At 44.4% G+C, this 980,292-nt stretch overlaps 1 protein-coding gene across 1 annotated transcript; it reads left to right on the forward strand.

Annotated features, from left to right (window-relative positions):
• Positions 1–448,895: 448,895 nt before the first annotated feature.
• On the forward strand, positions 448,896–973,614 carry LOC144783063 (cytochrome P450 2C5-like). The gene is made up of 11 exons (XM_078662233.1): positions 448,896–449,012; positions 516,231–516,315; positions 563,186–563,391; positions 613,967–614,129; positions 634,590–634,739; positions 636,867–637,027; positions 687,794–687,970; positions 733,360–733,489; positions 962,359–962,546; positions 970,134–970,275; positions 972,998–973,614. Exons 3-11 carry the CDS (start codon positions 563,215–563,217, stop codon positions 973,192–973,194), a joined length of 1,485 nt encoding a protein of 494 aa, XP_078518359.1. The 5' UTR covers positions 448,896–449,012; positions 516,231–516,315; positions 563,186–563,214; the 3' UTR covers positions 973,195–973,614.
• The last annotated feature ends 6,678 nt before the right edge of the window (positions 973,615–980,292 follow it).

Genomic DNA, 980,292 nt, shown 5'->3' on the forward strand with positions numbered 1-980,292 from the left:
ACTGTTCTAGAGTGGTTTCAGTATAATCGACAATTGGGGACTCGATCTCCCTTCTATGTCTAATGTGTACTAGATGTGTGTTTCTATGATAATCAGATGGGGCTAGGAAAACTGGTGGCAGTAGGAAGGCAATGTAACAGGTTCCTTCCCAATCGAGGGGCAGACGAACATATGCGGTCTGACCACAAATAAAATAAGAATGACGTGAAGCTTTGAAAATAGATTTCCCACTGTCACTATACTTGACAATAGTAGTACAATCGCTATGTCCTACATGTACGGAACCATTATTTCGGACACATAATTCGCCTTTGACTGGTAATACTGAAATAGCAGGTAAGTCTGGAGTAGTATCAGACTGAACATTCAGGACCATGAAATTCGAAGAATAATTTCCTAAATTGTAAACTTCATTCTCTAGATCTAACCCTGTTCTGTGGGGAAGACCTTGCTTGTCTGGAAAACATGTACTGTTAAGAAAAGACATATCTGTTGAGGATGACGTTAACGTGGACCATGCTCCACACGAACCATTATGTGAAAATGGATAAGGAAAGAGTGGCAGAACTCCCTTCGGTGTCTGGAAAGGGGGGAGTCGACCACACACCCAACAATTAGTGGCATTGCTGGTCTGGTGTGAGTAATGTAACATGCGGATAAAAGAATTGTTACGCATAGCGAGGCGGTAAGAGAGTTCATGAGGAGGCAGATCACTAAACGTGTGCTCTACTGTAACATTAGAAGACTTATTCACATGAGAAACTGGAAAATACAGATAAAATGCATAACTGGTGCAGGAAATCATAATGCTGAGAAATGATATGAAACTTAGAAAACGATACATTGGATTGAGTTTTGACTAACTCTCTCACTATGGGGGTCTATTTTATACATGTCAGAAACCGGTCTAACCGTTTCACCTAGGAGAGGACTTAGACAATCAAACTGGCTGACTTATTTTACTAGACCTTAGTTTGAGCTTATACTCCTGTTGCGGAGTTTTCTCTAACAGGGAGGGTTCAGTAACAGTGTCTTTTGCGGGACAGTCCTTAAGAATAATACTTTGGCAGTCCTTCAAATGATCTGAAATGTTCTTTGAAACGGGCTTCAATCCATAAAACTTTTTGATATGCGAAAGATGCACCCAGCCTTTGCGTCCCTCCAACTTCACGGCTGTACGGGTGGCCAGGAGGACCTGTCGGGGCTCCTTCCAGCGAGGCTCCAGCGGACTTGAACGATCAAAATTTCTCACTAAGACCATGGATCCGGGAACGATTTCATGCGGTGCCACCTCGGTATTGTCTGGAAATGCGGCGGCAACCTGTGAACGACAAGAGTTGAGGGCAGACATCAAGGAAGCTAGGTAATCTGTCAGCATATTACTTGAAACATCGGTAATACTTCGAGGTCTAGGAGTACCCCACATGTTAGGGGGGCGGCCGAAGACGACCTCATACGGGGACAGACCTGATCTGGAATGTGCGACCATGCGCATATAGAATAAAGCAACTGGCAGAGCTACTAGCCAGTCTACACCTTTTTCTTGACATACTTTTGCAATTCGGATTTTCAGGGTCTGATTATGTCTCTCTACGAGACCGGCTGCTTCAGGATGGCGTACACAATGGAACTTCCACTGGTACCCTAACAAAAGGGACACGTGTTTCATTAGCTCGGATGAGAATGGCTGGCCGTTATCAGAATATACGACTCTAGGGAGTCCATAACGGGGGAAGAACTCACGAACCAACTGCTTGGCAGTAGTCGTGGCTGTGTAATCTGGAACTGGATATGCCTCCGTCCACCTGGACAAAGCGCATACAACTACGAGGACATACTTGAAACCTCGACATCGCTCCATCTGAATATAATCCATCTGGAGGACTTCAAAAGGGTGGTCAGGGGGCTGGAATCCACCTTGTTCCACCGGGACACTTTTACCTGGATTAAACTGACAACATATCATACAGGTACGGACTCTCTGCTTGGCTGCAGCTCGTAAATGCTTGTTGAACCAAATGTTCTGGATACTGTCTAACATAGCTTTTTCTCCTAAATGTGCTGGACTATGTGCGGTATTAACAATGACTTGAACCATAGAGTCGGGGAGAAACCATGTGGTTTTACCCTTCGTTACCCATCCCTGATCTGTCTGGACCCCTCCTTGTTCGGACCATTTCTTGATTTCATCGGGAGTAGCATGTAACTGGATATCTATGACATCCTGAGTAGGGTCCTTAACTGTCATACAGGTAGTTGGATCTGGAGTAAGTGTCTGTGTCGGATTAACTGAAATGTCTGGAGCCTGTGCTGTAAGCTTGGCTGTGCGATCCGCTAGATCATTACCTTGGGAAATAGTGTCAGTAACTTTCGTATGTGCTTTGCACTTCATGATAGCGATGGATGTCGGTAAATGTATGGCATCTAACAGAGCCTGGATAAGGAGACCATGCTGAATCTTGGTTCCATGGGAAGTCACGAAACCTCTCTCCTGCCAGAGCACTCCAAAGTCGTGTACGACTCCAAATGCGTAGCGTGAATCTGTATAAACATTAACTTTGAGGTTCTTAGCGTGTATGCAGGCTTGAGTCAGAGCAACTAGCTCTGCTGCTTGGGCAGACAGGGTGTCAATACGGTGTGTTTCAATAACTTCAGTGTCTGTAGTCACTGCATACGCGGCTACTAGTTCTCCTGTACTTGTTCTCATACATGAACCATCCACATAAAGTGTCAGGTCGGGGTCTGGTAATGGAATATCTGTCAGATCTTGTCTTGGCTTAGTCATAATGTTAACTACTTCCACACAGTCATGTGTGGCAGAATTTGAAATAACTGATGGTAACAGTGTGGCAGGATTTAAAACGTTGCAGCGTCGGATTTCTATGTGTGGCTGGAACAGTGTCAATTCATAACCTGTTAAACGTGCAATTGTCAAGTGCTGAGTTTGTGTTCGGTTTAAAAGAACTTCCACGGAGTGTGGAACTTGTACTGTCAGGGAGTGTCCTAAGACTATGGAATCACTTTGTCTGATAGCTAGTGCTGTGGCTGCAACTGACTTGAGGCACGCAGGCAGAGCCTGGGCTACAGGATCTAATGTGCTCGAAAAATAAGCACAAGGCTTGTATTGTCCTGCTTGATCTTGTGTGAGAACAGATAATGCTGTACCTTCACGTTCAGTGACGAAAAGTGTAAAAGGCTTACTGTAGTTCGGTGTAGCTAGAACTGGAGCTTGGCATAAGGCTTTCTTTAATTCATTAAAACTAAGTGTATGTTCAGATGTCCAAGGGAGGACAGTCGATACGGCTGCCTCCTGTGTCGTTAACTGTATCAGTGGTTTAGCTAGAAATGCATACTGAGGAATCCATTGTCTGCAATAAGAAGTGAGGCCAATAAAGGCACGTACCTCCTTCTGTGTCTTGGGCTGAGGAAGACTCGCTATTAACTGGATACGGTCTGGTGTCAACTGCCTACCCCACTTGGACAGTAAGTGGCCTAAATAGATCACTTGCTGGACACAGAATTGAAGCTTCGAAGGGGACACCTTGTGCCCCATCTCGGCTAGGAAATACAAGACTGTAAGGGATGCTTGCTCGCAAGCACGTTCAGAACGGGCTGTGATCAGTAGATCATCGACATACTGGAGCAGGGCAGTGTCAGTTGGCATGTGAATGTTGTCTAGTTGTCTCTTGAGTGCTTGACTGTAAATACTAGGACTTTCTGTGAAACCTTGAGGAGCGCGTGTGAACATATAGCTCCTTCCATTTAAACAAAATCCAAAAAGAAACTGGCTGTCTGGATGAATGGGGACACTGAAAAACGCGTTCTTGAGGTCTATGACCGTAAAAAATGAGGCTTCGGAGTCAATGGCTGTCAATAGGGAAGAGATATCTGGGACAACTGGGTACTGGGGAATAATACATTTATTAAGTTCTCGAAGGTCAATTACTAATCGATATACTGGAGGTGCATTTGGGTCAGTACGTTTCATGACTGGAATGATCGGGGAATTACATACATTGGAGTCAGTTTCTATAATTACTCCTTGAGCCATGAGCTCGTCAATAATTTTGGATAAGGCTGCTACAGCCTCAGGTGGCAATCTGTACTGTCTGATTCGTGGTAACACTACACCTGGCTTGAGAGTCACACGATGGGGTGTGATTTGCATAAAGCCAACATCAGTTGGACCTTGCGCCCATAGATGCTGCGGAACATTAGACAATCTTGGATCAAAATCTCGTAATACATAGTGACCCTTGAAGTCACGAAGAAACAATCGTATTCCCTCTGGGGAACAGCATATAACTGCACCTAACTCTTTCAGTGTTTTAATGCCTAATAGATTTTCTGGACATGACTTGGTAAGTAACAGATCAGTAGTACGGGACAATGGACCTACTTCTAGAGTAACTGGCTTTGAAATTTCATTTACGATAGGTTTTCCTGAAAATCCAAGGGAAACATTTCTAGAGCCTGAGAGCGGAGCCCCTGGAACTACGGCGTGACTGATGGTGGTCCTACTTGCCCCTGTATCAATCAGAAACTTTCTGTCTTTCCCTAATACTTGACTATGAACATAGGGACCTTCTTGATCTACAGGTATCTCGATGAGAGGCAAGCCTACCTCCCTCTCTAGGCTGTTTCATGAATACGGTTGATACTCTGGATACTCTGACTGAGCATACTGGTACATCTGCTGTGTAACATGCTGTGTTGCAGCGATGGGCTGCGGTACAGTAACTGTCTGTTGTGCATTCTGTGGCTGAGGAGTCTGTGAAACTTGTTCTTGTCTAGGCGGACGTGGTCTTTCTTTAGTCTTACCAGTAGCTATGTTGTGTTTCAGAACTGCACACTCGTTTATAAAATGACCTGGCTGTTTACAATAATTGCAGTTCCCTTTAACGGGAGCTGCGGGATGACTGGCTTGATTCGGACCCCTCTTCTGACTGTCTTGTGGAACAGATTGTGCAACTAGTACTTTCATTTTCGTGTCTTTCATACGTTTTCTCTCATGTTCTTGCTCTTCTCTGATTCTATTCTGGTGATATTGAAGCATCTGGAGCATTTGGGACGGGGTATTAGCTTGCCAGGTACTTTCGACTTTCAAAACTCGGTTTTTAATTGGTGGACTTGAATTCTCGACTAATTTAGTAACAAAAAGGTGTGGGTATGACTCGCTACTTGTCTTGAGGCCACTGTTGATGCTAAAACATTTCTCAAATCTAGAATAAAAATCACTAGTGTCTTCGTCTTGTTTCTGTTTACAGGCTGAGATTGCATCCCAGTCTTCCTTTTTAGTTGCTAATAATCTGGGCAAAACTTGTATTAACAATTCTGGTAATTCTTTACATTTATCTCCAAGACCGGTACCTGGTACTCGTGCCTTATCTTCAGCTTCTAGAACTGACCAATCAATCTTTTTCTCTCCCACCTCCCATTCTTTTTCTTTGAGTTTCTCATATACCCCTGCGGGCAACAGGACTTTTAACATTTTAATAATATCTGGATACGTGTATTCTCCCATACGGAGCATGTCTTTTAATTCTCGGTGGAACCCTGCTGGATCTTTATCATGACAGGGAATTAATTTTTTCATCTCTAAGAGTTCCATCTTTGTGATCGGGGTGTAAACAAACACTCGTTGCATTTCACCACCCTCTGTCTTAACTGGATGCACTTCTCGTAACGGATTCTGTCTGTCTATGTAAAAGGGTTTACTTTCTGGGGGTGAGACATGAACAAAATGCGGGTTCAAAAACGTTCTATATTTGTGGCGCTGTTCTAGAATGACACTAATTAAATCGGTACCTAAACCTTTCCATTTATACTGGAGTAACTCGTTCAGGACATCGTGTAACGGACCTGGATCAGAATGTTGACCCTCATACAAAGTAATGAGGTGCTGGATCATATACATACCCACCAGTCGTTGCTCGGCTGGGGGCAGTTTCAGAAACATTTGTGCCACTATTTCGTCTGGAAAAGTGGTAGAATCAGTAATCCATCGGACTGCTGATCGGACTAGTTCTTGTTCATGCATAGTACTTAACTCGTTATAACCGATTCGTGATTTCAGAATGTGATCGGTAGCTTGAAATACTTGTTCTAGAGAACCTTGTTCTAGTGCTGGAGGATGAAAAACTGTCTTGGGTTCTAGGCGTAAATGGCGATCTGGAAATCTAGATTTTCCTACATACGCTATTCTGGCGGGATTCTCGTCCTCTACTTCTTCAGTAGAGTCATTTTCTTTCTCGCTTACTTGTGCTGCCTTACGTTGATCATGTAACCTTATTATTTCCTTACGAATTTTCTTGTACATACTCTCTATACTACTAATAGTCTTGTGCTTACCCTCGGCTATATTCTCACTCCACCTTGTCAGGGTTCTCATTTCGACTTGATCTTTGGTCGGATAATCTTGTTCCCTTATTAAACAATTGATCAGAAACTTTAATATCATGAGCTGGATCTCAACTTTCCTTTGAGACATGACTTCACTAATACTTTCTGGATCATCCCCTATACGGATGAAACGATATATTCTGTCTAGATCCTCCTTCATATTCGGTAAAGTGACCAAGTATTCGGACACCTGCCTAACACGCACGGAAAATATAACCATACCATCCTCGCCTGGAACTGGATCATAACAGCATTCAGTAAGAGCTCGCCTGATTTCTGCAATGGACTGATATTTAGGCGTACGCTGTAACGCACGTTCATGTAACTCGACTGCTCCTGGACGTCTATTTGGTGGCGGGGTCTGAGGAGGACCTCCTCCTGCGGCCCCTAAACTGGAACCATCGACTGACATTCTTCGTATTGGCAGAGTGGCGGGAAGTTGTAATGTAGGCTGGACCAGGGGTACCGTAACAGGTACTGCAAGAGGTGCCCCGGTGTCTGGAGGAGCTGGATTTACATTATTTACAGGGACTGGCGGGACAGGATTTGCATATTCTGGGACCGTGTCGTCCAAATAGGACGAAATGAAAATATCAGCTGCGGTCGGTTTGTGACGTAGCTTGGTCGGAACTAAGGGTGGCGGAAAATTACTGGATGCCTCCGGGGTCGCTTTTGGCAAGCCCTCGGCAAGAAGAGGGTACATACCCTTAATAAGGGCATGCCTCTGTCTATCTGACTGTTCGGTTTTAACTCGTTCACCTATCTCGATTAATTCTTTTTCCTGGGCTCGTTCTAAGGATTCTCTACTTAATTCTGACTTTCTGATTTCTTTTTCGGTTCTTTTATGAGATTCTTTGCGCCATAACTCGATGGCATCTTTCTGTGACTGTCTGGCTTTCTTTTTCCATAATGCTTCTTCTACTCTCATGATGCACTCGGCATCCCACGTACCTGATACGGGCCATCTATACTTTTCCTCTAACTGTTTGGTATACTCTACCCATAAATCTAGATACAATATGGCGCTTATGCCATGCTTCTGATACATAAAATGACCTGGACTGTCCCTAGGCGGGACAGGAACTGCTGCTTCTAGCAAACCTTTTCTGGTTTTTAACTGACGTAATTTAGATAATAACGGCATGACTGAACTGTAACTTAGACACAATACGTAATTACAATACACAATGAACACGATAATTACTCCACATTCATACCACGACATTAAAATACATGAAGAACATTCAAAATAACAGTTCGAACAGAATACTACCTGGAATACGGAAAACAGAATACATGAATTTTCTCGAGAACAGAACTGACTAGAACAGAAACTAGATGCACTGCTGAAACAGTACGAAACTCACCGGTCTCATAAAGAGACACGTCAGGACCCGCATCCACCGAAGTGGACACTTCGTTTTGTGGGTCTGTGTACCACCAACCCACGGACCAGAGACAATTAGATTGACCCTGTCTAGATACTACCCCAGCAACGGTACTCACCGGGCAGCAAGAACGGAAGGCCTCGAACTGGACTGGACTGCTTCGACGCCTGACGGACGAACTTCGGACTTCTGTTACGGGTGGGCCTCCGGATACCTCGGACCTTGGACTCTCGGCTTGGGCTCTGGTCGGGACTCGCCGCGTTCCTCCACCGCCTCGTCTGGATGCTGGACCGCCACCTCCGTCTCCTCCGTGGGCCTGAGGGATACTTGAAGCAGAAATATCTGCACGTGCACGGTATGGTTCCGTCACGGCTGCAGAGGGTCAGGGGGCCGGCGTGGCTTCACCGGCGCGTGGGGAAAGGGCAAGTCCCTATTCGGGCGCCATTATGTGGTATATAAATAAATAATACCGGATCTAGGTTTGACTAGGCATAGCAATAACAGATAGCTCAATAAATAAGAGTCAAGATTCGAGGTAGTAGGAGTTTTGCAGGTTTAATACAGCATAAGGACAGGAACAGGACAACCTGCACAGGAATAGGATGGCAGCGCTGCCGGGGGCAGGATCGGAATCGGCGTAACATTTAATAACAATACACAAGCATATATAGTAAAACAGTTGCATTACAGTACATATGATAGGCGGAGCAGTGGGTGGAGCAAAGGGTGTGACGCGTAGCAGTCGCGAAAGATAAGGGTGAAAGTAGGTGTAACAGGGCGTGTACATAGACATGTGATGCAAACGTAACAGAATATGTCATGAATGGGGCGGAAACATGGAGGGGGCTACCTAAGGAGCCGGGACCTCTAACCTGGTGGTGCGCCCAAGCTGGCAATGACGTGTTACTAGAAGAAGCTGGGGGCTATGAACTCTATGCTAGGAGTAGAGACTGAAGTCTGGAGAGTCAGGGCGACATGTGCCTAAACCCTATCTAGTATCTGATGTTTAGAGAACATGTTGATAGAATCCAAAAGCTATCGGGGTAAAGGCTAACAGACTCTAAGACTGGAGCATGCATTATTCTACATGTAGTGCGTGATGAAGAATATTAAATGACCATAAATACAGTATTTCTCTTACATGGAGACGTAAAGGCTAGACAATGACGGAAACTATTGATGCGATTCAGTAACTTAGGAATGCAGAGAAGGAGGGCTGGACTGATAACTAGAATCATAACATACTCTTGGCAGACTCAGAGGCAGAGCCAGGCTGAACCGGGCACTGTGAGGCAGGAAGTAAGTGAAGGGTCAGGAACACAGGTGGGGGCTGTATCGCTCCTCAGCGAGGGCTCAGGAGACAGGAGCTGAATCTGGTGTCCGGGCGTTTTTGGGGCCTAGAAACGGGGACTTTACAATGAAATAACGTGCACACTGGGAAACGTGGTAACGTAGCTTTACATAGGCCTGATATTCGTAGTATTCACGAGAACTGGAAACTGGCATACTAGAGATGGACACAACTGTAATTGCGTCTTTAATCAAACATGGGGAATACATATGCATATTAATCATGCACACATAACATAAGATGGAGGACGCGTAGGGACACAGAACATGGCAAAATTTACTTTTCCACAGTCCTGTAAGGGTACATGTTTTATATCTATAAACAGATTAGAGTCCTGTACGGATAACGTCGTTATTTTGCTGACGGTGCATGATTTCTATAAACAGGTGAGAGTCCTGTACGGATTTCATGTGTGTTTGAATTTAGGGAATTTTCCGTGCGAAAGTGCGAGTTTGATTTGTAATTTATGTTCAAGTGGAACTTTCGAACTGTCACTTCGCGGTGCGTTCAAAGGAAAACGAGTTCATAATTTTACGTGTTAGAAGGGTGGGGTAAGAGTTACTCTACTGACAATTGAGAATTATCCTTAGTGTGAATAGCGCCGACTATTCCGAAGTGTGGATACTTGAATGTATGTAAACTATCCTAAATAGTGAAACAAACAGATGAGTCCTTATTGTCATTGTTTAAGAATTAATTTACACTGAAAAGTGTTCTTAAAATGGCGCTGTGAAAGGATTTTGTGAAGGAGGGGTAAGCGCTAGGAGTGAGAAACGAGAAACCGCAGCTGCTGTGTACGTCACAGAGCCGCGCTGGGATTGGGTAACCTACGTCACAGACTGTACTCTGATTGGTTCTTGAGTTTCTGACGACCTGTAAGCTGATTGGTCCTTCAGAAAAACTCCATTTTTATTAGTTGAGCAGAAAAGTGACGTAGCTCAACTGTCATTGGCTTGTTGGTGTGTTTCGCGCACGGATTGGTTGCTTCGCAGAACATCCCGGAAATATTTTACGAAAGATTTTGTGAATTAAATTTAACTCTTAAAAATGAGTTATCATTTTAAACATGTTGAGAAAAAGCCAACATTATTTCAGAAACTTAAAAATTTATTTTCGCCTGACAAGAAAATCGAAACGCGGGGTGGTAAATTACTTCATAAGTATAAAATACCTGCAGCGTACATGGAAGGTGAATATGGATATCATACTGTTTTATGGTTTGATAGCTGGAAACGCTATACAAAGAACGATGGTGTTTTAACGTGGCCTGATGATGGTTCATTTAATGTAAAGGTCCTGAGAAATTTACGAGAGAAAATGAATGCTCTTATTCCAAAACCGAGACCAACTCAATTTGAAGCTTTAGTTGAGTGGGAAGATGAGATGTATCAGTTACAAAGAGAAGCTAGTGGAATTAAAAGACCTTCTAAATCTCCAGCATGGAGAAGAGATACTCATGAAGACAGGTTGCGAATGTGGAGGCAGGGAAACATGAGTGAAGGATTGTATTTAATTCAGGAAATGGTTATGGGTACTCCTGCTGGGAAATCTTTAGAAAGTGAATCTGAAGATGCAGTTATGGAAGAAATATATACTACAGCTAGAAAGAATCAGCCTTTAAGACCTCCTAGATCATGGTCTACTCCGGTGGTTTCTACAGAAACTTCACCGAGTGCACCTCCAATTAATGAAGCTCCAAAACTTTATCCAAATAATTGTGAAATTATTGAAACTCCAAAAAGACCAGAATTTGATAATGTTCGGAATGAAGGTAGACATTTTTCAATGACTCCAAGAGCAAGAGAAGCTCCAAAAGATTATACAAGAGAGACAAGAAATGTTGAGGCTGTTGATTCTGCTGAATATTTAAGATCTAAGGAAGAATTAATTAGACGAATGACTAAAAGCATGGAAGCTGTGACAGTTCCAGTAACGATTGGTCCTATTCAGCCTGTATTTGACCAAAGAGAATCTAACAAAACAGGGTTAACTATTCCTTTAAATGCAGAAATTCAAAAAGTTGCTGAAAAATTTTATTCAGACATATCTGAAATAAACTCTTCGAGATCAAGAATGCCAGATTTAACCTTTAATGAGGATTTATCTCCAAAAACACCAATGGGTGCAATATCAGATATAGGGAGTCCTGAAGCTAGAATGACCACACCGAAACTTGATGTGGCTAAATTGAAAGCAAATATTGAAGAATTAATAATTGGAACTATTGGTCCTGATAGTTTAAATTACTATCGAGATGATGAACTTCTGTTCATTTGTAAAAGTATTCAGTGGAAAACAAAGAATAAATATGATCAGTTAGAGGAACTAGCAATGGAACTTGAAATCGATGTGAGTAAACAAAAGAATTGCAAAACATTACAGATTAGACTTTTCAGAAAATGACATTGAGAGTTTAAACTCAATGGGAAGAATATTGCATATAAAAGATTTGATTGTTTACATCAAAAAGCTGGGAGAACTCAATAAGTGGAGAGTGAAACGGACGAAAAAGAAGGAAGAGGAGAAATTGGAAAAATTGTCAAAACAATTTCCAATGAGAGAGATTGCAGGCGGAGGATATGTTCATGTCCCTTGGTCAAGACAGGACATACTGCTATTCACAAATGACTTTCCAAAATTGAGGGAGAAACCAATAGAATGGTATAGACAAGTGGATAGGTTTATCAAAGTCTCAAAAGTTCTGTGGATTGATTTAGATGGATTTTTCGACATTGTCGTCCCATCAGATCTTTGGACAGAATGCAAAATATCAATAAGTTGGCCAAAGGCAGAACCTGAACGAATCAAAGAAACTGGTGCTCCAAATCCTCTTGTAATGGATTTTTATGAAAAGGTGATTGTTTGGATGAAAAACAAAATTCCACCCAAAGAAGTTGATTGGGTTAAAATAGAAAGGACAAATCAGGAAACAAAAGAATCAGTTCAGTCATTTTATGAGAGGTTACTGTTAATTTTTAAACAATACAGTGGCTATGAAAAACTGGATGAAAAAGATATGAGTCATTTTGTCTATAGATTTGTTTATGGCCTGAAACCTGAAATTGCAGACATGATCAGGAATAGCATTGTAGGATGGCAATCACTTTCTGTGGATGACATTCTGAGAAAAGCTAAGTATTGCAGTGATGAGTTGGAGGTGAGACAAAAGAAGCTCAAAGAGAAAGCCATGTGGGCTCAGGTAAAAGTGGCTGAGCAACAAATTGCCAGCATGGGTAATAAAAACACAAATTTTGTTCAAACTGGAAATACGAACCAGACACAAGGAAAGATTAAAGGTAATATTTTTCCGAGAAAATTTAGTCCAAAAATTGAGGAGATGAAACAAAGATTACCTTGTTTTAATTGTGGCGAATTTGGACATTGGAGAGACGAGTGTCCTAAACCTCCTAAAAATTTAAAGAATCCCTTATTGAATCCACAGATGCAGAATGGTGTTGACCTGCAGCAACAGCTACAGATGCAACAGGGGTTAAACGAGTTAAACATTCAACGACAGTTGCAGCAACAGGTGAATAACCGTCAGGATCAATTGCCACAACCACCATTTCCGAATTGTGGGGGAGTTCAAAAATATAATTCAAGTGTGGGATTTCAGGGAAATGAACAGGTGATAAAACCACAAAAACAGCAAAAACAGCAAAGGGTACAAATGCAAAATGCTTCACAACAATTTTTGTTAACAGAAAGCCAAGACAGTGATTCTGATGATTATTGCTGACGGTGCCCGGGAGAGGAGGAAGAGTGTGTTGTTGGAGCCACTCTTGAGGTTGACCAGTCTGGTCCATTTGTAAACGGGAAAGTTAACGATGTAGACATCACTTTTCTAGTGGACACTGGTGCTACCCGTTCTACTGTTAGATCAGTGGAAATTGAAAACCTACCTCTCTCTGGGGATACCATCCAAGTTGTTGGAGTAAGTAATCAACAAATTAAAACTGATTTGACTGATCCAGTTCCAGTTGAAATTGGAAATTTTAGAGACAAACACAGATTTGTGGTTTGTAATAGTAGTCCAGTAAATTTATTAGGCAGAGACATTCTGTGTAAAATGAATTGCAGAATATATTGTTCTCCTGATGGGGTTGAGTTACAAACAATGGAGGAAGATGGTTTGTACAGGATGACAATGATGCTGATGGAAACAGATGAAACAAAATTGTTTCCTGCATTTGAAAAGAAAGATTTGCCCGAAGAGCTCAAGGAAACAGTGAAATCTGAAATATGGGATTTTACTGGGAATGAGATGGGTCTGATGAAAAACGTAGATCCAGTAAAAATTACATTGAAACAGGGAATAGAATTTCCTAATATTCCACAGTATAAAATGAAAGCAGAAACAATTGAAGGTGTTATACCTGTGATTGAAAAATTCATCAAACAAGGTGTATTAAAAGAAATGGAGAGTAGTCCTTGTAATTCACCGATTATGGGAATTAAAAAGTCAAATGGAACATTTAGGATTGTACAAGATTTGAGAAAGGTTAATCAAATTGTTGTTCCATGTTGCCCTGTGGTTCCAAATCCAGCAGTGATTCTGTACCAGATTCCACATGATGCTGAATGGTATACTGTCATTGATCTTTGCAATGCATTCTTTACTGTTCCTTTGCATCCAGACAGTTATGAAATCTTTGCTTTCAGATTCCAAGGTAGGACCCTCGGATGGTGTAGAATCCCTCAGGGCTATACAGAAAGTCCTTCAATATTTAATGAATTGTTAAAAAGGTCTTTGGAAAACTTAGACTTACCTGGTAGGTCTACGTTGGTACAGTATATTGACGATCTGTTGATAGCTGCTAAGACAAGAGAAAATTGTGTGACAGATACAATAATACTGTTAAATCGCCTTGCAGAAGAGGGACATAAAGTGTCCCCAGCAAAATTACAGTTTTTCAAGCAAGAAGTAAAATATCTAGGTCACAGAATTGCAAAGGGAAAAAGACAAGTGACAGTTGAGAGAATTAAAATGATTCAAGCAATGCAACCTCCAAGGACACAGAGACAGGTCAGAATGTTCTTGGGAATGGTTAGTTACTGTCGACAATGGATAAGTGGATTCTCAGTAATTGCGAAACCACTACAAAGACTGACAAAGTCTGATGTAAAAGATCCAATTATTCTCAACGAAGCTGAGATGGAATCTTTTGAGAACCTGAAAAAGAGTTTATGCCAAGCTCCTGCTTTAGGTATGCCAAATTATGAGAAAGATTTTGAACTGTATTGCAGTGAGAGAGAAGGATGTGCATTGTCTGTGTTGATTCAGAGACATGGAAATTTAAAGAAACCTATTGCATACTTCTCTGCAGTTCTTGATCCTGTTGCAAAAGCATTACCAGGTTGTTTGAAAGCAGTTGCAGCTACAAGTATCAGTCTTGAGCAGAGTGAAGGAATTATTATGGGATTTCCTGTGAAAGTTTTTGTGCCTCATTCAGTTGAAATATTGCTGACAAGAGGTAAAACTCAGCATTTGACAAGCAGCAGATTGACAAAGTATGAGAAAATCATACTAGGGGCAGATAATGTTTCGATTTCAAGATGTTTAAATCTGAATCCTTCTACATTACTGCCTGATTCTGAGATTATTGATGACACTGAAATTGAACATGAATGTTTAGATGTTATGGAATTTTGCACTAAACCAAGACAAGACATCAAAGATAGACCTTTATCTGAATCAGATGTTGTCTACTTTGTGGATGGCTCCTGTCTGAGGACAGAGGGAGGTGTTTTAAAAGCATCATATTCTGTCTGTACAGTTGCAGATGTTGAAGAAGCATCATGTCTTGAAGGAATTCGTTCAGCACAAGTGGCTGAATTGATTGCTTTGATTCGTGCATGTGAAATATCAAAAGATATAAGAGTTACCATCATTACTGATAGTCAGTATGGGTACGGAGTTGTGCATGATTATGGACAGCTCTGGTCTCAGAGAGGCTATATGACATCAGCAGGGTCACCAATTAAAAATGCAGTTTTCATTAGAAGATTAATTGAAGCAATACAATTGCCGAAAGAAATCGCAATTGTCAAGTGTGCAGCGCACACTAAAGGAGTGGATTATATCTCAAAAGGCAATGCCTTTGCAGATGAAACGGCAAAATACTGTGCAAGAAAAGGTTGTGCATACAATCGGGAAAAGAGTAAAGAATCTGATTCAAATTCATTAATGCTAACAACAGTTGTAGAAACATGGCATGAGATTAGGGATTTACAAAATGAAGCAGATGATGAGGAAAAAGATCTATGGTTAAGATCAGATTGTAGACCACGTGATGAAGATGGAGTGTGGGTTTACAAAGATGGCAGAGTAGTCTTACCAAATTGCTTGATTGCTGACATGGCCAGATTATATCATGGTCCAGCTCATCTTGGAAGAGATTCTATGATCAGACTTTTCCGAGAGACTTGGTCCAATACTAAATTTAGAACAATTGCAGAATCTTTTTGTCAAAGGTGTTTATCATGCCAACAAATGAATCCAAACCGAAAATCAGTGGTGGGGACAGGAGTAATTGGTCGAGAGGGTGGTCCTTTTACCAGGTTACAGATGGATTTCATTGAAATGCCCTTACACAATTGCTTAAAATATGTTCTTGTGATTGTTTGTTTATTTTCAAGATGGGTAGAAGCATTTCCTACACGACATTGTGATTCAATTACAGTAGCAAAACTGCTGCTCAGAGAAATTATCCCAAGATACGGTTTTCCAGTCACTATTGAGAGTGATGGAGGAAGCCATTTTGATAACAAATTGATGAAGTTAATTTGTGAAGCTTTGAGTATTGAGCAGAAGATACACTGTGCATACAGACCAGAGGCATCTGGGGTAGTTGAGCAGATTAATGGAACAATTAAAAACAGAATTGGAAAAATGTGTCTTGAAACAGGTGTAAAGTGGACAGATGCTCTTCCACTTGTTTTGATGTCATTAAGAAGTACACCAGATAAAAAGACAGGTTTGAGTCCTCATGAAATTTTAATGGGAAGAGTTATGAGGCAAGCTTTTGTACCTGTAGGAAAACTGTTGAGCATAAATGACAGTGCTATTTTGGATTACTGTAAAAGGTTATCTGATATAGTGACTTCTGTGTCTAATCAGGTGGGAACTGAAGCACAATCAAATGAAAAGGTTTTGACACATGATCTGAGGCCTGGTGATTGGGTCAGAACAAAAGTACATCAAAGAAGAAATTGTCTGGCTCCTAGGTGGCAGAAGCCTAGGCAAATAATTCTGATCACTACTAATGCAGTGAAATGTAAGGGATTGAAACGTTGGATTCATCCTAGTCATACTATTCCAGTACCAACTCCTGAAAGTTCTGATGTTGAGAGTGATACTACAGATGATTCTGATTCTGAAGTAGAAGGTGAAACAAATCCAGATTCTGAAGATCGACAGGAAGGTCGACATCTGGAACTTGTGCCTGAGAATGGAAAACTGACAAGAAAAGACTTGGAAATTATTGAAATAGATTCTGAAGGTGAAGAGAATCTGTTAAAAGGAAAGAAAACTGAGGATTCAGTTAGTTCTGTTGGAAACAGAGAAGCGGAACAGAAAGAAGTTTCAGACCAGGAGAGTATCGAAAAGCAGAAGTCAAGCTCTGAAGTAAGGAACAGAAATCCAAAATCTGGGAAGTTGGAGGTAATTGAAGAAGAGGAAGAAGACGAATTACCAAGTACCAGTATTGGAAATCAGAGAGGTGTTCCTGAAGGAGTAAAACTGCCGAATAGAGAAGTTCCTGAGTCGATTGAAATTTCAGACTACGAAACTGAAGAAAGCGACGTGGATGGTGAAAGTGAAAACAGAAAGAAAAGGGCTTGGAAGTCAGAATCAAATGCTTCTGAACCAAAGAAGAAATATGTGAGAAAAGCAGACTACTGGCCTGGTGGAAGATTGAGAGTCAGGTTGATCAAGAAACCTAAAGAGCAAGTTGAAGAAATCAGTAGTCAAAAGAGTCCTGGAAAAGAAGTTGGAGTTGGAAGAAAAATTGAAGTAGTGTCGAGAAAAGGAAAAAGGATAATAAGACCAAACCAGAAATACAAGTCTCCTGAGTGGACTTATTTAGTAATTCCACCTGTAATTGATATTTATGGTAGTAGTGAAGAAGACGAAATCGAAGAAATTAGTGACAATGATTGAAGTACAGAAATTTTAATTTGGCAAAAGGCTGAAGAAATTTTGTTAGCTGACATAAGGTCGAAGAAAAACTGTTTAGTTGAAGAAAACTTATGTATGACATAAGGTCGAAGAAATCTTGTTTAGGGTTTTAAAAAAAAAAAAAATTATTTTAAAAGGGGGGTATTTAGTTTGTTTCTTAGAAAATTTAAAATAAATTTTGTTTTTATTTTGAGAAAAAGCTAACCAAAAATGCCTTATGTTAAGGAGAGCACTTCAAGGTGTTCTGTTTTCAAGAGATGCTGTAAGATGACTCTGGTGTGTCTGCTCATTTTAATTCTGCTCTGGTTAGTTTTAGCTGTGATTATCCCCTTGGAGATGAACAGAGAATTACACAAAGTTAACATGACAAGTAAAGCTTCAGTTAGTCAAATTAAACATAGTGCATCTGCAAAAGTTATTAATCATCAACCTAGCATTCATCAAGATAAATCTATTAGTGATTTTTCCAGTAATACATTCACAAAGCTTTTGAGTGAATATGTCAAGGTAATGGACGCAAAGGATTGTTATGTGTGCGTAAAGTTACCTGCTTCTGTTTCTGAGGGAGTGACATACAATATGCTTCCTCTTACATATGGTGTACCATGTAGTGTGTTAACTAGCTTATTTTATCAAACTGGACGCTTAGAGTATTATTATTCAGATTTTGACGAGATTTTTGCGAATATAAAGATTGAGGGTGCTTTAAATAAGCATAAGAAAGCTAAACAGATGAGGGAATTTTTCCTTGTTACTAATGAACTCACTTATGAGTATGCTTACAAGAATAATCTAACCTGTAAATTAAGTGCTGAGGGAAAGAAATTTTTGAACCTGGTTGAGGAAAGAAGAGCAATTTATAAAAGAAATGAATTAGTCAAGCAGACTAAGTCCAGGTTCTGGCAGAAAGAAGATGAGAAGTTAAATGGCAAAATGCTTGAAAATGTTGCAATTCACATAGATAAACCAGTTAGTGGAAAGCTTTGCATTAGAAGAGATAATACACTTTTTGATAATTATTTCGTAGGTGCAAGTAACTGTGAAGATACTTATCAGATTTTGGGAGGTTGGGGATTCAAAGGTGGAAAAGATCCAATCTTTCCTGGGATTTATTTTGTTTGTGGTGACAAAGCCTACTACAACCTTCCAGACCACTGGTATGGAACTTGTTATGTGGGAATTGTTTTTCCTAAAGTGTTTCATGTTGACAGAGATTCAGAAGGATTGTTCAAAATTCATAATTATGTAAATAGAGTCAAAAGAGAAACTTTCACAGAAGTTCTGGGAGACATTTTTCAAGCAGTGATACCTTTTGTTGGTATAACTCTAAATGCAGGGAGAATTAGAAAATTGTCCACAATTGTTGATAGATTATCAACAGACACAGCTGATGGATTCCAATTAGTGAATGTCGAAGTAATTGCAATCAGATCAATGGTGATTCAAGATCGCCTTGCTTTAGATATACTCCTAGCAAAAGAGGGAGGAGTCTGTGGCATATTGCATGTACAACATTGTTGCACATATATACCTGATGAAAGTAAGAACATTGAGATGTACATTAAGAACATTACACAGATGCATTCAGAGATAATTCCTTTAGAAGAAGATGATTTTACAGGGAAACTTTCAAAAAGATTCCAAGCAATTAAAAATTGGTTTCATGATATTGGAAGTTCAATTCTTGGCAAGATTTTGGCACCTTTGATTATAATAATATTCATTTTTATTTTGACGAAAATAGGTTGTTTGTTGCATAAGAGAAAGAAACAGTTGAAAGAAAAGAAAAGGATCTATAAACTTAGAAAGGAAGAAGAAAGGGAGATTGAATCACAGGAGTTGCATAGAGAGCGTTATGCTAATTCCGAAGATTATGCAGACACAGGTTTTTAGGATTACTGACTCAAATGAATTTGAATCATTTTCTCGGAAGTTTAAATTACCAAATTTTGGGTGGTAGTGTGGTGATTTGTTAATCACCAGATGAGGGAGTTGATGGAGCGAGATAGAAAACAGAGTTCTGTTTAAACTCGCAAAGTCACATTTCCATAACATGAATAATAAAATTAATGATTTGTGATGTGTTGTGCTAATACAATCTAGATTAAACTTTACACATGGGGGGACTAACATGTGTGCTCAATAAACGTGCATAAGTGTTGCATCTTTTTGTTCGTGCAAAATAATAAAATAATTTGTTGTTTTCGTTTTTGTCATTACTAACTGCAGCAAACCTAAAAGAGGCATGTGCTTATTTTGCTTTCCTTGTCTATGTGGTGTCATTTCTACTATTATAGGTGCACATAAGGTTTCATGGATTTCATGAAGACTGGTAGATATAAAATGCTGCTTTAATTGTTGCAATTGCTAGGTAACATTAGACTAATTGGGAGGGTTAATCATTTAGAAAACAAAGGGTGGTTACAGAATCAACATTATTTCTTACATTAATACTTTTCTTGTGTTTGTTTTATACTAGAAAGCATAAGTTGCCTGCTTTTGGGCCTAGTTTGCTCGAGTTTGCTAAAAAGCTGAATTTTACTTCTGCAAAAGTCACGAGAAGCCCATTCTGAAAAAGTGTTCGTCAAAGCTGCATTCACTGAGCAAATCTGATATGCTGTCATCATTTTGTCGGACGTGGCCAAGGTCATAAACCGGTGGAAAAGAACAATTTTGTCAGTTCTAACTTGGCACCCGCGGAAGTGTAATGAACGCTGCGAGAACATTGATTTACAATTGTTGCAAACCAAGGAAGTTCCTAGTCACGTTTGGAAAAGACAATGGTCCTTAAGAAATGTGACCTAATGGAAGTTTTGAAATGTGGGTGACATGTCACTTGTCACTCTCAACCAATGGGACATCGTGATTTTCTGAAAAACTTTCCTTTACTTAGATTAGTTAGCTTAGAAAGGTATAAAAAGTCATGCCCTTAGGGATGGGCTGGCTGCTGCTTTCTGACTTTCCGATGAGGGTGAAGTGCTGCTGGACTTTGCGTGGAGCACGTAAGAAACCTCAAAGAACTTTACTTTATTTTCCATTTATCTAGCTTAGCTAGGGACTTAGGCTTTAGAAATGCTAAACTTTAAAATTCTTACTTAAACTTTGATTCACTTACTTAAACTGTATTTTTCTCATGATTCTTTTCAATTATGCTTATTTTAATGCTAATAAAATTGCATTTATAAAATTACTTTTGAAATACCATAAATTAGTAAATAAATTCTTACTTTTGACAAACAAGCTGGTCTTGATTATTCAAAAGTGCAGGTTACTATTAGCTAGATCCCATCGCCAATGGTGGTCGTTTAAATAGTTATGATTTGTTATAATGACAACATTCTTTCCGCAGATGTATAAAATTGTATATAGTTTGTAAATAGGGTGTATATAGATTTAATCTGACCACCTGATTCAGTAGGCCCAAATATGTCATGTTTATGATTGGGTCCATAAGTTAGTGTAGAATTTTGTTCATAGGTTATGAAGTTGGGTAGCGTTGTTTATGATATATTTTCTATAGGCCGCTGGATCACCCTGCAGGCTGGCTTCAGGGAAAAACTATCCACCCTGGACCAAGTACTCAGATTACAGCTGTTGTACTGGAAAACCGTCTGTTTGGAGGGTGGCAGCCTTTTTCTAGTATTTGTGGACCTGAGGGCAGCCTTTGACTTGGTCCCTAGGGAAAACTGTGGTTAGTCTTACATGAGCTGGGGGTTCCAGATTACTTAACCCATCTCATTAAAAGGCGAAATGAGGACAATTTTGCGCAGATTAGGTTTGGCAAGGATGGTAAGCTAACTGCTCCCATTCCGATTAAGCGTGGTGTCCGCCAGGTCTGTGTCCTTGCTCCCACACTTTTTAGTTTATATATCAATGGTCTAATTGACTCCCTTCTAGCTGAAAAAGACTTAGATGCACCCAAGTTAGCCTCTCGACTGATTCCGGCAATGATGTTTGCCGACGATACGTTATTAATATCCAAATCGCCTATGGGGCTTCAGAGGATCCTAAATAAATTTGAAGTTTTCTGTAGAGAAAGAGGCTTAGAAATTAACCTGCAGAAAACCAAATTTATGGCATTCAATAGCTCCAAGAGTACACGTTCTAATCCCCTTTTATATGGTAAACCGCTTGAGAGAGTTTCCTCTTTCGTTTATTTAGGGATCACTATTACAGATAATATGGAATGGGAGGATCATATTAAAAAAAATCCCTAAAACTGTCTCAATCTTCAGGAGGGATTATGAAGGTCTTTTCCAAGTCTACTTTGAAATCAATTAGCCCAGCCATCGAAATCTATAAGGTGCAAGCTCGGGGAGGAGTTATATATGGGGCTGAACTATGGGGGAGAATTTATCACAGGTTGAGAATAACTTTGTAAGACACCTGTTGAGTCTCCCGCAGAGTACCCCGCTAACCCCACTCCGATTAGACTTAGGGCTTCTGGCAATTTCAGATCTATTAAATCTCAAGCCCTTAATGTACTGGTGCAGTTTGTGGGTAACTCAGGAACTCTCTGTTTACAGAGAGGAACTTCTGGAGGTTATGAACCTGAGGGGGGCTGCAAATTTGCCTTGGTTAGCACATATCAGACATATGTCCATCAGTATGGGGCGACGGGACCTCTGGGCGGATCCTGAGCTTGCCTGCTCCTCAATTTCTAGAAAACAATTGAAGACCCTTTTTGAGGAGCATAAGCTGGCATAGCTTTATAGCTGTCCCTGGATAGGCAAGTTAACCTCTGCATTCCTAGAGATCAAAGATAGGTCTTCATTTGAGCCGGCCCTTGATATTATCAAACCAGCAGCCGCCAGAAAACTTTACCTCCAACTTAGGTACGGGGTGTTGCCACTCCGGTCCTTTACCCACAAATGGAAGGGTCTGCTAATTTTGAATTGCCCGGCTTGTGATTGCCCTGATGAGACAGTACTTCATGTCTTTTTCAGCTGCCCTGGCCATTATAAAGCTAGAAAATGTTTGCTGGTGCAGATCTGTAGGAACCCTGGAACTAGACAATGTTCGGAGGCGTTTAGGATCCTTAAGTACGATACAAGTATCCCCATTGTTTATTCAGTCGCAAGTTTTTTATTTTCCATGTGGTGCTCCCGCAGGTACTATCTTAAATGCTCACAGTGGGCGATGGATCCCCCTAGAACTGATCTGTAACCATTATACTCCTCATTAAGTGGGGCAGTCCATCTTCCCCATGTCATTTAATAATGGTTTCAAATTCATAGTCCTGCTGTCTTGTCTGACTAAAACCTATTTTCTTAGTGTTTGGGGAACCATGATTTTCCAGGGTTACCTCCTCATTATTGTTAAAATTCCATGTGTGGAGAATACCTGTCAAGGATCCCCCTCGGTAGAAGAGGCTGTTCATCCACAGGAGCAAAGATGAATATCCCACACACTTCCAGACAACAGCGACCCAAGCGAGAAAGATAACTTCACTCAAAGTCAGCTGCTACCAAAAAGTGTGGGGGGAATTATCCCAAGGAGTATACCACTCTCCCCCAGCAAGGTGACATCGCTGCAGTCTTGATGGCAGGAGAAGACTGGAAAATAAATGTACAACAATACTAACCTCACCAGTACTTTACAGGGCTGATACATAAGTGTTCAACATAGTATTCCACTTACCTCACCAAGTGAGCGTCAGGGCTTTATGCTAGTAGTCAAGGCGTGAATCAGGAGATACAGGAGGGAACCTGGGTGACTACTAGCAAGGATATCGCCAAGGCAGAATGCATACAAATCCAGTCCTGCTCATAAACTGAAGACAGAGCAGGACTGGGGCCACAAGCGCAGCTGATGACAAACTGGTATCACTTATAAAGCTAAAGACAAAGTGATACAGAAAGTCCCACTTCCAGCGCATAAACTTAAGACAGCGCAGAGTGAGAACAGACATACAACACAGACAATCCTCACTACCGGCTCATAAGCTTAAGACAGAGCGGAGAGAGGACAAATAACATAGAACACGGACAATAAGCAAACCACGTCCGACTCTTAAACTTAGAACAGAGCGGAGCGGGCGTACATGTAACAATACGAGATAGACCACAGTGCTCCACTCGTAATCTAAAGAAGGAGTGGAGCGCAGAAACACACATAAACAGAACCCCTTCAATCACAGAAATGACCGCTGAGAATAACAGAGCGGAATCGCCAGCAAGTAACTGACAAACACGAGGAGAGAAGGGCAGACGGGGAATCAATGCGGAAGGGAGAGCTAGGCACAGGGGAAGGGCGTGCCGCAATGGAGAAGGATAGCGGAGCAGAGCGGGAGGTACAAACAATGAATAGGACCCAAATCAGGAATAGAAATACCGTGACTCAAGGACAAAAACAACAGGAACATGAAAAGAGCACAAACGGGATCGTTAGGGCAAAGCAGGATCTCAGAACGCTAAGGGAACCTCACAGAGCAGAACGCTGAGTAGAGGGGGCGTGGTCACTAACCAAACAGTAAGCCAAGCAAGGATTGCGGGTGAGCTTCCCTTTTCTGTTACCTAGGGAGCGTCTCAAAATACCGTAGCTTCAGTCTGTAAGAGGTTTAGGGATGGTCACAAAAGGGTCACAGGGGCACATTAAGGTTTGCATTCTGCGCAGCTCTGAGGAATCTACATTGAACACTCATGAAAAAGGTCAAATCCGACCACCCCTAACAGTTCTCCCCCTCAAAACCCCCTTCCCGGGGCCGGGTTTCATTGGATGTAAACGATGGAACCTCCTTATCAATGTAGGAGCATGTACATCCTCAGCAAGTTCCCAAGTTCTGTCTTCTGGGGGATATCCCACCCAATCGATAAGGTATTGGAGTTTCCCTCTCTGCCTTCTAGAATCTAGGATCTGTTGTACCTCAAACTCTTCTTCGTCTTCAATCACTACAGGAGGAGGAGGTGGTTCAGGGGTCAATGGGGGAATGTATTTTTTAAGTAGTGAACAATGAAACACAGGGTGAATCCTGATGTGTGGTGGTAACTGCAATTTGAGAGTCACTGGGGTTATGACTTTAATAATGGGATAGGGACCTATGAAGCGGGGCTGTAATTTCTTGGACCCAGGAAGTCTGAGATTTTTGGTGGATAACCATACTTTTTCACCCACATTATACTGCGGTTCCTCTCTGCGATGTTTATCTGCCTGATATTTCATGTTTTCTTTGGCTTTGTTCAATTCTTGAATGGCCTTTTCCCATACGACCTTTATGTGTTGATGATGCTCCTTCAATGCAGGAATTTTGTCAAGATCATTTGGGAAGGGAATAGGAAGGAACCCCGGATGTTGACCATGATTGAAGTAAAAAGGGGACACTCCTATGGCTGAATGTGTTGAAATATTATACGCAAACTCTGCCAAAGGTAATGCTTCCACCCAGGTGGACGATAAATTGGACAGTAGACAACGTAAATATTGTTCTAGTGTTTGATTAGTCCTTTCTGTTTGACCATCCGTCTGAGGATGGTATGCAGTGGACAATCTATGATCCATTTGTAACACTGAACATACTCCTCTCCAGAATTTGGAAACAAATTGAGGGCCCTTTCTGAAAATATAACTGCTGGAGTACCATGTAGGCGAATTATCTGCTCTAGGAAAATGTGTACCAATTCTTGTGATGATGGTATCTTTTTAAGTGGAACAAAATGAGCCATTTTGGACAGCATGTCCACTACTACCAGTATGGTATTATACCCCTTACTACAAGGCAGTTCGGTGATAAAATCCATACTCATGGTATGCCAGGGTTTGGGAGGAGCTCGTATGATCTTTAACAACCCTGTGGGGGCGCAATGCGAAGACTTTTGCCTAGCACACACTGAACAAGCTTTAACATAAGTCGTTGTGTCTTTGATGATATTATCCCACCAGAACCATCTCTGACAGAGACTAACAGTCTTGGCTACTCCTGGGATGTCCGGCAAGCACACTATTGTGACACCATTCCAATACTTGAGTATGTAAGGGGGGACAAGGTATGAACAAACGGTTATCATGAAAGTACAATCCGTCTTTGACTGTATGCAACGGATTCTTTAGCCAATCTTGTTGCTCGATCAAGGCATATTGTTCTCTTAAGATATCCAAAAAGGATTGAGAATGATGTTCTTCGGCTCCAATGATTTTATGGTCTGGGATGATAGGAGGTGTGCTATTTGTATGTTCCATGCTAGAGTTGTTAATTCTCGAGAGAGCATCAGCTTTGCCATGTTGGGCGGCAGGTCTATAAGTGATTATAAAATCATATTCACTAAAGAAGGATACCCAGCGCATTTGTCTTGGTGTCAGAGCTTTTGCAGATTTGAAGAACTGCAAATTCTGATGATCCGAAAATATTGTGATAACATGCGGAGATCCTAATAAATAATGTCTCCATTCCTGAAAGGATAACTTAATGGCAAGGAGTTCTCTTTCACCTACGGTGTAATTTTGTTCGGCAGGGAGCAACGTCTTAGAAAAGTAGGCCACCGGATGCAGTTGTCCTGTTCCTGAATCTCTCTGCGACAAGACCGCACCAACAGCTGCTTGTGAGGCGTCAGCTTCCAAATAGAATGGCAAAGTGTTGTCAGCATGCCGAATGATGGGGGCAGACATAAATTTCTTCTTGAGATTGCAAAATGCCTGTTCGGCTTCTTCATTCCAAACAAACTTGATTCCTTTCTTAAGTAACTTCGTTATAGGAAGAATGGTTTCTGAAAAGTGGTCTATGAATCTCCTATAGAAGTTAGAAAATCCTAGAAAGGACTGTGCTTCCTTGACGGTGGTGGGGCTAGGCCAATCCATCAATGCCTTTGTCTTCTTGGGATCCATATGAATCCCTTGAGGAGAGATTACATATCCCAAAAAGTCGACGGTATCAGTGTGGAAGGTGGTTTTATCCAATTTGGCAAACAAAGTATTCTCTTGTAATTTTCGCAAAACTCTTTTAACATGTACCACATGTTCTTCTTCTGTTTGAGAATATATTAAAATATCGTCTATGTACACGATGACAAAAACATCAAGGTATTCTCGAAGCACTTCATTGATAAAGTATTGGAAGGCTGCTGGCGCGTTGCATAACCCAAAGGGCATTACACAGTATTCATATAACCCGAATTTGGTGTGAAACGCCGTCTTCCATTCGTCTCCTGCTTTAATCTGAATTAGATGATAGGCTCCTCTTAAATCTATCTTTGTGAAAATCTTTGCACCTCGCACTTGATCTAACAAAACAGGGATAAGCGGCAATGGATATTTATTTTTTATAGTGATCTTGTTTAACGCCCTATAGTCCAGGCATGCTCTCAAGCCACCTTCTCTTTTTGGGATAAAAAAAAGGGGCGAGGATACTGGGGACGTTGAATGTCTGATGAACCCTTTTTGTAGCATGTCATCGAGATAGTTCTTTAAATATTCGGTTTCAGCAGAAGTCAGCGCGTATATCCTACTGTTAGGAAGTTCCGCCCCAGGTACTAAATCAATGCGGCAGTCGTAGGAACGATGTGGGGGCAATGTAGTGGCTTCTTCTTCATCAAATACCGTCTGGAATTCAGCGTAGCTGTCTGGTATCTTTGGAGCCACGGCTAATGACTGGACTGAGCAACATAATGGGTGCAAACTGTCACTGGCTTCTTGATAACAATGAGTCATGCAATAAGGTGACTTTAGCGTCACAGTTCTGTCTATCCAATCAATCTTTGGATTATGGGTTTGGAGCCAGGGGACTCCTAAGATTGCTCCAAAAGTAGGAGTGTCTATCAAGTCAAAGATGATATGTTCCGAATGCCCATTACCACAGACCAGGAGCAGGGGAGGTGTTTGATGACTAATCAATCCTGATGAAAGGTCAGAGCCATCTACCGACTTGACAGGTTCAGGTTTCTCTTTTTCCACGAAAGATATGTTCATCTTACGGGCTAACTGTATGTCAAGGAAATTACCCGTTGCTCCAGAATCTAAGAGAAGAGTCATATGATGTCTATCTTGATTGCTGACCACCAATGTTATGTTTAACAGAAAATGTTTCACGGGTCTCAGCAGAGTCTTTTGATTTTGAGAGATCTGACAATGGCTTGTACTTGAAGAATCGATCTCTGCATTCTTCAAGCTCTTTAGTTTTCCTGAACACCAGCAATTTTCTTGGGATTGTTAGAAGGACGGTTGGGACAGTCTTTGGCATAATGGCCACTCTTGCCACAGTATAGACACAAATTATTCTTCCTTCTTCTAGCTTTTTCCTCGTCTGAGATAGGACCTCTCACTCCACCAATTTGCACAGGTTCAGGTATATCCTTTGTATCCTTTTTGTCGGTTTTCTGTAAGACCAACCTGGGGAATCCGATACGATTCTTTTCGCCTCTTCTCTCTTGAAGTCTATGGTTTAGTTTGACCGTGAGTTCAATGAATGAGGGACAGTCTTCCGGCGGGTTAATTATTTGTGCCAGTATGTCCTTTAACTCATTAGACAACCCTCGATAGAACAACGATGTTCTCTTGTCTTCAGGCCAATATGTTTCGCCCAGGAGCCGGTTAAACTGTGTTACATATGTGAGAAGATCTTTGGACCCCTGCTTGAGATTAAGCAGGGCATTGTCACTGGCTTGCATATAAGCGTGCTTTGCAAAAAGACTTTTAAACTTGAGCTGAAAATCGTTGTAGTTATACAACAGGGGATCATCCGTTTCTACCAAAGGGACAGCCCATTCTGAAGCATTTCCTCCCAAATAAGAAAGAATAAATGCTACTTTTGAGGCATCATCTGGAAAGGCTGCCGGCTTGCACTTAAACTGAAGATGACACTGAGTCAGAAAACTGTTAAACTTGGCACTATCTCCTGTGAATCTCTCTGGCATGGCTAAGGGAACATGACTAGGTGTGTGAACCGTAACTTGTACAGGAGGGCCGATATCTGAAGCTTCAACAGGGGAACTAACCGTGGGCGTTGGTACAGTAAACCTGGCTGGTTGAATATAACTTCTCTGGGGCACTGCTCCTGCACTACTCCCACCCACAGCCCCTGTCTCTTGTGCTTGTAAGCGGGCTACTTCTGCATGTAGCTTCAGGTTTTCTGTTCGTAACATTGTCACTTCCTGTTGTAAACTTGTAACTACTGCACTAATCTCTTCCATTGAAGGGGTATGTTCTGTAGAACCCGCACTCGGGTCTACATTCATCTTTGCTCGGGTTGAATATATATACTTGGGCTTGGCTTTCTGTCAAGGATCCCCCTCGGTAGAGGAGGCTGTTCATCCACAGGAGCAAAGATGAATATCCCACACGCTTCCAGACAACAGCGACCCAAGCGAGAAAGATAACTTCACTCAAAGTCAGCTGCTACCAAAAAGTGTGGGGGGAATTATCCCAAGGAGTATACCACTCTCCCCCAGCAAGGTGACGTCGCTGCAGTCTTGATGGCAGGAGAAGACTGGAAAATAAATGTACAACAATACTAACCTCACCAGTACTTTACAGGGCTGATACATAAGTGTTCAACATAGTATTCCACTTACCTCACCAAGTGAGCGTCAGGGCTTTATGCTAGTAGTCAAGGCGTGAATCAGGAGATACAGGAGGGAACCTGGGTGACTACTAGCAAGGATATCGCCAAGGCAGAATGCATACAAATCCAGTCCTGCTCATAAACTGAAGACAGAGCAGGACTGGGGCCACAAGCGCAGCTGATGACAAACTGGTATCACTTATAAAGCTAAAGACAAAGTGATACAGAAAGTCCCACTTCCAGCGCATAAACTTAAGACAGCGCAGAGTGAGAACAGACATACAACACAGACAATCCTCACTACCGGCTCATAAGCTTAAGACAGAGCGGAGAGAGGACAAACAACATAGAACACGGACAATAAGCAAACCACGTCCGACTCTTAAACTTAGAACAGAGCGGAGCGGGCATACATGTAACAATACGAGATAGACCACAGTGCTCCACTCGTAATCTAAAGAAGGAGTGGAGCGCAGAAACACACATAAACAGAACCCCTTCAATCACAGAAATGACCGCTGAGAATAACAGAGCGGAATCGCCAGCAAGTAACTGACAAACACGAGGAGAGAAGGGCAGACGGGGAATCAATGTGGAAGGGAGAGCTAGGCACAGGGGAAGGGCGTGCCGCAATGGAGAAGGATAGCGGAGCAGAGCGGGAGGTACAAACAATGAATAGGACCCAAATCAGGAATAGAAATACCGTGACTCAAGGACAAAAACCACAGGAACATGAAAAGAGCACAAGCTGGATCGTTAGGGCAAAGCAGGATCTCAGAACGCTAAGGGAACCTCACGAAGCAGAACGCTGAGTAGAGGGGGCGTGGTCACTAACCAAACAGTAAGCCAAGCAAGGATTCGCGGGTGAGCTTCCCTTTTCTGTTACCTAGGGAGCGTCTCAAAATACCGTAGCTTCAGTCTGTAAGAGGTTTAGAGATGGTCACAAAAGGGTCACAGGGGCACATTAAGGTTTGCATTCTGCGCAGCTCTGAGGAATCTACATTGAACACTCATGAAAAGGGTCAAATCCGACCACCCCTAACAATACCCTTAGTAGGAGCAATCCCAATGGACTATGTTAATTTTTTCTATTTTATATGCCAAGATGTGGTCATCTTTTTATCAATTTTTACAATAAATGTATTTATTTATTTATTATCTGCATTATGCAATTTCCATGTATGAATTCATGTTTACAGTCCAGTCCATTCCCCGCAAGTTATGATTAATCGTCCGGCATTATCAGTCTCGCAAATTTCTATTTCTTTGGTCTTTTTTCAAACCTTGTATACATTGATACTCATTTTTTCATTCATAAATGTGTAATTTCATATGTGGCTATTCCCATGTTCCCATCTACTTTTTCCTTTTTATCTCTTTGTTCAATTTTATTTGTATGTATTTTTGATTGTACTTTTGAGGTCATATTGACTGAAATAAAGTTATTTTGAATGAATGAATGAATGAATGAATGAATTATTTGATTTACTAGTCAGTCCTTAGTACAGTGCACTATGTGTGCCAAGGGCCTGGAAATCAAATGCTGCTAGTGAGCTTGCAGCACTGGTTGTGCCACCCACACATGCAGCCTGTAAATGGAAGTCTGGCCTGCCATTGCAGAGCCTCTGCCATGTCGACTTGGCAAGTGTACCCACTTGCCAGGCCCTAACCTTCCCTTTTCTTAAATGTCAGTCACCCCTAAGGTAGGCCCAAGGTACCCCTGTGGGCAGGGTGCAGTTAAAGTGGAAGGTAGGACATTCCCTGGTGTGTGTGGCATGTCCTGATAGTGAATTACTGCTAATTTCTTTTTCACTATTGCAAGGCTACTTGTTGCCACAGGACAGAATGGGGAGTTTTCTTATAACATTTTATAAACATAACTACCTCTGGGAATAAGGTAGGAAAATAAGTTTAGTATGCATGAACTCAGAATCTAAAGATGCATCTTTTAGTGAAGGTGATTTCTACGTTCTGTGTTTGAAAATACCACTTTTAGAAAGTAGGTATTTTCTTGTTCAACCATCTAGTGTGCCTCTGCTGGGTTTGTGGATTGACTGTCTGTCTTTGGAATGACAGGGGCTGGGGGGGGGAGCCATGGCTCCAGAGAGTCTAGATGGGTCAGGGATGGGCTGAATAGACCTGGGCTTCATTTAGAGTAGGGGGAGGAGATTTCTTTTCACCTGAATAGGCCTGGTCTGCCTCTGACAATGCTGTCTCCAACCTCTACCAGGAAGCTGCACCAGAGAGGACAAAACTGGTTCTGGCTGGGCACAGACACTCTCTGCCCCCCAGAGAACAAAGGAATTTGGGCTATAAAAAGTGGGGCCCAAACCCATAAACTTTAGAACTCTTTTGAACCAAGAAGACTGCCAAGAAGAAGAGCTGGAGAAGCTGTGAGGAGGAACTACCACATTGCTGTGTGATGTTCTGTGTTGGCCTGCAGTGGCTACTTCTGTATTGGGCAGCGAAAGGACTGGACTGAACTTTCTACACATTTCTTTATTGAGTTTCTCCAAGTGCTTGAGGTAGAGCTTGCCACCTGTTTAAGAAGTCTCAGGAACAGCAAAGACTTGAAGTTCTTCTGCCATCAGCACTGGGGACTATGTGTTTTGTGCTGCAAAAGAAGAAAAGCAACCTGACGCAGTTAACCATGCTGCAGCCGACTCTATATCTTGAAGGCACCGCGGAGAGCACCGCCGCACTGCAACCCTGACCCTCACCAACTACACCACCTGATGCCGCGACCGAGCCTCTGCTTGCACCGCGACCTGTGGGCACCGCACTCCGCACGGCCTCGCTTCATGTCATTGCCCTGGTATCCCCGACGACGACGCTCCATGCATACATCAACGCCACTGCTTGCACTGTGTTTCAATGGCCCCACTCTTAAACTACACAATGCACTGTCCTCATCCAGCACCGCAGCCTTGTCCTGCTGGCGCCATCGACTCCAGTTCGTCAGCCGATGACAACGCTTCAGCAACAATGACACCACTGCTAGCAACGTGACCTTCCAGCAGAGCATCACTTTGCACAGCATCACTTTGCACCGCAGCCCTGGTCTCACTGATGCCGCTGGATGACCGTCACCGAGCCGCTGCCTGCACCGCGACCTGAGGGTACAGCACGCCACACTGCTGCACTTTGCACCGCAGCACCCCATGCCTGCCGGCGCTTCTGACTTCAACCGCAAGGAGTTCGATCTGCAACACTTGTGACTTCAAGGGCCCAACGACCCCTGCACTGACCTCTGGAAACAACACCTGCAGACGCCGTGCTTTTGGGGCTCAACGACAGGTCGCCAACACCCTGAATTTCTAAAGGTACTGTTTTGCCGGCCTTCCCGACAACTAGCTGGCCCGCAACGCCATGGTCAGCCAGAACTGTTTTGATTTGTTGTTCACAATGCCGTGATAGCCCCAGATGAAGCTGTCGACTTCCAAGAACTTTATTTCAAGCTCACCAGCTACCCATAAGTTGCTCTTCAATGGGCAGTCCAATGAACTAAATTATAAGCTTTTGCTTGGTTGAATTAATATATGTATATCAAAACTAAAAAGTGTATTTTCAAGAAAAAATTATATGTATTAGCAGAATGCAAAAGCTGATGCTTAGAGAAAAATAGTTGAATTTACAAAATGTATTAAACTCTGTTATTTGAGTGATAAAAATCAAACAGAGCTGTGAAAACTATTATTAATATTATGAACTTGTTGTTACGGACATTGCAGCTACGGTTGTTTTGTATTACCCATTTAGAGGCATTCCAAATTGAAAAAGCATTTTTTACATTGCTACTGGCAGCTGTGCCTGATGCACTGAGGTGATAACTGCTGGTGATTTTGCATATGGGGGGCCACTAATTTAATCTTGCCTTACATGATTATTATTACATCTCTAATAAAACTGGTAGCTTGGAATGACTTTCACAGAACAGAGGTAGCTCTTACTATAGGAAAATTTAGAGACTCCTTATCTAGTGTCCATGTCAATTTCCGTTCCGTGAGCACTAATCTTTCAACTATCAATTGTGATAATCTTTGTATCCTCCTGCCATCATTAGCTTACCATCTGCTTTTTACAACACATTTTGGGCTAGATGTAGGTAAACGTGAAATACCGATTCCTTAATACCGAATTTTACCAATTCGGTATTAAGGAATCGGTATCTCCGATGTACGTAAAGATTCGGTAAAATTTACCGAATCGGTATCATTCGGTAAAAAATAGCGATTCAGAAGGTTCGGTAAAAAAAATAAAAATACCGAAACCCCAATACTGATTCGTAAATACCGAATCCAATACCTAATCGGTAAATACCGATTCGGTAATTTAAAAATTCGGAATTTGTTGAATCAGTCAATCCCTGCAACCCAATTACCTCCCAAACAGGAAGTGGCCACACCCAGGCAGCTGCACTGAACCTGGAGCTGACTATGAGGCAGGTAGCTGAGCAGAGAAGACAGGAGCAACACAGCCTTTCTTTGCCAAGAAATAGAAACTTGCAAAATGGCAAACCAGGAAAGAGAGAAGGATGAAGGTGAAAGAAAACGAAAACAGAAGTTTAGTGAAAAGGAGCTGGAGGTCCTCATTGAAGAAGTCACCAAGGACCATGAGAAGCTGTTTGGCAAGCAGTCCCTCCATGTGCCAGAATCGCAGAAGAGACAGATCTGGCTTGCGATTCAGAGCAAGATTACTGCCATTGGGGTCCCCCAGTGCTCCTTTGAGGACATAAAGAAAACGTGGTATGACCTGATGAAGACTGCGAAGGCGAGGATGGCAGAGAGGCAGAGGTAGGCTAGCAAAACTGGTGGAGGGAGGAGCAGAGCACCTGCACCAACAGCCCTGGAGCTCATGGTGGAGTCCACCCTCCAGCCGGAGAGTGTAAGTGGGATCGGTGACGCAGACAGCTCTGTCAGAGCTGCCAGCAAACAAGGTAACCTTCATGCACAGCCTGCTGTGCACCCCCCTCCCCAACCCCAATCCCTAGAGAGGCTTAGATACTCCCACCACAGTCCATGTTTCACTCATAATCTGCAATGCATTATGGGAGATGTAGTCATAAGTAACACATGTTCAGAACAGTCAGTCTAGCAAACCCAAAGGGATGTGACAGCAATTAGCAAGCAGAGGACAGTCAGTTTGATTGGCAGGCATAATGTTTAATGCAATGCAAATGCTTCCAGATAAGTGAGTATATCTACATTCTGTCTTTACAGGCAAGACATCTCGCAGTGCAGCAGAGGGAAGCACCCAGGCCAGAGGGGAGACAACAGGAGGAGGAGCAGTCACCTGTAGGGCACACAACCCCACCACCACCACCAACGTCTCCATCCCCACCATCACCACAGCTCCAGACAACGCCGCCATCACCAATAACACAATCACCACTGCCACAATCAACACCACCACCACAGTCAGGCAGGAGGCATGCCGTGGCCACCCTCCAGCAGATGGAGGTGTCGGAGGAGGAGAGCACAAGGGGCCAACAGTCAACAGTGGCTGAGGACGGAAACAGGGAAAGATCAGAGTCCCCATCAGAGCGCGCCCACACACCCTCAAGTCACCCCATGGCAAGGGCAGCCAGTCCTCCAATCCCGGGCCAAGTTGACAGTGTGTTCACTGGGCTGGAAGGCAACATGCTGAAGGTCCAGCGCCTGCAATGGAGAGCGATGCGGTCAGTGCAGCGGGAGATGTCACACATGAGTGCACACATGCATCGCATCAAAAAAGGCATCAGTGCAATTAACAACACCATGTCTGAGGGCATGAGTGATGTGACGTCGGCTGTGAGGCAGCTCTGCAGCAAGATTGAGGAGGACCGCCTGTCTAAGCGCAGGGAGAGGCAGATACTTAATGCATACACCAAGGCGGTGAACCACCTGTCAACTGCTACCTCCCTCATGTGCAGACGCTCTATTGCCATGCATGAGGAGATGGCACACTGTAGTAGGGATGTGGCTAGGTGGATGGTCACAATGACCTCAGCACTTGAACTGCTGCAAACTGAGAAGGTGGCCACTACAGCAGAGGGGGGGGGGGCACTGAGGAGGCTACTAGCCGTAGTAGCATTACACCCTCTCCCACCGAGACCAGGAGGCGTTCTTGGTGGTGTGCACTGGTCATTAAACACCATCATGCAAATACAGTAACTGGCTATGTCTCCTTACTCACTCAGAAATAGTTGTGCGTTATCTCAGCCAGTCTGTGTCTGCTATCCGGTGCTGCTGCCACACCAGCTGCGCAGGGCTCTGGTAGTGGATTGTCCTCACCCTCAGTGTCAGTTAGTTCCACTGCTGTTCCTTTCTTTGTGGCAAGGTTATGCAGCATTGCACATGTTGCTAAGATTTTGCAGCAGATGATGGGGCGGTACTGACGTGCACCTCCACTTTTGTGGAGACAACGGAACCTGCTTTTTAGCAGTCCAAAGGTGCGCTCCATAACGCTGCGCGTACTTTTATGTGCCACATTGTATCTCCTCTCCCTTGGGGTGGATGGGTTGAGGTATGGAGTTAGTATGAATGACCGGAGGGCATATGCGCTGTCACCTAAATGGGAAAGAAAGTGCTATTAATTTGGGTCACCAATACGTTAATCCAAGGTATACATCAGGGTGTGTCACATGGATTTACCTAGTAGGTATCCTTCTCCGAATTCACCAGCAGCCAGACGTGTATAGATCCCACTGTTCCTGAATATGTAGGAGTTGTGGGTACTCCCTGGGAATTTGGCCACAATGTCAGTAATGATGAAGTTTACGTCACATATCACCTGCACGTTGATGGAGTGAGTTGATTTGCGGTTGCGGTATATGTATTCTGTAGCTGCTGGTGGGCAGATTGGTATGTGGGTCCCATCGATGCAGCCTATTACATGTGTGAACTGTGCCTTTTGGTAGAAATCCCGCTTGGTCTGCTGCAGCTCCGCCTGTGTGCTGGGGAAGCGTATGTAGTGATGCATTCTCTGCATCATGGCGTCATGGCATCATGCAGAAAGGAGTTGAAGAAACAGGACAGGCAGCTCTGTGACACACCACCTGCTGCGGCTATCACACTCTGGTAACTTCCTGATGCCAGGAGGTGCAGGCAAGAGAGTACCTGTACATGGGTGGGCATTGCGTGCGCCCTTGGTGTCTGATGCTCCAGGTATGGTTGCAGGTCCCGTATCAGATCAAGGATGGTGTGTGGGTGTAGCCTGTACCTGTCATGGATTTCTGGCTCAGTCATTTGGAACAGTGTGACACGCAGTCTGTACACACGCTCTTCCTGTCTCCAAACTCTCTGTCCTGCTGCTCGCAAACGTAGCCGCCTTGCTATGACGTAGAGGGCCGCCATTGTGTTCACACTGTTGCATTTTAGGCTGTATTTATGCACTGCACCTGATTACCACCTGCTCTGGGTCAGTGGTAATTACCGATTCTTTAATACCGAATTTGGACAAATTCGGTATTACCGAATTTTGCTACATCGCATTATAGAATTTTCACCAATTTGTTAGTTCCCGATTCGGTATTTTGAGGTTTCGGTGTTGACCGATCGGTAAATAAGGAATCCAAACTCTTTCCCTTTAATTTACCGATTCGGTATTACAGATGGCATTCAGTAATACCTACATCGCACATGGCTAAATACCGGTCGGTAACACTGAATTTTGGCTTTACCGACCGGTATTTAGCCACCTATATCTAGCCCTAAATTGTTTTTTGCATTGCAGACATCAATTACCAAGAAAATGATGTATCGGTAACACAATGGTATCTCCTGACCAGACCACAATTGGCTGAAAGAAGCAAGAGAAAGTGGGTGTACATGTACATTATAGATCCCTCTCTTAATCTCTCCTATCTCTCTCTCCCTCTCTCAGGGTGGCCGCAGTCCTTCACAAATTCAGATTTCTGCATCCAGGGTATTCATCATGGCTGCTATTGGATCAAGGAGGATCCCTCTGTATTGGCATTCGTCTTATCAAATGTTATGGTGTTTCTGAGGGCAGCCTCTAGTGACATATATCAGAATCTCCAGGCTCACGCAGCAATCTACCCCTTTCTTCCAGCATTCTAACCATGGAGTTTCTATTCTCTTCCACATCTTGCCAATGTCTTTATTTGCTGCTACTAGGCCCAGTGCAGTTCAAGGTGGTTGCCACGTGCAAAGGGGCCAATTTGGTATCTCCAGGGAGCCCCGTGTCAGCTAATTACCATCTGTTGATTATGGCAATGTCTAAAATCATGAATTGCAGAAAGAGACATTGTATTTTTCAAGATTGTGATGTGGAGGTGGAAATGTGGGTCATGCAGGCCAATAGCATATTGCCATTGTAGATTCTTAATGTAGGGTGAAGGTACCAATGATTCTGATATAAAGGAACAACCATTACAGCCCGATAGAAAATATTAAAACCTAACCCTCTTGAGATAAGTAAATGTTACCACACTTTTTTCACGGAAAGTAACTACAATAATTAGTCCTATAATGAAAAAACAGCAACACCCCTTTCTGAGAACAGGTGACAGTGCCAACCTACCTGAAGTGAATGTCAAAAACAATTCCATTAGGAAATATATTAACTGCACTAACCCCTCTTCAGCGAGAGTAAAACACTGACCGCTCTTGGAAGAAATAACAGCATACCCCATCATGGTTGAAAGTTGTTATACCTAAGAGAACATGACATCAACCATTTCTGGGAGCAATTAACAGAAACACTCTTGTGAGAAAGTAACAATACTGACTTCTTCACAGAAAAAGTGATGACACCGACCAGTTCACAGAGAAATTGATAATATTGCAAACCCAGCCAAAAGAAAATACCAACAACAATATATTACTCCTGAAAAAGGAACAGTGACCCATCAACACCTGTGCTCAATATACAAAGATGATGGAAGCAATTGATAGGGCCCTCACTCTCACTCTTGATTATCTACCCCAAAACTTCCCACACGTCCACTCCATAACACCTTCCACAATTCAGTAGACTTAGTAGACCAGCATAGTCCTTCATGTTGAAAGGCAGCCATTACATCGAATAATATGCACATCAGGGGTGGCTAGTATCAAGGCCGAATAGCAGGTTGGGGGGCTTCGGACGGACAACCATTAAAAAAAAAATACTTACCTACTGCTCGCCGCATCACGACTCAGTGCTCTTCTGCTGCACTGCACAGACTCCCAGGCTCACCGGCGGCCAATCATGACTCTGCACTCATGCATGAGAACAGTGTCAGGATTGGCCTGAGTACCCTCAATTTGCGCTCCCAGGGAGATTGGGAGCCTGTGCCTGCTGTCTCCAACCCAGCAACTCAGCTCGGGTTGGAGACAGCTTCAGTGCGCATGACGGTTTGGCCGACGTGAGATGGCCTGGCAAAAAAATTATGCACACTGATCACAGTCCCAGCATTTCCCCTCCAGCTTGTCATCTTCTGGCCTCACCCCAAGACTCGTTTGTGTTAAAAATAAAATGATCGTTTTTTTTTTTTAAAGAGTTTTATTAGGCAACAGCAGAAAAGAAAAGAACAAAAAGAGCAAAAAGAACAAAAAGATAAACACCTATATACATCGAGTCAAAGGCAGAAATAATAATATGATTCACTTCCATAATTTCTCACTTTTCAATCCAATTAGTAACAGGTAGCCATAATTTACAGCCAAGTGTCTTCCTTCTTATAGCTTTCAGTTTATACAGTGCCGTTTCAAGATAATACAGAGAGAGAAGCTTATTTCGCCACAGAATAATATTTGGTGGTTCTTCATCAAGCCAGCCGGACGTGACACAAAAACGGAAAACAGACATACTTATAAACACAAACCCAGATACTGAGTCTGAGATTGGGTTGGAAGCATTTTCTTCGCATCCGAACAAAACCAAAGATGGGGTAAATTTAATTGAAATACCCAATTCGGCAGTGAGAAAGTGCTCCACGTCGACAATAAATTTTGCCAGTCTTGGGCAATTAAAAAACATGTGAATAGCGTCAGCTCCATAAGGTTACAGCGATTACAACTCGTCCCACGTCCGACACTCCATTTGGCTATCTTCCCCTGTGTATAATACAATCCGAATACAGACATATAATGCTGACTGATTAATGACCCATTCATTAAGACCTTTCTAGCGATTGCTAAACTTCTCTCTAAATTTATAAAGGGGATATTTAATTTCTGCTGCCATTTGCTCGCCACCACCTCTAAATCGTCCTCTCTTTTTTCCAAAATTAATTGATACAAAAATCCGATTCTTTGTCGGTGTTCTATTGCTTCTAGAATTTCAATTTTCTCCAAAAATATTGATGACTGAGAAAGTTTTTGTAAACAGAAACTTCGAATCTGGAGGTATTTAAAAAAATCAGAACGATGTATATGATAAGTGTTTATCAAATGTTCAAATGAAACAAAGTCTTGTTCTATAAATAGATCACCTAGCTTATTAACACCTAAATCGTTCCACCTATGCATTACCCCGTCCTGAAAAATCGCCGGCAAAAAGGAGCTTTTCTGCAAGGGTGTATATTTCGTTAAATTTATATTGAGACAACATTTCTTCTTAACAGCTCGCCAGATAGAGTAGGCTGTATCGAATATCTTAAAATTAGTTTTTTTGTAGTAACTGGGCTCTATGATCCTGTTTAGACATTGTTTCGCCTCTGTCCCCAAGAGCATTTCATAAATGGAAGGGATCAGGCATTCCTACAAATGATCCTCTGGTAATAGAAGTTCACCCATATATTGCATTATGGCCATCCAGTGATAGATTTGAAAATTTGGCACAGCCCATCCCCCTCTTTCTCGGGGTAATTCACAGCTTTTAAGTGCTCTCCTAGCTCGACGATACCCCCATAAAAAACGAGAGCTCATTCTCTCTAGCCGTGCAAAGTAGCCGGATGGAATTAACAGAGGTATGGCTCGGAAAATGTATAAAAATTTTGGAAAAATAAGCATTTTTATCAAATTGCTACGACCTAGTAGAGATAGTCTCAAATTATTAACCCTTTCTAAAATCTTGTTTGAAGATGCTACTACAGGTTCTAAATTAATTGGAATAATTTCCTCAATATTAGCCGAAATTTTAATACCAAGATATGTAGCCTCCTTATCTATCTTCATGTTCTCTGGATATCCCGCCACAGAATGGATGAGCTGAGTTTTGTCGATATTTAATTTGTATCCAGAGACCAGACCGAATTCCTCCGCTAGTTTTATAATGTTAGGAAAGGCTGTATTGAGGTCTGCCGTGGCCACAGCTATGTCGTCAGCATAGGCGCAGACTTTTATTTCCCAGCCATTTAATAATACTGGTTTAACAACAGGGTTATTTTCCAACTTTCTTATAAAGGGGTCAATATATAGGGCGAATAGCAGGGGGGAACAGGGACACCCCTGTCTCGTCCCCCTTGCTATCCGCACCGGGCCTGACAAAGAGCCCGAAATCCGAATTACCGCAGTCGGATGAGTATAAAGTGATCTTATAGCTTTAATAAAGTTTTTAGGAATTCCCATCTTCTCCATCACTGACCACAGAAAGGTCCACGTGACCCTGTCGAACGCTTTTTCAGCGTCCAGCAGGGCCACCCCAACCGGAGATCCAGTCCCCTGAGCCCAATCAAACAAAGATATTATTCGCCTAATATGGTCAGTGGTCCCTATACCCTGTATGAAGCCATGTTGTCTTATAGAGACGAGCCCTTTCATAAGATCGTTTAAGCGATTTGCAATAAGCTTCGAATAGATTTTTCTATCTGAATTCAGTAGAGAGATTGGCCTATAAGACCCCATCTCCTCAGGGTTCTTTCCCTTTTTCCGAAAAATGACAATAATTGCTTCCGCCCAAGATGGTGGTGCTTTACCCTCAAAAGCTCGCTGGCAGATTTCGACCAGTTCGGTTTTAAGTTGAACTCTAAATGTTCTGAAAAATTCCAGCGGTATATTATCAGGCCCCATGGCTTTGCCAGAGGCCAGCCCTAAAATTGCTGCTTCTATCTCTTCCCAGACAGGGGGTGCTAGGAGATTAAGATGTTGAGCCTCTGATAAAGGCATAGAGTTTATTTCCTTCAAATATTCATCTGGATCGATAGAGTCCCTTTCCTCGCTATATAAACATTGATAAAACTCTCGGAAAGCAGTCAATATCCCTCCTTTTGTTTCCTGTATGTTCCCTTTTAAATCCTTAATTTTTTGGATATCGCTGAATACCTGCTTCTCCCTTGCTCTTTTCGCTAGCAATCTGCCACTTTTTTCACCAAACTCATATGCTATTTCCTTATGTTGAATATAATTGATGGCTATTGAGTCAGCTATTTTAGAATACACTTTGACTTTTTTGATCGATAGGTCTTTTTGGGCCAATCTACTCACATCTGATTCCCCTCCCTGTTTTAAAGTCTCAGCCAGCTTCTCCTCCGCTTTTATAATTTCTTCAAAATCGTTCCGCTGTTCGTTTAAAAGTTGCTTACGCTTGAACCCGGAATAGCTCAGAGTCTCCCCTCTAACTACAGTTTTGAATGAATCCCAAACCATTTCGTAAGGGCCAGTACCTTTATTACAAGCGAAAAATTTGGTTATTACTTTAGTCATGTATTGACAATATTCAGTCTCTAACAATAATTTGCGCTCAAAAGACCATCGTGGTAATTCAATATTGTCCTCTGTTTCCACATTTAGTTCCAGCACTACCGGATTGTGATCCGATATTAATTTAGGATAAATCTGGATTTTTGATTGTAATAAAAAAGAGCGTGAAGTGAAAAAGTAGTCTAGCCTGACAAATGTTTGATGGGGAGACGAAAAAAAAGTAAACCCAGGTAGATTCGGGTTCTTCTCGTGCCAAACGTCAAAGAGACCATGTTCCAGGAGTAGCCCGCGTAGGGCAGTATATACAAGTTTTTTCCTGCCACTATGTACGGCGTTAGATCTTATATCAGCCTTTGCCTCCAAATTAATGTTATAATCACCAGATAATATCACTGGGGTAGCCCACTGTGCCAATTCTAGATTTAGAAAATTAAATACCTCTGGGTCGTCCAAGTTTGAGCCATAAATATTGCAGAGTGTGAACCCCTGCCGACCTCCCTTAAATTCAGTTAGCACCCATCTTCCCCATCTATCTGCTGCCGTTTTTATACAGTCCAGCCAACCCCTCTTTTTTAATATTGCTACCCCCCTCTTAACTCCAGATTGTTTGGAGCAGACAACTAATTCCATCCCAAGATTTCTTAAGTATTCTCTTTTAGCCCAAGCAATGTGTGTCTCTTGTAGACAGAGTATATCCATACCCAACATCTGGACAATTTTGGCCAAAACTTGTCTTTTCCGTGGATCATTTAAGCCACATACATTTAATGTACATATCTTGATTTTTTCTGATCATTGCATTTAATTTCCATTATCATTCTTAGCATTCTTATTTTTTTGGTTTTCTGAAAATACCCCTTTTCACAGTCGTCAACAAATAATAATACTCCACTTAAATCTTCTGCTGGTGCCCTTTTCACCCCCCCTTCACCTATACCCCGTACCCCTCCTTTCCCGCCTATTTCCCCCCCACCCATTTCACCCCACCCTACCCTCCCCCCACCCCACACTCCCAGCTCATGAGGCCCAAGGACCATAGGTCCCTGCAGTGATGGAGTATCGTGTCCTCTCCTCCCAGAGTCTTATAGTCATGTAATTAGCAATTAGCCTGTAAATACAGTTACAGTCTTGCATTATTGACCTAGGCGGAGATTCGTATATTAGACCAACCGATCGTTTTATTTTTTGAGTTTTGCAGCTAATGGCAGGGGTGATGATGCTCCTCCACCATAGCAGAGAAGCTTCCGCTGATGAACATAGTTAATAATCTTTCATATGCAGTAGACACGTTTGACTTAAACACCTGCTGACTCAGCCCCATATTTGTGGGGTAGAACGCTGCCTCTACACATGCCTATGATTGCCATTCTCTACATTGATTTAGACACCCATGATAAACCTGTAGATTGGCAGTAGATAGAGTTATAAAGGATTTTCAGTACAAATACACACACCTGGGCCACCAAGTGCTATGGTTTCTATGGGTAGTAAGAGTCCTTGTCTGCTTTCCTGTCCTCAGGGTTACAAGGTATCCTCACTAAGGGCCATATGTATGAAGGTACCGATTTGCGATTCTGAAATAGCGATTTTTAAGAAATCGCTATTTCAGAATCGCAAATTGGTATGTATGTACAAATTCGCTTTTTTTAGCGAATTCTTAGTATTCCTTAATTGCGATTAGCAAATTGCGAATCGCAATTAAGGAATACTTTCCCATTCATTTCTATGGGCCAGGAGGCCCATAGGAATGAATGGGAAGGTAGTCTCAATTTAGCGATTCGCAATTTGAAAATCGCAAATTGAGAATAATTTCAAGGGCGCAGGGGTGTCTAAAGTACACCCTGTTGCACCCCTAAAATATGTATGGGTGCACATGTGGCGCACATACATGCCCTAAGGGCATGTATGTGCGTCACATGGCACTTTGAAAAATACTGAAATGAGCATTTGTCAAGGAAATCGCAACTTACCACCAAGTAGAAGTTGGTGGTAATTTGCGATTCCTTAAGGGCATGTTGCAAATTTTTTTGGCTTCATACATTGCATTTAAGGAATCGCAAAATTTGCGATTCCTTAAATGCAAATGCAAAATAAGGAATCGTAAATTTTGGGATTCCTTATTTTGCACCAGATTTTACTTCATACATATCATTTTGCTAATTCGCATTCGCAAAAGCCGAAAATCTGCGAATTTCGGCCTTTGCAAATGCAAATTTGCTTCATACATATGGCCATTTGTCACAAGAGTGGCTTGTAAGTACTAAGCTGCTAAATGAAATGCTATCCCAATAAAAAATACCTCAGGCACATACAAAGTAACTGAAATTAACTGAATTAGTGTATTGGATCCAGTCTGGATAAAATTATTGCGGATAAACCTGCCATCTATTTGACACCCCAAAATCGCAAAGGGTCGCACTGCATTCATTTAGGACATAGGGCCATATGTATCAAGCCTTTTGTGATTCGCAAAGGCCGAAATTCGCAGAATTTCGGCCTTTGCGAGTCGCAAACGGCCTTTTTGCATGTTTTGGGATGTATGAAACATTCCAAAAATAAGGAATTGCAAACTTGTGCGATTCCTTATTTTTCCATAGCATTTAGGGAATCGCAATTTTGCGATTCCTTAAATGCTATGTATGTAGCATTTTTGGCTTGTGAATTGTGGTTAAGAATTCGCAAATTACCACCACCTTGTAGTTGATGGTAACTTGCGAATTCTTCTAAAAATGCACAATTTGGCATTTTTAAAGGTGGCATGTGATGCACACACATGCCCATAGGGCATGTATGTGCGACATATGCACACACATGTACATTTCAGGGGTGCAGCAGGGTGTCTTTGAGACACCCCTGCACCCTTGCAAAAATTCTCAAATTGCGATTAGCAAATTGCGAATTCGCAATTTGAGAATTATTTTGCATTCATTCCTATGGGCCTCCTGGCCCATAGGAATGCGTTGGAAATTATTCCTTAATTGCGAATTCGCAAATAAGGAAGCTTAAGGAATCGCTAAAAAAAGCGATTTTTTTCATACATACCATTTTGCAATTCCTAAATAGCGATTCCTTAAAAATCGCTATTTAGGAATCGCAAAATACTTTCTTGATACATATGGCCCATATTCACGAATAGCACAGGCGTGTTTTCACTATAAACCATAATCACGAGTCAAGCCGCCAACACTCCACCAGGTACCACTGGAAGCAAGAGCTGGCTCTAATTTTCAGTTTATTCGTTCTGATTCAATAATCCCAAGGGAATAAAAAACAGTTACGAGTGTGGTGCATGTGTGACATGCACTGCAACGCTGCAGTGCTTGGTGTGTAGGTACGTTAAGTGCAAAAATGGTTTAATAGGATTAGAAATCAAAAGCACTTGTTAGTAATGGTTTCAACAAGGAAAGTGATAAGATCTGTGAATTGGTTTAACTAAGGGTGCAAGATATTACACAGTTTTGCAACATTTGGCGAAATTCCATTCAAAGTCTGAGACATTATTCCAAATTATGCTTGCAGGGTGAAAATGTGGTTTGCCAGTGCCCCAAGGCCGTTTTCTATGCAGGTGCCCACTTTGCATAAAAAAAGTTGTACTTTTTACTTTCATCTCATTTAACCCTTTGGGTCAGCCCTACAGACACCCTCTCAATGTTCTCCCTTCCCCTGATCCTTCTCTGGGGGCCTCTGTGTTTGCCCAGTCAGGATATGAAGGTTTGGCCCACGGGTCTAAAAGTTCACCTTCGGTCTCTGTCGAAAACATCCAGAAATGTTTAACTTATTAGACTTTTGTAACTGTATGAGCACTTACGTGTTTATGTCCTGCGTGGGTGTTCCCTTCAGCTGTCCAAGAGGTCGACACTCCCCGAGTCTGAGCCCCTGCCAAAGGGCGGTATGAGCCAAATCCGTGCAGTGCAACTGTCTAATCCCAGTGGTTTACTCTTTAAACACAATCCTGTGGCATGCATGAAATAAACACCTAGGTGCTCGTACACTTATAAAAGTCTAAATAGTGAAACATTTCTAGATGTTTTTGACAGAGGCTCGAGGTGAACTTTTAAACTCATGGGCCAAAACTTCACCTATTGACTAAGCACAAACATCCTCCCCCAGAGAAGGATAAGGGGAAGGAAGAAATAGTGCTACATTGTTATAAATATACATATCTCTCTCTCTCTCTCTTTCTCATACAAAACCATTGAAATTCCCACGTTATAGTTAGTTGGACTCACTATAACTCGCGCGCCCGCAATCCACTGCTGGTGATGTCACATATTACATAATTCATGACATGGTCAGTGACATCACTGATGACATCACTGATGACATCTCAAATGACATCACTGATGACATCACTGATGACATCATCCAGTGACTGTGTGTTTCTGTAAAGTTTAAATATGTTTTACATGTTCAAGAATGAGTGGGTGTATAAGTGTCTGGATGAAGGATTTAGTTGGTGCGTGACTGACTGTATGAGTGAGTGATTAAATGTGTCCTACTGAATGCATGGGTTAGTGACTAAATTGTCTGAATGTGTGCATCTGTATGTCTGTTGTTGTGTAAGCTGCTGCATGTGTTGATCAATAGCTATATGAGTGGCTATATGGGTTATTGATTGGTTGCCAAAGTATTTGTATGTGAGGCTGAGTGTGTGTGTGTGTGGCTGGGAGGTGTGTGACTCTGTGCATAGATGTGTGAGCAGTTGATTCACTAGGTGTATGGGTTCAAGAGTGCATGTGGAAACAGCTGTATGGGTGGTTGACTGTGTGCATGGCTGTGTTGGTGAGTGAATGGATATCTCAGTGCTACATGTCCAAGTAAGTACATATGTAAAACACATTGCATGTGAGAGTTGGCATATATAAATGAGTATACATGAGAGCCAGTGATTATGTGAGTGGCTGTATGGATCAATGTGTACTTGTATCAGTGATTGTATAAGAGAGTAAGTATGTGTTAGTATATGTTTGTATATTTGAGGTGTTGTCTGTATAACTGTATAGATGAGGAAATGGGAGTGTGATTGATTCTTTGCATGACTGACTAGGTGTGTGAGTAACTCCATGGATGAGTGGCAGTGTGTGAGTGTCTGTATAGGTGTATGAGTGCATATGATAGTGTTGTATTGATGAGTGTCTGTATGTATGAGTGATTGTATGGGTGAATGAGTGGATGTGTGTGTAGACCTAGGAATCAGTGAGTGCGTATGTAGTAACTGGTATTGGTGTGTCAATGGTTTCATGAAGGGTAGTTTGTATTTAACACTGGGTGTATCAAAGGTTAGATTAGAGTGTGAGGAGGGGCATCATATTATCACATGGATGATGTCATCAGTGATGTCATTTGAGATGTCATCAGTGATGTCATTTGAGATGTCATCAGTGATGTCATCAGTGATGTCACTGACCATGTCATGAATGATGTAATATGTGACATCATCAGCAGTGGATTGCGGGCGCGCGAGTTATAGTGAGTCCAACTAACTATAACGTGGGAATTTCAATGGTTTTGTATGAGTAAAATGTTCAGCTAACTATAACTGGTGTGAAACCTATGTTTTTTTCAGTGAATTTCAAAGGTTTTTTAAATGCTAATTCCCAACTATAACGAGTGTTAAACCTATGTTTTTTTCAGTGAATTTCAAAGGTTTTTTAAAAGCTAATTCCTAACTATAACGAGTTTGTAACCTATGGTTTTTAAACTGAATTAATAAGCTTTTTTAATAGCTATTTTTTATAGCTATTAATTATTATAATTTTTGTAACATTATTTAAATAATGTATATTTTTCAAACATTAATTCTTCAATGTACTTTTCCTGTGTTTTAAAAAAAAAATCTTTTTACCCTGGAGCGCTCAGGGTACGCGCACCCGTAAACGCACCAGTACACGAAGCGAGAGCGCTATTCCCGCGTTCGAAAAAAATATAAGTATGTATTTAAAGTAAATATTAATGCAAGACATTCAGTAGCATACTCATAAAAGTAGTATTTTTTATTTTTAAAAACCGTATTTTGACTCTAAACACATTTCCGAAAATCAAGTAAAACGCCATTGTGACGCGCCGCGTAAGCGCCCCCGGAAGCGCCTTCGTAAGCGCCAACGTACGTGCCGCGTAAGCGCACCCGGAAGCGCTCTGGAGCGCATAGCGTAAGCGCGTCATGTGGCCTTAAAAGAACACTTTTTATTGGTTCATAACAGTTTTTTTTTCCAAATATTGTAAGCCCCCACCCGTTTCCCTCACTATCACTTTGAACTTGGAGAGAGCAAGAGGTGTTCTTTGGATCATCTGCAGCATCTTTTCAATTTCACAACAATGGCTGGAAGACAACCAACCTCCAGTGACTCTGAAGAAGATTTTTTGCCTGAGGACCCTCCTCGGCACAAAGTCAAGGAGCACTTCATCTGGAAATTTTTTACCTTCCCCGAAGGAGAAAAGAAGGTAAATGGGGCAAAGGTGTGCTGCAAGATCTGTGACACCACCTTATCAAGAGGGAATCCAAATAAAAAATACAGCTTTGGGAATGCCACTTTAATAAGGCATGTTGAAAGGAGACACCCCAACAACTATGCAAGGGAGTGTGTCAGGGACCTGGCACGCAATCCCCCAGCAGATGGCGGCAGCACCTCGACTGGTGGAGCAACACCTTCGGGAAGTTAATCTGCAAGATTGATCCCGAATATACAGCCGGTCTTTGCAGGCATCAAAATTGTCTGTATGGACTGTGACGAACTGCTTTGTTATGGGGAGCAGAGCATTGAACTTATTGCTCGTAAAAAACAAGACCACTGCTGCTCCACCCACCACTAATTTTTCCCCTTTTTTTTGCTCCTGTTGAGCAGTTTTGGATTCCCTGGTTTTGTTTTTCTCCCCCCAAAAAACCCAAAAAGTTTAAAATCGTTCTAAAAAACTTTTAAAAAAAATATAACATCAAAAAAAGAAGAAAAAAAAGTTCTTTTTAGAATTACCTCCAATTCTCCAAAAAGAGCTATATTCTGTTTAAAAAAAAAAAGAATGTATGTGAATGGGAGAAAGTGACTGAAGGAACAAATGACAGAAGGAGATTGAGTGAGGGTGAATTGATGAAGGAGAATGAGGATGTGACAGGACAGAGGGAGTGAGAGAAGGAGTGAGTGAAGTGGAGTAAGGTGAGTGAGGGAAGGGGAATGAGTGAAGTAGCGAAGGAAGGGACGAGAGGGGAAGGGAAGTGAAGCAAGGGGACTGAAAGAAGGTGAGTGTGGGAGGTGAGTGAGGGGAAGGGGAGTGAACATGGGGAATGAGGATAAGTGAGGAAAGAGGAGTAAAGGAACGGGGTGGGTAAGGGTAAGAGAAGAGCAGTGTGGTTGAGGAAAGAGGGGTGATAGAGAGTAGATAAAGGCAAGTGAGCGTGAGACAAGGGGAGTGAGGGAGTGAGGAGACAGAAGGAGTGAAGGAAAGAGTGAGAGAACGGGACTGAGTGAGGGAGCATAGAAAGGTAAGTGAGGGAGTGTGGGTGCGTTACAACATGCAAGATATCTACAGAGGAGACGTTGTACATTTCTCAGATTAGGGGGATAGAGTATTCCTCTTGAATTTTAGACTCTGCATCGCTACCTACATGTAGATACAAAAAACACCCACATAACATAACAGCTCTTTTCAGAGCTACCCTACATCTAAGCACTCTTAACTATTTTTTGACTCTAATTTTTTTTCACTGTTTTTCCTTGTGATGCGCTCAGGGTACGCGTACCGGGAAGCGTACAAGGGAACGCACCCAGCGCTTACCCAGCGAAAATTTCAAATTTTTGTTTTTGTTTTTTTGCCCTTCAGGGTCCTTCTAGGTCCCCCTCAGAAAACCTAGGGGGCCAGGGGGTGTCTACCCTGCCCCCTTTTAATCATTTCCCCCTTTTTTTTTCACCTCTTGTGTCTCGGTTCTACCGAGACACAAGATGGCGGACTTTCCGGACTGTTTGGAATGTTGACAGACACCCGAGAGCCAATCAGCTTTCCGCTCGCGCACTCCCGTGGCGCGCCGGGTGCGCTCCCGGGTACGCGTACTGGTAAGCGCCCGAAGCGCGCATATAGATATATATGTGTTTTTAAAGTTAATTTTCGTAAAAACCACTGAAGCAATTTTCACCAAATATAGAAAAGGCACTTCTGCGTACCAGTCCCTACAATTTTGCCAAGTTTGGTGTAATTCCATTCAGCGGTTCGGGCTGTAGCCTTGTCTATTCGTCCTATGGAAATTAACATGGGGAAATCACGTTTTGAGACCCCCCTTTTTTCTCAGCCCCCGCATGATGAATCCCCCCGAAACTTCCAGGGAAGAAGCGGAGCGGAGCTGGCCTAAATTTTGGAAAATTACACTCAAATTCCTCAACCGGCACCAAAGTTATTCCCAATAGAATGTTGCGGATTTCCTATGCAAACTAGGTTCTAACTATAACTACCTACTGGCGACCGCCAGTAGGTAATATATCTATCTATCTATCTATCTATCTATCTATCTATCTATCTATCTATCTATCTATCTATCTATCTATCTATCTATCTATCTATCTATCTATCTATCTATCTATCTATCTATCTATCTATCTATATATATATATATATATATATATATATATATATATATTTGTTGTCCAAATGCTCTGCAGCAGAAAAACACTCAGCAGCAGTAAGGTTTGATTCCTTCATTTATTTGCATTACGAAGGTGATATAACATCCGTCATTTTTTCTTGTTTGCCTGCCGACGCGTTTCTGAGCTGTCTGCTCCTTCTTCTTGGGCATAAGCCTCACAAAACCGCATTGCCAATTTGCCCAAGAAGAAGGAGCAGACAGCTCAGAAACGCGTCGGCAGGCAAACAAGAAAAATTACGGATGTTATATCACCTTCGTAATGCAAATAAATGAAGGAATCAAACCTTACTGCTGCTGAGTGCTTTTCTGCTGCAGAGCATTTGGACAAAAAAAAAACAAACAAAAAAAAATAAAATATATATATATATATATATATATTTCATTTCCTTACGGCTCGTTTTTCGAGGGGAACCGCCCGTGGTCTGGTGGTGCGTCGAAACTGGCAGGGCCCTGCCAGAAATTTTCATTCCATGAAAAATCAATAATAACGCGCTCTCAGAAGACAGGATAGCCACACAGTGTCGGTTTATTGCTGTTACGCGTTTCGGAAGTCCTTGCTCCCTTGCTCACACAACAATACCACAGCATTCCACCAGTTACATACACAAAGTGTAATGGCCATCGAAACAGGACTGCACAATTCAATTTTGGCAGACATCTTAGAAGGGGTTATTTTCACACACTTTCCTTATTCTTGATGCCATATTTTTTTAAGCAACTCTTAATTCAATATAAAGTACATTATAGTCATTTTTATGTGTTTTTACTTTCGCCACAGTGGCATAATATGCTGTTCTGTTTGATGGTGATGGTTTATATTAACGAATAACAATAAACTCTTATTTGAATTGTATATATAGAAGATAGTGGACTAAATCACATACCAGCACTAACACCGAATAGTTTCTCACCATCGGAGGAACTCGTTTTTTTAGTGGAGGACCGCCAAACATTGCGGTAGAGCACGCAGGCGAAGAGAGGCGCAGACAGAGGAACAAATGCAGAGAGCAAAGGCGCCAATGCAAAATCAGGAAACTACAGGGGAAGAGGGCGCAACACAAAGAAGAACAAGGTAGTACTCGTAAGTGTACTGAAATGGAAATGTCACACATAAGCAATCTGAAAACCCTGGCAGCCATGGAGATTTAAACAAAAATCATTGAAGCGTACTACATACAGGTCCTTCATTGAAAACTCACAAAGAATCTCAATCTAGAAAGTATGCCAGAACAAGGCACCAAGGCCAAAAAAAGCATCGTTGCAAGAGAATAGTGAGACTAAGATTGCGAGAGAGCTGGTTCAAACCGGGGCTGCCTACGGCTGCTTCCCAAAAGCAAACCTTGAGGGTAAGCGGCCGCTTCCGAGGAACAAAGGATGAGCAGCTGCGTGGAAGTGAGCCAAATGAGCTTCTGCGCCTCAGGGGCAGAACGGTGGAAATGAGCTACCCGCGAGGGCAAAGCTTGGAGATGAGCAGCACAGGAGCAAGGTCTGGGGACTAGCGCGAGGGCAAACCACCACTCCCGTACAGCAGGGCCGCGACGGAATAAACTTGTGACACAGGCGGCGCGGCACTCTGACCCTGCTTCCGCTTCCCCTCCCCTCACGCCGCTCCTCTGATGATGCTGCCGCCGGTGGGCGCAGGGGGGTGATGCTGCCAGCTCCTGGTTCGCTGGCAGCTTCGGCACTGCGACCAATCAAAGCCCGTATTATAGTGCGAATTGGAGGACAAGGGGGAGAGTCCAGCACAGCAGTCTGCGCCGACGACTCTCCTCCTCCCGCCCTGCCCCGGCCAGGCTCAGCCATCGGGACTCCATGGGAGGGGGAGAAGCCGCGCCTCCTCCCGTGCTCCTCCAGCAACATATGCGGCGGCTCGGGATGCGTGCTTGAGTTGCTGCCAGCCGAGAGCGGAGGAGGGAAGCCCGACTCACCCAGCATGAGCCACGAGCCCTGTGGGAGGCACTAGGACCCAGGGCCGCATGAAGGACAACAGGGAACCATTATTTTTCAGGACATTCCCAATCGCTATCACCCATCCAGGTAATGCATACCCCTCCCTGCAGAAGTTTTACAACCTTCCCTCCCAGCATGGAGTTACATGGGCTGCCGATGCACGTGCAGGGCTCCTATGAGCGAAGGAAGCCCCGCGTGATGCAGAGATGACGCAAGAGCCTGGTGAGGTAAGGGTGTGTGTGTGTGTGTGTGTGTGTGTGTGTGCGCGCGCGCGTGTGTGTCTGTGTGTATGTGCTTATCCACTTCCTGGCAATGTAGGACAGGAGATGTGCCCGGGCGTGTGGGTGAACGTGCGCGCTCACATGGGGAAATCGCATGCGCGTGCCCATCCCCTGTCTCACATTCCCAGGAAGTGGATGACAAAAGATGCTTCATTGGATGCAGCGCTTCGCGCTGCTTACACCAGCTCGACCTAAAAATTAAACACTGAGCAACAAACATATGTGGATAATACTGCCATCAACTTAACTAATTTCAATCTTACTGCAGCAGAAATTCGATTACTGTCTTTAGGCTTGTCATTCTGTCTGCCTAACCGATTTAAATATGTGCAGACCAGAATCGATATTTTCAAAATTTATTCGTAAGCTTAAACTTTTAAAACACTTTAAACTAAGTAAATCTACGACCACAGCTACCACCATTCTGTAAACCGACAAACCCAGCAGTAAGTTACAAGTAGGTGACATCACCAATCTTAAAATGTAATGTAATGTAATGTGTATAATTGTAAAGCGCACTGTTGCCAGTCGACGTCCTGGCGCTGTATACCGCAGGGGAACCCGTCCTGGCTTTCCCTGTGGGATGGTCCCTACTGGGAATCCCCAAGGTGGAGCCAGGCATCCCCGGTGCTGATGGGGCCGTTGTGAAGATTAGGCAAGCTAATGCCCAGAGTTGCCGAGTGGGACCCCTGGTTAGGGTAGGCACCAAGGCGAGAATTATCGAGTCCGCTGACCCTGGTCCACAACCCTGCCGCGTCGGGAATCGAACCCTGATCCCGGGCCGACTTCTGCTTACGGGTCTGCCGCCTCTAACCAGTGATCCACACCACTCCACTTCATGCTCTTGTGGATAACACCGATGACGCTGTTTGCAGTAAACAGGACCAACTAGTAAATCTCGGTATCTCTGGCAATCTACCTGCCCCAGGCCCATTTCGTCCACCATCCACCTTTATCCCGCTCATGCCAAAAGATGCCATCAACACGTTCAGTGAGTGTGTTATTAATGATCTAAAAGCAAAAATGAAACACTGTTCTTACAGGGATATACAGTATGCCGCATTAGTGAAGAAACTAAAAGATAATACAGACATAATTGTAACCAAGGCTCACAAGGGGGGCAACACGGTGCTGTGGCCTAAAATCGAATACTTACAAGAGGCATACCGTCTTCTTAATGATGTCTCATGCTACAGAAGAGCCACGGATAATGATACGAAACAACTAAAAGATTTGGTCCACAAGGTACTTGGAAAATGTAAAAGGGATGGTTTGTTGAACAAAAATGAGTACTGTTTTTTAAAAGTTGATTTTCCTATTACAGCGGTGTTATACTTCATCCCGAAGGTACACAAACAATTGTTGCCTACTCCAGGCAGACCCATCATATCAGCGCAGAGGAGTCTGTTTGAAGCCATGTCCAAATACGTGGACTATTTCCTGCATGAATTTGTTGAGGAGTTGCCTTCTTTCATGAAGGATACCGGACACTTTGTATCCACTGTGCAATCGGTGACCTGGCAGGATGCGGGCGGGAAGCACAAGAGCCTGCCCCGCGGGCCTTTCCACCTCTGCAATTTCTCCCTGGGGCCTCTGGGACTGCAGTTGGGGGCGGTGACATCTCCCTCACACGGCCGGTGACTGCGCATAGGCCTGGGGGGGGGGGGGGCTCGGCTGGGCCCTGTGACTTGTCTGCTTTGGGTGGGGGTGGGGGTGAGGATGCAGGAAGGAGGGGGCTGTTGCCTGGGAGTGGGGGGTTTTTGCGGCCCCGGCGGCGGGTTACTCTGACGCGGCAGGCACGGAGGAAGCAGGAGAGGAGCAAGGGGCTGCCGGCCCCATTGACCTCTCGATTGGCTCGAGGGCGAACACCCCGGCGGGGCGGGAGGTGGTGGTGCAGGAAGGGGGTCCTGGCGAGCCGGTCCCGACTACAGCCTTGGGCCTGGAGGGGGGGGGGGGGCCCTGGGTCCTGGGCAGGGTGTAGGTGTCCTGCAGGGTGGGGGTTTTTGGGGCTACTACCCGCCCGCCCCCCCCCGATTTGGGGGCCTATGTCATGGGAGGGCAGGGCCCGGGAGCAGAGGATTATGGAGCAGATCCAGGAGGTGAGGTGGGCCAAGCAGACCATGGCCCGGGTAGGGGCAGTGTGAGGGAACGAGTTAGAGGGGCCACCTACCCCGACCTCAGAAGAGGAAAGGGCGGCGGAACTGGAGGAAGCGCAGAGGCGCGGGAAGGGCAAGAAGGCGCCTGTTGAGGACCCTAAGAGCAGGATGGCAGGGGTAGGGACGGCTAGGACGGCTTTGAGGCCCGATGGTGCTGGGGCCCTCTCAGGCTGGAGCGACCTGAAGGGTGGGCGGGGAACTAAGCCGGCGGCTGTCGGCAGAGCCCGGGGGTGCCTAGCGGGGCGCAAGACGGCCCTGAGACGCAGGCCTGAAGCAGTAGGGCAGTCCGCGGCGGCTGTCCCTCCACCGAGGGCTCGGGCTCCGGCGGCGCGGGGGTCGAATGTGTCTCGTAAGGCAGTTGGTGTGCAGAAGGGTGTGAAGAGAGTGGTGAGGGATGTGTCATGTGCGCCTGTGGACGTGGAGCCGGTGCTGGAGTTGGACTATGACGATGAGAGTGAGGAGCTTGAGGAGGGGGAGGTGCGGGATGACGCAGCCGGCCCGCGGGGCAGGGTGGACAACAGCGACTTTGGTGTTTTGCAGGCCCCGGTGACGACGGCGGGCAAGGACAAGGCGTGGCGGCGAGGACCGCGACCCCCAGAGGACGGCCCCGGGAGCGGTTCCCCATGGTCACAGGTGAGGGATCATGGTGGGTGGCTTGGGAGGACGAATCACAAGTGGGGAGGAAGAGGACTTGTAGGTCAGTGGGTGTGGGGGACGGGTCCATACGGGACCCGGAGATGCCAACGGGCGGTCCACCTGTGGAGGGTAAGAAGGTGGACGGTAAGTCGGTGGCTACGGCCGAGGTGCAGACGGACAGAGGTGATGGTAAGGAGGAGAAAGGGGTGAAGCTGCCGAAGAAACTCCCCTATATGGGTTTGGCGATGCCTTTGGGGTCCCATCTTTCTGAAAAGGTCAAAGCACGAATTTGGAAACACGAATTTGTGGATGTGTTCAAGTTACTGCATAGGGAGGTTCAGGCCAAGGAGGGATCAAAGGAAGAGGAATGGGAGCTGACGAGGCGGGCCCGGGTGCCTGTGACTATGGAGAACTGGACGTCGGCGTTCTTGATTTATGCCAGTATTTATTGCGAAAGGTATTTGGACCGGGCTATCGCGCTTTTTAAATACATGGACATCATTCGCAAGGCCCAGATGCAGTTTGGGGGTTTTGCCTGGTTGAGTTATGATGAGGAATTCAGGGCAAGAGTTAGTGCGGATCCAGAGAAGTGTTGGGGGGAGGTAGACCAGGAACTCTGGGTGCAGTGGATGGCGTCCACGCACTCTACTGCAGCCACACACATGGCCAGCGGTTTGCCAGTGCTGTATCGGTCCTTTCCGCCACGTCCCGCCCACAGCGGGGCGGGTGGTAGTGCGGTGCCTAATACCCTCCTCTCTGGTCAGCCCACCAAACCAGGAGGATATTCGACGGGGGCCTGTTGGAGCTACAACCGGGGGTACTGCTCGAGATACCACTGTAAGTTTAAACACGAGTGCTCCAAGTGCGGCGGGAAACACGCCCTCACTCAATGCCTTACACTTGTCACCCCCTCAGAGCAATGGCGGAACGCCAAGGGGCGGGGCCACCCTGGACAGAAGAGCGCCTACACCGGTTAGGGTGGAGGCGATGGCCCCGTGGCTCTCGTGTTACCCGGATCAGGAGGCGGCGGCGCGGCATTTCTGGGGTTTCACTGAGGGCTTTAGGGTAGGTTATCAGGGCCCCAGAGTGCGTCGGTGGGCGGACAATTTGCGGTCAGCGAAGGAACTGCCAGGAGTGGTGGCCCACAAGTTGTGGAAGGAGGTTGAGGAAGGAAGGGTTGCCGGCCCGTTTACTGATTGGCCTTTAGAAGATTTGATCATTTCTCCACTGGGGGTGGTGCCGAAGAAGGAAGAAGGGGAGTTTCGGATGATCCACCATCTCTCGTGGCCGAAGGGCCAGTCAGTGAATGACTTTATAGCGGAGGAGGATTCGAGGGTGCTCTATGCTTCCGTGGATGACGCGATCTGTTTGGTGAGGGTCTCCGGGACGGGGGCTGAATTGGCGAAATGTGACATCAAGTCGGCCTTCCGTCTGCTGCCTATACACCCGGTGGATTTCTCGCTTCTGGGAAGGCAGTTTGGAGGGGCCATCTACGTGGACAAGGTTTTGCCCACGGGGTTCGCCATCTCTTGTGCCTTGTTCAAACTCTTTAGTACTTTTCTGCAATGGGCAATGGTGAGACTTAGTGGGTGCCGTGAAGTCACTCACTATTTGGATGATTTCCTCTTCCTGGGGAGGGCGGATTCTGGTGATTGCAGCAGGGCCCTGTCGCGATTCCAGGAGATGTCTTTCCATTTCGGTGTTCCTTTGGCGCCAGAGAAAACGGCTGGTCCCATCTGTTGCCTGACGTTTCTGGGAATTGAGTTGGACTCTGTACTGTGGCTGGCACGCCTTCCGGGGGCCAAGGTGGCTGAAATTCTGTCATGTCTACGGTGGGCGATCGAAGAAAAGAGAATCCCTTTGAGAGCGGTGCAGAAACTGTTGGGTTTCCTGAACTTTGCGTGTAGAGTGGTAAGAGCAGGGCGGACGTTCTGTAGGCGGCTCGGCATGGCCATGTCGGGGGCAGTGCTTCCACACCACAGAGTCAGGATTTCGATGGGGGTGCGGGCTGATTTGAGGACCTGGATTACCTTTCTGTCTGATTTCAACGGAGTGTCCTTGGATTTTGATGAGGATAGGGCAGTTTGGCAATGTAAAATTTTCTCTGATGCAGTTGGGTCAGCGGGGTTTGGCATTTTCTGGGATGGGAGATGGTGCGCAGAGAGTTGACCTGCTCAATGGTTGAAACAGGGGAGGAGCATTGCTTTCCTGGAATTCTTTCCGCTGCTGGTGGCGCTGGAGATTTGGGGGAGTGAATTTCAGAACAGATCAGTGCTCTTCCACGTCGACAACATGACGGTGGTGGTGCTGGTGAACCGCCAGAGAGCCAGGGACCTGAGAGTGCTACGTTTGTTGCGGAGATTCATGCTGGCTTGCTTTCGGCTGAATGTGGTGTTTAGGGCTAAGCATGTCCCTGGGGCGAATAATGACATTGCAGATGCTTTGTCTCGTTCGCAGTGGCAGCGGTTCCGGCACCTGGCACAGAGAGCGGATATGTGCAAGACCAAGCTGCCGGACGGCATCTGGGCCTTGGGGGAGTGAGGATGATTGGCGTGGGGAACGTTCAGTTGCTGATACCACAAGGAAGACGTATCGGCTGGCATGGTCAGAGTTTGGTGCTTTCATGGGGTGGAATCCAGAGTCAAGGCTGTGTGACCAGTCAGAGGTGGAGCAGAGCGTTAAGCGTTTTGTGCTGTGCTGTATCGATAAGGGGTTGACTGCGGCTACAATATCTGGGAAGCTGACAGGGATCTCCTGTTATTGTACTTTGTTTCTGGGTTTTGATCCGACAAAAGATGTGATTGTGAGCAGGATGCTCCGAGGCTGGGGTAGGGAATGTAAGGGGGTTGGGCAGATTGCGTAAAGCAGTTACGTTTGAGCTGTTGGTTCGGCTGGTTGGGGTGTTGCCGGAATGTTGCTATGATCTTTTTGAAACGAGGATTTTCCGTTTGTGTATGGTATGGATGTTTTTTGGTGCGTTTCGAGTGTCTGAATTGTTGGGTACGCGGACGACGGCTGGCAGGGTGTTTGAGGAGATTCGTGTGGATGGTGGGCGCCTGGGGATTTGGTTGGGGTGCTCAAAGACTGATCAGATGGGTAGGGGTAAGTGGGTGTGGCTGAATGAGGCAGATGGTGGGATGGTGTGCCCGGTGGCCAAGTGGCGGGCTTTCCTGGGGACGGCGAGGGTGATGCGGGGTGAAATCTTCTGTCATGCATCGGGGGCACGAGTGACTGCTGGTCAGTTGTTGGCGGTGTTGCGCATGACTTTGCGGAGGCTGGGTTTTGATGCTTCTGGTTTCGGGACCCACTTCTTTCATATTGGGGCTGCGACAGCGGTGGCCCGTTTGGGGTGGTCCTGGGACAGGATTAGGAGGATTGGAAGATGGAAGTCGCGAAGTTGCGAGCGATATGTGAGGAAGTAAGGTGGTCGCAGGTACTCGGTTGGCTGGGATGTGGGTTTGTGTTTTGGTGCTAACATATTTTTCTTTCGTAGATGGCGTGGGTGGACCAGGCTCTAAGACGGTGACCTGGATTGTGGGGCACTCCTTCGTGCATTGGGCATCAAAATACGTGGAACAGCAGGTATACGGCCGTAACCTGGGACTGAAAGCAGAATTCCACGAGGTACACTGGTGGGGGAAAGGTGGCATGCGATGGGGGGCACTACTGCCCTGGCTCGCTAAGATGGTCCTGCAAAAAGGATGCCCGGACCTGTTTATTATTCATCTGGGAGAGAACGATCTGGTGCAGCTGTCAGGTTTGGCGCTTGTGCAGCTGATGCAGAGGGACCTGGAGGTATTGAAGTCAAGGCTTGCAGGGACTTGCATTGCCTGGACTGCGTTGGTGCCCAGGAAAGTATGGAGGGGGGCACGGAATCATGGGGCAATCGAGAGAGCCCGGAGAAAACTCAACAGGGCAATGGGACTTTTTTGCAATGACAAAGACATTACGGTGATCTCGCACGGAGGCATTCGACTGGAGGAGCCGTTAGTTTTCAGGGATGACGGAGTGCACCTGTCTCGTTTGGGGAATGCTTATTACATGATGGAGATGAGAGATGTGGTGAGCAAGTTGTGGAACGAGGCGATATGGTGTCGTAGGGTGTGAGTGCGGTTGGGGGTGCTGGTTGTGTGGAATGGCGGACCCGTGGGGGGGATGGGGCAGGGAACCGCCCTACAGGGGGTTCCCTGGTTGGCGGTACTTTGAAGGGAGAGGGGGGTCAAGAGTGGGCACTCCCATCCCTTGGGGGGGGGGAGTTTGAATGGCAGATAGAGGCATGACTGGAAGGTCAAAGGATCTGGTAGGATGACAGGTGATTGATGGATATGAATGAGGACGGTATGGGGCATGGAGTGGTTCAGAGGATGTAGAATGGGTGAAGTGTGTTAAGAGAAGTGTTCTGAGGGTTTGAAGTTATTTATTGTTGATGTTTTACTGTTTATAGGATTACGCAGCCTGGTCTAATAAATGGCCTTTTACGCTTAACACTGCGTGGTCTGTTTATTGCGCGGTGCCGGGCCCCGGGGGAAGCAAAGTCACAGACTAGTCTTGCCCCGGGGTCATTCGCGCAGGGGATAGGACAGGCAGGGGAAGGGGAGGAGTTAGGTGGGGGGGTATAAGGCACAGGGGAGGAAGGGGACTTCCTCTTCCTGTTGCCTGGCACCATCGGGAGGGTTTAGCGAAGGCCACCCACCCGCCCTACTGTTGGGGTGTGTTGTGGGTTGGTTTCTGCGGCGTGCCAGTTTAGGCCAGAGCTGCGTTAGGCGATACTTTGAAGGGAGAGGGAGGGTCAAGAGCGGGAACTCCCATCCTTTTGGGGGGGAAGTTTGAATGGCAGATAGAGGCATGACTGGAAGGTCACAGGATCTGGTAGGATGACAGGTGATTGATGGATATGAATGAGGACGGTATGGGGCATGGAGTGGTTCAGAGGATGTAGAATGGGTGAAGTGTGTTAAGAGAAGTGTTCTGAGGGTTTGAAATTATTTATTGTTGATGTTTTACTGTTTATAAGATTACGCAGCCTGGTCTAATAAATGTCCTTTTACGCTTAACACTGCGTGGTCTGTTTATTGCGCCTAGTTCAATTTTTGGATGTAGAATTGTACATTGAAAACAGCATGCTACAAACTAAGCTCCACAGAAAAGCTACAGCGGGCAACGCATTATTGCATGCCCAGAGTTCTTACCCTCGTCATCTTCTGAAAAGTATCCCCTATGGGGAATTTTTTACGTATAAGACATATCTGTAGTTCTAACAACGATCTGGTGAGCTGTCAGAATAAATCATTTGACAGATTTTTAGACCGTGGTTACAAAAGTAATGATTCGAAGCATGCTCTGTCCAAAGTTAACAGTATGAACCATAATGAATATCTGGGAACAGTCTCCAATAAAGCTATGCGTAAAACCATTACGGATACCAACACTACATCCTCTGAACCAGCCCCTGTCCGGCTAATTACCACCTTTGTTAGTCAGGACAAAGAAATAAAAAAGGTCATTTGTAAGAACTGGCCTATTGTCCAAACTGGCCTTACTATGTTGCAATTGGTCCCTAATCTACCTCAGATTACATTCAGGAGGGCACTCTTTGAGGGATGCCCTGGTAAGAACGAGCCCAGCGATAACTAAGACATTCCCACGTCCAACCACATGTAAAATGTGGTTGGAGGTGGGATTTCCTTATTCACAAGGCAGGCCTTGGGAGAAGGAGACCTGCGATAAACGTGTCTATCGCAGGTCTCCCAACGCCTGCTTTTAGTACGTGTTAGGCATTACTAACATGAGGGGGTGGATCATAAAGCTGAATCCACCCCCCATATTATCAAGGCACACATTAGTGCGTGAAAACAGCGCTTGTTTTCATGCGCTAATGCGACCTATCGATGATTTCACATCGCCTGTTGGCTTTAGCGTTGAGAATACGCTGCTAACAGGCGATGTGAAATCGGCGATAGATTTTTCCACGTTATCAGCGCTGTGCGATATTTTTTGTACAGCGTTGATAATATGCCCCACGGTTTTTTAAGTGCAGTACGTGTAGGGCCTGCAAATTTGGAACCACCATGTCTGAGTTCACTAATGCTTTTGAATCTAATCCCACCAAAATATCAGTTTTTTTCACTTGCAAAACGGACCACGCAGTATATATACTAGAGTGTTCATGCCAGTTTAAATACATTGGTAGCACGAAATTACAGGTATTCACTCGTATTTTACAACATCTTCGTACTATCGTGAACTCCGATGCCAGTTACCATTTCAAATTAGTTCACCACAATAACCTTAATGAGTTAAGGTATTTTGTTATAGATGCGGTACCTAAACTATTGAGAGGTGGTAACAGAGAGAAAATATTAAGGCAACTGGAATCCCATTACATATTACTACTTGATACCAAGATGCTCAGTGGTGTCGACACAGGAGAAGATTTGCACAATTTTTTTATAGGTACACGTTGTTCATTTTTTAACATATCCGGCTCCTGTGTATAAGGTGACTCTAGGTGTGAGCATTATTTTAACCGTTCTTTTAGCCAGTGCATGCTCTGTTTTTAACCTGACTGTAACCTTTTGGGTTTTTCGGGGGGTTTTGAACTGATTCTGTAAATACAGATCCTTTACTTTGTCTATGTTGCTAGTTCCATGCCATTCTTTGCACATGCTATAAAGATTAACTTTGGGATTTGAATGTTGATTGCTGCTAATACACCTGCACTTTATATGAAATTTGGAGTATACCTGATGCCACTCCATGCTAATTTTTCTCTTGATGCTGCTTAATCCATGCCTTTTTTTACAATGCTTATTTTGCACATACAGTATCGAATGATACACATTTGGAATTTATCTGCTGCTAATAGTGATATTCGCTAATGCACTTGCACTTTAGACAACTAGTGCCCCATAGGTGTGACTAATTTGGACTGGTTTATACCGTCTTGCACATGTTACTTGTTTTATACATTGTTCTTAATGATTTGTATCTATTTATATCATGTATGTTATGATATTTTATTGGACTTGCACTTTAATATCAAATACTAGCAGCCCGCCCCAGCGTTGCCCGAGGCAGAAGGGGCCTGGGGGCAGCATTTTAGGCTTGCATGCACTCCCGCCCCGGCCCCCGCCCGCCACAACATTGTCTGTGTCCCGGAGCCTGACCCTTACCTCAGCCGCCGTTGTTCAGGGCCAACCTCCCGACCCCTTACCCTCCCGCCCCGGCCCCCTCCCGCCCGTGTCCCGGAGAGCAGCCTGATCCTTACCTCAGCCGCCGGTCCCGCTCCAGGCTCCCCGCCCGCACAGGCCGCCACTTCGCCCAGCAGCAAGCAGGGCCGCGGCAGTCCTCCCAGCAGGTCGCGATCTTCGCCGCCATTTCAGGAAGTGTTGCCAGGGAGCGCAAATGATATCATCAGGCAGACGTCGTGGCCGGCGCGCTACTTGCAAGGGACTACTTTATTTTTATTTCTACATTTTTTAAACAACGTATATTTTTTATTTTTAATAGCCTATGTCCTTCTGCTTGCCCATAGGTTTTCAAAGATGTCTTGGGTGTTTTGATTGGTGGTGTACTTTTCGAGTTTACCTGGATCAAAAGACACAGTTCTCTCTTTATGATAGTAGTATAGATTGACAGTGACATTTTCAGTTTAATGATGACAGATACTATCTAGAATGTGTTAAAAGCAGTAGCTGCAGCAGAGGTTATTGCGGGACTTTCCGATCATTCAGTCAGTCGCAGCAGGCTAAAGACCATATTATCATGTACAGGGGATAATACAATATTTCTGGCAGTGAAAGGCCTTTGCCCTCACCAGCTGTTGGTGTTTAATCTCAGGCATCATCCACAAACATATTATTGTCTATCTAATTGAAGCCTCTACAGTTTCTCTTTTTATGTTTGCGCATTTATACTTATACCTTTGGGCCCAACTATGAATTCAATAGAGGCCGGGACATTAGGGGATATTCCCTGTCTCTCTGATTTACACACTTTTTAAAATTCTTTAAGCACTTGCACTGTGGTATATATATATATCTTTTTAGTGTTTCGTCACACTCAGCCCCCCGTGCAGTCAGCAATAGGTTTACACAATGTTTTTATCATCAGGACCATTCCGTATTGTTGAAGCAAATGGAGGACTATTTTTACACCATATGTTTATTATTGCAATGTATGTGTTCAATAGGAGAAGTATTTCTTTTACCTGTTGATGATTATGTTTGTTCCTGATCACAGCCGTATGTTGTTCAGTTTCATTGTGCAAAGCCATTGGCTGATTAGGGAGGAGGGTACTTTGTGAGACAACTTAAAGGAACATTGGATCTTAGCGTGTCATGTGATCAAGGTCGTGGAAACACAACCGACATGCGTCATGTCAAGTTGCACTAAACTGGAAATCAGCAGCTCGTTGTGGTCTGTACCTGTGTGTCTCCTTTGAAATTCGGAGAGTGGGACAGTGATTATTCATATATATATATTCACTGAAAAAAACCATAGGTTTCACACATGTTATAGTTGTTTGTTTTTTTTTTTATTGGCACGATCTTCGGTGACACAGCGCTGAGCCTACAACCTCAAGGGCCGGCCGCGTTATTCACATGTAACTACCATCTGTCCTATGTTGACACAGCCCTTCAGCCGACAACCCGGGGGTCCGGCGGCATATCCCCCGAGGGGGTAGATGGATCGACCAGCAAACATTTCCGAAAGAATATTTTACAGATAGCTTGCTTAGTGTCATTCTATACCCCAACAGCATGGCTCCCCCCTCCCGCCTCCCAACTCTAAGGCTTAATTTAAGGTCAAAACGATTCAAAAGGGGGTGGTGATGGACAGAGTATCTGAATTAGGCAGAACACTCCTTCCCAGTCAAAAGATCAGGGCTTGATGCATCACCGTTTTTTAGCTCACTGCACCATCCCAGTTCAGAACCTGGCTACATGCAAATTAGTCTGACCCTGGCCCAGTGCATCATGGGAACAGGGCAGACCAAACTACCAAGCCAATTCTTTACTGGAAAGGAAACAAGCTTCCGGGGACCGGTTTCTGGCATTACAGCCGTCTTCGGCCCGGCTTGCTTGAATCCTGATGGTGCAGTGAGCAAGGGACTCACATCTGAGCATACCCTTCCACACTTGTGGTTGCCAAAACGATTCAAAAGGGGTGGTGATGGACAGAGTATCTGAATTAAGCAGAACACTCCTTCCCAGTCAAAAGATCAGGGCTTGATCCATCACCGTTTTTTAGCTCACTGCACCATCCCAGTTCAGAACCTGGCTACATGCAAATTAGTCTGACCCTGGCCCAGTGCATCATGGGAACAGGGCAGACCAAATTACCAAGCCAATTCTTTACTGGAAAGGAAACAAGCTTCCGGTGACCGGTTTCTGGCATTACAGCCGTCTTCGGCCCGGCTTGCTTGAATCCTGATGGTGCAGTGAGCAAGGGACTCACATCTGAGCATACCCTTCCACACTTGTGGTGGCCAAAACGATTCAAAAGGGGGTGGTGATGGACAGAGTATCTGAATTAAGCAGAACACTCCTTCCCAGTCAAAAGATCAGGGCTTGATCCATCACCGTTTTTTAGCTCACTGCACCATCCCAGTTCAGAACCTGACTACATGCAAATTAGTCTGACCCTGGCCCAGTGCATCATGGGAACAGGGCAGACCAAACTACCAAGCCAATTCTTTACTGGAAAGGAAACAAGCTTCCGGGGACCGGTTTCTGGCATTACAGCCGTCTTCGGCCCGGCTTGCTTGAATCCTGATGGTGCAGTGAGCAAGGGACTCACATCTGAGCATACCCTTCCACACTTGTGGTGGCCAAAACGATTCAAAAGGGGGTGGTGATGGACAGAGTATCTGAATTAAGCAGAACACTCCTTCCCAGTCAAAAGATCAGGGCTTGATCCATCACCGTTTTTTAGCTCACTGCACCATCCCAGTTCAGAACCTGGCTACATGCAAATTAGTCTGACCCTGGCCCAGTGCATCATGGGAACAGGGCAGACCAAACTACCAAGCCATTTCTTTACTGGAAAGGAAACAAGCTTCCGGGGACCGGTTTCTGGCATTACAGCCGTCTTCGGCCCGGCTTGCTTGAATCCTGATGGTGCAGTGAGCAAGGGACTCACATCTGAGCATACCCTTCCACACTTGTGGTGGCCAAAACGATTCAAAAGGGGGTGGTGATGGACAGAGTATCTGAATTAAGCAGAACACTCCTTCCCAGTCAAAAGATCAGGGCTTGATCCATCACCGTTTTTTAGCTCACTGCACCATCCCAGTTCAGAACCTGGCTACATGCAAATTAGTCTGACCCTGGCCCAGTGCATCATGGGAACAGGGCAGACCAAACTACCAAGCCAATTCTTTACTGGAAAGGAAACAAGCTTCCGGTGACCGGTTTCTGGCATTACAGCCGTCTTCGGCCCGGCTTGCTTGAATCCTGATGGTGCAGTGAGCAAGGGACTCACATCTGAGCATACCCTTCCACACTTGTGGTGGCCAAAACGATTCAAAAGGGGGTGGTGATGGACAGAGTATCTGAATTAAGCAGAACACTCCTTCCCAGTCAAAAGATCAGGGCTTGATCCATCACCGTTTTTTAGCTCACTGCACCATCCCAGTTCAGAACCTGGCTACATGCAAATTAGTCTGACCCTGGCCCAGTGCATCATGGGAACAGGGCAGACCAAACTACCAAGCCAATTCTTTACTGGAAAGGAAACAAGCTTCCGGGGACCGGTTTCTGGCATTACAGCCGTCTTCGGCCCGGCTTGCTTGAATCCTGATGGTGCAGTGAGCAAGGGACTCACATCTGAGCATACCCTTCCACACTTGTGGTGGCCAAAACGATTCAAAAGGGGGTGGTGATGGACAGAGTATCTGAATTAAGCAGAACACTCCTTCCCAGTCAAAAGATCAGGGCTTGATCCATCACCGTTTTTTAGCTCACTGCACCATCCCAGTTCAGAACCTGGCTACATGCAAATTAGTCTGACCCTGGCCCAGTGCATCATGGGAACAGGGCAGACCAAACTACCAAGTCAATTCTTTACTGGAAAGGAAACAAGCTTCCGGGGACCGGTTTCTGCCATTACAGCCGTCTTCGGCCCGGCTTGCTTGAATCCTGATGGTGCAGTGAGCAAGGGACTCACATCTGAGCATACCCTTCCACACTTGTGGTGGCCAAAACGATTCAAAAGGGGGTGGTGATGGACAGAGTATCTGAATTAAGCAGAACACTCCTTCCCAGTCAAAAGATCAGGGCTTGATCCATCACCGTTTTTTAGCTCACTGCACCATCCCAGTTCAGAACCTGGCTACATGCAAATTAGTCTGACCCTGGCCCAGTGCATCATGGGAACAGGGCAGACCAAACTACCAAGCCAATTCTTTTCTGGAAAGGAAACAAGCTTCCGGGGACCGGTTTCTGGCATAACAGCCGTCTTCGGCCCGGCTTGCTTGAATCCTGATGGTGCAGTGAGCAAGGGACTCACATCTGAGCATACCCTTCCACACTTGTGGTGGCCAAAACGATTCGAAAGGGGGTGGTGATGGACAGAGTATCTGAATTAAGCAGAACACTCCTTCCCAGTCAAAAGAACAGGGCTTGATCCATCACCGTTTTTTAGCTCACTGCACCATCCCAGTTCAGAACTTGGCTACATGCAAATTAGCCTGACCCTGGCCCAGTGCATCATGGGAACAGGGCAGACCAAACTACCAAGCCAATTCTTTACTGGAAATGGAACAAGCTTCCGGGGACCGGTTTCTGGCATTACAGCCGTCTTCGGCCCGGCTTGCTTGAATCCTGATGGTGCAGTGAGCAAGGGACTCACATCTGAGCATACCCTTCCACACTTGTGGTGGCCAAAACGATGCAATATAGCCAGGTTCTGAGCTGGGAGGGGGCAGTGAGCTAAATAACGGTGATGGATCAAGCCCTGATCTTTGGACTGGGTAAGAGTGGTCTGCTTAATTCAGACACTCTGTTCATCACCACCCCCTTTTCTGAATCGTTTTTGGCCACTATAGGTGTGGCAGGGTATACTCAGACATGAGTCCCTTGCTCACTGCTCCATCAGGATTCAAGCAAGCCGGGCCGACGACGCCTGAAATGGCAGAAACCGGTCCCAGGAAGCTTGTCTCCTTTCTGGTGAAGAATTGGCTTGGTAGTTTGGTCTGCCCTGTTCCCATGATGCACTGGGCCAGGGACAGACTAATTTGCATATAGCCAGGTTCTGAGCTGGGATGGGGCGGTGAGCTAAATAACGGTGATGGATCAAGCCCTGATCTTTGGACTGGGTAAGAGTGGTCTGCTTAATTCAGACACTCTGTTCATCACCACCCCCTTTTCTGAATCGTTTTTGGCCACTATAGGTGTGGCAGGGTATACTCAGACATGAGTCCCTTGCTCACTGCTCCATCAGGATTCAAGCAAGCCGGGCCGACGACGCCTGAAATGGCAGAAACCGGTCCCCGGAAGCTTGTCTCCTTTCTGGGGTAGAATTGGCTTGGTAGTTTGGTCTGCCCTGTTCCCATGATGCACTGGGCCAGGGACAGACTAATTTGCATATAGCCAGGTTCTGAGCTGGGATGGGGCAGTGAGCTAAATAACGGTGATGGATCAAGCCCTGATCTTTGGACTGGGTAAGAGTGGTCTGCTTAATTCAGACACTCTGTTCATCACCACCCGCTTTTCTGAATCTTTTTTGGCCACTATAGGTGTGGCAGGGTATACTCAGACATGAGTCCCTTGCTCACTGCTCCATCAGGATTCAAGCAAGCCGGGCCGACGCCGCCTGAAATGGCAGAAACCGGTCCCCTGAAGCTTGTCTCCTTTCTGGTGAAGAATTGGCTTGGTAGTTTGGTCTGCCCTGTTCCCATGATGCACTGGGCCAGGGACAGACTAATTTGCATATAGCCAGGTTCTGAGCTGGGATGGGGCAGTGAGCTAAATAACGGTGATGGATCAAGCCCTGATCTTTGGACTGGGTAAGAGTGGTCTGCTTAATTCAGACACTCTGTGCATCACCACCCCCTTTTCTGAATCGTTAATTTAAGGTCAGGCATGTTCGTGTCCTCACTTAACAAACAGCAACTCCAACCCAGGAAAAGACCCTCCCCCCAACCCCGCCATCATTGCGTTCACAGTGTGTAGTAAAGGTTTACATGCAGCAAAGAGTCCACATCAAGTTGCACATCCACGCATACATTCAGAATCACGCAGGAGCAATGCCAGCGCCACCACTGGGCTTCCCGAGCCAGGGTGTCAGCCGCAATATCAGTGTCTCAACAAGCTGTGACGGGAGCAGTATTCCTGCACTGCCGCCCCGTCTCCTGTCCATAACTCGTCCCCCACTCTCCCGCTGCCTAGCTCGGTGAGTCTGTCTCTGGGTCTTGTGTGCGTCCCTCAAGTCCCACTGTCTGAGGTTCCGACTCCATGTCGTTGTTGATCTGCAGACCAGAGGCCCTTGCCTCTGGATCTAAGTTCCCTGCCTTCCTGCTCCATTCCACTTAGGTACGTTTGGTACAAAGCCCAAAAGTTTTTAGGGCGGCTCTTGGGGGGCAGTAATTCACTATAATGCTCCGCCTGGGTACTACAGTATAACATGTCGCGCGCCCATCTAGTTTTGGTAGGAAGCGGACCTCTCATCCAACAGTGTGCCACTGCTCTCTTGGCCATTAGCATCCCATATCCGTGAGTCTACGAATCGCAACCGGGAGCCGTTTGGAATTGCCTATGAGTGCCAAGCCAGGTTCCGGAGGCATGTCCACCTCCAGGATTCTGCTCATTCCCAAAAATATGTCGCGCCAGAATGCCTGGATGCCCGGGCAGTTCCAAGCCAAATGCATAAAATCTGCATCAGCTGTGTTGCACCTTTCACATTCTGCCGTTTGCCGCAGGCCGTACCTATGGAGTCTCTCCGGGGTGTAGTAAACCCTCTGCAAGAATTTGAAGTGGATCAACCTATGCCGTCCATTGAGTGAGATCCGCTTCGTGCTTTCACAGCAGTATTGCCAAACAGCGTCGTCTATCGTGGTCTGCAGGTCCCTTTGACATGCCACTCTCGCTTTCATTAGCTGGTGCTCTCCGTGGGACCTAGCTATTCTATAGAGATTAGTAAGGAGTTTGCGGGACTCTTTGGCCTTAATGACATAGGTCAGTTCAAGGACTTCTGGCGGTTCTGCCATGTCCGCGCCAAGCAGCTCCGAAAGGGCACTACGTACCCTGTGGTAATGAAAACGTTGCAGCATAGGTATGTCTCTGCGGTCGCCGCCCACTTGGTCCCAGGTTTTGACTACTCCATCCTGGTAGAGGTCTCCCGCTTGTAGTAATCCGAGTTTCGTCAACTCCCTGGTGACTCCCTTCTCTCCCATGGGTGGCAGCCATAGCATCCACTCCAGGGGCATATCTGGTGAGTAGAGCAGCACACCTCCCTGCCTCTGTAGTAGCGAGTGCCAGGCATGATTGGTAGCAGCTATGAAATCCAGTAGTCCCGTCCTGCGGTCCAAAGGTAGGCAGATCGTGGCCGGGAGTAGCTGCGGATGTGCAAACAGTCGCTCCATGCGAAAGTGCGGGATCATCCTATCGCCATGCACCCAAGTGTGCAGGTGCGATGCTTGTGCTGCTCTGTAGTAGAGTTCAAGGTCCGGGGTACCCAAGCCTCCCATGCTATAGGGCAGGGTGAGGAGAGACCATTTAACCCTGGGTTGCTTACCCTCCCACGCTAGACTAATCATGAGGCTTGTAAGCCATTGGAAAAAAGCCTTTGATAGTACCATTGGAATGGCATTTGTTTCGCTTGCACGGAGGTTCCCTTTCCAAGGACAGAGGCACACCAGCACTTTCTTTATACATCCCGCCCACACCTCGCCGCACCCGCTCCGCGGGTGCCGCTTCGTCTTGTGGGTCTCAGGGCAGAACTGCTGACGGCCTGACAACCAAGGCGGTACCGGGTGAGAGGCACCAGCGGGGCTGCGAGCGTGCGGGGACTCCAACATCCAGGAGTCCCTGCAAGACCGACGGCCAGCTTCCGGTCCGCTATCCCTGCTGGCCCGCCCCCCGCCCAATGGAGGACTTCAAAAGCGTCCCTCACCTTTTGCTTGTGTGCTACTGTTTCGCTTGCACGGATGTTCCCTTTCCAAGGACAGAGGCACACCAGCACTTTCTTTATACATCCCGCCCACACCTCGCCGCACCCGCTCCGCGGGTGCCGCTTCGTCTTGTGGGTCTCAGGGCAGAACTGCTGACGGCCTGACAACCAAGGCAGTACCGGGAGAGAGGCACCAGCGGGGCTGCGAGCGTGCGGGGACTCCAACATCCAGGAGTCCCTGCAAGACCGACGGCCAGCTTCCGGTCCGCTCTCCCTGCTGGCCCGCCCCCCGCCCAACGGAGGACTTCAAAAGCGTCCCTCACCTTTTGCTTGTGGGCTACTGTTTCGCTTGCACGGAGGTTCCCTTTCCAAGGACAGAGGCACACCAGCACTTTCTTTATACATCCCGCCCACACCTCGCCGCACCCGCTCTGCGGGTGCCGCTTCGTCTTGTTGGTCTCAGGGCAGAACTGCTGACGGCCTGACAACCAAGGCGGTACCGGGTGAGAGGCACCAGCGGGGCTGCGAGCGTGCGGGGACTCCAACATCCAGTAGTCCCTGCAAGACCGACGGCCAGCTTCCGGTCCGCTCTCCCTGCTGGCCCGCCCCCGCCCAACGGAGGACTTCAAAAGCGTCCCTCACCTTTTGCTTGTGGGCTACTGTTTCGCTTGCACGGAGGTTCCCTTTCCAAGGACAGAGGCACACCAGCACTTTCTTTATACATCCCGCCCACACCTCGCCGCACCCGCTCCGCGGGTGCCGCTTCGTCTTGTGGGTCTCAGGGCAGAACTACTGACGGCCTGACAACCAAGGCGGTACCGGGTGAGAGGCACCAGCGGGGCTGCGAGCGTGCGGGGACTCCAACATCCAGGAGTCCCTGCAAGACCGACGGCCAGCTTCCGGTCCGCTCTCCCTGCTGGCCCGCCCCCCGCCCACTACGCCCCCTATATCATTTCCACAGTCTCCCGCAGCGCGGGACGCAGCCCGGGGCGAAGACTGGGCAAAGAGTGGGCCGTTTGAGGCCGTTAGAGGCAGGTAGAGACTGGACTGGGCCACATCACTTGTCCTACCGCTCCCCCCCCACTGATACCACCTCGCTGATTACCTTGTTCACACATCATGTCAACTCGAGAGTACAGAGACAGAGCGGCCAAGACTAAACTGAAAAACGGTACTCTAGATGATTTTATTACCAGGACCCATACAGCTATCGACACTGAGATCGCCAAAATGCAGCACAGGGTGTCTATTGAACTAGACGCTGCAAGAAGACTGTCACAGGAGCTAACAGCAGCTAAAAAATCTTCCTTAGGGCCTATTGCTTGGGCTAAAACACCTGACCGCCCACGTGGTCCCGCCCGTACCTTGATTGTCACACATGTAGATATTCACCAGCCGCAAACAGCTTTTATACCAGGGGGTGTCTCCATTAAAATCTACTTACTCCCCACAATCCCAATCAGGTGAAATTGCCGGGCAGGAGAAGGAGGCCGAGGTGGGCTCATCGGCAACAGCGCCAATCCGCAAACCTACGCCGCCAAAGGGAGTCAGTCCTCTCACTCCACAAAATGGACCACACAACAAAAGGAAGCGCAAAAATACTTCGGCATATTCAAGGAAAAAGGCCAAGATAGCGAAGGCCCACCTATTAACTAAGGCACTATCTCAGGCTCCCCTAGATCCCATCCCAGTGACCACTACTATTCACTCTTCTGAAATGAGTCCAGAAGACATCTCCCTACAATCGGTAGTTACTCACGAAAACGATGACCTCACAATAGAAAGTAACACCACCGGGGTCTTGCACTGCACCATAAAAGGGAAGGATGTCGAGTTTTTAACAATTGTGTGGGAAACACTTAAAAAATTGCTCTCCCCTCTGGAAGCGAGACTGTCACACATTGAAACTCAACTTCTAGAAACCGAAAAAAGCATCTTAAACTTGGCAACCATTTCTATGCAGAATAAAAAATCAACCTGTCCGCACGGAACTTTTACTCCCACAGTTCCATCTGATGCTATAATTCCAGTTGCTGCTATCCCGCAGGCTCCCGTTAAGGTTAAGCCTACGGGAACTACTAATGCCACCTCACTCCCTTCTGCTATTACATCTATAGCTGTCACTTCTATTGCTAGCCCAAAGATCAAACCGATCCCAAAACCAAGGCACAAGGTAAATACTCATGTCCCAACTAACAGGGCATCGATGATCACCAACCAATCGGTGGCTGATAATTTTCCATCAACCTCATCAGCCACGGCAGGACAATTGGCACTATCCATGATAGATCAATTAAACTCGAGGCATAATGGCCATAACTTTAATCACTCTAAAACTCAGAGAGCCAACACTAATAATACACGCCCCAGGGGCTATGTTGACCTTCCCCCTGAAGTCAGATCCTATGTTGTGGTATTGACAGGGGTTACATAATTGACTTACAGCCAGCAGGAGGACTTTGCTTCACTCAAGAACAAAGTGATCCACTGGCTTAATGTCAACAGGCCAATACCTAACCACCTAAAGAGTAAAATCCTTATGGTGCGCAGGGTCCCATGGGTAGGCACCACACACAAGTCCATTAGTGGCGACTGTGTGATTGTCTCCTTTGAGGACCCTAACACTGCACATGCCATTCACTCTGGAATAACCACAGCACAAACTCACCAATAGCATCCAGACCCCTTACTTTCTTTTATCCTCCCCATTCCTATTCGAACCTGGGAGGGAACTGGAGAAGGATTCCGGAGAGGAATGGCACCTGGGGAGGGCCACCCAATCACTGGGTGGATACACATGGTGGTTGGAACGGGGTACCGACTTTTAACAGATGCGGGTGCCTCGAGGAAGTGGATTGACGTCCACAACTGTCTATCATTCTAGCCTCAGCACCCGTCTCAATAAGTTGCCCGACCCACCCCATGGGTCAATTAGCTCTCACCATATCAAATCCACATCAGGGTCGTTTAATTTCTCCTCCACCGCAAAATCAATTGGGGGACTATAATTCTACAGAAGGGCTAGGCAGGCTCGAAGTCACAATACCAAAGCCAACTAAAACCAAAACTCATAAATCAGACATGAACGATAAGGATAGCCCTCTTATTCTGCCCTGCCCAAAATTAAAGATGGTCCTATTGGGCACATCTCTCTCTAGTGAACAAGGCATACCTACCCTACGTGAATGTTCTCTGCCACTAGCTCCCACCAATACATCGGAGACTCCAGGAGTAATATCCATTCTCTCATGGAATGTAGCCGGGCTAGCTAACAAAGCAGACTCACCCGAGTGGGGGGAACTCATCGAGGGGTATGATATATGCCTTTTTCAAGAGACTTGGGCCAGAGAAAAACATCTCCGATCGGGCTTTGCTATCTTTGAGACTCAAGCAAAATGGGGAGGAAAGGGCCGTCCCTCAGGGGGCCTTGCAATCTGGGTTGGGTCCCACTTGGGCTGCAGGGCCACACACTTGGAATCCAACTCACTGGATTTCCAGTGTGTATCTCTAGAATGGCCAAGCGGAGGAAAACTAACACTGATCAATATATACTCAAGACCGGTGGGGGTAGCAGCCACCTCGGGAACTGTTGAGGACCTAGCCCTGTTTCTTGACTTGCTCACCCCCTGTTCCCCACTAATTGTAGGTGGTGATTTTAACCACCAGTACGAACCTCTCCCTGATCACCTGGCGGGTATATCCAGTGAAGAGGACGAATTATGGAACATCCCTACCCTGACCGATCCACCGGTCAGGGCCTGGACCCCACTTGCCACCCAAATAACGTCCCTCACGCTCAGTCATTCGCTGAGGGCCTGTAATGGCCGAATAAAAGGGGACATCCCGCCAAAACATACCTTTAATAGATCGTGCCACGAGTCACGTATTGACTACATCATGGTTTCAGTCAGGGATTGGGGGAAAGTGAAAGATTTCGGTGTAATTCCAAGATTTGACAGCGACCATAACCTGCTCTCATTAAAATTCGAGCTACAAGGGCCACAAACAGTTAAGGTAGACGAAAATTCCGCATACCAGGTGGATCTTGCACTATCCAGCAACAGACGTAGAATTAAATGGGCAAAATTGCTGGAAAACCCAAGTAACATCGGAAGACTGTACGCGCTAGCTGTTCCCGCCCTAGAAAAGGTTGAGCGCTGTATGCACCAAACAGTCAACGATCTAGAATCTCCTTCCCCAGGTAATTCCAAGACACCTAATCCCTCTCTACATAAGTCTGTACAACTGAATGAGCTTGGCACTATTCATTCTGAGTTATGCACTAATCTCGCAGAGGTGTTGAACCCGCTGGCCAGGCTAAAGAAGCCCAAGCAGAAAAGAGTCACCTGGTTCAGCGCTTCTTGTAGGATAGCAAAAGCGGCATTACTGGAATCACCTAAAGTACGAGACACCTCAAGCAGAATTAGGGAAAAACGACTAGCTTATAAATCAGCCCTCTGTGCTGCTAAAGTACACTGGGATGAGGGGAATTGGACCAAAATGACAGCTGCCCGTGCATTCCGAGATGCCCGGACTTTCTGGCAAATCGTTAAGCATGGCTCAGCTGAACCACTTGCAGCAGTAGAGGCCAACATAGCACCCTCTGTCTGGGAGGAACACTTCAAAAATCTTTACAAAACACATAGTAGCGACCAGCCAATGACTTTACCTGAAGATCCATTGTATTCACCCACTGAAAGTGCAGCCCCCATGGATGGATTCAGTGTGGAGGAGATCACCATGGCAATCACGGCCTTGGCTGCCGGTAAGGCACCGGGCCTCGACAGGCTGCCAGGTGACCTCTACAAACACGAACCCAAGATATGGGCTCCTTATTTCAGGGTGTTATTCAACTCGATCCTGAATGGCATGCCAATCCCATCGACATGGCCGGGGGCAGAGATAGTCCCAATTTTTAAGAAGGGATCACCTCTGCTACCGGCCAACTACAGGCCAATAAGCCTGATTGACGTGTCACAAAAACTCTTTGCAAAGCTGCTCCTAAACCGCCTGCATGAGTGGATTAAAGATTGCAATATCCTGAGCCTCTTCCAGGCAGGATTCAGGGAGAAGGTCTCTACCATAGACCAGGTCTTTCGGCTTGTCCTCATTTACTGGAAAACGGTGCAGTTGGAGGGTGGCAGCCTCTATACTGTATTTGTGGACCTGAGGGCGGCGTTCGACCTGGTCCCCCGGACCAAGCTGTGGGAGGTCCTGGCCAAATTGGGGATTCCTGAGGGCTTGTTGAAAATGATAGTTCGCCTTCACAGCGCCAATTTTGCACAGGTGAGATGTGGCAGGTTGGGTGTACTGTCCGAGAGGTTCCCCGTTGGCAGGGGGGTAAGACAGGGTTGTGTGCTTGCACCGACCCTGTTTTGCCTCTACGTCAACGGGGTTATCTCTCACCTGGAGGGGGTACCCAACTCTGACGCCCCAAAGCTGGCTGCTGAAAGGGTGCCGGCCATCATGTTTGCCGACGACACCTTGCTGCTATCAAAGTCGGCAATGGGTATCCAGCGCATCCTTGATGGCTTTGCGGACTTCTGTGAGGACCATGGCTTAGAAATCAACACTATCAAAACTAAATTCATGGTCTTCAATCCCCCACAGAAATTCCACTCCAGCCCCAGTATTGCACACAACAGGCTAGAAAGGGTGAAAACTTTTGAATATTTAGGTATCACGTTGAATGATAAATTATCTTGGAACATGCACCTGGAGAAAGCCCTACTGAAATTGACCCAATACTCGGGGGGCATTATGAACCTTTTGGCGAACAATAAATCTTCAATCAGGCCCATTGGTCCCCCAATGCAGATTTACAAAACACAGGCTAAGGGGGCTGCCATGTATGGGTCTGAACTTTGGGGACATGTAGGAACACCAGATCTCTTGAAAGTGGAGAATAAATTCATCCGAATGCTTGTAGGACTACCTCCCAGTACGCCCCTTGTCCCCCTCAGGATGGATCTGGGCCTGCGTCCGTTAGATGACGATTTGGCCTTTCGCCCGCTGGCTTATTGGCGCAGACTGTGGGCAACTCCAGAATTGGCCAGCTACAGACAGGGACTACAGGAGGTCCTTGCTATGCCGGATGCTGGAAAAATCAAATGGCTCAAATTTATCAAACTGGAACTGGAGGGACTGCGACTTTCTAAAATGTGGTCTGATCCCTTGTCTACTTGCCAACTTATTCCTAAACAGGAACTAGCCAAGGTATACCGCGACAGCAAATTATCGCTGCTCTTTAACCAATTAAAACCCGGGTCACTGACAGACTCTTTCATGTCCTTCAAGGCCACTTACAACTTTGAATCAACTCTAGACAAAGTCCACCCCCCTTTACTCAGGAAACTTTACCTGCAGTGGAGACATGGGTCCCTCCCTATCCGATCATTTACAAGTAAATGGAACAATGATGTAATCAGTACTTGCCCAGCATGCAGAACCTCTGATGAGTCTGAACTCCACATTCTCTTCTTTTGTCCCGCCTATCGAGAAACTCGCAAACAATGGATTGCCCCCTTATGTAGAAACTTGGGATTTGTGAATTTCCAGGCCGCTTTTAGAGTCTTGAAAACCAACCTGACTGACTACATTGTGTTTGCGGTGGCCAAATACTTGGGCGCTATCTGGATTACTAGAAGGAAATGCCTCAGGGTTGGTAATTGACCCCCCTGTATCCAGGACATGGTAGTGCAATACAGGACCTTGTAAAAGCAAGATTTTATATTTTACATTACATTGTATAACCTTTTATAAAATAACAGTTTTAAATGTATGTTTTAAATGTCTTTTATGGTAAAAATTCTTACCGAAATAAAGATACTTGAAATGAAATTAAATGAATGGCATTGAATAGGAAAAGGAACCGCGGCAGGACCACCATCTTCATTATGGATATGCGGCCCAACAGAGTAAGTGGCAGTTTGCTCCAGAGCTCTACATCATCCTCCAGCCTGCTGACTGCCCTCCCGTAGTTTTGGCTGAGGAGCAGCTCAGGGTCCGTTTGAAGTCGTATTCCAAGGTACCTGATCGGGTCTTCCGACCACTGGAGCGGGTACTCCATCTCTAACTGCCTAGTCACAGGTGTGAGAGGGAAGACAATAGATTTCACCCAATTTACTCTGAGGCCCGAAAGCGCTCCAAAGTGAACCACCTCTCTTAGCAGCGGGGATAGGTTAGAAGCAGGGTCATGAAGGTAGCGCAGCGTATCATCAGCATACATTGACACTACTATTTTGTAAGTTGGAAATCGAATGCCCTCATGACTGTGGTACTCTCTCAGCGCGCAGGCTAGCGGTTCTGCCGCTAGGGCATACAGCAACGGGGGGAGGGGGCACCCTTGGCGAGTCCCTCTGCTGATGAAAAAGGGTTGCGAGACCGCATTACCGACATGCACTCTAGCAGAGGGCCCCTTGTAGAGAGCGCCAATAATTTGCAGGAAGGGCTCCCCAAGCCCCATTCTCTGTAATACCTGGAGTAGAAACGGCCATTCCACCGAATCGAATGAAACGGCCATTCCACCGAATCGAATGCCTTTTCAATGTCCAGGAATACTGCCATGGCTTCTATATCCTGCTTGACATGTTGGATGGTCCCTAGTACCATTCTAATATTATATGTCGAATTCCTGCTAGGTATAAATCCTGCCTCCTCAGGGGCCACTAGTTTGGGGGCAAGAAGTGCGAGTCTTGTCGCTAGGACTTTGGCGTATAGCTTAGTGTCTACATTAAGTAGCGACAACGGCCTGTATGATCCGCACTCGTCCTGCTCCTTATCAGGTTTAAGGATAGTGACAATCATCGCCTCCCTCATAGAGCTCGCCATGCTGCCCTGAATGCAAATATCACTCATCAAAGTTGTGAGATGCAGTAGCAGTTGTTCTTGAAACGTTTTATAAAAGTCTACTGTCAGGCCGTCTATACCTGGGGCGCTGCCCGTGCGCATGGAGGCCAGTGCCTCCCTAATCTCATCTTGTTGTATAGGAAGCATGAGGAACTCCCTGTCAGTGTTAGTGAGGAACGGGAGCTTTATATGCTCCAGATAATCTAGAATTTCAGCTGACAAATCCCCACTCTTCGAGGAGTACAAGTCCGAGTAGTAAGCACGGAATATGTTAGCTATATCAGCCTCGTCCGTCGCACGTTGACCATCTGCAGCCTTCAGTTCTGTGACCAGCAGCTTCCCCTTTCTGCCCTTCAGGATGTGCGCCAGAACAGAGCTAGGCCTTTCTCCCTCACTGTAAGTACGGGCGATGGCGTATTTGCCCAAGTATTTTACCTCCCTGTCGGCTTCTTCATGATACTCTGCTATGAGGGTTTTTATTTCCGCCTCCGTAGCATCCTCTGATCGGCTTAGCTGCAGTTTCTCAAGGGTCTGCAGCTGGCTTTCTAAATCCGATAGCTGGTGTCTGATGACCTTCAGAACACTCAAGTGTATTGACATAGCTATGCCCCTTATGTAGACCTTAAATGCTTCCCATACCATTTGGAAGTCCTCCACTGAACCCACGTTCTTCTAAAAAAATATGTCGATCGCCTCTGCCAGTTCTCCTCGAAAAACAGGGTCTAGGAGCGAGTACGGAGGAAAGCGCCACGTGAAGGGGGGAATTCTCCTAGCAGGGGCTACTATGGTCAACAGTAGGGGGGAGTGGTCCGACTGTGCGCGGTAGGACCTTGCATTCCCTGATCCTGCGAAGCACCCCAGAGGTAGCAAACAAGTAGTCTATTCTAGTGTGCACCCCGTAGTAAGCTGAGTAGTGGGTGTACCCCCCCCGGAGAAGCATTTCTGCTTCTCCATACATCCTCCAAGTCTAGTGTGATAAGTCTAGCAGTTAACATTTGTGCCGCTGCAGAGGGCCTCCGAGGTGGGCCCGCTGATCTGTCTATGTCCAGGTTAAGCGTCAGGTTAAAGTCCCCGCCCCAAATTATTTGGGATGTGTCATAGGTGCCAATCACCTCAGCCAGTAATTCATAAAATTCCGGAGCATCGTAGTTTGGGCCATAGACGTTCACCACTAATAACTCAAGTCCCATACCCTTACAGTGCGCTAAGACGTATCTGCCCTCTGGGTCGGTTCTCAGTGTCTGCAGTGTAATTTTCGACCCCGGGTTGACCCATGTGATGACCCCTCTGGCAAGTGTCGTGAACCCTGCTACAGCTATATTGCTCTCCAGACCCCTACTGCGTAACATCCTGCTCGAGGGTGGCAAATGAGTCTCCTGTAGCAGCGCTATATCTACTCTTTGTCTTTTTAAGTAGCTCAACACTTTCCTCAGCTTCCGGAAATCATTTAACCCCCTAACATTCCATGTGAGGGTGCGTATGGTGGCGGTCTGCGCGTGCTCCTTCTCTCTGGGTGGGCTAGTCATCTAGAGAAGGTGAGCCTATTGTGGAAATCTCGTGGTCCCCTGCAGTGTGCCTGGCCTGTGTGCGCAACCTGTGATGTATCAATGGCCTCCTCCCTCCAACACCATCCCCTGCTGTGAATTGCAATGAAACAGTACCCTCCCATCCCAACAAAATCAGTAACTATTCTAGTCCCTCTAACAACCCCACGAGGACCGTCATACATCCCCGCCCCCCTCCCACAGAAGACCTCCCCCAACCTGGCCTTACAGTTCCCGTCTTCTCCCCGCCACCCTCCTTGACTCCCCCCAAACAGTAAAGACTCGGTCGAGTCAGACAGGTGTATTGCACGCCGGGGCCGAGGTTGCCATATCGCCAGTTATCGGAGCCTGTATTGCGCTCATCAGTAGGCACAGCACTCTTCACCCTCGGTGATCAATTGCGCGCATCTGAGACACTAAGCATACTATGTCAACGATTACCCAGAAATAAAGTTTCAGTGGCCTGGACATTATCGAAGCACACCGGATACCTGACAACCAGCTCCCTTGTCTCACGTCAGCCGAGCCTCGGTGCCTCTGTCACTCTAGCCGGCCTCCTCTATTCATATCTGTGCGCCCTCAGTGGGGCTGCAGAGCCTCCCCCTCTATAGTGGTCCAGACTGCCATAATCCGTACTTTGCAGAGCCAAAAGGGCTCCCTGAGAGTCATCTTTACACACAGAACCCAGTTCAACCAGGCCAATCCATCAAGTTCATTGGCAGCAGCAAGTTCCCAAGACCAACAGCTCCGCAACTTCAGCACCGCCGGAGGTGTCATTCCTGCTCATCTAGGGGGCTCCTCTCGACATTAGCGTTTTCCCTCGCCGAGTTGTTCCGGCGCCGCTCCTTCCCCCACGTCTTGAGGGTTTGCTGCAGGACTCAAGGGTCTGTGAATATGTGGGACTGCCCCTGCCTATTCACCCTGAGTTTGGCCGGGTACAGCATTGCGTAGTCCAAACCCATGTCTATGAGCTGTTTTTTGTGTGGAGAAAATCGTTTGTGGGCTTCCTGCACTCTGGCAGTGAAGTCCGGGTACAAAGAAATCTCAGCCCTTTCGTATTGGAGCAATTTTTTGGCTCTAGCCTGTCTCAGGGCAGCATCACAGTCCCTGTAGTTGAGCAATTTGGCAATGATCGGGCGGGTAGGGGCTCCCGGGCATGGACGCGGTCCCAGCGATCTGTGCGCCCTCTCTACTACAAACATTTGAGAGAAGGTCTCCGCTCCCAACAGCGTGGTAAGGAAGGACTCAATGAAGCGTTCCATGTTTCCAGTCTGGGTCGTCTCCGGTAAGCCCGTGATCCGGAGGTTACAGCGCCGGGATCGCACTTCTAAGTCCTCAGCTTTATCTTGGAGGGCCTGCATCTGCTGTTCGATCTTCTTATGGCCCGCCTCCAGCTCCATCTGTGCTTCTTCCAATTCCGAGATCCGTCTCTCATCCATTTCTAGCCTCTCCGCGTGCTTTTCTATCCTTTCCACCATCCTATCCATCCGATATGTGAGCGAGTCAATCTTGGAGCCTAGCGTAGATATGCTGCCTTGAATGCTTTTTGCGAGCGTTGCTGCTGGAATGATAGCTTGGTCTGGGTCTTGTCGCCCCGGCCCATGTTGGCGCTGTGACCGAGGTGCCCCGCACCACCCCCATCGATTTTCTCCACTCGCTCGCTGCCCGTGTGAGGGGGATCTGATCACCAGTGCCTGGCACGTTATCAATCAGCCCCCCGGTTTCTGGAGCTCTCCCCTGCAGCCGTGAGGGAGAGGGGGGACCCGGGTTTCCCTATTGGTCACTCGCGGGCTCCCTTGCCAGTTAGTGCTCTCGCCGTTAAGCGCCTACCCTCCAAAGTGCACCGCCCAAGGACCTGGGCCGGCAGGGGGCATGCCGCTGTTGCGTTAACTGTCTCTGTTATATCCCCCTCCTAGAGTCCGAGTAGGCTTCAGAAATCAGCCGGGGCAGGCGAGCGGCACTTACCCCAGTCTCGCCTGTTCTGCTCTGAACCTACGCGCTATGCCAATCCGCCAGGGGCCTCGTAGCGATTTAGCAGGCCGAGGGGCGCCCCTCCTTGGTCTCCATGCGCTTCCGATCCTCCGTCTGCTACTGGGTGCCGCAGCTCATGCCTACGTTCAGGCAGCAAAGACGCCTCTCCACGCCAGTAGCTGTGTGCTCCCGATCTCAGCGGGACGCCGCAGTTCCGGCCTCTACGTTGTTCGCGCCGCTTCTCTCCGCCGACCGTCGCTATGTACAGTGATACTCGGCAGGGGTGGAGGGGTCCTGGGTCACACGTCTGAATAGTGGTGCCGCTCCCTCACCTCGCAGTGTCGTGGTCTCGCGGCGGACTATGCTCCGCTCCGGACTCCTTCACCACTCCACAGCCGCACGTATGGCGACGCAGCCGGGATCAGGCAGCACGCAAGTCCGCTGCTTCTTGGCCTGCCAGGCCTCCCCAGCAACTCCTCTGAATGTCGTGTGGGCAGCGGCATGTAGCACGTCTGAGCTACTTTTCCTGCCACGCTATGCTCAAGGCTGCTTGGGACACCTGACTACCGTTTCATCGGCAACTCTGGTGCAGGATAATTAAGGATTATTGAAGATCACCGGCCGGAGCTCCGTGTTTAAGCCGCCATCATGGTAGCCGGCAAGCTCCGCCCCATCACACATGTTATAGTTAGCTGGACATTTCACTCATACAAAACCATTGAAATTCCTCCGTTATAGTTAGTTCAGCTAACTATAACTCGCGCGCCCACAATGGACTGCTGATGACGTCACATATTACATGGTCAGTGACATCACTGATGACATCACTGATGACACCTCAAATGACATCACTGATGACATCACTGATGACATCATCCAGTGAATGTGTGTCTTTCTGAAAAATAAATATTTTTATATATGTATATCTAAAAGTCGATGGAAGAATAAATGGGTAAATAAGTGTCTAAATGGATGTTTTTTTTGTAGAAAGGATTGTATAACTGACTTATTAAGTGTATCTTAGTGAATACATGTATTAGCCAATAATGTTTAAATATGTAAATATCTGTATCAGTGTCTCACTTTGTGTATAAGTTGCTACATGGGTTGGTGAGTAGCTACACGAGTGTCTATATGCGTTATTAGTTGGTTTTTACAGTATCAGTATGAATGTCTGTATGGTTTGGTGGGGGGTATTACTTAGCGCATACATGCATGAATGACTGACTCACTGTTTGTATGTGTTTTGAAGACAGCATGTGTGCAGGACTGTATGGGTGGATGAGTGTGTGTACGGGTGTGTTAGTGAGTGAATGACTGTCTCAATACTGTCTTTATGAATAAGTACATATGTTTTAAACTAGTATATGTGAGTATTGATGTATATAAGTGAGTATATGTGAGAGTGAGAGATTGGAAGAGTTCCTGTATAAATAAGTATGTGTTTCTAAAAGTGATTGTTTAAGAGAGTAATTATGTGTACATTTCCGTACAAATAAGTGTAGTGGTGTGTGTATAGCTATATATGCAAGCAAATGGATGTTTGAAAGTTTATGTGTGTGAGTAACTCTATGGATGAGTGTCGGTGTGTAACAGGATGTATAGGTGTATGACTACATATGATGAGTGAGTGCGTGTATGAGTGACTATATAGAACTGTTGGTGAATGAGTGGATGTGGATGTAGATTTTGGAATAACTTAATAGGTTGTTCTAACTAGTATTGCTATCTCCATTGTTTTGTACATTTTAGTTTCTATTTTTTAATGTGTGTATCAAAGGTTATATTAGGGTGAGAGGAGGTCTGCCACTCTTTCACAAGGATGATGTCATCACTGATGTCATTTGAGATGTCATCAGTGATGTCATGAGTGATGTCACTGACCATGTCATGAGTGATGTAATGTGTGGCGTCATCAGCAGTGCATTGCGGGCGCGCGAGTTATAGTTAGCTGAACTAACTATAACGGGGGTATTTCAATGGTTTTGTATGAGTGAAATGTCCAGCTAACTATAACATTTGTGAAACCTATGGTTTTTTTAATGAATTTCTAAGGTTTTTTAAATGCTAATTCTTAACTATAACGTGGCTGAAACCTATGGTTCTTTCAGTGAATTTCAAAGGTTTTTTTAAATGCTAATTCCTAACTATAACGGGTGTGAAACCTATGTTTTTTTCAGTGAATTTGCAATGTTTTTTAAATGATAATTATTAAATGTATTAATAATTATATTTATTTCTTTTGATAACAATTTCTTACATTGTTAATATATAAATATTTATATTTATTTCATTTCTACATTATATTTCATATTCTTAATGTAAAATAATAACAAAACTAAATTGAAAAATATTTATTTTTAATTAATTATTTATTTTCCAAAATATATAAAATTGAATTCTATATAATTCCTTTAACATTGTTTTTTTTATCATCGTACCATACTCATACACTAATGTAATTACACCAAATTTGGCAGAGTGATAGAGTTCGGTTTGCAGATTGTGCTTTTTGTTAAATGGAGTAAATCCGTTCAGTAGTTCATGAGAAAACCCCAATAGACTATGCATGTAGTCTTCTATGCACCGGCAAACTTGTCTTTTATACCTTCAATTCCCTAATCTGTATCCTTACACTTCCAGTAAACACTATCACACTTCTGTCTCAGTATTGTACTGACCATACAGCACTATGTGCTTATCTGTACACTACTCTAAAAGAATCCATTCACTACATTAAAACACTAATCAGCAGATGTACAATAAGTGGTACATTCCCAGAGATATGACACTTATTGGGTACTGTGATATCACCTCCTTCTGGCGCAGGGCTTTATAATGTGATGCACCTTCCACACACCATGGCACATCTTTTACACTACCAGTGCATCACAAAAGTGATGTAACGGCTGTGTTAAAAGAAGCACAAGGGGTTGTATATCTACCCCTAACAGATACAAATTCACCCAGGCAGTTTCACCACCAGTGCAACTTGAAGCATAGACTTGTAACATATTTATATGGATATGTTACATTCAAGTGCTTCAGAGGTACTACAGTATACTATAGGTAAACACCTTATAGATGTATGCTGTAGCACTTCCTTATGGTTCTGCACTTTCACATTCACCATACACTAGTAATGTTTTCATTCATTCATTTATGAAAAACACACTCATTCTGACAAACTTTTATACACTAACATAGAAATATAGTTCTTTCTTTGACCAGTGAAGCTAGTTCTAAAAAGAACTGTTTTTTTTTCTGTTTTTAGTTTTCTTTTCTTTTTTTTGTGTTTTGTCAACAAGTTTTTTTTAAAACCAAAAAAATGGAACTGGAATCAAAAAAGTGTCCAACTGGAACAAAAGAATGAAAAAAAAAACCTAAAAAAACTAATGTCAAGGACAGCGATGCTCCTGCATCCTGCGTTTTATCAGATCAAGAGACTGCTCCCTATAACACAAAAGTTTATCGCAATGAATGCATACAATTTTAACCTCAGCAAAATCAGGATCAATTTGTGGGTGTGGACTGCTTGCTGAAAATTCTGCTGCAGTAGTTGATGTGCTTGGTGCAGAAACAGGTGGGTTCTCCTGCAACCTCCGTGTTGCAGATCGAGCAAAGTTATTGGGGTGCAAGTTCTTCACGTGTCGCACTATATTTGCTGTGCCAAAGGAGTATTTTTTAGATGGATCACCCCTTGAAAGACTTGTTTGGCAAATTATACAGGTTACTTTTGTGGCATTAACCTTTTTTTGCCCTTCTGGAAAAGTAAAAAGTTGCCAAATTAGAGCTTCTTTCCTCTTCTTTGGAGGTTCTTCAGGAATTAAATATTCCTCTGAAGAATGGCTGGAAGATGAGTCCATTGCTATTATTATGGTGATCTTCCTTCTATTTGACAGGATTCTCAGAACAGATGTTTCTTCTTAGAAAGGCAAAGTAGAATGATTAAAATGGGACGGAACTTTCAACAACTGGAATAGAAACTATTATGACCCAATCAAATCCCATCTTTTAAAGTCACATGTCTTTGCGTCCGCTTACGCTGAGCTTACGGTGCGATTTGTGTAATTACTTTTAAAAGTAATATACTATTGTTTAAAGTTTAAAAAAACATTTTTCATAACTATTCTACATAATGTATTCTGTTAGTATGTTCATTAAATACATAAATATATGTTTTTAAACAATTAAAAACATTTGCGCCTTTCGCGTACGGGACGCCGTACATGACGTTACACGGAAACTTTGATGCGATGCGTAACGTTGAAGCGTATTCATAGCACATGCGCGAGTACGCGTTGAGAATGATTAGCAATACAAACTATGGTGCAATCACTCTCGCATGTCAAATCAGAGGACAGGGCGCGCTACGAGAATAGTTGCAAGTGGTCACTCATTGGAGATCCGATTCTGGGCCTGCCTCTGCGCACATGAAAACCCCGCCTATGTCTCTCTCTGTTGTTAATTATTGGTGCACACACTCACACTTGCGCAGTGCACACCCGCCCACACTTTCCCACATATCACCACATACCTTTCTTGCTATTACTAAGCCTGGAACCCAATACATTAGCCAAAGGGAGGTTCTCCAGGTCCGTCATTCTTCTAGATCGCGAAAACGCTACCAATAACGACCCTGGACTTACTTTGGTCAGCCCCCGCGGTTCCCATATAAAACGGATAGTGACCTAACCACGCTCTCTTTTGCTTCCGCTGTGGTGACAGACAGACTCTCATCATTGTCGATTGTACTATGAACTGTATGCTCGAACAGAGGAGGACTTGCAACACTCGACGTGGTGTCACTGGGGCTGCCTTCCAGCCAGGCCATCATAGCCACAGTGCCAGTGTCGCCCGCGCCCACCCAACCAGGCCCAGCCAAAGCCCCAGCCTTTGAAGACAAGACAAGAGACGACAAAGGCAAAGGTAGGAGAAGCCGCTGTAAATTGTACCTGCATGATAGTATTTTTATTTTTTTACTGTCACGTGGCCCTCGAAGCTCTGGTTTGCTTTATTTTTGTGCGACACATACTTTGTACTTCATTGTATTTACTCCCTCCTAATCCTCCCGTGACTTTTAATGTTTATTGCTACCTCACGTGGCCTTCCCAGGCCTCTATTATTATTCATCATATATAATTGATCTTATTATTTCCTTCTGCTTCAAGGAGCCCTCCTTAGCCTTTTCTAAATATATTGTATGTGTATGAATTTCTGTCGTATTTTTGAAGTGTCACGTTCTTTAGCCTGTATTCTTATAAATTGTGCGTTCATAATAGTATTATTTTTTTACTGCGTCATGTGGCCCTCCCAGCTCTGTTTTGCTTTTTTTTTTGCTCCATGTGCTTTGTACTTCATCGTATTTCTTCCCTCCTAATCGTCCTGTAACTTTTAATAATTATTGCCACCTCACGTGGCCTTCCCGGGCCTCTATTATTATTGATCGTATATGGTGGATCGTAATATTTCCTCCTGCGTCACGGGGCCCTATTAGGCCTTATCTAAATAAATTGTGCGTCCATGAATTTCTGCGTACTATTTTTGAACTGTGCCCCGTGCTTTAGCCTGTATTGGTACAATTTGTGCATTCATATTAGTATTATTATTCTTTTTACTGCGTCACGTCTCCCTCCCAGCCGTTTTGCTTTACTTTTCTGCGGCACTTGCTCTGTGCTTCATCGTATTTGCTCCCTCCTAATCCTCCTGTGACTTTTAATGTTAATTGGTACCTCACGTGGCCTTCCCAGGCCTTCCCAGGCCTCTATTCTTACTGATCGTATATAGTTAATCGTAATATTACCTTCTACGTCACGGGGCACTACTAGGCCTTTTCTAAATAAATTGTACGTGCATGAATTTCTGTGTTGTATTTTTGAACTGTCACATGCTTTAGCCTGTATTCTTAAAAATTGTGCGTTCATAATAGTATTATTTTTTGACTGCCTCATGTGGCCCTCCCAGCTCTGTTTTGCTTCATTTTTTTGCTCCATGTGCTTTGTAGTTCATCGTATTTCTTCCCTCCTAATCGTCCTGTAACTTTTATTAATTATTGCTACCTCACGTGGCCTTCCCAGACCTCTATTCTTATTGATCGTATATGGTTGATTGTAATATTTCCTTCTGCGTCACGGGGCACTACTAGGCCTTTTCTAAATAAATTGTACGTGCATGAATTTCTGTGTACTATTTTTGAACTGTGCCCCGTGCTTTAGCCTGTAGTGGTCCAATTTGTGCATTCATATTAGTATTATTTTTTTTACTGCATCACGTGCCCCTCCCAGCCGTTTTGCTTTACTTTTCTGCGGCACATGCTCTGTGCTTCATCGTATTTGCTCCCTCCTAATCCTCCCGTGACTTTTAATGTTTATTGGTACCTCACTTGGCCTTCCCAGGCATCTATTCTTACTGATCGTATATGGTTGATTGTAATATTTCCTTCTGCGTCACGGGGCACTACTAGGCCTTTTCTAAATAAATTGTACATGCATGAATTTTGGTGTACTATTTTTGAACTGTGCCCCGTGCTTTAGCCTGTATTGGTCCAATTTGTGCATTCATATTAGTATTATTTTTTTGGCTGCGTCACGTGCCCCTCCCAGCCGTTTTGCTTTACTTTTCTGTGGCTCTTGCTCTGTGCTTCATCGTATTTGCTCCCTCCTAATCCTCCCGTGACTTTTAATGTTAATTGGTACCTCACGTGGCCTTCCCAGGTCTTCCCAGGCCTCTATTCTTACTGATCGTATATAGTTAATCGTAATATTACCTTCTACGTCACGGGGCACTACTAGGCCTTTTCTAAATAAATTGTACGTGCATGAATTTCTGTGTCGTATTTTTGAACTGTCACATGCTTTAGCCTGTATTCTTAAAAATTGTGCTTTCATAATAGTATTATTTTTTTACTGCCTCATGTAGCCCTCCCAGCTCTGTTTTGCTTCATTTATTTGCTCCATGTGTTTTGTACTTCATCGTATTTCTTCCCTCCTAATCGTCCTGTAACTTTTATTAATTATTACTACCTCACGTGGCCTTCCCAGACCTCTATTCTTATTGATCGTATATGGTTGATCGTAATATTTCCTTCTGCGTCACAGGGCCCTATTAGGCCTTTTGTAAATAAATTGTGCGTCCATGAATTTCAGTGTCGTGTTTTTGAACTGTGCCCCGTGCTTTAGCCTGTATCGGTCCAATTTGTGCATTCATATTAGTATTATTTGTTTACTACGTCACGTGTCCCTCCCAGCTCAATTTTCCTTTTTTTTTCTCCCATGAATTTTAATATTTATTACTGCCTCACATGGCGTTCCCAGGCCTGTTTTCTTACATATTGTGCTTTCATAAATATATATCTTGCATTTTTGTGCTACGCCACGTGCTTTGTGTTTCAACATACGTACTCTCTCTTAATCATCATATGTGCTCCCTTTTAATCCTCCACTAACATTTCTTGCTTTCTCACGTGACCTATACTTGGTTTTTTTCTGTTCTCTAGTTGGCCTACGAAAGTTTTGCCTCCTCAGATTACCATAGATTTAATTCATAATAATTGTTGGATTTATAACTTTGACACTACAGTATTGTACTGACCCTTTATTTGGCTTCGGTCACCTAACCATTTTTCCCTCTCTCGTACAACTTTTTATAACATGCTTTCGCCAAAATACATGTTTTCGACACTTCACCACTTCATGATCAGTCTTTCAATGCAATTGCTGCCTTTTTTGAAAGTGTAATGGTAATTGTTTGTCCATGTTTACAATGTTACTCTTGATAGTTACGTATACCAAGACTGCTCATCTACATGCTACTACTGGGCCTACAACAGTAACTGTGCCACCCACACAAGAAACTCTAAATATAAAAATCAAGCCCATCACTGCAGGGCCTGAGCGCCCTTTGTTAAACTGTCATGTTTTCAAAGTGCATTCATTTGACAGGCCTTACCTCTGTATTTGTATAGACTGTACTGTATATCCCTCGCTTAAACTTACTACACACGACATATTTAACTACATTAATATAACAAAAGTTATTTTGGATCAACTGTGTTTAAGAAACTTTTCTGTTAGGTTGTTAAACTAATTTCTTCTTTAACAAATGTTACTTTTTCAAAATTAATTTGCAGGAAGCGTAACCAGTGATAATTCACCAGCACATGATCATTCTCCACAACGTGATGAATCTTCACAACATGATCAATCTTCATAACCTGCACCAGGTACACCACGTTCTGCTACATGTAAATTGTGTATACTATACCTAATAGCGTATTATGTACATCTTGGTTCCTCTTTAGAAGCTCGTGTGCTTTCATATATTTTTACAACTAATCGATACCTTCCTCTCAAACATATGTCTCAACACCAAATATATGTATATTTTCATTCCTATTACAGTTACTTATCTTTAAGTAACAATTTCCCAGCAATGTGTGTACTGAAATTCTTTACTCTGAAACCTATGATTGGTATGACATTCAGGTTCGACTTTTGCTCAACATATACATTTGTTATTATTTTTTCAGTTTGCAGAATACTACCCAACTCAGCATGCAGTAGCCTAGATTTTTACTAATTTAATATTTCTTAGGAATTATGGACTGACAATTGCAATGATCCTAATGCAGTCATCACGTTTGACTTTAAACAATAATATGACACAAGCTGTGGCTTTGCTGTATGATCTCCACATCTTGGAACATTCTAAGTCTATATATCCAGTGTATAATCCTATTGGTTGGAGGTGCTCAAAAGATGGTGTTTACGTACCCACCCATCAGTGTAACGATGATATTCAAGACCAAAGAACGCCCAGAACAAAAAATCTATGTTTACCATGTAAATACATGTAAAGTTTTCATTTAAAAAAGCTATTGACCTTTAAAAAATGCAATCTTAATAACAAGTTACTTTTCGCTATCTTCCCAACAGGCCCAATGTTTGGAATACAGCAGATGACTCCACCTTCACTTTCTAAAACCAAATGTAAATCTTACTTACCTTTTACTGGTTAAATATGTAAAAAATATATCTTTTGATGTAACATGATCGCATGCAACATGTCTAAGTAGACATTTGCACACTCCTGAACTCTAGTGTTGTGTCTGAATTATTTTAAAAACTAATGTTGAGACAAACTTCTTTCAGCTGTCACGATTTGCACAATGTATATGTAAATGTAAATGTACAGGAATTTATATAGCGCAAATCACCAAGCGGTTTCTAAGCGCTTGCTTAGGGAACCCGTCCTGGTATTCCCCTGTGAGATAACCCCGGCAGGGTATCCACAAGGTAAAAGCCAGGCATCCCGCCGCGAGGGGCCGTTGTGGAGATTAAGCAAGCTATTGCCCAGAGTCACAGAGTGTGAACCCGTTAATCGAGTAGGCACCGGAGCGAGAATTGTCGAGTCCATGGACATTTTAGGACTCAAGACCCCGCCGAGCCGGGAATTGAACCCTGGTCCCGGGCTGACCTCTGCTTCCAGGTCTGCCTCCTCTAACCAGTGAGCCCCACTTCTCACTCCTTTTAGAGATGGACCAGACTTCCTCTAACATTCCTACTTAATTTTCTTTTTAACATTCAACAATTATTTTGTTTAGGTGTTGAAATATAAATGTAAATATTTCACCCCTTTGAAAGTCAAGAAGCAATACCGCCTCTCTACATATGATTGTTCAATTGTACTCGAAAAAGTATCCAGAAATACAGCCACAGATGGGGTGCCCTCGCCTTACCATAATGATTCCACTATCATTATGGTAGATATCTGACAATAGAATCTATGATATAGTTACACCACTATTCCATGGTCCTAATCAAAAAGGTGTGTTTACACTCAACAAAAAAAACAATTGAGCACTTTTTAAGCTGGACAGCATTGTTTCTAAACACCCTTTCACTGCTTTCTTCCATACCTTCAAAAAATATGTCATGCATTGACATGCATATTCTTTCAAGTCTGTATATCTCTAATGTAAAACAAGCGTACTTGTTTTTCTTTTCTCACTGACATATATAAACTCATCAGTCACTCCTATTGCAAGCTTTTACAATCCTGAATACTGAGTACTACGTTTTGTGTGAGAGGGTGCCCATGCATAACCATGCTAAGTTTTCTTTACCTTCATGGACACATGTAGTGTAACCTGTCAAACACTTTAAAATGCTACCCTCCCACTACTCCTAAAGGCGGATGTAGAATTCAACCGTTCATCATAAAATAGAATTGGATATCACTAAGTACAAAGTATTTCTGTATTATGTAAGCCCTAATGTGTCCCTTAAATATTCCAGCGAAGTCCATACACATACTAACTGAAACACACCAACCACTAGTAACCTGTAAAATTTGCCAAACAACTCTTTCAAGGTGTGATCAATCCAAAAAATAATCCTTTGGCACTGCAAATATAGTGCAACACATAAACAACTTGCACCCCAACAACTTTCCTTGAGCTGCAACACAGAGATTGCAGGACAACCCACTTGCTGCTGCACCAAGCACATCAACTGCTGCAACAGCATCTTCAGCAAACAGTCCATACTCACATATTGATCTTGAATTTGGTAAACTTAAATTTCTATGCATTTATTGCGATCAACTTTTGGGTTACGTGAAACAGTTTATCAACCTCATAAAAAAAAGAAACGGGACTTTCGCTGTCCTCAACATTAGTCATTAGACATTTATCAAGCTTTTTTGTTGTAAGAACTACCCCGTCCAAAGGCAGTAAGACATTTGCACACTTGCTACCTTTCTTGCATCCTTTCTATCACGCAGTGTGTGTACTTTGTCCACTTGCATTGGTTGCTTAGATGTGCTACCCATTTCTCAAGTTCCCACTGCAGAATCCGATGCACAGTCTGTGTAATGGACTGGAAATCCAAACATCCACTTCCCTCACAAGGCAGTGGGTACTTTGTGCATCTGTAGCCTTTCTTATTTTTCACCTTTTTTATCTTCCACTCAATCAACACATAATCTACACGGACACACCCCTACTTCCTGCCTTCCTTGGCTGGGGTTATCAATTCTTGAATTTCATATTCTAATTCAAAGTCATGGCCCTTTATCGAGCCTTTTTGTTGTAACTACTTCCCCGCTAAAGGCAGTGGTTAATTTACACACTTGCAGCCTTACTTATTTTTTACATTATTCATCTTCCACTCAATCAACACATCATCTACACATTCCTACTTGCTGCCTTTCTTGACTACGGTTATCAACTATTCTTCTATTTCATATTCGTATTCAAAGTGCAGGCCCTTTATAGAGCCTTTTTGTTGTAACAACTACCCCGACTGAAGACAGTAAGAAATTTGCACACTTGCTGCCTTTCTTGGCTGGGGTTATCAATTATTCGTAAATGACATATTTTGATTAAAAGTCAAGGTCCTTTATCAAGCCTTACTGTTGTAGCTACTACCCCGGCCAAAGGCAGTGGGAAATTGGCACACTTCCTGGCTTTCTTGGCTGAGGTTATCAATTCTTGCATTTCATATTTTGATTAAAAGTCAAAGCCCTTTATCGAGCCTTTTTGTTGTAGCTAATACCCTGGCCGAAGGCAGTAGGACATTTTCACACTTGCTGCTTTTCTTGGCTGAGGTTATCCATTATTCTTCAAGTAATTCAAAGTTCAGACCCTTTATTAAACCATCTTGGTAACTACTACCCATGAATGGCAGTGGGTATTTTAAACACTTGCGTCCTTTCCACTGCACAGTCTATGCACTTTTTGCACTTGCTTAACTCCTTAGATGAGATACCCGTTTCTCAGGCTCCCACTGCGGAATCCGACTCACAGTCTGTAATGCACTAGAAAACCAAACACCCATTTCCCTTACAAGACAGTGGGTTCTTTCCGCATCTGCTACCTTTCTTCCGTATCACCTTATTCTGCATCCACTACCTCAAACACACCTACCTGCTAACTTTCTTGCAGCCTTTGCCAAGTATTATTCTAATTCAAACTACAGTGCCTAAACTGGGCCCGGTGTTGTAATTTTTCAGCCCTTCCACCCACAGTGGTAACCTAATGCACTCACATTCCTTCCTTCTATGTGGTAGCCATTTCTTAGCATCCCACTGCAAAATTTGACGCCCTATCCGTATTATAAGGTGGAAATCCAAAGATCCACTTCCCTGACAGGTCAGTGGATAGGTTGCACGTCTGCAGCCTTTCTAATTTTTCACCTTTTTTATCTTCCACTCAATCAACACATCATCTACACATAACACACACCAACTTGCTACTGTTTTTGGCTGGGGTTATCAATCATTTTTTAATTTCATATTCTGATTCAAACTCGTGGCCCTTTATTGAGCCTTTTTGAAGTAGCTACTACCCCGGCCGAAGGCAGTGGTAAATTAGGACACTTACTGCCTTTCTTGGCTGGGGTTATCAATTATTGTTCAATTTCATATTCTGATTAAAAGTCAAGGCCCTTTATTGAGCCTTAGTGTTGTAGCTACTACCCCGGCCGAAGGCAGTGGGAAATTTGTACACTTGCTGCCTTTCTTGACTGGGTTTATCAATTATCCTTCTTGTAATACAAATTCAAAGTGCAGGCCTTTAATCGAGCCTTCTTGGTAACTATTACTCGTGAATAGCAGTGGGTAATTGGCGCACTTCCTGCCGTTCATGTGTAAAAAAAAAGCGTAAACAAAACTCTACCAATATTTAAAAAAGAGCCAGTATACTCTATAGTTATCAAATCTTCTATTTGTTATTCTAATTCAAAGTACAGGCCTTTTATTGAGCCTTCTTGGTAACTACTACCCGTGAATGGCAGTGGGTAATTTGCACACTTGCAGCTTTTCTTTTTTTTTATATTATTCATCTTCCACTCAATCAACACACCATCTACACGTACACACACACCTACTTCCTGCTTTTCTTGGCTATGGTTATCAACTATTCTATTTCATATTCGTATTCAAACTACAGGCCCTTTATCGAGCCTTTTTGTTGTAACAACTACCCCAGACGAAGGCAGTAAAAGATTTGCACACTTACTGCCTTTCTATAAGTGTATTAGTGTTTCCTGGAAGTGTAAGGAAACCGACTGGGCAATTAAAGGTATAAAAGACAAATTTGCCGGTGCATGAAAAACTGCATACATAGTCTATAGGGGTTTCAAGCAGTCCATGCCCTAAGGCCTACTTTGCAAAATGAGTACTTCAGTACTAGCTGAATGATTACAATTCTGCAGCAAGAATGTCTCAAACCACTTTAATAAATGTATTCTTATACCATCTCATAACTTAATAGAGCTTCTGAAATATTTTCATCATGTATTTCATATTCCTGATTATCAATTTCAAAACTCATATGATCATACTCAATGTCATCTAATGCTTCCAGAAAATCAACATCTAAGGTTTAGTCTAGGAAATCACAGCTAATATCTGCAGCATTTATATCTTCCTCTTCATTCTCGCTACTTGTAAAAAGTATGTTCAGCTCTTCTATGACACTGTTACTAATTTCGAAACTGTCTTCCAAATTGTTTTGTTGATTTTCCATACTGAATTTCTTATGTTGTAGGTCTTTGTACAAAAACATAAACACTTCATTTTATTTTTACTGTAATATCAACATATGTGGTGATTGATATGAATTATATTAAATATTTATCTTGCAAATAAAGCAACAGTATTTTGTACATGAGTGTAACTGTCTTCCAAATTGTTTTGTTGATTTTCCATACTGAATTTCTCATGTTGTAGCTCCTTGTACAAAAACATAAACACTTCATTTTATCTTTACTGTAATATCAGCATATGTGGTGATTCATACAAATTATATTAGATATTTCTCTTGCTAATAAAGCAACAATATTTTGTAGATGAGTGTATTTTATTTTGAAAACATTTGAAAAATAAATTCAATACATAGTGTCACTCTGCATTGTGTCAAGTGCTTTATTTATTTATTTATCCTACCTACTGTGTTGCAAACTTAAAACAGTGACAACACCAGTGCCATGTTTGACTCACCCCATTACGTTGTCCATTAAGGTGGAGGGAAGCAAAGAAAAGGAGTAAAGTACATGTCTACAGATGTACTGCTATATTCAAAACACTGGATGAAGCACTGAATTAAAAAACTCAGATTCAAAAAAACATACACAAAAGAAGGTTGCACAAAAGATACACAAAGGAAAGCTACACAAATAGGACACCGAATCTTGAACACAAACTGGTAAGTAAGCAAAAGAACGAAAAAGCTAAAAACACTGCAACCGACGCGACGCTGTGGAACTCATTCTTAACAGAGGTAGAAACATACTGTAAATAAAACGGAATTCCAATAAAGAAAAAGTAAAAAACATACATGGATGACAAAGTCCCTAGAGGAATACTATGTTCCCCAACATAAAAAAAAGGATTTTACAGAAATTAAATGTATGAATGTTTAAGGAGCTGCAAAGGAACCCATTCCCCGGGACTCAAAAAATATTATTAGGGACCGTGTGGGGAACACCAATACCCCCACGGTCCCAGCCAGCTCCCCACGTCCTTCGAGAGCAGGCATTGCTTTGTCAGAGAGAGCAGTTTATATGCTGCTCACTCTAACAAAAAGCAATCTGCTTTCCTACTTGAAAGACACAGCAGCTTAACTTGCTCTCTCTTTCAAATAGGAAACCGGTTTGCTGTGCTAAAGTGGGAGTCGCGACGCTCCCGCCCTACCATACCAAACAGTAGTGTCCCGGGGGGTAGACACCCCGGGAAACTGCAGGAGTCGGCCCTGAGAGATGGTGGTCCCCAGAGCCATCAAGAGCTCCAGGACGGAGACCGCGCAACCCCCTCCCAACATTAAAAAGCCCCGAAAAGTGGTAATCCCTGGGGCTGGGAGGTCCGTGCCGTCATGGACCCCCCTTTTTAAAATATTACTGCCCCAGGAAGGTGGCGGTCCCGGCGGCATGTATAAGGGCCATGAGCCCCACCCCCGCATACTTCAAAATAAAAGATGGCTGCTAACACTTCCTAGTTTGGAGCGTTGACAGCCAATCAGCATGCAGCTCGTGCTCGTAATTGTACGGATTTCCGTACGCTTATGCCGCGATTTGTATTTTAATTTTTTTTTCTCGAATAAATGGACTAAAAATCCATGAACAACCCCCTGAGCAACCCTAGAGGGTCAGGATGTTTCTACCCTGCCCCCTTTCCTTATTTCTAAACTTTGTTTTACTGTTTTCTTGTGACTCGGTTCTAGCGACGAACAAGATGGCTGCCAACACTTCCTGGTTTGGAGTGTTGACAAACAGTTGAGAACCAATCAGCATGCAGCTCGTGCTCGTATTTGTACGGATTTCTGTACGCGTGCCGTACTCGTCTCTAGATATCGCTATGATTTTACTTGTAATTTTCTCAGAAACTACTGAACAGATTTACACCATTTAACAATAAGCACAATCTGCAAACCGAACTCTACCTCTCTGCCAAATTTGGTGTAATTCCATTTAGCCGTTCGGGCTGTAGCCCTGGCTAAAGGTCCCTAAGGAAAATTGCATGGGAAAACACGTTTTGGGACCCCCCTTTTTTCTCGGCCCCCACTTGACGAATCACCCCCAAACTTTAAGGGAAGGAGCGGAACCAAGCAGGCCATTTTCTTGGGGAAATTCGCGAAGATTCGTCCACCAGCGCCAAAGTTATTCCAAATAGAATGTTGTGGATTTCCTATGGAAAGTAGGTCCTAACTGGCGACCGCCAGTAGGTAATATATATATATATATATATATAAGCGGAAGATTAAATAAACGGCTGGATGGTAAAGCTTATGCCTGTGTCGGAGTCCGATTTGTTTCGTAAATCGGGAGGGGTTGCTATATATATATATATATTCACTGAAAAAACCATAGGTTATAGACCATATATAGTTAGGAATTAGCATTTAAAAAACCTTATTTTACTCACACAAAACCATTGAAATTCCATATATAGTTAGTTGCACTAACTATATATCGCGCACCCGCAATCCACTGCTGATCATGTCACATATTACATCATTCATGACATGGTCAGTGACATCACTGATGACATCACTGATGACATCTCAAATGACATCACTGATGACATCACTGATGACAACATCCAGTGACTGTATGTTTCTGTAAAGTTAAAATATGTCTTACATATTGAAGAATGAGTGGATGTATAAGTGTCTGGATGAAGGATTTAGTAGGTGCGTGACTGACTGTATGAGTGAGTGATTAAATGTGTCTCACTGAATGCATGGGTTAGTGACTAAACTGTCTTAATTTGTGCATCATTATGTCTGTTGTGATGTAAACTGCTGCATGTGTTGATCATTAGCTATACGAGAGGCTATATGTGTTATTGATTGGTTGCCCAAATATTTGTATGGGAGATTGAGTTTGTGTAGGGGTGGCTGGGAGGTGTGTGACTCTGTGCATAGATGTGTGAGCAGTTGATTCACTAGGTGTATGAGTTCAAGAGTGCATGTGGAAACAGCTACATGGGCAGTTGACTGTGTGCATGAGTGTATTGATGAGTGAATGGATATCTCAATGCTACATGTCATAGTAAGTACATATGTAAAACACAGTACATGTGAGAGTTGGCATATATAAATAACTGTGCATGAGAGCCACTGAATGTGTGAGTGGTTGTATGGATCATTGTGAACTTGTATCAGGGATTGTATAAGAGAGTAAATATGTGTTAGTATATGTTTGAATAAGTAAGGTGTGTATAACTGTATAGTTGAAGAAATGGAGGTGAGATTGTTTCTTTGCATGACTGACTAGGTGTGTGAGTAACTCCATGGATGAGTGACAGTGTGTGAGTGTCTGTATACACTGAGTGTATCTAAGGTTATATTAGAGTCTGAAGAGGTTTATCGTATTAGCACAAGAATGATGTCAAATGAGATGTCATCATTGATGTCATCAGTGATGTCATTTGAGATGTCATCAGTGATGTCATCAGTGATGTCACTGACCATGTCATGAATGATGTAATATGTGACATGATCAGCAGTGGATTGCGGGTGCGCGATATATAGTTAGTGCAACTAACTATATATGGAATTTCAATGGTTTTGTGTGAGTAAAATAAGGTTTTTTAAATGCTAATTCCTAACTATATATGGTCTATAACCTATGGTTTTTTCAGTGAATTTTCAAGGTTTTGTAAATGCTAATTCCTAACTATATATGGTCTATACCCTATGGTTTTTTCAGTGAATTTCAATGGTTTTTTAATAGCAAATATCATACACTGTCGAATGTCAAGTACGTGGTAAGTAAAAACATTTTCGTGTTTATGCACACTGATCTGCTTTGAATGCTGCCCCCCACCCCTCATTTCTATTAGGAGTACTCTCTCTTTGCAGATAGTGAAGGGTAGTTAACGCAGGCCTTTGCCCCCGTTGTAATCCGTCGTGCCTGCTTCTCTCTCCATTTGATTGATTGTTCTCTTTGGTTCATTCTCTATTTACAAACAAGCACAGAGTCGCAATACTCTGTTTAGTCTTTGCAGATAGCGAAAAATCGTGTAAAAAAACAAAAGGAATCGAGCAAAATCAGTAGGCCACTAATGGGATCTCTTTTTTACCTCGCTAAAATAGAAACATTAGGAACAACCTGTTGAAAATAGCAATGTGTATGTACATAAGCGGTGTTCATTTGTGTTCACAGTACCCCTTGTTGATTGTTTGAATCGAGCATTGAATTGTTCGAAGTTGGTTCTCTTAAGGATCTTCTCTGCCTGCAAACGAGGAAGAATAGGAATATTCTCTCTCCCTTTGCAGATAGTGAAGGGTAGGTAACGCAAGCCTTTAACACGTCGTACCTATTTCATTCCTCATTGATTGATTGATTGTCCGAACATTGACTGTTTGGGAATTAGTTCTTTTTGGAGGTATTCCCTGTTTGCAAATAAACGTAGGAAAATCTTTGCAAGTAGTGAAAGGGTACGTAATGCGGACCTTTCTCCCCCGTTGTAATCTGTCATGCATATCTACTCCCCACTGATTGATGCACCTGTTTCACCCGGACCATTTACTAGAGATAGGTCATCTGGCACGACCAGAGAGCACCCCTAGTGAAAAGGACATATGCAATAATAACGAAGCGATCACTGTATCCTGTTAACAGAAACTTTAGCATGAAACAACCTGGAAAGAAAAGAATAGGAAAACGAAAATCAGTAGGCCACTGATGAACTTTTTATTAAATAACAAACAAAGAAACGATAACAATACGTAATGATAAAACCTATTATTGTCCTAGAAACAAGAAACGTTAGAAGTAAGCCCGTAATAAGCAACCTGAAAACATCGCCCCTCACTGCCCCAAAACGTGTCTGTCCCACCGCCTGCCACGGCCAAATAACGGCAAACTGGGAAAGATAGAAGTCAGCAGACATCCGCCCCATTCTAGAAACTTCCAAAGGGCAACAGGTTTTCGGCTACGCCCAGCCGGAAGCAACACATATAAGGCGGGTCCTGCTGCCACGCCTCGGCCAGGAGATCATCACGTAGGGTGTAGCCGGAGGAGAGGCCGAGGCCAGCGGGACCCGGCCAGGGGGATTGACAACACTGGAGAGTTTCAGGGGGGGGAATGTCCCTGTCCTCGACCCTCCCCTCTCTCTCCCAGTCCGTCCGCGGTGGCCCTTGAGAGTTGCAGGTTGTCCCTCCACACTCTCTCCCGGTCCGGCCACCAACGGCCGGGGGCTGGGGCCGACGGGATCCGGCTGTAGCCGATGAGCCAAGGAACCCGTTCATGGGGCCAGAGCAAAGGGCGTCCGGCCGCCATCCACCGGAGGTGCGGCCCAAAGACGGACGGGACATTTCTTCTTTCTTTTATAATGGCTGCGACAACACTGGGGGGGGATGTCTTGCACATGCCTCCGACCCCCCCCCCCTCATCCTCATCGCCTGGTCCGGCCATAACAAATGTCAAGCGAGACGCTGTGGGGTGCACTGGGAGGGAGAGACGGTGCGAACAGGCCTCTCCCGCCTCCCCAGGTGGAGGTTTCCCAGCTGCACCCTCAGCGCTCCAGGCGCCCGGAAAAGGGTTCTTCCACTGTGGCGATGCTGCAACGTCTCGCCCGGCAGGGTGGAGCCCGTCCGCTCATTTGACCCCGCGATCGCCAGTAGCTACCGAACTCTCAAAATGGCGGTCGACCTGGCAAGAGCGGGCCCAGCATAAAGAAATGGCCCGGTCACTGGTTGACTCCACCACCGTAGTCCTCCACGACCTTGAAGATTCTAGAGGAGCCGCGGGAGTCTCCGACCCCCGCAGACACCCCCGATGGGGAATGACTGCCATGATCGCCCGTGGAGTGACGAAACTGTATCCGCGGGACGTCGGCGCTCCCATGCTGCCACCAGCCTCAGTTTGAATGACTAGAATCCTGCAGACCTCAGTTCCGGTGAAAGCACAGTGTGACCCGGTAGGAAAAATTGTTGCACCCCCTCCCCTTTTTGACTGATAGTTCAAACCACCGATCCTTTCCTTTGCCCTTTTACCGGAACTATGGACTGCCTCCCCCTCTTTTACATTTTCTAGAGAAAACAAAACATTAACCACTACATTAGCATAGCAGTTGACACCAGAACTGTTTTCAAATTGAAAACCAACAACATCTTCAACAGAATCCTTTTTGTTTCTGCTGTGACCCTGCTACAGCACAGGCATTGTCCCCAGCAGTAATTCTGCAATGCCGGTAAGTATAGCTGTGGTGCCTACTGGACTCACTCACCCCCGCGGCGCCCCACGCCGTTATTTGCTGGGCGGCAACTTACTAGACATCACCTTCGTGACATCCAGATTTCAGCGCTTTCTGCTGCCTTGGAACTATTCGCACAACAGACCGCTACTGACAATCTACCCCCCGGGACGCCCCACGCCGGATACCCAAATCAGTGCGGCACCCAGGCAACATCTTCTGAATTTTCATAATTTGAAAGAACTAGTAACATGTCCTCATCAGGAATTTCCTCATGAAAAGTCTGCAATGATGATTCTTGTAACTCTATGGTCTCCAAACATTCGATAAATTCGCCATCAAGAGATTGATCAAAAAAATCATTCAAGTCATCTCCTCCTTGTGAGAATATTTCATTATTGGTGCTGTCAATTTCAATAAATGTATTGGATAATTCAAAAGAAATTGCCATGGTCTCTTCGTTGTTTAAATGTTTTTGTTTTGTTGTATATATTTATAAGTTATTAAAGTTTTATAATCCTACTACTTTGTTGGAGTACTATATATTTTTAATATGACACATAATTGTAAAAACTTTGATGTACAAAGAGTCATCCCTGTAATCTTCTGCTTCAGGCTCGGTCCCCTCCCCAATCACAATACAGGATGGTTTTCAGATAGTAGGAACACGTGTGGTGTGACGGATCTCATCGGGTGTGGGCCTTGATCTACTATAACTCCTTTGAAGAGGGGTGATTCGTTACAGCTGGGGCCATAAACTACATCTGCAGGGCTAGCTGATAGCCTGGACAATCGGACACAGAGGAAGAGGAGTGTCAGAGGGTGCGGTAGTGAATAGGGCGAAAGGGAGGTGTCGGGCGGGCACAGAGTGTGATTCTCAGGGAAGAGCAGCGCAGATGGGGGGAGGTTTATTGCCCATGCATAAGACAGAGAGCTGGGGTGACCAGTGCCTGGGGAAGATGCTTGCGAAGGTGGGGAGCCATGCTAAGGATCGACAGCGTGCAGAGAGTGGGTCTGGTCAAGGCATCTAAAATGGCTGCCGTGCACGACAAAAGTGTGGCATTTCAAAAAAGGCAAGATGGCGCAGACAATGTTTTTCAACACTTCCTCATTTCCTTCGAATCGAAAGTTAACAGACGTTGGTGCATATTACCAAAGTTAAGCGATATTTATCGCTAACGATGCTTAGCAACAAATTTTTTACCGCTAAGCATCGTCAGAAATTATCGAAGATAAACCTTGCTATTATCAAGGTTTATCGCAAATGCGATAAAAAACGGCCGCAATGCATGAATATCGCTAAAAAGTCAGCGATATTCATGCATTACCGAGCTAATGCTCTTAGCCATGTTATCCACCTCCCATTGGATAACATGGCTAAGAACTGCTCAGGGCAGGTGTTAGTTTTTGGAGATATTCGCGCTTAGCGCGAATATCTCCAAAAGTTGGTAATAGGAGATAGATATCTTGCATGTTGTAATGCAAGTTATTGTGGTATATGGAACTCATACCATAATCTCTCAGGAAAGCAGAAACTGATCCTTTTGGGACCGCCTGAGAAGGCCTAGGAGGTGAGGAGTACTCTACTTTGCCCCCTTTTCACGTTCTGAACTATTTTTTTTTACTCTCTTCTGTAATTACACAAAATGGCAGCGATAAGATGCATCAGAGACAGACAGTGAGAGAAAGGAGGCCGGAGATGAAGAAGAGATGTCAAATACACATTGGAGATAATATAGTGGGAGAAGGGAAGTAAATATGAGTAAACTTACCATGTAACATAAAAATGTTGCACCCTATACTATAAGTCTCATTTTATACTACAATCACTTCGCTACAACCTCATAAATTAAAAATAAAAATGAATAATGTCTCAAACAATTTTTGATTTCTAAATATAAATTTATTCTTCTGAATTTTCAAAATTTGAAAGAACTACTAACATGTCCTCATCAGGAATTTCCTCTTCAATCATCTCATCTGGAACCTCCTCATGAAAAGTCTGCAATGATGATTCTTCTAACTCTATGGTCTCCAAACATTCGATAAATTCGCCATCAACAGATTGATCAAAAAAATCATTCAAGTCATCTCGTCCTTGTGACAATATTTCATTATTGGTGCTCTCAATTTCAATACATGTAGTGGATAATTCAAAAGAAATTGCCACGGTCTCTTCATTGTGAGCCATTTTATTTTGAAATTGCTTGCTGTAAATTGCAGAAAAAAATAATCACTTTCATTTATCGTTTTTAGTAATACATAATATAAAACTAACTTTATCAAGTATTTAGTATAACAGAAGGACTGTAAATAAATAACAGAAAACATTTTTCAAATTATCTTCAAGTGTACAACATAGTTCCCCTTACAAATTAACAACTCACCTTTTTAAAAGTAGGAGAAGTGTTAGTACTGTGTAAATCAAACACCAGCAATTGACCACTAAAAATTCCTCACAAATGTACCTCAGACAGTAGTATCACAAAATGGCTGTGGTTTCCTCTCATTTTAGATATATACATAACCAATTAACTTTCATCACACACAAATACAAAACCAAAGTAACATTTTAATTGGTTCTAAATGTCAACACTTTCAAATGTGTTTTCCCCATGCAATTTTCCATAGGACATTTAGATACGTCTACAGCCTGAATGGCTGAACGGAATTACACCAAACTTGGCAAAATGGTACATCAAACCTAAGAGGTCAGGGAGGATCTACTATGCCCCCTTATGGTCATTTGCCCCTTCGCTTTGGCCTCCTCTTGTCTCTCGATCCTACCGAGAGACAAGATGGCAGCCGCTACGGACTGTTTGGAATGTTTACAGACGCCGGAGAACCAATCAGCTTCGCAAAGCTCCGTAACGCGAAAAGTACGCGAAGCGGAGCGCTGTTACAGATATATATCTTTTTTTGAACGTTAATTTCTCAAAATCCACTGGAGCACATATATTGAGACCTAGCAAAGGCACATCGGGCTACCAGTCCCTACAATTTTGCCAAGTTTCGTGCAAATCCATTCAGCCGTTCGATTATTATTATTATTATTTTTTTTGCCCCGCGGGGCCCTTTTAAAACCTCCACATCAAACCTAGAGGGTCAGGGAGGATCTACTATGCCCCCTTATGGTCATTTGCCCCTTCGCTTTGGCCTCCTCTTGTCTCTCGATCCTACCGAGAGACAAGATGGCGGCCGCTACGGACTGTTTGGAATGTTTACAGACGCCGGAGAACCAATCAGCTTCGCTACACAAAGCTCCGTAACGCGTAAAGTCCGCGAACCGGAGCGCTGCCTGGTCCGCTGTTACAGATATATATCTTTTTTTGAACGTTAATTTCTCAAAATCCACTGGAGCACATATATTGAGACCTAGCAAAGGCACATCGGGCTACCAGTCCCTACAATTTTGCCAAGTTTCGTGCAAATCCATTCAGCCGTTCGGGCTAAAAGTGAGGCCAACCGCCCTATGGAAAACTCAATGTTAAAAACACGTTTTGGGACCCCCCTTTTTTCTCGGCCCCCCCTTGACGAACCCCCCCCAAATTTTCAGGGGCTGCTCAGAAACAAAATGTTCAATTTTCCTGAAAATTTCAGCCAATTCCGTCCACAAACGCCAAAGTTATTAGACATAGAATTTTCAAAAATCCCATAGGGAAAAAATCCTAACTATATATACCTACTGGTGACCGCCAATAGGTAATATATATATATATATATATATATATATATATATATATATATATATATATATATATATATATATATGGCAAGGGACTCAGCAACCACAAATCTTGATATGGATGACTTAAATTTACTAGAAGTAATGGCAAGCCAAAGGAGAGATTCTGATCAACAATCAATGGTCGGAATAGAAACTGCTGCACAGTTTGGAATAACACAAACTAAAGCTATGACGAAGTTCAAACCTCCATCAAAGTTCATACCGACGATGCCGCATGATGCCATAGATGTGTTCGAAGAAACAGTTAAAGCAGATTTGGACAAAATGAGAATCAAAGGATCCACGAATTCCAATAACAAACAATAGAATCTGTTGTTGACTCAAAGAATAGCATTGAACAGACTGAAATCTAATCCCAATATTGTATGTAAGCCATCCGATAAGGGAGGAAATATCGTTCTAATGACGAGAGAATATTACTGCACAGAAGCATTAAGACAATTGAAAGACACTGATTGTTATACCCAAATAAGTAAAGATGAATATCAGCATAGCATCATTAAGTATCATGAACTCCTTGACAAGTGGGCAGCTAAATGAATGCTCGACATGAATGAACTCAAATTTTTGACATGCCAGCAACCAACTACCCCAACATTTTATCATTTACCACAAATACATAAACATGCTACCCTGCCTCCAGGGAGACCCATCATTTAATCTAAAGGCAGTTTAACAGAACACATGTCACAATATTTGGACTTCTTTTTAGTAGAACATGTCAAAACCCTGGTGTCATACATAAGAGACACATCAGACTTCATTCGTATTATTTCAGATACAGTCTGGTAACCTGATATGTTAATGGTTGTATTGGATGTCACAGGATTATACACCTGTATAGCACACAATCATGGAATTGATGCAGTACAATATTTCTTGAAAACACGCTCTCTAAGATTGTTGCAACATATCATGTTGATTGAATTTTTGCAATTTTGCTTATATAACAACATCTTTCTGTTCCAAAAGCAATACTACAGGCAAAAGAGGGGGACGGCGATGGGCACCTGCTTCGCCCCCAGCTACGCGAACTTGTTCGTAGGCTGGTGGGAGAAGCAGGTGGCCTGGGCTAATGATAATCAGCAATGGTTGTCGTCCATCATTGGGTGGTATAGGTACATTGACAACCTCTTTATTTTTTGGAAGGGCCCAAAAACTGAGGCAGAATTGTATATCTAAAACCTGAACAAAAATGAGGTTAATTTACATTTGAGTGGTACCAGTAGTGACAAAGAGGTTGACTTCTTGGATCTTAAAGTTTCCTTTCAGGATGGTAATATCTGTACATCTCTTTTCCATAAGGCGACTGCTGGTAATTTCACCTTAGAAGCAAGCAGCTGTCATCCGAAACCCCTGAAAAGCAGTATCCCATATGGGGAGCTATTGCGCTTAAAGAGGAATTGCACGTTAGAAACAGATTTTCAACATACAGCACAATAATCTATGACGAGATTTAGAGCAAGAGGATATTCGGATGCAATTTTGCAACCTGCATAGAACAAGGTCCAACAAATTCCGAGACACAGTTTTTTTTAAAGAAAAGAGTAGAATCAGTAAGGAGGAAGATAATACTCCCGCTTTATTACAACCTTCTCGGAAGATTCTCAATTGATGCATAAACTTTTGTTCAAAATTGGCATATCTTAAAAACAGATGGTGTGATCGGAAAAGAACTATCTACCCAACCCAAAATCACGTACAGAAGAAACAGGTCACTAAAAGATATGCTTGTGCATAGTCATTTTGACGCGGTACCTAGAACACCACGACTGGGGAACCTTACAGGTTTTTTCCCATGTCTACACTGTAAAGCCTGTAAAGGGAGCTCTAAAGTTACCAATTACGAGATACCAGGTACATCAAAAGTTAGACGAATTAATAAATTCCTAACATGCACAAGTCCATTCTGTGTTTACTGTCTAGTGTGCCTGTGTAAACTATATTGCATTGGGAGTTCTATCCATCCAGTAAAAAAAAGAGTGTTAGAACACGTTAGAGCTATTCAACACAATGACCCCAACTACCCAGTTGCGAGACACTTTGCCCAAAAGCACAAAGTGACCGCAATCTCCTAAAGTTCTTTTGCCTTGACCAAATCCCCTTGAAAGATCGAGGGGGCAACAGAGAGTTACAATTGCAGAGATTGGAGTCGAGATTTATCGTTGATCTTCACACCAAGACTCCGCAAGGGCTCAATACTGAAGAAGAATTGGCCATACATCTATATCAATAGGTTAATAACACAATTGTTTCTTCTACTAGGCCTCATTCCTATCAAATCCTACTGCATCTCTGCATACTATTATTATGACACCTTGAAATCAAGTTAATTCTGACTTCCTAAAAATTATACAGTTCAATATGAATTTAATTTTTTGACTGTAGACCACCCGATTATGGATTATTTAATTAATCTGTTAATGATAAAATTAGTACTTTTTGCTAAAAGAATTGGGGTGTGAAAAAACATTGTAAGATAACATTTGTAAATAGAGCAATGTGATTGTTATTCGTTATTTTAATTTAGTTTAATCATATATCACTTAATGAATTGGAATAATATGGATTGACAATTTGGTGTTTAATGAAATCATGCTTGGATTGAAATTGATACATCGCCCATCCAGGGCTTAATAATTTGTTTTTCGTTTGCTGTTCACTATAATGAGTATGAATTACACACTCTAAGATGGCCACTGTAAAATCAAGTGTAAATCGTAGTCCTTCTCATATTTTGATTTACTAGAGGATGTGACATCACTTTGAATTATGTGTAACTTTATTTAACCGAAGGGTGAACATTTGGTGCTAATGACAGTGGGAAAAGGCGCGATGCCGAAACTCGTCCTGTTATCTGTTTGAATTCACAATAAAAGTGTGAAGAATTCTGAAAGTTACGGAGTGCGGCCATTCTTTTGCTGCTGTAAGAGGAAACTGAGCCAAATATATATATATGGAATGTGATCAAGGGCTGTATAGCCCGAAACGCGTCGTCGTGAGAAGTGAACAATAAAGTTTTTCTTGCCTGAAAATCTGCTGCAGAGGCCTGAGTCTCCTTCCTCGCCAGGTGCTTGCTGGAAGTGGTCGGGGTAATCTTTGGATATATATATATATGTAGAGTCTTGTAACAGAAAGGAACCAACAGAAGCATGATGATATATGTTACAATGTTTATTGATGAGTTATTTAAGTTTCCTAGTACATATTATCCTCTTTGCACGAGCCACTTTAGCAATGTGTAAATCAGGCTGGAGAATTCAATTCCAGTCTAGAGTAATTAGCACAACCATAAACTACTTTAATGGCAACATCATAATAACTTTAGAACATGTCATATAACTAACCTTGAGCCATGCTCGGGCCACTTTACAATCAGCATTTGCACTTTATTTAAACATGGCTGTCGTATACCAGGAGGTGATTTCATGCATTAGCGCAGAATTATTGACTCATCCAGTCAGCCAAGTGTGGTTGTACAAGTTGTGACCTGATTACAGTTGTTATGCATTCATGCATGCCTAATTTGGCAAGTTGCTCAGGCCACTTAATGAATAAGCACTTGCACTTTTTTAAAGAAGAATAGGGATTTGGGGGGCGGAGACCATCGGAAGGCTTGCCCCCCTGGGGATTTTTGGGCCTTTGGTGCAGCCCAGAGCCCAATTAGGCTCGTTGGGCTACACTTGGGCTAGTTTCATTAAAACCGGCCCTTTAGGATACTGTGTCACCATTTTAGTAAGGTGACATCGCGGCTGGTCAGGGCAGCAGGGTTGCGTGGGAAAGTTATTTCTTTATTTAAAAGCCTTGGGGGTTGGTTCCCCCATTTCTCTTTGTGTGGCAGTGATAGATCAATCAGGTGATGTCGGAGGTTCCCGGGGTGCGTGAAGCCATGCGGCTGCTCGCGGAGGCAGGCCGCATGGACCTGGTGCGAGCGGAAACTGCTGCGAGGCCAGTGTGGCGGCCTTCTGAGGAGGCTGTTGCAGGGATGTTCACTTGTTTGCCGCTACGGACCTGAAAAGCGGGCAAGAAATGCTGGTGAGTGCATGCGGCAGCATCCCCAGCACGGCCGCACAAGGGAAAAAGTGGAGGGGGGGCGGGCGCCCTTCGGCATCCCCCCTGGAATTCATGGTGGGAGCAGGTGGGCCGTTCTCATAGCTGGACAGGCTGCGGGGGCCTCGGGAGCTCACACACGCATGGGAGGGGGGTGAAAGAGGACCACAGGCCAGGCCTGGAGCAGGTCGGGCAAGACGGCAGTACCTGGGAGGGAGCACCCAGGGGCTCGGGGAATGGTGGCGACAGAAGGGCTGAGGCACTTCAAGATTCCATGACTGGAGGCGGGAGGGGGGAGGGGCCAGGCACATCAGGGAGCAGCAAAACACACAAGGTGATGGACGGAATGTTGCACATTGGCAAAACATTCACCCCCAGTCACAGATCTGGGTTTAATCCATCATTATTTTGCTCACCATGCCACCCCAGTTCAGACATGGCCATATGCAAATTAGTCTTTACCCAGTGCTTCATGGGAACAGTCCAGCCCGAACTGCCAAGCCATGTCTTCCCTAGACCTGAATGAAGCATGGGGTTGGTCCAGAGTCACTCGAGGGAGTCGGGGTCGAGAAGAGGGCGACTGACAGTGGGCAGGGGGAAGAACAGGCAGACAGACCCAAAAAGGTGACAGCTTCAGACGACTAGGGTGACTAAGGGGCACAGGCAGACGGGACTAAGGAGAGCCACGAGATCAAGCGGCTACCATACATGGGGGTGACCAAGCCGCTGGGAGCACACCGTATGTTGTCAATGAAGGAGTAGATCTAGAAAGGGGAATATGTAGATGTGTTGAAGCTGCTACATAGAGAGCTGAGGGCCAAGGAAGGGCCAAGGAAGCGTCGAAAGAGGAAGAGCTAGAACTGGACAAGAGGCCTCGGGTGCCCATGACCATTGAAAACTGGTTGGCAGCCTTTTTGATATTCGCCAGTGTATACTGCAAAAAATACCCATACAGATCCATTGCCCTGTTTAAATACATGGCCGTGATCAGACGAGCAGAATTGACATATGGGGGATAGGCATGGTCACATTATGACGAGGAGTTCAGGGCTAGGCTCGCATGGGATACAGAGGCTAAGTGGGGGGAGATAGATACAGATCTTTATCAACAGACATGGGGGCTGAGAAGTTTGGGAAAAATATATACGTCCAGCGTCTGCCACTGGTTTACCCTTTTCAGAGCCGCCCCACTCGGGGCGGGGGAATACGTAGCAAAGGGCAAGGCAAATGTGCACGGGGCATGTTGGGATTTTAAAAAGGGTACATGTGCCAGAGAGTATTGCAAGTTCAGACACGACTGCTCAAAGTGCTCAGGCAAGCCCCTATTGGTGCAATGCCATGGGCCAGGCTTCAACAGACAGGGACAGCATTTTAACCAAGGGGCTTACCAGAACACCGGAAATAGGGGTGGCCGAGGAGTATAAGGGAATATGGGAAAAGGCTCAAACACCCATTAGACAGACATGCTTAGACCGTTTTTTGGCGGCTTACCCACTGACGGAGGACGCAGATTTATTGAGAGTGGGTTTCAGGGAAGGTTTTTGAATTGGCTATGAGGGCCCTCGGACCGGCAGGTGGGCGGAAAATTTGAAATCAGCTAAAACACACACAGGGGTAGTGAGTTATGTTATGTTATGTTAAGATACATTTGTAAAGCGCACATACACAGGGGAGGTTTCATTGCGCTACTTTGATTGATACCCAAGTCCTGGAGAACATTCAGAAAGCCTGCCGGAATGGCCAAGTTTTAAGGAGGCTTCTGAAGCCAAGGAGATTAGTGCGGAAGCGAATTTGAGGGGGAGGGAGTTCCAGAACATGGGGGTCACAATGGAAAACCTGACACCGCCGGTGCGCTTTAATTTAAAAGAGGAAGGGGACAAGAATTGCTTGTTGGCTGAACGAAGATTGCGTGTGGGAGCGCACTTGTTAATCAAGTTGTTCACAAATTTAGGGCTTCTTCCATTGAGGGACTTAAAAAAGAAGGCACCCAGGCTTGAAGGCGCAGCGCTGGACCACCGCGAGCCAATGTAGTTTCTTTAGAAGAGGAGTGACTAAGTATGGGCGCAAAATCTGCACCGCTCGCGAAATTTGCAAATTTTCGGCAATTTCGATCTGCGAATCTCGTGAAATTGCCAAAAAATGTGCGAATTTGCGAGCGGGGGGATTTTTGGCCCACAGGAAGCACAGTTAAGGCAGGTGCTTGAGTTGAAGCTAACTTTGTAACCATTTTAAAATGGCGTCGGCAAGCTGCCAGAGTGCTTGGTGGCGCCATTCTAAAATGGTTGCAAAGTTAGATTCAACTCAGGCACCTGCCTTAACTCTGTAAGTGCTTCCTGTGGGCCGAAAAATAAACCTCAACAGGAAGCACTTACAGATATAAATGAAGCAGCTGCCCCAGTTGAAGCTCAAATTCAGTAACGTTTTAATCAGCCCAAATCATTAGTGAGCACGGTCGAGGCTGGGCAAGTGTGCTTTAACCCCATATCTTCCGTCGAAAATTAGCTGTAATACCCTAGGGAGGTCTTTGCATCCCTGATTTTCTCGAGCGCAATCTCCGTGTAGTTCCTGTGACCAGGAGGCTGCTTTCTCCTCACCTGCTGCCCTGCTCACTCTCTGACCCTTTATACACAAGAGGCATGTGAACACGCATAGAAGCCCCGCACCACACACTAGCGGTATCAAACGTCTTCCCGCCCTTTCCCAACTATGATGGACAGCTCACTCAAGGGACCTCGGCGCCTTTTGGCGCTGTGGCAAAGTTACAGGCACACATGGTCAGTGGAGACAAATCTTCTGGCCCTACGCAGCTGCAGTGTTGGAAAAGCACTATCATTTACCCAACGAGGTAGCACTTACTGATTAGCCAGTAGAAAGTACTCCAGTTGAGTAGAGGTATTGCACAAAACGGTGGCATCTTTATGGATAACTATGCCGGGCAGGATTCATTCTGGCACGAGGCTCCTGTCACAAAAATTAAACCTCAACAGGAAGCACTTACAGATATAAATAAAGCAGGTACCCGAGTTGAAGCTCAAATTCAGTAACGTTTTAATCAGCCCAAAAGCATTAGTGAGAACGGTTGAGGCTGGGCAAGTGTGCTTTAACCCCATATCTGCCGTCGAAAATTAGCTGTAATACCTAAGGGAGGTTTTTGCATCCCTGAGTTTCTCGAGCGCAATCCCTGTTCCTGTGACCAGGAGGCTGCTTTCTCCTCACCTGCTGCCCTGCTTGCTCTCTGACCCTTTATACACAAGAGGCATGTGAACACGCATAGAAGCCCCGCACCACACACTAGCGGTATCAAAGGTCTTCCCGCCCTTTCCCAATCCCAACTATGATGGACAGCTCACTCAAGGGACCTCGGCGCATTTTGGCGCGGTGGCAAGTTACAGGCACACATGGTCATTGGAGACAAATCTTCTGGCCCTTTACGCAGCTGCAGTGTAGGAATAGCGCTATCATTTACCCAACGAGGTAGCACTTACTTATTAGCCAGTAGAAAGTACTCCAGTTGAGTATAGGTACTGCACAAAACGGTGGCATCTTCGTGGATAACTATGCAGGGCAGGATTCATTCTGGCACGAGGCTCCTGTCACAAAAATTAAACCTCAAAAGGAAGCACTTACAGATGTAAATAAAGCAGGTGCCCGAGTTGAAGCTCAAATTCAGTAACGTTTTAATCAGCCCAAAACATTAGTGAGCACGGTCGAGGCTGGGCAAGTGTGCTTTAACCCCATATCTGCCGTCGAAAATTAGCTGTAATACTCGAGGGAGGTCCTTGAATCCATACGTTTCTCGAGCGCAATCCCCGTTTAGTTCCTGTGACCAGGAGGCTGCTTTCTCCTCACCTGCTGCCCTGCTCGCTCTCTGACCCTTTATACACAAGAAGTATGTTGACAAGAATAGAAGCCCCGCACCACACACTAGCGGTATCAAACGTCTTCCCGCCCTTTCCCAACTATGATGGACAGCTCACTCAAGGGACCTCGGCACCTTTTGGCGCGGTGGCAAAGTTACAGGCACACATGGTCAGTGGAGACAAATCTTCTGGCCCTTTACGCAGCTGCAGTGTAGGAAAAGCACTATACATTTACCCAACGAGGTAGCACTTACTGATTAGCCAGTAGAAAATACTCCAGTTGAGTAGATGGAAATCGCAAAAAATCTGCGATTTCGCTGGAAAATCCGCAAATTCGTGGACTTTTTTGCGATTTCGTGCAAATTTGCGCACCGCAGATCCGCAAAATTTGCCCATACTTAGGAGTGACATGATGGTGCCTAGATTGATGAACAATCAGACGTGCAGCCTGATTTTGTACCATCTGCAGATGTTTAGATAAGTAGAGGGGGATGCCAAAGTAAAGGAATGACCATGGCGATAATCACCTGAATCCGAGCTTCAAGGGTAAGAAATCTATCTTTTTTATTTTCCTAAGTTGGAAAAAGCAGGTGGAGATCACCGACCCAATCTGGGGCTTCATAGTGAGGTCCTGACTGATTATTACCCCAAGGCTCTTAGCCGAGCTAGATGGAGAGGGGGACTGGCCCAGCGCCATGGGCCATAAATGAGGGCCCCAGGGATTTTTAGAAATACCACCTGTTAAAACCAGCTCCGTCTTGTCCAGATTGAGTTTTAGTAGGCTACTGTTAATCCACTGACGAATGAACAGCATGGTAGACTGAAAGGCGTGGACCGACTCCAAGGAGTTGCTGGTGGAAAAATAAGTTGAAAATTGTCAGCATAGTTAAATGCACAAACTTTGCGCATTTGCAGGGCTCAGACACGAGGGAGAAGGTAAAGATTAAACAACAGGGAAGAAAGTGAAGAGCCCTGGGGACCTCCGCAAGAAATTCTAATTCTAATTCTGGGAGCAGTAAACTGGCAGTACAGACCGCCGGGATCGATTTTCCAAAAAGGAGCTGATCCAGCCCAGAGCAAGTCCCAAGATTCCTGCGTCCCTCACACGGTCAACCAAAAGATTATGGTCAACTGGCCGCAGAAAGATCAAGCAGGACAAGAGCCTGTGAGGAGCCACCATCGACCTCACTAAGGAGAGTGCCAACAATGTAAGGATCACCGCCTTGGTAGAATGAGCTGGGTGGAACCCTGCTTGGTGGGAATCAAGAAATTTGGATTCCTCCAGGAAATAAGTGAGACATCTCGGGGCATAGGCTTCCAAGAACTTGGCTTGGTAAGGAAGAAGAGAGATTGGTCGAAAGTTAGTTAAAATTAACAGATCCGCGCCCACCTTCTTTAAAAGGGGGACGATTGCCTCCTTAAAAGTGGCAGGGACGATACCCTGGGACAGTGACTCATTTAAAAGATTGAGGGCAGGACTAGGGAGGGCAGTAAACATTTCCTTCAAGATGCTAGGAGGGCAGCAGTCAGTGGGAGAGCCAGATTTGACTTAAGAAAGGAGATCCACAAAGGTATGCTCATAAATTGCAGGGAATTGCGTAAAGGTGCTATGATTTCGGGTAGTATGAGACCTGGAGTCCAGATTTTGGCAAACCTGAATACTGGGCCTTATTTTCTTTATTTTGTCAATGAAGAAGAGATCCAATGAGTTGCAAAAGTTTTGGGAAGGGGAGGACTTGATTGAAATTCTGTCAGGGTTAGACAACTCATTCACAATAGAGAAAATCTCCTTTGAGCGATTAATTGCAGACAGGATTTTAGAAGAAAAGTATGGCGTTTTGGCAGTCAGGATAGATTTTTTATGTTTTCAAAGTGTTCAAGTAAGGCCATTTATCTTCAAGTAGATAGTTACATCTCCACTTTCTTTCCAATTGCCGTAGAGCTAGTTTTTAATTTTCAGCTCGGTGGAGAACCATTTCTGAGCGTCAGTGGCATGGCTCTTCCTGGAGGGCGCAAACTTATCGCTCGCAGCCAGTAACCAGCTAGTTAACTTTGCGTCAGCCAAGTTAATAGAAGAGTTAACAGGAGGAGTAGAGTTAGCAAATAAATCAAGAAATGAGAGTTTCTCGATCCTATTCCAGTTTCTACGTGTGCCACCTCCCGAGCTGGGGGTTTTGGTCGAAAAATTATCCTGAATAATGAATTTGATTGCATGGTGGTCTGACCATGTACAAGGTGAGACTGATACAGGGGACATAGTAATATTGACTGTCCAAACCTGGTCAAGGGTATGCCCCTTAATACGAGTGGCCGTGGACACCTGTTGTGTTAGGTTCAGTGCTATAAGTAGCTCGGCAAGTTCAGCCGAATGGGGACCGCCAGATGTTTCATTGGCCCAGTAGTTAAAATCATCAATCAGCATGGCTTTCCGATAGTTGGTAACTAAATGCGCAACCTGTTCACCCAAAGAGTGAGGGAAAAGGGGCATCCTCTGAGGAGGCCTATCAAGCAGGACGCATACTAAAGGGGCAGTATCAGATTCTAGTTCAAGTTTTATTACCAGATTATCTACTGAGGGTAGATCTAGAGGGGTTAGAACAGTATATTTACAGTCATGGGACAAACTGTTCAAAGAAGTGGCCGAAGGTCACATGGCGGGACCATTTTTATTCTCCCCCATCAAGGAATTGATTATTTCTCCCATAGGGATCGTGTCAAAGAAGGAGCCAGGGCAGTTCAGGCTGATACAACCCCTCTCCTGGCTGAAGGGGTCGTCAGTGAACAACTTCATAGCGGATGAACTGACATCAGTGTCTTATTCATCAGTGGACATAGTCAGGGAGTTAGTGGTCTCAGTCGGGAAGGGAGCCTTGATGGCGAAATGTGACATTAAGTCAGCTTTTCAATTAATGCCTATACACCCTGACGATTACCAGCTGCTCGGTATACAGTTTGTCTTTGTGGACAAGGCTCTGCCAATGGGCTGCTTGATATCCTGTGCATTATTTGAGAGTTTCAGTTTCTTTTTGCAATGGATTTTCACTTGACACATGGGCAAAGAGACGGTGACCCTCTACCTTGATGACTTCTTCCTGGTGAGCCAGCCTGGTTCAACGGACTGTCAGCTGCAGCTGACAAGTTTTCAAGAACTCAGGGGCCACATGGGTATGCCCCTGGCACCAGAGAAGACACAAGGTCTAAGTACGGTGTTGCCATTTCTTGGCATTGAACTGGATTTGGAGGCGATGGAGGCACACCTTCCGGGTGACAAAAAACTGCACATGTTGATTTTGATTGATGACATAGTGGCAAAGAAAAAGGTGACGGTCAAGGAGGTGCAAGCACTGCTAGGACATCCGAACTTTGCATGTAGGGTAGTCAGGGCAGGACAGACTTTTTTCAGGAGGTTGGGGAGGTCTCTGACGGGCTTGACAATGCCACACCATCACATGTGTCTGTCTGCAGAGACAAAGGCAGATCTAGGCATGTTGAGAACATTCTTGGAGGATTTTAATGGCATTCACATGGCGACACCAAAGGATTGGGAGGTCACCATATACTCAGATGCAACGGGGGCTCTTGGTTTTAGGCTCTACTGGGACGGGAGGTGATGCACAGAAAAGTGGCCTCGATACTGGAAGAATGGGGGGAGGAGCATCTCCTTACTAGAACTTTTCAAGCTAGTGGTGGCTGTGACAGTTTGGGCGCAGGATTTGGCGCACAAGAAAGTGATTTTCAAAGTCAATAACATGTCTGTGGTTTAGGTGGTGAATAGACAATCAGCAAGGGATACGCAGGTGCTTAAGTTGATGAGGGTGTTTGTCCTTAGCTTTTGTTTCAAGCCAGACATGTGGCAGGCGTGGACAATAACATAGCGGACGCTTTGTCTCATTCACAGTGAGAGAGGTTCCATGGGCTAGTCACGGAGGCGGAAGAAGGCAAGACACCAGTTCCAGCCGGGATGGGGTCTGAAGGCGACAAAGGATGCTTGACCTGGTGGTAGGGTCCCTGGCTCCCTCAACGCGGAAGGCAGATACTCAGGCATGAAGAGAATTTCTGGAGGGGGGCTCGGGGGCAAACAGAGCAATGGGCGAGGGAGGAGGAGGTGGTCCAGTTTATTTTGTCACTCATTGGCGGAGGTTTATCGAGGGTTACTATAGCAGGCAAATTGTCAGGCATCGCTTTTATGGGGAAATTGTGGTAGGGCTACGCTCCTTCGGCGGGGGAGCTAGGCAGCTGCATACTAGAAGGTTGGGTGAGGGAAAGGGGCATTAGGCCGCGGGTGAGGAGGCCGGTGTCCAAGGTTTTGTTGTTCGGCTTGCTGCAGGCAGTACCTCGGATATGCAGAAACATGGAGGAGGCTGTTTTGTTTTCCACTTTAATGTCTTGGGTGTACTTTGGGGCCTTTCAGGTGTTGGAACTTTTGGGTCGGAAGGGCATACAGGGGGTGCAGTGGGGCGACTTGGAAATGAGGGAGGAGCGAGTGGCATTGAAGAGCACACAATCCAAGACAGACCAGAGAGGAGCTGGGAGGTGGGTTTTTATGTGTGCCACAAATGACAGGAATTTGTGTGTAGTTCTTTGGGGAAGGACTTTAAGTCAGTGGCGACTGCAGGGTTCTTGGGCGGTTTTCTGCAGGGGATCAGGCCTCTGAGTTACAGAGGTGCAGCTGCTGTGGGTCATGCGGCGAGTGCAATTGTGCGTAGGCGAAGCGCCGAGCGATTTGGTACACATTATTTCCGCATAGGGGCAACAACAGAGGCGGCCATGCAGGGTTGGGTAGGGACAGGATCATGAGCTTGGGAGGATGGAAGTTGGATTGCTTTAAGAGATACATTCAGTTACAGCATGTGGGGAGGGGAGGCATCAATTGTTCCAGTTTTTTGTTTCTCTTCTCACATATGTGTCTTTCCAGGTGCAGTGGCTGGGCAGGCGTCCGCTGAGTTATCCATTTGGATTATTGGCCATTCTTTCGTGAAGTGGGCTGAGTGTCACGAGTGGGATAAAGGGAAAGGTTTGAGTCTCGGTCTTGACACAGCATTGTTTAAGTTTTCTTGGCAGGGGAAAGGGGGCATGAGGTGGCATGAGTTGTTTCCGTTGTTTAATAAGCTAGTTAGAGGTAACATCTGTCCAGATGTTTTGATCATCCACTTGGATGAGAACGATTTGGTTCTGTGTAAGGGCTTAGCCTTATTGAAGCAGAAGAAGCGGGAGTTTTTGGAAATAAAGCAGCAATGGTCTGGATACTATGTCATATGGTCAGAGTTCATCCTGAGAAGGCACTGGAGGGGGGCAGGGAGACCTGCAGCGATAGATAAGGCCAGGAGGAAAATCAACAAGAACACAAGACTGTTTTGGCTTTGCAAGAAGGAAGGCATCGGGAGAGTGGAACATCCTGAATTTAGATACGTGGCAATTTATTTTTTCAGGCAGGATAGGGTGCACTTGTCACGTTTTGGTTTGGGTTTGTACACCATTCAGATTAAGGAGGTACTGGACAAGGCATTGGGTATTAGAATGTTTCCGAAGACGTTCTAGGCCCTAATTGGGGGGTCAAAAAAGTTTGAGAGGCAAGCACTTTTTTGAGTGGCATTTTTCTTGGTAACTAGTGGTTTATATTGTTTACAGGTTAAGTTTAGGTTTTGAAAAGTTATTCCGGGAGTAGGTAGGAAGGGGAAGGTAGCATAGGAAATATTTAGTTAGATATTTATCTTAGGAAGAAAGAAGAGGTTACAAGGTTAAAGTGACAGCAAGGAATGTCCGAGTTGGGGGGTTATAAACTGTTGCAAGTAAGGGGAAAGGGGAAACTTTAGGGGTGGGTGGAAAGGTAGGAAGAAAATATTTAGTGAGGTTTAGTTTTGTGCGGCAAAGGCCAAGGGAAATGTTTTATTGTAAGGAGCAGCTGTCTTCAATAAAGTTGCCTTTTCCACACATATAGAGCGTTTTTGGGGTCTGTGCTGCGCCCCCCCTTGGCCCAATAGGGCTTTGGGGGGCGGCCGACCATCGGGAGGCTTGCCCCCGGGAAGTTTTGGGCCTTTGGTACAGCTCAGAGCCCAATTGGTCTCGTTGGGCTATACTTGGGCTAGTTTCATTAAAACCTGCCATTTTAGGATGCTGTGTCACCATTTTAGTACGGTGACACGGCGGCCGGTCAGGGCAGCTGGGTTGGTTGGGAAACTTTTTTCTCCCGCCCTCCCTCCCCTTTATATGGGGGGGGTTCACTCCAAATTTTGTTTTCAGGAGGCGGTTTTCATTGGACACAGGTGTGCTAGGGATGTTTTTTTGTACATTGGGTGTTGCTTGAAGCAGGTGCTGGCGTTTTTCTTGGTAACTAGTGGTTTATATTGTTGACAGGTTAGGTTTAGGTTTGAAAAAGTTATTCCGGTAGTAGGTAGGAAGGGGAAGGTAGCATAGGAAATATTTAGTTAGATTGTTATCTTAGGATGTAAGAAGAGGTTACAAGGTTAATGTGACAGCATGGAATGTCCGAGTTGGGGGTTATAATAAACTGTTGCAAGTAAGGGCAAAGGGGAAACTTTAGGGGTGGGGGTGGGTGGAAAGGTAGGAAGAACATATTTAGTGAGGTTTAGTTTTGTACGGCAAAGGCCAAGGGAAATGTTTTATTGTAAGGTGCACCTGTCTTCAATAAAGCGGCCTTTTCCACATATATAAAGGTTTTTTTTATGGTCTGTGCTGCGCCCCCCGCCCCCCCCCCCAACCCCCCCCTTTGGCCCAAGTATTGGCTAAAAGGAACAAGAATTCATGGCAACTGCATTGGTGCAGTAAGGATAGGTAGTTTGATGATAGGATAATCGAAGCATAATTTTTAGAATTGGTCTTTGAAACATATGATTGGAATGGAAAGGGTTTATAAATACCTAGATATGGTTTGCAATACATTGCTGCTAAAATGTCTCGAACAATACACTTTTTTATGCATATTTGCACACTACAAGCACCGAGCACTTTATTAGGGTGAAATCTTATTGAAACTTGCAACAGAGTTATAAATTTTAAGATTATATTTCATATATGTGCTGAGAATATGTTCTTAGAAATATTGAATGAACGTTCAGCATTCGTATTACAATTGTTAATTATGAGATATATATTATGAATTTAGTGTAACACAATGACAAGCGTAGTCTGTTGCTTATGTTCATGTACCACAGGGGTAAAGGGCTAAATAGGCCACAATTAATCGCAGCGGGTCATGTGATCAAGGGCGTGCAAAAACGGTTGAAACTCGTCATGGGCTTTGCATTATGCACAATATGAAGAAAGGACAATACCAATCAATAAAATATAACTGTAACGCACCTTGAAGGAGTCCGTTCCTGCTTTGATTTTGGATGTGTCAAAATAGTGTGATTGTTAATTGATATATATATATATATATATATATATATATATATATATATATATATATATATATATATATATATATATATATATATATATATATGCATCATTCCTATTCAGACTATTAGCGACATTTACTAGCATGATGCCAACAGCCCACGTGGGTTTGATTGTATGGATTACCAGTCCCAGTTTGCTTTGGGAGATTACTCACCTGACTGTTAATAAAAAGGGAAGAAAGCTGGAGAGACGGTTACGTTGGTGTTCAGCTGTGCAGTAAAACCTATGATGAAGGGCGCAAGCTCAAAATGCGTCAGGTAAGATTGTTAAGCTCAACTTTTAAATAAAACTTCGTGCCTTCATTTACATTGGATTCGTGTGGTTTTCCTTGGTCGTTTCAACACGGAGCTTCGGGAAGCTGCAGCTGCTGTATATATAAAGCAACTGCCGGCACCAAAAACTCTGCTATTTTGGATAACACTGACACGGGACAATCATTGTCAGTTTCAGACGCGTCAGTACTTCTGGCTATCCATGATCTAGCGGATGAAGACAATACTGGGACAATCAATGAAAGTGGAGTGGTTAGCACACAAAACCGACTCGAAAGAATCAATGTATCTAAATCAGGAGCGGGTATTACCCCTTTCAAGAGGAAATCTGAGTTTGTGCCTATCATGACTCGCGATGCAGTTGATGTGTTTCAGGATTGTGTCATCACGGAAATGAAAAAACTGCATAAAACAAGCAACATCAACAATGAAAAAAGCAGAAAAAAATATGATGTGAAACAGGCGCAATATTTTACATTGATGAAGAAATTAAAGAACAATCCAGACATCGTAATTAAAACGGCAGATAAAGGTGGTAACATCGTTATTTGGCCAAAAGCAGCGTACATTCTGGAAGCCCAAAGACAACTATCGGAAGTAGCTTGCTATAAAAAATCCACAAACAAGGAATACACCAAGGCCAATGAAAACTTAAGCAAACTCCTGCGAAAGTATCGTAGAGAAGGCCTAATTTCGGAGGAAGAGTACAAATGTATGCTTAATGAACATCCCACTATGCCAGTTCTTTATCTAATTCCGAAAGTACATAAAGGACAGTCACCGGTGCCGGGTAGGCCAATCATCTCCGCGATAAACAGCTGTGGAGAAAAGGTAGGCCAGTATGTGGACTTTTTCCTAAAACAATGGGTAACCGGCTTACCAAGTTATGTACGTGATACTGGAGATTTTTTGGCGGATCTAGAATGGCAAAATGATATGCTGCTTATTACCTTGGATGTCGAACAGCTTTATACCAGTATTTCACACACTGACGGAATGAATGCAGTTTGCCATTTTCTGGGCCATCGACCGATTGACTTTTATGAACATAACAAAATGATACTGGGCCTGATTGAATGGTGTTTATACAATAACTATTTTTTGTTTGGCAAAGAAATTTGGAGGCAACTGAGGGGCGTGGCAATGGGGGCCTGCTTCTCCCCCAGCTATGCGTGCTTGCACATTGGCTGGTGGGAGGAGCGGGTCCTCAATGTCACGCATCAAGTGTGGATGCGAGAAAAAGTTGTCCGATACCTTCGCTATATTGATGATGTTTTCATGGTTTGGCAAGGTGATGAAACAGAAGCCTGTGCTTTTATTGATGCAATTAATGACAATCCATACAATCTTAAATTCACGTCTAAAATTAGTACCAAACAAGCTGAATTTTTGGATGTCACTGTGTATATTGATGACCATGACAGGGTTCAGACAACACTCCATCGTAAAAGTACTGCGGGTAACACTACCCTTCATGCCTCCAGTTTACACCCTAGGCATACGATTCAAAGTATTCCATATGGAGAAATTCTCAGGTTGAAAAGAATACGCAGTGTTGCTACTGACTTTGAGACTTGTGTCAATGACTTACGTAGCCGCATGAAAGCCCGAGGGTATTCAGAAAAAATGTTCAACTTAGCGCTAGCGAAATCCCAGGGCAGAACACGTGCTAGTCTTTTAAGTCTAGCTCCTGAGAATATTGAATTGCCTGATGAGACATTAGACATCACGAAACAGGAATGCCCCAGATTTATCACTGATTACAGTAGCCAACAAAATAAGATAAGGCAAATAATCAATCACCATTGGCCCACTGTACTAACTGACAATGTGCTAGGAAGTATGCTTCCTGATAAACCTCTGGTCACCTTTCGTCGAGCACTGAGTATGGGTGCTGTGGTCGACCAGAGTAGTCCTGAGCTTAAACTCAAATGTAATTGGTTAATCAAGGAGGGATTCCGGAAATGCTCTACTTGTAGAGCATGTAATTTCGGAATTAATAAGACACACTATAAAACCCCCTTCAATGATATTGAGATCCCAATTAAAGGCCAACATACTTGCAAAACGGAATATGCAGTATATGTTCTGACTTGTACCTGTGGCCTCAATTATGTAGGCAGCACTAAACAGCCGGTACATGTCAGAATCTTGCAGCACATTCGGGCTATTTTGCATTCTGATCCGGCATATCCGGTGGCACGCCATTTTTTGAGCTCACACAATAAAGATATCAATTGCCTAACATATTATGTGGTGGCCGCAGTCCCCAAACCAAGGCGAGGGGGCAATCGTGAGCTCAAACTTCGACAACTAGAGTCACGGATGATTCTGGAATATGACTGCAAATGGCCGAAAGGTCTTAACATCACAGAGGACCTTCGCCATTTTTTGTGATATATTTTTTGCCGGTTAGAACATTGAGTTTACAGCGCTCTCATTAATCTAGGAATTAATCCCTCTAGGTAGTCAGGTTTCCTGTTATCTAGTAGGTTAAAATATATGATTCTAGGTGAACAGAGGTAGCTTTTGACCTAAGAGATAGGTGCATGGTCAGTCAAGTTCCTTGTTGGCCATTCGGCCATTAGTAGACTTAGCTCCTCACCTTCTCCTATCTTGTAAATATGAACTGATTGTTATTGAAAATCTAGGAAACACTTTTTATCTAATTTTTTACGTAACATTTTAGCACTTTTTTACACTGGGTGTTTTTAGCTATAAGGAATTTTACATATTGTAGTTTTAGAAGAGTATCAAATGTTTGTACAGTTTTTTTAAAGAGATATGTAGAAGGACAGCGTCCTATCTCTAACTGGTAAAATTGCATTTATGCATTGAATACACAGGATACTTTGCAATATGTTGGTTTAGCACTTTTATTCCCGTTTACCCCCTATTCCCTCATGCACTTTAATATTCTCCACTTGACGCAGGCTTGGAACCAGTCTAATCTGTATATATTTGCACTTATGGATCAGCCTAGGATCCCAGTCACTATTCTGTGTGTAATTGTACGGTTTATGTAAAAAGGATTTATCCCAGAATTAGGTTTTACAGTATTTTAACTAAATAATGATTGTTGATTTATACAAACAATAATTGTGGATTATGAATTTTACAAATGCCGTATTTTGCACTGGACTCCGATAGATAGGAGTAGTATGTTTTTTATGTTTATAACACTGTGACATCACGTGACTGGGCGGGTTGATTGGGTGTGCACTGCATTATAAAAGTAAAAAATACAAACTGGCTCACTTGCATGTGAACAAGGGCTTTTCAAGCCCGAAACGCGTAGTGCCCTCTGCTACCGACAGCCTTGCAATAAACAACCTGTGAAGCGCATCTGGTGGTCCGTCTCCTCTGTTACCTCGCCGACCGGACTTTGGTCTGACCCGGAAGTGGTGTTGTTTGGAGTTCTTTGCATATATATATATGTGTGTGTGTCCACAGCAATCCTTTCAGATCATGAAAATGCACCCCCAGAAAGTTGCTTTCCCAAATAGTTTATTTTCACAAGGTCTCCAGTTTAAAGGAACAACTGACGCATTTCATTAACACAGTTAACTTGATCACGGTTACAATGGTAGATTCAAAACAACCAATTAAATCACTTCCAAAATGACATGTGATTCATGACTCACTACTCGAGACCAGGACCCAAAGTGATGTATTTTGGAATATGTAGTTGACCAAAATGCTAAATAATATTTGTTATTTACACATGTTCTTTTTTTTGTGTGTGAAATCCCTTGTTGATGTTTATCTAAAATATAATGTGTTACTATCTACAAAAAATATGCTACTCCACCATTTAAGTTGGAATAGAATGTTTCCCTTGGCACAGTTTAATCGTTAAGCCCACATGTTAACTTTGGATATTTAAACATCTAAACACTATAAAACAAACCAATACATATATAAAAAGGCTGGTATAAATTTATTATTCATAAAAACAATGACAATCACAATTTTAAAAAATATGGTGTTACCATATTACAACTAATAAAAACAGAGGGAAGAAAGCAAAAAACCTTTTCTTCTAACAATTTCTAATACAATTGAACCTAATATCATAAGAAAAATCAATGACGAATTCAATGGACAGAATGGGATAAATAAATCAAATTGTACTACACCACAAAAAAGAGAGACACATAAAGACAATACAGTTTTGTCATTCCGGCTATAGCACACCGAGTGTATCAATCTCAGACTGACAATCTTGGGTACATCTAATTATTGTACTTTACAAAATTGGCAGGGTTACTCAGTTGTGCAATTCGTTTTGCGTCGACGCGTTTCGATGGCTATTTCATATTCTTGCCATCTTTTTCAAGACTGTTGTTTTTTCGTCTCCCTTTATCAGCGGCACTGGATGGTTGCCTTAAATTAGAGGTTCCTATGAGCAAACATATGGCCATCAGTATCTATTTTATAATGCCACTTCAATCATTGCATTACCACACCTATCCTTTGTGCAATTGAACTTTATACATCCAAGGTAATATACATCTTGTTTAAAAAAAACTCTCAATTTCATTTCTCATTTGCTATGTTAGAACCATTTTTCTAACCACCCTTAGCGACTGCATCAGATAGCACCTATATCTCATCATTAATAGCCAACTAGGTACCTGCAGTTATCCAATCTTACCATGTGTGCTGATACAAATTCATATCACCCTCCCGCAAATTGTCAGTAAAGATTTGTACTTGGACCTGATTGAAAATACACAGGTTGAGGTCAGTTTTTACCTTTTATGTCATATTTAGGAAGAATTTCTTTCTTTATCCTGCAAAGGCATGTTATGGGGCAGGGCTAATCTGAAAGATAAGGAGATATTTACAGCTCCACATTTTTAGATCCATTACTTGGATCTCCTAGAGATGGTTTGCTCTGTACATTTTGTACCTGCTAGGAATTTCCTTGCTGCTTATTCTTTCCACGTGGTAAAATTATGTCAACAGTCCTAGGCAGGGGTTATCTGAAAAAGAGTATGTATTGGTCCTTCACTGGCATTTATCATTAAGCATTTTAATTACTCTTCATCGTTAGGACTTCTAACCCGGATTTACCTTTGTTAATTATTATCCAGTTAGCGGTAACCCACTGGTCGCGTCTACTGGAAGGGCACGTCCCGCCTTGTTTAAAAATTGCTTGTATCTGGTGGTGGATAATAGATATTGTTAAATTGTACCCCTCAGTATACCTAGGATGTAACAGTATTTTATGGCTTTTTAGGCCTTTTCAGACCAACCCACCTCGCTCTTTAAGTCGCTGTGTTAAATGCGGAGTGGATACTTGGCTGAGCCGTCTTTTTATCTGGGAGGCAAAAAAAGAATAGCAGGAGCGAAAGTTAATGCCTATTCTTGATTTGGATTTAACCAATCAGTGGGCTTTAAAAAGAGAAACGTAGCGCGGGGAATTCAGAACGCTACGGGAAACCAGACGGAGGATTACAACGGACAGGGAGTGGAAAGACAAGTGCTGCCGCTTCGCAAGGTAAGAAGGCTAGAATGTAACGCTTGGAAGTGGTAGAAGGGAGGAAGAATAGGCATTAACTTTCGCTCCTGCTATTCTTTTTTTGCCTCCCAGATAAAAAGACGGCTCAGCCAAGTATCCACTCCGCATTTAACACAGCGACTTAAAGAGCGAGGTGGGTTGGTCTGAAAAGGCCTAAAAAGCCATAAAATACTGTTACATCCTAGGTATACTGAGGGGTACAATTTAACAATATCTATTATCCACCACCAGATACAAGCAATTTTTAAACAAGGCGGGACGTGCCCTTCCAGTAGACGCGACCAGTGGGTTACCGCTAACTGGATAATAATTAACAAAGGTAAATCCGGGTTAGAAGTCCTAACGATGAAGAGTAATTAAAATGCTTAATGATAAATGCCAGTGAAGGACCAATACATACTCTTTTTCAGATAACCCCTGCCTAGGACTGTTGACATAATTTTACCACGTGGAAAGAATAAGCAGCAAGGAAATTCCTAGCAGGTACAAAATGTACAGAGCAAACCATCTCTAGGAGATCCAAGTAATGGATCTAAAAATGTGGAGCTGTAAATATCTCCTTATCTTTCAGATTAGCCCTGCCCCATAACATGCCTTTGCAGGATAAAGAAAGAAATTCTTCCTAAATATGACATAAAAGGTAAAAACTGACCTCAACCTGTGTATTTTCAATCAGGTCCAAGTACAAATCTTTACTGACAATTTGCGGGAGGGTGATATGAATTTGTATCAGCACACATGGTAAGATTGGATAACTGCAGGTACCTAGTTGGCTATTAATGATGAGATATAGGTGCTATCTGATGCAGTCGCTAAGGGTGGTTAGAAAAATGGTTCTAACATAGCAAATGAGAAATGAAATTGAGAGTTTTTTTTAAACAAGATGTATATTACCTTGGATGTATAAAGTTCAATTGCACAAAGGATAGGTGTGGTAATGCAATGATTGAAGTGGCATTATAAAATAGATACTGATGGCCATATGTTTGCTCATAGGAACCTCTAATTTAAGGCAACCATCCAGTGCCGCTGATAAAGGGAGACGAAAAAACAACAGTCTTGAAAAAGATGGCAAGAATATGAAATAGCCATCGAAACGCGTCGACGCAAAACGAATTGCACAACTGAGTAACCCTGCCAATTTTGTAAAGTACAATAATTAGATGTACCCAAGATTGTCAGTCTGAGATTGATACACTCGGTGTGCTATAGCCGGAATGACAAAACTGTATTGTCTTTATGTGTCTCTCTTTTTTGTGGTGTAGTACAATTTGATTTATTTATCCCATTCTGTCCATTGAATTCGTCATTGATTTTTCTTATGATATTAGGTTCAATTGTATTAGAAATTGTTAGAAGAAAAGGTTTTTTGCTTTCTTCCCTCTGTTTTTATTAGTTGTAATATGGTAACACCATATTTTTTAAAATTGTGATTGTCATTGTTTTTATGAATAATAAATTTATACCAGCCTTTTTATATATGTATTGGTTTGTTTTATAGTGTTTAGATGTTTAAATATCCAAAGTTAACATGTGGGCTTAACGATTAAACTGTGCCAAGGGAAACATTCTATTCCACTTTGAACAAGTACCTTATTCCCCTGGTCTAAGGGGTCTCTCTCTTTGAAATCAAATACTCCACCATTTAAAACAGTTGAAACCTGATCCCGTCCCTTGCTACACTTGTTGTTTGTATGTTATCTTTCTAAGGGAATATACATCCCTATTTACTATACTCTATTTCTAAAAGGGTTACCACCATGCATCTATGCATGAAGAAACGATTTACTTAGATTGCCCTACTCAAGGCAAGTGTTTTGTCATGAGGCTAAGGGGACGCTCTGAGCGTTGTTTAGATGTTATTTATTCTAGCTCTTTTTTCGATTAAGGATATAACTATGGATTATTATTTGCAAACAATATGTGATCTCTTACTTTTTTATATATATATTTTTTTACTATTTTATATATAAATGTATACCCCAAATGTTTTGTCCCGGGGAACCAAACATCCACAATTGTGCCCTCCAGTGGGCCTCCTTATGGTATTACTTATTATTTAAAATTTTGGAAATTAATTTATTCCTCGTTTCATCCTCCTTAAGTCCTCATTCTCTTCCTAGGCTCTTCAATGATTTTTTGTAAAGCATGTAAGGTATCGGGATTGTGATTGTGTATGGTAATCTAATGTCTATATGTGATTGTGTAAGTGACAATTTCATCATTAAAAACATTTGATTCATAATGTTTAATCTAATACCATTTCATAAGTGGACATATAACTCCTCACTTTGGTTTAACCCATACGGTGTGTAAGTTCTAAAATTCAGTATCTGCCTTTAGTCAGCCTGTCGCAGTTTCTTTTCGCAATTTACACCTCTCTCGTTTTGGGGGATTAGTTGGTTATTGGTATTAACGGTGCTTTTGATTATATCTAACTATTTTATTTCATGTTAGATACTGTGAAATATGTTTTAAAATTATATTATGAAAATGTAAACTTATGTACTGTTAAATGCCAAATTACAACGTTGAATATGTCCCGCCCAGTATTTTCTCTATGTTTATTAACTCTGGCTATGATTACAACCAATCATGTAACAGGTTTTAGCACACTTGTACTTTAAAAATGAACAGCTGCTTCATTAGCGTCATGTGATCAAGGCCTCTGGGTAGGCCGAAACGTTATGCTGGTGGCGGAAATTAAGAATAAATAATTTATTCACCTTAAGCTTGGGTCTGCTCTCGTCTATTGTATCCGGTGGGATCCTTCTCGGGGCAGAACTACTGGAGGTGCTGGTTCGAGTTGTTTGCAGCATATATATATATATATATATATATATATATATATATATATATATATATATATACTAGCAGCCCGTCCCGACCTTGCCCGGGTGCAACAGGCTTCCCCGACCCCCGCCCGCCCCGACATTGTGCAGCAGCCCGGGCCCTCGCCCGGCCCGTCCCCCGCCTGCCCCAACCCCGCCTGCCCCGACATGGGTCCCCTTACCTGAGCCGCCGCTCCTCCCGCCTGTCCGCTGCTCGCACCGCCGCTGGCCTGTCCGCTGCTCCTCACGTCACCGCTCCTCCCCCGTGCCATGTCCGCCGCTCCCTTACCTCAGCCGCCGCTCCTCCAGCCTGTCCGCTGCTCGCACCGCCACTGGCTTGTCCGCTGCTCCTCACTTCACCGCTCCTCCCCCGCGCCATGTCCGCCGCTCCTCGTCGCGCTCTTGGACGCCGCTCCTCCCCGCGCTCCTGACGTGAGCACGCACGTCGCGGCCGGCGCTACTTCGGAGGTACTACTTTTTTTTACTGTAAATTTTTTAAATCACGTTTTAAAAAAAAATTATATAGCCTATAACCATCTACACACCCTGACGATTCCAACGGTGTATCGGGTGTGTGGATTGGCGCTGTGGTTCCCGAGTTTACCTGCCTCAAAGGCTGAAAGTTCTTCCTTTATTATAGTAATATAGATATCCTTTTACCACGAGCTCCTTCTGAAGTACTGGGACCCGTGAAGGTTGGCGCATATTCCGGCGGAGCAAGCCGGCAAATTTCAAAACAACAACAAAGTTCCACAATGTTCATGCGCTCTCAGGAAGAATAGGCAAAAACCACAGAGTATGATTCCAGGTTTAATCCACACAACGCATTTCGGCAGAAAGCCTTGTTCATGTGTAGATGTGCACGACACATGCAAACATAGATAAAGTTTTCGATCTGTAGATACATAGGCATAGAAAAAGGACCAATCGTACAATGATAATGGCGGCCATCTTGGAAGGGTAAAAAGGGCAATGAAAATAAAGTTAATACAAAGGTTATGGCTAATGAAGGCACCCTCGTCTTTATAAGCATGGTGCTTAGCTGTCAATATTGCAATTATATTGAAAACGGGACAAACATAAATAGTAACGGCATAGAAATTAGAAAATGTAATAGTAATGGCAGCAGATAGGCGAAAAACAAATTACAGGTACAGGCACTTGGTCATTATAAGCATGGTGCTATGCGTCAAAATTACACACATGTAAAAAATATATATATATCAAATTATATATAGAAAATAGACATCCTGATCTGGCATTCAGAATTGCCAGCAGAATGCGGCAGTCTCATATTTTTTAAAAGCAGTAGCTGGATCACCACTACCCGCGCCGTGCTATTCTGTACAAGTCTCTATTTAACGGTGCTTCTAATAGAATACGTGGATTGATTGCAAGTGCAAAATCCCCATAACATACAAAATACAGTTCTGTAATTGACTATTCCGTGTGCCACTAGAGTCCACAGTACAGTGTCCAATACGGCGAGAGCCAATTCATCCCCGATGGCTAATTGACAGAACAAAAACCTACCAGTAGATGTGTAACCACAAGTGACAAAAGTGATAAAAAACACGGAGTGCAAAGGTTAGGTACGCCCCTTCCTTTCCTCCTGTAAAAAAATAGAAAACACAAAAACAATAGTTAAATGATAAAAATGTAAGATTAAAAAGTTGGTATAACTAAGTGAATAGAATCTACTGCACGTCCTACTGGATAATTACTAATTATGTGCAGCTAAGCAGTAAAAAACAGAAAACAAATCAGCAAGCAACTGGCTTAGGATCCCTCCCTCAGGTGGATTGCAAGATCTTCGTCCATGTTCAATCCCACCGGGTGTTTGGTTTGAAACTCAATTACATACAGGGATTCACCCTGTCTGAGAGTCAATACTCTGTCTCCCCCCCCCCGGGTTTCTGGGAACATGTTCTAGGGTGGCATAGCTGAGATCAGCAGTATTCGAGAAATGGTTTTCCTCAAAGTGACGTGCAACAGGATACTTGTGGTCATGGTTGGTAATTGCCCTTAGATGTTCCAATATTCTTTTTTTGGCAGTACATGTAGTGCTGCCTATGTACCACAACTTGCACGTGCATTCTATGACATAGATGACAAAACTAGTACCACAGGTGAGGAATTGAGTGAGTCTTTTGGTAGTTCCCATGTATTCAAGGACCTCTCTGTGTTTGCTATATCTGCAAGCCTTGCAGTGGCCACAAGGATAAAATCCAATGAGGCATGCTTGGTATTCGTGGGGTACTCGGTAATGTCATTTCTGACCACCAAGTCTCGTATGTTTCTATTCCGTCTATATGTGATATTGGGTCTATCAGGTATCGTGGTACCTACTACACCATCAGTTTTCAAGATGTCCCAGTGTTTAGTGAGTATGTGCTTCACCTTGTGTGACTCAGAGTTGTAAGTAAAGATCATGCGTGTGGTTTCATCACTATCTGTATGGTCCTCTTCAGACTTGTCCTGTAGGGTTTGTGTTCTTTCTACCCCCTCCGCCCGTTCTCTAGCTTTTCTCAGCACCCAATTAGGATATCCTCTGCTGCGGAACCTCTCTATGATGTTCAAACTGTCTTCCGCAAATGCCGTACTGTTGTTACAGTTCCTTTTTGCCCTCAGCAGCTCGCCATAGGGGATACTCCATTTGAGTGCCTCTGGGTGACTGCTGAGGGCATGCAGGACGCTGTTTCCTGCTGTGGCTTTGCGATAGACAGAGGTGCATATGGTGTTTTCTTTGATCTCAAGAGCAACATCCAGGTATTCTGTCTTACTCTTGCTAATGTTGCCTGACAAAAGAATGTTGTACTGATTGGTGTTGAGTTTGGTGATATATATATATATCAAAGTTCACAAGGTTTCCCACAGCGAGGTGCACTCTCAGGTCGGTTTCAATAGGGTCAGGGAAGGCACCACACAGATCCACTGTCAGCAGTTACCTGACGCGTTTCGGGCTCGCGCCCTTCATCAAAGGTTTTACTGCACAGCTGAACACCAACATAACGGCCTCTCCAGCTTTCTTCCCTTTTTATTAACACTCAGGTGAGTAATCTCGCAAAGTAAACTGGGACTGGTAGTCTATACAATCAAACCCACGTGGGCTGTTGGCCTCATGCTGGTAAATGTCGCTAATAGTCTGGAAAGGAAAGATGCCTTCCGCCATGCTGCCACTTCACCACTTTGATCCGCATCGATATCTCCACAGAGACAGCAGGGGAACCGCTGCATCCGCGGCGGGCATCCTCCCGACCGGGATGGCCGGATTTATCAAAGTTCACAAGGTTTCCCACAGCGAGGTGTACTCTCAGGTCGGTTTCAATAGGGTCAGGGAAGGCACCACACAGGTCCATCATCAGCAGTTACCTGACGCATTTTGAGCTTGCGCCCTTCATCATAGGTTTTACTGCACAGCTGAACACCAACATAACGGCCTCTCCAGCTTTCTTCCCTTTTTATTAACACTCAGGTGAGTAATCTCGCAAAGCAAACTGGGACTGGTAGTCCATACAATCAAACCCACGTGGGCTGTTGGCCTCATGCTGGTAAATGTCGCTAATAGTCTGGAAAGGAAAGATGCCTTCCGCCATGCTGCCACTTCACCACTTTGATCCGCATCGATATCTCCACAGAGACAGCAGGGGAACCGCTGCATCCGCGGCGGGCATCCTCCCGACCGGGATGGCTGGATTTATCAAAGTTCACAAGGTTTCCCACAGCGAGGTGTACTCTCAGGTCGGTTTCAATAGGGTCAGGGAAGGCACCACACAGGTCCATCGTCAGCAGTTACCTGACGCATTTTGAGCTTGCGCCCTTCATCATAGGTTTTACTGCACAGCTGAACACCAACGTAACCGTCTCTCCAGCTTTCTTCCCTTTTTATTAACAGTCAGGTGAGTAATTTCCCAAAGCAAACTGGGACTGGTAATCCATAGAATCAAACCCACGTGGGCTGTTGGCATCATGCTAGTAAATGTCGCTAATAGTCTGGATAGGAATGATGCCTTTATATATATATATATATATATATATATATATATATATATATATATATATATTCACTGAAAAAACCATAGGTTATACACCATATATAGTTAGGAATTAGCATTTAAAAAACCTTATTTTACTCACACAAAACCATTGAAATTCCATATATAGTTAGTTGTACTAACTATATATCGCGCACCCGCAATCCACTGCTGATCATGTCACATATTACATCATTCATGACATGGTCAGTGACATCACTGATGACATCACTGATGACATCTCAAATGGCATCACTCATGGCATCACTGATGACATCTCAAATGACATCACTGATTACATCACTGATGACATCACTGATGACATCTCAAATAACATCACTGATGACATCTCAAATGACATCACTGATGACATCACTGATGACATCTCATTTGACATTACTGATCACATCACTGATGACATCATTCATGTGATAATACGATGAACCTCTTCAGACTCTAATATAACCTTATATACACTCAGTGAAAACAGACACTCACAGACTGTCACTCATCCATGGAGTTACTCACACACCTAGTCAGTCATGCAAAGAATCAATCACACCTCCATTTCCTCAACTATACAGTTATACACACCTTACTTATTGAAACATATACTAACACATATTTACTCACTTATACAATCCTGGATACAAGTTCACAATGATCCATACAGCCACTCACACATTCACTGGCTCTTATGCACAGTTATTTATATATGTCAACTCTCACATGTACTGTGTTTTACATATGTACTTACTTTGACATGTAGCACTGAGATATCCATTCACTCACCAATACACTCATGCACACAGTCAACCGCCCATACAGATGTTTCCACATGCACTTTTGAACCCATACACCTAGTGAATCAACTGCTCACACATCTATGCAGAGAGTCATACACCTCCCAGCCACCCATAAACACTCTCAGTCTCCCATACAATTACTTGGGCAACCAATTAATGACCCATATAGTTAATCATATAGCTACTGATCAACACATGCAGCAGTTTACAGAACAACAGACATAATGATGCACAAATTAAGACAGTTTAGTCACTAACCCATGCACTCAGTGAGACACATTTAATCACTCACTCATACAGTCAGTCATGCACCTACTAAATCCTTTGTTCAGACACTTATACATCCACTCATTCTTCAATATGTAAGACATATTTTAACTTTACAGAAACATACAGTCACTGGAAGTTGTCATCAGTGATGTCATCAGTGATGTCATTTGAGATGTCATCAGTGATGCCATGAGTGATGTCATTTGAGATGTCATCAGTGATGTCATCAGTGATGTCACTGACCATGTCATGAATGATGTAATATGTGACATGATCAGCAGTGGATTGCGGGTGCGCGATATATAGTTAGTACAACTAACTATATATGGAATTTCAATGGTTTTGTGTGAGTAAAATAAGGTTTTTTAAATGCTAATTCCTAACTATATATGGTGTATAACCTATGGTTTTTTCAGTGAATTTTCAAGGTTTTGTAAATGCTAATTCCTAACTATATATGGTTTATAACCTATGGTTTTTTCAGTGAATTTCAATGGTTTTTTAATAGCAAATATCTATAGCTGTAAAATGTATTCTTATTTAAATCCAAAAATATATTTTATATGTTTATTAATAATTTTTTTAAAATATTTTTTTTGTTTCGCTCCCGGTCCGCGAACCGGGAAGCTTCCCGTTAGCTCAATTTGATGCCGCGACCCGGTCCGCGAACCGGTAAAAAATCAACATAGTGACGGTATCGCGTTGCCGCGTAATGCGTCTTATGACGTACTGCGTTAGCGCACCCGGAAGTGCCCCGGGGCGCGGACCGAGGCGCGAAACGCAGCTCCCCGGAAGCGATCCGCGGCGCGTCGCGAAAACGCAACGTATCGCGTTGCCGCGTAATGCGTCTTGTGACGTACCGCGTTAGCGCACCCGGAAGTGTCCCGGGGCGCGGACCGAGGCGCGAAGCTTAGCGACCCGGAAGCTAACCGGGGCGCGTTCCGCAGCGCGTAACATGAGCGTGAGAGGTCATGTGACTTGTTAATAAAACTTTTCATTGGTTCATTTAACTTTTGGTTTCATAATGATGTAAGGCTAGGTCAGGTGACCTAAAAATAACACTTTTCATTGGTTGAGAAGTATTGTTTTTCCCAAATGATGAAAACCCCTCCTTCTTTCCTCACTCTGACTTTCATCATTGTGAGAGGAAGACCTATTTTGCTTGTTGGAAAATGGCTTCATTGGTAGCTTCAGCTGGTGGACCCCCACCACCACCTCCACCTCCTCATGGGAAGAGAGGACCACCTCCCCAGGTCATTACCAACACTGAGGAGGAAGATGAAGAAATGGATGAGGAGGGAGAAGAACCACAGTTCTTAGAAGAGGTGCCCCGGGTTTCCAGAAAGAAAGCCAGTTTCATCTGGCAGTTTTATTCGATCCCTCGTGGCCAAAAAAAAGTCAATGCGAGGTATGTCACCTGCCGCATATGCAAAGAACAATTATCAAGAGGGACGGACAAGAAATATAGCTACGGAAATCACACAATGCACAGGCACATGACAAGGAAGCATCCACTAAATTACAGCCGGGCGGAAATAAGGGATATGCAGGACAATCCAAGACCAACTCCTGTGGCCAGACCAACATTACCAATTGCATTAACACCAGAAGAGGCACGGGAAACTGTGCCAAATATTCAAGAACATTTTGGGCACATGATTCACTCTTGTATGCACTGTCGTGCATTGTTAGCTTGTGGCAACATGAGCATAAATGCTATAAACCTAGCATATGAACACCATGATTGCCCTAACCGCCCCCAGTAATTTTTTTTTTGCTCCTGTTGAGCCCTTTTCAACGCCTGTTTTTTGTTGTTTCCCCCCCCAAAAAAAACCAAAAAATATATAAAATCGTTCAAAAAATACAAAAAAAACAAAAAATGTTCAAAAAATAAAAAAAATATATAAAACAACAAAAATATTTTAAAAAAAGTTCTTTTCAGAACTACCTTCCCTTTCAAAAAAAATTGCTAGAATGTTTAGCACTCTGGCAAGCTCTATTTCTTTTGGTTCGCTCCCGGGTTAGCTTCCCGGTACGCGGACCGGGAGCTAACCCAAAACATTTAAAAAAAAAAAAAAGAGTAAGTATAAGGAAAGTAAACAGAGAGTGATGTTAAAAGAAAGACAGCTATAGGGAGTAAAGAAGAGATACTGTTTAATAGATCTATTTACCGAAGAAAAGACGGAAGAGGGTATAATTGTGAAAAACAAAATAGATAACGAAGTGAAAGAAAAAAAAAGAGAGTATAACATTAACAAAGAAGAGTTTCTTGGAGAATGTGAGTGAATGTTCAAAATAAGATTAAAACATGAGGAATAACAGAGAGAAAAAATAGAAAACAGAAAACAAAAAATAACAGAAAAAGATTAATTGAAACAGCAAAGAAATGTAAGTAACATAGAGCCATATCATCAACATAGGCAATAAAAGTTTTGCAGCTTTTATTGGCAGAAATGTGTCGCTAAAGCTGCTTTTGCGGCAGAAAACTGCCGCTAAAACCACTTTTTAACCAGTTTTCTGCCAATAAAAAGAGCAATAATTTTATTGGCTGTGTTCATAATATTCCCCTTAGTGTGCTTCAACTACACAGAGAAAGCATTATGAACAAGTAGTGATAGAGTGATCAGTCAAAGACACTAAGAGTAATAGAGACGGAGTGAGTGAACAAGAGTGAGGAACTATGAGAAGAGAGGGACTGAGAAAAAGAGTGGAAGGAGTTGAGTAAGTAGGTAATAGAGAAAGGAATGAGGGAAGTAGCAAAGGCAGGAAACTGAGGGTTAAAGAAATGAAGCAGTGGAACTAATAGTAGGTGAATGTGATAGAAATGTAACGAAAAGAGTACAAAGCATTTACCTTATAATTGTCGTTAAATTACTCACTTTTTGTTTTTATACTTTCAATCTGTGAAAGAGAGAACAAACATTTCAAAAATATTAAAACATGTATTTAAAAATTACAAAAGACAAGGGAAAAGATTGAAGGACAAACAGTTTTTCAACAACTTTGACACTTACAGAAGCTTCTGCTTCTCCAGGCCCCCTACACAGTCCTAAAGATATACATTTTAAACTAACAGTATCTTGATGCAGATGAAGTGAGGCCTATCTTAAAACATGGTGCATCTTTTGCATTGCTGTTGTCTCAGAAAAGTGTCGCAAGACACTACAATTTTAAATAATTGCTTCAGGATGCCAATAAGATGTGTCCTATCCAGAGGTTTGTTTGAGGTGAGGCCTACTCAGGGTTGCAGATGAAATTTCGAGTTGTTGAAGAGAATAGAGGAGATAATACATGTAAAGGTCTACCAATGAAGTGAGTCATGTCCACTGCACTCTTGAACAAAGTCCAAACCTCCTATGTTTCCCTGGACAGACCTAAACTTGATCTGCACAATGTGATTCGTAATGATAGGAAACACAGGTGATGTAATTGAAATACGTGCAATTTATTTTGCTCATTTCACAATCACATCACTTGTGTTTCCTTTGCTTAGGTATCTCATTGTGCAGATGTAGTCTAGCATATGAAAGAATACGCAGAAGTGCAGCACTGCATGCAACAACTTTGACACTTACAGAAGCCTCACCTTCTCCATGCCTCCTACACAGTTCTACATATACATCATAAATGCAAACAGTACAGAATTAATTATACATGTTAAATGGTTTATTTTTGCTGTTCTCAGAATGTATCAAAATTCACTAAAAACAGTGACTTGAAGGTATTCATCATATAACAGCGGGGAAAAAAAAACACAATCAAAATGATTGTGTTTAAAAAACCCATACAACATAAGAAATCAGAATTCAGAACTCCTTAAAGTTAACTTACTTTCCATGACGTCAAAGGATGTCCTATGAACAGCTTACACTCTTTTGTGCTGTTATTACTTTCAGCCCGCCACTTTCTGAAAGAAAATCTCCATCGTTTTTAAAAACATGTTACATGCAATAAAGGACTTCTTGCTCTCTACCACAAGTTTCCACAAGGCCAAATCTTGTCAGACCCATTTATAACTCTTGGATTTCTTGTAAACCAATCCCGTCATTTGGCATTTCCGCAACTTTCAGAATTAAAATGTTGAAGATCATTTTCACAATCCTGGAATAGTAATATCTTCCCCTTCTTGCTCAGTCATGTTCTACATTTCCTATGACACTGATACTGCTGACTATGAAGCAGACTTACACTAACTCTATGACTACTACAATTATTTAATTCTCTACATCACTTTCAATCACAAAGCAATGTAAAACAGTAGACAGCGTTGCAGACTTACATTCCCTCTACTCTATGTTTTGATTGGCTGCTTCAATTAGCTTATAAAAAGAAATAGTTTTTCTGAACTCATTCAAAGTGCACTTATTTCTCCATGACGTCCAGTCTTATGGTTAGAAGTTATGTCTCTGAACTACACGTATCCTCAAGGCCAAATTGTGTAGGAGCCATTAGAACTTCTTGAAATTCCACAGAGCACATCCCAAGATTATTTCCCTAAAATTTTGGTTTTAAAAACACCAGGTAAGAGTTTTTAAGGTCATACGGCAATTTTTTTTTGAAAATTAAAACAGAATCGTTGCAGAATGACCAGCCATTTCTAGACTTTAAATAAGCTGTGTAATGTCCTGATGTTATTGAAGGGCCGTCATGATATATAATTGCTGCAGTTACAAAAGTCCTTCCTGATATTGACAACTGCGAAGCTACAAAATTTTTAATTAAAGTTGTCAATTTTGTTCCATCAGGCCTACATCGTTGGAACATTAAAATGACATACTGGCCATATGTTCGTATAAATAATGTGGACATCATTTCAGATTTACATTGGCTACACTCCATGTTGTGATCAGCTGCTTTTACTAGCTTATTAAAGGAGACTGATTTACTGTCTGGCAAAGTTAAATATGTAAATCTTTCTGAGTCTACACTAGTAGTACTTGATACCATACAGTTCTCGCAGTCATGCTGCCATTGATAAGAAAGCCCAAACAGCTGATCTACATCTACACCTTCAGCATGCAATACATCAAGCATATACATTAAAAACTCCTGACAATCTTGCTGAATATTTTGAGAGAATTGTGTTTGGCCTGAACATCTGTCTAACAGATTTCGAATTTCAGACACAGTTTCTATGTTTCTTCTATCAGTGCTACATTTCTCTAACACAGAATTTAACAAACTGCAAAATCTTTGATCAGAATTGACCACAATCTCTTCTTTTACATTTTCTAGAGAAAACAAAACATTAACCACTACATTAGCATAGCAGTTGACACCAGAACTGTTTTCAAATTGAAAACCAACAACATCTTCAACAGAATCCTTTTTGTTTCTGCTTGTAATTTTAGGTTCATCGACTTTTCGTCTTTTTGCTACAACCTCCCCAGTATTGGTCACATTTCTTCGTTTCCGGCCTACCACACGTTTCTCAAACAAAGGATACTGAGGCAAATGTGACGCATACTCTCTTCTTAACCTATTGTATTCCTTAACACAATCTAGATCCGCACAAATGTTTGTGACATCACACTCAATCAAGTACAATCCCGATAAAGTTCTAACTCGTGACAATGCCACGTATGCCATACCCTCCTTGAACACAGAACTGCCAATATTCACCAATGCACAGTCTACACTTAAACCTTGCGATTTATGGATTGTCACAGCATATGCCAAGCAAACAGGAAACTGCTTACGGCGAACATATAAGTCTTTTACAAGCAAAAATCTAGCAGAGCAACGACCAATTAGCTGTACTTCCTCAATGCCATCAAATTTAATTTTTAAAAATTCAATTCCATCTCTATTTCTGTATTTTACAAAATCAACAACATTACCCATTGATCCATTTACCAGACCTCTTTCAACATGTAAATTCCTTCTTAAAATTATACGGCAGTTCAAGCACACATTCAGAGTCTTTTCAAAACCTGCAGTTTTAGATATACTCTTCTCTAATGAATCCAATTTTGTTTTCAGATTCTCAGACAAAATAATTGTTGATCCCATATGCTCTACTCTGTCAATAGCTTCCAGTTTCACAATCTCTTGCTTTTCTAAATGCAACATTTTGTTGTTGAATTTGGCACATTCTGCAAGAGTTGGCATCAAACATATTCCAGATTTCTTATCAGTAATTTTCTGAAAAATATTCTCAGGCACAACATCTTGTTCTGGATATAAATTTGACAGTAATCGTGCATGTAAAGCTTCTTTCCCATGCTCGGTCACTTTTCCAATTCTAACATCTTGTAGAATAGTCTTGTAAACTTCATCCTTCGCCTGACGCATATTTTCATGCAGTTCAGCATAATTGAAGTTTAACCATATATTGACGTTGCCAATGCTGCCTAGGCACTTCCTGGTATCTTCATGCGTGAGCATTTTGAACACAGGTTGCCCTTTCACTGGTGTCAGCTGCAGAAGATCTCCGAAAACAATGATGTGTTTGCCACCAAATAACACATCATACTCTGTTTTGAGAACTTCTTGCATTCTCAAATGCACAAAGGCAAGCATGACATTGGAAACCATGCTTACTTCGTCAATGATAAGAAGTTTCATTTTCCTCAAGATTCTTGAAACTTCAAAACAAGCATCTCCAGATAGCTTGTGATATTGTAATTTGTTGTCATGCTCCACTGGCAGCATCAGTAAACGATGTAAAGTAATCCCTTTAATGTTATGTGCTGCCAGTCCAGTTGGAGCGGTGACAACACAAGACAGCGATGACTCTGTCCTTTCCTGCAAATAGCATGAAATTGCTTTAATGAGGAAACTTTTTCCAGTTCCCGCTTCTCCACTCACGTACAGTCGGACAGGCTTCAACGACGTACATGAGCACTCTTTCTTGACATGACTTAATCCATGATCAATTTGCATGGTAACTTCGTCATATATTTTCCTCTGCTCAACGTTGAGTTGTCTTTCCAACTCTTCTAAGTTAACCGCATCCTCCTGAGCATGTGCCATGGCTCTTTCCACTTCATTCATGGCAGTGGCAGCTTCATTTTCGATAACAGGTCCTCCTAGTGGATCCTGACTCAATGAAGCAGAACTCTGACTGTCCTGAGAACTGTCTCTGGCAATCTCGGCTGCAATCGTTGCTTCCTGCTCAATTTCCGCATTCAACATTTCTACATATTTGGGAAAAGCAGGACATTCTATGGTCTCCTTGGCGGCATTGAAAGAGTCTTCGTAACAGAGGAAATCTCCAAGCAGTTCCTCTTCTGCACGCCAAGGCTTGAAAAGTTGCAAAAGTGCTAAATAGAAAAACTCCTTTTTTTCAGGAGATTCGCCACTCAATTTTCGATGGTTTACCAAGTGGCATTTTCTTTGCTTGACCAGACATCCCTCACTTCCTATTACAGCATACACTCCTTTCTCAGTATCTTCTTTGATGTTCCTCTTGAATATGTAATTTTGAAGAACCTCATACAGACAAACATTGTCGAGGTGACTGCTTCTATTTGGATAATATGTATCCAACATGTTGGTCTTCAAAATGTCGGTACTGTTTGGCTCCTTTTCCGCCAAATACTCAATTTCCCGCACAGGTTTCAGAACTCGATTACGCGTTGCAGCAAGACCAAGACTCGCCCAAACGATACTCCTGGACTTGGCATAGAGACTTGCTGAAGACAACCGGTCAGAGCATTCGTAAGCTCCAATTTCTCGATGCGACAACATCTTCAGACTGAAACTGTACAACTTCTTGCTGAGGCTCTTTTCATGGGAAATGTCCTCCCACATATCCTTCAATTCTGTCTTCTCTTTTTTGGTGATGTTAGACGTCACATACCGAGCCACAGCCATACAGTTATCAGCCACAAACTGTATATCCATGTTAGCATTCCACATGGACAAAATCACCGGGTTGTAGTCGTTGATGTACTTGGACTCTTCGTTCCTCTTCAAATTGTATGTGTTTTTAGGTGATTTCTTCATGACATTATGTCGCAGCGAAGACATCAAACTGTTTACTCTTCCTTTAGAAATCACCGGTCGTGGAAAACCGAAACGACATTTGGTGTAGAACTTGTCCTTGTTTCGGAATTTACGACGGCAGTACTTTCCACATCGATGGCTTTGGAAACGCAGAACTTTTTCTCTTAGGCTTTTCTTCTCCTTTGCGTTTGGAACAGCACACGTAGAATACTGTTGGATGAAACTCATCACTGAGTTTTCTGGATCCGTTCCAAATTTAGGTGCATCCTTGATCCACAGCAACATATGTATATGAGGAGCACCTCTTGCTTGGTACTCCTTTCTCCAGAAGAAATCCAACACCTCTCCAAGAGGTGGATTCTTCTTATTCATGATGAAAGACATCATAGCTTCAAATCTATGATTGAAGTACCTACATACATTGACTGGATCCAAAGAGCACAGTTCTCCGGGTGTCTTGAATTCGATGTTATCTACGTTAGCATTTGCCTCTCGTAGAAATTCAAGTAAGTCTTCCCAGCCATACTCGGCACAGCTCAGAGTGAGGAACCATGTGGGAGTACCTAAGTTCCTCAGCATACATTTTAAATCACCATGACGACGGTACCAGTACTCATTAGTACCACGCTGACACGCCATGAGATTAATCAGGTGAGAATCCAAAATACTGTCTTGGACATTGACTTTATCCATAAAGTCACTTGCCGAGATGTTTTGCATGTGTATACCACTTTTCAAGATGTGGTTCACTGCATATGACAGTCCAGACAGATCGCTTTCAAACAGGAGATGAAACAAATAGGGAATGCATTGTCGAAACCTAGCATCTCCTGCATACAATCGCAAAGTCCGGTATTCAGAAGCAGGAATTTGATGAGGTCGCTCATCATATCTTCCTCCCTGACCTGTTGGAAAAAGCTGTGGGAAACACCGAGCTTCCAAACTTTCCTCCCAAACACTAATGGGACTCCCTTTGGCTTGTTTCATTTGAAACAACTCAATAGCATTCCCCATGACTTCCTTGGAATGCAAAGGATGAACACTATAATGTTCATATATTTCTTCACTAGTAGAGGGTTCTACTTTCACAATTTGACCAGCACACAAATCGCTATCCTCTTCCTCACTTACTTCCTCTTCTGCAACATATACATTCTTATAGTATTTATTATTTTTTTTCAAATACAATGTTGCCTTTTTAACTTTCCTAACATCTACTAAATCTTGCCATATTTTCTTATTCTTTGTCGGAACCCCATTAACTAAGATAACCAGAGGTTCCTCTTCCACTTTTTCTACTCCAATTGTGTTAATGTTTTTCTTCAAATCTAGAGGCAAATAAACAACTCTTCCCTTTAATCCTCTCTGTAAATCTGATGGAGGCAATTTCCCTGTCTTTGGCTCCATTCTTACAATAGCCTGAAAGGGATGGATACTTTGAATCAAAATAGATTCATAAGTATTTAAATCCTTCAATTCAGAAGGAATCTCAACCAATTCCAGATTATTATGAACTGCTCTAGCAGGCATCTGGTTTTGATTTAATTTGCAACAACAATAAGTACACACACGTTGATCAAATCCCAAATCAAAACAATTTTCTACCATCAAGTATGTTGCAAAATCCTTCCATTCACTATTATTTTCCCTTTCACTTTTTGCATATAAATCCACTAACTTAGTCTGATTCTTATAATAAGTGCGTCGACAACACACACAAGTGAAATTAGGCCTCTCACTTGATTTCACCTGAAACGTCGCAATTTCCCTCTGGAAATTATCTGTACTGGAAACCTGTACACTATCTTCCACATTACCCTCTTATTCTGGGTCAATTTCAACATTCTCCTCTTTACTTCCAAAGTAACAAAACTCAATTTATTTATTTTATTTATTTATTTATTTAATTTATATAGCGCGTTATAACCACCGGGGTCTCTAAGCGCTGTTTGTCCAGGATTACGTAGTGGGAGTAAGGCCTTTACTTGATGTTACCAAAGCGCTTACAGGCTACCCCATGCTTGCCTAAATAAAGTAGTTTTTAATTTTTTCCTGAAGGATAGCAAATTACATTCCTTCCTTAGCTCTGGAGCCAATTTATTCCACAGGGCAGGAAGCGTGTTAGAAAAGGCACGTCCTCCCATCGTGGCAAGTTTGAAGCGGGATTGGGACAGGAGGGACGCATCCGACGAGCGCAAAGTCCTGCTCGGAGTATAAGAGGACAAGCGAGATTTCAGGTAACTTGGTGCATTACCATACAACACCTTGTGTACGATGCACAGACCTTTAAAAGCAACCCTCTGGCGAATCGGTAGCCAATGTAGTTCCTGCATCAGTGGGGAAGAGTGGGCAGTTCTAGGTTTTTTATAGATCAGCCGAGCTGCATCATTCATAACCCCCTGTAGCATATCCAACAGCCGTTGGGGTAGGCCAATATACAGGGAGTTACCGTAGTCTAGCCTAGCTAGAATTGTGGCTGAGACCACGTGTCTCATGGTGGAAAACGAGAGCAGAGGAGAAAGCTTCCTCAATTGCCGCAGCAGGCCTATACAAGTGCCCACTACCGTGGTGACTTGTTTCTTCATAGAAAGTTTATCATTCACGTAGAGACCCAGACTTTTTACTGCAGATGCCGGCTCCGGCGACGCGCCCAGCTCCACAGGCCAGAATCTCTCCCTCCAAGGGTTGCCCGTGATGGAAATGGGCAACACCTCCGTCTTGTCCGGATTAATTTTTAAAGAGTTCTCGGACATCCAGTTGGTGGTGACTTTAAGTATGTTCTGCAGCCTGGTGGACGCTCCCGGACCATCATCCAACCGGATGATTATATTCTTCACATATGTTCTTCACATCTATTTCAGAACCATGCAAAAGAGCAGCGCATAATTGTTTAAGCATAATTGCTGGACTCTTAGCATAATACAACATTCTAACTAATTTCCTCACTTTATTATGATGCACTGCTAGCATCCTGAAATGATGAAAAACACTCTGGCATACTCTCCTGGAAAGACAAGCCAGTGAATGACCATGCAAACCTGTCACTTCTCTCACTCTGCAAGGATCTAATTCTTGCAACAACTTCATTTTCTGCTTCAAACTTTTCTTATTAAATGACCGTACAAAATCACAAAGCAAATTGATGGAATCCTGTCGCACACTGCAAATACTACTACACTTCCAGGTGTACACAGGACCCTTAGCACGTCTTCCTAAAACCTCATTACCTAACACCTCTTCTGCCTCTGTTGTCACAAGTTTTTCTATTTCAACTGGACAACCATCTTTCACTTCATAAGCACGACCACTGGTGTCAACTGCATGCACCAAATCATTATCCTGGAAATAACTCTCCTCATTAAAAAATGCCTCACAGCTTGAACTATGCATCCATTCTCCAGAAAAAACTTCACAAAAATTACTACGATTAACTATTCTCTTCCATCTACTATTTCTTTTGAAATCATAAATTGCCTTGTTTAGCTTCCTAATTCTATTGATTATCAAAATAAATAACTTACGTTTAATTTCAAATGCCTGATCAATAACTTTCTCAACTTTTTTTTCTCTTATAAAAAACCAGTTTCTGTTGACCTTTCTTAATATTTTTTAACAAATTGCCAATTATCCTGTTGCGGAACATTCGTTTACGAATGTCCCTAAACTGTTGTTTCCTTCTACTATCATGCACAGAGTTATCTCTTGCTCTAGCAGTAACATTTTTGATTGGCCTTTCCTTTCCATTTGATTTGCTTATCTTTTTATGGACTGAAACATTTTCTGTAGTAATATTTTTTTTACTACACATATTTCTTATGAAATATTTTGTGCTCTTACCCGGTGCTTTCTTCGTGACTTGACAAATCTTTTTGTTAGAGGACTGCTGCTTATTTTGTTTCACCTGCTGTCTTTGACGTTTTGCAGCCTTTCTCTGTCTTTCTATTGTTGGCATGGTGAAATCTTGAAATGATCTGCAGTTGAATCTGTGGTAAAATATAATAAAAAATGTTATTAACCATTATTACCAAACAGTAAATCAATAACAATGATCAAAAACTTAACACACTACTTGACATTTTAAATAGAAGATTTTTTAGTCCTTGGCAAATTTACAATACAGAAATAGCAGAAAAGAAATGACATTTATATTTATGTTACCTGTGCTATTTTATATGTGAATCTGATCTAATTTTATGAGCATATTTTAATATTTTATTGAAGACACTACACATAACCTGTTTTTGAAGGTGTCTTTATTTTTAAATTAAACGGTTTACATTTTTACTTTTTATTAATTATACATTTTAAAAATAAATGTTTATATTTCCATAGGCTCAAGCAGGTCAGCTTCCCACCCTATGTCATATAATTCGGACAAATCTGCATCCTCATCACGCTCTTCTTCATCCTCAGGATTTAAATCATCCAATGGATCAACATCCACTGATGTTTCAATTACAAGTTCAATGATGAGGTCAAAATCAACTGATTGCAGATTGTCACTCATGTTGATGTTGTCTTTATCTTTAAAGAAAGATAACAACAATGAGATGTTGCAGAGTAAGAGACAAATCTCAGAGATTATAATAGTAAAATTGTTTAACAAGAGTAATATTTTGCAGCTATTATTTAGCCATGTCCAGCAATGCTGATCAGGTGAAGACTATGTCTAATTTTTCAGTGAACAGGACTCATCTCTTCTTAACCTTGGATAAGCCTCACCGACTCTGTGTGTCCTGCACATACTTAAATGTAAAGGGGCAGATTTATGTTAAATGGCACATCCCCAGGCATGCACCAGTTAACGTGCACCGCTGCTCTGCCACCCATGGTGTGCCGTATTTACAATCAGATAGGAGAAAACTGCGTCAAAACCCTGCGCCTGCTTTAAGCAGGCATAGGTCTTGACGCAACATTGTGGAGATGGGGCACCCCTGAGCCTTGCTTGAGCTGCATCGCACTTGCGATACAACTCCAGCAATCACTACCTTTACATCACAGATACATCACGCATCTGTGCCATTTTTGCCCCATGATGCCCCGCATTGTAAATGCAGCACACCATGGGTGGCGGAACAGCGGCACAGGATGACTGACACATCCCTGGTGATGCACCAGTCATCATAAATCTATCCCTAATCTTCTTATCTTGTTACAGATGAACCGCCATATGTACCATCAAACTATTTTGCATTTCCTAAATAGCGAATTTTAAGGAATAAATAGCAATTCTTTACCATTCCTAATTTGCAATGAGCAAATTGCTAATTGCAAGTTACCCATTCATTTCCATGGGCTAGGAGCCTCATAGGAATGAAGGTTTAATTTGCGATTAGCAATTTGCTCATCACAAATTAGGAATTTTTCCAAGGGTGCAGGGGTGTCTCAAGAACACCCTGCTGCACCCCTGAAAAAGAAATTTGGGGGCATATGGCACACATACATGCCCTAAGGGCATGTGTTGGCGTCATATGGGACCTTTTGTTTTTTTGAAAAAAAGCTTTTTGAAAAGAATTCACAAATTACCACCAATTTACCACAATAGTTTCCAAATCCTTAATGTCATTTTTTACATATTTTTTGTTTGATACATTGCATTTAAGTAATCGCAAAATTTGCAAATCCTTCAGTGCAATCGCAAAATAAGGAATAGCAAATTTTGCTATTCCTTATTTTGCATCAAACTTGTTTGATACATACCATTTGTCTAATTAGCATTCGCAAAGGCCGAAATTCGCAGAATTTTGATCTTTGCGAATGCTAATTAGCTTGATACATATGGCCCCAAGTGAGGCCTGTCTTGCAACATGGTGCATCTTTTGTATCACTGCTGCATCGGTTTCATGTGGTACGTTTTTTTTACACCATGACATATCTGCCTAAAAGCATCAATTTGTAATTTTGTCGCCTCATAGCAAATCTTTTGCACCGCCGCTGCATCATAAAAGTGACGCACAGTGGCGCAAAAGAGGCATACACCTATCATAAATCTGTCCTTAGCATTTTAAATGATTAATCCAGGATGACGATAAGGTGTGGCCTATCCAGAGGTTTGTTTAAGGTGAGGCCTACTCAGGATTGCAGATTAAAGTTACGCTTGATGAAGAATACAGAAGAGATAATACATGTAAAGGCCTACCAATGAAGTAAGTGATTTGCACTTTATTTCGCCAGTCATCATAAATGTATCCCTAAGCTTCTTATCTTGTTACAGATGAACCACCATATGTACCATCAAACTATTTTGCATTTCCTAAATAGCGAATTTTAAGGAATAAATAGCAATTATTTACCATTCCTAATTTACAATGAGCAATTTGCTAATTGCAAATTACCCATTCATTTCCATGGGCTAGGAGGCTCATAGGAATGAAGGTGCAATTTGCGATTAGCAATGAGCTCATCACAAAATAGGAATTTTTCCAAGGGTGCAGGGGTGTCTCAAGAACACCCTGCTGCACCCCCTGAAAAAGAAATTTGGGGGCATATGGCGCACATACATGCCCTAAGGGCATGTATGGGCGTCATATGGCACCTTTTGTTTTTTGGAAAAAAAGCTTTTTGAAAAGAATTCACAAATTACCACCAACTAGAAGTTGGTGGTAGTTTCCAAATCCTTAATGTCATTTTTTTACATATTTTTTGTTTGATACATTGCATTTAAGTAATCGCAAAATTTGCAAATCCTTCAGTGCAATCGCAAAATAAGGAATAGCAAATTTTGCTATTCCTTATTTTGCATCAAACTTGTTTGATATATACCGTTTGTCTAATTAGCATTCGCAAAGGCCGAAATTCGCAGAATTTTGATCTTTGTGAATGCTAATTAGCTTGATACATATGGCCCCAAGTGAGGCCTGTCTTGCAACATGGTGCATCTTTTGCATCACTGCTGCATCGGTTTCATGTGGTACGTTTTTTTTACACCATGACATATCTGCCTAAAAGCATCAATTTGTAATTTTGTCGCCTCATAGCAAATCTTTTGCACCGCCGCTGCATCATAAAAGTGACGCACAGTGGCGCAAAAGAGGCATACACCTATCATAAATCTGTCCCTAGCATTTTAAATGATTAATCCAGGATGACGATAAGGTGTGGCCTATCCAGAGGTTTGTTTAAGGTGAGGCCTACTCAGGATTGCAGATTAAAGTTACGCTTGATGAAGAATACAGAAGAGATAATACATGTAAAGGCCTACCAATGAAGTAAGTGATTTGCACTTTATTTCGCCAGTCATCATAAATGTATCCCTAAGCTTCTTATCTTGTTACAGATGAACCACCATATGTACCATCAAACTATTTTGCATTTCCTAAATAGCGAATTTTAAGGAATAAATAGCAATTCTTTACCATTCCTAATTTGCAATGAGCAATTTGCTAATTGCAAATTACCCATTCATTTCCATGGGCTAGGAGGCTCATAGGAATGAAGGTGCAATTTGCGATTAGCAATTAGCTCATCACAAAATAGGAATTTTTCCAAGGGTGCAGGGGTGTCTCAAGAACACCCTGCTGCACCCCCTGAAAAAGAAATTTGGGGGCATATGGCGCACATACATGCCCTAAGGGCATGTATGGGCGTCATATGGCACCTTTTGTTTTTTGGAAAAAAAGCTTTTTGAAAAGAATTCACAAATTACCACCAACTAGAAGTTGGTGGTAGTTTCCAAATCCTTAATGTCATTTTTTTACATATTTTTTGTTTGATACATTGCATTTAAGTAATTGCAAAATTTGCAAATCCTTCAGTGCAATCGCAAAATAAGGAATAGCAAATTTTGCTATTCCTTATTTTGCATCAAACTTGTTTGATACATACCATTTGTCTAATTAGCATTCGCAAAGGCCGAAATTCGCAGAATTTTGATCTTTGCGAATGCTAATTAGCTTGATACATATGGCCCCAAGTGAGGCCTGTCTTGCAACATGGTGCATCTTTTGCATCACTGCTGCATCGGTTTCATGTGGTACGTTTTTTTTACACCATGACATATCTGCCTAAAAGCATCAATTTGTAATTTTGTCGCCTCATAGCAAATCTTTTGCACCGCCGCTGCATCATAAAAGTGACGCACAGTGGCGCAAAAGAGGCATACACCTATCATAAATCTGTCCCTAGCATTTTAAATGATTAATCCAGGATGACGATAAGGTGTGGCCTATCCAGAGGTTTGTTTAAGGTGAGGCCTACTCAGGATTGCAGATTAAAGTTACGCTTGATGAAGAATACAGAAGAGATAATACATGTAAAGGCCTACCAATGAAGTAAGTGATTTGCACTTTATTTCGCCAGTCATCATAAATGTATCCCTAAGCTTCTTATCTTGTTACAGATGAACCACCATATGTACCATCAAACTATTTTGCATTTCCTAAATAGCGAATTTTAAGGAATAAATAGCAATTCTTTACCATTCCTAATTTGCAATGAGCAATTTGCTAATTGCAAATTACCCATTCATTTCCATGGGCTAGGAGGCTCATAGGAATGAAGGTGCAATTTGCGATTAGCAATTAGCTCATCACAAAATAGGAATTTTTTCAAGGGTGCAGGGGTATCTCAAGAACACCCTGCTGCACCCCTGAAAAAGAAATTTGGGGGCATATGGCGCACATACATGCCCTAAGGGCATGTATGGGCGTCATATGGCACCTTTTGTTTTTTGGAAAAAAATGCTTTTTGAAAAGAATTCGCAAATTACCACCAACTAGAAGTTGGTGGTAGTTTCCAAATCCTTAATGTCATTTTTTACATATTTTTTGTTTGATACATTGCATTTAAGGAATCGCAAAATTTGCAAATCCTTCAGTGCAATCGCTAAATAAGGAATAGCAAATTTTGAATTAAGGACATTTTAAGTCATTTCCACATGTGCAGTGTTTTCAAATTATGATTTGAAAATCGTTTTTGGGGAAAAGTAATGGTTTGCAAATTTATGACAAGGACATAATGGTGTATGCTTCTCTATAAGGCATTTCAGTGTCTCTGATGTCATTTTTCCCATATTACATTATAAGACCTTTCCCCATGGAGCACATTCCTTGTAAATATGCTCCCACCTGTGCATGGTGAATTTAGATTTTGACTGTTTGAGTCACATAGCCATGTTAAAAGTGACCCAAAAAAATTGCAAACGCTTTAAAAAAACACATTCATGTGTCTTAAGGACATTTTAAGTCATTTCCCCATGGACAGTGTTTTGTAAGTGGCGCAAAAGAGGCATACACCTATCATAAATCTGTCCCTAGCATTTTAAATGATTAATTCAGGATGACGATAAGATGTGGCCTATCCAGAGGTTTGTTTAAGGTGAGGCCTACTCAGGATTGCAGATTAAAGTTACGCTTGATGAAGAATACAGAGGACATAATACATGTAAAGCTCTACCAATGAAGTAAGTGATGTCCACTTCATTGCGCCAGTCATCATAAATCTATCCCTAAGCTTCTTATCTTGTTAGACATCAACCGCCATATGTATCATATAACTATTTTGCATTTCCAAAATAGCGAATTTTAAGGAATAAATAGCGATTCTTTACCATTCCAAATTTGCGATGAGCAAATTGCTAATTGCAAATTACCCATTCATTTCCATGCGCCAGGATGCCCATATGAAAGAAGGTGCAATTTGCAATTAGCAATTAGCTCATCGCAAATTAGGAATTTTTCCAAAGGTGTAGGGGTGTCTCAATAACACCCTGCTGCACCCCTGAAAAAGAAATTTGGGGGCATATGGCGCACATAAATTTTAACAACATTCCTTTACCTCAAAAACGATTTTCAATTCATAATTTGAAAACACTGCCCACGGGGAAATTACTTAAAATGTCCTTAAGACACATGAAAGTGTTTTTTTATTGCCTTTCCAGCATGGTTGGGTCACTTTTAACATGGCTATGTAACACAAACATTTAAAATCTAAATTTGCCATGCACAGGTGGGAGCATATTTACAAGCAATTTGCGCCACAGAGAAAGGTTTTACATTAAAATAGGAAAAATAACATCAGGGACAGTCAATTGCCTTATAAAGAAGCATACACCATTATGTCCTTGTCATAAATTTAAAAACAATTCCTTTTCCCCAAAAACGATTTTCAAATCATAATTTCAAAACACTGCACATGGGAAAATTACTTAAAATGTCCTTAAGACACATAAAAGCGTTTTTTAATTGCCTTTGCAGCATGTTTGTATCACTTTTAACATGGCTATGTAACACAAACATTAAAAATCTAAATTTTCCTTGCACAGGTGGGAGCATATTTACAAGCAATTTGCGCCACATAATTCATAATTTTCTCCTTAAAGCACACTATTCTCTATCTAAATTAAAGAAATATTTTCTCACCTTAGCAAATACTTTGAGTTTGAAAACAGTCTCAGAAACACACCAATTTGTCTTCAGCAGAGCAAAAGGTATGCACTCCAGAGTCTGCAGCTATCAAAAGCACAGAAATGCTGTAATTCTTCACACATATCTCTCATGTCACCCAATCAAAACTCTTCCCTCACTTTTTTTCAAATGAAAACCCTTCCCCCCTCTGCCCTTTCTGCCTTTTCTGCATGGCAACCACCTCTTGGAAGACTTCTGGTGTTTGCAAGTTCACACAACAATGTTGCAATTGAACTCTGAACTCTCAGTGCACCTGCATATCCAGTGCATTCTTTCATTTAATGATTTTTTATTGACCATTCAAAATACATCTTTCAAATAACTCATCCGTGCACCCTAACTTTCTGTTTTCAGCAATCAAAATCCACCAATCACTGTTACTGCTTCATGAACACAGAAACTCCACAGTTTTTTTCATTTTAAACTCTCATTTTTTCAACTGCCATTTCATTGCCACACTTCATCTGACTGCAGGAGAACCTTCTCTCACCATGTTTTCTGTCTGGATTGTTGGACATAGTTATATTCACTGGTCTCAAAGGTACACTGAAAACAGGAATTTACCTAACCTCAATTTACAAGATGTGGAAATTAAGTGGTTTGGCCACAGAGGATTAAAATGTCACCAATTGATACCATTGGTGAAAACCTTTATGCATTTGCCCAAACCTGACCTGTTAATTGTGCACTGTGGAGGTAATGACTTGGGCACTTTGACTGGTGTAGGTCTGGAAATGCTTTTAAAGGACACCTTTGAGCAATTAATGGCACTTTTTCCTCAGACTGCCTTGGTATATTCAAATATATGCCAAAGACAGAAATGGAGGTGGTCAAACCAATTTTGTCCACAAATTGAGAAGTCGAGGAAGCATGTAAACAAATCTGTTTCAGCTTACATGAGAGACCATGGAATGGGCTCCCTGTACAACAATAACTTGCGTTACTACATGCAAGATATCTACAGAGGAGATGGAGTTCACTTCTCAGATGAGGGCAACAGAATTTTCACTCTGAATTTAAGAATGTGCATTGGTACCTACTTATAAGTACCTAAATGTACCATAAACCCAAAAGCTCTTCTCAGAGCTACCCTACATCTGATCACTCACAATTATTATTTTACTCTAACATTTTTCACTAATTTTCAACAAAGTACGCTCCCTGGGGCGCTACCCGGTACGCGAACCGGGAGCTAACCTCGCGAAATTTTTTTAAAAAATGTTTTTTTTTCGCACATATGGGCCTCCTCAGCCACCCTCACAAAACCTAGGGGGTCAAGATAAGTCTACCGTGCCCCCTTCTACCCATTCTGAACATTATTTGCCCTCCATCTTGTATCTTAATTCGACCGAAACACAAAATGGTGGACTCCCGTTACGCTTAAGGTTCGCGAACCGGGGCGCTCAACGGTTCGCGTACCGGGTCGCTCCCTGGGAAGCGCACCATCAAAAAAGGTGGGAAAGTAGTTCACAGAAAAGCCACTGGAGACAATTTCACCAAATATAGACTAGCTCATACTACATACCAATCCCTACCATTTTCACAAATTTGATTGGAATTCCATTTAGCCATTTAGCCTGTAGACCTCTCTAAATACCGTGAGGTAAATTACTTCACAAAACACATCTGAAGTGTTGGAATTGACAACCAATTAAAATGTTACTTTCATTTTCTACTTTTTTTACCTGACATTTGATTGGTTATATACCTGAATATATATAAAGGAAGAGAAGAAAACACAGCCATTTTGACTACTACTTCCTGGTGTACATTTCAATAGGATTTTCACTAATTCCTTCAACTTCTATCTAAAGGTAAGTTTTTATTTTTAAAACTGAAGTATATTGTGCACTATAAGTTAATATGGTAAACTTTTTCTGATAGTTATATACTATCCCTCTGTAGTAGTTATAGATTTAGATAGACTTCTCTGTTATAGTTATGGATGGAGTTAGGCTTCTCTTGTATAATTATGAATTTACTTACGTTAAATCACATACACTTTTTTATATTCCTACTTCCACTCTGTTACTATACACTGCCCAAAATTAATCCCAACAGTGCCCTATCTCTACTAATATATATTTTTTTAATCTAAATTTCAGGCAAAATGGAAGGCGAACAGAAAGTTGAATTTCAAATTGTCCTGCAAGAGAGCAGCCAAGAAATCAATGATGAAAATGATATTGAATTTTTCGATGAAACTTTAGACAAAGAACTACTGCAATGTGTACAAGCAGTAGATAACCTCCTTGAAAATGAGGACATTTTACACCCTCAGAGACTACAATGTATATTCAATGATAATTATGAAATTTCTGACAATGAAATGTTAGAAAGTTTAATAAATTATGAAACACAATCACAATTAAAAAAAATGCTTAAAAAATAAAGAAAATAAAAAATAATCAACAAAACCAACAATCAATTAACATACAGCATTTGAAAAGTCTATCATTCATTTTTCATTGCAGTACGCTGCCCAGAACGCTTCCCGGTTCGCGGACCGGGCGCTCCCCACGCAAAAAAAAACAAAAAAAATGTTTGTTTTTTTTGCCCCGCGGGGCCCTTTTAAAACCTCCACATTAAACCTAGGGGGTCAGGGAGGATCTAGTATGCCCCCTTATGGTTATTTCCCCCTTTGTTTTGGCCTCCTCTTGTCTCTCAATCCTACCGAGAGACAAGATGGCGGCCGCTCCGGACTGTTTAGAATGTTGACAGACACCGGAGAGCCAATCAGCTTAGCTATGCGAAGTTCCGGTACGCTTAAGGTCCGCGGACCGGAGCGCTGCCCAGAGCGCGCTTACAGATATATATCTTTTTTTAAACTTTAATTTCTCAAAATCCACTGGAGCACATATATTGAGACCTAGAAAAGGCACATCGGGCTACCAGTCCCTACAATTTTGCCAAGTTTCATGCAAATCCATTCAGCCGTTCGGGCTAAAAGTGAGGCCAACCGCCCTATGGAAAACTCAATGTTAAAAACACGTTTTGGGACCCCCCTTTTTTCTCGGCCCCCCCCTTGACGAACCCCCCCCAAATTTCCAAGGGCTGCTCAGAAACAAAATGTTCCATTTTCCTGAAAATTTCAGCCAATTCCGTCCACAAACGCCAAAGTTATTAGACATAGAATTTTCAAAAATCCCATAGGGAAAAAATCCTAACTATATATACCTACTGGCGACCGCCAGTAGGTAATATATATATATATATATATATATATATATATATATATATATCGTGGAGGAAGTACACCGCAAGCAAACAGCCAATCAGGAGGGGTGGCTGGAACAAGTGGAAACACAACAACCCCAGTGGGAGTGGAAACACGGGGTTCAAAGAAAACAAAAGGAAAATGAATCGACGCAATGTGGTAAACTTATCCTCTCATATACTATCTGAAATAGAGAATGATGTTTTGCAATATGGTCTCTCCTTCTGTCCCTCAGCTAACTTTAATTACTCCCAGGAACGGATAGATCTTTTTAAATTTACTAGAAAGCTTAGGTTAAAGAAATGGAAAAAACTCAAGGTTAAAAATACTGCCATAAATGTGTCAAATATTGAACCTGCATGTGAGACTATTGATGAGGTGGCTACTCTAATTGCTATGCGAGATTTGGAGATGGGGACACCAGCGAATACACCAAATGATGCCATAGCCATGGGCTACAAAATAGATCTGAATTGCCCAAATCCTTTCAAGCCCAAGTCCACATTCAATCCCACACTGCCTGCATGTGGTATTGTTACCTTTGAAACCCTTGTCATTAATGATTTCAAAAACTTGGCCAAGAAGAAACAGTGGTCCAATGACAATTTAGGCAAACAAGAGAGGCTTGCTGTTAAATCATTGGAATGTGATTCTTCAATTGTCATTCGCCAATCGGACAAGGGGGGGAATGTTGTTTTAATGAATGTGGAAGACTATATCGAAGAGGGTATGAAACAACTAAACATGAAAGATTGCTATGAAGTATCCTCGCTCCAGTTAATTGAAAAGAGCAATAGCAGTTACCATGAGATGTTAAACAATTGGCGGTCAGATGGCATTATTGAGTGGGATGAATACTCTTTTTTGTTAAATCGTCATCCTAAAATAGCAATTTTATATTTACTACCCAAATTGCACAAGAACCCCATCAAGCCCCCTGGCAGGCCAATAGTATCTTCGATTGGTTCTCTCTTAGAGAACACGTCAAGATACATCGATTTCTTTTTGAGACCCTTTGTTGAGAGTGTTCCTTCTTATCTTAAAGATAGTAGGGATTTCATTAGCAAACTGACAAACTTTGCATGGCATGATGATTACATCCTCATTTCACTTGACGTATGTAGTCTCTACACGTCGATTAGACATGAGGACGGCATGGAGGCGTGTCGGAAATTCCTGAGCTCGAGATCAATTTCATATTTCTGTCATACGGAAATGATCATGCAGATGATAAAATTTTGTTTGGAAAACAACTTTTTTGTTTTCAACGAGAAGCATTACCGACAAAGGCAAGGTACGGCGATGGGAACTTGTTTTGCTCCCAGCTTTGCCAATCTTTTCATGGCAGGTTGGGAGCAGCAAGTAGAAAGGACACATCCGATGTATCGTGGCCATGTCAAATTATGGCTGCGATATATCGATGATTTGTTCATTATCTGGGAAGGGTCGCATAGGCAGGCTGAGAGTTTCATTGAGGATTTGAACAAAAATGATTTGAATATCGTTTTGGATGGTCAGATCCATGCAGAAACTATGGTGTATCTGGATTTACTGGTGAAGGTACGGGAGGGTAAACTATCAACCAGTCTATACCGCAAAGAAACTGCCGGCAATACTCTTCTGCACGCAGAGAGTGCACACCCTAAAGCCCTAATAAAGAGTATTCCGTTTGGTGAGTTCCTCCGGGCTCGGAGGAACTGTAGTACAGATGACGATTTCAAGATGGAAAGTGACTGTATGAAGGAACGTTTCTTTGAAAGGGGATACCAATCCTCAGTCATAGAGACAGCACTGAATAAAGCGAGTAGTATCAGTCACTCCTCTTTGTTGATTGCCAAAGAAATTCCAAAATCCATTGTGAAAAATGAGGTGATTAGATTCATATCTACTTACCATACAAGATCTTGGCAGATACAAAGGAGTCTTAAACGTCACTGGAATGTCCTGAAAACTGAGCCTACTCTAACTGATGTTTTGGGTGATAATCCGAACATGACGTATAGGAAGGCTCATTCGCTGAAAGATAAACTGAGCAGGAATGACGTGAATACTATTCCAGTGAAAAGCACGGATATTCAGGGTTTTTATACCTGTATGAAGTGCAAGGCGTGCAGGTACAGCAAGAATATAAAGAAAGTCTTTTTCCCAGTAGAAGCTGTAGAGAAAACTATCAATAAACATCTTACTTGTCTGTCAGAGTATTGTGTGTACGTACTAATGTGTCCTTGCTCCAGGAAATATGTGGGTAGCACAATGTTCCCAGCGAAGAAACGTGTCCTGGAGCATATGAGATCAATTGACAATAAAGATCAAACCTCCCCAGTTGCTCGTCATTTCGAGGAGCTCCATAAGAGCAACAGAAACCTATTGAGGTTTTTTGTGATTGACAAACTTCCAGCTATGAAAAGAGGGGGGGATAAAATTCGCAAACTCAGACAGATGGAGAATAGATACATACTCGAATTAGACACCCTGATGCCGAGAGGATTGAATTCGGAAGAAGAGATGAAATGGCATCTGGGGGAGTAATAATGTCGAGGGTGTGAATATGATGTAAGACCTGCCTATGTAACGTAATGCAAATTAACATTGGATTATCTTATGCATTTGATGGTACCTGAAATCGACTAAGTGCTTTTCTGCTGATTTTAATTTTAATTACTATTAACTGTTTCACTATTATATACACTAATTTTGAAGAACCATAACCCTGATAGGACCTATATGATGATATATGAGCGATAAGAGCTCTGATTGGCCCACTTCTTTACATTTCAGGTATGGAAGCATAATGAAAAGAAATGAAACCTCACTGGGGTGTTGAGCACTGAAGATCATGTGGACTTGTGACTATAATTTCTCACTTGAGATTTTTTCAAACAATGAACTGCACAAATAATCACACATGTGTGGATTGAAGACCTTAATTTCCTATATGGGAGGACACTATTTACAGGCTAAGAAAATGACCATACATTTGTATAGATTAGCTCACTTGAGTCTGCTAATTCTGTGAACATAAATTTATGTTTATTGTGTTGACAGTTTATTTATGTCGTTACAAGCCACATTTTTCACTTGATAAAATCACAAATAATATTCCTTCATGAAATGTTTATCTTAATACCTGATTTATATGACTGGATTGTCTTTAGTTATTAAGTTTTTGGATTGTATAAGCGGATGCGTGGGGTACAATGATGTTAATACTACACTCTAAGATGGCCGCGATATTAGGGTCTTGAGTCCTTTGTTTATTTTGGGCACATTTTCACGTGAAACTTTATTTATTGTTTGGAAGATTGACATTGCAATTACCCGTGACCAAGGCGAAGTTGTCGCTGAAACGCGTTGGGTTTTTTCCGTGTTTATTTTCACGATGCTGCAACTAAAAGAATAAATACCTTTGAAATGCACACACAAGATTGGGACTGATTACCTTTTCGTTGTTGTCAAGGAGAGTGCATCTGCGTAGCTGTTGTGGCTACACGCTGTGAACCTGCATTCTAGACAGGGTAACCTTCGCCCCTGGCTTTGCACCGTTGTCTTGGTGTCCCGGCATTTTTCGTGAAGGAAGTGGAACTGCATATATATATATATATATATATGTGCGCAGACTCCAAAGAACGCCACTTCCAATCCGAGCGCAACCCAGGACTAGCGAAGCAAACAGGAGACGGACCACAGCTTACAATTCACAGGTTGGTCTTTATTGCAGGAAAGGTTGGTATATACATCTCAATTCCAATTTCCGTCGTGTTGTACTTCAGAAACACACGAAAACTTCTTTGTGAAGAAATAGCCTTTATTTCATATCAAAGGCAACAAACGCTCGACGCGTTTCAGGAACTCTCCTCCCTTGTTCACGAGTCTATATATATATATATATATGTATATATATGTATAAGTTTGTCCAATTGCTCTGCAGCAGGAGAGCACTTTGACGGCAGTAAGGTAAAAATCCTCTTTTATTTTCATTTCGAGGGTGGTCAAACATCTGTCATTTTGCTTGTCTGCCAACACGTTTCTGAGCTGTTTGCTCCTTCTTCATTGACAATATGGCAAAGCGGTTTTGTGAGTCCCATGCCTCAGCTGCCTTTTGTAGTAACAGCTTCAGGTATATTTGCTTAGAAGCCAATAATAGCTCGCTTTGATTACTGGGAGATGTAGTTGTGATTGGCCATTGTTTCACCCACAGTGAGTCCCGCAATGTCATGCTGATTAACCAAGATCACAGTGGAAAAGTCCAGGACCACTGTTGTGTGAAAATGTGTTTGTCCAATTGGTCTGCAGCAGGAAAGCACTAGACAGAAGTAAGGTAATAATTATCTTTTATTTTCATTGCAAGGGTGGTCAAACATCCGTCATTTTGCTTGTCTGCCAATGCGTTTCTGAGCTGTTTGCTCCTTCTTCATGGGCAATATGGCAAAGCGGTTTTGTGAGTTTGTGAGGGTCAAACAGTCCCATGCTTCAGCTGCCTTTTGTAGTAACAGCTTCAGGTGTATTTTCTTAGTAGCCAATCATAGCTCGCATTGATTACTGGGAGATGTAGTTGTGATTGGCCATTGTTTCACCCACAGTGAGTCCCGCAATGTCATGCTGATTAACCAAGATCACAGTGGAAAAATCCAGGACCACTACAATATTTAGAGCACTTCAAGGTGCCCTGGTATGTGATTACACCTTCGCTATTATCGGAACCTGCTGTGCCGTCTTCCGACTGGGGAAATCCCAAGTCTTACAGCCCCTTGCTCCAGTGGCTCCCTCCTCCATTACAAGGTGGTGCTCTCCTCACAACGAAGCTGTCGTATGAAAATGTGTTTGTCCAATTGCTCTGCAGCAGGAAAGCCCTCAACAGCAGTAAGGTAAAAATCCTCTTTTATTTTCATTGCAAGGGTGGTCAAACACCTGTCATTTTGCTTGTCTGCCAACGCTTTTCTGAGCTGTTTGCTCCTTCTTCATGGGCAATATGGCAAAGCAGTTTTGTGAGGCTCAAACAGTCCCCAGCTTCGTCGTGGGAGGAGCACCACCTTGAGATAGTGGAGGGAGCCAGTGGTGAAAGGGGCCGTTGGGCAGGGGAATTCTCCAGGCTGGAAACGGCACAGCCGTGTCTGAAACCCGCGAAGGTGCAATGACCTCCGGGGCACACTGAAGCGCCTAATATCACAGCAGATTGCTAAAGAACCACTGAGAACTTGCGCAATTTTTATGTCAATTGCGGAACCCACCGTGGGTAGTTAAAGGCAGGAACTACAGCTCCCACAACTCACTGCTAGTCATCACATGCTAGAAAGCGCACACACCTAAGGCTGTACTATGATAGATAGCATCAGAAGGGAAATTCAGCAGCCTTACAACACCGCATTGCCATGAGCCCAGGAAGAAGGTGCAGATAGCACTGAAATGCGTAGGCAAGCAGGAAAAATTACAGATGTTAAACCACCTTTGCAATATGATTAAAAGAGGATTATTACCTTACTGCTGTTGAGTGCTCCTCTGCTGCAGAGCGAATGGACAAAAATATTTACACACAACAGCTTCATCGTGGGAGGAGCACCACCTTGAGATAGAGGAGGGAGCGGCTGGTGAAAGGGGCCATTGGGAAGGGGAATTCTCCAGGCTGGAAACAGCACAGCAGTGTCTGAAACTAGCGAAGGTGCAATGACATCCGGGGTACACTGAAGTGCCTAATATCACAGCAGATTGTTAAAGAACCACTGAGTATTTGCACAATTTTCATGTCAATAGCGGAACCCACTGTGGGTAGTTAAGGGCAGGAACTATAGCTCCCACAACTCACTGCGAGTCATCACACGCTACCAAGCGCACACACCTGAGGCTGTACTACCATAGACAGCATCAGAATGGGAACTGCAGCAGCCTTACAACACCGCATTGCAATGAGCCCAGGAAAAAGGTGCGGACAGCACTGAAAGGCGTATATATATCACCTACTGGCGGTCGCCAGTAGGCAGTTATAGTTAGGACCAAGTTTCCATAGGAAGAGCATTTTTTGTTTTGCTTATAACTTTGGCGTTGTTTAAAAACTAATTCTTTGCTCATATCAACTCCTATGTTGAAAGGTTGGGGGTGATTCGTCAAGGGGGGCCAAGAAAAAAGGGAGGTCCCAAAACGTGTTTTCTCCATGTTAATTTTCATAGGAAACTTTAGACAAGGCTACAGGTAGAATGGCTGAACGGAATTACCCCAAATTTGGCGGGGAGAAGGGTCTTGGTCTAGAAATCACGCTTTAGTATATTTGGTGTAAATCTGTTCAGTAGTGTTTGAGAAATATTGAAATTTACAGATATCGATATTTGGGAATTCTGTCATCTGATTTGCTGAGGCGTTATGAGCACGAGCTTGCTGCTTATTGGCTGCGAGCTGCCATTTTGTGATTCAGTTGAAGCGAGTAAGGGGAAAAAAGGGGAAAAAAGTAGGAAAGAGGAGGGTAGGAGCAATGTAACCTCTGTGGGGTGATCAGGGTGTGCTATACACTGGGTGCAAAGCGAAGTATTCACCCCTACGGTGTGAAAGTGCTGGGCTAAGGATATTAAGTGAGGTATTGTCTAGAGTCTGATGCTGCTAAGGTGAGCTGGTGCGGGACTCGGGGATTAAAGCGGTAGCCCAAATTGTGTGTTTTATGCTGTGAAGTCATGTGCCGTGGCCGCTGCACTACACCTGTGGAAGTAGTGTCAGCATGTGTTTATACCTACTATGACGAACTACTGACCAGTACTAGTCTGAAAGTCCGGGGGTACGGAAAATATGTGAGGTATTGTCTAGAGTCTCATGGTGCTAAACTGAGCTGCTGCCGGACTTGGGAATGAAAGTGCGAGCCCAAACTGTGTGTCATATACTGTGAAGTCACGTGCTCTGGCCACTGTGCCACATCTGTCCAAGTAGTGTCAGCATGTAGTTATACCTACTCGGAGGAACTTTTGTTTTGAACATTGTAACTTGTGTATGGTGCTTAGGGGGTGTTAAATAGGGAGTGCGAAGGTAAATGTGCACGTATCAAATCAATTCGGTATTTGTAAAGTGCAAACTACTCACTCCTACGGGTCTGATGGAGCTGGGGGCGTAAGCTGAGCTGCTGCTGGACTCGGGGTAAAGCCGCTGAACTACTGACCCCTACCGGTCTGAAAGTGCTGGGTACGGAAATAAGTGAGGTATTGCCTAGAGTGTCATGCTGCTAAATTGAGCTGCTGTCGGACTCGGGGATGAAACCGTGAGCCCAAACTGTGTGTCCTATGCTGTGAAGTCATGTGCTCTGGGCGCTGTGCCACACCTGTCCAACTTGTATATGGTGCTTAGGTGGTGTTGTACGGGGAGTGCGAAGGTAAATCAATACGGTATTTGTAAAGCGCAAACTACTTACCCCTATGGGAGAGTAGAGCCAGTGATCAAAGCGAGAGCTCTGTGCTGCAAAGTCAGATGGTCTGGCCGCTGCGGCACAGCTGTGTGGAGAATACATTTTGGTGAGGGTCCGGGAGTTGCCGATACCTGGCCCTAAATTAGTGGGCCCAGGTTGTCAGTTGTAGGGTGGCTCTAAAAAGAGCCCTTGTGTTCATTAGTTGGAGCTACATATAAGTACGGATGCACAGATTCAAGTTATTCAGAAAAACTCGATTTCCCTGATCTGTGAAGTGTACTCCATCACTTCTGCAGATGTCAGCCGTATCAAAACGTATGTTGTTGTTGTAGATAGACCCCATTCTGTGGTCTCTGAGGTATCCAGACACAGCTTTGTTGACATTCTTCCAAGATTTTTCAATCTGAGGACGAAATTGTTTTAATTTCAAATGTGTTTTTATTAAGTTTAAGAGCAAAGAAGACAGGCAATGCAATGCAATAGATATACAGTAGGCATATATGGTGAGCGAGACAGACATACATGTCTTCTCTACGAATCGATAAAAATGTAAATAAATCATGCCTATATCGAGAAGCGTTGCCCACAGATCGGTAAAGGTGCCATGTAAGAGCGGTGATCGAACAAAACAATATGTACCCCCCCCCAACACCCAACGCCAACCCCCTCCCTCCTCCCGGACCAGTATGCCAGTTATCCAGAGTCTCCATCATAGCATTTACAGGTTGATTTGCATCAAGGTGTGCAGGGTCGTGTCTGGTCTCGTGGGCGTTCCGTAAGCCGCAGAATGCGGAGATATTTCGGGCACGTGATTTCGTGAAATTCTCTGGACAGGAGTGACAAGAGCGGTTGCCAGGTTTTCTGGAATGAGTCAGCAGTGTGTGTGAGCGTGGCCTGGATACGTTCCATGCCTAATGTGAACCACAGTTTGTGTAGCCAGCCAGTGTGAGTGGGTAAGGTGGTCGATCCCCATAGTGACAGGACGTGTTGTGACGCTGCTTGCATGGCAATGCCCATCTGTTTGCCACGAGGTGATCTAAAGGGAAATGTGAGCGCATTGGGCAGCCCTAGGATTGTGTATGCTGGGAAGCGCGGTATTTCGGTGACAAATGTTGAGTCTATATCATCTAAGACTGCTTTCCAATACCCCTTCAGAGCGCGGCAGTCCCACAGGAGATGGGTCAGGGTGCCTCTTTCGCCACAGCCCCTCCAATACAGCGCGCTTCGAAGAGGGTTACCCTGGTTGAGTCTTGCTGGGGTGAGATGCCAGTAGATGGCCAGTTTCACCGCCGATTCCCTGGCACTAGCATTGCGAGTGGTGTGTGCAGGTCTGTAGTATATGAAACCCCATTCTTTGGGCGAAAGTGTCCTTCCGAGTTCCGATTCCCAGCGTTTCTGTCCCGCCGTCTTAACCGGGTCAGCCTCATTGGATAACATCTTGTAGAGGTCTGAGATAAGGTGCTTATCCGAGTCCTTTGACACCAGCCAGCGTTCGAATGGTGTCATCTGCCGACCGACCAGGGGGGCACGTTCCGGGTGCAAGAGCCAGTGGCGGAGTTGGAAGTATTGGAACATGTGGGGTTTAGTCATTCCGTAGTCTCGCGTGATATCGGCGAGTGGGAGAAACCCTTCCACATCGAAGAGATGGCCGGCCGAGCGGCAGGCCGTATCACGCCATTGTGGAAAGGCGCAAGGATCGGTGCCCGGTGGGAATGCAGGGTTATCAAAGAGAGGGGTGAGTGGGGAAGGGAAGGTCGTCAGGCCCCTCCTGACCGCCACCATGTCCCAGGTTTTCATGATGGTGCGTGTAATAGGGGAGCGGAGGAGGTATCGTGGTCTATGCTGGCGGGCAAGGAATGGGATCTTCCACAGAGATGTCTGAGCCATTGCCCTGTCTTGAAATAGCCACCTCTTCTCGGACTCGGTCTGTACCATTCCACCAAATAGCGGAGTTGTGAGGCCTGAAAGTATTGCAGGAGGTTGGGGATCCCGAGGCCTCCCTCATCGACACTCCTATGTGCCACCCGTTTGTGTAGCCGTGCGCGTTTCTTTTCCCAGATGAACTGGTGGATAGCATTTTGTAGGTCTGCAAGTGCGCCTGGCGGTGGCAGTACCGGGAGGGTCTGGAAGACATACAAGATCTTAGGTAAGACGGACATTTTTACTGCCGCTATGCGGCCTAGCAAGGAGAGGGGTTGTTTTGACCAACGTGTGAGGTCGGCTCGGATTTGGGAGGACAATGTTTTATAGTTAAGGGTCACTGTTGAGTCCGTGAAGGAGGTAAGAGTGATCCCCAGATACGGGAGCTGCGTGGAGGTCTGTAGATCGCAGCCAAAGTCAGGCGATGGGGCATTGGGACGGGCATAGCTGCCCAGGGGCAATTTCAAGGATTTCCCCCGGTTGATTTTGAAGCCGGACACCGCTCCAAAGCTCTCCAGTTCCTCCAGGAAAGCAGGTATTGAGCTGGACGGTCGGTCTAAAGCAGCGAAAATTAATATCATCGGCATAAAGCCCCACCACGTGGGGTTCATGGCTGAAGGAGACGCCTGTGATGCGAGGATTGTCCCGAATTTTCTGCGCCAGGGGTTCCACGTATAGGGCGAATAGAAGGGGCGAGAGAGGGCACCCTTGACGTGTGCCCCGCTGTATCTCGAAGGGGTCCGATTTCAGGCCGCCTAGTCCGAGCCATGGGGTGGTGGTAGCAACTCGCGATCCAAGCCTGAAATCGGTCGCCCAGGTGGTATCGCTGCAGGACAGCTTGCAAGTAGGTCCAGTCGACGCAGTCGAATGTTTTCTCTGCGTCGATGGCCAGTAGTGCCGAATCCAAGTCCTGAAAGTGAGTTTTGTCCACGAGGTGCAGCAGCCGCTTAGTATTATCGCTGCATTGGCGGTTCGGGACGAAACCCGATTGGTCCGGCTCGAGGAAGCCCGGGAGGCAAGGACCTAGACGGGCCGCTAATACCCCCGTAAATAGTTTCAGGTCTAAGTTAAGTAAGGACATGGGGCGGAACGCAGAGCAATGTGTCGGGGGTTTGCCCGGTTTGGGCAGCACCACTATGTCAGCCGCCAGCATGTCCCGCGGTATGGAGCTTGGGCCCTCAAAGGAGTTAAACAGCCTCGCGAGTACTGGAGCCAGTATGTGGCCGAAGGTTTTATAAAAACCCGACGAAAAGCCATCAGGGCCTGGTGATTTAAGCGGGCGGAGGCGTGCGATGGCAGTAAGGACTTCGCCAGTACGAATAGGAGTGTCTAGGGCCTCTGTTTTCGCTGGGCATAGTAGCGTGATTTCGGCCGATTGCAAGTACGCGTCAATAGCCGTCAGCGACACTCCGTCCGCGCTGTACAGGGAAGCATAAAAGGAACGGAAGGCGGAAGCTACCTGTGCATCTTCGGCAATAGTGTTACCGGAGTCGTCCAGGAACGTAGTGATTTCTGAGCGTTGAATCTTGGCCTTTAAGGCGCTGGCCAGGAGTCGTCCGGTGCGGTTGCCTCCCACATAGTACGTGTGGCGGAGACGAAGAGCGGCAAACTCCGCTCTGTCAGTGTCGAGGCTGGCCAGTTGAGCTCTGGCAGCTTTCAGCTGGCGCCAGATTCTCGGGGCGCATGTGCGGCTATGAACCCTTTCTAGTTCAGCCACTTTAGTCATGAGGTCAGCCCTCTTTTCTTTACGAGCCTTGGCATCAGCGGCAGCAATGGCTATCAGTTCCCCTCTCACCACGGCTTTTAAGGCCCCCCAAAGGGACGACATCGAGACTGCAGGGGTTTCGTTAGTGGCCAGGTAATCCGAAATGCATTCATGAAGTTGTTGGACAACGGCTGGTCTCTGTAAAAGGGGTTCGTTGAGCCTCCACGAGCCTGGGATGCGCGGTGACCTAGGCACCCTGAGTGTCAATTCCACCGCGTCATGGTCAGAGAGGGCCGCTGGGACAATGGAAACTTCGGTGATGTGAGGAACTAGTTCCGAGGAACCCAAGAAGTGATCTAGACGTGCATAAGTGTGGTGTACATGGGAATAGAATGTGTAGCGCGCTGCGTTGGGGTGTGCCGTCCTCCAGAGATCTAAGAGGTCCCTTTCCTGTAACCAGGCTCTGCCTGCCTCTGAAAGCGCGCCAGTGTCACCATAGCGGTGCCCGGATCTATCCTTGTTTGTATCCATGACGAGATTGAGGTCCCCCCCAATGAGCAGCTGAGAGTGAGGTGACTGTAGTGCTTCGGAGAGTGCAGTTTTCAGGAATGGTTCCTGACCCGTGTTGGGAGCGTAGATGGAACCTATCGTAAGTGCGCTAGCTCCTATCAAGAAGGTGTGGGCCAAAAGGCGTCCCTTGATCTCCCCTGTCTTGGCTCCCACGCGGCCCCGGAAACGTCGGGACACAAGAATGGCCACCCCTGCTTTCTTGGACGGCAGAGAAGAGAAGTACTGCTGGGGAAAGGCTCGGGGCGCATCCTGTGCCAGTCTTTAGCCAGGAGGTGGGTTTCTTGCAACAAGCATATGTCAGCTTCTGAATTTTCCAAGTAGGAGATGACTGCCCTCCGTTTAATCGGGTTGTTGAGGCCTTTTACATTGAGAGACAGTACTTTGAGTGCATCAGCCATCATGTGGAAGTGTGGAGACAACCGAGCATGGCAGTGTTGAACGTCGTTGCGTATGAAAGATTATAGGTAACACTTGAACCCTGTAGAAATCCCTTGGCATACTGGTCCCCACCCTCGTTCCCCGCCCCCTCTGCCCACAACACAGTTCCCCCCCACATCTCCCATCCCCAACCATCCCCAAGGGGCCACCCTAACCCCAACAGATTGGTCCTCCCCAGCTCCAACAGAGTCCCTATCCTCCCTCTTGTGGACCCCCCCACCCCCTCCCAGAACAACCCCCCCAACTAGAACAATTCAAAGTCTCGGGCCTACTTGTGTAAGACACAGGTCCGTAGTAAGTCAATAGAAAGGGTACAATGGTAGCGGCCGATTCGGCGGCCCCCCGGCCTGTCACCCCGGGAAGACACAGTTTGAAAGAGAGAAAACCCCCCAAGATGAGCAGGCTTAAGGGGGATTTCAGCTAATAATACCGTGCAATGGGCCACACGAAGCACGTCCTTTCAGGCCGCCATCTTAGCCACGCCCCCGACAAAATTGTTTTGACCATTTCCACTTCTGTCTTTGGCATATATTGGAATATAAAAGACAGTTTGAGGCAAAAGTAACATCAATTGTCCAAAGGTGTCCTTCATAAGCATTTCCAAACCTACCCCAGTCAATGTGCCTAGGTCTTTTCCACCACAGTGCACAATCATGAGGTCAGGGTGTTGGAGATGCAAACAGGTTTTAATCAAAGGCAACGATTGGTGTCACTTCAATCCTCTCTGTGCAAACCATTTAATGTCCACATTTTGTAAACCTAGGTCTAAGTCAATACGTCTCTGTTCTGCATACCTCTTGCACCAGAAAATATAGCTATGTCCTACCATCCACACTAGCATTTTGAAGGTATGGCTGGAAGGTATGGAAAGATGTCTATAGCTCATGCAGTTTCTTCGTAGAATAAGAGATATGTTTAAAGATGGGGAACTACTTTTTTTTGCCATACAAAACGATACCTGATTGGGAGATGAAACGCATTGTTTTTTAAAAGTAGGGTGCACATTCGTTTTGTGGAAAAGCATCTTTGTGAGTGGTTAAGAAAAGCAGTTTCAATGTGGAGTACATATCATAAGATAAAATTTGCTCAACTCAACCACACCTGCTACTCTCATTTGGAAGGCACTGTTCAAACTTAAAACAATCATGAACTTTAAACCTGCACGTGCCGGTAAATGTTTGAGAAAATGTTGCAAAGAAATATCTTTAGGTTTAAAAAAATTGATGAACTTTTATCCTGCACATGTTGTAGAATGTTCTAGAAAGTGTGTTGATAGAATATGTTGTACTGCTGACGTTTATGTGTCGTTGAACATGAAAAAACTGTTTATATGGAAAATTAGAAAGACAGTAATAGAGAGAAGTTTTGAAACCTAAAAGAATCAAGGAACTATTCTAATTTGTTCTTTAGATGTATTTATGTGTGCAGGAACAAAATTATAGACACAACAGCACCAGGAACAGGAAGAAGCAGGTAGTGGGGGGATGGGGGGGGAAGGGCACAATGGCACACATGCACAATTAAGTACAGCACAAGTATAGACAAACAATGGCCAAAATGAAACACACCAACAAGGAGCACGAGTCACACAACCCGCCAACATCACACCACTGAACGAGCATAGAAGTGAAAACCACGCTGGATGTGTACAAAGGCCGGTCGTGGGTGTTGAGGGATGTCTGTGACCGTGGTCATCATGAATGAGATGCCCAGCACGTGGCACATGGGCGGGTTCACTGTGTGTTATTTTGCCAAACAGCTGCTCCTCCCTCCCATAAGCCCCCACCTTTTTGTACAGTGAACTGTTGTAGTGCTTGCACTCGTACAGCACACTGTTGTAATGCCTATTCGGGCATGTCCTGCTGCATTCCAACCACACCTTGACAGTGCCATTTGGTGGTGATGCATGCCACTTTACAACATCGACTGCTGCGGCCTTGTGGTAGGCCACACCAGAACACAGAGATACACTTACCGCACTTCCTGTACACGGACATGTCCGAGACACCCGGTTCCCCTTGCCGGATAGACACGCCACTGCACTGACCTGTGTACGCCGGACCAGCACACGCCGATTGTGCATGCAGGAGGATGCGTACGTAGCTACAAGTCCAGGGTCACTGCCAACGCTGAGGTGACAGCACACTGTGATGTTGCAGGGCCCGTGCCTATCATGCTAACACAATGACCACAGGGACACACTTGGTCAGATGCAGGTTTGTTGCGATGAGTCTTGTGGCCCACAGGGGTATCCCTATATCACGCTCATTGACTATGGTGCCTGTGGGTGTTCTGGTGTGACTCTTGGCTGTGTTCCCTTTCATGCTGAAGGTAGTTGTCCTGCTTAACACCAGTTGAAAGCAGGTGTAAAATCCCCGGTGCTAACGTGGCTTATTGCCGGAATTTGTTTTGCATTGCAGTTGTTGTGAAAGTTGTGACATGATTTTTTCGTGTGCAGAACAATATACGAACTGGGCAGTGTATCTCATCAAGAACCAGCACCTGACCCACTATTCCCAATCAATATAAATACAATAAGATTTCTTCTTTGATTTTGTGTGTACACTGTAAGTGCAGCCACTACCTCAGTGCAATTCAATACAGGATTTTAGTATTTAGAATAAATCGCAAAGGTGCACCTCGTGTCTTTTTACACGGGAACGGCTAGTCTGCATTTCATTATCAGCACTTTCATGCAAGTAAAGTTGAAATAAATCTAACACACTATTCAGAAGTTGGTGCAAACTGCAGACATCACCAGTATTCCCGCGATAAGTACCCCAAAATTTAACACCCTGGTGGACACCATCAAATAACAGTAAGAAGAACAAGAAAGAGTCACACAGCAGTTAAGAAAACAACCAAAAACGTTATTATTTTTTTTAAACTTTATTTTTTTATAAACATATATATATATTAATGATAAACTATTTTCAAACGTTATTTTTTTATTAACATATACATATATATATATATGATCGATAAACTAATAAACAAAATTTAACAAAAATAATACAAAACAACAAGGCGGAACACTCCTGTGGGGACCATGGATGTCAACGACAGGGCCTGGAAAATAAAGCACAAAATAAGGATGTGTGTAATGCGCATATCAAAGGAGTGAAACAGAGAGAAACAGAGAAGGAAAAAAAGCCAGAGAGGAAAGGAAAGAAAGAGAGTGAGAAAGGGAGAAGGAAGAGAGAGATAGAAGGAAAAGAATGAAGAGAGTGAGAGGGAGAGTCAAGAGAGGGAAGTGAGAAAGAGAGAGACACTGTCGCCTCTGCGCATCCATGAGCAAATAATTACCTGGTGCCAGTGGAGTGTGCAGCAGTGGGCACTCCACGTGCCCGTCAAAACTCCGCCGATCTCAGAGGTGTTGCTGAGTCCTGAATCGTCAATGGCAGAGACCACATCAGCTTCTCCGCGGATCTCACAGATGTCGCTGAGTCCTGAGTCTTGAATGGCGGAGACCACATCATGTTCTCCGCGGCCCGGCAGATCTCACACATGTTGCTGAGTCCTGAGTCATCAATGGCGGAGAGCACATCAGCTTTTGGTGCCGCTATGCCTGTGGAACTCAAGTCTGTGTCGCGTGGTGGTAGGCCCCGATAGCTACATGAGTTTCGGGTAGCACTAACCCTGTGCATCTGAAGTCAGGGATGGTAGGCCCCTGACGGCCATACAGATCAGGGTGTGAGTAACCTTCTGCTCAACCTTTCATGGTCTCTTTATGATTGAGACTCGTGGAGCATCCGCCATCCAGTCAGCACCGGCAATAAAGGATGTGACGTTGTCGATCTATTATATTTGCGTGGTCACATGGCCTGTGATGCATGTGGCGGATGGATGTGGTGTGTGTGCAAACCTGCCGTCAGGGAGTTGCCATGAGATGTTGAGAACTAGACCACTGACCTGCACAGCAGCAGCGAGTAGCCTGCGACAGGTAGCTATGTGGAGCCAATGTCGCAATGTAATCGGAGGGGCATGGTGTATGACGGAACAGGGCAGGGATAGGTACAATGATGCGGACGGCTCGTAGTACTGCGTCTGTGAGTCGAGCGAATGGGCCGCAGCTGTTCCTCTACGAGCCTGGGTGCGAAATGTTCATAACTCACACTACATAAGTATTGAAGAATCATTTTGTGATTCAGTCCGTCAGCTGGCATCTGTCTGGGGCATTTGTGAAAACAGATCGGAGTTCTTTCTGTGATAGATACCCCTTTGACGCTGCCTCTCCCCACATCAGCAAGTAACGGACCCTCTTCCCACATTACCAACATACCCCCCAACAAGCTTCTTGGGCCCGGAAGTGTCCCTGTGCGGTCGGACAAAGAAGAATCCTAGTCATGTATAGGTTTACATATAAAAAAAATATTTAAAGAAAATAACAACAAATAAGACATAACTGATCGAAGGGAGTGTGGTGCTGTGATCATGCCACGGACTTGGGGTCACTGCCATTCAGGACTCAGGACATAGTTACACATGTGGGATCAGCTTGTGTTAAAGAGGGTTAGTAGGACTACGTGTTGCCGGCCTTCCATATGCAAATAACCCTCACTAATCGAAGGGAGTATGGTGCTGTGGTCGTTGTCACGAAGGTTGGGTGACTGTCATTTAGGGCTCAGGACACAGCTACACATGTGGGATCGGCTTGTGTTGAACAGGATTAGTTGGCACCACGTGTCTAAAATTCGAATTGCGAGCTCTGCTGCCCGCAGTGTAGAGTGTTAATGAGTGTTCGTTTGCACTTGAAAATGAATTTGGTGATTGTAGTAAAGCTATAAATGATATAACAAATGTTCAAGAAGAAAGGATACAAAAGGATATTATGTAGACTTGAGGCCTGTAATACTTACTTGCCTAGTGGTGGACTCTGTAGTTAATGAATGAAGAAATAATTTTAATTGTGAGCCCTACTGAGTGCAGGGTAGGCGTATCATGAAAATATGAAATAAGTATAGAATACACTGAAGAAGTGTTGTATTTTCCGAGTACAATCTTGTTGTTAGAAATTAGCATTTAAAATTGGAACAGCGAGCTGTACTGCCCGCAGTGGTGACTGCTATTCCATATTGGTTTACACTTGAAGATTAATTTGGTCATTGTGGTAAAGCTATAACTGATATAAAAAAAAGTTCTTGAAGCAAGGATACTAAAAGGATAATATGTAGTGTGTAGGACTGTTATAGTTACTTGCCTACTGGACTCTGTAGTTGCATATGGAAATACCCATCACTGATCGAAAGGAGTGGTGCTGTGGTCGGTGCCACGGACTTTGGTGACTGTCATTCAGGACTCAGGACACAGTTACCCATGTGGGATTGGCTTGTGTTGAAGAGGGTTAGTGGGACTACGTGTTGCCGCCCTTGCATATCGAATTATGCCTCACTGATCTAGGGGAGTGTGGTGCTGTGGTTGGTGTCACGGACTAGGGGTGGCTGGCATTCAGGACTCAGGACACAGTTACACATGTGGGATTGGCTTGTGTAGAAGAGGGTTAGTAGGACTACGTGTTGCCGGCCTTGCATATCGAAATATGCCTCACTGATCGAAGGAAGTGTGGTGCTGTGGTCGCTGCCATGGACTTGGGATGACTGCCATTCAGGACTAAGGACACAGTTACACATGTGGGATCGGCATGATAATAATAATAATAATAATAATAATAATATTAATAATAGGGAGTCTTATAAACGCCTGGTTACGCACACCAGCGTGTCCCAGCGCTATGATGAGTAGAATAAAATGCCCCCAACTGTGCTCACTGAGCCAAGTTATTGCAAAAATAGATGGGTTTTGAGCTTTCCTCTAAACCTGTCCTCCGATGGTTCCAGGCGGAGCTCCAGCGGGAGCTTATTCCAGCTCCTCGCTGCAAGGAGGCGGAAAGATCTCCCCCCATGCCGGCCTTTTTGATTTTAGGGATCACTAACAGGCCAGTGCCGGTAGACCTAAGAGGCCGAGCCGGTCTGTATGAAGTAATAAGACTCTGTAAAGGCCTAGGTGCTTTGCCCCCGATAATACGGTGACAAGTACACAAGGCATGTGTTAAAGAGGGTTAGTGGGACTTTGTGTTGCCGGCCTTCCATATCGAAATATGCCTCACTGATCGAGTGTGGTGCTGTGGTCGGTGTCACGGACTTGGGGTGACTGCCATTCAGGACTCAGGACACAGTTACACATGTGGGATCGGCTTGTGTTAAAGAGGGTTAGTGGCACCACGTGTCGCCGCCGTTGCATATGGAAATATGCTTCACTGATCGAAGGGAGTCTGCTGCTGTGGTCGGTGCCACAGACTTTGGGTCACTGCTATTCAGGACTCAGGACACAGTTACACATGTGGGATCAGCTTGTGTTGAACAGAGTTAGTGGCAGCACGTTTCGCAGGCTTTCATATGGAAATATGTCTCAGTGATCGAAGGGAGTTTGGTGCTGTGGTCGCTGCCACGGACTTGGTGTCACTGTCATTCAGGACTCAGGACACAGTTACACATGTTGGATTGGCTTGTGTTGAACAGAGTTAGTGGCAGCACATGTCGCCAGCATTCCATGTGGAAATATGCCTCACTGATCGAAGGGAGTCTGCTGCTGTGGTTGTCTCACAGAGTTGGGGTCACTGCCATTCAGGCTCGGGATACAGTTACACGGGTGGGATCGGCTTATGTTGAAGATGGTTAGTGGCACCATGTTCGCCGGTCTTCCACAGTGTAGGCCAGAGGTAGCGGTGAGCAAGGGCCCACAGCCACTTGCATACGGTGGTGGCCCCACTGGCCTGCGTAGTGCAGGTTCAGTGGCACCCCATGTCGCCGGCCTTGCATATCGAAATATGCCTCACTGATCTAATGGAGTCTGGAGCTGTGGTCGCTGCCACTAAGTTGGGGTTGCTGCCATTCAGGACTCAGGACACAGTTACACATGTGGGATCGGGTTGTGTTGAACAGGGTTAGTTGGCACCACGTGTCGACGGTCTTCCACAGTGTAGGCAGCGGTCAGCAAAGGTGCACAGGCATTTGATGTTGACTTGAGCTGTACAGATTGGGAGCATTTGGTGTTCTTAACCCATTATAGTCTCTTACACAATTTGCGTCGCTACTAATCTATTATTGTGAACCATGTAACCCCAGTGTAGGGCGGAGGCAGTGGTCAGAATGGGTGCACAGCCACGTGGCGTTGAGTTGAGCTGCACAGTTAGTGGCACCTGGAGCACTCAGTGTGTGCGAATCCTGCGGTGATGCGTGGTCCGGGGGGGCCGTCCTGGGAGCAATGTCTTTTGTCTAATGAATTATGCCTTAATAAGGGTATGTGGCGATGACTTATGTTGCAGTGAGTTAGTAGCAGCTGAAGCACACAGCGTGTGTGCAGCCTGCGATGATGCGTGGTCCAAACAGGTCGCACTGGGAGCAATGTCTTTTGCCTAATGAATTCTGCCTTGATAAGGCCATGTGACGATGACTTATGGTGCAGTGAGTTAGTAGCACCTGAAGCACACATCGTGTGCGCAACCTGCGATGATGCGTGGTCCAGGTGGGCCGCACTGGGAGCAACATGTCTTGCGAACTGGACTGCGTCATCTGCAAACGCCACTGCATCTGAATTGTGAGCCTTGCTGTCCGCAGTGTAGATCGAAGGCAGTAGTCGGTACAGACATAAGTCTGCGGTGCTGTGCCGCTGGGTTCACAGGGGGCCTGTGTCGAAGAGGCCCGCGGTCATGGCGGCACGCACGTGCCAGGGTGAGGGCCGCCGCTCTGGCATACTCGTTGATCTTCCCACAAGAGAACCATGCCCAGATACCCAGCTTATTTATTCATACTCCTACGCTGGAGTGGCGGACGTTGGACCAGCCCACTCTGCTTTCGCTTCCAGGGGTAGACAACACAGCTACATGACCGAGATCTTCCCCACTCCCTGAGGTAACATGGTTGCGTCCACTGTGCACTACACTACAAGTATCAATAGTATATCTCCACATGGAGAGGCTTGTGCTTTCCATAGTGAGGTCTGTGCAGCACATCAGCGTTACACTTGGCATTGTGTGCATTGTTATTGATGGGTGACTTGCCTCCTTCACACATAGTTGGTTGCCACATCTCCCAACATTCAGGTATTTTGCGGCTGAGGGGACTATGGGCCCGATGTAGGTAGGCCGTTACCGATCGGTAACGGCCGAAAATACCGATTTAGGGCCCTTACCGATCGGTATACTGGCATCGAGATGTAGGGCTCAAAAAAAAGTACAAATCGGAGCGAAAACCGAATCGGAATGATTACCGAATGTAAAAGAATCCGATACGTACATACCGAAAATCGGATACAGTACGATTCGGTAACACACCGAATCGGATGCAAACACCGAATCGGAGCATGTACCGAATCGGTAGTGACACCGAATCGGACATAAGCCGATTCGGTCCATGTACCGAATCGGTAGTGACACCGAATCGGACATAAGCCGATTCGGTGCATGTACCGAATCGGTAGTGACACCGAATCGGACATAAGCCGATTCGGTCCATGTACCGATTCGGTAGTGACACCGAATCGGACAGAAGGCAAATCGGAGAACCTACCAATTCGGTAGAATCACCGATCGGGAAAATCCCCGCTTCGGACAGATGGGGAGATGTAGGGAGGCACATAAACACCGATTTTGGCTCAAAATCGGTAGAATCCACTCGGCAATTACCATGGATTACGATCAGGTGGTAACCAACTCCAACCCATAAAAACAGCCCCAAAATGCATTGCAACTTGCAGGATGGCAGCTTTTTATGTCATAGCGAGGCGGCTACGGCTACAGCAGCAAGGAGAGAGGGAATGGCAAAGAGAGGAGCAGGTATACAGACAGCGTATCACCCTGGTCATGCTGACAGATGCAGAGATCCTACAGCGGTACAGGCTGGACTCAGAGACCATCACAGACCTCATTAGGGACCTCCAACCCCTGTTGCAGCACCCCACCCCAAGGGCACACGCAATCCCTGTGCAGGTGCAGGTGCTATGCTGCCTACACCTGCTGGCGTCTGGCAGCTATCAAAATGTAGTCGCTGTGGCAGGAGGGGTGACCCAGAGCAGCCTGTCAAGGTTCTTCCACAAGTTCCTTGATGCCATGATCCAGAGGATGGCCCACTACATTTCCTTCCCTGCAACCCAGGCAGAACTGGTACAGACCAAAGCAGACTTCTACCAGATGGCAAGATTCCCCCACATCATTGGCTGCATAGACAGCACACACATTCCGATTTGCCCACCATCTGACACAGAATACATCTACCGCAATCGGAAGTCCACTCACACCATCAACGTACAGGTGATCTGCAATGCGAAATGCACCATCACAGACCTGGTAGCAAAATTTCCGGGTAGTACCCACGACTCCTACATTTTCCAACAGAGCGGCATCTATGCACGGCTGATGGCTGGGGAATTTGGAGAAGGATACCTCCTAGGTGAGACACATCATCAGCCCCCCATAACCAAAAACAGCAAAGTGAAATACATGTATGCATGTAAGTAATTTTACCCCTTTTCCTTCTAGGCGACAGTGCATATGCCCTCCGCTCTTTCATTCTCACCCCCTACCTCAACCCCTCTACACCCAGCCAAAGGAGGTATAACCGTGCCCACAAAAGCACCAGGAATGTTGTGGAAAGGACATTCGGCATCTGGAAAAGCAGGTTTAGATGCCTGCACAAGAGTGGAGGTGCAAGACAGTATACCCCCATCACCTGTTGCAAAATCATAGCTGTCTGTGCAATGTTACACAACCTTGCGGTGAAGAAGGGCACTGAGGTGGAGTTGAGTGATTACGAGGACCATGATGACGACGAAGCTGTGCCACTAACACAGCCAGCTGGGGTGTGTACGCCAAGTGATGGCAGATATAGACGTGAGGAGATAACAGCAAACTATTTCTGAGTGAGTACAAATGCACAGACAGGTGAATGGTTGTGTTGAATAAGCAATTTTTAATACTGTTGCTACACAGTTACTGCACTGATGTGCAACAAAAAAAAGGTGTAATAGCAATGAAAACAAAAGTCTAGGGTCCAGGTTGCCTCACCCGCCCTTGCTAGGCTATTTCTTTGAGCGCTTTGCAGCCCCACTGTGGTGTCCCTCACCCCCTTCAGAATGACCAGCGGCATCTGCGGAGCGCCTGGTGCTCCTGCGTGGCTCTGACGCAGCGCTGGCCGGGCTGCTGCGGCTGCTGCTGTCCCCAGCATCCCCCAGGTCCAGGGCAGGATTTGCGGCAGTGTTAGAGATGATCAAGGCCTCCATTGCTGTCGTGATGCGGGCCATTCCCCTTGTCAACTCAGCGGTATTTTGTGCTAGACTAGACTCCATGTTGGCACCGCGCTGACAGAGTTGTGCCGTTGCTGCAGCAAGGCGGCTTAAGGAGCGGTTCTGCACCCGGGCATCCCGCCTGCGCACCACCTCTTGCTCCTCCAGTCTGCCACATAACTGTGTGATGGCAGTGGTTAGCCTGGCTAAACCTGCTACTGCCTCCTTGTTGGAATCCACAAAGGCCTGAAATCCTTTCACCATTTCCCCCATCTGCAGGTTGTGCTGCAGGAGCTGGCGTTGGCATGCCATGATGGATTTCGCCTGCTGCCTTTGGATCTTCACCATATTGCCTTCGAGGCCCCGGAACACACTGGCCTCCCGTGCTGGGTCTGCAGTGGTGGGAATGGCACGGCGCCGGGTACTGCTGCTGCCCGCCTGCTGCGTGGGCTGGGGTGCCACTGGTGGGGGTGTGGTGCTGGCCGGGGCCTGAGCCCCTGCTCCCAGGACAGGGTGTACTGGAGCCACAGTGGCAGGAGCTGGTGTAGGTGGAAAGAGCTCCCTTGTCGGGGAGTTCTCTGGGGAGAACTGCAAGGAGGGTGTGCTTTGCATTTGTGGGGAGTGAAGTGCATCAAAGTCAATTTCCAGGTCTCCCTCAATACCCAGCCCTATGGTGTTTTCCTCCTCCTCCTCGGCAGCCTGACTCGTGCTCGGCCCTGCGAGTGCAGTGGTAGATGGTGCTGCTGCCTCCTTTGGCAGTGTTTGTCCGCCTGATGGTGCCCCTAGGTACAAAGAAGCATTTGTAAATAGAGTGCCGATGTATTACAGTCAGTACAATTAAAGCATTCCACATGTCCTAGCATCTCCGTAGAATGTGTTCCACTGTTTCATGTCTTGTGATTCTGCACTGCCATATTTTGATACCTACTGCTGACTGGATGTACCATGATGCTTGTCTCTTGTATGTTGGTTACAGTACTGTGCTGGGGTTTGGCTATGCATTGTGTCTAATGGGGAGGTGTCTGGTAGGGTGTGTCCTGATGCGCATGCCTCTTACCTGTAGCTGTAGCTCTGGCTGAGCTGTCCAGGGTCCCAATTCCGGTCACGCTCTCCCTCTCAATGGTGCTGGAGACCAGTTCCTCCAGCTCGGTGAGGGGTGGCGCGGGGTTCCTGCCACCACCAGTGACTCCAGCCTGCTTCTGGATCTCTGCCATCTTCCGTTTGGTCAGGCTGCGGATGTCGTAGAAGCGCTTCTTCAGCTCATCCAGGGACCTGGGGGTGACACCCACAGCGTTGACCTTCTGGCCGATTTCGCTCCAGAGCCTCCTCTTGGTGCTTTCTGGCACATTGAGGGACAGCTTTCCGAATAGCTGCCGGTGCACCCTCACCACCTCCTCAACCAACACCTGCAGCTCGGTGCTGCTGAACTTAGGCTTCCTCTTCTGGCTGGACTTCTGGCTCTCACTCTGGTTTGCCATCTTGCTCTGAACAGTTCACTACCTCCTACTCCCACTGCTGCTAACTGTGACTGCTCAGCTCAGGCTGGCTCTCCAGAAAGTTCTTAATTGGCTGCACCTGCCAGGGTTGCCACTCCCTGTTTGGGTGGGGGAGGGGGAGCCACCTCATTGGCTGAAGCGGCTTTTACCGAATCGGCTATCTCCGAATCGGATATTACCGATTCGGTGAAATCCGAATCGGTATCATCCGATTCGGAGATAGCCGATTCGGTTTCTTCAATGCATTCCTATGGGCTTTTTGGCCATGGGTGTGTTTTCATACCTCCGATTCGGTAATTGCCGAATCTGATTTTTCCGACTCAGCTATTTCCGATTCGGTGGTAGCCGATTCGGCTAGTTCCGATTCGGTGGTAGGCGATTCGGTACTTTCCGATTCGGTCCATGCAGATTCGGTACGTACCGATTCACATTACCGATGCCGACCGATTCCCTATTATTTCGCTGTTTGTTTCCTACATCTCGTTTTCCGATTTCAGAATACCGATTCGGCCCGCCTCGGTATTTTGGAATCGGAAATTCCCTTTTACCTACATCGGGCCCATAGTGTTTTGGGAAGGTCCGTTGTCCTGTTTTGCGCTGCCTCAGTGGTAGTGGGGGGAATCCGGGGGGAGGTTCTGGTGGTGGTGATGCTGGGTGTTGTGGCCTTGTTGGGTGTCGGAGCTGCATGATCAGTAGCTCTATCACGTGTTGGTCTTTAGATGTGGCTGTGAGTTAGGTCCAATTCACGCAGTAGATAGTCGACCTCCTTACACCAGTTAAAGGTTGATGTTAATTTGTTTCTGGTAACTCAGCTTATCGCCTGCTTTTTGGATCGCATTGCAGATTTGGCTGGTCATTGAAAATATGGGGAAGAGGAGTTTTTTTGTGTTTTTTTGCACGGGAATGCCTAATTTGCATATCATTAGCGTTAGTTGTGGTTCTCGTTTGTGGCGATTTTGTTGGTGGAAGGTATCGATGGAAGAGTGATGAGGTTTGCAGTTTTCACCAGGTTGAGAATGGGATGATAATTAAAAAACAGAAAAAAAGATAGGTTTAAGGAACATTATAATTAGAAATTAGCATTTAAAAACCTTTGAAATTCACTAAAAAAAAAACATAGGTTTCAGGTACGTTATGTTTAGAAATTAGCATTTAAAGAACCCTAGAAATTCACTGAAAAAACCATAGGTTTCAGCCACGTTATAGTTAGAAGTTAGCATTTAAAAAACCTTAGAAATTCACTGAAAAAAACATAGGTTTCAGTGACGTTATAGTTAGTTGGACATTTCACTCATACAAAATGATAGAAATTCTCCTGTTGTAGTTAGTAGAGCTAACTATAACTCGCACCCCCACAATGCACTGCTGATGACGTCACATATTACATCATTCATGACATTTTCAGTGAAATCACTGATGACTTCACTGATGACATCTCAAATGACATCACTGATGACATCACTGATGATATCATCCACATGAAAATCTGATGCACCTCATCACACTCTAATATAACACTTGATACACCCACTCTGAAATACAGACTATCATTTTCAAAACCATGAACACACCAATACCAGTTAGTACATATCCACTCACTAATCCCTAGGTTCTACACACACATCCACTCATTCATCTGTACAGTCACTCATACATACAGTCAGTCATCAATACAGCATTATCATATGCACTCACATATCTATACAGACACACACACACTGCCTTTCATTCATAGAGTTACTTACACACCTAGTCAGTAATGGAAATAATCAATCACACTTTCATTTACTCACCTGTACAGTTATACACATACCACCTCACTTATTTAAATATATACTAACCCATACTTACCCTCTAATACAATAACTAATACAAGCACACACTTACTTTCACATATAGTCCTTTATACAGTCCAACATTCACATATACTGCATTTCACATATGCAGTTACTTACACATGTACCAGTGAGGCATCCATTCACTCACCATCACAGTTATACACACACTCACCCAGCCGTACAGTACTTCACAGATACAGACTTGAGCACATATACCCAGTGAAATATCCACTCACACATCTATGCACAGAGTCACACTTCCCACCCACACAGACACTCAGGCACCCATACAGATACTCAGACAACAAATCAATAACCCACATAGATCCTCATTTAGCTGCTAACCAACCCATGCAACCGCTTACACACCAACTGACAACCTAAACTGTGTGAATGTCAGTATCAGTTGCTAACACATGCATTAAGACACAATTAATCACTAACTTATACAGCCAGTCACACACCTACTAAATCATCCATCCTGACTCTTATACACCCATTCAGTCTTCAATACACCTTAGCATATATATAAAACATTTTTAAACTTTACAGAAACACACAGTCACTGGATGATGTCATCAGTGATGTAATTTGAGATGTCATCAGTGATGACATCAGTGATGTCACTGACCATGTCATGAATGATGTAATATGTGACGTCATCAGCAGTGCATTGCGGAGGCGCGAGTTATAGTTAGCTCTACTAACTATAACAGGGGAATTTCTACCGTCTTGTATCTTGTATGAGTAAAATGTCCAACTAACTATAACGTCCCTGAAACCTATGGTTTTTTCAGTGAATATATATATATGTATATATATATATATATATATATATTCACTGAAAAAAACATAGGTTATAGACCATATATAGTTAGGAATTATCATTTACAAAACCTTGAAAATTCACTGAAAAAACCATAGGTTATAGACCATATATAGTTAGGAATTAGCATTTATAAAACCTTATTTTACTCACACAAAACCATTGAAATTCGCATATATAGTTAGTTGCACTAACTATATATTTCACGCACCCGCAATCCACTGCTGATGATGTCACATATTACATCATTCATGACATGGTCAGTGACATCACTGATGACATCACTGATGACATCTCAAATTACATCACTGATGACATCACTGATGACATCATCCAGTGACTGTGTGTTTCTGTAAAGTTTAAATATGTTTTACATATTGAAGAATGAGTAGATGTATAAGTGTCTGGATGAAGGATTTAGTAAGTGCGTGACTGACTGTATGAGTGAGTGAGTGATTAAATGTGTCTTACTGAATGCATGGGTTAGTGACTATGTGGAAAAGTAAATTTTGCCATGTTCTGTGTCCCTACGCGTCATCCATCATATGTTATCTGTGCATGATTAATATGCATATGTATTCCCTATGTTCGATTAATGACGCAATTACAGTTGTGTCCACCTCTAGTATGTCAGTTTCCAGTTCTCGTGAATACTACGAATATCAGGCCTATGTAAAGCTACGTTGCCACGTTTTTCAGTGTACACGTTATTTCATTGTAAAGCCCCCGTTCCTAGGCCTCAAAAGGGCCCGGACACCAGATTTCAGCTCCTGTCTCCTGAAGCCCTCGCTGAGGAGCGATACAGCCCCCACCTGTATCCTCGACCCTTCACTTACTTCCTGCCTCACAGTGCCCGGTTCAGCCTGGCTCTGCCTCTGAGTCTGCCAAGAGTATGTTATGATTCCAGTTATCAGTTAGTCCTCCTTCTCTGCATTCCTAAAGCTACTGAATCGCATCAATAGTTTCCGTCATTGTCTAGCCTTTACGTCTCCACGTTAGAGAAATACTGCATTTAATGGTCATTTAATATTCTTCATCACGCACTACATGTAGAATAATGCACGCTCCAGTCTTAGAGTCTGTTCGCCTTTACCCCGATAACTTTTGGATTCCATCAACATGTTCTCTAAACATCAGATACTAGATACTGCTTAGGTACATGTCGCCCTGACTCTCCAGACTTCAGTCTCTGCTCCTAGCACAGAGTTCGAAGCCCCCAGCTTCTCCTAGTAACACGTCATTGCCAGTTTGCGCGCACCATTAGGTCAGAGGTCCCGGCTCCTTAGGTAGCCCCCTCCATGTTCCCGCCCCATTCATGACATATTCTGTTACGTTTGCATCACATGTCTATGTATACGCCTCTGTTACACCTACTTTCACCCTTATCTTTCGCGACTGCTACTGATCACACCCACTGCTCCGCCTATCGTATGTATTGTAATGCAACTGTTTTAGTATATATGATCGTGTATTGTTATTAAATGTTAGCGCGCTCATCCCAGATCCAGCCCCAGCAGCTGCTGGGCCCTGCCATCCTATTCCTATGCAGGTTGTCCTGTTCCTGTCCTTATGCTGTATTAAACCTGCAAAACTCCTACTACCTCGAATCTTGACTCTTATTTATTGAGCTATCTGTTATTCATTTATTCATCCAAAAATAGAGGTATTATTTATTTATTTACCACATAATGGCGCCCGAACAGGGACTTGCCCTTTCCCCACGCGTCGGTGAAGCCACGCCGACCCCCTGACCCTCTGCAGTCGTGACGGAACTCTTCTGCGCACCGGCAGATATTTCTGCTTCAAGTATCCCTCAGGCCCACGGAGGAGACGGAGGAGGCGGTCCAGCATCCAGACGAGACGGTGGAGGAACGCGGCGAGTCCCGACCAGAGCCCAAGCCGAGAGTCCAAGGTCCGAGGTATCCGGAGGCCCACCCGTAACAGAAGTCCGAAGTTCGTCCGTCCGGCGTCGAAGCAGTCCAGTCCAGTCTGAGGCCTTCCGTTCTTGCTGCCCGGTGAGTACCGTTGCTGGGGTAGTATCTAGACAGGGTCAATCTAATTGACTCTGGTCCGTGGGTTGGTGGTACACAGACCCACAAACGAAGTGTCCACTTCGGTGGATGCGGGTCCTGCATGTCTCTGTATGAGACCGGTAAGTTTCGTACTGTTTCAGCAGTGCATCTAGTTCCTGTTCTAGTCAGTTCTGTTCTCGAGAAAATTCATGTATTCTGTTTCCCGTATTCCAGGTAGTATTCTGTTCGAACTGTTATTCTGAATGATCTTCATGTATTTTAATGTCGTGGTATGAGTGCGAAGTGATTATCGTGTTTATTGTGTATTGTATTGTGTCCAGATTATAGTTCAGTCATGCCGCTCTTTTCAAAACTGCGTCAGTTAAAAACTAGAAAAGGTCTGCTAGAGGCAGCAGTTCCTGTCCCGCCTAGGGACAGTCCAGGTCATTTTATGTATCAGAAGCATGGCATAAGCGCCATATTGTATCTAGATTTATGGGTCGAGTATACCAAACAGTTAGAGGAAAAGTATAGATGGCCCGTATCAGGCACATGGGATGCCGAGTGCATCATGCGAGTAGAAGAAGCATTATGGAAAAAGAAAGCCAGACAGTCACAGAAAGATGCCATCGAGTTATGGCGCAAAGAATCTCATAAAAGAACCGAAAAAGAAATCAGAAAGTCAGAATTAAGTAGAGAATCCTTAGAACGAGCCCAAGAAAAAGAATTAATCGAGATTGGTGAACGAGTTAAAGCCGAACAGTCAGACAGACAGAGGCATGCTCTTATTAAGGGTATGTATCCTCTTCTTGCCGAGGGCTTGCCAAAAGCGACCCCGGAGGCATCCAGTAACTTTCCGCCACCATTAGTTCCGACCAAGCTACGTCACAAACCGACCGCAGCTGACATTTTCATCTCGTCCTATTTGGACGACACAGTCCCAGAATATGCGAATCCCGCTCCGCCAGTCCCTGTAAATCAGGCACTTCCCGCTCCTCCAGACACCGGAGTACCTGTTACGGTACCCCCGGTCCAGCCCGCCATACAAGTCCAGCCTGCATTTCCATTTCCCACTCTGCCAGGACGAAGAGCATCAGTAGACGACTCTAGTTTAGGGGCCGCAGGGGGAGGTCCTCCAGGAACCCCGCCGCCACACAAGCGTTTAACGTTAGCCGAATTACATGCACAAGCGTCACAGCGTACGCCCAGGTATCAGTCTGTTGCAGAAATAAGAAAAGCCCTTAACGAATGTGGCTATGATCCAGTCCCAGGCGAGGATAATATGGTATTATATTCATTACGCGTGAGAAAGGTGACCGAGTATCTAGTCACCCTACCAGACATGAAAGAAGATCTAGACAGAATATATCGTTTCATCCGTACAGGGAATGATCCAGAAAGTATTAGTGACGTCATGTGCCAAAGAAAAGCTGAAGTCCAGCTCATGATATTGAAGTTTCTGATTAATTGTCTAATAAGGGAACAAGATTATCCGACCAAAGATCGAGCCGAAATGAAAGTCCTGACAAGGTGGAGTGATAATATAGCCGAGGGTAAGCACAAGACTATCGGTAGTATAGAGAGTATGTACAAGAAGATTCGTAAAGAAATAATAAGGGTACACGAACAACGTAAAGAAGCACAAGTAAGCGAAAAAGAAAATGACTCTGCGGAAGAGGTAGAGGACGAGAATCCCGACAGAATAGCGTATGTAGGAAAATCTAGATTTCCAGATCGCCATTTGCGCCTAGAACACAAGTCAATTTTTCATCATCCAGCACCAGAACAAGGTTCTCTGGAACAAGTATTTCAAGCTACCGATCACATTCTGAAATCACGAATCGGTTATAGTGAGTTAAGTTCTATGCATGAACAAGAACTAGTCCGATCAGCAGTCCGATGGATTACTGATTCTACCACTTTTCCAGACGAAATAGTGGCACAAATGTTTTTAAAAATGCCCCCAGCCGAGCAACGACTGGCGGGTATGTATATGATCCAGCACCTCATTACATTGTATGAGGGTCAACATTCTGATCCAGGTCCGTTACACGATGTCCTGAACGAGTTACTCCAGTATAAATGGAAAGGTTTAAGTACCGATTTGATTAGTGTCATTCTAGAACAGCGCCACAAATACAGAACGTTTCTGAACCCGCATTTTGTTCATGTCTCACCCCCAGAAAGTAAACCCTTTTACATAGACAGACAGAATCCGTTACGAGAAGTGCATCCAGTTAAGACAGACGGTGGTGAAATGCAACGAGTGTTTGTTTACACCCCTATCACAAAGATGGAACTCTTAGAGATGAAAAAGTTAATTCCCTGTCATGATAAAGATCCAGCAGGGTTCCACCGAGAATTAAAAGACATGCTCCGTATGGGAGAATACACGTATCCAGATATTATTAAAATGTTAAAAGTCCTGTTGCCCGCAGGGGTATATGAGAAACTCAAAGAAAAAGAATGGGAGGTGGGAGAGAAAAAGATCGATTGGACAGTCCTAGAAGCTGAAGACAAGGCACGAGTACCAGGTACCGGTCTTGGAGATAAATGTAAAGAATTACCAGAATTATTAATACAAGTTTTGCCTAGGTTATTGACAACTAGAAAAGAAGACTGGGATGCAATCTCAGCCTGTAAACAGAAACAAGACGAAGATATTAGTGATTACTATTCCAGATTTGAGAAATGTTTTACCATAAACAGTGGCCTCAAGACGAGTAGCGAGTCATACCCTCATCTTTTTGTTACTAAATTAGTCGAGAATTCAAGTCCACAAATTAAAAACCGAGTTTTGAAAGTCGAAAGTACCTGGCAAGCTAATACCCCGTCCCAGATGTTACAGATGCTTCAATATCACCAGAATAGAATCAGAGAAGAACAAGATCACGAGAGAAAACGTATGAAAGACACGAAAATGAAAGTACTAGTTGCACAATCTGTTCCACAAGACAGTCAGAAGAGGGGTCCGAATCAAGCCAGTCATCCTGCAGCTCCCGTTAAAGGAAACTGCAATTATTGTAAACAGCCAGGTCATTTTATAAACGAGTGTGCAGTTCTGAAACACAACATAGCTACTGGTAAGACTAAAGAAAGACCACGTCCGCCTAGACAAGAACAAGTTTCACAGACTCCTCAGTCACAGAATGCACCACAGACAGTTACCGCTCCGCAGCCTATCGCTGCAACACAGCATGTTACACAGCAGATGTACCAGTATGCACAGTCTGAGTATCCAGAGTATCAGCCATATTCATGAAACAGCCTAGAGAGGGAGGTAGGCTTGCCTCTCATCGAGATACCTGTAGATCAAGAAGGTCCCTATGTTCACAGTCAAGTATTAGGGAAAGACAGAAAGTTTCTGATTGATACAGGGGCAAGTAGGACCACTATAAGTCACGCCGAAGTTCCAGGGGCTCCGCTCTCAGGCTCTAGAAATGTTTCCCTTGGATTTTCAGGAAAACCTATCGTAAATGAAATATCAAAGCCAGTTACTCTAGAAGTAGGTCCACTGTCCCGCACTACTGATCTGTTACTTACTAAGTCATGTCCAGAGAATCTATTAGGCATTAAAACACTGAAAGAATTAGGTGCAGTCATATGCTGTTCCCCAGAGGGAATACGATTGTTTCTTCGTGACTTCAAGGGTCACTATGTATTACGAGATTTTGATCCGAGATTGTCCAATGTTCCGCAGCATCTATGGGCGCAAGGTCCAACTGATGTTGGCTTTATGCAAATCACACCCCATCGTGTGACTCTCAAGCCAGGTGTAGTGTTACCACGAATCAGACAGTACAGATTGCCACCTGAGGCTGTAGCAGCCTTATCCAAAATTATTGACGAGCTCATGGCTCAAGGAGTAGTTGTAGAAACTGACTCCAATGTATGTAATTCTCCGATCATTCCTGTCATGAAACGTACTGATCCAAATGCACCTCCAGTATATCGATTAGTGATCGATCTCCGAGAACTTAATAAATGTATTATTCCCCAGTATCCAGTTGTCCCAGATATCTCTTCCCTATTGACAGCCATTGATTCCGAAGCTTCATTTTTCACTGTCATAGACCTCAAGAACGCATTCTTCAGTGTCCCCATTCATCCAGACAGCCAGTTTCTTTTCGGATTTTGTTTAAATGGAAGGAGCTATATGTTCACACGAGCTCCTCAAGGTTTCACAGAAAGTCCTAGTATTTACAGTCAAGCACTCAAGAGACAACTAGACAACATTCACATGCCAACTGACACTGCCCTGCTCCAGTATGTCGATGATCTACTGATCACAGCCCGTTCTGAACATGCTTGCGAGCGAGCATCACTTACAGTCTTGTATTTCCTAGCCGAGATGGGGCACAAGGTGTCCCCTTCGAAGCTTCAATTCTGTGTCCAGCAAGTGGTCTACTTAGGACACTTACTGTCCAAGAGGGGTAGGCAGTTGACACCAGACCGTATCCAATTAATAGCGAGTCTTCCTCAGCCCAAGACCCAGAAGGAGGTACGTGCTTTTATCGGCCTCACTTCTTACTGCAGACAATGGATTCCTCAGTATGCATTTCTAGCCAAGCCACTGATACAGTTAACGACACAGGAGGCAGCCGTGTCGACTGTTCTCCCTTGGACATCTGAACATACGCTTAGTTTCAATGAGTTAAAGGAAGCCCTATGCCAAGCTCCAGTTCTAGCTACACCGAACTACAGTAAGCCTTTTACACTTTTCGTCACTGAACGTGAAGGTACAGCATTATCTGTCCTCACACAAGATCAAGCAGGACAATACAAGCCCTGTGCTTATTTTTCGAGCACATTAGATCCTGTAGCCCAGGCTCTGCCTGCGTGCCTCAAGTCAGTTGCAGCCACAGCACTAGCTATCAGACAAAGTGATTCCATAGTATTAGGACACTCCCTGACAGTACAGGTTCCACACTCCGTGGAAGTTCTTTTAAACCGAACACAAACTCAGCACTTGACAATTGCACGTTTAACAGGTTATGAATTGACACTGTTTCAGCCACACATAGAAATCAGACGCTGCAACGTCCTAAATCCTGCTACACTGTTACCGTCAGTTAATTCAAATCCTGTCACACACGACTGTGTGGAAGTAGTTAACATCATGACAAAGCCAAGACAAGATCTGACAGATATTCCATTACCAGATCCCGACCTGACACTTTATGTGGATGGTTCATGCATGAGAACAAGTACAGGAGAACTAGTAGCCGCGTATGCAGTGACTACTGACACTGAAGTTATTGAAACACACCGTATTGACACCCTGTCTGCTCAAGCAGCAGAGCTAGTTGCTCTGACACAAGCCTGCATACACGCCAAGAACTTGAAAGTTAATGTTTACACCGATTCACGTTACGCATTTGGAGTCGTACACGACTTTGGAGTGCTCTGGCAGGAGAGAGGTTTCATGACTTCTCATGGAACCAAGATTCAGCATGGTCTCCTTATTCAAGCTCTGTTAGATGCAATAAATTTACCGACATCCATTGCTATCATGAAGTGCAAAGCACATACGAAAGTTACTGACACCATTTCCCAAGGTAATGATCTAGCAGATCGCACAGCCAAGCTTACAGCTCAGACTCCAGACACTTCAGTTAATCCGACACAGACACACACTCCAGATCCGACTACCTGTATGACAGTTAAGGACCCTACTCAAGATGTCATAGATATCCAGTTACATGCTACTCCCGATGAAATCAAGAAATGGTCCGAACAAGGAGGGGTCCAGACAGATCAGGGATGGGTAACAAAGGGAAAAGCCACATGGTTTCTCCCCGATTCTATGGTTCAAGTCATTATTAATACCGCGCATAGTCCAGCACATTTAGGAGAAAAAGCCATGTTAGACAGTATCCAGAACATTTGGTTCAACAAGCATTTACGAGCTGCAGCCAAGCAGAAAGTCCGTACCTGTATGATATGTTGCCAGTTCAATCCAGGTAAAAGTGTCCCGGTGGAACAAGGTGGATTCCAGCCCCCTGACCACCCTTTTGAAGTCCTCCAGATGGATTACATTCAGATGGAGCGATGTCGAGGTTTCAAGTATGTCCTTGTAGTTGTATGCGCTTTGTCCAGGTGGACAGAAGCATATCCAGTTCCAGATTACACAGCCGCGACCACTGCCAAACAGTTGGTTCGTGAGTTCTTCCCCCGTTATGGACTCCCTAGAGTCGTATATTCTGACAACGGCCAGCCATTTTCATCTGAACTCATGAAGCATGTGTCCCTTTTGTTAGGGTACCAGTGGAAGTTCCATTGTGTACGCCATCCTGAAGCAGCCGGTCTCGTAGAGAGACATAATCAGACCCTGAAAATCCGAATTGCAAAGGTTTGTCAAGAGAAAGGTGTGGACTGGCTCGTAGCTCTGCCAGTCGCTTTGTTTTCTATGCGCATGGTCGCACATTCCAGATCAGTCTGTCCCCGTATGAGGTCGTTTTCGGCCGCCCCCCTAACATGTGGGGTACTCCTAGACCCCGAAGTATTACCGATGTTTCAAGTAATATGCTGACAGATTACCTAGCTTCCTTGATGTCTGCCCTCAACTCTTGTCGTTCACAGGTTGCCGCCGCATTTCCAGACAATACCGAGGTGGCACCGCATGAAATCGTTCCCGGATCCATGGTCCTAGTGCGTAATTTCGACCGCTCAAGTCCGCTGGAGCCTCGCTGGAAGGAGCCCCGACAGGTCCTCCTCGCCACCCGTACAGCCGTGAAGTTGGAGGGACGCAAAGGCTGGGTGCATCTTTCGCATATAAAGAAATTTTATGGATTGAAGCCAGTCTCAAAGAACATTGCCCAGGATTCAAAGGACTGCCAAAGTACTATTCTTAAGGACTGTCCCGCAAAGAACAATGATACTGAACCCTCCCTGTTAGAGAAAACTCCGCAACAGGAGTATAAACTCAAGTTAAGGTCTAGTAAAATAAGTCAGCCAGTTTGATTGTCTAAGTCCTCCCCTAGGTGAAACGGTTAGACCGGTTTCTGACATGTATAAAATAGACCCCCATAGTGAGAGAGTTAGTCAAAACTCAATCCGATGTATCGTTTTTCTATGTTTCATATTATTTCTCAGCATTATGATTTCCTGCACCAGTTATGCATTTTACCTGTATTTTCCAGTTTCTCATGTAAATAAGTCTTCTAATGCTACAGTAGAGCACACGTTTAGTGATCTGCCCCCTCATGAACTCTCTTACCGCCTCGCTATGCGTAACAATTCTTTCATCCACATGTTACATTATTCACACCAGACCAGCAATGCCACTAATTGTTGGGTGTGTGGTCGACTCCCCCCTTTCCAGACACCGAAGGGAGTTCTGCCACTCTTTCCTTATCCATTTTCACATAATGGTTCGTGTGGAGCATGGTCCACGTTAACGTCATCCTCAACAGATATGTCTTTTCTTAACAGTACATGCTTTCCAGACAAGCAAGGTCTTCCCCACAGAACAGGGTTAGATCTAGAAAACGAAGTTTACAATTTAGGTAATTATTCTTCGAATTTCATGGTCCTGAATGTTCAGTCTGATTCCACTCCAGATTTACCTGCTATTTCAGTACTACCAGTCAAAGGCGAATTATGTGTTAGAAATAATGGTTCCGTACATGTAGGACATAGTGATTGTACTACTATTGTCAAATATAGTGACAGTGGGAAATCTATTTTCAAAGCTTCACGTCATTCTTATTTTATTTGTGGTCAGACCGCATATGTTCGTCTGCCCCTCGATTGGGAGGGAACCTGTTACATTGCCTTCCTACTGCCACCAGTTTTCCTAGCCCCACCCGACTACCATAGGAATTCCCACCTAGTACATACTAGACACAAGAGAAACCTTCCGATTGTCGATTATACTGAAACTACTCTAGAACAATATATAGATATCAATAAAGGTGTCTTTCCTTATTTAGGTACAGTTGTGAATAGTAAACTGATACGTAGATTAACCAGAACACTCGAAGCAGTAGTAATTGAGACTACTTCTGCTCTAAGTAATTTAACCGAAGAACAATCCTTTATGAGAATTGTCGTGCTCCAGAATCGTCTCGTCCTTGACGTCATATTGGCCGATAGGGGCGGGGCCTGTAGAGTCATCGGATCTAGTTGCTGCATTTTCATTCCAAATAACGCGCCGTCTGTTTATTCAGCTATAACCAGACTCCATAAAATTGCCCATCTGTTACACCAAGATCCAGGCACCTGGACATGGTCCGGTTGGTTCTGGAATATAATTTCCGCTTGGGGATGGAAAGTCTTGTCCTTTCTAGGTATTGCAGTAGCGATCATATTCAGCTGCTGCCTCTGTATACAATGTGGCCCTGCGATTTGCGGCATTTGTGCTACCTCTTGTATTCCTAGTCCCAAGCCCCGTTCTAAAACACGTTCCCAGAAAATTCGAGACGAGCAAATGATACTGTATGAAATGATAGATGGTATCATGAATATTGATGTCTCCTGATGGAAACGTAGTGACAAGGAGGGAATGTGGAAAAGTAAATTTTGCCATGTTCTGTGTCCCTACGCGTCATCCATCATATGTTATCTGTGCATGATTAATATGCATATGTATTCCCTATGTTCGATTAATGACGCAATTACAGTTGTGTCCACCTCTAGTATGTCAGTTTCCAGTTCTCGTGAATACTACGAATATCAGGCCTATGTAAAGCTACGTTGCCACGTTTTTCAGTGTACACGTTATTTCATTGTAAAGCCCCCGTTCCTAGGCCTCAAAAGGGCCCGGACACCAGATTTCAGCTCCTGTCTCCTGAAGCCCTCGCTGAGGAGCGATACAGCCCCCACCTGTATCCTCGACCCTTCACTTACTTCCTGCCTCACAGTGCCCGGTTCAGCCTGGCTCTGCCTCTGAGTCTGCCAAGAGTATGTTATGATTCCAGTTATCAGTTAGTCCTCCTTCTCTGCATTCCTAAAGCTACTGAATCGCATCAATAGTTTCCGTCATTGTCTAGCCTTTACGTCTCCACGTTAGAGAAATACTGCATTTAATGGTCATTTAATATTCTTCATCACGCACTACATGTAGAGTAATGCACGCTCCAGTCTTAGAGTCTGTTCGCCTTTACCCCGATAACTTTTGGATTCCATCAACATGTTCTCTAAACATCAGATACTAGATACTGCTTAGGTACATGTCGCCCTGACTCTCCAGACTTCAGTCTCTGCTCCTAGCACAGAGTTCGAAGCCCCCAGCTTCTCCTAGTAACACGTCATTGCCAGTTTGCGCGCACCATTAGGTCAGAGGTCCCGGCTCCTTAGGTAGCCCCCTCCATGTTCCCGCCCCATTCATGACATATTCTGTTACGTTTGCATCACATGTCTATGTATACGCCTCTGTTACACCTACTTTCACCCTTATCTTTCGCGACTGCTATTGATCACACCCACTGCTCCGCCTATCGTATGTATTGTAATGCAACTGTTTTAGTATATATGATCGTGTATTGTTATTAAATGTTAGCGCGCTCATCCCAGATCCAGCCCCAGCAGCTGCTGGGCCCTGCCATCCTATTCCTATGCAGGTTGTCCTGTTCCTGTCCTTATGCTGTATTAAACCTGCAAAACTCCTACTACCTCGAATCTTGACTCTTATTTATTGAGCTATCTGTTATTCATTTATTCATCCAAAAATAGAGGTATTATTTATTTATTTACCACAACTAAACTGTCTGAATGTGTGCATCAGTATGTCTGCTGTTGTGTAAGATGCTGTATGTGTTGATCAGTAGCTATATGAGTGGCTATATGGGTCATTAATTGGTTGCCCAAGTATTTGTATATGAGACTGTGTCTGTGTGTGGGTGACTGGGAGGTGTGGAAACAGCTGTATGGGCGGTTTACTGTGTGCATTGGTGTGTTGGTGACTGAATGTATATCTCAGTGCTACATGTCCAAGTAAGTACATATGTAAAACACAGTGCATGTGAGAGTTGGTATATATAAATGCCTATACATGAGAGCCAGTGATTATGCAAGTGGCTGTATGGATCAATGTGTACTTGTATCAGTGATTGTTTAAGAGAGTAAGTATGTGTTAGTATATGTTTGAATAAGTAAGGTGTTGTGTGTATAACTGTATAGATGAGGAAATGGGAGTGTGATTGATTCTTTGCATGACTGACTAGGTGTGTGAGAAACTCCATGGATGAGTGAAAGTGTGTGAGTGTCTCTATAGGTGTATAAGTGCATATGATAGTATTGTATTGATGAGTGACTGTATGTATGAGTGATTGTATGGGTGAATGAGTGGATGTGTGTGTAGACCTAGGTTATATTAAGGTTATATTAGTGTGAGGAGGTGCATCGTATTATCACATCAATGATATCATCAGTGATATGATCAGTGATGTCAAATGAGATGTCATCAGTGATGTCATCAGTGATGTCATTTGAGATGTCATCAGTAATGTCATCAGTGATGTCACTGACCATGTCATGAATGATGTAATATGTGACATCATCAGCAGTGGATTGCGGGTGCGCGAAATATATAGTTAGTGCAACTAACTATATATGCGAATTTCAATGGTTTTGTGTGAGTAAAATAAGGTTTTACAAATGCTAATTCCTAACTATATATGGTCTATAACCTATGTTTTTTTCAGTGAATTTTCAAGGTTTTGTAAATGCTAATTCCTAACTATATATGGTCTATAACCTATGGTTTTTTCAGTGAATTTCAATGGTTTTTTAAATGCAAATATCAAAAGCTTTAAAATGTATTCTTCTTTTAATCGAAAAATATATTTTATATGTTTTTAATATAATTTTTTTTGTATATATTTTTTAAAATTTTTTTTTTGTTTCGCTACCGGTCCGCGCACCGGGTAGCTTCCCGTTAGCTCAATTTGGTGCCGCGACCCGGTCCGCGAACCAGTAAACGCTCCGTTAGCGCAACTGCCGCGTTAGAAAACAACATCGTGACGCGTCGCGTAAGCGCGACGTATCGCGTTGTCGCGTAATGCGTTTTATGACGCGCCGCGTTAGCGCACCCGGAAGTGCTCCGGAGCGCGAACCGAGGCGCGAAGCGCAGCACCCCGGAAGCGATCCGGGGCGCGGCGCAGAGCGCATAACGTAAGCGTAACAAGTCATGTGACTTGTTAATAAAACTTTTTATTGCTTCATTTCACTTTTGGTTTCCTAATGATGTACGGCTAGGTCATGTGACCTAAAAATAACACTTTTCATTGGTTTAGAACATTTTTTTTCCAAAATGATGAAAGCCCCCACCTTTTTTCTCACTCTGACTTTCAACTTTGTGAGAGGAAGACCTATTTTCAATATTAGGAGATGGCTTCAATAGTAGCTGCAGCTGGTGCACCCCCACCACCACCACCACCTCCAAGGAAGGAAGGACCACCTACCCAGTTCCTTCCCAACCCTGAGGAAGAGGAGGAAGAAGAGGAAGAGGACGTTCATGAAAGAGTATTCTTGCCTGAACAGCCCCGGAAATCCCACCACAAGGCCAATTTCATTTGGCAATTTTCTACATTCCCTGAAGGGCAAAAAAAAGTCAATGCCCGTCATGTGACATGCCTGATCTGCAAAAAAGTTCTGTCCCGAGGCACAGATAAAAAATATAGCTATGGGAACTACACTATGCATCGCCACATGGAAAGGTGGCATCCAACAAATTACAGCGTGGCTGAGGTGCGTGACCTCCGTGAAAACCCACAAACTACTGTGGCCACCACCTCAACACAGGAAAGTTTTTCGGGACCAGAGGCGAGGGAGACGGTCCCCAATATCCAGAGCAATTTTCATCACATCAAGCTAGTGTGTATTTATTGTGGGGGACTACTTTGCCACGGGTAGATGAGTGTGATTTTAATGAACAGAGCATTTGAAAATCACAAGTTCTCAAAACGCCCCAAAAAGTGATTTTTTTTTTGCTCCTGTTGAGCCGTTTCTAATGCCTGTTTTTCGTTGTTCCCCCTCAAAAAAAAACAATTTTTTTTTTAAATTGTTCCAAAAATACAACAAAAAAAAAAATTTCAGAAAAATAATAAAAAAATATAAAACAACAAAAACAATAAAAAAAAGTTCTTTTCAGAACTACCTCCCATTTATAAAAAATTGCTAAAATGTTTAGCACTCTTGCAATTTCTTTTTTTGGATTCGCTTCCTGGTTCGCGCCCCGGTACGCGAACCGGAAGCGAACCAAAAAAAATGGAAATAAAGAGTGAATATAAGGGAAGGAGACAGAGAGAATAATGTTAAAAGAAAGACAGCTAGAGGGAGTAACACAGAGATACTGTATAATAGATAATTATACAAAGAAAAGTTATAAGAGGGAAAAATTGGGAAAAAAAATAGAAAAGGAAGTGAAAGAAAAAAGAGTGTAGAAGAATAATAAAAAGAGTTACTTGGAGAATGTGAATGAATCTTCAAATTAAAAAGAAAGAGAGTAAAGGATGTGGAGTAAGAGGTAGGGATAAAACCGGACTAAAACAACAACCCTGAGAGAAGGTGTTAAAAAAACAGTGAGTGAAAGTAAATAAGATTAAAACATGTGGAATGACGGAGAGAAAAAACAGAAAGAAGAAAAGAAGAAGTGATAGAAAAAGAATAATTGAAGCAGCAAAAAAATGAAAATAAGATAGTGTGCTTGAACTACAGAGAGAAAGCATAAAGAACAACTAGTAAAAGAGTGAAGAGACAGTGACAGTTTGTGTTAGAAAGACGGACTGAGTGAAAAAGAGTGAGGAACTGTGAGACCAGAGGGACTGACAAAAGGAGTGGAAGGAGTGGAGTAAGTAAGTAATTTAAAAGGAATGAGGGAAAAAGCAAAGGAAGGAAACTGAGGGTTAAGGAAAAAAGCAGTGGAAGAAAACGAGAATGAGTAAAGAAGCAAAGGAACAGAGGGTAAGTGAATTAAAGAATAGGGATCAAAAGAAGTTGAATATGAGAGGGTAAATGGGAAAGGGGAGTAAACATGGAGAATAAGTATAAGTGAGAGAAGCAGAGTAAAAACACAGGAGTGAGGTAGATTGAGAAAATGTTAGTGACTAAAGCAAAGGGTGATAACAAACTACATTTTTATTTTTTTAGTCATACTTACCATATAATAAATGTAACTATAATTTTTTTTACTACAGTTGGTATCTGTGAAAGAGAGAAGAAAAAATAAGTTATAATTAGTAAAATATGTATTTTAAATTAAAAGATACAAATGAAGAGGTAAAACATAATAACACTCTATTTAGAAATAAAGTTAGAGTGAAAGACACAGAAAGCGAAATAAAGTAAAGTAGAAGGACAAAAAGAGAGAAAAAGAAATAGAAAGAGAGCAAATTACAAAGAGTAAGGCATATAGATTCACTGACAAAAAGAGAGAGAAGAACAGAGAAATGAACTGAAGGTAAGAAAGATATTAAAACAATGTGAGTTAGCAAAACTAAATCAGGAAACAGAAGTAAGTAAAAAGATAATGACTGAGACAGAAAACAGTCTAATTAAGGATGCATTTAGAAGAATGAGGAATAGAAGATAAATGAGAGTAAGTGAAGAACAGTCATAGAGTAAAAGGATGAAGGGAGACAGAATAATATACAACAATTGAAGGAAATAGACTGAGGAAGTTATAAGGTAGACACACTAAGAGAAAAACGGAGTGAGGTGGAGTACAATGAGTGAGAAAAGAAAAAAAGTAAGTGAGCAAAAAAAAGGAAAGAGAGGAAAACACGACTAAAACAGTGCTACTGAGAGAAAATAATTTGGTGATGAAAGTAAAGAGAAGGACATTGAAAGAAAGGAAATGATGGATAGTAACGGAACCAGAGTAAAAGAAATGGGATGAAGAACGACGAAAGAGGAGCAGTGAAGTTGTTGTAAAACAAGTGATAGAAGGTAGATAAACACAAGTGAAAATAACACAAGTAGAGTGAGGCACTGAGCACAGAGAAGTAGTGAACGATAAATAGAGAGAAGAGGTCAAAAGTAAGGAGCAAACAAAGATAAGCGAGGGAGAATGGATGTCAGAGAATGGGAATACAATTTAATTTACACAATCCAAAGTACAGAACAACTTCTACAACATGTTACATAGTTTATTTTTGCTGTTCTCAGAATATATTGAATTTCACTTAAAGCAGTGAGTTCAAATTACTCATCATATGACAGCGGGAAAAAAAAACACAATCTAAAAGATTGTGTTTTAAAAAAACCTTATATACTGACAAATGACAAATGTACGCTAATCTTTGATTGACTTACTTTTCCTTGAGGCCAAATAGTAAATCATGGAGGTCCTTTTCTCGTTGCATAGTATTTTGCTGTTCACTTAGAAATCCATTTCATCGACTTTCTACAAGAAAAACTCCAAGAACATCTGAAATATTTTCAAAATTTTAATATACTCCTTTTTTCAGTCATGACTCTTTACTCATTCCTGCACCTCTCCATTTGGCCAAATAGTGTCAGATGTATGAGTATATATCAGCACTCCTCCCGTCATCATAGGCCAACTACCTTTACCTAAATTTTGGCTGTAAAAACACTAGGTATGAATTTATAAAGCCAAAAGGCAAACGTTGTTTGAAAGTCAAATGAGTGTCGTTACATTGGGTCCAACCTTTCGAAGTTTTTAAATAGCATGTGTAATGCCCTGATGTTGTAGAAGGACCGTCATGAAAAATAATAGCTACAGTTGCAAAGGTTCTTCCTGATATCGATAACTGAGAAGCCACGAAATTTTTAATAGAAGTTGTCAATTTAGTTCCATCAGGTCTACATCGTTGGAACATTAAAATGACATAGTGACCATAATTTTGTAGAAATAATGTGGACAGCATTGCAGACTTACATTGGGTACACACCATATTGTGATCCGCAGCTTTAACTATATTATTGAAAGACACTGATTTGCAGTCTGGTAAAGTTAAATATATAAATCTTCCAGACTCTATTCTAGTAGTACTTGATGAAGCACAGTTATCACAGTCATGTTGCCATTGATAAGAAAGGCCAAATAGATTTTTTATATCTACTCCTTCATCTTGCAATACATCAAACATATACATTAAAAATTCCTGACAATCCTGCTGAATATTTTGTGAAAATTGATTTTGACCTGAACATATATCTAGAAGATTTCTAATTTCTGAAACACTTTCTATTTTAGCTCTATCACTACTACATTTGTCTAACACAGAATTCAATAAACAGCACAATGTTTGTTCCTGATTTTCAACAATCTGTCTTTGTAAATTTTGAAGAAAAAAAACAACATTAACTACTACATTAGCATAGCAGTTGACACCAGAACTGTTTTCAAACTGAAATCCAACAACATCTTCAACAGAATCCTTTTTGTTTCTCTTTACAATTACACTTTTATCTACTTTATGCCTTTTTGCTTATACCTCACTGCAATTACTCTCATTTCTTCTTTTTCGGCCTACCACACGTTTTTCAATCAGAGGATATTGAGGCAAATGTGGAGCATACTCTCTTCTTAACCTATTGTATTCTTTTACACAATCTAGATCTGCACAAATCTTTGTTTCATCACACTCAATCAAGTACAATCCTGATAAAGTTCTGACTCGTGATAATGCCACATATGCCATACCCTCTTTAAACACAGAACTTCCAAGGTTCACCAAAGCGCTATCTACACTTAAACCTTGGGACTTATGAATTGTCACCGCATATGCCAAACAAATAGGAAACTGTTTTCGGCGAACATATAAGTCTTTCACGAGCAAAAATCTAGCTGAACAACGACAAATTTGTTCTATTTCATCAATGTCATCAAATTTAATTTTTAAAATTTCAATTCCATCTCTATTTTTGTAATTCACAAAACCAACAACATGACCCATTGCTCCATTTACCAGACCTCTTTCAACATTTAAATTCCTTCTCAAAATGACACGACAATTCAAACACACATTTAGAGTCTTTTCAAAACCAGCAGTTTTAGATATAGTCTTCTCTAATGAATCAATTTTGATTTCAAATTTTCAGACAAAATAATTGTTGCTCCCATATGCTCTATTTTATCTGTAGCTTCCAGTTTCACTATCTCTTCATTTTCTAACTGTAACATTTTGTTGTTGAACATGGAACATTCTTTCAGAGTTGGCATCAAACATATGCCAGACTTCTTCTTGTTAATTTTCTTAAAAATGTTCGCTGGAAGAATGTTTTCATTTGGGTACAAATTTGAAATTAATCGCCCATGTAAAGCTTCTTTCCCATGCTGACTTACTTTTCCAATCCTTACATCTTGTAGAATATTTTTATAATCTTCATCCTTTGCCTGCCGCATATTTTGAAGCAGTTCTGCATATTTAAAGTTTAACCATATATTAACGTTTCCCATGCTCCCTAAGCACTTCCTGGTATCTTCATGAGTGAGTATTTTGAACACAGGTTGTCCTTTTACTGGAGTCAACTGCAGAAGATCTCCAAAAACAATAATATGTTTTCCTCCAAATAAGACATCATAGTCTGTTCTAAGAATTTCTTGCATCCTCAAATGCACAAAAGCAAGCATTATATTTGACACCATGCTTACTTCATCAATGATAAGAAGTTTCATTTTCTTCAGGACTCTTGAAACTTCGGAACACGCATCTCCAGATAGCTTGTGATACTCCAATTTGTTATCATGCTCCACTGGCAGCATCAGTAAATGATGTAAAGTAATCCCTTTAATGTTATGTGCTGCCAGCCCAGTTGGAGCGGTAACAACACAAGACAGCGGTGATTCAGTCCTTTTCTGCAGATAAGTTGCAATGGCTTTAATCAGAAAACTTTTTCCAGTTCCCGCTTCTCCACTCACGTACAGTTGGACAGGCTTAAATGATGTACATGAGAACTCTTTTTTCTCATGACTGAATCCATGTTCAATCTGTTCTGTTACTTCGTCATATATCTGTTTCTGCTCAAGGTTTAGTTGTTTCACCAAATCTTCTAAGTTAACTTCATCATCTTGAGCTTGTTCCATAGCTCTTTCCACCTCATCCATGGCAGTAGCAGCTTCATTTTGGATAATTGGTCCTCCTAGTGGATCCTGACTCAATGAAGCAGAACTCTGACTGCCTTGAGAACTGTCTCTCGCAATCTCTGCAGCAATTGTGGCTTCTTGCTCTATTTCTTCATTCAACATTTGCAGTTAATTTGGAAAAACAGGACATTCTATGGTATCCTTCGTTGCATTAAAGGAGTCTTCATAACAGAGAAAATCTCCAAGAAGTTCCTCTTCTTCACGCCATGGTTTAAACAGTTGCAAAAGAGCCAAATAATAAAATTCTCTTTTGTCTGGATTATCACAACTCAGTTTGCGATGATTAATCAAATGACCTTTTTTCTGTTTCACTAGACATCCTTCACATCCAATGACTCCATATATTCCATTATTGATATCTTCTCTGATGTTCCTCTTATAAATATATCTCTGCAGAACTTCATAGAGACAAGCGTTCTCAAGGTGATGACTTCTATTTGGATAGTATGTATCCAACATGTTTGTCTTCAAAATATCTGTACTTTCTGGTTCTTTCTCCGCCAAATACTCTATCTCTTGTACAGATTTCAAAACTCGATTTCGTGTTGCAGCAAGACCTAGACTTATCCAAATGATGCTTCTAGATTTGGCATAGAGACTTGCTGACGACAATCGATCAGAACATTCATACGCTCCAATTTCTCGATGCGACAACATCTTCAGACTGTAACTGTATAATTTCTTGCTTAGACTCTTTTCATGTGAAATGTCCTCCCACATTTCCTTTAGTTCTGTCTTTTCTTTTTTTGTGATGTAAGACGTCACATATCGAGCCACAGCAATAGAGTTGTCAGCAACGAACTGAATGTCCATGTTAGCATTCCACATGGACAAAATCACTGGGTTGTAGTCGTTGATGTACTTGGACTCTTCGTCTCTTTTTAAATTGTATGTATTTTTTGGTGATTTCCTCGTCACACTATGTCACAGAGAAGACATCAAATTATTTACTCTTCCTTTAGAAATCACTGGTCGTGGAAAGCCGAAACGACATTTTGTGTAGAACTTGTCCTTGTTTCTGAATTTTCGACGACAGTACTTTCCACAACGATGGGATTGAAAACGTAAAACTTGTTGCCTTAAACTGTTTTCTTCCGTAGTTTTTGGAACAGCACATGTTGAATACTCTTCAATGAATCTCATCACTGTCTCATCCGAATCTGTTCCAAATTTGGGTGCATCTTTAATCCACAACAACATATGTATATGAGGAGCACCTCTCGCTTGATACTCCTTTCTCCAAAAGAAATCCAAAACCTCTCCAAGGGGAGGATTTTTTTGTTGGTAATAAAAGACATCATAGCTTCAAATCTATGATTGAAATATCTGCATACATTCACTGGATCCAAAGAACACAGTTCTCCAGGTGTTTTGAATTCTATATTTTGTATATTAGCATTGGCCTCTCGTAGAAATTGAAGTAAGTCCTCCCATGCATACTCGGCACAGCTAAGAGTGAGGAACCATGTAGGGGTTCCTAAGTTTCTCAGCATACATTTCAATTCCCCATGGCGACGGTACCAATACTCATTTGTACCACGCTGACATGCCATGAGATTGATTAGATGAGATTCCAAAATATTATCTTGCAGATTCACTTTCTCCATAAAGTCCTTCGCCGAAACATTTTGCAGATGTGCTCCACTTTTCAGTATATGATTTACTGCATAAGAAAGAGCAGACAAGTCACTTTCATACAGTAGATGAAACAAATAGGGAATGTGTTGGACTTGGCCTTTTCCCCCCAAAATTTTTCGCTTTTGACTCCCTTATCTAGATTGTCTCCCCCATGGGATTAAACCTGTATAGGCCATGAGTGGTGTGAGACCCCTTTTGAAAAATGTAATTACCTGACATAATGTGAGCACTTGTAAAATCCCCCATTTTAAAACTGCACCCCCATTTTAAAACTGCACCTGACTGAAATGTATTGCTTTTAAAATGGATGCCATGGCCATGGGTTTTGCCACTGGACTGACATAGGTCAGCGGTCTAGATAATATTACCCAGCTACCCCTAGCTTTTGGAGGGAAAGCCTGGCACCCAGGGTGCTCACTCCCTCCCCTAGAACCAGTTTAGGCTAGATGTGCCAACAGTCTAGAAGGTCCTGGCACTGCCTGGGAGGGAGGTATAAAGAGGGTGAAGTGTCACCAGAGAGTCAGTCAGCGCTGGGACAAGGAAGAGAGGGGACTTGCTGTGAGGAGCTACCGCCACATGGGCCTGTGAGCTGGGCCCTGCACCCCTATGAACCCCCCTCTGCTGTCCCCATGGGCCCCTGACAAGGGAGGGCCCCTACCCAGGTCCCTGACACTGTGGGAATGGGGAGTTACGCCAGCGCTGCGATGAAGAAGCGCCCAGGAGGTGAGAAATAGGATTGTCCACTCCCCCTGCTGAAGCTGTGACCCTGTGGAAGTACTGGGTCGTGAGGAGCTGCCTGAAGGAACTGGTGCCCTTGTGAGGTACTGCCCGGCAAGCGCTATTCTGGGGAGGTTGATGCCCAGGGAGGAGTGTGCCCTCGAGGAACTGTGTCTATTAGACTGCCCCTGGACTGCCTATCAAGCGCCATCTGGGGAAGAGTATGCTCCTAGGAACTGTCACCCCCTTGTAGGCACTGCCTGTCAAGCGCTATAATTGAGAAGCGCTAGAAACTCAAACTGTGCCCTGCATAGCGCTGTGTGGTGAAGTGCTGGAGAAGTGCTAAATTCCTGCCCCTCTGTGTGGCCTGAGAAAGAAGCTGAGAGCTGCGTGCAGAGGGAAGAGCAGTGCGCTGTAAATAGCGCCATCTGCTGAGGAGAATCGCGCTGTGGGGGCTGAGGAAACTGTGAGGAGAAACAGCGCTGAGGAGCCTACCCTCGTGTCAGCGCGCTGTCTGCCGTATTGTTAATTAATTACAAGGGAGCCTACCCCTTATCGCCGCTGGAAATCACCGCCGCAGCCCGGCGCGACTGTGGAGGGGCCCCCACCGCTGTGGAAATCGTCGCGGCGGCCCCCGGTACCAGGAGAGGGCCGCCGAAGTGCAGGAAGGGCCGCGCTAGGCCCTGAGGCCGTCAGGTTCTCCCGTCACATGACGGGGGCCCGGCCGCGTCATCGGCCCGCCCCCTGCCGCGCACTGATTGGCCTGCGCGGCCGTGACCTGTAAAGGCCGCGCAGGGATTGGCTGACGGCCAGGAAGGCCGGGAGAAGGGAAATCGAAGCCCCGGGTCCCCGTGAGGTAGGAGGGGGACCCGGGTGAAGCTCCGTTGCGGGGCCCCCGGGCCAAGGAGGGAGCCCCGGGAGAAGGCCGCGGGGAGTCTCCTGACTGCCCCCCCCCCCCCTTGACAAAGGGGCCAGCAGTGTGGTTGGAGCCCGGATCCAGAACCCAGGAGTAGCCGGTGAGTGGGGCCTATAAAGAGGGTGAAGAGGGCAGCGGGGCACAGGGTCGGTGCTCGCCCCCACCCGTGACTTGTACACTTAAGACACCTGAAGAGTGAATTGACAGTGATGCCTAATGGTTGCCTGTTACCTGTGGTGCATAGGGTCCCAGACAGGTTGAGAAGCTCATGTACAGGTGCTCCGGCCCCTAGAGGATAGGCTGAACATTCAATCTATATGTTTATTCCCCCAAGGAGGGTTTACCCTATGTTGAGGTTTGTAGACCTATGGTTCTATGCCCCAGGGAATATTGTCTCCTCTAAGGTGACCCAGGAAGAGTTGTTGCCAACGCACTGCCTAAAGTTTATGTTGCTGGTTGAGGGCTGAAAAGCCATGTTCCCAGATTACCTTTGATGCCTAGGGTGTATACCTCAGATATTATTGAATGCCAGGTGCCTTCCTACCTGTTGTTTTATACCCGTAGGTGGAGGGTGGAGTAAATCTGGGTGTTCCCTTCTACTGCAGGGGTGCCCCTAAGCTGGCCTGACGAGTTATTCCAGGCCCCTGTTCATGCCCCTGGTTAATGAGCCAGCCATGTTGATTCATGATAGGTGCTCCTGTCTAATATTAAATGTGCTGTGATACTCTGTTTTCTCTTACAGGGGTGGGGATTGGCGTTATAATGCATGAGGTGTATTTATGCATAATGTTGTAACTTACATTTTCAGCCAACCCCCTAAGGATGAGAGCCTGAGTTGGCCCCGCCAGATTGGCCCCAGGTCTAATGTTTAATTAACCATCCTTTTTCCTTACAGCTATGGACTATGGACTTAACCCTTTTTGTCCCATGTAAATAATCCCCCACTGAAGTACTTGGCTTGGGTGCCAGTTGGCGCCTTGTTGTGATTACCAGTGTATTTTTCCCTTTTTACCTTACAGGTTGGAGATATCACTAAACTTCTTCTTTTCCAACCAAAGGTGGAGTTGCGTCTCTTTTGTAGTGTGCCTGGTGTGTCGTCTGTGGGTACTGCGTGAATGCTTCACATGTCCTCGAAGTTTGGCCTGCCCGCTTGATGCCATGCTACCCCCTTTGAGACTTGGGCAACCCCCATTTCCAACAGAATGCATTGTCGAAATCTTGGATCTTCAGCATATAATCTTACAGTTCGATATTCAGATGCTGGAATTTGAAGTGGTCGATCGTCATATCGTCCACCTCGACCTGTTGGAAATAGCTGTGGAAAACAACGAGCTTCCAAACTTTCTTCCCATACACTAATGGGACTTCCTTTTGCTGCTTTCATTTGAAACAATTCAATTGCATTCCCCATTACTTCCTTGGAATGCAAAGGATGAACAGTATAATGTTCATATATCTCTTCACTTCTAGACACATTAACTTTTTCAATTTGGCCGCCTGAACAATCACTGTCTTCATCTGCAGCTTTTTCCTCTGCTGCAATACATACATCTTTATAATACTCATTGTTTTTGACTAAATACAACGTTGCCTTTTTGACTTTCCTAACATCCACTAAATCTTGCCAGATTTTTTTACTCTTTGTTGGAACCCCATTAACTAGAATAACTAAAGGTTCCTCTTCTACTTTTTCTATACCAATTGTATCAATATTTCTTTTCAAATCTAGGGGCAAATAAAGAACTCTTCCCTTTAATCCTCTCTGCAAATCTGTAGGAGGCAATTTCCCTATCTTAGGCTCCATGCGAACAATTGCCTGAAAAGGATGGACACATTGAATCAAAATAGACTCATATGTGCTTAAATCCATCAATTCACGGGGAATGTCTACCAACTCCAGATTATTATGAACAGCTCTAGCAGGCATTCTGTTTTAATTTAATTTATCATAACAATATTTACAAATACGCTGATCAGAACTCAAATCAAAACAATTCTCCACCCACAGATATGTTGCAAAATCCTTCCACTCATAATTATTCATCTTTTCACTTTTCGCATATAAATCAACTAACCTAGTCTGAATCTTATAATGAGTCCGTCGACAACACACACAAGTAAAATTCGGCCTTTCACTTGATTTCACTTTAAACCTGGTAATTTCCTACTCAAACTTTTCTGTATTTGAAATCTGTACATTGTCTTCCACATTACCTTGAATTGCTGTCTCAATTTCTACACTGTCCTCTTGCTCACGAAAATAACAAATCTCAATTTCTTCACAAATCTTCTTCACATCTAATTCCGTTCCATGCAAAAGAGCATTGTTTAATTGTTTAAGCTTAAGTGCTGGACTTTTTGCATAATACAACATTCTCACTAATTTCCTCATTTTGGTATGATGCACTGCTAACATCCTAAAATGATGAAAAACACTCTGACAGACTTTTCTAGAAAGACAAGCCAGTGAATGGCCTTGCAAAGCTGTGATTCCTCTCACTCTGCAAGGATCTAAGTCTTGCAACAACTTCACTTTTTGCTATATACTTTTTTTACTATATGTACGTAAGAAATTACAAAACAAATCAATTGATTCCTGTCGCACACTACAAATACTACTACACTTCCAAGTGTACACTGGACCCTTAGTACGTCTCCCTAAAACTCCATCAGATAACACCTCTTCTGGTTCTCTAGGCACAAGTTTCTCTTTTTCAATCGGACAACCGTCTTTCACTTCATACGCACGACCACTGGTGTCAACTGCATGCACTAAATCATTCTCCTGGAAGTAACTTTCCTCATTAAAAAATGGCTCGCAACTTGAACTGTGCATCCATTCTCCAGAAAAAACTTTACAAAAATTAGTCCGATTAATTACTCTTTTCCATCTACTGTTTGATTTGAAAACATCAATTGTCTTGTTAAGTGTCCTAATTCTATTGATTATTAAAATAAATAATTTTTTCTTAACTTCAAAAGCCTGATCAACAATCTTCTCTACACTTTTCTTTTTCTTATAAAAAGCAGCTCTCTGTTTACCTTTCCTAATGTTTTTTAACAAATTTAAAACCACTCTATTGCGAAACATTCGTCTACGAATGTCTCTAAACTGATTCTGCCTTCTATTCCTATACATATTATTCTCTCCTGCTCCAGTTTTAGGATTCTTTGAAGTTCTCTCCTTCCTTTTCAATTTTACTCTCTCATTTTCTTTTTCTACAGGCTGTCCATTATTTTTTCGGGATGTACATATGTTACGTAAAAAAGACTTAGTTGTCTTACCAGGAGCTTTGTTCCTGTTTTTTTAAGTATCTGTTGTGGAAGAATGCTGTAATTCCGTTGCTGTTTTTGATTTTTCCCGGTTACATAGTTTCTTTGTCCTTTCCTTTGTGGGCATCTTTGCTTTTTCTTCAAATAACGATTTTAATCTGTGTTAAAGAAAAACAGTAGCACATTATAGACCACTATTACCAAACAACAAAGCAATGACAAAAAGCAAACGATCAATACAGGGTTTCAGATCAGGTGAGGATTCTCCAGTGGTGCACAAAAGGTGAGGCCTGTATTGAAAAATATAGTGGAAGACAGCTCTGTCCACAACTACAAAGAAGATCAGACCTATGTCTAACTCCACGGCACTCTTATACACAGGCTTCACCACCTATGCTTCACAAGAAAATATTGAGTTATATAGTTATATAGAATTGTATTTTATAAAATTGTGAAGCTCCATGAGAAAGCTTTTGCCTCAGTCTTATTCCTGTTGTGAGGCAGGTGCAAGATTTTGCCTCAGTCTTATCCCTGTTGTGAGTCAGATGATTGTAAATAGGATCTGTGCTGTGTTTCCTAAATGTGATTTCAAAAACGATTTTGGAGAAAATGATTGGTTTTTACATTTTTGATTATAATGTGGCGCAGAGGTTTAAAAAGTGACGCATCTACCTACATGCATCAATTTTTAAATATGGAGCAAAAAGGTACTTGTTTGGGTTTTCCTGGGGAGCGTAGTTGGTGAAGCATGTGTCTAAGAGTGCAGTGGACTAGGCTTCATGAAGCACATACCTATCTGCATTCTTAGACGCAGGTGTCAATTTGATTCTTTACAGTGATGTTAGCTGTGTTTTAAATCAGTGTAGGAAGCATATTGAGTTTGTTTGCATAGAGGAATTGTATTTTGTAAAATTGTGAAGCTCCATGAGAAAGCGTTTGCCTCAGTCTTATTCCTGTTGTGAGGCAGGTGCAAGATTTTGCCTCAGTCTTATCCCTGCTGTGAGGCAGATGATTGTAAATAGGATCTGTGCTGTGTTTCCTAAATGTGATGTCAAAAACGATTTTGGAGAAAATAAATGGTTTTTACATTTTTGATTATAATGTGGCGCAGAGGTTTAAAAAGTGACGCATCTACCTACATGCATCAATTTTTAAATATGGAGCAAAAAGGTACTTGTTTGGGTTTTCCTGGGGAGCGTAGTTGGTGAAGCTTGTGTCTAAGAGTGCAGTGGACTAGGCTTCATGAAGCATATACCTATCTGCATTCTTAGACGCAGGTGTCAATTTGATTCTTTACAGTGATGTTTGCTGTGTTTTAAATCAGTGTAGGAAGCATATTGAGTTTGTTTGCATAGAGGAATTGTATTTTGTAAAATTGTGAAGCTCCATGTGAAAACGTTTGCCTCAGTCTTATTCCTGTTGTGAGGCAGGTGCAAGATTTTGCCTCAGTCTTATCCCTGTTGTGAGGCAGATGATTGTAAATATGATCTGTACTGTGTTTCCTAAATGTGATGTCAAAAACGATTTAGGGGAAAATAAATGGATTTTACATTTTTGAGTATAAGGTGGCACAGAGGTATACTCAAAAATGTAAAATCCATTTATTTTCCCCAAAATCGTTTTTGACATTACATTTAGGAAACACAGCACAGATCCTATTTACAACCATCTGCCTCACAGCAGGGATAAGACTGAGGCAAAATCTTGCACCTGCCTCACAACAGGAATAAGACTGAGGCAAACGTTTTCTCATGGAGCTTCACAAATTTACAAAATACAATTCCTCTATGCAAACAAACTCAATATGCTTCCTACACTGTTTTAAAACACAGCTAACATCATTCTAAAGAGTCAAATTGACACCTGTGTCTAAGAATGCAGACAGGGATATGCTTCTTGAAGCCTAGTCCACTGCACACTTAGATACAATCCTCACCACCTAGGCTCCCCAGGAAAGCCCAAACATGTACCTTTTTTCCCCATATTTAAAAAGTGACGCATGTATGCGTTATTTTTTAAACCTTTGCGCCACATTATACTCAAAAATGTAAAATCCATTTATTTTCCCCAAAATCGTTTTTGACATCACATTTAGGAAACACAGCACAGATCATATTTACAACCATCTGCCTCACAGCAGGGATAAGACTGAGGCAAAATCTTGCACATTAAGCTTCACAATTTTACAAAATACAATTCCTCTATGCAAACAAACTCAATATGCTTCCTAGACTGAGTTAACACAGCTAACATCATTATAAAGAGTCAAATGTATTTCTATTAAACATGCACACATTCTTTATTCCTTTTAAAAAATGTAAAAACTATTTTTATGCTTCATGAAGCCTAGTCCACTGCACACTTAGATACAATCCTCACCACCTAGACTCCCCAGGAAAGGCCAAACATGTACCTTTTTTCCCCATATTAAAAAAGTGACCAAGTATGCGTCATTTTTTAAACCTTCGCGCCACATTATACTCAAAAATGTAAAATCCATTTATTTTCCCCAAAATCGTTTTTGAAATTATATTTAGGAAACACAGCACAGATCATATTTACAACCATCTGCCTCACAGCAGGGATAAGACTGAGGCAAAATCTTGCACATTAAGCTTCACAATTTTACAAAATACAATTTCTCTATGCAAACAAAGTCAATATGCTTCCTACACTGAGTTAACACAGCTAACATCATTATAAAGAGTCAAATGTATTTCTATTAAACATGCACACATTCTTTATTCCTTTTAAAAAATGTAAAAACTATTTTTATGCTTCATGAAGCCTAGTCCACTGCACACTTAGATACAATCCTCACCACCTAGGCTCCCCAGGAAAGGCCAAACATGTACCTTTTTTCCCCATATTAAAAAAGTGACCAAGTATGCGTCATTTTTTAAACCTTTGCACCACATTATACTCAAATATGTAGAGTCCATTTATTTTCCCCAAAATCGTTTTTGACATCACATTTAGGAAAGACAGCACAGATCATATTTACAACCATCTGCCTCACAGCAGGGATAATACTGAGGCAAAATCTTGCACATTAAGCTTCACAATTTTACAAAATACAATTCCTCTATGCAAACAAACTCAATATGCTTCCTACACTGAGTTAACACAGCTAACATCATTGTAAACAGTCAAATGTATTTCTATTAAACATGCACACATTCTTTATTCCTTTTAAAAAAATTTAAAACTATTTTTATGCTTCATGAAGCCTAGTCCACTGCACACTTAGATACATTCCTCACCACCTAGGCTCCCCAGGAAAGGCCAAACATGTACCTTTTTTCCCCATATTAAAAAAGTGACCAAGTATGCGTCATTTTTTAAACCTTTGCACCACATTATACTCAAATATGTAGAGTCCATTTATTTTCCCCAAAATCGTTTTTGACATCACATTTAGGAAACACAGCACAGATCATATTTACAACCATCTGCCTCACAGCAGGGATAATACTGAGACAAAATCTTGCACATTAAGCTTCACAATTTTACAAAATACAATTCCTTTATGCAAACAAACTTAATATGCTTCATACACTGAGTTAACACAGCTAACATCATTGTAAACCGTCAAATGTATTTCTATTAAACATGCACACATTCTTTATTCCTTTTAAAAAATGGAAAAACATTTTTTTCCCTCCAAAATCGTTTTTTTACATCACATTTACAAAACACAGCACAGGTCCTACGTAGTAGCATTCCATGTCACGACTAAAAATTCACAATTTTACAAAATACAATTACTCTATGCAGTAAAAACTTTTTACCAAGCATTATCAAAAAGCATGACACAAAGCAACATGTAAAGACCACAATTTCCTTCCAAATCTTCTCCATAGAGTATACAAGTCTCTATGTATATTAAATGAATCATAACTCACCTTTACAAATGCTTTAGGAGATTAACAACAGTGTCAGATACACACACCAATATTTCTTTAGCAGAGCAAAAGGTATGTTCTCCAGGCACTGCAAACCATAAAGGCACAGAAAACCTCTAATTCTACACAGGTATCCCTTTTTGTTAACCAATTAAAACTCTTCCCTCTCTATTTTCAAACCAACACCCTTCCCTCCCTCAGCCCTTTCTACCTGTTACCATAGCAACTCCCTCCTCACTGAGCTCCCAGGGTTAAAAGTTTATTCTACAATGTTGCAAATCACCTCTGCAAGGATGTTTGACCTGCAAATACACCAGCCTATCTGGTGTAAGGTTTCTTTAAATAACTTTTTTTTAACCATTCAAATTACTTCTTACACAGAACACAACCATGCACCCTAACTTTCAGTTTTCACCTATCTCATTCTACCAATCATTGCTTGTAATTCAAAAGCACTGAAACTCCACAGTTTTTTTTGTGCAAACTTCTATTGTTCCAACTGCCATTTCTTTTCAACACTTCATCTAACTGCACCAGAATCTCCTCTGACCATGTATTCTGTCTGGATTATTGGACATAGCTATATCCACTGGGCTCAAAGGTATGCAGCTACCAGAAATTTACAAAACCTTGATTTATCAAATGTGAACATAAAATGGATTGGTCACAGAGGATTAAAATGTCACCAATTGATTCCATTGGTGAAAACCTTTTTGCATTTGCCACACCCTGACCTGTTAATTGTGCACTGTGGAGGAAATGACTTGGGCACTTTGATTGGGGTAGGTCTGGAAATGCTTTTAAAGGACACCTTTGATCATTTGATGGCACTTTTTCCACAAACTGCCTTGGTATATTCCAATATATGCCAAAGACAAAAATGGAAGTGGTCCAATCAATTTTGTCCACAATTTGAGAAAGCACGGAAACATGTGAATAAATCTGTTTCTGCTTACATGAGAGATTATGGAATGGGTTCAATATACAACAACAACTTGCGCTACAACATGCAAGATATTTACAGAGAAGATGGTGTGCACTTTTCTGATGAGGGGAATAGAATATTACTCCTGAATTTAAGACTGTGCATTGGTACCTACTTGTAGGTACCTAAATCAGCCACAGAACCCAAAAGCCCTTTTCAGGGCTACCCTATCTCTGATCACTCCAAATGATTATCTTTTTGTAACTTTTTTCACTATTTTTCACCATAGTACGCTCCCCGGTACGCTCCCCGGTGCGCGTACCGGGCGCCCCCCCCCCGTGAAAATCGAAAAAAAAATAATATTTTTTTTGGCCCACGGGACCCTTTTATGGCCCCCACATCAAACCTAGGGGGTCAGGGGGTGTCTACCGTGCCCCCTTATACCCATTCCCAACGTTGTTTATCCTCCATCTTGTGTCTCAATTCTACCGAAACACAAAATGGAGGACTCCCGTTGCGCTTCCGGTACGCGTACCAGGACGCGCACCGGGAAGCGCTCTAAAAAAATGTTAAAAGTTAATTTACATAAAAACCACTGGAGACACTTTCACCAAATATAGAATAGCTCATACTACATACCAATCCCTACCATTTTCCCAAATGCGATGGAATTCCATTGAGTCATTTAGCCTGTAGACCTCTCTAAATACCCTGAGGTAAATTACTTCACAAAAACACATCTGAAGTGTTAGAATTTACAACCAATTAAAATGTTACTTTCATTTTCTACTTTTTTTTCCTGACATTTCATTGGTTATGTACATGAATATAAATGAAAAATGAGAGGGAAACACGGCCATTTTGACTACAACTACCTGAAGTACATCTTGAAAGGATTTTCGCATTTTAGCTTCTTCACCTCTCTGTAAAGTAAGTTGATAATTTGTAAGGGGCACTTTAAGTTAATTTGTAAAAACGTTTTCTGATAACTATTTACTGTCCCTCTACTATAGTTATAGATAAAGATAGGCTCCTCTGTTATATTTATTGATTGACTTAGTCTTCTCTGCTATAATTATAAATTTACTTACGCTTCTTCACAGGCACTTTTTTATATTTCTACTTCCTGCCTGTTACCATACACTACCCAAAGTTAACTTAACTGTTGAAAAAACAGAACTACCTGTCTCAACTTAGACACAACAGTGCCCTAAATCTACTGATATAGTTATTTTTTATGATTGATTGATTGATTGATAGCTTTATTTCGATATGTGTATATCATAAAAGCATTACACAAGAATATATACTATTTTTTATACAATTTACAGCAAAAAAATGGAAGGGGAGCAAGAAAATATCAATATTTTCTTCGAGATTACATCTGAGGACATTCTATATGAAGATTTTTTGGATGAAGATTTTATGGATCAGTCTTTGGATGAACAATTTATTGAATGTTTACAAAACATAGATACATGCATGTTTGAGGAGATTCCAGATGATGTAATGCTGGAAGTTTTATTGAACTATGAAAATTCTGACCAATAAATTTGTATTTAATAATTAAAAATTGTTTGAGACATTATTCATTTTTATATCTAATTCCTGAAGTACTACCAAAATAATTATGTTTATATTATAGTATAAAGTGAAACTTACAATATACTGTGCAATTTTAAAATATCATAAGAGAGCAGGGTAGACTACCCATGATCCCGTAGGTCTTCTCAGAGAGTACTTAAAGGATCTGTTTCTGCTTTCCTGACAGACTATGGTATGGATTCCATAAAACAAAATAACTTCTGTAACAACATGCAAATTATCTACAGAGGAGACGGTGTACATTGACTTTAAGACTCAGCATTGGTACCTACATGTTGGTACTTAAAACACCCAAACAACACAACAACTCTATTCAGAGATACCCTACCTCTAAGCACTTTAAATTATTATTTTAGTGTTTCACTTAGTTTTCCCCATGTGTAGACGTGGGGGAGGTGTGTGTGGGGGATGTGCGGGGGGTGTCTGTGAGGTGTGTATTTGTGTGTGTGTGTGTCTAGGGGGGATGAGGTGTATAGGTGTGTGGGGTATATGGATGTGGGTGGGGATATGGGTATGTAAGGTGTGTGTGTGGGTGTGAGTGTATGGAGTGTTTGAATGTAGGTGGGAGTGTGGGTGTGTGAGGTGTGTGTGGGGTGTGTGTGGGTGTGGGAGGTATGTGTGTAGGATGTGTATGTATGTGTGAGATGTGTAAATGTGTCTGTGAGTTGTCTCTGTGTGTGTGTGGGGGGGAGATGTGTGTGTGGGATGTGTGGGGTGTGTCTGTGAGATATTTGTGTGTATGTGCATGTGTGTGTGGTGGAAGGGGGGTGATGTGTGTGTTTGAGTGTGGGTGTGTGGGATGTGGGTGTGGGTGTGGATGTGTAAGGTGTCGATGTGTGGGTGTGGGGTGCTTGACTGTGGGTGGAAGTGTGCATGTGTAAAGTGTGTGTGGGGAGTGTGTGGGTGTGTGGGTGTGGGGTTGTGTGCATGTGGGTGTGTGTGGGACACACTTGTAGGTACCTAAAACAGCCACAGAACCCAAAAGCTCTTTTCAGAGCTACCCTACCTGTAATCACTCAAAATGATTATTTTACACTATTATTTTCACTATTTTTCACCTAAGTACGCTTCCTGGTACGCTCCCCGGTGCGCGTACCGGGCGCTCCCCCCGCGAAAATCGAAAAAAAAAATATTTTTTTTGTCCCACGGGACCCTTTTATGGCCCCCACATCAAACCTAGGGGGTCAGGAGGGGTGTACCCTGCCCCCTTTTGCTCATTTCCCCCTTTGATTTTTGCCACCTCTTGTATCTCAATCCTACCGAGACACAAGATGGCGGCCGCTGCTGACTGTTTCGAATGTTTACAGACACCCGAGAACCAATCAGCTTGCCGTGCGCAAGTCGCGTGGCGCGCCCGGAGCGCTCCCCGGTACGCGTACCGGGGCGCGCTTACAGATATATAATTTTTTTAAACCTAAATTACTCAAAATCTACTGGAGCACATATCTTGAGACATAGCAAAGACACATCAGGCTACCAGTCCCTACAATTTTGCCAAGTTTGGGGCAAATCCTTTCAGCCGTTCGAGCTAAAACTGCGACAGACCGCCCTATGGAAATTAACATGGAGAAAACATGTTTTGGGACCCCCCTTTTATCTCAGCCCCTGCTTGACGAATCCCCCCCAAACTTTCAGGGAAGGAGCGGAGAGCCGCGAGGCAAAGTTGCTTAAATATTCAGCCTGATTGCTCAACCTGCGCCAAAGTTATTCCAAATAGAATGTTGCGATTTCCCTATGGAAATCGATCCTAACTATATATACCTACTGGCGACCGCCAGTAGGTAATATATATATATATATATATATATATATATATTCACTGAAAAAAACAGGTTTCAGCCACGTTATAGTTAAAAATTAGCATTTAAAAAACCTTAGAGAGGATGAAGGGAGGAGGGGTTCGAATACTGGGGCTTGAACAACATTAAATGACCTTGTGCTGTACACGGTGTCCTAAGAATGTATTCTGTCAAATTGTATTATATTCAATTTTAAAACTGAGATGTAATTAATGGATGTATGTAAAATCCTGAGAGTGGAATGGAAATAAAAAGTTTTCAACAAAAAAAAAAACGTAGAAATTCACTGAAAAAACCCATAGGTTTCAGCCATGTTATAGTTAAAAATTAGCATTTAAAAAACCTTAGAAATTCACTGAAAAAATCATAGGTTTCACACACGTTATAGTTAGGAATGTGCATTTAAAAAAAATTAGAAATTCACTGAAAAAACCATAGGTTTCACACATGTTATAGTTAGCTGGACATTTCACTCATACAAAACCATTGAAATTCCCCCGTTATAGTTAATTCAGCTAACTATAACTCGTGCGCCCGCAAGGCACTGCTGATGACGTCACATATTACATCACTAATGACATGGTCAGTGACATCACTCATGACATCACTGATGACATCTCAAATGACATCACTGACTAAATCACTGATGACATCATCCAGTGAATGTGTGTCTTTCTGAAAAATAAATATGTTTTATATATGTATATCTAAAGGTCGATGGAAGAAAAATGTGTAAATAAGTGTCTAAATGGATGTTTTTTGTTGTAAAAATGATTGTATAACTGACTTATTAAGTGTATCTTAGTGAATACATGTATTAGCGAGTAATGTTTAAATATGAGAATATCTGTATCAGTGTCTCACTTTGTGTATAAGTGGCTGCATGGGTTGGTGACTAGCTACATGAGTGTCGATATTGGTTATTAGTTGGGTTTTAGAGTATCAGTATGAGTGTCTGTATGGTTTGGTGGGGGGTATTACGTACTGCATAGATGCATGAATGGGTGACTCACTGTTTGTATGTGTTTTGAAGAAAGCATGTGTGCAGGACTGTATGGGTGGATGAGTGTGTGTATGGGTGTGTTAGTGAGTGAATCACTGTCTCAATAGTATCTTTATGAGTAACTACATATGTGTTAAACTAGTATATGTGAGTATTGATGTATATAAGTGAGTATATGTGAGAGCGAGAGATTGTAAGAGTTCCTGTATAAATAAGTATGTGTTTCTATAAGTGATTGTTTCAGAGAGTAAGTATGTGTACGATTCTGTAGAAGTAAGTGTAGTGGTGGGTGTATTGCTGTATATGCAAGTAAATGGATGTTTGATAGTTTATTTGCATGTGTGAGTTTGTGTGTGAGTAACTCTATAGTAAGTGTCCGTGTGTAATAAGATGTATAGGTCTATGAGTACATATGATGAGTGAGTACATGTATGAGTGCCTATATAGAACTGTTAGTGAATGACTGGATGTGTATGTAGATTTTGGAATTACTGAATAGGTTGTTCTAACTGGAATTGGTATCTCCATTTTTTTGAAAATTGTAGTTTCTATTTTTGAATGTGTGTATCAAGGGTTATATTAAGCTGAGAGGAGGTCTGCCACTCTTGCACAAGGATGATGTCATCACTGATGTCATTAGTGATGTCATTTGAGATGTCATCAGTGATGTCATGAGTGATGTCACTGACCATGTCATGAGTGATGTAATATGTGATGTCATCAGCAGTGCATTGCGGGCGCGCGAGTTATAGTTAGCTGAATTAACTATAACTGGGGTATTTCAATTGTTTTGTATGAGTGAAATGTCCAGCTCACTATAACATGTGTGAAACCTATGTTTTTTTCAGTGAATTTCTAAGGTTTTTTAAATGCTAATTCCTAACTATAACGTGTGTGAAACCTATGGTTTTTTCATTGAATTTCTAAGGTTTTTTAAATGCTAATTTTTAACTATAACATTGCTGAAACCTATGGTTTTTTCAGTGAATTTCTAAGGTTTTTTAAATGCTAATTTTTAACTATAACGTGGCTGAAACCTATAGTTTTTTCAGTGAATTTGAAAGGTTTTGTAAATTATAATTTTTAAATGTATTAATTGTTATATTTTTTTATACTGATTTACTACATTATTTTAAACTATTTATTTTTAGATATTTTATTTTTTAAATTACATTACACATTTTTAAAATAAATTGAAAAAAATGTTTTTAAAAATATTGAAATTGTAATATATATATTTTTTTATTTAATATTGTTTTAATTTATATATATTTTATATAGCAGGCAATGATATCCTATGGAAGGAAATTCAAGTTACTGGTAAGTACAGTTAAATTTACTTTTCAGGAATAGTAGTGAGCTAGATTGGGGAATTAATTCCTCTTCAATCCTGAGGTCCCCTGTGAGCCAACTAGCCCACCAGGTACCTCCAGTATGTACCAGGCAGCTGTGTTGCAGAGAGTCGTTCAAAGGGCACGCCCCCTTTTTACAACACTCTGCAACACAGTTCCGTGGCGCCAACTGGAGATACCTGTTGGACTAGTTGCCCCCTAGGGGACCTCTGGATTGAACAGGAATTAATTACCCAACTTAAAATGCACATCAGGGCATTTTTGCACTCACATCACCTCAAGCCCCGCCCCCTACCTTCACCACTGTGCTAACGCACCCTGTAGAGTGTTCTAAGTTGGGGGATTAAGTCCCCTTGCATACTGGAGGTCCCTGGGGGCCAACTAGCCCACCGGGAACCTCCAGTATGCGCCAGGAGGCTGCGTTGCAGAGACGTGTAATGAGGCCACGCCCCTTTTTACACCTCTTTGCAACGCAGCCTCCGGGCGCGTTTGCAGAGGGGGAACTAATTCCCCTTGCATACTGAGGGGTCCCTGGGGGCCAACTAGCCCTCCAGGAATCTCCAGTATGCGCCAGGGGGCTGCATTGCAGAGAGGTGTAATGAGGCCACGCCCCTTTTTACACCTCTCTGCAATGCAGCCCCGGGCGCGCTTGCAGAGGGGTAACTAATTCCCCTTGCATACTGGGTGTCCATGGGGGCCAACTAGCCCACCAGGAACCTCAAGAATGCGTCAGGGGGCTGCATTGCAGAGAGGTGTAATGAGGCCACCCTCCTTTTTACACCTCTCTGCAACGCAGCCCCCTGGCGCGTTTGCAGAGGGGGAACCAATTCCCCTTGCATACTGTGGTTCCATGGGGGCCAACTAGCCCACCTGGAACCTACAGTATGTGCCAGGGGGCTGCGTTGCTTTGCCCTGGGGGGTGATGGTCCCCGGGGCAGTGTGGGGGGGTATTGGGGCCCGCCCACACTTCTTTTTCACTATGCCCCCGGGATTTGGTCCCCTTGGGGGGTAATTTGAAAAAAGCAGACCGGGTTTAAAAAAATAAAAATTGAGGCCTTGGGGGTCCTTGTGGGACCCCCTGAGCAGGCCTAGGGGGTCAAGCTGTTTCTACCCTGCCCCCTTTTTGCGTTCTACATGTTTGTTTTTCTGCTCTCTTGTGCCTCGGTCTACCGAGCACAAGATGGCTGCCAACACTTCCTGGTTTGGAGTGTTTACAGCCAATGAGCATGCAGCTCGTACTCGGAAAGGTACGCGTACGGTACTCGTACGGTACCCGTACCCCGCAATTTTTGTAAAAAAAAAATTGGAGGGAGGGGCCTTGGGGGTCCTTGTGGGACCCCCTGAGCAGGCCTAGGGGTCAGAGTGTTTCTACCCTGCCCCCTTTTTGCATTCTACACGTTTGTTTTTCTACTTTCTTGTGCCTCAGTCTACTGAGGCACAAGATGGCTGCTAACACTTTCTGGTTTAGAGTGTTGACAGACAGTTGACAGCCAATTAGCATTCAGCTCGTGCTCGGGAAGGTACAGAGTACAGTAAGCTTACAGTAAGCTTACCGTAACACCTCCAATATATATCTATGATTTTACTTCTGATTTTCTCACGAACTACTGAACGGATTTACACCATTCAACAAAAAGCATGATCTGCGAACAGAACCCTGGCTAAAGGTCCTATGGGAAATTGCATGGGGAAAACATGTTTTGGAACCCCCCTTTTTTCTCGGACCCCGCGGCACGAATCACCCCCAAACTTTCAGAGAAGGAGCGGAGCAGAGCAGGCCATTTTCTTGGAGAAATTCGCGAAGATTTGTCCCCCGGCGCCAAAGTTATTCCAAATAGAATGTTGCGGATTTCCTATGGAAACTAGGTTTTAACTATAACTACCTACTGGCGATATATATATATGTCTATATCCAAACAGAAGTAATGGAGTCTCTGGACGCTCGTCCAAGCGGGTTGGGCAAGAAAGAATGGGCCTCTCCAGATAGTGGTTTGTAGATTTTAATTATTTTAGACAAAGTTAACGCGCTTCGACCTCTGATGGTCTTGATCAAATAATTCGTGTTTTTATCAAAATACAACTTTACTGAGCACTAGTTCTTCAATGACTTTTGCAAAACTTTATCAATATACATCCTCTTTATACAAATGGAGTAATTCACTCATTTTGATGTCAACACTCATGAACTAGTGCCCTAAACGGTTGTGTTTTAGAAGGCTTCGGTGTCAAACAATTATATCGATCTGAGCCCTTATTTAGCAAACGCCTATTTCCTAACATTGTAATTGTATTTGACTAAATTTGCTGCTAAAATTGACAGTAAGGTACCCTTGGTACTTCTACAGGCTGTTCTTTTAAATGTAGGGTATAGTACCCAATAAATATCAAACAGTTCCAACTTATAGTTTATTAACTCTTTCGGTGCTAGTTCATTATACTAAATATGGTTTCTATAGTTCATAGTGACCGTTTCCCAATACCTCAAATAGCTTACATATACACTTCTAATGGCATCACAAGGGGAAAGGAGGGCTGATTAGCCAAACAATTCCCAGTGCTCATAACTTATAAGAGAGTGGCTACTCTTCCATCAATGTCTGCTTTCTATCTGGATATTCTGTCAAAAGAAGGATAATATATAGTCAAGCAATTGTATACTACTTAATAGGGTTACCTAGGTGAACACAGTCATACAATTGTAAACACGCAAAAGATATATGCAAAACATAATACTTATACATATATATATATATATACATATATAGCATTAATGTGTAAAGATTACAAATAAAACATAAATGTTAAAAAGTTCCTAAGGAACCGCTACATAAATTCCTAGTTCGGAGTAGGGCCTAGAAGGGTTTCAGCGATTTACAAATGTACATATAACTCTTCATTATTATTTATGCCTGTGGGGACAACACTACCAGCCTTCTAAGGGAGCTGAAAACAGCCGTAAAAGCAGAGTTCGCGCCAAAACAGGTACGGAACGGCCCCCCCGGTACGGTGCATACCCCCGATGATCGCAGGGGTATGCACCGTACCCCTGTGATCATGGGGTGTACGAGCCGTCGTTGCCAACTGAGATACATTGCTTACTCCCCACACCTCCGAACCATATAGAGTTGCACTGAAAGCTTTCGCACAATATTGCTGCAGTGCTGGAGATAGCGGGCACAAGGTAGAAGTATCCGAGGGTAATGAATAAAGCACTGGAGATTAAAGTAATGTTAAATCCTATTTATTTAATTTCCAAAACGCCCACAAGCAGCCGGCAAGGAGCGCAGCTTTCAGGTGAACAGCTGACAGAGAAAGAATGGGAGGCATTCAATGACGTCACCTTTATACCTTCCGGGGTTTCCATTGCACATCACAATGGAACCAGCAAGTGTTAACATTGCGTGGTGCAACCAAGTGTGATTGAATATCTTTATAGAACACATAGTGGTACATCATCTCCCTTTCCCAAACAGTAGCAATTGACAGGTAATTTTTAAACATAATATATTCCTTGTACTTGGAGGGTATGCGTGAAACTCTGCCTGAACTGGTACATGTGCCCTCGAATACATTTGGAACAGACCCCACAGTTTCTATGGGTGCATAAGATCCAGAGATATGGGTATTTGTTACTCGTGAACTCTCAGTATCTAACTGTTCCTCAGAGTCCTGAACATCTGTGTCTGGTAATTGAACCTGTGATGGAGCATGCATACTTAGAGACCTTTTCCCTTGCACAGGAATTGAGGTACAAAGAGTAATAGGTGTTCCTCTGCTAACTTGCTCACATGATTAAAAAGGCATCCACAAATGATCATTTTCAGATTCTAAAGTGGAACTCATGGAATCTGCAATACTTCACTTTTACTTCTCCATCTAAACTTGTCCAAAAGAACAGAACTATGTGTGGATTCAATTACTTCTGAGGGGTTAGTGTACTTTGATTCACCTCTTTGTATTTTATCTGGTTTTTTTTTACAATGACCCAGTCACCTTTTGATATGTCTTTGCTCAATGTTCTATGGATTTTCTCATGGTAGGCTTTGGATTTGAGCTGATGTTCTAGAATTCTTGCTTGTACCTTCAAGGATTCGTCGTCAACCTCTGCCAAACTGGATTGATTTCTCTCTCAGCAAGCAAGATTAAGAGTAAGCTTTGTCTTACACGACCTGCCTCTCATAAGGAAAAAAGGAGAATGGCCGGTAACGCTATTTGTAGTAAAAATTTACATAGTTACTTTCTCCTGTAAGAATTCTTTAACAGGAAGTTTGGATGCAATGGCAACTTGAATGCCTTCTTTCAACAATCTGTTGATCCTCTCAACTTGTCCATTTGATTTAGGAGAATAGAAGGGAGTTTTTTCTTGAACAATGCCATTGCTCTTTAGAGACCATTTATTCCGATGTCAATTGCTTTTCCTTGTCGGATACCAAAGTACAAGGAAGTCCTTCATTGGCAAATCGTCCTTCTAAAAAATGATATAACTCTACTGGTGTCGATGGTCATGACAAAGTGAAAATAAATCCACTTGCTGTAATAGTCAGTAATCACAATTAAAAATCTACAATCAATTTCCAGCAAGTTAAATGGAACTGCAAAAGCGACAGCAATTTTGTTCCAAGACTTGTTAGGAATGGATACAATCTGCATCTCGTTTACCCTGGGTTTCCAATGTTTATCTGATTTCAAACATACTACACAAGCATCTACAAAACAAGTCTACATCAGTATCCATTTCCGTATATTCACATTGTGTGGCTAACACCCTCAAGCAGGCTATGTAATATTCAATATTCTCGTTTTCATGTTGTTTTCTCATAGCAAACCTGTGCCTGCCTATCATAATATTGGGTTCCTCATCAAACTGTTTTTCTAGACATTTAACTGCTTCTTGAAATTCATCTAAAGGAATGAACTGACCAGCTGGAACCTCATACTCGGGTAAACTATCGAAAATCTCTTGGCCAGCAACTCCCAGTAACCCGAACATGATGGCTTTTTTTCTTTCTGGTTCTATTTCTTCCCATCAATTGCCACTAAATAGTTTTCAAATGCGCGTAACCAGTTCCTCCATTTCATTGAAGGTTTGCCAGGTTCTTGTAAAAATGGTACTGGAGTACTTATGTTTGAGTTCTGAGACATGTTAACTGCATCAAAGTTTTTTTCTACTTTAATAGTGGACGTAATTTTGAATCTAATATTATCAAACTTTATATTGTTCAATCTAGTGGCAACACAAAACTCAAATGCATTGAAATGTATTAGCTAAGAAAGTGTGCTCTCTGGTGCTTATGAAAAGCAGAAATGCTGCTGAATGCTTTGCCAAAGATACTAGAAGTTGATAATATGGTTTAAAATAGTATTGCTATATTAATCTGTTCTTTAAATACGTGAATTCCTTTTTACGATTATGGAGTTTCCAGTATTTCACTTGTCAAACAGTTTCCACACAGGCAGTCTCAGTATGTGATACTTACAAGTGCTTGAACAAAACGGAGTTCATGCACATCACGTTGCCTGCATTGCGTCCATAGACTCCTATGTAAATGCGTCACCTGACCGTTACAGCTGAGAGGCGAAGAGGCAGTTAATGGAAACAAACTGCCGGCATCAACTGTCAACGTATTTGCAGGTAACTAGTGACAGAAAGAAATTGAATGCAGAACGCATTCAACAATTAGCATTGGAATACCTGACTCGAAGAGCAAATAATGTAGTAACTCGCCTGAAAGATTTCTCTTGTGAATGTAGACTATGTATTGTAGATTCCTTCCGAAGACTGTTGTGGGCCTGTAGAATCCTCCGTAGTAATTCCGAAAAAACCCTTGTCGCCATATTGAAGTATCGGAGGGTAATGAATAAAGCACTGGAGAATAAAGTAATGTTAAATCCTATTTATTTAATTTCCAAAAGGCCCACAAGCAGCCGGCAAGGAGTGCGGCTGTCAGGTGAACAGCTGACAGGGAAAGAATGGTAGGCATTCAATGACGTCACCTTTATACCTATCGGGGGTTCCATTGCACGTCACAATGGAGCCAGCAAGTGTTAACAGTGTGTGGTGCAACCAAGTGTGATTGAATATCTTTATAGAACACATAGTGGTACAACAGCCAGTAAGAGAACGAATAAAACTGTTCTCTATCGTTGCCAACTGAGATACATTGCTTACTCTCCACACCTCCAAACCATATAAAGCTGCACTGACAGCTTTCGCACAATATTGCTGCAGTGCTGGCGATAGCGGGCACAAGGTAGAAGGTCTTAAGGCCCTCAACACAGCCCCAGCCTTATGCTGCAGAAGCCCCTTACTTTTCAAGGTTTGCGCTGACCACGAACGAGTGTGCATAAATCGGACCCCAAAATAACCAAACTCCTTAACTCACTCTGGGGGACACCTTGGATGTATATCTAATCATTAAAGAACCTCGGTGGGCTGAAAGGTATAAACTTTCTTTTATTGATATTATTTCTAGCCCAAATGAGTCACAGAAGCTAGATAATTCTCCAAGTAAAATTTGCAGACCCCTTGGAACTTTTGATAGTAAGAGTGTCGATATCAAAGAGGAGGGCTGGAATCTTCTTGCCTCCCAATTTGAGGGATTCATTATTGCAATTATAGAAGTGCTCAATCATCCCATTTATGTAGAGGGTGAATAGGGTTGGAGCTAGCATGCAGCCTTGACGAATACCTCTTTCTATTGAAATTCTATCTGTCAGCTCCCCCTAGTCCCACATCTAACCTGTGCAACGTTATTACTATGAAGTCATACAAACAAGGATAACAATGGATCTGGTAGGCCCATTTTATGCACAGCCAGCCAAAGCAGGCCTCTAGGAATAAGGTCAAAGGCTGCCCTTAAGTCGATAAACGCTACATAAAGATGCTCGCACCTCAGCAGTACAGTCTTCCAGACCAGTGGGGAAAAGATGAAAACTTGATCAATTGTGCTAGTATTTTCCCTAAACTCAGCCCGCAAGTGCTACATTGTTTATTTTATGTCCAAATTTTACAATTAATTTGTTGTAAAGCCTTAGAATGTACAGAGTTTCTGAAGGGGCTATTATTAAATAGTTCAGTACTTTGTGGTGTGCTAAACAAGACTGATTCGCTCCATGGATATTGGCAGCAGAGGAATACATTAGGTAAAAAGATGAACAACCTGATGTAGAGTTTGGAACTGAGTCCCTTCTCTACCAAACTGAATGCAAATTCAGCTCATTTAGAGTCAAGAGGGCCTTCAGTATGTCAGTGACGGTGACTACTCTGTCTCTGACACATTTCTCAGATGGAGTAAGGGCTGTGTTGTAAACGCTTGTATAAGAAATGATGAGGAAAATCCTGATTTAGTAGATGCTTGAAAGCAGGCTTTATTCCAGAGTAAGTAACCCACGACCAGCATAGATGAATAACTGGATCACAATAACTGTGACATTGAAATCATCACATTCTAAGAATATCTATGACACACATAAGAACTACATGAAAGATTCCTCATGAAAGATTCTTTAAAGAAACAGTATAAATTAACAATCATACATACTACACATCCTTCCCCTAATAAATAAACTTAAACTAAAGATAAATACAATCAGGTATATGAAAAGAAAGTAATACATTAAAACAAGCAATGCAATAATGAGTGTGTAGAAAGTAATTTTTTGTCATTCCAAGAACACTGAAAAGTACTTTCATCCAAAATGGTAATGGGAGACCCAGAATCCGCCATAACTTGTAAAGATTGTATACCAATAGATATCTTACGAGTAGGACCTTTGATACTGAAGTCACATAGAGCATTAATTTGAACAAAAGAAATAGAAGCAACATTTAACGCATCACAAATTTCTTCCTCAGAATAAACCATATTAACTTTAGTCTTATCTCTAGATAAACGACATGACGCTGCAAAATGACCTATACGTTTACAGTTCGAACACCTTTTACCTTGTGCTGGACATTTAGGGTTGTTTCCCACATGAAATTTTGAACCGCATCTGTAACAAAATACATTAGATTTTTGTTCATAAACTTTTTTGCCAGTACTGCGGTTAGAAACAACATTAACAACACAATCATCACCAGACGCTTGTGAAACATTACAAACATTTGTAGAGGAGGCGTGTTCAGCTAAAATCTTTGAGGAAACTACAGAACATTCGATACTTTTCGCAATTACAATTACTTCATCCAATGTTGGATTTTTACATGTCAAAATCCGCTCCTGGATCTTTTTGTTGAAACAATTAAAGACTAACTGATCACGTAGAGCAGTTTCTAAATAAGTACCAAACTCGCATTTTGATGCAAGAACCCTTAAAGTTGCTAAATAGTCTTCTATGGACTCTTCTTGCAATTGTTTCCTTTTGAAGAAAACATGTCTTTCTACCATGACTGATGGCTCATCTTTAAACTGTTTGCCAAGGCGCGTTAAAGCCTCAGTATAAACATTCCACGTGTCATCATCAAGTGGAGCTTGTACCACAGCCAAATTATCAAATAATTGTTGTCCTGCGTCTCCTAAGTGATTAAACAGGATAGCCCTTTTTCTTGAAGCAGAGTATTCCAAAGCATCTATTGCTTCCAAATAATTGGTGAAAACTCGTAACCATTTGTGCCATGGTGTTGGAGGCTTGCCAGGAGCAATTAAAAATGAAGGTGGTGCTACAATTCCACTGTTATTATTGTTTGATGTTGCCATTTAGAACAAAAGTATTCAAATAAATCTTACTTGTTAGTCTGGTAAGTTTTAAAATTGATTTCTGTTTTCTTTAATCCACTTTCCTTCTTTTTTTTAAAAATATAATCGTGAGTAAATGCTGCCAGTCGCGTTTATCCGACAAAATTGACCCCAAAATGGCCGCTTACGCTGTGACGCTTAACGTTGGAAGCGTCAATTACTCGACAACGCGCGTTGCTATGGTGCGCAGAGGTTGCCAAGACGTAGTGCGCGAGTTCAAGGTGCAGCGATGAGTGCGCGAGCAACAGCGCGGGAGTGACAGCGCAGTTGGGTCGCGAGCACTGAATCCGGTGTGCTTTTGAACAACGCGACAGTTGTATGCCACAATAAGGTATTTTATATTTACTCACAGTTTTTCTTTTTGAAGCGGAATGCCTATTCCGGTTCAATAATCCACGGAAAATAGTAAAATAGCTGTTTTCAATTCAGCTCCGCATCTGCTTTTGAAATAAAAAACGATTTGCTCACGTCGGTGGGTTTGAAGACAAGCTTTCCAACAAAACGTCGCCAATATATGTTGTAAACGCTTGTATAAGAAATGATGAGGAAAATCCTGATTTAGTAGATGCTTGAAAGCAGGCTTTATTCCAGAGTAAGTAACCCACGACCAGCATAGATGAATAACTGGATCACAATAACTGTGACATTGAAATCATCACATTCTAAGAATATCTATGACACACATAAGAACTACATGAAAGATTCCTCATGAAAGATTCTTTAAAGAAACAGTATAAATTAACAATCATACATACTACAGGCTGCTGGATGTTTGACAATTTGACCTCTCGCCTGCTTTAGAGTGGTGTAACATTCTCTTGTATTTCTCTTCTATCTCTTCTTTCTTCTATTTCTATTCTACTCCTTCACTTCTTCTATTCTAGAACTCTGATTGATTCATTCTTCTCCACTCTTTCACTGAGGTGCGCTGCTCTGCTGTGGGTCCCTATATTGAAATACTTAAGACTTTAAATAAAGTCTCAACCTTGTTCAAGACTTCCAGTTTCCGTCCTCTCATTCCTCGGTACATATTTTGGTACCAGGAGTAAAGGGGTGAAGCAGATAACTCATCCTGCTAACTCTCTTTCATCTGTCAACCGAGGATTCCTGCCAGCCGATGTTGGAAGCTCTTTCTTTTGGCATTTAAAAAAAAAAAAAACGCAGGTCAGATTTCATTTTTCTACTCGTTAGTGAGCTTCTATCTAGCTGCTTGATACTTTGTTTGGGACCCACGGCATTCACAGATACCAGCTGACGGATTTTCTACAAGCAGGGCAGGTCTGTTACATTATTTTTTTATTACTCCTGCAGCACTCGTGACTTTGACATTTAACGTGCTTATATTAATTACTTGCTGTCAGTTTGATTAATGAGGTTTTCTACTGGCACAGAAAGTCCTCCAACGTTTATTTTACACAGCTCGAGCCTGTTTTGCCTGCAAGCATTATTTAAAATTCTTTCCTTAACGTTCCTTCAGCTCGTGAAATAGCTTTGTTGCCTCTGTCACTTAGCAACTGGAAATTGCATCATTTCTTCGTGTCAATGATTTTAACAAGCTTCCAGATTTAGAACTAAACTGCATTCCATTGGAACATCAGTACAGCATTTCTGGGTAATTCTATTGTGGAATTTACAAAGCAGCAAGTTTGGAATATTCATTCATAACTCTATTGTGAAACTTTACTCTATCATAATTAAAGCAGCTACTTTCAAGGAAAGGTTAAGATTTTGGTGACATCATAATTCTTCATAATCTAAGCATCGTTTGTTTCATTCCAAACTTCTATTTTATACTCAGCATTCTTTACATTGTTTAACCATTGCATTTCTTTCCAGCTATTTCCCACTTGTGTTTTATGACATCATAATATTGCCATTCTAATTCACTCACCATGTCCTCTTCAGAAAGTGCTCTACATCCTCCGCCCTTCCTACAGAAACCAGGCAAACCTGAAATTGTTTGGAAGCAATGGATCAATATTTTTGAGAACTATCTGGTTGCCAGCGATGGTGTTGACTTTTCTGCTCAAAGGAAAAATGCTCTACTTTACGATCATTTGGGTGTTGCCGCGCAGAATATTTTTAACAATTTACCACCTTTTCCAAGACCTTCTGGCTACACCACATGGAACGCATACGTTGAATCTATGTCTAAACTTAAGAAACAATTTTCGGATGAACCAAATGTCATGCTGGAAAGACACAGCTTCTTCAAGAGGAAACAAGGAAGTGAGGCGGAAAGCCGGGGGCCATCTAGCTAACCTCTCAGAGCGCCACAATTGCAATCTTGAACACGAAGTACTGCATATTTTAAACGGTGTATATATTTTACTGGTGTATTTTTAGCCTGTACTTACACGCACTTTGGGCGAGATTAGCGCCGCGCCAACGACTTGAATTACACTTTGTGCATCCACGGTGCAGCCGATCTAGGGGCTGTTACCGGAAATACACACCCCTCAGACGCCATCTTGAGGGGAAGAAACGGGCGCGCTCCAGTTGTTGGACGCTCCACGCCCTCCCAGCATATTTAAGGGACGGCAAGCAGCAACCCTGTGATTTTCCCTTAAATCTACCCCTGAGGCAGAAAGCCGGGGGCCATCTAGCTAACCTCTCAGAGCGCCACAATTGCAATCTTGAACACGAAGTACTGCATATTTTAAACGGTGTATAAATTTTACTGGTGTATTTTTAGCCTGTACTTACACGCACTTTGGGCGAGATTAGCGTCGCGCCAACGACTTGAATTACACTTTGTGCATCCACGGTGCAGCCGATCTAGGGGCTGTTACCGGAAATACACACCCCTCAGACGCCATCTTGAGGGGAGGAAACGGGTGCGCTCCAGTTGTTGGACGCTCCACGCCCTCCTCCAAACCTCTCCACTGACATGCATAAACACAATCAGTCATCTCGGCCGCGCAGCGGACGGGAGCAGCGGGCGCGCCGGCGGTGCGCCGAAGGCAAGCCCGTCTGCGCCCGTCCGCGCTGAGTCCGGGCCTAGGGCCATGACCCCTGGTCGGCCTCGATCGGATCAAAAGTTGGTGTACTCTCGCTCGGCTTTGATAGAGCTGCAGCCTTCCCCCAACTCTCGCTGCACACGCCAAGACGCATACAGTCCATTACACAATGTTAACACCACATGTGTGGACTGTAATACTATGATTCATATTTATAATCATAAGATTCGAACCAAGCCTTTAACCCCATATAGCGGAACAGATATCCTCATGGGCTTAATTAATGCGCGCTCTGTTTGCAAACATGGTCAGGAAATAGCGGATCTAATTACTGATAACAATTTAGATATCCTGTTTGTTAGAACCTGAGATGCCAGGTCACCTAGGGTAGCCTGGCCTAGGGGTAAGACATGCAATTTCTAGAGGCACAGTGTGAAGGTTGCAGACCACCCAAGAGTAAATCCACGCAATAGCACTTAAAAAGGACACTACACCAATTTGTTGTAAAAATACGTACTGGTTTATAAAAATAATATCTTTGTATTTTTACTTTTAGAATTCACAATTAAATTACACTTCAGTTTGTGTGGAATAAAGCAGGAATACGTTTCAATTCTAGATCATATTAACAACCAGCATTTGTAGTAAAGACAATTCACTTAGATAACTGGCAGATAAGTCTTACTCTTTTATAGCTCAGTTAGGTAATTACTGTACTCAGCTTACTTTATATCAACTCTAAACACAGCATTACTTTAAAGTTTAGCAAGAACAGCACTTAAATCAGATCAGAGCAACACTTTCCTTTACAGGGATAACAGTACAGTTTTTCTACTAAACCTATTCAAGGCAATTGGTTAAGAAACACTTAAATCAGTAGTTAATTAAGCCCCTTCCTGGGCTTCCTTATGGTCCCTGTGCTCCTGGGGACTGAGTCTCAATGTACTCACTAGAAAAGTATTTAACCAGAACACCAGTTTTTCATGTAGAAGGCTCTTCCCCCGTGTAAATACCTCCTTACTTGTAACCACACTGTGGTGAGTCGTTTCCTGTGTCAGGAACAGGGGGAATAACGACAGCGGGGGGGGGGGGGCTCGAGGAACCGAGGCTGAAGAGGCTCACTCGCCTCAGTAGTTGCCTCAGTGCTCCCCCAGCTCAGGACGACTCCGTCTTGTTATTGCCCTCACACAAGGGCAGACACCACAAGGCCCAGACTTCTACCGGGCCTCAATTCTCTCCCTCCCTGCCCGGGCCAGCTCTTCAGTGTGGCGCTTGGGCAGGAGGGATGAGCCGATCACTCCGCAATTGGAGAAAGCCGCCGGCGCCTCCTCTCAGCGCTGGGCGGCAAAGACACCGGTTCAGCCGCTCCGCCTCCAACAGCCCGGGGCTCTACTGGGCATGCGCGGGCAGCGAGTGTCTCACGGACAGAGACCGCGCTACCGCTGTTCTCCTCAGCTCCAGCCGGCGCCGCCTCCCAGAACCCGGCGGTCTCACAGGGCATGCGCAACGGAGCAGTGACTCCAGCCCAGAGATCGCGCACTTGTAACAGCGCCTCCCCTCGCTCTCCTCACACACTATGGCCAGGGAAAATCACTACAGGACAGCTCCAGCGACGGCCTCGCTATGGCTCCTCGAAATTCCAGTGATATTGGCAATGATCCGGTGCCACTCCACCAGTGCTGGCTTGGGGGTCACCGCGCTCAGCCTCACCCTGCTTCCGCCCCTTCAAAAGAAGGCTCCTCCTCACAGCAAGTCTCTTCCCCAGCCAGTAAGTGAAAAACTTAGGAGAAGGGGGAGGAAAAAGGCTCTGCCAACAAGAAAAGTCACGGCAGCCAGTGGCAGGATACCGTTGGCCACTGCTATTGGGGGGGGGTCGCAGGATCTACCCCTACCTCTACTAAACACTGCTCAAGAAGAGCCTCTCTCTGCTGGGCAGAGGACTGCGCACCGCAGCACTGCAGTCTCCTTCTCCTGAAGGCTTCCCCTGTATAATTTTACACAAGGGCAAGCTAGGCGCCCAGGGTCTCCAGTAACCCTCAACAGCGGGGCCAGGACAAGTAACCAAAAGGGGAGTAGTGGGATGGATCAATAAGGCAGCTTCCCAGTCCAGGAGGTCAACCCTAAGTCTAACCTCTTCCCACCCTTAGCTACAGCCTGTCCTCCAGCTGACTTCCACAGGTAGACAAAATGGCTGCCCCGCATTCCGCCTTTTATAGGCTGCCCTTCAGTGGTCCAGAATGGACCAGAAGGTTCTGGAATGCCCTATGCTGGTCTATGGATGAGTTCTGGACTTGGCAGTTAGGGCAGTTGGTAGCCACCATTTTGTGGCTCCAACTTTCCCTGTCTGAACAGGCCTCTGGGCCTGAGGTAAAAGATTATGAGGGGAAAAAGAAAACCTATCCCCTTGACCAACACCTAAAAAGAGTAGTAGACACAAAAATATTAAGGGGATGAGGGGCAAAAAGGGGACAAAATAAATAATAATAAGGAGGGACTACGCAAAAAAATCCAGACAGGTCTAACACGCGTCCCCCCCAGCTGAAAGTGGGGAGAACGACCCAACCCCTTGGGAGTCCTCTTCACTAAGGCGGAAATACCTGGAGAGACCGTCTGCATTGGCGTGGTCCACTCCAGGCCGGTGTTCCACCCGGAAGTCCATTCCCTGTAGGGAGATGGACCACCTCAACAGCTTGGGATTTTCCCCCTTCATTTGCATCAGCCAACGAAGGGGGCGGTGGTCAGTCTGAACCAGGAAGTGCGAGCCAAAGCGGTATGGCCGCAGCTTCTTCAGAGCCCACACCACCGCAAAAGCTTCCCTCTCAATTGCACTCCACTTCTGTTCCCGGGGAAGCAGTCTCCTGGATAAGAAGACTACAGGCTGATCCAGGCCCTCTTCATTTAGTTGCGATAACACTGCCCCAATGCCATGTTCGGATGCATCTGTTTGGACAATGAACTCCTTGGAGAAATCGGGAGCCTTCAGGACCGGTGCTTCACACATTGCCTGCTTCAACTTTTCAAAGGCTTGCTGACAAGCCTTTGTCCAAACTACCCGTCGAGGTTGTTTCCTGGAGGTGAGCTCTGTGAGGGGCGCTACAATAGTGCCATACCCCTTCACAAAGCGACGGTAGTAACCTGTGAGGCCCAGGAAAGCTCGGACCTCAGTCTGTGTCTTGGGGGGTTCCCAGGCCATGATTGCCTCAATCTTTGCCTGCAGGGGCTGCACTGACCCCCTACCCACCAAGTGTCCAAGGTACACAACCGACCCCTGCCCAATCTGGCATTTGCTGGCTTTGATGGTCAATCCAGCTTGTTTCAGGGCCTGGAGAACTGCTTGCAAATGTTGCAAATGGTCCTCCCAACTGCTACTGAAGACAGCAATGTCATCCAGGTAAGCAGCAGAGAAACTCTCCATTCCAGAGAGGACCTGGTTCACCAGTCGCTGAAATGTGGCAGGGGCGTTCTTGAGCCCAAAGGGCATCACACAGAACTGGAAGTGTCCCTCAGGCGTGGAGAAGGCTGACCTTTCCTTTGCTCCATCTGTCAAGGAGATCTGCCAGTACCCTGAAGTGAGGTCAAAGGTACTTAGGTATTGGGCAGCTCCTAGCCGGTCAATTAACTCATCCGCCCTAGGGATTGGATGAGCATCAGTCTTTGTAACTGAGTTCAGTCCTCGGTAATCCACACAGAACCTCAGTTCTGGTGTGGTGCCCGGTGGGGCGGCTTTTGGGACTAGCACCACTGGACTGGACCAAGGGCTGCTGGAAGGTTCTATCACTCCTAGCTCCAACATCTTGGCAACTTCGCCATGGATGCTAGCCTTCACCTTGTCCGACAGCCTGTAGGTCTTGGACTTCACTGGGGGGCTGTCTCCTGTGTCCACATCATGGGTACACAGGTGGGTTCTTCCCGGGACAAGGGAGAACAGCGAAGAGTACTGCCCCAATACCTGGCGGCAATCCTCTCGTTGCTCAGGAGTTAGGGATGGGGAGAGAATCACTCCCTCCACCGACCCATCCTTCTCTTGGCATGAAAAGAGATCTGGGAGAGGCTCGCTTTCTGCTTCCTCAGCACCATCAGTCACCAACATCAGGATGACCTCTGGCCTCTCATGGTGGGGTTTGAGGCGATTGGCATGCAGCACCCGTAAGGGCTGCCGCGGGGTCTTAAGATCCACCAAGTAAGTGGCCTTACCCTTCTTCTCCAACACCTCAAATGGGCCTGTCCAACGATCCTGAAGGGCACTTAGCTCTCCAGGTTCCACCACCCATACTTTCTGGCCAGGCTCCAACTCCACCGGGTGAGCATTTTGGTCGTACCATTCCTTCATGACTGTCTGACTGGCCTCCAAGTTGTCAGCAGCCTGCTTCCACAACTTGGCCATCTGGCTTCTGAAGGCCAGCATGTAGCTCACCACATCCTGGGGAGGTTTTCTGGGAGACTTCTCCCATCCATCCTTCACCAGGCTGAGAGGCCCACGCACAGGGTGCCCATACAACAATTCAAACGGGCTGAAGCCCACTCCCTTTTGCGGCACCTCTCTGTAAGAGAACAGCAAGCAAGGCAGGAGGACGTCCCACTTCCTCCGTAAGCTCTCCGGCAGACTTCTTATCATGCCCTTCAGGGTCTTATTAAACCTCTCAACCAGTCCATTGGACTGGGGGTGATAAGGAGTGGTGAACCGGTAAGTCACTCCACACTCCTTCCACATTGTCCGCATGTAAGCTGACAGGAAGTTGGTCTCCCTGTCAGACACAACCTCCTTGGGAAATCCTACACGGGTAAAGATTCCCATCAGGGCCCTAGCCACCACAGGTGCAGTAACAGTCCTCAGAGGGATGGCCTCTGGGTACCGTGTGGCATGATCCACCAGAACCAGGATGAACCTGTGACCAGCTGTTGTTGGTGGATCCAATGGCCCTACAATGTCGATGCCCACCCTTTCAAAGGGGGTGCTAACGACAGGAAGTGGTTCCAGGGGAGCCTTTAGCTTCACCCCTGTTTTCCCACTGGCCTGGCAGGATACACATGTCCTACAGTATGTGTTGGACGCCACTTTCATCTGAGGCCAGTAAAAGTGGAGAACAAGCCGTGCAAAGGTCTTATCCAGGCCTAAGTGTCCTGCCAGTGGTATCGCATGAGCCAATTCCAGCAGAAAGGCTCGGTATTGCTGCGGGACCACCAAGGCCCTTGATGAGCCAGGTAGAGGTACTTTGGGTTCACTGTAGAGGAGGCCATCCTCACAGTAAATATGGTGGTGTCCCGTAGCATCACCTGCTGCCTGGGCTTCAGCCTGACGCCTCAGTCCCTCAAGGGTAGGGCACTCCCTCTGCCCCTTACAGAATTCCTCTCTGGTAGGACCTCCCTCCACATGCCATTCAGCAGGGATGGGTAAATCCTCCAAAGAGTCTACTCCCCCCTCCATGGACTCCTGGCCTACCGCCGCAGGTGGCCGATCTGTCACATGGGGCGTGGAAGCCGAAGCAGGCTGTCCCTGTCTCCAATTCTGTCCCTTTTTGGCAGCGGGTTGGGCCATTGTTCCAGGCTCCAACCCAGGCGAACTCCCTCTCCGGGCAGTCGCAGACCGTGTGCTTACACAGGCCCAGTCAGGTGTACCCAGCATCGCAGAATGCGTCCGGTATTCCACCTCTCTCCAAGTGTTGTGCTCCATGTCATTCCCCAACAGACAATCAACTGGCACGGCAGGGCTTACGGCAACTCGAAGTGAACCTGCAACCCCTTCCCACTCAAAGGGAACCTCAGCCACTGGATAGTGGCCCATTCTGCCGTCAGCCATGGCGGCGGGGTGGAGTACATTAGGAACAACCTGCTCTGGAGACACCAGTTGACTTCTCACCATAGTCATACTGGCTCCTGTATCTCTCAGAGCCTCCCCTCTTTGGCCATTGATGGTAACCCATTGCCCATACTTTGTAGTATTTGGGGGCACCTGGATCTTTGGTACCATCTCCCGCTCTCCCAGGGACACTAAGGTGACACCCGCCCACTCACCCCCCTTATCTAAGGGCAACTCCTCCCCGAGCGCTACACTAGCTACTCCCGGTGACTTTCCTCCGGTGGGAGGGGGTGGTCTCTTTGGGCATCTGACATCTCCCTTATAATGTCCAACACCACCACATTCAAAACAGTGGAGAACCCTTGGCTGCTGGCTTTGGCCAGGATTAGGGTTTCTGGGCGGGTTTGCCCTAGGGGTGAAACCTGCTCCCTTACCTTGGAAAATATTTTGGGGACCTTTGGAGAACTCCTTCTTTTTATCTCCTCCCTCTTTCTTCTGGGGGGCGCCCTGTCCGGCTTTTTGAGAATCCCCTCCAGTCCCCTTTGAGGACACCCGGGTACTTGCCCAAGTATCCGCCTCCTCTGCAAGCTTCCGGGGATCGGTCAGCTTGCTGTCCACCAGGTGTTGGCGCAACTCGGGAAAACATTTCTCGAGGAGGTGTTCTTTCAAAAATAGATTGTACAGCCCCTCATAATCTTTCACCTCGCTGCCCTTGACCCAACCCTCAAAAGCTTTCTTGGCGTAGTCTAAAAAGTCTACCCAATTCTGGGTACTCAGTTTGTGACTTCCTCTGAATTTCTGTCTGTACCTTTCAGGGGTAAGTCCAAACTTCTTCACCAGTGCCACCTTCATTGCAGGGTAGTGGGTTTGCTCATCCTGCTCCAGAGCCAACAAGGTGTCTCTGCCAGCAGGTGGCATGTATTTATACAGCCCACCTCCCCAGTGAGTTTCTAAGATCCCGTGAGCCCTTAAAGAAACTTCATAGGCGGCCAACCATTTGGAAATGTCATCACCTGGGGTGTAACTAGCGATGACATCTTTGGGTAAATAGGGTCTGGATTCCCTGGTGTTCACTTTATTTTCGCTGCCACCATTATCAGGATTGGGAGACCTTCTTAGTACGGCTTGTAGGTCCATCTCCTTGATGGTTCGCTCATGAGCTAACCTCCTTTCCTCCCTTTCCATATCCATCCTAGCTAATTCCAACTTCATTCTCCTCTCCTCCCTCCTATCTTCTAGCTCGGCTTCAGTTAAACCCCTGTCTGAGACGCTGCTGCTTGCCCTTGAAGGTATCCTGGGACCTGTCAGCAGATTCCCACTTCCCACTTGGTTCAACAATGCAGCCTCAGTGACAGTGTCCCCGTCACCCTCTTCAGTTTCTGGTTCCTCCCTTAAATGAGCTTCCACCCATGCCCTTATGCTTGTCAGCAACTCTCCTTTCTTGGCACCTTTATTAAAAAATACCCCTTGATGCTGACACCAATCTCTGAGTTGGGCCACAGTATTGGCTTCCAGCTCTTTAAAATTCAATTCCATCTTTCGCTATGGGATCGAATCAACTCACAGGAGAAAACCAAGAAGTGACCTGAGGTTAACCTCCACCCACCACCAGAAATAAATTTAGAAAAAACAAAATTCAAATTAGGAGGGCCGCAAGGAGAAAACTCCTGGTGTAGGTCAGTGTATTGCGTTGAATTACTAATGAGTAGCTGCAACCAAGTCAGTGTCCCACCGCTAGGCACCAAATGTTAGAACCTGAGATGCCAGGTCACCTAGGGTAGCCTGGCCTAGGGGTAAGACATGCAATTTCTAGAGGCACAGTGTGAAGGTTGCAGACCACCCAAGAGTAAATCCACGCAATAGCACTTAAAAAGGACACTACACCAATTTGTTGTAAAAATACGTACTGGTTTATAAAAATAATATCTTTGTATTTTTACTTTTAGAATTCACAATTAAATTACACTTCAGTTTGTGTGGAATAAAGCAGGAATACGTTTCAATTCTAGATCATATTAACAACCAGCATTTGTAGTAAAGACAATTCACTTAGATAACTGGCAGATAAGTCTTACTCTTTTATAGCTCAGTTAGGTAATTACTGTACTCAGCTTACTTTATATCAACTCTAAACACAGCATTACTTTAAAGTTTAGCAAGAACAGCACTTAAATCAGATCAGAGCAACACTTTCCTTTACAGGGATAACAGTACAGTTTTTCTACTAAACCTATTCAAGGCAATTGGTTAAGAAACACTTAAATCAGTAGTTAATTAAGCCCCTTCCTGGGCTTCCTTATGGTCCCTGTGCTCCTGGGGACAGAGTCTCAATGTACTCACTAGAAAAGTATTTAACCAGAACACCAGTTTTTCATGTAGAAGGCTCTTCCCCCTTGTAAATACCTCCTTACTTGTAACCACACTGTGGTGAGTCGTTTCCTGTGTCAGGAACAGGGGGAATAACGACAGCGGGGGGGGGGCTCGAGGAACCGAGGCTCAAGAGGCTCACTCGCCTCAGTAGTTGCCTCAGTGCTCCCCCAGCTCAGGACGACTCCGTCTTGTTATTGCCCTCACACAAGGGCAGACACCACAAGGCCCAGACTTCTACCGGGCCTCAATTCTCTCCCTCCCTGCCCGGGCCAGCTCTTCAGTGTGGCGCTTGGGCAGGAGGGATGAGCCGATCACTCCGCAATTGGAGAAAGCCGCCGGCGCCTCCTCTCAGCGCTGGGCGGCAAAGACACCGGTTCAGCCGCTCCGCCTCCAACAGCCCGGGGCTCTACTGGGCATGCGCGGGCAGCGAGTGTCTCACGGACAGAGACCGCGCTACCGCTGTTCTCCTCAGCTCCAGCCGGCGCCGCCTCCCAGAATCCGGCGGTCTCACAGGGCATGCGCAACGGAGCAGTGACTCCAGCCCAGAGATCGCGCACTTGTAACAGCGCCTCCCCTCGCTCTCCTCACACACTATGGCCAGGGAAAATCACTACAGGACAGCTTCAGCGACGGCCTCGCTATGGCTCCTCGAAATTCCAGTGATATTGGCAATGATCCGGTGCCACTCCACCAGCGCTGGCTTGGGGGTCACCTCGCTCAGCCTCACCCTGCTTCCGCCTCTTCAAAAGAAGGCTCCTCCTCACAGCAAGTCTCTTCCCCAGCCAGTAAGTGAAAAACTTAGGAGAAGGGGGAGGAAAAAGGCTCTGCCAACAAGAAAAGTCACGGCAGCCAGTGGCAGGATACCGTTGGCCACTGCTATTGGGGGGGGGTCGCAGGATCTACCCCTACCTCTACTAAACACTGCTCAAGAAGAGCCTCTCTCTGCTGGGCAGAGGACTGCGCACCGCAGCACTGCAGTCTCCTTCTCCTGAAGGCTTCCCCTGTATAATTTTACACAAGGGCAAGCTAGGCGCCCAGGGTCTCCAGTAACCCTCAACAGCGGGGCCAGGACAAGTAACCAAAAGGGGAGTAGTGGGATGGATCAATAAGGCAGCTTCCCAGTCCAGGAGGTCAACCCTAAGTCTAACCTCTTCCCACCCTTAGCTACAGCCTGTCCTCCAGCTGACTTCCACAGGTAGACAAAATGGCTGCCCCGCATTCCGCCTTTCATAGGCTGCCCTTCAGTGGTCCAGAATGGACCAGAAGGTTCTGGAATGCCCTATGCTGGTCTATGGATGAGTTCTGGACTTGGCAGTTAGGGCAGTTGGTAGCCACCATTTTGTGGCTCCAACTTTCCCTGTCTGAACAGGCCTCTGGGCCTGAGGTAAAAGATTATGAGGGGAAAAAGAACACCTATCCCCTTGACCAACACCTAAAAAGAGTAGTAGACACAAAAATATTAAGGGGATGAGGGGCAAAAAGGGGACAAAATAAATAATATTAAGGAGGGACTACGCTAAAAAATCCAGACAGGTCTAACACTGTTCATAACAGAGACTTTGACCGATGATGCCTCCGGTCCGGATCTAGTAATCGCTGTACCACAGTGCTATAAAGCTTATCGATTGGATAGACAAAGGAAAAAAGGAGGAGGACTGGCAATCATAGCGCGAGAAAGGTTCTCAGTTAAAACATCCCCAATCCCGATCACCACTTGCGAAGCCCTTCAGTTTAGCATTAAGCTTATCCCCCTCATTAATTTCAACGGTATACTGCTATATCGACCACCGGGTGCGAGGTCGGCGTTTTTAGCAGATATAAGCACGTTAATGGAATCACTAATATTAGAAGAGTCTCTTACTATTATGGGGGACATGAACTTCCATCTGGAATTAGAAGACGATAAGGACACTCAGGCACTCATCTCTGATATGGCCACTTTGGGGCTTAGACAAATGGTCACAGCTGCCACCCATCAAGCAGGACACACTTTAGATGGCATTTTTTCTAATATGGAGAACTTACACATATCCAATATCCAACCGATGCCCTGGACCGACCATTATGTAGTATTTAGTACACTCAATATTAAAGAAAAACGGAAGAACAAGAGTAATAATCTAATCCCTCGATCAGTCAAAGTCTGGAAAAATATAAACGAGACTGAACTCAAAAGTCTTCTGGAAAGTACAAGCCCCTTGTTGTCTAAGGATTCAAAAATTGCAACTCAGCAATATCACGATTGGATTGCTCACGCCACGAATATGTTAGTACCAACCAAAACATTATCTAGTAATAGAAACACCCCAACCGCGCCATGGTACACGGAGGAACTAAAGAGACAAAAACAGCAGAACAGACATAGGGAAAGGCAATGGCGGAAAAACTATAACACTGAGGATAGGGCAAAATATAAAGAGTCACTGAGTGTTTATAAAACCATGATCATAGAAGCAGAAAAAAACTTTTTTCTCAGCGCAAATAGAAAACGCCAAAAATTCAAGTAGGCAACTCTATGACATTACCAGATCACTGTCAGGCAATGCCCCCGATCTTATTCCACCTCCCTCACAACTTCTCTGTGATGAATTGGCACAATTTTTCTTTTAGAAAGTGAATGATATCTATCAGGCTTTCTCGTCGCGACCCATAATATCCGCCCCATCGGTTCTTCCTATCGATAATGCCTTGACAAATTTTCACCCACTCACCACAGATCAGAATAAGGCTCTGGTCTCAACTATTAAATCTGGATCGTCGTTAGACCCATGCCCTCTTTCAGTGCTCTCTCCGGTGATGGATACACTCATCCCTGTCATCACTGCAGTCTGCAACTCGATACTGACCTCCGGAATCTACCCAGATTCCTTAAAGAACACGCTGGTGAAGCCTCTGTTGAAGAAAGAAACCCTCGATAAATCAGATTTAAAGAACTACAGGCCCATCGCAAGCCTTCCATTCATTGCTAAGGTGATAGAAAAGGCCATGAATCACCAACTAGTCGAGCATCTAGAGAAACACTCTTTCCTGGATGAATCGCAATTCGGTTTTCGGAAACATCACGGCACGGAAACCGCTTTAATCAAGGCCGCTGATGAGATTAGGACAATCAGAGACCAGGGAGCAACGGCAATGTTAGTAATGTTGGACTTATTAGCGGCTTTCGACACGGTCGACCACAAGATCTTGCTCGACCGTGTCGGAAAGAAAGCCATTCTTCTCACTGCAAGGGATCTTATTGCATCTTTTTTGGCTGATAGATCCCAGGCAGTCACCTTGGGCCCATACCATTCAGCTGAGATGTCGCTCCCGTGTGGGGTTCCACAAGGCTCATCCCTAAGTCCGACACTATTTAACATATATGTGTCGGACCTTGCTAATGTCATCAAAGCATTTGGGATGAGCATAACCTCATACGCTGACGACACACAACTCGTTCTAGCCATCAAAGACAACGGTCCTGAGGTGGCAGAGCGCTTCCAACGTGGAATGTTAGCAATTGGAGAATGGATGGCAGCGAACTGCCTTAAGCTGAACTCCGGAAAAGCGGAGGTGCTCATCTTTGGACCCCTTTTTCCTGACTGGTCAGTAACCTGGTGGCCTGCAGCTCTGGGTGACCCCCCCAGGCCTGCCTCCAAGGTCAGGAATTTGGGCATAATTTTCGATGGTGACCTCAATTTTTTAGCACATGCAAATAAGGTAGCGGCTACTGCCCACCACAAGCTAAGACTGATCAGAAAAATTCTCCCATTTTTGCCGGAATCTGCCACCAAAACCCTGATCACTACCCTAGTACTATCGTCCCTAGATTATTGCAATGGATTGTTTCTAAATGCTCAGGTAAGGGTTACCACCAAGCTCCAAACTATTCAGAATGCAGCTGCTCGGCTGCTCTCGGGGACTCCCAAGTTCTCTTCCATAGCAAACACCATCAGGAAATACCATTGGTTGACCATCTGCAACCGAATTAAATTCAAATCTTTGTGCATTGTATATAAAACATTGAACGACCCTGGACCTCAGTATTTTAAGAACCAGCTTACACCTTATAAACCAGCCAGACAGCTTCGATCGGCTAATTTAAATCTATTAGTCACTCCACGATCAAAAACAGTTTCTTGGGGGGATCGTCGCTTTTCAGTGGCCGCATCCAAGCTATGGAATTCTTTACCTCAGCACATTAGGTTGTGCCCCTCCCTGCTACAATTCCGCAGGGGCCTGAAGACGTGGCTTTTCGACCAATAACCAGTTAGCACCTGATGAGTAAGCGGGAGGACCTAGGGAATAATCCAGCGCCGAGACGCCTACGGGTATTCGCCGCGCTTAATAAATGCCAAAAATAAATAAATAAATAAATGAATCTGTCGAGTTCTTGCTTCAACTTGCGAATTCGACAATTATGCAGACACTGCATAACTCAATTAAAGACTCAATTCGTCTTTAATTGCTTTTCAAAAAAGATGCAAGAACGGTTATTGACTTGTCGTAATCCATCTCTTTCAGAGGTTGTTGATATTGGTAAAAGTATCGAGCGCTCGATAATTTCTTCACAAGCTTTAGCTGGACATGAAGGTCATTCGCCTATTTCATATATTTCAGAAAATGCTGAGTTTTCTATTTCTGCTATTAAGATGTTAAACGTACCTTTTGTTTTAGGTGTGGTTCAAAAAATCACATTGCCAATTTTCCTTCATGTCCTGCTTTAGGTAAAAGATGTGGGAAGTGCAAAAGTTCAGGTCATTTTCAGGAATTTTGCAAATCCCGTTGTTTTTTTCAATATCCGAATCAAAATGTTAGAGTACATAATGTTGAATTAGCGTCTCCTTCGCAATCTTCTATCAACTCAATTTCTGCTTCTGTTCCTGAGTGCTCCAACATGTTTTCAAATATGCTGTTAACTATTGATGAACCATCTGATTGTGAAAAACCTGTATGTCAAGCTCTTATCAATGACAAGCCTTTACAGGTTTTAGCTGATTCGGCTGCTCCCATTACAGTATTGGCCGACACCACCTTTTTCAGTGTTTGGGGTCACTCTATATCATTGCAAGCTCCTGATATTTCGCCTAAAGCGTTTGGAGACAAAGATATTGACCTTCTTGGTTTCTTCATTGGTTCGCTTAAAATCCTTGGAAGATCTACTGAAACCAAGATTTACATTGCACTCAAAGGCAGAGATTTGGTTGGTTGGAGAGACTTAGCCAAATTAGGGATTTATTTAAAACCGGGTCACAAGAACCCGATTGTTCTAGGGGATCTCCCTATTTTGTCTATTGATAGTGATTCTTCTCCAATTGATTTATTCAAAAAAGAGTTTTCTTCTGTTTTCAATGACAAAATTAGTACTATAAAAGGTTTTGAACATGTCATTAAGCTAAAACCAAATGCTACACCAGTCACTCATAAAGTCAGACCTGTTCCGATTAGCGTCAGGAATGATTTAAAAAAACAATTGTAGAGACTCACTGTAGATGGAGTCATCACTCCAACTGATTCCTATCAGTGGGTATCTCCCATTGTTCTTGCTAAAAAAGAAAATGGAGATCTTCGTCTTTGTGTGGACCTCAGGTCTCTCAATCGCAATATCGTTGTTGATTGTCACCCTCTCCCGCATATTCAACAAATTCTTGCCAACATTGGTCATGCTAAATATTTTTCTAGTATTGATCTCCGTTCGGCATATCACCAGATATTACTTACTAGCGAGTCTCAAGAACTTACAACGTTTGTTACTCCTTTCGGAGCTTACAAATTTTTGAGGCTGCCGTTTGGTTTGGCCTCGGCAGCCTCGGTTTTTCAAAAGTTCATGGACGTCTTTTTTAAGGACATGGAAAATGTCCAGGCATATCAAGATGATATTCTTGTGTTCACAGAGACCACGGAGGAACATTTGTGTATTTTGCATAAAGTTTTTTCCTTTTTGAAATCAAGAAGGGTTACAGTGAAACCGGACAAATGTAAATATTTGGTACAACAAATTGACTATCTAGGTCATACGATCACCCCTGAAGGTATTAAACCAAAATTTTGCAATGTTGAGGCCATTCTTAAAGCTCCTCCTCCTTCTGATAAAGATACTCTTAGATCTTTCTTAGGTCTTTGCGAGTACTATGCTCGTTTTGTGAATGAGTATTCTATCTATGTTCAACCTTTAAGAAATTTGCTCAAGAAGGGTACTAGTTTTATTTGGTCAAATGATGCTAATACTGCCTTCCAAAATATCAAACAATTGGTGGTCAATGCTCCTGCGCTCAGCCCATTTGTTCATGGTCATCATTGCACAGTTACTGTTGATGCCAGTTTAAATGGACTTGGTGCAGTTTTTGGACAACATAATTTGGGTAAGGATCGCACTATTTCTTTTGCATCGAGATCTTTGACTCATGCTGAGTCAAAATACTCGACAATTGGAAGAGAGGCCTTAGCCTGTGTTTGGGCCGTCTCCAAATTTAAAACTTATCTTTGGGGTAATTCGTTTACTCTGTACACTGATCATAAACCTCTGGTTTATCTTTTGCAAGGAGATGGTTTAGGTAAAGCTTCAGCTCGTCTTGTACGTATTCTATCCAAGTTGCAGGAATACAACTTTACCATTAAATATATACAAGGTGGGAAAAATTTCAGGGCTGATTGCCTCTCTCGTCTTCCTTTACCTAATATAACTGATGATGTCATAGATGAATTTGATTGTGTAGTAGATTCCATTGATATATCTTCCTCATCTAATGGTGCCATTTCTGAAACAGATTGGCTTGAAGCTACTTCCACTGATCATGATTTGAATAGAATATCAAATTTTATTGTTAAAGGTTGGCCTCCCATTCGTAATATTCCACATATTCTTAAACCATTTGCTCAAGTCTCCTCAGAATTGTCTTTGGAAAATGGCATCTGTACGAGGAATGGTTGCATTATTCCTCCTGTTTCTCTTAGGAGTAAACTTATTTCAATTGCTCATTCAGGACTTTTAGGAGTCACTGCTACCTGTAAGAAACTCAGAGAGAATTATTGGTGGCCTTCTTTAAATTCTCAGGTTTCGACTTTTGTTGATGTGTGTCCTCAATGTGTCGTATCGGACAAACATTGGAGGACAACACAAAACCCATTCTGTCCAGTCTCTTTACCTGAAGGTCCATGGGTAAAAGTTGCCCTAGATTTTGGTGGACCTTTTAATTTATTACCCACCTCGTCAAGATTTTTGTTAGTTTTTTTTAGTTTCTCAAAATGGATTTATTTTTCTTTTGTTGAATCAGCCTCGACCAATTTTGTTTTACAATTTCTTAAAAATGTTTTTTCTGCTGAAGGCCCTCCAAAAGAGCTTGTTACAGATAATGGTACTCATTTTGTATCTAATGCAATGCAAGATTTCTTGAAGTCTGTGGACATTAAACACATTCAGGTTGCTTTATACAGTCCTGCTGCTAATGGACTTGTTGAGAGAGCGAACCGTTTTCTCAAAGAAGGGGTTCAGACTGCTTTATCCTCTGGATTAGATGTAAATCTTTTTCTTAAAAATAAAGTTAATGCATATCACAATTCTCCGCATTAAACAACTGATTTCACCCCTTTTGAGTTGTTAAGAGGTAGAAAATGTCGCACTTTGCTTCTTCCATCTTGGTTGGAGCGACATTCTTCTAACTCTTCCTCAAGTGGTGTTATCAGTAATAACAAGTCTGTTTTACAACAATCTGTTGCTTTAGCACAAAGCAAGCAAAAATATCAATTTGATATTCGCAACCATGCTAAATCAACGGATTTTATTTCTGGTTCGTATGTCCTCATCAAGAAACCTTTTCTTGTCAAGAAGGGAGAATCTTCTTTTTCCTTTCCTTATAAAATTGCAAAAGTTGGTCTCAGTTCTTGTTTACTTCATGATGGGAGATGGTGGAACAAGAATAGACTTGTTCCAATCTCTGATGAGCAAGCTGCGATTTATAAAAAAACTGCTGTTACTCATAACTTGGATGATTATATTTTGTTTGAATGTTCTACTTCTTCCTCAAATGTAACATCATCCAATTTGCATAGTAATGTTGTTGCTTCCACATCTTCTACTTCAAGAGGAAATATGGTCTCTATTCCAACTACTGAAAATATTGTTGATGCTTCTGATATGATTTCTGTTTCAACTTTCTCTTTACCCTCAAAAAGGATTTGTAAATTACCTGTTCGATTTAAAGATTTTGTTTTATCTTAATATTTTATTTCTTTAAATGTTGCATTCTTTTACATTGTTATTTTGATGTTTCATGTAATGTATCACTTATTATTTCTCCGAAAAGGGGAAGATGTGTAACATTCTCTTGTATTTCTCTTCTATCTCTTCTGTCTTCTATTTCTATTCTACTCCTTCACTTCTTCTATTCTAGAACTATGATTGATTCATTCTTCTCCACTCTTTCACTGAGGCGCGCTGCTCTGCTGTGGGTCCCTATATTGAAATACTTAAGACTTTAAATAAAGTCTCAACCTTGTTCAAGACTTCCAGTTTCCGTCCTCTCATTCCTCGGGGAGTCAAATGGTCAGTTTTCACTGCCCATCACCGCCAGGTTTTATGGGGCAGTGACAACCCCAAATTGACCCCCCACATCATAAGATAAAACCCCCAAGGTGTTGGCTCATTATTTATTTGATTTTCAAAAACAAATCCTGCTTTGGGATTTTGTTTTCGAAAATAAAAATTGTTAAATGTTTAACAGATGGTACCATGATATTGACAGGAACCGTGGTTCCTCCTACAGTACGATAGAGTATTTTATTCCGTCAACATGACAGAGTGGAAACCATACTCTGAAGTGTAAATCACCTTTAAGTTTCACATGTTATTGAAATAATATGGGTATACAATTCAAAGCGGCCTGTCCAGTGTTTAATTTGTAAAACAAAAACAAAAAAAAGTACCAGGGCCTTTGTCAGGAGCCACTGCAGCTTGCACCACCCATTGCCCTAGCCAGTGCTGCTCAGGACAGGAGCAACAAAACTAACCTTCACACACCTACATGTGTGACAATTCAGACTTTAAATGTACATTAAAAATGACTAATATCCGTCGCCCAAGCTATTGTTATAGCTTTTGGGTGGCAGGTATTAGCCATTTTAATGTATATTAAATTATTAAGCAACTATTGTTGTAATCGTTACAAAATTTGACAAACAGTGCACCATGTGGGAGGCTGTCCAATCACTAGCACAAATTAAGCACTGGGCCGGCCATACTTGAAACTGTATATAGATAGGATTGTACTTCATTCCACATTCCACTCCCATTCGTTTTTACATGCTGCCCCTTCCAAGAAGATTTTCAGTCAGATGATATGAACAGAAATGTGCTTGGGTGGGCAGGATGGGAGAATAAAAAGTTCCACAGATTTCATAATGCACATCATTAAACAGCAGGGCTTCCCTCAGGTACACTTCACTGACTGTCTGTGGGTATGAGAGTCAGCTTTACACTCATTTTTATCACCCAGAAATCCCATCCTAGGAAAGCTCTAATTTACTTGCAGGACAAGACCAATACTAATTTCCAAGTAAGGGCCACCAGACTGAATCATCAAAATGTATTCTTTTAAGGATCAAGTTATCCACAAAAGTGGAAGAATCTTCTCTGTACAGGCACCAGCCACTCAGCTGACAACACTCTCATTATGCATGTGCACAAATACACACACACACACACACACACACTGTTTTCACGCAGTGATGCAACAGTTTTCATAAATATGTCCCTTCATTTTTATTGTGGCCCATTTGCTGAGAGTTCAAAAGACAGAGGTCAAATGTCAGTCTAGTCTTTTGACAAATTGCTGCTTATTCTTTTGACACGGAGAGTGTTGTTTACTTTTCTTTCCCTTTCTGCAAAGTGTGATGCTTTTGTATAGTGAACTATGTGACAATTTTGTTGGTGTGCAAGGAAAGGCTTTTCTTCTAAAACAACCACATTTAAATACTATAAATGAACTGTTCACATATTTCAAAATAAATTAACATTTAAGGAAGCACAAATGAATCCCTTTTTTAAATCTAAAGTGTGATGGAAACAAGGATTTTAATAGGATCAAATCAAATCAAGACAATTTACTTGGTAATGCAAAGACAAATATTCCCTGAACCCCAATTACCACTCATTACCATTTGCGTTATATGGTTTTCTTAGTAAAACTATATGTCCATGCAAATTTAGTGGTCATTTATGGCAGTGTGCTCCAAAAAGCAACATCAGCTACATACTACACCCATACCACTCTTCTGCTCAATGGGTGTGGCTTATTTGTGACACTTGTCACCTGGATTTTTCAGAATCCATATGACTTCAATGATGTAGCAATGATAGCAGTATCCATAGTCTGAAAATTGTTCCAGCACCATTGCCTACTAGAAGCCATAGATGCTCTTACAGCACTGGGAGCATGCTGCTAGCTCCATCTGATGACCATAGCAGCAGGATTCATACTCTGAGTTGGCGAATCCACTAAAAACACCTGTGGGGCACTGCAAAGATCTTCTCTGCGCGTACACTGATAAGCCAAGCAATGTGCATGCTCACTAAGTAAGCCATTCGCTCCTGGCTGCCTGTGGTCAGCAGAGGCCATAAAGAAGTTCTGCCCATGCTGCCGCGTGGTTTCTGAAGCCAAGAGAGTCACAGTAATCAGTATGTTCAGCCTGATGGGTTGAGGGCAGACAATGATGGTTAATCAAAGAACATAGACCTACTGATGACAGAGTGCTGCAACAGAAATAAATGATGATTTGAGTGTTGTTTGTTTCATAGTATGCTAAAATAAATGCACAGGTAACTTTAAAACAACTTCTTCAGGTCACTAATGCACAATTCTTCCTTATTAAAACCAGAAGTAAGAATAGTTATCCTTTGGAGACCTGTGGAAACCAGCCGGAATCTTGGAAAACAGTTGCTCCCCAGAGTGAGATCCTGGGAGAGGTGGAATTCAAGTAACTGTTATACACAGTACTGTAGTAGTCGTGGGTGAGCCAACATATTAACAGGGAGAGTCGACAAAAGAGTCTGTCTTGACTCCAGGACCCTGTCTTGGCTCAAAGAGACCAAGGAATACCTGGGCAATGGAAACATTTGGTATGAAAGTTGCTCAACAAATATTATGCAAAAATATGAAAAAGTGGCTTCAATATTTAAAAAAGTATATTTTTTACCAAGTGTTTCACCTTAGTACATCCAATTGTATCACTGCATTGAGAGATATTTATTAAAAACAATAGTTTTTAAGCGTGAATTAAGAAACATTCATGCTCTTTCCCAATTACAATATCATTAGTGAACTAAGAGGCAAGTCAGCTGCCATGTGCACCTTGTTTGTGGGCTATATTCTTATTTTATTGAGTAACATAAAATCCATTAAGTCAAACATGAGAGATTTTTGTACAGCACACATACTGATGTATTTCAAGGTTTTCTCATATTCAATAATTAAAAAAATAGGCAGCACGATAAAATAAAATAATTGCCTTGGATCACACAATTTGGCCAATCGGTGAAGGCGGGATAGATCCCAGGTTTTCTGCTTTCACATTGTGTAATTCAGCCACTAGGTGGGTATTTCTTTCTTGCTCCTGTTTGGCATCAAAGTGTAATGATTTGTCTTTCATTCTTGGTGAATGACCTTAGAGCATGGTTAGCAGAGAGAAGCTACTGGAAAGTTCAGCTCATTTTCGGCTCAAGGGCTAAAGAAGACCTCACACAGAACCAAAGCTGTTCATCTGGCTTCAGCTTTCAGTGACTCTCCCACCTCTATGCTTTACTTTGGAAATTCCGTGCCTGAAATATGCTTAGATGTTGCTGCCAGTGTCATACCTGTTTTTTATGTGAGTATATTTTAATTTGCACTACTGCTGTCCATCTTGTGCCTGGGGAACTTGCACTGCTGCCAAATACTGGATATTTTGTGTGTGCTTACATACATGCTTGGACTGCTGCTGCTAAAGATGCTGTCCATGTTTTGTGTGTGGAAATCTAGCTATGCATGTGAGTCAAGCTTGCACTCATACACCCAGTGCTGTTCCTTACACTTACATTATGGGGTCGATTCCAATCTCGTTTGAACAGCATTCCGAATGAATCGGTTCCAGAATGCTTTCCGACTGACTCGACTGCTGCCTTCTGAATGACGGAGTGCGATGTATTGCATGTTAAACTTCAACCAAGTTGTACAGAATACAATCCGTGCGACTGAACCGTCGGAAACAGGGCCGATGCGACCAACTCATACGGAAACACTCAAGTATAGCATTCTGGTTTCGAATCAGACTCGGTTTAAGCCACGAGCAGATGACGATGCATCCAACACTGTTTCGGGGTTCCCTGACACAACATCAATGTCATAAATATTGATGTAAAATCAATCTTTTAAAAAAATATAGACTACAAAAATATCGACTCCTATACTTAAACGGGTAAGTACAGAAATATTGACAAAAAATATTGATGTAATAAATATAGATGCATAAAATATTGACTTTTATACAAATATAAAATAAAATATATATTAATATTAAATTTAATTTGAACACAACATACATTTAATATATATTTTAATAACATTTAGGGGTCGATTCCGATTCGGGAAACTAATCCGTACGACGATTTGTATTCATAGCCCTTTCCGTACGAATCATATAAATCCGTCCGAATCGCGTAGTACGATCCGTAGGAAAAAACTACGTCCGAATCTTTGCGAACCGTACGAAAAGCAAGGGAAAATACGTACGATATGGACCCTCATGGTGAACCGTACGAATCGTAAACTTGCTCTACGACCCGACAAGTACGATCCGGACCGGGGAACGAGAACGCGATTCGTACGGAAAACGTCGTATGAGCAATTCGTACGGAGAACCACACAATCACATACACACCGTACCCCTGCAATCATGGGGGTACGCACCGTACCCCTATGCACCGTACCCCTACGCACCGTACACCTATGCACCGTACCCCTAAGCACAGTACCCCTATGCACCTTACACCTATGCACCGTACCCCTAAGCACAGTACCCCTATGCACCGTACCCCTAAGCACCGTTCCCCTACGCACCGTACCCCTGCAATCATGGGGTGTACTCACGTACACGGGGGTCCGTTTCGTATGCAGTTTGACTCGAAATCTGCTTTTACGGATATTTTGGGCTCCCATATAAAAAGAGTCGTACGGAGTGTTGACGTGACGAATCGTACTTGCTGGGTCGTAAAAAGCTGCTTCAATCCGTACGGACGTCGCGTACTGCGTGCTCCGAATGCGATTTGTATGGATTTTTGAGTCGTATGATCTTTCGTACGATTCGTACGGAGATCTGCTTTGGGTTCGGATCGTACTTCATCATACAACTGACCTGAAGATTGTGAACCTATCAAATAAAGTATTGGATGAAGATGAACGTGCCGTTCTGGGTAAGGGTCTCAGTTTTTGTCCTTCCCAAAATGTTGATATGACCAATGTGTACATTGATCTTTTTAAATTTACAAGACTTTAAAAATTAAAAGACTTTTTCTCACGCCAAACACCGAGAGAACATTCACAAAGGGGTGCCCACTCACATACTCCACATTCGGTGGCCGACATTCGTACTACCTTATTGTTGTACAATCTGGATGAGGAAGAGGAACAGGATATGACAACCATGCTTAGAGAGTTGGATATAGAACAGGATCCCAACATGGATAGTCATTTAAAACCTAAATCCACTTTTGTACCAACTTATAACTATCATCCAAATATTGATACTTTTTACGAACATGTGTCAACTGATTTATACAAATTGGAGGACACTGGATCCCTGTCTACTATTTCTAATCACAACATTACCGCCAAACAACGAAAAGCCCTTGAAAAACTTAAATCTGACAAAACTATTGTCATCAAGGAAGCAGATAAAGGCGGTAATGTTGTGATTATGAACCTCTGTGACTATATGGCTGAAATGAATCGACAGCTCAGTGACACTAGTTGTTACAGACTAATCCCCACTAATCCGATCAATGATGTCACATGTATGATTACTGCCAAATTGACCGAGTGGAAAGAGACAGGCCTTATATCCGAAAATGAATTCAGATACCTCAGGGTGATGAAACCTAAGTACCCCTGTATCTATGTTTTGCCCACAGTCCACAAAGGTGGGGCATTTCCGCCAGGACGTCCAATCATCTCTGGAGTGGGTTCCCCCACTGAAACAATTTCTGAATTCGTAGACCTACATCTACAGAAACATGTAGTAGCCCTTCCCTCATACATAAGGGATAGTAAGGGCATCCTAGTCAAACTGAATGACTATCAATGGTCTGAAGAGCTCTCCTTCGTCACGTTTGACGTCGAGAGCTTATACACCTGTATACACAAGGATGTTGGTCTAGCGGCACTACAATCTTTCCTAAACAGGGATCCAGCAGACAAATATGATTTTAACAACATGCTACTAGAGATGATGGAGATAATATTATGTAATAACTATTTCTTACACGATTCCGCCTGGTACCACCAGACCCGTGGCACCGCAATGGGTTCTAAGGCAGCGCCTTCGTATGCCTGTCTGTTCATGGGCCAATACGAGAAGACTCACGCATGGAACAAATGTGCCTCCCCCTGGACTGAATACATCGTTTTCTGGGGGAGGTACATTGATGACATCATTGTACTTTGGTCAGGCTCCACGGAATCTTTGAATCAATTCCACACATATTTGAACCATAACAAATATAACATGAAACTAACCATGACACATGACAAAGAATCCATCAATTTTCTTGATATCCACTTCTTCATTAAGAAAGGCGTGGTACAGAGTACGCTGTACAGGAAGGAAACATCTTGTAATGCTGTACTGCACGCGGAGAGCACACACCCACATTCAGAAATCAATAACATACCATATGGCGAGATGGTGAGACTGCGGAGAAACTGTAGCGAGGAGGATTCCTACGCTCAGAATCAAAATGTGGCAAGAACTAGGTTCCTCAAAAGAGGTCACAATCATAAAGTTGTAGATACTGCTATTCAAAAAGCTAGAAACTTACGTAGAGAAGACACATTAGTGACCAAACGTGACGACACCTCTAGTAGGAAGGAACGAGGTGTCACCTTTACGACCCAATACAATTCAAACAGCAATAAGATTTACAAGATACTTAACAGACATTGGGATATTCTCAAGAACGTTCCTGGCCTACGAGAGTCCATATCAACAAGGCCACTTGTCTCTTATCGTAAGGGTAGATCCCTGCGGGACAACCTATGTCAAAGCTATGTAACCACCCCACGGGACTCGTGGTTTCCCTCCAAACCGTTGGGCTTTTTCACATGCGGGTCGTGCATTTGTTGTGAATCAGGTCTAAATAGGACCACTAATTTCACATACAAGCCATCCAAAAATTATAAGATCAACAGTTTTATAAATTGCAATACCACTCATGTGGTATACGTACTGGGATGTAGTTGTAATATCATTTACGTAGGAAGCACGGTACGCCCTCTAAAAATACGCATTCAAGAACACCGGAGGGCGATTATTGGTAGAGACAATCGCTACCCAGTAAGCGCACATTACAATGACAAACACTCAGGAGAAAGTTCGTTCTGGTATCACGGAATAGATCATGTGCCCCAGGACAAAAGAGGGGGCGACCGGGAACTAGCGGTGAGACAGAGGGAGGCCAAATGGATTTGCCGTTTGAGGGCCACACAGATGGGGCATAATACTGATAATGAGCTGCACTATTTTCTTGATTAGTGCTTAGATGCCATCCATCCAGTTACACTCATAATGTTATTATGATCTGCACATTGTGAATAGCCTTGAAATAACGTACTGAACGTCTATGAATTCTATGAACTGAACGTCTATGAACTGTATGTTTTCTGTTTAATTGATTGATGTGATTTCTGTTGAAGCAACAACTTTGTAAAAATGTATTATTTCTTGCAGACTTATTCATTTTCTTGCATTCCGGTAATTTACACTTGGTTATAATCTTTCTTCTCTCTTAATTTTCTCCCTCTATCTACTCAGTATAATGGTTTTTTTTTCTCCTGACGCCATCTTTTCTTTTCACTAAATACTTATTTCTAATTAGTATAAACATGAATTTTTTCTATCATCATCTGAATTGATCGTTTGGACCGCGCAGGCAATATTTATATATGTAATCTGTGACATCAGGTCAACATAAAGATGTCTATTTCACGAGGTAAGAACCAGGGCACCTATATATTGAATCCGTTAAATTTATCAAGTATTTGAAGTTTATTTTTTAAGCTTTCGAAAGTTGTCAGCAAGTGGTCGTATTTATTCAGCTGAGGTATTCACCTCACGGGAGATGTTGCTATCTATCTGATTATCTGCTATTATTATTCTACCTATATTTCCGGTGGAATTTGTCTCAATATATCACCATTTCAATGTGTCCGCCCTATACGCGCGGACTCGCGCAGCACTGACTGGACTGAGCACTGTTACATCGAGGGCTCACGTGATCGGGATCCCGATCAAAGGAACAATTCCGGGAATGGCGGGTGTTTGATGATTGTTTTCCCCGAACACGGACGGAGGAGCAGACGGTGCCGTAAACCCTATCAGAGGTATGCACCATGAGACCTGATACTTTATGTTCAGACATGCGACTAAAGCACTTTTATTCGGGACCGGACATTCATTTTTTACTATCTCTCGCTCTAGGTATTACGGCAGTGCCTCACACTGCCCTTGGTAATCTAAACAGACGCTACCCGGCATCGAGTTCATACCCATCTGAAGGAACTGTTGGCGCATAGGACATATTACCGCCCCTCGGTAAATCACCTATTTCTTATCTTTAGCACATGAAGCTTTGGGATTCTAGAATTAATAAGAGAGAGAACGAACAGGGGGGGGACCTTTGGGTGTAATATAGCTGCACGGATGTTTGATGTATTTCGTCTATATAGCCAGGCCTTATACCAGTCTCGCTAACTCTACCCTTTCTATGCCGTCTGAATTATTCTCATTTTGGGAATAGATGTAGTTAAGTCTTTATTTTTTTTTAACTACATGAACACAAAATTGTTGACAACTATATTAGATGGCGGTTATTTATATGTCGTATACATGACATACGTCCAAAACGGGATCTATCCTCAATGGTGATGTTAGAACTTTCATATAAAGACTGTTATTATTTGGTACTACTTTACTCGAACTAGTTTGTACCAACTTTATATATATATATACATCTCCTATGCAGGGGGCAAGAACTATCGTACGCTCTGTCTGCGAGCATTATTATTCCCCATACACGGAGGAACGTATTTGGATTTCCTTCTGGAATACTACCCTACATGAAGGCATTTGGTTCCTCTATTATGAAATAATTGAGTTCTAATGTACCTGGGAATTGTTTGATCTTATATGTTTCGGATGCCCTACTAACTCTCAACATAAAAACTAATATACCAAGAAAATGTATTCTTTTTTTAATGGATCCTATTTTATGAACGGTATATGGACCTATTGCCGAGTACATACCAATCATATGTTTGTATATAATATTGCTTAGTGTATATATTTATCTAGGTTCCTAGAAATGGTGCCCAAGCAGCACGCAGTTTGAGCCAGTGGTTCTCTCTTACTCTCGATTTCAGGTACTGGACAGTCGGGTATTTGACAACACATTTCATCTGCGCCTACGGTGAACACGCAGCTTTTCCCTCGAATTATGGGACTGAGACGGTGAAACTTTTGGTGAGAATTTTTTTCTACAAAACTCTGGGTCACTACTAGGGAGAAATGTTTCCTTCTACTTTCCCCCTTTTTTACAATCTTGGTGCGCCGTAACATCTACACACGATTCTTTTATTCTTCTTTCTCTTTTTCTTATCACTTTTTCCACTTGTTCATCTTGGTTTATTGACACCACATTTTCTGGTTTTATTTGGCTCCTGGTTTTGGGTGTCCCTTTTCCCCAATGGGCACCGTAACATATAGGGATTTGCTTTGATTCAATACCCTGGTGTGTATATTTGTGACACACACCTTTTAAGTTCAAGCCTGAGACCATGCATGGGTGAGGGCATGCGGGTTCTCAGACAGATGATGTATTCGCCATTTGGCAGATGTAACTTTTAAAAAAATCTTTTTGACTATCGGTGTATCCTTAAGTCAATTTTTATTTACGTGTAATGTATGTCAATGTTTGTTTAAACATATGAGACAAATAGGTTTATTTATGTAAAAAATTCTCTTGCAGCCCTGACGAAATTCCCAAGGCACGAAAGGGAATGAAAGGCGTTGGCTGTGCCTCTGTATTTTATAAAGAAAGAAATAAAGAAACCAATAAAGAAGGAACAGAAGATCCATAAACTTCATGAACTTTTTCTTGCTAATCATATTACTGTGTGCACCTCTCAAATTTTTGTAATCTTTGCGTTTAACAGACATCCTTGGCAGTGGATGTGGAGAGTGGTTGCACCACAACAACTTACGAAACAGAGGAAGTTAATGTGCTAAACCTTGGTCTTCTGCTGTGGGCTTTTGTCTTCGTACGTACGGGGACGTTTAAGGTGGACGGAAATATGCTCCGTACGGCTATTCGTAGGGGATTTTATGGAATCGGAATCGGCCCCTTAATGAATAAACTTAATACAAATATCAACACACAATTATTTATACATATGTATTTACTTTAAAAAAGTAATAAACTTATTTAAAATTTATCTTAAAAGTTAAAAATTCTATAAAAAAGAACAAATATATAAAAAAAATTAAATGTAGAAAAACATGATTCTAGAATAAATTAAAACATTCAACTACTAAAAAATAATGTAATCTTAAAGTTCACAATACAGTCAGTGCACCAGTAGGGAAAGTGTTGGATAGCGGAGTGATAAATATAACTATTCCCACTCTAATGTTGGCAACCGTGGGGAAAGTGTTGGATAGAGGAGGAGTACAATTTACTATTCCCACTCCAGAGAGTGCAGCAGTAGGGATAGTATTGGATAGTGGAGGGGTAAAAAATACTATTCCCCTCCACTGAGTGCAACAGTAGGGTAAGTGTTGGATAGCCGAGGGATTACATTTACTATTCCAACTCCAGTGAGTGCAATAGTAGGGAAATTGTTGGATAGGGTAGGGGTAGAAATTACTGTTACCACTCCAGTGAGTGCAACAGTAGGGAAAGTGTTGGATAGCGTAGGGATAAAAATTTCTATTCCCACTCAAGTGAGTGCAACAGTAGAGTAAGTGTTGGATAGCAAAGGGTTACATTTACTATTCCAACTCCAGTGAGTGCAACAGTAGGGAAAGTGAAGGATAGCGGATGGGTGCAAATTTACTATTCCCACTCCAGTGATTGCAACAGTAGAGTAAGTGTTGGCTAGTGAAGTAATTAAAATTACTATTCCAACTCCAGCGAATGCAACAGTAGGGAAAATGTTGCGTAGCAGAGGGGTAACATTTACTATTCCCACTCCAGTGAGTTCAACAGTAGGGAAATTGTTGGATAGCGTAGGTGTTAAATTTACTATTCCAACTCCAGTGAGTGCAACAGTAGGGAAAGTGTCAGATAGCGGGGGGTAAAAATACTATTCCCACTCCAGTGAGGGCAACAGTAGGAAAAGTGTTGGTTAGCAGAGGGGTAACATTTATTATTCCAACTCCAGTGAGTGCAACAGTAGGGAAAGTGTTGGATAGCGGAGGGGTACAAATTTACTATTCCCAGTCCATTGAGTGCAATAGTAGGTGAATTGTTGGATACTGTAGGGGTAAAAATTACTGTTCCCACTCCAGTGAGTGCAATAATTGGGAAGGATTTGGATAGTGGAGGGGTAAAATTTACTATTCCCACTCCAGTGAGTGCAATAATAGGGAAAGTGTTGGATAGCCGAGAGGTAAAAATTACTATTCTAACTCCAGTGAGTGCAATAGTAGAAAAACTGTTTGGATAGCGGAAGGGTAAAAAATACTAATCCCACTCCAGTGAGTGCAATAGTAGGTGAATTGTTGGATAGTGTAGGGGTGAAAATTACTGTTCCCACTCCAGTGAGTGCAATAATTGGGAAGGATTTGGATAGCGGAGGGGTAAAATTGACTATTCCCACTCCTGTGAGTGCAATAATAGGGAAAGTGTTGGATAGCCGAAAAGAAAAAATTACTATTCTAACTCCAGTGAGTGCAATAGTAGAAAAACTGTTTGGATAGCGGAAGGGTAAAAAATACTAATCCCACTCCAGTGAGGACAATAGTAGGGAAAGTGTTGGATAGCGGCGGGGTAAATTTAATATTCCCACTCCAGTGAGTGCAACAGTAGGGAACGTTTTGAATAGCATAGAGGTAAAATTTACTGTTCCCACTCCAGTGAGTGCAACAGTAGGGAAATTGTTGCATAACGGAGGGGTAAAATTGACTATTCCCACTCCAGTGAGTGCAACAATAGGGAAAGTGTTGATTTAAAATATAAAAAAACAAAATTCTAGAAGAAAATTAAAACATGAAACTATTTAAAAATATTTAATCTTAGATTTCACAATACAGTCAGTGCAAGTGTTGGATAGTAGAGGATTTAAAAGTACTATTCCAAATACAGTCACTGTAACAATAGGGAAAATGTTGGATAGCGATGGGGTAAAAATGACTATTCCCACTCCAGTGAGAGCAACAGTAGGGAAAGTGTTGGCTAGCGGAGGGGAAAAGATTTACTATTCCCACTCCAGAGAGTGCAGCAGTAGGGAAAGTGTTGGATAGCGGAGGGGTAAAAAATACTATTCTCACTCCGCTGAGTGCAACAGTAGGATAAGTGTTGGATAGCGGAGGGATTACATTTACTATTCCAACTCCAGTGAGTGCAACAGTAGGGAAAGTGTTGAATAGAGGAGGGTTACAAATTACAATTCCCACTCCAGTGATGGCAACAGTAGGTAAAGTGTTGGACAGCGGAGGGGTAACATTTACTATTCCCATTCAAGTGAGTACAACAGTAGGGAAATTGTTGGATAGCGTAGGGGTAAAAATTACTATTCCCACTCCAGTGAGTGCAACCGTAGGGAAAGTGTTTGACAGTGGAGAGGCAAAAATTACTATTCACAAGCTAACAATTAAAACTAAATATTAAAAATAAAACAAATAATAAAAATAAATAAATAACTATGTTACATTTTTTAAATTACATATAAAAGGAAAAAATATTATAATAATAATTACATATAACAAATACCTACAAATATTATATAAAATTAAATAATAAAAAAATATTTTAAACTAGAAAATATTTACAAACACATCAATTAATGCATAAAAGTTTTTATTTTATTCCCTACCCGATAACACCACACCAATAACAAAAACTTCCATAATTCACATAATTAATAATAAAATAAAAAATAATTATTTAGAAAAACCTAATAAACATTAATTAATTACACACTATAATGTCCACAACACACACTGAAAATAAACTATTTGATAGTAAAACACAACTGAACGTATTTTTAAATGAAAAACTTTTACTATTAACAACTAATTATAAAGTAATTAAAATGCATTTAAGACCCATCCTTTACCCTTTTAAAAGTAAAAACAACACAAAAAATAAACAATTACCCCAAATAAATATCAAATAATTAACATTAATTAACAAGTATATATTAATTAATTAAACACAAATTACTTCCCACCCTTTACCACTATATACACCATATCACACACCTAAAATTAATGAAACAACTGCCATAATATTTAAAAAATAATGTAATTAATATCAGTTAACAAATAATTATTAATAATAAATAAATAAACTACTTAACGCCATTTACCTCAATAAACTCCAAAACACAAACCTAAGATTAATTGCACAGTTACCATAATTAATTACAATTAATTAACAACCAATTATTAATTGATCAATTAAAAATAAACTACTTCCCACCCTTTACACCTATAAACACCAAAACACACCTAAAATTAATTACATAATTACCATAATCAATTACCAATTATTACAATCAATTAAAACCAATTAGTAATTCACCAATCAGAAATAAATTACTTCCCACCCTTTACACCTATAAAGACCAAAACACACACCTAGAATTATTACAAAATTACCTTGATTTATTGTCAATTAATTAATTATAATTAATTAACAAACAATATTAATTCATCAATTAAAAGTAAATTACTTCCCACCCTTTACAGCTATAAACAAGATAGCGGGAGAACATGGCGGCCGGTTGAAACGCTTGGTCGCGTGTTCCGCTAGTTGAATGGGCGGGAGTGCTGCTTACGGATCTTAGAGGCTCAATCCAACGCACTCTCTTATGAGTAATGAGCAAACGAGTAGGTGTGAAGCAATTCAGGGCCCCCCGTGGACAAACCTGGGAGTTCAGCGGTACGGAATCCGGCGAGGGATAGTGCCGGTAGACGTGACTCCTGTGAGCCATTCCGAGTCTTCGCGCAGCCGCGAAGACGTGCGGTGACCCCGCCTGACCCCTCGACTACGCGGCGCAGATGAAATCAGAGGAGGCTGCTGGGCTCGGGTTCGGGCTCGGCTGAAGGAGAGACTCCGGTTAGGTGTGCGGCGGATTCAGCATTTCTCAAAGGTGCTTGATGGGACCGGGGGCAGGGGAGTCACTCAGTGGTATACCAGGCCCTACGCAGGGGGATCTCGGCAGCAGCTGCAGCATGAGCCCTGTTAGAACAAGGGATAATTTGGGAAACTTTTGGGCAGAGGTGGCTGTAAATTTTCAATTTCTACGGGTGGTTATAGTTAGGCAAAATTTCAGAGGGGCTCCTTATAAGCTATCACATCAACTTAACCCGCTGAGGTCACCAAGTGCCTCTTCACTTTATGTTGAGTCCCCTTATGGTCAGACTGAAACTAAGCTGTATAGATTAACCAAACTCATTAGGCTTAACACACTAAATAACAAGGCTCAATCTGACTTACTTAGCCATTTCTCTTATATAGATGATGAGGTTGAGCTTGCTGCATGCATGAATTCGAACAGGAAAAAGGGTTGAAGCAAGAAGAGGGGCCTCTCTACATCACAATTACCCTTGTCTCCCATAGTGGGTGTAAATGATAAGTACAACCCCACAGTAGTTAACATCACTCTAGAAACCGCAGGTGATGAACGGCAAAACCCAATTTTGGTGTGCCGAGTTGGAGAAGCTACGACGCCACTAGGAAAGACTGTTGAATCGCTACAGGAACAAATAGGGCATACAGAAAATCTGAGCACACAGCGGGACTCTGGTTCAGCTAAATATATAACCAGGAAACAGAGGGCTCTGAAAACTAAAGGTGTCACGGCAGCAGTGGTATCTACTAGAGCTGTAAAAACAGCGAAAAAAGAGCAGCTAAAGAAGGGCTCAAACTTAAAAGTCACCCCCTCACTACGCTCCTTTTTCAAGATCCAAGAGAGGCCAGTACAGAGGGACCTTTCAACCAACGCAATGTCTGTGTCATCACTGAAAACATTAGAGTCCCCAAACAAATACCAAGCTCTCATGATAAATGAGTTGGGGGAGGGCGATGAACATCCTACCGAACACACCATTGAAGCTACTTCAGAAGGTGCCCCACAAACAGAGGATGACCTACAGCTTGCTAAGGAGCAAGGTAGTGAGCAAGATATGAATACTACAAAAAGAGGCGATATAGGAGTTTTAGTGGCCTCGTTGTTAAAAGAGATGAAAATTGGGTTTGCCAAATCCGAGAAAAATAAGGGAAAAATCCAGACTACGTGTGAGGCTTTGGAGACCAAATTTAACGCTCTGGTAGAGAGAGTAGTGGTGGTTGAAACAGCCTTGGATCAAGTCCGGGAGGAAGTGAGGCTTTGTCAGAGCGACATCGAGAAATTAGCTTCATCAGAGAGAGAACTCAAGGACAAAATCGAGGCCTTAGAAAATAACTCAAGGAGAAATAATTTACGTTTATTAAACATTCCTGAAGGCCAAGAAGACCAAGATATAAAGTCTTTCGTATTAAGTCTCTTAAAAGATTTTATTCCTGATATGAAAGTTAAAAAGTTGGTTGAAGATATACAGAGAGTCGACAGAGACCCATTTCGGCTCAATAGAGATAGGAAAAATCCACGTAGAGTTCTAGTTAATTTCAGTACTTACTCAATAAAAGAACAAATACTGAGCAAGGCCCTAAATGCGGGCTCCCTGACTAGAGATGGATATAACTATAAAATCCGCTCAGACATATCCAAGGCAACAGCCGATAGGCAGTGGGCCCTAGGAAAATATATGCAGGACCTTAGGGTGGAAGGAGCCACTGTCCAAATGAGATTTCCAGCCCTCTTACGCATAATATGGCGTAATAAAACCTACAACTTTAGAGATCCGAAAGAAGTGGAGTTATTATTAGAACACATGAAGATAAATAAAGATAAGTAACATAATGGGCCTCTTTGCTTAAAAATATTACCCATTCAACTGGGGTACTCATACTGGGCAACTAGGATTGCTCAACGGTAATGGGGAGGGTTCTCCAGGGTGAGGGTAAGCACAAATTATTTTGTTTATTTCTTATGCACATTAGTTATATTGTTGGGTGGGGAGCATTTAGGAGAAAAAGCAAAAAAATATTTGTCCGATATGTAAATTGTATAGCAAACAGGGTAGGAATTATAAGCAGCAGGAAGGATTTTAAACTTAATGGGCAAATTGAAGATAATGGCTTGGAATGTGAATGGGCTATGAACTAATGGGAGGCGTCAACATTTTTTTGAATATCTTAAATTGCAGAACTATGATGTCATTATATTACAAGAAACACATCTCCTAAGAGATTATTGGCTTGAAGCTATAAAATATAAGAATTGGATCGGTGAAACTGTTTGCACAAATCAAGCATGTAATATCGAGGGTGTAGCCATTATTATTTGAAAATCACAGCTCTTTATGTTGGTAGGGCAATTAGTAGATCCAAGAGCAAGGTGGGCCATAGCAAACCTAAAAATCAGAGATACTGCTATCACCGTGGCGGAATATTATGGCCCTAACATAGATGACCCCGCGCCTCTTCAATCGCTATACACACAGTTAATATTACAGTCTACACCAATTATAGTAGGAGGTGATTATAATATTTTACTAGATCCTAAAAAAGATAGGCATCCCCCAGGCAGAGTCCTAAACCTACCCAGGATGCGAGAGTGCTTGGTTGGGCTCAAAAATGATCTAGGCCTAATCGATATTTGGAATTTAAAAGGGGACCAATAAAATAAATTTACTTTTAGAAATTATAAATATGGCCACGCCTCAAGAACAGACTTTTTTTTTATTTTTTTAAAAACATTTTATTAAGTTTTCCATCAAGTTACACAACATCATTATTATTTAAATGCAGTTCATGAAATCACATAATCATTTTGATTTACACATATCAGTACCATTCAATCCTCAAAACCTTATTGAGTACATTATGCTTAGATTTGCTTGGTTCTTTTAGCATACAATAGTGGGAGTTCTGGAAATGTCTATCCCTTTGGGGTTGTTCCCGTTGTTATATAGGTCTGTATGCATGTCTCCCCACAATCATCGTTATCAACAACAATAAAGTAAAGTGTCATTGTCCCTCCACCCAAAAACCTAACTCCACGACGGACATCGAGAGTCAATGGTGTCTCCCGTTATGGACTCGGTTCAGAATCAGATAGTTCTCGTGGGGGGTCACTAGGTTTCCTCGGTGTTCGTTCCAGTTCCCCCAGATCTTAGACCATTTTTTGGGGCAACCCCTATGTATATATACCGCCTTTTCTGCTACCATGGTTGTGTCCATGTGGTTCTCCCACTGTGCGCATGAGGGCACTACTCCGGATCCCCATCTTCTGGCGATGTTTCGCTTCGCCAGGGCTAGGCCCAACATTGTCCAAGTCTGCAGTCCTCGATTCATATCAGTAGGGGACCAAATATTTAATAGACAACATCTAGGTTCTTTCAATAGTTCCACCCCAGCTGCATCCGATATTTCAGACAAAACATGGTCCCAGTATAACTGTATCCTTGGGCAGTCCCATAGGACGTGAAAGAATGTACCCGGGGAGCCACATCCTCGCATGCAATTGGGGTCTGGGATGCGGCCTATTCTATGTAGGAGCGTGCGAGAGCAGTATATCCTGTGCAAATTTTTTAATTGTACTAATTTGAGCCGTGATGGGGTGGATGTCTCTCTGGCCGATGCTAGGGCATGTAACCAATCTTCATTGTCAAGGTCGCCAGGTCCACCTCCCACCTGCTACGGAGAACCACTGTGGGGTCTGGGAGATTGTTGATTAATTTTCGGAATGTGAGCGAGATCGCTTTCTTTTCCAGGCAGTCAGTGAGGAGTCTATCCTCCAGGGGGGAGGAGTCTGCGGGTGTTGTACCTGTCGGAATGGCTCCCTGTAAGGCGTGTTTGATTTGAAGATATCTATATCGTTCAGTGTTTGCCATCCCGTATTGTTCTTGTAGGGCAGGGAATGTAATGACTTCACCCCCTTTCCACAGGTCACCTATCTTTGAGATGCCTATAAGGTCCCATTGCCTGAAACCCTTAGTGTTAGCCAGGGTACCCAAGCGGCGCGTGTCCCAAAGCGGCGTGGCCAGTGTGAGTACTCCTTCCCAACCCAGTGCCCTCTGTGCTGCGTGCCAGATCTTAACCGTGTGTGCTGTTGGGCCGGTAAACGTGTGGCGGCGTTTGTTGGTATAGAGTGCCTTCATAAGCTGGTCTGGGGGCAGGACAGTCCTATCAAGGCGGAAGGCCGGGTCCTGTTGTGGGGCATGGATCCATTGATTTACTACCATCAGTTGAGCCGCCCAGTTATACAATTTAACACTGGGTAGGGCGATACCTCCATCATACCAGGAGCGGCACAGTTTGGAGTGTGCTATGCGGGCCGGATTTCCGTCCCAGAGGAGGGTAGAAATTTCTGCATCTATTGATTTGAAATACGTAAGAGGGACTGGGAAGGGTGTGTTCTGCAAAACATAAAGGAATCTCGGGAGTGATAGCATCTTAAATAATGCCGCCCTCCCCAGCAGTGTTAGTGGTAAGGAACGCCAACGGGTGACATCGGCTTTTAGTCTCTGTAAAGGTTTCATCAAGTTTTCCTCCACAAAAATGGATTCCTGAGGTGTGATGTATATTCCCAGGTATTTGAAGCCTCTAGTGACCGTTTGAAGGGTGCAATCTGGGGGCAGTGTGGGTGGCTGACCCAGCAGGATATACAGGAGTGATTTTGTCCAATTAATGGTATATCCTGACACTTTTCTGTAGGTGTTCAGTATGTCCATCAGAGCCGTCAGGGATGTGGTAGGGGACATTAGGTAAATCAACACGTCATCTGCATAGAGAAAGATGCGGTCTTCCCACCCCGTTCCCCAAGTAATTCCCCTGATTAGAGGGGTTAGGCGGATTTTCACCGCTAGTGGCTCTAAGATAAGTGCAAATAAAAGTGGGGAAAATGGGCATCCCTGTCTTGTTCCGCGCCCTAGTGTGATTGTACGTGAGGTATGGCCATTTGCGACTTCTTGTGCCAGAGGTGCCGTGTAGAGGAGTTTAATCCAGCCACAAAACTTCGGGCCAAACCCCATTTTTGTAAGCACTGCAAATAGGAATGGCCATTCTACAAGGTCAAAGGCCATTGTTGCATCAAGGGAAAGGATGGCTGCATCTTCCCGTAGCATGGTGATGCGATGTATGACTCCATGAATGCGTCGTAGGTTAAGAGATGTATTTCTCCCGGGCATAAAGTCCGATTGGTCCGGGTGGATCAATGTTGCAAGGTGGGGTTGTAGTCGGAGGGCCAGGAGCTTTGCTAGGATTTTGGCGTCTACGTTCATTAGGGAGATCGGCCTATAAGAGGACGGGAGGTCAGGTGGTTTGCCAGGCTTGTGTACTGAGACAATGGTTCCCAGTCTTTGGTCAGCTGTGAGCGTACCATTCTTCAGACAGTCATTATACATGGGAAGCATGTGTGGAAGGAGCTGTCGTGTCAGTATTTTATAAAGTTCCACCGGTATACCATTTGGTCCCATGGCCCTTCCAGTGTGTAGCGCTGCCAGGGCCTTCCCCAATTCTTCTCCTGTTAAGTTACTCTCTAGTGCTTGTGCGTCTTCCTGGGACAGCGTAGTCAGGGGTACGTCTTGGAGGAATGCCATGCTGTCCTCCTCTGTTACCTCACAGCGTGCAGTGTATACTGTTTCATAATAGGTGGCCAGTTCTTCTACTATACGTGTGGGAGAAGTCGTGTGTGTGCCGTCTGGGAGTTCCAAATTAGCAATCCATCTATTTGCCCTGTCCTTCCGCTCAAGCCAGGCAAGCATTTTCCCCGTTTTGTCCCCCAGTTCGTAGACTCTATGTAATGTGTCAGTGAGTCTCGATCTGGTCATGCCCTCAGCGTATGCCCTGTATTCCTGAGATGCTAGTGCTAGGGCGTGTGTTGTTTCGTCCGAGTTGGCTGAGGCATGTGTCAACTCCGCAGTCTGCATAGCTATTTCAAGTGCCTCGATGTCAGCCTTTTGTTCTTTTTTGTGCTTAGTGATCGCGGAGATGGCTTGTCCTCTAATCACAGTCTTGTATGCCTCCCAGAGGATTGAGGGTGAATCTACAGAGTGTAGGTTTTCGTCAAAGTATTGGGTTGTGGAGGTTGTCAATGTCTTCAGAATCGGTCTGTGTTTGAGATATCCTGGATATATTGGGAATATTCTTTGCCGCCTGGTGATTTGCGCTGTGTAGGTGAGTTGTATTGGGGAGTGATCTGATATCCCTCGGGGAAGGTGCTCTATGACCGTTATCTTTTCTGGGGGGATCGCTAGCGTTAACATGTAGTCTATCCTGGAGAGACTATTATGGGCTCCCGAATGAAATGTGTATTGGCGGTCCAAGGGATGTTTGAGCCTCCAGATATCCACCAGTCCCAGTGTCTCCAGGAAATCTTTAAATACGTGGTTAGATCTATTAGCCTCCCGAGGAGGCTGTCGATCCATAGTTGTACTCAGTACTGCGTTGAAGTCGCCTCCAACTATCAGTTCCCCCTCTGGGAGTTCGAGCATCAGTTTACTCAGGTCTTGGAGAGTTTCCTGGTGTAATGCTGGGGGAATGTAGACCGATAGTATATTGTAAGGTCTGCCCTCCCATTGACAGCTGATCGCTACGAAGCGTCCCCTGTCATCAGTCCAAGTGTGTTTAATCAGTAATGGAGCGCTTTTTTGGATGAGAACACCCACCCTGCGGGAGCCAGAAGAGAACTCTGCGTGGGCGATCATCTTGAAACCCCATCGATTAAGCGCCTTGCAAGCTGTTCCCATTAGATGTGTTTCCTGCAACAACGCCAAGGTGGGCGCCTTCCTCTTTAAATATTGGAGTCCTCGTTTAATTTTATGGCCCAGTCCATTTACGTTCCACGAAATGATCGTTAGTGGGGGGGATATCAGTGGTTGTGATTGGGGGTCGAGTGTCAAGGGATCATGTTCAGCCATAGTCTCCGGGAAGTAAGTGTATTAGTGTCTTCCGGGTCAACCCTCGGATCGAGGTCTGGTACTTGTCAGGGCCTAGAGCGCAAGGCGAGGCTGGTATTAGGTTGTTGATCTGACGCGTATCACGTCGTTTTGATCATGTATGGGCGTTCACGCGTGGGCGCCCCAGTCTGGTATGTGTGTCTAGGTGTGTAGTGGAGAACTTGCGTGTATATGATGTGTGCTGTGGAAAAACCAAACGCGTTAGGAACAGAAAACTAAAACTAAGTAAACTCATAACATAGAAATCCCCAACCCCCCACCCTGCCTACCTGCCCGGTGGACAATAAACCTTCCACCTCCCCAACTGAGCAGAGTGCCTGTAGTCCCAACTCAGGAAAATTGTTCTTGGGGGTGAGACTTCTGTGTCCATTGTCGAACCCCCCCCTTCGAGAGCGAATATGCAGTGTCTGTTGTAGTTAAAATCATACCTGCATGGTTCTTTTCGGGCACGACCAGAGTCTCACCATATTTGGTCAGCCGCGGTCTGCGGCTAACCGTCTCATTTTGTCCCCGTGTGCCTCATAGATTCCCTCCTACCTGAAGAGGAGTGATCAAATGACTTGTTCCAAGAGTGCGGCTCTAAAGGGAATGGTAGTGGTGCCAGTGTCCATATTGCAGCTTTCAGCACTTATTCTGTGTCTTCTGTTAGTGGAGGGCTTCTATCTCTGCGGTTCCGGTTCACGTCGCGATTCCTGGGCCCTCTTGCCAGCCTCCATCCTTCCAGCCAGTCCTGGGTCGCTTGCGGGGAGTCAAAGAACCATGTTTATCCTTCATATTCCACACGTAATTTTGCTGGAAAAATCATCGAGTACTTGAGCTCCAGAGTACGTAGTTCTTTCTTAACCTCTGTGAAGCTCCGTCGTTGCTGAGCTACTGCCGCCGTGTAGTCGGGATAGAAGTGAATTTCGGAGTTACCAATTTTGAGCGGTGGGCGAGTGCGCGCCGCTTGTAAAATGGCGTCCCGGTCCCTGAAATTGAAAATACGGGCTAGTATGGGACGGGGTGGGGCCCCGGGTTTTGGCTGTCCACCAGGTACGCGGTGAGCCCGTTCCACCGAGAAATAGTTCGATAGACCCTTGGGTTGTAACTGCTTGTAAATGAGGTCCTCGACGTAGAGGTCTAGGGCCGGTCCGCGTTCGGATTCCGGTACGCCAATCAGGCGTATGTTATTACGTCTAGAGCGACCTTCTTGATCGTCCCACTTCGCCTTCAATATTCGGTTGTCGTCCTCTAGTTGTTGGACTCTACGCTGTAGGTTCGACGTGTCCCCCACAAGGTCGGTGGTTGTTTTTTTGACCTCCGCCATCCGGTCCGACATTTTTGCAAAATCGGCTCTGATCAAGGAGACATCTGTGGAGATCGTGCCCATTGAGGATTGCATTGTCTTTAGGGCTGCCATGACATCATGAAGGGTGATTTTGTCTGTGGCATTTGCGTCTCCCGTGGGTTGGGGAGGCGTCCGAGTGGGATCTCCCCTCGCATTGTCTGGCGGGTCCTTATGGTAGGCGTATTTGTCTAGTTTCGGTGCCTGTGGGCCCCTCGTTCCCCTGCCACTCATCACGGGGGCCGCGTTGCTTGGAGCGTATATCTCAATGCTCCCCAACACACACCTGGCAAGTCTTTATTCCTTCCGTGGCATGGAGCGCTGCGTAGGATGGTTGCAGTTTGCGTTACGCTGCTGTGTGTGTCCTTCGAGTAGAACTTAGCGGCGGGTAAGTCTCGGTGCTGTTTGGGGTCTCAGAACAAAGTTTTAGCCGTATCTAGGTCGGCCGGAGGCTGAGAGAAGGCGCTGTTGGTAGGAGCTTGTGGCACAGTCTCAGGTCTGTCCCTCTTGCGCGTTATTCCTCCCGTCTGTCGCGCTCTCGTACACCCGCTGGGGTGCGCCGGTACTCACAGGCGCCCTCCTGGTGTGTTCCGGAGCTTTCGTGGGTGAAGGCTCCGCCTGGGTTAAGTCCTCTGCTGGGAGAAAGGCGATGGCTACCTCCGTTAGCGTCTTCCGGGGTGTGGCTTACTTGGGCGGAGGCCGGTCGCTGTGGTGCTGGAGCGCTGCCGGATGTGTTCCGCACTCGAGTCCCCTGCTTGAGGCGCCAAACCAGGCCGCAGTGTTCCGCACGACGTAGCGTCGCAGGAGAGGCACTCCGGGCGATGCGGATGACTGCCGAGTGTACAGGCCGGCTAGATGCTTCTGGTCCTGCTGCTTAGGAACTGCAAAAATTACTGATGCGTGGTCGGATTTGGAGAGGAAGGCTCTCTATTCACAGAGCTCTCTCAGAGTGCGGCCATCTTGGCTGTTGGCTAGCCACGCCCCCAACTTTTTCTTAGTAGACAAACTCCTAAGTAACAATGTTAAAAAAGTCTAACATCTGCCTGCACACCTCTCGGATCATTCGCTGGTCCAACTAAATATTAAGCTTGAGTCAGGACAGGGCGAGAGAAGATGGACTCTAGACCGGACACTCCTTACAGATCAAGAAATCATTAGTGAACTAAGATCTACAACGGAAAATTACTTTAAGGAAATGGTGAAGGGGAAGTTTCTAAAATGATAGTCTGGGACGCGTATAAAGCTGTGCTTAGAGGCTTACTAGTAGTAGGCATAGTGATACGCAAAAATAAATTGAAGAAGCTAAAAATATCATGAATAGAAGCTGGCATACTAGAGAGGCAAGCCACATTAGAAACTTCAACCTCTTAAGAAGACCAGAATAGCCTTAAAGACGAAATAATGAACCTGAAAGAGGAACTGGCCTGAGACTTAGAGGAAAAAATAAGGAAGACTTGGCGAGCTAGTACCCTGTCAAACTATGAATTTGGGGAGAACAGCGGCAAATTGTTAGCCTGGAAGCTTAAAATTGACTTAAATAGAAAAAAGATAACGGCCATCCATAAGGAAAACAGTGGGCAAATAATAGAAGACAAGGCAGGCATTGAAGAAGCTTTTGAACACTTTTTTCAGGCCTTATACAAGGATGATCTATTACCCTCTTCCATGGCAATAGACACATATTTAGATAACTCACGTGTCATGAGGCTAGATGCAGATTCCTGTAAAAGTTTAAATGCAGACATAACCTTAAAGGAGGTCCGTGAGGTAATCATCAATCTTAAAATAAGTAAAGCAGCAGGGTCTGATGCCATACCTAGTGAGCTCTATGTAGTTTTGAAAGACTGTCTCGCACCAAGACAAACTGATCTTTTTAATGACGTCTTTAAGGATGGTCTTCCGATCCCTAAATCTTGGAATGAGGCGACAATCCGCTTGATATTAAAACCTGGCAAAGATCCTCTTCACTGCGAGTCTTATAGACCAGTCTCACTTCTCAACGCAGATTATAAAATTTTTACTCAGGGTTTAGCAAAGAGATTAGGCTCTTTATCTGACAAGCTTATTTATAAGGATCAGAAGGGATTTATTAAAGGGAGGCAGCTGCATGATCTTCCACACCAACTGACTGGAGCCATTGACATAGCAACACATGAGAAGGTACCCCTAGCAATAATAACCTTTGACGCGGCCAAGGCATTTGACCGCGTTAATTGGGCATATTTACAAAAACTTATTTTACACAATAACTTAGGCCACAATTTTCACGGGTAATAGCTAACATCTACTCAGCACCAACAGGGAAAATACTTATTAACTGAAGCACTTCTAATAGTTTTCAAATTAAAAGAGGAACTAGGCAGGGGTGCCCCCTTCCCCTCAGCCTTTTAATTTATATATAGAGCCCCTAGCCAATGTGATCAGGACTTCGGATGAGATTATTCCTTTCAGCTTTACTAGTTGGGATTTAAAGGTGGCAATAAGGGCCGATTATGATGGCGGACGGACTTGAGTCCGTCCGCCACCATAGAGTAGGAGGGGCCGTCCGCAGGGGCAGCGGTGGTCCCTCCATACAGATTAGGATGTGAGCGCCAGGGTGGCGGTCACATCCTCTATTTTTAACATTGCGGCGGGTGGAGCTTCAAGCTGCACCCGCCGCAATGTTAAAAATGCATGCACATCATTTGCGTGCACAAAGCGGCAGGCACCGCGCAGTGCCTGCCGCTTTGTGCACGCAAATGCAGGGGGGTACCATAGGTACCCCCCATGTGCACCCCCCACTCCCCTTCACCCAGGGGGCCCGCAACGGGCCCCCGAAGTGAAGGTCCGTATGCTTTTCCACAGCGGAAAAGCCGCAGTGGAAAAGCATACTTTTTACTCCATCCTAATATGGCTGGCGGTGTCTGGTAGACACCGCCAGCCATCTTAAAGCTTATCCGCCGCAGTTGTAAGTCAACCGCGGCGGAAAAGCAGCGGACTGAAACCAGGACCCACCAGCCATCCTAATGTGGTGGTGGGTCTTTGGTGGGTCCGAAGAGGATTTTCCGCATCCTCCGGGCCGGCGGTGGCTTCCGCCGGCCCGGAGGATGCGGAAAATCCTCCATCATAATGAGCCCCTAAATGCGGATGATTTGATGAACTATTCTAGCAAACTAAACGAGCCATTTCATAGTATAACTAACATACTGATAGGTTTTGGGGAAATATCTGGTTATCAAATAAACCATCATAAAACCGAGGTAATGCATTGGAATATGCTAACTCCAGAAATTGATTCCAAAAGAAAAATCAAATATCTTGGCATTCAAGTCTTGAAATGTATTGACGACATAGCCCAGACAAACTTGGAAATAAAAGCTAAAGAGATGAGGAAATTACTGAAGTCCTGGAGTTGCTTATCTCTTCTTTCATGGGGAGGGCCAATGTTATAAAAATGGCCATCCTTCCAAAATTCACTTTTCTTTTTAATACGATCCCTTTGGAGTTTGATTCACGATGTTTGAAAAAAGTACAGGGCGAAATAAATTCTTTCATTTGGGCATCCAAAAGTGTCAGGATAGCAAGGAAGAAACTGAGCCAGAAGAAGAATCTGGGTGGGATAGCTAGCCTAGACCTTATGTCCTATTATAAAGCCTTACAGTTTAAGAACATAAGACATCTTTTCCGAGACTATGAGTCATACCCTCCTTACTGGAAAGCAGTATATCTGAGAGACTCATTAGCACTTCCATTGAAAAGGGCTGGAATCACCAAGTGGGGAGAGTTACTGGAACTTGGCGAATTAAAATCATGGGACGAGCTAGTGGAGATGACAAAGGACGAAATATCTAGGTTCAAATTTTATCAGTTGGTGAGCTGGGCTAATCCTGTGTGCCGGAGGGACTCGGTAGCGGTGACAGGACCCTTTGGCGGTCACCAAGCGGATAAACATTCAGCTGATGCGTGTTTCTTGCTTTTTTATGGTTGCAGGTATGCAGTATAGATGCAACCTAATGGTTTTATGTGAACCTCCCATGAAGTTCTAAATTGGAACCCCACTAGCCCTGAAGAAGTTGCTCGAAATTTGTTATGACAACGAAACATGTTGGCTAATAATGATTGACTATGGCTCTAAAGGAGCCATTTTTAATTAGGAAGAGCTTACAGCACTGAATAAAGTTATCGTAAGCTAGTAAGCTTCACCTATTTTTAATGGTGAGGATTATCAGTTTGTATTCTCACGGGGTCCAAAGGGCATGCATTTTGACAGCATGCATAGGTAGTACATGGGGGGCGTGGCCACGACTCTGCCGAGCATGGACGCCTGAGCCCTGAGATTATCCTGTTGAGAGACCCCCCCGGCGGCGCCGCCACCCGGGCTTGATCTCCGAACGTCGTGGGACGCCCTAGCGCCGATCGGGAGAGCGCTGGGTCCCGTGGTTGCAGAGGACTGCGCCCCTCGGTGGGAACTGCAGAGGCGGCTGCCGGCCATTTTGCCTGGGCCTACGACTCGCGGACGATCCCCGGCCTAGATTTCTGAGGGGCCGCCGGAGAGTGACCTGCTGCGGGAGGCCGGAGGACGGCGCTGGCGGGCGCCCTGATCCTGAGTGCGGGTGGTCGCCTCCTGGGGGCCCGACGGCCGGGATCCGACGGGCCGGGCACCGGGGCGAGGAGTGCCGGGACGCTGGTGCTGTGGAGAGGTTTGGAGCAAGCGCCAGGAGCGGAGGCGCCCGGCGGTGGTGGGCGGCGCTGTGGCCGACTGGCGCTTTGAACCTTCGGCGTCATCGGCGGGGCGCCGCCGGCCTGGTGCCCGGGGTGCCGATTCGGCTGTGGAGCTGTTGGGCAATGGCAGCATTGTGACTGGACTGGTGGCCGCGAGGATTGTGGGGGCCTGGGTCAGCCTGGAGGGGCCCCTCGTGACCCGCGACGGACCTTAGCGGCAGCGACCCTGACACTGCGGATACCTTGGGGCGGCCATCTGGCCCTGGGGGGAGCCTGGGTCCACACTGCTCCCATCCTGGACCTTTGCATTGGGAACTGCCGGCAGGGTAAGCCCGGGAGCGGCGTGGGATTACTGGTGGCTTTGGCTGTTGGCTGCGGGGACCCGGAGCGGAGGGAGTCCCATTGGGGGTAGCAGGAGCTGAGATCTGGCTGTGCCTGCTGGCTGCCCTCCCCCCTTTCTCTTCCCTTCACCGTGCTGGACCCTGCCCTCCCGTCAGGTTTACCGGCGGGCTACCGACTTTGGCCCTCTTGGAAGAACACGTTGGGGTGGCCCTGCAGTGTTTGGCATCGGCGCGGTCACCGGCTGGCCTCCATGGGGAAGCCGCGGAAGGGGGCGGGCGCAGCGCCACCGGACCAAGTTGAGGACTCCCTTGACGCCCTTGACCAGCAGCAGACGGGCGATCAGGCGGCAGGGCTGCAGCAGCAACAGATGGACCAAATTCTTAAGGCCATAGGGGACACGAGGGAGGCGCTGCGCCAGGACATCACCCAGGTCTCCACGAGCCTTGGCCTTTTGAAGGCGGACCATGGCAAGCTTGCGGACCGTGTCAAGGCCGCTGAACTGGCGATAGAGACTCTGGAACCGGCCCAGAAGGCGTCGGACGTCGCACTGGAGAACTTAACTCGTAGGGTGCAGCAGTTGGAACGGAGAGCAGCTGATGCAGAAGGGCGCAACAGACGCAACAATATCCGCGTGGTGGGCCTACCCGAAAATATTGAGGGGGACGACATGGTTGCGTACCTGGAGAACTGGCTGCGGGACGTTGTGGTCCCTGAAGGCTTGACGCACTTCTACACCTTGGAAAGGGCTCACAGGGTCCCGGCTCGTCCCCTAGCCCCGGGTCGACCTCCCCGGCCGGTGATAGCTCGGCTGCTCCACTTCAGGGACCGGGACCTTATACTGCGGCAGGCCAGACTGGCTGGTCCTTACAAGGTGGACAACGCATCTGTGTCGATCTTTCCAGACTACTCCCAGGAGGTCGAGCGCAGCCGTTTTTCCTTCGTCGCCGTCAAGAGAGCTCTCCGAGATGAGGGGGTGCAATACTCTCTGCTGTTTCCGGCCCGTCTGAAGGTGCTGGTGGACGGAGTGGCGACGTTCTGTGATTCCCCGGATGACGCTTGGCAATGGTTGGAGCGGTATCGAGCGGGCAAGGATGGCTCGGGTGCCTGGACGGGGAACGCTGAGGTCCGGCCGAGACCGCGCAGGAGCAGGCGTAATCGGAGGAGAGAACAGGGCAGGAGGTCCCCCTCGGCCTCACAGACTGCGCAGGAGAGGAGAGATGCCCTTCGGGCGGTGTCGGACATCTCCGGAGTAGTGCCTGAGACTCAGGTGGTGGATTCGGGCTCCAGATTGGGCTCGGATGAGGCGGAACCGGGAGGCTCGGATGAGGCTTCGGACAAGGAAACTGGGGGGATGCCTCAGATCACACCGCAGACAGCTGATGGCCTACTAGATGAGTGACTACGGGACGCTGAGTAATGGACAGTAAGGGGGTCTGCTGGCCCAGTGGGGTGGACACATTATAGGCGGATGGGGTCCTGGTCTCTGGGCGGATGGAACTGTGGCTGTGCTCTGCTCCCTGTGGGGGGTGCTGGGTCCTGGGCCTTGCTGATGGGGGGTGGTGCTGCCGGGGGGGGGGGGGAGGTATTCTCTTAGTCGGGATCGACCTCTCCTGGTGGGATGGGTTTTGGCTGTCCGGCCGGCTGGTGGGTGGTCACCTCCTCGATCTCACGTAATTTGTGAGTCTCTGGTATTTACCAGAGTTTCCCTCGTACTCGGGGGTTGGGTTTGGATGGGTGACAACTGTTTGATGCCTGTTCTGGGGGTGGGTGGGATGGGAGTTGGTTGGGGATGTTTTGGGATTGTTGAGTTTTTGGGTATTGTCAGTGTGCCGATGAGACTGTGGGGGATTGGACTCTGCTATGTGCCCATTGATGGCGGCTAGATTGGAACTGAAGTGCATTACCTGGAATGTGCGGGGGCTCAACTCCATGAGGAAGAGGTATAAAGTACATGCCTATTTAGTCCGGAGGGGGGTCCAGGTGGCTTTCTTACAGGAGACGCATTTAACTTTAGCAGAAGGACAGGCACTGCAGCGGCGTTGGAGAGGGCAACTCTTCTATACTACTTACTCTGCGCATGCTAGGGGGCTGCTAATTTGGGTGCGGGCGGGTGTCCCCTTTCAGCCATTGACCACTAGAGTGGATCCGGAAGGGAGATTTGTGGCAGTGTTGGGGAGGCTAGATGGCCGGGATGTTGCGTTTTGCTGTGTGTACGCCCCTAACTTTGATCAGGCTGCGTTTTTATCTGTGTTGTCAAGCCGGCTGCCGGATGTGCTCGCGAGTACGGTGTACATGGGAGGGGATTTTAACTCGGTGGCAGATGTTGAGATGGACCGTTCCCATCCGCCGCTTGCTCAGTCGGTGGTGTGTAGAGTGGCCAAGGCTCGGAGGGACTGGCAGGACCGCTGGAGACTCCAGGACGCGTGGCGGACGTGTCACCCCACAGATAGGGATTATTCGTTCTACTCGGTACCGCATGATTTGCATGTGCGTCTCGACACTTTCCTCTGCTCAAGTGGGGCTCAGGAGCTTACGCATGATTGCGAGTACCTGGCGCGGACCATATCGGACCATAACCCTTGCCTGCTCACGGTCCTCCGGACCAGGCAGCGGCAGCCGGTTCCCACGTGGCGGCTGAACCCGCTGACGCTGGAGGACCCAGTTTTCCGCGCTGAACTGCAGGACTGCAGGACTGCATTGAGCGTTACTTCCTTGAGAACTCGGGAACTGCGTCCACTCGAGCAATTGAGTGGGACGCCTTCAAGGTGGTGGTGCGGGGCGCGTGCCTCTCGTCCTCGTCGGGGGTTCGCCGGACGTTGCTGGCTGATGTCACGCGGGAGGAGACCGTTCTGCGGCAGGCGGAGCGGACCAGCCGTGAGGCGGGCGGCAATAGAGAAGAAGTGCTAGAGGCTCGAGAGCGGGTGGCCGCCCAGGTGGAGAGGCTCCGCTGCCATAACTACCGGGAATACATGGTCCAAGCGCATGCAGAACGGGATCGGGTCGGCTCGCTGCTGGCATGGTTGGCTAATCCTGACACTAGGGGCACGCCGATTTTGTCACTGGCTACGTCGGCCGGGGGCATGGTCCATTCACAGCTGGAGATTAACACTCAGTTCCGGGATTATTATGCGGAACTTTATCGGAGCCGGATGGCGGCGTGCCCTGCGGCACTGGATGCCTTCCTTGAAGAGGCTCAGCTGCCGCGGCTGGATCCAGAGCAGGGAGCCTCGCTTGGGGCGGCTATTACACAGGGGGAGATTAGGGCGGCGATTAAGCATATGGCCAGGAAGAAAACGCCAGGGGGGGACGGCCTCCCGGTGGAATTTTATGCGGCATATGTGGATCTCCTGGCACCTCGCCTACACCAGGTCTATGGGGAGGCCTGGGAGCAGGGTAAACTGCCGGCGTCGGCACGTGAGGCGATTGTAATCCCGCTGTTGAAAAAGGGCGGCCTCCCCACGGCTAGGACGGCGTATCGTCCGCTATCGATGCTCACGGTGGACTACAAGGTGTTGAGCAGGATCTTAGCGACGAGGCTGACTGCCCATATGTGCTCGCTGGTACACCCGGACCAGTCGGGCTTTATCCCCACTAGGTACACCTCGACGTGCATACGGCGTCTGATAAGGGTCATGGATGTTGAAGGGGAGGGCCCCGCGGGGGCGGCCGTGCTGTCGGTGGACATTGCAAAGGCATTCAACAGCGTGGAATGGCCTTATTTGTTCTGCGTCCTCCTTCGGTTCGGGCTGGGGGATGGCTTTGTCCGTTGGACGAGGTTGCTGTATGAGTCGGCTACTGCTAGGGTCCGAACGGGCCGCTCCATATCCGCGGCATGCTTGGTCGGTCGGGGCACCAGACAGGGTTGCTCCTTATCCCCGCTCCTTTTCGCTTTGGCGATTGAGCCGCTGGCGGCGCGGGCCCGGCAGGGTCGGTCCTTTGACGGGGTACTGTCCCGCGGCGACTTGCATTATATCTCCTTGTATGCCGACGACCTCTTGTTATTCCTGGCAGATGTAGATGCGTCCGTGACGGGGGCACGGGCCTTGCTTCAGGAATTCGGGACCCTGTCGGGCCTTCGGGTTAATTGGTCTAAGACCTGCCTCTTCCCCTTGACTTTCCGCTGCGCTCAGCCCGAGGCGCTGGATGGCCTGCGCTGGGAGCCGGATTGTCTGCAGTACCTCGGAGTCCATATATATCACACCCATTCGCTCCTTTATGAGGGGAATGTGGGAAGGGCCATGAGGGGTATTAGAGGTAGCATGAGGTTTTGGCGCGTCCTTCCGTTATCCGTGGCAGGGAGGATAGCTTTGTTGAAAATGGTGGTCCTACCGCGATTACTTTATTTTTTCCGCACGCTACCGGTGTGGATCCCACCCTCTTTCTTCCGAACTTTGCGGTCTGTGGTGATAGGCTTTATCTGGGGTACTGGCAGGCGACGCATAGCCCTGAATACTTTACTAAGGTCCCGAGAGGAGGGCGGCCTAGCCGTGCCGGACTTCGAATGGTATTACTTGGCTGCTCAACTTCAGTGGCTCACGCAAGCGGTGGCGCGGGAATTTAGAGGACCGGACGGGCCGCAGGGCCGGATTGTGCAGCGCCATGTTCTGTCCTTTATTGTGCTCCAACAGGAGCTTCGGTTAGAGCGGCTGACTCTTGAAGAGCGTACCCTTCGCAGGTGTTGGTTGCGTAGCCACAGGCGGGTGGGGTGTCGTGCACCATATGCACCGGAGATACCCTTGGGTATGTGTACTGCCATCCCGCATGGCGGGGATTGGTCGGCGCTTGCCTGCTGGGAGGACTTTGGGGTTCACATGCTAGGGTATTTATACCGGGATGGTGCCTTGATGCCGTTCGGTGTCCTGCAGGAGGCCTTCGGTCTGCCGAGGGGTGACTTCCTGTTACATGCTGCTTTGGTTACTGGGATTCAGAGGCGCTGGAAGATGGGGCTGGTGGAACCTCCCACGTCCCTGGGCTGCCAGTATGTTGTGATGGCGGCTGGCACCTATAAGGCCATCACATGCCTGTACAGGAGGCTGGCGCTGGCTGATCCTCCCCCCCTTGACTGACTGCGGGAGCGCTGGGAAGCTGACCTTGGTCGACAGATACCGGAGACGACCTGGCCTCAACTGGTGCGCAGGGCCTGGAAGGGCACCCGTAATGTTCGGTTTCAGTTGGTTCAGTATTACACACTCCATAGGGCGTACTGGACTCCTGCCCGAATCCGACGGATCTTCGGAGGTGCACAATCGGTATGTCCGCGCTGCGCCGCGGAGGATGCTGACTTTCACCATATGTTCTGGTCGTGCGCAGGGCTTGGCACATATTGGATTGATGTTTGCGCTTGCCTGAACGCGGTTACAGGCCGTCGGGTTGATGCAGACGCGGGAGCATGCCTACTACTCTGGTTTCCCCACACCCCTGCCACCAAAATTACTAGCAAATTCTATGATTTGGGGTTCATACTGGCTAAGAGGGAACTTACTCTACATTGGAAGTCTAGAGGGGGGCCTAACTTTCTGAGGTGGCGGAGGTGCTTCCTGCAATGGGCTGCGTGCGAAGGCTCTCTCAGACTGCAATTAGCTAGGCGTACGGCCGCCGACAAGGCACTAGATACTGCCAGGGCATGGAGCGCGCTTGTGACGGATTTGCAGTCACTGTTGGAGGCTGATGAGGGCGGAGAGGCTGGCGAACCGGCGACTCCGGAAAGGGGCGCGGGGCGAGGGGAGGTGGAGGTGGGTGAGGTGGAGGCGGGGAGTTAGGGATCAGATTACGTGGGTCCCATGAGCCGGAGATGGAATGGAGGTCTTAAGCAACATTGGCTCCTGCCTGGCCTTATCTGTGGATAAATGACCTGAGGGGAGTACCTGCTGCCGATTATTGGATGGGTTTGACGAACCGTAATGAGGGAAGGGAGGCACACTGACATGGGGGGGTGGGGGTAGAGGGGGAGGCGAGTTGCTTTGGATAGGGACTGTTGCTGGGGATGGTAAGGAAGTGATATGATTATGTGTGCTCCGTACGGACTGTTATGTGAACCAAGATTGTCTGCTGTGTGCACAAACTCAATAAAAAGTTTATATAAAAAAAAAAATGCGTAGGTAGTACATTCACATTTAGGTTTTTTCTACCCTTGTTTGATTTCATTGCGTTCAGGTTTTCCTTATAAGAGCACACACATTTCTTTTCTCTGGAGAGAAAGTAACCTATGATGATAAGTCGGCTTGCTGGCGAGTACCAGTCAGCAGCCCTCTTGGTGTTGCAACCGTGAGGTGCTTTCTCTCCTTCTCACACTTTATTCAGTTTATGGGTGGGTCTCTGATGGAAGTTTATTTGACTGTATTTTAATTAGGACACACCACAGCATTGTGACCAGAAGGTATTTGAGGGAGTTTTGGATAAAGTTACGATACCCCTCTTATGTTGGAATTATAGTTGTTAGTGTATCTATTCAGGGACAGTCCTTTGATTGATTTAGAGTGCATTGAGTGGGGGGCGGGCTGTCCCTTGTTCACCCTATAGCTCCTAGTGTGTTGATGAGCTGGGCTAAAGACCAAGCGTCATGGCCAGACTACATTGGGTTTCTAGATCACTAACTTCATAAGGTCCCTGGGAAGAAAGAAGTCTTAAAGTGTTATTGGCACTTGGTGGAGAAGAAGGAAGCTGAAAATGACACCCCAGATCTTAAGTGGAAGAAGTTCTTTCCAGCCAAGACCTGCAACAAGCATGGCAAGTATCCTGCACTTTATTATGGCATATTATAATTTCTACACCTCTTAGGAAAAATCATTTGTTTACTTTCACAGATCTTATTGGACCCCCGAAAAGATATCAAAAATGAATACCCAGGCGATTAAGAATTGTCCAAAATGTGGCGAGAGGGAAGCCAATGACATCCATGTGTTTTATTCATGTAATCAATTAGACATATTTTGGAGTGAAATTGCTATAATTATTGATGGAAGTTTAAATACGTCTATCAAGGTAATAACCTTTAATGTTATTTTTGGCAAATTAGATATTAATGAATCCAACACTATTCTAACAAAGAACCAGAAACACCTTTTGTCCACACTTATACTAATTGCTAGAGGCGAGATCTGTATAAATTGGATTCTTCCCTCGCCCCGAAGGTAGAAGATTGGGTTCGATCAGTAGATAAATTCAGGAATTTGGACAGACTTAGAGGGGTAGGTAACCGTACAAAGTATTGGGTTTGTGGGACACATATAGATGGTAGGACAGGAAGGGATGTCCAATGATTTAAACCAACGCAATCAGGAACCTCATGAGTTTTATAGGAGCTGGGACAGCGACGTATAAACTCATGTAAAGATGGTAATCTGTTGGTATCAACGTATGGCTCCTACCTCATTCCTATGGGCGCTTAGTAAGAGGTGACCCTGTTGCTTTCATATAAAGATCGCATAAATGAGGACAAAAAACAACAAAAAAACACAAAAAAACCACTATTAATTCATCAATTAAAAGTAAATTACTTCCCACCCTTTACAGCCATAAACACCAAGCAACACACCTAAAATTAATTATACAATTACCATAAAATAATTACCAATTAATTGATAAAAATGAATTAACAACCAATTATTATTTCATCAATTAAAAATTACTTCCCACCCTTTACACCTATAAACACCAAAACACACACCTAAAATTAATTACACAATTACGATAATTAATTACCCATTAATTAGTTATTATTAAACAACCAATTATTAATTAATTAATAATAAATTACTTAAACATTTAACACTATAGCATCTCAATTAAAAAAATATTATTAAAAAAATAATCAATTAATTTAATATAATTACCCACCCTATTTCCTATAAACCCACAACCGGCTAAAGAACAAAGAATGTGAAATTCAAATAAAAAGAAATTAAAAACTACATAAAATGTAACACACATATTAAATATACAAGCAATTATTTTTAAAAAACATACATTTAAATATATACTAAAAGACAGGATGAATTAAAAATCGATATTTTTAGAAACTATATTTTTGCAAACGATATTAAACTGTTTGCTGTTATTCAAATTTATATTACTTACCTTAAGTCGATATTCTTGACCATAATATTCTTGCTGTCGATATTTCTGACCCACAATATTTATGACTCGATAATTGTGCAACTTGATATTTAAAACTATGGGGCCTATTATGATGGCAGTCCAGCCCGAACTGCATATTCCCCTATTAACCCACAACCGGCTAAAGAACTAAGAATGTGTAATTCAAATGTAAAGAAATTAATAACTACTAAAAATGTAACACACATATTAAATATACAAACAATTCTTTAAAAAAACATAATATTTATGACTCGATAATTATGCAACTCGATATTTAAAACTATGGGGCCTATTACGATGGCAGTCCAGCCCAAACTGCCAAACCAGGTCCTCCCTGGACCGGAAACAAGCATCCTAAACCAGTGTTGGGGTTTCACCCCTCATCAGCCAGGATAGCTTGAATCCAGTGGCGCAGTGAGCCTGTGACCCACATCTGGACATACCCGGCGCACTTAGGGTGAGAAAGCAAAAGACACACAGTTGATGGACAGAATGCAGAACAAATCAAAACATTCACCCCCAGTCAAGAGATCTGGATTAAATCCATCATTCCTATGCCCACCATGCCACCCCAGTTTAGACCTGGCCATAGGCAAAACAGTCTTGACCATGTGCCTCATGGGAACAGTCCAGCCCCAACTGCCAAGCCAGGTCCACCCTGGACTGGAAACAAGCATCCTAGGACTGGTTTCTGGGTTTTACCCCTCATCAGCCAGGATAGCTTGAATCCAGTGGCACAGTGAGCCCGGGACCCACGTCTGGGCATACCCGACACAGAGCGAGAAAGCAAAAGACACACATTTGATTTGGAGCAAAAGGACTTGATGGGTGTTGCAGTCAAGTCAAACAACAGGCACCAGGGTCAGATATCTGGCTGGTACATTTTGCACCACAGTGAGGTAAGCATAGTACATGCTGGGCGGTTTGAGTTGGGTGGGAAGGTGTACGTAGGACAGGGCCTGATGCAAGTTGTAGCCATTGCAAATACTCCACCTCCTACCATCCAGACTAGGAAACTCATCTGGGCCTATTCAAAACCCAAAGCAAGTGAAATTGGACTAGCAAGATGGCTGCCGCTGCTGTGTGGTGGCTGGGGCACAAGGCCTTGTTGGGTGTTGCAGCCAAATTCAAACAAGCACCAGTGTCAGCCAGTTTGGAAGTAAATGTACACTCACTGTCAGGTAAGCATGGTTCCTTGTGGGCTGTTTGGGAGGGGTGGGAGGTGGAGAGTGAACCCTGACTACATCTCCCAACAGGCCCTGTTCTACACACACTCTATCCACCCAGCACAAACAGGCCCCTGTAACTAAGCTTACCTGATAGTGAGTGGCTATATACTGGTATCATAGACGAAAATGGGGACTGCTGTGTGGACCAGAAGGCACTGTTGGGATGTGTGGGCAAATCAGACACCAGGCACAAGTGTCACACATGTTGATAATGCATTGCCAATCACTCTTAGGAATCCATTCTGACATGTGGTCAGTTGTCTCTGGGTGGAAAGAGTGTGTAAAGGACAGAGCCTGATGGGAGTCAGAGTAATGGTAAACACTAATACATCCACCCCAAACAACCACTGCATCTGGGCCTATGCCTACCTGACAGTGAATTGAAGTGCAAAAGCAAGATGCCTGACACTGGTGCATGGTGTTTTGGGCACAAGACCTTATTTGGATTCAAATTTAGCACCATAAACCAGTGTCAGCATCCTTGCCAGTACACTTACCCTCACTGCCAATTAGCCATAGTCTCAGAGAAGTTAGCTGTGCTGGTGGAAGGATGAGTATTTCAAAAGGCTACAAATCACATCAGGGACTGTCTAACATACACCTTCCCAATCATCACAACCTGACCAACAGGTACTAAGCGTACTCACAGTGTTTTGGAATTTACTAACAGGATGCATGACATTGGGCAATGGTGTCTGACCTTTTCAGAAATACCAACAGTGACTTGTGCTCAAAACACCAGGCACCAGTGTAAGCCATATTTGTCATTACATATCCACTCACTCACAAAAAAGCATAGTTTTCCAGGGGTGCTGTTTTTGCATGCTGGAAAGAATGTGTGTAGTACTGGGCCTGATTGGATATCTGGCCATTGCACACATCCCTCCTCACACACAGCCATACAAGACCACTACGAACAACGATTACCTGACAGTGAGAGGACATCCAAGTATAAAATGGCAGAGACTGGGGCTTGGTGTATGGAGCACAAGGCCATGAGGGGAGTTGTCTTCAAGTCAGATACCAGTTCCCAGTGCCAGACAGCCTGCAGGGACATTTTGACACACTGTGAGGTAAGCTTATGTCCTGTTGGCCTGTTTGCGCTGGGCAGGAAGGTGTATGTAGGATTGGGCCTGATGGGACTTTGAAGAACAGCAAACACTCCTACACACACAGCACAACTACTTTATCTGGGGTTATGTCTACCTCGCAGGGACTTCAAGTGTACTCACAAGATGGCAGACACTAGGGACTGCTGGCTGAACCTATCAAAACTACCACATTTGCCTATGTGCTATAAACACCAGTCACTAGTGACACATATCTTGCAAGTACACTTACAAACATTGTCTGGACAACACTCTTCCTGGTGGCCTGGTGTGGTTGGGTGGGAGAAGGTGTGTAAGTTTAACAAATAGAGAAAAAGCACTCAAACATCAGTTTTTCATAGTTCATTGCCACAAAATTGCAGAAAGCTGAGTTTGTGAACTCATCTGACCATGGGGTCAATGTACAAGGTACATGATCTGTGTAGCCACAAAGTTAACCATTTACACATTTTGCTAATCACAAACATTGCATGTGTAGAATGAGATGATAATAAGAAGCACTTCATTCCCACAACTTTCTTGCTATGATAACAGAATGTGACTGCTATACACATGCACTTTTAGGGGGGTGGGAGCGCACCAGGCACGCCCCAACGTAATTACCTCTTGGAAGATGGTTCATGTAGTTCATTATTTCTCGCTCAATTCAATTCAAAGTGTTCATAGCCAGTGCTGTATTATTAGTTTCAATTCGTATCCCTAGACACATGTTTCATGATTCCTCAATCGTCAGTAGGGAAAAAAGCAAAGTTCATAGGTTGCAGGGCGTGCTGCCTCATCTCTCAGGACCAGCTCCAATCACAGCATGAAGGCGCAGGCTCCCGAGCTCCTCAGCTCACAAAAATGTTATACACATGCACTATGACCAGTACACAGGCACAATAAGTACCTACATATGAAGAGAAAGTGTATGTATCTTCCTGTGAAAGTAAAGATGTGGACAACACAAACACACCTGTATCATTCATAGGGTGTCAGGAACCAGTCAATGTCTTTAGACATGTATTGATGTATTGTAAACTAAACATAACATGCCAATTTATGATCATACCTGGACATGTCCATCAATCCCCCTCTTGCCCAAAATACATAGTTATCCCAAAAAATAGGCCAGCATCATGGATGAAGGTGGCTAATCTATCTACATTCGCTCATCATTAGATTCAGTAGCCTATGGAATGTGTATGATGTGAGGGATAGTGGACATTCATAGCAATCATTGTGTTGTTTCTGTACCCATAGGGCTAGCTAAGAACACCACTGGAACTATCCAGGACAGCCAGCCCCAGTCTCTGCTCGAACAGGAGCTCTTTAGCTTTGATGTCTCTCATCCATCTTCGGACGACGAGGAACAACCTGGCCCAACTGGTTTGGGTCATCCCACAGCACCAGCGGCGGCAACATCAGTATTCTCTGTGAGCACTCCCTCTTCAGCTGACAATACCCAGCTGACCCCTACCTGCACGGACAGAGCAACCCATAAGACCACCAACAGCTCAGCAACACGGGGCACTCTGGAGTTGCCCAACAACAACGCCACTGTCAACAATGAAGGAGGCTCTGTGTCGACTGTGCCAGCACAAACTGGTCGTGCTTGGTGGATATGGGTGGAGGGAGGGGCCGTGGGGAGCTGCACCATCATGCAGCTGGTGCTGATAATGAGGAGATCCAAAACCTCTCCAGAATCCTCCATGCATATGAGGATTCACAAGGAGATTTGGGCCAGGTCGTTGGGCTCCTCAGGACAATTCAACAACAGAAGGCAGCCCAAAATGACAAACTGGAAATGTTCATGGCCAAAATTGATGACATGACTGCGGTGCACATGGACATTGTCACCTGCCTCCCCCAGATTGCCACCAGCATGTCCACACCTCCCTATGTGCCTACAACATCCAGTGCATTAGCATGTGCAACAGCCACAGGGAGGGATGTGGACTCTGGTGGAGAGCCCCTGCACCGCTGCTGCCTGCCCCTGAAAGTCCCACAGAAAAATGTAAAAAGGGTCCTCCTAAAAATCAACCATGAGAGACTGATGGCTACACATCACCCCCAGGAAGTTACAACCTTCTCCTGATATTCTCCATTGTGTGCCAAGCGTTCACTTTCTGGACTGTCACAGAACTGTCCCACATTGGCTGGAGGGTCTAAGTTGGACTATAGACTCAGATAACTGTGAAACTACTTTGGAATACCACATCTACAAACACTACCAACTCCTATCTGCACTTTGATTTTTAGTTTTTTTGTTGAGTACACCTCCATGATGTGGACTGATTTCATCACGTAATCCACTAAAATAAATTATTTTTTAAATCTCAAAGAAGAAAGTGTTAACAACATTGGTAACACATCACTTTCCAAACGTAAATTCCTGGCTTGTGGGCAATGTACCTTGTCACAGCATGATAGATAGACACAACCAGATCATTGACATAAACCATAGGACATGGTACATATGTAGGCTTTCCTGTTTTCAGTTTCTATTTTTGGTAAATTCTGGTGGTGTTTTTTCTGTGTTTTCCAGTGATTTCCATACTTCAAAAAATCTGTGCTTTTTAGTGTTTACTCATTTCCGCGCCATAAAAAACAACTGAAACGGTGTTTTGCCAGTGTTTATGGAACGCTTTGCTTTTATGATTGCTTTTTCAATTTTTCTTCAGAAATTGTATACTGCTCTACATTTCAGAAGCTTAATAAAGTCATGAAATACTTTCCATTGTTCTTTGATGTTGCAGCTCAGATTTAACAAGCATTTGCAATGCAATAGGTCTCGCATTTATGTGAGTTTAAGCTATTGGCATTGTAAATGACAAAGCCTTTTATTTATATTTTAAAAACAAAAACAAAAATAAAAGGCATTATTTGCAATATGAATAGCTCAAACTTGCGTAAATGCAAGATCTATTGCATTGTAAATGCTTGTTTTAAATGAAAGCGTACATTGGTCACTCAGCAAGTGTTTGTCATATATACATAGAGAACTTTTTTAAATGCTAGTATGAAATTGCAATGTGGCCGAAGGGGCATATGCAAGTCTAAAAAAATGGGGTTAAGAAAAAGACTTCTTCTAGCAAAAAAAATAATAAGTATTTGGAGCTTTGTTGTTGCACTTGATTTTATTTTTGTCCAACAGTGATGGTACCTTTTGTTCTTTTGACTGCTCTCTAACAGGATTGTGTAGCAACTGCTGAAATGGAACAAGGTACTGTTAGGTGCACCATGTGCTGGGCTGTGTGCGTTGTGGACTTCAGCAACATGTGGACGGCTTGGGAAGGGATCAGTATGCTGGGGAAGAAGAGGCAGTGTATTACCATATTTGTTTACAGTTAATGCAGAGATGCATGGAGAACATGTAGATGTTTGTAGGATTATAAAGGGACTTTTGAACTGTGTATAATTCCTCATAGATTGTTAATTCTACAGCAATATAATGAAAGCGGCTGGATTTGCACAATTCTCGTGGAATTACCTTTGGCACCTGCTGCGCATTTGTACACCCTCACTACTCTATCACTTTTGTCTACCTCCGCACACCTCTTCGCCCTTAGACTCAAAAAACTCATTTTAGAGGGTGAGCACACTGAAATCATGGAGGATGGACTAATTTATGTAACGTGCGGAAGGTTACCAGGTCAGGTGAGGCCAATGAAATTGATGGGAGGCATTTTGCTCGTTATGGATGGCGAAGATGAATCCAGGAAGGGGGAATCCCTCCAAAAGAGGGTGGGAGTTGCTTATTATTTTCTACGGTTCAGCATAGAAGTGTAATTCCCACAGAAATGATGCATCGCAGACTCTGACAAGCTGCACAACCACTACACAAAGAAGAAAACACTTATCCAAGACCATAAACCCTAAAAATGGTCAAAGGTAGAACCAATTTTCTCCAAAGAAGCTCCTTTTCACATGCATTCTCCTGAAACATTATTAGCCAAAAAGGACTATGTGTGTGCGCACAAAACACACTGAATTGTCTTCTTGCCCTTGATAAATAACATTACTCAACGCAATAGTTAGCTTGGCCCTGCAGCAATTCAGACCTCTTTGTCACCTCGTTTCTCTGGAAGCGGCGCTCAACCTACTGAGGTGCTCAAGAATGCACCTGTTGATCCTGTGATCTGGTATCAATAGTAAAGCTCTGAACTCTGACCCCGCGAGGTATCTTCCCATTAGTTTTGAAGGAAAGGCACTACAGCCTAGTCCTCTATAACTGGCCTAAGGTTGTGATCCCCACGCCTTGACTTCTGTCCACGGTACAAGCCACACTCCCCCTGACAACAGGTCACTGTTTACACAGGGTTAGAGTGTGGCTCTTGAGACATCTGTATTTTTTCAGGGGGTTTGTGTAAATGTGTATGCCGGGAATGTACAGTGCAGGGCGATGTCAGATAGCTGTTTATACTCACCAAGCTGGACAGCCCAGGTATTGTTTCAACCACTGAGCTAGAAACTTGAATATTTATAGTGTTCACATAATTTACACAAACACGGCCAAGAGCGCGCAAGCAAACTGTTTTATGACTCTAGGCCAGCCTGTCAATGGGAGAAGAGAAATTCATTGCACTGAGGGAAAAAACGCTGTAATTACATAACTGCAGGGAATGTGTTATGTTATGTTATTCTGAATTTGTAGAGCGCGCGTTCACCGAATGGTTTCTTGGCGCTGTGTGTGCCGCTGGGGAACCCGTCCTGGCTTTCCCTGTGAGATGGTCCCTGTTGGGCATCCCCAAGGTGAAGCCAGGCATCCCCAGCAGCGAGGGGGCCGTTGTGGAGATTAAGCAAGCTATTGCCCAGAGTTGCAGCGTGGGACCCATGGTTAGAGAGGCACCGAGGCGAGATTTTATCGAGCCCGCTGACATTGGTTCCGTACCCTGCCGCGTCGGGAATTGAACCCTGGTCCCGGGCCGACCTCTGCTTCTGGGTCTGCCGCCTCTAACCGGTGAGCCACACTTCTCCACTGTTGCTTGAAAAACTGATGGATTAAAAGTCAGTTTGCCCTTGTCAACATTTCAGATAGACTCTTGCCAAGGTATTTTGTTTTTTAGATATTTAACTTGGTAGTTGTCAGCGAGGCCAAAAATGAAGCAGTGGATCTTGTTGTGTATGTTGGGGGGAGGGGGATGGGGGTGTAAGTCCGAATCCGAGCATTATATATTCGGTGTCTCTTTAAATAGTATTTTAACTCCATGGTAATGAGGCTACTGTGATGTTTTACAACTACTACACTCATTCTCTAGTCTCCATTATTTATAGGCAGAATATGTCATGGAAGCTCGAAATTTGGAGATAATAGCAAACACACAGCACGTTTAAAAAACAAGCAAGAAACATGGGTGCCATCTCTTTCTCCAGTGCCCGTCCCCCGGCGCCCACTTCTTTATTAACGTCTTGTTAAGTAAATGGCCTTTTAAAGACCTGTGAAGTACTCGGGTGCAGCCCTCATAAGACAGACGGCAGACCACAACAGCTCCTCTCCCCCCCCTCCACGTGAGCCAAGCAGGGGGCCTGGTGTTGCTCTTGCCCTTGGGCCATTCACACCTCGAATCCCTGTGTGCAGAAGCAGTGAAGCAGGCAGGCCAATGTTTGTAACGCTTTGGCTCCATCAAGTGGCCAAGTGGCGCAACAACTATGAAAATCAGTGACACTCGATTTAAACAGGGTCAGCTGATTTTCAGCCGGTAGGGTACTGTCATTTACAGTTGATTTAAACCGAATTCCGGACAGCCTATACATATACAATGCAAGTCTATTGCTTAATATACTAGCGCCATTTGCAAGCACAATCAACAATCATTGTTAGCAAACCAGTTCATCATGGAGCATGTTTTGTTTACAAATAATCTTTGAATGTGTGAAAACAGACAAGGCATACCTAATTGTGGAGCACATGTTTATTCTCCTAATACAACCTGGCACCTTAAACCAATATCAAATGACATCACACAGTAACAAAAAGCTCTAAAGTAAAGACAAATGTCCATCAGTCCAAAAATAAGTGCATGCCAGGGATTTCCACAACAGTCCAATGTTGGAGTATGTTATGTAGTTGAGCGTCAGGGGTCTGGTGAGGTCACAACTCTGAAGTTGACATGGCAAATTACCCTGGTAAGGAAAAACATAGTACAGAGTTAGGTACACAGGACTAAGCCAGTTCAATTTAGCAAACAATGCCATCTGAAGCACAACATTTACAGTGTGGACACTAGCTAGGATTCACAGTAACACTGTACATGTCACCTTTTCCATCTCAAAAACTTATCATACAACAAACATCATGTCAATTTTCATACACTCACAAGCATGCATACCCATTACCACCAGCAACACAACAACAAATAAATGGGAGTAGTCTCCTACTTTCATTGCATACCTACACTCATGTGAAAAAGTTCTGGATAAGCTGTTGTCTCAAATCCACGCCATCATCATCATCAACACAGTCATCATGTCCCAGTCGAGGATCCTCCCTCACTGGTGGCTGCTGGTCTCCGTCGCCCTGTATGAGTAGTATTTCCCTCTGTATAGACAGGTTGTGGAGCATGCAGCAAGCTGCGATGATCTTGCACACCTTCAATGAGGCATATTGGAGGGCTTCTCCCAACCGATTCAGACAGCGGAATCTTGTTGGTAGGAGGCCAAAAATCCGCTCAATGACTCACCGGCTTCCTACTATGGGCCTCATTAAACTGCACCTCTGCAGGGATGACAGGGTTAGGGTGTGGTGTCAGTAACCAAATCTGGTTGGGGTACCCAGAGTCTCCTACATTGAACACAGAAAGAAGAATCTGTTGTTGGTTAACAGAGCATTATCTGGCATACAATCAACACACAACACAAAACATACATGCCACATCACCTACCAACAAGCCAGGCACGGTCAGGTTGTAGCTGAGACATCTAACGGGGGATGGCACTGTTCCTCATGATATATGCATCATGTGCCGATCCAGGAAAACTTGCACAGACGTGGGAGTGGACATGTTAGCCATACATACCACCTGGACATTAATGGAGTGTTAATGTTGCGGTTGCAATACACCACCTCTTTTGCCCATGGTGGTACCAATGCAACATGGGTGCCAACAGTAGAGCCAATGATATGGGGTATCTGTCCCAATGCATAGAATTCCTGCTTGATGTCTGACAACTCTCCAGATGTTGGAAACTTAATGTAGTGGTCTAGGTAAAGGAGCAACGCCTCCAAAACATCACAAAGAACATGGCTGAACATTGTTTGTGAAAAGGAGTCCTTTGAACCCAAAGACTGTATGTCGCACAGCTATGAGGCTAATAACAGCCTGGTTAAACTTATCTCTGTTTTTTCAATGCTTATTATAAAAGAAACAGTGTATTCCAAAATTTCTCAACCAAAATTATTTTATAGGGATAAATAAGCTGAAAGTAGCGAAAAACATGTGAATATAATTCTATTCATTATACATTCAAGTTAAATACACAAATGAGTTCATATTTTGAAATAATAGAAACCGTTATGAACATGTAAACAAATCAAATCCCAATGCATTTCGGGTTCAATCCAGAACCCTTCATCAGGGGCTATTTACAAAATTCATATGTATAGAATACAGTTGAATTTAATTCGGATTCTTCTTGTTTGACACAGTCCAGATCTACAGCACAAAATATAATACTATATTGATTGAATATGCCATTGCATGTATTACAGCAACCACTGCTCGAGAGACTCAAGACTTGCATTTTATTAAAAAAAGCCCAAGATCCAAAGAAAAAGAAAAGAAACTGAGGTAAACCAAAAGAAAAAGAAAAGAAACGACACACGCCACCTGAACACCTTGTGCATCTGAAGATTCCCATTACATGTGTGAAAAACACTCCCTACTTATGTGTCCCCGTAAATGCTCAAAGCAGCCTTGAGGTATATGACCATCTGATACAAAAGTTTATGCTTACCCAGACCAATTATCTGGAAAGAGGAATTCGGAAAATACAGTATCCTGCGTTGTAGGGAATGAAGGCATACAAAATCTGTTTAAACTGCAATCTCCTAATGTCTATTCTGTCTCCCGCCTGCTAAATGTAATAACCTCATACCTGATGAAGTTCGATGCCGCCCAATGAGTGTTAGTGCTCCACGCTGTAAAAAGTTCTACAAAACAAGAAAGAACAAAGCAAAACGCTTGACGTATAAAGACCCGGAAACCCGGTAATACTTCAACTCACTTATAGAAGAAGAACCGTAATGACAGTCTTACCTCCAAGAGTATACTTAGTTCAAAAGCCGAATTTTCAAAAGCGATGCTGTTCTTTCCAATCGCTATGAAAAAAAACAAAAAACAAGTCCCTTACTGAATAAAAGGTAACCTCCTAGATTAGCTCCATATGTAACGTATTCACTAGAGCACAACCATCACGTCCGTGTACTCACCGACCAGAGCAGCTTCAACCGTCAACATACGAAGACTGTAGTCACATGCGGTGCTGCAGCCAATCCCCGCTTATGTGTAAGGCATATTCATGAAAATAAACAAAGGACTTCCCGACTCTCGGCAGTGGAAAAAGAAAGCGAGAAAGGTATACGCGTGTCACCGGTTAAAACTTTATCAATAGTAACAAATCTACAATAGATGCGGCAACGTTGGAGGTGCAATAGGCCACTATGATTCTGAATAATAAGTTCTAATACGATTAGGCCACCGGTAGCAAACTGTGTCAAAGGCACAAAATCAGTACATGAGCTCCGGAGGATATGTGACAACTAAAACATCCAAATGAAATCCAAAAATGTAAACAACGTGATACTAACATATACCATTTGGAAACTAGGTGAAAAAGACACAAAGAATAGTAGGGAAAGATAAATGCAAGTCCCTTACATTCTTAAACGCTCATCAGAGATATGACATTATAAAAAGCATAAGAGCTCGTAATGATCATTAAGACCCCCCGGAATTAAGGTGCCTAGAAATTTAATCCAGTGCGTTTCTCTGCGCGCAAGTGCTGTGTTTAGGTCAATGCCAGTGTGGGTGTTGATATGTTCTAAGATAGTAAACCGTAATTGAGGGATCGTGTGTGCTGTTGTTACCCAATGTGCCACCAAGGAAGAGTTCATGTTTTTATTCCGGATACGACTCTTGTGCTCCACAATTCTTGTTTTTATTTTTCTGCTAGTTCTCCCAACATATATAAGCCCACACGGGCACTTGATCGCATAGACTACCCCTTCCGTAGTGCAATCCGATGTATGTTTCAGGGTGATCGCTTTCCCCATGTGTGGATGTCTGAATTCCTTGCCAACCATGACGTTGCCGCATTGGCCACAATTGTGGCATTTCCTCATTCCTTTATGATGAGACTTCTGAACTGTTGTGGGAGATTTGAGCAGTTCCCGTATATTATGAGAGCGAGTATGTGCAAACAGCGGGGAGCCGTGGAAGATTCCTCTAAAGTCAGGTTCATTTTCAACTAGTTCCCACCAATGTCGTATAATTGCTTTGATCTTAGGGGCTTGTGCAGAATGTTTAAACACGAATACTTCCCTTTTTAGAGGTGTTTTTGTTTGTTGTTTCAACAGATCCTCTCTTTTTTTCTTTGATACCACCGTTCTGCCTCTTCCAATGTGACATCTGGGTAACCTCTCTGCCTGTATTTGGAGATTTGGGGCCAGATGTAGGTAATTTTATTTTACCACTTCTTAAATACCGAATCATACCGATTAGGTATTTAAGAAGTGGTAAAATAGAGGGGGGGAGATGTAGGTATTTCAGATTCTGTAAATACCGAATCGTTAAGATTCGGTATTTACCGATCCTGTAAATACCGATTCGGTATTGCCCATTGATTCCTATGGGCCCTGAAGCCCATAGGAATCAATGGGCAATACCGAATCTGTAAATACAGATTCGGTAAATACCGATTTTAGCAAGGGTGCAGGGGGTGTCACTTTGACACCCTCTAGCACCCCAAAGACGGGCATGTGTGCCATGTGGCACACAGACATGCCCTAAGGGCATGGCTGTGTGTCACATGGCACAGGTGTGCATGCACACATGTGCATGCACACCTGGATTCGGTATTTTACCACCCAATTGGATTGGGTGGTAAAATACAGATTCTTAAAGCCCTGTGGCACTCTGACATGTGGCAGCTACATCTGCATTTACAGAATCGGTATTTTACCGAGTCTGTATTTACCGATTCGGCAATTTTACTGAATCGGTAAATACAGAATCGGTAAAATACCGATTCTGTAAATGCATGCCCTACATCTCAAAATCCAATTACCGGTCGGTAACGGCCGAATTCGGCCGTTACCGACCGGTAATTGGCCACCCACATCTGGCCCTTGATCTTTAATTAATTCATTGCATGTGGTTTTGTCCGATGTGATCCTCTTGATCCTCATTATTTGTGAGATCGGTAGATGTTTCTTTAAAGATTGTGGATGTGCGCTGGTGTAATGCAACGCATTATTAGCATCAGTGGGCTTTTTGTACACCTTGGTTAATAAACCCGAATTGGTTCTTTGGATTTCAATGTCCAAAAAGTGGATAGTGTGAGTGCCAATCTCATGGGTAAATTGTATCCTGGGGTTGCACTTGTTCAAATCGTGTATGCATGTCTCAAGTAACTGTCTCGGCCCTTTCCAAATGACTAGGATGTTGTCAATGTATCGTAAAAACATCACTGCATGTTTTTGCCAATGTGGATGATTTAAAATGAATTGGTTTTCGAAATACGCCATGAACGTGTTAGCGTATGCAGGTGCCCCCGGAAATCCCATGGACGTTCCAGTTCTTTGTACATAGAATCCTTTCTGCCAGCTGAAGTAGCTGTGATACAGTGCGAAGTGCAATAGTTCTAGCAAGAATATGCTCTTGTCCTGCGTTATGTCCAAATGCAAAAGTCTCCACCCCACTGCTTCCTGCCCTTCATTGTGTGCTATAGACGTGTATAGGGCCACCCCGTCAATAGTGCATAACACGATGTCATCCAGGAAATAATCTTTAATGGTATCTAGTTTCAATAAACAGTCAGTGGTGTCTTTAACATAAGTTACCCACGATTGTACAAGTGGTTGAAGATGATGGTCTAGAAAGTAACCCAGTGCTTCGTTAATCGACCCACATCCTGCCACGATGGGACGAAACGGGGGGTGCAGTTTGTTCTTGTGCGCTTTGGGTAACATGTAAATAGTGGGGATTTTTGGGTTTGAGTTCATCAGAAATTTCCGTGCATTCTCATCTATGACCGACATTTCAACTCCTTTTTGTAAAATGTTGTTCAGTGTGGTTTGAAATGCTTCCGTAGGATCCTGTTCCATACGGATATATGTGTTCTCATCATTAACATGTTCATTGACACTATCGATATAGAATTCTGTGTCTAGAACCACTAGGGCATCTCCCTTGTCTGCCGGTTGAAAAGTAATGGAAATATCCTGTCTGAGTTTATAAAGGATGCGACGTTCATGTTTTGTTAAAGTTTGAGTGTGCTGGTATAGCATACTTGATTTGTTCCAAATCTTTTTTTACAAGAATCTCAAAAGTGTCAAGAGTCTTATGTGACACTGGTGAAACAAATTTGCTTTTGGGTTTGAATCTGTGTGTGGAATTAGTCTGTGATTCCGGTGCTATATTAGTTGAGAAGAACCATCTGAGTCTTAATTTGCGCATACATTTGAATAGTGATACCTCTGTTTCCAAGACATGTGATGAGTGCGTGGGAACAAAGGACAAGCCCTTGTTCAGAATTCGATGTTCCTCTTTATTTAAATCCCTCTTGGAAATGTTGATAACAAGTGATTCTATTTCCTCAAGTTCCTCTGTGGTCTGCCTGTCTCGATTGTTGTCTTTTTTGGTTTTTCCCCTGCGGGTCCTTCCTTTCTAGCAGCAGTTTTGTCGGGTGGTGTCTTGTCCCCTGGGCCTGCCCCCAAAAAAGAAGGTTTAACCACTGAGGTCGTGGGTGTGTCTTCTATAGATCCACTCATGCTTTGGGATACCGATGCTGCACTAGGTCTCTGTAAAGTAAGGTCTTGATCTGTAACTATGCTTTCCTCGGATGAAGTGACACCAGGTTTTCTAAAGACTCTCTTCTGGGCATACGCCTCGGCCCATGTGTAAACTTCGTCCAACTTATTGTCGATGGTGTCCCTTCTAAAGTTGCGTATTTTGCGCTCATGTACTTCTCTGGCGTGATTATCCAGATTCTTGTTGATATTTTCCAACACTTTAGTCCAGTCTTCCTGTTCCATATTGCTGGAGATCTCGTCTTTCAATTTGTTGATGTCATAGGTAAGTTCATTCAAAACCGTAAAAATCTCTTCTATAATAAGAGCACTTGTTTAAGATTGTGTTCCGCCGCGCCATGAAGGTCTTATCAAATTTAAATAGCATAGGTTTTAAGGCTATCCTTAAGCCGCGGGGGATCCTCTTGACCTTATTGTACTCGATGAGTGTAGTCGCGTGTAAGCGTTGGTTTACTTCTTTTCGCATCATATATTCTAGTTGTTGAAGCTGTTGTGTTGTGGTTCCGGACGATGAGCTGAATTCTCTAACTTCTTTTACTAGGGCATATATGGATGCCGCCTCCTCTGTGGAATATGCTTTAGTATCAGCTTGATTGGTAGTAAGATTAGAGATGTCCTGCCACAACATTTTATGGGTGGGTGCTGATCCACAGGAGGGCACAATAGGTAATAGTGATAATGAGCAGGTGGGTCTGCACACCTATGTAATGTATCTGGTAAAGCGGACATTTTTACAAAGGTAACTTCAAATTACTGTGTTTTTGCGTGCGTGCCCGTGTATCGGGGAGAGTGCCCACCTCCCTAGAAGGTAATAGTGAAGCGTGAAAAGGAGTCCTTGGAACCCAAAGACTGCGTGTCGCACAGCTCTGAGGCTGATAACAGCCTGGTTAAACTTATCTCTGTTTTTTCAATGCATATTATAAAAGAAACAGTGAATTCCAAAACTTCTCAACCAAAATTAATTTATAGGGATAAATAAGCTGAAAGTAGCGAAAAACATGTGAATATAATTCTATTCATTATACATTCAAGTCAAATACACAAATGAGTTCATCTTTTGAAATAATAGAAAACGTTGTGAACATGTAAACACATCAAATCCCAATGCATTTCGGGTTCAATCCAGAACCCTTCATCATTCGGATTCTTCTTGTTTGACACAGCACAGTCATTGGCTGATGGTTGTTATGGTGAGCGACACGTGTTTGGGCTCATTTCTTTATCACGTGGAAACCGACTCGGTTACCTCCCATCACCAATGTATCAAGGTCAATCGTGGTGCAAAGATGAGTTTTTGAATGTTGCAGTCGGCGTGTCGATGGCAAGCAATGTAATGCATTAGAGTGATTTGGAAAACGCAACCGACAAGGACCTATCACTTTTGATGCATGGATTTGACACCACTTCTGCTGTTTAGATATGTCTGTCTGTTCCCTAGAGACTTTATTTGCTTGCACTACCTGCGTCATTCCTGCACCTCCCCATCTCTCTGCTGCTCTTACCACATACTCTTGTAGCTACTATGGCATGGACACAGCCCAGGGCCCCACCTTTCTCAGAGGAGGAGAACCAGGAGCAGGTGAGTGATTATTACAGTGCATTACCATTGGACATGTGCAATTTCCATGCACTACTAGCATTAGGAATCTATTTTGCAAACATTTAAGTTGGGTTTCTGAAAGTTTAACAGTGTGTAGGGAACTGTTCTGGGTAGGGACACTGCTGTAGAAGTGTCTGTACTGGGGAAAACATATCATCACTGTTTTCATGGGACAGAGACATCATTGAAAACAGGACTATGTGTGGAAGTGTCTGACTTAAAAACATGTTGCACGTGAACTAAGGGACTGTCATCGTGTCATCCTTACAGGTCATCCACTATGAGAAGGCGAAGATGTGGAGGACCATCACCCGGAAGGTGCGCGACATGGGGTTGGACACTCGGCGTGTGCGTCATTTGCCGCAAGAGGTGGCAGGACCTTCTTGGCTGAGCCAAGAAGATAGCTGAGGTCCAGCTGGGCCTGTCAAAACCTGGCAAGATAGGCGGGTGCCAAACCTTGACTCCCCACATGCTCTGCATCCTAGCGGTGGTCTTCCCTGACCTGAATGGGCGGTTGAAGGCCAAACAGCAGCAAGGAGGGGGTGAGTATGTGCTTTGCCGCACTTCTATCTTTAAGCATGCATGTTGTAATATCTTATCCTGATGGCACTTTTACAGGTCGTAAATCAGCCAAAGCCACTGTTATTATCAAAAGATGCATATGCAGATGGATTATTAGATGGCTTGTTTTGCCCCTTTCCTTAGGGACATGTGAGTAAGTTATGTTCAGGGTAGTGACAGTAGTGCCATGCACTCACACACCACCTGGTGTCATGCTTCATCATTGACCAGTCCTTGCCCTTTTATTGTCCCCCCACCGTGGTCACTGACCACGGTGGGGGGGCAATAAAATCCCCAATACACCGATCACTTATTTTAAGCACCATATAGATGCCAGTTATATTAAAGTTGATATGACATCTATAATGGTCTTTTAATTCCACTATTTTTCTTTAAGGGCCCCCACTTAGTTCAGAAGTGCATCCCTGTTGTCAGGTGTATGCCCGCTCTCTATCAAACCAAGGTTTTAGAGGGCAAGGACTGGTCAATGATGAAGCATGACACCAGGTGGTGTGTGAGACCAGTCCTTCACTTTTTGTGAGAGGCCTACACTCACAAACTAACACTGTATCACCTCGGTCTAACAACTGGGAGTAGCCCCATTTGTGCTGAACATTATATATTGGAGGCTGCCTGCTCCTAGTACCCTGTGCCTCTGGTTCCCTCCCCCAGGTCTGCCCTGGGTTCTTGTGGTTATACATAGTGTTTGAGCATCTGTATCTGTCAGCATGACTAACAGCACAGCCTGCAACTGAACCACAGTCTATTGATGACATAGTGATGCCTCTGTCTACAGCAAAGCCCCGAGGAAATTGGCACAGACAACATACAAGTCACCAGACACAGCCACACAGTAATGATTTAAGTGTTTGCCACTCAAATAACATAGAAGTTGTTGTGTCCCAGTCATCAGTGAAATATTTGGTGACAAAATCCAGCACGAATGAGAAAAATGCATGGGCCGACAACAATGTAGGCTACAGTCACCATGTGTGGACTGGGTGCACAGCACACAACACAAAATCTCTATGTCTAGGGACATCTCCTGAGAATGTCATTCACACAAATTCAGCATCTACCTACTCAGGCTGTAGAGTGTGCTGCTAACAAATAATTCCATTCTGAATGTGCAGATTGTGCACTGCAGAGTAGTAGGAGTACACATGAGTCTCAGGACGTAGGTTCCACTGACAGTGTTGGAGGGACAACAGCTCAGCAAATTGTGTAAGCTGAGCTGCCATCATTGTTGAGGATTCCGGGTGGGGAGGGGGTTTAACCTGTGGCCCTGGGAAACAATTCACATAAACATCTTCAAGCCAAGGGATATGGGTGCACCTTATGAGGATGAGGGATATGTGCAGAATGTAGCTTGATCTGTCAACATTGGTCATGAGACACTACATCTTTGATATTTAAAAACATCAAGTAGACCCTCCACAAAGACATATTGCCTTCTGGCTCTGTTTCACTTTTCAATGTGGTAAATGGAATCTCATATGGACTCACACAAGGGCTACACTAGCCAAACCAGATTACAGGTAGTACAATACATTTACAATGAAAACACTTACAGAACTGGGTGTAATGTTCCAGTGTCACATGTGTGTTTTGTGACAGTACACTGTATTTACATCAGCACAACCAGAGATATCATTACAATGAGTTCATCTTTCTTGGTGTCCCCCATACCTCTGTCATTCTAAGTCTAAGTGACATCAGTACACATGTGTGTGTGTAGTCTCCTAGGAAGTATGGGGATGTGTTTCAGGAGTAGTCTGACACCAGGTGGCCCAACAAACCCATTATTGACTTTTCACTTGGGGGATATAGCCCTCCGAACAATGGACTGCCATCCAAAGTTTCTGCGTTATGCCAGTACAATATAAGCAATCTCCACCTCCATCCCAGGGCAGTATCCAAGATGAAGAATGATCAATCAGTGACAGCATCTACCTACAAAGGGTAACTCACCACACATGCCCACACACAACCTAGACAAGGCAATGCTAGGTGGAGATAATTTGTCCAGTAAGGACAATAGGTTTTGCATTTGCCACTGCACTCAAAGCAGACATTCCAACAATCAGTCATGAACATTCAGTGGCAGACAGCAAGCTGCAGAAAACACATACTACATCCTCACATTTCATTGCCCAACAGTTTTTGCCTACTTACACACACATAATCAACACATATGTACATTTCAACATTACCTCTTGGCCTGCATAATCTACACTTGTGTGGGTATGACCCCTCTCACGTCCACCTCAGAGTACATGCTCATCTCTCAAAACTATCATACATACACAAGCACATCCTAAGCCCCCTCTGGTGCTTTTTTCTGATAAAGCATGTCTGCCCCACAAGCTCCAGCCTTAGGATAGTGGTGTAGGGTTGGGGAGGGAAGAATTCAATGGGAACAAGGTGGGGTTCCTGGGCTGACGGGGAAACAGGAGAGAAAATTATAGGGGTGTGGAAGCAGAGGGTTATGAAGTATGCAGAGTGTCTGTGATGGTGAGTGCTGTCTGTATCCTGAGTGTACGTGTGTGTGGGTGTCAACTTGTGTCTGTGTGCTGCGTGTGGCTGTTGAGGTATGTGCATGTGTGTGTTTGTGTGTGCTTGAGTCAGTAGATGGGGAAGAGATAGGACGAGTAAGGGACTGCTGCCATCAGTGTGGAGGCCAGAGCCTGATTGGATATCTGTAGGGCAGACATGTTAGTGTGAAGGCCCTCCAGGTATGACTACATTTGTGTCAAAAGAGTGGTATGTGCATGGAGGACATTCAGCATGGATGTCTGCCCCACAGAGATCTGCCTCAGGATGTTGTTGGCCTCCACACTGAGGCCAGCAGGGGAGACAGGGGCAGGGGGTGAGGTGTCTGGCCCAAAGGAGATGACTCCCCTGCCATGGGAGTGGCCAAGGACACTGGTACTGGGAACAGCTGGGAGGGTAGAGATGGTAGTGGTGGTAGTGGACTGTGAGGTTAATGATGAAGTCACTGTCTCCACCACTACCACATGGGAGTCTCCATTGGAGCTGTGATCTGCGTCTGAGCCTGCAGATTGAGTTGCAGAACTGCCCCCAGTGAGGCTCCCCTCACCCTGTCCATCACTTGGTCCCTCCTCCAATGACTAACCACTGGACCCAGACTGACGTACTGCTCCCACCACATCCGTGGCACTGTCTCCTCCAGTGGCCGCCGATGATGCTGTGACCAAGTATGAAAATGAATTCTATAAGTCATCCATATGTACTGGACACATAGGTAACATCACAAATCTTCACAGATCCCCAAAAATATAGCAGTGAGTTGTGCTATTAGCTCTTAATACATTAACATACATGGCACGTGTTAGTCTACCAGTTAACCATTGCTCAAATACACATGATGTGGTCTGCAACATTGGGTGTATTAAAATAAACTTACACAACCACAAGGTCGACCAATGCACTATGTGGCGGGATGATTCGTCTTGTGCTCATGATGGTCTTGTGTCTTACAATACTGGTCTCCTCTCCTGCAAGTGATTTTAGCCATCACAATGGGAATATGATTCACAGATTTGAACTGAGACATGGTATCCATTCTGCTATCCTTAGTCATTAAATGGGGAAGCATTTGCTCATATGTCACAGCTCAAACGTCTTCCTTGTCAAACATTCACATTGAGTAGTCATTGCATGAGTCATGTCACACAGATAACAGTCATTGATTCCATTTGTCAGGTAACTTAGGTTCTCTACTGTCAGTTCACAAATCTAACTCTTATTGCGGAGACACCAAGGTAGTATGCATAGCTAGGGTGACAGGCATGTGGCACACTGTCCTGTGTCATCTATGCACAGTGTCATGTAGAAGAATAAGAATGTTTTGCAGATTGAAAACAGCTTAAGTTTCACAGATGTGAAAAATGTTCTACAAACTTCAAAGTCTGATGACTGCAGCTTCACAATGCTTCAGGTGGAATACCATTCCACTGGCACATCTGGGTAAACTGACTGTAGAGATACTGGGGGATACTGTGAACGCATCAGCGCGACCTGGACTGACCCAGCCTTCGAATCCAGCCTGCCTGTTTGGACCGACGACTTGCCGGACCCGCTGCGCGGGTCCCGCTGCGAGGAGAGATTTCCCGTGAGGCTGCGAGGGGGAGCCCTTTATCAAACTACGTCTTCTGGGCACCGGCGGGGCTGCGAGCTGCCTAGCAGGGACTCCAGTGACCAGGAGTCCCTGCGTGCAACACCTGTGGCCGCTCTCCCCGCCGGCAACGCCCCCAACCCAACGGTGTAAAAGCCCAGCGCCTCCCTTACACAGTGGGATACTGTGAACGCATCAGCGCGACCTGGACTGACCCAGCCTTCGAATCCAGCCTGCCTGTTTGGACCGACGACTTGCCGGACCCGCTGCGCGGGTCCCGCTGCGAGGAGAGACTTCCCGTGAGGCTGCGAGGGGGAGCCCTTTATCAAACTACGTCTTCTGGGCACCGGCGGGGCTGCGAGCTGCCTAGCAGGGACTCCAGTGACCAGGAGTCCCTGCGTGCAACACCTGTGGCCGCTCTCCCCGCCGGCAACGCCCCCTGTTATTCTCTATTTTACTGGGTGGAGCTACCGCTGCGCGGGAGCGCGCGGGAGCGACCGGGGCGAAGACCGGGCAAAGAGCGGGCCGTTTGAGGCCGTTCGAGTACGGCAGAGTCCGGCCTAGGCCCACTCCCCCTGGTCTAATAGAATCCTGCTCAAAATGCCTTTAAGATCAGGGAAGGAACGCACCGTCCAAATCAACACACCTAATGGCGTTGTCTCTGGCCCCTTGGATGCTTTTATTACACGGGCCACTGGCATCTTAGAGAAGGAAATTGCCATGGTCGAGAAAAGGCTCTCAATAGACCTGATTAGTGGTAGACGATCCTCACTGGGGGCTTTAGCCACATCTGTCTCCCCTGCACCATCTGTACCCCATGCTGCCTTCAATTGTGTCCATACCATCGTTACGGACGCAATAGTTCATATAGAAAGCATTGGAGGTAGCCCTACCACAAGGGACAAAATAAGGGAAGAAAGAATTAGTATTAACGATTCTAAAGATACGCAGGAGACTGGGATGGAGGATAATGATTCTGAGATTAGTGAGGAGCAGGATCTTAGTCAGTTATCCGGAACCCCTCTCTTTAATCAATCCAATATCTCTAATCCTGTTGAAAATACTAATCCACCTATATCCAATTCTCCCCCTAATACCAAAAAGAGAAAATGGGATTTTACAATGTCAGGGGAAAGTAATATGAATCTCAAAAAAGCCAATACAGCCCAGGGAGAATGGCGTCAAGGGTCCGAGCTCCACCCAAACCGGCTAAAACCCCCGGTGCCTAATAATTTGGTATGCCCCTCACTCTTGACTTCGGGTTCCTCCACTACTTGTCCCATGTGCCTCAACAGTGATGAGCAACAAAGAAAATGCCAGTGCTGAAAACATTTATTCTATGCAAATATTATTCAACCACAAACAGAAGATTAATTCCAGAGCGGGTAATGCTGTTTTAGTTGCAATTTTATTTTATACAAAAAATTACCAATTTTAATGCAAATTTTACTATACATCAGAGAAGAAAAAAGGAAAGAAATCCAAAATGGACGGACACAATATATTACATTCAAGTGAGGAAATCACACATTCAAACATCCAATCATATCACATTCACCGCACATTCAGACGTGACTTTAGTACTCTAAATACAAAACAAAAGAAGGAAAGCGGTCTGCTGAAATTAAATAACAAATGAAAAACAATTTTTGGAAGGAAGTACAAGACCTCTACATTTACGTTTTCAAAACATTCATTTTAGCTTGAAACACATGGTTATTGTACTAAAAAATGATAAGGGGTTAACAAATCAACTCCTATACTGGAGAGCAGACCACGGAGATGTTAGGCCTACGCGTTTCGAATCTCCTTGAATTCAGCGGAGATTCTCATCAGGGCCTCAGGCGGCACAGATGGTACTGTACAGGGGCCTAAATTGGGACCCAAGGGCCAGGGGAGGGCTTCTCTAATGAAAAACCGTGCTAGAGAAATCAAAAAGCACCGGTGGTCATGGCTGGAGGGGTTTCCAGGAGAAACAATCTTTTAGTGAGGAGAAAAGCTGGACCATATGTCGTCAGCCTTAGGGACCCGTGAAATTTTGAAGAAATCAGGGGACGTGGAAGCTTAGTCCTCCAACTCACGGACCTGTAATTAAGGTGCCGTCACATCAGTTAGCTGGTAGTAGAGTCAGGACCACAAATGGTGTTTGGCGTGCCCACTTGAGGTTGAATCAGGATCCAAATGAAGTCGACGAGTCCCCGCGGCGTCCAAGCAAGTACTAATTACTTGCTTGGACGCCGCGGGGACTCGTCGACTTCATTTGGATCCTGATTCAACCTCAAGTGGACACGCCAAACACCATTTGTGGTCCTGACTCTACTACCAGCTAACTGATGTGACGGTGATCCAGCGGGCTATAGAAAATATATCATAAACTACGCTACCCAACTTCATAACCTATAAACAAAATTCTATACTAAATATGGACCCATTTATGAACCTGATATATTTTTGGGCCTACTGAATCAGGTGGTCAGAATAAATCTATATACACATTATCTATACACTATATACAATTTTATATATTTGCAGAAAGAATATTGTCATTAGAATAAAACCCAACCATTTAAACGACCACCATAGGCGACGTGATCTAGCTAATGGTAACCTATACTTCTAAATAATCAAGACCAGCTTGTTTGTCAAAAGTAAGATTTTATTTTCTAAATTATGGTATATATGTTGTAAGTTTTATAAATGAAATTTATTAGCAATAAAGCAAGCATGATGGTAAGAAATATGAGAAAAATACAATTTAAGCAATTGAATCAATTTAAAGAAATTATATAAAGTTTAGCATTTCTAAAACCTATTTCCCTAACTGAGCTAAATAAACAGAAATTAAAGTAAAGGTCTTTGAGGATTCTTACGTGCTCCACGCAAAGTCCAGCAGCACATCACCCTCATCGGAAAGTCAGAAAGCAGCAGCCAGCCCAACCCTAAGGGCATGACTTTTTATACCTTTCTACGCTAACTAAACTGGCAAAGGAAAGTTTTCAGAAATCTACGACGTCCCATTGGCTGAGAGTGACAAGTGACATGTCACCCGATTCTTAAAAAGTTCCACAAAATCATGTCTTACAAAGACCATTGTCTCTTCCACGTGAAGCCAGAGGCTTCCTGCGATTGCAACTTTGTATTAAGTCTTCCTCGCAGCTTCCATAGTCTTTCAGCACAATTTCCGCGGATGCCAAGTTAAGGACTGACAAAAAGTTCACTTTCGACCTTGGCCATGTCCGACAGAATGATGTCAGCTCATCAGTTTTTGCTTTGTGAATGCAGCTTCAATAAACGTTTTAATTCAGAATGGGTGTCTCGTGACTTTCTGCAGAATTATGGATCAGCTCTTTTTGTGCGGCTCAATTAGCTAGGCCCAAAAGCAGGCAACTTATGTTTTCTAGTATAAAACAAACACAAGAAAAGTATTAATGTAAGAAATAAAGTATATTCTGTATCCACCCCATGGTTTACTAATTAATTAACCCACCCGATTAATCAAAATGTTACCTAGCCATTGCAAACAAATAAAGCAGCGTTTATATTTACCAGTCTCCGTTTTTCTATGAGACCCATAAGCACCTAGAATAGTAGAAATGACATCACACAGACAAGGAAAAGCAAAACAAGCACATGCTTATTTTAAGTTTGCAGCAGTTAGTAATGACAAAAACGAAAACAATAATTATTTTATTATTTTGCACGAACAAAAAGATGCAACAAATATGCACGTTTATGAGCACACATGTTAGTCCCCCCACGTGTAAAGTTTAATCTAAGTTGTATTAGCATGACATATCACAAATCATTAATAATTTTATTCATGTTATGGAAATGTGACTTTGCGAGTTTAAACAAAATTTTGTTTTCTATCTCGCTCCATCAACTCCCTCATCTGGTGATTAACAAATCACCACACCAGCACTCAAAATTTTGGTAAACTAAATTTATAAGAAATCGATTCAAATTCAATTGTATTAGTAAACCTAAAAGTCTGTTTCAGCATAATCTTTGCAATTAACATGACGCTCTCTATGTAACTCCTGTAACTCGATCTCCCTTTCCTCTTCTTTTCTGAGTTTATAGATTCTTTTCTTTTCCCTCAAATGTTTCTTTCTTTTATGCAACAAACAACCTACTTTAGTCAAAATAAAAATGAATACTATTATAATCAAAGGTGCCAGAATCTTGCCAAGAATTGAACTTCCGATATTATGAAACCAGTTTTTAATTGCTTGAAACCTTTTTGAAAGTTTCCCAGTAAAATCTTCTTCTTCTAAAGGAATTATTTCTGAATGCATTTGTGTAATATTCTTAATATACATTTCAATATTCTTACTTTCATCAGGTATATATGTACAGCAATGTTGGACATGTAAAATGCCACAGACTCCTCCCTCTTTTGCTAGGAGTATGTCTAAAGCAAGACGATCTTGAATTACCATGGATCTAATTGCAATAACTTCAACATTCACTAATTGAAATCCATCAGCAGTGTCAGTTGATAATCTATCAACTATAGTGGACAATTTTCTGATTCTCCCTGCATTTAAGGTTATACCAACAAAAGGAATTACAGCTTGAAAAATATCTCCCAGAACTTCAGTAAAAGTTTCTCTTTTAGCTCTATTTACATAATTATGAATTTTAAACAATCCTTCTGAATCTCTGTCAACATGAAACACTTTAGGAAAAACAATTCCCACATAACAAGTTCCATACCAATGGTCTGGAAGGTTGTAATAGGCTTTGTCACCACAAATAAAATAAATTCCAGGAAAGATAGGATCTTTTCCACCTTTAAATCCCCAACCTCCCATAATCTGATAAGTATCTTCGCAGTTGCTTGCACCTACAAAATAATTATCAAAAAGTGTGTTATCTCTTCTAATGCAAAGCTTTCCACTAACAGGTTTGTCTATGTGAATTGCAATATTTTCAAGCATTTTGCCATTTAGTTTCTCATCCTCTTTTTGCCAGAAGGATGACTTAGTCTGCTTGACTAATTCATTTCTCTTATAAATTGCTCTTCTCTCCTCAACCATATTCAAAAATTTCTTTCCTTCAGCACTTAATTTACATGTTAGATTATTCTTGTAAGCATACTCATAAGTGAGTTCGTTAGTAACAAGGAAATATTCTCTCAATTGTTTAGCTTTCTTATGCTTATTTAAAACATTATCAATCTTGACATTAGCAAAAATCTCATCATAATTTGAATAGTAATATTCCAAACGACCAGTTTGATAAAATAAACTAGTTAATACACTACATGTAACAGCATAAGTGAGAGGAAGCATATTATATGTTACTCCCTCAGAAACAGAAGCAGGTAACTTAACACAGACGTAACAGTCCTTTGCATCCATTACCTTTACATATTCACTCAAAAGTTTTGTGAATGTATTGCTTGAAAAATCACCTATTGATTTATCTTGATGAATGTTAGGCTGATGATCGATTACTTTTGCAGATGCACTATGTTTAGTTTGGCTAACCAGAGCTTTGCTTGTTATGTTAACTTTGTGTAATTCTCTATTCATTTCTAAAGGTATAATCACAGCTAGCACCAACCAGAGCAGAACTAAAATGAGCAGACACACCAGAGTCATCTTACAGCATCTCTTAAAAACAGAACATTTTGAAGTGCTCTCCTTAACGTAAGGCATTTTTAGGTTAGTTTTAGCCTCAAAATAAAAATAAATTTTAAAATTTATATACACCCCCCTTTTAAAATATATTTTTCTTTTATAACCCTAAACAAGATTTCTTCGACCTTATGTCATACATAAGTTTTCTTCTACTAAACAGTTTTTCTTCGACCTTGTGTCAACTAACAAGATTTCTTCAGCCTTTTGCCAAATTAATAATTCTGTACTTCAATCATTGTCACTAATTTCTTGGATTTCGTTTTCTTCTTCACTACTATCATATATGTCAATAACAGGTGGAATTACTAAGTAAGTCCACTCAGGAGACTTGTATTTCTGGTTTGGTCTAATTATTCTCTTCCCTTTTCTCGATATTACTTCAATCTTTCTTCCAACTCCAATTTCTTTTCCTGGACTCTTTTGACTACTGATTTCTTCAACTTGTTCTATTGGCTTTTTAATCAATCTTACTCTCAATCTTCCACCAGGCCAGTAGTCTGCTTTTCTCACGTACTTCTTCTTTGGTTCAGAATTATTCGATTCTGACTTCCAAGTCCTTTTCTTTCCGTTTTCACTTCCACCTTCCATGTCACTTTCTTCAGTTTCGTAGTCTGAAATTTCAATTGACTCAGGAACTTCTCTATTCGGCAATTTCACTCCTTCAGGAACTTCACTTTGTCTTCCATCACTGGTACTCGGTAATTCATTCTCCTCCTCTTCCTCAATTACCTCTAGCTTCCCAGATTTCGGATTTTTGTTCCTTACTTCAGAGCTTGTTCTCTGCCTTTCGATACTCTCCTGGTCTGAAACTTCCTTCGGTTCAGCTTCTTTGTCTTCAATATAGACAACTGAATCCTCAGTTATCTTTCCTTTTAACAGATTCTCTTCACCTTCAGAATCTATTTCAATTATTTCTAAGTCTTTTCTTGTCAAATTTCCATTCACTGGCACAGTTTCCAGATGTCGACTTTCTTGTCGATCTTCAGAATCTGGAATTATTTCACCTTCTGTTCTGTCTTCTGCTTCAGAATCAGAGTCATCTGTGGTATCACTTTCAACATCAGAATTTTCAGGAGTTGGTATTGGAATAGTATGACTTGGATGAATCCAACGCTTCAATCCTCTGCACTTTACAGCATTAGTAGTGATCAAGATTACCTGCCTAGGTTTCTGCCATCTAGGAGATAGACAATTCCTCCTCCGATGTACTTTCGTTCTGACCCAGTCTCCAGGTCTCAGATCATGTGTCAAAACTTTGTCATTTGATTGAGCTTCAGTTCCCACCTGATTAGACACAGAAGTTACCATATCAGATAACCTTTTACAGTAATCCAAAATTGCACTGTCATTTATGCTCAACAGTTTACCTACAGGTACAAAAGCTTGCCTCATAACTCTTCCCATTAAAATTTCATGAGGACTCAAACCTGTCTTTTTATCTGGTGTACTTCTTAATGACATCAAAACAAGTGGAAGAGCATCAGTCCACTTAACACCTGTCTCAAGACACATTTTTCCAATTCTGTTTTTGATAGTTCCATTTATTTGTTCAACTACACCTGATGTCTCTGGTCTGTATGCACAGTGTATTTTCTGCTCAATGCTCATAGCTTCACAAATTAATTTCAACAATTTGTTATCAAAATGACTTCCTCCATCACTCTCAATAGTGACTGGAAAACCGTACCTTGGGATGATTTCTCTGAGCATTAGTTTTGCTACTGTAATTGAATCACAATGTCGTGTAGGGAAAGCCTCTACCCATCTTGAGAATAAGCATACAATTACAAGTACATATTTCAAACAGTTGTGTAAAGGCATTTCAATGAAATCTATTTGTAACCTGGTAAAGGGACCACCCTCTCGACCAATTATTCCTGTCCCCACCACTGATTTTCTGTTTGGATTCATTTGTTGGCATGACAAACACCTTTGACAAAAAGATTCTGCAATGGTTCTGAATTTGGTATTGAACCATGTTTCTCTAAAAAGTCTGACCATAGAATCTCTTCCTAAATGTGCAGGACCATGATATAATCTGGCCATGTCAGAAATCAAACAATTTGGTAAAACTACTCTGCCATCTTTGTAAACCCACACTCCATCTTCAACACGTGGTCTACAATCTGATCTTAACCATAGGTCTTTTTCTTCATCATCTGTTTCGTTTTGTAAATCTCTAATCTCATTCCATGTTTCTACAACAGTTGTTAGCATTAATGAATTTGAATCAGTTTCTGTACTTCTATTCCGATTGTAAGAATAATTTTTCCTTGCGCAGTACTTTGCTGTTTCGTCTGCGAAGGCATTTCCCTTGGAAATATAATCAGTTCCTCTAGTGTGTGCTGCACACTTGACTATAGCAATTTCTTTTGGCAATTGTATTGCTTCAATTAATCTCCTAATGAAAACTGCATTTTTAATTGGTGATCCTGTTGATGTCATGTATCCTCTCTGTGACCAGAGTTGTCCATAATCATGCACAACTCCGTACCCATACTGACTATCAGTAATGATGGTAACTCTAATATCTTTTGATATTTCACATGCACGAATTAAAGCAATCAATTCAGCCACTTGTGCTGAACGAACTCCTTCAAGACATGATGCTTCTTCAACATCTTCGACTGTACAAACTGAGTATGAAGCTTTCAAGACACCACCTTCGGATCTTAAGCATGAGCCATCTACAAAGTAGACAAAATCCGATTCAGGCAAAAGTCTGTCTTTGATGTCTTTTCTGGGTTTAGTGCAGAATTCCATGACATCTAAACATTCATGTTCTGTCTCAATGTCATCAACAATTTCGGAATCAGGCAGTAATGTAGAAGGATTCAGATTCAAACATCTTGAAATCGAAACATTATCTGCTCCTAGTATGATTTTCTCATACTTTGTCAATCTGCTACTTGTTAAATGTTGAGTCTTACCTCTTGTCAGTAATATTTCAACTGAATGAGGCACAAAAACTTTCACAGGAAATCCCATAATGATTCCTTCACTTTGTTCAAGGCTGATACTTGTAGCTGCAACTGCTTTCAAACAACCTGGTAACGCTTTTGCAATTGGATCAAGAACTGCAGAGAAGTATGCAATAGGTTTCTTTAAATTTCCATGTCTCTGAATTAACACAGATAATGCACATCCTTCTCTCTCACTGCAATACAGTTCAAAATCTTTCTCATAATTTGGCATACCCAAAGCAGGAGCTTGGCATAAGCTCTTTTTCAGGTTCTCAAAAGATTCCATCTCAACATCATTGAGAATAATTGGATCCTTTACATCTGATTTGGTCAGTCTTTGTAGTGGTTTCGCAATTACTGAAAATCCACTTATCCATTGTCGACAGTAACCTACCATTCCTAGGAACATTCTGACCTGTCTTTGTGTTCTTGGCGGTAACATTGCTTGAATCATTTTTATTCTCTCTATTGTTACTTGTCTTTTTCCCTTTGCAATTCTGTGACCAAGATATTTTACTTCTTGTTTGCAAAACTGTAGTTTTGCTGGGGACACTTTATGTCCTTCTTCTGCAAGGCGATTTAACAGAATTATTGTGTCTGTTACACAATTTTCTCTTGTCTTTGCAGCTATTAACAAATCATCAATATACTGCACCAGCGTAGACCTACCTGGTAAGTCTAAATCTTCTAATGATCTTTTTAACAGTTCGTTAAAGATTGAAGGACTTTCTGTATAGCCCTGAGGGATTCTTGTCCATCCAAGGGTCTTACCTTGGAATCTGAAAGCAAAGATTTCATAACTGTCTGGGTGTAAGGGAACAGTAAAGAATGCATTACAAAGGTCAATGACTGTGTACCATTCAGCATCATATGGAATCTGAAATAGAATTACTGCTGGATTTGGAACCACAGGACAACATGGAATAACAATTTGATTAACCTTTCTCAAATCTTGTACGATCCTAAATGTTCCGTTAGCCTTTTTAACTCCCATAATTGGTGAATTACAAGAGCTATTCTTCATTTCCTTTAATACACCTTGCTTGATTAATTTTTCAATTACAGGTGTAATACCTTCAATTGTCTCTGTCTTCATTTTATACTGTGGAGTGTTTGGAAATTCTATTCCCTGTTTTAATGCAATTTTAACAGGATCTACGTTTTTCATCAGACCCATCTCATTCCCAGTAAAATCCCATATTTCAGATTTCACTGTTTCCTTTAGCTCTTCAGGTAAATCCTTTTCTTCAAATGCAGGAAACAATTTTGTTTCTTCTGCTTCCATCATCATCATTGTCATTCTGTACAAACCATCTTCCTCCATTGTTTGTAACTCAACTCCTTCAGGAGAACAATATATTCTGCAATTCATTTTACATAGGATGTCTCTACCTAATAGATTTACTGGACTACTATTACAAACCACAAATCTGTGTTTGTCTCTGTAATTTCCAATTTCAACTGGTACTGGATCAGTTAAGTCTGTTTTAATTTGCTGATTACTTACTCCCACAACTTGGATGGTATCCCCAGAGAGAGGTAGGTTTTCAATTTCTACTGATCTAACAGTAGAACGGGTAGCACCAGTGTCCACTAGAAAAGTGATGTCTACATCATTAACTTTCCCGTTTACATAAGGACCGGACTGGTCAACCTCAAGAGTGGCTCCAACAACACACTCTTCCTCCTCTCTCGGGCACCGTCAGCAATAATCATCAGAATCACTGTCTTGGCTTTCTGTTAATAAAAATTGTTGTGAAGCATTTTGCATTTGAACCCTTTGCTGCTTTTGCTGTTTTTGTGGTTTTATTACCTGTTCACATCCCTGAAATCCCACGTTTGGATTATATTTTTGAACTCCCCCACAATTCGGAAAAGGTGGTTGTGGCAACTGGTCTTGACGATTATTCACCTGTTGTTGTTGCTGTTGTTGTAACTGTCGCTGAATATTAAATTCATTTAACCCTTGTTGCATCTGTAGCTGTTGCTGCACGTTAACACCATTCTGCATCTGTGGATTCAATAAGGGATTCTTTGAGTTTCTAGGAGGATGAGGACACTCGTCCCTCCAATGTCCAATTTCGCCACAATTAAAACAAGGTAATCTTTGTTTCAGTTCTTCTATCTTTGGGCTAAATTTCTTTTGGAAATTATTACCTTTAAACTTTCCTTGTATCTGGTTCGTATTTCCAGTTTGAACAAAATTAGTGTTCTTATTTCCCATGCTGGCAATCTGTTGCTCAGCCACCTTTACCTGAGCCCACATGGCTTTCTCCTTCAGCTTCTTCTGTTTTACTTCTAATTCATCGCTACAATATTTTGCTTTTCTCAGAATATCATCTATAGATAGTGCTTGCCATCCGACAATACTAGTTCGGATCATTTCTCCAATTTCAGGTTTTAATCCATAAACAAATCTATAGATAAAATGACTCATGTCTTTTTCATCTAATTTTTCATAACCACTGTATTGTTTAAAGATTAACAATAGTCTTTCATAAAAGGAATGAACTGATTCTTTTGTTTCCTGTTCTGTTCTTTCTATTTTAACCCAATCAACTTCTTTGGGTGGAATTTTGTTTTTCATCCAAACAATTACTTTCTCATAAAAATCCATTACAAGTGGATTCGGGGCACCTGTTTCTTTAATTCGCTCAGGTTCTGCTTTTGGCCAACTAATAGATATTTTGCATTCTGTCCAAAGATCAGATGGAACTACAATGTCAAAAAATCCATCCAAATCAATCCACAGAACTTTTGACACTTTGATAAATCTATCGACTTGCCTGTACCACTCAACAGGTTTCTCTCTTAATTTAGGAAAGTCATTTGTGAATAACAGAATGTCTTGTCTCGACCATGGGACATGAACATATCCTCCACCTGCAACTTCTCTCATTGGAAATTGTTTTGACAATTTTTCTAATCTTTCATCTTCCTTCCTTTTGGTCCATTTCACTCTCCATTTGTTCAGTTCTCCTAGCTTTTTGATATAGACAATCAAATCTTTAATGTGAACTATTCTTCCCATTGAGTTCAAACTCTCAATGTCACTTTCTGAAAAATCTAATCTGTAATGCTTTGCAAAATTCTTTTGTTTACTTACATCGATTTCAAGTTCTGCAGCTAGATCCTCTAATTGATCATATTTATTTTTCGTTTTCCACTGAATACTTTTGCAAATGAATAGTAATTCATCATCCCGATAGTAATTTAAACTATCTGGGCCAATTGTTCCAATTATTAATTCTTCAATATTCGCCTTTAATTTGGCCACATCAAGTTTTGGTGTGGTTACCCTGACTTCAGGACTCCCTACATCTGACATAGCACCCATTGGTGTTTTTGGAGATAAATCCTCATTAAAGGTTAAATCAGGCATTCTCGATCTAGAAGTGTTTAATTCAGTCAAGTCTGAATAAAATTTTTCAGCAGGCTTTTGAATTTCTGTATTTAAAGGAATAGTTAATCCATTTTTGTTTGTATCTCTTTGATCAAATACAGGCTGAACAGGACCTATTGTTACTGGAACTGTGACAGCTTCCATGCCTTTTGTCATTCTTTTAATTAATTCTTCTTTAGACCTTAAATATTCATTATAATCATCATCCTCAACATTTCTTGTCTCTCTTGCATAATCTTTTGGAGGTTCCCTTGCTCTTGGAGTCATTGAAAAATGTCTGCCTTCATTTCGAGCATTCTCAAATTCTGATCTTCTAGGAGTTTCAGTGATTTCAATATTATTTGGATAAAGTTTAGGAGCTTCACTAATTGGAGGTGCACTCGGTGAAGTTTCAGTAGAAACCACCGGAGTAGACCATGATCTTGGAGGTCTCAAAGGCTGGTTAGGCTGTTTCTTTCTAGCAGTTGTATATATTTCTTCCATAACTGCATCCTCAGATTCACTTTCCATAGATTTCCCTGTAGGAGAACCCATTACCATTTCATGAATTAAATACAATCCTTCACTCATGTTTCCCTGTCTCCACATTCGCAATCTATCTTCATGAGTTTCTCTTTTCCATGATGGATTTTTAGAAGGTCTTTTAATTCCACTAGCTTCTCTTTGTAACTGATACATCTCGTCTTCCCATTCAACTAAAGCTTCAAATTGAGTTGGTCTCGGTTTTGGAACAAGAGCATTCATTTTCTCTCGTAAATTTCTTAAAACTCTTACATTAAATGAACCATCATCAGGCCAAGCCAAAACACCATCGTTTTTAGTATAACGTTTCCAACTGTCGAACCATAAGACAGTATGATATCCGTATTCACCTTCCATGTACGCTGCAGGTGTTTTATACTTATGAAGTAGTTTACCACCTCGCGTTTCGATTTTCTTGTCAGGTGAAAATAAATTCTTAAATTTCTGAAATAATGTTGTCTTTTTCTCAACATGTTTAAAATGATAACTCATTTTTAAAAGTTAAATTTAATTCACAAAATCGTTCGTAAAATATTTCCGGGATGTTCCGCAAAACAACCAATCCGTGCGCGAAACACACCAACAAGCCAATGGCAGTTGAGCTGCGTCACTTTTCAGCTCGACCAATAAATTTGGAGAATTTCCGAAGGACCAATCAGCTCACAGGCCGTCAGAGACTCAGGAGCCAATCAGAATATAGCTTGTGACGTAGGTCACCCAATCCCAGCGCGGCTCTGTGACGTACACAGCAGCTGCGGTTTCTCGCTTCTCACTCCTGGCGCTTACCCCTCCTTCACAAAATCTTTTCACAGCGCCATTTTAAGAACACTTTTCAGTGTAAATTAATTCTTAACAATGACTATAAAGACAACATCTGTTCGTTTCACTATTTAGGATAGTTTACATACATTCAAGTATCCACACTTCGGAATAGACGGCGCTATTCACACTAAGGATAATATTCAATTGTCAGTAGAGTAACCTTACCCCACCCTTCTAACACGTATAATTATGAACTCGTTTTGCTCTGAACCCACCGCGAAGTGAAAGTTCTAAGAGTTCCACTTGAACATAAAATACAATTCAAACTCGCACTTTTACACGGAAAATTCCCTAAATTCAAACACACATGAAATCCGTACAGGACTCTCACCTGTTTATAGAAATCATGCACCGTTAGCAAAATAACGACGTTATCCGTACAGGGCTCTCACCTGTTTATAGATATGAAACATGTACCCGTACAGGACTCTAACCTGTTTATAGATAATCATGCACCGACGTTAAATTTTACCCTTCATTCAAGCTCGGATATAACCAATACTCTCATCACAGTGAGTTTTATGGAAGGCGCTTTGTCCCTATTCTCATGCTGTTTTGATTTCTTAGAAAATCCTCACTATACAAGATTCAGACCTAGCCCTAAAACTGTGCTGCTCGGCGACAACACTATGGTACACGGCGATACCTCTTGTGATACTCGGCGATATCACTACAAACTGAACAGATGGCTTGCGTGACTAATTTCTCGCCACACAATCTATACCGGTATAGCTTACAGATAGGCACGAAAAACGAACTTAACAAGTGTTAAAACATCAATCCTATTTGCATACCATGACGCAACCCTTAGCAACCAACATGTTACCTTGGTTACCCCTTAGCAACCATCAATTTCTGCTACCAGAGAATTGATCCAGCGGGCTATAGAAAATATATCATAAACTACGCTACCCAACTTCATAACCTATAAACAAAATTCTATACTAAATATGGACCCATTTATGAACCTGATATATTTTTGGGCCTACTGAATCAGGTGGTCAGAATAAATCTATATACACATTATCTATACACTATATACAATTTTATATATTTGCAGAAAGAATATTGTCATTAGAATAAAACCCAACCATTTAAACGACCACCATAGGCGACGTGATCTAGCTAATGGTAACCTATACTTCTAAATAATCAAGACCAGCTTGTTTGTCAAAAGTAAGATTTTATTTTCTAAATTATGGTATATATGTTGTAAGTTTTATAAATGAAATTTATTAGCAATAAAGCAAGCATGATGGTAAGAAATATGAGAAAAATACAATTTAAGCAATTGAATCAATTTAAAGAAATTATATAAAGTTTAGCATTTCTAAAACCTATTTCCCTAACTGAGCTAAATAAACAGAAATTAAAGTAAAGGTCTTTGAGGATTCTTACGTGCTCCACGCAAAGTCCAGCAGCACATCACCCTCATCGGAAAGTCAGAAAGCAGCAGCCAGCCCAACCCTAAGGGCATGACTTTTTATACCTTTCTACGCTAACTAAACTGGCAAAGGAAAGTTTTCAGAAATCTACGACGTCCCATTGGCTGAGAGTGACAAGTGACATGTCACCCGATTCTTAAAAAGTTCCACAAAATCATGTCTTACAAAGACCATTGTCTCTTCCACGTGAAGCCAGAGGCTTCCTGCGATTGCAACTTTGTATTAAGTCTTCCTCGCAGCTTCCATAGTCTTTCAGCACAATTTCCGCGGATGCCAAGTTAAGGACTGACAAAAAGTTCACTTTCGACCTTGGCCATGTCCGACAGAATGATGTCAGCTCATCAGTTTTTGCTTTGTGAATGCAGCTTCAATAAACGTTTTAATTCAGAATGGGCGTCTCGTGACTTTCTGCAGAATTATGGATCAGCTCTTTTTGTGCGGCTCAATTAGCTAGGCCCAAAAGCAGGCAACTTATGTTTTCTAGTATAAAACAAACACAAGAAAAGTATTAATGTAAGAAATAAAGTATATTCTGTATCCACCCCATGGTTTACTAATTAATTAACCCACCCGATTAATCAAAATGTTACCTAGCCATTGCAAACAAATAAAGCAGCGTTTATATTTACCAGTCTCCGTTTTTCTATGAGACCCATAAGCACCTAGAATAGTAGAAATGACATCACACAGACAAGGAAAAGCAAAACAAGCACATGCTTATTTTAAGTTTGCAGCAGTTAGTAATGACAAAAACGAAAACAATAATTATTTTATTATTTTGCACGAACAAAAAGATGCAACAAATATGCACGTTTATGAGCACACATGTTAGTCCCCCCACGTGTAAAGTTTAATCTAAGTTGTATTAGCATGACATATCACAAATCATTAATAATTTTATTCATGTTATGGAAATGTGACTTTGCGAGTTTAAACAAAATTTTGTTTTCTATCTCGCTCCATCAACGGCACCTTAATTACAGGTCCGTGAGTTGGAGGACTAAGCTTCCACGTCCCCTGATTTCTGCAAAATTTCACGGGTCCCTAAGGCTGACGACATATGGTCCAGCTTTTCTCCTCACTAAAAGATTGTTTCTCCTGGAAACCCCTCCAGCCATGACCACCGGTGCTTTTTGATTTCTCTAGCACGGTTTTTCATTAGAGAAGCCCTCCCCTGGCCCTTGGGTCCCAATTTAGGCCCCTGTACAGTACCATCTGTGCCGCCTGAGGCCCTGATGAGAATCTCCGCTGAATTCAAGGAGATTCGAAACGCGTAGGCCTAACATCTCCGTGGTCTGCTCTCCAGTATAGGAGTTGATTTGTTAACCCCTTATCATTTTTTAGTACAATAACCATGTGTTTCAAGCTAAAATGAATGTTTTGAAAACGTAAATGTAGAGGTCTTGTACTTCCTTCCAAAAATTGTTTTTCATTTGTTATTTAATTTCAGCAGACCGCTTTCCTTCTTTTGTTTTGTATTTAGAGTACTAAAGTCACGTCTGAATGTGCGGTGAATGTGATATGATTGGATGTTTGAATGTGTGATTTCCTCACTTGAATGTAATATATTGTGTCCGTCCATTTTGGATTTCTTTCCTTTTTTCTTCTCTGATGTATAGTAAAATTTGCATTAAAATTGGTAATTTTTTGTATAAAATAAAATTGCAACTAAAACAGCATTACCCGCTCTGGAATTAATCTTCTGTTTGTGGTTGATTAATATTTGCATAGAATAAATGTTTTCAGCACTGGCATTTTCTTTGTTGCTTAATATATTGGCTCAGCCTTGCTGAATAGAGCCAGCCCTATTTTTGTTTTCACGTCAACAGTGATGAGGCTCTGCTGGCAAAAATGGAGGCCATGATTAAAACACTACTCTTGCCAGTCCTGGAGCGGACAAGGCTCATGACCTCAAAGATCGATAGCATGGAGGGTCTGATTCAAACAAACCACGCAAGGTTACAAGCATTGTGTGGCTTGAATGATAAGGGCACTGTTAATGCACCAGCTTCAAGTAAGGCACCCAGTAAGGTCACTAGTAAGAATATGGAAAACGGCAAAAATTCCCTTAACACAACGATAGGAATAAATAACACCATAGCCAAAGGGGGTCAAAAAACTAATACTTCTTCTACCACCTCTTCTAAACCAGGACCTAGCTCCCAGACTCAGGTACCAAAGCTCCAAATGAAAACAGAGGCTAAACAAAATATGGTTGGGCGTCAACACATGGGTTCTTTAACACAATCTAACTCAAATCGTCCTTCACCGAGTATTTCAAGAACTCAAAATACTGCTTCTACTAGTCACAGGGAGGGGGGGCGTAAAAGGCCAAACATTCCCAGTGTTGATCTTCCCCCCGAAGCGGCCTTACACACTATCGTTTTGACAGGCGTAGCACCATTGAAACCAGGATCTAGGGAATCGTATGGTGACCTTCGTAATAAAGTCACCTTTTGGCTGAATAAAAATCGTCCGCTGCCCCCCTCCACTCCTACGGAGATATTGTATGTGAGGAGAGTAGATTGGGTGGGGCCTGAGGTAAAAGATTTAGAAGGAGATTGCATCCTTATATCATTCAAAGACTCATGGGTAGTTGACGCTATTAAACGAGTGCCCAGATTTGCAAGGCAGGGGGATGTCCAAACCTTGGATTTATCCTATTTCTACCCGCGCAGGCATATACCTTTTCAATCCTATCCTTTGTTTCGTAAAGGTCCTGCTGCGAGACATCCCATGGTATTGACCCCGATTGACAGCCAGCGCCCCTTTCTCTTTAATCATTTTGGCCCCCTTTCTGGCTTGGAAGCTATAGATTGACTTAGTGGTTCCTTTAGTGAGACCCCAACTGGTAGTGTGATAACCCAAGCCCTGAGTGATTATAACGTGGCATGCCCAATTCAATTGAATAATCTAGTTGTCGGGGAAGGAAGCCAAATATATCTGCTAAACAGCCCTAGACCACAGGTAGTTGCCCAGGGGACTCGGATTGAGGAGAAAATCATTGCCCCGGTAGAGTGTGCTAAGTACCTAGTGGATAATGATGATATAGTGGCTGCTCATGGACCTGTACAGCCCTTAAACCCTTTGTTACCAGGCAATTTGAACAACCATCTGAAAATTTTGTCCTGGAACATAGCGGGGATTAAGGCACGCCTTGTGTCTGCAGACTGGTCAAGTTTTTTGGACACTTACGATATTATCTTGTTGCAGGAAACATGGGCAACGGAGCCTGTCCATAAGCTGGGCTATATTAACTTTTTTAAACCCGCAACTAAAGGAGGTAAAGGGCGGGCCGCAGGTGGCTTGCTAATTTGGGTGAAACAATCCTTGGGCTTCTATCCAACAGAGTTCCCGGTGGAGAATCAGGATCTGTTGTCCATTATACTAAATAAAGGGAACAAACAAGTTATGAATATTATTAACATCTATGCTAGAGGCCTTCCTGGCGGTCGATGCTCACCCCTGTTGAACTTTGTTGACCACATGGTAGCGAAAATGGACGGAGGTATTATTACTATTATTGCTGGGGACCTAAATTGCACTATAGAACCCGTGCTGGATATGGGAGATACATGGACCATGGCAGATGATTCTGCATGGGGTATTCCAGAATTGCAAGTGGAGAAGATGGCTAAAGCTACTGAGGCTGCGGTGTCCTGGACGGCCTTTTGCTTACAAAATGGGCTCCGAGCATGTAATGGCCGTTCCGCCTCTGATGTGAAGGGAAAATGCACTTTTGATAATGGCCAGAGGCAAAGCCGCATTGATTATATTTTACTGGACATGGAGCATTGGGCTCTCCTAATTGACATGGCAGTTTTAGAGCGCCCGGAAAGCGACCATAACCCACTGTCCTTATCGTTGAAGATACCGGATTTAAATAGAAGGGAAGTACCATCCACAACCTATACAGGGGATGTCATACTTACCAATGATAGGAGGAGATTGAAGTGGTCACGGGTTATGGAAGATGAGTGCTTACTAAACAATATCAATGTTGTAGTGGGAAAAGCACTTAACGAAATGTTGCAAATAGATATGTCGGGGGCGGCGACTGGAACTGTAAATAGTGTGATGGTGTTGTATAGCTCCTATATATCCTTATATCGTGTTAAGTTAGCATAGGTACATTTGAGATTTAAACGCCATTTTTCCTTTCTTGCAACTTCTGCACACGACCCTTAATTGTTGAATTAGCTTTCAACCTAGTGGTTTGCCGTGGTGTATGTGAGAATAATATGTTATTGCTCTGATATCAGTTTTGTTTAATAAACCATGTCTGCACGGAGAGTGCTGAAGTTTCAGGAGCAACACGATATGGTATTGTTATGAGGTCTGATCTCCACGCCTTCATAGTCATAACACAAGTGCAGCCTTTGCCAACTTGGGTTTGAGGCGGGATTGATATTGCTTTGCACGAGAATTGTTAACACACTTGATGCGGTGCACATGCAGAGAGAGCTGGTGTATGCTGATGTGATTCCTTCATGCTAGGACACTAAGGTATGGGCCCGCCCTAAAACAACCCAAAGAGACCTTCTTAGCTAATAATATAATATATGTGTTAGGGAGGGTGAGATATAAGTGTTGTTAACTCTTATTCATTACAGCATGTTAACATGCTGTCACCATTCGCTTTTTATGTCTTAGTAACTATGCTGATAATTTTGCTACTGATAATAAGTATACTTGTATTATCTAAGATACTGCGCCTGAGAAGACGGCATTAGTAAATAAACATTTCAAATGCACATGTGTCTTCTTTACTCCATGTTCTGGTTTGTAATGATAATATAACGAAAGAGTGTTCATGAGTCCCACGTACCCTGAGGTACTGTAAGTTCATGTTCTGGTTTGTATAAACATTGGAAGTTTGATATGTCCAATGAGACACTGTAGCTAGCTCGGTAAGGGGTGAGTTGGTTGCTAAGGTAAGTTTTGGGACACCCTAATTTGCCGAGGTTCCACTCCTCTGTGCACAGTTCTGTGTGAGTACAGAAACCCTGCAACATGGCGCCCAACGGTTTCGGTGGTCTTATATCATGACACTCGAGTAGTTTATCGTTCATGCCTTAACCCCTTCACATCCGTTTCCGGAAAACGGGGTGTCGGTGAAACCTACCTATTTTTTGAAATAGGTCTTTTTCAAGCTTGATTCTTTCTTAAACGGTTTCTTTGAATAACTACCCAGTTGTGCTACAAAGTATTCTTTGTGTTTTCTAGTTTCCAGTGTTGTCATGGCGGCAGTGGCCATTGCGCAGCATAGTCGCGTGGCGGTGCAAAACCATCTACAGGCGTACCAAGTACCGGTGGATGGGATGGCTGTGGTTTTCGTGGTGTGTGCAGATCCGGCGTTCCCTTATGAGTTGTTTTACTCTTGGGTTACGTTTCCGGCTGTGGACGCCAATTCTGGTTTGTTCCACTCCTACACCGCCTCGGCTGTCCCAGCTGAGTATACACCGTACAGGGCATTGGAAATACCTATTGATCATTGGCAGCATCGAGTTTGGTTTGATGGCGCCCTCCCCCACTCTTTGTCCGCAGCGAGGTTAGGTCCGCTCTCAATTCCAGGTACGAATTGGCCTGCGTTGGGTGGCTTTACCCCGCACCCGAATCACGGGGCTTGTACCCTAGCAGAAATTCGCAGGTTACATGTTGTTTCCATTTCCGTGATTCGTGCTTTAGTGCAATACATCGGTCGACATCTTCCTGGTGGTCCCCAGGGGGGTGCGGCCGCTCCCATGGAACGAGGCGGAATGCGTCTCAATCCAGTAATGGTTAATTCGGTTTTTGGTGCGCGTCCAGTTGACAACGATGACTTCCCATTCTGGCTAGCAGAGAAGTTTGATCAACTGGAGGCGGTTTTTCCGAATTCTACTCCTGCTGATAAACATAGAATGTTAACGATTACTCTACCGAAGGATATAACTCCTGAACTTGTTGACTGTGAAAGCTGGGGAAAAACATTTGCGGCAGTTTATACGAGGTGCTTCGGCACCCCGTCTATGACTGACCTGCCTGAAATCATTAGACGTGTTCAGAATGATCACGGTCCAGAGGCAGCGGTTGAATTGGGTATGCGCCTGTGTGGTTCTTTTGAGATTGTAAGTGATCTCATTCTCTCCAATGTTAAAGGAGATGCAGTTAACTTTCAGGTGTCGAATGCTTTGGCTGCTCTGCCCGATGCCGACAAACCCCGCCAGTTAGCGAAGATTGTGGTGGCCGCTTATAAGACAATTGGCCGCACAAGTAGAGGTCTGAAATATTTTCCAGTAAAGGAGAAAAAACAACCTCAGGGACAATCTGCAGTGACAGATGTCCAGCCCAAGTCCAAGAAACAAAATTAGCCTAAGAAACAGACACAGGGGAAGAAGAATACACAGACTCAGGATTCTTTTCCTGCAGTACAAGCACCTGCGCCGACAGAAAAAGTTTATGATTTGCGCGATCGCGCGATGATTAAATCACCTGATCGATTTCAGGGTTCTGATCAACGCTCTCCTCGTTCCTTTCAGGAAACATCGGCCCCGAAGACCGGTGGAGGAGGAGGGGGTGGACGTGGACGTGGTGGCCAACAAGGACGTGGTCAGTCCCGCCAGACGGACGGCGCAGTGAAGCAGGAGGATTCTACGCCTAAGCGTCCGCAGTTTGCGAAGAAGAAAGTCGCAGCCTTAACAGCGCATAGATATGCCACAGATAGTGAGAACGCGGCTTCGGAATCTGACGTGGGCTCTGACCTTGCTGGACAGCGCGGCGGAGATTACCATAGTCAGAGAGGCGCTCCGTCCACTACTGAGGGTGACAGCGACTGAAGTGTTTGTTGTAATAGAAACAGCCGATACGAGATTAGCTCCCCCTGAAAGACTTTTTGAAATTGTCCTGTTAATTGAAGGTGACATACAGCGTACTGTCAGAGGGGTATTTTGGGAGAACCTTTCGTCTACGTACGACATTTTGCTTTCCGAGGCTGACTGGCCCCCACCTTTTGTGCTCGCAGCGCCGCGAGGGGAGGAGGTAATCCTTCCCAGTTTCGCGCACACTGTCTCGACTGAGCATGCGCAGCATTTTGCAGAAGAGTGGGCTCGGGCTCTTGCTCCGGCTCTCTACCGCAACCAATGTGGTTGGGACAAATTGTCCCCATGCCACGAAATTCCTTTGCGGTCTGAGCCGCAGCCTCAGCCTCAATATCCCATACGGCGTGAAGCTAAAGCAGCCGTCGCAGAAATCCTTGAACAATTGGAATATCAGGGAGTTATTGAAACGTGTGTGTCACCAATGAATAATCCCCTTTTTACTGTGACCAAACCTGACGGGTCATATCGTTTGGTATTGGATTACCGGCATTTGAACTCGCATTGCCGTAACTGTGCAGTACAGGATACTCACGGCTCTGCCCTAGTGGATAGTCTAGTGCGTAAGCGTTTCAAGACAACGCTTGACATTTCCAATGGTTTTTATGCCCACAGACTGGATGGTTTTAGCTCCCAGTGGACAAGTTTTACGTCCGCTGGGGTGCAAAAACGCTTCCGGCGACTCCCAATGGGCTACAAAAATAGTCCTGGAGTCTTTACCTCCAGAATAGTCACTCTGTTGGAGGGAATCGATCCAGATGCATGTTCTTATGTGGATGACATTTATCTCACAGACGACGAGATTTGGATGCATCTGAGTCGAGTGAATTCCATAATTTGTACCTTTGCTGATATGGGTTACAAATTTAATTTTGCAAAATCGCACATTGCAGAACACACAGTGTTGTTCCTCGGCTATGAGCTGAACAATGAAGGTAGAGGTTTGGCTCCTCACTTCTTGGAGAAATGCGCACAATTGCGCGCTCCTACAACACTGAAAAAATTACAGTCTTTGCTGGGCTTTTTGAATTTCGGCAGAACTTACATTCCGGAATATGCCCAGCGTATCAAGCCTTTGTATGCTTTGATACAACCAACTTTCTCAAAATCATGCTGGCTGCCTGAGCATTCAGCCATTTTGCAATCCTTGCAGGCTGATCTGCTCGCTTCTAAATATTTACTGACTCGTGATAACCACACCAACCTGGTAATAAGAATAATTCCTGGGACGGTGGGTTTCACATACCTCACTTTTAATGAAGGTGACACAGTACCTATTGCTTACAAGTCACACTTGTACACTTCGGCTGAGATGCGGTTTCCCACAGTGGAAAAGGTTTTAACTGCTGTACAGATGGCGATTCTTAAGGAACGAGCACTGTCGCAGGGGAAACGCATGCTAGTGGTAACACCCTGTCCTCATTTGGAGGCAGTCACGAAAGCCAGTGTACCAAATTCAAAAGCTTTGCACCCTCGGTGGATTCAGTGGGCTGCGTCATTGTCATCCACGGATGTCATGTTTATTTTTGACGCCTCCTTACGGTCGCAAGAGTACTTGCAGTATGAATTCGTTCATCCTGCTCCTCTGGCTATGCGACCTTTGGAGGACTTCCATTGCATCATTTACACTGATGGGTCGGCGCAGGTTGCGCATGGCTCTAAACATGCCTACGTTTCCGCATGCGCCATTGTGGTCGGTGCTATGTTGAATGATGAGTTCATTTCCAGGGAGGTACACACGTTGCCCCTGGGCGACTGCACCGCACAATTGGCAGAGCTTCGTGCTCTATTACTAGCGTTAGAGTACGCAGATCCAAGTGTTACTACTCTAATTGTAAGTGATTCTTACTACTGTGTCCAGTCTTACAATGAAAACTTGTTCTTTTGGATTCAAAATGATTTTCATGATTCCAAGGGTAGCACAATAAAACATAAAATGATCTGGGTTCGAGTGGCAGAGCTTAAGGCTAAGTTGCCACTCGTTTTTGTTATTCATACTCTCGGTCATCAGCGCGTAGGAGTTCACGCTGTTGGCAACTCGCTTGCTGATGAAGCAGCGAAATCAGCAGTATCTACATACTTAGTTGCAGCAGTTACTAGGTCTAAAACCAAGATTGATAGCGACATCTTGGCAGCGATTGCTGCCTCTGAGAAGGGAAGTAAGCATCCGGCGGGATTCCCTTCGAAGTATAAATACCACTTAAGTCCCGAAAAGGTTCCTTTTGTGACAATTCCTGAAGTTGGGGAACGGCTGATTCCCAACTCGGATCGCAGAGCAGACTTGATTACAGCGGCTCATGAAGGTGTGGCGTCTGCGCATGCGGGCGTCTCGGCCACTGTAACTCAATTACAACTACGTTTCTGGTGGCGGGGACTGTACAAACAGACGCGTGATTATGTCCTTCTTTGTGACATATGCCAGCAGATTAAACCTTCAACTGCTACGCGTCCGCCACAGACTCAGTTGTACATTTCTAATAAACCGCTAGGCTGTGTTTATTTAGATCACTGCGGTCCTTTTTCATCTGATACTGCATATAAGTACATCTTAGTAGCAGTTGACTCATGCACACGCTTTGTGTGGGTATGGCCACATCGCAGCGCTGATTCGCGGACTGTCATTAGAGATTTGCGTATCTTTATAGGGATTTTTGCCTGTGGTACCTTCCATTCGGATCAGGGTCCGGCTTTCGCCTCTAAGGCGTATAAGGATGCCATGACTTCGATGGGGGTCCAAGTCAAGTTTTCGTCACCCTACAGACCTGAGGGTAATAGTGTAGTTGAACGAATGAACCGTGATTTAAAGCAATCTTTGACAGCCCGAGTTATAGGCACTGGCAGAAACTGGCTGGCTCACCTCTATGGCGTGCAGCGTGCTCTTAATAATCTCCCTAGAAGGTCTCTGGGTGGGCGGACCCCATACGAAATGCTCTTTGGCATCAAGATGTACGTCCCTGACCTTGACGGTCTGGACTCTGTGGTTCGCGCCACTTCCTTTGACGCAGATGAACATTGCAATGTTTTACAGAATCTACAAAAGACCAGAGACAGTCTTGCAAAGGAACATTTGCCCTCCACATCGGATGATGCGTTGCAGATCCCGGTAGTTGGCTGGCTACCCCAAGTTGGAGAACTGGTTCGAGAGAAGATCGACAACAAGAAAGAGTTTGGTCCCTCCTATCGAGCTCCAGTCCCAGTGCTTGGAGTGAAGGGCACAAGAACAGTCATTTTACCACCACTTCCAGGTCGTAAAGAAAACAGGTTTATTTCTATTGACAATGTCAAGATACACAGAGTGGCCGATTCTTCTTAGCATGACACCAGCTGTTTCCTGTCCTTCCATTGTGAGAAATTCAATTATGCCCACTGCTTCTAATATTGAACCTGAAGTGGCCATCGAATTACCTGCTGTTTCCAGTCCATTATTAAATGATTTACCCGGAACTAACATTGATGAGACAGACTATACATACCCCACTGATTTGTCCATGCCTGACCTGCAAGCTCGTTTAGCCACGGAATCCAGATTTTCTTTTGACTCTGCTTCCCTTGCCTCGAAAAAACCCTCTCAAATTGCGGTATATGCTAGCCTGTTTAAAAAACATTTTTTGTTACCTCCTTGGATATCCATTTGGCTGGTCCTTTTTTCGGTTTAGCTTTTTATGTCAATTGGTTTTGTGTTTTATTTTTTTCGAATTATGAATGGACATTATGTCGAGGAGAGAACTTGCATTACTCATTTAAATGGAACTTTGGCCCCACTTTCCTCTTCACATTCTACACACAGATTAAAAAGAGACTTGACTTTGGTTAACATCACAGCATGGCCTGTTCTGGATGGAATCGCGTGGGATGCAGTTCGTTTTCAGATTCATGGCCCAACGGAAGTCGTTAATGTTCCTAATGTACTAAGAGTTAATATGGGGGATGTGGTGAAACAAAACATTCGTTCTGATGATTGGGATGTTAATGCTGTGGAAAGTTTGTTTTCTGATTTGAAGTACTATGCTGCTTTTGATGCTGAGGATTTATATTTAGAATCTGCTAATTATGGTGAATTGTTCTGTTACCAACATTATGGCAATCACTTCTTACACAAGACATCTTCCCGAAGGGATGCTGTTAATTTTACTCAGTGGGAACATTGCCCGGCACCTACACAAGGGACTTCAGAAACGTTTCTTAAAAAGTATACTTATTTCACTGACTTTAACCAGTCCAATCCCGAGTCCTTTTATTTTAAATTTCACAAACAGCCACTGTCCAAGGTTAGACTTACCGATACAAAATTGTTGTATTCGAAGGCCTTCCTAGATCAATTAGTTACTGGGGGCTATGAGTTATGGAAGGAAACAATAGACCTTAAATCGGTTTGGGGTTCAAGGGCCTGGCAGGTACGAGGCACTGAGGCTTTGCACCGTGCATGTCTCATCCCGAATCATATGTTGTTTTTAAATGAAACCATTTCCCAGACCACATGCTTTGGATTGGCTACATCTAAAAGGTTAAACACCCCGTCTTTCCCGGAGTTGGAGGAATATGAGAATTGGAGTAATTTTACTCAATTGTCCATTAAAGATATACAGGCTCTGCTTCTTAATTCCTCCTTTAACATTTCCAGTATGAATCCCAAGGGTTGGCTGCTTTGGCACCGTAGTGCTGATTCTTGCCAAAAAAGATTTTTAAATATAACTGACGGTTTTAAGACTGTTAGATCTGATCCCCGGTTTGATTTGAGTCATACTGTCACCTCTTACTCTGTGGGCAAGTTGTGTCAAGCTTGGCTGAAACATTCAACTTTACCTGCGGTTAAGTATCACCTTTCCAAACTGAATGCAGACGTGGATTTGAATGATTTCATTAAAGGCCCAGCTAGTGGCAGGTCGAAAAGGTGGTTATATGGGGTTTACAATGAAATTTGGAAACTCTCACAGATTGAGGCTGCTTCACGCCTTAGGGCTATTGATCAGGCGAATCTTGAGAAAGTGCTTGCAGTTGTTGACAATAGCATTAATGTGCTTTCCTCTAGAATTTACACATTAGATAATATTGTGTCGTCTGTTGTAGATATTGTGCATGATGAAGTGTCAGTATTATACCATGGTCAAAATCAATTACGGTCAATCATGCAGTTTGCATGGACACTTCAGACTCTGAAAATGGGTAAAGTTCCCTGGGGATACATGAACGTTTCCTCTTTATTTGCACCGTTTAATTTGACAGACAAACAACGCTTGCTTTCAATGCGTGATGCTTCCTTTTCTATGCTACATATTGAAAGGTTGGAATCTTTACCTTTTTCTGTGGCAGAAGCCACTGCTGCTACGTGGCTTATCCACGGTTTAATAACACTGCCTTTTGCTTTATATAAGTTTTCAAATTGTATGAAATATGTGCCAATAGGTCGTTTTGAACCCTTAGGTAGCGGTTTTCTTCATGAGGTCTGGTCACTCCCATACACATACAGATGTTTCAAGGATGAACAGGAGGTTTATCTAACAGGGGATGAGTGTACTGAGACGCCAGATCATTCTTTAATGTGCAGACACATACAGTTACACGGTTCATGTAACAAGGACCGACCGAATATGGCTTGCGTTTTACAGGGCACGCCAGTTCCTGCTATCATCCCCACGTTTAAATTGTTAGAGAATGGTAGTTATTTAATGCTCAATAATGAAAACTGTTGTGGGTTAATTAAAGGTATAGCTTTCATAGTAACAGTAAGTGAGCGAGTTATTTGCTGCAGAAATGTTCTTTATCCTCCCACACGTGAACATAGGGAGTCTTCCATTTGGCCACAGATACCGTCCTTGGGAGCAGAATTCAGCGGCATGGCTAGAATAAGAGCTCTATTGTCCCAGAAAGAGGTGGCCTTGAGCTCGGCCCGTGAAACTTTCGTGCTTCACATTGCTAACACCCGTACGGAGGTTCAGGCTCTTTTAAATACTGATTTGCCTTTGCATTTCGGAGCCATGGTTCGTTCTATCTTTAACGCATCCTCCACAACGGGCCTAGCACATTTTTTTAAAGTTGTTAGCGGTGGTCTCGTGACTTCCTTTGAGAAGATTTTTGGAGTCATCCCTGCCTTCTTCCATTCTATTTTTTCATCCTTATTTGGAGGGTTCCCGTTTTTACTTGCATTAGCGGCTGGCGCTTTGGTGGTTTTCTGCCTTTTTAAATATGGATGCCCTTCCTGTGCAAGACCACGCTCAACTGCTACTGACGCGGTTTCGCAACCGCATGCTTGATTATTATGGCACACTGCCGTTGGCGACTCTAAGCACGGCGTTTGGATTATCTTTTCGGTTCTCCTATTTCACCTGTGTCCAGCCTGTATTTCGCTGCCTGACCTGTGATTTCCTTTGGGCCATTGATTTGTGTCTCTGCGGACCGATTTCTTCTGACGTCGATTTTGATCAACTGATGAGTCCTATCATTGCTCACGAGTTGATTTGTTCTGACGAAAGGATTATGGCCTTGGCGGTGGCACATGGACTAATGGGTCCCTGGGATGTGTTGTCGGCAGCGCAAAATTTCTTGGAACGAAGTTTTCTTGAAAACCCACCGAGCTGTCCTCTGATGGTTATAGAGGATCCGGTGCTGGGAGATCACGTATGTTCCTTTCATCTTTTAAATTGGATGGCTGAACTGTTTTCGGATGAGGACAGTGACTTCCTCCTGGAGGCTGTTGCAGCTTACTTTTCATATACATTTTTATCATAGACACTGCCTCAAATTGACATGCTGATTGATAGCATTTCCTTGATTTTATTGACTTTTGGTCAAGACATTTTATTTTTGCTTGCCTATTGGCTTGAGCCACATTATACTTGTGGGCTATTTTTTAGCATTAGTTTTTATAATTGAATTTTTATTCATGCTCGTTTTTTGTTGGATTCTGCTCTCATGTGATGGCACTTCTGTTATCTTATTTAGTCCGTTCTCGGATCATGGGGGGGTGTTGTATAGCTCCTATATATCCTTATATCGTGTTAAGTTAGCATAGGTACATTTGAGATTTAAACGCCATTTTTCCTTTCTTGCAACTTCTGCACACGACCCTTAATTGTTGACTTAGCTTTCAACCTAGTGGTTTGCCGTGGTGTATGTGAGAATAATATGTTATTGCTCTGATATCAGTTTTGTTTAATAAACCATGTCTGCACGGAGAGTGCTGAAGTTTCAGGAGCAACACGATATGGTATTGTTATGAGGTCTGATCTCCACGCCTTCATAGTCATAACACAAGTGCAGCCTTTGCCAACTTGGGCTTGAGGCGGGATTGATATTGCTTTGCACTAGAATTGTTAACACACTTGATGCGGTGCACATGCAGAGAGAGCTGGTGTATGCTGATGTGATTCCTTCATGCTAGGACACTAAGGTATGGGCCCGCCCTAAAACAACCCAAAGAGACCTTCTTAGCTAATAATATAATATATGTGTTAGGGAGGGTGAGATATAAGTGTTGTTAACTCTTATTCATTACAGCATGTTAACATGCTGTCACCATTCGCTTTTTATGTCTTAGTAACTATGCTGATAATTTTGCTACTGATAATAAGTATACTTGTATTATCTAAGATACTGCGCCTGAGAAGACGGCATTAGTAAATAAACATTTCAAATGCACATGTGTCTTCTTTACTCCATGTTCTGGTTTGTAATGATAATATAACGAAAGAGTGTTCATGAGTCCCACGTACCCTGAGGTACTGTAAGTTCATGTTCTGGTTTGTCTAAACATTGGAAGTTTGATATGTCCAATGAGACACTGTAGCTAGCTCGGTAAGGGGTGAGTTGGTTGCTAAGGTAAGTTTTGGGACACCCTAATTTGCCGAGGTTCCACTCCTCTGTGCACAGTTCTGTGTGAGTACAGAAACCCTGCAACAATGGGTGTTCATATTAAGTGCTTTGACAGCTTAAAAACAATGTTATCCAATCCATGTGGGAAGGCTGTTACTAAAACTAACCTTCTGCCCCAAAAATGGTATAACAAGGACTGTAGAGAGGCACATGCAGCTCTTATCTCTGCCATTAAATCTCGGGTCATGGTTACAGTAAGAGCTGCTAGACTCCATTACAAAAAAATCATCAGCAAAGCCAAACGGGAGTGGGAGGACGAGTTCTGGTTAGATCTTTTAGAAGCATCATCTTCTAACAACCAGAAAAGATTTTGGGATTTGGTCAAATGGGGTAAAAATATCGATTCTTCTACACCTGGAAATAATGTGCCACTTGAGGACTGGGTATCTTTTTACTCGGCTCAATTTAGAGCTGGGGACGATGAGACCCTAAATCCCTTAAGCAATCCACTCGTGCAGACCCCAGAAAGCGGAAAACTCACCTTTACGGTTTCTGAGGTTGAGTTGGCATTGGCACTTACCCTCCGAGGCAAAGCCCCTGGTATGGACCTAATCCCGGCGGATCTTTTTAAATCTAATCCCACTCTGTGGCTCCCGTACATCACTAGAATAGCTAATACTTTGGCACTTGGAGCTACAGTCCCGAACTCCTGGAAAGGAGCAGAAATAGTTCCAGTTTATAAAAAGGGTGATAAATCCATTCCAGCAAACTACCGCCCTATCAGTTTAATCGATTCGATTCAAAAGATAGTGGCGCGTATGGTCTTGGGAAGGGTCCAGGGTTGGATAGAAATGGAGAACATTCTGTCCCCCATGCAGGTGGGCTTCAGATCGGGAATGAGCACCATAGATCAGGTTTTTAGATTCTGCCTGATCTATTGGAAGGAAATTTGGTTAGGTGGTGGTAACATCTATGCTGCATTCATCGATCTGAAGTCCGCTTTCGATCTGGTGCCCAGGGATAGGCTGTGGGGTGTCTTGGTAACTTTGGGATGCCCACCCGAATTATTGGACCTTATTATAAGACTCCACGAGGACAACTTTGCAAGGGTGAGGTGGGGGGGTCAGGGACAAGTTACAGAAACATTCCCCGTAACCCGAGGTGTCCGCCAGGGGTGCGTCCTGGCCCCTACCCTGTTCCTCCTTTTTATTAACCAAGTTGTTAAATTTTTTCTGGATACTCCCACTGACGCCCCAATGTTGGCAGGGATGAGGTTTCCGTTACTCATCTTCGCAGATGATACTCTAATCCTCTCCAAAACACGAAGCGGACTACAGCGGGCATTGGACCGCTTTGAGGAGTTTTGTACCATCAACAACCTGGCAGTCAACGTGGGGAAAACAAAATTTATGGTTTTTACAAAAAACCATCTAGTCCGAAGCTCAGTGAAGATGAATGGAGTAAATCTAGAACAGGTTGATACCATGACCTATCTAGGGGTCACCCTTGACAGCCGCCTGAGATGGAAGGACCAAATTATTATGCAACAACTCAAACTTGCCAGGCTGACTGGTTGTCTCGTTAAAGAGCAGAAGGAATCAATCACTAGACGGGTCCTGCCGGCCCTTAAGATCTACGATGTTAAAATTTCTACAGCCATTTTATATGGCGCTGATCTATGGGGTCATACGGACTTGTCTAATTTGTATAAAATTCAATGTAGATTCCTCCGAAACCTTGTGGGCCTTCCACAGTCTACACCCTCGCTCCCTCTCTGCCTGGACCTTGGTTCCCCTCCCATTAATGAAATGGCAAGATTTAGGTTAGTGGCATTGTGGAGACGAATATGGACATCCCCAGACTTATTCCTTTTTGCAAAGGAATTGTCGGAAGTTAGGTCTATCAGGGGGTCAGGGAAGATACCATGGCTCATTGCTGTAAAAACAATTCTGATAGACATGGGCTTGGAACATCTCTGGTCTTCCCCACAATCAAATTCGTTCCCACCTAAAGATGAATTTAAATCTTTATATTTGACCACCACCCGCCTAAAAAGAGTGATGCTGTCCAATAAAAATGACCTCACAGGCAGGTTTCTAACATTCAAAATTGATCCACTGAGAGAGCCATACTGGGATGTTATTTCTCGACCGCTAGATAAGAAACTGTACCATCAGTTTAGAGTGGGCGCTTTACCATTAAACACCTTTCTGAACAAATGGTCCACAGGGATATCACCCTATTGTATGTGCTGCTCAGGTCATACTGAGTCTGAAGGTCACTTCCTCTTTGCCTGTCCTAGGTATGGAGCACCTCGGAAAAAATGGCTAAAACCTTTGTTTAAAAATTTGCCATACAAAACAGCGACAGAAGCCATACAGGCGCTCAGGACCAACACCTCAGAGGTTTATGTGGTAGCCCTGGCAAAATACTTGGGCTGGGCTTGGCTCCTTAGGTTAAAAAAGTGTATACCTTAGAGCCAATTATAAAAGTTGTTCTGTTATTTGCTGAAATCTGTTTCGTCCAAGTATGCAATTGTTAAACCACCCGATGACTATGCAACATTAACTGCACTCATTTTTCGTCTTTTAGACTGGTAACTTTAACCTTTCAAAATGTTATATTTCTTTTTTTAAATTTTACATAAAATATTCAGGTCTCTTTATTCATTCATTCGAAATTTAATCCTGTTTTATCCACTTGATAAGAAATGTTCTTTGGTTTGAGCACCTATGTATTTTTAGAAGTGTCTAAATAATATCTGTGCATATTGATTTTCTTTGGCTATTTTAATTGAACCAGTTATACTTTTTTGTATTTTAATATGTCTTTTATGATTGTTAATAATCGAAATAAAGACTTTAAAACCTGACTGTAGAGACTATTGTTGCTGACCCAAGATCCACCATGAGTACAGTCAACACTGTATACCAATCCAGTCTAGACTGCACAAGTCCCCATTTGTATGGGTCAAATCTGAATGTCCCTCACTTCTGTTAGACATATTGCACACTTTGTACAGCTCATATTGCTCCTGTTTAACATCTTATCTTGGCAACTAACGCCTACTTTATGCATATTTGACATCTCTGAATCTGACAGTCATGCATCAAACACATGGTTCACAAAGCCATCAAGTAGGAATAGCGAAGAACATTTACACACATGTCAACTGTTGTGAATGTGTACTTAATGTCATACCTCACAATTGCAGCCATGTTTTGACCGGTGGCCACCTGTGTTTCACACTGAATGGCTTGTGTTCTCACCCTTACAGAGTCAGACACATGGACTCACTCTTTTGAATGGATGGAATGGAATATTCAACAATCTCATGTGTAAGTTCAGTGTGACATGTGACCAGAGTTAGCATAGCTGTGATTGTCCCATGGGATACATTTGATTGCACTTAACAGCAGGGCTGGGACCAAACATTGGCACACTGACCAAGCAAAACTCGCCTAGACCTGAACATAGACAACACATGCTGCCAGAATGTATAGCATGGGCTTTCCATAATTGAGTGCTCCAATTACAACATATTTCACTGTTGTGTTAAACCCACACTGACAAAAAAAATATTCACACATCAATCAATGTGCAGACACATGTCAAGCAATGACATTACCACTGAAGCTTATCCACATGCACATGTGTTATGAATTTTTGCTGAACACATGTACATGGCACTACGGTCACTACCCTGAACATAACTTGCTCACATGTCCCTGAGGAAAGGGGCATAACAAGCCATCTAATGATCCATCTCCATATACATCGTTTGAAAATAACTGTGCATTTGGCTGATTTACGACCTGTAAAAATGCCATCAGGCTAAGATATACAACATACATGCTTAAAGATAGAAGTGCGACAAGGCACTCATCCCCTCCTTGCTGCTGTTTGGCCTTCAACCACCCATCCAGGTCAGGGAAGACCACCGCCAGGATGCGGAAGATGTGGGGGGTGAAGGTTTGGCGCCTGCCTCTCTTGCCAGGTTGTGACAGACCCAGCTGGACCTCAGCTATCTTTTTGGCCAGCCACGAAGGTACTGCCACCTCTTGCGGAAATGACGAGCACGCCGAGTGTCCAACGCCATGTCTCGCACCTTCCTAATGATGGTCCTCCACATTTCGCCTTCTCATGGGGAATGACCTGTAAGTATGGGGAAACATTGGTTACATCACGGTGTTTACACCGCAATACCTTTACAATGCGGGTACTACAACCCAAGTCATTACAATGACTTGCGCTGGATGGCGTTCTAACCTAAGGAATAGTGTGATTTACTATTCCAACACCTTCCCTACTGTACGTAGACGGGAGTTGGAATAGTAAATCATACTATTCCTAAGTCCAGCGCCCTACGGCGCAAGTTGTTGTAACAACTTGCTTTGTAGTGCCTGCGTTGTAAAGGTATCGCAGTGTAAACACCGCGATGTAACGTCATATATTCGTAAGGATGACATGGTGACAGTCCCTTAGTTCACATGCTACATGTTTCTGAGTCAGCCACTTCTACACATAGATCATGGTCAGATTGGCAAAAATATCTAAGGGGTAGGCAAATGGCATCATGTGCATTAGTCCTGTGTTCAATGACTACTCCGTCCCAGGAGAACAGTGATGATATGTTTTCCCCGGTACACACACTTATACAGCAGTGTACCTGCCCAGAAAAGTTCCCTACAGACTGTTAAACTTTCAGGAATCCGACTTAAAGTGTTGAAAAGGAGATTCCTAATGCCAGTAGTGCATGGTAATTGCACATGTCCAATGGAAATGGCAATGCACTTTAAACATCACTCACCTGCTCCTCTGGTTTGCCATACAGCTGGCTGTGCAGTGGCAGGAGTGTGTCCAGCAAGGCCTGGTTCACCACCTCTGAGAAAGCTGGAGCCCTGAGCTGTGTCCATGCCATAGTAGCTACCAGAGGATGTGGTAACAGCAGCAGAGAGATGGGGAAGTACAGGAATCATGCAGGTAACGCAGGCAAGTGAAATCTCCAGGGAACAGACAGACTTATATCCAAACAGCAGAGGCAGTCTCAAATCCATGCATCAAAAGTGATAAGGTTGCGTCTGCCCCATTATCCTAATCGGTCAAATGCACAACATTGCTTGCGAGCGACACGCCTACTGTGACATTAAAAAAATCATCACCGCACCACAATTTACTTTGATAGATTGGTGATGGGAGGTAACCGAGTTGGTTTACACGCGACGAAGACATGAGCCCAAACAAGCATCGATCCACATAACAACCAACAGCCAATCGGTTCGGCTGCGGATACCACATCTTTAAGTACTCACTGCATCACTTACCATAACAACCAACTGCCAATAGCTGTGACCGAATCGATTTGGATGCAGACACAGCGTCCTTTGAATAATCGGTCATCAGAGCATACACTTCTGTGGTTGTTGTTTTTTGTCCATTACATGTGTAGATGCACTTTTTAAATTAAAAAAATTACATTTAAATGGATAAGATGCACTCCCATGAGGGGCAAATATTGAGGGGCACATGACACATAATTTTATGTGAAAACACAAACATGTTAGAACGAAAATACAGTTATCCTCATAGTACTGGTCACAGTGCCTATACATTTTGTGTGGATGTACATGTGCATTCTTGCCTTGTCAATACATTTGTGGCCTGTATGACCCATTCTGCAATTGATGTTATTTCAGACTCCTGATGTCTGTTGTGTGAGTAATCGCTAAAGCTTTACTTTTGAATGAGTAGACAGTGACATTATTTATCATCTTCAGCTTGTTTGTGTCATGTGAATTACTAGTCTATCTGTGTGCCCAAGATTTCAGTGTATGGTGTTGTTGCATATATTTGCATCATCAACATTGAACATAGTCTATGTATGTGATTGTATGTGTAAAGTGGACATAACGTAAAAAAAGGTAAGAAGTGGCTCAACTGTCCTAGGGGACTGAGCACTAAGTTACACTGAAAAAACAAAACTCCCCTAGGGCTATTATACACAAGAACTATTGCCCTTACAACTGTCAGATAAACACCTCACATCCAATCCCACACCAAATCATTAGAGTAATAATTCTCCTTGAGGACGGCCCACTTAAAATTCAAAGGTAGTCAAACAAAAAATCCCTTGGAATCAGATATAGCGCATACAAAACTATAGTTTTATTAAACATGACCAATATCAGTGTTTAAAAACAAGAGGAACACTCCTCCAACTCATAGAGTCAAAGTCAGTTCACATCCTTATCATACATTGATTAAAAACTCCAGCATGCACATTCAATACAAAAGCATATAAATAATGACATAAAAATACAACAACAAAAACATCAGATTCAATGTACATGAGGAAACCCTATTAACACAGATAAGAATTCTGTTGTCTCAAAAGGTCCAACAGTATTACTAAGGGGTGGAATTCTGGTGAGAGCCCTGCTCTTATCCTTATGGTTACTCGCTGTTGGATTCGTTATAGAATTTAGCGTGGACGCGTTTCGGTGGTACAAAGAGAAAATATATGACCACCTTTTTCGAGACTCTACAATAACAGGGTTTTACTCCTCCATCTAAAAGAAATATATATATATAAATGACATATGATAAATCACCAAAAACATACATATAACATTAACAACCAAAAAGAACAGGACAACCTGACCAGGGTTCAGCACAACCAAAACATTAATACAAGTCAATGTGATTTTGGTGCAGCACACTTCCCGTGTCCGTTGTCCCCAGGCACAAATCCGGTCAGCAAGTTGTGAACAAAAGGCGGAAGGCGCACTCATTAAGGAATTACACAGATGCTTTAAGTCCAAGAGTTTTTTCTTCTTTATTTAGGTAATTTTACCCAATACACATACACAGCCAACGCGTTTCGTTACTCGTCGTAACTTCGTCAGGGCTGAAAACAATCATGACAAGATACAAATTACATTCCAGACTTTACAAACAAAAAATAGCATAAGACAAATATAGAAAAATATATACAAAAAACATGTGAAAGACAATGCACGACGGAAGGCATCACAGGCGTATGTTTAAAAGCATGTTACAATCACAAAACATATAAATATCACAATTCAAGCTCACAAACACCAAAATTGACCAAAATTAAATGAATACAAGTATAACACATTGCACCTACTCATCCACTTAGACATAAATATTGTTAAAAGAAAACTTTTTAATACATTTCTATTTACAAGCCATGCGCAACTAAAGCATCTAGAGGTTTGAAGATAAAGATATTGATAAAAAAAAGAGGAAGAAAAAAGAAAAAAAGAAGAAAAATGCCTATAAAATATAGGCCATGAGATAACAACTAATAATGCCTTGGAACAAAATCCTAATAACAGTGACTAGAACGGTATGAGCATCCAATAAATCCAAACATATGATGTACACGCAATCCTAGGAGAATGGAAAGAGGGGGGTGTCATGACAGCATTCTAGCGAAAAGGGCCCTGTATAAATGACCACTCACCATGTGCCCTACTGTTTATGTTCAAACTGAGTGCCGGTTGTAGTTGAAAAAGAACGTAGTTGAGAATTTGCAATTCCACAAAATTGGGAAGTGCTGTAAACAAAAAACAATAAAATAATAAACATGTTACAACAACCATATTTAAAAAAATAATAAGTCCCACCATCAGGCATGTTTCATCAAGAGAGAGATAGTAGTATGTGTTTCAGTCATGGTGACATATTGGTACAGCGCGATACCAGCGAGTTGACCAATTACTGTCACAACTGATCAGAACACAGTAGACCATAAAACAGGCCACTCACCCTGTGCTCTCTTGCAGAAGTTAAGCCAGAGAGCGGATCGTCTAAGCGACACAATCAGGGAAGAAAAATTCACAGGTCCACAAGTTGTAGGAGACACTACAATTGAAATGCCACAATAAAAAGCACATTTTAGAATCCAAGACCTAGACAAAAGGGCTAGCCTAATCTAAAAGATACAAAGTATAATAACGATATAAAGCAGGATCATCAGCGCATTATCATAGTTGATCCTGACGCAATAAAGACGTTTGTAAAGACAACTTACCAAATGCTCTACTTGATAAGGATAAATCAGAGAGCTGACAATGATAGGCGTGATCATGGAAGGAAAATACCCAATCCACAACCAAGAGAGAGGGAAGCACTGCAATCAAAATTCCAAAGTAAGAGGAAAAAACATTAGAGCTCATAAATTGAGTGGCAGGCTGACCTAGTTTCTGTGACCACAGTCTAAAAACAAAAGTATAAAGTAAATAATTAATTAATTAGCAAACGGGCCATATTATAATATTATAGTTATAGCTGTTATCTGAAGAGCAGAAAAGGCCAGCCGGATAGGAGTACCATCTCAACAAATTATTATAACGTGCAGGTTGTAAATACACAAGTTGCTAGATGTCTAAAACACGAAGGCCCGATGGGTGGTTCATAAAAATAGGAATAGCGCGATGCTTTACCTGGAACAAAAGCGGTCTGCTGAGTAAGTAGTGGAAAGCGACCTCTAAAGAGTGTGTATCACCTCCTAATTTAAAAGAAAAGCTTTGTGCCAAACGACAAAAAGGCCAACCAGAGTGTCACAATAAGACAAAAAGCCCCCAGTGTCTTACCTAGTACTTTTGAAATTCCCCAAGATAAATAGATGCGAAGTGGAGTCTTTAAGTCATATGTATTGCCTCCTATATAGGAAAGGACGCTGTAGGGGAAAGAGATGCCCCATGATTATGGCATCTACAGCATATTTGCCATGACGATAACATGACTACCAAAAGTGTTCTGTATTATAATATAAACAGGCACATGCACATATAAAACCGAATATTACACGGTCATAGCAAAAAGCAGCTGCAAGTTAGTGGTGCAACACAAGTTTAAATTATCACCGCCACCCGAGATAACCACAGTGCTGGTAAGCTCCGGATAATACCGCAACATATATCATGTCTCCCACTTCCAACTGACACAAACCTTGGCCTGCGTCTAAATCCAAACAGCAGCCACGAGGACCTTTATGGTTCTGTTAGAGACATAAAAATGCAACGAAATATCAAATTAAGTACCCGATGCATCGGCAGTTGTTATAAGGGGTAACGGGCAGCTGCACGTTATGAGCAAAACGCTGAAATGAAGTGTGCATTCTGTCCATGCACATCATACGATACCAAAGTGCCGCGAATGCTACTTCAAACGAATGAAATGACCCTAATACAAGGTAATGGCATGTTGCGCGCAACTTACTGGATGAAGCATTTAAGCCTTATGTGTATAGCATATGATCACAGGATGCCGTAAGGACTAATATTACGGCGATATATATTACAATCATCTCATCTCGGATACAAAGTCAAATAACCGTGGTCCCCAAGGCTTCCATTGTGATGGTACTTAGATTAGAAAAACTCAAAGTAACAAAATGATGAAAGCAGGGTGACCCCACGATCTGAATCAAACATTAATAGACGCATGAAGCGATGTGCAGATAGCACTTACCCTGGTCAAGAGTAGCGACCTCCCGGCATGGTAACACGGGTCAGTAGATCCAAAAGAAAAGCCCGTATGCATTACACCCCTTTTAAAGTCCATTGCTTCCCGGGTCAACGTCAATGTACGTAGGCGGGTGTGACAAGCCGGAATGTAACAGTAGACACCAATAACGGACAACACTTCTAAAACTGAGATGCTCTCTATATCGGAGATCCGGCAGCCATATTGGCGTGATCGCGGAAAAAAACACGAAGAGACCAAAAATAAAAAAGAACCGAAACCATGGCGAAAAATGCAAATAAATTATGCACTAGTAATCCCATCTGGCAAACAAAGGTCATGTGTCAGAGACCCACCTGTGAACAGTCATCCCCTAATAATCTCGTACATCGGTCGGCAGTTGACCAAAAGGCATATGTCCGCAGCCAATCCATAAATATGTGGGGAAAATACCTAAAACGTCCAGTATACATAAAAAAATATATGAAAAAAGCACATTTTAAAGGATAGCAACAATTACACCATATGTAGAAAGAAAAAACACCACTCTTTGAAGTATTGTGTTTGGACGAAAAACAGGCACAATTATATTAACACAAATAACAATTTTTTGTTGTTTGACAGTTGTCTATACACAAAAAAACAATTCAAACATGTACCTGGACACAGAAGTACCCCAATCCATGCATTCTCATAAGAAGTAATGAAACTCCTTATCGGTGTTGTGTCCTTTTAAAGTGGCCTGTAAACGGCAAATCCATTTTGCCTCTTTCTGGCGCACAAGTAGTACCCGATTTCCACCCCGTTCACCACACGGGACATGCTCAATGCCATGGAACCATAGTTCCCTATTATTTGGATAAACTTCATTATAGTGGGAACAGAGGGGATGACGGCTGTCATTGTTCATGATTGCCCTGCGGTGTTCCTGAAGGCGCACCTTCAGAGGGCGTATCGTGCTGCCTACATAAATGGTACCACATTGGCATCCAATGATATAAATTGTATGTGTAGTGTTGCAATTTATAAACTGCTGGATGTCATATCTCCTTTGGGTGTTATAGGAGAAATACGTGGTTTTATTACGGCCAAATGGGCACATATTGCACGAGCTACAAATGAAAAAACCTTTGGGTTTAGCTGGTAGCCACATCGATATGTTCGATTTATCATGTATATAGCTAGGACACAGTGTTTCACGTAGGGTCCTACCTCTTCGAAATGTCATAGAGGGGATAGTATTAATGCTGTTTTTTAAGCCAGGTACCTCTAATAAGAGACCCCAGTTATTTTTCATGACGCCTCTTAATTTGTCACTATTAATATTATACTGAGTGATCAGGCTCTCGGGTCTACGGACAGGGCCACTGACATATTTATGTGGTTTCTCTCTAATTGTCTCATTCCTAGTAAGGCATCTAGCTTTTGTAACAGCCTTAGATACAGTTTTTGGCGAATAACCTCTCTTCAGAAACCTTTGTTCACAGTCCATAAGGTTTTGATGGTATGACTCATCTTGGCTGCAGTTTCTACGGATCCTGGTAATTTCCCCATAGGGGATATTGTTGATCACTGATCGAGAATGGGCACTAGTAGCATGGAGCACACTGTTACACGCTGTTTCTTTTCTGAACAGTGTGCTCTCAATGACATCATTGTGAACATAAAACTGGATATCTAGGAAATTAATCCTGTCTCTATTATGTTCCATCGTGAACCTCACATTGTACTCATTAGAGTTTAAATATAGAAAGTATTGTTCAAGTTGTTCACTGGTTCCTGACCATAAACATATTATGTCATCGATATATCTCCCCCAGTACACAATATAATCGGTCTAGGGGGAGGCGCGACGACTCCAGGCATGCTCCCTCTCAAACCAGCCCATGAAAAGGCAGGCGTAAGAGGGAGCAAACCTGGAACCCTTCGCTGTGCCAATGATCTGTTGATACCAGCACTTGTTGTGCAGAGAGAAGTTCTTATCCAAGATTAATGAGATCATTTCAATGATCATTTCATTTGCGTCAAACAAACTGACACTCTCCTTATCCAAGAAGGAGCGTACTGCTCATATTCCAAAATCCCTTATGATACAGGTGTATAACCCGACAACATCAAAGGTTACAATCATGAGTTCTTCACACCACTGGAAGTCTTTTAACTTAACCAAAATGTCTTTGCTGTCTTTAATGAATGAGGGGAGGTTCACCACAAATTTTTGAAGTTTCGTGTCCACATATTGAGAGATCTTTTCAGTAGGGGAGCCAACACCAGAAACAATCGGGCGGCCTGGGGGAAATTACCCCCCTTGTGTATCTTAGGTAGTACATAGATACAGGGATAGGTGGGACAATGAACCCTAAGGTAATGGATTTCTTCTTCTGATAATAGACCGATCTCTCTCCATTCACTCAATTTGAGGTTAATCAAAGACTGTTCATTCGGCATCGGGTTAGACTTCAATTTTTGATAACAACTGTTGTCACTCAGTTGCCAATCTATTTCTTGCATATAATCAGTATGATTCATGACACAACATTAACGCCTTTGTCCGCCTCTCTGATAACAATGGTCTTCTTTTAACCCGGCTAATGCCTTTCTTTCTTTGGCGGTAATGTTGTGGCCACGAAATTGATCGTGATCTTTTGCTGCATCCATTTTGTACAGATCTTTAGTCACCTGTTCATAAAAGATGTCAATATTTTTATGATAGTTGGTCATCGGTAAGAACTTAGATCTTGGTTTTAAACCACTTTCAATGCCTGGCATCTGCTCAAAATCCAATTAATTAAGTAATGCCGATATATTGGGAGTGATATCATCTTCAATACTGAGTAGTAATTGAACATGTTTCATTTCCTCAACACTCAATGGGTTTCTACCTTCCGTGCTGTTAACATTGTTAAACTTTTCAGGGTGTTGAGAGAAAAAATCCCGTAATTTCAGGGTCCGTACAAATTTAAACATGTCAATATGAACAGATGTATCATCCCCACTTTGGGTAGGACAAAAATTCAACCCCTTAGACAATACTGAAATTTTGTCAACATCTAGTATTTTATTAGAAAGATTAATGATTTTCAAATCATGTTTGGCATTCACATTGTCACTTGGGATTAGATCAACTGTTTGAGCAACCATCACTTGTTCACTTTGCTGACTGTACCTCGGCCCTTGCCTGTAGCGCCCCTTACTTCTCCTGCCCCCCTCTGCTGGTTTTGTTTGATCCTTCTTTAGTTGGAGTTAAATGTTAAATGTTAAATGTTAAAAGATTTCTAAAGAGCATGGCTGCCCGCAAGCGTCCCAGCGCTGACAGAAGATCAGGCTATAACACAAGAGGGAAGTTACGGGAACAGCCAAGTCTTTAGAAGTTTCCGGAAAGGCAAGAGATTGGGTTGGGCACGGAGGTCCGGAGGGAGCGTGTTCCAAAGTTTAGAAGCGTTGTAAGAAAAACGCCGGCCTCCGGAGTGAGACTTCTTGATCCTGGGTGGCAAGGTTAGGTGGGTATTGGAGGATTGGAGGGTTCTGGAGGTAGTATAAGGAACGATGAGGTCCTTAAGGATAGGGGGGGCTTTTCCGTGAAGGATTTTGTGGGTAAGGCAGAGGGCCTTTAATTGCACTCTTTGCCAGACGGGCAACCAGTGCAGTGTTCTGATGGCTGGTTTGGCCGTGCAACGATTCTTAGTGTCAGTAAGAATCCGGGCGGCAGCGTTTTGCACTACCTGGAGCTTTGTTGTCACTTTCTTCGGTGCTCCAAGATACAGGGCGTTTCCATAGTCCAGTCTGGACAGGATAAGGCCCTGTATAAGGAGCTTTCTTGACTGAAAGGGGAGCAGCAGGAGAATCTTACGGGCGATGCGTAAGAGACCATAACAGACTCCTGATGTTTTCCTTGCTTTGGTGCTCAAGGTGAGATTTTGATCAAGCCAGATGCCCAGGCTTTTGATGTCTGATTTAGGGGTTGGAGGCAAGCCCATGCACGGGGGCCACAAGGATTCCGGTCGGAAGTGAGACTGATTGCCCATCACCAGTATCTCCGTTTTATCACTGTTGAGTTTCAAATGGGACCTATCCATCCAGCTGACTATATCCCTCAGACAGGAGTACAAATCGATGGTGGGATTATCCTGCTGACTGAGAGAGACAACCAGCTGGGTGTCATCCGCATATGTCAGAAGTTTAATTCCGTGGGGGGTGACGATTTTTCAAGAGGAGACATGTATACGTTGAAGAGCGTCGGCTCAACGAAGAGCCCTGAGGCACCCCGCAACGTATAGGGGTCTCCTTGGAGATGTAGGAGCGACAGTGAAGAAAAGATTTTAACCAAGACAGGACAGACCCTGAGATACCAAGGTCTCTGAGCCGCTGAGCCAAGATATGGTGGTTGACGGTGTCGAAGGCCGCACTAAGATCCAGGAGGATCACTGCCACTGACCCTGCTGCATCAATGATCTTCCTAGCCTCTTCGACAACCGCCACCATCGCTGTTTCAGTACCCTGGCCCGGGCGAAAACCTGTTTGAGAAGGTTTGAGCAGGTCATTGAGTTCCAGGTAATTGGACAGCTGGCCGTTAATACATTTTTCAGCCATCTTGCTAATGCAAGGAAGGAGGGAAATCGGCCTGAAATTAGTCAGGTTTCGAGGGTCCAGGTTAGGTTTTTTGAGTAAGGCCCTGACCACCACCTTCTTCCAGCTCGGGGGTACCGTTCCGTCTGCTAGTGAGGCATTGATCAAGTTCACCATCGAAGCAAGGATGGTGGGTGTTACCTGTTTTAAGTACTTGACTGCGGCTGGGTCGCGCGGAGAGCCACTCTTAAGTGATTGGAGGATGGGAGATAGAGTATCCTCACTAATGAGGGTGAACGTGTCTAGTCCTATGTTCAGAATCTGGGCCTGCATCGGGCAGGGGTGTGGAGGATCCCCAGGAATGAGAGGGGGAAGTTGGTGTAGGATGTTTTGGATTTTTTGATCAAAATAGGTGGCTAACTTGTTGCAATAATTGTCCGAGAGATCACTCGTGCATATGGGCTCCGGAGTTTTCAGGAGTTTTTTTACAATTTGAAAAGTTTCTCTGGACAAGCAAGATGCAGTACTAATTTTTTCGTTGAAGAAGGCAGTTTGCGCAGTTTTTATAGCTTTTTTATAATTGAGGATAGCCAGCTTATAATCCTTTTTACTGTTAGGGTCAAAGTCTTTCTTCCACACTCTTTCAGATCTCTTACAGAGTTTTTTTAGGAGGCGGACCTTGTGTGTGAACCATGGGGAGGTGAGTTATTTCCGTGGTTTCAGATACGGTTTTTTGGGGAGGACAGTATCAAGGGAGTTTTTAATCCAGGAAGTAAACTCGGCATCCGCTGTTGCGGGGTCGGTTTCATAGTTAGGCCTAGAACGCTCCAGAACCTGCTTCCATTTGTCGATATCTAGTTTGGCCCAGGGACGAGAGAGTCTTCCCGGAGTTTGGTTAGGAGGTGGAGTGGTCGAGATCCACCAGCTAAAGGAAATAAGCAGGAGGTCGGACCAAGGCAGTGGAATGGGTGCTCTCACTTTGAGGTCAAGAATGTTGCAGAAAATGGGGTCAAGCAGGTGCCCAAGAGTATGCGTGGGTTGGTCGTTCTGTAGGTGGAGTTGATGGGCTGCCAGGTCTAATAGCAGTTCTGCAACATTATTGTCCTTACTATTATCGAAATGGACATTAAGATCCCCTAAGATTATAAAATTGGGCAGGGTGCTGGCCATGGCCAAGGAGGATTCGGAGGGAACTGCAGAACTGTCCCAAAGCCCCTGGGGGGCGATAGATAAGAACTCCCGAAAGGGAGTTATGTGGGGATATTTGGATGGTAAAGTGCACATTTTCGCAGTCCAAAAGGGGGCTGTCGTGAAAGCTGCACGAGAGATGGTCTCTATAAATAACAGCTATCCCTCCTCCCCTTCCCTCGGGTCGATCCAGATGTTGTATGAGGAAGCCATGAGGCAATGCTTGTACAATGTCTGAGTCAGAGTCAGGGGCGAGCCAAGTCTCAGTGAGAAACAAAATCTCCAGTTGATGCTCTTCTAGGAGCATATGAATTTCTTGGGCATGTTTGGGCAGGGATCTGCAGTTAATCAGGGCCATGTTAATGATCATCTGGGTGGAGTGATCGGTCTTGGCGGGGGTAAGTTTGAATGGGCAGTTAAGACAGTGGGTGCGAGGACCCTCACCTCCAATGGATTGAGTGCATAGGGACCGAAGGGGCTGATTAAATTGGCACAAGAGTTCCCTAGAGTAAGATAGCCTCATCTGATGGGGAGCCTCCGTGGTGCCCGGCCCCAGGCCCGTCCTGGTGCGGACGGACACAGACGGGCTTACCTCTGGCGCACCTCCGGTGCGCCAGCGGCACGCCCGCTGCCCGCTGCACGTCCGGCGGGGAGGGGTCATTTTGTAGTGTGAGGGCCTCAATCGCCCACAACACTAGAGCGCCGACCGACCTTCCCAAGATGGCGGCTGTGAAGAGCGTTGTTGTTCCTGCCTAGTACGCGGTCCAGGAGACCCTAAATCGGCCACCAGCGGAGCGCGAGGTATCGGGGAGTCACAAGGAGGTTGGCGGTAGGAATAAGCTTTTGTTTTAAAAACCTGTGTCTAACTCACACAGCGTTCAAGGTGAATGTCTAAACAAATTAAAATAGGTCACAAGAAATCACAATTCAAACAATTTTTAAAATAAACCCTTGGCTCGCGAATTCTGTCAATGAGTCAGCCTGCCAGTCCGCCCTATATGTAGTGTGAGGGTCTAAATCGCCCACAACACTAGAGCGCCGACCGACCTTCCCAAGATGGCGGCTGTGAAGAGCGCTGTTGTTCCTGCCTAGTACGCGGTCCAGGAGACCCTAAATCGGCCACCAGCGGAGCGCGAGGTATCGGAGAGTCACAAGGAGGTTGGCGGTAGGAATAAGCTTTTGTTTTAAAAACCTGTGTCTAACTCACACAGCGTTCAAGGTGAATGTCTAAACAAATTAAAATAGGTCACAAGCAATCACAATTCAATTTTTTTTAAATAAACCCTTGGCTCCCGGTTTCCGCCTCAGGAGTCGCGAATTCTGTCAATGAGTCAGCCTGACAGTCCGCCCTATATGTAGTGTGAGGGCCTAAATCGCCCACAACACTAGAGCGCCGACCGACCTTCCCAAGATGGCGGCTGTGAAGAGCGCTGTTGTTCCTGCCTAGTACGCGGTCCAGGAGACCCTAAATCGGCCACCAGCGGAGCGCGAGGTATCGGGGAGTCACAAGGAGGTTGGCGGTAGGAATAAGCTTTTGTTTTAAAAACCTGTGTCTAACTCACACAGCGTTCAAGGTGAATGTCTAAACAAATTAAAATAGGTCACAAGAAATCACAATTCAAACAATTTTTAAAATAAACCCTTGGCTCCCGGCTTCCGCCTCAGGAGTCGCGAATTCTGTCAATCTGCTGCTTATCCTTAACTTTGCTAGCTCCTTCTGAAAAGAAGAAGCTCCTTCCGCTAAAGGGTTTTCTGCTGTTATATTAGAAGCTGCACTGCTAAGTGAAGATGTGGAAACACTTTCCTTGGAAGATGTTTCATCATTGCTTTCCTTCTCCTCTCTTGGTCTCTTTTTATCATCATTATTCTGTAGGTTATCGAATTTTTTGGCGAAAGTGTAGACTCGCCCATCTCGATAGTCTCTATCATCTCTTCTAACCTTTTTCAGTTTTTTGTCCTTAAGGTAGATTTGATAGTCATCCATCACCTGTTTCAAGATGGCAAAGTTTTTAGTGATTATCTCTTTCTTATCCATAGCATTAATCTCATTTTCAAGGTTTTCTATCTCCTCTTGTAACTTCTCACCCTTATCCCTAGCATGGTAAATTAAAATTTGCATCATCACTTGTGATGCGTTTTCAAGGTTCGATTCCCAATCATTTAGGAGGTTATCTTGTAAATCCTCGAAAGTTGGAAAAATTAATATTCTCAAGCCACGGGGTACTTTCTTGTTCGTTAGATATTGTTGTAAAGTAACCCCATCCCACCAACGGGATAATTCTTGTTTCTTTAGCCTCTCCAATCTTAAAAACAATGTTTTCAGACTGGATGTGGCTACTGGTTGTTGAGTGCCTCCTGGCTTACTGGCGCTAACATTAAAGAGGTTGAGGGCTATTTCCTCTCTTCCATCCTGAAAACTTGCCATTTTTTATTCTAAAAGGTAATTTAGTGATTTGTGATGGATGCTAAACAGTCAATTTACAAACATAAACAACCAAAAAGAACAGGACAACCTGACCAGGATTCAGCACAACCAAAACATTAATACAAGTCAAAGTGATTTTTGTGCAGCACACTTCCCGTGCCCGTTGTCCCCAGGCACAAATCCGGTCAGCAAGTTATGAACAAAAGGCGGAAGGCGCACTCATTAAGGAATTACACAGATGCTTTAAGTCCGAGAGTTATTTCTTCTTTATTTAGGTAATTTTACCCAATACACATACACAGCCAAAATTGAAGTCTAACCCGATGCCGAATGTACAGTCTTTGATTAACCTCAAATTGAGTGAATTGAGAGAGATCGGTCTATTATCAGAAGAAGAATTCAATTACCTTAGGGTTTATTGTCCCACCTATCCCTGTATCTATGTACTACCTAAGATACATAAGGTGGTAATTTTCCACCAGGCCGCCCGATTGTTTCTGGTGTTGGCTCCCCTACTGAAAAGATCTCTCAATATGTGGACACGAAACTTCAAAAATTCGTGGTGAACCTCCCCTCATTCATTAAAGACAGCAAAGACATTTTGGTTAAGTTAAAAGACTTCCAGTGGTGTGAAGACCTCATGTTTGTAACCTTTGATGTTGTCGGGTTATACACCTGTATCATAAGGGATTTTGGAATAAGAGCAGTATGCTCCTTCTTGGATAAGGAGAGTGTCAGTTTGTTTGATGCAAATGAAATGATCATTGAAATGATCTCATTAATCTTGGATAACAACTTCTTTCTGCACAACAAGTGCTGGTATCAACAGATCCTTGGCACAGCGATGGGTTCCAGGTTTGCTCCCTCTTACGCCTTTCATGGGCTGGTTTGAGAGGGAGCATGCCTGGAGTCGTCGCGCTTCCCCCTGGACCGATTATATTGTGTACTGGGGGAGATATATCGATGACATAATATGTTTATGGTCAGGAACCAGTGAACAACTTGAACAATACTTTCAATATTTAAACTCTAATGAGTACAATGTGAGGTTCACGATGGAACATAATAGAGACAGGATTAATTTCCTAGATATCCAGTTTTATGTCACAATGATGTCATTGAGAGCACACTGTTCAGAAAAGAAACAGCGTGTAACAGTGTGCTCCATGCTACTAGTGCCCATTCTCGATCAGTGATCAACAATATCCCCTATGGGGAAATGACCAGGATCCGTAGAAACTGCAGCCAAGATGAGTCATACCATCAAAACCTTATGGACTGTGAACAAAGGTTTCTGAAGAGAGGGTTTTCGCCAAAAACTGTGTCCAAGGCCGTTACAAAAGCTAGATGCCTTACTAGGAATGAGACACTTAGAGAGAAACCACATAAAGATGTCAGTGGCCCTGTCCGTAGACCCGTGAGCCTGGTCACTCAGTATAATACTAATAGTGACAAATTAAGAGGCAACATGAAAAAGAACTGGGGTCTCTTATTAGAGGTACCTGGCTTAAAAAACAGCATTAATACTATCCCCACTATGACATTTCGAAGAGGTAGGACCCTACGTGAAACACTGTGTCCTAGCTATATACATGATAAATCGAATGTATCGATGTGGCTACCAGCTAAACCCAAAGGTTTTTTCATTTGTGGCTCGTGCAATATGTGCCCATATGGCCATAATAAAAACACTGATTTCTCCTATAACACCCAAAGGAGATATGGCATCTAGCAGTTTATAAATTGCAACATTACACATGCAATTTATGTCATTGGATGCCAATTTGGTACCATTTATGTAGGCAGCACGATACGCCCTCTGAAGGTGCGCCTTCAGGAACACCGCAGGGCAATCATGAACAATGACAGCCGTCATCCCCTCTGTTCCCACTATAATGAAGTTCATCCAAATAATAGGGAACTCTGGTTCCATGGCATTGAGCATGTCCCATGTGGTGAACGGGGTGGAAATCGGGAACTACTTGTGTGCCCGAAAGAGGCAAAATGGATTTGCTGTTTACAGGCCACTTTAAAAGGACACAACACCGATAAGGAGTTTCATTACTTCTTATGAGAATGCATGGATTGGGGTAATTCTGTGTCCAGGTACATGTTTGAATTGTTTTTTTGTGTATAGACAACTGTCAAACAACAAAAAATTGTTATTTGTGTTAATATAATTGTGTCTGTTTTTCGTCCAAACCCAACACTTCAAAGAGGGTTTTTTTTCTTTCTACATATGGTGTAATTGTTGCTATCCTTTAAAATGTGCTTTTTTCATATATTTTTTTTATGTATACTGGACGTTTTGGGTATTTTCCCCACATATTTATGGATTGGCTGCGGACATATGCATTTTGGTCAACTGCCGACCGATGTACGGGATTATTAGGGAATGACTGTTCACAGGTGGGTCTCTGACACATGAACTTTGTTTGCCAGATGGGATTACTAGTGCATAATTTATGTGCATTTTTCGCCATGGTTTCGGTTCTTTTTTATTTTTGGTCTCTTCGTGTTTTTTTCCGCGATTGATCGATCTTTGACATTTCGCCTTAGCCACGCCAATATGGCCGCCGGATCTCCGATATAGGGAGCATCTCGGTTTTAGAAGTGTTGTCCGTTATTGGTGTCTACTGTTACATTCCGGGTCGTCACACCCGCCTACGTACATTGACGTTGACGCAGGAAGCAATGGACTTTAAAAGGGGTGTAATGCATACGGTCTTTTCTTTTGGATCTACTGACCCGTGTTACCATGCCGGGAGGTCGCTACTCTTAACCAGGGTAAGTGCTATCTGTACATCGCTTTATGCGTCTATTAATGTTTGATTCAGATCGTGGGGTCACCCTGCTTTCATCATTTTGTTACTTTGAGTTTTTGTAATCTAAGTACCGTCACAATGGAAGCCTTGGGAACCACGGTTATTTGACTTTGTATCCGAGATAAGATGATTGTAATATATATCGCCGTAATATTAGTCCTTACGGCATCCCGTGATCATATGCTATACACATAAGGCTTAAATGCTTCATCCAGTAAGTTGCGCGCAATATGCCATTACCTTGTATTAGGGTAATTTCATTAGTTTGAAGTAGCATTCACAGCACTTTGGTATTGTATGTTGTGCACGGACAGAATGCACACTTCATTTCAGCGGTTTGCTCATAACGTGCAGCTGCCCGTTACCCCTTATAACAACTGCCGATGCATCGGGTACTTAATTTGATATTTCTTTGCATTTTTATGTCTCTAACAGAACCATAAAGGTCCTCGTGGCTGCTGTTTGGATTTGGACGCAGGCCAAGGTTTGTGTCAGTTGGAAGTGGGAGACATGATATATGTTGTGGTATTAGCCGGAGCTTACCAGCACTGTGGTTATCTCGGGTGGCGGTGATAATTTAATCTTGTGTTGCACCACTAACTTGCAGCTGCTTTTTGCTATGACCGTGTAATATTCGGTTTTATATGTGCATGTGCCTGTTTATATTATAATACAGAACACTTTTGGTAGTCATGTTATCGTCATGGCAAATGTGCTGTAGATGCCATATTCATGGGGCTTCTCTTTCCCCTAAGGCATCCTTTCCTATATAGGAGGCAATACATATGACTTAAAGACTCCACTTCGCATCTATTTATCTTGGGGAATTTCGGAAGTGCTATGTAAGACACTGGGGGCTGTTTGTCTAATTGTGACACTCTGGTTGGCCTTTATGTCGTTTGGCACTAAGCTTTTCTTTTAAAATAGGAGGTGATACACACTCTTCAGAGGTCGCTTTCCAATACTTACTCAGCAGACCGCTTTTGTTCCAGGTAAAGCATCGCGCTATTCCTTTTTTTTTTTAACCACCCATCGGGCCTTTGTGCTTAGACATCTAGCAACTTGTGTATTTACAACCTGCACGTTATAATAATTTGTTGAGATGGTACTCCTATCCGGCTGGCCCTTCCTGCTCTTCAGATAACAGCTATAACTATAATATTATAATATGGTCCGTTTGCTAATTAATTAATTATTTACTTTATACTTTTGTTTTTAGACTGTGGTCACAGAAACTAGGTCAGCCTGCAATTCAATTTATGGGCTCTAATGTTTTTTCCTCTTACTTTGGAATTTTGATTGCAGTGCTTCCCTCTCTCTTGGTTGTGGATTGAGTATTTTCCTTCCATGATCACGCCCATCATTGTCAGCTCTCTGATTTATCCTTATCAAGTAGAGCATTTGGTAAGTGGTCTTCACAAACGTCTTTATTGCGTCAGGATCAACCATGATAATGCGCTGATGATTCTGCTTTATATCGTTATTATACTTTGTATCTTTTAGATTAGTCTCGCCCATTTGTCTAGGTCTTGGATTCTAAAATGTGCTATTTGTTCTGGCATTTCAATTGTAGTTTCTCCTACAACTTGGGGACCTGTGAATTTTTCTTCTGTGAATGTGTCGCTTAGACGATCAGCTCTCTGGCTTAACTTCTGCAAGAGAGCACAGGGTGAGTGGCCTGTTTTATGGTCTACTGTGTTCTGATCAGTTGTGACAGTAATTGGTCAACTCGCTGGTATCGCGCTGTACCAATATGTCACCATGACTGAAACACATACTACTATCTCTCTCTTGATGGAACATGCCTGATGGTGGGACTTATTATTTTTTAAAATATGGTTGTTGTAACATGTTTATTATTTTACTGTTTTTGTTTACAGCACTTCCCAATTTTGTGGAATTGCAAATTCTCAACTACGTCCTTTATCAACTACAACCGACTCTCAGTTTGAACATAAACAGTAGAGCACACGGTGAGTGGTCATTTATACTGGGCCTTTTTCACTAGAATGCTGTCATGACACCCCCCTCTTTCCATTCTCCTAGGATTGCGTGTGCATCATATGTTTGGATTTATTGGATGCTCATACCGTTCTAGTCACTGTAATTAGGATTTTGTTCCAAGGCATTATTAGTTGTTATCTCAGGGCCTATATTTTATAGGCATTTTTCTTCTTTTTTCTTTTTTCTTCCTCTTTTGTTATCAATATCTTTATCTTCAAACCTCTAGATGCTTTCGTTGCGCATGGCTTGTAAATAGAAATTTATTAAAAGTTTTCTTTTAACAATATTTATGTCTAAGTGGATGAGTAGGTGCAATGTGTTATACTTGTATTCATTTAATTTTGGTCAATTTTGGTGTTTGTGAGCTTGTATTGTGATATTTATATGTTTTGTGATTGTAACATGCTTTTAAACATAGGCCTGTGATGCCTTCCGTCTTGCATTGTCTTTCACATGTTTTTTGTATATATTTTTCTATATTTGTTTTATGCTATTTTTTGTTTGTAAACTCTGGAAGGTAATTTGTATCTTGTCATGATTGTTTTCAGCCCTGACGAAGTTACGACGAGTAACAAAACGCATTGGCTGTGTATGTGTATTGGGTAAAATTACCTAAATACATATAACATTAAATAACAATATTTCATACTATACACACTATAATTTCAGTAACCCTTCATCTCTTGATTTTCTAATTAATGCATCTAGGGACACAACCCAGGTGTTATGACCCAGGTGTTATGTTGTTATTCATCCCTGCATAGTCCCACACTTCGCATCATCTTTGTCCTATAGTTAATATAATTTATGCCACAAATCCTTTGCGCTGTATCTCAATCCATAGGCACCAAAGAGACCTCCCCCTGTCGTCCACGAGGAAGTCATAACCCCTACCCCTCTCCTTAGGCCACTAAGTCTACTTTATATTAAAATCTCTAATATACACTCACCGTATGGTCTTAATGACCAACAACCAGCTTTCCGTTTTCACTTTCACACAACTTCATTAAAAACCGTCCGAGTTATAACTAGTCCAGTACTGGGAAGACAAAACAGAGTAAAGTCCACTAAGTCAAGCATTCGTCATCCTATAGTTTTGCTATATATTCTTATTTATCTGACAAAATGTCATATCCCATTACCTGTGCTGTTTTCAAAAGGACGCACCCTTGAATAATGGCGCCTCGGAGCTTAAATCTTCACCCTTCTATTTCTTATAGCTGTGAGGTAGGTGCACTTCCACTCCCTTCCTAAAAGACCAGAGTATAGTTCTGATTCTGAAAATATATGAAAGCGGGAGGAAATAGCAAGGGTGTCCAATGTTAACCATAGATTGTTTGGTATTACTTTTCTGATCACATCTTACTTTACGTCCCAGCAAGTCTGAACTATCAACCTACCTCTCTTAAGATGTTATATCAACCTCCGGTAACTGATTATATGAGGTTGATACAGAAGGGTGGAAACAGTGTACAGTTGCTAGGAGACCCTCTTGTATTTGGTCTTCTTGCTAGAACTTGTCGGATGTATGACATTACAACGCATGCTTTTACCACGCATGCCTTTACAACGCGGTATTTACAACGAATACCTTTACAACGCATAGTGCTTTGGGGCACTGGATAGTGAATAGTTTAATTTACTATTCCAACTCCAGTCCCCGTGGATAGTAGGGAAGGTGTTGGATAGTAAATTAAATCTATTCCCTATCCTAGAGCGCCCCCCAGCGCAATGCGAAAATCAGATTCAATGTACACGAGGAAACCCTATTGACACAGATAAGAATTCTGTTGTCTCAAAAGGTCCAACATTATTACTAAGGGGTGGAAACCAGATGAGAGCCCTGCTCTTATCCTTATGGATACTCCCTGTTGGATTCCTTATAGAATTTAGCGTTGACGCATTTCGGTGGTACAAAGAGAAAATATATGACCACCTTCTTCAGGACTGTACAATAACGGGGTTTTACTCCTCCATCTAAAAGAAATATGTATATAAACCGACATATGATAAATCACCAAAAACATACATATAACGTTAAATACAAATATTTCATACTATACACCCCATAATTTCAGTAACCCTTCATCTCTTGATTTTTGGGGCAAGATGGCGATCTGACACGGATCGCAGTGCCTACGCTGCAGGCTCCTGATCAGAAGTGCAGAGAGAGCTCCGGAAGAGCAGAGTGTTATTATGACGAGCAAACTCTGATTGTAATGGATTAAAAATACTGGGTGAACAGCGATCATGCTGCCATACCGTCACGCTACTGATACTGGAAATGCCGCCGAAATTTAAAGATATATGAGACTTTATCACCCGCCTAAAACTCCATGGGGACCAACTCTAACCTGAATGGATCTCAGCCCATCCTCACGCCACACAATCTGGATCTGTTACTCGTATATCGGCTGGGTAGCCATAAGACATCTGCTCCGAAGCCCGCCAGAGACGCCGTGCAGCACCTGCAGAACTCACCGTGTAATTACCTTTGGGAGCAGCGACAAGCAGACTCGGACTCCGGCTTCTGATCCAGTCGTGATGGCCCCCAAGGTTGCAGCTCCACCAGCTTTAACGGCGGCCGCTCGGGCGAGGGCTGCGAGACAGGCACAACGGGAGGCGGCGGAGCGCGGAGGTGAAGGACAGAAGGACATCAACAGGAAGGAGAAGGCAGCGACACCCACACGGAGCGAGGCAGTGACAGAGCCGAACAAGCCGGTGGCGATCCGGAAGAAAAAATAAATTTGCAAAGACGCCGCGGAACCTACAGTGGTGGAGCTGCTGCGAAAGGGAGCGAGTATGCTTCCGGGCCAGGGGAAGCAGCATCAGTCTACGCGCAGTGGCAGCGCAAGTGACTCAAAAAGCCTCTCATTGCCGAGCAACTTGAATAACCATGCCGTACAACCAGCGCTTACCGGCAACAATACTGGAAACGCTGGGATTGATGGCTCTAGTGAAGCAGGCATAGAAACAAGCTGCCTGAATCCACAACAAACACCTACAGCTGTAAAGGTAAGCTCTGCTGCGACTCTTGGCTTGCATAGTGACTATCTATGATAACGCAGGTACTTTGGAGCCAAACCCTGGCTTAGAGGTAATCATTGACGATGGTGCAGATACTGGTACTGACACAGGCATAGGCATATGTACAATGGTTGGATCGACCAAGGATCGACTGTTGGTGCAAAGTGATAATGTGGCACAGGCACAGGACAGTCTTACAACCAGTCTTACAAACACTAATCAAAGTCCCTGCCCTATTAATGATTGCAGTGGCCAAAAAGAGACTAATTTAGAGCAAGGCACGCCACTACAGGTTCCCTGTGACCCCGGCATATCAGGCCCTTTGCAAAATATCACAGAAAAAGACCCTGAATTCTTCTCCTTCTCTGATGAAGTGGAAGAAGAATGGGGGGGATACATCTTTTGTAACAGATGAATCTGACAGCCTGACCGATATAGGCGAAGAGGCTACTACTCTTACTGTTAAACCAAAGCGGAAAGTCACCAGTAGGCGAGGGAATAAGTCTCAGGGGGCAGTCCTTGACTGGGACCATACCCATACTGAACAGCTGACCCCCTCAGCATCCAACTGTACAACTCCCCCAACACCCGCATACATAGATGCTGTCTTGCAGGCGATAGCAGCACACCGTGAAGAGACTTCCCAGGACGGACGCAGGGCTCAAGCAGCGCTACGAAAGGTTCAAGGAGTTGTACGAAAGCTTGTTAAAACATGTAGCACCTTTGGGGACCGGCTAACTGATGTAGAGTCTAGAACCCTAGCAAATGAGGTGGAAGCTGGTGCCATTAGGGAGCGAGTTGAGTCCAATGAAGCCCAGATAGGAGACATCAGGTGGAAGCTGCAGAAATAATTTGCGCATTTTGGGGGTCCCGGAAAAATCCGAGGGAGAGGATGTTCGCACTTTTGTGATTAAGCTTCTTCGTGACTCCCTCCCTGAGCTTTCCGACTGGAACTGGGACATTGAAGTACAGCTAGCTCATCGAACGCCACTAACCCAAAGAGCCCCTCCCAAACCTGGCGCGTATCCTAGGGCTATCCTAGTCTATTTTGGAAATTTTCTACTTAGACAAGCGGTTTTCAAGAAGGCCAGACCTGAAGCCAAGCGATCTTTCAAAGACATTTCATACTTTACACGTCCAGACTTCTGCCATACCACCGTTGAAAGAAGGTGGAGGCTGCGCCAGCTTATAAAACCCTTTCAGGACAAAAACGCAATTGTATACCTGAACAATCCTGCAAGACTCAAGGTTATATTTGGTGGTCAGACAAAGTTTTTTGTATCCAAGATCATTGCGCAGGAATACCTTGATAGTTTAAAATAGTTTAAAGCAAATTGAAAAAATAAAATAAAAATGGGGGCCTGCTTTTAGGGAAAAGTGTACTAAACTTCTCCCTACCTCCCCGAGACTGTTGAGTCTTATTGAGCAATGTAACAAAAATAACACTGTCGGTATTGCTCAAGGGGGTGTGATACGTATAAAGTGGCACCGGTGTGGGTCTTTAATGGTTCCGCATAAGGCGTGGAGCATTATCTTCTATTGTTTTTTTTATATATAGCAAACCAGGCTGGCAGTTTGATAGTCAGTACTCGCGTTACCAAATGACTGATATTTGACAGATGTTTTTCCCGCAATTGAGCTCTTTATGGGTTTTTTCTCTCTCTTGTTGTTTTTCTCCTGGTTTCGCACTTGGTCGGGGGCCTGATAGCACGGGCACCTCCATCACTTTGTAGACTCCAATGGAGTCTTTTTGCCTTAATTTGGGAGCAAGGGGGGTGGGAGTGGGAGGGTGGAGAAGGGGGGAGGTGGGGGGAAGGGGGGGAGGAAACACAAAAAATACAGACAACCTCATTCCGAAAAGAACGAATCGAATCTTTTAGTCACCAAATTACTGATTATAAAATGAATACACACAATAACACACACAATAATATGAGTAACAATATGAATAAGGGGTCAAACAATCTAGTTCTATGGGGAAGATAACTATTTGTAGCTGGAATGTGGCTGGGCTACATGATAGAGATAAACGGGGGCGGCTGTTCGAGATAATGAGGCGTAACTCGCCAGACATTATCTGTCTGCAAGAGACGCAAATACCTTGGGCTAAGCGGAGCTTACTAAAAACACAGGGCTATAATGTTTTAGCCACAACAAATCATACAACAAACACTCGGGGGATAGCCGTATTAGGTAAGAATCACATTGGGATCCCTAAACGTCAGGCCCTAGACCAATATGGAAGATGGGTAATTGTAGAGCTAGCTCTAGGACTAAGCCAGTGCTCAGCATACGGCTCAAACTTGGATGACCCAGCGGTCTTTGAGAGTTTAGAACTAGAGCTGGCCGGTTGACCCGGCCCTTTAATCTTTGCTGGAGATTTTAATATTGCACTTGGAACGCATGGTAGCAGCTCAGCCAAACATAACTATTCCGGCCGGAAACCCAGAGTGTATAAAGCAATTTCCTCACTTATAACCAGCCATAACCTTGTTGATATTTGGCCCCTTAAACATCAAGACGATCCAGGCTACACATTTTTTTCCCATCCCCATAGTAAATACACCAGAATCGACTATATATTCACTACCAGAGACATTTCAAGTCTCGCAACTATTGTTAAATACCCTAAACTAATATCCGATCACAATGCTCTGGCTCTAACAATAAATGTAACTAGTTCCACCCAGAAACCCTCAACCTGGACATTTGACAGAAAACTATTGGTTTATAGTGAATATATTAACTTCATTAGAAACTGGGCTCAGGGCTACTTTGATATCAATCGTTATAGTGCTCCAAGGAACATAGTATGGGATAGCTTTAAAGCTCCACTCAGGGGAGAAACCCTAAGCTATGTAGCCAGACTCAAGAAGCTGCAGTCCTTTGAGTACTCCAAGAAACTAGCTGAACTAGCCAGATTGGAAACCGCTCACACAAGGTCAATTGTAGAGAAAACAGATGGATAAAACTTACTTCATCAGATCTTAATCCTCAAAACTGATCTAAATAAGGGGTTAACCCAGAAGTCAGCCGAAACCTTTAGAACTCACCAAAGAACTCTATATGAGAATGGGGAAAAGAAGGCAAACAATTAGCCTTACGTACAAGACAAAAGGTCTCCCTTAATGTAATCTCTTCTATTAAAATAGATGACCAAGAGTACACGCAAACAGAGGATATACTGGAGATATTCCAGAAGTACTATCAAAATTTATATCAAAGTGATACTACTCATAGTGGGGAAGATATAAAGAATTTCCTTAGCAGTTTTCTAACCTGCTCAGACAATAGTTTAGATGGAACGACAAAGAATGATTTGGAGAGAGATCTCAATGGCCGAAGTCGAGCTTGCACTTGCAGAACTTGCCCCTGGGAAGGCTGCGGGCCCGGACAAAATTCCGTTGGAGCTATACCAAATTCTAGGTAAAATCATGTTGCCAATGTTGCTAGATCTTTTTCTAGGGGTACAGTGGAACGGAAATACACCCACCTCTTGGAAAGGCACCAATATTATCATCTTCGCTAAAAAGGGAAAACCAACCAATTCCCCAGCAACTTACCGCCCGATATCATGAATAAATTCTGATTCTAAGCTGTACTCGAAAATATTGGCCAATCAGTTGGGGGGAGTCATTGAGCATCTGGTCAGCCCGTGGCAGCATGGTTTCATTCCCGGGAAGGGTACTACGACCATACCCGCAGAGCAATAGCATTATTTGATATTATGTCAGCAACGGGCGGCCAGATGTCAATGATTCTCCTTGATGCCGAGAAGGCATTTGACCGAGTGTCGTGGGAATTTATGTGGGCTATCTTAGAACACTACAAATTTGGGCAAGGCTTTATTAAATCTGTAAAAGCAATGTATGCTGACCCTAAGGCTAGGCTTCAAATCATGGGGCGCGAATCGGGCAGTATTTGCATCTCGAAGGGAACGCGTCAGGGATGCCCGTGCTCCCCGATTTTATTTGCCCTATATATCAATCCTCTGATTTTGGAAATTTTAGCTAATACCAGAATTAAGCCAATGGTGACAGGAGTGTTTGAAACCAAAGTCTTAGCCTACGCCGACGATGTCGCCATTTTAACACCTGATCCTGATGTAGCTATAATTGAGATTGAGGCAATCACGCAACAATTTGGGTCCTATTCAGGCTACTCTCTTAACAAAAACAAAACGGTCATATTATGTACAGAAAACATATATTGCATTGACTCTAGACGGTCAGAGAAGGCGACATATCTTGGGGTCTGCATATCGGCTGAAATTCAAATTATCACCAAAAATAACTATGAACCCCTCATTGATTTAATTAAACAAGATTTAACAAGAGTAAATAGTCTACATTTATCTACTATAGGGCGAGGGAACTATATAAAAATGACTATCTTTCCTAAAATATTGTATTTATTCCGAGCAATTCCCTTATTAGTGGAGGACAACTTGATCAAAACTCTTGACTCCCAGATCTCTAAATTTGTGTGGCAATATGGTAATATCAGGAGATCATTGAAACTCTTATCTCTGCCATTTGATGTAGGGGGACTCGCAATACCGCATTTACTGTTTTATTTTTGGGCAGCCTACCTGCAACAGTTCGCCCCGATGATTAACAGAACATGTAGCAGTGAAGTAGTGGGCATTCCATCAATATATGAATTGGCCCCCGGTCATAAAACCAGAGGACTACTTCTAAGACAACTTGAGCCCAGCTACTTCAAAAAAGTTAGTTTAAAATAATAATTGGAGCATGGAAAGTGTGGACAAAAGTTACTAAACACATGCAAATCCCCAAATTAACCCGATATACTCCACTCTGGCATTCATCTGTACTACCACTAAGTGTAAATGATAGAACTTCAGCTAACTGGGAAAGTGGGATAGTGTCCCTTTTCGACTTTTTAGGTGTAGACAAGAACTGTAGCTTTGTCACCCTGCAAAATCAGTTCAACATATCTGCAACAGACTATTTTAAATTTTACCAAATAAGAACAAGTTTATACTGTCAGCTGCCCCGCATAAATTGGGATAGAATACCTCTAATCGAAGATATTCTTAGACCATCTACCAGAATTGGCACTTTTTATTCTACCCTTCTTGAAAAGTCGCCTGACGATATGGAACATACCGAAGTAGCTTGGGCAACAAGACTGGATAATCCAGACATAGATATTGATAAGGTTCTGGCTCTTGCATCACAATTACTACTATCCACTAACTTAAAAGCGCAGCTTTATAAAACATTATATAACCTTTACTATACTCCCGCAAAACTTTATGTATGGGGGAAAAGAATCAATGACCTCTGTTCCAGATGTAATCAGGGTCCAGCAACGCTTTTACATATGTTTTACGATTGCACCAAATTAACAATACTAAAGAAAATGATATGGGATTTTTGGAAAGAGGTTTTTGGGTGTGAACTGCCCATATCTTCCGCTATTTGTATGCTCGGATATGATGGCACGTTAAACTTGAACCATAGAGAGGAACCTATTCTTTTTATTGGAGCCGCGGTATACCGAATTATACTCGCTGCACGATGGAAGGAGAATGATTCTCCTAGTTTTCAAATGTGGCTAGCCCGATTCTTGGGCATTTATAATCAAGAGATAGCAATTTATGCCACCAGGGGGGTGAAGTCTAAAAAGAGAGGGGAAAAAATGTGGGCCCCTATCATGGCTTGGAGCGCCTCGGCAACTTCAAATTGAATGGCTTAAATTGGGTATGCTCAGTTATATGTATATGTATATGTATAGTAGCTATGATCCCCTTAAAATTTTTTTATTTTTTTTTCTCTTTTAATTTTCCCTTTCTTCTATTTTTCTTTATGGAAAAAGTAGCCTACTCTCTTTTGCAATTCATTTTTTTTTTTCTCCTCTCGTTCTTTGTTGCTGTAAGGATACCCTTCGTCTATGTGTTTTTTTGCTTTTTATATGATTGTATTAATTTTGTGGTGAAAAGTTTATATTCAATTCTAATGAAGTTGTCTAAATAAAAAACAAAAACAAAAAAAGTAATACTGTTGGACCTTTTGAGACAACAGAATTCTTATCTGTGTCAATAGGGTTTCCTCGTGTACATTGAATCTGATTTTTGTTTGTATTTTCATGTCATTATTTATATGCTTTTGTATTGAATGTTTATGCTGGAGTTTTTAATCAATGTATGATAAGGAGCTGAACTGACTTTACCTCTATGAGTTGGAGGAGTGTTCCTCTTGTTTTTAAACACTGATATTGGTCATTTTCAATAAAGCTATAGTTGTGTATGCGCTATTTCTAAATCCAAGGGATTTTTTGTTTGACTACCTTTGAATTTTAAGTGGGCCGTACTCAAAGAGAATTATTACTCTAATGGTTTGGTGTGGGAGTGGATGTGAGGTGCTTATCTGACAGATGTAAGGGTAATAGTTTTTGTGTATAAAAGCCCTAGTAGAGTTTTGTTTTTTCACTAATGTGGACATAACTACATGACAGTGTTCACTCTGCGACAGTGGTGGGTATGAATGAGTATGTGTGACGCTGTGTATCACACATCCGTTGCATTACATGTACCTATTCTGTCTACCTACTAAACATGTAATTGTTTAAAAAACATAAATGTTTCATCTTTTTCTGTGGAACAGTTGAGTATGTGAAGCTTGCTCACATTGATGATGTCAGACACTAGTGATTTGTACACTACACCACTCTAATTGCTGTGTCACCTTACCTTTTAAGCATGTCTGAGAAGGGTGCTGATGCTGTGATCTGTATCTACGGTCATCCTTTTTATTTTAAATCTGTATTTCAAATGTTCTGTAGCTTCAGTTGTGTTCACATTTAATGTTCTGTTTGTCTGAATACATGTTGCTTGGTACATTGTGACCTGACACCAACTGTGTTTACACTCTACACATAGGTATCACAGATAACCTCCAGTGTTCAGGCCCTTTCCAGACCTACAGACCATCGAAGAACGTGACACCATCAGGAAGTACCGATTTCACCAGGCCAATTATTGAACAGTTGTCTGCGCAGTTGTCACCTGATCTGCAGACTGCTCGTACCTATCGAACTGCACTGACGCCCAAAGTTAAGTTTATGGCAGCTTTACAATTCGTTGCTATCGGTTCATTTCAATGCACAGTGGCCATATCTGGTGGAATGTCACAAACCATGTTCAGTTGTGTTCTTTGTGATGTTTTGGGGGCATTGATCTATTACCTGGACCACTAAACATTATGTTTCCGACACCGGGGGAGTTGTAAGACATCAAGGGGGAATTCTATGCATTGGGCCGGATACCCTATATCATTGGCTCAATTGATGGTACTCACGTAGCATTGGTCCCATCACAGGCAAATGAGGTGGTGTATTACAAAAGCAAACATTACCACTCCATCAATGTCCAGGTGGTATGTTTGGCTAACATGTCCATCCCCCACATCTGTGCCAGTTTATCAGGATCGGCACATGAGGCATATACCGTGAGGAACATCACCATCCCTCATTTGATGTCTCAGCTACAACTTGACTGTACCTGGTGTGTTGGTAGGTTAGTGGCATGTGTGTGTTGTGTTGTGTGTTGATTGTATGTCAGATAATGCTCCGTTAACCAACAACAGATTGTTTTTACTGTGTTCAAAGTAGGAGACTCTGGGTACTCCAACCAGCCTTGGTTACTGACACCACTCCGTAACGCAGTCAACCCTGCAGAAGTACAGTTTAATGAGACCCATAGTAGGAGCCGGGCAGTCGTTGAGTGGACTTTTGGCATCATGAGGCAAAATGCCGATGTCTGGATTGCACGGGAGGAGCACTCCAATATGCCCCATTGAAGGTGTGCAAGATCATAGTAGATTGCTGCATGCTCCACAACCTGGCTATACGGAGGGAAGTACCACTCCTGCAGGGTGATGGAGACTAGCAGCCGTCACCGAGGGAGAATCCTGGACTGGGACATGATGACAATGGGGATGATGATGATGGCATGTATTTGAGACAACAGATTATCCAGAACGTTTTCACATGAGTGTAGGTATGTAATGAAAGTAGAAGACTACCCTCAAATGTTTGTTGTGTTGCTGGTGAACAATGTGTATGTATGCTTTTGAGTGTGTGAAAATTGCCATGATGTTTGTTGTATGATAAGTTTTTGAGATGGAAAGGTTGACATGTACAGTATTACTTTGAATACTAGCTAGTGTCCACACTGTAAATCTTGTGCTTTAGATGACATTGTTTGCAACATTGAACTGGCTTATTCCTGTGTGCCTAACTCTGTTCTGTGTTTCTCCTTACCAGGGTACTTTGCTGTGTCAACCTGCGAGTTGTGGCCTCAACAGACCCCTAATGCTGGGACATACTCCATCATTGGGCTGTTTTGAAAATCCCTGGCAAGCACTTCCTTTTTGACTGATGGACATTTATCTTTACTTTAGAGATTTTGTTACTGTGTGATGTCATTTGACATTGGTTTAAGGCGGCAGGTTCTATCAGGAGAATAAACCTGTGTTCCATAAGGAGGTGTGCCTTGTCTGTTTTCCCACATCCAAAGATTTTTGGGAAACAAAAAATGCTCCATGATGAACTTGTTTGCTAACAATGATTGTTGATTGTGCTTGCATATGGTGCTAGTACTTTTGGCTATGGACTTGCTTTGTATTTGTTCCATGTCCTACGGGTTGTGTGATAACCTGGTTGTGTCTATCTATCATGCATTGACAGGTACATTTACTCACAAGTCAGTATTTCACATTTTTTAAGTGATGTGTAACCAATGTTGTTGACACTTTCTTCTGGGTGATTTTGTGTCACATTTCAGTTATTACATCTGGAATTCAAAGTCACATCATGAACATTTTTTTGGTGCAAAGTGATTTGTTTTAGTGCATGATGTGATGAAATCAGTACACACCATGGTGGAGTGCTCAACAAAAAAAACCAGAAAACAAAGTGCAGATAGGAGTAGGCAGTGTTTGTAGATTAAATAGACCAAAGTAGATCCACAGTTATTTGAGTCCATAGTCCAACTTAGAACCTCCAGCCTATGAGGGACAGTTCAATGATAGTCAACAAAGTGAACACTTGGCACACAATGGAGATTATCAGGAGCAGGTAGTCACTTTCTGGGGGTCATGGATAGCCATTTGTCTCTCACCATTTTTTCTTTGGACGACTGACTACACGTCTTCCCAGTCCCCATCAGGTGCAGGCAGTGGCATTGCTGGGTGCTCTCCACCTGGGTCAACATCCCTCTTTGTGGCTACTGCAGATGTTGTTGCACTGGATGTTAAGGGCACACAGGAAGGTGTGGACATGTTGGTGGCAATCTGGCGGAGGCAGGTGACAATGTCCCTGTGCACCGCAGACATGTCATCAGTTTTTTCCATGAATCTGTCCAGTTTGTCATTTTGGGCTGCCTACTGCTGTTGGACAGTCCTGAGGATGCCAACGATCTGGCCCATTTCTCCTTGTGAATCCTCATAAACATGGAGGATTCTGGAGATGTTTTGGGTCTCCTCATCAGTAGCACCAGCTGCATGATGTTGCCCGTCCCCACTGCCCTCCCACCACCCCTACCCACTTGAGCAGGACCAGTTGCTGCTGGCACAGCAAACACAGAGCCTCCTTCATTGTTGACAGTGTTGTTATTGTCCGGCAACTCCAAAGTGCCCTCTATTGCTGTGCTGTTGGTGTTATCCTGGGCTGCTGTGTCCGTGCGGGTAGAGATCAGCTGTGTGTTTTCTGCTGAGGCATGAGTGTTTGCAGAGGATCAAGATCTTGCCACCGTTGGTGCTGTGGTGTGACCCAAACCAGATGGGCCAGGTCATTCCTCGTCATCCGAAGATGGATGAGAGTCATCAACGCCGGAGCGATCCTGTTCAACCAGAGTCTGGGTCTTACTGTCCTGGACGGATCCAGTTGTGCCCCCAGCTAGCTGTGTGGGTACAAACATAACACAATGACTGCTGTGAATGTCCACTGCCCCTCAAATCATACACATTTCATAGTCTACTGAACCTAACTATGATTTTATGTAGATAGATTTGCCACCTTCTTCGATGATGCTGGCCTTTTTTGGGGGAAACTATGTATTTCTGACAAAAAGGGGATTATTGGCCATGTCCAGCTATGTGCATAAATAGGCATGTTGTGTTTAGGTCACATTACATGTCCAAAGACATTGACTGGTTCCTGACACCCTGTGAATGACACAGGTGGGTTTGTGTTGACCACATCTTAACTTTCACAGTGAGATACATACTCTTTTTCTTCCTATGTAGGTATATGTTTTGGCCTGTGTACTGGGATTCTTGGGTGTCTTTAGCAGTCACATTTGAGTGGCTGCCTACACACTGACATTCTGTTGACTGACCTAGAAGATTGTGGAAATGTAATGAGTGAGATGCTTCTTGTTCTCATCTCATTGTACACATGTGAATGGATGTGAGTAGCAAAATGTGTGTTGTGTAATCATGTATTTTGTGCGTTCACTACATGGTCAGATGAGTTCACAGACTCTGCTTTCTGCCATTTTGTGTCAAAGAACTATGTTATACTGAGGTTTGAGTGCTTGTGCTGTAATTGGGAAACTTTTTTGTAAGGTCCTTTGAAGACACAGCACTAGATCAGGTGCAACCAACGGGATATTACCATTTAATTTTCACTGTAGCAGTAAATAAGACTTGCCTAACACTGTAATATTGAAAACCCAGAGTCACAAAGGGTAATCCAGAGTCATTTTTCCATCAGATGCACACAGGTTTATTAAGCATGGATATACCAGAACAGAGAAAAGGAATAAAAACAGACGCCACATAGTGATACCCAGGAGGTATTCCGGTAGGTCCACTATACAATGATATGTGACCAGTCCAGACCTATGTACAGGGAGGAATCAGACAACTTATTTGCCCGTTTTTTAAATCTTTTTTGATACAGACAACGAACCTCCATCAAGAGTATCCTGCTAGAACAGTTGGTATGTAAGAGATGAATTAATCTACTTGCACACCACAGTACAGTTTAAAAAAAAAAAATTATACACTAAAACTAGGTATTGTTTTTTAATACAGATTGAACACTGTCCTACCTAATATCCACCCCGCCCTGACGAAGACCTTTCACAAAGAGATGGTCCAGAAACCACTAGGTCAAAACGCGTTGGCATCATCTTTAGTTGATCAGAACTGTAAAAACAAACAAAGGGACACTGTTTGACTCAGTGGGTAGTGCCAAATCGTTTGGGCTCACCCTAACAAATCCCCTAATTATTTTCTAACCCCTAATAGGACCTCAAAGACATAAGGTGCCTAGAAAGGAATAAGTTTGGATCAGGCATTAAAAGTAGGACTCTAAAGAATTTCGGAGAACACATTTTGATTCTTTGATTCGTTTTTGTGCATATATTTTGATTGTATATATATTTGTCAATAACTGTTTTTTGATTTAGCAAAATGTATGTTCTGTATATATGTTGTGCGCAATCGTGATATGAAACACTGTTGAGATCACTATGTATTTGATGATGGGTTGCCTAAGCCTTTAGAAAGCTTTACAAAAGTAAAAGAAGCAAGAAACTTAATCACAGAGTCAATAAAAGGGGCATCTGTGTCTAAAAAAGTTTGCGTGACTTATGGTATCAGAGGCAAACATGTTGTTAAAATCTCTGGTAATTGGGAAACTTATACCCCTCCTCCCACCCAGCCCCACCAGGCCACCAGGAAGAGTGTTGTCCCAATAATGTTGGTAGGTGTACTTGCAAGATATTTCTCACTGGTGGCTGGTGTTTGTCTGCCATCTTGATAGTAGAAATTAACAGACTGTGAGGTATACATGGACCCAGATGAAGTGGTTGTGTTGTCTGTGTGTGTAGGAGTGTTTGCTGTTCTTCTGACTCTAATCAGGTCCAGTCCTACATACACCTTCCTGCCCAGTGCAAGCAGGCACACATGACATAAGCTTACCTCACAGTGTGTCAGAACGTCCCTGCAGGCTGTCTGACACTAGGACCTGTCGTCTCACTTTAAGACAAGTCCCTTCATGGCCTTCTGTTCCAAACATCAGTCCCCAGTCTCTGCCATTTTATTGTTACATGTTCACTCACTGTCAGGTAATCATGGTTCATAGTGGTCTTGTATGGCTGGGTGGGAGGAGAAGTATTTGCAATGGCCAGTACTGTCCCAGGCCCTGTACTACACACATTCTTTCCACAGTGCAAAAACAACACCCCTGAAAATATGCTTTATTGAGGGTGAGTTGATATGTACTGACAAAGATGGCTGACACTAGTGCCTGGTGTTTGAGCACAAGTCACTGTCGGTATTTGTGAAAAGTGAGACACAAGGGCCCATGTCATGCATCCTGCAAGTAAATTATAAAACACTGAGGTCAATCTTAGTTGCCGGTCCTCTGTTTTTGATGTTTGGGAAGGTGTATGTTGGACAGTGCCTGATGTGAGTTGTAGCCTTTCCAAATATTCCACCTCCCGCACATCCCAGCTAAGACCACTGTGGCTATGGCTAACTGACAGTGAGGTCAAGTGTACTAGCAAGGATACTGACACTGGTGCATGGTGTTAAACTTGAATCCAAATCTCAAAAAGGCCTTGTGCCCCAAACAGCATGCACCAGTGTCAGACATCTTGAAGGTGTACTTCCATTCACTGTCATCTGGGCACAGTCCCAGATTCTCCTACATCACAGCCAAAACCTGGAAAGAGCTCCCTGTGAACATCAGATGCTACCCGACCCTGAAAACGTTCAGGAAGGACCTCAAGACCTGGCTCTTCGTCTGATCCGGAGCCGCCCCCTCCCAGCATTGTGAGACCCTCACGGGTGAGTAGCGCACTTTATAAACCCCTGAGTGATTGATTGATTGGGTGGGTGTAGGAGTAATTGCCATTATTCCAACTCCCACAAGGCTGTGTCCTTCGCACACTCTTCCAACACAGAGACAACTGACCACATGTCAGAATGGCTTCATGACAGTGATTGGAAATGTATTTTCAAGCTGTGTGGCACTTGTGCCTAGTGTGTGATGAGGCCATACATCTCAACAGTGCCTTGTGGTCCACACAGCAGTCCAGTGTCATCTATTGTACCAGTACATATCTACTAACTGTCAGGTATGCTTAGTTCCAGGTGTGCTGTTTGTGCTGGGTGGATAGAATGTGTAATATAGGGCCTGCTGGGAGATGTAGTCAGGGCTCACTCTCCTTAACAGCCCATCAGGAACCATGCTTACCTGACAGTGAGAGGAAGTGTACTTACAAAATGGCTGACACTGGTGCCTGTTGTCTGACTTGACTGCAACACCATGCAGCAGTGTCAGCCACCTTTCAAGTACAGGTAAGGTGAGGTAAGCCTAAGCCCGGAGTAGTTAGCATGGCTGGGTGTGTGGATGAATATTTGCAATGGCTACAAGTCACATCAGGCCTTGTCTCACACACATCTTTCTACCTATTAGCAGAAGCCTACCTGAAACACAGCTTCCCTGACAGTGAGTATGAATGTACTTGCATGAAGTCTGTCAATGTTGGCTGGTGCCTATTTGGCCACAACTCCCGGCAGGGCATAGTTGTTCAGACACCAGTCCCCAGTGTCAGCCACTTTCTCTGTATCTTTCCACTTACTATCAGGTAAGCATGGTTCCTGGTGGTCTGTTTGTGCTGGTTGGAAGGAGGAATGTTTGCCCTGACTCCCTCTCCCACCAGGTTCTGTCCTCCACACACCTTCCTACCCATCCCAACTAGCTTACCAGGGACTCTGCTTTCCTGACAGGACAGAGAGTGGTAATGTGCTGCCAAGAAGTCTGACACTGGGACTAGTGTCTGATTTGTACACAGCTCACCAACCGTGCCTTGAGCTCCAAACAGCAGTCTACAGTGGCAGTCATCTTGCCAGTACATTCTCATTGACTGTCAGTGAAGCTCTGTTCTATGTAGGCTTGTTGGTCTGGGTGGGAGGAGGAGTGTTTGAACTGACTTCAACTCCCATCATGCCATGTCCTCCACACAGCTCCCTGCCAGACCAAACGGCAGACCTGGAACTATACAGTCCCTGACAGTGAAAGTAAATGTACTGGCAAGATGGCTGACACTGGTGACTGGTGTTTGGAGCACAAGGCCAAGATGTGGTTAGTTGTCAACTCTGACACCAGGCACCAGTGTCAGACACGTTGTAAGTACACTACCCTTCATTGTCTGATCACCACTCTATCTGGTGTGCTGTTGGAGCTGTTTGGGAAGCTGGGTCTGTTCACAGGCCTGATGAGGCTTGTAGTCACAGCAAACACTCATCCTCACACACAGCCCAAACTGACCCACAGGAACTATGCATCTCTCACCGGAAGTGGAAATGTACTAGCGAGATTGCTGACACTGCTGCATGGTGTCTGGAGCCCAAGGCCTTGATGGGAGTTGTAGTCCAGGCTACATGCACCAGTGTCAGACATCTTGACAGTAGACTTACATTCACTGTCAGGTAGCAATAGGCCCAGATGAGCAGGTTGGGCAGTGTGGGAGGGGGATTGTTTGCATTGACTACATCTCCCATCAGGCTCACCATACACAGACTTTCCCACCCAGCACAACCATGCCTCCAGAAAAGTTGTGTCTGGACAATGAGGGCAAGTGTACTTGCAAGATGTTTGACACATGTGCATGGTGTCAGAGTTGACCACAACTGCCATCAGATCCTTGGGCTCCTCGCACAAGTTCCCAGTGTTGGCCATCTTGCCAGTTGATTTCCACTCACCATCAGGGACACCATAGTCCCAGGTGGACTGGTTCGGCTGTGTGTGAGGGTGTGTGTGGGAGAGGGCCTGATAGGAGATGTAGTCAGTGCAAACACTCCTCTTACCACACTGCCCTAACAGCTCCTCTGGGCCTGTGGCTGACTGACCGTGGATGTGAGTCTACTCTCAAGATGTCTGACACTGGTGCCTGTTGTTTAATTAACCACAACTCCCATCAGTTCCTTGTGCTCCTCATACTAGTCTCCAGGGTCAGCCATATTGCTAGTATATTTCCACTCACTGTGAGGGATGCATAGTTCCAGTGGGTCTGTTTGGGCTGTATGTGAGGAGAAGTGTTTGCAGTGACTGCAAGTCCCATGGGGACTGTGCCCAGACCCACATTCCCAGCCATCCCAAACAGCCTATCTGTGACTCGGCTTTCCTGTGTGAGAGTGGAAAAGTACTGGCAAGTTTCCTGACACTAGTGTATGTTGTTTGAGTTGACTACAACTCCCATGTATGCCTTGTGCTCCACACACTAGCCCCCAGGGTCAGCCATCTTGCTAGTACATTTCCACTGACAGTGAGGGATGCAAAATTCCAGTGGGTCTGTTTAGGCTGTATGTGAGGAGGAGTGTTTGTTGCGACTACAAGTCCCATGGGGCCTGTGCCCAGACCCACCTTCCCTGGCATCCTAAACAGCCTACCTGTGACTCAGCTTTCCTGTGAGTGAGTGGGAAAGCAATGGCAAGATGTCTGATGCTGGTTCATGTGTTTGGAGCACAAGGCCTTGGTGTGAGTCTGTGAGAAGTATGTACATGGTAACAGTTTGGTGCATTTTCAATTCGATTGCAGGTATATTTGTTATCAATCTGACATACACATCTCATGCTCTTTGACTCTAGTTTTTTTTAATGTTAAAACAGTCATTTATTTAATTTTATCCTTTACAGTGATGTCTATAGGGGAGTAATTGGCAACTTAATTTTAATGTGGAATGGGTACTTACCAGTCTCCAGTGCTTATGTGAGTCCATGGATGCTCTCCAGTGGAAGAATTGCACCTACCTTCTCCTCCCAGGAAGTGAAGTGGAAAGGTTGTGCAGGAGGACTACCGCCAGTTTGCTGGCTTTGTGAGAGTCCCCTGCCCAGCAGTTTCTTGACCCTCCTTCACACATCGTAGTACCTGTTCCTGATATCATCCATTATGCACATATAAGGTGCTTCAACATTCACCTTGTTGACTATCCTATTTCAGATCCTATTTCTCTGGGACAGGGGAGTCTGTTGGACTTGGTTCCCAAATAACGCCGGCTCTACTCTGACTATTTAATCTACAAGTACTTCCAAATACTTATCTGTAAAAGGTGGCTGCTTCCTTTTCGCCATGGTGAGGGTGAGTGTGAAGGTGGGTGAATATGAAAAAGTGTGTGTTTGTGAGAATTTGTATGAAATAAAAGCTGTGCGAATTGTGTGGTGTGTGAAGTGAGTGAGGCAGAGAGCAGGGAATGTGTGTTGTTGGCTCCTTGGACCTATTAGCAGTTGTAGCAAAAGTTATTGGTCATGTAGTTGGCCCTTTATATAGGTTGATTTGTGGGTGTGGCTTAAACTAGTTTTTTTATTTTGTGTTGCCAATGGTTGTTTTGACTGTTTTTGACTATTCCTTGTTTACATTTGATACACAGACTGACATGGTTTCAGAACCGCATCGGATGCATCGTCATCTGCTCGCAGGTTAAACGGAGTCTGATTCTTAACCGAATGGTATTCTTGTGTGTTTCCTAAGGCGTTGGTCACATCAGGCCTGTTTCCGGATGGTTTGGTCGGACGGATTGCGTTCCGTACGGCTCGGTTGGAGTTTAACATGCAATGCATCGTACTCCATCACTCAGAAGGCTCACAGTCGAATCGGTTGGAAAGCACTCCGGAACCAAATCTGTCTGAATGCTTTCCGAACAAGATCGGATAGATTCTAGTGATTTATGTAGGGTGGGTTGGGTTCTTCCCATTGTGGCTTAGAAGCCATTGTGCCGCCATTGCACTGCGTTCTTAGTTTTGCCTCCTGGTTTAGTGTACTGTTGTACACATTCCATCATGGAATGTGGAATTTTGGTTGTCTTCAATGTCCAGATCTATGTAGTCTTCCCACTCAGGTATGCTCAAAGTAGTCTAGTAGGGGACTAAGTTTTTGTTCATTGGTTTGGTAATAGGGGCTTTCAATTAATAACTTGTAGTGCTCAGCAACTTCTGTTACTGGGACATAGGCTAATGTAATTAGTTTTTTTATTTCATATGCAAAGTTGGCGTTAGTTGCATATTCTACACTAAGGGTAGATTTTTGTAGGAGTCTCCGTATGCTTTGATTAAAATGGTAATAGCAACCTTGTATTGATGTGTGAGGGTAATTTTTCAGGATGGATGGTGTCAATGACTGTTCGAAGTCTATGATATTTTCTGTGGGTAGTAGTGAGTAGTTTCTTGCTTTATTTTTGTTAGTAGTTCTACATAAGTAGTTGTTTGTTTGTTAGGTAATAGTGCCTAAATGAAGGGGGTGTTGCTACCGTGGTACTGTCCATGGATTGTCTAGAATTGAAAAAATGGTTTGGGACATATTTTAAATGTACCATCCATGGTCCATGTTTCACATGTTTGAGGTTTTTGTAGGTTTGTGGGAGTTGCAAATCTTAAAATTCTTTTGTCATGTGATATGTTATCATAAAGAAGGATTTGTTCTTTGTTATGAGTTGAAGTAAGCTCAGGTGGTTTTTCGACTTCACTGATTGTTTTGGGGGCAGGTGTGGTGTGAGTAGTAGATTTTTTAGTTCTAACAATTAATCTTTTAAAGTTGAGATCGAGGGTAATGTTCCAGTTACAAGTTGGGGAACTCGGGGTAGGATGTCCTTTAGTATTTCTGTTGTTGGTTTCTGAGCGCTAGTCCTAGCTTCTTTAAAAATTTCTAAAACATCTCTTACTTCTATCTCTGCTATGTTAGGGGGTGGTTATGCTCTTTGACATTTATTACAGTAGTTTCCTTTGTTATTGCCCTCCCATAACATGCATTGGAATAGTATTTGGTACGTTTTCCAATGTATATTGCCATCTGTTTGTTTCTCTTGCGTGTAGACATATCCCATATAGCATAGTTAAAGTTTTCCTTTTTGCGATGTTATGAATTTTGCACCTTCAGTCATTTTGTTATTTGAATTGTCATGAGAAATTTATTTAGAAAATATTAAATATGTTACACATGTTTTTATTGAATTAAAAATTGTTTAAGTTTAAAATATACTTACATGTTTGGTTTTGTAGAAATTGTTGTTTTTTGTGATATTTTCTGTTGCTCTTTAGATGCAGTGCTTGCTTTTTATCTGTTGAAGAAAAATGCATTTTTAATTTATTTATTTAACAGTATTGTTTGTATTTTGGGAACTGGGGGCCTTATTTATGAGGCCATGCATCAGTTTTATGCTGCTGTTGCATCACTTTTTGTGACGCAATGGCAGCGTAAAACATGCCCCTGTTGCGTTCTATTTACAAAGTGATGCATCTAAGCAGATGCGTCACTTTGTAAACCCCTACGCTACATTATACCTGCGTCAGGTAAAATGTATGCAGGGGGGGGCGTTCCCACGCAAGTAAGCCTCGTAGAAGTGACGCAGTGAAATCTATGAGATTTCACTGCGTCACTTCCAGGACGTCAACCACTGAGCTTAGTTTTCCTTTGTTACATTATTAAATAATTTTCATATTTTACTTACTTTATGAAATTGAATTAGAAGCCTTGGATTTGGCAGTGTGATGTGGTAGAAGAAAGCCGGCAGAGATTTTGCTTCTTCTGGTATTTTGCTGCTGTAATACAGATTTATGTAGATTTTTCATTGGTTTATATAGTGTTCATTTACTTGTACTTTATTTTTGTTGGTTTATTTGTTTTGTAGTTGTTTTTCATTGGTCATAGTGTGTGTGTTTGTACTATTGTTTATATTATTAATGTTATGTTTTGTGTTATTTTAATATTTTTGATGTTTAGATATTTCTGTTATTTTGTGTGTTTAAGATAATAATGCGGTCTATATTTTTGGTTTAGATATTTCTGTTATTTTGTTTGTTTATTTAATGTTTGCGATATTAATGTTTACGATATTTTTGTTTTAGATATAAGATTTATCTGGCCATATTTTTTCGATATTTGTGTATTTTATTAAATAAATATAGGATGTCAATATTTTTGTGTTCGATATTAGGGTGTCGCTAATTTTGTTGGTTGGTATTAGTAGTGTCAATTATGTCAGCAGCAACGGTTTGTCCGTTAGGGCGGAGTGGCGTTGCCCAACTAATAACTATTATACCATTTCAACTTTCAATTTTTGAATAAGGTACATATTTAAAAGTTTGAAAGTTAAAATGTTATAAAAAATTTAAACTGGCATGCTGCTCAGCCTCGAGGAGACTTCGTGGCGTCACGGAGGAGTTTCGTCAATTGATTAAGCACTGAGAAAAATAATACCAGATGATTAGGATACCAGTGAAACCCAATCCACACTACAGACGCTACCACTTTGGAAACCCTATGCGGTTTGCAATTATCACCGCATAATAAAATCAATTTACATACAGGATATAGCCTTGAGAAAGTCGCGGGGCGACTTCCCTTTATGTGCCGAAACACATGTTGGCTGTTGAAAACTTCTGGGAAGACTTGCACTAAATAAAGTGACCAACATAGAAGAAATAATACTAATCGTCTGTTCATCACTGCATTTATTTTGTGGAAACACTTTACATACTTGTGTTAATTTAAACTGTCACGTGTGCTAAGGAGTGTTATTTGTTCTAGTAGGCTGAGACCTATCCTGAGGAGTGGGGTGGTTCTCCTCACCTTATAGCACCATCAAATACAGGGTTCTTTATAATAATTTGAGTAAATTTTCTATGTGGCGCCGTGTTACCTAAATCAAATACCACTGTCTGGTTTACTTGATCTAACGTCACAGTTACATGATGAGCCGAGTGGCGTGCATCCTGCTGTCAGAAAATAACGAGTGGCAGTGAGGCACAACGGCAGTGCGCATGTTGGATTTGGCCGGCTGCCTTCCCAACCAGGAACCCAACATGCGCAGAGCGGCTTTTTTTGCAGCATTCACATCGGTGACTGGGGGTTTCCAAAAATAGCAGACATCAATAGTCACTAAATAAGCAGCATGTTTGCCTGCTCAGCTCCATCCTGGTGCTGCTCTCTGTAACAGCAAAAACCTATTGGGGTTAAGCCCAAAAGACCGGGGCCAGGTAGGGCTATTCAAAATTCAGAACACAAAACTACCGTACACTACTGCTACTCATGGAGTAACGAACAGTCAACTCTTTTATATGTCCGAATGGAATTTTTATTAAGACCATTCCTGTTTCTTTAAAGGTTAATCAAAACAATTTTTTGGGGGTCTGAAAAAGAAACATAGACTTATCAAATTCACACATGAAACTAACACGTATATACAATTCATAATAACATACACTTAAAGTCAAAAATGGACTTAGAAACTGTGAAAAAATTATTAGCAACAGCTTGCAACATGACAAAATCAGCAAATCAATCCATACCTTAATCTGAAGTAAAAAACATTTTTAGAAAAATTTACATGATATACAAAACTTAGTAATAAACATGAACATATCCAATGTTATGAACCACATGTTTTTCCAGCTCCAGCGTCAAAAGAGTATCTGAATAGTGTATCAATCCTTTATCCAACAGTTTCCTTCAACACTCGCCGCATTCAGAATTAACTAAATGCCTCCCAAAATGCCAATGCGTTTGGAGATCCAGGCGAATAGTACTGGGACTATCATCAGGGCTTCATATAAATGGACCAGATATTCTACAAAAAACAAAACAAATAAATGATGCAAAAACAGCATCAACTCGAACTGACTCTCTCTCTTGTACATGTAACTAACTTAGTGTGTACCTGTTTTCTAGAGTTGGAGTAGCCGCACCAGCTCGTTTACTTTTTCTGGTGCAAACGGACAGCCCATAGCTGATCCTTTGATCTGAATAAAAAAGGAATCATCAGATCTGAAATAATTTTTCTTTAAGCGACCTCTGCTAGTTGAAAAATAAACTGTGAGGGTGCCCTATGGGGACGAGGTCTTTCTTCCAAGTTGGCCTCAATCACTTGAAGTGCCTCATCCTGGGGATAAAGGATTGATACACTATTCAGATACTCTTTTGATGCTGGAGCTGAAATAACAGATGTGGTTCATAACATTGGATATGTTCATGTTTATTACTAAATTTTGTATATGATGTACATTTTTGCATCGGATTATTGTATGAGTTAATTTGCTGATTTTGTCAATTTGCAAGCTGTTGCTAATAATTTTTTCACAGTTTCTAAGTCCATTTTTCTTTTTAAGTGTATGTTATTGTGAATTGTATATACGTGTAAATTCATGTGTGAATTTGATAAGTCTATTCTTTTTCAGTCCCATAAAAATTGTTTTGATTAACCTTTAAAAAAACAGGAATGGTCTAATAAAAATTAAATTCGGACAGATAAAAGAGCTGACTGTTCATTACTCCATGAGTAGTAGGAGTGTACCATGGTACGGAGCCGGGTTCGTTGTTTTATGCTCTCTGTAAGAGAGCAGCGTCTGGATTGGCTGCTGCATGGAGAGCATGGTTCGGCGGTTACCAGTCTAGTCTCGCATAGCAGGAGGCAGCGGCTGCCGCTGGCCTGACTTGGCACCGCAGGGGTGAGAGGGTCTGGCCCAACGTAGCAATGGCCAATCAATATAATGGCTTATTGTTAAACCAATCAGTGATTGGTCATTCTGCCATTGCTGGGAAAATCGGACAACCACCCTACCTAGTCTGCATGAGTAGAGAGAGAGTGAGTGACTTTGCACAGAGTAGACACGTGTTTGGTCGCTGCAGCAGCAGCATCGAAGTCCTGGGTAGGACTCTCCTTCATAAACTTCAAGTCCTGCAAAACAATGCTGCTGCAAATAGGATTCAAAAACTACCCAGGCACACTCATGGCACTCCTGCACTTTAAAACTTTCACTGACTTCCTGTCACAACAGTAATCCAGTTTGAGATTGCTTGTGAGGCAATTAGAGCGATTTACATTTTGTGTTGTCCTGCGCCTTGAGATCTCAGAGTGTGGCTCTTCCTACGAGGACGTGTTTCCGCTGACAAAGAGTGAAAGGCAGAAGCTTTTCTGACCTTGCCCTCTCTCTGTGGAATTCCCTTCTGATGGAAGTTTGCCTTGAATGGAACTACCTAAGATTCAGAAATGATGCGGCTGAGGGGACCAGAGTCCAGAGAAGGGTGCGCATTCTGAAGAGCTCTTTTCTTAATCCTGCTTATCCCCTCTCGCCTCATTTCCTGAACAGTATCTGCACCTCTCTACCCTACTTACTGCTTGTCTTACTGACCTCTATACTTACACTGAGAACAGAATCGTCATTTCTTGATCTCTGAGTCCACTCTTTCGTTATATGGTGGAACAGAAGCATTAACAATAGCTGTTCAAGTTTTACATGATGTTTGTCTACCAAAGCGGGACTATTTTAAATGTCCATTTCTGTGGTTTCTAAGAAAGGTTGAACAATCTTACTGTGCATTAACTATGCAATATAGTTCACTGATAAACTTTGCTTGGCCATAATAGCAGAAGCGCCTTTTATGCAGAAGGTGGGGTCAGTCCAGGAAGATACAAGGCCCCCACCACATGTGGAAAGGGGTAGGTCCTCCACACAGACTGCAAGGAGAGATGAGCAAATGCATTCAGCAACACTTCAGGCAGGAGTGTGAACATTTTATTAGCCACGCGACTTACTAGCAATGCTTAATTTGGAACATGAAATATAATAACAGGGCTTACAGACCCATGCAACTGTAAAGGCAATGAAACCTCTGCTTTCACATCATGTCTTAATTTTAGCAGCCATTGCTTCCATTATTTAATACACCTCTGAAAGCGTTGTTTTAACAAATTACCTTCGCTGAATTCTTCATGTAGGGGCACTATCATCATACCATCATCATCATATTAAACTTTATTCGGTTTTACATCAAGTAAGCCATAAAAGTCACAATAAAAAGTACACAATCCATTAAATACACACATTAAAAGGTATAAAATTCATATTTTCTAAACGTAAGGAAAGTGCTACAAGTGCAATAGTTAAATATCAGGATCTCGCATAATAGACACATAATAACATACTTAAAACCTTTGGTGCCACTACCCTCACAATTGGCTAATATTCTAGGCAGGCCCTAGTTCTCATCAATGATTTTAGGTACCCTACAATGAAAATAATACACTCCGGTTTCAGCATCTGTAGGTACAAAAGCGCTGGGCGCACCTGACTAAAATTGAGCCTCCTTAAAAGGGAGATTAAAAAGTGTCTCCAGGGCACATCATAGTGTTTACAGAGGAACATAAAGTGAAGCAGATCCTGTGGAGACAGGTTGTCGCAGCCACAAGGTGCTAACACCTGACCTCTTCTGGACCCCTTAGGCACCGCAATTAAAAGATGAAAAAAATCCAGTCGGAACCTAGTCAACAAAAAGCTCTCGTAAGTAGTCAGGGTACCTAGAAGATAAGGTTCTGTTAGAGGCTCAGTTATTAAGGTCACACATTTGAGGACACTGGGTTTACACAGTTCCTGATCATCCCTTTCCATCTTTCTTCTGGAGATGAATACATCTTTAACAGATTCAACATCTTTTTTTGTAATAGTTAAAGGTTTTAAAAAGAGGTCAGGGCGACACAGCTCTGAAAAGCGACCTTTATTGTACCGTAGCCAAGGAATTTGTGACATATGATCCAAGGACATACAGGCCATAATAATTTGAAAGACCAGTAGGCATTCCCAGCAGGCATTTTAAAAAGTAATTTTCTACCACCTGAAATGGGTCTGCCGCGGTGTACCTCCACACTTCACTGCCATAACTTACAGATGAAACGCCCTTTGCCTGATACATTTTCCACATCGCTGCGATTGGGCGCTTGCCCATCTTAGCAGCAAAGCTGAAAATTGCGGCTACCGTTCTGGGGAACTCCCCCTTCTTCCTTTGGATAAGAGGCCCCCACTTCAAAAGCTCATCCAGAACTACCCCTAAATATGAGAAGACAGGTGTTGTGGGAATCTTTCGGGCCCACTGAGAAACACATTTTTTTCTTTTGTCGTGGCCCCACCTGCATAATATAAGATTTTGCATTATTAATCTTTAAATCGCGGGACCCCATACATTTCAGGAAGGCATCCAATAAACATTGCAAACCTCTGGCAGTTCTGGCTATCAGGACAGTGTCATCCGCATATAGGAGGACTGGGAGACCCCGGCCACCCACATGCGGAAAGTCAGCCCCTTTCGAAACCAGGGCTTCCTCTAGGTCATTGATATACAGATTAAACAAGAAGGGTGCCAGGATGCTACCCTGCCTCACCCCTCTCTCAATATCAAATTCCCTGGAGACCTGGAGATCCTGTGAGTATCTGATATTTGCTTTGGTTTCTCTATGCAGATCCATCGGAAAGTCCACGATAGGGGCCTCCACCCCATAGCCCTCATGAACTGCCACAGAGTGACCCGATTAACGCAGTCAAACGCGGACGATAAGTCCATGAAGGCCATGTAGATCATCCTGGGCGGGCCATCGTGTACTTGCCAAGGATCAGATACAGATTTAGACATTGGGCCACCGTTGACTTTCCTACCCTGAACCCATATTGGATGTCGGAGATAATGTTGCCTTCCTCTGCCCTTGAAGATAATCTTTGCAGTAAGGCCCCTCCCATCACCTTAACCACAGAATCAATTAGGGAAATGGGTGGATAACAATGTGTGCTATTACGATCCCCCTTTTTAAATACTGGGACGATGGTAGAGATTGCCCAAGCAGCAGGGCAACTGACGCTGGCTGCTGCATTCAATACAGCGGTGAGGATCGGGGCCCAAAATAAGGGGTCTGATTTAAAAAGGTCTGGTGGAAGTCCATCCGGGCCTGGGGCCTTATTGATCGATAGACCTACAATACCTGCCTCTATCTCTGCCCTCTCAAAAACCATGGGGACAGTGGTTAGTGAATGGGGTGATTGATCAAAAACCATGGGGACAGTGGTTGGTGAATGGGGTGATTGATCAGGGTTGCCCTATTGGTCCTTGAACATAAGTTGGAAATTAGACACCCATTCCTCTTCCGTTATATGAGAGCCAAGAATATTACTTGGATCTTCAGAGAACAGTGGTCTATTAACAATGCCCCAGAACAGTGAGCCATTCCTCAGAGAGCTTGCCTCCACGAACTCTCTCCAGGTCTCCTCCTTGATCACACTTTTACGTTTAGCCAGGGCCAGTTTATATCATTTCCAGCAATCCTGGACATAAGTAGGGTTCCTCTGAAAGATTTTCAGAGCCTCTCTTAACTTATGAGCAGCCTGAGAGCAGGAGGAATCAAACTATCTCGGATTACAGTTGAGGATCCTGCGAGCTGGAGCCTCAGCAGTTCCCCGGCTTTGCCTTTGATAGAGCGAAAGGCGCTGATAACATTCCCTGGCAAGCTTTCCGGGTGAACACAGTCGGCAAGTTCAACTGCGCATGTGTCTCTTACCTCCTTGTAGAAGGCCTCCGGATCAATCTGGGACCATTTTAACCGGCGCCCGCCATCTGTAGGTCTCATTTTCCCCTTATCTGCCACCCTGGACTTACTAGAAAGAAGCAAGCCACTAAAATATACACAAAGAGGATTCTGGTCGCTGTAACCTATGTCTTTAATAGTAAACCTCCGAAAGAGGGACTGAGAAATTGATTAGACTAAAATGTGGTCTATAAAAGACCCAGTGCCTCTCCCTTTAAAAGTGGGAATCATGATTTTGCTGTTTGGGGCAGAAAAGGACATCAATGAGCGCAAATCAAATTCATTTGCTAAGTTGTTTAATTCGTCCCCCTGTAAAGAATTTTCATAATGAAACCCCTTTATTTTTTGGCATCCCATATCACCCATGTTGGTTAACTTAGGATCGCCACATGGGTGAATATTAAAATCTCCCAGTACCATCAAAGGGTGTGAGCTTAGGTCACGCAACTTCCTTATATAATGACCCAGTTGAAAGATGCTGCCCTCCTTTTTTCCATTGGGTGGGTTATAAAAATGAATCAGGGTCATTTTATGATTCCCCTTCTTAAAAGTAATGGCTAGAATGTCAGGTGCGGCGGAGGACAAGTTTGTACCCGGCAGTCGATGGCCAGGGAAATATAGGTGACTAAACCTCCTTTAGCTCTACCACTGGTTGATGGAGTTGCAGGGACGAAATAACCTTTGAAACCCTCCAAAAGCAAATTTCAATCGACTAGCCAGGTCTCTTGCAGGCTAATTACAGAGAATTGCCAAATAAACTGGTGCCACAGGGGATAGCTAAACTTATCTGCCAGGCCTGCTATGTTCCAAGATATGACATTGCTGGCCACCTCTGGCGTTGTCAACTCGGTTTGTGATAGAAGCAGGGGAATCGAAGGAGTGGGTTCTAACGCGGTTCCCACACTCTGATTAGCCTTCTGTTGATGCCTCAGTTCCACTGCAGACTCCTCCAGGGTATCCAGTCAATCGCATTCCTCCATCCCCGATAGCGTAGAAAACCTATTGGCTAATGCTATGGGGGGAGGTGCATCAAAGTTTGAATTGGGGCCACATGAGTTATATGTCCTGTGAGGTGGTTGTAAATACCCATAATTTACGCCTACATTGGTTTTATATGACCATCTTTCTTGAGGTTGTTCTCTTTCTGTATTCCCCCTATTGGTCCTGTGGCATTCCGCTCTATAAAAGAAACCCAGGGGTAGTGCATTTATTAATGAACCATGAGTTAGTTGGCCTACTTGAGCAGCACCTGATAAAATGCTTTCTGACACAGCTGCCCTGTTAAGATTTATTATAACACAATCCCCACCCCCCACCTTAGGGGAGCTGCCAATCCATGCCACTCGTCGTACCATGATGATGCTGCGGTCTAATCTAGGACCTGCAGCGATGTTGTTTGTTAGCCAATGAAGTACCTTGTTCTTCAAGTTATTATAGTCTTCAAACATACCAGGACGAAGCGGAGGGACGTTACCCAAAACAACCACACATGGTGTAGATTCTGGAGGAAGATGGATAGTTGGAAGGTTCTGACATACTTCCTCAGGTGGCACGACATTACCCTCCGGCTGTCCTACTGTGCTTTGGAGGACCTGCTTATACAAGGGGACTACCTGAGGTCCATTGGGTGTTGGAACACCCCGCGGGCCATTTGTCTCCCTGTTTGCTGACTGCACTAATTGACACTGTGCAGGTTGTATGTCTGCATGGGTTTTAGTTGAATTTCTAGAAGTACTTGTACTCGAGTTGGCTTCTTGATCTTGTGCACAAGCAACCCTACGAGTTTTGCAACAGTCCAAATGACCCCCCCACCCCGTGAGGCTTTTCTCATGTGATATCAACCTCTCCAGAATAGGGCTCAGTTTGATGTCCAGTAAAGTGGCCATTAGATCATTTAAAACGTTGGTAGCCTTTGTATCTAGGTTTAAGGCTGCCGGTTTGGACACCAGAGGTTTAATTGGAGGTTTAGTAGCTGGGGTCAGCTCGGTTCTTTTAGCTTTACTCCCAATAGGCTGGAGTTTACGTTTAATGCTCCCCTGGACGGTGAGTTCAATGGGCTGAGAAAGCGGGGTAGCTGATGTAAGGCTTGATGTTTAAGGGCTATTATTCCCTTGAGATAAGACAATACTTCCTTTTCTATCAATGATGATAGCTGGGGAGAGGGGTATATGGGATGACCCTGGGAACACTGAGTGGGGTGTGTCGTTACTAAGCAATGAGCCTTCAGTGACCTCAAGAACAGTAGGCGACAGCTGGCAGTTGTCAGAACAAGCTGATGGCAATTCAACCTGAGGCACACTGAGTCTATGTGAAGACAGACCCCAACAGTTAATAGGTGATCTAGAGAGACGCCTGTTCACAAGTTCTATCTCTTTATCGATGACAGCCCTGCTCTCAGCAGGAAAGAGCCCATTGTAGTAACTGTAGAGGCAGTAGAAGAGGAGCTTGCCACAGATTTGGTCCCGGTGGCCCCCGTCTGAGCCTTTCTCCTCCCCATACCTTGTAGTGCTTTTGAATTGCCCCAACACTAGCGCCCGCGAGCACAAAATGTGAGCACTAGCAGGCACTAAGAGGTAAAAAGATGGTATCTGTGCAATGTACGTATACACACGGAGCCTCACTGTACCCAAGGGGCAATTCTTGCTTCAGACGCTTCGGATAATAGGCTCAGAAATTGTCACCAGCGCTTTAGGTCACAAGAAGCTTTTACCCCCAGCAATAAATATACAGTCAAAACCCAATGCCAGCACCACGTATCGAACTTCCTACCTGAATACAGCAGAGTCTTTTAAAGTCTTTTCGAAAGGAGTTAGTTCAAATGCAGCTTACCTCCATACACGGGGCACAACTCGATATCCAGTATGCAGAAACCAAGAGCGGTGGCTCAGCCCTTCCTCCTCCTGACTCAGACGGGTACAGACGGGCCCGCCAGGGCTTCGCCCGCATGCGTCCTGCGCTGCTGGAGCCCTGGCCCCCTTTTCAGCGCCTCCTGGCGCTTGAAAACACGGTGCGCGGCATGCACACCGCGAAGGACTGTGGGGGATGAAGTCCCCTGGCCGCTCCGGGTGTCCGCGTTGTCAGCGTTGCCCTGCGGTTATCTCCCGGTTCCGTGGCAGTGATTGCGGGCTTAGGCAAAGTATTTCCAATAACAAGCAGGAGCTCTAGTTCTGTCACACAAAGAGCCTAAAAACTTGAATCAGTTCATCAGAACGACAGAGCCAAATACAAAGAGTTGAAGTAGCCATAAAGAGAGGCCGTAAATAGAGGAGGCAGGAAAGTGAGAAAATGGAAGGATACATAAGAAACAGACTAGTGAACTATGAAGGGGAAGAAAGGGGGCACAAGTGATTTCAGGAGGAGGAGGAGACCGAAGAAAGGAAAAGGGAAAAGGGAAGGAAACGTTCACAGAAAAAAGAAGCAGAGAAAGGAGAGATAGAATATAGGAAGCTAGCGAGAGAAGGGACATAGGTCGCGACGAATAGTAGACAGGGAGAATACTGATAACAAGCATTGGCATAGCCAATAGGTCTCGCCTTTGAGACCTTATAAGTGTTAGCCATGCAACACTTGATGGGAGACCTATTGGCTATGCCAATGCATGTTTTCTATTCCAATAATAGTGCTCCTTGTTCTGGGAAGTAAAATACTTGTTGTATTTTTACCATAACTCACAACCTTGATGTTACACATATATGACTCGAGGATCTGAGGGTTAGGCCTCTTGTACTCTAAATTTTGCTTCTTGACTGTTTATTTGCCGGAGAAATCATTGTCTTTGTATGGCTCCCATTTAACCAATAAAGCGTCTGTAGCTTAGGTCACCTGTGCTTACATGATCTAATAAGACCTTTTCTCGTTTAAAATATTCAATATATAGACAGATTTCTAGATTTTCTTCAAAACATTCTTATAGCTTCCTTGGCTGTAAAGTCTTTTTACATGCTCAACTTGAATAGATAGGCATTAGGTATTGGATAAATGCATGCTGGTATTAACCCAAACTTTTCAATTGTTTCTCTTACTGTCATAAGACCTTGGCATGCAGTAAAGGGGAATACTCCACTGCATGGACAACATTTTCTTCTTCGGACAAAGTTAACGATCTGCAGCTATCTACAATACCTCCCCCAAAAAAGCTTTAGAGCCCGATGTAGGTAATCTTGATTTACCTACTCTTAAATACCGAATCATACCGATTCGGTATTTAAGAGTAGGTAAATGGGATGTAGGTAATTTCTCTTTTTAAATTACTGAATCGGTATGGAGGCCCATAGGAATGAATGTCAATTACCAAATTGGTAAATACCGATTCGGTAATTGGGGGAAACATTGAAGGGTGGCAGGGTGTCACTTTGACACCCTGTTGCACCCCTCAATCGTGTACGAGTGCACATGTTGCAGACATACATGCCCTAAGGGCATGTATGTCTGCAACATGGCAGCGTTTGAAAAGCAAAAAAAATACTTTTTCAAGGCTTTTCATTATTTTCCACCAACTTCTAGTTGGTGGTAAATAACGAATTCATAAAGCCCTGTAGCACTGATTACAGTGCTACCTACATCTCATAATACAGATTCGGTAATGTTACAGAATTGGTAATTTTACTGAATCTGTAAAATTACAGAATCTGTATTTTAGGTGGCCCTACATCTCATTTTCCAAATACTGGTTGGTAACGGCCAAAATTACCGAATTTCGGCTGTTACCGATCGGTATTTGCCTACCTACATCGGGCCCTAGTCTTTTGTTTATGAACTTGTTTTTTTTTTAATGGTTTATTTGTAAAACCAAATTGGTGGAGAAGGCCATGGCTTTCTGAGTGTTTGAGGTAATCATAGATCGTCCCCTTTACCAGCCAGTCACAAAGGTAGAGATATATATATATATATGCAGTTTCTACCTCCCCAGATCTTCTGCAAGCACACAAATGTTTTATAAATACTTAGAGCAAACCTGTGCATAATAATTTGCTTCCACAGCAGTCTAAAAACAAATATTGGTGCACATATGACGTTTCCATTTGGATGTTGGAAATCGCTTTAATACACTCTGGTTTCTTTCGCAGATGTATGACATATATTGCATCTTTTTCTAATATTTCTTGCAGGTCTTTGACCAAGTTTAAATACTCTCTAGTATCTCTTACTTTTCGTGGAAACTGTATGTGTGGTCTTTGAAATAAATCTAAAATCTTTCGGGCATATTAACAAGGAACAGGGAAAATTAACGCTAAGGGCGCCTAGCGTTAATTTTTTTAACATCCACTATCGCTGGATAATATCGTCTGGTTATCGCGTTATTAACAACGCTAACCGCCTAGGCAATAAAAAAATCCAGAGATAGCAGCATTTTGGGAGGTTATCGCTGGTAAGGCAGCGATAAAACAACAAAGATAGGTATATCCTTGTTGATAGTCCATGGTGGACTTAGCCATGTAATCCACCTCCCATTGGATTACATGGCTAAGACTGAAAATTAGCAGATATAAAAAAGCAGCGTTAACCGTGGTTAGCGCTGCTTTTGTTTTGTCTCTAACAGGGTTAGCGTGAAGCTTGATAATAGGAGAAATGTCGCTTAGCGACATTTCTCCTATTATTTTGCTCTGGAACGCCCACTTTACATCTCATTAGAGATGCAAAGGGAAGCGTAGTGAAAAAGGGTGCTAACATGCGATTTTGCATGTTAGCACCCTGTTGTTGACACAGCGATATTTTTATCCACGCTTCTTTGGCTTTTAAAGCCAAAAAAGCAGAGATAAAGCCCTTGTTAATATGCCCCTTTGTTTTGTTACCATATGACATACTCGGTTTGTTGAAAAAACACAACGTCCGCCTCTTTACCAAAAAGTCCTCTCCCAGATCCCATCAAGTAAAATGGTCCACTCCAACCATTGTGACCATACCCAATGGTAGATTAACTAATCAGAAGATGGCATCAAGCATCTGATTTTCACCAAGGAGCTTCAGTACAATCAAGGAGGCACAAAGTTTTTTGGTTGGGATCTGTTTCTTCTCTGCCCATCATGGCTTGATTCTGCCCAGCTTTGACTGTTAAGGATGCCATACTGTGCATGCGTGACTGCGAAGACAAATTGGGGAGGAGGGTGAGCGGGAAGCTCCTGAGCGGGCTATCTAGGACTGTACATATCTGTACCTAACTACTAATATCAAAGCTACCTATATTAAGAGCATAGTACAGCTTCTTTGCATAAATTAACAGATTTACATTCAAATTGTTTTCAAGGAAAAGGTACCGGAACAATAGATGGCAGGAATGTGTACAACATGTAAATGTACACAATACATTTAGTAAACTCTCTCACCCCCATGTCTCCCACCCGTGACAATTATGGAGAGAAATGTCGATTTGGCTACATGTGGCTTCTCTCATGGGGAATGTTTCTTAGTAACAACAAATTACACTAGTTGTTTTGTTTATTTTTTGTTTTTACTTACCATACAAAAGGCTGTTTGCAATGTCTGATCCTAGAATGGAAGTGCACTAGAAAGCTTTGGAATTTTTGTGAGTGCCCATAATCCGTATCAACAGTTGCTAAATTAAGGTTATCCATGTGCACACCTGCTGGCACACAAAGACATCAACACGAAACATTATTGCATCATACTACTAAAGGTTTTTTTCTATTATGAACATAAACTACATACATAGCTTAAGTTGATTATGAAACTGTTGTTTTACTTTTAAGTAAAAAGTATATATATATATATAGTCACTGAAAAAACCATAGGTTAGAGACCATATATAGTTAGCTGGACATTTTATTGACATAAAACCAATGAAATTCCATATATAGTTAGTTGCACTAACTATATATCGCGCACCCGCAATCCACTGCTGATGATGTCACATATTACATCATTCATGACATGGTCAGTGACATCACTGATGACATCTCAAATGACATCACTGATGACATCACTGATGACATCTCAAATGACATCACTGATGACATCATCTAGTGTCTGTGTGTTTTTGTAAAGTTTAAATATGTTTTACATATTGAAGAATGAGTGGATGTATGGAAGACTGAGTGTGTGTGTGGCTGGCTGGGAGGTGTGTGACTCTGCATATCAATGTGTACTTGTATCAGTGATTGTATAAGAGAGTAAGTATGTGTTAGTATATGTGTGAAAAGTATGGTGTTCTGTGTTTAACTGTATAGATGAGGAAATCGAAGTGTGATTGATTCTTCACAGGACTGACTAGGTGTATGAGTGCATATGATACTATTGTAATAATGAGTGACTGTATGAATGAGTGATTGTATGGGTGAATGAGTGTGTAGACGTAGGAATCAGTGAGTGCGTATGTAGTAACTGGTATTGGTGTGTCATGATGTCATCAGTGATGTCATTTGAGATGTCATCAGTGATGTCATTTGAGATGTCATCAGTGATGTCATCAGTGATGTCACTGAAGTATGGTGTTCTGTGTTTAACTGTATAGATGAGGAAATGGAAGTGTGATTGATTCTTTACAGGACTGACTAGGTGTGTGAGTAACTCCATGGATGAGTGGCAGTGTGTGAGTGTCTGCATAGGTGTATGAGTGCATATGATAGTGTTGTAATAATGAGTGACTGTATGTATGAGTGATTGTATGGGTGAATGAGTGAATGTGTGTGTAGACGTAGGAATCAGTGAGTGCGTATGTAGTAACTGGTATTGGTGTGTCATGATGTCATCAGTGATGTCATTTGAGATGTCATCAGTGATGTCATCAGTGATGTCATTTGAGATGTCATCAGTGATGTCATCAGTGATGTCACTGACCATGTCATGAATGATGTAATATGTGACATCATCAGCAGTGGATTGCGGGTGCGCGATATATAGTTAGTGCAACTAACTATATATGGAATTTCATTGGTTTTATGTCAATAAAATGTCCAGCTAACTATATATGGTCTCTAACCTATGGTTTTTTCAGTGAATTTTCAAGGTTTTGTAAATGCAAATTCCTAACTATATATGGTCTATAACCTATGGTTTTTTCAGTGAATTTCATTGTTTTTTTAAAAGCTAATATCTATAGCTGTAAAATATATTCTTTATTACGTGACGTATCACGTAGCCACGTGAGACGCCTCATGACGCGTCGCATAACCGTGACGTATCGGCTCTGCAGCGCAAACAAAACCCGTAACGTAAGCGTGCCGGAGCACGCTTACAGATATATATATTTTTTTTAACCTTAATTAGACAAAATCCACATGTGCACATATCTTGAGGCCTTGCAAAGGCACATCAAACAAACAGTCCCTACAATTTTGCCAAGTTTGCTGGAAATCTATTCCCTTAATTTTTTTTTTACTGTTTCTCTTGGTTTTCCCCTTGTTACGCTTACCGGGACGCTACCCGGTACGCGAACCGGACGCTCCAAAAACACAAGATGGCGGACTCCCGTTACGCTGCCGGTTAGCTGCCCGGTTCGCGTACCGGGAAGCGCCTCTACCGCGAAAAATCGCGGGGGACTTTAATATCTCCCTCATCAATCCTAGGGGGTCAGGAGGGGTTTACGTTGCCCCCTTTCCTTCATTTCCCCCTTCTTTTTTCACCACATCTTGTCTCTCGAACCTACCGAGAGACAAGATGGCAGCCGCTCCGGACTGTTTACAATGTTGACAGCTACGCTGCCGGTTAGCTGCCTGGTTAGCTGCCCGGTGAGCTGCCCGGTGAGCTGCCCGGTGAGCTGCCCGGTTCGCGTACCGGGACGCGCCTCTACAGCGTAAAATCGCAAAAAAAAATTTTTTTTATTTTTTGCCCCGCGGGGCACTTTAATATCCCCCTCATCAATCCTAGGGGGTCAGGAGTGGTCTACCTTGCCCCCTTTCCTTCATTTCCCCGTTCGTTTTTCACCACATCTTGTCTCTCGATCGTACCGAGAGACAAGATGGCGGCCGCTCCGGACTGTTTAGAATGTTGACAGACACCGGAGAGCCAATCAGCTTCGCTTCGCGAAGTTCCGTTACGCGTCAGGTACGCGAACCGGGGCGCTAACCGGAGCGCTGTCACAGATATATATATTTTTTTAAACGTTAATTTCTCAAAATCCACTGGAGCACATATATTGAGACATAGCAAAGGCACGTCGGGCAAACCATATCTACAATTTTGCCAAGTTTCATGTAAATCTATTCAGCCGTTCGAGCTAAAAGTGAGTCCAACCGCCCTATGGAAAAATGAATGGGAAAAACACGTTTTGGGACCCCCCTTTTTTCTCGGCCCCCCCTTGACGAAACCCCCCCAAATTTTCAGGGGCTGCTCAGAAACAAAATGTGCCATTCTCCTGAAAATTTCAGCCAATTCCGTCCACAAACAACAAAGTTATTAGACATAGCATTTTCAGAAATCCCATAGAGAAAAAATCCTAACTATATATACCCACTGGCTATCGCCAGTAGGTAATATACATATATAAACATATATAATCTGCATATCTATATAAATATAAATGCATGCATACATATACATATATGCATACATATGCATGTTATTTACATGAAAGTTTTAAAAACACTAATAAAAGCAAAGCTAAAAAGCCACCTCATTACAAACAGAATGGCTTTAACTTAAACGAGGGCGAGATCTATTGCATTTTCAATGCTTGTTTACTTTGGTTCTATCAAGAAGGCATTCAGATGTGTCACACATTTGCCATAAATTCTGAATGTTAGCACTCTAGTTGCTCATTAGATCACTGTAGTAAAGCTAGTGCTCACCAGGGAAGTCTGCTGCTAATCATGGTTTGCAGCCATTTTCCCGCATTTTTTATCCCGCAGACTTTCAGTCCGCATACCATTATCCCGCAAGGTCATTGACCTCGCATACCATTATCCCGCATTTTTTCAAAACGCATGTGCATTTATCGCGCATGCCTTTACAAAGAATTACGTTTTAAAGGCATGTATGGTAAATGCATTTGCGTTGTGAAAACCACGATGACGAGAGAGGTAAGTGGGTTTGTGTTAATTTTTTCGTGGGTTAGTGATTGTGTAGTGTAGTGTAGTGTTGTGTAGTGTAGTGTTGTGTTAGTGTAGTGTAGAGTTGTGGTGGTTGTTTAGTGTAGGGTCATGCAGGGGGTAGTGTTTTAGGGTTTAGGGTTGTGTTGTAGTGTTTGCGTAGTGTAGGGTCATGCTGGGGGTAGTGTTTTAGGGTTTAGGGTAGTGTTGTAGTGTTTGCGTAGTGTAGGGTCATGCTGGGGGTAGTGTTTTAGGGTTTAGGGTTGTGTTGTAGTGTTTGCGTAGTGTAGGGTCATGCTGGGGGTAGTGTTTTAGGGTTTTGGGTAGTGTTGTAGTGTTTGCGTAGTGTAGGGTCATGCTGGGGGTAGTGTTTTAGGGTTTAGGGTAGTGTTGTAGTGTTTGCGTAGTGTAGGGTCATGCTGGGCGTAGTGTTTTAGGGTTTAGGGTAGTGTTGTAGTGTTTGCGTAGTGTAGGGTCATGCTGGGGGTAGTGTTTTAGGGTTTTGGGTAGTGTTGTAGTGTTTGCGTAGTGTAGGGTCATGCTGGGGTGTAGTATTTTAGGGTTTAGGGTAGTGTTGTAGTGTTTGCGTAGTGTAGGGTCATGCTGGGGGTAGTGTTTTAGGGTTTTGGGTAGTGTTGTAGTGTTTGCGTAGTGTAGGGTCATGCTGGGGGTAGTGTTTTAGGGTTTTGGGTAGTGTTGTAGTGTTTGCGTAGTGTAGGGTCATGCTGGGGTGTAGTGTTTTAGGGTTTAGGGTAGTGTTGTACTGTTTGTGTAGTGTAGGGTCATGCTGGGGGTAGTGTTTTAGGGTTTAGGGTAGTTTAGTTGTTTAGTGTATGCTAAAGGCATATTCGTTCTAAAAGTTTTCGTTATTTTAATTTGCGGCCTAATAGTACATGCGGGATTTTTTTTGCGGACTGATGGTATGCGGGATAGCCCCTGAAAATTTGGGGGGGGTTTCGTCAAGGGGGGGCCGAGAAAAAAGGGGGGTCCCAAAACGCGTTTTTCCCATTCATTTTTCCATAGGGCGGTTGGACTCACTTTTAGCTCGAACGGCTGAATAGATTTACATGAAACTTGGCAAAATTGTAGATATGGTTTGCCCGACGTGCCTTTGCTATGTCTCAATATAAGTGCTCCAGTGGATTTTGAGAAATTAACGTTTAAAAAAATATATATATCTGTGACAGCGCTCCGGTTAGCGCCCCGGTTCGCGTACCTGACGCGTAACGGAACTTCGCGAAGCGAAGCTGATTGGCTCTCCGGTGTCTGTCAACATTCTAAGCAGTCCGGAGCGGCCGCCATCTTGTCTCTCGGTACGATCGAGAGACAAGATGTGGTGAAAAACGAAGGGGGAAATGAAGGAAAGGGGGCAAGGTAGACCACTCCTGACCCCCTAGGATTGATGAGGGGGATATTAAAGTGCCCCGCGGGGCAAAAAATAAAATTTTTTTTTTTTTGCGATTTTACGCCGTAGAGGCGCGTCCCGGTACGCGAACCGGGCAGCTCACCGGGCAGCTAACCGGGCAGCTAACCGGCAGCGTAGCTGTCAACATTGTAAACAGTCCGGAGCGGCCACCATCTTGTCTCTCGGTAGGTTCGAGAGACAAGATGTGGTGAAAAAAGAAGGGGGAAATGAAGGAAAGGGGGCAAGGTAAACCCCTCCTGACCCCCTAGGATTGATGAGGGAGATATTAAAGTCCCCCGCGATTTTTCGCGGTAGAGGCGCTTCCCGGTACGCGAACCGGGCAGCTAACCGGCAGCGTAACGGGAGTCCGCCATCTTGTGTTTTTGGAGCGTCCGGTTCGCGTACCGGGTAGCGTCCCGGTAAGCGTAACAAGGGGAAAACCAAGAGAAACAGTAAAAAAAAAATTAAGGGAATAGATTTCCAGCAAACTTGGCAAAATTGTAGGGACTGTTTGTTTGATGTGCCTTTGCAAGGCCTCAAGATATGTGCACGTGTGGATTTTGTCTAATTAAGGTTAAAAAAAATATATATATCTGTAAGCGTGCTCCGGCACGCTTACGTTACGGGTTTTCTTTGCGCTGCAGAGCCGATACGTCACGGTTATGCGACGCGTCATGAGGCGTCTCACGTGGCTACGTGATACGTCACGTAATAAAGAATATATTTTACAGCTATAGATATTAGCTTTTAAAAAACCAATGAAATTCACTGAAAAAAACATAGGTTATAGACCATATATAGTTAGGAATTTGCATTTACAAAACCTTGAAAATTCACTGAAAAAACCATAGGTTAGAGACCATATATAGTTAGCTGGACATTTTATTGACATAAAACCAATGAAATTCCATATATAGTTAGTTGCACTAACTATATATCGCGCACCCGCAATCCACTGCTGATGATGTCACATATTACATCATTCATGACATGGTCAGTGACATCACTGATGACATCACTGATGACATCTCAAATGACATCACTGATGACATCACTGATGACATCTCAAATGACATCACTGATGACATCATGACACACCAATACCAGTTACTACATACGCACTCACTGATTCCTACGTCTACACACACATTCACTCATTCACCCATACAATCACTCATACATACAGTCACTCATTATTACAACACTATCATATGCACTCATACACCTATGCAGACACTCACACACTGCCACTCATCCATGGAGTTACTCACACACCTAGTCAGTCCTGTAAAGAATCAATCACACTTCCATTTCCTCATCTATACAGTTAAACACAGAACACCATACTTCAGTGACATCACTGATGACATCACTGATGACATCTCAAATGACATCACTGATGACATCTCAAATGACATCACTGATGACATCATGACACACCAATACCAGTTACTACATACGCACTCACTGATTCCTACGTCTACACACACATTCACTCATTCACCCATACAATCACTCATACATACAGTCACTCATTATTACAATAGTATCATATGCACTCATACACCTAGTCAGTCCTGTGAAGAATCAATCACACTTCGATTTCCTCATCTATACAGTTAAACACAGAACATCATACTTTTCACACATATACTAACACATACTTACTCTCTTATACAATCACTGATACAAGTACACATTGATATGCAGAGAGTCACACACCTCCCAGCCAGCCACACACACACTCAGTCTTCCATACATCCACTCATTCTTCAATATGTAAAACATATTTAAACTTTACAAAAACACACAGACACTAGATGATGTCATCAGTGATGTCATTTGAGATGTCATCAGTGATGTCATCAGTGATGTCATTTGAGATGTCATCAGTGATGTCATCAGTGATGTCACTGACCATGTCATGAATGATGTAATATGTGACATCATCAGCAGTGGATTGCGGGTGCGCGATATATAGTTAGTGCAACTAACTATATATGGAATTTCATTGGTTTTATGTCAATAAAATGTCCAGCTAACTATATATGGTCTCTAACCTATGGTTTTTTCAGTGAATTTTCAAGGTTTTGTAAATGCAAATTCCTATGGTCTATAACCTATGGTTTTTTCAGTGATATATATATATATATATATATATATATATATATATATATATATATATATATATATATATATATATATGTGTGTGTTTACGTTTACTAGCACCAATTCTTCTCAACCACTTGTAAGGAAACATGGTCTGTGTTCAACAAATGGAATGAGGCTTCGGATTTTAACAGTGCTACATATATATATATATATATATTTTAACATTCACCCATACTAGGCTAAAATATTTTTACAATATTCTAAACAATATTAAATAAGATCTTCAAAGTCAGTGTTTACTACGCACTGAATTTTGAGCAATCGGCTTCACATTTTAATTTCTAATAGCAACACGTCCTTGGGTTAGTGGTGAAAATATTATTTTGGAAATTCAGGCCTGCCTTTCTTTTAAAGTTAAAGTGGCTTTGCAATCTTCAGAATTCATATCCATTTATTATTGTATGCATCAGTTCAGAACACTAATTATGAGCCATAACTGCCGTGTGAGTCACCAGACACTGCTCAAGAGATCCGGGTTTAAACTGATGACCGCGTACCTTTAATGTACCGCACGTGCCATCAGTCAATACAACAGCATGTTTACTTGCGTGGCATGTAACCCCTTCGCTGCTTGCATCCGGCAACGGCCGTCACGCGCACTACCTCCGTAGTGCAGCGCACGTCCTTTGGCCGACGCGGCCCTGCCCACTGCGCTTAACCACCACACCGCGGCGGAATTGCCGCCGCGGTTAAGCGGCTATAGAGACCTTTACAAACATCACATGATTCAAAACACCAGCGATAACACGTTGACGCCAAGTTTGTCCCATGTACCCTGGGAAAGCCACAGATCTTCGTTTCTGACATCTGTGGTTGCTATTTCTTGTCACTGCTGAGGGCACTGTGTTGCAGCGGTTGGTTTTGAGGGCACGTGCAGTACTGGGCACGTGTATTACTGGGTAAGCTTTCTGTCGCGTTTTCTTCTCTTGCCTTTTGGCCGTTATTCCGACCTCTTCACATTTGATAGCTTTTGATTCACCAGGAGTGACTGACCTACAGGTAAAGCAGTAATTCTAATTTGAAACATAACACTGAAATTCATGTCTTAATAGCATGGTGAAGTCAAACACTGTGAAACGCTTATGCATATACATAAATAGTGGGCAACTGAAAAGCACTGCAAAAAACCTTGCTGGGCGTCAATCATGTACCCTAGATGCTTTCTACAGAAAATAAAACTGTGTCAACACAAACAGTGGTTAGCATTGACCGAAAAGTTAGTATTAAAGGAAACCAACACGTTTGTGGCCCTGTGAGCAATGTAAAAATAAATGTACAATAAAAGAGCTTCAAATTAGATAATGATAACAATATCATCTTTTAAATATGTTATCTTATAATAGATTTGAAGCTTTGCATAAATTTAAGTAACTTTACGCAAACTGAATAGTTGTCATTTTACTCTTTAGGAAGAATTAAGGAGTAACTGGGTCTTGCTGGGAGTGATAGCTGCTGCAAAAGGTTACAAGAAGTTTTCAGGAAAGAATATAAAAATAACAAGGTATTGTCCCATGGCCAACTTAAGCAATGGGGACCATTTTGCTTCTTTCGCACACTGGATACTGAACTTAGGCCTCAAACCTTAATAATGTGCACATATGTAAATCAGTCTTTACCAAAGTGCAATTTCTGGCATTAAGATTAAGCATCTAATGACTTGCAGGAGATCTAACAACCAATACTGAAAGGTGAGTGCTTCATATTTTCACAATTAACACATGGGGTCGATTCCTATTCGGGGAAAAAACCGTCCGTACGATTTGTATCCGGAGCCCTCTCTGTACGAATCGTACCCGCCCGTCCGAGTCGCGAAGTACGATCCGTATTCCGTGAATCCGTACGAATCGTTGCGATCCATATGTATTGTAAGACTGAAACCGTGAACCGTACGACTCGTACACATACCGTACGACTCGTACACATGCCGTACGACCCGACGAGTACGATCCGGACCGGGGTATGAGGACGCGATTCGTACGGTCCACGTCAGGTAAGGGCGAGTCGTACGGAAAAGCACTCAAACACATACATACCGTACGGTCCGTACCCCCCATATTCGCAGGGGTACGCACCGTACCCCTGCGATCATGGGGTGTACGAGCCGTACCCCCATTGTACGATCGGTGTACGAGCCGTACCCCCATTGTACGATCGGTGTACGAGCCGTACCCCCATTGTACGATGGGTGTACGAGCCGTACCCCATGTACGATGGGTGTACGAGCCGTACCCCCATTGTACGATGGGTGTACGAGCCATACCCCCATTGTACGATGGGTGTACGAGCCGTACCCCATGTACGATCGGTGTACGAGCCGTACCCCCATTGTACGATCGGTGTACGAGCCGTACCCCCATCGTACAATGGGGGTACGGCTCGTACACCGATCGTAAATGGGGTACGGCTCGTACACCCATCGTACAATCGAGGTACGGCTCGTACACCGATTGTACAATGGGGGTACGGCTCGTATACCCCATGATCGCAGGGGACGGTGCGTACCCCTGTGATCAAGGGGGGTACGCATCGTACCCAGGGGGGCCGTTCCGTACCTGTTTCGGCACAAACTCTGCTTTTACAGCTGTTTTCAGCTCCCGTAGAAAAAGGGTCGTACGGTGCGTACCCGACACGTATCGTACTTGCTGGGTTTTAAAAACCAGCCGCGAACCATACAGATGTCGCGTACAGCGGGTTCCGAGGGAGAATTGTACGGAGATTAGAGTCGTACGGTGTCTTGTACGACTCGTACGGAGTACTGCTCCTGGTACGAATCGTACTTCGTCGTACGTACGGGGGACGTTGCAGGGTACGATTCGTACGGGAAAAACGCTCCGAACGGCTATTCGGAACGGTTTTTCCCGAATCGGAATCGACCCCATAATTGAAATTTATATTCAAAGATATACATCCTAAGAAGTGATTTACAATAGAAAAGTATGTAGAACAAGAAAACAGTAGTGAAGGATACAATTCAATTCAATCATACTTTATTTCGGTCTATTTAGATCATAAATGTGCATACAAAAAAATGACAACACATCACTATCAGGATCATAGCAATTTTACAACTTTGATAATAATAAAACCGAAGGGGGGGCAGAGTTTACACCAGTTCATCATATAATTACAATTAAACACAATTTGATTACTAATACAATAAATATACATTTAAAAGTGTTAAAAATTATTATATATATAATCATATATATATATATATATTTTTTTTTGTTTTAAATTGCTCTTAAAAAGTGGGACATTCACACACAGATCGCAATATTACTGTAAAACAAATCAAAAGATGGCTAATTGATCCACAGCTTTCAGAGGGTTAAGGGAAAACATCTTTTAGATTAAAAAGACTAATTATACTCGTTAATTACTAGAATTGTGTGCTGCTTCTTTTACAATTTCAACCCATGTTTAGCTCTGATGTACATTACATTACAAAGGAATCTCGATACACAGAAAACCACCAATTGTGTGGTGTCAGACCGTAAGATCCGCTCTGCCTGCCCACAATGTCTTAGTTTTAGGGTGTACATAAGGGTTTAATCCACCTTTTTCTTGGATATTCATACGCGGGGCAGAAAAATAAAATGTGCATATCATTTTCCTTTACTTGAAGCAAGTTTTCTTTACAAAAAGTACACTTATCAGAGAGTCTTATCAGAGTCTTTGTCATTTGCATTGCTACCCCATTTGGATTTCTTGTCACTGGTTTGCAGAACCCCATATCTGAATTTTAGGTATAGTGATTCGGCAATCGGTGAATTTACCTTGTCCAATAATGGTTCGAACTGGGGGTTATCTTTAAACAGGAGAAATGATATGGTAAAGATCCTAAACTGGTATCATGTATCAGGGTAGTATCTAAGTAGTTCCAGAATGATGATTTTACTACCTTGCTACAAGCCCTAGTTAGCTCTGAAGGATTGTCCCAATAATGCGACAATCCTATTTTTTTAAACCAGCTCGAAATATGTTTAAACCATGAAATGCCTTTTAAAAGACCAAAAGGCATTATCTCCTGTAACCCCTTTTTATAGTGTTCAAGCTTAACCGTAGACCAAAGTCTTACCCAGTATAGAAGGGGGCGTAGAGCAGCAAGGCTATCAGTGCTCTTCAAGTTAATGTCAAAAAGTACCGGGAGCATTGGGGTTCTATTAGGTAAAGACAAAAGTGTACGAATACATTTATTTTCTCCGATTTCAAAACTACATTTACATTGTGGACCCCAAAGTTGTGCCCCATACAAGGCAGCTGACTGGGCCTTGAATGTAAAAACCTCAATGGCAGGGGAAACAGCCTTAGAAGTGCTCCCTCTATGTTACTTAATGATGGGGTGCAGTTTTGAAGCAGTGCTAGTCTGTTTTTCCCTAATTGTGGTTTCCAGGACAGCTTGGAGTCCAATGTAATTCCTAAATAATTAAAGCTACTCACATATTCTAGTCTTTGGCCATTTAGCTCTAAATTCTTTTTAAAAGCTTTATTCATTCATGTATTTAGTCTTGCTAGGGTTAATTTCGAGTCCCTTCTTGGTACAGTACAGATGAAAGGAGTTTAGCAAATTTAGGAGGCCGCTGGGGGTTTGAGAAATTAAGATAGTGTTGTCTGCGAAGAGTAATGCAGGTATCACTTCCCCGCCCAACTTGGGTGAATCGTTTTTATATCCTTTCAGGGAAGAAGGTATGTTGTTTACATATAAAGTAAACAAGGTAGGTGCCAGCACGCAACCTTTTCGCACGCCTCGATTCATAGGTATTTCTATCGTTAATTCTCCCCTCGTCCCCATCTCACTTTTGCATAATTCCCTTCATGCAGTCTAATTTTCTGGACTGTGAAGGATACAGCAAACAATATCAGTCATTGCTTAAAAACATCTTCAGCTTATATTATATGCTTGGGAAACGTTTTCAAGTACATACTTGCCAAACCAACATAATATCCTATTACAAAGTAACTAGGAGCATATAGAAAAGATAATCTGCAGAGGTGACCTTTCGAGAACTGATTAGGCTCACATTATTTTAGCCTTTGTTCTGAGGTGCAGGAAACAAAAAAATAATATGCATGATAATAAACATAAATGGAACGAGGGTTGCTTAATGTGGCAGTGTCGCTTACTATATACATTACACTGCAAGCACCTAACCATTATAAAAATATAGCATCAGAAAACAAGCATTGGTATAGCCAACAGTTCTTGCCTTTGGGACTGTTGCAGGGATTCCGTTCTCATACAGAACTGTGCATAGAGACTTGGAACCTCAGTGAATTAGGGTGTGCCAAAACTCACCTTAGTACCCAAAATCCCCTACCAGACTAGCTACAGTGTCTCATTGGTTATTACAAACTCCCAATGTTTAGACAAACCAGAACATGGACTTAGAATACCTCAAGTAAAGTGGAACACATGCACACTCTTTCGTTATACAATCATTTCAATCCAGAACAAGGAGTAAATGAGGACGCGTGCACATTAGAAATGTTTATTTTCTATTGCAGTGTTCTCAAGCGCAGTATCTTAGCTAATACAAGTAAACATATTATAAGAAACAAAGTAATCAGCATAGTTACTAGTCCATAGAATACAAAGGGTGAAAGCATATTAAAATGCTAGAGGGAAGAAGGCTACAAGACACCTAATTCTCACCCTCCCTTGCTAGTATATTATATTATATCTAAGAAGGTCTCTTTGGGTTTTAGCCGGGCGGCCCCATTCCTCAGATCCTAGTGGTAAGGGATCACATCCTCTTCCACCAGCTCTCTGCATGTGAAGCACCATCAAGTGCGTGTGTATGCTCTGTGTAATGCAATATTAAACGCGCCTAAAGCCAGAATTTGGCCGCAGCTGCATGTATGTTATGTCTAGGAACGTGCGAAGATCAGACCTCACAACAACCACTGTGTCGAGATATCCTTGAAGGCTTCAGCACTCACTGTACAGACACAGCTCACCAAGCAAAGCTGATATCATAGCAATAACATATTATTCTCGTGTGAAGCAAAACATTCTACTAGGCTCAAAGCTAAAGTAACAATTATGTGTCGTGTGCAGAAGCAGCAGAAAGGTAAAATGGCGTTTAAACTCCTAATAAGGTCATGCTAACTTAACACAGTGTGTAGGCAAAGCATATCTATATGACACCCTCCCTTGACCAGAGCACTGATAAGATAAGATAAGATAAGATAAGGGGCACATATTTGAAATGCAGAGTTCAAGAACGATAGTCAGTTCAAATTTGAGTAAGTAAAAAAAAAAATGTTAAACTCAAAAACCCAAAATCTCATAATTATGACAGTTTAGTGTTCGCCGGAATCAAAGTCAATAGGTCTGGGGCTCAAAAAGTTTTGCATAGCTCCTAAAAAAAAATAATAAAAAATGTTCAATGTCAATAAAGGCATCAACAGACCTCAGCCTAGCACTGAATATGCAAAATAAGCAGCAACAGCTTCCAAAAGGAAGTCACTGTTCTCATCCGAAAATAATTTAGCCATCCAATTCAATAGTGGGAAAGAACATACATGCTCTTCAATTAGCAGAGCCTCTAGCACCATCAGAGGACAACTCGGTGGGTTCTCAATGAAGCTGTGTGCCAGGAAATCTTGCGCCGCTGCGAATATATTCCAATGACCCAGCATTCCATGCATCGCTGCAAAGGCCATAATACCTCCGTCAGAACAAAGCAATTCATGAGCAACTAAGGGGCTCATGAGCTGGTTATAATCCACCTCAAGAGACACCGTATTGCAGACACAAATCCAGGGCCCAGTCGAAATCGCAACTCAGGCAATGAAAGACAGGCTGGACACATGTAAAATAGGAAAATCGAAACGATAATCCATAAGCTGCACTTAAGGTGGCGAGCGGCAGCGCACCATAGTATTCAAGCATCCTGTTGTGAAACAGTGCCAGCCGCGACAGCTCGTCTTGGAACACAGGATGTGCATCCATTTTGAATAAAACAAAACAGTAAAACAATGCCTGCAGCCAGCGCCAGTAAAATGTGAAATCCACCAAATAAGCTGGAAAAGATCGAATGGAAGAAAGCAGGAATGACCTCAAATATATGTTGAAATGAAGTCACAAGACCGCTGCTAACAACTTTAAAAAAGTACACCAGCCCCGTTGTGGAGGATGCATTAAAGATTGTGTGAATCAGTTCACCGAAATGCAATGGTAGGTCAGTATTTAATAAAGCATGCACCTCTGTGTGGGTGGTAGCTACGTGAAGGACAAATGTTTCACGAGCAGATGTGAGGGCAACTTCTTTTTGGGGCAATAGAGCTCTTATGCGACTCATCTTATTGAACTCTGCTTTCAAGGTCGGAATCCTCGGCCAGATGGAAACATCCAGTTTCCCATGCGTGGGTGGATACATCACATTTTTACAGCAATCCACACGCTCACTGACGGTAACAACATAAGCAATGCCTTTTATTAACCCACAGCAATCCTCATTGTTTAATAGTAAATAACTCCCATTTGCAAGTAATGTGAATGTGGGAACCATAGCGGGCACGGGGGTACCTTTCAGAACACAGGCTAAATTAGGCTCGTTTTGATTACAAGATCTGTGTAATTGGATATGTCTACACATTAATGAGTGATCCGGTGTTTTAGTGCATTCGTCACCTTTCAGATAAACTTCCTTGCCCTCCCTAAGGCATCTGTATGTAAAAGGAAGCAACCAGGCTTCATGGAGATAGGAGCTAACAAGAGGCTCGTATCTACCAATGGCAAAATACTTCATACAATTTTTAAATTCGAAAAGAGCAATCGGTAGAGTTATTAATCCATGGATAAGCCACGTTGCAGTAGTGGCCTCTGCCACAGAAAATGGTAAAGATTCCAAACGTTAAATATGTAACATGGAAAAAGAAGCATCCTTCATTGAAAGTAAACGTTGCTTATCAGTCAAATTAAACGGGGCAAATAGAGAAGAGGTATTCATGTAATGCCATGGAACTTTCCCGGCCTTGAGTGTCTGCAGGGTCCAAGCAAACTGCATAACAGAACGCAATTGATTTTGACCATGGTATAACACAGACACTTCATCTTGCACAATATCAACAACAGATGACACAATATTGTCCAAAGTGTAAATGCGGGAAGAAAGCGTGTTAATGCTATTATCTACCACTGCAAGCACTTTTTCTAAATTAGCCTGATCTATAGCCCTATGGTGGGTAGCCGCCTCAATCTGGGATGTTTTCCAGAGTTCGTTATAAACAGCATATATCCATCTTTTAGATCTACCTTTAGCCGGGCCTTTTATGAAATCATTCAGATCAACATCGTCAGTCAGTTTAGATAAATGCAGTTTAACTGACGCCAAGGTAGAATGTTTGAGCCAATTCTGACATAATTTGCCTACTGAATAGGTAGTTACAGAATGGTCAGTCTCAAACCGGGGATCCACCCTGACCTGTGTAAAGCCTTCAGCCAAACCCAGATAACAATGTTGGCACGAGTCAGCACTTCTGTGCCGGAGCAACCAACCATTGGGATCCAAACTGGATATGTTAAAGGACGAATTTAGCAACAGAGTTTGCAACTCTCTAATCGAATTTTTTTTAGTATTACCCCAACCTGAATATTCTTCCAAATCAGGGAAGGAAGGAGTATTTAATTTTTTAGAAATAGCCAATCCAAAGCATGTTGTCTGTGAAATGGTAGAATTCAAAAACAACATATGATTCAGGATGAGACATGCACGGTGCAAAGCCTCAGTGCCTTGTACCTGCTAACTTTTAGAACCCCAAACAGGTTTAAGGTCAACTGTTTCCTTCCACAACTTGTAGCCTCCAAAAGCTAGCTGGTCTAGAAAGGACTTCGAGTGCAATAATTTAGTATCGGTAAGTCTAACCTTGGACTTGGACTTTTCTGTCATTTTAAAATAAAATGATGTGGGATTAGACTGATTAAAATCAGTAAAATAAGTGTACTTTTTCAAAAAGGTACTCGAACTGCGTTGTATAGGAGCCGGACAATGTTCCCATTGTGTATAATTCACTGTGCTCCTCCTGGAATTACTTTTATGTAGGTAGTGGTTACCAAAATGTTGGTAACAAAATAAATCACCATAATAATAATTAGCAGATTCTAAACACAAATCTTCAACATCAAAGGCAGCATAATATTTCAAATCAGAAAACAACGCTTCTACTGCCTGAACTTCCCAATCATCAGAACGTATGTTTTGTTTAACTACATCCCCCATGTTAACTCCAAGCACATTAGGGACATTGATAACCTCAGTGGGGCCATGTATATGAAATTTAACAGCATCCCATACAATCCTATCCAGGACAGACCAAGCAGTGATGTTCACAAAAGCCAAGTCTCTCTTCAATCTGTGTGCAGTATGCGAGGAGGAATGGGGTGCCAATGTTCCATTGAGATGTCGAATGCATGTTCTCTCTTCGACATAGTGTCCATGACGATTCGGAAAAAATAAAACACAATACCAATTGACATGAAAAGGTATATCGAAAAAGCACCAGCCAAATATATGTCCAAGGGGGAATCAAAAAATGATTTTTAAACAATCTTGCATAGACTGCAATCCATGAAGGCTTTCCTGATGTGTGCGAAACAGTGTCAAATGAAAATCTGGATTCTGTGGCCAAACGTGTTTGTAAATCAGGCATCGATAAGTCATTTGGGTAAGTGTAGTCAGTTTCATCAAGTTGAGTACCAGACAATGTACTCAATAAAGGACTAGAAATTGCAGGCATCTCGAGGGCAACCTCAGGTTCAGGATTCGAAGTCGAGGCCAATACAGAATTTCTCACTATCGAAGGACATGAGACTGCCGGTGTCATACTAAGAAGAATCGGCCACTCTGTGTATCTTGACATTGTCAATGGAGATATACGTGTTATCCTTACGACCAGGAAGTGGTGGTAAAATGACTGTTCTTGTGCCCTTCACACCAAGCACTGGAACTGGAGCTCGATAAGAGGGACCAAACTCTTTCTTGTTTTTGATCTTCTCTCGAACCAATTCTCCAACTTGGGGTAGCCAGCCAACTACCGGGATCTGCAACGCATCATCCGTGGTGGAGGGCAAATGTTCCTTTGCAAGACTGTCTCTCGTCTCTTGTAGATTCTGTAAAACATTGCAATGTGCATCTACGTCAAAGGAGGCAGAAACAGCCACAGAGTCTAGATCGTCAAGGTCCGGTACATACATCTTGATACCAAAGAGCATTTCGTATGGGGTCCGCCCACCCAGAGACCTTCTAGGGAGATTATTAAGAGCACGCTGCACGCCATTGAGGTGGGCCAGCCAGTTCCTGCCAGTGCCTATAACTCGAGCTGTCAATGATTGCTTTAAGTCACGGTTCATTCGTTCCACAACACTATTACCCTCAGGTCTGTATGGAGACGAAAACTTGACTTGGACCCCCAACAAAGCCATGGCATCCTTATACGCCTTAAAGGCGAAAGCAGGAACCCGATCCGAATGGAAGGTACTACAGGCAAATATCCCTACAAAGACACGCAAATCTCTTATGACAGTCCGTGAATCAGCTCTGCGGTGAGGCCATACCCACGTAAAGCGTGTGCATGAATCAACTGCTACTAAGATGTACTTATACGCAGTATCAGAAGAAAAAGGACCGCAGTGATCTAAATAAACACACCCAAGTGGTTTATTAGAAATGAACAACTGTGTTTGGGGCGGACGCGCAGCAGTTGAAGGCTTAATCTGCTGGCAAATGTCACATTGAAGGACATAATCACGCGTCTGTTTGTACAGTCCCCGCCACCAAAAACGCTGTTGTAACTGAGCCACAGTGGCTGAAACGCCTGCATGCGCAGACGCAACACCTTCATGGGCCACTGTGATCAATGTATTTCTGCGATCCGAGTTGGGAATCAATCTCTCCCCAATGTCAGGTATTTTCACATAAGGAACCTTATCGGGACTTAAGTGGTATGAATACTTCAAAGGGAACCCCTTAGGATATTTACTTCCCTTCTCAGTCGCAGCCACAGCTGCCAAGATATCATCATCAATCTTACTTTTGGACCGTGTACCTGCTGCAACTAAATATGTCGATACTGCTGATTTTGCTGCCTCATCAGCAAGCGAATTGCCAACAGCATGGACTCCCACGCGCTGATGACCAAGAGTATGAATTACAAACACGAGTGGCAACTGCTCTTTAAGCTCAGCCACTCGGACCCAGATCATTTTATGTTTTATTGTGCTACCCTTGGAATCACGAAAATCATTCTGAATCCAAAAGAACAAGTTTTCATTGTATGACTGGACACAGTAGTAAGAATCACTTACAATAAGAGTCGTCACACTAGGATCAGCGTATTCCAATGCAAGCATCAAAGCACGAAGCTCTGCCAATTGTGCGGTGCAGTCCCCTAGAGTCTGCGTGTGCACGACTCTGGACTTGAACTCATCGTTCACCATGGCACCTACCACAATGGCGCAAGCGGAAACGTATGCGTGTTTAGGCCCATGCGCAACCTGCGCCGAACCATCAGTGTATATGATGCAATGGAAATCCTCCAAAGGCCGCATAGCCAAAGGTGCAGGATGAACAAATTCATATTGCAAAAACTCCTGCAACTGTAAGGAGGCATCAAAAATAAAGGTGACATCCGGAGATGTCAATGATGCTGCCCATTGTATCCCCCGAGGGTGCAAAGCTTTAGAATTAGGTACACTGGCTTTCGTAACTGCTTCTAATGCAGGAAACGGGGTTACCACCAACATGCGTTTTCCCTGTGACAGAGCACGTTCCTTAAGAATCGCCATCTGCACTGCCGTTAAAACTTTCTCCACAGAGGAAAATCGCATTTCAGCCGAAGTGTACAAGTGTGACTTGTAGGCAATAGGTACTGTGTCTCCTTCGTTAAAAGTAAGGTAAGTGAAACCCACCGCCCCAGGGATGATTCTTATCACCAGGTTGGTGTGGTTATCACGAGTCAGTAGGTATTTAGATTCGAGCAGATCAGCCTGCAAAGATTGCAGAATGGCTGAGTGTTCTGGCAGCCAGCATGATTTGGTAAAAGTAGGTTGTATCAAAGCATACAAAGGCTTGATACGCTGGGCATATTCAGGAATGTATGTCCTCCCGAAATTCAAAAATCCCAGCAAAGACTGTAATTTTTTCAGAGTTGTCGGAGCGTGCAGTTGTGCGCATTTCTCCAAGAAGTGAGGAGCCAATCCTCGACCTTCATTGTTGAGCTCGTAGCCCAGGAACAACACTGTGTACTCTGCAATGTGCAATTTTACAAAGTTGAATTTGTAACCGAAGTCTGCAAAGCTACAAATTAAGCGGTCAACTCGACACAGATGCTCCCAAAGTTCGTCGTCCGTGAGATAAATATCATCCACATACGAACAAGCATCTGGGTCTACTCTCTCCAAGAGAGCGACTATGCAGGCAGCAAATACCCCAGGACTATTCTTATGGCCCATCGGTAAACGTTTGAACTGTTTTTGTTTGCCGCCGCATGTAAAACTGGTCCATTGGGAACTTAGACCATCCAAATGGTGGGCATAAAAACCGTTGGATATGTCAAGCGTGGTTTTAAACCGCTTACGGACAAGACTATCCACTAAGGCAGAGCCGTGAGTATTCTGTACTGCACAGGTACGGCAATGCGAGTTTAAATGCCGGTAATCCAATACCAAACGATATGATCAGTCAGGCTTGGTCACAGTAAAAAGAGGGTTATTCATCGGTGACACACATGTTTCAATTACTCCTTGATATTCCAATTGTTCAAGGATTTCCGTAACGGAAGCTTTAGCTTCGCGCCTAATGGGATATTGACGATACAGAAAAGGGGGTGGTGATGAACAGAGTGTCTGAATTAAGCAGACCACTCTTACCCAGTCCAAAGATCAGGGCTTGATCCATCACCGTTATTTATCTCACTGCCCCATCCCAGCTCAGAACCTGGCTATATGCAAATTAGTCTGTCCCTGGCCCAGTGCATCATGGGAACAGGGCAGACCAAACTACCAAGCCAATTCTTCACCAGAAAGGAGACAAGCTACCGGGGACCGGTTTCTGGCATTTCAGCCTCTTCGGCCCGGCTTGCTTGAATCCTGATGGAGCAGTGAGAAAGGGACTCATGTCTGAGTATACCCTGCCACACCTATAGTGGCCAAAAACGATACAGAAAAGGGGGTGGTGATGAACAGAGTGTCTGAATTAAGCAAACCACTCTTACCCAGTCCAAAGATCAGGGCTTGATCCATCACCGTTATTTATCTCACTGCCCCATCCCAGCTCAGAACCTGGCTATATGCAAATTAGGGCTTGCTTGAATCCTGATGGAGCAGTGAGAAAGGGACTCATGTCTGAGTATACCCTGCCACACCTATAGTGGCCAAAAACGATACCGTTGGATATGTCAAGCGTGGTTTTAAACCGCTTACGGACAAGACTATCCACTAAGGCAGAGCCGTGAGTATTCTGTACTGCACAGGTACGGCAATGCGAGTTTAAATGCCGGTAATCCAATACCAAACGATATGATCAGTCAGGCTTGGTCACAGTAAAAAGAGGGTTATTCATCGGTGACACACATGTTTCAATTACTCCTTGATATTCCAATTGTTCAAGGATTTCCGTAACGGAAGCTTTAGCTTCGCGCCTAATGGGATATTGAGGTTGAGGCTGTGGCATAGACCGTAAAGGAATCTCGTGGTGCGGGGAACATTTATCCCAACCACAATGAGTACGGTACAGAGCCGGCGCAAGAGCTTTAGCCCACTCTTCTGCAAAATTCAGAGCATACTCCTTCGAGACAGTGTGCAGGAAACTAGGGAGGATTACCGCCTCCCCTCTTGGAGCCGCGAGCACAAAAGGTGGGGGCCAGTCAGCCTCCACTAACAAAATGTCATAGGTAGTCGTAAGATTTTCCCAAAATACCCCTTTTATGGTACGTTGTATGTCACCTTAAATGAACAGGACTATTTCATAAAGTCTATCAGGGGGAGCTACTCTAGTGTCAGCTGTCTCCACAACAACATAACGGTCAGTCACTGTCACCTTCAGTAGTGGACGCAGGGCCTCTCGCACTATGGTAATCTCCGCCACGCTGTCCAGCAAGGTCAGAGACCATGTCTGATTCCGAAGCTGCGTTCTCACTATCTGTGGCATATCTCGCTGTTAAAGCGGCGACTTTCTTTTTCTGAAACTGGGGTCTTTTCGGTGTAGAATCGTCCTGCTTGCCTTTACCGTCTTTCGGGCGGGGCTGGTCCCATCCCTGCTGGCCACCCCGACCCCTGCCGCCACCTCCACCACCGGTCGATGTGGCCGATGAGTCCTGAAAAGAACGAGGAGAGCGTTGATCAGAAACCTGAAAACGATCAGGTGATTTTATCGTCGCGCGATCGCGCAAGTCATAAATACGTTCTGTGGGTGCAGGCAATGGAGACGCAGGACGAGACTCCTGTCTCTATTGTTGTTGTTTACCATGTTTTTGTTTTTTCGGCCAATTCTGTTTTTTGGTCTTGGGCTGTTCGTCAGTTTCTGACTTCTGCCCTTGGGGTTGTTTTTTCTCTTTAGTAGAAAATGGCTTGAGGCCCACGCTATTGCGGCCCACGATTTTATAAGTCGCCCCAATAATTCTTGCTAACTGTCGGGGTTTCTCGCATTCGGGAATTGCCTGCAAAGCATTGGACACCTGAAAGTTTACCGCATTTCCCTTGACATTCGCAAGAATGAGATCGGAAACCACATCAAAGGAGCCACACAGGCGCATACCCAATTCAACCGCAGCCTCAGGCCCATGCTCATCTTGAGCACGTTTAAGGACCGTCGGCAGGACAGTCATAGACGGAGTGCCGTAGCACCTCACATATACTGCCGCAAAGGTGTGGCGCACTGGTTAGAGGTGGCAGACCCGTAAGCAGAGAACGGCCCGGGACCAGGGTTCAGCTCCCGACGCGGCAGGGTCGATGACCAGGGTCAAAACTGACTCGATAATTCTTGCCTCGGTGCCTACTCTAACCAGGGAACACACTCGTCAACTCTGGGCATTAAGCTTGCCTCATCTCTACAACGGCCCCCCACAGACGCCGGGGATGCCTGGTTTCACCTTGGAGATACCCAGAAAGGGACCATCTCACAGGGAAAACCAGGACGGGTTCCCCAGCGGTCTTCAGCGCCAGGATACTCCATGGAGTCGCAGTTCGCTTTACAAGTACACCCACATTTACATTTACATTTACCCCATGTCTCACAGTCACCAATCTCTGGGGTCAAGTCTTTTGGCATGCTAATTGTTAGAATCCTGTGTTTTTCACCAGGAGTCGTGTTAGGAAATACCGCTTCCAGCTGGTCAAACTTTTTGGCAAGCCAGAAAGGAAAATCATCCTTATCCTGGGGTCGCTTGCCCATCACAGCGTTGACCATTACAGGACTAAGCTTCATTCCGCCCTGTCCGGCAGGAAGCGCTGCACCACCTGGGGCCCCGCCCGGGAGATTACGGGTAATGTATTGTTGTAGTTCTATCTAGGACCCTAAATTCGATAGTCCTGATTTATGCCCTTATGTGGTTATAATCAATAATATCCTTATAAAGGCATAAGAATCATATCCATATTTAGTCATAGCCCATGCTGTCCAAATTAAGCAAGGCTACTTCCCCAGGCTCCTAGCAAGTACAACGAGTTCTGTAAACAAACCAAACCTCCAGCAACCTGGGAATTCCCCATTGCTTTTGTTTTGATTTCGTCCGAGAACTCCTGTGAGCACTCTAAGAACGGCCAGTTCTTAGTGACATCTTTATTGACATCTTATGTCCAACCTTACGTCAAAACCAGGCACCTTTCAGGTATAAATATACCAACGCTGCCTTAAGCAAACACACAGTGGTGGTTTTGGAGCAGAGCAGCTATCTACTTGCCCGAGAGCCCAGCTGATGCGAGAGCCCACGGACGCTGCCCCTCCCCTTTGACGTACTGAGAGAGACGCTGTCTTTTCTCCTGCCGAGAAATCCAGCTCCGGTGTTTCCAGATACCTTTGCGGGTTACTGGGATATCGAGTCCTGAGAGAGAGATACCAGACCTCCTGCTTTCTAATACCCAGGTACGGAGCTGACTAAAACCTTAGAGAGAATTCTTGATTCAGATTCCTTGGCAAAAAACCAACTTAACTTAAACTGCTACTTACTTACTCCTTCCCACGTATTAGGCTTGGGTCAGGTACACCGGGGTAGGCGTATTTAGAAGCACCAGTTGAGTAAGTTAGTCAATGTATATAAGTATGTATATATTTTATCTATTTTAAAGTATCTTATGGCTAAGAAACCATATCAATGCTTTTACAGTATTATTTCATAATACTCCTTTTACTGTACGCACTTTACTTTATGCTAAGTATTGCAATTGTGGCAATTCATTTCTCTTGCATGAGAAAGAAGACTACTCAATAAATAATAACAACCTTTTATTGAAAACGCCTGTCTCTCTTTTCTCTGCACTCTGGTGAAACTAAGTATGCACACTTGAGTGAGTGAAATAGCTGTCTATTGTTTTCACACGACTCTAGAGATACACTCTTATTCTGAGGGAGCAAAGTTGTCATGTTATATGGTTGTCAGAAGCTAATCCCTTCTTGTCTATCCAGGGAGGTTAAACTCCTCCTTGTTTATTCGAGAAAGTTTCTAGTGACCTCTGAGCTAGCTGGCAAAAACTTAAGTCTAATATAGTCAGTAGAGACCTAGTCGACCTCAGTCCTACAGCTACACTGCTGAATATATTATTCCAATGCGCAGAGCCTATTGGGAAGTAGGAACTACACTACATGGCGCCCAACTATTGGTAAGGCGATAAATCTAACGCAAGACGTTAGAGTAACTCAGTCGTGCTTTTTCACACAGACCCTTTTTCCCGTAAATACTCCAAAAGACGTCTGGAGTGGGTAAAAGATTAAAATCCGCCGGAGCTTAGTAGGAAGAGATTCCTATGTATAGTTTTTGGTTTAGTCAACGTTGAAGGATACAGTGTTCCAAAATATTGTGCACCTAATCTTTGTTTCCTTGAAACTTGATCGGCATAGAAAAAAGACTTTCTGTCAGTAAAATGCCTGACGGAAATGAAGAGAGAGATGCTACAGCGTCTCAACTCTTGTTGGAAGACACAACTCTCCAACAGAATCACCCGAATGCTATACTCATTCCGGTCAACATAAGAAGAACTATAACTATTAAACTTATAGAAAACGGACTGACATCACGAGGTGGTATAGTCATATTCGTGATAGAGGCCCATGAATATCGGCAGACAGGTATTCTATTCATGGATAAACTTTCCAGCAGCAAACGCTGTCACACACGACTTCCACTATTACAAAATAGAGGAACCTCCGGAAGAGTACACCCCTTTCGAGGAGGTGGAAATCCCACTAAATTACCAAGAGCACCTGCTCTGGTTTAATGGCGCCCTAAAACATAACAATCACATCACCAGGCTCGGTCCACTAGGTAGACCAGGAGTAACGTGGCCGGTTCTAGCCAGCTACACACCACATCCAGACATCGAAAAAATGTCAGTACCAGAACTTTTAGCACAGCTAAAACAACTGATTAAAATACATAGACAATTGGTCCAATATGTAATGCGGACTTCAACAGTCCAACCAGCAATTAACATTCCACAGTTGACCCCTCATCAGGGGAACACAAACAAAATAACACCACAGAACATACAATCATGTCTTGGTAAAACACCCGCAAAACGGGAACAAATTCCATTCTGGTTAGCACAAAAAATCACTCAAATAGAGGCAGTTTTCCAGATACTACCCCTACTGAGAAACACAGAATTCTAACTATCTGTCTTCTAATGGGGATCGCACCACATGTGGAGGACTGTGAAACTTGTTGCGCAGTCTTTGCTTCCATATACACTAAAACACATGGTGTTCCGTCCATGGCGGTTATACCAGATGTGCTAAGACAGATTCAAAATGAATACGGTCCAGAACCTGCTTTAACTCTGGGTATGAAATTATTGAAAGACTTCAAGCAGGTCTCGGCTATATTATTAGCCACCATAAAAGGAGAAGCAGCATCTGTAGCGATCCACCAGAAATTAAGAGAGACAGATATAGCAGACCAACCAATTTGTAGTGTAGTTCCTATTATCCCAATAGGCTCTGCGCATTGGAATAATATCTTCAATAGTATAGACGTAGGACAGAGGTTAACTAGGTCTTCTACTGACGATATTAGACTTAAAGTTTAGTGTTTGCCAGCTAGCTCAGAGTTCACTAGAAACTTTCTCGAATAGACAAGGAGGAGTTTAACCTCCCTGGATAGACAAGAAGGGATTTAGTTTCTGACAACCATAGAACATGACAACTTTGCTCTCCCCTAATCAAGAGTGTATCTCTAGAGTCGTGTGAAAACAAAAGACAACTTATTTTACTCAGTCAGTTCAGTGCATTCTTAGTTTCACCAGATTGTAGAGAAAAGGAAGAGACGGGCGTGTTCAATAAAAAGATGTTATTTATTGATCAGTCTCTTTTCTCATACAAGAGAAATGAATCGCTATTATTGCAATACTTATTGTTAAGTAAAGTGCATACAGTAATAACAGAATTATAAAATAATACTGTAAAAGCATTGATATGGTTTCTTAGCCATATGATACTTAAAATGGATAAAATAGATACATACATATATACATTGACTAATCGTACTCAACTGGTGCTTCTAACTACGCCTACCCCAATGTACCTGACCTAAGCCTAATACGTGGGCGGGAGTAGATAAGTAGCAGTTTAAGTTAAGTTTGCTTTGCCAAGGGTCTGCTTCAAGAATTCTCTGCAAGGGGTTATTCAGTTCAGTACCTGGGAGTTAGAAGGCTGGAGGGCTGGTATCTCTATCTCAGGGCTTGATATCCCAGCTGCCTGCAAGGGCGGCTGGAAGCGCCGGAGCTGGATTTCTCGGCAGGAGAAAAGGCAGCGTCTCTCTCTCAGCACATCAGAAAGGAGGGGCAGCGTCTGTGGGCTTCGCTGTCAGCTGGGCTCCTCGGCAAGTCTCGCTGCTCCAATCTTGTCATCACCTTGTGTCTTTGCTTAAGGAAATGTCGGTATTATTTATACCTGAAAGGTGCCGAGATTGACGTAAGGATGGACATAAATACGTCAATAAGGATGTCATACGAACTGGTCGTTCGCACATTCTTTACTGAAGTTCTCGGCTAAATCAAAACAATGGCTGCGGGGATTTCCCAGGTCGTGGTAGGTTTGATTTGTTTTGAGAACACCGTATGCCTATTAGGGGGCTGGAGAAATAGTGCTTGCCTAATGAGATGCCATGCGCTATGACCTAATCAGATAACGGGCTTCTGTGCCGTTGTATGGCTAATCAGATAATGGGTTTCTGTGCAGTTGAATGGCTGCTAGTTAATTATTAACCAGACAAGGGTCAGAAATAGGGGGATCGATACAGTACCCATAGTAAATACATCACACCCACTCCACGTAATCTATGTCCATATTTACAAATGTAGGCATAGTAAACAAAACTAGTAGTGCATGTGTATACCGAACCACCCCAAAATACAATCAAATGCATTCTGAAAATTGGAAATGCGAAATACACAAAAAGATGAGTATAGTTACTATATGCACTTCAAGCAGTATAATAATGCTAAATCTAATACGCATATTTAGAAATCAGCATGAAATTACACATGAAATGGCTCTTAATACAGAAGAAAAAATTCGAGACCATCTCATCACAAAATCATAAATACTTGTGAAAATGCTAGAGGGTAGCTAATGTCTCTAGAGTAGTTAAAAATAGAAATTTTGTTCTCTAGGAATAGTTTTACTTTAAGCAGAAGATAAGTGTCCCAAAAAATCGTAAATATTTTTGGAAATGGATGGGGAAAAAAAAATGTCTCGCTCTCTGTAAAAACTGGTGAGAAAATTTCTTATTGCTTTATTTTCAAAGTTGAAGGCCAAATTCAGGGTGTAGGGAACGCCGTGTGCTAGATTGCTCAAAGTCCTTCTTTCTGCTCTGGTGAAAACATCATATTGTTGAGACTTTCGAAAAAACTGTCAACTGCTTCTTGCGAAAGTTCCACTAACTCTGAAAAATTTTGTAACATGCATTCATGAGCATGATTGCCTTCATTGATGTTTCGATCAGCATAGCTGACAGAAGGTCGTACCTGATCGATGCTGCTTTCATCTTGTACTTCACTACTCTTCAATCGTAGTGGTGAAGTCTCCACGAATGCCGTCATCAGGATTGGTAGCCGATGGGGACAGTACAATGCATGAGCCGTTACCGGACCCAACAAAGTCTCTGCGTCCATTGGCACATCCGATTGTAGTGTCAGACAGGTGTCCAACACGCATTCTTCGCCTCATAGCAAGCACCTTAATACAGGCATAACACAACTTTGCCACATCGGTCTAAATGAAAGAAACCAAGTCATGTTCAGGTCTCTAAGCCGGGCTATTCCAAGGACTTTAGTTATGCGGTCCCTGTAGCGTATGGCTAGGATCGTTTCTTCCATTGTCGCTGGTGTCTTGTCTGTGACGTAGTTTGCCATAGCGAAGTAACAGGATCAAAAATAGGATGCCTGCCACTAGTCCCAAAAGGAGAGGAAGTCCGCCAAAGATGGAATGGACAAGCTCCCGAAAACACTGTCTTAAATACACTCGAGATTCCACTTGTATCAGAAATATTTAAGATTTCGCTCAGTATTTCTGCGAAATGTATGGGGGAATTGGTTGATAACAGTGAATGAATTTCTGCAGTTGTCCTTGCAACTTGGAGATCATACGTTTCTTTTGATGACGTTAACCGGGTTGGCGTCTGTAGGAGCACAGTCTTCATTCTGCTTAAAGTATCAATTCGAATAGAAGAAATTTTCAAACTGGGCCATAACCTTGCCTCCCTGTCTTGAGCATCGTTTGGGAACAATACTCGTTCACAGCACATGACCTTCGTAGTCACGGTTATGAGATAAGGTTTTCCGGGCAGCAGACTGCAACATCTGCGATCTACAATTAGAATGTAACTCCCGTTCGAGAGTCTCCTAAAGAATGGTTCTATTTGTGTTGCAGGTGTGCCTAGCTGGTGACATGAAAGGTTATTTGTAGTCCCTTCACAGGCTCCATGCAAATTAATACCCTGACACAGAAGTGTACCGCTTAGCGACCTTGCACAATTATTGCCACTAAGAAACACATTCTGGCCTTTATTACTAACACATGTGTGTGTATAGGGCAGGTTCCATAATGACTTAATGTACCCTTTACCCAACCTTTCATACTGGCCTGCCTGTATATATTTTTGGCAGTATTGAAACTGGAAAGTTGTTATCGGAATATTTATTATCCCATGTATTATCCATTCAATGACAGGTCATTCTGACATTGTCAATGGTAATCTCTCAAGTTTTTCAATGCTCAGAATTGTTTAGTCAGCACCCTTCTGTGCCAAACTGATTTGTTTATCAGTAAGGTTAAAGATATTAAATAGTGACGTTGTGTTGATTAAACGCCAAGGCACATAGCCTGAACGCAGATTTTGTAACGTCCAGCCAAGTTGTACAATAGAACGCAATTGGGACTGACCGTGTTGTAACATCAGTAAGTCTTGCTCTATTATATCGATTGCTGAAGACACAATACTGTCCAGTGAATATATTCTGGAGGACAGAGTCATTAACCCATTGTCCACAACAGAAAGTGATTTTTCTAAATTAATACGGTCAATTTCCCGTATTTTTTCTGCTGTCTCAATTTGAGTTACTTTCCAAGCTTCATTGTAAGCTGCATATATAGAGGCCGCTATGAAACGTTTTTGACGCTGTTTGCGTGGTCCCATAATGAAATAACGCAAGTCAGCACCCTCTTGAAGTAAAGTTAGGTGTTGCTTAATTTCTGCCAGTGTGGATGTTTGTAGCCATTGAAGGCAGAGCTTGCCCACACTGTAAGTAGTTACTATCCCTGGATGTTGTCTTTGGGAATATCTAGGGTCTGGCCTGGTCAATTTGAACCCCTGTATTTTGTTCAGGAATCTGTCTTGACAGTTATTTGTGTCTGTGGGCCAGATCAACCATTGTTTCCAATCAGGATGTGTTCTGTTTTGGTTTAAAATATGGTTCACGTCTATCTCAACATCTATAGAGCTATTACTGTTCGTTGGCTTTGGAATAGACGGTTTGTTTAAGTCTTTGATTTTGGCTAAGCCAAGACAGGTAGTTTGTTGAATAGTGTCATTCAAAAATATAATTTGTTCTGGGATCATACAGGCTCTGAACAATGATTCTATACCTTGTTCTTGCCAATCTTTTGTACCCCAAACAGTTTTTGCTTCAATGTTATTGTTCCAGAAATCAAAACCAAATGTATTCATTTGCTCAAAAAATGAATCGGAATATATCAATTTCGTGTTTGTAAGCATGGTCTTCATACCTGTCTTATTCGACAATTTGAAATAAAATGTTTCTGCATTACTTGTGTTAAACCGTGAAAAATATGAATATTTATCATAAAATGTTTTAGAACTACCCTTTGGAGGAGTAGCACAATGTTCCCATTGGTTATAATTTAAAACATTTCTAGGTTGTGCAGATTTATGGAGATAATGGTTACCATAGTGGTTGTAGCAGAACATTTGATCATAATTAGACGAACCCTGCAAATAATCATGTTCTGTAAATTTAGCAGACATTACTAGGTCAGACGTCATATCATTTATACTTTCAAAGTCCCAATCATCAGCAAATGTGCTTGGTTTTACAAAGTCACTTAACGAGATCTTAAATTGATGTGGATACTTCAGGATTTCAACCGGGCCATAGATTTCATAATCAGTATTGTCCCATGCTACACCGCCTGGTATAGGATTGGCTGTGAAGTTCACTGAAGAAAGTTCTCTTTTCTTGACGTGTGAAGATGTGTGTGGTTTAAGGACCAAGTTGATTTTCTGGCTTGCTGTGTCCATTTTAGCATATTTTCCTTCAATGAAATGTCCCAAGCATAGTACCATGATGAGCCAAAGTATGAGGATAAATGCACCTAATGTCACCCAAATTTCAATCCATGGAGAAGTCAGATAGGTTCCCTTTAGTTGATGAAAAAGTTCCTTTGCTTTGTCTTTAAAAGTTTTTGTTGATGGCTGTACTTCTGGTTCACTTTGATCTTCTGAAAAATCATCGAAGTTGATGAAGTAGCCGGATGCCGTTCTGTCAATTGTTCCAATTGCTTCTGGATTACTTTTTGCTTTTGGATTTTGCTTTGTTTCATTAGCAAAGTCTGTAGTTACATCATCGTAGGTTGTTGTTTCTTGATGAAAAGCTTTTATTTGGGTTTTAAGAGGTTCAAGTTCCATTGCTTTGTTGCATAGTCCTTGTTGTTTCACTGTAGATTTTCCAAATGTGATCAGTCTTTCAGTTTGAACCTCTGTGGATGTAGCAAACTTTGGTGTTCTGCTACTTCTTGGGAGTCCACTTGGCCTACTATTTGTTATCGGCCACATGATTGTGGTTTAACCAGGTCGATGGATATGACTCGGTTCTCCTTTTTACCAGCAAGGGGCGGTAGTACCACTGATCTTGTCCCGTTGATAGACAAGACAGGAACTGCTTTTCTATAAGAAGGCCCAAATTCCTTCTTTACCGCGATCTTCTCTCTGACCAGATCCCCGACTTTTGGAATCCAGACAGGCCTTGCTGGGACAGGTGGTTTTTCTTCAGTGGTTGTTGGCTGCTGTTTCAACTTTATGTTGCTCAGGTCTTTTCTTGTTTCATTAAAGTCCTGTAAAATAGCCAAGCGATCTTTGATATCAAAGCATTTTTCTTTAACCACTGAAGTCTGACTATCTAAGTCCTGGATTAACATTCTAGTCCCAAACAATAGTTCGTACGGACTGAGTCCTTTCAGAGAATTTCTTGGCAGGTTATTTAGACTACGTTGGACACTTATTAAATGTTTGACCCTCCCAGCTCTTAAACCTAATACCTTTGCTGTTATAGATTGCTTTATGTCACGTTTTTTTCTTTCTACGATTCCGTTTCCCTCAGGATGAAATGGACAAGAGTACCGCAATGCAATGCCCATGCTGGTCATGGCCTCCCTATAAGCTCGAGAGCTAAAAGCAGGACCCTGGTCAGAATGTAGAATGCCAATTGCGTATGTGCCGATAAAGACTCGCAAATCTTTTATAACAGTTCTGGCGTCAGCCGATCGCTGGGGCCACATCCATATGAATCTCGTGCATGAATCCACTGCGACCAAGATATATTTATATTTACCATCCCTTTGTAAGGGACCACAGTGGTCCAGGTAAACACAGGCTAATGGTTTATCTGAGATTAGAAGGGGCGTCTGTGCTGGTCGTTTCACTGTTGATACTTTCATTCTTTGACATATTTCACATTCTAGAACATAGTTCCTTGTCTGTCGTCTCATTTGTGGCCACCAGTATCTCTGTTTTAATAATGATACTGTGGCTGAAACGCCAGCATGTACAGAAGCAAGCCCTTCGTGTGCCGCTATGATGAGTCCTAACCTATGTTCCATGTTTGGAATTGCCCTATCCCCCACTAGAGGGATTCGAGCAAACGGAACATTATTTGTATCAGTTATGTATGAGTACTTTACTGGAAAGCCTTTCGGGAGTGTTTCTATCGCATCTTTTACTGTAGCGCTGACAGCCTGTAATATTTCGCTGTCTATTTTTGTTTTTGACCGAGTGATGGCAGCTACGGAAGCCGTTTGCACAGCTGCCTTCGCGGCCTCATCAGCCAATGAATTCCCTGCAACGTGAACGCCATCACGCTGATGACTCAGTGTATGTATCACGTGAGTCTTTTGTAGTTCTTTTTGCAAAAGAACTACTTGTTCCCAAAGCATTTTATGCTTGATTGTGTTACCTTTTGCGTCTTTAAAACCATTCTGAACCCAGATCTGCAAGTATTCATTGTAAGATTGGACGCAGTAATATGAATCGCACACTATGAGTGTGGGGAATTCTCGATCGGTATTTTCAAGCGCCATCTTGAATGCCAGTAGTTCTGCTCTTTGAGCTGTACAATCTCCTAGAGATTGCGTTTTAGTGACCACTGGTTTAAATTTTCCTTCGTGCCAGCGACCTTTAACAATCGCGCACACAGCACTGTAAGCTTGCTTACCCCCCACTGCGGGTTGTGCTGATCCGTCTGTATATATTATACAGCCGTAATGTTCTAGAGGCAGAATTTCGGTCGGTGGAGGGCATTCGAATTCATATTGGAGAAACTCTTGTGTTTTTAAGTTGGGATCAAATTCGTATGCCACGTCTGTTGCAGCAAGAGAATTAGCCCATTGTATACATCTCGGATGGAGTGCGTTAGCATTCGGAATGCTTGCCTTTGTTACCGCCTCCAGGGCGGGTATCGGTGTCACGATGATTATTCGTTTACCTTGTGCTAGGGCTCGTTCTTTTGCTACAGCAGTCTGTACCGCGGTTAGCATTTTTTTCCGTTGGGCTAAATTTCATTTCAGCTTTTGTGTACAAATGTGATTTGTATGCAATTGGTACCTTCTCTCCTTCATTAGAGGTTAGGTATGTGAATCCGCATCTTCCTGGGATGACTCGAATCACAAGGTTGCGTGTGTTGTCACGTGTTTGTAATTTTGTTTTAACTAACATATCTGTTTGTAAAGATCTAAAAATTTCTGTGTGTTTTTGAGTCCAATTGATTCTTTTAAAATCTGGTTTTATAAGATCATAGTGAGTGGTGTGGCTCACTGGTTAGAGGCGGCAGACCCGGGAGCAGAAGTCGGCCCGGGACCAGGGTTCAATTCCCGACGCGGCAGGGTTGTGGACCAGGGTCAGCGGACTCGACAATTCTCGCCTCGGTGCCTACTCTAACCTGGTGTCCCACTCGGCAACTCTGGGCATTAGCTTGCCTAATCTCCACAACGGCCCCATCAACGCCGGGGATGCCTGGCTCCACCTTGGGGATTCCCAGTAGGGACCATCCCACAGGGAAAGCCAGGACGGGTTCCCCAGCGGTATACAGCGCCGGGACGCCCCTTTGCTGGGGCAGCTGTGCGCTTTACAAGTATACAACATTTAACATTTAACATTTAACATAGAGAGGTTTAACTCTCTCTGCATAATTTATAATGTAAGTTCTTCCGAAATTTAGGAAACCTAGAATTGATTGTAAGTTTTTTAGTGTTCTAGGTGCTTGGATTACAGCACATTTCTCTAGGAAATTGTCAGCCAGGCTTTTGCCTTCACTTGATAGTTCATATCCTAAAAACAGGACAGTTAGATGGGCAATTCTTGACTTTTTAAAGTTGAATTTGTAACCCTCTACTGCGAACCCAAGTATTATGGTGTTCACTCTCTTCAAGTGAGTATCCAAGTCATCATCTGTTAGATAGATGTCATCGACATAAGATAATGCCTCATCATCATATATTTGTAGTAACTCTGTTACTCTTGCTGAGAATAATCCTGGGCTGTTCTTGAACCCCTGGGGCAAACGTCAGAAATTTTTTTGCGCGCCATTTATCGAGAACGCGGTCAAATATCTGCTCTCTGGTGCTATATTTTGACAGAAGAATCCATTAGAGATGTCTAATGTTGTTTTGTATTTTTTGCGCACTATGTTATTCATTAGTGCAGCACTATGCGAGTTTTGTACTGCAAAGGTTTTGCAACATGAGTTAAGGTGTCTGTAGTCCAAAACAAGACGACATGAATTGTCTGGTTTGGAGACAGGAAACAAAGGATTATTCATTTGTGAGGTGCAAGTTTCAATCACCCCCTGGTATTCAAGTTGATCTAGGATCTCTTTTACCCGTTTTCTAGCTTCTTGCTTAATTGGGTACTGCCTCTGAGCAGTAGGTTGTGATTTTAACTGGATTTTGTGAGGGGAGAGTCCTCATCCCATCCCACATGGTTTTTATATAATGCAGGAGCTTGGGCTACTGCCCACTTTCTTGCAAGTGTATATTTTTTATGAATTGGAATATGATTTGAGAAGGCAGGCATAATTATTTCTTCGCCATGAGGGCACTCCCTGACAAACTCTGGTGGCCAGTCTTTCTCAGCTAAAAGGATGTCATAGCCTTTGGAAAGGTTATCCCAAAATACACCCCTTACTTTCCTAGTCTTATCTCCCTCTATACATAATGTTATCTCGTATATTTTATGAGGTTTGCTAACTCTGGTATCTGCAGTTTCCATTTGAATGTATTCATTCGTGTCCACTGTCTCCAGATGATTCATCAGGATCTTGCGAGCTATTGTCACTTCTGCTGTGCTGTCTAGCATTGTCTGGGCCCACTCTCCGTTTTTCAGTTGTGTCCTCAGTATCCTCGGTATATGTATAATTATTTTAATACCGGCTACCTTCTTTCTTGAAAATTGTAATTTTTTACTTTGATGAGCAGGTTCTTTGCCTTTGGACTTGACGTGCTCTTCCCTGTGTTCTGACCGTCCTCTTCTTTCCGATTTCTGCGAGGAAGTCTGAAAAGATCGAGAGGGACGTGTATCAATATCTTGATATCTATCAGGTTTTTTATATTATTCCTATTTCTAAGGTTGTATTTTTTCTTAGAGGGCTCCCTTTGGGGAGACTTGCGTCCTTGGTCTGGAGATCTTTCTCTCCGCCGAGGAGACCTTCCTCTGGACTGGAATCTTTTTTCTTTAGGAGTGGATTGTTTATTTCCATCCCAGCTCTTTTTTTGAGTGTTTAGATTATTTTTAATAAATACCTTTTCAGGATTTTCAATAGGTTGGGGTTTCACCGGTTTTCCACCCAAACTATCTCTTCCTAGTTCTTCATAGGATTTTTCTATGATTCTGGCAATTTCAAATGGTTGGTCTGCTATATCTGTCTCTTTCAACCTCTGGCGGATCGCCACAATTGCTGCTTCTCCCTTTATATTGGCTAATAATATTGCCGAGACCTGTTTGAAGTCTTTTAGTAGTTTCATACCAAGAGTTAAAGCAGGTTCTGGACCGTATTCATCTTGAATTTGTTTTAGCACATCTGGTTTTACTGACATGGATGGAACACCATGTGTTTTTGTGTAAATGGAAGCAAAGACTGTACCCCAAGTGTCACAGTCCTCCACATGTGGTGCGATTCCCATTGGAAGACAGATAGTCAGAATCCTGTGTTTCTCAACCGGGGTGGTATCTGGAAATACCGCCTCTATTTGAGTGATTTTTTGTGCTAACCAGAATGGAATTTGTTCCCGTTTTGCGGGTACTTTACCTAGACAGGACTGTATGTTCTGTGGTGTAATTTTATGTGTGTTCCCCTGGTGAGGGATCAGCTGTGGAATTTTAATAGCTGGTTGGACTGTTGAAGTACGCATTACATATTGGACTAATTGTCTGTGTATTTTAATTAGTTGTTTTAGCTGTGCTAAAAGTTCTGGTGCAGACATTTCTTCAATGTCTGGATGTGGTGTGTATCCGGCTAGGACCGGCCACGTTGCTCCTGGTCTACCTAGTGGACCGAGCCTGGTGATGTGATTATTATGTTTTAGGGCGCCATTAAACCAGAGCAGGTGCTCTTGGTATTTGAGTGGTATTTCCACCTCCTCGAAAGGAGTGTACTCATTAGGAGGTTCCTCTATTTTGTAATAGTGGAAGTCCTTTGTTACAGCGTTTGCTGCTGGAAAGTTTATCCATGAATAGAATACCTCTGTCTGCCGATATTCGTGTGCCTCAATTACGAATATGACTGTACCACCTCTCGGTGTCAGCCCATTTTCTATAAGTTTTAAGGTTATAGATTTCCTTATGTTGACCGGGATGAGTATTGCATCCGGGTCTTGCTGTAGGAGACTATTGTCAGCCGCTAGGAGTTGAGCTGCTATTCTAGCTGTCTCCCTTTCTTCTTCAGCTTGTGACATTCTAATGTCAAGAAAGTTATTTTATTTATTTGCAGATCAGGTTTCTATGGAAACAAAGATTAGATGCACAATATTTTGGAACAGTGTATCCTTCAACGTTGAATAAACCAAGAACCATACATAGGTGTCTCTTCCTACTAAGTTTGGCGGATTTAACCTTTCACCCACTCCAGACGTCTTTGGAGTATTATGGGGAAAAGGGGTCTGTGTGAAAAAGCACGACTGAGTTACTCTAATGTCTTACGTTAGATTTATCGCCTATCCAAACAGTTGGGTGCCATGTAGTGTAGTTCCTATTATCCCAATAGGCTCTGCGCATTGGAATAATATCTTCAATAGTATAGACGTAGGACAGAGGTTAATTAGGTCTTCTACTGACGATATTAGACTTAAAGTTTAGTGTTTGCCAGCTAGCTCAGAGTTCACTAGAAACTTTCTCGAATAGACAAGGAGGAGTTTAACCTCCCTGGATAGACAAGAAGGGATTTAGTTTCTGACAACCATAGAACATGACAACTTTGCTCTCCCCTAATCAAGAGTGTATCTCTAGAGTCGTGTGAAAACAAAAGACAACTTATTTTACTCAGTCAGTTCAGTGCATTCTTAGTTTCACCAGATTGTAGAGAAAAGGAAGAGACGGGCGTGTTCAATAAAAAGACGTTATTTATTGATCAGTCTCTTTTCTCATACAAGAGAAATGAATCGCTATTATTGCAATACTTATTGTTAAGTAAAGTGCATACAGTAATAACAGAATTATAAAATAATACTGTAAAAGCATTGATATGGTTTCTTAGCCATATGATACTTAAAATGGATAAAATAGATACATACATATATACATTGACTAATCGTACTCAACTGGTGCTTCTAACTACGCCTACCCCAATGTACCTGACCTAAGCCTAATACGTGGGCGGGAGTAGATAAGTAGCAGTTTAAGTTAAGTTTGCTTTGCCAAGGGTCTGCTTCAAGAATTCTCTGCAAGGGGTTATTCAGTTCAGTACCTGGGAGTTAGAAGGCTGGAGGGCTGGTATCTCTATCTCAGGGCTTGATATCCCAGCTGCCTGCAAGGGCGGCTGGAAGCGCCGGAGCTGGATTTCTCGGCAGGAGAAAAGGCAGCGTCTCTCTCTGAACGCGTCAGAAAGGAGGGGCAGCATCTGTGGGCTTCGCTGTCAGCTGGGCTCCTCGGCAAGTCTCGCTGCTCCAATCTTGTCACCACCTCGTGTCTTTGCTTAAGGCAATGTCGGTATTATTTATACCTGAAAGGTGCCGAGATTGACGTAAGGATGGACATAAATACGTCAATAAGGATGTCATACGAACTGGTCGTTCGCACATTCTTTACTGAAGTTCTCGGCTAAATCAAAACAATGGCTGCGGGGATTTCCCAGGTCGTGGTAGGTTTGATTTGTTTTGAGAACACCGTATGCCTATTAGGTGGCTGGAGAAATAGTGCTTGCCTAATGAGATGCCATGCGCTATGACCTAATCAGATAACGGGCTTCTGTGCCGTTGTATGGCTAATCAGATAACGGGTTTCTGTGCAGTTGAATGGCTGCTAGTTAATTATTAACCAGACAAGGGTCAGAAATAGGGGGATCGATACAGTACCCATAGTAAATACATCACAAATTGAACTTGCCAGAATCATAGAAAAATCCTATGAAGAACTAGGAAGAGATAGTTTGGGTGGGAAACCAGTAAAACCCCAACTAACTGAAAATCCTGAAAAGATATTTATTAAAAATAATCTAAACACTCCAAAAAAGAGCGGGGATGGAAATAAACAATCCACTCCCAAAGAAAAAAGATTCCAGTCCAGAGGAAGGTCTCCTCGGCGGAGAGAAAGATCTCCGGACCAAGGACACAAGTCTCCCCAGAGGGAGCCCTCTGAGAAAAGATACAACCTTAGAAATAGGGATAATTTGAAAAAACCTGATAGATATCAAGATATTGATACACGTCCCTCTCGATCTTTTCAGACTTCCTCGCAGAAATCGGAAAGAAGAGGACGGTCAGAACACAGGGAAGAGCACGTCAAGTCCAAAGGCAAAGAACCTGCTCATCAAAGTAAAAAATTACAATTTTCAAGAAAGAAGGTAGCCGGTATTAAAATAATTATACATATACCGAGGATACTGAGGACACAACTGAAAAACGGAGAGTGGGCCCAGACAATGCTAGACAGCACAGCAGAAGTGACAATAGCTCGCAAGATCCTGATGAATCATCTGGAGACAGTGGACACGAATGAATACATTCAAATGGAAACTGCAGATACCAGAGTTAGCAAACCTCATAAAATATACGAGATAACATTATGTATAGAGGGAGATAAGACTAGGAAAGTAAGGGGTGTATTTTGGGATAACCTTTCCAAAGGCTATGACATCCTTTTAGCTGAGAAAGACTGGCCACCAGAGTTTGTCAGGGAGTGCCCTCATGGCAAAGAAATGATTATGCCTGCCTTCTCAAATCATATTCCAATTCATAGAAAATATACATATGCAAGAAAATGGGCAGTAGCCCAAGCTCCTGCATTATACAAAAATCATGTAGGATGGGATGAGGACTCTCCTCCTCACAAAATCCAGTTAGAATGTCTACCAACTGCACAGAGGCAGTACCCAATTAAACAAGAAGCTAAAAAACAAGTCAGGGAGATCTTAGATCAACTCGAATACCAGGGGGTGATTGAAACATGCACCTCACAAATGAACAATCCTTTGTTTCCTGTCTCCAAGCCAGATGATTCATATCGTCTAGTTTTGGACTACAGACATCTTAACTCATGTTGCAAAACATTTGCAGTACAAAACTCACACAGTACAGCACTAATGAATAACATCGTGCGCAAAAAATACAAAACGACATTAGACATCTCTAATGGATTCTTTTGTCAAAACATTGTACTTGAAAGCAGGTATTTGACCGCTTTCTCAATAATGGGGTCACAAAAATTTTTGTCGACTCCCACAGGGATTCAAGAATAGCCCAGGATTATTCTCAGCAAGAGTAACAGAGTTACTACAAATAGATGATGATGAGACATTATCTTATGTCGATGACATCTATCTCACAGATGATGACTTGGACATTCACTTGAAAAGAGTGAACACCATAATACTTGGGTTCGCAGCAGAGGGTTACAAATTCAACTTTAAAAAGTCACGAATTGCCCATCTAACAGTCCTGTTTTTAGGATATGAATTATCAAGTGAAGGCAAAAGCCTAGCGGACAATTTCTTAGAGAAATGCGCTGTCCTCCAAGCACCAAAAACGCTGAAGAACTTACAATCAATACTAGGTTTCCTGAATTTCGGAAGAACTTACATTCTAAATTATGCAGAGAGGGTTAAACCTCTCTATGAATTAATAAAACCTGATTTCAAACCAATCAATTGGACTCAAAAACACACAGAAATTTTGAGATCATTGCAAACAGACATGTTAGCTAAAACAAAATTACAAACACGCGAAAATACACGCAACCTTGTAATCAGAGTCATCCCAGGAAGATGCGGATTCACGTACCTGACCTCTAATGAGGGAGAAACGGTACCAATAGCTTACAAATCACACTTGTACTCACAAGCTGAAAAAACATTCAGTATTACAGAAAACATTGTAAATGCGGTTCAAACTGCTGTAGCAAAAGAAAGAGCCCAAGCACAAGGCAAAAGGATAACTGTTTTAACAGCAGAATCAGCCTTTGAGGCAGTAACAAGCCCACGCAATTTGACTAACGTGGCATTAGATCCAAAATGGATCGAATGGGTAAATTCTCTTGCTGCAGAAGACGTGAAATACTACTTTGACCCGGAAATGAAAAAATAAAAAAATCTAAAATATGAATTAGAATATCCTCTGCCAATCGAAATTCTTCCTCTACAACTTTACGCCTGTGTAATATATACAGATGGATCAGCACAACCCGCAGTTGGTGGTAAGCAAGCTTACAGTGCAGCGTGCGCGTTGTTAAATGCCGGTGACACGGAGGTAAATTGAGACCACTGGTAACTATGTCTCAATCTGTAAAAGATAGTTCAGCTCAACGAACTGAACTACTAGCTTTAAAGATGGCGCTCGATATTGCCGATATCGAATTCCCCGCACTAATAGTGTGCGATTCGCATTACTGCGTCAAATCTTACAATAATGACTTGCAGAACTGGGTTCAAAACGATTTCAAAGATGACACAGGTGCCACAATAAAGCATAAAAAGCTTTGGGAACAGGTAGTTCTTTTGCAGAAAGAACTACAAAAGACTCACGTGATCCATACACTGAGTCATCAGCGTGATGGCGTTCACGCTGCAGGGAATTCATTGGCTGACACAGCCACAGCGGAAGCAACTAATCCGGCTTCCGTAGCCACAAAAAAGCGTTCAGAAAAATACATAGACGGGGAAACCATGCTGGCGGTAAAAACGTCTTCAAAAGGCGACTGTGCAGCACTACCCGTGAACTATTCACTCAATTATACATACATAATTGATGCAAACTCCGTTCCTTTTGCTTGAATCCCTGGAGTGGGGGATAGAGTGATTCCAAACACGAATAGGAGAATCTTCTTGATTCAAGAAGCACATATGGGATTAGGTCTGAGGCACCAGGAGATCAAGACATCTCTGAAAGAATTACAATCAGAATACTGGTGGCCGGGGATGAGCCTGCATAACTACAAATTTGCAATGGGCTGTCAAAACTGCAACAGAGATCGCAGTGGCGAACCGGCCGGAGTATTGCCAGGACCCTACTTTTAGAAAGCCTAAGGCTATCTATACGCAGAAATCCAATAGGAGAAATGTGTCCCATTTATGTTTAAGACTAGATTCACTTAAAAATGTAGACACCAGCGCTCGGCTGACGCCAGAACTGTTATAAAAGATTTGCGAGTCCATATCGGCACATACGCAATTGGCATGCTACATTCTGACCAGGGTCCTGCTTTTAGCTCTCGAGCTTATAAGAAGGCCATGACCAGCATGGGCATTGCATTGCGGTACTGTTGTCCCTTCCATCCTAAGGGAAATGGGATTGTGGAAAGAAAAAACCGGGACATAAAGCAATCTATAACGGCGAGGGTATTAGGTTCGGTGATGGGTGGGTCCAACATTTAACAAGTGTCCAATGTAGTCTTAATAATCTGCCAAGAAATTCTCTGAAAGGTTTCAGTCCGTACGAACTATTGTTCGGGACTAGAATGCACATTCAGGACCTCGATAGTCAGACTTCAGTGGTAGAAGAAAAATGCTTTGATATCAAAAATCGTTTGGCTATTTTACAGGACTTAAATGAAACAAGAAAAGACCTGAGCAACGTAAAGTTAAAACAGCAGCCAACAGCCACTGAAGATAAACCACCTGTCCCAGCAAGGCCTGCCTGGATTCCAAAGATTGGGGATCTGGTCAGAGAGAAGATCGCGGTGAAGAAGGAATTTGGGCCTTCTTACAGGAAAGCAGTACCTGTCTTAGCTGTCAGCGGAACAAGATCAGTTGTACTACCGCCCCTTGCTGGTAAAAAGGAGAACCGAGTTGTATCCATCGACCTGGTAAAACCACAATCATGTGGCCAATAATAAGTAGTAGGCCCAGTGGACTCCCAAGATGTAGCAGAGAACCAAAACTTGCTACAATACAAGAGGTTCAAACTGAGAGACTAATCACATTCGATAAACCTGCAGTGAATAAAAAAGGACTATGCAACAATGCCATGGAACTTGTGCCTCTTGAAACCCAAATTGCAACAGTTCGTCAAGAAACACCAGTCTACCACGATGTAGCCTCAGACTATGCTAATGAAACAAAAATCCAAAAGCAAATGAAAATTCGGAAGCAATTCCAACAATTGACAGAACTGCATCTGGCCACTTCATCAATTTCGATGACTTTTCTGAGGATCCAAGCGAGCCTGAAGAACAGCCAACAACAAAAACTTTTAAAGACAAAGTAACAGAACTCTTTCATCAACTCTAAGAAACCTATCTGATTTCTCCATGGATTGAATTTTGGATTGTGTTAGGTGTACTTTTCCTCCTGCTTTGGCTCATCATGGTTATTTGTTTAGGAAGATTTATTGAGGGAAAATACAGTACAATGGACACAGCAAGTCAGAACATCAACTTGGTCCTAAAGCCACACAAGTCATCTCACATCGAGAAAAGAGAACTATCATCAGTGAATGTCACAGCCAATCCAATACCCGGTGGGGTAGCTTGGGACAAAACGGATTACGAAATCTATGGCCCGGTTGAGCTCTTGAAATATCCACATCAGTTAAAGATTTCATTAAGTGACTTTGTAAAACCGAGTACATTCTCTGATGATTGGGACTTTGAAAGTATTAATGATATGATGTCAGATTTAGTAATGTCAGCAAAATTTACAGAACATGATTATTTACAGGGTTCATCAAATTATGAAGAAATGTATTGCTACAACCACTTTGCACATCACTATTTGCATAAATCTGCTCAACCTAGAAATGTTTTTAATTATAATCAATGGGAACATTGTGCAACTCCACCGAAAGGTAGTTCAAAAAAAAATTCGGGAAATTCCCGTACTTCTCAGGATTTAACACAGGTGATGCAGAAACGTTTTATTTCAAAATGTTAAATAAGACAGGAATGAAAACAATGCTGACAAATACTAAATTGATTTATTCAGAAACATTTTATGAAAAAATTATTACATTTGGTTTTGATTTCTGGAAAAATAACATTGAAACAAAAACCATCTGGGTTACCATAGATTGGCAGGTCCAAGGTTTAGAAGCATTATTTAGAGCCTGCATGATCCCAGAACAAATTATATTCTTGAATGACACCATTCAACAGACAACCTGTCTTGGCCACGACAAAATTAAAGACTTAAACAAACCGTCTATTCCAAAGCCAACACCTGACAGTAATAGCACTACAGATGTTGAGATAGACGTATTCCATATTTTTAACCAAAACAGAACACATCCTGATTGGAAACAATGGTTGATCTGGCCCACAGACACAAATAACTGTCAAGATAGATTCCTGAACAAAACACAGGGGTTAAAAATGACCAGGCCAGACCCAAGATACTCCCAGAGACAACATCCAGGGATAGTCACAACATACAGTGTAGGGAAACTCTGCCTCGAATGGCTACAGAAATCCACACTGGCTGAAATTAAGCAACACTTGACTTTACTTAAAGACGGTGCTGACTTGCGTGATTTCATACTAGGACCACGCAAACAGCGTCAAAAACGTTTCATAGCGGCCGGTATATACGCTACTTACAACGAAGCTTGGAAAGTGATGCAAATTAAAACAGCAGAAAAAATACGAGAAATTGATCGTATTCATTTGGAAAAATCATTTTCTGTTGTGGACAATGGGTTAATGACTGTCCTCCAGAATATATTCACTGGACAGTATTGTATCATCTGCTATTGATATCATAGAGCAGGACTTACTAATGTTACAACACGGTCAGTCCCAATTACGTTCTATTGTACAGCTTGGCTGGAAGTTGCAAAATCTGCGTTCAGGCTACGTGCCATGGCGTTTAATCAACACAACGTCATTATTCTCTATCGTTAACCTTACTGATACACAAATCAGTTTGGCACAAAAAGGAGCAGACTATACGATTCTGAGCATTGAAAAACTTGAGAGATTACCATTGACAATGTCAGAAAGACCTGTCATTGAATGGATAATACACGGAATAATCACTATTCCGATAACAACTTTCCAATTTAAATACTGTCAAGAGTATATACCAGCGGGCCAGTATGAAAGGTTGGGTAAAGGGTACATTAAGTCATCATGGAAATTACCTTATACACACACATGTTACAGTGAAAAGAAACAGAATGTATTTCTTAGTGGAAAAATTGTAAACAATCACTAAGCGGTATACTTCTGTGTCAAGGTATTGACCTGCATGGGGCCTGTGAGGGGACTTCAAATAACCTTTCATGTCACCAGTACGGCACACCTGCAACACAAATAGAGCCATTCTTTAGACGACTTTCTAACAGGAGTTACATTCTAATAGTGGACCACAGCTGTTGTGGCATGGTGCCAGGAAAAGCCTATCTCGTGAGCGTGAGTTCCATGGTCACTTGCTGTATGCAAGTATTGTATCCAAACAGCACTCCAGATACGGAGGCAACAATTTGGCCTTCTTTGAATATCTCTTCTATTCGAATTGATACTTTAAGTAGAATAAAGTCTGTACTTTTACAGACAACTGTGCCCTTAACGTCATCAAAAGAAACGTATGATCTGCAAGTTGCAAGGACAATGGCAGAGATACATAGCCTTTTATCAACAAATTGCCCCGTGCATTTCGTAAAAATGCTAAGCCAAATTCTAAATATGTCTGATACCAGTGGTATCCCGCATATATTTAAGACAATTTTTTCGGGACTGTTAGCACCCTTTGAAACAGTTCTGGGCATTTTTCCTTATTTTGTCCATTCTGTCTTTGGCGGCCTACCACTTCTGTTGGGACTCGTAGCAGGCATTTTATTTTTGATCCTTCTGCTCCGATATGGCAAGACAAATCGCAGACAAGACTCCAGCAACGATAGAAGAAACGATCCTAGCTATACGCTAACGGGACCGCATAACTAAAGTCCTTTGATTAGCCCGGCTAAGAGATCTGAATATGACCTGGTTTCTTTCATTCAGATCCATCTGGCAGAATTGCATCTTACCTGTGCTTCGATGTATGCTATGCGGAGAAGAATGCGTGTTGGACGTCTGTCTTACACTACCATCAGCAGTACCATTGGATACAGATACTTTGCTAAGTCCAGTAACGGCTCATGCATCGTGTTGTCCCCAGCGGCTACCCATTCTGATGACGGCATTCGTTGAGACTTCCCCACTACGATTAGGGGGTAGTGAAGTACGAGATGAGAGCAACATCACCCAGGTACGACCTTCTGTGAGCATTGCTGATCCTGACATCGATGATAGCAATCATTCTCACGACTGCACTGTTGCGGCATTTTCAAACTTGGTCGAACTTTCACCTGAAGCCGTAGACCAATTTTTTGAGAGTCTGTCTGAAATGATGTTCTCCCCTGAACAGAAAGAATAACTTTTTTAAGCAACGAGCACACAGCGTTCCCTGAACTCTGAATTCGGCCTTCAGCTTTGATAAACAAAAGCTACTGAAAATATTTGGAACTATTTTTTCCCCTGAAGCGAAATTATTATTTTTCCACTTCCAAAATATTTACCTTTTTCTGGCACATGTACTCTGCTTAAAGTAGAACTATTCTTAGAGAACAGAGCTTCTTTTTTAGGAACTCTAGAGACAATATATTACCTCAGCCTCTAGCACATGTACAGCATTTTGTATTAATATGTGATGGAATGGTCTCGACCTTCTTTTCTGTATTAAGAGCCATTTCATGTGTAATTTTCGCAAATCATTCAGCTGATAATTATATGCAATCCTTTTTTCTGAATGATAACACTGCTTGAAAAGCGTACAGCACTAATACTCACTTTCGTGTATTACCATATACCATTTCAATATGCAAATTTATGTATTTTGGGGAGGGTTGAAAAACACATGCGTCATTATATGTTTACTATTGCTTAGTGTTAAGTAATGAGGGACATTAGATCGTGGAGTGGGTGTTGTAGTTCTATCTAGGACCCTAAATTCGATAGTCCTGATTTATGCCCTTATGTGGTTATAATCAATAATATCCTTATAAAGGCATAAGAATCATATCCATATTTAGTCATAGCCCATGCTGTCCAAATTAAGCAAGGCTACTTCCCCAGGCTCCTAGCAAGTACAACGAGTTCTGTAAACAAACCAAACCTCCAGCAACCTGGGAATTCCCCATTGCTTTTGTTTTGATTTCGTCCGAGAACTCCTGTGAGCACTCTAAGAATGGCCAGTTCTTAGTGACATCTTTATTGACGTCTTATGTCCAACCTTACGTCAAAACCCGGCACCTTTCAGGTATAAATATACCAACGCTGCCTTAAGCAAACTCACGGTGGTGGTTTTGGAGCAGAGCAGCTATCTGCTTGCCCGAGAGCCCAGCTGATGCGAGAGCCCACGGACGCTGCCCCTCCCCTTTGACGCACTGAGAGAGACGCTGTCCTTTCTCCTGCCGAGAAATCCAGCTCCGGTGTTTCCAGATAACTTCGCGGGTTACTGGGATATCGAGTCCTGAGAGAGAGATACCAGACCTCCTGATTTGTAATACCCAGGTACGGAGCTGACTAAAACCTTAGAGAGAATTCTTGATTCAGATTCTTTGGCAAAAAAACAGCTTAACTTAAACTGCTACTTACTTACTCCTTCCCACGTATTAGGCTTAGGTCAGGTACACCGGTTAGCCGTATTTAGAAGCACCAGTTGAGTACGTTAGTCAATGTATATAAGTATGTATATATTTTATCTATTTCTTTTTTTTTTTTTTTTTTTTTTTTTTTTTGAAAACCTTTATTGTACAAAGAAAGCTCACAAATACGGGCCTACAACCCACGAGGGCTGGCCACCGCATGGTAGACAACGTAGTAAATGAAAAACAAATTTTCAACAGGATACGTCACCAGGAGCACAGGAGAAACAATAGGAGCATCGAGCAATCAGCAAGGACAGGACAATAAAAGGTTAATTTTCTAATGCGGGGTGGGGAAACAGAAGTATCATGGGCCGTGCAAAAAACAACCAGGGAGGGGCCGCGGCAAGCCGCCATCTTACGGTCACAGAATGACAAAAGAGGCCATACCCACATAGCTATCAAAGAGTATAAACGTAATCAGAATATAAAGAAACGACAATGGCATCAATCAAACCGCCCCTACCCGTCGCCGCCCCCACCCAAAATGAGGAGACATGATCAAAAAGGCCCACATAATAAAGGACAATACGATACGCATCCCAACAAAATAAAAGACCCCCCTAAAGGAGGAAAAAGGGGAGAGGGAAAAAGGGAACGAAAGAAGGGACTCCCACCAAACCACGCACCCCCAGGAGTAAAAGCAGGATAATAGAGTCCGGCAAGCGACATAGCAAAAATCGATACCGAATTACCCAGCGAGCTACAATCAGATACATACCGGAATACGAAAGTCACAGAAACTCCCCAGGGGGATACAGGAGGAGACGGAGTCCCGGAGAAAGTGAACATACAAGAGCCATAGAACAAAAAAGAGAGGAAATAAGGGAGGAAAAAGACCCCCCAATACGGACAGACCCCCCCCAACCCACCCCTAAAGCCCACCCTGCACCCCTGCAGAAGGCTACGGCCTACCCCCCCGCAGCGTGCCTGTCGCCCTAATTAGAACCCGAAAGATAGCGGAGGAAAGTTAAGTCGGAAACAAAGACAAAAACGGGAAGGGAAGAGAAGGAAACGAGGGACAGGAAACACACACAGACATACATGGGGGAGGGCCGGGAGACAGGAGTAAACGCACCCAGCCACCCGCCTGAGTCGAGGAGCCAAGTCCCCGGGAAGCCAAAGAACATCGGGTTAGAGTCCAGGGTCACCAGTCAATCACACAGAACCATACCGAGCAGGTTGACCATCCAAACCAGTGCAAGACTACCGCACACAGACGCCAATATACATTAGCCCTGTCCTTGTTTGTCCAAAGTGGAAACGGTCCGATCCAGCGAGGACCAGGTTACGAAGAACAGGAGACAGACAGCAGGAAGATCCAACGGCAGTCCGGAAAAGGCACGTAAAGTGGAACACGGACGATCCAGGAAAGTCACGAAGTGTAGCAAACGATGCAGGCACAAGTCCAAGGATATGTCCAGAAGAACCGACCCATCTGGGCCAGCACAGGAGACATCGCCGGGCAGCAGCGACCGAAAGGAAGCGGGAGAGTCATGAAGGCCAGGCCAAATGAAATCCAGCTCCCGGGCCCGAGAGAACGAAGGTAGCGCAGGAGGAGGAGGCGCCACCAAGTTCCGTACAGCAGCACACGCGGTCGGAGCCGGGGCCAATTCCGCCAGGATAATTCCAGCCGCACCCCGCGGCGGCACAATCACGTCTGGCCGTGGGGGCTCAGGAGGCCCGCCGTGAGGAACCATCTCCGAAGCTAGGATATGCGCGGTCACACAGAACCGCCAGGAGAGCAGGGTGTCCAGTAACTCCTTAAGGGTAGGGAAACATTCACAGTATCGGGCACCCTGGCCATGCGGCGGGCCCCCAGCGCTCGCCCAGGCCCGGTCAAGACACTCGGGGTCGGCCGCCATTTTGAGAGTCCGGCAAGGCAGCGCGGCAGCAAATCTCCGCCGAGGCGGCAGTAAGGCAAACAAAGTCCCGCTGACCGGCAACAGAGCACCCCGGGCAGGAAGGGGGGCCACCAGAAGAAAGGGATTCGCCGGCCACCCAACGCCGCCGGTCCCGTTCTCCGAGTCCGGGTGGCAAAATCAAAATGGCCGGACCGGAGGACAAAGGGAGAGCAAGCCAGACACACGAGGAGCTTCGACCACGGAAGGCAGCGCCCCCACCATAGGTCTCCTCCCCACAGGAATCGGCCAGGAAGGACCTCCGGTCCACACGAACAACGGCCCTTCGACCACCTCCTCCGCGCCCCGGAGGGCAGATCCGCAGGCTCCGTCTGGCCCGGGAGCCGGCAAGAAGATCCAGGCCAGTCCGTCCCCGACACACAAACACAATCGGGGGCACTGCACCGGATCTACTGCAGCCAGGATAACCGGAACAAGAGGTAAGTGCCTGCAAAGCGTCACAGCACCACCACTCAGCAAACAGGGCTTCCCGGGGCAGGATTACAGCAGGATAAATGTGAAAACCCAGGCGGGCGAACGGAGCCGAGCTAAAGCGCGGCCATCTCGGTCGCGAGCTAGGCTCCTCCCCTATTTTATCTATTTTAAAGTATCTTATGGCTAAGAAACCATATCAATGCTTTTACAGTATTATTTCATAATACTCCTTTTACTGTACGCACTTTACTTCATGCTAAGTATTGCAATTGTGGCAATTCATTTCTCTTGCATGAGAAAGAAGACTGCTCAATAAATAACAACCTTTTATTGAAAACGCCCGTCTCTCTTTTCTCTGCACTCTGGTGAAACTAAGTATGCACACTTGACTGAGTGAAATAGCTGTCTATTGTTTTCACACGACTCTAGAGATACACTCTTATTCTGAGGGAGCAAAGTTGTCATGTTATATGGTTGTCAGAAGCTAATCCCTTCTTGTCTATCCAGGGAGGTTAAACTCCTCCTCGTTTATTCGAGAAAGTTTCTAATGACCTCTGAGCTAGGTGGCAACAACTTAGGTCTAATATAGTCAGTAGAGACCTAGTCGACCTCAGTCCTACGTCTACACTGCTGAATATATTATTCCAATGCGCAGAGCCTATTGGGAATATAGGAACTACACTACAGTATTGCACTAACGACCTAATCACGCTAATTGCGACCACATGTAGTCGTCTTAAGTCAGCAACGTTACACACTCCATGCTGAGGATGAGGTGTAAATCCAGCCAAAACAGGCCAAGTCACGCCCGGAATGGACAAAGGACCCAACCTCGGAGCTGTCAAAGAGTGGGGTAGGGCGCCATTAAACCAAACTCGGTGCTGCCAAGCATCAATAGGAACTTCCTGTGCCCTACACGGAGCATATTCCTGCGGCACAGCAGTGGCAGTGTGCGTGTCGAACACAGTAGTATTTGCGTTCACAGCCTGGAAGGTCACCCACGAATAAAAAAATTCGTATGGGTAAGCCACCTCTGCACTCATCACCATTATTACGGCCATGCCATCCACGGGGACATTATAAGTCTGCAAATTATAGCGCACCGCAATGCGACTATGTTGCGGAATGTCCACTGCAGCCATAGTGACACAGAAAGAAAGAAAGGTACAAAGTAAACTCTGTAGCACAACTGGGTAGTAATTAAAGGAAACCGTTTTGGAAGAATCAAGCTTGAAAAGACCTATGTAAATATAGGTAGGTATGTCCGACACCACCGTTAACCGGAAACAATAGTGAAGGGATTAAGGACTGAATGTTGCACTACTCAAGTGTCATGTAATAAGACCACCAACGGTTGGCGCCATGTCGCACGGATTTCGTTCTCATACAGAACTGTGTAGAGATACTTGGAACCTCAGTGAATTAGGGTGTGCCAAAACTCTCCTTAGTACCCAAAATCCCCTACCAGACTAGCTACAGTGTCTCATTGGTTATTACAAACTCCCAATGTTTAGACAAACCAGAACATGGACTTAGAACACCTCAAGTAAAGTGGAACACATGCACACTCTTTCGTTATACAATCATTTCAATCCATAACAAGGAGTAAATGAGTACGCTTGCACATTTGAAATGTTTATTTTCTAATGCAGTGTTCTCAAGCGCAGTATCTTAGCTAATACAAGCTAACATATTATAAGAAACAAAGTAATCAGCATAGTTACTAGTCCATAGAATACAAAGGGTGAAAGCATATTAAAATGCTAGAGGGAAGAAGGCTACAAGACACCTAATTCACACCCTCCGTTGCTAGTATATTATATTATATCCAAGAAGGTCTCTTTGGGTTTTAGCCGGGCGGCCCCATACCTCAGATCCTAGTGGTAAGGGATCACATCATCTTCCACCAGCTCTCTGCATGCAAAGCACCATCAAGTGTGTGTGTATGCTCTGTGTAATGCAATATAAAACGCGCCTAAAGCCAGAATTTGGCCGCAGCTGCATGTATGTTATGTCTAGGAAGGTGCGAAGATCAGACCTCATGACAACCACTGTGTCGAGATATCCTTGAAGGCTTCAGCACTCACTGTACAGACACAGCTCACCAAGCAAAGCTGATATCAGAGCAATAACATATTATTCTTGTGTGAAGCAAAACATTCTACTAGGCTCAAAGCTAAAGTAACAACTATGTGTCGTGTGCAGAAGCAGCAGAAAGGTAAACTGGTGTTTAAACTCCTAATAAGCTCATGCTAACTTAACACAGTGTGTAGGCAAAGCATATCTATATGACAGGACTTAATAGGTATTTTGTTATGCTGTACAATATCCTTTGTGCAACAACATCAACTGTTTCATGGCTAAACACTTATAAGGTCCCAAAGGCAAGACCTATTGGCTATGCTAATGCTTGTTTATTCACGTTCCTATTCTGCGAATCCGGCCATTTGCGAACGTAAAAAAGATTTGCACATCTGGCCCTATGTACTAAAGCCTAACGGGTAGCTAAATTACATTAAACTGTACCTGTCGTCAAGTCGAGAAGATTATTCCATCACTCCTCAAGTTAAAAGACCCTAAACAAATTACAACTGCTATGGTACCGTGACTCCCTGAAGACTCTTTTTTTATTTACAAATAATTTTTATATGTCAATGATGGACTGAGACAAAGCAAGGCCATGCTAACACACACAGTTTAGATTATCAGGATTTAAATGTTTTACGTTTTGTTTTCAACATCTCTGCACCTTACACATGCATCTTTAGGATGCTAGATAGTATTGGCTGTAATTTCAAAGACAATCACTGTGATTCTTCTTTGTATGTTTTGCTAAAATCCCAAAAAGTTCGCTTTAGCACTAGAATTATTATTTGGGTAAAATAAAAAAATTAAAATATTCTGTGACCTACAGCAGACATGGCACAGCTTCTTGTGCAGTACATAATAACAAGATGAAGGCCTGCGACTGAAAACATTGTCAAACAAGTTATTATGTTAATACATTTTGTACATGTTTGTGATTATGGAACCCACAATTGCTACAATTAGGAAACGTGCAATTCCTTCTTATAAAAATAATTGTGCTGTAAAACAGAGCACAATGCTGCTATTTTAGTTGCAGCTATTAAAGCAACTGTTTAGCAATTGAACATTTCTGGCAAGAGACCCTTACATTGTTTATTGAGGGACAGAAACAGCGCTCTGAGAAAATATGCAAATTTATTTGGGCTGGGCGAGTCGCAACTTCAAGGTTGAAGATCTAAATAGAAGAAAGTCTTTTACATCGCTGCGGCTCCCTGGCTAGAAAATCAATCCATATTGGCTGGGATGATTTAAAATCAGAAGTATCCGCTATTATAGTAGCTTGGTGCTTTCAGCAGGAGAGGCAACATTTCAGAAAGCCCTTCTTTGCATCACAGCAGCCCATGAAACAGACATTGCCAATGATGCGACGGGTAACAGGCTGTCATTGTGCTCGCTCGCTCTCATACGGAATGGAAGGCCTCTGCTGAGTGGTCGTCACTTCCGCTTCTCCTGAGAGCCGGGTCGGTCAGGGGTCTGGTTTCAGACCGCACACTGCGAGCATTGTTTGCCCTGCCGGCAGGGGACCACTACAAAGGGAATCTTTTCAAAGCAAAATGATTTTGTCACCTGTGTGACACATGGACCCAGCTGCCTCTGAGGCAAAGAGCGGGAACCTGCCCTTCAAGCTCACCAGTGTGTAGGTCAGAGGGCACATCTGGCAGAACAAGTATTGGCCGCGCGGCCGTCAAAGTGACACGGCCGCGAAAGTGAAAGTAATCGCGCACTGGGAGTTATGCGCTTAATGAGCATGACGAGGCAAGTCTTGTCTCATAAGTGCGCGCCCGCACGCGTAACCGCAAGCTCTAGGCAGAGTGGTAGCATTTTCTGAAGCCCTTACTAAAAGTCTTGCCGGAGCAGCACATGCGTTAGCTCAGGCGAGACCTAAAAAGGGGGCTGAGAGAAAACAGATAAGTAACAGAAGGGGGTAGAGGAAAGGAGACAGAGAAGACAGAAAAATGAGATAAGAAATGCATACGTGACTGCTCCCATACATGCCATTAGACCCAACAGCAGGGAGACTTCTGCTTTTTGAAGCAAAAAACTGCTTTATTTTGGCTGTTTCATGCCTGAAATTACTTCTGATTCAATAGAAATCAAAGGGGGTCGGATATATTTTTTTAAATCTCCCACTTCCCTCAACGAAAATGTTGGCATGAATGTAGCCTTCTTCCTGTTTGGTGTGATAGATGAGTGCATGGAGCACACTAGGAGTCCGAGTCATGGTCCCTTGAGCAGTGGTTGTGATTTGGTTAGTCGGTCCATTTTCCCATGAGTGTTTGCTACTTTTAGTCCATTGCCTGTCACAGGTGAAAGAATAAGAAATGGTTTTGCACCTGTGCCCTTTTCGCACCACCGCAGATTTTCTGTAACTTTGGCCTATGGACAGTTAATCCAACTGAAATGTCTGCGTGCCCGCTGCTCTCTGTGCCACAAGAGCTAATGAAAGGGATGCCTCGTGGTACCAAACCTGCAGGACCTCTTTGCTGCTGAGCTTGTCTGACTGGCCTTTGTAGGTCTTGGCTGGGGCTGCGCACATGTGCAGTCTTGCTGGCAATATTGAATGATTTAGAGGGCTTTACGCCCCGCCCATTTTTTCCTATGGCTGGCGTCACCGTTTATGCTAAATGGTGGCCAGCCATTGGATAAGAGGTTTGTGTGACGTAGACTTTTCTCTTTTACAGACGGCCCACTTGGACGGGCTCGTCTGCCTTTCTCCCATCGTAAAAGGTTTCTTATCTTTATGGGGTCATGTGTTTCAAACACATGGCCCCATAAAGACAAGAGATTCGGCTGCAGCGCGGTCCTCTTTCACTTTCGGGACCGCACTTTTTTTTATTTTTAACAGTGCATTTAACCCCTTGTCATGTTAGGCTGAGCTGTAAGTGATTGATGCTCACCTCTACTCTATGGAAGCCTCATAGGTGTTTACTGACATCTGCGCGTTCTTCCTGCAACTGGAGTTGGGAGGAATTGAGGCAACCTCGAAACATCTTCCCTTGGAAACCACGCACAAGAAACCGAGGCGCTCCGTCAGCAGTCGAGGGTCTCATGTGACCCAGATGGAGAAGCCACTCAGTTTGCTCTTCCTCCCCCGGCAATGCGAGGCTGGAGACGGCAGCGCCGCCGCTTTTTAGCCACATGTGGCTGGGACAAGCTCAGAAAGAAAGGGGCTCGTCAGTCTGCATAAGTGCTTGTATTTGTAGACTGGACACTAACGCTCCTAGAAGCCCGTCTTCGCGCAGACAAAAGTGGGTTAGAACCATGCCGGAATGCCGCTGGCACAGTGCGAGCTCCCCATGTTCTACCTATTTTGTGGACGTACTGGGAGTTTGCTTTCTATATGCACCTTCTCAGTGCGATGTAATCTTGCACTACTGCCGCCTGTGTGGTACTTGCTGTGTGGAACCCTGCTGATGCTTTATAAAAAAAATTTAACATACCAAAGTCAAAATGATTGGCTAAATGAGTGTGTGTTCTTGCTGGCTGTAATCAATGAAATGCCAGTCCAATGAGAGGAAAGAATGCACCCATTGCACTCTCTCTCTTGAGCCGATTCCTGCATTTGGTCTCACTCAGAGTAGGTGGAGCCCTTTGCAGCATTTAAATAGGAAAAGCATTTGATTGGCTGCCCTACACGTACACACACCTCACGTGCGTATGAACCGGAAATGTGCACACCCCTCACATGCACACGGACCTCAAGTATGGACACTCTACACATGCAGACACCTCGTGTACACTACACACACCTCACATGCACACGCACCTCGGCCGGAGACACCTCATGCGCACACGAACCTTAACTGTAGACACTCTACATGTGCAGACACCTCGCATACACTACACACACCTCACGTGCACACGGACACACCTCATGTGCACACGAACCTGCAATGTGCACACACCTCAACTATGGACACACATGCACACACCTCGCGTACACTTAACACACACCTCACGTGCACATGCACACACCTTACGTGCACACAAACCTCAACTATGGACACTACACGTACACACACCACATGTGCACACGAACCTGAAATGTGCACACACCTCACGTGCACACAAACCTCAATCTGTGGACACTCTACACATGCAGACACCTTGCGTACACTACACACATCTCACGTGCACATGCACACACCTCACGTGCACACAAACCTCTACTATGGACACACTACACGTGCACACACCTCACATTCACTACACATACCTCAGGTGCACACGGGCACACAGCACCTGCACACGAACCGCTAATATGGACACACTACACGTGCACACACCTCACGTTCACTACACACACCTCAGGTGCACACGCGCACACAGCACCTGCACACGAACCTCTACTATGGATGTGCTTTCACAATCAAACCTCAAATGTGGGCACACTTCACTTGCACACGCATCTGAAATGTGCACACACCTCACGTGCACACAATCCTCTACTATAGACACAACACACGTGCACACACCTCACGTACACAACACACACTTTGTGTGCACATGCACACGCCTCACGTGCACACAAACCTCTACTATGGACACACTACCTGTGCACACACCTCATGTACCCCACACACACGTTATGTGCTTGAGCAAACAAACCTCAAATGTGGGCACTTCATGTGCACACGAAAGTCAGATACACGCATCTTACGCTGGCACAGGGACCGCACACGCATACAAACCTCCCGTACAACGAACCCCAGGTGCACAAGACCTCATGCTGACGCTCACGGGTGCAGACATACGCACACACATGTACAGCACTCACACCCCTCAGTGTCACGCCAGCCATGCACACACCACACCCTCAGTGACGCAGACACTCACGGGCAGGAACACTGCTGCCAGGGCTGGGAAGAAGTTAACAGAGCTCTCAAAGCACACTTGCAGACACACACACCACACTCACTGACACACACGCCAGCTGCACGACGGGGAGGAGATATTACTCTCTCGCTTCTGTGCACACATAGATAGCCGACAATCACTAATCATGTCTCACACACACAAAGCAGACACACACTTCCAGCGTGCAAGCATGTATACACACCCTGCAGCCACACGTGCACACATACCTCAAATACACTGCCACGCACAAGAGCACACCACCTGATGCTGCAGCGATGCACACGCACCTCACAATCACTCCAGACACACCGGTCACGATAAACACACACCCTCACTGACACACCTCGTTTACACACACACCGTATTGCCACACTCCTCTCTGCTCCACACGTCACTCGTTTTAACGCGCACCCTTCAGTGAGACAGCAATGCCTCAAATGCTCCCGCACCCATGTGGTCACTCATAGTGAAAGCAGATTACCACATACATGTGACACACACACGGCTCATGCAGGCTGGCCCGCACCTCTCACAGGCCCTCACTGACACTCACACACCTACCTCAGTGCACACAAGAGAGCGCTCCCTCGCTGCTCCCGCACTGACAACGACCACACACCTCACACCAGGGGCCACACGCACATTAAACACTCCCTGGACAGGGCCGGACTGGGAACCGAAACCGGCCCTGGCAAAGTGCTCGGCCGGCCCCCCCTCCCTGGGTTGGGGGTGAGGGGATGCGACCGCGCACTTTGCCAGGGCCGGTTTCGGACGATTTTGTTACAGGGCCGTTTGAACGACCCTGAAACAAAAACGGCCCCCTGGGGCCCAAACCGGCCCCCACCCATGCGGCCGACCGGGGGATTGCCCGGTGCCCTCAACGGCCAGTCCGGGCCTGTCCCTGGATCGGACAGGGGACAGAAACATGGCATCAAAATAAAAGACCTCCTTAGTGAATTAGAAGCTAAAAAAGTGTCCGTCGTGTGTTCTGCACTCGTGACGAGGTTGTGAGAGGGTTTTGCAAGGTATGGGTAGGGCATGGGTTTCAGGTTGCTGCAGGCAATGTGTGTGGTAAGAGCAGGGGAATCAACAGGAAAACCCAGCCCAGCAGGCCATGAACCGGCCCACACTGACCTGTCAGGCCGGCCCTTAGGCCAGTCCAACCGTCTTCACCTCCTTCAGCCACGGAGGCCGGGCTAGAAGGTCTGGGCAATACCTGCAGATGTGCATGCGACTTACAAGTAAAATAATTTCCATTCACATACTCCTTTGGGATAAAATCTAGTATATTTTTTAAAGAGCCGAGAAAGTCAGGAAGCCTCTTCAAGGCACCAATAACAAGCATTGAAAAAGCAATAGGTCTCGCCTTTCATTAAGTTAAAGCATTTGCCTTGCTATACAATACCATTAGCAAAGCAAATGGCTTTAACTTAATTAAAGGCGAGACCTATTGCATTTTCAATCCTTGTTGGGTATGGGGGAGGGCATGGGTTTGAGGTTGCTGCAGGCAATGTGTGTGGTAAGAGCAGGGGAATCAACAGTAAAACCCCGCCCAGCAGGCCATGAACCGGCCCACACTGACCTGTCAGGCCGGCCCTTAGGCCAGTCCAACCGTCATCACCTCCTTCAGCCACGGAGGCCGGGCTAGAAGGGCTGGGGCCCGAGGGTTGGGCAGGACCCTTGAGCCTGTTTACCGTCTGACAGTCAGGGGTCTGCATTGTCGGGGCCTGTTCCTTGAAAGTCTGGGTCAAGGATGCCGTGGTGCAAGCAAGGCCCTGGCCCCTCTGGCTGCTGTTGGGGCAGTAAACTACCGCCATGACCAGGTTGCACGGGGCTCCTCGGGCCTCTGGGCCCCGGTGCCACTGCACCTGCTGTACAAACAGCAGCCACGCCCCTGGGTATGAGAGGGTGGGCAGCATTTCTACAGCGGTGCACCCAAGGTTGCAGTTCAAACCCACCTCTCGCTTCTCAGAACCTTTACACTTGTGGCACTGAAGGCAGGACATTACTTGTCGAAAATCCGCCCTCTTTAAACACACCAAGCAAGGCGAACCCTTTTAAAATGTCCTTTTTTAATTCATTCATAAAGTCTACACCTCAATACCTGCAAATGTGCATGCGACTTACAAGTAAAATAATTTCCATTCACATTTTCACTTGGGATAAAATCTAGTATATTTTTTAAAGAGCCGAGAAAGTCAGGAAGCCTCTTCAAGACACCAATAACAAGCATTGAAAATGCAATAGGTCTCGCCTTTCATTAAGTTAAAGCCATTTGCTTTGCTATACAATACCATTGGCAAAGCAAATGGTTTTAACTTAATTAACGCCTTAAGTCGCGGTGCGGGTGTTCTAAAGGATGGGCGGGGCTGCGTCGGCCGTTGGTCGTGCGTAGCACTGGGGAGGGAGTGCTCCCATCGGCTGTTAGCCGACGGGAGCACGGAAGGGGTTAAAGGCAAGAAGTATTGCGTTTTCAATGAATGTTATTATTATTATGTGTAATTGAAATAAACTTGTTTTTCTTTTGTAGTGAAGTGTGTTTTCTTCTTTTCAATTGACTCAGTAGAAAGCACACTTCACTACAAAAGAATACCGAGTTTATTTCAATTACACATAATATTGACGGTTATTTGTGTGGAGTTTGACTGTGCCCCTCTCGGTAGCACATATGTATTTATAACACCCCCAGCTCTTGTCAATAGGGCCGAGTGCACAAGAGGGGAAAGTGTCTCCGTATTTAAATGCTGGGCACGTTTCTTTGGTACCTATAAAGAGCGGTCTCTGCCCTGGGCACAAGTCCTTCACATGTCCGTACTAATCCATGAGAGGGGCGCAGAGATGATAATATCTTGTGAACGTGACAAGCCTCCCCGCACATCCTGAGCTGTTCTCACACACCTGATCTGACCCAAATATAATACTTTCATTAAAAAAACCTTCCCAGAATCTTGAACTACAAAGACTCAAAGTCACGCTTTTGCGTCCAACGTTGCACATTTTTTTAAATGCACATTAAAATGCAGCCTTTATTTAGTATCCGGGAGTCTGTGTGCGTGGTTTACAAAGGGTGTAGTGTCCACGAATCCCTGCAGTGTGTGTTTGTGTGTGCGCATGCACGCAGCCTGTTGTGAAGCAGCCTGCGCACAGTTGCGAAGTGCGTCAGGGTACAGCAAAGCACTGGCACTCGTGAGCTCAGATCATGGCAGGAGGCTGGTCGAGAAACGGTGCCCTCATAGATGAGAGGAGCGTCAGAATGAAGTACAATAATGCACGTGCACTTTCGCGTACAATTTCTGGAGCGAGCAGTGCCCTCAACAATACAGCTAGGTTTGAAATAGCACTGATAGCATGGGGTACTTGCAGCAGAGTATGCATCCACCAAATGCAGCGCATGCAGCCATGAGTAGTCTCACATGAATTGCTTGTCAGAGAAGTGATCCCCAAGGGCCTTGAGCCGGGCGAAATACTTTGAATTTAAATAACACAGCCATAGAGAGCTCACGCTTGTATCGCAGTGCAAGTTGCCTTCACCCCAAATAAATAAAGAAAACACCTGGTGCTTGACACAGTCTAGCAAAGTCGAATGCTTGTAGATTAAACACCACTGCTTGTTATAAATTAGTCTTGCAGGGAGACGCAATGACGCCTATGTGTTTGGTTGACACGACTAAATTTTGTTATATTTTGCTTTTCAGCATCTGGTAAAGCCTTGGGCTGACGAACTTTCCCTAATTTTCGAGCAAAGAAGAAGAGGCGCCAACCTCCTTTGGTGCTCTTGCGACTTTACAACACAGTCAACAACCCCAGCATTTAAGGTAAGGAAACTGATGCTATATTTTCTACATTGTAGTTAAGGGCTCTGTAAGTTGTCTACATGGTGGGTGGTGTCTACATGCACATCAGTATCAATGTGAGGCATATAACTGTGTAATCAATATTAAAGATCGATTTGAATGTTGAGCGCTTGATTGAAGATAATGAATTGGCTCAGGGATAATAACAGCTGGTGTAAGCCTTCTGCTCCCACTGTTTGACTTTCTGTTTCCCTCTTTTTAATTTGAAATATTCAACCGTCATTGGATGAAATGAAATAATTCCTTTTACCGCCCACTAGCCTCTGGCGATACCCGTTGTTAAAGGCCATCTCTCTCTTGCCTTGGAATAGGCCCTCACCTGTGGCTTAGGAAATATGTCTGCTTGAGTGTCATTACAACCAGTGTGGCACACCGAGGGAGCAGGCTATAAGGCTATATTTTTATCAGTCATATTGTGCGATGGGGAACTGTTCGAGATATATTGCGATAATGCACAAGATATGCATTTATACAGAAATATGATGTATTTGCACCAAACCTCATACGCTGTACTTTGATTATTGACAGGTAACTTTAATATTGGTAAGACACCATGAATACAGTATAGCAACTACTTGCAAAACCGTTCATTGGACTAAAGAGTGAAGAGAGACAATTAAGACCTCACCGGCCAGACCTAAACCTACAACAAAGTTCCCTAGACAAAGGGAAGGTTTACAGATGTTCGTTCTCAAACACCTGGTACACAAAATTTGATTGGCTTACAGGGTGTACTTCAACAAATTCTCTGGTCTGCTTCCCCTGCCTGCTGTTTGGTGGTGAAATTCCTTGGACAAAAAAGGAGTAACAGAGCATTTGTCAGATACAGTAGATAAGCATGCACATACAAAAATCCATGTGGAAAACCTGACGGGAATGTTGGGAGACTCACTGATTGAAGCCCACATATGAGATGCGAACCGCAAAACAATAAAGAAACATAATGAAGAAGTTGAAAGGAATAGACACATGCTATCAGAAATAATTGATTGCATTTGTTTCTGTGGTGCTTTTGAACTGGCATTACGAGGGCATGATGAATCTCAAAGTTCCTCAACTCCTGGTATATTCAGAGGCCTTGAGGATTTAATAGCAACCATAGACTGTGCAATGGAAGCTCATCTGGCAAGTGCTACAGTCTTCATGGGCACCTCTAATCTAAAATAATACTAAATGAACTGCTTGCTAGAGACTGTAAAAAGCAATATTGTACAATATTGTGGCTATTCAGGCTGATGACACAACTGATGTGGCCACTAAAACACAGTCTTTACTGATATTTCGGTACCTTTACAATGACAGCAAAGTTGTGGAGAGGTTCTATGATTTCACACATTTAAGAGACTCCAGTGCAGAAAGCATTTCTTCAGCTGTTCTACATGAACTAAACTTGATTTTTCCAGAGCAGCCTCAAAAACAAATTGTGATTGCAAAACACTATGATGGTGCTGCAGTAATGAGTGGAATCAACTGTGGACTACAAAACAAATGAGAGATGTGTACCCTAATGCCCATTATGTGCACTGTTATGCCCACCAACTTAATCTTATTATGCAACAAGCAGTAGGAAAGATCTCTGAGGCACAGATATTCTTTATGGATGTAGGAGGAATGGCAGCATTCTTCTCACGTTCCCCCAAAAGAACGTAGGTACCTCAGATGATTGTCAACAGAAGGATTCCAAAGGAAGGCCCAACTCGTTGGAATTTTCACATACGTACAATCAGCCTAATATACCAATTTAGGGTTGACAATGAAAAATGTTTTGACACCATAGATGCCAATGATGACTTTGAATTCAAAAGTCAGAATGAGGCCCGTGACTTTGCTAGAACTTTACAAGACAGGGAGTTTCAGTTTTTGCTGTTTATTGTTTCATGAAATAATGCCTCTTGTTGATGTACTATATAACAAGTTACAAAAACGTGAAATAGATACTGTCTTTGTGGAAAGAGCTACCACCGACTTTGTCACCAGCATGAACAAAGTCAGAGAAGGGGTTGACAATTTAGATAGCAGACTGCCAACGGATTCTAGTTTCTGTAACCGCAGAAAAAAAATCAGCAGTCTGGTCCAAATTGCAACAGAGATATGTGACACTATAATTGTGCAGGTAAAGGAATGTTTTTCTTTCACAAAGCATTTGGTGAGTGCCACATTACTTCAAAGTGATCAGTTTGCAAAATATGATTATTCCTTCCCTGAGCAAGCACTGAATAAGGCTTTGGAAGCTTACCCTATGCTCAACAAAGAAGATCTGAGAACTTAATTAGCTGTACTGTATGGAATGAATGTATATCGGTAGGCCACTAGTGCACTTTCTTTGCTTGCTTTAAATTAGTTCCTTAACATGGAACAGTCACTTACAGAGACAGTGGCTTTACTAAAAATAGTCATTACCACTCCAATGACAACAGCAGAGGCTGAACAATGTTTTGCCACTTTAAACAGAATTAAGACATTCCTGAGGAACACCAGGATTGAGGAAAGACTGAATGCTTTAGAAATGCTCTCTACTGAGAGAGTCCCAGACTTCAACGTTCAAGTTATTGAGAAGTTCGCTGCTATTAAAGACAGACGTGCTGATTTTGTCTACAAAAAGTGAACAATACGTTAATCCTTAGAATTTCTTCTTGAATGATGCTAGTTTGCAACCTGTTTAGTTGTTTGTTAAATACAAAACATCTGTAAGAAACTCAGCAATGCATTGTATCCCGAAGTCTGTTATGAAGCTCTTTGGTTATACTGAATAAGCATCTACCTATGTTGTTATATGACATCTTTTTATTAGTGTAATAACTGCACTTTCACAATTGCTTTAGTAACCTTCCTGCTTTCTCACATTTGCTTGAAAATGCACCATTTGTCCACTCTTTTTTTTAAAATTTGAAGGTTGTTCCAGTTCGCTCGCAGGCTCGCTACACCTCACCACTTTCAAAAGTCACCAGCCGCCACTGTATGTTAGTGATCCTTTAAATGGTGCTGTCGAGTGTCACACTTATTACATGTCTTTGTAGGAAGCTTGAAATGGGCCTGCAGTACCACACTGGTTCCTTGTTGCTGAAGGAAGCTTGCACTGGCTCTATAGTGCCACACCTTTTCCATGTTTTTGAACGAAGCACACGCTGGCCCTGTAGTACCACATTTGTTCCATTTCTTTGAAAGAAGCTTGCACAGACTGGCCCTGCAGTAGCAGACTTGTTCCATGTCTTTGAAGGAACTTGAACTTATCTTGCAGTACAACACTTGCTCTTTGTCTTTCAGGAAATATTTAATGCTCTTGGCCAGTGCTGTATGTGTTATACGTGTGTCCTGTGCTCTATTTTTGTATGTGTTATTTAGGTCTTACCAAAAGACTAAATTCGCTGTCTCACCAGCCTCATGTTTTCCCAAACATAATGCATAATCCTGCTTAGAGAAAATGTGGTCTGTGTAACCCCACTTAAATTATTCATCAGAGTGTCATTCAATATTGGATGAGCCCTTCAGAACAACATAAATACAATCGGGCAGTGGATCAATTATAGGTTTTGTTGCCAATGTTTGGCACTGCCTAGTAGATTGTTAGGAAGTCAGGTAGTCAGAGTAACAGTTTTTTCCTTACTTTGTCTTACTCTGCATCCAGAGGAGTCGACCTCAGGAGATATTCCATTTCATTGATCCCCAGCAGCTTACTTGCAGCTGCAGACTAGTCATAATTGAGCAATGAGACTACTAGCAGCACTCCTGCCATTGTTACTGGACCACAATGTTCTTATGCAGAATACCAGGCATCTCTGCTGCAAGCTTTAAACCCATAATGCCATCTTTATACAGTAATATGCATTCTCCATCATTTTTTGCTGTTTCAAGATGGCAGATCAGTGCAAAGCTTTACTTTATATTTTTAATTGAAGCACATGCACGCCACATTTAGTTGGCAGATTCTTTTTTCTTTTGTTTTTCTTTATGTTTTATTTTTATTTTAGCATATGCTTGTAATATCAAGAAAACAACCACCTTGTTTTTTAAAAGGCAAGTAGGACGATGTTTTGATGCCAAGCCTCTTCACCGCAAAAGTCCACAAAGATAAGACTCACACAGGCGGCTGTGCTGACCCAAGTGTGGCTCATGGGCATTGTGTAGCAGTATTAACCTGCTCTTCACATTTCTGTGCAATGACCCAATGGGACAGCAAAGCTGCTGCATGTCAACCACAAATGTGGCTGCACTGATTTTCAAACAGTGGCAGTGTGAACACATTCATGGGAGTGCTAAGGAGTGCAACCTCGCACAACAGTGCTATTTTGTCTGACTTAAGCAGATGTTAGTCAATGTAAGGCAAGGATCACCATCATGCACTTGAGCCATCATTGCACTATTGTGGTTTTTATGTGTGACACACTCTGATGACCAACCTGTAACATATGAATTAGAGAACTGGTGAGATTGTCACCATAAAGAGCATATGTTAAAATTATTTTGGACACAGTCTAAAATGTAGACACTGTACAATATTCATGGTGCCCCTTTAGGAATGATTCTGTGTGATGATGAATAGGCTTAGTAGTGTAACAATGTCAAACCCTCAACACCTAAATGCAGTGTGAAAGAATGTCTGATGCATGAGTTGACGTTGTCCTACGTTGACTTTATCACCCCTGCTTTGACACTGAGTCTCAGATAGTCTGTACAAGAGAATGTTGTGACTACAAACTTGCCATTGACTATAGAGTCCTGCTTACTTATATCAGTGTGGAAATTATTCACAGGATTCCTCATCAAATACGAAAGTATTGTATGGGACAGATTTATGTACCAACAATCTGTGTTACATTGGAAGAGTTTTCCTGGAAAACTTGTTGATGTTTCATCATGTCAATCAGCTCTTTGTGACACATACTTATGTTGTCATTGTGGCTATGTGACCTGCTCTTTGGACAACTAACTGTCAATGCTAACTGGAACTGCTATTAGACTTGACAATTACCAACATGCATATCATTCCTGGGTGTCAACGTCTTCCAGGTCTTTTCATATACACCAACATTATTACTCAAATGTATATTCTGAAGCGTGTATACTCTGGGATATACCTACAATGGCTGGAGTGTTGTACAACGTTTGTATTAATGAACTCATAATTCAGAAGCTCAAACTGTACAATATTCGCTTGACAAATATTCCAATGCATAGGCAACATATTTAACTTGATGTAGCAGTGGACATGTTTCTTCCATTGCTGTGTGCGCAATGAACATTACCTGATGGCAAGGCTTGTCATGCTATTGTTTTAACATCGCTGACATGAGAAGTATGCATCGGGCAACTTGTTGTGTTGATCATTGAAGGTGTTACTGTTAATGTACAAAGGTTCATGTGCATTGCAGGACACACACCAAGAGGACACTGGTGTAAGAGGTTAGACATCCTGTATCTCTGAATTGCCTCTCAATATAATTAAACATGAGTAGGTTGTGCTGTCCGTCACTGTCGAGGATTAGGCCCATCAACTTTACAAGACCTGTGATGCAGGGGACATGTGAGTAGGCGAATAAGAGTGTTCACTTGCATCCCCTGTATCAGTAGTTTAAAATGCATAGCCTGCATACCATGCTGTAGCCTGGATTGAATTATCTGGACTGACCAAGGATTATGCTGGCTAAGTCAGTGAGTCAGGGAGGGTGTTGTGTTTTGAGGTCTACTGTAGTATTGTCTTTTTGGAGATGGTTGGGTGTGAAGCAGAGAAGTCCCAGGGATTGTATCTGCACATTATCCGGAAGAAGACTGCTTGTACCTAACAGTTTTCCATGGACAATATGGGACATGTGATCTGCTTGCCACTGTTGCCATTCATGAGGCAAACGTGGTGCAGCCTATAATCAACACATGTTAAGGAGCACTTTGGTAATGTTGGATTTCTATGGATGCTCTTTGAACAGATATTTCTGTCAGGCATACTCCTGACTGTGATGGAGTGTCTTGGTATCCACACTGTACTGTTACATAAACCATACATGTTAGCTGGCCAGCTTGCACAACATCATTTCATGATGAGAATTTGTACATTGCTTGAGAGATGCAACATTGTGTGACATTAACATTTATTCATAGAAGCAGGCTTGTCTAGGAGTTCAACTGTGCCTGCAGATGTGTGGCTATTTAGATTGTTGTAGTTGAAGAGCAAACGCACACACATCATACAGTTGACATGTGTCGACGTGTAGTCATAATCCAGAACTAGGTGGTGCACCTCCTGGAGGCTATGATGAATCATTGCATGACCGTATGACCCAAAACAATGTCCATTCCTGTTGTCATATGTTGCATGTTGTTGGGATGTTAGTGCTGTACTGATTGCATTCTCTGTAGCCATTCACTCATGTGTATGTATGTTCTCTGTTTTGGGTGTGTGGACACAGCTAGAGTTATTTAATGAGAATGTAGCCCATTCTACCCCTTCATTGACATGAGGCAAGCTTTTTGTGGTGCATGTAACATAGACAATTCATTGAAATTGCCCTGGCAGGTACTTGGTCCTAAATATACGTTGTTGTCTGCTGCTGTCTTGCCATTTATCCCATGTCTGTATTTGTGTCATGGTTTGTGCTTCTGTGACTATACCATTGACAGATCATTATTGTGTTGTAGAATGATACATGCACAGTGAATGATGCATGTCATGTGACTATTGACCATTAAAACAGCACGTGTTTGCTTGTGAGTTATTCACAATTTCAGTTGTTGTTTCACTGTGCGTGCTTGATGTTTGAGACTTTTACAAAACTGTATTGACACGCCAGTTATTGTAGCTGTACTATCATCTGTATCTTCATCCTCCACACCCAGAACTAGATGCAGTACAGAGCTGCGATATATATGTGATACTGTAGTCACCCACCTTTATTTATGTGCCATTGAATTCACAGATATGTTTGATTACACATATTATGATGGGTTCTACCTATGTGGGCACAGCTAGAAAGATGCATCAAACATACAGAGTATGTTGTACTACACTCTTCTATGTCATCAGACATTTATGTGCTCCTGAGATGACACAACACACACATATTGATTCTCACTGAGGGACCATCCGTATTAATTAGCTCAGATGCCCAATACGTTGTTCCAACCCCAATCTTCGTTTGATTGATGTTCTGTCTTCTGCTATATGTGATAGCTGTGTGGCACAGGTTTTTAGTTATCTTTCACTTAACAGATATATGAACTTCTGAAGATATAACCCAAGCATACAAGACTTTTGTGCAGTGATATTGTATTTTACTAAGTAACATTTGTTGGGTTTTTAAAGAAAAATCCATGTGATGGGATATTTGTTTATTGTGATTATGTAAAAAAAATGTCTGATGATTTAATCCCTTCTTGCTGTTCGAGCAGTAGAACCTGTGGTATATCTAGCATCTGACTCTTCATCCTGGCCATCCTCTGGATTGCCCTGCTACTTCTGGTCTTCATACAATGGTGTGTTTGTGCATACACAAATATTCTGCAGAATGCAACATTTCAATATGATCTTGCAAACAAGTTCAGGACTGTATAGGAGTCTGCCCCTGATATATCTAGGCACCGCAACCTGGATTTGAGGACTTCAAAGGTCTGTTCAACAATGGCCCTTGTGTGTCCCAGTGCAACTTTGTAGTCTCTATGGGCCTGTGTGTGGGTCACTTTGACGGGTGTCATCAGCCATGGTGAGAGTGCATACCCTTGATCACCTGAAACAGGTTATGGATAGGTGTCCATTAGTATTTGTGCCTGCTGTGTTTGCAGAGTACCTTTTTTGGTGTGTGTGCATTGTGAAACTTTGTACTTTCTGGTTCGTTATGTGGAGGTTCAGACAATTAACCTGCATCACTGAAATTAACTTGCCTATACTTGACAGCTTACACATCACCATGTTGTCATTGTCCACATCCTGTGTATTACCTCCATGTTGTTGTTGTCAGAATGCATGGGTCACTAAAAAATAGATTTTAGTTTCTTTACAGGCCTGTTGCACAAACTGAACGTCTCCTGTGCACATATTTTATAGGGTACACCATTGGCACATGTGCCTGATAAAGCATCCACCTTGACTTTTTAATGATTACTATGTTGGAACATCATCTAGATACCTCATTTGGAGTGATTGTGCTGATAGTAGCTGAGAGAGAAAATTCTTGTCTGCTAAACGTTGAACTCATTGTGGGCTCTTTACATCCACCTTGCTCCCGAGGTGGGTCAGTGTCTAAGTGACAGAGGCACTGCTACCTGGTGCACTTGACTTACTGGGATATGTGAAGACACTATACATATGCATTGATGTCCTTGTGCATGAGTTGACTTTGACTCTGCATGTATGCATGTTGGGGTAATACCCATCAATATTGCCATGTGTGAATCTGTTCACAATCAACACACATTATAATTTCTGATTTTGTGCATCAAATTGCTACACCTCACCAGGGGAGTCATATGGATGCACAACATGTGTTAAGAATGTGATTTGGATTGTTTGTATGCTCTTGCGATGCATGCTCCGTTCTGCAACGACACATGCTGATGTTTAATCAACTTTGGTGATTATTTGTGTGCAGTTGGTGCTCCCTTCATGCAGCACTACTTGCAAACCTATGATGCAGGAACACCCACTGCATGGTGCATGGCTGAACATGTTTTTGCATGTCAGCTAATTATGCACGATCACAAGTGAGAGCAGGGTGATCTGCCATGTTGTTGTACATATGACACGTGTTTATTTCAAGATGTATGTAGCACAGCAGAAGCATATGTTCTGTGTCATGTGCTGCATTGATTAATTTTAATATTTGTCTGAGGATTTTGACCAAATCTATATTCTAAGGGTGCCATAGTGGTTTGTGTGAGATTTTCTAGGCTACTCCCTTGTTGGGCTGTCTAACATATGGCTTGATCATTTTGCATTGTGTGCTTGTGTATATTGTTTGGACCTGTTACAAGGTATGTCATAATACATTTTCTACATGTGCATTCTCACATATTTGAGCTACATACATGTATGCTTGAGGTATGTGGTGTGTTCAGTTTGTACTTACCAACAAGCAGTCCATTTCCATATGTGCCATTCTCAAACCGCTGGTTGATGGTCAAGTGGCAAAAGATGTAGGAGTCATGCACACTCCCAGGGAACTTAGCAACAACATTAAGGAACAGGCCCAGGTGGTCCACAAATACCTGAACATTCATTGAGTGTGTGTACTTCCTGTTCCTGCAGATATGTGCAGTGTCCGCAGGAGGCACAAGTAGATCATGGGTACAGTTAATTGCCCCCAACAGAGGTGGAAACCCAGAAATGTCATAGAAGCCTTGCTTGTTGTCAGGTTGTTCCTGCGCAGTGTTGATGAAGTGTAGGTGCTGCGGCGTCAGGCTGAAAATGATATTCAAGACAATTGGGAGAAACCTGGAGAAGGCTGACTGTGAGACTCCACCCACTCTGGCAGTGGTTGGTTGGAAGATACCAAAGGCCAACATGTGCAGAACTGCAAGTAGCTTTGTCGGCGGAGGGATGTTCATGCAGCACTATGATTGGCTGCAGCCTTTGCACTATTGGTGAGTATGCATATGATGGATGTCCTTTTTAGCCTGTAATGAGCTATCACATCCTCTGGCCAGAGGTCTATCAGGGTGCTGCGTTGGCGGTAGACCCGCTCTCTTCTGCAGCGCTGCCTCTGTGGTGGCGCTGGTGGTGGTTGTGGTCTTCTTAGTCCTCTAAGCTGCAAGAGTAGTACCTCCATGGTGTCATTAGGTAAGCAAAGGTACTCTGGAAGAGTCTCCCATATGTACAGGTGTGTTTGCACCATTTTTTAGACCGTTTTTTTTGCTGGTCTTAAAATTCAGCAGCTAAATGGCCTTAGCTGCAGTTTGTTTAAATTATCGCCAGACCGAAAAATTCATTGTAAATATCGCGAAGTGGGGTTAGCGGCAATTTTTACGCGGGAATGCCTACCTTGTATCTCATTTTCGATAAGTCTTGCTAACAGAAGTGACGATCCTAAAAATGCACGTTTATGCCGGAAAACAGCTGGGAACTGCGGTTAGCGGCATCTTGTAACTACGGCGATTAAAAAAAGCCGCTGTAATGTCAAAAACCTTACGTTGCGGCGGTGTTAAGTCCTTGAACATATACCCCATAGTCTTAGAAGTAAAGTAAAGTTTTGTGCCAATTCATTTTAAAAAGTCAAATAAAATCCTGTGGTACACGAGTCTTCGAAAACAGTTAATAATGTTTTTGAGGCGAAAGATGGCTTAGCTGGGAGAAGAAAATATGTCCTCTCAGTAACTGGTTTGTCATACTGAATGGAGGAAAAAATCTGCATACATAGTGAATCAAACATCTCATTTAATTCACAAAGTCTGCATTTTTGTGAGTGTTAAGTTTGTACATTTATTGCTCTTCATATACCCTTGTTCCCGAACCTTTATTTGATAGTTAAAACCATTCAAATGAATGAGTGCAATTCTGTACCATTATAATTTAACAGTGGAAAAGCATATGTGTATTCAAATGGGTCTACTGATAACCATGCTCGTACTGCATTGTAAAGGCACTGAGTCTAGAACAATCAGCATTGATTGATTTTAAAAAAAAGTTTTAAAAAGGTTATAAAATACCCTAGGCGCATAAAAGTAAAAAAGCGTTCATTCGATATTGTTTGTAATCCCAAGAGTGGTCTACTCCTTTCATCCTGTTTGGTAGACATCTTGCTGTTCAGCTGTTAACACAGCAACCTTTTCCATGAACTTGGAAAATCTCACTGTGGTCTGCAGTTTATTCACTGGAAGCAGTGGCTAATTGCCTCCTGATAGGATCAAATATTCAATTCACGAAATAGCGGTTTTAGAAGCAATCTCTTGTCTTCGGCAAAATCAGGACAAACCCATAAGACATTGACCAGAGATTCGATATCATAAAGCAGAAGGCAGGATTTGTCAAGGCAGGCATATTTCTACCCTCTGGCAATTTCAACTGCATCCAAATACACCCATATGAAGCCTCAGAAATTGTCATTTACAAGTTCTAGAAAAAGGCAGTGATGAGTATTGTTGTGGTGTCAGCTCCACATAAGTATCCCCTTCAAACTGATAATGAGCCTTAGCTTGTAGGGTTTGCAAGTTGACTTTCACATTCTGGCTTGTGATGATTCTCCCCAGGAGGAGTTTGAAACATGCATAGGTGATGTACAGTGACCAAGGTGGAACCATTTTGAAGTCCAATGAGGATCTCCTTGATAGCTGTGTGCCGTGGTATGGGAGGTGAATTGGTCAAGCCTAGGCCCAAGATGAAATTGGAAGCGCTGAGTCTCTGTTTTTTTTAACTTTACTATAATTCCAGTTTGAGCTAGGGCTTGTTCCATGAGGCCAAATTCCAGATGGATTTGAGTTTCCCTAGTGGCAGTCTGAAAACTGATCTATAGACTTGATTGAATTAGGTTCAGCCATCCTCCAAACTTATCTGGGAAAGCTTTGAGGCCATACTCTAATAAAAGCAAGTATTTGGCGTTTATCACTCGCAGCACTGGCAGGAGAGAGGAGCCTGTGAGACTGTTTGTCACTTTATTCAGTGCACATGTGGTCCCTTTGGCCTTGTTTTGAAGCAATTCCACGTGGAGTTTGCTGGATCCTGAGGCTTCAAATTCAACACCTAGATATTTGTGGGAGTTGACTCTGGTGATTATTTGTTGAAAAAATTTCCAGGACCAAGATCAACTCTTATGAATCTGAGAAAATTTTTCAAGGTTTATTTCTAAATTGTTTTTCTTGCAATAGGAGTCCAGGTTGTTCAGGGAATGTTGAAGGCCAGTTGTCGAGAAGTCAGCACAGTGTTGTCATAGGGCCAGCTTTAGGGCGATGCAACTGGTGCAGCCGCTCTGGATGGTGACCTCAGGGGGGGCACTGTGTTAAGCAATACCTTGCGATTTAAAAGCACATGGTGAAGAGTTCCTTGTGCGTCCAGCTTTCAGACAGCAATAGAAATATCAAGATTACTCTTTTGATTGATGATCTTGCTAGAGAGAGAGAGATCAAAGTTTTGTCTAGTGGCAGTTTTGTCTCTCCATAAAGTAGCGAAGAGGGTTAATATGCCTGCTGCAAAGACCAGAACTGCTTTTTATGTGGATAGCTGAGTGGATTAGAATAGCCAGCCTTTAACATTGTTTTTAAACAAATAAAATGTATGTGAGCGAGGGGCAATGAAAAGATGAGGGGAACTTTTGCTGGGTGGTAGCTATGAAATCTGAGGAGGCCATGGGGGAGGGAGTGTGCCAAAACAAATTGTTGCACCGGGCACCACCAGCACTAAAACTGGCCCTGGTTGTCTGCGTGCTGCAGGATGTAAATATGTTGGATATTGCGTTTCAGTGGGCAGGCCTTTGGGTTTTTCACTGCTGGTGAGAAAGTTGAAAAGAGTAGGGCCAGCATGCACCCCTGTTTTAGGCCTTTATTTATGTATACCTTATTGGAGACCGTGCCATTGCTGCCTACTTTTCTGTGGCTGAACCCACGCCACTAATATTTACCAACTTTCTCCACAGGGGGAGAAAAACAGGTCGCACAACCGATTAAAGTATTTGCAATCTTCTTTATTAAACTTAGTTACAGGGCATATATGCCCTGTAACTAAGTTTAATAAAGAAGATTGCAAATACTTTAATCGGTTGTGCGACCCGTTTTTCTCCCCCTGTGGAGAAAGTTGGTAAATATATATATATATATATATATATATATATATATATATATATATATAGACACATATTAACCTATAAGTCACTCCTATGGCAGGCCTTGACAATCCTGAAGGCAGAATGCTTGTTTTTGTGTGAGAGGGTGCCCTAGCATGAGCTGAGCCCCTCTGCAGCTATCGGAACCATCTCCTTATAGCTGTTCTATGATATAGCCATACCATATACTCTTAAATGCATTATAATCCTTGTGGTTAATGTTAACTCTGGTTTGGATTTATCAAAACATGTCGTGTAAGGTGTCAAACACTTTGGAATACTACCCCCCACCAGGTGGCGGGGGTAGCATTCCACCCTTCTAGAGGGAGAAGACATGTAGTTAATGGTAAACCCGGTTAAAGTTAAACAGAGCCCCAGCATCACAAAATGGATTCTGCTGCCACAGACACAAGTCTGCCCTCCTGCTGCTGGACGAAATTCCAGCAGGGGAGGCCTGGACAATAGGTTTCCTGTCTAGGTAGGTGCCAGCACCTCCCCAGACAGGCTTTAGTGTATTTGGGCAGGGTGGGTTGCATTCAGTGAATGCTTTTCAGACACTGCCTGGGGCACACAGGGTGCTCCATGCACCATGGTTGCTGGGGTGCTCAGCCCCAGCTCTGACATGACACTGGACAAAGGGGAAGGGGTGTAACCACCCCCTCCCCAGTTCCACCCATAGGAGGCGCCTTAGAGTTAGTCCAACCCCTAAACTTGCTATAAGTATAGAATCCCAGTCCCTAGGACTTTAGATTACACTGGACGAAACTCTGATACATAATTCCTGGACCTTCGACATTCCATATCGACTGGAAGATGGAAGAAATCTCCCTTGCGGTCAATGAGTGACCACCCTGTCCAAACAGGCACCAACAGTATCTTTGCCGGTCTGCATTTTTGAGGCTCCTGCCGGATCCCAAAGGAGCTGTGACACAGGACATGGATTTCCAGACATCTCTGATGCTGACCTGCGCTCCCAGAAAAGATGAGACCTGTAGCGGACACGAGAGACGTGGGATCAGAACTCCTGGATATCCTGCATTTTTGCCACTGCACCTACTCCCCGAGGTATCCTGAAGTTTTGCATTGGAGTATTTGAAGCCCCTGCCCGAGCACCTTTTGTACCAAAGCTCAGAGGCCTACACTCCACTAGTGTCCCGTGCGCTCGCTTTGTGCATTTACGCTCAAGGTCCCTTCGCGGTTCCTAGTCTGTTGGCTAGCGAGCCCCCATGAAGAGCCTTCTTTGATTTCTTTAGCTTTCCTGGTTGCTCCGGGCTTGCTCCCACTCCTCTCCAAAGAAGGAGTTCCTCAGACCTTGCTGGTCTGCACAGAAGCCCATCTTGACATTCTGCATGGATTGCGTTTGCCAAGGCTTTTTGGGTCCAATCCGGATTTCAACACCGCAGTCAACTAGCTCCTTTGTGGGCCAGCTTGAATCCAGCTCCTGGTTGTCGTTGACACCTCCTGGTCCTCGTGGCTGAAGAGACAAGCTTCACCTTTTCACCTCAAATCACCCGACATCGGCTGGCATCTTCCTATCGCAATACTGGTCACTGGCTAGTGACCCAGAATCTGTCTCCTCTGCTTTCAGCTTCTTCACATTTCCGATCCACCCTTGGATCCACGTGGACACTTTTCCTCTGGTCGCCTGCATCACTCCTTCGCAGCTCTCCATTGGAATCGACGACGAAACCCGACATCAAAAGACACATATGCACCCGGCTTCCCAGGGTGAGGTAATACAAGTACTATGGTGGTCCCGTGGGTCTTGACTCTTGAAGTGTCCTATTCTAAAAGGGTTCCATCGTAGTTCACCTAGAAGTACTCTTAACCCCTTGCATGCGGCCGCGATTCTGCGCCTGTGCGGCAAAATTGCAAGTGGGAGGGTTCATGACGGCCCCCAGCCGTCATCAGCACACGAGCACCGCGGTGCATGACGGACGGGGGCCGTCATCAGCATGCAAGGGGTTAATCTTTAAAATTGTAACTTGTTCGTTCTCCATAGAAAGTCAATGGTAACCCGCAGCTGTGTTTAGACACTGCACGTGTCTCCCGTGGGCCTCCTACATCCTAACCTTTGGTGGTTTTAGGCAGCCCTAGCGATTCCACAGGCCCTAGGCCTGCTTTCTAACTCTCACGTGGTTCTTATACCACTATTTTAGTATATGGTTTGTGAGGCCCCTAGGGCATAATGTATACTGTGCAACTTATCGTATGCTAATTAAGTTCCTTGTATTGTACTTTTACCTCTGACCTCGTAAAGAGTCCAGTGGGGTTGTGTTTAGAATAAATACATAAATATTTGATATATACCTTGTGTGGTATGCTTTCATTTGACCATTCAAGAGATTATAATTGGTAAAAAAACTAGCTTAACTCGCCTCTAAGTCTTAGCCTGAAGGCTGCTCTCCACAGCTACCACTAGGATAGCTTTCTATAAGGTTGACTTTATAACCTACCATCAATAAGGGTCGTTTGGACTGGTGCAAGGTGCCCACTAGAATAGTGGACAGCATATACCAGGCCAACTTCTCACCTTTGCTTGTCGGCCGCTTGCTTTGCTTGACCGACCAGTTTCTTGCACTGCTTCTGCAATTTAAAGAGCTCAGCCTTGCGCAGGTCGACCTCGTAGTTTGATTTAGATAGGAGTCTGGCTAACTTGGCCACTTTTCTCTTTTCTGAGGGAGGAAGTGTACCATGATTTAATTCCCCTCAATTGAAAACGGTTGCTGTTGCAGGCCTTTCAATTGGTACTGGCTAATTGGGATTGTGAAATTGACTTTGAGTTAGACCATGCTAGATGGCTAAACAGGCCGTTATCTATGGCAACTGTTTTTAGGTGGTAGGCGCAACCCTCATCATTATTGTGCCTCCATTCTGAAAAATGCTTTTCCACTTCTGATGACCATTTATCATGTCCTGCTCTTAAATAAATTAACCAGTCTCCTATCTGGTTGGTGCACTGGAGCGTGTAACCGCCTATCAGCAGGACTGTTTTTAGCAAGAAGCGATCACTTTCCAATCTATGTTCTATCTTGTAATCTTTAAGCTGTTTGAAGAGGGGAAGCAACATAAAATTGTATTGGAGTACTGCATGGCCTTTCAGCACCATGTGTGTGAAGGCCACCGGTTGGTCATACTGTTGCAGCTCTTCAATGCTCATAGGCCAACACAATAAAGTTCTTCATTTAAGTCATTGCCTATTGTGTCCGGTCGCTCCGGGTGGGAATGTGTTAGTGGAATCTGCCAGATTAGGTCCTGTAATCTGCCAGATTAGATCTTGTAGTCTAGTGGACTTAATATCTACACTAACATGAAAGAGTTTTAAATTGAAGTCTCTTGTGGTGATAACTCCTATATTGTGGTATGCTAACACGATTTCTTGTAAGTATTTGCAGAGATATTCCGCTTTCTTTTGAAGAGATTTTCAACAGAGGTTCAGATATATGCAGAACAACACTAGTTTTTGATGCAATTCATTTAGGATAGTTAGCAATATACTCAGCAGCCTTAATTTCTTGATGTTTAATCTTTCCATTTTATAATGAATAGTTGTTCTGCACAAAATCAACGTCCATGCAAATGGTCTCACTTTTGCAGCCCTCTTGACCACCAGATTGAAATATAAATCATTACCAACAAGGAAAGTTGGCTAAATTGCTCAGGTTTCTTGCAGGTAGATCAGGTCAAATTGCGACAGATAGTTGTGTCTTCTTGTAATTTCATTTGGTTCCATCCAGCTATATTCCAGGAGAAGAGTTTGATGTAAGCGATTTCAAGAAATGAGTGGTCCGCTTGATCTTTCAAATTGCCAGACTCAGGGATACTGCTCAACTGAGAGGCTGCTGCCGCTTGATTGTCGATTATCATTTACCAACGTTCCAGTAAGCCAGGACCAATCTTGTTGCATTTGTTCTAGAGACGTTCTCAAAAAGCAGGACATATTTTCTTGATAGATGATATTAATTATAATCTGATCTGCCTTTGGCTTTGTGAACCTAGTTGAGCAGCTGCCCTTCAGTGGCGTAAGTGCTTGTGGACTTCGGTGCTGGCTAGCTGGTAGAACTGGATGATGTTTTTTTTTTTTAAACTCTTTTTATTATATATAAAGAAAACAAACAAACAAGGCAAAAAGAGCAATACAGTGCAGGTGCGTTCCTGTGCAGGAGGGAAAAGGCAATGAAATCATAATGCAAGTCAGTTAACGAGAGTCAGGGGGGGCAAAATCGGGGGAAAAGACTCAAGATTTTAACACATGAAAATTAGAACAAATCATGGAATGTCGGGTCAGGGAGTGTGTGGGACATCGGGAACAGCAGGAAGGGGTGGTCTGCAGATATCTCCTCTGTAGGAGTTCCATTGACTCCAAATTTTACCCCATTTTTTGGGCCTACCTCGTGCCATGTACACCGTCTTCTCTCGAAACATACACCAATCCATTTTCTCCTTCATACCGAGACCGTAGGCGGGCGATGAGCGCCCCACAACTGTGCAATGTCTCTTTTGGCAATCATGTTGGCCAGGGTCGCCCATCGCGTCTGAGCCACGTCATAATCATTCGGTTCCCACACATTCAACAAACACCGCCTAGCTTCAGGTTGCATTGCGACTCCTGTGACCTCTCTCATAACCGCATGCACTCTATTCCAAAACGCAGCAACCTCTGGACATTCCCAAATTATGTGAAGGAAAGTGGCAAGTTGACCACAACCACGGTTGCATAACCCATCAACAGAATAACCCATTCGAATCAGTCGCGGGCCAGTCACATAAACACGGTGCAAAATCTTGAGCTGTACCAGTCGAAGACGGGCTGGTATCGCAACCTCCTTGGGTGAGGAAATCGCGGATTGCCAGTCCTCATCGTCTAATATTAAGCCATCTCAGGTCCAGATCTCTCTTAGATGCGTTAACAGGTCCGACCGATCATTAATTAATTTCTTATAGATTAAAGAAATCGTGCTGTCGGGCACATATCCGTCAAGTATTCGATCCTCCAACGGGGAGGATTCCGGAATATCAGTCCCGATGGGGAAAACAGAACTCAACGCATGACGAATCTGTAAATAGCGAAAAAATTCCCGATCACTCAACTCATATTCCGCCTTCAAGACCTCAAAAGTCTTGATATTATCCTTAACCCAGAGATCGCCCACTCTACTGATACCAATCATATCCCATTTCTCAAAGCCTTTCGTCCTCCACAAACTTCCCAATCTGCAAGAATCATACAACGGGGTCGCTCTGGTTAGTCTATCGCTCCACCCCATTGCCGCATTTGCACAATGCCACACCTGCACCGCTATCTTGGTAGGCCCAGTAAGCGTCCGAACCGTTGATCTAGAATAGAGCGCCCTGCTATAGTTTCCACCCGGCAACAGCCACCTATCCATCTCAAATGCGGGATTTAAAGCCGGACCATACATACCGTGATTGATAGCACTCAGTTGAGAGGCCCAGTAATAGCGCCTGATATCTGGAAGAGCAACACCGCCGTCATACCAAGGAAGTGTAAGTTTAGGGAGGGCGATACGGGAACGCCCATCCCAAATCAACTGTCTTTGTAGACTCTCCACCTCCCGGAAGTATTTTGCCGGAATTGCGTCAAACGTATTATGGAGCGCATATAAAAACCTCGGTAAAGACATCATTTTGAAAAGGGCCGCTCGCCCGAGGGGGGACAAAGGAAGGCCGCGCCAGCCCACCACGTCAGATCGCAATCGTTGTAGCGGAGGGAGTAAATTACGGTCATATCTGACCACGGGGTCCAAAGTGATAAAAACTCCCAAATATTAGAAACCCGCATGTGTAACCTGATTGGTATAGCCAAGTGGCAATACAGGGGCCCCACCCGCGAGTACGTATATACAGGACTTAGACCAGTTAATCACGAGGCCAGAATTTCGTCCGAATGAAGTAAGCACACCAAACAGCACGTTCAATGACTTTTGGGGCGAAGTAAGGTACAACAAAATATCATCCGCATGAAGCGATATGCGATCCTCAAATTCAGGGGTCCATTGCATACCTCTCATCGAAGGTTCCCCGCGCAACCATTCAGCCAGAGGCGCAAGAGCAAGAGCAAAGAGAAGTGGAGACAACGGACATCCCTGTCGAGTACCCCTTCGCAGAGCGAAGGGGCTGGATACCCGACCATTGACCACCACCTGCGCCAACGGTGCCTCATATAGAAGTTTCACCCAGCCAATAAAGCCAGGACCAAATTCGAATTTCGCAAGAGAGGCCCACAAATACGACCATTCCACGGTGTCAAAAGACATCGTGGCGTCAAGGGAGACCAAGATGGCCGACTCCCGCAGATATGGGGCTCTCGCGAGAGCACCGTACAAGCGTCTCAAATTCAGTGCTGTATTGCGGCGTGGGATGAACCCGGACTGGTCCGGATGAATCAAGTCACTAATCACATTTATAAGACGGTTTTCTAATACCTTAGCGAGGATCTTTGGCTCCGCATTAAGAAGCGATATGGGTCTGTAGGACCCACAACAAGCCCGTGGCTTCCCCTCTTTGTGAATCACTACTATCGATGCAAGACGTTGATCGTAAGGAAGGGAACCAGTATCTCTCGATTCCAAGAACATATCGCGAAGATATGGTGCAATTCTATCCGGACGCAGCTTGTAGAGCTCAATAGGAAGACCATTGGTACCCGTAGCCTTCCCCGATCGAAGAGAGCGTATGGCAAGAGCTATCTCATCCACAGAAAGTGGCGCATCCATCAGCTCCCTATCTGAGTCCGATAGGCACGGCAGCGAAATATCCTTAAACAACTGATGAGAGTCTTCCTCGGGCCTATCAGACACTGGGGAATAAATCTCCCGAAAATGATCAGCGAAGCACTCAACTATCTCAACCGGGTCAGTCACACACATTCCATCAGACCTCTCAATCATCGGAACCACACGACTCGCTCTTTCCTTTCTATCCAACCATGCAATCAATTTCCCAGCCTTATCCCCCACATCATACAGCCGCCCCTGTCGCTCCCTACTCATGAGTTTAGCGGCATCAGTCACCAAGGCCCTGTAATCAGACTGTTTGAGACCGAGGACATGAAGTTTATCACGGGTAACCCCCAACTCCAACTCTCCTTCCAGCTCCGTAATATCAGCCTCCAGTCAGACCACTGCCTCATTTCTGCTTTTCTTGGCACCAGCAATCAATGATAAGGCATGTCCACGAAGGACCGTCTTAAACGCTTCCCACAATGAAACAGAAGAGGACACCGATTCCTCATTCGCAAGAAAGTAGTGATCTAGAGATTTAACAAGTTCAGCACGGGTCTTAGGGTTGTGGAGATAACAAGGGTTAATCGGAGCCACTCGACCCCAGTGCCCGAATTAGCGTCCATATGAAGCCATACGGGAGAGTGGTCCGAAATTCCCCGAGCTAAGTGTCTGATCTCCTTAATCAATGAGGCCTGTGCTGCCGGCATCAAGACATAGTCCAACCTGGAAAGGCTACCGTGGACACTCGAATGGAAGGTAAACTGTGCCCGACCCAGATGCATCACCCTCCAACAGTCAATCAAGCCCAGCGTTTCCAGAAAGCCACTCAACCATGACTGGGACCTTGCGAGATCCCGGGGGGGATGGCGATCCTCTACACCAGAAACAACAGAATTAAAGTCTCCACCCACCATCAACATACAGTCAGGAAGTCCCAAAACCACCCTTCCCAAATCAGCAAAGGTCGAGGACTGCAAGTCAGGGGGGACGTATACCGAAAGCAACGTGATGGTCTTCCCCTCCCACCTACCAGTGAGAGCAGCATAGCGCCCTCTGTCGTCACATATTACATTGTCAACCTCAAGGGGAAGAGAGTTCCGAACAAAAATACCCACCCCCCTGGAACCGGAGGTGAAACCAGAGTGGACAGCAAGGTGGTACCCCCGCCTATTCATAGCATGACAAGTATTCCCGATCAGATGTGTTTCCTGCAATAACACTACATCAGGGGTGAAGCGTTTCAAGTATTGCAACACCACACCCCGTTTTATCCTATCCCCCAATCCGTTAACATTCCAACATAGAAGTCTCAACCCCCTACCCCCCACACTCGAATCGATAGCAGAGCCCTCCCCACCCACAGCGCAGCACCCGGATCAAATAGTAAATCAATATGTTGCCTTGAGAAAGAACCAAAACACACCCCAAACACTCCCCACCCTACCCCCACAGTCCCCAAATACGAACTCCCCCCACTCTGCACCCCTGAGTTAGACTCAGAAGCCACCCCAACTTGCAGTGTGCCTGTCGCCCTAACATAGAACTAATCTACAAAAAGAAACCCAGAGGAGGAAACCTCGCCACCTCTAGATACACACAAAAGTCTTACAAACACAGGAGACGTCAAACCACAGTAACATATCGTAAACAGTGTCAGAAATCCAGGAGCTTTCGCTCATTCTTGCTCAGGTTGGCCGCCCTCAGCTCCACCGGAGTGTTCTGTGCGATCTCGTCGCTCAGGCAAGGAATCAAGCCAGTCACTCACTCTTTCAGGGCGATCAAAGAAAAATGTCCGGTCCTCATATTCAATCCGTAGTCGGGTCGGGAAAAGCATCGCATACTTCAGTCCCATGTATCTCTTAGTCTCCGCTTCACTCCTTGGAACTCCATCCTCTGTTTCTGAACAGACTGTGTAAAGTCCGGGGAGAAGCTCACAGTGGTGTTCTCAAACTTTACCGGGCCACCCATCCGCGATGCCTGCAGGAGAGCGTCCCTATCCCTGAAGTAGAAGATTCTAGCAATAATCGGACGCGGTGGGGCACCGGTTTTCGGCTGACCATCCGGAACACTGTGCGCATGTTCCACCGCAAAGAATTTGCTGAGGCCTTTAGGAGCAAGATGGGTGAGGATGAGGTCCTCAACAAGGAGATCCGTGGAAGAGGCTGTGGAATTTTCCAGAACACCAATGATGCACACATTATTGCGTCTCACCCGGCTTTCAAAATCCTCCAGTCGACGGTTAAAGAGGTCATTAGAGGACCGGAGATTAGGAACCTCCGTTTGTAAGTCGAAGACATCCGTAGTGAGGCTGGAAGTCTTTAAATCCAAGGATTTTACCTTTTCGTTGGTCTTTGATAAGTCCATTCTGATAATGTTGACGTCAATGGCCACTGTGTCAAGCTTGAGGGCGATGGCCTCATATTGTTGATCCATAGAAGTCTTCATACCAGTGATGGCGCCCATGACGTCTTGCAATGTAAGATCAGCCAACATGGCGGGGTCCTCGGTCACTTCACCCCGATTCCTGTTTACCCCGCCGGATGACACCTTAGGCTGGGTATAGCGGTCCATAACGTTCGTTTGAATGGCACCCCCTCGGAGAGGGGTCTTGGTTTTGCGTTTCTCGCTGTCCGGTTTCCCGCCATGTCGGGCGGTAAGCCCCCAAGAAGCGCCCTAGACCTGGTGAAAATGGTTCGTGCGTTTTCCACCGATATCACCAAAAGCAAATCTAGCGGGCATATGGCGTCAACCACATACACGCTGTCGTAGGCTTACAGTGAAGACTCAGAGTCCGGGCGCAACTCAGGCAATCGAGGCAGGATAGAGATGCAAAAGGGTGAAAACCCAAAAACGAAACCGAAAGTCAACTCGAGGCAGCAACCAAGACCCCGCAGGCCGTTGTTGTTGAATTACAGACTGGGTACTCGGACCACTCGAGGCCCGGAGGAGTTCGTGGGGCAGGCCACAAAAGTTCAAGATGTCATAGTTACGGTTCCCGGAGCCCAAATCGATTTCTGAAAACCGATAGTATGTCAGCTGGGTTGCGCCTTCAATAGCCCGTCGACGTTGGCAGGATAATATTCAGGATAAATGCGGGAGGTGGCGAGGGTCTCGGGAGCCCTGGGCTCACGCGGCCATCACGGATGCGCGCGTAGCTCCTCCTCCTGGATGATGGTTATTAATTGAAACTGGGTTAACTGCCTCATTTAATTTGGCAATTGAGTTTAAAGACAGCAATTGCTTGTTCGGTTTGCCATTAAAGACGGATGGGTTTTGTTCAGGCTCTATTTGTTTGGCTTCAATTCCCCAGTCCAAAAGTTAGCATTGTTGTCTCATGTAGATTGTCTTCTTTCCTTGGGAGAAATGTGATTTTGCTAATTGTCTTTGCTGAAAACTTTAAGTTGTTTTGTAATGATTTCAATAGCTTTAGGATATTGATGGATTGAGGTCATCTTAATAGGCGTTGGGCTACATACAGTAGTTTTAGCAGACTGTAGAACTCCTGATTGGTTCTCACAATTAAGCTCCACTTTTTTGCTAGATGGTGAAGATGTCTTTATTTCAGCCTGTAATTCAATTGAAATATATGGTAGTAAAAGGCTGTTGTTGGGCATACTCCAAACTGAAGGGCCTCCTCGACAATTATTGTCTGCAACGTAATGAAGTTCCTGAGCGGGTGTAGATTCAGGTTCTGGTCTCCACCACAGGGGTAGTAGCAATGCATATGATACCTCCGCCAAGAGAATCGAGGCTCTCTGACGCTGCTCTTGTAAATTTAAAAGTGTGGCTTGGTGATTTCTTTCCTTCACCTTGTTCAGCCATGATGATCGCTGTTGAGTCGATTTTAGAGGTTTGAGATAAGCTCCAAGGAAGGGCAGATAGTAGAGATGGGGGAGGGACCATGTTCGAGGAAGGAGGGACTATGCTCACCAGGCCTCTTTCTTCTCTGTCTGGTAAGTGGGGCTTCAAATCTTCCACTGGCATGGCAGCCTTTTTCAGGAATAAAAGGTAGAGCTTCAGCTTGCTGCCTATCTGGGGCGCTGCTCTGTTTTTTACTTTCATTTAATTTTTTTGCATTTTTTCTTGGACAGGAATGGCACACAACCCACATTGTTGCCCGAGTTCTTGATTATTTCCTGACTGGATGCAGAGTTTGGGTTTGCTTTACCTTCCTCAGTGACAGTTTCCTTGGTAGTTGTAACTTGTGGCGTACCTCCTGACTCGTATTAGATGTTTTTAAGGTTTTTTTTCCAATAGCCTTAAGGGAAATCTGCATGTGCTATGTGATTAGCGACATTAATGGCTTTTCCTCTTTCGGTTGCATTTGGGATCAGACTGCCTATTTCAATATGCAATTGAGGTAGAGTTCAATCCATTTGCAAGTCCTGTGGTATTGAGTTCCCTGTGGTGATAATTTCTCTGGTTTGCGTAGCTTTATTAAGCGCACTGTCCGTGCAGCCAGGCGAGCTAAATGAATGGGAAACGGTAGCTGCCTTAACATCTTCTACAACTGATTGTAAGATGAATGGGATCTCTTCTAGCTTTGATATGATACATATGCAAAAGAGCATAGGGTTGGTGGGTCCAAGTTTGTTGTTGGCACTCGAGCAAAAAATGAATTCAGATCCTTAAGCTTGGAGTCAACCCCCCTGACCAAAGACTGCAATTCATGTGCAGCGGCAAGTTGTTTTTCCATGATTACATTTACCTTGATAGTGCTGTAATCATTACATTCAATACAGCCGAATTCATACCAATTGGTCAAATCATTTCTTTAATTGTGCAGAATGGAATGCCCAGTTACTCACCGGTAATCTTCATTACTCTGAGTCCTGGTCTTCGCATTCCATTCCAGAGACTGTCCCTCCCTCCCTCTGTTTATGGTGATTGTCTGTGTTTTTCTTCTTGGGTTTCTTTGGTATTCTCAGGGTATGTGGTTAATGCACTTCCCTCTTTATGCATGCCGGGTCTGGTAGGTGGCACCATATTGGGGGAAGTATTCAACTTTGCTAGATAATTGGTTTCTGTAGGGCAGAAAAGCTGTTCCTTGGTAAGGAATGGGACGAGAAGACGGATGTGGAGATAGAGTTGGGTTTGGACTTCTCTAGAGTGATTTCCACCCAGGGCTCATTTGAACTGGAGGTGAAAAGCTCTTTGTCACTGACTTAAGCACTCCTGTTGGCTTCCTGGTTGGGGCAGAATGCTTCTGTTCTGCTTTTAGATTCATAGAGTCAAAACCGAGGCCCGCTGCCAGCCAAGAGACTCAGAGGACACTGGTATGGGCTAATTTAGTGGCAGGAAATTCTGCACACAGGTCGGGTACAATCAGTTGGTTGTGGTCTTCATTATCTGTCCAAAGCAGAATGGATTTCCCCTAAGACAAAGGTTGCCTCTTATTAGATTCTGCTTCATATGCCCGCTTTCTTTGGGGTGTTTCTGCCTCCATGGGTGTTGTGCCATTACTTTGTGTAAGGAATAAAATTGGAAGCCCAAGAACGATTGCGAAATGATTATTTTCAAATAAAAGTTCTTCAGTTGGCTGCCCTATCTAGAAGCCTCTTTACACGCAGGGCCTTTATAGTGATTGCTGCCCTTGTTGAGTTCCTTTCTCTTTGTTTCTAATTCACTAATGCGTGGACATCATCTTTACAGCTCTGTTAATATTTCTACTTCATGCCTTCTGTGGGATACCCACCATTGTCAGCCTTTCTTGAAATTAGCCTAGATTTATCAGATTAGACGCTGTTTCTTGACGTGGTCTGCTGTAATTATAGCAGATGGTCAAAGTCGAGTACAGCCTGCGATGCTTGCTTGTTATGAGAGTCTTTAAAAGTAGTCTGCGGAATACGGTTGCGCTTGATGCTGCTTCTGCTTTCCTGAACGTGCTAGCGTATATGCTTGCGTGCGTTCTCCATCAGTCACAGGCTGAAAAATAAAAGTGGTAATACGAAGGTTGCGGCCATAACAGCTTTTTAGGTCTTGCCTAGGCAGCGCGCATGCGCTGCTCTAGGAGAGGGCCTTCAGCAATCAGTCTTCACTTTTCAAGCACTGCACTCCTGCTTGTGGTGGCATCCACCTTGCAGGAGCAAGCTTCTGGCCGCTGCGCGCAGCTGCTCACTTCGGTGGCCCCTGCGCACAGCTGCTCGCTCCGGATGCCGCCACAAGCTCGAGTGCTTGAAAAGTGAAGACAGCTTGTTTGCAATGAAATCGCATTTATGTAGCACTGCATGCCACTGATGAGGCACTGAGTAGATTTGATGACGGAGGCATGTAATGCAAAAATATGTGAAGAAATACCGTTGAATGTTTCTACTACACCATACTTAGGCATATATTTTTTCTCACTTGTTTTCCCGACATGACGAGGACGGAGTTGCGTTGGTGGATCGATCACATGAGTGCCTGGAATGGCAGTGCGATCTTCGGGTCCAGCCCGGACCTGGTCATCGAGTCGGATGCCAGCAGGACGGGCTGGGGGGCTCGTTGTGGCGATATCACGATGGGGGGCCGCTGGTCGGAGGAGGAGCTTCAGCTTCATATCAATTGCCTGGAACTCCTGGCGGGTTCCTTCGCGGTGAAGTCTCTGACCCAGGACCGGGTGTCGTGCTGCATTCTGTTACGCATGGACAACGTGTCAGCGGTGCAGTATATCAACCGCCTGGGCGGACCGAAGTCTCGGGCCCTGGCAAACCTGGCGAAGGACTTCTGGCACTACTGTCTAGGGAGACGAATCTCGGTGTCGGCGGAGTATCTGCCGGGCACTCAGAACTCGATTGCGGACTGGCATTCCAGGAATTTCCAGGACTTCAGCGATTGGCGGCTTCATCCTGCGGTCTTCCAGGCTTTGATGGACAGTTGGGGTCCGTGCTCGTTGGACCTGTTCGCTTCCCGACTCAACCGTCAACTTCCTAGGTTCGTGAGTTGGGGGCCGGACCCGGAGGCGACGGCGGTCGATGCGTTTCTGCAGGATTGGTCGCGGGAACACGCTTACGCCTTTCCCCCGTTTCTTATGATTCCTCGAGTAGCGGCGCAGGTTCGCCGTCAGCAGGCCTCCCTGGTGCTAGTGACCCCCTTCTGGAGGGCGCAGGCCTGGTTTCCCCAGCTGCTAGAGTTGTCATGGGCTTGCCCGATTCGGCTGCCCTTGTTCCCTTCACTACTTGCGGGCCCTCTGGGGGAACCCCATCCGTTGATAATTCAGGGGACCTTGCACCTCATGGCATGGAAGATTTCAGGGGATGCTGGCAGGACGGACACCTTTCGGCGGACGCTGAGGAGCTCATCCGTAGAGCCTGGGCCCCAGGTACCGTCAAGAGGTATAGATCGGCTTGGCAACGGTGGCGTCGTTGGTGTCTGGCAAGACACACCGATCCCGTGGGGGCGGAGGTTGCCCACATTCTGAATTTTCTGGCTGAACTGGTCCAATCAGGGTTGGCCTACAGGTCGGTTAATTCCTTCAGATCTGCCATTTCAGCAGGCCATACTTACATCGACGGTAGACCAGCGGGGGAGCACCCGTAGGTTTGCAAACTCATGAGAGGTGTCAGACTTTCCAAACCCCAGGAACCCAGATATAGGCATCTCTGGGATGTCAACATCATATTGCGATTTCTTTGCTCTTGGCGTGACAATCAATATCTTACCAGAAAGGAACTGTCGTCTAAGCTGGCGATCCTTTTGTGTCTGGTGTCGTGCAAGCGCGTCTCCGACGTGCGGGCACTGGATATTACGTCGCGCATGTTCACTCCAGAAGGTGTTACTTTCATGGTCGCTAGGAGGACCAAGACTAATATCAGGTCGGTATCCTACCCTTCTTTTCCGGAGCAACCTAAACTCTGTGTGGTGCGTTGCCTTAAGGCGTATGAAGACATGACGGCGGAGTCCCGCCCCCCCAGGGAGCGTCAGCTTCTCATTGCCCTACAGAAACCGTTTAAAGCGGTCTCGGCTCCTTCCATCGCGAGGTGGGTCCGATGGATCATGACCGAAGCGGGGATAGATGTCACCATGTTTGGAGCTTATTCCACGAGGGGAGCTATGGCCTCTAAAGCCATTCAGGTGGGAGGTAGGCTGGAGGACATTATGGCGGCGGCAGACTGGTCCTCCGAGTCCACGTTCAAGAAGTTTTACTTCAAGCCCATCTATGGGGCGGCAGAACTGGTGGTGGATAAGCTTTGAAACTGCATAATCCTCGCCTCCGTCCTGACATAGAATGAAAAATTTCCTAGCTATCGTAACGGAAAGTTTCAATTCTATTAAGGACTAGGAGGCGAGGATTATCCCGCCCGAGACGTGTCGGTCTCGACCCGCCCACGCAACCTCGTATTTCAGTAAATAACGATTTATGTTTTTTTTCTCAATGCTATTGTTATTGCATCATGTTATTATGTATTGGATATGGTAGTATTTTCGCATATTCTGACTTTCTTGGAAGCATTGTTATGCTATTATGTTTTGATCATGACGGCGGTGTACTGCTTTTCTTTGCTTTCTTTCGTGAAAGAAGGGCTGGATAACGGTTGTCTTGTATTGGTTTAGGACAAGACCAGAAGGATTGAAGAGCGTTCCTGGTTTTTCCTCATAGAGAAGAAGAGGAAGAGAAAGGGACGTCACGGCTAGTCATACATCGGATGGCGATACCATTGGCTGGCGGTTGCTATGGACACTGTGCCCCATGTGCTCATGGGAGTTGTGGTTCTATGTTTTTGTCTGACTATTTTTTCTTTAAATTGCTGTGTTAATAAAGAGAAGAAAGGACTGCATAATCCTCGCCTCCTAGTCCTTAATAGAATTGAAACTTTCCGTTACGATAGCTAGGAAATTTTTCATTTACAGAAAATATGCTTTCAGTTTAGCTTATAGATCCCCTTCCAAACCACTGTGGGAAAATCATGAGATATTAGTTTTCTTTCAAACATGATTCATGATATCACAGCAGAAGGCTTTTTCACATGGTAAAATCATCTTAGAACACACCACAATTCCTAAAATGAGTATGGTACCATCAACAAATGATTTATAATGTAACTAAAGTCCTAAAACCCTCTATTAACTACAATGCTTTTTAATGAGGTGCTATCATGTATATTGGTCCCAAGATGGCTGCCAACACTTCTTGGATGAAGTGCTGACAGCCAATCAGATCAGATGTGTGGTTAGGCGCCGCCCAGATATATATATTTTTTTTAACCTAAATTACTCAAAATCCACTGGAGCACATATCTTGAGACATAGCAAAGGCACATCGGGCTACCAGTCCCTACAATTTTGCCAAGTTTTGTGGAAATCCATTCAGCCGTTCGGGCTAAAAGTGAGTCCAACCGCCCTATGGAAATTAACATGAGGTAAACACGTTTTGGGACCCCCCTTTTATCTCGGCCCCGCTTGACGAATCCCCCCCAAACTTTCAGGGAAGGAGCAGAGCGGAGCGGGCCATCTTCTTTGAGAAATTTGCGAAGATTCGTCCACCGGCGCCAAAGTTATTCCCAATAGAATGTTGCGGATTTCCTATGAAAATCAATCCTAACTATAACTACCTACTGGCGACCGCCAGTAGGTAATATATATGCACATCAAAAAGTTGCCTGTGAAAAGAGAGCCCATCACAAGAAAGTTCATCTGCCAACATTTATTGCTGAAGGGTGCAACGAGAACAACTGCCATGTCTCACAACATCTTATCACATAAAGTCCAGCCGCCGACGCATTTCGTGTCTTCACACTTCTTCATAGGCAAGGACTGGGCAGGGCAAACAAACCGGCATTTTCATGGTAGCACTTTTATATTCTCCAAAACCCGCCGATGTAGGCGTGGCCACCACTGTGGCCCGATGGTTATCGTAGTGCCAACATTTTTTTCTCTAGTGAGCAGCCGAAATTGTTCACACAATTACACTTAAAATCAATCCCCCAATGGGTGGTGAGATACAGCTTACGTTCACGATGCACCAACTTCCCCTTCAGATATATATATATATAGACACATATTAACCTATAAGTCACTCCTATGGCAGGCCTTGACAATCCTGGAGGCAGAGTGCTTGGTTTTGTGTGAGAGGGTGCCCTAGCATGAGCTGAGCCCCTCTGCAGCTTTCGGAACCATCTCCTTATAGCTGTTCTATGATATAGCTATACCATATACTCTTAAATGCATTATAATCCTCGCGGTTAATGCTAACTCTGGTATGGCTTTATCAAAACATGTTGTGTAAGGTGTCAAACACTTTGGAATACTACCCCCACCAGTTCTGGCGGTGGGGGTAGCATTCCACCCTTCTAGAGGGAGAAGACATGTAGTTACTGGTAAACCCGGTTAAAGTTAAACAGAGCCCCAGCATCACAAAATGGATGCTGCTGCCACAGACATGAGTCTGCCCTCCTGCTGCTGGACGAAACTCCGGCAGGGGAGGCCTGGACAATAGGTTTCCTGTCCAGGGAGGTGCCAGCACCTCCCCAGGCAGGCTTTAGTGTATTGGGGCAGGGTGGGTTGCATTCAGTGAATGTTTTTCAGACACTTCCTGGGGCACACAAGGTGCTCCATGCATTTCCCAGTTCAAACCGGTTGCTGGGGCGCTCAGCCTCAGCTCTGACGTGAATCTGGACAAAGGGGAAGGGGTGTAACCACCCCCTCCCCAGGTCAACCCATAGGAGGGACCTTAGAGTTAGTCCAACCCCTAAACTTGATATAAGTATAGAACCCCAGTCCCTAGGACTTTAGATTACCCTGGACGAAACTCCGTTACATAATTCCTGGACCTTCAACATTCCATATCGACTGGAAGACGGAAGAAATCTCCCTTGTGGTCAAGGAGTGACCACCCTGTCCAAACAGACACCAACAGCATCTTTGCCGGTCTGCATTTGTGAGGCTCCCGCCGGATCCCGAAGGATCTGTGACACAGGACATGGACTTCCAGACATCTCTGATGCTGACCTGCGCTCCCAGCAAAGATGAGACCTGTAGCGGACACGAGAGACGTGGGATCGGAACTCCTGGACATCCTGCATTTTTTCCACTGCACCTACTCCCCGAGGTATCCCGAAGTTGTGCATTGGAGTATTTGAAGCCCCTGCCCGAGCACCTTTTGCACCAAAGCTCAGAGGCCTACACTCCACGAGTGTCCCATGCGCCCGCTTTGTGCATTTACGCTCAAGGTCCCTTCGCGGTTCCTAGTCTGTTGGCTAGCGAGCCCCCATGAAGAGCCATCTTAGATTTCTTTAGCTTTCCTGGTTTCTTCAGGCTTGCTCCTACTCCTCTCCAAAGAAGGAGTTCCTCAGACCTTGCTTGTCTGCACAGAAGCCCATCTTGACATTCTGCATGGATTGCGTTTGCCAAGGCTTTTTGGGTCCAATCTGGATTTCAACCCCACAGTCAACTAGATCCTTTGTGGGCAAGCTTGAATCCAGCTCCTGGTTGTCGTCGACACCTCCTGGTCCTCGTGGCTGAAGAGGCAAGCTTCACCTTTTCACCTGAAATCACCTGACATCGGCTGGCATCTTCCTATCTCCATCCTGGTCACTGGCTAGTGACCCAGACTCTGTCTCCTCTGCTTTCAGCTTCTTCACATTTCCGACCCACCCTTGGATCAACCAGGACACTTTTCCTCTGGTCGCCTGCAGCACTTCTTCGCAGCTTTCCATTTGACTCGACGATGAAACCCGACACCAAAAGACACCTATGCACTCGGCTTCCCAGGGTGAGGTAATACGAGTACTCCGGTGGTCCCGTGGGTCTTGACTCTCGAAGTGTCCTAGTCTAAAAGGGTTCCATCGTAGTTCACCTAGAAGTGTCCTTAATCTTTAAAATTGTAACTTGTTCGTTCTCCATAGAAAGTCAATGGTAACCCGCGGCTGTGTTTAGACACTGTACGCGTCTCCTGTGGGCCTCCTACATCCTAACCTTTGGTGGTTTTAGGCAGCCCTAGTGTATCCACAGGCCCTAGGCCTGCTTTCTAACTCTCATGTGGTTCTTATACCACTATTTTAGTATATGGTTTGTGAGGCCCCTAGGGCATAACGTATACTGTGCAACTTATCGTATGCTAATTAAGTTCCTTGTATTGTACTTTTACCTCTGACCTCGTAAAGAGTCCAGTGGGGTTGTGTTTAGAATAAATACATATATATTTGATATATACCTTGTGTGGTTTGCTTTCATTTGATCATTCAAGAAATTATAATTGGTAAAACAACTAGCTTAACTCGCCTCTAAGTCTTAGCCTGAAGGTTGCTCTCCACAGCTACCATGAGGATAGCTTTCTATTAGGTTGACTTTATAACCTACCATCAATAAGGGTCATTTGGACTGGTTCAAGGTGCCCACTAGAATAGTGGACAGCATTTACCAGGCCAACTTCTCACATTTGCTTGTCGCTCGCTTGCTTTGCTTGACAGACCAGTTTCTTGCACTGCTTCTGCAATTTAGAGAGCTCAGCCTTGCGCAGGTCGACCTCCTAGTTTGATTTAGATAGGAGTCTGGCTAACTTGGCCACTTTTCTCTTTTCTGAGGGAGGAAGTGTACCATGATTTAATTCCCCTCAATTGAAAACGGTTGCTGTTGCAGGCCTTTGAATTGGTACTGGCTAATTGGGATTGTGAAATTGCCTTAGAGTTAGACCATGCTAGATGGCTAAACGGGCCGTTATCTATGGCAATTGTTTTTAGGTGGTAGGCGCAACCCTCATTATTATTGTGCCTCCATTCTGAAAAATGCTTTTCCACTTCTGATGACCATTTATCATGTCCTGCTCTTAAACAAATTAACCAGTCTCCTATCTGGTTGGTGCACTGGAGCATGTAACCGCCTATCAGCAGGACTGTTTTGTGCGAGAAGTGATCGCTTTCTAATCTATGTTCTATCTTGTAATCTTTAAGCTGTTTGAAGAGGGGAAGCAATATAAGATTGTATTGGAGTACTGCATGGCCTTTCAGCACCATGTGTGTGAAGGCCACCGGTTGGTCATACTGTTGCAGCTCTTCAATGCTCATAGGCCAACACAATCAAGTTCTTCATTTAAGTCATTGCCTATTGTGTCCGGTCGCTCTGGGTGGGAATGTGTTCGTCGAATCTGCCAGATTAGGTCCTGGAATCTGCCAGATTCAGATTAGATTTTGTAGTCTAGTGGGTTTAATATCTGCACTAACATGAAAGAGTTTTAAATTGAAGACTCTTGTGGTTATAACTTCTATATTGTGGTATGCTAAAACGATTTCTTGTAAGTATTTGCAGAGATATTCTGCTCTCTTTTGAAGAGATTTTCAACAGATGTTCAGATATATGCAGAACAACACTAGTTTTTGATGCAATTAATTTAGGATAGTTAGCAATATTCTCAGCAGCCATAATTTCTTGATGTTTAATCTTTCCATTTTATAATGAATAGTTTTTCTGCACAAAATCAACGTCCCCGCAAATGGTCTCACTTTTGCAGCCCTCTTGACCACCAGATTGAAATATAAATCATTACCAACAAGGAAAGTTGGCTAAATTGCTCAGGTTTCTTGCAGGTAGATCAGGTCAAATTGCGACAGATAGTTGTGTCTTCTTGCAATTTCATTTGGTTCCATCTAGCTATATTCCAGGAGAAGAGTTTGATGTGAGCGATTTCAAGAAATGAGTGATCCGCTTGATCTTTCAAATTGCCAGACTCAGGGATACTGCTCAACTGAGGGGCCGCTGCCTCTTGATTGTCGATTATCATTTACCAACGTTCCAGGAAGCCAGGACCAATCTTTTTGCATTTGTTCTAGAGACGTTCTCAAAAAGCAGGACCTACTTTCTTGATAGATGATAATATTTATAATCTGATCTGCCTTTGGCTTTGTGAACCTAGTTGAGCAGCTGCCCTTCAGTGGTGTAAGTGCTTGTGGACTTCGGTGCTGGCTAGCTGGTAGAACTGGATGATGGTTATTAATTGAGACTGTGTTGACTGCCTCATTTAATTTGGCAATTGAGTTTAAAGACAGCAATTGCTTGTTTGGTTTGCCATTAAAGATGGATGGGTTTTGTTCAGGGCCCATTTGTTTGGCTTCAATTCCCCAGTCCAAAAGAATTTGTCTCTGATCAAGTATGGAGACTGCTGCAGCCTTGGATTTTAAAGTTAGCATTGTTGTCTCATGTGGATTGTCTTCTTTCCTTGGGAGAAATGTGATTTTGCTAATTGTCTTTGCTGAAAACTTTACGTTGTTTTGTAATGATTTCAATAGCTTTAGGATATTGCTGGATTGAGGTCATCTTAATGGGCGTTGTGCTACATACAGTAGTTTTAGCAGACTGTAGAACTCCTCCTGATTGTCATGGTTCTCACAAGTAAGCTCCACTTTTTTGCTTGATGGTGAAGATGTCCTTATTTCAGCCTGTAGTTCAATTGAAATATATGGTAGTAAAAGGCTGTTGTTGGGCATACTCCAAACTGAAGGACCTCCTCGACAATTATTGTCTGCAAGGTAATGAGTTCCTGAGTAGATTCTGAGGTTCTGGTCTCCTCTACAGAGGCAGTAGCAATGCATATGATACCTCCGCCGAGAGAATCGAGGCTCGCTGACGCTGCTCTAGTAAATTTAAAAGTGTGGCTTGGTGATTTCTTTCCTTCACCTTGTTCAGCCATGATGATCGCTGTTGAGTCGATGTTAGAGGTTTGAGATAAGCTCCAAGGAAGGGTAGGTAGTAGAGATGGGGGGGACCATGTTCGAGGAAGGAGGGACTATGCTCACCAGGCCTCCTTCTTCTCTGTCTGGTAAGTGGGGCTTCAAATCTTCCACTGGTATGGCAGCCTTTTTCAGGAATAAAAGGTAGAGCTTCAGCTTTCTGCCTATCTGGGGCGCTGCTCAGTTTTTTACTTTTATTTAATTTTCTTGCATTTCTACTTGGACAGGATTGGCGCAAAACCCACATTGGTGCCCGAGTTATTGATTATTTCCTGACTGGATGCAGAGTTTGGGTTTGCTTTACCTTCCTCAGTGAAGTTTCCTTGGTAGTTGTTACTCGAGGCATACCTCCTGACTCGTATTAGATGTTTTTAAGTTTTTTTTTTCCAATGGCCTTAAGGGAAATCTGCATGTGCTATGTGATTAGCGACATTAATGGCTTCCCCTCTTTCTGTGCATTTGGGAGCAGACCGCCTATTTCAATATGCAATTGAGGTAGAGTTTAATCCATTTGCAAGTCCTGTGGTATTGAGTTCCCTGTGATGAAAATTTCTCTGGTTTGCGTAGCTTTATTAATCGCACTGTCCGTGCAGGCAGGCGAGCTAAATGAATGGGAGACGGTAGCTGCCTTAACATCTTCTACAACTGATTGTAAGATAAATGGGATCTCTCCTAGCTTTGATATGATACATAGGCAAAAGAGCATAGGGTTGGTGGGTCCAAGTTTGTTGTTGGCACTCGAGCAAAAAATGAATTCAGATCCTTAAGCTTGGAGTCAACCCCCCTGACCAAAGACTGCAATTCATGTGCAGCGGCAAGTTGTTTTTCCATGATTGCATTTATCCTTGATAGTGCTGTAATCATTACATTCAATACAGCCGAATTCATACCAATTGGTCGAGTCATTTCTTTAATCGTTCAGAATGGAATGCCCAGTTACTCACCGGTAATCTTCATTACTCTGAGTCCTGGTCTTCCCATTCCATTCCAGAGACTGTCCCTCCCTCCCTCTGTTTATGGTGTTGTCTGTGTTTTTAGGTCTCGCGACCTATCGATGCGCGCATGCGCATCGAGCGGAGCGGGAATTCAAGCGGTGAAAACATCATGAAAACACCAGCTTTTTGCTGGCGTTTTCATGGCGTTTTCTTGCAGTTCATGTGAACCACGTGAGCAACATGCACGCGCATTCACGGCCAGGGCTTCTCCTCCCCTAATTATTCATGGCCGGCCGCAGGCCGGCCGTACTTTCAGTTTCCCGCTTCTCCTCCCCTAATCATTCATTCCGGCCGCTCACAGCACATCAAAGGGCTTCGCCCAGCGTGCGCTCTGCATTCTCTCCCCAGCCAGCTTCCCCCAGGCCGTGTTCCCTCATCCCTCGCACCACCTCCTCCTTCAGGCCCCCACCATTTGCTTCCATTTGTTTTGGCTTGTTTTGGAAGTATGTTGTTGTTATTCCAACTCATGTACTCTACCGTTTCTATGTGATTCTTTGACTTTATCTATTTGTATCTCTTCGTTGAGTGACTTTACAACTTGTACATTTGCAATTTTCTGTTTGTATCTCTTCCATGTGACTTTACAACTTGTACATTTGCAATTTTTTCTGTTTGTATCTTTTATGTAACTCATGTAATCCTAACTCCTTATGTATTGCAACTGGTTCTTTTGTAAAGCGCTGACACCTTCGGGTAATGTTCGCGCTATATAAAATCCCATTATTTAAATAAATACAAATAAATGACTTGTGTTTCTTGCTCTACACAAATTCTTTTTTAATGAGCCCCTAAGTACTAGCAAACGGCCAGGTCCCATTTAAGGTTGGATTTTATGCACACCTCGGCGTCTGCAAGCTACAACTGTTCAATTAGTCGAAAGTCCATAACGTTTAATTGCTTAGACAGGGTCTGGAGACAGAGGCTGTTCACGAGCGTACTCCACGTGAACTGGAAGCACCAATCTTCCTTTTGTTGGATAAGTCTGCCACACACTATTATTTAATTAGGTTTTGTGAAGGCGTCTGTGGTGTGAGAGATTGACACTGGTGAGGCGTCTGTTTCATGTGGGCAGCGCCCGCTGTGATTTACACGTGTAAACAGAGTGCGAAAGATTCAACGACGCCCGACTTCATTACCTGACTTCTGCAAAATAAGGGTGGAGACATTTATAGGGCCAGCATGGCAATGTTAAAGGACGGGACTTTAAAGCAACAGTACTGGCACGGCGAGCAGGGCATTCAAATAACTTTGATTGCATCCCCTCCCCGCCGGCTTATGGATGTTGCACTTCAACACTGATATGTATGGTGGTCCAATAAAAGAGGTCGCAACGAATTTATCCCTTTTCATTTGACAGAGCTTTCCAAAAAAAGTCCGGTACACCAAGAAAGCAGCAAAAAAAACAAGCATTGGCATTGCCAATAGGTCTCGCTTGGGGACCTTATAAGTATTTAGTTTTGCAGCACAATATCTGATTATGCAACAAGGATATTGTGCTGCAAAACTAAATACTTATAAGGTCCCACAAGCGAGACCTATTGGCAATGCCAATGCTTGTTCTTCTTGGGTTTCTTTGGTATTCTCAGGGTATGTGGTTAACGCACTTCCCTCTTTATGCATGCCGGGTCAGGTAGGTGGCACCATATTGGGGGAAGTATTCAACTTTGCTGGATAATGGGTTTCTGTAGGGCAGAAAAGCTGCTCCTTGGTGAGGAATGGGACTAGAAGACGGATAGAGTTGGTTTTGGACTTCTCTAGAGTGATTTCCACCCAGGGCTCGTTTGAACTAGAGGTGAAAAGCTCTTTTTCACTGACTTAAGCACTCCTGTTCGCTTCCTGGTTGGGGCAGAATGCTTGTGTTCTGCTTTTAGATTCATAGAGTCAAAACCGAGGCCCGCTGCCAGCCAGGAGACTCAGAGGACACTGGTAAGGGCTAATTTAGTGGCAGGGAATTCTGCACACAGGTCGGGTTCAATCAGTTGGTTGTGGTCTTCATTATCTGTCCAAAGCAAAATGGATTTCCCCTAAGACAAAGGTTGCCTCTTATAAGATTCTGCTTCATATGCCCGCTTTCTTTGGGGTGTTTCTGCCTCCATGTGTGTGGTGCCATTACTTTGTGTAAGGAATAAAATTGGAAGCCCAAGAACGATTGCAAAATGATTATTTTCAAATAAAAGTTCTTCAGTTGGCTGCCCTATCTAGAAGCCTCTTTATACGCAGGGCCTTTATAGTGATCGCTGCTCTTGTTGAGTTCCTTTCTCTTTGTTTCTAATTCACTAATGCGTGGACATCATCTTTACAGCTCTGTTAATATTTCTACTTCATGCCTTCTGTGGGATGGGCGCTTTTATAATACCCACCATTGTCAGCCTTTCTTGAAATTAGCCTAGATTTATCAGATTAGACGCTGTTTCTTGACGTGGTCTGCTGTAATTATAGCAGATGGTCAAATTCGAGTACAGCCTGCGATGCTTGCTTGTTATGAGAGTCTTTAAAAGTAGTCTGCGGAATACGGTTGCGCTTGATGCTGCTTCTGCTTTCCTGAACGTGCTAGCGTATATGCTTGCGTGCGTTCTCCATCAGTCACAGGCTGCAAAATAAAAGTGGTAATACGAAGGTTGCGGCCATAACAGCTTTTTAGGTCTTGCCTAGGCAGCGCGCATGCGCTGCTCTAGGAGAGGGCCTTCAGCAATCAGTCTTCACTTTTCAAGCACTGCACTCCTGCTTGTGGTGGCATCCACCTTGCAGGAGCAAGCTTCTGGCCGCTGCGCGCAGCTGCTCACTTCGGTGGCCCCTGCGCACAGCTCCGGATGCCGCCACAAGCTCGAGTGCTTGAAAAGTGAAGACAGCTTGTTTGCAATGAAATCGCATTTATGTAGCACTGCATGCCACTGATGAGGCACTGAGTAGATTTGATGACGGAGGCATGTAATGCAAAAATATGTGAAGAAATACCGTTGAATGTTTCTACTACACCATACTTAGGCATATATTTTTTCTCACTTGTTTTCCCGACATGACTTTAAAGATTCGACAACTGCATTTTAGAAAGTGAAATTGGCATGCAACACTTTTTATGCAATATAATTCTCAGTATCTTATTTCAGAGCCCTTGTGCTAAGCTTCCTCCACGGCTTTGGCATTTGCTTCTGAGCAGCAAGAGATATGTCGGATAAAAAAAACCAAGCATTCTCCCTCGGTGTGCCTGAAGAGCGAGCGCTCTGTATTTTTTCTCTACGGCCGGTACTGGGGACCGGCACTTGTGCACGCGGCGCAATGCGCCTTGGTGAGCACTGCTGGTAGAAAACAACTGCGCACCTACCGGCCTATTATGTTTTGCAACACTTCTATTTTGTTTGAAAGAAAAATAACAGTGATTGGCCCACAAGCACAACGAATTGTGGTGGACACCCGAAGAGGCAGCGGCCATTGCCTGCTGTGCTTTTGTGCATCGTAGATAAGGGCTAACTCTACGCAGTAGCATCTGACAACTGTTTGAAGAAAACACAATTCTCTGATGGTAAACTGAAGCTAAAGATAACCCCCCTCGAGGGTTTCAAGCTTGTGCAATACCTTAACCCATAGACTGTGAAGCGTGGCTAGGTTACACTTTGCGCAAGCCAATATTCAAGTAAAGATATAAACACATTTCTTGAAGAATTGCTCCAGGGAACAAAAAGGCAATGGCCACCCACGTCCCCAAAAATTCCTCTGTGATAAACACAGTGAATAAGCAATAAACAAGTTATTATTCCCGAGCAAAAGACAGATTAGAAATTAGAATTGGTCATTTCAGAAATAAGTAGTCCAGATATACATCCAAGTTTTGAAAGTTCAAAAAGTCGTTTTTCTTTTATTTTCTTTTTTCTTTTTTTTGTTCGCATCACAGTTGCAGAAATTTCAAACAATGATTCTTGCTGATGAGTTGATTAACATCACCAAAATGCAGCCAAGCAGCTGACACGTGTTTCATCTCGGGGATCAATCACCCGACGACTTCATCAGGGCAAATACAAATCTTCGCAAATACAGTCACCACATTCCAGGTATGGCCTGTGTGTGGTCCCATACAACATGGGGCTAAAATAGTTATATTTCTCACATATAAATCACGTATCCTTCAGTTGTTTCACATAATATATGGTGTAGGTGGGACGACACGCTCCGTGAGGCTCCGACTGATTCATATAACGACTGAGAGCCGAATCTGAGAGGGAGACCCACATGAGGGGCTTTTCTTCTACTTTTTTATTGGACCTTACAGCCGGAAGGAGACGCCGAGGCTGAGTAAGGTCTTAAAGTGTTCCGGGCAATGAAACATGTTGGCTTATGGTAATGGTATGCATGTTTAGCAGCCAGCCTTGCTTTTTAGTTCGATAGGTTTCATGAAGTTAAGAATAAAAGTGATTGTGACCTGTATAGCTATCGATTTTAACTCATTTTTTGAGATTTTTCACTATTTTACTGCACGTATAGTTTTTTTGAACACATTTATTTTGGGCTTAATGACCGCCAATGATGATAACAATGGGCTTATCTGGTGAGTACCTACCAGGTCTCGCGATGGTGGTTCGCCCGTGAGGGGTCATTTCGCCCACACACATTTTTTTCAAATTTTTTCAATTTTTTTCACTCTGTCACATTGTGAGTGTTGTGAACTGAATGTATTGAAAGTTTACATGTACGTCAGTTTCTCCTTGGTTTTGGATTCAGACGGACTGTCTTAAATTGGAATGGAGGCTTTTTATTAAATAGGCAAGAAAACGTGTGACACTCTACCCCAAATATACAAAGGATAGGGGAGGAAATTGCTTATACAATAAAATTGCAACACGTTGTACACATTTGAATTTCAAAATACTTGCCTTAGAGAACCGGGTCATGTTGTTTTGATGATTATATGAGTGGAGGGCGAGCCTGGTGCTCATTTCTCCCTCCATGCTCCTTGTTGACAATATCACATAATATATAGCCAAAATTCTCAAAAGCGACTATTAATCAGGTCCAGCAAAAATTAGGTATATTCAGTTCAGGTCACGGAGAGTACTCCCATCTTCATCTTCAGCATACGAAAGTAAGTAAATACTTTAACCCTCTGGCTTGCTGCTGCACTTTGTAAGATGTCATTCAGTGTCGCCTGCTAAGAAAGCACCCTGGGTGGACCTAATATTGTGCCCTTCCTCATCTTTGTTCCCTCTGCTCTCTTTATGTCATCTAAGCGCAATAAATATAAGGAGCTACTTGAAAGGGTGTAACGTCAATTATGCAGGTAACTGCAAACACAACAATGATGGACAGAATGTGGATCAATGTCACACATTCACCCCAGTCAAAAGATCTGGGCCCAAATCCATCGTTTTTCCACTCCACACCACCCTGGGTTAGACAATGGCGATATGCAAATCAGCGCTGACCCTGTTGCCCCATGGGAACAGTCCAGTCCGAACTACAAAAGCCATGTCCTTCCCAGAACGGAAACAAGCATCCGAGGACCGGCCCGGTTTCGAGGTAACACCTCTCATCAGCCCGGCTAGCTTGATTCCAGTGGTGTGGAGTGTCTGGGACTCACGTCTGAGCATCCCCAGTACACTTAGAGCGGTAACTGCAAACACAACAATGATGGACAGAATGTGGATCAATGTCACACATTCACCCCAGTCAAAAGATCTGGGCCCAAATCCATCGTTTTTCCACTCCACACCACCCTGGGTTAGACAATGGCGATATGCAAATCAGCGCTGACCCTGTTGCCCCATGGGAACAGTCCAGTCCGAACTACAAAAGCCATGTCCTTCCCAGAACGGAAACAAGCATCCGAGGACCGGCCCGGTTTCGAGGTAACACCTCTCATCAGCCCGGCTAGCTTGATTCCAGTGGTGTGGAGTGTCTGGGACTCACGTCTGAGCATCCCCAGTACACTTAGAGCGGTAACTGCAAACACAACAATGATGGACAGAATGTGGATCAATGTCACACATTCACCCCAGTCAAAAGATCTGGGCCCAAATCCATTGTTTTTCCACTCCACACCACCCTGGGTTAGACAATGGCGATATGCAAATCAGCGCTGACCCTGTTGCCCCATGGGAACAGTCCAGTCCGAACTACAAAAGCCATGTCCTTCCCAGAACGGAAACAAGCATCCGAGGACCGGCCCGGTTTCGAGGTAACACCTCTCATCAGCCCGGCTAGCTTGATTCCAGTGGTGTGGAGTGTCTGGGACTCACGTCTGAGCATCCCCAGTACACTTAGAGCGGTAACTGCAAACACAACAATGATGGACAGAATGTGGATCAATGTCACACATTCACCCCAGTCAAAAGATCTGGGCCCAAATCCATCGTTTTTCCACTCCACACCACCCTGGGTTAGACAATGGCGATATGCAAATCAGCGCTGACCCTGTTGCCCCATGGGAACAGTCCAGTCCGAACTACAAAAGCCATGTCCTTCCCCGAACGGAAACAAGCATCCGAGGACCGGCCCGGTTTCGAGGTAACACCTCTCATCAGCCCGGCTAGCTTGATTCCAGTGGTGTGGAGTGTCTGGGACTCACGTCTGAGCATCCCCAGTACACTTAGAGCGGTAACTGCAAACACAACAATGATGGACAGAATGTGGATCAATGTCACACATTCACCCCAGTCAAAAGATCTGGGCTCAAATCCATCGTTTTTCCACTCCACACCACCCTGGGTTAGACAATGGCGATATGCAAATCAGCGCTGACCCTGTTGCCCCATGGGAACAGTCCAGTCTGAACTACAAAAGCCATGTCCTTCCCAGAACGGAAACAAGCATCCGAGGACCGGCCCGGTTTCGAGGTAACACCTCTCATCAGCCCGGCTAGCTTGATTCCAGTGGTGTGGAGTGTCTGGGACTCACGTCTGAGCATCCCCAGTACACTTAGAGCGGTAACTGCAAACACAACAATGATGGACAGAATGTGGATCAATGTCACACATTCACCCCAGTCAAAAGATCTGGGCCCAAATCCATCGTTTTTCCACTCCACACCACCCTGGGTTAGACAATGGCGATATGCAAATCAGCGCTGACCCTGTTGCCCCATGGGAACAGTCCAGTCCGAACTACAAAAGCCATGTCCTTCCCAGAACGGAAACAAGCATCCGAGGACCGGCCCGGTTTCGAGGTAACACCTCTCATCAGCCCGGCTAGCTTGATTCCAGTGGTGTGGAGTGTCTGGGACTCACGTCTGAGCATCCCCAGTACACTTAGAGCGGTAACTGCAAACACAACAATGATGGACAGATTGTAGTTCGGACTGGACTGTTCCCATGGGGCACAGGGTCAGCGCTGATTTGCATATCGCCATTGTCTAACCCAGGGTGGTGTGGAGTGGAAAAACGATGGATTTGGGCCCAGATCTTTGGACTGGGGTGAATGTGTGACATTGATCCACATTCTGTCCATCATTGTCGTGTTTGCAGTCAATTATGCAGAGCATTGAGATAAAGAACAGGCAACAGCGTCTGGAATGAAAATGAATTATTAAAAGAACATTTGTAGGTAAGGTCAGTGTGCTCCTATAAAATTAGCAGCGAAACTCGCCCCGGGCATCGCTCCGTAACAACCACAAAAATACATTACTTATTGAATGTAACGTTATCATGCATTTGAAAGATCTCTTCAGGCATGTTTCTCTCCCTGCTTACCCCTGCAACCCCTGCAACCTGTGGGACATCAAGACTGAACCCAGCCATATGCAAATCAGTCTTGACCCTGTGCCCCATGGGAACAGTCCAGTCCGAACTGCCAAGCCAGGTCCTCCTTAGACTGGAAACCAGCATCCAAGGACCGGTTTTGGGCTTTCAGCCCCCTCAGCCAGGATAACTTGATTCCAGTAGCATGGAGAGCACGGGACTCACGTCTGAGCATATCCGTCCCTCTCGGGGTGGCAAATGCAAAAACAACAGTGATGGACAGAATGCAGAACAATGTCATACATTCAACCCAGTACAGAGACCTGGGCCTAAATCCATTGTTTTTTGCTCACCATGCAATTACAGTTTGAACCCAGCCATATGCAAATCAGTCTTGACCCTGTGCCCCATGGGAACAGTTCTGCCCGAACTGCCAAGCCAGGTCCTCCCTGGACTGGAAAAAAGCATCCTAGGACCGGTTTCGGGCTTTCAGCTATGAACCCAAAACTGGTCCCGGGATGCTTGTGTCCGGTCCAGGGAAGACATGGCTTGGCAGCTTGGTGATGGATTAAACCCAGATCAGTTGACTGGGGGTGAGTGTTTGATTTGTTCAAGCGCTCCGTCCATCATCCCCTTTTGTATCGGACTGTTGCCATGAGGCATGTTTGATTTGCTCAAATGTTCCACCCATCATCCCCCTTGGTATCGCTTTGTTCGCCCTGAGTTGGCAGGGTATGCCCAGACGTGGGTCCCTTGCTCACTCTGCCATTGGATTCAAGATAGCCTGGCTGATGAGGGTTATGAACCCGAAACTGGTCACAGGATGCTTGTTCCTGGTCCAGGGAAGACATGGCTTGGCAGTTCGGCCTGGACTGTTGCCATGAGGCACAGAGTCAGACTGATTTGCATATGGCCATGTCTGAACTGGGGTGGTGGAGTGAGCAAAAGAATGATGATGGATTAAATCTAGATCAGTTGACTGGGGGTGAGTGTTTGATTTGCTCAAATGCTCCGTCCATCATCCCCTTTGGTATCGCTTTGTTCGCCCTGAGTTGGCAGGGTATGCCCAGATGTGGGTCCCTTTGCTCAAATGCTCCGTCCATCATCCCCTTTGGTATCGCTTTGTTCGCCCTGAGTTGGCAGGGTATGCCCAGATGTGGGTCCCTTGCTCACTCTGCCACTGGATTCAAGATAGCCTGGTTGATGAGGCTTATAAACCCGAAACTGGTCCCAGGATGCCTGTTTCCTGTCCAGGGAAGACATGTAGATGTAAATGTAGACGTACTTGTAAAGCGCACTGATACTCCTGAGTGTCCTGGTGCTGTACTCATACCGCTAGGGAACCCTTCCTAAGTTTTTCCCCGTGAAATGTCCACTCCTGGGCATCCCCAGGGTGCAACCAGGCATCCGTAGCGCTGTAGGGGGCCGTTGTGGAGACTAAGCAAGCTATTGCCCAGAGTTGCAGTGTGGGACCTATGCTTAGAGTAGGCACCGAGGCGAGAAATCAGGTCCGAGGAATTATGAGCCCAAGATCCGCCAAGACCAGCCAAGGCAGGAATTGAACCCTGGTCCCGGGCCAGACCTCTGCATCAGGGTCTGCCGCTCTAACCATTGAGCCACACTTCTCCACAAGACATGGCTTGACAGTTCGGGCTGGACTGTTGCCATGAGGTACAGGGTTAGACTGATTTGCATATGGCCATGTCTGAACTGGAGTGGTGGAGTGAGCTAAAGAATGATGATGGCTTAAACCCAGATCAGTTGACTGGGGGTCAGTGTTTGAATTGCTCAAATGTTCCTTCCATCATCCCCTTTGGTATCGCTTTGTTTGCCCTGAGTTGGCAGGGTAAGCCCAGACGTGGGTCCCTTGCTCACTCTGCCACTGGATTCAAGATAGCCTGGCTGATGAGGGTTATGAACCCGAAACTGTTCCCAGGATGGTTGTTTCCGGTCCAGGGAAGACATGGCTTGGCAGTTCGGGCTGGACTGTTGCCATGAGGCACAGGGTCAGACTGATTTGCAAATGGCCATGTCTGTACTGGGGTGGTGGAGTGAGCTAAAGAATGATGATGGATTAAACTCAGATCAGTTGACTGGGGGTGAGTGTTTGATTTGCTCAAATGCTCCGTCCATCATCCCCTTTGGTATCGCTTTGTTCGCCCTGAGTTGGCAGGGTATGCCCAGATTTGGGTCCCTTGCTCACTCTACCACTGGATTAAAGATAGCCTGGCGGATGAGGGTTATGAACCCGAAACTGGTCCCAGGATGCTCGTGGAGAAGTGTGGCTCAGGGGTTAGAGGCAGCAGACCCAGAAGCTGAGATCGGTCCTGGACCAGGGTTCAATTCCCGCCTAGGCAGGTCTTGGGCTAAAAATTCCACGGACTCGATAATTCTCGCCCCGGTGCCTCCTCGATTCACGGGTTCACACTCTGCGACTCTGGGCAATAGCTTGCTTAATCTCCACAACGGCCCCTCGCGGCGGGATGCCTGACTTTCACCTTGTGGATACCCTGCTATCTCACAGGGGAATACCAGGAAGGGTTCCCTAAGCAAGCGCCGGGAAACCCACTGCGGGTAGCTGTGCGCTATATAAGCTCAACTACATTTACATTTACATGCTTGTTTCCGGTCCAGGGAAGACATGGCTTGGCAGTTCGGGCTGGACTGTTGCCACGAGGCACAGGGTCAGACTGATTTGCATATGGCCATGTCTGTACTGGGGTGGTGGAGTGAGCTAAAGAATGATGATGGATTAAACCCAGATCAGTTGACTGGGGGTGAGTGTTTGATATGCTCAAATGCTCCGTCCATCATCCCCTTTGGTATTGCTTTGTTTGCCCCTGAGTTGGCAGGGTATGCCCAGACGTGGGTCCCTTGCTCACTCTACCACTGGATTCAAGATAGCCTGGCTGATGAGGGTTATGAACCCGAAACTGGCCCCAGGATGCTTGTTTCCCGTCCAGGGAAGACATGGCTTGATAGTTCGGGCTGGACTGTTGCCATGAGGCACAGGGTCAGACTGATTTGCAAATGGCCATGTCTGTACTGGGGTGGTGGAGTGAGCTAAAGAATGATGATGGATTAAACCCAGATCAGTTGACTGGGGGTGAGTGTTTGATTTGCTCAAATGCTCCGTCCATCATCCCCTTTGGTATCGCTTTGTTCGCCCTGAGTTGGCAGGGTATGCCCAGATTTGGGTCCCTTGCTCACTCTACCACTGGATTCAAGATAGCCTGGTTGATGAGGGTTATGAACCCGAAACTGGTCCCAGGATGCTTGTTTCCGGTCCAGGGAAGACATGGCTTGGCAGTTCGGGCTGGACTGTTGCCATGAGGCACAGGGTCAGACTGATTTGCATATGGCCATGTCTGAACTGGGGTGGTGGAGTGAGCTAAAGAATGATGATGGATCAAACCTAGATCAGTTGACTGGGGGTGAGTGTTTGATTTGCTCAAATGCTCTGTCCATCATCCCCTTTGGTATCTCATACCCATTGCTGAGCAGTAAAAGGCATTCATAATTGGAGTGCATTTCACACTTCCATAGGCAACCGATTGTTGTTTTTCTGTCTTTAATGGATGGCAGGTGGGAAGAAAGTAAGTAACTCTATTGAACAGTGTAGAAGAAAGCTTGTCACTGCCCTGGGTGGGATAAAGTGGCTTTTGACTGTAATCTTTTCTTGGTGCACATCCTTCAGGAGCCATTCATTCATGGAGAACGGATCTGTACTGCTTGCCAGGAGCAACTCCCAAAGTCAACTCCTTTGGGAAAGTGCTGATGTCGGCAAGTGAAATTAGCAGTTTTTTTGCCATACTGAACTTGTCTCACTCCACGAACTTGTGTCATTAGACCTGATTGAGGCCTCAGCTTGCTAGCTTCTTTTACACAGTGAGAAAGTGTGAGAAGTTGGCCTGGTATATGATGTTCACTATTCTAGTGAGCACCTTGCACCAGTCCAAACAACCCTTATGGTGATGGTTGTAAAGTCAACCTTATAGACCAGCTATCCTAAAGGTAGCATGGACAAAGCAGTCTTAGGCTAAAACGTCAGAGAGCATGTGAAGCAAGCTGTTTTACCATATGTAACCCCCTTGAATACCAAATGAAAGGACACCACACAGGTTATATATAAAATATATATGTATTTATTATAATCACAACCCCTCTGAACTCTTTATGAGGTCAGAGGCTAAAGCACATAACAAGATACTTAATTATCATACAGTAAGTTGCACAATATACAGTAGAGCCCTAGGGGCACGTAAAACCATATACTAAAATAGTGGTATAAGAACCACGTCACGAACACAGGATAGGCCTAGGGCCTAGGGAATCACTGGGGCTTCGCTAAGCTAACAAGAGTTAGGGAGTAGGAGGCCCACGGGATGCGTCTGCAGTGTCTATTCACACACGCGAGTTACCATAGAGTTATAATGGGAACGAAAGAATTGGAAACTAGTTCTTTTAGGACACTTCCGGATGGACTAGGAGAAAGCTACTTAAAAGTAGGACACTTGGATAGTCAATACCAACAGGAGCACCGAAGTACTCGTGTTACCTCACCCACAGGAGCCGGGTGCATAGGTGTCAAAGTGTGTCGGGTGTCGTCGCTGATTCCTAAGGAGACCTGCAAAAAGATGCTGCAGGCGACCAGGAGAGAAGTGTCTGGGTGGATCCAAGGGCGGATCGAGGATGAAGAGTACCTGAAAGCAGAGGGGACAAAGTCTGGGTCACTAGCCAGTGACCAGGAAGGAACCAGGCGATGTCGCGAAGCAATCAGGTGATGTCGTGAAGATTGACTCTGCAGCCACGTGGACTGGGAGGCGTCGACAAGAACCAGGAGCTGGATACGGACTGTCCCACGAAGGATCTCGTTGTTGGCGGCGTCGGCTTCCAGATTGGAGTCAACAGGCCTTGGCAAATTCAACCCACGCAAGAATCGAATATTCACTTCGGGTTAGACCAGCAAGGTATAGGGGGCTTCTCCTTTGCAGGGAAGCAGGGGCCCACCCGGAGCAACCAGGCAGGTGGTTCAGATTTAAAGGTTCATCGTCACAGAGGCCACTAGCCAACGGGCAAGTAACCGGACAGACGTGTCAAGCACAAAAACACCAGCAGGCCCTACGCGGCACTTGTGGAGTGTGGAGGGCTGTGCGTTGGTGCAGAAGGTGCTATGGGCTGGGGCTTCTTAATCCCCAATGCACAACTTCGAGGATGCCTCAAAAGCTGCACAAGTAGCAAAGTGCAGGTTATTGAAGATGGCCGGTCCCACGTCTCTCATCGCCTCCACCGGTCTCAGCTTTGCTCTGGCTGTGGATCGGGGTCTATGAAGTCAGGAAGTCTGGCTCCCATCAGACTCTGTGCTTGGGCTCCGGCTGGAGCGTCGACAAAGTAAACTGCAGATCGCTGGATGGTGCCTGTTTGCACAGGGTGGTCACTCCTTAACCACAAGGGAGATTCTTCAGTCTTCTAGTTGCAGTAGAATGTCGAAGGTCCAGAGTTTCGTTACAAGTTTCAGTTCAGGATAAATCTAAAGTCTCTTGACTCAGCTCCTAACTATATACTAATCTGAGGGGCTGGATTACCTGCAAGGTCCCTCCTATGGGTGGGACCAGGGAAGGGGGCGGTTGCACCCCTTTCCCTTTGTCCAGTTTCGCGCCAGAGCTGGGGCTGGAGTGCCCCTGCAACTGGTTTGAACCGGGCTATGCATGGGTCACCTTGTGTGCCTCAGGCAGTGTCTCATTTCATTCAGTCCTCCCTGCCCCAATACACTATGGCCTGTCTGGGGTGGTGCTAGCACCTCCCAAGACAGGAAACCTATTGTCCAAGCCTCCCCCGCTGGAAGGACTCCCAGCAGCAGGAGGTCAGACTTGTGTCTGTGGCAGCAGCATCCATTTTGTGATGCTGAGGCTCTGGTTAACTTTAACCGGGATTAACAGGAACAACATGTCTTCTCCCTCTAGAAGGGAGGAATGCTACCTCTGTCTCCAGAACTGGCGAGGGGGTAGTATTCCAAACCGTATGACACCTTACACGACATGTTTTGATAAAGCCAAACCAGAGTTAGCATTTAACCGCGAGGATTATAATGCACTTAAGAGTATATGGTATGGCTATATCATAGAACAGCTATAAGGACATGGTTCCGAAAGCGGCAGACAGGCTCAGCTCATGCTAGAGCCTCATCTCACATAAAACCAAGCACTCTGCCTTCAGGATTGTTAAGGCCTGCCATAGGAGTGATTTATAGGTATATATGTGTCTATATATAATGGTAGGTATAGGGATACTATACCTAAGCAAGGGGTGATTACACAACCTTGCCCCAGCTGAGTGATCAGCCAGTTGTGTCAATTTGGATGGCCAGCCAGGGGTGGCATAATTCATGCTGCAGCCCCTGGTAGGCCTTGGATGCACCTATGCCCTGGGTACCTATGGTACACTATACAGGGGCTCACAAGGTGACCCAACATCCAATTGGAGATGTACCTAAAGTACATGGAGTCCACTTTACAGTGAGAGCAGATAGCCTGGGCCCTGATTAGCAGGATCCCAGGCCAACTAAGTCGAAAACCAGCTAAACACAAGGCAAAAAATCTGGGGTAACCATAGTCAGGTATCCACCTTCCTACACTACCCCCCCTACCCCCGCCAAACGAAAGGAGATAGGGCTATCCTTGACCAGGTAAGCTTATATTGCCTAAGTGGCCATATAAGGAAGTACCTCCACTAGCATGGTTACCCACTGTCTCGTGATCCACTAAGCAATCCCTCACCCTAGGGGTATCAGAGGGTCTCCACCATAGGGAATCTTTACTTGTGGTGTGTTTTGGCAAAGTAAAAGACTGGTGTTGAGATGGAGTACTGAAGTGAGGCTCCACTAATGTAGGGCTCAGCTTCCTCCAATCACTATCCACCATGTGTACCTTTCTTTCCATGACTGAGTTGCATTGTGCTCTCAGGGTCAACCTCTGGCTGTCTACAGCTGGAGGCTGGGTCCCTTTTGTTGGCTTACTGGAGGGACAGGTCAGGTTTGGGGCCTTTGGGTCCCAGGTTTGGCTGTGCCCAACAGAGTCCATCTGGGGGAGGTTCCTAACTAAGAGTAAGGGAGATCCCTCAGGAGTTTTGGGAATTTTAACCTTGCTAGGGCTGCTAGCTTCGGTGCCCCATATCTGCTGATGGGAGGGGGGGTTCCTGTGGACAGGGGGCCCTTTGGGGTCCACTGGCCTCCCTGACCTCTACAGCCCTGGGCTGACTGAGGCAGGGTAGAGAGGGGCAGGTTACCTGCTCCAGACTGGGTCCCACCTTGGAAGGGTCCACTGACATCAGGGGCTCTGCCAGGCTAGGCCTGACTACCTCTGGGGCAGTTCCTTCACAAGGGGTAGGGTCAGTTCCCTGAGGAGGCTGACTCTCACCTAATGTCTGGTGGGAGGGAGACTTTTCTTCCTCCCCAATACTCTCTGTCTGAGTGGAGTGATCCATAGTTTCAGGCTTCACAACACTAAAATCTGTTTGAGTTTGGGCTGTGACAATCATAGCCCTACCAACCTTTTCAGGAAGGAACTCTGTTTGTGTGTGGCCTGTGACCATCACAGCCCTGCCAACCTTTTCAGGGAAGTCTGCTTGAGCCTGGGCTGTGACCATCACAGCCCTTCCAACCTCTTTAGGAAGGAATTCTGCTTGAGCTGGGGCTCTGGCCAACACAGCCCCACTAACCTTTTCGGGAAGGCCTAACATTTTGGAATGGGTTTCTTGTTCTACCCCAGCCCAGGCTGAGATCTCTAGATCATTTCCCAGTAGACAATCTACAGGCAAGTTTGTAGACACTGCCACTCTCTTTGGGCCAGTGACACCTCCCCAGCTGAGATTTATTACTGCCATGGGATGATCTTTCGGCACTCCATCAATGTTGGTCACTTGATAGGTGAACCCAGGTAAAAGTTGTCCTGAGGGGACTAGACTGTCAGTCACCATAGTGATGCTAGCCCCTGTGTCTCTGTAGGCTTCAACTTTCTGGCCATTGATGATGTGCTCCTGTCTGCACTTGCCCAAAGTGTTGGGACAAGCGGAAAAGTTGGCAAACCCCATGCCATCCTCACAGACTAGAGTTTGTTGGTTAGAGGACCTGGTTAGGCCTGAGTCCCCCTGAGTTCCCCAAGTATACCCAGCCACATTTTTGGGGGCACTCCCACCACCTGGGGGATTACTACTAATAGTAACAGGAGGTCTGGGAGTATTACTTGGTGGAATGTTTTCCTTATTGTTGGCCTTTGGGCAACTACTGTCAGTCTTCCAGTGGCCAGGCTGTTTACAGACATGGCAATAAGGTTTCTTTTGGCTAGAGGGAGTGTTTTGGGACCCACCCCCACCATTGGAGTTTTGGGGCCCTGTAGAGGACTTGTCTTTTGATTTATCCCCACCTTTCTCTTGAGGCTTGGTAGAATCTTTCTTCTGGTCACCACCCTGATTTTTAGGCCTAATCCTGGTTCTGACCCATTTGTCTGCCCTCTTACCCAATTCTTGTGGAGAGGCCAGATCAGAGTCCACCAGGTGCTGGTGTAGGAGCTGGTTTTGACAATTACTAAAGATCTGCTCCCTCATAATCAAATTATACAATCCTGTAAAGTCCTGTACTTTGCTGCCCAATAGCCAGCCCTCCAGATCCTTAGTAGCACAATCTACAAAATCAGTCCAGTCCTGAGTCTGTGTCTTCTGGGTATCCCTGAACAACACCCTATATTGCTCAGTGGTTAAGCCAAACCCATCAATTAGAGCACTCTTCAGGGCTGAGTAGTTTTTAGCATCCTCATCACTAACTGTGAGGAGCTTATCTCTACCTTTTTCTGAAAAGGAGAGCCACAAGATTGCTGCCCACTGACTTTGGGATACCTGCTATACTTTGCAGGCCCTCTCCAAAGCAGTTATCCATTTGTGGATGTCATCCCCATCTTTGTAGGGGGGCACAATCTTACTTAGGTTTCTATTATCATAGGACCTATCTTTATCCTTAGGGATATTGCTGCCACCAGTGGAATCTAATCCACTTAACTTTTGCTCTCTTACAAGAGCAAGTTTTGCCTTGGCTAGGGCAAGTTCTTCTCTCTCAATCCTGAGTTGGACTTCCCTCATCCTAGCCTGGTGTTCTCTCCTCTGATGAGAAGTCATTCCCCTCTGAGAACCCCTTGAAGCATTGGAGTGGAGAGACTCCCTCCACCAGCCCACTGGACTACGGAAACGCCCTCTACGCCGGAACCACAGCCAAGCTACAGAAAAGACTCCAGCGCATCCAGAACGCCTCCGCCCGACTCATCCTGGATGTCCCCCGACGCAGCCACATCTCCAGCCACCTGAGGAACCTGCACTGGCTCCCCGTCGACAAGAGGATCACGTTCCGGCTCCTCACCCACGCACACAAGTCTCTCCACGACCTGGGCCCCAAGTACCTCAACGACCGCCTGACCTTCTACATGCCCACCCGCCAGCTACAGTCCACCAGCCTCGCCCTCGCAGCCGTACCACGCATCCGAAGAGCCACCGCCGGAGGAAGATCCTTCTCTTACCTGGCTGCCAAGGCTTGGAACTCCCTCCCCATCCACCTTCGGCTGACCCAGGACCATCTCGCCTTCAGGAAACAACTCAAGACCTGGCTGTTCGAGCAGTAGCATACCCCTCCCCCCAAGCGCCTTGAGACCCTCCCGGGTGAGTAGTGCGCTATACAAATGGCATGATTGATTGATTGATTGATTGATCTTTCCCTCCTATACCTCTGGCCAAGTCCACTTGTAGGCCTGAATGGGGCTGTCCCATTCTCAGCCCCAAATAGGCTTAGGTTAGCCTGGCTAAGTCTCCTAACTTCAACCTGGCTGCCTACCTCTTCCTCAGAATCTTCCTCCTCCACAACCTCATCATCATCTATGACAGTAGGGTCAGGGACATCTTCTGTTGAGGGTAGTACCTCATCTCCATTGATTGACAGACCTTTGCTAGAGGCCTTGAGAGCATCATGTTCCTCCATGAGCTCAATCAGGTGTCTGAGGGTAGGGTGAGAACCCTGTTTTAACCTTCTAGAGGTGCACAAGTGCCTTAGCTCTTGGAAAGTTAGGGTATCATCCCTGGAAGGTATCCTTAAAGGATCTACCTCCACTGGGAGAGATCCACTTGGTTCTTCTCTCAGAGACATGATCTAGTGAGGTGTGGTGTGTGCACCTACCTACACTAAGTGTTTCCTACTAAACCTCCCTAGGAGTTGTAGTCAGGGTGTGCTAGGCCCTTTTGTCTACAACAACTAAGTTCAGTAGAACTTAAGTATTATAAGTCTTGTTATATGTACCTATAGGTACCTAATGTGATCTTTCAAATGATATCTCAAAGATTACAATTGGTAAAACAACAGCAAGCTCCTCTCCCAACTGCTGCACACCAATGTGAGATGTTGGCCTGGTATATGATGTTCACTATTCTAGTGAGCAACTTGCACCAGTCCAAACAACCTTTATGGTGATGATTGTAAAGTCAACCTTATAGACCAGCTATCCTAGAGGTAGCATGGACAATAGTGGAGTAGTGTGGCTCACTGGTTAGAGGCGGCAGGCCTGAGAGCAGAAGTCAGCCCGGGACCAGGGTTCAATTCCCGACGCGGCAGGGTCGTGGACCTTGGTCAGCGGACTCGATAATTCTCGCTTCGGTGCTTACTATAATCAGGGGTTCCACTCGGCAACTCTGGGCATTAGCTTGCCTAATCTCCACAACGGCCCCACCAATTCCGGGGATGCCTGGCTCCACCTTGGGGACTCCCAGCAAGGGACCATCCCACAGGGAAAGCCAGGACGGGTTCCCCAGAGTTATACAGCGCCGGGACGCCCCGTTGCTGGGGCAGCTGTGCACTTTACAAGTATACTACATTTACATTTACATTACAACGCAGTCTTAGGCTAAAACTTCAGAGAGCATGTGAAGCAAGCTGTTTTACCATATGTAACCCCCTTGAATACCAAATGAAGGGACACCACACAGGTTATATATAAAATATATATGTATTTATTATAAACACAACCCCTCTGAACTCTTTATGAGGTCAGAGGCTAAAGCACATAACAAGATACTTAATTATCATACAGTAAGTTGCACAATATACAGTAGAGCCCTAGGGGCACGTAAAACCATATACTAAAATAGTGGTATAAGAACCATGACACGAACACAGGATAGGCCTAGGGAATCGTTGGGCTATGCTAAGCTAACAAGAGTTAGGGAGCAGGAGGCCCACGGCATGCGTGTGCCGTGTCTATTCACACACACGAGTTACCATAGAGTTATAATGGGAACGAAAGAATTGGAAACTAGTTCTTTTAGGACACTTCCGGATGGACTAGGAGAAACCTACTTAAAACTAGGACCAGTGGCGTCACTAGGGGGGTGCGGGGAGTGCGGACCGCACCGGGTGACACCATTACATGGGGTGACACCGTGGTCCGTGACACCAAAATGAAAATAATATTACTGTCAGTAGTGCGGGTCTCACCTCGCCTCCAAGAAGTAAACTTGATAGTTTCCTCTCCCAGCTTGAAGGATTTTATACAACTAGAACAATGCACTTAAAGTGGGAGGCGTGTTGGGAAATTACGCCTGGTGTTGGCACACTTGTCTTTTAGAGGGCGCTGTACTGACAATCAGACAGTGGGGGATGTTTAATAGCAGTGATATGGGGGCTCGCTGGGCTGTGCGCCCCTGTCCTTTAAGTGGAATGTCCTATTAGTAGAAATGATCGAGTAGGCTGTTTTATTTAGTGTACTGTTATGCCATTTAACAGAGATTTGCAGAGCGCTTTGTTAAGTTCTTTATAGCGCATCGCTCGCCAGCAGAGGCTCTTGGTGCTGAAAGAAAAGAGAACCAAATATAAAAATGTCTCCGTGAACTTCAGGAGATCGTGGGGGGCGAAGGCTAAATGTGCCCACTTGCAGGCTGGCAGCACCCGTCTGGAGACGGGACCTGGCTTTGCCACATAATGGGAACGACACTGCAAGGTAGGGGGCGCAGTTTACTAGTTTTATGACTGGGATCACACGTGTGGCTAGAGAGTCGCCGGGACTGCTCAACGATTACCCGTCCACAGTGTCTGCTGCTAGATCAGATCAAGAGACAGGCTTACATGAAAAAGAAAAGTGCAGATCTTTTCGATAAAACTAAATTTATTGTAATAATAGGAATTTATTTCATGATATTGTCAGAGAGGGGCTCGCCTGTCACTGTTCTGTCGCATCTGTGTCCCTGTAAGGTTGGAACAGAAACATGGTCATTGTGTGCCGAATACCAGGCGACCGGTCACAGGTGGTTTACGTCAGATCAGGCTGCGGCACTCAGGGTTTGGACCCATAGGACTTTAGGTATTCAGGAAGAAGTGACATGTAAACCCTACTAGTTAAATACAAAAACGAAGGGAAGAAGTTGCAGGGGATCATTGACACGATGCAGCTGGGATCAAGGGGGGTGTATGTGTTTATCACAGCTGCCCAGACCCAGCGTGTGAAGAGAAAAAGCGCTCAGGAGGTCCGCAGCACTAAGACCCAACTCTGTTCTCAAAACGGCCTCAACGTTTACAGATATCATGTTAAAATAACTTCTGATTCAAAATTACATTTCTGTGCAGTCACGAAGCGCCACAAATGTCAAATTCCGCAAAGTTCTGTGACGCTTGCATATGCTTAAAATACCTGTGGCGTTATACGATCGCTCTGCAAGCCCATGGAACACCATTTGGAAGTAATGCGGAAATTACATAAAGCTCTTGGGCTATTTGGAAAACTCCTACACCTCAATGCTAAAATTCAGCCAAATTCCGTAACATCACCGGTACATTATTATTTATTCAGCACAATTCTGTGCCATTTGTGCAAAACTCTCTTACATCACTTGGCAAGTCTGCAAAATGTTGTGACACTATCCAGTAACAAAGCAAATTCCTGTCCAGTTTCTTAAGTCTGCCGAAATTGACATTTTATAAGAAAGTAAAATGATGTGACACAGTTAGCTGGTCTTTCAGACGTCTGCAATTCAACATGATATCTCTGCAAAATTCTGTGTCATGGCCCCTTGATTCGTAAAATCTGTGGGATCATACGCAAATTCTACAAAATTGGAGATAGGAGGAGGCCTTTTGACGTCATCAGACAGGGTCAGGGCCGCCAGACTGGAGGGCAGGTGAAGGGAAGCGAGAGAGACGGAAGCGAAGCAGGGAGAGTAGTGATAGCAAGCTGGGGTGCGGAGAGGAATGTGGCCACACTGCAGGGAAGACCTAAAGCAAGCAGGGAAATACTCTGAGTAGAATGCATGGCCTCCAAGGAGCAAGGGGAGTAGTTATGAAAGGATGGGTAACACCTCTGCAGTGCTTTAGACTCCGGTTCGAGGAGTGGGCTTGGAAATGCCCCAGAAGAAGAAGGACCCCCTCCGTGGGTGCTACACAGATGAATACATATCCTCGAGGAGGTCCATCATGGATTCATGGGGTATGAGGGGGTGACACCATGAGTTACCCGCACTGGGTGACACCAACCCTAGTGACGCCACTGACTAGGACACTAGGATAGTCAAAGTCAAAGTCAAAGTTAAAAATAGCTTTATTCCATTTTTGTTGCAAAATCATAAAAGCACATATTAAAAGTACAGTAGAAAAGCGTAAAAAGTGTTAAAAATAACAATTGCATCTAATTACACAAGATTAAAAATCATCAGAATTAACAGAAAGCAGATTGTTTCTTTTAGATCCATATCAGAGTAATAACAGACGGAATCATACAAATATATACCTTCTCACTACCAGCATTTTTTAGAAGCACTACTAAATGGCATTAATTACATAAAATTCATCGATATTCCTAATACAAAAATAGGTTAAAAGAGGAATAACAAAGCACTACAGATAAATCATGAAGATCACATAGTGTTCCTGAGACTAATGAGTATCCTCAAGTAGGAAGAAACCGCTTTTATAACAAATTCGGATTCCAATTGTTTTAGCTTAAGTAAAGCCGCTTTACATCCCCTTAGTCCCCATTTTGTAAGGATCGGTTTCAAAAACCTTTTCCTGGGGGTCAGGTAAAATTTGCAAAATAGGATACTGTGGATGTTAGTTTCGTGTGATAAGTCATCGCATGGGCACTTCTCCAACTGTTTGGACCAGTCATTAAATTCGGAAATGTCACCATGCGGAAATAGGTATCCACACGAAACCTAGTCAGCAGCATTCGTGTGAAGCAACTACACTCTAATAATAGGTAAGGCTGTATCCCTACATGAGTGATGAGTAACTGATTCACAATGGCTGTTTGTTTACCCTTTTCAAATGACCACCTTTTCTTATCCAAGTGTTCCCCAATTAGTTTTTTAAACGTACGTCTTGGGACTCTTTCCATACATGTTGGATTGTCAAAGTATTCTCGATGTCCAATATCAGACATCATGTAATTAATATAATTTAGCCATTTGATATTTACAGCACCATCTAGCTATAGACAATCCGTTACAATGTCTCTATTTAAAGACGTTTCTGGCGTTACCCAAATTTTATGCCATAGGAGCAATGGGGAAGATTTAATCGTATCCTCAATAAATGGAAGTCCAACTTCGCTGTGGCTAAAATAAATGGGCATGGACTTGGGAACTGCCAATAAGTAACGGATGAACTCATATTCGGAGCGTTGTATCTGCTCTACGTTGACAATCCCCCAGATCCCGGCCCCGTAAGTGCCAGTAGGAACACACTTTGTTTTATAGATTTGGATAAGTTCACGCACTGGTCGTCCGCTCAGTTTCCTGGCAAAATTTATCTGGGCACCATTGGCCTTAGAAAAGGCCAATTTCCTTGCGAACACTGCCTCATTCTAAGTTCCTCTACTATCGAAGTTAGTACCCAAGTAAGGGAATCTACTAGTACTCTCGATCTTGTTTTTTCCCAAGAAGATAGCCTTACTAGATCTTATCGTGGTTCCACATGTCATGGAATATGTTTTTGAAACATTGATTACTAGCCCTCGGGTACTCATATATTCTGAGAATTTTACCACAGCCCTCTGTAGGCCGATGACAGTTCGTGACATGATTGCTGCATCATCCCCATACAGAAGGATGGGAATCGGATTTCCACCCGCGGAAGGATAATCAAACTGAAAATCCTTTAGATGTTGTCCCACACTGTTGATATATAAGGTGAAGAGAAAAGGTGCCAGAATGCACCCTTGTCTCACGCCTCTTCTTATATTAAATTTGTCAGAACATTCCCCCCCCCTCCCATACCGTACCCGGGCCCCCGCGTCCCTATACAGTTCTTTGATAAAAGATAGGATCTGTTGGTCTATGCCCATGTCGCTGAGCGTCTTCCATAGCATAGAGTGGTCCACACAATCGAACGCGGAACTTAAGTCCCCAAGGTTGATAAATAAACTTCCTCTTTTAGCTTGGGTATATTTGGCTGTTAGCAGTGCTAAATTTAGGCCTTGTTCGATGGTGCCCTTACCTGTGCGGAAACCATATTGTAAATTGGTGATGATGTCATTTTCCTCTGCCCATGCCTGCAGCCTATTAAGAATCATCCTGCCCGCTACCTTCATTAAAGCATCTAAAAGGGATATCGGTCGATAGCAAACGGGGTTATTTCTATCCCCTTTTTTAAAAATTGGTATGACAACCGCTTCTGGCCAGGTTGCAATAAAGCCAGAAGCATTAGAGCGATTTAAAACATTTGTTAATAATGGTGACCATAGACCTAACTCAGCTTTATATAGGTCAACAGGAACACCGTCCGGTCCTGGTGCTTTCCCCGAGGCGCTATCCCTTATTGCCTTAATGACCTCTGCGTGATCGAATACGATCCCCAATGGGAACGCCTCTGATCTCTCGACCTCTTCAGGTGATATCATTTGGTTGTCTCTATTATTATCACTCTCTAGTGTGTTAGGGTTATCATATAAATTAGAAAAATGCTTAACCCAGATGTCCCCTGAAATAGCTAAGTCAATGGTGTCAGTTTCTTTATCTGTCAGGAAGGGCGCATTGACTGGTCTCCAAAAAGCCTTGTTATCATTCTTTAAGCATGCCTCATGAAGATTTTGCCAAGCTTCATTTTTTAACTCCCTTTTCCTTCTGGCTAAAGTAGCATGGTAAGATCTTCGAGTCTGCCTTACTAGCTCCATCGATCTACGGGTTTCATGTAGAGCGCTTATCAGGTTGTGATGTTCCCATGGAACAATCTTTATCAAACCAACCCTTGACTTTATGTCTATGATTTTTAAATTCCCTTGTCAGTTGTTTTTTAATTTCGCCCGTAATTTTCCCGAAGGAGTTAAGGACTTGATGATTATCTTCGGACAATGAGAGGCAAATTGTCAAGTGGTCATAAATATTAGTTACCAGTTTTCGGGTAAAAGCATCAGAATCTACTTTTGCCCACTTGATGGAGTAGCCGTTGGTACTTGCCAGATTAATCGTGGTATTATGAATGGCCTTAGTATTAAATCTAATCCCTTGATTTTCAGGCAGAAAGAAATGGGGTAGTGATCATTCATGGCGACATCAAGTGTCTCCCAGGACAGAACAAGTCACCAATATCTAGAGGACAACAGGGTAAAGTCGATTATAGAATTTGCCCCTCTCCCATTAAATGTTGTTTTAAACTCCTCCGCGGTGTACAGCTTTCATTAATATAGCCTAAATCGAAATCAAATATCAATTTGTTCAGCAAATCCCCTAGCCTGGAGTGAACAAAATGAGTTGGGGCATCTTCCCTATTCTCCGCCAGGACACAAATACCAGTGTTACTGCGAGTGCAGAATGTACAATTAAAATCGCCCACACATAAAAGTGCCAAATCCCCACCCCCTATTTTTTCTTAATTAGTTAACGAATTTCTAAGGCCATTAATAGCCCCTTCCCATAAAGATGAATGGGCATTATTATAAAAGTTGATAATGGCCATGTCATTTAAACCTGCCAAGTTGATTAATAGAATCTGATAGCATTCCGCTGAGATAAATTTAGCAACTGAAATCCCTGCTTTATTTGAAATATAGGTGCACAAACCCCCTTTGTTTCTACCATGCTGGCTTACAATGGCGGGGGTATTAAAGGTTTGATATCCTTTTAAATGGCTTTCTTGGACCGTCCAAGTTTCTTGAAAGCACAATATACTGTGCTTATTTACTAAGTCTAGACATTCTTGGTGGTCCACCTTATCCTTTAGGCCCGCTAGATTCCATGATATAATAGACTGGCCTTTCAGGGTTTTCTTGTTAGTGATGTCGACCTCTCCCATCTTAGATCTTATATCAGATAGTCCTTCTTCTCCGTATATCATGTCATTAGCAGTATACAAAGAAGGCTCGTAAACCCTTGGAACCTCTTCTGTGAGTCAATCCACCCCCTCTAAACCAGAGAGAGAAGCAAATCGATTACAGGTGGAGATGTTAAAAATAGGGCCCGCCGTGGAACGCATATCGAGATACCGTGATCTTGAGGGGTTGCCTAATAGAGCTTGTGGATAAAAATAACTTAGATCACGGGTAGATATACCTCCCCCGTCATACTCAAGGAACCAGTCTCTAATATGGATGGTCGCCCTGCGATCTTTAAAATTAATGATGATGACATCCCCCTGTATATCTTTCGGTCTTTGTCCCACCCAACCTAATCTTCTTACATGTAAGATTTTGCCATAGATATTAGGGGGTAATGGCCTGTTTTTTCCCAGCCAGTACACTACTTTGTTCTTGAGTTCTTGATACCCCTCAGTTTTCCCAGCTACCAGCTCTGGCACCCCAGTGAGAATTATAACATAATGTACCGCCTCTGGAGGCAGATCTATTTGATGGATGGTTCTTTTTAAGTTTTTATCAAAAAGAGGTGCCCTTGCGGTATTTCCTTGCTTGTAATCTGGCTTGCTTTCTTGCCCTCCGGCTCTTTCTTCCCTAGGTATCCTGGGTTCGGTATCTATATTCATATTCCTAGGAGCCGGGATGTTATTATGGGCTGGAGGTAGTAAGTCAATACTGTTCAAAGGGTTAGATGTTTTAGGCCCTGTGGACAATACCGAGGAAATCGGGTCATGTCTGTTAGATGGCAATTCCCTAAGTAATTTAGTATTAGTGGTAGTCGTTTCTTGGATAGACCCCAATTGCTCTGCCATTCTTTTCACTCTCTCCACAAGTGGTAATAATAAAGATTTAACCAGTTGTTCTATGTTTCCCATTAGATCTTGAATAAGATGGGAGTATGGGGACGAGTGATCTGGCACAGACTTCCTTCCTGCAGGACCCTGGCCCTTTAAGGGGCTTAAGACTATTTTGGGTGTTTTTGCTCGACTTCCTGTTTGGCTGTTCCCCCCTTGCTTTCTTTTATTTGGGGGTCCTGTCCCCGAAACTTTAGATGAAGTAATCTTATAAATAATAGACTTCCTAAATGTCGGTGGTGTTAGCTCTACAGGAGGAATTTCTATTTGGGATCCTATATTCAGGTCTATAAGATTGGGCTCCCTACTTATCTCTACTTGTTCCGCTAGATCTTGTGGCCGTGGCGAAAAACCAGGGTCATTAGGTTGTTCTATGTCGGTGCCATGATTAGGTGGTGTGGTCGCTAGCTGGATGGAATCCAGGGAAGAACGTTTATACAACAGTTCTAAAGACAGGCGCCGCTCAGTGATGGCTATTTCACGTTCTAACACTGTAGGGGCCCTTGTAATAAACTGGTCTAAGGTCCCTCTGACAGTCCCTCCCACCAGGGATTTCCTGCCGTTACTAGACCGAGAGCTCATTTTTCTAATGTGTGGTAATACTTTAACAGCATATAATGCAAATGTGATAGCCGGATATTGGGGATTAAGTTGACACAGAAGTATACAAATATTACGAGATCTTACATTAGTGTGTATGTCCCGCATAACCAAACCAAAGGGAGGTGGCCCAGCCCAGCCACGAACGGCCACAAACAGCCCGCCCTTTGCCGGGGCTTCACCCGTCGCTGCCCGCATGCGGTCCCGCGTCGCCGGGGCTCTCGTCAATTTTAAGCGCCTCCAGGCGCGGAGTGAGCAGCAGCGGCCGCAAAGGATCCCGGTAGTGGGAGTCTTCTCCCTCCACCCGGCGGCCGCAAGATGGTGTGCTGCGGTGGTGGGAGGGAGAATAGGGCAGCCAGCAAGGGTCGGTGGATCAGGGAGACCAAGGTGAGCGTACAACCGACCAGGCAAACAAATACTTCAGTGCGCCCGCTCTGCCGGGGCTCTCGTCAATTTTAAGCGCCTTCAGGCGCGGAGTTAGCGGCAGCGGCCGCAAAGGATCCCGGTAGTTGGAGTCTTCTCCCTCCACCCGGCGGCCGCAAGATGGTGTGTTGCGGCGGCGGGAGGGAGAATAGGGCAGCCAGCAAGGGTCGGTGGATCAGGGTTACCAAGGTGAGCGTACAGCCGACCAGGCAAACAAATACTTCAGTGCGTAGGATAGTCATTACCCACAGGAGCACCAAAGTACTTGTGTTACCTCACCCACAGGAGCCGGGTGCATAGGTGTCAAAGTGTGTCGGGTTTCGTCGCTGATTCCTATGGAGACCTGTAAAAAGATGCTGCAGGCAACCAGGAGAGAAGTGTCTGGGTGGATCCTAGGGCGGATTGAGGATGAAGAGTACCTGAAAGCAGAGGGGACAGAGTCTGGGTCACTAGCCAGTGACCAGGAAGGAACCAGGCGATGTCGCGAAGCAATCAGGTGATGTCGTGAAGCTTGACTCTGCAGCCACGTGGACCAGGAGGCGTCGACAAGAACCAGGAGCTGGATACGGACTGTCCCACGAAGGATCTCGTTGTTGGCAGCGTCGGCTTCCAGATTGGAGTCAACAGGCCTTGGCAAATGCAACCCATGCAGGAATCGAATATTCGCTTTGGGTTAGACCAGCAAGGTCTAGGGGGCTTCTCCTTTGCAGGGAAGCAAGGGCCCACCTGGAGCAACCAGGCGTGCAGTTCAGATTCAAAGGTTCGTCGTCACAGAGGCCACTAGCCAACGGGCAAGGACCCAGACAGACGCGTTGAGCACAAAAACACAAGCAGGCCCCACGCGGCACTCATGGAGTGTGGAGGGCTGTGCGTCGGTGCAGAAGGTGCTCGGGGCTGGGGCTTCTCAATCCCCAATGCACAACTTTGAGGATGCCTCAGAAGCTGCAAAAAGTAGCAAAGTGCAGGTTATTCAAGATGGCCGGTCCCACGTCTCTCGTCGCCTCCACGGATCTCAGTTTTGCTGTGGCTGTGGATCGGGGTCAAAGAAGTCTGGAAGTTTAGCTCTCAACGGACTCTGTGCTCGGGCTCCGGCAGGAGCATCGACAAAGTAAACCGCAGATCGCTGGATGGTGCCTCTTTGCACAGGGTGTTCACTCCTTGACCACAAGGGAGATTCTTCAGTCTTCTAGTTGCAGTAGAATGTTGAAGGTCCAGAGTTTCGTTACAAGTTTCAGTTCAGGATAAATCTAAAGTCTCTTGACTCAGCTCCTACCTATATACTAATCTGAGGGGCTGGATTACCTGCTAGGTCCCTCCTATGGGTGGGACCAGGGAAGGGGGTGGTTACACCCCTTTCCCTTCATCCAGTTTCGCGCCAGAGGTGGGGCTGGAGTGCCCCAGCAACTGGTTTGAACCGGGCTATGCATGGGACACCTTGTGTGCCCCAGGCAGTGTCTCATTTCATTCAGCCCTCCCTGCCTCAATACACTATGGCCTGTCTGGGGTGGTGCTAGCACCACCCAAGACAGGAAACCTATTGTCCAAGCCTCCCTCGCTGGAAGGACTCCCAGCAGCAGGAGGTCAGACTTGTGTCTATGGCAGCAGCATCCATTTTGTGATGCTGAGGCTCTGGTTAACTTTAACCGGGATTAACAGGAACAACATGTCTTCTCCCTCTAGAAGGGAGGAATGCTACCCCCTTCGCCAGAACTGGTGAGGGGGGTAGTATTCCAAAGCATATGACACCTTACACGACATGTTTTGATAAAGCCAAACCAGAGTTAGCATTTAACTGCGAGGATTATAATGCACTTAAGAGTATACGGTATGGCTATATCATAGAACAGCTATAAGGACATGGTTCCGAAAGCTGCAGACAGGATCAGCTCATGCTAGAGCCTCATCTCACATAAAACCAAGCACTCTGCCTTCAGGATTGTTAAGGCCTGCCATAGGAGTGACTTATAGGTATATATGTGTCTATATATAATGGTAGGTATAGGGATACTATACCTAAGCAAGGGGTTATTACACAACCTTGCCCCAGCTGAGTGATCAGCCAGTTGTGTCAATTTGGATGGCCAGCCAGGGGTGGCATAATTCATGCTGCAGCCCCTGGTAGGCCTTGGATGCACCTATGCCCTGGGTACCTATGGTACACTATACAGGGGCTCACAAGGTGACCCAACATCCAATTGGAGATGTACCTAAAGTACATGGAATCCATTTTACAGTGAGAGCAGGTAGCCTGGGGCCCGGATTAGCAGGATCCCAGGCCAACTAAATCGAAAACCAGCTAAACACAAGGCAAAAAATCTGGGGTAACCATAGTCAGGTATCCACCTTCCTACAGAAAGTCTATAGTAAAACTGTTTGCCACGAAGCCTCGTGCCTTTTGTACGGCAAGCATTAGTATTATTTAAGACACGTCCAGAAGTTTTCTTCTAAACTGGTCAAAACTGGTCTTCCTTGATCTATAGGTCATTCAGAAGGGATGCAGCTCACTGGTCTTGAATGAAAAGCTCTGTTCTTTGTCTATGATTTCCAGGAGGGCCTTCTTGCGTCGAGACGCAGTTCTCCATCTCCATCTCTATCTAGGCTCTCCGCTCACATTTCTGTGCACCTAGAATTTTTGGTCTCACCTACTCTCTTCCTTTCACTGCTCTCTTATAGGGAAGACTGCCTCTGGAACCGTTTTGTGGCTGGTGGCACAGCCCTATATTAATGCACATCATAAATGGGTTTCAGAGGCACCGGCAGAGCAATCTCGACAGGCCCATGGAATCTTTCTGAACAAGATACCTATTGCCAAATTATCTACTTTGTCCCCCAACATTTTTTTTGCTATCTAAAGCAACAATGTCAAAAGAACATCTAGCAGTGCTAGACCCAAGCCTCGTTTTCAAGATATTCATCAGATACATTTGCATACGATTCGCAGATGAACTCCCATATTCAGTGCTTAATGTAAAAACCAGGTTTGAATCTAGACCTCCTGGATCTACTTTGTACACTACTGATTTCATGGAACATTCAAAAACCTTTAGAGGGCATCTAACAAGAAACTCAAAGTGACAAATGCCTTTGCGTGGTTGAGAAGTCTGCTATCCCTGGTAGCAGTGGAATCCACTAGGTCAAAATCTGACACTGACCAGCTTTTAGGACTCCAGTCGACTGCAGCTACATGTCTCAAACCTGCCTTCTCCTCATGCATGTTTTCTCTACCCCTGACAAAGTAAAAACAAGCATTGGCATAACCAACATGTCACGCCTTTGGGACCTTATAAGTGTTTAGCCATGCAACAGGTCATGTTGTTGTACCAAGGATATTGTTCTGGATAACTAAACACTTATAAGGTCCCAAAGGCGAGTCCTTTTGGCTATGCCAATGCTTGTCGTGACTGCTGCTGTATGGTAGGTGCCTCTTGGGGTGAGCTCTGATGGACTCCCGTCCGTGCTAGCAGGGTTGGATTGGGATTAAAAATCGGCCAGGGCACACAAAAAAAAAAAGTGGCACACAGTTGCATATTACCTTTCGCAAAACAGTGCTTCAGCAAACTTTTATTAAAAAAGGGGGGGGGGGGTAAAAAAAATGCACTGACTAGTTTACAATGGTGAAATACACCTGAAAGCAAGTGAGGCCAATTCTGCTCAGGACCCCTGCCCCCCGCTCACTATGCATACATTAATGGGGCGGCCCAGCAAGGGAAAGGGAGTGACACCTCTGCCTGTTGATAAAAGGGAGGTAATGGACGCCCATCTGCCTCCAGAAAGGCCACTCAGGAACCCACGGGGCCGCTGGCGGCATTGAACACCACAGAAACCGCCCACATCGGACTCTCAGGCTGCTCCAAAAAGTAGCCCACAGCTGGAACCGGATGCCGGCCCCTCGGGCATTGCCCGAGTGCCAGCGTTACCAATCCGACCCTGCGTGCTCGGGCGGGGGCCGAGGAGGACCGCAGGCTGAAGCCGCAGCTGCTGCTAGGCCGCTTCTGTGCACCTACGGAACTCAAATTCTATGGCCCGTAGCAAACGCCGTGGCGCCCCCTGCCGCTGCAACAGGTCACCCTAGGGTGTGGTGAGAAAAAGGAGCACGAATGTAATCATGTCGGAACTGGCACTGCATACCGCCTTTTACCTTGACCGCGTGCTTTTCGTCATCTTACTGCTCCTCAAAAAAGCTGGCTCGGTGGACCAAACGCGGCAGAAAGGGCAGATGCGTCGGCAACATATATGGCCGATTAGGATGGCGGACGGACTTGCGTCCGTCCGCCACCCCTGAGTAGGAGGGACCGTCCGCATGGGCAGCGGCGGTCCCTCCATGGCAATTAGGATGTGACCGCCACCCTGGCGGTCACATCCTGTATGTTTTACATTGCGGCGGGTGCTGCTTGAAGCAGCACCCGCCGCAATGTAAAAAATGAAAGGTGTGCATTTGCATGCACAAAGCGGCAGGCACCGCGCGGTGCCTGCCGCTTCGTGCACGCAAAGGCAGGGGGGTACCATAGGTACCCCCCATGTGCACCCCCCACGCAACCTTCACCCAGGGGGCCCGCAACGGGCCCCCAAAGTGAATGTCCGTATGCTTTTCCACGGCGGAAAAGCCGCCGCGGAAAAGCATTACTTTCCCTACATCCTAATATGGCTGGCGGTGTCTGATAGACACTGCCAGCCATGTTAGTGCTTATCCGCCGTGGTCGCCTTCCGACCGCGGCGGAAAAGCGGCGGACAGATTGTGAGACCCACCAGCCATCCTGATTTGGCGGTGGGTCTTTCAGGCCTCCTCGGTGGATTTCCCGCATACTCCGGGCCGGCGGTGGCTTCCGCCGGGCCGGAGTATGCGGAAAATCCGCCATCATAATGACCCCAGTGTGGAAAAGGCCGATTTAATGATATAGGTGCATGACAGCAACTTAAACTTAAACATTCCCTAGGTAATCTTATGCGTTTCATAGCAATTTAATCTTTTACTTTTCTCTAATATTGCGGCACTTTTCTGGGCACACCTTGCACTTTTGATTGACAGAAACATTCTTGTTTTTTTGCCCGTTAGCAGAGATTACTGTTTCAACTTAATAACTCATAACACATAAACTTTCTCTAACTTGAAGCTCGAGTTTGTGTAAACATTAAAGCCTTTACTTACCATTATTTTTTCTCTCAGGAAAAGTACAAAAACAGCAGCAGAGGAGGAAGAAGGGAGATCGAACTTGGATCCTCCTCGGGGATTCGGCAACTGAAGTCTTCAGGTAAGTTTTCCTCAGGGAGGGGCGTGAGTCAGTGTCTTCACCGGTGGTGCGCAGGTGCCGAGCAAGGCATGGCTTGGGAGTGACCTTTTATGCTTTGTCAAATAAAATGGATGCAGACATCTCCAGATCTTGGGCGGTCTGAACAGAAGGACCCAGGCTTTTTTAAGCACTTGAGTCTTGTCAAATGGATCTTACTGTTCCTAATGCTCATAATGTGTATGTGATAATTCTTGTAGTATTGATGCAACATCGGGACTGTGTGCATTTACCGCACTCTTCTCCATTGGGTGTCCTACTGTCCTACCCTATGATCCCTCCAAACTCATACTGAGGTCTGAAGAGACCCAGGTGCCACTATGACCGGAGGAGGGGGGGGGGGTTGTTGAAGAGAACTTGTTTGACTTGCTTGGTGTCGTGACACCCTCCTTGGTATTAGCTTCGTCCACAAAACAAACGTACCAGCACAGTGTTTCCCAAACTGGGGTCCGCGGACCCCCAGGGGTCCGTGACAGATTCCCTGGGGGTCCGTAGGCAACAGTTTTAAAAGCACAGAAAAGTTTCTTGTATAATTAGCAGCTTCCCAGCAACAATAAAAGTGTCAAGATAATGCCAGTGAATAATGTACCAGCTGGAGCGTGAGGAGAGTTTTGTTCAGTGGCAGCTTTGACTTAACTAATGTAGCACAGAGGGTTAATGTGCCTACTGCATAGAACGTGTAACATGCATTTTAAAAAGCAGTATTTTCTGTGCATGGGTTCGTGGTTACTGCTTTAGTCACAGAGATTCTTTCATTACTGTGCACTTCATAAGTGACAATCGTAATCTAGCAGAAGGACCTATAAACTGTCATCAAAGAGCTGCTTGCAAACTGCATGGTACCAGTTGTGTGCTAGCCACTGTGTTATGTGTTCTGAATCCTGAGTTTTTCAGACCAAGCACTCTTTAAACATTTTATATACACTGATTTACATGTATGGTTCAATGTCTCTTTGGACCTCTGCCTGCCCTTAGAAAATGAAACGAAAACGTTTCATTTTCTTTTTTTTTAAATGCATGGTAAACGGGCTGCATTTTTTTTTAACTGCTTTATTTAAAAGCAGTCCCAGACATGGTGGCCTACAGAGCCCAGCAGGCCACCATACCTGAGAGGGCTGGCATTCCCAATGGGCTCGCAAATTGCCAGAGGCTCATTAATATTAATGAACCTCGCAATATGCGACCCAATTGGGAATCCCAAACAGTGTTAAGCACACTGTTGTACATTTCATTTAGCGACTCGTAATTTGCCACTCGCAATGTGTCGCCAATTGCGAGGCGCTAAATGAAATGGTCGTACTTCTGGCCCCAAAATCCTTAGTACTTTGAGTATTTATTTTGTGTCCCCACATGTGTATTTTCTTCGAATTACTGTTTTAATATTTGAAATTTAACTCATACAAATTGCTTGGGGGTCCCCGGCTTCCAGTGATGACTCAATGGGGGTCCTCAGGAGTCAAACGTTTGGGAACCACTGTACCAGCACAAAGATGCATAATTTCTTGTATGCCTGCCTCCATCCGTTTTAACAGTGCTAAACCTTTTTAAGCACCAAATCATTTTCACCTAAGTGAATGGCTAACATGTCCGGACATCTCTTGTTACCTATGACCCTCAAAACCCAAATGTTCTTTGAAGCTTCTCCTTGCCACCTGTATTCTTGCCCCATTATCCATATGTTCAAACAAGTGTGACGCAGGCCAGGACCAGAGCCTACAAAGAAAGGAAAAAACTGTTATGATCTACTCTACCAATCTGCATTTTCTTCTCCAACATACCTCCTATAACAATCTGATGACCGCCTCCCCAGACCCATTATCTTTTGTCTTACCCAACCCCATTCCCCTGGCTCCACTGCCTCCCCTATTCTAAAGAAATGTGTCCTGTAGTCTGCAGCTGGCAACCCCATTTTGCCCAGTCCTTTTGGTAGCCTGTAGATAGGAACTAAATGTGAAATGTCTCACACAATGCACAATATATGGACCATCCCATTGACAATGTTTTGTCCAAATACCATCTGCCTCCAAATTTGACACCTAATAATTAAAAGTCAGCCAGGTGTACTAGCAACAATCTAAAGGCTGATTTGATGTCACTTTTAGCCATCTATGCACCTGCCCCACTATTTTCACTAGGTCAATTATTACATCGACTGTTGCGTATGACACAGAGGTCAAGTCCTATTGCTTGTTTTTTGTTTTTTTCGTAAGACTTTATTGATATATGTCAACAGTACACAACTTTACATTTACAACCCTGAGTTCGGCTGCAGTACATAATTTCCGCCTAGAAGGAATAATACACAGCTATTCAGCCGACAACCTCCGGTCCGGCAGCACATTCGAACATAATGACATTTAATACGACATCATTTGTTTGTTAAAATCAAAGGTAGTCTCACTTTTGCATTTTTGAAAACATAACTTAACTTGTGACTCAATAATTTGGCAGACAAGTTGTAGTCTTGCAACCAGTCAACTAGTCGTCTATAGTGATGGTTCGATTTAGACAGTGACAGCACCCTTTCCTCCCCCTGGGGTTCCCCTAAGTTATTACTCACGAGGGCTAATCAGTCTGTTTCCTCCTCATCCTCTGGTCTTTCAATGTCTTCCTCTAATAAAGGTTCGCACAAGTCTCCCCGGTAGCTATTCCAGGGTAGCCAGACCTTGTTCCACTTCCGAGGGTTAGCTCTCATTTTGTATACCGCCCTTTCAGTCACCATAAGCACGTCCATATTGTTGCACCATTCCGCCAAGGTCAGTGTTTCCACTGCCCCCCATCTCTGTGCTATATCTAGCTTGGCGACTGAGCTTGTTTTTTAAACGTGCTATTATCTCCAAATTTCGAGCTTCCATGACATATTCTGCCTATAACTAATGGAGACTAGAGAATGCGTGTAGTAGTTATAAAACATCACAGTAGCCTCATTACCCTGGAGTTAAAATACTATTTAAAGAGACGCTGAATATACAATGCTCCGGTGTACTGGAACCCCAATTTAGTCATGTCACCTCTTCAGTTATCTCCTCCACCCACACCCAGCGCTCTTGAACACCCTCTTCCATTCCAATTTACCCCGCTTCACCAACGTCCTGCAGCTCCGTCTCTGTCCCGTGCTGCCCCTTAATTCTGGCTCTACTCCTCTTACCCTACCTTCTATAACCCCATGTGTCACCAGCCACCTTTCCTTTTGCTGACTGCACTATTCCTGGTCCAGGTCTACCCCGTTTTCTTCCTTCTGACCCTCTGTGAACCTGCCTGGCTGGCAACCTAATATGTCCTCTCCCACTTTCAAGTAGCCACCAGCCGATCTCGAGGCACGTTCTCTTTCTCTTTTCCCCTTCCATGCATCATCTAGCCTACCTCCCTACAGCGTCTGGCTACCTGCACTGGCCACACCTGCGCCCAGGTGTGCTAAACCTTCCCTCAACCCGCCCAGTCCAAATCCTTGTTTTCTGGCCCTTCTCCCTCCTTCACCGCAGCAGGCCCACACTCACCCATTCTTACCATGTCTGTGCGCGGTAGCGAGCAAGCCAGCACTGCTGCTGCACTCTGTCTGAAGACCATTTGTGCACTTTGTGTACCCCCTAACCGCCAATACCGAATACCCTAACCCCTGTTTTTGAGCTACCAATCACTGTGCCACCTAATGACAAAATGGTGGTTGGCAACCCAATAATAGCCCTTCCCTATCTCCCAAACCACCCCTCCCTAACAATCAACCTAAGGTGAATTCCGTTCCTTTGGACTGCACCACCTCACGAAATCACCATGGGAGACATACCTCCCCCGGTGGCTGCCCCCAAGCCTCTATTGTGAGTGTATCAAACTGCTAATTTGCCAAATTAAAGTGAGGCCAATTGAAAACAGCAAAAGCGTTTTGTGGATGTGGTAACAAATTACATTTGCAGTGTTGCTAATATGCTGAACAGAGATAATGTATACACTTTCAACACCAAGGCAGGAACAAGACTCATTTAAACAAAGGAGTTAAGAAATATTAAGAGAAGTAGAGAGTGATGGGGAATCAGTGCTTGCAAAGTAGCCTTCGCTTAGCATTGCATGCCAGGAATGCTGCATTCTCAGTGAGAATGAATGGTGATGTCATCACATATTAATGCAATAATTTTAACTACATGGTGTACTAATGAGAACCGGAGTATTAACCAAGTCAGCAATGATACTTGTTTGGGAAGCTCCAGTCTTGATGCAAATAAGATTCATTAATTTTCTAGACTCAACTTATCGATGAGTATTTAAATGCAAACACAGGAAATCAATGCTATGATCCAATGTATTAGCAGGACAACCTGAGGTTAATCACTAGGTATATATGAATCAAAGTACATTTCTCATGCTTATTGTTGGGTTGGAAATGTCCTTTCACTTGGTGACAATCCGGCACCCCTGCCTTGGAGTGCCCCAGCTGCAACAATGTCTGGATTCCTGCTGCTGATTTTTGTTGTTCTGGGAGAACACGGATCAGGCGTGGGTGCCATGACATAGGCCTGTCTCACAGATTGCAATCTTGTTGGACCAGGAGGGGACCCAAAGTGTTACCCTTGTGGTGGTGAAAGGCTACTGCGTTTGCTAGGATTTAAGTAGCACAAATGAGGTGGTGTCAGCATACTATTTAGTGATCAGTAGGCATGAAAAGGCTTTTTTCCTATCTCATTGAAGTGAGGCCTACAGGCTCACTCGTGAAGTTCAGCAACTGTGTGCTTAACTCAAACCTTGGCCTACCTACACCAAGTTATTATGTAGTGCTGTGCAGCTCATGTGTGGTTGCATGTGTGTATGTGTGCCTATGAATGGTACAATACATGCAAGACTCTGGGTCCCATTTTGGTAGACCCTGGGCTGACTGGAGGAGCTTGAGGAGGTAGAGGAATCCCTCCAGACATATTTGTGGATTGCTGCATTCCTGAGAGCTGAGTGGGACACACAGTGGAGAAAGGACAACAAGGCTCTTCAGTACACTTCAAATGGTTTCAGCGAGAGGTCACTGGAAAGGAGCATGGGGCTCATAAGAGAATCATGAAGAGTAGGACTGGGGTAATCTTTTGATGCACATATCATTGTGGCTTATATCCAGGTGTGAAACTCTAGTCCCTCCCATTGGACTTTGTTGTGCCATCAGATTTGGAGTCTGTCTGTTTTGACAGACTGCTTTCTGGAGGAAAGGCAGGACAAGGAGTGGACACTTCAAGAAGAAGCAGAGCCTCAACAGAAAATTCAGAGGCTCCGATCCTAAATTCCATTTGTTGTCTGGAAATAGACTATAAGAAGGGGAGCTCAAGGCTCCCAAAATGTCAAACTGTCAAGCAGCTAGTTGGGCTCTATATCAAGGAGGAGAAATGCCACAGGACGCCTGCCCGTGACCAGGAGTGAGATCTAAGGCATGCCAGTCTCCCAGCTGGGTAAAGGGACATCACCCAGGAAAATCTAAAACCACCCGACCCTGTCGCCTGGAGAACCAGTGCCTGCCTGCTTGCAGGGACTAGTGTGCCCTGTGAGAAAGCAGAGTGCGCTTGGATGTAGTGAGGTCCAGTGGGGAATCCTGGCATGTGGATTCCCATAGCGAGGTGTGGGGAGATGGCTGCTGCCATGATCGAGTAGTCACCTGTGTGCAGATGCTAGTAAGCAACCCCATATGCGAAAGGGTGCTGCATTGAAGTTAGCTGTGGGTGCACCAATCGGCGCCTGTGCAGAGTAAAGTTGGTGAATCCATATGCTAGAGTTGGCCATCATGAAGATTGCAAGACCGCTGTAACAATCAGGCCAAAACCTGTGTGTGGAGTGATGTCTGTAGCCACATACACCAGAGACGACCTCTATCCTAAAGTTACTGCCATGCTAATTGAGCTGTTTCCCATATGCGGAGTAAGTTCGGTGACCCCGTATGCCAGAGGGGACCACCATGAAGAAAGAGGAACGTTGCCTGGGTTAGTTATCATCAAAGGGGACAGGACGCCATGGTGACCTCTGAGCCCTGACTGAGGACCAGAACCTCAGTGATCGCTCCTCCATCTGTGAGAAGGATCAGAGAAACTTACTATCTTACTGAAGGAAACACGGTGGACATCCAGCTGATGCTCCTGCAGCGCCAAGGGTGCTACTCATTGTCAGCAGTCGCTACAACCCTCCACAATGTCAGAGAGTGAAAAGCTACAGGAACCTCTGGTAATTTAACCCCTGCAGCAGAAGGTAAGACTGATCTCCAGGCAGGAAGTCCCCTGGAAACTTGTTCTGCTGCATAGAGCTTCAGGCTCTGGAACACTTTTAACTTTTGAAGAGTCAGAGTGGGACACCTGAGACTTGGACTGCTGTGCACTAAGAGCCACTTTTAGGTCTACCCTAAGATGATGAATGCGCTCTCTGTTTTGAGACATATTGTTAGTTTACGGAGGACTTATAGCCCGCATATTACTTACCATTGGCTAGCTTTATCGTCACTCATTTGCTTACTTCTTATTTGTCAGCTTCGGTGGGCTTTTCTTTCTTTTCTGGTGATTGTCACTCCTCTGGAGCACGGACCCATTCCTTGTGTCCTTCCATTGCTCCCTTTTCAGGAGCTAATTTATCTGTTTGGTTAGTTTTCCAGCTGCTCCCTCATTTACTTTGTGTTTCTCTTTCTCGCCTATGTGTTTCTCCCTTCGCCCTCCCTTCCTCACTTGCTCTTCTTGCTTACTCCCTGACCCACTTCCTGGTGCCGCTCTTGCTCCCCCATCCCAATCTTTCTTGTATTGACAATTTGCTACCCCTTCTCCCATATGCCCACCATCTGTTGTCCTTGTACTTCCCCTTTCCCGCCCTCTATTGTCCTTATGCATTTCCAGCCTCGCCCTCTGTTTTCTGTGTGCTTCCCTATCCCCGCTCTTCGTTGTCTTTATTATTCCCCAACCCTGCCCTTTGTTCCCTGTGTGCTCCCCATGCCCGAGCTCGATTGTCCATGTGCTTCCTCATCCCCACCCCTCACTGTCTCAGATGTCTGTGTGCTTCTCATTCCACATCCTCAATTGCCAGTGTGCTTTCCCCTCCTGGCATGCCCTCCGTTTTCTGTGTGTTCTCCACCCACCCCCCCACCCCCCATTGACAGTATTTATTGATTGTTGTCTCATACTTGCCCTTCTTATCTCACCCACATCTTTCTCTCCTGCCTTCCCCACACTTTCGTGCAACATTTTATTTTCCAATCCATCTTACATTGCATTATATTCAGCCATGCTGCATATCAGCTGTGCTGCTGTAAAACATGGTTAACAATCATTGCCGGAGCACATTGGTCTCGTGCGCAACACATATTGTCTTTGCCAGTGCTTGTTTAAAAAAAATCTTTTTGGTGCTTCAGAGGGGCAGTTATCTGCTTCCTCTCACTGACACTCTTCCCTGTCCACCACTGAAAGGAGTCTCTTTAATGCCAATTGCAACATCATACACTCCAGATTTCAGTTTCTGAGGAACGTCGGCTTTCCGTCTTCTCTGATTGCTCCCAGTTCCAGGTGCCTAACAATAGCCCCCGCAGACCCTGCAGTGCGTGGGGGGCGCGAGCTCCAGGGGGCCCCCTCAAGCACTGTGCACGGCAGAGGCGCAACTAAAGCCAAATGTATGGGCCTTGGCTAAGAAAAAAGTTTAGGGGGCTGAAGCACTAGGAAGAGTGGAGCTGCAGGGGCTCTTAGAAGGGGTGAAACAACAGCAAGGCCTCATTAACATGCAAATGGTCTTTAAAAGACCTGTGAAGTGTTCAGGTGCGGCTGTGTGTGTGCCCGGGAAGCTGTCACATCCCGGCGGGGGTGGGGGGGTGGGGGCTGAAGCCCTTTGAGTCCAATGTGTGTTGCGCGCCTGGTGCACGGCATGGGAGACTGGGGCCTCCGTCCCCCAGCACTATCATCAAACAATGGATGAGTGGCGGGCAAATTCACTTTCTGTTTCTTTTTCCGCCGCAGATCAATAAGAGTGTGTGACAGTGTGAGGCTCAGGTCCACGTGACTCTCTGTGCTAAAAAGCATGCCTTCACAAGCTCCTTGGCGCCCATGACTGGAACCCCCTGTGTTGTTATCATGTCTGCACCCCGGAAGGCATCTCTGCTATTTAAGGCGGACCCGCCGGAAAACAACATTCTGGGGTCATTCTGGGGGTCTCTTCGAATCACTGAAAACTGCCAGTGGCTCGAGTGTGCTCTGAGCAGCTTTAAACTGTAGCTCTGGAATGACAGCACTCGCCCGTGAGTCATGCATTTATTGCATTCTGCTTAGAGTTTACACCTTTCTAAGAGAAAATTATCGACCATGAATTGTTATTTTAGGAGTCTGTAAAGGACTGGATGCTGGACATGCCTCATACCAACTGGAAACAAAATCGTATTTAGCCATTTGTAATGTGCAATTTCTGTGTTTTTCAGTTGGTCAGACATATTTAAACGTGCTTTCTATTTATATGTGTGATGGCGCCTTGCCGGGAAGCAGGCAAGGTGCCGCCCTTCAGATCCACGTGAAGGCAGTCCCTGCTGCGTCCAGATAGTGGATTGTGCTTGTTTACCAATGTGCTGACTACGTTTGCACACTGGAGCGAGAGGCGGCGGGTCTCCCCATGATTAAAGCCCTAATGCCAAAAATACCGCAGAGTTAGTGAGAGCTGTCTAAGTCGGATTGCTAATAATTAAGCGACCACAGTGTAATTCTAGACGGCAACATAGAGCACTCACTGCCAGTGCACTTGCTGCTTAAATGCAAATCCTTGTTCAGCCTGCCTCCTAGGGTTGTCAATGTGTGCAATAAATGCACCGCTAATGCATTCTAGCACAGTGATGGGCCCACCACACTATAATGTGTTGGTCTAACCTGTGATGCGTGGTACTTGGCAGGGCTGTGGATTTCATTTTTAGGTCTCGTGGCGTAACAGCACGTCAGCGCTGTGTCCGCCAGGAGATGTTTTGTTACTGACTGTGCTTCCCAGGAGACAGCACCTGGCCGCGCGCATCTCGCAAAAGGCGATCGGCGCAGGCCACGCGAAAGCGAAAGCGCTCGCCGTGGCTGTCTCCTGGGAAGCGCAAACATACACAGGCACACCTCCCCCTGCACGCATGCGCACACACATACACAAGCACACATACACGCACGGAGAGACGTCCCCCCCACCCCTCCGCCGTCGCACACCCTCACGCACACATACAGGCATCCCACCTTCCCCGCTCACCGGCACTCCGGACTTGTGCAGCCTCTGACTGCGGGGCTCTCCCTCGGGCATGGGAGCCCCGCGTCACCACTGCTCCTCCAGGCACTCCGTGGGCGCGGGCTTCACAAAACGGAAGTCCCGCCCCACGATAGGTTTCGTTTTGCGTGCGCACGTCTTCTTAGGAGTGGGCTTCGTGCACAAGACGGAAGTCACGCCCCCACCAAAGGTTAGTTTTATGTACATGTATTTCTATTGTAGGGGTTTCTGTTGTACTTGTGAGATCCACATGTATGTCCATTTGGCTTCTGTGCGCTGCTTATTCCTCTCTCCTCCCGTCCTCCCGTCTTCTCATATCCGCCCCAGTGCTTCCCGCCTTCTCCTCTGCGTTACTTTTTGCCGTTTTGACACCCCTCTTGTTTCCCCTCGCTCGCCCCTTCCTACCTGCGTGCTACCAGCAGGCGTTAGTTTTTCCCGGTTTCATGGAAACGAAAGGTGGGCTGTAGTGAAGCTCACTTGCTTTCAGTGCGGTCCTCTTTCTTCCCTATATCAAATGAAGGCCTGATTGCAAGAAAGCCTTAATTAAAGTACTTCCTTTCTTTCTATGTCATATAAACCAAAGAAGGACCCTTGCCATCCTATCTTTATTTGGTATAGAAACAAAAACAGGACTGTATCAAAGGGTAGGTGCTTTCCTTAATTATCCAGCCTTTGTGTCTCAGACCTGTTAGTTTTGCCATCATTTTATAGTATTTATTGTTACCAGTTTTGTATTTTTTTTATTTACAATGTACTTGCCTTTGGTTCCAACCAGAGGAATAATACAGTGTAACCTCATGCGCTTAGCCGCGTGGTACGTCCTTCTGCTTCCTATGGGGTGCTTGCATTAATGTGCATGAGGGACTGTTATGCATATGAAAAATACAGTCACCAAGCATTCAGCTTTTTATCTCACACATGCATTAAATAGGTAAAGCAATCTTTTGTATTAGTTTTTTACAGCAGAGGTTTTTAGGTCTCGTAGCGTAACACATGAATTGGGGTCAAATAATGCCCTCCCAGGGTTCTGGTGACACCACTTTCTAAACACCAGGGCGTGCTTGACCTGCGGCCCTATTACATCATCGGTAACCCTATACTGCCACCTGTGCACAAGTGTGCCAAACCCATGTAAGACATAATTCTCGTATGAGAGCATTGCAAATGCTCGCTAATCAAGTCGTACGATTTCTACCGAGATATACGCAGGAACATGACCACTCAATTATGGAACATTTTCTTTGCTCTGGTTGGATCCTAAAATCTTTCCTGAAAAATATTGCAAGGCTGGGCCCTTCCTTAGTTCAAATGGTTATTTTATTTTCAGCCTCTGTAGTATTTTGAAAAGTCGCTGTTTTTCTTTTAACAGTCGAAATTGTGATTTGGTGGAAAACACTTTTATCCTCATAATGGGATGTTCAGTTTAAATTTAAAATCAGAATTCTAACACACCTAATTGCCTCCAAGAGAAATGCCAGTTCGCTGGATTATTTTGCTTGCAGGTCGTTTATGAAACAGCTTTGGTGTTTTACGTCACACAGCTGTACGTGTGCTACAGCAAAATTATTATATTGTTGATTGTAACAATAATTGCCAATGCGTATTACAGACTACTCATAAACTACGGGACGTGCAGGGGCTCAGGGAGTGCGGCGTCAAGTGCGGACTCGAAATGTGGGATTGCTAAATATGAGTGCGTGTGAAGCATCATCAGAGCTGTGTGAATAATAACTGTGTCAGCCCCGTGCGTGAGGTGCATCATCAGACCTGTGTCAATAATAACAGCTGTGAGGCCGTGCCTGAGATGCATCATCAGAGCTGTGTGAATAATAACAGCTGTGAGCCCGTGCCGGAGGTGCATCAGCAAAGCTGTGTGAATAATAACAGCTGTGAGCCTGTGCCTGAGATGCATCATCAGAGCTGTGTGAATAATAACAGCTGTGAGCCCGTACCTGAGATGCATCATCAGAGCTTTGTGAATAATAACTGCGTCAGCCCCGTGTGTGAGGTGCATCATCAGACCTGTGTGAATAATAACTGCGTCAGCCCCGTGCGTGAGGTGCATCATCAGACCTGTGTGAATAATAACAGCTGTGAGCCCGTGCCTGAGATGCATCATCAGAGCTTTGTGAATAATAACTGCCGTCAGCCCCGTGCGTGAGGTGCATCATCAGAGCTGTGTGAATAATAACAGCTGTGAGCCCGTGCCTGAGGTGCATCATTAGAGCTGTGTGAATAATAACAGCTGTGAGTCCGTGCCAAAGGTGCATCATCAGAGCTGTGTGAATAATAACAGCTGTGAGCCCGTGCCTGAGGTGCATCATCAGAGCTTTGTGAATAATAACTGCGTCAGCCCCGTGCTGAGGTGCATAATAACAGCGTCAGCCCCGTGGTGAGGTGCATCATTAGAGCTGCGTGAATAATAACAGCTGTGAGCCCGTGCATGAGGTGCATCATCAGAGCTTTGTAAATAATAACTGCGTCAGCCCCGTGCGTGAGGTGCATCATTAGAGCTGCGTGAATAATAACAGCTGTGAGCAACAGCACTCTTGCACACACTCAAACTGCTCACCAATTCAAAGTATGCTAAAAATGTTATGCAACGCATTGTCATACACAATGCCAATAACTTAAACTTTAATGCTGCGAGACCTATTGCATTGCAAATGCTTGTTTTAGTTGAGTGCTTCATAGGTGAGCCATACCTCTTCTGATCTGCAATGGACGACAGCATGTTGGTCGCTGACAGGCATGAACAAGCTTGTCAGTGACGCATCCGCAGACCGGAAGCTCTGCAGCATGGTTTATGTAGGCATAGGTTCCCTGGCACATTGGAGTGCCAACCGAAAATCCCCAAGAATGACTGCTGCAATAAAAGCACCAGGTGAGCACGCCAGGATACAAGTACAAACAGAATCAAGAGCTAAAATATAAGAATTGCAGAGTCCTTGTACATTTTATGGCAGGTAAAAACAGTCTTATACCAAATGAGAACTTGTATGGCCTACAGTATGGTTTATGAAGCCCTAGGCTCTCTTGCACATGCTCTCTGTGTCTCTAGTGACTCAGACACTGGATTACTAACCGGAAATCCCCCCAACATGGCTACAGTAATAAAACCTACCAAGCAAGGAAGCCACAAAACAAGTTAAAACAGAATCAACATATAAATTATAACAATTGGAGAGTCCTTTTTTATTGCAGATGAAAACAATCTTACATCAATTTAGAGCATGGACAAGCTGCAATCTTATGAAGGGTGAGGCTCCATTGCGCATACTTCATGGGTCTTTAGCGTGATTCAGACACTAGACCAATAAGGGAAAATCGCCCCAGAATTTCAGCTACAATAAAAAACACCAGGTGAGCAGGCCAATAAACAGTTAAACAGAATCAACAGATAGCAATTGCAGAGTTCTTTTAAAATGTATGGCAAATAAAAACAACGTATCCTCATATTTTTCAATTGTTGGAATATTGGCATCACAAAGTTGAAGCTCCGTGTTTTTTCTGGTGGTTGTATAACTGTTAGAAATGGGATTTCTGGTTGGCTAGGGTATGCCTTTTTAGGCTGTACTCTTTCAAACGTGGGTGAGGGTTCACAAACTGTAAATACCAAATATTCCTCTCTTTTCCGTTATGAGGTAATCACCACCCGTTTGTTTGTCTTTACTTAAAGCTAAAACTGTTTTTACACCTAGCAGTCACCACATCTTTTAATATTTCTATCACCATACAAACACAATTCTAAACAGCGTAGAAAAAATAATCCAAAAGGAATCAAAAAAAGTGTGAAGAGACAGGTCTTGTGGTTTCTGATTGATTGTCGAGTGGAGGGCGACCTGGTGTTTTTTCCCTCTAAAGCTCCCATTTGTATGCATGGCTAGGGTATACCCCTAAGCCAGGCAGAAATCACCACTCTAGTCAGGGCAAGGGAGTTATATGCTGAAGATAACCCCTGCTCACCCCCTTGGTAGCTTGGCACGAGCAGTCAGGCTTATTACAGAGGCAATGTGTAAAGAGTTTGCGCACACACACACACAGCAGCAACACACTAGGCACACCACAAAAGAAACTCCACACAAAGTTATATAAATCATATCTTTTGTATTATCATAAACACATTAGAATCCTAATCACACAATCTACACAGTGCCAACTGGCACTAGGCAATATTCACAGGGGATTGTATACACATGACAGGGCCAATTGGGCCACTGTCAGAACCATCACACAACACAAATTGTAATAGTAGACCACAACCAGTAACTACTGGTACAATAATGACCTCAGCATTATATCTAGCAACATAACCACATTATGGCTGCATCACAGTAGGCATAAAACACATTATGCCCACACCTCATTAGCATAAACATCATATCATGAAATTTGCATTGGGCATCACATTATCATAACCACATTATGGATAAATCACATTAGGGATACACATATTGTGCAGGAACTAAGCAATGCACCATACTAACACTACTACAAGGTGCATACATCACCTTAGGGCCTTGTGCTCCGTTCACCATTACCTAACTGACCCCAGTCCAACTGGCCATACACTGGGGCTCGAAGGCCCTTTGTCCAGAAAGTCAGGGCTCTAGGTGCATCTCTCAAATGACCCCCTGCCTGCCTTGGCAGCAAACACAAAGTGTGCACAGGTGCTGGGGCGTGGGGTACAACTCACCCCTTCCTAATGTGGGCCTCTCACCTCAGTTCACAAAGGCCCTCGTGCAACAACCGGCTGCACCTCCTTCGGACATCCACTCTGTGGGCGAAGGGGGCAGAAATGGAGTCCGCAAGGCTCTTGTGCTCGTCAGCAGGCCCCGCCCACAGTCAGGCGCAGATGCCTGACTTCCGTTTTCGGTGCTCCTTTTCTCGGCAGCAATGCGGGGTGGGCACCCGCAATGAACCGCAAATGCGGGGTGGGCACCCGCTTGTTGATAATGTCAAAATGCGGGGTGGGCACCCGCTTGTTAATAATGTAGAAATGTGGGGTGGGCACCCGCAGAAGTAACAGCAAACGCAGGGTAGGCTCCCTCTCGATCAGCAGCACGGGGGAATTCCCACACGCTGGGATTCCCTCGGGGCTCCTCACAGCCCCGCGCTGCCAGGCCTCACGCTCCTCTCTCTTTCACAGCGTTAGGGCGGGGTAGGCTCCCACTCTGCTTCAGAAGCACCAACAAGGAGGGGGAATCCCCACATCGCAGCCAAGGGCTGCAAATTAAAAATAGAAGTGCTCCACGTGGCACTAGGTTTTTGGAAGTCCTTTAGGGGTAAAGGGGGCAAAGCTGGGCCCAGGCAGGCCAGCACACAAGGCGCTCCAGCAGGGAGGCAGTCCCTCGTGGCGGTTCCTCCTGAGGCCCAGCAGCAGCAAGCCCCCCAAGCACAGGAACAACACAAAATTTCATGGGGTCACAGCCCCTATATTTATATTCCATCTTTGCTTTGTCTGCCCTGGCACAGGGCTTGGGGGAACCAGCCAAAACTGGTTCAGAGGGGAATTGGAGCACTGTTTTTTTTACAAGGCTCCTCTTCCCGTTTGTCAGGTGGGGGCTTGTCATCAGACATACCACAGTGGGGCGGAGCCAGCATTGTACAGGCTAGGCACAGACCTATTCGGGGACCAGGGACTTCTCCTCCCACTACTCCAAATGCAGATGTCCCATTCAGCCTAGTGCTGACTCACCCTGCCCCTCCTGGAGCCACACACACCCCATCAGCCCCTGTCACTCAAAAGCCAGATATGTAATTCACATCAGGCAGGCAGACACATTGCACACAGAAATGTCAACTTTAAAAGTGTCATTTCTAAAATAGTTATAATAAATCTGCGCACACCATTGCGTAGCATTTATTATCACAATTCCAAACATACCAAACTTGACCACACTGCTCCTCTCATATCAGGAATTACCACTGAAACACACATCAGGGAATCCCCAGTGCATTCCTATGGGAGGGCAGCCCCACAGTAGTGAGAAACCAAAATGGCTACCAGGACATGTCACACACTTAAGGTACATGTCCTATCTTTTACCTACAGTGCACCCTGCCCACAGGGCTAGCTAGGGCCTACCTTAGGGGTGACTGACATGTAGTAAAAGGGGGGTCACAGACATGGTACACACTTTAGGTGCCATTGTCACAGCGACAGTAACACTGTGCGCACAGGCCCTGCAATGGCAAAGGTCTGAAATAGGTTTGCAAGGCTACTTTGGTGGGTGGCGCAATCAGCGCTGCAAGCCCATCAGTAGCATTTAATTCACCAGCCCTGGGTGTATGAGATACCACTTTACAAGGGACTGACAGGTAAATTAAATAGGCCAAACATGTATAGACCAGTCTTACCATATTTACCACAGAGAGCACACAAACTTTACACTGAACAGCAGTGCTAAAGTGCCCAGAGTCCTAAAACCATCAACACCATATCAGAAAAGAGGCTAGGAGAAAGGAAAAAAGTTTAGGGATGATCCTGCAAAAAGGGCCGAGCCCAACAATAACATATTCAAAGGGTAGAAGAGTGGGACATGGAGGTGTAGATGGACCCCGAAAGACCCACGGCTAATGGGCCCCAATGGAAGCTGGTGATCAGTCCAGGGGAGAGTTTGAGGGAGCAGAAGGGCGGGTCTTCCTCCTATCGCACACCTGCCTCCTCTCTCCTTCGTTTCCTGCTTTTGCCCTGACTTGGCACCAGTGGGAATATCTGTGCACATCATTGGCGAGGCCCACAACAAATGGTCCAGTAACGACTCGGGGTTACGTGGCCCAGCATTTAAAAAAACGGTCACTACCAGACAAACAGCATCTGCTCTGCTGATCACAGTCATTGTCCATGGTGCAAACATGTAACATAATGCTAATAAACTGCGGCCTTTTACCATCACCTTGAGGTTTGGTGATCTGTTTGTTGCAATGAAGCAATTTGGGTGGGGTGGTAGTGTGTTCAGGGGGGCCAGAGGCCAAGGAGCAGTGAGAAACCTGTTTGGGGCAGGTAAGTCTTAGTGATCTTATTCTTAGCAGTGATATCTGTTTTATTGTCTACAGCCTACCAGGTCAGTGGAGGTATTTGCCTCTGCCCCCTTCTGGGGGATGGGGACGGGGGTTGGTGCTGAAAACTAAAATTAAAAAAACATGATGTGCACGAAATGTCTCCCCTGCATGTGAGGAACATGCATTCCTTCTCCCACCAGTTATGCCACTATTGGACCATATCAATGAGTGGTGGTGGCCTCACCCTTTGTAGGGTGAAGCTGCACACTTTGTGGTCAGAATCAGAAGACACTGTAGCAAACAGCTGGTGGCACAGCTTAGGCTTCTTCTTAAGAAACAAAGCAGTTTTCCCACCTCTAAAGAAGGTCATTTCAAGTTCGGCAGGGCGGGCACACCACCAAGCTATGGCACTGATAACCTCTCTGTTGAACTGTAAATGACCAAGTCCATGTGAGATATTTATGTATGGTAAACACACCAGCAACTATAACCATCTTACATTGAAATCTTTTAAATAACAGGAATCAGTAGTCTTGGATGTTATCAAACTAACATTTGTTAAATTCTATAGTGTTTTGTTGGTATAATATATTTCCATGCCTGCCAACTTATAAAATAGTTTCACAGTGTGAGGAGGGAGAGGGGCCTTGAAGGGGGCGGGTCTGCTGCCAAGACCTAACTAAGAGGCACTATATATAGGTCTTAGTGATGCAAGAGTTATTGGCTTTTTCAATATTAATGTCTTTTAGCTATGTCGTCCAAGAGCACACAATTTAGGCAGGGAAGCCATGATCCTTCTTTGTTTTCTGGGTCTGCCCCTTTAAGGCAGCTGTATAGACACTTTAACATATTTCAAGTAAAAAAATGAATAAAGTTTCTTTGAAAGGGAGCTAAGGGAGCTCTGTATGCAAGAATCAGCGAGGATGCACACTAGCTGTCTCATGTCAGTTATATTTATGTTTCAGGTTTACAATTGAAAACTGTATCCACCTATGTTTTTTTTTAAGATATGTGAAATAGGATCCATATTTCTGTTTGAAGATGGAAGATGCACCAGGAAATGGAGTCAAAATCGTATGTTCATCAATTTTCTTTATTAGTAATGGGAGTAAAAATGGCCAATGCATTTCGTTCCTTTACCAAAGTAACTTCATCAGGGCTCCACATATCAAGTGGCGTGTTCAACACATTCAATATGTAACTGAAATGCACATGTAGCAACCCGGGAAGATACCCCACAATCGGGGTCAACCAAATCCGATCCAGACTCGTGATCTGAATCTTGTTTCCCGGCATACGGCAAATACGCCCGATCTGAAGATTCGGTTGACCACTAATTGTGGGTTATCTTCCCGGGTTGCTGCAAGTGCTTTTCAGTTGCATATTGAATGTGTTGAACACTCTACTTGATATTTGGAACCCTGAAAACAGCAAAAACGAGGAGAAATGAAACATTTCACCTCATTGTGCCAGGGTAAGACCAGGTTCTTCCTGGTCTTAATTCTAGCGCTACCTCCTGTTTACACCTTCCTTGTAAATAGGGGGCAACGTCAGAATCAATAGGTGCTGAGGTGGAACGCCCACAGCAACACACCTTGCCCTACACTTTCACGCTAAGCATAGAGTGAAAGGGGGCCTTATTTACAAGGCAGCGTTAAGCCATTTAACGCTGCCTAGTAAATAAGGCAACGCCCCTCTTGACACAGGAACGTCCTAAAAAGTGACCTTTCTGTGGCGATAGGGGCTTGTAAATATACCCCTGAATGTCTTGTGCAAGTTTTGCATTTTCCACACCTTTCAGTTGTCTTACATTTTGCACGAGCTCCCTATAAGAAAATAATTAAGCCCTAAAATTACATTGCCAAAGGCTCGGACATACGCTTTCTACACTTCTTCTAAGCATTTGGAAGTCTGATAGTGCTTTTAAATCTGTCAATTTTACAAGGTCTCCAAAGATTATATGGTTCGCTCCTAAAAGTGTATTATACTCTGCTTGTAGCACTTCTTTCATGCTTAACGAAAAAGAGCTGACAAGTTTGAATCCGTGCTTACTTTGTTCATAATTATCTTAAACCACAACTAATTTGCTGCTGGACTTTGCAGTTAATCATTGTAATTCTAGCCTGTTATCAAGGTCCAAAGGTAACATGATCAGGCGATTCAAAGTTACACCCCAGCGCCTTGAGACCCTCATGGGTGAGTAGCCGCGCTATACAAGCCCCCGATTGATTGATGGTAAATACTGTTAGCTGAGTAAGAGCTATAATGTAACAGGATACTACTAAGCGAAGAACTGTACATAAAAGGATTATTACTTTAATACAGAAACTTTTGCTGGTTTCAGTTTCTCTGTTAATATTCAAGAGTAATTAGTTTTTTGAACATGAGCATTGTTCTTCATGTTGTAGGCTGTGATCAATATTTTCTTGTTTTTTTATGAAAACTAGCCCTTTGTGTAGAAAGTAGTTGTAATAACAACAGATTCATATAATCTTCCCCTGCAATTAATGCCATGATAGCTTGTTTCACTTGCACAACTTAATTACAGCTTCACTTAGTACAACTGGGTTTTCAATAGTGCAGGATTTGATCATGAGTTTCCTTCACAGATACTTTTTAGCAACTTGGCTGCAACCAATAATTTTGTTGAAATCCATCATGCAGCATTTTTAAATATACTGGGAAATTTGGCCAAGGGACCCTTTTGCTCAACAGCTGCAAAAACGAACTTGTACGGTTTAAAAGTTGTCTACCATTGTGTTTGTTCCTGTAGTTTGAAAGTTGTAGCAAGAAAAAATATCAATGACATTCTTTTATAGAAATTTTTATTACATTTCTATGAAATTGACAATAAATAACAACTATCACAAGTGCATTTTCCACCATCTAAGTACATCAAATATTGTTACCAGTATTTATTGCATGATATGGTATGTCTACGGTTTTCTTACAATACAGGATTGCTTAGTCTGGCGGGGATGATTACTAATGCCATCTTGCTGCTCCATTGGGTATCAGTGGGCTATTTCATAACATCCTTCTGTACGTCCCCCATGCTCACCTTTCTTCTCCCGTTCTGGGTCACCCCATCCCTGCATTTACATATTTTGTAGCCTGAATAATACACCAGTCCTTATCTTTTACTCAAAGTTTGATCTTGTGGGGCTGGATGGGTAGGGTGTGAGGGTAGGGAAAGGCAAATTTCAAACCATGATATGGCTACATTTTACCTAGTTTAACTAGCCACCATCAAGCCTAGGATTTTAGGAGATTTGCTGGCACGTCTAGACTGTATACACTCAGTTTTCATTGCAACCTCTCTAGGGGACTGCAGTGACTCTCCCCAAACTTCACCTGCACCTAATCCTAACTCAAATCCAGGGTCTTGTGAACCATATAGTATTCTCCTATATATATTATTAAAATGACCCTGATGGTAGCCTGTCCTCCAATGGGCAATAGTCTTCAATTACAAAACCTTTTTGGATATGGGCGGCTAAGACATTTCTAATTTAAAGATATATGTATACCTCAGTGTTTGCCAATTTATATACCTCCTTAAGTAGTTCTAGGGTTTTTGCTTCAATTATCTTACAATCGGCAGATTCATATAATGTCCTATATCTTGAATCTGGGCAAATTTCCCACCTCTTTTAAAAGTTCACTGTCCTGCAAGTGTGAAGCAACCATGTCCATCACTAACATACAATCAGCAGGATGCGATACCCCCAACCGTCCCCATGATATTGTGAATGAATTTGCCTCGTTCTACACATCCCTTTACACTCCAGGAGAAGCAGACGAGGAAAACAACATGACCACTTTTTTGAAGAATCCGGATCTCCCCCACCTGACGGATAAGGGTAGAGAGCTTCTGTATGTGGACTTCAGCAAGAAGATCGCACTAGCAATGTCTAAAGTACCCTAATACAAAGCCCAAGGGGAAGACGGTTTCCCTGCAGAATTCTATCAATGGGAAGGGGATGAGATAGTTGGCACCCTGCAGACTGCATTCCAAGAAGCAGAGCGAACATCCTCCCTGGCCCCTTTTCTAACAGCGCAGTGATTGCCATCTTACCAAAACCTGGGAAAGACCCCCTACTTTGCAGCAGTTACTGGCTTATCTCCTTACTCAATTGCGATATCAAAATCTTAGCCAGTGTTTTGGCCTCCCGCCTACGCAATGTCCTTCCCTCCCTGACACATCATACGCAAGTAGGATTTGTGACAGGCCGCTCCTCCAGGAATCATCATCATACCCTGGCCCATACGCTCTGATCAGCTAAGACTCGGCAGGAAGACACTCTGGCTCTCTCACTTGACGCTGAGAAGGCGCTCGACCGCATCGAATGAAGCTACCTCTTTAAGGTGATGGAATGCTTTGGCTTGGGTGAGCAATTCCTCCCTAAGGTGCGACTGCTGTATGATAGCCCCACTGCAAAGATCAACTGTGGGGGGGGTTCTATCAGACCCCTTCCCGATTCGTCGAGGGACTAACCAGGGCTGTCACCTTTCTTTGCTTCTTTACTCCTAGCCATGTAACCACTAGCCTCCACCATATGCAATACGGCCTTTGTTACGGGCATACCCCTTCCTACCGGCACATACAAAATATACCTCTATGCGGACAATATACTACTCACACTTACTGACCTTGAACCATTCCCTACTGTCTCTGTTGGGCAATCATTGACACCTTCTCGTCCTTTTATGGATACTAAATCAACTGGGATAAGAGTGAAGCTCTTCCCATTTCGGTCGGCAGCACTAAGGTGGCCATACACGGAAACCCCTTGCTCTTGCAATCCTCCCGTCTTAAGTATCTGGGGATCCTGGTGAACAGAGGGCTGGTAGGGATGGTACCGGACAATTTGAACCCACTGCTTGCTCAGACGCGAAATTACTTTGAGAAATGGGACTTTGAGAAATGATCCCTTACCACACTCCGCCTCATAGATTCCAGAATACGGGCCTTCGTATGGGGATCTTCAAAACTCCTCTTAGCAGCGTCTAAATTGAAAGCCCTCCATAGCAGTGGAGGACTGAGCCTCCCATCTGTGGAACACTATGCCCTTGCCCTCCAGCTCTCTTAACTGGGGTATATAGTACCTGGGGTCCTGGACCGGCTACAGTGGGTGCACATTAGACAGCAGCTACTATCAGCAGATAAAGGCCTCTCTGCTCTATATATGAAAGAGACATGCCAGCATGATCCCACTCACCTGGTACTGTATGCCATGAACAAGGCCTGACAGCGTGCACACTGCTCGGTAGGTACAAACCCACGGCTCCATGAGAAAGCTCCCCTATGGGGGAATGCTAGCAGACGCATGGATGGACAAAGTCTGTCCTGGCCCTGAAGGAAAGTAGCAGTAATATACCCTGTCGACCAGCTTGGAGAGGAGTTTGGCCTCCCTGCACCACAGTCTTGGTGCTACATGCAGCTACAACATTGCCTGAAGGGATTCCTGGGTCCACGCCCGTGGTCCTTGCCGGCATCACCGGTGATATCATATCTTCACCTCTGGGGGAAGCATAAAGGGGTGATGTCAGGACTGTACAATAAGATTTCAACTCATCTTTTCTCGCAACCCCTAGTGCGAGCTCTCTATACCAGATGGCAGACCTGACTATCAGTCTCTTATGAGGAGTATGAATGGGCAGACTCCCTGGAAGCCCTTGGCAGAGGTACCAGAGAGATGAGACTGAAGTTCTGCCTTTTCAAGAAAATAAATGACTGGCATTGGACCCCAATGACACTGAGTAGAGCAGGCTGACTCCCACAAGCAAACTGATGGAGATGGGCTAACACCCGCTGTGACACAACTCACATTATCTGGTATGTAGGACAAGTTTGGAGCACCTACATGCCCCTCCACTTGACGCTTACCCTCTCAGCTATCCTCCTCCATGATTTACGGAACGCACCTGAGTTGTCGAATCCGCAACGCCGTCTCCTCCACACGGCAATGGCTACAGCCAAAATTTGCATCCTCTGACAGTGGAGGTCACCGACACCCCATTCCAGGAGGCTTGGCTAGTCGCCACTCACGAATAAGTCATTTATGACTTACAAGGCCAGGTAGATCTATTTTTACTGACATGGGTGCCCTTTCTGCGCATGGGAGACTATGGGGGAAACCCTACACAGAGTGACCAAGGCCCCTCCCCCTCACCATGTCCAGATTGAAATAAAAAGTGTCACCTTATACACCTGCCTGAACCCCCTGATACCGCACCACAGTGCACTCATACTTTCTCTTCACCCTCCCTATCCCCTCTGTCGCCCTGTATCTTTTTGTACTAGACATGTCTTTTCTCTATGACTCCCACCCACTTCCCTTAAAACCCTACCTGGAGCCAATTCCCCCCTCTCACAACCTTTCCCTCCCCCATATCACCGCTCTCACCTCCTCCCCACCCCCCTGGTCATGCAGACCCTCAGTAAAATGACTCCCTCCTCCTCCGCCCTGATGATAGTTGAAGAGACCTCCGACATCACTGGGCAGACCCGAACACCCCTGCCCGTCCTTATCACCCCCTCCCCCCCATAGCTCACACTTATCCTGGCAGCGATGTAGGCCTATATGAATCATAGCAGACATATTGGTCATAGTTGCCATGCTAACCAGTGCTAACCCCCTCCCCACGGCGATTACACGTATCATCATCCACCATGTTCTCGCACCCCATACAAGAGTGGACACGTATGGCCTCTAGCACAGACAAGGGTCTTTCACCCCCCCATGCCCCCACCTCCACCTCCCACGGATAAATACAATGTAACCCTCATCCATGTTATCAATTAATATGATTATTCTATATCCTTGCAGGATGATGGCTACCCACGCTGTGACCTTGTTATGTTTAATATTTTCAGTAAAGAATTGCAACACACAAAAAAAAGAATGTCACTGTTCCATCTATACTGGAGTCTTTTTTGCAAAGACCATATCCCACCCTGATATTTGCACCTATTTTCCCCGATTCTCACTACTGCTCCAATTTGTGGGCATAGGGTTCTCAAGTTTATCTTTCTCAATAAGACAAAGTGATATCCCTTGGAACCTAGTGCATGACCATTAGTCCTTACAGAGGAATCATCTAATAACGAAAAGCTGTTTGTTGACCACCACCAGTTGTGAGACCCGGAGATATTTTGTTTGTCTGGCAGCATGATGCTCCCCTCATACACAGCTCTGGTTTGTTCTGGAGGTCTTACAAAATGTAGGTAGAATAATTTTTGAACAGGGCTACTCATTCCAGAAGGGTTAGATGTAGTCTTCTCCAATGTTTTATGCCATCCTTAAGTCTATCTAGCAGTCCATATGTGTTACAATTAACGTTGCTAGGCAAACTTGTTAAGTGTATATCTAAGTATTGAAATTTATCCTCGTTGACTGTCATCCTGATGTCTTGTGTAGGGTCAGGTAGGACTATTACTGACTTTCCAGCAGTTAATGTGAAAGCCTGAGTATTTACCAAATATTTCAAAAATCTGTAATATTGTTGTATTAGGTTGTGCCATGTACAAAAGGATTTTTCCACATATAAAGATGTCCTCCCATCCCAGGCATTATCCTATTTCAACCCTCCAGAAGACTACATCTCATCAGATCCAGTTCACCTTATGCACAGAAGCCAATTCACAAGACATTGAGGATAGAAGACACCCCTACCATGTACCCCTCTCTGGTTGGAAAGGTTCAGACAGGGCTCCATTAACTTTAACCATGGCACAGATTTTTGGGTAAAGCAGTTTGAGTCAGAATATACCTTTGGGCCCTTTTCCCTTTCTTTGAAGAACTCCAACCAAGTAAGGATATTCTATAGATTCAGTTTGTTGCAATAGAACCTCCTGATGTAAGCCACACAGCTGTAAATGTTTTGGACATTGAGTCTAGTGCTTCTGTTGGCCATATGTTATGTTATGATATGTTATGTTATGCGATTTATAAAGCGCATGGCTGTCCCAGCAAAGGGACGTCCCAGCGCTAAAAAGCAGGGAGAGAGAAGAAAAGAGATACGCTACTGAAATAACCATGTCTTTACTGCCTTTCTGAACACCAAGACATTGGAAATGTGCCTGATAGCGAGAGGCATGGAGTGCCATAAAATAGGAGCTAACACCTTGAAAGAACGGCCCCCGGCTCTGGCTCTACAGAAACATGGCACCCGCATCAGATGTAAATCTGCAGAGCGCAGGGCATGGGAGGGAACATAATGGTGGCCCAGGTTGCTGAGAATCGCCACGCCGGAGCCAGTCAAAACTTTATGAATAGCACAAAGTGCTTTGAACCTGACTCTGTGCTCCACAGGAAGCCAGTGGAGTCGGCGCAGCATCCCTGAGACCGAGCTGTATAAGGCAGTGCAAATAGAATGCGAGCTGCCGCATTTATGGTGCGTTGGAGCCTGTTAATCACAGATTTGTTAGCACCTACCAAAAGGCTGTTACAATAATCCAGCCTAGCCAGGATCGTGGCTTGCACAACCAGCTGGCGCGTATGAGAGTCAAACAGACCCAAGATGGGTTTAAGTCCGTACAAGATACCAAAGCAGGTCCCTGCCCCTGACTTAGCATGCTCCTCAAATGAGAGTGCAGTATCCAGCCGTATGCCGAGATTTTTTACCATGACTTTGGGTGTAGGGGGATTTCCCAACACTGGCAGCGACCAGTTGATAACCCAACGGTGTGAGTCTCTGCCAAGCTATAGGATCTCAGTTTTGGATGAATTTAACTGAAGGCAATTTGCCTCCATCCAGACCGCTATGGCTACCAGATCCTCCTGAAATGTAATCATATCCTGACTGGAGTCTTTGGTACAAGAAAAGATCAATCGCCTATTGTCGGCATAAGATACCAACTGTATATTGCGAGTATTGGCCAGCAAGGCCAGCGGACGAACGTAGATGTTGAATAAGGTCGGACTTAATACTGACCCCAGTGGGACTCCTAAGCACACAGGGTGTGTCAGAGAGTGGAATGGAGGAGCGATGACCTGGAACGACCTAACACGTAGAAAGGATGAGAACCAATCAAGGGCACTACCTGTGACCCCGATCTCACGCAGCTGGTGGATCAAAATACTGTGTGAGACCGTATCAAAGGCTGCACAAAGAACGAGCAGAATGAGCGCAGTCAGGTTGCCCTCATCCATGGAGGCTCTAAGATGTTCCGTTACAGCTAATAGAACTGAATCCGTGCCATGTTTGGGATGGAAACCATTCTGGGACGGGTCCAGTATGGAGTGAAACTCCAAATACTGCGTCAGAATGCCATTCACATAAGATTCTGTGATTTTGAAAAAAATGGCAAGAGCGAAATCGGGTGATAGTTGTCTGGCCTAGAGGCATCCAGAGAATGGTTTTTCAAGAGCGGGATAACTTTTGCATGCTTCCAGGTCTGAGGAACTTCAGAAGAGGACAGACAGAGATTAATGAGATCCAGACAGCTGGGTATGAGGCAGTCCTGGTGTTTGACAACAAGATCAGGCTTAATAGGATCAGCAGGGGACACTGATTTAATCCTCGTAATCAGAGCCTTGAGGCCGTCTAAAGTAATATAAGGGAGGATGTGCAGAGAGTTGTGTCAGGTTGTAGGACAGCGCGCGCCTGCCAAAGACTACAGTTCCCAGTAATCTAGGGCTCAAAACTACAGTTCCCATGATTCCCGGCGGTGGTGCAGGATATCACTGGGCGGAGCCAGGCGATCGGGGCTCGTGATTCCTGTTTGGCGGCGGAGCGGCTGTTCCCCTGTGTCCTGGTATTCCTGTTGTGCTTTTTGCGGTTCCTATCGTCTGAGGATGGGACAGTGACCGGTATTCGGTAATGCGCTGGCTAGCCCGTTTGTTTTTCTTTCTTCAAACTTCGGCTCGGAGCAAGTTCTGAGCTTCGTTTTGGCCTCGCGGCTGCGAGGAATCATTTACGTTCATTGTTCACAGAATTGGGTGTACACCCTCTGTGAAAAATTACGCAGCGGTGTGTTAATAAGGGATTTCTATTCTGGCATAGCAAGTGGCGGAGTGCAGGGGGGGATGAGGACCTCCGCACTACCGTCATGAATAAGTGACGTTTGTTTTGCACAGACTGGATTCAAAATTATAAATACCAAAGCGGATGGCAGTAGTAAAGGAACTACGCCATGCCGTGTTTGGTTTACCTTTAGGTATTCCCAGTGTAATGGAAACATTCTGCGCTATCATAGCGAAGGAGGATTTCTGTTAACTTCAGCTGGAACTCCTTTTCATCTTAAGCACGGGCGTGCAGCATTTTTCTTTGTGCATTTGTTGAATTTGGATGGAACTAATTCTTCAGAGCTTTCCTATTACTAGCTATGGGGTATGTTATTAGTGAGAACTAAGGTTTTAGGCAGATGGTATTTTTTGCCACATTTTTTATACGTTTTCTTGTGTTGTGCAGGATAGAAGGAAGTCAGAAGAAACAGCAGTATAGTGTATGCACACATGTTCTACAGGTGAATCTAACTGGTTGTTGCCTAGTGAGAATTAAATGAGTGTAGGGTTAAGAATTGTATTAACCTTTGCATTTTTGTCTTACAGCTTCTTTTTCCCTGCTGCCCCTTCCTTCTTCCCTTTATTCTTTTGGGTTTTTTCCCAATTTTGGGGTTTTTCTCTCACCGTATCGTCTGAACATCCTGTGTTTATACTTCAGGGTGTTCGGAAGGTCCGGAGGTGGAGCATTGTTGCTGCATACGGATCCTGCGGAGTGCAATCCTGACAGAATCACGAGCCCAAGAATTTCACTCTGCCCGGTCCGTGTGTAGAAACAATGGCGTCTATGGAGGATGTGTTACATGCTTTGGTATTGGTACAGCAGGAGTTGGCCTCCTCTAAAGCAGAGACCGCTGCTTTACGGGAAAAAGTGGAACGTTTGAGTGGTAACCCTTTTAATGCTTCCGCCCTGTCCTCTAATGTACAGGTTACTGTGCCCCCACCCATTCCACTGGCTACTCCTGAAAGGTTCTCAGGCGACCCCCGCAAGGTACACGTGTTTATGACTCAAGTTCTCATGCATTTTTCATGTAAGCCTTCATCGTTCCCCACAAACCATTCAAGGGTGGCTTTTTTGATATCATATTTGGTGGGAGATGCAGCAGATTGGGCGGTACCTTTAGTAAAACGTGACAATGCTATCCTGTCGGACTGGACAGCGTTTAAGGCTGAGTTCGAGAGGGTTTTTGACCGGAGAGCTACGTCATTCAGTGCTGATCGAGAGCTGTTAGCATTAAGACAAGGCATGGGAGAACTAGTTACGTATCTGACTGCTTTCAACAGACTAGTGGCCGAAGCTGAATGGCCGGAGGAGAAAAGAATGTCCCTTTTTTATCAGAGGTTACATGACGATTTAAAAGATGTAGTGGCCCAGGTTGATCCTCAGCCTACTTCTTTCGTTGATATGGTGAATTTGGTGTTAAGGCTGGATAGCCGATTGTCTGACAGAGGGAGTAATAGGAGAAGATGGGAAAAAGGGGCTACAGTGGTGAAAGAAACCCTCGTAAGGCGACTGGGGGAACGGAAAACCCTCCTGAACCCATGGAGATAGGAGCACTCAGAGCACCTTTGTCGAGAGAAGAGAGAGAAGCAAGAAGAGTACAGGGCTTATGCATGTACTGTGGGAAGAAGGGGCATTACGTCCGGGAATGTCCTTCTAAACCCAAGACTTCGGGGAATGTCAGTAGGTTTAAGAAGGTTGCTGTATCTAAGACAGTACAGGAGATAGAGCAGAAGGAGGGCAACACGTCTAGTGTAGAGGGTGGGCATGCGTGGAAACTCACCTCTTTGTCCTCTCTGGGAACCGACGAAACAGAGTCACATTTAGTGGTTGTTATGACGCTGGAATGCGAACTAGAAAGATATCAGGTAATGGTGATGTTAGATTCTGGAGCAACCGGCAATTTTGTGGATGAAGGCCTGGTGACACGTTTAGCTTTACCTCGTGTTCCTAGGGAGAGTCCTGAAGACGTTTTAGCTGTTGATGGGCAACCTTTAACATCAGGCCAGATTACTGAAAGAACCAGCGAGTTGGGGTTGTCTTTGGTGTTACATGGATATGTGCATTCTGAGGTTTTGTCTCTGAACATTATCGCTGCATCTCAGTACGAAATCATTTTGGGTATGCCTTGGTTACGTAAACACAACCCTGTGGTGGATTGGCAGACGAAAACGTTCCGTTTCGTACCTGAGATTTGTAAGGATCATTTAGTGCCATGTGTTTTCGCTAATGTCACGGGGTTAGCCACCCCTTTTTGGGCAGCAACCGCTTTGGAAAAGGATGTTCGACTACCTGTTAAATACATGGCTTATAGAGACGTGTTCAGCGAGGCAAAGGCAGAAACTCTACCCCCTCACCGGGAGTATGACTGCCGCATAGATTTGGTGGATGGGGCCACGATACCATCTTGCAGAGTATACGCTTTGTCTGTACCTGAGACCACTCATTTGAAAGAATACATAGAGCATTATTCTCGTTTGGGGTTCATCCGGCCCTCCCGCTCTCCAGCTGCATCCCCTCTGTTTTTTATAGCGAAGGCCAACGGGGATTTGAGAGCGTGTGTGGACTATCGCGTCTTGAACAAGAACACCATTCGTAACCGTTACCCTCTTCCCCTCATCTCAGTCTTGCTCGACCAGGTGAGGGAGGCCAAGATCTATACTCGTTTGGACCTATGTGGGGCGTATCACCTGGTCAGGGTGAGAGAGGAGGACGAGTGGAAAACGGCGTTCAAGACGCGATATGGTCTGTACGAATATCTGGTGATGTCTTTTGGGCTTTGTAATGCTCCTGCAGCGTTTCAGTTTTTTATAAACGACGTCTTGAAAGAATATGTGGACCAATTTGTGGTGATGTATATAGACGACATCTTGATTTACTCACAGGATGTCTCATGTCATGCAAACCATGTATGCAAGGTTTTGGACAAACTAAGGGAACATCGTTTATATGTAAAACTGAGTAAATGCGAGTTTGGGGTACAGGAGGTGGAATATTTGGGTGTGAACCTCAGCCCAAGTGGATTGCAGATGTCTGGAAGGAAGGTACAGGCGGTACGGGATTGGCCAGCCCCAAAGAATGTGAGGGAGGTGCAGAGCTTCTTGGGGTTCGCCAAATATTATCGTCGGTTCATTTTGCATTTCTCCCAGACTGCTGTCCCCATTACATGGTTGTTAAGAAAAGGAAAGGCTTTTGTGTGGACAGGGGAGGCTGAGGAGGCGTTTCAAGCTTTGAAAAGAGCTTTCACCACAGCACCGGTGTTGGCACATCCTGTTTTGGAACATCCATTCATCGTCGAGGCAGATGCCTCGGATGAAGCCATAGGGGCAGTTCTGTCCCAGAGGGATTCACACACGGGTCAGCTCCATCCTGTTGCTTACCTATCAAAGAAGTTGAGCTCGGCTGAGGTCAACTATTCAATAGCGGAGAAAGAACTTTTGGCAATAAAAAGGGCTTTTCAGGAGTGGAGGCCTTACCTGTGGGGGGCTTGTCAGGCAGTGACGGTGTATACCGATCACCGGAACCTCCAATACATGTCCTCCGCGAGACATCTGACGCAAAGGCAAATGCGGTGGATGCTCTTTTTTCTGAGTACAACTTTGTGGTAACCTTTCGTCCTGGCACGGAGAACAGGAAGGCAGATGCTCTGTCCAGACAGGAGATCCCCGTAAAACAGCATGAGGAGGAGCGATCCATCATCCCTTCTGCTAAGGTGGTGTGTGTGATTAGGGCCGAAAAGTTTTCGGACGACATCAAGGGCTCTAGGTCTTTGGGGTCTTGGGTCCGTTGGGCTGCAGCCAAATCAGGCCGGAAGGTGAGACAGGGTTTGCCTTTTCAGGGGGAGTGTTTGTTTTTACCCACTGAGGAAATACGGAAGAAAGCCTTTTGTTGGTGTCACGAAGCTCAGGCGGCTGGACATCCTGGGGTTACCAAGACTGTGAGTCTGCTTAGAAGACATTTTTGGTGGGAGTCTTTGGTCAGAGACGCTACCCTATGGGTAGCGAGGTGTGATACATGTGCCAGAGCAAAAGGGGAAACCACCAAAAAGAAGGGTCTGTTGATGCCTATGCCCACACTTGATCGGCCATGGCAGAACATAAGTCTAGACTTCATCACAGGACTACCTTCCGACCAGGGAAAAAACGCTGTATTGGTGGTAGTGGACAATTTAACGAAGATGGGACATTTTCTACCTTGTGTAAATCTTCCCACTGCTAGTCAAACAGCACAGTTATTGGCCTCTCAAGTCATACGATTGCATGGCATACCAAGAGTAATTGTGTCTGACAGGGGGCCGCAATTCATCGCTCGTTTTTTGCGTATGTGGTGCAAGGCGTTGGGTATTGAGTCAGCGCTCTCTACCAGTTTCCATCCTCAAACAGATGGACAAACAGAGCGTCTGAATCAGACTTTAAAGAAGTATTTGCGCTGCTACTCCAAGGAAGCACACGAATCTTGGGTGGAGTTGTTGTGGATGGCGGAGTTGGCATGCAACAATGCATGGCACAGTTCGATAGGCATGTCACCTTACAAAAACACCGTACAAAAACATCTGCTAAAGGCAAAAGAGGTGTACAAACGATGGGAAGACAGGCACCGAGATCCTGGTCCTCAGTTCAAGGTAGGGGACAAGGTGTGGCTCTCAACCAAGTACATTCGTTTCAAGTTGAGGAGCATTTTCCATCCGCGTTTCATTGGGCCCTACCCCATAGTGAGACAAATCAACCCTGTTGCGTATAAATTGAAGTTGCCTATCGCGTTGAGAATCCATCCGGTGTTTCATGTGCATTTGTTGAAGAAAGCCCTTACTTCGCGCAGAACGGCGCCCCCTGCTATTGCTTGTGATGGGAATCTGGAGTATGAGGTGAGGTCTATCCGTGACTCCAAATTCCGCAGGGGGGTGCTCTGGTATCTGGTCTCATGGAAGGGGTACGGGTCTGTGGAGGACTCGTGGGAGCCAGTGCAGCACATCAATGCTTCTAGGGCAGTTCGTTCCTTCCACGCTAGGTTTCCTGCAAAGCCCGGGCCTAGGAGGCGCTTGGGAGGGGGGCATACTGTCAGGTTGTAGGACAGCACGCGCCTGCCAAAGACTACAGTTCCCAGTAATCTAGGGCTCAAAACTACAGTTCCCATGATTCCCGGCGGTGGTGCAGGATATCACTGGGCGGAGCCAGGCGATCGGGGCTCGTGATTCCTGTTTGGCGGCGGAGCGGCTGTTCCCCTGTGTCCTGGTATTCCTGTTGTGCTTTTTGCGGTTCCTATCGTCTGAGGATGGGACAGTGACCGGTATTTTGGTAATGCGCTGGCTAGCGCGTTTGTTTTTCTTTCTTCAAACTTCGGCTCGGAGCAAGTTCCCCGTTCCTACAACCTCAGCCCCCAGTGTCGCAGAAGCTTTGCATTCCCCATGGAAGCTATCGTAAATGCCTCACACTGGTCATTCGAAGTGATGGAACGGTCACTAGTCACTGGAGATTTCACCATATCCTTTAGTAGAGAAACAATCGTTTTGGAGGGATTGTTGCTAGTTTTGATCTCATCAGAAAAGAATGCGGTGCAGGTTTACCAAATCAATTTGTGGTAGATTTTCTTAGTGGCTATGTACTCAACTTTTTACAGTTTTACCTGGCCTTAACAAGAGACTCATCAAACCACTCCTGAGAATAGCCTTTCTTAGGATGAGTCCATTTGGCTGGGATACACCTGTCTAGTGAATTTGAATTTGAATTTAAAAACATTTGTACAGCGCTCGTTTACCAGGCGGTTTCATGGCATGTTGTCATTTCACTTCAGAAGTGCTTCGCAACTGTAGTTGATATTTCTCATTGAGCCTTTTATATCTCTTAAATGCCTTTTCCCTGATTCGAAGTGGGTCGCAAAAGATACTTTTCAAATTGAAAAGTACCACTAGTATATGTAGTAGATCTTTTACTCACTACGATTCCTATGTGATTCTTAGAGTTTATCCATTTGTATCTCTTCCTTGAGTGACTTTACAACTTGTACATTAGCAATTTTTTCTGTTTGTATCTTTTATGTAACTCATGTAATCCTAAATCCTTATGTATCGCAACTGGTTCTTTTGTAAAGCGCTCTGACACCTTCGGGTAATGTATAAATTTGCATTAAATAAATAATACCTTTAGCACATTAGTAGATGTGATTGTTTTCATTGCACAGCTTTTGAAAATCACAGTATTTGCAAATGTAAAGGCGGTTAGTACATCGAACCCAAGGTGATACAAAAGTCTCAGTAGTATCTGCAACATTTTGACTTTGCAGTGTGGCTAAATAGAAATTGGGCCTGTTAAAAATTTGGGGTGATCAGAATTGGTGGAGTTTCGTCCCACGAAATTCAGCGGAATTACATTCAAATTCCGCTGAGTACCACGAAGAGGCGCAGTGCATACCCCTCAGTGCCCTTACATAAGTATGTACGGGCAACAAAGGGTATGCACTGCACTGCAGTGCGGGGCATACCCCTCTCGGTGCCTTTACATAAGTATGTAAGGACACCGAGGGATATCGACCCCGGTGCATAGACCTCTGTGCACATACATACTTATGTAAGGGCACCAAGGGGTATGCAGTTCACTGCAGTGGTTTAAACAGGACTGGAAGACGGAGCAGTCCCTCTATGTTTAAATCACTGCAGATTAAAGTTTAATCTGCAGTGTTTTTTAAACATAGAGGAACTGCTCCCTCTTCTAGCCCTGTTTAGAAACCAGTTACAGTGCTGATTAATTTCAAGTTACCTTTTGTAATGCTCTTTGTGGTAGATACTCTTACTGCAGATGCCACACCGCCTGCCCACCTCCTCGCTCTGTAATGTAGACTTTTAGGAGATAAAAAGGTTACAAGTTAGATGATGCACACTGTCAGTATCCTCAGTTTGTCAGTAAATCATTACAGAGCACTGGTCATGGTATACACTGACATAAGCATGCAGTGGTGGCACATATATGTGGCTCAGTATTGTCACTTCCAAAGGTGGTACTGAGCACCACAGAGTTCGATAGTGCCACCTACCCGTGCAAGGAAGCTATTGCAAAACGTTTTAGGTCTCCAATCTGGTGCTATTTGCGATTGAAAAAGTGGGTCATCTGCAGTCAGATACAGGATCCAGCAGAATGAGCATTTAAAAAAAAGGCATGTACCTTGTTCATTATCTGCATGTGAATTTCTCCAGCTCAAAATGTTCACTGATATTTACATTAGGAAAAACCTTGATGACGGTGCTGACCCTAGAGAACCCCATAATTGAAGGAAAGTGGTCCCAAGATAGCGGAACTGTTTCAAACATTCTGCTGTACCCCCTACAAAAGGAGGTTAAAAATCTTAAAGTTTGATAAAATGAGCCTAGCACCATATTCAAAGGAGCAAGTAGGGGGAATGCTCCAGTGTGCGGAGAACCACCAAGAGATCTGGGGCCATATGTATCAACATTCCGTTTTGCTATTCCTAAATAGCGATTTTTAAGGAATCGCTATTTAGAAATCGCAAAATGGTATGTATGTAGAAATGCGCTTCTTTTAAGCGATTTCTTAACATTCCTTATTGCGATTAGCAAATTGCTAATCGCAATTAAGGAAAGATTTCCCATTCATTTCTATGGGCAAGGAGGCCCATATGAATGAAGGGGAAATGAACGATTCGCAATTTGCTGATCGCAAATTGAGAATATTTTCAAGGGTGCAGGCGTGTCCAAAGGACACCCTGTTGCACCCCTGAAATCTGCATGGGCGCACATGTGGCGCACATACATGCCCTAAGGGCATGTATGAGCGTCACATGGCACCTTTGGTTTTTTAAACAAATGCTTTTTTTAAAGAATTCGCAACTTACCACCAACTAGAAGTTGGTGGTAATTTGCGATTCCTTAGGGCATTTTGGAATTTCTTTTTACCTTGATACATTGCTTTTAAGGAATCGCAAAATTTGCGATTCCTTAAATGCAATCGCAAAATAAGGAATGGCAAATTTTGCGATTCCTTATTTTGCACTCAAATTGTTTCATACATACCATTTTGCGAATATGGGTTCACAAACGCCGAAATTCTGCGAACCCATTTGGCCTTGATACATATGGCCCCTGGAATGATAAACAGAGAAATATGTCTTGGATCAGCTACTCAAAAGATTTGGGGCCTGATTTAGATTTTGGTGGATGGATTACTCTGTCACAACGGTGATGGATACCCCGTCCGCTGAAATAAAAAATCCCATTGACTTAATAGAATTTAGGTTTTGGCAGACAGGATATCCATCACTGTTGTGACGGAGTGACCTGTCCACTGAAATCTAAATTGGGCCCATAGTCTCAGTAAGCAAGATTTCACCTGCCATATAATTCTTTGAAAAGCCACGATTCTGCACTCCTTAATAGTGGTTTCTTGTTACCAGTAATCAGGGCCGGACTGGGAACCAAAACCGGCCCTGGCAAAGTGCTCGGCCGCCCCCCCGCCCCCCCCGGGCGGGAGGGGGGCGAGCGCTTTGCCAGGGCCGCTTTTCAGCCGATTTTGTTACAGGGCCGATTTTGCAGCTATGCTGCAAAACCGGCTCTGCAACAAAAACGGCCCCCAGGGCCCAAAACCGGCCCCCACCCTTGCGGCCGACCGGGGGATGGCCCGGTGCCCACAGCGGCCAGTCCGGGCCTGCCAGTAATGATATGAGGTTGGTCTCCTTTGGGTCAGGGAACTGTCCTAGTATTGAGTAGATTGGGGACGAGCTTACCTGCTTTTGGATTTTTGTTGCTCACTTCTGTGCTCTTGTTACCTTGCTGTCGTCCTGCCCAGAGACCTTTCCAGGAGGGCCTTGTGTTTGAACTTTCCTCGCGCCACCCTCGCGGATCGCGGCTTGCCGGGGCACTACATCCCCCAGAAGGCAGTGCGGTTTCGCGAGAAGAGCCTTAAGAGGACATGCACCACTTGATAGAAATCGGCGGAGAGCCCCCGCGGCGCAGGACGCACGCGGGCTCGCCCAGGCCAAGGGCAGGCCCATCCGTGCCCGTCGTAGCCAGGAGGAGGCAGGGCTGGGCCACCTCCCTTTCATCAGACTTTATTCATCCTGGAGGACTAGAGGACTTGGTCAGTGACGTTTATGTTTAACTGTTAGTGAACTTTGATATATAACTTAAGTTTCAGACAACCCTATTTCTTAGTATAAGCTTGTAGGCCGTGGGGGGGGGGGGGGGGCTGCATTAGCATTGTTTTACATTTAAAATTTTAGATTTATTGTTTGATGGCCACAAAACGTAAGCTCACATGGCAGAGGGGAGGGGGGTGGTAGCAGGTACGCTGGACGCTTTCCTAACCAGGGATGAATCTGTGCTTCAGCACGAAATCCAGCTTACTGAAAAGAGATTGTCTTTGGGGTCGTATGTGGAATAAAAAAGATCATCTTTGGGGGCAATAGGAATGGCTAAATCACCTGTTGCAGTTACACAAACCTCAAGTCTCATAAGCATGTGTCACCTGAAGCACCTAAAGTTAGTATGGTTGACATGGAACCCATCCCTGATTTAGGAAGGGGAGAGGTGGTTGACTGTACTCATACTGAACGCTCTAATTCTTCAAGAGTGAGTGCTCATGGTGCTACAGGGGGCTATCTCCATTTGCAGAACCCTGATTTATCTGTTGTCCAAGTACCTCCCCAAGCCCAATCCCACTCCCCCATTAGACCTTGGACGGCCCAAGGCGATCGAGCCACCAGGTCCAAAATGCTACCTAAGGACAGTGTAGGGCCGGCTAGTGTATGTTCACAAGGGTTGGATTTTAACACAGAGGGAGGACCTGGGGAACCACCGGCAAAGTGTACTAGGGGCAGTTTAGCATTGCAGGGTAAAAATAAATAAAAAGGAAAAATTAAATATCTAAAAGGGAAGTCACCACCAAGAACTGACAATGGCTTGCCCTTTCTCATTAACCCTAAAGTGACCAAGCCGATGGACCCCGGAGACAACCCTGATTATTGGAAACGAATGGAGACCCTAATTACCACTTGCCTCGCACCTTTTTGGAATAAACTGGGGGCAATTGAAGAAAAACTCGCCCTGCTCTCAAAAAGTGCCGAGGTAAGGGCAAATACTGATGTAGCGAGGATCATAGGGGGGGGGGCCTGGAACATGGGGTGCCGGTATGGCACAGGAGTAGTGGTTCAGTTGGGGATCAAAACCAGGTTATGACCTACGGGGCAGCAAATAACTTTAATGAAGAAATGCGTATAGCAAGTTCGCAACCCCAGCATGTAAGATAAAACCCAGGGGGGCCCTTCCCACAAGCACAGCACCTCAAGGCACGGGGGGCAGGCAACCTTCTCTTGTTCGGGTGTTCAGAATTTGCATATCCCGAAGGGGTTACCTAGGGTATTAACTGCCGCTCCGGCCCCTTCTAGAGAGGGACCCAGCAGCACTAACAATGTGTCCACTAAGCCTGTGCGAGACACCTTAGATTTGCTGACGGTGGCTTGTACCCTGGTCGTGGTCTTGGCCGCTGTTCCCCCGCTGAGACCCGATCGACCAGAATCTTGGACCCAACTAAGAAATAAAACTGTGGACTGGTTATCTAGATTTAAAGGTTTCAGGGTGGCCTTGAGCAACAATATTTTGATGGTGCGCAGAGTTGCATGGGTGGTGCTGTCGCAAAAAAACATAGGGGGGGATTGTGTTATTGTAAATTTTCGAAGCCCCATAGCTGCTCAAATTATTCTCAAAGCTCATGATCACTACCCACTCTCTGCCACTTCTATTGTTGCCCTTCCATTGGGCTATTTTTACAGGCCCCTATTGAGACTCCAGAAGGAGATTGCCCCTTATATCCTTGTCTCAAATAGATTCGAGGCCTTACCCAACCTAGACGAACAAGGCTGACTACCAGTAAATCAATTGGCTACAGTGGTCCCATTAGTTAAGGGGGACACTTTAGAGAAAGAAATTCCTCTTTCCATGATTAACCCGCTACCTCCTACTACACCTCCTATTGAAGAGCCCGGTCCCTTTACTCAGGGATCCACCGAATCTAATTCCACTCTGCATTTATCTAGTGTTCCTGGATTAAAAATTCCATCATGGAACATAGCAGGTCTTCGATCCAAAAGAGGGGACATTAATTGGGAATTTTTTCTTGCTAGCCATCACATTATTGCCCCGAAGGAAACATGGGACTCAACAGAACCCTATTTTCTGGATGGGTACTTGTCATTTAGTATATATGCTGTACCATCTAGAATGGGGAGATCTAGTGGGGGGCTTTTGCTGTTAATTAGTCTAAAATTACTGTATAGGGCAAAGTTAATAGATACGTGCTCACCTTCTTACATTCTAGCAGTTGAACTAACAAGGAAAAATCTACTGAGCTTTTTAGTGGTCAATTTTTACAATTCCTTTACGAGAAGTGATGAGCTGGAGCATTTAAGACTTCTCGCTGCCTTTTTGGATGACTATGGGGCTAAGGTTGATATGTCCTACCATTTATTAATCCGTGGTGATTTTAACATGTCTGTCCTACTAATTGCATGTCAAGACTAGAAGAGGAGTATGGCCCACAGGGGTTAACACATTTTGAACATACAAACTTTGGGTCTTTTCTAGAGGGTTTTTTATTGGCCCATAATCTGATCTGCCCTGCGCAGTCGGATGTTTTATCTCCTATTTCTACATATACGGGCCAAGGTGACCCAAGTATCATTGATTATATTCTAGTCTCAGGATTATTGATGGACTTACTATGTACTTTTTGTGTAACCCATACTTGCCTGAGTGACCACAACCCTTTGACTCTGGTCATTAACATCTCTGTTACTGAGAAGGTTAAACCCCTGGTTCACATAACTAATTCCAATATCGCTCCAAAAGACCAAGCTCACAGGCAAAGATGTGAGGTAATCACCCCGGAAAGTTTCCTTGAAAACCTATATAATGACTGCGTAGAGGAGTTTGGAATTTGTATGGACCAGGACTCTAACCCATCAATAATCCTAGGTGCATTTGACCGCATTACCAGACAGGTAGCGGTCAATTGGACGGTCCCTTGCAAACTAAGGCCGAAGAAACATAAAAAATGGTTTGACCAAGCCTGTGTTAGTACGCACAGAGTGCTCTTGGAAGAGCTTAATGTGAAACCAAGGGACCCTGACAGGGTTAAGCAAACCAGAAGGGCTTACAAAAGTGCAAAAAAGAAAGTTGCAGCTAAGAGAGATGGCATGGGACGAACTTAGCCAAGCAAGCGTTTTGGCTAATAGCACTAGGTTTTGGACTGTGGTAAATAACCCCACTTTTGATTAATCCACTAACTCTGTTAATGATTGTCTTATCTCTTCAGAGAGGTGGGCTCAGCACTTTGGGGGCGTATACAGTGACGTGACTCAGGGATCTATTAGTTGGCCAGGGAAACACAGGTTGAGTTTCAAATGCCCTGTCCTTTACATTGGTCGAAGTCACTGAGGCAATCATGTCAACATCATGGGGGAAGGCACCAGGCCCTGATGGGGTGCCGGCTGATCTTTACAGGGCAGATCCTATTTTTTGGGCAAAAATCTTAACTTTTGTTTTTAATGCTGCAACCCAGGTCGGCCTTCCCCGTCTTGGGCGAAGGCGGTAATCGTCCCGATCTTTAAAAAGGGCTCCAGAGATGACCCGGCCTTTATAGACCAATCTCACTCATGGATTCCGCAGCTAAAATAATGGGGAAAGTTGTTCTTGCCCGCTTAACAAATTGGTTAGATAAAAATAGTATCATCTCTGATCTTCAATATGGTTTTAGACAGGGAAAGGGCACATTGGGACAATGTCTTAATCTACATTTAGTAATAGGGAAGTACACGGTCGCAAAGCGTGGGGATCTCCATTTGGCTTTTATGGACCTAACTACAGCTTTCGACCTTGTAAATAGATCAAAACTCTGGGCGTCCCTTTATAGCATCGGTATGGAGGCAGATTTGATCTCTTTTTTGGCGGCCATTCATGAAAACACCACAGCCGCTGTCCGCTATAATGAGGATGGCGGCTTAACTGACGCATGGGCTGTCAAGAGAGGGGTGCGACAGGGGTGCATTTTAGCTCCCCTGTTGTTCACACTCTATATCAACAAACTTGGGGATGCCCTGACCTCTTCTTGCAAAGATGTCCCAAAAGCCGGTTCAAAATTGATCCCTGCTTTACTCTATGCCGATGATGCGGTTCTGGTGGCAAGGACGTCGCGAGGGCTGCAATCTCTTTTAGATTGTTTTATTGATTTTATGGACTCTCTAGATTTATTCACAAATCTTAAGAAGTCACACTCAATGTCTATTGGTACAGCTAGAGCAAGGAAGGCTACATTTTATTGTAAGGGGATGGAACTTACAAAACTGCCCGCCTTCCCATATTTAGGTGTTCTTTTTGATGAAAGACGCTCGTGACTCACGCAGCGTGTCCACAAAAAGAACACCCTTGCTAGAGCCTCTGGGGCCATCTTAGAGTTTTCTAGAAGAATTGGCTCCAAACCGCTCCCGGCCCTCACGAAGATCTATAATGCCAAGTGCCTCCCTATGGTAACCTACGGGAGTAATGTCTGGGAATATATAGAGACCGGTGAAATCCAGGCAGTTGAAAATAATTTCTTTTGCAGGCTGCTGTCGGTCCGGGCCTCCACCCCAATTTTCAATATTCATGAGGACCTTGGTGCAGGTTTTATCTCGGATCAGATTGTGGTTGCCCCTTTAGTATGCTGGCTGAAGAATTTGTAAGTTATAACGGGGTAGGCCCCAAAATTAACCGACCTGGGTCATCACATAAGTACAAATGTGAAATGGTCGGTGCAGTGTTCATTCATAAAAACAAATCAACAATGGACTATGGGAGAATACAAAACATATACTAATGAGTTCATCCGATATAACCTGAATTTAATTCATTCAGTGAGTTGTGTCAATACATACTTCTGTACCACAAACACTTTTTAAATTCCACAGTTTCATCTGATATAACCTGAATTTAATTCATTCAGTGAGTTGTGTCAATACATACTTCTGCATCACAAACACTTTTTAAATTCCACAGTCTTTTAAACATTATTATACAGTGCTCAGAGGTGCAAGAAAAGGACAGTACTTGGGGTAGGAAACGTGTGGTTAGGTCAGTGAGGGACAGGGTAAAGGCGTTGTGGTAAAAACACAATTCAGTAATCTGTGATGGTACCTTTACAGTCTATTGTTGATCATGAGTTCCCATAAAAATATTGCACATAGGGCAGTGATAGCTTCTTAGTTATGTTATGTTATAATATGCTTATATAGCGCATGGCTACCCCAGCAATGGGGCGTCCCAGCGCTTGCGGACATGCCTAATTACAGAACGACCAGAATGGAGGCGGCAGAGTGTCAGCTCACAGGGGAACCCTAAATAGAAGAAAACAACCAGGTTTTAATGTGTTTTCGAAAGAGTAGATGGACAGTAGTAGTACGCACACTTAAAGGGATAGAGTTCCAGAGTTTTGGGGCCAGATACCTAAATGATCGGCCTCCGGCTCTGCACCTCCGGATCTTGATGGTACGGGCAAGAGAAAGGTCCGCAGAGCGGAGAGCACGCGACGGGACATAGAAGGAACACATTCCCTGCAAGATTTGGGGGCCAAGGCAATAAAGCATTTTATGAATAACACAAAGGGTTTTAAATTGAATACGTTGTTTGACAGGCAACCAATGTAGCCTACGCAGAACCTGGGAGGTGTGGCAGCGTTTCGGCAATCCGAACAGAATGCGGGCTGCAGCGTTCTGAGCCCTTTGCAGTCTGTTAGCGACTGTCAGGTTGGAACCAAGCATAAGGGCATTACAATAGTCTAGATGGGATAAGACCATAGCTTGGACGATTCTCTGTCGGATGGAGGGTTCAAAGAAGCCAAGAATGGGTTTAAGAGAGCGTAGGCGGCCGTAACAAGTGCCAGCTACTCTTTTGGCATGGGATTCAAGGGTAAGTGAATTGTCTATAATCACCCCCAAATTTTTAACTTCCTTCTTGGGAGTGGGAGGCGGGCCCAATGTAGGGGGCCACCACTGCTCATCCCACTTCTGAGTGTCACTGCCAAGAAGGAGAACCTCAGTTTTAGATTAATTCAACTGGAGGCAGTTCTCTGTTAGCCAGCTGGAAATGGCCAGGATGTCTTCTTGAAATTTGGCTCGATCCCCCACGGTGTCATTGGAAAAGGTGAAAATTAGTTGCGTATCGTCCGCATAGGAAATTAATTTGATGTTACGTTCCCTGGCCAGCATGGCCAAGGGGCGGACATACACATTAAACAATGTGGGGCTGAGGGCAGAGCCCTGTGGGACACCGCAGCCTAATGGAAATCTGCTGGATGAGTACAGTGGAGCATGGACCTGGAAGGAACGGTCGGATAGAAATGACACAAACCAATCCAGAGCTCCATCTCCGACACCTATCTCCCACAGTCTCCTAAACAGGATCCCATGTGAGACCGCGTTGAACGTCGCACTCAAATCCAGCAGAACCACAGCTGAGGTGCTACCCATGTCATGTGCCACCCTTAGATGTTCCATAACGGCCAGTAGGGCCGATTCCGTGCTATGTTTAGCACGGAATCCATTCTGAGATTCTTCCAAGATCCCATTAGTCTCCAAAAAACCTGTCAAGATGGAATTTACGTGTGCTTCCGCCACTTTAGGCAAGTACGGAAGCAAGGAGATAGGTCAGAAACTTTCTGGCTTGGAAGGGTCCAGGGTGGGTTTTTTTAACAGGGGGACAACCTTGGCATGTTTCCAAGATTTGGGGGTAGTAGCTGACTGAAGAGATCTATTAATCAATTCCCGCCCTTCAGTCATGGAGGAGCCGTGTCTGCGGGTAAGCATCACCACATTATTAGTTATAGGAAAGGGATCAAATGGGACCAATTAATCTGTTGGTTAGAAAAACTCACTCTGTATATGGAAGATGAAACGCCTTGGTTTAATCCCATTAAATTTCCAATTTTCTGAAGATGGAAAGTTCACAATAAATCCGAACAGTGTTTGGTTATATACCGCTAAGCAGTCGGTATCAGCTCCTATATAGAAATAACGCATATATAAGTTGCGTGCGCTTGTTGCACAAACGGGCATATCGATTAAAAAATGCCGGTATCTTACAATCGTATCATACGAGTGATTGGTGCTAGGTTGAGGGCATTGTCTACAGCATATAGATAACGGGGGAGTGAATGCAGTCCCAGGTCTATGGCTACCCTCGGGCGAGGACTGTCTGTCCAATAACGTCGGCCATGGTGGTCTAAATCTGAGGTCGCATTGCGGGAAGGTGATGGCTGTCATCTTCCATATACAGAGTGAGTTTTTCTAACCAACAGATTAATTGGTCCCATTACCCGCAGACAGGGCTCTCCCCGGCGGCCATCAATCAAAATTGGACCCCTTGAGCCATCGTACCACAGCAGGTACCCACTAACTCCCTTTTTTAATACTAACAGTGGACCATGATTACTCTACCCAGTTATTTATACACATCTATATTTTTTAGGTGCTCACACACCTATATTTGTCCTGAGGAAGACCCCAAAATGAGGATCAATTAACCCTTTTGTCAATAGGGGTCGAAACGTTGACAACATTTTTCAAGCAACATACACTATAGGACCACAAGAAGCTATCACTGCCCTATGTGTAATGTTTTTATGGGAACTCATGATCAACAATAGACTGTAAAGGTTCCATCACAGATTACTGAATTGTGTTTGTACCACAACGCCTTTACCCTGTCCCTAACTGACCTAACCACTGTCCTTTTCAGGCACCTCTGAGCACTGTATAATAATGTACAAAAGACTGTGGAATTTAAAAAGTGTTTGTGATACAGAAGTATGTATTGACAAAACTCACTGAATGAATTAAATTCAGGTTATATCAGATGAAACTGTGGAATTTAAAAACTGTTTGTGGTACAGAAGTATGTATTGACACAACTCACTGAGGGGCATATGCATCAAAATTCGGTATTCCACGTCCTTATTAGCGAAAAATAAGGAATCGCTAATAAGGACATGCAAACTGCGATGCATCAAGAGATTCGGTAATAATTACCGAATCGCTAAAAATCGTAATTCCACAGCAAAACTACGATAGCGATACACCATTAGCAAATACCGAATTAGCAAATACCGAATCGGTAATTGCAAATTCGGTATTTGCGAATTCGCAAAAAGACGCGACGCATCGGAAGCAGGCTGATGACATCACAACCAGGAAGTTGAACAGCCCATGCTCCATTCAGTGCCCGAGGAGCTCAGGGGAGGAGGCAGAGCACAGAAGCTGAGGAGCTACACAGAACCAGCAGCAACCAGGACCAGCCAAGCATTTGAGGATGGAGAAGGAGGCACCCCAGCAGGGAAAGGACACACCCAGGAAGAGAAAGTGCACGTTCTCTGATAAGGAACTTGAAATACTAATTGAGGGTGTCAGCAGCAAAAATGATAAGCTGTTTGGGAAGCTGTCCCTTAAGGTGCCTGAGGCAGAAAAAAGAAAGATGTGGCTGCGCATCAAGGACAGGGTCAATGCTGTCGGAGTCACCCACCGCAGCATTAATGACTTAAAGAAACGCCACTGACACTCATCGTGGAGATGTGGAGGAGTCACGGGACAGGAGACTGGGGGTACGTGGCAAACGCAAGTAGTCATGTGGCAATGTCTCCCTATCCATGGTGGCGTAACCATGGGCCAACTATAGTGCCACATGCAGCACCCGTGTTGACAATGGACAATTTAAGTTTAGCTTTTATTTCAGCTGCATCCTGTTTGTGTTACATTTATCTGCACCAGTCAGGTGTTCATGTCCATTAAACCCTTGCAAACCAGATCATGTTGTCAAGGCTCTTTCTTACCTGTCTCAGAAATGATGCCCTGTGATATATGTCCGCCTCCGTTGCCCTTCCACTGTGTTGGGCACATGTGCCTGTTGGTGTTGGGGGGGGGGGGGGGGGGTTGCTGTGCACGTAGTTCATCCTCTCCGTCCACCTCTATGGGTATCCCCCTACGGGTGGCGATGTTGTGCAGGATGGCACAGACAGCTATGATCTGGCAGCAGGTCACTGGGTCGTACTGCAAGGCACCTCCTGTCTTGTGCAGTATTCGGAAGTGACTCTTAAGGATGCCGAATGTACGCTTCACCACATTCCTTGTGCTGATGTGTGCTCTGTTGTAGCGCTGCTCTTGAGGTGATGCTGGGTTGAGGTAGGGAGTGAGTAGATACTCACGCAAGGCGTAAGCACTGTCACCTGCAGGATGGGGAGAGAATGGTCAGCAGCATCAATGCAATGATACATGTGGGGATGGAGTTAACGATGATGCATCAATATGTACCTAGTAGGTGTCCTTCTCCAAAATCACCGTTGATCAGGTGCCTGTGGATGCCACTGTGACGGAAGATGTATGCGTCGAGGGTGCTCCTTGGGAATTGGGCTACGAGGTCCGTTATGATGTGCTTAGCATTGCACACGACCTGCACATTGATGGAATGATATGACTTCCGGTTGCGGAAGATGTATTCGATGGCTGAGGGAGGACAGATGGGGACATGCGTGCAGTCAACACACCCTATCACATGGGGGAATTGTGCCACCTGGTAGAACTCCCGTTTGGTGCGGGTCAGCTGCTGGGGGTTGTGGGGAAGGTGATGTGGCGATGTATGAATGTCAGCATGACCTCTAGGAACCGGTGGAAGAAGCGTGATAGTGCGCTTTGCGACACGCCTCCGGTCTCTGCTATTACCCCCTGGAAGCGTCCAGACGCCAGCAGGTGCAGGCTGCATAGGACCTGGACATGGGCTGGTATGGCGTTGGTCCTACCGGTCTGGTGCTGCAGTAATGGTTCCAGATCTGCTATTAGGTGCATGATCATGGCACGGTTGAGTCTGTACTTATCGTACACCTGTTCCTCTGTCTGCCCCAGCAATGTGATGCGCACCCTGAAGACCCTGTCCTGGATCATCCTCCTGCGCTGAGCCTGGGCGTTGATCCTCCTCCTCCTAGCAAGCACGTAGGGGGCAGCCATTTCGGTAGACTTGTGGGGTTGCGATTTTGGGCATTTTCGGTATTTGTGATTTTTCATGCATCCCATTGCGATTCTTTATCAGCGATTCGGTATTTCCGAGGTCAGCTTTGGTGTTCGTTATTTCCGATTGTCTGATTTGTGATTCGGTAATTTACCGAGGGGATTTTTTAGCGATTCTTTATTTTTTACCGATTTGGGTTTGATGCATAGCATTTTCTGGTTTTGCGTTTGGTATCGGCCTGTTTTACAGATTCGCTATTTTACCGGGAGGTATTTTGCTTGATGCATCTGCCAGTGAATGAATTAAATTCAGGTTATATCAGATGAACTCATTAGTATTGTTTTGTATTCTCCCATGGTCCATTGTTGATTTGTTTTTATGAATGAACACTGCACCGACCATTTCCCATTTGTACTTAGGCTGAAGTACTTGGGCACAACCGCCCCCTAATCTGAATCAATTGATCATCCAAGATTGCGTTTCCTTCGACAAAGGGTTAGACATACCTTGGGTCCGCTATATTGAGACCCAAACGGAATCTCTTTGTTGTCCTGACTTATTCCTAAGCCCTAGAGCTCTTGGTAAGTCAGCTAATAGAGGACTAAAGCAGCAGTTCTTGGTTAGATCTATGTCAATAAGGGAGGAAAGGGAATTAGTTATACCTACTGTGAGGAGCTTTGTCATGCTGAGTCTAGGTAGGCAGCTGCAACCATATTTAACATATATAAATAAACTGTATTATCTATTTGCTTTAATTAGATTTAAGCACAATATGGTGCCCTGGCTACTAGCCTTTCCAAAAGGGTTTTTCAAAGAAGGGACGTTGGGTCCCTGTCCCTTTGACAACTTCTCGGAACAGAACACCCTACATATGATATTTTTCTGCGAGTTTTATGTCTCATTACGCATGACATTTATCATTCCACTCTTAAGAGGACGTAAGTTTGAGCAAGTCAGGCCAGCATTGGCCTATTTGCAAATGTTGGCATCCCCAATAGTGTGTTTTGGGGTAGCAAGTTTTATTATGGGCGCAATCAGGCGTAGGAATAGACTCCCTGTACCATAGCGTGGACTTTGTTAATTTTTTATCTGCCCTTGGTAAAATTGTTTTGTAAATAGTGGACATTTGATTATGACAAATGTTAGGTTCCATTCTCTATGTTTAGATAAGAACTCTCTAGTACGGGAGTTCTGGAATGTGGAGACGACAATTGAGAGATTTAGAGAGAGGTCGTATTGCTTTTCCTCTCTGTCCTGTTGGCAATAAAATAAGGAGTTAATTACTTACTTGTCTCCACTACTTCTTTTCAACAAACTTTTTATATATTTATTTAAATATCAAGGAATGTTTTGTCTGGTAGGAATGCCCAATATTTGATGTCTCATGGTGAATCTTTTAAAGGCGTGAGAACTGGAATGAATTCTTGTATAAATGTAAACTGTTTTAATGTGTTATTCTCTATGATATTTTTACTTTGACTCTGAGTAGGAGGACTAAAGAAATGTGGAGACATTTTATTTTGTGTTTAATGGGTGAAGATACTTTCTATCACCCTAATACTCTTGATCCTCTGTCTCCCATAGGTAGCAGTACCCGTCTGGGAGATAAGGGAATGGAGTTAGCCATAACAGCTGTCTTATTTGTCTGTATCTTGCTCGGAAGTCTGTTTCTTACTTACTGGACTATCCATCAGAAGAGACTCGGCCTACCACCCGGGCCCACACCTCTGCCATTCTTGGGCACACTGAGGACAATTAAACCTCACTTGCTGCATGAAACGTATTTGCAGGTAAGAGACTATGACCAACATATTGTGTGGAGTGGCAGCAGTGTAAGACTCTAACTAGTTATGTTGCTCATAATGGGAAGGTTGATGGAGTGATATATTATGTCAGGTGGGCTTTTGTATTATTTCCTCTTTGGGGAGGATTTGTTTTTTTTACTTTTTCTAGGAGGGAGCGGTGTTGTCACTTGCTCAGGAGGTTTTACTTGTTACTTCTTTTTGAATGAATGGAAGTTGTTTCTTTCCATAGAGGGGCGAGTTATGGTTATATTCTCTCCTGAGTAATTAAGTATTGCTTGTTATTAGACCTGGCAGCCTTGCATGGTTTCCCAAGATGTTTTGCCTTCTGACCCCCTGTTTTGCTGGATCTAAGATTCTGGGCACTTTACCACTGCTAACCAGTACTAAGGAGCATGTGCTCTGTACTCTAAACATGTTAACATTGGCTTATCCCCAATTGGCATATTTCATTTATAAGTCCCTATTAAAGTGCTCTATATGTGGCTAGGGTCTTTAAATTAAATGCTACTAGTGGGCCTACAGTACTGATTGCGCTACCCACTTTAGAAGCCCTTTAAACATGTCTCAGGCCTGCCACTGCAGAGCCTGTGTATGCAGTTTTGAACTGCCATTTCACCTGGCAAGATAACCTACTTGCCAGGCCCAAAACTTCCAGTTTATTATATGTAAGTCACCCATAAGGCAAGCCCTAGACAGCCCTATGGATAAGGGGCAGTGTATTTCAAAAGTAGGACATGTACTTTTCAGTTTTATATGCCTTGGTAGTGAAATACTCTTAAATTTGTTTTTCACTACTGCAAGGCCTATCTCTCCCATAGGTTAACGCTGGGATTACCTTGATACATTTAAGAAGTGTAATTTCCAATTGGGAAAAGATGGACATTTGAAGCTTGGTGTCTCTGGATTCACAATTTGATGTCCCAATTTATGGTGAAGTTGGATTTTAAGTTGCAAGTCTGAAAAAGCCACTTTGAGAAAGTTGGCATTTTCTTACTTAAACCATTCTGTGCTTCTGCCTGGCTCGGAATACACATCTGGGGTAGGTGACAGCTGGGCCTTGTGCATTCCCTCTGGTCAGTCACACACAAGGTGAGTTGAGCTGACACTTGCACTTGAAAAGAGCTGTGCCCGTCCCTACTCAAAGAGCTGCATACTCCCCTATAGTTAATCTAGAGCCAAAGCAGGGAAGAAAAGGACTTTGTGCACTTCAAAGGCTTCTCTTTGATGTCTCCCTCGCTTCAAAGGCTCAAATGGGTATGAGTACTGAACCAATGACACTATGACTACAATATACTTCTGGACACAAGGACGTTCTTCCAGGAAATAGGACTGCTGTGCTGCGAGGAGGGGCTGCCATTCTGATGAATTGCTTTGCTGTGCTGGCCTGCTGCCTCTTGTCTGGGAGTGAGGAGGATTGGACCTTCATTTTTATATTCTCAAAGAACTTAAGTGCATCCAAGAGCTTGCTGGTTTGGCTTCTGTTGTGAAGCCTCAGGGACATCAGAGACTTCCAACAGCCTTTCTTCAGCTGCTGGACTCTGCCATCTGTGAGTCCTGTCCTGCCAAGAAGTGCCAATCCAGTCCTGGGCCTTGGAAGTGGGTTCTGCGGCTGTTTCTCTTCCAAACCCACGTATCATCAACTTTGCACCAGTCGGATCTGACCCTTTTCCCGCTGCTCTTGACACAGCACCGTTTAGGACACCACAGCACCAACTGCGCAGCTCCATGATGACACATCACCGGCATCCTAAGAGTTTCGATGATGATGCAACTCCTGACTGTGCGGTTCAACGACAATGCATCGCCTTTAGCAGAAGGGGTTCAGCGGAAACGCATCTTCCGAAAGAGTGACTTGGAACTGATGCAACTTGCTTCTCGTGGTTGATGCTACCTCCAGAAAGGTACTGTTTTCAGTGAAGCCTGCATGGTTCCTGAATCCGACCAGAGCTCCATTGCGTTCGGCATAAACCTTTGATTTTACCCCTGTCAAGTGTGACCTGACGTTCCTGCTTTGTGCTTTTTACTTTTAACCACTATATTGCAGTTTAATCTTTAAAAATGTATATCTCAAGTGAGCCTTGCTCTAAGAATATTTTTGCCGTGTTTTACAATAGCAGTTGCCAAGTTTCTAAGCTGGATGTGGATAATCAGATCCCGTACTAGAGATGTCATATGAAAAACACTAAGGGGCTCATTAGGATGGCGGACGGACTTGCGTCCGTCCGCCACCCTAGAGTAGGAGGGACCGTCCGCATGGGCTGCGGCGGTCCCTCCGTGCAAATTAGGATGTGACCGCCACCCTGGCGGTCACATCCTGGATATTTAACATTGCGGCGGGTGCAGCTTCAAGCTGCACCCGCCGCAATGTTAAAAAAGCATACATTGCATATGTATGCAGCAAGCAGCAGGCACCGCGCGGTGACTGCCGCTTGCTGCATACATATGCAGGGGGGTACCATAGGTACCCCCCATGTGCACCCCCCATCCCCCCTTCACCCAGGGGGCCCGCAACGGGCCCCCGCAGTGAAGCTCCGTATGCTTTTACACGGCGGAATATCCGCCGTGTAAAAGCATTTCTTTCTGTGCATCCTAATATGGTGGACGGTGTCTGAGAGACACCGTCACCATATTACAGCTTTTCCGCCGCGGTTGTAAGCCAACCGCGGCGGAAAAGCAGCGGAAGGAAACCAGGACCCACCAGCCATCCTAATGTGGCGGTGGGTCTTTGGTGGGTCCGCTGCGGTTTTTCCTCGTCCTCCGGGCCGGCGGTGGATTCCGCCGGCCCAGAGGATGCGGAAAAACCGCCATCCTAATGAGCCCCTAAATGTTATCCGACAATGTGTTTGTTATATTTCTGTGGCGTTGTCTGACAATAAGTCTCCTGAACTATTAATACCCACTATGGCTCTTAATACCAATACAATATGGATTCTTTTTTAATCTGACAATGCTTTTAACTTGAATCATGTTGCTGTATGAAATTTTAACGCCTTATTATATGAATTCACTGTATTTTAATGTTGAAAATCATGTGTTTTATCTGTGATCTGCTTTTATGACAAAAACTGTTGAATAATGCTTTTTGGATTGGATTATTATATCTCAAGTTCTTCTAATTGGATTTTTGTTGTTTTGGTCTTGTTTTAATCCTACAAATATTCTTCATTTTTCTAAAATGGTGTGGAGTCTTTTTTGTGGCGTTTTCTACTGTGACTGTAATTAAAGTGTTGCACAAATACTTTACACAGTGCTTGTTAAGTTAAGCCTGATGGCTCTGTAGGAAGCTACCGGAGGGTCAGCACAGATTGATTTAGGCTGTGTCTCTGACTTCCCCTAACTAGCACTATGGTTCCTAATTGGACAGGGTGCAAACCTCTGCCAACTAGAGACTCGATTTCTAATAATTATGCTACTTTACTCTTAAGGAATTCCATGTGGTAACTTTCTCTCAATATGGTTCGAGCCATTTAATTCTTAAAGGTAAGGGTGGGGTGCTATCTTTTGCCCCCAGGAAGCATCACTGGTATTACATTCTGTCACAGCCCAACAAACAGAATCTGAAGGGTCACCCTATGGCGAAGTCTTGCAGGAGTCTGGAAGCAAAACTGGGAGTACCACCCCTGTTGATATTGATGGCTAAATCCTATCAAACTGGGAATGACTGGTGCGCCGTCACGCACCATCATCAAGATGCACTGCCGATAATGGCAAAAGCCGGTGATCTCACATTGTGAATCCAATAGACAACCAGTAATCCAGGGTAAACCATAATTATCCAATTTTGGCAAAATTTACACAGAGGCGAAGTGGCTTCAAGCTTTTAATGTAGAAGAAATGCCCATCCAGGCATTTTTCTGGAACACGTTCTAATACACTTTTAGTCCTGAGTAACCATGCGAACAATCACCCAATGCATTTCGGGCAAAAAGCCCTTCGTCAGGGGTAGCAATGCAATAACAGGAAAATGTCATCACAATAATCCCACTTGCATCTTTGCAAACATAAATATTCACTGATTGTCTATTGGATTCACAATGTGAGATCACCGGCTATTGCCATTATCGGCAGTGCATCTTGATGCTGGTGCGCGACGGTGCACCTGCCATTCCGAGCTTCAACTCGTGCTTTTGGATTCAAGCACTCTCAAGTGTGCAGGCCAAACTGTTTGTGATTGGGTACTACTTTTAGTTTTTATGATTAGTCAGTAGTTTTTATGTTCCCCCTATTTGGTTCACACACTCTTACTTTCTCAATGGGTATTTGCTGATACATTTAGGATGGGTCGGCTGTGTTACTTTCTCTAACAGGAAGAGTCCCAAAACACAAGGCTTAAAAAAAACCAAAATGCATTGTCTAAAGAGAGCTTTCAAAAATTGTCTTGCTTAGTTTAGAAGCCTCATCCTAACAGAAAATAGATTTGGGAATGTGCAGAAAAGCTCTGTGTAACTTTATGTGTGATATGTCCCGAAAAATACTTTTCTTTGATGTAACTGTTCTTGCCAGATGTGAAATGTAGTGTATATAATGTGTGGATGTAAATAAATACTGAGTGAGTGCTCTAGTGAGTACAGTGACTAGTTCATTAGAGTATAGGCTAATATTGTCTTGTTTTGGTGTCAGTGCCACATGCAGACTTGAATGCAGGGTAGTTGTACATTTCTTATGACAAAAGGAGAGTGGCTTGATGGATTGCCTGCACATGACTGTTGTGTAGTTCCTATATATGCAATTATCTTGCTATAAAGCACGAGGTTACCCTGAAGATATTCTGAAAAAAGCGAAAGAAACAGCTGCTGTAAAAACCAGAACGACATTACTGACAAAATTCGAGAAACCCTCAAACAAACGCATGGTGTTTGTTTTAAAACAATCCACACAGGCGGCCCAAATTAAAAACATTGTTCAGAAAAGATGGGAGATCATTTCACAAGAACCAGACTTCGCTGTTTTTTTTTAAGTACCACCTTTGTTTGCTCACAATCGAGCGAAAAATATGAGGGAAATCTTTAAAAAACCGTCATGCTCTGGAAACTATGTTTTTAAAGGCAGGCATAAGTGTTGGAACTGTGGGCAATGCGGCAATGTAATTACTGGTAAAACCTTTGCACATCCGAAAACAGGTCGACAGATACCTTTAAAACACACCTCGGATTGTAATACAGCAGGCGTCATATACGCCATACGATGTCCATGCGGGTTAGTTTACATTGGTAGAACATCGCGAAAAGTAAAAACTCATATAATAGAGCATAAGAGTTCTATCCGCAACAGACATTTGACATCTAGTCTGGCGGCACATTGGGTCAAAACAGCACATACTATCCCTCAAATTAGATTCACGATCTTAGAAAAAGTGGATAAAGCAGCAGGTAAAGACTATTTGAACATGTTATCCCGGAGAGAAACAACTTGGATAAAAAATCTCGGTACAATGAATCCTGGGGGTTTAAATGACCAGTATGAAATGTTATGCTTTTTATAGATCGTATTGACCGAATCATTTTGTAAAGAACTGATACTCAGAAATGGGGGTGATCGTTGTAGAAAATAATCATCTAATGTACAGGGCTTGCACATGAGGATAATTCCCGATGAGGGGGAGGTATCCAAGCAGAGGTTCCATTCTATGGGGCGGGAGCATTAAATAACAGAGCATGGAGGTTTTGATCACACATTCACATATTCACATCATTTAAATCATGAAATCTCATCTTATTTAGTAGAGGCTGCACACAGCATTACGGATTTTTGATGCGTTATGGACGTTGTCTTATACGGTCTGTTTTTACAAATAGTCGACAGAGTGAACTTATAGAGCACATCCATTCGAAGTGTCAGTAAACATGTAGCCGAGGGGTCAGATATGACATATTTTTGGTGATCGGCTGCGTCTTGGGGCAACATAGACTGATTGATGTGTATACTCACGTTAGTTTTTACCACAGAGTAACATGACTGAAAAGATCTTCCCGTCAGCACTTTTAAACCACATAGTGCTCATAGACAGTCCTGGGACTTGTCAGTGTAAGTTAAGGCATTCGCTCTAAAGTTTTGTTTGTGTCAAGCGCCGGCTCGGGCGGGTTTATAAGATTCACATGACCACAGAGGGGCGTGTCCCTCTGTTTAAACAAACGCGGGAATCTTTGCGAGTAAGAGACGGAGAACGGCGGTTTTGCGTTTCGCTTGTGGAAGAGACAGTGATATACGCAGGTACATAACGTAATGATATTTGACTGGAGGTCTATGAGAGGAACCGTGCGGGTGATGGGCAGGAATAACAGTGAACTCTAACTGTTACAGGTACGGGTCACGAAAACATGGATGTATGCAGAGAACGCGGGATTTATACATTTTGAAAGAGTATAGAGGCACTTCATTCGATAGAGAGGACGCTCATATACAGATAATGGTGCTAGTATTCGTCACTGGACATACAGTCTCATGTTTATAAATTAAACTTGCTAAATAGTCACATGGATTGAGGCGCTTGTTTTGTAAGGGAGGAAGTCACGGCATCAGTGATTGGACACTGTTCATTGGAATATTTTAACGTTCCAGGGAAGGACTGAGGTCCTCTTTGATTCTCCCTGGAGGACTTAAGAAAACTTGCGTAGATTCTAACGAATTCGGCTACACAACTGATATTGTGTAGTTAGCGTTACACACTTCCTACAAGTGAGTAACATCTATGTTCACATCTCCCGTTTTTTTGTGCTCCCAGGTCCATCACTTATCCTTTGGGTGCAAGCCAACTTTACATGATCACACAGGGAACCCCGCATGTGCAATACCCTTATTGATTCTTTGCAAATTATAATACACACCAGTAATGATTAGTTTCATATGCATTTTTTTACAGTGCCAACTGGATGGACCCATCACAAGAAAAAGTTGTGCATATATCAAGTGGAATGTATAAAATATGTCAGAATTTTTTAATTCAGTTTCATTGGTTGTTTCCCCTGACGAAGGGTTGACACAGACCCGAAATGCATTGGGTGTTTTTGTTATTTAAATCGTTCATTTAAATCATTTTGACTATTGATTCATAATCAAATTTCTGTTGATTGTTATTCATTTTTGATTGTGCAATGGTGCACACATTTCATCTTCTAGTGCTGAAATAACAAGATTGATACATAAAAGTTAAATGCTTTTGAATACATACCGAATAGTAAACGTTTATTGATTTTGATGATTACTTTTGTGATAACAAATTGATGATTGTTCGATACACATAGTTAAGATTTGGAAACCCTAGGGGACTAATGTTGAGCATCTCATAGACCAGGTGGATCCTGGCCTCAACAGAGCTTTTCAGTATCAGGGGGGTAGGGCACTCCCCTATGAGATTGCTCACTCACCTATTGATTAATCTTAGATATATTGACCTATTAGTAATAAAACAGGTGTGCTGTTCTACTCGTACAGAGCATTTAGTTCCTATATTACCCATACAGGACCTGCGCGTTTAGATAACATAAACTGTAGGATTGGTCGCAGACTGACTCTGAGCACCCCCACCGAGAATGTTAGCCTGTTTGCATTAGCTAGCTCACAGTGCCACTAGAATCCCCAGTTATTGGGGAGAGAATAGTTTCTGGCAACCTTGGAACATGACAACCCTGATCCCTCAGGATCGTGGAAACAATGTATTACTTTTCACTGAGTCACTCGTGCTCACTTATTCTTTCTCAGAGTTACACAGAAGAAACGGTCGGGCGTGTTACAATAAGAATTTATTGCACTGTTGTTCTTCTAGTGTAAAATAGATGTGCTGCAACAACCGCTAGACAGTAGCAGATATATATTATTATCAGTACCGTGAATATAAAAGGATAGTACAGTTCTACCATCTTGCCATAAGCATGAATAAATGCATGAATATAAAATGCATGATAAAAGTGCGTGTATCCCGACGATGCCTAAATAGATGTACCTAAGTGTACCTAGAATGTGAGTAGGTGTGAAGCCAAGAATCCCTCTAGGATTTAGTCGAACCCCATTACCTAAAGTGAGAGAGTGTGGGATCCCATCCTGGTCTCGAGTTGAACACCCCGCAAGGTATGTGTTGGACCACTGTCAGCTGGAGCGTCTGCATACAGGAGCCTCAGCTTCTCTGGTCAGTGTGTTGGCGTGGAAGTCTTGGTTCCCTCTACCAACACTAGCAAGATGTGCTGTATTTATTTAAAAAAAGTATCTAGGGTTTCTTTGTCCCTTGTCTCATGCATTAGTCATTGTTGGATTTGAGCAAAAACAACAGTTGATGGACAGAATTCAGAACAATGTCATACATTCACCCCAGTACAGAGATCTGGGCCTAAATCCATCATTTTTTTTGCTCACCATGCCATTCCAGTTTGAACCCAGCCATATGCAAATCAGTCTTGACCCTGTGCCCCGTGGGAACAGTCCAGCGCGAACTGCCAAGCCAGGTCCTCCCTGGGCTGGAAACAAGCATCCTAGGACCGGTGTCGGGCTTTCATCCCTCATCCGCCAGGATAGCTTGATTCCAGTGGCATGGAGAGCACGGGACTCACGTCTGAACATACCCGTCCCACTCGGGGTGACAAATGCAAAAACAACAGTTGATGGACAGAATGCAGAACAATGTCATACATTCACCCCATTCCATAGATCTGAGCCTAAATCCATAGTTTTTTTGCTCACCATGCCATTCCAGTTTGAACCCAGCCATATGCAAATCAGTCTTGACCCTGTGCCCCATGGGAACAGTACAGCCCGAACTGCCAAGCCAGGTCCTCCCTGGACTGGAAACAAGCATCCTAGGACCCGATTTGGGCTTTCAGCCTCATCAGCAAAGGATAGCTTGATTCCAGTGGCATGGGGAGCACGGGACTCACGTCTGGGCATACCCGTCCCACTTGGGGTGACAAATGCAAAAACAACAGTTGATGGACAGAATGCAGAACCATGTCATACATTGACCCCAGTACAGAGATCTGGGCCTAAATCCATTGTTTTTTTGCTCACCATACCATTCAAATACCCTCATTGTTCTGCATTCTGTCCATTGTATTGGGAAAGGGCAAAATGGGTAGTCTAAAAGCAGGAAATAGATGCAGTAGGCAGTCCACTACTAAGTCCTGTGTGGGTTCTGATGTTTAGTCCTGGGAAAGAAAAGTATGTAGTCCTAGACAAATTACAATCACTAGTACTTCCCACATCCTCCTTAAGAAAAATTTGGAGGGATGTTTTCAGTAAATCCTTAGGTGATGCACTGTTCTGTCCATATCAATGTTCCACATGCTTCTCCATTTGGGGTGGTGCTCTTGCCTAGCAAAACCAGGGGATCAATGAGTTGGGTATCCCAGCAGACCCAATATGAGAAAGTAACCCTAGATACCAGACGTACCTGTGCTTCAACTATCTGAGATCCTATCCTGCATATGTGTGTGCGTGCATGCTCACACCCCCATTTCCTAGAATTCTGATTTATATTTATTTATAATATTTCTCAAGGGCCCATTTGCTGATGAGATCATCCTGACGCTATACCAAATGAGAACAAGTTACAAGTGCCTCACTTCCAATTAAATTGTAAATAACTAGGTCTTATATTTTTTCTAAAAATCATTGTTAGACTTGGCCCTTTTTGCAGGGTCATCCCTGAACTTTTTGCCTTCCTCCTGTACTTTTCCTGGCCTGTTTCTGTTGATTTTATGACTCTGGGCACTTTACCACTGCTGCTGAGCAGTGCTAAAGTGCATATGCTCTCCCTATTGTAAATTAACGTATGGATTAGTGATTCCATGATTGGTTGATTTGGCTTACTGGTCAGACCCTAGTACAGTGCACTGAGTGTGCCCAGGGCTTGTAAACCAAATGCTGCGGGTGGGCTTGCAGCACTGGTTGTGCCACCCACAGAAGCAGCCTGTAAAAGCGGATCTAAGGCCTGCCATTGCCGAGCCTGTGTGCAGTCTGGTACTGCCATGCTGACTGGGCAAGTGCACCCTCTTGCCAGTCCCTAAACCTTCCCTTTTCTTCATATCAGACACCCCTATGGTAGGCCCAAGGGCAGGGTGCATTGTAAGTATAAGGTAGGACATGCCCTGGTGTGTGTGGCATGTCCTAATAGTGAATTACAGCCATTTTCGTTTTTCACTATTGCAAGGCTACCTGTTCTCCATAGGCCAGAATGGGCAGTTAGATTATTACATTTTATAATACTAACTGACTCAGGGAACATTGTAGAAATTCAAGTTTAGTGTGCCTGAACTCAGAATGATAAAATGCATATTTTAGTGAAGTTGATTTTAACATGCTGTGTTTGAAAATACCACTTTTAGAAAGTAGGTATTTTCTTGTCTAACGATCCAAGCCTGCCACTGCTAGGTTGTGTATTCCTTGTCTGGAGTTTGATAGACAGCGGCTGGGAGATTCCAAAAGACAGGGTGAGCCAGCCCAGTGGTGAATAGAGAGATCTGCATCTAGATTGGAGGGAGGAGTTGCACCTGGGACCTGAATTGGGCTGTGTCTTCCCAGCACAATGTTGGCTCCACCTCCTGTGGGGCATCTGATTTTCTGCACTGCACTATGAAAGGAACGAAGGAGTCCTGTCAACAGAGTGCTCCAGGACTAACCAGAACTGGTTTGGACTAGGCAAACGCCCCTCTGCCCTCAGAGGACAAAGGGTTTTGGGGTATAAGTATTGGGACCCTGATCCCAAGAATTTAGATCACTTTTGGACAACAAGAAGAAACCTGAAGGATCTAAGGAGAGACTATCCCTCAGCTGAAGTGCTGCTTGGGGGATTGGCCTGCAGTGGTTGCCTGACTGCCAAAGAAAGGAGAAAGGACTTTGTGTGCACTTTATTCAACTTGTGAAGGATCTCCAAGGGCATGAGAGAAGAGCTTGCCTCCTGCTGAAGTCTCAGGGACAATTGACTTCAACCCCCGACTCCCCAAGAGTTCTTTGGAAGTGCCTGCTGCTGTTTAGGGCCTTCTGAGGGACTGCGTGTCGCTAGGAGCTGGAAGCATGACTCAAGAGGGAGAAGCGTGTAGCCGTCGCAGCCACTGCCGTTGCATCGTGGACGATGCCGCTGTAGCTGTCGCATTGCACCGCATCTCAAGAAACATCCCGCAACCATGAAGAAGCGTGTCGCCGCTGCCGTCGCATCGTGGATGACGCCGCTGTAGCTGTTGCATTGCACCGCATCTCAAGAAACGTCTGGCAACCCCGAAGAAGCGTGTTGCCGTCGCAGCTGCTGCCGTCGCACCATGGAAGTCCCCGCTGTAGCTGTTGCATTGCACCGCATCAAGAGAAGCGCCTTACATCCACGGAGAAGCATGCCATTGTCGGAGCTGCTGTCGTTGCAGCACGGAACAAGGGAGTTGCCGCTGCCGTTGTCGTATCGAGCAGAAGCGTCTCGCATTGTCGGAAAAGAGTGTCGCCGCCAAAGCCGCTGTCGTCGCATCACGGAACAAGGGTGTCGCCGCTGCAGCTGACGCATCAAGTCGAGACTTCTCGCAAGAAGCGTGCCGCATCAGGAAGAACTTGACGTCTTTATTTCTTTGCACCAGATCGTTGCCGCATCTCCATCTCTGCAACACTTTCGTTGTGGAAGCGTGATGCATCGTAAGGTACATTGACTCAAGGTGTTGCATTTTAAGATCTGAAGAGAACTAAGCTAATCCTACCATTTTAAGTACAGTATTGTGGATTTTTGTTGTTTGTGCTCTTGTGTTCAATCTATATAAAAGAATACTTAGTTTTAATATACAACTTTTGTGGTGTCCATCTGTAGTGTTGTCACTTGATTACTGTATGTGTTCACAAATGCTTTACACACTGCCTCTGAGATAAGCCTGTCTGCTCGTGCCAAGCTACCGAGGGGGTGAGCAGGGGTTATTTTAGGAGTGTACCCCCTTACCCTGACTAGAGGCAAAGGTCCCTATTTGTCACAAGTACCTACCTGTGCCAACTAGAGACTCCCAAATCTGACAATCATGAAATAATTTTTTGCACAAAGACCATATATAAGAGAATTCCAGATTTTAGCTACTTGGTAAGAGAAGGCACAGGTGCCCTAGTTTTGCCTTTTAGCCCTCGGAACAAATAGAAAACAAGCTGAGGAAAAGTGATTATATCAAATAGGGGTGTAGGAGGTACAAAACTGACAAATATAAGTATAACCTTTGTTTGGTTAAGCTTTAAAACGAATACAGAGGTTCATTAAAATTACACATTTGCAAAAAGGCAACCTTTACAGTTACTCTGGTGTCTAAATAAAGATCTCCTAGACAATTTTAGCAAAAGGCATGCTGTCTTTTGAACCAGTTGATGTATCATGAGAAAGACTGAAATATATGTCATTGGCATAATAAGTCAACTGTCAACAACAGCTTGCAAAAATTAAAGGGAGAGCTCTCTTGAAGGTAGTTTCATTTTTAGACTTTTTTATGAAAGAAACAAGACATTGGAGACTGGCGTTTTATTGATCAAAGTAAATTCCAACATTTTAGTGGCTTTCTTTGCAGTGGGTCGTCAGAGTCCTAAAATATCTGCCCACCAGCAAGATGACCAAGAGTTACTACTTCCGTTCTTTTTTAATTTCATTTTAAACAGTCGCCTGACATCCTATCTGAAGCTGCTGTGAGGCAGCTGCAGAAATTATTTTGGGCCAGGTCTGAGTTTTCAGGAAACATCAGAATAAGAAGGATTCCCTCTGTATACCATAAACAAGTCAAGTCTAATGAGCCAACAAATCTGGCCAGAAGGGCAACATCATTATTAAACAGGGTCTGATAAAAATTGACCCCTGCAAAAGGCCTTATGTTAGTTATTTCACAGAAGCATGCTGTGGTGGCTTAATAACTGTTTGTTCACATTTCAATAAAAAAAGAGGAGGTTCACTCTAATGCCTTTCCTCCGATTCCTGCCCCATGAGGTCTGTCTATCAGAATCATGTGATATATGGTATCAAATACAGTGCACATATCTAGAAAGATCAAGGCTACTGTACCACCCTGATCCACATAAAGTCCATCATGAACTGCTAATGGTGCAGCTTCATTTCCAGGAGGAGTCTGAAAACTAGCTTGAATCGAGTCTAAAAGGCAATTCTCCGGGATGAAAGAGCGAAGTTGGGCATTAACTTTTCTTTTCCCTACCTTAACATTGAAAGGCAGCAGTAGAATGGGTTTATACAGAGCTGAGGCGTCTAATGTCACAGTTTCTTTTCTGTTCTCTAGAAGCCAATACTGACTTAAAGACAGAACCAAGGGGCAGATGTATCAACATAGAGATTTGCGAATCTCGAATAGCGATTTTTTAGAAATCTCTATTTGAGATTTGCAAATTGGTATGTATGTATAAAATCGCATTTTTTTGTGATTTCTTAAAATTCCTTAATTGCGATTAGCAAATTGCGAATCGCAATTAAGGAATAATTTCCCATTCATTTCTATGGGCCAGGAGGCCCATAGGAATGAATGTGAAGTTATTCTCAATTTGCGATTCGCAATTTGCGAATCGCATATTGAGAATAATTTCAAGGGTGCAAGGGTGTCATAAGGACACCCTGATGCACCCCTGAAATTCACATGTGTGCGCATATGGCGCACATACATGCCCTAAGGGCATGTATGTGCGCCACATGGCACCTTCACAAATGCAAAAAAGTGCTTTTGTGAAAGAAATCGCAAATTACCACCAACTTCAAGTTGGTGGTAATTTGCGATTTCTTAATGAGAAATTGCACAACTTGGGTGCTTCATACATTGCATTTAGGGAATCGCAAAATTTGCGATTCCTTAAATGTAATCGCAAAATAAGGAATCTATTTTGCACTCAAATGTGCTACATACATACTATTTAGCGAAAATGAGTTCGCAAATGCCGAAATTCGCAGAATTTCGGCGTTTGTGAACCCATTTGAGCTTCTTACATCTGCCCCAATTGCATAGCTGAGAGGCGTCGCTATCACTAACTTTAGGATCCACGCAGCGCATCAGTCACCTGGAGTCTCCCTTATTTAACTGAATTTGTGAACACAGCTGTGCACTCTGATATCAGAGGGGAAAATTCTATAAATAAATTGCCTAACACTGGTGGACTTGAATGAGTCCCGAGCAGGGCATCTAGACATATGAGGTTTAGAAGAAAAAGACAAATACATAGTTTGAATTTTCATCATAAATAAGGAAGACAAGGAATCACACATTGATAAAAACAGGAAGATTTACTTGGAGCACTCAGAAGATTGGAACACTCCTTCCTCATCAGAAAAATCTTTGCAAGAAATTGTTAGTTTAGGCTAACTATATCTTCTCTTTGAAAAAAATCTTACGCCACTCATACTCCAAACACTTACACGTCCTTTTAGAGTCAGCTGAGGCATCAGTATACCATAGTGTTTTAAGTCTGTAGTGGTGAAAGGTTGTCATTTTAAGTGGAGTTAGTTGACCTAAAGGTTACTGTCATGTCTTACCAGAAAATGATAGATAACTTGAGTCTCGCAGAATAGACCACCATCCCCAATTTGGTTAACACCACTAGCACTGCTACTAAATAGATATAGAAGGATAAAATCAATAGGGTAAAGGAGCAGATAAAGTCTGTTTATTGCGTTTTTTTACAGTTACATTTTTCATTGTACTTAGATTACGTGACTCGTATTTGTTGTTTCCATCTTATTCCACGTTTAACATGAAGTTTTTATTTTAGTAAAACAGATACAATATCATAACAATTTAAGTCTCCTTCTTCTAAAGAAGGTTTATGTCTGTATAGGGGGCTGGCAAGTTGGCCATATCAGGCTCATATTTTTTATCAATAACATTACAACTTAAATGTAAACAACAGTCGATCATTGGCCCGTTACACCCATTGCCACCCCCACTTCTGATCTCATCTCCATACTTTATAGATTTCCCACACAATGCATTAACATATTGTGTCCACTCATGTTTCGCTGCCATTTGTATGCTGCGTTAACACTAAATTCATTTCCAAATAAGGCAGTTCTAAGGCTGTTATTAAATCATTGTATGCCTCCTCTATCGGGTATATCCTAATTCCTTTATTTTTTTCTGAGATTTCTTGCTGAGGTCTTGACCATTGCAATAAGGAGGACACCCCATTGACTTCCAATGCATGGCTATATACTGTTTGGCCAATATAAGTCAAGTCAAGTCAAAGATCTTTATTCGGATGTAGGAGCATCCATAAAAGTACATAAAATCACATCATCATCCACAACACATAATATCACAATCAAAAAAAAAGGACACATAATAAAATACATAAATCATCAAAATATATGTTCGAAAGGTATAAATAATTTACATAGATGGATCCAACTGCATTTTTAAGACTCATGATAATATATACAAGGATTAAAAACACTGCAGAAATGTCAGTAATATATGCAAAGGACAAAAGCAGCTATATGTGCAAATAAGCAATGTGCAAACTTAAGGCTCATGATAATGTATACAAGAATTAAAAAACACCGCAGAAATGTCGGTAGTTTGTGCAAAGAGCAAAAAGCAGCTATATGTGCAGATAAGCAATGTGCAAACTAAGCAATGGAAGGTCCATAAACCTGTTACTAGCTCTAATAGCCTTCAGTTTTGAAAATATCCTCAATAGGCACACTTCAGATTTACATTGCAATTCCCAGTGACACGATTCGTTTAGTGTATGCATTATCTGTTCCCAGTGGTCCGAGAATGCCGCCCAGTGCAACACCATTGGCATCTTTAAAACTACACTTAGGGCAGCATTGTGTATTGCTCCCCGTTATGTGATTCATTTAATTTCATAAATCTTTATTCGGTTGTAGATACAACCATAAAACAAGCATTTTCAATGCAACGGTCTCGCCTTTACAAAAGTTAGAGCTATTGGCATTGTAAATGACAACATTTTTATTTATGTGTTGGTTTTGAAAACAGATAAATCAATGGCACTGTTATTTACAATGCCAATAGCTTAATCTCTCGCAAATACGAGACCTGTTGCATTTGCACCCACACACACACACAGAGCCAAACACACACACACAGAGCCATACAAACACACACACAGAGCCACACACACACACACACAGAGCCACACACACACACACACACACACCCACACATATGGTGTAGTAAATTCACCCATGCTGTAATTCCATCCAGACATAGGACCTTGTGAGTCAAGACCGCTTGCTCCGGGGGAAGAGGTAATTCATGAGAGAAGATTCCTGGGCCACCTCATGTTTGTTCGCCTAAATTCTACTCGAATTGGGGCCGGGAACGCCGTGCGGGAGAGGTGGCACACCTGCTAGGCCACTGTTCTAACTTGGGACCCTTCTCGCCCTGGTCCCCTTTCAGCCACCGCACAGGGAAGGTCAAACCTGGTGGGGCGTTCTCACCTGCTGCTAAAGGTGTCCGGGTTGCCCCTGTAATCACCGGAAATTTCACTTCTGGCCCCAAGTACGGCAGGCGCCCTTGTGCTCAATGAGCGTGGCCTGCCCCCTTCCGCCCTGCCGCCCCAGCCCAACACACGCCTGCGCTGGTACGTATTCCTTGGCAGGATCCGAACGCCATTAATAATGATCTTGCCAACAGCAATGCCACCAACACCAGACTTAAATACGGTTCATATATACACATTTTGAGCAACCCTGAAAACAGCCTTCGCCTCCACAGAAAATGATTTCATGAGGCAGCTCTACACCCTCTCAACAGACTGCACGCTACCGATCTTCAGCATGCAGCCAGGGGAGATTGAGTGAAGCATGACTCCTGGGGCACCCTCAAGCTGTCTGGCTCTACCCCGCAAGAACCCATGGATAGTTAGCCCCCCCGCTTCCGTAATGCTCCGGTGCACGCAGTGGGCGGAGCCTGCATTCACCTGGGGCAGACACTAAGGACCAGCCGAGGAGGTTAAGGGGCTGGAGCGCATCTCGCGATGTCCCCCCCTCCCCTCGGCATCCGCGGTCTGCAAGGGGGGAACTGCGAGGTTGGCTCCACTGAGGGTTACAGCAACAAGGTAGGAGCACTTAGAAAAGTACAGAGCTGGTCCCTCGGTCATGCTCATCCACTCACACGTGTGGAAACCCTGTGCCTTTACCTCCCCCCTGCGAGAAAAAGGCAAATCTAGTTGTGGCGTTGGGGTCTGAGCCAGAAACTGCCCAACTGGTGATTGCCGCATCCCACCGACATGGAGCCAGAGGTAGCTACTGTCCGGCGATTCATGGGGGGGAGGAGGGAGGCGCCACAAGACTTGCGATTAACTCCTTCCCCCACCCCGAGCCCACGCCTGCATCTGGCCCCTCGCCAGCAACAGCGGCGACCCTGGGGTCCGAGTCGGGTCAGTCCTACAACTATTTATGGGCCTGACAAAAGAAAATCACACTCCCCGGTCACCCTTAAGGCAAAAGCCCTCGCGAACATCTGCCGTGGCACCCACGACCCCCGTCCGTCGCTTACAACTAGCTAAGGGCCTGCCTACAATGTAAACCCCCACTCCACGGACACCATGCGGGTGAAGCCCCGCGGCCCAGGCAACCCAGAGTCCCGAGACGGATACCGTCGTCGACTACAAATAGCTCTGTGCCATAATTAATTAAAACCCCACACCCCGGTCACCACGCGACCAGCAATGGAGGCGGCGCCGCTGCTCTCCCGCTCAAGAAGAAGCACCATAGTGGGAGCGCGGGACTGTGCTTCAGAGCCTGGGTGGCGTGCAGGCGGCGGTGGCTGGGCTGGCGGCGGTGGCTGGGCTGGCACTGCTGTCTGCTGGTCCTCATGCTTTCTGCTGCTGCCGGCGGCAGGGCGGGCTGCGCGCCTCCCATTGTCGCATTTCACGAGGCAGCAGGGGAAGCCTTCTCTGTCTCGGCCGGGAAAGGGGGAAGGAGGAGCCGGCGGAAGGCGGGCACACACAGAGCCCAGCAGCAGCGGCATCCAGGGAGCGCACCGGCCAGGACGGGAGGGGGAGAGCCCAGAAGAGAGGTGAGAAGAGGGGTGGGGGGAGAGGAGGCGACGAGGATGAGGTAAACACGAAGGAACTAAGCCCCGTCCTTTTCAGACTGGGGGGCGTGTTTTTCTTTCTCCCCTCTTCTCCAATGGCTGGAATGTAAACAACGGGCGTGTTTTTGACTTGTTGTTTACCATTCCAGCCAATGGAGAAGAGGGTAGAACAAACCTAAAAAACACACCCCCCAATCCGAAAAAGACGGGGCTTAGAGCGAGAGAACGATGTAACTGAGACCTCTTCTCCAATGGCTGGCCGCCGTTTAGGAGGCCAGCCAATAGAGAAGAGGGGCGGGGTTTACCCTCGCTACTCAGAGTCATTCAATCTCGCCAGCAAGACTGCGCATGTGCGCAGCCTACGCTAGCCAAGACCTAAACAGCAAAACATGACACTTACATTGATTGATAGGAATAACAACATATACATGTGGGGTAACTAAAAACTGAAGACATAACCAGTTGTAAACAGCAATTTTAATATCACATAGAAATTTAAATTCCCATTAGCAGCAACAAAAATTAATCAGTCGGGTCTGGAATACCCCGATTTCAGTGCAGCTGGTAAGAAACAGGAGACAGCAAATATTACATGTTCGTTAAGGAGCAGCTGCGGTAACATAAATGTGGAACGAGTTTGCATAAAGTTCAGGTAATTAAACGACTGGATAATCAACAATTTTCTAGGCATGCAGAAATATTTACAGAATATTATAAAATGTATGCTGTCCTGCGGAGACATATTTTTGCAGCCCCAGGGCACCAAGCTGCCAGATTGGCACCAACAGCTGGGTGAGGCCAGAAGATGGTGCAATACATTAAACCTAGATCTTGCCAGAACAAATATGTCCCTCACATTGGATACCTGGATTAAAGATGGCTCCATGCCCTGAACTGTTTTTAAAAGCTTATGCCCTCAGACCATTGGTTTCTTGAGCTCAACTTGTTTTCTTTGGAACGACACACATTTTAAAAAGAAATCCCTCACCCTTTTGGATTTCAAGGGGAGCAAAGAATCAGGGTTATAAAACTTGTCCTCCCTCCCCAAACTGACAAGAGCTGCCTTGCCACAGGCAATCCAGGGTATTGTGTGTACATAATCTTGGGATAGGAAAACAGAGAGGATCTGTCTGTTCAGCTTAAGACACTCCTCGGACCAAAAGATCAACAGTCTAAGGACAATTAAGTCACCTATACATTTAGTTCCAAGCTACTCATAGACAGGGAAGGCTTGGGTACTTTTAATGATCTGCACCTGGCGTCTTAAAAACAAATTTTCGGCCATCTGAATCTGATCAACCTTCATGTACCCCCATACCTCATCTCCATATAATAAAATCAAGACACATTTAGCCTTAAGTAGAGTATGTGGTGACCAGGAGCCCAGCCTCTGAGCAAAGCTAGCCATTGCCCCAGTAGCCTTAACAAGCTTGCATCTTCTCGCCTCAATCAAGGGCTTCCAATTTTTATTTGCATCAAATATCACTGCAAGGTAAGAATAAGCCTAGACTTTGGCCAAAGTGTGATTAGCCACAGTGAAAGTTTTAGAACTCGTGGGCCGCTGACTAACTGCCATGACATGTGATTTTGCAAAGTTTACAGCAAAGGTCCAGTCGTGATTGCAAACCCACAACCGTCTGTGCCATGAGAACCGCATCGTCGGTATATAATAAAACCGGCAGTTATCATCTTCCCACCCTTGTGCAACCTGCTTGTACAGAGAGAAGAGCTTGTTCCAGACCATTGATATATAGGGTAAATAGGAAAGGGGCAAGAATACACCCCTGACAGACTCCCCTGCTGGTAGTAAAAGACTCTGTACAACCTGTGCCTTGGGAGAACTGCACAAATGCTGAGCTGTTAGAAGGCAGGTCTGATAAGAGAGACACAATGTTCGGGTCCACCACCATTGCAAGAAGCAGGCCCCACAGCTTCCTGCGGTTAACCCTATCAAAGACGGAAGTAAGGTCCATACATGCCAGGTGAAGTGATTCCGCTCAGGCAACAGTATGCTTGTTAATAATTGGACATACATTCAAACAGATGTTGACCTGCCCGACCTAAAGCCATATTGAAACTCTGAAAATATATTGTTAGCATCAGCCCACACCATCAGTCTGTTTAAAAGTACCCTCCCAGGGTCTTCACTTCTGCATCGATCAATGATATCGGGCGGTAGCACTGGGGGTTGTCCTTATCCCCCTTCTTGAAGACGGGGAGAATTACTTTGGTGGACTACAAGGGAGGCACACCCTCCCTCACTGCAGCATTTACAATCAATATCAAGGTTGAGACCCAGATCTCGATATTGTCCAAAAACGAGTCAGAGGGTATCCCATCAAGACATGGACCCCTATTCCAGGATAACGCACAAATTCCCTGAGATACCGCATCTAATGTAAAAACAACTGTGGATTTACCGCTTACTAGTTCAACCTTGTCCCCTTCGCCTCGTCTAGTCCCAAAATTATAAATCAAAAGTGCTTAATCCATTGTTGCTCTGAGATATGATGACATATGGCCGGTCCATTTGCGTCGGCAAAACAAGGCCTATTTATCACCCTCCAAAAGAGGGAACTACATTGGCCAGGAGAGTCCCAAATAGGTGCCTGTAGGTTGTAATAAGGTATCCCCAGCACTCTCCGGACATATCCCCAGTTCTTAAGTGCAGCCTGTAAGATCTTTAGGCGGTCTTTTTTATAGAACTTTTGGTCCCCGAATTTAAAGAGAAAATATTCTACACCCTGTGGCTGATCATGTAACATTGCCTGAAAGAGACCTCCCTGTGAAGAGGAATCTAATTTATTGGCCAATATCCTAAAGTTCTTAAAGTGAAAGGCGTGGCAGTATAGAAACAAGTCAGGTAGGGCCAGACCACCCATCCTCAACCCTCTCCTCAATTTCTTCCAGGCAATCCTGGGTGATTTTGCAGACCATATAAACGATCCAATCTTCCCTTGGAGGCAAGCAATGTCCTTAGAATTAAATAGAAGCGGAATGGCATTAAAAAGAAAAGTTATTTTGGGGAGGATCGTCATTTTGACCAGATTAACTCTCCCATATATGTTCAGAGGCAGACTTCCCCACCTTAACAGTAGCTTATACACCTACTTCGCTACTATCTGCCAACTGGTTTTAAACATATCCTTCAGTTTTTGGGTAAGATATATTCCCAGGTATCTGATTTTTTGTTTAGCCCTCTGTATAGGAGTTAGGTTGTTCCAGCCCATTATGTCTGTTTTCTCCTTATTGATTTTATAGCCAGATACCTTCCCAAATTCCTCAGCCAGTTCGAATAACCGGGGAATTGCCTCGACATGATTTGAAGTGTATAAAAGGAGGTCGTCTGCATACAGCGCAGTTTTAAGATCCAACTCTCCAATTTTAAAAGGGGAAATAAGACTACCAGTTCTAAGGGAACAAACAAAGGGCTCAATATAAACATCAAACAATAATGGGGACAGGGGACATCCCTGCCTAGTACCTCTGGAAATGTTAAACCATTCTGATAAATGCCATCGCCATTCACTAGAACTTTTGCTCGAGGACTCTTATATAATGATTTAACTCCTTCAATAAAAATCGAAGGGAACCCGAACCTAGTCACGGTAGCCCAAAGGTGCTCCCAATTAACCTGTTCGAACGCTTTAGCTGCGTCGATTGCTATGATGGTAAGTGGCAACCCTCTCTCCTCCGCAAAATCTATTGCCCCTATCACCTGGAACGTAAGCTCATTGAGCTGCCTCCCAGGAATAAACCCTCTCTGATCTGGGTGTATAATTGTTTTGATAATTCTGGCTAATCTGGTAGCCAATATCCCAGAGGCAATCTTCAGGTCAGAGTTTGGTAATGAAATTGGTCTATAAGACTCAATTTTTTTTGTGGGTCCTCATTTTTCTTAGCTATCAGCGTTATAATAGCTTCATACCAGGAAGGAGGGATACTGTCCACTAGTAAGAAAATTCTATTAAAAAGTGTCTTCAGCACCGGGATAACTATCTCAAGATTATCAGAATATGCCTCAACCGGCAGACCATCTGGGCCTGCGGCTTTGCCTCGGCTCATTTTCTTAAATTGCTGCCGTATCTCGCCTTCCGTAATCTTGCTGGCTAAATAGATCTTGTCTAATTCCGAAAGTTGGGGCAGATCTCTCAGGACTAACCAGGCATTAGTCTCCTCTGCTCCAAGGCTAGTGTCCTCTTGGTATACATCCAACATAAACCCCTTAGCCTCCTCCCTAATCAGGTCATCCTTTGATGTCGATAGACCGGATTCTCTCTGCATCAAGGTCTTAATATTGTTTCTGACCCTCTCAGTTCTTGACTTTTAAGCCAGGAGAGCACCACATTTTTCGCCATACTCAAAAGTCTTTAATTTGCTGACCTCCCATCTTTCCTTGGTGTTCTTATCATTCCTGGCTTTAAATATTGATTGTAATTCCAGCAGCTCTCTCTCCAACTGTGGGATACTCTACCTAACTGTCAGAACAGCCCGCTGCAGTTCTAGTTCTTTCTCCTTTATGACCTTGAGATCGTCAGCATCTTTTTTTTTAACGATTTTCCTCCTATATATTGTTTGAGAGCTCAATAACCCCCGTAAATAGGCCTTAAAAGACTCCCAAACTACTTTCTCAGTGGAGGAACCTATGTTGAAGCTAAAAAAGTCAGATATTCTCTCTTTTAACTCCACCTTTACATCTTAATCCAGCAGCAGTGCTCTATCAAGTTTCCACCTACACTCCATAGACTTAGACCTAAGATTAAGTACCAGTTCGACCACCGAGTGATCCGAAATACCCACTGGAATATGGGAAACCAATACAATGTCCGAAAGCAATGTCTGATCAGCCAAAAAATAATCTATTCTAGAGTACGGCTTATATGTTTTACTATAGAAAGAAAATTCTCTCTTAGCCCCATATTTAGCTCGCCACAAATCCAGTAGATTAAAATCTTTCATAACATTCTTAAGAACTGATACTGTACTAGTTGGAACACAGTATTTGACCCTAGAGGTCCGGTCCAGTTGCTTATCGAAGACCAGATTGAAATCTCCCCCTAATATCACAGGAGCAGAATACTGTAATAAATTCAAAAGAGGACCAGAATTATCCTCATTCGGGCCGTAATACACTGTGCAAGTAAAGGGTGTGGCGCCTATAGAGAGAGCTGCCACTAGCCATCTACCAGACTGATCTGTATCCTATTTCTGGACCTTAATCCCCTTATTTGCCCTGACAATAATTGCTACACCTCTTGTACATCCCTTTTGCCTAGACCATAATACAAACTGTACCGAACCCAATTTACCAAAAACTTGTTCGCACATTTTAGCCTCTAGATGGGTTTCCTGCAGTAAGTGCACATGGGTCTCTGAGTTTTTTAAATATTCGCGAACCCTAGATTGTTTCCTCCCCCCCCCCCCCCCCCAAGCCATTAACATTCCAGGAGAGGAATTTTATACTGACTGGCGTGTTCATGACCCTGAGCTAACCCAAGGCTTCCCTGCATCTAGAGTTTTAAAAACAGAGGACAGTTTTGCAAAGTATGAGGACAATTTTAAGTCTCCTACCTTTGGCAGAGAGAGAGCGAGAGGGAGAGAGAGAGAGAGAGAGAGAGCCTACTATGCAGCTCAACCATGGGTCTGTTACCAGTTACTCCGCTGATGGCTAAAGACGGGATTGTGATTACTAAAAGGGCTATAAAGTATATTAAAATTAGAAATAAACAAAAACAGAGGTGCAGATACAAAGATTAAATCTATGATAGCTGCGCAACCCCTCACTCTAAACGTTGGAAGAATATGTAGCTTGGAAGAGTTTACTAGCTTCTCCATAGCAAAGACGAGGTTGTAGAATCACAAGATTGTGTTGAGCTCAGAGCTATACTTTGTGTGAACCATATGAAGCCTTTCAGTCAACATACATTTGGGCTTAACCACAACTATCACCTAAGGTACAATCACACAAGTGACAGATAAAATCACCTACTAGTATAATTTTCTCCCTCCCATAACCCTTCACCATCTGGAATTCAATAGGTAGCATAAATATGGGAGGTTGGGTACCTCACCCGGTCCAGTTTTCACATTATAAAAATTATTACTACAGCAATTAATCACGATTATGTTCCATTTCTGTAATGCGATCGTGCACAATTACCCTCAGGTCAAAGCAGCCTTTGATAAGGGGACTCTGCCTGCTTCCACACCCCTCTGTGACCCTTCCACTGAAATACAAGGATTTCTTTTCTATCATGTTTCTGGCCTGTCATCTGACTGTGTCTGTGACTTCATATGTGCGTACTTATTTATGTTTATTCTCTGTGTGATCTGTCCTTCTTGAAAGACTCACTCTGTTAATTAACCATTAAGCACAAACAGACCTTTGAACTAGTAAATATGTAATTCTAGGTTTATCTGCGCCTGACGCCCTCCGGTCCCTATACACACCAGCACTGTCAATAACGTTTGTCTCTTAGCTCCATCAATGATGAACACAGTGTCTCATAACTTAAACGAAATACATCAATAACCACCGGAGGTTTTAAGCATTACACTTGCATTACAATACAACACTCACCCAGAAATATGAGAGCCAGCCATGTGCGCCTCTGTACATATTGTTCGGGCAACATACTGCGTTCAACTATTCTATTAAAGTCATAAAAGCATCCAAGGCGGGGTGGAATGCGTGCTTTTGCACTTGCTGTTCTTTTATGTGTTCCTTGAGCCAGTGGCCCATGCCATTACCATGGCAACTGGGAAGAGTCTGTGAGTCAACTTCATTAAGTGAGCTAATTCATTGATAACTAAGGGCCATATGTATCAAGGTACCAGTTTGCGATTCTGTAATAGCGATTTTTAAGAAATCGCTATTTCAGAATCGCTAACTGGTATGTATGTAGGAAATCGCAAAAAAATTGCAATTCCTTAAAAATCGCTAATTGTAATGCAATTCCCCCAATAGCGATTCTTTAAGTTAAAAAAATTGCAATTTTGCGATTCCTTAACGGAAAAAATCGCAAAATTGCGAATTTCCCGAATCTGCTAATCTGAAACCCAGGTGCAGCTTGATGACATCACAACCAGGAAGTGTGACTACCCATGCTGCACCTGAGTTTCTGATTCACAGAGTGAAGGAGTGTTGGAGAGGGAACACTGTTTTGGATTTGGAAGATGCAGGACACAGGAGACATGCCCAGCCAGGACACCCCCCAGCAGCAGCAGGCTGAAAATCAGAGGAAGAGAAAACAAAAGTTTTCAGAAGCAGAGCTGGAAGTCCTCATACAGGAAATGGTTACAAGCCATGAGATGCTGTTTGGAAAGAAATCTCTGAGGGTGCCTGAGACAAGGAAAAGGCGCATATGGGCAGACATCCAAAGAAAAGGTGAATGCTGTTGGGGTGACACATAGGAGTGTGGAGGACCTGCGCAAGCGCTGGTACGACATGCGCCAGCGCTCCAAAGAGAAGGTGGCTACCAGGTTGGAGCAAGCAAGGAAGACTGGTGCATGGACCTCCACTGCCACAGACTCAGCACCTTTGGAGGAACTTGTGGAGGCAACACTACTTCCTGAGAGCGTCATGGGTGTGGCTGACCTGGACAGCTCCTACCCCCCAGGACCAGGACAAGGTAAGAGGCGTGCCATCACACCCCTGACCCCTCCCCAACTACCGCCACGCACCCAACCCAACAGCGAGCCTGGGGCAGGATGAAAGTAGTAATCCAGTGCAGGTACACAAACACACACTGCAATGCATTCTGGGAGATGTAGTCACATGTTATGTTATGTTATGTTATATAGTATTTCTTGAGCGCACTGTCACCGTAAGTTTCCTGGCGCTAATCGGATCCTAAGGTTGAAGAAGAAGAATTAATGCAGATGGGAAAAGAGTAGTGTTTTTAGGGATTTCCTGAAAGAAAGAAGGGAACAGGAGGACTTAAGTGAAAGTGGGAGGGAGTTCCAGAGCTAAGGAGCCAGACAAGAGAAACTGCGACCCCCAGATCTGGTGAGTTTGAAGCGGGGGACAACTAAGAGCCGAAGGTGGGTGGACCTCAAGGTGCGAGAAAGACAGTAAGGGGTGATGAGGGATTTAAGAAAAGCAGGAGAGGGACCAGTAAGAGCCTTGAATACCAGGCAGTGGACCTTGAAGAGTATTCTTTCACTGACTGGTAGCCAGTGGAGTTGACGTAAAAGGGGTTTGGCCGACTGCCATCTGGGGATTTTAAAGGCCAGCCTAGCAGCCTGGTTCTGGACAATCTGTAGCCTAGACAGCTGGGATTTGGGGAGGCCGTGGTATATTGAGTTGGAGAAGTCCAGCCGAGACATCACCAAGGCGATTAAGACTTGCAGCAAGGCTTCGGGCGTCAGGAGGTGGGCGACTTTCCGTATCCTGTATAGCTGGAACATACAGGAGGATGTTACAGCACTCACCTGGGACTTAAGGGTGAGCCCGGAGTCGATGATAATCCCAAGGCTCTTTACACAGCCAGCAGGAGAGGGAGTTGTGCCGAGCTCGATGGGCCAGTACTGGGGGCCCCAATAAGGGGCACTATTCCCAGGAAGTAGGAGCTCAGTTTTGCCTGGGTTGAGCTTTAGTTGGTTTTGATTCATCCAGTGCTGGATGTGCGTCATGGCCGTCCGAAAGTTGGTAACAGCATCAGGGGAGGTGAGGGGGAAAATAATTTGCAGATCATCCGCGTAATTAAACACGGTGACGTCCCACCTACCCAAGGAGTGAAGGAGGGGTTGGAGGTACAAATTAAAAAGGAGGGGTGACAAGGAGGAACCTTGAGGGACCCCGCAAGATGACGGGACACTGGTAGCGCTGAAAGGACCCAGGCTGACTGCCTGAGACCTCTCCTCTAAGAAGGATTTAATCCAGGACAGAGCGGCCCCACAGACACCGGCGGATCCGACACGATGGATTAAGATGTTATGGTCCACCGTGTCGAATGCCGCCGAGAGGTCAAGTAGGACTAGTGCCTGGGGTAGTCCTTTGTCAGCATTGCTTCTGAGGTTGTCCAGCACGGCCACAATCACAGCCTCGGTGGAGTGGGCGGGTCTAAAGCCGGCTTGGTTGGTCGCTAGAAAATTGGACTCCTCGATGAATTGCGAGAGGCAAGTCGTGACATGAGCCTCCAAGATTTTGGACAGGAAGGGCAAGAGGGAGATGGGGCGGTAGTTAGCCAGAACCGCTGGGTCTGCACCGGGTTTCTTCAGCAGGGGTACCAGTACGGCCTCCTTGAATGACCTGGGGACTGTACCAGAGGCAAGGGAGGAATTGAGTAAAGGAAGGATGCAATGTGGAAGAGTATGACAAATATCGCGAAGCACAGAAGGGGGGCAGCAGTCCTTAGGGGAACTAGATTTCACGCGGCTAGACAGCTTAGCGAGAGATTCCGGGTCGAGTGTAGGGAACCGGGACAGGGTGGAGGTATTGGCAGGAGAGGGTACTGTAGTAATTTGGGGGGAGGAATGGGGGATGGAATTTTTAATTGTGATGATCTTGTCTATGAAAAAGGCATTTAGGGCACTACATGACTCTGAGGAAGGAGGCAAAATCGGAAGTGTCCTGGCGTCTGATGTTAATTCGCCAAGGACCTTAAAGATCTCTTTAGGTTTGTTGGGGGCAGTTAAGATTCTGTCAGAAATGAAAGACGACTTAGCTGTGATGATGGCTTTTTTGTAGGCTATCCGCGCGAACACATACACTTCCCTGTCAGAGCTGAGATAATGGCGCCGCCATCTGCGCTCCAATTGGCGCAGCTCGAGATGTTGCTGTTTCAGGGCAGGATTGTACCATTTATGGGAGTTGTTAGGACGTGTTCGAGGAAAGCAGGATAGGGGTGTGAATAGGTCGCTAGCCGTCGTGAGCCAGTGGGAGATGTTGGCATCCATGGTGTTGACATCTAGGGTGTCAAGAGTTGAAGGCTGGGTCTCGGCAAGAGAGGAAAGGAAGGCAGATGAATCAAGAGTCTTCCATTTCCGAGCGGCTCCTCCGTGCCGTGAAGAGGGCCTGCCCAGTCCCTTTACGAGGATGGAAGATTCGATCATTAAATGATCGGACCAAACGCAGGGGGAGATAGTCAGGCCAGAAAGTGACACCCCCTGTGTCCAGATGTGGTCTAAGATGTTACCCCCGACGTGAGTGGGGGAAGTGACATGCTGAGTCAAGTTGAGGCTAAGAAGAGCCTCGAACAGTTCGGAAGCATGGGGGCCAGCATCAGCATGGTTAAACCAGTAGTTGAAGTCTCCAAACATGGCAATACGGGCTGAGGAGGTCATTAATACGGAGAGCTGCTCGCAAAGAGCAGCAGGAAACAAGGGCATAGGGGTGGGGGGACGGTACAGGACAATGAGGGTCAGGGCACCGGCTTCAGTTGGTAGGCAGATCACAAGGTTCTCGACGTCAGAGAGACATAGTGACGAAGACGTGATGAAAGGTAAGTCTTTACGTATGACTGCTGCCACCCCAGCGCCACGGCGGCCATTCGGCCGATTGGCGTTCAGTAGGTAATAATTGGGGGGTAGGGCAGCCAGAATGTCAGGGAGAGAAACATCAGACAGCCAGGTCTCGGTGAGAAGCAAAATGTCTGGGTTCTCGGCCGTGAGCAGAAGGAAGATGTCGACGTGATGTTGAGGGAGAGACCGAGTGTTAAGGTACAGTATGTGAATACGAGTCTCAGGCGGGCTGGGGGCAGGCACGGAATTCGCAGAATTCCGGCGTTTGCGAATCGCAAAAGGCCTTTTGGTATGTAGGTGCCACATAGCAAAATAAGGAATCGGAAAAATTGTGATTCCTTATTTTGCTCAAGCTTTTAAGGAATCACAATTTTGCGATTCCTTAAATGCTATATAGAGGTGCCTTTTAAATTGCGATTTTGGCTTAAGGAATCGCAAAATACCACCTACTCCAAGTAGATGGTATTTTGCGATTTCCTGTCAAAAGGCATTTTTTTTTAAATTCAAAGTGCCATGTGGTGCACAGACATGCCCTAAGGGCATGTATGTGCGCCACATGTACTTACAGGCACATTCCAGGGGTGCAACAGGTGTCCTTTGGACACCCTGGCACCCTTGGAATTGCGAATCTCTAATTGCAATTTTCTCATAATAAATCTCAATTTGAGAATGTATCCCCATTCATTCCTATGGGCCTATTGGCCCATAGGAATGAATGGGACACTCATTCCTTAATTGCGATTCGCAATTTGCTAATCGCAATTAAGGAATTTTAGAGATTCGCAAAAAAATTGCGATTTATTACCTACATTCCATTTTGCAATTCTCAAATAGCGATTCCTTAAAAATCGCTATTTGAGAATCGCAAAATGTAAATTACCTACATATGCCCCCCAGTTACAGCCAATGTAAGACCCTCCAGCAAGTATAAATAAAGGCAAACCAGAAAAAGATTAATGTACCCGTGTGAACCATGCAGGCAAGTAAGGTCAACTGAAGAGCCTTAATAAAAACCAGTGAAAAAAGCCAAGGGGGTGGCTCTGCACTGCCTCTTCTTGGCGTAGGAATGGCTGCCCTTTGTCTGGGCTTTGCAAAGGCACGGGCTGTGCGTGTCCCGTGCTACGAGTCTTGGAAATGCGCCTAATGGCGCTCTGAGGCCAGGAGTCGGCAGCAGGTGTGTCAAGGGGCTGCCTCCAGCCCCACTAAATCCTGGGACCCGAGTTCCCTCAACAATTTCCTCTAGTGCCGCGGGTCTTGGAAATGCGCTTATAGCGCCCTGATGCCAGGAATCAGCAGCAGGTGTGTCAAGGGCCGCCCCTGGCCCCCCTCCTCACATTTTCATTCTGAGCAGCGGGTTTTGGGAATGCATTTCATTGCGCTCCGAGGCCAAGTATCAGAAGCAGGTGTGTCAAGGGGCGGTCTCCAGCCCCCTTCGATCCTGGGGCTCGAAGTCCTTCAGTAATTTTTTCCACATGTGATTCAGGGCCATATGTATGAAAGTTATATTTTGAGGTTCTCAAATAGTGATTTTTAGAGATTCGCTATTTGAGAATAACAAAATGCTATAGGTATGTAGGATTTGCAAATAATTTTGCGCATCCTACAAATTCCTTAATTGCGAATCGCAAATTGCAATTCGCAATTAAGGAACACCTCCCCATTCATTCCTATAGGCCTAGAGACCCATAGGAATGAACGTAAAGACATTCTCAATTTGCGATTCTCAATTAGAGAATCGCAAATTGAGAATGCAATTTCAAGGGTGCCAGGGTGTCTAAAGGACACCCTGTTGCACCCCTGAAATATGCATGAGTGCCCATGTGGCACACATACATGCCCTAAGGGCATGTATGTGTACCACATGGCACTTTGAAAATGCAAAAAAGTGCATTTTTCAAAGAAATCGCAAATTACCACCAACTTGAAGTTGGTGGTAACTTGCGATTCCTTATGGCCAAATTGCAAATTTTCTGGGCCTCATGCATTGCATTTAAGGAATCACAATTTGCGATTCCTTAAATGCAATTGCAAAATAGGGAATCGTAAATGTGCCATTTCTTATTTTGCAAGGCTGTTTTGCTTACATACATACAACTTAGCCGTTTTGCGTTCGCAAATGCTGATATTCGGTGTTCGCGATCGCAAAACTGCCTTCATACATATATGGCCCTCAGTCTTTTAGGAGTTAAATCCATTGTATGCAAATAATTAAATTGGTTTGGTTGTAATTCAGTCTTGTATTTCTGGAAATTGTATGTGTGTAATCCCTCACTGTCCCCTTCTTTATACCCTGCCAATGCACTCATCGCATCTGAATTTCACAGTCGTCCGATCACTTATGGTCATATGTACCAGTCATTCATAGATCCAACAAGTCTGCTTACTTCCATTCCCCATAGGGAGTAGTAATAGTGGTGTTTCATGTGATGGTGGCTCCGTTCTCCCAGCGCCCCAAGCACTTTCCCTATGCTTCTAAATTTGCGTAAATCAGGAACTTTGCAGGCAGTGGCCCCAATGTAGCTACCGTCTCCTCCCTTATGAGCCATTTCCTGTCCTTAAAATAGTCTCTTATTGTTAGCTGCCATTCCCCACCCATGAAGATCCACTTATTCTGTTGACCAACTCATATAAACTATCTAGCGGGATAGCATGTGCATGGGCCATCTAGGTAGTTGTTTGTTTCATTAAGTCGGGTGGAAGTAGACATTATTAGACTATTTACTCATGTCCTTAGTCACTGTAACCTTGAATTTATGACATGGCAGGTTACTTTTGAACTCTGAAATTGGACAAAAATCTTGTGTTATTTATGTATTGATGTATTGCTTGTTAGTCTATCATTGTCATAATATTGTATTTCACTATGTCACATTAGCCACTGATAAATTTCTGTTTTTGTTCATGTTGTAAGCCTTACTTACTAAATGAAATATACATATGATGACTTGAAGTATTATTGTGATGTGTCCAGATCACTATTCAGACTCCATAAGTCATTTAATTGTCATTTTGTTGAAGGGATTATTTTTTACCAAACAGAACTCATTTTTGGGGGGATTTTTGTTGTTGTTGTAATTTCAACTTACAATCAAAGAAATCATGAATATACGATACAAAATGGTTGTTGGGCAATAGCATATGGTGTGGGGCAAAAAATGTAGCAACAGTTCCTCTGAAAGAGAGCATGAGGTTAAAGTCCAGTGTTACATACATACATGTGGTAAGGGTTACATTCGACTTATCTACACTTATCATCATTGGATCAGGTATCACAATTTTCAAGGCTCTTTCCCCAATCTTCCCGGTGGCAAGTCCAATCCCTCCTCCCCCAATTCTAGGCCATAATACTCTATCCATGGCGCCCATATTTTTCAGAATTTTTGGGGACAACCTTATATGTCACTTTCTCCGCAACCATACAGGGATCTAAACGTATTGTCCATTCCTTGAGTGTAGGGAGTCGGTGGGCACCCCAGTACCGCGCTATGTCTCTCTTAGCTACCACCAGCCCCAAGTTAGCCAACAGGAGTTTGACGTGGCAGGTCCACATCCATGGGTATTCCCAGTATGAGGAATCTTGCTTCCAATTCAAGTTGGGCTTCGAGTATATTGTTTAGTTCCTTCACTACCGTACTCCGGTAGATTTTAACCCTACTGCACTCCCAGAGGGTGTGCATAAATGTACAGCGTTCTATGTGGCATCTGAGGCAATCCGGGTTGTCCGCTCTCCTCATAAAGTGTAGCCTTGCTCTATCAAAGTAAGTCCTGTGCAAGATTTTATACTGAAAGAGCCATAATCGTAGTTTAATTGCCACTTTACGTGGGTGTATAAGGGCGGCCTCCCAGTCATTGTCTTTCATTGGGCCAGTGGTGAATTCCCACTTAGCTCGAAGTGGGCCTAGTTTGTCAGGCATATTGTTATTAGTGTTTTATGTGTCAACGAGATGGCTTGAGTCGGAATCTCTTCCTGCAGAAGTCTGCCTTTTAATGGGGCATCTTCCTGCAGCGTCTCTGCGTCTAGTCCCTCTGCTTGCCAGGCATGTTTCAGTCTGAGATGGGCATAGGATTGAGTGTCATGAAGCTGATATGTGGCTTGAAGTGAGGTGAATGGGGCCAATGTGCCTTTCTCTAGTACATCCCCTATTTTGGAGATCCCTATTAGATCCCACTGTTTAAAGCCTCTCAATTTTCTGAACTCGGTCGGTCTAGTTCCCTCCCATAAAGGGGTCTCCCTTGTTGGAACAGAACTCATTTTAAGAAATATTTTCTTTGGTATTTAGTCCTTTCTCATGGATACCTGTTCTGTTCCTTGCTGATTTCGTAGCTGCCTTTAGTGCTCTCTTTGATTTTATCTCTTTTTGTTTCTCTAATCTTCTGGTTTTTAGCTGTGTTTAAGCAGCTGTCGTAATCCTGGGCATCCAGTTGCAGTATTTCTTAGACTCCATCTGGTGTTTTGACTGAAACATGTTTATTGGTTTTAGTAAAGGTTGGTTGAATTGTGAATCCCACCGATATGGGGTATTTTCTTTTCACAAGTGGGCTATAAAATCTTTGAAGTCCCTACTGTTGGCCAAAATGAACTGTGAAATATCTTGAAGGAAAGTGATAGTGTCCCCTGTGAAATCTATTTGTTCAGCCCATCTAGCCACTGAGAAGATTTCTTCTTTGGTTTGGAATATGTGTACCCATGACATTATGTCAGGCGTCAGTTGTTTGCACAGTTGGAAGGCTGAAAAAACGCAACAAGTTTTATTTAGGCAGGTGCACTTCCGGCTAAGTTAGCAGCCTAGTGCCTGAAGGAACGGTCATAAATTGGCATGCTGGGGCCGCAGTGCAGTGGTTAGCCTGACAGTCGGATGCTTGTTGTGTTCGTCCTTTTTTCACTTTTTATTACTTCTATCCTCGCATCACAATAATGTTTTACACTATTCCCCCACTTTGTTTTTAATTTATTTATCTGTCCTCGCACATAATACATTTTTAATCTATTACCCACTGTGTTTTAATTTGAAATAGTTTACCTACCTCAAGCCAATTCCCCGGTCCGCCGCTGAGTTTCATGCCGATTGAGCGGAGGGAAGTGGAGCCACTCTAATTAGGCAAGAGCACTTCAGGCTGAGTTAACAGCCTAGTGCCTGAAGGAATGGCCATAAATTGGCATGTTGGGGTGGACGTGCGCAGCAGGCGCGTCAAAGGTGTGCCCGTCAGCGCCCGTCCACGCCTTTACTGCGCCGTGCGCCAGGAGCCCTGGTTCTTGTACCAGGCAAAAGGCCAACATACTTACCCCAGAGAACAGCTCCTTAACATACAGGACCAGGGTAATGCTGCGGCCTGTTATCTCCCCCTCAGTTTGGGAGAACCTCTGACTGACTACATTATTTGCTGCCCTGTCTGCAACTTTTAGCCCACTTCGTTGACATTGGGCTCTACGATAGTTCAGGATGTCCCTCTTCCCTCTTGCTTAGATGAGAAAATCCTATCTCTATTTCTCATTAATGTCAGATCACAAATTAAAAATAACATTGATATCTCCGACTTTATTTCTTATCATGAGCTAGACTGGTTTTTCATTACGGAGATCTGGGCTAAGGACGTCTTTGGTCCTGACTTGGTTGATGCTATTCCTCCACCATCTCTCGGCTTGACCGAACAGGTCTAAATTGGTCAGGGGGGTTACCCATTATAAATAAGGCTTCTTATACCTATTTTATAGAGCCATTATCTAGTCCTACAACGTCCTGTGAAGGATTATTTTTCTCTTTTAGGGCCAGATGTAGGTAAATCTAATTTACCGATTCTAAAATACCGAGTCATACCGAATCGGTATTTCAGAATCGGAAAATGAGATGTAGATAAAAAATTGGTAAAAATTACCGATTCGGAATCACTCGGTATCTGAAATCGGTATTTACAGAATCGGTTCATACCGACTCGGTAAAATCCGATTTGGTAAAACCCATACATACCAACGGGCCCATGGCCCATAGGAATGAATGGGTAGTACCGAATCGGAATATACCGAATCGGTAAATACCGAATCGGTAAATACCGAATCGGTAAAATCCGATTCGGATATTTGAAACTGACAAACATGTGAGCCTGTGTACCAATCAGGAACTCCAACCACACCCAATTCCAAAGGCACTGGGGAATCAACCAATCAGAATCAAGCTGCCCTCCCCAGTACCTGGGACTAGCCACGCCCATGCAGGTGCAGAAACCAACAGTCAGGAGAGCAGGAGGACAAAGTGAGGAGAAGGCTTCCCTGAGCTAACCAACACAGCACCATGGAGAGTCAGGATGCACAGAGGGATGCTGCAGAGCGCAAAAGAAAGCAGAAGTTCAGCCATGAAGAACTGCAGGTGCTTGTTGCAGAGGTTGCAAGAAATTACAGCAAGATATTTGGGAAGCAATCACTGCATGTAGCTGAGTCCATCAAGCGCAGCATCTGGATTGAAATACAAGGCAAGGTAAATGCCATTGGTGTCACCCACCGTGAACTGGAAGATCTTAAAAAACGGTGGTATGATATCCGCATCATCACTAAGAAGAAACTAGCTGCCCGCCGCAAGGAATGTGCTTTAACAGGGGGAGGAAGAAAACGAGCCCCACGACTCACCGACATAGAGGAGCTGATGGAATCCACCCTTGAGCATGAATGCATCCACGGCATCGGGGACGCTGACAGCTCTGCAAGAGCTGCAAAGAAACAAGGTAAGATGCAAGTACATTGTCAATTACACATGTAACTATTCCCCTCACACACTCTGTGTGCCCACATCATACTCCTGAACAGGTTTTACAAATGTTCTGCAATGCATCATGGGAAATGTAGTAATGGGTAGGCACCTCTAAGCAGTCTGTATGCCATGCAGCAAGGGAAGCAACAGACAACTAGCATAGGCAAATTGGGAGACAGGCAAAAGTGCAATAGAAGTGTGTTTAATCATGAGACACAGGTGAACCACTCCACTGACACAATGTCCATGTCTGTCCACAGGAGAGTCAATGCGCAGCACAGCAAAGGATAGAGAGAAGAGGAGGGAAGAAGCTGGACCCAGCACATTACACGGAGGGAAGGACCAAGAGCAGGCATCCAAGTCACCTGAGGAGCCAACAGCACCACAGCCACAGTCCCCTCTGTTATTTGGGAGTCAGGAGACAGGAGCGGCTGCACAGTCCCCCACCCCCACAACACCACCCCCAGTGCTGGGAAGGGCAAGGTGCCTTGATGTGCCCCCTCGCCGAATACTGGAAACATCTGAGGAGGAGGAGGAGGAGGGTGACACACAGGAAACAGCCAACACTGAGCAGCTGCCCACTCCCAGAGTTTTGCGGGCCAGTGTCCGAGGACGAAGGCCACGGGAGGCAGATGATGTGCGTCAGGATCAGGGGGTCTTCTGCGGACTGGAGGCCACCATGGTCAAAGTACAGCGCCTGCAGGCGAAAGCAATGATGGGGGTTCAGAGGCAGGCACGCACAACAAACAACAAGCTCGATGCAATAGGCAAGGGCATTGGGGAAATATCTGAGAGCATGCAGTCAATGGCGTCTGGCATTTCCGACATAACACAGTGCATGACTGTCCTGTGTGACAAGTTGGACAGGGACCATTTGGAGAGATGCAAGGCTCGTGTTGATGTGCGGCAGCAGACAAAAGCCCTGAACAGGTTTGCTACTTCTACCACCGTGCTGTGCAGACGGTCAGTGGCGATGCAGGATGCCATTGTGCAGTGCTGCACCAATTTATCAGTAGGAATGGCCAGAATGACCTATGCAATGGAGCTCATGCTCGCACAACAGACTGGCACTGGAGGCGACACTTGTGTGTTGGAAAGTGAGGGGTCCACCAGCAGGAGTGGCGCAAGCACTCCTGTACAAGACTTACGTAGGAGCGGCAGGCGTCGGGCAAGTGAGACAGCCCACACCGAGAACACTGACACACAGCCACAGCAGTCCCGCCCTGTGGTCCGTGGCCACAAATATTGACTTTGCCCTCCACCCAAGGAAGGGGTCACGGTGGTCTTAACCGTGACAACACAGTCATGGACAGTTTAATATTGTGTGACCAATGTGTGCTATCAATGCAGTAGCGTAGTGAATATTAAACTACGTACGCCATTAACTTTGCCTGTCTGTGTCTCATTACTCACTCAGAAGTATTGCTGTGTGACCTCTTCCCGTCTCAGTCTCCCATCTGTAGCTGCTGCTGCTACTGTACCATGGGGCTCTGCCACTTCTGTGTCATCATCAATGTCCTCATGATGTGTGATCTCCACCTCTGTGCCTTCCTTGGTGGCGAGATTATGTAACATTGCACAGGTCGCTATGATTTTGCAGCAGATGATTGGGGTGTACTGCCGTGCCCCTCCACTCTTGTGGAGGCAGCGAAACCTGCTCTTAAGGAGTCCAAATGTGTGCTCCACAACGTTGCGTGTAGATCTGTGAGCCACATTGTACCGCCTTTCACTCCTGGTGGATGGGTTGAGGTAGGGGGTGAGCACAAAGGACCGCAGGGCATATGCACTGTCGCCTAGGGGGGAGAAAGAATGACATTAATTGCATGTACATGATACGTAGATCTGCTGTGAGTGTCATGGTGTGTCAATGTGATTTACCTTGTAAAAACACGCAGTGCCCACACCAGAATTACTCATTCAATATTCAAGAAGGGTAAGAAAACAATTTATTGTAACCACCCTTAGACAGCATTACTCAGTGTCTATCATTTTATGCTTTTTTGGTGGAATAAATTGTCAACTTCACAACACTAGGACCGGCTGGTCCAGTATTTAAGCGTTTACAAGCTATTAAGTTGCTTATACCCCCTTCGAAATCATTTTCCTTCATGTTTTTTATTGTAATATTTGTTGGTTGTGATGTAATTATATTTTTTTGTAATGTTTGATGCAGAAACGTTTTTTAGTGTGTAAATAATGTTTGTTTTTTGATGTATGTACAAAGTGTATTTAGGCTTGTAAATATTCCAATACGTAGTCCTTTATTCTGTTATGATTTTTTGAAAATTTAAAAAAAAGCATAAAATGATAGACACTGAGTAATGCTGTCTAAGGGTGGTTACAATAAATTGGTTTCTTACCCTTCTTGAATATTGAATGAATAATTCTGGGGTGGGCACTGCGTGTTTTTACAATTTAAATATAAGGTCTAGCCCCCACTACGTGTTTATGGACCTATCCCCTTTTGGTTCTCAATGTGATTTACCTAGCAGGTATCCATTTCCAAATTCTCCGGCAAGTAGGCGTCTGTATATTCCACTATTCTGGAATATGTATGAATCATGGGTACTTCCGGGGAACTTCGCAACGATGTCTGTGATGAGGTTCCCTGCGTTACATATGACCTGTACGTTGATGGAGTGCGTTGACTTGCGGTTTCTGTATATGTGCTCTGTTGCTGCAGGTGGACAGAGTGGTACGTGGGTGCCATCGATGCAGCCTATCACGTGAGGGAAGTGTGCCAGGTGATAGAAGTCTGTCTTGGTTTTTGCTAGTTCTACTGGTGTAGCAGGGAATGAAATGTAATGCTCCATCCTCTGCATCATGGCGTCAAGAAAGCTCCTGAAGCAGCGGGACAGGCAGCTCTGGGACACACCACCCACTGCAGCTATCACACTCTGGTAGCTCCCAGAGGCCAGCAGGTGTAATCTACATAGCACCTGGACATGGGGTGGGATGGCGTGGGCCCTGGGTGTTGGGTGCTCCAGGAGTGGGTGTAGGTCCCTGATCAAGTCCTTGATGGTGTCGGGGTGTAGCCTGTACCTCTGGAGTATTTCAGGCTCTGTCAGTTGGAACAGTGTTATCCTCTGCCTGTACACTTGTTCCTCCCTTTGCCATTCTCTCTCTTCTGCTGCCTGTAGTCTTTGCCGCCTTGCTATTGCTATGACGTAAAAAGCCGCCATTATGGTTCCAGAGGTGCATTTTGGGGCTCTTTTTATGGCCTTCACCTGGTTACCACCTGCATTCAATCCATGTTAAATACTGACTCATAAATACCGAATTTCCGTGAATTCGGTATTTTTGAGCTTTCCTACATCTCCATGACTTTTTTTACCGTTTCTTATTTACCGATTCGGAAAATAAGGAATCGGTAATTATGTAATCAGTATTTTCCGCCTCGGTATAAATACCGACTCGTGTTTACCGAGTCGGATTTTTACCGGCTCATGTTTTCCGATTCTGTAAATAATATGCTCCTACAACTCATTTCATGGTTCCCAGTCGGTAACGGCCGAAATTACCGATTTTGGGCCGTTACCGACCGGTATTAGGCTACCTACATCTGGCCCTAAATGTGTTCCGACCAAATCCTTTGCTGGAATCTTCGTTTATCAGCCACCAGGATCTAGGTCTTCTTTTACCATGGAGTTCGCTAACCTCATTGAACCCTATCTTGGAAAACAAAACCTTACCCTTTTGAAACATTTTAACTTTCATTTTGACAGGGACTCCTGTAAAGTTTCGCAGGTTTATAAAGAGGCAATGTTATGTTGTGGTCTTGAACAATTAGTAAAGACAGCTACTGATAATGCTGGGCACATCCTTGATGCCATTTTCTCTAATGACCATTGTCTTAAGGTGGATGAACCTCTTCCCCTCACTTGGTCTGGCCATCATGTTGTCCCTTTTTAGGTCGAGCCTAGTGCAGCGCGCATGCGCTGCTCTAGGAAAACAACTTCTTGGAATCGCTCTGGGCTTTCCACACGCTTGTGTGTGGGTTTTGGATCACTGAAAGAATATCGACTACCACAATATCGAGTACCCAAAATATCGAGGTGAAAATATCTACTACAAAAATATCGAGTTTGTATGTACAAACAGGTAAGTACAAAAATATCGACTACAAAATATCGTTTACAAAAATATCGTTGTAAAAAATATCGACTTTACTAAAAACAATGTTTAATTACATTAATATAAAAAATTAATTACTAAAATATAATTAACAATACTTAAAATAACTTTTAATAATTAAATATTTAATGAAAGTAAAAAAATATATATATTTTTAATCATATTTCTTAAAACATATATATATAGTAACAACATTTAATTAAATAATAGGCAATATTGTATATGTACCCCAAAAACCCAAAACTGACCCTGAACCCTAAAAATACCCCTTTACCCAAAAACTAAAAACTGACCCTGAACCCTAAAAATAACCCTTTACCCAAAAACTGAAAACTGACCCTGAACCCTAAAAATACCCCTTTACCCAAAAACTGAAAACTGACCCTGAACCCTAAAAATACCCCTTTACCCAAAAACTGAAAACTGACCCTGAACCCTAAAAATACCCCTTTACCCAAAAACTGAAAACTGACCCTGAACCCTAAAAATACCCCTTGACCCAAAAACTGAAAACTGACCCTGAACCCTAAAAATACCCCTTTACCCAAAAACTGAAAACTGACCCTGAACCCTAAAAATACCCCTTTACCCAAAAACTGAAAACTGACCCTGAACCCTAAAAATACCCCTTTACCCAAAAACTAAAAACTGACCCTGAACCCAAAAAATACCCCTTTACCCGAAAACTGACCCTGAACCCTAAAAATACCCCTTTACCCAAAAACTGAAAACTGACCCTGAACCCTAAAAATACCCCTTTACCCAAAAACTAAAAACTGACCCTGAACCCTAAAAATACCCCTTTACCCAAAAACTGAAAACTGACCCTGAACCCTAAAAATACCCCTTTACCCAAAAACTGAAAACTGACCCTGAACCCTAAAAATACCCCTTTACCCAAAAACTAAAAACTGACCCTGAACCCTAAAAATACCCCTTTCATTTAACATAATTAGCAATTAATCAATTAAATAAAATTAATTACCAATTACATTTTAATTAATTAACAAACATTTTTTAATTAACAATTAATTAAATATTACTACCAATTATTAAATTAACATATTTAATTAATTATAATTAAATTACTTCCCACCCTATTCCCCTATAAACCCACAACCCGCTAGAGAAAATACATTATTTTAATTGACATAATTAGCAATTAATCAATTAAATAAAATTAATTACCAATTAAATTTTAAATAATTAACATATATTATTTAATTACCAATTAATTAATTATTACTACCAATTAATAAATTTACATATTTAATTAATTATAATTAAATTACTTCCCACCCTATTCCCCTATAAACCCACAACCCGCTAGAGAAAATAAATTATTTTAATTGACATAATTAGCAATTAATCAATTAAATAAAATTAATTACCAATTAAATTTTAAATAATTAACATATATTATTTAATTACCAATTAATTAATTATTACTACCAATTAATACATTTACATATTTAATTAATTATAATTAAATTACTTCCCACCCTATTCCCCTATAAACCCACAACCCGCTACAGAATTAAATTACACAATAATTAAAAAAATAATTAATTAAAAAAAATAATAAAATAAATTGACACTTTTCACACATATTATAACATAAACACACTATAAATAATTAAATATTATTTAAAAAACTATATTTTTTACTATCTAGATTATATACTTGGATATTTTCACTGTCTATATTATTTACAGTCGATATTACTTCACTTACCTTAAAAACGATATTTTGGCTGTCGATATTCTGTCTAGTCGATATTTTCTCCAAACGATATTTAAAACTCGATATTCTGTCCAGACGATATTTTGGAGTCGATATTATGTCTGTGCACCGTGGGTTTTTTTTTCATTGGTCTTTGCATGTGTCTTTCTAAAAAAGACATTACACAATTGGTCAAAGGCGTCTGCATGTATCCGCCCACTTCCTAAGCAAGCGGTGACGAGCAGGGGCCATCTATTTTTAATTAGCGCAGCACGCACCATGCACGTCACGCACCACTCGCATGCTTGTGTTCCTTTGTTTTCCCCTTGCTCGGGTCCAGAAAACTTGTTCCTCTTTGTAACCCCCCTTTATGGTTGTACGTGTACAGAGAATGGAGTACCTTATTAAGGCTGCCGTCTGTCCTAGTGCAAGCAGGGAACAGGGTTTTTATAGCTGCTGGTTAGATGGTAAAGTAAACTGATAAGCGATTAGTCGGGTCCTAGTTCTGCTTGGCCCCAGTGCACTGCACCTGCACCACCGATAGCTACGTCCGAAAGATGTTGTTTAGTCAATCCTTCTTATCCCCTGTGGTCTCCTCTCTCTCCCTGTTCTGTTACATCCTGCCCTCTGACTCTCATCCCCGTTCTCCCGCCCTCCCCCTTTCTCGCCTCATCTCCCGCTCTTGGGCCCACCTGCCCCCATCGCTTTTCATGGCGGCTTCTCAACATGCACAGCAAACCTCTGCAGCGTCGCTGAGCTAATAAACATTTTGGTGACAGGCGCGACTTAAACAGTACATTGCTTATTGATAATATCTGTCAGTGTGCCGTCGCGCACTCGAGGAATGAATGCGCACTGTAGCGCCGCTGTCCTGAGTTATTGTCAGCAACAGGAACAATTGGAATACGTTTTTTGTTTATTAGAGCGGTCTTCCCCAATGACTAAACGCTGACTTTTAACAGTTTATACAACATAATGTAGACGTTATTAAATGTGGTACTCAGCCTTGTGATTCGGATGTGAAAAGGGTACGTTTCAAGGCGCTTCATGGTAGGCCACTTGGCGCGCAGAGCTTACTGGAGTGACAGAAGTGAGATCACCTGTCTTTTTAACCCTGATGACATCACAGGATCAAATGCTTGCATCACGCTTAGCCCCCCAGCAGCCGCCTTTTTGCTCCTGAATGAGAAGGGCGACCTACATTTCACTTCTAGTTCTTCTACTGGCCCTATGACCCTATAGACCAGGGTATCACTGCAGTGCCAAAAGGGCTGTCAAAAGAGTACCATCTGTTATCTCTAAATGACATCCATGGTGATGTTAAAGGGACACACACCCAGGACTCTAGAGAAGGAAGTTTGTGACAGAAGGTGAAGAAGGAAAGGTGGACCATGTGTATTGGGGTGTTGTATTGATATACCTACCTGTAAGGAGTATTTCAGGACCTTGACGTCCATTATGAAATAAGTAGCATGGTATCCGAGGGTTCTTCAGGTACAGTTCAGACTCCTTGGAACACTGTCTTGGAGTCTTGTAAGAGGCTAGTGCCCGCTTCGTAGAATGTTTTTCATACTTAATTTAATACTAAAATATGCCAGCTACCGATAAAACGGTGTTTGTGTCCACTGGACTCTTCATGGCATTCTAAAGGAGCAAGTTAATTTTTTTGCATCCAATTCAATAGCATTTATTTTAACAATGTATTAAAGCTTATCAAACCTCTTCAATGATTTGGGGGAAGTCAAAGTATTAACATGTGGATGTTTTCCAGCAGGCACATAACCAAACGGGCTATGTTGCAGGTCAGTGAGTCCTGCAAGTTGCACATGCAATGACCACATAACCTCACTGATCTGTCTTAGTAAGCTCTGTGTGTATAGGTTTAAATGCAGTGCTGAGCAAAAGACACAATATTGCAATCAAGCTGCAAAACTGTGATAGTAAGTTGCATGGTAAAAAAAATATATATATACCTATGGTTTTGCACATACACTGGGTCGAGTCTCTGTGTTGGCTCAACATTCTGTGATTCTAAGCACGTCACTTAATTTTCCTGTGCCTACAGAAAACAAGCATTGACATAGCCAATAGGCCTCACCTTTGGGACCTTATAAGTGTTTAGCCATGCAACAGTTGATGTTGTTGCACCAAGGATATTGTGCTGCATAACTAAATACTAACAAGGTCCCATAGGCGAGACCTATTGGCTATGCCAATGCTTGTTACCTTTCCTTCCCAGCCACACATGAAACTGCCCCAAATGGGTATTAAAAAGGTGTTTAAAAGAAATTGTAAAGGTATAAGTAAGGAATATTTTCTATTGGCCTTTAACAATCAAAATTGGACTGACTATAATTATACTGATCTGTCAACTACAGGGTATTCAACATGGCTTACATCAGCTATTGACTCTCTTGCTCCCCTTAAAGAATCTTATGTATGTAGGAAGAAGCCCACCTCTCCCCGGTTCTCAGAGAAGCTGAGAATACTTAGACAAGCTTGTCGCCGCCACGAACGCCTTTGGTGTAAACATTATGACCCACTCAAAAGAGCCAGCTATAAGGCCAAGCTGGCAGAATACAAAGCAGCCATTAAGCTAGAGAAATCCTTATACTGCAATCAGAAGATCTCAACAATCAAGTCCTCCAGGGATTTATTTAAACTGATCAATCTTTTATCCATACCTTCTGTTTACTCCAATACTGAGAGCTCCCAGGACTTCTGTGATCGTATGGCCAAATTCTTTAATTCCAAAACTTTTGAGATTTACTCTTCCTTTGACAGACTTAATTCAGAGCCCTCCATTTCTGCCCAAAAGACTAATCTCACATCCCCCAGTTCCCTACAGACTAAGAAGAGGGATTTTCGTCTTTCTGCTTTTTTCCCTCTATCCTATGAGCTGACCAACCAGCTTCTTTGAGGTATTACAGCAGGCTCCCCACTTGAACTTGCTCTCCCAAACTGATGAAGTTGGGAGGGGATATTGTTATTCCCCATTTTACAGCAACTCTCAATTAGGCCATTTTCTTCTAGATGCTAGCCTCAAAGCTGAAAAACTGCCATTGTTAAGCCTCTGCTTAAGAAATCCAACTTGGACCCCTCTGAAATGAAAAATGATCGGCCTATTTCTTTACTATCTATTCCCGCCAAGATCCTGGAGAAACATTTTAATGCCCAGCTCGTGACTTATTTGGAACAACAGCATCCGCTGGTCATTTCTCAGTATGAATTTAGGAATAACCATGGGACCGAGACTGCACTACTATCAGCTGTCAACAACATCCATACCATGGTTGATGCTGGGCAGGCTGCAGTGGTGGTTCTGTTGGACCTATCCGCGGCCATCTATACCATCTCTCCCATCACGATAATTGACCGCCTACATGAAATTGAGGTCACAGACTTAGCTTTGAATCTTCTGTCGTCTTTACTGATGGATAGGTCACAGAAAGGGGTGGTGGACCAATTCTACTCTGACCCCATAGCCATTATGTGTGGGTTTTTGCAGGGCTCCTACTTGAACCCTACCTTGTTTAGTATATATGACTCCCCGCTGGCTAAACTGATTAGATTTTTTGGGTTGCAGGTGTTATCCTATGCTGATGATACACAGATAATCGTGTCTATAACAAAGGATATAGAGGCCTCCGCGGCTAATTTTAACAATTGCATACAGACTGTGGCCACCTGGATGGTCACTAATTACCTCCGACTGAATGGGGACTAAACCGGGATTTTCATCTTTGGCAGTCAACAATAAATTTGAGCCCACTCTTGGTGGCCAGTAAAGCTTGGTCAATGTCCCAGCCTTGCTGACTCGGCAAAGAATCTTGGTGTCCTAGTTGACAACAAATTGTCCTTTAATCTTCAGTTCAATAAGACAGTATCATCTTGTTTTGGGGTTATTAAGACCCTTAGGAAGGTATTTCCGTTTCTTTCTCTCTCTCTGCGCGTAAAGAAGCGGCTGTGGCACGGATAATGTCCAGGATGGATTATTGTAACGCCCTCTACCTGGACACAAATAAGACAGGCCTTGATAAGCTGCAGCTTGTCCAGAATGCTGCAGCAAGACTCAGTTTGGATCTTCCTAAATATCATTCAGTCCCTGCTGCTATTTTCAAACTGCACTGACTCCCGGCTGCCAAATGAATTGTATTTAAGACCTTATGCATTGTTCATAAGGCACTTCACAACTCAGGCCCTGAGGGAGTTAGGCATCTCTTTCAACGATATGTTCCTGCTAGACAGTTGTGTTCTGCTCTAAAAATGTGTTGGTTATTCCTAGGTTTCGGAGGGCAAGATGGGAAGGGAAAGCCTTTGCTGTGGCGGCATCAAAGCTTTGGAACCCTCTCCCTCAATCCGTCTCTAGCTTGGAAGTAGTCCTTTTTCATTTCCGTAAGTCATTGAAGACCTGGCTTTTTGCCTCTTAATGTCCGTTTCGTATAGGGATGATGCTCTCCTTCCCCAGTAGACTAAATGCTTTAGCGCCTTGATGCCCTCGGGCATTTGTTCACACTTTATAAGTTGTTCAATCAAATCAATGAGAATGGTCTAAGACCATTTTTTAATCTAGTATTTTCAAGATATGTTGAAGTCTAGATTATACATGTTTGCCAACTCCAAGTTGCTCACTGAGATGCTAATGCCTTTGACCCTTAGGTTATTTCATCACAAACTATTTTAATGGTCTTATGTTTTCCAGACAGAATTGCCTGTTGGGTCTCAAGTGCCGCCACTCTGTTAGTCCTTCGTGTTTGTGCTCCTGTTACATAAGGTTGGTTTCAGCTTGGTCCAGGCTTCTTTCAGTAGCCGCTACAACAATAAAAAATATGGTGAGGCATGATGGCGCCAAACTCACCATATTTACTTCTCCTCCTGGTGCGGCACTTCTCTCCCCATATCAGCGTCCTCGAGCAGGAAAGAGAAGGACTTCCTTCCTGCTAAGTGGAACGCCAACAACCAATCTTGGAGCTGCTCTCAGCACGTGAATAGCTCCAGGATTGATGAGAGCAGGCTAAGCCAGTGCTCATTTAAGGCTCAGGGCGAGTGTCAGCACATCTCTGGCTGTTTCACAGCCATGGGATTGCTGGGTGCGTATTGCACATATAGGGCTGGCTGTAGCAAACCAGCTGGAAAAACCGGCATGCACACTGCAGTCGCAGGAATCAGCCCGCCCCCTGCACTCACACTGCACTGATAAGTAAAATGGCATTGGCATGCCATTTTATTTTTTTGTGTGTACCTGCTGCACTTGCAGCAGGCGGGTCGACGTTCCGCCTTCTTTCTGTCTTTTTTTAGGAGCAGTCAAGATCAAACTGTGGCTTTTGCAAAATCAGTTCATAAAGTAGAAATTTCCTTTTTTAAATTCTTGCAACAGTAGTTTTACGTCACCCCTTGTGGTGGGGAGGTCATGTCTGCTCAGTTTTCTTCAGTATCGTCACTTCCAGTAGATAGATTGTGTCTTGTATGCCCATTTTTCAATTTTTGCTAATAAACATTTCTTTGATGAAAGTTGCTTTGGTAGTTTGACTTCTGGTGGAAGTCATTGAGAATTCGGCTCTGCAAATGTTATAAAGTGCTCAATAATGAATGGGTGTCAGGAATCAGCATAACAGGCAGAAAGTGTGGAGAAGTGTGGCTCAGGGGTGAGAGGCAGCAGACCCGGAAGCTGAGATCGGTCCTGGACCAGGGTTCAATTCCCCGCCTCGGCGGGTCTTGGGCTAAAAATTCCACGGACTCGATCATTCTCGCCCCAGTGCCTCCTCGACTCACGGGTTCACACTCTGCGACTCTGGGCAATAGCTTGCTTAATCTCCACAACGGCCCCTCGTGGCGGGATGCCTGACTTTCACCTTGTGGATACCCTGCTATCTCACAGGGGAATACCAGGAAGGGTTCCCTAAGCAAGCGCCGGGACACCCACTGCGGGTAGCTGTGCGCTATATAAGCTCATTTACATTTACAAAGCTGACTAAACTCACAGGTTTATAGTTCACTTTTTGAGGTTCACTGATGAGAGCCTCCATTTATCGGCTCTCGATGTTATGATGGATTCCAAGCACTCTCCACTCCAAGAATCAGATCACCTGTGTGCGCAGTAGGGAAGGGTGGTCGCATAACATCCACGCCACAGCGCATGTCCTTGGTCACTCCCTAACTGCTGTCGGCAACAACCAGCAAGAATTCAGACTCAGCCCCCTGCAATGCCCTCACTGTAGATGCAGCTCAGAGGGGGGCGGCAAAATCACTCCTAGGCACATTAGGTGATCAGATCGCCTCACTCATTTGCTGTTCGCGCACCATCGTAGTTAAATTAGGCTATATGACCTCAAAGCAGCTTCTCCCTGATGCGCTGAATGGATGAGGTGGCCATTTTGATCCAGCGTGGTATCAGGGAGAGGCGTCTTCCAGTGGTGTTTTCTTTCTTCTATGCCACTCTTCCAACCTCAATCAAAAGTTGTTGCAATTCCCAGTGTCAAGCTTTCATATACTCTATGAATATTGTTCCTCTGTACTGGTGGGTGAGGAAATTTGGGGAGCCCGGCCCTGCAATTTAGCAGAGGTGCGCTATGTCAGATACTAGCTCAGGCCACACCCCAACTGGGACATTTCTGAATGAGTTTTCTCATCCCTTAGGCATTCATACTGTTCCTGACTAGCCCATACACAAAATTAATTATATGATGACCGATAATTCCCTCAGGTGGATCCTTGTAACACTCCCATTCACTTTCTTACCTAATTGGGGATTCACAATTAAAAGAGGAGCTTGCAAGGACTTCATTGCCAACAAGGTAGTGTCTGGCTTCCCATTCTGTTCTCTCCAGGGTTTTCCAGGATGTATGACATTACAATGCATGCTTTTACATCGTATGCTTTTACAACGCGGTTTTTACAACGCATAGTGCTTTTAGGCGCTGGATAGTGAATTGTTTAATTTACTATTCCAACTCCAGTCCCCGTGGATAGTAGGGAAGGTGTTGGATAGTACATTAAACCTATTCCCTATCCTAGAGCGCCCCCCAGCGCAATGCGTTGTAATAGTTTGCGTTGTAAAAGTTGCGTTGTAAAGGCACTGCGTGGTAAAAGTTGCGTTGTAAAGGTTGTTTACCGGTTTTCCAACACAGAGCAGGCACAATTTCCATTTCAAAGTAACTACGTCACATTTAGTTAGGATCTAAAGCATTGTCCATTGAGGTTGTCTTTAGGACAGCAGCCTCCTACAAGGACACCTCTTTTAATACCAGGGACAAGGCGGAATTTGGAGCGGTAGTGCTGTAAAGCATTTGTTGCTAATTCAAATTGGTCATCACCATTCCTATTTTACAACTAATTTTTTTGCATGCAGGACTTTGACTGGCTAGGTATGACTGGGCAGTGGACATACATGTAACAACAAGTTATTTATGCATTAATCTTTGCATTTCTTGCTTTAAACCTTCTCTCTTCACTACTAGGCACCCCTGAGGAGCATTCCATGTCACACCTTAGTCACACCATCCTTTTAGCAGATCCTGACGTGGGACTGCTAAATGACCACTTGAGCCCAGGAGCCTTGACATGAGGAGTCTGAACTGCTCTCTCAGTCTCAGAAGAGGAGACTGTAGAGGAGAATGCTGGACCCGGGAACTGTTTTCAAGAACAACTTCTCTGCATTTAAAAAATAAACTTCAAGGCACTGAATTAGCCATAAATGGAGGGAACCACAACTAGATGATACAAAATACACCTCAAGATGACCACTGACCTGCCTCTGGGCATACACCTCTTGATATGGGTGTTGTGGAAATGCATTTTAAGCATGTCAAAGCGAACATATTTCAACGAGTGCCTCCAAAAAGAGTGGTGGCACATTTACGAAACTTTAACGCAGTGCAGCAAGCAAAGTTGCTATGCTGCGTTGTGTGAACAGGAGAGAGCAGAAATGCTTCATATTTACAAAGATATGGAGCATTTCTATTCTTCTCATGCGCTGGTGCACTGTGTGCAGCCTTGCACCAGTGCAGGCATACTTACACAATAGTGCAAGGGTGCCTGCGCAACAGGCAGGATTTTGTTTGAGCAGCAAGGGACATCTTCCTGCACAAAAACAATTCTTAGAGGCATTTTCCTCTTTCTATGTGTGCTGCAGAATGCTGTGCACGTGGAAAGAGGAAATAGCGAGGAGAAATAGAGATATTTCGCTTCGTTACGCCTCAGTTGGGAAGGCATAGATTTATGACGCATGCCTAGGTTTACAAGTATTTGTAAATCTGAGAATTCACCAAATTCTGTGGGTGGATGCGTGGGAGCACCTATACTCCACCCATGGAATGCCTCCCAAATCGAAAAGCAGCTGCTTGTGTTAGATTTCTTCACAAAGCCATGCAAGGCCACACAAATCAGGCCTTGGGTAGCTTTGTAAATATTACTGAAGCCTTTGCATTGCCCTTGTGTCACCTTGTGGGACACAAGAACTATGCAAAGGCTTCATAAATATGGGCTTGGGAAACTGAACCTGGCTAGATTGGGAGAGCAGTCAAATAATAAGCATGCCTTAGAGGGGATGTATGACGTTACAGTGCAGGCTATTACAACGCCTGCCTTTACAACGCGGTTTTTACATCGCAGTCCATTACAACGCATAGCGCTTTGGGGTGCTGGATAGTGAATAGTTTAATTTACTATTCCAACTCTAGTCCCCGTGGACACTAGGGAAGGTTATTGGATAGTAAATTAACCTATTCCCTATCCTAGAGCGCCCCCCAGAGCAATGCGTTGTAATAGTTTGCGTTGTAATGACCGCGTTGTAATGGTAGTGTGTTGTAAAAGTTTCGTTGTAACGGTTGTTCACCCTTAGAGGATCTCCCAATGCATTCCAAACAGAGGTTTATAAACCAAAACAAGTGAGGAGGCCTTGCAGAATGGAACTGATTGGCCTTCCTGCAACAGGAACAACCCCAAATGGCTTAACTTTTTCAGAGGTTCTGGTCAGAAGCCTCAGTAAGACCAGTACTCTTTTCTGATATATGTATGTGTTCTTTGAGTCACAAGTTCGAATATGCGTAGAACCGACCCTTTCGTGATCAATCAAAAGATTACAGATAAGTTGTACAATAGCACCACCTTATTATTGTTCTTAATATTGTTGGCATTAGCGATATATTAGCAAGCATTGTTACTTCTAATAATAATAATAATTTTAATAATAATACAAATGATAAAAACAGCAATAGTAATAATACACATTATAAAAAGGGCAACAATAATAATAATTTGAGTTGTGTTTTTTTGTAACTATGAGCACAGAAAAATGGAAAAGCACAGTAGAAAGGGCTGGGCCCAATAGTGGGGTCTTGTATTTAGCTTCAGTAGTCTGGTACAGTTTACAATATCCGGTAGTGGCACCCCAGACAAGTGGTAAAGGGGAGTGCCTTTAGGGAGAGTCCAGAAAGAGTTGAGAAGATTGTTCTGAACCAAACAGTAGCAGATGTATCCGTTCATTGAATAATAAACTAAGCTCAACTCCCCCATAGCTCAGTGAGAAGTATGGCCCAGTGGTCACCGTCTGGATGGGATCTACGCCAGTTGTCCTGCTGTGCGGATACAACACGGTGAAAGACGCACTGGTGAACCACGCCGAAGAATTCAGCGGACGAGCCATTCTAACATCAGACATAAAAGTCAATGGCGCAGTGGGTAAGTGCAATGATAATGTCATACCCAAAATGTTTTTGAAAGGTCTGTGGCTTTTTCTAGAAACATAAGGTCATGTAAATGGTCTGCTTCAAGATAATTCCTTAGTTCTATTTCGCTACTTAAATCTAGGTCATTTGATTCATCTGGCCAGGGTCAGGTAATCTCTGGACCTTGTGGTTCTCTGGGCCTTGGGGTATTTTGTGCCAGTCGAATACTTGAGTGTGCATTTCTCCGAATCATCATAAGCACATTTTCTTCTTGGAGGTCTCAACAATGAAACCATGGAATTGCAGCAGAAACTACCTTTTGCCCCGCTACAGGGTTTCTTGCACATACATGCCAGAATAGCGGGGCTAAGTAATAAATAAACATTTTACTTTGTATAGTTATTCAAAAACATTAAACGTGGAATGCATAAAGCCAATGATTCAACAACTCATTAATTACAATAAAATGTCACCCAGGCATTTAACTCATTGTAAGTTCGGCCAAACAGATGAAAAAGTAAAAAACATTTTTCTATCAACGGGTATGTCTGCTACACACTTCCCCCCTGTTTCCTAAATTGCACATCGCTGTTGATGCTCCTCAGCATGGAACTACACTGCCAGTAGGGCTGAGCGATCGTCTTCACCATGCTGGAAGATTTTTCAGTTTACTAGGTTCTAGCCAATCCCACAAGACATGTGACATAGTATGCCAAGTGACTACCTTATTGTAGTGTCATGAGACTGTGTGTGCTAGGACCCTTGCGGTTTTGGGCGGACTTAGTAGAGGAAGTACGTAACTGGTTGGGAGGTGCTAAGGTGGAGTTATTAACAGTTATGACGTAATCAGAGATCAGAGTGAGATTGTACGCAGAGGAATAAAGACGTCCAACACAGAGCTCCATGTGTGGCATATTTATTTACATGCTCCTGGGCTGGAGAGGACGCTACAACTGACGACTAGGATAGAATTGGCCAATGAATGATGGCACATATAGGTATGGCGGCTTGCAAGAAAAACCGAGTGACAAGAGAAAACCACCAAACAAAACAAGTAAACTCATTTGGACATTGCCCCAAGATTACAATATAGGTCAACGGTTGCCCCATACATTTCATTCTCCAGTATTGGATCTTTCATAGATTTACAGGCTTGTATCACATGCTTGTATCATCGCCATCGTCGTAGTGGGAGTCCCACGGTATATATATAAAAGCAGTAGATAAAATTACCATAGGCTACCAAGCAATGAACAGTCAGTACCATAGCCTATCCACCTTCTTTTGTAAAAAAGAACCAAATCCAATCAACAGCCAATCAGGCGACGACACCCTCTAGAACAATCCCAAGATAGGCTAGGTTCCTAAGATTTTCTACCGTACCTCGTGTGAAAGGGAGCTCTGCTCGGTTTTTCTCTGTTTCTTCAAGTGTCTTGCCAGTATTTCTTCAAACATGTCTGAAAGGTCTCTTCGGGTCATGTGGATCATGTCGAAAAAAGAGGCTGCATTCTGAAGAGCCACATAAGGACTGCATCTACTGCCTTTACCCTCAACACAAGGTTAAAGATTGCAAAATATACAGAACCTTTTCTACTAAGACCCTCAAAGACAGGGAGGGTAGACTACTGATTTGCCTTAAAAAATTAAGGCAAAATCTGATGTTCTCTCTGAGGATGAGGAGAGCTCTACCTCATTGACATCTAGAGAAACACCTAAAAGGAGAGAAAGATCTCTTCATTCTCCTGAGGTTTAAAAAAAAAAGCTATGAAAGAAATCTTGTCATGAGGAAGAAAGTACCTCACAAAAAGGAAAGCTTCCATTTCCTTCTGAGGAGAAAAGTCTTAAAAAATACAAATATTCTTCTTATCATTCCATGAAGGTATCTGTCTCTAAGAAGCTTTTAGCGCCAACGGCGTTAATTTCTAAGCCTTCGTCATCGAGAAAACCATCTCCAAAACAAGTTTCTCCTTCACCGTCGTCGAAGAAATCTCCATCATCGACGACGGTCCCGCCGACGACGCTTCAGGTGACGATGAGTCCTTACCGCCGACGATTTCATCGTCGATGACAACATCGGCGACGACGACTGCAACTTTTTTGCCGACATCCTCGTTGACGACGGTGGTTCGGTCGACGGCTATATCTACGGCTGTGACGATGACGATCTCGTCGACGATACCAACGACGGCTGTATCTGGTCCAATCATGTCCTCGTTGACGATGCAGACACCTTTACCATCAACAGAGATGTTCTACACCACGCCTAGCCGTAAGCATACATCTTCTGTACAGCTTACACCAATATATCCACCGACAACGTTCTCGTCGACAACACCGTCGATGAGACAATTTTTGCAGAATCCTGCAATAATTTCTCCTTTACCTTCTTCAACATTCCTGGAGGAATCCGATGATGAAGGGATGTTTGGACCAGCATATAGTCAATCACAATTACATGTGAAGTACCAGGAAGATGATGACGAGGACTATAGTGGATACTATCAACAGGTATATCCCCCTCCTGAAGCAAAAATGCAATATATGGAGCCAGTTTCCGAACCTATGGTTCACATGCCTGTTGCAATGATTCAAGATCTTCAGGATTTGTTACGAGACTATCGTTCACATTTTCCTTTGGCTCCTGCTCCTCCACCTCCTCAACCTCCACCGCCAGTCACTACACCACCTCATACTTCTGTGCCTGTATCCGCACAGTCCCCGAGGGTAGATACTAGTGTACTGCAACTGCATCCTGATACCTCTGATGAGGGAGAGATTGAGAATACTCCTCCTCAGAAGGAGGCTTCAACAGGGGATGAGTGGGATGACTATGTCATATCTACACCAGCTTCTCCATCTCCTCAAATGGTAGAATCTCCGCCAGATGACATTGGCGGCTTACATGCTTTAATTGAGAGAGTCACAAGGGAAGGACAAGGGAACCCTACTCACAGTGGAAACCAGGGCGATTAGTTTATCAAGAAAACAATGGTTCCTGTGGTATAGTAATTGTACATAGTCAGTACATAGCATAATAGCAATTTATAGTAGTAGAGGGTTTAAACAGGGATGTCAAAAGGAGAAGCAAGGTTCAAAATACCAGGTTTTTATCATCAAAGTTTTTTTATTTCAAAACAATGGTTTCATCAATTATATACAATTGCACACATAGTATTTCAGAAAAGAGTGCAGAGTGTCCCGAGTGTTTTTGTGAGAACCAAGGAGTAACTACGTGACAATAGGTGAATATATACAGGTTTCTGCTGGGGGTATTTACAAGATGCCATTTCCTATGGCGTTGACGGCGTTTCGACCCGTGAGAATGGAGGTCTCGTCAGGACTGATCGTTACATTTGACGGATGGATGCAAGGCTCCGGACGATGCTCCAGCATGCCTTATAAGTAATTCTAAGCCTGATTCTGTCATCTCACAGGCTGCACAATGGAGATCGAGGAATCCTCTAACGTCCGTCACTGCTCCACCTGACAAGGAAGGGAGGTGTTTAGATATTATTGGAAAGAGATTTATGACCACATCAGGGGCAATTGTTCGAGCTGCCAACGCTATTACGATTCTAGCCAGGTATGATTGACAGATGTGATCGGATATTGCCCAATTTTTAGATCTACTTCCGGAAGACAAAAAGATGGAAGCGAGGAAAATCCTGCTTGAAGGAGAGAGGTCGGCTTCCGCGATTATAGATGCATCCATGGATATTGCGTCCTTGGGTTTCCGCCAGCTGGCTGGAGCCACTGTTTTGAGATGCCAGTGTTGGGTGAAGGCAACTATGAACTGCCCTAAGGTACGCGAGAACATTTTGGATATGGCTTTTGATGGTGAGTCACTCTTCGGCAAGCATGTTGATGATACTTTACAAGCCATAAAAACAGATACGGACACTGCTAAGGCCCTAGGGGCGCTACAATTCAGGAAAACACCCTTTCGCGGAGCGCAGGGCAGAGGAAATTATTCCTTTCGAGGAGGTTATCAAAGGGACCAACCTCAATCATACATCTCCTACAGGCCGTCCTATTAGCAGCAACAACAATCTCGCGCACCACCGCAGGCTGCTTACTCTAGACAACCTAGAAGAAAACAGCAGGTTCAGCCTAGGGACACAGGCCGTAAGCAGGTACGATGCTTCGCCGCCTGCCGCTCCTCTGAATTCCAGAAAGAAAGTCCCTCTCTCTCTTTTCTTGGACCAATGGAAAAATATAACATCAGACAAATGGGTCCTAGATATAATAAGGTATGGCCATACCCTAGAATTTACCACAACACCACCTCATCACCCTCCCCAAAGACCCTCCAGTTATTAAAGAAGGAGGCTTTAATAATGCTGCAAAAAGGAGCCATAGAGCTTGCTCCACGTTTTCAGAAAGGGAAGAGATTTTACTCTCCCTTTTTCCTCATAAAAAAGAAGAGGCTGGGGGATTGGCATCCCATTTTAGACCTCAGGAAACTCAACAAATACCTGTTGAAGAAATCCTTCTGCATGGTCACTCTTCAAGAGATTTTACATCTTCTGAACCATTTGGATTTTTCAACAAGCCTGGATCTGGAAGATGCTTACTTCCATATCCCGATTAACCTCAAGCATTGGAAATTTCTATCGTTCACGGTGGCAGGCGCGCATTATCAGTTCATGGTCCTTCCATTTGGCCTACGCTCAGCTCCACAGGTGGCAGCTTTCCTAAGGCTGAAAGGCTTACAAGTCTTCCCATACCTCAACAATTGGCCGCTAAAAGCTTCCTCTCTTCGCCAGGCTTCAGAAGACATCTTTTCTGCCTACAACTATTCCGTTCTCTGGGTCTGGCGTCAATCTTCAAATATCCATTCTAGTTTCTTCTCAGGGGTTAACCGTTCTAGGAGCACTGATAGAAACTCTACAAAACAAGGTATACTTATCAGCGGAAAGAATGAACTCCATCTTGTCTCTCGCTCACGACCTTCACAGAAGAAAGTGCACTTCTGTACGTCTCCTCAAATCCTTTCTCAGGATGTTGTCTTCCACCATTCTCATGGTTCCTCATGCTCGGCTGAGAATGAGATCACTTCAAGAGCAATTAGACGCCCAATGGCTTTAGTTATCACGATCATTCGACTGCATAGTTCGGATAACTCCGATCATGAAAGAAGCACATCCTTGGTGGCAATCTCCTCACAATCTCTCTCTGGGACAGTCATTCCTTTCTCCTCTTCCAGAGTTTGTTCTGACAACAGATGCATCTTTGGAAGGCTGGGGAGCGCATCTGCAAGACCTGCAAGTAAGTGGCAAATGGAGACTCTATCTTCAAAATGCATATCAATTTTCTGGAACTGCGGGTGATTTCTCTAGTCCTTCAATCATTCCTTCCAAGGATAAAAGCATCCCCAGTCCTCATATGCATGGAAAACACTACCAACGTGCATTACCTCAACAAGCAGGGAGGGACGAGATCCCCGATTCTATCTTGGGAAGCTCAGAAAATATGGGTATCGGCATTACAACATCAGATAACCATCAAAGTGGAGCATCTCCCAGGAATAAAGAACAACCTAGCAGACACGTTGAGGGTGTTGATGAAAATGAAGAGGGAACCGTGCCAACTCTTCCTCATTGTTCCACGTTGGGCTCGTCAACACTAGTTCACAGAGCTTCTCCTGCTATCACAGTCTAGCCCTTCTCGCCTTCCTCCATCAACCACAATGCTGACAATTAACAAGGAACAGATCCTGCATCCTCATCCGGCTTCTCTGCAATTGCATGCCTGGAACCTGAGTACAAGGATGTAGACATTCAGGATTGTAAATTTATTTTGTCCAGGGCAAGAGCTGAATCCACGTCAAAAACATATAGACTGAAATGGAAACGTTTCTGTTCTTGGTGCCATCGTAATGGTATTCACCCTTTTAACTCTACCCCAGAAATAATCCTGCCTTTCCTTTTATCCCTGGCAAGGTCAGGTCTTGCTTATGTTTCAATAGGAGTCCATCTTACAGCTATCTCTCGATATAGACAGAAATCGGACACCTCTTCTCTTTGCTCTGCTCGCATCATCAAACAGTTTATGAAAGGCCGTTTCAGAAATGTTCCTCCTCTCAGGCCTCCTCTTCCTGAATGGCACCTGAATATAGTTATGTCACATTTAATGAAGCCGCCTTTTGAGTCGATCCACAAGACAGAGCTCAAATTTCTCTCATGGGAAGTAGCTTTGCTTCTCGTACTTACATCAGCTAGAAAAGTAAGTGAAATCCAAGCCTTCACCATCAAGGAACCGTTCTTGCATTGAACAGAGGTTTTTGTAATGTTGCGAACAAATCCTAACTTTATTCCAAAGATGCCATCCCAGTTTCACCTCAATGAACCAGTAATTCTGTGCTCCTTTTTCTCACATTCTTCATCTCCAGCGGAGAATTCTCTTCACTCCTTAGATGTAAAAAAATGCCTTAAATTCTATTTGCAAAGAACAAAGCATCTAAGCAGAACAGATCAATTCCTAGTATCGTATGGACCTGTTAAGTTAGAATCTGCTGTTAGGCAAAGAACTGTTGCACGTTGGATTGCTTCTGCTATTCAACTATCTCATGTGAAAGCGGGTAAACCGCTTACCACCAAAACCAAGGCGCATTCCACAAGAGCAGTATCTTCTTCTGCTGCTCGCTTTCCTGACTTCCCTCTGGACAAGATTTGCCGTGCTGCTACCTGGAAGAATGCTCATACCTTCCCGCTGCGCTATTGCCTGGACATTACATCTTACAGCGAAGCAGCAGTGGGACTGGCAGTCTTGCGCCATCTGTTTCATTAAGGCAGGCCTCTATGCTTAAAAGTATTCTTTATTATCTATTTTATATATATATATATATATATATATATATATATATATATATATATATATATATATATATATATATATATATATATATATATATATATATATATGTGATGTGGCGACTTGTTTTTTATTTTGATGTATACCCCCAATAATACCATTACAAACCCACCTACCTCTCACGTTACCGACACCAGTTCACCTTATGGTCCACTATGGTACTTTACCTTGATCCACCCACACGTCTGTGCACCACAGTGTATGCACAAACAATGGGATAATTATTATTTCTGTATTCCCTGAGACTGCCCATCAGAACGAGTGAGCCCCTCACTAGATGAGATAATATTTAAATGTACTTGACAATCACTAATATTTTCACTTCAAAAAGCATTCAATATGTCAATGCATTCATTACTTTATTTCTCATGCCTTGTATCCTTATTTGTAATATTATGAGGGTTTAAAAACACATTTGTATTCAATGTATGTGTTTAAATGACATGATTTGGCAATATTTATTTTATTTTTATGCATGCTGCGTCACAGCCTGGGTGGAGAACATTCCCAGGCTTCCATACCCTATCTGAGCCACGAACCACAGCACTCAGACCAATCTCAACGCTTCATTGCAGCTTTGTGATTGGCTCAGGGGAACCTGGGTGCCTACCAATCACAATGCTGCATGGCAGGCTCCCCTGTCAAGGGAGCCTGGGTGCTTCCTAGAAGACGAGTGGAGGAGGACACAATGTGGAAGAGACAGTGGAGAGACGCGGCAATCACATAAGCAATTTATTTTTGTTACCTTCCCGCCCGCCACCCCTGTACCACCACGGTCTTTGTTAAAATGGTAGTCAGAGAAATTACTCTATAGTGGGTATGGTGTGGTTTGTTTTCTTGAGGTTCCTTCAGTGGCTTGCTATCTGGTGTTTGCCCTTTTTTTTTTTGAAAACAGATTTTATTAAATGAACACACATATTATGCAAAGTTCTGTCATCCAGAGTCTACTGCCATCATCAATTTGTCAGTACAGCTTCTGCAGTGTTCGTATGCATAGATATACAATAACACAATGAAAGGAAAGGAACTATATAATAGATGCAACTCCCCCCCATCCAATCCCACCCCCCATGCACCGCTACTCGCTCTATACACAGCTTAACGACCATATAAACATCATGCCATGTACTCTAGCCACCAACCGTGGTACCATACAGTCCAACACTTCAGGGAGACGGGAGGACCCCTTCTTCAGGCGGGGGATCCAAGTCCAGACCACGGTAGTCTGCCCACCGCTTCCAAATTTTGTAGTGCTTTCGGGGACAGCCCCTGGCCAGAAAGACAGGTTTCTCTAGGCCCATACAGAAGTCCATCCCATTCTTCCAGGCAGCCAATGACGGGCCTGGGGCGTTTTGCACGCCTTTGCAATGTCTCGTTTTGCCAGCGTTAAGCCGAGCAGCAGGAGATGACGCTTATACCTGTTGCCCCCAACCCCTGCCATAACATGCAATAGGACAAACTTAAGATCCCTCTGAAGCTCCCAGGCCAAAACCTCATTCAGGCATCGGAACACCCCATCCCAGAATCTCCATAGCGCTAAGCACTCCCAGACCGTTTGAAGCAGTGTGCCCGCTTCCAACCCACACCAAAGACAGTCAGGAGATGCCACCATACCCGCCCTCCACAGGTGCTGTCTGGTAAAGTATGTGCAGTGCAAATATCTGAATTGAATAAGTCGCAGGCGAGTAGAGATTGCCGCACCCCTAGGACTCTCTAAGGCCTCCACCCAGTCCTCCTCATCTAGATCACCGACGTCCTGTTCCCATGTGACCCTAAGTCGTGTCAGGTCAGAGGAGCAATGTCGCACGAGCGTCTGGTATATGCGTGACAGCTTCTTGTCGGGCAGTTCTCCCATAAATATTTTAGCTTCCAGCGGACTGAATTCAGGGAGATGCTCCAGACCCGCCAGGTAGGGTGTTAAAGCGTGGCGAAATTTAAGAAATTTGAAAAACTGGGTGCGGGGCATGCCGAAGTCCTTCTGTAGATTTTCAAACGATTTGAGAACACACCCTGACATGACATCGCCCAGGGTAGAGATGCCAATGGCATCCCATCCCCGGAAGCCCGTCAATGCATCCATCTGAGGTAGACGACCGTTGCGCCACAGCGGGGTTTCTTGAGTAAGGACATTCCACCAGCCCATTCTACGCAGGGCCTGCCTCAACACCTGAAAGACCACCTGCGTGGCCGGGGGGAGGGACCCCCGAAGCGGTGCCGAATACAAGAGCGTATGCAAGGACGCCGAGCCCATCATGTACCGTTCCACCACATAAGCCGGATCCCCTCTACTGCCGTACCACCAGTCGTTCAATACTAGAAGGTGCGCCGCTTGGTAATACGAGAGGACGTCCTATGTGGCCAGTCCCCCGTGTACGTCGAGAGAAAGCATGTCCGCAGGGCTACCCACGCCATGCCCCCCTCCCACAAGAACCCACTCAGGGCCGAGTTAATGTGCCGAAACCAGCAGCGTGAGATCGCGTGCAGGTGGTTCTGTAATTGGTATACCAGGCGCGGGAGCGCCACCATTTGAAAGATGGCAGACCGGCCCTGAATAGACAATGGCATCTTGGCCCACCCCTTCATGTCCTCCCGAGTGCGGTCCCACACAGGAGTAAGTTTGCGCTCGCGGGAGACGGCAGCATCCTCGGATAGGAAGACTCCTAAGTATTTCACCCCCTCAGTAGTCAGCTGGAGGCCAGACGCCCAATCCCCCACACTCTGCGGACCACCGAGTGGCCACTGCGTGGATTTGCCCGGGTTCATGTAGAGACCCGAGGTTTCACCAAAGATCTGCAGAATGAGCAGGAGTTGCGGGCCGGAGCGAGGTAAATCCGTAAGAAAGAACAACACGTCATCGGCGTACAGCGCAATTTTATCTGTGAGGCCCGCCGACCACCTGAACCCTTCGAGTTGGGCGTCTATGCGCACCCACGCAGCGAGAGGCTCCATAGCGAGCGCAAATAAATACAGGGAAAGAGGGCAGCCCTGTCGCGTCCCCCGCCGGACAGGAAACGAATGGAAGACCGCACCACCCATGCGCACCGAGGCCGTGAGGTCCGTGTAGAGCAACCGAATGTACGCCAGAAAGCGCGGACCGAGATTGAGACATCCCAAGAGGGCAAACAAATATGTCCAGCTCAGGGAGTCGAACACCCTGTCCATGTTAGCCAGGAATAGCGCTGCCTGCTCCCCAAGCACCTCCAGGCTGATATTATACCCGGGCCCTCCTGATATTGTGTCGAGTGGACCGCTGCGGCATGAACCCGGCCTGGTCTGGGTGGACTAGGTCCATAATGTACGGCTTGAGCCTGGTGGCAAAGGCCTTAGCTAGGATCTTGGCCTCCGTGTTCAAGAGGGAAATGGGAAGATATGACGCGTGGCACTCCGGGGGCCTGCCAGGTTTTAGAAATACCACCACCTCCGCGTGCCGCCAGTCCGGTGGGAGCGACCCGCTTTCACACGCCTCCTCCACCACCGGTCGGAAATGGGGACCCAACTGGACTAAGATCCGCCCAAAAAATTCACTAGGGAAGCCGTTGGGGCCCGGAGCCTTGCCCGGGTTGAGCTCGGCCAGTGCCGCCGCCAATTCGTCGTCCAACAGGGGCCGGTCTAAGAGGTCCCGCACCTCATCCGAAACCGCCCTTGGCGGGAGATCGTCTATAAAACGCTGGATAACTTCAGCCTCCAGACACTCCTGGGGAGCATACAGCCCCCCATAGTACTCCGCAAAGCTCTCGGCGATGGCCGGAGGCTCAAGAATTGGCGCACCCCCAGGGTCCACGATCTTAGGTAGCGGCTGGGCATGCATGGTGCCCTGACACAGGCGATGCAGCATCTTACAGGACTTGACGCCCCACTGGTATATTCGACTGCGGGTGGCTAACCAGGCCTGCCGTGCCTCATCCATCAACACCATGGTATACTGCTGTTGTGCAAGTACCAGTTGTCGCCTGGCTGGGCCTCCACCCTCCTCCAGACCCCTGCGCTCCAACGCCTCCAGTTCCGCCTCTTGCCTCAGTAAGTCCTTCCGTCTCTCCCTCCAGGCCGCCGCGCACCAGGAAATATCTACACCGCGTAACGTGGGTTTCAGGGCCTCCCAAAGAGTAGCCGGGGAATCCGCCGTGCCTATGATGGCAGACATAAAATGACCTATTTCAGTAGTCAGGTGTGCCCGGTAGTCATCCTGTACCAAGTGCCAGGCCGACATGCGCCACCATAACGGCTGTCTGGCAGAGCCTGTATCAACGGTAACGGCCACTGGCGAGTGATCAGAAAGCGCCCTCGGCAGAATCTCAGCGGACAACCCTTTATGGACAAAGACCCTCGGGAGGAAGATATAATCTAGTCTGGAAAAGGAGTCTCTCGACGCGGAGTAATACGTGAAATCCCTGCGGGACCCATGTCCATACCTCCAGGTGTCTACCCAGTTAAGGCCCGTGGCCAAAGTCCGCAGTCTGGTGGCAGGTCCCCCAACCCCTGGGGGGTCTCGGACGCCCGCGGCACCCCGCCATCGATCACAGTCCCTCTCCATCACGTCATTCCAGTCACCCCGATGATGGACAGGGTATTGGGCATGTCATCCCAGAAGGACATGATCCACTCCACCAAGGACCACTGCAGCGGCGGTGGGGCGTACACGATACCGAAAGTCACTGTGTCGCTACCGATCTCTCCCTGCACAAAGAGGTATCTGCCCTGTGTATCTGTCCATGTGCGTTTGTGTACAAATGAAAGCCTGCGATGTATAAGAACTGCCACTCCCCTAGAGCCCCTAGTAAACCCGGAGTGATAGGCGTGTGCAAACCCAGAGCGCTGGAGGCACAGTGCTTTTGTACCAAGCAAATGAGTTTCCTGCAGGCACAGGACATCCGCCCCTGCCCTCCTAGCATACTGGAAGACCGCCCCTCGTTTCACCTTATCTAACAGCCCCCGTACATTCCAGCTCAAGATGCGCAATGTGACCGGGCCTAAGCGCCCCCCTTCGCCAGCAGTGGACATTTAAATAACACAGCAGATAAAAGGCACACAGCACCAGCACACAGTCGGCAACACACATGGCAGTCAGTAAGCAGCGAAGCGGGCACAAACAAACTCTCCCCCCCAACCCCAAACCCCAACTCCCTCACCCCCCTCCCCCCACTCGTACCTCCAAACAATGGAAGCACCTGTCGTGGTCGGATCATGGCCCAGTCCCCAACGGGGGACCAAGAGCCACCCCCTCCAATGGATCCCCCAGCGGCAGCCCATAGAAACGAGGCTGTCACTCCCTCCCACCCAACCTGGCCGGGTGTGGCTCCCAGCCTAAGCAACCGTGCACCTGATCATCCACACCACGAGTCCATAGAAGCCATGGATATGTCCCATAAGAGTCAAGGCACATCCCCTTGCTGCTCCTGTGCGGCGACATCTCGGTAGGAGACCGAGCCAAAGCGTGAGCCACGGCTCGAGTGCGATCTCCTATGGCGTCGTCACTGGCTCCTAAGGCCCTCCCTGGCTGCCCCACTCGCGGAGGAGTCCGACTCTCCGCCCTTCGCCGTGATGACCCGGATCTTTACCGTCTCGTCCGTCCACTGAAAGACCTCCTCCGGAGTGTCAAAGAATAAGGTGCGGGACTTGAAGATGACCCGCAGCCGCGCCGGGTAGAGCAGTGCGTACTGGAGCTGGAGGCCCCAGAGACGGGCCTTGGCCGCAGTGAAAGACTGGCGTTGTTGCTGCACCAGTCTCGTGTAGTCCGGGAAGATGAGGATGTTTGTGTTCTCATGTGTGACCGTGCCTTTCAGTCTTGCTTGCAGCAGGATGGTATCGCGGTCAGCGTAATTCAAGAACTTGGCTATAATAGGCCGCGGGCACGCACCAGCCGGGGGTTTCTGCGTCAGCGCCCTGTGGGCCCTCTCCACCACAAAGCAACGTGACAAGGTGTCCGCCGGGAGCCAGCCCTCCAACCATTGAGCCAGGAAGCACTCCACGTTGTCCCCCTCGCAGTTCTCTGGAAATCCCACAAAACGCAGGTTGTTCCGCCGGACGCGCCCTTCCACATCCTCAACCCTCATGACTAGGCCTCTCTGCACCTTCTACATGGCTGTGACTTTCTTCTTGAGGACGGACACGTCGTCCTCCACCCCCGTGATGCGCGTCTCCGCGCCCGTGATGCGCTCCACCGCGTTCCGGAGGTCCTGGCGGAGGAGTGTGACATCGGATCTGACTGCCCCAATTTTAGCATCAAGCACATCTCTGGACTGCGTGATCGCCGCCAACAGCGCAGCATTGTCGGGCGTCAGTGCCTGCGATCCCCCAGGACCAACCACCTCTGTGAACTTGCCAATAGGCCCCTGCTTGCCCTGGCCTCCTCCAGCGCCACCACGTGTCATCTTGCCCACAAGCTGCGAGTCGAGGCCGCCGAGTGTCAGTACTCCCGTGCCCGTCCGGGCGTGCCAACCAGGCGGACTTCCCTGCAGCTGCCAACTGGCGTGCTGCCGCTTCGGGGACCGCGACCGCCGCCTCCAGCACCAACTCCCAGGATTCGCAGGCTGTGCCCCAGCAAGGCCGCCAACTATGACGCTCACACCGTGATCTCTCCCGGCAGCTGCCAAGCGGCACAAAGGATCACCACCCAGACCACCGCCGCCGATCTTCGGCGCTGTACAGGACTCACACCGGGGCCCGATCTGACCCCCGAGGCACCAGCCCCCTTGCTCGCCGCCGCTCCTCTGAACAGGCAGCCACCGCCGTCCGGCCCGGCTTCTATGCCGATGAGATATGGGGATGCAGCAGAGTGCACTACACTAGATGCGGTAGCAGGCAAGTGCTGCCCCGTTCCGATGACAGTCACAAATGTCGCACTCGATTAGCCATGCAGCCCCTCGTCGCTCATTCCCAAGTCTGCCAATTCGCCACTCTCCCTCCACAAGTCGTCAGCGCCACGTGTCCTTTCTGTTGGCAGCCCTGATGTCCACCACGCACCTCCATTGTTACACCGGCTCCCACACCAAGCACCGTCGGCTGCCCAGGATGATGAGCTCCTAGTAGCGCCCACGCTCCGCAATCTGACCAGGCACCGCCTCTAGAAAGTATTGTGTCCCATCCAAGCCCAGCCGCCAGGGCCCTGTCCACACTGTGCGAAGGCGCCTGAGGGAGTCTATTGCCAGCAATGGCCGGGCGGCACCGAGGAACCCCCCCAGGCGCTCTCCACAGTCACCCAGGCGCTGTACGATGTCACCACCGGGGCCCGACCTGACCTCCGAGACCCCAGGCACCGGCCCCTTCACTCACTGCCACTCCGTGTCCGCTCGACCTGTGCAGGGCAGCCTTTGGCGGGTCCCCAGCACCTCTTTGCCTTCACAGGGTGTCCCCGCAGTCCCAGATGGGAACCTGGCCGCACTCCTACGCCGGTCCGGCCCGGGCAGAGGAGAGTCGCAAGATGGCGGCCGCTCCCGCCGGCCGCTCTAATATATGGCCTCCTGTCACGTCCCCTGAAGGCCACTGCTCTCCAGCCAGACGTCGCTGTGCCCCTCTACCTCCACACCTCAGGGAAACGGACTCCGATGCACCGCCCGGTCCTCAGGAGATCAGGCGCCCCTCTCGCCACAATCTGCCGGCACCAGCAGTCGCATCCGACCGGCCACGCCAAAATCGAGGCTCCAGCTTCACTGGTCACACCGGGCCTCACCCGCCTCGCTTCGTCGCCGGGCCGCTCCTCCGCGCCCGGGGCCAAGATGCCGCCGCAGTCGCCACCGGACGATGCCCCCAGGCAAGGCGTCTACACTGCAGCTCCGGGTGCCCTCGTGGATGTTCAGGGCAAGGATATTCGTACAGGATAAATGTTAGGCTGGTCGGAGCTCACGCTCTACACGACCGCCATGAACACCAACCTTGCCACGCCCCCCTGGTGTTTGCCCTTTTGATGTTTTTGCATTTTTGCTTTTTGGGTTTTGGGATACTCCAAAATCTCATTGTCCAGGCGAGACAAGGTCGGGGGTCTGGAGGGTTTACTTAAAGTAGGGTAAGGACCAAACTAACCATCGTTAGTTGGACATTGATTGTTTTAAAATGGCTCCATATACCAGCTGGATGGCAGATTTGAGTAGAGCCAGGACATTTGAGTAGAGCCAGGCATGTTTCCCACTTACTGTGTGAGTACCAATCCACTCGAGGGTTTATCAGTGAGTAAGAGGTGTGATGTTTGCCACTAGAGGTAGGAGATGAAAATTACCAAAAAGGAAAGTATGCAAATTGTTAATTTCTGTAGTACATTTGCAGAGTAACATAAGGTTTAAAAACACCTACATTGACTCTGCATGCAATCTAGAGAAGCGGACAGATTTCCTCTGTAAACACAGAAAACTGCTTGTGCTTGAGCTGCCTTTACCTTCCAGGATGCAAAACTCAGTCAAGGGAGATCTGCTACCCGTAGCAATTCTGCTCACAATAGCTCTGAGTAGTTTCTAACACAACATTTTCTGCGCACTCTGCTGCTCTATAAGGAGGTTCAATTCATGCATGTAAAACTGCTTTTTTGTTGCGGTTTTATATACTGTGCAAGCGCAATCAAAATGTATTGGAGAACTTTACATGAGTACCAGTTACATTACACAAGGTCACATTCATATTTTTTAAGACCTGAGGAGATTAATTGATTTGCCCAGAATCACAGGATGTTGAGCTTATGTCACCAGTTCCAAAGTTGGCAGCACTCGCTATAATACCACATCTTTGGTGGGTGATGGGACAGGAATGTTCCCTGCTTGGTTAAAGGGGCTTCATACACTGTCCTGAGTGCTTGACCGCATGCATTTGGTATCCTAACTTTTTATTCTGGAAATGGTGTCAAACTAATCTGAGCATGTGTGTAGAGTTTTTGGTCTGTCCTTGACAATCAAGGATCCTGGTCCTGTTCTTTGCCCTTCTGAGGTGCACCAAACATGCACTTATTATTGACAGTGGATTACTGTCCTCGTTTCTAATAATGGTTGCATACTATGGTTAAAAGAGGATCACAAGCCCTGTTTTTAGCAGTGGTAGCAACATACCATGGCTGAAAGATCAAAAGTGTGACCAGGCATTTTTATCTAGCTCATTAAAATTAAGGCACACAAGCTCGCTTGGGTCAAGGTCTGTTTCTATGTGCTTGACCAGACCTAGCACTGACATCCCAAGTACGAGTTTAGTTTGAGTGTGTGTAGTTAGTGTAGCACAAGGATAATGTGGGAATGAACCAGAGAAATGGAGGTCTTTTGGATCCTTTTTAGATACACCTGGCCTGGCCTTGCACATGATGGAGGTTGAGGACTGTGCTCCAAGACAGTGAAAGTGTATTCCTTCCAAGTCTGTTCTCCAGACACAGCCTTTGGATAGAGGTAGGTATTACACAGCATTTTGCATTGGGGCTGTCTTAACCATGGAGCACCCACAGCAAAGGCACAAGGAGGTGTGAGCTTTTTTGCACTTAGAGGGTGTTGGCTAGAGGGAGGAGACCTAAACGCTGAAGTGAGGGGAGTGGAGAAAGGGCTCCTTCACTTTTTTATGAGGTCTTTCGATTAGCAAGGAGCTACTGATTAGTCTGCATGAGTACTGCAGTGTGATGGATAGTAGAGGTGAAGGGTGGGATTGCAGACCCTGTTGTGAACGTTGAGGAAGGCTCTAGGTGAGGCCTGCCCTCTTGTTTCCTCCTGATTACTCTGACGAACATGGCATATGGCAGACAGGTGCAGAAACATCACGCCTCATTGTGCCTCTGTTGTGGGGGCTCCATGATGATGACAACCCCAGTGCTAAATACTGAGTCATACCTCACTCTACCCAAAAGATGTGTCTTGAGGACAGCCGTGCAAGAACACTTTGAAGAATCACCCCAAGCTGGTTCTACAGTTTGAGACAGTGGATCCGCATTCCCTGTCCATAGTTGTATATAAAAGTGGGACCCAAACCATCCCACTTTGTTCCAGGTCCAATTTCTCTATTGCCAAGGTAGGGAGTACTCCTTAGATTAAATCGAGGACTGCTGTTCAACCAGAACTGGTATCTGCCTGACACCCAGAAGTAAGGAGACACAACCTGTAGTCTGGCCTTGCTGGCAGAGTTGCGTACTAGCCCTGAAAATGTAAAATCCTGCCTGTTTGTTGAGAGAGGGAAGGAGTCAGCTTTGCCCAGCAGAAGGAAATTTACCAGGACAGAGTGCGTTCAGCATGTAGCTGTGGGATGCTTAGGAAGAAGCAGACTGACAGAGAGTAAGACTAAAAGACCCTGGTGACTGGGCTCTCCCCAGCCAGGCCTTTGTTCCAGGTCTTGAGAAAGATTGCGATACCACAATTTCATAGTTGTTAAAGGCCTAGATGGAGCTGCAATTGCAATTGCGTGACTGTTTCCAGCCAACTCGGATCTCTTGGGTATGTGGAAGGAGACCCTTTTGTTGAGGTATTGGGGTCCGGTGTTGTGGAGGGAATTGTAGGCGTGGGTGAGTAGCTTGAAGGTTACTCTCTTCTCAACAGAGAATCAGTGAAGGTCTCGCAGGGGCTGGGTGAAGTGTTTATGTCGTGGGTTGCCGAGGACAAAACTGGTGGTGGTGTTCTGTATGGTCTGGAGCTTTCAGAACAGGGACTTGTTGATTCCGGCGTAGAGGGCGTTTCCGTAGTCCAGTCTGCTTGTTATGAGTGCATGGGTGATGGTCTTTCTGGATTCGGGGGGATCCATTGGAAGGTCTTAGCGGTGGGTTGTCGCAGAACCAGGGTTCCTGGCGCTGGTCGCGGTCAGGTCACGGACAGGCGCAGACGGGCCTGCCTTGGGCATGCCTTTGGCGCAGCAGCTGCCATTAAATAGGGAACAGGGAAGGTAAACGCAGCTGGGAGGTGGGAGCTGGAATGGGTAGGGAGGAGGGATGCAGGGGGAGCTGCGGCGGGAAAAGGGCAGCGAAAACAGGCACTGTGAAATGGAGGACACAATAAAAGGCACAAAATGCAAAAAACCTGAAAAATAGGCGCAATTACAGTGACAACAGAAAAGACAGATGAAAGACAGTCAACAGGCACAATTACAGTAAAAACAGAAAGGACAGACAAAAAGATAGTCAAATGGAGAAGGCTGACCAAGCGGACCCGCCCAAGAGCAAGGCTGTCTCACTGGACCACCAGGGATGAGGCACAGGCAGGACCCTGCGGGTGGAGAAGGGCCACACACACCTACTGGGACAGAGAGGAGTAGGGGGCAGCGGCGCAATGATGGAGCTGCTGGGGCAAAGTGCAGAGTTCCCTGACCAGGAGGTCAGAGATCTTGCTCAATCACTCGAGCAGCAGCCACCATTAAATTGGGAACGGGGGAGGGAAACGCAGATGGGAGGCGGTAGCGAGAACCGGCAGGGGGAGGCATGCGGGGGCAGCAGTGGAGGAAAAAGGGCAGCAAAAATGGGCACAGTGAAACGGAGAACACAACAAAAGGCAAAAATGCAACAAAAAAAACTGAAAAACAGGCACAATAACCGTGACAGCAGAAAAGACAGACAAAAGACAGTGAACAGGCACAATTACAGTAAAAACAGAAAGGACAGACAAAAAGACAGTCAAACAGAGAAGGGTGGCCGAGCGGAACAGCAGAAAAGCAAGGGTCTCCTACTGGATCACCAGGGAAGAGGTGTAGGCAGGAGCCTGCGGGTGGAGGAGGGCCTTGAACACCTAGCTGGACAGAGAGGTGTAGGGGCAGCGGCACAACGACTGAGCTGCTGCGGCGTAGAGCAGAGTTCCCTGACCAGGAGGTCAGAGGTCTCGGTCAATCGCTTGAGCGGCGGCTGCTATTAATTAGTGAACGGGGGAGGGAAACACAGCTGTGAGGCGGGAGCAGGAACCAGCAGGGGGAAGGGGCCGCAGGGGCAGCAGTGGCAGGAAAAGGGCAGCGAAAACGGGCACAGTGAAACGGAGGACACAACAAAAGGCACAAAATACAGAAAAACAGACACAATAAGAGTGAGAACAGTTAAAACAGACAAAAGACAGTCAATAGGCATAATTACAGTAAAAACAGAAAGGACAGGCAAAAAGACTGTCAAACGGAGAAGGCTGGCTGAGCGGACCAGCACAGGGGCTAGGCTCTCCCACTGGACCACCAGGAATGAGGCACAGGCAGGAGCCTGTGTGTGGAAGAGGGCCTCAAACACCTACCGGGACAGAGAGGTGTAGGGGGCTGTGGATGCAGCGCATCAACAGAGCTGCTGGAGCAGAGAGCAGAATCTGAGGTCTTGCTCAATCGCTCGAGCAGTGGCTGCTATTAAATAAGGAACAGGGAAGGAAACGCAGCTGCGAGCAGGGAGCGGGAACCAGCAGGGAGGAGGGGCTGCCGGGGCAGCAGCGGTGAGAAAAGGGCAGCGAAAACGGGCACAGCGCAACGAAGGACACAACAAAACGCACAAAAAAAAGCAGGCACAATAACAGTGACAATGGAAAAGACAGACAAAAGACACAATTACAATAAAAACATAAAGGACAGACAAAGAAACAGTCAAAGAGAGAAGGCTGGCCAGAGCGGTGTAGGGGGCAGTGGTAGTGGCGCAACAACAGAGCTGCTGGGACAGAGAGCAGAGTTCCCCGACCATGTGGTCAGAGGTCTTGCTAATGGCTCAGTCAGGATGTATTACCTAGTTGCGGACTCCCCTGTCACGGCTGTAACTGCTGACTTCCTGACGGCCAGTCGTGGCTACACCTGCCTAAGTCCGGAGAGCTCAGCCCTGTATGTTGGCTTCATTTGAAAAACTGAGCAGCACCCCACCACAGGCTGTACCAGCCTACTGTCTAATCAGGAATGCACCGCTTCAGGACTGCAATTGCCAAGCTATGAACTACAACTCTTGCGCCTGAGACCGCCACATCCAGGCTGCCCCTGCAAGTCAACAATAGAAACCTGCCGGTTCTTCGCAGCTACTCCTAAGAGTGAGAAAACACCTATCAAAAGGTAAGCAACTACATCTTGCAAACTGTGGGTGGTAGAAACCGCCCCTCAGACAAATTCATGCTATTTATAGTTGCCCTAATATCAAGAGGGGACCCAGTACCTGAAGAAAGGTTGGGGGGGGACAGTGTAGCGCCCACGGATATGACGCCCAAATGCCCTACTCATGTAATACATATCAAGAGAGGCACTAAAATACAATACCAAAATTATTTGAGGGCAAAATAACCCTATATATCAGCTGTTGCCAACATTGTGCCAGGGTATCCTCTGATGAGGAATGGCGGTTCCCTGGTGGGGCTTTGGTGGTCCCACCACCCAACTCATAATAGGGCCGTGGAGAAGCGACCACCGCCCCGCGAGTCTTGTAGTCCTTAGACCACCAGACTGGTAATCAGCCCCTTAGTCTCTATTTTACACTCCAAGGTCTTAAAGGGTTGGGGCAGCGGTTGCGAGTTCCATGTAGCAATTTGTGATAACATGGCCTAACCTAGCCACAAGAGATACTCTAAGTGAGGCTACACTAGCCTGTAGTCTTAACAGTGAATCAAAGCGGATACCATCATTGTTGATCTCCTGGTGTGACTGAAGCATTTACCCTTTAAGAAGCTAATGGGATGATGTCTGAAAAGAGTTTACTCTGAGCATTCACTTTTTTCTCCTTTGCTTACAGGCATCATTAGCAGCAATGGAGAAGAATGGCAGACACGGCGCAGGTTTACCATCACCACACTGCGAAATTTCGGGATGGGAAAGAGATCCATGGAGGAGAGGGTCCAAGTGGAGGCCCACCAACTTATCAAGGTCATAAAAGACACAGATGGTAACTTTCGTCTGGTTTAGAAACACATTAGCTCTACAATAGGGCCGAAAAGCCCTGAAAAAGGTTTTCAAGTATAGTAGTAATACCAACAGTTAATGCTAATGGGCATTCTACATGCCCACGCAAATATCTGCTACTTGAAGGTTTTGTGCGATAGTCAATATATTACATAAAGCAGTAGAAGGGATTTGTTCGCAATTGGGTTTAGTTGGGTAGAGAACTATAGACAATACAAACATTAGAGATGATCATTCTGAGAAAGAGCAATGCAGACAATATTCTCTGTGAATTTTAACTACACAGTACCTGGAGGTTGTAGAGTGAGAACAGTACTTTAACAAATGGTCCCTGTAGAGAAAAGTGACAATATTACTCCTGGCAAAAACAGGAGAAAGGGCTCATTACTATATATAGCCAGAATTGTGGACAGGACACCAAGGGTGTAGAATTTCTGAGTCTCGCTGGTATCCCTGCACCAAATTCCAGGAATCACAAGGTTTCTTGCTGGAATGGGAAGAACTTCAGGTTCCAAAGATACCATGTCTTTTTACTCATGATTTTGTTTCTGATTGCATCAAGAGAACCGCAGACATGTTTCACCTGCTGTGTGCAATTGTAAATATTTGGAAAAGCAACAGTAAAAACAGACTCAGTATCTCTTGTTCCAGAATTAATGGGCCTGGAGAAACTTGGAATTGCCGGTGGTGTTATTTCACCCAGAATTATTGTCCAGGTGAAATTCTGCACCACAGGTCATGTGCCCTAAAGTGGCAGAGCAACCTCTTATAATGGGTCTAGTGCTAGGGTAACAGATGAAGTACATTTCCCCAAGAACCAGGAGAATTGCTTTAGTGGCCCCTGTAATGTATTGACGGTCTCCCAGAAACCAGGATGGACACTAGATTAAATGATGCCCTGTAATGTTTTCATGAGACAAGTCATGGCCACATTAAGCTAGCTGAGACATCATAGAAATGACTCTTGATAGCTTCGTTTATGAGTTCTTGTATGGAGGCGACTGGCTTCAGATTCGGAGATGATGTCAATAGAATCATATTAAAAGTGACAAAATATATTTGATTGATGTGTAGAAGTGGAAAATGAGGATATAAGGGAAGGAATGGTAGCATATTCTAAAAATATGTCTGTCATTGGTGTGGGAAGTACAAAATACTACAGATAACAGGCAATATTAATACAAAAGTTTTGTCAAAGGAGAGGGAAGAGCCAAAAAAATAAAAAACTATAGTTAAATCTGTTTGTGAGAATCCAAGTCCAAGGGGCTAGAAACAGTGCTAAAGAATGTTTATGTAGATTGATGGTAGTGGCAGAAGGAATGGTTCAGTACACTGACTCTGTTTGACAAAAAGACTGAGGCACACCACAACTCAGGCGTTCAACTCGTAGAATGGGAAGACCAGACCTAAACATACATAAACATACACAATTCTTGCTAAATTCAGATATACGGCCTTATTTATAGTCTGGCAAATGGCCCGCAATCGGTCAGGGTGGAGGGGTCATCATCTCTGCCACCCTGGCCACACTACCGCCCACCATATTCATAGATCTCTGCCGGCCAAGCGGAGATCTCTGTGCCTTCAGAGGAGTCGCTGCCACTGCTGGAGGCTCAGCAAACATTTTTGTTGTTCAACAACAAACTCACAAAGTAGGACTTTGTTTTTAAAAACAAAATTCTAATGCCCCTCACTCTTGAAGAGTTTTCTCCCAGGGTGTGGAGTTAATTTTGATTTTTTTCTGTTTGGAACAGCTAGACATTCCCTGGTGGTTCAAACAGAAAAACAACTGCATCATACGTTCACTCTAAGTAACGCAGACAGTGAGATTTACTTACAGTGATGCCATCAACTCCACTGCACCATCATTGTAGGGTTCCGCCGGCAGAGCCCGACTCCAAATACAGTTGGCGGGCAGTTAGTATGGTGGACAAGGTACACTGATACAGTTCCCTATGTGCCAAGCTCTAAAACAGGCTGCTAGTGTAGAAAATATTAGCACAGACATGAATTTTGCACTTATTTATTTTCATATATTTCCAGGGTGGTTGATCTGCTTTAGAAGTGGCACCCCATTTTTTTTCTTATTGCGACTTTGTTGCCCTAACAGGAAAAGCCTTTGACCCGATGGTTCACCTCCAGAGTGCAGTGGCTAATGTAATCTGCTTGGTTGTGTTTGGAGAACGATTTGACTATAAGGACCGGGATTTCCTGCAGATCCTGAACATAGTCGAACAGTATATCATATTCCTCCGCTCTTCTATTGGTCAGGTATGGAAAAAGACTGCACTGCGTCGGGTGGAAGAGTACATTATTGATCACATGAGCACTGGGGAAGACACATTTTCAATGGCATTATTTTCTTTCTGGGTCTCGCCTAGGCAGTGCTTGCGCTGTCTCTTCGAAACATGCTGTATTCAGGATGTGTGCATAAAGCTCCGCCTACTTCCCGCCCAACTTTTTAATTGGCTCCTGTCCCTGTCCTTTGTAAATGGTGGCTTTTCATTGTTCATTGGGCTTTGTAGTCCCTCCTTAGTTCCTTCATGTCTGTTTTTGTAACCTCCCTTGAGGACACCCCTATCACATGTGTTGTTACGCCCATGGTTTTAATTACAGCCTGAAGGCCCTTTTCTTAAAGGTCTTCCGACAGGACACTCAGTTGGTCCTAAACAAGGTTGGCAGTGATGACTTTACTCGCTAGCACATCTCACATTTATATTAGACCTTCTATACATTTCCCTTCATCAGCTCCACATAGAGTATAATCTAATATGGAATTAATATAATAATTATTTTGTCACATTTCAAAGTATTAATTGTATATATTGAATGTACTGTGGTACTGTCTTGCATGCAATGCATGATGGGTAGGGTGGATTTACCATTTCTTTAAAGATTATGATGCTCAATAGGGACCTCGAGGCGCAGCTTGCGTTACTGCACCTACACATCTCACATTTATATTATACCTATCAATGTCCCTTCATCAGCTCCACATAGAGTACAACCTATTAGGAATTATTATAATAATTGTTTTGTCACATTTCAAAGCTATTTATTGTGTATGTGGACATAGCTATTTGTATGTTCGAGGCATGTGGGCTGCTGAATTCATATCTGTGCATAGATCGCCGCCTAGTGTTAGGTCCGGATGATTGCACCTTGTTGTCCTGGAAGAGTCTTCTAAGTATCACAAGATAGGTGACTCCTCCCCTGGACCATAGTGCGCTTGGGCATCTTCTCCATCTTCAGATTGTTTTTTTCCGCCATTGGGTTCGGATGTTATTCCTATACTCCAACTTCGGAATCGAAACTAAACTTTTCTGGAGGCCAAAAGGCCTTCGACTTTGATGACGGTATTGTTCTCGCTCGGTACTTCTTGACTCGATCAAGCTTTCCATCTCGACTCAGTCATCGACGCGGGCCGTTGGGCCTTTTCGACGCCACGTGGGCCTGCTGTTGATGGAAAGGAGCCCGTTCAAACGGTGCCCACAATGCCACTCCAAGTTCCCGCATACTGACAGACACACAGTATGCAACAAGTGCCTATCACCAGACCACAAGGAAGAAACCTGCCCAGCCTGTGCCCAATTCCGTTCGAAGAAAACCATCCTGATTCGATGGGCCGCTAGGGAAGAGATGCAGCGACAGGCACCAGAACCAGACAACATCTTCAAGGATGAACAAGAACTTCCAGAAGGGAAAGATTCGGATCTAGAGATCGTCACCGTCGACGACCACTCGGACTCCGATGACGAAATCCCACCAGGGCAAACCGTGAGTACATTGCCCCCGACACCAATTACCCCGTTACAGAATGCTCCGAACGAGGCATCGCCTAAAGGCCTTAGCCAAGATCCAAAACATCATTCAGCAGCCCCGCCATCCGGCTCGGCTCCGAAAACAAAGATTAGGCCTTCAGAGACCCCAGGTCCAAGGAACGTTATCCCAAAGAAGGTTCTAGAACCCAAAAAGGTCGTCGACCCGAATGGCGTCGAACCAAAGAAGGCCGTACAGCCTAAGGGCGTCGACCCGAAGAAGGCCGTCGAGCCAAAAAGCGCAGAACCAAAGAAGGCCGTTGAGCCAAAGAAGGCCGCCGAACCGAAGGGCGCCAACCCGAAGAAGGCCGTCGACCCAAAGAAGGCCGCTGCGCCAAAAGTCGTCGGACCGAAGAAGGTCGCTGACACAGAAGAAGGTTATCGAGCCAAACAAAGGCACCGACCCAAAGACAAGTGCTCCTAAAAAAACGGTCGATCCGAGAAAAATCATTGATTCGACAAAAGCCAGTCAACCTAAAAAATCTGTCGAGCACAGAAAGCGCATCGAACCTAAAGATCCGGTCGATCCGCAATCAGTCGTCAACCTGGACAAAGAAACCGAGCCAAGGAAGAGCAATAAGGCACCGAAAGTCGTCGAACCAAAAAGGGTTGTCGACCCAAAGGCAACGGTCGATCCAAAAAAGACTGAGCCAAAAAAGTCAAAGACACAGCCACGGACTGTGGAAGAAGAACTCTTCCATCCAGAGCCATCAGAGGATCAGGCAAAAATATATATCAACCCTGAGACTGGTAAAGTCACAATCCTACACAGGAAAAAGAGGCCATTGGACACGGACTCTCATTCCCCCATTCCTCTAAAGAAAAAGGACTTTGGGACTTCTCCCTCTAGACCCTTCATTCCTTTCTATCCCACTATGCCTACTACGCCTTTTGCTCCTTACTCTCCTACGCACTCTGGGCACAATGAGGGCGACACAGGGGAAGATCCTCAATATGATTTTAACTATCCAGAGGATCCTAACCCTCAAAATGAACCATGGGTAGAGCCAACTGATCCATATGACACGCATCCCATCCCTGACACCTCCTCATACCCAACAAAGCCGTCCCCTACTGACGACACCATTATCTTCAACCAGCTAATAGATAGGGCAGCGCAGTACCACAACGTAGACATGCACAATGAACCTATAGAAGAAGACTTTTTATTTGACACATTCCCTACTTCTGAGAAAAATGTCAGAACACTTCCTATGTTGAAAGGGGTGCTAAAACACGCGCCAGATATATTTAAAGATACAGCAGGGCACGTGTAATCAATCCCAGGATTGAAAAGAAATATAGAGCGGCCCCTACAGACCCTACTTATATCAGAGGTCAGTTGCCATTAGATTCACTAGTAGTGGCTAATGCAAGCAAACGGGCCAACTCACAGACAACAGGAGAAGCTCCACCTCCTGATAAGGAGTCCAAAATACTAGAGGCCTCGGGTAAAAGAGTAGCATCACAGGCCTCCAATTCATGGAGAATTGCAAATACACAAGCTCTACTAGCTGGTTACGACAGAGCACACTATGACCAGCTTGAAAGTTTGATGCAGCACCTGCCTGAGCCTTTCAAAGCACAAGCTAACGACCTCATACAGGAGGGGACATTTATTACAAACGCCTCCATTAAATGTGTGCTTGACGCAGCTGACGCTGCAGCCAGGTCCATTAACACTAGCGTCTTATTACGAAGACATGCATGGCTACGCATTTCTGGCTTTAAGAACGAGGTGCAATCCACCATTCTTAACCAAATAGTCAATCAAGACTTCCTTTTCGGCCCTGCAGTCGACAACATTTTAGACAAAACAAAAAGAGGATACAAAAACCGCAAAATCAATGGATGCATTGCAGTTTCAACAACACAGAGGTTCCTTTCGACGCTCCTCATACAGACCAGCTACTTCACAAACCTCATCTACATACAAAAGCAACACCCAAGGTTCCTTTAACAAGAACTCCAACAGAGGAGGTTATAGGGGCAACAATAATAAGGGAAGAGAACGTGGAGGCAATAACACCAGAGCCTCCACTGCAGCAAAACAGTGACTTCATCACACTACCTCCTGACCATCTAACACCGGTCGGAGGCAGGATCCAACAATTCCTACCTGTCTGGAACTCAATTACCACAGACAGGTGGGTGAGACAAATTACCCAGCATGGTTATTGCCTAGAACTCACTTCTACTCCACCAAACATACCACCTAGACACCGCCCTATGTCCAAAGAACACATCACCCTGCTACAACAAGAGGTTAAATGCATGCTGGAAAGGGGGGCCATAGAGCCAGTCCCTTTCCAACACCAAGGGACAGGAGTATACTCACTATACTTCCTTATTCCCAAGAAGGACGGTTCACTCAGACCAATATTGGACCTCAGACCCCTAAATCAATACATACTGTCGGAGCACTTCCATATGATCACACTACAGCAAGTGCTCCCGCTGCTCCAGCAAGGAGACTTCCTAGCAACATTGGACCTCAAGGATGCGTATTTTCACATACCCATCCATCCAGCTCACAGAAAATATCTCAGGTTCACAATAGAAGATCAACACTACCAATTCAAGGTTCTCCCCTTCGGGGTAACCACGGCTCCAAGAGTGTTTACAAAATGCTTAGCGACAGTAGCTGCACATCTCAGGAGGCAACACATCCACGTGTTCCCATACCTAGGCGATTGGCTAATACAAGCAAAATCGTACGAACAGTGTGCAAGAGACACGTCTCAAACACTTCAGCTGCTACACAGCCTAGGTTTTTCGATAAACTACCCAAAATCGCATCTACAACCATCTCACACACAACAATATCTGGGAGCTACTATAGATACCTTACTGGCAAAGGCATATCCAAACTCAGTGAGGATAGCCATCATGCAGAAGCTCATTCGCAAATTTCTGCCACAACACTCTTTGCCAGCTCGAGTTCATGCAGCTCATAGGCATGATGGCGTCCTGCATATTCATTGTCCCCCATGCCCGACTTCAAATGGGTCCATTGCAAGAATGCCTAGCACGGCAGTGGAACCAAGCTCAAGGACAACTAAAAGACCTAGTGTTGGTAGACAGTCGCGCTTACAACTCTCTGCAGTGGTGGAACCCACAAAACCTTTCCAAGGAGAGACTGTTCCAAGAGCAAGTTCCACAACTAGTACTAACAATGGACGCATCACTGACAGGTTGGGGAGCCCACCTACTTCAATACACAGTACAAGGGCTCTGGACAGTCAAACAAAAGAAACTGCATATCAACCAACTAGAGTTGCTAGCAATATTCCTAGCTCTAAAAGCATTCCAAAAATACCTGTACAGCAAGACTGGGTTGATCCGGACAGACAACATGACAGCCATGTACTATATCCAAAAACAGGGAGGAACACACTCCCCACAGCTCTCCCACTTGGCACAGAGCATATGGAAGTGGGCAATTCCAAAAGACATCTTTCTCCTGGCAGAACACCTCCCAGGGAAAGACAATCAAATAGCGGATCTGCTCAGCAGACACAGCCAACAACTACACGAATGGGAGATTCACCCCCAAGTTCTCCAGCCATTCTTCGAACAGTGGGGGCACCCAGAGATAGACCTGTTTGCCACAAACAAAAACTCAAAATGCCGGTACTTTGCCGCCAGGTTCCCACATCCGTCGCCACAGGGCAATGCGATATGGATGAACTGGTCAGGCAGATTTGCGTACGCTTTTCCCCCAGCACCACTGATTCTGCTGGTGGCACGCAAACTGCGGCAACAGTCACTCACACTGATCCTAGCTGCTCCCACATGGGCGAGACAGCCATGGTACACAACGGTCCTGGAGCTTTCATTAGTTCCTCATCAAAGGCTGCGCCTCACACCCCATCTTCTAACTCAGAACCATGGAGAAATCAGACACCCAGATCCCAATCAGATGAACCTTTTGATCTGGCTCCTGAAATCTTAGAATTTGGATACCTTAACTTGCCTCCAGACTGCATGAACATCATTAAGGAGGCAAGACGACCAACTACTAGAGCATGCTATGCAGCTAAATGGAAAAGATTTGTTATTTACTGCGACAATAACCAAATCAACCCATTAGATGCTTCCATTCAGAACATTATATGTTACCTACTGCATCTTCAAAGATGCAACCTAGCATACTCTTCAATAAGACTACACCTTGCTGCTATAGCAGCATACCTTCAAAACAGGCAACCCCTTTCACTGTTTAGAGTACCAGCAATCAACTCTTTTATGGAGGGTCTTAAAAGGGTGATTCCTCCAAAGCACCCACCTTCCCCAGTCTGGAACCTAAATATAATACTTACCAGACTTATGGGACCTCCTTTCGAACCTCTACACTCATGCGAATTGCAATTTCTAACATGGAAGGTGGCATTCTTGATTGCCATTACCTCACTCAAGCGAGTTAGCGAGCTACAAGCACTAACAATTCGAGAACCCTTCATGCAAATACATGCTACCAGGGTAGTTCTTAGAACAAACCCTAAGTTTATGCCAAAGGTCATATCCACTTTCCATATTAATCAATCAATAGAACTGCCAGTGTTCTTCCAAAATCCACAGTCAGTAGCGGAAAGAGCCCTACACACACTGGATGTAAAGAGAGCTCTGCTTTATTACGTAGACAGAACGAAATCATTTAGAAAAACAAAGCAATTATTTGTTGCTTTTTCACCACAACATAAAAGGAATCCCATATCAAAGTTAGGAATAGCCAGATGGATAGTTAAATGCATTCAAATATGTTATCAAAAGGCTAAACGCACTTTAACTGTACCCCCAAGAGCACACTCTACGCGAAAAATGGGGGCATCCATGGCTTTCCTAGGAAATATTCCTCTTGGAGACATATGTAGAGCAGTCACATGGACTACCATACACACTTTCACAAAACACTACTGTGTAGACGTGCAAGCAAAGGAGCAAGCTGCTGTAGGCCAGGCTGTCCTCGAAACTCTCTTTCAAACTGCTGCAGCTGGCACAGGTAACCACCGCTAGAGGAGATACTGCTATACAGTCTATGCACAGATATGAATTCAGCAGCCCACATGCCTCGCACGGAATATGCTACTTACCAGTATGCATCTGTTCTTGGCATGTAGGGCTGCTGACATTCATATCGCCCGCCCTCCTCCCCGGTGCTTGTTGCAGCTGCAGCATTATCTTTTACATGACCATCTCTTACTTTACTATCTCCATCTCTGCCACAATGGCGAAAAACAATCTGAAGATGGAGAAGATGCCCATGCGCACTATGGTCCAGGGGAGGAGTCACCTATCTCGTTGTACTTCGAAGACTCTTCCAGGACAACAAGGTGCAATCATCCAGACCCAACACTAGGCGGCGATCTATGCACAGATATGAATGTCAGCAGCCCTACATACCAAGAACAGATGCATACTGGTAAGTAGCATATTCCTTACTTGTGATACTGTCTTGCATGCAATGCATTATGGGAGTACTACATGTGACCAAAGGTTTGTGATGGTCACTAGGGTCCTCGAGGAGCAGCTTGCGGTACTTGCAGAGCTGGTGCCTTGCTCACTAGGGACCTCTAGGAGCAGCTTGTGGTACTGGCAGTGCTGGTGCCTTGCTCACTAGCGACCTCTAGGAGCAGCTTGCAGTACTGCAACTACCACATCTCACATTTATATTAGACCTTCTATAAATTTATCTTCAATAGTTCTACATAGAGTACAACCTAACCTAATCCGGAATTAATATAATTCTTTTGTCACATTTCAAAGCTACTAATTGTATATATAGACATAGCTATTTGAATGTACTTGTGGTACTGTCTTGCATGCAATGCATTATGGGTAGGGTGGATTTACCATATCTTCAAATTTTATGATGCTCACTAGGGACCGCTAGGAGCAACTTGCGGTGTTGCACCTAGACATGCAGTGCTGGTGCCTTGCTCATTAGAGACCTCCAGGAACAGCTTGCGGTACTGCACCAAGACATGCAGTGCTGGTGCCTTGCTCACTAGGGAGCTCTAGGAGCAGCTTGCGGTACTGCACTGAGACATATAATGCTGGTTCCTTGCTCACTATGCAATTATTTGCAATGCACTAGGTCTCGCACTACTGGAAGTATGAGCAAATGGCGTTGCATTATTATTTGCAACTCCAATACCTCAAACTATCAGTAAGGCGAGACCTATTGCATTGCAATTGCTTGTTTTAACTTGGTGTTCAAATGATGCCTGTGAATTAAACAACCCCATAGCAGCAGAAATCCCACGATTTACCTTTTTTTCGTAACTTATGGGGAACATATTTCTGGGAAGCTATGAAATATTCACTTGCTTGGTGATAGATTCATATTCAGTGATCTACCCTGGTCTGAAAATGGTTGCATTTCGTCATTTTCCGAGGGCACTCAAAGTACCCTTTGACGTGAAACCTATAGTTTTTCAGGGCAAATGGAACCTATTTCTGAAACTGACTTTGAAAATGGCTGGTCTACCTGAGACGGAAAGTTTGCTGTTAATTTTGTAAATAATATAAGATTATTTTACTTTTTTTTGTCCTCCCACACACTTGTTGTTTATGCCCCTCAGTGCCATAATCCGGTCTATTTTGATATTCACCAATATGTTCTGTTGAATTGTGGAATAATTTTATTGAAATCTTTCTTCTTCCTATGCTTCTATAATCAATAAAATGCAAACTATTTTGGTGCAATATACAAATTTAAGAGGCACAGAGGAAAAAAGAATAAAAGTGCTTGACCAAGACAAATGAAGCCACATAATCTGTATTTGTGGCGATGAGAGAATAACTGAGGCAGTGGTAAAGAGAGAATACATGAGAAACAAGGATGCCAGGTGTAGGGATGTTTTGTAAAGGTAGAATATGGAGTTCAAAAGGTAAGAAGGATGCATTCTCCTGAAGGCCCAGTGAGGGTCATCGTGTGTCCTTTAAAAGAGCAGTCACTGAAAGTGATTCCATCCTTGCACTCAGTACTAGAGAGGGTGAAGTTGCAGACGTTTTTTGCGTTTTTGTGAAAGACCTATCACAAATGTTTTCAACTTCATAAAGGTTGCGAAGTTTTTCACTTTGCTACGTTTGCAAGAACATATCAAAGATTGCTGCATTTTATTCTGCAAAATATATTTTTTTACGTTAACAGAATGGTTTTGCAGAAGATCTCTTTCAGTGGAAGTTTGTAAGCTTCGTTTAACATAATTGTTGCATCTGCAGCTTTACGACCTTACATGAGACCAGATTTCTAAATTTTAGAATTTCACAAATCTTCCTAAGAGTGCTCCTGAAAAATGTGACAGTAAAATGGTTCCCATGAGTTATTCACACAAAGCTTTCCTACTTGTGAGCTTTTGAAGATCGTTCACCATGAGAATTCACACTTTTCCCTGCACCCACTAATTTTGTGAGTGTTACCTGCTTATTCCCCTAAAAAAATAGATGTATTTACTTTCTGTGGCAGGAATACATTCTGCCTATTTCCAGGGTAGGAGTGAGTGGTGTTTCCAAAGTTTCGGAGCATGTCTGCTGTGGATTTCCCTTGTCTAGTGTGCAGGATTAGATTTACTCACACAATAATCCTTGTGTGCTGTAATTTTGTGTCAAAAGTGGTTTGGGATAGTTTATCTGCACTTATAAGATAGACTTATATGTGGACATAGCTTTGTGAATGAAGTCCTTGGCATTCTTCTCTTGTGCTCCATTGAGCATTGAAAAACCTCAAACACGGTAAAAATATCTGCATTTGATTAGAAAATTAAAGTTATCCCGCTGCATACAGAAACATCGAAAAAGGTGAAGGGAAACTGGGAAACTACGCAAAAACTCACAAACTTTGAAACTTACAAAACACCGTCAGCAAAAAACAATGGCAAACACATAATCATCTCTTCATGCAATGTGTCTGTAGACTGGTCCTGGATTGGGAAGATCTGCTCTGCCTTACCAATAAGAGAAGGTTCCACCCCTTTAATGCAAAGTCTTTCAAGGTTTGGGAACAGAGAGGGGTCCAGGAGACTCCCATACATTGATGTGCATTGAGGTTTGCACTACTGCATGCTTGCTGACTTTATCACAACCATCTCTTTGGTTCTTGGCCATTCACAAATGCTATGTTTATGTGATTCTCCACATCACATTCTATATGTTTGCAACTGCGTTATGTTTTTTTTTTTTATTAATGCAAAGATAGAATTAATAAATTCGGCAATATTATACATTACGTACATAATATAAAAGGAAACAAACAAAGGCATACACAAGAATATTGCATTAGTAATTTTTCCCCTGGTTCAACCCCCCCACCCCTCTTCCCCTCCCACCCCATCTGGGGGTTGGTCACCCTCCGGTAGCTTTCTAGCTTCATGTACACGTTTATGGTAAACTTTTCGCCAATCACTCATTGATCGCCAACCATCTAGTCAAAGGCGCCCACATTTCTCAACCTTTGCTTCGGGAGCACGTTCCCCTCTTTGCATAGATAGCTTTTTCGAAATTCTAATTCGCAAGTAATTGGGATAGCCACTGTTGGAACCCTGGTAGGTTAAAATCCAACCAGGCAGATGCTAAGCATAGGCGCAGAATTGCCATGTCAATAAACACTAATTTTTCCCCGGGTTTCCCCTGTAGATCCCGGTCTACCCCAAGTCTGTTTAACGTTGGAGAGAGAGCATGTAATCCCCAGATCTTTGTTATAAAACTGGTAATTTCTTGTGTAGATTGTCCAAAACATTACAGGTGGCAAGAATGTGACTTAGATCCGCTTGATATAGTGTGCATTGCGGACAGACGGTTCCTGTCCCCGTTCCCCATTTAGCAATTCTTTTTGGGGTATATAATAAAGCGAAAAGCACGATTTAAAGTATTGAGCCTGAAGTCTCGCTGGTACTAAAATATTCTGTGCTAAATTAACTGAATGAAAAAGCTCGATTTTCCATATCATCTGGCATGAATGAAGTAAAAAAATTATAGACAACTCGAATAGATAAACTTCTGTCCTTTCTAAATTTACCTATAATCTCAATGTTGGCGAAACCTATCGCTCCCCCACCCCTTTTTAATCAAAGAGTCCCGGATTTGTAAAAACTTGAAAAAGTCTCTCCTATCTAAACTAAACCATTCTCTAAGATTTTCAAACGAGACCAACCCTGTCGAGGTATAAAAACCTCCAAGTTTAGTCAAGCCTGCTGCACCCATCCTTCTGTAATAGAGCTTTTAAAAAGCTCCGGCAAGATGAGGTTATCACAGAATGATGTGTAAAAGTTCAAGCAAAGCCCAATACGTTTTTGAATACATTTCATGACCTTGCATGCGCCATGTAATGACTTGAAACTGACTTTCTTGCAATGATTGTCATTCAGATGTCACCAGACCCACCCCCACGCCTCTGACCCCATAATAAGCTCGAATGGCGATGGTATTTCTTCCATCCTATTTTCTCTCAGTCTATCCTGGATAAGGACTAAATTATGCAGCATGGTAATGGCCCAATAGTAGGGTAAAGAAAGAAATTTGAATGCTCTTCTAGGCTTCGCATATCCTCAAATAAAGCTAGAAAATAAATCTTCGAATGCTTTCAAACATTTAGGGGCCTATTAGGATGGCAGGCGGACGCTTGTTTGCCCGCCACTCTAGCTGTGCTGGGACCGGCTGCCAGTGGTGCGGCGGTCCCGTAGCAGCAATTAGGATGCCACTGCCACCATTCCCAGCATTGTCATGCACAAGGTGACAGGCACCGTGTGGTGCCTGCCACTTTGTCCATGACAATGTAGGGGGGTACTATAGGTACCCCTCATTTGCATCCCCCACCCGCCCAATACCCTGGAGACCCGCAACTGGCCCCCAAAAGCAGACTCTGCATGGCTTTCCCTGGCGGACTCTATGCCATGGAAAGCCATGCACAGCTGCCCACGCTAATATGGATGGCGGTGTCTAGCAGACACCACCACCATATCTAGCCCCTTCTCCGCCCGGTCAACTGGTCGACCGTCTATCCATCCGCCGGAGTCCCCCCGCCATACTAATATGGCGGGGGAAATGGGTGGCGGGTGGGGTATGATGTAGGGCAGATCGCCACCGCCATGTGGGCGGTGGCGATCTGCCCTACAGCCTAATAGACCCCTTAGTATCAAATTCTAGAGGGATTACCCACAACAAATACAGGAACTTTTGAAAAAACAGCCTTTTAATGATATTACGTCTGCCATTATGGATAGGTGTAGATTATGCAATCTAGCCAGTTCTGGTTTAGTTTTAGCTATTAGTGGCTCGATATTATCCTTAACAATACAGTCAGTGTTTGCAATGATATCTACACCCAAATACGTTGCTTTTTTCACCACTCTGTCATCATTAGTCTTAACCTGCTCATTGCAAATAATCTGAGTTTTATTGAAATTGAGGGAAAACCCGGAGAGCAACCCAAATCCTGCTGCCTCTATTTAAATCTCGCCAATAGCTACGTCAGGATCAGAGGTCAACAAAGAGATATCATCAGCATATGCTAGGTCTTTGGTTTCCCAGCCGTTAGTTATAATGGGCCTAATAACATTATTAAGTTCTAGCTGGCGCAGGAAGGGGTCAATGTATGTTGCGAACAAAAGATGCAACCTCGGGCATCCCTGCTATTATTTTAAAGGTGTCGGTTAATTCTCCATTTACCAAGAGTTTTGTGGTTGGAAGGACATAAAGCGTTTTGAGGGCTTGCAGAAAACCCTTTCCAATCCCCACCCTCGACAGAGCATCCCAAAGGAAAGGCCAGGAGACTCTGTCGAAGGACTTCTCCACGTCCAATAAAACTAGTGCTATTGATTCCTTAGTAATATTTTTTCTTCTAGAAATGTAACGGCCCTACATATGTGATCAATCGTCCCGCGTCCAGGAATAAGCCCATGCTGACGTTTAGAAACAACCATATGGATTACTGAGGCCAGGCATGCAGCTAACATTTTTGAGTAGATCTTATTGTCAAAGTTTATCAGTGTTATAGGGCAGTATGGGCCAGGATCTGTCGGTGTTTTTTTTTTAAAGAAATATGATGATTTTGGCCTGTGACCAAGATTCCGGTGGTTTTACCGCCTTTGAAGACATGTGTAATCAGCTTCATCATACAATCTTTCAACTGTGTAGAATTTCTTTATAGAATTCAAGTGGTATGTCATCAAGGGCAGTAGTCATCAAGTAGCCTTGCCACTGGGCAGGCTATTGATACACATTAGAATCCTCCAATCATAGCTGTTCCTCCTGTGGTAATTGTTCTATGGGGGTCTGGTTAAGATACGTTGCCATCTCAGTCGAATTTCTTGGTGGATCCTCATGATAAAGCTTTTGGTAGTAGGAGTAAAATACCTTTTGAATACCATCTGGGTCTGAGATTAGTCTCTTCTCGGGGTCATTAATCTCTACAATTAAATTCAGAGTTGCCTTTTGTTTAGCTCTTATGGCCAGATGATGAACCACTTGCTCGCTACATTTGTAAGATTCCTTTCGCCAGGCGGCGAGGTTGTCAGCCGCACCTTTGGGTATTATCTCCATAATTACCGATTTAGCAGCAATAACCCTTGCTTGTACTTCGCTATGTTTGCCCTCATTTTGAATTATGGTGATCAGCTCTTCTTCTGCTGTTGCTAATTTGGGCTAGTCACTCATTCATTGCATCTTGTTTTTTTTCATTCAGTGAAAGAGAGAATCTAAGTGTTTCCCTCGTATTCCTGCTTTAAGTGCATCCCAGACAATGTCAATTCTAGCGCTTCCTATATTCTCTTTAAGAAATTGAGGTATCCATCCCTTCATGTAATCTCAATATTCTTCATTAAAAAGAAGTGCCCACTCAAAACTCCATGTAAAAGCTACACTCCTTTTAAGCCCTCCCCTCTTGAGCTCTACTATTAACGGGTTATGGTCTGCCAATATGCGAGGGCTTTTTTCAATTCTACAATCTTGCAGGAGGGAGTGAGATACTAGAATATAGTCTATTCTTACATGTTTACTGTGTGGATGCGAGAAATAGGTAAAGCCAGGGCTTGTGGGGTTCTACCAGTTCCAAAGATCCGCAAGTGCATGTTCCTGACATAATGTCCTTAGAGCCCGAAACACCTTTGGTTTGCGGCCCTTATAAGTCCAACCTGGCCCTTGTCTCAGATTCTTATCGGCAAGCAGATTTTTGTTAAAATCCCCACAAATTATTAAAGGGAGCGGACAGTTAGCAAGTTTATTATTTATATGATGAAACACCGTTGGGTCATCTAGATTACTACCATAGATGGAGCAAATAGTAATTTGGCCCCCATTATAACCATGACATTCAGTGATTGCCCACCTCCCTAGCTGATCCACTAATGTGCGGCTGAATTGAATTGTGCGATTAGATGCCTAAACTGCGACCCCTCCTGTGCGAGAATTCTGGGTCTTGGCCCCCACCAGTACATACCTAAGCGTTCCTAATACATTTTTATGTGTATTTTCAATATGAGTTTCCTGCATGCAAATTATATCTGCCTTTAATAATCTAAGTCCTGCTGCTGTATTCCGTCTTTTTTTAGGATCGTTGAGGCGGCAAATATTAATTGTGGTGATGCGTAGCTTACTCATTTATATTTGATAAATGCTTATACCACATTGAATTTTTTTTTTTTTACAGGTTTTAGTATCCCTTTTACCGGACCAACACACCTTGACCCTCCTCCACACTTCACCCCCTCCCACCACCTATAACTGAGGTCACGTGGCCTTGAGTTGGCCAGGTGAGTGGCATCTGAGGGACAAAGGCTCCATGCTTCCACCGGACTTTCCCCACCACTATTTACCCCTAAGTGAAAAAAAGACTTCAAAGATATATACAATATATATAGCAATAAAAAATTACTGCATATTTATCTTCCTGGATAAAAAAGGATGAGGGTGCAGGAACCCCATTGAGTAACAGCCGTACTAATTCAACGGAAGCAAGAAAGGGAAAGACAAAGGAAACGAAAAGTAAGGAATAGCAACAATAATAGTGAAAATAGTGAGAATAATGATAAGCAAAGAATATTGTAGCATTATAATAGCATTGCTTCCCAGCTATTTAAATGTAAGACACTTATCAATTGTCTGTTACTACTTATTCCCAGTTCGATCACTAATCTCCTGTAGGTATGCTTTAGCCTGAATCTCGGAGACAAAGCTACACGTAGTCCCCTTGTACACGATTTTTAGCCGCGCCGGATTCTGCAGGTAAACGTCGGCCCCCATTGTTGGAAGGGAGTAAATAGCAGCCTCAGCCTCCATCTGCATTCGGCTGTAGTGTGGGCAAAGTCTGGTCTAGTGAAGAAAGTAATTTAATCAAAAACCCTTTTGTTCGTAGATCTGGCCATGTCATAAAGTGCTTGGCATAGGAGAAAGTTCCCAAAATATAAAAGCATAGCACGGGGGTGTTGAGGGGTGGAAGAGGCACGTTTAGAGGAAGTTAGCAGAAATCTATGTGCCCGCTGGATTTCTTTGTCCAAAATCCCAACTGTGTAATTCTCTGGTAGGCCCCTTTGAGGAGCGTGATCATGTAGCTCCTGGGATCGTTCCCTTTCGCACCTTCTGAAACGCCTAATACGCAGAGATTATTGCACCACTGCCTGGTTTCCTGCTCCTCCATCTTTCATATGAGGTCCTTGACTATGCCTTCATGTTCAGCTCCTTGGGTTTTCAGTGCGACTAGGTCTTTCTCCAGATTTTCAGTCCGTACTTCAACAGAAGCAATTCGATCAGCAATCTCTGCACAGGTACTGCCGACCTTCCTGACAGCCCCTTGTAGTTTTTTGACGGTTAAGCGTGATCTGCTGCTGTCTGATTTGGCTTCCTCCTGGAAGCTCTTGATGGTCTGTAGTACCGTTGCCAGTGCAGGCCCAGTCTTTGCCCCAACTTCCGCTTATCTGTTGCAGCCGTTGTTGCCTGTAATTGTGCAATTGCCACCAGAGGCAGCTGTTGTATGTGACATGACAGTGAGCTGTGTGTCACAATAGTCCCATGCCAGATCTGCTTCGCTTCCTCTGCCAGAGGTAACACATCTTCTTTGTCGGTCCTCCTTCTTCTTCCTCTGAACTTTTCTCTGCCCATATCTGTTTTTATTAACTTCTGTATTTGAGCTGCTGTTCCATTCAGACACATCTTCTTCACTTGTAGCAGAGATGCTTTTATCCGATATTTCAGATTCTTCGATTAGCGAGTAGAACTTTTCAGCAAAATTGTCAGGCGTTTTGGGTGAGGGGCAGAGGGGGTTGCTGCTTGTGCCTTGCATTGTTTCTAGGGCACATCTGGAGCCCTTAAGGAGTTTGCGCTGTCTACTTCATCTCTCTCGTCAAAGCAGTCCCCTTTCGTATGCTTCGGTAGGTTAGTAGGGACCCCCTGATCGGGGATTATGTGAACGTCCAACGTGGTTTCCAGACTGGGTAAGGGGGTAGAGTGCAGCTCGAGATCTACCATGACCTCCTTCGCTGTAGAAGAGGGAGCATGTACACGCATCACTGCTTTGAGTATATTTCCCTCACTTTGTTTGATCAGAGTCCTTTCATTCTTATTTGCCACATCTGTTGCATTATCCAAGGTTTCCCCCAGAGTCTTGGGCCCTGGCCCCCCTGTTAGTCCAAAGCAACTTGTGATTAGTGGTTGACAATAACCAGAATCTTTATGGGCTTTAGCTAGCAATTTTCTTGCAGTTCCCCCTTATTCAGTGTGTCTTACGCCCTCCATTTCCTCATAGTTCTCCCCCTGCTGCAACAAAGTATCCCTGTAATGATGCTAGCTGCCAGGAGAGCCGGTATTGCCTAAGCAGCTGGGGTCCCACAAACACTTTCCTTGCAGCGAGCAGAGCGCTGTAGCTCACCATCAGGTTTCAAGGTTGCAGCGTTAATGCAGAGTCTCGCCGCAGGGCAAGGAGCATCCTGGATGTCCGATCCACACCAGGACTCTGGAGGTTGGAGCGAAGTGAGAGAGTGCTTCTTGTTAGACCGGCTCGTTTTGGCTCAGCCGACAAGGTAAGGCGATATTGCAGATGCCGGTTCAGATGCTGGTTCGTCTCCATTTATTACTGTCTTTGCGCCGTATTTCTTATGATGCAGTTTTTGTTCCGGGATTTAGGCGAGGATAAAATGCTTATTCTCGGGGGTCAGACTGATGGAGCATTGCGGCGGAGTTAAAAAGAAAGAAGAGGTCAGTTTATTAATCTGTACCTTGAAGGACCAACTGGAATAAAAAATGATTCCCAGGTTCCTAACCAATGACACGGGGGATGAGTTCCTGGGGCCACCATGAATGGTCCCAGGACACACACTCTTTACCAAAAAAGAGAATTTCACTTTTGGAATGAAGAAATTGACATGTTAGCCTCTTTTTCACAAGGCTAGCAATTCCCATGAAAGCATATTTAATGTCCCCGCCTCAGCACAGTCATCAAGGCAATAGTCCCCAGAGGAATGGTATCTCAAACAAGATTTGAAAAGAAAATATCAGGAATAACTCTGCTCCACTTCAAACTAAAACCATTAAAAGAGGCAACTTCAATGCAATTTATAAGTTCAACACCTCTAATCTCTAAAGTAGTTCCTGGGGAGACAATAGCTATACACTGAGCAGCATGGTCGCATAACAAAGTAGAATGTGTTTGTAGAAATCAAAATCAATAAACTTAGAGTATTTGCGGCTAAAATAAAGTCAGTTATTGATCTGGACTCTGTCCAGGGACGTAAAGTTGAAAGGGCCATGGGAACTGTAACCTCATTGGTGAAGACCAGTTTGAATTTTAAAAGCAAGTTGTTTAATCTTTTGCCATACCCATTATGGCCACAATTAGTTATAAATTGGTCAGTCAGTGCCATCTACATATCCACAGACTTCTCTTGCTGGAGAATAACAAAGATGAATATTAAAACCATCCCCCCATATGACGTACTTGACCACTCCACTTGTGAGCAGATATTTTCTTGATCCTTTTCTGAGGTTTGTAGCACTGAAACCTTGTCCCAAGAAAAATATTATTATAGAAATCCGTATCCATACTAATATTATAAAGAGAGAGCCCAAACCTTTGAGGTGGGTAATCTCAGTAACCACAGCACCAATCACAACACCCAATACAGCGTTGGAAAGGGCAGTTGCAGCAGAAGGACATAGGCTATGCAGACGGCCACCATTTTTTTTTTTTTTTGCAGAGTTTTACATAGCGCAAACCTGACCCTAACTGAATCAGGTATCAGAGCGCTTTACATAGCACCTGTTATGTTACATGAGGACACACATTCATTTTTGTTAGGCACGGGGAGATTAAGTGATTTACCCAAAATAACAGGATGTTTGGCGTCGTTACCAAAACTCGAACCCAGAACCCCAGGTCCGAGGGCGAGCGCCTTAGCCGTTAGGCCAACTCCTCTATACATTTAAAAGGTAAAAGAACCGTGCCAGCAAAGTAGTGCCTTGTGGGCGTGTCTGTGTTGTGCTGTGGGCGTGACTAACGCGGGGGGCGTGTGGTACGGCCATCACATCGTGGGCTGTGGGCGTGTGCTGGGGGCGTGACAAACGCTGGGGGCGTGTGTCTGCCCTTCATGCCATGTGAGTCGTACATACAAGCGCCAATTACGTTGCTGCGCAGCATCAAGGGGCATGCTGGGGGCGTGAGAAATGCTGGGGGTGTGTTTCCGGCCTTCATGCCATGTGAACGCAATTGCGCCGCATCAAGGGGCACGCTGGGGGCGTGATCAATGCTGGGGGCGTGTGCTACGTTCCGCCCTTCATGCCATGTGAGTCGTACATTAATCAGAAGATCGTCTGCTGTGGCCGTGTGCTGGGGGCGTGACAAATGCGTTCACCTGGAGGCCTGGTAAGTAACGTTACTGCAGCCTCTCCTGCGCGCTGTTACTGAACTCTCTCATTCAACAAAATTACACGCACCTGCTACCATCAACCAGGGCTCTAGCCGGGCTCAGGCAGCGGATCAGTACACTAATTACACGCGCCTGATAACATCAACCAGGGCTGCAGCTGGGCCTTCTCCGTCCCTATTCTAATGAAACAAAAAATGTTGTCTACCGCGATATTTTAAAATAAATTGCCCTTGCCAAATACACACATTACACACATTCTATTTCATACCCGGACAACGTCGGGACAGGCTGCTAGTTATATATATAAAGGCGTGAACTCCTCAACGTTTTAAGGCCAATAACCGGATAATAAGAGAGTCCAACTTTTTACTTAACACTCCTACTGGAGTCAAAGTAGATCCTTACAGTTGTGCAATTGACAACCAGTACTAGTTGCTATGTCTATAGAAGAACTAGAAAACCCAGGATGATCCTTCGCAGGACATGTGTTAAACACACTCATGTGAGGCAAAACTGTTGGAACAATATCAGTAATGTGAGCCAGTAGTCCATTATTATCATTCATAAAACTCAGTACAGAGAAACGATTTGGTATAGGAACGTTAAAAACATGACTAGCACACTTACTTCAAAAATCAAATGCTCATGTAACAGAACGGTCACACATTCTTCAGGCTTGTAAAAATAACCCAGTGGGACAGCATTAATCTGTGTGCTGGAGTGCCATAGCATTCCCAATTTGTGGGAAGATTAGCCTGACCAAATTGGAAGATCTAAAAAACTAATGACAGTGCAATCCCCAGGGCCCTTTTTATACTCCTGGCCCCCCAAAGTACCCTATAGACCATGATGATCTCATTAAAGAGTTCTCTCTTCAGACCTGTTACCTGCCCAATCCAGTAGATAGGTCTATTCTTAAGATTCTCCCAGGACTCCGTCTGTTTGGTTTCTAGGTGTGGGATATTTTTTAAGACAATAACATATGGTGTTGCCTCAACTGGAAAATGTAAATTAACTCGATGGCTAGTAAAAGACTGCTTAACTTGAGAGAAGTTTGATGAGGGGATGAGTTTAGACCAGGAAGTCAGAGGGCCTTCAATGGAATGGAAGGATAAACCTAGGTTAAAAGACAAATTATCCTCAGAAAGAACCTCTAGCTTTTTGCACATCAAGGAAAGAAAGGCATGACACTGTCGGAGTTGATTTTTTTTTGGTATAAGTTTGGGCATCCGAAATTCTTCAAAAAAGTGAAGCTGAAGATATTACTGTCGGCATGTAAACTGGTTTCAAATCAGGAAATCCTTAAATATCCCGCACTACAGTGGTTATGCCCCAATATGGGCATATCCTGGGACCCCTGAATATTTGAAGGATAAACTTTCAAGCCCGTTAGCAGGAGGGGGAATAACGAGATGAGGCCAATTGCTTCAAGGAAAGATCTTAGTAGACTGGGAACATATGTCATCAATGACAAACGGTAGTATCTCCAGATTCAAGTACTATCAATTGGCTAGCTGGGCAAAATATTTGGAGAAGGAAGATGTTATAGTCTTATAATATATCTTATATTCTTATGCCCTGGCGAGCGTGCTGCAGATTGTGCTGAGGTTGGTCTTCACCTCATAGCTTTTAACTGTGCGGTTTTGTTTTTAATTGATAGCATCTTGCTCTCTTTGCTTTTATTTTACGAGGGCTTGGGGTCTGTATGGGCTGTTCTCACCTTTAGAGTAGTGTATGTTTTTTTTCCTCTTTCTGTGTCGAGGGCTGTCCGTACTTTCCCCTGGCTCCGCCCTGGTCCATCACGGCTGTGTGCCGTTTGAGCGGAGGGCGTGCCTGCTGGGTCTGCTGGGTTTGCATGCGCTGGCAGCATTTCCGGGTCATACTGGTATTTAAATCTTATGCCCTGGCGAGCGTGCAGCGGGCGCGGGTGTGCCAAAGACAAGCCCGTCTGCGCCCGTCCGTGCCCATCCGTGCCCAGCTGTCACCAGTCGCCAGAAATGCTGCAGGTTCTTAAAGAAAGGCTTGTTTCCTCTGCAGCAGACCTCGCTGCCATCTGAGGGGACATCCACCATTGTAACCATCTCATGGGTGTCACGCGGAGGGGCCCTTTTGCTGTCAGTACTGAAGGTTCACTTCCTGGACACTCTCCGCTCCTACTACTCCTGCCCCCCCAGGTTCCACTATCAACTCCAGCTATAAGGTAAAATTGCTCAGTTTGCACTGCCGCTCTTTGGTTAAACATCATGCTGATATATATGACCTTTTGCTGGACTTGTGGATCCTCCTTCAACAACTATGCTTTTGTGGACTCAGCAACGTGGAAACACCTGCTTTATGAATTCTGCATTATAGGTAATGCTAAAGTGGTTCCCCTATTAAAGAAACCTAACTTGGATGCTACTAAGTTAGAGAGTTTCCACCCCATCTCCCTCCTGCCCTGGGTCTCGAAAATTTCTGAGGTCCACGTCAATACTATTCTGAAGGAATATCTGGAGGTTAACAATCTTCTAGTCCCATCTCAGAATGGATTCCGTCCTGGTCACAGCACGGAATCCGCTTTTTTTGCGGTCACTGAACATCTGAGATGGGCTTTAGATGCCGGTCGCACGTCAGCACTGATTCTGCTTGATCTCAGTGCCGCGTTCAACACGGTCTCCCATCAGATCCTGCTCAGGCGCTTGGAGGAGGCAGGCATAGTGGATGGTGCCCTGGATTTGTTCGCCTCCTTCTTGTCTAGGCGGACTTTCCAGTTGATCGCCCCTTCTTTTTCATCTAGAGTCTATGCTGTCAAGCAATGGGTTCCTCAGGGTTCGGCTTTGAGCCCCACCCTGTTCAAAGTGTATATGCAACCATTGGCAGCGGTGGCTAAAAACAGAGGGCTCACAGTGGTGTCGTATGCAGACGATACCCAGTTGGTAGTCACTCTCACCGACGACACTACTTAGGACGCTTGCAAGTTTCACAGCGATCTCGAGGCTGTCGCTGGGTGGATGACTGCCAACTGTCTACAGCTTAACGCTAGTAAGTCTGAGGTTTTGTTGAAGAGAGATACCGAGAGTTGTGGTGCGAACATTGGTGGCCTGCCCCATTGGGGGTGGCACCCGCCCCTAAACAGGCGGTAAAGAACCTGGGGCTCTGGCTGGACACTGCCCTTAACTTTGGGACTCAAACTAAAAAGGTGGCAGGGACGTACTTTGGGCTGCTGCGGGGGCTTAAACCCCTTCTGGGCTTCTTTGATCCCTCAGTCAGGCAGATTGTCATCCAGACTTTGATTTTGTCCAGACTGGACTTTGCTAGCTTCCTCTACATCGGGACTAATCAGACTGAGATTTTCAGGCTTCAAAGGGTCCAGAAAGCAGCAGCCCGAGCGCTCCTTGGCTTGCCAAGGCATTGTTCTATCTCGAATGCTATTCACCGCCTTCATTGGCTGCTTGTTGCTAGGAGTATTGAATTCAAGGCCATCTGTATCACCTTTAAAATTCTCAACTCCCCATCGCCCAGCATTTTGCCAGACCTGCACTCTTTTTATACCCCCTCCCTCCAACTCTGCTCCATGGGACAGAACTTGGCGGTTGTCCCTAGGGTGAGGAGGGCTCGTGCTGGTGGCCGATCTTTTCGGGTACTGGCTTCTAGACTCTGGAATTCCCTTCCCATTTCCATTCGCAGTCTACAGCTTTATTTGCCCTTCCGTTAAGCTATTAAAACGTTTTTGTTCCCTTTGTTATAAGTTGTGCTGTTGTCTACCTGCGGCACTAATCTGGTTTTAGCACCAGGACCACCCTTTGCTGGGGCAGCCGTGCACTTTACAAATCAGCTTAACATAACATAACATGTGGGGAACAATGACCTTGAAGCAAAGTTTTTTAAGAGTCCAACACAGAAAAAAGAGATTTCGGACTGGTATTGGATGCTTATACTTGCCGGGGAAGAAGACTTGACACTTCCTACAGAGGTCTGGGGATGTACAAAACCTTTGGCAAGTATCAATGTCTACTCTATGGCATGTTGTTCGTGCAGCCCCACTCAGGAAAAATTATGTATTTACGATACAGAGGGCATACTGGTCACCAAAAACATTTACAAGAATGAATAAACAAATTATCAAGAGCTCTCCTAAGTGTGGGAAGAAAGAAGCAGATGACCTGCACATGTTCAGACAATGTCCCAATCTCCAGGTATTTTGGCATGATGAAAGTGAGGTCCTTTCGACAGTGTTGGACACAAACCTGGAGGTAAGCACAAGTTTGGTATTGTTTGGGGTTGCGAATGAGGAGGGGTTAAGAGTTAATCTGAGAAGTAAGTGAGGAATTCTTCTGTTTGTGTTAATATTATTAGCTAGACTAGAAATATGCATTAATTGGGTATCCCAGAACCCTCCCATAAGGAGGGAGTGGTTGGACTCGATCCGAAGGATACGAAATTTGGATCGAAGCAGTGAGGAAAAAAGAGGTATGAATTTTGGGACATGGGAACAGAATTGTAGCTTTGGGTTAAAGGCTGGAAAATGGTATGGAAGTCCAATGATTAAGCAATACCACAATAACTTCCGGGTTATCAGGGATCAGGACTGGTACTTCCAGAACCTCTCCCTTTTGGACCCTATGGGACTGGAAGATTGGGGACTTGCTCTCTGTCCATCCACTGGTCCAGTGAGAAAGTGAGATCACCCGTTTTCTTCCAAGATGTTTATTGCACCAATGAGGACAACAACAAAAAAGAAAGAAAAGAAACAGATTCTTAGGGCTAACTACTGATTGCGTTGGGCAGGAAAATAGCAGTGTTTTCAGCTGCTTCCTCAAAATGATAAGATTAGACTGATGTCTAAGATGTCCTGGAAGATTATTCCACAGTTGAGCTGCAGAAAAGACAAAGCTCCTGCCTCTCCATTTGTTTGTTCATAGCTTTATCAACAATCACCATTCTAGAGTTGGTAGGACGCAACGATCGTCTTGGGCAGTACCGCAAAGGCTTTTTTTCAGGTACGTTGGGCCATCTTTATACAAAGTTTTATGAGCTACGTATAGGGCCTTAACCCTGATTCTTTTAATTACAGGAAGTCAGTAAAGTTTCTGCAATGCCTTTGCCACTGGCTTAAACGTAGGAAATGTTATTAGCAGGTGGGCTGCTAAATGCGGTAGGCTTTGATGTCTTTTCAGTGAGCGCTGGTTGATGCCCAAATATAGATCATTAAAATAGTCCAATCTTGACAACACTAAGGCGTGATCACTGTTTTTTAAAATTAAAATGGAATAAATGGAAGCACCTTCCTTAGCCTCCAGAGCATCCGCAGATCTGTTTAGCCGAAGAGCCAGGTCTTGAGGGTCTTCCCGAAGGTGTTCAGGAAATGGGCGTGTCTGATGTCTGACGGTAGCTTATTCCAGGTCTTGGCTGCAATGTGACAGAAGGATCTTCCACCTGCTCTGGCTCTGGGGATGCGCGGGGGTTTGGCCAGTGCGAGGTTGGAAGATCAGAGGTTTCTTTTGGGTATGTGGAGTTGAATCTGTCATTATGGTATTTGGGTCCATTGTTGTGTAGACATTTGTAGGCGTGACCCCCCTCAGCGCCTTGAGACCCTCATGGGAGAGTAGCGCGCTTACAATTCCCAGATTGATTGATTGAGATTGAAAGTCCTATGGAATTTTCGGGGTATTAGAAGGTGCAACTTCAGAAAAACCCTGAAAGATCCTACTAAACAGTGTTAGATGGAGGGATGGAAGTTGCTTTTTGTATTACATTTAAATTAAATCTGAAATGAAAAGAACTTTTTCCAGTAATTCTACACTTGTTCCTGTTCTTTTTACTCTCAGAGAGAGCAGACCGTTTCCCTGGGGGAGTTTGTATCAAAGTCTTTCCCATTGCCGTGCACGGTTCCTCAGAGCTCTTCATTAAGCCATACACATTTTCATATTTACGTGGTGCCACTAACATAATTGATTTGCACCTTTAGTTTCATAGAAACATGTTGTGTTTGGTGTCAAACACCTTGGAATCATACCTCCCTGCCAGTAACTGGTGGGGGAGGTATGATTCCACCCTTCTAGAGGGACTTATGTGAAACACTGGTACACCCGGTACCAACTTTCTTGACCTGGGCATCACAAAATGGATGCTGCCAGCCACAGACACAAGTCTGCCCTCCTGCTGCTGAGCTGAGCTCGAGCAGGGGAGGCCTGACAATAGGTTTCCTGTCACAGGGAGGTGTGACCACCTCTCAGACAGGATTTAGTGTATTGGGGCTGGGTGTGTGCACACTGAGAGTGTCTGAAAGTCTGCACTGAGGGCACATTTGGTGTCCCTGTGGATAGTCCAGCTCAAACCGGTTGCAGGAGCCATTTGCTCGTGCTCTTGTGCGAAGCTGGACAAAGGGCGTTGGAGTAGCCACCCCTCTGTCCTGACCCTCCCATAGGTGGGTCCCCAGAGTTTGTCTAACCCCTTCCTTGGTTATAAAGTAGGAACCCTGACTACAGGACTTTGGATTTTACCTGGACTAAACTCTGCAAGCAGAAACCAAGTGCTTTGACGGTCTACACTTCGCTGGACGACAGAAGAATCTCCCTTGGAGTAAAGGTGTTACTCCCCTGCTGAAGCAGGCACCTTAACGCATCTGACTGGTTTGCATCTCCCGAGCCCCTGAGGACTCCGAAGACTTCTGCAACACAGGAGGTGGGGTTCTAACTGTCCCTGAGGTCAATCTGCTCTCTCAGCGATTCTGAGACTAATATCCCTTGTGGGGACTGTGCAACCCGAACCCCTGTGCACCGTGTACTTTTGCAGCAGCATATGCTTTTTGGCAATCCCTGAGGCTGTGCTTTGGGCTACGTGTAGTCCTGAGCCCGAGCAGTATTTCCACTGAAGATTTCTGGCATCCACTCCACGAGTGCTCCGTGGGCCTGTACTTCATATTCCAGCTCAGGGTACCTTCACGAACCGTTGGCCTGTGGTTCCCTGTGAAGGTAACTTTGATTTCCCTTGGGCTTTCCTGTTTTCTCCAGACATGCCCTAACTCCCCATAGCTTTGAGAGTCTCCAGGAGTTTGCTTGTCCTCACCTTAACTTGTTTCCTCTGCCCGCGTGGGTTGCATTTGCCTAGGCTTGTTAGTGTTCAATCTGGACACTGACCCCTCAGCACTCAACATCCTTCGTGGGACTGCTCAGCTCCGGTCATCGTTGTCATCTCCTGGTCCCTGTGACTGCAGAGTCAAACATCCAATCTTCACACCTGAAGCACCCGACATTGGTGGGCATTCGTCTACTGGGCACCTTTTCACCCTGAAGAGACCCAGACTCTGTCCCCTCTGCTTTCAGGTTCTTCTCACCTCGGATCCAGGCTTGGATTCCACTGGATAATTTTAATCTTCTCTGCAGCAGCACTTCTTTGAGCAACGCCATTGAAAACGACGAAGCCTTCTGACACCACTTGACCCCTATGCACCCGGCTCCTCTGGGATAGGAACCTTCTATGCTCCAAAAGGTTTGCATGAAGTCCTCTCCAAAGTGTCCTTAAACTTGAATTTTCCAACTGCGACTTTCCCATTGAGTTGTACGGAACACGCCTCAGTGTTCACACACTGCACCCGTCCTCCGTGGACTCCCTGTGACACTCCTTTGGGTGGTTCTTTGGGGTCCCAGCGATTCTACGAGCTCTAGGCACTTTCAGCCTGATTCATGAAGTGAAATAGCGCCCGCAATGGCTGCGAAAACGCAATTGCGGGTGCAAAACACGGAATCGGCATTCAAGTACGAAATAGCGAAATCGCTAAAAAATAATAGCGAGCGGAATAGCGATTACGCTGTAAAAGTCGCAGACTCCGGGAAGTCGAGCATTAGCGATAATGAAATAGCGACCAACCACGGAATCTGCGAATTGAATAGCGAAACGCAATATTGTCTCAATCGGCATTCATGAAAGAAATACATTAGCGAAAAAGCGCTAAATCGCACATTTGCGCGGCGCAATTTAAGGACAACTCAAAGCAGGTGGTAACCATAAAAGCCATGATTAACCAAAATTTGAAAAACTGTTAGCCAATCACCAACAGGTCCAGGCCTGACCAATCACACATAAGGACATTCAGCAGCAGCAATAGGCGTTCCACAATGCCTGGGATGTACATGGTGGTGAGGCGGCGAAGGCTACAGCGAGCAGCACGGAGGAGACGCATGAGGCAGGCAAGGATTTACCGGCAGCGGGTCACCTTGCTGGGGCAAACCAGAGAACAGATTTATGCTAAATACAGGCTGAATGGGGAAATGATCACCTGGCTGATACAAGAACTTGACCCCATCATGCAGCACCCAACAAGGCGAAACAATTCTGTGCCCACACATGTGCAGGTATTGTGCAGCCTGCACCTCCTGGCATCCGGCAGTTTCCAGGGCATAGTAGCCGCTGCTGGGGGGATATCCCAGCCCACCATGTCACGCTGCCTCCACACTTTTGTTGACGCCATGCTCACCCAGCTCCACCGGCACATCACATTTCCCACGAGCCAACAGGATTTGGACCTCACAAAACTACAATTTTATAATGTTGCCCATTTTCCCCATGTCCTTGGCTGCATAGACTGTACCCACGTCGCCATCTGCCCACCAGCTGGCACGGAGTATATGTACCGCAACAGGAAGTCGTACCACTCCCTCAACATACAGATGGTCTGCAATGCCAAGACCATCATCACTGACATTGTGGCCCAGTACCCAGGGAGTACCCATGACTCCTTCATCTTCAGGCACAGCGGACTCCACACACGACTGATCAGGGGAGAGTTTGGGGAAGGACACCTACTTGGTAAGTACACTTTTTTCGACAATGTCACATTGCTATGAAGTAACTGCGCTGCACAGGCAATCAACATCTGCTCCTCTCATACAGGTGACAGTGGCTACGCCCTACGGGAATACCTCCTGACCCCTTACCTCAACCCTGCCACACCTCAGCAACGCCGCTACAATGTTGCGCACATCCGGACAAGGAACTGTATTGAAAGGACATTTGGCCTGCTCAAGAGCAGGTTCCGTATACTGCACAAGACAGGTGGGGCCATGTATTACAGTCCTGCAGCGTGCTGCCGCATTGTGGCTGTCTGTGCAATGCTTCATAACATTGCAACCAAGCGCCGGATACCAGTTGACATCTCAGGCAGTGAATCTGAGGGGGACGACCGGCCACCAGCACATGCGCACCATGCACGCGGGGAGAACCCAGCTGAAGGCCACAGACGTCGCAACCACATCACAGCTAACAATTTCTAGCCCACCCCCTTCCCCCACCCCACATATCACAATTGCATGCAAACTGTAATGATTACACAAGGCGTATGTGTGCACCAAAATAAATGTATTTGTTATAATCACAAAAAAAGTAATGGGTCTTGGAAACAACTATTTACAAAATGCAGTATTCATGCATACTGCATGAGACGGTCCATGGCAGGCTTAAGTTCAGCCTGCGCCTGTGTCCCTGACACAATGTCATTGGCGCCTCCGGCGCACAATTTGCAGGCGCCTGGGAGGCTCTTCCTCCTCCTGGGCAGCTGGAGCAGGCGTAGCCCTTGTGCTGCGCCTAGGTGGGGGGGCCTGCGTGGCAGAGTGGCTGCTGACACTGGAGGCACCCTCACTAGCATCATCACCCCCCACAATTGCCGGTAGCACAGGTGCGTGCAGTGCGGTGACGGCGGTGGTCAAATGCTCCAGCACCCGGGTAATATCTTCGCAGCACTGGACCAGTTGGTGCTGCTGGGTCAAGGAGCGCCGCGCAAGCAGGGTGGTGGCATTTGCCGAGACATAATTGGAGCGGCTGTAGGTGGACAGCCGGCTCAGCAACTGGTGGTGGCGCCTGCTTGCAACACTGCGGTGCTTCACCAGCGCTGCAGTGTTGTCTTCCATAGCCGCCGTCATGCGGTCCATGGCCGCCGTCATGCGGTCCATCCTCTCCCCGACTCCAGCCACTTTGCGGCCTATCTTATGAAGCTGGAGCTGGATTGCTCCTTGCTGCTGGGACTGCCGCTGGTGTATGCGGAGCATGCGCCGCTCCACGCTCATGCAGGCATGGAGATGCCCATTGCCCCGCCTGCTGTTGGGCCGCTGTGTAGCGGATGTGGCTGGCCCAGATCTCATTGGCCGTGCTGCAGGTGTTGTTGCAGCTGGTGTTGCAGGTGCCGCAGCCACTGGAGGCACATTGGTGGGGTGCCTGGCTCTGGCAGACGGTGGGCCTGCAGGTGTTGAAGCAGCAGAGGCGGGGGGCCTGGCCTTGGCAGACGGTGGGCCTGCAGGTGTTGAAGCAGCAGAGGCGGGGGGCCTGGCCTTGGCAGACGGTGGGCCTGCAGGTGTTGAAGCAGCAGAGGCGGGGGGCCTGGCCTTGGCAGACGGTGGGCCTGCAGGTGTTGAAGCAGCAGAGGCGGGGGGCCTGGCTGCTGGTGTTGGCGCTGCTGCAGGGGCTGGTGGCTGTGTATCAGGTAGGGATTCCTCCTCCTGGGCCTCCTCATCGATCAGCAGCCTCTCACTGTCACTGCTGTCTCCCGCACCTGTGAGGGTAAGTGGATACTCATTAGGTGCATGTGACTGTCAGACGTGCAGGTGTTACATGCATGCTGGGTGTCATTCCCTGGGTGGCTGTGTATTTGCGCACTTTGGAACCTTTCTGGCCGCATTGTGGTACTACTACATTGTGGACATACTACGTCTCCCACAATGCTTCAGGGCATTTCCTGATGCACAACATAGGCATGACTAAGGGCCAATGAGTGAGCCTATTTGGTCAGGGGCGGTCATAGGGGACAGGGTCGCAGTCGCATGCCACTTACCTTGGGTGTCTTGGGTGGGGCGGGAGGAGTCCAGAGGGGTCACGCCAACACACGCCTCCCTCTCCAACGTGTCCTCTACCTGGTCCTCCAGGGGGGTGTTGGGTGGGACAGTCGGTCCACCACCTCCGGTGCCTGATGCCTCACCAAGGCGCTCCGCAACCCGCTCCTTGGCACGGCCTCGGAGGTCGTACCACCGCTTTTTGAGTTCCTCCAGAGACCTGTCCGCAACGCCCACAGAGTTCACACTGGAGGCAATCCCAACCCAGATCCTCCTCTTCTCCTGCTCTGGGACCCTCCGGGAGTTGGCACCAAACAGCTGGTCGTGGTTGGCCACCACCCCTTCGATGAGGTTCTCCAGCTCCTGTTCGGAGAATTTCAGTTTGCGCTTGCGGCCAGCGCTGTTGCTGGGGCCTGGCTGGGGTTCCTCCGACATGGCGGTCGCTATTTCGGCGGGGTTGTGAGTCGCTAACGGCGGTTTAGCGGCAGCTTTCGGTCTTCAACACTCGACTGATAGCGTCACTGTGTTGTTTGGGGGTGGGATTTGGCTGCTTCCTGGTTGTGATGTCATCACAGTGCTCGTAATGCGTCTTCCCGTTTTCCAGTTCCCGCGAGATAGCGACTCGCATTCCCGATCCCACGGGATTGCGAGTCGCTATCCTGTGCGATTGGGATTGCGAGTCGCTATCCCGTGCGATCGGGATTGCGAGTCGCTATCCCGTGCGATCGGGATTGCGAGTCGCTATCCCGATCGCAGGTAGCCGGAAATAGCGATTTTTCTGCGTTTTTTGTCGGTCGCTAACGGCTTTAGCGCCCGCGTGCGAGTCGCTATTTTTTCCCCGAAAAGTACATGAATGCCGTTTTGCGTTTCCTCAATAGCGAGTCGCTATTAATCGCTATTAGGGACACGCAAAACGGCCCGTACATGAATCAGGCTGTTTGTCTAGTGAATTCGTTGTTGTTATACCATTTTTTTTAGTAAATGGTATGGTTTCCCCCTGGAGCCTGCTGATAATTGTGCTATTTACTATTGTTCTATTGATTAAGTATTGTGTGCCTTGTGCTCTAATCTCATAAAGAAGTTAGTAGAGAGTGTTTAGTAATACATACATATATTTTATATATCTCTGGTGTGGTTCTTCTTTCATTTGGCTATTCAGGAGGTTATAATCTGGTAAACCGAGCTGCTTTACATTCCTTCGAGAATTAGCCTGAAGGATGCCCTCCACAGCTACCACTAGGATAGCTTTCTATAAAGGTTGTCTTTAACCTAATCAGCAATAAGGGTTGTTTGGACTAATACAAGTTTCCCACTTTAATTAGTGGACAGCATATACCAGGCCAACTTCTCACACTGCTTTCTCTTTTCTCACTTCTCTTCACAAAGAGCAGGATGTCTGTATAGTCACAACTGAACATCTTACTCAGCTGGGAATCAGCCTCACTGATGCACCTTGCATTACTGTCCTAGGTTCAACCAGCCTCGGGTGACAATTAGAGATGGTGGGTTGACCCCCAGAGGGGAAGAGGGGGAGGGCAGTGAAAAACAAACACAGGTTCTCGAACCTGGATTTTACTTGAGGCACCGAAGATGCAGGGCAGTTACTACACCTTAAAACCCTAATGAAGAACATAGGAACAGAGAACACCAACAACCAATATGAGCAATAATACAACTGTAAGAAAAAAGTAGCTCGGAAGATGACCACCAAGAGCCACGCTGAGCTCACTGCCTAATCTCCTGCTGCTTAGGTGTCTGAAGGGACACCTTGTGCCAAGCTAAGCAGGACTAGACCAGAATGACAGAATTCTGCAGAAATCTACTCATCGCCACGCTCCTATGCATCGTCAAATGGTGCCACTTCAATCAAGACTCTGATTAGATAGCAAGGCTTCCAAGGTGTTTTTTATTTGACTAAGCATGCATTATGGGAGATGCACCTCTGACATTTCCAGTCGACGTCACCACCTTCAGGAGAAAGGTAAGCAGTAACCTGTCTGGTAGGAATACAAGAAAAGTAAAGACACACTTGCTCTCTGAAGAAAAGCTGTGAAAAACTGCTGTGAGAAGGGTTCTGACCATCTGAGCCACCCATATTTTTTGGGAACTGTACAGCCCCAATAAAGGTGACTAGAGGGGTGAGACACGGCTGCATATTAGCACCTTTTCTTTTTTATTATACGTTAAATCCCTAGACACTACTTTAAGGGCTTGCAGTGATTATCAGCCTGATTCATGAAGCGAAATAGCGCCCGCAATGGCTGCGAAAATGCAATTGCGGGTGCAAAACACGGAATTGGCATTCAAGTACGAAATAGCGAATTCGCAAACACAGAATAGCGATTTAAATAGCGATTACGTTATAATAGTCGCAGACTCCGGGTAGTCGAGCATTAGCGATACGGAAATAGCGACCAACCACGGAATCTGCGAAATGAATAGCGAAACGCAATATTGTCTCAATCGGCATTCATGAAAAAAATACAATAGCGAAAAAGCGCAAATTCGCACGTTTGCGCGGCGCAATTTAAGGACAACTCAAAGCAGGTGGTAACCATAAAAGCCATGATTAAGTAAAATTTGAAAAACTGTTGGCCAATCACCAACAGGTCCAGGCCTGACCAATCACACATAAGGACATTCAGCAGCAGCATTAGGCGTTCCACAATGCCAGGGATGTACATGGTGGTGAGGCGGCGAAGGCTACAGCGAGCAGCACGGAGGAGACGCATGAGGCAGGAAAGGATTTACCGGCAGCGGGTCACCTTGCTGGGCCAAACCAGAGAACAGATTTATGCTAAATACAGGCTGAATGGGGAAATGATCACCTGGCTGATACAAGAACTCGACCCCATCATGCAGCACCCAACAAGGCGAAACAATTCTGTGCCCACACATGTGCAGGTATTGTGCAGCCTGCACCTCCTGGCCTCCGGCAGTTTCCAGGGCATAGTAGCCGCTGCTGGGGGGATATCCCAGCCCACCATGTCACGCTGCCTCCACACTTTTGTTGACGCCATGCTCAGCCAGCTCCACCGCCACATCACATTTCCCACGAGCCAACAGGAATTGGACCTGACAAAACTACAATTTTACAATGTCGCCCATTTTCCCCATGTCCTCGGCTGCATAGACTGTACCCACGTCGCCATCTGCCCACCAGCTGCCACGGAGTATATGTACCGCAACAGGAAGTCCTACCACTCCCTCAACATACAGATGGTCTGCAATGCCAATACCATCATCACTGACATTGTGGCCCAGTACCCAGGGAGTACCCATGACTCCTTTATCTTCAGGCACAGCGGACTCCACACACGACTGCTCAGGGGAGAGTTTGGGGAAGGACACCTACTTGGTAAGTACACTTTGTCGACAATGTCACATTGCCATGAAGTAACTGCGCTGCACAGGCAATCAACATCTGCTCCTCTCATTCAGGTGACAGTGGCTACGCCCTACGGGAATACCTCCTGACCCCTTACCTCAACCCTGCAACACCTCAGCAACGGCGCTACAATGTTGCGCACATCCGGACAAGGAACTGTATAGAAAGGACATTTGGCCTGCTCAAGAGCAGGTTCCGTATCCTGCACAAGACAGGTGGGGCGATGTATTACAGTCCTGCAGCGTGCTGCCGCATTGTGGCTGTCTGTGCAATGCTTCATAACATTGCAACCAAGCGCCGGATACCTGTTGACATCTCAGGCAGTGAATCTGAGGGGGACGACCGGCCACCAGCACATGCGCACCATGCACGCGGGGAGAACCCAGCTGAAGGCCACAGACGTCGCAACCACATCACAGCGAACAATTTCTAGCTCACCCACTTCCCCCAACCCACATATCACAATTGCATGCAAAATGTAATGATTACACAAGGCTAATGTGTGCAGCAAAATAAATGTATTTGTTTCATTCACAAGAAAAAGGTCATGGTTTCAACTATTTACAAATTACAGTATTCCTGCATACTGCAGTGTGAAGAAGGTTCTTGGCAGGCTTAGCGTCAGCCTGTGGCAGTGTCCCTCAGACAGTGTCAAAGGCGCCTCCGGCGCGTAATGCCCAGGCGCCTGTGAGGCTCATCCTCATCCTGGGCAGCTGTACCAGGCGTTGCCCTGGTGCTGCGCCTAGGTGGCGGGACCTGCGTGGCAGATTGGCTGCTCACGCTGGAGGCACCCTCACTGGCATCGTCTCCCCCTACAGTGGCCGGTAGCACAGGTGTGTGAAGTGCCGTCACGGCGGTGGTTAGGTGCTCCAGGACACGTGTTATGTCCTCGCAGCACTGGACCAGTTGGTGCTGCTGGGTGAGAGAGCGCCGCGACAACTGGGTGGTGGCATTTGCTGCCACATAATTCGACCTACTATAGGACGACAGCCGGCTCATTAGCTGGTGGTGGCGCCTGCTTGCTACACTGCGGTGCTTGATGAGCGCAGCAGTGTTATCCTCCATGGCTGCAGTCATGCGGCACATGGCCGCCGTCATGCGGTCCATCTTGTCTCCAACTCCCGCCACATTGCGGCCAATTTTGTGCAGCTGGAGCTGGATGGCCCCTTGCTGCTGCGACTGGCGCTGGTGGATTCTGAGCATGCGCCGCTCGACGCTCATACAGGCATGGAGATGCCCATTGCCCCTCCTGCTGATCGGCCGCTGTGTTGCCGCTGTCGCAGGCCCAGATCTCGTTGCACGAGCTGCAGGTGGTGTCGCAGCAGGTGTTGCTGGTGCGGCAGGAACTGGAGGCACATTGGTGGGGTGCCTGGCTCTGGCTGCCGGTGGGCCGGCAGATGCAGGAGCAGGTACGGTGGGGGGCCTGGCCTTGGCTGCGGGTGGTGCGGCAGATCCAGATGCAGCTACGGTGGGGGGCCTGGCCTTGGCTGCGGGTGGTGCGGCAGATCCAGATGCAGCTACGGTGGGGGGCCTGGCCTTGGCTGCCGGTGGGATGCTAGTTGCAGGGGCCACAACGGTGGGGGGCCTGGCTGCTGGTGTTGGTGCAGCGGCAGATGCAGGAGCAGGTATGGTGGGGGGCCTGGCTGCTGGTGTTGGTGCAGCGGCAGGGGCTGGTGCCTGTGTTTCGGGTTGTGAGTCCTCCTCCTGGGCCTCCTCATCAATCTGCAGCCTCTCGCTGTCGCTGCTATCTGCTCCACCTGTGAGGGTAAGTGGATACTCATTAGTTGCATGTGACTGTCAGACGTGCAGATGTTACATGCATGCTGGGTGACATTCCCTGGATGGCTGTGGATTTGCGTACTTTGGAACCTTTCTGGCTGCATTGTGGTACTACTACATTGTGGACATACTACATCTCCCACAATGCTTCAGGGCATTTCCTGATGCACAACATAGGCATGACTAAGGGCCAATGAGTGAGCCTATTTGGTCAGGGACGTTCATAGGGGACAGGGTCGCAGTCGCATGCCACTTACCTTGGGTGTCTTGGGTGGGGCGGGAGGAGTCCAGAGGGGTCACGCCAACGCACGCCTCCCTCTCCAAGGTGTTCTCAACCTGGTCCTCCAGGGGTGTGTTGGGTGGGACTGTCGGTCCGCCACCTCCAGTGCCCGATGCCTCACCAAGGCGCTCCGCCACCCTCTCCTTGGCACGACCTCGGAGGTCGTACCAGCGCTTCTTTAGCTCCTCCAAGGACCTATCGGCCACACCCACCGAGTTGACGCTGGCGGCTATACCCAACCAGATCCTCCGCTTGTCCTGCTCTGGGACCTTTCTGGAGTTGGTACCAAAGAGCCGGTCATGGTTGGCCACCACCCCTTCAATTAGGTTCTCGAGCTCCTGCTCTGAGAACTTGAGCTTGCGCTTTCGTCCTGCGCTGTTGCTGGGGCCAGGGACAGGTTCCTCAGACATGGCGGTCGCTATTTCAGGCGTTTCTGGAGTCGCTATCGCTGGTTAGGCGTCTGCTTTCCGACGTGCTCACTCGTAGGATAGCGTCACTGTGGTGTTTGGGGGTGGGAACTGCCTGCTTCCTGGATGTGATGTCATCACGGTGCTCGGAATGCGTCTTCCCGTTTTCCCGATCGCGCGAGAATGCGAGTCGCAATCCCGATCGCACGGGATTGCGAGTCGCAATCCCGATCGCACGGGATTGCGAGTCGCAATCCCGATCGCAGGTAGCCGGGAATAGCGATTTTTCTGCGTTTTTAGTTGGTCGCTAACGGCTTTAGCGCCCGCGTGCGAGTCGCTATTTTTTCCCCGAAAAGTACATGAATGCCGTTTTGCGTTTCCTCAATAGCGAGTCGCTATGATTCGCTATTAGGGACACGCAAAACGGCCCGTACATGAATCAGGCTGTATGTCCCTAGGATTGGTATGCAGCCAGTCCCCGTGCTGCTTTACGTGGATGACGCGGTTCATTTAGGTGTTACTGCAAATGGCCTTCAAAACCTTCTTAATGTGTTTAATGATTTTATTCTGAGATTAAAACATAAGGTAAATCAGTAAAAATGTTGTATTATGACCTGTGCTCCAAAACATACCAAGTCAAAAACATTTTATGTGGGGGGACACAAATTGAAAAGGTTCCTTTTTCTAACTGCCTTTAGCATTTTGTGGGAGACAAATAGATCATGGGACAGGCTACTTATTCACAGGGCCTAAAAGATGTGTGCAACAGAAGATGCAATATTCAGATTTTAAAAAAGGCTATGCCACGAGCCAGTCCATGAAATGGTCTAACTTTATAAGAGCAAGTGTCTATCAGTGGGCACTTATGGAGCCGGAGTCTGAGGCTGTGTTGGCTGCACGAATCTTCATGTGGTTCAGAGTAGGTTTGTGTGCAGGCTTTTGGCCATTCCTAAAACTTCTTCAAGTCTCATTGCACATTTAGAATTGGTTATAGGGTTTATGGAGTTTCAAATCTCCATGGCACCTCTTTTATTTGGGATAAAGCTATGGAGCTGCACAAATGTAGACATTTCGAGGAAGGTATAGCTAGATTGTCTAAAATTAAATTACATGACTGCTATCCCATGGTTGGCTTGCGTGCGAAGCACCTTTTATAGCCTGGGGTACAGTCATCTTTTTGAATCACTGAAAGTATAAGCCCTCACCTTAAAATGGAAGTCAGAAGGAGCCTTAAAACCTATAAAGAGGGATTTTGACTAGAAAAGTCCCTTGATATGCCTACAGCTACAAGATATATGCAGATTTCTACATCATCTGATATGGAGCTTTACCTGAATTTGATAGCACATCCAGAGTACAGATTTTATCTCACTGGGTTGAGATTAAACACAGTTCACTTCCTTGTGGCTTTCCGACCAGTGGGTTTCTGGTTTGCCTCCCTCCTGTGTTGCACTTGTGACTGTGTTACTGCCCAAAACACTGCACATTTCATGTTCTTTTGTACTTTTTATGACTCCTTTATATTGCGCTTTGTACATCCTGTCCTACTGCATAAGCACCTTAATTCTTATCAAGAGGGTTTGATCTATTTACAAAGTTTACAAACACATGATGTTTGCACTGCTGTTCTTAGGTATATGATTGCTGCCATGAAATTGAGAAGAACCTATGCACTTTAATGACAAATTAATGATGCTTTTAAATTGTTATTTTATTTTTGAAGATGCAAATGTTTTTTATTCTGGCCTTTTATGGTCAAACTATGACCGAGTAAGGATGATTTTGATGATTGATTAAATGGTTACCTTTAATGTGTCACTTAATGGTCCCATAACATTTACTAAAACAATAATTCTGAACATGATGCATTCACTTAATTTACTCAAAGTTTGGAGTCATCTAGCTACTACCCAAAAACCTTCTACTTTTTTTAGCCTCCATTATCACAATTGTAGTAAGAATTCAAGCTAATAATCCAGCTTTAAGAAAAGCTGCTACTATCTTTACTGATTTGAAATATGCTTTCAGGGTTGCTCAAGACTTTGGACTCCTTTGGATGCAGAGGGGTTGCCTTGCTTCCTTGGGACCCCATAAATGAAAGGAACCTACGTAAGAACTTGCTTGATGCCCTTCAACTCCCAAGGGAGATTGTGATAGTCAAATGTGTTGCTAACCAGCCTCAGAAAGCAAAGTGTATTCTGGGAATGCCCCTGCTCACAATGCTGCTAGGAAAGTTGCTTTATATTTTGATTACAATATAACATTGTCTCCGACTACTGAATCTTTAATTCCCACTCTACCCGAACGTGCAACTGGAGGGAAACAAATACCAGAGAGTGACAAGAAACTGTGGAAACAATATGGATGCCTCAGTCATTTGAGTGGTTTGTTGTGATACAAGACTGGTAAAACGGCTGCTCCAAACATTGTCTCTCAATGTAGCCATCTTATTATCAGGATATTGGACATGTCAGCAGGGACTACATAATTCATGCCATCAACGTCACATGCTTAGCAGATTATTTTGGTACCATTTTTCAGCAGCTCTGTATCTCCTCAAGTCCATGATATTTATGCAGTGTCAAAACCTCGTCTGCTGCCCAACTTTCTCCTTGGGACTGATTTATTCACATACAAATTGACTTCATTCAAAAGCCCTGTTGTTGCTCCTCCATGCTGCTTTTGGTCTTTAATGTATTTTTGGAAGAGCAAAAATGTATCCCTAGACAGGGGTGAACAGAACCAGTGCATCTAAAGCACTGAGCAGAAACTGTATTCTTTGTTTTGGAATTCTGCTCAAGATCAGAAGTAATAAGTGAACTCGTTTTGTATTATTCATGTTTCAGAAAATGTACAAAACGCTAGGTATTAGGACACATTAATATTGTGCCAATAGCAATGAATCCACCAGCAAGTTGGAGTGCTTTAATGGAACAATAAAAATAGCTTTTCAAGACTATGTGTTAAAACCGGGCTTCAGTGAACTGATACACTAAACTTAGCCCTTATGGCAATGAGAACCATTCCTAATCAAAAAGGCACAGTTGAACCCTCCCAAAATTTTAATGGCATCCGTTTAATTCTTACGTTGACCCTCCAGTGTCTCAACTTTGCTATATTTGCACATCTCTGATGGTGTGGCTCAGTTACTGCGATTGACAAATTTTCAGTTTCAAGAACTTTTGCTATGATGTACAAGAAGCATTGCCCACCAACCCGTTTGAAGCGTGTCATAACCTGCAGCCTGGCAATGAGTCCAAGTGAAGATCTACTAGCAAAAGTCGTCGCTTCAACGGAGTTGGTGAGGTCTCTACCAAGTCCTTCTTATCACCAACACCGTCATAAAGTGCAGGGTCACTTTGATCAATGCATCACATTGCAAGGGAAGTTTAGAACTGGAAGAAGCTCAATCTGCTCCAGATTCCAAAGGACACACAATGAATGACCGGCAGAGAAGCAGCATCTGAGCAATGATCTGGGTGGTGGGAAGCATCCCAGGAAACTCATCTCTTGAGGGTTTGACTGTCTGTGTGGTTTTATGAGAAGAAGCAGGTGGGTAGCAATCTTGATGAAGTCAATGAACAATGCCCCCACTCTCTCCAGAGGTAAATGATTGTTCTACAAAGACAGTGCTTTCCTGTGGGTCTTTGATCAGTAAAACGAAGGCCTAAAGCTTTCCTCATGCTGGCTTTGCTCCCATGTGTATACTGACTCAAAGGAGGGTGTAACAATGAACAGTGAACCTGATCCACTTAGAGTGAGAGGAACAGTGTATTGACTTACAGCTACATGGTTCTCTTGTAGGGCATTTCCGTGTATAGTCATAAGCGCTTGAATAGTCCCGCCCACGTGCGGGGACTCTGGAGTACTTCCTTAGCTATATCTTCTTAAGCGGATATTTTTCGCCTTTCTTCAGGAAGGCCTGCAAAGACATTTAAGAGATAGAAAGACAATAATGCAGCCTAACTAACTAGGCTACGCTGGCCATTACTTCATCTTGAAGTGAAAAAAGGTAGCCAGCAAACAAATTTTGCAACTTTATGGAGTTTAATACACAGAGAAAACTCCCCTTCACATGATAGAAATGAAAGGGTTGGACAGAGAAGCCCCATAGGATGCCATTATATGTCTGAAAATAGAAGCTGTGCCTTTAAGAGTCTCTGGAGAGCACCAGTATCCCATGATGCGCAGCCAGTGACAGTTACTTCAGTTCTTTTTTCCGGCTCCTATTAACAGGACCCTGGAGCATTGAGCTCTACCAGTTTTGGTGTTTTTCATCAAAAATCTCTTCAGAATTTGACTATTATCAGTTTCACTTGACGTCTTTGGTCTTTCTTTTCCCTTTGCTGTCTTTTTCTGACAGGAATTCCACAGTTTTCACTCAAAAATGCCATCCCTGTTTGATAAGTGTCCAGACTGTGGAAGAAAGAAGGCCAAATCTGACATTCACAGAGTGTGTATTCTTTGCCTGCCTGCTTCTCACGTTCCTGATGCCTATTCCAGTTGTAAAACCTTTTCCAGGCGCACCCTGCAGGACAGGGATTCGACTTCAAGGTTAGAAGAAAGAAGAAAACAGCAGGCCAAGTCAACAGGTGGGACTTTAGGGTGAGGAGAGGATCAGTCCTTTACCAGAACTCTGTCTTCAGCCGCTGGGAGGCTCCCCAGTAGAAGAAGGGCTGAAAAACTATGTCTGTCCCGGTCGCCTCAGAAGACTATGACGTCGAGAACAGGTATTGCATGACCTGTTCGCCGTCGACTCAGGGCTCTGGTTTGAAATGGCGTTGACATTCCACGTCGAGGAGAAGACCTGCAAAAGAGGTGGTGGAACCTAGGGGGAGACTCTCGTTCACCGCTGAAAGACCCTACACCGCGGAGGTCGCTGTCAAGGACAACGTCAACGAACCATCGCCGATCGACGTCAACGCACCATCGTCGTTGAGGAGTCACCGGCGGTCGCCTCTCAGAAGTCATCGATCCTCGCCATCGAGAAGTCACCGACGCTCACTGTCAAGAAGTCACCGGCGGTCACCGTCGAAGAGTCACCGGCGTTCAACGCCCAGAAGACACGTCGATCTTCGACTCGATCGACATTGAGTCAGTCGACGTCGAGAGGAAGTTCTAGGTCGAGACGACTTCGAAGGTTGCTGTCGACAAGTAGATCGATGTTGAGGAGGAAAGCTGGATCTTATGGTGAATCTATGGCTCCTTCCTCATTTCAGTTGGCTCGTAAAAAGAGGAGTTTAATTTATTCTTCAGATTCAGAATATTCACGGACATATTCCCCAACTAGGTCACAAGCTCAGTCTTCTTCTCATTGACCAGATGATCCACCTCCTCCTTCTCCTCCTCCTCCTCCTCCTCCTCCTCCTCTGCCTCCTCCTCCACCCCTCGACCTACTACTCCGTGGACCACGACGCCTCGCCTCCTGCACCTCCAAGACCGAGGTCTAGATCCCATGTGGGGGATCATTCTCGCAGCCATAGACGCTCCTCAACTGGTTCTCATCGCTGAGATCATGATGAGAGATCTCGCTCCCGTCACACCAGGGACACGTCCTCAACGAGTACTGGGAGATATTCCCCGGCATTATTGGTTTCTTATCCTCGAAGGGTTTCTCCTATTGATGACATTACTACTTTTCAAGAGGTATTGGTGCGAGGAGCTTCCAAACGGAACATCCCGGAACATCTCTGATTCCATCAACCTCTGTAATTTTGTAGACTCTCCAACAGAAATAAGCCTCACGTCCCTTGCTTCCTCTGGTGCAAGGCTTATTAGAACCGGCATTGGAATTATTTCTAACTTTTTCTTCCATTAAATCAGCTCCTTCCAGACTACAGAAAAAGTATCGTCCTCCAGAGCAGGATCCCACATTCCTCCAGACGGACTCCACTCCAGATTCTGTCATTGTAGTGGCAGCTAAAAAAACAGCATACTATGGCTCCAACATCCACAGTTCCACCTGATAAGGAGAGCCGTAAGATAGACTCAGTGGGGAGGAAGGTATGCAACACAGCAGCAACCTGTATGAAGGCTGTTAGTGCCACAGCCCTGCTGGGCAGGTATGACCGGGCACTATGTGAGTCTCTTCAGCAGTTTGCAGAACACCTACCTAGGGACAAAAGGGAGGATTTTAATGAGATCCTAAATGAAGGACTAATGGTGTCTAACCACTCTATTAGTGCAGCAGCGGACACATCCCTTTTGTCTGCACATGGATATTGCCACGGGGTGGCACTCAGAAGACATTCATGGCTTTGCTTAACCTCTCTTAAGCCTGAAGCACAACAACGTATCATGAATCTGCCTTTTTCAGGAACAACCCTTTTCGGCTCGCATGCAGATGAGGAGATAGCTCGAATGAAGGCATAGATGGAGACACTGAAGGCTGTGGGTCTTGAAAAAACCAAGGACCAGCATAAATCTTTCTGCCCTTTTCAACGCAGATACTCTTCTCACAGGTTTCAAAGGTACCAGGGCAGACAAACCAATACACAACAGTCGTACCAACAGTCTTTCCAACCTTTCCAGAAACGACAGCCAAGAGGAAGGTCAGGATGTTATGTGGGAATCTAGGACCCTAGTGACATTTTCCTGATTCATGCCCATATATAGGTATAATTCACCCAATCCTTATATAGGCATAGGAATCATTACCTTATTTAGTCTTACCCTGTGCAGCCCAAATACGGCATGGCTACTTCCACTAAACTCCGAGAATCCACAATGATTTCTTGGAAAAACCAGCCTTCAGCAGTCAGGGACTTACCCCTGCTTGAATACTAATTTATCCAAGAACTCCTGGGGGCTCATTTATGAGGACTTGCGTCAGTTTTGCGCTTCCGATGCGTCACTTTTTGTGACGCATCGGCAGCGTAAAACATGCCTCCTGTTGCGCACTACTTACAACGTGACGCATCTAAGCAGATGCATCATTTTGTAAACCCCTGCGCTACATTATACCTGCGTCAGGTATAATGTATGCAGAGGGGGCGTTCCCCTGCAAAAAGCCTCGTAAGAGTGACGCGGTGAAATCTATGAGATTTCACTGCGTCACTTTTAGGACGCTGTTGCATCAAAATCTTGCGCCTGCCTCACAGCAGGTGTAAGACTGACGCAAGCCCTTTCACATGGGGCTTTCCTCATGTGAAAGGATGCATTGCTGGAGTTGTGTCACTTTTGCGCTTTTTGATACGTCAGAAATACTGACGTATCTGTAACTCCTTGCGCAATGATGCGTCATATTGTAAATATGACGCATCATTGGGGTTGCAAGGAGGGCGCAATGAAAAGTGACGCATCGCTGTTTTCTCGCAGCGATGCGTCACTTTTCATAAATGAGGCCCCTGGAGTTTTCAAGGAACTGAGGCACTAGTGACGATATTATATCCAATCTTACGTCAAACTCGGCACCTTCAAAGTATAAATATGCCTACATTTGCCCAGTCAAATACACAGTGGTTCAGGAGCAGATTGACTACTTGCCCGACGCCCTGCTGCTGCAAGTGCCGAAGGAAGCCGACCCTCCAACTGACGCACTGATAAGACGCTGTCTTTTCTCTTGCCGAGAAATGCAGCTCCGGTGTTTCCAGGCTACCCTTGCGGGTTACTGGGAGATCGAGTCCTGAGAAAGAGATACAAGACCTCTATCATTCTGAAACCAAGGTACGGAGCTGATTAGACCCTTAGACAATTCTTGTAACAGATTCTTGGCAGAAAATTACTAGACTTAAGCTACACCACACTTACTCCTCCCTCGTACTAGACTTAGGTTAGGTACACCGGGGTAGGCGTATTTTAGAAGCGCCAGTTGAGTACTTTTAGCCACTATTTTATCACTGTATGTATTTTATGCATTTTATGTATTCTATGTTTATGGCTTAGAAACCATATCATGCTCTTACAGTACTATTTTATAATACTATTAGTATTATATACATTGTACTTCTTAACTAGCATTTCAATTGTAGCAGTGCATTTCTTATGCTTAAGAAATAAGACTGTTTAATAAAATACTTTTATTGAAAACGCCCGTCTCTCTATTTCTAAGCAACTCTGGTGAAACGAAGCATGCACATCTGACTGAGTGAAATAGCCGTCTATTGTTTCCGCGACTCTAGAGATACGTTTCATTCTGGGGAAACAAAGTTGTCATGTTATATGGTTGTCGGAGACTAATCCCTTCTTGTACTATCGAGAAAGTTTCTAGTGACCTCTGAGCTAGCTGGCACTCACAATTAAGTCTAATATATTCGGCAGAGACCTAGTCGACTTAAGTCCTACGTCTAAGCTGCAGGATATATTATTCCAATTCGCAGAGCCTCTTGGGAATATAGAAACTACACTACAAGGACAGCAACCTGCGCAAGGAAATAAGGCGCCTGCTGGTTCTAAGCCCTGAATCCTATCGTGCCCCTCTTCTGTTACCCACTCCGTTAGGGAGAAGCATTCAGCATTTCTTGGCAGAGTAGCAAAAAATAACACAGGACAATTGGGTTCTGAATATTGTTCACAATGGATACTCCCTACGTTACATCAGCCCTCCACTGTCAATCCCTCCAACACAGTCACAATTCCAACTGTGCCAATTGCAATAGGAGGCCATCATTCTCTTATAAAAACGGGCAATAGAACCTGTTCCTCCTTTACAACGAGGAAAAGGACTGTATTCAAGGTTCTTTCTGGTCAAAAAGAAGGACAAGAATGAGTTCAGACCCATTCTTGATTTAAGAAAGGCAAACAAGTGGATTCAGAGAGAAAAATTCCGAATGTTAGCGTTACACCAGATCTACCCTCAACTTCATCGGGGGGATTGGTTATGCGTATTAGACCTGCAAGACGCATACTTCCACATTCCTATAGTAAGGAAGCATTGCAAGATCTAGAGGTTTACAGTGGGGAACAACAACTATCAATATTGTGTACTCCCATTTGGCCTGAAGTCAGCTCCCAGGACCTTTTCCAAGTGCATGGCGGTAATTGCTGCCCATCTGAAGAAGCACAAGGTGTTTGTCTACCCCTTTCTAGACGACTGGCTGATCAAGGCATCCACGTGTCAGGAGGCTCAACTACACTTCAATTGGACCTCTGACCTTCTCCTTCGTTTGGGTCTTCACATCAATCAAATAAAGTCTATCTCGACCCCTGTACAGTGCCTTCAATATCTGGGAGCAACCATCGATACTCGCATGGCAAACATGTATCCTTTGGAGGAGCAACACTAATCGATCCTTCAGAAGGCTCAGGCTCTCATGACCTTGTCTTTTCCAACTGTGAGGATGGTCTCCTCTCTTCTGGGATCCATGGCATCTTGTATCTTCCTCACTCCGAATGCACGTCTCCACATGAGACCCTTGCAAGAATGTCTGGAGGACCAATGGGACCAGAGAATAGGAGAGTGGGAGGACCATATTCAACTGTCACAACATGCCCTCCAGTCCATCAGATGGTGGTGTTCTCCCAACAATCTCCTACAAGGGATTCCCTTCCACAAGGAGATACCGACGCAAACCATAGTAACGGGATCTTCTCTTCAAGACTGGGGTGCACATACAGATCACCTTCAAATTCAGGGCAAATGGTCCACACAGGAATCCACTTACCACATCAATCTGCTAGAGCTACAAGCATTTCCTTTAGCTCTGAAAGCCTTTCAGCCATCATTCTGTGCCAGCTCCCTGCTTGTCCAGACGGACAATACAACAACAATGTTATACCTCAACAAGCAAGGGGGCTCGAGATCCAGGCTGTTATCTCAGGAAGCCCAGACCATCTGGAACTGGCTCTTAGCTAGAAATCTGACCATAACAGCAACTCGCCTTCCAGGTGTTCATAATGCTCAGGCCGACGCTTTAAGCAGACTTCTTCAGGAAAATCACAAATGGGTCTTAAACGACGACGTGGTGCGAGATATATTCAAAAGATGGGGTACTACAGAGGTCGATTTGTTCGCCACAGCAGAAAACTACAAATGCCAAAACTTTGCCGCAAGTTTCTACCAACCGGGAAGTCTGGGGAATACCCTATGGATCAACTGGTCAGGCAGATTGCTCTACGCCTTTCCTCCGATCCCCCTGATCCCGGCAGTCCTCATCAAACTCTCACAGTCACGGGCCAAGATGATCCTCATAGCCCCGGAGTGCCAACATCAGTGAAGGTTCACAGACCTTCTTCACTGGTCTATCCTTCCACATCTCAGGCTGCCATGCAAATCAGACCTACTAACGAAATTCGGACGACAGATGGTGCACCCCAACCTCTCAACACTGAATTTGGCGGCATGGCTCCTGTGTTAGTGCAGTATGGACACTTGAACTTACCTCATGACTGCATGGACATCCTTAAGGAAGCTAAAAGGCCACCCACACACTCCGCTTATGCATATAAATGGAAGAGATTCTGTATTTGGTGTTCATCAAAGAATGAAGATCCTACTTCTTGCCAGGACGATGTCATCCTTCCGTACTTGCTTCATCTAGCACAATCTGCCCTTCAATTTGCTTCCATTAAGGTTCACCTAGCGGCTCTGACTGCTTACAGGAAATGCCCTTCATAAACTTACTTTTTTTTAAATCCCTGTCATTAGAGATTTCTTGGAAGGTTTGAAGAAAGTTTTTCCTCCCATCAGATGTCCTTCTCCTCCTTGGGAGTTTAATGTAGTTCTTTCTCGGCTGATGCAAGAGCCTTTCGAACCCATTAATAAGGCTACTATTCAGCCTCTGTCTTGGAAGACAGCTTTCCTTGTGGCTATCACTTCTGCCCGCAGTGTAAGCGAAATCCTGGCACTGTGTTGTCAAGAACCATACACGGTTTTCCATTCATCTAAAGTGGTCATGAGGACGCATCTGAAATTCCTCCCTAAGGTAATTTCGATATCCATGTGAATCAAACTATTTCTCTGCCTACATTTTTTCAGCATCCTTCTATTCCGGCGGAGAGATCGCTTCATTCCCTAGATGTTAGAAGGGTTTTGAAGTTTTATTTGGACAAAACTAAAGATATATGGAGAGCAGATCAGTTATTTGTAAACTATGGCTCTCTCCGTACAGGTCTAGCGACCTCCAAGCAATCCATCTCCAGATGGATTGTTTCATGTATTCTACTTTGTTACCAGAAAGCCAACAAAACTCTTGTTAGTAGGCCTAGGCCTCACTCTACCAGAGGAATGGCAGCGACTTTGCTTCGTAATATACCCATTTTGAGATTTGTAAGGCTGCTACGTGGAAGGCAGTCCATACATTCACAAAACACTACTGCTTGGACTCTGATGCCAAGGCAGATGCTCAGGTCGGACAGGCTTCCCTTCGGAACCTGTTTGCTTAAACTGACATGTTAATTCTCTGTTTCTTCCACCCCGTGTGTATTTATGGGATGGGCCTGCAAGTCTATTCAAGTGATTATGACTATACACGGAAATCCCCTACAAGAGAAGGAATCGTTTCTTACCTGTAACTCCAGTTCTCTTGTAGGGGTATTTCCGTGATAAGTTATAAGCAACCCTCCCTACTCCCCGGTGGAATAAACAGACAAATTCGTAACTTAGAATAGGAATTCACTTCTCTACGCCTTCATAAAGAACTGAAGTAACTGCCACTGGCGGTGCTTCATGGGATACTGGTGGTCTCTGGAAACTCCTAAAGGCACAGCTTCTATTTTCAGACATATAACGGCATCCCATAGGGCTTCTTTGTTGTCCAACCCTTTCATCTTTATCATGAAGAAAGGAGTCTTGTGAAGGGGAGTTTTCTCTTTGTATTAAACTCCATGAAGTTGTTGGATATATTTTTGCACTTCAAGATGAACTAATGGCCAGTGTAGCCTAGTTAGTTAGGCTGCATTATTGTCTTTCTATCTCTTAAGTATCTTTGCAGGCCTTCCTGAAGAAAGGCGAAAAATATCCACTTAAGAAGATATATCTAAGGAAGTGCTCCAGGGTCCCCGCAAGTGGGCAGGACTATTCAAGTGCTTATGACTTATCACGGAAATACCCCTACAAGAGAACTGGAGTTACAGGTAAGAAACAATTCTTTCTTCATTCCCAAAAGCAAAGAATACAAAATGTGTTACACTCATTGATTTGACTGTGCCTCGATGTGCTCAGGAGGTACTGCCTTCTGTTGTCCATTTAGCTACTGCTGCTGAAGAACTGGTTTGTGAAGAAAGGAATGATAGCATATACATGGGACACAGTGAATGTAATGTAACTAATCCAGGGTGATGTATGACGTTACAACGCACACTTTTACAACGCATACCTTTACAACGCATTTTTTACACCGCAACATTCATTACAACGATCACCATTACAACGCATACCATTACAACGCATTACATTACATTGCATATAAGGTAAGTGTTGGATAGTGTAGGGGTTAAAATTACTATTCTAACTCCAGGGGGTGCAACAGTAGGGAAAGTTTTGGATAGTGTAGGGGTTAAAATTACTATTCTAACTCCAGGGGGTGCAACAGTAGGGTAAGTGTTGGATGGTAAGTTTTGCGTTGTAATAGTATGCGTTGTAATGACTGCGTTGTAATGGTATGCGTTGTAGTGGTGTGCGTTGTAGTGTCATGCGTTGTAATGACTGCGTTGTAAATGTGTGCGTTGTAATGGATGTTGCATTGTAAAAGTTTCGTTGTAATGGTAGTGCGTTGTAAAAATTGCGTTGTAAACGTTGTATACCAATCCAGGGCAAAGAACAGATACATTTCCTTATTTCCACCATGCCATGCCTAGAACTGTTTTTCTTCTTGGAGTACTAGTCCCCTGGAGTTGCGCTTCTGAACAAGCTGTGACGTCCTCTTGTGGTTAACCCAGAAGTGACCTACTTCCTGCTTTCCTGATTACGTGGTATCTGCTAACACACCTTTTACTTTGTACTGGAGCAAGAAAAAGCAATTCCAGAGACTGCACAATTCTTTGCAATAATGTTTCCAAACTGTGAGGATGAGACTATTGACTAGAGAGATCCGACAAGTTGCTAAAGCGTAGGAGGAGCTAGCCAAATCTACTGTGAGTGCTTTTAAAAGTATTAGTGCCCAATCAATTGATCAAAGAACAGTTGTTTTCAATAATAGAGTGAGTGGCTTTGGATTTCATACTGGCTGCATTGAGGGGAATCTCTGCCATAAAAGGGACTAGATGCTGTGTTTTTATTCTCAACAAACCCATGTAGATGGACGAGCAGATAAGTAACCTAGGAAATGATTTTATAGGCTTACCTACTGTTGTTGATGTACTTAAATAGTGGGTTCTCTGGTCTGAATTCCAGAATATAAATGGGGACTGGGGTATGAAGATTATGAGAGCTGCCCTCTTCATTACTGTTGCCTTTCTTTTTATTTATGTATTAGTACAAATTTGCATCACCTCAATACATAATACTTTCCCTGTAGTGCTTCTGGTTGATGACTTTGATGATGATTATTTGCAGGGGAGCGAAGATGATAATGAACATGAACTGATCCATATAATGAAGATCAAATTATACATTGATGTTTTGATTAGCATTCTAGAAGAGCACAAGGAGGGATTGTACTATAAATGTGAAATTGCCCTGTATATTACTTGACCAAGGTAGTCTCTAACAGCCACACTTTCTTACTCATCCCCGTGTCCATCTCCAAGCCTAAAAATGCAGTACCTCTAGCACCCTATGTGAGGGTTTCAAAATTTGAGGACATAAATGTGTGCTTCACCTTGTCCAGGGAAGCTCGATTAATTGGCTGATGTTGGGGAAACCCATGCTCCGACTATCTTTTTTAATAAAATAATCTTCGGACTCTATAGAAACTTGAAGCCACATCCTGTCTGTGTGATGGACTTACCGCATTGACTATAATCCATCACAAACAGATTCCTATCCCTGCAATTGTGTTATGTTTATTTGGAGAGTGTTTGATTGCCTAGGCTTCTAGAAGCAGACACAACCATGATACAGTAAAATTATAAACTGATAATCATAAGAGCCTAAACTAATTTTCAAAAGTCATGAATCAGAAATCAAGATGGGAAGAGAAGAGAGTGAGCTGCAGAGAGAATATTCAAGAGAAACATAAAAATACCAAACCTTAGAAGTGGTAGCGGGCTAGTAGTTTGAACAATGAATGAATGAAAGCATTTGTAGAGCATGGCTACTCGAAACAAGTGTCCCGGTGCTAGCAGTCTCCATCTCAATGTTTGTTGGTGCTCCCCAATGACCTCCTTCTCCACTGATTCCCTCACTACGACCCTTTAACAGTGCCCTTCAAGTCGCCATAACAACTCTCTCTCATGCATTCATTTTGCTTTATAGCACCCCTCTTAACAGTGCATGGTGTCAGAGCACTTTACAACACATACAATTTACACAAAGACAATGAATCATAAGTGCTTAACACCTTCGCTGCGGTGGCTATTCCGCCGCAGCGCTAAGGGGGCAGGGGGGGCCGCGCGGCGCGCCCATGCTGGTGACGGAACCACTCCGTCACCAGCCTCGGTTGAGTTGTGCTCATGACGGAGCGGTTCCGTCATGGTCCCGCCCGCTCAATAGAACGCGCCGCGCAGGCGCGAAATCAGCGCCGCGCAGGCGCGAAATCAGCGCCGCGCAGGCGCCTCGAGCGGGCCATGACGGAACCGCTCCGTCATCAGCACAGCGCCACCGCGGCTGATGACGGAGCGGTGCCGTCATCAGCGTGGAAGGAGTTAAATCAGTGCATAGGAAATGTTACATCAGACAGAGGACTGCAAGGTGTAGGATTTGCATGTCATCCATACTGGTAGACAGTATAGTTTAAGAGCTGTCCTTCCACAAATGCTTTTTTTACTGAGGGTACTCTTGAATCCTCTTTGCTCCAGTTATGTTTTCTTACTCCAAAAAGTAAATTTTTGCACCTTGTGAAAGAGTATCTTAAAATCTGTCTTTTTACAAAGTATTTTCCTGAGTGCATCTCATTTGTTAGAGTGGATACGATCATGTGAACAAAGATGATATTAAAATGTTATTTGCCTCCTCCTCCTCCCTCTACTGCTTTTGAAACGCATGGCCTGGTGTCACGGTCCCTGCCTTCCTATTGCTGCTGCTGCCTTCGTCTCACAGCTCAACAAGCATTTGCAATCCAATAGGTCTTGCATTTAAGAGTTTGAGGGATTGCAAATGACAACGCCTTTTATTTATGTGTTTTGAAAGCCTACAAAAGGTATGTAAACCTGCACTTTGTACTTATAGCTGTTGCTTACGAGAAGCAAGGCTGGCAATAAAAGAGGTGCAGTTTCTGCCAGCCTTGCTAGTCGTAAGCAAGGACTATAAGTACAAAGTGCATGTTTATGCACCGCTTACAACAAGCAAGGGCAGCAGTAACTCTGCCGTTTTTATGGCCAGCTTTGCTTCTCGTAAGCAAGGATTATAAATAAGTACAAAGTGCATGTTTAAGCAGCATTTGTAGGGTGTCAAAACACATAAATAAAAGTCATTGGGCCCAATTCACAGAACTAATCTGAGACACAATTCTAAACTTACTACTTTTGGTATTCACAGAAGGCACTTACTACTTTTGGTATTCACAGAAGGTATTTAGTAGTAGTAAAGTTAGTTGCAAATGCTTGTTTATCTTGTTCACTCTTAATTTCCAACTCTGTTTTGCCTCTCTCTGTTTGTTTTCTCTCTCTTTTGTTCTCTTCCTGAATCACTGATTGTTTTCAATTTTATGTTGACCCCTTTGTTTTACTATTCACAGCTGTACAACTCGATACCAACAATCATGGACTACCTGCCTGGACCGCATCATAGAATTTTGAAGGAAACCCTGTTTTTGAGGAACTTTATCCAGAAAAAGATTGACTCACACCGTCTGACTTTGAACACAGAATCTCCTCGGGACTTTATAGACTGTTTCCTGATGAAGGAAAACAAGGTAACTAAAACTCTGTGTTTTTTAGCTCCCTTAATGGTTCTAGAAAGCAGCAGGGCACAAGATACCATCTGCCTTTTTTACAATGTCGTCTTGGAGGGCGTGCCTTTAAATTATAAGTAGCCACCTTCCATCCACATTCTGTGTCACATAAGCATTGGCTTTGTTAGGGAGTACTCATAGGGCCGCTACTTCATGAAAACGGAGGGACCTTTTCCTCATACATCTCTTATAGCCTGGGCTTGCATCTATCTGCTTCCCAGAATCTCCAAATTCTTTGGGCAAGATGCACAAATCTTTTTCTATGAGTCTTACTCCAGAGTCAGTTGTTACTTACAACTTACTCCTGAAACCCCATGAATGAAATACACGTACTTAGGAAAAAAGTTCTGTCAATTGGGTCATCAGTACTGAAGCATTTAGAGCCTAACTTAGATGTGTGGGGTAATAAGAGGTCCACAAAATATACTGTAACTTTCCCAACTGCCCACCTCAATTGCCCTTTCTGTCATTAGGAACCCCGCCTTCCCTGCATTCTAAAGGAGACCATCAGGGACCTGATGCCAGAAGAAATTGCAGTAGAGGGGCTGCTCAATTAAGGATAGCCTTTCTAATGTCATTTCCATTGGCATCCTTTCCTAGCAGCCCAGGACAGGAAAAAGTATTGACATTTCCCTCAAACTCACAGCACATGGGGGGACATCAGCTCTGATATTCCTCAAAATGGATATCACTTTGGGGATCTATCTCCAGAACAAAACTTAATTGGCAGATCACTATCACACACTATTTTTTCCTGAAGCAGCTTTGACTGAGTATGCAGGAACTGTTTCAGTGTAAAAAATGGTTGCACCTATTGTAGACAGTATTAAATTATGGAATTTGCTGCGGCTTATGTAACAAAGACCTCAGTCATAAAAAGAATCCCCTTTGGGTAGATTTACACTTACCACACCACTTTTACACGTGCAGCCTCACACCAATAGGATAGCAATGGACAAAAAGGATGTAATCAAAAAACAACTCGAAAAAAGATGTAAATGTATTCACAAAATCATAGGTACCATATACATCACAATACACAATATATTTCATGAAAATCTAACAGTCCCGACGAGAACTGTATAGAGATATTTAAAAACAGGAAAAGTCTAAAAATCAAAACACATTTGTACAAAGAACTAATTGAAGTTTCCACAGAAAAATCCAATAAATCAGACACAGATCAATTGTAACAACTGTAGAAACTTTTAAAAGTGTATTTGTCCGATACAATTGTCACCACAGATTTTACATAGTTTTCTCTTCAATAGGCATCGACGCGTTTTGGTGGGCACTAGTATATGGCCATCACCTTCTTCAGGAAAATTACATAAAGCCCCAAACACAATATTAAAAATCTGAAAAAAATAAACATAAATATAAACATTTAAGAACCAAAGTGATGTTAATAAAATACATAGGCCTCAACCTTATTTGATACATCAACCCGTTGTCCAAAACCAAATACACTGGTGATAAATTGAGGCTATCACACACAATTAACACATATGACCATACACCCCACAACTTAAAAAATACATAGCGGGCTAGAAACATCCTATCTATCAGGATGCATATCTCCCCATATACATTCATACCACACTCATACAGTCCACACATTCCATACATTTTTTTTCCTCAGGCTGGAACAGTCCTATTAATGCGATAAAGGGGGCCAACAGACCTCCATAGCACATTACAAAGATGGCACCCACAGATGTTCCTTATATTTATGTCAGATTAACATCTGCAGTGAAACAGGACCCATTTATCTACCTGTATTTCCAGGGCATACACAAGCCTTCAGGACAAAGCTGCCAACTGGTACTCGAAAAATGATTACCTGTATTAGAGGAGGATTGCATCACCCAAATTAGCCATTATGGGTATACATTCGTCTATTACCTATATTCAATGCACGTGTAATTACCTTCAAGGAGGGTGGTACAACATATATAAAAAGTTACCAGGCGATGTTATAATCACACGCTGCCCACATTCTGCACGCAACAGTTTTTACGTTCTTTAACATATTACGGCACCCCAAATGGTATGCCGAGATGGGCAAAACTCACTACCCTCTGTCTAATAGTATCAGCCAGGGATTATAGTCCGATTACCCAGCAAGACTAGTCACATAGATAGCCTCCCATTAAGTGACTCAACTCATATCCCCGAGCCTAGGAGTCCCAAAATTACCTTTAAAGATTCTGTTCCTTCAAATAAGTGGTCCGTTGCAAACCCGCGATTATGGTGTTCTCGGCATACCATTTGGGGTGCCGTAATATGTTAAAGAATGTAAAAACTGTTGCGTACAGTATGTGGGCAGCATGTGATTATAACTGCGCCCGGTACCTTTTTAGGTCCCGCGTCCAGCGAAAGACCTATTGTTGTCGGCTTGCCGGGAATGTTGGACAGGGGATGGGTACGCGCAGGGCCGTCGGCGATTTAATCACGTGTGCGCGCACGTACAGCCCTGCGCCGTGCACATCTCCTATCCCACATTCCCAGTAAGTGAATAACACATACACAGCCACACTCATGCATGCGCACACACACATGCACGCGCTCAACAGCCACACTCATGCATGCACACACACACACGCAGGCACACACACACACACACACACGCGGAGGGAGGGTGGATTCTGAGTCTATGGGAGTCCGCTCCTGCATAGGCCCCTGCGGGGCCTCCCTCTCACCTGCTTCCGATAGCCGCTCCTCACCGCTGCAGTTGGGGACAATTATTTCTGGAGCGCCGGGTCCTCGGCTCCCGATGGGTGGGTGGGCGGGCGGGGGCGACGCGGCCAAGGACAGGCTAACAACTTCCAGCCTGCTAACTTTCTGCTGCTGGAGCAGCGGCTGCAGTGCACGGGCGGGGCAGGACGGCGGCTGCACAGGATTCGTAGCCCCTGCCCTTCGGCCGCCTCCGGGGCTCCGCCCTGCTAGCGCGTCATTGGCTGAGCACTCCTCAGCGCTGGCTCGACATGGAGGCGGCCGCCGTGGACGCTGAGGTGGACAGAACTTTGGTGAGTTACTGCCAAAGTCTGCACGGCGAATGACGCATTGCATTGTGTGTATCCGAAAAGCGCTTGGTGTTGGACACCGTGCAGGTCCATGTTGCGGTATCGACTAGTGTAGTGAGTGAAGGCGAGTTGTGTGGGTACCAGTGCAGTCATTTCAGAGCCTGTCTTTAAAACCACTACCAGCTGTGAGTGATCAAACGTTCTATTTTTATAGCTGTCAGTCGTTTCTGTGATCCCGTGGCAGGCCGGCAGCAGAAGATCTGGGGACAGGGGTGCGTGCACCCAACTGGTCCACAACAGACAGAGCCCTGTTGTCACAGCGTGCGCCGCATGCGCCGTGAGCTGGCACACGACATTGTTTATCGCTTCTATACCAGTGCCGACTTGAGTTAAACATGCCGACCAAGCTTCTCTAGAGGCATGTGTTATGGGTTAAATATGAGATTGTATTATGCACGCTTTCGAAAACCATTGACACAAAATGATTTTGACATGGGCAGCAAATAAAAATAGTTTAAAAGTAAATGGTTTTAAGGTCCTGCCAGTCCGCAAAGCATGTGACATTAGGGTATCGAGGTGGGAGAGTGAGCGTGCAGCTTTGTTCCTCTTTCACATGATGCTCATTTATTAAAGTAATAATAATGCTATGTTTTCATGTAATGTCTGCGTTATGGCAGCTTGACACTTAACTACAGGGAACGATCTTAATGGGAGCAGGCAGTGCAAGCATGTTGTCTTGGGACAGTCGAGGAACACACACTCCCATGCCTTTGAAACAAAGTACACAGAGCACTAGTACGTACTCAACGTGTACATACATGTATGAGGATGCGCACACATAACCCCCCCCTCCACCCACCACATTTGGCTGATATACCATATACGCAAATCATCTTTCTTAACATTTGCTTATGTGGGTCTTGAGACAATAGCAGTTGATGGTTTTTGGTCACTTGGGAGTGGTGCTCCCAGTTCACTAAAGCGAAACTGAAACACGTCAGTAGTATGACGGGCAGCCACCATTATGCAACCAGAAGAGAACAGGAATGTTATTTTTTTCCTTTTAATTTTCCGCACTGGTGGCTCGTATCAAAGTAAAACACACATTTGAGGAAAGGCATTGGGTAAAATTCAACACAGTTGTTTATCAGCGTTAATGGATGAAATGTAAGTTGTCTGCCGTATTTCTCCTGGATACTTTTCTGTACAAGTGGTCACCATAGTAGTTTGACAAAAAAAGTAATTACCAGATAAAATATAATTTGCCTGGAAGTCTTCGACTCTCTCTGGCTCATCGTGTGACCAGATGCGCAGGCTTTCAGAAGCCAGTACTACATCTTTCTTAATGTTTGCTTATGTGGGTCTTGTTTCTTTTGCTTCCATCCTCCTTGTGGTGAGACTGCCTGGTTTTTTCAGGTCAATTTGCCCTGTAGGTGGGGCAGGCGGTTGCAAACTCACAAAACACCTGGGAATAAGTTTCTGTATCTGGGGGGAGCAGCCCTTGGGGTAAAGGTTGGTTTCAATTTAGGGTGCCAATATTTTGCCTTCACTTTGTGCCCCCTTTGGATGTAGATCAGCCATTTTTGACTCCTACATAATTACATTGCGCTCAACGCGACAAAAACTCCAAATACCACTCAGTGACACATAATTACACGCCACACAATTACACTGCACTCAATGCAACATACACTCCAAATACCATTCAGTGCCACATAAGTATATGCTACATATTTACACTGCGCTCAACGCAACATACACTCCAAATACCACTCAGTGCCACATAATTACACACCACATAATTACACTGCAGTCAATGCAACATACACTCCAAATACCATTCAGTGCCAAATAAGTATATGCTACATATTTACACTGCGCTCAACGCAAAATACACTCCAAATACCACTCAGTGCCACATAATTACACACCACATAATTACACTGCAGTCAATGCAACATACACTCCAAATACCACTTAGTGCCACATAGTTACACGCCACATAATTACACTCTATCTATCTATCGCACCACCACAGCATCGCTCAGGGGCACCACAACATCACTATGCACTACCACACCATCACTGAATGCCACAGCATCACTCGTCGCCACCACAACATCACTCAGCGCCACCACAGCATCAGTCAGTACAACCGTTCAACAACAACTGGTTCAAATATGTTCTCTCAATGTTTCAAGCTTTATTACAAATGTCACAAAAAGATATTAATATTTTACTTCTGTTCTTGGATTTTCTCACAATAAAATACACTGAACATAATATTCACAAAAGTTATTTACAAAAGTTTAAGCTATTGCAATTATAAATTACAATAACTTTTATTTAAGTCTTAATTATTACAAAACATTAAAAGCAATTGTTATTTGTAATATCAATACATCTAAGTCACGTAAATACAACACATATTGCATTACAAATGCTATAGAAGTCACATTTGCAAAAGTTAAAAGTGTTGGCATTGTAAATGACAAAGCTATTAATTTAGCTATTTTCAAAACCAACACATAAATCAAAAAATTGTCATTTACAATACCAATAGCTCAAACTTTCCTAATGCGAGACCTATTGCATTGCAAACGCTTGTTTATATATGTTGTAATGCCGTTTGGACTGGGAGCTAAATGCATAGAGGCTCTTACAAGCGTAATACTTTTTCAGATTGAATTCCTCGTATGGCTCTGGGAGGCTTTATTGAAATACAGTGAAGGCCAAATTCGTAGCGGATACCTCAGGAAATTGTTGGTGTGTAGCACCCTGCTTGTAGGTAATTACACGCGGCTTGAATATAGGTAATAGGACGAATGTATACCCATAATGGCTGATTTGGGTGATGCAATTCTCCTCTAATGCAGGTACTGATTTTTCGAGTACCAGTTGGCAGCTCTGTCCTGGAGGCTTGTGTATGCCCTGGAAATACAGGTAGATAAATGGGTCCTGTTTCACTGCAGATGTTAATCTGACATAAATATAAGGAACATCTGTGGGTGTCATTTTTGTAATGTGCTAGGGAGGTCTGTTGGCCCTTTTATCGCATTAATAGGACTGTTCCAGCCTAAGAAAAAAAAATGATGGAATTTGTGAACTGTATGAGGGTGGTATGAATGTATCAGGGGAGCTATGCATCCTGATAGATAGGATGTTTCTAGCCCGCTATCTATTTTTTAAGTTGTGGGGTGTATGGTCATATGTGTTAATTGTGTGTGATAGCCTCAATTTATCACCAGGGTGTTTGATTTTGGACAACGGGTTGATGTATCAAATAAGCTTGAGGCCTATGTATTTTATTAACATTACTGGGGTTCTTAAATGTTTATTTTTATGAAATACTAGCAGCCCGTCCCGACTTTGTCCGGGTATGAATTGCTGCCGGTCAGTAGTATATTGTTTTGTAGGATTTCGTTTTGATAGCATTTCTTATCTGTGACAGGCCTGTGAAACGCTCCGATTCACAGTGCACTGCTGATGCACTTAAGAGTGCGTGTTCAGTAGTGTGTGAACTCGAGTTTCCCTACTTTATTTTTCCTTGCAATATTATATAGCGCGAACTCGACAACATGGCATGAGCACAATTTACATTACAGAAGAACACATTCATTTGTGGTAGGCACGGGGAGACAAACCGATTTGCCTGGAATTACAGGATATTGAGCTGATGCCGAGATTCGAACGTAGCTCCCCAGCTCTAAAGTTCGCAATTCTAGAACTTGTGGCGGGAGGTGTGTCTAAAAGTGTATGTCGGTGCTGGCCATCAATGAGAGAGACCTGTGCATTTTTCAAATCGGTGGTGAAAAAATAGGAGTATGTTGCTGGAGATGTAGGCCGCCGTGCCACCAATGTACCTACCGGGGGAGGGTAAACACCCATTATTCCGCAACTTTCTGTCCGCATACCATCACTCCGCATACTTTCATTACGAAAGTACCATGACTCCGCAATGCCATTATAACGCATGGCATTACATTTTATATGCTTTTACCATGCATACATTTACAACGAAATTCGTTGTAAATGCATGAATGGTAAAAGCTTGTTTTTTAAAAATGTTTGGATAAGGTAAGTATGGGTATAGGGGTATATATTTTGGGGTACTGAGGTATATGTTTTGGAGTGTTTGGGTATTTTAAGGGTTCAGATATAGTTTTGGGTTATGGGGTACAGGGGTAGTTTTAGGGTTTAGGGATAGGAATGGGTTTTGGGGTACAGGGGTATTTTAAGGGTTCAGGGCTAGGTTTGGGTTTTGGGGTATAGGGGTATTTTTAGGGTTCAGGGGTAGGTTTGGGTTTTGGGGTACAGGGGTACAGGGGTATTTTAAGGGTTCAGGGCTAGGTTTGGGTTTTGGGGTACAGGGGTATTTTAGGGTTCAGGGGTAGGTTTGGGTTTTGGGGTACAGGGGTATTTTTATGGTTCAGGGCTAGGTTTGGGTTTTGGGGTACAGAGGTATTTTTAGGGTTCAGGGGTAGGTTTGGCTTTTGGGGTACAGGGGTATTTTAAGGGTTCAGGGGTAGGTTTGGGTTTTGGGGTACAGGGGTATTTTAGGGTTCAGGGGTAGGTTTGGGTTTTGGGGTACAGGGGTATTTTTATGGTTCAGGGCTAGGTTTGGGTTTTGGGGTACAGAGGTATTTTTAGGGTTCAGGGGTAGGTTTGGGTTTTGGGGTACAGGGGTATTTTAAGGGTTCAGGGCTAGGTTTGGGTTTTGGGGTACAGGGGTATTTTAGGGTTCAGGGGTAGGTTTGGGTTTTGAGGTACAGGGGTATTTATAGGGTTCAGGGCTAGGTTTGGGCTTTGGATTACAGGGGTATTTTTAGGGTTTAGGGATAGGTTTGGGTTTTGGGGTACAGGGTATATTTATAGGGTTAAGATGGGTTAGTGTTTAAGGGTGTTGGGGTATTTTAAGGAGTGAGGGTGGGTTATGATTATGGGGTGCAGGGGTATTTAAAGGGAGCAGGGTGGACACCCGGAGCTGGAATGTACAGAACCTCGGAAGAAAAAGTAATGAAATATTGGGCACAACGCTCGTTTTTTTCCCCCGTAATCCCGTGCCCCGCACACGCCCCAGCACACGCCCACAGCACACGATATGAGACATGGCATGAAGGGCAGAACGTACCACACGCCCCCAGCGTTTGTCACACCCCCAGCACACGCCCACAGCACAATGCAGACACGCCCACAAGTGACTACTTTGCTGGCATGGTTCTTTTACCTTTTAAATGTATATGGTGGGCGTCTGCATAGCCTATGTCCTTCTGCTGCAACTGCCCTTTCCAACGCTGTATTGGGTGTTGTGATTGTTGCTGTGGTTCCTGAGATTACCCGCCTCAAAGGTTTGGGCTCTCTCTTTATTATATTAGTATAGATATTGTGTATTGTAATGTATATGGTACCTATGATTTTGTGAATAAATTTACATCTTTTTTAGACTTGTTTTTTGATTACATCCCTTTTTGTCCATTGCCATCCTATTGGTGTGAGGTTGCACGTGTAAAAGTGGTGTGGTAAGTGTGAATTTACCCAAAGGGGATTCTTTTTATGACTGAGGTCTCTGTTGGTACCCCTCTCCTTTGGTTGGTGGGTCCCTCTCTCTTGTTTTGAGAGCTTATGTAACAAAGGCATTGCTACCTCCAAAATGTAATTTTGGATGCCAGGCCACTTGCATGCTTTTCATATAAAATTATTGTATCTTTTTTTTAGGCGTATTAAACACAATAATAAAATGGTGTTTTTTTTAAATTAAATATTGCTGTTCAAATATATTAGAGTTGACATTAATCTAGGCACACAAAGTGTTTGAGCTTCTTTGCAGGCTTCAATGATATCAAAATATACAAAGGATGTCACAGTGACGGCCGATAATTCGAGATGGGGTGTGGGGCACACACATTATCACACTCACTTATCTACATGCACTCTCACTAATCCCCATGCATTTACAACTGTGGACATTTGCACCCATGCACAAGCACATACCCAAGCACACCCATTCATAGTACACACACGCTCACTAATACACATCCATTCTCACACACACACACACATATGCACATATGCACCAAACATTAAAAAACATTTTGGTAAACTTGCTGGCCACAGCAGTGAGCTTGAGTGGCGGGAAGGATTAGGACTGCCGCCTCTTCCCATTGGCTGACCTTGTAATGTGTCTTCACAGAGTGGGATTGGGGCAGTTAGACTGCTGATCCTACCCAACTCCGTGAAGAGCATCACTGATGGAAAGTCGGCCCTCAGCATTTCAAGGCCTAAATCTAAAGCGCCCAGGTTCAACACACCCCCTTGTCATAAGGAGGAGGACCTGCACGCGAGGCCGAGGAGGTCACTCCCCCAGGGCTGTGAACTCTTCATCCTGGCAAAGTTCAGCTCAGGCACCCAGGCACTTGCGCATTTAGTGCATATAGAGAAGTGGAGAAGTGTGGCTCGCTGGTTAGAGGAGGCAGACCTGGAAGCAGAGGTCAGCCCGGGACCAGGGTTCAATTCCCGGCTCGGCGGGGTCTTGAGTCCTAAAATGTCCATGGACTCGACAATTCTCGCTCCGGTGCCTACTCGATTCACGGGTTCACACTCTGCGACTCTGGGCAATAGCTTGCTTAATCTCCACAACGGCCCCTCGCGGCCGGATGCCTGGCTTTCACCTTGCGGATACCCTGCCGGGGTTATCTCACAGGGGAATACCAGGACGGGTTCCCTAAGCAAGCGCTTAGAAACCGCTTGGTGATTTGCGCTATATAAATTCCTGTACATTTACATTTACATATACAGCACCTGGCAACCTAACCTGAACAAAACTGGCCTTTGCTCATCCTGACAGACATTCCTTACGTTTGCAAAAAGTTGGGGGTCTGGGAACCCTCAGCCCTTAAGGACGGAACTCTACTGGGATGTCATATATAAGCATGGGCGTAAAATCCGCTCCGCTCGCGGATTTTCGGCAAATTCGCAATCCGCGAACGCTCGCGAATTTGTCGAAAATCCGTGAATCCGCTCGCGGCGGATTTTTTGCTTGGTTGCGGCGCGCGGCGTGGTGCACGGCGTTCACTTTCCGTCATTTTAGCGTTTGCCGAGTTGTTTTTCTTTGCGAGTGACGCGCCATTTTAGATCTTGCTGCGTGTTCCCGCGGGAGTTTGTCGCCCGCGAATACGTACTCGCGGCTTGCCACCTTGCACAGCACACCTCGCGAGAGTTCGCAATTGCGAACACGTAGTTGCGGCGGAAAGGAACAATCTCGCACTTGCGAAATAGAGATTTTGCAATTTCGCACAAGAAAATCACCAGCAAACAGGATAAACCTTCAGAAAATTATGATTTTTATCAGAATCACTCCTCAGGTTGACATTTGCATGGCCTTTTTTTTTGCAAGGAGTCCATTTTGGGGGGGGGGGAGGAAGGAAGTGCCCCACAGTCTCCAACTTCCTGTTCCTGTCCAGCAGGCTCCTCCCAGTGCTTTGTCCATCTCCTGGTCACTTTCATTTGGATCTGGAGCTGGAAGGATTACTTTTTGTGGGTGCTGCTGGATATTTGGATTTGAGGCCTTTTTGACTGTCTTTGGATCACTTTTGGATTAGAAATCAACTTTCACAAGTAAGTTTGTTTGGGGCATTACAGTTGCTGCAAGTACAATTTTGGAACTTTTTCAGAAAATTAAATAAATTATATTGTGGGTAGCCACAGTATCCAGTAGGACCAGGGTTGGTTATGGGTGCATGATACAACTGTTTTGTTGAATTTAAACACCATTGAGGCCATGGATGGGCTGGGATTGTGCAGATTTTATTGTTTTTTGTCGTTTTTTTGGGCCTGCTGGTGTGGCCCTTTGCCCAGGGGTGGTGAGTGTTGCATGGGCCTAGTCTTTCTGTGGGGTGTCTTCTTGAATTTAAACATAATTGAGGCCATGGATGGGCTGGGATTGTGCTTATTTTATTGTTTTTTGTCGTTTTTGGGGGGCTGCTGGTGTGGCCTTTTGCTTGCCCAGGGGTGGTGGTGGTGCATGGACTGAGTGTGCCTGTGGTGTGGTCTCACTCTCTTTGATGTAAACATCATGGATGGCATTGGATTGTGGTGATTTCTGGCTGTTTTTCTGTTTTTTGGGGGTGTACTGTTGATGTGGACTGGCCATGTGGGTGGTGGTGGTGGCCATCTTGAGTGCTGGCTGGTACAGGCAACATGTGCTTGGGGTGTAAGGGGGCCATTTTGAGGTGAGGCAGTGTCTGAGGCCTGCACTTATTTTGCCTACTTTTCATCCCTTATGCCCAGGGGTAGTGGGTGTTGCATGGGCCTAGTGTTTCTGAGGGGTGTCTTCTTGAATTTAAACACCATTGAGGCCATGGATGGGCTGGGATTGTGCAGATTTTATTGTTTTTTTGTCGTTTTTTTGGGCCTGCTGGTGTGGCCCTTTGCCCAGGGGTGGTGAGTGTTGCATGGGCCTAGTCTTTCTGTGGGGTGTCTTCTTGAATTTAAACATAATTGAGGCCATGGATGGGCTGGGATTGTGCTTATTTTATTGTTTTTTGTCGTTTTTGGGGGGCTGCTGGTGTGGCCTTTTGCTTGCCCAGGGGTGGTGGTGGTGCATGGACTGAGTGTGCCTGTGGTGTGGTCTCACTCTCTTTGATGTAAACATCATGGATGGCATTGGATTGTGGTGATTTCTGGCTGTTTTTCTGTTTTTTGGGGGTGTACTGTTGATGTGGACTGGCCATGTGGGTGGTGGTGGTGGCCATCTTGAGTGCTGGCTGGTACAGGCAACATGTGCTTGGGGTGTAAGGGGGCCATTTTGAGGTGAGGCAGTGTCTGAGGCCTGCACTTATTTTGCCTACTTTTCATCCCTTATGCCCAGGGGTAGTGAGTGTTGCATGGGCCTAGTGTTTCTGAGGGGTGTCTTCTTGAATTTAAACACCATTGAGGCCATGGATGGGCTGGGATTGTGCAGATTTTATTGTTTTTTGTCGTTTTTTTTGGGCCTGCTGGTGTGGCCCTTTGCCCAGGGGTGGTGAGTGTTGCATGGGCCTAGTCTTTCTGTGGGGTGTCTTCTTGAATTTAAACATAATTGAGGCCATGGATGGGCTGGGATTGTGCTTATTTTATTGTTTTTTGTCGTTTTTGGGGGGCTGCTGGTGTGTCCTTTTGCTTGCCCAGGGGTGGTGGTGGTGCATGGACTGAGTGTGCCTGTGGTGTGGTCTCACTCTCTTTGATGTAAACATCATGGATGGCATTGGATTGTGGTGATTTCTGGCTGTTTTTCTGTTTTTTGGGGGTGTACTGTTGATGTGGACTGGCCATGTGGGTGGTGGCCATCTTGAGTGCTGGCTGGTACAGGCAACATGTGCTTGGGGTGTAAGGGGGCCATTTTGAGGAGAGGCAGTGTCTGAGGCCTGCACTTATTTTGCCTACTTTTCATCCCTTATGCCCAGGGGTAGTGAGTGTTGCATGGGCCTAGTGTTTCTGAGGGGTGTCTTCTTGAATTTAAACACCATTGAGCCCATGGATGGGCTGGGATTGTGCAGATTTTATTGTTTTTTGTCGTTTTTTTGGGCCTGCTGGTGTGGCCCTTTGCCCAGGGGTGGTGAGTGTTGCATGGGCCTAGTCTTTCTGTGGGGTGTCTTCAATGTAAACATCATGGATGGCATGGGATTGTGCTCATTTTTCTGTGTTTTGTCGATTTTTTGGGGTGTATAACTGAACTGATGTTCCTCTGTCTTCCATTGCTTTTAGGTGCACAAGAAGACTCAATAGAACCACCAGTGCCAGGAAGAAGTCCTGCAGCGGTGTGTGCAGCATAACGTCACGCGACGTCACGTCTGGACACAACAGAACCCTCTGCAACTCGTGCAACTGCTGCCTGCTGACCTGCTCTGAAGAAGATGGCCCCAAAAAAAGTAACCCGTAGCTCCTCTAGCAAGAAAGGTGCCAGTAAGGAGCAGAAGAAGCAAGTTACCAAGGACACTGGTGTGCCGCCCGCCCCTTTTTTTGGGAGTAAAAAAAAAAGTATGCCTGCAGCAGCTGCAGCGGGATCTGCTGGGGACCAAGCTGGCAGCAGCACCCCCGCTCCATTGGGCTCAGTGCCACCACCACCACCACGCCAACTTAAGTCCAAGCCCTTGAGTGCTGCAGAGGCAGCCAGTATACTTCTTCAATCACCATCGACCAGTGATGTTGGCTCATCGCAAGAAAGCATCAGCAATGTCCCTCAATCAACACAGGTTGTTGTAGCTCATCTGACGAGTGTTGAACAACCACAGCCGCAACAACAATCACATGTGCAAGTACAAGCCCAAGTACATGTGGAAGGAGAGGCAGCGCAAGGAGATGCGCAAGCAGAGGTGCATGGAGGGTCACAACAAGTGCCCACAATAGTTGTTCCTCCCGAAGTAGGGGCACATCAGGAAATCGACAATCAAGGCGAGGTATCATTTGAGGAAGCCACTCCTCCTGATGATCCTTCATTGTCTTCCACACCCCTAGCAAGGAAGAGATCAAGGGTGGTGTCTACATCCTCTTCAAGCACACCTCCTTCTGATGATACGGATCAAACTTGGGAACATACAAAGGTAGTTAAGCGTAAAAGGAAGCTCGTCCAAAGTCTCAGAGTTATGGAGTGTGATGAGTCTCAACAAGAAGTGGCGGATACTGCTGCTGATGAAGACTCTGCCAACGACGACCCAGTCATCATAAAGGTCACTGCAGCCCCAGCGGGCATGCAGCAAACAGACATTTTGACCCTAGCCCGAAGAGCTGCTGAGCGTGATGATGATGTTGTCGATGAGGAGGCAGTGGAAACACCACAATCATTGGAGTTAAGTAGTACACCAACTCGTCCCGCTTCCATATTTCTTTCTGGCAAGAAGAGACCTCCGTCAACCTCGACCTTAATTAGTGGCGGTGAAAGTGCAAAACGTACAAAAGTTGGGCAATCCACATCCTCCACTTCATCTGGCATTAGCTTCATGACCACCACCACCAGTATCGCCGCCTCCTCCATGTCCCACAGACACTTCAAGTCCCCAGTTTGGGACTTCTTTACTGTTTGTCCAAAAAATCCAAAGTTTGCCATTTGTACCATTTGTAAGCAAGCAGTTAGTCGTGGTAAGCCAGGTACCAACTATGGTACCGGAGGCCAGAGAGGTCATCTTAGGAGACAGCACACTGTCAAATGGTTTGCGCACCTAGATGCGATCAAGAAAGGCCAAATTCAAGGAAACGTTGATGTTTCATCTGATGATGACGAGCAGGAAGAAGACGTGTCAAACACTTCCCTTACACCCAGTACCCCTGTCAGCAGCACACCCAATGTGAGGCACACTAAGAGTGTTGGAGCGAGTGAGACACCAACGCACAAAAGTTCACCAGCGAGCAAAATTGGGTCAACGAAGTCATTATCAGCCCGTAAATGCTTGGTCCAGGGCAACATTAGAACAATGCTTACTTCAGACGTGCCATATGAACGCAACCACCCACTGACGCGTCTGTATAACACTAAGCTGGCTAAAATGCTAGCTGTGGACCTTCTACCTTTTTCTTTTGTAGAAGCGGTAGGTTTTCTTGAATTAGTGGCAACGCTCTGCCCTAAATGGAAGGTTCCGAGCCGGTTCTATTTTGCCAGAGTTGCGGTTCCAGCACTACATGAAGATGTGCTGCAGGCGATTGGGGCAGCTTTGCAGAAGAGTGCTGTTCACACAATACATCTGACAACAGACATGTGGACCAGTGGCCCAGGCGATGATTACATGTGCATCACTGCACACTGGGTCTCTTTTTCAGGTGTTAAAGCAAAGCTAAACGCAGGTGTTGACCCGGACCAAGTTTTCAAAGCTGCTCGGAAACATGCAACACTAGCCATGTTTGGCTTGGAGAAAAGTCACACGGCAGAAAACCTTTTGGAAGAGTTTAACAAAAAGGTCTTGACAATGCTATCCCCCCTAAAACGCAAGATTGGTTATGTTTCCACGGATAATGGCGCCAATGTAGTTAAGCCCATGTTCATTGGTGGCCATGTTAGAGTGCCGTGTTTGGCGCACTGTATCAACCTGGTAGTTCAAAAATTCTTGAGTGATAAACAGAGTCCAGCGTTCGAGGTAATGGCCACCTGCCGCAAAATGTGCAACCATTTCAGCCATTCTTTTAAGGCCCGGAAGCATCTGCGGAGACTGCTACTTCAACGTAGAATGCCAGTGAAAGCACTCATCCAGGAGGTGGCAACACGTTGGAACTCAACCTTCTACATGCTTGAGCGTCTGTATGAGCAGTATACGGTACTCGATCACTATTTCTTCACAGAGGCTACATCTCAGAAGGAGGACCTGCGGATGAGTGCGGCGCAATGGGACATAGTTAAAAGCCTGACAGACATGCTTCATCCTTTTGAGTTCTTCACGCGTGCAGTCAGCCAGGAGGACTGTAATTTGGGAAAAGCTATCCCATTGTTGTGCATGCTGGAGCACCAACTGATGGGGGTGTCTTCTGAGTTTGAAAAAGATGAAAAAAAAAAAAAACATTTCATTTTGTCTGAGAAATTATTACATCGCCTACGTGGTGATGAACGTCTTCAAAACATCAACTCAGATCAGCATTACATTTGTGCTACTATTCTGGATCCACGCTACAAAAAGGCGCTGGCAGACGAAGCATTCTTTCCTTTTGCTGATGCAGATGTTCAAAAGTACAAACATTGGTTAGCCTGGTCAGCCAAGAGGTTTGAAAAAGAACGGCAGGTTATTGAAGGAGAAGCCAGTACATCAGCATCAGCATCAGCAGGCCATCCGCAGTCACAAGAATCCACTTCTGCACCTGTGGCTGGGGCACAAGTGACCTCTCAGCCGTTAAAGACACCGGCAACTGGATCATCTGCACCACACACAATGACAACACTAACAGTGGCTGCGGAGGAGGATTGGCTAAGTTTGATGGGGTATGGTTCTCGAAAAAATGTCACAGGCACAGCAAAAAGTAAGCAAAGTGGAGGAACAGTTGATGACCTTGAGTCGATGGTGCAGGACTATCTGAATGACTCAACAGAGGTCTTCCTTAATGATGAGCCATTGCAGTATTGGCATGGCAAAAAACAATTGTGGCCACAGCTCTTCAACCTGGCTATAAACTATTTGTCTTGCCCACTCGCAAGTGTGTCTTCTGAACATGTTTTCAGTGCTGCTGGTGGCATTGTAACTCCCAAACGGAGCCGCCTCTCGCCCAAAAATGTGGAGCGGCTGACAATGATCAAGATGAATCAGCACCTCATACCACCAGATTACAAAGTACGAGAAAGCACGCCGCATGAAGACGAGGAGGACAGCAACGTAGATGAGGGGATTTTTTCTCTGTTCGGTGCCACTGACCTCATCCAGCCTGAATTCGCAGAGTATGATGACGAAATCTTGTTCTTATTCCCTGACACCGAGCCCTGAAAATGAGACAATCAATCAAGAACTTTCTTTTTCGTCCTTATTCACTTTTATTCCTGTGTGCTTTGTGTCTCTCTTTCTTTGTTTTGCACAGTTAATTTAATTCAAACTTTAATCACCTAATCCCAAAAACAAGACCATCATCAGAACTGTCTTCACTTGTTTGCTTATTGATTTGAAGGTGCCGCAGTCTACATTCCTCAGGTTCACAAGTTCTGAAGAACATGCTCCTCTATCCTCCTCCTCCAGACTGCGATTTGCCTCCAAGCAGAGTGCTGGATTACGCCCAATGAAGAAAGACTCAGCACTTGTGGGGGTGTTGTACTTCTTTGCGGGTGAGTTGACGGATTTGGGCCCATTGCTGTGAAGCTCTAATAATGGACAAAAGTGTTTTGGACCAAATATGAGGTGGAAATTTCTTGCCGTTTTTGCTGACTTGCTTGCCTTTGAGGTGCTCTTTGGCGGGGTTCCGGGGGTTTGTGGGTAATTTTTGGTGTCTGTCGAAGCACTGCTGCGACAGTCTAATCTTGATTGCATTTGCTTTTCAGGAAATCCGTGGTGGAAAACCGGAGTTATGATGATTGATGATGATGATGACCTAGCTGAACAGCGCCGCATTTGGACCGAAGGCCGAGAGATATTGTAAGTATGAGATTTAGCTTTTTCGCTGTTTGGGGGTGTTGTCGGGTGGTTTTTTGCGGGTGGGTTGGCGGGTCTTGCCTGGGGCATTCCTGGGAAGGTCTAATACCGGATAGAAGTGTTTTGGACAAAATCCATAAGGAACAGCCTTTTTTTTGCTATTTCTTCTGACATCTTGCTCAATGTAGCGTTTTGGGGGGCTTCCTGCTGTTCGTGGGTGGGTTGCGGCCGGGGTCTCTGTCGAAGCACTGCTGCGACAGTCTAATCTTGATTGCATTTGCTTTTCAGGAAATCCGTGGTGGAAAACCGGAGTTATGATGATTGATGATGATGATGACCTAGCTGAACAGCGCCGCATTTGGACCGAAGGCCGAGAGATATTGTAAGTATGAGATTTAGCTTTTTCGCTGTTTGGGGGTGTTGTCGGTTGTTTTTTTGCGGGTGGGTTGGCGGGTCTTGCCTGGGGCATTCCTGGGAAGGTCTAATACCGGATAGAAGTGTTTTGGACAAAATCCATAAGGAACAGCCTTTTTTTTGCTATTTCTTCTGACATCTTGCTCAATGTAGCGTTTTGGGGGGCTTCCTGCTGTTCGTGGGTGGGTTGCGGCCGGGGTCTCTGTCGAAGCACTGCTGCGACAGTCTAATCTTGATTGCATTTGCTTTTCAGGAAATCCGTGGTGGAAAACCGGAGTTATGATGATTGATGATGATGATGACCTAGCTGAACAGCGCCGCATTTGGACCGAAGGCCGAGAGATATTGTAAGTATGAGATTTAGCTTTTTCGCTGTTTGGGGGTGTTGTCGGGTGGTTTTTTGCGGGTGGGTTGGCGGGTCTTGCCTGGGGCATTCCTGGGAAGGTCTAATACCGGATAGAAGTGTTTTGGACAAAATCCATAAGGAACAGCCTTTTTTTTGCTATTTCTTCTGACATCTTGCTCAATGTAGCGTTTTGGGGGGCTTCCTGCTGTTCGTGGGTGGGTTGCGGCCGGGGTCTCTGTCGAAGCACTGCTGCGACAGTCTAATCTTGATTGCATTTGCTTTTCAGGAAATCCGTGGTGGAAAACCGGAGTTATGATGATTGATGATGATGATGACCTAGCTGAACAGCGCCGCATTTGGACCGAAAGCCGAGAGATATTGTAAGTATGAGATTTAGCTTTTTCGCTGTTTGGGGGTGTTGTCGGGTGGTTTTTTGCGGGTGGGTTGGCGCCGGCGGGTCTTGCCTGGGGCATTCCTGGGAAGGTCTAATACCGGATAGAAGTGTTTTGGACAAAATCCATAAGGAACAGCCTTTTTTTCAAGGTCAAATTTTGTTCTAAAACACAGTAGTACACCTACCTTGAGGGGAAAGATCCGCTATAATATTTTGGCCATACTTATTGATCCTTAAAAAGGTGACTCAGACAGAGCACGCAATTTCTAAAATATTGTACTGTCTATTAGGGAAATCAAAGTGTGACTTTTTGCACCACACAGCATACATACCTTTTATTTATTTATCAGTGGTATTGTAATAGCACTTCCTGTTTTCCGTTCAATAATTACAGGCCGGGTTTCAGTCAACATCCGCCAGGCAGGCAGTGGACAGGGTGTCTTCTGTCAGTGGTCACCACATTGATGGACGAAGCGTCAGCTGGAATGGAGGAGTGCCGCCAATAAGAGGAATTGTTTGCTGCATGCTTATTACTTACCAAATTCAACAGGACAACTCCAACAACATACGCAATACAGATACAGTATCCATTGTTGTCTTTTATTCTATGAGTGTGACTGCATGTGCTTACCTTTAGTTTGTAACCAAAGATTGTCTGTATCTTCAATTATTGTTTGTCCATGCTCTGCTTTTTTTTTCTTCTCTCAACAAAACCTACCCAAAAAGAAACCCCCATTCCCATCCATTTTACAAACCCTAACCCTCTTCCCCCGGGCTGTGTTGTTTTGCTTGATGTCTGACTAAAATGACATCAATAATTCCACACACTTGCTGGGGAGGATAAGGTCATAGCAGCAACAGGCTGGTGAAGGAATACGAGGATATCTTCTAGACTTACTCAGCTTCAGTACTATATCTTCTAGTAGTAGTAGCCAATGTCAAATAAATTCAACGCAAGTACTAGTTATACTTGCAAGCAAATACTTTACCATTTGTTAGGCTACATTATGGCACTGTTCTAGTGTACTGTCACCTGCTATTTTCTCGATCGTACCGTAACCGTTGTAATGCTACAGTAAGGAGGACAAACAAGGTTTCGTTTTCTTTTTTTCCATAGGCATGCAACTGCCACTGTGTCACACCACTAGTACCACCGCAATGAGGAAATGTCACCCGCCCAGGATTGACAACGTTAATCCCCATTTCACCTGGAGCCAGCCCTGGGCCTAGCCCTAATTTCTAACACAAATTACAGGTAAGATAAGCGTTTGGTGGGAGGTAGTATAATGGAGTATTATTTCGGAGTAGACAAGAGATTGACGGTTGTACTACTAAAGTCCTACGACTGCTCAGGAAAACAAAGTTACTGTTACACCCCCGCCCCCCACCCACCAGACTGAAAAGCAGTAAAAAACAGGTATGGTCAGATAAAGTTGAAAAATATATTTATTTAGCCCTAACAAAATAATCTCCCTCACCCACCCTAACCCCAACGATTGTCTCTGAAACGTCCCAAAACGATCCCAACTCCCAAATCCCACCCCCCAAAAGTCTATAAAAAAAGGGCAAGGGACACTCCACTACTGGAGGGTGCTGGTGCTGGTGCATGATGCGGCATGGGCATCATACTCCTTGCGGAGGGTGGCAAGCTCGGAGCGGAGGCCCTTAACCAAGTTCTTATACCTCAGGACCTCCTGCTCCAGGTTGGACATGCGGACTCGTAGGCGGCGTTGGCGTTCCTTGCAGCTCCTGTGGGGGGCAGCTGGTATTTCGGTTGCTTGGCGGTGGCGGTCGTCTTTCTTAGCCCGGCTCGGTCCCGCTGGCTTAGTCACGGAGGAGGATGCAGTGGTCACAGTCGAGGATGTCGTTGTTGCCCCGCTCGACTGCGTGTCCTCCTCCTCCTCCAGGGCCACCAGCCGCCGATATTCGGCGACTGTGGCCTCCAGCCTCCGTTGCCGGGCCAATCTAGCCTGCTCCCTCCTTGTTGTAGATTTGGAAGGAGCAACTATATGAAGAAAGAAAGACATAGTCTGTAACCAATGCTCCTTATTAATAACACAAAGTGATTGAGCCGAAAGTTGGGTCACAGAGTACAAGTAGCAAATTGAAAGCACAGTACATAACTATTGAGGACAGTATCTATGTAACCTCCCACTTCTGCATCCTTGCTCTAACAGTAGTGGTAGTTTAATGAACTAATTCTACGACCACTATGGACTTCCATTACAGTCGACTATGACAGTACACCAGTCTTATTCTTCTTCTTCTCTCTTGTTTAGGGAAATGGGTACGTTATCTTATGCAAGCCGGCAGAATGACATGGACAGCACAGTGAACTTGCACCCGAGAAAAAAAGTTGCACACCATGATGAGTGAGACAGACTTGCGTTACTGTACCGGTCCAGTACATGCAGGTGGTGAAGCTATTACTTTTCTATTACGGGTGGCACTGAGAATACTCTGTTACAAGGGCTACTGCTTAATTAATTTACCTTTCACCCTACAGTGCAAATGAGTACTAGAAAAGGAAAATGAAGAAGCTAACTAATTTGATTATCTATCACTTCACATGGGACGTATTTAATGACAGATGAGATGACTTTAGGTGCTTTGCTTAATATTGAGTGAACAGTGATACACCCACACATGAATGACGTACTACAAGTAAACTAAAGTTATTAAGAGAGGTACGGAGTGTCCACCGTAATAACCAGATATATGCTGTGAATGCAAACGCAATACAAAGTACTGCTACTATTCATGGTAGTATTGGACACATTTACAATTTCTTTTCCTTGCCTTCCCTGCACTGGAACGGACGTGCGGGTGGGGTGGTACATGCTCTTCAAGGTAACACTTACTTCACCTGGCGACCATCTACTCTCTCTAGATACACATGTGCTATCTAAGAGTCAGAGAATACCATGCTCCAGGCATCCATTCAGTCAAAGTATACGCACACATACAGTTTCTGTTTCACCCACCCAGGCTGCTGTCCTTCCACCCATCCTTGCTTCATCATTGACCCAGCCATGCACCATACCATATTCTTTCCTTCCCAGCCACCTCGGGGGCCAAGCAAACACATATCGTTCTTCTTTGCCAGCCATCATACAAGTTCGCGTCCCACTTACTTACACCCTTCTTTCGCTTTTCGTTCATCCCATCCATCACGTTCGTCTAAGAACTTATTGGGATTCTTCTCACCAAAAACTTCACAGCTAAGTCGAAGTACATTTCGAGGAGGCTACTACCTGGTTGATTTGTAATTGTAATACACCCGTGCAGAAAGCACACTATGCAGTCTTCAATCTCAATAAGTAAGGAATATATAGCTTACCTGTTTCCGCCACCACCGTTTGATCCCCCACAGGAACGTCCGCCGGCTCTTGTACCGCCGCCTCCTCCCCAGAGGCCTCCGAGTCCTGGTCCAACACAGCCACCTCCGCGCTGGCCCCGTCACCAGATGTTACACCTACAAAGTACATTTAAGAATGTTAGAATACACCACTCACTACTATATAATATTTGGTCTAGGAGAAATGTTAAAAAAACAGAATACAATGTAATAATTTGTGACTGTCTACTCCATAGTAAAAATGTCCCATTTTCCAGGGAAGGCTGTTGTCTTGCTGCACTTTTATGCACAACTGATGAATGCTTGCTTTTGATTTTTAACACGCACCACTTTTTCTCCTAACAGACAGAAGCTTGACTCCTGAGTCCTAAGAACACGACCAGGATCAAGTTCAAACCAGGTGAGAGTTCGGCTCGGCCACAAGAAATGTGTCCAATTAATCGTCAGCACTAACCACTTTTCCGTTTACAGTTAAATAGTTTTATGACAAAGTAGATTTTAATAAATGTGTTTACTTTTAATAAAGCTTTTAAACTTAAATAGACTCTGTGGTTTTTGTTCCTCTAGACTAGAGTGGATGAGCTAAAGGTTTTGGAATTTTTGCAAGCATGAGTGCCTCTGACACTTCTTGACTGTGCTGTGACTCCGTACTACTCTCTTGTCCTGCGTACGATAATCTAGAGATCATTGGGGATCTATAATCGGTGACTTCGGGAGCTGAATGACTCTGCCACACTATCTAGTCAGTAAGGAGACAGTGCATAGAGGTATTGCTGAATATAATGGGAGTCCAATGGAATTGCCAAATGTCCAATCTTAGTTAGCTACACAGACAGACTAATAAGAATAGTCTAGTAATACCACAGGGAGTCATATTCGAGGCAGGATAAGAATTTATATCCAGTCTACAAGAAGATCAAAGACGATTTAGAAAAAATCGAATGAGGAACGCTAGGAAAAAATAGGTACTGTTTATTAAAATGTAAACTTACTGGGGCCAGCAAAGGAGCCCTCGCCTGCCCGATCCTGGCCTGCATCCTCAGCACCCTCCTCCTGTGTCCTCTTGCCCTTGGGGGGAGCTGATGTACAACATGAAAGAAAGAAAAACCAGAAAACATGGATGAGATTTTTCAACCAAATCAAACATTTCAAAAGAACAATAACAACATATTTTGGAAAAATAGCAAATAGATAGACAACTATTCCACGGGATCTATCTCATGTGGTATACTACGTTATTCGTATTGCCTGATTTGCGGAACGTTGACTTAGAAAGTTCCTATGTAACTCAATAAACAGACTACTAAAGAGGTTTGCCTAGGCCTGGCACTGCAGGCAGCAGTGCGCAACACGTGACAGACAAAGTCCATCCTGCTTGCAGATCAGTGAATACTCAAACTATCAATCCACCCGCCACCACCGCCACTATTTCTTCTTATAGCCATGTGTCTAAAGGAAGGACTGGACTTCAGTCTGTTGGGGCTGATTTAGAAGTCCCTTGCGGAAGTTGCGGCTCATTTTCCTCCATTGTTGTGTGCCTTTTCTGACGCAGCGGCAGAACAAAAGACTCGCCATGGTGTTGGTGCGGCGTATATATTAAAAAAAAAACACATATGGGCATATGGGCGATGCATCACGTTGTAAAGCCCTGCGCCATCAGGGGGCGTTCCGGCGCAAGGGAGGGCGTACCTGCGCAGGAACGAATCCTAAAAGTGGCTGAGGGAAATCTACAAGATGTCAATCAGTCACTTTTAGGACAATGATGCATGACTCAAACCCTGCGCGCTTGAAGCCGACGTACGGCTTGATGCAGCATTGGGGAGATAGGGTACCCCAGAGCATTGCTGGAGCTGCGCCATCGTTGGCACGCAACTCCAGCAATGCGCTGCCTTTACGGCACAGATGCGTAAGGCTTCTGTGACGTTTTGGGCCAATGGGTGGTGGTGGCATGGCACACAATTACTGCCGCATCCCTGCTACTTTGCAGGGATGCGCCGGTAATTGAAAATATGACCCTTACTGTCTAGCATTACGCAGTTCTTTTCTTTACAGTACACTCATACATAATTTCTCAGGCCAATGAAATGCTTCTGAACACAACATACAAAACAAAGAAGCATAGTAGCAAGCAAGGCTACTGAGAAGGAGAGCAGTGCACCTGAAATGCATAGAAGATTTTGAAATATAATTTACCTCAATGTAATCGGCAGCATTATTGCTCTTGGTAAAGAACAAAGATTTGCAAATAACAGAGCAGGATAAAACAGAGTAGTAAATGTACTACTACTACTACTACTCACCAAGCCCGGGGACCTCTACGCCGAGCGCGTCCAGCAAGTCCCGCTTCCGGTCCATGACATCGGTCCAGCGGTGGGTGGCCTGGTTATATGTGCGCCGGACCCCAGAGATCTTGTACATGGCCCGGCACACCTTCTCCCACCGCTTGCGACGCTCCCGGATGCCATAGCCGGTCGCGATCTTGCCGCCTCCCAGGATCGTCTTGGGGAGGCGGCGCTGGACGTGGAAGATCAGTGCCGCCACTTCCTCCGCGCTGAAGATCTCCCTCGGGACCACTTGCTCCCCCCTTAAACGCCCGCACGGGAGCCGGGCACGGGGTGCGGGACCCTTCCCCTTCTCAGGGTGCTTCCCGGCTCCCTTTACCATGGTCTGGGCAGAAATAAACTTAAATGATAAAGAAGAAATAGAATAGTGAAGAAGAAAAGAAAAGAGTTTAAAAAAGTAGTTTAAAAGTAACTAAAAGCTGCAGAAAACACAAAAATATAGAGGTAGAAAAATAGAGGGATAGATAATAAGTAAAATTAGATAAAAAAAACTTCAAACGAGCAAAGGATGGCAGAGATTGAGAGAGGATAGAGAAAGCATGCCCAGAACCATAGCAATGAATGAGAAACAAGATGGCCGCGCCCGTTCACGACCGCGTGGGTAAGTTCGCGCGAGATTTTCCTTGCGAGTACGCGCGAAATTGTACTAGCGAGCAGCACACTTTGCGAGATTACACATAGCGGGCGGAAACGGAATTACGTCACGCCAACAAGATGGCCGCGCCCGTGTACGACCGATAGGGTAACTTGGCAAACGTATAGCTAGAAGCGCCTCGCGAACACGCGCAAGATCACGCGAACAAACACGTCGCAAAAAAAACAATTTTGTATTCGCACGTATTCGCGGCTTCCGAAATCGATCTCGCACGGATTCGCGCCCCAAAAAACGCGCGAAATTGCAGAAAAAAACGATTTTAGCTAAACTGAAAGCAATGAGCAGGTGCAAAAGTTCAAACTTAACATTAGTAACATTCAAGGTAGTGCTTCCTGATGGGCCCCTCCAGAGTTTGCAACTATTCTATGACCCTGCTATGACCCAAACAGCAGGCTCATAGAATAGCTACAAGTAGACCATAAAGGTCCTGTGAAAAAAAAAATTCACTGCAACTAAAAGCAAATTACAGATAAGGAAGGAAGCAGGTGCCAGCCAGACTGGAACTTTCAAAATTACTGACACATTAATGAAACACAAATTAATTGATGGCAGTTGAAGAAGGGCAGGTGTGCTTGCTTTTTTCAACCACCATAATCTACAGTGATAAATAAACCTAATAGGTGCCAGTGAGGATGTACCAGAGGGTGGCATGGGTGTCCCAGAGGGTGGCAGTGGTGAAACAGAGGGTGCTGTGAACCTGTGATGATAAACCAGACGTAGAAACAACATAGTCGCGGCCGTTGCGAGCCGAAAAGTAAGTTCGCAACTGCGAACTTGTCCCAAAATCGGCGCGAACACGCGCCAACACAAAAAACGGGAAAATCCGCAAATCCGCTAGAGTTCGCGGATCTTCGCGGATTGCGAATCCGTAAATCCGCAAGTTCGCGTACGCGAGATCCGCTAGATCCGCCCATACTTAGTCATATAGTAGTATATCAATTATTATTCTGTCTAAGGACTTTTCCCACAACAAGCATTTATTGGGCCCTCTAGCCGTTCTGTGCTATTGAAGCAGCTGAAAATGCTATTCTTAAGTCTGCAGCTGAAAAATCAATTTACCTTTGAGGTATTTTGGCTGGTAGAAGCTCCATAATCCTGTTCCTGTGACTATGACTACGTCTTGGCTAATTAGCTTCACCAGTTGTCATTTCTATCATATTTCAACTTATACTTGTATGTGCCCATTGCACTGAAGTGTTAATTGGAGTTTAATGGGTATGCATCCATTAATTGCCAGGAGATACTGACCCATATGAATCTATTTACAGTGGTTTCCTTTAGGGCAATTGTTGAAAGATAACTTCTCCATTCACTCCATACTTTGTTCAATGTGGATTGGTCCAATTTTTTACAGTGGTATTTCCCTACCGTTTTCACAAATGTCAATTTGCTGCCTTCCAACAGCGGCAGTGCGGCCGCCTGTATATAGTGCTTTTAGGGGAAATCTGGCATCCATTTGCAGAAAGCCTGCTGCCTTCAACTATATTGCAGTGGCATTGGCCATGCACTAGCAGATAAATCATAGGTTATGCTCCCATGCTGAGGCGAGGCCCGATCACAGTCCAGTTTCGCAATAGTGTCTAAGATAGAATGAGGGTTCTTCACAAGAGAAATCGATCAAAAAGGTGTGGGTTAATAGAATAGAAGCTTTGGAGCAGATGTATCAAGGTAATTTTTTGTCGCAAACGCTGCGATTCACAAAAAAGCAGCGTTTGCGACTAAAAATTCGCAATTTGGAATGTATGAAGCAAAATGCATAGCAAAGCTAAGGAATTGCAAAATTTGCGATTCCTTAATTTTGCGTAAGCATTTAAGGAATCGCAAATTGCGATTCCTTAAATGCTATGCATCAAGCATTTCAAATTAGCGATTTGACCTTGAGAAATCGCAAATTACCACCAACTTGTAGTTGGTGTTAATTTGCGAATTCTTTTACAAATGCACTTTTTGGCATTTGTAAAGGTGCCATGTGGCCCTCATACTTGCCCTTAGGGCATGTATGTGCGCCATATGCGCACACATGTAAATTTCAGGGGTGCAACAGGGTGTCCTTAAGACACCCTTGCACCCTTGAAATTATTCTCAACTTGCGATTAGGAAATTGCGAATCGCAAATTGAGAATAACTTCCCATTCCTTCCTATGGGCCTCCTGGCCCATAGAAATGAATGGGAAATTATTCCTTAATTGTGATCAGCAATTTGCTAATCGCAATTAAGGAATTTTAAGAAATCGCTAAAAAATAGCGAATTTTTACATACATACCATTTTTCAATTCTCAAATAGCGATTCTCAAAAAAATCGCTATTTGAGAATTGAAAATAGGTTTCTTGATACATCTGCCCCTTTGTTCTTTAAACATTTATCGTCACCTTAGATATGACTAAAATGCTCGAAAAAGGCTATTCTTATGAAGAGAGCGACCAGAAATTACATCAAGATTCAGGAAAAAAAGGTTGCGACTTTTTGTAAGCAATCCCATGAAGAGTTAGAATGTCTTTGCACATTTCCTAAAGGTAACAGATACTGTTGTTTCACAGAGCCTTGCTTAAATTTTATGTAATTTTTGGACCTTTTGGTGAACATATTTGTCCATAATTATTTAAGTCTTTCCTAGACTTATTAACTTCCTCGCACAGTTAAATCGAGATTTGTTGTGCGAGACGAGCAGAGACTGACACTTTCTTTTTTTTCAGTGCTGCCGAAAAGGTTAGTTAATCGGTGTTCAATTTTTAAATAACGAAATTCTCAGATTACTTTATGGGTAATCTTCATTACTCCGATTCCTCCTTACTCGCCTCAGTGCTTACTCTAGGAGTGAAGGTACACATTCACTACCTTTTTATCACCACTTCCCAAGCTATTTTTTATTTTTATGTTCAGGGAAGCTACCCTTAAGACATCCTTGCACCCTTGAAATTATTCTCAACTTGCGATTAGCAAATTGCGAATCGCAATTTGAGAATACCTTCCCATTCCTTCCTATGGGCCTCCTGGCCCATAGAAATTAATGGGAAATTATTCCTTAATTGTGATTAGCAATTTGCTAATCGCAATTAAGGAATTTTAAGAAATCGCTAAAAAATAGCGAATTTTTACATACATACCATTTTGCAATTCTCAAATAGCGATTCTCAAAAATTCGCTATTTGAGAATTGAAAATAGGTTTCTTGATACATCTGCCCCTTTGTTCTTTAAACATTTATCGTCACCTTAGATATGACTAAAATGCTCGAAAAAGGCTATTCTTATGAAGAGAGCGACCAGAAATTACATCAAGATTCAGGAAAAAAAGGTTGCGACTTTTTGTAAGCAATCCCATGAAGAGTTAGAATGTCTTTGCACATTTCCTAAAGGTAACAGATACTGTTGTTTCACAGAGCCTTGCTTAAATTTTATGTAATTTTTGGACCTTTTGGTGAACATATTTGTCCATAATTATTTAAGTCTTTCCTAGACTTAACTTCCTCGCACAGTTAAATCGAGATTTGTTGTGCGAGACGAGCAGAGACTGACACTTTCTTTTTTTTCAGTGCTGCCGAAAAGGTTAGTTAATCGGTGTTCAATTTTTAAATAACGAAATTCTCAGATTACTTTATGGGTAATCTTCATTACTCCGATTCCTCCTTACTCGCCTCAGTGCTTACTCTAGGAGTGAAGGTACACATTCACTACCTTTTTATCACCACTTTCCAAGCTATTTTTTATTTTTATGTTCAGGGAAGCTACCCTTAAGACATCCTTGCACCCTTGAAATTATTCTCAACTTGCGATTAGCAAATTGCGAATCGCAAATTGAGAATACCTTCCCATTCCTTCCTATGGGCCTCCTGGCCCATAGAAATTAATGGGAAATTATTCCTTAATTGTGATTAGCAATTTGCTAATCGCAATTAAGGAATTTTAAGAAATCGCTAAAAAATAGCGAATTTTTACATACATACCATTTTGCAATTCTCAAATAGCGATTCTCAAAAAATCGCTATTTGAGAATTGAAAATAGGTTTCTTGATACATCTGCCCCTTTGTTCTTTAAACATTTATCGTCACCTTAGATTTGACTAAAATGCTCGAAAAAGGCTATTCTTATGAAGAGAGCGACCAGAAATTACATCAAGATTCAGGAAAGAAAGGTTGCGACTTTTTGTAAGCATTCCCATGAAGAGTTAGAATGTCTTTGCACATTTCCTAAAGGTAACAGATACTGTTGTTTCACAGAGCCTTGCTTACATTTTATGTAATTTTTGGACCTTTTGGTGAACATATTTGTCCATAATTATTTAAGTCTTTCCTAGACTTATTAACTTCCTCGCACAGTTAAATCGAGATTTGTTGTGCGAGACGAGCAGAGACTGACACTTTCTTTTTTTTCAGTGCTGCCGAAAAGGTTAGTTAATCAGTGTTCAATTTTTAAATAACGAAATTCTCAGATTACTTTATGGGTAATCTTCATTACTCCGATTCCTCCTTACTCGCCTCAGTGCTTACTCTAGGAGTGAAGGTACACTTTCACTACCTTTTTACCACCACTTCCCAAGCTATTTTTTATTTTTATGTTCAGGGAAGCTACCCACAAGACACCTCACTTCCCAACTCATTTCCTGTTCTCTGCCAAGTAACTGAGTAGAGCCTGTTGACGGTTCAGTGTGGGACGGAGGGTCGTAAGTACTGGGAAGAGTGAGGAAAAATCTGAGTCGTGAAGAATACTCATAAGTAATCCTAACATTATCCCTTATTCTTCCTTGTTTCACTACTTACTCTAGGAGATCTGCCCAATCAAAAACTCCCCTTCATCAGCAGAAGGAACCGCAACAGGCCAGGAGAAATAATTATATTTTTCCCTTCATTGTCACCCTGCAGCATTAAAAATAAAAGATATCACAAGTAGGCGATTCACAACTAAATTCTAGATGGTTTAAGCCAGCATGAATCCTAACATCACTTTGATTCAAAAGCTAAGTTAGAGCCCTCAGATTCATGTAACCTATATTGCAAAATAAACGTAGATGGAGAGGACCAGGTGGAATCCTTCAAATCTCTCTAATTGACTTGCCTGCCATTTAACCAGGAAGCCACCATTCCTCTGGTTGAGTGAGCTTTGATTGTAACAGCTTTCTCTCTATCACAATTCAAATAGGCCGAGGAAATTTCCATCTTAATCCACCTAGCCAAGGTGGAAGAAGAAGGCTTCTCTCCAGTCTTGAGAGGCCCGAACATAATGAAAAGGGAATCTGAAACCCTATATTAATCTGTTCAACTTAAGTAGATTTTCACTGTTCTTACCACATTCAAGAGGTGGATTAAGGAGTCTGAATTGGTGTCAGCCTGATGTAGAGCCAGGAGGACAATCTCTTGGTTCTTATGGAAGGCCGTGTTGATTTTCAGAAGGTAATTAGGATCTAGGGAGAGTACAATCTGATCTTCAAACGCCTTCAAGTAAGGATATTGACAGACAATTGCGCCTAACTCCCCTAAATGTTTAGCTGAGGTGATGGCTACAAGGTAAAACACTGTTACAGTGAAGAACTTCTCAAATGTAGTTTCAATATACTCAAACAGAGCATCCTTTAGGAAGGATAAGACTAGACAAAAATCCCAGGCTGGAGAGGGATTACGAATCCTGGGTTTCAATTGCTTGAACCTTCTTAATAGGTTTGATATAAGAGGTTCTGTATGAGATAGATCATTCTAGGATGATCTAAATACCTTAAATGCCGACCGCTGTAACCTAAGCGTTGAAACCGACAATCCTTGTTCAGAGGCCTCCTGTAAAAACTTGGTGATAAGAAGATCTGCAGTTGTAATAGGAGAGAAATTCCTATCTGCACACCATCGATCAAAGCAAGCCCAATGGTGATCATATGCTCTATTAGTAGACACCTTTCTAGAGGCCTGTAGAGAGTGATAGGGAAATACCCTTACCCAGGAATCTCTCCCTCTCAGAGAGCCTTAGTCGAGCCAGGGTGGTTGTAGGTAGAAGAGGGTACACCAAGGAGGAAGGAGATAGAGGCAGAACCCACTCTTGACCCACCTGAAGGTTTATTAGGAGGCATACCCAGGCTTCCTTTTCTATAAGGAAAGGACTAATAGAAGCTCCACTAATTATGTCTGAAGCCTTACAAGGAGCCACAGAATCAGGAGAACTGGGGTGTGAGGTGTGTGGGAAGGAGTCCCTTCAGCCAATGGCTTGTTAGGGTATATATGCCTGCTGATCATGGTATCTGGTGAAAAACAGTTAAAGCTGAGAGTTGTCTCTCATTGCAAATAAATGCAACAGAGACACTCCCCACCTCCTTCCTACTTCTTGGAAGATGACAGGATCTAGAACAAAGTCCTGGGAGAAAGAAAACAATCCTGCAGAGGAAGTCTACCTGGGAGTTTAGGGAGCCCTCAGCGTGAATGGCTCTGAAGTTTAGAAGATTGTGTCCAACCCAGACACAGATCTGGTGAGTGATGTAATTCACAGAGTGGAACCTGCAACAAACTGTTGATTCAAGTAAGACATGGTTGTTGTGTTGTCGGAAGACACTGCCAAGGCCTTCTCCTTCAGCAGAAAAGCAAATCACTGGATCAGTCTTCAAACTGCTAGTAACTCCCTCCAGTTGGATGATTTCCCCATATCAAATTCATTCCAGAAACCGTGCACAGTCTGATTACCTAACACAGCTCTCCAACCCAAACTACTGGCATCTGTACCAGGTTGGGGTAAGAGAAAACCTGACTCCGTCCAGAAATGAGGACATCATCCATTAAGAAAATTTCTTCTGGATTGAAGAGGGGACAAGAATCAAGTCATTGTAATCTTGTTGGAGCTAAAGCCAGTGATCTACAGTGTGAGAAACCACTGACCCCAATGAAATCGGGCTCACAGGTTGATGTTGAACATTGCCGCCTGTCTGAAAGAAAGAAAAATGAAAACACAAATAGGTATTTTTCTTATCCTTGAGGATACAAAAGAGATAGAGGGTAAGATGATCAGATTATAACCATATTTCTTGGAATCCGCTGGCACTCGCTTGCTGTTTCTTCATCCTTTGACATCAACATCTGCCAGAGGTACCTGAGCTTGATTTTTCTGGATGTTGGTTGTGATCCGAGTCCCTGAACCATGTTGAAGATGACACCTGTGTACTACAGCCTCTGTGATGGAGTAAGATCAAGCTTTGGTTCGTTGATGAGAAATCCAAACTTTTGAAGGGTCTGTATGGTTAAGATAGTGTCCTCCACCGACTGACTGAGAGAGAGACTGAATGAGCAGATAGTCCAAAAAAAGATGGACTACCACCGCTTTAGCGTGCAGGAGACCCAGGACTGCAGCACGGACTTTGGTGAAAATCCTGCGGGAAGTCTTAAGTCTAAAAAAAAGTATTTGGAATTGCCAGTTGTGGTTGCCTACTGAAAACCTTAGGAACCCCTGATGAGGGTGGGCTATGGGAGAACGTGGTAGGCATCACGAAGGTCGAAAGTCAAGAAATTGGCCAAGGAAATGAATGGGATGACACTCTAAGGTTTGTGGTGGGACAAATTGATTCAGACATCTCAAATCTCTTATCATTTTGAAGACCCTTGAGGCCTTCTTGACAAGAAACACCATGGAACAGCACAGGAAACCTTGTTCTCATGCTGGTAACAGAAGCATAGCATTCTTGGTGACTGTTAGGCTTGGCCCTCTCTGCAGGGTAATCCCCAAAAATCTTTCATTCACCCTCGTATTTTGCTGAATTAATTTTTGTTGGCATTAGTGCTTGTGCTCACTCTCTAAAACATGATAACATTGGCTTACATCTGATTTGCATATTCAAATGACTTATAAGTCCCTATCAATGCGGCATACAATATACAGAGGGCCTGTAAATTAAATACTACTAGTGGGCCTGCAGCAGTTATTGTGCCACCCACTTAAGTAGTCCCCTTAAATGAAATACCAAGTTTGCCATTGCAGCCTAAATGATGTTTTGAACTACTATTTCAACTTGCCAATATAATCCCCTTGCCAAGCCTTAAACTCACTCCCCATTTATTGCATATAAATTACCCCTAAGGTTAGGCCGTAGGGCAGGGTGCATTTTAAATAAAAGAATAGACATGTACATTTAAGTTTTGCATGTCCTGGTAGTAAAAACTCGTAAATTCGTTTTATACTACTGTGAGGCCTACCTCTCCCTTGGAATAACTTTGGGTGCCTTATTATATTTAATAAGTGCTAACGTTTGATAGGGAACCGGTAAACATTTCTTGTTTGGTGTCTGGGAAACTGTAATTTAATACCCTCTTTGATGGTATAGTCTGATTTTAAGTTACAATTTTGAAATTGCCCATTTCAGAAACATATTATTTTACTGCCCTAACTATTTGGTGGCTGTAGCCTGTTCCGGGGTCACATGACAGACAGTTGGACTTTGTTTATACCTCCCAGACAGCAAACAGGCACACACCCGCTTGCAACTGAATAGGCAATGCTATGCCTTCACACAAAGGACTTGTCACCTCTGCATTGTTCATTTAGCTAGCTTGGAGTGTAGTGTAGTTCCGATAGTACCGTTTCATGCAGGACCTACGCTGTTTACAGATAACATATACTGTTGGTTTAATGGCAAACTGACTCTGTATACCCCCATCGAATATGTCAGCCTATGTTTTCGCATTAGCTAGCTCGCAGTGCCACTAGAATCTCCTCTTATTAGAGAGAATAGTTTTTGGCAACCTCAGAACATAATAAGCTCAGACTTGTGGAAACAATATGCTACTTTTCACCCAGTCACGCTTGCTTGCTTGTTTTACTCTCAGAGAGATACACAGAAGAAACAGTTGAGCGTATTTACAATAAGAATTTATCGTACCGTTGTTCTTCTCATGTAAAATGAGTGCATTGCTACAAGTGTAACACAGTAGCAGAGATATAGAACCACCAGTTCAGTGAATAAAAATAAATAGTATTGTTCTACCATTTTGCAATAGACATGAACACATACATGAATATAAAATGCATTTATAAAATAAAGTGAATACTCCTAAGATGCCTGTCTAAATGTACCTAGGTGTATCTAGCATGTGAGTAGGTGCGAAAGAGCCTAAGTCTAAGAGCCAAGAATTCCACTAGGATTTAGTCGAACCCCCATACCTGAATAGTGAGAGTGTGGGACTTCGTCCTGGACTGGAGCTGGACACCCGTAAGGGATTGTCAGACCACCGTCAGCTGGAGCAATGGCATGCCGGAGCCGCAGCGTCTCTGGTCAGTGTGTCGGCCTTGAAGTCTCGGTTCCCTCCTGCTTTCTGATAGGAAGAGGTGCTGTATTTATACAGTGTATGTGCGTATGTTCCCCATTGTTCAGTATGGGAATGACATTGGGGATTAAACTTTGTGCGTCGATGGGATAGGTGAAGTGTACCCCCTGGAGAGTGTACTAATAAATTATTCATATGTGCTAAGGATGACGTCTTAGCAATATCGATTGGGAAAAACCCACCCTCTGCATGGAACTAGGTGAAAGGTTTAGCCCATAAAAGGCTATAATCCTTATAAGGCGTTATGTCCATACAAGGCAGTCTGTCCATATTTGGAGTTATGTCCTTATACAGCTCGTTCATATGAAATGACGGGGAGATGATGTAGGGAAAGTGTACGCTGTTCCCTGGACTTATATCAGGGTACCAATATGAAATATAACAGAAGCTAGGGCTGGGAAAGCAGGAAACTTCAAGCACTACATAGGGAATTATCTGGAAACGTTTAACTCAAAAGCAATACCACATATAAACATAGGACCTTCAGACCCACTCATCAGTTCACTTTCTGGACCAGCGGAAGAACTATGAGGACTGCCTGCTTTGTACTTCAGAAGACGTCGTTGCTGTACCTGGAAACACTGTTCTGCTGCCTGTAGCCTGCCTTGAACCTCAGAGGCCTGCCCTGCTATTATGGTGACTCCAAAGCTAGTTGGCTGTCCTGATCATAGCCTCGGGTCAGGAAAGGCTCCCGCCACATTTAACCTGCACCTGGACCCAGCCTGAGTGAGTCCTAAACCCTCAAGTGGTGCCCCTCCATTCCTGGACCCTTGGTGGTGGGGCTTAAGGTGCCCAGATAGACAAAATCCCAAACTTGGGAGTTTAAACATATTTGGATAAAAACTGCTCTGAGAACAATGAGGAGAATGAGACCAACTTGCTTCTCTATCCACCCAAGGTGCATCGCTGGCCGGCTTGACTTAACAACAGCTCCTGCTACGTTCTTCTTCGCAGCAAAAAAATCCTGTTCTGCAATCTTTCACCAAGAGCGGTATTTGGGCTCATGGAACGTTTGTCAGCTACAACCTCCAGCCTCGTTCCGCTGAAGATTTTCGACTTTCATAAAAGTGACTACGTTCAGACGAAGAAATCTTCAATACGACTTTGTCCTACAGCTCAACGACAACGAAGCTCCCTCTTCGGACTCTGCCAGCAGCACTGCCCTGCTGAACTTTATCTTCGCACCACTTTTAACTTCAAATTTCTTTGAAGTCTGAAGGTAAGTGCCGTCCAGGCCCAGTGCACTTCTTCTGTCCTTCCTACGCTCCATTGCGGTGAGCCATATATTTCGACTTTGACCCTGTCTCGTGCTACTAGTTGGCTTTGCACTTATAACTTTTAGGTGCTAGTGTTTACCTTCACCTTAAAAAAATCATTTCTTCGGTTCTACTGATTGGATTTTTGTTGTTTTTGTGTAAAATATTTCATTCAAATTCACTCTACTTTTCTAAATTGGTGTGGGACTTTTCTTGTGCTGTGTTTCCACTTTATTGCTGTTTGTGTGCTGCATAAATAATTTACATATTGCCTCTAAGTTAAGCCTAACTGCCTTTGTGCCAAGCTACCAGAGAGTTAAGCACAGGTTAATTTAGTGGCTTCTGTGTTTCACCCTGACAGGGACTGTGGCTGTAACTGGAGTGGGGTTAACACCCCACTCTAACGACAGCCCAAATTCTCACAGCGACCAAAAGAAAAATACTGTCCTGGAGGGCTTGTCTCTTACATTTGTCCTCTTGCCAAGGTGTCTGTACAATGTGAAGCTGAAATTAGGCCCTTCCAGATCCTGTGAAAGAGAAGAAGATAGCTGTCCCACTGGGCCAGAAGAGAACCAAGCATAGTCCGGAATTCTACTTTCTGTCTCCTTTCCCACCAGACTGCTGGGATGTAGAAGCTGACTGGATAGTTTGGGTTGGATGTGAGACCATCTGGTAAAAGTCTTACCCTTTTCTCTTGTATTGGTTGGATCTCTTCTTTCATCTCTCCCAAGCCCTCTCTTTACAACGAAAGGACTGTTTTGTTTCTGTTTTTTAAAGGATACCAGAAAATGGCATTCTCAGAAGACAACTACTCTGTGCAGTGTCCACCTTCCAGTTAATTAAGTGCCAATGTCTCCTGGCCGCCACAGACTCATCTATTGCCATGGCAGAGGCTCTCAAATTATCGAACATGATATCCGCAAAGACTAAGCCTGAATTTCCATGTTGTCGTGTAACTGAGAGAAGTTGTCACCCATGTGTATTTAGGCAGCTAAAGATTGATAATATTTAGCTAAGGACTGTGCGGCATGTACTGCATTAATTTCAGCTCTAAAGGCCAGATTCATACCTACCTGCATGAGCTCTCTTAAGAACCCATTCCATCTTCTTACCCACCTGATCAGATAACACAAAGTCCTGAGTGAGAAGGTAATGTTTGACCACAATGTTTGCAAGAAGAAGATCCACAATCAAGGGCTGTAGTAGCTCAGTCTCTACTTTCTCCTATAGAATAATCAGGGCCACTATAACAGTGAGATTCTGCAGCTGTATTGTTTTTCATATAATGACGGATTTGTCACATTTGCCAGATAATCCCTAATCTGCTGCATAATATGCAGAGTTTAGCAAAGAAATTGCTTCTAGTTCAGACAGGTCAAAAGTTACTAAAAATGCAGCACCATGTATTGACACTCACTAGAAGGCCTCCACAAACATTGACTGGTCACCTTGCATTTTCCTATTGATGCATGTGGGTGTGAAGCTGGTATTAATGAGGTGAATCCATTACCCATATGGTAATAATATGGGTAAAACTAACATAATCATTAAGTAATATTATCATACAATGTGCTGCATTATGCCACATAATTTGCCTTTTCTTGTTGCATAATCTAGTCACCCCTACTGCATATTTGGGTCCTCCTCTGCTGAATAATCCCAGTGGCCTTGGATATAATCTACACATAAATGTGGGAAGTGAGACTGTCAGTGTCCTTTTGTGGCTTATTTAGAAGATTGTGAATCACAGGATTTTGAAAAGAGGGCCCATGGAAGTGTGGCGACCATACTTCAATAGTGCTAGGCTGCTCCACTTCTGTGGGTAGCTGTAGGTCTGAGGAAATGTATGAAATCACTGGCTTAGGATCCTGCTTCAGAATATGTTTTACTCAAGGGCCAGAAGGATCACCAGCAAACCCTATATCCTCGTCCTCATATTCAGGAGCAGATGAAGAGGAGACAGCATAAACGGATCTGCCTGAAGAAAGAAGAGATCCATGGGGAGGACAGCCTCTTCTGCAATGTTGGTTATACGCCTCCGATAAGGACTTGACCATATCCTACAAATGCCTCTCCAAGATCGGGGAAGAATGAGAAGCACTGCCCCTGACCCCATGTGAATATCTCTTGTGAGATGGAGAGGTATGGTTCCCATGCAGTAGGATATCTAGATGTATTCAGAAGTGAAAGTTATACTGATTAACAGGAGCAATGCACCTAATGTAGATAATCAGGGGTCCTGAACTAAGTGACCCACAAGTACCAGTGGCAGATCACTTAAAGTCCTTCAAGAGCCTCCCTCCTGTAATTTAGGAATGCTAGCCAGATGCTAAGCACCCCCCAAAACCACTAAACTAAGGAAAGTAAGTTCTTAGAACTCAATAAAACTGGCATATTGGATTCATTCAAATGTCTTTGAAAGGTAGAGCAGTGTAATGACTCTGTAACTATGAGGATGGCGCTTAACTAGGCCAGTTAATGCCCCCAGACCGTATTTATTTGCTCCTAAGGGCTGAAACATCAGCCACCTTGTAGACTGGAAACAACGTGGTGCATCTTACTACCGCATTATAACTACCTTTGACCAATTAAAACATTGTTTTGTGGCTCTGTCAGGAGAAGCAGAATTACAGTGCACTAGCTCCCACTCTAACAGGAACTCTGCCTTGCGGTGCCACCAGCAGTCACTGGGAGAAAATAGAAAAACGGGGTGCACTAGCAACCACTGAAGATAGAAACACTCTATGAGGTGGCCCTCACTGCCACTAAGAGAAGCAAAAATTAGGAGGACAAGTAACCAATCCTCCGGATAGGTCACTGGAAATAATTGGTGTTTTTAGAAAGTTTTCTTCACCTAATCTAGTCCTCAGATCTATCAACTCAGTTTGTTTTTTAGGTAGGCATACCAATGCGTTATTGGACATGGCTAGCAACATATTGCCCTCCATCCCAGCGGAACTTAGGGCCGCATTAGCTCCAATGATACATGACGGCAGGATGTAGCCAAGTATGTATTCTGCGGTGGTCTGGACCAGTGCTTAATTTGTAAAAAACATAAGTGCCAGGGCTCTCGTCAGAAGGCCACTGCAGTTTGTATCACACATTACCACTGCCAGAGCGCTACCAATGATAGTAACACAACCACTAACCATCACACTCCTCAAGCATGATGATTCAGACTATTTCATGCCCCCTAAGCTATAAGAATGGCTTGGGCGGCAGGTAATAGTCATTATTAATGTATATTGAATTCATATTTGCTTGTTGTTGTGGTCATCTCTTAATTTGCCAGACAGCGACACCTTGTGGCAGAAAGTCACAAGCGTTGGTGTTGACAATTAAGTGCCGTTGCTGAGCACTGGAAACCACTCACTCAATTTAAGCACTGGTCTGGACAAAAATGGCTGTTAGCACCAGTGATGTGGTCAGAGGTCAGTCCTTGGATGAGATCAACTGGGTTTTCATGAGATGTGCAGCGTTCCTAAAGGAAATGTCCTTTGATGGCTCCAGGCTATTCGGAGTAAAGGCTGTTTCTGTGCTGCACTGCCAGGCCTTCAAAACTGACCTCAAAGTTCTCCTCCTTCAAAGACACTTCCAAATCTAATTCACACCCTCTCTGCTATCTGAAGGAAGACCCTCCATTATAGAGAATCCTTTTCTCCATGACTTTGGAAGTGCCTTCCCAGTGTGTTCTGCCATTCATTGCAGTATTATCCTTCTACCTGTGTTTGGTACTCTTTTGTAACATGCACACGTCACTTTTCTCTTGTAACACACTGGTTGCTACCTCTTACATTTTGTTTGCTTTAGATACTTGCACAAGTGCCACCATTGACTACCTAACGTTTGTTCATGTGTTTGAGTGTCTGCCTTATATAGCAGTATTATACCTCTACTTGTACTTTGTATGCTTTTGTCACCTGCACACATGTCACTTTTTCCTCCTGTAATGCACCGTTTGCTACCTCTTATATTTTGTTTGCTTACAATTGTCACTTTTGCCTCATGTAACGTAACGTTTGCTTTTGTAATTTGTTCACTTGTAATGTTCTCCTCATGTATCAGATCTGTTCCTTTTGTGAAGCGCTCGGACACCTTTGGGTAAAGTCTGCGCTATATAAAAACGCATAAAATAAATAAATTAAGTAAAAAAGGACAGTCGGAGGGACTCCGATCTCTGAAACTGTTGACAACAGCTAAACAATTTCCTCACAAGTAAAGAAAACCCAGAGGCTGTTCCAGGTGTCTATAGAAAACAACAACCCTCTCAATCTGTACTGCAATAACTTACACAGCCCTTTCAAAGCCAAGGAGAAGGTGAAATGAGAAACTGTTCAAACCAGTAGGGGCAACAATCCTCCATTTCTTCATCCCCTGCTGAAGCATCTATCAAGCCTCTTTAGTTTGTATTTTCAGACTCAGGTGTTGCTGGTAGGAGGCACAATGCAGAATTACTCTAGCTAGAGATTTACCACACAAATTGTGCAACTGGGATACATACCCTTCATTTCCTCCCCTTTTCATTTTCCCCCCATGATGAAGCAAAATTTGGAGAAGCACTCTGAAATCCTTATGCAGGAAGTCAACCTTCTGCTGTCCAAGGGTGCCACTGAGTGGATACCAGACTCGAAGAAGGGAGGAGGATACTACTTGCTTAACTTCCTTTTTTGTAGTCAGGACAGATTCTTCAGGCCTATTTTGGACCTTTGCATGCCAAATCGTTTTCTGATGAAGGACAGGTTGAACATGCTTACTCTGGCTCAGATCCTGTAAACTCTGGACCCAGGAGACTGGATGACATCCTTGAACTGGAGAAAATATATTTCCATATACCTGTTCTTCAGTCCTTGGGCACTACCTGCAGTTCAGGTGAGCCAGGAACATCTTACCAAGCTCCCCTTCAGCCATAACTTGGCTGTTTATTAAAGTGATGCTGGTAGCTGGTGCCCATTTTCTCAGGTCAGGAGTGCATGAATTCCTGAGCCTCAATGACTGCCTGGTAATGGCATGCTTCCACAGTCAGACATAGAACACCTTCGGACAACTGCCAAACTCCTAACATCCTTGGGGTGTCAAGATCAAGGAGTCGGAGTCCCACTTGAGTCCCATGCATAGATTTCTATTCATTAGGGCAATTCTGGATATGGTGGCATTCAATCAATCAATCAATTAATCAATTAATCAGTGATTTGTAAAGTACGACAAATCACATGTGAGGGTCTCAAGGCACTGAGGTTGCTGCTTGCTTTGCGGTGATCCTCTCATTTGAATAGCCAAGTTTTGAGTCCTTTCCTAAATTGCTGGAGGGATGGTGTGGTCCTGAGGTGCAGGGGGAGGTAATTCCACGCTTTGGCCATCAGTTGTGAGAAGGAGCATCCTCTGCTGTTGCTTTGGCGGATCAGTGGGGTGTCTGTGAGAAAGATAGAGGCGGATCGTAGGTGTCTGGTTGGTTGGTGCAAGGTAAAGCATTTGTTGATGTAAGCTGGTCTTTCGTTTTGCAGAGCTTTGTATGTGTGAGTCAACATCTTGAAATTACATCTCTTCTGGATCGGGATCCAATGTAGCTTCTAGAGGTGAGGTGTGATGTGGGTTCATCTGGGAGGTCAAGGATGAGTCTGGCCACTGAGTTTTGTATTGTTTGTAGTCTCTTCAGGAGGCGTACGGTGATTCCTACGTAAAATCTGTTCCCGTAGTCCAGCCTGTTGGAGACGAGGGCCTGCATGACAGTCCTTTTGGGGTTGACTGGAAGCCACCTGAAGATCTTGCGGAGGATGCATCGGGTGTGGAAGCAGGCGGACAAGACTATGTTTATCTGTTTCGTCATGAAAAGCTGGCTGTCCGTGATGATGCCAAGGATGCAGGCATGGCCTGTCGGGGAGAGGGGTGGGCAGAGTTCAGCATTCCACCATTTGTCATTCCATGGAGAGGTATTGTTCCCAAAGATGAGGACTTTCGTCTTGTTCGTGTTGAGCTTGAAACAGTTATCCTTCATCCAGTCTGTGATGTTCATCATACATCTGTGGAAGTTAGCTCTGGTGGTGGAGGGGTCTTCTGACAGTTAGATGTTAAGCTGGGTGTCGTCGGACTAGGAAATTATGTTGAATCCATTTGTTCTTACGGTGCTGACTCTGGGGGTTATGTAAGTGTTGAAGAGGGTGGGGCTGAGGGAGGATCTTTGGGGGATGCCGCAGACGATCTTGTTGGGTTCTGAGGTGAACGATTGGAGACTGATTCTCTGGGTTCTTCCAGTGAGGTAGGAGGCAATAAATTTGAGGGCTTCTCCCTGGATTCTAATGTGATGAGGTCTGGTGCTCAAGATGTGATGAGAGACGGGGTCAAAGGTGGCTGACAGGTCCAGGAGGAATCAAGGTTTTTCCTCAGTTGTGGCAAGTCCAGGACATTCAAGATATGATCCTGATGTTTCAGGATCAGTTGTGCGTTTTGCTGTGGATGGCTCTGAGGCTTTTTGGTCTCATAGCCTTATGTACCCTCCTCATGCTGGATGCCAGGAGGCAGTTGTAGGCGCTGCAGTTGAACCTCAGACCCAAGTGGGCCTAGCATTGAGGTTCCTTCTCTGACTCCATTTCGATCTTGAGGAGAGGGCACAAGATCCACAGTGGTGGTTAGCAGACTCCTACCTGACCTGAGGCACGCCATCTCTGCTGAGCTGGGGGCAGCTGAGAGATATGGAGATAAAAGGCCACTAGTCTGGCAAAGAGCGAGATTCACATACATTATTTGTACATTCACGTGATCCGTCTGGCCCTAACAATCTTTCTGTTATCCATTAAACCGTGACTGGTGCAGGTCCTCACTGACAACACTACTGCTGTCTGGTATTGCAAACAGGGCAGAGTGAAACCTTGATCCTGTGTCACAAGGCGTTACTCCTCTGGAAGTGGATGGAACAGCAGAATATCTTCTTGGCTGCCAACCACCTAGCGGGGTCTCTGAGAAGGTATCATCTGAAGGACCACAAGTGTTATCTTCCTCCTAAGGTGGTGCAGGGCATCTTTGATCAATGTGTATGCCCTGGCTAGATCTGTTTGCCACCAATGATAATGTGCAGTGTCAGCAATTATGTGCAATCCAGCCAGACAGGATGGAAAGACACTTGGATGCATTTCCAATGCTAACTTTCAAGCATCAAATTTGTGGACGATTAAGACAGGACAGGCCTGTGTCATTCTCATTGTCAGGAACGTGTGTTACCCAGAGCTTCTGACCTTGAGCATTTGTGCTCTGATAAGACTTACAGTTCAGGAGGATCTTGTGAAGGGGGACCGCCTGTCCCTGCAACAGGGTAGGGAAATGCATCTGAGTCACGCCTACCTGCATCTTCATGTGTCGATTGAGTGGTAGCAACTAAATGAGTCTGACTTACTAAGCAAGGTGGTTGATGTTATTCTTGTGGTCAGATACCCTCCCATGAAGATAATCTATGGTGAGCATTGGTACAATGTGTTGCCTGGTGTGGTTCCCAAAACACTGAACACTTACAAGCCACACTTTCTGATGTCCATTTGTGCCTTGCAGCGGGCACAGGGAAAGGTTATTTATTGGCCTTGTGAGTCTTTCTGTGCTTACCTGACTAGCCGTTTGAGTTTATTTCACCAGTGGTGATGGATGTTATAAATGATTTGACTCACATATATCCCACCAAACCATATATTATGCCTTAATGTGACCTGAACTTTGACTTGACATTTCTCATGTGCACAACCTTTGATTCTAGGCTCAGTGGTACCTTAAGGCTCATAACACTAAACCCAATCTTGCACATTGCAATTAGGTCAGTACACAATGTGAATGAACTACAGGTGCCCTACACCGCGCTTCTTTCAAGTCAAATTGGTACTAAGGACCCAGGCATCCTTCAGGACAAAAGTTGTGACACCCTTCCATGTGGACCAAATGATCACTCTGACAACTTTGTTTGCCACGCAACAAACCTAGAAAGAGAAAGAGAGACTTCATTGCCTTGACCCTAAGAGGGACCTCAACGTTTAAAGTAACTGCACAAAGGACCGTTGCACAGATATTCAGCGCTTTACGAGATTAACTGGTGTAAAGAAAGGCAAGGTGGTGCAGAAGAGGATCTTGTCAAGGTGTATAGTCCTCTGAATCAAAGTATGCTGCATACTTGCCAAGAAGTATCGCCTTGAAGGCCTGTGGGCTCACTGCACCAGGGCCAAGACCACTACTATGGCTTTGATGCAAAGAGTGCATCTTCTAGACATCTCGCCAGGCTGCCATGTGGCACTTGGTGCATATATTCATGAAGCAATAAATAATGCCTTAACAGGTATATCTGGTATGAAGGTCACTTCACCCACTCTGTTCTGTAGGAATTTTTGGTCTGAGTCCATTCTCCAGACCCTTTTTGGGACGTACTTCTATAGTTTCTATTCTTGTAGGTGAGGAATCTGCATTTAGAAGTATTAGTCAGAAGAAAAAAGTTACTAATTTTCGGTAAGGCTATTTCTGGTGGGCACTATTATACAATAGGTCTCTCACTATCTACCTCCTTAACATCTAAAAAGTCCCAAGTTAGAAGATCAGTTCACTGTCTAATACAATTTGTTTTATCTACAATAAGCGGAAGTCAGAAGGGGTGGTGTTTATATGTGGCTCCACTCCGTCCCTCTCTGGGCATTATGGAGTCACTGCCAAGCCACACAGCACCACTTATTGGAGTGTGGGAGCATGGTCAAAATAATTCCCTGGATCTAGTCTGGCACTTGGGTATATACTAAAGGTGAAGGATGTGCGGTTAGATAGAGTATCCACCAGAAAGAGGTTTACCGAAAGTAAGTATCTTGTTTATCATGAATCACCCACAATCATTTGTACTGGCTCTTCAATTGATTTTTGTATTTCTTTATCTACAGCTCACACTTGCTCTCAAGCTAGAGTTGCACAATATAAATAACAGTACATCGATACATACGTTTATGTGCTTGGCGAATTTTCAAAATATATGACTCAAGAGATAGTGAGGTAAAAACAAGTGTGATTACTCATTGTAGTAATTCTGGAAACCTTAGCCCTTGTATCACAATAGTCCAGTTAAACATCTGCAGTTGTCCCTGCAAAGTGTCTACATTAATCCGTCCCTCATACTACAGGATAAAGAGAACTGAGTTAAAAGGAGCTCCGTGAACAAGTGAAAGGAGAAGGCAAAAGCCCTCATCATTTGGACTGGGTGGTAAATGCCTCAGGGTTTTCATTTTGAAAAAAACCTGATGGGGCACAGTCTCCAACACCCATTCATAGACACGCCTTGCCTATAAGTGAAGGGACGGAAGGATCAGCAGCAGTATAGTTACTAAGGGACAGCTTATAATTAAGGGGGTCAGCTAGAGATTGGTGTAGCGGAAGCACATCTATAAATAAGTGGTGCTGATCTGCTGCCAAACCTCTGGTTCTCCTGCTCTGTTTAGATTTATGGTAAGTGCTGGCTTTATGGTGGCCTCGCCTCACCTGGCTTCGTCAAGTAGCAATGACCCTCACTTCCCCTATCTAGGTTGGGGCAACCAACATGGTGGCCCCTGGCAGGGGATAAGTACAGTAGACTTCACACTCTGGGAGAAAACTCTGCATGTCTGTGTAATTGCTAGTTTGTTTTAAAACACAAAATCCAGCTACGGGAGTTGGTTTAACAAAAACGAAAGGCTTTGCCAAACTGGCGTAAAGTTGGTGCCTACAATACTACTACTGCAATAGGGACTGTGGCACTGCCGACTGTCACACTGTAATGATATACACCTCATTCTTTTACGATAAACCTTTTTTAACTGCTTATCCAATACATGATTAAATTGTCTGTTATTGTATGCACTATGTATTATATATCATGTATGGACATTGCTATATATTGCACCTTTGTAAATACTATGTTTTTTAACTGAGAGAAGTTTTTATCCTCCATCCCATTTTACAACGTTTTTATACTTTTATGATATTGTATATCGAATAAAGTTATATACAATACAATAGGGACTCCACTAGAGCCACAGAGATCTCTGCCTACTTGGGAAGGATTTAAAAATTAAGGTCCTCTGTCTGGGCTCGGGAGCGGAGGTCATAGACTCCCCTGACCTGGTAGACTGGACACCAGACTGCACATGAGCTCATGAAACTAGTAAATATCAATTCTAGAATAAACCATAAACATATAATTTTCCTGTTTTCTTCACATTTTGTAGAAAAAGTTTGGGTTCACGAATCAAAATCTGGTAGCATCGGTATCCGATATTTTCACTGCTGGGACAGAAACCACTAAGGGAAGCCTCCAGTACAGCCTGTTGGTGATGGCAAAATATCCACACATTCAGGGTAAGTGACTGCTGTATGTTCACCAAAGTGTAAACCGTTTGTGGTAGTAAAATATCCGTACATTTGTGTTAGAAAATCTTCACATACCGTTCCTACTAGAGATTTCTGGTGAGGTTAAATGGCGTGCTTTCTCGTAGGAAGGGATACAATCAGAATTTTTTTTAATACAGGCTGCTGGTGATGGCAAAAATGAGTAGATGTTCAGAGTAAGGAATCTCCTCATATAATAAATAAATATTTACTTATTTGTTTAACTGATGTAGCTTGGATACAGCCTCTTAACAGTGCTTCTGAATGCTGAGATTTAAGACCTAGACTAATCCCTCAAGTCAGTTGAATGAGTGCCGGCAAGAGGTTTGCCACTACATACCTGGCAACTCACCCTCATTTGACAAGTGTCAGCTTTTTCACTCCCATTATTCTTGACTAACAAAATGGCTCAAAAACCTCCAATGGGGTCACCCCTTTTTCAAAGCTAAACGACCCTGCAGAAGCTGTCCATTCCCCAACCACTTTATAGGGATATCCTCTTAAACGTCTTATTTGCCCACCATTAAAGAGTCAACAGATTGACGGGTATGCTACTGCCTTCCAGAATTGGTGGTATGGAGGCCTTCTATTTATGGATTTAATTGAGTCGATATCCTTGATTCTGCCAAACTGGTGAGAGCAGTCACCTTTATTTCAATCTCACATTTTCTTAGCATTCTTCAGAAATCTTACAATAAATCCCATGATCGTTTCACAGTTCTATGTTAGAACGTTTTTACATCCTCATGTGTATGTCCTGAAGTGTAGACACAGTGGGCTATTCATTAATGTAACTTACAACTGTGAGTAATTCACAGTTGTAAGTTTAATTTTATGCATTCAAGTACATTTACCACTTTTGGCTATTTAGAATTTATGAGTAATCTAGTCAAGACATTTCTAAAGTGCATGGCTAACCCACTGGGCCTTCCAGCGCTGTACAGCCCTATCTAGATTGTATTTTCCCATAATTAGATATATAGCAAGGTTTACAATTGCTTAATACATCTCAGTTCCTCTTGAGATCTTGTGTATCTTCTCAGGCAAGGAGTTCCATAGTCTGGGAACCAGATATGGGACACTCCACCACTTCTAGCCTTCAGGACCATAGTGGTAACCAATTGATATGAGTCAAATCCTGTTTGGAGTGTGTGGTCGTATTGGATGATTTACTAGTTGAGGACCCTTATTGTGTAAAGTTCAGTGTGCCATACAGAGTACTTTACAATGAATCCTCTGTTGAATAGGTAGCCGGTGAAGAGAGTCTAGCGAGCGGTTATTAGCATGTGTTTTGGAATCTTTAGCAGGAGGTGAGCCTCCTCATTGTGCACCACCTGCAGTCTTCTTACCACATATTGTGGACTGCTAAGTTAAGGAGAATTGCCGTAATTTAAACGCAGGAGAATTAGGGCCTGGACCACAAATCTCTGTGATAAAAGGGGTAGAAGCTCTAAGATTCTTCTAAACATTCTCAGGGTGCCAAAACAATTGGTTGCCAATGTCCGTACTTGTGCTTCTAAGGTGCGTTTATTGTCCAGCCAAATGGCCAGATTTGTTACTGTATTTTTGGAGATGGGGAGACTACCTAGAGAGTCTGACCAGCACATCGCTGACCAACAGTTGAAATCATAGCCAGCCACAATCACTGCCATTTTGTCCCCATTTAGCTCCAGACAACTTGCTGACATCCATTTTGCTACATCTTTTAAGCATGAGTTGGGCTGATTGGAGTTGAAAGATGTATTGGGTGTGAGAGAAATAACAATCTTTGAGTGTACAGGACTATTGTAAGGCCATGAGATTGTGCGCTCTCCGCCATAGGGTGTACATATAGATTGAATAACATAGTGCTCAAAGAAGAATCCCGAGGTACCCCACACATCAGAGGATAGGTCTTTGAATAGAACAGCTTCTCATAAACCTGAAAACTCCTTCCCTCTAGTAACAATGAAAACCAGTTCAAAGCAAAGTCGGCAACTCATGCCTGCTTCAGTCCCCGCAGTAAGACTGGATGTGATATAGTATCAAAAGTTACACTCAGATCCAGCAGTATTACTGTGGCTAACCACCCTGATCAATAATTTCTCTCAGTTCTTCCATGACTGCTAACAATGCAGTCTCTGTGCCGTGTCCTGGCCTGCAACCCATCTGAGTACAATGAAGCCTGCCTTGATTTTCGAGAAATGGCAATAGGTGGAATTTAACATGTTTTTCTAAGATTTTGCTTATCCCAGGCAGTAAGGATGTTGGCCTGCACCTTTCCTTTAATGTAGGGTCTAGCTATGTTTATTTTTAGTAAAGGCCTTACCACTGCTTGTTTCCAGGAAGGAGCACCACACCTCTCTGTAGAGAAAGATTCAGCAGTTTACTAATGAGGGGAAAATTGAATCTGCACCTTGTGAAATAATGAATGGAGGGGCAGGGTGAAATGGTGAGCCTGATTTTACTGATTTAATTAATCCTGCTAAATCTTCTTCACTAATAAGGGTAATTGCAGGAAAGGTTTCAACAGGCAAGATATCCCGATTACAAGACATCAAACTCTTTTATCCTATCACCTTATCTAAGAGCACAGCATATATATATCATTAACTTTTTTTTTTTAAAGATCGGCAGTTCATTATAGCGGCTCTCACATTTGCATAGTGAACATTTCCACTGGAATCCCCAAGAATTTTCTGTCTTAAATACCTTTTTCGTTTAACTAGATGCCTTGTCTATTTGTGATGCGTAGTAGGTTGAACATGATTCTCTGATAGCATAATGGTATTTTTTTTCAGATTTCTAAAATTCTGATTTACAATTTGAGGCATATGTTTTTCTCCAACTCCTTTTCCTCTGTTTACATTCCTACGGCAGTTTCTGTAAATGGATAGTAAACTTGCTTGGATTGACGACCACTTTTATGAACCCTAAGCGGAGTGTCCTTATCTAAGGAGGAGGCAATCCAACCATTACATTTTGTAATTTCCTCAATAATATCATTTTCTAGTTCAAGTTGGGTAGTTTAAAGGGTATGTTCCCATCTACTGAGGTCTAATTTCGACCAACATAAATCTAATTTCCTTAAATGTGAATGGAGGTTCTTTCCTCTAGACAGGAAAGAATAATAGGAATAAGTGGATGATTTGACCAAATCAATGTTTTAGGACTCATTACTGATGTGTTGTGAAGATTGCAGAAGATTGGGTCAAGTAGGTGATCTTTTTTGTGTGTAGGTTCCTCAAATGCCTAAATCAATTGTAAGGAAGCTAGGTCCTGTATAAGATTTCTTGTGTCTGCGCAACTGAGATCATGAAGATGTATGTTTACCGAAAGTCTTAAAGTTAGGATTTTTCTCAGTTTAGGAGTAGTAGGACTCCTAAACTGAGTAAAATCCTAACTTTAAGACTTTCGGTATTCACAGTAGGCATTTAGGAGTCCTTAGGTTAGGAGTCCTAAATGTACTACTCCTAAACTGAGAAAAATCCTAACTTTAAGACTTTTGGTATTCACAGAAGGCATTTAGGAGTCCTAAACTTAAGACTCCTAACTTCTGTGAATACCGAAATGAGTAAGTGCCTTCTGTGAATACCAAAATGGTAGTAAGTTTAGGATTTTGTCTTAAGATAGTTCTGTGAATCGGGCCCACTGTAACACCATACCATAGAAAATAATTGGAGTCTGGGACATGAAATGCTTGAAATGGAACCCCATTGGAAATAATGTTTAATTAAAATAACGTATTTGACTTTTTAAATTATAAAAAATATATATATATATATATATTACCTACTGGCGGTCGCCAGTAGGTATATATAGTTAGGATTTTTTCTCTATGGGTTTTTTGAAAATTCTATGTCTAATAACTTTGGCGTTTGTGGACGGAATTGGCTGAAATTTTCAGGAAAATGGCACATTTTGTTTCTGAGCAGCCCCTGAAAATTGGGGGGGGGGGTTCGTCCAGGGGGGGTCGAGAAAAAAGGGGGGTCCCAAAACGTGTTTTTAACATTGAGTTTTCCATAGGGCGGTTGGCCTCACTTTTAGCCCGAACGGCTGAATGGATTTGCACGAAACTTGGCAAAATTGTAGGGACTGGTAGCCCGATGTGCCTTTTGTAGGTCTCAATATATGTGCTACAGTGGATTTTGAGAAATTAACGTTTAAAAAAAGATATATATCTGTAACAGCGGACCGGGCAGCGCTCCAGGACGCGTACTTTTCGCGCAACGGAGCTTTGTGAAGCGAAGCTGATTGGTTCTCCGGCGTCTGTCAACATTCCAAACAGTCCGTAGCGGCCGCCATCTTGTCTCTCGGTAGGATCGAGAGACAAGAGGAGGCCAAAGCGAAGGGGCAAATGACCATAAGGGGGAATAGTAGATCCTCGCTGACCCCCTAGGTTTGATGTGGAGGTTTTAAAAGGGCCCCGCGGGGCAAAAAAAAATAATAATAATAATAATCGAACGGCTGAATGGATTTGCACGAAACTTGGCAAAATTGTAGGGACTGGTAGCCCGATGTGCCTTTGCTAGGTCTCAATATATGTGCTTCAGTGGATTTTGAGAAATTAACGTTCAAAAAAAGATATATATCTGTAACAGCGCACCGCTTCGCGTACTTTTCGCGTTACGGAGCTTTGCGAAGCGAAGCTGATTGGCTCTCCGGTGTCTGTAAACATTCCAAACAGTACGTAGCGGCCGCCATCTTGTCTCTCGGTAGGATCGAGAGACAAGAGGAGGCCAAAGCGAAGGGGCAAATGACCATAAGGGGGCATAGTAGATCCTCGCTGACCCCCTAGGTTTGATGTGGAGGTTTTAAAAGGGCCCCGCGGGGCAAAAAAAAAAAATAATAATAATAATCGAACGGCTGAATGGATTTGCACGAAACTTGGTAAAATATTAGGGACTGGTAGCCCGATGTGCCTTTGCTAGGTCTCAATATATGTGCTTCAGTGCATTTTGAGAAATTAATGTTCAAAAACAAGATATATATCTGTAACAGCGCTCCGCTTCGCGGAGATAAAATTATATCTGTATTACCTAGCTGTTGCTAACACCAGTTAGCGACGGCTAGTAGGAGATAGCGACCATCTTGGGCCCCACTTTGCATGTGAGTGATATTTATCACTAATGACATGCAAAGTAGGCATGCCAAGATGTTAGCGACTGGAAACAGTCGCTAACATCGCTATCTCCTATTATCAACTTTTGGAAATATTCGAGATAAGCGCGAATATCTCCAAAAAGTAACAGCTGCCCTGAGCAGTTCTTAGCCATGTTATCCAATGGGAGGTGGATAACATGGCTAAGAGCATTAGCTCGGTAATGCATGAATATCGCTGAGTTTTCAGCGATATTAATGCATTGCGGTCGTTTTTTATCGTATTTGCGATAAACCTTGATAATAGCAAGGTTTATCTGCGATAATTTCTGACGGTAAAAAAATCTTTGCAATGCATCGTTAGGGATAAATATCGCTTAACTTTGGTAATATGCCCCAACGTCTGTTAACGTTCGATTCGAAGGAAATCAGGAAGTGTTGAAAAACATTGTCTGCGCCATCTTGTCTTTTTTCAAATGCCACACTTTTGTCGTGCACGGCAGCCATTTTAGATGCCTTGACCAGACCCACTCTGTGCACGCTGTCGATCCTTAGCATGGCTCCCCACCCTGGCAAGCATCTCACCCAGGCAGTGGTCACCCCCGCTCTCTGTCTTATGCATGGGTAATAAACCTCCCCCCATCTGCGCTGCTCTTCCCTGAGAATCACACCCTGTGCCCGCCCGACACCTCCCTTTCGCCCTATTCACTACCGCACCCTCTGACACTCCTTTTCCTCTGTGTCCGATTGTCCAGGCCGGTCCTAGGCTATCAGCTAGCCCTGCAGATGTAGTTTATGGCCACAGCTGTAAAGAATCACCCCTCTTCAAAGGAGTTATAGTAGATCAAGGCCCACACTCGATGAGATCGATCACAGCAGAAGCGTTGCTATTATCTGAAAACCATCCTGTATTGTGATTGGGGAGGGGACCGAGCGTGAAGCGGAAGATTCCAGGGATGACTCTTTGTACATCAAAGTTTTTACAATTATGTGTCACATTAAAAATATATAGCACTCCGACAAAGTAGTAAGATTATAAAACTTTAATAATTTATAGATATATACAAGAAAACAAAAATAGTAATAACATATAAACATTTTTAGGGAAAAACAACGAAGTAGCGGTCGGCTGTGCGAATAGTCCCAACGCAGCACAACTTCCAGATTTCCGGCGTGGGGCGTCGCGGGGGGTGGGTCATCAGTAGCAAACTGTTGTGCGAATAGTTCCAAGGCAGCAGAACGCGCCGAAATCTAGATGACACGAAAGTGATGTCTAGTAAGTTGCCACCCAGCAAATAACGGCGTGGGGCGTCGCGGAGGGTGGGTCATCAGTAGCAAACTGTTGTGCGAATAGTTCCAAGGCAGCAGAACGATGGCACCAAGGTGATGTCCAGTAAGTTGCCGCACTGGTTTTGGTATCCTACAATGCTGCTCCGAATAACGGCGTGGGGCGCCCCGGGGGAGGCGGCGTGAACGGGCCTCTCCAGGTGGAGTGACATCTGTTGTAGTGGGGCGCCCCTTTACCGTTTCAGTTGCCATTCCGTCCGTTTTTGGTCCACTGTGTCAAAAGCCGCAATTCAGCTGAGTTGCGCCCACTCTTGCGGTGCAGCGATAGGCGGCTGTCACAGGACTCTCAAAATGGCGGCAGGCTCTTTCCTTTTTGGGCCTGGTCCACTGAAATGGCCCTGGGACACCTTGGAAATCGGACGCTTGTCTGCTAGGTCTTGGACCCCATTCTCGAAAGCGTCCCCTCCGCCTTGAGAATTCATCAAAAGTTTTGGGGGCCCCGACTCCTGCAGGCTTCTGGTGGGGAGCGGCTGCCATGATTGCTCGCGGAATGACCACGACGGAGCTACGAGATGGTGGTGCTCTCATGCTGACGCCAGTTTAGTCTGAAACATCCAGAAACAAGGTGGGGCTTTCATCGTTTGGGAAAAAAAAAAGTTTGCATCCAATGAAAAGTGTTGTTTTTAGGTCATATGATCAAGCCTTCCATCATTAGGAAACCAAAAGTAAAATGAACCAATGAAAAGTTTTATAAACAAGTCACATGACCTGTTATGCGGCATAGGGTATAAAATGCGGAGAAAATACGTTGGCACGTGAGGCGGCGTCAGTAGCGGACCGATGTGCGAATAGGCCGAAGGCAATACAACGCGCCAAGATCCGGATGGCACCGAGGTGGTGTCCAGCAAGTTGCAGCACTGGTGTGGCCATCCTACAATGCTGAAAGTCGGCGTGGGGCGCCCCGTTGGCCTGTGAGTTTGCGTCAGTAGCGGACCGATGTGCGAATAGGCCGAAGGCAGCACAACGCGCCAAGATCCGGATGGCACCGAGGTGGTGTCTAGTAAGTTGCCGCACTGGTGTGGCCATCCAACAATGCTGAAAGTCGGCGTGGGGCGCCCCGTTGGCCTGTGAGATGGCGTCAGTAGCGGACCGATGTGCGAATAGGCCGAAGGCAGCACAACGCGCCAAGATCCGGATGGCACCGAGGTGGTGTCTAGTAAGTTGTCGCACTTCTGTGGCCATCCTACAATGTTGAAAGTCGGCGTGGGGCGCCCCGTTGGCCTGTGAGATGGCGTCAGTAGCGGACCGATGTGCGAATGGGGCCAAAGGCAGCGCAACAATATTTTCTGACTGACACCACAAGGCGCTGAGATGCCAAGATCCGGATGGCACCGAGGTGATGTCTAAGTTGCGGACTGATGTGCGAATGGGGCCAAAGGCAGCGTAACAATATTTTTTGTATGGAAGATACCACTAGGCGTTGAGATGCCAAGATTCGGATGGCACCGAGGTGATGTCTAGCAAGTTGCTGTACTGGTGTGGTCATCCTACAATGCTGAAACTCGGCGTGGGTCGCCCCATTAGCCTGTGAGATGGCGTCAGTAGCGGACCGATGTGCGAATAGGCCGAAGGCAGCACAACGCGCCAAGATCCGGATGTCACCGTGGTGGTTTCATAGTTGAGAGGCACTTCATCTGCAGTGGGGCGCCGAGATCCGGATGGCACCGAGGTGATGTCTAGCAAGTTGCTGTACTGGTGTGGTCATTCTACAATGCTGAAAGTCGGCGTGGGGCGCCCCATTAGCCTGTGAGATGGCGTCAGTAGCGGACTGATGTGCGAATTGGGCCAAAGGCAGCGCAACAATATTTTCTGAAGAGAAGACACCAAAAGGTGCTGACATTCCAAGATCCGGATGGCACCGAGGTGGTGTCTAGCAAGCTATGCAGTTGAGTTGTGTGCGCACTTGCGGCGAATAGGTCGAAGGCAGCATAACAATGTTTTTTGAATAGAAGACACCACAAGGCGTTGAGATTCGGTTACCACCGAGGTGATGTCTAGCAAGTTGCCGCACTGGTGTGGCCATCCTACAATACTGCTCCGAATAACGGCGTGGGGTGCCCGAAGGGGGGGGGAGCCGGCGTGAATGGGCCTTCCTAGGTGGAGGCTCGTCTGCTGTAGTGGGGCGCCCCTTTACCGTTTCAGTTGCCATTCAGCTGAGTTTCGGCTGCTCTTGATGCTACAGCGACAGGCGGCTGCAAGAGGACTCTCAAAATGGCGGCCTGTTCTTTGGATTTGGGCCTGGTCCACTAAAATGGCCCTGGGACACCTTAGAACTCGGACGCTCGATTTTTTTTTCCTTTCCTGTACATGCAAAAAAAGGTAAATGCCCGGTACGTTACACGCTTCATCTGCCACGATGAACTCTCCAGAGGAACCGAAAAAAAATATAGTTGTGGTAACTATACCATGCATCGTCATATGGAGAGGTGGCACCAATTAATTATAGTGCTGCATAAAAGAGAGATTTGGAGGAGAACCCCTGACCTGCTAGTACATTCATCAAAGAAGTGGCACTGAGAGCTTCAGAGGCAAGGGAAACGGTCCCAAATATTTAGAAGAACTTTGGAAAGATTAAAATGACATGTTTAGATTGTGGCAAATTAATTTCATGTGGACAGATGAGTGTTACTCTAATAAATACAGCATATGAACATCATCATAGTCGATGGTTGGTAGAGACATTTTGACTATATCCTGGACCTGCCCGTCCTCGCCCAAAATGGCGCCGGAATAAATGGGACTCGTAACTCCTTGTTGTGTACTGGTTGCAGAACCTTGAAATCACGAGATACGTATGCAGTTTTGAAGCACATGGCGGGCGGGGACGAGAATTGATTGACTATTTCGACATCCCTATTGATATTAAGTTCTGATGTGTTATTGATTACTGTACTGTTGAAAGTTCGAATTAACGTCACCCATGGTACTTGCCCGCAAATGTATATCTAGATAATTTTATTGTAACTGGCCCTGTCGTATTTTAATTATATAAAATGTACGTCCACCGATTCCGTAACTGTTAGACACCTTAGTTCTTGCAACCTAATGGCCCGCCCGTTACGTTCCTCTACAGTGTAAATGTCTATTCATCATATACGATTACAGTTTGCTCTGTGGCAGGCCCACGTGGTTATAGGCTCGTATTTGTATAATGAAATTTTCACAATAAAGGTTTTTAAAAGAAAACATGGTAGTAGTATATACATTGGTAAAGTTTTTAATAATAGTGACTGTTTTAGAATCATTAAAAGGCAAGTGAAATAAAGCAGACCAATTACATGAAGGGTAAAAGGTATAATACGAAGGAACGCAGTAAAGATAAATGGTCAAGGGCTGTTGTGTTTTCTATTCCTGCAACATAAAGTGATCGATAAGAATCTCATATTCAGGCGTATCCGCGACTAAGACAGCAGGTCGACCCTCTTTTGCTCAACGGCTCCGTCATGGGACGAAGAAACGCTCTTTTTCTCGAAAAAAGAATATATTTTACTTGCAGGACAGTTGTAAAATTTCCGGGAAAGTACATTAGCCTGGAACATTATAACATATATTTAAGAAAAAATAATGTTCGGAAGTAATGAAAAGCGTAATTTTTAGGTCATATGACCAAGCCTTTCATCATTACAATAAGAAAAGTAAAATGAACCAATGAAAAGTTTTATTAACAAGTCACATGACTTGTTATGCTTACGTTACGCGCTGCGCGCCCCGGATGACTTCCGGATGCGCTAACGCGGCGCGTCATATGACGCATTACGCGACAACGCAGGTACAGAATATAGTCAAAATGTCTCCACCAACCAGCGGTCGGAACACAACCCCTTTCAGCAGGCTAAATAGTTCTGTTAAATGACAACAGAAGGGACAGGCAACAAGAACCATCAGTCAAAGAGGGGAGGGCTAGTTCTTCTCTACCGGGTTACATTGGGGCGCTACCGGAACTGATCGAATTGGTAGTCTACAGTGTTTCTGGATGTTTCAGACTGAAGCTGGGGTTAGCATGAGAGCAGCACCATTTCGTAGCTCCGTCGTGGTCATTCCGCAACCAATCATGGCAGCCGTTCTTTATCGTTATTTTGGGCGGGGTGGGTGGCGGAGCCGAGCTGTTTTGCAGCCATTATTGTGTGGAGTTCAGTTCATCTCACTAGTTTTGTATTTGTCATGAGGGGTTGTTCCTAATGTTTCTATTTTAGCGAGGTCAAAAAGAGATCCCATTAGTGGCCTACTGATTTTGCTCGATTCCTTTTCTTTTTTTTTACACGATTTTTCGTCATCTGCAAAGACTAAACAGAGTATTGCGACTCTGTGTTTGTTTGTAAATAGAGAATGAACCAAAGAGAACTAATTCTAAAACAGTAAATACTTGGATAACAATCAATCAAATGGAGAGAGAAGCAGGCACGACGGATTACAACGGGGGCAAAGGCCTGCGTTAACTACCTTTCACTATCTGCAAAGAGAGAGTACTCCTAATAGAAATGAGGGGGGGGGCACCATTCAAAGCAGATCAGTGTGCATAAACACGAAAATGTTTTCACTTACCACGTACTTGACATTCGACAGCTTATGATATTTGCCATTAAAAAACCATTGAAATTCACTGAAAAAAACATAGGTTATAGACCATATATAGTTAGGAATTAGCATTTACAAAACCTTGAAAATTCACTGAAAAAACCATAGGTTATAGACCATATATAGTTAGGAATTAGCATTTAAAAAACCTTATTTTACTCACACAAAACCATTGAAATTCCATATATAGTTAGTTGCACTAACTATATATCGCGCACCCGCAATCCACTGCTGATCATGTCACATATTACATCATTCATGACATGGTCAGTGACATCACTGATGACATCACTGATGACATCTCAAATGACATCACTGATGACATCACTGATGACATCTCATTTGACATCATTCTTGTGCTAATACGATAAACCTCTTCAGACTCTAATATAACCTTAGATACACTCAGTGTATACAGACACTCACACACTGCCACTCATCCATGGAGTTACTCACACACCCAGTCAGTCATGCAAAGAAACAATCTCACCTCCATTTCTTCAACTATACAGTTAAACACACCTTACTTATTGAAACATATACTAACACATATTTACTCTCTTATACAATCCCTGATACAAGTTCACAATGATCGATACAACCACTCACTCATTCAGTGGCTCTCATGCACAGTTATTTATATATGCCAACTCTCACATGTACTGTGTTTTACATATGTACTTACTATGACATGTAGCATTGAGATATCCATTCACTCATCAATACACTCATGCACACAGTCAACTGCCCATGTAGCTGTTTCCACATGCACTCTTGAACTCATACACCTAGTGAATAAACTGCTCACACATCTATGCATAGAGTCACACACCTTCCAGCCACCCCCACATAAACTCAATCTCCCATAGAAATACTTGGGCAACCAATTAATAACACATATAGCCTCTCGTATAGCTAATGATCAACACATGCAGCAGTTTACAGAACAACAGACATAATGATGCACAAATTAAGACAGTTTAGTCACTAACCCATGCATTCAGTGAGACACATTTAATCACTCACTCATACAGTCAGTCACGCACCTACTAAATCCTTCATCCAGACACTTATACATCCACTCATTCTTCAATATGTAAGACATATTTTAACTTTACAGAAACATACAGTCACTGGATGTTGTCATCAGTGATGTCATCAGTGATGTCATTTGAGATGTCATCAGTGATGTCATCAGTGATGTCACTGACCATGTCATGAATGATGTAATATGTGACATGATCAGCAGTGGATTGCGGGTGCGCGATATATAGTTAGTGCAACTAACTATATATGGAATTTCAATGGTTTTGTGTGAGTAAAATAAGGTTTTTTAAATGCTAATTCCTAACTATATATGGTCTATAACCTATGGTTTTTTCAGTGAATTTTCAAGGTTTTGTAAATGCTAATTCCTAACTATATATGGTCTATAACCTATGGTTTTTTCAGTGAATATATATATATATATATATATATAAATATATATATATATATATTACCTACTGGCGGTCGCCAGTAGGTATATATAGTTAGGATTTTTTCTCTATGGGATTTTTGAAAATTCTATGTCTAATAACTTTGGCGTTTGTGGACGGAATTGGCTGAAATTTTCAGGAAAATGGCACATTTTGTTTCTGAGCAGCCCCTGAAAATTTTAGGGGGGTTCGTCAAGGGGGGGCCGAGAAAAAAGGGGGGTCCCAAAACGCGTTTTTCCCATGTTAATTTCCATAGGGCGGTTGGCCTCACTTTTAGCCCGAACGGCTGAATGGATTTGCACGAAACTTGGCAAAATTGTAGGGACTGGTAGCCCGATGTGCCTTTTGTAGGTCTCAATATATGTGCTCCAGTGGATTTTGAGAAATTAACGTTTAAAAAAAGATATATATCTGTAAGCGCGCTCTGGGCAGCGCTCCAGGACGCGTACTTTTCGCGCAACGGAGCTTTGTGAAGCGAAGCTGATTGGTTCTCTGGCGTCTGTCAACATTCCAAAAAGTCCGTAGCGGCCGCCATCTTGTCTCTCGGTAGGATCGAGAGACAAGAGGAGGCCAAAACAAAGGGGCAAATAACCATAAGGGGGCATAGTAGATCCTCCCTGACCCCCTAGGTTTAATGTGGAGGCTTTAAAACGGCCCCGCGGGGCAAAAAAAAAAAAAAATTTTTTTTTGTTTTTTTGCGTGGGTAGCGCCCGGTCCGGGAACCGGGAAGCTTTCTGGGCAGCGTACTGCAATGAAAAATGAATGATAGACTTTTCAAATACTGTTGTTAATTGATTGTTGGTTTTGTTGATTATTTTTTATTTTTTTTTATTTTTTAAGGATTGTTTATTGTGTTTAATAATTTATTAAACTTTCTAACGCGGCACGTCATATGACGCATTACGCGACAACGCAGGTCCAGAATATAGTCAAAATGTCTCCACCAACCAGCGGACGGCACACAACCCCTTTCAGCAGGCTAAATAGTTCTGTTAAATGACAACAGAAGGGACAGGCAAAAAGAACCATCAGTCAAAGAGGGGAGGGCAAGTTCTTCTCTACCGGGTCACGTTGGAGCGCTACCGGAACTGATCGAATTGGTAGTCTACAGTGTTTCTGGATGTTTCAGACTGAAGCTGGCGTTAGCATGAGAGCACCACCATTTCGTAGCTCCGTCGTGGCCATTCCACGAGCAATCATGCTAGGCGCTCCCCACCAGAAGCCTGCGGGAGTCGGGGGCCCCCAAGACTTTTGTAGAATCTTCAAGGATGAGGGGACGCTTTCGAGAATGGAGCCCAAGCTCTAGCAGACAAGCGTCCGAGTTCCAAGGTGTCGCAGGCCCATTTTAGTGGACCACGCCCAAATCTGAAGAGATGGCCGCCATTTTGAGAGTCCTGTGGCAGCCGCCTATCGCTGCACCGCAAGAGCGGGAGCAACTCAAGTACATGGTGAGCGAGACGCTGTAGTCGAAAGAGCGGGCGGTAAACAGCTGAATAGCGGAAGAGGCACAGTGTAGCAAAAGCGGGCTGAATGGCAAATGAAACGGAAAAGGGGTGCCCCACTACAGCGTGTCTTTAGGTGAAACGGATTGTGGGACAAGGTGAAGAATGGAAGAGTCACCAAAAGGAAAAAAGTTCCGCTTGACCCCGGGAGCCGGCCACCTATGTCGGGGGCGATCTCAGGCCACACCAGGGCAACACGACTTGGGGAGGGGGCCGGAGCCAAGCGCCCCCTCCGAGTCCGCGACATGACACCGTCCCTCGGGGGCCTCCGTCAAGCGGTTCAGGGTGGCACCGCATCACAACAGCCCCCACTTACTTTAAGAATAGTGAAGATGAAGCAATTGCAAATAGGCTTCAGACAATGTTACAAGCACTCCTCAAAACTTTGAACTTTCAGAGTGCATGAGTTGGGACAGCGAGGGGTGATTTGGTTTCTCGGACTGTTTTTCTGGTCTCTCACCACTGGCATACTTTAACGTTTTCTTGTTTCTAGGACATTAATAGGTTTTATCATTACGTTATGTTATCGTTTCTTTGTTTGTTGTTTAATAAAAGTTCATGTTCATCAGTGGCCTACTGATTTTCGTTTTCCTATTTTTTTCTTTCCAGGTTGTTTCATGGTAAAGTTTCTGTTAACAGGATACAGTGATCACTTCGTTATTATTGCATATGTCCTTTTCACTAGGGGTGCTCTCTGGTCGGGCCAGATGACGTATCTCTAGTAAATGGTCCGGGTGAAAAAGGTGCATCAATCAGTGGGGAGTAGATAGGCATGACAGATTACAACGGGGGAGAAAGGTCCGCATTACGTACCCTTTCACTACTTGCAAAGATTTTCCTACGTTTATTTGCAAACAGGGAATACCTCCAAAAAGAACTAATTCCCAAACAGTCAATGTTCGGACAATCAATCAATCAATGAGGAATGAAATAGGTACGACGTGTTAAAGGCTTGCGTTACCTACCCTTCACTATCTGCAAAGGGAGAGAGAATATTCCTATTCTTCCTCGTTTGCAGGTAGAGAAGATCCTTAAGAGAATTAACTTCGAACAATTCAATGCTCGATTGAAACAATCAACAAGGGGTACTGTGAACACAAATGAACGCCGCTTATGTACATACGCATTGCTATTTTCAACAGGTTGTTCCTAATGTTTCTATTTTAGCGAGGTCAAAAAGAGATCCCATTAGTGGCCTACTGATTTTGCTCGATTCCTTTTGTTTTTTTACACGATTTTTCGCTATCTGCAAAGACTAAACAGAGTATTGCGACTCTGTGCTTGTTTGTAAATAGAGAATGAACCAAAGAGAACAATCAATCAAATGGAGAGAGAAGCAGGCACGACGTATTACAAAGGGGGCAAAGGGCTGCGTTAACTACCCTTCACTATCTGCAAAGAGAGAGTACTCCTAATAGAAATGAGGGGTGGGGGGCAGTATTCAAAGCAGATCAGTGTGCATAAACACGAAAATGTTTTTACTTACCACGTACTTGACATTCGACAGCTTATGATATTTGCTATTAAAAAACCATTGAAATTCACTGAAAAAACCATAGGTTATAGACCATATATAGTTAGGAATTAGCATTTACAAAACCTTGAAAATTCACTGAAAAAACCATAGGTTATAGACCATATATAGTTAGGAATTAGCATTTAAAAAACCTTATTTTACTCACACAAAACCATTGAAATTCCATATATAGTTAGTTGCACTAACTATATATCGCGCACCCGCAATCCACTGCTGATCATGTCACATATTACATCATTCATGACATGGTCAGTGACATCACTGATGACATCACTGATGACATCTCAAATGACATCAATGACCACATCACTGATGATATCATTCATGTGACAATACAATGCATCTCCTCACGTTTTAATATAACCTCTGTTTCACCCAGTGTTAAATACAGAGTATAATTTTTGAAACCATTGACACACCAATACTAGTTACTACATACGTACTCACTGATTCCTACGTCTACACACACATTCACTCATTCACCCATACAATCATTCATACATACAATCACTCATCTTTACAACACTATCATATGCACTCATACACCTATACAGACACTTACACTCTGCCACTCATCCATGGAGTTACTCACACACCTAGTCAGTCCTGTAAAGAATCAATCACACTTCCATTTTCTTGTCTATACAGTTAAACATAGAGCACCTTACATTTTCAAACATACACTAACACATACTTACTTTCTTATACAATCATTGATACAAGTACACATTGATCGGCACAGAGTCACACACCTCCCAGCCAGCCACACACACACTCAGTCTCCTATACAAATACTTGGACAATCAATCAATAACCCATATAGTTAATCATATAGCTACTGATCAACACATGCAGCAGTTTACAGAACAACAGACATAATGATGCACAAATTAAGACAGTTTAGTCACTAACCCATGCACTCAGTGAGACACATTTAATCACTCACTCATACATTCAGTCATGCACCTACTAAATCCTTCGTCCAGACACTTATACATCTACTCATTCTTCAATATGTAAAACATATTTAAACTTTACAGAAACACACAGTCACTGGATGATGTCATCAGTGATCTCATCAGTGATGTCATTTGAGATGTCATCAGTGATGTCATCAGTGATGTCATTTGAGATGTCATCAGTGATGTCATCAGTGATGTCACTGACCATGTCATGAATGATGTAATATGTGACATGATCAGCAGTGGATTGCGGGTGCGCGATATATAGTTAGTGCAACTAACTATATATGGAATTTCAATGGTTTTGTGTGAGTAAAATAAGGTTTTTTAAATGCTAATTCCTAACTATATATGGTCTATAACCTATGGTTTTTTCAGTGAATTTTCAAGGTTTTGTAAATGCTAATTCCTAACTATATATGGTCTATAACCTATGGTTTTTTCAGTGAATATATATATATATATATATATATATATATATATTCTGCTCAATTCTTGTCATAAACAAAGAATCCTTCCACCAATACCAGAAGGAGATCCTCGGCTGTCGTGGGCGGTCCGAGTCAGGTATCCGGTAAACCCAAATCTTCGCTCCAAACAAACCTCCTGATAAGGAAAAGGCTCGGACACCCAGGGTTTCTTGCAAGAAATGTATTAGGCAAGTAGACAAACGACGCGTTTCGCCCTTACGGCTTGGTCACGCACGCCAAACAATGGAAGTTGCCATCTTAAATACACCACATTCAAACACATGTAAAAAAAAAACAACACAGTGCAAAGATACAAAAATTTTAAAACTGGCGGACATTTTAGCATGGGCTCATGGCAATGATAATACCATCTTCAATTGCTTGTGGCAAATCCAAAATACATGCATTTTTACCATATATCTTTATATCAGCAATTTTCTCAGGTTGCCCAAGGGGGGGCGTGCAAGAAATAAAAGATCGTCAAGTGCTCAGTGGGAAAATAGATAAAGACATAGATATATTCACATTATTATATATACAATAAATCGGTTGCTCAGTACACCATCTGGTAATAACCTGGTCTATGACATAAATATTATACACATTTTTCATTAAATGGAGACATAGCTTCCAAAGACTTAATTGCACTTGAAAATGTGTGTCACAATCCAGGTATTGAAAAGGGTGGGGCAGCGTCGACGTTTCGACTCGTCTTAAGGCCTGTGGGTAAGTTAGACCGTGGCCGTGCGAGTCTTCATCAGGACTAATAAAACGGGCAACCCAAAGGGTAGTGTTTGCCCTGAAATAGAAATGAAAATCAAGCTGTTGCACTGAGAATGCGCCTTTATTATCGCATAACTGTCGGGCAAAAGGAAATTTGCTTACCCTAAAGTGAGGATGGACCAAGAGAGATGGCTTCACCCTTTGTCCCAAGGTTAGTATCAATTCCTAAACACATAGTCTGGTGGCAAATATCGCAGGCTTATGTCTCTGCATGTTCAATTGTCCATGGTATTTACAAGTGGTCCTATGGACGAATAAGGGAGCTGGTTATAATTAGATGCCCAAGCTAATCATGAAACCACCAATAATAACATTATGTCATTTATAGTACATGAATGCATTGTCTATGAGTCCAATCAACTTAGTTAGTTGAACTTGAGATGGGTAAATGAATACATCAAATTGATATATTAAAAACTGGGAATACACTCTCAGCGGTTAAAAGAGATTACTTCAAGAGTGTTGACAACCTTACCCCAACACTAGTCAGGAAAAAGATCGCGGTGAAGAAGGAATTTTGGCCTTCTTACAGAAAACCAGAACCTGTCTTAGCAATCCACAGAACAAGATCAGTGTTACTACCGCCCCTTGCTGGAAAAAGGGAGAACAGAATCGTGTCCATCGACCTGGTCAAACCACATCATGTGGCCGATAATAAGTATTGGGCCCAGTGGACTCCCAAGATGTAGCAGATGACCAAATCTTGCTACAATCCAAGAGGTTCAAACTGAAAGACGTATCACCTTTGATATACCTGCAGTAATAACAGAAGGACTATGCAACAAAGCCATGGAACTTGTACCTCTTGAAACCCAAATAACAGTTTGTCAAGAAACACTTGTCTACAATGATATAGCCTCTGACTATACTAATATTACAAAGGAAGTAACAGCTCCAGCGATTCTGAAAAATCCAGCTGCAATCCCAACAATTGACAGAACTGCCTATGGCTATTTCATCAACTTTGATACATTTTCTGAGGATCCCAGTGATCCTGAAACTACGCCAGTTAATAAAACGTTCAAAGAAAAAATAACAGAACTCTTTCATCAACTTGAAAATAAATAGATGGTTTCACCATGGGTTGAATTTTGGATTGTGTTAGGTGTGCTTTTTCTCCTACTTTTGCTCATTCTTGTTTTAAGTTTGGGACAGATGATAGATGGAAAATACAGTACAATGGACACAGCAAGTAAGAACATCAACTTGCTCCTGAAACCTCACAAATCATCTCATCGTGAACGAAGAGACCTGTCATCAGTGAACATAACAGCCGTTCCTATACCTGGTGGTATAGCATGGGACACAACTGATTATGATTAAGTCCAGGTGGAACTGTTGAAGATTCCACACCAGTTTAAAGTTTCTTTGGGTGACTTTGTCTCACCCAGCACATTTTCTGATAATTGGGACTTTGAAACTGTTAATAACATGATGAAGAATTAGAACTGTCAGCTAAATTCACCAAACATGAATACTTAGAAAGTTCATCAGATTATGAACAAATGTATTGTTTTAATCATTATGGTCACCATTATTTGCACACATCTGCAAACCCTAGAAATGTTTTTACTTATAATCAATGGGAACATTGTCCAACGCCGCCAAAGGGCAGCTTAAAAACATTTTATGAAAAGTTTCCATACTTCTCAGGTTTTAATGTCACAAATCCAGAAACGTTTTATTTCAAAAATATGAATAAGACAGGAATGTAAAACATGCTGACCAATACTAAACAAATTTATTCTGCGAACTTTTATGCTCAGCTGTCTACACTAGGTTTTAACTTTTGGAAAGACAACATTGAGACAAAAACTGTCTGGGGCACAAAAGACTGGCAGGTGCAAGGTTTAGAAGCCTTGTTCAGAGCCTGCATTATCCCAGAACAAATAATGTTTTTTAATGACACTATTCAACAAACATCTTGTCTTGGCTTGGCTAAGATAAAATATTTAAACAAACCATCCATACCTAAAGCCACACCTGACAGTAATGGCACTGCAGATGAGGAGGTCGACGTAAAACAGATTTTACAACAAAACAGAACTAATACTGATTGGAAAAAATGGTTAATCTGGCCCACAGACATGAATAACTGTCAAGATAGATTCCTGAACAAAACACAAGGGTTCAAAGTAACCAGGCCAGATCCAAGATATTCCCAGAGACAACATCCAGGGATAGTTACAACATACAGTGTAGGAAAACTATGCCTTGAGTGGCTACAGAAATCCACACTTCCAGAAATTAAACAACACTTAACTTTACTTAAAGAAGGCGTTGACTTACGAGAATTCTTACTTGGACCTCGTAAACCACGTCAAAAACGTTTCATATACGCCGGTATATACTCTGCTCAAAATGATGCATGGAAAGTCACACAAATGGAAACGGCAGAAAGAATAGGAGAAATTGATCGTATTAATTTAGAGAAAGCTCTCTCTGTAGTGGACAATGGGTTAACGACTCAGCCCTCCAGAATGTATTCTTTGGACAGCATTGTATCATCTGCCATTGACATAATAGAACAGGACTTGCTAATGTTACAACATGGCCAGTCTCAATTACGTTTTATAATGCTGCTAGGCTGGACGTTACAAAATCTGCGTTCAGGCTACGTGCCATGGCGTCTAATCAACACCACGTCATTGTTTACTGTCTTTAACCTTACAGATAAACAAATCTCTTTGGCACAAAGGGAAGCAGATTATGCGGTGCTGAGCATTGAAAAACTGGAAAGATAACCATTAACTGTTTCTAAGAAACCAGTCGTGGAATGGATAATACATGGAACCATCATGATACCAGCGGGCCTGTATGAAAGGTTGGGTAAAGGATACATTAAGTCAACCTGGAATTTACCATACACACACAAATGTTGGAGTGGGCGAAAGGAAGTGTTTCTTAGTAGTGAAAATTGTAAAACCTCACTAAGCGGTACACTTTTATGCAAAGGTATTAATTTACACGGAGCCTGTGAGGGTTCTTCAAATAACCTCTCTTGCCACCTGCACGGTTCACCAGCAGCAGTGATAGATCCAATTTTCAGGCAGCTTTCCAATGGCAGCTACGTTATGCTCAATGATCACAGCTGTTGTGGCATGTTGCCAGGAAAAGCGTATCTAGTTAGTGTGTCAGCCAGGGTCCCTTGTTGTATGCAAGTATTGTATCCAAAAAGCAAGACAGACAGGGAGTCGGCGTTATGGCCTTCACTGAATATCTCTTCTATACAAATTGATACTTTAAGCAGAATGAAAGACATTCTTTTGCAAAAAACTGTGCCACTGACCTCGTCTAGAGAAACGTATGATCTGCAAGTTGCAAGGACTTCTGCAGGGATACATGCATTATTATCAACAAACTGCCCAAAAGGTCAAATCTTGAACATGTCTGATACCAGCGGTATTGCACATGTATTTGACGATTTTTTCGGGGCCGTTAGCACCATTTGAAGCAGTCCTCAGCATTTTTCCAAATTTCGTGCACTCTGTGTTTGGTGGTTTGCCTCTCATTTTGGGACTTGTAGCAGGAATTCTATTTTTGTTTCTCCTGCTCCGATATGGCAAGTCCTGTCCCCAACGAAGCCCAGGCTACCATGGATGCCCCCCTGGCTATGCGGTACCGTGACAGAATTACACAGATTCTTGGCTTGGCTCATTTAAGAGATCTGAATACCACATGGTTTCTTTCATTCAGGCCAATCTGGCAAGATTGCATCTTACCTGTTCTACGATGCCTGCTTTGTGGAGAGGAATGCGTGTTAGATGTTTGTCTAACACTACCATCGGTTGCGCCAACGGATGCAGACGCATTACTGGGTCTGGTAACGGCTCACGTGTTGTGTTGCCCCCAACGGCTACCGATCCTGATGACGGCATTCGTTGAGATTTCACCAGCGAATTCAACAGGAGGTGAGATACGCGGATCAACAGGCACACAGGTACCATCAGATTGATCATTGCTAACGCGGCTGACGCTGACGGAGATGCTTCTCATCTGTGCACAATTGATCTACTTAATGAAGTAGTTCTACTTTCACCTAATGTGGTAGACGATTTCTTTGCCAGCTTGGACGATTTTTCTCCTGACACCGAGAATAACGTTTGAGATCTGCACACAGCGTTCCATGAACTCTGAATTTGGCCTTCATTTTTAATAACAATCCTTCCGAAAACCTTTGGAACTCAATTTTTTTCTACGGCTAATTTTGACTTTTCCCAAAGAACTTGAAAGAATTTTTTTTTGTTTGGCACAAAGTAATCTGCTTAAAGTAGAACTATTCTAAGAGAACAAGAAATTCCTTTTGAATACTTCCTAGAGACAATATTTGACCTTGTCCTCAAAATCAAAACAGTATATTATTCTGCTATGAGATGGTCTCGGCTTTTTTTCTGTTATTAAGAGCCATTTTTTTATGAATGTACATTTCATTATTGATTTAGTTAGTATTAATGCTTTCATGTCTTATACTTCATATGAAAACACTATTCTTAAATGCGTGCAGTCAAATGCTCATTTTTTCGTGTGCAAACCTTTTCAAATGTATTTTTTGTATTTTGGGTGGGATTGTAAACACATGCTTTAGATATGTTTTAGTGCTTATAATTTAGTAATGTTAAACATATTAAAGTGGAGTGGGTGTTGTATATGAATTTAGGACCCTAGTGTAATTTTCCCGCTTCATGCCCATATAGGTATAAATCACCCTATCCTTATATAGGCATGGAAATCATAACCATATTTAGACTTAGCCTATGCAGTCCAAATACGGCACGGCTACTTCCACTAGTTCCGAAAATCCACAACGATTTCTTGGAAAAACCCGCCTTCAGCAGTCAGGGACTTCCCCTTGCTTGAATACTGATTTATCCAAGAACTCATGGAGTTTTCAAAGAACTAAGTCTTTGATGACGTTATTATGTCCAACCTTACGTCAAACCAGGCACCTTCAAGGTATAAATATGCCCACACTTGCCCAAGCAAACACACAGTGGTTTGGAGCAGTTCGACTATCTAAGTGCCGAAGGAAGCCGACCCTCCATCAGACGCACTGAGAGAGACGCTGTCTTTTCTCTTGCTGAGAAATCCAGCTCCAGTGTTTCCAACCTACCCTTGCGGGTTGTTGGAAAATCGAGTCCTGAGAGAGAGATACCAGACCTCCTTCATTCTAAACCAAGGTACGGAGCTGATTAGACCCTTAGAGAATTCTTGGATTAGATTCTTGGCAAAGAATACTGAAACTAAGCTACACCTCACTTACTTCTTCCCTCGTACTAGACCTAGGTTAGGTACACCGGGGTAGGCGTATTTTAGAAGCACCAGTTGAGTACTTTTAGTCTTTATTTATTAATGTATGTATTCTTTGTATTTTATGGCTTAGAAGCCATAGCATGCTTTTACAGTATTATTTCATAATACTCTTCGTACTGTACGCATTGTACTTTGCAACCAGTATTATGATTGTAGCAGTTCATTTCCTCTGCATGAGAAAGAAGACTGTTCAATAAAACCTTTTATTGAAAACGCCAGTCTCTCTATTTCCCTGCACCTCTGGTGAAACGAAGCATGGATGACTGACTGATTGAAATAAATATCTATTGTTTCCGTGACTCTAGAGATACATTTCTTATTCTTGGGAAACAAAGTTGTCATGTTTATGCGGTTGTCAGAGACTAATCCCTTCTTGTTTATTCGAGAAAGTTTCTAGTGACCTCTGAGCTAGCTGGCACTCACAATTAAGTCTAGTATATTCGATAGAGACCTAGTAGACCTCAGTCCTACGTCAAATTATAGGATATATTATTCCAATGCGCAGAGCCTATTGGGAATATAGGAACTACACTACAAAACAGTTTATTTTGAGTCTTAGCCTCTGCATCCATTATGATTGCATATAATTCCAGACATCCAAAATAGCAGTATTGGGGTCCAGAAGAAATCTCAGGGGTCATTTGCATGCTCTGGGTTAGACCACCAAACATTTTGGAATTGAGAGATGCTAGGAAAGAACTTCATCAATCTGGCGGATGATGGTTCACTACATTTTGTGAGACCCAGTGATGAGGCAGGGCTTTTTCTACCAAGGGGATTCCTGCATGCATAGCAGGTGCTTCCTATGGGTAAAGTGGTTGTGGCAGCAATTCTGTCATATCTGTCCAGCATTCTCCTATATGAATGGCATCAACATTTTTTTGCCTCTGTAATCTCAGGAAACGGAAAGCCAATTGCTTAATTTTCAGGCTTTAAATATGAGTAGCTTGGGCAAACCATTAAGCCTTATTTGTGGAGGGTGGTCCGTATTTAGAAACTTGATTATAAATAATACACAAATCATTCACAATAAATGATCTGTCCTGTATTTATGGTACTTTGGCAGAAAAATGTGACATCAGTTCTTTAATAAGTTTTAGTAACGGTGCTCATCTTAACAGTTAAATATTTTCTACAGAAACCGGTTTACAGTTTAATATTCTCTGAAGTAGCAGCTTACAGAAACGTGGCTCGACTCTAACTCTGAGCCTGATATAGTCGCCTCTCTTCCTGCTGACTATACTCTGGCTCATCTGGACAGACCTATAGGCAGAGGCGGGGGGATAGGGATAATATCTAAACGGTCATTGAGCTGTCATATCGAATCTCCTGCTGTTGCCAACGGTGAGGCAGGAGCATTCTCAATTAAGGTTAATAAGGGGAATACGATGAATGGCTTACTGATCTACCGTCCCCCTGGCCCCTCTACCCAATTTATCACCAGCCTGACTGAAGTTATTACCGAGACGGCCCTGCGTAGGGACAAGTTTTTACTGTTGGGAGACCTTAACATCCACTTGGATAACTTAGCAGATAAAAATATCACAGATTTTTATCAGCAACTTCACTCCCTTCAACTTTCCATTGGATCTAAAGCCCCTACACATCTTAAGGGTCATTTGTTGGATCCTATTTTCTCCAACTGGGCAGGGGTAGAAGTCCAGTCCCCAGTCCCGGTCCCCTGGTCTGACCACTTTTTAGTTCCCTTTACAATAGCAATTCCTGCCGGTAAAGCCCAAAAGTTCTCTAACATGAAGTACCTGAGCCGCAAATGGACGGCGTTCTCTAAGGCAGGGTTTGATTCCGCCCTAACTAGTGGTGGCAGACCTGGAGGGAAGGATGCTGTTATAGCATCCGATAGACTGGATGAGCGCATTATTAATGCCTTGGACAGCATAGCCCCCCTCTGCCATAAGAAAACCGGGAGTAGACCGCACAAATCCGCCCCCTGGTTTACTGCGGAACTTCGCCTATTAAAAACTGAATGCAAGCAATTAGAAAGGCAATGAAGGATAGCTTATCTTGATCAAGCCAAACTGAGATATATTAGCAAACGCAGGGAATATCATAATCTAATTAGGCGCGCCAAAACCAACTATTTCTCTGATAGGATTGGAGATGCCCACAACTCCACTAAGGAATTATTTAAAATCTATAAAGAAATTTCCCTATGTAGCTCATCTGTTGATCCCTCCATGGTTTCGGAGGAATCCTGTAATCGAATTGCCACCTACTTTTCGGATAAAGTGGCCACGATCTATTCTGCCTTCACAGGGGGAAAGGAGAAGGCAATAGAGTTCTGTGAAAATCCATCCTTAGCTAAGGGCGCTAACAGTCTTAGCAACTTTATCACTCCTCCATCTAATGAGCTTCAGCAGATCTGTCGCTCGATCAAGTCAGGCTCCCCCCGTGATCCGGCCTCTCCTAAACTTCTGGGAGGAAGCTTGGAAATTCTTGAGCCCTACATTAGAGATGTTCTGGATCTTTCTTTTTCGACTGGCACAGTACCTAAAAAATGGAAACAAGCGATTGTGCTCCCACTCCAAAAAAAACCTAATCTAAGCTGGGAGCGGTTAGACAATCTCCGGCCCATCTCCCTTCTTCCATACTTGGCCAAGGTGGCAGAAAAGGTGGCCAATCGCCAACTTATGACTTTTGTGGAGGAAGCCAACCTTCTTCATTCCACCCAGTTTGGCTTTCGTGCACGTCACTCTACGGAGTCTGCGATGCTCCTGGCCACCGAAACCATTAGGCAAGGGGTAGATGAGGGGCACACTATGGCTCTTGTCTTACTCGACCTAAGTGCCGCCTTCGACACTGTAGCACATTCCACCTTGCTACAGTGTCTCAACAGTGGTGGAGTGAAGGGGATGGCACTCAGTTGGATGCAGTCCTTTCTGACTGAGAGGGGTTTTCAGGTTAGACAGGGAGAACACTACTCTCGGGTGTTCAATCTCGATCAAGGGGTCCCTCAGGGCTCAGCCCTCAGCCCCACCCTGTTTAACCTTTACGCCTCCCCTGTTGCCACCATTGTTGAAAGATACGGCATCCAACTAGTATCTTACGCCGACGACACACAGCTGGTCATCTCTCTATCACGGGCACCCCAAATTGCGGCACTCAACTTCAGTGCTTGCATGCAGGAGCTTGCCTCCTGGATGTCTAACAACTGCCTGAAGTTGAACGGCTCCAAAACGGAAGTGCTTGTGATGGGGGGGGGGGCCTTCTGTGTGGACCTCGGCATGGTGGCCGGACTGCCTCGGTCCTATTCCCTTACCAGGTCAACAGGCCAAAAACCTTGGGGTTCTATTTGATTCTGATCTGTCTTTTACCCCTCAAGTAAATAGGGTGGTTGGAATTTGTTTTGGGATACTTAAAAGCCTACACAAAGTTCTTGATATGCTTCCAGTGGGTGCCAGACAAACGCTTGTGCATGCCTTGGTCACATCGAGACTTGATTATGCCAACCTACTTTACCTAGGTATCACGGCCAAAAATCTCAATCGTCTCCAGGTACTGCAAAATGCCACAGCCCGCTTGGTGCTGAGGCTTCCCAGGAGAGCACCCTCCAAAGCTGCGCTAAGGTCCCTTCACTGGCTTCCAATCCGTGAAAGGATTACTTTCAAAGCCCTAGGCATGTGCCATCGCATCTTTGGAGGTAGAGCACCCAGCCCTCTGAACAGCCTCATCACCCCTTACAAACCAGAGCGAATGCTCAGATCCTCTGGCACGGGTTTGGCTGTTGTCCCCAAAATACACAAAGCCCGGATGGGGGGCAGATCATTCAGGCTCCTTGCAGCCAAGAATTGGAATATGCTACCCTCCGAACTACGGCTTGAACCCTCCGAGACCAAATTCCGTAAAGCCCTCAAGACCCATCTCTTCCGCCAAGCACTGATGTAAACCCTTGTCTTCTCATCTGTATACTCTCAGCGCGGGGACACGCCGGTGCGCGTAACCATGCGCTTTATAAATTTCCTAAATAAATAAATAAAATAAATAATAGTTTTTGTACACAATTTAATATGGCGCATGGAACTCTAGTGTGTTTATGATTAGAGATCATGGCTCGTTCTCTCCTTATCTGAACTGGTCAAAAGGTTTAGAGAGTTCTGCTGCTTAGGATTTTATTCTTCCATATGTGGTTCAATGTGTGACACTGATGGTGGCACAGAGAACTACACAATAGTGAATCTAGATCACTTGGCTTGTGGGCAGCATGTCAGACATTGAGGTGGCTGGTTGGCATTCTTGGGCTGTATTTCTTAGCAGAGAGGTGCAGGATTCCCAGTCTCAAGGAACATGCATATGACAGTCCAAGCCAGAAGAGACACACCAATAGGGCAAACTAAGATGGACGTAGTTTCTACCAGCAGGGTTCTGAGATGGTGTAACCTTTGTGTACAGGCTGGTGACAGGACTGGTCAATAGAAAATGTGGAAAAACCTGCAAGCACCAAATGTAATGGAGGGGGTGTCAGCCACGGAGGGTAGAACATCATAGCTAACTCACCATTAGCTTCTCCCTCTCACTTTGCAGATGGGGCTGACAATATAAGGCAATTTTCTCACATGAAAAAAGTAGAGACAGGAAAGACTCTTTATTGTGTAGTGCTTCTTGGGCATGTCTGAACAGCAATGACAGCTGAACCTCTGCAGCACTTTCAGATGAGTTAGGGGAGATTTTTTAGCATACCAGATGGTCTTTTTATTTCTCCTCAGGTCTTTTCAGTAGCATCTTCATCTTAGTCAAAGTGTCTCACCCTGCATCTTCAAAGATAACTGCCTTATCTACTTCCTTTCGATGTACTGGTGATCAGAGCTTCTTGGAAAGAAAAACTGAGCTGTGCAAAGATGCACTTGCATTTGGTTAATTCCTTTTAGATCATCAAATGCTGCTCCTAATTGGAGTGGTTGATTGGCCTGACACCAACCAACACTGCTTTTATTATAAACTCGAGGGGAACCAACCAAGTTCATGTGCATCTTTTGAAATTTATGGCTGCTCCCGTAATTCCTACAGTGTCTAAGAGTGCATGGTGTTGGCAGGCATCCCATGGTTCCACAAGGAATTGCATGTCTTCATCAGAAACCCCTTCATCCAGTCTGCGGGTGTTGCTGGACCTTAGATTTCTTGCCCGGCATGTGGGGATGGACATGTAGCGCTTTCCAGTGTTTTTGCTGAGGGCAATGCCCTTGAACACTTCTTAGGTGCAGATGATACTTCTTGAAGTCAACAGACACCTGTTTGAACTCGTTTCAGCTACTGGAAGGGACACAAATAGTCTCTGCAGATGAAATACATTGTTAATCTATGCTAAAAACCCAGAACACTAATGGGAATATGAGGGATCATTCAGCGCCCAAATTACTGTTGGTTCTTAGTATATTAGTGTGAAAAGTAAAGGACCATAACATGATATGCTGCAGCTATTCTGGTTCATTATTTTACAATTAACACAATGTTTCAATATTGTTCCCTTCCAAAGGCTTCGGGTGGAGCACAGCAGAAGTAGTGCTAAAAACGAATTTTTGTATTTGACACGGTCACTATGGGGTATCCAAATAGAAGTTGTAACCTTTTTGAATTCTTATGGATGGACAGAGTAAGAGATCAGTAGTTTTATGTGATTAGGGTGATTGAGAGCCTAACAACGATAATGTTTTAGGTATAGTTAAATGTCCTGCATATGGTCAGTTTTACGTCCAAGTTAAACCACTGAGGAGGGAGGGCACACAGGGGAACAGCACAGTGAAATTCAAGCATTACAAAGACAATTCAGCATGCAGCAAGGTCTAATTTCCTGTCACAATAGCAAACCAGCCAAGCTAACTCTCATGAACTCTTTCATTAGATCAGAAGTGATTTTCATTCCATTATCTGTTATATGACTGAGTGTGCAACATTGCTTTGTTCGTTGAGTGGGGTGTAAACGTCACTCAAGCAACAGCCACAGTCCTGGTCAGAGTGAACCACAAAAGTCACTGAATTAACCTCTGTTTAACCCTCTGGTAGCTTGTCACAAAAGCAGTCAGGCCTAGCTTCTAGGCAACGTGTAAAGTGTTTATGTAGCACACAAACAGTAATAAAGTGAAAACACAACACTAGACAAATCCCACACCAATTTAGAACAATGGAGTGCATTATTGTTTTTTTTTGTTTAGATTTCTTTATTGATTTCAAGACAACAAAACAACATACAATGCCACCAAGCATAATGCGCAGTAGGGTATCATCTAGGAGCCGGATCATGGCCATGGCAGAGAATACAAAACCTAACAATGGAGTACATTTTAATACATTTTTTGAGACCAAAACAACAAATATTCAATCAGTAGAACCAGAGATATGCAGTGTTAAAGATTTAGGTAAAAAGATTGCTTAAAAGCACAAAGTACCAACTGTGGTTATCAGGTTGCGCCAGACCAGGCCAAAGTCACAAGTTCAGACCAACCGGAATGGAGGAAGGACTGGATGCCGGGGCCAGGTTAGCCCACTGTACAAAGTACCCTAAGTCCTGGTTGCGTAGCATTGCGAAGTTCCACGTCAAGGATGTGTTGTGCCGCTGTGATTCTGAGGAGTTGCAAGCTGTGATGCGAGGTCGGGCATCCAGGATGCTTCACAACACAGCTGTTCCGAAGAGCTGAGAGTTCATGCATCTGAGATGCATTGCGCAGCAGCGGTTCTGATGCAGACCTCAAAAGTAGAGCACTGCATCGCGTCAGTTCTGTTAGGAGCACAGCTCAGCTGGCAGAGTACCTTCAGGCCCACATCAAAGGGTCCAGGTCTGGGGTTGCACCACTTGGGTGGTTAGGACTTGCAGCAGATAGAGTTCAGGTGCAGCCTTTCAGATGGCTGGAACCTTTTTATGTCCCTGAGGCTCTTATCAGGAAGTGAGCCAACTAGCTCTTCGAGTCACTCTGATGGTCCCGGGTTCAACATGGAGGTCCCGTACTTCTCACTCAGGCAGCAATGCAGCAGAGTAGCAGGACATCAGAGTAGCAGTCCTTTTTGCAGCACAGCAGTCCTTCTTCTGAGTCTTGTTAAGAAATTAAAGGAGGGCCCCGCATAGACTAATTGGGGACTGGGGGGAATAGTAAATCTAAAAAGGACAAGGGCGTCCCCACACAAAGAAACACACAAATTGAGTATTTTACTCAAAAGCCAGCATGCCGTAATTTCGGCGGGAAAGGTAAAGTTACAGGATTTGAAATCCAATTTCTTATAGCGTACTTCAACTAAAAGGGGCAGAGTTTGTTTGTTAACGTTCCTATGTGTCTATAATTCCCAAGACTTTAGTGAACAAGATATTTAAAACTATACATTTAATTCAAACATAAGCATAAGACTCTACGAGACTGAATGACACCAAAAGGAACCAATTTAAAGTAATTAAATTTTTTTTTTCAAAATAATTAGATTTGAACAGTAATTTTAAAAGACAAAGATGTTACCCACACAATGAGTTTCTGTTGTACATTTATTGCATTTCAAAACAGGATTGATCTTGATACAGTATACAAATTATTAAAAAAACATGATTATACATTTCATAAAAACAATTTAAAACTTAGAATCACAAGTCGACGCGGCGTTTCGGTATTCTTTATGTCTACCTTCTTCAGGACTGATTCTAGATAGATTTAAAAAAAGATTTAAAAAACATAGAATTACTTTTCTTACATTAGTGCAGATGTCTATTACAACGAAACTCTTCGTGGTCCCAGTCAATAGTTACTATCGTGTACTTTTCTTTAACAAACACTTCACTTATTGTTAAGGCATCCACCCATCACATACAGTCTTGTTATTTCCTTTATTTCAAATTCTTTACCCCCATCTCTTTTCAATTAATCCCCACATTCCGGGAAGACATCACTCTTTATAGATGTGTATTCCTACGCTTAGACAAAACTAATGATGTTTACCTTTCCCCTGGACTAAAAAAGTCCAATGCTCAGAAGGATCAAATTTGAACCTATGATTTACATTTATAGGATTTTCATTCCTATGCATACCTTGGATCAGGTGGGACAAGTCTCCCCACTGGACACAGTTTACTTCAGTTTTGAACCTTGGGCTTATTGCTGGGTTCTATTTCTCAGTTGTACTGTCACTGTTTGAGACAAATATATAAGCATGATGTTTTCAATTCCTCTCACGATTCTGGGTTTGTCGACAAAATCTTATTTTAATTTTTCTTTTAATTTAAATTTTAAGGCATGCTTAAAAGTAGATTATGTGTCATACCTCAGAGTCAACACCCACCCCTGTTCTTCCCTTATGGATTTATACATTTCAATACCTGGTTTTCAAGGAAAATTGGCTTGGTCTTGAACTACCAGGAGAAGCCACCGTATTCTCCGCAATGGGTTTCATCAATGACCCTGGGGAATTTTTAATTATTCAACGTTAGCGCATCTGGGCTTCACTTTATTGGAAACCACCTCAATATTAGCGAATGGTAATCATATTTCAATACCTGGTTTTCAAGGAGATTTGGCTTGGTCTTGAACTACCAGGAGGAGCCACCGTATTCTCAGCAATGGGTTTCATCAATGCCCCTGGGGAATTTTTAATTATTCAACGTTAGCGCATCTAGGCCTCACTTTATTGGAAACCACCTCAATAGTAGCGAATGGTAATCATAAGGGGATAACTCACCATTAATGATTGGATGACTGGTGCAATTCCAAGGATATGTTGTTTCCTAGTCAATCCGTTATGGATGTGAAGTCCGTTCTATAATGGACAATAAAGAGTATGAAAGATTTCCGTCATTTATGTTATGCTCGGTTTCTATTCATGCTTTTATTTTATTATATTATATTTATCTACCCTCAGTTGCCATATATCAAAGAAGGGAGAGAAAGGAATTAAATCATAATATGTCAGAATTTATCATGATTGTATGACCAATATAATGGGATTTTAAGTGATGATCTGGCAATTTATACTTCAATTATTGGAGGGCTGTTAAGCCTAATCTTAGACTTTCTTTCATCCTAATTGCAAGTTAGTTTACCTTTAGTATCGGATTCGGCCTCCCTGCTCCTGTTTCCTGGTAGTCTCTTAATACGTCCTTCAGCCGGTGTGGTCCGAGCCGCAAAGAGCAATGAGGGTTTACTGCTTACGCGGTACTTTATATTACCCGCGATTTCATTGGGCATGTCTATTCACTGTCCTGATTGGATTATTCCGCCCAATCACCGTAGGGTTGCTGTGGCAACCGAACGCACTTTCCCTCATTCTGGACCCGCTCCATTACTGGCGCGTCTGTTTTGTTGCCTGCCGATTTGATTGGTTGACTTTGAGCCAATCCCCGTACGGTTGCCGTGGTAACCAAACGCTATTTTCTTGCTTTCTCGAACCGCTCTAATGTCGGCCGAGTCTATTGTGTATAATTCCACGTTTACTGGGTGCATGTTACGTGGTGACTTCAAACTTTTACATGCACTCAACTGGGCGTATTAAATTATCTGGTATTGTGCTCGGAACCATTTTTTGTGCAAGACAATACTGATTGCTCCAGAGTCTCTGTATAGCGATATCTTACCTGTCCCTAACTCGCAGGTTTACCTATATTATGACTTCCAGACGATCCTTTTAAGATCATATCTTTAAATTCACTCCTTTTTACACATCTTATTTAATATACTCAAAAATATGTGTTGATTAAACCCCGATTTCATTTTGGTGTTTGACGAGGTTCTGTTTCACCTTTTGTCAACATACATAGATGCATGCACAAGTGTACCTACTTATTTTCTCCTTGTGTAATACCATATTCGCAGCTCTTAAGCTCAGTACATTTAGAGTTAGATTGTTTCAATATTCGCTCCGCCTATTTCTGTGTCTCTCCTATGTAACAGAGTTTATATCACAGACACAATCTCTTATTGTTAGTACTATGGTTGAAGATCACAGGCACAATCTCTTATTGTTAGTACTATGGTTAAAGATCAATACCATGCCCCAAGTTTTGCTCAGATCTTGGGTGTGTTTACTTTACTGTATTTATGCTACTCTATTATTCGACTCCCATATACTATAGGGAGGCTACATATTTTTTATTATTAGTATTTATTGGATTATCCTCTCCCAATCCTCCCTTGAGTTTAGACCGCACCTTACACTATTGACGGTCGACATGTAAAATTGCTCTCTTCTTTTCCTCTTGTTATTTTGGTTTCCACCTCTGATATTTTCAGATATCCTTTCTAGACCACACCATTTTAAATCTTCAATCTTGTGGTTAGCTTCCCTCCAGTGCTCAGTAAGGGGAGCTCCTATTTTATTTGTTCTGAGCGCTGATCGATGTTCGTTAAGGCGCAGTCTGAGTTCTCTAGATGTTTCCCCTATATAGGGCTTATTGCAGGGGCATTGGATAAGGTAAATGGCGTTTTTCGTTCTACAATTAATGAAACTTTTTATATATATTGTTTTCCCATTTATAGTGATCTGGCTCCCTTTGAGGATATTGGTACAGTTTACGCAACCCATGCATGGATGGGTTCCCGTTGGTAGAGGATTGTTATCAATCGTGGTTTGGAAGGTTTTGGGATTCTCTTTGTATGTATGTACCAGAGAGTTCCTAATTGTTCTGTTTCTCCGATACGAGAACATAGGCTTGGGAATAGAAACCTGAGCTTTATCTGCAATGAGATGCCAGTTTCTGTTTATTATATTCTTCACTTTATAGCTTACTTGTGAGAAATTAGTCACAAACATGATTGGCTGTATTGTTTCTTGGCTCTTGTTTTTGGGAATAAAAAGGTTTTCTCTGTTGAAATATTTAGCCCGTTTAAAAGCATGCCTAATCATTCTCTTCGGATACCCTCTTTCTAGGAATTTTTCTTTTAATTTCCCGGCATGTATTTCATAATCTGCCATTGAGGTACAGTTTCTTCTTAACCGGAGAAACTGACCGAAGGGGATATTGTTTTTCTGTGACGCTGGGTGGTTACTCTCGTAGTGTAACATACTGTTTCTGTCCGTTTGTTTCGTGTATAGTTCCACTACTAGTTGTCCTTCTTGGTGTTTAATCATGATATCCAAGAATTCTACCTGGCTCCTGCTGATATGTGATGTGAACCTCAAATTCACATCGCCCAGGTTCAACCAGACTAGGAATTCGTTGAGGGCATTCATTTCTCCTGTCCATATAAAGAAAATATCATCAATATAGCGACCCCATTCCGAGATGTTTTCATAGAATGGGGCAGCTATATTGTAGACATGTTTCTCCTCGAATTTAGATACATACAAACATGCCAGACTGGGGGCACAGGTGGCCCCCATACTGGTACCCCTGATTTGCCTAAAGAGGTTATCTTTGTACAAAAAAATATTCTTCTTCTGAGTCTTCCACAGGTCCAGATGTTTACTGAAGAGTGGGCCTGAGGGTCCTGTTGTTTTTTCCCTGTATTCTTCCTTGAAGCAGTAGAAGTTTCTTGAGTTTCCCTTTGAAATATTTGGACTTTCCAGCCTCCCTGCCCTGGCTCCAGCCTGACTGCAGACGCAATGAGCCACTGTAAAATCCTTTTTGTGGAGGCAGGGCACACCCTTTTAACTTGTAAGTCTGACTGATATATCTCCACCCCATCCTGCCAGTGATGGTTCATACGGGCACACCTAATCCCTCTATTGTGTGGTTGCTTAAGAGGAAAATATAAAGTCCAATGGCCAACTACACCTAATCATGTGACTCAGAAATAGGCTTCAGGCACAAAAGAGTTAGGGCAGGAAATTGGCATTTTAAAAAGCCAAAATTTACCATAAAAGAAGAATTGAAATTACAATTTCTCAAACACCAAACATGAAGTTCCTACATGCGCCCAATCAAAAATGAGTACTTATTAAACATAAGAAGGCAACCCAATGTTATCCTATGGGAAGAGGTAGGCCTCACAGTAGTGAAAGACACATGTGTGGGTTTTTCACTACCAAGACATGCAAAACTTAAATGTTTATGTCCAACCTTCTAATTACATTACACCCTGCCTTTCGGACTGTCTAGGGCCTACCTTAGGGTTGATTTGATTCTATGTAGTAAATGGGAGTTTAAGGCTTGGAAAGGGGGTTATTTTGCCAAATCAGGTGCAAACCAATTTGACCATGTTTTAGGGAGTGAGCACAAGCACTTTAGCACAGGTTTGCAGTGTTACATTGCACCGAGTACAAAGGTCAGCAAAAACAAATTCAGCAAAAATAGGGGGGGGGGTGGTGAAGGCAAAATGTTTGGGGGTGACCCTGCAGAGAAGGCCAAGTCCAACACTCAGAAATTGACTTTTTTAGAAATACGTCATGGAAGAGATCAATAAGCAAAGAGGCTGTGGCGTGCTGCTCAACCTCAAACGTCACTATCCAGCTCATGTTGGAGACTATGTGTACCGAAGTATATTTCCTGCGGAGCACTGCTTAATTTCATGGGCCCTTGGTATGCAGAACTAATTAATTCACAGTTTAAATGGGACATCAAATGAACGAAAGTGGGATCCTCTTAACAAATTTACTTTTATCACTTGGGTCACAGGCGGTGTAAGATTTAACAGTTTTTTCCACCAACAAATCCATCCCTGCAGACCCACACTGGGATCTAACATTAGTTTTTGTTAGACTGCAGCCTAGATGGCCCTTATATATCAAATAAACAATCATCTCCCTCAGCTCAGTTGAAGAAACCAACTTGATTCCTCTAAAGATTTTAGTAACCACAACTGATACATCACTGATTTCTAGTAGCATTTGACATCCTCTGTGAGTTTACCGCATTTTTAAGATCACCTATCCATGCTTTTCCAATATACCACCTACATCACAACACCTTCACTCATACCAACATCCCATTTATCCTCTTTCAGTCCAAACATGTCCACAGTGAACTTCAACTGTTTAGACACATAATTTTCATCATCTTCCTAATACAGTGGCCACTGGGATAGACAATCTGCAGCCAGGTTGTGTGTACCCAGTAAGAATTCTATCTTAAAATGATTTCAATTAATCCCTACAAGCCAACAGGCTATCATGGGTCGGATAGGCTGTGAGTCCTTTGATGTGAATAGTTAGGTAAGTGGTTTGTGAACCATTCTTAATACAAAAGAGACGCCTCTGAGAAAGAACTTAAAATGTCTGACTTCTCAATTGCATGCTAAGTACTTCCTTTCCTCAACTAAGTAGCTCTATTTAGATCCCTTGAGGATTTCGGGAAGTAAAAGAAATTATAGGCTGTCTCACCCAATTGATTAGATTCTGGATTGCTCAGACTTTTTGTACCTACATTGGAAGTCAATATTGTATGTCTAATCTCTTGAAATGACTCCGTTATACCCATGAACGATTTGTAGCATTCTTTGCTCCATTCTTGCCACATGCACTTCAATAAAAACATGGGTTCCACTCTATTGGTAAAATTATTTTCAAGTTTCAAATAATATCCAGCCACACCTTAATACGGTTTTCACTCTTCTTTGTTGACAGTGCTTGTGCCTTCCTTACTGACTCTTCCAGATCTAACTTGAATTTAAATTAATCACAGGAACTGTTATGTCTCAGGTAGTCAATGGAACATACCTCAATTTGGCCCTTTTATTTCCTCCTGGTTAACCCAGCCTCTCTCGGAATCTGTAACACGTCCTTAGAGTTTTATTATGACTCTGCTCATTTGCACCACAAACCAAGACATCAACTATGTAGCGCAGGACATTTTTGAGGCACTCCAAGACATGGTCAATTATGCACTGAGACACAGCAGAGCCGAGCTCATACTTCACCCTGAGAAACCTGTATGCACCGAGTGGTGTTATGAAGGATGTTAGTGGTCTAGGTGCGGCTTAACCTAACACTAAAACTAATCATATCTTCCGCAAGGCTGAACATTTCACAAATCCCAGGAAGGCTGGTTCGGTCCACTGATATACTGTCTGAGAGCCACACAAAGCTTGATGTCCTTGCTTCCTACATTGAAGGCTATAAATATATATAGGTTATGGCAATTCTGAATATTCAGTAGGTTTAATTACTCCTTCCTCAAGCAGTTTGTTCAATTCAGCTCCAAGGGGGTCTTCCATAAGGTGGGGAATTGTGAAGACCCTCTGCACTACAGATGTAGCATCATTTTTGATCTAATTTGATTATGGTACTTGGGCCTTATTTTAGAGTTTGGCAGATGGGGTTCTCTGCTGCAACGACCACAGAGTACCCTCTCCGCCAAACTGTTGGTGTGCCCACCTCATTTAGAGGTAAGCGGAACGAACGTATGTTGATAAGGGAGCCTGCACAGGCTGCATCACCCACATATTCCTCCGACGGCCCAGCAGGTTACCGGCCATCTGAGGTTAGCCATCTGACCACCTTTCTATTTAAATTTGGCAGTCAGATGCCTTTTTTTTGCTGTTCATTGTTGTCGCTAGGTAATACTGGGTGGTGAGGGACAGTTAAAAAATGTCGCCGCACCATGGAAGAAAACTTGCATGGTGTTGGGGTCATTAGTTTTTCATGTTTCAAAAACAAACTCCCACTTTGAGAGTTTGTTTCTCAAAAATGAAAAGTTGTAAAAGTTTGATGGGAGGCCAGCATGTTTGACGGAACTGCCTGCCAAATGTTTTCAACACTGATCAGGGACCGCTGTAACAATCCCTGATCAATGTTACAATTTTGCATTCAATTGTCATGCTGAATTTTCTCACATGACAATTGATTGCAATTTCGTACCTCATACTCAATTCATGCTAGATACAGGCAAGAGGACTGGTTCGATTAGAATATATCTCCCTGCAGTAACCAATTTTGTGAAAAAATATGACATTTTGTGCAATTTCGCAGTTCAGTAATTCACCTAATCTCACAAATTCCACACAACACCAAAATATTTCAAGGACATAATAAAAATTGTGCACGTTATACCTTCTAGCCATATGATACAATGGATAATGACAATTATCGGGTCAGATGGGGTGACAAAAGAGCCCAATACTATGTGCCAGTGTTTGGGGACGGTATCATTATTAGCATTATATGATGCAAAACAAAATTAAATACTGCAGACGGTTTCCCTGACTCCACTCAACATTGTTCACAACACCCCATGGCCACTCTGTTAGGAGAAATTGCAACATGAGGTTTCCTCAATAGGCATTCGGACGGGGCGAGTAGAGACACTTTGAACTTCATGGGCATCACTCCAAAAGCATTACGTGGAGACCTCCCTCTCCTGCTGGAACAAAATTAATTCAGGGAGGACGAGCATGTCATCTTTTTGTTTGAAATGTAACCAATAGTATCATCTCAAGCGCTGGTAGTAAACAACAAGGCAAAGAGTTATACCCCTCACAGGAGGAGACTGGACTGAAATAGTTGCCTTCTGGGACTCTGGAATTTGGCCAGTAGAATAATGTGACCCATGGGAGCAGGTATCTCTTCAAAAAGTGGGATGAAGGCATCTTTTCTATCCATGCTGTCTCTAAGAAGAGTAAAAATGTTACCCTGTTGAGACCTTTGAATAATTTCTGAATGCGAAGGGAAAAGCAAAAACATAGTAGTATCCCTTGAGATGTATGGTATTGAAGGGTCTATGATGGATGCCCATGGATGTAAAGGGTGATTTTAAAGTTTGAGAAATGGCAAGGTGGCAAAAATGGTTACCAAAGCTAAAGAAGTGAAGAGCCTGGTGAAATACTTGAACACTTTAGAATAAGTTACGAGGCACATCACACTCTACAGTGATCATAAAGTTTGAAAATATATTAAAGATATGCAAGATGCAGTCACAACTGATAAATGTGAGAACTTAAAGAAATAATATGGAGAGTTAACATTCACATTTGAAGCTTAAATTAGGGCACCAAGGGGAACTATATTGATGACTAAATCAAGGAGCTGTGTGTCTTAAACCTGTTGACATTGACAGAATAAGACCTGATTTTGGACAGAGCACCCAGGATGAGTCCAAAATGCCTCACTAATGGCAAGTTTCCTATAGGTACCTTGGTGAAGTTTCACTCCTACAAGCTGATGGAGAGGTTACTTTGGGATGCCAGATGGACTAACAAAACAGTTTCTGTATACTGAGGTGCTGTTATTCCAGGTTTTTCCACAGGTGAATTTGCTCGAGATGGTCTTTGACAACCATCACTGCTAAACCACGCACATGACATCAACATCCTCTCCCCATGCCGATAACATGCAACTCATATTCTTACTCTCGAAAACGGATGACAAGAGTTCACTGCCTGCATGACCAAAGTCGCTAAATGGATGAAAGCCAACTGTCTCATACACAACATTGACATGACAGAAGTAGTGATCTTCGAGAAGAACACCTTACTATGGGACTATTCGGCCCCAGACTATACACCCATGCCAGGAACCTTGGAATAATCATCAGCAGCAAACTGTAAAGGACCGCACAAGTCAACACAGTCACTTCATCCTGCTTTCACACCCTGAAGATGATGAGAAAGATCTTCAAATGGCTCCCAAGCAACGCTAGAAAAGCTGTCATTCGCACCATAGTCGTCAGCAAGCGGGACTACGGGAACAATCTCTATGCCAGGGTCACCAAGCATCTCATTGGAAGCCAATAAACCATCCAGAATTCAGCAGTCAGATTCATCGTCGACCTATCACATAGAACTCATTTCACACCACACCTCCCACAAATGCCTCATTTCAAACTCCTCATGCACACATTCAAGGCATTACACAACTAAGGCCCCACCTACCTGAGCAGTCGCATCTCCTTCCCCCAACCAAACACACTTCCACTCCACAGGACTCCTATCACACACAGCCTACGGATACACAGAACCCGATCAGGTAGGCAGGAGTTCTCTTACATCGCTCCTAAAACATGGAACTGACTCCCACGCCACATCAGAGCCTCCTCCTTTTTTCTTGAATTCTGCAAGTAGCTGAATACCTGGCTTTTTCAATTAAACAACCTACCATAGACACCTCACGGGTGATAGTGTGCTTTATAAATACACATAACATCCACTATATCGCTATGCTGATGAAGGGGCAGCAGATTTTAGTGTTTAAAGTGAGGGCAGTGCGATCAGTAATAGCCCAAGGAAGATTCCCCCACTCCTATGCCTTGGAAGATTGTGAAACATATTGGCAAAAATGGTTGGTTTGCATTAAACCTGCTGATAAGCAGGATTACCCGGAGACTTGAAGGTGGAGCCAGTTTCCTTAGTTGAATTGCTGACCCTGATGTACATACTTAGTTGATGTCTTCCCCTTCCTATTAGGTTCTCTGCTTGATTTTGCTATTGATGCTCATTACTGCTTCAACTTGGCAATTATTCTTTAGATGTTACTGTTTCTGATGCCCTGAAAGAGTCTATTGTAGACATTGATGCGTTATTTCTGGGGTCAGCAACAGACTGCTATTTAAATGGGTAAAGCCTTTTCAGTTAGATGGTAGGAATTGGGCGATTTGGCTCTAATTGAGTTGCAGTGCACTGGGATTTACAAAGTGATAAGATATTACTGGGTGGTGAAAGAATGGAGAAGTGTGAAGTTTGTTAATGAATCAATTAGAGGTTAGGTGTGGGTTGAGAGCAGAGATGGGGACCTACCGGCAAGTATCAATGAGTTCACACTGAGATTATTGGTCAGTGTTGGACCAGTTTCCAGTGTTGTTACTCGTGGTACACTGGTTTTCATTGTGAAGTGCGGTTATGTTGGAGGGTTTTATGATGAGAGGTGGGTGGGTGTTACAAGATTTCAAACTTATCTTTGGGGAGGGTAATTCTACCATTCTTTTTTGTGTTCAAAATATTTTATTGATGATATAAATACAGAAAAACATACAACAAACATAAAAAAATACTTTAAATAATGAATAAATTGATCTCCTAGATATAAAGTGTTATAGTAATCTATACATCTGTAAACCTTAAACTGAAAAAGAACTATATTAAATGCTCAGGAACGGCTTGCCTTAGGAGTGGAGTAGCTGGGACGGATATCCATCAAATGTTTTAGTCCTGCCCTTCCTTGGTTGACTACTGGAAGGGGGTCATGGACTATGTAGCTGATATCACTGAGAGAGTTTCTGTGCTTGCCTGGGCTGTCTGTTGAATGGGTTCCCACACCCAGCCAAAACTAAAGTTACAAACAGCAGCATAGGTTCTGGCAAAGCGGGAAATTACCAAGAATTGGAAGGTGCTTGTCAGTGGCCAAGCGAAGGTACTTGGCATAAGGAACTAGAAAGGTGGTCCAGTTATGAAAATGGAGTACTATTCCAAGAAGCCAGGAGTGACCGGGGCTCCATAGAGGTGGCTCGTGCATGGGAGAGTTTGGTTGAATGTATGAAGGAACCTGATCTTTCCAAAGCAATGCCTTCTCCGAGGAGGAGTACGGTGGACTGAGGAGACCTGAATGTGCAAGAATGCCCAACCCCAGTGTTCCTGTGAGAATGGGGGTGTGCTTAGTATGGGAGTGGCCTGGGAATCTGCTGGACATTGCTCCTCAGACCAGATGAACAATCTACTGAATCATGGGCCCGTTCCACGATGATGCTCGGTTGAGGGGGGAACATTAGGTTGTTGTTGTTTCTATCATGTAATTGAATGGGCTGATTTAGAGTGCTGTATTTAATGTACAAGGATTCAGAAAAGGGGGTGGTGATGAACAGAGTGTCTGAATTAAGCAGACCACTCTTACCCAGTCCAAAGATCAGGGCTTGATCCATCACCGTTATTTAGCTCACTGCCCCATCCCAGCTCAGAACCTGGCTATGTGCAAATTAGTCTGTCCCTGGCCCAGTGCATCATGGGAACAGGGCAGACCAAACTACCAAGCCAATTCTTCACCAGAAAGGAGACAAGCTTCCGGGGACCGGTTTCTGGCATTACAGCCGTCGTCGGCCCGGCTTGCTTGAATCCTGATGGAGCAGTGAGCAAGGGACTCATGTCTGAGTATACCCTGCCACACCTATAGTGGCCAAAAACGATTCAGAAAAGGGGGTGGTGATGAACAGAGTGTCTGAATTAAGCAGACCACTCTTACCCAGTCCAAAGATCAGGGCTTGATCCATCACCGTTATTTAGCTCACTGCCCCATCCCAGCTCAGAACCTGGCTATATGCAAATTAGTCTGTCCCTGGCCCAGTGCATCATGGGAACAGGGCAGACCAAACTACCAGCCAATTCTTCACCAGAAAGGAGACAAGCTTCCGGGGACCGGTTTCTGGCATTACAGCCGTCGTCGGCCCGGCTTGCTTGAATCCTGATGGAGCAGTGAGCAAGGGACTCATGTCTGAGTATACCCTGCCACACCTATAGTGGCCAAAAACGATTCAGAAAAGGGGGTGGTGATGAACAGAGTGTCTGAATTAAGCAGACCACTCTTACCCAGTCCAAAGATCAGGGCTTGATCCATCACCGTTATTTAGCTCACTGCCCCATCCCAGCTCAGAACCTGGATATATGCAAATTAGTCTGTCCCTGGCCCAGTGCATCATGGGAACAGGGCAGACCAAACTACCAAGCCAATTCTTCACCAGAAAGGAGACAAGCTTCCGGGGACCGGTTTCTGGCATTACAGCCGTCGTCGGCCCGGCTTGCTTGAATCCTGATGGAGCAGTGAGCAAGGGACTCATGTCTGAGTATACCCTGCCACACCTATAGTGGCCAAAAACGATTCAGAAAAGGGGGTGGTGATGAACAGAGTGTCTGAATTAAGCAGACCACTCTTACCCAGTCCAAAGATCAGGGCTTGATCCATCACCGTTATTTAGCTCACTGCCCCATCCCAGCTCAGAACCTGGCTATATGCAAATTAGTCTGTCCCTGGCCCAGTGCATCATGGGAACAGGGCAGACCAAACTACCAAGCCAATTCTTCACCAGAAAGGAGACAAGCTTCCGGGGACCGGTTTCTGGCATTACAGCCGTCGTCGGCCCGGCTTGCTTGAATCCTGATGGAGCAGTGAGCAAGGGACTCATGTCTGAGTATACCCTGCCACACCTACAGTGGCCAAAAACGATTCAGAAAAGGGGGTGGTGATGAACAGAGTGTCTGAATTAAGCAGACCACTCTTACCCAGTCCAAAGATCAGGGCTTGATCCATCACCGTTATTTAGCTCACTGCCCCATCCCAGCTCAGAACCTGGCTATATGCAAATTAGTCTGTCCCTGGCCCAGTGCATCATGGGAACAGGGCAGACCAAACTACCAAGCCAATTCTTCACCAGAAAGGAGACAAGCTTCCGGGGACCGGTTTCTGGCATTACAGCCGTCGTCGGCCCGGCTTGCTTGTTAATGTACAAGGACACCTGGCATTATAAAAGCCGATAAAGTCTGTTTGTGATTTTTTTTAATGCTACCGAGTATTATATTGAGCAAAACAAAAACAAAAATAGCTAATTAACCTTAATGAACATTTGTTATCATCTAGTGCTAGTAATCCAATAGGGGTTTAATCTTGTCAGTAGAAGAACATGACATAATACATCTTGTAAATACAGAAAGCCTGTCTGTGTCAGGGACCCTGGGAAGGACTTTGTGGCAGGATAGACTAAGCAAACAGAATGTTGGGCGAAGATCTGCCCTAGATCACACAAAACCAGCAGAGTAAAATAATTCCAATGGGAAAGCTCAGCACAAGGTAATAGGAAGTCAAAGCTCAGAAAGAAGAGGCACTTGAGCGACAATTCAGCATTCAAAATAACTAACACCCTGGATGTGCAAGATATACATATACCATCATTAACAATGAAAGCAATGTGGGCACCAGCATTTGGGGGCGTCACATGGTAAGACTTAAGCTCAGTAAATTCCTCACCCACAATTACTGTAACAAATACTGACTGCAAACACCCACATATAGGATTTACATGGAAAGGCAATGTCTGTGGAGCTGGTACCTTTGGTAATGATATAAAAGTAATATAAAGATGATACTCACAATGGGTGAGAAACACCATCTAGGTTGTCAGCTGTGCCAATGAATACTGGGATCACATAGGAACAAGGTGGCATCAGCAAGGGCAAATAACTAAAATCCACCGCCTTGGTAAAGAAGAAGCAAATGGAACACTAGGCAGAAAGTAAATAACAACACTAGGAAACTGGAAGCAAACTAGAAACTAACTAAGCGATAGAGAAAGAAAGGCAGGGACTAGGAAAAAGGTTACAACGGAAAGAGTGAAAGCTCAAGGATGCTCTAAAATAGGGCTAGCTCAAGAACCAGGTATTTATAAGCATTCCAGGTAGGGCTAGTTCAAGGAACAAGGATTTAATACAGCTCAGGAATATTCTGGAAATAAGGATTAGCAATAGCTCAGGAACACTAGAAACAAAGGGTCAGTCAAACATGAGCACTGCTACAATGACAGGCGGTGGGCTGAAGGAAACTGGGTCTGAAAAGAGTTCACTCTGATCACATACCTTATGTGTGAGCAGTCTAGCACCTGCCTGCACCATGTTTGCTGAATTCCTCTATCTATATGTGTCTTGCAGGCACGGAGACAAAGCAGTGAGCAGGTAAATCTAGTATATTGTGGGGCAGATTTACAAGCCCCTTGCGCCTCTTTTACGCCACTGTTGCGTCACTTTTGTGATTCTGCGGCGGCGCAAAGCCACCGCCATGGTGCGTGGCACATACAATGTGATGCATCTGGGAGATGCGTCACATTGTAAAGCCCTGGCCACATGAAGGAAGGCATTCCTGCGCAGGGGGTGGGGGGGGGGCTCAGGCCATGCTGCGTCAAAACCCTGTGCCTGCTTGAAGCAGGTGTAAGGTTTGATGCAGCATGTTAGGGATAGGGCACCCCCGAGCCTTGCTTGAGCTGCGTCGCGCTTGCGACGCAACTCCACCAATGCGCTGCCTTTCCGACAGGGGATGCAACACGAATCTGCCCATCCGTGCACCATGGTGCGCTGCATTGTAAATGCGGGCATCAGTGGGCAGATGCATCTCAACTCTTCTGGCGCATCCCTGCTGATTAGCAGAGATGCGCCAGAAGTAGTAAATCTGCCCCTTTGTTTTAGCAAGAAAAGCATATTAGCTTCCACAAAAACTTGCATAGATCTGAAAGGAATAGGAATTTTAAACTAGTGTCCAGCAGGCCGGAAGGCAGTATAAAGGTAAAGTAGAAAGTCCATAAGCCTATTTGAACAGAGGAGCTACTTGTGGGGAAGTCCCACAGGTAGGCTCCCTGGTAGTGGGCACAAGAGCACAGGGAGCAAATCTTGAGTCAGTCTTTCATAAAACTTATTTGTGTGTATAATGGATGCAAAATTGATGTTGGTCTATTTGTTAATACTATAGAATATATTTCATAATACTGATTTGTGAAGGATTGTGTCTGATAATTTTAAACTAAATTATAGTCTTTATCAGGTTGTTTGCAATATAATACCTGTAGGTTCTTTAAAGGAAACTTCTCCTGTTGCTTCATGCTAAAAATCATGAAATAATTAAAAACATAGAGAATAACTGGGTCTAAAATGTTTTTTTCAAATTCAGCTGGGATATCAACCGGGCGAGTGATATTCCTAGATTTCAGATGCATAAAATGGTATCTTTCTAACCTTTATAGATTCTTTCATCCTTAAATTCTTTAAATAGTTTAGGTAATTTGCGTGTTGTTAATCAAATGTCCTCTTGAACATGTGGAGGCTTGTCATGCAGCTTAAGATAAAATTACATAAATTCTTTGGCAATGTCAGAGGCAGCTAAGAGTAATTTACTATCCATTTCATATTGTATGAACCTGATCTTTATCTTTTTTGATGTGTAAATAGGTATCTAGGAGACATCCTAACTTATGGGCAGTAAAATAACAATTAGCTTTTTCTCTAGAAACTAGAATGCCTGTTCCTTCGCTAAGCGTAGAATTGTATTTTTATCTTATTTTTAAAATTGGAATTTAGATTTATTAACTGTAGATGAAATTAATAATTTTGTGATTTGATTCTGTAAAGCAGATATTCCAGAGGTAATAGCTACATTTTCATGTGAATAGTAAAATTAGTAGTACCTCCAAGAAGTGTTCAAAGTCATCCCACTGTACCTTGGTGTGTCTTCAACTTTATTATTGGTAAAGTAATAGCATTTAAGTGTGTATGACTGTGATCATCATCGACAGGCAATGCCAATATTCATTCTCCATCTAGATTTTAGAATAGGGAGATCATTCAAAGAAAGAGATAAGGAGATTAAGGCGTGATCACAAATCAAAACTTTTCCAATCGAGCGGTCATTTATTGTATGGCAAAAGTTTCTAGAAATTTTCTTTTTTGTAGAATATGTAGAGTATTTGAAAAAAAAGTAAATTCTTAAACCACTGGCTTAGTGAACCTCAATGATCAATAGGGTTTGTCCTTGAAAAAGGACTTAATAGAAGGAGAAGGATTTCGTAGGGCAAAGTTTAACAGTGGGTAATCAATATAATAAAGGACAATTGATTACATTAAAGTTACCATTCACTATAAGATGCACATCTCCAATTTTAATCATTTCTATAGTTATAGCTCTCCACAAAATAGGATCATCCAGTGTAGGGCCATAGATGTTAACCAGATTGGATCATTCTTATCTAATTAGATTTGAACATAAACAAATCTACCTCCCGAGTCATTATGGTGGTTCAAAAACTGAAGTTGCAGTTTACAAGAATAAAGAATGGCTACTTAATTTGTCTGTCCCTTAGCAAAAGAGGAGAGAAAGTTACCAGTCCATCCTTTTGACATAGAAAATAACATCTTGTAATCTATAAGTTTCTTTGATAAAACAAATACCAGTTTATACTTATTTAGATATTAAAAAATGCTATGCCTCCTGACAGGATGATAAATAGGGGTGTGAGTAAATTGTGTAATTTACCATAGTGTAATTGTTCTGAATTCATAGAAAATTACACAAAATGGCACATAATTGTACACAATGCATCCTCAGCATTAAATTATGACAGGGATCCATTTTGCGTTAAAAAATAGAGCAAGGTGCGTGCTGCTTTGTACAAGCATTCGGCCATTTTGTTTATTCCAGCCCATTTGGGCCTAATATTGCTGTCTCCTCTAGGCTCATCCACCTCCATCCTTGTGTAGAGTGTCACTGTGCTTTTTTTGTCATTTTTAAAACCCTACCTGCCTGTTTTTACTTCATATTTTTTATGTCACCCATCCCAATCACTATATAGTTATGTTAGAGACAGGCACCGCCCCACATTTTTTCACAGGATGAGTTGGCAGCACTAATATTTTTGGTACAGTGCCACCTTTACATAATGGTTGCAGCAGACCCAAAAAGAGCTGTTCATTTATTTAGTGTAAGAGGTGCTTTGTGAAATCCTGGCACAAAATGCACCAGCTGTCTGGAGTGGAATGGACCCAGCAGCAGGACATGAACTACTCGGTGCATGTTATTAATCGCAAGCTGGACCTGCCGGAATTGCTCAGAGTTGAAGTGGCAGCATCAGTGGGTAAGTGACAAAGACATTTTTTCAATGTTATATTTTATTACTTTTCAGGAAGGATTATACATAGCACTAAGTTTAATTGCACCTGTATATTTCTCCTGTGAAACAAAGATGGTGAGCACGGGCATCCTGTTGCAAAAAGGGCATTTGTGCGTTCACCCTCTCTGTTGTAAAGGATTGTTGAAATAAACATATATAGATTTCCTTTGCTTCAGCTCATTATCAATAAATGACACCCAGTGCTATGCATGCTACTCTCCTATTTATATATATATTCATAGAAAGAATCAAAGGTTAAAGTGACTTTATATTTAGGTATGATAATATCTTACATTGTATTAAAAAAACAAAAAAACTAGAAAGCCACTGAAATAAACAAAAGTTAAAGGGACGAACAAAGCCACTGAAATTCACAAATTAGTTATCTCAAGTAACTATAATTCATGCTCTAAGGTAACTATAACTCGCTCCCCTGCCACGCACACTGTTGCCATTTCAGATGCTGCAGTGATGTTATCTATAACATCATAGAAGATGTCATGAGTGATTTAATATGTGAAGTAATTAGCAGCGCATGGCGAGGACAAGCCATGGAACAAGCCCATAGAAAGTGCTGTATTCCTGGCTGCAGAGCAAAAGCTCCGACCTGGGAAATGCGTAAAAAACATATAGTAAGTACTCCAAAGGTCATGGTTAAAAGACCCATTAGACTTACTCTTTCTTTTTCTAATGTTGGTAGGGGGCTTCTTCTAGCGCATAACCAAAAATAGACAATTTGTTGAATATCCCTTGCAGGGTGCTCTTTGAAAGAGAAGTGATTAATAAATGAGCTACTGTGGGTACCCCGAATGGTACAGGGACAGCCACAAAAAAAAACATTAAAAAGTAAATACTAAATGAGGGGCACACATAGTTACGTTAGCGCACAAGTTATAGTTACTTGAGATAACTATAACTGGTGAATTTCAGTAATTTTGTTTGTTTAAAATGATATGTTTTAAACTGAAATTTTCACCTAACTATAATGTTCCATTAGCCTTTTTTTGTAAGTATATATATATATATATATATATATATATATATATATATATATATATATATATATATATATATATTATATGTCTATATATATACATTTCTATATATGCACACTACGGCAGAGGAGCCATGCGGCTTCCACGGCAACTTGTATTGCTGTTCTAGAAAGAATGTCCTGGTCCTGACGCGTTTCAAGGATCACGCCCCTTCTTCAGAGGTCACTGCATTGGTTGATCACGCAGTCATTTCTCTGCATGCTGCTCCTTTTATACAGCCCTAAATGGGCCCGCTCACTGTGCTTTCAGTGAGACAAAACTGGTGAGGCATTCATTTTTTCTGTGCAGCCCCCAAGAGGAAGAGGCGTTCTGCCTCGAAACGCGTCTGGGAATTAAGCAAGGCATCAAGAAAAGAAATGGATCTGTTGTATAGCTCCTATATATCCTTATATCGTGTTAAGTTAGCATAGGTACGTTTCAGATTTAAACGCCATTTTTCCTTTCTTGCAACTTCTGCACACGACCCTCATTTGTTGACTTAGCTTTCAACCTAGTAGTTTGCCGTGGTGAATGTGAGAATAATATGTTATTGCTCTGATATCTGCTTTGTTTAATAAAACATGTCTGCACGGAGAGTGCTGAAGTTTCAGGAGCAACACGATATGGAATTGTTATGAGGTCTGATCTCCACGCCTTCATAGTCATAACACAAGTGCAGCCTTTGCCAACTTGGGCTTGAGGCGGGATTGATATTGCTTTGCACGAGAATTGTTAACACACTTGATGCGGTGCACATGCAGAGAGAGCTGGTGTATGCTGATGTGATTCCTTCATGCTAGGACACTAAGGTATGGGCCCGCCCTAAAACAACCCAAAGAGACCTTCTTAGATAATAATATAATATATGTGTTAGGGAGGGTGAGATATAAGTGTTGTTAACTCTTATTCATTACAGCATGTTAACATGCTGTCACCATTCGCTTTTTATGTCTTAGTAACTATGCTGATAATTTTGCTACTGATAATAAGTATACTTGTATTATCAAAGATACTGCGCCTGAGAAGACGGCATTAGTAAATAAACATTTCAAATGCACATGTGTCTTCTTTACTCCATGTTCTGGTTTGTAATGATAATATAACGAAAGAGTGTTCATGAGTCCCACGTACCCTGAGGTACTGTAAGTTCATGTTCTGGTTTGTCTAAACATTGGGTGTTTGATATGTCCAATGAGACACTGTAGCTAGCTCGGTAAGGGGTGAGTTGGTTGCTAAGGTAAGTTTTGGGACATCCTAATTTGCCGAGGTTCCACTCCTCTGTGCACAGTTCTGTGTGAGTACAGAAACCCTGCAACATGGCGCCCAACGGTTTCGGTGGTCTTATATCATGACACTCGAGTAGTTTATCATTCATGCCTTAACCCCTTCACATCCGTTTCCGGAAAACGGGGTGTTGGTGAAACCTACCTATTTTTTGAAATAGGTCTTTATTCAAGCTTGATTCTTACTTAAACGGTTTCTTTGAATTACTACCCAGTTGTGCTACAAAGTATTCTTTGTGTTTTCTTGTTTCCAATTCTGTGATGGCGGCAGCGGTGGCTATTGCGCAGCATAGTCGCGTAGCGATACGCAACCATCTTCAGACGTACCAGGTCCCAGTAGATGGGATGGCTGTGATTTTCGTGGTAAGTGCAGATCCGGCGTTTCCTTACGAGTTGTTTTACTCTTGGGTTACGTTTCCGGCTGTGGACGCTAATTCTGGTTTGTACCACTCCTACACCGCCTCGGATGTCCCGGCTGAATATACGCCATACAGGGCATTGGAAATACCTATTGATCATTGGCAGCATCGAGTTTGGTTTGATGGCGCCCTCCCCCACTCTTTGTCCCGTGCGAGGTTAGGTCCACTCTCGATTCCAGGTACTAATTGGCCTGCATTGGGTGGCTTTACCCCGCACCCGAATCACGGGGCTTGTACCCTGGCAGAAATTCGCAGGCTACATGTAGTTTCCATTTCCGTGATTCGTGCTTTAGTGCAATACATCGGTCGACATCTTCCTGGTGGTCCCCAGGGGGGTGCGGCCGCTCCCTTGGAACGAGGCGGAATGCGTCTCAATCCAGTGATGGTAAATTCGGTTTTTGGTGCGCGTCCTGTTGACAACGATGACTTCCCATTCTGGCTAGCGGAGAAGTTTGATCAACTGGAGGCGGTTTTTCCGAATTCTACTCCTGCTGATAAACATAGAATGTTGACGATTACTCTACCGAAGGATATTACTCCTGAACTTGCTGACTGTGACAGCTGGGGAAAAACTTTTGCGGCAGTTTATACAAGGTGCTTCGGCACCCCGTCTATGACTGCCCTGCCTGAAATCGTTCGACGTGTTCAGAATGATCACGGTCCAGAGGCAGCTGTTGAATTGGGTATGCGCCTGTGTGGTTCTTTTGAGATTGTAAGTGATCTCATTCTCTCCAATGTTAAAGGAGATGCGGTTAACTTTCAGGTGTCTAATGCTTTGGCTGCTCTGCCCGATGCCGACAAACCCCGCCAGTTAGCAAAGATTGTGGTGGCCGCTTATAAAACGATTGGCCGCACAAGTAGAGGTCTGAAATATTTTCCAGTGAAGGAGAAAAAACAACCACAGGGGCAATCTGCAGTGACAGATGCCCAGCCAAAGTCCAAGAAACAAAATTGGCCTAAAAAACAGACACAGGGGAAGCAGACAATGCAGACTCAGGGTTCTTTTCCTGCAATAGAAGCTCCTGCGCCATCCGAAAAAGTTTATGATTTGCGCGACCGCGCGATGATTAAATCACCTGATCGTTTTCAGGTTTCTGATCAACGCTCTCCTCGTTCCTTTCAGGACACATCGGCCCAGAAAACCGGTGGTGGAGGAGGGGGTGGACGTGGACGTGGTGGCCAACAAGGACGTGGTCAGTCCCGCCAGACGGACGGCGCAGTGAAGCAGGAGGATTCTACGCCTAGGCGTCCGCAGTTTGCGAAAAAGAAAGTCGCAGCCTTAACAGCGCATCGATATGCCACAGATAGTGAGAACGCGGCTTCGGAATCTGACGTGGGCTCTGACCTTGCTGGACAGCGCGGCGGAGATAACAATAGTCAGAGAGGCGCTGCGTCCACTACTGAGGGTGACAGCGACTGATGTCTACGTTGTTATAGAAACAGCGGATACGAGACTTGCTCCCCCTGAAAGACTATATGAAATCGTCCTGTTAATTGAAGGTGACATACAGCGTACCGTTAAAGGTGTATTTTGGGAGAATCTGTCTTCCACATATGATATTTTACTTTCGGAGGCTGACTGGCCCCCACCTTTTGTGCTCGCGGCGCCGCGAGGGGAGGAGGTAATCCTACCCAGTTTCGCGAACACTGTCTCGAAAGAGCATGCGCAGCATTTTGCAGAAGAGTGGGCTCGGGCTCTCGCGCCGGCTCTGTACCGTAACCAATGTGGTTGGGATAAATTGTCGCCTTGCCACGAAATTCCGTTGCGGTCTCAGCCGCAGCCTCAACCTCAATATCCCATTCGACGTGAAGCAAAATCTTCCGTCGCAGAAATCCTTGAACAATTGGAATATCAGGGAGTTATTGAAACGTGTGTGTCACCGATGAATAATCCCCTTTTTACTGTGAATAAACCTGACGGATCATATCGTTTGGTTTTGGATTACCGGCATTTGAACTCGCATTGCCGTAACTGTGCAGTACAGAATACCCACGGCTCTGCCCTAGTGGATAGTCTCGTGCGTAAGCGTTTCAAGACAACGCTTGACATATCCAATGGTTTTTATGCCCACAGATTGGACAGCTTTAGCTCCCAATGGACCAGTTTTACAAGCGCTGGAGTCCAAAAGCAATTCCGGCGTCTTCCAATGGGCTACAAGAATAGTCCTGGTGTATTTACCGCTCGAATTGTCTCTATTCTAGAGGCACTCGACCCTGATGCTTTTTCGTATGTGGATGACATATATCTCACAGACGACGATATTTGGGAGCATCTGTGTCGTGTAAATTCTCTTGTTTGCAACTTCGCAGACATGGGTTACAAATTCAACTTTGCAAAATCGCACATAGCTGAACACACAGTGTTGTTTTTGGGCTATGAGCTCAACAATGAAGGTAGAGGTTTGGCTCCTCACTTCTTGGAGAAGTGCGCACAATTGCGCGCACCAACAACACTGAAGAAATTACAATCCTTACTGGGCTTTTTGAATTTCGGCAGAACTTACATTCCGGAATATGCCCAGCGTGTCAAGCCTCTGTATGCTTTGATACAACCAACTTTCTCAAAATCATGCTGGCTGCCTGAGCATTCAGCCATTTTGCAATCCTTGCAGGCTGATCTGCTCGCTTCTAAATATTTACTGACTCGTGATAACCACACCAACCTGGTAATAAGAATAATTCCTGGGACGGTGGGTTTCACCTACCTCACTTTTAATGAAGGTGACACAGTACCTATTGCTTACAAGTCACACTTGTACACCTCGGCTGAGATGCGGTTTCCCACCATAGAAAAGGTTTTAACTGCTGTACAGATGGCAATTCTGAAAGAACGTGCTCTGTCACAGGGGAAACGCATGCTAGTGGTAACACCCTGTCCTCATTTGGAGGCAGTCACGAAAGCCAGTGTACCAAATTCAAAGGCTTTGCACCCTCGGTGGATTCAGTGGGCTGCGTCATTGTCATCCGCAGATGTCATGTTTATTTTTGACGCCTCCTTACGGTCACAGGAGTACTTGCAGTATGAATTCGTTCATCCTGCTCCTCTGGCGATGCGACCTTTGGAGGACTTCCATTGCATCATTTACACTGATGGGTCGGCGCAGGTTGCGCATGGCTCTAAACATGCCTACGTTTCCGCATGCGCCATTGTGGTCGGTGCTATGTTGAATGACGAGTTCATTTCCAGGGAGGTACACACGTTGCCCCTGGGCGATTGCACTGCACAATTGGCAGAGCTTCGTGCTCTATTACTAGCTTTGGAGTACGCAGATCCAAGTGTTACTACTCTAATTGTAAGTGATTCTTACTACTGTGTCCAGTCTTACAATGAAAACTTGTTCTTTTGGATTCAAAATGACTTTCGTGATTCCAAGGGTAGCACAATAAAACATAAAATGATCTGGGTTCGAGTGGCAGAGCTTAAGGCTATGTTGCCACTCGTTTATGTGATTCATACTCTCGGTCATCAGCGCGTGGGAGTACACGCTCTTGGCAACTCGCTTGCTGATGAAGCAGCGAAATCAGCAGTATCTACATACTTAGTTGCAGCAGTTACTAGGTCTAAAACCAAGATTGATAGCGACATCTTGGCAGCGATTGCTGCCTCTGAGAAGGGAAGTAAACATCCTTCGGGATTCCCTTCGAAGTATAAATACCACTTAAGTCCCGAAAAGGTTCCTTTTGTGACAATTCCTGATGTTGGGGAACGGCTGATTCCCAACTCGGATCGCAGAACAGACTTGATTACAGCGGCTCATGAAGGTGTGGCGTCTGCGCATGCGGGCGTCTCAGCCACTGTAACGCAACTACAACAACGTTTCTGGTGGCGGGGACTGTACAAACAGACGCGTGATTATGTCCTTCTTTGTGACATATGCCAGCAGATTAAACCTTCAACTGCTACGCGCCCGCCTCAGACTCAGTTGTACATTTCTAATAAACCACTAGGCTGTGTTTATTTAGATCACTGCGGTCCATTTTCATCTGATACTGCGTATAAATACATCTTAGTAGCAGTTGACTCATGCACACGCTTTGTGTGGTTATGGCCACATCGCAGCGCTGATTCCCGGACTGTCATCAGAGATTTGCGTATCTTTATAGGGATTTTTGCCTGTGGTACCTTCCATTCGGATCAGGGTCCGGCTTTCGCCTCTAAGGCGTATAAGGATGCCATGACTTCGATGGGGGTCCAAGTCAAGTTTTCGTCACCCTACAGACCCGAGGGTAATAGTGTAGTTGAACGAATGAACCGTGATTTAAAGCAATCTTTGACAGCCCGAGTTATAGGCACTGGCAGAAACTGGCTTGCCCACCTCTATGGCGTGCAGCGTGCTCTTAATAATCTCCCTAGAAGGTCTCTGGGTGGGCGGACCCCATACGAAATGCTCTTTGGCATCAAGATGTTCGTCCCTGACCTTGACGGTCTAGACTCGGTGGTTCGCGCCACTTCCTTTGACGCAGATGAACATTGCACTGTTTTACAGAATCTACAAAAGACGAGAGACACTCTTGCAAAAGAACATTTGCCCTCCACATCGGATGATGCGTTGCAGATCCCGGTAGTTGGCTGGCTACCCCAAGTTGGAGAACTGGTTCGAGAGAAGATCGACAACAAGAAAGAGTTTGGTCCCTCCTATCGAGCTCCGGTCCCAGTGCTTGGAGTGAAGGGCACAAGAACAGTCATTTTACCACCACTTCCAGGTCGTAATGAAAACAGGTTTATTTCTATTGACAATGTCAAGATACACAGAGTGGCCGATTCTTCTTAGCATGACACCGGCTGTTTCCTGTCCTTCCATTGTGAGAAATTCAATTATGCCCACTGCTTCTAATAATGAACCTGAGGTGGCCATCGAATTACCTGCTATTTCCAGTCCATTATTGAATAACTTACCAGGAACTAACCTTGATGAGACAGACTATACATACCCCACTGATTTGTCCATGCCTGACCTGCAAGCTCGTTTAGCCACGGAATCCAGATTTTCATTTGACTCTGCTTCCCTTGCCTCGAAAAAACCCTCTAAAATTGCAGTATATGCCAGCCTGTTTAAAAAACATTTTTTGATACCTCCTTGGATATACATTTGGCTGGTCCTTTTTTCAGTTTACCTTTTTATGTCAATTGGTTTTGTGTTTTATTTTTTTCGGATTATGAATGGACACTATGTCGAGGAGAGAACTTGCATTACTCATTTGAATGGAACTTTGGCCCCACTTTCCTCTTCACATTCTACACACAGATTAAAAAGAGACTTGACTTTGGTTAACATCACAGCATGGCCTGTTCTGGATGGAATCGCGTGGGATGCAGTTCGTTTTCAGATTCATGGTCCAACGGAAGTCGTTAATGTCCCTAATGTACTAAGAGTTAATATGGGGGATGTGGTGAAACAAAACATTCGTTCTGATGATTGGGATGTTAATGCTGTAGAAAGTTTGTTTTCTGATTTGAAATATTATGCTGCTTTTGATGCTGAGGATTTATATTTAGAATCTGCTAATTATGGTGAATTGTTCTGTTACCAACATTATGGCAATCACTTCTTACACAAGACATCTTCCCGAAGGGATGCGGTTAATTTTACTCAGTGGGAACATTGCCCAGCACCAACACAAGGGAGTTCAGAAACGTTTCTTAAAAAGTATACTTATTTCACTGACTTTAATCAGTCCAATCCCGAGTCCTTTTATTTTAAATTTCAAAAACAGCCACTGTCCAAGGTTCGACTAACAAATACAAAATTGTTATATTCAAAGGCCTTCCTGGATCGATTAGTTACTGGAGGGTATGAGTTATGGAAAGATACCATAGACCTTAAATCAGTTTGGGGCTCAAGGGCCTGGCAGGTACAAGGCACTGAGGCTTTGCACCGTGCATGTCTCATCCCAAATCATATGTGGTTTTTAAATGAAACCATTTCCCAGACCACCTGCTTTGGATTGGCTACATCTAAAAGGTTGAACACCCCGTCTTTCCCGGAGTTGGAGGAATATGAGAATTGGAGTAATTTTACTAAATTGTCCATTAGAGAAATACAAGCTCTGCTTCTGAATTCCTCCTTTAACATTTCCAGTATGAATCCCAAGGGTTGGCTGCTTTGGCACCGTAGTGCTGATGCTTGCCAAAAAAGATTTTTAAATATAACTGACGGTTTTAGGGCTGTTAGATCTGATCCCCGTTTTGATTTGAGTCATACTGTCACCTCTTACTCTGTGGGCAAGTTGTGTCAAGCTTGGCTGAAACATTCAACTTTACCTGCGGTTAAGTATCACCTTTCCAAACTGAATGCAGACGTGGATTTGAATGATTTCATTAAGGGCCCAGCTAGTGGCAGGTCGAAACGCTGGTTATATGGTGTTTACAATGAAATTTGGAAACTCTCACAAATTGAGGCTGCTTCACGCCTTAGGGCAATTGATCAGGCAAATCTTGAGAAAGTTCTTGCAGTTGTTGACAATAGCATTAACGTGCTTTCCTCTAGAATTTACACGTTGGATAATATTGTGTCGTCTGTTGTTGATATTGTGCATGATGAAGTGTCTGTATTATACCATGGTCAAAATCAATTACGTTCAATCATGCAGTTTGCATGGACACTACAGACTCTAAAAATGGGTAAAGTTCCCTGGGGATACATGAACGTTTCTTCTTTATTTGCACCGTTTAATTTGACAGACAAACAACGCTTGCTTTCAATGCGTGATGCTTCCTTTTCTATGCTACATATTGAAAGGTTGGAATCTTTACCATTTTCTGTGGCAGAATCCACCGCTGCTACGTGGCTTATCCACGGTTTAATAACACTGCCTTTTGCTTTATATAAGTTTTCAAATTGTATGAAATATGTGCCAATAGGTCGTTTTGAACCCTTAGGTAGCGGTTTTCTTCATGAGGTCTGGTCACTCCCATACACATACAGATGTTTCAAGGATGACCAAGAGGTTTATCTAACAGGGGATGAGTGTACTGAGACGCCAGATCATTCTTTAATGTGCAGACACATACAGTTACACGGTTCATGTAACAAGGACAGACCGAATATGGCTTGCGTTTTACAGGGCACGCCAGTTCCTGCTATCATCCCCACGTTTAAATTGTTAGAGAATGGTAGTTATTTAATGCTCAATAATGAAAACTGCTGTGGTTTGATTAAAGGTATAGCTTTCATAGTAACGGTTAGTGAGCGAGTTATTTGCTGCAGAAATGTTCTTTATCCTCCCACACGTGAACATAGGGAGTCTTCCATTTGGCCACAGATACCGACCTTGGGAGCAGAATTCAGCGGCATGGCTAGAATAAGAGCTCTATTGTCCCAGAAAGAGGTGGCCTTGAGCTCGGCCCGTGAAACTTTCGTGCTTCACATTGCTAACACCCGCACGGAGGTTCAGGCTCTTTTAAACACTGATTTGCCCTTGCATTTCGGAGCCATGGTCCGTTCTATCTTTAACGCATCCTCCACAACGGGCCTAGCACATTTTTTTAAAGTTGTTAGCGGTGGTCTCGTGACTTCCTTTGAGAAGATTTTTGGAGTCATCCCTGCTTTCTTCCATTCTATTTTTTCATCCTTATTTGGAGGATTCCCGTTTTTACTTGCTTTAGCGGCTGGTGCATTGGTGGTTTTCTGCCTTTTTAAATATGGATGCCCTTCCTGTGCAAGTCCACGCACAGCTACTACTGACGCGGTTTCGCAACCGCATGCTTGATTATTATGGCACACTGCCGTTGGCGACTCTAAGCACGGCTTTTGGATTATCTTTTCGGTTCTCCTATTTCACCTGTGTCCAGCCTGTATTTCGCTGCCTGACCTGTGATTTCCTTTGGGCCATTGATTTGTGTCTATGCGGACCAATATCTGCTGACGTCGATTTTGATCAACTGATGAGTCCTATCATTGCTCACGAGTTGGTTTGTTCTGACGAAAGGATTATGGCCTTAGCGGTGGCACATGGACTAATGGGTCCCTGGGATGTGTTGTCGGCAGCGCAAAATTTCTTGGAACAAAGTTTTCTTGAAAACCCACCGAGCTGTCCTCTGATGGTTATAGAGGATCCGGTGCTGGAAGATCACGTATGTTCCTTTCATCTTTTAAATTGGATGGCTGAACTGTTTTCGGATGAGGACAGTGACTTCCTCCTGGAGGCTGTTGCAGCTTACTTTTCATATACAGTCTTATCATAGACACTGCCTCAAATTGACATGCTGATTGATAGCATTTCCTTGATTTTATTGACTTTTGGTCGAGACATTTTATTTTTTGCTTGCCTATTGGCTTGAGCCACGTTATATTTGTGGGCTATTTTTTTAGCATTAGTTTTTATAATTGAATTTTTATTCATGCTCGTTTATAAATGGATTCTGCTCTCATGTGATGGCACTTCTGTTACCTTATTTAGTCCGTTCTCGGATCATGGGGGGGTGTTGTATAGCTCCTATATATCCTTATATCGTGTTAAGTTAGCATAGGTACGTTTCAGATTTAAACGCCATTTTTCCTTTCTTGCAACTTCTGCACACGACCCTCATTTGTTGACTTAGCTTTCAACCTAGTAGTTTGCCGTGGTGAATGTGAGAATAATATGTTATTGCTCTGATATCTGCTTTGTTTAATAAAACATGTCTGCACGGAGAGTGCTGAAGTTTCAGGAGCAACACGATATGGAATTGTTATGAGGTCTGATCTCCACGCCTTCATAGTCATAACACAAGTGCAGCCTTTGCCAACTTGGGCTTGAGGCGGGATTGATATTGCTTTGCACGAGAATTGTTAACACACTTGATGCGGTGCACATGCAGAGAGAGCTGGTGTATGCTGATGTGATTCCTTCATGCTAGGACACTAAGGTATGGGCCCGCCCTAAAACAACCCAAAGAGACCTTCTTAGATAATAATATAATATATGTGTTAGGGAGGGTGAGATATAAGTGTTGTTAACTCTTATTCATTACAGCATGTTAACATGCTGTCACCATTCGCTTTTTATGTCTTAGTAACTATGCTGATAATTTTGCTACTGATAATAAGTATACTTGTATTATCAAAGATACTGCGCCTGAGAAGACGGCATTAGTAAATAAACATTTCAAATGCACATGTGTCTTCTTTACTCCATGTTCTGGTTTGTAATGATAATATAACGAAAGAGTGTTCATGAGTCCCACGTACCCTGAGGTACTGTAAGTTCATGTTCTGGTTTGTCTAAACATTGGGTGTTTGATATGTCCAATGAGACACTGTAGCTAGCTCGGTAAGGGGTGAGTTGGTTGCTAAGGTAAGTTTTGGGACATCCTAATTTGCCGAGGTTCCACTCCTCTGTGCACAGTTCTGTGTGAGTACAGAAACCCTGCAACAGATCCAAAAAACTGCAAGCAGCCTTGAGGCTTCTAAACCGGATGGTAAAGAGCTGCTTTGTGTGACCTTTGCAAAGCTCAGGGCATTTGGGAGGAAGATTAAGCACACGGCAGTCCTGGCCGTGGCAGAGGAGCACCATTTCCGATAACTATATGGAAAGGCTAGGAAGGAAACCCTTTCTTCGGTGAAAGCATGTAGCTCTAGGCAAAAAGAAGCCTGCAGCTTTTGAAATCCAGCCTACTTAAGGATATAATAAGCTTTAACAAAAACACATAGACAATGAACTTTTATATATAATACTCACCCCAAGAACTACACGGACCATCATGCCATTGGGCAACTGTGTGCCAAGCCCATGGAGGCGATGTTCTCAATAAAACAATCAGTGAGACAAAACTGGTGAGGCATTCATTTTTTCTGTGCAGCCCCCAAGAGGAAGAGGCGTTCTGCCTCGAAACGCGTCGGGGAATTAAGCAAGGAATCAAGAAAAGAAATGGATCCAAAAAACTGCTAGCAGCCTCGAGGCTTCTAAACCGGATGGTAAAGAGCTGCTTTGTGTGACCTTTGCAAAGCTCAGGGCATTTGGGAGGAAGAATATATATATATATATATATATATATGTATATATATATATATATATATTACCTACTGGCGGTCGCCAGTAGGTATATATAGTTAGGATTTTTTCTCTATGGGATTTTTGAAAATTCTATGTCTAATAACTTTGGAGATTGTGGACGGAATTGGCTGAAATTTTCAGGAAAATGGCACATTTTGTTTCTGAGCAGCCCTTGAAAATTTGGGGGGGGTTCGTCCAGGGGGGCCGAGAAAAAAGGGGGGTCCCAAAACGTGTTTTTAACATTGAGTTTTCCATAGGGCGGTTGGCCTCACTTTTAGCCCGAACGGCTGAATGGATTTGCACGAAACTTGGCAAAATTGTAGGGACTGGTAGCCCGATGTGCCTTTTGTAGGTCTCAATATATGTGCTACAGTGGATTTTGAGAAATTAACGTTTAAAAAAAGATATATATCTGTAACAGCGGACCGGGCAGCGCTCCAGGACGCGTACTTTTCGCGCAACGGAGCTTTGTGAAGCGAAGCTGATTGGTTCTCCGGCGTCTGTCAACATTCCAAACAGTCCGTAGCGGCCGCCATCTTGTCTCTCGGTAGGATCGAGAGACAAGAGGAGGCCAAAGCGAAGGGGCAAATGACCATAAGGGGGAATAGTAGATCCTCGCTGACCCCCTAGGTTTGATGTGGAGGTTTTAAAAGGGCCCCGCGGGGCAAAAAAAAATAATAATAATAATAATCGAACGGCTGAATGGATTTGCACGAAACTTGGTAAAATATTAGGGACTGGTAGCCCGATGTGCCTTTGCTAGGTCTCAATATATGTGCTCTAGTGGATTTTGAGAAATTAACGTTCAAAAAAAGATATATATCTGTAACAGCGCTCCGCTTCGCGTAACGGAGGTTTGCGAAGCTGATTGGTCATTCTGTCACTGGGCTATAGTTGGGCTACATCTGGCTGATATTTGGGCTACATTTGTTTTTTTTGTCTCTGGCGGCCATCTTTGGGCTACATTGGGCTACATTGGGCTTCATTGGGCTTCATTGGGCTACATTGGGCTACATTTGGGCTCCAACATATATATAGGCCAATGTAGCCCAATATATATTTTTCAAAGTTAATTTTCGTAAAAACCACTGGAGCATATATCTTGAGACATAGCAAAGGCACATCGGGCTACCAGTCCCTACAATTTTGCCAAGTTTCGTGGAAATCCATTCAGCCGTTCGAGCTAAAAGTGAGTCCAACCGCCCTATGGAAATGAAGGAAATGAATGGGTAATTTGTAATTAGCAAATAGCTAATCGCAAACTAGGAATGGTAAAGAATCGCTATTTATTCCTTAAAGTTCGCTATTTAGGAAATGCAAAAAACTTTGATGATACATATGGCGGTTCATCTCGAACAAGATAAGAAGCATAGGGATAGATTTATGATGACTGGCGCATCACCAGGGATGTGTTAGTCATTCTGTGCCGCTGTTCCGTCACCTATGGTGTGCTGCATTTACAATGCGGCGCATCATGGGGCAAAAACAGCACAGATGCGTGATGTAACTGTGCCGTAAAGGTGGCGCATTGCTGGAGTTGTATCGCAAGTGTGATGAAGCTCCAGGAAGGGTCGGGGTGCCCCTGTCGCAGGGTTTCTGTTCTCACACAGAACTGTGGACAGAGGATTGGAACCTCGGCGAATTAGGGTGCCCCAAAACTCACCTTAGTACTCAAAAACCCCTTAGCAAGGTAGGTAAAGTGTCACATTGGATATAACAAACTCTCAATGTTTAGACAATCCAGAATATGAACTTATAGTACCTCAGGATACGTGGAACTCATGAACAGTCGGTCGTTATATATTTCTTAGAAACCAGAACATGGAGTTAAGAAGAACACATGTGTATTTGAAATGTTGATTTACTAATGCCGTCTTCTCAGGCGTAGTATCTTAGATAATACAAGTACACATATTATCAGTAGCAAAATTACCAGCATAGTTACTAGTACATAAAAAGCGAATGGTGACAGTATGTTAACATGCTGTAAATGAATAAGAGTTATCAACACTTATAAGCAGCCACGGGCCGTGGAGGGAGTTACGGTGGGGCAGGGAGGCGGGGAGGGGGAGGGGCAGGGTGGAGAGGGCTCCACCCTGCCCCTCCCCCTCCCCGCCTCCCTGCCCCATCGTAACTCCCTCCACGGCCCGCGGCTGCTTATATCTCACCCTCCCTAATACACATATTATATTATTTGCTAAGAAGGTCTCTTTGTGTTGGTTTAGGGCGTGCCCATACTTTAGTGTCTTAGATTTGAAGGAATCACATCAGCATACACCAGCTCTCTCTTCATGTGAACCGCATCAAGTGTTGTGTATGTGTGTTCGGCAAAGCAATATAAAACCCGCCTCATGCCCAGAATTGGCAGAAGCTGCACTTATGTTATGAGTATGAAGTCGTGGAGATCAGACCTCATAACAATTCTGTATCGTGTTGTTCTTGAAACTTCAGCACTCGCTGTACAGATATAGTTTAACAAGTAAAGCAGATAGTAGAGCAATAACATATTATTCTCATGTAAATCACGATGAACTATTAGGTTGAAAGCTAAAGCAACAACTAAGTGTCGTGTGCAGAAGTTGCAAAAAAGGAAAAATGGCGTTTAAACCGGTAATGAGCCCATGCTAACTTAACACGGTGTAAAGATATCCAGGACCTAGATGACACCTCCCCATGATCCGGAAACGAACTGAATAAGATAATAGAAGTGCCATCTCATGAGAGCAGATTGCAACTTTATATGTGGACGGTCCGCAAGGTAAAATATTAAAAACTAGGAAAATTTAATGCTAAAGAAAAATAAAACAGCCAAGTACTTTATCGAGTCTTAAGCCAATAGGCAAGCTAAATAATAAAAACTTGACAAATAAGTCAATGAATTGTCAACGAAATGCTAGTACTCAGCATATCAAAAATGAAAAAGGTCTATGACATAACTGTGTATGCAAAATAAGCTGCAACAGCCTCCAATAGGAAGTCACCGTCTTCATCCGAAAAGAGTTCAGCCATCCAATTTAAAAGCGGAAAAGAACATACGTGCTCTCCCAGCACCGGATCCTCTATCACCATCAGAGGACAGCTCGGTGGGTTTTCAAGAAAGCTCTGTTCCAAGAAAGACTGTGTTGCCGCCAGTAAATTCCAGGGACCAATTAGTCCATGCATCAATGCCACAGCCATAATCCTTTCGCCAGGACAAACCAACTCGTGAGTAATGATAGGAGTCATCAGCTGATTAAAGTCGACGTCAGGAGAAACCGGTCCGCAGAGACACAAATCAATGGCCCAATCGAAATCACAGGTCAGGCAGTGAAATACAGGCTGGACACAGGTGAAGTAGGAGAATCGAAAAGATAATCCATATGCTGTGCTTAATATCGCCAACGGCATTGTGCCATAATATTCTAGCATGCGATTGCGGAACAGTGTCAGCAGCTGCAGGGCGGGAGGTTGCACAGGAGGGACATCCATATTTAAAAATGTAAAAAAGCACAAGAGCGTCCGCTGGTAATGCAAGTAAAAATGGCAATCCACGAAGCAGAGTGGAAAAAATAGAATGAAAGAAAGCAGGGATGACTCCAAAGATTTTCTCAAATGAAGTCACGAGACCACTGGTAACAACTTTAAAAAAGTGCGCCAGGGCCTTTGTGGAGGATGCGTTAAAGATAGTCCGAACCATGTCGCTGAAATGCAAAGGCGAATCAGTATTTAAAAGGGTCTGCACCTCTGTACGGGTGTTCGCTATGTGAAGCACGAAAGTTTCACGGGCCGAACTCAAGGCCACCTCTCTCTGAGACAAAAGAGCTCTTATTCTTGCCATGCCGTTGAAATCTGCTCCCAAGGTTGGTATTTGTGGCGAGATTGAAAACTCCCTATGTTCATGTGTGGGAGGAAATAGAACATTTCTGCAGCAAATAACCCGTTCACTTACTGTTACGATAAAAGGAATACTTTTAATTAACCCAGAACAATCTTCATTATTGAGCATCAAATAACTACCATTTTCCAACAACTTGAACGTGGGGATGATAGCAGGAACTGGCGTGCCTTGCAACACGCAAGCCATATTTGGTCGGTGTTTGTTGCATGAACCGTGTAACTGTATGTGCCTACACATTAGTGAATGATCTGGCGTCTCAGTGCATTCCTCTCCATTTAGATAAACTTCTTGATCATCTTTGAAACATCTGTATGTGTATGGAAGCGACCAGACCTCATGAAGAAAAGCACTACCTAAAGGTTCATAACGACCTATTGGTATATATTTCATACAATTTGAAAACTTATATAAAGCAAAAGGCAGCGTTATTAAACCGTGGATAAGGCACGTTGACAAAAAACCCGCAATCCTCTGCTGATGATGTCACTGAGCATGTCATGAATGATGTAATATGTGACATCATCAGCAGTGGATTACGGGTAATAGTATCTCTAGTTTACTCCCCTATAGCTGTCTTTCTTTTAACATAAGTGTCTGTTTCCTTCCCTTATACTTACTGTTTTTGGTTCGCTTCCGGTTCGCGTACCGGCGAGCGAACTGGGAAGCGAACTAAGAGAAATAGAGGTTGGCACAGTTCCAAATATTGTACAAATTTTTTAATAACGGGGAGGTAGTTCTGAAAAGAACTTTTTTTTTATTGTTTTTGTTGTTTTATATTTTTTTTATTATTTTTCTGAACATTTTTTTACTTTTTTTGAATTTTTCTGAACAGTTTTATATTTTTTTGGGTTTTTCTTGGAGGGGGCAATGAAAACGATTCATTGTAAAGGGCTCAACAGGAGCAACAAAACAAAAAAAAAGTATTTATTATTTTGGGCGTTTCGTACAAACTTGCATATGATAGTCAATAGCTCTGTTGATCAGAGTGATGCTTCTTTCTCCGTAGCAAATGAATCCATCGCAATGTACGCAGACGTGTTTTACTTCACCAAATCTCATTTGTATATTTGGCACTATCTCCCTGCCCTCTGGTCCCGTTACTTCCGGTACAACAGATCTTCTGGCCATAATAGGGAGATTATCTAGGTCGTTCCGAAACTGTGCAGCACTGTAGTTGTTAGGATGCCACCTAGTCATATGGCGATGCATTGTGTAGTTTCCGAAACTGTATTTTTTCTCGGTCCCTCTGGACAGTCTATCTTGACATATAAGGCAAGTTACGTATCTTGCATTTACTTTTTTCTGACCTTTGGGAATTTTAAAAAATTGCCAAATGAAGTTTTCTTTCCGGTGAGACGTCCTGGGCTCCTCAGGCAAAAACTGCCTCTCTTCGTGCTCGTCGTCCTGTTCCTCTTCTTCCTCTTCTTGTTGAATTATAACTTGAGCAGGTGGTCCACTCTTCCTTGGATGTGGTGGAGGTGGTGGGGAAGCACCAGCTGAAGCTACTAAAGAAGCCATTGCTCAGTGATCACAAAGGGTCTTTCTCTCACAATGATGAAAGTCAGAGTGAGGAAAGAAGGAGGGATTTTCATCATTTGGGAAAAACAAGAGTTCTCAACCAATGAAAAGTGTTCATTTTAGATTATATGACCTAGTCTTACATCATTAGGAAACCAAAAGTGAAATGAACCAATGAAAAGTGTTATTACCAAGTCACATGACCTGCTGTGTTTACGTTAAGCGCTTTGCAGGGCCTCCCGGTTTGCTTCCAGAAACCTGCGCTTTGCGACTCGCTTCGCGTACCAGTTCGCTAACGTAGCACGTCATATGACGTATCACGCGACAACGTGAAACGTCATGCGGACGGGAGGCGTCACGATGTTGTTTTCTAACGCGGCAGTTGCGGTAAAGAAACGTTTACCGGCTCGCGGTCTATTTCGCGGCATCAAGGTCAGCTAACGGGAAGCTTCCCGATTCGCGAAGCGGGAACGAAGAAAAAAAAATATTTAAAAAAAAAATTATTCATAAACATATAAAATATATTTTTGGATTTAAAGAAGAATACATTTTACAGCTACAGATATTAGCTGTTAAAAAACCAATGAAATTCACTGAAAAAACCATAGGTTATAGACCATATATAGTTAGGAATTAGCATTTACAAAACCTTGAAAATTCACTGAAAAAACCATAGGTTATAGACCATATATAGTTAGGAATTAGCATTTACAAAACCTTATTTTACTCACACAAAACCATTGAAATTCCATATATAGTTAGTTGCACTAACTATATATCGCGCACCCGCAATCCACTGCTGATGATGTCACATATTACATCATTCATGACATGGTCAGTGACATCACTGATGACATCACTGATGACATCTCAAATGACATCACTGATGACATCACTGATGACATCTGATTTGACATCAATGACCACATCACTGATGATATCATTCATGTGACAATACAATGCATCTCCTCACATTTTAATATAACCTCTGTTTCACCCAGTGTTAAATACAGAGTATAATTTTTGAAACCATTGACACACCAATACTAGTTACTACATACGCACTCACTGATTCCTATGTCTACACACACATTCACTCATTCACCCATACAATCATTCATACATACAATCACTCATCTTTACAACACTATCATATGCACTCATACACCTATACAGACACTCACAGTCTGCCACTCATCCATGGAGTTACTCACACACATAGTCAGTCCTGTTAAAGAATCAATGACACTTCCATTTTCTTGTCTATACAGTTAAACATAGAGCACCTTACATTTTCAAACATATACTAACACATACTTACCTTCTTATAGAATCATTGATACAAGTACACATTGATCTGCACAGAGTCACACACCTCCCAGCCAGCCAGCCACACACACACTCAGTCTCCCATACAAATACTTGGACAATCAATCAGTAACCCATATAGTTAATCATATAGCTACTGATCAACACATGCAGCAGTTTACAGAACAACAGACATAATGATGCTCAAATTAAGATAGTTTAGTCACTAACCCATGCACTCAGTGAGACACATTTAATCACTCACTCATACATTCAGTCATGCACCTACTAAATCCTTTGTCCAGACACTTATACTTCCACTCATTCTTCAATATGTAAGACACATTTTAACTTTACAGAAACACACAGTCACTGGATGATGTCATCAGTGATGTCATCAGTGATGTCATTTGAGATGTCATCAGTGATGTCATCAGTGATGTCATTTGAGATGTTATCAGTGATGTCATTTGAGATGTCGTCAGTGATGTCATCAGTGATGTCATTTGAGATGTCATCAGTGATGTCATCAGTGATGTCACTGACCATGTCATGAATGATGTAATATGTGACATCATCAGCAGTGGATTGCGGGTGCGCGATATATAGTTAGTGCAACTAACTATATATGGAATTTCAATGGTTTTGTGTGAGTAAAATAAGGTTTTGTAAATGCTAATTCCTAACTATATATGGTCTATAACCTATGGTTTTTTCAGTGAATTTTCAAGGTTTTGTAAATGCTAATTCCTAACTATATATGGTCTATAACCTATGGTTTTTTCAGTGAATATATATATATTCACTGAAAAAACCATAGGTTATAGACCATATATAGTTAGGAATTAGCATTTACAAAACCTTGAAAATTCACTGAAAAAACCATAGGTTATAGACCATATATAGTTAGGAATTAGCATTTAGAAAACCTTATTTTACTCACACAAAACCATTGAAATTCCATATATAGTTAGTTGCACTAACTATATATCGCGCACCTGCAATCCACTGCTGATGATGTCACATATTACATCATTCATGACATGGTCAGTGACATCACTGATGACATCACTGATGACATCTCAAATGACATCACTGATGACATCTCAAATGACATCACTGATGACATCATGACACACCAATACCAGTTACTACATAAGCACTCACTGATTCCTACGTCTACACACACATTCACTCATTCACCCATACAATCACTCATACATACAGTCACTTATTATTACAACACTATCATATGCACTCATACACCTATGCAGACAGTCACACACTGCCACTCATCCATGGAGTTACTCACACACCAAGCCAGTCCTGTAAAGAATCAATCACACTTCCATTTCTTTATCTATACAGTTAAACACAGAACACCATACTTCAGTGACATCACTGATGACATCACTAATGACATCTGAAATGACATCACTGATGACATCTCAAATGACATCACTGATGACATCATGACACACCAATACCAGTTACTACATACACACTCACTGATTCGTACGTCTACACACACATTCACTCATTCACCCATACAATTACTCATACATACAGTCACTTATTATTACAACACTATCATATGCACTCATACACCTAGTCAGTCCTGTGAAGAATCAATCACACTTCGATTTCCTCATCTATAGTTAAACACAGAACACCATACTTTTCACACATATACTAACACATACTTACTCTCTTATACAATCACTGATACAAGTACACATTGATATGCACAGAGTCACACACCTCCCAGCCAGCCACACACACACTCAGTCTTCCATACATCCAGTCATTCTTCAATATGTAAAACGTATTTAAACTTTACAAAAACACACAGACACTAGATGATGTCATCAGTGATGTCATTTGAGATGTCATCAGTGATGTCATCAGTGATGTCACTGACCATGTCATGAATGATGTAATATGTGACATCATCAGCAGTGGATTGCGGGTGCGCGATATATAGTTAGTGCAACTAACTATATATGGAATTTCAATGGTTTTGTGTGAGTAAAATAAGGTTTTCTAAATGCTAATTCCTAACTATATATGGTCTATAACCTATGGTTTTTTCAGTGAATTTTCAAGGTTTTGTAAATGCTAATTCCTAACTATATATGGTCTATAACCTATGGTTTTTTCTGTGAATTTCATTGGTTTTTTAACAGCTAATATCTGTAGCTGTAAAATGTATTCTTCTTTAAATCCAAAAATATATTTTATATGTTTATGAATAATTTTTTTTTTAAATATTTTTTTTTCTTCGTTCCCGCTTCGCGAATCGGGAAGCTTCCCGTTAGCTGACCTTGATGCCGCGAAATAGACCGCGAGCCGGTAAACGTTTCTTTACCGCAAGTGCCGCGTTAGAAAACAACATCGTGACGCCTCCCGTCCGCATGACGTTTCACGTTGTCGCGTGATACGTCATATGACGTGCTACGTTAGCGAACTGGTACGCGAAGCGAGTCGCAAAGCGCAGGTTTCTGGAAGCAAACCGGGAGGCCCTGCAAAGCGCTTAACGTAAACACAGCAAGTCATGTGACTTGGTAATAACACTTTTCATTGGTTCATTTCACTTTTGGTTTCCTAATGATGTAAGACTAGGTCATATAATCTAAAATGAACACTTTTGATTGGTTGAGAACTCTTGTTTTTCCCAAATGATGAAAATCCCTCCTTCTTTCCTCACTCTGACTTTCATCATTGTGAGAGAAAGACCCTTTGTGATCACTGAGCAATGGCTTCTTTAGTAGCTTCAGCTGGTGCTTCCCCACCACCTCCACCACATCCAAGGAAGAGTGGACCACCTGCTCAAGTTATAATTCAACAAGAAGAAGAAGAAGAGGAACAGGAGGACGAGCACGAAGAGAGGCAGTTTTTGCCTGAGCAGCCCAGGACGTCTCACCGGAAAGAAAACTTCATTTGGCAATTTTTTAAAATTCCCAAAGGTCAGAAAAAAGTAAATGCAAGATACGTAACTTGCCTTATATGTCAAGATAGACTGTCCAGAGGGACCGACAAAAAATACAGTTTCGGAAACTACACAATGCATCGCCATATGACTAGGTGGCATCCTAACAACTACAGTGCTGCACAGTTTCGGAACGACCTAGATAATCTCCCTATTATGGCCAGAAGATCTGTTGTACCGGAAGTAACGGGACCAGAGGGCAGGGAGATGGTGCCAAATATACAAATGAGATTTGGTGAAGTAAAACACACCTGCGTATTTTGCGATGGATTCATTTCCTACGGAGAAAGAAGCATCACTCTGATCAACAGAGCTATTGACTATCATATGCAAGTTTGTCCGAAACGCCCAAAATAATAAATACTTCTTTGTTTTGTTTTGTTGCTCCTGTTGAGCCCTTTACAATGAATCGTTTTCATTGCCCCCTCCAAGAAAAACCCAAAAAAATATAAAACTGTTCCGAAAAATTCAAAAACAGTAAAAAAATGTTCAGAAAAATAAAAAAAAAAGTTCTTTTCAGAACTACCTCCCCGTTATTAAAAAATTGGTACAATATTTGGAACTGTGCCAACCTCTATTTCTCTTAGTTCGCTTCCTAGTTCGCTCGCCAGTACGCGAACTGGAAGCGAACCAAAAACAGTAAGTATAAGGGAGGGAAACACACACTTATGTTAAAATAAAGACAGCTATAGGGGAGTAAACTAGAGATACTATTACCCGTAATCCACTGCTGATGATGTCACATATTACATCATTCATGACATGCTCAGTGACATCATCAGCAGAGGATTGCGGGTTTTTTGACAACATGCCTTATCCACGGTTTAATAACGCTGCCTTTTGCTTTATATAAGTTTTCAAATTGTATGAAATATATACCAATAGGTCGTTATGAACCTTTAGGTAGTGCTTTTCTTCATGAGGTCTGGTCGCTTCCATACACATACAGATGTTTCAAAGATGATCAAGAAGTTTATCTGAATGGAGAGGAATGCACTGAGACGCCAGATCATTCACTAATGTGTAGGCACATACAGTTACACGGTTCATGCAACAAACACCGACCAAATATGGCTTGCGTGTTGCAAGGCACGCCAGTTCCTGCTATAATCCCCACGTTCAAGTTGTTGGAAAATGGTAGTTATTTGATGCTCAATAATGAAGATTGTTCTGAGTTAATTAAAAGTATTCCTTTTATCGTAACAGTAAGTGAACGGGTTATTTGCTGCAGAAATGTTCTATTTCCTCCCACACATGAACATAGGGAGTTTTCAATCTGGCCACAAATACCAACCTTGGGACACGTTTCAACGGCATGGCAAGAATAAGAGCTCTTTTGTCTCAGAGAGAGGTGGCCTTGAGTACGGCCCGTGAAACTTTCGTACTTCACATAGCGAACACCCGTACAGAGGTGCACACCCTTTTCAATTAAGATTTGCCTTTCAATTTCAGCAACATGTTTCCGACTATCTTTAACGCATCCTCCACAAAGTCCCTGACACACTTTTTTAAAGTTGTTACCAGTGGTCTCGTGACTTCATTTGAGAAAATCTTTGGAGTCATCCCTGCTTCCTTTCATTGTATTTTCTGCACTCTGGTTCGTGGATTGGCATTTTTACTTGCATTACCAGCGGACGCTCTTGTGCTTTTTTACATTTTTAAATATGGATGTCCCTCCTATGCAACCTCCGACCCTGCAGCTGCTGACACTGTTCCGCAATCGCATGCTAGAATATTATGGCACAATGCCGTTGGCGATATTAAGCACGGCATATGGATTATCTTTTCGGTTCTCCTACTTCACCTGTGTCCAGCCTGTATTTCACTGCCTGACCTGTGATTTCGATTGGGCCATTGATTTGTGTCTCTGCGGACCGGTTTCTCCTGACGTCGACTTTAATCAGCTTATGACTCCTATCATTACTCACGAGTTGGTTTGTCCTGGCGAAAGGATTATGGCTGTGGCATTGATGCATGGACTACTTGGTCCCTGGAATTTACTGGCGGCAGCACAGTCTTTCTTGGAAGAGAGCTTTCTTGAAAACCCACCGAGCTGTCCTCTGATGGTGATAGAGGATCCGGTGCTGGGAGAGCACGTATGTTCTTTTCCGCTTTTAAATTGGATGGCTGAACTGTTTTCGGATGAAGACGGTGACTTCCTATTGGAGGCTGTTGCAGCTTATTTTGCATACACAGTTATGTCATAGACCTTTTTCATGTTTGATATGCTGAGTACTAGCATTTCATTGACAATTCATTGACTTATTTATCAAGTTTTTATTATTTACCTTGCCTATTGGCTTAAGACTCGATAAAGTACTTGGCTGTTTTATTTTTCTTTAGCATTAAATTTTCCTAGTTTTTAATGCTTTACCTTGCGGACCGTCCACATATAAACTTGCAATCTGCTCTCATGAGATGGCACTTCTATTATCTTATTCAGTTCGTTTCCGGATCATGAGGAGGTGTCATCTAGGTCCTGGATATCTTTACACCGTGTTAAGTTAGCATGGGCTCATTACCGGTTTAAACGCCATTTTTCCTTTTTTGCAACTTCTGCACACGACACTTAGTTGTTGCTTTAGCTTTCCACCTAGTAGTTCATCGTGGTTTACATGAGAATAATATGTTATTGGTCTACTATCTGCTTTACTTGTTAAACTATATCTGTACAGCGAGTGCTAAAGTTTCAAGAACAACACGATACAGAATTGTTATGAGGTCTGATCTCCACGACTTCATACTCATAACATAAGTGCAACTTCTGCCAATTCTGGGCATGAGGCGGGTTTTATATTGCTTTGCCGAACACACATACACAACAGTTGATGCGGTTCACATGAAGAGAGAGCTGGTGTATGGTGATGTGATTCCTTCAAATCTAAGACACTAAAGTATGGGCACGCCCTAAACCAACACAAAGAGACCTTCTTAGCAAATAATATAATATGTGTATTAGGGAGGGTGAGATATAAGCAGCCGCGGGCCGTGGAGGGAGTTACGATGGGGCAGGGAGGCGGGGAGGGGGAGAAGCAGGGTGGAGCCCTCTCTACCTTGCCCCTCCCCCTCCCCGCCTCCCTGCCCCACCGTAACTCCCTCCACGGCCCGCGGCTGCTTATAAGTGTTGCTAACTCTTATTCATTTACAGCATGTTAACATACTGTCACCATTCGCTTTTTATGTACTAGTAACTATGCTGGTAATTTTGCTACTGATAATATGTGTACTTGTATTCTCCACCCTGCTTCTCCCCCTCCCTGCCTCCCTGCCTCACCGTAACTCCCTCCACGGCCCGCGGCTGCTTATAAGTGTTGCTAACTCTTATTCATTTACAGCATGTTAACATACTATCACCATTCACTTTTTATGTACTAGTAACTATGCTGGTAATTTTGCTACTGATAATATGTGTACTTTTATTATCTAAGGTACTACGCCTGAGAAGACGGCATTAGTAAATAAACATTTCAAATACACATCTGTTCTTCTTAACTCCATGTTCTGGTTTCTAAGAAATCTATAACGACCGACTGTTCATGAGTTCCACGTATCCTGAGGTACTATAAGTTCATATTCTGGATTGTCTAAACATTGAGAGTTTGTTATATCCAATGTGACACTGTACCTAGCTTGCTAAGGAGTTTTTGATTACTAACGTGAGTTTTGGGACACCCTAATTCGCCGAGGTTCCAATCCTCTGTCCACAGTTCTGTGTGACAACAGAAACCCTGCGACAGGGGCACCCCCGACCCTTGCTGGAGCTTCATCACACTTGCGATACAACTCCAGCAATGCATTCGCCGAGGTTCCAATCCTCTGTCCACAGTTCTGTGTGAGAACAGAAACCCTGCGACAGGGGCACCCCCGACCCTTGCTGGAGCTTCATCACACTTGCGATACAACTCCAGCAATGCGCCACCTTTAAGGCACAGATACATCACGCATCTGTGCTGTTTTTGCCCCATGATGCGCCGCATTGTAAATGCAGCACACCATAGGTGACGGAACAGCGGCACAGAATGACTAACACATCCCTGGTGATGCGCCAGTCATCATAAATGTATCCCTATGCTTCTTATCTTGTTAGAGATGAACCGCCATATATATCATCAAAGTTTTTTGCATTTCCTAAATAGCGAACTTTAAGGAATAAATAGCGATTCTTTACCATTCCTAGTTTGCGATGAGCTATTTGCTAATTAGCCGAATGTAGCCCAATGAAGCCCAATGTAGCCCAATGTAGCCCAAAGATGGCCGCCAGACACACAAAAAAACAAATGTAGCCCAAATATCAGCCAGATGTAGCCCAACTATAGCCCAGTGACAGAATGACCAATCAGCTTCGCAAACCTCCGTTACGCGAAGCGGAGCGCTGTTACAGATATATATCTTTTTTTGAACGTTAATTTCTCAAAATCCACTGGAGCACATATATTGAGACCTAGCAAAGGCACATCGGGCTACCAGTCCCTAATATTTTGCCAAGTTTCGTGCAAATCCATTCAGCCGTTCAATTATTATTATTATTATTATTATTTTTTTTTGCCCCGCGGGGCCCTTTTAAAACCTCCACATCAAACCTAGGGGGTCAGCGAGGATCTACTATGCCCCCTTATAGTTATTTCCCCCTTTGTTTTGACCTCCTCTTGTCTCTCGATCCTACCGAGAGACAAGATGGCGGCCGCTACGGACTGTTTGGAATGTTGACAGACGCCGGAGAACCAATCAGCTTCGCTTCACAAAGCTCCGTTGCGCGAAAAGTCCGCGAACCAGAGCGCTAACCGGTCCGCTGTTACAGATATATATCTGTTTTTTAAACGTTAATTTCTCAAAATCCACTGGAGCACATATATTGAGACCTACAAAAGGCACATCGGGCTACCAGTCCCTACAATTTTGCCAAGTTTCGTGCAAATCCATTCAGCCGTTCGGGCTAAAAGTGAGGCCAACCGCCCTATGGAAAACTCAATGTTAAAAACACGTTTTGGGACCCCCCTTTTTTCTCGGCCCCCACTGGACGAACCCCCCCCAAATTTTCAAGGGCTGCTCAGAAACAAAATGTGCCATTTTCCTGAAAATTTCAGCCAATTCCGTCCACAAACGCCAAAGTTATTAGACATAGAATTTTCAAAAAACCCATAGAGAAAAAATCCTAACTATATATACCTACTGGCGACCGCCAGTAGGTAATATATATATATATATATATATATATATATATATCCACAGAATCCTCTTCACTCCCTGAAAGGACGACAAGCCACACCAGCCAGGTACGATTAAGTATTTATTCGGGCACAAACAGACGCGTTTCGAGCTCACGGGCTCTTGGTCACATGACCACCACATTCGTTCGTCAGCTGATATAGCAGTAAAAATAATAGCAAAGGAAGAGAGACTCTGTATTTACAATAATCACACAGAGCTCATGACGGTGCAAATTATAAAATATATGTAAATTAATCACAAATGCACATCTTCCAGGTGTTTGGTGATTTCAGTGCTTGGTGTTATAAAAAAGAATATTTCAATTCCATAGCTCGCGTAATGGTATAGTACCCAAATTAGCATGGTAGAGGAGAGGTATGAAAGAAGGAGTGAGAGAGAGAAAATTAAGGCAACGAAAGAAGGAGGTAGACATAGGAAGGGAGGAAAGAAAGAAAGAAAGAATAACAGGGTAAATTCGGGTGTAGTACCCCAAATTGATGAGTTATATCCCTTAATGGATTTAAATTAATTCCTTGTCCATTCATTCTCTATGTCCTCACCCCTCATCCATATATCTATTCCCACTATTCCTATGTAGTCACACAATCTATGTATATTTCAGATCTTCTTTGATAGTAATAAAAAATCACATGGTCTTATAAGTCCACCCTCTAATCCCATCTCTAATTATTCAAAATCCTACCCCGTGCTCTTATAAGTAAGTAAGTAAGTTGTAAGTTTTCGTGGAGTTGTCGTGCTCGTAACACTATCTTGTATCTGTGGTTTGTTATATTCCTTCCGCAACAGCACAGTTTCTAGAAAGATGAAAAGGAGAGGGTGGTAATTAGATTAATTAATACAAAAAATATTTCAGATTGACAACATTATCGTGCCTCATTCTTATGCTGACATTATTTGTTTCCATGATTGCCTCACTCTCCATAGTTACCAAAGCTCATAGTACACCAACAAAACACCTAAAATTACAAAAATGAATAATTAACAATTAAAAATCAGATTGTCATGGAATCTGAGTATCAAGAAGAGGGTATGGAAGGTCTCGGTCAGATTAATCATAAATGAACATACATTTCCTCATCAATGTTCATCCCAAATGGTGCTATACTGCCTGCCTGTAGAATGAACCTGGATTCTGCCCTGCGCAATGCCGTTAACAGGACTCCTCCTCTCAGGTGTTTAGGAATCGAGTCAAGGGCAAAGAACTTCGCCTTGGTCCAATCCCCGTCATGGTGTTTGTGAAAGTGTTTGGCAGTGCTATAGGAGAAGTCTTTGTTCGTAATTGCACGCCAATGCTCAAGAATTCGCTTTTTGATGGGAAAGGTGGTTGAGCCAATGTACCATTTGCCACAAGGGCATGTCACTACATTGACTACATGGCCTGTGGTGCATTGGATGTTCTTATTGATTTTCCACCTCTTCTTCACCCTGTTGAGTACTACCTCCCTCACATTGGAGCTGTGACTGCAAGCCTTGCATTTCCCACACTTAAAAAATCCTCCCTTCGCTGCAAGCCATAACTTCTTCTTTTCTAAGTGACTGTGAACTATCAGGTCCTTGATAGATTTGCCCTTTCAGTAGGTTATCGATGGATGTGGACCTAGTCGTTCCCTGAAGGCTTTATCCTGTAAAAGGATATCCCATCTCTTTCTCACAATCTGGCTAAACTCTGGGGATTGAGTGTTGTAGGTTGTTATTAGTCTTATTGGGGCGTTCGATGTCTTTTGTGTGGTTTGGGTGTTTTGAATAGTGCATCTTTTCGATCAATTTGAGCAACCCTCTCTTCTCATTTCCTGAGCATGTTTGGGTGGTAGCCCTTCACAGCGAACCTTTTGTGCATTGATTCTTTGTGTTTAGTAAATGTCTCTTTGGTACTGCAGTTTCTCTTGGTGCGTAAAAACTCGGCAAAAGGAATTTCCCATCTAAAACTGGGGGGGTGACAACTCGTTGAGTGGAGTACAGAATTCCCGGCAGTTTCTTTCCTGAAAATTTCTGTCTCAATTTTGTTCTCAATTACTTTAAGTTTTATATCTAGGAAGTCAACGGTCTTCTGACTGTGTTGCATGGTAAATCTCAGGTTCAAACAGTTCAAGTTAAGTGCATCCACAAACTTAACTAGCTCTTGTTCTCTCCCCTCCCATACAAAAAAGACATCGTCAATGTAGCGGAGCCAAACATTCACGCAGGTAGTCCAGTGTTCCAGGGCATCATTTCTGAGCATCTGCTCCTCCCACCAGCCTACCAAAAGTTTGGCATAGCTGGGGGCAAAGCAGGTGCCCATCGATGTGCCCTGGATTTGCTTGTACAGTACCACATTAAATAGAAAAACATTTTCTTCCAGACATAGTTCTATCATTTGGAGCAACATTTTAGAGTGTGCTTCAAGGTGTCTACTTCTTGTTCTCAAAAAATATTCACATGCCCTCAGTCCATCCCTGTGTCGAATGGATGTATACAGGCTCTCAACATCTAAGCACACCAGCCAAAAGTGAGACTCCCAATTGATGTTCTCTACTTTCTGTAAGAAGTCCTTGGGGTCTTCTATGTGTGATGTGAGATCCTTTACATAGTTTTTAAGGAAGTGGTCCACGTTGTGAGTGACGTTTTCTAATAAGCTGTTGATAGACAACACTATGGGTCTTCCTGGGGGTTGTGTCTGGTTCTTATGTACCTTCGGTAGAAGGTAAAATGTGGGTGTAGTTGGATTGTCATTGATAAGAAACTTGGACTCAACCCAATTTAACAGTTTCTCACTAGCCCACCCTCGAATGTGCTGGTGTACTCTGCTCTGTTGTTTGGTTAAATATGTGTGGTCCACTTTGGTATAGCATGTGGTATCGGATAACTGAATCAAGTAGTGTGCGCGCAGACATGCGTGGACATCCCTGAATGAGGCACTCCGGGTGGGTCAATTAATTGATTCCAAAGTTTGTAGGAACAATGTTTTGATCATTTATTAGTTCGTCATCAGTGATTTCAATAATGATATTCACTTCATATCAATAAAGTTCACAATATGTTCAACACATAAGTGTTTCCTTTCAGAACTCCATAAGAACTCCGATGCATTTCGGGCAAGAGGCCCTTTATCAAGGAGAGCTGGAAAGAAGAGACGGGCCTGCGTCAGTATAACTGAAAATGCCAGTAAGCAAAAAAGTTGAAAAAATTAAGTGAAATGGTGACGAGTGAAAAAGTGATAAATAAAGTGCCTTCGCGAACGTGAACATGCTTAGTGTGGTTTATTTCAATAATGGGGTGTGATGGTGAGACGTATAGTGAGGAAAGATGAAGGTGGTGTCATAGTGTGAAAGAAAACGAAAAGCGGGTGGGTTGGCGATGGCGAAGTTGGAGTGACTGGATTTAACGGGGGTGGCGTGGTCCCGGGAAGGGGATCGGTGAGGAGAAAGTAAATCTTACTTCTGAGTGCTGGCGCGCGTTCGCGCGAAGATTCGGTCAGCCGGCATAACGTTCCTGGTAGGTTGGGTCTGTGTTGGGAGGGTGCCGAGAGAGTGTGAAGAAAAACGGAGATAGAAAAAGGACTGGCGAGTAAAGTCTAAGAGGTGGGGGTGAAACGTGGTGGACATATTGGAAGGGGTCTAGAGGTAGGGTGTGAGACAGGAGTGGGGATATAGGAGCAAATAAAAATTAAGTGAAAAGCGCATAAAGAGCAATGTTATGAACAATAGAGCATACTGATGTAATTATAAGTAACAACTGTATTCAACACGATCATTAAGACCGTGTGGCTTAAGAGACTGGAGACGGTATATCCATTCAAGTTCTCTTCTGAGGAGGAGTTTGCGATTGTCAATGCCCTCAGACTTTGTAATCATTTCCAGTACAGTGAATTGAAGTTGGGCGATGGTATGGTGAGACTCATGAAAGTGTGTGGCTACACTGGATTTCTCATTTTTAGTACGGATATTCGATTTGTGTTCGTTCATACGTGCTTTTATTTTTCTTTCGGTCTTGCCGACGTATAGTTTGCCACATGGGCATTTGAGAGCATAAATCAGATTCGTGGAGTCGCATGTAGCATCAACTTGAAGTTTGATGGGGTGGCCTTTCATAGGGTGTCTGATGATGTTGCCTTTGATTATGCAGTGGCAGTTGTTGCAATTCATACATGGTAAGGTTCCTTTGTGGGTTTTGAGGATAGGATGTTTTTTTGTGAGAATTTCCTTCAAGTTATTGCTGCGGGTGTAGGCAAATAGGGGGGGAGTTAGAAAAGCGTCCCGAAAGTCCGGTTCCAGTTGTAGGATAGGCCAATGTTTGAGAATGATTTTTTGAAAGCATTACTTGATGTCGAAAATTTAGATACCAATACCATGCGTTGGTCAGTAGGTTTGATTTTCTTGGTTAGGGTTTCCTTTCTACTGATGTTTGCAACGCGGGTGTGTGCTTCATTGAGAATGTTCTCTGGGTAACCTCTCTGTGCAAAGCGGGCATGCATTTCATTGATTCTGGTTTTAAGGATGTTTTCATCGGAGACTATACGTTTGACACGCAGCATTTGTGAGAACGGAAGGTGCTTTTTGAGTGATCCCTGGTGGAAGCTAGTGTAATGTAACGTGTTGTTAAGATCAGTGCTTTTGCGATGTAGATCGGTAGTGATTCGTTCATTGGTGATTTTGATGTTAACATCAAGAAAAGAGATTTCAGTGGCACTGATTTGCCACGTAAGTTGGATGCGTTCGTCCTTGGAGTTCAATGCAATTAGGGCATTGTTGAGAGAATCTTTGGTGTCCGTCCATATGAAGAACAAGTCATCGATGTATCTTACATACATTTTGATTTTTTCGTTGAAGGTGCTGTTGTTGTATATGTATGCGTTTTCAAAACTTTGCATATATATATTAGCGTACGTGGGAGCCGCACAGTTGCCCATCGCCATTCCAGATAGTTGGAGATACCATTTATTGTTTTCTTTAAAGTAACTGTGGTATAAGGTGTATACCATAAGTTCCATGAGAAATGTTTGCATGGGCATGTCAATGTCGCTGTGAAGTAAAGATTGTTCAATGGCCTCAATGCCTCCTTGATGGGGTATGGAGGTGTATAAGGAGCTTACATCCGCTGTGCATAGTGTCAATGGTTCATTTGTATTGATGTTAATTTCTGCCAGTTTTTGTAGAAATTCGGAGGTATCTTTGATGTAACTGGTCATTTTGGTTACCAATGGTTGGAGGTACTTGTCGATAAATTTGCCCACTGGTTCGTGGATGGATCCTTTGGTAGAGACGATAGGCCTGAAGGGTGGGTTATGCAGACTTTTGTGAACCTTCGGACACATGTGTATAGAAGGGCTTTTTGGGTATTCCCGTATCAAGTAGTTTTTGGTACGTTCTTCAATGATCCCCGTTTGAAGTGCTTTCTGTACAATGTTTTGTAGAATCATTTGAAACTCCCTGGTGGGGTTGTTGTCTAGTGGCATGTAGATTGTAGTGTCCTGGATGTGTTCCATTAGGCGCTCGGTGTACATGCTGGTGTTGAGAATTACAAGGGCTCCTCCCTTGTCAGCTTTCACGCACTTGATGTGGGGATTGTTAGCTAAGGTTTTGAGGGTGTCGCGGTCTTTTTGGGTTAGATTGTGGTGTTTAGGTGTGCCCTTGAAGTTGATTTTTGCCAAATCGTTGCGTACCAAGTTCTCAAACAGGTCAATACACTTATGGCTGGTGGGAGCCTGGAAGGTGCTGGGTGGGCGTAATCCTTTAAGTTGATCAGCTTTTGTGGGATTGGTAACCGGGAGCGTGTTATCAAAGAAATGTCTTAGTTTGAGTTTGCGGATAAGTTTAAAAGTGCTGGTTTCGAGTTCAAGTAGATTAGTGTTAGCGACCGGGATAAATGACGTGCCTTTTTCCAGAAGGGTCAGTTGGTGATTGGACAAGATGGTATCTGAGATGTTAATGACTAGGTGGGTTTCTTCGGTTTGGGGTCTTTTTTGGTGACCGTACTCCGAGTGGTTGGAGGACTTTTTTCCCTTTCTTTTCTTCTGGCTCCTCCTGAGTCTTCGGTTGGGGCTTGGCCTGACTCTAAAAAATGAACCAGGGATGGTTGTTGTGGTTCGATATTAGATGTTGTTGCGTCATTGGTAGCTGAGGTTTCACTCATGGATGTCGGGACTGTTGTTTTGTGTGGTGGACGATATGTGGAATCGCTTCCAGATGATGAAGTGTCAGTTTGGATGTTGGGTGGCTTATTACGGCGTCGTTGGGCGTAGATGTCGGCCCACGTGTATACTTCATCTAGCTTATAATCCAGAGTGTCTCTGCGAAATTTTCTTACTTTGCGGTCGTTGATCTCTTTCTGGTGTTTGTCAAGGATTCCTTTGATGTCAGCCAAAGTAGCAGTGAGTTCTTCCGGTGTTAGGAGGTCTTTTAATTCACTGTCAATCTCCTTGATTTCTAGTTCTAATTCCTTCAGGATGCTAGAAAGTTCTTCCACAATTAAAAGAATCAAGTCCAAGCTGCATTTGTTCAAGATTCCATTCCATTTGTCTTTGAATGTTTTGGAATTTTTGCAGAGTGAAGGCTTAAAGGATATTCGCAATCCGCGAGGGATTCTGAGGGCTCGGTGGTACTTAAGCAAAGTACTCGCGTGGAGTTTCTGATTGATGTGGCGTTTGGAAAGATATAGAAGTTGTTTTAGGCATTGCTCTTTATTGCGGGTCGTGGTGCTTGGGCTGATGTCTTCTTCGATCAGCGAGTAGATGCGTTGGCGTTCAGTGTCATCATATGCGAGAGTGTGAGCTCTGGCTTCTGTGCTTTTGCTGATTTCGTCAAATTGCATGGTGTTTGCGTGCGACCCACCAATGAGGCGGATAATGGGATTGACTAGAATTGAGGAATGATGGGTGCACAGCTCAGGTTAAATGATGTGTTGTAAAACTAGCCCACCCTCGAATGTGTTGGTGTACTCTGCTCTGTTGTTTGGTTAAATATGTGTGGTCCACTTTGGTATAGCATGTGGTATCGGATAACTGTCTCATTGCTTCCTTAATGTACATTTTCTTATCCCACAAAACTATGTTTCCGCCCTTATCAGATGGCTTGATGACGATCAAGTCGTCATTCTTCAATTCCATCAGTGCCACCCTCATTTCTGGTGTTATATTTTATTTATCTAGGGGTCTGTTGAGAAGTTTTAGCATGTCGTTGTTAACCAGATCATGGAGCAGATCTATATTGTCCCGTGGTAGCTGAGGTCTATATCTAGATTTAGGTCTGAAAGGTGTAATCACAGTGTTAGCATTGGTTACAGTGGTTAAGCTATCAGGTGCCAAAGTAAGCTGGGTATTTCCTTGGGTAGCGGGTGTCTGTGGTTGTGTCAGTTCTACCCCACCCTCATCATAAAGATTATATAGAACATTTTGCAGTTCATTATCTTGATCAGATGTTATGCTAGTACTGTCATGTAACTGACGGTCACCTTTCCTATTGGAATGAATCTTATGCAATTTTAGCTTCCTAACAAACATGTACATATCTATACGTGTCTGTGTGTAGTCAAATTGCAAATCAGGGCAAAATGTCAGTCCTAATCTTAAGACTTTTTCCTCATTCTCAGATAATTGTCTATTTGATAAATTCATTACCGTGAGTTCCGTGGTTCGTGTATCCATTATTTGGTCTTTTGCATCTGGCTTTTGTTTCCCACTCCAGTATTGTCTGATCTTTCCGCGCCGCTGCCGTCGTTTTTTGGTTTTATCTTGCCTCCTCGGCCTTGATATCGGGTTCTTCCTCTTATTGACTGTTCATTGGCCTCCATCATGAGGCGCATTTCGTCGGAAAAAAATGTTACATCAGAACTGAGCTGCGCATTTCCATCCATTGAACTTGCATCAGAACTCAAGCTTGTACCCGATTGCCACCTGTCCTTATCCGCCATTCCCAGTGCTTTGTCCTTCAGAAGCGAGGAGCGCGGCTTATCGAATTTCTTCGCGAATGTTAAAATTCTTCCTGACTTGTAGTCGCGTTCGTCGCACTCAAACTTGCGCTGTTTTCTAGCGATTAAGTCTTTTTCAAACTTTTTCACTTTATCATCTACTGCTGCCAAAGTCTTTGATACTTCAGTCTGGTCAGTATCTTTCGCCAGGTCATCTAGGAGCATTTGGATCTCCTTTAATAGATCGTCATGCTCCTCCCACGTGTTCTTTACCAGGATCTGCATCATGACTTTGGAGCAGGCGTTAGTGTTCTCACGCCATGCTTTCAAAACCTCCGGTTTGGGTTTATTTAGCGTCGGGACAAAAAAATTGCGCAAGCCTCGGGGGACGCGATCCATCTCTATGTGGTTCTGCAGAGATGTCGCTTCCCACCAGCGGCTGAGCTCCTTCTTCCGCAATCTTTCCAGTGAGTTTCCTTTCTGTTTGAGCGATGTCACACCCGGGGGTGTTGTGTCTCCGGACCCATTCTCTCCGACTCCATCGGGCCCTTTCTTTTTCTTGAAAATGTTCTCTGCCGAGGTCTCCCGTCCCTTCAAGAAATCCATTGCTCTAAATGCACTTCGGTCCTCCGACCGTGTCCGTACCTGGTTGCGCTACCGACAGAGATTGTCGTGCGTGCCCTGGCTGCCGTTCTACCGCTGATTTCCCCTCTCACCATCCACAGTTCAGCGCAGCATAGAGGAGTTCTACCTCGATCATGTCGGGGAGACTTATCCAGCATAGAAACTTCAGGCAGCCGGCGGGCAGAGATTTCCTGACTCCACGTCACTTTACAAGCACGGCGCAGCTCTCCACCCTTCCAAAGCAGGCCGGGGCTCGTCTCTCGAGCGGGCGCCACCGCTCAGTCAAATCCACAGAACCCTCTTCACTCCCTGAAAGGACGACAAGCCACACCAGCCAGGTACGATTAAGTATTTATTCGGGCACAAACAGACGCGTTTCGAACTCACGGGCTCTTGGTCACATGACCACCACATTCGTTCGTCAGCTGATATAGCAGTAAAAATAATAGCAAAGGAAGAGAGACTCTGTGTTTACAATATTCACACAGAGCTCATGACGGTGCAAATTATAAAATATACGTAAATTAATCACAAATGCACATCTTCTAGGTGTTTGGTGTATTTCAGTGCTTGGTGTTATAAAAAAGAATATTTCAATTCGATATATATTATATGTATCACACACCCATATTTTATTTTTTAAATAAAAAAAAATTAAAGTGACGTTATAGTTAGGGGAAAATGTCAGTTTAAAAATAGCATTTTAAACTACAATATTTTTTTAATTTAACAGTAATAGTTATTTCATGTAATCATAACTAATGCCCATGCCATGCACCAACAACTAGCTTTCTTCCAAATTTGGAGTAATTCCATTGTGCTATTTTTACAGTATCACTGTTCAATTATCCTATGAAAAAAAGCAGAGGGAAATTGTATTTTTCTGATTCCCTTTTATCTCTTGGCGGATCACCGCAAAACTTTGCAGGAAGGTGCTGAGGTGGATGAAACTTTTTCTTTTAAAGTTTCATGAAGATTCATCCAACGGTGTCAAAGTTGTTAGCAAATCAAAAATCTCTCTTGCAGTGGTAACACTAGGTTCTAACTATAGTATTAATATTCATATATATGTGTGTGTATATATATGTATATATATATATATATATATATATATATATATAGATATATATATATATATATATATATCTATATATATATATATATATATATATATATATATATATATATCCCAACAATTTTCTGCTTCTCCAGCGTGGCATGCAGAAATCACTGACCACCAGGCAGCTTTCCAGTACACAGGTAAGTTTATTATCACCTCTTTGTTTCGTTTGGCATGACGCGTTTCGAGTAGACACTACCCTTGATCACCATATATATATAGAGAGAGACTCGAAACATGGTATTGGTATTTTGGTATTTTCTGTGGTACACGGTGAATAGAGGTCATTAGGAATAGATGGTTAGCAGATAGCATCAGACTCAGGTATGCTTTGGCTTAGGTTGATGGGCAGGAATAGAAGAGGACTACTCTATAACTTCAAGCTTCTTCCTTCCTGTGAAGTGCAAAATTGGTGCATATTAGTGCATAGCTTTATTGTCAAAATAACAAACATACAAAGTAGTAAATGGAGGACCAATATTAATTATTGTTAATAATTGCTAGGATAAGGTCCTATTTAGGATTTGGGGGAAATACTATTGGTTAGTACATGTTTTCCTATAGATAATTTAATATGCTTTCTTATAGTACTATTACTAAACTGTGTCTTTTCTCTTTCCTCATGTCAGTAGCTTGAAGTAGGAGGAACAGAGCAGGAAGTCATCTTCACAGTCCAGAGTCCAAGACATTGTGCAGCTGGCACCCCGGCCACCTGGACTCCTTCTGGCACTGGCGTCTTAGATGTAACAATCAAGCTCACCTAATACTAATCATGGCTTTGTGTATTTTCTTTTTTATTTTGTTTCTCCTAATTTTCTTTTCATTTTCCCTTAATCTACTTAAGTGCCTGTTAACTCTGCACACCTCCTAATGTTTCTCTTACATTACTATCCATTTGTGCAGCTTTCTTACTTATCTCTCTAATCTTTTGTTCTTTTTCCTGGCTGCGGACACAACGTCTCTCATGCAGCTCCTTTATATTTCTACCTTCTATTGCTTTCTCTATCCTTAAATCATTGTTTTTCTAATTCCTCCGTTCCAAACCATTGTCCCCACTATTAAAAAATGTTTTTGTAGTGTTGAACTATTTGATTTTTTAACATATAGAAGTAAACTTTGCAAAGTTATAATTTTGATAGAAATAATTTCAAGTTTGTTAAGTGTTGTTTTTTACTTCTGCAACTATAGTGGTTGGCTGTGTGAGATTATTCAGTGGATTTTTTATTCTAACACCTACCCAGAAGGAGGCCAAGGACCACCATACTGGAGAGTGGGCAATAGTGAATAAGGCTGCTGAAATTAGTGGTGTTGGTGGTAAGTCAATTTCCGTTCTCCGTAACAACTGCTGTATTTGTTAACTTAGTTCTTACTTGCTTAAGGCTGGTCCCCAATTCATTTTAAAGTATCCACCTTCCTATGTTTTTGTCTCTGCCTTGCGGACAGTTACATTAATGGGTAGAAGAGGTGTGTTGCCAAGTGCCCACCACCTACTGCAAACCTACACCAATACCTTACAGTCCACCCTATCTTGACACATTTCTCCGACAGTTTCTGCCTAAGTTGTCTTTTCTCCTGCATCATCTCTTAGACGTGCCTGTTTTCTACCTTCCAATAACCATGATGCATGACATGTGGCTCAAGTTGCCCTCAGCCAAACTTGAAATTATCACAAGATCTGACGTTTAAGTAACCAGACCTTATGTAACACACTTATCAAGTTGTTGTTGTACTGTAATGTTTTTAGGTCTCGCCTAGCGATGCAGCGCCATGCCTTGCTCTCCTAGGCGAGATCCGTTGTTGTAGACTTGGCTCGGGAAGGGAGACAGGAGATGTGCACTTCTCCCCGGACAGCCAATGTACACGCCGTCTGTTCTCTGCCGATGTGCGCTTCCACCACGCTCGTCTGGACACCCGACAGGAGATGTGCACTTTACCCCGGACAGCCCATGTGCACGCTCACGCCGTCTGTTCCCTGCCAATGCGCGCTTCCACAGCGCTCGCCTACACAGCCCGACGCCACATGGACATGCCAGCACCATTAGGTTTGCTTTAACATGATCACGCCATCGTGCCGGTCCAGACACTACCTCTCAACGCTCAAATCACAGTCTCAACCACGTCACCAATCTTAACGCACCCCATCTAATGGGCTCAAATGCCAACTCCTTCCTTCGACGTCTTCATTACCCACGTTCACTTGCCCTTTACTACCGTCCAGCTTCCGTTTGGGTGGTTGCAGAGGATTGTTCGAATACTCAACTATCTTATTTCTCCCTCGCGCAATATTCACTACGTTGTTCCAAAGCCTACCAGGGGGAGTCGCATAGGAAGGGAAGAACACGTGCCAGTGCTCCTGACTCATGGGGGACTGAGGACATCCCCTGCTGAACACGTGTGTTCATCAGAACAGGACCCCGCCCCATACCAACCAGCCACCCATTACGGTGCTCCGCCGGTCTTCACATCTGCCCGGAATGCGCACACCGAATCACTCACCTGCAGGGGCGGTGGGTGACATTTCAAAGCGGTGGGGCGCAAAGTGATTTGCATACAGCACCGTAGCAAGCGAGCGCCCCCAAGAAAATTTTGAAAAAAAAGAAGAAAAATCGTGCATTTTCAAGCAAATTTGAGAAAGCAGGAAGGTTAATAAAGCAATTGTGAAAGTGCAGTTATGCTTATTCAGTATAACCACAGAATGACCATGCAAGGTTCTACAGCATATTCTAAAGCAGTACAAAACAAAACGCCCACTCTGCGACTTTTCCCACTTTCACTGAGCTATGATGGTCTCTCTGCCCTCTTGCACTCTATGGCACCCATGCCCTGTGCACCGTCTACCACTGCGTCACACTCCCCCATGCGCATACCACTCGGTTTGTACTTGTAACCCCATCTTCGAGCCTTCATCCGCTTTTTTTGTTGGTGCAGTTTTTATATAGCGCGAACTCGACCAGAAGGTATTGCAGAGCTTTACATGAACACCAATACCAATATGATATGATATGATGATGGTTTATATAGCGCACGGCTACTCGGGCAGAGTGTCCCGGCGCTGTACAGATCTGTAGAGGAAGTCAGAACACATCATAGCACACTAAAGGCCAAAAAGCCAGGTCTTAAGGCCTTTCCTGAAGGACAGGAGATTGTCTGTTCTTCTCAGAGAAAGGGGGAGCTGGTTCCAGAGCTGCGGAGCGCGAGCCCTGTAAGAGCGGCCTCCGATACGTGCACGCTTTGCTGCTGGGATAACAGCCAGGGCTTGTGTGGCCGAGCGTAGAGATCTAGAAGGATGATAGAACTGGACATGTTTCCTAAGATAGACTGCACCAATACCATGTAGAGATTTGAAAGTCATGGTCAGAGTCTTGAAGAGGATACGCTTCCTCACCGGGAGCCAGTGGAGTGAATCAAGAAGGGTCGAGGTATGGGTTCTGCGGCTCAGGCCAAAAATGGCCCTCGCGGCAGAATTCTGTACAGTCTGTAGGCGAGCCAAGAGGTACTCTGGGAGTCCTAAATAGAGTACATTGGGGTAATCGAGCCTGGATCCAATCATTGCTTGCACAGTAATTCTCCTATGACAGTGCAACAATAGAGGAAGGAATTTCCTAAGAGTGCGTAGTAGACCAAAACATTGGCCGACTAAAGTAAGGATCTGGGGTTTAAAGGTAAGACCATTGTCAATTTTGACACCCAGATTTTTGGCGACCGCAGTAGGTGACGAAGGAGGATGCATATCTGCCGGCCACCAGGATTTCCATTGAGTATCAGGAGAACAGCCAAAAAATATAATTTCAGACTTGTCTGAATTACATTTCAGCTGGTTCTGCTGAAACCAGGAAAAGACCGCCTCCAGGCAGCTTTTGATGGAATCACCTGCAAAATCGAAGTACTTATCGCAGGTGAAAAGCAGCTGCGTATCGTCAGCATAGGACACAATACGAGCGCCATAAGGCTCCACTAGTTCAGCCAAAGGGGAAAGATAAACATTAAATACGGTAGGGCTTAAAACTGATCCCTGTGGCACTCCCACATCCAGTGATGGAACAGTTGCTGAAAAAGGTGGTGACCAGATCATTTGTTGGCGCTCGGAGAGGAAGGACTTGAGCCAATTGAACACCGTCCCTCTAATTCTGTCTCCTGGAGTCTTGAAAGGAGCCGGTTGTGAGGGACGGTGTCAAAGGCCGCTGAGAGATCGAGTAATACCAGCATTGCCTTACCACCGCGATCTGTCACTTCCTTTATAGACTCGGTTACCTCCAACAGTGCAGTTTCTGTACTAAGGTTGGAGCGAAATCCTGACTGTGTCTGGTGCAGAATGTCATGAGCTTCTAAGAAATTAGACAAGATGGAGTGCACATGTTTTTCTGCAAGTTTGGCAAGAGCAGGAAGCAAAGATATCGGCCTGTAATTGGAGTGTTCTAAGGGATCCAAATTGGATTTTTTTATGAGAGGGATGACATGAGCCTTTTTCCAGGCCTTCGGAACCTCGCCAGAGGTGAAGGAGGCATTAAGAAGAGGGTTAATCAGAGGATTGAGAGCATGAGCCATTTTGGAGAGGATTTTAGCAGGGCATGGATCAGAAGGGGAACCGGATTTCAGTTTTTGTAACAGATAAAGCGAGGCCTGAAAGGACAGGGGTGGAAAGTCTGAAAGAGTATAAGTATCTTGAGAGATATTCATTGCAGATGGTAGGGTACCTAGGTCTATGGTAGGGGCGATGGGCGGGAAGGACGCCTGAATGTTAAGAATTTTGTTGAAGAAAAAGCTGGCCAGCTGATTGACCCAAGAATCTGAGGGAGAAAATTTAGGGCTTGAAGCAGGGGGAGAAGTGAATTCCCTGACGATTTAAAAAAATGTCCTTGCTGATGTTACAGGCTGAGTCAGTTCTTTTGCCAAAGAAAGACTTCTTCGCCGTTATGATGGCTTTATGATAGGTCTTAGTAAGATTTTTAAACCACATTTTCAGGGGGGCTTCGTAGTTTTTTCGCCACATTCGTTCAGCTTTCTTGCAGCTTTTCCTAATCTCGTGAAGTTCGACGGTAAACCAAGGGGCTGAAGTATGTTGGACTGTTTTAGGTCTGACAGGAATGGGCGCTAATTCGTCAAAGCGTTTCACGAGCCAGGACTGAAAGCTAGAAAGATCCTGCTCAAGATTGTCGGTCAGTTGACAGGGGTGGGATGCCAGGGACTGCTCCAGCATATCGGTGGTAACACGGTGGAAAGGACGAAAAACCATAGATTGAGGGCCATTCTCAGTACTAGAGGGTTTAGAAAGACCCAGGATATCAAAGTTCAGCAAACAATGGTCTGACCAGACCACGGGAAGTGGTGGATAAGATTGAATAGGCATAGAAGAGAAGACTTGATATAACAAATGACCTTTATTATGGGTTGCTGCGGAAAAATAAGGAAGGAGATCAAACGTGCTGGTAACATCACTTAATTTAACAGAGTCGGCTGACTCAGGTTCGTCCATATGGATGTTAAAATCTCCAAGAAGTAAGAGATGCTTATATTTCATTGCAAGTAGGGACAAGGCCTGATGGAGTTTGTCACAAAAAGGGCCAAGATGGCCAGGTGGTCGATAGACCAATAAGCCGGCACAAGAGTGATGCGGGGAAAAGGATAAGCAGAAACCAAGTGATTCAGCCCCAGGGATGGTGTCAATTTCAAGAGCTGAGCAGGTATAACGCTTATCCACTACTATGGCCACTCCTCCTCCCCTTCCTAGCTCTCGGTCCTTTCTCACAATGTAGTAATTAGGGGGTAGGGCAGTGGAGATGTCAGGACTGGAGGAGTCACATAGCCAGGTCTCCGTAAGAAAGAGACATGACGGATTTTGTTCTGAGAGTAAATTGAAGAGGTCAAGGGCATGCTTGCCAAATGACCGAGTGTTTAGAAGCATGCATGGGTGAACATAGGCCTTCGCACAGGTCCCCCCAGCAGTATTAATTGCGCCGGAGGTATCTTGTATAGGAGACGTAGTGGTAGACGACCATCCACAAACCTCACAAATATGACTAACAGTAGCGGGGTCACATAGATGTTTGACACACACACACGGCTAGTAATGTCCCTAAGCCTGAATAGAGTGGCACGGTCGTAGTTAATCACCCTCTCTGCAGTACGACCGAAGTGAACCAGGTCTTCTGCAGGGCCGGGCGCCTCCGGGACGCGGACGGGCGCAGACGGGCTTACCTTAGGCGCACCTTCGGCGCGTCCCAGGTGCGTCCGCTGCACTTGTCCGCTGCACGTCCTCAGGGCCATGTTACAGAAATAGGAGGAGGTAGATCACCTGACTCCAACCACTAGCATGCAGAAACTCCTACCCCCAAGATGGCGGTCGCGCTACAATCCGCGCCCAGAAACCATCGAGGAGCAAGGTAATGGTAGTGGGAAAGCTTCAACACGCTAAGTGACACAACTAAACAAATATTAAGTGAAACGCACAGACCCCAAAATTAAAAATTAGACAGTGGTAGTAAATCACCCTGTACAAGTTTAAAAATCCTAGGTGTCAGCGCGATAGCAGCGCGAGTCTAAAAGTATACACAAAGTCGGAAAGTGTGTGCGAGGTTCCCGGCTCAAGCCTCAGGAACAGATCTGAATGGGAAGAGGAGAACAGGGTTTTTATGCTCACCTGACTCCAACCACTAGCATGCAGAAACTCCTACCCCCAAGATGGCGGTCGCGCTACAATCCGCGCCCAGAAACCATCGAGGACACATCATTTTCGATAAACACGGGGAGATTAAGTAATTTGCCCAGAATCACAGGTTGTTGAGCCGAAGCCGAGACCCAAACCTGATTCCCCAGCTCCAAGGTCGGTAAGACATCCTGTCCCGTCACTCCCTCTGTGCCCTCGCTCATTCTATATCCGCCAGGTGCAATATCACACAATCTATGACCTTAAGTTAACCCCTTCTGTCCCAGCACCTTGTCTGCCCCCACCAATGCTGTGCCCGTCTACCCCATGCTTTAATGACCCCGGTCCGCACGCTAGGAACTTTGAAAAATCCGAGTGTCTAGCACTTGGGCTTGATGTCAATACCCTCCTCTTGAACTTCATGGTCTGGTGCAGCTCATACTTCTCACTGATGACACCACCCCTGCCAGCTCTCCACAAGCTTTAGATCTTTTTTTTAAAGCTACAAAAAATATTAGGTGTAATCCATTCACACAGTATTGCCGTATTCCTTACCAATCCACTTCATCACATAACTGTTACCACAAAACATTTCTGCACACCTCTAGTCTCCAATCTGCGAAAGTTATAACAACCATTCAGTGGCACTGAGGTACCCTTTCCTCTTTTATGCGGAGCACCTCAAAGTGAAACTCATACGTGCTGGTATTGATTCACTTAGGCTGTCTGCGCCCATCCTATTCCAGTGTGACATTAGCACACACTCCACATCGGCGGGGGAGAGGCGGATGGGGGGGGGAGGGATTGATGGGTGAAATAGCGAGTAAATGCATTTCAGTGGATGGGTGATTATATTGGTTTTGTGAATGGGTTTATGCGTAGATGGATGAGTGGGTACATGAGTGAGTGATTCGATAGGCGAATAAGCAGATAGGTGGATTAGTGGATCGAAGGATGGGTGAATGGGCTGATGGGTGGCTTAGTAGATGCCTGAGTGGATAAATGGAAGGGTTGATACATGGGTTGATGAATCAATAACACCACACATCAAGGGGCATGATTGTTGCCCTCTGACCCCCCCTGTTTGACCCTCAAGCCCCAGCCGTGAATAGAATGTATATGTTATAGACGTCATTAAAAATCATAGTGTGTCGTTAAAACAAAGCCGAGAATGCAAAATGGCATCTTTTTCACAAACTGCCAGCTCAATTTAGCGCAGAAGATCCACTCAAAAGTATACACATATACCTGTTATAATAACATTTTCAAAAATCCACAATATTAAATAAACTTGAACTGATATGTAAACAGCCAGAGAACATTTTCACAAAATCAATGTTTTATTCAAAGCCAAAACACACAAAAATGCAGGCCAATAACAGTCTCGTTAATTCTCTCCTAAATTTCAAAATTCTGGGCTAGCACAAAAAGTTAATCGTTCTCCGCTTCATACTCTCAAAACTGGAAGAGTAACGAGAAATTACGGAGGCATATTTACTGTCAATTTCTTACAACGTGGTGTATTCTATGTCTTATGTAATGCAACATGAAAACATTACCTCAGACTTTTCTCGCATCTTCCTTCCATGTGACCAGCATCCTGGAGGAAGCCAGCCGCCTTCTGCTGTTTGCGTTCAGTTTAAGTGGTCTGTGTCCAATGGCTGGCTCGTGTCAAGAGGCAGCAAGTATTGTTTTATAATCTCAGCTGCACACTCACTCGCTGCCGCATCTTCAAGCCCATCTCTTTGGGCATCTCTATCTACAGACCGTCACCCGGTCTCAAGGCATTAAGAAAGGAAGGCTGGAAGGCGCAGTGTGCGCGCGGCTCGGCTGCGCATCACCTGTGGGTGTGGCACCGGCACCGTGGACCCACCTCCCTGGCTGCAGCTTGTACACCGCCGCCTCAAACTCTTACTTAACGTGCCTGCACAATCATTGACAGCCAGGAGCAGAGAGCAACACGGGTGTTCTGCAACCAGAGCGCACGATGGCACGGGGGGATGCGTTTGAAACAGTTCATTTCCCCCATGTAACCTCAGTCCTCAGAGTCCAATGCATACGTAATTGCTATCAGTCGAGCACTTTCCATAAATGCTGTAACCACTGCCATTTTCTGTGACAGAGAGAAACCGCCATTACTGTAAACGAAATAGGCCCTAGGGATCTTGAATTTAAATATATACACAAAACTATGCGGGAAAAGGCTGTTACGTTTAATTTAAATAGTGCCATCATAGCTCCATTGAGTACGGTACAGAAAACATTCATGAGGCCAAGTCAACAGTACACGGTGTTTTCCAAAGGTGAAAAAGAACAGCTTGTGAAATAAAGGGTGTATGGAGCGAGACTTTCCACGTCAATTCCATTTCCAATCACATCATCTCCGAGGACCCAACCCACCACGCGCGGCATCCAATGATGGATGCTGCGCGTGGACCAGCCAATCCTGGCGCTGCATGCTGCGCCAGGATTGGCTAGGGGGTCACATTTGCTGCTCGCCCTGTCGCCCTTTGGAAACCCGGGCTGTGGCAGCAAACAAGCTCCCCTGGGTCCCGCTGGGGAACTTACAGTGACCATGCTTGGGAAAGTTGCCAACTTTCCCAAGCATGCGCACTGTAAGTTCCCCAGCGGGACTGTCACTGCGCACTACGGTCTGCTGCAGCCTGAGTGTGGACTGTCACTCAAGCTGCAGCAGGCCACCCCCCCTGCGCAAATCCCGCCGGCGGCTTTTATTTAGAAGATACTAGGATTGCGACCGTGATGCGGGTCCATGGTGGCTGGTAGGGCTACGCCCCTACGCCCCAATGGACGCAATGCGGCTGCTCACCTGCTGGTCTCACCCAACTGCTCCGGCTGTATCTGGGCGAAATTTCACGCAAACCGGTCACTGCCCGGATAAAAGCATTTAACTTTCAGTTATCACGCGTGTGTAGTGATAGAAGTTGAGCTGAGAGTCGTCACGTACGTAAGTAATTTCTACAGAAAACTGCGCAGGCTCATTGAGAAAGTGAAACTGCATGAGGCTTAAAACGGCTGATCCATGTGCGCAGTGCAGGGAACAAAGTCTTACACTGCATGTCAGGCGCTGTTGTATAACATTTTAGGACCCTATTGTAATTTTCCCGATTCATGCCCTTATGTAGGTATAAATCACCATATCCTTATATAGGCATAAGAATCATAACCATATTTAGACATAGCTCATGCAGTCCAAATACGGCAGGGCTACTTCCACTACTTCCAAAAATCTACAACGATTTCTTGGAAAACTCGGCTTCAGCAGCTAGGGACTTCCCCTTGCTCGAAAACTGACTTGTCCAAGAACTCATGGAGTTTTCAAAGAACTGAGACTCTTTGATGATGTTATTATGTCCACCTTTACATCAAACTCGGTACCTTCAAGGTATAAATATGCCCACACTTGCCATAGTAAACACACAGTGGTTTGGAGCAGTTCGACTATCTACTTGCCCGACGCATCCTGCTGCAGCAAGTGCCGAAGGAAGCCGACCCTCCAGCAGACGCACTGAGAGAGACGCTGTCTTTTCTCTTGCCGAGAAATCCAGCTCCAGTGTTTCCAAGCTACCCTTGGGGGTTGTTGGGAAATCGAGTCCTGAGCCTGACCTTCTTCATTCCAAATCAAGGTACGGAGCAGATTAGACCCTAAGAGAAATCTTGGACAGATTCTTGGCAAAGAATATTACAATTATGCTACACCTCACTTACTTCTTCCCTCGTACTAAGTTTAGGTCAGCTACATCGGGGTAGGCGTATTTTAGAAGCACCAGTTGAGTACTTTTAGCCTCTGTTATTTATGTACGTATTTATCTATGGTCTAGGCACCATACAATGCTCTTACAGTATTGTTTTATTCTACTCTTTTTACTGTATGCATTATATTTTGCAACCAGTTTTACGATTGTAGCAGTTCATTTCTTATGCTTGAGAAAGAAGACTGTTCAATAAATCCTATTATTGAAAACGCCCGTCTCTCTATTTCTCTGCACCTCTGGTGAAACGAAGCATGCACGATTGACTGAGTGAAATATCTATCTATTGTTTCCATGACTCTGAAGATCAGTTTTATCTTGAGGAAACAATGTTGTCATGTTTATGCGGTTGTCAGAAACTAAATCCCTTCTTGTGAACTCGAGAAAGTTCCTAGTGACCTCTGAGATAGCTGGCACTCACAATTAAGTCTAATATATTCAATAGAGACCTAGTCGACCTCAGTCCTACCTCTAATCTATAGGATACATTATTGCAGAGCAATATAGGAACTGCACTACATGGCACCCAACGTTTGGTAAGGCACTAATTTAACGCTAGATACTAAAGCAACTCAGTAAAGCAAATACAATACTTTGTCGTCAAAGTATTGTATTTGCTTTACGACAAAACACGTGTCGGCTGGCCATCCATACCAATAAAAGAGGAGTCGTACTACCCTTCGTCTTCCTTTGTCTACAAATGTGGATACCTGAACTTTTATATGTCCATTGAGACATCATTTCTGTACTCTCTTAATTTGGTGTGCAACAGGTTTTGCTTGTAGTGTACGGTGTGTGTCTCGACACACACTCTTGGAAGGGTTTAGGGCTTTGTGTCCCCTCACCTGCATGCACCCTTACCAAAAAAATATATATATTTTTTTTCCATTTTCACTACCGTGAGCAGTGCGCCCAGCATTTCCCTCCCTGCTTAAAAAAACCCTGGTCTCAATTGGCTTTACACTTGGGGTACAGTCTTTGCTTAAATCTACACAAAAACACATGGTGTTCCGTCTATGGCGGTAATACCAGACGTCCTGAAACAGATTCAAAATGAATACGGACCAGAACCTGCCTTGAATCTTGGTATGAAATTACTGAAAGATTTCAGACAGGTCTCAGCTATATTATTAGCTAACATTAAAGGTGAAGCAGCATCCGTGGCAATCCGTCACAAACTAAAAGAACTTGATGTAACTGAACAACTGTACGAACTGGCCAGAATAATAGAAAAATCCTATGAAGAACTAGGAAGAGATAGTTTGGGAGGGAAACCAGTAAAACCCGAACTAACAGAAAATCCTGAAAAAGTTTTTATTAAAAATACACTCACTACTCCTAAAAAGAAGTGGGAAAATACTAGACAGACACTTCCTAAAGAGAAGCGTTCCCAATCAAGAGGTAGGTCTCCTCAAAGGGAGCCCTCTGAAAAGAGCTATAACCCCAGAAATAGGGATAATTTAAGAAAACCTGATAGATATCAAGATACTGATACACGTTCCTCTCGTACCTTTCAGACTTCCTCGCAGAAATCCGAAAGAAGAGGACAATCAGAACACAAGGAAGAACGTGTGAAGTCCAAAGACGATCAACACTTTCCGAAAAATAAGAAAACTCAATTCACCAAAAAGAAGGTAGCAAGTCTTAAAATCAGACATGCCGAGGATCTTGGGGACACAACTCAAGAACGGGGAGTGGGCCCAGACAATGCTGGACAGCGCAGCAGAAGTTACAATAGCTCGCAGAATCCTGAAGGATCATCTGGAGACAGTGGACTTGAATGAATGCATTCAAGTTGAAACTGCCGACACCAGGGTTAGTATGCCCCATAAGCTATATGAAGTAACGCTCCAGATGGAGGGAGACATAACTAGGAAAATAAAAGCACTCTTTTGGGAGAAGCTATCTAAGGGTTATGATATTCTTCTAGCTGAAAAAGACTGGCCACCTGAATTTGTATGGGAGTGCCCACATGGCGAAGACATCATTATGCCAGCCTTCTCAAATCATATTCTAATTCATAAAAAAACACCTATGCCAGAAAATGGGCTGTGGCCCAGGCTCCAGCATTATATAAAAATCATGTGGGATGGGATGAGGATTCTCCTCACCACAAAATCCAGTTAAAAAATCAACCAACTGCTCAGAAGCAGTATACAGTTAAACAAGAATCAAAGAAACAAGTCAGGGAGATCCTAGATCAACTTGAATACCAAGGGGTGATTGAAACATGCACCTCGTCCATGAACAATCCTTTGTTTCATGTCTCCAAGCCAGACAATACATATCGTCCAGTTTTGGACTACAGACATTTAAATTCCTGTTGCAAAACCTTTGCAGTACAAAATGCACACAGTGCAGCACTGATGAATAACATTGTGCGCAAAAAATAAAAAAAGCAATTAGATATTTCAAATGGTTTCTTCTGTCAAAACATTGCACCTGAAAGCAGGTACTTGACCACTTTCTCAATATTGGGGACACAACAACACTTTTGTCGTCTCCCCCAAGGATTCAAGAACAGTCCTGGGTTATTTTCAGCCAGAGTAACAGAGTTACTACAAAGGTATGATGATGAGGCCTTATCTTATGTCAATGACATCTATTTTACAGATGATGATTTGGACAGGCACTTGACTAGGGTGAACACCATAATACTTGGATTCGTCTCTGAAGGGTACAAATTCAACTTTAAAAAATCAAGAATTGCCCACCTCAATGTCCTATACTGGGGATACGAACTTTCAAGTGAAGGCAAAAGCCTGGCAGCAAACCTTTTCGAAAAATGTGCGCTGCTCCAACCTCCAAAAACGCTGAAAAATTTACAGTCGGTTCTAGTATTCCTGAATTTCGGAAGAACTTACATTCTAAATTACGCAGAAAGGGTTAAACCTCTCTATAAATTAATGAAACCTGATTTCAAACCTACTAATTGGACTCAAAAACACACAGAAAGTTTGCGTTAAGTGCAAATAGACATGTTAGTAACAACCCATTTACAGACACGTGTAAACGAACACAACCTTGTAATCCGAATCATCCCAGGGAGATGCGGATTCACACACCTAACCTTTAATGAAGGTGAAAAGGTACCAATAGCTTACAAATCACACTTGTACGCACAGGATGAAATGAAATTCACTTCAACTGAAGAAATTCTGACAGCGGTTCAGACTGCGGTAGTTATTTCTGTACCTGCCTTAGAGGCAGTGACAAAGACAAAGGCATCCATTCCAAATGCAAAATCTCTACATTCGAGATGGACACAATGGGTCAATTCTCTTGCTGCAACAGATGTTGAATACGTTTTTGACCCTTACTTGAAGACACAAGAATTTCTCCAATACGAACAAGAATGTCCTCTGCCCACTGAAATTCTGCCTCTAGAACATTACGGCTGTATAATATATACAGACGGATCAGCACAGCCCACAATTGGGGGTAAACAAGCTTATAGTGCTGCGTGCGCAATTGTTAAAGGTCGCTGACGCGATGGTAAATTCAGACCCATAGTCACAAAATCTCAATCTCTCGGAGACTGTACAGCTCAGCGAGCTGAACTACAGGCTTTCAAGATGGCGCTTGAAAATACCGATTGCGAATTCCCCACACTCAAAGTGTGCGATTCGTATTACTGCGTCCAATCTTACAATGAATATCTGCAGAACTGGATTCAAAATGGATTTAAAGACGCAAAAGATGGCACAATCAAGCATAAAATGCTTTGGGAACAAGTAGTTCTATTACAGAAAGAACTACAAAAGACTCACATGATCCATACACTGAGTCATCAGCGTGATGGCGTTCGCGTTGCAGGGAATTCAAAGGCTGCTGAAGCCGCGAAGGCGGCTGTGCAAACAGCTTCCATAGCTGCAATCACTCGTTCGAAACCAAAAATAGACGGTGAAACCATGCTCGCTGTCAATGCCACAAGCAAAGGCAGCGGAGCTGCGTTACCTCTAAACTATCCACTCGAGTATACATAAATAATTGATGCAAACTCTGTTCCTTTTGCTCAAATCCCTGGACTGGGGGATAGAGTAATCCCAAACAGGAATAAGAGAGGTTCTCTGATTCATGAAGCACACGTGGGAGAGGGTCTGATACATCAAGGGGTCTCAAAATCTCTATTAGAATTAAAAGAAATGTACTGGTGGCCAGGGATGAGCACCCACATTTATGAATTTGGGATTAATTGCGATGTCTGTTACAGAGATCATAGCTTTGAAAGCCACCAGATACCTGACTACAGTGTAGCCAGCCCAGTTCAGACACCATTGTTAGATAGCATTAGCCTTTCTACACGCAGACGTCCCTATGGACAAATGCGGTCCCACAACTACTAGGACAAGATTCATTTGGATGTGGCCTCAGCGCTAGGCTGATGCCAGAACTGTTATAAAAGATTTGCGAGTCTTTATCTGCACATACGCAATCGGCATGCTACATTCTGACCAGGGTTCTGCGTTTAGCTCTCGAGCTTACAAAGAAGCCATGGCCAGCTTGGGCGCTGCATTGCGGAACTCAAGTCCATTCCATCCTGCTGGAAATGCGGTAGTGGAAAGAAAAAAACGAGACATAAAGCAATCTATTGGTATTAGGTTCGGGTGATGGGTGGGTTAAACATCTAATAAGTGTCCAACGTAGTCTTAATAACATGCCAAGAAATTCTCTGGGTGGAATCACTCCATATGAAATCCTTTTTGGTACTAGAATGATGGTTGAAGACCTCAAGCGTCATACTTCAGTGGTAGAACAAAAACCCTTTGATATCAAAGATCGTTTGGCTGTTTTACAGGACTTAAACAAAACAAGAAGAAGTCTAAGCAACACCATCTAAAAGCCAACGACCACTGAAGAAAAACCGCCTGTCCCAGCAAGACCTGTCTGGATTCCAAAGATTGGGGATCTAGTCAGAGAGAAAATAGCGGATAAGAAGGAATTTGGGCCTTCTCACAGAAAACCAGTACCTGTACTAGCAATCCACTGATCAAGAACAGTGTTACTGCCGCACCTTGCTGGAAGAAAGGAGAACTGGTCCGTATCACTTGACCTGGTGAAACCACACCATGTGGCCCATAATGAGTAGTAGGCCCAGTGGACTCCCAAGATGTAGCAGACGACCAAATCTTGCTACTATCTAAGAGGTTCAAACTGAAAGAATCATCACCTTTGAAGATTCTGCAGGGAGAAAAGAAGGACTATGCAATAAAGCCATGCAACTTGTGCCTCTTGAAACCCAAATAACAGTTCGTCAAGAAACTCCCATCTACAATGATGTAGCATCTGACTATACTAACATGTCAAGGGAACAAACAGCACCAGCGATTTCAAATAATCCGGATGCAATACCAACTATTGACAGAACTGCCTCTGGCTATTTCATCAACTTCGATACCTTTTCTGAGGATCCCAGTGAACCTGAAACAGCGCTGAAAAACAAACCTTTCAAGGAACAATTAATGGAACTTGGTCCAGAGCTTGCAAATACTTATCTGGTTTCACCATGGGTTGAATTTTGGATTGGATTAGGTGTATTTTATCTCCTACTATGGCTCATTCTCGTTTTCATTTTGGGAAAGCTGATAGATGGAAAACATATTAAAATGGACACAGCAAGTAAGAACATCATCTTGCTCCTGAAACCACACAATTCATCTCATTGTGAACAACGAGACCTGTCATCAGTGAACATCACAGCGGTTCCTCTACCTGGTGGAATAGCATGGGATAGAACTGATTATGACATGTATGGCCCTGTCGAGCTGCTGAAGATTCCACATCAATTTAAGATTTCCTTGAGTGATTTTGTTTCACCTAGTACATTTTCTGATGATTGGGACTTTGAGACTGTTAATAACATGATGACAGACTTAGAAATGTCAGCAAAATTTGCAAAACATGAATACTAAGAAGGTTCATCAAATTATGAAGAAATGTATTGTTTTAATCATTTTGGTCATCATTATTTGCATAAATCAGCAAACCCTAGAAATGTTTTAGTTTTGATTGGACCATCGTGATAGGATTTCCTCAACAGCACCACCACCCTACTTTGCCTTGGGACAAAAAGTTGGCGGACATACGCGCCTATTTTTTCTTTGTTTGCAGTTTTATATAGCGCGAACGCGACCCGAAGGTACTGGAGCGCTTTACATGATGAGCACCAGTTACATCACTCGCGCACACGTTCATTATTTGAAGGCACAGGGAGAATAAGTGATCTGCCCAGAATCACAAGACGAGCCGACGCCGAGATTCGAAGCTGCTCAACATCTTGTCAGGTCAGACTTCTTTAGCCAATATCAGATTCCTAGTCAACTGCTCATTCGTTGCATGTGGGGACTTACAGACCCATACAAAACATGGGGAAGCTAAAATAAAAAATAATCGCCATCTAAAGTCCAGATCTGGACTGACAGAAGGTGTTGTGTCTCCTGGCAGCACTTTCCTAATCTCTAGACGGCTCTTCCCACCCGCAGGGACCCCGCTTAGAGCGCAGATGACCTGCCCTCAGCAGGGACCCCTGTTTACACTTCACTGCTGCCCCGTACAGGTCTCCTCGCAGTCTCTCCCTACTCCTTCACAGTCTTTTTTAGGAACTCCTTGACCCCGGGACTGCTCCCTCTCTCAGGCCACATGTCTTCGGACCTCCACCACAGGGATAGCTCTCCTCCGCTCTTGGTCCTCTTCCATCAGATGCCACTCCGGATTTAACACCTCTCCCCCAGTGCAAATGGGTTTATTCTCTCGTAGCACGAGGTAACCCCACTATCTCCCTAAATCTCATCCTCTTATCGCAGGTATGCCCCCTCCACCCTCCATTTCTTTCCTGCCCCCACCCCAGACCCCTGCTCCCAAGTACTAGTGGGTCCCCTTTCTTACCTTGGGTCTGTTCAACCACTTCCTCACCAGTGCGGGCAGCATGTCTTGGCATTCAGAGTCTAGCTTCAGGGAGGCACAGCGCCCCTCCACCCCTGTCCTCTGCCCCTCGACTGTCTCCTAACTCCTCTCTGCTCAGCCTGTCCTGGACAGGCGGGGCCGTCATCGGCCCCGCCCCACTTATGGCGGGGCGCACCGACCCCCACTCCCCCGGGTTCCCTGGTGACCCGAAAGTGATTGAGTCACTTCCGGGCCACTAAGGGAACAAAGGCCAGGCTGGTTAGATCCGGCCTGGCCCGCGAGGGGTTAAAAGGCCGTGCAGCGCGGGAGTCAGCCTCTTTGACTCCTGCGCGCCAAGGCCTGCCCCTTCCAGCCTCTAGGAGGCTGTAATTAATTTTCTGGTTTTTCTTTCAGGTAGCAGAGGGGACCTCGCGTGGAGATCGGCGTGGCAGGAGGGCTCTTGCGAGGCACAACAGAGCGCTATTTGGAATTGGCTGGCAGGCGGCATGTCGTTGAGCGCGCTTTCCTGTGTGGGGCAGAGGAGAACATCATCGGAACGGAGGTTCGTCCACTGGCCGCCGGTTTTACAGCATGCGTATGTGAGAAGTTGGCCTGATGTATGATGTCCACAGTTCTGTGGGCACCTTGTATCAGTCCAAACAATCCCTTATGGTGGTGGTTGTAAGTCAACCTTATAGACTAGCTATCCTAGGGGTAGCATGGACCTAAACAGTCTTAGGCTTAACTCAAGAGGGTATGTGAAGCCAGCTGTTTTACCATATGCAATCCTGTAATATCAAATGAAAGGACACCACACAAGTTATATATTATAAAAAATATATGTATTTATTACTAGAATAATCCTCTGTACTCTTTATGAGTGCAGAGGCACAAGCGTTTAAACAAAAGCACAGTTAAACATACAAAAGTTGCACAGTTATGGATAGGGCCGGTGGCCACTCAAACCATATATTAAATAAGTGGTATAAGACCGCTTTACGAACAATGGTAAGGCCTAGGGCCTTGGGAATCGCTGGGACTACACTGGACTAACAGTAGTTAGGACGGGAGTAGCCCGCGGGATTCGGGTGCAGCGCTAAAAGCACACGCATGCACCAATGCAAAGTCAATGGTGCGTAAAAGTTACAACGTTACTGTTTTAGAAGTCTTCCGACTGGACTAGAACTTAGCCACTTAAAACTAGGACACTAGAGGTGTAAACCACTACAGGAGCACCGGCGTTCAATCGTTACCTCACCCACAGGAAGCGGGTGCATAGGTGCCAAAGTGTGTCGGGTTTCGTCGTGGAGTTCTATGGAGCCTGGAGATGAAGATACTGCAGGCGGTCAGGAGAGGAGAGTCTGGTTGGATCCAAGGGTGGATCGAAGATGTAGAGTACCTGAAAGCAGAGGGGGCAGAGTCTGGGTCACTTGGCAGTGACCAGGATGGAACCAGGAAGGAACCAGGCAATGTCAGGCGCAATCAGGTGGTTGTCTTGAAGCTTGTGTCCGCTGCCACGTGGACTGGGGGCATTGAGAATGACCAAGAGTGGATCACTAGCTGTCCCACAAAGGCTCTCGCTGTCGGCGGTGTCGGCTTCCGGATCGGAGTTAACAGGCCTTGGCAAATGCACCCCCCACAGGATTTGAAGATCACTTCTTACTCGGACCAGCAAGGTCAGAGCGGTGGCTCCTTTTCAGGGGAGCAAGGGCCAGTCTGGAGCAACCAGACCAGTGGTGTAAATTTAAAGGTTCGTCGGTTCTGGGGCCACTAGCCAACGGGCAAGTGACCGGACCAACGCATCAAGCAGGAAAATGCAAAAGGGCCCCACGCAGCACTCGGTGAGTGTACAGGGGTGAGCTTCGGTGCACAAGCTGCTCGGGGCTGGGGCTTCTCAAACCCCAATGCACAGCTTCAAGGGTGCCTCGGGAGCTGCACGGTCAACACTTCGCAGTCTTTTCAAGATGGCCGGCCCCACGCCTCACGTCGCCTCCACGGGTCTCAGATTTGCTGGGACTGTGGATCGGGCTGTTGAAAGTCAGGGAAGCTGGTTCTTGTTGATCTCTGTTGCTCAAGTTTCGGCGGGAACTGCAACAAAGCAAACAGTTGGGCGCTGGATGGTGCCTGTTTGCACAGGGTGGTCACTCCTTGACCACAAGGGAGATTCTTCAGTCTTCCACGTCGAGTGGGATGTCGAAGGGTCCAGAGTTCTGTATCAAAGTTTCAGTCAGGATTATCTAATGCTCATGGGCACAGCTCCTACCTTTATTCCAAATCAAGTGGCTGGATATCCTGCTAGGTCCCTCCTATGGGTGGGACCCAGGAAGGGGGTGGTTACACCCCTTTCCCTTTATCCAGTTTCGCGCCAGAGCTGGGGCTGGAGTGCCCCAGGACCGGTTTGACTGGATTTTGTATGGGACACCTTGTGTGCCCCAGGCAGTGTCTAGTTTCATTCAGCCCTCCCTGCCCCAATCTACTATCTCCTGTCTGGGGTGGTGTAACACCTCCCTGGGACAGAAAACCTTTTGTCCAAGCCTCCCCTGCCAAGTTTCGGTCAGCAGCAGAAGGCCAGACTTGTGTCTGTGGCAGCAGCATCCATTTTGTGATGCTGAGGCTCTAGTTAGTTTTAACCGCATTTACTGTTACCCCCATGTCTTAGCCCTCTAGAAGGGTGGAATGCTACCCCCGTCGCCAGAACTGGCGAGAGGGTAGTATTCCAAAGTGTATGACACCTTACACGACATGTTTTGATAAAGCCTAACCAAAGTTAGCAATAACAGCAAGGATTATAATGCACTTAAGAGTATATGGTATGGCAATATCCCAGAACAGCTATAAGGAAGTGGTTCCAAATGCTGCAGACAGGCTCAGCTCATGCTAGAGCACCATCTCACATAAAACCAAGCACTCTGCCTCCAGGATTGTTAAGGCCTGCCATAGGAGTGACTTATAGGTATATATGTGTCCAGATAAAGGTTTAGATATAGGTATACTATATCTAAGCAAGGGGTGATTACACGACCATGCCCCAGCTGAGTGATCATCCAGTTGTGTCAGTTTGGATGGCCAGCCAGGGGTGGCAAAAGATATGCTGCAGCCCCTGGTAGGCCTTGGATGCACCTATGCCCTGGGTACCTATAGTACACTGTACAGGGGCTCATAAGGTGACCCAATCCAATTAGTTATGCACCTAGGGTACATGGAGACCATTTTACAGAGAGAGCAGATAGCCTGGGGCCTTGATTAGCAGGGTCCCAGGCCAACTAAGTCGAAAACCAGCTAAACACAAGGCAAAAAATCTGGGGTAACCATAGTCAGGTATCCACCTTCCTACAGGGTACCTGTGTGACCCTACGGGAAGCGGTTCCTCCGGCTACACCTGATGCTGCTCTGAGTTAAGTATTGCTGACCCCAGCGCAGGGTTGGGATAGGCTGCACATATCCGTCCCCCTTTGTTAAAAAACAGAAGGAAAGTCCTGTTAGCCTGTGTAACGTAGAATGCAGCGGGCGTATGTGGCGGGGCGGCCGACCTCACCTGCAAGATGCATAGATGAGACTGGGGTACAAGGTTCGAATCTGGCAGGGGGTCGAACAAGCTTCATGATCGTACAAACAATTTTGTAATTCGGTAAATTGACTCCTAATCTTGGGTCTCGAATTTACATTGGGTCAATTCGGCAGTTTCCAGCATATTCTGGTCATAACAGCATGATCTGAGAACTTAAAAAGTTCACCAGGTAGCTAGCGCGGGTGAGTTATATCATTCCTGGTAGACGCTATATTGTGAGCCGGGAACCCAATTTTGTTTTAGGAAAAATAATGGAGTTTAAAAACAAGCCTGTGAGATTGGGGAGCTACTCTTGGCATACAGGAGACTAGATTGGGCTGCCTGTGCTGCCATCTAGTGGTCATGTAAACATTTTCGGAAATAATATTACAATTGCATGCCTTTCAGAGCTGCTACTTAGTTTTCATGGTTTAATTTTGACAGTGGCGCTAGGATCCTCTCTATTGATTGAAGCAGATAAAGGCAGGGGCAATTTTGTTCATTGGGGGTAATAAGAGAGTGCTTATGGCCGAATGGTATCCTTTCTTAAAAACAGCGAAAGGTTTTGAGTGTAGTGTTGCTGCAGTGGGGCGTACCACTGCAGCACACGCCCCCTCCCACTGGTTCCTGTGCATCCCCCCCTGGGACGTGCAGGGTCTTTGGTTTACCCCGTACGTGAGCGCCGTTGCGCTCCCTTGTGAATAAATAGCCCAGAGCCCTGGGCGTGGTCAGTGAGAAACTAGCCACCATCATAACTACACGTGTCCCAGTGTCTCAGTTACTCAGGCCTACACCGGGACACTACATTGGCGACGAGGGGGTCTGCCCCCCGCTCATCGCGTGCACCGACGAACCCGTGACCCTGCCGGTCACCCACGCCTGGCCCCGCTGCCCCGCAGCGCGCATCCTGTCAGCGGTGCGACTCCCTGCCGGACAAGGCCGCCCAGCGGCTTGGTCCGCATCTCCCGCCCTCACCTGGCCCGCCTGTGTTCCAGCGGAGTCCCCGAGTGCCTCGCCTGCCTCCGGCGTGACACCCTGCTTTCCGGCTGCCTGCGCCGCTGTCCAGCCCGTCCACGTGGCCTCCTCCAGGTACGGGCTGCTGCCTGCCGCACCTCACGGCTGCCCCTGTGCCCTGCCTCCGCCTCTCTCCTGCCGCCCGGAGGCCCGCAGCCCGCTCCCTGCCGGCCGCCGGCCCCGCTCGTCATCCCGGCACTCCCGCGCATGCGCAGTTCCGACGGCTGCCATACCTCACGCTTCTAGCGTGTCTGCGGAACCGGGAGGTTGCCGTTCCTCACGCATCTGGCGGAGTGAGGCCTGTGAGTTCACCGGAAGTGCCTGTTTCTACCTGTTGGGCCTGTGCGGCCCCGAGGGACCTGTTTCTGCCCGCAAGTGCTAGGAGTGTGTCCCGTTCATCTGTCCGGCCGCCAGCATGGCCAACGTGCCCCCCCTGGAGCCCTTTTCCATCACCGGCACGCCACCCTCCCAGGCTTCTCGGTGGAAAAAGTGGGTGGAACGTTTGGAGACCTACTTTATTGCGGCGGAGGTCGCGGTGGGGAGACGCAGGGCGATGCTCCTACACCTAGGTGGAGAGGGGATCCACGACATCTCCAAGGATATCACGGAAGGCGATCCGCCCCTCACGTACGCCACCCTACGGGATGCTATCACCAGGTATTTCGAACCCTTCACCAGCGCAGACTACGAACGTTTCCTGCTCCGACAAGCGCGCCAACTCCCTGAGGAGTCAGTTGATGTGTTCTACGCACGCCTTAAGAAATTGGCGAGCACGTGCACACTCCCAGACGCGGAAGACGAAATTCGCGCACAGTTCATTCAGGGGTGCGCATCTCTGAAACTGAGAGAGAGAGTCCTCGAAACAGACGCCATGCCCATGCGAGACATACTCGCTTTAGGACGGTCCAAAGAACTCTCCAAAGCCCGGGCGGCCCACATGGAGCCGGGCCCAGCCGTCAAGATCAAATCAGAGCCAGTGTGCGCTGTCCGGACGCAACGTCCAGATAGCCGGTCTAGGCCGCAGAGGACCCCCCAGCCCCAGCACTCCCAGTCTACCCGGGATCGAAACTGCATGTGGTGTGGTGGTACCACTCCGCACAAAGGAGCCTGCCCAGCTCAAGGAAAAATCTGCAGTGCGTGCGGCAAAGCCAACCACTTTGCTAGTGTCTGTCTGTCGTCCCAACGGAAGAAGCCCAGCGGCCCACCCAGGAGAGCGCGGCAGGTGGCGCCACTCCCGGATACGTCACCCGGCAGTGACATGGACGACGACGACGAAGACGCCGCATCTGTCCACGTGGTGCGCATGCTCAACTCCCTGACGGCTGCTTCCTCGTCCGAGCCGATGTGCACTGTCCAAGTCCACGACCAGGCCATCCGAGCTCTCATCGACACCGGGGCGACGATAAACCTCATGGCGGCCAGTGTATACCGGGACCTAGCGGACGCTCCCGCACTCCACCCCACCAGAGTGCAAGTGTTTGCCTACGGGACTCGGCGGCCCCTACGCCTGTGCGGGGTATTCAGAACTACCATTTCACATGACACCCGGCAGCTGCAAACAAAAGTCTACGTGTCCCAAGAGGGGTCAGGATTCCTCCTCGGCTGCAAGACGGCACGTGAACTTGGACTCATACACTTTGCCCTGACCGTACAAGCTCAAAGCCTGGACAATCTGGTCACTGAACACTCCTCACTGTTCGAGGGCATCGGATGCCTCCGTGGACCCCCTGTCCAGCTCCACATTGACCAATCCGTGGCCCCGGTAGCTCTGCGACACCGGCGGATAGCGTTCCACCTCCGACCCAAGGTAGAAGCCGAGCTGAGAATGCTGGAACAAGCGGGAATCATCGAACGTGTGACCGGGCCCACCCCGTGGGTGTCCCCCATCGTGGTGGCGAAAAAACCTAAGCAGCCCGACGCGGTACGGATATGTGTGGACATGCGAATCCCCAACCTGGCCATCAAGAGGGAACGTCACCTAACGCCAACCATTGACGACATCATCGGGGAACTCGCAGGGTCCAGGTGGTTCTCCAAAATGGACCTAAGATCAGGGTACCACCAGATTCCGCTCCACCCAGACTCACGCCCCATCACCACGTTCTCGACACATGCTGGCCTGTGGAGGTACACGAGGCTCAATTTCGGCATCTCAAGCGCCGCCGAAGTGTTTCAGAACATTATACACAACGTCCTTCAAGGTCTCGTCGGGGTGCTCAACGTGAGTGACGACATCCTGGTGCATGCCCCGACGCTGGAGGAGCACATCCGGCGCGTCCACGCAGTGTTCGATCGCCTCAAGGAGAGAGGGCTGACTCTTCATAAAGACAAGTGCGAGTTCCTGCGAAGAGACATAAGCTTCTTCGGGTACAAGTTCTCCGACCAAGGAGTAGGCCCAGACCCAGAAAAGGTCCAAGACATCCACAACGCGCCCGCCCCCACCTCAGTGACCGCAGTCCGCAGCTTCTTAGGCATGGTGACCTACTGCGGGCGTTTCATCAAGGACCTGTCCGATCTCACTGGACCACTCAGGAACCTCACAAAATCAAATACCGCTTGGATCTGGGGTCCGGACCAACAGGAGTCGTTTGAGAACACGAAAGCGGCTCTCTCAGCCGACACCACGCTAGCGTACTTCAACCCTCAGAACGAATCACAACTGCTAGTGGATGCCAGCCCCACTGGCCTGGGTGCCGTCCTCTCACAGCGTCAGCAATGCGGAGAGTGGGCCCCCGTTGCATACGCCAGCCGCACCCTCACACCCACCGAACAACGCTACTCCCAGATAGAGCGGGAGGCTATTGCAATTCTGTGGGGGTGCCGCCATTTCCACATATATCTCTATGGACACCCGTTTTCAGTAGTCACTGACCACAAGCCCCTGATACCACTTTTCCAAGGCTCTTCCTCTCGCCCTCCCCCACGGATCGAGAAGTGGGTGCTGCAGCTGCAGGAGTTCCAGTTCACAGTGGAGTACCGGCCTGGCTCGCGCAACCCGGCGGACTATTTGTCGAGACACGCCCGACCCGTCTCGGATGCCGAAGCGGCCGAAGCAGCAGACACCGAGGAGTATGTCCGACTGATCGTCGAGAGGTCAAGACCACGCCCCATGTCTCTGGACGAGGTGTCACGTGCCACCAAGGAGGACGATTGCCTCCAGATCGCGATCCAGGCCATAGAGAGTGGCGACTGGAAAGCACTCCAGAGCCCAGCCTCGTTCCGCACACCTGAGGCCCAAGCCATCCTGAAAGCATTATTTCAAGTCCGGCACGAACTGTCCGTGTCTACAGAAGGGTGCCTCCTGCGAGGCCCTCGCCTAATACTGCCCAGCAGTTTGACCCAGCAAGCCGCGATCCTGGCACACGGATCACACCAAGGAATTGTCAAGTCCAAGAACAGACTCCGGAGCAAGGTGTGGTTTCCGGGGCTAGATAAAGCAGTGGAGGAAGTGATCCACAGGTGCCCAGTGTGTCTAGCGACGAGCCTCCCAAACCCTCCGGCGCCAGTCGTGACCGAAGATGGCCCCACATCCCCGTGGGTGCGAGTGAGCGCGGACTTCGGTAGCCTCCCGGGAGGCAAGTACATGCTTGTAGTTATGGATGACTTCTCCCGCTACCCAGAAGTGGAGATCGTGTCGTCGACGGCAACGTGGGAAGTAATACCTAAGTTTGAGAAGATACTGGCCACCCATGGGCTCGTGGACGAGATCCGCACCGACAACGGACCCCCCTTTAACGGCAATGAATTCACGGAATACCTCCAAAGCCATGGTATCAAGCACAGACGGATCACCCCCCGGTGGCCCCAGGCCAATGGAGAGGTCGAGCGCCTAATGAGGACCTTGAACAAAACTATACAAATTGCGGTTGCCGACGGCCAATGTCTGGAGCTAGCAATCTACCAGTTCCTCAGAGAATACCGTTTGACCCCCCACTGCACTACAGGAATCTCCCCAAGCCGACTTTCCTTCAATAGAGTCGTGGCAGACACCATCCCGCACCACCCGGCATGGGAACATGCCCCACACCCACAGAGCCGGTCCATGGAACAGCGCACCAAAACCAATCAAGAAGCGTCCCGACGAAGACGAGCAATGGATAGTCCGATTCAAGTCGGGGACAGGGTTCTGGTGAAAGACCGCCACCCCGGAGGGAAATTCCGCATGCCTTTTGAACTGGATCCGTGGACAGTGACAGAGATAAATGGAACAATGATCACAGCCACCAGAGCTGGCGAGTCTGTCACCAGGAATGTATCGTTTTTCAAGCAGGTGCCTGAAGAGAACATAGACTATGACCAGGATGAGTGGCACCCGACCACTCCTCATCAGCCCTCAAGTTCGGCGGATGTCAGTGCTGCAGCAAGCCAAGCAGAGAACAATAATCCCGGCATGCAAGTCACACAGAGACCCGCAGAAGACTCCACTGCTCAAGAGACTAGAGACTCGGAGGAGTCACCTGCAGCCACCGGTGAGAGTCGAAGTCAGACAAGGTACAGCCTACGTCCGTGCCCGAAGCCGTCCCAGAGGTACCATGACTTTGTAGCACAATGCTGGCGTTGAAGTAATCGAGATGGCTGACCCCGCCGAGAACTGAAGTAAGACTGTTCTGTTTTGAAGTTAAAATGTTATACCATGTTTGCAGGTTGATCAGAGACTATACCAGAGACAGTTGGCGAACTTTCATATGGACTTTGTCTCTCCCATGCCTTACCACGGTCGCTGACCGGAGAGTTTGTGAACAATAGACTGTGGCTCCTAAATGTTTTGTATACTCCTGGTTTTTCCCCTAGGTAAAGGAGGAATGTAGTGTTGCTGCAGTGGGGCGTACCACTGCAGCACACGCCCCCTCCCACTGGTTCCTGTGCATCCCCCCCTGGGACGTGCAGGGTCTTTGGTTTACCCCGTACGTGAGCGCCGTTGCGCTCCCTTGTGAATAAATAGCCCAGAGCCCTGGGCGTGGTCAGTGAGAAACTAGCCACCATCATAACTACACGTGTCCCAGTGTCTCAGTTACTCAGGCCTACACCGGGACACTACATTGAGCTCTGTGCAGTTCGCAATGTGGCGTTTCGTGATGTTGTATGTTAAATTTGTAGACACTTAAGATAAAGCAGATGCATACGGTATGAAATTTGAATATGTTCTTAAGATTTGAGGTATTCGCAAAACGAGTTAATAATAGTGCATCTTACGCACGACTGGGGGCAATTTTCTCCACCGCAGAGTTCTTTCCCATTCTTCAAGCCTGGGTTCAACAGTAATAAGCATCGCGGAGTGATTTCTGAAATAAATGCAGCTGCAGTCCCTGCTTCTGACCTGTTTCTTTCTGTGCGGAAGTAGACACTGCTCACTTAGGAACACAATGGTAGGGCAACACTGCACTGCCCAAGCTTACCTCTCTCTTTGTGAATGGCAAACAAACAGTTCAGTTCGCACCCTTTATGTGTAGAAATCAGTGCTTAATGCGGCCACGCCTGCTCGCTATTTAGGGAGTACGCGCAGTAGTACCCAAGCCAAGGTCACAGGGTCTTAACTATGGGACACGGCTATTGGTGGGTGGAGACACATTTATAATAGTGGTCAACGTTTCACTTTATGTATTGTGTATATAGCGCTTGCTACCCCGGATGAGGCGTCAACGTGTGTGCGCTAGGTATGGGTGTACACTGGCAGGGGAGCCGGGGACATGGTATGCAGGGAAAGGATTAGCCTGTGCTATGACAAGATTGGCGGATTGCAGCCTCCTCTCCAGGGTACAGACAAGGGGCTAGCCATGGGCATTTCACTTTATTTACAGTTTCTGGGGGTAATCAAGATGGGAGTTGGCACTGGTGCTTCACTTTTAGTGGTGTCATTGAAGAAGTCATAGCCATGACCTATAACTCAGGTAGGTTAGGGCAAAAAAATTTTTTTATGGAACATAAGCAGCTCTTATAAACAAAAGGTTGGAGATTCCTGGCCTATTGGATTGCAATGTAATGACATAGTTCGACTTAGTGGAGGAATGATTATGGTCCTACTCTTCAATTTTCCTAAAACTGTGTGACATCTGGTTCCAATTTTAAGCACCTTGATGCCTTCAGGAGTAACACACATAACAGTAAGGTTTTTTTTTGTTTTATTGTGGGCTTTGAAAACATGGGGTCCCAGTAGTGTGTATAAGACTCTTATCTCATTTATTATTATGGGGAGGCCAAAACGCTAAGCTCAGCAAGGCACTTGAGGTGAGCGAATTTAGGGTGCCGCTGATGTTAGTGCTCTATACGGGAGCTGCTTTCCACCGAAACCTGAAAACTACTATTTATTTCTGAACGGGTTTTGCGTAGACTTAACCTAGGTGCTCCCTTGGGTAGGGACAGAGCCGTACCTCTCTGTGGACTCTAATGAGAGTGCAACACATGTCAGGGGTTGCTTTTAATCATGTCAGGTTGGCTTAGATGGTATTTTATCAAAAGCCAAAGCTTTTATGTTGTGCCGGGAGTGGTAAAGGGTTCTGGGGCCATTTTACAGCCCGGCATGGATAGCACTGTGCTAATCCTATGCTGAAGCATGGTTAAATAGGGCGTACGGGGGTAACCAGGGAGGGATGTGCCCCCACGGTAAACGGGCCCTCCTGTGCATGTGCACTCCTTCAGGAGGGCGTGGTATAGTGATAAGGATCTGACACCAGTTATTGACCTTGTCGTAGGCCCACATAGGTACGCAGAAAATTAAATTTTGTATAATGTGAATTAATTTGTTAGTTTCGGATAGGAAATACCTTGTACTAGAAATATGTTAAGGTTAGCCATCTGAATACCTGTATATATCAAATGTACCATTTTCTGCGTAGTTGTGTAAAAATTGTCTATTTCAATTTTTGATTTATTTTGTATATTTTAATAAATACGGCCGGGGGTCGAAAGATCCCCCGCCTTCCAAAGAAAGCCCTCTCACGTCCTGTTAATAATGTTATGTTGGTTAACGGAAGGGTGGAGGTCCTTCGGCAGTCCCTGGCCATATCGGTATGTGGCTTCCACCTTGCCACTCCCCCTTCCCCGAAACTTTATTCTCTCTGTTTGTTTTCTATCAACACTCTTCTCTTCAAACGTTTTTTTCTTCTCCATTCTGCCCCTTCTTTACCCCACTAACTTTGCGCCCCATTCGCCTACTACAACCTGTGTTTTCTACTCCTGTAGCTACTAGAAGTTGTTCCTGATTCCCTCTTTTTCTCCACCCTGAAAACGTTATGCCCGCCTCGCATGTACAGCCAAGCCCACGAGACACCCTGGGCGCTCCTGCTGCACACGTCAGGTGTGAATGCCTCACCAGCAGAGCTATCTCATGTCTGTGCAGGTCAGGGTAACTCGCCTTCGGGCAGAAATAGCCCTGTGCACCAAAATAAAAGCGGGCCCTATTAGTGAATCACATAGTAAGAAAAGTGGCCCATATTTGCAAATAGATTCAAGCAAGCAGTTGCAATGCTATAGGTCTCGTAGTTGTGGGAGTTTGAGCTATTTGCATTGTAAATGGAAATGCCTTTTATTTATACATGTTGGTTTTTAAAACATAAATAAAAGGCATTGTCATTTACAATGCTAATAGCTTAAACTCTCGCGAATGTGAGACCTATTGCATTGCAAATGCTTTTTGGGAGTAGTGTGTGGTGTAGAGGTTTATGCAATGCAGGGCTCGATTCTGGAATAGGGAAAAGTAAGGGTCATGGACACAAACTCACCAAAATGCCAGGTGTAGCAGAACTGACATCACACACCGTGGACCTTAATGCCATCACAGGAAGTGACATCACGATGTTTGATTGTGAATGTTCCCAGAAAGTGACGTCACTTTACCTTAACCATGATAAATAACATCACAATAACAAACCACACTGAAGTTCCATAACAACTCCATGACTAATGTCACAACATAATACAGACAAACGTCTATTTCAAATACTTCCTATATTAGAGTACTGACATGCTCTTTGAAAGTTGTAGGGCATAATATTTCCCATTGATTGCGTTGAGTGAGGGAATCAAGTGCATATATCCTCTTCTAAGGGATTCCAGGATTGCTCCCCTTCCCCCAAGAGAATTCTGAAATAAATGGGATCAAATAGTGCAAACTTTAATTCACAATATTCCCATTAAATTGCTCATAAGCCTTAAGCTCTGTAAGGGCATTCTCAAAATGCACATATTACGTATTCAAATCTTTTAGGGTGTGCCAAGCAAATGAAACATGATGCTCCCCAGAAGTTGACCCGATTTTGTTCAATATGTGCAAAGGGTGCTCCGCGCTCCAATATGTCAAATATTACCTCCATTGTGCCATCGTCTACACGTTATCAGAAACAATGCCAATACTGATTATCATTCAATCACCCAATCATGCAGGAAAGCAGCAGGAAAACACAGTACCAGGCCAGGAGTGGAGGCAGGGCAGGACCCGGTAAGAAAAACGAAAAGAAAGGAAAAAGAGACACTTGACTCAACTGGAGGTTTTATTTCCAGTTTGGGCAACAACACAGTGTTCGAAATTGGTGTTTATTGCGGCATTCCAAAGGTTCCTTTAAGAAGCGTGGTTCATTGGTTGAACATAGGAAATCCAGCTCTTTCAGTGTTCTGTGTCCTGAGGAGAACCCTCAAAGAAATGTGCCAGGGTTCAAAACGCATCAACAGCTTCATTTTCCAGCAAAATAAGTGTACAATACATGAGTTACCACTGTTTGCTCACAACTAGGAATTGTTGATAAGTGCAGAAAATAATATTTCATGTGAGCACAGTATGGTCACTATTTGGTGACTGCTCTTGCCAACACGTTTGTATTTTCCCTAGTTAGGTAGTAATCAGGGGCATCATGTTATTCTTGCAGTTTTAACTGTACGGAACCGGAGCTTATAAAAATCTTTTTTCTGTTATTGTTATTGTTATTGTTATTTTTGATTTGTAACGCGCCCAATCACCTGCAGGCCTCTAAGCGCTCGGAAATCGATGGTACAAACAACAACTTTAGCAACACAGAGAGGCAACCACTAGCCTAGTTGGCACTCAAGGACCTCCTAAACAGCAGCGTTTTTAACCCCTTTCTAAAGAGTAGGAGGTTCTCTTCCCTGCGCAGCGGTTCAGGTAGTGTGTTCCATAGTTGAGGAACCAACACCGAGAAGGCTCTTCCACCCTTGGTGACAAATTTATACCGAGGGCAGGCCAACAGTTGAGAGTCTGAGGATCTGAGAGTTCTCATTGGGCTGTACACCGCCACACGGTCTTTAATGTATGCAGGCGCCATGCCATAGATGGCTTTGTGGGCTATACATAAACTTTTGAATTCCACTCGCTCCTTAATAGGGAGCCAGTGGAGGCTCTGTAACAGGGGAGATGCTTTAGTTCGTCTTGGCAATCTAAAAATGAGGCGAGCAGCATCATTCATCACCACCTGTAGCCTGTTTGTCAGGGTTTTTGGCAGACCAAGGTAGAGGGCATTTCCATAGTCTATCCTTGAGAGCACGGTGGCTACGACAATGGAGCGTAGCATGGATTGGGAGATGACGGGTACTAGCTTCCGTAGCTGTCGGATGATATTGGTACAGCTACCCACCACTGAAGAGATCTGATTACCCATTGATAGGTCACAGTCTAATTTAATTCCCAGACTCTTCACATTCAGGCTAGGTTTTGGAGCCGGGCCTAGCTCTGCGGGCCAGTAGAGGTCACACCATGGTGAAGTGTTTGGTGTATATGTATTATTTATATGTGATGTAATTTACATGTTTGTCTGTATATATTTTTTTGCATTTGGAAATTTTGTGATTGCTGTGTATGGTGAAAAAGCAATAAACTTCTATATAAGCAATCAAGTTCTCAAAACGGTCGAAAAAAAACCCCACACATTGATCATAGTAATTGATTTGTGTGATCAGAAAATGAATGGGTGATTGAATGACAATCAGTATTGGCATTGTTTTTGATGTGTTGTATTTATGGCCCAGCCTTACTTATTGTAGACCAAACCCTTTCTTGGTATGTGATCGTCTGCATTTTGTCATGGCTGCCCCCTTCCAAAAATTACTCACAATATGCCACTGTCAGAAATTTCCAAATAATGCCATCCATATACCAGGTCTGGCACTTATGTAAAAAAGTACCTTTTGTATGTCAGGGCCACCATTTTGTTAAGGTTTCCCTCTCTAATTTGCCACGTGTGTCCTTTCTTATGCCACAAATTACTTCCAGTGTGCTAGCACCAGCATTTTGCCTAACGTCCCTTGAGAAAACAAACATTACCTTCAGTATGCCAGACCAACTTGCAAGCTTAACACCACATTCTCACTCCTGCTCACAGTCACGCATTCACTCTGACTTATTCACTCTCTCCCTCGTGCACTCACCTATTCATTCTTATTCTCCTGCAATCACTATTACTCTCAATCACTCATTCTAACTTGATCGCACACACTTTCACTCATTCCTACGCTGACTCACTTATACTTTCCTACTAGCACTCATTTGTACTTCCTCTTACTCTCCCTCATTCTCACTCACTCACTTATTATCACCTGCTCTCACACATTCCACTCTTTCACATGATAAACTATCTTGCCAGGTCTAAACCTTACCTTTTTATGCAGAAAAGTCACCCCTAAGGTAGGCCTTCGACAGCCCAGATGGCAGGGCGAAATGTATTTAAAAGGTAGGACATGTACTATTTTAGGTTTACATGTCCTGTTAGTGAAAAACTCCCAAATTCGATTTCACTACTAAAAGGCTTATCTCTCCCATGGGATAACATTGGGGTTACCTTATTGCATTTTTAGGTCTCAGCCTGCGGAGGCTGCGCTTGCACAGTCTCCCTGGGGAGATCTTATGTTTTTCAGAGTGGGGCTTGAACCCGCCCCTCTTCTCCATTGGCTGGCTTCCTAAACGGAGGCCAGTGATTGGAGGAGAGGGGCGTCTGTCCATTTAAGCCCCGTCTTTTTGGGATTCGGAGGTGTGTTTTTCCGTTTCTTTCTCTCCTCTTCCCATTGGCTGGAATTTTACATTCCAGCCAATGGGAAGAGGAGAGTAAGAAAAACACGCCCCCCAGTCGGAAAATGACGGTGCCTTTCTCCGAGGCATTTCTGCATGACCTCGGAGAAAGATGGTGGTGATCATGGCGTGGTCCGTGTGCCGGTCCCCAGTCTGAAAAACAAAGCTTACAGACATGGCAAGAGCTTGTTGTTTTCTGCTACAGCCATTATATAACGCCTCCCGGTCGCAGCCGGCGCTGTGTGTTAAAGACATGAACTCCGCAGAAAGTTCAGGGCTCGGGGAGTGACTTCCGCCTCTGGCTGCTGCCTGTGACTGAAGCGGGGCTCGCTTGTTTATTCTGCAGGTTTCCTGTCCGCCTCAGCCAGAGAGGTCCCCATGCAGAAGGAGGCGGCGGAGGTGGTGGCGGCGCCGGGGCCCGGCTGTCGGATTAGGGGGCCTGGGCGCAGAACACGGACTCCTGGCAGGCCTCGGAAGACCCGACCGCCGCCTTGCTGCACCCGCGGGAGCTGGCGGGCCTGGCCGCCGAAGCAGATTCCGGCCACGGACAAGAGACAAGCCTGGGCGCAGAGCACGGACTTCTGGCAGGCCTCCGAAGACCCGCCCGCTACACCCGCGGGAGCTGGCGGGCCTGGCCGCCGAAGCAGATTCCAGCCACGGACAAGAGGCAAGCCTGGGCGCAGAGCACGGACTTCTGGCAGGCCTCCGAAGACCCGTCCGCTGCACCCGTGGGAGCTGGCGGGCCTGGCCGCAGAAGCATATTCCGGCCTTGGACAAGCCTGGGTGCAGAGCACGGACTCCTGGCAGGCCTCCGAAGACCCACCTCGCTGCACCCGCGGGAGCTGGCGGGCCTGGCCACCGAAGCAGATTCCATCCACCCTCTCGGCCCCCCTCTAGCGCTTCCTGTCACTAATGCCCAGCTCTTTCTCTCCAAATGGCACGTACCCAACGAGAAGATCGCGACCTGCCTGGAGGACTGCTGGTAAGCCCCGACGTTTATTTCTGCATGCCTTGACTGCAGACCAAGATTCCCAGACAGAACATGCACCCTCCCCCCTGAGCCCTGTTACCGCAGCCCTGCTGTTGGCTCTCACACCTGAGGCCGGGAGCCAGTAGTGTAGTCAGAGCACCCCTCAGACAGGACCCACTGCAGTGGAACAGCCTGGGGGAGCCGGAGCACACTGCCGGTGCCTGCCACCGCCACTTCTGAAGAGGGAGCCGACCAGCAAGGAAGGGAGACTGGCCGCGCAACAGACAGAGACTCCCCCCCTGAGCCGGTAAGTTTTCTTGCCTCTGTTCCCTGGCTGTGCACGTGTTTGTTGCCTCTGTTCCCTGGCTGTGCTCATGTTTTCTTCTTGCCTCTGTTCCCTGGCTGTGCACATGTTTTTTGCCTCTGTTCCCTGGCTGTGCGCATGTTTGTTGCCTCTGTTCCCTGGCTGTGCTCGTGTTTTCTTCTTGCCTGTGTTCCCTGGCTGTGCGCATGTTTTCTTCTTGCCTCTGTTCCCTGGCTGTGCTCGTGTTTGTTGCCTCTGTTCCGTGGCTGTGCTCATGTTTTCTTCTTGCCTCTGTTCCCTAGCTGTGCGCGTGTTTTCTTCTTGCCTCTGTTCCCTGTCTGTGCTCATGTTTGTTGGCTCTGTTCCCTGGCTGTGCTCGTGTTTTCTTCTTGCCTCTGTTCCCTAGCTGTGTGCGTGTTTGTTGCCTCTGTTCCCTGGTTGTGCTCATGTTTGTTGCCTCTGTTCCCTGGCTGTGCTCGTGTTTGTTGCCTCTGTTCCCTGGCTGTGCGCGTGTTTTCTTCTTGCCTCTGTTCCATGGCTGTGCTTGTGTTTTCTTCTTGCCTCTGTTCCCTGGCTGTGCTCATGTTTGTTGCCTCTGTTCCCTGGCTGTGCTCGTGTTTTCTTGCCTCTGTTCATTGGCTGTGCTCATTGTGTGTGTGGCTCTGTGTGTATGTGTGTGTGTGTGTGTTTGTGGGGCTCTCTGTGTGTGTGTGGCTCTGTGTGTGTGTGTGTGGCGATGTGTGTGTGTGTGTGGCTCTCTGTGTGTGTGGCTCTGTGTGTCTGTCGCTCTGTGTGTGTGGCTCTGTGTGTGTGTGTTGGGCTGTGTGTGTGTGGTTCTCTGTGTGTGGCTCTCTGTGTGTGGCTCTGTGTGTGTGTGGCTCTCTGTGTGTGTGGCTCTGTGTGTGTGTGGCTCTGTGTGTGTGTGTGTGTGGCTCTGTGTGTGTGTTTGTGTGCATGTGTTAGGCTCTGTGTGTGTGTGTGTGTGTGTTGGGCTCTGTGTGTGTGTGTGTTGGGCTCTGTGTGTGTGTGTGTTGGGCTCTGTGTGTGTGTGTGTGTGTTGGGCTCTGTGTGTGTGTGTTGGGCTCTGTGTGTGTGTGTGTGTGTGTGTGTGTTGGGCTCTGTATGTGTGTGTGTGTTGGGCTCTGTATGTGTGTGTTTGTTGGGCTCTGTGTATGTGTGTGTTGGGCTCTGTGTGTGTGTGTTGGGCTCTGTGTGTTTGTGTGTTGGGCTGTGTGTGTTGGGCTGTGTGTGTGTGTGTGTGTGTGTGTGTGTTGGGCTGTGTGTGTGTGTGTGTTGGGCTGTGTGTGTGTGTGTGTGTTGGGCTCTGTGTGTGTGTGTGTGTTGGGCTCTGTGTGTGTGTGTGTTAGGTTGTGTGTGTGTGTGTGTGTGTGTGTTTGTGTGTGTGTGTTGGGCTCTGTGTGTGTGTGTGTGTGTGTGTTGGGCTCTGTGTGTGTGTGTGTTGGGCTCTGTGTGTGTGTGTGTGTTGGGCTCTGTGTGTTGGGCTCTGTGTGTGTGGCTCTGTGTGTGTGTGGGTGTGTGTTGCTCTGTGTGTGTGTGTGTGGGTGCAAATGCAATAGGTCTCGCATTTGCGAGAGATTAAGCTATTGGCATTGTAAATGACAATGCCATTTATTTATCGGTTTTCAAAACCAACACATAAATAACAATGTTGTCATTTACAATGCCAATAGCTCTAACTTTTGCAAAGGCGAGACCGTTGCTTTGGAAATGCTTGTTTAAGTGTAATTCCCACTTGTGAAGAGAAGGACTTTTCAGGTTTGGTGTCTCTGGCATCACAATTTAAAATCATACCTTACAGCAAAGTTAGATTTTAAATTGCAATTCTGAAAGTGGCACTTTTTTAAAGTCTAAAGTTGGCATTTTCTTACTTTAGCCATTTAGTGCCTGCTGCCTGTCCGTGATACACATTTCGGGAGGGTGACAGCTGGGCTATGTATTTTCCCCCTGGCCAGTCACCCAGAATGGGAGATAAGGTGTGACTTGATGGCCATCCAGGAAGGATGGGAGGTAGGAGCTGGCCTCACTTACACCTGAATAGGCTGTGTCCTGTTCTCACACAAAGGACTGCATACCCCACTATAGTGAGTCTGGAGCCAGGGCAGGTAGGGAGGACCTCCGTGCTCTTCGAAGACCTGTCTTTGTAGTTCCCCCACTTTATACCCACAACTGGGTATTAGTACTGGACCCCTGATACCACCACTTCAGCACACTTCTGCACCTGTGAAGGATCTTTATACATAACAACAAAAAATGACTGGTCTTCTGTGTTGCTGTACTAGTAACTGAGAAAAAAGGAATCATGCAAATAAAAAGAGTTACAACTGGCTGAGATATTCCCATCAGACCACCCTTTGGCGGAGTCTCATCATATGGGGTATTTGTTTAATCCATCCAACCTGCCGCCCAAGCCATCAACTGATGGTGCGGATATGGATGTGGAGTAGAAACTCTAGCCAAGTTGTTATTCAGAGGGTGGTGTTCAAGGGTGTAGTGCAGTGCTGTGGTGAAAAGTTAAAATTAACGACTCAGACAAGAAAAATGTTTAATAGGATTTTGTATGAGTGTCAAGGTTAAAATCACGCCCGGTAGTCTAAACATATAACCACACTGTGGCGCTGTGCAGGACAATCGACATGTTTCAGCCAAATTGGAAACTTTTATCCGGCTTTCGTCAGGACCTAGATGATAAGCTACTGCAACTTGATAAAGTGAAGTGCATAAGTGTAACTGAAAATTAGGTGCCAAAATTATATCAGAATACTTATATCTACCAGGAACTTGGAGCCCCAATGTTCGCAAGGAAGAAATGCATTCTATCTTAATCCTGTTAAAAAAAAGCACAAGAAAAAATACTAATTCACATGTAAAACCATATATTCACAAGAAACTGTACAGACAACACATCAAACAGAAGTAAATTGTACTCTGTTTGTTCAAGAGTGAACTCACTCTTTCACAGGGGAAAAGAAAACCTAGCTGTGAGTACTCACCGCGCATTGCATGGGAAATATCCTCACCTCACCCGGCAACCGCACGGGAATATGAAGCCCCGCTCTAAGGTGCAAAAGGAAAAGGGCATGAATTGTAAGATTAAATGCCCAACGCTTATTAGCTATAGCATCCTATGTCTAACCTACTATAAGCAAACAGAGCCAACATGAACCAAAATTGGAGACCCCACAGAACTTGGCCAAGGACAAATACACAAAAAAAACAAAGAGTACTGGGTTTACTAAATTAACTAGTTAGAAAATAAAGATAGAATTTGACTAGAGGCTATTCTAAAAATAACCGGGATCGAACTAGGAGGCAGCCTTACCTGTCCGTCGGTACCTCTCTCTGGCATCCGAGAGGAAGTGGAGGTACCGAGTGGGACCAGGCTCCTCCCATATATACCACACGCGATTGGTTAATTGATTTGATGCGCCGCAGATTGCCCGCCAAAACAAGCAATTACTAGGTGATTGCCAAGGCTCTTGTCAAAAATGCGCATGTACGAGGGCGCTTAAAGGTAGAGGCTCCTCTCGAAGACCTGCGTAGTTGTTAGCCGATTGCGGGCGGCATGCGCTAGTCATTCGCGCATGCGCGTGACGATGAAAACGTCACGCGTCCGAGATCGGCAAACACACTGGTCTCCTGCGCAGCCGCTATGTTAAATGAGCCTTATATAAAACTCAAGTAAATACGCAGGCGTTTGTAAAAAGGATGAAAGACTGGTATACACAAATAAATTTGCGACAAAATCGGCGAAGGGGAAATATGATTTAAATCCGGCGCATTTATAACTATCGTTCTACATGCATTTGGTCAACAGAACAACAGCTGCGGGGGATCGTAAATCTAGTAAATAAACGATGTAGGTAACAGAGATCTTACAAATATCTGAAATACATAAACTGGACTGGGAATATCAGTCTCAGACAGCGTGAACATGGCCTAAGCATGAGCTGATAGTGAACCCTGATAATACACACAAATAGCTGGAAGACTGCAAGGGAGCACTGCATGTACTCTAGCTCATGTAGTTATGCATACCTATAGCAACATAAGGAAATTACAGTTTTTTAGCAAATGGTGTTTTAGAGACAGGAACAACATTAAAGCTGGTATCAGACGATCAAATTGAGATCCACGGAATGGAATCATTTAATCCTATATTGTCACTATGGAGCTTAAAGATCCATTTTTGCTCTTTGACAAATAGGAATTTGGTTTTGTCGCTGATGTGAGGTGGAATATATGGGTATTCTAAGATCACCCACTTTAAATCCTCTGCTCGATGTTTCATAGCCAGAAAGTGGTTGGTAAGACAAGTAGACTGTTTATGGCAGCGGATTGTACTTTTATGTTCGCGGATGCGAACCTTCATTTTCCGCGTGGTGTGACCGATGTATTGGAGTGAACACGGACATGTAATCATGTATATAACTCCCTCGGTGTTGCAGTTGGTGTGTTTGCGGAGTAGCCATGGGTTACCTGTACCTATGTGTACTTGGTCTGTTTTATATGTCTGAGGACATGCGCTACAAGAGCCACATGGAAAGTGACCACGTACTGATTGGGTGTTCCATAGTGTATTGTGTGTTTCTGCCATTTTAACTCTTGGTCTGGTGTGGACCAGGCTATCTCGTAGACTTCGGGCTTTTTTAAAAGAAAACAGAGGCGGAAGGATGTTAGTTTGGGCTATGTTTAGAATGTCCCAATGTTTGCGCACTGTCTTTTGAATTTTATTAGAAAGGACGCTGAATGTGCTAACAAAGGTTAGCCTATTCAAGGGCGCCTTTTCAGGTCTTTTCTCCAAAAGTGCCTCCCTGTTGTTGTTGGTGGCACGTTTCCACGCTTTTCGTACCAGGTGACGTGGGTATTATCGATGTTCCAATTGTCTAGACAGGATACGGGCATGTTTGTCGAAAAGAGGAATAGAAGAACAATTTCTGCGAACTCTCAGAAACTGTCCTACAGGGAGATTTTCCCGTAAGGCCCGAGGATGATGACTAGTAAAAGCTAAGAGGGAATTCCTGGACATCGGTTTTTCATAGAGTTCGCATTCCAATTTACCATCTTTGGGGAAAATGAGAATGTCCAAAAAGGGCAATTCCACCCGGCTGAATTCGATGGTGAATTTCAGATATTGGTTTTGATGGTTCAACCAATGATGAAATGCTTGAACCTCCAATGGTGTACCTCGCCAAACCAAAAAAATGTCATCAATGTATCTCTTCCATAGCACCACCTGATGGAAGTAGGGGTTGCTATGGTTGAGTACAAGATTCTGTTCAAACAAGTGAACATAGAGGTTGGCGAGGCTTGGGGCAAAAATACTCCCCATGGATGTTCCAGAGGTTTGAAGATAGATCTGATCTTCGAATTTGAAGTAGTTTTCCATCATTGCCAATGAGGCACACTCCATAATGAAATTCACTGGAGTGATGCTCTGTAAGTCACGTGTAATGAGAATAGATCTAATAGCCTCCAAAGTCTCTTCCTGCGGTATGCAGGTATACAAAGACTCGACGTCAAAACTGACCAAAAGGTCAGTCTCGATGTCGAATCCTACTTCTGGTAAAATTCTCAGAACATCGGCCGTATCCTTCAAATTCGTAGGCATCTCCCTTACAAGAGGCCTCAAGAAAAAATCCACAAAGGTGGACAGAGGCTCCAGCAAGGAGCCTATGCCTGAAATAATCGGGCATCCTGGGGGGGCCGGGTGGGTTTGTGAATTTTAGGCAGACAGTAGAAACCAGGCATGACTGGTTTGTTAGTTACCAAAAATTTCGCTTCTTGGGGTGTAATTCACCCTTCCGAGCTCCCTTCCTCCACTAAGGTCTTAATCTCTGTGAGGAGGCGAGGGGTGGGATCACTGGCTAAACGTTGGTAAGAATTAGTGTTGTCCAGTTGACAAAGATCAACGCAACTTTCAAAACTTGTCCACCAAAGAAAAAATTGCCTTGGTCCATCTATCTACTGATCAGTCCGTCATTATTAAGCCGGCGGACAAGGGTGGTGCCATTGTTGTTCTGGACATGGTCACTTATCGCCAGGAATGCCAAAGACAACTGGACAACACTAATTCTTACCAACGTTTAGCCAGTGATCCCACCCCTCACCTCCTCACAGAGATTAAGACCTTAGTAGAGGGAGGGAGCTCGGAAGGGTGGATTACACCCCAAGAAGCAAAATTTTTGGTAACTAACAAACCAGTCATGCCTGGTTTCTACTGTCTGCCTAAAATTCACAAACCCACGGGCCACCCCTAGGACGCCCAATTATTTCAGGCATAGGCTCCTTGCTGGAGCCTCTGTCCACCTTTGTGGATTTTTTCTTGAGGCCTCTTGTAAGGGAGATGCCTACGTATTTGCAGGATACGGCCGATGTTCTGAGAATTTTACCAGAAGTAGGATTCGACATCGAGACTGACCTTTTGGTCAGTTTTGACGTCGAGTCTTTGTATACCTGCATACCGCAGGAAGAGACTTTGGAGGCTATTAGATCTATTCTCATTACACGTGACTTACAGAGCATCACTCCAGTGAATTTCATTATGGAGTGTGCCAGATTGGCAATGATGGAAAACTACTTCAAATTCGAAGATCAGATCTATCTTCAAACCTCTGGAACATCCATGGGGAGTATTTTTGCCCCAAGCCTCGCCAACCTCTATGTTCACTTGTTTGAACAGAATCTTGTACTCAACCATAGCAACCCCTACTTTCATCAGGTGGTGCTATGGAAGAGATACATTGATGACATTTTTTTGGTTTGGCGAAGTACACCATTGGAGGTTCAAGCATTTCATCATTGGTTGAACCATCAAAACCAATATCTGAAATTCACCATCGAATTCAGCCGGGTGGAATTGCCCTTTTTGGACATTCTCATTTTTCCCAAAGATGGTAAATTGGAATGCGAACTCTATAAAAAACCGATGTCCAGGAATTCCCTCTTAGCTTTTACTAGTCATCATCCTCGGGCCTTACGGGAAAATCTCCCTGTAGGACAGTTTCTGAGAGTTCGCAGAAATTGTTCTTCTATTCCTCTTTTCGACAAACATGCCAGTATCCTGTCTAGACAATTGGAAGATCGACAATACCCACGTCATCTGGTACGAAAAGCGTGGAAACGTGCCACCAACAACAACAGGGAGGCACTTTTGGAGAAAAGACCTGAAAAGGCGCCCTTGAATAGGCTAACCTTTGTTAGCACATTCAGCGTCCTTTCTAATAAAATTCAAAAGACAGTGCGCAAACATTGGGATATTCTAAACATAGCCCAAACTAACATCCTTCCGCCTCTGTTTTCTTTTAAAAAAGCCCGAAGTCTACGAGATAGCCTGGTCCAGACCAGACCAAGAGTTAAAATGGCAGAAACACACAATTCACTGTGGAACACCCAACCAGTACATGGTCACTTTCCATGTGGCTCTTGTAGCGCATGTCCTCAGACATATAAAACAGACCAAGTAGACATAGGTACAGGTAACCCATGGCTACTCCGCCAACACACCAACTGCAACACCGAGGGAGTTATATACATGATTACATGTCCGTGTTCACTCCAATACATCGGTCACACCACGCGGAAAATGAAGGTTCGCATCAGCGAACATAAAAGTACAATCCGCTGCCATAAACAGTCTACTTGTCTTACCAACCACTTTCTGGCTATGAAACATCGAGCAGAGGATTTAAAGTGGGTGATCTTAGAACACCCATATATTCCACCTCACATCAGCGACAAAACCAAATTCCTATTTGTCAAAGAGCAAAAATGGATCTTTAAGCTCCATAGTGACAGTATAGGATTAAATGATTCCATTCCGTGGATCTCAATTTGATCGTCTGATACCAGCTTTAATGTTGTTCCTGTCTCTAAAACACCATTTGCTAAAAAACTGTAATTTCCTTATGTTGGTATAGGTATGCATAACTACATGAGCTAGAGTACATGCAGTGCTACCTTGCAGTCTTCCAGCTTTTTGTGTGTATTATCAGGGTTCACTATCAGCTCATGCTTAGGCCATGTTCACGCTTTCTGAGACTGATATTCCCAGTCCAGTTTATGTATTTCAGACATTTGTAAGATCTCTGTTACCTACATCGTTTTTTTACTAGATTTATGATCCCCCGCAGCTGTTGTTCTGTTGACCAAATGCATGTAGAACGATAGTTATAAATGCTCCGGATTTAAATCATATAATTCCCCTTCGCCGATTTTGTGACGAATTTATTTGTGTATACCAGTCTTTCATCCTTTTTACAAAGGCCAGCGTATTTACTTGAGTTTTATATAAGGCTCATTTAACATAGCGGCTGCGAAGGAGACCAGTGTGTTTGCCGATCTCGGACGTGTGACGTTTTCATCGTCACGCGCATGCGCGAATGACTAGCGCATGCCGCCCGCGATCGGCTAACAACTACGCAGGTCTTCATGAGGAGCCTCTACCTTTAAGCGCCCTCGTACATACGCATTTTTGACAAGAGCCTTGGCAATCACCTAGTAATTACTTGTTTTGGCGGGCAATTTGCAGCGCATCAAATCAATTAACCAATCGCGTGTGGTATATAAGGGAGGAGCCTGGTCGCACTCGGTACCTCCACTTCCTCTCGGATGCCAGAGAGAGGTACCGACGGACAGTGAAGGCTGCCTCCTAGTTCGATCCCGGTTATTTTTAGAATAGCCTCTAGTCAAATTCTATCTTTATTTTCTAACTAGTTAATTTAGTAAACCCAGTACTCTTTGTTTTTTTTTGTGTATTTGTCCTTGGCCAAGTCCTGTGGGGTCTCCAATTTTGGTTCATGTTGGCTCTGTTTGCTTATAGTAGGTTAGACATAGGATGCTATAGCTAATAAGCGTTGGGCATTTAATCTTACAATTCATGCCCTTTTCCTTTTGCACCTTAGAGCGGGGCCTCATATTCCCGAGCGGTTGCCGGGTGAAGTGAGGATATTTCCCACGCAATGCGCGGTGAGTACTCACAGCTAGGTTTTCTTTTTCCCCTGTGAAAGAGTGAGTTCACTCTTGAACAAACAGAGTACAATTTACTTCTGTTTGATGTGTTGTCTGTACAGTTTCTTGTGAATATATGGTTTTACATGTGAATTAGTATTTTTTCTTGTGCTTTTTTTTAACAGGATTAAGATAGAATGCATTTCTTCCTTGCGAACATTGGGGGTCCAAGTTACTGGTAGATATAAGTATTCTGATATAATTTTGGCACCTAATTTTCAGTTACACTTATGCACTTCACTTTATCAAGTTGCAGTAGCTTATCATCTAGGTCCTGACGAAAGCCGGACAAAAGTTTCCAATTTGGCTGAAACATGTCGACCGTCCTGCACAGCGCCACAGTGTGGTTATATGTTTAGACTACCGGGCGTGATTTTAACCTTGACACTCAGACAAAATCCTATTAAACATTTTTCTTGTCTGAGTCGTTAATTTTAAGTTTTCACCACAGCACTGCACTACACACCCTTGAGCACCACCCTCTGAGTAACAACTTGGCTAGAGTTTCTACTCCACATCCATATACGCACCATCAGTTGATGGCTTGGGCGGCAGGTTGGATGGATTAAACAAATACCCCATATGATGAGACTCCGCCAAAGGGTGGTCTGATGGGAATATCTCAGCCAGTTGTAACTCTTTTTATTTGCATGATTCCTCTTTTCTCAGTTACTAGTACAGCAACACATAAGACCGGTCATTTTTTGTTGTTATGTATAATGTCTTGTGTAGGGAAATGAAATGACAGGTCGTTAAACATATTTCCCCTGACCCTTTTTCAAACTTCGTTTTGTGCCTGTGAAGGATCTGCCAGGAAGAGGAAGGGCTGCGCTGTTGAATGACTGCCACTTTGCTGGGCTGCTTTGCTGGACTTCTGCCTTGCTGTGCTGCCCTGCTGCCTGCTGTTCTCCTGTCTGTGTGAGGACTGTAACTGCATCACTTGAATTAAGAGATGACTCGAAGGGGTAGCTGGCTTGCCTCCCGATCTGAAGTCTCAGGGACATAGAAGACTTCCAACTCTCCTGCTGCTACACTTGTACTCTGCCATCTGTAAGTCTGCCCTGCCAACTAGTACCACCCCAGTACTGGACCCTTGGAAGTGAGGCCTAAGGTGCTTGCTCTAGTGAAACACATGCATCTTCTCTCAAACCGGCGCATTGGTGCCATAGTGTGGATCGGAACTGGTGCATCGCTCCTGTTCTGTGACCAGAACTGGTGCATTGGCTCTGCTGCGTTAATTTTGACTCAACACATTGCCTTCGGAACCAGCACTGCACAACCCTCTCCTGGAGGTCTTCTCATCTTTGCTGGCAGCAGCCTTGATGACGACACCGAGAACTCTGCATCGAATCCCCTGTTCTCATTGGAACTGACGCTCAGGGCCAGCGCATCACCGCCCCTGTGAGGATTGATACAGATGCATCGTTTTGGCATAGCTTAGGCATTGACGCATCGCTTCGGCTGCATCTCGCATCCCCATCGTCATCAGGATCTTCGACGTCAATGCAACCGGACCACTGTACCTTTGCCCAGTGGGCCCAATCTGGTCCCTGTAGCTGGCCTGCGCTCTATCACCGTCGGCCAGAACTTTGGACTTTGTCCCGGTCCAGCATAACCAGATGTCTCTTGTGCTTTTTGGCGCAAAATTTACTTTATTCTTCAAAAATTCATATCTCGAGTTCTATGGATTTTTTTACATTTTGGTCTTGTTTTATCTATTACATTTTGTGCGGTTGTTTTACTTTTTCACGTGTTGCACAGATACTTTACACATTGCTTCGAATTTAAGCCTGACTGCTCAGTGCCCAGGTACCAGAGGGTGAACACAGGTTAATTTAAGGTTGTCTGCTTCTAACCCTGACTAGGATAGGACTCACCCATTCCCACTTACTGACCCATAGTCTCACTCATTGTCCCACACTACCTGTCATTGACTCTCACTCACTAATTTTTATTCACACACATACGTCACACAAATTCACACGTACATGCTTTGTTTCACACAAACACACTGACCTCAGCAAATATGCACACATATATTTAAAAACTCAGCTGTCATTGAAGGTCTGGTTCCATTTTTTATTACTCTGACAGGGAATAATAGACCTTTATGTGCTATCAGTGTAATAGAAGATGGGTAGAAAACAAGAATGAAGGAGCCCTGAAGCCCATAAGGGGAGCCGCCTCTTTATTCTTGCAACTCATTTTGAGACCTCTCCGGTCAGTGGTGAAAAAAGCATTGCCAAGGATCGCAAGCAATGAGCAAGCAAGGAGTTGGGGCCAAAATACTTATAGCTCTTCACACACCATGTGTGTCCTGGTGCCAGCTGCCACATAACCTTCTCCCTGTATGGAGCCCCTGCGCTCCATGCTGGGAGCCAGCTGTAGTAGGCTTCATGTACCCAAGGCCCTGGTGCCATTGCACCAGCTGCACTAAAGTACTTTTTCTTAAAATATCAATTTCAGTTTATTTTAGTAATACACATCACAAAGAGAGCTGCTATAAACCAGAAAGTTGTTGTAGTGGCCCTCACCTATCCAACCCTGTGAGTGTGCTGTGCTGATGTCTAGAAATAAACGTTGGCCTCTTTATTATTTGCAATCTGACATGGACATCCTTCACTGAACTGTGTATTATTATTGGCATTGGGGCTTTAATCATGTTGAGCCCAGCTGCCTCTCGCTCTAGTGTAGTCACACAGCCTGTCAGCGCATGGTCAGTAAACAAGCACAAGACATTATCTGGACTTGGCAGTGACTGCCCTACATGAAGCTGGGGGCTGCACCTTGCCTGTTGCTTTTCGACAATGCGCCACCACAATGTGGCAACGCAATGTGTTTTATTGACCCTTTAAGCAACAACTTTGTTTTCCTCTGTCAGAATGGTGCTTCCCACTGTCCATGCACAGGGCTGGCACTATATGCAAAAAGCACAGATGATGGTCAGAATGCTGAAAAATAAAAAATGTGCCCGAACTGCCAGGACAGGCCAGGGCCTCCCTGGGTCATAAACAAGCATCCTGGAACCTGTTTTGGGGTTTCACCCCTCATCAGCCAGGCTAGCTTGAATCTGGTGGCATAGCAAGCACAGGACCCTTGTCTGAACATACCCTTTCCACTTAGGGCAACAAATGCGTGGAATAGTCTTTATTGCATGATTAAAAATGCAAAAAGAATAGATGATGGACTTAATGCTGTACTAATCAAACATTCACCCCAGTCACAGATCTGGGTAAAATCTGGTGCTGGGCATGGGCAGCTACCCAAGGCCCAGTGCTCAGAGCACCAACAATGGGCCTTGCACCAGCGTTAACCCCCTGACCTGGGCCTCCCACCTATGCTCCAGCACTGGGAGGCTCAGGGGAAGGTCTCTTATCTCTAGGGCCTCGCAGGCATGTGTAGCACTGCCAGGAGCAGGGGAAGGGGCCCTTGGAAATGACAAGCAACTCTCACTCTTTCAGCCCTTGATGAGCTGTGAAAGAGATGCTTGTCAGTGCCTGTGAGGGGGCATTGCATCACTGGAGGGGTCCTGCGCCATGCTGGTTCTAAGACAAAAACCCAGGCCATTTGTTGCTATTTTAGAAGTCTGAAAAGGCCAGGACACAATATTAAAAAGCACTTTAAAGAAAAATGTATGTAATTATTTGTAACAAGAGGTTTCTATCTTTGTTTACCTTAATCATTACTCTGGGATCGAACGCAGCTCTAGAGCATGTTTAAATGTGTTTTCTTGATACATTTGCTGTTTTGATTATGGACAGTTAAGGGCTAAAAATAACAGGCTTCAGGTGATTTGCTTATTTTTGTTCATGCAGAACAGGACTGAAAAAAACAGCCAGAAGGGAACCCTAGATGCAAACAGCTTTGAATGAGGAATGAAGCCCAGTTTTGTATATCAAAAACTTGACCCAAAGGTATCGGGGCACTTTACATGAGGACCAGTTACGTTACACAAGGACAAATTCTTTTTTTAGTCACAGGTAGATTATTATTATTTTTTAACAAGACCTATATTGACTTTTTGCAAAACTGACACAGCAGGGTGCCTACATCCCAGCGGGCCTGCACTGCGCCACATTTTAGTTCACATCGGGGGGGGGGTAGGGGAAGAAGCACAGCAAGCCGCCTACAACCCCACCGGGCCGGCCGCGTCAGGAGGACATGCAAATTAATCAGCCAACTATTCAGGTCTCAACCAACATAAATATCCTGGAAACTTAATAAAGCCACAGTTCTCTTACCACTGGTCTCCATCTGGGTCGACTGTCCCTAGCTCATTCCTCCGCCATGTGCTACCTTCCCATCCCTACGCCATCCCCCAAACCCACAAGTCGTGCATCTCAGAACAGTCCTCCTCCTCCAGCCTCTCATGAGTTCACTACCTCCCGATGCCCCTCCCCCTCCTGCCCGTCCGCCCCCCGATAAATGATCTGGGCTTATGACTTCGGTGTCAGTGTGTTTCAGGAGGTAGGTTTGCAGAGGGGCCCAAATGTCTCGTGGGCGAGATGTAGGTGGCTTAAGTTCAGCATAAGTATGAAGTTGTTCCTGAAAATGTATAAGATCGTTCAGCCATTCCTTAAATTTGGGAGCCCTTCCTCTCCCCCAGCGGCATGCAATCCGCCTTTTTGCCAACAGGAGGGCCAGAGAGGTGTATTTCCTGATCTTGACAGGTAGCTGCTCATTGCACCCCAGGGGCGCCACAAGGGGGATTCAGGCATTTGTACCCTGGTCATCTCATCCAATGCGCTAGGGGCCTCTCTCCAGTTATCCCGGATCAGTGGGCAGTCCCAGGCCAGATGTCTGAACCCCGCACCCTCCGCTCCGCACCTGTCACAGCGGTCTGTGTCACTCAGCTGGAGACGGTGCAGTCAGGAGGGTGTATAGTAAAGTTGGTGTAGATATCTGGAGTGTATGAGTCGTAATCTGCTGTTAGTCGAGATTTCACCAGTCTGATGGCAGCAGAAGGAGCGCTGTTCTTCCGTGAGGGGGTGTCCCATGTCTTCTTCCCCTGTTGTGTTTCTATCTAGGTCCCTAATTCGATATTCCCGATTTATGCCCTTATATGGCTATAATAAATAATATCCTTATAAAGGCATAAGAATCATATCCATATTTAGTAATAGCCCATGCAGTCCAAATACGGCAAGGCTACTCCCCTAGACTCCTAGAAAGTACAACGCGTTCTTTAAACAAACCATACCTCCAGCAACCTGGGAATTCCCCATGCTTTTGTTTTGATTTATCCAAGAACTCCTGCGAGCACTGGAAGAACGGCCAGTTCTTAGTGACATCTTTAATTGACGTCTTATGTCCAACCTTACGTCAAACCCGGCACCTTTCAGGTATAAATATACCAATGTTGCCTTAAGCAAACACATGGTGGTTTGGAGCAGAGCGGCTATCTACTTGCCCAGGAGCCCAGCTGATGCGAGAGCCCACGGACGCCGCCCCTCCCTTTTGACGCACTGAGAAAGACGCTGTCTGTTTCTCCAGCCGAGAAAATCCAGCTCCGGTGTTTCCAGCCGCCCTTGCGGGCTTCTGGGATATCGAGTCCTGAGAGAGAGATACCAGACCTCCTACATTCTATTACCAAGGTACGGAGCTGACTAAACCCTTAAGAGAATTCTTGATTCAGATTCCTTGGCAAAAACCAACTTAACTTAAACTGCTACTTACTTACTCCTTCCCACGTATTAGGCTTAGGTCAGGTACCACGGGGTAGGCGTAGATTAGAAGCACCAGTTGAGTACGTTAGTCAATGTTTTTATGTATGTATATATTTTATACATTTTAAAGTATCATATGGCTAAGAAACCATACCCATGCTTTTACAGTATTATTTCATAATACTACTTTTACTGTACGCACTTTACTTCATGTTAAGTATTGCAATTGTGGCAATTCATTTCTCTTGCATGAGAAAGAAGACTGCTCAATAAATAACACCTTTAATTGAAAACGCCCGTCTCTCTATTTCTCTGCACTCTGGTGAAACTAAGAACGCACGATTGACTGAGTGAAATAACTGTCTATTGTTTTCACACGACTCTAGATATACACTCTTATTCTGAGGGAGCAAAGTTGTCATGTTATATGGTTCTCAGAAGCTAATCCCTTCTTGTCTATCCAGGGAAGTTAAACTCCTCCTTGTTTATTCGAGAAAGTTTCTAGTGACCTCTGAGCTAGCTGGCAAAACTAATTAAGTCTAATATAGTCAGTAGAGACCTAGTCGACCTCAGTCCTACGTCTACACTGCTGTTTATATTATTCCAATGCGCAGAGCCTATTGGGAATATAGGAACTACACTACATGGCGCCCAACGTGGGGCAAGGCGATAATCTAACGCAAGACATTAGAGTAACTCAGTCGTTCTTTTTCACACAGACCCTTTTTCCCATAAAAACTCCAAAAGACGTCTGGAGTGGGTAAAAGGTTAAAATCCGCCGGAACTTAGAAGGAAGAGATTCCTATGTATAGTTTTTGGTTTAGTCAACGTTGAAGGATACAGTGTTCCAAAATATTGTGCACCTAATCTTTGTTTCCCTTGAAACTTGATCTGCAACAAAAGTTTCTGTCAGTAAAATGGTGGAAAGTGAAGACGAAAGGGAGGCAGCTAGAATAGCAGCTCAACTCCTAGCGGATATTTACAACAAGGGGTGGTGATGGACAGAGTCTCTGAATTAAGCAGAATACTCTCACCCAGTCAAAAGATCAGGGCTAGATCCAACACCGTTTTTTAGCTCATTGCACCATCCCAGTTTCAGAACCTGGCTGTATGCAAATTAGTCTGTCCCTGGCCCAGTGCATCATGGGAACAGGGCAGACCAGAATACAAAAGCCAATTCTTACACTGGGAAGGAAACAAGCTTCCGGGGACCGGTTTCTGGCATTTCAGCCGTCTTCGGCCCGGCTTGCTTGAATCCTGATGGTGCAATGAGCAAGGGACTCACATCTGAGTATACCCTTCCACGCTTAGGGTGGACAAAAATATTTACAACAAGGGGTGGTGATGGACAGAGTCTCTGAATTAAGCAGAATACTCTCACCCAGTCAAAAGATCAGGGCTAGATCCAACACCGTTTTTTAGCTCATTGCACCATCCCAGTTTCAGAACCTGGCTGTATGCAAATTAGTCTGTCCCTGGCCCAGTGCATCATGGGAACAGGGCAGACCAGAATACAAAAGCCAATTCTTACACTGGGAAGGAAACAAGCTTCCGGGGACCGGTTTCTGGCATTTCAGCCGTCTTCGGCCCGGCTTGCTTGAATCCTGATGGTGCAATGAGCAAGGGACTCACATCTGAGTATACCCTTCCACGCTTAGGGTGGACAAAAATATTTACAACAAGGGGTGCTGATGGACAGAGTCTCTGAATTAAGCAGAATACTCTCACCCAGTCAAAAGATCAGGGCTAGATCCAACACCGTTTTTTAGCTCATTGCACCATCCCAGTTTCAGAACCTGGCTGTATGCAAATTAGTCTGTCCCTGGCCCAGTGCATCATGGGAACAGGGCAGACCAGAATACAAAAGCCAATTCTTACACTGGGAAGGAAACAAAGCTTCCGGGGACCGGTTTCTGGCATTTCAGCCGTCTTCGGCCCGGCTTGCTTGAATCCTGATGGTGCAATGAGCAAGGGACTCACATCTGAGTATACCCTTCCACGCTTAGGGTGGACAAAAATATTTACAACAAGGGGTGGTGATGGACAGAGTCTCTGAATTAAGCAGAATACTCTCACCCAGTCAAAAGATCAGGGCTAGATCCAACACCGTTTTTTAGCTCATTGCACCATCCCAGTTTCAGAACCTGGCTGTATGCAAATTAGTCTGTCCCTGGCCCAGTGCATCATGGGAACAGGGCAGACCAGAATACAAAAGCCAATTCTTACACTGGGAAGGAAACAAGCTTCCGGGGACCGGTTTCTGGCATTTCAGCCGTCTTCGGCCCGGCTTGCTTGAATCCTGATGGTGCAATGAGCAAGGGACTCACATCTGAGTATACCCTTCCACGCTTAGGGTGGACAAAAATATTTACAACAAGGGGTGGTGATGGACAGAGTCTCTGAATTAAGCAGAATACTCTCACCCAGTCAAAAGATCAGGGCTAGATCCAACACCGTTTTTTAGCTCATTGCACCATCCCAGTTTCAGAACCTGGCTGTATGCAAATTAGTCTGTCCCTGGCCCAGTGCATCATGGGAACAGGGCAGACCAGAATACAAAAGCCAATTCTTACACTGGGAAGGAAACAAGCTTCCGGGGACCGGTTTCTGGCATTTCAGCCGTCTTCGGCCCGGCTTGCTTGAATCCTGATGGTGCAATGAGCAAGGGACTCACATCTGAGTATACCCTTCCACGCTTAGGGTGGACAAAAATATTTACAACAAGGGGTGGTGATGGACAGAGTCTCTGAATTAAGCAGAATACTCTCACCCAGTCAAAAGATCAGGGCTAGATCCAACACCGTTTTTTAGCTCATTGCACCATCCCAGTTTCAGAACCTGGCTGTATGCAAATTAGTCTGTCCCTGGCCCAGTGCATCATGGGAACAGGGCAGACCAGAATACAAAAGCCAATTCTTACACTGGGAAGGAAACAAGCTTCCGGGGACCGGTTTCTGGCATTTCAGCCGTCTTCGGCCCGGCTTGCTTGAATCCTGATGGTGCAATGAGCAAGGGACTCACATCTGAGTATACCCTTCCACGCTTAGGGTGGACAAAAATATTTACAACAAGGGGTGGTGATGGACAGAGTCTCTGAATTAAGCAGAATACTCTCACCCAGTCAAAAGATCAGGGCTAGATCCAACACCGTTTTTTAGCTCATTGCACCATCCCAGTTTCAGAACCTGGCTGTATGCAAATTAGTCTGTCCCTGGCCCAGTGCATCATGGGAACAGGGCAGACCAGAATACAAAAGCCAATTCTTACACTGGGAAGGAAACAAGCTTCCGGGGACCGGTTTCTGGCATTTCAGCCGTCTTCGGCCCGGCTTGCTTGAATCCTGATGGTGCAATGAGCAAGGGACTCACATCTGAGTATACCCTTCCACGCTTAGGGTGGACAAAAATATTTACAACAAGGGGTGGTGATGGACAGAGTCTCTGAATTAAGCAGAATACTCTCACCCAGTCAAAAGATCAGGGCTAGATCCAACACCGTTTTTTAGCTCATTGCACCATCCCAGTTTCAGAACCTGGCTGTATGCAAATTAGTCTGTCCCTGGCCCAGTGCATCATGGGAACAGGGCAGACCAGAATACAAAAGCCAATTCTTACACTGGGAAGGAAACAAGCTTCCGGGGACCGGTTTCTGGCATTTCAGCCGTCTTCGGCCCGGCTTGCTTGAATCCTGATGGTGCAATGAGCAAGGGACTCACATCTGAGTATACCCTTCCACGCTTAGGGTGGACAAAAATATTTACAACAAGGGGTGGTGATGGACAGAGTCTCTGAATTAAGCAGAATACTCTCACCCAGTCAAAAGATCAGGGCTAGATCCAACACCGTTTTTTAGCTCATTGCACCATCCCAGTTTCAGAACCTGGCTGTATGCAAATTAGTCTGTCCCTGGCCCGGTGCATCATGGGAACAGGGCAGACCAGAATACAAAAGCCAATTCTTACACTGGGAAGGAAACAAGCTTCCGGGGACCTAGCGGATGACACAAGTCTCCAAGACAATGACCCGGATGCAATTATCATCCCTGCAAATATAAGAAGAACTATAACCATTAAACCTATAGAAAATGGACTAACATCACAAGATGGTACAGTCATATTCGTGGTAGAGGCACATGAATATCGGCAGACAGAGGTATTCTATTCATGGATACACTTTCCAGCAGCAAACGCTGTAACAAAAGAATTCCACTATTACAAAATAGAGGAACCTCCGGATGAATACACTCCTTTCGAGGAGGTTGAAATCCCACTAAATTACCAAGAGCACCTGCTCTGGTTTAAAGGCGCCCTAAAACATCAAAATCACATCACCAGGCTCGGTCCATTAGGTAGACCAGGAGCCACGTGGCTGGTTCTAGCCAGCTGCACACCACATCCAGACATTGATAAAATGTCAGACCGGGAATTTTAGCTCAGCTAAAACTATTAATTAAAATACATAGACAATTGGTCCAATATGTAATGCGGACTTCAACAGTCCAACCAGCAATTAACATTCCACAGCTGACCCCTCATCAGGGGAACACAAACAAAATAACACCACAGAACATACAATCATGTCTTGGTAAAATACCCTCAAAACGGGAACAAATTCCATTCTGGTTAGCACAAAAAATCACTCAAATAGAGGCAGTATTTCCTGATACTACACCTACTGAGAAACACAGAATTCTGACTATCTGTCTTCCAATGGGGATTGCACCACATGTGGAGGACTGTGACACTTGGGGCACAGTCTTTGCTTCCATTTACACAAAAACACATGGTGTTCCGTCTATGGCGGTAATACCAGATGTACTAAGACAGATTCAAAATGAATACGGTCCAGAACCTGCTTTAACTCTGGGTATGAAATTACTGAAAGACTTCAAGCAGGTCTCGGCTATATTATTAGTCAACATAAAAGGAGAAGCAGCATTTGTGGCGATCCGCCAGAAATTGAAAGAAACAGATATAGCAAAACAACCTTTTGAACTTGCCAGAATCATAGAAAAATCCTATGAAGAACTAGGTAGAGATAGTTTGGGTGGGAAACCAGTAAAACCCCAACTAACTGAAAATCCTGAAAAAACTTTTATTAATAATATTCTGAACACTCCTAAAAAGAGTTGGGATGGTAATAAACAATCCACTCCCAGAGAAAAACGATTCCAGTCCAGACGAAGGTCTCCTCAACGGAGAGAGAGATCTCCAGACCAAGGAAACAAGTCTCCCCAGAGGGAGCCCTCTGAGAAAAGATACAATCTTAGAGATAGGGATAAATTGAGAAAACCTGACAGATATCAAGATATTGATACACGTCCCTCTCGATCTTTTCAGACTTCCTCACAGAAATCGGAAAGAAGAGGACGGTCAGAACACAAGGAAGAGCACGTCAAGTCAAAAGACAAAGAACCTGCTCATCAAAGTAAAAATTACAATTTCCAAGAAAGAAGGTAGCTAGTATTAAAATAATTAAACATGCCGAGGATACTGAGGGCACAACTGAAAAACGGAGAGTGGGCCCAGACAATGCTAGACAGCGCAGCAGAAGTAACAATAGCTCGCAAGATCCTGATGAATCTTCTGGAGACAGTGGACACGAATGAATACATTCAAGTGGAAACTGCAGACACCAGAGTTAGCAAACCCCATAAATTATACGAAATAACACTGCGTATAGAGGGGGACAAGACTAGGAAAGTAAGGGGTCTCTTTTGGGATAACCTTTCGAAAGGCTATGACATCCTGTTAGCTGAAAAAGACTGGCCACCAGAGTTTGTCAGGGAGTGCCCTCATGGCGAAGAAATGATTATGCCTGCCTTCTCAAATCATATTCCAATTCATATAAAATACACATTAGCAAGAAAATGGGCAGTGGCCCAAGCTCCTGCATTATATAAAAATCATGTAGGATGGGATGAGGATTCTCCTTCTCACAAAATCCAGTTAAAAAGTCAACCTACTGCACAAAGGCAGTACCCAGTTAAACAAGAAGCTAAAAAACAAGTCAGGGAGATCTTAGATCAACTTGAATATCAGGGGGTGATTGAAACATGCACCTCACAAATGAACAATCCTCAGTTTCCTGGCTCCAAGCCAGATGATTCATATCGTCTAGTTTTGGACTACAGACATTTAAACTCCTGTTGCAAAACATTTGCAGTACAAAACTCACACAGTGCAGCACTAATGAATAACATCGTGCGCAAAAAATATAAAACGACATTAGACATCTCTAATGGATTCTTTTGTCAAAACATTGCACCTGAAAGCAGGTATTTGATCGCTTTCTCAATAATGGGGTCGCAAAAACACTTCTGTCGACTCCCACAGGGATTCAAGAATAGCCCAGGATTATTCTCAGCAAGAGTAACAGAGTTACTACAAATATATGATGATGAAGCATTATCTTATGTCGATGACATCTATCTAACAGATGATGACCTGGAGACTCACTTGAAAAGAGTGAACACCATAATACTTGGGTTTGCAGCTGAGGGTTACAAATTCAACTTTAAAAAGTCAAGAATTGCCCATCTAACTGTCCTGTTTTTAGGATATGAATTATCAAGTGAAGGCAAAAGCCTAGCAGATAACTTCTTAGAGAAGTGTGCTGTACTCCAAGCACCTAAAACGTTGAAGAACTTACAATCAATACTAGGTTTCCTGAATTTCGGAAGAACATACATTCTAAATTATGCAGAGAGGGTTAAACCTCTCTATGAATTAATAAAACCTGATTCTAGTCTTGGCCGGGGTGGGGTCCTTCTCCCACTCCCTCTGTGTGGTGCAGTATAGTCGTGATACTACATGCTTTGGAGACGTCTGAGATCGTAAGATGTGCAGGGGGGCCATGATGGGCGGTTCGAGTGGAAAGCAAGGTGTGAGAGCCCGCATGTCCTGCCTGAGTCGTACATAATAAAAGCGTTCCAGCGGGGTGGGGGAGGAGGTGCCAAAGAACTCTTCACTATTGCAAAATGTCCCTTGTGTGTACAGTTGACCCCAAGTGAGCCGGGAGAGTTTCCGTAATATCCAGCAACATCCTCCCTCCTGTGTAACAGGTAAGTGGTGCCGCCCTCCCAGAGGTGCCAAATGTGAATACAGTAAGGGGCACTGGAGCCTCTACGCCAGGTCTCTCCAAGCGCGAGTGGTGCATTGAACAGTGTTGGACGCCAAGTGTCTAGGGACTGTAGGGGTAATCAAATATGCTGAGTACGGCGTGGGGGCCATGTGCCCACCTTCCACTGCCAGAAGAGGCATGTAGGGGGGGTGTATCCAGCAGGCCGCAAAATGAGCCTGAGCACAGATAAAGTATAGTTCAATGTCAGGGACCTCAAACCCTCCGGCGTCAAAGGGACAGTTGAGGATCTCCCACGCCAATCTGGTCTTCTTTCCGCCCCATGTCAATCTGATCATTTGTGATTTGATACTGTCAAAAAAATGGCGGCTCGGGGCGTAAGGTATGTTAGTGAACAGGTAGAGAAGCTTAGGTAAGATCACCATCTTGATCAAAGACACTCTAGCGGCCATGGATAGGGGCATCACAACCCATCTGGTAATTTTGTCCGTCAATTGGTCCAGTACGCGGCTATAGTTGTCCCTCATCAATTCCTCCTGGCAACGGGAGACGCGAATGCCCAAATACGTGACCGAATCTGCGCAGCAGGCGAATGGATAGTCGGGCTCGAAATGCGGGGTAGAGTCAGTCAGGGGGAATATCTGGGATTTCCCCCAATTCACCTTTATTCCTGACAGTCTACCGAACATTATCAGTATTCGGAGGATTGAGTTAAGACTTACGTTGGGGTCTCTCAGATACAAGGTCAGGTCATCTGCATATAATGATATTAAAATGTGTCTTTCCGGGTAGTTCAGGGCGTACTTTCGGTGGTGTTGTTTAACCTTGGCCGTTCAATGGCAATGGCAAATAGAAGGGGTGACAGAGGGCATCCCTGTCGGGTGCCTCTGGTTATCGCAAAGGGGGCCAATTGTATCCCGTTAATGAGGATCCGTGCCTGCAGACCTGAGTGCAACAGGTTAATCCAGGCCAGAAAGGGGGAGAGAACCCCATTCGCTGCAGCACGAAGGCAAGGTAGTCCCTTTCCAGGGAGTCAAACGCCTTAGTGGCATCTAGGAATATGGCTGCGGCATTTGTCTCCAGATCTACGTCTTACAGTAGCGCAAGCAATGTACGCAGTTTGTAGGAGGTGCATCTAGTGGGTACGAAGCCCGACTGGTCCGGGAGGACCAATGCGGTCATCAGGGGGCTGATGCGGTTGGTAATTAATTTAGCTAGGATTTTCGCATCTACGTTTATTAGGGAGAGGGGCCTGCACGAGTCACAATACATAGCAGATTTACCTGGCTTGGTTATGGAGATGATATGTGCTTCTCGCATAGAGTGGGGAAGAACTCCAGACTCCCTAGCTTCCTCGAACACTTGTCGCAAGACCAGGGTGAGCAGGTAACAGGGAGAATAATTGATTTGCCCAGAATCACAGGATCTTGAGCTGACACCAAGACTGGAACCTGGTTCCCCAGTTACAAAGTTGGCCCCTCTAGCCGTAATGCCACATCCTGGTTAGACGGAGGGTGGCAGGCAGAAGAAACAAGAAAGCTCTGCTCTTTCTGGACTTGTGGTTCAAACTGGACCTCAAACTCAGCCAGAGCCAGGAACAATGCCTTTGGTGTCTATTTCTCACATCATCTCATTGTTGCTTTGTTTGCCCTAAATTGGCAGGGTATGCCCAGACATGGTTCCTTTGCTCAATTTGCCACTGGATTCAAGCTAGCCTGGCTGATGAGGGGTGTTCACCCCGAAACCGGTCCCAGGATGCTTGTTTCCGGTCCAGGGAAAGACCTGGCTTGGCGGTTCGTACTGGACTGTACCCATGAGGCATAGGGTCAAGACTGATTTGCATATATCTGGGTCTGAACTGGGGTGGCGAAGTGAGCTAAAGAACGTTGATGGATTCAACCCAGATCTGTGACTGGGTGTGAGTGTCTGAAAAGTTTCAGAGCTCCGTCCATCATCCCCTAGTGCAGTGGTTCTCAAACATTTTCGATCCGCGGCTCTCTTGACCCATTGGCCATTGCCCATGGCTCCCAACTGTTCCTTTTTTTGGAGGGTGGGTCGGGGTTGGGGGTTGAAAGTTCAGCTTCTGGAGTACTTGCATTTTTCTTCCTGAAAATAATTGGGATGAAGCTGATGATGGTATTATAATCATATACACAGGATGTTTCGTATTTACTAAGGCGACACCTCTAATAAAATATTCCTAGTTACACTTCTTTGCCCATGCCTTTTTTTTAGTACCCTTTTAAACTTTTTTTATCCCACTTGCAGTGCTAGATAGCAGCCCTAAGCATGTAGGCCCCATTGTCAAAGTGTTTCTGTGCTTGACAAATATTTGCATGCACTTCCATTTCTCCCCATGTCATACGTGCAAACCTGATTTAGCAGGGTGACTCACTGTTTTTTAAACCACATATAGCTTTATTTTTGCTGTCTCCTCCCTAAAATAGGCTCCAAATCACTACAGGTAAAATAAATTCCTCTAATTTTTTTCTTTAAACGTCCCTCTTTCTTGCTTCCAAATGTTGGCATTATGCTGTATATAGTGTTTTACTTCCCTGTGCTCAAGGAGAGAGCCGGCTTGTCTGCAAATGTGTGTGTACTGAAAGAAATGAGTACTAGTAGTACCTATGGTTCAAGTACAAATGTCAATACTTAATAATTCTTAGTGTGTTTAATAGACAGGACGACTGTCATGGATACCTCAAGATGGCCACCGGAAGGTTGAGCCTCTAAGAGGCTCCGGCTTGGGATCACTTACTTAGTCCATATCCCTGTTTTAGCCGACCTACGATGCCCTACCGAAACATAAAAGCTGCTACTTGCCCTTCGAAAATTTTAGAGCAGCCTGCCTGCCATTCTCCTACCGAAGCAGCGCCTATGTGATCGCTCGGATTCATCGCCTCACAACCCCTGCCTACCCTGAACAATGGTGAACCTGAGGTTAGTGACACAGGTAGACACGGTGGTGGCTGGATGGTCCTGCCTGTTTTGGTGTTCCACAACCCACAGGCCGGAGGCTCATAGCAGGGCAGTCGGTGCCAACAGCATTAGACCCCTCCACTCGCCCCATAGTCTAAGGGTGCCCGCCATTTTAGATTAAATAAGTGAGGGCATCTGACCAACACCTCACCTCACCATAACCTCAACTATTAACGCTGCCGTCATCTCCAGATTCTGGACCTTGTTGAGGCCTCCAGTGCAGTATCAATCGCCACTCTAGCCTGGGGACCTCCATCGTCAACGACATCAGCTGAAAGCCCTGATAGATTCGCCTCTGCCTAATTTAGGGTAAGGACGAGGTCGTTAGGCGCAATCGAAAGAGGACTACAGTACTGCGCTGCAGTCACTTCTCTGCAATCACCATTGTCTTCCATCACATAAAACAAATAGAAACCCTTCAAAATAAACTAAAACTTAGACCTTATGGCAGCTCTATAAAAACTGACAGTGCACACCTCATCCAAAATGGTAGACTACGTGGGAGCTGTATAGTGCAATACAAATTGTCTATCCTACTTTGAAGCAACTAATACACCTGTCGATTTCTAAATGGCTGGTCTGCCAATTGTGAGTTTCATCCTTGCTAATTTCCTGTGTTAATCCGACATCAAAGAAACTCTGGCTCCCACTGCTTCGAAAACATTGCACACTGTTGAAAAGAAAAGCAAAAATATAAAAGTGAAGCTTCAGCGCCATCTTCTGGTCCTTTTTAGGTCGAGCTGAAGTGTATCCGATAGGATGCTCCAGTTCGACAACTTTAGTCAACCGTCTCGGGGGAATGTGGTAAATATTTTAGTAATTTACCTTGATCAGAATTTCTAGGCAATATCAATAAGTTCAAGTATGAAGAGCAGAGTCCGTGGTGGTTCGAATTCAGGGTCTTTATTCAGTAACTCGAGTTAAGGGAGAGCTCCGTCACCTGAGGAGGATCGGAAGAATCTCTAACATTATTATCTGAACACACAGTATTTATAGCAGGAAAAGAGGAAGGAGCTTCCCTTTAATGCATGCCCGGATCATACGTTAACATAAAACAGAAGTCATGTAGGCCCGGATCATATGTTGCAATAAAACAGAAGTCATGACCATAAAAGGAGGCAGCGTCATGAAAGAGTGAAGACATGGTAGAGGAGATAAGGCTGAGTCATGATTTAGAATGAGGAAGCACAAGAGAGGCGAAGGTGTGGAGAAATAACACTAGGCTGGTTCCTTAGATAAGGGAGAGGTGGTCGTGACAGGATGTCTGTTTGTCGTGTTTCAGCATTCGGGGGCTCTTCTTCTCGGAATTGGTTATCGTGGTTTAACAGAATGGGGCCTATTTCTCGGAATTGGCCCGATTGTAGGGAAATGGTTACAGATGGGGGGGGGGTCTTGTTCTCGGCATCGGCTTAACCACAGTAATGCACGGTTTGAGTGAGGCAGTTGGTACTCGGAGTCGCTTTGACCATAAGGATGAGCGTTTGACTTTTTCTTTTGGGGAAAGGAGAGCGCGTGTGTAACTACATGAGGCGCATGATCAGCGCGTGATCGGTTCGTGCTCGTTTTTCTCGGGTGCTCGTGTTCTCGTGTGCTCGTGTTTTGGCATGATGGGCTCGGGGACGTGACGGAAGAGGGTGTATGATGGGACATAACTGTATGATAAATAATCATTTTCCACATTCCCTCCTTGTCCCATAATATACCCTTCTAAAATTCTTTGCTTTTTCTAGTCCACCTCTATACTCATTAGGTCGTTTACTTGTTCCTGTAACATGATTCTTTCTCTTTCTTTCCTTCTGGTCTGGGTTTTGGGAATGCAGGTAGTGATACAGAAACTACAGAGTGCTGGACCGCACTGAATACAGAGGCAGCAGGTGAAGAGAATACTTAGAGCAAAACCTAGGACTGCAAGCACCTTCCAGCACCCATGAGGACAGGAGGCTCCAGAGCCAACCCGTCAGGGACCAGGCACCAGTGTCTGCATCTAGTTTTCTGGAAAGTATATGAAGGCGGGAAATAGCGGCATACACCGAGGGTGCATTATCTGGGATAAATATACAGCAGCTGGACCCGATCAGTTCACATACACCACCAAGGCCAGCCAATATGATGTCTAGGACCATACGGTTTTGTAACGTCATGAGTCTGTCGGCAGCCATCTCAGCGGTGATGTTACTTAATGCACCGGCTGTTTCGTTTATGGCTCCCTGGACTACACGAGTCAGTTGTCTTATGTGGCGGCTGTTGATCATAGGCCCCCAGAATGGGATGACTCCTTTAAAGAAATCGCCAGCCTCTTGGCCCGCTGTATCTTCAGCATCTATGGCCCCCCTTCGCCGTCTATTAATTACGGTCGGGGGGTCACTGAGATGATAATTCGCTGGGGCGGTGTAGGTTGGGGGAAGGAGAAATGCCATGTAGCATTTTCCAGACCAGCCTTGAGGTAACCAAGTGCGCGCGTGAGGTCCACAGATAAAGTAGATGTTGGGGGCAGTGGCCATCGTTGGGAAATTTGGATCAGGTAGGGTGTAGGTCTTGTTACATTCACTATCTCCCATTTTCTGACCCTTGCCCTTTCCTCTTACGCAGAATATGCCCTGGTGGGGCACGGCCCATCCTCCCTGGTCTGTCTGTCTTTTCTGGACTGAGAATGTCTCCCTAAAGGAGGTGGTGTCATTAAAGAGGGAGTACTGGTGTTTTCGCTAATGTCTGCTCGTCCCCATGTTGCTGTGAGAGTTACCATCCTTGCGACGGCTCGTACTGTTTTTGCTTTTATCTCATTCCAGGTACTAGCGTTTTTGATCGGGGTCTCAGGAATGTTCCTAACAGAGGCGGAAAATATCATAGAGAGTGCATAGGTAGATCCAGCATAGCCAAAAGGGAGAGGAATGAAAGGCATTCCTCCGTGCACAGAATGTGGCATTAAACCACAGACCCAACAATTTGTTTTGTTAAACACCAATTGATGTTGGTGAAGTGTGGAGATGAATGTGTTATTGAAGAACTATTTTCTTCTGTTCATGAGATGTGGAGGAAGATCTACGTGTGAATGCATAGCAGTATTATTCAAGGGCGCGGGGGAAGACGGCGGGAAAGCTAGATGAAGGAACCAACCTAGACAAGCCATGATGCAGAAAATAAGAATCATGATAGAAAGGAAAAGGGTAACTTTGTCATGTAACAGTTTCGCACAATGAGTCTTTATCTTCATAATTTCGGCTGCTTAATCTTTGAGAGGAAAAAAGTGCACCAGTAACCGGACTCTTCCCAGCAACCGCTTCACCGAGCGTCCGTCTTGGGCTTAAATAGCCACTGGCAGGCCGGATTCAGATGCAAATGTCTCAAGTCTGTTTGGGGTAGGATCGCAGCCGCGATTTGTACTCTTCTTGGGGTAAAAGTTCTGGGAGGGGTGAAATAAAGTCTGTCGTTTCGGTGTCTTTAAAGTCTGTTTTTTCAGTGTCTCTGGTCTCAGGATCAGCAACAGTGTCCGGAGTTGGTCCGTAGAAGGGTTTGCAATGCGACACGTGCAACCACCCTTTCCGTCCCTCGACCTTGATGGCGGTCCTTGTCGTCAGCAGCACCAGTTTGGGGGACGTCCACCTTTTCTCCAGAGGGCTGGTTCGATCAAAATGTCTGACGAGCACCCATTGACCAGGCTGAAGGGGGTGCTCATCGGGCGCGGTCTTGTCAGGAAAGGCTGCAGCCACCTGTGAACGGCAAGAACGTAGTGCAGACATCAAAGAAGCCAAGTAATCTGTCAGTACATTTGCATCAATGTCAATTAGCTTTTTAGGAGATGGGACACCCCAGATATTCGGAGGCCTCCCAAATGTAATTTCATAGGGGGACAGACCCTTCCGGGAATGTGCCACCATTCTCATATAGAAGAGGGCAACCGGAAGAGCTGTAACCCAATTTGTTTGTCAGCGCATATTTTTGCTAATTTTGTTTTTTAATGTCTGGTTATGTCGTTCGACTAGGCCTGCTGCTTGTGGATGCCTAACACAGTGAAACTTCCAGGTGTATCCTAGCAGTAAGGAGACAGCTTCCATCAATTTAGAGGAGAATGGTTGTCCGTTGTCAGAGTAAATGACTCTTGGCAACCCGTAGCGAGGGAAGAATTCCCTCACCAATTGCTTGGCAGTTATCTGGGCACCATAGTCTGGGACGGGGTATGCTTCAGTCCATCGAGTTAAGGTACAGACTACTACGAGGACATACTTATATCCCCGACATCTCTCCATCTGTATGTAGTCCATTTGTAGGACTTCAAAGGGGTGATCTGGAGGATGGAACCCTCCTTGTTCAACGGATACACTTTTCCCTGGATTGAACTGACAGCAAATCATACAGGTTCGTACTTTTTGTTTGGCTGCTGCACGCAGATGCTTGTTGTGCCATATCAGATTCAGACTGTCTAACATTCCTTTCTCTCCTAGATGTGCGGGACCATGAGCAGTTTCTATCATTATAGGAACCATTAGGTCAGGGAGAAACCATTTGGACTTGTCCTGTGTTACCCAACCTTGATCTGTGTGTGAACCTCCCTCCTCTTCCCATTTTCTCTTTTCGGTTTCTGTGGCTTGATTTTGGATGTCTACTACATCCTTGGTCGGATCGATAACTGGACAGATAGTACTAATGGTGGTTTCGGTGTTTAGTGGTTCTGTCTGAGCAGCATGTTTAGCTGTGGCGTCAGCCAGAGCATTACCTCTGGTGATAGAGTCTACAACTTTGGTGTGTGCTTTACATTTTTGTTTGGCTATTTCTGTGGGTTTGTGTATTGACTCTAGTAGCTGGAGGTTAAGGTCTTCATGTTGGATCTTGGGTCCATGAGAGGTCAGGAAACCTCTCTCTTTCCAAAGGATGCCGAAATTATGAACTACCCCGAATGCATATTGTGAGTCGGTGTAGATGTTGACTCGTTTTCCTTTGGACCATTCACATGCTTGGGTGAGAGCTATTAGTTCTGCTGCTTGTGCAGAATGTACGGGTATTCTGGCTGCTAGAAGGACGGTGTTTTCTGTAGTGACAGCATAGGCTGCTGAGAGTTCGCCTGATTGGAGGCGCATACAGGAACCGTCTACAAACAGTGTGTGTTCTGGTGTACTTAGAGGGACATCTGTAAGATCAGACCGGGGTTTTGTAACTAGTTCGACCACCTCTAAGCAGTCATGAACCTGGTTGTCAACTGGAACCGTAGGCAGTAGCGTAGCTGGGTTGAGGATATTGCACCTTTTGATGATAATATGGGGTTGGAACAGAGTGACTTCATAACCTGTGAGGCGAGCTATGGTTAAGTGTTGTGTCTGTGTCCTATTAGCCCCGGTGTCGATCAGAAATTTTGCTTCCTTACCTAGGAGTTTAGCATGTACATAGGGACCCTCTTGGTCAACCGGGACCGGTATTAGTGGACGATTATCGTGTTCCTCCCAGCTGTTTCATGAGATCGTGGGGAATTCAGGATAGGATGACACTGGGTACTGATAGAGTTGGGTGGTAGGTTTAGCATCAGTTGGAGGAGCAGAAGGACGAGGGGGATAGTTACGAGGTTGTGTCTTCCCAGTGGCAATATTATGTTGTAATACTGGACAGTCACGCACGAAATGTCCTGGCTTTTTACAGTAATTAAAAGTAACTTTTTCTTGTGGTACTTGGGGTTGTTTAGGGGTCTGTTGGATCGTATTAGTTTGTGCTACTAATACCTTCATTTTAGTATCTTTTGTTCTCTTCTTTTCTTGTTCTTGTTCGTCCCTAATTCTATTTTGGTGATATTGGAGCATCTGAAGTGCTTGTGAGGGGGAGCTTGCTTGCCAAGTACTTTCTACCTTCAGTACTCTATTTTTGATGATGGGCAAGGCATTTTCTACGAGTTTGGAAACAAATAATCGACTATAGGCATCTCCACCGGAGGAGAGGCCGCTGTTGATGAGGAAGCATTTCTCTAACCTGGAATAATAGTCCCCTATCTCCTCATCTGGTTTCTGTTAACATGCAGAGATAGCATCCCAATCTTCTTTCTTAGTGGTCAGCAACTGGGACAGTATTTTAGGGAGACAGCGAGGGAGTTCCTGAACTAGAGGTCCCAAACCTTGTCCGGGATTACGAGTGGCATCTTCTTTTTCTAAGTCTGCCCATGTTACCTTTTTCCGTTCAATCTCCCAATCTTTTCCTTTTAGCTTGTCGTACGTTCTTTGAGATAACAGGACTTTAAGGAGAATATTGAGGTCTTTATACGTAAAGGATCCCATTTGAAGAATGTCCTTGAGTTCCCTATGGAAACCCGAAGGGTCCTCTTCGTGGGAAGGGACCATTTTCTTCATCTCGAGTATTTCCAGTTTTGTCAAAGGAGTGTACACAAATGTTTGTTGCAACTTTCCATCGGAATCTGCAACGGGGTGTACTTCTCGGAGGGGGAACTGTCCTTGGTCATAGGGATGGGGATTTGTACTGCCTGTAAAACATTGGATATATCGCTGTCGTAGTTCAAGGAAGATATTAAGGAATTCTTGTCCCCTAGCCACCCAACTCCCTTCTAAACAGTCTCGTAAGAGAGGATGTAATCCTTTTGGTGGGCAACCAGTATCTTCGTACATTGTAATGAGGTGTTGAACCATATAGATGCTAGCTAGTCTTTGAGAGGCTAGAGGGATCGATAAAAACATTTGAGCAACTATATCAGAGCCATATATGGAGTATTGAGATACCCAATGGGTGCTTGATCTAGCGAGTTCTTTTTCTTGTGTGGTGAGTGGAGGCTCGTCGTCCATCCAATCATCTAGAGCTTCTTCCGTTCGTTGGAACAACCTATCTGTGGGGGCTGACAATTTCTTAGTTCTAAGTTTGAATTGTCCGTTATTCTGAGAACGAGGGATACGGGAACGTACTTGTCACGATTCCCCCGACCGCTGGTAAACACTGCCTGCTCTTTTGCTATGAACGGGATAGAAAACTACAATCCCCTGAATCATTCATTGCTTATATTTCCTGGGAGGAGGAACATCTCCGGAAAGGTTTATGGGAGATAGGGAATGTATGCCATTGCTTGGGGTTAACACTCTCTCTACAATCCCCTGAATCATTCATTGCTTATATTTCCTGGGAGGAGGAACATTTAAGTGTGATCTACTATCAAGGAGAATCCTTGTTTTTTCCCCTTTTGTTTTGGGCAGAGTTGGGCTATCTTCATCTTACGTCTGGGTAGGTGTCCGTTCAGTTTCAATAACTGTAAGGTCCAGCTCAAAGGAAGGGAGGGAACAAGGGGGGTTTTCTAATGGTCTCTTTATTATATCTTCTAGCAGCAGAACCAGGGGATTTAGAAGCCGCCCTTTAGATGTTCCTTTGTTATCCAGACCTGTAGGAAACAGGTGAGATAGCATGTGGTATATTGTTTAGACTGTTGTCTAGCGTAGAGGTATAGGTGCACTCATCCCTTGCTTCTGTAATTACAGGTCGCGGTTCCAGTTGCCCAGCAGTTCCCCTCCGGACCTATCTTTTTCCCCCGCCTGATCTCCTTAACAGTCTGTAACATTGTATTGTTAGACTTGGGATGATCTGGAGGTGGGCCCCCTTATAGCATCAATCCAATCCTGAGGAGCACCCACGACAGACCTGACAGAATAATCGGCCTACGAATATTTGCTCCTCCCGGTTGGGTTGATACAAGGGATGGCTACGTTAGACGAAGTGATGACCGCATTGGGCTTAGTTCAGGCAGAATTAGCAGCCTCCCGCCAGGATACGGCAGCGTTGCAAGCACGGTTGGATGCTATGCAGCGGAACCCGTTTGATGCAGGGAACCCTGCCCCTCAGGCTAACTCAGTGGTGGTAGAAATGCCATCCCCTGTTCCCTTGGCACCTCCGGAAAGGTTTATGGGAGATAGAAAAAAGGTGCAGGTTTTCATGACACAGGTGATGATGCATTTCACCTGTAAGCCCAAATGTTTCCTTACCAATCAATCAAAGGTGTCCTTTCTCATTTCCTATTTAGGGGGAGAAGCAGCGCAGTGGGCGGTCCCTATTGTCAGGAATAATGATGGGCTCCTGTATGATTGGGACTTGTTTCGTGCTGAATTCGAAGCAACGTTTGATAGGAGAGCTGAAACCTTCTCCGCCGATAAGGAGCTGCTTGTTCTTAAGCAAGGCAATTCCGATTTAGTGACCTATCTGAACCAATTTAGGAGATTAATCGCTGAAACTGATTGGCCTGAAGCCAAACAGATGGTACTGTTCTACCAAGGGCTCACAGACAATTTAAAAGACGTCATAGCACAAGTTGAACCCCAGCCTACCACATGTGCAGCCTTCATTAATTTGGCCTTACGCTTGGATCACAGGTTGAGAGAGCGAAAAGGGGAGACAGGAAGAAAAGACAGACCTCTGGTGTGTGGGGAGAAAACAACTAGTGGGGAAAAAGCCGAAGGTAAATCAGAACCCATGGACATTGGAGTGGTGAGAGCTTCCCTCACAACAAGCGAAAGAGAACATCGCCGTAAGTTTGGACTATGTCTGTACTGCGGAAAAAAAGGCCATTTCCTACGAGAATGTCCTGTGAAACCGAAAGGAGGACGCTATCGTACAGGACAAGGAGCAGTATCCACAGTCGACAAGGGGTCGGAAAACTCCGAAGCTTGAGTCCAAAGGAAGGGAAGGGCTCAAGTGCACATTTCATCCCTTCAATAACAGAAGAGGACCGAGGGGGAAACCAGCTGTTCTTTGTGGACATCGAATTATGGATCGATCAAAACCTTAAGCAAGTTCGTGCCATGGTAGACTCCGGAGCAACAGGTTGCTTCATGGATTTGACAAAAGCCCGGAAGTTGGGTGTGGCTCCATTGGATAAAACAGTCTTCGAAGACGTGTTTGCAGTGGACGGTCATGTGCTAGAATCTGGACCTATCACACAACACACCCCGGAGTACGAGATGTGGTATGGGGGTTATCACATGGAGTTACTTTCCTTCAACCTCATCCAGGCCCCTACCTACGGAATAATATTAGGACTCCCTTGGCTGAAGAAACATGAACCCACTATATCATGGACAGAACAGACCTTGGACTTCACCTCCTCGTATTGCCAAGACCACTGCATCAAGGTTAATCCCAGGCCCTCCAGGGTACTAGCGATGACACACACGGTCTCTACAGCCGCCGAAAAAGAGGTGGAGCTTCCTCGATGCTACCAGGAGTTTGAGGAGGTGTTCAGCCAGGCAAAAGCGGAAGTCCTACCCCCGCATAGAGAATACGACTGCTGCATTGATTTAACACCAGGATCAGTAGTTCCGTGTGGCAGAATCTATGCGTTGTCACAACCAGAAACAAAACATCTTCGGGAATATTTGGACAATCTACTTACTTTGGGGTTTATCAGACCATCAAGATCCCCAGCGGCTTCCCCGCTTTTCTTCATCCCTAAGGCCAATGGGGAATTACGCTGCTGTATTGACTACAGGGCGTTAAACGCCATAACAATCAAGAACCAGTACCCACTCCCGTTGATACCCGTGTTACTGGAGCAAGTGAGATCAGCTAAAATCTACACGAAATTGGACCTGAGGGGAGCCTACCATTTAGTACGCATTCGATCTGGCGACGAATGGAAAACAGCGTTTAAAACAAGATATGGGCTCTTTGAGTACTTGGTGATGCCCTTTGGGCTATGCAACGCCCCTGCCTCCTTCCAGTTTTTCCTCAATGAGGTATTGCGAGACTACTTAGATATATTCGTAGTAGTCTACATTGATGACATCTTAATATATTCGGATGATGACCTAGAACATGAAAGACATGTGAGTCAAGTGCTTGATGCCTTACGGAAAAATCACCTGTACTGCAAACTAACGAAATGCGAGTTCCATGTCGATACGGTGGAATTCCTGGGAGTCATGCTCTCTCCATCAGGGCAAATAATGGCGGAGAGGAAGGTACGGGCCATAGTGGAGTGGCCACAACCCAACACGGTGAAGGATATCCAGAAACTCCTTGGTTTTGCGAACTTCTATCGGAGGTTCATCTCACACTTCTCTGATTTGGTAGCTCCTCTCACAAGGTTAACCCGGAAGAACACCCCTTTTGTATGGGGAGTCGAAGAACAAACTGCATTTGATCGGTTGAAAACCGCATTCACGTCGGCCCCAATATTGGTCCATGCTAACCCAAGCCTCCCCTTCGTGGTAGAAGCTGATGCGTCAGACCTTGCGGTGGGAGCAGTTCTTTCACAAAGGAGTGAGGACACCGGTCATCTACATCCCATCGCCTACATGTCTCGCAAGTTAAATCCTGCAGAACGCAACTACACTATTGCGGAGAAGGAATTGCTAGCAATTAAAGACGCCTTCACAGAGTGGAGGCATTGGCTGATGGGCGCATCGCACCAAATCACTGTTTATACTGACCACCGCAATTTGCAGTTTCTGCGTGCCGCACGCCATCTCACCCCCAGACAGTTGAGATGGATGCTCTTCTTTTCAGAATTTCGGTTCATGGTTACTTTTCGTCCGGGATGTGACAACCGCAAAGCTGATGCGCTCTCCCGTCCAGAAAGCCACACAGCCCTGACAGAGTCCCCCGAAACCAGCATCATCGACCCCCGACAGGTGGTAGGGGTGATCCACACGGAAAGCTTTCTCCACAAGGTCAAAAGAGGTATTCAGACTTTTGCGTGGAAAACCTGGATCCGTTTACACCCTGAATGGAGAATCCGTCAAGGGTTGCCGAGAAAGGGGTCTCAGTTGCTTCTCCCTACACCTGCATTGAGACAACAAGTATTTAAGTGGTGTCATACTCTACCGTGTGCAGGACACACAGGAGGAAAGAAAACTTTGGAAAAAATGTTACGCAACTATTGGTGGCCCTCCATCAGGCAGGATGTGTTTGCTTGGGTTCAACAATGTGAAGTATGTTCGCAGGCTAAAAGCGATCATCGACCAGCACAAGGGCTGTTACAAACGATGCCCACGCCTGTGAGTCCTTGGGAGAGTTTTTCGGTTGATTTCGTGGTGGGACTCCCTAAAGATCAAGGGATGACTGCGATAGTGGTAGTTGTTGACTTTTTGACCAAGATGGGCCACTTCATTGCCTGTAAAGGGGTTCCCACAGCTAGTCAGTTAGCCCATTTACTGCTCATACATGTCGTTCGGTTGCATGGTTTGCCCAAAGTTGTCGTGTCCGATAGAGGGGCACAATTCACCGCAAACTTTTGGAGGGTCTGGTGTGATCGATTGGGTATTGCCTCTTCTTTGTCCACCAGCTTTCATCCGCAGACGGATGGGCAGACCGAGAGGTTAAACCAGACCCTCAAGCAATACCTGAGGTGTTTTGTGGATACCACTACGGAGGCATGGGTGGATTGGTTGTGGTCTGCGGAGGTGGCGTATAATGATGCTGTTCATTCTTCTACTTTGTATACCCCGTTTTTCTGTACGTATGGGTTTCACCCCAGATTCGCCCCCCTGAGCGTGCCGGTCACTGACACTCCAATTCCACAGTTACGGTCCAGTTTAGTGCAGTTGCGAAAGACAGTGTTGCAGGCTAGAAGGAACCTTGACAGGGCAAAACAAAGGTACAAAAAACAGGCTGATAAGCATCGTAGGCACTGTCCTGAGTACAGGAAAGGGGATTGGGTGTGGTTGTCCACTCGGAACATCCGTTTTAAACGGTACAGTGTTTTCAACCCTCGGTTCATCGGGCCTTACCAGGTGATGCGCCATGTCAACCCTGTGGCGGTGAAATTGAATCTCCCCTCTCATTTTCGGATACACCCTGTGTTCCATGTTTCGCTGCTCAAGCCAGCTCGGGGTCCTGGTGCTAAGGCCCCTGCTCCTGTACGGATTGAGCAGGACTGTGAATACGAGGTGCGGCGCATTCTGGACGCTCGTAGGGTGAGAGGGAGGCTCCAGTACTTGGTATCCTGGAAAGGATATGGTCCGGAGGAAGACTCTTGGGAACCTGTTGGTGCGATTCATGCTCCTAGACTGTTGCGGTGGTTCCATGCTTCTCATCCTGGTAAACCTGCTGGCAGTCAGTGAATGTTGTGAGAGGGGGTGTACTGTCACGATTCCCCCGACCGCTGGTAAACACTGCCTGCTCTTTTGCTATGAACGGGATAGAAAACTACAAATCCCATGATCCTTTGCCAGGCGCGCTGCTATGACGCTGCGCGTCTATGGAATAAACATGGCGTCTGACGGTGGACGCGCTGCCGATTATTCCTGTTTGCTGATTCTTAGCGTGTGACCTGTTTTCTGGCTGGAGGTGCTTTGGAGATCGGTGGCGGTAGCGTGGGTCCATTTGGCTTGGATCAGGGCTGCCGAGGCGGGGCTTAGGAAGCGCCCATTACGAGCGCTGTGGTTTAGCGCTAGTGACTTGTGGTTTGGATTTATCTGGTGGGGCTTAGGAAGCGCCTGCATCTGCTCGGTCCTCCGGATTCCTGGCACCCGTCTTTCTGGATTTACCTGGTGGGGCTTAGGAAACGCCCATATCGTGAACTGCTCGCCAAGCCTCAGGTTTTTCCTTTGTTGGAGCGTGGTGTTTAAAGAGTGCGATCACTTCTTTTTTGGAACCTGGTGTTCGTGTATCAGATACACTATTATCTTCAGGGAGCGTCTTGCTCCGGTTTGTGCAGGACACCTGGGCTTAGGTGCCGCAGAACCCATTCATGGTACAAAACTGACTTTGTAGCGCTTACAGAGCAGGATCTGTATAGACGCTTTGTTTATTTTGCTTTTGCTGGGCTTATGATTTTCTACCTGTTGCTCATTTTGATCCAAGACTTATTCAGGGAATGTATGCCATTGCTTGGGGTTAACACTCTCTCTACAATCCCCTGAATCATTCATTGCTTATATTTCCTGGGAGGAGGAACATTTAAGTGTGATCTACTATCAAGGAGAATCCTTGTTTTTTCCCCTTTTGTTTTGGGCAGAGTTGGGCTATCTTCATCTTACGTCTGGGTAGGTGTCCGTTCAGTTTCAATAACTGTAAGGTCCAGCTCAAAGGAAGGGAGGGAACAAGGGGGGTTTTCTAATGGTCTCTTTATTATATCTTCTAGCAGCAGAACCAGGGGATTTAGAAGCCGCCCTTTAGATGTTCCTTTGTTATCCAGACCTGTAGGAAACAGGTGAGATAGCATGTGGTATATTGTTTAGACTGTTGTCTAGCGTAGAGGTATAGGTGCACTCATCCCTTGCTTCTGTAATTACAGGTCGCGGTTCCAGTTGCCCAGCAGTTCCCCTCCGGACCTATCTTTTTCCCCCGCCTGATCTCCTTAACAGTCTGTAACATTGTATTGTTAGACTTGGGATGATCTGGAGGTGGGCCCCCTTATAGCATCAATCCAATCCTGAGGAGCACCCACGACAGACCTGACAGTACTGCACCCTGAAAAGCAGTTCCTTCGTCTCTATCCTCGCTCGTACTCTCAATCAATCAATCAATCAATCAAAGCATTTATATAGCGCACTACTCACCCGGAGGGTCTCAAGGCGCTGGGGGGAGGGGGTCCGCTACCGCTCGAACAGCCAGGTCTTGAGCTGCTTCCTGAAGGAGAGGTGGTCTTGGGTCAGGCGGAGGTGGGCCGGGAGGGAGTTCCAAGTCTTGGCGGCCAGGTAGGAGAAGGACCTTCCTCCTGTGGTGGCTCTTCGGATGCGGGGGACAGCGGCGAGGGCGTGGCTGGTCGATCGAAGCTGGCGTTTGGGAGCGTAGAAGTTGAGGCGGCTGTTTAGGTATCCTGGGCCTTGGTTGTGTAGGGCTTTGTGTGCGTGGGTGAGGAGCCGGAAGGTGATTCTTTTGTTGACCGGGAGCCAGTGCAGATCTCTCAGGTGTCCGGATATGTGGCTGCGGCGGGATATGTCCAGGATGAGTCGTGCTGAGGTGTTCTGGATCCGCTGGAGTCTCTTCTGGAGTTTGGCGGTGGTTCCGGCGTAGAGGGAGTTGCCGTAGTCCAGTCGGCTGGTGACGAGGGCCTGGGTGACCGTCTTCCTGGTCTCGGTGGGGATCCACCGGAAGATCTTACGTAGCATGCGCAGGATGTTGAAGCACGACGAGGAGACGGCGTTGACTTGTCTGGTCATGGAGAGGGAGGAGTCCAGGATGAAGCCCAGGTTGCGTGCGTGGTCTGTTGGTTTGGGTGCGCTGCCCAGGGCGGGGGGCCACCAGGAGTCGTCCCAGGCGGAGGGTGAGGATCCCAGGATGAGGACTTCCGTCTTGTCCGAGTTCAGTTTCAGGCGGCTGTTCGACATCCATTTGGCTACATCTGTCATCCCTTCGTGCAGGTTGGTTCTGGCAGTGGCGGGGTCGTTGGTGAGGGAGACGATCAGCTGGGTGTCGTCGGCGTAGGAGATGATGTTGAGGTTGTGATGGCGTGCGATGGCTGCGAGGGGGCTCATGTAGACGTTGAAGAGTGTTGAGCTGAGCGAGGAGCCTTGAGGAACGCCGCAGATGACTTCGGTGGCCTCCGATCTGAACGGGGGGAGGCGGACTCTCTGTGTCCTTCCGGCGAGGAAGGAGATGATCCACTCCAGTGCCTTCTCCTGGATTCCGACGTTGCTGAGGCGCTGTACTAGGGTACGGTGGCAGACAGTGTCGAAGGCCGCGGAGAGGTCCAGGAGGATGAGGGCCGCTGTTTCTCCGTTGTCGAGCAGGGCTTGGATGTCATCGGTAGCTGCGATCAGGGCGGTCTCGGTGCTGTGGTTGGCCCGGAAGCCAGACTGCGAGAGGTCGAGGGAACCGTTCGTCTCGAGGAAGGCGGCCAGCTGCTTGTTGACGGTCTTCTCGATGACTTTTGCCGGAAACGGGAGCAGCGAGATGGGGCGGTAGTTCTTGAGGTCGGTGGGGTCGGCTGATGGTTTCTTAAGTAGAGCGCTGAGTTCGGCATGCTTCCAGCTCTCCGGGAAGGTAGCGGTGTCGAAGGAGGTGTTGACGATGTCCCGTAGGTGGGGTGCGATGACAGCGTCGGCCTTGTTGAAGACGTGGTGAGGGCAGGGGTCGGTCGGAGATCCAGAGTGGATGGAGTTCATCGTGCGGATGGTGTCTTCGGTGCTGATCGGGGTCCATGCGCGGAGGGTGGTGGTGGGGGGCGGTGGTTCGGTCGTGGCGTGCGTCGGTTGAGTGCTGAAGCTGTTGTGTATGTCCGCGATCTTGTTGTGGAAGTAGGAGGCGAGGGAGTTGCAGAGGTCTTGCGAAGGGGTGATGTCGTTGTTTCCGGTGTTGGGGTTGGAGAGCTCTTTCACGATGTTGAAGAGTTCCTTGCTGTTGTGTGCGTTGTTGTCCAGTCGTTCCTTGAATGCAGTTTTCTTGGTGGTGTGGATCAGTTGGGGGGTTTTTAGGGTGGCGAGCTTGAGGGCAGTCATGTTGTCCGGTGTTGGGTCTCTGCGCCAGGTTTTCTCGAGTGCTCTGCAGTTCTTCTTGGAGCTCTTGAGTTCGTCGTTAAACCATGGGGCTTTCTTGCTGCCGGGTCTGCTCGGCGGGGTCTTCAGAGGGGCGAGGTCATCTGCGCAGTCGCTGATCCATTTCGTGAGGTTGGTGGCCGCTTGGCTGGGGTTCGTTGTGCTGGTGGGAGGGTTCTTGCTCAGGGAAGTAGCGAGCTGGTCTGCAGTGATCTTGTTCCAGCTTCTGCGGGGAACCTGTTGCTGGTGATGGTGGAGCGTGGTCCTCCTGAAGCTGAAGTGGACGCAGCTGTGGTCCGTCCAGTGGAGTCCCGTGGCGTGACTGAAGGTGATGTCCTTGCTGGAAGAGAAGACCGGGTCGAGAGTGTGTCCGGCGTAGTGGGTGGGGGTGGTCACCAGTTGCTTGAGTCCGAGGTTGGCGAGGTTGTCCAGCAGGGTGGTGGTGTTGCGGTCGTTGTTGTTCTCCAGGTGGAAATTGAGGTCCCCGAGGAGGATGTAGTCGGCGGAGGGGAGGGCGTGTGGGCTGATGAAGTCGGCGATGTCTTCGCTGAATTGGGTGCGTGGTCCCGGGGGTCTGTAGATGAGGGTGCCTCTGAGGGTGGTCTTGGAGTTGACGTGGATCTGGAAGTGCAGGTGTTCGGCGGGTGCGAGGGTGTCGTCGGTTTTGGTCGTGATGCGGATGGTGTTCCTGTGGATGATGGCGATGCCTCCTCCTGTCTGGTTGACGCGGTCCCTCCGGATGATCTTGTAGCCGTCCGGGATGGCGATGGCGATGTCGGGCGCTGAGGAGGCGTTCATCCAGGTTTCCGTGAGGAAGGCGATGTCTGGGGCTGTGGTGTCGAGCAGGTTCCAGAGCTCGACGGCGTGTCTGTGGACGGAGCGGGTGTTGAGCAGGATGCACCTCAGGTGGGTGCTGCTGGAGGTCGGCTTGGTGGATGCTGGTGTGGCGCGGGTCCGGTTGCAGGTGAACTTGCAGGCGTTGCAGCAGAAGGGTCCAAGGGTGCGTCTCGGGGTGGCTCGGTAGCATCCCGGGAATCGGCCGGAGTTGAGTGCGTTGAGGGTGGCGGCGTCATACATCCGGCGGGTGGGCTGGGGTCTGCGAGGGCCAGGGGTCCTGGCACTGGGCGCGGTCCAGGCGCGGACGGGCGTAGACGGGCTTACCTTTGGCGCACCTTCGGCGCTCCTTTGGTGCTCCCGCTGCGCGCGTCCGCTGCGTGGTCGCTCTGGGGGCGTCATAAGAAGGGGGACGTGAGGGTGGGTCAGCTGGGCGGCGGGAGCGGCTCGGCCAATGGGCCGGTGGTGGGCGGGGCCTGGGCTAGCAGCGGCGGGAACTGGCGAGCGGCCGGCTCTGCAGTGGCTGGGCCGCTCGTGGGACCAGGGGGGCGACTGCGGCGGCGGGAAAAAATGCGGGAGAAAATGCGGCAAGGCAAGGCAGGCTGGAGCAGGAGGCGGCAGGAGGGGCAAGGGGGTGACCCGGCCTGGTGAGAGGCGCAGCGGTCACTCCCGAGCTCTCCTAGCTGTCCCCTTAAGAAGGGGGACGTGAGGGCGGGTCAGCTGGGTGGCGGGAGCGGCTGGGCCAATGGGCCGGTGGTGGGCGGGGCCTGGGCTAGCAGCGGCGGGAACTGGCGAGCGGCCGGCTCTGCAGTGGCTGGGCCGCTCGTGGGACCAGGGGGGCGACTGCGTCGGCAGGAAAAAATGCGGGAGAAAATGCGGCAAGGCAAGGCAGGCTGAAGCAGGAGGCGGCAGGAGGGGCAAGGGGGTGACCCGGCCTGGTGAGAGGCGCACTCTCATTCTCAGTTCCCTGGGTAAGGGCATCTTTTCGATGGGAATCGGAAACCTTGCTTATGAAGAGCGGAATAAAAAGATCTATTTCTTTTATTTTATTGTAATTTCCTGCGACTACTGCTTGGTCTAGTTGTAGTAAATCATCAGGAACTCTTTTTCCTGCACTAGCTATCATTCTAATAAAACAAGTGATCATGAATCGTGAGAGGCATTTTCTATGTGCTATAGGTCTATTTTTTATAGCCTCCTGTAGAGTTTCTAAATTTTCTCCTGTTCGAAGCGCTTCATAAATTTTGTTTAGGCAATTTGTGACATTCGGTACCTCTCGTATACCTTCTAGAGCTTCTCGTAAGCGAAGGGAAATATCTGCTTGTGAACCTTCCCCTGGGGTTGGATCATAATCACATTCTAACAGAGGTAGAACACCACCCGAAGTGTCAGGGATGGGTTCCGTCTGAGTAACTACTCGTCTGGCTGTTGCCTGATTCGTATAAGCAGGAGGAGGCTCCATCAAGTAAGTAGTAATAAAATCCTCGGGTACAGAAGGAACCTTAGGGTGTGGGGGTGCCGTAGGGGTACTAGAATCTGAGTTAATCTCGGACCCTGTTTTTGGTGAGAGGACAGGATATATACCTGTTACTGAGGCTGAGACCATCCTTTTCTTTTGTTCAGAACAAATATCATCATCCTGATCCTGTAACTTTTTCATCTTACTTTCTTCCGACATTCTCTTTGCTTTCTCAACTTTCCCTTGCTCTTTCTGTTCCCTTCGATGTGCTTCCTTTCGCCATATATCAACACTCTCTAACATCGAGGGTCTCGCTTTCTTTTCCCAACATCTTTTCTCAACCGCCATGATACAATTCAAATCCCATGTGCCACTCTTTGGCCATCTGATCGTGATGTCTAAATCTTTAGTATAACCTTCCCAAAGATCCAAATACAAGATGGCACCAATCCCATACTTTGTGTACATAAAATAACCAGGAGTATCCTTCGGGGGGACTGGTACAGACTGTTCCAGTAACCCCTTCCGGGTACCCAGTTTACACAGCTTAGAGAACAAAGGCATTGTATCAGATACAAATAAAAACTTTACACTTGAAAAAACTCGATATATTCTGAGTATCAGAATACAAACATACCGTTTTCTAGAAACCTAGAACCTGTCTTTACCGTGCTCTGAATAACTCAGAACCCGTCTTTACCGTGCTCTGAAAATTCAGAACCCGTCTTTACCGTGCTCTGAAAATTCAGAACCCGTCTTTATACACCCCCAGCAGTACTCACCGAGGTGCAGAGAACTTAAAGACCTTGAAGATCTGGACACTTGATTACGTAGTGCTCGTGGACAGGGACTGGTCGGGTTTCAGACGACCTCGGACTCGGCAATCTTCACAGGTTTCGGGCTCTGGGTCGAGACTTCCGCTGTCGTCCTCACCGCCTCGTATGGATGGCTAGGCCGTGGCTCGGCCCCTCTTCGACACGAAGGAGTTCATGCAGGAACACCCTGCAGTGTGCACTTAGAAGTCCGTCGATGTCTTGAAGAGACCGGTCTAGGTCCGCATCACCGGCGTGTGGGGAGAAAGGGAAGTCCCTATTCGGGCGCCAATTTGCTGTGGTAAATATTTTAGTAATTTACCTTGATCAGAATTTCTAGGCAATATCAATAAGTTCAAGTATGAAGAGCAGAGTCCGTGGTGGTTCGAATTCAGGGTCTTTATTCAGTAACTCGAGTTAAGGGAGAGCTCCGTCACCTGAGGAGGATCGGAAGAATCTCTAACATTATTATCAGAACACACAGTATTTATAGCAGGAAAAGAGGAAGGAGCTTCCCTTTAATGCATGCCCGGATCATACGTTAACATAAAACAGAAGTCATGTAGGCCCGGATCATATGTTGCAATAAAACAGAAGTCATGACCATAAAAGGAGGCAGCGTCATGAAAGAGTGAAGACATGGTAGAGGAGATAAGGCTGAGTCATGATTTAGAATGAGGAAGCACAAGAGAGGCGAAGGTGTGGAGAAATAACACTAGGCTGGTTCCTTAGATAAGGGAGAGGTGGTCGTGACAGGATGTCTGTTTGTCATGTTTCAGCATTCGGGGGCTCTTCTTCTCGGAATTGGTTATCGTGGTTTAACAGAATGGGGCCTATTTCTCGGAATTGGCCCGATTGTAGGGAATGGTTACAGATGGGGGGGGGTCTTGTTCTCGGCATCGGCTTAACCACAGTAATGCACGGTTTGAGTGAGGCAGTTGGTTCTCGGAGTCGCTTTGACCATAAGGATGAGCGTTTGACCTTTTCTTTTGGGGAAAGGAGAGCGCGTGTGTAACAACATGAGGCGCATGATCAGCGCGTGATCGGTTCGTGCTCGATTTTCTCGGGTGCTCGTGTTCTCGTGTGCTCGTGTTTTGGCATGATGGGCTCGGGGACGTGACGGAAGAGGGTGTATGATGGGACATAACTGTATGATAAATAATCATTTTCCACAGGAATTAGAGACAAGAGGGTGTTACGAGCTTTTCCTTTTGGATTTGGGTGCGCGAACGCGCACGTCCAGCCCCGCGCCGCGCCGTGCACATCCCCGGCTCCGATTTCTTGAAGTTGGCACAGACACACATGCGCGCGCATATACACACACAGACAGACAGGCACTCGCTCGCTCACACCCCCCCACACACAGTCATCGGCCTCTTTTAAACACACACGCATACACACACGCATACACACAGACTCCAAGACACATACACACACGCACGCTCACACACATACAAAGCCCCCCGCCGCAGCTCTAAGTGCAAATGGCGCCTTCCTCACTCACCGGCTTCCTTGGTGCGGCGGCTCTCCTCTCATCGGCAGCTGCAGGGCTCGTCTATGCCGGTTACCACAGGCTCTCCCTCACTCGTGGAAGGCGCCGGCAGCAGGACTCTTCCTCCCTCCTTCTCAGGGCAAGTGCACCGGGGCGCAGGGTAGGCTCCTGCCTGCTCCGGTGCTCAAAACAGCCGCTGCTCTTCCGTGGGAGGCGGGGAGGCTCCCGCCCTCCTACTTCCGGTTTCCGGTTGTCCCGCCCGGCCTGCCTGACTTCCTGGTCGCAGGCCGGCGGCGATGTTCGGTTTGTCCCGGGCTGCGGCGGTGATGCGGGGGGACACACGAGGGGTAGGCTCCCTCCAGAATCTAATTATAAAGCGAGGTGACACTCGCTACAAGTGGAAATACGCCGCAATTTGGGGCAAATGCCGGGTGGGCACCGGCTTGGAGCACCACGCGCTTCTATCGCTGAAGGTTGGTAGGTTGGGGAAGAAGTGTCTGGGGCGTCCTTTAAACAAGCATTTGCAATGCAATAGGTCTCACTTTTGCGAGAGTTTAAGCTATTAGCATTGTAAATGACAATGCCTTTTATTTATGTTTTAAAAGCAAAAACATAAATAAAAGGCATTGCCATTTACAATGCCAATAGCTCTAACTTTAATAATGCGAGACCTATTGCATTGCAAATGCTTGTTTATATCTGCCAGATATACAATTCAACCCAAGTTAAACGTGATGGAGCCTCCTTCTTGTCCCCTGCTCAAACATATGACAGAGAAAAATTCTCTTTTTTTACTTATTTTTTTAATTTATTGAATGTTCACAGCAATACATTACATACAGCCCGAGAGTGACACAAAAATATTCTATAAACACTATATACAATAATCTGAAATTAATCTGGACGCGATCTCAATGTTAGTCCATTAATAACAATTACAGTTCATTATTATGTGCATTCTTAATCTTCATAATAATCTGAAAAAGGACCCCAAATTTTCATTCCCATTTTCTTTTTCCTCCTTGAGGAACTGATTGAAAAAAGCCCCCACTCCAAGTTATATAAATTATACATTCTTGCCTGCCATTGCTGATAAGCAGGTGGCTTTTCCTGAAGCCACTCAGTAGCGATACATAATCGTGCCGCCGTCATTGAGAAAAAAATAAAGTGGTGATAGCGGTATAACCTGTCCAAAGGGTTATCCCTAGGAATTTTCCTTAAGAGCATCATAGCAGGAGTTATGGTTACAGCTGTCTTAATAACTAAAGAAATTAGCTTTTCAATCCCACCTATAAAGTCATGTAGCCTAGGGCAAGAAAAAAAGATATGAATAGTATCCGCATGGTCCGCCTTACATCGAAAGCATTTACCATCAAATCGGTCACCCCACTTAGCCATGCGTTCAGGAGTATACTACAGATCGAACACCGTTTAAAAAAATTGGGCTTTTAAATTAGCAGACATTAATGCCTCTTTGGACAACAATAAAAGATCTTCCACCACAATTCCAGAATCTCCTAAGATATTAACCCACTTTGCACCTGTTTTCTCAAGATCGTCTGTTTTCCTCCCTAATAGTATCTGATACAGAAACCCTAGTTCACCCTGTTTACTAATTCCTTCTATAACAGGATTGCTTTGCAAAACTAACTTCTGTCTTATAAAAAAATCTCTTATTTGCAAAAATTTTAAAAAGTAAGCTCTGGGGAAAGAGAACTGTAATCTCAGCTCCTCAAAAGATTTACATGAGCCATCTTCGGAACAAATATCGCCCAACCACCTGACTCCTTTGTCCTGCCAATTTTGTGACATTCCGTCCGAGAATATTGAAGGCAGTATACTCAAAGCTTTAAAAGGTGTATAATACGAGTATTTCCCAATAACCATTGTTCTAGCTAGCCATCTCCAACTCCTGTATGCACCCAATAATACCTTAAAGCGAGTGCGCTTATAGTAGCTTCCGTCAATTTGAATGAAAAAACTCTGCTTTGGGCAAGGTCCTAACAAAATTTAAAAAATGGATGGGTGATTAACCGAATAATTCGTTACCCCCCCCAGTTATCAATATCCTCATTTTCAGTAAAAAACAAACAATGCAATACAGAAAAAAATCCGGGACCGCCAAGCCCCCCCCTCTCTGTTGGTAGCGTCAAAAACTTCATAGCCCGCCTAGATTTTCCAGGGCTCCAGATAAATTTGCCGCATAGAGATTGCAATGCTAGTATCTTCTGTTTGGAAAATTCCAAGGGAATCGACCTGAACATATATAAAACTTTGGGTAATACGTTCATTTTAATAATATTGGTGCGGCCAATTATAGTAAAGTACAATCGTTCCCACCTCTCAAGGGACAACTTAATTTTAGCATACACAGCATTCGGCGTCAACTAAATCCAGCATGTTAGCTTTGATCAATATCTCCAAATAAGTAGCTTCTGTAACCACTCTATAATCATCCCAAGTTAATGTTTCAGAACAAAGAATCTGTGTCTTTGACTCATTAAGTTTATAACCCGTAATCAATCCAAACTCTTTAGCCAGCCTCTCAATCTCTACAATGGCGGTACCCGGATTAACTGTAACCACGGCGATGTCATCCGCATAAGCGAACACAGAAAAATCATATTCAAAAACATTGTACGGGGGGGATAAAAATATTATTATTTAATTGTTCTATAAAAGGATTAATGTATAGGGCAAACAATAACGGGGAGCAGGGGCAACCTTGTCGAGTCCCTCTAGTAATATTAAAAGAATCTGAAAGTAAACCCATAGCGGATATACTAGCCCTTGGGGTACAATAAAGGGATGGTATTGAAGTAATACATTTCTGGCCAAATCCGATTTTAGCCATAAGCCGCCACAAGTACCCCCAATGCACCCGATCGAACGCTTTTTCAGCGTCAAGCAAAAAAAGCGCTAATTCTCTATTATTAGTGGCCGCGCTATCAAATAGCGTGATGACTTTGTTTATGTGATCTACGGTGCCCCTTTTTGGTATGAAACCATGCTGTTGGCTAGATACTAGCGGCGTTATTACATCAGATAAGCGGTTGGCCAGGATTTTTGAATAAATTTTGTTATCTACATTTAATAAAGATATGGGCCGATAAGATGCCACCAAATCCGGCGCTTTGCCTTTTTTACAAAATACAGCAATGGTGGCCTCCGACCAAGTACTAGGAGGACTACCACACTGTGCCATCTGCATTACGGCGAGTAAGTCAATCGAAAAACTGTCTGTAAACCTCCGCAGGAATTCTGTCAGGGCCTGCCGCCTTACCGGTTGCCAAGCTATTAACTGCTACTTCTAACTCAGACATTGTTATAGGGCAGTCCAGTAATTCAGCGGACGTGGGCTGGAGAGCCTTCAGACCTACCTCCAGCTTATCACTCCAATCTGTGTCCATACCATGCCCAACTTCCTGGGTATATAATTCAGAGTAAAATTTCTGAAAAATATTTAAAATCTGCTGAAGCTCCGAAAATGATACACCCTGACTATCCCTCATAGCATGAATATTCCTGGCCGACTCCTTCATACGCAGTCTGACCGCAAGCCTTCTACCAATTTTATCCCCAAACTCATGATTTAACCTTTTAAAAATTAGAAATTTCCTTGCGATTTCCGTACTCCAGTATCCTAGAATGTTAGCTCTCGTCTTTGCCACCTTATTCTCAAACTCCCATAGCTCTTTCCTACCACTGACTACTTCCCTAGTTAATAACGTCTCTGCCTGTGCTAATTGTTCATAAAGCGTGGCGATCTCCTTTTTAAATTTCTTTTGCTGCCAAATTGAAAAACGTAAGCATTCACTACGAAATCCCGCTTTAAATGTATCCCATACTATGCATACATTTGCTGTCCCTTTGTTACGAAAGAAAAAGGATTGTATCCAGCTGTCCATATGTACTTTAAATTCCTTATTCAGACCCAACTTTCGGTCGTAGGTAAAATTGGAGCGCTGAATCTTCTTCCCGCCCCCGTGTAGTTCCAACACAATTGGAGAATGATCTGAAGTGATCCTAGGATAGATTTTAATCTTTGCCCCAGCCAATATATTCTCTGGGGCAAAAAAATAATCGAGTCTGACCAACTTCTTGTGTGGGTATGAATAAAATGTAAACCCAGTGTCCGCTCCCCTAAGCAGCCCCCAGACATCAACTAGACCCTGATCTGTATGCGACTCGCATGAGTATGGAGGATGGTAGGCTGGATGACGGGAGTGATCATAGTAGTTTGAATGCTGACCTCACGGAGATAGAGGCTCAGGGACACAGCACAGTACGTAAACTTCAACCAGGTGCGAAAGTTAATGGAACCCTAGAGGGAAGTGAAGGTGTTGCTGGCGAAGATTGGGCGGACATCTCATTGAGTCTGATTTATCAGACAATGATGCAACATAGAGATGAGACACGTGAGGAGAGTCAGAGAGTACAGAACTCATGCAAGAAACTACATAATTCTGTGAGATGTTTGGTGAAGTCACACTCGGAGTTTTTGACGAGGGCAACCGAGGCAGAATCATGTATATCGTCCTTAGAAGACGAGGTCGCTCAACAAAAGAAGACTATTGACTTACATAAGGCCATTAAGGACGATATTAACTGGAAGCTTGCGGACTTAGAAAACCGCTCCCGCAGAAATAATTTGAGAATTTTGCAGATAGCCGAAGGGAAAGAGGGGTCTGATACACGAGGGTTCGTCATCTCACTTTTAAAAACAGCAATGCCAGACACCACTAAATGGGATTGGGAGCGGGAGGTGGAACGTGCCCATAGATTCCCATTTAAAATTAATCCGAGGGAACAAAAACCAAGAGCAATATTAGTGGCGTTTAATAGCTTTCAAGCTCGTGAGGCTATATTTTTGAAGGCTCGACCAGATAAAAAATGCCGCGCCTTAGACTGTGAATTTTTTGTCAGACACGATTTATGCAAACAAACGGTTGAAATACGGTGGCAGCTTCGTCAGTTAATTTCAGAATTTCAATCTAAAGGTGGGCAGGCGTTTCTGATGTTCCCTGCTAAATTAAAAGTTATTCACAAGGAACGCACCAGATTTTTTACAACTGTGAATGCTGCCAAAGAATTCTTGGGGTCATTATAATATGTGAGAAACATAAGAATCAGATGCAATAGGCAGGATAGCAATCTGTTAGCAGTGGCTGCATAATTTTTTCGTTTTTGTAGGTTTTTCACTGGGAGCTATGGAGTAGAACATGGGGAAGTAATGCTGGATGATACCCCGTGAGGGACGGTAGGGGGAAGGGGGTAAGCTCGCATCACAGGACCATAAGTCCTAAAGCCTCTAAAAAGGGAGAAGGGAAGGATGGGGGAGGAGGGCTGGGTTCAGAGTGGGGTGGCATGGGGGGAAGGGGTCACCTGGGGTTATGGGGTTAAAAAAAGGAGAACAAAGTGTTCACAGCAATTTATGTAGTGGAGATATGAAGGCAGAGGAAATAAAAAGATTGTGTTAATATTCTCATCAGTAGCTTTGGTTTTGGTTTTTTCATGTAGGGGGGTGGACGACAGGTGGGTGATTAGGCGAGGATCTGTACTATGGCGATGGGGGATAAATATGTAAGAATCTGTTCTATGAATGTTTCTGGCCTGAACAATTATATAAAAAGACAAAAAGTTGCGGCAGAATTAAGGCATATTGGCCCTGAAATATTATGTATACAAGAAACCCATATTCCCTGGGCAAAAAGGGCTATTTTAAAGGAACTAGGATTGAAATTAGTAGTGGCATCCGGCCAGTCTAGTATTCCAAGGAAAAATAGGAGACCATCAATATGGAGCAAAGAACGACTTCACTTAAGGCGTTTTTTTGGAAGAAAGCCCTCACTCACCACCTAGTGATGACATGCTTCATCATCGGGCCCCACAGAGGGGATCTAGCATCCCCTCTGTGTGCTGCAACGCCAGATCTACTGCGGAGCGGGTAGTGGGTAAGGACAGTGATGTGCAAAGAATATTAAGTGAGTGGTGTGAGGTTTAAAAAAAGTCTGTAGTGTATCAAAAACAATTTTATTCGGATCACTAAGGACTTATTGATAAAATGATGTGTCGGAAATGCGTCCACAATTATTCAAGTGGTAGTTTCCTTAAGTCAGTCGACATGTTTCAGCCACGAAACGGTGTGAATTTACCTGGCATTCTTCAGGACTTAGTGTGAATAAACCCTGGCGGTATGGACTCGCTAAGGTCCACCCTTACCTAGGGACGTGAAAGTGAAAATAAATAGTGAAAAAGTGCAAAAAATTAGAAAGAAAAACTGTCTTTCTAATAACTCCTGGTTTAGGAGGCTTCCGATTTTACGGTTTCTGCACTTTGATAGTGTGATAATTTCACACCATGGGTCACAGGAGGGGGGTGGAGGCGTAATCGGCACACCGCCCTCAACGCTCGGCACCCTCGGTATACCTAAGACGACCCTCTGCTGGACCCCGAAGATGGGGTCCAGCAGAGGGTCATCTTCGGGGTCCAGCAGAGGGTCGTCTTAGGTATACCGAGGGTGCCGAGCGTTGAGGGCGGTGTGCCGATTACGCCTCCACCCCCCTCCTGTGACCCATGGTGTGAAATTATCACACTATCAAAGTGCAGAAACCGTAAAATCGGAAGCCTCCTAAACCAGGAGTTATTAGAAAGACAGTTTTTCTTTCTAATTTTTTGCACTTTTTCACTATTTATTTTCACTTTCACGTCCCTAGGTAAGGGTGGACCTTAGCGAGTCCATACCGCCAGGGTTTATTCACACTAAGTCCTGAAGAATGCCAGGTAAATTCACACCGTTTCGTGGCTGAAACATGTCGACTGACTTAAGGAAACTACCACTTGAATAATTGTGGACGCATTTCCGACACATCATTTTATCAATAAGTCCTTAGTGATCCGAATAAAATTGTTTTTGATACACTACAGACTTTTTTTAAACCTCACACCACTCACTTAATATTCTTTGCACATCACTGTCCTTACCCACTACCCGCTCCGCAGTAGATCTGGCGTTGCAGCACACAGAGGGGATGCTAGATCCCCTCTGTGGGGCCCGATGATGAAGCATGTCATCACTAGGTGGTGAGTGAGGGCTTTCTTCCAAAAAAACGCCTTAAGTGAAGTCGTTCTTTGCTCCATATTGATGGTCTCCTATTTTTCCTTGGAATACTCTTGTTTTGTTTATGAGATTGACACTGGGGTGCGAGAGTATCCCACTACCCTATCTCTCTTCTTGTTGTGATATCCGGCCAGTCTAGTAATATAAGGGGGGTGGCTATTCTGGTACAACAAAATGATGTAAAGGTTGGTCGGAAATTTGCGGATAAAAATGGACGGTGGGCTATTTTAGAGTGCAGTATTGATGGGCGCCAATTAACACTTTGTACAGTCTATGGAGCTAATCTGGATGACCCCGTCGCCTTGAATGAAATAAATTTAGAATTGGCTAATTTTCCACAACCAATAGTTATCTGTGGGGATATGAATATAAATGTATTGAATGATGCAATACAGGATGGATTTGGAAACTATGTTGGTCGGAAACCTAGGGTCTATAAAGCTCTTGAGAAAAATTCTCAGTGAAGCTACCTACATGAAGGCAATAATGATAGAGAGAATGTATCTTATTTTATTGAACCCGTTCCTCAGAACACCTTCATTACTGATCACATCGAGATCATCTCCTATCTCCTACCCTTTTTCCTATGTACTTAAACCTGCCCAATGGTACTTCTCTCACACCAGGACGGTCCACATGACTCTGATAGAAAGTGGCTATACACCTCTCCAATCACAATACATCCTGTTTCTCTTTGATTAGTCCATTTACGTCCAGCTCCCTGTCAGACATGGATCCTGTTTCACTCGATACAATAGACACCTACCTGGAATTTGACGGCTGCAATACCCATAACATTAAAAACCCGCCCACTCTAACAAAAAAAGCCTCCAAGAACTTCAAACACAGACTTCTCAATCTGCACCTAGAAACCCTAATCTCTGACTCATACTACAGTGCATCTAAACGAACCATAATAAAGGATCTCATATTCTACACAAAAAAAGAACCCAATGGAGGACAGCCATCTACTCGACGCTCTTGATCTCTACATCCAGGAAAACCTTGCACACCCTAAGACTATAGGTTGGTCCCTCACCCACCTTCAATGCAAAAATAACTATCTCTATTTATAACAATGGGATAATCCTCATCCAGTCATCAGACTGCAAACTAGATCTATTCAACAAATCCTTCCCCATCATCAAACATGCAGGATCTAATAAGGATTCAGCCCCCTCTCTAGATCATCCTAGATCTATACACGACCCGCAGGCACCCCAAATATTGTCCTCGCTCAAGCTAGCCACATTAAACAGTCTATTCTTATACCCTACACACCCCACCATAGCAATCAGCCTACACAATACCAGTTCCTCCATACCCCCTGATGGACCAGAGTCATTCCCATCGAATCACCAAACCAATAGGCGCCCACAAATCACTGTGACAAAAAGGATCACCGGATCACACAGTAACGAAAATATCTCTTCCACCCTGACTCATCCCTGATTTCAAAATACAAGCCTAAAACCATCTCCAGCCAGACCTCCCCATCACCATCACTCTCAGGCCAGCACCAACACAACTACACAATCCAGGGCACCCCCTACCTCCCGGTCCTCTGCCCCAAACCACGACCACATGCTCCCATGCCTCAATAGAAATTAGACTTGACAACATTACACAAGACCTATACCAACTAAAGTCTGACCTACTGAGACTAATAAATATCACGTCAGAGGTGGCCTATAACGGATGGACAAAAAGGACTCCAGAAAGTAATAGGCACATCCATCCACAACCCAACACCTCCCACTCACGGCTACCACAAACAGGCTCTCCTTACAACAGGTTGGCAACTGTCTCACCACCCCTTCTCACAAGATGGCAATCTATACCCTACCACAACGACTCCACGAGGCCTGTCAGGCTTAAGGATCCGCTATCAGACAGTGACATACACTCCGTTCTCCTCACATGTAATACTGCACACCACAAAAACCCAGATATCCTGACTCCCATACTAACAATTGCCTCGAATCCACACAGAGAGCCTAGGCCTAACTCCACAGAAGTAAATAAGTCCAACCTTAAGCAGTTCCCCATTGTACCGACAATCTCGGTAGACACCAAATCACACCTGAAATACATGCTTCTAAATTGCAGATCAGCCATGAAACACACAGTGGACATTGCTGACCTCATCCTTGCCCACAAGTTTGACCTCTTACTCCTACCAGAAACATGGCTAAATGACTCCTCTGCACCAATCCTAGACATATAAGTCCCACCTAGCTATGACATTATAAGATCAGACAGACCGAGTGGACTGGGTGAGGCATTGCCCTCATACACCACAGTGACCTCGCGGTGAATCAGTTGCAAACCATCGAGTTATCCGCTTGTGAATACCTTTGCATAAACATTTCGAGTAAGAACAAACCACTATGTACACTGCACGTGATCTACTACCCTCCATGTGACAACCTCTCGTTAATTGAAAAAATCATGGAAATTACCACTACCAAAGTAGGACAACACTGCTCCCAGATCTTCCTCAGAGACTTCAACCTTCATTGGTACAATTCTAATGACCCCTCAGTTGACAGCCTAAAATTCTTTCTAGTGGACCTTAACCTGAACCAAATCTGTGACAGCCCTATGCACAACCTGGGTGCAACCCTGGACCTAATCATTGCTAAAGCATACTCCATTCAACTTAAATCTATCGTCCCTTGCCACTGGACAGATCACCACTGCATCACCTTTCTCATCACGAAATCAGTGAGGACACATAATCACAACTTAAGAAACCTGGACAATGGAAAAGGATCACTCACGACATAGACCTTAATGACTTGACATTCCTCAGCAGTAACGGTGTGCCTCCTCCAGCGGACATGTCTGATGTCAATAACCTTACAAACCACTACAACAACTCCATGACAACAATCCTTGATACAGTTGTACCCTTACAGCTAAAAGAATGTCCACTAGACACTCTAAACCATGGTACATGGCGCACAATTTGGGAACCACTGTAGTGTTTGCTTTGTTTGTCCTAAGTTGTCAGGGTATGACCAGACATGGGTCCCTTGCTCCTTTTGCCACTGTATTCAAGCTAGCCTGGATAATGAGGGGTGTTACCCTGAAACCGGTTCCAGGATGCTGGTTTACTCCAGTATTGGAGCGTTCATAGATTCACATGCCTGAATCATTCCCCGTCGTCGAGATGGGAGTCCACGGTATATAAAAAAGCAATGCTTAGATAAATAGCAAACTGAACAGAGGCCTGGGCCCATTTCCATTGTGCAACCCATAACTCTCGTTATGTAAAAGAGACCAAAAATGTCTCTTAACCAATCAGAACCTCTTACCCTCGATAACACTCCAGAGAGAACCTTTTGTCCCTCAGATTTTCTACTGCACGTTGTGGCAGGGAGTCTCCTTTGAGCTCTGCTCAAAATCTACTCTTTCTACTTGAGATTGGGAACTTTGTTCTCTGAATTTCATCTGAATTTATATTCTTTATTGCTGGCTACTAGTTCATTCTTCTGAGAATGTCTGGAAAGGAGAAAAAAGGTTTATTCAGAGCCTGTGCCACTTGTTCCAAGAAGAGGCTCTACACTGACAACCCTCATTCTGACTGTCTTTACTGTCTTTATCTGGACCAATAAGCTAAAGACTATAAGGTATGTCCTACCTTTTCAAGTAAAACCCTGAGGGATTGTGAAGGGTGCCTTTTGATATGGCTTCAAAAGCTAAAGGCCAGAAAGGAGGTTATGTCTAGTGATAGTGATGAGGCATCCTCTTCTTCATCTAGGAGATCTCAAAAAGAAGGAAATCACCTCATGCTCAATCCTCAGAGGAACGTCCTGAGAAGACCCTCAAAAAAACCACTCAAGGGTCTTCTGGGCGCAGTCCCTCAAAATCTCCTCAAGCTAGAGAAAAGCAGAGTAAGGGGCATGCTTCGGGGGAAAGGCTTACAAAAAAGACTAGTTCTGAGCTGTCAAAATCACCCCATCAAGTCAAGCAATCCTTCAGGAAGCCTTCCTCAATGCCTCCTGAGGTAAAATCAGCGAAAACTGCATCGTCGACGGGATCGTAGATGAAGAAATGTTCGTCGACGACGACGAAGATTGAGGTAAAGTTGATTTTGAAGAAGCCTTCACTACCTGTTACGGTTGGCTCTCCGTTGATGGCGTCACCGTCGACGACGGTTTTGACGCCGATAGCATCAGCGACGACTTCATCAGCGACGACTTCATCAGCGATGACGACAGTTTAGACGGCGGGATAGTCAACGACAACGACGATGACGGGATTGTCGACGGCAACGACTACGACAGTAACTACGTCATCGACGACGGATAAGGCATTGCGATTGGTGTCAACGGCTGCATCGGCGTTTATGGTGTCGTCGTCGATATTGTCGACGGGCTTGTCGATGAGGGAAAAAACACCAGAAAAGCTGGTTGTTGCCAGGAAGAGGAGGATTACGCCAGAAATCACCTCACCAAGCAAGATTACACCTCTTGTACCATCACACCTGCTGGTAGAGCAGGAGGAGGAGGAGGAGGAGGATGAAGGCTCCTTTGGCTACGTGAGTAGCCCCTCACAATTTCATGTAAAGTGCCAGGAGGATGACTTTGAGGAGGGATACGGAGAGTATCAGTATCCTCCACAACAACATTATTGCTGGGGCTACCAGGAGGACATGGTTGGCATGCTGTCTTCCTTAATGATGGATCTCAAGTTTATGCTGGCGAACTACAGAAAAAGGTTTCCACATACTCCAGCCTCTCAAGAAGTACCATTAGCTGCTCCACGCCAATGCTCCATTCCTACTACTCCAGTTAGAAGCAAGGAGTTACTGCCAGAGCCCTTGCCTTGTTCACCACAGCCAATGCCTCAACAGGATCCAGTCACGATGGATGATGACCAAGAGGAGGGAGAGATAACGGACCCTAACAAGGAATGGGAAGATTACTTGATTCCATCGCCTTCTTCTCCCTCTCCAGTGCATATTGATTCTCGGCTGGAGGACATCAGCGGGTTCCATAATCTGATGGAAAGAGCTGCGAAGAGGTTTGAACTTCTTATGCCAACTACCCAAACAGAGTGTTTCTTGTATGATTTCAAGGAGCCATACTAGAAATCAGTTCATGCTGTTCCGATCATTAACCATGTTTGGGAAGAAGGCCTGAAGTTCATAAAGACACTGGAGACAATCACACCAGTACTCACCAGACTGGAGAAGAAATATGAAGCTCCTTAAGATGACCCAGTTTGTTTAGTGGGCCATCCCAAACTGGACTCTGTTATATCCCAAGCGGCACAACAGATATCAAAAAATCCATCAGCTCCTATTACCACGCCTCCCGACAGAGAGGGTAGGCGCTTGGATACTGCAGGAAAAAGGTTTTGGTCCATGCCTGCTCTTCTAGTTAAAGCTGCGAATGCCCTTGCCATTCTGGGCAGGTACGATAGGCAAATGTGGTGTGACCTGACACCTTACATAGACCTGATTCCTGAGGATAGTAGACAAGAGGTCAAGAAGATCCTTCAGGAGGGAGAAAGGGCTTCGGCTGAAGTCACTGATGGCGCGAGGGACATCGCAACCATGGCTTTCAGATCGCTTGGAGGAGCGGTGGTGTTACGTCGTCAGGGATGGCTGAAAGCAACAGCGTTTAGACCGGAGGTCCAAAATAAGATCTTGGTTCTTCCCTTCGATGGGGAAGACTTGTTTGGGAAACGTGTGGATGATGCGCTTCAAAGTATCAAGAAGGATACAGATACCGCGAAGGCCCTAGGAACATTGCAGTACCGGAAGGTACCATTTCGAGGGGCTAGGGGTAGAGGCCAAGCATCATATAGAGGAGGATACCAACAGGGCAGATACCCCTCTTACTCGACATCTTCTCAGCCATACCGTCAACAGTATGGTCAACGACAGGCAGGGGGGCTATACAAAATCTGCTCCTAGAGTCTGAGGAGGTCGTCAAGGAAAGGACAATTCCAGAAGAAAATGACAACCTTCACGATTCGGCTATATATATCCCTCTCCCTCCACAAGTTCCCCCGAATGGAAAAATTGATTGTCATCTTCATCATTGGCAAAAAATAACTACGGACCAATGGGTCCTCAATATAATACAATTCAGACATACTCTAGAGTTTCTCCAAATCCCCCCTTGTACTCCTCCGACACGTCAAGAGGTCAAGCATCTACATCCGATGCGTCTGGAGATTCGGGCAATGCTCCGAAAGGGAGCAATAGAACCAGTGCCGATCTCCCAGAGAGGAAGAGGATTTTATTCCTGTTTTTTCTTAGTCCGAAATAATATTTTTCAATGGCGTCCTATTCTGGACCTGAGATCTCTAAATACTTATCTCAAGAAGTAATCTTTCCAGATGGTTTCCCTCCAAGACATTCTGCTACTCTTAAACCCAGGGGCTCATATGACCTCCTTAGACCTGCAGGATGCATATTTCCACATCCCCATTCATCCTTCCCACAGGCAGTATCTTTGGTTTGCAGTGGCTGGAGACCATTACTACTTTAAGGTACTGCCATGTGGCCTCAAATCAGCCCCGAGAATTTTTACAAAATGTCTGGCTCCGTTGGCGGCTTTCCTAAGGAAACAAAGGCACCAGGTGTTTCCTTACCTGGACGACTGGTTAGTCAAAGTGCCTTCACAAACATCAGCTCAGTCGTCAACAGCGGCATGCGTGGAATTGTTTGCCAAGCTGGGTCTGACTCTGAATACAGAGAAGTCATCCCTTCATCCTGCAAGGAACATCGTGTTCTTGGGGGCAATTCAGGACACCACAGTAAACAAGGTGTTTCCCTCCATGGAGAGACAACTGAGGCGAATCTCTCTTTCCCAGGTGTTTGCAAAAAGAAAGTGTCTTTCAGTACGCTGTTACAAGTCATTACTAGGAACGATGTCCTCTGCATCCCCCTCGTTCCTTTCTGCCGATTGAAAACGCGTCTGTTGCAGGAACAACTAGATCGGCAATGGCGTCAAGCAGAGGGATCCTTTGACGACATTGTGAAGATCACTCCGGCCATGGTTCAAGCAGTAGCGTGGTGGACCCAAAAGCAAAAAATGTCAGTGGGTCTTTCCTTCCTTACCGAGCCAGCTCCGCTGGTGATTACCACTGATGCATCCCTGGAAGGGTGGGGAGCCTTTCTCCAAGACGTCCAGGTCAGCCATCGTTGGAAGTTACAGGAACAACAACTACACATCAATTTGCTAGAACTCAGAGCAGTGGGATTAGCATTGCTGGCTTTCCTGCCGAGAATACAAGGATCTGCTGAACTAATCAGGACAGACAACACAACAGCAATGCATTATCTCAACAAACAGAGAGGTACAAGATCACTCTCCCTGTCTCAGGAAGCCAAAAAATATGGGAATGGGCTGTTCAACATGGAATATCCTAAAAGCGGAACATCTTCCAGGGGATCAGAATATCAAAGCAGACAGTCTGTGCAGGCTCAAATCAACCTGCCATGAGTGGGAGATCAACCAGGATATCCTAGAAAGCATCTTCTTAAGATGGGTAGAACCGACAGTGGACCTCTTCGCGACAGCTCAGAACAAAAAATGCTGATTCTTCCCAAGCTGGCTTCACCAACGGGGATCTTGGGAGAATGCATTTTTATGGCATGGTCAAGCTTCTTTGCCTATGCCTTTCCTCCGATTCCCCTCCTGCCACGCATTCTTCCAAAGATGAAGAAGGAGCTGTGCAAAATAATCCTGATAGCCCCATGTTGCCCAGACAACACTGGTTCACGGAGCTTCTTCTGCTGTCAGAGGTTCACCCGATTCGCCTTCAACCGATACCTTCGCTCTTGACGATGTCCCAGGGAAAAGTGCTTCCTCCAGATCTGTAATCACTACGCTTAGCGGCCTAGCTCCTGAACACTGTGAATTTCAACATTTAGATATGTCATCGAAATGCAGAGATATATTACCAAAGGCCAGAGCAGAGAGTACAAACAGGACATATTGGATGAAGTGGAAGATGTTCTGTTTATGGTGCCAAGAGTTTAAGATTCATCCTTTGAAGTCGGAAGCTCATGAACTTATCCCATATATTCTGCTTTTGGCAAAATCTGGTTTTGCCCATGCTTCTATTAAAGTGCATCTAGCCGCTATATCGCAGTACAGAAGAACTTCCTAAGGACCATCTCTGTGGTCCGAAAGAATCATCAAACAATTCATGAAAGGGTTATTTTGAACTTTTCCTCCACTAAAGCCTCCACCACCTCTCTGGCAGTTGAACATTGTACTATCTCGATTAATGAAGCAGGCCTTCAAACCAATTCACAGGGCGGATCTAAAATTCCTATCGTGGAAAGTAGCTCTTCTCATAGCGCTCACTTCGACCAGGAGAGTTGGGGAGATACAGCCTCTCACTATACAGGAACCTTTCTGGCAGTTTAAGGAGGACCCGATTGTACTCAGGACTAATCCAAAATTCATACCAAAAGTGCTGACAGACGTTCATTAAAATGAGCCGCTAATTCTTAAGAGATTTTTTCCTCAACCGGCAATGGAGGCGGAAAAAGCTCTCCACTCACTAGATGTTCAGCACTGTCTCAAGTTCTATTTGCAAAAAACAAGACCTTTCTGCAAGTCTCCACACCTGTTTGTATCTTTTAGTGCACCCAGGAAGGGTTTTCCTTTATACAAAAGGGGAATTGCCCTATGGATTTCCAGTGCAATACAATATTGTAATCAGGCGGCAGGGAAGCTGTTGAATGCACAAGTTTGTGCTAATTCTACAAGAGCAGTGTCCACTTCCACTGCTTTGTTTGCTGGAGTACCTATCCAGGATATCTGCTGGGCGGCTACCAGGAAGAGTATGCACACCTTCACCAGACACTACTGCCTGGATGCGGCCGCTGAGATGGATGTGGCAGTGGGACAAGCAGTACTGAGAAACCTTTTCCAGTCACAGTGAGCCCTCTTTACCATCCCTCCTTCCTCTATTTGTTACATATGCACACTTTATTGTTATGTTTTGTGATATCTACAATTTTGAAAGATTCAGTATATATGCATATAAAGTGCAGTTTTTCAATACATATATATGATACCTGGGGTCATGTTTTATGCACGATAAAATGTGCTATGTTTTACTGCTCGCTATTCTGATTCAGGCATGTGAATCTCTGAAAGCTCCAATACTGGAGTAAGAAAACAAGTTACTTACCTGAAACTGTAGTTCTCCAGTATTGGAAGCTTTCATAGATTCACATGCGACCCACCCTCCTCCCTTGAGAGGATCACCTTTGGATTTTGCCACAAAAGATATCTTAGGCACAAGTGCTCAATAAATCTGAGGGGCAAAAGGTTCTCTCAGGAGTGTTCCAGAGGGTGAGAGGTTCTGATTGGTTCAGGGACAATGTTGGTCTCTTTTACATAACACGAGTTATGGGTTGCACAAGGGAAATGGGTCTAGGATTCTTTTCAGTTTTCTATTTATCTAAGCATTGCTTTTTTATATACCGGGGAATGATTCAGTCATGTGAATCTATGAAAGCTTCCAATACCGGAGAACTACAGTTACAGGTAAGTAACTTGTTTTCTTCTGGTCCAGGGAAGACCTGGCTTGGCAGTTTGGGCTGGATTGTTCCCATGAGGCACAGGGTCAAGACTGATTTGCATATAGCTGGGTCTGAACTGGGGTGGCGAAGTGAGCTAAATAACGATGATGGATTCAACCCAGATCTGTGACTGGTGGTGAGTATCTGAAAAGTTTCAGCGCTCTGTCCATCATTTCCTTATGTTTTTTTTTTTTTTTTTTTTTGAAAGACCTTTATTACACTTAGTCAGATATACACAGCCATGTGCCTACAACCCTGGGGCCGGCGGCTAAAACATCTCATACATGTGCATAGAGACTCATCAGTTAGTTCGCAGGTCTTAAGGTCAGAAATTTTCAGTTACAATATTAACCCGACAGTTGTGGACCTACAACTATCCACCATAGGAACAAAAGAACATTGAGACGTCTACACTTTCTGTCAATTTAGTACCAATGTGTCGTGGAGCGATGTTGGCCCATTCCCGGGGGGTCCCACTTCTGAACTGATTCCCACCATCTAAATCACCTCACAATCAACCTTCTTCGTCTGTGTTCTGCGACAATAAATATGCTGTAAGATAGCACCAGAAGTCTTTGGGCCTAGATCTTGCCGGTAACTCTTCCTCATAGGTCTGTAGTTTGTCTCTACAGCTGGTCATATCCAGTATCCACTTGCTCGTTGTGGGTTTGCGTTTGCTATGCCAGCATTGTGCGATCTGTCTCTTGGGCAATAACAGCGCTATTGCACAGAATTTACGTTTTGTGGCCCGCAAATGTGGGATAATTCCCAGTAAACAAACACGAACAGTGCATTCCATCTCCACTCCCAACATGGCAGCTAGCAAAGCAGTGATTTCCCCCCAGTAGGTTTGTATCGCTGCACAGTCCCATGCCAAGTGTGTGAACCCTGCCTCCCCTATATTACACCGTTTACATCTGTCATTATCCTGAAGGCCAAATCTATACATACGCGCCGGCGTGTAGTATGCCTGATGAATAAATTTATAATGAATAATACGTAAATTGCCGTTTGGTGTTAGGATTTGTGTTAGCGCGCATGTTTGTTGCCATTCCTCCTCCGTTAGTGATGTCTCCAGTACCTTGTCCCACCTTTCTTTTGCCCTGTCCCCCGCCCCTGGTATTTCAGCCTGCGCCGTTGTGTATAATCTAGACACCAGGTGTGATGTGTCTTGAGAAGTGATGATCATTTGGAGGGAGTCCAGGCTCTCCGGTTCCTCTGGAAAAGTGGGGAAGTATGTCTGCACGGCCCGTTTTAACCGGTAATGTGTGAATATGAACAGTGGTGTTTTATTCCGAATATACTCCATGTCGGCCGTTTCTACAAAGTGCCCCTCATGGAACATGTCTCCCATCGTCCCTATTCCGACCTGTTGCAATAACGACATTCCCACCTTCTCCCCCGTGACTGAAAGTTCCTGGTGGTAAGGCAGTGGCATCGCTGACGCGTATAATGGCTCTTTGTGCGCTAATCTTGCCAGTTTCCTCCAAGCTTTAACAGTGGTGTCGATTGTGTTAATATCGCGATTGTGCAGAGGTGGGCGCGTGTGGGAGAGCATCGATGACAGCGGGATGGGCGCCGCATCTCCTTGCTCAATGGCCGTGTGCGTTAAATATGGTACTTCGTGGAACCAGTATGCCGCGTATTGTGCTTGAGCACATAAATAATACAACAGAAAATCAGGTACTCCGAACCCTCCCCTGTTGTATGGCAATGTGAGTGTCTGTAAGGGCACGCGCGCTTGTTTTCCCGCCCAAATCAGTTTTAAAACCAGGGACTTGATGCTGTTGAAAACTGCCGTAGGCGGTTCAATCGGGATATTATTGAAGAGGTACAGTAACTTCGGCAGGATATTCATTTTTACGATGGCTATTCGATCCGCCAATGACAGAGGCAGTTGTATCCAGCGCGACACTTTATCGTCCAATTTGGACACTGCCGTGCCGTAGTTTGATCTAATCACCACCTCAGGATCTCTGTGGTACATTACGCCCAGATACCTCACCGGCTCTGACTGCCACTCCAATGGGTAGTCCGTATCGTGCGAGGTCGTCGTGTCTGTTAAAGGAATAATAGAGGATTTGGCCCAGTTTATCATCAAACCAGAGTGTCCTCCGAATTTTATATATTCTCGCATAATTGGATTTAAGTGGGTGTTAGGGTCGCGTATGTACAGAAGCATGTCATCCGCATACAAGGAGATATGCAAGGGTCTGGATGGGAATTGCAAGGCTGAGGCCTTATAGTTTTGCCGTATTATGCAAGCTAGAGGTTCTAGTGATAGCGCAAAAAGTAGTGGTGAGAGCGGGCACCCTTGTCTAGTGCCCCGTTGAATCTTAAAGACTTCCGAGACATACCCATTAACTCGCACCCTTGCACATGGCTTAGTGTATAGTAGTGTGACCCATTGTACAAAGCGCTTGGGGAACCCCATTCTGAGCAGGATAGTGAGTAAATAATCCCATTCGATGGAATCGAAAGCCTTGGCGGCATCTAACATGACCGCCACAGCTTTGGTTGATGGCTGGAGATAGTGAGACAATGCAAATAACGACCTAGTGTTGAGGGTAGTGGCTCGCGTAGGTATAAAACCCGCCTGATCTGGCAAGACCAAGTTCGTCATAATTGGCTTCAGACGTGTCGCTAATAACTTCGCCAGTATTTTAGAGTCAGTATTTATAAGTGAGAGTGGCCTGTAAGACTCACATATCTCCGAGTCCTTACCGGGTTTAAGTAGCGCTATGATGGCTGCCTCACGTAATGTTGGTGGGAGTTCCGAGTTCTCGAACGCTGCACCATACATGCGCACCATGTGCGGAGCAAGGAGGTCAGCATACTTCTTGTAGAACTCGTTAGTAAACCCGTCAGGGCCCGGTGCCTTACCGTTAGGAAGAGAGGTGATTATGTCCGTCACTTCCTCAACTGTTATTGGTGATGCTAACATTTCCCTCTGCCCATCCGAGAGCCATCCTATCGCCACATCATCTAAATAGGCAAACGTGTCTTCTCTGGATGCGATCGGTCTTGATTTGTACAGTTCCTCGTACTCTCCAGCGAAGCACTCCACAATGGCAGTAGCCTGTGTGTGTGTCGACCCATCCTGTGCCTTAACACGTAAAACAGGTTTATGGCCCTTACCCTCACAGATTTTGGCCGCCAACCTATTACCTGGTCTGCCTCCTTCCCCATACGATCTGGCTGAAATCTTCCTATCAAGGTATTTGATTTCGTCCTCTACAAATGATTGATGTTCGGAATGTAGAGTTCTTAATTCGCCCAGGTGTGCGACATTGTGTGTGGTTTCATAAGCCTGTTCTAGCTCCCTCATGCGTGTTTCACATCGTGCAATTTGTCGTCTGATATCTTTGAGGATGCCAATCGTCGTGCTCATGCACACCCCACGTAATGTGGCCTTGAATGCTTCCCACAAAAGACCCGAGTCTTCCACTGTAGGCTTGTTGATTAGGAAATACTCTTTGATCGCTTCGTGGATAGTGTCTGCATAGACCGTGTCTGTTAGCGCGCGTGAGTTGAATCTCCAGTGAAAGGGAGGAGCGATATAGTTCGGTAGTGCCAGTGACAGTCTCACAGGATTGTGATCCGACAGAGTTCTTGGCAGGACTTTAACCTCCGTCGTCCACAATGCAATGGCATCCGATCCCAGCCAGTAGTCCAAACGTGACCAGCTGTTATGAGCCGCAGAAACGTGTGTTGCGCCCGGCTCAGCTGTGTATTTGAGCCTCCATATGTCTGTCAGTGACAGGTCTGAAATCATGTGAAGCAGCTTGGCCCTGGCATGTTTATGTGGTTCTAGGGAGTTAGAGGAGCGGTCTACCCCTTCCATCAATGTTACGTTCCAGTCCCCCCCACAGATTACGTGAGTATCTGGCAATGTTTGAATGTGTGACCATAGTTCCTGATAAAAGCCCGGGGTGTCAGTGTTGGGGCCATATACATTTAGAAGTGTTATCTTTTGACCCCTGAGTGTGCCTGCCAGAATGACATATCTACCATATGCGTCGCAGATCACCTTATCTACTGTGAAGTTCACTCCTTTCCGTATCAGTGTGATCACCCCCCTCGCATAGGTGGAGTAGTTAGCCATGTAGGAGGATTCCGCCCACCTGCCTCCAATCTGAGCACGTGTGTGTGGCGCAATATGTGTCTCTTGTATTATCGCTATATCTATTTCCCACCTCTTCAGGTAAGCGAAAACTTGTCGAATTTTTTTTGGGTTAGTCAACCCCCGCACATTCCATGTCAAGAGGTTATCATTTCCTTATGTTTGCTTTATTTCTCACATTAAGCCTGTTTTGAAGTGCTGCTGCATTGTTAGAGAAGTGGACATGGTACAGGGAGAGTATTATTTACCAGGATCAAACTATTTGTTAAATTAGTAGGCTCAGGACTGCATTACATTTACTACTGTATAGCATTTAGGTGTCGATTACATGTGACTGGGCAACTCCCTTCTCTCAGTAAATATTAATGAAAACATATTTTTTTTATTAAAGTCCTGCTAGAAAGGGAACAAAAGAGCAATAAGCAGGAGGCTCCCTTCTCTGATCCTCTCAGTGCCACACCATGTCTGAGATGCCCAGGAGGTGAGGGGCTTCCCAGGGCTCCGCTGAAACTGTCTCCCAGCTCTATGCATAAGTCGATGTCAACGTCCATGTTCTTCAAAGTCATTTTCTGTGACTTCACGTTGCATGCAAATTAGAGGTGTCTAACACATTCCCTTTCTGCCCGGGCATAGCCATTTGTCAAAGGCATAGCCATCAGTAGCGCGGTAGGTGCAGTGGCATTAGGCCCAGGGGTATTAAGTGATCAATGTTCCCAACAAATGGCTTTATTTTACTGTTCAGCCAGTGGACAATAGTGAGGGGGCACTTTTACTTTGCACTAGCATACATGGCACCATTGCTGTGCTACTTATGTCTCTTACATGGGCTTCACAGCCTTGTTCCAGAGGTATGAGGCCTGGGAGAGGCTCTTCCTTCCCTGGGTATTGCAACCAGCTGTGGTTGGACACTCAGGAAGGAAGCACTAGTCCATGAGCTTAGTATAGATGGTAGATGGAAGGCTTTCACTAATCACATCAACTGGTAATTACGCAGGCTACATCCACCTCCGTCGTTATTTTTGCACACCAGGTCACCTCAGATTGGACAGAGCCATATGCAAATCATTTATGACCGTGCTCCAATGGGAACAGTCCAGATTGAACTACCATGTGAGGTTCCCCATGACCCAGAACACAAGCAACCCAGGACAGGTGTCACTCTATATCGGGATCATCAGCCAGGTATAACTTGGTTCCAGTGACACAGTGTTCATGGGACCCAGGTCTGTGCATACCCGTCCCACTTAGTGTAACTCACTAATGTATACAAAAAAGTGAAGGAAGGAAGGTGGCAATTAATCTTAGCCACTGCTGAGGCTGATGTCCCCTATGATAAATTGAGGTCCACCAGAGGAGATTCTCCCCAATTTGAAGACCTCTACTTACACCATTTGTCTTTATATGTTGGGCACTTCCAGTTTGGGAGATTTTACTCAGCTGATGAGGCATGGGTATATTTTTATATCCATAGAAGTTCTATTGATATCTTTTGCTGGTTTAGATATGACAATACTATCCATGATGGTAAAATACTGTCCAGACACTACCCTGAAGTTGTGGCTTCTCTTCCAGCGCCCTTACAGCCATAGTCCAACACTGTGAGGCCCTAGGAAATGGACTGGTTGGTGGGCCTGGCTTGCAGCATTATTTAATCGCATTTAACCCCTTCCATGCTGATGACGGCCCCCGGCCGTCATGCATCACGGTGGGCGTGTGCTGATGACGGCTGGGGGCCGTCATGAACCCGCCTACTCTTCAAAACGGCCGCACAGGCGCAGAATCGCGGACGCGCCCAATGGGTTAACGTGCTTTCCAGGTCTTGTTCAAAATTAGGAGAAATCAAATGAGAGGAGATGTATCTCAAATCTGTTAACTGAACTTCATCATGAGAATTTACTAAATGAAATGCACTCTGGAACCATGGAAGTATATACTAATCATAAGTATCAGAACAGTTAAAGGTTTCAGAGGACGTTGATAGGGGTGTTGTACCCATTAATCGTGGCACAAGATACTAAACCCTTTACGATTTCATATGATTGAATTCTGGTAGTTTCTGATGTTTTCCAAGGAATAGGGTGATGCTTTTAATAGACCTCAAGCTATATTCAACTGTCTTAAATGCTTTTGTATCTTTTTTGCACATACTCTATCCTGCACTGGGTATCTGAAAAGCCATCTTGGAATTTTAGTCCACACTGGCCCCCTTAAGGGCATTCTGCATGCTGCACCTCACCTCACTAGGGCATGTAAAAATATAACCACATCATAACACCGTGATGGAACTCCATAGGTCCTCCTTGCCGGCCCGAACCACTTTCAAGCTCAGCTTCATTATCTACAAAACTAGCACAATGCATTAACAGTCCACAAACCACCTACCTTCCCTATCACTCATTGACTTTATGCTTCTCATTGACCCTGTGCATTGCTCCTCGATTTTTGGCTAGGTTTGCATCATACGACTGGCACTCCTGCCTTCTTGGGTGACATGCTTACCACCTCCAGTGGTTCTCCACACACCCGCAGCAAGGACACCTTCAAACGGCAGAAGAAGAAGATGTGCTAAAAAGTGAAAAAAACAAGAAAAAGATCTTTCTCATCTATTCCTCAAGGATCTGAAATGTTATTCCCAAATCGCCAGTGAGTCCTGCAATGCTGGGGACAGCTGACCCTTGTGCCTGCATAATGAACAGGATTGTAAAAACGTAATCATGTCCCAAAGAGCAGCACTGTGCATTTGTTCTGGACATATGTTATTCTTCCTTTGTTTGTGAAAATAATTATCTTGAATGAGTTTCTTAGCGCAGTCAAGTAATAGCCGTAGCACTTGCATAAACTTGCAAATGTTGGTGAAAACTATTTTCAAAAGGATTCTCATATTACACGTGCAATCTTAGGGTTAGGAGAAAGGCTGGTTACAAGAAGTTAGGGAAAAAGAAACTTGCATGAAAAAGCATTTGAGAGAAATAGCCTTTCTTAAGATGAAAGGGAAGGGACAAACATGAAGGAGGCAGAGGACTCAGATCGGTGATGAGACACATAAGTACACGAGGAGGGTGGGGTGAAAGAGGATGTGATAGGAGAGCAGAAAATGCATGGAAACACTAAAGGTACAAAAAAAGGACCATGCTATAGGAAAGGAAACTAAGAGACACAAGGAGTGGTGAGGGGGTTGTGATGAGAGAAGGGAGACATGATGAGTAGGAAGACCGAAGATGGGAAGAGAGACATGATTGGTAAGAGGGGCAGAGAGGGACAAATAACAGGATGAAGAGAAGAAAAGACAAAGGAAACAAAAGCTAGAAAAGCAGAAAGATTCAGATAGGAAGAAAACCGGGAGAATTAGGAAGACAAATAAAGGAGAAGATGAAGTGGGAGTAAAGCCTGAGTTGGGAACCGGGGAAAGAATGAGATTGGCAGACCAAGAGTGAAGGGTGGGGGAGAAAAAGGGAGGGACGAAGACAGCAAAAGGGAAGAGAGAGAAATCAATGGAAAATTGCAAGATGGAGACAGAGAGGAATAAGAGATAATGGGGCACATGCGTCAAACCATTTTGATTGCAAAATTCAGCCGTTTGCGATCGCAAAATGGCCTTTTGAGATGCATGTACCTTTTTTGCAATTCGTAATTAAGGATATCGCAATTTTTTGCGATTCCCTTAATTGCGAATCCAGTTAGGGAATTGCGACCCCCTAAATACAATGCATTCTGTAATCGCGAATTGCGTTTTTGCAATTTAGAACTGCCAATTACCATCAACTTCAAGTTGATGATAATTTGCAATTCCTTTGAAAAATGCAAATAAATGCATTTTTCAAAGTGCATTGTGGTGCACCGGATGCCCTTAGGGCAAGTGTGAGCACCACAAGTGCATACTTATTTTTTTTTGGGGGGGGGTGGGGTGCATCAGGGTGGCCTTTTGGCCCCCTTGCACCCTTCAAATTGAATGCACAATTTGAGAGTAGCTATTTGGTACTCGCAAATTGCGAATGGAATCCCATTCATTCCGATGGGCCTCTAGGCCCATAGGAATGAATGGGAAACCATTCCTTAATTGCAAATCGCAATTTGCGAGTCGCAATTAAGGAATGTGTAGGAATCACAATTTCTTCTGTTTTGCGAGACACAATTAAGGAATGAGTAGGAATCGCAATTTTTTTGCGATTCCCACATGCATAAGGAATTGCGATTCCTAAATTACGATTCCTCAAAATCGCAATTTAGGAATCGCACATCCTTCTTACTTTGATGCATGTGACCCAATGTCAATTGAGTCCTGGTGTGTAACAAAGAGTGAAGGCTGGAATGTGCTAATGCTGAACTTTTTGTTTCCTGGACTTATTGGTAAATGTGGTGAAGAAGCCACAGTTTATTTTACTTCTTTATGCAGACAGTATTTCACAAAGAATGCTACTAGTGGTCTATCCTGATTTTATCATTTTCTAGAAATCTGAGGATTTCCTATTAAATGCATATCATAATAAGGACCTAGGACAGCCTGGGCCAAAGACAAAAAAGGCCCCTTTGCTCCCGGGCTCCCTTGTAGAAGGATGAGACGCCCATGGTGCTTACAACACAAAGCAACAAGACATTTATAGTATAAGGAGAATGGTTCACACCCGCAACTGTTGAGAATGCTTAATGCAGGCAATCACTGACTGCTTACCTCGTGTAGTTGTTTTTGGACAGGGTGTCACTAGTCATCGATCATGGACAAAAATCATTCACCAACACAAGGCACAGATTTACACAATGTAAAGAGCATTTGGGTGACAGAGGTGACCAGTTGCCGTATGCCCAGTTATGTTAGGAATATTTAGGATCTCAAAACATCAGGAAGATTACATCTGTTTTGATGCTGATTCAACCTTGTCATATTTTTCACAAAATGTGCCCTTCATTACAAATAAATAACTATTTTGTTGAACTCACTGTAAAGTGTCACTCAAAAGGTCACACATAAGTAAGTGGAATGTCACTCATTAATGCACTGGAAACCTGTAAATGTCACACATAAGCAAACTGAAAACTTGGCAGATATGGAGACATCTATAGAAAGCTAGTCACCTAGTGAGCTCAGAAAGCAAGACCTGTCATCACTGGCACTGCAGTTCTATTTCCAGTGTCCAGAATAGATCCATATCAGATTAAAGATAATACAGAGAGACTTTATTTTTTCTTCTACATGCTTCTGGATTTCTCTCCGGTCTTGCAAGTTGCAGCAGCAGAGAAAAGAAGAAACCAAAGGTAAATGTCTAGATTGCCTCTTTAAGGGACGCTTTAAAAAGTGGTTGCTAGGCGACAGCTGAGCTGTTGCTTGTTGATGGTCAAAATTGAAAAATGTATTGCATTGATTTAATTCTCTAGTGAGCTCAGCCAGCCTGAACTTAGAAGTTGCCTTTTTATTTTTGCACATATATGAGTGTCTTTGTTTCTGGTGGTGCATTGCAACCTCCGATGCTAGGAGTAGCAAAAGTAGTGTTAGGAGACACAAGGAGCAAGACAGGAGTGACCACTGGAATGATTATAGTTACCAATTATGTGTTGATAGTGGACCAAAAAAGAAACCTTCACACCAGGTTAGCTCAGTTAATGTTTTATTACAAAGTCAAATATATTGTATTGTAAAAATTAAATTAACCATATATTCCTGTGGCTAGATATATGAATTTGCAGTTTAATTAATCAATTATTTGAGCGCAAATAAGTATCTTGTGAAACTGTCCCCATGAACTTAATTAATTTTTATTTACACTTCTCATCCATTTCTGCATTTTATTTTATTGATGCAGGTGGTCCTCCTTGATTAATTAAAGCCAAGTACTAGAAATAGTAGAAACGTTTCTGGATTCCATATAAAACAAAAGCCCCTGTGATACTGAATGACATAAAAACAATTCCAGTGGCCTTAGACAACCAGCAATAATGTGTGACTGTCTGTCTATACATTCCATGTACTTCAGGTGGGACCTTCAGAATATTTTCTTCCTTCCGCAGACCTTCCAGCTGTTCCTGCGCCGGAGTCTCGTGGTGAGACGTGCCCCACGGACCGTCACCAACAAATCCATAACTCTGTCTGCAGGAAATGGAGGCCATAGCTGTGGTCTACTCTTGCTGCTTGTGCTGGAAGAGGATGAGGAGGCAGTGGAAGCCAACAACTCCAGAGCTGCCAAGCTGGAGAAGCACCAGAGGCAACCACAGCGCTGATGCCAACACGGGCAGCAACACCTCCCATCACCACCACCAAATATAAATAAATAAATAAAACCCAACACCAGCCAACCCTAGCACTAGCCAACCACCCACCCACTCAAGCACAGAGGTTCTTTTACAGGGGGTGGGTCCGGCACACCAACAAATTTGTGACTCCCAGAGGGAAATCCTAGGTAGACTGGACATATTGTAGGAACTTAAAAAGCAAATAGGTCTAGCAGTGGGTCTGTTGTGGATAGAACCAGTTATGGAAAGAAGGCTTAGCATAGATGTTTTTTAGGGTTTAGGGAGGGGTGCTGGCCAGTTGCTGGTGGTGTGTATGGGAACAGTTGTAGATGGGGTAGATTAGTATAGGTAGTTTTGGGAGGAGGTGGGACAGTTGCAGGTCGCAAGGGTGGTAACATTTGAGGCAGGGGCAGTGTGTTAGGGGTATTTCAGAGTTTAGGGAGGGGTGGACAAGTTTCAAGTGGAAGTGAGGGTCTTTTTTGTATACTAAATATATGTATTGTAAATGAATGTTTTAAATATTTATAACCATGCATTACTGTTTAACATTAGCATTCAAGTTAAATAAAACTGGAAGGTCCATCTAAGGAGTACCTACCCTCCTGAGACTGAGCTCCCCCATATCTAATCCCATTGCAAAGAAATTGTCCAGCTGTGTCCATCCCCATCATCTAGTCTGTCTCTACTCCCGTAACATGCTACCATTACTACCCACCTTCAATCCACTGGTCACAAATGTTGTTAATCATGTTAAAGCCTATACTATCATCTGTGCCAATGCTGGGGAAAAAGGTAGGCAAAAGGATTGCTTTCAGTGTGGAATGCATGTAGGTGATAAAGAACTGAACGAGACATAAATGTGATGATTGTGTGTTATTTTCGGATGTAAAATAGTCACTCATGCATTTCAATGGAAGCACTCCTTGGAAGGTAGAATGACAGCTAACATCAGAATGTGAGCGTGTAATACTATTCAAGGTGGAGCCAAAGCCCAGTTTATGTATATTTGAAAGAACAGATAACAATATGTGTTGGAGACAGCTGTGCTGTCAAGCCAGACATAAACGGATAGTGGGAAAAACATTTAATAGGGCAATCTTGTCGCAAAATAAATGTTCATATTGAAGGTGAAGCTTTGTTATAGGGATAAATCTTATGACTTCTTGAAAACATGTCACTTTCCCAAAACTATATAATTATACACACCCCTACTTTGTATATCCTTAGTGTATATTTGGAAAGAAACTCTCTGAAATATGCATAGGTTTACATGTCCTATGCAATACAGAGCAAATATTTTTGACAGTGTGTTCTGATTCTCGATAATGTGTAGGTCATCCATAGTATATCGTATGATGTCTTCTATCATAGACTTCAGAAAAATAGCATATGCAGAACTCCCCACATACATAATCCTCCTTTGGTGGCTGTTCCAAGTTGTCTTTGGTATCAACTCTTAATGACATTTTCACACTGATGTACTAATCATCAAAATGCGAGGGATAGTGAATGTGCCATCACACACCCTTTGATCTCATTGACATTGGATTGATAATAATGCCCATCACCCCAAGTCTTCCGAAGAAGTGATGCCACATGACCTCAACCCTGATGACACCATGTGGACCCTGGCTGCACAGTTTTGGAAAAATCACAAGCAGGGTACACAGCATACAGCTCTTCTCACCTGGTGCCCCGGCAAGAGAGGTGGCTTTTGCTTTGGTGATGCAGCAGTGGGGTTAGGCCCGCTACATGTCTTTTGAGCCCTTAGCCACGGAAGTAGCCCGACTAGGTTCGGGTGCGGCTTGCGGTCAGGAATGTCCCACGACTCATTTTCCAACCACACATAAGCTCAAAGCAAGTGCCTTTTCCCAGCCTCCAAAATACTGTAACCTCCTGACCAGTCAGTTGGGGCAGCTCCTCTGAGCTCAGGCTTCAGAGTGCTCTCTTTCCTGCATAACTTCAGTGTGCCCGTGCCCCTCACCCACTGTATCAAGGCACCCACTCCATGGGAGGGGTGAGGCGGCGCTAACCTGACTGTTTCCGCAGAGTGCGTCTGGGAGGCCAGTCACTCTCTGTCAAAGCTGCTGAGGCCTGGAATGCGCTACCTCCTGACCTCCAACTTATACAAGAGTTCCAACTCTTTAAAAAGCATCTAAAAACACATCTGTTCAGTAAAACCATCTAATCTGACTCCTGCCTCTACCCCAGCTCTCTTCCGCGCCAGGACACTCAAGAGTAACGGTGTGCGCTACAAATTCACTATAACATAACATAACATAATACACCAGAAAGCGGCACCTGAAAAGGCAGCACACGGGAGCCCCAATGCTTTACCCCCCAAAGTCCCTCACAACTGCTCGTGTGGCATCACAAAACTTTACAGGCACCAGGAGACAACAGGCCAGAATGTCGATGAGGTTGGGGAGAGTAAGGGAAACACTCCCCACAAGGCCCAAAGGGAAAAAATGTAAGAGAGAACATATTCAGTCAGCACAATTACAACTGCAAATTGGGCCACCTCTAATTACACCTGAAAAGGAAAATATGGATCCCTCCCTAGTTGTGCAGCTGCTGTTTTCAATCTGGACATGGCTGCAACTGCCGTAAAGAACCTCAAACACACCTGAAATATATTCTAAATTCAGCTTCCTGAAGGATGCAGGTTCTGCTCTCCTTTCAAGCACCGATGGACTCCTGGGTTTGTCAACACCATTGCTACCTGAAGTGGTAGCCAGTCAAACCAGAAGGGCCCCTGGTCACTCACCCAGTACTCCCCTGCCGAAGATGGAACGTACCGTTCAAGAGTCAGGTTGGTATCCAGGCCACTCGCTGAAGATGGGGTTACCGCCTGTGAACAAGATCATCATGGAACTAAGCAAGTTGGGCTCACTAATCCCCTTGGTGGATGGATCCACTGTCCAAGATCATATGCAGGCATCAGGATCAGCCTGCAAGGGCTTTCACGTCCCCCCAGTGCCAACACAAAGGACTTCCAACAGTCTTGCTGACTCAAGTGGAGGCATGGTCAGGCGAATTCATTTGATGAAAGCAAGCTGTACGTGTGCTCCGATTGTAGGCAAACTGGCTTCACTCCCTCTATGCTTAATGACCTGCTTATAGATCTTAAACAACACCCCAAGTCTCCTCAAAGGTCTCCTCCTTTGATAGCTACAAACAACTTTGAGACACAAGGTATGCTAGCAACTCTGGAGAGCAGTCCAACACAAAACTCCAGCAGATCACTTGAGGGAGCATTGCCACCTTCCTCACTGGACCACCTGGCTTGTTAAGCAGAATCTCATACCAGATATCTGCCCTGGAACCTAGTACAAATGCAAAACAAAGTCAGAACAAAAAGAATGCCAGCTAAAACCAGCTAGCTGTCTACCTTCTATTCAGATCAGCGATCAGACAAACAGAGGAGGTACTTCTGGAACCGGCCTCTCAATTACTAGATATACCAGCAGTTAAAAAACAACCCACCTCTAGTGGTAACGTAGGGCTCACTACTCATCATGATCTGGAAGAGCAATCTATTCCCAATACAGAGGCACCGGTAATGACTGAAGACACTAGGGGTGCATCGCTGAAGTCTGAAGAAGCAAAACCTGCTCAATCGGGCCTGCAACGCAACATTTCAGAAGCATCTTTGGCCCTCAAACCAGAGCAACATCACTGGCCAGTGCCTCCCTGGGAAACGCTCAGCAAAACACTTCAGGCAATAACCCAGCCTCAGCAACAAGGGATACCACATCAGCAGGATGGTACAACACAGATCCAGCCCATGTCTGGGCAGCAATCACTTGCCTTACTGCTTTAATGGCTGGCATCACAGAATTAAAGGAAAGGGGGCTCAACTCGCCAGAAGACCACAGACTAATCACACAATAACCCAGGGGAACTAAACATCTAACTCAAGTTTCGCCAGAAACACGGGAAGACACAAATACATTAATCCTTATGCCAGAGTATAAATCATGGGGAAATTGAGCCTTTGAATAGGGGGAACATGTTATTGTTACTATCATCAATTTTGAATCTAGCTGGCTGAAGGTCAACGGACATCACGTCGATTGACTTTGTCCACATTGATGACCTCCCAGAGAGCAAAGCTACCAAGGCCACTTGGAGAACACCTGCAATTGCCCAGAAAGTGCTGCCAGAACAGTCAAACTTTAAAACATGGCGGAAAAAACCTTACCCCTTATTACAAACCAGGCTACCCCGTACCTCTGCTTCTCTCAGATCAAACAGGAGCAATCGCAATATCACCCAAATCTACACCCTCTGGGCCATATTATCAAGAAAGGGCGATACATTATCGCCGCTTTTATCGGCAGGAAACTACCACTAACGCAGCAATAAGGGGCTTGATAATATGCCCTAGAGAATTCCCATAGAAGCCCAGGTTAGATGTCTAACCTGGTCTTCTATTGGAATTCTATAGAGCATATTATCAAGCCCCTTATCGCTGCTCTAGCGGCAGTTTCCTGCCGATAAAAGCGGCTATAATGTATCGCCCTTTCTTGATAACATGGCCCCCTGTGCTTAAGGGGGCTCTGGGGAATTCACCAATGAAGAGGGCAGCATCCAACGACTAACAAGATCGATATTCAAACATAACTTGACCACAAGATCTTGATTTAGGGTGGCTCTCTAGAATAATAAACTGCTCATCTGGCAGCCCACCACAAAACAATGGTGCACTAAGAACAAACAAGGCCTCTTGTGCTTATGCTCTTGGAATGTCATTTGCCTTGCCAACAAAACAACTGACCTTGATTTTCTTCAGCACGTTCCATCTTTTGACATCATCCTTCTGCAGGAGACAAGGCTTGCTGCACCACTCCATATACAGGGGTTCACAAGCTTCTTCGCACCAGCTGTCGAAAGGGCAAACTATGGTCACTTACTTGGTGGCTTGCCCTTTTGCGTCTCAATTCCTTGCTCAGTGCATGAAAGAGCATTGTATTCTAACTCACCAGCAATTATTGCAGTGAAGATCAACATTTCCATTCATAATGTCAAACCTGAGGTAGTAATTATTAATGCTTACATTCACCCAAAAAGAAGACCAAAGGCTTAGTGGAGCAATGTTTGAAGTACTTAGGGGAGGAGGAAACCTCAAACTTCATCCTCTCAAGCAACCTGAATGTGTACCTTCTTGGCTCCTCCTTGGCTGACTTTGTGCTAGCCCAACCTTAACACTGGGACATACCAGTGGAAGGTGGAAACTCCTTTGGTAATATAAACATAACCGTCAGACAACTACTGGACGATCTAGAACATTTCAGCCTTAGGGCTCTCAATGGCAGGTTCACAAAGGGTAACCTGCCAGCGGCTTCATTCCACTCCACTACTATCAGCTCGAAATTAGATTACACCTTAGTTCACCTCTGGCTGCTCCACCGGGTCCACTCATTCTGCTTAGGGGACAAAGTCCACAGAGATCACCTTCCGCAAGAGGCGTCCTTTCTTGCCACTCAGCCCACACTTAGTGGGACAGCAGAGATACTCCGCTCCATGTTTACAGTCAGTTTTAAGAGAATTAAGTACTCACAATCAAACATAGAGTACCTGTCTACAACAGCAAAGTAAATGCTACAAGGTTTGACAGTAACATCTACTTGCACTAGAAAAAGGTGGGAGTGTGTCACCAAAAAGCTGGCAGCTACTTTTGCTTCCCCAGTCAAATCAAGGCCTAACCAAACACTCACTGGGCATGGCAGCATTCCCTGAGCCCAACTAACACAACTGAAGCAACTCATAAAGGCAATAAACAACACCCTAAGAGCTCTACGAAACAAACCGTCCTTTTCCCTCCCACGGGCTCTTCTACTGTTAATACAGGGTACAGTCATTCTACCATCATGTTTTGTCTCCATTCTTTCATTCTTTTTTCTCTGGTTTCTTTCTGTACCTTTGGATAAAATTTAGCTAACCCTTTGTCAATTCTGAGTCTGTCTCGCTCAAAAGCCTCTATTTCCCATTCTTCTAAGGCCTCATATTGCGTTAGTCTAGGTCTGGGATGCAAATCATTCACTCGGGGTCTCAAGTTGAACAAAATTCTCCCATTAAATGTCCCTTCTAAAGGAAATGTCAAACTTCCGTCATCTTTAGTATATTCCACCCAATTTTCTAACCATACACAAGCATGGTAGCCTCTGTCAAATAACATAAATGATGCAGGACTATTAGGTGGTGGAATGATAACTCCTTCTCTAGTTTTAATAGGCTTGTCTTTCTTGAAATAATTCTTTACTTTGTCTACAAATGTAATTTTTCTCTTGCTTCCGTACATAATGTTATATCTAGCTGATTTCCACTGATCCCTCGCAACACCTTGATATCTTGGGTCAGGTCGAATCTCTGGATGTGTTGGATACCACATATATGTTCACAAATTACTTACTTTGTTTACAAAATCACTTCCAATACTAGCGCGTCTCTTATTTTTCTGCAACCAACCAAATATGCGCATTCAAACAATTTCAACCACTGGGTGCGCGGCGTTTCTCGTGAAACGAGTTCTCACGCTTCTGTGCTCACCCCTCCTTTACAATTCTATCTCAGCTACACGCCCGCTGTCTCGACCAATACCAGCACGGCACTGAGTGACATCAGCGCAGCTCCGCTACTGACTCTCTCCTTCACAAGGTACCGTAAAATTCAATTCTTTATTTAAAGTGCAAGTGCTCTGTTTATTTTAAAACGAAAAAAAACATTTGCCACTGTACTCGAGTGTCTAGAAAGAAAAGATTTGTTTCACTGTAAGTAAATCCCTTCTGTTTGCTTTTCATATACTGCGAGTAGATCCCTTCTGCCTACTCTTCACACAAGCATTAGAGAACCTGCTACTCCTTCGACTCATCCACTCTGGGATATATACTAAGCCAAAAGTTTCACCAGTGAACCCCTTTGCTAACAAACAAGCTCAGACGAACCTGCTACTCCTTCCGTGTGACCCTTACTAGGTGATATCACAATAGAAGTTTTGCCAGCGAACTCCTTGATATCCTTTATTCATACATGTATACAGAAAACCCTAATTAGTGCTTCCAGTTCTGCCCAACCCGCACCAATTTTCCTCGAGCAACTGACCTCACTGCGACGTGGCTTCTATTCTACCCCTTGCTATTCTGCCCCCGGGGATTCCAGACAATCATGTAACAATCACTAACGAGTTTATTAGTACATAAATCAATATAGCAGCATTTCAAGGAAAAACAATTCAAAAGCATTTCATAACATTTCAAGGCAAAACAATTTTACATTTGATCAATCAATATTTTAGCAGCAATTTTACCTTCACAGTTAGCAGCAGTTTACCTATCTACCTATCTTTTAACTAGTCCCTAACCATCATTCTGCTACCAGAAAATTACTGATAGAGCGCGCAGGTCACCCGACCAACAATTTTACCATATACACACTTGGGCCCATACATTCAATTCGCCATATTTATTAATCGGGTAACCTACACGTTACTACCAGTAACCCAGTTCATTCCTATTTATTTCCAATGTACCCGACTTACCAATCCTCGTCACGGGTACCTATGATCACAATGTATCAGGGAGCTAGCTTAAAAAGATAAGCAGTCACCAAAATACAATAACATTTATTGTATTTGCACTCTTTATAATAACCACAGACTCGGGAAGTTTTGAAAACCTTTATCTAGTCTTCATCAAAGGTAGAAAGCATAAAGTTCACAGCGAGTAAACTATCAATAACCAAAATCATGAAAATCGTGTAACCATGCAGAAAATAGATTATGCCAACCATTTAGAAGTCTAAAGGGAAGGTAAGAACAGGGAACATGCTAGTATGAAATTTCAGAAATTAGACTTGATATGGTGTGTCTAAAGGACGGGGAAAATAAGGAAGATGCTAGAATGTCACAGTTTGAGTATTTCTAGAAAGGAGAAATAACGCAAAGGAACTGGATTTATAATGATGAAATTTCCAATAACCAAGTAGCTATAGGGAAGGTAAGAACAATGGAACATGCTAATAATTCAGAGCAACCACTTTAGTTCGACTAAAGGACGGGTAAAGAAAAGGAACATCTATATTTCATGAGCAGTATTTTACCATTGACTTAAAGGATGGGAAGAAAATGGAACATGCTAGTAAAACAGCCAAAATGTAGAACTTTATTATTGGTCAGCACAGGGAGGGTAAGAAAAGGAACAAATGTCCAAATAAGACGTTAGCAGTTTCAGAAAGCAAGAAAAGGACATAAGTGTATTTCCCGCACAGATTTATATTTACCTAGAACACTGTGGAGATCAACCCTGGCCACGGGTCAGTTAAGGACAGTAGGAACCCAAGGAAATGCAGTAACCAGTAGGCCAACAGGTGCAGAATGGAAACCCAGGACAGGAAAACCAGATTAGGATCAGGAGAGGACCATCAAGGTAAGACCAGCACCCGCAGTTCAGTTGCAACGCCTGCGCTACACCTTCTCTGCAGCTATCAGTCAAACCTCGATTGGGTTCTCGATTTCTCCAGCAAAGTGCTTCGCCAGCACTTTAAGGTTCTTAAAACCCCGATTGGGTCTGTGAGTCTGTCGGACAGAGTGCTCCGCAGCACCTCTGTTTCAATCAACTATTGAGTGCGTAGGGTCAGTGACAGGTCAGCTATTCGGACAAGTCGGACAAATTCTCTAACTAACCTAGGCTAGTTATACCGTTTTTGAGTCAGTGTTCCACCCCACAAATGTTGCAAGTGTAAGGATCCCCAATTTCAATTGGACAAAAGAGAGGACATGTCGTCACACCATATAGGATTTGACTTTCTCCAGCTTATAATTTGCATCTTCCGTGACCGCCCCTTGAATTTCGGGTTCCCATGACATGTTCCTTACACATAACAATGGTGAATTTAACATTTTATACATTGTAATACATTTAGTACAATTCAGCTTCTTCGACTAGGTGAAGGTGCCTCTTCCCAGGCGCATTTTGGCTTGGACTTCTGTGCTGGCTCAGGTTCAATGTCACAGAGTTCATCCTCTAGCTGTGGACTGTCATGCGCAGAAAGGATTCTCAAATTGAGTATTCCCGTCCCTCATGCCCAAGGATTACGAATACATGAAAAGTAAATAGAAACAGTTTTAGGACACAGAATAAATGAATGCACTGTATACTATGAATCCCTACATTACTCCCATCATTTCATAATAACTATAGCATTAGAATTAATGGAGAACGAACAGCATAGCACAAGCATCGCTGCAAGCTTCAGGCATGTGAGAACACAAAGCAGCCATTTTAGCTCTAATGTGCAAGTGCAAAGGGTTTCCCACCAGAACTGCGAGTATGTCACGTCACATGGGTATGACCGACGCATGCGCAGAAGAAATTCCTGTGTAGCAGCAGCCATTTTAGTAGCAAGCGTATTAGGCTTAGTAAACACATAGGCAAGCATCACTCGGATACCCCAAATGTCAGAATAGAGGGGAAATTAGTAAGACAAACAAGTTGATTAATACTATTAGGGTTCATGAGTACAAGCAAGTCGCTTTACGTGTGAATCCTTGCTCCATCAATCCCCTCTTTGATGATATTTTATATCATCACTAATTAATGGAACCAGATGCCAACTTTCACATTTAACCCAGTTCAATCTCTTCAAACATTCTGTTTAGCTTTTTCTCAGTCTCTTTATTAGGGTGAGAATTTTTCACTCTTTTATAAATCTGATTAATTCTTCTAATTCAAGCTCATCCACATTTCTTTTCACTCCTCTTTTGTTCACAGTATACTTCTTTTTGTGTTTTCGACATTTGCAGCAGATTACTATTATAAACACTACTAGACCTATTCCCGCAATTGGCATCAGTATTTTACTCAAAAGACTTTTACCTAGGTTAGAAAACCAACTACCTACAACAGAGAGACCATCTGTAAGTCTCTTCCAGGCACAGTCAACCTCAAGTGGTTTAAGCTCTTTTTCCAAATTAGTAATGTTCCTTACATACCCTTTGATTTCCACACTTTTGTCAGGTATGTAAGTGCAACAATGTTGCGCTTTCAACATTCTGCCGACTCCGCCCTCTTTTGCCAATAACGTATCAAGAGCAAGTCTGTTTTGTAAAACCATTGATCTGATCGCAACCATTTCGGTATTGACCATCAGGAACCCTCCAGCAGTGTCAGTTTATAACCGATCTACTACTGTTGACAATTTGCAAATTCTGTGGGTGTTCAGAGCCACTCCCACTGTAGGTATCATTGCACTAAAAATATCACCTACTATTTCACCAACACTTTCTCTTTTACTACGTACTAATTCATTAGTTCTTTCAGTGCTTCCAGTGATTTTCCCCACATGGTATATCTTTGGGAAGACAATACCAAAATAACAGCTTCCGTACCAATGGTCGGGCAATTTGAAGTAAGCCTTGTTCCCACATATATAATAAATTCCAGGAAACACAGGCTCTGACCCATCTTTGAAACCCCAACCCCCAATTACCTTGTAATTGTGTTCGCATTCACTGGAACCAATGAATATATTGTTATAATAACTGGTTCTTTCTCTTTGAAGACAAAGTTTCCCCTTCTTTTCGAAATCCAGTAACATAGCAGCATTAGCCCCACCATTTGAGGTACTCTCTATGCTTTCAGCCCATTTAGGAGTTTTCTGATTTTTATCTTTTGCTTTCTTTTGGAAACTTTCTCTTCTTTTCTCTACCATATTTAGGAACATTTTCTCTTTTTCGTGTAATGAACAGGTCAAGTTATCTTTGTGTGCGTCATCTATATTTATTTTACCTACAGTTAGAAAGTTATCACTCATGTATTTTGCTACATCCCTAGTTGTATGTACAGGGTTCAGGTTTCTTCGCACAGGAAGTTCAGAAAATGTCACATCAGAGTTTGAGTAATAATACTGTAAAGGTCCTCTTCTATAAAATAAACTAGTTCGTATACTACAGGAAATTCCATAGGTTAAGGGCAAGTGGTGATACGTCACACCTTCAGCAACCGAAGTAGGCAGCTTCATACAGACATAACAGTCGTCTATTTCCATAGCTTCTACATAATGTACTAACAGGTTTGCGAAAACATTTAAGTGAGTTTTGTCCTTGATCTTATTGTAATGTAATCCTTCCTCATCTGGTGCTTCTAAATCTAATTTTGTTTGCTTAAGACTAAGTGGCTTTTCTGGTGCATCTACTCTTTGTGGTGTATCTCTAGTATGTGATTCTACAGTGTCCTCTGGTAAGTGGTTATTTGGGTACAGGTTTGGGTCTTTACTCATCATAGAAGGAATAGCTATTGTTAGTCCTATCCAAAGTATCAGTACTATCGCTACACTACATAAACATACTTGGCAGCATGTTTTTAAACAACTTCGTCTCGGTCTCCCATTCACAGAAGAATCAGACATTTTGACTCAAAAGAAGCTTCAACCCCTCTTTGTAACTCTGCACAGTTTGCTTACTCGAGCAACTTGTCAGGTTGGTTTCGCTTCTTCGGTCTGGTCAGTAATCAATTCTTCATCACTTTCGTCACTTATTTCCAGATTTTCAAATTCTTCCAATACAAAGTAAGTCCACTCAGGACTCTGGTACTTGTTATTCAGCTTCTTTATACGGGCACTTCTTCGTTTCGGTTTTATTACAGCTGGGTCAGTTTGACTCGATACTTCATTTATTTGCTCAGGTTCTTCATTTATTGTCTTTAATTGCAGTCTCAGTCGTTTTACAAATCTAGGTACTGAGTCACCCTTTGTGAGACTTTTAACTGGCACTGTGTCTTGACTTTCCTCAAACACTCTTTTGTTTTCGTTCAGTTGTGGCACATTTGTTTCAAGTTTGTCTTCAGTATTTAACCCTAACTGACTAGGTCCAGGTCTTTCATCGGTTTCTTCTGCCTGGTCCCTAAACTGGCCATGTTCAGGTGTATGCTGATTTTGGCTTTGATTTGTATCGTTTTCTTCTTCCTGAACACAATTGTCTATTCCTATCTGGTCCTGTTCAAGCTCTTCGAACTCTTGATTTTCTTCCGCTTGAACTTCTGCCCTAATTTCTATCTGTCCCTCTCCTAGCTCAGGTGTTCTTGGTGGAGTGTCAATTACCTGTTCTTTCCCTATCTGGTCCTCCTCAGAATCAGATTTGATTTGGATTTCGATGATCTGAGTACCTTCTTCTATACCTGTCTCGTCCTCACTATCCCACTGTCTATCTAAATAGATTTGTCTTCTTGTTCTCACAGGATCTATAGTCAGATCGACTATTGGGATCCAATCATCTTGACTGGAGCTCGGTTGTTCCTCTTCAGCTACTTCAGGACCAATATCTTGGGACCCCTCAGCTGCACAACCTTCAGCCTCAGTTTCTTCAGGTTCAGTCACTTTCTTCGTATGGCTGGCATGGATCCAGCAAGGTACTCCTGCACACTTCACAGCTGTGGTGGTTACTAGTATCACCTGTCGTGGCTTTCCCCACCTTGGTGCAAGGCAACTTTTCCGAGTATGTTTCTTTATTACAACCCAGTCACCTGGATTTAGGTCATGTGCTGGAGTCGTTGGCCTGGCGACAGCGTCTCCCCCAACCTGGTGAGAGATAGAACGCACTTGGTCAGCCATTTCTTTACAGTATTCTAGTACCAAATCATCAGATATGCTTATTAGTTTGTATCCTGGCACCCATGCTTGCCGCATTGCTCTTCCCATTAGTATCTCATGGGGGCTCAAGCCCGTGTTCCGGTCTGGAATACTTCTGAGTCCCATCAACACAAGTGGCAAAGCATCAGGCCATCCCAATTGAGTGTATTCACACATTTTTCCCAATCTTGCTTTAATTGTGCCATTCAGTTGTTCTACCACTCCAGAAGCCTCTGGGCGATATGCACAGTGCAGTTTTTGCGTGATTTTGAATGCTTCACAAATCTGTTTTATTATTTCATTTTGGAAATGACTTCCTCTGTCAGATTCAATCGTGACTGGGAAACCGTAACGAGGTATAAGCTCCATAAGCAATAATTTGGCTACTGTAATGCTGTCATTTCTACATGCAGGGTAAGCTTCCACCCACTTTGAAAATAGGCAGACAATGACAAGTAGGTACTTTATTCCTCGACAAGGGGGTAACTGGATAAAGTCTAGTTGTAGTCGAATAAAGGGGCCCTCTGCCTTTCCAATTTTTCCAGGTAATACCACAGTTTTCTTTCCGGGGTTAAATTGCTGAAAAACCAGACACCTCTGGCAGAGTGCCTCTGCTATGTTTCTGAATTTAGAACTAAACCATGTCTGGCGGAACATGCGAATCATCGCATCTCTTCCCAAATGTGTGTCTCCATGTATCAACCTAGCCATAGGAGCAAGCAGACAGTCTGGCAACACAGGCATACCATCCACGTAAACAATGACACCATCTTCCACCCTCCTCTGACAAGCAAAGTTTCTCCACCTTTGTTTTTCCTGTGGCTCTGCTGTGTCCTGTAAGTCTCTCACTTCCTCCCATGTATTTACTCCCTCTAGCATCATAAGTTGGCAGCTGTTTCCGTTTCCCCCAACCTTTATATTGATTGCTATTCGGTATCTTGCACAATGTTGGTCTAACTGGTCAGCATATCGATTACCTGCTGTCACTTTGTCATCGCCAGATTTGTAAGCAGCACACTTGACCACAGCCAATTCTTTTGGTAACTGGATTGCTTCCAGTAAATCTTGCACATAATTTCCATTTCTGATAGGGGTGCCTGAAGAAGTCAGGAACTCCCTTTGCATCCATAACTGGCCAAAGTCATGCACAACCCCATAACCATATTGGCTATCAGTATATATGGTTATCTTCGAGTTCCTCCCAAATTTACAAGCTTTTGTTAAGGCAACCAATTCAGCTACTTGTGCAGACTTGACTCCATGTAAATAGGATGCTTCCACTGGGCCTCCCAGTGTAAACACTGAGTAGGCAGCGCTTAGGCCTCCTTCCTCATGTCCCATGCATGAGCCGTCTACAAACAGCTCATAATCTTCATTAATTAAAGGGTCTTCTTTTATGTCTGGGCGTGGTTTTGTACTAAACTCGGTCAAATCAATGCAGTCATTTTCCGTTTCCTCCCTCACTTCTGCTGCGAATGAATTAGGCAGTAAGGTAGCTGGATTCAAAATATTACATCTAGCAATGGTCACGTTTCCTGCACCCACAAGGATTCTCTCATACTTAGTCAGCTGACACAGGTGTGAGATACTGAGTTTTAGTTCTTGTCAGCAAAATTACAACAGAATGTGGAACATACACAGTTACTGGATGTCCCATCACAATGGACTCACTCTGTTCAAGACTCGTGCATGTTGCAGCTACAGCTTTCAAGCATCCAGGTAATCCAGCTGCGACAGGGTCCAATGTGGAAGAAAAATATGCCACTGGACGTCGAGTTAAACCATGAATTTGGGTCAGGACTGAAAGTGCACAATTGTCTCTTGTGTCACAGAAAAGTGAAAAATCTTTTGAATAGTCAGGCATTCCTAATGCAGGAGCTGTACACAGACATTCTCGTAGTTTTACAAAAGCAGTCATGCTTTCGTCATCCCATTCCACAGGATCTTTTGCTCCTTTCTTTGTCATTTTTATCAATGGCCTTGCTAGAACTGCAAATCCCACAATCCACTGCCTACAGTATCCTACAACTCCAAGAAACATTCTGATATCTTTCTGGGTATTGGGCAATTCCGTGTTTCGAATTATTCTATTTCTTTCTGTGGTAACTTTCCTGATACCTCTTTCTATCTGGTGCCCCAGATATTTTACTGATGAAGTACAGAATTGCAGCTTTTCTGGCGACACTTTATGTCCACCTTCACCTAAATGGTTCAGTAAGGCAATGGTGTCGACAACACAGTCTTTCCTGCTCTTAGACGCCACCAAGAGGTCGTCTATATATTGCACCAGGACTGATTTTCCGGGCAATACCAGGGTTTCAAGGCATTTTTTCAAAATTTGATTAAAAATCGAAGGGCTTTCCGTGTACCCTTGAGGAACACGATTCCAGACGTATACATGGCTGTCGAATTCAAATGAGAAAAGAAATTTGCTGTCTGGATGTAATGGAATCGAAAAGAATGCATGACATAAGTCAATGACGGTAAACCATCCAGCATTCCAAGGTACTTGGTATAGAATCACTGCAGGGTTTGGCACGACAGGACAGCAAGGAACCACAATTTTATTCACCTTGCGCAGGTCCTGTACGACCCTGTACTTACCACTTGGTTTCTTTATGCCAATTATTGGTGAGTTACAAGGACTGCTCAATACTTCTTGCAATATGCCTGATTCTAGTAACCGTTTGATTGCAATAGCAACCCCTGCTTTTACTTCTGCACTCATTTTATACTGTTTGGTATTTGGGTAGACTGCATCTTCTTTTATGGCTATTTTTATTGGGTCAACATTTGCCATCAATCCTACATCTTTTCCAGTAAAATCCCATACCTCTGGTTTCACTGCGTCTTGGAGTTCTTCAGGTAAGTCCTGTATTGTCATTCTTTTAATTTCTGAGTCCGGTCTTGCTAACATTAATTTGTATATTCCGTCTTCATCTAGGGTCTGAATTTCAACACCATTTGGAGTGCAAAATATAGTGCAGTTCATTTTGCAGAGCAAATCTCATCCTAATAGGTTTACAGGACTGCAATCACAAACTACAAATCTATGCATTTCTTTAAAATTCCCAATTTTAATCTCCATAGGTTCTGTAACTGGGGTACTAATTAGCTGATTAGAAACGCCCACTACTTGGATCGCTTCTCCCGAGAGGGGTAGGTTTGGAACGTTTGCTGTTCTCACAGTAGAACGGGTAGCACCAGTATCCAACAGAAAGGTGAGGTCATTTCCTTCAACCTTTCCTTCAATGTATGGCCCTGACTGGTCCACCGGCAAGGAGGCGCCAGCACACACTCCTCGTCCTCCCCCCTCAGGCACCGTCAGTAGGTGTCGTCACAGAGAAACGTGTCATTTAACAAAAATTGTGAAGTTGCTGCATTTCTATCCTCCCTTCCTTCCCAAACTTCAGTGTCTTCACTCTGTTGTGCTTTGCTCCTGTAATTTGGCCTAGGTGCACTAGGCAACTGATTCTGTTTTACCTGCTGCTGGGTCTTCCGTGGTGTCTCATTCTGCGTCTGTGGATTTAAATCATTAATTTGCACATTACCATTCTGTACAGCCTTACACTCGTCTCTCCAGTGTCCTATCTTTCCGCACCCGTGACATGGGAATTTCTTCCTTGCCTCTTCTCAGCTCATTTTTACTATCGGCTTTCCCCCACCCCCAGGGCCCTGACTCTGATTACTAGTCATTTTATTCATCTGCTGCTCTTGGTGCTCTGCTAATTTTACTTGTGCCCACATGACCTTTTCTTTCAATTCTTTTCATTTATCTTCCAGCTCAACCTCACAATATTTAGCATACTTAAGCACTTCATCGATTGGTTTAGCCTGCCAGCAAATCTTATTGTCTTTGAACCACTGTGAAATCTCAGGCCTTAACCCTAACACAAATCGATAAATGTCCTTCATCTCAATGTTATCCAGACCGCTGTATGTCTTGAACACCTGTAACAGTCGTTCATAGTATGAATGGACAGTCTCATCTCGATTTTGGGTAGTTCTGTCTATTCAAGTCCAATCAGTTTCCTTTGCAGGCACCTTTCCTTTCAGATACAACATTACCTGGTTGTACTTCCTCATGACATCCAATGAAGGAGCCCCTGTCTGTGGGTCCCTCGGGAATTCTTCACTAGGCCAATCAACAGCAATTTTACATTCTGTCCATAAATCTACGGGAACTACAATGTCAAAGAAACCATCTAGATCTTTCAGGAGGCATTTTTGGACTTTCACAAATCTCTCGACCTGTCTGTACCATTCTACAGGTTTTTCTCGCAATTTTGGGAAGTCATTTGTAAAGGACACAATATCCTGTCGGGACCATGGAACATGTACGTATCCTCTACCTGGCACTTCTCGCATAGGATATAGCTTTTCCACCTTTTCTGCTTCTTTCAATACATATTCAGATGTCATTTGCTTTGATCTACTGTCTTCCTTTTTCTTGGCCCACCTGGCTTTCCATTTCTCTAGATCTCCCCATTTCTGTAACAGGTTTAGCAATTCTCTTATCTTTACCTTTTTCCCTGACACATTCATGTTCTCTAAATCTTTGTCCGAGAACTCTGCTCTGTAGGGTTTTTGCAAAACTTTAGATCTGCTAATGTCTATTCCCACACTAGCTGCAGTGTCCAATAATTTCTCATGATACACTCTGGTATTACGGGTAATACTTTTGCAAATGAATAACAATTCTTCTTCACTAAGGGTGTTCAGTCTGTCCAAACCTACATTCACAGCCATCAGTTCCTCTAATTCTATTCTCAGTTTGTATATATCCAATGGTTTTGGCTGAGGATTGGGTTTCTCTAATTCTCGGGTCCATCTGTCTATTTCTTCAGGAGTCACTACCGTAGCACTTCTAGTACCTGAAGCTGACTCAATTTGAACTTCTCTCAAAGTAAAAGGAGTGTTTTTCCTCTGTGAACTCCCTTCTGGTTCCCTTATCGGCAAATCCATCAAGGAAATCACAGACTCGCATTCACTTGCCTGATCATCTACTATCAATGGCTCTTTTCTCGGCTATACTACAGACGGGGTTATAATTGGAGTTTTCGGACTACTTTGCTTATCCCCGTACAAAGGAACAACTGGTCCAATAGTTACTGGGATATTCAAAGCTTCAGGACTGGTATTCAATTGGGAAATTTTCTGAATTAGTTCTGTTCTTTGTTTAATTAAAGCCTCTCGTTCTCTATCCTGAAGTACCTTATCCATCGAGGTCTCATGCACTATATGCGGAATTAAGGGAGGGCCATAACTCGGGGCACTTGGATTTGTCATACTTGGTCCCTCACCATAATTAGGCTTCAGGAATGGATTTCTTGTGCTTAGGGATCTTGGTTCCTCATTATAAGGTAGTGGATTCTTCATTAACCAATCCTCCAGATACTCATCGTCTGAATCACCACTGGTCATTAAATGTTTGGTTTTCTCTGTCCTTTTCCCTCCCACGGGCTCTTCTACTGTTAATACAGGGTACAGTCCTTCTACCATCATGTTTTGTCTCCATTCTTTCATTCTTTTTTCTCGGTTTCTTTCTGAACCTTTGGATCACATTTAGCTAACCCTTTGTCAATTCTGGGTCTGTCTCGCTCAAAAGCCTCTATTTCCCATTCTTCTAAGGCCTCATATTGCGTTAGTCTAGGTCTGGGATGCAAATCATTCATTCGGGTTCTCAAGTTGAACAAAATTCACCCATTAAATGTCCCTTCTAAAGGAAATGCCAAAATTCAGTCATCTTTAGTATATTCCACCCAATTTTCTAACCATACACAAGCATGGTAGCCTCTGTCAAATAACATAAATGATGCGGTACTATTGGGTGGTGGAATGATAACTCCTTCTCTAGTTTTGATAGGCTTGTCTTTCTTGAAATAATTCTTTACTTTGTCTACAAATGTCATTTTTCTCTTGCTTCCGTACATAATGTTATATCTAGCTGATTTCCACTGATCCCTCGCAAAACGTTGATATCTTGGGTCAGGTCGAATCTCTGAATGTGTTGGATACCACATATATTTTCACAAATTACTTACTTTGTTTACAAAATCACTTCCAATACTAGCGCGTCTTTTATTTTTCTGCAACCAACCAAATATGCGCTTTCAAACAATTTCAACCAATGGGTGCGCGACGTTTCTCGTGAAACGAGTTCTCATGCTTCTGTGCTAACCCCTCCTTTACAATTCTATCTCAGCTACACGCCCGCTGTCTCGACCAATACCACCGCTACTGACTCTCTCCTTCACAAGGTACTGTAAAATTCAATTCTTTATTTAAAGTGCAAGTGCTCTGTTTATTTTACAACGAAAAAAACATTTGCCACTGTACTCGAGTGTCTAGAAAGAAAAGATTTGTTTCACTGCAAGTAAATCCCTTCTGTTTACTTTTCATATACTGCGAGTAGATCCCTTTTGCCTACTCTTCACACAAGCATTAGAGAACCTGCTACTCCTTCGACTCATCCACTCTGGGATATATACTAAGCCAAAAGTTTCACCAGTGAACCCCTTTGCTAACAAACAAGCTCAGACGAACCTACTACTCCTTCCGTGTGACCCTTACTAGGTGATATCACAATAGAAGTTTTGCCAGCGAACTCCTTGCTATCATTTATTCATACATTTATACAGAAAACCCTAATTAGTGCTTCCAGTTCTGCCCAACCCGCACCAATTTTCCTTGAGCAACTGACCTCACTGCGACATGGCTTCTATTCTACCACTCGCTATTCTGCCCCAGGGGATTCCAGACAAACATGTAACAATCAATAACGAGTTTATTAGTACATAAATCAATATAGCAGCATTTCAAGGAAAAAAAATCTCAAAAGCATTTCATAACATTTCAAGGCAAAACAATTTTACATTTGATCGATCAATATTTTAGCAGCAATTTTACCTTCACAGTTAGCAGCAGTTTACCTATCTACCTATCTTTTAACTAGTCCCTAACCATCATTCTGCTACCAGAAAATTACTGATAGAGCGCGCAGGTCACCCGACCAACAATTTCACCATATACACACTTGGGCCCATAAATTCAATTCACCATATTTATTAATCGGGTAACCTACACGTTACTACCAGTAACCCAGTTCATTCCTATTTATTTCCAATGTACCCGACTTACCAATCCTCGTCACGGGTACCTATGATCACAATGGATCAGGGAGCGAGCTGAAAAAGATAAGCAGTAACCAAAATACAATAACATTTATTGTATTTGCACTCTTTATAATAACCATAGACTCTGGAAGTTTTGAAAACCTTTATCTAGTCTTCATCAAAGGTAGAAAGCATAAAGTTCACAGTGAGTAAACTATCAATAACCAAAATCATGAAAATTGTGTAACCATGCAGAAAATAGATTATGCCAACCATTTAGAAGTCTAAAGGGAAGGTAAGAACAGGGAACATGCTCGTGTGAAATTTCAGAAATTAGACTTGATATGGTGTGTCTAAAGGACGGGGAAAATAAGGAATATGCTAGAATGTTACAGTTTGTTTATTTCTAGAAAGGAGAAATAACACAAAGGAACTGGATTTATAATGATGAAATTTGCAATAACCAAGTAGCTATAGGGAAGGTAAGAAAAATGAAACACGCTAATAATTCAGAGCAACCACTTTAGTTCGACTAAAGGACGGGTAAAGAAAAGGAACATTTATATTTCATGAGCAGTATTTTACCATTGACTTAAAGGATGGGAAGAAAATGGAACATGCTAGTAAAACAGCCAAAATGTAGAACTTTATTATTGGTCAGCACAGGGAGGGTACGAGAAGGAACAAATGTGCAAATAACACTTTAGCAGTTTCAGAAAGCAAGAAAAGGACGTAAGTGTATTTCCCGCACAGATTTATATTTACCTAGAACAGTGTGGAGACCAACCCTGGCCACGGGTCAGTTAAGGACAGTAGGAACCCAAGGAAATGCAGTCGCCAGTAGGCCAACAGGTGCAGAATGGAAACCCAGGACAGGAAAACCAGATTAGGATCAGGACAGGACCACCAAGGTAAGACCAGCACCCGCAGTTCAGTTGCAACGCCTGCGCTACACCTTCTCTGCAGCTATCAGTCAAACCCCGATTGGGTTCTCGATTTCCCCAGCAAAGTGCTTCGCCAGCACTTTAAGGTTCTTAAAACCCTGATTGGGTCTGTGAGTCTGTCGGACAGAGTGCTCCGCAGCACCTCTGTTTCAATCAGCTATTGAGTGCGTAGGGTCAGTGACAGGTCAGCTATTCGAACAAGTCGGACAAATTCTCTAACTAACCTAGGCTAGTTATACCGTTTTCCGGTCAGTGTTCCACCCCCCAAATGTTGCAAGTGTAAGGATCCCCAATTTCGATTGGACAAAAGAGAGGACAGGTCGTCACACCATCTAGGATTTGACTTTCTCCAGCTCATAATTTGCATCTTCCGTGACCGCTCCTTGAATTTCGGGTTCCCATGACATGTTCCATACACATAACAATGGTGAATTTAACATTTTATACATTGTAATACATTTAGTACAATTCAGCTTCTTCGACTAGGTGATGGTGCCTCTTCCCAGGCGCATTTTGGCTTGGACTTCTGTGTTGGCTCAGATTCAATGTCACAGAGCTCATCCTCTGGCTGTGGACTGTCATGCGCAGAAAGGATTTTCAAAATGGAGTATTCCCGTCCCTCATGCCCAAGGATTACGGATACATGAAAAGTAAATAGAAACAGTTTTAGGACACAGAATAAATTAATGCACTGTGTACCATGAATCCCTACATTACTCCCATCATTTCATAATAACTATAGCATTAGAATTAATGCAGAACAAACAGCATAGCACAAGCATCGCTGCAAGCTTCAGGCATGTGAGAACAAAAAGCAGCCATTTTAGCTCTAATGCGCAAGTGCAAAGGGTTTCCCACCAGAACTGCGAGTACGTCACGTCACATGGGTATGACCGACGCATGCGCAGAAGGAATTCCCGCGTAGCAGCAGCCATTTTAGTAGCAAGCGTATTAGGCTTAGTAAACACATAGGCAAGCATCACTCAGATACCCCAAATGTCAGAATAGAGGGGAAATTAGTAAGACAAACAAGTTGATTAATACTATTAGGGTTATTCGAGCTTCATGAGTACAAGCAAGTCGCTTTACGTGTGAATCCTTGCTCCATCACCACTCGACTGGGAGACAGTCAACAAGTTAATGCGCCCACCACATAGGTATTACTTCATACATACCTGAGGAAACCTGGGCAATGTTTTCTGGGTGACCCTTTTAAACACCAATCCTCTGCACGTGCCTAGCGGCAAGAACCAACAAGAATTCTAAAAGTAACCTCCAAAGATATCTATTCAAAGCCAGCTAGTCTGACTCAAGCTTCATCTCAACCTGCTGCAGGTGAACAGAACACTTCCAAATGGTCACACATTAAATCAATCAGATGCCAAATTGCAAAAGAGAGGGGCACCAGGCCCTAAAAGCATCCCCCTGCCCTCTACAAGTGAGACTTAGAGTACTGAGGTTCACATTGGAACCAGTCTTCTCACAGATTATGCTTGTTGACACACTACCAGCCTCATGGAGAGGCTTCAAAATCTTGCCCATCTTTAAAAGCGGGGACATATCCTTGGCAAAAAGCTATTGTCTGGTCCTCATCGACAACCTAGCGAAATATTTCACCGGGACACTGTTAGACTAATTAACATCTTGGGTATCCAACAACACCATACTCCTATTGAACCAGACAGGGTTTTGTAAGCTGACAGGCACAACAACTAACATGATGGCCATATCACTCATTATTGATGCAACAAAAGGCTCCTGTATTCCCTCTTACCTCTGATTTATCGACTACAAGGCAGCCGTTGATCATGTGGTCCAGGGAAAACTCTGGAGCAAGCTGGTTCACGGGAAAATCCCTCAGTCCTACTGGATATACTTATACTTCTTTACATGGAATTGTGGGTTCAGGTCGAGCTGGGCACCAGAGCACACCTCTCTAGACAAATACCAACAACCAAAAGACGGAAGCAGGGGTGTGTTCTTGCACCCACCCTATTTAACTTCACTTTGGCTGACCTGACGCAAAGCCTAAACACCTATAACTCCCATGGCCCAAAATTTAGGGGGCATGACACTCTCTAGCTTCATACATGCTGATGATGTGATCCTGGTGAGCCACAACCAGGTGTGGCTGCAACACCTTCTTAATACAACGTATGAATACTCTCCTGAGAATAGATTGAATATCAACCTTGAAAAAATAAAAACAATGACAACTAATATTAATTTAAAAAAGCACACCATCCTGGTATTCGGCCACTTCACAGATTGAGGCAGCAGAAAAATGCAAATATCTGGGAGTAATCTTTGATAAAGATTGTCTATTTACCCGCCAATTGCAGTGTAGGGGGCATAGACACAGCACTTCCAAATGCCTTAGACCCACAGCTTATTAGAGGCAGAAACATGTTGGCATAAGAATTTGTACAGTGATATATACAGGTCATTCCACCTAAGTATGCCTCCTGTATTTGCCCCTTGGTAATCTTTTAATCAACCAGGGATATCACCAAATTAAAGGATACTTTAGTGGATTATCCCATGGTTTTTAAAGTCATAAACTGGACCTAAAACATTGTCCTGAGAGAAAAAATATCGAAGAACTCCCTCAGGAAAAGCCCCATTCTGAGGTCAAGTCTGCCCTAGTAGTAACATCTTGCCAGAGTGGGACGAGGTAGCAAATGATGAAGCTTGTCACATTACGTAAGTGACCCATCCTCGTCCAATTGCCTTGAATTTAGGTAACAGACAACTAGCAGCACACAGAGCACTCTTTAGGTCTCTGGTACTAACCTGCTGCCTTGCTGATTAAGCAAACCGTATTTCTCTGAGGGTACCATGCCACTTTTTCTGTTTGTTTGAGTTATTAAGGGCAGGCATTAGCCCCATAATGCCACTCTTGTCTCCACTTTGTGATAGTTTACTCACTCACTATCACTCATTCATTCACACTGATTAACTGTTTCATTCACATCCATTCACTCATTCATATGTAATCACTTACAGTCATTTGCACTCACTTCTACTCTCACTCATTCTCACTCGTCCTCACTCTGACTCATTTATTCTCACTCACAGTTACACTCACTTACTCTAACACTCAGTCTCGCACACACTCTTATACTCCCTCACACTTCTTCTTATTCATTCTTGCTCACCAACTTTCAATCACTTGCACTCCCTCTTACTCTCACTTATTGTAAGATATTGGGTTATTAGTTGTTCAGGATGTGAGGCCTGTGCAAGTAAGAGGTCCAAAATTGTCCCTTACTGGGAACCAGGCACACCATTGTAGCACTTCACTTTCTTAGTAGCGAAGTAAATGAGTCCGAGGCCTACTCAGGGGAGGAGGTGCGGGCTACTAATCACCATTTACTGGCATTGCAATAATAACACCAGACATTTGATTGCCCAATCAGTGCTTTTTCTTTGAAAAAGGAAAAGTACATTTATTACACACACACTACAAAATACTACACATTGAAATGAAATGAAAAAACAATTTGTATAGCGCGATAGCTACCCTCAGGCGTCCTAGCGCTGCAGACAACGTGCTTGGGCCGCGGTAGTCATGAGCTAATCAGATTTATTAAAAAGCCATGTTTTCAAAAGTCTGCGGAAGACGAGGAGTTTGGGTTCTGATCTGAGTTGGAGGGGGAGGGAGTTCCAAATCCTGGCCGCATTATAGGAGAAAGAACGTCCTCCACACCTGGCTCTCCGGACCCTGGGTATTATGGCCAGGAAAGAAGAACCTGATCGAAGCTCCCTAGTTGGATGGTAGGCAGTCATCAATGGCTGGTTAATAATGGCCCCTGTCCCCCAAAAGGAACGATGCACCATACAAATTGCCTTGAATTGAGTTCTTTCTCTGACTGGGAGCCAGTGAAGATCCTTAATACTGGCTTTGACAGAAAGGAGGCGGGGGATTTGGAGGAGGGTTCTGGCTGCCGAGTTTTGGATGATTTGTAATTTATTTAGAGTGGTCTGGGGTGCTCCCAGATACAGGGCGTTTCCAAAATCCAAACGGGACAGGATTAAACCCTGGACCATAATCTGCCTTGCATGGAAAGGTAGAAGGAGAAGGATTTTACGCAAAAGTCGTAGCAGGCCAAAGCAAGTTGCTGAGAGCTTGGCCGCCTGACATTTAAAATTGAGGGACTTGTCAAGCCAAATGCCTAGACTTTTGATTGAATCCTTAGGTACAGGCGCAGTTCCTAGGCAGGGGGCCAGAATAGATCGATGGTATTGTTAGTATGGCTGCCCAAGAGCATGAGCTCTGTTTTGTCCCCATTCAATTTGAGGCAGGAGGACGTCATCCACTCATGGACTGCTACTAGGCAGTTACCAAGGTTGGAGGGCGCATTTTGTGGGGGATTGAGAGCCACCACCAGCTGAGTATTCGCCGCATACGTGATGATTTTTATCCCAAAAGGGCGGACGATCTCAGCTAGGGGGCTCATATATATATTAAATAATGTGGGGCTCAGGGAGGAGCCCTGCGGTACGCCCCAGCCGAGAGGCTTGCTGGAAATGTGGTACTGCCCTCAAAAACCTGGAAGGAACGGTTGGCTCGAAAGGATCTAAGCCAGGTAATTGCCATGCCCGAAATTCCCTTGCTGCTGAGTCTATGTAATAGGATGTTGTGGTTTACCGTGTCGAAGGCGGCACTTAGATCGAGGAGGATGATGTCCGCGGAACCTCCATTGTCCAGGATCCTCCTAGCCTCCTCCGTCACGGCAACCAAAGCAGTTTCGGTACCATGCAGGGGCCAAAAACCGGTCTGAGTAGGGTCTAAGATGTTATTAAACTCTAGATATTCAGTCAGTACTGTATTCACATGTTTCTCAAGGATTTTGCTTAACCAAGGCAGCAGGGAAATTGGGCGGTAATTGGCCGGGTTCTATTGGTCCATATTAGATTTTTTTAAAAGGGCTTTAACCATGGCTCGTTTCCATGGGAGAGGGACGATGCCAGTGGATAGGGAATTGTTGAGAAGTTCCATAATGGTGGGGGGGATACAATTGGCGACTGAGAGTAGAATGCGAGGGGGTGCAGGATCGGTAGGGGAGCAGATTTTACCTGGTGCATAATGCGTTCTAAAGTGGTGGGGTCTAAAAGGGGAATGTAGTATAGTGTGGTATGAAGTATGGGCTCTGGTTGTGGGGGGTTCTTAGTGCCAGTCGGAGATTGGTAGAAGGAGGTATAGACAATTTCAATTTTTTGAGTAAGAAAATCAGCCAAGTTATCACAGTGAGTTTGAGCATCTGACACATCCTGCTGTTTCTTAGGTAATTGAAGTAAAGTTGTTGCAATACTATATATCTCTTTAGGTTTGCACGCAGCTTCAATGATTTTTTTCCTCAAAAAAGGATGCCTGAGTGCGTTTAACGCAGGTTTTGTAGGCTTTAAGTGCAGATCTGTAGTCAGTTTTCTTTGGAAGGTGAATAGTGAAGGCGCCATTTTCTTTCTAATTTTTTGCAGGTGCGTTTCAGATCTCTAAGTTTGGGGGAATACCAGGGGGCAGTCTTTTTGCTACGTTTGGGTACGGTGGGTTTAATAGGGAGCACGGAGTCGAGTGACTTTGCAATCCAATTGTTGAATTCCTCGCTAGCCCGAATAGGGTCAGAAAAACTAGGAGGACTAGAGATTTCAAGGCCAGCCCCCCATTCAGCAAGGGCAAGTTTTGACCAGTCACGGTCTCTGCGGGCTCCTAGAGATAGGGGAAGATGATGTTCGTGGGTGTGCCAGGATAGAGGAATGAGGGAGTGATCGGTCCAAGGCAAGGGGGTGGGAGCTCCTACTTGTAGATCTAAACAATTGGAGAATATGGGGTCAAGAAGATGACCCTTGTTGTGGGTTGGGTCTAGCACAAACTGTTTTAGTTGTAGAGCTGAAAGACTGCTGGTCATTTCTAGGGCAGTGGGGTCTGCGGGGTCGTCAAAATGGATATTTAGGTCCCCATGGAGGGTAAAGTTAGAAGGACTAAGGGCCAGTTCCGCAATGATTGATGGAAGGGTGCTGGGAAACTGCCCCAGCGGACCCGGCGGATGGTATATAAGCATCCCTGAAAAGGTGCTAGTAGGGGAGAACTCTATGGAGAAGAAGAGACTTTCGCAGTCTGGAATTGAGGCGAAAGAGCCCCGGCATCCATGGCCGTTTTTATAGATAACTGCTAAGCCTCCTCCCCTTCCCCCTTTGCGGTCGCCGCGAAGTATTTGGTAACCTTGGGGAAGGGCTTGAACAAGATCGGGTTCTGACTGAGCATGCAGCCATGTCTCGGTCAGGACATTACATTACACATGTATAAATAAAGCAGATTGAATTATATTTGGTGACATTCTCAAATCTCATTTGACCCCAAAAAATGACAGTCCCCCACATACACCAAATTGCAAACTACCACATAGGAGGGTGTCACTTTAAATAAAACAGACCTATTGTTTTTGTAACAAATCACCACATCAATATATGAGGCAAGCCTATTGGCTTTGACAAGGGGTCACCACAACAATATATAAGGTAGGTCTATTAGTTTTGTCGAATGTCACCACATTATTATATAAGGCAAGCATGTTGGTTTTGTCGAAGGTTCACCACATTAAAAGACAAATAATCTACATGTTAAAAAAGTACTGTCATATAATTAAAATGAATAATCATGTTTAGATGCAATCATTATTGTCAGTAAAGCATTTCAAGATTTATCAAAAATCACTGTCTGCAATATACTGTCAACAAAGCATTGAAAATCAACTTTACCTTGTAAATTGCAAATGTAGCTATATATAGCTCTTATGACCCCTGACGAGGCATTCAAGCTTGTTTTCGGCGAGTAGCATGCTACGCTCGAACCCAAGATTAATAGTGAGTAGGATAGTGCACATTTTCTTTCTTTTCTTGTGCATTCGTGGACCGAGGGGGAGCCGCCAGGAAGTGGTACGCGTACCACGGCCAAGGCAACGGACACACTACCCGTGTCGCTGAGGTTTGTGGTTCTACTCAGTTTCAACCCACTTGAAGTTAAATTTTCCATTTGGATTTAATTATACTACGACTATCGGGGTACTTTTACTGGCTTGATGGATTATTTTTTCTAATCATAGACTGTTTGCTTATCATTACGAGGGAGTATCCTCCATTAGGATTTGAGTGGTCATTTTTACTGACATGCCTCTATCCGTCTCACCAGTGGAGAGGTGTGGCTCACTGGTTAGAGGCGGCAGACCTTTAAGCAGAGAACGTCCTGGGACCAGGGTTCAATTCCCGACGCGGCAGGGTCTTGGACCAGGGTCAACGGACTCGATAATTCTCGCCTCAGTGCCTACTCTAACCAGGGAACACACTCGGTAACTCTGGGCATTAAGCTTGCCTCATCTCTACAACGGCCCCCCACAGACGCCGGGGATGCCTGGTTTCACCTTGGAGATACCCAGAAAGGGCCCATCTCACAGGGAAAACCAGGACAGGTTCCCCAGCGGTCTACAGCGCCAGGACACTCAGGTAGAGTAACAGTGCGCTTTACAAGTATCCCACATTTACATTTACATTTACCTTGAATCAGTACACAGTGCTTGTGTCACAACTTCTTACCTGTTGCTACTAGCCCCACCGGGTTGGAATTATCACCGGTTGAGGGAATACATGGATTGCGATTGTGCCATTCAGCCCTGAAGATTCAGAGATAATTCTTTCTCTGATGAAACACGTGTCGGCTGGCTGTGCTATACAGAACATTGCAATAAAACAAGAAAATACAGAGACATCGTCGTTGGATTGTACTCAGTTTTGCTGCGCATCAACTATAGACATTGTGCCATTGTAACTCATGTGTGTGCTCGGGTTTATCTTTTCTGCATAGTGAGACAGGGTTTCCCAATCTCAATTAAGGGGTTATGAGGATTTCCCCTTCCCAAGGTGCACCACATCACTGTATTCTCATACTTTTACGTAACCTGTTGAGCGGCTTTTTTTCTTCCTGGACTCTAAAATCCCATCTCTCTTGCCATTGAACCATTCGTTGTGTTAGGTTTGTGATCTTGATTTCCTGTGTGGTTAGTAGCTTTTGGAGTAAGGCTACAGTGATAGGAATAGATTTAAACACGCCTTGGCAAAGCCAGTAGTTTTGTCCTGAGCGAAATCTATGCAGCGCCTCGGGGGTTACTCTGGCTGGTTTGGACCCCACCGTAGTAAATAAATAAAGGCCGATACCACTTAGTGGCAAACCTTAAAATAAGTTCACGTAGATATTCTCGCAGGCTTCAAACATTTCTGTATAAACCACCTTGCAGAAAGTAGCCATGAAAACAATGCGTACATTAGTAAATCATTTCCCACCAAGAGAGGCCATTAGGGCTAGATGTAGGTAAATGATATTTACCGATTCATAAATACCGAATTTTACCGATTTGGTATTTATGAATCGCTAAATATTAAGGGGGGAGATGTAGGTATTTCCAGATGTGGAAATACCGAATCGTTAAAATTCGGTATTTACCGATTCGGTAATTACCAAATCGGTATTTCCTATTGATTCCTATGGGCTGAAGCCCATAGGAATCAATGGGAAATACCGATTCGGTATTTACCGAATCGGTAAATACCGATTCCAGCAAGGGTGCAGGGGGTGTCACTTTGACACCCTCTGGCACCCCAAAAATAGGCATGTGCGCCATGTGGCACACAGACATGCCCTAAGGGCATGTCTGTCTGTCACATGGCTAGGTGTGCATGCACACATGTGCATGCACACCTGGATTCGGTATTTTAACAACCAATTGGATTGGGTGGTAAAATACTGAATTTGTAGGGCCTTTGGGACTCAGAAGAGTCCCACCTACATCTGGGATTTAAAGAATCGGTAAAAATACCGATTCGGTATTTTACAGAATCGGTAAATTTACCGAATCGGTAAATTTACCGAATCTGTAAAATTATGCCCCTACATGCCAATTCTTAAATACCGGTCGGTAACGGCCGAAATCGTCCGTTACCGACCGGTATTTTGGCCCCTACATCTGGCCCCAAGTGTTTATGTGTAATTTGGGAAAGATGCAGCCTGTCTCGTCTATCTAAAAACACACATGATAATTCCTGTAATAACACCGAAACTCGCTTGAGTGCTTCGATCTGCAGCACTTACATGCCACTGAATTGCAGCTTCGATAGGCATTGTTCACGAACGTCCCTGGAAGGTTAAATGTGACGAGGCCTTTAAGTGGGCCGAGTCTCACCTGGTCTGAGCACCGGCAGTTTTTTTCAGGGGCCCTCGAAACGGGTCTCTATCGGGCTCTGTTTTGTGCCCTGGCACAGGCGGTCCGTTTTTTTCCAAGCTTTATAGGGGAAGGGAAATCCTTTAAAGAGTCATTTTCCCTCTGGATTTCCCTTCTCTTTTTGAAACTCAGGAGCAGCAACGTTGTCGTGGTGTCACCAGGGCTTTAAGTGGAAGTTTTTTATTATTATATACAAGCCACATAGTTGCTGCTTATTTATCTTGCGCAACTAGCAACCATTGACAAAGTCAATAGTCCTGACTTGTAGTTATGATGTTACTTACTGGATCATAATTATTTATTTTAAAGGTTTTATATAGCGCTGGCTAGACCCGGAGGTATCAGAGCGCTTTACTTGGGTATCAGACAATAAATTGCAGGTTACAGCTTTACAAAGGTTACACAGTTATTAGAGCATGACAATTTTAGTTACAAGTAAGGTTGAGACAAACAGAAAGGAACATATAGGTAGGGGAAAAAGCTGTCATGGGGAGATATTCCGGGGAGTGGGGGGTAAAAGCCGGGGAAGTAGACTGAGAGTGGAAGAGGGAAAGAGGAGGGGAGGGTTAGAGACACAGCATGGCAAGAGGAGGGTGACAGGGACACAAACCGGTAGGCGAGTCAAAGCTGCGCCCAAAGTCCAGAAGCTGTGATCCCAGGGGGAGTGGTATCATTTCCACATCTCTGTTGCGAGAGGCTCCCTAAGCGCAGTGGACTCTCTCAGAGGGGTCTCTGAGACTCCAAGGCCTATTTACTGGATCCTTCCCCAAAAAGGGGAGAGGGAGTGCTTTGGCAAGGGGTGCCTTAGCATACCTCAATTGTGAGTGGCTCCCTTGGCGTTGTGGACTCTTTCAGCGGGTAAGCTGAGACTCCAGCGTATATATCTTGGATCTTTTCCCAAAAAGGGGAGCAGGAGTGCTTAGTCAAAGGGCACAAAAGGACAGGGGGCTAGGTGGTCAAGCGGGCAAGGGGAAAGAATCAGGTGAGAGGGGATAGGAGCAAGGAAGTAGACAAAGAATGAAAGAATGCTGAATCGGAGCAGATAGGTAGGAGACAAGGAAAAAGCAGAGTCACAGAAATACAATGGGGGGTGGACAAGACAGGGAGATGGGCAGATGACAGAAACAGCAAAATACAAGCCGAGCGGCACACTGTGCTAAACACAGATTTTTAGCTTACGTGTTTTTAAGCCACGCCCTCAATTATATTGTCATGTATATTATTATGAGTCCATCTCGAATAAAGCTAAATTGACTTGACTTGAGACACCCCAGTTTTTCCATCCCTCTTAAAGCCCTAAATGTGACTGAGGATGCACGGACAAATGTATTCTATGCCAAGCAGCATGTAACAGAATATACATAGTAAGAAGCATTGCCCACCAGAACTGAAACAGATGAAGTCAGTGGATAAAATCATGACCAAACCAAGGACGGCAACCCAACTGTCTGGAAATTCCGAGAGCAGAGCTGCGCCGCCGGCTATCCAGGAGCACGGCAAGCAAATGGGAGAGTTGTGGCATGAAGGCTACCACTGATGACTCTGGATCTGGGCAACCAGGTTCGAGTATCGACACCAACTCACCCTCTTGTGATTCTGGGCAAATCACGTAATTTCCCCATGCCTAAAACAAAAAATATAAAAACTGTACGCTTCCCAATACCTTCGGGTCAAGCTGGCACTACATAACAGAATGCAGAAAAGGGACAGAAAAACCTAAACCAATTCACAGAAATGAATAAGCAAGCAATGTAAGCTTTCAGGTTAATAAAGAGAATTTTGCTGCTCACATGAGGCACACTCATTGGGTACAAAACAATATTAATTTATGTTTTGTATGTGAGCAAGGTAGCTTATACACCGCAGAACCTCATGCTAGAAGATTACAGTAGTAGACAGGGACATGTTGACATGTCGTGTGAGGGCTCCTATGTATGGTGATGAGTATGATGCCAAGGGTATTACTCAAACAGGAAATGCACAATGCCTTAGAACAAGTTTATACAAATGAGTAAAAAATGTGTATTCAGGGTGACAGATTGCAACCCAGCAGCATATAGTTCATGGGCAGCAAAGCTCATTTTAACATGCCTACATGCGAATCTCGCTGCTCAACTTGAATCCTTACCCTCAGCATCAGCAGCATACAACACAACAGAAGTGAAAATTCCCAATCTGCACAAAGGATAAGTGGGAAGAATATGGTGTTACGAGCAAAGATGCCGACTTTGAAACTCCTGAACCCGTTTTGAGTCTCGGCGTTGTCTCACCATCCTGTGATTTTGGGCAAATCACTTGATCTCCTCTGCCTTTAAATATAAAACATGGTTTAAAGTGAAAAAAAAGTGCTATGACGCGGCCTGCATTTAGTGAGAAAAACTGAAATGCAGCCAGCTGCCAAGAGCACATCGATTCGCTTTGCTGACTTATTAATATATGTAACACTTATACAAATATGTCAACCTGTGTCCATTAGCGAGGAGACAAAAACACAAAAACTTTTAAAGAAAGCAATCTTAAGTGTGGCTGGAGCTTTCTTCACTAGCCCACATGAGAGGTGTTACTTTGCAGCGGCCTGAGTGACACAGGAAGATTTATGATTTAAATGTTGGGCGTGCTTGCCTCTAAATTAAAATATCCAGCACAAAGAAGCAGGCTTCGTGTGTTAAACTCTGGATACAGTAAGTAAGTAAATTCTTTATTCCGTGATTAATAAAAATCTTTGCAATTTGAGCTAAACAGGAGTACATAATTGAGAAGTTTTTGCAAAGAACATAAAAAAAAAGCAAATCATTGGTGTGAGGGCCTTTTAAAAATGTACAATATTGTTATATATAAGTACATAAATATATACATAAAATTGTGTCATGAAAACACTTTAAAAGCCCAGAGTTTCCTTTAAGACTAACATCAAACTCTGGATACAGACATCAATAGTAACCTGCAGGTCAGAAGTTCAAACAAGCATTTAAACAGAAGGAATGCGAAGGAGGAGGGGGAGACCTTCTGAAAACATGTGCCAACTTATGGAGTGGTAGAAAGTAATAAAAAAAATTGATGAAAAGTTAAAAGGCAGGCAGCCATGGAGAGATTATGTGAAGGTCGGAGGACAAAAATAAAATCACATGCAGTCACCAAACCCGCTTGCTTACAAATAACAAAGAAGTTTGTTAAGTGGATGAAAAGGAGTACTTGGGCTAAGCTCCACTGGTAAGAAAAATGCACAAAGAACAACAGAAAATGGCATGCTACAACTAATAGAAACAGAGGAAAAGTAAGTGGCAAGCACACAAACAAATGAAAAGTAAGGGCAGGATGTAAGCCCCTTTTAAGATGTCTGTTGATTACAATAGATTTTACAAGCACAGCACAAGCGATAAGCTGGCGAAACCAAAAAGGGGGAGCTTGGAGTAGGGTAAAATGATAGGAATGGATTTGAAAAGGGGGAGTAGTAAGTTTTTTTGTAAGTTATGGTCGTGTGTGCCTGTTAGATGTTTGGAATGGCTAAAAAGGAGCGGTAAAAGTTTAAGAAGGATGTTTGGGAGTGAATAGTAGTCAGAAAGGTTTGGGATGAGAAACAGGGAGGAAGGATGGGAAGGACAGAAGGGATTTGGATGATGAAGAGGCACAAGGCTTGGTTGCCCCAGTCGCCCATATTTTTCGCTTTGGTGCAAGAGCTACTTGCATGATGGATACATAAAGATGCACGAATTCAGGTTGTGCTGTCACCAATACAACAGGGTCATACAAAGCAATATATTCCCATTTTACCAGAATAAATTATGTCATCATATTAGAAACGCGCTGACGCACTTACATACATTAAATATAAACATAGCACAATATATCTGCCCATAACTGTTCAGTTAGTATGTTAAAATACAAAAAGATGTATTACTACACCTTAGGCTTCACATATGTGCCTGACCCTAAATATCTCAGCTGTAATACAGGAATGCTAGCTTTATAATGACTAATTATTGCTGACTGAATATTCGACTTAAATTATGATGTTTTGCAAACTGGCTGCAGAGGTACTGTGAGAAGAGTGCTACAATGTAAATGAAAACAATATCATTTGGTTAAAAAGACCAGGGGCTGTGGTGGTGTCGGAGGGTTGAGATAGAATCTTGTTGCTTGCAGTGAAGTCATAGCTAATGCTATGGCCAAATTATGGAGCTGGACGTGGGCCATAAGAAGGAACAGGATGCAGGGCATTATGTGATTATGTAACTACCTGCCTATGTTACCATGTAATAGATGTCAATGAGCTTTGGTGTTTTAGTATTCTCTAATTTAAATTGCTCAGTAAGCATACAAGATTGCGAACTTTTTGATACATGTAATTATGGTTTTACCTTTCCTTTATGGATTTTATCTATTTTATGACAAACTTTTTATCATATGTACTACCAGTTTGATATGTTTAACTGAATTCTATTGAGTTTTATCTCGTGATAGTCTAATTGTTTTAATAAGCCATTCCTGTTTTTTTATTTTGTTGTTGTGTATATGTGTCTTTTATGATTGCTTATAATCGAATAAAGACTAATTGATCGATTGCTGCTTGCAGATAATAATTTGTTACATATAACAAACCATGACATGACTAAATAAATTACTGAAGGTCTCCTGTACTTTACCAAGTCAATGGCTTTGAAATCAACTGGGACACATGAGCTACATCAATTTTTTGGCCCAATAGGCCATAGTCTGGTCGTCTTTCTCATCAATCTCACTTGCTTGTGTCTTAATTAAGTGGTCACCCTTTCTTATCCTAAACACCCCTCGTTTCCCTTCATGTTTTGTTGCACCACTGTTCCATACCTGGTGCCATTATTTATACATGACTAGTACATATGCTGTTGACCACAACAGTGGGCATTTTAGATACGGTTTTCATGTTTTCTTTTATTAACACTTTTATCGCGTTTGCTGACTGAACCTGGTGAATTCCAATCTTCCTGAAATTCATTTTATGTATAATTGTAATGCTATCCTGTTCGGTAAATGCGTCTCTCTGTGCACTTCGTTCACTAACAAAATGAAAACAAAATTTGCAAAAAATGAAGTGATCATTTGCTTTCCTACCTCTTGTTTTTCACTTGTATCCTTCCACTGTTTACATTCTGGGAACGTAATTTCTCTTTTTCCATCGGCACGCCATGTAAGTGCATGCATTTTTTCTCTTCCTCGAGTGCTGCGTCCCCTCTAAAATCGCTGATCCTATTGTGTTCTCCTTGTTGCTCACCTGTCAGACCCGAGATCTCCAACAAATTACTCTGCCTAATTGTTTTTATGTAAAAACGTAACCACCCCAATTAGCTCCTCGGTTGCCACACCCTCCAAATGCTCATTGGCGCTTATGCCAGACAGACACCTATCCAGTTTTATTGTTTGGAAAAAACATTCTACTTTAGAAGTCCTACTTCAACACCTTTAGGTCACATAAAATAGAGACAAGACTAAACCCCTGGGGTCACTGCACTCCCTGGCTGTAGAACAAAGGTTACAGCCTTTGGAGTAAGATAATTAAAGTTCTGGGAGTCATGCATTTCATTACCCCATACACTTAGGATTACTTTTAAAATCTTTTTGAGGTGCTGCTGCACTCCTGCAGCCCCCCCAACAACTCTCTTTTACATGTTGGTGTGCCCCTGCCACTCAGGGTCCACCTCAAAGGAGAAAACTTAAGCAAAAGAAATCTCCGCCGGGTATTATGATGCACTCCATCCAGGAGCATGCATATTTTATTAGAGGCTTCAGGAGCGCTCCTTTTCATTGTGTGGGGCTTCAGCCCTGCCTCTTCCCTTTTGTCGCGAGGAGCTTTTTCCTGTGTTCTGGATGCCCAGTCCCACACGGGCATCTCAACATCTTTTGTTGAGGCAGCGTGGGGTGCTTATTCCATGCTGCCCAGCTTGTTCCCCGCCCGTCTGACTCCTTTGACTGCTGGCATGGCAGCTAGATTCTCTATTGCCTGCTCTGTCCGTGCATGGTTATTCTTGTAGAGGCTGTTCCGTTCCCACCTGCACTAGGCATGGTGAGCGAACACGCGTCCACCTCTATTGAATGTGTGCAGTGGCGCACCACCTCCTTACCTACACATCAGAGGTTTGGGAATGGGGTCCCGTGTCCCTTTCCTCTGCTGCAGAGAGTGCAATGGCGCTATCTCCTGTTTTCCTTGTTAGTTAGGGGCTTCTGGGGAGGGGTCTCCATGCATGTCCCCTTTCTGGGCCATTAATTATGGATTAATGAAGCAATACCCGGGCCCTGGCACACCCCAGGGGATACTTTGAAGACTTGCAGTGGAGCCCCATGCACCCCAGCGCACAAGCAGGAGGTCAAAGAAAAAATCCCATTCCCTTTGATATGTCATACCCTTTTGGGCTGATATCCACAAACGTTGGCACATTTTGCTCCTGGTAGTGGCCCTAAGCTACCTGGAGCATTTTCAGCCAGCCTCCTGGCCTCTAAAGCAGAACTCTTTGCGGGGAGCTGGATCTTCTGTCTCCTTGTGCCAGCTTTTCTCCTTGTCTTTGTCTCTGGTGCTCTTCTCCTCCTGTTGGGGACAGAACTCCAGATCTTTCCTAAACGGGTCTTTAGCAGGTGTAAGGGAACCAGCCTCCCTGAACCTGGAAAGACTTCCTGGTCCTGGGGACAGCTGTAGGTAGAGTCCTTAGTCAATTTGGGCATCAGGGAGTGTTTCCTTCCTGCTGCGCATGGTTTCTGCTGCCGTTCAATTGCTGTGTCTACATGTGGGTGGAACGTTTTAAATGCCAGGCACCCCTGACCACTCCTAAGGTTCGACATCACCCCTCCACGCCTGATCCAAGCCAGAGAAATATGACAATTCTTGACGACCCATAAGGTGTACATGTAGGTGCTTGGGGCTTGGATATTCAAACTTGATGCACATGTTTCACCCCAGTTTGATACCTTACTGGGCTTTGTAGGCCTAAAGGAAGCATAAACTGCACTTTAGGACAGATTTCCCCCCATTTGTATAATATGGTGACACTGCAGATAAACCGGTCATCCTACTGACCTTCCCTATGAGTACCCACTAATATTATAAGGCCTACCCCATGTCAACATCTAATCTTTCAGAGTCCCCTATTCCACCAAGATACCTGCAAGGAATTACCGGGCTTCGTACGTCAGTAGTCTCACAAGTGCAGCCTCTACATTTGTGCTTACATGTGTGCACATGTTCATTTGTAACTACACCAGTGTCTCTTATCCTAGCTGCGGCACAGCAGAATTATCTTAAAAGGTGGACACTGACAGTAAACAAGTGCAGTCCATTAATCATGTGATTAATGTGGGTAAGACACAAATAATGAGACTCATCCACAGTAAAAAAAAAGTTCACAATGGGGTGATCAAAAAGCAAAACGACTGGGTGCGCTAAATGGGCACACCCATTTGCCACACATATTCATTCTCACTGACTCTGGCTCAGCTCACTCACTTACTGGCATCAATCTCACTCATTCTCACTCACTACCTTTCACTAACTCTCATTCACTTTCATCCACATGCACCCACATTCAGACACCCAAACTCACATATATGCACTTTGTCTTTCTCACACAAACACACTTTCACCCACAAGCATCTGCCTAAACAATTTTTTTTCCTTGCCTGAGTTGCCAGGAAAGGTCTCATTCCAGCTCCTGGTGCTCCAATTGTTTTTGCATTAATAGTAAATAAAACACTAATATTCACTATTAGTATAATAAATAAAGGGGCAGAAAACAAGGCGAGTGCAGTCCCAACAACGGTAAGAGTTGCCCCTGTGTTGTTGGTAATGATTTTGCCATCTCTGAAGTCAGAGGTCGCAAAGACAGTGCTAGAGATTGCAAGGGGCATGCCTGGAGTCACAGCTGCGACCCCTGTATATTGTCCATACTTTCTGCTAAAACAAATGACTTCCACTTACCATTCACTCATTTAGTCTGCATTTCACCAATATGCAACAATGGAAAGAAAAGCAGGACACAAATTAAAAAATAAAAATCCTTTATTACAAAAAACACAAAAGCTACAGGTCTCTTTGCAAAAAAACAAAGAAAAAAAATCAATACAAATTCAAAGCTCAAGCTATATTTTTATTTTGAGTCTCACCACCTCAGAGTGTGTAGTTTATGTCATTACATTACAGCATGCAGTCTGAGCCTGGAAACTAAATGGTCTCTCTGTTGGTCTTCCAGCTAAGCTTCAGCAGGAGATTGATGATGTGGTTGGACTCATGCGCCACCCCAGCATTGATGATCGAGTGAAGATGGCGTACACAAATGCTGTGATTTTCGAGATACAACGTTTCCTTGACATAGCGCCAATTGCTCTTCCACACTCCACGACCCGCGACACTGAATCCCATGGCTATCACATTCCGAAGGTATGGAATGCACAGATGCCACTGGTAGCAACAGATGATTCATTTATTTTATGCTTTATCAGATTGTTAGACCTGACATCTTAGGTTGGTCTTCCGCCAAAGTTTTTGCCTGCTTACCTCCTCTTTTTGCTGATTTTTTTTTGTTGGTCTTAGGGCTCTGAGTACTTTACCACTGCTAACCAGTGCTAAAGTGGATGTGCTTCTCACCTTAAAATATTTACATTCGGTATATTCACAATTGGGATGTTTATTTTATTTATAAATGCCTAGTACAGTGCATTAACTTTGTCCAGGGTCTGGCAATTAAATTCTACTAGTGAGACTTTCTTCGTTGAAATCATGACTGTTTTTTTCTTGATATATGTAACAATCCTCTTGTAGATTTGTTTTCACAATACGAGTAATTTGTATGTCTAACTGTTGAAATGAAATAATTTTGTTTCCGTTGTTCTGAACATTTAAAAAACAAATGATTTTGTTTTGAAATAATGAAAAAATTAGTAAATAAATACTCCAGACCAAAGGAACTGGTTCATGGCCTGTTCGAATTACTGTCGGTGATAAATGTGATGACTAGACAATTTGTTGTTCGACATAATGGGCCCTTTCTATTTGTCATCTCCAGGGCCAACCCCATCAGATATAAAACGAGTGGGCCTGCAGCACGATTGTGCTACCCACACAAGTAGCTCTTTAAACATGTCTCAGGCCTGCAACTGCAGGGCCTGTGTGTGCAGATTCACTGCCATTTTGATTGCCATGTAAAACCCTTTGTCAAGCCTTAAACTCCCCTTTTATTACACATATATCACCCCTAAGAAATGCCCTAGTTAGCCCATAGGGCAGGGTGCTATGTAAGTAAAAGGTAGGACATGTACTTTTAAGTTTTGCATGTCCTTGTAGTGAAAAACACCTAAATTCATTTTTCACTACTGTGGAGCCTACTTCTCTCATAGGTTAACATTGGTAATTCTTTATTACACTTTTAAGCTGTAATTCCTGATTAGAAAGGAGTGGCTCTGTCATGTTTTATGTTTTATATGTTTGGGATGGTAAAGATAAATCCTCTTTACTGTTAAAGTTGGATTTAACATTACTATTTTAGAAATGCCACTCTTACAAAATGAACATTTCTGTGCTCTTAAAGCTCTGTGTGCCTGCAGCCTCTCTCCAATACACATCTGGGGTGGGTGACAGCTTCACTTTGTGCATTCCCTTTAGACAGCCACACACAAAAGAAGGTTAGGTCAATCAATCAATATGGGGAATTGTAAGCTCGCTACTCACCCGTAAGGGTCTCAAGGAGCTTGGGGGGGGGGAGGGTTCGTAGCTCTGTTCAGTTGAAGAGCCAGGTCTCAAGAGTCTTCTTGAAGATGTTCAGGGTGGGGGTGCATATGATGTCGATCGGGAGCTTATTCCAGGTCTTGGCCGTGATGTAGGAGAACGCCCTCCTGTCCTGGCTTTGAGGATGCGCTGGGTTTTGGCGAGGTCTGCGGATCGGAGGTTTCTCTTGGGTACGTGGAAGGAGATCTTCTCGTTGAGGTATTTGGGTCCAGTGTTGTGGCGGCATTTGTAGGTGTGGGTGAGTATCTTGAAGGTGACTCTTTTCTCTATGGGGAGCCAGTGGAGGCTGCGCAGATGTTGAGTGATGTGTTCGTGTCGAGGGATACAGAGGACGAGTTTGGCAGCAGTGTTCTGTATGGTCTGTAGTTTGTGGAGCGGAAACTAGTTGATCCTGGCGTAGAGGGCATTTCCATGGTCCAGTCTGCTGGTTACGAGTGCATGTGTGAAGGTCTTCCTTGATTCTGGGGGGATTCATTTGAAGGTCTTTTGGAGGATGCGATGGATGTGGAAGCAGCTGGAGGCGACGGCGTTGACCTGTCGGGCCATGGAGAGGGAGGAGTCAAGTATGATGCCAAGATTTCGGGCGTGGTCCGTGGGGGTTGGATGGCTGCTGAGGGAGGTGGGCCACCAGGTGTTGTTCCATGGGGAGGGGAGGATCCGAGGACGAGGTTCAGGCAGTTGCTACTCATCCGGGATGAGACGTCCTTCATTCCTTCCTGGAAGTTGAGTCTGGTGGTGACGGGGTCCTTGGTGAGGATAAGCTGGGTGTTGTCGGCGTAGGATACTATGCTGAGTCCATGCTGTCTGACAATGGCAGCGTGTGGGTCCATGTAGATGTTGAAGAGTGTGGGGCTCAGCGACGATCCTGGGGGCACTCCGCAGTTGATATTCGTGGCTTCAGAGAGGAAGAATGGCAGTCTGATTCTTTGTACTGCCGGTGAGGATGGAGCAGATCCATTCAAGGGTGGTTCCCTGTATGCCGGCGTGGCGGAGTCTGGTGATAAGTGTGCGGTGGGAGACGCTCAAATGTTGCAAAGAGGTCGAGTAGGATCAGGGCTACGGTGTGTTGCTGGTCGAGGACGGAGCAGATGTTGTCTCTGGCTGCGAGTAAGATGATCTCAGTGCTGTGATTGCTTCAGAATCTGGATTGGGAGGGGTCGAGGATGGAGCTTTCTTCGATGAATGTAGTTAGTTGGGCATTGACGATATTCTTGGTGACTTTTGCCGTGTAGGGGAGAGGGGAGATGGGTTGGTAGTTCTTGAGGTCCGTGGGGTCTGCTGATGGCTTCTTGAGCAGGGGTCTGACTTCTGCGTGTTTCCAGTCATCGGGAATGGTGCCTTTCTTGAAGGTGGTGTTGATGGTGCGTCGAAGTTGGGGCGCGATGGCGGTGGCGGCTCTGTGGAAGATGTGCAGTGGGCTGGGGTCCGTGGAGGTTCCTGAGTCGATGCCTTTCATGGTCGAGGTGGCGTCCTCGGTGGTGACTGGGGTCCAGAAGGAGACGGTAGGCCGGATGGTGTCGCTGGAGCGGGAGGTGGTATCGGCATCAGGTGCCTGGTTGTTGAAGTGGTCGTAGAGGCCCTTGATTTTCAGATGAAAGTAGGATCCGAGTTTATCGCAGAGGTCCTGGGAGGAGGTGATGTCTGTGGTTTCGCTGGGGGGCTTGGTGTACTCCTGGATGACGCTGAAGTGTTCCTTGGAGTTGCTGGAGTTTGCAATGATCTTGTTTCGGATGAAGTTCATTCTGGTGTTTCTGATGTGATGGTGGTATGTAGTAATGGGGTACTTGTTGGTGGTGCAATCTTCTAGTGTTTTGCTACTTCTCCAATTCCTCTCGAGACATCTGCAGGTGAGTTTGGATTCGTGGAGGCCAGTGGTGAACCAGGTGGCTTTCCTGGGGCGCTGTGTGTCGGAGTTGCGTCGGGGTGCGAGTTTGTCTGCTCAGTTGAAGATCCATCTGTGGTGTTTTTTGGCTACGAGATTGGCGTCAGTCGAGGTGGGGGGTGTCTCGGTTGAGGGTGTGGTTGAGCTGTTTCTCTGTGATTTTGCTCTAGTTCCTTTGTGGAGTAAGTGTTGCCATTTTGGGGGCCTGGGTTTGTTGATGTGTATGTGTACGCAGTAGTGGTCCGTCCAGGGGGATTGCGTGTTGTGGCTGAAAAGGATGTTGTTACCTCCAACGAAGATGGGGTCGAGAGTGTGTCCTGCCTTGTGGATGGGCATTGTGATGAGTTGTTTCAGGCTGATGTTGGCGAGGTTGTCCAGGAGGGTGTTGAAGTTGGGGTCGCTGGGGTTGTCAAGGTGGAAGTTCCGGTCTTCAAAGAGCATGTAGTCCATGGAGGCGTTGGCGTGGAGTGCGATAAGGTCAGCGATGGTTGTGGCCAGGGTGCCGAGAATGGTGGTTCTAGGGCTGTCTTTTATCTGGAAGTGAAGGTGTTCAGTGGTGGGGAGGAAGTAGTTTGTGGTGGAGGTGGAGAGTCTGAGGGAGCATTTGTGTGCGATGGCGAGTCCTCCTCCTGGGCGGTTGGACCGGTCTTTCCTTTGGATCTTGCATCCGTCGGGAATGGCCGTGGCGATGTCAGGGGTGGAGGAGGCGTTGGTCCAGGTTTCACTGGAGAAGGCAACATCGGGTGAGAGGGTGTCGAGGAGGTCCAAGATCTCAGCAGCGTGTCTGTGCAGGGAGCGCACGTTGAGGAGGATGTACTTCAGGGTTTCAGAGGTGTTGGTGTTCGGGGTGTGGGTGGGGGTGGTGGTCGTGGGGGTGCTTGTGGTGTGGAATGTCTGGCGGCAGTGGCGGAGGAGAACTGTCTGTGAGTGCTGGTCGGCGTGGACAGCTGGCAGTTGTTCCTCCCTGGGTTGAGTGCGAGGAGGGTAGCTGCATCGTAGCGCTTGATGGTTGGAGATCCAGTGTTCCTGACACTGGTCGTGGTCGAGTTGCGGACGGGCACAGACGGGTTTGCCTTTGGCGTGCCAGCGGCGCGGCCGCGATGGGGAAGGGGGAGGGAAGTGCAGCTAGGAGGCGGGGGCAGGAACCGGCAGGGTGGAGGGGCTGCAGGGGAAGCGGCAGCGGGAAAGGGTGGCAAGCAGGCACGGAGAACACAATTCACAACAATAAGGCCACAACAGGGGCACAAGATTAAGTAAGAGGCACAAAATCAGGCACAAATATGGAAAAATAAAGGTGGTAAAGAAAGCACAATCCAGGAATACCAACAAGGAACAATACCATAAATGGGCACAATCATGGAGACTGACAGGGACAGACTCAAACCTGTGAACGGCTGTGAGGCGCGGTGAGCATCAGTGGCACAACAGCGGAGCTGAGAGGGAAGAGCAGGTCCCTGACCAGGAGATCAGAGGTATTGCTCTAGGTGTGTCTGAGTGTCCATCTGCATCCTGATGGTGTATTCTGGGGGGGCAGGATGGGAGGCAGGGGCTGACACTAGCACCTGAATAGGCATTGTCCTATCCCCACACAAAGGGTTTATTACCCCCTGTAGTTAGCCTGGAGCCAGGGCTCGAAAGAAAGGACGTCTGTGCACTTCAAAGACCCTTCTTTAAAGTCACCCCCACTTCAAAGGCACAACTGGGTATAAGTACTGTGTCTCTGAGCCCACCAAATCAGACACTTCTCGACCTGTAAAGAACCTCTGTCAGAAAAACTGAAGTGCTGCTACATGGACTGTCACTTTGCTGGACTGCTGCTCTGGAAGAACTGCTTTTTTGCTGGGCTGCCTTGCTGCCTGCTGCCCTCTGACCCTCCTGAGGAAGAGCTTCACTCTGCTATTAACCTAGAGGGACCTGCAAAGGCTTGTTGGCTTGCCTCCTCTTTTCTGAGACTCAAGGATGTCACCCTCTGCTCCTGTGCCTGGTCCATTGGAAGTGGACCCAGGTGCTTGCTCCAGTTGAACCGAGGCATCTCCTGTTTGCGTGTAGCAGAACCGACGCATCAACACTTGCAGGAGCAGAATCAGCGCATCGCACTTGGAACCAGCGCATCACCGTAAAGACCTGATGTATTGGAACTAACGGATTGCTGCCACTGCAGTGTGGGAAGATCGAGCAATCCACTGAGAGCATTGAGAACTCTGTGCATCACCCATGGATCCACCGCCTCTCGGCTCGGCGCATCATCTTCCGAACCAATGTGTTGCTGCCACTGCATGAAGAAAATTGACGCATGTGAGGGACTGCAGGATCAACACAAAGCATTGCTCAGCTGCACTCCATATCTCGCTGTTGTAACTAGGATGAAGGTACTGTGTTCTGCAGCCTTGCATGGCTCCTGTATCTGGCCCATGCTCCATTTCGGTCCGCCTGAACTCTTTACTTTGCCCTGGTCCAGCGCGACCAGATAACCCCAATTGGCACTTATTGCTTCAAAGCGCTACAAATATTTTTATTCTTAAAAAATTTCTATCCCAACTTCTATTCATTTGATTTTTCTCGTTTTCATCTTATTTTAGTTATAAACAGCATATCTATTTTTCTAGCCTAGTCTGGAGCCTTTTTGTGGTGTTTTCATTGCGTTACTGTGTGTAGTGTTGCACAAATACTTTAAAAATTGCCTCCTAAGTTAAGCCTGCCTGCTCAGTGCCAAGCTGCCAGAGGGTGAGCACAGGATAATTTATGGTGTGTGATTGACTTAACCTAACTAGGATTGTGGTCCCTACTTGGACAGGGTGCATACTGCTGCCAACTAGAGGACCAATTTCTAACATATATCATGTGCATTTAAACATCTAGCTGCTCCATTTATATAGTTGTATAGCTCATTTAAAGCTGAGGCACCATTTCCTCCTGGTTTGGAGTTCCATGTTGAGCATGGTTGATGTGCTCAGGTGTCCTTGTGTTTGGTCAGTGAAGACTGGTGTGTTCAACATAGTATTTAGTGAAGGTTTATATTGATACATTGGGAAGAATATGATTCGTCCCACTCAGCAAGAGATCTTTGTAGCAGGTGTCTTTTTTGAGTGGGTGCATGTGCAATAGGTGAATGTCTAAATACTTGTGCACAGGACAGTTCCTCTCAGATATTGGCATCAAAACTAGGCCTGGGCCGAAAACTATGCTACGCTTCCGTAGTTTGCGCAACTGCACACTACGCGAATTGCACGTAGCACAGTGCAAAAACGTGTAGCGTAGTTGACATTTTTTGCTCGCTTGCGGTCCTCAACGTCAAGTTGGCGACCGCGAGCGGGCAAAATGACATCCCTGCGAGAATTTTTTCTCGTTCGCGGTCAGCAACATCAAGTTGCTGATCGCGTGCGTGGAAAATAAACCTCCCGGCGAGATCAGCAACATCAAGTTGCTGATCGCGTGCGTGGAAAATAAACCTCCCGGCGAGATTCTTAACGCGGGGAGGTTAGGTTTCTCATTGCGAGTGGTCACGTATGCTCGCGACCGCTCGCAATGAAAAACTACCAGTCCTCGTTGAGAAAGCTGCTGCTCGAGTAAAAATCTACTCGAGCTGCAGAAAACGACCGCTTGCCATCTGCAAGATGCCGTTTGCAATGATTGCACAGTGCGACAAGCATCCAGCACTGTGCAATCATTGCGAACAGCATTTCCCTACAGCACTACACAGTTCACGTAGTGCTACGCGTAGCTCGCGTAGTGCGAAGTGCACTTTGCTTAGCTACGCGTAGCGCTACTACGCAAATATAGCCCAGGGTTAACAAAACATACCCCAAAATATTCTCTGACTCACCGATTTCAGCACTTTTCCTAACATACTAAAGTCCCCTGACCAACTTGAAGTCTATTGGAATGGAACTAGATTACTAAATTATTTATGCATACTATAGGTTGCTTGACATGCCTGTGGACCTGCAGATAAATAAGTGTCAACTATTTTTAATGTCAGTTGCAGCTGGGTACAGTGTTAATCAGCCATAGGCGTATTTGGGGTGCGTACTGGATGCGTAATAGGAGTTGTATGTAATGTATTGTGTTTTACGTTACTGTTTGGTAACCTGGCAAGTGGGGCTGATGGTAGCACAGGCATAGCTAACTGTATGGCATATATGTGCTAAGTTGGATCCCCAGAAAATGTGTTGTCTAACGTGTTCTCCTGAATGTCCTATGTGGGTCATCCCTTAGAGACGAGGGCATGTGTGCATCCTAGAGGCGAGTAACAATTGAGTGAGTAAGTGAATGAGCTAGCGATGGAGTACTCTGCCCATCTGCAAATAATATTGTACAATACAGATTGTGGCTGACTTGTGTATCATGAATTGTTATTCTAGGGCACAAAAGTCATCCCAATTCTCACCTCGGTTCTGCATGACCCTAAGCAGTGGGAGACCTCGGATGAGTTTAACCCGGCACACTTCCTGGATGAAAAGGGGGCGTTAAAGAATTCAGCTGCTTTCATGCCTTTCTCTGCAGGTAACACATTAATTTTCAAAGTCAGTTGCTGCTGTGGAATACTGACTATTAGAGGTACACATATAAGCACAAACTACTGAGAGATGCTTAGTAATAATATACAGTGGGCCAGATTCACAGAACTAACTTAAGACAAAATCCTAAACTAACAACCATTTTGGTATTCACAGAAGGCACTGGGGGGGCATATGTATCATCCGTTTTTTAGTCGCAAACGCTGTGACTCGCAAAAAAGCAGCGTTTGCTACAAAAAATTCAGAAAATGCGATTTATGATTAAAATTGCATCGCAAAATTAAGGAATCGCAAAATTTGCAACTTCTTAATTTTGCGTCAGCATTTACAGAATCACCATCACCAAGAGTTGCCTGCTGAGGCTGGCCTTTCTTTGAGAGGTCAGGAGAATCACAGCTTCCAGGTACAACTGTAAGCACTTTGGCCACTTTGTGCCGTTTACAGCACAATTTTGACATTTCTAAGATAAAAAGGTTATTATAGCCGGTTCTGAGGGGTTACTCAGGAGATAATAAAATATTTTGTTTTTGTGCTAGACAAGCCTAAATTTTCTCAGAGGTTTTTGGTGGCCCAATCCCCTCCCCTAGAAACAGATCTCCACACATGGTATCAAAATGAAGTAAGTTTCAGTCTACTTTCCCTGAAGTTGTCTAAAAGCCATAGATTTTCCTTTCAGTTCAAATCATTTGGTATCCATTTTGACATAAGTTCCTACGGTTTTCAAGAATGAACTCGCACCATTTTTCATTTTCCTTCATTTTTGTTTCCACCTCCTTTAATGTTTTGCCTCTTGTCCTATCCAGGTAGGTCTGCTGTCATATTATCACTGATTGTCTTCTACTCATGGCAGGGCGAAAATAAAAAGCTAGCCTGAATTAGTAGGTTGATCTTAAACCAGAGCTACCGCTCAGGTAAAACGATCAATCAGACAGGACTAGGACACACGCCAAAAGGCGGCTCGAAAGGAGCCCAGATGTTTATACGGGGAATGAATGGAAAAGAAGAATTTTGAGAAGGAGGATCAAACAAATTGCCCTGATGAAGTCCCTATAATAAGGGATGAAACCCTTTTGGCTGGGTGTATTTTAAGTGTTCTGAAATTGGATACTAAATAAAAAAAACTTTATGGAAAAAGACACCAACATCTGGAAATTAATTGAAAAACAAAATATGGAAAGTAATTGAAACCAAGAGTGATTGCAGATACATGCATTTCTAAGTGGAAAATTTAATGTGAACACAGAAATTAGGTTGCCCTCCTAATATTGTGAAAACAGTTAATTAATATTGTTCGATAGAGTGAAATATACGAACTAGGCAGACAGTGGGCACCGAAAGCAGAAAAGAAGTAATATAAGGGGAAGTATTTCCCAGTAGACCCAACAGGAAGTAAGTTTATACTCAGAATTCAGTAGTGGGAAAGTTTATATTGTGGTGAGTTGTTGCTTGCAAAAGTATCTTTAGCTAATTCCGGTAGTAGAGAAGACTTGTGTTCTAATGAATTATATAGTCAGTAGTAAATAAACAATGTTGAGAGATTTCAACATTTTAGGCATGTATGATCACAGGTTTCCCTCACTAAAAATAGTTGGTTGGACCATATACAGGTGTGTTATGGTCACTTGCTACCAAGAACTGTACTTCTTTCTGTGATGTCGGAGTTTTCACTGGGTAAAATTTGCATCTTTTGTTCCTCTCTTATTTTTTATTTTATTTATTTGGTTTTAGTGACTTAAAAACAAGCTCACACATGATAGTTAAGTGGATACTACAGTGCAGTATCACCAGCTACACACCACAATGGAGATTTAAGCATAGTCATTGCTATATGTTGACTATTCCTTAAACACAAATACAGTTGTCATGCACTGCTCCTTCACAGTCAAGAGAGTTCATTCCGGCCTTATTGTTATGACCTGTATGGCTTTTTCTGCAACATCCTCGCTACTCTACATTCTAGTTTCCTCATATTTGGCTCAGTGGTTGACGATAAATTGCATGTGCCTTTTGTTTCCAAGTTTGCATGTTTGTGAATCAGTGCCTGGTTGGTTGCCTGCCCAGTGCTGGCTTAAGTCCATTGTAGGCAGCTGCCTTGCAGCAAAATACAAAAACGCTACAAGAGAGAGACATATTGCAATGAATGTTTCAAAAAGGATCTGGTTGATAGTGAATGGCCGATGGGATGAAATAGTAGTACTGCTTGCATTTTGTCATTTGATGGTGTCAGTGCTTAATTTGTAAAATAATAAGTGCCCAGGCGCTGACCAGGGGGCCACTGCACCTTGCACCAAACATTGGTCCTACCAGTGCTGCCAATGACAGTACCAAAACAACTACTAACCATCTCTCTCTCTCGCCTGCAAGTGCCACAGTTCAGTTAATTCCAGGTCCCCAGAGTTAAAGGAAGGGCTTGGGAGGCAATTATTAGTAATTTTTTATGTACATTGCATACCTAAACAACCATTGTTCTGCTCATCTCTAAATTAGATGAGCAGCTCCACCATGGGGTAGACTGTCATAAGTGCGGTCTTGACAATTAAGTGCGGGTGCTGAGCACCGCAAACCAATTAAGTGCAGGCGCCCATCACTGAAAAACACTTGCTCAAGTTAAGCACTGGTTTGTCTATGTTTACCTGTTTTTAGACCTTTTGGGAGATATACTGCTCAGAAATGTTTACCTAGCTCAGTGTCTTTATCCCTCTCACTAGGGAAGCGGCTGTGTCCAGGGGAGGGCCTGGCCCGCATGGAGATCTTCCTCTTCCTCACCTTCCTCCTGCAGAAGTTCACCTTCCAGTCTGTCGCTGACCCCGCCAGCCTCGATCTCGCTGTTCTGAGGAGAGCATTTCGCAGCACTGGCCTTTCCTTCCAGGTGCGCGCTGTCCCCCGGCACATCGCACAGGCCTGAAAACGGAACAGAGAGAACAGCGAAAGAAATCATGAAGATTACACATATAAAGATTAGCATAAATCAAAATGGGCATTGTATGAGTTGCTTTGGTGCTTAACTAACATGAGTTACTGTAAGTTTTAAGCTACTTATTATGTTCTCTATCGTTATATGTTATTCATATTTGGATTGGTGCTTCTGTTGGAAGGAAAGGGGATATGTAGTATCCTGCATTTGTGATGTAATGTATTTTACACCTCCTGCTCAGCCAGTGCTTGCTCTCTGTTCTCAATGGAATGTTGGAGTCATGATGTGCCTCTGAATGTTGGGACACAGAGAGGTGGAAGTGACAGTTGGGCATGGGCTGAGCAGCATACAGGCTGCTCCTGGTGGGGCTCTCCTTCAGAACTTCACTGCAAATTATATATTTATAATAAATAAAACAGTTCAACTCAAGGAACGTGTATTTTTAGAGACAAAGGAGGAATGTGAATCTCTCACTGTTTAACTCTATCGTAGATGTTTGCTATGGAATCCTTCTAATTGATGCCTACTTCCTGTTCTCATAGGGACACATTTGTTTCACAGGTGTTGTAACAGGATATCAACTGATTCAACATTCACCCAGAAACAATTGATGGACAGAATGCTGTACAATGCAGACATTCACCCCCAGTCACAAGGATCTGGGTACACCCTACCTCCCTATTGTCACTTTTCTCACTTTTGATCCAGCGCTCTCACTAAAATATTGCACAAATGACACTATCTATTACCACAAAACTTACACTACAACACTAGGCCCATAATAACAATAGAGCGCTTGAATCATGAGGCGATAAGATCTAAATATAGTTGTTTAAACCATCTGCAATAATCAAGACCAGCTTGTCATTTTAGAAAGTTTATTTTAACACATCTAGAAAAACTTAGGTTTTGGTATTTTATTAAACAAGCATTAGAAAATGTCATAAAGAAAGATTTATTCAGTATTAATAAAAAGAGCATAAATCAAGAATTATTATTCATTAGCAGGAATAAGTAAAATTAAGCATTTCCCAAAATCCTAACTATATCTCTGTCTCTACCCTCATCACCTAGTAATAAAGTAATTAATAAAAACTCCTGTCCTCACGTGTAAAGTCCATCAGCATAACATCGTCCTCCAGAATTCTCGAGCGTAAGCCAACTATGTGTTCTCTGAACCTATTCTTATACCCTAATTTTAGCTGAGCTAACTATTTTTCACATTCCAGCAGACGAATTCTAGTTCTCCATTGGCTGAGCCACCTCGTACCACAGTAAACTGTGACACCTCTTTCTTGCATGCCCGGGCAAATTCACTAGTCCATTGTTCATTTAGAAGTCTTGGCAGTTCTTCCTTAGTCTGCTACATTTTGTAGCAACAGTTTCCTTCTAACCTTGAGCTAGTCAGCTCTGAACTCCCGTGGCACGTTAACAAACGTTAGCAAATTTCTCCAAAAAGTCATCTTTTTAGCAGTTCATTCCAAAACCTTTCAAAATAAAAGCTCAGAGGCCTTTTCCATCCTTCCCAGAATTATTTTCACTTGAGCCATTTTCATCATTAGGCCATCTTTCAGAAAGCGTCAATTTTCTGCGCCACTGTCCCTGCGTCACTTTTAAAAGGGTACTATTTTCCTGCAGCCATCTCTAAGCTTCATTTGTAAAACTATTATATAAACAAACACAAAGAATAATTAATGAAAGAAATACAGTTTGTTCTGTTGCCTCCCATCATTGCTAATTATTAACCCATTAGTCTAAATTACCTAGCAGTAAAGCACAAATAAAGCAGCATTTTATATCTACCTGTCTTCATAATCCATAAAGCCTTATGTGCACCTAGAATAGTAGAAATGACATCACATAGACAAGGGAAGCAAAATAAGCACATGCCATTATTTCAAAAACAGCTGCTATTAGTTATGACATGACAATAGACAAGATTAATTTATTATTTTCTACATATAAGAGAATGCAACATAATGCACATTTATGAGCACACATGTTAGTTTCCCACGTGTTCTGTGAAAATGCAACTTTAAACTAGGTTGAATTAGCATACACATAACACAAATTGTTAGCATTATTAATTTATTTATGGAAGTGTGACTTCACGGGTTTAAACAGATTTCTGTTTTCTATCCCGCTCCATCAACTCCCTCATCTGGTGATTAACAAATCACCACACCAGCACCCAAAATTTTAGCAAAATTTTTATCTAAGATGAACATGATTCAATTTCATCTGTGTTAGTATTTCTAAAGACTTATCTCATCAGTTTATCTACAACTCTCATATTGAGTTTTAAGAAACCCCTCTAGTTCTATTTCTTTCTCTTGTGTAACATATAACTGAGCTTCAACAAAAGTGTTGCAAAAACTATAACTAATAAAATGTCAGTATCTTGCTTGTCATATTAACCTAAAACTTCTCCTTGTAAATTTCAAAAAAGAACAATAACCTAAATTATCCAAAGCAGAATTATAATTGCATTAAGCTTGCAAAGAAAAATAAAACAAAAATTTTAAAAATTTTACCTAAATTTTCTAAAAATTTCTAACACCCCCCTTTTTCAAAATTTTTTTTTTTTTTTTTTTTTTTTTTATACTCTTTAAACCTTCTAACAGTTTTTCTTCGACTTAATGTCACAAATTAATTTTTCAGCTAACAGAATTTCTTCGACCTTATGTCACCTAACAAGATTTCTTCAGCCTTATGCCAAAAACAGAAACCTAAAATTTAACAGGTAAGTACTTCAATCATTGTCACTATTCTCTTCAATCTTTTCCTGACTGCAATCCATTACAGGTATCACTTCCATTTTCTTTCCTGCCTCACTTTTCTTTTCAGAATCTTTTTGACTTGATTTTTCATCAATCTGTTCCTTTGATCTGTATCTCAATTTGAATTTTAGGCCTTCATTTTCTTCTGGCCAGTTATCACTTTTTCTTAGTAATTTCTTCTTTTGCTTGGTCACATTACATTCTGTTCTCCAAGCTCCTTTTCTGAATTTTCTTATTTGAGAATCTTCATCATTCTCATCAGTTTCAGTGTCAGAAATTTCAATTCTGGACTCAGGTACTTCTTTACTCAGCAGCTTCACTCCGTTAGGAACATCATCTTTGTAGCTGGTACTTGGCAATTCATTTTCTTCTTCAATTACCTTCCACTTCCCAGTTTCAGAATTCTTGTTCCTGCTTTCAGAGCTACTTTTCTGCTTTTCAATACTCTCCTGGTCTTGAATCACAATCTGATCACATTCTTCTTCTGTTTCTTTTTCTGGCAGATTTCCATCATTTTCTAAGTCTTTTTCTGAGTCTTCAGTCACAACTTCCAAGTCTTCTTCAATCAAGGCTTGTTTTCTTTTCATGTTCTCCAGATGTCGACCAACTTGTCGATCTTCAAGATCTGGATTCTCTTCAGGCTCTTCTTCAGAATCTGAACCATCAATTGTGACACTATCCTCATCAGGATTTTCAGGTGTAGATACACGAAAAGTATGGCCAGTGTCAATCCACCTCTTCAGTCTTTTGCACTTCTCTGCATTTGTTGTGACAAGACTGATTAGCCTCCTTTTCTGCCACCTTGGCACTAGAGAATTTCTTTTTAGACGAACCTTTTTCCTGATCCTTTTACCTGGTAACTGATCAAATACTTGCTCTTTTTCTCTTGTTTGCACTTCAGTTTCATCTTCATCAAACACATTAATCATTTCATCTGATAAATTCCTGCAGTTCTCCAAATTGATGCCATCATTGATAGGCATCATTCTTTTCTCTGGTATAAATGTCTGTCTCATGACCTTGTCCATCATAATCTCACGTGGACTTAAATCTGTCTCTTTATCAGTAGTGTTTCTCAGAAACATCAAAACAAGTGGAAGGACATCTGTCCACTTTGTACCTGCAGTTAGGCACAATTTTGCATCTCTGACTTTTATAGTACCGTTCTCTTGCTCCTCAACATCTGAAATTTCTGTTCTATCTGTACAATGGAGCAATCTGTTTTCAATATGTTTTCTGTCATCTAGTAAATTTGCAGCAGTAATTTCATCATCATGTCGCATCTGAAATGTTTCAACCCATTTTGTAATCAAACAGAAAATCACAAAAATGTAGCACAGTTTGTCATTCAGTGACATCTCACGGAAATCCGTTTGTAATCTGGTCAATGAACCACTCTCCTGTAATTCCGTTCCCAATCTCACAATTGTTCTCTTAATTGTGTTCACTTGCTGATATGTCAGACACCTCTGGTAAAGAAATTCTGCAATTTTATGGTACATTCTGTCTATGTCAGTAATCATGCTATTTGGTAAAACTACTCTATCATCTTTGTGTGACAAAATCTCATCCTCATCTCGCTGTCTAAAATCTGCACTCAACCATGTGTTTTTCTCCTCATGAGTTGCATCATCTTGTAAGTCTTTGACTACCTGCCATGTTTCAACTACAGATGTTAGTATTAGTGAATTCAAAGCATGTTCATCATTCATTTTGTATGCTGCACATATCACGACAGCAAACCTTTCTGCCAATTGAATATCATCAATCAATCTTTTAATTAATTTTGCATTTCTGAAAAGTGAACCTGTAAAAGTCAATGTTTCAATCTGTTGATCAATTGCATCCTTTACTTTAATGTCTTCACTCAAAAGAACATTATTTTTATTCCAAAATTCTGGAAGTGTATTTAATCTTTTTAGACTGTTTTCTTGTTCATTAATTAATTCTGTATCTGTTTTCTCTGACTGTTCATTAATAAAAATTTGCAATGGCAATGAAGCGATCTCAATCTCTTGAGTCATTACTTGTCGCTGTATTTGTAACTGTTCATTCAGCTCATTTATCTCAGTTTCCTTTTTAATTGACCAGAATTTTGACTCGTCTGACTGTGTCAATTCAATTAGGTCAATGTCAGACTTTTCACTTACCAGAATTGAAGTCATCTCTGTTTCTTGCTCGGTTGCAATCCCTATTAATTCAATTTCAAGTACAATAGAATAAACCTTTTCAGTTAATGGGACCTTTAAAACTGTGGAATTAATTTCATCTTTTCCCAGTACAGGGACTGTCACTATTTCCATATATTTCATGGACTCCTTTAAATCATTTGATGAATTTACATGATCAGGAATATTAATTCCAGATGTATCAGACATTTCATCATGAATTTCTATCACATCAATTTTAATAAAATTCTGAACTGGCACTTTATCAGTTTGATCTGACATTTTTAGCGTTGCATCAATCTGTTCTGGGGGTCTTCTTGAATTCCTGTTCTCATCCATATTTACAACATCAATTGTACACTGATCTATATTTTCTACTCTGACACCTTTATTATTTATTTTCGCTAATTTGGGAATCTTTAATTTGCTCTCGCATTTGGCAACAACCTTTTTCATTTTCTTGTATAAGGAAGACATTTTATTTAATTAATTTAGTAAACGTACTCTCTAAATTTGCCTTGCAGCGTTTGCTGATCAATTAATTAATTAATTTAACACTATCAGGTGTAGAAAACTTTATAATTTGGTCAATTTAATATTTCTCCTAATTTACCTGTATCACTAAATTTAATTAACCTGTAAAGAAAAATATCAATTTGGAAAAACAATAGCAACTCAAAATATTTATTTATAACAATAATACCAACGTATAATCACATGTGTTTTAAATGTACTTATTTTTCACTTACACACCTTCTGCAACATATACCTGTGGAAAAAGAAAACCTAATCTATTTTACCTTAATTTACATATAATGTCTTGCTGCTACCTTCAACACAGCGCAAACTTCTTAATTACACCAGTAATTACAGTAATTAGCAAAATGCTTGGAAATATTTATTTATTTAATTATGTTGCACTACTACTTAATATTGTATTAATTAATAATTAATTTCCTTATTTTAATCACATTTGATGCAATTATCCTACTAATTTTGTTATATTTATTCACTAATTAATAGCAAAATGTTGTTGTAAATATCAAGCTTAAAATGAAGCTTTGGGCATTTATATTGTGGAAAAACTAAATCTCCAGCAAAAAGTAAACAATGTGTATTTAGCACAAGTGTTTCAGCCAATTAGCGTGTGGTTACCCAATGCTCTGCTAATCACAGTGACTGTCAGAGTCTTAACCAATCCAGTCGCATGTTTTGTATAATATTACAGTGTCCCTAGCTAATCCAGACACATCAAGCTTTTTCTTAATGAATTTTAGATAAATAAAATTTTTAACCAAGCCAGCCCCCTTAATCAGAGATTAGAAACCCTCAGAGTGTAGCACGATTTATTTATTATCTCACATTCAGCACTTGGCAGCAAGTCATTAATGCACGAAGCTCTGACCAATCAGGCCGTGGCTCCTTTCTCGTGACAGTCTACGTCACAGCCAATCAGTGCACTGCTCCTCCGAGATACTCGGGATCAATATTTTTCAATGGGGAAGCCTTGCCCAATCAGTGTGCAGCTCACGGAGCCTCGTCCTATCAGAGCATTACTTTGCGTGACACTTTGGACATTTCTATCCAATACGACAGAAATCAGACTGGGGACATTCATAAAATATAATCATTTACTTTCGAAGTGGTTTCAGCCTATTTTAGCACTGCCTCGATACTTTAGCCAATTAGAGCACCGCCTTGTTCTGACACTGCGGACGCCTTAACAAATCAGGGTGCACCTTCCCTCCAGTCTCAATCATTACAATACAGCGCGCAAAGCTCCGTTTTCACTTTAGCTGTAATACTCCTTGTATTAAACAATAGCGGACCTTAAAGGAAACCAAAGCGGAAACATTTAATTCTATAAACTCAGTAAGCGAGCCACAACTAATCACAGTACCGCTCAGCTGTGACGCTACGGCCCTTCAACTAATCAGGATGGGTCTCTGCTATGACGCTGCGCGTCAATATCCAATGGGTGCGCGGGCTTTCTATGACGCGCCGGAACTTTAGCAAATCACAGCGCTGTCCCTTCGTGAGTATTTCAAAGTCTGCACAAGTATTTCAAAGCCTGACAAAGTCACAGAAAAGGTGTTACGTTTTATTTTATCTATCATGTATTCACTCGCCCACTTCAGTCA

The sequence above is a fragment of the Lissotriton helveticus genome, chromosome 9 (assembly GCF_964261635.1).
Source record: "Lissotriton helveticus chromosome 9, aLisHel1.1, whole genome shotgun sequence".
In the NCBI taxonomy this organism is placed as follows: domain Eukaryota; kingdom Metazoa; phylum Chordata; class Amphibia; order Caudata; family Salamandridae; genus Lissotriton; species Lissotriton helveticus.

What these genes read in the sequence shown, in the direction of transcription:
- LOC144783063 (XM_078662233.1), top strand. Translation starts at nt 563,215, where the DNA reads ATGGAGTTAGCCATAACAGCTGTCTTATTTGTCTGTATCTTGCTCGGA. An exon ending in GGTCATAAAAGACACAGATG is followed by an intron (nt 634,740 to 636,866) that starts GTAACTTTCGTC and finishes TTGCCCTAACAG; the next exon opens with GAAAAGCCTTTGACCCGATG. An exon ending in TTTCATGCCTTTCTCTGCAG is followed by an intron (nt 970,276 to 972,997) that starts GTAACACATTAA and finishes CCCTCTCACTAG; the next exon opens with GGAAGCGGCTGTGTCCAGGG.